We start from the raw sequence: 1,153,433 nt of genomic DNA on the forward strand, positions 1-1,153,433 counted from the left end.
CACAACATGCAGTCTCATCAGAGGTTTAAATGGGGACAGAAGAGAAATACTCATGGCCAATTCCCTTTCTGTTCCTATTGTTAGTAGCATATTTTTAAAGCACCGAGTAGGGTGTTAAGTTCTTTTCAATTACTACGAATTCATTCATTCATTTATTCAACACAGCAAATGTTCACTGAGCCCCCGGCATATGCCAGGCGCAACAGGGAACAAGATGGACAAAAGACTCTGTCCTGGGGACTGGCCAACATGGCTGGATAGAAAGACCCAAAGCTCACTTCCTCTCATGGAGGTACCAAAACCACAACTATTTGTAAAAACAGCCATCAGTGAAAAAGACCAGAATTTGCCAGAAAAGATCTGCTACAACTAGAGATAGAAAGAAGGAACCACAGTGGGGAGTGGTGGACCCGCGATACTGGTAAGTGTCATACGCTTAGGTAGGCCACCTATAAAGGGGAGAATAATTATAGTTGCAGAGGTTCTCCCCCAGAGTGAGAGGTCTGAGTCTCACATTGGACTTCCCAGCCTGGGGCCCTGCACCAAGATGAGCCCCAAGAATGTTTGGCTTTGGAAGCCAGTGGGGCTTACTTTGGGGAGAACCAGAGGGTGGTGAGAACTCCAGACTCCACACTTAAAGGGCCCACACAAAATCTCACATGTTCCAGGACCCTGGGCAAAAGCAGCAATTTGAAAAGAACTTCTGTCAGACCCAGTTGCTGATCTTGGAGAGTCTCTGGAGAGGCAGGAGGCAACTGCAGCTCACCCTGGGCACTCAGTCACTGGGGACAGCCACTCTTGGGAGCTCCTTCTATCATGCAGACACTGATGCAGCGTACTCATTAGCACCCCGGCCTGGCCCCACCCTGTAGCCTCTAGGCAACAGCACTAGGATCCACTGGGTCAAGCAACTAACGGGGTGGGGGCACAGCTGCCTTAAGTCCTCCTGAGCCCACAGTTGTCTCTGGACATGGCCCTAGGCACAGCCTTGCCCACCAAAGGACTCAGGACCCAGCTCCACACACCAGTGGCTAGGCACCAGCCCCAGAATTCCCTGCACGCACCACCCATCATGCTCTCTGCCTTCCAGGAAGCCTGCTCTGGTTTCTAAAGCAGCCTCACCCACCAGGGGGCAGACACTAGACCCATGGAAACCATAATCCCATAGCTTGCAAGTCCCAAGTTGCTTACTAGCAGGCCAGACCCTGCCCTGGGACAAGCTGGGCTCTGTCTCTGCCCACTAACAGGCCAACTCCCTGAACCCCACACCCCATATCAGGAACCGGCCCCCTGCCACCAGTGATCTGACACCAGCTCCGGGACCCCTGGACCCTACAACCAGACTCCAGGCTGGCTGTGACTGCCAGTAGGCCTGCATTAGCCCTAGGACCAGTGGGCGGGCAACGGCACCAGAGTCTTCCAGACCCTGACTGTCCCCACCATGAGCCAATACTAGCCCCAAGGTCCTCTGGATTTCACAGCCAGTGGACTTGTGACCCAGCCTTACCAACTAGTGGCCAGCAGCCTCCACATGAGGCAGAGCCTGGTAACCAACTGGAGCAGGGGCCAATAAAGTCTACCAGACCACCCGCACAGTCAGCCCACCACAACAGAAGGACACACACAGTCCTCACAGGGGAGACCCATGGAGCATAGAGCTGCGGCGACAAGAGGAAAGTCCACTGCTGGGATGTGTAAGATGCCTCCTACAAAAGGCCACTTTTCCAAGGTCGGGAAACACAGCCAACCTACCAGAGACATAAAAATACAAAGAGCGACTTGGGCAAAATGGGGCGACAGAGGAACATATTTCAGATAAAGGGACAAGATGAAAAAAACCTCAGAGGAAGAACCAAATGAAGTGGAGCTAGGCAATGTACTCAAGAAACAGTTCAGGGTAGTGATTGTAAAGATGATCAAAGAACTAGGGAGAAGACTAGACACACAGAGGGAGAAGTTAGAAGTTTTTAACAAAGGAGTTAGAAAATAGAGATGAAGAATACAATAAGTGAGATGAAAAATACACAAAACAGTGGTCCCCAACCTTATCAGCATCAGCGGCTGGTTTTGTGGAAGACAAGCTTTCCATAGACCGGGGCAGGTGAGGAGAGGTGGGGATGGTTTCAGGATGATTCAACTGCATTACATTTATTGTGTGCTTTGCTTCTCATCTAATGCCGCCACTGATCTGACAAAGAGGTGGCCTAGAGGTTGAGAACCCCTGTACTAGACGTAATCAACAGTAGACTAAATGATGGATCAATGAACTGGAAGACAAGTAGTGGAAATCACTGGTGCTGAACAGGAAAAAAAGAAGCAAGAATGAAAAGAAATGAGTATGGTTTAAGAGACCTCTGAGACATCAAGTACACTAATATTCCCATTAAACAGGTCCCAGACAGAGAAGATAGAGAGAGAGAAAGGATCTGAGAACATATTTGAAGACATATTAGCTGAAAACTTCCCTAATCTGGTAAAGGAAACCAATACCCAAGTCCAGGAAGTGCAGAGAGTCCCATATAGGAATAAACCAAAGAGGAGCACACCAAGACATATTATAACTAAAATGACAAAAATTAAAGAGAGAATATTAAAAGCAACAAGGGGAAAAAAAAAACCAATGTACAGGGAAACTCCCATAAGGCTATCAGCTGATTTTTTTTCAGCAGAAACTCTGCAGGCCAGAAGGGAATGACATGATATTTTTAAAGTGATGAAGGAAAAACCTACAACCCAAACAATCCTACTCAGCAAGGCTCTTGAACAGATTTGATAAACAGGTCAAAAACTTTAGAGACAAGCAAAAGCAATAAGAGTTTAGCACCATAAAACCAGCTTTACAAGAAATGTTAAAAGAACTTCTCTAAGTAGAAAACAAAATGCCACAACTAGAAACATAAAAATAATGAAAAAACATCAATAAAGGCAAACACTGGTATGAAATCACACACAAAACCATTAGGAAGGTTAAAAGATAAAAGTAGTTAAGTCATCTATATCCACAATAAGCAGTTAAGGGACACACAAAACACTTCAGTGTAAAACATGATATCGAAAACAGCAATTAGGAGCTCTCCTTATGTTCAGTAGCTAAGTCTTGACCACTCTTTGTGGCCCCATGGGCTGCAGCACGCCAGGCTCCTCTGTCCACCACTATCTCCCCAAGTTTGCTCAAATTCACGTCCATTGAGTCAGTGATGCTATTTAACCATCTCATCCTCTGCCACCCCCTTCTCCTCTTGCCTTCCATCTTTCCCAGAATCGGGGTCTTTTCCAATGAGTCAACTCTTCACATCAGGTGGGCAAAGTATTGGAGTTTCAGCTTCAGCAGCAGTACTTCCAATGAATATTCAGAGTTGATTTCCTTTAGGATTGACTGGTTTGATCTCCTTGCAGTCCAAGGGACTCTCAAGAGTCTTCTTCAGCACCACAATTTGAAAGCATCCATTCTTCAGCACTCAATCTTCTTTATGGTCCAACTCTCATATCTGTATGTGACTACTAGAAAAATCACAGCTTCGACTATACAGACCTTTGTCAGCAAAGTGATGTCTCTGTTTTTTAATACACTGTCTAGGTTTGCCATAACTTTCCTGCCAAGGAGCAAGCATCTTTTAATTTCATGGCTGCAGTCACTGTCTGCAGTGATATTGGAGCCCAGGAAAATAAAATCAGTCACTGCATCCACTTTTTCCCCTTCTGTTTGCCATGAAGTGATGGGACCACATGCCATGATCTTAGTTTTTTGAATATTGAGTTTCAGGCCAATTTTTTCACTCTCCTCTTTCACACTCACCGAGAGGCTCTTTAGTTCCTCTTCATTTTCTGCCATTAGCATGGTATCATTTGCATATCTGAGGCTGTTATTTCTCCAGACAATTTTGATTCCAGCTTGTGCTTCATCCAGCCCAGCATTTTGCATGATGTACTCTGCATATAAGTTAAATAAGCAGGGTGACAATATACAGCCTTGACGTACTCCTTTCTCAATTTGGAACCAGTCTGTTGTTCCATGTCTGGTTCTAATTGTTGCTTCTTGACCTGCATATAGGTTTCTCAAGAAACAGTAAGGTGGTCTGGTACACCCGCCTGTTTAAGAATTTTCCAGTTTGTTGTGATTCAGAGTTAAAAGCTTTAGCATAGTCAAAGAAGCATAACTAGATGGTTTTCTGGAACTCCCTTGCTTTCTCCATGATCCAACAAATGTTGGCAGTTTGATCTCTGGTTCCTCTGCCTCTTCAAAACCCAGCTGGTACATCTGAAAGTTCTCTGTTCATGTACTGCTAAAGCCTCAGTTCAGTTCAGTTCAGTTCAGTCTCTCAGTCGTGTCCGACTCTTTGTGACCCTGTGGACTGCAGCATGCCAGGCTTCCCTGTCTATCACCAACTCCTGGAATTTACTCAAACTCATGTCCATTGAGTCGGTGATGCCAACCAACCATCTCATCCTCTGTCGTCCCCTTCTCCTCTTGCCCTCAATCTTTCCCAGCATCAGGGTCTTTTCAAATGAGTCAGTCCTTTGCATCAGGTGCCCAAAGTATTGGAGTTTCAGCTTCAGCGTAAGTCCTTCCAATGCCTATTCAGGACTGATTTCCTTTAGGATTGACTGGTTTGCTCTCCTTGCAGTCCAAGGGACTCTAAAGAATCTTCTCCAATACCACACTTCAAAAGCATCAATTCTTTGGCGCTCAGCTTTCTTTTTACCCCAACTCTCACATCCATACATGACTACTGGAAAAACCAAAGCTTTGACAAGACAGACCTTTGTTGGCAAAGTAATGTCTCTGCTTTTTAATATGCTGTCTAAGTTGGTCATAACTTTTCTTGCAAGGAGCAAGCATCTTTTAATTTCATGGCTACAGTCACCATCTTCAGTGATTTTGGAGCCCAAAATGATAAAGTCTGTCGCTGTTTCCATTGTTTCCCCATCTATTTGCCATGAAGTGATGCGACCAGAGGCCATGATCTTAGTTTTCTGAATGTTCAGTTTTAAGCCAACTTTTTCACTCTCCTCTTTCACTTTCATCAAGAGGCTAAAGCGTAGCTTGAAGGATTTTGAGCATAAACTTACTAGCATTTGAAATGAGCACAACTGTGTGATAATTTGAACATTCTTTGGCTTGCTCTTCTTTGGGACTGGGATGAAAACTGACCATTTTCAGTCCTGAGGCCACTGCTGAGTTTTCCAAATTTAATAGCATATTAAGTGTAGCACTTTAACAGCATCATCTTTTAGGGTTTTAAATAGCTCAGTTCTGCAAATGTAGGATTATTAAAATGCATTTGAAATTAAGAGATCAGCAACTTAAAACAATCATAAATATGTACATATATACATATACAGTCCATGGGTTGCAAAAGAGTAGGACATAACTTAGTGACTAAACAATAGGCAGGTGAAGGGACCTGGCTTTCACCCTAACATGACCTGACTTGCATTTTCACAGGTTTCCCTGGCTAAAATGGGAAGCAAGTCCATGGGCTGATCTTCCTGACCCAGGGATTGAACCCAGGTTTCTCGCATTGCAGGCTGATTCTTTATACCCTGAGCCACCAGGGAAGCCCAATAACTGGCTAACATGGGAAGCAAAGCCATGGGCTGAAAGTGAGAGGTGGTGTTGGAAGTATAAGAAGAGATAGCCATTCCAAGTCTGTTAAGCAGATCAACTGATATGACACAGCACAGGGTCTGGCAGTGATGAGTGCCCATCCCTCAAATGGAAAGGAATTCCTCTACTGTCTCTGTGATTGTTGTTCATAATAATTTTGTTTTCTAATCTCATATACTGTTTTTATTATAATAATATATCACCTCAATATAGAAAATTATGAAAGTTCAAATAGCAGAGAGAAAAAAATTACATATAATCTTTCCTTAAAGAAAAGAGCTATTAACAGTTTAATGTATATCCTTTTAGCCCCCTTCTCTATGAAAATGGGTTATATATATATACTTTTTGTATGCAGCTTTTTCCACTTCACATTTTATTTCACTATTTTTTCATGTCATTAAGTAGTGTCCAAAAAATATGATATTTAATGTATATGCAGCATACCATTATGTACTTGTTCCACCATTTATCTTAAAACCTCCTTATTCTGGACATTAAAGTTAACACCAATTTTTCACACTTACAACTAACACCGCAATGGACATCTTTACAGAAAAATCTTTATGCTCTGTTGAGTTCTTTAGACTCAGCAATGGAATGATTGCATCAAAGGACAGGAACATTTTAAGGCTCTTGATATGTATTGACAAACTTCCAGAAAGGTTACACTAATTTACATTTCTTCCAACAACATAGGAAAGTGCCCTGGTGTGATCATTTTTAAAACCTTTGCTAAGTCTGTATTGATTTATTGTTTTAATTTGCATTTCCTTGATGGATATGAAGCCAACCGTTTTTTCCTGTTTACTTCATTTGCATTACTCTGGAATGCCTTTCTGCAGGGGAGTTCGGCTTGATGAAAAGCCTAAGTGGAAATACTTTTGAAGGTGCTGGAGTGATTTGGGCTGATCCCTGGAAGAGTGCCCCAACTCTAGGAGTTAACATGCAGGACACAGTCCTCTAGCCCCTTCCTGCCCCTAGATGGCACCTCCATATCAGAGTGACTTGATGGGTTTCTGCAAGATTCATTCCAAATCCTAGGAGACCCAGAGTTCTTTTTAATATTCCACAAAGAGAGAATTTCATCCCATCCGTGACCTGGCAAACAGGAGCCGTCACAGGAGCAGAGATTAATCTACAAAGAGGGGGGCGAGCTTGTCTCATTTCCCTTGGTAGTGACGGAGTGTAGTGACGGAGACTCGACTTGTTTTAAAATTAAACATTTTTTGTCACCCAGTGGAAGGAAACTGAAACCACTGTATTGTTAGCACTGGGTTTTCTTTTTTTAAAAATGCTTCTCCCCAAAATATCTTTAGCACTTATTTTATTTGGTTGGAATCCAGCTTGTCCTTTTTTATTCTGAGCACCAGAGACCCTCTGAACAGATGTTTTGGCCCAAAAAGAAGTTATCCTGGCAAATTTCTAGGGAATGGAAAAACTCCCTTTTCAAGCAGTTTATTTTGTTGCAGACGGCGTCACTCTGTCTTCATGCACACACATTCGTATGCACATACCACCATCACCACCACTGTATCTGTCCCCCTCAATGCTCATACGATGTCACACCCACCACACCACGCCCTTGACTGACACGGCACACGTGACATTACACACGCACTGCAGCGCACGTGCACATACACACACCCCACCACCGCCACCCGCCCTTGCACACATGCACACACCCCTTCTCCCGCCATAAATCCTCCCAGCCAGCCCTCCGTCTTCGAGATTTTAAAGGCAATGTGGTTCTGTGACACCCATGGAGTGCAAGCCATGTGCACTGCCCAGTCTGTGTTTCATCTTGCTCCCTTCTTGCAAGGAGGGTGGGAAAGGGGCACAGCATGTTCCAGCCAGGGGTCTGGGATGGATCAGAGGATTAATTGGAAATTAGTGAGTTGTTTGTGAGGCAATAACTTTAGTCCAGAGCAAGCCTTGCATGGAGGCCGTCTCCCTCCTTTCTCGTTAATATGGCTCATGGACTCACAATCTGGAATCAATTGAGTCTAGGACGGATGGTCACACTGAGATGATAAGAACCTTGAAGCATCCACCTTTCTAATTTCCCTCCACTTCCCTCATTTCAAGATAAAACATTTTTTAAAGTCTCAGAGGTATAAAGGAGCCATAACCGTATAGCTCTGCTAATTAATGGAAAGAGCAAATCTAATCAACTTTGATGATCAGCCTTACGGATTAACTAGTCACATTTTCATGCCTCAGCAGTCCCTCCATCCCCATCCTTTCTTCAGTTACTCCCCTTTCCCACTTAGCCAGAGTATCTCAGAAACCATGGGCTACTTATAATATCTGCCTTGGAAAAATATCATTCAGAGAGCCATCTGCTGTGAACTATCCCAGCTGGGCAGTCTGGAGCCCAGACTAAATGATTTCCTGAGGATCTGTGCATTGGGATTACCCATGCCCCTGCTCTATCCTTCCCGTTAGTTTGGATGACTGAGAAGTATTCCCTCTCAACTAGAGGTGTCAAGGTTGAGCCACTTATGTTGAGTAAATTATTTCAACCATTAAAAATTTTCCAAATGGCAGTGGAGGTGGTAGGTCATAGTGGGTGAGATCTTGAGCTCTGGGTTCACATTTAAGACTATTTGAATCCTAACTCTACTGGGTCCTAGACCCTGAGCCTTAAGGATCATAACAGGATTATTACCCTGTAATAACAACAGGATTATTTATCCTGTAAAATGGAGAAAAACAGGATTTACTTCATAGGGTAGGTTGTTTAGTGCTCTTAGTCATACCTGACTCTGTGACCCCATGGATTGTAGCATGCCAGGCTCCTTTGTCCTCCACTATCTCCCCAAGTTTGCTCAAATCATGTACATTGAGTTGGCAATGCTTTCTAACCATCTCATTCTCTGCTGCCCCCTTCTCCTTTGCCTTCAGTCTTTCCCAGCATCAGGGTCTTCTCCAATGAGTCAGTTCTTCACATCAGGTGGCCAAAGTACTAGAGTTTCAGCTTCAGCACCTGCCCTCCAATGAATATTTAGAGTTGATTTCCTTTAGGATTGACTGGTTTGATCTCCTTGCAATCCAAGGGACTCTCAAAAGTCTTTGTCAGCACCACAATTCTAAAGTATCAATTCTTTAGCACTCAGTCTTCCTTATGGTCCAACTCTCACATCCGTATGTGACTACTGGAAAACCCTTAGCTTTGACTATACAGACCTTTGTCAGCAAAATGATGTTTCTGTTTTTTAATACACTGTCTAGGCTTGTCATAGCTTTCCTTCCAAGGAGCAAGTGTCTTTGAATTTCATGGCTGCAGTTACTGACTGCAGTGATTTTGGAGCCCAGGAAAATAAAATGTCACTGCTTCCACTTTTCTCCCTTCTATTTACCATGACGTGTTGGGACCATCGGGTAAGTGGAAAGGATTAAATGAGGGAGTACACAGTGCCTGGCTCAGAGCACGTGTGCAGAAAATAATGGCTGCTATTATTATGAAGTGCTCTAAGTTTCTGCAGCCAAAATAGCTAATAAATGAGCACATCATGGGAGAGCTTTTCTTGCCCTGATGATGCCTGGAACAGGGAACAAGGTGGGGAGATTTTAGCTGCACATTTTCAAAAAGATGAACTGTCATTTCTTAGTTGTAATGAGAGACCCGCGGATCTATCAGTGTTTCCCTCTACCTGTTCCCAGTGTCCGTGGCATCAGGTCATCGTAGTGAGTGACCATATGGGAACTGTGTTGCTGTCTTTCCCATAATTCCCTTAAGGAGACCCTCTTTGTCCATTTTAGCTTGTTCACCCATTTGGCAAGAGGCGTCCCTTCTGCCCTATACTGAATTGGTAAGTCATTATTATAAAAATAATACCTGATGTTTACCAATCATTCTCTTTCAATAGTAAAGTATTACTATTATGTACTTGGCTAAAAAGGCCTGTGCCATTGTAATTTGTAAAGGCCATAATAAAACTTAAAGTAATAATAATGACATCTTGCATTTCCATGGTGCTTTTATTGTTCAAGTGCATAGTATGTCAGCAAGCTGTTCCCTGACCTCCCTTGGCCAAGAAATCCTGGCATTGTGCCTTTTATTCTATTTAGAACCCTAAGTTTTCGGGTTACATGGTTCTTTGGAAAGCTCCGTGCCGTGTGTTTTCAGGCTCAGGCGACAGCCACACCAGCCAGATCTGGGAAACAGGAGGGGGCTGTTTTTCTGCAAACATGTGTCTCTGACCCCAAAGAGGCAGCTTCTTTATTATGGCCATTTATTATTTACAAAGCACTGCAGGTGTACACGGCATTTTATGAGACACAAAGACAAGGTCCCTGCCCCATGCACTGAGAGGTTTTATCCAGCATTTCATCTGTCTGAGCTGAGCTGTGGGAACGCAAAGCAAGCAGGGCTGAAGGGCTGAGTGTGGTGTCTCAGATGTCAGGGTGGAACGAAGAATTTCTGATGAGGAATTGTAAGTGGGGAAAGTGAGATGTGTCAAACTCGAAGCATTATTTCAGGGTCCAGAGGAGGCTTAGCGATGTCCTGTGTTTCAGCCCTGGGAAGAGAAATTACTGCATGTGTGCCTTGGAACAGCCAGGGGAGAAATAAGTTGAAAGACTACAGAGACAAATGCTCCATGGGTCCCCGAGCCTTACCTATCAGTCCAAACCTCCCCGCCCCCAACTGTCCCACAGGTTGTCTTGTTTTCCTCTGTTTGGTTTGTTGGGGGTGATCATGACAGGAGCATAAGTCAGTTTTTTAAAAGTGTATTGTTAATTCACTAACAGACTCATTTTCCTCCTCTAGAAGGGTGCATTTCAGAGTGTTTGGACCCCAAGTCTTCAGCCACCCACTGCCATTTTTCTATGACTTTTGTTCCATCTGTATCTGCCCTAGTGGTATGTAGCCATCACCTGCCTGCATCTTCCTTCCATGCACCCAGCAGATACAGTCACGGAACAGGCTGTGGCCTGAAAAGATGAACAAAAACCCCGTCCCTGCCCCCAGAAGCCATAGACTAGCAGGACCAAGGGTATGAAAAAAGCAGTCAGGTTGGGGCCAAAGCTGCCCTCTCCTGTGGGAGGAGACAGAGGGTTGGCTCTGCGAGCACAAATTCCTTCAGAGCTTTCAATCATTTATTTAGAGACATTCCTGGGTTCCCACCCTCTGGAACAAGGACTCAAATTCTAGGAAGGCTCAGAGATGTAGACTTGCCCTGGGCTTGGGAAAAACCTGATCACGTCCCTGGCACAAGATTCTTCCTGCTCAGAGCTCAGGGCTTAGTCCAATACCAGGCAAGTTTTGCAGCCAGAGACAGATATAAATTTGGCTGAGCAGCACTAGTGGAAGCAAAATAGATTCTGTAATGTGCCGAATATGCACCAGATGGCTCTGCTTCCTACCAGCGATGTCAGGCTGGTGAACAAAGCCTACTGGCCTCCATCACCACCAGCAGCAGTCTCACCACCATCACTATCATCATCAAATCTTAGTCCAAGTCCTCTGATATCTGGCGTTCTGCAGGGCATTCCACGTCTAGATGTTTAGTGGAGAATATTTCCTACCTCCTTCCCCTCTTTTCCTCCCTCAGTGGTGCTTGTAGTCTGGGTTACCCATTTCCTCTGCAATCTTCCTCTCTCCCCTTGCCTCTCCATTTCCTACCACCACTGGTACCCTGTTCCTTCTTCATATTCCCTTCCACTTTCCAAGCCTGTGTCTCTCATACCTCTGGCATAAAAATCACTAGGGAGCATGTGCAGGTTTCTGAGAGCCTCCCCAAGATAATTCAGAGTGTCACTCACATTGTAATAAGTTTCCTGTGTGATTCTTAAATGTTGCCCCATACTCTTCATTTCCAACAAGAGCCAAATACTTATTCTTCTAGCTTCCCAATTTAGAGGGGCACAGACCAGAAGCCATCTCTAGAAGGCTGACAGCAATAGTGTTGTGCCAGAGCCAGCCTGTACCTGATGGCAAGAGCAAAATTTTCAGGATATTTGTAAGCTGGTTGTTAAAACATTGGGAGTTTGAAATCACCCATGAGGGGAGTATTTATACCATAGAAATCATCAAACACTATGAATCAAGCCCCCCTCTCTTGAGGATCAGTTTACATGCCACCAGAGACTGAGTTATATCATCCAGCCCACTACTGCAATTTGCAGATGAAAGCATTAAGCTCAGAAAGGCAAAAGGATCTATCCAAGGTCTTCTGACAAGTGAAGATGCAATGAGCTAGAATCTAAGCCTCCTAGTCCCAGCCCTGATCACATGAGAGCCCTGTTCCTTTTTGTAATCACTTTGCCTCTGTTCAGAGATTGGTTTGTAAGAATTCCTACCTAGAGTTCCTATGAGTGTTTGTCACTCTGAGTTGGTTGCAGTTCTTTGATTGCAAGCCACAGATTTCAACTTCTAAACAGAAGAGAAATTCAGCTGAAGAGTCTCACTGAGTTCACAGGATTGAAAGGAAAGCTGGAAAGGCAGGCTTGCAGAGGACCAAGCAAGTACAGCTCAGGATTCCATGGAGCAGGGACTGATGGACAAGTCGCCTGAGGGAGAAGTTGCCTGGTTGAACCAGCTCCAAACCTTTCTTTCAGCCTTGCTTCACTTGGCTCAACATACAAAGTCCTTGAAGAGTGTCTGATTGTCCTTGGGGCCTATGCCTACCTTTTAGCCCAGGGTTGGACAGGGCACCTTGATTGACACAAAACTATACACAACGGGTGAGATAATTCCCCCAAAGAAATCAGGCACCAATGCAATTAGAGGAGGAGACTGATACTGGGTAGCCAAAACCCTAAGTACCCTCTAGGCTTTTCTACTAGACCATGACCTCCGGGAAGCGGAGCTCAAGATCTCCCTCTTGTTACCGACACCCCGTGTGGTGCCTTATGCCCTGGGCACACTCTGCCTGCAGCTTGGTGCTAGGATTGGGAAACCTGGCTTGAGGATTCTAATGATTAAACGATGTTTCCAGTCACCTTCTGTTCACCCACCCCCGCCCCCTGCCCGCCGTACCCTCTCTTATTATATCAACAGCCATGTAAATGCTAATAGGAGTCCCACACTGGAATCTCCAGACCCACAGTCTGGTTTCCCATTGAACATATCAACATAGGAAGCATTTTCCAGCTTTCCCCCCATTCCTGAGGCCACTGCCTTGATTCTGCATCATTTTCACTTAGCTTTTGCAGAGATCAGCAAAAGATATGCTCTCTTTCTTCATCCTTATTTTTCGGTCCTACCCTATCTACCCTCTATGTTGCACCAGTTTACTTCTTAAAAACAAGCAGGTTTCATCAACTCCCATCCTTACATGACACTCAATGAGTCCTTTTTCTTAAAAATAAAATTCATATTCCTTACCTGCCAACAAGGCTTTTCATTGTCCCAATCCTAATCTTATAGCCCACCTACCCCTTGCCGCTGATACACAGCCTTCACCTCCCTACAAGGAACTCTCAGCAGACATACCAAGCCTTCTACCTCCATGCCTTTTTACACACCTTTTCTCTAGGTGCCCACCCTGGCTCTCCTCAGAATCTTTTCCCAGAAAGCTCTTACTCATCCTTTACAACCCGGAGGATAAGACAGAAGATGTGAGCAGAATGATAATGTGTCAGATGGATGGGAGAGCTGGAGATTGCCTTGGTGAAGATTTTGCTGACTTGGCTGGGAAAGATTTGACTTTTCTGTCCTCTGTGGTTCTGCAACTCTTTGTTCATAAAGTTTATAAGACATTCCATTTAAAAAAAGTTTTTACTGGCATATAGTTGATTTACAGTGCTGTATTAGTTTTGGTGTGCAGCAAAGTGATTCAGTTATACATACACATGTATCCACCCTTTTAAAAAAAGAATTATTTTATTTATCTGTTTATATTTGGCTACACTGGGTCTTTGTTGCCCAGGCTTTCTCTAGTTGCAGCAAGTGAGAGCTACTCTCTTCATCACAGTGTGCGGGCTTCTCATTGTGGTAGCTTCTCTTGTTTTGGCAAGAGCTCAGTTGTTCCCACACCATTTGGGATATTCCTGGACCAGGGATCAGACCCATGTCCCTTGTATTGGCAGGCAGATTCTTGTCCACTGCACCACCAGGGAAGTCCTATCCACTCTTTTTTAGATTCTTTTCCCATATAGGCCGTTATAGAGCACTGAGAAGCGTTCCCCACACTGTACAGTAGGTCCTTATTAGTAATCTTTTTTATATATAGTAAAGTGTATATGTCAATTACAATCTCCCAATTTAACCTTCCTCCACTCTTTCCCTCTTGGTAACCATAAGTTTGTTCTCTGTATCTGTGACTATATTTCTGTTTTGTAAATAAATTCATTTGTAAATAAATGAATAAATTCTGTTTTGTAAATAAATCCAAAACGATGGTTTTGGATTCCACATATAAGTGATATCATATGATATTTGCCTTTCTCTGTCTGACTTACTTCAGTCAGTATGACAACCTCTAGGTCCATCCATTAAAACACTCCACTTTATGCATTTATGTGTATCTTTTTCACCTCATTATGGACATTTATCAATTTTTTTATTAAAAAAAAACTTTTTTTAAAATTGAAGAATTGCGTTACAGAATTATGTTGGTTTCTGCCAAACATCAACATGAATTTTTTTTTCCACCCAAGACGTTTCACACTTTTCCTTTGTTTGAGGAATTCACTGCTTTATGAATCCCCACATCCCGTCGTGAAGGCACATACTCACTTTGTCAGCCTCCCTTGCGGCTATGGCACAGCATGTGACCTGGGCCACCAAGCACGCATGCCCATCCGGGACCGTGAATCAGAAGCTAGTGCTGTAAAGCATCAAGCGCCAGACGGAATACATTTTGACAAAGGTAGCCTGTATGTAATGCAGTCTCAGAGGGAGTGGCTGAAGATCCTGGAGAGAGGGCGCTGAGGTCATGCACCAGCAATGTCACCGGCTCAGCCAACAGGGGGGCCCGTGCCAACAGGGGGGCCCGTGGCACCTCCTCTAGGCAGTTCCACAAACTGTTCTGGAATGTAGATCCCCAGAGATTTTGTGATCTAACTAATATTCTTCAGTAAGTAAATTCATTTTCTGCTTAAAGTAGTCAGAGTTGGTTCCTGATGTTTTGCAACTAGGAATTTTGACCTTTTAGTCTTAAAACATCTTGAAGAGCAGAGACTACTGCTTGTTTCTTTCTTTATTCTCAGCATAGTACCTAGAACCAAGTGGCTTCTGTACGCATGTTTGTTGAATGAACAACTGAGTTATCTCAGAGGAGGTTCCTTATCCACAGTGCTTGACTTTAATAGCTCCAGGCTGGAGTTTCAGAGCTGAACATAATGTTTATGTTACTTGCTTCAGAAATCTGGTTTCTGCAATCTATTTCAAGGAGCTCAGAACTGCTCAGAGAGAAATGTTGAACAATCTATTCCATTACTTTAACTTTTATGTAGAATTCCTTTTTTGCTTGACTGTTCCATAAAATTCTTAGTCTCAGAATTTCATTTGACTTTTTTGAACTCCTCTGTGTTCCTGCATTCACTTTTATTGTTTCTTCCCCACACAGATTAATGGAAAAATTAGATAAATTTCCTTGCCTAAAATGTGAAACCATTTTTCAGATACTATATAGGCTACCTGTATGCTATCTTATTATAAGGCCCTGGAAATGATTTCCTCTTTTGATAGCTTACCAGGCCAGTGGCAAAGAAGAATGCTGGAGGCCTTTGATTTCTTAAGGCCTTTGAGAGAGTCTGACTTTATCTCCCCAAGGACAAAACAGAAAATGTGGGCTGGATGATAATGCATTAGGGACATGGTTGAGGTAAAAATGCCTAGCTGTCCACCAAGTTCCCATCTCCCCTCTTTGTAGTAAGAGTAGTGGAGGGGCCCCTGTCTGCTCAGTTGTATGGCATTTCCCACCCTCCACGCAGGCAAGTGGGCTCCCAGGTGGTGCTAGTTGTTAAGAATCTGCCTGCTAATGCAGGAGACACAGGTTCAATCTGATCCTTGGGTTGGAAACATCCTCTGGAGAAGGAAATGGCAGCCCTCCAGTATTCTTGCCTGCAAAATTCCATGGACAGCGGAGCCTTGTGGGCTACAGTCCTTGGGGTTGCAAAGAGTCAGACATGACTGAGCACACGTACATGCACGTGCAGGCAGGTGCCCACTGTGTCTGTGTTCTCCCCACTGGCACATGAGCAGAAGTGACGTTTGCCACTTCTGGGCCTGGCCCCCATAATCTCTCTCCTTCCTTCAAATTCTTCCCCTTCCTGTTGGCTGGATTGGTGACCAGCAGAGCAACTGAAGCCACGTGTTAAAGATGGAGGAACAGCCCTCAGCCTGGGTCCTTGAGTGACAGTGGGAGGATGGCTTTCTGCCCAAGTGGGATCTCCACCAATGGTTATGCGAGAGGAAAAGAAACTTGAATGGCCGTTACGCCTCTGAATTGTTGCAGGAACTCTTAATACTGGACTCGCTTTCCCCTAGTGCACTGCATTAGCTGGTTTGACAGGCACATCCAAAGAAGAGAGACCAACGCATCAACATGAACTTGGAAAGAGAACGCCAGAGACAGGACACAGGATTCTGTCTTAGATGCTGTCACAGGTTATTTTAAGCAATAATTCAGACAAAGCAGTGGAAGTCATACTTATCAGATTTAAAGATGACACAATATGGAGAGGGATAGCTGCTCAAATTCAGAAAGAGCTCAAGAAGCTAAAAATAACAGGTGATATTTTCTAAGCACTTACTGCAAGCCAGGCTCTGGGTTAAATGCTTTCCATAAATGATCTTGTTTGATGCTTATGATAACCCTATGATGTAGGACTTTTATCTCCCTTTTCAAGATGGGAAAACAGAAACTTTGAGATATGAAGTACAGAGCTGGTAATAAGAGCACTGGGTTTTGAACCTATACTCTGTGGTCCTAACCTCTATGCTGAAGGTGGCCTGTGTCCAGGATTGACTGGGACAGTCCTGGTTATGCCTGCCGTCTCAATATGATTATTTTTACACACACATATATAGTGTAATTTTATTTATTTTTATTGTATTTATTTACTGTTAACATTTATTTATTTATTTTTGGGTGTGCTGGGTCTTCATTGCTGAGAAGGTTTTTCTCTAGTTGCAGAGTGTGGGCTTCTCATTGCAGTGGCTTTTCTTTTTGCAGAACACAGGCTCCAGGGCACGCAGGCTGCGGCGGTTGCAGCAGTCAGGTTCTAGAGTTCAGGCTCAATAGTTGTGGAGCACAGGCCTAGCCACTGTGTGGCATGTGGGATCCTCCCAGACCAGGGATCAAATCCAGTTCTCCTGCATTAGCAGGCAGACTCTCTACTGAGCCACCAGGGAAGCCCTGTTTATTTTTTTTTTATTGGAGTATAATCGCTTTACGCTGTTTTGTTAGTTTCTGCTGTACGATGAAGTGAATCGGTTGTTTGTATATGTATATTTCCTCCTTTTTGGACCTTCCTTCCACCTCCCCCCACCCAGTCCCACTCACCTAGGTCATCACAGAGCATGGAGCTGAGCTCCCTGTGCTTTAATATGGTTATTAATAGCAATAATAGCACCCCCTTTGCTCTCAAAATTTCTTGATGTGGATGATGATTTATATGGTCACATTTGTGATTCTGCCCATTCTGAAACTGACAAGATAAGACTAAGGAGAAATCAATATAGAGTTCCATATATCAAACCTTCAAATATGGAAAATTCATTGATTTTTTTCCTGATAATATAATATTGAACCAATAGTACGATGAGGCTGTCAAAATGACACTGGAAACTTAATGTCATTATTAATAAATGTGGTGAGTCCAGAAGAAGGTGTGTATGTGTATGCTAAGTTACTTCAGTCATGTCCAACTCTTTGAAACCCTAAGGACTGTAGCCTGCCAGGCTTTTCTGTCCATGGGATTCTCCAGGCAAGACTGCTGGAGTGGGTTGCTATGCTCTCCTCCAGGGTATCTTCCCGACCCAGGGATCAAACCCAAGTGTCTTATGTCTCGTGCATTGGCAGGTGGGCTCTTTACCATTCGTGCCACATGGGAAGCCCTAGAAGAAGTTACAGGATGGTTCTATTGTACTTAGTGCTGGACAGGCCATATCTAGAGTGTTGAGATCTCTTCCAGGAGCTGTATTTTTGCAGAGCCAACCACACATTGGAGCACATTCAGAGGGTGATGTGCTAGTACAGTATCAGGAGGCTAAATCACAGGAGGACTGGGTGAGGGCACAAGGGACGCTGTGCCTGGAGTCAAGCAGATTGCAGGGACATGCGAGCTGTCCTCATATATCCCAGTGGCTGCCGTGTGTGGAAGGGAACAGGCTGATGCCAGCGACTCCAGATGGCAGATCCAGGACTAGGTGGAATGACAAGAAAACAGATTCCAGCTCAATTTCAGGAAGAACTTTCTAACAATCTGAGCTGTCTGACAACATGCCTGCTTTGCAAAGGATGGAGCAGCCGGTCCCTGATGTGTTCAAGCCAAGGCATGCTAGACCCCTACCCTGGGAGGGGGTTGAAATAAATGACCTCTATGTTTCTTTCTAAAATTCTGTGATTCCAATAACAGGAGTAGAAATAGACCGCTGACACTGACAGGGCACACAATTCATTCGGAGTGTGAGTAGAAGAACCAATCACAGCCTGGATTTTCTTTTTTTTTTAATTCAAGGCAAGTAGACTGTACCATAAATCTGCGCTTTGAGTGGCCCATGGTCCCTAACCAGCTCTGAGGTATTAGACCTGCTAAGCCAAGTTGGGGGCTTGAATGAAGCTAATCAGGGATGATTCTGTAAGTGGGACCAGGAGTTGGGGATTGTATCTCAGTCACACAGAACACTGCTGCATCTGTAGGGCCTGGGAGGCTGAGGGAGAGATGTCTGACCAGACCTCGAGTAGGAATAGGGGAGAAAGAGGTAGATCCAACCTTTCCAGCTACCAGAGTACAGAGGGTTGAGTGCTTCCAGGGCCTGCCTGTACCAGGCTGGGGGCACAGAACTGCCAGTCCTCTGATTACTTACCCAGATCAAACTTTGATCAGAGGACTGGATGTGAGATGGTGGTCATAAGGCAGAATTTGAAATTAGCATGTTCCTTAGTTGCAAGTAGCAATAAGTAAACAACCCTCAGCTAGTTTAGGCTTCCCTGTGGCTCAGACAGTAAAGAACCTGCCTGCAATGCGGGAGACCCAGCTTCGATCCCTGGGTCAGGAAGATTCCCTGGAGAAGGAAATGGCAACCCACTCCAATGTTCTTGCCTGGAGAATCCCATAGACAGAGAAGGCAGACTACAGTCCATGGGGTAGCAAAGAGTCGGACATGACTGACATTTTCATTTTCACTTTTGAGCTAGTTTAAATACAAAGGGAATTTATTGGTCTGTGTAACTGACAAGTCTCAAAGTAACTCTGCTGCTGCTGCTGCTAAGTCGCTTCAGTCGTGTCCGACTCTGTGCGACCCCATAGACGGCAGCCCACTAGGGTCCTCTGTCCCTGGGATTCTCCGGGCAAGCATACTGGAGGGGGTTGCCATGTCCTTCTTCAATGCATGAAAGTAACTCTAGGTTCAGGCAATGCTTGATCCACGGGCTCAAATAACATGACCAGGACTTTGTCTTTTTCTCTCCATTTCCTAGCTCTGCTTTGCTCCATTGTTGGCCATACTCGTCCATCCTAAGCCTCACCCCCACCAGTCCTGGGTGACTTCCAGTATCTGAGGAGTCTACATGTGCAGTAGGGGAGAAAGGACAGGTACACCATTTCCAGGGGAAGCCCTGAGGTTCAACCTGATTGGACCTAAATCACATGTCACCCCAAGTCAATCACTGTGATAGGGAGAATGGAGATAGAGGAGGCTGGTTAATTTAAGCTCCACAACTGGAGCTGGGCGTTGGTGTCAATCTCACACGAAGCACATGGCTGAAATGGGGAGGAAGGACATATCCCAAAGAAAATTTGATAAACTGTTTCTTGGAGGAGAGTGAATAAATGGTAGGCTGCAAAGAGATTCCCAAGAGGTATGGTCATTGATCTCAGTGAGCCTCTGCAGAAATACCAGGTAATTGTGAACCCAAGGTGGTATTTCCCTACTGTAGAGGAGATCTTGGTTGCCAGTAGAGCAGAGAGATATCTAGGCAGGGCGTGAGGTGGTTAAAGAAGCCCTCCTGGAAGAAGTGGCATTTGCACTGAGACCAGAAGCATGAATGGGCTTTAATCAGGCAATAAGAGGGTAAGATTGGTCTAGGTAGAGGCAGAAGCCTGACTTAAGCCAGTAGGTGAGACATGACAAGCTCAGGGACTGAAAGGAACTCTGTGTGGTAGGACCAGGAAATGATGGGACGCAGGTACTTGAGAAGTGGGGTGGACATGGAGGGGCGGGAGCCTTGTCTGTTCATAAGGCTGTAGCCAGCAGCAGCAGTGGAGCCTGAGCGCTCTGCACTGGGGGGAAGTCCTGGGGTTGTCCTCTCCCTGTCCCTGGCGGACAGCACAGAGCCATGAGGAAAGAGACCATACATGGGTAAATGTGGGTGAGGAGGGCAGAGACCCTGAGCTGCACAAGTCTCAGCTGGGACTCTGGGTTGCTCCAAGCTAAATGTCACAGTTTTGTCCCAAACTGGCTTGAGAGTAAATAAATGTTCTATTAAAGTATAGAAGGGGGTAGGCACTGCATTAATGTTTTTCACTGGATCTTGCTGTATAAGATAGGGTGCTTTAGCACAGGTTCTTATTCCAGGCTGTTCACCAGGATTTCCCAGGGAGAAGCTTTAGAAACAGTCTCATAGTGATTGCGTTACTATTAATACAGGGCCTGGACTTTGCTCAAACTCATGTCCATTGAATTGGTGATGCCATCTGAACATCTCATCTTCTGTCATGCCCTTCTCCTCCCGCCTTCAATCTTTCCCAGCATCAGGCTCTTTTCCAGTGAGTGATCCTGCAGGTACCCTTGGCAGCTGCTGCCTGGTTGCTGGGGAGAGAGTACACCTCAGTAGTGAGTGTGGACTGTGGAGTCAAATAGCCCTAGGTTCAGATCTCAGCTCTTCTTTTTACTGTGTAGCTGCTGGTAAATTTCCTCCTCTGTAAAACGAGGGTAATGATGATATGCAGATTAAATAAAATTATGTTTGCAAATTTTCAAGAATATAATAACTCCAAAATGGAAAATATTACTATTACTGTGTCAGAAACTATTTCATCTTCACACATTTAAATAGCATTCATTCATTTATTCTGGCAACATTTACTGAGAAGCCCTTAAATCCAAGGCACTGGGAATATAGTAATGAACAAAATAGACAAAAGTCCCTGCTTTCATGGCTCCTGGGCTTCCCAGGTGGTTCAGTGTTAAAGTATCCACCTGCCACTGCAGGAGACACAGGAGATTTGGGTTTGATGCCTGGCTCGGGGAGATTCCCTGGAGGAGGAAATGGCAACTCACTCCACTATTCTTGCCTGGGAAATCCCATGGGCAGAAGAGCCTAACGGGCAGAAGTCCATGAGGTCAAAAAGAGTCGGATGAGACTGAGCACGCACGCCCACATATAGCTAATCAAAAGTGTGAGAGCTGCAAAAGAATCATGATGAATTCTCTCATTACTATTATTTTATTTATTTAAATTATTTATTTATTTATTTGTTGACCGTGTTGGGTCTTAGTTGCAGCATGCAGGATCTTTGCTGAAGTACGTGAGCTCTCCCTTGGGGGAGGTGTGGGCTTCCCTTTAGTTGTGGCAGGCAGATTCAGTTGCTGCGTGGCATATGGGATCTTAGCTCCCCAGCCAGGATTGAACCCACATCCCCTGCGCTGGAAGATGGATTCCTAACCACTGGACCACCAGTAAGTCCTTCGATGAGTTCTCCTCTCGACTACGTCACAGCTCACTCATATCTTCAGTCAAATGTCATCTTCTCATTGAGGGTCTTCTCAAGCACCTTTAGAAAACGGCACCCCCACCTCCACAGTCCTCTGCTCTCTTGTCACCATCTGACAGTACACATTTCATTTGCTTATTTTATTACCTGTCTCTCCCATGCCCTACCAGCTCTAAAGTGTAGGTTCCACACAAGTGGGAATTTTCAGCTATTTGAATCACCACTGTATTCCCAGGGACCAGAAGCATATATCATGCCTGGAGCATAGTAGGTGCTCCAAAAATCCCTGTCTCCACATTTACTGCTGTGCCTGAGCAGGGAAGATAGGCATGAAAGGAATGACTCGAGTTGGCTGGAGACTCTAGTATTCTGTTCAGCAGAACTCTGCTTACACGAAGAACAAAGAGAATCAATCAAAGCAAACACGGTGTCTGGAAGGCAGTGAGAATTCCAGAACACAGAACATGCGCAGCGAGACAGGATGTGTGAAAGATGAGGCATGAAAGGGAAGTCTAGAGAAGCAAGATTTGAGGGCAGAACTCACCCACCACACTGAACAAAGCTCCCCTTTGTTGCAAGCTGTCCTGGCACCTCGGGTCCCCATGCCACTTCCCCTGCAGATGAATGTAATCAGACCCAAGAGTTACTCTGCTGGCTGAGTGAGTGTGTATATCGGGTTGTAGCATCTAATGCAGCTCTGAACTGTCTACCATGCTCTGTGGTATTTGTACATTATATAAGCTCTCTTTCTCCCAGTTTTGCATAGAAAAAAACAGCTCTTACTTTTCTGAAGCAGTGTTAGGAGAGAAGGGAAAGGAGTTAGATGGGGAAAATAATGCATGTCCCCATGGTGAATCTAGGACACAGAGTTTCAGACCCTTGATCTTTGATCTATAGACTGAGCACTGTTACATTTGCAGGGAGGATCATACAGAATTTCCAACATTCACAAATCTGGTAAACTTTTCTTTAGGCTCCTTTGAAACCTTTTTTCCCCATCCCACAGCATCTGCCTCAGGATGGGCTGTTGCCAGCCTATAAAGTATGTAAATTCTAAATGGATAACCCTTCTGTGTGGACATACTCCACCAGCCTATGGCTTAGTGGAAAGATGCCCCTTTTGTGCAAAGACATCCCTTCCTGCAGGACTGGAATTCAGCCCTCCTTGCCTCCTTGGCTGGGCACCTTGGCACAGTGTATAAGCTCATATCCATTTGCAGTGGCTCAGTCTTAAGTTCTTTCCTGCCCTCATCTATAAATGTGAAATGCTTAATGAGTAAACTCTAAACCATCTGAAGCCAAGGGAGGATGGTGAATAGGATTGTTTGAGAAGTGACCTAGAATCTCTGTTTCTTTCCCAATGGGGAGAATCAGTCAGAACCAGGCCAGAAGTAATCCTTGATACCAAGAATTCCAGTTCCCAGCCCGGCCCACCACAGAAGAAGCTGAGCAGAGACAAGCCGATGCTGATGATGCAGCCAAAGGCCACATTGCAAGTGGAGAAAGGAGTCATTTTGGGGTTACAAATAAGCGAAAGTAGGCATTTGGCAGAATACATTGGAAAAGGCACGCTCGCTGGATATCAATTGATATAGCCTTTGTTATTTAAAATCTGAGCTTTGAGAGATTATAGATACGAATATTGAGAATTCTCTCCAATTAATAACAAGAGCTTTGATGTAAGAAACAATTCCCTGAACCTGGGCCATTATGGATCAAGAATTAAGTGGAATAGAAGAAGCAGATCAGCTAGACCTAGATTCCATAACATCAGTGGACTCACCAATTCCTTACTTTGGTAGGAGCAAAAGTCAGAACCCCATTGCAGTTTTCCCCAAGTTAACAGTACACTAAATTTTAGGTAACTCTTACTACAGAATGTGAGACTCAGCCATTCTCAATTATCCTTGGTTTAATCTTTATTGAAGTCTAAATTAAAGAACACCTCCAAGTATTTTCCTACATGGAATCCATCTGGGAGAAGAACCCCCACTAACCGCTGCTGACAGGATCCTGGTGTCCTGAACAGGCAGGGCAGGGGACACAGCCCCCTTCGGGGGACGCCGCTTGAGTCAGCCCCCGCGCGGTCAGGAAGGGCTGCACATTGAAGTGACATGATGCATGGCTGATGGCCAGGCTGGCTTTCATGTAGCCATCTGTGTGACAAAGTTTCCACCGAGCTGCCTCTGTGCACATCACCTCACGGCATTGATAACCCAGCACATTCCTGCACGAGCCTGGTGGCTAGCCTGGAGGGATCCCTGGGAGCTCCAGTGTTGCTATGAGCCAGCTCCGAGTGGCAGGCCTGTCTTTGCCTGTCTCGACCCTCTGGGAGCTGTGGGGTTAGGGTTGGAAGAGGGCAGGGACTAATAAAATTTAGGTAAGAAATAATTTGTTTCAAGAATGAAATAATGCCAGTGGTAGTAACAGGGATGGATCTAGAGATTATTATAGTAAGTGAAATGTCCAAAGGAGAAAGACAAATACTGTATGATATCACTTATATGTGGAAGCTAAAATATGACACAACTGAACTTATTTTCAAAACAGAGAAAGACTCACAGGCCTAGAAAACAAACCTGTTGTTACCAAAGGGGAAAGGGGGTGGAGCTGGGATTAGCAGATACAAACTGCTATATGTAAAACAGATAAACAGCAAGGTCCTACTGTAGAGCACAGGGAACCACATACAATATCCTGTAATAAACCATGATGGAAAAGAATGCGAAGAAGAATATGTAAATACGTGTACAACTGAATCACTCTGCTGTACACAGAGACTAACATAACACTGTAAATCTACCACACTTCAATTGGAGGGAAAAAAAAGAGTAAATAGAACAAGCTTAAGGCAGAACCAACGTACATGCCGCAATTTTACTGGTAAGATTTGTCTGTCTTCTCACTCTTCTTTCAATGCCTTGTGCCTGCCTCCTCCAGTTAGTCAATAGTCATCGCCACAAACTACCTTTTGACAACTCAGAACTCAAGGCCTTGGCCTAGTTACCATCACCGGGTTCTATGCTTTCAAACGATTCTTTATCTCCGTTCCATTTTCTTTCGCTAGATGTGGGGAAAGCAATCTGATTAACTCTAAAACACACACACACTGATTGGAGAGGTTTTATTTTAATTAGTCATAGGCACGCTTTCCCTGCCAGATGCATGAAGGGCTTTCGCGAGAGCTGTGGCAGCGCTTTAATGCTTGTACAATGCTGGATATGACACTCTGCATTGTTTTGGGTGTTTCTGTGTATTATTGAAAATAATCCTTTTATAGACGACAACTGCAGCTTGGCTCTCACCACTCCTTCCCTTCCTCTCCCCTCTTCTTCCTACTTCTGAATGTTCTGTTTCTGAAATTAATTTCTCCATGTAGATTTTTCTTTTGACACTTATTCTGCCCAAGAAGGGATCACTGTCACTTTTGACTTCCAAAGGTTACTGGGATTTCATTCTGGGACCAATTACTGCCTCCTCATCCTTGCTTTTTTTGTTTGTTTGTTTCAAATGACTGAACTACTCAGCCCTAGTTTTGTCTCTTTCTTTTTTAAAAAAGCTTTTAAAATGGTGTAGAAAGATAAAATTTACCATCTTAACCATTTTTAAATACACAGTTCACTACTGTCAACTATATCCACATTGTTGTGTTCTGTTAACTTTTCCATCTTATAGCATTGAAACTCTATATTTCATTCCCTGTTCCCCTCCCTCCAATCCCTGCAGCTCTCATTCCACTTTCTGTTTCTATGAGCTTGACCTCATGTAAGTGGGTTGGAAAGATTCCCTGGAGAAAGGAACAGCTACTGACTCCAGTATTCTGGCCTGGAGAATTCCATGGACGCTATGGTCCATGGGGTTGCAAAGAGTTGGACACATCTGAGCAACTTTCACTTCACTTTTGAAGTGGAATCAAGGCGCTTCCCAGGTGGTGCTAGTGGTTAGGAACCCGCCTGCCAATACAGGAGACATAAGAGACAGGTGCGATCCCTGGGTTGGGAAGATCCCCTGGAGAAGGGCATGACAACCCACTCCAGTATTTCTGTCTGGAGAATCCCCATGGACAGAGGAGCCTGATGAACAGTTGGACACGACTGAAGTGACACAGCACACACACGCGAGTGGAATCATGGGCTTCCCAGGTGGCTCAGTGGTAAAGAATCTGCCTGCGAAGCAGGTGACACGGGTTCATCCCTGGATCAGGAAGATCCCCTGGAGAAGGAAATGGCAACCCACTCCAGTATTCTTGCCTGATGAATCCCATGGACAGAGAAGCCTGGCAAGTTATAGTCCATGGGGTCACAAAAGAGTCAGACACGACTTAGCAACGAAGCAACAAGAGGAATCACACAGTATTTGTCTTTCTGTGATGAAATACTAACACTCACTTGGTATCATGTCTTCAAGGACATTACACTTGAGGATATTACAGTATAATGTAACATTACACGGACATCACAACCATGTTGCAACGTGTCAGAATATCCTTCCTTTTTAAGGCTGAAAAATATTCCACTGTACATACACACAACTTTTCTTTATCCATTCATCTATTACTGGACTGTGGGGTTGTTTCTACTGCTTAGCTCTTATGAATAACGTTGCACTGAACAGGGATGTGTGATCTGGTTCTCTTTTATACTATAAGAACATTAAAAATATCCAGAAGGCAAAAAAGAACTGAAAGAATAAAGCTCCACCTTAACACAATGGCAAAAAAAAGAGTCTGCTGCCTACTTTGTCACTCACTCTGGAAGTTGCTTTCTAGTGTGAAAGTTATTTTGCATAAAATTATTAACTCAAAGCTTTCAATTCTATTTAAAGCTGCACTTTAAAGTTTGACTTTTTTTTTAGCCCTTCAGAAGGTTTTATTATCTGAAAGTACTCAGAATTGTCTCCATTCATCTGGGAGCTCTAGAATACCTTATTCTAGAACAAGGGTGTCCAATAATTCACAGTGATATGCCAGTGAATGTTGAACGGTCTCCCAACCCAGTTTTAGCTTTTATTTACTTACTTTTATTAATTTTCATTGGAATCAATTGCTTTACAATGTTGTATTAGTTTCTACTGCACAGCAAAGTGAATCAGCTATATATATATATATATATTTTTTTTTTTTTTTACACACACACGCACACACATCCCCTTTTTTGGATTTCTTTCCCATTTAGGTCATCGTAGAGCACTGAGAAGAGTTCCCTGTGCTATACAGTTGCTTCTTATTAGTTACTTATTATATATATGTATATATATATGTATATACACACACACACACACACACATATATATATATATCAACCCCAATCTCCCAATTCCTCACACTCTCTTCCCCCTTGATATCCATACATTTCTTCTCTATGTCTGTGTCTCTACTTCTGCTTTGCAAACAAGATCACCTATACCATTTTCCTAGATTCCACATATATACATTAATATATATAATATTTGTTTTTCTCTTCCTGACTTACTTCACTCTGTGTGACAGTCTCTACATCCATCCATGACTCTACAAATGACCCAAATTTGTTCCTTTTTATGGCTGAGTAATATTCTGTTCTATGTATGAACCACGTCTTGTTTATCCGTTCCTCCGTTAACGGACGTTTAGCCTGCTTGCACGTCCTGGTTGTTGTAAACAATGCTGCAATGAACATTGCGGTGCGTGTGTCTTCTTGAATTTTGATTTTCTCTGGGTGTATGCCCGGTAATAGGATTGCTGGGTCATATGGTTGTTTTATTTTTAGTTTCTTAAGGAAATGTCGTACTATTCTCCATAGTGGCTGTAACATTTTACATTCCCACTAACAGTGAAAGAGGGTTCTTTTTTTTCCATACCCTCTCCAGCATTTATTGTTTGTGGATTTTTTTAATGATGGCCATTTTGACTGGTGTGTGGTGATATATCATTGTAGTTTTGATTTGCCTTTCTCTAATAATTAGTGATGTTGAGCATATTTTCATGTGTTTGTTGGCCATCTGTATGTCTTTTTTGGAAAAATGTCTATTTAGGTCTTCCACTCATTTTTTGATTTTTTTTTTCTTTTTATATTGAGCCACATGAGCTGCTTGTATCCTTTGAAGATTAATCCTTCATCAGCTGCTTTGTTTGCACATATTTTCTGCAATTCTGTGAGTTGTCTTTTCATCTTGTTTAGGTTTCCTTTGCTGTGCAAAAACTTTTACATTTAATTAGGTTCCATTTGTTTATTTTTGTTGTTATTCAATTTTAGCTTTTAAAACCAATATACCTTTACTTAGTGAAATAGAAAGTAGGTGTGGAGAAGGTATTTGTGGGCAGAAATCTTTCCTTAAATCCATAATCCCCAACCCTTTCTCCAGTAGGGCACCCAAGCAAGAAAATCCTCTCTAACCAATGCCAGGGTGATGACGAGGTCATGCCTGCTGGCTTTAACATCACCTCTGTTCACTCAAGAAAGCATAAAATACAAGTGAATGCAATGGCTGTTTGTTATATGAGTAGCCTTGAATTTTCTCTGGTTTATTTTCTTAAGAGCAAATCATTTGTAAACTCCAGTGTTTTAACTATTAATAAAATAGAACATTTGCAACGCACCTTATGAGTGAGTCACCACACTGGTGTGGACACATTGTGGTTGAGAACTTCTGCCTTAAATGACGATGCTTGACTTATTCTGCATATTGTGCATTCAGCCTTGAAAGAGATGATGAAGGGTGTACTTGTGGTTCCCTACTTCTTTCCTTCCAACTGGGAAAAGGCAGAGAAGAGGAACAGAGCAGAACAGCACATTCCTTGAGGGTCCAGGAGTCTCAAACTTACTGTCAGGTTTCCTGCAACTTTGGTTATTTTGGGAGCCCTGAATGACAAGCCCCGAGTATTTGGAAGTGAGGTCATTTAACTCCTGGGAATACTGGGACAGTTGAGATAGTAGAGGTTCATGATTCAAGCATACATTTTGGAGGCAGATAAATGTGACTTCAAGTCCAAGCTCTGCAACTTCCCACTTTTGCAACCTTAGGTGAATTATTTAACCAGTCTGAGCCTCGGTTTTCTCACCTGCAAAATGGGTTTTTAAAAAAGTCTCTCTGAGGAAATCTGGCTCCTTCATCTGTCTAGAATCTCTTCTTTACACACTTCTTTCCTGTAGGTAATATGTGCCCTGGGGTTCAAGTTGGTATGACCCTCACCCACTTCATCCTCCTAGTCACAGGGAGCCATGTGACCCAGGTCTGTCCACTCACAGAACTTCATCCCTTGGCTGCAGAGTTGAATTCAGGGAGTAGCAAGTGACTCAAGCTGGTCAACCAGATTTTTCTGGTGGGGTTAGTGAGATTTTTTTCCTACTGGAGCTGCTAAGTGGGAGGATGAAGTATGGGGTGCAGTAGGCAAATTCTCCTACTCTGTGGGGAATAGGCTGTCCAAAGAATGTAACCAAGTAGAAATAGTAGAGGTTAAAAAAGAGAGAACCCTAATGAAATAATTTAATTTTGAGGTCCAGCTATGTCTGAAAGCTCCTCTAGGGTTCCTAAGTCTCTGAGTCAGTAAATTCCCTTCTGTGTTTAAACTACTCTGAGCTGGGTTTATGATGTCCATCACCAGAAGTCTTGACCAGTATACGATTTGAAGGGTATTGCAGGATAATGTCAGTAAAGGGATTTAAAGCAGGGTCATGGCATCACACCTTCCTCCCCAGGACAAGGCTGGGCCTCCGTCATCAGCCCTCAGGCAGGTAGAAGCCAAGAGAGCTCCTCCTTCTGCGTGTGTATGGTAGGGCAGAGCCCAGACTCCCTTCCCTTTGCTTTGCTCCATCACTATGCACATGACCCCAGAAAGAGTTGTTTTGGGGGCAGAAGTACCACCAAGTATAACTCTTTGAATGAACTGCTGACCATTTGTTTTCTGTAGCTCAGTATCCACAGTGGCCATCCTATACTTGTATGGGGTTGATTTGGTTGTAAGTTCTACTTGATTTTTACATTAAATGCCATTTATGGAACTTCCAGAATGTTATAGCTGGGAGGTACCCTACGGGAGAAATGTCTGGATTGAACACACTCTGTGGACAGAAGGGGAAGCATTGGGTCCATGGTCAGCCCCTTCCTCTGGCCAACTGGCCAAAGCAGGCCTACATCTAGTCTGCTGATCCTCAGTTCCCTCAGAGGATTCTGCCTCAAAACACATTCAGCCAGTATTCCCTCTCGCAGAGCACCCATCTGGTGTTACAACCCCCTAGGGTCTGCTTGACTCACAGGTAAGGTGGGTAACACCCCAGCCCAGGTGTCCTAAGCAGCAGGGCCGAGTCCCCACCTGCTTGCAATGGACTCGCCCTCCCCAGTCTCCCCCCATCCAGTCCCCAGCCCACCTCCTCTTTGTCTTTTGCTCCCCATAGTTCTCTAGCTCAAGCCCTTGCTACCTACCCTTGACTCCCCTGCTCGCTCCCTCTTTCCTTCTCCCTCTCCCACACTCCCCACCTTCTCTCTACCCACCTCTGTTTTCTTGTCTGGTCTTGGTTGGCCTGTTATTCCTGGGAGGTTAAGTCCCAGGTACGGCGGCTAATGTTCTAAAGTCAGAATTTCCCCCCAAATGATCCAATGATCAACAATTTCAACAGCTGTTAATATAGACTTTTATGTGCTTCCAAAGATTTCTGTGGACAAATGAAGAGTTACCACGTTTAAGAATTAAATTCAAACTTGGCTTGTAAGAAGTGCCATAGGATTTCATTTTCTTAAAATCAGCTTTGATGCAACCTGAGTCTCCAACCCTCCAGGCTAATGGAAAATTCACCCCCTGATCCCACCTGCCCCCTCCAGGGTTAGGACAATGTCCTGGGGTTTGACACTAGGCAGGACCCTTGGGTGGAGTGGCATCATCAAGGGGCTCTTGGTGCAAGCCCTATGGCCATGTGACGGGGTGGCCCTGCTGTGCTGTGCCAGCACTAGGCATGGTGGAGCCTCGGGGCACAGAGCCCGGCACCCCCACAGACCCCATCATGTCCTGACTACTCCTATTGGGCCCTGATGCCAGCTTCTCCCAGAAGCCCCCAGCCTCTGATCCTTTACATCTTAAAGAATTTCTAGCATCTCTCTCTACTTTTGCCTCCCCACCCCACTCTCCACCAGGCAAAAGCACTTGCCTTTGGATAAACTGGTAGCTCAGGCAGTAAAGAATCCACCTGCAATGTGGGAGACCTGGGTTCAATACCTGGGTTGGGAAGATCCCCTGGAGAAGCGAATGGCTACCCACTCTAGTATTCTTGCCTGGAGAATCCCATGGGCAGAGGAGCCTGGCAGGCTACAGTCCATGGGGTCACAAAGAGTCAGACATGACTGAGCAACTTTCCACTTTCACTTTGGATAAACAACCAGGTCCTACCATAAAGCACAGGAAACTATACCATATTCAATATCCTGTGATAAACCATAATAGAAAAGAATATGAAAAAGAATATATATATATTTGTATAACAGAGTCACTTTGCTATAGAGCAAAGATAAACACAACACTGTAAATCAACTATACTGCAATAAAATAAAATAAAAAAAATAACATTAGCCCTTGTATTCCACTCTGGGAGAATCCAACTTCCTGGTGGCTCAGTGGTAAAGAGTTCGCCTGCCAATGCAAAACACATGGGTTTGATCCCTGGGTCGGGAAGATCCCCTGGAGAAGGAAATGGCAATCCACTCCAGTAATCTTTGCCTGGGAAATCCCATAAACAGAGAGGCCTGGCAGCCTATAGTCTATGGTGTCAAAGAGTTGGACACAACTTAGCAATTAAACAACAACTAGGAGAATCTAGCGAAATTTCCTCCAAAAGCAGAAAAGGGTGAGTCAACAAGTGGCTACTGAAATCGTACAGCACCAATCTCCCCTCTGTTGACAGGAACAAAAGGCTGGTTACTTTCTCAGGGAGAAGGGGTTGGAGAAGGAAAAACAGAATGAGAACAAAATGCAAAATATTATCTTGGTAAATGGTTTCCTACATGGCTCAGGAGGTAAAGAATCTGCTTGCAATGTAGGAGACATGGGTTCAATCCCTAGATCAGGAAGATCCCCTGGAGAAGGGCATGGCAACCCACTGCAGTATTCTTGCCTGGAGAATCCCATGGGCAGAGGACCTGGCAGGCTACAGTCCACGGGGCTGCAAAGAGTCAGACACGACTGAAGCAACTGAGCCTGCGTGCACATGCATCTTGATAAATTGCCCGTCATGCAGAGAGACCGGTCCCTTCTCAGGAATGTCTCAGGAGGCAGATGGACAGCCTCTTCTATGTGCATTTGACCTGGGACTCCTCTCTAACATCTCAAGAAATAGTCCACAGAACACACCTGGGGAAATTCTGTATTAGGCATTAGCCATCCGCGGTTCCTGCCAGCATGGACCAGTTTATCACATTATCCTGTGGACACATGGAAGGACAGAGACACACATAAGTGTAGGGGCAAGGCATGGGCTGAGGGTTCTCATCCTGGCTCTGCCACTTTCACACTGTCTCTGAAGCTCAGTTTTCCCATCTGTAAAATGGGATTAGTAATAATACTGATGTAATAGGAAGGGGTGAAGATCACATGAGTTCACGCACAAGAAGCATCCCAGCTTCTGGAATGTAGCTGAAAGTCAGTAGAGGGAGTGATATTGTCCTTGTAAGCACTGTCATGAGTCTGTCTGAATCTGAGAGGTCTGTGGGCAGCAGAGTAACCCATCCTAGTGGGCTTGGGAGAGGTTTACCTGGCAGAGCTGAGGAGCACCAATGGGGAGCAGGGTCTGGAAGTCAGGGGAGCAGCTGGAGGAAGAACGGGGGAGCAGGGGGACTGTCATCCCTCCCAACACAGGTCCTCAGGCTGGAGCCTCTTCCACAATTGGAAGAAATGTGTTCACAAGGCTGCTCTTTGCTCTGCAGTGACCTAGAGGGGTAGGAGTAAGGCTTAAGAGGGAAGGGATATGTATACTGATAGCTGATTCACACTGATGTACAGCAGACACTAACACAGCAGTGTAAAGCAATTGTCCTCCAATTAAAACTAAAAAACAGAAAAACAAAACAAGTCTACTCTTAAGACTGTGATAAAAACAATAGCAACAACAGTAGAGACTTCTGGAGTGCATGCAGGACTCTGAAACACTGATCCATCAACTAACAGCACAAGCCCCAGGTCTCTATCTTGCTGTTAGAACACAGCTCCACCACTGCATGGAGGCCATTGGCTCTCTAGATGAGGATGTAAAAGGACCCGAATTCGGGCAGTGTCAGAAGTGGGGGAGCAAGGAGAGCTACCCCTGATCACATGGAATGAGCCTCCCGGTCAAACTACCCTGACTGCCTACTCCACAGGGGGCTGGGGTCCCATGGGCCTGGTTTCCTCCAGCCGGACCTCAAGGGCAGCTCCTGGTGGCAGGAACTGGACTGAGGAGTGGCTCAAGGCTGATGTTCAGAGGAATGGGCGCCTGATTCATTTTGGACCCTTTATACTTAGCATAGGGTGTGGTCCTTCTGTAGCTCCTCACTGAGATGGTATTGCAGGGAAAGAAGCATCTCCTGCTTCTTCGTGGCTCTTGTCCCCAGGGCTGCGAGGCTTGTCCCACTGGACAAGACACGGGCTGCTGCAAGACACAGCTCCCACTGTCCCCTCCACTCCCTGCACAGCTGGATAAGGAGCCTGGGCAAGGAGAACACTGAGCAAGGTGTGTGGGCTGCTTCTGCCCTCCTCCCTGCCTGCCGCCACCCACCTCACTCCTTGCAGGGTCTCTGTCCCTTTGATTTCTTTGCAGCTGAGATTAGCAGTTGTCAGTCTGAAGGGACTCTTGCTCCCAAGACACAGCCATTTTCACAGGCACAGCTGGTGCTGTGCTCGGCCCCTCCCAATGTGGCTTCAGGAGCAAAGTGATTTCGGCTGCAATGTTAGGAACAGGCTGTCGAGCATTAACAGCACATTAATTCTGAGCGTGTACAGAGAGGTACAAGTGGCACTTCTGAGCGTAGACGTTTTATTCGTATAGAATTAAGGCTGTGACAGCTTCCACCCACTGTCAGTCTTCATTCACTTTGGTTTGTGGAGCAGTGCAGGGCTGTCCTCAATAGCTTGGAGCCTGTGACAGAATCTATGAGATACAGGGCTCTGCGGGGTGGAAAAGATGCCTCAGAATCATCAGATCAGAGATGGAGAAGGGGCTTCTGATAAGGTCTAATCCCCAAGCCTTGTTTTATGATGTGACTGACCCTGAAGGCCAAAGAGGTAAAGGAAATTGGGAAAGGACACAGGGTTTATGCCAGAGCAAGGAGAACCCAGGGCTTCTTCCACTTGCATAGAATCCTTTCCAAAGACCTGTACAGTCTAGAATCCTTTTCCCTGAACTGTGTCTGCAGACAGGACCAGACTTCGGTAGGTCAGCTCTATCTAGGGCTGGGCAGTCCTGAGCATTCAGGAATCCAGGTACAGGCGACTCAGCTACTCTGCAGCATCTTAGGACAGTCCTGTCCATGGGGCCCCACTCACTGAATGGCAGGACCATATCAGTCCACTAAGCCTCCTCCTTCCTCACCTGCTCCTCCAGCTCCTATCCTATCTGCCTTGGAGAAACCATGCACTATAGAGAATAAAGTGGACATTCCTTAAAAAACTAAAAAATAGGATTATCCTATAATCCAGCAATCCCACTCCTGGGCATATATCCAGAAAAGACAAATAACTCTTAATTCAAAATGGGCAAAGGACAGAAATTATAACTAATAAATCAAATGGTAAATAGATGTTAAAAAAAAACTTCTTAATTCAAAAAGACAGATGCATTTCAATGTTCATGGCAGCACTATTTATAACAGCCAAGACAAAGAAGCAACCTAAATGTCTATCAATAGAGGAATGGATAAAAAAGATGTGGTACATATATAAAATGGAATATTACTCAGCCATAAAAAAGTATGAAATAATGCCATTTGCAGCAACATGTATGGACCCAGAGATGATCATACTAAGCGAGAAAAGTTCAGTTCAGTTCAGTTGCTCAGTCATGTCTGACTCTTTCCGACCCCATGAACCTCAGAACTCCAGGCCTCCCTGTCCATCACCAATTCCCAGAGTCCACCCAAACCCATGTCCACTGAGTCAGTGATGCCTTCCAACCATCTTATCCTCTGTCATCCCCTTCTCCTCCTGCCCTCAATTTTTCCCAGCATCAGGGTCTTTTCAAATAAGTCAGCTCTTCCCATCAGGTGGCCAAAGTATTAGAGTTTCAGCTTCAACATCAGTCCTTCCAATGAAAACCCAGGATTGATCTCCTTTAGGATGGACTGGGTAGATCTCCTTGCAGTCTAAGGGACTCTCAAGAGTCTTCACCAACACCACAGTTCAAAAGCATCAATTCTTTGGCGCTCAGCCTTCTTTATAGTCCAACTCTCACATTCATACGTGACCACTGGAAAAACCATAGCCTTGACTAGACGGACCTTTGTTGACAAAGTACTGTCTCTGCTTTTTAATATGCTGTATAGGTTGGTCATAACTTTCCTTCCAAGGAGTAAGCGTCTTTTAATTTCATGGCTGCAATCACCATCTGCAGTGATTTTGAAGCCCAGAAAAATAGTCAGCCACTGTTTCCCCATCTATTTGCCATAAAGTGATGGGACCAGATGCCATGATCTTAGTTTTCTGAATGTTGAGTTTTAAGCCAATTTTTTCACTCTCCTCTTTCACTTTCATCAAAGACAAATATCACATGATGTCACTTATATGTGGGATATTAAAAAAATGCTACAAATTAACTTATTTACAAAACAGAAATAGACTCATAGACATAGAAAACAAATTTACGTCACCAAAGGAGAAAGAGTTGGGGGAGGGATAAATTAGGAGTTTGAGATTAACAGATACACACTACTATATATAAAATAGATAATCAATAAGGACCTACTGCATAGCACAGGGAACTCTGCCCAATATTCTATAGTAACCTATATGGGAAAATAATCTCAAAAGAATATATACATACACACACACACATGTATATAACTGAGTCACTTTGCTGTATACCTGAAACACTGTAAATCAACTACATTTCAATAAAAAAGTAATATAAAAAGAAATCACACAGTTCCACTCCTGATGGGCTGGATTAGGCCCTGCCTCAAAAGCTTTCCTCTTAGAACTGGAGGGACCCTCGGAGTTCATCCAGTCAGTGCCCCAGGAAGAAACTGGCCAGAGGGACCAGACTAAGGCCACACCACGGGGGAGCAGCTGGCTGAGGTCAGAACTGAGGCCTCTTGACCCCAGCCTCAGCGCCCTTCCCTCCTGACTGACAACTTGGGCATGAAAACCCAGTATATTCTAAGTGGGTTCCTCTGAGTGGGGCCTAGGGACCAGTCAGCTTCAGAATGGCCCTGGGGAAACTTGCTGAAACTGCAGCTTTCTGAGGCGCATCCCGGACCCACTGGATCCAAATCCATGGGGTGGGGACCAGGAATCTGCTTCTGATGCACCACTTCCTTTGAGAACAACTGAAGGCATGTGTTACAATCAGTTGTGGAGGGTGTTGCAAATAATTAGTTACTAATAATACTTAAAGCTCTCAGTTTGGGGGCATTATTTTCTTTCTGAGAAGAACAGATACAATAGCACAGCTTTCACACACTTGCAATAATAATTAGCTTCCTTGACCAGCAGAGAAAGTTAAGAGCGGTGCTGCTCCCGCTACTCCATTGTGGCAGGCACGTGCCGTGAGCCTGCGCTTTTCCACACTGCGTGACCAGACCCTCTAACTGTGTTTGGGCCTCCCCTCAATGTGTATCTGTGGGGAGAGATGAGTGTACCAGCTTTGGAGAGAGACGGAGCTGGATTTGAATCCACGTTGTACCGTTTCCCAGCCATCCATAAAACGCCTTGACCTTAGTCAGTTTCCTCCAGTGCAAACTGGGAATAGTAGTTCCTACCCCCGAGAGTGGCTGTGAAGATTAAACAAAAACATCCTAATGTACGTGTATGGATAAAATGAAGTCACGGGGCAGGGGAGGGCGGGAGGGCGCATGGCTCCCTGCAGCCTGCAGCAGGGCCTCTGGCATTGCCACCTGGCTTGTCGACCTTCCCCATTCAGAGGAGAAAGCCTTGTGACTGGAATTCTTGAAGAACGGCGCTTGCAGGGGGCTGTGCTTGTATTGAGTAAGACTTAACAAATGGAAGAGACAATATTAGCCTGGCCACGGCCATCTCTCCCCCTCTTGCCTTCCCTCCATCGCTCCTGTGACTGAAGCTGGGGTCCTCTCCCTTCTCCTCTTCCATCATGGAAATGTCTGTCCAGCCCTGAATCTGCTTTGGTGAGAACAGAGGTGGGCAGAGCATCTGGTGGGAGGCTGGCTTTGGAAGAAATAAAAGACACACCTCTGACTCTTGAGAAGCTTCCAGCAAAGGAGAGAAGGAATGCTAAGCCCAATCATGTCTTACATCTTTGCTTTAATGCAATTCTACTTCGTACTCTGGTCCATCGCCAGCTCCTGTCTGGCAAGGAGACAGCAGGGAGAGGCACGTGCAGGGATTCCAGTGGGCTGGCAAATCTGATTCCTACTCAGACTCTCCCCCACCACCCCTCCCTCTGCCCCCACCTTACTCCAGAGAGCGCTTACCCCTGATGGGAGCTGCTTAAAGGACTGCTGTCTTGTAGTTTCAGTGTATTGATGGACGAGTGTTCACCAATAATGTCAAGCAGCAAGAAACAAATTCTCTTTCTGACTACACATCAGCCTCCTTGAGGCCTGCAGTACCTGTGACATCTCAGAGCAAATAGCCTTTTTCCCACTGTGTCACCTTCTCGAAATCATGGTGGAGGTCCCAGGGGGGCCCCATCCCTACTGACGTGCTCCCCGATTTCACTCACTGCACAACGAAGAAACACATTCTAAACAAGCTGAGAAACGGATATAATGAGACATCTCCATACCGGATCGTTATTCCTCAGAGCACTTGCGAAGAGAGGGGTGACCCATGGCTCTGCTTGGATCAAGAGATTCAGGAGTGGCCTGGTCAGATGAGAGCCCCAGCTTCCATCTCTGGGGGCTGACCCCAGAGAGGCATTTATCAGCAGCATCCGCTTCCTCCCTCCCCACCTTGCAGACAGCGCTCTGACTCCATGTCCGTGGCCCTCTCTCCACCTGTCAGCCAAGAAGCTCATTAGGGCTTGCAAGCTCACGTCAAAGGTGGCTCTCGTCAAAGTTTGTAAGAATCAGATTGCTTTGATTATCCACGTCCTCAGAGGCGGGGTTCTTGGGGCACGGACAATTTTTTCAACTGCAGTTTATCAGGACAGGACTGAATAGCCGTGGAAGGCCTGTGAGATGATTACAGTAACGTAGGTGGTGGGAATCACATTGGGATGGCGTTAAAGAAAAGTTGGGTTTCTAAGCATTTTTTCGGAGAAGGCAATGGCACCCAACTCCAGTACACTTGCCTGGAAAATCCCATGGATGGAGGAGCCTGGTAGGCTGCAGTCCATGGGGTCGCTAAGAGTCGGGCACGACTGAGCAACTTCACTTTCACTTTTCACTTTCATGCATTGGAGAAGGAAATGGCAACCCACTCCAGTGTTCTTGCCTGGAGAATCCCAGGGACAGGGGAGCCTGGTGGGCTGCAGTCTATGGGATCGCACAGAGTTGGACACGACTGAAGCGACTTAGCAGCAGCAAGCATTTTTTAAAAAGTGTTTATTTATTTATTTTTGGCTGCATTGGGTCTTAGTTGTGGCATGCAGGATCTTTGCTAAGGTGTATGGACTTCTTTCTAGTTGTGGCATGTGGGCTTCAGAGTGTGTGGGCTCTGTAGTTTGTGGCACACAGGCTGTCTAGTTGAGGTAGTGGGTTTAGTTGCCCCACAGCATATGAGATCTTGGTTCCCCAACCAAGACTGGAACCTGCATCCTCTGCATTGGAAGGCAGATTCTCAACCTCTGGGCCACCAGGGAAGTCCTGTAAGCATTCTTAGCTTGTTAATTATTTAATCCCTCAGATGCACAGACTCCTAGTACAGGCAACCCAAAGATACACTTGGTAACCACAGAGAGCTGGACTTGGATTAAAATCTTGCAGTTGACCCGTGCGTTAACAGCAGACAGGCCCCTCCTCCTTCCAGGCAGTATGGAGGCTTCACAAGGGCTGAGGCTGGGATAGGTTTTTTCTGTTGACATTTTCCTTTCCGAGAACCCACTGTGGCTGAGTTGGCTCAGCCTCCCCCACGGTGCCTGGAGAAAGGGGGGCACATTGCAGGGGAGCCAAAGCCCCCACCTTATCACTGCCACCGCCCATAATGACCGCTCACAGATGCCCCCTAGAGAACTCGGGCTCTTTGTCCTCAGCAGCCTCCATCAAGTCCCAGCTGCCTGACTCCAGGAAGCATTCCGACTGTCCCTCAAACTTCTGGGTTAGGGTTAGGTATCTCTCCTCTGTGCTTCCTTGCCACTCCAGGCTCACTTTTAATGGCTTCATTTTACAAACACAAAGTACTTGCAAAGCACTTTTAGGAATATTTACTCATTGAATGATTGATGATTTACTCATTGAAGATTGAAGGCAGGAGGAGAAGGGGACGACAGAGGATGAGATGGTTGGATGGCATCACTGTCTCAATGGACATGAGTTTGAGGAAACTCTGGGAGTTGGCGATGGGCAGGGAAGCCTGGCATGCTGCAGTCCATGGGGTCACAAAAAGTTGGACATGACTGAGTGACTGAACTGAACAGAATTCATTGAATGGGGGCATCCCAGGTGGCTCTAGTGGTAAAGAACGAGCCTGCCAATGCAGAAGGCTTAAAGAGATGTTGGTTCGATCCCTGGGTTGGGAAGATCCCCTGGAGGAGGACATGGCAACCCACTCCAGTATTCTTGCCTGGAGAACCCTTTGGACAGAGGAGCCTGGTGGGCTACAGTCCATAGGGGCGCAGAGTCAGACACAACAGAAATGACTTAGCACGCACAAACTCATTGAATTTTCATAACTACCAAGAATGTAGTTACAAATATGATGCCTCTTTTATAGATCAGGGAGAAAAAAAAAAGACACAGAAAGACTGAACAATTTGCTGAAGCTCACACAGCATGTAAATGGCAGGGTCAGAGTTCAAATGCAATCTGGTTGCAGAATCTGGGCTCTGAACCACTCTGTTAAACTGTGTGTACCATGCCATCAAATGCCTTGTAGAATAGCCTCTTTACAGATCTTTTCTCCCTCACCAGCCTGTGAGTTCAATTGGAACTGGAATTCACCACCAGATACACAGTAGATGCTCCAAAAACTTTAGGGAATAACATGCCCAGTGTACGAACAGTCCTGCCTTGAGTCAAGCAGGAGTATATATCAGCCAGTAATTTTCTCCTGGTGCCAAGAAGGGGGCTCCAAAAACAGAGACAACGCTTCCTGCCCAAAAGGAATTTTGTTGGTTTTAACAGCTCGTTCCTATCAGCACATTGATTTCCTTTGGGGAAATTACCTGTTTCCTGCTGGGTAACCGATTGGCAGGATTGTAAAAGGAGGTGACCTGTCCTCCTCCAGCCAGGGAGGGCATGGACCCCAAGTTAGGCCAGCTGCACTCTATTTTCCCGGACGTTGAACTTGGAATAGAGAAGCACATGAATGGAAGCACCAGTGGAGTGCAGGCCTGCCCGTTCCCTCTTGCCTTGTCTCAGCCCCATCTGGATGTTTGCACTCTGCGTCTGCCTTCCTCCCCATGCCCAGTCGTCACCTCTGCACCTTGACCTTGGCTTATTTTGCACTTGAGTCTATTTGGTCTGGCTAGGCCTGCCACCTTGGGCTCCAGTGAGCTTGCACTACTATACAACTATCCTATCTATGGACTTCCCTGGTGGCTCAGGGGTAAAGAATCCGCCTGCCAATGCAGCAGACACGGCTTCAATCCCTGGTTTGAGAAGATCCCCTAGAGAAGGAAATGGCAAGCTGCTCTGGTATTCTTGCCTGGGAAATCCCATGAACAGAGAAGCCTGATGGGCTACAGTCCATGGGGTTGCAAGAGAGTCGGACACGACTTAGCTAAACAACAAACAACAGCATCCTATCTGTACATTTGCTGTGGGTCACACTGCCACCTGGCTTGTTCTTGCTCTGGACATGTTCTTACCCAGCATCCTATTCAGGCCCTCCCTGCCCTCTCCTTCAGCCAGAGTTTCTTGCTATGTTCACTGAGCTTCAGGGCACCATCCCAGGGTGGGGATGGTGGGGCAGAGACCAGGGGAGAGGCTGAGTGGGAAATCTACTGGTGCCACTTTCATCTGTCTTATATATTCAAGTTTTACTTATGAGTTCAGTTAAAAGAAAAAACCCTCTACTTATGAAAAAAAAGTTTGCAGACCATTATCTTAGATCTTTCTGAAGCCATCAGCTTATTTCTGCCTTTTGTTCTAGCATTCAAGCTTTCCATTTGCTCAGAACTCAGTTAACCTTTCCTTTATATGTAGTTAGTGCCTACTCTGTGCCAGGGGCTGTGCTGGATGCATGGAAGCCAGCTGAGGAAAGAGTCTCAGTCCTCAAAATGCTGGTGACCTAGAGTACATACATGTTTGTGTGCTGAGTTACTTCAGTCGTGTCTGACTCTTTATGACTCTATGAACTAGAGCCTGCCAGGCTCCTCTGTCCATGGGATTCTCCAGGCAATAATACTGGAGTGGGTTGCCATGCCCGCCTCCAGAAGATCTTCCCAACCCTATGTCTCCTGCATTGGCAGGCAAGTTCTCTTCCACTAGCACCACCTGGAAAGCCCCCATGAGCTAGAGTAATGCTCCTCAAGTTTAATATTCACACAAACCACCTGGGGATCTTTTAAAATGCAGATTTTGATTCTGTAGATCTGAGTTAGGGCCTGAAATTCTGCCTTTCTAACCAGTTCTCAGATGATGGAATCAGGAACTCAGTGCTCCTTCTTGCCCTCTGGGATGCTTTTAACATTCTTCTTCTTCTTTTTTTTTTTTAATATGTGCACACTGCTTTATTTATTTACTTACTTTCAGCTGGGCTGAGTCTTTGTTGCTGCTGCTGCTGCTGCTAAGTCACGTAAGTCGTGTCCAACTCTGTGCAACCCCATAGACGGCAGCTCACCAGGCTCCCCCGTCCCTGGGATTCTCCAGGCAAGAACACTGGAGTGGGTTGCCATTTCCTTCTCCAATGCATTAAAGTAGAAAGTGAAAGTGAAGTCGCTCAGTCGGGTCTGACTCTTAGCGACCCCATAGACTGCAGCCCACCAGGCTCCTCCGTCCATGGGATTTTCCAGGCAAGAGTACTGGAGTGGGGTGCCATTGCCTTCTCCCGTGTTTGTTGCTACCTGTAGGCTTTCCCTAGTTGCAGAGAGCAAGGGCTACTCTCTAGCTGCAGTGCACGGGCTTCTCACGGCGGTGTCTTCTCTTGTAAAGGGGGACAGGCTCTAGGTGCACAGGCTTCAGTAGTTGTGGCACATGGATTCAATGGGATCTTCCTAAACCAGGGATCAGACCTGTGTCCTCTGCATTGGCAGGAAGACTCTGGAATGCTTTTACAAATCCTAATGTGGGACCTCCATGGTGGGCCAGTGGCTAAGACTGCACTCCCAATGAAGGAGGCCTGGGTTCGATCCCTAGTTGGGGAACTAGATCCCATGTGTCGCAACTAAGACCTGGCACAGCCAAATAAATAAATAATATGTAGGCCGTCATTAAATCAACATCTGTAATTTTTAAATATTCTTAATGATTTTAATGTGTAGCTAAGGGGTTCTTAAACCACTGATCTATAGGGGAAGACAGACTATTGGCTTCCTATATCTGCTGTAATAAACTGCCACAAGCTTAGTTATTTAAAGCAACACAAATTTATTATCTTACAGTTTTGGGAATCAAATTTAAAATGGGTCTCACTAAAATCAAGGTGTTGGTAAGTATTGCTTTCTAGAAACTTTCAGGGAGAACCTGTTTTCTGGCCTGTTCTAGCTTGTGCAGGCTGGCACATTCCTTGGCTTGAGGTTCCTCCAATCAGCTCTGATGGAGTCTCTCTCACCTTGTATCACTCTGACTCTCCTGCCTTTCTCTCTAATTTATAAGGACTCTTGGGATTCTACTCAATATACACAGATAATCCAGGATAATCATCCCGTCTCAAGGCCAGCTATTAGTAATACAGCATAATTTATTAACAAATTCTGGGGATTAGGACATGGACGCCTTTGAGGGAGCCATTATTTGTCTACCACACACACTGAATGAGGTAAAGTAGCACAGTCTGGTTCTGCCTTGAAGGAGATATACACTGGTCAGGTGGTTCTTACTCAATCTTGGCAAAGGGAGAAGAGGAGGAGTCGGAGTCGGTAAGACTTTCTGAAGGAAAGGACTACAGTTGACTCAGGCTGGATCTTGAGAGCTGATTGTCAAATTTCTAGAAGTGGTACCCCAAACAAACCTTTGTAGCTTGAGATCAGTCACAGAAGAATATTTACATCATGAAAGTGTTAGCCATTTAGTTGTGTCTGACTCTTCGTGACCCGATAGACTACAGCCTATCAGGCTCCTCTGTGCATGGAATTCTCCAGGCAAGAATACTGGAGTGGGTAGCCATGCTCTTCTCCAGGGGATCTTCCCAACCCAGAGACTGAACTTGGGTCTTCTGCATTGCAGGCAGATTCTTTACCATCTGAGCTACCAGGGAAGCCCCACTGGCAAATACTACAAATTTCTTTTCCAGAGATCCAGTTGTTAAACATTTAACAGCATGCCACTGAGGAGGTGCCCCAGAGTCTTAAAAAAGTAGACATCAACCATCAAGGTAGATAAAGCACTTGCCTTTGAAGTATATCTGCTGTCATCAAATATAGTATAAGCTTCCACTGGACAAATCACAAATTTCCATGCCTCTAGAGTAGGGATTCTCAAACCTTAACATGCACACAAATTACCTGGGGATCTTGTTAGACCTGACTTAGGAGGTCTGGGATGAAGCCTGAGATTCTGCTTTTCTAACAAACTGCTAGGTAATGTCCATAATGCTGGTCCTAAAACATAAGCATACTTTGAGTAGCAAGATTCCTGAAAAGTGGTCTCCAAAAGTGATCACAAAACATTCCATTTGGATCTAGAGAAGATGATTCTAAAATTTCTATTTCTTATATGTTATTTACCAAAGAAGCCATTATTTTGTGTACAGTGGGAAGAAAATTGTTAAAGCTATACCAATCAAACCATGACATGCTATCAGTTGTAGGATACATCCTAATTTCCGATATATTAAAATGCAAAAAAAAAAAATCATCTTTGAATCAATAAAATGCACTGTTTGTATTTTATTGTTAAAAAATAAGATATTACACTTAGCATTATTTAATATTTTAATGACACCAGAGCCCTTACATGGCCTACTTGTTGGATGGTTCTGAATCTTGAATGGTCCAGAAAGACTCAGAAGCAAAAGTGGGGGCCCCACACACAGAGGGTCCCCACAGAAGTGGTATCCTCACCTGTCAATGTACTTTTTTGTTTTCCCCATAATATTTAGTTTTTATTGAGTTAGAGATTATGATATCTAGTTTTAGCCAAAAGAGCCCTCATAAAACAGACAAATGGTTTAAAAGGATTCCTGTGGTTAGAAGTTAACACCAATAATAGAAGCCTGAATGAGCAATAAGAAAGCAGAACTGACATTTCTGCTCCTGATACGCATTCTGCATCTGCCACATTCTGCTAAAACAGTGATGATCTAATCAGGTCTGACAAGACATTGCCAAAAACCAAAAGAAGAGAAAAGAAAGAAATGATCAGGAACACTCTGAAATGTGGGTTAACATTCAATTTTATTAGGGATGAATCCCACCCCTGGGAACTTGGAGTGTTTGTTGGTTACGGTGATGTGTGTGCGTAATTCACACTAGGAAGAGCGGGTCTGCTCATTGCAGGAGCCCAAGGACCCTTACTGATGGAGCTGCCACCAACTCAGAGCTCTGGAGGCTCTCACACCAGCAATTAATTGCCCTGGTATGAAAGTGTTACATGTTTCTTTGGTTTCCAACTCATTGGCCCAAACCACCATGTGAGCCCAAACACAAGGAGAGCTGGAAATGCCATCCTGGCAGATGGGACCACTAACTGCCCTGGCTCCTGATTCCTCATTCTTCTCCCATTGTGCTATCTCCTGCGCGTTTGAGGTCACAATCATTGCAAAATACAGACAAATCTGGATGCTGTCTGCCAGAGAAAGCTCCCCAGACAAACCTGTATATCTCAAAAAAAAATCCTGCCTGGGCTTCTAAAGGTATTTGAGTATGAAGATGTCTAATGTTTGGAGAAATAGCAAAGTTTCTGAACAGATGATACAGTCAAATCATGAAGACAACCTACAGGGCCTTCAAAACTTGCCTGTCTCCCAAGTCAGCACTGTTCTGTGCCGGAAAATGACTGCATTCCTCTTAGCCTACACCAAAACCTGAGCTACAAAGAGATCTTTCCTTACCCTTCCCTTCCTGGCTCCAGTGGCATGAAGAGTAAATAGACTTGGTCAATATCACACTGAAGAATGGATTTAATCAGTGAAGAGGATTATGTCAAGCAGAACCTGAGGGCAAGGAAAAAAAAAAAAATCCCAGTGCAGATCATTTGTCCAAAGAGAATCCAGAGTTACAAGGGAAAGTTTTCCACCTACAAAGATTACATATACATTCTGATTTTTAAGAGCACCAGGTGCTATGATAAGCATCGCTGGAGAAAAAACTTCTTGGTGATGTCATTGGAAGGTGTCAGAGCTGAGTCTTATAGGGAGCAAACTTCATTCACATTTAATACTGAATAAATGAGTGGGAAACAAAAGGCAATGTTTAATTAGGAGGTAATTATTCATCCACAGTGGGATCTCAGTGCCATTGTGTTCATTAGAGGAACATCATCTCTTCATTAGCGACCGGAGTCGTGTCCCAATTTTACCTGCCTGGGGGCCAGTGATGTTTGGAAGCAACAGCAGCCGCTCCTCAGGGAGGAGACAGCATGATGGGCAAGGAATAGCAGCTCTTGCAGGATTTACAGTGATGCTGGGGGCTGGTAACCTCGTGAGCAGATGAATAAGCGAGTCTTTGCTTTGAGGAGTTGTGTTGGGCCAAGAGTATGACCAGTTTGGCCTATTGAATTAGTACCAAAGCTGGGATTTAAAGACATTTATCTATATTTACAAAGCAGAAAGGGACTCACAGACTTAGAGAACGAACTTATCGTTGCCTGGGGGAGGGATGATGGGGAAGGGATAGTTAAGGAGTTTGAGATGGACATGTACACACTGCTATATTTAAAATGGATAATCAGTAAGGATCTACTGTATAACACAAGAAACTCTACTCAGTGTCATGTGGCAGTCTGGATGAGAACGGAGTTTGGGCAAGAATGCATGCCTGCATAGGTATGGCTGAGTCCCTTTGCTATCTACTTGAAACTAACACAATATTGTTAATCGTCTATACCCCAATACAAAATAAAAAGTTAAAAAAGATAAAGACATTTATCTAAATATGAAACTTTTGGAGGACTTAGCAGTCTCTTCTTAAAAGTCCTTCTGATACCCATGACATTTTCACAGAACTAGAACAAGTAACTCTAAAATTTATATAGAACCACGAGAGACCCAGAATTGCCAAAGCAGTCCTGCACAAAAAGAACAAAACAGGAGGCATCTTTCCAAACTTCAGACAAAACCACCAAAGCTACAGTAGTCAAACCAGTGTGGCACTGGCACAAAAGCAGACATACAGATCAATGGAACAGAATAGAGAGCCCAGAAATAAACCCACACACCTACGGACAATTAATCTTTGACAAAAGTGGCAAGAATATACAATGGGGAAAAGACAGCCTCTTCAGCAAGTGATGCTGGGAAACTGGCACAGCCACACATAAATCAATAAAGCTAGAACATACCCTCACACTATACACAAAAATAAACTCAAAATTGCTTGAAGACTTAAATATAAGACATGACACCATAAAACTCCTAGAAGAGAATATGAGCAGAACACTCTCTGACATAAATTGTACCAGTGTTTTCTTAGCTCATCTCCCAGGCAATAGAGATGAAGGCTAAAATAAACAACTGGGGGAGGAGGGTTCAGGATGGGGAGCGTATGTATACCAGTGGCGGATTCGTTTTGATGTTTGGCAAAACTAATACAGTGTTTCAGGTTTAAAAATAAAATAAAATTAAATTAAAAAAAGATAAAAAAAAAATAAAATAAAATAAACAACTGGGACCTAATCAGATATATAAGCTTTTATAAAGCAAAGGAAGCCATAAACAAAACAAAAAGACAATCTATGGATTGGGAGAAAATATTTGCAAATGATGTGACCAACAAGGCTTAATTTCCAAAATATACAAATAGCTCCTACGATTCAATAACAGAAAAATAAACAACCCAATTGAAAAGACAGAAGACCTAAATAGAAATTTCTCCAAAGAAGACATACAGATGGCCAGTAGGCACATGAAAAGATGCTCAACATCACTATTAGAGAAATGCAAATTGAAACAGCAATGAGGTACCACCTCACAACAGTCAGAATGGCCATGATGAAAAAGTCTGCAAATAGTAAATGCTGAAAAGGGTGTAGAGGAAAGGGAATGTAAGTTGGTGCAGCCACTGCGGAAAACAGTATGGAGGTTCCACAAAACACTAAAAACCAGAGTTGCCATATGATCCTGAAACCCCACTCCAGGGCATATCTCCAGATGATACTATAATTCAAAAGATATGTGCATCCCTATGCTCATAGTAGCACTATTTGCAATAGCCAGGACATGTAAGTGCACTTCTCTGGTGGCTCGGATGCTTAAGAATCTGCCTGTAATGCAGGAGATCGGAGCTTGATCCCTGAGTTTGGAAGATCCCCTGGAGAAGGGAATGGCAACCCACTCCAGCATTCTTGCCTGGAGAATCCATGGACGGAGGAGCCTGATGGACTACAGTCCGTGGAGTCGCAAAGAGTTGGACTGAGCTGCTAACACACACACACACACACACACACGTAAACAACCTAAATGTCTATTGATAGATGAATAGATCAAGAATATGTGTTGCTGCTGCTGCTGCTAAGTCGCTTCAGTCGTGTCCGACTCTGTGCAACCCCAGAGATGGCAGCCCACCAAGCTCCCCCGTCCCTGGGATTCTCCAGGCAAGAACACTGGAGTGGGTTGCCATTTCCTTCTCCAATGCATGAAAGTGAAAAGTGAAAGTGAAGTCACTCAGTCGTGTCCTACTCTGAGCGACCCCATAGACTGCAGCCTACCACGCTCCTCCATCCATGGGATTTTCCAGGCAAGAGTACTGGAATGGGGTGCCATTGCCTTCTCCGAAGAAGATATGTTAGATAGATAAAATAGAATATTAGCCATTAAAAAGAATGAAATAATACCATTTGTAGCAACATGGATGGACCTATAAATTATCATATTAAGCAAAGTAAGTCAGAAAGAGAAAAACAAGTACCATACAATATCACTTATACGTGGAATATAAAACAAATGAACATATCAACAAAACAAAAACAGATCCACAGACATAAGAACAGACTTGTGGTTGCCAAGGGGAGGTGGTGGGGGAGGGAGGGATTGGGAGTTTGGGATTAGTAGACGCAAACTGCTGTATACAGGATGGATAAACAAGGTCCTACTGTGCAGCACCGAGAATTACATTCAATGTCTTGTGATAAACCATAGTGGAAAAAAATATATATAAGTGTGTATGTGTGCATGTATAATTGAGTCACTTTGCTACATAGCAGAAATTAAACACAGCATTGTAAATCAACTATACTTCAATTAAAAAAAAATCCTCCTGGAAATACCCAGACAAGGTTATAAGCCTCGTTGCTGTGTGTGCTACATCCTTATACCTATTATAGTGCTGTTGTTATAATAGCGTAATTGTGCAAGCATGATTGCTTACTTGTTCTCTGCCCACTGGACTATAAGCTCCCGAGAAGGGAGATTGCATCCTATTCAGTGCTATCCCCTGGGGTGTGACACATGGCACTCAGTTGATGTATTTGATTGAAAGGATGGGTAGATGGGATGACTCATTTCAAGCCCTCAGTTGAAAACTCTTTTGAAATGCCATGGAGGACCTAATGCTGAGCTGTGTGGGCTTTGTTTAGAGCAGGGCTCTTGGTACCCCAAGGGAGGGGGTGTGGTTCCTGCATGGGATTCAGGGTGAAGTAGATAAACTTGATGAAGTTGAATACAATATTTTATGTACATGCTCATTTTTTTTTTAAGAGAAGGTGCTCTGAGCTTTTCATCAGCTTTTCAAAATGATTCATGACCACAAAAAAAGCCTAAGAAATTCATGTGCTTATGTAATCTTTGGCCTTGACCCTTGTGGAGGAGGAGGGATGGGAATGAGCTCTGGTTTTGCAGGGCAGCACCAGCCATCTGCGGGAGATACTGAGTGGTAGACGGTCACTCTCAGGCCCTTATCCTCTGCAGACCATGGGTCACTCTGCCCGGTGTGTCTTCTTCCTTAACACAATGAGAGCAACACAGGTCTAAGATGGAGTTGCAATCTTGGAGTTTCACCATTTTGGATTTTAGAAGGCCATGGGCAGCAGAAGAGACCTTAGAAAATGGCAAAGAGGAGTAATCAGAAATGCCAGACCCAAGGGCGATGGAAAAGTTGCCTTGTGATCCATGAAGAACTGCTGTGTGGGGAAGGCTCTGGAGGATAAAACTGGGATCCAGAGGTGAATGTGGCAGAAAGTTCATTTCTGTCTTTACAGAAGAACCTTCTCCTAGTTAAAACTGCTTAAAAACAGAATGGTCTATCTTCTCAGGTAGTGAGTTCCTTGTCAGAGAAATTCAAGCAGAGGCTGAATGATCAAATACCAGGAATAGAGTGGGAAGGGGTTTTAATTCTAAGGCGCTGAGTTTTCCCTTCAGTCTGCTTCTCAAGTAATTCTATTCATTTTGAAAAGCATTTCATTTTTCTTAATTTGGTCTGTGTAAGAGATTCTCTTTCACCAGCCTCACCCGCAGTTTCTAAGCTTTTGTCTTCAAGTTGAAGTCAAGGGCTTGTGCAGGCAAGCTGACTCCAAATAAACTGATAAGATTCTGAGCAAAAAATCTCTCTGGAAAATGTACTGAAATATATTTTTCTAAACTATGAAACAGATAAGCAAAACAGCTTTTATTTCGATGTGCTGTTTTCCTGAACACCCTAAAAGCACCGACTTTTGAAGAGTGAGCTGTCAAAGCCAGTCTCTGAAATTAATAGAATGCAATTTTCCACCATTTGTGAAAAATTTTTGGCTTTTCTATGCATATGAAAGTCATAGGGATGAGCAGAAGCAAAACTACTAGCCAGGAGGTTATTTTGACAAGCTTCCTCCAGCCATCCCTCTATTGCCTTTTCATGATCACAGCTTTTTGTTTTGCACTGAATACTAATAAAATAAAAAATGAGAACACGTGAGAGAGAAGACCAATGACACAATGTTCAGCCACCAATGCAAAGAGAATAAAAATGTTCTTCAATTTTAGACAAAGGGAGAAGAATTTGGTTAAGGGCAAAAAAAAAAAAATGTGGAACTTTATAAAAAGCAGGGATAGGGAATACTGTAACTTTTCAGAGCCACACAGAAATTCATCTAGAATGTAATATATCCTGAAGCATTGTGGGCATACAACTCCAGCTCAGATCCTTGCTTCTTGGGGGCTCTGTTTGGCTAAGTTCCTCTTTCAGACTTAGAGCCTAGCCCCTTAATTCTGAAGGATCCTGATCTTTTCTGATCTTGCTTCAAGCATACCATGCTTTTGAACTTGTCTTTGCATTTGCTTTTTCCTCTTCCTGGGACATCTGATCCCTACGGCCAATTCACTGAGACCACTCTAACTAGAAGCCAGCTCCCTCAGCTCCCAAGGGCCAGACACCATCAATAACAACACCCTTATCATTTACATCAAAACACTTCTCATTTTCTTACATTATCTTGTATATTTATTTATGTACTTGTGTATTATCTGTCTTCCCCAGTTGAAATTTAATCTCCATAAAAATCCGTGCCTGTCCAGTTCACAGCACGTGCCCAACACCAGGAGCACAACACCATGTGCCCTCCCTTGACCCAGACCTCGGGTCAGTGCCCTCACTCCTTTTGCCACTTTCAGATGGTTTTCCCTCTTTCCTTCTCAGAATTCTCAGCTGCTTTGCAGCACAGGTCGTCAGACGATACTACTCAGTAGCCTCCCTTGCAACTGTCACTGTCCCTGCTGGGCCTCCCAGGTAGCTCAGTGGGTAAAGGATCCACCTGCAATGCAGGAGACACAGGTTCGATCCCTGGGTCAGAAAGATCCCCTGGAGGAGGGAATGGCAGTCCACTCCAGTATTCTTGCCTGGAGAATCTCGTGGACAGAGGAGTCTGGTGGGCTACACTCCATGGGGTGGCAGAGTTGGACACGACTGAAGCGTCTAAGCACGAATGCACAGTCCCTCCTAAAGACCTCTCCTGTTCACAGACTACGTTGTCACCTGGCTTACTTGCCCTCTCTACCTGTCATGATTCCTGGGGACTCCCACAGCCATATCAAAGTCTCTGGCCTTTTAGCTCATCGGCTTGTTTACTGCCCCAGTCCCGTCTTCCTGCTTAACCACCTGCTCCCATTCATCTTTACCTATAATGTGACTCTATCACTCCTCACTCTCCATTCCCCAGCTTGTGCCTACCTCGTGCCTTACCCGGCTTAGATTCTCAGGTCCATCCATGGAAGTGTCACCTTGCATCCTTGTAATAAACTCTCTTGCCCCTATCTCTTTCTTAGTATTTGGCTGGCAAAAGTCCAATCCTGATTAAATCCAACTCTGCCTACTCCTCCCTGCAATCATGGCTAAACCTCCCCCGCCCCGCCCCCACAACCCGTATTGATTTGTCTCATTTTAAATTCATGACCATAAACCTCAAGTGAGCCCTCAGTGCCTCTGGGAAGTGCTCCTACATTCACCTAGTTTGCTTATATGCTTCAGGAGGACTTTTTCATACTTTCTCCACCTCCTCAAACCCCGCTTTTCCCATGACCTCATCCTCACTCTCAGTTAATCACTTGGCATCATTAAAGAATAGAAATTCCCATGGCTATGCCCATCTACCAGCCTTCACAGTGAATGCATGGAGTCCATCTCCCTCCTATCTCCTTCCTGTTACCAGGTATGGAGTGGCCATGCTGCCATCAAAGGCCAAGCCCTCTCCCTCAGCACTGGATCTCTTCCACTCCTGCTCAAGGTCATCATTCCTGCACAGACTCCTCTTTCTGCTGCATCATCACTCTCCCCTCCCTCCTGGCTCATCCTTATCAGCATACAAACATGCTGGAATATCTCTCATCTTAAAATAAAGGTATCCCTTGATACCACAATCTTCTCCAGCAGCTGCCTCCTTTCTCTGTGCCCCTCTATAGCAAAACTCCTTGAAAAACGTGATCATACTCGTAATTTCCACAACCCCACAACTACTCACTCTTATATGGCCCCAAGCATGTTTTCTTCCAACCACTCCACCCATGGAGTCATTGTCAAGCTCCCCACTTGTCTCAGCTCAGGCTGCTACTTTAAAAAATGCCAGAGGCTGGGCGACTTAAAAGAAAACATTCATTTCTCAAAGGTCTAGAAGCTACAATGTCCACGATTGAGGTGCTGGGTGACTCAGTTCCTGGTAAAGTCTTTATTCCTGGCTTATAGGCAGTGGCTTTCCTGCTGTATCCTCATATTGTAGAGGGAGAGCAAGCATGCTCTGGTGCTTTCTTCTTCTTATAAGGGCACTAATCCCATCTCAGGGGCCCCACTCCCATGACCTCATCTTAACCTAATCACTTACATCCAGAAGTCTGTGGGAGATAACATCACTGGCAACAAGTACTTGTATAATGTGGAAGATCCTGTGGGAAGTGATGGGCCCTCCACTGCAATCATTGAGTGCAGTGTAGGTGAGAGGTTCTGCACAGATTAACATGGAGAGCAAAAAGAGATGCAAGAGAAGCTTTCCTAAAGAAGAGTGTGTGAGGGGCAGGACATGGTTGGAAGGTTTTAGGCAGGGTCCCTAAGCCAGGACCTTGAGCAAGGACACTGAGGCCACAGGCTGGACTGGAAGTCTTCCTCTCTCTTCACATGTGAGACCGCCCTGAACTGAGGATCCATAGCTGCTCCTGGCCCATGCTAAGATAAACTTCCCAACGTCAGTCTCCAGGGTCCACTCTAATGAAGCTCTGACCTGTTTACAATAGCATTTTACAAACTGCCTGTTATTTCTTTAATGTTGCATTCTGTTCTCTACATCCTCAACACTTCCCTATTGCATTTAGCCTAAAATCACTCAGGATTAGGAGCAGGTAGCCCTTCAGGACTTGGATTTAAGCTGTTTTCTCTAATTCAGTTTATTGTTCTTGTTCAGTCACTAAGTCGTGTTCAACTCTTTGCAGCCCCATAGACGGCAGCATACCAGGCTTCCCTATCCTTCACTATCTCCTGGAGTTTGCTCAAACTCATGTCCACTGAGTTGATGATGCCATTCAGCCATCTCATCCTCTGTTACCTCTTCTCCTGCCCTCAATCTTTCCCAACATCAGGGTCTTTTCCAATGAGATGGCTCTTCACATCAGGTGGTCAAAGTATTGGAGTTTAAGCTTCAGCATCAGTCCTTCCAATGAATATTCAGGGTTGATTTCCTTTAGGATCAACAGGTTTGATCTCCTTGCAGTCCAGGGGACTCTCAAGAGTTTTCTCTAGCGCTGCAATTCAAAATCATTGATTCTTCGGTGCTCAGCCTTCTTTTTTGAGAACCCCAATTCAGCTTCACCTGTAATAAAGTAAATATTTGATCTCTTTCTGATTTCCAAGTCTGTTTCTGGTTTAAAATCTGGAGATTTGACTTATTGATCCTCTTGGAAACTTCAAAACCTCCAGAATCAGTTCACAGTGTGGCCCTTCTGGAAATCTTCTGACTCTCAGCAGACACAGTGGCTCCCTCTGCTCTTTGCACACACTTGCTAAAGGGCCAAAGACATTTCTTGTGGTGAGCTCCTGTAGCACCCAGTCTGTGTCTGTTCCTTGTCTCTTCCCTCAGCTCTCAGCTCAGAACACATGCCCATAACCATCCCTTAAATCCATGAATGGATGACACAGATGCAACTTGTGAGACAGGAGCAGCACAAAGGCTCTGACAAAGCCCCCAGCCCAGTTTGCAGTAATCATATGATACTTACCCGAGAAGATGGCTATTAAACTGATACTATGTCAAATGAGTATCTCTGTTCCCAAGGCTCCAGGGCACACTCCCCAACAGCCCAAGCATAAAACAATTTTCTGGGGCTCAAGACTTGTCTTTGAAAAATGCAAATTTTCCCCCATGTCTCCAGCCCTACCCTATATTAATGACTACCGGACTTTTCTCTAGGTCATTCTATCAGATCACCAACTTTAAACAGAGAAAGTCATTGAAAACCAACCACTTTGGATCCTAATTGAAACAAGGCAACTATAAAAAGACATTATTTTTCAGACCACAGGGTAATTTGAATATGGCCTGAGTAATACTAAAAATTATTATTTTGTTAGTTTCATTATGTATGCTTAATATATATGGTTTTATTAGAAGCACATGCAGAAGAATTGGTTAACAGGTGAAATGACATAATATCTGTAATTTGCTTCAAAATGCTTTAGGAAAGTAAAGAGTTGGGGGAAGAGATGAAACAAGATTGGGAGGATGATGATAATCTTTGAGGCTAGGGGAAAGGTGCATGGAATTTCGTTTTACTGTCACATATATTTGAACTTCTCTAGTTAAAAAAAAATTCAACATCTTAGTTCTTTCCTCTCAAAGCTGCAAACTAACAGAATCCCCCTCAGGTCCCAGAGGGCCATGGAGTGCCCTGTGAATTTTTTGTCTGAAGGTGCTTGTTTCTATGCAGCAATTTAAGAACCCACAGATCTATTAGTATCTCAGCTTCATTAATAACCTTCAGGTTCAACTTTTTAAAAATGAACTGGCAATGATATCAAGCTTAAAAGAATGATAAGCTGATTCTGCAAAGGTCAAGGGATTAGGAGAGCCCAAAGGGGGCCAGCTACTGACCTAGGGCATGACCTTCATCACAGTGAGAGAACTTTCCTCCCACAGAAATAACTGCACAAACCAGAGTGGATGAAAGCAGAAGCTCTATGCTCTGGGCTTTGCTGACTGTGAGCAAAATTTGCCCCCCGGGGACGTAGCACTGGAGCCTGGACCACCCAGCAGAGGGAGTAATTAAGCTGGGAAAGGTCACCGATTCATAATTCATGTCAAATGGCTTGATTTAACCAGTAGCCCCCTCCTCCACTAGTGCCTATCTCAATGTTGAGGGAAAGGGACCATCTGAAGATTTCCAGGCCTGCAAAGACATCTGCCTGCATTACCTGGGGGCAGAGTACTCCTGCTGGATCTGAGGACAATCTGGGGCCAGGGCAGGAGTGTGCATGACTGTTCCTCGTGGTTAATGCATCCAGTTGGGCATCTGGAATAGGGCACTTTATCAAGGCCATCCCCTTGTATTTGAGCTCACTCAGTAATCACTTACCGAGTCTGAATAATCTTCACAGAGCTACCATTTAATAACCGCTTACTGTATGCTAAGTCTTTCCCAGGTATTAACCACATTCAGCAGGTGGCCATATTATCCCCTCTTACAGAAGAGGAAAAGGAGGTTAAATGGGGGGTGAGGTGGTTTATGTACATTGAATTAACCAGATCCCCAGAATTTATAACCATCTCTGACTAACTCCAAGGCCCTGCTCTTAACTTCTGCTGGGTCTTGCCCAATGACAACGGTCTTGGGCTGAAACGGAGGTCATCCAATTCTCTGGGTCACAGTTTGTTGTTGTTTAGTCACTAATAGACTTCTGGGCTCCTCTGTCCATGGAATTCTCCAGGTGAGAGCACTGGAGTGGGTTGCCATTTCCTTCTCCTGGGGATCTTCCTGACCCAGGAAGTGAACCCATGTCTCCTGCGTCTCCTGCGTTGCTGGTGGATTCTTTACCACTGAGCCACTTGGGAAGCAGGTGAAAGTTTACCGTGGTCCTATTTATTTCATGTTTTGATTAGAGAGCTCAGTGTAGCCTGATCAGTTCAACCAAAGATGGGCAGTGGCTGGAAGGAAAGGAAGCTTTCTGCTCAGCCCTAAACTCTCATTTTGCTTAAACCACTCAACCACATAGCTCAACACCCCCTCCCTGTAAAGGCGAGTTTGAACATTCGCAAGTGTCTGTGGCACTTGCCTGGGGCCCTGCTATGTGTTGACCCTACGCCTGTTGGCCTCTGGCATTCTGGGTCTACAGTGGGGGCATTGGCTCCTGCTCTGGTCCTGGTGGCCTTTAGCTTTGGACTCTCTGGTTGGTTACTGCACAAGCAACCCATGAACTGCCACTGCAGAGCCTACAGTGAATGTCAGGAACCATTCACTGTATGGGAAGGACTCATTCCTGCCATTTTGCTGATGACCCCTGAGACCCCAGGCCTACTGGTCCAACCCCACAAGCCCAGGACCTCTGTGAGTGCCAATGACATGCACATGCTCTTTCTGGCTTAAGTGTGGTAACTCTGATCAGAGGCTCTGCTTTGGGAATCTAACTACACAAAACTTTTTATATCATCTAAAATTCCTTCCTTTAGTTGTTCTGGAGGCTCTTTTTCAAACTGCTGGACTGTCATTGCACCTTGAGAATACTTAAGAAATAAAATTCTGTCTTCATTTGGGTAGGACCATTAAGGGATGGAGACACTCCTCTTAGAAGCACAACATAGAGTGGCAGTAGGAATCTGCAACAGCTCCCAGGAGAAACTGAGCAGAAGAGATGAGGCTCCTGGTCCAAGAATAGTATTTCCAGAATCTGGAGCCAGGGTTCCCTGGTAGCTCAGATGGTAAAGAATCTGCCTGCAGTGTGGGAGACCTGGGTTCAATCCTTGGGTTGGGAAGATCCCCTGGAGGAAGCATGGCAACCCACTCTAGTGATCTTGCCTGGAGAATACCCATGGACCAAGGAGCCTGGCAGGCTACAGTCCATGGGGTTGCAAAGATATCAGATATGACTGAGTAAGGGCTGAGTGTGGAGCCAGTCAGGCAGTATCCGCCCTGAGTTACATCTCTGGAGGCACCTAGCATCAGAGCCAGTGAAATCAGGGGAGGGAGGCAAACTCCTCCTAGGAGGATTGCCCCTGGCTCTGGTCTAAGAGCTTCTGAGAAAAGCTCAAAGCTTTAGTTGTTAGATCTTCAAAGCAGTTGCTCTCACTGTGCAGCCTCTTTTAGGAATTTCAGGTTGTGGACACACCCTTCTCCCATCCTGTGATCCACAAACTTATCGTTTGCCTTTAGACACTTCATGGCTATTCCTTCCTCTCCTGGAAAGGAGGAATTGATCAAATTAAAAACAACTCCCCTATCACCACCACCAATTTTGAAACTCTTATGTCAGTTAATCCACCTGATTAAAATTGATTAAGCACCTACTATGCAACAGATACTAAGCAAGGTCTGGGAAAACAGAAGTGAACAAAACAGATGCATGCCTTGCCTTCACATCACAGATGGTCTGGTCCCTCTCTGGTCTAGGAGATGGATCATTAAGTAAATCATTCCTGTGAAGTCTGAGGGCAGTTAAGGCAGCAGAAATATAGGGTCTATAAAGGGCCCTCAGGAGTCTAACCAAGACAGGAAGATGGGACCCTTCTCCTAATGCAGAAACTCAAAATGAGGAAAGACTCAAGGGCCTTGTGGGGAGGGTCGGGAAGAGAGGGGCATGGGGGTAGCCAGAGGGGACTGAGGAAAGCGGAACCCGCATTCTGGCCACAAACCCCAAGGCAGCCTCCAGGACGATCAGGATGGCTTTCAGGGAGAGGAACTGACTTCCCTTTGTTAGGCCATTTGGCTGCTCTAACAATTAGTCCAGTGAATAACCGAAAGCCCCCTGCCTCCCACCCACCCCCTCTCAGCCACCTTCCACCCCAGGCGACCACAGCTGTGAGGAAAGCAATTGGTATTTGGCAATTTTCACGTGCAAGAATCATAGAGAATTGAAAGCGATGAGATAAGCCAGGCTGCGCACCCCTCCTGCCGGGGCCCCAGGCACTCTCTCAGTCTGTGCTTTCCCCCTGGGGTTGCAGAACTGTGGCCCCGCTGCCACCCCCATGTCTTCTCCATCTGGAAGTTTCCTCTGCATCCAGGCCGCACTTCAGCAACCTCCTGTTCCTGGTTCCTCCTTCTTAAGCCCTAGGCTTAACATTTCCTCCTCCTGCCTTGTCTCTCCCCAGGGCTCCAGTGTTGAGCTCCATCAGCCACTGTTGGTTTCTGCTCACTGGGGTGGGTCAGCGGGTGGTTCTCCACCTCCCCCCAAACCCCCATGAAGAAGCCCACTCAGGAACCAAGACTTCAGTAGGCTCTGGGCCACTCCTCCATGATTTTCTCAGCACTTTGAAAACTTCCCACTTCATCCATTCTACAAAACCCGCTGGGGTTTCCTAAAAGCTCAAAGCCTTCCAGAGGGAGAGCAAGTCAGAGAAACTGTCAGGGCTTTCAGGACCAGGGCTGAAAAATCCCCCTGAGTACATGTGTCTGAATGTGGCCTCTGTGTGTATGTCTGTGTGGTAGACTGCGTGTGTGCATGTGTGTGAAAGAATTACTCAGAATGAAACAAAACATGTTCCTAGCAAGCTTAGCTGATGTTCCTACCAGCAGCCTAGACAATGCATCACCTGGTTTCAGCACTAGGCCATCTCCACACTGCTGGGGCGAACCCCTTTAGTACCAGGGCTCTGGCACAACAGGTTCCTTGGGTGGGGGTGGCAAATAGTCATTACATACCCTGAGGGGCAAGTTGCCCTCACAGGCTATGGCCAGTCCCTTATGAACTTTGCAGATGTTCTCCCTGAGGCCAACCTCTACCACCCTCCCCATCCTCCGCCCTTTGTTCTCTGCCCCCTTCCCAGCTCTGGTGCACTTTTCTAATTTGGGAGGCCTGAGAGCCCCATCCTTGGCCCTCTCTTCTCCCACAGCCAGCTCAGCGGTTGGAGGGAGAGATGGAAAGAGAATACATGTGCAGGAGTGAGAAAGAGCGTACGAAGTAGAAAGGGAGGGAGGCCACAGGAGGTGTGTGAGTAGTAGGGGAGTGGATTCCACAGTCCCCATTCAATTCAGTTCAGTTCAATTCAGTTGCTCAGCCATGTCTGACTCTTTGCGACCCCATGGACTGCAGCACAGCAGGCCTCCCTGTCCATCACCAACTCCTGGAGTTCACTCAAACTCATGCCCATTGAGTCGGTGATGCCATCCAACCATCTGTCTGTCCTCCCCTTCTCCTCCCACCTTCAATCATTCCCAGTGTCAGGGTCTTTTCCAATGAGTCAGTTCTTCACATCAGGTGGCCAAAGTTTCAGCTTCAGTGTCAGTCCTTCCAATCAACATTCAGGACTGATTTCCTTTAGGCTGGACTAGGTGGATCTCCTTGCAGTCCAAGGGACTCTCAAGAGTCTTCTCCAACACCACAGTTCAGAAGCATCAATTCTTCAGCACTCAGCTTTCTTTACAGTCCAACTCTCACATCCATACCTGATCACTGGAAAAACCATAGCCTTGACTAGATGGACCTTTGTTGACAAAGTAATGTCTCTGCTTTTGAATATACTATCTACGTTGGTCATAGCTTTTCTTTTGAGGAGCAAGGGTCTTTTAATTTCATGGCTGCAGTCACCATCTACAGTGATTTTGGAGTCCCCCCAAAATAAAATCAGCCACTGTTCCCATTGTTTCCTCATCTATTTTCCCATAAAGTGATGGGACCAGATGCCATGATCTTAGTTTTCTGAATGTTGAGTTTTAAGCCAACTTTTTCACTCTCCTCTTTCACTTTCATCAAGAGGCTCTTTGGTTCTTCTTCTCTTTCTGCCATAAGGGTGGTGCCATCTTCATATCTGAGGTTATTGATATTTCTCCCAGCAATCTTGATTCCAGCTTGTGCTTCTTCCAGACCAGCGTTTCTCATGATGTACTCTGCATAGAAGTTAAATAAGCAGGGTGACAATATACAGCCTTGACGTACTCCTTTTCCTATTTGGAACCAGTCTGTTGTTCCATGTCCAGTTCTAACTGTTGCTTCCTGACCTGCATACAGATTTCTCAAGAGGCAGGTCAGGTGGTCTGGTATTCCCATCTCTTGAAGAATTTTCCAGAGTTTGTTGTGGTCCACACAGTCAAAGGCTTTGGCATAGTCAATAAAGCAGAAGTAGATGTTTTTCTGGGACTCTCTTGCTTTTTCGATGATCCAGCGGATGTTGGCAATTTGATCTCTCATTCCTCTGTCTTTTCTAAATCCAGCTTGAACATCTGGAAGCTCATGGTTTACATACTGTTGAAGCCTTGCTTGGAGAATTTTGAGGATTACTTTACTAGCGTGTGAGATGAGTTCAATTGTGCGGTAGTTTGAGCATTCTTTGGCTTTGCCTTTCTTTGGGATTGGAATGAAAACTGACCTTTTCCAGTCCTGTGGCCACTGCTAAGTTTTCCAAATTTCCTGGCATATTGAGTGCAGCATTCTAACAGCATCATCTTTTAGGATTTGAAATACCTCAACTGGAATTCCTCACCTCCACTAGCTTTGTTAGTAGTGATGCTTCCTAAGGCCCACTTGACTTCTCATTCTCCATTAGCAGTCCGCATTAGCAGCAGTCCCCATTAGCAGCACTAATTGGACAGTAATTGGTGTTATCATAAAAAAAAAAAAAACCTGGAAAACAGTTAACTGTCCCAGCACACACACTTGCTTTCCAGTGATGCCTTGATACTTGGAAAAATGAGCAATTTCCTCTCACAGAAAAACTTTTCAGGACCTAGACTATGGTGTGTTCACAGAGGGGCTTGGATCTTGTCCTCCCCAACTTCCTGTAGTTTCATCATACTCCTTCTGAGGGCCAGGTTCTGGTCTTCCTTGGCTGGCCTCCTGACTGGCCAGAACAACCTGGGCTCTTGGTAAACATCCAGGCAAGTGAGACTGAGCTTCCAGCCATGAATGTGGGGATGCATGAGGGCTGATGGTCCTCTCTCCCACCTGTCCTCAACTATGCTCCAGCTGAGGAAAGCTGCTTACTCCCTCTTCACTTGGAGAGCTTATTTTTGCCTGAAAGCCTTGTCCCAGGGTGTGCCTGGAAGGCGTTCCCATTCCCCTATTCCTTCCAGTCTCACCTGCCTAAAAAACTAAAAACTCTCCTCCTCCAGGAAGCCTTCCCTGATTTTGCTAGTTTAATTCTACTCTGGAATTCCTTCAGCACTCACATCCTTGCTTTACACTGTATTATATATATATATATATATATATATATATATCTGTCTTCAGAGCAGTAGTCACTCACTGAGTGTGAATTAGGTTTAAGGTACTGAGGAGATGAAGATAAATGAGACAGAGACCCCAGCTCCATGAGCTCACAACCTACTGACAAGTCAATGATGTACTGTTGCTAAACTCTGTGAAAAAAAAGTGAGCATTGGGCTAATGAGAAAGGGAACATCTGAGATAGTTTTGGAACTCAGGGGAGGGGCTGTTTTGAGTGCTTCATATATTTCAATTCATTTAAACCTCTTGGTACATTGTTATACTGATAAGAGAGTGTACTCCGATACTACTATTATCATCTCCATTTTAAGGACAGGAAAGCTGAAGCACAGAGAGGTTTAGTAACTTGCTCAAGGTCACACAGCTACTACATGGCAGATCTAAGATTCAAACCCACACAGCCTGACTCCCAAACCCACAGTCTTAACCTCCATGCCCCACTATGTCCTCTAGGAACCAGCTGAATGATAAGGAAAAGAGGAAAGTTGTTTAGGGCAGAGGGACAAGCAGTTGCAAAGTTCCAGAATCTAAAGAGGGCTGTGGTAGAGAAGAGAGGATCTGCAGGAACCATCAGCAAAAGCACGAAGGTTGGGTGGGATGTGAGGATGAGAAACAGGGATTATCACTCTGTGACCCTTGCACAAGCAGCCTGTAGAGGTAGAAGGGGTCTCTGGGAGAGGAGGCTAAGTAAGTGGACCGAGGCCAGGTCTGGAAGGGACTTGAGTTCTGTACTAGAGAGTGTCAGCCTCATCCTGAAGGCCCTGGGAAGTCAGTAAAGAGTTTTAAGTGAGAGGGTGACATAATTAGAATATCCCATAAGGTGACTTCCATGATCCAGAAGAGGGATGTTGAGTGTCTGTGCTGGGGCAGTGACAGTGGTGAGGAGGACAGGGGCTCATCATTTTAAAGATTAAAACAAGATGATTTGGTGAGAGACTGAATGTGGGTGGATATGAAAGAGGCAAGAGTCAAGGAGGGCCCTGAGATTTAGGGTCTAATTTGGTTTAGTTATGTCCTTCTTTAAAGAAGCAGAGAAGGTTTGTGAAGAAAAATATAAATTCTATCTTGAACAGGTTTGATTCAGGAGGCCTCGGGTAAAAGTGTTCACAAGAAGAATTTAGGAATGCAAGCCTAGAACCAAGGAGAAAGTGAGGAGCCAGATTCAGAACTGGGAGTCCCTATACGGCTGCGACCGGCGCACTAAGTGCGGGTGAGAGGAGCTACCCCACGTCCGAGGTCAGGGGCACAAGCCGGGAGGACCCCATGGCCGAAGGGTGGCGGCCAAGAGGAGTTACCCCAAGAGGTCAGGGGCAGCGGCCTAGAGTGCCAGGCTGCAACCGTGCAGGAACGGCCAAGAGGAGCTACCCCACATCCGAGGTCAGGGGCGGCAGCCGAGAAGAGCTACCCCGCGTCCGAGGTCAGGGGCGGCGGCCGGGAGGAGCTACCCCACGTCCAAGAAGCGGTGGCTGCGCGGGCACAGGAGGGCCTAGAGGAGCTATCCCACGTTAAAGATCAGGAAGGGCGGCGGTGAGGAGATACCGCTCGTCCAAGGTAAGGAGCAGAGGCTGCGCTTTGCTGGAGCAGCCGTGAAGAGATACCCTACGCCCAAGGTAAGAGAAACCTAAGTAAGACGGTAGGTGTTGCAAGAGGGCATCAGACAGCAGACACACTGAAACCATACTCACAGAAAACTAGTCAATCTAATCACACTAGGACCACAGCCTTGTCTAACTCAATGATACTAAGCCATGCCTATGGGGCAACCCAAGACGGGTGGGTCATGGTGGAGAGGTCTGACAGAAGGTGGTCCACTGGAGAAGGGAATGGCAAACCACTTCAGTATTCTTGCCTTGAGAACCCCATGAACAGTACGAAAAGGCAAAATGATAGGATACTGAAAGAGGAACTCCCCAGGTCAGTAGGTGCCCAATATGCTACTGGAGATCAGTGGAGAAATAACTCCAGAAAGAATGAAGGGATGGAGCCAAAGCAAAAACAACACCCAGTTGTGGATGTGACTGGTGATGGAAGCAAGGTCCAATGCTGTAAAGAGCAATATTGCATAGGAACCTGAAATGTCAGGTCCATGAATCAAGGCAAATTTGGAAGTGGTCAAAGAGGAGATGGCAAGAGTGAACGTTGACATTCTAGGAATCAGCAAACTAAAATGGACTGGAATGGGTGAATTTAACTCAGATGACCATTATATCTACTACTGCGGGCAGGAATCCCTCAGAAGAAATGGAGTAGCCAGCATGGTCAACAAAAGAGTCCTAAATGCAGTACTTAGATGCAATCTCAAAAATGACAGAATGATCTCTGTTTGTTTCCAAGGCAAACCATTCAATATCACAGTAATCCAAGTCTATGCCCCAACCAGTAACGCTGAAGAAGCTGAAGTTGAACGGTTCTATGAAGACCTACAAGACCTTTTAGAACTAACACCCAAAAGAGATGTCCTTTTCCTTACAGGGGACTGGAATGCAAAAGTAGGCAGTCAAGAAACACCTGGAGTAACAGGCAAATTTGGCCTTGGAATATGGAATGAAGCAGGGCAAAGACTAATAGAGTTTTGCCAAGAAAATGCACTGGTCATAGCAAACACCCTCTTCCAACAACACAAGAGAAGACTCTACACATGGACATCACCAGATGGTCAACACTGAAATCAGATTGATTATATTCTTTGCAGCCAAAGATGGAGAAGCTGTATACAGTCAACAAAAACAAGACCAGGAGCTGACTGTGGCTCAGACCATGAACTCCTTATTACCAAATTCAGACTTAAATTGAAGAAAATAGGGAAAACCACTAGACCATTCAGGTATGACCTAAATCAAATCCCTTATGATTATACAGTGGAAGTGAGAAATAGATTTAAGGGCCTAGATCTGATAGATAGAGTGCCTGATGAACTATGGAATGAGGTTCGTGACATTGTACAGAAGACAGGAATCAAGACCATCCCCATGGAAAAGAAATGCAAAAAAGCAAAATGGCTGTCTGTGGAGGGCTTACAAATAGCTGTGAAAAGAAGAGAAGCGAAAAGCAAAGGAGAAAAGGAAAGATATAAGCATCTGAATGCAGAGTTCCAAAGAATAGCAAGAAGAGATAAGAAAGCCTTCCTCAGTGATCAATGAAAAGAAATAGAGGAAAACAACAGAATGGGAAAGACTAGGGATCTCTTCAAGAAAATTAGAGCTACCAAGGGAATATTTCATGCAAAGATGGGCTTGATAAAGGACAGAAATGGTATGGACCTAACAGAGGCAGAAGATATTAAGAAGAGGCGGCAAGAATACACAGAAGAACTGTATAAAAAAGATCTTCACGACCCAGATAATCACGATGGTGTGATCACTGACCTAGAGCCAGACATCCTGGAATGAGAAGTCAAGTGGGCCTTAGAAAGCATCACTACGAACAAAGCTAGAGGAGGTGATGGAATTCCAGTTGAGCTATTTCAAATCCTGGAAGATGATGCTGTGAAAGTGCTGCACTCAATATGTCAGCAAATTTTGAAAACTCAGCAGTGGCCACAGGACTGGAAAAGGTCAGTTTTCATTCCAATCCCAAAGAAAGGCAATGCCAAAGAATGCTCAAACTACCGCACAATTGTACTCATCTCACATGCTAGTAAAGTAATGCTCAAAATTCTCTAAGCCAGGCTTCAGCAATACGTGAACCGTGACTTCCTGATGTTCAAGCTGGTTTTTAGAAAAGGCAGAGGAACCAGAGATCAAATTGCCAACATCCGCTGGATCAGCAAAAAAGCAAGAGAGTTCTAGAAAAACATCTATTTCTGCTTTCTTGACTATGCCAAAGCCTTTGACTGTGTGGATCACAATAAACTGTGGAAAATTCTTCAAGAGATGGGAATACCAGACCACCCGACCTGCCTCTTGAGAAATCTGTATGCAGGTCAGGAAGCAACAGTTAGAACTGGACATGGAACAACAGACTGGTTCCAAATAGGAAAAGGAATACGCCAAGCCTGTATATTGTCAGCCTGCTCATTTAACTTCTATGCAGAGTACATCATGAGAAACGCTGGTCTGGAAGAAGCACAAGCTGGAATCAAGATTGCTGGGAGAAATATCAATAACCACAGATATGCAGATGACACCACACTTATGGCAGAAAGTGAAGAGGAACTAAGAAGCCTCTTGATGAAGTGAAAGTGGAAAGTGAAAAAGTTGGCTTAAAGCTCAACATTCAGAAAATGAAGATCATGGCATCTGGTCCCATCACTTCATGGGAAATAGATGGGGAAACAGTGGAAACAGTGTCAGACTTTATTTTGGGGGGCTCCAAAATCACTGCAGATGGTGACTGCAGCCATGAAATTAAAAGACGCTTACTCCTTGGAAGGAAAGTTATGACCAACCTAGATAGCATATTCAAAAGCAGAGACATTACTTTGTCAACAAAGGTCCGTCTAGTCAAGGCTATGGTTTTTCTAGTGGTCATGTATGGATGTGAGAGTTGGACTGTGAAGAAGGCTGAGTGCCGAAGAATTGATGCTTTTGAACTGTGGTGTTGGAGAAGACTCTTGAGAGTCCCCTGGACTGCAAGGAGATCCAACCAGTCCATTCTGAAGGAGATCAGCCCTGGGATTTCCTTGGAAGGAATGATGCTAAAGCTGAAACTTCAGTACTTTGGCCACCTCATGCGAAGAGTTGACTCATTGGAAAAGACTCTGATTCTGGGAGGGATTGGGGGCAGGAGGAGAAGGGGACGACGGAGAATGAGATGGCTGGATGGCATCACTGACTCGATGGACGTGAGTCTGAGTGAACTCCGGGAGTTTGTGATGGACAGGGAGGCCTGGCGTCCTGCGATTCATGGGGTTGCAAAGAGTCGGACGTGACTGAGCGACTGAACTGAATTGAACTGAGCAGTATGGGCTCTGGAGTGAGACTTCCTGGGTTCAAATTCTGGCTCTATCACTTGATACCTATGAACTGCAGGTAATAATAGGGTTGTTGTAAGAATTAAATGACGCAATCCATATTAAGCAACTTCCCTGGTGGCTCAGATGATAAAGAATCTACCTGCAATGCGGGAGACCTGGGTTCAATCTCTGGGTTGGTAAGATCCCCTGGAGGAGCAAGGCAGCCCAGTCCAGTATTCTTGCCTGGAAAATCCCCATGGACAGAGGAGCCTGGCGGACTACAGTCCATGGGGTTGCAAAGAGTTGGATACAACTGAGCGACTAAGCACAGCACAGCACATATTAAGCAAGCAACATAGATTTTGAAACACAATAAATCTTAAGTGTTTGATACTGTTAGTATTATTTAATATTTAAAGCCCTCAGGGTAGATGAGATCTCTCAAGAGAATATGCAGGGACAGAAGAAGGGATGAGAGTTGAATCCTGGAGAAAAAAGAAGGGTTGGGAGGAGGCAGACAAGAGAGAGTGAGAGAATCAAGAGAGGAAGGCGATCCAGAGGGAATTATGCCACCGAAGAGAATTTCACAGTCGATGTGGGCCTGGGCACCTCTGCAGCAAAGAGGTCAAAGAACTCATTTTAAACCAATTTCACGTGTGGCCTCTCTCCACAAGTGATTATGGGCATTCTCCCAGGACAGAGCCCGTCATGGGCTGAGGGCTCTGCACGCTGTGTGTGGTTGGAGGCCAGTGCTTATGGGAAACAACATAGGACTGTATCTCACGAGCCTGGTACAGAACTGGATCTTAGTAGGATCTCAATAAATGCTGAATCAATGAATGATGTGAAAACACAGGCTCAAGTTCTGGCTCTGCCACTTGCTAGTGTGATCTCGAGACAGTTATTTTTAGCCTCTCTTGAGACCTCACCTTGTAAAAGAAAGATAATAATATCCACTTTTTAGGGCTGTTGCAGGTATGAAGTGGGACATCATTTAAGAACGTGTTGTGTAAACTGTACCACTTTACAAATGTACAGGAGTAGGCATGAAGGTGGGGGCTGAGTCAGTAAAGTCATTCATGGCACTTCTAGCAAACAGAGACACATAGATGAGGCTTGGGAGAAGGGATAAAAAAGGATTTTTATTTTACTGAATGGATGGAGGCTACAATTTAGGAAACAGATTTGTTCTCTCCCGGGGGTACAACCCTTCAATTGCACAGGGAGTGGAAGGCCCCTGACCCAAAACTCACTCTGTTGAGTCCTCCTGTTTGGGTTCTGTTGAAATCAAGGATTTAAGACTTTCTAGTTTTGACAGGACCTTTTGTGGATTTGTCATTTTAATTAGTTTTGGCATTTTATCTGGTTTCTTTTCATTAGTGGAACAGCCAGAGTCCTGAGATTACAAACCCCCTCCAGGCTCCTGGGGGATAATTCCAGTCTTTGGGGTCCTGGTTTTCCCAGAACCTTGACTTGGCCCTTCCTGGAAGCCAGCTGCAGCAGAGACTCCCTAAGCTGCCCTCGGAGGAGTCTCGTCTCTGTCAAGAGCGGAGCAGCAAGCATGTCCCGAGCCATGAAGCTGTCTGGCCCCAGCCCTGTGTTTCATCAATGATACTGTTTTCTCTAGACCAGCAACCGGGTCCAAGGGGTAATTGGATGACTAAGGTCAGAGGGCCAAGACCTTTGCAAAGATACAGGAGTGACTCTTTCACTGCTCTGTAATTTCTTTCCAAGTACTTTTTCTTTATTATGAAGTCAATTTAAAAATATTATAACCTTTTTTGTAAAACAAAAAAATTATTCATACCCTCACCAGGGATCAGAAGGCCCAGATTCCAGTTATCTGCTACTTTTTAGCTTGGGTGACCAGGGACCAGTTACTTAATTTCCTCACTCACCAAATGGACTACTAGCACCCTTACATTCTAGCCTTAGGGTTGTTATAAAATTAAATGAGAGAGGGGACTTCCCTGGTGGTTCAGTGGTTAAGAGTCTGTGTTCCCAATGCAGAGGGCCTGGGTTCAATCCCTGGTCGGGGAAAAGATCCTGCACACCACAGTGAAGATCCGGCACAGCCCCCCCCCAAAAAAAATTAAATGAGAGAAATTTTCTCTTGGCAATCTTCAGTTTATGGGTTAATCTTTAGCCAATGTGCCTGCTGGCTTTCCCTGTATGGTCTGACAGAAAGAAGAAGGGGTAGGAACTGTTGTTTGTTTGAACACCTGCCATGAATCAGCCATAAAAAAATAAGCATTTAACTCCAGGCATTTAATCCTTGTATACTATAAAGCAGACTTCATATGTCCCAATCTACAGATGAAAAAGTTGAGGTTCAGAGAGCTAAGATACAGTGCCTCAAGTGATACAGTTGGTAAGTGACAGAGCCAAAAGCTGAACACAGGTCTGTCTGGCTCTAAAACCCATGCTCTTTCTTCTACACAAAGTCAGTGTGAAGAGGAGCACACTTGGCTTCTTTCCTAGCTCTTCCCCTCCAACATCATTCTCACTTCTCAGGTAATGCAGAGAGTGCCCTAGGCTCACGATGGTTAGGTCCAGCTCTAAAACTGCTTTCAGTTCAGTTCAGTCGCTCAGTTGTGTCTGACTCTTTGCGACCCCATGAACTGCAGCACGCCAGGTCTCCCTGTCCATCACCAACTGCCTGAGCCTACCCAAACTCATGTCCATTAAGTCAGTGATGTCATCCAACCATCTCATCCTCTGTCGTCCCCTTCTCCTCCTGCCCTCAATCATTCCCAGCATCAAGGTCTTTTCAAATGAGTCAGCTCTTCGCATCAGGTGGCCAAAGTATTGGAGTTTCTGCTTCAACATCAGTCCTTCCAATAAACACCCAGGACCAACCTCCTTTAGGATGGACTGGGTGGATCTCCTTACAGTCCAAGGGACTCTCAAGAGTCTTCTCCAACACCACAGTTCAAAAGCATCAATTCTTCTGTGCTCAGCTTTCTTTGTAGTCCAACTCTCACATCCATACATGACTACTGGAAAAACTATAGTCTTGACTAAATGGACCTTTGTTGGCAAAGTAATGTCTCTGCTTTTTAATATGCTTTCTTTCCAAGGAGCAAGCGTCTTTAAATTTCATGGCTGCAATCACCATCTCCAGTGATTCTGGAGCCCCCCAAAATAAAGTCAGCCACTGTTTCCACTGTTTCTCCATCTATTTCCCATGAAGTGATGGGACCAGATGCCATGATCTTCGTTTTCTGAATGTTGAGCTTTAAGCCAACTTTTTCACTCTCCTTTTTTACTTTCATCAAGAGGCTCTTTAGTTCTTCTTCACTTTCTGCCATAAGGGTGGTGTCATCTGCATATCTGAGGTTATTGATATTTCTCCCAGCAATCTTGATTCCAGCTTGTGGTTCTTCCAGTCCAGCGTTTCTCATGATGTATTCTGCATATAAGTTAAATAAGCAGGGTGACAACATACAGGCTTGACGTACTCCTTTTCCTACTTGGAACCAGTCTGTTGTTCCATGTCCAGTTCTAACTGTTGCTTCCTGACCTGCATACAGATTTCTCAAGAGGCAGGTCAGGTGGTTTGGATTACAGATGATGATTTCTGACCTTGAACCTGTATCTGCTTTCCTGGTTCCCAGACTGCTTTGGCCTACAAGCATTAGTTGCTCAGTCATGTCTGACTCTGTGCGACCCTATGGACTATATAGCCTGCCAGGTTCCTCTGTCCATGGGATTCTCCAGGCAAGAATACTGGAGTGGGTTGCCATACCCTTCTTTAGGGGATCTTCCCAGGGATTGAACTCATGTCTCTGTCTCCTGCATTGGCAGGCAGGTTCTTTACCATTAGCGCCACCTAGGAAGGGCAAATATACCCTTGGCTTAGGTAGTTTGAGGTGGCTTCCCTCATAGCTCAGTTGGAAATGAATCTGCCTGCAATGCAGGAGACCCTGGTTCAATTCCTGGGTTGGGAAGAGCTACTGGAGAAGGGATAGGCTACCCACTCCAGTATGCTTGGGTTTCCCTTGTGGCTCAGCTAGTAAAGAATCCACCTGCAATGCGGGAGACCTGGGTTTGATCTCTGGGTTGGGAAGATCCCCTGGAGAAGGGAAAGGCCACCCACTCCAGTGTTCTGGCCTGGAGAATTCCGTGGACTGTATAGTCCATGGAGTCACAAAAAGTCGGATACAACTGAGTGACTTTCACTTTCACTTTAGATAGCTTGAATTTTTGAGGACCTTTCTTAAAATAAAAGCAAGATTGGACTCTCAAAAACACCTGGGCATTGACTTAGAGCTCTACAATGTCTTCTCTATCTTTCAGGGAAGGGGGAATTCCTGGAAACTCTTATAATGGCATGGAAGGGTAAGATTTGCAGAAGTCATGGAGCTTTGCCTAGAGTTGCTATGTTGGTGTGGGGGTGAGGGGTACAGGGTGACATCTGCTGGAAATACTGATAAAGCTGTTTTGGCAGAAACCCCATTGGGATTCCATGGAAGAGTGTGTTCCAAATAACGGTATAAAGTTACTCCCACTCCCCAATTCAGGACATCAACTTAATTCTTCACCACCAGAACAGGTTGAGCTGATGTCTGTTGTCTTAGAGAAAATTGAAAACCTTCACAAAAGTGGCCAGATGCTTCAGTAAGCAGGAGATTGGAGAGATGGAGAGAGGAGATCAGTGGTCCTCAAGGTTGGGTCAGAGTCCTCTCGGCTCCAATCTGCTTAGCAAAGCGGTGGGTCTGCTTGTGTCTATTTCTCTGTATCTATGAATGTCACACTGCTCCCTTTACATCTCTGCTGGGGGTATGGAGGGGAGGAGGGAATGGGGAAAGGGTTCCCTATTTAGAAATTGCATTGAGATGGAAAGACAATATGACACATCGGCTCATGTCAAAGGAGCTCATTCTTCCCGCCTACAGCATTAGCAATTTCCTACTGAGGTTTAATTTTTTAGAAATTATTATTTTGTTTTAATTTATTTTATTTGTAGCATAACTCAACAGGACATTGCAGCTCAGAGCAGGGTGGGAAGTTTCCAAGGGCAGTCAGGCCACTGCCTAAGAGACTTGGGGTGGGGGGCAGGGGAAGTGTACTTCAGTTATTTCTGATCAGAGGAGAGCATAGGAGTGGGAGGCCGCTGGCTTTTGCCTCAAACCTCCTCTCACCTTGCCTCTTGCCTCACCTCCACCCCCTTCTCCTGCTTCTGAGCAGTCTGGCCTGGGGAGTGGGGGGAATCTGGTTTACAAAGCTCCAGCCAGGACTGTACAGGAATGACAGTAACAAGGGAGGAGAAGCCCAAAGAGAGTCTGGACATTTTAAACTCACCCTCTTCTTCAGAGCCAGAAAAACCTCACTCCCTGCTTCTTTTCCCTGCTCAGCTTTCTCCTTTCCTCTCCTGTAAAATCCTAGAGTGTGGTTGCTGGAAGAAGCCTCCAAGAGCTTCTCATCCCACTTAGTTATCTTGTCAATAAAGAAACCAAGACTGCCCCGGGGCTGGTTTGGTGTACCAGCCCTGGGACCCAGCCCCCCTGGGGCACAGCTCTGTGCCCTCGTTTGCCTATGCCTTGCTGGCTCTGTGCCTCCTTCACTTTCCCATCTTTAACCCAAAAACTTAGAATGTTTTCCTGGGACTTCCCTGGCAGTCCAGTGGTTAAGACTCTTAACTTCCACTGCAGGGTGTGTGGGTTGGATCCCTGGTCAGGGAAAGAAGATCCTGCAAGCCAAAGAGAGGACAAAGAAGAATCTTCTTCTGAGAGATAAGAGTTGAGGGGTAACAATTTCACTTCTTTCTCTCCTCCCCTACCCGGGTCTGAATAGGACTCTGGAGTCTGAATTTAGTCTTTTCATATGGAAAGAAACCTAGATGTGTTTTGGGAGTGGGCTTGCAGTCTAAAGGGATTCTAAAGAGGAAAGAGTCCCATCTTTACATGAGGATTTTTTCTTTCTGCTTTGTGGCTGGTTATGTGACCAAATGTATCAGCAATTAACTGTGGGGAGAGGGCAGGAAGATGACAACTAGGGCAGAGCTTTTCTCTTAATGTAAGAATTATTAAATAACTACGTTTCTCTTTTATCTCTCTTTGTGAATCAGTGTTTCTTTATGGGCCCCTTTATAAATATGCCAGTTCTGTGTCTCTCTGTTCTCTGCATCTCTGTCTTATATTTGTCTCGCTACATGTCCCTCTCATCCTCTGCCTCTCCATGTGTCTCTCTTTCTCTTATCTCTGTCTCTCTCATCACCCTCATACGCACACACGATCACTTACACAGTCCAAATTCAATAGTTATTGACTGAACGGGGAGCCTGAGCCCCTTGCCCACAGCCCTGTCAGAGCGAACCTTTTTCTCCCCTTGTGGTTGAGAAATGCCAGGTCCGGAGCTGCTGCCGGGGCGCCAGAGACGCTGCAGAGTTGCCTGCCGAGTGTGGAGGCAGAATCCGGGAACAATGAGAAATTATCTGTTAATTCTCGGTTCCTGCCACCTGCTCTGCTCCGAACAGGCTCCTTTGCCTTCAGTTTAGATGCAAATTCCCCCACTCGTTGTAAAGCAAAATATTGATTTCCCTGCATCACAGGCCTGGGCCCTTGGAACGGACCAGTGTTTTTTTCATTCTCTGCAAAGGCAAAACAAGGCGCTTTGTTCTGCAAATTTCCCCAGGAACTGGAGCAGGGGAGGGAGAACTTGCTGCTGCTGAGTAACAGAGCTGCCATAAACAGGGGCAAAGAGCAGTTAGTCTCCATTTGTTATTTTATATAAACACAAATCTACCCCCTCAGAAATTGCTAATGAGTGTGTGACAAGGGGCCTCTGAGCTCCAGTCTCTCCAGGTGGTGGAGGGAAAACTGATGGGACCTCTGGGCTCCTCAGGTGGGTTCTTTTTTTTTTTTTTTCCTACTTTGTTTGTATCTGGACCCAGGAACCACATTCCAGATACTCCTTTCCTATTAGGTGGGTTCTTAAAGCCTCACTCGTTCTTGGCAGTGCAACTGAGCACCTCTCACAGGAAGGTGGCCTGGATTGCATTGTGTGGCTGGGATCATGTCTTCTCAATCACTCCTGCCTGAGTTCCAAGTCCTCCCCTATCGCAAGCTCCTGAAGTCAGAGTGGAAGCTTTGAACCCGCCGCAATTGCCCGGCCTACCTCCCTCTTCTAATGGGGTGCCCATGCCACCAGTTGCATCAACGGAGCCTTCAGCACCATGGACAGAGCTAGGAAGCGCAGGCGGTTTGCCAGGGTCCTCTTAAGCGTCGTCTTGACCCTCCGTACCCGGGGCACTAGCTGCCCAGGGCTGTCAAGGGCCGGCTAGCGCAGATGGCACACGATGGAGACCGCCAGGAGCTGGGGCTCCGAATCTCCTCTCTCCGGGAAGTGAGTCACCGCCGGAGCCACTTCCAATTAGCGTGTTAATTAGGAGGAAGGACCCTCCTCCTCCACCCGCCACCCAGATACACACCAGCCCCCTGGCTTTCAGAGACCGCAGCTAAAGTTTCCTTCTCAGCTCCGGGAAGGCAAAGGGACTTGAACCTGGAGTTTCGGCTGAACCCCACAGAGGAAGAGGCCCACCCGCCGACCAGCCGAGAACGCAAGATTTTTGTGACAGGCCCCGCAGGGGCCTGGCGGCTGTCCACAGACCTCCAGGTTGAAAGGGGCACCTAAAAGCCCCCTCAGTCAACCTGCTTCTGGACCTTACGCCACAGTTCCGAGAGGGGAGTTCTGCCCAGTCTAGCCTCAATCCTTCCGTTTAAATTTCGGCCCTTTTGGCTCTTGTTATGCTTATCAGCAAGCGTAACGTCGGTAGTGTTACACCGATGCGGGGACATGGGTCTGGCGGGAACCGAGGGCCCTCTTGAAACGCCCCCCGTTCTTATTCGCCAGAAACTTTCCCCTCCGGTTGCCATGGAGAGAGACGGCCGCTGCCTCCCGTCGCCATAGCAACGTGCGGGTACCGCGGACAGCAGTAATGAGGGGCTCAGAAAGTCTTTTTGCAGTTCGCATCGCCCCACAGTCTTGGGGTCTTCTGCCTTCGAAGCTGGCACAGGGGGCAAGTCTGACTAACTTCCCCGATTAGGAACCTTGGCCAAGGTCCTCCCACTCCTAGCAGGGACATCCATCTTTCTAGAATAGGTTTCTCCATTTCGTTGCCACTTGTGTGGCATGTGGCAATTTACCCAGTGTTTTCACAACCGCTGTCTTTACATCTCCCCGCAGCCCGTGAAGCACACGTTTTCATTTGTACCCTTTTCACAGGGAGGAAAAATTGAGGTTCAGGGAGGCCCAAGGTCACACCAGGCCGTGAATGCGGAGCCGGATCCTAGGCTCTTTCCCAGGTCTTGAACCCTCCAGGATGCGGGACAACTCGGTCCCTCCGCCTCGAGCCGCCCGGACTCAGACCGGTCGCTGAGTGTAGAGGCGGCGGCCGTGAGGCGCCAGACTTGCCAGCTGCCGCGGGATGCCACGTGAGGGGCGGAGACCCTGCGGGGAAGTGATTAAAAGCCGAACGGAGCCGGAGGGGGCCGCTGCGGGGAGGGTCTTCTTGGAGCCGCCTTGCCCCGCCCCAGTCCGGCCGCGGCGCGGGTTCCGGCGGCTGCTTGGAGGGCTGCGGTGTCCGGGGCATGAGTGGGGTGCGGGGGACCGGGGAGCCTCGGTGCCAGGCGGCGCTCGCGGTCCTGGCCTCTCTGTGCCGGGCCCGGCCGCCCCCTCTCGGGCTGGACGTGGAGACTTGTCGGAGCTTCGAGCTAGAGCCCCCAGAGCGGAGTCCGAGCGCTGCCGACTCAGGTAACAGGAAAGCAGAGGCCCCTTCCCTTCCTGGAGTCTCGCCCTGGCTGTCCCTGCTCTCCAAAGCCCCAGCCTCGGGAACCCCGGAGCCTATGTGGAGAACTCTAGCTCAGGATTCTGGATTCGGATCCAGCCCCGGCTAGTGCACTGGCCATCGCTCGCAGGACAAGCATAGAGACGCGAAGGGGATCCGGGAGGGAGAGAATACCCTGCTTAAACCTGTGTGACTCTGCGGGGCCCCCGCGGAAAGCCGGGCTGCCAGGACGCGGCTCCCCTCGGGGCCTCAGTTTCCCTCTTGCTCTCTCTGCTTGCCCCGCGGGCGATCTTCCCGCGGAGGGGGTCCGTGGAGCAAGCAGGAGACCAGGGACATCCCGGCTGAGGAAGTAACTCGTCTCTTCGGAGGGTGTCAAGGTCCCTGGGTGCGTCTGTCGGTCTGTCCCGTCAGTTTATCTGATCTCTCGGGGAAGGCGGCCCCAGCCCCCTGGGTCTCTCAGGGAGAAACTTGGGTCTGCGCCTGGCACGAGGTCTTTGTGTCCGGGTGTCTCCGACTGCGAGTGGCTTTCTGCGTCTCCGCTGGGGGGCGGGGGGCGGGGTGGGGGAGGGTGTCTCGGCATCCTCCCCACCGCACCCCCTACTCCCCACCCCTATAACTCGCTCCCTCGGTCTCTCTGTGACTCACTCGGACTCGGGGCCGATGAGCGACGGAGCCGGTGTCTCTTGCCGACTTCGCCAAGCGGGCGACTCCTGCCCGAACGGCGCGGACCCTGCGCCGGACGCAGTCCCAGGCGGCTGCCGAGCCCAGGAGGGAGCCCGAGCCGGGTCGAGCTCGCCGGAGCCGGTGAGTCGGGAGCGCGAGCCCCGCGGGGCCCGGGCCTGGCGCGCGACTGCGGCGTCTCCCGGGAGTCGCGACAGCGGGAATGGCGTGTCGCGCCCTGGCGGCGGGAACCGCGGGAGGGTGGGCGGCGTGGCGGCCGGCCCGCCGCGGGTATTTACCTGCCTCACCCGCGCCGCGCGGCCGCGCTCACCCCCGGCAGCCGGGCTTCTTTGTCCGGATCCCGATGTCTGGAGGGTCCTGGGCGGGAGGGAGTAACGCGCGATGGGGAGAGGCTGGGGGCAGTGTGAAGCCTCGAGAGAGAATACGGAGTGGGGGTGGGGAGGTCCTGCAGGGACCCGGGCTCCGGGGTTCCTTTGGCTCCACAGACTCCACCCCTCCTTGTACCCCAACCCTGACCCCCGTGGCGCTGGGCCTAGAGATACGCTGGGGTCGCCCCGCGGCGGCGCATCATCCGCGCGGGAGAGCGAGGAGGGGGCCCCGAGAGGCGGGAATTTTATCTCCACGCGCTTCTCCTGGGACCAGAAGAGGGGACTGGAGCTGCGGTTCTGGAAGGAGATACAGGTGGAGTAAGCTCTCCAGAGGCCGTAGGTTCCAGGGCCCTGTTTTCACTTGAGGTTAAAGGTCGGAGATGTAGCTAGGTCCTAGGTTAGGAACAGGGCCGCTGGGGAATAGGGGAGAGGGAGGAGGGTAGTGGCCCCGGGGAGGCTTGTGTGTGTGAGGGGGCTGTGTCCAACCGTGGAGCGGGTGGAGCCCACCTCGGCTCTGTGTGGGTTGTAGGGGGCGCTGCTCCCCCCAACTCTGGTCCTGGCAGTGTTTAATCAATGAGCTGATTACTGCAGCAGAAAGGACTGAGGTTAGATATGCAGAAGAACTTTTAGAGGGTTGTACGGTGGTGGAGGTCGATTCTTCTTGAAGAATCTCTGAACAAATTAGGCCCAGTAAGTATTATCAGATTTTGGTTCTCAGGTGCCATCACCTCCTGCACTACCCAACTCCGTATGCCTGTCAGACACACAATTTTCCCCAAGTCAGGGAGTCTCTTCCTGCCTGCCTCCCCAGCTCCCTTCCCTTCTTTGCTCCAATGATCCTTCTCCAGTGGGTCTCTTAATGCTTGCTCTGACCCCCTCAGACCCTAAATTCAAGCTGAGAACACACCTGTCGAGTTCTGGATGGAGACTGTTCCTCCTGTCTGTTTAGAGCAGAAATGCTAAGGGTGGGGGGCAGCTGGCATTCATATGTACACATCCTGATACAGGGAGGCATTGTTGTTCTGACTTCAGAGGGACACCGCATAGTCTGCAATGACAGGTACCTGGATGGCCAGGCTGGGGATGAGGGAAGGCTGAGGAGTAAGAGCCAGCAGGCCCAGATGAATCAGTATGCCTTCCCTGCAGGCTGCTTCAGAGAGCAAGGTTGAATTGTCAGCCCTGGGGAACTTTAACTTTGGCTGCTGAGTCACAAGCCCTGGGGCCAAGCTGTGGGGGGAGGGGTCTGAAAAGGATGGGAGAGGCAGAAGACCCTTGTTCAGAGCAGGAAAAAGAAAAATGGTTAAGTGTGGCTTTGGGATCTTGGAGGCTTAGGTGTGCATGGAGTCTGGGGTGATGCTGTGGAATTTGGGATCAGGCCCTGAGGTATCCCACACCCAGGCATCCCAGAACAACTGCATTCCAGAACACTGTCTGGGTCCAGATTCTCCATTCAGAGAAATGCTGCATCTTTTCATTTGCAGTTTCATGAAAAATGCAAGTGATGAGAGTATTCCCAGATCCCTTTGCCATTGAATGTTTTCCTCTGCCTTTCTACTCCTGTAAGTCTCTAGCTCATGTAATTTTAAGTAACACCCTGAGATTCAACAACTGAGATTCTGACTCTACTATCATTTTCGGGGACCCTCTTACATGCCAAGGTCTGTGATACGAATTGCACAAGAAATCTCAATCAGACCCTGAATTGGAAACATCTGTACACAGCTATCTGAACTAAAAGCAAGTCCTATCTTTTCTTTAAAAACTCTAAAGGTAAAGGGTCTGCTTTCCTTCTTACTATCCACCTGCGCTCACGCCCCACCCCCACCCCCACCCCAGGGATACTAGCAGGCAGTTCTTCACCTTTCTTTGTGTCCTTTGCCTTATGGAGGTGAATAAACTTTTTTTTCATAAGCCAAGTTGCAGAGTGTTAGGTGTGGGTAGCTTGGGTTCTGATAGCATTCTCAAGGTAGTAAGAAGTACAGAGTTGTTCCAGAAAATGCAAGGATCTGTTGAGAGAGCCTGAGCGGCCCTGCCCCTCCCAGGCTGGCAGGCAGGAATGATTATTCTCTGGTGCACTTATGGCCATGAGATATATGTGATGTTTGTTCACTTTTCTAATGACTCTGGACATGTTCTGTGATTCAGCCACCTGGCTTTGAAGTTGGCCTTTTGCAGCACAGATAGTATTTCTCCTGCTTGTAATGCCAAATTAAATGCACAGCATTTCATCCAAGCACACACACAAAAAGTTCTGTTTCTGTAACTGAGTCAGTCCCTCACTCCTTGATGGAAGGAAGGAATTCTGCAGGTTTTGCCCTCTCTGGGGAAAAGTGCAATACAGAATCCTTTAGAACCCATGGTGATGATATTCAGACTATGGTGTGTCTTGGGCTTTAAGATTCCAGAACCAGGATCAAGGATCTAGGAGTTGTAGAGCCCTTGGATTTACAGTTCTAGAAGTTACCTTCTCTCTGTGTGGGAACTTCAAGAGTGGGGATGGTAGATACAGAATGTTCTATCCTCCCAAGCTCTGCACAAAAGATATGTTCTTTTCTAATTGTTCTAGCATGACTGTGTCCTCCCTGTCCACAGAGTTGGAGTATGATGTGTGACTGAAAATAATGAGGACTAGGATTGAAGCATGTGGATCAGGCCAGGTTATTTTTAGATCTGTATAAGGCTTCCCTTGGAGAAGGTGATGGCACCCCACTCCAGTACTCTTGCCTGGAAAATCCCATGGACGGAGGAGCCTGGTAGGCTGGAGTCCACGGGATCACGAAGAGTCGGACACGACTGAGCGACTTCACTTTCACTTTTCACTTTCCTGCAGTGGAGAAGGAAATGGCAACCCACTCCAGTGTTCTTGCCTGGAGAATCCCAGGGACGGGGGAGCCTGTTGGGCTGCCATCTATGGGGTCGCCCAGAGTCGGACACGACTGAAGCGACTTAGCAGCAGCAGCAGCAGCAGCAGCAGCAGGGCTTCCCTGGTGACTCAGATGGTAAAGAATCTGCCAGCAATGCAGGAGACCCAGGTTCAACCCCTGGGTCAGGAAGATCCCCTGGAGAGGGAAATGGCAAGCCACTCCAGTATTCTTGCCCGGAGAATTCCAAGGACAGTGGAGCCTGGTGGGCTACAGTCCATGGGGTTGCAAAGAGTCAAATATGACTGAGTAACACTTTCACTTTCCCACAGAACTGTCTGGAGTGGGGTGGGGGGTAGGGGGAACATAGGGTAAGAGAAAAGTCCTGACGCAGCTAAGTGGCACCCCTGCTAGTCCAACTTAGGAAAAAATGCCTAAAAACAGAAGGTGGAGAAAAAAGGGGGAAATTTTTAAAAATAAAAACAGAAGGACACAGCCACAGTTAGGAATTGAAAGCAGAGGGACTGAAAAGTGGAAGTGAGCAGTACATCCAGCTCTGGATTCTCCAGGTATATGATACTACCTTATCCCTCCCTTCTCTCTATGCAGGGACTGAACTGTTTTTCTTGCTCCATGAGGTCCAGGCAAACCTCTTTTCTCACTGGTTGCAGGTATAAACAGGGAGATGCAGGTGGAGGAAAAAGAATCCAACTTTCTGTCTGCCCCTCTCCCCATCATCCCAGCCTTGACTGCTCCATTCAGAAGGGCCACATATCCTGACCACCAGGCAGAAAGGTACAGTTACCATCCACCAAAATAATAATACTAAAATAATCCCTAAATTAATGCCAATGCTCTGTTAGCTATGACACTCCATATTAGTCTCTGATTTATCCCTGAATCCTCTAATGATGGTGGAAACAGGCACCCAGTCATAAAGCTTGGTGCGGCTGTAATTAGTCCAGCATTGTCTCTCCTCATCACAGCTTTTCCAAGAGCATTAATTCCTTCTCTGTTTGGACTCCACTAATTATCCCCATCAGTAGTTCAGCCTGGATCTCTGAAAGAAGGAAAGGAAACAAAGGCTTCCTGCTTCCCCTCCCCCTAACCCTGAATTTTAATTATACCAGGTTCTCCTAATAAATTTATAAGCAGTGCTTATTATTAATGGAAGATGTATGTGAGCCTCAGAACAAAATAGCCTTCATTGTCCCAACACACACACACACTCTCTCTCTCTCAGGGATTTCTCAGGTACATTTCCAGATGGGACTTTTCCAGGGGCCATTGATTATTTGCCTGATGGCTATAGTTTCTGCATCTTCAGGGAAGGAGAAAGAGATGGGGGGTGAGGAGGCTGGCCCCCAGAATTCTGTCCAGGTTCAGAGGGTCAGGCTAAAAACCTGAAGATGCTCCCCACCCTCTCCTAATTATAATGAAGAAATGCCTCCCCAGCTTCTTTGCCCAGACTTTGCCTCTGGAACACTTCAGCTCTGCCTCCAGACCCCTCAGGGAACTGCTCAAGACCCTCGGCTTCAACATCAGAAAGTCCCCAGTTCAGATCTCAACTCTTCCGCTTAGGTACACTTTGTACAAGTTACTACCTTAACATCTCTCACATAGTTACTTTATCTTTGAGAAAGTGAAAGTGAAGTCGCTCAGTTGTGTCCGACTCTTTGGGACCCCGTGGACTATAGCCCACCAGGCTCCTCTGTCCATGGGATTCTCCAGGCAAGAATCCTGGAGTGGGTTGCCATTTCCTTCTCCAGAGGATCTTCCCGACCCAGGGATCGAATCTGGGTCTCCCGCATTGCAGGCAGACGCTTTACCCTCTGAGCCACCAGGGAAGCCCTTCTTTGAGAGATGAATACTAATTTCTTAGGGAGGATGTAAAGATTAAGAGATCTTGTAAGGGGCACAGCACTTACTATATAGAAATAAATAACAAATACTGTTACTAGGGCTTCCTTGGTGGCTCAGATAGTTAAGAACCTGCCCACAATGCAGGAAATGTAAGAGACATGGGTTTGACCCTGGGTTGGGAAGATGCCCTGGAGAAGAGCATGGCAACCCACTCCAGTATTCTTGCCTAGAGAATCCCATGGACAGAGAAGCCTAGTGGGCTACAGTAGTCCATGGGGTCAGAAAGAGTCGGACGCGTCTGAGCAACTAACACTTTCATTACTAGTCTTCGTATTAATGGTTCTGACCAGAGTCTTTTCCCTTCCTAGATTAGACACTGCACCTTCCAGGGTTTGGGGCCTCTGAGTTTCTTGCTGGCTGCTCCCTGAGTTGTGCAGGTCTGTGCCTCCAGCTGCGTCTGCCCGGGAGCTCCTTCACTGAGGCAGCTTTCGCTCTGCAGAGCCTGACGTTGCCCATTTCTAAGGGTCCATCAGCGACCCCAGACCCTGCAGCCAGCTTTCTCCAGCTTTGAGGGGAGCAGAGGAAATGGTCCTTTCTTTTCACTTCCTCTCTCCAGTTTATCTTTTCAATTAGTCTGTTAGCAAGAATGTCTTCCTGACACGGAAGCCCATTAGAAAAATGGGAACAATAGCAAGTGATGAGAAAGGCTGATAAATCCTAACACTATGGGTGGAGAGAAGAGGAGGGAGCACTGGAGTATCAGGGCTCTGTCTCTGGAGAAAAAAGTGTCAGTGGGGAGATAAGAAATGCCTGGGTTGCTAATTAATAGCCTACCATTTTCCAGAGAGAGAGGGAGGCCATGAGCCATCCCCGCTGTCAGACAATCTCACTTAAGGTGACAGGCAGGTCCTGCCCTGATGGCCTTCAGGGAATCATCAGGAAAGAAGGGGCCTTATCATCATCACCAGAAAAGAAGGGTCTTAAAGTCTCTCACATGTTTGCCCCCTGGTCCCATGTCCCACTTCCCTGCCTCAATGGCCAAGCTTTGGGTTCATTCTGTACCCAGTGAACTATTACCCACCACAAAAACAAAAACCAGAAAGAAATAACAGCAACTTACCTTTGGGAACTTTCACCATATATTGGGCTTCCCCGATGGCTCAGTGGGTAAAGAATCCACCTGGCAATGCAGGAGACACAGGAGGCACGGTTCAATCCCTGAGTTGGGAAGATCCCCTGGAGGAGGAAATGCAACCCACTCCAGCATTCTTGCCTGAAAAATCCTGTGGACAGAGGAGCTTGGTGGGAGTCTACAGTCCAAAGGATTGCAAATAGTCGGACACGACTGAGCGACTAAGCACATACACCATGTATCCAGCATTGTGCTCAAGGCCTTACTTCATCTAATATTTACAGTGATTCTTTGAAGTAAAAGAGACCAATGTTTGGAGGAGTTAAGTAACTTGTTCAAGGTCACACAGTTGATGAGCGTGCTCTGTGGTCATTCTGGCACTGGTGCTCAGTGGAGATGTCTGCCTCGTGTCTCTGAGCACTTCCCCAGTCCAGGCTAGAACCCACGTGCCCTGCACAGCACCAGATCACCGGGTGTGTTTCCGAAGCCAAGTCCCATCGCCGTCTGCTCTCCCAAAGGCTGCTGGGTAATTGGTCAGTATGGTTCCCCAAACCAGGTGCCCATAAAATACTGGTCTCCTCTGATACCTAATACTGAGTAATGGACTTCTTTTCCCCAGTTTCCAAGCAAACTTTGCAAAAGCATAGTACGTTCTGCATTGTACATTTTTCTTCCATGAATTTCTTCTTATTCCTTTGGAGCTTGTTCACCAGCTGGTTGCTGACAGTAATGGCAAAACAACTGAACAGTGAATACTGACAGAAAAACTTGGAGATGTGAGATCTTTCACATAGTATGTATTACATCTTGAGATACAGGGAGATCTAGCTGTAATATATATGTATTATAATACATATTATATAGAGACATAATAGAATAATTGTATTATATTAATATGTATATTATATAATAGAATAATTGTATTATTTTTACTGGCAAGATTGTTCCTAGTTTGTAATGATAAAGTTAAAGCTATCTCTCTTATTAGTGTTCATGGTTTGCATGTGTTCTGCCCACTAAACAAATTTTAAAATTGAAAGATGTTCAAAATCAGACTGGGCAGAACTAGACAATTCTAATAAAAATAGCAAATATTTATTATATGGCTTACTACATTCTAGGCACTGTCCTTTGCACTTTTGATACACTTGACCTCATTTAAATCTCACAATGACCCTATCAGGCAGATATATTACTCTACCCATTTTACAGATGATGAAACAGAGTCTGAGAGAGATTAAGAGTCACAGTTGATAACCAGTAGAGATGGACATTGAATGAGCCCAGTCTGACTCCAAGACAATGCTTCTTTCTCTCCAGGCTGAAGGGGAAATAAAGAAGGAAAAGGAGAGGAAGGAAGAATAGAAATACAAACACTTAGGAAGTTCGTCCTCTTTTTCAATGTGTAGGACTTTCTCCCTTACCAGAGGCTTGCCTCTCTTTCTTTTATTGGAGGATAATTGCTTTACAATGCTGTGGTGGTCTCTGCTGTACGTCAGCACGACTCGGTCATAATTATATATATACATCCCCTCCTTCTTTAGCCTCCCTCCACAACCCCTTGCCGCCTCCCCAGGTAGTCACAGAGCGCCAGGCCGGGCTCTCTGTGTTGCACCGCAGCTTCCCGCTAGTTATCTCTATTACGCATGATAGTGTGTATATGTCAATGCTGCTGCTGCTGCTGCTAAGTCACCCCAGTCATGTCCGACTCTGTGTGACCCCATAGACGGCAGCCCACCAGGCTCCCCCATCCCTGGGATTCTCCAGGCAAGAACACTGGAGTGGGTTGCCATGTCCTTCTCCAATGCATGAAAGTGAAAAGTGAAAGTGAAGTTGCTCAGTCGTGTCCGACTCTTCGTGACCCCATAGACTCCAGCCTACCAGGCTCCTCCGTCCATGGGATTTTCCAGGCAAGAGTGCTGGAGTGGAGTGCCACTGCCTTCTCCTATGTCAGTGCTACTTTCTCAATTTGTCCTACCCTCTCCTTCCCCCACGGTGTCCTTCTTCTCTCTTACCATGAAGCTAGTGTATGTATAATATGAAGAGCACTGGGTCAGAACTCAAAAGATGGCTAAACTGCCCATCAAAATGCTATCTGCCTCAGAGGGTTGAGGTTCAAACAAGACTTGAGTGGGGAAAAGGCTGTGAAGGCTGTGTTTGCACCTGCAGTTTACTAGAGGCAATGCATCCTGGTGGGTTGGTCCCAGCAGGCCCGGGGTAGGAAGGCAAGTGTCTTAGGTCACCTGGGCCTTTGGACAGCCCTTTGTGACACATTTTCAGCCAGGCTCTGAGGGTAGGCTGAATTCCAGGTCACACGCAGTGATTTTAAAGGAGCTAAATCCTCTGCAATCATACACACCGTGGCCTAATTCTGGTCTTACCAGCCTTGCTCACCACCTCGTTCCCCTGTGGTGTGAACCTACTCAGCATCGGGACCTAATTCTCTTTGCATGGCCCGCCTGTGAGGTATCCTGGAAGAAGAGTCTCCAGGCAGAGGAAGGGCCTCCTGGCCTTACATAACCAGTATTGAGCACCGGGTGCCAATTCCCAATAATCTCACAGCGCTGAGGGAACAACAGCCAGGGGTCATGTGGAGACACATTCCAAATAGCAACCATGCTGAGGAAAAATTGATTCCTCCACCTCTCTTTTCATTTATGAATTCAGTTTTTTGTTTTTTTTTTTTTGTCAGACTGAACATTTAAATGCACTCTCTGCTCTCTGGATTCCCCCCATTTCTCCCCCTTTCTCATTAAAATTCTAATTATTACCAGAAGAAGAAAGATGTATGATCAAAGGAAAGCAAAACCCTAGAAATACCTTTTGTTTTAAGGTGACTCATATTGCAGAGAATGCACCCGGAACTGCTGTAACAAAGAACAGATGTGGAGGGCTCAGAGATGGCCAGATACTTTTAAATACACACACACACACATATATATATATATATCTGTGGTATATACTTAGCTATATCTGTGGTAGCATTCCTGTGAACCCCAAGGGTATCAGGGCTTAAGGAAACAGTCTTCAGACTATTTAGATCATGAAATCGTAACAGCAAAATTTATTTTTATTTAATACTTCCAATATGTGTTTATTTGCTCCCATGTTCTATATACATGTACAAAAGGGGTATTGTAAAGCTGACTCTCCAAACACTTAGCAGTTGTGTGACCCTGGGCAATCTATTTAACCTTCTGTGCCTTAGTTTCCTCATCTGCAAAATAAGGATAATAATCTTCACCTATTTCACTGGAGAGTCTTAAATGAGTGAATACATAAAAAGCACTTTGCGCCTTGGACATTGTAATGTTCATAACTTGACTAAATTCAATAACAAAATTCATTACTATCAATTTGTATATTATAATTCTGATTTTTTTATTTTTCAGATAATGAATAAATATTCAAGAAATCTAATATTTTTTTCTCTTACACTCCCAGGATGCATGCACACTGTAATTGGAGACCTTTAGTCTAGAAGTTCACTTAGAATCAGTTTGTCTGGTCCCTAGCAGTCTCTGGTGGACTAACCTCAGCTCCTATGCTGGGGAAAGGCTCCCAGGTCTCTGTGCAGGGGCCTGGGGGCTGGAGAAGGTGGCAAAAGGCATGAGGGTTCTATGTTCTTATTCCTTGGTCCTGAAGGCGGTAGCTGATCAAGGCCAATACCCTGCAGCCAGGGAGTCAGGAGGCAGTGCTCGCTCCCCAGAGAGGATGACTGATGTTTTGGCCTCTTCCTCAGGTCCCTCTGGAAGGAGGAGAGCTTTCCCTGGGGCCTGTGCTATGAGAGTTCTCTTGATCCCCCAAAGAGGGACCAAGCATCTCCCAGCCTAGTTTAGTACCAGGAAAAAGGCAAGTGCTCAGTAAATATTGGTTGAGCGATAATGACAGCTGTTTTATTTGATATTGATCGACTGATTCATTCATTCATTCTCATATGTCAATTTCTATGCTGAGTCCTGAGTCAGACAAATAAAAAATAACACAGGGTTGTAGTAACCTACAGTTTAATCCAGGACAAACAGTCTGAGACAGTGGAATGAGCCCCAGGCTGGGTGGGCAGTGGACATCTGGACCCTGGTCTAAGCTCTGTGATCTCTGACCACAGGCAAGTCCCTCATCTGGAACACTGCTCCCACCTGCAAAAGCACAGCCTGACCTCAGTACTTGTAGGCTCATTCCTCACCTTAAATCCCAAGATTCTTAAGGCTTGGGACAGGATAATTCAGAGGCTGCAAGCTCATAGGCCTGCAGTGGTAGGCAAGTAACAGGGACAGGAGCTAGTGAGCATACAGCCTTCTGAAGGGCATCACCAGTTCTCAGTATGTGGGAGCACAGGTCCAGTTACCAAGACCTCAGGCCATTTCCAGAGAAGCCAGGAATCTGGTGTGATGATGACGATGGTGATGATGTAACTGCTTGATTTTTCAGTCATACGCAAGCCAAACAAGCCTCCTCTTCTGGCTTGTCTACAAGTGACCTTTGTGCAAACCCATTGGTTCAAGGCTTCCTGATGTCTCAGAGTAAGAAGAGGCCTTGAGCTCAAAGGTTCATTCCTAAAGGTGGGGTGGGGGTGAGGGTCGTGCTTAGTAGCTTCTCCCAGAGAAAGGCATCCTTCACAACTCTCCTAGGGTAATGGACATCCTACTTGGGGCACAGGGTGGGACAGTGAGTGCCTGCCTCTGAATCAATCATGACTTTCAAAAATACCAGTGTTACAGCAGAACCACAGGAATGGGGGCAAAGGACAGCTATCGGAATTATTTGTATTTAGCTCTGAAGTAAACTGTGTGGATCAGATTCCAACTTGGTGTGGTGTGTGCGGGCTCAGTCATGTCCATCTCTGTGCAACCCTATGGACTTTTGCCCTTCAGGCTCCTCTATCCATGGGATTTTCCAAGCAAGAATACTGGAAAGGGTTGGCATTTCCTTCTCCAGGGAGATTCCAACTTCATACAAGTATTTGTTGAGCCTACTATGTGCACACTTCTGGGAATACGGGAGAAGCATTAGACCTAATCCCCACCCTCAAGGAGATTATGCCTGATCTCGTTCTCTTCAAGTCAACCTACTCACTATATATTAGCTCCTGCTGTGGGCTTGGCGGGCTTGGAGTGAGCGAAGAGAATGAAGTTTCTCAGCCTGGGGCCCCCCGATGCCTCACAACCTGTGGAGGAAGAGAGCTGTCTGCAAAAAATTACTCTGCTTGAAGTCTGGCCATAGTAACAGTTCTAATAGAAATTCAAACAGCATCCAAATGTGAACGCTTCACGAATTTGCACATTTGCTTAGGCTGCTATTTAAATTACTTTCCCTTCCCTGGGCACATGCCAATAGGGAGTCGGGGAGGCAGCCCAGGTGCTCCCCAAGCTGGCGGTGGGGGGAGGGGCGAAGCTGGAGAAATCAGCCTGAGGTGAACACGAGGCTGCAGATATTTCACAAGTTGGATGTGGAGCACTGACCCTACAACCATCCCTCCTCTGCCTGGGCAGCCTTCTCATGACCACTCTTTTCTCTTCTTCCGTCTCTGTCCCTTGTGTGTGGCCCCTCTTTGAAAACCCTTCCCGGCTTCTCCCCACCTCTGTCTGTCTCTGTGCCTCCCTGCCTGGCTGAGGGCAGGCACCTCTGTCAGCCTCCTCGCAGTGGTAGTTATTGTGTGTGGCGTGGCCCTGGTGGCAGTTTTTCTCTTTCTCTTTTGGAAGCTGTGCTGGATGCCCTGGAGGAACAAGGAGGCCTCCAGCCCCTCCTCTGCTAACCCCTCCCCGGAGGCCCTCCAGAGCCCCAGCTCCAGAGGCAACATGGCGGACAAGCTCAAGGATCCCCACACCCTGGGCTTCCTAGAGGCGGCTGTGAAGATCAGCCACACGTCCCCAGATATCCCAGCCGAGGTGCAGATGTCCGTCAAAGAGCACATCAAGCGTCACACACGGCTGCAGCGACAGACCACAGAGCCAGCATCATCCACCAGGTGAGGGGTGGACCCCTCCCTTCCTTAACTCCACATTCCTGAATCCAATACATGAATGAGATTCCAGCCTGTGAGGATCAGAGACCAGAAATAATCATATGCGTATTCTGGTTGGAGAATATGTCAGATGATGTCTTCCATGGTGGGTGACTGGCTCGGAGGTAGGCACCAGAAGTGACTTCAGGAGAGGGGAACCTTGGAGGTGGGGTGCTGTGCAGGTGGTCAACTCTGAGATGTGCGTGGGTGGGAGGTGTTGGCTTGTCCAGAGGGAAAGGAATATGCAAAGGTGCAGAGGCATAAAAGTTAATGACGTGTCTATGTCCGCACCGCCTCTGAGATGGAGTCTGCAGTGTGTGGGAGAGAAGCAAGAGATTCCTAACATTTTGAAAAGGAGAATAGCCTTTGCCAGAGTTCCCTGCCTTACAGAAATTGGATACATGACATTCTTTATCTGAACAAACAAAATGACAAAAAAAACAACCACCATGTAATGACAAAAACCTACTCTAAATTCAGAAACTTTATTTATTTTTTAAATTCAGAAACTTTTAAAAGATGTGGAACGTGCATCCATAAGGCATTGTATTTATTAAAAATTTGGGGCTCTTATGGATTCCTGGGTCCAGGATCCCAGCGGACCGGCCAAAGGGAAGCAGGCCTGGTCTTCAGATTGAAAGCCAGAAATGGTACAAGTGCTGGGTCACGGTTACGGAGTTTGTTTTTTGACATCAGGCAAATTGCTCATTTTCCTAACCCTCAGTTTTCCCAACTGTAAAATAGGGCTAATGACCCTCATAAGGTTGCTGTGAGGAGCCAATGTAAGAATCCATGCGATAATAAGAGCTCTGTTCTAAGCACATCGTGTGTATTCATTTCACCCCACAGCAATCCTATGCAATTGCTACTTTTATTTTTTCATATCTTATAGTACAGAGATTAAATAATGTGTCCCAGGTCATGTAGCTACAAAGTGGCAGAGGGAAAGGGGGTGATGATCGTGGTGGTGATGAAGGACTGCTGTATGGAGGGTGGGAAAGGATGGTCCTTCTAAATAGGGGAGCTTTTTAAATAGGTGAACCAGAGTCAACGTCTACCAGGAAAGAAACCTAGAAAGCCAGAAGCAGAAAAGCAGGGGAAAAGATAATGATCACAATGGCTAACCTTTACTAAAGCTTGTTATGTACCAGGCCCCATTCCAACTACTTTACGTGGATTAAGACATGCGCACAAAGTGAGGCAGAGGTAAAGGGGGTAAACTAGCAGGAAGTAAAGAGGGCCTCACACCGGGTAGGATGAGCCGGGGCCCTGAGCCGTTTCGGCCTGCACCCCGCTCTCCCGTCCCCCGACCTCACTCTCTCACCCCTCCCCCCTCCTCCAGGCACACGTCCTTCAAGCGCCACCTGCCGCGGCAGATGCACGTGTCCAGCGTGGACTACGGCAACGAGCTGCCCCCAGCGGCGGAGCAGCCCACCAGCATCGGCCGCATCAAGCCCGAACTCTATAAGCAGAAGTCGGTGGATGGGGACGATGCCAAATCCGAGGCCAAGAGTTGCGGGAAGATCAACTTCAGCCTGCGCTACGACTACGAGAACGAAACCCTGATTGTGCGCATCCTGAAGGCCTTTGACCTCCCAGCCAAGGACTTTTGCGGTAGCTCCGACCCTTACGTCAAGATCTACCTCCTGCCCGATCGCAAGTGCAAGCTGCAGACCCGGGTGCACCGCAAAACCCTGAACCCCACCTTCGACGAGAACTTCCACTTCCCGGTGCCCTACGAGGAGCTGGCCGACCGCAAGCTGCATCTCAGCGTCTTCGACTTTGATCGCTTCTCCCGCCACGACATGATCGGGGAGGTGATCCTGGACAACCTCTTTGAGGCCTCCGACCTGTCCCGGGAAACCTCCATCTGGAAGGACATCCAGTACGCCACCAGTGTGAGTACCGCCTGCCCCGGGGGCCTCTTCAGGGTTTATAGTTCTGGATTTGAGTGAATGTGTTCCTGAACCCCCGAACCCCTAGAGACAAATGGGCCTCTGCCCTTCAGGATGTGAATGGGGACCCCGCTTCATAGCCCAGCCCACCCCGGGGGAAATCCTTGCACTGGGCCCCAGGTGGGCAGGGAGGGACGGGGACAGCGGAGCTCCCAAGTGGTTGGGAACGGAAGGAAAGGGCATTTGTATCTATTGCTTCTGATGTATCTTCTGTAGTGGTTGCCTCTACCTGCTAGGCCTCAGGACTACCACCTATAATGTATGTCTTTAATCATGGGTGAGGATGGGGCCAGGCCTATAGACTGACTCAGACAGCAACATGTGCCAAGGGCTTTGATGTGTACTAGAAGCCTGGCACAGGCGATCAAGGACAGGCTATATTAATCAGGATAAACCAGGTTATGCCACAGCAACGAATAATCCTAGGATTTGGTAGCTTAAAGCAGCCAAGATTTAGTTCTCGTTCATATTATGTGTGCTTTTCAGCTTGACCAGGGTTCCATTCTACCTTGTCACCAAGTTTACAGAGGCTCTGTTTTGACCCTGTGCTCCTAGTTACCACCTCAGGAAGGAGGGGATGTGGCAAATCGTACACTATTTCTTAAAGCTTCCATGCTGAAATGACACATGTCACGTCCACTCACGTTTCATTAGCCAAAGCAAGACACATGTGACTCCTAATATTAAGGGGACAGGGGAAAGCAATCCTACCACATGTCCAGAAGGGGGACTGGAAGTACTTAACAACCAGAACAACCAGAGCCCCCTGCTCTCAGGCCCTGCCTGCCTGCGCCATCTGGAAGGTGGTAGGGGAGGAGGCCAGCCTGGAAGGAGACCTGGCTAATTCACACACTACAGAGCCAGATGCCGGGCTCTTCATGATCAATTAGAATTAACCAGGAAGGTTTCAAGGCGCACAAGGAAAGGGTTATGTATTGGCGTACGAGGAAAGGATTATTAAAGAAGCAATAGGAGTTGGATACGGTTAACCCAGGAAGACTTCTTGGAGGAGAAAGTCAAGCACTATTTTGAAAATGAGTAGGGCTTGAGTTGGCTTTTTAAGAGGTGGGCAGGTTTGGCACGGAGAATTAAGAGGGCATCTCCAAAACCCTTGGGTCCAGTGTAGACAGTGTTCTCCAGGGCCCTGGGTGGCTGTTGAAGAAGCTGTGTAATTGCATCCCGCAGATGGAGGTGTGGGATGTACCTTTCTCTAAGTCCAGCTAGGCAGCTGAGAGCCCTGAAAGGGTGTTGCCACCAAATGCCAATGGCCTTGTGTCTGGTGTCTTGAACGCCAAGTGGTTGAGTGTCCCCTGGGATATTTCTTTCACTGTTTCTCTGGGTGCAGACTCTCCCTGTGGACAATCAATACTCAATATCTATATATTGAATTTGTAAGGAGAGAGGCTGGGAAAATCAACCCCACTCTGGTGGGAAAAGGAATTGATTTGTTCAAGGAGAGAAAGCTTGGTGGGCTCTGTTTCTGCTCCAGGAAGGTCTCTGAGATAGCCCATTCTCCTAGCTGGTGCTAACTTTGGTCCAGTTTGGTGTCCCAGCGCCTCCCCTACTTTTGCTTTCCTGAAATGTCATCCCCAAGAACAGAAAACAGCACAGGCAGAGGGGCTTGCAGACGGGGTGGGCAGACGGGGCCGGCTGGAACAGCAGCTGTGCACCCGCCCCAAGCTCAGGAGCTCTGCTCTATCAATCACTGTGAAGTTTACATCTGGTACAGCTCTTCCCTGTGGTCTCGAATGGCAGCAGCTTCATTATGGCGACTGTACAGGTAGCGAAGAGCGGCTTAGTCCTCCCCATACTGAGGCTGAGGCCCAGGGGCTCAGAGAGAGAGGGGGGTGGGGGCCAGGGGCTGTGAGGAGCAGGACTCAACTCAGCCCTCTGAGGAGCTTCCCTTCTCCTCCCCAGAGACCTCCCTTTCCTGTGACTTTAGCTCCAGGCACGATGGACGCCCTTATCGTGGAGCAGGCAGTCTGCGCTCAGGGACGCCCCTCACCTGAATGCTAACTTCCTAGAATTCCGTGGCTGTCCCTACCATGTCCCACACCTCTTCCCCAGCCCAGCTTGAGAAAAAGGATAGACCCTCACCATCCTCATCACCCTCAGTCAGTACCATTATAGTCCTCCTCTATCTTCGCTTAAGCAGGACCCTGTGCAAAGCACTGGGGAGCAAGGAGGGTCTCAGATAGAAGACAGCCTCTTTGACCCAATGCAGAACTTGAATTATAGAGACAAGAAATGTTCATGCAGTAGCTAGTGATGCAAAGTAGCAAATAATGTGTGAGGTTGTAAGATCTGAGAATTAGGACAGTCAGGGACGGTGTCTTGGGTGAAAGAGAATTTAGCTGTGTGGGAGGGCTTGGTATACATAACTTGATATGCAAAGAGGAAGGGGAAGCATTCTAGCCAAGGACAGGAGGAGTCTGAGACCAGTAGTTTCCGAAGCTGAAGGTGGGGTGACTTGCTCATACACCCATCTTGCTCACAGTCTGTGGGATGAATGTTCTGTCTGGTGAGGCCACCAGGGCCCTCCTCTCTGCAGCTTCTCAGCAGGCTGGCTCTCAGGGGCGGTCTCTTTATCCTGGGGGGATGAGGATTCAGGCAAAGGAAGGGAAAAGGAAATAAAGGGCTGGTGCTTTTGCTTGAGCTGACTCTAAAATTGTAATTACGTTGAGGCCAGAGAGGCCCAAGTCGCAATGACGGAGAATGATTGAGCACTCCATGTATGTGAAATCCTGCAGCCAGCGCCATGGGGGCCGGTGTGGATGAGCCCAGTCGGCTCCCATCTCTCCTGCGTGCCAGATTCCTGCCGGATTCTGATCCTAGAGTTGCATTTTGGCCTCCAGCTCCTCAAACCTGCAGGCTGGTCCCTGAACACGTCCGGCATTTCTGCCTCTTGCCGTTACTCCCAAGGTTCCCTCTGGCAGCCAGGCCTTTCCCCCACCTCTCTGACCCAAACCAACCCACCTTTGAAAGCTTCCCCCAAAGTCCTTCCACTCTCAGAGAAGTCACTCCTGGATTTATTCTCTGGGTTCCTCAGTTATACACCAAATCATATTCTGTCTTTCAAAGTCCTCCCAGTGGCTTAGGAATGGTTTGTGTCTCACATTTGACTTTTTTATTTTCCCTCAGGGCTGAGCGTGTCATTTTAGGCAAACATAAGAACTCAGCACCTTCTTGCCGAATGACCCATGGCTTAGTTAATTCAAATAAAACTACGTATTGGTGCACAGGGAAAGGATTATTCAAGAAGCAGAGAGTTAACCTGGGAAGCCTTCCTGGAGGAGAAAGTCAAGTGTATTTTGAAAATGAGCTGAGCTAGGCTTGGCTCTGCATTCCTTCAGAGTGATGGTTCGGATAGATGGCTGATGTCTGGAGTAGCAAAGAAATGAACCAGTCGGATCAGGTGGTCTGGACTGAAGTGGAGGGTCAGTGACTCACAGTCTGGTAGAAGGAGAGGCCCTGTGAGAAGCGGGCTGGGGAGGCTGCTCTGAGGTCACACCAGTCTATGAATGCTATCTGCTTGTTGCTCCTTGCACGCGGACGGGAGGATCAGGTGCAGCCCTGGCAGGTGGAACCAGACAGCTTCCTTATTTTGGTTCCTGCCCCGGTGCTTAAGGTGGTTTAGAGTAGCAAAGCCTGGAGCATTTGTGTTGTTTCCTTACTAGCACGAGCACTGAACGTGGAGCTTCAAAGCCAGCGAAGGGAAGGTATGCATCCAATTAGGCGAGCTTTTTTAATCGCAAACCCTTAAGGCCCAAGGAACACTGGCCTCAGCATCCCCAGGTTGTTCTGGGCGAAGCTTAGGCTGTAACAGAGCTACTCCTCCCCCTCAACTGGAGGGTGAGAAGCAGGCACAGCAGACGTGTTGGGGCCATCGGAGCCCTCTATTGTTCCCCAGAATCCAGACGCTCATGCTGCCACGGAGGCTTCCCCCTCTCGCTGGCTTGACTCAGTTTCCCTGGAGGTCTCCTGGGAGTTCCCTGCGGTTTGCCATTTTTCTCTCCACCCAGAACATCCATTGGCTGAGATCATTCTGCTCTTCCCTTCCCCCACTTCAGCCCCCAGTCTCATTATTTCTATATAAAGCTGTAGATTTATCATTATAATAGAGCTGCCGTCACCAAGGTTTGCTAACGTCTCTGTAATCTTGTAGTTATTGCTACAGAGGCCTCAGACCCCAGCGCACACAACTGTTCTGTCCCCATTCCTGCTCCTTCATGGAGGCTGTAATTGGGGCCATAAATATGTGCCATGCTTGGTGGCGTTAATGGACTTGGCCATCTTTCTGCCTTACCAGGTTCCCCATGGGTCAGAGTGAGTGTGTGTGGTCATGTGTGTGTGCGTGTGTGTGAGTGCATATGTGTGTGTGTTTTGGTGGCAATGCAGTCAGTACTCCACAGACTATCAGGGAGCCTGGACTCAGTCTGCAGGGGGGAAGGGAGGCCTTGTATGGTGGAACAGTCTATTCTCTAGCCTGGGAATGAGCAGAGATGGGTACGAAAAGCTCAGGCTTTGGTACCAGGCAAACTTGTGTTGAATTCTAGCTTTTGCACTTTCTAGCTTTGAGACCCTAGGGACATTGTCTAAACCGTGCCTCAGTTTCTTCATCAGGAAAGTGGGAGGTAATAATGGTACCTAGCTTGTATTATATGTAGTCACTTAAATAAAATGCAAAGATGCCTAGGGCAGCATGGTCACAGGGCAGCCTGCTGAGCTCCATGCTTACAGTGCCTCTCTTCTAACTCAGCCTCCAGGGCACTATTTATACCACCCCGGGGTCTGAGCCCCAATTTTGGTCTGGACCATCTATTCCAACAGGTGGTTGGCTATTATTCATTCCTATTTTATTTATTTCTCTCTTTTATGTATAGTCCTGCCCTGTGTTCTCTGTGTGACCTTGGAAAAGTGACTTGCCATCTCTGGGCTGCACGTGCCTCAGAAACCAGTTTCAAGATACTGAGATTCTCAGCTTCTCCTGTAAAAAAGCAATTTCATAGCAGAAAAACCCAGTGTGCGGGAGTGTGGTCTCCCTAGTAGAGGCCTAAAGCCTGGGTTGATAGGCCACTGGGCAGAATTCCCTCCCCTCAGTGTCCTCTCTTCAAGCCCCTGGGAAATGTCCTCCAGGGAGTTGCTGCCACAAGCAAGGCCCTGTCAGCAAACGGCCTTCCTCCTTTTCCTCCGAGACACAGCCCTGCACCTGGGCTCAGCGCCCTCCCCGCCTCTCACACCCCCCCGTCTACCAGTTATTAATATGGAGGTTATTACTTGAGTTCCTACCAGGAGCCAAGAGCACAAGCAACTTTACCCCATTTCATCCTCACCGGAAGCCTTAATACTGTGCCCTATATGTAAGTAAATAAATGAAGGTTGCAAGCTCAGTGATACCCACTGCCACCCAGACAGGTAGTGGTAGAGAGCCTTCAGCAAGTCCAGGCCTTCAGCAGAGCCCATGTCCTGGCACGGCTAGAGGGGAGTAAGTGTGACTATGTTGCTCCTTGGGCAGAAGACAGACCCTGAAATGGTGCAGCTCATCAGGAAATCCAGAGGAGCGTTTGGTTTGGATTTTTCTTCGTGACCTGGTTCATTCCTCTTGTTCCAGGGGACCTTTGTGCTGACACTTGGATTCCGTTGCCATCTCTGCAGTGTTCTTCCTGTGGGCACTGAGTGTGACGTTCATTCCTCTTTCAGTCAACAGACACGTACTGAGTGTCAACCGTGTGCAGTCAGTTTGATCACTGAGCACATGCTGTGGACAGAAGCCTGGCTGGGCTGTGGAAAGGATGACAAAGAAAGAGCCCGGCTCCTACAGCTTAGGCTAATGGGAATTGTGTCCAGTGACTCCCCCGCCAACCTCCCAACCCTCTCACGCAGAGGGCACACCCCTAGGGGCAAACCAATTCAGATGTTCACAAACAAAATTACCCAAGCTGCTGTACTGCAGCCGTAGGCAGAGATGTTGAGGAGAGATGGAGAAAAGAAATCAGAGGCAGACGAGATTGGTTTGGGAAGTTTCTAGAAAAAGAAAATGTTAGGCTAGGCTTTGATGGCAGTGAAGGAAGAGAGTATTGAGAGAGAGTCAGAGGGAAGGGAGTGTGTTTCTCTATTTTCTTTGGATTGGGGGAAAGATCTAGAAAGAACCTCTCTCGCATATGGTGGGTTCTTCTCTTTGTGCATACCTACTTGTGGCGTAATTACCGTGTACCAGACACCAGGCTAGCCCGGGGGATACGAAAACTTCAACTCTGTCCAGTCCTCACAGCTTCACAATCTGATGGGGGAGGTAGGAAGGCAGTTCTCTTGTCCCAGGGGGACATGCAGGTCCCAGTGTGTTGGTGGAAAACTGGCCTCCTGGAATGAAATTGCTTTCCTTGCCAGAAAAGAGTTAGTTGCATCCTTTTCTCACACCCATGTGCTCCAGTGCAACAGGATCCAAAGGCTTACAAAAGGCCTTTTCAATTGGAGTCAAAGAATCTGCAAAATCGAGTCACTGTGACTCATTCAATCACCCTGGGACAAAGCCTCCCAGATACTCATTGACCGGCAGTTTGATGCAATACCTTCAAAGTGCCCACCTTGGATCTCAGGCTCCCAGTTCTACCCTGGCCAGGAGGGAGGGCAGGAGCAAGAGGGAAGCATAATGAAATTTCACCCACATGTCTTCAGTAACCTCTTATTTGGGTCCAAGAACGCTGGGTATTGAAGGACAAACATAGTCCTTATTTTCAAGGAGCTGACAGTTGGGTGGAGGTTTCAGAGCAAGTAAAAATGTAACCAAAAGAACACTATTTAACTAGGTGTGAAAAGGGAATGGGGGAAGACAGAGGTGATAAGCTGGAAGAGTGAGGGAGTGGAATGGGGGATGCAGATGGCGAAAGAGAATTCAAGAATAAGATTTGAGTTTGGGGAACAGTCACAGTCAAGAAGAAAGAGGAGAGGGGCCAGCAAAGGATACCAAGCAGGGGGAGAGCACAGCGAAAAGAGAACTGAGGACAGCCAAGGAGGGATGGTTCAGGAATTGTTCATCCAGCGGTGATTTCTCCAGGCATCTGCAGGGTTCAAGCACAGTCCTGGACATTGTGGATGGTTGTTGCTATTCAGTCGCTAAGTCGTGTCTGACTCTTTGAGACCCCATGGACTTCAGTGCACCAGGCTTCCATGTCTCTCACTATCTCCTGGAGTTTGTCCAAGTTCATGTCCTTTGAGTCAGTGATGCCATCCAAACATCTCATCCTCTGTTGTCCCCTTCTCCTCCTGCCCTCAATCTTTTCCAGCATCAGGGTCTTTGCCAATGAGTCAGCTGTTCACATCAGGTGGCCAAAGTATTGGAGCTTCAGCTGGCAAACCACTCGGGTATTCTTGCCTGCAAGAATCCCATGAACAGTAAAAAAAAAAAAAAAACAAACAAAACACTGCGGATACATGGTAAATGAAGCCCCCGCTCTCAGGGAGCCTACACCCTGGTGTGGGGAGACAAATGAGTAAGTGAGATAGATAGTATGTTTGAGAGTGATGAGTGGCCTGGAGAAAATAAAGCCTGGAAGTGTGGTGGGGTGTGTTGAGTTGGGAGGATGGCTGGAGGAGAGGTCCTGCACTTGCGTGCTCAGCTGCTCAATCGTGTCCAACTCTTTGTGACCCCAGGGACTGTAATCCACCAGGCTCCTCTGTCCATGGAATTCTCCAGACAAGAATACTGGAGTGGGTTGCCATTTCCTCCTCAGAGGCTCTTCCCAACCCAGAGATCAAATCCGTGTCTCTTGTGTCTTCTGCATTGCCAGGTGGGTTCTTTACAACTGGCACCACCTGGGAAGCCCAATCACAGGGTGAAACAGGTTAGTCAGGGGAGATATCCCCAAGAGGAGGCCAGCTGAGTAGGCCGAGAGATAAGAGGGAGAGAGCCATGCAGAGGTCCAGCAGAGAAAATGCCAAATGCAGAGATCCTGAGGTGGGAGAACACCCGGCTTGTTCAAAGAAGTAAGGGTTCAATGTGGCTGAAGCAGAAATGGGGCTGGAGAGGAGAGAAAATAAAAGATGAAGTGAGAGGGGGAAAGGGGCAGGAAAGGTTCATGGAGTTCCACAGTCAAAAGTTTAAAAGCATCACTAGGGCTGACAGGTTGGAAATAGACTATACAACCAGGGCAAAGACAGGGATATCCATCGGGAAGCTGTTGCCGTGAAAGAGACAGTGCTGGCTTGGACAGGGATGGGAGTAGAGATGTAAGCTCTTCTTGATTCTTGATGTATTTCAAAAGCAGAATTAGCAGTATTTGCTGACAGATTGGGTGCAGGGTCTAAGGTGTAGAGAAAGAGAAGAATCAAGATTGTCAGCCTGAGTAACTCAGGAGGGATTCTCAATCAACTGAGTTGGGGAATTCTGGAGGGAGAACCCATATGAGGAGGAAGATCAAGAACTCAGATTTGAACATGTGGTAGCTGAGATACTTTGGGGATATTCAAGTGGAGGTGTTGGATAGTAACTTGGATAAAGAATGCACCAGAAGAGAAGCCTTGGCTGAACAACTCAGTATAGGGGATATCAGCATGTAGATGGTGTTAAAATCCATGAGGTTAGTTGAGATCCCAAATTTAGAGAAGAGGAAAGACCCAAGACTGAACCATGGGACACTCTACTGTTTAGACCGTGAGGACCATGAGGAAAAGTCAGCAAAGGAGGCTGATAACCAGTAACCAGTTAATTAGGAGGAAAAAACCAGGAAAGTACAGTTTCCTGGGAAACCAAGACTGTGTGTCCAGAATAAGAGAGGGGAGGATCAACATCATCAGACCCCGCAATGGATCAAGTTAGATGCAGACTGAGATGTGACCATTTTGCTCAGCATCAGCCTTGCCAAGAGCAGTTGGAGCCCCATTGGAGATGAGGTCATTGGTGGAAGATTGGGACATGGTTGTATGTATCATTTTAGGGGAACTCTTGTTTTTCATTTATGTGTCATTTAGGGAAGTGAGCTCTCAGTGACTTGGCAGGCTGGTTTTGCAGTGTGCATGTATGTATCTGCCACACTTGGGGAGAAGTGGGATGGAGCTGGGGGGAGTGGGTGAGCGGCCCCAGTCCACTCAGAGCAAATCAGGCCAAGACAGCACATTGCATCAGGAATTTGCAGCAAGGCTAGGTATCCCTGGAATTCTGCCTTGAATTCTGGACTTGACTCTTGCAAGCAGGACCAAGCCTGGAGAGAAGCCGAGAGAGAGAACCTTCAAAGAGAGGTGCACAGGGCAGATCAGGGTCACATGGAGGCTCCAGGAGGTGTGAAAGGAGCAAGGCTGGACCTGGGCCCGGGCTGCCCGCCCAAACCCATGAAGACTGCTCCCCAGGCCCTCCAGTCAGAGCTGCTCTGAATAATGTATGAAGCCAGCCAGCCCTGCCCACTGTTTCGGTGGCCTGGCCCCTGTGAACCCTGGTTGTGCCCTCCTGGCAGCCTGATGCCAGCCTGAGTCAGAAGCCCCCACGAGGCTCGAGGCTGCAGGCCTCACTTGTTTACTTGCTGCTCAGCTGGAGCTGCTTGTCTCTGCTAATGTTCACTTACCCCCACACTCCCTGGGGCCTGGCCTCGTTATCCTCATTATTCTCAGGAATGCTGAGCTCTCCTGCACCTCCACCCTCAGGCCATAGTTTGTTGTTGTTCAGTGTCCGTGTTCTACTCTTTGTGACCCCATGGACTGTAGCACGCCAGGCCTTCCTGTCTCTCATCATCTCCCAGAGTTTGCCCAAGATCATGTCCATCGAATCAGTGATGCCATCCAACCATCTCATCCTCTGTCACCCTCTTCTTCTGCCTTCAATCTTTCCCAGCATCAGGGTCTTTTCCAATGAGCCAGCTCTTTGCGTCAGGTGGCCAAAGTATTGGCGCTTCAGCATCAGTCCTTTCAATGAATATTTAGGGTTGATTTCCTTTAGGATTGACTGGTTTGATCTCCTTACTGTCCAAGAGACTCTCAAGAGTCTTCTCCAGCACCACAGTTCAAAAGCATCAATTCTTCGGCTGGGATAAGGGCAAAAATGTCCAGACCAGACCCCACACAGCTGATTCCTTCAGCCCCTTCTGCCAATGCAGAATGCAGCCGGCCAGCATTTCTCCTCTGAGAGGGGAGGAGAGGAAGGGCCTGGTTGCTTGCCTTCCTCAAGGATGCCAAGTGATGATGGGGATGTCAAAGCTGGGAGTGCTTTCCCTGCTCCAGAAATAAGACCTGCAGCCCTGCCTTCCAAGCTCTTGTTCTACTTTGGGAGGAAGTAGGAAGGGGGTGCACCAGGGGTCCCACCACGCTCAAAGCTCAGTTCCTGAGAATATGACTCTCCCCACCAGGCCCCAGGTTCCGCAGCCAATGTGACCTTGACTCTTCTGGGAACTACTCAAAGGCCCAAGGCTCCTCTACCCAAGGGTTGCTGAAAATCCATCAAGAGCCCAGCAAGAGGGAGAGGCAGGGTGTGGGTCTGAGTTCCAGCCCACAGACAACAAGTCTTTTCAGGGGAGAGAGGGAGGGGACAGAATCCCGGAATTGCCGCAGGGTTCCCACAGCAAGCAAGAGCTCCAGACCAGCGAGTTGTCTCTTCAGCAGAGGTGATGGCTGCACCGGCCTTCCACAACCTCTCACTTGGGCCACCTGGGACCAATAGCCTTTCCTGGGTACAGGGGGTCAAAGGTTTCCCAGCGGGATGGAAACAAAGCTAATTGGTCCAGACAGGCCTCTGACCTGGCTATAAGCAGCGTTGCTCAGTAACCGCTCCATTGGCCTTGGGTGTTCTCTTTCAAGTCATTTCTAAACTCAGCCTTTCACAATAGGTCCATCGCTGCAGCTTCAGATGAAATGGCCTTAAGACGCTGCCAGAGGCTCAGAACCGTGGGGACAGTTCCCTCCTCACCCTTGATAAATTCCTAGCATCCAGACAGCCCCACTGCCCACCCTAGTCAGCTGCCCGCAGAACCCAGCTTCCACGGGCAACCAGACCACAGCCCTGTTCTGCCTCCCTCCTCTGCTGGCACCTTGCGATAGCTCCATGCTGGCTGGGCCAGCCGACCCTGCCCTGCCCTGGCCCCATGTGCTGCTCGATAGTATGCTGTGCATTTCAATGGTATAAATATCTAATCTTCCCCTTACAAGAGAATGAATGGGAAATCATTAGGCAACAAGCTCATGCATCAACCAAAATTTATTCCTCCAACTCTGGTGCATTTGATATGCTTCCCCCGACCTCGCCGTGCAGAGCACACATTTGTCTTGTGACTTCTACCACCTGATAACCCACGGTGACATTTTCTCCTGGAGAGATATTATTTGGTCACCAGCTTCCCAGGTGGCACAGTGGTGAAGAATCCACCTCCTAGGGCAGGAGATGCAAGAGACTCGGGTTCAGTCCCTGGACTGGGGAGATCCTCTGGAGAAGAAAATAGCAACCTGCTCCAGTGTTCTTGCCTGGAAAATCCCATGGACAGAGGAGCCTGGTGGGCTACAACCCATGGGGTCACAAAGAGTCAGACACAACCAAGCAACTGAGCACAGACATGCAGGGAAGCAACAGGCAAACATCCCCTCTGGACACTGTCAAGGACATTCAGACCACAGGATTCATTCCAGAGGAAGGGATTACAGCGAGTCCCCTACAATCCAAAAGACTCAGATCACTGGGTGTAGCCATGACTGGAATGGCAACCAACTGGGAAGAATTGGGGCCATCCCCGAGGGGTGTCTAATTTCTTTGGTCCCTGGTGTTATGACTCCATTTTCTTGAGAACTTAGGGAAAGTCAGAGCTGGAAAGGGCCTCCGTGATAATCTGGCCCCGTGTCTGCCTGTCACAGATGAGCAAGATGAGACCAGAGAAATCACAGAGCTTGTCTGGGGTGGCTCCTTGAGTCTGTGCAGCTCGGGACCCCAACCTCGGTCTCATGAGACCCAGCCTCATGCTCTTCTCACTGGCTTCCTTGTCTCTAGGAATTCTCTTCCCCTGGCTATTTCACTCATTGCCTCTCTCCTTCCCTCCCAGGCCTCTGCCCACTTCCTATCTTTATTCTATACCTGTGAGCCTCTCTGTCCTGTAAGGGAAAGGGCCAAGACTTGGAGCCCAAGGCATGAAGTTCAAAAGGCACAAAGACGACACTCTATCTGCCACAGTTAGTCTCTTCCACGCAGGAGACTCCCAGTCTCTACTGGGAGTGGAAATAGGCAAACCAACAAGCAACATCAGCAAGAAAACCAAGGAGGAAAGAGAAGTTATAGATCAAAGAGCCTCAGCCCCTAAGCCAACTAACCCCTGACCACCAAGTCTCCCACTGCACATACGTATTTCTTCCTAGGAGGAGAAAGGAAACAGAGCTAGCTGGAGAGTCTAGATCAACCTTGCCCAAGTGTTGCATATTTTCATGGTGTTTCTGTGTCAGCAGCAATGTAGATAACTGTGGTCTCTCCAGGAGGCAGCCACCCACTACAATCCCCACCCCACCCCACCCACCCACCAACCCCGTGCCCATCTGGCCCTCATTCATCTTCATCAATCCGCCCCTGTAGCCGTGTTTTCCTCTCAGGTCTGAATTGACACCTACTCATTCTCCATGAATGTTTAATGCCTTCCTTTCTGGACAAAGTCTCCGAGACCTTGAGGGTGTCTCTGTTGTTCTTGTTCAGTCGCCAAGTCATGTCTAACTCTTTGAGACCCCATTGACTGCAGCACGCCAGGCTTCCCTGTCCCTCACCATTTCCTGGAGTTTGCCCAAGTTCACTTCCATTGCATCGGTGATCTCTAAAGACAGTCTCTCTAGGGCTGCAGCAAAACTTGGGACAGAGTGTTTTCCATGGAGTCCACTTGGCCTTGGGAATTAGAGTAAGAGAGACAGCACCCGGGATGGGAGGGACGGAGCAGGGTGTTTAAAAGCCCACCCCTCTCTGCAGTGTCCCTCTGGCCAGCATGGCTGGAGTCACCCAATCTTGGTGGCCTGAGAAGCACCAGCGACTGCTTCAGAAAACTCCCTGTCTTCCTGCCGATGCTCTGGACTTAGAGTAGCTTGGTGCTTAGGGAGGGCACCAACATCCTTAACAATGAACCTTGTTTCTCCAGGAGCTGTTTCCTACTGTGATCAGAAATCATAAGTCTGAGCATGTGCCCTGTGGGAGGGAGTCGAGGTGAGATGGGCCTGATGAGAGAACTAGACTCACCAGATCACCGCCTGTGTGCAGAATTCCGATTGTAGGTGGAAGCGGGGCATCAGCATGCCTCCACATGCCAGGTGCTACGTGCTTACATTTAATCCTCACCTCCACCCTCAGGGCGGGTACTGTTATTATCTGGTTTCCAGACAGGAGCACTCAGGCAACCTGCTCAAGGTCACAAAGCCAGTGGGAGGCTGAGCCAGGAGTCAAACCGGGTGCGTTGGCTCCACCGAACTTGTTCCTAACTCCCCTGTTTGCTGCCTCAAGGCTGGCTCTGGGTGGGGGTGGGGTGGGGGGACGTTGGGGGTTCTCTCCCTGAGAGCCTGCCTCTTCCTGGGATGGTGACAGCAGTTGTTCTCCTGGTCCCCTCTGGCTCTAATTTCCTGGCTTTTCTGAAGGGTCCCCCTCTTGGCCTCTTCTTTCATGGACCTGGTCATGGGATGCAAGCCTGGCTCCACCCCACCCTGAGTTACACAGAGTGAGTAGTAGCGCTCTGATCGGAGGTTTGTTCTCGTGGGAATTGGATATCTCTGCCCCATTGCCTGATCCATGGCCACCTGGGGAGGCTTCAGGGGGCACTTGCTTCCCAAGGTTTCTCCGGCCTTGCCTCCCATAGAATGCCTGCGTCCATCTGCTGGCTGGCTCTTCTCCACCTTCCCCAACTTCCCTGCCTCAGTCACAATCAAACCATGCCCCTCTTTAAACCGCCCTGGGGAATTTAGTTCTCACTAGCCTCTAAGCCCAGACTCAGTTCCAGCCCTGTCTTCAAACATTCAGAACCAAGACGATGTTCAAATAAATGATGGACCACCTTCCTCACGAGTGGTGGGACCTGATTGGTATATTGTCTTTGCAGTGTGGAAGGCTCCACCCTCCATAGAAGGCAATTGTGGTTTTAAGTAGCGTTTGTTGCCTCTTGTTACCTAAGAATGACTATGGCTATTGGCCTTCTGTGAGCTCATAAAGGGGCATCTAGGGCCATCCCTGTAAATGCAGGAGAGGCCATTCTTTGGGGAGGCACAGATGAAATTGCTACCTGAGATAGGAAGCGGGACTCAGTCTCCATCTCAGCCCTCCTAGTTCTGCAGTAGGCTGAGAATGAAACAACCCCGCCCACCAAAGTGAGGCCTAAGAGGGAGGCCCCAGGTGGTAGGAGAATGGGATGAGGTTTCAGTCAAGAAGGATACAGGATCTTCGGAGTACACGGATGAGTATCCAGAAAAGAGAGGGTGCTGCGTACCAGAAATGGGCAGAGAGCTGCCAGGGAAGGGCCTGAGAAGTCGTCCCAGCCCTTTGAGCCTGGAGTTCGGTGGTGAAAGATTCCAAAAGCACCCTATTAGCGTGCCGTTGTGTCCTCTGTGGTTATTTCTTTTGTTCACCGTTAGCATTTGGAGAAGTTCTTGTCACATTGCCAGGCTGTCTCAGGGATGCGGTGGGAACCAGGAGTAGACCAGGTTCGGGGCTACACTTGGGCTGGAGCTTTAAACAGAGTGAGAAAAGGGCGCAGAGCAAAGATGACACTCTGTCTGCCACAGTTAGTCTCTTCCCCACAGGAGACTCCCAGTCTCTACTGGGAGTGGAAATGGGCAAAGCAACAAGCAACATCAGCAGGAAAACCAAGAGGAAACAGAAGCTGTAGATCAGAGTGCCTTGGACCCCAAGCCAACTAACCCCCGACCTCCAAGCCTCTCCCTACACATACGTGTTTCTTCCTGGGACGAGGGAGGAGACAGAGCTAGCTGTAGAGTCTGGGTCAACCATGTCCAAGTGTTAGCATGTTTTTATGGTGTTTGTGTATCAGCAACAATGTAGATAATAAATGTGGCCTCTCCAACAGGCCTCCCCCTACTCCACAGCCAACCCCTGGCCAACTCTGTGCCCATCTGGCCCTCATTCATCCTCATCAGTCGTCCCCTATAGCCATGTTTTCCTCTTAGGACTGAAGTGATTCTCATTCTCTACTCTGAATTATTGACTTATTCTCCATGACGGGGCAGCTAGTCCCAAAGAGGAAAACGGGGTAGCTTGGGATGGGGAGTAAGGGCAGTACTGCTTCAGGCTTGCCCTCTCCAGAGTCCTTGTGGGAGGAATGGGGAGCGGAGTTCCCCCAGCCCAGCCCTGTAACAGCGCTGGCTTGGGGCTCCTTCCCTCACGGGCCCAGTGAGTCCACCTTCTCCAAGAGCCTTTGGTTGACTCACATCCCTGGAGTGACACATTGGATCATGTGGTCAGATCAGTCCAAATTCCAGAGAGAGAAAAACAGCTCTGGTGGTGTGTCATGAAAACACGAGAAGTTGGGGACAGGCTGGCTGTGTGACTGGAGGCACCTGCTTGAAAATGCCTCCCCCACACTGTCAGAAACGGTCTCCAGCTGAGTCACTCCCCAAGGGTCCTGCTAGAGTGACAGTCCAGGGTCCTCCCCCCAAGCCTGGCTCCCCAAGACTGACACATCAGACTGAGAGTTAGCCAGCAAGTGAAAAAGCAGGAGGAAAACACGCAGAATGGCTAAGTTTTGAGCACCTGGAGGGCAGTGGGGAAGAGCAGTGTAATTAGCAAGAATTCTGCAGCCCGCGTGCTGTCCTGGGAGGCAGACCCTGCACAGGCATTTTGAAAGTGGGGGTTAGCCCTCTGAGGTGACTTTTAAGAGGAAAAACAGGGGAACAAACTTTCTTCTTCTGGGCCATTTTGGTAGGCGTAGGAAGAAAAAGAGGCCAGGGAAAAAGACAGACAGCGACTGCCTTTGTAATTCCAATTCCTGCTGACAGGGCTTTTTTTTTTTTTTTTTTTTTTTGTATTAGTAAATCCTATCCAAGGCTGGGCAGACACCCAGCTCTCTTTCTAGAGTGAGAGTTTCCTAAGGAAAAATATTCCCCCAATCCAATTTGGGCAGTGTTTACCAGAGAAACTCTGGCCGAGCAACTTGTTTTCTCTTGCATGAGAGAGGAAGCGAGCCTCTCAACAGAGTCCCCTGACCACCTTGGGTCTGGCCAGCTGGAGCTGGCCTGATCTTCCCTGGGCCAGACCTCGGGCAGCCCCACACACGCACACACACACACAGTCGCGCACACACACACACACACACACACAGTCGCACACAGGCACACTGGGTCCCTCAGACACTAGGGACCCAACAAGGGGCTCCTACCCATTCAACCTTGCTTGATTGGCTCTTTTGTCACCTCCCCTCTGAGGACTCCAGGCCCCCAGAGAGGGACATCTTTTGGTTGCCCTGAGAAACTGCATTTGGAAAAGAAAAATTTCAGGAAGACCTTGTGTCCTAAAGATCATTCAACTTGTGACATGCCCATATGGATAACTGTAATAAACCCACAGCTGCTTCCACTTTAGGCTGTCCCCCACTTGTTGAAAAGCAGGGATAAGGATTATCTCTTCACTTCTGGGGAAGCCGAGGCATGGATGAAGGTGCAGGACTGTTCAAGGCCACTTGGTCAGCTCTTTTCTGTCAGGCTCCAAGAGGCTTCTGCAAGGCATCTGGCAAACACGGTGCCAGCCCGCAAGAACCTGCAGGTCAGCAGGACTTGGAGTCAGGAAACCAGAAGGCCATGTGGCCTTAGACAAGTCACATCACCTCTCTGATTCCTCATTAGTAAAACGTGGGAAATATAGGCTTGTATTTCCCAAGGTTGAAGTCAACTATCCATGAGAAAGGGCCTCCAGAGGTTCTTGCCACAATTTATTGTTCCCATGTCTAACAGCAATACCTAACATGTTTATAAAGCATGTTCCAGGTATAGATCTCATTTAATCCTCTCAACGCAGTAAGAAATCAGCATTTCAGTTTTACAGATGAAGCACACGGAGGAGATTCCCTGGAGTCAGTTTGAAAGCGATAGAACAGAGAACCAAAACTGAGATCGTTTGCTTTAAAAGCTGCACAACTGTAATATATTTTACCCTTCCTTGCCTCAAGGCAAAGCATTATATTCTTGTTTCAGATATTCTGGAAAATACAGAAAGCCACAAAAAGAGAAATCCAATTCACCATAAGCCCATTATCCTGAGATAACCGCCATTAACATTTTGATGAAATCCAAAATCTTCCTATTACTTAGAAAAATCACACGAATGCGATGAGGGGCAGGAACACTGTGGAGGCTGAGAGAGGGTTGATGCATTGTCTGGTTTAGGCCTGGAAGTTTCCCAGATGAAGATTCTGGAAGAATGCTGGCCTGAAGGGAAGGATGTGGTGTGGAGAACAAAAGGAGGAGACTGTTATGTGAGCAGGGTCGAGGAGTAGAGGTTGAGGACAGACTCGGGAATCTGGTCCCCCTTCCACACCTCCAGACCTGCCTTCTCACTGTGGACCATGGCTACTGCTCATCTTTATCAGTGAGTCCGGGAGCTCCCTGGTGCGGAGTGGTTTCCTCCTCCTAGCTGGTGAGACTGGAACATCCTGGAAGACCCTCAGAGGGAGACTGACAACCTCACAGTGAACACTTGACCTTCTGGGGACTGGGGGTGACCCTGGCGATATCATTTGTCCTTCTTCGGTCAACTGGCTTCCTAGTGACCAGAGACCCGGGGACAGCCTCCAGGTAAGGGCAGGGTGGTCTAGCACAGCTCTGACCCCACCACGGCAGCCTGGGGCCCCTCTGAGAAACCCATCCGCAGCTCTGAGTGTCTTCCCAACACGCAGGACTAGGTCCCAGCCAGCCAGGGCCCCTCCCCAGCCTCCGGGTCAGGTGCCCCGGGGGTCGGGATCCCATCTTGTTACTATATTAAGAACAATATTACCAATAAGTCCTCCTGGCCCTGACATAGCACAATTGAATTTACAGAACCTTTTTGCACACATTGTCTCATTCAGTCCTCAGCAAGTTTTTGTAGGGACATTATCCTAATTCTGCCGATAAAGAAAATCAAGCTGAGACAGACTAATTGTCTGAAGGTCGCACAACAAGTACTATAAACTTTCCTTTATTTGTGTCTGTCCTTTTGTGTTGCTCTAAAAGGATTTAGCTAGCTCACAAGACCTATGACATGATTCAAATTAAACTTAAGATATTATTCAAATGTGGCAAAAAAAAAAAAAAGAAAGTCAAATGGAGTCCAAGGAGGCCACTACCCAGCACCCATGCCCCACCATCCCAACGCTGCCCAGAGCCGAGTCACACCGGGCCTGAAGCATTCTAGCAGCTACGTGAGAAAGGAAGCCTGGTCACAGAGTTCTGTGTCCATGAAATAAATATAAACCAGATGCTTGAGGAAAACAGAGCTACCCCTGCTCCTAGAACAGAAGAGAATAATGAACAACATCACAGGGACAGTTCAGAGCATGGTCTCCAAATTCAAAAACATTATGAATACCTCTGGGCTTCAGTTTCTTCGTCTGTAAAGTGGGGGTAATCATAAGACCTAGTTCACGAATTTGTGGGGCAATAAATGAGGTTCTTTTTAAAAGATTTATAAAAACAAGTAATTGAGAAAACAGATGTAACGCACTGTCACGCACTGCTTAACCAGGGTTCCAGAAGCATTAGAGGAAACCAGAACACCGGGTAATGAGTGGAACTATATGATTCCTGAGGACAACCTTTCGGCAAACCAGCAGGGTTTGGCACAGTGGATGGTGGGGGGGTGGCCCTGGGGTCTGGCTGTGTGGGTTTGAACCACATTTCTCTTTAGCAAAGTGAGCTGGTTAATATGCTTGCTTCCTCATCAGTAAAATGTGGGTAAGACTAACCTCTAATCTATATGCCCAGAGTTCTTAGCCAAATACCCGGCGCACAGCTAGTGCTTGATGAATGTGGGCTCTGAGTGGTATCTTGAAGGCTCTTCTTGGTCATCATCCTTACCGTGGTAGAGGTCTGCAGTCTCTGAAATCCAGGGTTCTCGACTTTCCACTGCCACCATTCAGTCTTGTTTATTTGTACATCCCTGTAGTCCTTAGGGCTTCCCAGGTGGCTCAGTGGTCAAGAATCCACCTGCTAATGCAGGAGACCCGGGTTTGATTCCTGGGTCTGGAAGATCCCCTGGAGTAGGAAATGGCAACCCACTCCAGTATTCTTGATTGAAAAATTCCATGGATAGAGGAGCTTGGCGGGCTACAGTCCAGAGTGCTGTGGAGTCAAACATGACTGAGTATGCAATAAGTGTACATGCTGTAGCTCTTAACCATGGCCTTCATCCTGCAGGTGCTTATTTATACATGTGCGATGAAATTGGAAAGTGAGAGACAGTGGCATTGAAGAACTCCAGCTAGCACCAGCTGGCCACCCAGCCTTTCAAAGCCTCCATTTTCTGATCTGTAAAATGAGAAGGGATCTGTGTAACATCCAAGGCCCCTTGAGCTCTTATATTGATTAAATCACAGAGAGGTCTTTACTCTCAAACTGATAATTGCAGTAGTTGTAGAAGGTGCTTGGCTAGGATTCCCACCCTAATCTCTGAGAAAGGGGTGGGCTAGAACCAAGTCGTGGGCACCCTGCAGAGCCATGGGCACGTGGATGGCAGTGAACGGAGGTCCCAGAATCAGTGATTTCCCATGGCCTGGCCTGGAGGGCAGGGGCCTGGGCTCGCCTGGGCATGTCCTACCACCTCAAGGAAGAGTGGCCTCTCTGACACACACAGGAGACGGAGCTGTCTGGTAGGAGGGGGAGGCCAGAGGATGGCTCTGCTCTGTGTGGGAAGGACGAAAAGCTGGGCGGTGACTTGGATAAGGAGCCTGAGAGTTGGGGTGGCAGAGGGGGAGTGTGTCCAGGGAGCAGCAGGCCCCCTTGTCAGCAGCAGCAGCCACATCAGGAGAAGCAAGAACCCTGGGGATGCCCGGCCTGGGGATGCCCTGAGGCTTGGGGGAGTATGGCCTTGCCTTGATGCCAGGCTGGCCTCTTCCTGAGTCTGGGGGCTGTTCAGGCTCATTCAGTGCCGAGAGACAGTCCCTCTGGGAGAGGGAAGGAAGGATTTGAAAGAACTTCCCCTGTGGAGCTCAGGCCCCTCCAGTGGTAGCTCCAGAACGGGGGCAGGCAAGAGCCCCGGCTCCATGATCCCCTCCCCCCCACCCCCGGGGCTGCCTCCCCACCTGAGCCTTGCTCTTTGTTTCTGCCACTGGGTACTCGGTGCCTGGAAAAGAGGAAATAACCATTAGTGTCCCCTGCTCACCAGTGGGAGACATTAGCTTCTCTGGCAGAGCATGCGGCCTGTAATTTTTGGAGGAGTTACAATAATGGAGCTAATTTGGTGTTTCATCATTATGTTCCTGGGTGAGCAGCGGGGGAGGGGAGGCCCGGGGCCTCACCATCACTTCCCAGCACAGAGCTCTGTGCTTCCTTTGGTATCTTTAGGGGTCCTGGAGCCAGGCTCCCTCCTCCCTTGCCCTCCTTTCCCACCAGTAGCCTCTCCTTCCAGAGGTGGATTGTCAGAATGCAGCTTGGAGACCACCGAGGCAAACCCCAGCCAGACGCATGTCTACACCAGGACAAAGCAGGAAGGGGGCTGAGAGTTGGAGGAGGTGTATGAAGAGCCTGGGGCTTCCCTGGTGGCTCGGATGGTAAAGAATCCGCCTGCAATGCAGGAGACCCTGGGTTCAATCCCTGGGTCAGGAAGATCTCCTGGAGAAGGGCATGGCAGCCCACTCCAGGATGTATTCTTGCCTGGAGAATCCCATGGACAGAGGAGCCTGGTGGGCTACAGTCCATAGGGTCATGCAGAATCTGACACGACTGAAGCAACTTAGCAAGCAGCCACGTGTAAAGAGTCTGCTCTGCACTAGACACCATCCAGGGGGTTTAAGTGCACACATCTGTTCATCTGCATGGTTAAGCCCATTTTATAGACGAGAAGGTGAGGTCATCTGGTATGATGCTTTCATTTTACAGCTGAGAACACTGCAGTTCAGGGAGGCCCAGTAACAACGTGTAGGCCATCAAAGCTGGCATTTGAACCTAGTCCTCTTGGCTCCAAGTTCAATGTTTGTTGTTCAGTTGCTCAGTTGTGTCCAACTCTTTGTCACCACATGGACTGTGCCATGCCAGGCATCCCTGTCCTTCACTATCTCCTGAAGTTTGCTCAAACTCCTGTCCATTGAGTCAGTGATGCCATCCAACCATCTTATCCTCTGTTGCCCTCTTCTCCTCCTGCCCTGTCTTTCGCAGTATCGGGGTCTTTTCCAATGAGTCAGCGCTTCACATCACCCCTAAGTTTATCCTGTTGCTGGGGACACCTGAGCTGGAGCCTAGAGTCTAAGAAGTCACCCACCGATGCCCTTCCATAGTGCCCCACTTACTAAAGATGCTGCTGGGTGGGGAAACCCTGAGATAGGAGGAAAAAAGAGGCAGCCTGCCAGCCAGCACAGCTTCTCATGGGCCTTGAAGCCAGGAGCTGTGGCCTTTGAAATCCAGACTAGAAGATGTCCCTGTTCCCACCCTCCACCCAGGGATGCACCCAAGGCAACTGCCCCTCCTCCTCTTATTGACTCGGCCAGCCACAGAGCGCACCCGGCCCCTCAGCCCACCAGGTGCGGGGCCATTGCCTGCCCCAGTATGGCAGGAGAATGAGAGATTTACAACCCTTGTGAGCTTACTGCACGTAAACCTTGATTTTTTTCTACTAGCAGCTGGCAAAGTCTTCCTTGTGGTTTCCTCATGTGCCTCCAGATCAGGGGCTTAGAGCAACTGCCACATAGGGAACCACCTCTGACACTCATTGTCAGAAAGGGTTAAGCAAGTTCAATGACATCCACAGTTATGCAGCTGGAATGCAGTAGAGCAGGGATTTGAACCCTGCCCCAAACCCCATGCATCCTCCACAGGGTTGTTGGTACTCATTCCCTGGTACCAGAATTTCCCTGCCCTCTGGTTGGATGAAGAGCCAAGATCTCAACTTCCCACCAGCCCAGCAATCAAGAGTTCTTTGTTGATGACTATTGTGGGTCTAGAAGAAGGCCGCTGAAATACCTGGAAACTTTAGAAGGCCAAGGACCCTGGAGAGGGATGGCAGTCAAAACTGACGCTGTCTTCAAGACTCTGAAGGCATAATGGCTGTGTTATGATGAAATAGCAAGTGTGGACTAGGAGGGGAGGGCGTAAGTGACCTGGGAGGCACTGGGTTGGACATCAGGGAGAATTTTGAGTTCCAGGAGGATGCAACACTGGAAAAGGTGGTAGTGAGATTTTTTTTTTTTAAGAGATCACAGTTCTTGAATTTAATGTGGTCCTGCTTGGGAGCTAGGACTGGATGAGTTGACCAACCACTCATGGTCTCTTGCTGCCTAGTGACATGTGATTGGGGCTGTCTTGCTCCGATCCACAAAGATCACACACCAAAGGAGTGAATCCACTTGCAGCTCTCCTAGGAGGTCCACAAGGGCTGCAGACTGTCCCCTTGCCCCACCTCAAGACCTAAAGAAGCACGAAGACAAAAATGAAGAAAATAACTCTCTGCAGGAGACAGAGGGAAACTTTATATGCCTGAAACATCTTCGTGAAGGGTTTCCTCCTCCCAGACATGGTCTCACCCCAGGGAAGCTCAGTGGGGAAGATCATGCAGAGAGAGCCCAGGGTTCTTCCATGCTGGCCCAGCTTCCTCCTCACCCATCTTCTTGCACGAGACAGTGTCCATTGGAGCAACTTAGCACTGGGTGAGATGATCACATACAGGTGTATTTCATGAGGAACGGCTGACTGAGGCCAAGATGTGGGCATTGGCTGGTTGAAGTGAGCAGGAGATGGAGCCCTACATATCGTACTTGTTCCCCTTCAAGAGGAAGCAGACAGGGGCAGGCAGAGGGAAGCCACAACTTTAAATCTCAGGGGCTTCCTCTTTAGTGCTTCTTGCTTTTGGAACACCAAGAAATGTCGCTTTCAAAACCCACACGGGTCCTTAGCTCACCTGAGCCTCATTAACCAGGGGCCAAAGGTTACTGTGGATTTGTGGCACGGAGCACAATTCCGGAGGAGGCTGGGTGGCATGGAGGAGAAGAGCAAGGCCTCAGAGTCAGCAGTTGGGAGTCCACATCCAGAATTGGTGGATCACTCTGAGACCCTAGGCAATTACTTAACCTCTGTGATCCTCAGTATGGCAATAATCATGGGTCCTCCCAGGAATGCCTTATGAACATAATGAATGAAGTCCAGTGTGTTGCATGGTCTCTATACACAAGCTTTGGCTGCGTGTCTCTCAGTCCCCTTCTCTCTTGACTTTGGCTTTGATCACCAAAATAAGTAGATGACGTGGAAGAAACGTCGGAATCCTGATCAGAGTATGTGTGCTCAATTGCTTCTTCTAACTCCACATGGCAAAAGTTCTCAGCCCCTGAGACCTTCCCTGAGTGCATGCTAAGTCACTTCAGTTGTGTCTGACTCTTTACGACCCTATGGACTGTAGCCTGCCAGGCTCTTCTATCCATGGGATTCTTCAGGAAGAGACTTCCCTAGAGCACTTGTTAAAACGCAGAGTGCTGGGCCCCGCACCTGATGAGGGTTGGCCCAATAATTCGCATTTCTGGCAAGCTCTAAGTGCTGCTGCTGGTGATAGTCAGGGAACCACATTTGGAGAACTACCACAAAAAGGAATATTTACAAAATGGTGTCATGCATTTTTAAAGCACTATCCAGTTTTCTTAAACCATCTAAATTTGGGTGAGGCACCTTCTTACTAAAATTCAGCTAAGCAGTGTGCCTGAGGTGCAAAGGGAAAAGGTGGAAGGAAAGAGTGAGCAAGCCATCTAGGGGAATTGACGTGGCTTTGATCCATTGCAACCTTGTTTGCACCTAACAGAGAAGAGGCCCTTCTGTGATGCTCACTTTTGCTTGGCAGCACTGATACTGAATCACTTTGCTTGTGGTCATAGAGACTGTACTAAGGGTCTTGTCCAGGGCAGCCTCGGAATCTCTTGTTTGCATTATGTTGCAAACCAAGGATACATAAGAGTCTCTGGGGAAGCCTGTCAATCCTTCACTCATGCAGGCCCCAGCCTCAGAGATCCTGATTCCACAGACCTGGGATGCAACTCAGGAGTCAAGTTCCCACCTCCCAAGGGAATCCAGAACAGGAGCGCTCCAGACCACTTCCTGGGCAGCACCTTGTGAGGCACCACCCTGAGCTATTAGCCACATCTTGTTAGCCACAGAGACAAGGCTGGACAGACCTGAGGCTGAGGTTAAGCAGGGGCCCACACCCGTCCTTTTCATCACCTTCTAACTAGGTGTACCCCACAAAGCCGAGCTGCTCATTAATTCAACAAATACTGGTGCATGCATGCATGCTAAGTTGCTTCAGTCGTGGCTGACTCTTTGTGACCCTATGGACCGTAGCCCACCAGGCTCTTCTGTCCGTGGGATACTCCAGGCAAGAATACTGGAATGGGTTGCCAGGCCCTCCTCAAGGGGATCTTCCCAACCCAGGTATCAAACCCACGTCTCTTACATCTACCTGCATTGGCAGGTGGGTCCTTTACCACTAGCGCCACCTGGGAAGCCCCCAAATGTTGGTGAGCCTGTGTTATAGACCAGGCACTGTGCTCAGTCCTGGGAACACAATGGTGAGTAAACTACTGGATGGGAGCGAGAACAGGTTAAGCAAGGCACCAAGGGGGCAGGATTCAAGGAGGCATTCATGCTGGAGGCACTTATGAGTGAAGCTGAGTGAGGGCCTCCACCAACTTTGCCTTTGTACCCTGGGCCCTTGGTTTGCTCAGCCCTGTCCTTTGGGAACACGCAGTCTAGAGCAGGAGGTGTGGCTTTGGAGGAAGTGCCCGAACAATGAGAGGACACCTGTTGTGTGTGAAGAGTGGGGAAAGGATGATCAAGCAGAGGGGATGCAATGTGCAGGGTGGGGGTGGGGCACATTTGAGGGGCTGACGGCACCTGAGGGGCTACCGCAAGGTGGTGAAGCCTGGGCGAGTGGAGGGAGGGATGGGCCCTGATCGCATAGGGCCCTGCAGGTCTTGGTAAGGGCTTTGGCTTTTATTCTACCACAGGAGGAAGTCACCGAAGGGTTTTAAATAGAGGAGTGACATGGTCCATCTTGCAGTTTTGGAAGCCCTTTCTGCCTGCTGTGTGGAAGGAGGAGCAGGAAAACAAAGGGAAGCAAGGGGTCCGTTAGGAGGTGTGGCATGGGCAGGTGAAAGGTGATGTTGTCCTCTCTGTGGCACTGGAGGTAGAGACAGGTGGGTAGACTCGAGATCAGATTTGAAGATAGAGTCAACAGGACTCAGTGATGAGAACTGACAGGGCTTCGTGATGAACTGAATGCAGAGGAGAGAGGAAGGCAGGCATCAACCAGGAGAAACTGGGTGGATGGAGGGGCCATTTCCCAAGTTGAAGAAAACAAGAGGAACATGTAAGCAGAAGCTCGGAGTTCTCCCCGAGAATCTCAAGTTTGAGTTTCTCAAGTTTCTGTAAGATGTCCAGGTTGGGATGTCGTGTTGAAACATATGAGTGCGGAGTCTAGAGGCAGACTGTGAAAGCACCATAAATTCGGGGGTCATGAGCGTGGAGGTGGGCATTGACATTATGGGTGACTGAGGAGCAAATGACTGTTTAGAATCCACTGCTTAGAGGCAGGGACGGGAGGATGGTCCAGCAGAAATTGGAAGGAATAGCTGCAGAGGTGGAAGAATAACTGAAAGAAGAGAATGCTTCCAGAACAGCCTGGGCAACTCCACGCAAGGCTGCAAAGAGGGTCTTCAGAGAGCAGCCTCATTGCGGGAAGGCCCAGAGGTCAAAGTGTCTGGAACAGGAGACAGGTAAAAACCTAAACCTTCAGGTCACCAAAGAGACGGAGAAGCTAGAGCCCCATCACTCATGGTTCAAGCTGGAGCCCTTGTCTGGAACCCCTGGCCGTTGGCATCCCGAGGACACCTGTTTGCAGAAGCATTTCTCCATTGCCCCAGGAGACCATCCCGCCGGGACCAAGGCATCTGTCTTCCCTCCTCTGAGAGCCCTGCTGCTGCAGCCCTGCCCAGGCAAAGAGCAGCTCACTCACCGCTGGGCCACCCGCCCCCTCTGGGGGAAACTGACAGCTGTTTGACAGCCATGCGGCAGGACCATTTGAGGCAAGAAATGAAGACAGATGCTCATCATTAAGTTCATTTATGTGCCATTTACTCCTCTCTGTCATTAGTGAAGATGCCTGTGGATGAACCAGAGCAGAGGTGAGGTCCTTGGCCCTGGCCTCTCCAGACAGGCCCGAGTGGTGCAGACTCTCCAGCTTGACCAGGCATGGCCTCCATCTCTTCTGGAGCTTCCCCAAACTCTGCTCTCCTCAAACTCCTTCTGCCCCCTCATAGCCCCTCTCCCTCTCCGCCCACCTTTTAAAAAGTCATTAGGAAGAGATCTGTACCTCCCAGTGTGATTCTGACTCATGGATATTTGCCCAAAAGTAATGGTGCATGCCAAACGCTAAACCTCTTTTCAAGGGCAGGTTCCTGAAGGAGAGGCTGTGGAAAAGTTTCCTAAATAAAACCAGCTGTTTCCCTGAAGATGCTCAGATAGAGAAGCACTTGCCACCCACTGATGTGCTGTCGTGTCTGGAGGTGTCCCCGGGACTGAGCCCACCTCGAGGATCTCACCCACTTCCTCTCTCCCCTCCCCGCCCTCTGAGAGCCTGAGGGTCTCTCTCTTCTCCATCAGCGGGTCCCAGGCTCTCTGTGTCCACAACATGGGCTGCAGCCAGAGTGTATGGAGTTCGTTTAAGGCGCCTCCATTTTGCTAGATCATTTATTCATAATGCTGCAAAGCCCTTGGGGCAGAGAGCACTTGAGAGAAAAAGCAGGCATGGAAGTCAGAACAAACAGAAGTGGCCCCGGCTCCCAGCAGGGAGCCCGAGCAACACAACAGACACAGCCCGCCCTTCCACCCGGGCCACCCCCAGCCTGTGGCGTTCTCCTCAGCCCTGCAAGCCCAGGCCCCCAGAGGAGAAGGGAACAGCCCACGTCAGCCAGCCTGGTGCTCACAGCAGGAGCCCCCCTTGTGGCACCCCAGGAGAAGCACCCACCCTCTCGGCTCCTCTCCGCCAGCAGAGAGTTGATCCAGCCTTGGGGGATGTACGGGGTGGATGGAATGTTGGTTTCTGCCCTCCTTCACTGCAGCCCTCTCATCTAGTGGGTCCCAGATCCTGCTGATTGAGTCTCAGATGTGCCTTGCCTTGCTTCAAGGCCTTTGTAACTCCTGTCCCCAGGCCATGAGAGACACCCCAAGCCTGACCAGAAGAGTGAGGAGAAGGGACCCAAGAGGAGAGATCAGGACAGCTGGACTGGCAAGACAAGCGTTGTCTAGGACAGTCAGGAGGGAGGAGAGGTTATTTCAGGCAGTGGAATGAGCAGGGCCAAGGTGTGAAGGTACAGAAGAACCTGGGGTTTGGGAGGGGGAGCTGTAGAGAGACAGAATGTTGCAGTAGCCAAAACTGTGAGCTCTCGAACCTGGCTGCCTGGGGTCACATCCCAGCTCTGCCATGAGTAGCTGTGTGCTAGGGTGGAGGAACAGCCTCAAGGTACGTCAGGGTCCCCGTGAAGAAAATGCAGATAATCATAGCATCTATCTCATGAGGCTTCTGTGAAATTTATATGACTCGGCATGTATGAGCACTTAGGACAGAATGGCCCATAATAGGGCACCTGGACTGGAATGATTGGCAAGAAAGGCAAGGGCCAAATCATGAAGAAGCCTGAGTGCACTGGATGCTGAGGGTGAGTGATTTTCACCCTGACTCCTACACGCTCCAAGGAAGTAGGCTGAGGGGTTGAAGGTAGGAATTCTGGGTGGTGGTGTAGTCATGTCTGACTCTTGGTGACAGTTAACTCTGGGTGTTGTTCAGATGTTAAGTCTTGCCCCACTCTGCGACCCCATGAACTACAGCATGCCAGGCTTACCTGTCCTCCACTATCTCCCAGAGTTTGCTCAAACTTGTGTCCATCGAGTCAATGATTTCATCCAACCATCTCATCCTCGACACAGAGAGATCACAACAAATGGCAGATCAAAACAAACTGTGGAAAATTCTTAAAAGAGATGGGAACACCAGACCACCTGACCTGCCTCCTGAGAAGTCTGTATGCAGGTCAAGAAGCAACAGTTAGAACTCGACATGGAACAACAGACTGGTTCCAAATCGAGAAAGGAGTTTGTCAAGGCTGTATATCATCACCCTGCTTAAACTTATATGCAGAGTACATCATGCTAAATGCCGGGCTGGATGAAGCACAAGTTGGAATCAAGGTTGCCGGGAGAAATATCAATAACTTCACCCTTATGACTCCACCCTTATGGCAGAAAGTGAAGAGGAACTAAAGAGCCTCTTGATGAAAGTGAAAGAGGAGAGTGAAAAAGTTGGCTTAAAACGCAACATTCAGAAAACTAAGATCATGGCATCCAATTTGCCATCACTTCATGGCAAATAGATGGGAAAACAATGGAAACAGTGACAGACTTTATTTTTTTGGCTTCAAAATCACTGCAGATGGTGACTGCATCCATGAAATTAAAAGATGCTTGCTCCGTGGAAGAAAAACTATGACCAACTTAGACAGTATATTAAAAAGCAGAGACATTACTTTGCCACAAAAGTCTGTCTAGTCAAAGCTATGGTTTTTCCAGTAGTCATGTATGGATAGAGTTGCTATAAAGAAAGCTGAGTGCTGAAAAATTGATGCTTTTGAACTGTGGTGTTGGAGAAGACTCTTGAGAGTCCCTTGGACTGCAAGGAGATCCAGCCAGTCAATCCTACAGGAAATCAGTCCTGAGTGTTGATTGGAAGGACTGATGCTGAAGCTGAAGCTCCAATACTTTGGCCACCTGATGCAAAGAATTGACTCACTGGAAAAGACCCTGATGCTGGGAAAGATTGAAGGCAGGAGAAGGAGACAACAGAGGATGAGATGGTTGGATGGCATCACCGACTCGATGGTCATATGAGTTTGAGTAAGCTCCGGGAGTTTGTGATAGACAGGGAAGCCTGGCGTGCTGCAGTCCATGGGGTCACCAAGAGTCGAACACGACTGAGCGACTGAACTGAACTGATCTCATTCTCTATTGTCCCCTTCTCCTCCTGCCCTCAATCTTTCCTAGAATCAGGGTCTTTTCCAATGAGTCGGCTCTTCATATCAGGTGGTCAAAATATTGGAGCTTCAGCATTGGTCCTTCCAATGAATATTGAGGGTTGCCTCATTTCTAAGCCATTTTTCATCCATTGTGTATATTTCATTTGAAGAAGAGTTTTCCAGCTACAAAACTAGTTTGGAATGGGGGGCCACTGAACGATTTGGAGCAGGAGAACCCTCTGATTACAGCAAGGAGGATAGATCCGAGAGGTTGGGGGCTATGCTTATGCTTAGTCGCTCGGTCATGTCTGTCATTTTGCAACCCTATGGACTGTAGCCTGCCAGGCTCCTCTGTCCATGGGGCTTATCCAGGCAAGAATACTGGAGTGGGTTACTATTTCCTCCTCCAGGGGATCTTCCCAACCCAGGGATCGAACCCAGGTCTCCCTCATTGCAGGCGGAGTCTTTACCATGTGAGCCACCAGGGGATTGGAGTAGAGAGTCAGAAAACTGGGAAGTCCTGGTATGGGTCAGAGCTAAGGTAGTGTGGAGGGGAGGGGAGGAGCAGGCCTCAGAGTCTGCAGACTCTTACAGGGCAGAACAGCCTGGCTGGAAAACTGGGTATGGAGACCACAGGAGGGCTAGGAAGCTGGGATCCTATCGACTTCTCTTCCCCGTGCGTGTGTGCTAAGTCGCTTTAGTCATGTCTGACTCTTTGTGACCCTATGGACTGTAGCCCGCCAGGCTCCACTGTCCATGAGATTTCCCAGGCCAGAGGACTAGAGTGGGTTGCCAATTCTTCCTCCAAGGGATCTTCACGACCCGGGGATCCACTCTTCCTCAGCCACCCATTTTTCCTGCAATTCTGCTGAAGTCCTGCTTTCCACAGAGGAGAAAATCCAAACACCCCTCAGGGCCTCAGAGACCTGGCCTTGCCTCCCTTCCCCACTGCTCCCCAGCACAGCAACCACCTCTCCCCTCCCCGCATGCCGCTCCCCTGGCATCGCTTGCTGTCCCCTCGTGGCAGTCCACCTCCCCCATCTCTCAGGTCTGACTGGCCTCCCAACTGCTCTGTCTAAACAGCCTCCACCCTGCCCCCTACTCTTTACCCTCTGCCCCTGCCCACATTCCCTCAGCAGCCTACAATACTCTCTTGCTTACTTGAGTTTTGTCTCCCTCCCCCAGAACAGAAGCTCCTGGAGGGCTGGGACTCTGTCTCATTACTGCTGTCTCCCTGTATTTGGAAACATTTTGTAGGCAGTAGCGAATGAATGACGCAGGTGAAGATGGTCTCTGGTGTGGGTGTCTAGGTGGAAGGTGATGCTGTGGACTGAGAGGGATATAGGGATGGAAGAGCAGGTGTCGAGAGGTCTCGGTCACCTGCTGGTGTGAGCCCTGAGGCAGACACGCCAGCCTGGTCTGGGCTGCTCTCAGCCTGCCCTGTGGTCCACACTGCCCTCGAGCCTCGCTGGACCTCCAGGCCTCTGCTCTGTGTCTTTATGCATCCAATGACACCTGCCTGGGCGCTGCTTGCTTGTTTCTTCTCCTGTAAGCTCTTTTCACTCACCTTGCTAGATCCTACCGAGTAGCACCCTCTCTGGGAAGCCTACCCTAAAATTCCTGGCAGAGCTTCTTTCCTCCTCTAGGGCCCACATCTTGTCCACAGCTCTCTTACAGCGCTAATCAAGCCAGATGCTGCCGCTTACCTGTGTGCCTTTCTCTCTCCTGCCTTATCCCAAGACCGTGAGCTCTTGATAATAGTAGTTGTGATAGTCGTAACAAATTATAATAGCAGCTGATGATTTCTGAGTGCTTACTGTGTGCCAGGCACTATGCTAAGCACTTGGCACAAATTACCGCATTTAATCTTTATTTATCAACCTTAGGAAGTAGGTACTGTTATTAGCCCCATTTCACAGATTAGAAAACCAAGACTAGAAAAGGATTAAAGTAAGTTACACTCCTCATAAACAGAGCTGGACCCTGGACCCAGAGTTGCCTGACCTCAAGTCCACAGGCTCAACCATTCCTTCATCAGCCAGTATTTCCTGAGCTCTTACTGTGAATCGGGCCCTGGGCTAGACATGGGGGATTGATGAGTAAAACCAGTCCATATCCCTGCTCCCACAGAGCCCCCCATCTAATGAGAACACTGCATTCATCATAAAATCCCCACAATCAAATAGAAGCTATGGTTGTGGCGTGGCTCTGAAGAGGTCTGGGGGGCCGTGGGGGTGGATACCAGTCCCGGCACCCAGCCTCCACATGTGACTCATCTCTACCCCCAGTTCCAAGCCCCAGGCCTACATAGAGGGATTGCTCACTGGCTCTTTCTTTACCCGTTGAAGCCAAATTGGCTTCCACCCCATCTCGCTTCCAGCCCCCCAGCCTCAGGCTAACAGCACTTCCTGCCCAGTGCTTCCAAGATCCTTTTACTCTCTTGTGATTTTTCTGAAAGTGTAGCAGATACTTCTCTGCTGATGCTGAGCGATTCAGACAAGCCACTTAATGATTAAGAGACTAGAAGTGTTCTCTAAGAGATGGGGAAGCATCATTCTTGCTTTGCTCAGCCTGGATTCCCCAGACGGACGCAGAGGCATCGACGCCACTCATTGCCTATTTAAGAGGAAGAAGCCCAGCCCTGGAGAAGAACAAAACAGGTGGGGGGCAGTGGGAACTGAAGGAATGAGAGCATATGAAATTCAAAACAAAGTTCCTGGATACCTTGAGGTGGGTAAACAGACAGATAGCAGTTAAGCATCCTTGAAAGTGTGAAAGTGCTAATCGCTCAGTCGTGTCCGACTCCTTGCAACCCCACGGACTGTAGCCCACCAGGCTCCTCTGTCCATGGAATTCTCCAGGAAAGAATACTGGAGTGGATTGCCATTCCCTTCTCCAGGTATCTTCCCTATCCAGGGATCGAACCCCAGTTTCCTGATTGCAGGCAGATTCTTTACCCTCTGAGCCACCAGGGAAGCCCTTAGGCATCCTTGGACCATCTTAATTGGTGATGGCTGATGATGAATTTTTCCAGTTTGAATGCTTGGTTTTTATGGCTGGCAGGGACCTTAAGGCTACAGCATCTGGGGTGATGCTCTCATTTTATAGACCAAAGCCCAGAGATGTGAAATGACAAGCCTGAATACTTAGTGGTGGAGGGACTAAATAAAGTCCCTCTCTTTCCTGGGCAGTCCACAGGTAGGAAATTTTTTTTTTTCTATACTTAGGGCTGTGCGAGTGCATCAAGGAGAGAAAAGTGCTTTAATGAGCTGTTGCAGATGGACTTCTGGGGAACCAGCAAGGGCAATGCGGTACAGTGGATGGGCCTTTACAAATCTTACTGCCCAGACGTCTGGGCACGGCAGCCAGGGGAGATTGCTACTAGAATGGGCAATGATGTAGGTGGACAGGCTTCATGCAATTAAGGACAGGATTCTCCAAGCGCTAATATCCTGGATGCAGGCCTGTCCCCACTCCAAGCAATAGCCAAGACTTTCACCAGCTGCTGCTGGGCTCAGACCCACCCTATCAGCCCCTTGGGTCAGCAGTCCAGAGGGCTAAGTTGGAATCTGCTGCTTTCTGGACAGCAGTGACCTCTTCTGCACCAGGGAGCTCATTGCCAGTCAGGGGCCCTATGGTGGCCTCTCTTGACAGAAGGTGAAGATGAAAGGAATAATGTGCTGGCTGTTCTGCAGCCCCTGGTCACCCCTGGTTATATTAAAGCCAAAGCCACAAACATCCTCAGTGAGGATAAAAGGCTGGCAAGTGTGCAGGATCTGGAGCTGAAACCTCCTGAGAAAGCAGGTGGTGCTGAGAGGACTCGGCAAGGCTGCCCATGGGGCCAAGCTGGGCCTGGCTTTCCAGAAAGGAAGATGCTCAAGGAGATGCTGACTTTCTGTCTGCTTAGCCCCATCTATGTACTCAAAAGTAAACTATTTATTTTCCTTTATCAAGTAACCTGGTCCTCTGCTGTCTACAAGGGCTTCCCAGGTGGCTCTAGTGGTAAAGAACCCCCCTGCCAATGCAAGAGACATAAGAGATGTTCGATCCCTGGGTAGAGGAGACCCCCTGGAGAAGGGCATGGCAACCCACTCCAGTATTCATGCCTGGAGAATCCCCATGGACAGAGGAGCCTGGCAGGCTACAGTCCATGGAGTCACAAGAGCTGGACATGACTGAAGCGACTGATTACACACTGCTGTCTACATATGCAGGAGAATTAATATTTGCCTTAACCCACTGCGCCAAGAGTAGCTGTTTTGCCATCAGGCCCAATCACCCACAGCAGAAGGTCCAAGATCGGACTTTGGGCCACTTGGCCCCAGTTTCCTCTCTGCCCCCAAGTCATAGTGGACTCTTGACCCACTCCTTTTGCCTCTTGGGGCCCAGTGATGGAGGGTGGAGCTCACTGTTGGGTGCAGGAACCAGGAGGGGGGTGGGGAGTTCTAAATCTGGCTGCGGACTCAGCACCTCGTGTGCCCCCAGCTGGCGGCTCTACCGAGGAAGGAGGGCCCTGCTGACTCTGCTGTCCCTGCGGGGAGCCATCTCTGAGGGCGGCCTACAGAGCCCCAGGGGGTTCCGCTCACCCTGAGGGCTCTCGCACAGCCCCAGGCAAGTCTCCCAAGCTCACAAACAAACTAGCTTAGACTCCTGCGAAAAGACTGCCTTTGAAGGCTTCACTCTGCATCTGTCAGGTGGCTGAGTGGGAAAAGGTGACAGCAGCCTTGGCTCACTCCTTTCACAGGTAAGAGTCACACATGACTGAGCGACTGAGCACACGCTCACAGGGACCCTGGGAACTTCTAGATTGCTTACCTGCTAGACCTTACCTAGATTCTACCATTGCTAACCTGATGGAAATGTTGATATGGAGAACCATTCCTTTCAAGGGTTCTTCTGCCTAAAGTGTAACCGTCTGTGTAGCTCCTCTTGGGCTCTCAAGCATCTCTGAGGCACAGTACGGGTAAAGTGAAGGCCCTGCCCCAAAGGGGCCTCTAGTCCCTGGATGCTATAGGAGGGCTTGGCTGTAGCAAAGCAGGGACTCGTGCACCCCTGTGAGCACCTCAGGGGCAGAAAGTGTAGCAGGTACGTGGGGAGACATGCTTAGTAAGGGCTGTACCCTGGGCAAGGGTCCCTGTGAGGGGCATGGCCCTGGGCCCTCCAAGATGCATGGGATTATCATCCAAACAAAGACAAGAGGAGGAAGCATGTTGGCCAAAAGAACCAAAGATACACCGGCTGGTTGGAGCAGAGGGTTGGCAAGGAGGGATACAGAAAAATAACCAGGTGAGGTGGTAGGACGGGACTAATCATTAAGGGTCCGGAATGCAAGCTAGGAAGATGGGTCTTGATTCTGGAAGCCGCGCAGGGGGCGCTACTGAGAGCATTCGGGCAGCAGCCCTGGTCTATAAAAGTCTGGCCCCAGAGCACTCATTTGACCTCAGCAAGTCACTTAACTTCACCAGTCATTTCCTCCTGCATGCGGTTGGGGTACTAAGATCACCCATCCCACAGGGCTGTGGTGAGACTCACGGAGGCAATTTAGCAAAGGACTTGGCACATGGTACACATGCAATAACCTTGGTTCTTCTTGCTGTTATTGAGGCTGGACGGGTTTCTTGAACACTGGGCAGGATTGCACCTTGGAGGGTTATACGGAAATCAAGGGAGTTGGGGGCCTCCTTGTAGCTCGATGCCTCCTCTAGAGATGGAACGTTCAGCCAGGTGCACTGCTGACCTGACCCCTGCTGCCTGAGGGGACAGTCACGCTCCCCTGTGCCACTTGCCGTGGGCCACTTCCTGTTTCTCTCTCCCTGGCTAGGGGGCTCCGGAGGGAGACTGGACATGCACCTGAGTGAGATGGAGATCCTGGCTCCTTCTTTCCTCCCTCCCTCCCTTCTCTCCCTCCTCCTTTTCCCTATCCCTCCCTCCTTTCCTTCCTCTGCACCAGGTCTTAGTTCTGCCATTTGGGATCTTTAGTGGCAGCATGTAGGATCTAGTTTCCCAACCAAGGATCAAACCCAGGTCCCCTGCATTGGGAGCACAGAGTCTTAGCCACTGGACCACCAAGGAAATCCTCTTGGCGCCTTCTTTTACACCCCTCTAGGCTGCGTGCCTGTTGAGGCGGACAGCACACTCTCCACAAAACATGGAGCCTTTAACAGGATCTCAGTAAATCCAAGTGGAAAGAACAGGTGAAGTTGCAGTCTAAGGTCTAGAGGAGCCAGGGTTACCTTGAGATGTTCCTTAGGTGGGCTGCTATCCTGAGGGTCAGAGTCCAGCTGTGCCTCACACCAGCTGCACAAGCCTGGTCAGGACATTACACCTGAGTTTAACCACTGAGTTCTTGTCTGTGAGATGGAGGGAATAATGACAATACCCACTGCCTTGCACTCACTGTGAGCCTCAAAGGTGGAAATGCCCATCACAGAAGAGCTTCACAGGGCACGGTTCATGGGTTTTGGTCTGGGCTCCATGTACTAGGGTGTGTGGGGGGGTGGGGGGCAGAGGAGGGGGGAGCTCTCCTTACAGTGTGTCCAGCTCTGCCCCAGCCAGACACCACCCTTCCACCCTCACCCCTGCCCCCATACCCCCACCGCTTCTTGTCCAGGAGCTGCTACCCCTGGGATTTGATTTGGGAGTGGGTTGAAAAAGGACAGATCTTGGGCTAGGTGGGGATAGTGCCACCTAGAGGAGTGCATTGGGACCACGTACTCTGGAAGGGGTGGGGGCATTATTCTGCAGGAGGGGCCAAGTGTCAGGAGTCTCTCGGAGTCTCCAGTAGAGGGTGGTTCTTTGAGAGAAGAAGAGACAAAACCCTGGGTGTGATCCTTGACTGCTCTCTTTCTCTGAAGTCACCTCCTCCAGGAGGCCTCCCCAGCCAGCCTGAAATCAGAGCCACCCCAACCCTTGACCTCTTCCTCTTCCACCCTGGATCTGGGGGCTTTAAGGGAGGAAACATCTCTACGTCCTGGAGCCCCACGTCAGCCTCAGAGCCTGGGAGATTTTGCAGTGATAGCACCCTCCTCTGTCAGCTGGGGAACAAGAAGAGGAGGCAGTCCAGCAGAGTGCTGTTTAATTCAACAGTCAGACATGCTTACCGTCTTTGAAGTTTTCCTATTCCCTGTTGCTCAGAAACTTCCCGGGATCCCTGGTCATGATGCTTCTGGGGTCAGAAGAGGCAGCAGGGTATATGCTCCAGGCTGGGTGCATAGCTGAAGCATGACCACACATCAGGACAGAGTGGATCCAAGACCTGGCACAAACCTGGAGTGGCAAGTGTGTATCTTCTTGGTCAGTGCCATGTCCTGAGCAGGTCCTGATTCCCTGTGCTTCCACGCGCAAGCCTGGAAGTTGGAGTGCTAGATGTGTTTCAGGAGAGGCAAGGAAGCTGCCAGAGCTTCCCAGGTGGCGCTAGCAGTAAAGAACCTGCCTGCCAGTGCAGGAGACTCAAGAGAGGAGGGCTCATTCCCTGCAGGAGGGCATGGCAACCCACCCCAGTATTCTTGCCTGGAGCATTCCATGGACAGAGGAGCCTGGAGGGCTATAGTCCATGGGGTCACAAAGAGCCGGACACAACTGAAGGGACACAACTGAAGCACACAAAGAAGCTTCCAAGGCAGAGGGCCTCGTGAAGATTGAGCTGAGAGCGAGAATCAGATATGCTGGGAGAGGGGACCCCTGCTGGCCAGAGTGGGTCTTGTACAGGATACTATCAGGACCACAGGCCAGCAGGGTGGGGAGTCAAGGGCTCACGTGACCAAGAAAGGTAAACTGGAAAATAGGGTTGGGCCCCCAAGGGCTTGGTGGCCTTGAGGGGCTGCAGCCAAAGGGCACAGGTAGGGCAGGTGAGGTCAAAGCAGGAGGGAGAGGACCAGGACCAGAGTCTGATCAGAGCTGAGAAGGAAAGTTGAAAAGGACAGTGTCTGCTGAAGAGCCAATGTCGTTATCACTGCCTTTTATACCCAGTTACTCCCAGGACAGAGGCCAGACCCTCCGGCCTTACAGCACTCTGCCTCGGAGAGCTTCTCCTGGGCTCCGGAGTGGCCCCACGGCTGCACAGGAGCTGTGTGGCCCTCACCTGCCCTCCTGTCTGCTTCTTTGCAGGAAAGTGTGGACTTGGGCGAGATCATGTTCTCCCTCTGCTACCTGCCCACAGCAGGCAGGCTCACCCTCACCGTGATCAAATGCCGGAACCTCAAGGCAATGGACATCACAGGCTACTCAGGTACCTCTCCTCCCCAGGGGCTTGCCATGTGGCCTCCCCATAGTCCCGACTTCAGGATGTGGAGAGATGTTGAGAAAGAAGGGGGAGGAATTGCCGGTATTCTTTGATTGGAGCACAGACCTGCAGGCAAATGGCCTGGCTTTGAATACCAGTTATGGCATTTCCTTGCTGTGTAATGTTTTGGTTTCATGATCTGAACAGAAAAAAAAAAAAAAAAAACAACTTACACAGGTTGCTTTAAGAATAAACAAGTTAATTCATGTAAATGCTTAGAAATGAGCCAGACACCTAATAAGCAGTCAGTTGTTGCTCAGTCGCTCAGTCGTGTCCAACTCTGCGACTGAGCAGTCAGGAGATATTAGCTATTACAATCATTCTTTCTCTTGGAGGATGGAGAGGATAAGAAGCAAATAAATGGGAGGGAAAAATAAGAAGGAAATATCTTTCTAGTTGGTGTGAGGCCTCAGGACTTCTACGGGTTATGTCAAGTTTGAGTGTCTTAAGTGTTTGTTGATCCACGAAGCCCTGCAGCAGCCCTGTAGTGAATCAGAGGAACAGAGTCACTGAAAAGCAAAGTGCATTTGTATTTGAGGTTTTCCTGCAGGGCTCTGGGCCTCTGTCTCAGCACCAGGAGAGCCGCTAGGTACCACAGGAGAGACAAGTGCTGTTCTAGCAACTGAGGAGACGCTTGTTTGGAGGCAGCCTCAGAGCTTGCAGGCTGGACACAGTGTCAGAGGTTTGATCCTTTCCCACGATTCTGCAAGTTGTTGTCATTGTGCAGGGTTTTGGGTTGTAATATAACAGCAGAGTCTCAGGAACCTTCTGCCCCGAGTTGACTCAAATTAGCCCAAGAAGTGGAAGAGGGTGGAGCGTTCCAAGGAGCAGGCACGTAGAATAGCCTGGGCTGCACTCAGATGCAAATGCTTGGTTTGTTTCCCTAAAACTCCCTCCTAAGAGACTCTTCTCCAGATTCTGATTACAAACATAAATCCACTCCAGAGGTGCCTCTGAACTTGGCTGGGAGTATGTGGAAGATTTTCCCTTTCATTCTTTATTTCCTTAGTATAATCACAGTTGCTGCAAAGAAGTGATGATCCAGATGAACACATCTGGGCCCAGACCCAACCTGGTGCAGTTGGAAGAAGGCGAGATATTAGGCTTTGGAAAATGAGGTTTCAGGGAACGGTGGTCAAGAAATGCTGAAGTCAGGTGTATTTGTGGTGGCTTTGAATGCCTCTGCTCCCAGAGCTCTTCTCTACTGCCGCCTCCACGTCTCTGTGCATAACTCACGCCTTCCAGGCTGAAAGCTGCCCCTGAAAGCGCCTGCCCTGATATTTTTCCTTCCACAGAAGCTACCACCACACATCAGAACATGGTGGGGAGCTTGAAGAACCTCTTTCAACATGTACAAGGCTCTTAGACATCAGCAAGCTGGCTTCCTCCAAAAATGCAACTGATTGTAGATTTCATTTTAATAACAAAATAAGTGTGTGCAGGGACAGAAATTCACCAAGGCCTCTCAAAACTGCTGAAGGAAATAGGATTTTGCTGCCCAAGTCCCACTCTGTCTTCTCTGGTGTAATTAAATTGATGTGCTAGAGAGAGAGTGCTTATGGCGAAGCCACCAAGATAATCATGTGGGTTGTTGCACATCAGAGGGTTGGGGGTGAGAGATTTTTCTCATGTCAAGTTCCAACCTCTCTCTCACGATTGCCTCTCTTTTCTACCTGAGTTTGGAATTGGGTATTTTGTTTGTTTTCATTTGGAATCTGGTATTATATCTCAGCTTGATTCTGAAGATTCAGGGGTCCTCTTTTGCTAGGAATTTCCATCTTGTTCACTGATGTAAGCAAGTGTCTGGGACAGTTCATGGAACATCATAAGCATTAAATAAGTATGTATTGAATGATGAATGAATGGGTAACTTTATCAAAGGGTGATATACCTGGGACACTCACCTCCGGGGTCTCTCAAACTCGATCTCCTGTTTTGGAGGATAAGTTTGAGTTTGCCTTCCACCCAGATTGCTTTGCTGTTGGACTAAACTCAGGGGTGCATTTGCCTGTTCTTGATTTATATGACATTGACCTCTAAAACCAAGGATCTTTCTGTTCTCCTTGATCTAAACTAGTCATGAATCAATTCCCTAAGCCTATCCACTGGAACCATGACCATAAAACAGTACAAAATAATCATAAGGATCAGTATCCCCAAAAAGGATGGTGAGTGAGTACACCCACCCATCTCTGCCACATCTAGTCTGCACTACTTTGAATCTAGTGGTTACAAATGTAAACTTTGGAGTCAGACCTAAATTAAAATCTTAGGCAAGTTTCTTAATCTCTCAAATCTCAAATTCTCTATCTGTCAAAGGGGGATAATCATAAATGTTTTATAGGACTGACATTTTAAATGACATGATATACATAAATCTCTCAGCACAATGCCTGGCATATACTAAATGCCGAATTATGATGGCCCTCGTGACAAGGAGGCTGAAACACACTGCTGGCCTTTGTGCCCCTCCCTTAGCTGCATCCTAGGCTACTGGAGAGGACAGGACCTCAAGGTCATTTGGAGCCAGCATTCCACTAGAAGCTCAAGCTTCTGCCCCAGCGCAAACCACCCAGGGAACAGCGCTGTCTCTGTTTAGCCTCTTGGACTATAGTGAGATTATGTGTTCCTTCAAGGGAAATACCCACGGAATTTTATAAATTAGATGTGCCTCACAGGAGTGAATAGAGGTGGGGAAGGAAGCTGAGAATCTCCCAGTTAGTCATCAGGCATTTGCCTAGTGGCCCAGGGGACAGGATTCAATCTCTGGGTCGGGAAGATCCCCTGGAGAAGGAAATGGCAACCCGCTCCAGTATACTTGCCTGGAGAATCCCATGGACAGAGGAGCCTGGCGGGCTACAGTCCATAGGGGTCGCAAGAGTAGGACACAACTGAAGTGACTTGGCGGCACCAGGGGCAGGTGGCTTTGTCAAACATTTCTAAGTCTGGCCGCATGGGCATTTGCTCTGCTGTGGGAGTGTATGGACATAGGCATGGGAGGGGATGAGCAGTCCTTGGCAGCCTCAAGCCTGAAGACACTCTCCAAGGCAACGTTCACACTTGAGCATAGAGGTTGCCATGTCAACAACAGGTCTTGGAAGTAACTTTCCCACTTGTCTGTTTGTACCTGAACACTGTCCAGGGCATATCCATAGAGAACAGAGCCTGAGGACATGAGAAAGCTGTCTCATGGCAGTTCTAGGAACTCCTCCTTCCTTTTTACTGAACATCCTCCTGAAAGAAACCTTGCCAATGGGTTGTCAGACACAGCAGGGTGGTTAAACACCTGGTGGTCTCCCCAGGTCCCCCATGAACCCAGGCACCCCCACGGCTAAGGCACAGATGCTGTTGTCATGTTGGTTAGTCAGCGGCGCACCTGGGCGACTATGGAACTGCCTTTAAGGCTTGAGTTTCTGATCAGGTGTCGAGGTTCTCTGTAGCTTCCCCAAAGCTGTGCACCTCTTCCACCACCTGAACGATTCCCCAGGGAGCGTAAGGTCCTCGTGGGTACTTGGGTGCCCAGGAGTTAGAGTTACATGCCTGTGAATGAGGAGCCAGGGAGCAGGCTGCTGGGCCTGCGCCTCCTGACAGAGCCGCATGAGCCCTGGCTTCTGGGCAAGAAGTTGTCTCAGCACATCAGTGTCTCAAAAGCTGTTATTACCTGTGAGTTGCCCTCCTGTGTCTTGAGCTGTGCAGCATAAATAACGATTATGATGGTGACCGAGACACCTGCACGGTGAGATACAATAGGTGTTGCTTCACTTGGATGAGTAGAAAATTTCAGGGTAGGAAGCTGACCGTGAAATACCCATTCAGAAAACTAAAGAAGAGACAAGGATGGGAGGTGCATGGGAGGTCAGTAAAAAGACATCTCTTTGAGGGCTGGAGAGATTTCAAGATCACACTGAGAAAGGAAATGGCAGCTGGCCACCCCGAGTCCCAGAAGGCGGAGGCACTCAGTCCCCCGGCCATGGCCCCCCCTCCTCCACTGCCAAGAGTGGGCAGGAAACAGTTTCCAGGGGGGCCAAGAGCAGGGTCACTCCTCCCCTCCCTGATGCCGGGTAGAAATGAGCTTGAAGGAGCAATGAGACGCTTAAGCCTGTTGTCAGGTTGGGAGGACCCCACAAGCATCGTGACTGTCGCTGTTCATTTATTCTGTCTTGTGGCTATTCCTTGGGTGTCATCAATTCTATTTTTACCCACTTTATCCTCTGGTTACTAATTCTGACAAGAACCCCTTAGAGAAAAGCCTGCAAGTAGGTAAAAGGAGGAGAGTGCCTTTGTTCAGCTTCAGCACCCTTTGGAGCCAGCCAGCCACCATGGAGCTGAGATTTAGGGTCATGAACTGCGTATCCATGGGCAGGTTTCCTGTCTGATTTTGGGCCAGCTTCCCCATTAGCAAAAGTCCATTAAACACTCTCCTAGAAAGCCTGAGGTCACTAAAGACTCTGTGTTTATGAAGCACAGAGTGTCCACAGAGACAGGTGTGCGACATAAATACGAGGTGGTTTAATTATTTTAACATCTCACTGATACCATCTGAGAACAACAGTAGGTCTGGGGCTCCCAGCCCTCTGCCACACATGGTGCTCGAGGACATCTGCTTAACATGCTCCCTTCCCTTCCCGCTGCCCCCATGGGCACAGATCCATATGTCAAAGTGTCGCTACTCTGTGACGGGCGGAGACTGAAGAAAAAGAAAACCACCATAAAGAAGAACACCCTCAACCCTGTCTACAATGAGGCCATCATCTTTGACATTCCCCCCGAGAACATGGACCAAGTCAGCCTGCTCATCTCTGTTATGGATTATGATCGGTAGGTAAGGTCCTAGGGGGCCGTGATTCCCTGCCCCTCACTCCCACCCCAGTACAGCACAGGGCTCCTTGACCTTGGACCTTGTGCTTCATGTGGCTCAGGCACTCAACAGCCTCAAATCTGGCTCCAGCCAGGGAGGTACAAGAGTTTGAGGAAGAGCATGGGTTTCCAAAGAAGCTCAAGCTTCACTTCCCAGTGGGCTCATTGCCATGAGGGGCTTCCCCACCCATCAATTTCCCTGAATTCACTCCTGACTCTTCCCGTTCCTCCTTCTGGCATCTGTTCTTGAGAACCCCTCCCTCTCCTCTCCACTCCCACTGCTACTTCCACTCCCGCTTGGGGATGTCTATGCAGCCTCCAAACTGACCCCTGCCGTCATCACTCCCTGCCTCAACCCAGCCACACCTTCCTAAAAGATCACTTTGTTCTGGGGCCTGCCCTTCTCAAGAACCATCAATGGCTCCTGTTGTCCAAGTTCTTCCCCTGAGCTCTCAAGACCGTCCAGATCTGGACCCAGGGTATCCATCCAACTTGATTTCACTCACCTTGTATGAGTTTTTTCTCTTCCACTTTTCAAATCCTGCTCTCCTGTCAAGGCTGGCTCAAACAGATTCTCCAACTATTCCAGCCACTGTGCCTCCTTCTCTCCAGTTGTCACTTTGCTTGAAGGAGGGAAAAAAAAAAAAACAAAAAAAACATGCAGTGAAGCCTCAATCCAGGATCTTTAGCACAAGCTCTCAAGGCATAGTAGGTGCTTGGTGAACAAATGTGAGTGATGATTGATGCTCTTGCTGAGTGAATAAATCAAATCATAGCCGCTGGGTGTGGAGACATGGTACTCAGAGCAGGTTGATTTATTTCCAAATAGCGCTGATGTCTCAAGCACTCGCTGAGTCAAATAAAGGAAGAGACTTAAACTCCCACTCCCCAAAGTCAAGCCATCTGCCCACCATTCCTGAGATTCCAAACAAGGTTAGAACTTTTTGCTCATCTGTCTGTGTCCAAAGTCCATCCAAGGAGGCCGGGGAATGTCTCACTGCAGCTGGCACCCTGAGGCCCTGCCAAGCATCTGTTTAAAGAGCTCAGTACTCTGAATTAGACCAGCAGTGTTGAGGCCCAGACTGCGGGAGCTCCCTTTCTCAGAGCATGTCTGGTCACCGATGCCAGGCCCTCTGTTTCTCCCTTAGAGTGGGTCACAACGAGATCATTGGAGTCTGTCGTGTGGGGATCAACGCTGAAGGCCTGGGAAGGGACCACTGGAATGAGATGCTGGCGTACCCACGGAAGCCCATCGCACACTGGCACTCCTTGGTGGAGGTAAAGAAATCCTTCAAAGAGGTGGGTGAGGTCGCGCTTGGCCCTCGGCATGTTTGCTGCATGGCAGCGCGGGCTAGAGAATGGCAGTCGGCTGCTGCGAGACCTCGCCTTTGTGGGTCCTTGGTGGGGGTGGAGGTGGCTGGGTGCGGGGAGGCACACGCTTTTCACCCAGAGTGTAACAGGCAGGAAGGAAATGGAGGAAGACGGTGGGAACCTGCTTGACAAGAAGGCTTTGATGTGGAGTATACCGAAAGCGACCCTGAGTCCTAAATGGAAAATAAAAACTTGAAGGAAGCCTGGCCAGCTGCTCACCATGCCAGGCCAGGAATGCTTTCACAGAGCCCCTGAGCCAAGTCAGCCCTTTCAGAGAGAGCCCCAAGAGGGTGAGCTCAGAACCTGGCAGAAAATCCCACCCCTGTCCAAGCAGTAAGTTCCCTGAGGCTCTAGCCAGGCCGTCCTGCAGCGGTTTTCACTGTGTGGATGGAACTGGCCAGAGAGAGGATGCCGCTCTCATGAATGTGGGTTCTCCCCACTGCTGGAGAAGAGAGTGTGGCTTCAAGGACCCACTTGCCAGCCAGGTCCTAACAGAGATGTAATGGACACAGCACTGCCTGGAAGTCCCAAAATGGGCTCCAGGCCTGGCCCTTCACTTGCTGCATAATCCTGAGCTAGTTATTTCTTTCTCGACTGCAAAGAAAATGTTCCTTCCAGTGACGCCTACAATCTGCCCCACCTCCACCAAACTCCACCAGTTTAAGATCCTGCCATTTATCACCTCGATGGTCCCTTGGCCTTTTTTTTTTTTTCTTAAATGGGTTGGAACATGGGTTGGGGTGGCCAAAGCCTATGGGCAGGAGTTTAAAACTTTGAGAAAAGTTTTAAACCTCATTTTGAGTCTTTCAGACTCGAGTCCATAACCTAGAAAGCGAGATGATCATTCACTCATTTTATTAGCAATAGGTTTCAAGCGAGGAAGTCTCAAGAGTTGTATAAAAATTGGAAAATCTACTAATAAAAAAGTAAACCACATGGCCCCTCAGCTTAAAAGCAGAATCTCCTTAAAAACAAAATATCTCCTTCCCCATGTTCTGTGACACAGAAAAGGTATGGGCATAAAACCCAGAGAAGCTCAGCTCCCTTTCCTGCTCAGGGTGGTCAAGCCTGTTTCCAGCAGCACTTGTTGTTCAGTCGTCAAGTCGTGTCAACTCTTTTTGACTCCATGGGCTGTAGGCCTACCTGTCCCTCAGCATCTCTTGGAGTTGGCCTAAGTTCATGTCCATTGAGTCGGTGATGCCATCCAACTATCTCATCCTCTGTCACCGCTTCTGCTCCTGCCCTCAATCTTTCCCAGCATCAGGGTCTTTTCCAATGAGTCAGCTCTTTGCATCAGGTGGCCAAAGTATTAGAGCTTCAGCATCAGTCCTTCCAATGAATATTCAGGGTTGATTTCCTTTAGGATTGACTGATGTGATCTCATTGCTGTCCAAGGGACTCTCAAGAGTCTTCTCCAGCACAATTCAAAAGCATCAATTCTTCGGTGCTCCAGCAGCATGAAAGCTCACATTTCCGTCTCCTGGTTGCCTGGATTTTACCACAGCTCTGGAGCTTTATTGAGGGAGGCCAGCTCTTGGGCCCTCCTGCTTTCCCAGAAGGCCCTCTCTGCAAAGTGTGGGTAAGGTACCCACAATCAGCCTCCCCCTACACATGAGCCTCCAGTGGGAAGCCAGCACCTCACTGACCTTGGTGTTTAGTCAATCTAGGGAGGGGGTGTGGCAACTGTCCTCCCCCTTTAAAATCCTTTGGATATATTTAATGATAGAGTAGGTACACTAAAATGCTCAGGAAGGCATAGAGGCAGGGGTAAGGAATGGGAGCTGAGAGGTCTCAGGCACCTCACTGCCCCACCTGGTCTTCAGTTTCCTGGTTGGTAAAATGAAGAGGTGAGCTTTTCCCATCTCAGCTTGTCTAAGAAACTCTGACCTAAAATGACTGGGCGAAGAGTGAACCCACATCTTGTATCACCTTTCTAACCTTGAAGATGCAACAACCCATTGCTGTTACTGGGTTAGTCTGTCCACATGAACTGGAATAACCAGTCAGTGGTGGCTGGAGTTGGAAGTGGGGTGCAGGGGAGTACAGTGGAGCTGGGACTCAGCCCCAGAATCGTTTTCCATAATGAATACAACCTAATTAAGCCAAATAATTGATTTGAAGCCCTGTTTCTTTGAGAACTCTGACTCCCTGGTCCAGACTACAAAAGAAAGATAAAGTAGAACCAAGCCCTTGAAAATGAATATTTGATGAGACAGCAAAGGGAAAGCAACAGTATATGGAAAACGAAAAGAGAATAAATTGATTCATATCCTTTGGGTTTACTTTTTTATTGACCTCACACACCAGGTTCCCGAGACTGCCCATCCCCAACTCCCCAGCCTTCCATTTTCTGCTCAGCTGATCATGTCTCTGTATGAAGAAGCTGAGAATGGCGTTCATCTTGGCAACTTAGGATTTCTTCAGTACACATTTATAAAAATGCGTGCCTATGCTTTTAGCCCCCATAGTTGAAGTCCCTTTATAAAGATGCATTAAAAACCCACCAGGATAATATAAAGTAAGCCTTTTTTGTGTTCATGTGATGCGTTGTACTTGAATATTTATCATCTCAATCATCCTTAGAGTTTACATCCTGTCTCCTTTTTGGTCCTGTTCTGGACATTGAGCAAGAACCTGGCTGCTGGAACTTGTTTCTCCCGTTTGTGTAATACACTGAAAAAAAACCCAAAACCTTCTTCTCCCACCCCCAGGGAGATGAATGGCATCATATCTAGAAAGCACTGTATTTATATTACCCCATTCTTAGAGGGGTGTCAAGCTCTGTGATCATTGCTTTTTTATTAACGAGAACAGAGGGCACCATACTTACTTGTTTGGGGTTTTTAAAATCAGGTTGAGGGAACAAATTAACTGAAAAGGTATTTTTCCCTGCTGGGATTCTTTTTCATGAATAAAAATTGATTAAGCCCCAGCGAACCACCTTTGCCCTGCAGCGGCTGTGGCCACTCGCCTCTCAGCCCTGCTGCCCAGCGCTGCGTGCCATCGCTGCCCCCGCACACAGAGCCCAGGTTGGCCAGCCGCCTTCTCCAAGGCGTTTTACTGTGAAGGGACAAACCCAAACCGCCTGCCAGGGATGGGACCTATCTGTGGGAACCTGACCCATTTCAGGACAATAAAATATCTCACTGGACCGCAGCCACCCTGGACTAATCACCTTCCTTGGTGTGCTGGGGACCAGTTCTCTGCTATTTCAAAGCCGCCACAATCAGCCTGCCAGGAATCATTCACCTTTCCATTGTCCGTGAACCCCATCTCCTCCCTGTTTATCTTCACAGGAAAAATCAGAGGCTGGCAGGGGAGCCAGCGTGCCTCCTTCATTTGTTCTGGATAAACAATTATGCTCTGTGTGACTTCTCTTTGAGCTATTATGTAAAGGGAGAAAGAAATACTCCATGTGGCCATTTCGTTTTTTCTCCTGTGGACTGGCCTATCCATCAGGTTGTTTAAGTGGCATGCTTACTCGGGGAGAAGCCAGTAATTGGCCGTGTACCTTTCACTGACGTTAAAAGTAACGTTAAAGGTTGTAACAAAAAAAAGGAGAATTTCTAAAATGAAGGTCTATTCAATGAAAGCATTGGTAACCGTCTTTTGGCACCTTCTGGTTAAGAACTCTTGAGTCAGAAGTCACAGTGGGCTCAACAACCAGGCATTTATTTATCTAAAATATTTCACCAGGGAAACCCTCGGTTGTGATTTCATTCACGTGGATGCTGCAAGCAGAGAGACTGCCACCTGGAGTTAGGAGTAAGTACCTGGTGTGGACCCAAAGAGGTTAGGTTTCTTATTCCATCGTGTGTCTCCTTCTCCTGGTGTGTCCAGGTGGGAAGGCGGCTGCAGGATGGAGTGGAGGGAACACTGAGTGTGGAGTTAGTAGACCTGATTTCAGATCCTAGTTCTGCTCCTGACTGGCTCTGTTGGCTTCCTCTGCATCTTTGTTTTCTTATCTGCAAGAACAAAAGAGCCAGGGCGATCTCCCAGCCGGTCTCTGGGTCCCGCATGCTAAGATAGCTCAGGCTCAGGTCACTAATGATGGTCGTCAGTACCTCCAGACCAGCCTTTTTTGGTTAGTTGTAAAGATCTGCAGGTTGGCCTGTCCAGGGTTACAAAGGGACCATGAAGAACTGAGCCTGGGGACTGAAAGAGAGGATTTCCTTCAATCTGGAAACATGAAGGTGATCAGTAGGCCTGGGTCTCAACTCTGTGTTGTGGGCTCCCACGGGAGATGCTGGCTGGGATGGTCTGATTCTTAAATGGCTCAACTCTGTCTAGAAAGGCTGTGTTGTGAGCTGGGGGTTGGAGGCGGGACCTTGTCCTTCTCCATTCCACCCCTACACACTGCACAAAGGCATAGTCCACTTCTCCTCAGCCCTGTTACTCCACATGGAGACCCAGAAAGCCCGAGAAAAGCAGAAGGGGCTGAGCTTCAGGTTCAGAAAGGCCATCTCAGGACTTCCCTGGTGGTCCAGTGCTCAAGACTCTGATCTCCCACTGCAGGGGCTACGGGTTCGATCCCCAGTCAGGGAACTAAGATCTTGCATGCCACATGGTACAGCTGGAAAGACAGAAACGCCATCTCACCCGCCTGCCTAAGTTCTCTCCCTGGAGTCTTGTCCTGTGTTTCCTCTGCTCCCAGACAGGATGGAGTATGCAGTGGACATTGACTCACTTTGAAGTTATGCAGCAGGTCTAGAATATTCACAGGGTCAGATCCTTGCCCAGAAAGCATTGCTCCAGCTCTGCCGGGCTTTGAAGTGTAAAGAAGGGTTCAGTGACCAAGTGTGGGTCATCCACTCTCAGTCCTCTCTTCCCTCCATTACGCCTCATTATATCACCATCTTCACAGGGGTGAGAATTGGGCTGAGGGGTGGCAGCCTGTGAGACAGGACAGTAAGAGGGGAAAAGGTGGGGGTACCCAAAAGGGGCGGCAGCCGCCATCCCCTCCTGCCTCCTACCTCTTCACAAGTCGAGTGTAAAGCCCCCCAGGAAGCACAGAGCCTGAAGAGGAGAGGCCGGCGCTGAAGCAAGATCAGAGTTTTAGCTGTACTAACAGCTCCCAGACAAATTGCTAATAATTCATGATTGTGGCTTCTTGGCAATAAGGGCACACTCTGCAGACGGCCTCTTCTGCTGCTAACAAAATCTGATTTTCAGTGTGAAAAATGGCTGAAGCATTCAGAAATGGTCCAGTCATAGCACCTCATTAACACACACACACACACACTCCACACGCTAAAGAAAGCTTTCATTATCTCTACAGCAAGTCTTTTTTAAAAATCAGGTCTTCCAGGCTGTTTTCTTTCTTTCTTTTTTTAATTTTTATTGAGGTATAGTAGCTTTACATTGTTGTATTAGTTTCTGCTGTGCAGAAAAGTGAATCAGCTATACGTATACACAATCTCCTCTTTTTTGGATTTCCTTCCCATTTAGGTCACCACAGAACACTGAGTAGAGTTCTCTGAGCTCTACAATAGGTTCTCGTTATTTGTCTATTTTATACATAATATCAATAGTGTGTATATGTCAATCCCAATCTCCCAATTCATCTCCCTGCCCTAAAGCTGTTTTCCTTGTTTTTGCATGGCTAACAGCAAAATTCACAAAAGCTTACAAAAAGCTGGAGAAAAGTGGATTCAGTGCATGGGCCAGATGAGTTTGACAAGTTGAGATACACATTCCCTTGGCATTGGCTAAGTGCTTTTTCCCCCTCTTCACAGTGGCAAGGCCGAGCCGCCAGCTTCGACAGCGAGAGTTCGTGCCCGTCTCCGAAACCACCTCCGACACCATGAGCTGCACCGCGGCAGCCAGGCTACACAAACGAGACTCAGCAGCGTTCTTTTTGCACTTGTTCAACCGTCTAAACACAGTGTTGAGCCGCAGCGGCAGCGGGGGCAGCACGCCTCTCACTCCAGGGTCTTAGCTGCCCCTGAGTCAGTCAAGGCCGAGACACTTGTCGTGTGGTCCGAGCTGTCTTAGTCTTTTCTGTCTCCCAAGGTGATGTTTTCATGGTTTTTTCACTTTTTATGGATCTGCTGTCAAGAAGAAAAGAAGAGAAAAACAAAGAGGGGAGAGCCCAGATGTTGGTTCTATTAAATACAATGTAAAATAGTCGTCTTTGGTGGGAAGGTGGTCTGAATTTCTGAAATTTTGTGTCTCCACCGAGCTCCATAACCCCGGAGGAGAAGGATGAGCAATGGCTGCTTTGATCAGTGGCCCGCAGGAAGCTGCAGACCTGGCCAAGAGCCTTTACAAAAGTGACTTATGACTCTTAGAAGCTCTTTGCTGATGTGACATAAACCAGGGTGCAGACTCCTGGTCCCAGGTTGAAATCACGAGCACTGTGAGCCTTCAACTGGTTGGTCGTGCAGGGCTCCTGGCTCCCCGTCCTTGTGAACTTTCCTCCTGAATTGAACATGACTCGATCCCTCATGGGAGCTGAGTTGCTTTCGTTAGGAACGGTTCTGTGGAAACAAAACATGCCATATGTTTTCTGGCGCACCACAGTTAATGACCACATTTGTTTGAAAACAGAATCTTTGTTCTCAAAAATAACCTTCGTTGTTAACAAAAAAAAAGGAAGCTCATATGTTCTGGAATGATTTCTGCGTTATACATGGCTTTCTAATTCCATGACGTATTAAGCAGCTGTTTAAAATGCCTAAACAGATCAAAGAAAAACCTACATAAAATGTTCTTTTCTGAATGGGGAGTTTTGAAATCCAAGTAATAGGTGGAGTGTATCTTTCTATGAAGAGTACCTTCTTGATTGAAACCAAGTCAGCTTAAGTCTATTTCAGCCACCTTGACTCTGGGACAATGTTCATCTTAAACTTTAGTTCTATAAATTATTAAGTATTTCAGTGTTTGTTTGTTTCAGTGGTAGTGAAGGATTTTTTCTTTTTCTTTAAATCTCTAGGTCAAATTCAGTTTAGGAAAAAAGTATGTTTGAACTATTCTGTATTGTAATCGTACATTTCTGTTAAGTTAATTAGTGGCCTTCCCACCAACCCCCTAGAACTAGGTTGATTTGCTCCTTCAGTCTGGTAAATGCGCGGGTGGGTCTTCACTTCTGTGTATAGCTGAGAAATGCCAGTTTCTAGAGCTGTGTGTGTAACTTGCAAGAGGCAGGTCTGCTGAAGAAGTGCTTCTTTCAACAATGGAAGGTCAAGAATGTAAAAACTGTTCACACATCTTGTGTCTTACTCTTTATATGTGACACATGCTTTAGGAGCAGCAACTCAATAAAGCTACCCTTGTTTTAAGTCAAATTATCAGATTTCTGTGTTGATATAACTTTGAGTAGTGTCTTTTAATCCTCAAGATGACCAAATTGGGCAGGAGGTAACAAGATATTGTGGCAAAAGAGGTTTTCAGCTTTAAAAAATGTAGATAAACCCAGAATTCACCCTGTACTGAGCTTTAGCCTAGGGCTAATGTGGCACTGATATAAAGACAAGTTTTCTCCCCAAATGTCTTGTGATTGATAGGCCTTCTCAGTCAAGTCATCTTGCGGCTGGATTCTCTTGAGAGTAAGGAAAAACTCAAGGTCATGAAAAGACTTCCAACAGGCCATGAGCTTCATTCCTGACTCTAGAATGATCCCATCAAGATGGCCATTTCAATCATTAGGCAGATGCTACAAGTCCTGAAACAATGAAGGGGGCAGCAGGCTTCCTGAGTCAGGAGCCCAGAAATTAATGTGAAGGGGTCCTTCTAGAAGTGAACTCGAAATGCACATGCAAATATCCATCATCTTCAAACCTGGAAGCAGATGAGAATGCTGCCTTAGAGTGGTTCTTTCTTGGAGAAGGGAGTGTGATCAGTGTGAATCAGGGAAGAGTTACTGCTCTTAGATGTTCCTTTTATGTCTAAGCAACTGTCTCACATGAGTGAGCCTCCCAGTGCCTTTGGAGCTGCTCCCCGAGCAGCTTACGGTCAGCCTCCACACCACCCTGACCAACTGCTACCACTCCTGCTCCAGCAGTCTTGGTAAATGTCTGTAGGCTGGGAAGCCCACCCCAGGGAGGCTCTCAGCTCTGGAACCCCATCCCCAGCATCCTCAAGGGAGACCAGTACTCAACCCAAAGCGTGAATTTATGCCAATTTCATTGTCTACCCTGATCTTTCTCCCTCACAGATGAGAATACAATGATTACAAGTTGTAGAATGACATGAAATACAAGGTTGATTCATTTGTCAGCTTCCTCTGCTAGGAGAAATGTCTTTCTTGGGTTGGTGATGTGAGCTTTGCTGAAGTCATGATGCGTGCGTGCATGCATGCTCAGTCACTTCAGTCATGTCCAACTCTTGCAACCCCATGGACTGTAGCCCACCAGGCTCCTCTGTCCATGGGGTCATTCTTGACTCTAGAATGATCCCATCAAGATGGCCATTTCAATCATTAGGCAGATGCTGCAAGTCCTGCAACTATGAAGGGGGCAGTGGGCTTCCTGGGTCAGGAGCCCAGAAATTTATGTGAGGGGGTCCTTCTAGAAGTGAGCTCAAAATGCACATGCAACTGTCCATCACCTTTAAACCTGGAGGCAGATGAGGATGCTGCCTTAGAGCAGTTCCTTCTTGGAGAAGGGAGTGTGATCAGTGTGAATCAGACAAGAATACTGGCGTAGGTTGTCATGCCCTCCTCCAGGAATCTTCCCAACCCAGGGATTGAACCCGCATCTCCTGTGTCTCCTGCATTGGCAGGCAGTTCTTTACCACTAGTGCTACCTGGGAAGCCCCAAAGTCACGATAACCAGGGCCTTTTGCATATCAGTTTTGTTTTTTTTTTTTTAATGCAAAAATGAAAGTGAAAGTCAGTCGTGTCCGACTCTTTACCCCATGAACTATACAGTCCGTGGAATTCTCCAGGCCAGAATACTGGAGTGGGTAGCCTTTCCCTTCTCCAGGAGATCTTCCCAACCCAGGGATCAAATCCAGGTCTCCCGAGTTGCAGGTGAATTCTTTACCAGCTGAGCCACAAAGGAAGCCCAAGAATACTGGAGTGGATAGCGTATCCCTTCTCCACCCAGGAATCGAACTGGGGTCTCCTGCAGGCGGATTGTTTACCAATTGAGCTATCAGGGAAGCCCTTTAAATGCTAAGTTCCTTTTATTGAACAGTATTTCCAGGCTGAAGAATGCCTCTCCCCTCCTCTCCCCTTATCCTCAGGATGTTAATTAATTGCATTGTCATTTAAAAAATTATTGTTAATTACTGCTTTGTGTCTTCCCACCCCTGTCACAGCCTGGAGTTTTTATTCAATTAAATCTCTCTCTTGCCCATTTCTCTTGTCATTGTACATTCCTGAGGTTTAGCAGTCAGCACACATACAGGATACTGCAAAGCTTTTACTTTTAATCTCTGTTTCACATAGGTAACCCACTTCCCTTCAATCAAGGTACAGCAAAGGACTTTTTTGTTTTTTATTCTGCCTGAGGAATACCTGCATGCCCTGGAAGGCTGGAATCCACCTGGAGTTTTGTCAGACTTGTAGCTCACATAGCATTTGGTACATGGGGCTCTGCTGTTTCCTCAGCTCTTTGGCTCAACAAGCAGCCCCTCCAGATGCTGAAGCTTCTCCAGGGAAGCGGATCACACACTCATATGGGGAAAGTGTGGTGCTTTCATCTACTTTGCAATACTTGATGAGAAAATCCTGTTGGAGACTCAAAATTTAAAAAAAAAAACAAAAAAAACTTAATGGAATAGCCTCTCTGCTCACCCCCAGCTTTTAATTAATTTAGAAAGCAGCCCATAGAGTGGAAAGTTCTCTCCCTTCCTGCACATCTGCATCTAAATTACTGGCACTCCACAATGAGATGCCACCAAGGGAGCTGAACTGCTGAGAGAAGCACTCTGCTGCCCAAAGAGGCAGCTTCCTCTTGCTTCTGCCTTCCCATCAGATCACCCGCCAGCCACCGGCATCTGATGATGTGCTAGTCACATCTAGAGCAGATCAACCATCAGGGTAAATGGGTTGGGCTGGCTGGGCTGGGTTATACAATAGCAACAGCCTACATATTTCAGCGACTGCAAACAACAAAGGCTTATTTCTCACTCAAGCTTAATGTTCATCACAGAGGTCCTGTTCATGGGATTGATTCAGGGGAACCCAGGGTAACAAAGCGGCCAACGCCTTAGACAGTGCCAGTTGCCATGTCTTAGGGTAAAAAGCACGCGGAAGGGTCTCATCCTGGGTTCAGTGCTCTGGCTTAAAAGGAACACATCACTTTCCTTCACAGTTCATTGCCCAGAACTATTCGTGTGGCCTCCAAAACATTAGGGGTTCAAGCAACCAGAGGAAGAGGAAGTAGAAATATTTGATCATCAGCATGTGGGAAGACCACAGTGAACTTCGCAGACCCATGAAGGGTGACAGCCACTGAAGGATTGATTCAGAGACACTAATAAAGGGAAACTGTAGTCTATTCAGTTTTGCATGAAATCAAGAACTGTACCTCAAGTCTTGCAGATGTATGTTGGGCCACAAAACTGTGCTAGCCTCAGACTTAAATCTTGCCCACAATAAACTTTCTAGTCTAGTAAGTTGATAACATAAGTAACTCTTAGTCCACGGTAGAAAGTGGTCAGTACAGGGAGGGAGGTGAAATAAAAGACTACGGAAGTACAAAAAAGAATAACATAGCTCTGCAGATTGAGTGGCAGCTCAAGGAATGAGGCGCCCTTGATCTAGGATGGGTAGGACTGGCAGATGTGGAAGTTGTGAGGAGGAGGCAGATTCCAGACTGAGGAGTCTACACAGGTAAAGAGCCAGAGCAGTGGAAGTCCCAGGGCTGCCACACAGCCTGCATCTAGGGGAGATAAGGAGCCCCTGAACACAATGCCCCCCTTGCTTGCATTGTCTGCCCAGGCAGGATGCTGGACTGCTCTCCCAAGGAGTACTTCTTTCCCCTGCCCTGGCCCTTGCCTAGTTCTTGCCAGCCGCCTCCCTTGGGAAATGGACCTGCTGCCCCTCCCCTCTCCATTTCAGGCTTGACTTCTGCTCCCAAAAGGGCTGATCACCTGGAACTTCAAGACTCGCCTGAATCTGAGACTTGGTCCAACTGTCACACCTCATCCACTTACCCAGCCTCACCTCCTAAGGTTATTACTCAGCCACAAGCCACTCTGTTTAGTCGCTCAGTCATGTCCAACTCTTTGCGACCCCTGACTATAGCCCACCAGGCTCTTCGGTCCATGTGATTTCCCAGGCAAGAATATTGGAGTGAGTTGCCATTTCCTTCTCCAACAAGCCACTTGGGACTTCACAATTTGTCCTGTGTCCTGCTCTGCTCCTCTTTGGAGTAAGCCCTATCCAAGTGTCTGATCTTCTACTAGAGGGAACAGGACTGGCTTTCCTCTGGCTAGGTCACAGCTGCACCCCCAGCACGGATGTGGCAGGCCCACAGGGAGAGACTCACGAGTGGACTTAGGGCTGGGCTAGCATAGACAGTGCACAGGGAAAAAAGGGCACCTGTGCAGGATGTGATGCTCACAGATAGAAAACACCACGGTGCTGATAGCTGAGCAGATCTGAAAGAAGGGAGAGGGACACGGGACTCAAAGTTGTTGGTCTTACACTTGAGGCACCAGAAAAATGATGGCGCCTTCCATGGAAACCAGAAACTCAGCAGAACAAGGGATAAACTGATGAGTCCAGTTGGAGCCCACCTGAGTTTGAGATGCTGGAGGACTGTCTAGCAGACAGCTGCAGTCAACATGTAGCTTGGCAGAGAGGTCAGGCATGAGATGTTAATTTATAGAAAGCTCACACACCAAAATGAGATGAGAAAACAGAAGGCTGACGCTGCCATGCCAATACAAGCAGCAAAGGAGAATCTCAGAGAGAGGTTCTTCAGGACCCATTAACATTTAGAGGTCAAGGAGAATGGAAGCGATGTGAATAATAATGGAGGTGTGCCTAAGCGAAGCTGATCGATGAAAATGTTAATGAACAAAAACATCAATCAAGGGATTCATAAAATGATTCTTCACAACAAATTAATCCAAAATGCTTTAATGTAACTTGACACCCATCTATTTCACCCTATCCTTTTCCCCCACCTCGGCTATGCTCTTGCCTTTTTTTTAAAAATTATAGTGAAGTCAGTCCTGGGTATTCATTGGAAGGACTGATCCTGAGGCTGAAACTCCAATACTCTGGCCACCTCATGCGAAGAGTTGACTCATTGGAAAAGACTCTGATGCTGGGAAGGATTGGGGGCAGGAGGAGAAGGGGACGACAGAGGATGAGATGGTTGGATGGCATCACTGACTCGATGGATGTGAGTCTGAGTGAACTCCGGGAGTTGGTGATGGACAGGGAGGCCTGGCGTGCTGCGATTCATGGGGTCGCAAAGAGTCGGACATGACTGAGCAACTGAACTGAACTGAACTGAAAATATACATATCATAAAATTTACCATTTTAACTATATTTAAGTGTCCATCTCAGTGGTTTAAATAAATTCACATTTTTGTGCAACTATCACTAGTATCCATCCATAGAGCTTTTTCGTCTTGCAAAACTGAAACTCTTTACCTGTTACCCAGCAGCCCCCATTTCCTCCTCTCTCCAGCCCCCGGCAATCATAATTCTGATTTCTGTCTGTAAATTTGACTACTCTAGGCACCTCATAAGAGTGGAATCGTATGATGTTTATTCTTTTGTGTCTGGATTATTCCACTTAGCATAATGTCTTGAAGGTTCATCCATGTTACGTGTCAGAATTTCCTTCCTTTTTAAGGCTAATAGTCCATTGTGTGTATGTACCACATTTTGTTTTCCCTTCATCCGTCGTGGACATTTCACCATTTGCTCTTGGAATAATGCTGCTGTGAGTACAGGTACACAAGTATCTCTTCATGATTTCAATTTTGAGGAGGCATATACCCAGAAGTGGAATTGCTGAACCTTGATAAATTCTATTTTTAATATTTTAAGGAACCGTCATAATATTTTCCATAGCAGCTGCATCATTTTATACAAGCAGTGCACAAAGATTCCAATTTCTCTATATCATCAACAATACTTGTTATCTTTTGATTTTTTTGATGTTAGGCATCCTAATAGATATGAAGCGATGTCTTGTTGTGGTTTTGATTTGCATTTTCCTAATGATTAGTGATGTTGAGCATCTTTTCAAGTGCTTATTGGCTGGCTGTATTTCCTCATTGGAAAAATGTCAATTCAAGTCCTTTGGTTACTTTTGAATTTTTGCTGTTGTTATTGTTAAGAGTTCTTTATGTATTCAATATATTAATCCCTTATCAGATTTATGATTTGCAAATATTGTCTCCCATTCTGTGGGCTGTCTTTTTACTCTGTTGATCATGTCCTTTTGATGAACAAGTTTTTAATTTTGATGTCCAACTTGTCTTTTTCTTCTGTTACCTGTGCTTCTGGTGTCATATTCAAGAAATCACTGCCAAATCTAATACCACTATGATTTCCTCCAGTGTTTTCTTCTAAGAGTCTTATAGTTTTAGTTCTTAGGTCTTTGATCCATTTTGAGTTAAATTTTGTGTAGGCTGTGAGGTAAGGGTCCAACTTTATTCTTTTACCATGTGAATATCCTGTTTTTCCTACATCATTTGCCAAGACTGTCTTCTCCCTATTGAATGATCTTGGCAACCTTGACCATTTGCTGCATGCGTAATGGTTTATTTCAGGGCTCTCTGTTCTGCTTCACCGGCCTCTATTTCTGTCTTTTAGCCAGTACCACATTGTTTTGATTACTATAGCTTAAAGTACTAAGTTTTGAAGTCAGGAAGTATAAATTCTCCGAGTTTGTTCTTTTTCAATATTCTGTTAGCTCTTTGGGGTCCCTTGTGATTCTATATGAATTTTATGATGAATCTATTTCTGAAAAAAAAAAAAAAAAGAAATCATTGGGACCTTGATGGGGGTTACAAATTGATCGATTCTGTAGAGTGCTTTGAGTAGTATTGATATGGATCCAACTCTTAAGGACACTATAATCACCCACAAGTACCATTTGCTGGCAGTCTGTCCACAAATTCCTCTTTACATCTGGGGTTTCAACTGATGAGCAGTAGTTGTGATAAGCGGTACTGTTGTAATACTTGGTGCTGGACCAAGTTATGGAGGTCGAATCAGCTAACTAGACCTTTTACACTAAACTCAATTCTTGACAAGTTTCTGTAGAAGTCATCTCCCATAACTCTCAATGTCCTGACCCAACTCTCAACCTGCCAACCCAGCTCAGCCCTATAGCCCAATTTCTCCTTCCTGCCCTTTTCAGTCCCAGAAGACACAAGAACTTCAGCTGGACTCATTCTCATAAATGAAGACTCATCTCTTTCTGTGTGAACATAGGTATCCACTCAATGAACACATGTTGAGTACATAGAATGTATCAGGTAACACACTAGGGCTGAAGGCACACAAATTAATAATAACTAACAAGCATGAAGCATTTCCTATACGCCAGACACTGTTCTAAGGGCTTTATATCCATTATATCACTTAATTTTTCCTCTAGCCCTAAGAGATTAAGAAACTTGAGATGGGAGGGAGGTTCAAAAGGGAGGGGATATGTGTATACCTATGGCTGATTCATGTTGAGGTTTGACAGAAAACAACAAAATTCTGTAAAGCAATTATCCTTCAATTAAAAAATAAATTAATTAAAAAAAAAAGAAACTAGCCCAAGGTCACACAACTGAACCAAGATATCTAAATTCCAGAGTTCACATGCTTAAACATGATGCCAAGCTGCCTTCTAACTTAGCTCTTCAAGGAGCTCACAATTCAGAGGAGGACACAGATAAATAGAAAATTACAATTTGGTCAAGGCAATGCTAGAGATAAACCAGAGATGGTGAGGGACAGGGAAGCCTGGCATGCTGCAGTCCATGGGGTCGTGAAGAATCGGACACAACTTAGTGACTGAACAACGACAGAGAAGGATTGCCTAGCCCAGCCACTTATGCATATCCCCTTCATGATGCACCCCAAAATGTGCCCTTTGAGACTTCAGCCTCATTCTTTCTGGAGAGAGCACTACAACAGCCTCTCGTGCACCCTCAGTCACACGTGCTAATCTGATTCCCTATATCAGTTACTCCTCCAGAGACAGCCAAAGACCTGGGAGTCTGCCCATCACACCCAGCTCCAGCCAGTCAGCCCATAAACATATTCCATGCTGGACAATGCAAGGAAGAGTGAAGGCTGTACTTCTGCAGCTCTGCTGCAAAGGGCTCATCACTCTATGATGTGCCGCTCCCAACAAAGCCTGCGCCATTAAATGATGCAAAGGGAAACTGATGATGAACTGCCATGGAGGACAGACAGAAGAATTCAGAGGAAGCCTGCAGACTCAGGCATGCGAGATGTCTTCTTGCATCTCTTTCCTTTCAGAACCAGAGCAGTGAGCCTCCTCCTGTAGGGATCTCAGCTGAGGGTGACTAGCTCGCGGTAAATTAGTACTGGGGAAGGAGGAGTGGGGAGCTATGTGACTCTTTCCCCTGAGGTGCCTCTTTTTTTCTGCGCAGACCGGGGAGGTTTGGTGACACATCAGGGATTATCCAGAGAGACACAGCACGCCAGTGTGGGCAGGAGCCTCAGGCATCTGAGACGTGTAGTGGTTCTTTTCTCTGTGACTTTACCTTGCAGCCTGTGCCTGAGTGAGGTTTGTGGGGACACTTTAAGCTGTGGAGCAATAAGGGATGAAAACCTGTGGCTAGAAATCCCAAGTGTTTTTAGAAATGTGAGTCCCTGAGATGACAGAGGACTTGCTAATCATGCTTGAAAGGGCGATGGCCCTTTCTACCATGGTCTTTCATCTCCATGGAGAAATTACTGACAGTGACACGCTGCAGTTAAAATGGATCGTGAAATCAAAAAGCCAGGCGAGCTTCAGACACTGCCTTCCTTCAGTTACCAGGAACTTTCTTTCCCAGATGATCCAAATATGAGTGACTTACTATGCAGAGGAGTTCTTCCTGTAACCTCTGGTCTCAAACCTGGAGCTGCCCTGATGCTCCCAGGGGCTCTCTCCCCAGCAATGAAATAGGGGTGGGGGTAGAACTACATTCTCCAGTCTCTTAATCCCAGCAGCTACCTATTTCCTGCCAGATTTGCCAAGTAAGAGTGGATTCATCTATGACTCCAATACATCTGGAAAACCCAAGAGCCTAGAAGCAAAAGATCTGCATTGTCCTGTATTAAGCTTCTCAAGCATCCCCAGTCAACCCTGAGTGGATCACAGAACCTCTCTGAGCCTCATTTCCCTCATTTATAAAACTGGGCATAGTTGCTTTGATGGTAGTGGTCAGGCTCTGCCTCAAATCTGCACCCTAAGAGCTTATTGCAGTATAGCTTATTGCAATGAAGGCCTGTTTCTTTCACAACTGGGTGACTTGAGAACAAAGGGCCTAAGCCTCTGTGTGGCTCTTCAGCCTGGAGAGGGTCGGAGGGAGCAGGGAGGGGGGAGGTAAGGAATAAATCAAGTGGCTATGTAATTAATTTAGAATACCTTAAGCACTGAACGTTGAAAAGAAACAAAAGTGGTGACATTTAATGAATGTGTCAGTCAATATCTCACTCATTCCAGCTGTCTTTTTAAATGTCAAATCTCTCACAGTTTTTTTTTTTTTTTTTTTTCTTGCTGCTAGAAGGCTCATGCTAACAACAACCAATTCTAGTTGATGCCCAGTTGTAGGTCCGCAGGGGCAGGTAATGTCAGAAGTGGGAGGTTCAAGAGGCTGGAACAGAAGACAATGCCCATCACCCCTAAGAGAGCCAGGCACCACAGCTGCTTCCCTGGGGGCCCCCAGTGATCCACTCTCTGCTCCCCTGGCCCTTCACCCACCTTCGGGCCATCAACTCCAAAAAAATACACCAGGTGTCCACATCCAGAGAAAGACAGTCAGTGTGTGTTTTCTGGGATGTGTTTTCATCCCCCATCCGTACCTCCTCAAACTTCTCAGAACTTCAAAGTTTTCAAGAGAAAACCTTAGCTGAACTCCAGGAAGAGAGAAAGCCAAAAGCCCGGTTGCTCCAGAGAACTTCAGGCTCAGGAATTTCCATTCCGAGCTGATTGGCCCTTGGTTCAGTCCTCTATAAATACCAGATACAGCTTCAGAGGCAAACGGAGGGGAATGAGCCAGCTGGATTTTCACTTTGGGGAGAAAAAACGTGAAACCAAGCAGCACCGATCGGTTTTCCTCCCCAACTCCACGCCTGCCCCCTGGAGTGAGCCTCCTTGCTTTCAGCCACAGCTGAGCGGCCAGTCTCTTCAGCCTCCCCAGGCACCTAGGTGCGAGGAGGAGGGGCAACTCAAATCCAAGTGGAAAATTGGCTGGTCTTCAACCGACCTGGAAGTTTAAGTGGCCTAGGCAGTCCTGGAAAGTTCCAGCAACTCCAGCTCATTTAGCAGAGTGCAGCTTCTGGCTGGAAGAGCAGAGGAGGGCCAGGCTGTTCTAGGCTGCCTGTGGGGCAGGGCAGGGGGAGCCAGCACAGGATGATCATGGGGGAACAGCTCAGGCTTGGCCAAGCCCAGCTGCGCAGGAGAACACGGTGACATGCCAGAGGAGGGGCTACCGCCCGGTTTGCAGCTGGGCAGTGGGAGAGTCCATGCCAGCCCCTAAGGAGAGCCAAACGCACAGGTGCTCCACCGCCCAGGCGTACCCCCATCCAGAGCAGAGCCAAAGCTCACGAACACTCGCCTCCACTATCTCCTCGCCAGGACGCAAAGCCAATGGCTTATTAAAGTAAATGTTCCCACTCCATCTCTGGCTCCCGGATGGAGTGTTTCCTGCATAATCAACCCTCCCTTCTAGAGGTTCTCTCCTTACCTGACTCTGGTCTCCTTCATGGGATGCTGTTTTGCATCCATCCCAACTCTTATACCTACGCCCCTAGAACTAAGAAGGCCCCCAGGCCCAGCGCTTGGCCTCTCTCCAGCTCTCTGTCCTCTGCCTGGATGATTTCACCCACCACCTCCTTCACACCACCTATTGTCTCTGTGCAGATGTTGGTGGTGGTCTCAGCTGCCAAGACCCACCAGGCCCAAACTGCCCCCATGCCTCAGACAAGGCCTTTGACATCAAGCTGCAGCCTAAACCCAGTATTTCCCAAAGCAAACTTCTCCCTTGGCTTTCCGTGAACTTTAGCATTGGCCCATTGGTTTAATCCCTGGCTCCCAACTCTCCCTCCATCGGTGACCAGGGTGGTCAGTACAGCTTCCCCTGCTCCTCTGCATGTCCTGGTGCCCCATCGTGGCAGGCCTGCCAGAGAGGAGACACCTACTGCCATAGTGAGGGGACCTATGAGCCAAGACTAGAGTCAAGTACCCATGTCAGAACACAAGCCTGTGCTTCAGGAAAGGTCTATGGAAAATCAAGAGTCATGGTAATGAGGATGGTCTCCAGCAATGACCCTCAAACTTTACTGTGCACTCAAGCCACCTGGAAACTTTGTTTAAAATGTAAATCCCTACCACAGGGAACCTGACTCACTAGACCTGGGGTGGAGCCTAGGAATCTGTTTTTCAACAAGCTGGCAGCTGGGTCTGATGCCGGTGAAGTCCAGGCCCATGCATGGAGGACCATTTGGTCCCAGAATTAGAGACTGACTTTACCTGGAGTAGGACAGCTGTTCCTAATCAAGGAAACCCTGACCCAGACCCAGCTCATAGGGTGACTGTGCTCTGAATTCCTGGATTCCACATGGCAGGCAGGCAAAGAGGGCTGAGTTCATGGACAGTCTTGGGGTGGGATTATGCCCCCCAACCCAGGATCTATCTGGGAGTCCCATGGGCAGCACGCTGTCACCTGACCAGGAGGGGGAATTAGCAGCAAAGGCACCCACTCTGGAAACTCTGCCCTGTGCCCTGAAGGTCACATCCCCCACCCTGCCACCGACAATATTTCGGCTCAGGCATAACTACCGAGGGCAAACCATCTTCTTCCCATTTCACACCCTTGCTCTGTCACCACAGAGCAAACCCAGAGGCCGGACAGGACAGAACATCTGCTCTAAACTAGGCTAACTGCAAGCTGGGCGTGGACACAGGACGTGGTGGCAGAGTGCTGTCCAGAGCTCCTCCATCCACCTCGCTTCCTAACCCAGTCTTGGCCTTCTGATAGTCAACAACATGGGTTTCCCAGATGGTGCTAGTGGTAAAGAATCCACCTGCCAATGCAGGAGACATGAGATGCAGGTTCGATCCCTGGATCAGGAAGATCCCCTGGAGGAGGCCGTGGCAACCTACTCTAGTATTCTTGCCTGGAGAATCCCATGGACAGAGGAGTCTGGAGGGCTACAGTCCATGGGGTTGCAAAGAGTTGAACATGACTGAAGCAACTTAGCACGAACTCACAGAGTCAACAGCATGGTCCAGGTGCCAAGGGACGATGCAGGAGAATTTGGGGGAGTAGACTCTGTGATCAGGGACTGATTGGAGTAGATGGTAAGAGATGAGGTGGAGGTCTGTCCAGGAGGGCGCTAGTCCCACCCCCTAGTACTGTGCATTGAGCTTAAGGATGAGAGGGCAATAGAGCCCCAGTTTTTCTGCCCAAGAGAAAAAGTCTTGCAGTACCGCCCAAGCTCCCAACTTCCTGCTGGAGAACTCCATGTGGATGACTTAGGAACCTATGGTCTGCTTCCCTCTCCCCACTGACTCTCCTCCCTCCCAGCCTCTAGGGCTCCTGGGCCCACTCCCTTGATTAATACACCACTGATAGTCTCATGCCCAGGCCTCTGAATCTCTGCATTTCTATTCCTCCCTCCCCTCGGCCCCAGTTACTCACATGCCCTGTTCACTGTACCCACAGACTGCCTCCCACCTGTGCCATCTTTCTGCAGCCCTGCCTTAGCTCAGGCCCGCCTGACACTGGCCCAGGAGACTGCAGACCTTTACCAGGGGGTCTGCAGATCTCTGTCCTCTGAACCCTCTTGATGCCCTTGGTTCCCAACCTGGCACTTTCAGATTATCTATGGGTCTTCAGTGTTTAAAGGAACTACTAGAAACTGCACACTTATCTCAATACAGCCTCATGAACTAGTAATAAATATAATTTGGTAAGTGGCCGAAATCAAACTGTGAGATATATGGAGGTAAATTAATGAAAGGGGTTTCCTGGTGGTGAAATAGTGGGACCCGAGCTATGGTCACACAGACCCAGCTAGCCATCTCTCCAAAATAAATGTCACATTCTGTCACAGCCACTTCTCTTTGTCTGCACACCCCCACCCTGATCCTTCAGACTCCCTTCCTGGGCATTCAAGTCTGGCACCGTGTACCCCTCTGTCTATGCACACTATGGATCGCCACTTCTCCGTGACTTTGTTAATGCTATTCCCTCATCCTGGAGTCTTCTTCCATTCTTCCTTTGTCTTGAAACCTTTCTTGTCCCTTATGTTGCTGTTCAAATGTCTCTCCCCCATATTCCCTGAGTTCTGTACCTCCCAGATCAAAATGAACAGTTCCTGTTCCTCTAAGGTCAGTGTATCTCCTTCCTAGATCACATCATTCTGATGTATGTCATAGTTAGGGTCTTCCCATCAGAGTAGAGGGTGCTTGAGAGCTGATGTCTTCACTGTGCTTTGCATAGTAGATGCTTGATAAATGTCTCTTGGATAAGTTGTGATGTGAGTGAATGAGTAGATGACGTCTCCTCAGACTGAAATCAACATGACCCAGAATTATTCTACACCATCAACAGAACACAGGGTCTTCTCTGGGAGAAATAGGCTAAAGAGAATATATCTTTGGAAGGTTCTCTAAATGTTCCTACTACCCCTATGGTCCAGAGTGGCCAATTAGGACCATATGGCCAAACACTGGCAGCTATTACCTGTTAATTGATTATGATGGATGAGTCATCATGCCAGTTACTTTACATGCATTACCTGATTAAATCTGATATCAATCTGATGAGGTAGGTATTATTAGTATTACCTCTCTATACAGATTAGGAAACGAGAGCAGTAAAGTCACTTGCCCAAGGCCAAGGGTAACTGAGAATAAAACCTGGAAAAGGGACTTTTCTGGTGGTCCAGTGATTAAGACGCTGCACTTCCACTGCAGGGGGCACTGGTTCGAACCCTTGTCAAGGAATTAAGATCCTGCATGTCACGCGGCACAGCCAAAAAAACAGAAAAATAAAAATAAAACCTGGAAAAGTCTGACCCTAACAATTCTCTCCTGCTTCTAGCGAGTAGGGGGCCACCACAGCGTATCCCCTGAGCCTTCCACACAGATGATGGGTTTATCTCTTGCTTGGGAGGCTGTGAGGTCCACAAGGCAAGCTGGGCCTAAGCCACGAAAGACAGACTACTGACTGCTTGCCCTGCCCAAGTGCAGCTCCTCGACAGGCCCCCAAACACCTCCCAGGAAGCATCTTCCTTTCCTCCCTAGAAACCTGGACCCATGCCACCACCAGATTGAAAGTGCTCCTTCTGCCCCACACCAGCCTTCTTTCCTCTGCAAAGTGATCCCTGGGATTGATTCCTCTGATGATGTGTGTGTGTGCTAAGTCACTTCAGTTGTGTCCAACTCTTTGTGACCCCATGGACTGTAGCCTGCCAGGCTCCCTCTTTCCATGGGATTCTCCAGGCAAGATTACTGCAGTGGATTGCCATTTCTTTCTCCAGGGAGAATCCCCCACCCAGGGATTGAACCCACATCTCTTAAGTCTCCTGCAGGTGGATGCTTAACCACTAGCGCCACCTGGGAGCCCCTGCCTCTGATGATAGATGCGTTTAATACTTTGGCCAGTCCTACTAAGAAGGTTTGAATGTAAACTAGGCCAGCAGGAGAAGGTAATTAGGCAGCACTTTTCTGATGAGATGAGAGGAGCAGCAGGTGTAAGATCAGGGATCTGAGTCCTGGTGTGCATTTAATTAAGCATTGGCTGTTTTGTTTACACATTGGATGGCAAAGCTTGAAAAAATCCCAACCAACCTCTTTCCTCATAATTTAGATGAGGGTGAAAGAAGGAGCCTAAGGATGCTCCCACAAAAAAATTAACAAAAGGAAAACACAAAACAGAGCAGCCAGAATCTCAAGCCTTCTGCTTTTACAAGTTCAGTCCTTGATTATGAAAAAGAATAACCAAAGGGAACAGAGAGAACCCTGGGGAGACAGGGCTCTAGACAACCCCAGGGGGCACACAAAAGAGTTGTAGGAAGGGGAGGGAATGCTTAAAATCAGTAAGGCCATAGCTAGGAGTCATCCCATTTAAATTCTAACAAGGCCGGTATTCAGAGATAACAAAGGCCACGGTGTTTAATTAAGGGTATAAACGGTAGAAATATTAGACAGGAGCTTTTACCAACTGTTAATGAGGTGGATGGGAAACCTCTAAAAATAAACCAGAGCAAGTTGAAAGGGTAATTAGGGGTGCAAAAATAAACAGAGGGTGTCAGTTTGAGAGCAGTTTCCTGCAAGGCTCCTCCCGACTCATTCTCAGTAGGTAGGGCAGACAGAAGAAAGGGCCTCCAAGGGGTCAGGGCCAGCGGCAAGGGTCAAGGTGTCCTCTTACCTTGCCTGGTGTCCTTCCAGGCGTTAGATAGAAAAGATCTTCTGCCCCGCCCTGCTCCACTCCAACCAGCCAGAACCGCTCACACCCACACCCTGTGAGGCAGGCTTTGCATTATTTAATAGCGAGTCCACACCGAGTCCTCAAGGGGACCCAAGCAAATATTAGGGGATGGAAGACCTTAAGAGCTAAGTGATAAAAATCAATCTGGTTCCTGCCTTTGAGCTGATAATCAGGAATTCTGTCTGCCTGCATGAGTGTATAGACACAAATACACACTGCAGTCGGGAGATTGCTGGTCAAGGCCAGTAGTTTGCAAATAGAGAGAGGTGGTTGCTTACCTTGGAGGAGAATTTGAGGTGTCCCACCTCCACATGGCTCAGTGGCAAAGAATCTGCCTGCCAGTGCAGGAGACTTGGGTTCTATCCCCGGGTTAGGAAGATCCACTGGAGGAGGAAATGGCAATCCACTCCAGGATCCTTGCCTGGAGAATCCCATGGACAGAGGAGCCTGGCTTGCTGCAGTCTGTGGGGTCACAAAGAGTTGTACACGACTAATCGACTGAGCACATGCACACACATTCCTCCACAATATCTTTCTCTCCTCCCCCACTAGAAAACAACCGCATTCAGAAGTGTTCTGCGGTCAAGTAGGTTTAGGAAATTCTTCCTGTAATATGCCCCTTGGGGAGATGCACATTAACACATTTGACACTCTGAGAAGAAGTGTGGTTAAGAAATCTCCATGTGTCTATTTAACTCAGGATTTCCCAAACTAACCCTTTGTCCAAAAAAAAACCCACCATTTTCCACCTCTCCCCACTACCTACCCCCAACTAGTAAAATGTGAGGGCATTAAACAACACCTCTGAGAGACTGGAAATTGACCTTGGGAAGAATAAGTTTGTTGGGTTCTTGTTTTTGTTTTTTTTGGCTGTGGGGCATGTGGGATTTTAGTTCCCTAACCAGGGATCCAACCTGCACCCTCTGAAGTGAAAGGGTGGAGTCCTAAACACCTAAGAAAGGTACAGAGGGAAACAGAAAATGTTGCTATTTTGATCATTTTAAATAGTTTACTTGCTGTTAAAGACACTAGCGCAGAGGTCAAGAACCTGCCTGCCAGTGCAGAAGATACTAGAGACTCGGGTTTGGTCCCAGGGAGGGATAACTTTGGAGCATAGGCCCCTCCCTCCTCCTATGATGGGGCATCAGTGGTCTTCCTCAAAGGCTCTAGAGAGCAGCAGACTGCTTATGGGGACCAGGGAGGAAGAAACCTACAAAGGGAAATGAGGGGCTCTGGCAACAAACGTCCCTTATTTCATTTACTGTCTTAGCAGCTTCTCTGCAAAGAGCAGGTGAACAGTGGTACCCACCTCAGGGGAGAATGATTCCCCCGGATTCCAGCCCAGACCAAATAGCTTGGCTCTGTGGATCCCTATCTGTTCCTAATGCGGGATTAAAATCGGATCAGTCAGAAGACAGGGCCCACCACTGTTATTGCTATAGGCTGTGTAACCTGGGCAAAGTGATTTAACCCTTATTAGCTCCTTTCCTCATTTGAGAAACTATGTTAATACTAATAGCTATCTCACAGAATTGTTTGGAAGGGAAAGTAAAGCAATATACACAAGCACGGGCATGTGTACCTGCTCAGTTTCGAAGTCGTGTCCAACTCTTTGCGGCCCCATGGACTGTGGCCCGCCAGGCTCCTCTGTCCATGGGATTCTCCAGGCGAAAATACTGGACTGGGTTGCCATGCCCTTCTCCAGGGAATCTTCCCAACCCAGGGTCCGAACCCGAGTCTCTCACGTCTCCTGCACTGGCAGGCAGATTCTTTACCTCTGTGCTAGTGTCTTTAACAGCAAGTATTTAAAATGATCAAAATAGCAATATTTTCTGTTTCCCTCTATACCTTTCTTAGGTGGTTTCATCTGTCACCAAGTCTTGGTTCCATAGAAATGTGGAGGGCCCAAAAATCACATCTCCATCCAGATCTGTCTCCCAAACTCTAGATTCCTGTTACAGTTTAGAATTTACTTTAAGGAAACAGAAATCCAGTGAATTCCAATGACAGAAAATAAGACATTGTCAGAAATGTGACGATCTGGAATTGAAGTCAGGAGGAACCCATTAGGAACAGAAGCAGCAATTCTGTCTCCCGCTCTCCAGCATCTATTCTGTTATCATCTGATAGCCCCTCACCTTTCTCTGCCCGCTCGTTAACCCCCAAGAGTGCAGGACCCAGCTCCAGAGCCCATGCTGCAGGGCAACAGAGCCCATGAATCCTTGTTCAAGTGTTGGGAGAGAGAGTCTGCTTGAATGAGCGTATCCACTCAATCCAGAGTCAGGACTGGCTGCCCGAGGTTAGGTGTCCATCACAGGGCCAGGAGTTGTGGCACTGTAGAGAGAGGAGATCAGGGGACAGATAGAGCTGTCCCCTCCAGCATCACTGGACAGGACCGATAACAAAGGCCTGTCAGTTTCATCCTCGTGCTTGCCTGCCTGGCACACGGACTCTTTCCCCTATTCAAACATTTTCAAAGCTGCTATCATCTAACTCGATCACATTTACAGCTACAAATCATACAGCTCCTCAACAGAAACAACATGAAGTCACTCTCTGTTCCTCATCCAGAGTCAGTGAGCATCAGTAGGCTGTCTCAAAGACTGCTTGCTTACCCCAGAATCTATAATATTCAGCTTCTGTCTGTTCCTCTTCTTTTTCTGTGAGATCATGTCCAAATAGGACTGCTCACTTTCTCACAGTCTATGAACTAAATGGTACATGTAACCTCTGCCATTTCCCTAATAACCAACAAAGGAGCAAACACAGGATGACAGCAGGGGGAGGAAATTATTCACTGAGCAAAACAGAGGAGGAAAGCAATCTCTAGGACAAGAATCACACTGTGACCCTGGCCTAAGCATATGTGCCTGCGTGTGTGAGCTCTCAGTTGCTCAGCCATGTCTGAATCTTTGCGACCCTGTTGACTGTAGCCCACCGGGCTCCTCTGTCCATGGGATTCTCCAGGCAAGAATACTGGAGCGGATTGCCATGCTGTCTTCCAGGGGATCTTCCCAACCCTGGGATTGAACATGTGTCTCCTGAATCTTCTGCACTGTGGGCAGATTCTTCACCCACTGAGTCACCTGGGAAACCCAAGCATATATTAAACCCTATCAGATCCCAAAGCAACAGGGACCCGTAGCTGGCACAGTAAGGCCAATGTCCTCGAGACGCTGCCTATACTTAACATCCCAAATGAATCCTGAGGACCAGGCTCGTACATATCTTCTATTCTTCAGAACCCAGGGTTGTTAGTTATTCAATCTTACCATCCTTCTCTTAATGGCTGATGTCATATGGTACAGAAGGGATGTAGCTGAAAAACACAAGATACGTCTTTTCTAAGCTAAATTCCAGCTCCGGCTGTGAGACTGGCCTCTTGGTGGGAGGGTTCTTCTTGGGGAAGGCAGAGTGGGAAATGCCTAGGGGGAGCTTTTGAGGGTGTCACCTTCCCCAGCAACTCCTTCTCCTCCCAAATAATTTTCCCCAATGGCCTGAACATCCATCTTTGTCAATCAGAGCTTTTAACTTTGGCACTAGAAACTCATTGAGACAGAAAATTAGGACCAGACCAAAGTCGGGCAGGGCCCATTAGTTTCTGGACTTGACTCTAAGTAATCAGACAGCTCCAGCTACAGGCAAAATGGGCTTCCTGCACCAACATTACATAATCACCCTGGTTTTTTTATTTGCTCATAGACAGACATTCTGGACATAAACCTCTTTGCTGCTGGCCCTTATCTAAGGTAACAAACAGTAAACAATTTGCTTCATTATCCTTACATTCAGGCATCAAGCCTCCCAAAGCTTCACCTTTGGTGTGCCTGTGGTCTGGGTCTCAAGCGATAGTAGGTGACAACTTAATTAGCTGTTTTTCCAGCTAATCACAGAATGCAAACTTCCTATCCCGAATGAAAAAAAAATTTGTATTATATCTCATTCCAGTGATACCATAGCTGGTTTCAAACCTCAAGCCTTAAGGTTCTAGCACTTTGAAATGCCATTCCTGGTACCAATTTCCATTCTAATTACAACTTTTTTGGTTGTGCACTTTTAAAAGAACTAAAGTAAAAATTTTAAATATGTTTTGTTGTTTGTTGTTCAGTCACTAAGTCATGTCCAACTTTTTGTGACCCCATGGACTGATGCACACCAGGCTTCTCTGTCCTTTACTATGAAATTAAAAAACACTTGCTCCTTGGAAGGAAAGCTATGACAAACCTAGACAGCATATGAAAAAGCAGAGACATCACTTTGCTGACAAGGGTCCATATAAACACAGCTATGGTTTTTCCAGTAGTCACGTATGGATGTGAGAATTGGACCATAAAGAAGGCTGAGCACCAAAGAAGTGATACTTTAGAATTGTGGCGCTGGAGAAGACTCTTAAGAGTCCCTTGGACTTCAAGGATATCGAACCAGTCAACCCTAAAAGATATCTGAATATTCATTGGAAGGACTGATGCTGAAGCTGAAGTTCCAATACTTTAGCCACCTGATGCAGAGAGTCAACTCGCTGGAAAAGACTCTGATGCTAGGAAAGGTTTAGGGCAGGAGAAGGGGGATACAGAGGATGATATGATTAGATAGCATCACCAACTCAATGGACATGATATGTTTATTTAACACAATCATATATATGTATGTGTGTGTGCATATATGTGTGTACGTATACATGTACATGTGTGTACATATATGTGTACATGTGTGTGCATATACATGTGTGTGTGTGTGTACAGAGAAAGAGAGAAACTAAAGGAGAGAAAGTGCAAGGACAGCCAGGCTCAAGGAAACTGGCAGTAAAAATTAGAAAATAACCTAGGCACCTTCTCTTTCACATCTGTCTCTATATTTCTATCTCAGGGATGGTGACATGACACCCAGGTTTTCATCAGTTTTCATCACTCTATGTCTGTTCTATCCTCCTCTTTTTCAGGCCTTTCAGGAAGACAATGGGAGGCTAATTCACTTCCCTCTTAGCAACTTACATGGCTGCTACCACAGCCCCTGATTCCATAAGACCTTCGAACACCAATGTCCATTCATGACCTTCTGTGCTCAGTGGCTTGGTTGAAACTCTCCAGAGACAAAATCTGATTGGCATAACTCATTTGTTTGAGCCAGACCATACACATAGAGTTGCTGGTCAGCCAGTGTGCATGCATGCCTGCTCAGTCACTCAGTCATGTCCGACTCTTTGAGACCCCATGGGCTGTAGCCTGCCAGACTCTTCTGTCCATAGGATTTTCCAGGCCAGAATACTGGAATGGATTGCCATTTCCTCCTCCCGGGGATCAGCTAGTGTAGTCCCTGCTAAATCCTGTGTCGAGCCAGCATCAGCAGTTGTTCAAGTACCATGTACTCTGTAATTCTGTCCTTTCCTGGAGTTAGAAGCAGCCAAGCCTCATGTGGCACCCCACTCCAGTGTTCTTGCCTGGAGAATCCCATGGACGGAGGAGCCCGGTAGGCGGCAGTCCATGGGGTCGCAAAGAGTCGGACGCGACTGAGCGACTTCACATTCACTTTTCACTTTCATGCATTGGAGAAGGAAATGGCAACCCACTCCAGTGTTCTTGCCTGAAGAATCCCAGGGAAGGGGGAGCCTGGTGGGCTGCTGTCTATGTGGTTGCACAGAGTTGGACACAACTGAAGCGACTTAGCAGCAGCAGCAGCAGCAAGCCTCATATCAGAACATGCAGATACTATGTCTGTCTCTACATGGACTCCAAAGACCCTGAAAGTGAGTCACAGCCCAAACTGAAATTATAATTTTTCTATATGGCCATCCTCCTTCTATGATCTTGACCTGAGTGAATGGCACCACCCTCCATACAGCTCTTCAAGCTAGAAATAAAGGTGCTACCCTTTACTATCTCTTCTATTCTAACCCTCATATCTAATTCAACGTCAAATTTTATGGACTTTTACCTCCCAAAGATCTCTTGAATCCACCTACTTTTTTCAGCCTTCCCACATTATCTTAGATAGTGCTGTTATAATCTCTTAGCTAGCTTATCCTTGTAGCCTATTAACTGATCTTTCTCATTCAGTCTTCTCTTTTTCCAAAATATTCTTCAGATGGCTTTTAGACAAATCTGGTCACATCACTCTTAAAACCTTTCAGTAGCACCCTAATGTTCCAAACCCCCCATGATCTAGTTCTGCCTGCCTCTCCAGCCTTACCACTGGCCTTCACTCTCAGAGCCACACTGAGCAACTAACTTCCAGGCTCTCTTTTGGCTCAGCATGCATGTTCCCCACACCTCTTCCAGGAGGTCTTCTCTGAGGTCTCTTAGTCTAGGTTAGATGTGTTTTCTGTGCATTTGTGTAAAGGAGTTAGTATTACCATAGCTCTTATCACTCTGAATTGTGAGCACCTGTTTTCTTGCTTGTATACGACATAAGATTTTAAGTTCCTTAAGCAGGGACTGTGTCTTACTGATCATTGTGCTTGGCACATACTCAATACAGGCTTTGTTGAATTAAAAAGATGTGCGTAGCTATTGCTGTATATACACTTCCCACCTCTTAGAGAGGCTTCTTGGTTATTACAGTGATTGCTAGTTTTAGTGCAGGGTCTTATATTTTGTAAAGAATAGCCACAAGTCCTGTCTCAGATCACCCCAGCAAATGCCCCCAGCCCTGGCACAATGCCACGAAAGAAGGAAGAAGACTCCCTGGTGGTACAGCATAAGAGAATCTGCCATCCAATGCAGGGGACATGGGTTCAATCCCTGTTCTGGGAGGATTCCACATGCCACGGAGCAACTAAGCCTGAGTGCCACAACTACTGAGCCCATGAGCCGCAACTACTGAAGCCCGCAGGCCTAGAGCCCATGCCCACAACCAGAGAATCCATCGCAATGAGAAGCCCGTGCCCAAAACAAAGAGCAGCCCCCACCTGCCACAACTAGAGGAGGCTCCCTCGAAGCAACCAAGACCCAGCGCAACCCAAAATGAATAAACTAAAAAAAAATTATTTAAAAGAAGAAGGAAGAAAGGAATGTTACTCTTATTTGCATAAGAAAGAAATATGATTCAAATATAAGTGACTTGCCTGATGGCAGGTGGTTAGGGATCACTCCCACTGGGGAAATCCCACAAGTGACAGCCGGGGAGGAGATGCCAAACTCTGGTAGCAGAAAAAGCACACAAATGAGCCTGTCCTAAGGAAAACTATGTGATGAGGAGTGAGATTTAAGATCCCAACTCAGGAGACACTGAAGTTGTTCAGGAGGCAATGAGGGACCTATTCCGGGAGCTTACAACTGCTACTTGGACACAAGGGAGAGGGCGACCTTGTGTTCTAACCATTAGAGTGGATATTATAGTCCTCAAGTGGTGATTTATAGTGTTCTCTAATGGTAGCACACAGGGCTGGGCTGAGCAAGGATCAGATGCAACACAACAAGCTCAGTAAGCAGCTAAAAATCATTGGCGGGGGAAAGTTAGGTACAGGGTGACCTGATTTTTCTAGAGAACAACATGACAGGGTAGGCCAAGCAGAGGGAGGAAATCAAGGATCAGGGAGCATGTAAACTACAAAACAGGCTAAGCAGCTGCTGCCTATGAGGGATGAGGTCTGCCTATCTCACACGACACCACCCCAGCTGCATTCCAAGCATCATTCAGAGCCTCCACGCTTCTTTTTTTTCATGGTATGACATCTTTTTTATTGGAGGATAATATCTTTACAGTGCTGTGCTGGTCTCTTTCATACAATAATGTGAATCAGTCATAATTATATGTATATATAGCCCCTCCCCTTGAGCCCCACCCCCATCCCACCCATCTAGGTCATCACAGAACACCATGCTAGGCAGAGCCTCCACTCTTGATGAGCAATAAAAGCATTCTGTGTGTGTGTGTGAGAAAGAGAATGTGTGTGTATTTTGTACATTTTAGTGCCAGGACATCAGAGCATATTAGCAACAACAACAATGCTCTACACATAGGGAAGAAAAATCTTAGGCAATAAAAGCCCTGGCTCCATTAAACAAGATTACATCCAGAAAATCCAAGCCATTGATGGATCCATAGTGACAGACATGCATCTCCATTTGTCTTACCAGTTGTACAGAAAGGAAAAAGAAAAGGACGATACCAAAACAAAGAGCCACCCGCAAATAGCTTTGCCTCTGGGCAGATCATGGGCAGTCAGGAGTTCCTTTGCTGGGACCAGTACTTGTGGCTGCATTCAGTTCAGTTCAGTTCAGTTCAGTTCAGTCGCTCAGTCGTATCCGACTCTTTGCGACCCCATGAATCGCAGCACGCCAGGCCTCCGTGTCCATCACCAACTCCCGGAGTTCACCCAGACTCAGGTCCATCGAGTCAGTGATGCCATCCAGCCATCTCAAGCTCCCTAAATGCTGACATAGTGGTTTGAGTGGCTAAACAGATGTTTGCACCCTTGATCTCACCAAGAGTAAATGTAAGGTCTGTGTTTCTGGGTTTCACTGCAGAAATGCACTATGGAATGGCCTAGTGTGGAAAAAATAATTTCTTCTAGGAAAGGATAAACCAAGGGTTTTACCTAAAGGGTAGAACTGCAACTCCTAAGGGAAAGTAATTTCTTCCAGTGACCTTTTTTTTTTTCTTAGATTTTTTGTACGTATTTTTGGTTGCACTGGGTCTTTGCTGCTGTGCGGGCTTTGTCTAGTTGTGGCAAGCTACGCTTTGCTGTGGTGCGTGGGCTTCTCGCCTTGGTAGCTTCTCTTGTTGCAGAGCACAGGCTCTAGGCACTCAGGCTTCAGTAGCTGCAGCCCGCAGGCTCAATAGTTGTGGCAGATGGGTTTCGTTGCTCCGCAGCATGTGGGATCTTCCCAGACCACGGATGGAATCTATGTTCCCTGCATTGCTAGGCAGATTTATCCACTGTACCACCAGAGAAGTCCCTCTCCCCAGTGCTTTTGAAGTGTGGTTGATTTATAAGGTTTCAGGTATACAGCAAAGTGATTCAATCATACATATATATATGGTATATGTGTATTCTTTTTCAGATTCTTTTTCCATTATAGGCTATTACAAGGTATTGAATTTAGTTCCCTGTGCTATACAGTGAACTCTTGTTGTTTGTGTATTTTATAAATATATATATATATATATATATAGTATGTATCTGTTAATCTCAGATCCCTACTATATCCCCACTACTTTCCCCTTTGGTAACCATGTTTGTTTTCTATGTCTATGAGTCTGTTTCTGTTTGTAAATTAGTTCTTTTCTGTCATTTTTTAGATTCCACAGAAGAGTGATATATGCATTTTTTAAAAGATACCTAAGTAGAGAACATAGTATAATGAAGCCCTGGGCTTTCTTGTTGTTCTGTTTGTATGTGTGTGTGTGGGATATGACTAAGTAAATCTCAGATAGCACAGCACATCACCCATAAACACCTGTGCATTGTGCATCTCAAATGAACACAGAATTTCTTTTAAGAATCATGCTATTATCCCACTTAGCCAAACTAACTGTAATTACTTAGTATCATTTGACACCATCTGTATTCAGATTTCATGGGTTGTCTCAAAGTTCTCTTTTCACAATTTATTTGAACAGGATTCAAGCAGGTCTGTACATTGAGTCTCATTAGGCCTGTAAGGTTGTTTTTTTCTATATTTCCTTCCCCTTCTTTTCTTCCATATCATTGATTGATGTTTAAAATATAGATCAGATCAGGTCATTTCCTGCCTAAAACCCTGCAACAACTTCCCTGCACAGTTAAAACAAACCCAAGAGCCTCATCAAGCCCACGGTCCTGCATGATCTGGCCTGCTCACTTCTCCAATGTCTTCTCCATCACTTGCTCCATTCAATCCCAGCCCGTGGCCTTCCTTGAACACACCAAACCTGTTCCCATCTGGGGTTCTGTGCTGGCTGTTCCCGCTGCCTGAAACCCTTTACCCTCCCTCACTCCCCCCACCCCCACATCTTGGCAGATCTGGCTGCTTGTCCTTTAGGTCACAGCTCAGCTTGCCACGTCCTCACAGATAGCTGCCTTCCCGTATCACACATTCTAAATGAGTTCTTCTTCCCCAGGCCACCCTCTGTCACATCACCCCATTTTCATTTCTTCATGCAGCTTATTATAATCTGAAACTATCTTCTCTTTAATTTGTTTGTTCACCTGTGTAACAAGGCATTAAAATAGAAATTTCTACCAAAAGACCAAGGAAGAACAGATGTGAAATTTCAAAGCTAGATAACCATAGGCAAAATCTATAAAGGAGGGCTTCCCTGGTGAAGAATCCACCTGCCAGTGCAGGGGACGTGGGTTTGATCCCTAATCCAAGACAACTAAGTCTGTGAGCCACAACTGCTGAAGCCTGCATGCCTAGAGCCCGTGCTCCACAGCAAGAGAAGCCAGCACAAAGAGAGAAGCCTGTGCCCCACAGCTAGAGAGAGGCCCCTGCTCGCTGCAACTAGAGCCCGCATGCAGCAACAGACTCAGCACGACCAAAAATAAATCAATAAATAAAATAAATTTCTAAAAAAATCTACAAAGGAAATGGCCGAGGACATTTCCATGGTTGTTGGTCCTCTCAGCCAGATCACGAAAATAGAAAAGAGGTAAGAAAATGAAGAAGGAGGGATTTATAGAGGATTTCTTTGGAAGGAATTGTCGATTTCATGAGAGAAGCAACTCCTTCCACCCAAGTGGAAGGGATCAGATGGGGAGTGCTACCTCCTTCAAGCCTGGAGAGAGGGCCTTAGAGGACCACTTAGAGGGCTTACTCTGTGTTCTCTCAGGTTGGCAAGAGAGGAAGAGGAGTGTTAGATATTGCACTTGTGCCCGACTCTCACCCAAGAAAACCCAAGTGGTCAGCCTGGGGAAACAGGGTGGAGGGTGCTGAACTGGCTTCAACCTATGCTTCCAGAACCTGCTGGCATATGAGATGGTTGAGTATTTCTTAGGGACCAATGTGAACCAGGTGAGAAAAATCAGAGAAGTGTTGTCTTGGGTTCTTCTGCCCATTGGGAACCCCCAGAGGATTTAGTGATTCCAGCAGCAAGAAGCTGGAAGAGAAGGCCAGGTTTCTAGGGATCAAGAGAGAAAAAACAATTAACTTCGCAACTGAGATACATTTACCTGGGCCAAAGGATTCCAGTGCTTGGAATCTCCAAAGAAATAGTCAATTTTAAGCATCTATCTGGCCTAAAGAACACAGAATCTCCCAGTCTAGTTAGAACTGCCCCAACCCCTTACCACGTGCCCCCTTTCCCCCTCACCCCACTGAAAGGAGCAAAATATTAGCCAGGAAGAGGTGAGAAGGTGAGATGGGAAGAAAATGTATTAAGAGAAAGCAGAAGCTGGCTACATCCCTCCTTTTCCCTAGAGCGGGAAGCCAGAAACAGACCAAAACTCAGGGTATTTAATTCAACCTTTGGATGAAATTGGAGCATTTAACCCTAATAGCTCAGTTGGTAAAGAATCTGCTGCAATGCAGGAGACCCCAGTTCTATCCCTGGGTAGGGAAGATCTGCTGGAGCAGGGATAGGCCACCTACTTCAGTGGGCTTCCCTGTGGCTAAGCTGGTAAAGAATTCGCCTGCAGTGAGGGAGACCTGGGTTCGATCCCTGGGCTGGGGATATCCACTGGAGAAGGGAACAGCTACCCACTCCAGTATTCTGTCCTGGAGAATTCCATGAGGTCCCAAAGAGTTGGACATGGCTGAACAACTTTCATTTCACTTTACTTCAACCATTATCTTGCACCAGATATCCCAGTTTTCAAGCCTGTGATAAAAAATGAAGTAAGTCAGAAAAAGAAAAACAAACATTGTATATTAATGCACATATATGGAATCTAGAAAAATGGTGCTGATGAACCTATTTGCAGGGCAGGGCTAGAGACACAGACATGGAGGACAGACTTGTGGACACAGTGGGGAAAGAGAGGGTGGGATGCATTGAGAGGATAGCATGGAAACATAGATTACCATATGCAAAATAGACAGCTAGTGGGAAGCTGCTGTATAACGCAGGGAGCTCAACCCGGGTCTGTATGACAACCTAGAGGGCTGGAATGGGGAGGGAGGTTCAAGAGGGAGGAGTCACATGTATACTTATGGCTGATTTGCATTGTATAGCAGAAATCAACACAACATTGTAAAGCAATTATCCTCCAATTAAAAATAAATTTTTAAAAATTGAGGCTGTTTTTACAGCATAAAGTGACCAGAGGATTGTCTATAACTTAGGAATAAGCAGAATAGTCCTAGGAGATGCTCACATTTCCACTGCAGGAAAGATCACCACCACTGAATTTACTTTGCTCCTATAAAAGTGTAATAGTCGCTCAGTTGTGTCCGACTCTTTGCGACCCCATGGGCTATACGGTCCATGGAATTCTCCAGGCCAGAATACTAGAGTGGGTTGTCTTTCCCTTATCCAGGGGATCTTCTCACTCCAGGGATCAAACCCAGGTCTCCTGCATTGCAGGTGGATTCTTTACCAGCTGAGCCACAAGGGAAGCCCAAGAATACTAGAATGTGTAGCCTATCCCTTCTCCAGGGGATCTTCCCAACCCAGGAATCGAATCAGGGTCTCCTGCATTGCAGGCAGATTCTTTACCAACTGAGCTATCAGGGAAGCCCCCTTGCTCCTATAGTCATGCATTTATCACATCCTCTTGATATCTGTCTCCCTCTGCTGACAGTTCAGTTCAGTTCAGTCGCTCAGTCTTGTCTGACTCTTTGTGACCCCATGAACCTCAGCACGCCAGGCCTCCCAGTCCGTCACCAACTCCCAGAGTCCGCCCAAACCCACGTCCATCGAGTCAGTGATGCCATCCAACCATCTCATCCTCTGTCGTCCCCTTCTTCTCCCACCTCAATCTTCCCCAGCATCATGGTCTTTTAAAATGAGTCAGCTCTTCACATCAGGTGGCCAAAGTATTGGGGTTTCAGCTTCAACATCAGTCCCTCCAATGAACACCCAGGACTGATCTCCTTTAGGATGGACTGGGTGGATCTCCTTGCAGTCCAAGGGACTCTCAAGAGTCTTCTCCAACACCACAGTTCAAAAGCATCAATTCTTCGGTGCTCAGCCTACTTTATAGTCCAACTCTCACATCCATACATGACCACTGGAAAAACCATAGCCTTGACTAGATGGACCTTTGTTGGCAAAGTAATGTCTCTGCTTTTTAATATGCTGTCTAGATTGGCCATAACTTTCCTTCCACATGTAAGCCTCAAAAGACTGTGAACTTCGTCATCCTGACATTGCATCCCCAAATGCAGAAAGAGATCTGGTGTGTAGCAAGCATGCCCTAGGTATTTTAAAATAAATATCATCCAAGACTTATCAATGGGCTCATCCTTAGGTTTCCCAAGTTGTAGATACACAGATAACTGAATGTCTGCTTTGGAGCTCATTGGAAGTTTCTAGGATGGTTGTACTAGATAGGACAGGATAGCTGCCACGACAACAACCCTCAAATGTGATGGGACACACACAGTGCAAGTTTATTTCTTGCCAGTGAAAAGCCAATGAGGATGTTGCTGTGCACCTCTCCTCCAGGCAGTGACTCGGGGATCCAAGCCCTTCCTGTCGTAATGCTGCCATCTGTGCCAGGCAGCCTCCAAGGCTGCTGTGGAAGGGAAGAGAGGAGAAAAGGCACAGCTGATAATCAATCTCTGCTGCTGAGAACTGACACATTTCATTTCTACTTGTGTTCTTTGGGCCAGAGCTCATGCTATGGGCCTTGGTACAGATAACTAGGGTGTCTGGTTAGATAGCTGCACCCTAACAATACGTCTACATTGTGGGAGGAGCTTGAACCTTTGGTTCTCAGCAGCGACCTACCATCGCTGTCTCAGTAACCACCCGAAGGACTGATGAAAGCCCATCTTGCTTGCATAAATAAGTCCTCTTGCCAGCAGAGTGGTGCCCAGATAATGACCCCAGCCAGATATCTGGGCCCAACTAATCCCAGACTCACCTCCCTCATGCCAGCTATTAGTTAGTCCAGCCTCCCCTCAAGGTCTTTACTATTTAGAAATCCTGCTATTATTCCTGGAGAAGGTGATGGCACCCCACTCCAGTACTCTTGCTTGGAAAACCCCATGGACAGAGGAGCCTGGTGGGCTGCAGTTCATGGGGTCACTAAAGAGTCAGACACGACTGAGTGACTTCACTTTCACTTTTCACTTTCATGCTTTGGAGAAGGAAATGGCAACCCACTCCAGTGTTCTTGCCTGGAGAATCCCAGGGACGGGGGAGCCTGGTGGGCTGCCGTCTATGGGGTCGCACAGAGTCGGACATGACTGAAGCGACTTAGTAGCAGCAGCAGCAGCTATTATTCCATTAGGGGTCTCAGAATTCAAGGTCTGACTGCTCCATCAGTAGAGGTTTTCACTTCTTGTTCTGTGGGGCTAGAATGGGCACATTCATCCTATACCTGGGTTAGCTGCCAAGCGCTAGCTTTAACCTTCTGAGGCCCCTCCACTCACACTTACCCAAGCCCCTGACAGCCTTGAAATACCTTCTTCACTTTACAGATGAAGAACTGGGACCTGGTGCTTGACTTGCCCAAGGTCACAGCTGGTTAGAGGCAGAGCCGGAATCAGACCCCAGATTCTCTCCCGCTCTTGCCGTCACACCACATGCTTTCAATACCTCGTCTCCACGCCATCCCCAAATGACCAGCTGTTCTACACAAACCGAGTGTTCCCGGTCCCCACATCATGGAAGCCTCTCCATATCTTCTACTTCAGCTGCACCTCCTTCTCTTAGCCCCCAGGTCACACCTTCCTTAGGAAGCGTGCTCCTTCCTGCTAGTCTCGTATCTGGCTCATCCTTTCTTCTCAGGTCCCACTTGGAAGTTTTGTTCTATGCAGAATGTTGAAATCAAAAGGGGCCTGAATGACTGAGTTTACTGCCCCACCTCCCTTCCCTCCCACCTTATAGATGAAGAAACTAAAGCCAGATGGGCTGAAATGACCCTCCTGAGATCGTGCTGCTGGTTGTGGCTGTTTGAAGAAGCAGGCAGTGCAGACACATCTCTTTAGATCCTCTTGGCCTTACTGAGCTCTCTCTGCAGGCAGGAGTCCAGGCCTCAGTGGGCTGGACCACCTTCAGGCTGTTAGCACTGCCTGACCCCAGCCAGGACCTCTCACCTACAAAGAGGGGAGCTTGAATTAGCTGGAGAATCAACACTTGGCTAATTGGGTGGAGGGACGAACCTCTCAGACCAGAGAGGGATGGGAACCGATGGGGAAATGCTTTTTCTTTCTTTCCTCCAGATAGAATTCTCAGACAGTCCCACACAATTAGGCAACCAGGAAGGAGCCCACTTTCTGACGTAGGCCTTTGAAATAGCTCTCTCCATCCCTCCTTCACACCCTCTGATCCTCACTCACACTCCCTGGTTTCCACTTGCCAATAGAATCTCACATTGAAGCCTTTGTCTCAGGCTCTTCTTTCCGCAGAACCCAGACTCAGACAGAGACAGGAAAGGTGACCCCAAGGAATGCCTGGCTGCCCAGGTTAGTCCCATAAGAGGGCACTGCTGCTGCTAAGTCGCTTCAGTCATGTCCAACTCTGTGCGACCCCAGAGATGACAGCCCACCAGGCTCCCCCGTCCCTGGGATTCTCCAGGCAAGAACACTGGAGTGGGTTGCCATTTCCTTCTCCAATGCATGAAAGTGAAAAGTGAAAGTGAAGTCACTCAGTCGTGTCCAACTCTTAGCGACCTCATGGACTGCAGCCTACCAGGCTCCTCCATCCATGGGATTTTCCAGGCAAGAGTACTGGAGTGGGGTGCCATTGCCTTCTCCATAAGAGGGCACTAGTCTTGGTTAATACCAATCTCCATGTCTTGTCCTCAACCTTCCTGGTTCAAAAATTTGATTTTTCCACCAAAGAGAGGATCTCTTCCAGGGGAAGCTTATGTGAACCAAGGATAGAATACCCATCTGTTTAGTTACCGTACAAAATACAACTGTCAAGCAGGCCAGAGACCTGAGTGTACATAACTGGTGCCTCTTCTCTCTGCGGATGAGAAACTTGAGAGGCCACATGCCCAGGAAATCCCTTGGCTAGCTAGACCCCCTAGCCGTTCTAGAAGGTCTCATAACCTTGGGGCATATCTCTCAGCTAAGTATTAATAGCTTGAGGACCCCTCAAGGCATCAGAAATATCTTTGTCAACTGTTTCATGGCAAGTTTCATCCACTGGTCCTAAGAAGCTCAAATGGGAAGAATGGGGATCAGGAGGGAAAAGTGTGAATTTTCCTTGACAGGGCTTGGAAGGTGATTTCACACAAACATTGTTTGATGGCCTTGTCTGTTCTAACTGCAAGTAATATAATAACTTCAGAGATTAAAAAAGAAAGAAGTAGCTTTGTCAAGAAGATCTTAGCAGTAAAGTCTACTTGGTCAAGAGCTCCTTTCCCTACACAGTGTTCAGATGGGTACCATCCATATTTGCCTCTGTTACTTTCTTATTTCTACACTTCATATTATTAGTATTGTTATAATGATGGTGATGATGGTAAGAAGTCAATGCTTTGTAAAATCATTAATGTGGTTTTCTCTTTCGCCTCTCAGAGGATATGATCTTCCCTTTACTTAGCCCCAAGTATCTGCTTGGGGCAAGAGTAAATTGTTGCAGAAGAATGTAGAAAGAAATTAAGAATTAATATTCTGTGATGGACATTTAAAATGAGATTTCTCAGCAAGACACTAATCTTTAGATCCAGGCTATTATCTTAAAAGTTAGAATTGCCAGTTAGCTAAAATGACAGATTCAGAAGCATAACATCTGGATTCAAATCCAGGTTCTACCATTTACTAGTTGTGTGACCTTAAGAAAGTTACTGAATTTCTCTATGACTTGGTATCTTCCTCCGAAGATTGTTATAAGAATTTAAGCTAATACACACAAAGCACATATTCAACAAATTGAATTCGTTTTTTATTTGTGAAATTTTTTTTTAATTTAATTTTATTTTTAAACTTTACAATATTGTATTAGTTTTGCCAAATATTGAAATGAATCCGCCACAGGTATACATGTGTTCCACATCCTGAACCCTCCTCCCTCCTCCCTCCCCATACCCTCCCTCTAGGTCGTCCCAGTGCACCAGCCCCAAGCATCCAGTATCGTGCATCGAACCTGGACTGGCAGCTCGTTTCATACATGATATTATACATGTTTCAATGCCATTCTCCCAAATCTTCCCACCCTCTCCCTCTCCCACAGAGTCCATAAGACTGTTCTATACCTCAGTGTCTCTTTTGCTGTCTCGTACACAGGGTTATTGTTACCATCTTTCTCAATTCCATATACATGCGTTAGTATACTGTGTGAAATATTTTTTTATTTATTTCATTTGGCTAGGCCAGGTCTCAGTTGGGTCATGCAGGATCTTCGATCTTCATGGCAGCATACGGGATCTTTAATAGTGGCATGCAAACTGTTAATTGTGACATGTGGGACCTAGTTCTCTGACCAAGGATCGGATCAAGGTCCCCTGCATTGGAGTGCCGAGTCTTAGCCACGGGACCACCAGGGAAGTCCCTTGTATTCCTTTTAGATAACAAGCTCTGTAATACATTGAAGTAGTTAGAAAGTGTCTGGAACATAATGAGTATTCAATAAACATAGGCTATCACTTTCAAAGTTCTCTTATCCTCTTCAGTGAATCAAGAACCAGTTCTTAGAGTGTCAGGGAAGCTACAAAGTTCTCTCTGTGGTAGATGAGGGACATGACATGGAGAAAGTGAGAGAAGGCTTTCCTTTCAGTCCTGAGGGATTATGGGAAGAGGAAGTGAGAGATAGAGAAAGGAGATACTTCCCCCTCTCATCACACACGCATCCTGCACTCATATACCCCACAACACACACACACACACACACAACTGTTGGGACTGACCTCCTCAAACATCCAGAAAATGAAAAGCACTAAGGACATAAAGACTTTATGAGGCAAAGCATAGACAACGAGGACCAAGCAGCCGTGTCAGGCAGAATGGGCTAGAGAAGGCTATGAACAGACCATCAGGACTGGGGATCCAGGTAAGGGACATGATAGAAACTCAGAGGGACCTCTACCAGGCCAGGAACACTAAGGGAAGGCTGAGTTAGCCAGGGAGTAACTTAGGGCCCTGCCCAGCCTGAAAGGGACCGCATCAGAAACCGTCCAGCTGCTGGTTTTAGAGCAGGCAGCGACCAGGACCACAGACAAAAAGTCAGCCCTGGAGACTCAGGAACCACGGACACCACCACATGATTCTAAGGGGCCGTTGGGTGGGGAAACAAAAGTTTCCAGAAACTGGGAGAAACTGAGCATTTTCACACAGAGAGATTATTTCCTGGAGGTATTGTTTACATTGTGGCCTGGATTGAACTGAATCAAGGTTTTTCTTCCAGCTACACAGAAGCTGGAGACAAAGTAAAGACTCCAATTGCCTCTGCATTTGTATGGTGTAAGTCTCATCCAGTATTCACTGTCAGCACTGTGATTTAGTGGGTGCTATCATCTGCAGAGCTCCTCTTCTATGGGAACTGCCCTCCACATTCACAGGGCAGACAAACAAAACATGTTCCCATGAAGAGGTCCTGCTCCCTCTTCCCTCCTCCCCGCCATCCCACCCTAGGAGTTGGAGGCTGGGCTCAAGCTGGCTCGAGCTGGGCCAGCTGAGATCTGGGCCAGAGCTCAAGGCTGTGCCTTGAGATCTGGAGATTTTGATCCAAGGAAGATGAGTGTGCTGTTAGTTGCTGGAAATCATGATAGGTTTCCAGAGCAGTGACTCCCAAAGTACTATGGGTGAGCTGCAAATCTTCCCAGAATGCAAGGCCTTGCTTCTATGCTTATGTGCAAATGACATTTCTATACAGTGCCATAAATTCTGTATATAATGAGGGACTCTTCTCTAATAATCTACTGAATGGGTCACTGTGGATCACTAAAATGTAGGGTCTGCAAGCTAAAGTGACTGTTATAAAATAGAACTCTAATTTGATGTTCCACTGAGAAAGCTGTCTGCCGGGCCAAGTTGGCAATGAGGAGATGCTCTCACAGAGCAGGCGCACAGAGAGTTGGAATTATTTGGAGTAATGGCACTTTATTGCTAGTGCTTCATCAGTGTTGTTTTGAATTGACTGTGGGTTTTGATAGCTTAATTATTTTGAGCATTAATTATAAATTACTGTAAATTTTGGCTTCTTGAGTGTTTAGCTTTATAATTGCCAGCTTAGTTTATTGTGACTGTTGTGTGTAGTGATCTAGGCCTATACATAATTCAGTTAATATTATCATGCCTCTATATATGCATATGCATGCATATTCCCCCTTGCAATTTTATTAATGCAGTGATAATTCATGTAATACCTTTGTCCTCTAGAAACTGGGAATCATTGAAAGGTTTCAGGATATTTGATCCTCTTCAGTGGGTCACAGTGGAGAAAGAATCACAAATATATGATGTGAAGACCATAGAGCTACCCTTTTTCTTATCTTTTTAGGAACCCCATTAGTCAACTTTTCTTTTGATGCCATGAATGTATGTAATAAGTTCTCCTTTTAACTTAACTGGCTTGAATTGGTTTTGGTTACTTATATCCAAAAAACCTTAACTAATAAAGTCATCGTATTTTATTTTTAAAAATATTTATTCATTTATTTATATGGCTGCTCCATGTCTTCATTGTGGCACATGGGATCTTTAGTTGCAGCATGTGGAGTCTAGTTTCCTGACCAAGGATGGAACCCAGGTCCCCAGCTTTCGGAGCATGGAGTCTTAGCCACTACACCACCAGGGAAGTCCTTAAAGTCATCACATTTACATAGAGATATAAATATTAGTGAATTCACAATCATTCCTGCCTCTATGTTCTAAGGAAAATTCCTCTACTTTTTTTTAAGGGATGAGTGGAATGGAGAAGGTAAAAACTAATCAGATTTATAAGAGGCACCAGTAAAAAAAAAAAAAGAGAGAGAGACTCAAAGGCAAAGAGGAAGAAGGCAAGAGGAAGGAGGAATAGAGAAGAATAAAGAAGGTGCCAGATGGGCTGGAAGATTCTGGAAGGAGAGTGAGAAGAGATTTGTGAATAACAGCTGCCATAATGAGTGGGGCGATACAAGGATTTTTAGGAAGTTTTGCTGTGTTCAGAGAATACCCAAAGCAGCCAGGTTTGAACCCAACCAATCCCCTTCAGTGTATACAGATTTGTCTTAAGATGGGTACAATGATTAGAATCTCGTTACTAGATTACTATCCACTAAATTACAATCATATTTTGTCCTACCTCCCTGGGAGTCCTCCCATAACACCTTGAGTGGACTTTGGGGTGTTCCCAAATTCTTTGTTTCCATATTATAGGCCATCTGTTAGTTTATTCCCACAGATACACAATCACATCCATTGATGAGGAGATCTTTTTTCTCTTTCCACTCCTCTTCTCTCCAGAACAATTCAATCAAAAGGCCAATAGATGGGCCAAACAAATTTGGCATCTGCACTAGAGGAGGGGAAGTAGCTGTGGTGTCTCAGAGTGGGATGTCAGAGCCCAACTCAGGTGAAGTTGTCTACACCAGGGAGGAAATGGCGGGGGCGGGGTCGGGGGGTGGTCCAGTGCAGAGTGTAAGGGCCTGAGTGGGGTGAGGAGAACATCAGCAAGGGGAGGTGGGTGATGCAGAATAATGGAGACTGAGCAGTTTAAGGAAGGAGGTGTCCATGCAGGACAGAGTGTCAGAGTCCAAGAGGTTGAGGATGGCAAGCATGTAAGGGTACAACCCAGTACAGGGTGTTGAAACTTGTTAAAGGCGGGCTTTTGCCTAAGAAGTTGATCTGGGGCAGAGGCCTTAGAGCCTGAGAGAAATGAGAAGGATATTCACACAGAGGTGGGGACATGCCAGCATGAGTATTTGAGCTTGACAGGAATGAAGAGGGTTTGGATATAGGGGGTGGCCCAGTACACAGTTTTGGAGCCCAGGCAGGCTGAAGAGGGCATCCACACAGGGGGCAGTTGTAGTGATTCAGCACTGGGTACCAGAGCCTAGAAGGGGTGAGAAAGGGATCCTTGCTGTGGAGGGAGCAGCAGCAGGAGACTGGCTACAAAGAGGGAAATTGACCGAATAAGCTAATTAATATTAAGCAGAATGGAGCTAGGTTTCTCACTGTTGAAGGTGGGAGTTACAAACATGGAAAGGGGGAAAACTAGAATCAACACTGTGGTTTGAGACTTGAAATGGAAGGATTGGTGTGAATTCATTGTTTTCAGTATAAATAGAGAAACAACTATATATGTAAATATGTGTACACACACACGTGCATGTGAGCACATACATGAATCCTCGAGCCCAGTGTCCTGAGAGAATAGTGACACCTCCAGTGTAATGAGCACCCGCAGCAACCAGGTAGCGGCTTCTAAATACCATGCTCAAGCGGAAAAGCTAGGCCTTCTTAGAGAACCAGCTAATTCCACGATAAGGTAGTCTGCCTGGGCTGCCATAACAAAATATGAGAGACTGGGTGGCCTAAACAACAAAAGTGTATTTTCTTCTAGTCCTGGAGGCTAGAAGAAGTCCAAGATCAAGGTGACTGTTTCAGTTCCTATAAAGTCTTTCTTCTTGATTTGCAGAAGGCTGCCTTCTCACTGTGTCCTCACATGGCAGAGAGAAAGAAAGGAAGCTCTCTGGTGTCCCTACTTAATATGATAAGAACACTTATCATATCAGATCAAGACCCCACATTGATGATCTCAGTTCAGTTCAGTCACTCAGTTGTGTCCGACTCTTTGCGACCCCATGGACTGCAGCATGCCAGGCCTCCCTGTCCATCACCAACTCCCGGAGCTTACTCAAACTCATGTCCATTGAGTCAGTGATGCCATCCAACCATCTCATCCTCTGTCCTCCCCTTCTCCCACTTTCAATCTTTCCCAGCATCAGGGTCTTTTCAAATGAGTCAGCTCTTCGTATCAGGTGGCCAAAGTATTGGAGTTTCAGCTTCAACATCAGTCCTTCCAATGAATATTCAGAACTGATTTCTTTTAGGATGGACTGGTTGGATCTCCTTGCAGTCCAAGGGACTCTCAACAGTCTTCTGTAACACCATAGTTCAAAAGCATCAATTCTTCGGGGCTCAGCTTTCTTTATAGTCCATTTCTCACATCCATACATAACTACTGGGAAAACCAGAGCCTTGACTAGATGGACCTTTGTTGGCCAATTTAATGTCTCTGCTTTTTAATATGCTGTCTAGGTTGGTCATAACTTTTCTCCCAAGAAGTAAGCATCTTTTAATTTCATGGCTGCAGTCACCATCTGCAGTGATTTTGGAGCCCCCCAAAATAAAGTCTCTCACTGTTTCCACTGTTTCTCCATCTATTTGCCATAAAGTGATGGGTCCAGATGCCATGATCTTTGTTTTCTGAATGTTGAGCTTTAAGCCAACTTTTTCACTCTCTTCTTTCATTTGATGATCTCATTTAACCTTAATTACTTCATCATAGACCCTATGTCCAAATATAGTCACTTTCAGGGTTAAGGCTTCAACATATGAATTTTGAGGATACAGTTCAGTGCATAGCACATAACTGGGACAGGGAAACTATAAGTTGAGCCTAGAACATTCTGTTTTTCCAAAAAGAAAGGAAATGTTCAAAGAATGATGGAGATGTGTCCAAAAAAAGTCACAGAAGTCAGTTTAAAGGAGATCACAATGACAGAATCTGGGGGAAAATAATATCATAGTAACACATTATAACCCTTTAATTAAAATAGAAAATAATGAGTCACCATTGATATGAAAAATAAGAATAAATTGAAAGTTTGATAAGGAAGGAGATAATTACATAGTCTCTAAGTACCGCCTCACAAAATATTCATTACAAAAGTAATAAAGAATAATTTTATAGTGGAGAGGGCTGGTAGACAGCACCTTAATTCAGTGATCAAAGTAATACCAACAACAGTGGAACAAATAGAAATCTTGTGCCACCCGGTAAAGTACAATGAGAGTCTCATAGCATCACTTCTGTGATATGAGGACCAAAGTTTCAAACCTAATGCAATAATGAAGCAACAGCAGATAAACCCAGCCGAAGAAATGTCTACAAAACAACTGGCCTGTAATCTTCAAAAGTGCTAAGGTCATGAAAGCCAAGGAAAGACTGAGGAAAGTCTTCCAGATTAAAAGACATGAAAGGCATGACAAATAACACAAACTATGACCCTCAGTTGAATCCTTTTGCTCTAATGAACACTATTGGAACAATCAATGAAACTTGAACAGGGTCTGAGAATTAGATGGTAATGAAGTATCTACCTGAGTTCTTCTGTTTTGAAGGTTATGTTGTAGTTATATGAGAATAGTCTTTTTGTAGAAAATAATAAAGAATGTGAAGGTGATGAGGTACCATGTCGGCAACTTCCTCTCAAATAAATCAGAAAAACAAGTTCTTCAGACTGCACTTGCAACTCCTGTCAGTGTGAAATTGTTTCAAAAAAGAGAGAAAATTTAAAAAAGGAACCATAACATAACAAATGTATACTCCACATCCTATGTCACATTATTCTCTCATGATTGAGCAGCAGCCTTACTTCCTCCTCAGCAGAGTTGGGATTGACGTCTTCTACCTCACAACAGCCATGCAACTTACCTTGCTTCATATCCACCTCCACTGCCTTCGCTGTAAGGCAGTGATAGTGATCCCCTCCCCGTCCTAGGCAAACCCTGCCACTTCCACCTTAGGTCCCACTTCCTCCTCTCAACAGCATCATTCCATTAGCCAGTCCTTTTATCTTCAACCCTCTGTCTACAATGCGGGAGACCAGGGTTCAATCTCTGGGTCGAGAAGATTCCCTGGAGAAGGAAATGGCAGCCCACTCCAGTACTGTTGCCTACAAAATCCCATGGATGGAGGAGCCTGGTTCAGGCTACTGTCCATGGGGTCACAAAGAGTTAGACACGACTGAGTGACTTCACTTTCTTTCTCTCTATTGGTTCTGTTCCTTCAACAACAAACCACACTTACATATCTTCACTGTTGTATTGTTTCAAAGCCCTCTCTCTTCCTCCATGATTACTATTTCAGATCTTCATCAATTTTCTCAAGCTCGCTGTCTCATCAGGATTATTAATTTTAGGTAGAAGAACCCACCCCAGTAGTCAACTAGCAAAAAAAAAAAAAATATCACATATGATTAGGTAATTTATACTATCTTGAGTAACTCTTTGCAACCCTATGGACCATAGCCTGCCAGGCTCCTACCTGTCCATGGGATTCTCCAAGCAAGAATACTGGAATGGGTTGCCATGCCCTCCTCCAGGGGATCTTCCTGACCCAGGGATCAAACCTATGTCTCTTATATTGGCAGGCAAGTTCTTTATCACTAGTACCACCTGGGAAACCATGCTATCTCGGGACTACTGGAAAGTTGGACTCCAAAGGCATGTGGCTTAGAAACAACTGCAAGCCTCTTACCAGCTCCCTCCTTCACTTCACGACCAAACTTTTGGTGAAATAAGTCTACCTTTACTGCCTCCACTGCCTTCCTCCCCTTTACTCTCTGCCCTCTGTAATTATCTTTGTCCAGATTTTCTTGCAGCCTCCTAGTTGCTAAGTATGTGGATTATATTCCATTCTTATCTGGAGCATCTTACCTCTCCAGCATCTGAGGCTATAGTCTCTCCGGACACTTTCTCCTCACTTGACCTCCCTAATCCTTCCATTCCCCTCACCTACCACTGGTTTTCCTCCTGCCTCTCTGGCTGATCTTTCTCCTCCACAGGTTCTTCTTCTCACCCAGCTCGCAAGTCGTGCTGTTCCTCAGGTTCATTCTGTCACTTTTTTCTCCTGTCAGCTTGTACTTCTTCCTGGGCGCACCTCCTTCCTGGGTGCATGTGCACTCCACTGGCTTCAACTCCTGTTGTCCCCCAAGTCTTTGTCTCTAGCTCAGATTGCCCTGAGTTCTAACAAAAATAAGGTACCCAGCTGACACCTAACACTTCCACCAAGATGGACCCTGAAACTGCTTGTGTCAATGTTGTAAGTGAAAGAAAACCCCAAATATTTTAAGTGGAAAGGAAATTCATTGGAGCAGCCATAATACAGCTATGTGTTATTTTAAGCTGCTCAATTTGTGGTAATTTGCTACACAGCATTAGAAAACCAATACATTCTCCCTGAGGCTGCAAGGGAGCTAAACCATGCACGTGCAAAAAAACACTCACCTCTCAGATCATGGAAAGAAACCAGGGCTGTTCATCTAATGAAGGTGCCACCACATGGAAACATGAAGCCAGTGATAAGGAAAACTGCCCCTACTCCCTCACCCCGTTTCAATAGGAAAGAGAGTGGAACGAGAGATAAGTGTCTGGAGGCTACAACCATAGTCTAGGCAAGAGATGATGGTGGCCGGGATGGGGAGAAGTAGATGGATCTGAGACATATTCAGAAAATACATAAATTGCCAGAGTTGCTAATTGACTAGATCCAGAGGCTGAGAGAGAAGAAAACTGGGATGATTTTCAGGTTTCTGGCTTGAACAGAGTTTCTGGACCTGCTAACCAAGATACGAAATGCTGTAAAAGGGACGGTTTTGGGGAGGAATGGAAATCTAAGGGTTTCATCCTGGACATGTTATGTATGAGCCCCTGTAAGACATTTCAGTAGAGATGTCAGCTAGGGGGCTGGGTATGTCAATCTGAAACTCGGAAGAGAAGTAGGGGCTGGAGAAATAAATGTATGAGTCATCAGCATAAAGATGTTATTTAAAGCCATGGGAAGGGATAAAACCACCAGGGGCGGGAAGTACAATAGAATCTTGCCCTTCCACTCTCTCCTCCATCTTGCCCTCACATTTGTCTTTCTAAAATGCAAATCCAATCTTGTCGACCTGCTTAAAATTATGCAACGGCAGTCAAAGGGTTTTCTTTCCCTTCTTCTTTTAAGTTTCAATTTTACTAAAATGTTGTTTAAACTGTAAAAGGAAAGCTATGTTAACACATTGTACATTGACCTAGTTTCACAGGAGAAATTATATAGCACTGATTAAAAGCCAGTACAATATTTGGAAAGTGGAGGAGAAACGGGAACGTGAAGAAAATATAATGAAGGCAAGCAAATAATTAAATTATAGCAAATGAGTCACTTTTAATGTTACTTTCTCAGAGTAACTGTGATCATCTATATACCCAGCCACAGATTTTAACTGTTTCAAAGGCCACCTGCTCACTGTGTGACCTTGTAAACTGCTTTAACCTTCCTATGTCTCCTTTTGCTTTTTCTATAAGGTGGGAATAATGATGCCGGCGCTATTTTCCTAGACGTTTGCTGAGAGAGCCAAGTGAGACCATGGAAATAAAAACACTGAAAAGTTTATAGGAGGAAGGGGTGGTCAAGAGCCCCTCAGGTACAGGGACTATGATGTATTATATTCGTATCCTCCCTGCCCAGCAGAGTACCCAGAATTCATTACAGGATTACTATCAGAAATAAAAAAAAAAAAACACACATCAAGGGCTCCCTATTGTCTTCAGAATAAATGTCAGTGGGGGGAGAACTGAGTTAAGATTGAGACTTGGGTGCAGATAGTGTGTGAAACTGTAGAGAGTAGGAGTGAGGGAGCAGGAACAAAGAGATAAAGGGAGCCAACCAATGTGTGTGCCATAGGACACATCTGCCAAAGGTAACGGGGCTCAGTTCTGCAGCCCTGAGATGCTTACTGGGTCAGTCCCAGAATTGTCCACCTAAAAGACAGGAGGATAAAACACTTACCTACCTGGGCTCCAGCCCCCTCCCTTGCATGAGGTTGTCCTAAAGTGTATCTACCACCCACCCCTCCTCAACTGGAGCAGCTCCTATGGCCTCAGAGATACTCAGAGGCAGCAGGTGGAGTGGGTCTGTGTGGAACCAGTCATTGAGCTGTGAGCCTGAGCTTGCACAGAACTGATATGGATAGGGGATAATTAAAGTCAGCTTAGAAATTCCACTAGGGGATTAAGGACAGAAAGGGAATTTGAAGGGAGTTTGGGCGACTGTTGTAGGTCAATGACCACTCAAGAAAAGAATCCAGTAACCTAGCAACAACCTATACTACCCTGAAGGAAGACTAGGTGTATCCAATGCCAGACACACTCAAGCCACAAACACTGAGTGTTAAAACACAACACGGTAGGTATGGGGTCCGAATCTTGTTACATGAAGTCAGGGAACTAATTGCATTTCTGCATGTAGCCAAGACAGAAATATGGGTGAAAGGGGAAAGAAACGAGGTGAAAGGGGATATTATACCGAAACCTGAGATGAATTACCCTATTTTAGTATGTTACCACCCTTTTGCTAATATACATGATTTAAATAGCACCATGACAGTCCCAGTTAAGTCATACAGGGCCAAAGGAGGAACTAATGACGTAAGCCTTGACATCTGTCCAATGATGAGGAAGCAGGTGATCTTCTCCCTCCCACTTTTTCTTTGATTTCAAAAATGTAGCCCTCTTTGTTCTCAGGGCTGCTACACTCCATTGCCAGCCTGGCTGTCTCTCTCACAAATATCCTATGTTAATAAACTCTTCATCTGCTGCTTTGCCTGTTGCTGAATTCTTTCTGCGCTGAGACAAAAGGACCTGAGCTTCAGTATGTCCTGATACCAGATGAGCAGTTTCAATTAAAAGACACTGTGCAAGTCCCCTCCTAAGTCAGGGATTATGGGTTCAAGTCCCAGCCTGTAGGTTCGAGTTCCAATCAGTTTTGGATAGGTTTGGGTCCCACCCGGAAAGGAGTATGGTTTCAGAACCACCAACCCCCACAGCAACTGAAATCAGAGGTGGTCCAAGGGATGTGATTCAAGACATCACAGCTGTTGCTACAAGATCCAAAACTAGGGACTTCCCTGGAGGTCCAGTGGTTAAGACTGCATGCTCCCAATGAAGGGGATGGAGGTTTGATTCCTGGTCAGAGAACTAAGCTCACAAGTGCCACACAGCATGGCCAAAATAAAGATAGGCTTTGCCCTGGCACCTGTCCTCCCATAGCTCATAGCCCCTCCAAAGGGAGCTTTCCTGCCATTGGACTCTGATGGCTCTTTTGTACCTCACAGCTCTGCCTGCCTCCCTGCGCCATGGCTGATTGGACCAAGGACAGATACCCATCCTGTCTCAGTCCACTGGCTCTTATAACAAAGTACCATAGAATGGGTGGCTTGAAAAATAGAAATTTATTTCTCATACTTCTTGAAGCTAGGAAGACCAAGATCAAGGTGCCAACTGCTTCAGTCCCTAATGCACTCTCTCTGCCGGCTTACGGATCCTCTACATCCTTTTTGCTACATCCTCACACCAGAAGACAGAGGCTATCAGCCCTGGGATTCCCTGAAACCACCACACCCTCAGTTCCATGGCTCTCTGACCCCTCCTACCCTTAGAGATGGTCCCACAGGGGAGTCTGTTCTCATCCTGGAGATACGCCTGCCCTTCCCGTCTGCTTGGACAGCAGACTAAGCTACTTAGCTTTAGCCCAAGAGTATTTGTTTTGATACCTCTTCTACATGTGATGAAATTTTTGGTCTCTTCCAGAACCTTCTTCCAAATTGCCTCACTCACTGTGGGTACCTTGAGCTGTTCTGCTTGTAAACTCTGCAGCCACCCATGTTGGCATCTGTGGACCGTGACTTGATCTCTGGACACTGGGAAAGGAAGGTCAAACCACCTACAGACATTTCTCCCCGACTTTGGGGTGTCCTACACAGGTTGCAGCAACATCATCTCTTGCTTGGAAAACTTCTCAAGTCCCCTAACTGGTCTCCATCCAAACTACCCTCCACACCTTAGCCAGAGTGACCTTGTTAAGTACAGTTCTGATCTTCCTGCTCCTTTCTAGAGACTCTTAGCAGCCTCTTCATGGCTTCAGGTTCAAGTCCCCACTCTGACAAAGTCTACATGATATTGCTTTGGCTCACCTCTCCTGATATCAGCTTTCAACCAGAAATTACTAGGTTGCCCAAGTTCAGTTTCACCCATGGACCTTGATACATGCTATTTGTTCCACCTGGAAAGTTCACCTTCCTGCCCCTATGCCCAGCCCAGCCCACCCCCAGCCTATGCCAGCCTCACCCCTGCCCACTTTCATATGTTAGCTTGAACACCACTTTTTCCGAAACCAGAAGACTGACCTCTCCCCACACCAAGCTAGTACACTTGCTCCCACTTGTCATACTCAATTGAATTTTGCTTGTTTGTCTATCTGTACTATTAAAACCTTGAAGGCAGAAACTGGTCCTGAATCTTCACCATCCACCACAGTGCCTGGCTCATAGTACTTGCTCAATACCCATTTCTGATTGAATGAATGAATGAACAAAGGCCCTTCACCTGTCTTCTCCAGGGGTCTGTGGCTCTAATCTCTGGAAGGCCGGCCTCCTCAGCCCTGGCCTGTTTCTGCCACATGCAGCTGCCGCGTGTTGACTTAGTAGACAGATGGGTGCTGAGGTGAGCTCAGCTCTCTTGTGGTCTCTGCTGTCCTGGGCATTGTCACGGCTGTCCTGTTAGCTGCCTTGTGATATGTCAGATGGGCATCACCATCACCAGCTTGGGTCCAGCCCTATAATCCATGCAAGAGTTCCCTCCAAACCTCCAAGGGGCAGGGGAATTACTTGCCGTCTGGTCATCCTCTCTGCTTGGGTAATCAAAGCTGTCACCCAGGGTGTCAGATGACCACTGGAGTGTGGACTCTCCCTCTCCTGACCAGCCTTTGCCAGGCTGTAGAGTTATGTTTCTGATGGCAGTTGAAGCAGTTTTTTATCTTTACCAAAGGGATCCAGAGCTGGCAAGACCCTGAGCATTGGAGTTGCAACCACTTTGCTTCTGTCTCCTTGTACTGGTTCAGTATGGGGTTTGAGAGTTGAGGTCCAGATTCACACAGCCTGAGATGGATCCTGCTTTCACCACTTGCTAGTAGAAGACCCTGAGCAAGTCTCACGAGCTTCTTCATCCTTTGATCTCCCCATAGTGCCTTCTTGTGGGATTGCTCTATGGGTTAAGTGAGACCACGGATGTATTAATAAAGGTTTACCACAGCCTATTGTATGCGCCTGTGCTCAGTCGCTAAGTTGTTTCTGACTCTTGGCAACCCAGGACTGTAGCCCGCCAGGCTCCTCTGTCCATGGGATTCTCCAGGCAAGAATATTGGAGTGGGTTGCCATTTCCTCCTCCAGGGGATCTTCCCTACCTAGGGATTGAACCCACATCTCTGGCATTGGCAGGTGGATGCTTTACCGCTGAGTCACCTGGGAAGCCAGAACAGCCTCGGTCTTTACCTAGATGAGAACCAACAATTATCTGCCCATAAGGGAGGTGAGACCCTGTGGAACATTTCTCATTCCCTCTCTTCCTTGTCTATTTCTTCCCTCTCACTTTCTGTCCTCCCTTTAAGCCTTTCCTCTGTGGAGGGGTAGGTATTCTTGTCTTCCCACAGGATGATGGACCCAGCCCATTTTCTTCCTGGCCTTCCATTCTTTCAGGAGAACATCAACAAGGTCTTGTCTTCTGGGGCTCTGTTAGTCCTCTGAGAACCACAGAGGAGGGTAGAGGAGCAGGTTATGGGTATTACAACCCTGTGTCAGCTTCTCTCCATGAGCAATGCTGCAGTCTGCTTTTCCCTGAATGAGCTAAAAGCAAACACTCCTTGCTGCAGCAAGGGTGAGTTGTCTTCTAAGGACTACAGTCTAGGGTATGTAAGGAATGCATATTCTTCCCATTAACACAGCTTTGACCCTATTCTTTGGGAAGTAATTATCCAGGCCTTATTATGCTAAAAGATCATTCACCCAATTCTTAACATGGTTTTTATCACAAGAATCTCCTGTTAACGGAACAGGATTTTGCCTACACCATTTCCTCGCTGTAATTTCTCTGAGCCCTGTTTCCTTTTTTATTAATGGCTGTTTTGCTTTCTGCTTATCCCACCGTCCCCTTCCACCTTCCTAAATCAAAGCACCAGCCCCCTGTGGGGACTCCCACTCAGCTGCAGTTGTTATCCTGAAGGGCATCTCTTGAGCCTAGCTCACTGCAGAGAAAAGAAATGTGTCCTAAACCCAACGCTGACTCACTCAGGTTACCAGCTCCAGCCAGCTTTCTCACAGAGCCTGGGACCCTGAAGGTTCCCACCTAATCCCAGCACTGTCCCTTAGAATTGTGATGCTCAACTTTATCCCTGTCTACCCACCCTGTGTGTAGTTGTTCCCACATCCTTAGCATCCCTGGAGTTTTTTTCCTTTATGCCTGTTGCATTCACCAGACAATCTTGAGGTAATGCTCAATTCCCAGTTCTGAGTCTAATCCCAAATCCTTCCGCGGCTGAGCAATATACCCCTCCCCACCAGCCAGCTGAGATCCTTATCCTCGCTCTCCATCTATTGTATTCGAGGGCTACCATCTCTAAATTTCTAAACATACTATAACAACAAATATTCCTTCCAGGGGAAGAGAATCCCCACCCCTAGCCCCCAGGTCTCCAAGAGTTAATTCCACCTGAATCTCAAGCCCCACACACTTCCAGGGGCCGCCAATAACCAGGCGCCCATAATGGGCATTCCCTCTGCCCCAACTTTCTATGATTGCACAGCAACCAGAGCCATTAAATCCAGAAGCTAATTTGTAAGGAAAACAATGAAAAGTCTCTCCATAGGATTCCATTGGAAGGTCCCGCCCCGACTGGTGCTCTGTAAAGAATGGAGAAGGGCACCTGGAGAGAAATGTCTAGTAACGTTCAAAAGCCCCCTGGTGGAATGGAAGCTGACCCACTGCAAAATGGAAATCTGCCCCAGCCCATGGGAGCCCACCCTCAGGATCACTTTATTTATCCTGCAAACAGAGTTGCTAACAGGAAGCAGCAATAGCACAGCTCAAGGGGGCAGCCGGTGGGCCTGGGTGCTTTGGAGCAGTGCTATTTAGGAAAGAGGAAAAGGAAAAATCAAGTGAGGAGGTAGAAGGGAGAGAAAGAGCTGGAAAAACTGAAAAGAGTCAGCAGCGGGCAGAGGGGACAGTCTGGACGTCTTTGCAGGCCCCTGAGGAGACAGCCAACCTTGCCGGAAGGGAAGCATGGTTGCGGTCTTCTGTTGCTCATGGTTGGGGGCCGGGGCCTTGGAGAAGGGTAGACAGAGATTCACCTTGAGTCATCCCATGAGTCAGAGGCAGGAGGCAGAAATAGATCTTATGACCCGCTGTTCCTTGTCACAGATGCATGGAGCATCTTTAACCAGGACTCCTGAGTGGGGTTGGATCTGGCTGTTCTTTGAAGCCAGGTTGGCACATTTGAGGAGCTATCTGTCCTCTCCCATGCCAAAGGCAAGTGATTTACAGTCAAGAAGAACCAGGATCTTCAAGCAGACATCCATGGCCAAGGCTCCCGCTCGCCTCACATCAAATGCACCTGTTTGCCCTCACGGCCAGCTGTGACTCATGTGCTCTGTCTCTCCTTCACCTCCACCGCCTACTCGCTTCCACATACCACACCCAAGTCCTCTAGGACAGCGGTCCCTGACCTTTTCGGCACCAGGGATTGATTTCTTAGAAGACAATTTTTTCACAGACCAGGGGTGGGAGGAGTGGTTTGGGGATGATTCAAGCACATTGCATTTATCATGCACTTTATTTCTAATCTAATGCCACTGCTGATCTGACAGGAGCTACCGGTCCTCAGCCCAGAGGTTGGGGACCCCTGCTCTCAGACTCTCAGTTCTCAGTGGAAACTCTTGCACTTAGAAAGCCTTCCTTGATTAGTTCCACCCAATTCTGATCTTTTCTGTCACTTGTATTCTTGTAGGGCTCGTGAAGCATGTCTGGATTACCTACCCGACAGCCAAGGTTCCCCACTGCCTTTCATCAGAACTCAGATTTGGTTCTGATACTTACCCTCCTCAGGTGCTCAAGGAAGGGTCCCTTCATGTTTTGAACTCCCTGTGTGAGGATGTTATTGTTTTTAAAATGTGGGTTTTATTGTTTTTCAGATATGGTGAGGCCAACTGATCAGGAGCTGATGACCGTTGAAAAGATAGTTGCAGCTTCTAAGAGGAGGGAACACGCTTAGACTGGGGCGGGGGTGGGGGTGGGGAATGGGGACACATAGGGAAGCCCTGGGGCAAATCTGGAGGCAGAGGGAGGGGGGAAAGTGGGCAAGAGCTTTATTGCAAGTTCTGCAGGCAGTACAGGTGAGGTAGGGCAAGCAGGCTTAGGATTGGCTAGATGAATAATTTCTGGCTCTGGGGAAGTTCCTACTTGCCTGATACCTAGCCCCTGGGAGGATTAGGCAGGTGGCCCAGAGGATGGGCGCCCTGGGAGAGCCTGATGAAGGGGGTGCTTGGCTTATGAGATCCAAACTAGTTGGTTTGCAAACAAAAAGCCTATTTGCAGGCTAGCAGATTACTCTTCTCTGGGAAATGAGCCAGTGCTGAGAGGGGCCGTTTCTCTAGGGTCAGCCAGAGGTCAGCCAGATTGACCAAGAGATCAATCCATCAAAAATACAGAAAATGGAACTTCGCTGGTGGCACAGTGGACAAGAACCCACCTGCCAATGCAGGAAACATGGTTTTGATCCCTGGTCCAGGAAGATGCCACATGTCCCTTAGCAAGAAGCCTGTGCAGCACAACCCCCAGAGAATGCTCGCTCTAGGGCCTGTGAGTTCAGCTACTGAACCTGTGCTCTGCAACAAGAGGAGGCCCCGCAAGGAGAAGCTCTAACGAGTGGTCCCTGCTTGCCACAACTAGAGGAAACTCACACAAAGCAATGAAGACCCAGTGCAGCCAAAAATAAACAAACAAATACAGAAAGTGGAAGAGTGTGATTAATACCATTAGACTTGAGGCTGTGGCAGCCATCTTGGGACAGACGGGAAAATCAGCAGGACTTGAGAGAAGCCCCTTCAAGCCCCTGGACCTTGTTGAACTTCTGAACTAAGCAACCCTGAATTGCCTTGCTCTGATGTTCTCATTACATGAGATAAATCCTTTACTGCTTCAGCCACTACTATTCAGCTAGCACGTTACTTGCAGCTGAAAGCGTCTAACTCACATGGCATTTAAGCCTTTGCCTTACTCCAAAGGTAAAAATTCTAAACTGAAATTGTTTTGTTACACTAGAATTGTTTTTTTAAAGAATGAGTTACTTGAAATACCATCATTCCCAAGTTGCAGGAACTGTAGATGAAGTTATAAGAACCTATTACATTTGTTTAGAGTTTTATATTTTATAACCTCTCACTTGCTACTTACCCTCCCCAGAGTCAAAAGGGAGTGAAAAATAAGTGTTTTGAATCCAGCTGGAAAAGGAGGAATGTATCTTTTTCCTCTTCTGATTCCTGGATCTTCTCATATGATATTTCCTCTCAGAGGGAGGTTTGGACTTTAGGTAGGTGGATGGTTGGAGAGGGAGACTTGAGTAGGAAGGGGTGAAGGCAGTGAAATTCAATTGTTACTTGACTGCAGGATCAAGTAAGCGTAATGGGAGAAACATTATCTTAGAAGGGAGAAAACAAGCTTTCTAGAGTTAGCTTGGCTGTTGTCCAGATACGTGCCCTCTGCCAAATCACATTGCACTTCTAGGCTTTGCTTCTCTCAATCAAAAAGTGAAGGAGTTGGACTAAGTTATTCCTGGTCACTTCAAGCTCACAAAATGCCATGATTCTAAGTATAGATAGATTTTCTCGACTTTCGGCTAAAATGTCAACCACGTACCACCGAGTTCTTTATTAGAGGCAAAGACTATCCTGTGAATTGAAAGAACTGGTTATTAAGTGTTTCTGTTTGGCAGGGGCCTCTACCAAGATAGGGCCTCCCTGGTGGCTCAGACAATAAAGAACCTGCCTGCAGTGCAGGAAACCCAGGTTCAATCCCTGGGTTGGGAAGATCCCTGGAGAAGGGAATGGCAACCCACTCCGGTATTCTTGCCTGGAGAATTCCATGGACAGGGGAGCCTGGCGGGCTACAGTCTGTCGAGTTGTGAAGTGTCAGGCACAACTGAGCCACTAACACTTTAATATTCTACCAAGATAAGGATGGGCTTCCCAGGTGCCACTGGGAACCCGTGCCTACCAGCCCAGGAGATGTAAGAGATGCAGGTTAGATCCCTAGGTAGAGAAGATCCCCTGGAGGAAGGCATGGCAACCCATTCCGGTATTCTTGCCTAGAGAATCACAAGGACCGAGGAGTCAGGCAGGCTACAGTATGTAGGGTCATAAAGAGTCAGACATGACTAAAGTGACTTAGCATGCACACATGCAAGATAAGGAAAGAATTTATCAGTGATATTATGAATACTAGTGTTATGGGATGAAATGGGTCACTCTTCCCAACGTGGGGCACCTCAGAATAGCACCTTCCTTGAAAGTAAGGTCCTTGCAGATGGAATCAGTTAAGATGAGATTGTACTGAAGAAGGGTGAGCCCTTAGTCCAGTGATTGGTGTCCTTATAAGGAGAGATGTGCACACAGAAAAGGAGCACCATATGAAGACACAGACACAGGAAGAACAGCCAGTGACAGCAGAGGCAGCCACTGGGGTGATGCACCTACTAACCAAGGGAGGCCAAGGGTCGCAGGCAAACACCAGGAGCAAAGAAGCAAGGAAGGATTCTCCCCTACAGGTTATTAGAGGCAGCACAGCCCTGATGATACCTTGATTTCAGACTTCTAGCCTCCAGAGCTGTGAGACAATAAATTTCTGATGTTTGAAGCTGCCCAGTTGGTGGTACATTGTTTTGACAGACTAGGAAACTAAATACAATTACCAAGAGCTAATATTTATTGAATACTTACCACAAACCAAGAGCTGTGCTAAGTACATGCAGAATTTCTTTTAATCTTTTCTACAACCGTGTGAAGTTGATACTATTTTTATCCATGTTTTACAGGTGGGGAATATAATGATTTTAGGAGTTAAGTACATAACTACAATCATTAGGCAAATAGTGAGCTTGGAGCTTTGAAGATCCTTTTTTGTAGACTCTTAAGTGTTAAGGGATTTAATATATTCAAGGCCTCTTGTGAATACTCAACTTCTTCACTACTTGAGTTGTTTTGCCTGTGTATGTTCATCCAGCCAAGCAGTATGATAAAGCACCCCAAATTTAACATGTCCAAAATGGTGTTTATTTTCCCCTCCAAACTTCTTCTGTGTGTGTGTGCACTCCGTGTCAGACTCTTTGTGACCCCATGGACTGTAGCCTGCCGGACTCTTCTGTCCACGGGATTCTCCAGGCAACAATACTGGAGTGGGTTGCTATTTTCTTCTCCAGGGGATCTTTCTGACCCAGGGATTGGACCCCCATCTCTGGCATCTCCTTCAGTGGCAGGCCAATTCTTTACCACTAGTGCCACCTGGGAAGCCCCCAAACTTCTTCGATTTCCCACTAAAACATCTCCTTCCCACTCTTCCCCAGTCTTGGTGATGGCTCTGTGGTCAGACCAAAATCCTGAGTCAACCTCAGTTCGTCCACTCATCCCCAACACAGGAACCTCCAGCAGGTCCTGTCCCCTCAGGTTATGTATTAAAGCCAGTGTGGTCTCACTGCCACGCTGCCACCACCCTAGTCCCAATCACGGATACCCTGCTTCTGGGCTCAATGCTGTGGCCTGTCTAATCTCCCTTTGAGTAGCTTCCACTCCTGTTCTCCTAGAGTCCTCTCTCCACAAAATGCCCTTTCACAATTTAAAACAAATCAGATCATATTTCTCTCCTGAATAAAGCCCTCCAAAGGCATCTCTTTCCACCTAGAATAAAATCCAACTATTTCCATGGTCTGTAAGGCTCAGATAATCTGGCATTTGGCCCCTCTGTAGCCCCATCAATTATCACTCTCTAGCTGTGCTGCTCGTTTTTGCGGTCCTCCAATATTCCTTGGCTTTGTTGTTTTCTTCACCTACAAGGTTCTCCTCGGACTTCCATTGGCTCTTTGCTTCCTTCTCATGATTTAGACCCCAAAGACCTTCCTTGACCATATTTAAAATTGTCTCTTTGCCTAATCCCACTTCATCCCATTACCCTGTTTTATTTCCTTTAGTCTCTGAAAATGAGCATATACATTTATTTTTCATTAACTCTCTTGCTTATATTTTTTCTCTCTCCATTAGAATTTCAACTGTGGATGGGACTTCTCTGGTGGTCCAGTGGCTGAGAACCTGCCTTCTCATGTAAGGGACATGGATTCAATCCCAGGTCGGGCAACTAAGCCTGTACTACAACTACTGAGCCCATGCACTCTAGAGCCCATACTCTGAAACAAGAGAAGCCCACATGCCACAACAAAGGCCCAGCCCAGCCAAAAAATAATAAACAAAAATACACTTTTTAAAATTGAAAAGGAATTTAAACTATGGGAGCAGGGGCCTCATCTACTGGGGTTCACTATTCTGATGACTAGAAAGTATCTGGCACATAACAGGTGCTTCATGAATGCATGAATGAAACACTAAGGTCCTCAAAGTGGGATCCTTGCTTTGGGTGAATTACTAGTGTCTTTTGCTGCTCCCAGGTCAGCATTGTAGCCCAAGCAGGTGTCCATCAAACGCATGCTGGTTGCATGATCAGAGAAGATCTTCTCCTAGAATTTCTGGGTGGTATTAGGACTTCACATTCAGAAATCCATCACACAGTGTTCTTGAATGAAACTCAGAGAGTCCTCCTCAGTTTTTCCCTAGAGGAAGTCTCTGCTCAGTGAGACATAGTCATCCTCCACACTACAGATAGGCCTGACCTACCCCAAACTTGGGACATTGCTGTTCTAACCAAACTCACATATGTAAACATTTTCCAGATTTTTAATTACTTCCAACACAGAGAATACATTTGTAGGCCCTTGCCAGTCATTCTGCATCTCTCACCACTTCAAACTGCTTGGGAAAAATGAGTTTTTCTGCCACAGGGGACATAGAAGAAAATGAAGGATTTTTTTTTTTTTAATTAAGTCCATATTTAGTGCTCTTCTCAGATGCCTTGCATCCATGTGTAATAAATGGAAGTGGGCTCGTGTTCTTGGAAACTGATTTCTCCATTCCCCTTAGTACTCTGTATTTGCTGGCCCGCTGACTTTGCAGTCCCTTGGAAAGCTGTTCTGAACTCCAAATCCACTACGGGGAGTGGTGGGGGTGGCCAGGTCCGGCAGCTAGAACTGTGGCAGCAGGTTCCTTGAACCTCTTGAAAAGTCTGCAGGAGGCAGAGTCTGACGAGGAAAACTCTGAGCTTCAGATGTTGAGTCCTGGGCAGTTGCCGCTCTGAGAATACGTGATCACACAGGACAGGAAGTCCCCAGTACAGCTGTTTGTGTCCTGTCCCTGTCTGCCCACCCCCACTCCTCATCACCATATTCATCCATTCCCATTCTGGCCTGATTACTCCAGGCCAGGAAGGAGGAGGAGGAAACTGATTTAAAGTAAGTTAAGTAGGCTTGGCATTAGCCTCGAAGAAGGAAGCAGCCGTGTCTATTTTGGGCAATACCATTTCTCAACAAAATTATCCAAACTCCTCTTCCTTTGGTAAAAGGTGCTGGGAAACCAAGCTGACTAAGCAATGTGTTTGCTTAAGGCCCTTTTTGGTTGCAAATAATAAATACCCACTTGGGCTAACTTCAACAAAATAGGAAAATGGATCATATGGATACAAGAATATCTCACAGAACCGAGGATACGGGTCTTGGGACAGATCTAAACTAGGAGCTATGGGAAAGTAACGGACCATTTTCTATTTTTCTTTTACTTTAGAATCACGTAGACACTCATGTCTGTTTCTCTCTGTACCTCTCTGATTCTTCTCTCTTCTGCCATAGACTTTTTGTTTCTGTTTGTTTCTGCTTCTCTCTCTCAAGTTCATACTTCCTCAGTTCAAGCCACACACAGGAACCCACTGCTCATGAATCACAGGTTCTCAGGAGGAAGAATCTGATTGGCTCAGTTGAGTCAAGTACCAATAGCTGATCCAATCCAATTTCAGCCAGGTGACATATGTTGTTGTTCAGTCACTCAGTCGTGTCCAATTCTTTGTGACCCCATGGACTGCAGCACACCCACAGGCTTCCCTGTCCTTCACTATCTCCTGGAGTTAGATCAGACTCATGTCCATTGAGTTGATGATGCCATCCAACCATCTCATCCTCTGTTGCCCCCTTCTCTTCCTGCCCTCAATCTTTCCCAACATCAGGATATTTTCCAATAAGACAACTCTTTCCATCAGGTGGCCAAAGTGTTGGAGCTTCAGCATCGGCCCTTCCAATGAATATTCAGGGTTGATTTCCTTTAGGATTGACTGGTCTGATCTCCTTGCAGTCCAAGGGACTCTCAAGAGTTCTCTCCAGCACCACAGTTCAAAAGCATCGATTCTTCAGCACTCAACCTTCTTTATGGTCCACCTGTCACATCCATACACGACTACTGGAAAAACCATAGCTTTGACTATATGGATCTTTGTAGGCAAAGTGATGTCTCTGCTTTTCAATATGCTGTCTAGGTTTGTCATAGATTTTTTTCTAAGGAGCAAGTACCTTTTAATTTCATGGCTGCAGTCACCATCTGCAGTGATTTTGGAGCCCAAGAAAATAAAGTTTCCATTTTTTCCCCATCTATTTGCCATGAAGTGATGGGACCGGAAGCCAGAATCTTAGTTGTGGACATATACTAACTCATATTGGGAAGTCATCCCATGCAACAGTGGGGCCACAGAGGGCTAGGCAGAAATCCCCCAATACCTAGAGTGTATGATTACCCTTCTCTGACAGAAAGCCACTTTTTCTTTGTTGCCGTTCTGTGCCTTTAACTCCAGCAACCTTGGAGTATTCAAAAATGACTATAATCTGACTCTTCGTTTATTGCTTTTTTATCTAAGAAAGGATCATTGGTTATTAGACTTTTCTAATGAATCCTAAAATTATTTTTTCCAAAGTAGATTTTTTTCCCCCTTCTTTTTCAATGTCTGAACAAGGGTTTTCAAACCCCTAGCTCATCATCAGTCATTCAAACACTAGAAACTAAGGTAGCAGTCCTGGGACCATTATGTTAGTTAAGGCTAAGGAATAATAGTAACAATAATCATAATGGAAAGTGGAAAGTAAAGGAGAAGAAATAGATGTGGAAGAGGAGGAGTGAATGTATATTGAATACTTATGATTGCCAGGCATTGTAATAAACATCTTAGGGACCCAGTGACCAATTCTTTCCTCAAGCAAGTTAGAAACACAGGGAGCTCTAACTGTATTATCCACCCACGTTCAGGACCACTGCTCTCCCCCTTCACCCCTGTGGGTGCTTGGCTTGATTACACAAAATATTACTGACTATTTTCATTTACACAAATAGCTTTCATTTATACCTAATCACCATGTAGCACAAAGATGATTATGTGTTGATTAACTTTGCTTTAAGATTAATCTCAACATTAAACTCTTCCCATTATTTTCAGGCTTCCTAGTTTATTGTTTGTACAAAATTGATTGTCTACTTCAACTTAAAATAATTAGAGGAAACATTATGATACTAGGCTGTGATATAGACGGCACACATACGGGCCCTTCCCAAGCAGCAGAGGATAATTGGATATTTTGAAAAATTGATCTTAGAATATCTGGATATCCCTTTGGAAATGGAAAGAATATTAGTGTCATGGAGATATATAGTATGGTCTAGTTGCATTTTTAAGTTGCTAAATAGAGAAGTGGGCAACAAGTTACTGTGGAAGAATCCCAGTACTAAAATCAAAGTCATGGTCAGCCTGCCTCCAACAACAACTAGCTATGATACTTCTGGGAAGTGAGGATGTGGGGTCCTGTAGGGGTAAACATTTGTTGCGTGTATACCATTGTAAGTATTAATACTGCCTGATACTTTAGTAACAATAAGTAATGACAATAATACAGAAACAATAGAAACAAGATAGCTAGCATCTATTGAGCTCTTGTGCCATGTAATATCCTATTTAATCCTCAGAATAACCCTGAGGGGTTGGTGCTGTAACTGAAGCTCTACTTTGGCCACCTGATGCGAAGAGCTGACTCATTGGAAAAGACCCTGATGCTGGGAAAGATTGAAGGCAGGAGGAGAAGGGGACGACAGAGGACGAGATGGTTGGGTGGCATCACAAACTCAGTGGACATGAGTTTGAGCAAACTCCGGAAGATAGTGAAGGACAGAGAAGCCTGGTGACTGACAGTCCATGAAGTCACAAAGAGTCAGACACGACTTAGTGACTGAACAACAACAACAGCAACAAATTGGTTGTCATTGTCCTGAGTTTTCCAGAAGAGGAAACAAAAGTTGAGAGATGCTTTAGAAAAAAAAAAAAAAGACCACGTTGGTAATTCATAGCTAGTCTGGATCTGAATCCAGGTCTGTCAGGCATCAAAACGTACAATCTTTCCTGTTCTTCTAGGCTGTCTCCAAGATCGCTAATCTCCAAGAATCTCAGCTTCCTCATTTGTAAAGTTGGATAATAATATTTGTACTTAGAACACAATATCTTGAAGAGAGTCACAGGGCCACATGCCTGTGTTGCACACCCAGCTGTGGCTCAGGGCAGAGTTGCTACGTGACGGATGACACCGTCGCTCCATTTGGGGCGCTCACGCGAGAGAGATGAGCGACTTCCTTTTATAATATCATCTCCGTGCTGAGTCTCAGGCACAAACCTGGAATTCTCTCAGAGGAAATTGGACATCTGCCCTTGATAGGATATAATGGATAAGGCATAGCATCTGTGACCAGAAGATTGAGATCTGAGTCCCAACTGTGCTACTCTTTGCTGTGTGACCTTGGGGAAGTCATTTAATCTCTCTGAGCCTCAATTTTCTCAACTCTAAAAAGAGGCTAGTGGTAACAACGTTGTGTTGGAGATGTGTATATTAAATGAAGTAATAGATACTTTGTAAACAGTGGTCTTATGATTAATCACAACTTAGTTGTGATTATAATTATGTATTTTTCCAGCAATGAGGAGAGGATAGGTGAAAGGCAGTGCCCTGAAACTCTCCCTCATGGCTAGAGTCTACATAGGGTTCACCTGGCATTTATAGTTTTTTATTTTTATTATTAGAAAAACAAGCACAGGTGTCTCTTAGAACTTGCAGCATGGACACCTCTCCTGAGACGAAGGCAGTGGTGAGCGTGGGCAGATGGGGTAACGTCCAGGGGACTGGGCTTTGGGGGGATGGGCCGTTTCCTACAGGAAGAGCAATAATGGCTCAAGAAAGTAAATGAAGGAGGGAGAGGCAAATGTCCCTTACACACAGTTAGCGATCACCGCACAGCCCTGGCCCCGTGGATTCCAACACCCGCAAAGCTATTGCCTTTCCTACCTCCGTCCCTAACTGCCCAGATGCTCCTTCTAGCCTGACTTTGAGGAGGCAGGGATGCTGGAGGAGGAAGACATCTTGTGAGGTTTGCCCCAGGACCCTGCATCCCCTCATTGTCAGAGCAAGCTCGGCTCTATCACATCCTTAGAGCAATGGCCACACCCCCACGGAGAAAGGAGTGTGATCCTTGAAGCTTGGCGTTAGAGAACAGGGAATCATTCGAGTTCTGCCACAAAAGTGCTGTGACTTCAGCAGTTCACTTATCTCTGAGCTATATTCTCAGGCAAATGGAGATGTTAACATTTGTTCTGACTTCCTCATGTTGTTGATATGAGGATCAAATTAAAAAACAAAACAGATCATGGGAACAAAAAATCTGTTTAAATGTTTATTTTTATTATTTTTTAAACATTTTATTTATTTGTTCACTTAGAACTGCATTGGGCCTTCGTTGCTGCCCTTGGGCTTTCTCTGGTTGCGGTAAGTGGGGGCTACTCTCTGTTGCAGTGCGTGGACTTCTCATTTAAGTGCCTTCTCTTGCCACAAAGCTCAGGCTCTAGGGCTCGGGCTGCAGTCGTTGTGGCATACAGGCTTAGCTGACCTGCAGCATGTGGAATCTTCCTGGACCAGGGATGGCACCCACGTCCCTGGCATTGGCAGGCAAATTCTTAACCACTGGACCACCAGGGAAGTCCTAAATGTTTATTTTTAGGAGAACAATAAAGCAGTTAAAAGCAATAGGCTAGGTGAACACCTGGCAACATGGCTGGATCTTAAATACCTGGCCCTGAATAGAAAATGCGAGAAGTATAATGAGCTCTCTAACACAATACCAGTCACATAAATTTAAAGCATATGCTCACAAAAAAATAATAAAATATATGCTCACAAAACAGTCATTCACATTTTTCAAAAATTCAGCCCTAAACAAATTAGAACAGTAATAAGACTAAGGAATGGGGATAAAATGAATGAATGAATGGCAAGGGTTTGCGTGGACCAATGGTAGTCGTATTCCATGAGCTAAGGAGTAGATTAATCCAATCCCATGTACCTAAAATTCACACACACACAAAAATTGTTATTAATGTGTCAACTGTGTAAAATGAGAGGAATATCAACAATATTTTCTTCTGCAATGTGGTCATTCATTCAGTTAAACATCTACAGCAGGCCAAACTGTGCCAGGTGCTAGAATCATAGAGCTTTAAAAAAGTAGGTCCCATCCTCACATCTGCTGTTTACAGAAAAGGAAACAAATGATTGCAGTATGAGTGATGGTGTCTGACAGAGACGAGGATGAGGGGACCCAGAGAGAGGGCCTGCACCTAGCTTGGGCCGAGGGAGCAGGCTAGGGCCGCGAAGGCCAGAAGAGGGGTGCTTGGGCTGTACTGGAAGGGTAGAAGGTGGGAACAGAGGCTTCAGGTATAGGAAATGGCAAGTTCAGTGGCACTGAGGCTTAAAAGAGTGAGAACAAGGGCCCCACAGAGCTGAGGCTGGAGACACAGGCTAGACACTGCTCTGAAGAGCCTCTCAGAACAAGATGGGGAATCTACGTTTTCCCTAAACTCATGGATGCCAATGTGGCTTTACACAGGAGAATATCACACCCAGAGATGCATTTTTAATAACCTCTCTGGACACAGAAATTTTCTATGAGGGAAGCTTGAAGGTGAGGAGACCACTTAAGGGGTTGTGGAAACTTTGGAAGCCTGATCTAAAGCAGCAGTCATGGGATGGAGAGAAGAAGCCAGTCTCCTCTGACCACCTCTGACCAATTCTCTATCTGACGTCCAGCTGGACACCAAGCCATGTGATCCTGGATTCTCCCTCCCTCTTCCCATCTCACATCCTTGGTCTCCTTTCCCATCCCCATGGCCACCTCTTTAGTTCCAAGCTTCTTTTTGGACCCCAGGTTCAGGTGACCATGTCCTTCTCCGGAACAGGAAACCCATGAGGAGGCAGGCTTGGGCAAGACAATGAATTGTTTTGGAGAGACTGAGTTTAACTTTCAGTAGGTTGTACACACAGGAATGCAAGTCAGGAGAGGGCCTGAGTTGGAAATATCCACATTTGGCAGCACTGAAATGTGAAGCCCCTGGAGGAGATGATACATCAGGGAGAACTTAGAGCTGAAAGAAGAGGGCCAAGAACGGACCATTCGTTTAAGGGATGAGTGGGGGAATAGAAACTGTGAAAAAAGGTAAGAAGAGAGACCAGAGGAGATGAGATTAAAAGTGAGTGGTGGGGCTCAGTGCTAAAAAAATTCCGCCTGCCAATGCAGGAGACGTGGGTTTGATCCCTGATCCAGGAAGATCCCACATAATGCAGAGCAACTAAGCCCATGCGACATAGCTATCGAGGCTCTCTGTGCTTTAGAGCCTGGGAGCTGCAACTACTAATGCCTGAGTACCCTAGAGTCCATGCTCCGCAACAAGAGAAGCCACCACAAGGGAAGCCTGTACTCCACAACTAGAGAGTGGCCCCCGCTCGCCACAACTAGAGAAAAGCCTGCACAGCGACGAAGACCCGACACAGTCAAAAATACAATAAACAAAGAAATTTTTAATGAGTCATGAAAAGGAGGAGGAAGTCAGATTCATCAGATAATGCAAACAGGTCAAATAACATCAAGACTGAGATGGGTACAGCAACCAAAAGGCCTGTGGTCACAACAGAGAAAATAAAAGCAGCAGGTACAGAAAACTTTTTCAAGAGATCTGGCTAAGAAGAGAAAGAGGGAGATGGAACTGGGACTAGAGGGAATCAAGGAAGGACTTTTAAAAGAATGAGAACATACAGCACATGGAACCATTCAATATCTTATAATAAACTATAATGGAAAAGAATCTGAAAAGGAATATATATATATATATATATATATATATATATATATCTGAACCACTTTGCTATACACCTGAAACATTGTAAATTACCTATACTTACATAAAACTTTAAAATTTTTTTAAGAATTTTTGAAGAATGAGAACAACTTGAGTATCTTTAGAGGAAAGGTTTGGGGAGAGAGGAAGAGATTGAAGATTCAAGTTCAGTTCAGTCGCTCAGTCATGTCTGACTCTTTGCAACCCCATGGACTGCAGCACATCAGGCTTCCCTGTCCATCACCAACTCCTGGAGCTTGCTCAAACTCATATCCATTGAGTCAGTGTTGCTATCCAACCATCTCATCCTCTGTCATCCCCTTCTCCTCCCGCCTTCCATCTTTCCCAGCATCAGAGTCTTTTCCAATGTCAGTTCTTCACATCAGGTGGCCAAAGTATTGGAGCTTCAGCTTCAGATCAGTCCTTCTAATGAATATTCAGGACTGATTTCCTTTAGGATTGACTGGTTGGATCTCCTTGCAGTCTAAGGGACTATCAAGAGTTTTCTCCAACACCACAGTTCAAAAGCATCAATTTTTTGGCGCTCAGCTTTCTTTATAGTCCAGCTTTCACATCTGTACACGACTACTGGAAGAGGCAAGAAAGATGGGAAAACTGACGATAGGGGATCCCTGAGAAGGTGATGAGGGCAGAGCAACGACACAGCTGAAAAGACCCATATGGATTGAAGAAGGGACACCTTTACCCCTGGATGCAATGAATTTTCCATCTTTCCTGAAATAGTAATGTGTACACAGCTTTCTGCTCCCTGTAAAATAAGACTGGTATCTGTTAATGAGATTACTCTAAATTTTGATGACTTCCCCATTTTCTCTTTCCCCAACTTCCTCCAAAAATGGCAAGAATGCTGAGGTGGGTGCCTGAGAAGCAGGAAGAAGGGCTAGGAGCCAGTAGAGTTGGGAATGGGAAAGGGAAGCAGCCCATAATGGGACATAGAGAGGTGTCAACATTCCTTCTAATCCCCAATTTAATGCCTCCACTGAACCAGGCAGGCACAGAGAAACTGTTCTGGCTTCCCCACTGTTTAAACCTGTTCTTACTTCCCCCTCCTCCCAACTCCAGATCCACGTCTCAGTGTTTAACTTCCCCCCTGTTCTTTCATTGCTGGTTCCTGATGCTTTGCTCCGCCTCCAGAGTTTTGCCTTGCATTCAATACTTTGACACTCCAGAGGGTTTTTGTCTATCTTGGACAAAGGGATCTGAGGTGGTTAACAAAAATAAATTGAATATAACAAGATTTTTAAAATACTTAGATCACGAATCAAAAGAAAAAGCAAAATTAGAATAGAATAAATTCAAGGTAAGGTGAAAATGCCCAAAATACATTCCATAAGTTTCTTTTACTATAAATGATCATAAATTGAGGACTTCCCTGGTGGTCCAGTGGTTAAGAATCCGCCTGCCAATGCAGAGGACATGGGTTCAATCCCTGGTTGAGGAACTAAGATTCCACGTGCTGCGGGGCAACTAAGCCCATGCATCATAACTACTGAGCCCGCGCTGTAGAGCCCAGGCTTTGCAACAAGAGAAGCCACTGCAACAAGAAGCTCGCACATCTCAGCTACAGAGTGGACCCCATTCTCTGCAACTAGAGAAAGCCTGTGTGCAGTAATGATGACCAAATGCAGCCTAAACAAAAAAAATAAAAATGATCATAGATTGGCCTCCTAACAGCCAATATAAGGCAACAGGAGAAGGTATGCAATTTACTGTGCTTTTAAATACAAACAAATGTATTAAAATCAAGAAAAAAGGGAATCCAAAACAAAAGAGGGGCAAAGGGAATCTCCAAGATGAAAGTTAGGACAGTTCCAGGGTACTACCCATCAGAGAGAACCAGAATGTCATAGGAGCTGTCTCTTCTCCATCAGAGGAAACTGATGGAATACCTGATATGTTTGAAAGTATTAAAGACTTTAGACAATTAAAGGAATGTTTGGCATGAAATAATGATAAATACTTAGAAATTAAGCATAAAGACATGGTAATAATTATCCCCAGCATAAACAAACAAAACAGTGTAAGAAAGAAAGACTAATAGCGCTGCTACAAAGAGCTTTTCTGTGGTCCTAATTATGTAACCATGAAATATCAATATAATGTTGATCACATCTATGCCATAATGAGAGGAGAAGAAAGTCATTGTGAGAGATAATAATGTTTATTGCTTTAATCTGCTAGTTTGGGTGTAATTGTATTTCTCACTATAAAAATGAAAAAGTAGGAAATTGATAACACCTCAAACAACAAAAAAAAATCAGGAAGTAGAAGTTTAAGCTTGTTATTTAGAGATATGAACGTTTGTAACAACAACAACAACAACAAATAGCTTACAAAATGAGGGGCTGGAGATCCACTTCCAAGACTGGCAGGTTCTTGTTGGAAGATGGAGAATGGAGGCCTTGGTCCCTTACCACACAGACCTCTCCTTAGGGCTGATGGAGTGTCCTCGTAACAAGCAGCCAAATTCCTCCAGAGTGGGCAGGATGGGGTGGAAGGCGCAGTACCTGATGATGATCTAGCTTCAGAAGTCACAGTCCGTCATTTCAGATGACTCCTACTGGTCACACAGGATGACGCTACTCAGTGGGGGCAGTGACTAGAGAGAGACATGAATTACCATGTGGCCCGGTGGTAAATAATCCACCTGCCACTGCGGGAGATGCAGGTTCAATCCCTGGGTTGGGAAGATTCCCTGAAGGAGGAAGATCCCCTGAAGGAGGAAATGGCAACCACACTCTAATATTCTTGCCTGGAGAATCCCGTGGACAGAGGAGCATGTCAGGCTACAGTCCATAGGGTTGCAAAAGAGTTGGACATGACTGAGCGACTGAGCACACACACACACAAGGATTATTGAAGGCTGCTACACAAGCATCCAAAAAGTATTATAGAAACTTGCTAATAAAGTAAACCACATTCTTAACATTCTTATGATAAGGACATCGTTAGGCCAGTGGCATAGCAGAGAAGTCCTGTTCTAAAAAGCTAGCCAACCAAAGGCCAAAATGATAGGTGCCAGCACCCAGCTCTCTGAAGGTCTCTGTAGGTCTGACTTATCTGTAGATAAGACACGGAATCCAGAGGGAATGCATGTCTTTTGCCTCCACTGATGCTATTTTTTGCAACCGAGCATTTGGTTAATGTTGAGCTGCAGGAAGCTCAATGTTATGCTATTTGACAAGTACATGGAGTTCAGCTCCTCCCCGCTACCAATTAAGAGCAGATCCACAGTCTTTAATAGGCTGAGCTGGAGATGGGCTGTCATCCACCTGGGAAAGTTCAGGAGCCTGGCTGGGACACATGAGTGGCTAGAAGGACAGCCTCTTGGATGTAAAATCTGTCCTCCATGCAGATATCCTTGGCATTTAGGACATCCCAGCTTTAAATCCATACCCTTCCTTTATGCCCAAGAGCAGAAAAAGGATTCATTTCCTCTTTTAAAGTTCTGTTTTTAAAAAATTTATTTATTAAAAAAAATTATATTTATTTTGGGTGTTCTTTGCTGCCCAGGCTTTTCTCTAGTTGCAGTGAGTGGGCTTCTTATTGTGGTGGCTTCTCTAGTTGCAGCTCCCAGGCTCTAGAGCACAGGCTCAGCAGTTGTGGCTCATGGGCTTAATTGCTCTGTGGCACGTGGGATCTTCCCAGATCAGGGATCGAACTCGTGTCTCCTGCATTGGCAGGGGGATTCTTTACCACTGAGTCACCAGGGAAGCCCCATCTCTTTTAAAGTTCTACCAACCCTCAAGGTCCAGTTCAAAGCACCCAATCCATCAAGGCTTCTTCACTCCCTCCATACCTGCTATTCTACCTTCTCCCAGCGAGCGCTCAGGCCTCTCAGACCGCTCCCTATACAAGGTATGGTTAACAGGGTGGACGTAGTGACCCCAACAACTCCACCGTCTCTTTCAGGTACAGGACACACCTCATCCAGGCTTGTACCTTCCTAGGCCTCAGGTCTGTTCACAAGAAGCCCTTGGCACTTTTGCATCTACAAAGTGTGCCTTCAGAAGTGGATGATTCCAGGGGTACAGGGATGCCCACAAAGAACAGCCATGATTTTGTGTGTTTGTTCAGACATTTCTTCCCCCTAAGAAAAAAACAGTTTTCATCAGAATCTAATGGCCCAAAGAGGTTAAGAATCCTTGTCAGAGGACACAAATCAGAGGGCATGCAAGGTTATTGGTTTGGACCACAGAGTGTTTGGAGGAGGAAGGGAACAATATTTAAAAGTCAGAGGATTTTACACAAAAATAAAGATTTCTAGCTATACAAATAAAAAACAGACCCCAAAAATGGAAAAGGAGGCAACCCTGAGCCCACATTCCCTGGTGGCAAGAATTGGCTAGTTCGGAGCAGAGCTGCTCTTCAGATGGGACACAGGCTCCCCACAGTCCCCACCAGACCAATTTCTTTTTGATGATTCTGCCTTCTTGACCCTGGTTTAGATTCTTTGTTGTAGATCTTCAAAAACTGGTGACTGTTTCTCTCCCAGTAGTCGGTTTTACTGGTTTCAGGCCACTGCTGGCCATTTTAGGAACTCTCTGCACCCCAGAGCCTCATCTCACAGGGGCGCTCACCCTTAGGCAGGCTCTTCTTCCCATTGCTGACATCTCCTTGCCGGAAAGGGACCTATCAGAGCTGACACTCCTGCCTGACTCCGCCCCCCATTCCTGATTGGCGGGTGAGCAGAGAAAGCTGGCAGTGTCCTTCCTCCCTCCCTCCCTCCCTCTCCTCCCGCCCCAAGCCACCCAACCCATCAAGTGAGTGTGCCTCAGTTTCTTCAGGCCTTGTGGACATGTGTACAAGGAAAGGACATTAACAACCTCATTTTACTAGATATGAGAGCTTTTTAGAAAAATAATTTTATTTATTTAGTTAGTTATTGTTTTAGCTGTGCTGGTTCTTTGTTGCGGCATGCACGCTTCTCATTGCAGTGGCTTTTCTTGTTGCAGAGCATGGGCTCTGGGACATGGGCTCAGTTGTGGCTCGAAGGCTGTAGAACCGGGGCTCAGTAGCTGTGGCACAGAGGCTTAGCAGCTCTGCAGCATGTGAGATCCTCTCAGACCAGGGATAGAACCAGTGTCCCCTGCATTGCAAGGCGGACTCTTAACCACTGGACCACTGGAGAAGTCCTACATATGAGAGCTTTAATAGGTAGTGAAGGTGATACTTTGTTCTCCATTGGTCTACACAGTTGTGTATTTTCTCTTTAGACTGTATATCCAGGAATCACAGTGCTCTACACTGTGACAGTAGGCAAATCACTTAATCTCTCTTCTGCCTCAGTTTCCTGGTCTATAGAAAGAGGATAAGACTAGTGTCACATGAGATGTTTAGAATACACCAGATAATCCATTTTTTAATGTTTATTTAATATTCAGGACACAATAAGAACTCAGTAATTGTAATCTATTATCGATATAATTTCTGATCTCATTACTAAAAGTTAAACCAAACAAAAGTAAGAAAACCAATAACAAAATAGACAATGGCAGATTTTCTTTGGTTGGAGCACTCCTCTTCCTCCTTTCAATGGCCTCTGAAATGGTCCCAGGAAACCCCCAGGCATTCACTCCCAGGGGTCCTCCAGTTCAGTTCAGTCGCTCAGTCGTATCTGACTCTTTACAACCCCATGGACTGCAGCATGTCAGGCTTCCCTGTCCATCACCAACTCCCAGAGCTTGCTCAAACTCATGTGCATCACACTGGTGATGCCATCCAACAGTCTCATCTTCTGTCATCCCCTTCTCCTCCTGCCTTCAATATTTCCCAGCATCAGAGTCTTTTCCAATGAGTCAGTTCTTCTGACTCATTGGTGTACTCTATTGAATACACCAATCTGGTGTATCTGGTGTATTCTATTGAATCAGTGGTCAAAGTATTGGAGTTTCAGCTTCAACATCAGTTCTTCCAATGAATATTCAGGACTGATTTCCTTTAGGATGAACTGGTTGGATCTCCTTGCAGTCCAAGTGACTCTCAAGAGTCTTCTCCGACACCACAGTTCAAAAGCATCAATTCTTTGGCACTCAGTTTTCTTTATAGCCCAACTCTCACATTCATACATGACTACTGGAAAAACCATAGCTTTGACTAGATGGACCTTTGTTGCTAGAGTAATGTCCCTGCTTTTTAATATGCTGTCTAGGTTGGTCATGGCTTTCTTCCAAGGAGCAAGCGTCTTAATTTCATGGCTGCAGTCACCATCTGCAGTGGTTTTGGAGCCCCCAAAAATAAAGTCTGTCACTGTTTCCATTGTATCCTCATCTATTTGCCATGAAGTGATGGGGCCAGATGCCAGGATCTTAGTTTTCTGAATGTTGAGATTTAAGCCAAATTTTTCGCTCTCTTTCACTTTCATCAAGAGGCTCTTTAGTTCTTCTTCACTTTCTGCCATAAGTGTGGTGTCATCTGCATATCTAAGGCTATTGATATATCTCCCAGCTATCTTGATTCCAGCTTATGCTTCATCCAGCCCGGCGTTTCACTTGATGTACTGTATATAAGTTAAATAAGCAAGGTGACAATATACAGCCTTGATGTACTCCTTTCCTAATTTTGAGCCAGTCCATTGCCCATGTCTGGTTCTAACTGTTGCTTCTTGACCTGCATACAGATTTCTCAGGAGGCAGGTAAAGTGGTCTGTTATTCCCATCTCTTTAAGAATTTCCCAGTTTGTTGTGATCAACACAGTCAAAGGCTTTAGAGTAGTCAATGAAGCAGAAGTAGATATTTAATGGGAATTCTCTCGCTTTTTCTATGATCCACCGGATGTTGGCAATTTGATCTCTGGCTCCCCTGCCTTTTCTAAAATCAGCTTGAACATCTGGAAGTTCACAGTTCATGTACTATTGAAGCCTGTCTTGGAGAATTTTGAGCATTACTTTGCTAGCATGTGAGATGAGTGCAATCATGTGGTAGTTTGAGCATTCTTTGGCATTGCCTTTCTTTGGGATTGGAATGAAAACTGACCTTTTCCAGTCTTGTGGCCACTGCTGAGTTTTCCAAATTTGCTCTCATATTGAGTGCAGCACTTTAACAGCATCATCTTTTAGGGTTTGAAATAACTCCACTGGAATTCCATCACTTCCAGTTGCTTTGTTTGTAATGATGCTTCCTAAGGCCCACTTGACTTCACATTCCAGGATGTCTGACTCTAGATGAGTGATCATGCCATCATGATTATCTGGGTCATGAAGATCTTTTTTTATAGTTCTTCTGTGTATTTTGCCACCTCTTCTTAATATCTTCTGCTTCTGTTAGGTCCATACCATTTCTGTCCTTTATTGTGCCTGTCTTTGCATCAAATGTAACCTTGGTATCTCTAATTTTCTTGAAGAGATCTCTAGTCTTTCCCATTCTATTATTTTCCTCTATTTCTTTGCATTAATCATCGAGGAAGGCTTTCTTCTCTCTCATTGCTATACTTTGGAACTATGCATTCAAATGGGAATATCTTTCCTTTCTCCTTTGCCTTTAGCTACTCTTCTTTTCTCAGCTATTTGTAAGGCCTCCTCAAACAACCATTTTGCCTTTTTGCATTTCTTTTTCTTGGGGATGGTCTTGATCACTGCTTCCTGTACAATGTCATGAACCTCTGTCCATACTTCTTCAGGTACTGTGTTTATCAGATCTAATCCCTTGAATCTATTTGTCACTTCTACTGTATAATTATAAGGGATTTGATTTAAATCATACCTGAATGGTCTAGTGGTTTTCCATACTTTCTTCAATTTAAGTTTGAATTTTGCAATAAGGAGTTCATGATCTGAGCCATAGTCAGCTCCCAGTTTTGTTTTTGCTGACTGTATGGAGCTTCTCCATCTTTGGCTGCAAAGAATATAATCAATCTGATTTTGGTATTGACCATCTGGTGAAGTCCACATGTAGAGTCTTCTCTTGTGTTGTTGGAAGAGGGTGTTTGCTATGACCAGTGTGTTCTCTTGGCAAAACTCTGTTAGCCTTTGCCATGCTTCATTTTGTACTCCAAGGCCAAATTTGCCTGTTACTCCAGGTGTTTCTTGACTTCCTACTTTTGCATTCCAGTCCCCTATAATGAAAAGGATGGCTTTTTTGGGTGTTAGCTCTAGAAGGTCTTGTAGGTCTTCATAGAGCAGTTCAACTTCAGCTTCTTCAGCATTACTGGTTGGGGCATAGACTTGGATTACTGTGATACTGAATGGCAACTGTTAAAGACAGTTAAGTCTTTATGGCAACTGTTAAAGGCGGAGTAGAAGGACGTACGCTCATCTCCTGAGAGAACTCCAAAATTACAACTCACTGCTGAAGAACTGTCGACAGGAGGATGTTTGATCCTACCAAAAAAAGATACCCCATGTCTAAGAGCAAATGAGAAGCCCCAGAAAGATGGTAGGAGGGGAGAAATCACATTTAGAATCAAAACCCATATCCTCCAGAGACACTCAGAGGACTCAAACAAAACTTTGTGCACACCAGGAGACCCAACAGAGCCTGAGCCAGACCTTCCTTTGAGTGTTTGAATGTCCTGCAGACATACAGGTCAGCAGTGGCCTGCCACAGGGGCAGGGGCTCTGGGTGCAGCAGACCTGGGTATGGCATAAGCCCTCTTGGAGGAGGTTGCCTTTAACCCCACCATAGAGCCACCAGAAGTTACACAGGACTGGGGAAACAGACCAGGACCCAGGAGGGCACAGACAAAACCTGTGCACACCAGGACCCAGGAGAAAGGAGCAGTGACCCCACAAGAGACTGACCCAGACTTGCCCGTAAGTGTCCAGCAGTCTCCGACAGAGGCATGGGTCGGCAGTGGCCTGCTGCAGGGTCAGAGGCACTGAGTGCTGCAGTGCATGCACGGGACCTTTTAAAGGAGGTCACCATTATCTTCATTACCTAAACCATAGTTTGGTCCTCAGGTCAAACAATAGGGAGGAAACACAGCCCTGTCCACAACAGAAAATTGGACTAAAGATTTACTGAGCATGGCCCCACCCATCAGAACAAGACCCAGTATCCCACTCAGTCAGTCTCTTCCATCAGGAAGCTTCCATAAGCTTATTATCCTTATCAGCCCAAGGGCAGATAGAATGAAAACCACAATCACAGAAAACTAATCAAACTGATCACATGGACCACAGCCTTGTCTAACTCAATGAAACTATGAGCCATGCCATGTAGGGCCACCCAAGACAGATGGGTCATGGTGGAAAGTTCTGACAAAATGTGGTCCACTGGAGAAGGGAATGGCAACCACTTCAGTATTCTTGCCTTGAGAACCCTATGAACAGCATGAAAAGACAAAAAGATAGGACACTGAAAGATGAGTTCTCCAGGTTGGTAGGTACCCAATATGCTACTGGAGAACAGTGGAGAAATAACTTCAGAAAGAATGAAGCAAAAACAACACCCAGCTGTGGACGTGACTGGTGATGAAAGTCTGATGCTGTAAAGAACTATATTGCATAGGAACCTGGAATGTTAGGTTCGTGAATCAAGGTAAATTGGAAGTGGTCAAACAGGAGATGGCAAGAGTGGACATTGACATTTTAGCAATCAGTGAACTAAAATGGACTGAAATGGGCGAGTTTAACTCAGGAGTCCTCCAAACTTAGTTCAAAACCACTTTTTTTTTCTTCAGACAATACTACAAAGCTACAGTGATCAAAACAGTGTGGTACTGGCACAAAAACAGAAATTTGGATCAATGGAACAGAAAAGAAAGCCCAGAATTAAAGCCACACACTTATAGCCAGTTGTGTGTGTTAGTCACTCAGTCATGTTCAACTCTTTGTGACTCCCATGGACTGTAGCCCACCAGGCTCCTCTGTCCTCTAGTATTCTGCAGGCAAGGGTACTGGAGTGTGTTGCCATGCCTTCCTCTAGGAGATCTTCCCAACCCAGGGATCCAAACAGCATCTCTTATGTCTCCTGCATGGGCAAGTGGGTTATTTACCACTAGCACCACCTGGGAAGCCAAATAAACTATACTTTATTTAAAAAAAAAAAAAGAGTACTTAAAGGAAAAAACCCTTAAATATATATATATATATATTTTTTTTTTTTTTTTTTCTCTCTCTGCTATTTCAATGTCCTCCACCAACCTGGTGCTAGAGTTAGACACCTGAAAGTTACCATAGGTTCCTCTCTCTTCCCTACTCTTCAGCAATGCCACATTCTGTTGGCAATCAATCCCTCCTAAATTTCTCCCCATCTCTCACCTTTTCTACTACCCCTGTCATGAATTCAATAATTCACTCATCTAGCAAATATGGATACCTACTATATGCTAGGTACTGCAATAAATACTATGGATATAGCAGTGATCAAAACAAGCACATCCCTGCCTTCAAGGAAGTTTCATTCTCCTGGAAGAAGACAGAACATAAACAGATAAGTAAAAGATGAGGTGTGGTAGCTGGAAACAAAGAAACAAACATGGAAGTGGGATAGGGAGTAAAGGACTGTTTCAAGTAAACTAAAGCTCTTCATTCAATTCACATGATGATTGGACCCACTATTGTGAACAAGAATCCCTTAGAAGAGATGGAGTAGTCCTTACAGTCAACAAAAGAGTCTGAAATACAGTACTCGGGTGCAATCTCAAAAACGACAGAAGGATCTCAGTTCATTTCCAAGGCAAACCACTCAAATCACAGTAATCCAAGTCTATGCTCCAACCACTGATGCTGAAGAAGCTGAAATTGACTGTTTCTATGAAAACCTATAACACCTTCTAGAACTCACACCAAAAAAGATGTCCTTTTCATCATAGGGAATTGGAATGCAAAATTATGAAGTCCAGAGATACCCAGAATAACAGGTAAGTTTGGCCCTAGAGTGCAAAATGAAGCAGACCATAGGTTAACAGAGTTTTGTCAAGAGAACATACCGGTCATAGCAAACACCCTTTTCCAACAACCCAAGAGACGACTCTACATATGGACATCACCAGATGGTCAATATCATACAGTCAAAGCTATAATTTTTCCAGTAACCATGTCCAACTCTCAGATGTGAGAATTGGATCATAAAGAAGGCTGAGAGCCAAAGAATTGATTCTTTTGAATTGTGGTGCCGGAGAAGACTCTTGAGAATCCCCTGTACTGCAAGGAGATCAAACCAGTCAATCCTAAAGGAAATCAACCCTGAATGTTCATTGGAAGGACTGTTGCTAAAGCTGAAGCTTTGGCCACCTAATGTGAAGGGCCAACTCATTGGAAAAGACACTGATGCTGGGAAAGATTGAAGGCAAAAGGAGAAAGGGGTGGCAGGGGTTATAAAATGGTTAGATAGCATCACTGACTCAATGGACATGAGACTAAGTAAACTCCAGGAGATAGTGGAAGACAGTCCGTGGGGTTGCAAAAACTCAGACGTGACTTAGCAACTGAACGACAACAATGCTTCATTAGAAAGGAGATCTTAAGCAAAGGCTTGAAGCAGGTAAGGGAGAGAACCTTGTGAACATCTAGAGAAAGATCATTCCAGAGAGAGGAAAGAGAAGGTGCAAAGGCCCTGAGGTCAGTGTGACAGACATGTTCAAGGATCAGCTAGTAGTTGGTGTAGCTGAGCCAGGAGAGACTGAGTGGGAGATGAGGTCACAGAGATAATGGGTCAGTCTGGGGGCCTGATGCTTCATTTGTAATGTTTTTGGTCTTTAGTCAGAGTGCAATGGGAAACCTTAACTGAAACTCATTTTTCATCTGCCTCACTGCAATGGCCTTCTGCTGGCCTCTCTGACTCCAGTCTTCACTGGTCAGTGCTGCCAGTGAAGGCTCATCACTCCCATTCTTAACACCTTCAACAGGCCCCCGCTATTGCCAGAAAATACCAGTCTCCTTGTTGAATGTTTTAAACTTTGTGGTTCAGGTTTAGATATACCTCTCTCATCTTCCTACATTGTGGTCCAAGGAGCATGCCCTGCCCTCAACCCGCTGAAACCCATTCAAATTCCTGTGTGGGGCCCCACCGCTCATCCTGGATTTGTTTCAGCTGTTCCTCTGCTTACAGTGTTCAAGCCTTTCCCTTCCATCTCTTCTGACCACCCAAGTGCTTCCCTAACCAGCCTGGAGGTGAGGAAGGGCCAGGAGGCTCCCATCGTGTGTGTGCCTCTACCACAGCCCTGTTTCCTTGTTTTCTCATGGCTCATTCATCTGTCTGAGCTAGAGAGTACTTTGAAGACTAGTGTCTTTTTCAACTCAGTATCTCTAGCGCTCAGTGCAATTCCTTGAACGTAGTAGCCGCTCAATTAAATTTTAGTTTTAAAATGAATGATCTCTTTCCTTCCCTCTTCAATCCCAACCCATTAAGCTAGAATTAATCTCTCCTCTGCTCTTAAGCACCCTCTTGCATTTGATTTTTAGCAGTTATCACAGTCCAACCTTCATTAGTTTGGTGTGTTATAGACCCTCCTGGATTATAAACTAACTGTCCAGGAACATTGGAATTAATTTTGGTAACCACGTTCCAGTCTCATCCCCTCACTACCTAGAATGATGCCTCTCACAGGGAGATTCTAATAAAATTAAGAGCATGGGCTTTGGGATTGAACTGACATTTGAGTCTCAGCTTCCAGGTCTGTGAGGCCTTGTCCAGCCACACTTTGTCCATCCTTTTTTGGAAAATGAGGATGAGGATGGTGATGCCTGTTTCAAGAAAAATGAGCACAGGGCTTGTCTGCTCATCAAGGGCTCAACAAAGGCAGCCGTGATCATTAGAGGCCCTGTGCAGAATTTCTCAAATTTGTGTGAAGTTCAGCCCTCATCCCCACTCCACCTTTAAAAAAATATTTATTTAATCATTTATTTGGCTGTGCTGGGTCTCAGCTGTGGCACACAGGATCTTTAGTTGTGGCATATGGGATCTAGTTCCCTGATCAGGGATCAAACTCAGGGCCCCTGCATTGAGTCTTCGCCACTGGACCACCAGGAAAGTCCTACTCAGCCCCTTTTATTCCTTTTTTTTTCCTTTGGCTGTGCTGTGAAGTATGTGGGAACGAAGTTCCCCAACCAGGGATCGAACCCAAGCCCTCTACAGTGGAAGTGCAGAGTCTTAACCTCTGGACCACCAGGGAAGCCCCTCGTCCTTCCCCCCACCCTTTCAGCCCCTTTCAAAGGGGACATTTTTCATAGGCTCCCTTAGAACACAAGTGCAAAGACAGTGACTTAAAAATATCTATAAATTGTGTCTTTATAAAGGATGTCAGTAATTTTGTAAAACCATAAGACTGAAAAGTCAAAATTCAAGCAATTGTTAAAGAACTTGCAGAAGCTCAGGCTTGTGTCCACAGACCTTTTTGTTTACTAAGTGGACTTGGGACAGAACCAAAGGCGCAAAGGCAGAGGGGTGGCTGGGGGAGGCAGTGGGCGAGGGAGGGGGTGCGGGGAGGGGCGGTTGGGAGTCCTTTGTTCTTCCCATGATGGGGAGGGGGACGCTAGGGAGGAGGAGTCAAAAAGCCAGCGGTTTGTCCCTGGAGACTCTAGCCTGGTGTACAGCCAGCTGGTGGGAGTGAGGAACCTCCCACCAGAGCCCCGGAACCAGCAGCGCCTTGCACAAGGCTGAGGGGAGATCAACTGGGCAGAGGCAGAAAGAAGTTCTGGGAAAACGATGTAACGCAGAAATTTTTATCTGCAGCAGATGGGAAAAATCACCAAGCCAACAGAGGGTCATCCAAGCAAAGAAGAACCAGGGGAACTAAACATGAAGCCAGACCCCCGTTTCTTCCTGGCCCCATACCCTGCCAGAGCCAAGGCAACTTTGGGGTCTGCTTCATTGCTGGTCTCTAAAGACCACTTTTCAACCCCAGGCCTCCTAGAACACATGCCTCCCCTCTCCTCTCACCTGGCAGAAGTCAGTTTCTGGCTGTGACCCTGGCCACAGACCCAGAGTGGAAACATCTAGAGATTCTCAGAGATCGCAAGAGCCCGCTCCCCTGACCCCAGCATTGTATGGCAGCTTCTCCCACAGTCAGACAGGCCTCGGCCTCCACAGTAAATAGACCAATCACGTATTATTCCCCCTCCCCAAGACCTAAATAAACATCTAAATGATCCAGACAGCCACAGGCCGACTTCTTCAACAACTGCAAACAGAGATTATTTACATTCAGAATGAATCTGCAGAGGGCAGCGGTCTCTCCGTGCTCTTTTCACATTGGAAGAGGCTATCAAGCTGGGGATGTTATTTTCCTCCACTCAGGAGACTTCAGAAGGAGTGCAGATGTGCAGCTAAGCTGAGCACCCTTAAACATCCTCAGTGGCATCTCTGCGGGCTTCCCAGGTGGTGGTAGTGGTAAAGAGCCTGCCTGCCAGTGCAGGAGATGTAAGAGACATGGGTTTGATCCCTGGGTTGGAAAGTCCCCCTGGAGAAGGGCATGGCAACGCACTCCAGTATTCTTGCCTGAAGAATCCCACGGACAGAGGAGCCTGGTAGGCTACAGGCCATGGGGTCGCAAAGAGCTAGACATGACTGAAGCAGCTTAGCACAGCATAGCAGCCCTGCAGGGGCAGACAGTGAGCCATCGAATGTGACACAGCTCCTGGGAGCCCTCCTTCCCTGGTTGTCAGATCCTTAGTCACCTCCTGGAAGAGCTGTGATGCTGCTGCTGCTGCTGCTAAGTCGCTTCAGTCGTGTCCGACTCTGCAACCCCATAGACGGCAGCCCACCAGGCCCTGCTGTCCCTGGGATTCTCCAGGCAAGAACACTGGAGTGGGTTGCCATTTCCTCTTCTAATGCATGAAAGTGAAAAGTGAAAGTGAAGTCGCTCAGTCCTGTCTGACTCTGAGCGACCCCATGGACTGCAGCCTACCAGGCTCCTCCATCCATGGGATTTTCCAGGCAAGAGTACTGGAGTGGGTTGCCATTGCCTTCTCCATGGAAGAGCTGTAGATGAGAGGAAAACCAGCTCTGTTCCAGATCCCTATAGTGTAGACCAGGATCCGAACTTAGAAAAGAAATTCAACTGCTGACCCAGAGCCCAAAGGCCCCAGCAGAGCTCCCTTGTCTTCTATCACTGTCTTAGCCCTTCTTCAACCCCCTCCCTCTTCCCTTCCCCACTGGAAGTTGGAACACTTTTCCAGAGGCCTATTTGGCAATGACGTGCGCCAAAGGTCTTACTAAGTCTGATTTCTAGGAACTATCCCAAGAAAATAATGTTTTGTTTATATCCATGAGTGTTCTCTTTGGAGTGTTATTTATAATAAACGTAAAATGACCCAACAGTAAGGGACTGAGTAGACAACGGTATCCTTATACACTGCTGCTGCTGCTGCTGCATCACCTCAGTCGTGTCCGACTCTGTGCGACCCCATAGACGGCAGCCTACCGGGCTCCGCTGTCCCTGGGATTCTCCAGGCAAGAACACTGGAGTAGGTTGCCATTTCCTTCTTCAATGCATGAAAGGGAAAAATGAAAATGAAGGCGCTCAGTCGTGTCCGACTCCGTGCGACCCCATAGACGGCAGCCCACCAGGCTCCCCCGTCCCTGGGAATCTCCAAGCAAGAACACTGCAGAGAGTTGTCATTTCCTTCTCAATGCATGAACGTGAAAAGTGAAAGTGAAGGCGCTCAGTTGTGTCCGACTCCATGCGACCCCATAGACGGCAGCCCACCAGGCTCCCCCGTCCATGGGATTTTCCAGGCAAGAGTACTGGAGTAGAGTGCCATTGCCTTCTCCGATCCTTATACACTAGAGTATCATAAAATCTGAGGGAAAAAATATAGGGGAAAGCCCAGGCTACATTCGGAGAAGGCAATGTCACCCCACTCCAGTACTTTTGCCTGGAAAATCCCGCGGACAGAGGAGCCTGGTGGGCTGCTGTCCATGGGGTCGCTAGAGTCAGACACGACTGAGCGACTTCACTTTCACTTTTCACTTTCATGCATTGGAGAAGGAAATGGCAACCCACTCCAGTGTTCTTGCCTGGAGAATCCCAGGGACTGGGAAGCCTGGTGGGCTGCCGTCTATGGGGTCCCACAGAGTCGGACACGACTGAAGCGACTTAGCAGCAGCAGCAGCAGGCTACATTGGGAATTGTTTAGAAGCATTTTCCAATACATTATTTCTGCATATTGCCAATGACATAAAGATAGAGGAAAGCAAAAATATGTACAAAAGAGCACTAGAAAGTTATGTTGTCGTGTGGTGGGTGTATGGATGGTTTCTTTGTACTCATCATTTTTTCCACAGTTAACATGTCTTATATTTCAGTCAGAGTGTAAAAAGCAATTAATTGTCCATCTTTTTAAAACATAGACACACACTTTTACCCAATACATGTATTTGTGGAGCAAACATCTTACTGGTTGGTCTTCTGAGAAAAGCCAGAGTTGGAACGGCAGATGATGGAACAAGTGATAGGTCAGTGAAAGAATCACTGGCGGGGAGGTCTAGCTACATAACTTCAGGACCCAGGTCACAATGGAAGCAAAGGGGCTCCTCTTCCAAAAATTACGAACCTCAAGGCAGCAAGAGCTGAGCATTAAACCAAGTGTGGGACCCTTCTAAGCGTGGGGTCCTTTGCGACCCCTGTGCAGGCATCACACGCCCAGGAAGCTGGTTCTGTTCACTGGCCTCGAGCAGAACACTGTGGCCCAGCAGGTGAGGGTGCGCGACCAGCAACGAGCTCGGAGGAACTGCTCAGAGGTCCCACTGCCTCCTCGCCTGTTGCTGAACAGGTTTTCATTCTTCATGAATTCCCCTTCCCAGCGATCAACCTCTGAAACAAAGGCAAACTTCATCATCTACGTGCAAATCAGAAACCAGCCAAGATGACTTAAATCCTGGATCATAACCTCCCCCGCCTTTTTTTTTTTAAGGTAACTACTTATTTATTCTAAGGATAACAGAAAGATGCCAAGCCATCTTCTACCCTGAAATTAATGACTGTCCCTACTGAGAATAGAATGTGGATTTTTTTTTTTAAAGCAATTTGATTGTTTTCTCTCCAGAATCATCAAGAATCCAATTGGCACTGTTTCATGGTCTTTTTCTGCTCCCAGTCCCCCTCCGTTTTTTTTGCCAGTCCCTTTATTTTGCAAGCAGAGAGGAAATTCATTAACGAATTCACTACAGAGCATTATTCATTCCACATGTCCCATTCAGAGGTTTTTAATATCAGGAGTTACAGTAAATCACCTTTGAGTTGTGATCCTATGAATCTAACGAGGCTCACAGAGCAGTATCCCTGCTAATGACCAAATGAAGGAAAGGTTGGAGAAAAGTGTGTTGATTCCCCTTGTCTGGGGAGGAGCAAACTCAGTAACTAACCCTTGGATTAAATTATGTGCAAAGCAAATCTCTCCCTCTGCAGTCAGTCACAGAGGCCGCCTGCTGCAGAAATGCAAACAAGCCGGAATCAAACCACAGCCAGACACCTGCCTAAGCCAGAGCTTGTGAAAAATGGATTGGGAGTCACTGAGGCAGAAATGTACACACCAAACTTCTTCCTCCAACTTCTCCAGGAGACTTCACTTGAGGCCGAGTCAGGGGTGGGTGGGGCAGGACCCAAGTTCTACCCCTTGCCCTAGTAGCCAGAAGAGCGTTGCTCATTTTCTAAGGTGTAGCATGTGGAGCTTTGCCCCATGGCCAGCCATTCCAAGGCCTTTGAACTCCTCTCTCTTGACTTTCCTCTTTTTTATCTTGCTAAAAACTTTAACAAAACTTGAATGTTGGAAGATATTGTGAGGGGCATCTATTCCACTCCTCTAACACTTGCCTTCCTCTGTGAAGCCCCACCCAACTTTCACCCAGCCTTTGCTTGAATACCTCCAGGAACAGGGAGCTCACTACTACCAATGGTAACAAAACATTCTAGCACAGGGCTGACCATTCTTCCTTTTGTTAAATGGAACTCCCTCTCTTTGCGTAACTTATCCCTACTGAGAGCCTTGCTTTACACTTACGGGCCAGATGAAACAACTGTTATGATGACCTTTCTCATATTTGAAGACAGGGCTCTTACTTCCCACAGGTCTTCTCTCCGGTGGCTATTAACAATACCAGATCCCAGTGACCTTGCCTTGTGACAGCCTCTTGGAGGCACAATTTTCTTGCTTGTAGAATAGAGATAATAACATCGACTTTTCAGGATTGTTGTTGGGGTTAAAAAGAAGGCATGCAAAGCATCTCACAGGAGCCTAGCACCCAGTAGGTGCCTAATAAATAGTAGCAGATCTAATTAGCCGCTTTACCTAGGGCAGAAAAGAACATTCCTTCTCAGACCTGACCCAACAGAGTGAGCAGACTGATTCCCGCATCCCCCACCCCCTACCCGCCACTGCCCCACTAATGTTGTGCTTCTCATTTGGCCTGAGATGTCTCATCTTCGGGGGCAGTCACACGACACACAGCACCTATTAGCATAAACCATATAGCAACTAAAAGCCTGAAGTCTTTTTGTTTGTAGCCTGTCATGCTACCGAAGGTGATTGTGAAATGGGAAGATGCCTATCAAGGGCACATTGCAAAGGCTCATAAAAAGTGAGGAGCTGTTAGCTGTTACCAGTTGACCAATACTGTCCAGGAGAGGGAGGGGAGGCTGGCCACGAGGCGAGTTGCTGTGGACCCCTGGCAAGTTCCCCTGGCCCTCACTCTCAGCCACATCTCCGCCATCTCTTGCTGCCTTTGTGCCGAATTCCCTTTGGTGTTGGCTGTTCCCCTAATTTTCCTTCTCAGACTTAGAGCTAATTCCCGGCCCCTCACCCTCACCTTCCCAAGAGCTGATTCCTCCTAACACCAACTTTCTCCATTTCACTCGGTATCTCATCCCTTTGCTCTTCTCCAAGAAGCCTCCTACCCACACGCCTGTTCTCATCCTGTGTGGGCTGGTTCTCTCTCTCCATCACACTGACCACCAACCTCTGCCCAGATGCCAACCTTTCCCCTTCTGGAAACAAACACTGAGGAGAAACAGGAATGGAGCAGCACCCCCACTTTGGGAAGTCCCAGTGCCCTGTGAAACCCCAGACAGATGCACCATGATGCATGGCTTCCCCCACTTCTGGGGTCTGTCCAGGACACTCCCACATGGACACCAGGATGCCTGAACCAGGATGCTCTACGCTGTGTGTAACAGTGAGAAGTGGAAACAGCCGGCAGGAGGGGAGAGACGGGCGCAGGAATATAGCGGGAGTTAAAATGAAGGAGCCGGAGCTCTGTGACCATCCTGGGCAACCTCCAAAATAATGCTGGAGCTTAAAAAGATTGCATACATATACTTAATAGAAGGCACTTCCCTGGTGGCTCAGCAGTAAAGAATCTACCTGCCAATGCAGGAGATCTGGCTTCAATCCCTCGGTGGGGAAGATCCCCTCTGGAGGAGGAAATGGAAACCCACTCCAGTATTCTTGCCTGGGAAATCCCATGGACAGAGGCGCCTGGTGGGCTACAGTGCGTGGGGTCCCAGAGTCGAACATGACTGAGCAATGGAACGGCAATAACATTTATAGAAGATACTTTTTATGTGAATTTTAAAACATACAAAATAATTCTACAAGCTGACTTGGTACAGATATGTGCAATAAACACATTGTTTTAAACACAAGGGGATGATACTGATTTAAATGACCTGTGAGGAGAGAGGTGAGATGAGGGTGGGGAAGATGGTTAACTGAATCTGTACGCTTATATGTCTTTTTTTTTTTTTAAGAAAGAAAGATCTACAGCAAGCATCAGAAATGTTAACATTTTAAGTCTGAGTGGTGATTCATGGTTGCCAATTATATTATTTTCTGTACATTTAAAATATCAATATTTCATAATTTAAAATACTTAAACAAAACTTCCCTCAACACTGCTTCTCTCTCTCTCTGCCTCCTGCCTGCCACACCTGCCTGTTGAACACCCAGTTTCTTCATCAGCAGCCTTGTTTCAGGGCCTCCCCTCCCCTCCCCAACTCGCACTCCACAGCAAATGCCCTCCAGCCATTTCCCTCACCTTTCTGAACTCTCCGAATGTTTGAGGGTCCTGGCTGCCTCCTCCTTCTTGGTCCTTCCTCCTCTCAGATTTAGAAATGAGGACTTGCCCTAGCTCTACTCAGTCTCTTTTCCTCCACTGGCTCCTCTTCATTCTCCCACGCATGCTAAGCCACTTCAGTCGTGTCCAACTCTTTATAAACCTATGGACCATAGCCCGCCAGGCTCCTCTGTCCATGGGATTCTCCAGGCAAGAACACTGGAGTGGGGCGCCATTTCCTCCTACGGGGGATCTTCCCCACCCAGGGATTGAGCCAGTGTCTCATATTTCCTGTGTTGGCAGGTGGGTTCTTTACCATTGGCGCCATCTGGGAATCCCTTCAACATGCTTAGTTCGTTAGTTCAGTTGATCAGTTGTGTCCGACTCTTTGTGATGTCATTGACTGCAGCACACCAGGCTTCCCTGTCCCTCACCAACTCCCGGAGCCTACTCAAACTCATGTCCATCACGTAGGTGATGCCATCCAACCATCTCATCCTCTGTTGTCCCATTCTCCTCCCACCTTCAATCTTTCCCAGCATCAAGGTCTTTTCCAATGAGTCAGTTCTTCACATCAAGTGGCCAAAGTACTGGAGTTTCAACTTCAGCATCAGTCCTTCCAATGAACACCCAGGACTGATCTCCTTTAGGATGGACTGGTTGGAACTCCTTGCAGTCCAAGGGACTCTCAAGAGTCTTGTCCAACACCATTCAACACCAGTTCAAAAGCATCAATTCTTCAGCACTCAGCCTTCATTATAGTCCAACTCTCACATCCATACATGACTACTGGAAAAACCATAGCTTCGACTAGGTGGACCTTTGTTGGTTACCTCAACTCAAAAAGAACTCCCTTAGCAATATGGCCTGATTGGGAGTTTTGCGCTTTTATTTCACTGTACACCCTTAGAGGCAATTTATATTCTCATAAAACTCACCTAGTAGCTCTTTCCTGACTACACTTGCACCCGACCATCTCCACACCCGGGCTTCTGCCAGTGTCCTCTCCTGGGACACCCTTTCAGTCCAGTGTCCTCTCCTGGGACACCCTTTCAGTCCAGCCCTTCCTCTGAGGCCACCTCAAACAGCACCATTTGATGGCACCTCTTCAAATCCCCCTCCTGGAGTGTAACCACTCCCTCTTTGGAATTCTCATGAAGCACTGCTCTCTGACACCACTTATCCTAAACTATCCAGCCACAGGCAGAGGAAAATCCATGCCTGTCTTATCAGTCTACCCTTGGCCACCTCCCCATTCCCCCATCCCAAATGGGTAGTCAGTTTCTGAGGCCTGGAAGTCATCACATCTTTTCAGCCCCCAGCACAAAGTCTGGCTCTCATTAAATGTGTTGGAAATCACTGTTTTGAGGCTTGAAACCACTGCATTTGTGCTGTGTAGCGTGGGTGCCAAAGGCTCCGTAAACAGTGCCGCTGTTTATTATTTCTGTGGGTGGCAGGCCTGGAGGTAAGTGCTCTACAGAGGCTGCAGCCCAAGGCGAAGATGAATTCACGGGGGGCATCCAGTGAGACTTGCTCCAGGGCATGCACAACTGGCAACGAGGCCCTGTTCCTAGGCGACTTGTAAGGAAAACTGTGCAAAAAAAGGACTGGCTAGGGTTCTGGCTGCTGGCTGTCTCATGAGGGAAGCTGCTCCTTCCGGAGAGCTTGTGTGCTGGTGTGTGCTCAGTCGTGTCTGACTCTTTGCAACCGTGTGGATGGTAGCCCGCCATGCTCCTCTGTCCATGCGGTTGGTTCTTCAGGCAAGAATACCACTTCCTACTCCAGGGGATCTTCCCGACCCAGGGATCAACCCACGTCTCTTGCATCTCCTTCACTGGCAAGTGGATTCTTTACCACTGAGCCACCTGGAAAGCCTGCAGGAGCACTTACACCTGTGAAAATTCCTAGTCTGGAGCACTTGCCTTCAAGCTCACGGTGAACAAGTTTGGAAGGAGAGGACAGCCCTGGACAGTGAAGACCCTTCTTTCTCCCTTTGTGCCTTTCCATCTCCCTATTCTTCTCAAACATCCATTAAGCCTGAGGAGTAGCTACCACCGCTATAAAGAGGAAGTCAGTCTAGTCTGGGAAGATGGGTCCATTAACAAGCTGTGACATACAGCAAGACACAGTGAGTGACACAGGTGCTGGAGCCAGGAGAGACTCTGGGGCAGGACGTCAGTTGGGAGACTTCTGCAGTGGCCCAGCTGAGTGATGACGAGAGTGGTGTGCAGAGGGCTCCTCCCTGCAATCAGGCTGAGGACCCTCCAGAAGTTGACACCCCCCCCCACCACAAATAAAGTCCTCTTGTTGCACAAGTCTGACCACACTGCAATGTGGTTTCTATTCATTCATGTCTTTAAACCACCAGTCCACAAACTGTGAAGACATGTCCATGTCTGCGGACACTGACTGTTGTGAGGAAGTGAAGTCACTTGGTTGTGTCCGACTCTTTGTGACCCCATACACTGTAGCCTACCAGGCTCCTCTGTCCATGGGATTTTTCAGGCAGTAGTACTGGGGTGGGTTGCCATTTCCTTCTCCAGGGGATCTTCCCAAGCCAGGGCTCAAACCCAGGTCTCCCGCATTGTAGACAGACGCTTTACCATCTGAGCCACCAGGGAAGTCCAATTGTGAGGAAGCACATAGTATATACTTCACCATTATCCATTACATTTTTCATTAATCAATTGCCTGTCCAAGCTGGCTTTGACATTGCAGTGTTCCCACAGGTGCTGCTTTTCACACAAGCTCCATTCAGACTTCAGCATCTTTCAGTGACCTTCCCTAACTCAGATGTGTGTCTCACCTCCAGATTTGCTTCCTGCTCTATAACTAGGCAGGCTTCCCAGGTGGCTCAGTAGTAAAGAATCCACCTGCCAATGTGGAAGCCACAGGAGATGTATGGGTTGGGAAGATCCCTTGGAGGAGAAAATGGCAACCCTCTCCAGTATTCTTGTGTGGGAAATCCCATGGACAGAGGGGGGGGCTACTGTCTATGGGTCGCAAAGTCGGATGCAACTGAGCATGCATGCACTGTACTAGCCATCGGGCTCCGCGCTACACTGCGTGGTGTTCTGACCTTGCAGCCTGAACACCATCTATGACTGCGTTTTCTGCCTTCTGATGACCACTCACAGCGGTTCAACCTCATAACAGGGTCCAAGTTCCGTAGAAATCATATCCCCTTTGAGAGTCTGAGATACTTATTATAAGTTCCTTTTGTTTGTAATAACCAACTCTCCTAATGATGTCTTTTATATTTGTACAACATCCCCTTTATCCTTCTTGCCAGACAGGTTCCTCGGCCTGTCCCATTCCCAGCACAGTCACGAGACACTCCACGATAAACCTTAATGGAGTGATCTGAGCAGCAGGCCTGTGTGTGGCTCTGTGATTTACAAAACACTTTCACATGTGTTATCTCATTTTAGTCATCACACTGCCCCTGTGAGGGAGACACGAATATTGCTGTTACCTTACAGATGAGGAAACTGAGATTATGCAGGCAGAATAGGGCTGAACTACAACCTGAATTTCAGATGTCTGCTCTGGGCCCTGCCACTGTCCCATCCTCAGGGAAATGGTAAGCCATGCTGATCTTTTCCAGACCATGAATCAGTACGAGTGTTGAGCTGCCTCCCTTGTCCTCATTAAAACCCCACAGAACATAAATCCCAATTTGCGGCTGATAATGTGTCTGCAATTTACAGGCTTTCAGAGGAATACTAAAGCCCGGTTTAAATGAGATTACTTCTACCTCAATTTAAAACCCAGTGATAAAGACTTCCCTGGCCGTCCAGTGGTTAGGACTCTGCGCCTTCACCGCTGTGAATCCAAGTTCAGTCCCTGGTTGGGGAACTAAGTCTGCAAGCCACAAGTGACAGCCAAAAACCAAAACAAACAAACAAACAAAAAAACCCACTGATAAAACTAACATTTCCCTTACCTACTTATTAAGCTAATGTTTCTAGCTTACATCATTAAAACTTCCCTTAGATATCTAACAATATACAGCAGTAAAAAAATATTTCACCTCAATCTGGACTAAGGGTTGGAAAGGACGGAGAGAGAAAGAGAAGGGAATTTGTAGGTCATAGTCAGGAATGAGAGGAGAAATCCACAGCTGTGTGTGTTTACTTCCCTTCTGCTGGGAGGGAAAAATGCTTAAGAATCCAGGTCATCAGGCAGATATTCCAGGGGTAGAACAGTGAATCCTCAGTCACTGCCAGCATGAACCGTATACCCGCTTCACAAATCAGTGAGTAAACTGATCACATCATGCTGGAAGGCCCTGGAAGGGCATGGTGAGTTAGAAAATACTCGCATGACTTGAGGGTCCTAAACTAGATGACGTTAAGCCTCTTCCAGATTAAAATAGGCTATACTTCCGGTCTGTAGAATACTCTGCCACATTCCTTGTGACGCCAATAAAAGTACCTGGCGTGATTGCCAACTTGACATCTTTCAAAGCCTTTTAACTCTTGTTCTGTCCAAGCCTAAGTGGACAGCCAATTAGAAACAGTGATGGAGATTTCTCAGAGTGGCCCCAAAGGCTACAGGGAGAACTGACAGGTGACAGTGAAGGAGCAGAGAGGAGAAACACGACGAAGAAAAGCATCATAGCTGCACTGTACACAGCATAATTGGTTCTGAAGGCATCAGGGCAAAGCGACACCAGGCAGTAATTGATGTTGATAACCCTGAGTCACCAAGAGGTTAAATCATAGACATGTCACTGCGAGCTGATCACTCAACTCATTTACAAAGTATTTATCAGACACCTCATGTGCGCCTGACTCTGCCTGGATCCCCAGCATAGCAAGATGAATATCACACGGTCCCTGCCCTCAAAAGGCTCTCTGGACTTTAATTTCTTCGAGTGTAAAATGAGGGAGCTAAACTCAATGATTCCTAAGATTCCTTCCTGAAGGTCCTAAAAGCTTTAGGTATTAGGACTTGAACCTCAACAGTCCTATGAGATGGTAATCCAGATAACATAATCCTACTTTGCAAATGAGCACTGAGACTCAAGGAGGTTAGCATCTGACTCAAGGTCACAGAGTGGATGAGGAGCAAAGCCTGGACGCTCAGCCACATGAACCCGTCACACTGAGATGGAAAGGTCTTTCTCCCTTCCCTGTGCTCTCTCCACACTGTCTTCCTTCGTCCAAAAGGACACGCAGAATAGATGGAAAACAGCTCATACATTTCACAGCTGCCTGGATTTACAGGTCTCGAATATAATATTCAGCAGCCACAAAACAAAAATCATGTGCAATTGGACAGTAATAAGTATCTGTAAGACCAAGTGCAACCAAAGTGCATCGAAGGATCTGTCAAAACCAACAACAAGTAAATCCAAAAAGTCGAGTGATGGCTTCTAGGGACACATGCTGAACAACTAAAATATCTCCAAGGAAGAAAACGTGGTAGAAGGGAAAAGGCAGCTTGGGAGCACTGTATTTTTTAAAAAAGAAAAGAAAACTAAGACCTACACACACACACATCATTGCTGGTGGAGTTGCTTTAGGTGCAGAGAAAGGGTGGAGGTGCTCCCGCACAGCCTGCTTTCTTCCCTCACAGCTGGCACAGGACACCTGTCAACCCTGCTGTTGTTGATCATGTGCCGATTGTGGTGGGAAATAAGTGCTCTCTCTTCCCATAGACAATGTACAAGTGGAGAGCGAAGGCAGCCAGAGAACCAGCGGATTGAGACAGACGGCTGATCACCACGCAGGGACGCCAGCTGCATACTGTCTGATATGAGAATGCAAGTCACAGCCCTGGGGACAAGCATGCAGTGAGCACCTTTATTTTCCTGATGTTCTGCTAGATATTTTATACACAGTAGTCCATGTATCGCTCACAACATGTCTGTGAGTGGGTAACGCTCACTGACACTCAAGAGAATTGATTTGCCCAGGATCATACAGCCAGTGAGTAGCTGAGCAAGGATTTTTTTTTTCCCCTTGGTGGAAAAAAGCTTTACTGTTTCTATTTAGTCCAAGGGTTGGGAGAGGGCTCCAAGGTGGTTTAAAACCTGCCTAGTGGTTGCAGAGAGGGGCTTCAGACAGAAGCCCTAATAGGGGGGCTCCTCAAAGGCCGCTGGGCTCCTAAGGCTCCTAGCCGTGCTTAAGGGTGAGCCTTTGGAAGAGATATTCACCCAGCCCAGCATGGGGACCAGCCAGCCTGAGGAGGTTGGTCAGGTGGTCACCCATCTTCTGAAGAGTTTCACCTCCTCATCTAGGAACTGGCTCTCCAGGAAGTCACAGAGGTGGGGGTCTGCGCGGGCAGAACCCAGGCCATGCAGATCCAATATGGCTAGGCTCGGGTTCTTCTGTACGAGAAGGGTGGCTTCCACAGTGTCCCGGGTTTTACACCACTCATATTGAGATGGCTTCTGCACATCCTGGAGGAGGGCGTGGTGCCACCCGACTGTTTTTTCATTTTCAAGAGGCCTTTGGCACCCTCACGCTTCTTCTCAGCCAATTTGTAAAAAAAAAGTGGCCCAGGCCCTCCAGAGCCACATCATCTCAGTGGGAATAGAAGCCCAGAGAGAGGTCGGTGTAGGAGGCCGGCAGACATGCTGACCAGGTGGTTGATGGTGGGCTCCACCTCAGTGGAATAATTCTGACAAATTTGGGAGTTCATCAGCTCAGTTCAGTCCAGTCACTCAGTTGTGACTGACTCTTTGCGACCCCACGGACTGCAGCACGCCAAGCTTCCCTGTCCTTCACCATCTCCCAGAGCTTGTTCAAACTCACGTCCATAGAGTCGGTGATGCCATCCAACCATCTCATCCTCTGTTGTATCCTTCTCCTGCCTTCAATCTTTCCCAGCATTAGGGTCTTTTCCAATGAGTCAGTTCTTCACATCAGTTCATGGTTGATCCGTAATAAGGAGTTAGGCTCAAAAAATGATGTTGGCTAAATATCGTATATTAACACATAGACATGGAATCTAGAAAGATGGTACTGATGAAGCTATTTGTAGGGCAGCAGTGGAGGCGCAGACACAGAGAACAGACTTGTGGGCACAGCAGGGGAAGGAGAGGGTGGGACGGATTGAGGGAGTCGCATGGAAACATACACATGACCACATGTGAAATAGATAGCCAGTGGGAAGCTGCTGTGTGATGCAGGGAGTCAGAACCGGTGCTCTTTGGCAACCTAGGGGAGGGGGTGGAAGGTGGAAGGAAGGTTCAAGAGGGAGGGGACATAGATACACCTATGGCTGATTCTTGTTGATGAATGGCAGAAACCAATACAATATTGTAAAGCAATTATTCTCCAATTAAAAATAATTTTTTAAAAAAAGCAAAAAAAAAAAACCCCAAAATGGTGTTGGCTGATGGAGGACAACTGAGTGGCTGATTCCAAAGGCTGCGACTGCAAAAAAGTTGGAGGGTGGTCAGAGGCTGGAGCAAGGAGCCTCCCTGGGTCTTTTTCATCCGAGCATGAGACAGATCCATGGGACCGCGGGGGAGCGCTGCACCTGAGCAAGGATTTGAACTCAGCTTGCGTTCAGAGCTCCAGCTCTTCCAGCTCCTCTGCATGGCCTCTAAGACTGTGTTCTGGCCCCATGACACTTACCACTATGCAATCTTGGACCAATCATTAAATCTCTTATATTCCTCAGGCTCCTGAGAACTGCCTGTCTCATGGAATTGTTGTAAAGTCCGAGGAGATAAAAAGCACGAGCCTTTCTTAATCTGAGAAGACTTCTGCAATCAAGATGATGTCGATAATGATAACAATGCTTACTGAGCACCTATTATGTGCCAGGCACTGGTTTGCTGCTTTACAAGGATTACCTCACTTCGTTCTCACAGCAATACGTGGAATTGGTAGTATCTGCATTCTATAGATGAAGAAACCCAGGCTCGAAGAGAAGTAATAGGAAATAGGAAAATAGTAAAGAGAAGTTAATAGGAAACCCAGGCTCAAAGAGAAATGATAGGAAATGGCAGGGCTGGGAGGGAAAGGGCTTAACTACTCCACGATCCCTGCTGTGAACCAGATGCTGAACAACAAAGGTCTCCCCACTGCCTTCTGGAGTTTTATTGCCTTCCTCCCCTGTGGCCACAGGGCTTAGCCTACTTTGAGGCGTTCTCCTTAGATGTAGGAGCTAGAAATTGTCACTGTGAGAAGGCCAGCATGTCCCGCGGTTGAAAAGAGACTGCATTCTGTTTTTGCAGTTTTTGCTCGTCTTTGTCCAACTGAATTGAAAAATACCACGAAAAACGTTTACTTCTTGCCGAACTGAGTTAGGGGACAAATCTGCCCAGAGTTCCCAGGGTTCACAATCTCCCCGGGTGACCACGAATACGGTATTTATTGAGCCCCGTCTCTGAGCTAGGGTCTGGGTGAGGCCCTGGGGACACAAAGAATAGCAGACACCACACGTGATGGTCCTGGCTTCACCTGGGATGCGCATAGGGTAAATCAGGGCCCAGAGGGTTAGACCCTGACCCTGCCGGAGGGTGGGGGACCAAGGGAGATTGGAAACAGCCAGGAAAGCCTCCCAGTGGAAGCGGGGCTTGAGAGCTACATTCTGATAAAGAGTTAGCATATATCATCTCTAATCCTCATTGCAACAATCCTCTTGGACAGATATTATTATCTCATAGATAAGGTATTAAGTAACTTGCATCAGAGCATCAGAGCAGAGCCAGATGCCGACCCAAGGAGCGTTCTGACTCCAAGCGTGCCAGACCCTAAAGTAGCACCAGGCTGCTGCAGAGAATACAGTGTTATGAGCTACGATGGAGAAAGAAGCAACACACCAGGAGGGGCTGGTACAGGGGAGGGCAACTGAGCCGCCATCTCTGAGGTGTCAAGAAGGGCAAATGGTGTGAGCCAGCCGTGGTACAATGATTCAGGACAGGCCTGCACAGATTCTTCATTATTCTAGTGAGTCCTCTAGGTCCTAGGCAGGGAGGAACACTCTAAAGCAGGGGTCCTAAACCCCTCTAGAGGGCCCTGCTCCTGTTAGGAATCAGGCCACACAACAGGAGGTGGGCAGTGAGCAAGGGAAGTTTCATCTGTATTTACAGCTCCTCCCCATCACTCCCTTTACTGCCTGACCTCAGCCTCCTGTCAGATCAGCGGAGGCATTAGATTCTCATAGGAGCGCAAATCCTACTGTAATTGTTCATGCGAGGGATCTAGGTTGCATGCTCCTTATGAGAACCATCTCGAAACCATCTTCCCCACACCAGTGCATGGAGAAATTGTCTTCCACAAAACTGGTCCCTGGTGCCAAAAGGTCCGGGGTCACTACTGTAAAGAGTCAAGGCCTCAAGACCATGTGCCCAACAATTCAGGGGATGGGGTGATTTTTTTGGTGGGAAGGTAAGGTAAGATGAGGAGTCAGATTTGGGTTGTAGGAAAACTACTCATATGACTTGAGCAAAATAATAAATTAAGAAAAGCAAACAAGAAAAGGGAGTATTTAAGGATTCAGGCATTTGGTAGAACCCAAGGGCTAGTGAGGTATTGTGACCATGGGAGGGCTGGCCGAGATCACTGCTCACAGCCCGCATCAGCTGCCCCCTCCCCCTGCCTCTGCTTCTGTCTGCTGTCTCCTCATCCTTTGCCCTCTGTGGTCTGGCTCTTACTGTCTCTCCACGGCAGGGAAAAGATGCTTCCAGACACTCTCTCAGACCTAACGTCTCTGATCGCAATTCTAAATCCCCAGGAGAGGCAATCTGATTTGTTCCCCTTGGGCCACACAGTTGTGGATGAGGAAGTAGGGTGTCCATTCTCAGAGAAGGCTGAGTTGGGAAGGCTGGAGGTCATGACCCAGAGGTCATGTCAGGGTGTTCTGGAGATGTGTCCACCTCCAGATATTGTCAGAAGCCATGTTCTGGAGAGAGGCTGCCAAGAGACCTTCGTTTTTACTTTCTCATTCTGCTCTGCAAAGTAATACACTGGCTTCCACATTTATAATTCTTCTGTGGCATAATTAAATCCATAAATAAAGATTTAATCTTTTAAGCTCTGCATTGTGAGAGCAGAAGTTAAAGAGCAGGCAGAGGAGCACTTACCAGCCCTGGTGGCCGGGGCAGCAGAGGAGGATGCATCCTGGCTGCTGGGGCAGAGGAACAGGAGAGGCTGCAGCTGCAGAGAGGGGCTAAGGGTGGAAGGATGGCTCCTGCCCTCTGGCTGAAGCCTAGAAGAGCCATCCTAGAGCAGAGACAGTAGGTACTGCTGAGGCTAAAAGTCCTATCCTGCAGGCTGGGAGACACACCAGTACCATCTCCACAGCTCTCATAGTGAGCATGTTCTGACCTAAAGCAGGTAGAGAGATAAGGATCGGTGGAAGGGGATGCTTCCAGGAAACTTGGGGAAGGGTCCCTATGCTAGGAGAAGGAATCCAGAAAGTCTGCGACTGGAGGAGGAAAAGGGAAAGGACTCTGGTTCCTGTTTAGCTCAGAGCCTGATCCCAGAGGAAGCACTGACAGCTGAATCAACAACTTCATTCCTTGTAAGTCTGCCCTCTCCCTCCCCACCATCTGGGACTCAGACAACACTGGCTCAGGTTCCTCCATGAAAAAGTGACAATATGAACACGTTGGTTTCTCTCGTGGGCAGACACAAAGGCCAGCACTGGGGAGGAGAGGATATTGAGAACAAAGAGGAGAGCTGGGAAGTGAGGGTGGGGAACTCTTGAGGGCAGAGTAGGGGTAAAGGGGACCTCTTCGACCCTGCTTGTGATGCAGACACATGCCTGGACCAAACATCTGGCAGACAGCTGTCCCCTCAGCAGCAGCGCCTGCTTCTTGACTCCATTCCTGCATCCCCATCCCTGGTGGTTATTGTCTTCAGGCTGGGGGTTGGAGGCAGATGTGGAACTTCTCCATGGACTCTTAGCCCCTCTCTCCCCCATTAGGGCCACTGCTTCCCACTGTCTTTTGTTCAACCCAAACCAGAGGTCATAACCTGCTTCTGTCAAGTGACATGTAATGGAGGGTCTGAGAAGGGGCTGTGAAGCTGTTTTCTGATGATAGGATTCAGCCACCAAGGTGCTCTCTCTGAGCAGCAGTTAATTTCCGTTAATGAATTTGGACAGTTCACTGGATCGGCCCACACAGTTCCACTCACCTTCTAAAACGGCTTCCAGAATAGCACTAGCTATTGTACAGGAGCCAAAAAGGAAAAGAAAAAAAAAGAAAAGCAGAAAGTAAGAAGTGACAAGACCTCAGAGATTTCTGCCCTTTCAGAAAAGTCTGAGTGAACTTTTCCAAAAAAAATTTAAGCAAAAAAAAAAAAGTAAATAAAAAAGCTGCTTTTTTCCTCATTGAGGAACCCGGGAAAGAAAGATGACATAAAGATAGGCACACACATGGTGAGGTTGAAGGACCAGTTTTTCGTCCTCACTCCTCACACTGACGGAGAGGGCAATGGCACCCCACTCCAGTACTCTTGCCTGGAAAATCCCATGGACAGAGGAGCCTGGTGGGCTGCAGTCCATGGGGTCACTAAGAGTTGGACACGACTGAGAGACTTCACTTTCACTTTTCACTTTAATGGACTGGAGAAGGAAATGCAAGCCACTCCAGTGTTCTTGCCTGGAGAATCCCAGGGACGGGGGAGCCTGGTGGGCTGCCGTCTATGGGGCCCCACAGAGTCGGACTCGACTGAAGCAATTTAGCAGCAGCAGCAGCCTCACACTGATGTCATTTACACAGTCCCAGAGCTATTCCCTCCTCAGGGTCTTCAAAAAGCCACTTCTGCCATTTGGTGCTGTATCAAGATACCTCTACAGACAGGGCTCCATCCTCTATCCAGCAGCTTAGGGTCAGGCCCTTACCCAAGTGTCACATTAAGGAGCCGAGCTCCTCCCCTCCCCCGCCCCGCCCCGTGTACACGCTCCCTCCTCGGAGCCCGGGCCCCTTCTCTCCAGGCCTGCGGGAACTCCTCCTCCTACACAGCCTCTCCTGCACAGTGCGCTGTGGAACCAGATGTTCCGTGGGCAGACCCCTCTGTGGGCTGACAGGTGGTGATTACTGCTGCCAGCCTCACATTACGGAGAACTGAATGGGAGCGAGCCCCAACCCGTCCCGGGCTCCCCACAATAGGGCCTTTGTGAGGTGCTTCAGGGCTTTCTTTTCCCCTGCCTCCCCAACCTACGTCAGGAGCAGCTCTGCCTGTGGAGACAAGAAAACAAAAGGAGGATGGCAGGGCCCTGACTGATCAACCTTACCCTGGTCGGGGCTGGGCGAGGGAGAGATATCCTCGGGGGGAAAAGACCAGGTCCCTTTCCTCTCCTGCCAAGAGGTTAATAACCAGGAGGACACCCCTCCTCCCCCCAGGGCTGCTCCGAGGTCAATTTCACTGTCAAAGCAGTGGATCTTGTCCATCAGAGGGCCTTGCTCCTGAATGTTGGACATGAGGATGAGGCTGGAATGGGGCCTGGTACAGAGCTCAGCAGATGCCTATAGAATGGACTCCAAAACCTAGGTTTCCATCTCCTGTCCCTTCTGCCTTCCCGCACTGGCCTTCTGCACGTCTGGACCAGAGGCCAGGGTGCTAGCCAGCAAAGGGTTAAGTTTCCAGGACTTCTGGACAGACTTCCCAGAGGTCCGGGACTGAGGTAGGTAAGTGGGGGCGAGGTGGGTGGAGAGAAGGATGTGTTGGGAAACTGGTAAGGACGTGGTCACTGCCCCTCCTCCTCACCCAAACCGCAGACGCCGTGGCAGCCGGAAAATCAGAGCGCTGCAGACCAAGAGTGCAGTTGAGCAACATGGCCCTGGGGGTGAGCCCCATGCTAGAGATGGGAGCAGGCTTCAGCGTAGGGGGCGGCGCAGAGCCCACCTCAGAAGTGAGACAGTTCTTACTGAACACACATGTATATTCAGGGCTCTAGTTCCCACGTTCGACTGCAGTGTGACTAAAATCCATTTTCTGCTTCAAAACCTCAGAGAATTGGAATTGGAAGCTCTGCCCCTGGGCCCCAGTCCCGTGGCCACAGGCGCGGTGCCATCTGGGGTTCTGGGAAGGCTGGTGTGGACAACAGTGGGTGTGGAGGGAAGCCTTTCGCCCAACCTCCCTAAGTGCCTCCCCAGGCGCCTCCTGATGAAGTCTGTAACTAGAGAAGCCCCTCTGCCTTAGCCTGGGAGCCTATCCAAGGCCCTAATGTGGCTTAAGGAGTGGCTATGTGGCGGAGGAGAAAATGGACGATCATGGGGAGAAATCTGATCCAAGGGCTACCCCAAACACACACAGCCGAGGAGCAGTGGATTTTCCTTTTAATGCAAAAGTCTGCAGTACAGAATGAGTCCCATCCTCTAGGGCACTGAAGGGAAAGGGAGAGAGGGCAGAGCTAAAAGTCTCCTCCTCACCCTCTCTCCCCTGACTCCCACTGAGGCCAGAAATATTCTGTTGCCTGATCATTGGGGTTGCCCCCATATATTTAAGGGTCAGAGCTGGGTCGTCTTTCACTGGCTTGTAATTTGTTTACATGGGGCAGCAGAGGAGTGAACATTTGGGGCTTGCTTTCTTTTAGCTTGGAAAGGATTCCTTAAGATCTGGAGTCCCATGTGAAATGCATGGGGCCGGGAGAATTTAGCTTCCATGGATTAAAAACACGAGATTTGAATCACAACTTGCCCACATCTGGAGAATGAAGAGCAGGAAACTTAGGATATAAATGTATGGAGGTGAAAGAAATTCAAAAAAATAAGACCAGCTCCCTCAAACTTCTTCCTCTTTCTTTCTCATCTCCAGCTTATAGACAATCTGGTAGCCATCATCCCAGGCGTAGAGCTGGCGCTCACGGGGGTTATAGCGCAGGCTGGCATGGGCACCATATCGGCGGGGGAAATAAGGGAGTGCTGCCCTTTCAGGGGTCAGGGTGCCGCTGGCGTCAAAGGAGCACTGGATGCGGGCACGGCTGGCGGGGCGGGTATTATAGACAACGTAGAGGGTCCCACAGATGACAAAGGCGGCCTCGGCATTCTCGCGGGGACACGGGGTATCCCACTGCTGCTCTGTGTCCAGTGTCTGTGGGTCTAACTTGGCCAGACACAAGTGCCTGTCATCCTCCCGCGTGGCATAGACAGCCCAAAGGCCCTCCTCGTCAGCCGCCAGGTCTATGTATGTGTCTGCCGTCAGCCCATATGGGGGGATCAAGCCCTCTGCTGGGAACACTGAACTGTCCACCACTGTCCGGTTTGCCAGGTGGAACTTTATGAGCTGCAAAGTGTTCTGCAACTCACCACCCCCTCCAGGCCCTCCGGGGGGCCTCCGGGCATAATACAGAAAGCCACCATACACCAGCTGGCCCGTGCCTACCCAGGGGAAGGGCACCCGGACCCGGGAAGCCTTCCGGGCGGCCATGGCAAGGGTGAAGTCACGCAGTCTTGGGAAGACAAAGGCTGTGTCATTCTGGGTCCCATCTAACACGTAGATCTTCTCTGCTGGGCCCAGTGGATCCTTTGTCCATAGACCGGCTGGGCCACCAAACCGCTTCAGGATCTTCATTGATCTCACCTGAGAGATTGTGTAGCCACAGTCTCGCGGGAAAGGAGAAAAACACAGGACAAGGAAATACAGGCAAGTGTTAGATGCTCACTGCAGGAACCTCCCTGGGTGGGCAGTTTGGACAAGAGCGGGCATTTGCCCAGTGAATATCTCTACTCTATGGAAGATTGGGAGAAAGGGCACCAGAGGCCTGGGTCCCCAGAAACTCTCCTTAATGAACCTGATATTACAGAGATTTCCCTAAAAGAGACTCCAGAAGATAGAGCCAAATAGACTGGGATAAGGAGAAAAAAGGGAAACACTCAAGGAAGAACACAGGGGTCTGTTTCAGACTGCTTACCTGTTATCATATCGTACTTCTCATTTCTTCTGCCCTTGCCTTTGGTCCCAGGGCCTCCGGTCACCTTCTCATCAACCTCTACACATGGCAGGGCTGGATTCTGGGTCTCTAGGTAGTCCACCTCCCGCTCCAGACGGTCTACTCTCCCAGAGATGGTGTCAGCTTCAGTTCTGAGCGCCTCCCGTTCCTTCTCGGCCACCTCTAACAGCGGCAGCATCTTGTTCTTGAAGTCCCGCAGCTCAGCAGCATGCCGACTACTCTGGTCCTGGCACTGGGCCAGCCGTTCCTGAAGGGATGGGGCAGCAGGAAGGAGGGCTGCAGGGTCACAACTCCCAGGCAGGAAGAGGCCCGAGCAGGGAGTCGGGAATGGAAAAAGGCACAAACTCAGCCAGTCATCAGCATTCCCCGCAATCCCCACAGAAAGGAAACAAAATGTTCAAGACGCTAAATGTGCAAAGAGCTGGGCTAAGACCCACACAGGCCCCTATCCTGACTTTGCATCCTCTGGCCTGCTCTCTGTGAGCAGTGCCACCGAATCATCTGAGCCTCTAGGGCAATCTAAGTGCATGAGGGTGAGAAGGGATCTCTGCTCCATTATGCTATCCCCCTCTTAGGAATTAGGATGCTACAGGCTCCAAGCCATTAAATAGCAAGTTGCAGATTCTCTGAGAACTTCCAACTTTTAATAGAACCATCAGCTCCTCTTGAGATGGATAAATCCTTGCAATTCTAGCTCTCACTTCCACTCTGTTCCCTTATCCCATTTAATCCCAGGGGTGAAACACAGAGGTCTATTTGCTTTAGAACTGCACTATGAATGTCGGCTTCCCTGGTGGCTCAGTGGTAAAGAATTCAGCTGCAATGCAGGAGATGCAGAAGACTTGGGTTCAATCCCTGGGTCCGGAAGATCCCCTAGAGGAGGAAATGGCAACCCATTCCAGTATTCTTGCCTTAAGAATCCCATGGACAGAGGAGCCTGGTGGGCTACAGTTCATGGGGTCTCAAGAGTCGGACAAGTCTGAGCACACATGCACTGCACTCTATGGATGTGGGGAAAGAGGAAGACTTGCAATTCTGAGAATCCTTATTAAAACATGGAGTTTTCTGTAGGTACTTAGCCTAATTTGTCATCCATCCCCAGGTCCCTGACAAACTGGGTGAATCAACTTAGAAGATATGGAATCCTTCCGGGCTGGGCCAGAAGAGTCACTTACCTCTAAGGCAGCTAATCGGCGTTCCATGTATTCCACAAGGTGGTGCTGCTGTCCTTGAAGGGGTCCCAACCGTGACAAAAGGAGCAAGATGAGGAGCGGAGTGCGGGGCCCCATGGCAGTGGAATAGTAGGGCCAGAGTGTGTAGTCGTGTGTGCGGTCGGCCTCTTCCACTCAAGCCGGCGGGTTAGCTTTGGAGGCGGGGTGGGGGCGGTGCCTTCTCTCCTTCTCCATCTCTGGTCTCTCTCACTACTCTGGAATGCTTTCAGTCTCTTTAAGGCCCCAGGCCCCTCCTTTCCGCCTGGACTGATCAAACACAGATGGCCCCATTGCAGAGCAGCCAGAAGCTTTAACCACTTCCTGCCTAGGCTGCAGGCTCCCCAGGAGAGGAGAAGTGGACTGGAAACCCTAGGGCAAAGGCCTTCTGGGCAGTCATCCAGGAAAAGGAGCTAGCAGGGGGAGGCAGAAACCCCAGAGACAACTCAGCAAACTCTTATCTGCTTTAGAATGCTTCCGACGCTGACTTCAGAAACATTCTTCATTTATCCTTTCCTTTCCCAGCAATAATACCATGGATTGTTTTCTGCCTTTGGTGGAAGCTGGAAGCAGGGGAGATGAGATCTGAAGGGAAGAGGTGGGCAAAAAGGCCATAGTGCTCACGTCTGTAGTACCTTCCTCTACAGCTCACTGGCGCCACCTTGTGCTAAGCACCCGGTATCATCTCAGAATTAACAGGAAAACCAAGGCTTAGACCTCACCTCCAGTGGAAAATTTTCCACAAGGCAAGCCAAGTAGACCGAATTTACAAGGGTTTTCATGATTAAAATGCACCTTTCCCCACGGACTATCCAATTACTTAATGAGCCTCTCTTTGATTTAGCCTAAGAAAGACAATGTAACTGAGATCAGAACTAAAGAAACAAAAAAACCCCAAAACAGGTCATTGAGAAATTAGTAAACTAATTCTTGACTATCTGAAAGAGAGCCTGACAGCAGAGTCATTCTATATAGTCTTCCTTTGCCTGAAAGCTCCTAGAATATTATCTTACCAAAACTAGGGAGTGTTCAGTGCACACTAATTTTACACTCATTTAGGGGGGGAAAAAATGTGAAAAATTTATGTTTGTGGTCTAAATTAAATGTACTCTGACTTCCCTAGTAATGGGAGAGAACAGACTATTGATAATTTCTCTTGGTTATGGCTCCAAAGGGCATTTCTAACTGTTTTTTCATTTCTATTTTCCAACTATGACTGCAGGAGCCCCACATGAATTAATGGCCACTGTAAGATAGACTTGTCTTGAAACACATACGTCAAAAGAAGTCAAATGAACATAGCATGTATTCAGAGACCCATGGTGATGACTCTAGACAAATCAGGATTTTAATCATGAGAAATCTGATCAGAAATTCTCCTCTAAAAAACAGACAAACAAAAACTAGTCTTCTAACAGTACAGCTTGAAAGGAGGGGAAAACAACATCATCTTGTGGTTATTCTTATTTTCATTTTGGTACTTTAAATGTTTGGTGGAACATGCTAGGAAGCAGTTTCATTAATGAGTGTCAGAAGTTTCTGCCTTTTCCAAAGGGCTAGATCCAGATGCTCTTAAGTTAGGGCCCTGGACACTCCATTCTGGGGAAGTGTCCCCTATCAGGCCCTAGCTGTTTCTCCTGTGGAGATTTGTATGAAGAAGGAACTTGTCTCTAACATTCTACCAGTCTTCAGATACAACGTATTGAGCCACTCCAAAGATGCCATTGTCGATCCTCTTTGCACCCTTGTAACACAAGTCAAAACCAGTCACATGAATCAGAAAATTTACCCATTTTATTGATGCATTGCAATTGCTCTACATTTTACCGTATTATGTAGAAAATACTGAAAATACAAGCTACTTTGTAAAACCAAAGACAAACATTGAATCCAAAGATAAACTATGTTTTACACAATGGACCCTTTTCCCGTAGTTAGTATTAAATTTTAAATATCTATTTTTTTTGTTAAAATGATTATTTTACATACTCCCTAAGTACATCTGCGTTACAAACATAGCTCAGTAATTCTCAGAAACTGTTTCTAGAGGCTTGTTGTAAAAGAAAGCGCACAACCAGAAAAGGGAGAAAGCAAAAAAAGTTTAAATCGCACACAATAACTAGCATATCAAATACATTTAATAAAGTTGGAATTCCATTGCAATATCAAGGATTCAAAGCAGAAATACTAATGTTACATATAATGTACATAAAATGTACTGCTACATGTAGTGAGATTATTTTTCAAGCTGAATCAAAACCACACATTATATAAAGTTTAGCAACAAACAACCATGTAGACATGCTGCACCATCCATCAGTTTAAAACAAAATCAAAATAGGAAGCAGGCTTGGGTCATTCCTGTCACTGAGAGGCAATTTCATTTCCTATCCTAAAACAAACCATCCTAACCAGTGGGTTTCTGCGTAATAATGCTGAATAGAACACACATTACTGCACTTGCCTGGCTAAGGGCAGTCGAGCTAGCCCCTCCAGTGGAGGGCGATGGGTGGCCAGAACGGTTTAAATGGCGTTCTCCTTCCTGGGGCTGGGGTTTCAGCTGAGCACTGACCAGCTCTGGAGCGATCAAGTGTCCTGATGAGCCCAGAGTGGCTGCACCTTCCCACTTTCTCTCTCACCCCTGAAGTGGGGAAGCTGGAAATACAAGTTCTGAGAGGACTTAAGCCTTAAGCCGGTCTGAGGTCAGGCCTCTGTGACCTGGGCCAGCTGCTCACTCTATTCACGGGGCTTCCCTCACCCTGTCAGGGCTGGCAATGTTAAGCCCCAGAGACAGAATCTAAGCCACATTGAGCACATACGCATTCAGCAGACACAGATGCGTTTCATCTCGGTAAATCTGAAACGCCAATTTGCAAAATTAAAACTGAAGATCTCTAAAATTCTTAACACCACACACTGCTAGTAAGGTGACTATGGTAACAATATAAGCTCTGGGTATTATTGTCTTCTCCCCATGAAGACTCCTATCTTAAGTGGTATCCACTTACCAGACTGAAGGTGGGGGGTGGGGGTGGGGGGCACAGGAGTGGAGTGTTTTGTGTTTTTTTTCCCCCCCTGCATTTCATTTCTTACAAAAACAACAAATCTTATCCCTTGTAGAGGAAAGATAAGGAACAAAAAAAGTTTCCATAGATCTGCCTTTGAGAAAGAAAATGAGAATGTGTTTGGCAAAAAGAGACACAAAGATCACCCACGCTGACACAAAAAACTGTATAATACTAGTGACAGAAACTGTACAAACTGCTTGGGTACCTTGACCAACACAGTGCTGAGAACAGAACTCAATATAATGATGAAAAGAAAGTAGAAAAACATCGTGTTCCTGGTAGGCTGTTCTGACTATCTGCCCCATCCTGAAAGCCCTTCCTCCTTCCAATGAAGAAATTCCAAATACCTTGACAGCTCCTCGGTGTTCAACCTGGTACAGAGCTTGCTGACCAGGTCCCATGAAGTCTCCCATCTCCATCCTGCACCTCCTTGACACCATCTCTACAAAGAACCAGTCCTAGACATATCCCTCAAATCCATAACCTTCAGTTCAGATGGAACACATCCACATCTTAGGGTTAACCTTCTTCTCTCAAATCTTTATGGGCAGGAACTTGGCCATCCCCAGTACCCTCTTCTTGACTCAGATCCGTGCAGGAGCTGAGAGTACAAGGACAATTTCACAGTTTGAAGGGCCCCAAGAATACAGAAGTTGTTAAAAAGAAACCTCAGAAGTCCAATGACTCAACAGGCTTTGGTTCCTTCTTAATATTCTTCACCGGTTAAGAAGCCTTTCTGTGAGTTCCCTGTCACCAGCGGCATCACAAAACTCCTCCTCATAGTATTGGGGACATGGTAAGCAATACAACAGGCTCTTTGGTATAAACACATCTGTTACATGTTTTTTTCAACAAGCAAATATTTTACTAGGAATGTTGACTATTCGCAGGAAGGACTGCCACATGGGAAAAGGAAAAAATCAATCATCTAAAAGTGATTGCACATACTTAAAAAAACAGGGGGGGGGGATGCATATTTAATATTCACTTGACTCCTCTCACCTGCTTCCTAAATTCTCACAGAAGCAAGGTAGCAATGCACAGTGAGAGAGCCACATGAGGAAAATGCTTCTGTGAGAACACAGCTGAGAATCCAAAACAGAAAGGGGTAGAGGTGGTGGTAAAAAAGAGAAGCTGTTGTTTTTATTTTCCAATGTCGGCAGGGAAACTGAGAACAATGCATATACACAACACAACTACTAATCCTGTTCTGATAAATCCCGGTGAACAGCTTTGGGTCCACGGGGGCTTGCTGGTCCGTCCTAAGGCAAGCTCACTGTAAACTCTATGAACCACTACATTATCATATAAGGCACTACAATAAGGGAAGGAGGAGAAAGGGAAGGAAGAGACACACACTGAACAACTCCTCACCAGACACACCTGTGCAAAACAATTCCAAGGGTCTCCTCTCCTTGCAGGCAATGCCCCTGCTCACTCAGCACTACAGTAATATGCTCTATTATAATCGCAATTAGTTCACATACATTCCAACAAGTATCAGTTCATTTTGGTTTAAATACAATGGAGACATGAATTTTATCTCCGGGGTAACACTGGAGGATCAGATACACACTAAATACACAATTCAAGTGTAATCACTACACATTTGATTACAAATAACATTTTGGGTTAGCAGGAAAAATTGCTTGTTATAGTCTTCTAATCAGTATGTACATATTTAATTATGCAAAATATTAAAACACCACCATTACAAAACTTCTAAAATATTTTTAAATTCAGTAATAAATTTTTAAAATATTTTTTGCAATTCCTACATGCACTTATTATATAAGTCTTAGTAAGAGAGCATTCAATTTGCTGCTGGCATACAAAGAAAGCTACTTTTAAGTATAAAAGCTATACACAACGTTCTTATCTGATTTCAGATCCTTTAGCTTTCTCCCCAAATAAATCACATAGAACAAAGGGAGAGATGAGGCAAAGAGAGAAAGAGGTGTATTATTGAAAATTCATACTAATCTTCAGGCAAAGCTCATCAATGCCAGTATCGCATAATACAAAGAGAGCTTGCATATATTAAACAACCACCACCATACAATAATAACCACCTTAATGGCTTTTCCAAGAATAAAATTGAAGCTGAATCAGAGAAAGACTTTTTTTTAAATAATTTAAAAAGAATGCACAGGGCTTCATTTAAAAAGAATACCCGGTGCTTTCATGGTAGGTATGGATTCTCTTACACTAAGTTACCAGCAAATGGTGAGCTGCCTTTTTAACACTACTTTATAATAAACACAGGAGCAACTGAGAGAATCCCAATAGTAACACAGAGTAGTATGTAACCAGTTTTGCAAAAATAAAAATTTCCCACTAAACATAACATGAAACAAGACTAAAACACCGTAAGCGTAAATGTCCCATTAGCAAAGGTAAAATTCTGAGAAATGCGAGACAGTAAAATACAGACTTGTGCAAGCTGCTCTTAAGAGAAGCAATTAAGTCTTGGTTTTTAAACAAGCAGAAAGTAATGGTTTTCCTTTCCTTACTTGTTACCAGATTTCAAGTCCTCCTATCAGCGTTTTTCCTCTGACCAGGAATTACAATAAAATAAAGTTAAATAAAGAGATACTTCACTTGTTTTTAAAAGCATTTATAGAAATCAAGTCAGAGAGGAAAAATATTTTTCAAAGGTAACTTCAGAATGATCTCTCTTCCTTGGTAACTGCAGACGATGGGCATCTGAACTCTTCCAAATACCAAAAATGCTGTCACAAAAATAAAGAATTAAAAAACAGGGCAGACTTTGGGAGACTACAACAATGCAGTCAATACTGAGACAGGTTCCCCAGAGAAAAGCCTTCTGCTTCAGTGGGCCCCTGTGGAGCAAGTTGCTGGCTAAGGAGTTTCAGGAGAGGGTAAGGGAGGGGCTCATGACAGCCCATTAAGAACTCTGTCCCCTCCCCTCCCTTATGCTCACCAACTACAAGTAAGAATACTGGCTGATCTTGGTAGGACTCAGTGGGTATCCAGTGTAAATGGTCGAGCCTCGGGAAGACCCAATGTAAGACTGGGTGGCAAACTGGTGTTGGTACTGAGCAGGGGCCACGCTGGCAGAAGTGAGGAGACTGGGCCCAACACTGACAGGGACCTGGTGCACCAGAGTGCTGGGATGGGTGGCATAGGCTGCAGCGTGCCTTGAGGAGCCCTGGGGGGAGAAGAGATGAGCAATGGAGGTGGTGGAGCCCAATGCAGCCGCAGAGGTGGGGGCAGCATACGTATACAGATGAGGCTGGCTCGGCAGGTGAGCAGGGGCTGGGGCCAGGTGGGGGTGCCCCGTCGAGTGTAGTGGGCTGCCATGCTGGAAGGCGTAGGGGGCTTGGGAGAGCGGGGCCACAAATGCCTGCTGCCTGCGGGGGGCAGGGTTGCTGCTTCTCTCCTGCGAGCTTGGAGCTGATGATGACTGCTGGTTCTGGAAGGAGGAAGAAGGGAGTGAGGAATCTTGAGGTCACTAATGGCCAATTTTGAGAGTTGAGGTTCTAACATAAACTGCTTCTGGGCTGCCAGGGCACAGATCTCCCAGACTGGCAATGCTGTCAGAAGGCGGCCATCCATCCCTCTGCCTCCTGGCAGAACAGATCCTAACCCAGCCCAAACAGCAGCAGTTTGCTCTCCAGTATGACAGAGGAAAGGGGAAATCAAGAGTTCACAGGGGTTACCCACTCCTACGAGCGAGCAACTGTCGACTCAACTCACCCTATTCTGGCGTCAGTGACTTTGAATCTTCCCTACCCTCTCTTCCTTGCCATTGTTTCTTTTGTTCTCCTCTAAGTTCTTCACATCCCTCTTGAATTGTGGTGCCTAAAACACATGCACTAACTCGAACGCACATCTGCACTTGTATGTGCTCTCTCTCTCACACACACACACACACGTGTACACAAACCCACAGTTACACCCTCACAGTTACACTTTCTCACTGCTAGTAGCTTTCATACAAGCACCAGAATTTTAGCTGAGGAAAAAGTGAACACAAATAGAGTAGGGACCCTCCCCACCCATCAGAAGATCAGATGCGGGGAGAAGAGCCCGAAATCCCAGACTTGAGCAACATGTAAGACTAGAACCAGTAGATGAAGTGTACAGACAGTTTTTCACTGTCCCTTGCTTCAAGTAAACAGTATGAGGCTCAAGTTATTTATGACCCAGGAGATAAAAGAAGAGAATCTGGTCTCAACGCTGGTGGTAGTGCAGAACTAGGCATGGACTAAAGCATCCTTGGTGCTTTCTAAATTCCAGACATTTCTCTAATTACCCAGGACAGACTCGGAAGGTCTGGTGGAAAACCTGGATCGTATACTCTGAACTCACTCACAGAGGGAATAAAGAGACACAGCACATGCAGATACGATGCGGGCCATGGAACACCAAGCTGTTTAACACAAAAGGTGCTTCATTTGGCTTTATTCAGCAATCCAGCCAGAAGCGGGTTTCTCCAGAAAGCAACAATAGGGGGGATCCCAAACAGAAAGCAGCAGCCCCTAGCTGCTAAGGGTAAGCCCCTAGCTTACCTGGCTAAGGTTGAGTGGCTGCGCTGCACTGGTCCCCCCGCGTTGAGCTCGGTACCCTGTAGGGGTGATACAGCATCCAGATGACTGCCCACTCACTGAAGCCACTGGCTTGGTCTTACTGCTCAGGAGACCTAAAAAAAGGGTCAGCCAGGCCTTAGTTATGAGCAGACATAGGCTCAGTATCACTGAGCTAAACCTCACATGGCACCACATTAATCAGTCCCTGTCTATATGAAGTTTGCAAGAATTAAGGTTGCATGTGTATCTTATTTCCTCAATTATATTTACATCAGAGGAACAAAAACTATATTATCTCTTTTTGTCTTTCTACAGAGCTCCAAGAGGGTCTTCAGAAGGGTCACTTCAGTAAATGGTATCTGATCTCCAGTAAAGTGTTAAGGTACTATTAGAAATATAAACGCAAGTAAGAACAGACCCTGCTCCCAAGAAGCCTAGGGTTTTATGCATGAAGGAATTAAACAAGAACAGAAATGACAATGTGAAACTGAGTAAGATACTGGTAATACTTCGGAACATTAAGGTGTCAAAGGGGTTTAAAGGAAGACAAGATTGTATCTTGTTGGGCATTCACTGTCTTAAAATTCGAAGAAACTACAGCTGAATATAAGCATGATCAGTTTTCAAAATTTTGCTTCCTTCTGTGGCCTCATGAGGAAAACTGGAGCATATATTCAGTGACTGGCAGAGTATCCTATTTTCTTTGGACCCAGTACAGGACAGAGCTCCTAATAATGCTGCTCAGGGATTTCCCAGTGGCTTAGTGGTAAAGAATACGCCTGCCAATGCAGGAGTCCTGGGTTCGATCCCTGGATCGGAAAGATCCCTTGGAGGAGGGAATGGCAACCCACTCCAGTCTTCTTGCCTGGAGAATTCCAAGGACAGAGGAGGCTCGTGGGCTATAGCCCATAGGGTTGCAGAGTCAGACATGACTGAAGCAACTTAGCACAGCTTGGCATCAGAAAGGTTTGCCCTGTCTGCAGTGGACAGCTACTTCTGAGGAGAACCACCACATGTCACCCTCAAACTAGAACCCTGCTTATGTCTCTGATAGTATTATAATTCACAGTAAAATACTAAGTTATAAAAGTATGGAAGGGATGGCTATATTGATGCCAAAAATTCACAGGCCTCTCTATAAAGAGAGTATAAAGTTGCCCCTGAAAAAGAGCTGCCTCGACAAGGACTGTTTTCTGGGCCCCCTCGCCTCTAGGTGGGCCATGTGATGAGTTTTCACTATTTCTGGGGCTGAAGAGGTGACAGCCGTGTGTGCCCGCTCCACACTTCCTTCTGACTGGATACTGAGGATTCCAAGGCTCTGGTCCCTAACTTACTGCAGGCCTACCAACCAGGAGCACTGGGGACTCATGTGAATAAGGAGAAAATTTCCATCATGTTAAGCCAGGAAAACTGGGGTTTATTATTACAGTTTGCATTTCATTACCCAATAAATAAACCAGGAAGCCTAACCCCAGCATCTCACAGAACAAAAAAAGATGGAGGTAATTCGGTTGATAATACAACCCATAAAAGCATCACTGCTATGCCATTGGGTAAGAAAAGATCTAAAATACCTACTGCTTTCCAAAACAGCTTTTGTAATCATTTTTAATATTATCAGTATTCAATATTACCCTATTTCTGGACTGTCAAATTTGAATCACCTGTGGCAAAAAAAAAAAACCTGCCTGCAAATTCTCCATGCCACCCATAACATATGTCTTATCTACCTTCTTCCATCAACGGTGAGTACATTTCTGAGACTCCAAGCTCATTTTTATATTAGTCCAAGCAAAATGAACACAAGGAGATAAAAACTGATGGCAAAAAATCATCTCCCATTACAAGGAACTAATTTCTGAATGAGGTAAATTTTGGGAAACTCTGTACCGCTAGTCTGTACCACTGGCACAAGCTGCTGCTGCTGTTTAGTTGCTCAGTCATGCCCGTCTCTTTGCAACCCTATGGACTTCTGTTCCTGGGATTTCCCAGGCAGAATACTGGAGTGGGTTGCCATTTGCCTCTCCAGGGGATCTTCCTGACCCAGGGATCGAACAGGGATGTGTGTACTAAGGAACACACATTAAAGGAGGATTCAGTTCCAGCCATGACAATACTCACCTGAGGCCTGGGTTGCTCCAGTGCAGTCACCAAGCTGAGTTTTCAGTGGAGGTACAATGATGGTGCGGGTGCCAGGGCCATCTCCCACGACTCTGCCAGGCCCCTCCGGAAGGGGCCCACTATTGCCCCGGAGAGCACTCAGGGTCTCAGTGGAATACGGGCTGCTCAAGGAAGAGTCAGAGTCTGGAGAATCATTGACAGTGACGTAACTGATGACATTAGACCTTGCCTTCAGGCCAGAGCTGAGGAGAAGAAAAATACATGAAAATTCAACCTTCTTATAGCAATGTTTCTTTGCTAGTATCCAGTCCTCCTGTAACAGCAATGATGATAATCATTGTGATAGTAATAATTAACAGTAGTGGCAACAAATTTCTGAATACTTTTTATGCGTCAAGCACTATTCTTACACTCTACATGTATTTCATTGAATCCTCACAACACTTCCATGAAGCAGGTACTCGATCCGCGTTTTGCAGAGAAGGAAACTGAGGCAGAGGGAGATTAAGAAACTTGACTGCAGTCATGCAAGTGGTACGTGGTGAAGACAGGATTCAGACTCAGGACAGAATGACTCCAAAGTACACACTTTTAACAACTATTCTATGTTGCCTCTTAGCCATTCCTATTCACAGTAATTTCAACAGTATTCTTCAAACACCACCTTTTTTCATATCACCCTGCTAGACTATACGGACAAGGCAGTGGCACCCCACTTCAATACTCTTGCCTGGAAAATCCATGGACGGAGGCGCATGGTAGGCTCCAGTCCATGGGGTCGCGAAGAGTCGGACACGACTAAGTGACTGCACTTTCACTTTTCACTTTCATGCACTGGAGAAGGAAATGGCAACCCACTCCAGTGTTCTTGCCTGGAGAATCCCAGGGACGGGGGAGCCTGGTGGGCTGCTGTCTATGGGGTCACAGAGTCGGACACGACTGAAGCGACTTAGCAGCAGCAGCAAGAGCTAGACTATAAGCAGTTCCTTACTGTATCTAACTAAACTTTTCATTATAGGTGTTTTTTAAAAAAGTTTCTTCACAAACTGATCCCTACCTTACAGGCTTTGTTCCAGTCAAAGCAATCCTGCTGGTTATATAATTTTTGTCATTATTATGTTCCTCAGTGGAAAATTTACTTTTTTCTTCCCCAAATCAGTTCAATGACCACTCTCAAAACTTAGTTATCATCTCTTCTATATGCCAAACACCAAAAACCCAATGAAAAAGAACACAGAACAATCAAGGCAACTGACTATGCTCAGACCAAGAGAGGTGTGGATCACAGTCCTTGAATGTATCCACTCTCTCTTAGTTCACTGCTCAATTAAACTTGGATTAAGGTGTTGGGATAAAAGGAAACAATCTGGTACTTAAATTCTTAAGCTGAATGATCATGTAGCAGTAGGGGGAAAGGCAGCCCTACTTAAAGCTCTACCTCTTCCAAAGAGGTCTGTTTACATAAAAAACTACATGAATTTCAAATAATCTCATATCTTCCAACTTGTTCCAATCAACTGTTGTTTATATGCTTCTGTTACAGTATCTGTTTTCAGACTCTGAAGTTCCTTAAAAGCACAGGATCATGTCTGTAGTATATAATGTGCATTCTAAGCCAGAGTAGCCTGAGTAACCATCAAATGTGTCTGAACGAATGACTTAACTGATGAACGTAAATAATATTAAAGAAAACCTGACAATGTTCAGTGATGGAAACTTCAGTGTTCTGGCTCACTCACGAAAGGCCATGCTTCCAAAATAGCCCTTTTCAGTCATTCCTTTCACAGCCGCTAGTCTGAAGCCAATAGACTAAGACCAAGAGCAGGAGCCACAGAGCCAGGGAAACTTTCACCTGTCTTACCTATTGGGTTTGTATTTGTTGTCCTCTTCCTCGTCAGTGTCGCTGCGGATGGTGATGACACTCACAGCAGGGCTGGGAGTATCTGGAATGATGATTGGCTGATGCTGATCCTGAACAGGAACTAGGGAATTATAAGAAGATGTGGTACGGAGGGGGCTGCTCCCAACCAGAGAGTAGACTTGAGATGGCAGAACATCCAGAGAGGACCTGCAACAAAAAGTCGTAAGAAAGCTCATTCAGGCTGGGTCCCCCAAACTATAATAGATAACTTACCCCCAGAACTCTTTGATTTCTTTTTACCAAATCATTAAGCCAATATATTTAACTATAAAAGTTATAAACTAACTGCTCTAACCAGAGTTTCCAGGGGCAAGAACACCAAATTAGAATATAGATTTTATTTTTGTATGCCTTTTTACCCACTGGTTAAATTTCACTGTGTAAAGTGGGCAAAAAAATAAAACATCAGCCACCATCAGGCTGGATTCAAAGTAGCAGCAGAAATAAATGATTAGTGTAACCAGGACACCTCTGTTCTGTGTGCATGCCCAAAGGTTAGCTCTTTTCAATTTGGCAGCTTCTTGCTGCTTCATACCAAAAGTGTCTATACTCCACACTCTAAATGCCAGGCAACATCTCTCTCAAACTGGCAGTTTAACTATCAGCCCTAACAGAGACTTACTTAGAAGAGACTGGAGCAGACTGTTTATTCTTCTTTGAAGGAAGGGAACTGGATTGTTGTTGTCTGACAACATGGGCAACGCCAACATTAAGGGGCTGAGCAGTGGCCAATGTCACGTGGTTCGTCAGCAAGGATGGCTGCTGCATGATAGTGCTGTACTGGTTGCCATGAGAGTGGGCATTCCTGTATTGACAGAAAGAGAAGCGTGAATGCCGAAAACACTCAGAAATTAGGACCAAATAGGTACAAAAAGCAATGAAAACAACCAAATAAATATTTTTTATTTAAGGCTGGGCATCTGGATTATAAAGCTTTGGGGGCTTTCGCTGTATGGTTTCTAATTGTAGAAGACTTCCTTTAAATCTGAAGAAATCAATTCCTGAACTTAGAACCTACTGTTTCCCTGTATTCGAAGTTTTCTTGTAACTCCATCTCCTAGCCTGATATGGATTCTTTTCTTCAAGGATTTCACAGAGATAAATCTTTCCCTTATTTTCTTCCTGTCTCACCAAATCTTCAAGAGCCCCTTCCCTAAGGGACCTGCCCTTGTAAATCTCCCAGAGAGGAGCACAGGGCACTTGCCTCCAGTCTGTGAGCTGCTGGCCGCTGCCCATGGCCTCTGGGATCACTGCAGTGGGCTGGACAGAGTTGTGTAGAGCTACCCCAGGCAACTGTTGCCAAGTGGAAGGCAGGAGAATTTGTTGGGTTCCTCCAGGCCAAGCCTGCTGTAAGGAAACACACACAAAAAGATCCAGACTTGACTCATTCTTGGCTTTTTATTTTTGCCTTTTTTTTAGATGAAAGAAAAATTCGTATCTTAAAAGAAGTTCCTTATAGATTGTTAACTTGCAGAGATTAAAAAAGGAAGGTCAGAGGGGCTCAAGGTTACAAGTCTCATACACAGGGAAAAAGAATGCATTGCTTTCTCTTAGCCACCTCCATAACCTGACCACCAGTGTATTAAAGAAAGGCAGATCCCTGTGGTTAAGAGTTTCTACTGCACTGCAGAGTAAAGAGGTAAGCTCCTGTTAAATGCTGAAGTAATATTTTTGCAAAGGGTCTAAAAATGTCCCTAGAAAGAATTAAGACAACTCCCTTGAGATTAAAAATAAGAATTTAAAAATGTGAGTGCCAATCAGATAAAAGACATCAGGTCAATTCGACCCATAAAACAAAGAGAAGAATTGTTCCTTTTTAAAAGTGTAGTACTTGGAAAATGGAGCCAGATGTGGATGACCAAAGGCCAAAATCCTTTGGCAAACAAGCTTATGCCAGCAAGAGAAAACTAACATTATTTATAGTCATGTGATAGAATTTTTTAAAGGCAATAAAAAAATATTTAAGAAATAGATGGAGTGTACCATATTTTGTTTTTAGTAGTTTCCTAAAATATGTGTAATTTGTAAGAACATAACTTGACATAAAAACTAATCACTGAAACAAAATACATTATTTGTAGTTTTTAACAAGCCATGCCACTTGCAATAGATATCAACAAATATGTTTTCTGTACTTCTTATGAAAATTGTGGCATTTCCTTTAAAAAAGGGAACAGATTTAAAGTCTGATTTTTAAACCTGAATTCTACAGTACAATCACCTACAATGTCTGAGTACATATTGTTCTGTTTCTTGAATTTCAAACTGCAAGGCCATCAACACACTTGTTTTAAAAATATTTCTGCAAGTAACAGATCCACTTGTTACAAATACCGGTTCCAAACAAGAAGCCTTCAAATTAGAGAAACTGCAAACATGTCTGCTACCATAAGCAGAATTCAAAACAAAACAAAACAGAAAATAAGAGAAGTATGTTAAGTCACACCATGCGTCTTTCCATAAGCCAACACCTGCACAAGACAAAGCATGTAGTTTAATACAGAGCAAGAAATAACATTTCAACGTGAGGCAGAAATCTGGCGTTCCAAGCGACGAACTGTTTTGACAGAGGAAGAGCAAAAATATGCAAAGCTTAGCAAATGACTAGTGCAAACTTAAGAGAAGCAGCAAAGGAGAAGTGTCAACTACCGTTCCCAACCTCAAAACTATAGGTGTGCAAGCTAAAACCAGTGGCTTGGATCACTCCAAGCTGGAAATTTAGCTGACTCCCTTATACTCAGCATTTATGTTTATGATGGAATTATTTTGGCGGTGACAGACTTTTAAACTGGAAACCAAACAAACCCCAGCAACCAAAATATGTATTCTAAAAGTGTTTTCACTCACATGAGTCCTTGAGAAACAACAAAAGAAATTTAAAGCCACTTTGAAAGATGGGGAAATATCAGGATTCAACAGTATCAAATAGGTTTTCAAATGCTTATCTGATTTTAATTTTTAAATAACAAAATGCTGGACATCAAATAAATAATTCTAACCACCCCTTAAAACCAAAACACATCCAAAAATCACTGTTAGTGTTCCAAATGCTGAAATATACCTCAAAGTTCTATCTGTTTGTTTTCTAATTTCTAAGACCCATACTACTACATTTGATGCTGTATTTAATAATTTTTCTCCATGACTTTTGATAACAAAGATATTATTCTTAAAGTTTTTCAATCGTATTTTCACCTTGGTATAAAGACCTATTTGTAAAATCATTTATTTACCTATAAATGAGTTCACTTTTGATTTCAACCAACAAATGAAATATGATCTAAAAAGGCTCTAAAGGGAACATGTTTAAATGGAAGCTATAAGCTGCCAATGATCATGAGTGGCAAAGAGTTATCTTCATAGGTTCGTGGAGGGAAAGTTAATACCAACTGGTGAATAAATTAAGAGAATCTTAAACATTTCTACATGCACAAAACGTTTAGAAGCTTGAAACAGTAGGTAAAGGAAGGAAGCTAACTTGCCAAAGAGTTCAAATTTTGGCCATCCAGGTACCTGTAGCAGAGCCAAACTAAAGGCCACCTCCTTCATTCTTAAGGTTCAGAAGGTAAAAGATAGGGCAGAGAACAGATGGCAGTGCTGAAGCTCTTCTGAGGCTACACCAAGAGCTTTCATCACACTAGGCTGGCAAAGAAGAACCAAAGGATCTGACTCTTTCAGAGTCACACTGAACACCAGAGTCAAACAGTGAGTGCTTCAGCAAATGTCAGGGAGGAAAACAATGAGACATTAAAGATGTAGCAAGAACACAGCCACAAGATGGCACATGCTTCCATGCCCTCTGCAAAGACTAAGTTAAAAAAATCTTTTTTGAAAAATGAGAAAACCAGAAAAAAACAGAACAAAAACAAACAGGAAAAAATTAAAAATAAGAAAGAAACCAAAGAAACTCCGTTAGTAACACAATCAAGTGAGGGGAATTACCAGTACAGCGGCAGTCTGTTCAACCAGCGCCGGCCGGCCGGCTGCGCAGCTCAGAGTAAAGGGCACCGCATACTGCGGTGTGATGGTGGCTACTTGAGGGTGAAGAGTTGCTACCATTAGTGGTGTACAGCTTCCCTGAAACGTAGATTAGGCAGGTGAGTGAAACAAACACCGAGGCAGGTTATCTGGATTCAGAAGGGTTTTCATCCCCCCCCAAGTTATTACCAACAAAATGCAGTAGTTTCACATCACTTAAAATTCATGTACCGAACACAACTTTCCCCTCCAACTCCGCACAGCATTGGCCAACTAGGTCAAATGTCAATGGCCTAAAGCAAAAAAAATATATAGGAATCCTTCTTGGACCAGATTCAGAGGATCAGGAAGCTGAGTTACTAAAAAACTCAGTTAACGGCATGTATTAAGACTTTCTCTTCCTCCTGCTCACAAAATGAGGGTTTTGGATTTCAGGATTTGCTATATGTCGTGGACCACAAACATTTACATACAGAATTTAGAATACAGTATCTGTTGTTTATAGGAATATTTCATGAGTTTCTTGATCACCTTAGTTGCATTTTGCATGGCAGGTATAAAGTTTTAAAACTTTCTACAGCCTAGTTAAACACAAGGAATGAAGGGATGTATTACTTGAAGAGATATCCTGATATGATCCAACCTCTCAACTATGATGAAATTCTCAAAGAGTAAAGGGGACACAGAGCAAAAGGGAAACCTTTTACTTTTAGAATTCAAGTGTTGTTACATGTTGTACTTTAAGAGCATCTAGATAAAAGATTAACTTCATCCTACAAAATTAAATTTACTCAGGGGACAATTTCTCAAAGTCTGGCTATTTAAGTCTCCAAGTCTAAGGAAGACAATGGCAGAGCTGCAATAGTGTTAGGAATGAGTACATCATTCCATTACAGATGTTCCATTTTAAGTCCACTGAATATGACCAAGAAAGATCTTATGGTCAAAGCAAATTTCATTTTCTAGGACCAAATATCTGATTCTCAACAGTGCTTCAGAGAACTTCAGCACTACTGAGTGTCCAAGCTGCTCCGGCTCTTACCTGTGTGAGGACCCCTGACTGTATCTGCAGTGGCTGAGCAGCTGGTGCCTGGGGGACAATTGGCACTGCATTATCCATCCTCACAGGGAATCCAGAGTGTTTTGTTGTTGCTTGTAGTCCAGCTGTAAAAAGCAACATCACAGTTATATTGCTTTGCTAGCTGTGGGGGGTACTACCTGTTTGGGGGCTTTTTGGTTTTTAGCTTTTCAGTTCAAATAATCCACCACCCAGGTTTTCGTTCTAGACATTTCAAACAAAGGAGTTTCACCAAAGTCTGAGAAGTTAAGTAAAGGGTGACTTGGTTCCCTTCAGGTTAGATCAATAGAAAGATGCTTGATAGGGGGAGGGCTACTTTCAGGAAATTCTAAAATTTTTTTTTATCCAACAAAGCTTAAAACATTATACTCATTCCACTCCCATTAACAATAGAGGCAAAAATAAACAACTTTGCTTAGTAAGTTACATTCACCTTTTAATCCACTAAAGACAGAAAAACACTTGAGCATTTAAAAAAATATAATCTATTAAAAGCAAAGGCTTCATAACTTTTGGTTAGATAAGGAACATTATAAAAAGCTCAATAATTTATTATCTCAGTCATCTTTTTGTTTAGAATATTTTAAGGGGATGTTTTTACCCAACTCCTCAAAAATATATTACCTAGGTCACAAATTAGTCATATATTTTATCCTTAACCAGTATGCGAACTGAAGGAATTATACCTAGGATAAAAGTATTTTAAAAGTAGACATTGTGGTTTACAGAAATACTTTTCACTACTTATTTTAGAAATCTGCTCTCATCACTAACAGCTTTCTAAGAAGACTCTTTGGTAGTTAATGGAAAGCTAAGAAAATTGAGAACTTTTTGTTGCCTTTAAAACAATGACCGTATCTCATTACTGTTTTACTCATTATCCTCTGGGCACACATGCTGAAGAAATGTTTTCTACAAATCAGGAGTATCTCATTCTGGGGAAAAAGGAGGCTCAAGATCGTTTCATCTTTTGCTAAGACTTGAGAAAAGAACCTTTAAAGCTTTCTTTTAAACCTATCCTGTCAAAGCTTTCTATGTAGAGAATTTAAGTTTCTATTATGCCTCTAATTCACTAAAGCTTGCATTTTTGTTAAAAGAGAGGATATAGCCATTTTAATTAGAATACTCTGTCAGTGACACTTTCTGGGCTATCACCAACTAGTTTCTCTGAAACTTACTATGGAGGTATCAAATGAGCACAACTCATACACTCTAATATGTTGCTTCTGGCAATTTTCCATTTCGTAGTTCAAGTAACTTAGTAACTGTCATACAGGAAAACATAATCCAGAAATGTACAAAGTAAAAGAGACTAGTAAAATAAGAATTAGAATACTCTAATAATAACTTTTTAAAAAGTGCTACTTACATAAAAATAAAAGGAAACAAATCCAGGTATCCAGATTTAAAAAATTACCAGCCATTCTTCCTAAGGCAATGCTATTTAATTAGAAAGCTGCTGCTGCTGCTAAGTTGCATCAGTCGTGTCCGACTCTGTGCGATCCCATAGACAGAAGCCCACCAGGCTCCTCTGTCCCTGGGATTCTCCAGGCAAGAACACTGGAGTGGGTTGCCATTTCCTTCTCCAGTGCATGAAAGTGAGAAGTGAAAGTGAAGTTGCTCAGTCGTGTCCGACTCTTAGCGGCCCCATGGACTGTAGCCTACCAGGCTCCTCCATCCATGGGATATTCCAGGCAAGAGTACTGGAGTGGGGTGCCATTGCCTTCTCCGAATTAGAAAGCTAGGTAACATCAAAATTCTTGTCTATATCCCCATGGCTTAGCTACATTATTATATTATTATAATAGCCTACAAATTGTTAGGAACTGAGGAGACAAAATTTAGAAAGAAATGTTCACTACAGAAGCTCATCTTTGTGTCCTAGGATGATGAAATAAAAGAGGACAAATTACAGAATAATAGTTGACACTGAGCAAAATGTATATCTATTTTGGTCAACTAGAATACTACAGAAAGTAGTATTTATATACCGACCCACAAATGTGACTCTAAGTATTAGACTGCTACAGTAATTTAGGCTAAGCCACAGCAGTCAAGATAGTTTAAAACTAGCTTTTCCAGGGAAGCCCCAAGTGGAAACAAAGAATTAACCAAAGGCAGCACTTTGGGAAGGCTCTCCCTGGGCCCTGAACTCAAAGTATTAAAGTTTTATTTTTGTTTTTGAACACAGCCCTTTAAATTAAAACAAAAAACCATGAAAGTATAGAAAGAAGAGTAAAACTATCTAATGATGAGGGTCTACTCTCCTCTAAGTATAGGCATCTTATAAAAGAGACGATGGTGAAACAGAAGACGGCAAACCTGTCCTAGAGGACTGTTGGGCAGAAACCAGCATATGGCTATGGCTGGCAAATCAACTGACAACTCTTTACCACTATTTGAGTTTAAATACTGAAAGGCAGTAAAGAATAACACCATATATAAACTATGGGCCTCACTGCCTGGGTTCAAACTGTGGTTCTACCACTAACCAGTCATAAAAAAACTGGGCAGATGAGGGAATCATGATCAATTTTCTCATCTACAAACTGGGGATAATGACATTACCCACTTCCAAAGGTTGGTTGTGAGGATGCATTAATACATGTAAAAGCACTTAGAACATTATCTGACATGCAGTAATACATATCAGTTTTCAACACTGTCATCACTTTATTCTAAAACTCCCTTTCCTTTGGAAATTTTAAAATTTGCTCTATCTAGCTCCTCAGGTTATTTAGGCTTCCTATATACGAAAACTCCAGTACTTTGGCTACCTCATGCGAAGAGATGACTCATTGGAAAAGACTCTGATGCTGGGAGGGATTGGGGGCAGGAGGAGAAGGGGACGACAGAGGATGAGATGGCTGGATGGCATCACCGACTCGATGGACGTGAGTCTGAGTGAACTCCGGGAGTTGGTGATGGACAGGGAGGCCTGGCATGCTGCGATTCATGGGGTCGCAAAGAGTCGGACACGACTGAGCGAATGATCTGATCTGATATACGAAAAAATTTTCTAAAGCTATACTTACCTAATTATACCAAAACCAGTTAAACCACTTTTCCCTTCTACCTCTTCTGTTTACATTTTTCTCTGTTAAAAGAACTAAAAGTTCTTCTGCCTCATCTCTTAAATCATCTGAGAAGCAGCAGAAAACGTCAGAGTCCCACATCTGAAAACTGTTACAATGAAACTCACTTTGGAAAAGGTGATGGGGAAGGAGATGGCTATTTGCTAAGTAGAAGAATCACTCAACATATGATAACCCAAAGTACAGAATTTACTATGAAGCACACGCAAAAAATAATTTGGTAAATTAGGCTAAATTTGCATTTACGGATTTTGAATCTGCTCCTCCGCTCGCCCTGTGGTTTCTCCCTGGTTTACATCGCTATCGCTCTCCTGTCCTCCCGGTAATCTCTCAGTCTCCCCTAGCCCCTCTTTGCCTTCTGCTTGCTCCGACTCTGTCAGAAACCAAACAAACAAGAGAGTCACAGTCAATAAGTAACTGAAGTAAAAAGATAAAAATGCTAACTGCTTCTATGTGAATTTCTATGAGTAGCCTGAATCCAGGTTTATTCCCAGAGGACACTGACACTGACTTTCTAATGGGAAAGTCAAGATGTTGTCAGAATATACCCTTAAAATAATTTAACTTTTTAAATTATTTTTTAAATGGTTCATGAGATCAATGAACACTGAACAACAATGAGAAAATGAGGAAGGATGGAAATGTGAAAATCAAAATCTTATTGTAACACATCGGGTGAGAGCTCCCTTCTTCAGCTACTCTGTTCCTGTTGATAGGCGTTTGTAGGAACAATATAATTTATAAGCTGAAGCAGATAATCTTAATAATGCCTTCCTCACACAAATACCTCAGCTTGTAGAATTTTTCAGTTCAATAATGATCTTTATTTCTGAATATAACTTAAGAGATTCCTATATTCTTAAACATGAGTTTTACATTTTTGAATGAAATTACTTTTTCATTTGGAATACTAATTTTATTTTATAATGCAATGATAGAGGAAATATGATTCAGTATACAGCAGTTCTGTTTCAAACAACTTTTTTCAAGATGTATATACTCTGCACATTGAGAAATACATGTTTATGCCAGATACAGGACATTGGTACAAGGTCTCAACGTACAAGAAAACTAGTATCGGGCAATTCAAATATGCTATGCTATGCTAAGTCACTTCAGTCGTGTCCGACTCTGTGTGACCCCATAGACGGCAGCGCACCAGGCTCCCCTGTCCCTGGGATTCTCCAGGCAAGAACACTGGAGTGGGTTGCCATTTCCTTCTCCACTGCATGAAAGTGAAAAGTGAAAGTGAAGTTGCTCAGTCGTGTCCGACTCTTAGCAACCCCATGGACTGCAGCCTACCAGGCTCCTCTGTCCATGGATTTTCCAGGCACGAGTACTAGAGTGGGGTGCCATTGCCTTCTCTGCAATTCAAATAAGTAAACAGTAATTGAACTCCTATGCGTCAGAGAGTATCATAATTAGACAAGTAACCAGTGTAAAAAAGGTCAGCCTTCTTCAGTTATCTTCGTTATCAGAGACTGAGTTTAAATCTATCAAAGATCAAAACTAAGCAAAGAGATACCTAATGAGGAGCTGCCTAAAGCAGGTAGGTCTGATATAGATAATACAAGAGTTTCCCCACTTACTTTGAAAAGCAGGTGGACATACTATAAATGTTTGCTGGAATGGATCTGTCTGAGTACAAATCTGGGTAGTTCCAGGCTGCAAGGAAACACCCTGCTGGGCGACACCAGGAACGGGTGCTGCAGATGATGGGTACAAAGCTGACTGGTAGTTTAGCAGGGAGACGTCAGAATTAGCCAGAGAAAGAGTAGCAGCTGCTGCAGTAGAACTGGAAGCTAGAACACTGGCCTAAAAATAAAAGGATTACAACCGGTATAAACATTTTCACATACACAGAATCTATCCAGAAAATTAGGAACAAAGTTTAAAAATGTAACGCTAACTGTCTTTGAAATAACTCTCCACTTAAGAAGTTCTTCCTATCTCTAAACTTAAGGTCAATTATAAAGTTGGAAAATAAAAAAACCAAGAATAAAAAACAGTTCTGCTCTAGTTGAAGCTATATAAATAAACCCCTATCTTTTCCTTCTTTGTAAAAAGTTACTGGATATGAGAGCTCACAGAATTTCATATGCTCTTCCATTTAAAAGGTAGAACTAGCTAAGAAATTAGGAAACTTAATGTCTTCAGAAACAAACTTAAATGTAAATATCACTGTTTGGCAAACAAATGCAAAACCACTCTTAATTAATGGAATTCATAGAAACAAAGAGTCGATCAGTGGTTGGTGGGCAGGACAAGATTCCAGTTTATCAGATAAGTAAATTCTGAGGACCTAATATACAGCATTAAAAAAAAAAAAATTACTGAAAACACCTTTTTATACATGTAATGAAACTATCTAACAAAGAGAGAGTCATTTGGCTGAAGTCAGTACATGAACAGCAATAATAACTAAAGAAGCCAGGTCCCACTTATTTGACTGCACTAAGACTGTCAGCACGTGACCAGTAGGTTCTACCAGTCTGAAACTTCTTATGAAGCGACCATCAAAGCAAAGACTGGTTTCTTTACCTCACCCTGTACTCTTACTAGGTTTTACCCCACTTAGGTTCTGAGTTTCCAAAATCATTTACTGAATACCTGATTGTGCACTGTATTGAGTTGGTTGCTGAAGCTCATAGTTAGATTTGTGCTTGTATTCGGGGCAACATGTGTGGTGAAGGGACTCTTGATCTGACTCACTGTATCATACATGTGGACCCTCCGTTTGCAGATCTCCATGTTCTGGAAACAAGACTTGACACTGAAAAAGAGATTAAAAAGTCAATGAAATAAATCTCTGATTTAAGAAGGTAGCAAATAACTCAAGATAAATACGATCAATGTTTTTCCCTCCTGAGTACTTTCAGAGAAAATGAATCAAGCATTTTTATAACCATAAGGAGGAAAAACACACATGTAATTTTTAATCTCATGACTTTTCAATGAGAAGAAAAACCATCATTGAGCCAAATATGCAAGTACCAAAGCCATTGCTCATGTGATACTTCCATTTAGCTGTAAGATAAACAGAGAACCTGTTGAGTGTATATCAACAGAGAACTACATCATGATAAAATGCCCCAGACCACACTATACTCACTGATTGCTATGCGGAAAATCCAGAAGGTGAGTCATTGTCACAAACTGGTGGTTAAGAGTTTTCAGAGGAGTAATTCTCTTATCTGCATCAATTGTTAGCATTTTTTTTAACAGATCAATGTATTCTCTTCGATCCGCCTTCTCTGCCAACATATCTGTTCCCTCTAAGTCTGTAGACATGTTCACCTTCCAAGGAAAATTTAGAAATACTACAGTTCATCACTTAACCTTTAACGCTGACATTTAACATCTGTGTTGTGTATATATATTTATACATATGTAATATTAATATGTATGCTTTGTGTGTGTGTGTGTGTGTGTGAGAGTCGCTCAGTCGTGTCCGACTCTTTGCGACCCCACGGACTGTAGCCCACCAGGCTTCTCTGTCCATGGAATTCTCCAGGCAAGAATACTGGAGTGGATTGCCATTCCCTTCTCCAGAGGAACTTCTGGGAATCAAACCCTGGTTTCCTGCATGGCAGGCAGATTCTTTACCAATGTATGCTTTATATATAAATACAAATATATGTAAATAGATAGATAGATAGACCTTAAGAGAAACACCTGATGAAATTTTTTCACAATGGAAGCTCTTATACTAAAACATTCAATTTGGTACAGTTCATTGGTAGAACAAAGATGAATAAGCTCTTTTCATTCAAAATCTGTATAAAAGAGATTAAACAAAAATGACTGTTATTACTTAAATACAAGTTTCTATTGCTGAAAAGATAAAATGAGACAGTATGTGATTAAACAGAGTTTGGAATAAAAGCCCTAAATAAATGCAGTTTTTAATGCAGGAGCTATTTATTCAGTAGAGAAAATGGACAAGAAAGAAACCTTCATAAATAATATTTCAAAATACTGACATGCATCAAGACTAGTTAAGCAAAAGCAAAGGAGAAATAATTCTAAAAATATCCTTTGCTAGGATTCAATCATTCTTTTAATATATGGCAGAATATTAATGTGTTTATGTTAAAAATGAAAAAAAAAAACCCCACTAGATGATGATAAACTGAATCTATCTTTAATATAACTAATGGAAGTGTATCTCTGATTAAGGAGATACACAAATGTCTGACTTTCTGAAACATTCCATACTCACCTGAGCCATATCATCTAAACAATTAAAAATGTACTTTCGAGCTTCTTTTGACTTGATCCCAGTTTCCAGTTCATGTTCTTCAGGTGTCTACAAAATACAGTTTTTAAAAAATTCCATCCGTATGATATTTCCACACTTTATTCTAAATTAAAGCCAGATTTCAAAGAAACAAGTATCATCATCTTCCCAACCAGAGGTCACAAACATGAAAGTAATTTACAACCAGGAAGTCTTCCAGTAGAGATGGGACCTTGATACCTTGCCTCCCTTTCAACAGTGATAAAATAAATGTGCAACCAATGATGTAGCACAGTTCCTGAAGAATGTCGGTTAAGAACAGACACAGCCATTTTTTTCTAAACACTACTTTCAAATGAAACAATATTTCAAATGCTAACTATTCAAAAGATTCAGAGACACAGAGTACTACTGGATTAATTAAATTACTCACATTTCAATGTTTTCAAGAAAATAGGTAAGGTCTTAATATGGGCAGTTATAAAATTATGCTGTTGTATCGTATTTATTGAGAATTCACTAAAAAAACAAACAAACAAAAAAAACCACTACTAAATTACTCTAGTTCTTCCTATCACTCAATGATAAGTAAGCACTACTCTCCATACCCTCTTCTTAGCTGCTGATTCAAATATATAAAATAATCTCAGCCAACTGTACTGGAATTTAATGTTTTGTTTTGTTTTTTTTTTAACTGAGGATAAGGCATATGGATACAATGAAATAATTTCTCGAAGTACTTCCTCCTGCAAATATACATTCTCACTGCCCACCCTCCTTCACCTCAATTTAATAACTAAACTTTGAATTCAAATTGAGATTAAGGAGTACAGGAATGAGTAGTATAGAACAATAAAAGTCAGACCTTAAGTCTCCATAGCGGGTACCCCAGATTAGGATCTCTGTTGAAAAACCTAGTTGTTTTTGTCCCGGCACTGAGAAGATATTCAGCTGGCAGGCCTTGTGTTTGTGAGATGTAACGAATCTGAAATGTCAAAATTATCAAAACATTGATTTGGAGTGAAAAGGGAAATTATTAAAAACTTTCACACTAAAATATTACTAGCTCTAGTCAAAAAAAAAAAGATAGGTACCACAAAGAAATTAATTATTTGATCAATACAAAGGAAATTTATCTGTAAATACATATATTATTCCCAAGTATTTATTCAGTAACTTTCTTGCCACTACACCTGTTATTTACAAGGAAAACTCAGTTTTGAAAATTTTCTGTGTGACCCTTTTTGGTTTCCTGTAGACTTCTGATACAGAGCTCAAAAAAAGATATTTCTAGGACAGAACAGAAAGTTTTCAACAAACTATTTCATGGATTACCAAGGTTGTTTGTTGGTACATTATCAGATTCAAAAGATCAGGAAAAAATTTCTATAAGCCTCTTTCTTCCTTAGCTACCTCTAGCTCTAACTCTAGCTCCAGTCAATAGTCCCTAGTCAATTGTCCCTACACTGCCACACAGTTTCTCTCTCATACCATAAAATTAAGCACTTAATTCAGTTTCTCTATTCCCACATCAATAAAGGGCAGGTACTATGCTCATTCATTCACTATTTATTCAACAACTACTTTGAACTAGGCTAGCAGTTCTCAAAGTGTGGTCTGGGGAACACTGAGGGGTCCCCAATATCTATTTAGGAGTCTATGAAATAGAAACTATTTTCATAATAGTACTAAGAAGTTATTTGTCTTTTTCATTTCTTTCTCATGGGTATACAGTAGAGAGTTCCAGAAGTGATGTGTGATGATGTCATTGCTCCAATGGCTAATGAGACATGTGCTTGTATAGTCTTGTGCTTTAAAAGTTTCCCAGTTTTATTGTCCACACCTGTCTTTACTTTCACAATTCTCTCTATCCCACAAGGCAATTTGCTCCTTTCCCATGCGGCTCAGTTGGTAAAGAATCTACCTGCAATGTGGAAGATCTGGGTTCGATCCCTGGGTTGGGAGGATCCCCTGGAGAAGGGAAAGGCTACCCACTCCAGTATTCTGACCTGGAGAACTCCACGAACTATATATAGTCCATGGGGTTACAAAGAGTTGGACACGACTGAGTGACTTTCACTTAACCAATTGAAAGGAAAATAATAGGTTTGTTTTTTTTTACGTTCCCCCCACCCCTCAGATATGCAGATGACACCACCCTTATGGCAGAAAGTGAAGAAGAACTAAAGAGCCTCTTGATGAAAGTCAAAGAGGACAGTGAAAAAGTTGGCTTAAAGCTCAATATTCAGAAAACTAAGAAGGCATCCAGTCCCATCACTTCATGGCAAATAGATGGAGAAACAGTGGAAACAGTGGCAGACTTTATTTTTCTGGGCTCCAAAATCACTGCAGATGGTGACTGCAGCCATGAAATTAAGATGCTTACTTCTTGGAAGGAAAGTTATGACCAACCTAGACAGCACATTAAAAAGCAGAGACATTACTTTGCCAACAAAGGTCCATCTAGTCAAGGCTATGGTTTTTCCAGTAGTCATGTATGGATGTGAGTTGGACTATAAAGAAAGCTGAGCACAGAAGAATTGATGCTTTTGAACTGTGGTGTTGGAGAAGACTCTTGAGAGTCCCTTGGACTGCAAGGAGTTCCAACCAGGCCATCCTAAAGGAGATCAGTCCTGGGTGTTCACTGGAAGGACTGATGTTGAAGCTGAAACTCCAATACTTTGGCCACCTGAGGCGAAGAGCTGACTCACTAGAAAAGACCCTGATGCTGGGAAAGATTGAGGGCAGGAGAAGGGGACGACAGAGGATGAGATGGTTGGATGGCATCACCAATTCAATGGACATGGGTTTTGGTGATGGACAGGGAGGTCTGGCGTGCTGCGGTTCATGGGGTTGCAAAGAGTTGGACACGACTGAGTGACTGAACTGAACCGAACACCTCCAAGAGCTTCCCGTTTGGTGCTACAGGTAAAGAATCCATCTGCCAATACAGGAGACACAAGAAATAAGGGTTCAATCCTGGGTCAAGAAGATTCCCTGAAGTAGGAAAATGGCAACCCACTCCGTTATTCTTCCCTGGAGAATCTCATTGACACAGGAGCCTGGTGGGCTACAGTCCATAGGGCAGAAAAGAGACAACCGAGTGACTGAGCACACATACTCCATATGAGAATGGCTATATTTAATGATGAAATTAGAAACTTGTAAGCAAGGATATCTTCTCATCTCTCCTCCCCAAAAACTTCAGTTTTAATTATTAATGCAATGTATATTTATAGACATAAGCTATATAAACAGAGCTGTTTGGGGGTCCTCAACAATTTTTTAAGAGTATAAAGCAGAGATCAATCTACAGGGCAAACCTGGCCTGCTAGCTATCACAAGACAATTTTAGACAGCAGGATATTACCCTGAGTCTGTGGGACATGTGAATAGGAACACTTTAAATGTGAACTTCTTTTGCATACACAAAGGGTGAAATATTATGTAACATCCAGGGTAAAATCTGTACAATTAAATACTATGCAGACATTTTGAATGATAGAAGTATATTTATTGACATTGTAAGAAAGATATTTCATAACACCCTAAATGAAAAAGCAGATTACAAATTAAATATAACCTCACTTAAATTACACTTCCCTGATTCTAAGAGGCATGTTTTTTCACATCAACATCTTTGCAATTGCAATTGCATGAGGATATGTGTTAACAACTGATAGCCATGATAAATCATGGTTTAATTGAAAGCATTCTTTCTTAGAGGTACAGAAAAGTAGTGCGTCTCTCAACCAATGGTATCTTAGATTTGATAAACACAGTGTGTATGTTCCTCTATATCCGTTTATATTTGAAACATAACTATATGCAGCACATATTCCCTCATTCATTCTTTCAGTAAGTACTTACTGAGCCAGACAATGATTTTTAAAATAAACATGGCTTCTGCCCTCATAGACCCTGCAGTCAAGTGAAGGAAACAGACACTGATGTATAATACAAACTGAACAGGTATCTTGAAGAAAATAAATAGGCTTCTACAAAAGGAACCTACCCAAGATGGAGGCTTGGTGAGGATAAGGTCCTTGAGGAAGTGACACTTTGGCTAATAAATGAGCAGGGACTGACTAAATGAAATAAATGAGTGGTGGAGAAGCTTTCCTAACTAAGAGAACAGTATGCATGAGGGCCTGTGCTAGAAGGAAACACTCTTAACCCGTGCGAAAATAATGCCAGAGGGTCTAGAGCAAGAAAAGCAAGAAGTGGTGTGAGAGCAAATCCAGAAAGGGAAAGAAGAAGGGGAGGAACAACCCACGGAGGGGCTCAGAGGCCGTATTAAGAATTTAGCCCTTTATTCTAAGTGACAGGAAACCACTAAAAGAGCAGAGGAGTGGGATCATCAAATTGGTGTTCTGAAAAAAATCACTCTGGAAAAAAGACTGGAGGGAGGCCAGAGGAGATAAAGGGAGGTTGTCCAGTAGCCCACGTACATGATGGAGACAGACTAGACTAGGGTAATAGCAGTAGGAAAAAACTGACTATACTCAAGAGGCATTAGGACACAGATGGTCAGGCGATGCATGTGTGACACTGCAAAACTACGCTTTCCTTCATAGAATTTATCTCAATTGTCCTATTTAATTATTTGTGTAATTATTAACGTCTATTTCCCATCACCAATATATAGGCTCCACGAGGGCAAGGATGTTTTATTCAGTGCTGTGTCCCACGTAATCAGAGCACCTGTGATACAAAGTAGGTACTCAATAAATGTATAAAGAAAATTAACAATTAAATGTGTAAATAAATATAAAATATACCAAAATGTAACAGGTTACCTTGGAGGTGTAGAACTACTAAAGCATGAAATTTTTGTCTCTTGGCTCACTGCATCTTTTCTAATTTTTCTACAATGATGCACTTACAAAATTAAAAAATTTTAATACCTGTTAAAGTAGAAAAGGAACTATCATACAGATACTGCTTTTCACATAGCTTAAAATAAAGCAACAAGAGCCCCACCTTTATGTAAATAGAAAGTGTTACTGTCATTTGTTATTTTAAACAATTGAAATGTTCCCAACAAAGTTGATGCTATTAACTAATATCTGGAGAGGGTACACACATTTGACTTTAAGACTCACAAACATTTGCTGTAAAATCTCAACTTTAGCATTTCCAAAAACGCCACAGCTGGTATCATACTTAACAATGAAAGACTGCTTTCCCCTTAAAATCAGGAACAAGACAAGAAAACCAACTCTTGCTATTTCTATTCAACACTGTACTAGTGTGGTTCAGTGCAAAGCAGCCAGGCAAGGGGAAGAAAGGAATCCAGATTGGAAGGGAAAATGGAAAATTTATTTGCAGATGACACGATCTTCTAGTTAGAAAACTGTAAGGAATTCATCACAAAAACTATCAGAATTAGAGTCATTAAAAAAAGAGTTCAAGAAGGGTGCAGAATACAAGATTACAAAATTCACTGCATTTCTATACACAACCACTGAACAACTGAAAATAAAATTAATAATTCTATTCACTATAGCATCAAAAAAAGAATACTTAGAAGTAAATTTAACAAAAGAAGTAAAAAAACTTGAACTCTGAAAATTACAGAACACTGCTAAAGAAAATGTAAATAAACCTGATCATGTTTATGGATCAGAAGCCAGTATTGTTAAGATGGTGATACTTCCAAAAGTCATCTTCAGATTCAAGCAATCCCTAAAAAAATAAATAAATAACTTTCTTGGGACAAAAACAGAAAAACCCACCCTAAAATTCATTTTGAATTTCAAGGGACCCTGAATAGCCAGACCAATCTTAAAAAGAACAGTTAGAGGATTCACTCATAGCTCAGTCAGTAAAGAATCTGCCTGCAATGTAGGATACCCAGATTCAATTCCTGGGTGGTGAAGATCCCCTGGAAAAGGAAATGGCAACCCACTCCAGTATTCTTGCCTGGAAAATCCCATGGACAGAGGAGCCTGGCAGGCTACAGACTATGGGACCACAAGAGTTGGACACCACTTAGCGACTAAATCACCACCACCTGAGGACTCACTGTTTTAAAAACTGACTGCCACCAGACAAAGACAAATACAAATGATGTCACTTACATGTGGAATCTAAAATATGACACATATGAGCTTATTTACAAAGCAGAAATAGACTCAATGACATAGAAAACAAACTTATGGTTACCAAAGGGGAAAATGGGATGAGAGGGATGAATTAGGAGTTTGGGATTAACAGATATCCCATACAGGGAACTATATCTATTATCTTATAATAACCTATAATAGAAAAGAATGTGGAAAAAAAAGTACACACACACACAGGAATCACTCTGCTGTACACTTGAAACTAACACAACATTGCAAATCAACTACACTTCAATTTAAAAAAAAGAAAGAAAGAAAGCTGACTACCAAACTATAGTAATCAAAATGGTATGGTACTGGCATAAGGACAGATACAGGATATAGGTCAATGGAAAAGAACCAACAATTCAGAAATAAATCATTGCATTTATTTATGGTCAACTGATTTTTGACAAGAATGCCCAGACAATTCTTGGGGAAAGACGTCTTTTAGAAAACAGTATTGAGATAACAGAAAACCCACGTGCAAAAAATTGAAACTGTATACTTTCCTCACCCAATATTCAAAACTTAAAATGACTCAAAAACCTAAATGTACGAGCTAAAACTATAAACTATTTGAAGAAAACATAGGAAAAAAGCTTAAATTGATTTGCCAATGATTTATTAGATATGATACCACAAGTATAAGCAATAAAAGGAAAACTGACTTCATCAAAATTTAAAACTTGTGGGTAAACACTATCAACTGAGTGAAAAGACAACCACATGGAATAGTAGAGTATGTGGAAATCATTTATTTGATAAGGGATTAATAATAAGAATACAGAAAGAACTCCTGTAGCTCAATAACAACAAAAATCCAAAAATGGGCAGTGGACTTGAATAGGCTTCTCCAAAGAGGATATATAGATGCCCAATAAGCACATAAAACAATGCTCATCACCACTAATCATTTAGAGAAATACAAATCAAAACCCCAAAGAGATATCACAACATATCCATAAGAATGGCTATTATTTTTTTAAAAAAAGAAAGAAAATAACCAGCCTTGACAATGATGAAGGATGGGGAAACTGGAACATTGCTGGTAGGAATGTAAAATGGTGTAACCATTGTGGAAAGAAGTTTGTTGGTTCCTCAAAAACTTAAACATAGAATTACCACATAACCCAGCAATTCTATTGGGTTGGCCAAAAAGTTCTGTAAGATGTTACAGAAAAACTTGAATGAACTTGTTAGCCAACACAATACTTTTAGCTTTACACCCAGAAAAAGTCAAAGTGTTAGTCACTCAGTTGTGTCCAACTCTTTGCAACCCCAGGACTGCGGCCCACCAGGCTCCTCTGCCCATGGAATTCTCCAGGCAAGAGTACTGGAGTGTGTTGCCATTCCCTTCTCCAGGGATTGAACCTGGGTCTTCTGCATTATAGACAGATTCTTTATTGCTGAGCCACCAGGGAACCCCCTTTAATACTCAAAGGAATTGAAAACAGGGACTTAAACATTTGTTTAAGGCAGGAAGAGAAGGGGACGACAGAGGATGAGATGGTTGGTTGGATGGCATCACCAACTTGATGGACATAAGTCTGAGCAAGCTCTGGGAGTTGATGATAGACAGGGAAGCCTGGCACAGGGTCCATGGTGTCACAAAGAATCGGACACAACTGAGCAACTGAACTGAACTGATACATAGCACCATTATTCATGACAGCCAAAAGGTGGTAACAACCCAAGTGTCCATCAACAGATGAACACATTAAAAATGTGGTATATATATATTAATATATTTATAAAGACACATATACACACACACAATGAAACACTAACCAGCCACAAAAAGTAATCAAGTTCTGATACATGCAACAGCAAATGAAAACATCATGCTAAGTAAAAGAAGTCCATCACAAAAGACCACATATTGTATGAATAAAATATACTAGAAGGGGCAACTCTAAAGAGACTGAAAGGAGTCCCTAGGTGGTAGTGGTGGGGCAGTTAGCAGACAATGGGTACTGACTGCTAATAAGTACTGGGTTTCATTTTACAGTCCTGAAAATGTTCCAAACTGATTGTGGTGATGGTTCACAACCCTGTGAACACACTGAAGACCACTGACTTGTACACTTTAAATGGCTGAATTATATGGTATGTGAATTATATCCCAATAAAGTTGTTTAAAAAAACCTCAGCTGTAGGAATAAAGATCCTGCCTCATGAATCTTTGTACAAGCAAAGATACCTCAAGATAAACTATCCCCAATCCTGCTCTACAACAACAACATCCGATTTATCCATTATTCAGCATGGGAAAAACAACTTTCTCCTACTACCCATAGTTTCAATCTATACACCAGGCAAAAATTCTCAAAACCACCAGATCATTACTTTACATGATAAGCCCCCACTGTACCTTAGCTTCTAGATCTAATTTTATTTGGTTCCACTTCCTAGGAACATTACAATATAATCTGTTTACTAAGTTTGAAGAGATGCCACAAAACAGCTGGCCTAGGGATGGCACTTTGGAGGCTATAATTGCTTGGAGCAAGGTTTCTTAATCAGGGGGTCCATGAATTCCCTAACTTTATATATAAGACACTGTGTACATATTTTCCTGAGAAGATTCACACCAGATTCTCAAAAGAGTTTAAAACCTAAAGGAGAGAATTAGTGAATTGGTTCAACTAATGGTGGTTTTCCATCATTTAATTTCCCTCACACTTATTTGTGGTTGTTAAAATAAGGAAGATGGCTCCTGGTTATCAAGTGGATGAAAGACTGAAAAATTAAAAATTACAAAACTCAACTTAACTGGTTATTTATCAAATGAGCAACTCATTGTTTATGTCAGACTCTGATAACAGGAAAGACTGAAGGCCAACAGAGAAGGAGGCAGCAGAGGATAAGATGGTTAGACAGCATCGCCAACTCAATGGACGTGACTCTGAGCAAACAGTGGAGGGGACAGTGGAGGACACAGGAAACTGGCGGGCGACAGTCCACGGGGCTGCAAAGTGTCGGACAGGACTCAGTGATGGAAAAAAACAAACAGCAACAGAGACAAGTCCAGAGAGCCAAATTTTTAGAAATTGGTAAATGCTACATCTACTCTAAAATGGATCTAGGTTGAATAAGGGAAAACACTATTTTACTCTTTTTCCTATTAGAAATTCAAAATAACCATTCATTTCTAAAAAAAAAAAAAAAAAATCCAGAAAACAACAAAACAAAACCTCGTGTATCTACTGTGTCCCAGATACAATGTTAGCAGTTGAGGATACACTGGTAGAATCAAGCAATCTCTGCCCTCAAAGAGCTCACAGCATAGTAGTTAGAACTGGCTTTTTGAAAGAACAAGAAATGAGAATTCACAATTTTATTCCATAGCAAAACTTCTCCCTTTAGGACCAGTTTCTTAGGAAGCTGCAGCATATCTTCTAAAGCTTGTCTATTCTGAAACACAGATCATTTATTAAAGTAACTTTCAACTCTTAATGACTTCCCTCCTAAATCCTATGTTACAGAGACCTAACACACACTGCAGCTTCCAGGGTCCAGTGTGTTTCAGAGGCAGAGAGTAATTACTTCAGTGTGTGTCACGTGTAAAAGGAAATAACAGCATTGAATGAGCCCAAGTTCGCTCTTAGAATTCCAACCTCACATCCTTACACTACTTTTGTATCTGAACTCACAAGACACATTAGCTAACTAAAGTTAAGTCTCACTACAGGTCTGGAAAAGTAGCAATCTAAAGTAATATGAATAAAATCCTTCTTAAAGTATAGAATTGCAAGTATAACTTCCAGACTAAAAAGCAGGTAGACAAAATTTCATTCTTTAAAATTTCATTGTTTCTAATTGGATTATTCTTTCCCTGCAATCTAAATACTTCACTAGTAACTTCTATTCCTCTAGCATCTTTCACCAGTTAACTACTTGCTTCCTATCACTATCCAAATAAACACTCTTACCTGATCATATTCTGAAGCACCAGGATAAAGAGGCCATCCCAGGAACAGCTCTGCTATCACACAGCCCAATGACCACATATCAATAGCTTCACAAAATGGTAAGCCAAGAATAATTTCAGGGGCTCTAGCAAAAACAAAAATAGCAGATTAAAAAAGATATACACTATTTGGGGAAACTGTGTTGTTCCTATTCTAGTATCAGTAAAGGTATACTGATTTAATGAAACTAAATACAATCTTGGGTATAATATCTGTCATCTGAAACTCTTAGCCCTAGATATGTTTCTTAAATTTCAGAAAGGTACTACCCGTGTATAAACTACAAACTGCATAATAATCCCTATAGAGTTCAGGAAGCATCACATAATCAAACACATTAATATTTCTGCAACAAAACATATGAGCAATCACACTAAGCCAGACAAATACCTTTAATAGCCTTACATTGATTCAAGTCAGGTCTTGCTAATAATAGCTTACACCAAACTTAGAAGAAGATTTAGTTTTGAAAGCTTTCTGAATTTTGAAAATTTAGCACTTTTTATCCTTAGCACCTTTTTAATTACAGAAAAAAATTAAGTGGCCTGACCAATAAATATCTCTTTGTGACAGATATGCCTTCTATAGAAATAATAGTGGTTCATACCCTAGTTCCATTATTTAAAAGCTGCAGGCAATTAATTTCTCTGTATCTCATGTTCCTCATTCATAAAATGGAGATGAGTACCTACTACATAGGGCTGTGGCAAGGTTTAAATAAATAAGTAAAAAAAAAAGATGATAATGATGACGATGTTGTTGCTCAAATATTAAAGCTCTTGATCAGTGCCTAGCACACAGTAAGCACTATGAAACTGTTAGATAAAACAATGACTATTATTGTTACATCATCATTTTTTAAAAACTTTGAACTCTCTGTGTGCTTTCAGAAATATTCATTTTGATTAATACTCCAGTGAGAAACCCAACCCTAGGGAACCTTAAAGAGAAGACTGCAGTAATATCATACACTAAGAGCTTTATATATATATATGAATACATCCAAGGCAAAGTCCCACTTACAGAGGAGACAGATGCAAATAGATTAAGAAATTTACCCCAAATCATATAATTAATAAATGGCAGAGCTAGAATTTGAATTCTAGCAGTCTAGCTCTGAAGTTGAGTAAATTGTACTATTACTATCTCTAAGTAAGCAAAGTTAAATACATACCCTGACATGAAAAGCCAACTCACTGAAAAAGACCCTGATGCCGGGAAATACTGAAGGCAAAAGGGGAAGACGGAGGCAAAGGATGAGATGGTTAGGTATCATCACCAACTCAGTGGGCATGAATTTGAGAAAACTCCGGGAGACAGTGAAGGACAGGGAAGCCTGGCATGCTGCGGTCCTCGGGGTCACAGAGAGTCAGATATGACTTAGCGACTGAGCAATAACAACAAATACATACCCATCTATATACATCTATTTGGCATTGTGGTATACATGGTGTTTTCCAAACTGTGACAAAGAGATAAATGGATTCAAAAGGGGGATAATAATAATAAACGACACGTATGTAGGGCCAAGTGTGCACTATGCACTGCTCCAGGTTCTTTATAAATATGGGGTTTACTTAATCCTGTTTACAACAATCTTATGAAAGTATTATCACTGTTGAGCCCTCAATTACATGATGCACATTTTTCACATTTTAACATCTCTGAAATTGAGACTCTTGCAAATGACAGTATATTTTAGTTTAATAGCAATGTTTTTACTTTCTTATTAGTACATAAATAATATTTCATCTTATAATCAATGGTACCTTGCTTCTACATTAAAAGTATCATTTCTATTTTAAAGATAAAGAAACTGGACACTGATAGGTTAAGGTGCTCAAGGCTGGCCACCAGGCAGTCTGGGTCCAAAAACTGAGCTCTTAAAACACTTTATTATCTCCAAATAATCTCCTTTCCTTCTATTAAGTCCCAGAATTTGAATCTGTAAGGACACTCCAGATCCAGATCCCTCATTTAACAGGAGCTAAATGGAAAAGCAGATCTCTCCATTAGGACCCATCTCATAGCTGTCTCCTTGCAAGTGTCCCAAATTTTTCCTTTAAAGCAGTATGTGTTTATTGTTGCACTGCGTGTATGTGGAGGAAGAGGGAGGGGGACAAATATTGAGTGGGGAGGGTATAAAGATATTTCTTTTAATAAGAATATTACTTACCCAGAGTAATTTTCTAAACAGCCCCTAGAAAACAGGGTAAATTAGAGGGCTCCAATAGCATAAGATCCCGGCCTGCTGGGACTTACACTATTGGACCAGAAAGGGCAGAACCACTAATACCATCAGGTTTTGTTCCATTTGATGTGCACTGTGTCTTTTTTAGCCAAAGAAAACAACTTTCAAAAGTGACATTCCTGTTGCAGGTGGCTAGAGCCCCACATTACTGATGGAATTTCAGAGTTCAATTAAATACAAGCATGTGTCATATTTGAGAGCATTAATAAACCAGAGGGTAAGAAACATAAAAGCCTTTCTAAAACAAAAAAGAACAAAATTTTTACTTTCACTGAGCAGACTCATTAATTTCTAAGTTCATGACAGTGCCAAAAATAGCTGGCAGGGAGAATGCAAATGGCTTTGTGCCAAAATAAAAACTGGGCTTAGAACATTCCTAAACATCAATTGAAGAGCAGCAGATTGATTTTGCCATTCCCACTATACCAGGAAGACATTTCAAAATCTGAGAGGTAGGTCATAGGGAGGGGCCAGGCCACCCAATAACTTACTTTTTTAAAAAGACAGCCATAACATGTGATAACTGTTAGGCTTCAAAGGCTTAAAATTTCAGGGAAATTAAGAAAAATGCCAATCCCATCCCCCAAATGCCATAAAACAAAAAACCCCTGAAGATTGGCTGGAATCAGTTTTTCCATTTGGTCTCTTCCTCTGCTTCTAGGGTAACAAAAGCAGCTAAGTATTTTGAGCTAAAGCTCACTCAAAACAGTTAACTTTGCCACTTCTAAACAAAATGGTAAGTATCAAAAGAAAAACTATGAAAGCAGTAAAAATAAAATAAGGCCGCTCAATCTACTGAGGACTTTTCACAATCATTAGAGGCTCAAAATGTTAGACTTATGTAAACTCTAGGAAGCAAAAGGACTGAAGCTATATATATATATATATGTATATTTTAAATCATTTACAGCAGGTTCACCTCTAAAGACAGAATGTTTTAAACTTTGAATTCAGATCAAAATTCTTTGTAATATTCTCATTATGATAACATCTCTCCCCTTGGCATCTATTATTTCTCAACCCTTCAATATAAACTAGACACTGAAAGTCTGGTTCTACCTCATCTATATAATAAGTTACTCACTCTTCTAGGTTCTTATCAGCTCTGACATTCTAACAACTAGGCAGTAAAAAAGATTACACACATGAAAAAGAAAAACAAACTAGCAGCCTTGAGTAGAAAAATGGCATTAATTGTACTTTGGACATAGTGACTCTCTTCTTTAAAGATACAATCCGTCCTTAAAGAACAAATACTAAACAGGCTCTAACTGCTATAACCAGATGGTAGAAATAGCAATCTTCGCCTTCTGATTTCCCAACTTCAAACTCCTGTAAATTGAAAAATTCCACCTAAATCATAAAGCTCTGTTTCACTAGAACCCAGAGCAAGCTGAAGTTGGAATAACTTAAGAGAACAAATCATTCTTTGCTCATTTTCATGAACACTCTTGTTTCATCCCACCCATCTCAGAGGCATCAAACCAAATAAGAGATGTTATATAAAATCTAACTTCCTGCATCTGTAGCTTAGGTGTAACTGTGGTTTCAGTGTCAAACGAAATTGGACTGCTTTTTGTCTAGGATAAACTAACGATTATACACTGGAAGTGAGAAGTAGATTTAAGAGACTATATCTGATAGACAGAGTGCCTGATGAACTATGGATGGAGTTTTGTGACATTGTATAGGAAACAGGGAGCAACCCATCCCCCCAAAAAAGAAATACAAAAAAGCAAAATAGTTGTCTGAGGAGGCCTTAGAAATAGCTGTGAAAAGAAGAGAAGCAAAAAGCAAAGGAGAAAAGGAAAGATATTCCCATCTGAATACAGAGTTCCAAAAAATAGCAAGGAGAGATAAGAAAGCCTTCCTCAGTGATCAATGCAAAAAAATAGAGGAAAACAATAAAATGGGAAAGACTAGAGATCTCTTCAAGAATTTAGAGATACCAAGGGAACATTTCATGTAAAGATGGGCTCAATAAAGGACAGAAAAAATCTTCACGAACCAGATAATCACATGATGTGATCACTCACCTAGAGCCAGACATCCTGCAATGTGAAGTGGGCCTTAGGAAGCATCACTATGAACAAAGCTAGTGGAGGTGATGGAATTCCAGTTGAGCTATTTCAAATCCTAAAAGATGTTGCTGTGAATGTGCTGCACTCAATATGAGAGCAAATTTGGAAAATTCAGCAGTGGCCATGGGACTGGAAAAGGTCAGTTTTCAATCCAATCCCAAAGAAAGGCAATGCCAAAGAATGCTCAAACTACCACACAATTGCACTCATCTCACACGCTAGTAAAGTAATGCTCAAAATTCTCCAAGCCAGGCTTCAGCAACACGTGAACCGTGAACTTTCAGATGTTCAAGCTGGTTTTAGAAAAGGCAGAGGAACCAGAAATCAAATTGCCAACATCCACTGGATCATCAAAAACGCAAAAGAGTTCCAGAAAAACATCTATTTCTGCTTTATTAACTATGCCAAAGCCTTTGACTATGTGGATCGCAATAAACTGTGGGAAATTCTTCAAGAGATGGGAATACCAGACCACCTGACCTGCCTCTTGAAAAACCTGTATGCAGGTCAGGAACCAACAGTTAGAACTGGACATGGAACAACAGACTGGTTCCAAATAGGAAAAGGAGTACTTCAAGGCTGTATATTGTCACCCTGCTTATTTAACTTATATTCAGAGTATATCGTGAGAAATGCTGGGCTGGAAGAAGCACAAGCTGGAATCAAGATTGCCGGAAGAAACATCAATAACCTCAGATATGCAGATGACACCACCCTTATGGCAGAAAGTGAAGAAAAACTAAAGAGCCTCTTGATGAAAGTAAAAGAGAGTGAAAAAGTTGGCTTAAAGCTCAACATTGAAAAAACAAAGATAATGGCATCCAGACCCATCACTTCATGGCAAATAGATGGAGAAACAGTGGAAACAGTGACAGACTATTTTGGGGAGCTCCAAAATCACTGCAAATGGTGACTACAGCCATGAAATTAAAAGAAGCTTACTCCTTGGAAGGAAAGTTATGACCAATCTAGATAGCATATTAAAAAGCAGAGACATTACTTTGCCAACAAATGTCCATCTAGTCAAGGCTATGGTTTTTCCAGTGGTCATGTATGGATGTGAGAGTTGGACTATAAAGAAAGCTGAGCGCCGAAGAATTGATGCTTTTGAACTGTGGTGCTGGAGAAGACTCTTGAGAGCCCCTTGGACTGCAAGGAGATCCAACCAGTCCATCCTAAAGGAAATCAGTCCTGAATATACATTGGAAGGACTGATGCTGAAGCTGAAACGCCAATACTTTGGCCACCTGATGCAAAGAGCTGACTCATTTGAAAAGACCCTGATGCTGAGAAAGACTGAAGGTGGGAGGAGAAGGGGACGACAGAGGATGAAATGGTTGGATGGCATCACTGACTCAATGGGCATGAGTTTGAGTAAGCTCTGAAGTTGGTGATGGACAGGGAGGCCTGGCGTGCTGCAGTCTATGGAGTCGCAAAGAGTCAGACACGACTGAGCTGAACTGAACTCAAACTGAAAATATGCTTTCCTTATCTAGACCTTGTCCTTCCATACATAATAAAGTGATCTCAGCTCTAAATAAAGGCCAGCTGGCCTGTTCAAAATGGAAAAGCATTGAGCTGTAAGTATGGCAAATCTTCGTGTCTAAAACCCAAGCCCCAAAGACAGCAACTTTCCTTGGAATTAATCTATATTTATACTTACAGTAGGTTAGGAAATAAAGTATTTTCATCCAGCCACACCTATGGCCAACAGAAACAGCACAGTGCAAAAACTTACGTCAACTGATAGTATTCTGGCACGTTATCAGCAAGGTGAAGCAATGTGAACTAAAAGGGAGGCCGGGGAAGGCGGCTCTGGAGCCAGAACGCTCCACTAGTCAAAAGGATTACAGAGAATTCTTCTGAAAAGACAAGAGGGTAAGGATTTAATGGACTCTAATAAAGCAACAATGCAACATGAAGAGGACCACTGTGGATAAATTAATGATAAAAAAGGAATCCCTGAGCTGCTATTCCCCTTGCCTTAGGCCCCCATCAAGTATTACTGTGATATAGCTTTATAAAACTATAAAAAGAAAAGATAAAAATAGATAAGGTGGACTGGAAGACAATGTTGTTGAGATATCGGTACTATACAAGATGATTTGCAGATTCAGTGTGACCCCTATTAAACACCAAGTTTTTTTCAGAAACAGAAAAATCCATCCTAAAATTCAGACAGCATTTCAGGAGACTCCAAATAGCCAAAACAATCCTGAAAGAAAATAAAACCAGAGGTCTCACACTTTCTGATTTCAAAACTTATTACAAAGCTACAAGTAGTCAAAAAAGCATGGTACTGGCATAAAGACAGACATTTAGAACAATGGAACAGAACAGACAGCCCAGAAATAAACCCTCATATTTACGGTCAGAGGATTCTGACAAGAGTGTCAAGACCATTCAATGGAGAAAGGACAGTCTTTTCAGCAAATGGTGCTGGAAAAACTGAATAATCACATGCAAAAGAATAAAACTGGACCCATACTTCATACCATACAAAAATTAATCCAAAATGGATCACAGCCCTAACTATAAGAGCTAAAGCTATTCAAAGAAAACACAGGGGAAAAGCTTCATGACATTGGCTTGGCAATGATTTCTTGGATATGATACCAAAAGTACAAAGCAACAGCAACAAAAAAGACAAAATTCATCAAAATTTAAACCTTTTGTGCAAATGACACTATCAAAAAGGTGAAAAGGAAACCCCACTAAATGGGAGAAAATGTCTGCAAATCATGTATCTGACCAGGCATTAATACCCAGAGTATATAAAGAACTCTTACAACTCAACAACAACAACAAAAGAAAAACAATCCAATTCAAAAATGGACAAAGGACTTGTCCAAAGAAGATGGCCCAAAAGCACATGAAATGATGTTATTCATCACTAATTATTAGGGAAATGCAAATCAAAACTATCTGAGGTATCATTTCACATACATAAGGATGGCTATTATCCAAAAAAAAGAGGGAGAGAGAAAGAAAATAACAACTGTTAGTATGTGGAGAAATTGGAATCCCCATGCACGGCTGGTGGGAATAAAAAATCATGCAGTGGCTGAGGAAAAGTTTAGTGGTTCCTAAGGTTAAGTAATTACCATATGAACCAGCAACTCTAATTGTAGTTTTATACCCCCAAAAAAGTGAAAACACGGACTCAAACGCTTGAATACGAATGTTTGTTACACCATTATTCACAATAGCCAAAAATGTAGAAACAATCCAAGTGTTCATCAACAGATGAAAGATAAGTCAAATGTGGTATATACATGCAATGAAATATTCAGTCCTGAAAAGGAATGAAATTCTAATACATGCTACAGAATTTCAGAGATTAACCTTGAAGACATTATGCTAAGTGAAGTCAGTCAGACCCAAAGAACAAATACTGTTTGATTCCACTTATCTGCAATATCTAGAACAGACAAATTCACAGAGAGAGAAAATCAGACAGAGGTAACTGGGGTGGCGGGTGTAGGATAGAGTAGTTACTGCTTAATGGTTACAGAGTTTCTGTTTTGAGCGATAAAAAGGAAGGACTTCCCTGGTGGTCCAGCCCTTAAGAACCTGCCTGCCAATGCAGGGGACATGGGTTCCATCCCTGGTGGGGGAACTAAGATTCTGTGTGTGTTTGTGTGTGTGCGAGTGCAAGCTTAGTTGCTCATCATGTCTGACTCTTTGTGACCCCACTGACTGTAGCCCGCCAGGCTCCTCTGTCCATGGAATTCTCCAGGCAAGAATACTAGAGTGGGTTGCCATTCCCTTCTCCAGGGGATCTTCCCAACCTAGGGATCAAACCCTGGTCTCTTGCATTGCAGACAGATTCTTTACGGTCTGAGTACAGTGCAGATCACATGCACCTCGGGGCACCTAAGCCCAGGTGCCGTAACTAATGAACCCACACACTGCAACTGGAGAAAAGCCCGAGCAACTAGGAAGAGCCCGCCTGCCACGATGAAGATCCAGCAGAGCCAGAAAACAAAATTCAGAAGCGGACAGCGGGGTAGGCTACAGGGCACTGTGAAGGCACTGCATAACACCGAACGGTACGTGTTAAAGAGCGAAACTTCCTGTTGGGTAGGTTTTACCACAATCAGAAAAACAAAAAATATATAGATGGCATATTTTCTGAATCCCTGCGCAGGTTAAAATATCCTTGTATTTTTTTCACATGTAATATAAAATTCTTAGTTCAGAATTTCTATTCCCTCAAAATTTATTAGCCAAACATAAAACTTGACAAAACTTATTTTGGGGGTTATCTTTATTACTGTTTCACTTCTTGACTGGGTGTGTGTACAATCTGTTTAATGCATGACCATTAAAATAAATATCAGATTCCCTAAAATTAATTAATAACTAGATAGATATATGAGGTACTGAGAAATAAAAATTCATATAAAGATTTTCTCCTTTCAGTAATGCTCCTTGATTATAGTACAGATAAAATTCTATATACTAGCATTTAAGTTCTGTTCCAATAATTACTATGTATTGAAAAGGTAGCTTTATTAGAAGTATCAATATGGAAATATAAATCACTGAAGTGTAAAGTGCTTGGGTCAAGGCCATTTTAGGATAACCAAATGAGTTCATATGCAAATAAGTTCAAAGACCTATGGAGAATATTAAAACAAGAAGAGATGTTAGCAATCATCTAATCCAATTCTATTATCCAAGAGAGAAAACATAAAATAATAAAATGATGCTACAGTTAAAATTTGGAATTATTCCAAGGCATCTCACCTGCCAAGGCTGGAACCTGGAAAAAATAGCAGCATATGGCCCAAATTCATGACAATTAAGTAAATATCTTATATATTTAAAGGTACTTTAAAATGGGAAGATTGTGTATAAAGGTAGCAAGAAGGAACCAGATGCTAGAATAATTCAACTAGGAACAAATTTCAGAATCAGACTGAATTAATTTTCTAGAGTTAAAATTTCAGAAATAAAATAATGTTACATAGAGGAATGCCACATACAGGGAACAAAGTGAAATATATTACCCTATTCTGTGCTGAAATCTGTAATTAATTCATTGTTATATGTAGCCCTTTGTAGTACATGCTAAATATAAAGACAGATCTCTAGTTTAAGACACGTTGTTTAGCATTTGCCACTTGCCTGTAGTAACGTGACTGTAAGTAGGTTGAGCACACAGCTTTGGAAACGTGACTAGCAGAACCAAAGTCAATGACCTTCACTCGGTAGGGCTGGCGCACTGGATCAACCAGCATTATGTTTTCAGGCTTAAGGTCAGCATGAATTAGACCAAGGCTCTTGAGCTTCATCAGGGCGGTGGCCACCTGCTGCAAGATTGGCCTGATGTACTTGAGTGGCAGTGGACTAAACTTGTTCTGCTTTAGAAAATCATATAAGTTCTGTTCCAGCATCTCGAACACAAGGCAGGTATGATTCTTATGCTGAAAGCACTCATAAGAACGGACAAAATTATACTCATCAGCATTTTCACTGCTTAGGCGGGAAAGGATGCTCACTTCAATCTGTCCCTGTCTGGCATAGGAGGGGTGGTTCTTCAAGATTTTAATAGCCACAATTTCCTTGGTGCTCCGCTTCCAGCACTTAGCCACCTGTCCAAATGTTCCCCGGCCTAGGAACTCCAAGACTTCATAGCTGTTTGTCATAGAGCAAAGGATCTCATGCTGGACCAGCTGGTAATCCCCTTCTCCGCTGGAGCTGCTACTCTTCGTGGTGACAGTGGTGGTCGTGGCAGCAGCACCCACCACAGTCCTGTTCTGCAGCATGAGAGGGGGATGTTCTTCTATGATTTGCACGCTACCGTTGCTGTCCACTTCCTCACTTTTTCTTTTCAATCCACATTTTTGATATGGCTCAAGCAAAGAAACGTTGCTTCTGTGAGTCAGGGTCTGGCTGCTTTGGAAGGTTGATGTAGCAGCGCTGGCCGAGCTGTCAGCAGCTGTTACAACAATGTGCTCCACTGCAGGGGCTGGGAGGAGCAGGCCCTGGTCGTAAGCAGGGATGTTGAAATTTGCTACCTGGTGAGAGGAGTTGGCTTGCCCTTGTGTGGCTGGGAGGGTTTTGCTGTGGGTATAATATTTGTCGTTGCTGCTCTGTCCAGAAACATCCCAGCCAGAGGGCTCTATCTTCAGCTTCTTCGCACTGCAGAAGGCACTCGACGACACTGATGGGGGGGAAAACACCTGCAGCTGTGATGCCATACCTACATCGAGAAAGAGGAAGAGGAATTAAGCCCTTAATTTTATACAACTCCTCACCTAGTACAGTAGAAAATTTTCAGTTCAGAAAAACCCACAAGTAAATGCGTATCTGGCTGACGTTTTATTTTATACATTTTCCAAAACCTGTTACCCATTAAAGAAGGATAAACTTTTTGGTCTAATTACACATCCTGAATCACTCTTTGAGACTCAGCAGTAATAGGACAGATTGTTAAAGAGTATGAACATCTATGATGGTTTATAAAATAAAAACAACATCAATAATAATGCCTTAGATGACTGATCATCTACTATGCACCAAGAGGTAGTCTAAGCACTTCAAACACATTAATTCTCACCACAACCTTTTGAAAAAGATACTATCCTTACTTCCACTCTACAGATGAGGAAACTAAGGCAGAGAGTGGTTACAATAATTTGCCCCAAATAAGACAGCTCTTAAGTGCAGGACTAGAATTCAAAACCAAGCTCTTTGGCCTCAGAGTTTATTCCACAGCTCTGTCTTCATTGGAGAAGGCAATGGCACCCCACTCCAGTACTCTTGCCTGGAAAATCCCATGGACGGAGGAGCCTAGTGGGCTGCAGTCCATGGGGCCGCTAAGAGTGAGACAGGACTGAGCGACTTCACTTTCACTTTTCACCTTCATGTATTGGAGGAAACCACTCCGGTGGTTTCCCACTGGCAACCCACTCCAGTGTCCTTGCCTGGAGAATCCCAGGGACAGGGGAGACTGGTGGGCTGCCGTCTATGGGGTCGCACAGAGTCGGACACGACTGAAGCGACTTAGCAGCACCAGCAGCAGCTGTCTTCATTCCTGTCCTAATTAGCTTTTTAATCAATTATTTAAATTTAGACATAGATGGTATATAATAACTATAAAATTCATAGATGGATCAAATTTGGGCAGGATACTCAATATTGCTAAGTAACAGGTCCAAAAGGATCACCAAGAACAGAAACCATGAAGTAAACCTAGCTAATGACATTTAACACAAATACAGACTTCCTACTTAGGTCTGAAATCTGGCTAGCACAAAACACAAGGATAAGAGATACAAGGTTAAGCAGGAGCATATATGAAAAACACACTTTTGTTAGCAAGAGAAATCCCATGTAATAATGTTCCTCTCTCCTCAAAAGCGAATTCAATCTTAAACTATATTCACAGAAAAAGTGGTGTCCAGAATGTGGCAGACAATAGCTCTGTCCACTGCACTGTAAGTAATCAGGATGAGGTGAAACCTAGAGAGGATCTTCTGAAGAATCTTGGGGAAATCATCCTTAGAAAAATATGGGGAAAGGTAACAAGAATTGCCCACTTATATATAGACACCTCGAGCTCAATAAGCCCAAAGACTAATTACAAATTTGGACTAATTTGGACTTTTGACTAAAGTCCAAACTTGGCACTGTGGTAAAGAATCTGCCTGCTAATGCAGGAGACGTGAGATGTGGGTTCCATCCCTGGCTTGGGAAGATCCCCTGGAGAAGGGCATGGCAACCCATTCTAGTGTTCTTGCCTGGAAAATTCCATGGACAGAAGAGCCTGGCAGACTACAGTCCATAAGGCTGCAAAGAGTCAGACACAACTGAGCACAAATGTCCAGTTGACTGAGCATACAAACCATTTCATATTTATCTTCTCCCTTCTCAATTATATAACCCTCAGATGCCTCAGGGCTCATACTAATCCTCCTTCTCTTGTTTCCCTCTTTTTACTACTTTCCAGCATTATTTATCTGTTTCTCTATTTGTAAATGTTCTCTAACCCAGACTCCCCTCTTCAGCTCCAAATCCTTATTTCACACTTCGATCTGGATCCCTTAGAGACATCTCAACTCAACATGCCCCAAATGCTACTTTCTAAGACGCCCACAGCCAGTTTTTTTACCTCGACTGAGAGACACTACCACACATCCAATATCTCGAGCAGAAATCAAGGTGGCAAGGAGTCTCCGTTTCCTAATCTACAAAATGGTGACAGCAATGCCTGTATTATGGGCTCTTCTGAAAATTAAATGATTTAATACAGAGGACAGGCTTAGTGTCTAGAACTCATTTAATATTATATCCTGAATATATTCCCCTCCCTTTCTACCCTCCCTTAATCCCCATGTCTAACCTATAACCAAATCTTATCACTCCATCTCCTAAGTGAAGTGAAGTCAAGTCAGTCCTGTCCGACTCTTTGCAACCCCATAAACTGTCGCCTACAAGGCTCCTCTGTCCATGGAATTTTCCAGGCAAGAGTACTGGAGTGGGTTGCCATTTCCTTCTCCAGGGGATCTTCCCGACCCAGGGGTCGAACCCAGGTCTCCCGCATTGCAGGTAGACACTTTACCCTCTGAGGGTGGCTTCCCAGTGAAGCCACCAGGACTCCACCTCCTAAGCATATTTCAAATCAGCCATTTTTCTCTACCCTTATTGGAACCTCTGTAGTGCAAACTGCCAAGAGACTCCAAACTCATCTTGAATGCACTCAGGGAATCTTTGTTTTTAAACCATGTAGACTGGAAGACTACTCTTTCTTAACTATCTCCTTCGTTCCGCCTCCAGGGTCTTTCATTGCTTTAGATAAAGTAAAAAATCCTCAACCTGTCTTAAAAAGCTCCTCCCAAATCTGGCTGCTGTCTTACAAAATCTCCTCACTTCAATTCCTCTACCACTCTAGCCATGCTGCCCTTTTTGCATTTTTTGGGAGGCCCTCTAGTATGTTGGGAGACTTTCTGTTAGGAAAACTGTTTCTTCTCTCTCACAAACTCCGTCACCACTGCATTCCCACAGCATGCTGTTCCTACCTTATAACATTAAATTATTTATTTATTTATAATGTTATATTCCCAGGTACTGTAAAAGTTCCATGAGCGCAGGGATGGTACCTGTCTTGCTCTTTTGCTTATGTCACCAGAATGTGCCACACACTCTGGCGATATACAGACACTCAGTATCTGCTGCTTGATTTGACCACTGCCAGCCAACCTCATTTCCACTCCCTACTGCTTGTGCTAAACTCCAGGATACTCAAATGCTTGTTCTGTTTTGGCTTTTTGACATCCCTCTCTTTTAGCTGTGCTATCCTTGCGAAAATGGGGGAAGTCTCCCCTCTAGTATAGACCGTAGCTTTATTAGTCATAAGAGAATAAACACACATACCTAGAAAGGAAGGAAACATGGCAAAGGGATGTTACAGAACATAAAAAAGCAAAGTGTGTGTTTCTTTGTGCCTGAATGTAGCTAAAAACCATCTGCACTGGACCAAAGAGCTGAAAGGAAGAACCCTCAACCTTCAATTTCTAAAATGCTGTCTGGATTTACTTTCAACAAGAGTTTCCATAATTTATAAGAACCTTGAAGAGAAAAAAAAGTGTAAATTAAAAGAACATTATTGCAATTTAACTCCTAGGTTACAAATTCACAAATCATCTTGTTCCACCTATATCACTGACATAATACCAAACTATAATAAAACAAAAACTAAAATCAAGTAGTGCCTTTACAAAACTTACCTATTAATATATGAAAAAATAACATCATAAAATCAAACATTTTTGAAATTGGCCTGGAAAATCCCATGGACAGAGGAGCCTGGTGGGCTGTGGTCCATGGGGTCACTAAGAGTCGGACACGACTGAGCGACTTCACTTTCACTTTTCGCTTTCATGCGTTGGAGAAGGAAATGGCAACCCACTCCAGTGTTCTTGCCTGGAGAGTCCCGGGGACAGCGGAGCCGGGTGGGCTGCCGTCTATGGGGTCACACAGAGTCGGACACGACTGAAGTGACTTAGCAGTAGCAGCAGCAGTTTCATCATATATTTGCTAAATCTTTTAGCACAACCTTCTTATACCTGAAAGTGAAAAAGTGAAAGTGAAGTCACTCAGTCGTGTCTGACTCTTGGCAACCCCATGGACTGTAGCCTATCAGGCTCCTCTGTCATGGGATTTTCCAGGCAAGGGTACTGGAGTGGATTGCCATTTCCTTCTCCAGGGGATCTTCCAGGGATTGAACTCGGGTCTCCCGCATTGCAGGCAGATGCTTTACCAACTGAGCCACCAGGGAAGCTTCTTGCACCTAAGAGTATTGTAAAACTAGCTGAATACAAAATTCGCAGTTTGTAGCTATGTTAGGAATGTGGAGGTTTAAAGTAATAACACTGAAAAGAATTCATGAAATATAACAACAAATTTTTAAAGTATGGTCATAACTAGACACTTTGTAAAAATATTCTATTTACCAGAGCAATGTAATGACAACTTGTCACCCAATGAACTAAATAACAGATACTGATGGCTTCAAATTCACACTGAGCATTGCAAAAAGTACAAGTTCTAAGAAACTGTTCTGAAAATTCAAGTATATAAATGAATACAATTCTTATCCAGTAAGACAAATTTAAGTCCACCCATAGGGAAACAACAACCCACAATTTCAGTGGCCTCCCCCCTCCCCGACGGCCGGCAAGGGTCTGTGACACTGCAGCCAACAGTCTGCCACCAGAACTCTTACAGTGTGGGTGACATTCATCCTGACCTCAACTAGCACTATGTGGGGGGAAAAAACAGAATCAAAACCGCCTAGAAAAATCTACACTCTTACTTACATTTGAAACTCAGCTAAAAACAGCCAGCTCTAGACACAAAATACTATGTCCCACAAAATTTGCTTTGTCAAATGGGGAGACACTTTTCTTCCTAGGCTGAGACTTCCCAAACAAAACTATGCAACAGAATTAACATCTGTGGAAAATTTACTATGTATCACACTCTGTTGAACATATTATACATATTTTCAATTCACATGAGAACTGCTCCCAATAAATTAAAAGCTAACTTCCTGAAAACGCTACACCTCTTGACTCTACCAGTAAACTAGTCTTTGCATTTCAAACCTGATTTTCCAAGGATTTAACTATCTAAATATAATGACAAACTTGCCCACTGAATTAATCCCACACCAGAACTGGTAACCAAAAGGCTACTGGTACTTGTATGCATTACTAAAAAGAGAATTGAGTCGTGCTAGGATCCAAGGCTGGAAAAGACAATGGCACCCCAGTCCAGTACTCTTGCCTGGAAAATCCCATGGATGGAGGAGCCTGGTGGGCTGCAGTCCATGGGGTCACTACGAGTTGGACACGACTGAGCGACTTCACTTTCACTTTTCACTTTCCCGCAGTGGAGAAGGAAATGGTAACCTACTCCAGTATTCTGGCCTGGAGAATCCCAGGGACGGAGGAGCCTGGTGGGCTGCCGTCTATGGGGTCGCACAGAGTCGGACATGACTGAAGCGACTTAGCAGCAGGATCCAAGGCTATCAAAAACAGTCAAATTAACAGCTTCCCCCCTCCCTCCCATGGGCACATCTATTTGACAATATTAACGGGGTGCCCCACCTCAGGGGCAGGATTCCCTGGTGGCTCAGTGTACAGAATCGCCTGCCAGTGCAGGAGACACAGGTTCATTCCCAGGGTGGGGAAGATCCCCTGCAGAAGTAAATGGCAACCCACTCCAGTATTCTTGCCTGGAAAATCCCACGGACAGAGGAGCCTGGCGGGCTACAGACTATGCACGGGGTTGCAGAAGTGCTGGACATGACTTAGCAACTAAGCAACAACCACTACCATCCTATGGGCACTACAGGTAGATAAGTGAAAAGTGAAACTGTTAGTTGCTCAGTTGTGTCAGACTTTGCGACTCCATCTTCTGTAGCCTGCCAGGCTCCTCTATCCATGGAATTCTCCAAGCAAGGATTCTCAAGTGGGTTGCCATTTCCTTCTCCAGGGGATCTTCCGGACCCAGGGATCGAACCCCAGTCTCCTGCGTTGCTGGCAGATTCTTTACCCATTGAGCCACCAGGAAAGCCCACAGGTAGATAATCTTACCATAAAGAATTCAGATATTATAATTATGAATGAAACTGCTGGGTATGACAATCAAAGTAACCATTGGTCAATGTTTTGCCTAGTCTTCAGTAACTTCCTTCTCCCTGAGACACCAATAATAAATTCCCAACTCTTTTACTTGGTGTCACCTTTGTCTTTTTGATACAATTTAACAACTGGTTAACTAAATAACTGTAAAATCAGTACTACATACTGATTTCTTCCTCTAGAACTTGTCCTCAGCTGCCATGTACACAGATGTACATATCCTCCAGTACACTGATACAGAAAGAGTATTCAGTGGGTAAATAAGAATACACATTCTGTAAAAAAAGGTAAGACTGGGAAGAAAACTCTTCCACTGGAACACCAAATATCTCTCACTCCACCCCTACTATACACCCTGCACTGCTTACTTCAACTGCCTAACCTGTCTCCCCAAATGGTACTCTTTGGCCTTCTTTTTAAGCTCCCTTCTCCAATTCATTCTTCACCTTACAATCAAAGCTTTTACAAATGCATATCTATGTCCCATTTAAAATTTTAGAATAAAGTCCAAAATCTCTAATTTAGATTGTCAGGCTTTGTAAGCCCTGGACCCTGACTATTTTGTAGCCTCATTTCACTAGACTCTTTCCCGCAGCACTCCCTTTTCCAGTAGTTCTAAATATCTCTGGTCTAAACTTGACTTCTGCCTTAGTTCCTTCACATAACATTGTCTCTCTAAATTTCATTCTACCCTCTCGGTTAGCCTTCTTTTAACTACCACTTATCCTTTCAGCCTCTACTTAAAGCTCATGTTTTCAGTGTGGCACAAGACTGTTGGTCTGGATTATAGTTTAGTCTCTCCTCCACCCCATGCACAAAGCCAGACTCCATTTACCAGTCCCTCTCTCCAATACAAAGTGATACATGAGCCTTTATAGCGTTCTCTTCCTTTTCCACCAAGAGGAACCCATGAAGACCCAGTTTCTGCCATGAGACAACACTCGAGGGAGGGCAGAGCAGCAAGATGGAAAGAACACGGGTACCTGAATGATCATATAGAGCAGAGTCCCTTGCCCATCAAAAAGGAGCAGAAGAAAGACCCAAAAAGGAAAACAAGGGCCAGAACACATACTGACTTGTGGGCCACTCTGGATTTTTATTCTAAGTATGACTATTTGAAATTATTTATTTAAAAGTTAACTTCTTAAAAAAAAAAAAAAGTTGACTTCCCTTCTGAACTGCAAGTTCTAAGAGGGCAATTGTCAATGGCAGAGTATCATCTTCCTTTGTATCACCAGCATCAATCACAATGGATGGAATACAGCATGTGTCAAAAGTTTGATAGAATGAATGACTATAAAGAGACCATGTTATTTCTCCATATATAAAGGGATCTCAGAAGTCATTCTCACTAAATTAGAGAAATAAACATGATAAAAATTACAGCCTCTTGTCTACAAGAGAATACTTTTCTAAGTATAGTAATACAGAAGAAAAAAATAACCTTGAAGCCCTGAGGACACTATTTGAATCAAAGTTCCCCACCCCCTTTCCTGTAGCACTTCCTTCATATGGAACCATGTGAAAGGAGCCAGTTCCCCAACCAGTATGCAAAAACAGGCTGTGGAATAGTGGTGTTAGCTGACAAAGTAGTAACTCTACAATTCTATGTAATTTCCAGCCATTTAGACCAATTTTGGAATATTTTGGTAAACTGGCTGAGATGCTTTCCTTCTAGGGAAGAAATTTTTTTCCTAAATTTCAATAGCTCTCTTAGATTTATTTGGAATGACGAACCTAAAGCAACAGAACAAAAGAAAAGTAGGTTTTTCTGGTGTTTGGTAAAATGGTACTTAGTATGTGCACAGGACAGTCTATAAGATCTATAAAGTTTACAATAAAGAAAGCTATACCTCAGTTTCTATCATAAGAAAAATGACAGATTAACAAAGCATAGGCCAATATGAAACATGAACACTAAGAGAGGACCTTTAGCCAGAAAGGGCCTAAGGAAAATAGGACTCAAGTAAGGTAATAACAGTCTGACAGATGGAAGGCAGATGAAGGTCTTACAGATGAGAGCTAACTTGAGCAAGTATTCCAGGGGATATGGAAAAATGAAAAACTGTTTAGAGTATTTGACTGGAGAAGACACTGGCAAAAAAAAGTACAGGGATTCTTACAGCTAAAATAGATCTTAAAAGACCCTTTCTAAAACGCCCTAATTCCAAGATGAGAAAAAGTAGACCCAAGAAAGCCACACAAGTTTTACCCAGAGCTAATGAGCAGTAATGCTGTCAAAAAATTCAGGTTTTCTGATTCTTTTTCATTAAGCACGGTGGGAAAGCATTGTCCCAGGCACCCTTAAAGAAGCCAAAAGAAATGCACTTAAGTTTCCCTGTCTTCGAAGAACTTAAAATGTTGCTTAGTTGATGCAACACATAAAAAAGAAAAATATAAAAACAGGATGTAAAATTTTTTTAAGTGTCAAATTATGCTCTACAAAAATACATAAGGTATTTAGGGAGCTGGGAGATTGGAAACAAAAAATAAAAACAAAAAAGGAACCGAAAAGCAAATCAATTACTGTTGAAGTGGTACTTGAAAGAAAAATTATTTTGATGACTTCTGTTCAGAATGGCATTAAATTTAAGGGAAGAAACTGCTGCTGCTGCTGCTGCTGCTAAGTCACATCAGTCGTGTCCAACTCTGTGCGACGCCGTAGTGGGGAGGAATTAATAACTGTAACTTTAAAAATTATGGATTGCTTTATACAGTCATGAAAATAAAAGGGCTGATCAGGAAGTTCATGTTTGCAAAATTACCTCAAATTACAAAAGAACCAGTTACAATATATAACTAACAAGTTGCACAAGTTCCAAGTGTAAGAAGTTCATAAGGCAGGTTTGGCTCACTGATTTCTACCAACAGAACCAATGACTAAGCTGTGCTTATGAAAACCAAACCACAGAAAAAAAGAATTCTATTTTCCAGACAATTGTGGATGCTGAGATTATCTTTTTTTTTTTTTTTCCCTGTTAGTAGAAAGTTCTGGTTTGGTTTTCAATCTCAAGTTACCAATCAACTTGCTCTGCAATCCATAAAACTACAATGTCCAGCTAGGATAAAGATATCGCCAGCAAAAGTCTTATTACTAACCAGAGTCAGTATATTTACAAGATCGCATTCACCATTTTACTGGTAAGATGCTTTACTGGCCTGACTGCCTCCAGTTGCAACCACAAGTACCTTACCAAAATATTCTTCAAGCCAGGGAACAGTGTCTTGAAGTCAATGATATCCTTCTACACACCATCATACCAGTTCTACAACACAGAACCCGGAGATTATTACATGTATCTCCAAAATCACCAGCTGCATTAACAACTATATAAAATGACCTGTTAGTATATTTTTTAGATGTTTTACAGAAAGCTTTAGACCTACATATGAAAAAGAGCTGGTAATGATTTGCATTCTCTATAATCTTAAAAAAAACTACACTACAGACCAGGAATCAAAAATAGCTTTACACAAACAAGAGCAAAATTGTAGGTTTTGCTGAGGGCATCAGCCACTTAATTTAACCCCATTTCACCGGGAGCAGGAAGCCATGCTGCTGTTTTCATCAGTTACTAGGAAACAAATAAGATAAAGGAAGGATTGGGCAGAAGAGTCTATAGCTGAAATTAATAATTTGATACAGTGACTGAAAATTCCCAAAGGAAAAAAGCACCTAGAGCTGCCTCAAAAAGAGAATCTGCAACATAATCAATGGTTTAATTGGAAAATAGACACACTCGAGCTTGGGGCTGTTTTTTTTCCCCCTTCTCTAGCCCCTCCTCCCTTCCCCCACCTAAACAGGAAAGAAAGCGCGCCCAGCGTAAACACAGGCCAAACCTCACGGTTTATCACCACAACAAACTGGAGGTTAGACCAGTGCTCTTGGAGACTGAGTCCCAGGTCTCGGTTGCTAGGCTCAAAAACGGCCTCTTTCCCACAGACCTGTGAACACCGGGGCGGGGGCGGGGCTGGGGGCCTGGGGCGCGGAGGCTCACCCAAGAGTTTTGGTGGTTTCCTCCCACCCCACCCCCCAGACTTTTTTTTTTTAACGAAAGCTTTGGCAAAGTGGCGACAAACAGCAAAAGTTTCCCTTTGAGCCAGACTTCTAGATCTACCTAACACAGATATACATTTAGGTTGGCCGGTCCCACGTAGTCTCCACCATCATCACGATTTATCAAGCTAACGATTAAAGAACACAAGCGGAGAGGACAGGAGGGCTTCCACACCCACCCCACCGCCGCCGTCCGTTCCAGACACCGCTTCCTTGTCCCCAACAGCACAGATAGCCCCAAACCAAGGCGCTAAGCAGAGCTGTGAAATTCACACGCGCAAGCCATACACTGGGAACCGGCCACGACACCCGAGGAAAAACCGGCCGGGTGAGGAGACGCCAGGCGGCCCCCTGTCATCTGAGGACAACAACACGCCCAGGAGAGAAGTGGCAGGACACAGGAGGAGTTGCCCCGAAAACAAGCCCACAGCCTCCCCACTTTCTTGGGGACGCCATCCCCTCCGCGGCCGGGCCACAGGGCTTGGCGCCGGGTCCCGGGTGGGGGCTGCCGAGGGAGGCGCCCCCCGCAAGGCCGGGCGCCCCGGAGAGCCCGCGGCCAGCCCGGCCCCGCCTCGGAGACCCGATAGGAGATCGCTCCCCGCCAAGGCCCCTGCCCGCCCGCTCTCCCGCCTCGACTCACCGCCGGTGTGTCTTCTGGTTCTCAGCCGCGAGCTGGGGCTGCCGTGAGGAGGCGGCGGAGGAGACGAGATCCGGGGCCCCGCCGCCGGGTCATCATACCCCCTGCGCGAGCCGGCCCGGGCCCCGGCCCCCGCCCCCCGGAGCCGTCCCCGCGCCCGTCCCGCGAGGGGAGCCTTCTCAGCCTCCCGCCCACTCCACCGCCCGGCCCCCCTCCGCCGCCGCCGCCGCCTCAGACCCGCGCGCTCCCTCCTCGGCCTCCCGCTGCTGTCCGGGGCCACCGCCGGGCCCCTAGCTCCGCAGCCGCGGTTGTCGCCAGACCCGACAAGCTGAGCGCCGAGCGTCCGCCCTCATCCGGCCCGCCCCGCCTCACGGGAACTAGTCCCGGGTCCCGCGCCATGACACCTACTGAGGCGGAAGTCTGGGAGAGCGGGAGGATTACGACGACCTCATATTACGGGTCGGAGTGGAAGTGGGAGTGGGTGGACCTCCATGGGGAGCCAGCGTGGATAGAGTGCTGGGTCATCTCCCCGCCCCCTTCGCACGGCCAACACCGAGGTGACTTAAGGTGCCTAGTGTCGGTGTGAGGTCCAGGTTTAAAATGTCATCCCCGCCAGTGTGACATCACCACCGCCTAGTGTGACACCTCCAGAGACTGAGCAGCGAGCAGGGAGGCAGCTGGTGAGGAATGACCCAAGTTTAGGCTTTAATGTTTCCTTGCTATCGAGACGTTCTAGCTACTTGGTAGAGGTGTATGGGATCTGTGAGCCTCCACCCCCATTAGGACTCCCTGACGGGGCTCTTTCATTCCCTCCTTGGGAAGCTGGGTTTGCAACAGGAGGTGAGAAAGAATAGCTGTACTCTGAACCCTACCCCTCAAGCGCTCCAGTGAGCTCATACTACCATAATTTTCTCTCCTCTACCAGGAGATAGTAAAACCGGGTGTTCAGGAAAACGAATGCAACGTTCTGGAAAAAATAAACACTGCCTGAAAACTAGGTTATCCTAAAAGAAAGACAGTTGCCATCTCCCTTGGCCAAGAGATTCTGAAAGTCTTCAGATATACCTCTTGGTGTGTAAAATGCTCTGATTCCTAAAGTGTGGGACATTTTTAGGCAGACAGTTTATTTTTTTCCTTCCCACAAGTTCTGGAGGCAGCAAGGATCTGAGCCCTAGAAAGTGACTGTACAGAATTATGGTATTTACTTGCATATACTCTTTAAGGGGGCTTCCCAGATGGCACTGGTGGTAAAGAATCCACTTGTTAATGCAGGAGATTTAAGAGATGTGGCTTCCATCCCTGGGTCAGGAAGATCCCTGGAGGAGGGCATGGCAACCCACTCCATTGTGCTTGCCTGGAGAATACTGGAGGAGAGAGGAGCTTGGTGGGCTACCATCCATAGTGTGGTAAAGAGCTGGACATGACTGAAGTGACTTAGAATGCTGGCAGTCTTTAAGGAGAGGGCAGATGTAGCTATAATAAGATTGTACTATCAGGTTACAGTCCTCAGGTCCCAGTCATTTTACCTCTTTGGGTTTTGTTGTTATTATTCAGTCCCTAAGTCATGCGAAGAGTTGACTCATTGGAAAAGACTCTGATGCTGGGAGGGATTGGGAGCAGGAGGAAAAGGGGACAACAGAGGATGAGATGGCTGGATGGCATCACCGACTCGATGGACGTGAGTTTGAGTGAACTCCGGGAGTTGGTGATGGACAGGGAGGCCTGGCGTGCTGCGATTCATGGGGTCGCAAAGAGTTGGACAGGACTGAGCGACTGAACTGAACTGAACTGAAGTCATGTCTGATGTGACCCCATGGACTGCAACACCCCAGGCTCCTCTGTCCTCCACTATTTCCCAGAGTTTGCTCAAATTCATGTTCATTGAGTTGGTGATACTGTCTAACCATCTTATCCTCTGCTGCCTCTTTCTCCTTTTGCCTTCAGTCTTTCCCAGCATCAGTGTTTTCCAGTGAGTTGGCTCTTTGCATCAGGTGGCCAAAGTATTAGAGCTTCAGCTTTAGCATCAGTCCTTCTCATGAATATTCAGGGTTTATTTCCTTTAGAATTGGCTGGTTTGATCTTCTTGCAGTCCAGGGGGCTCTCAAGAGTCTTCTCCAATACCACAATTCCAAAGCATCAATTCTTCGGTGCTTAGCGTTCTTTACGGTCCAACTCTCACATCCTTACGTGACTACTGGTAAAACCATAATTTGACTATACAGTCCTTGGTCAGCAAAGTGATGTCTCTGCTTTTTTAATATACAATCTAGGTTTGTTATAGCTTTCCTTCCAAGGAGCAAGCCTTTTAATTTCATGGCTGCAGTCACCTGTAGTGATTTTGATGCTCAGGAAAAGAAAATCTGTCACTGTTTCTACTTTTTCCCCTTCTATTTGCCATGAAGTGATGGCACTGGTTGCCATGATCTTAGTTTTTTGAATGTTGTTTCAAGCCAGCTTTTTCACTCTCCTCTTTCACCCTCATCAAGAGGCTCTTTAGTTCCTCTTCACTTTCTGCCATTAGAGTTGTATCACCTGTCTATTTGAGGTTGTTGATATTTCTCCCAGCAATCTTGATTCCAGCCTGGGATTCATCCAGCCTAGCATTTTGAATGATGTACTCTACATATAAGTTAAATAAGCAGGGTGACAATATACAGCCTTGTTGTACTCCTTTCCTAATTTTGAACCCATCAGTTCCATATCTGGTTCTAACTGTTGCTTCTTGACGTGCATACAGGCTTCTCAGAAGACAGATAAGGTGGTCTGATATTCCCATCTCTTTAAGAATTTTCCACAGATTATTGTGATCCACACAAGGCTTTAGCATAGTCAATGAAAAGTGGAAGTTGTTAATATTTATTTTTTTACTTGGCTGCACCAGACCTTAGTTGGGGCATGTGGGATATTTTAGTTGCAACATGCAGGGTCTAGTTCACTGATCAGGGATCAAACCCAGGTCCCCTGCCTTGGGAGTGTGGAGTGTTAGCAACTGGACCGACAGGGAAGTCCCTTGTTAAACCTCTTTGGATCAAAGAGATCATTTTTGTGAAGATGTACTCAAGTGGTTATGCAGCCTTTGGATTTCTCTCTTGCCTTAACAACGCTAGAACAGTTCTATTGGGAAGAGGAAAGTTTATTACCCTAGAGAACCAGGGTTAGCAAGAATGTTCAATTCCACAGGGAAATTTTGGTTACTTATTTTAACAGAAACTTGGAGGACATGAAGTGCTACACTGGGCTGACCTGGGAAACATCGAGACATGGAGAGTGGGCCAACAGGGCTGCTTGGGGAGCCAGGAGAAAGGCAGGGCTTGAGCTCCAGGGAAGAGCAGATCTCACTTGAAAAGCAGGCTTCCAATACACTAATTGCTTACTGTGCTTTGGTTCAACCCAACTGCATGACAGGCCTCTAAGCTCCTGTTAGGAGAATAGAACATTATGTCCCTTTCTGCTTGTCAAACACATCTCAAAATTTGCCCTGAGGATGCCTTTTCTGATTAACTCCCACTTAATTCTAGTTATTCAGTCATGCATCATCATTTGACTACTTCACTTACTTCTTGTACACTATTTATTTATACTTATTGATATCATTTTCATTGTTCTTTGGTCATTTCCTCAGTCAGTCTCACTATATGGAGACCTTTTAAAATCTGGTATTTTCCCCTAATATCTATATCCATCCAACAAAGTCTGCCTGCTCAATGGCAGGTTACTCTCCTAGACCCTCAGTCAGATGTGAGATGAATAAGACATGGTCTTTTCCCTCAGAAAATTTAACAATGTAGTGGGGTGTGGGTAATGCATGGGTGATGTATTTCCATGAAGAAATACATCTACCTGAAGAAGATTTGAATGACAGTGTCAAGACTGTCATTCACCATCAGAGAAGGTGATGTTTAAACAGGTCTGCTCAAAGAAGTTTCAGAGTTTAACTAAAGTTCATTTGTTCATTCAGCAGAAATCTATTGAGTATCTTCTGTGTGCCAGGCACTGTGTTAGAATTAAAGATACGAAGAAGAAAAGGTGTGGTTTGTGCTCTGAAGGAGCTCCCAGTTCAGCAGAGGACTGTAAGGATTTGGAAACTAAAATGGGCTGAGTCAGATTTTGAAAGGCAACGCAGAGCTAGTAGAATTTAATCAGACAAGTAATATGAAGGAATGTGTGCTTTAAAGAGAGAACTGGTAGCAGTGAAGAGGATGGCAGGCTGGAGTGGGAAAAGACTGGAGAAACTGTGCATTCTTAGAAAACTATGATGAGGGTTTGATGAAGCAGAAAACATGGAGAGAAGGGGGCAGATATGTGAACTATTGGGCTTCCCAGGTGGCACTAGTGGTAAAGAACCCACCAGCTAGTACAGGAGAAGAGACGTGGGTCTGATCCCTGGGTCGAGAAGATCCCCTGGAGGAGGACATAGCAACCCACTCCAGTCCTGTTGCCTGGAGATTCCCATGGACAGAGGAGCCTGGCAGGCTGCAGTCCACAGGATCACAAAGAGTCAGACATGGCTGAAATGACTTAGCAGGAACGCGTGTGAACTATTTCCTCCCAAATTCAGGGCAGCTGGAGAGGGAGATGGAGCTGTTGCCAGTTGGAAGCACTGATGTCTCATCTAGGGTATGATACCCCTCTAGGGCTTGGAGCCTGGATTCAGTATTGTAGGCCAGAAGTCTCTTCCACAGGAGCTGCAGTGCATAAGGCCAAGTAGAAGCTGACCAAAAGGCTGTCTTGAGAGAAACTAAGGCAAACTTCCTACACAAGTAGTAAATATGAGGGACCAAGAAGAAAAAAGATTTCAAGTAGAAACCAACAGTTGCAAAACTGGAAAAACCAGATGAGAGTGAAAGACTGAAGTAAAGAATAGAGGGCAAAACGTGGGAAATTTTTTGAAAGAACAAGAGAGAATCCTCACTGATTTTTTTAATTTATTTATTTTTAATTGGAGGACAATTGCTTTACAATTTTGTTGGTTTCTGCCATATATCAACATGAATCAGCCATAGGTATATGTATGTCTCCTCCCTCTTGAACCTCCCTCCCATCTCCTGCCCAGTCCCACCCCTTTGAGCTCCCTTTTCATAGAGCAAATGACTGCTCTCTGTTGTCCATATGGTAATGTACATGTTTCAGTGCTGCTCTCCCGGTTTGTCCCACCCTCTCCTTCCCCCACTGTGTCCACAAGTCTCTTCACTATGTCTGCATCTCCATTGCTGCCCTGCATATAGGTTCATCAGTACCATCTTTCTAGATCCCATATGTATGTGTTAACATCTGATACTTGTTTTTCTCTTTCTGACTTACTTCACTCTGTATAATAGGCTCTAGGTTCCTCCACCTCATTAGAACTGACTCAAATTCTTTTTTATGGCTGAATAATATTCCGCTGTATATATGTACCACAGCTTCTTTATCCATGTGTCAATGGACATCTCAGCAGCTTCCATGCCCTAGCTATTGTAAATAGCACTGCAGTGAACACTGGGGTACATGTGTCTTTTTCAATTATGATTTCATCAGGGTGTATGCTCAGTAGTGGGATTGCTGGGTCACATGGTAATTTTATTCCTAGTTTTTCAGTGAATCTCCATACTGTTCTCCATACTGGCTATATCAATTTGCATTCCCACCAACAGTGCTGCAGGGTTCCCTTTTCTCCAAACCTGTCTAGGTTTGTCATAGCTTTTCTTCCAAGGGGCAAGCATCTTAATTTCATGGCTGCAGTCACCATTTGCAGTGATTTTAGAGCTCAAGAAAAAGTCTGTCACTGTTACCATTGTTTCCCCATCTATTTGCCATGAAGTGATGGGATCAGATGCCATGATCTTCGTTTTCTGAAAGTTGAGCTTTAAGCCAACTTTTTCACTCTCCTCTTTCACAAGAGGCTCTTTAGTTCCTCTTTGCTTTTTGCCATAAGGGCGGTGTCATCTGCATATCTGAGGTTATTGATATTTATCCTGGTAATCTTGATTCCAGCTTGTGTTTCATCCAGCCCAGAATTTTGCATGATGCACTCTGCATATAAGTTAAATAAGCAAGGTGACAATATACAGCCTTGATGTACTCCTTTCCTAATGGTGAACCAGTTCATTGTTCCATGTCTGGTTCTAACTGTTTCTTCTTGACCTGCATACAGATTACTCAGGAGGCAGGTAAAGCAGTCTGGTATTCCCATCTCTTTTAAGAATTTCCCAGTTTGTTGTGATCAGCACAGTCAAAGGCTTTAGTGTAGTCAATGAAGCAGAAGTAGATGTTTTACAGGAATTCTCTTGCTTTTTCTGTGATCCAATGGATGTTGGCAATTTGGTCTCTGGTTCCTCTGCCTTTTCTAAATTCAGCTTGAACATCTGGAAGTTCTCAGTTCACATATTGTTGAAGCCTAGCTTAGAGAATTTTGAGTATGACTTTGCTAGCTTGTGAAATGAGTGCAATTGTGTGGTAGTTTGAACATTCTTTGGCATTGCCTTTCTTTAGGATTGGAATGAAAACTGACCTTTTCCAGTCCTGTGGCCACTGCTGAGTTTTCCAAATGCTCTCATATTGAGTGTAGCACATTCACAGCATCATCTTTTAGGATTTGAAATAGCTCAGCTGGAATTCCATCACCTCCACTAGCTTTGTTTGTAGTGATGCTTTCTAAGGCACACTTGACTTCACATTCCAGGATGTCTGGCTCTAGGTGAATGATCACACCATCGTGGTTATCTGGGTCATTAAAATCTTTTTGGTATAGTTCTTCTGTGTATTCTTGCTACCTCTTCTTAATATCTTTTGATTCTGTTAGGTCCATACCGTTTCTGTCCTTTATTGTGCCCATCTTTGCATCAAATGTTCCCTTGGTATCTCTAATTTTCTTGAGGAGATCTCTAGTCTTTCCCATTCTATTGTTTTCCTCTATTTATTTTCATTGATCACTTTGGAAGACTTTCTTAGCTCTTCCTGCTATTCTTTGGAACTCTGCATTCAGATGGGTATATCTTTCCTTTTCTTCTTTGCCTTTCGCTTCTCTTCTTTTCTCAGCTATTTGTAAAGCCTCCTCAAACACCCATTTTGCCTTTTTGCATTTTTTTTTCTTGGGGATAGTCTCAATCCCTGTCTCCTGTACAGCATTACAATCCTCCATCCATAGTTCTTCAGGCACTCTGTCTATCAGATCTAATCCCTTGAATCTGTTTGTCACTTCTACTGTATAAGCATAAGGGATTTGATTTAGGTCATACCTGAATGGCCTAGTGGTTTTCCCTACTTTCTTCAATTTAAGTCTGAATTTGGTAATAAGGAGTTCATGATCTGAGCCACAGTTAGCTCCTGGTCTTGTTTCTGCTGACTGTATACAGCTTCTCCATCTTCGGCTGCAAAGAATATAATCAGTCTGATTTTGGTATTGACCATCTGGTGATGTCCATGTGTAGAATCATCTATTGTGTTATTGGAAAAGGGTGTTTGCTATGACCAGTTCATTCTCTTGGCAAAATTCTGTTAGCCTTTGCCCTGCTTCATCTTGTACTCCAAGGCCAAATTTTCCTGTTACCCCAGGTATCTGTTGACTTCCTACTTTTGCATTCTAGTCCCCTATAATGAAAAGGACATCTTTTTTTGGTGTTAGTTCTAGAAAGTCTTGTAGGTCTTCAGAGAACCGTTCAACTTCAGCTTCTTCAGCATTTCTGGTCGGGGCATAGGCTTGGATTACTGTGATATTGAATGGTTTACCTTGGAAACAGATCATTCTGTCATTTTTGAGACTGCACCCAAGTACTGCATTTCGGACTCTCTTGTTGACTATGATGACTATTCCATTTCTTCTAAGGGATTCTTGCGCACAGTAGTAGATATAATGGTCATCTGAATTAATTAGCCTATTCTGGTCCATTTTAGTTCACTGTATAAGCTGTATAAGCTGTATGAACTGTTTATATTTTCTGGAGATTAATACTTTGTCAGTTGTTTTAGTTTGCAATTATTTTCTCCCATTCTTAGGGTTGTCTTTTAATCTTGTTTATTGTTTCCTTTGCAGTGCAGAAGCTTTTAAATTTAATTAAATCTCATCTGTTTATTTTTGTTTTTAATCCATTATTCTAGGAGGCGGGTCAAAGATCTTGCTGGGATGTGTATCAAAGGTGTACTACCTGTGTTTTCCTCTAAGAGCTTTATAGTTTCTGGCCTTACATTTAAGACTTTAATCCATTTTGAGTTTATTTTTGTATATAGTGTTAGGAAGTGTTCTGGATACATTCTTTTACATGTAGCTCTCCAGTTTTCCCAGCACCACTTATTGTATAGGCTCTTTTCTCCAATGTATATTCTTGCCTCCTTTGTCAAAGCTAAGGTGCTCAGAGGTGTGTGGATTTATCTCTGGGCTTTCTATCTTGTTCCATTGGTCTATATTCCTGTTTCTGTTCTGGTACCATGCTCTCCTGATGACTGTAGCTGTGTAGTATAGCCTGAAGTCAGGATGATTGATTCCTCTAGCTCAGTTTTTCTTTCTCAAGATTACTTTGGCTGTTTGGGGTCTTTCGTGTTTCCATACAAATTGTGAAAATTTTTGTTCTAGTTCTGTGAAAAATACCATTGGTACTTTCATAGGGATTGAATTGACTCTGTAGGTTATTTTGGGTAGTATAGTCATTTTCACAATATTGATTCTTCCAATCCTAGAACATGGTGTATCTCTCCATTTATTTGTGTCATCTTTGATTTCTTTCAAGATTTTTTATGTTTATGTATTTATTTTTGTCTGTGCTGGGTCTCCATAGCTGCACATTGGCTATCTCTAGTTGCAGTGAAAGAAGGCTACTCTCTAGTTGCGGTGCACAGGCTTCTCCTTCCCATGGCTTCTCTTGTTGTGTAGCATGAGCTCTAGAGCGTGTGCTCATTTGTTCTGGCACATGGGCTTAGTTGCTCTGCAGCATGTGGAATCTTCCCAGACCAGGGATCAAACCCAGGTCTCCTGCATTGACAGGTGTATTCCTAACCACTGGAATACCAGGGATGTCCCCCTCACTGATTTTTTTAAATCTAGACTCCAGAAAACTTTTTATTTTCAAATAATTTCAAACTCATAGAAAAGTTGCAATTAACTTTACTAATTAACCTTTTGACCCTCTTGCTTTAACATTTACATGCTTAGTTGCTCAGTTGTGTCTGGCTCTTTGGCCTGTAACCTTCCAGGCTCCTCTGTCTATAGGATTTTTCAGGCAAGAATACTGGAGTGGATTGCCATTTCCTCCACCAGGGGATCTTTCTGACCCAGGGATCAAACCCGCATCTGTTGCAGAATAATGATATTGTGTGCTTCTCAGAATATCACACCCAAAGTCAGATGATGTCCCTGTCCCTCACTGGGTAATAATATTTTTTTTTTTATTGAAGTGTACTTGATTTACAATATTGTGTTAGTTTCAGGTGTACAGCGAAGTGATTCAATTACATACATATGTTTTTCAGATTATTTTCCATTATAGGTTATTATAAGATATTGAATATAGTTCCCTGTGATACACAGTAAATCCTTGATGCTTATCTATTTTATGTATAGTAGTTTATATCTGTTGTGAGTTCCCAAGTGGCACAGTGGTAAAGAAACCATCTGCCAATCCAGGAAATGCAGGAGACTGGGGTTCAATCCCTGGGTCAGGAAGATCCCCTGGAGGAGGAAATGGCAGCCCACTCCACTATTCTTGCCTGGAAAATTCCATGGACAGAGGAGCCTGGTGGGCCATAGTCCATGGGTTCACAAAGAGTCAGACACAATTGAGCACAATGCATGAAGTTTATATCTGTTAATCCCATACTCCTAATTTATCCCTCCCCCTTACCTCCCCTTTGGTAAACATAAATTTATTTTCTAGATCTGTGAATCTGTTTCTGTTCTGTATTTAGATTTATTTGTATTATTTTTTAGATTCTACATATAATGATAGAGGCTGAAACTCCAATACTTTGGCCACCTCATGCGAAGAGTTGACTCATTGGAAAAGACCCTGATGCTGGGAGGGACTGGGGGCAGGAGGAGAAGGGGACGACAGAGGATGAGATGGCTGGATGGCATCACCGACTCAATGGATGTGAGTCTAAGTGAACTCCGGGAGTTGGTGATGGACAGGGAGGCCTGGCGTGCTGCGATTCATGGGGTCGCAAAGAGTTGGACACGACTGAGCGACTGAACTGAACTGAACTGACTGAAGGGAATAGTTATCGACTCCAGTATTTTTGCCTGGAGAATTCCATGGACAGAGGAGACTGGCGGGCTACAGTCCATAGGGTCACACAGAGTTGGACACAACTAAGAGACTAACACCGTCACACTAAACTAAACTCCATTCCCTAGATTCGTTCTTCCCTATTAATAGAATCCCAGTTTAATTCAGGTAGAAGGAAGATCCTTTGATTTCAAGGAAGCTAAGTTCCTCTCCGTTAAGTGAAAAAATGAAAGTGTTAGCCACTCAGTCATGTCTAACTCTTTGTGACCCCATAGACTGTAGCCTGCCAGGCTCCTCTGTTCTTGGAATTCTCCAGGCAAGAATACTGGGGTTCCTTTCCTTTCCCCAGCCATTCCTTTCCCCAGGGGATCTTCCCGACTGAGGGATTGAACTTGGGTCTCCTGCATTTCAGGCAGATTCTTTATCATCTGAGCCACCAAGAAGCCGTTTCCCACCCCCAAATCAGGGGATAAATCACAATTCGTCTAAATCAATCTGGTGATACCATTTCTCCTTGCCAATGATTGGTCTAGGAGTGGGTACAAGACACAGTTCTGGTTAATGAAATATGAAAGGAAGTCTTCTGGGAGGCTCTTAGGAAATTTTTTATTTTTGCATAAAGATAAAATTTTCTTTTGCTCCTTTCTCTGTCTTTTGGCTAAGACAAAAGGATGAATACCCAAGGTCTGGAGCTACCATGGCTGTCTTGTGCTCAAATGGGGCATCAGTCTTTGTTTTTAGTAACTATCTTAAGTACATTTTTTCATGTAAAATGTGAACAGAGGAATAAATATGCCATTATGTTATCATATATAAGGGATATTAGCTCAAGTATGACAGGTACACTCTTGGGAAGAAGTGGTTATCGTCTGCACTAGGCTGCCAGATAGCCCTGGGATTAGAAGCTAAAACCAGGGCAGAGAAGAGTATGATATACAAAATTGAAAACGGAATCACCCATGCACATTTGGAAGCCGCCCAGGATAATCAGGTGAGCAAGGACTCTCCATATCATCATGAAGGTCCCTTCTATATATTGTGAGAAGGCTATGTTACCTCACTGCATCCACATTACTCTCCTTCCCCAGCATCTCCCCATTAAAGTTAGGTTGGTTACTGGGTTGGTTACTGCCTGATTGCAGGCAGGAATCTGACTTCCTTGCTCTCAAGTCTACATCTTGTTTTCTTTTTGGATCACAATAGGTCATTTTGAGGATTGGGTTCCAGCAGAAGTGATGGCTTTGGCCGAACATGAGCTTGGGTGAAGACTATGCCTGTGGGGTTAAAGAGAAAGAGTCAAGGACTTCCCTGGTGGCACAGCAGATAGGAATTCACCTGCCAATGCAGGGGAAACTGGTTCGATCCCTGGTTCGGAAAAATCCTGCAGGCAACTAAAGCCTGTGCGCCACAACCACTGAAGCCTGTGTGCCTAGAGCCTGTGCTGCCCAACAAGAGAAGCCACCACAGTGAGAAGCCCGTGTACCGCAACCAAGAACGGGAAAGTGACTCAAGAGAGGTGGTGGTGCACAACACTGCGAATGCATTAAATGCCACTGAACTGTACACTTAACAATGGTTGTTTGTTATGCGAATTTCACCTCAGTTTTTTTTTAAAAAGGAGGATGAAAGTTTGCAGGATTTAGAAATAATGGGTAAAAGACTTCACCCCTAATTTTCAAGAGTCAACCCAGAGACTCTTCTGGGAGAAGAGCAAATGCCTTAACCACTTATACAACAATTATGAGGGAAGGAGGGTTTGAGGTTTCATTTCTGTTTCCTCCCTTATCCACACATAACCATCGTCCTGTCTCTCATTTTCTTCATATACTAGATCTTTATTCAGCAAAACCAAGGGATAGTGCTTTTTTCTCCCTTTACCTGGATCAGCATCATTCCTCATTATCATGCCTCCATCATTTCCTAGCTTTTCACCTTTTCTTTGACCAACTGTTACATGCATGAGCTTTTATCACTTTCATTCCATACGTCATTCCCTATCATCAGTTCTAAGCAAAAGCCAAAACAAATGCTGGAAGAATGCACACAAAGACCCACAAGGGAGAGGGCAATAAATCAGGACAGGACCTCAAATTTTAATAACTGATTATTACTTATGCTGTGTCATTTTGCAGTTCCTACAAACTCTGAAATCAAAAAGACCTTAATGAAATATCCCTTGCCTAACACAATTCCTGATATGTGGTCGGTAATAATAGCTATTTTGCTGGGTAAATTACTGAGTGTTTATTCATAGTACTCAAAGCATCAGAATTCAGTAAACTATAGAATAGAGTTTAAGAAATTTCAAAATAGCAGTCTTTACCTTTGACCATGCATTTAACTGATTTTTTTTCTATTATTGCTTTTGGAAACTCATTTGTATAAAATCTTAAGTTGTCATCAAGTGATTAGCAAGTGGTTCTCTCTGTTGGGGGTAGGGGAGCTTCCCTATCAAAACAAACCATAGAGGGTAAATTTTCTGATGTGAAATAGGGCTTCTGCCTGATCAACCTCAGTGCTCCGAGAATGTCCAGTATAAACAAAAAGCATGGGCTTTGGAGCTTAATGTCACTAGGAATCCTAACTCTTCTGGTTACGAGGGTATGATGGTCTGCTCATGAGCCTCACTTATCTCATCCTTAAAATGGAGATGGCAATAATACCTTTTTCTGTACCTCCCTCATTCTGTCCATTGGAAAATTTCTTCAATGTTACTTTCAAAAAATATCCTGAAATCCACTACCATTCATCTCCACTGATAACTGTCTACAAAATCAGAAAGTCGCTGAGAAGTAGAATATAGTATAATAACAAATATGGATTTGTCAGTCCTATCTTGATTTAAAAGTGCAGGTTTTAATTATGTATATACTGACTAAGAGCCTTGCAGCAAGAGACTGCTCTTTCGTGAACCAAAATTGCCTTGCTCATTCAGGTGCTTTTCTGTAAGGACATAAAGTATCACTACTTGGTGAATTAAACAGAAAGGATTAAATCAAACTAAATATGGTAATGCTGTGTCTTCTACTGTATCTTACAGATTTCTCCTAGAAGATGCAGCTATTCAAAGGTCAGGACTAATGTTATTTGCTATAAAATTTCATAATTAAATAATTAAAAAATAAGTATTCTCTGATAAATTCATTTTTGTTTACTGAAAAGTCCTAGTCTCTCAGGAAGTGTAACCTCTAACCCCAAGGCTTGTGTTGACTCCAAAGCAAGTAAAACATGTTTTTTCCTCTTAAGTACATAGTTCTAAAACATGTCTATTATAGGAAATAATGTTGATTCATAAAATATTTCAATTATTTACTTGTAGATAAATCATTTTTTTCTTCTTCCTTTCTTCATTTCCTCCAAATATGTTTATCTATGTAATATCTTTGGGTATATAGATATACTTTTCCCTTGTGAAAGCTCTGGTAGAAGAAAAGGGATGTCTTTCTCCCTTCAGCTGCTTGTGCTAAAGAGGTAACTCTGATTTTTATCCAAACACAGTGCAAAAACACCAGTATCTCTCACTGCTGGAAGAGCTTCCTGACTGGTATTCTCGCTTCATTCTTGCCCCATTCTCCATCTGTTGCTTTCAAAAATATGTATCAGATCATACCACCCCAGTACACTAAAGCACTTTCCATAACACTTAGGCTAAAACCCAAACTTCTTGCTCTGTAGGTCACATCTGATCCGACTCCTACCTCTGCCTCTGATCCCATCTCCTTTTCTCTTCCACTTGCACAGCTCTTGCTGATGTTCCTTGGGCATAGAGCTCATGGCCATCACATGGTTTTGGTGCTGATGCTGCCCCCAGATCTTCACCTGGCCGGCTCCATTTCATCTCTCAGGTCTTGAAGTGTCATTCCCACCAGGATACTTCCTTGACCTTTATCTGAACTGCTCCCCACCCCCATTAAACCAGTATTAATATCTTCTTCCTCTTTTTAAAAAAATTTTATTTATTTTTCTTTTTATTGTTTATTAATTTATTTGGCTGCACCAGTCTTAGTTGTGGCATGTGGGATTTTAATTGTAGCATGCAAACTTTTAGTTGGCAACACATGAGATCTAGTTCCCTGACCAGGGATCAAATCCAGGCCCCCTGCATCGGGAGCATGGAGTCTTAGCCACTGGACCACCAGGGAAGTTCCAGTCTTATTTTCTTCTTAACACATATCACCATTTGATATTTATTTATGTATACTGCCTCTCTCCTTTAGAATGTTGAAGTTCCATGTGGTAGGACTTTTTCTATTTTGGTCACTATTTCATATCCCCAGTGTCTAGAAAAGATGCCTGGCACATAGGCATTCATTAAATATTTGTTTAATGAACAAATGAATGAAGAGATTTATGGACACTAGTTTTCTCACGGGGATAGTTGTAAGTTAATATAGAGATAATATTTATACTGTATCTGCCAAACTTAAGCATTCAGTATTGGTCAGCTCCTTGGGGACTTTGAACTCTGCTTTATTCCCTCTTGGAGAGAAATAGTGTTTATTGAAGGAGGATTCCCTAAAGGATGTGCCATCCATCCAATCCTCCGGGTTAATTCATTTATTCATTCACCTGATGTTTATCGTTAAAAACCCAGTATGTGTTCTAGACAGCAGGGATAAAACAGTGAACAAAGCAATCAAAAAGAAAAAAGACAAAAAGAATCCTAGCATTTACATTCTAGTCCATGAGGCACACACTAACCTCAATAGATAAATGATATCATATGGAAGGTGCTCTGTGGAGAAAATGCAAGGCAGGGAAAGGGAGTGGTGGGCAAGGCGGTTGCAATTTTAAATAAGATGGTCAAGAATAGCCTCATTAAGCAAAACCTTGAAGTAGGTGAGGGAGCCATGTGGGTGGAAAAGGTGATGGGGAGAGGGAAGAAGTGAGGTGATTGTTTACAGGGTAGATTGGAGTAGCTGCAAGGAGGTCAGCATGCCTGGAGCAGAGTAAGTGAAGGGTGGGAGAGGAGGAGGAGGTGAGGCAATCTGGAAATCATAGGGGCCATGCAGACCACCAGGAGAACTTAGGTTTTTATTCTGAGTGATCTGGAAAGCCACTGGAGGATTTGAGAAGAGAAATAATATGCTATGACTTATGGCTATCATGGGGACTCTGTGTATTTGGAGAAAAGGGGGACAGTGTTGGAAGCAGAGAGAACATTTAGGAGGCTATTGAAGAACTTGGACAAGAGACAAAGGTTGCTTGGACAAGGGTAGTAGAGGTTAAGATGGTGAAAGGAAGATTCAGGATATGTTTCAAGGTAGAGTCAACAGGATTTGCTAAGACGCAGGTGGGAGGGGAAAGCAATGAGAAAGGGAGAATATGAAACCAAGCTTATTAGGGACATGTAATAGGATTGCTTAGCAGTATGGAAGGCCATTCTGATGTTTGAAATCATGATTTCAAAATGAAACCAGTCTGTTTGAATGATTTCTCCAGGAACATCTAGCTGCTCCAGTGCAGGCAAAGAGTAAATGAATATTATGGTTTATGAAAAACTGGAGTTTTTCAAGGCAAGGTTGAGAGAGAGAGACAAAGGGAGTGATATTATAAAGATGGATTGTAGGATACAGTTCAGTCAAGGAAGGGAGTGAAGCTCAGAGAGGGCTCATGAATAGTGAAACATTGGCAATGAAGATACTTGAGCAAGTCAGCTGGAGAAAAGAGGGTTTACATTTGAGATTTCAAAAGTAGTATAACTTCTGATAATGACAGGGTGGTAAGGTAGAGGGAAATGAGGTCTTTGGAAATGATGAGGTCAGAGACTGAGACACCAGAACGTTGATATCATCCAGGGTGGAGACAGCGTCCTGAAGGAGGAACAGAACAGGTGGAGGTGTCGGGAGAGTAGCACTCAGAAAGCATGGAAGCTCCCACCCCTTCCCACATACCTTGCCCTGTGCGTTGCTTCCACCTGGCTGTTCCTGAGTTAAATCCTTTTATAATAAACTGATGATCTAGTGAGTAAGGTATTTCTCTGAGTTCTGTGCGTTGCTCTAGCAAACCAGTCAAATCCAAAGAGGGGATCATTGAAACCTCCAATCTATTGTGGTCACTCAGAAACACAGATGATGACCTGGACTTGCAATGGGCATCTCAGGTGGTGAGGGGACAGTCTTGTGAGACTGAAGCCTTAATCTGTAGGATCTGATGCTATCTCCAAGTAGACAGTCTCAGACCAGAGTTGAATTGTAGGACACCCAGCTGGTGTTAGCATTGCTGGTTGTCAGGGAAAGCCCTGGTTCCAGTTTAGGAACTGGATGCTCAGACCTTTTAGCAGGTTTTCTCCAACTTTATATTCCTGACTCCCTAAGCACCAGGAGTCTGGTTCCACCCTCATGCTTTGTTTCTAGAGTCTGGTTAGTAGGGGGAGTGGGCTTGATCCAATCTTCTTCGCTTCTCAAAAGCACACCTTTCAGAGAGCACATTAAGGATGGGCCTGTAGCACTGGGGATGAACTTCATCCTCCACTCCCCAGAGTTACTAAAAATTGATGAGAGGAGTCAGGACGGGTTAGATAGTCCTAATGCAATAGTTTGCTTGTTTGGTTTTTTTTCTCATTAATTTATCATTTAATATAAATGCTGACAGAAAGCAGATAAAGACCTTGTAGACACTTTCATATATTTACAAACCAAAAGGCGAATCACCTCGTTCTACTTGTTAAAATAATCCTTTTATCTGCAACTTGTGGGAGCCTTAAACACTAATTTGGAGCAACATGAGGCTGAGTCAGTTTCCAAGATAATAAAGAAAATAACACCATTTTAACAAAAGTGGCAACTTTGATATAAACACCATGCACACAGGTTGAACAAGATGGCTTCATCCTCACAAAACCCTGCAACAAGTAGACTATATACTTACTCAGACCCAGCATTTAGCTGTCCTAAACATCTTTCTATTACTACTTTTCCTCACCTCACTTTTTAAAAGGCCATTTAAAAATTGAACATATAAACAGATTTTTAAAGAGAGAAAAATGGTCTACTTCAAAAACAGGGTTCTTCTTTCCTATTCTCAAAGAACTTCCAGGAGATAACGTCTTCAAATAATAAGATTTCACAGCTTGCCAGATGCTAATTTCACAGCTTGTGAAATTCCAATTCATTATCTTGTCTTCACTTTTTAAAGAAAAGTTGGAAAAACTTGGAAAAAGTAAAATTTCACAAACTTTAGTAATTTAAAAATGAGCTGTCCCTTTAAGGCTCAATATTTTTAATTCTTAACAGGTGGGTGAGGCAGGCAAGAAAGAACAGGGAGCTAAGGTAAGGGGAAAATAACAGAAATGCACAAAGACTTTTTAAAATGATAGTCTGTCTAGCACTAATTTAAGAACAGGAGACATAAATTTTCACTATTCAAACTGTAAATGATTTCATGGTCATTTATAACCTGACTCAAATATCATGGGCTCCTTTATTAACCTACATTATTTTTGTCTTGTTAAATATACCTCTGCAGGGCACAGTCACATACTATCAATATGATTGGTAAATTACACAAGCTCTATCCCAAGCAAATATGCATCAATATTAAAAAGTTATTAAAAAAAAAACCAAAATAAAATCCACCCTAAAAGGTGATAATGACTGCAGAATGTCTCGGGGAGACTGGTATGAGCCTAAAGACCAAACTGACTATAGTCAGGGGAAAAGGGGAAGAGGGGTAACAAGGGGAAGAGACCACATACAAGAAGAGGAATCTCACAACTGGAAAATGTTTAAGTGGGTGAAAGGTTTTGTTCATTATCTTGATTCACTTTTTCCATTTCTGTTGTTCTAAAAAGTCATAGATTTATTATAAAGTAAAATAATGAAGCCTATGGATCAGTGGAGGGGCGGGGAAAATCAACTTTTTTCCTCTAAGTTCCTTTCATTCCCAGAATATAGGAAGAAGAGAAAGGATGAAGAAGAAATAAAGGAAATTTAGGCAACAATACACTTGGAAAAAGTAGCTCTCAGAACAGTGTCTTAGTTGAACAGAGGATGTAAACATGATAAGCAAAAGCTTAAAATGCCTTGAAATCAGAGGAACATTTTACAGGGTGGCTCAGATATTACTGTGAGAATGGCAGTCAATTAGTGGAGAAAGATTACGCTAATGAATGGTGATTTCTTTTAAAAAAAAAAAAGGCTACCGATTATCCACCCAATAGTTTGCTTCCATTCTTTTCTTGATCCTTTCATACATCAGCTGGAGTTGGAGTAGGGGGCCACCTGACAGTTTCCAGTTATAAGATGACTCTTGAGTGTACAGCCTAGAATGGATGCCAAAGACAAAGTTTGCTTGTTTTTTAAAATTTTTCACTGTGCTGGGTCTTCATTGCTGTGCGAGGGCTGCTCTCTAGTCGCGGTGCTTGGGTTTCTCATTACGGTGGCTTCTCTAGGCTCTGGGTGGCTCTGGGCATGGGGGCTTTGGTAGTTGCAGCATGCGGTCTCAGTAGTTGTGGTGCAGGGGCTTAGTTCCCCCCCGCCAACCCCCCCCCCCGTCGTGTGGAATCTTCCCAGACTAGGAACTGAGCCTGTGTCCCTGGCATTGGCAGGTGGATTCCTAATCACTGGACCACCAGCGAAGTCCCAATAGTATTTTGATTATGTAAATATTGCAAGGGAAAAACTAACCCAAGGTGAGCCAGAAGTTTTGTGTGATTGAAAGGTGATTCAGTAAGCTTTCTGTTTAGGAAAAGAACCAAGCCCAAGATTCTGGGAACTTTCTGTGATCTGGTGGTCGAGGAGGTGTTCAAAGAGAAAGTTACCTAGGAATGAGATAGTCAAGGTGGAAGGGTATATCTAAATAAAAGCACTGTGACCAAAATAAAGAGAAGTTTGGGGCTTCATTGGTGGTCTAGAGGTTGAGAATCTGCCTGCCAATGCAGGGAACACGGATTCGATCCCTGGTCTGGGAAGATACCATGTGCCTCTGGGCAACTAAGCCTATGCGCCACAACTACTGAAGCCCACATGCCCCAGAGCCTGTACTCAACAACAGAAGCCACTGCAATGAGAAGCCCATGCACCACAACAAAGATTAGCCCCTGTTCACTACAATCAGAGAAAGCCCACTCTGAGAAAGCCCAGCAACGAAGACCTAGCACAGCCAAAAATAAATCAATCATCTGAAAAAAAAAAAAAAAAGACAACACTCTGAGGATGAGAATCCCCCATGGGCAGCTGTAGACACAAATATTCTATAAGGGCAAGCAGAATCATTTTCTAGTGATGTAGATGGGATATCCTACAGAAGAGAAAGGGGAAAGTGCCAAGGACTCAAGACAAAACAGCTTGTGGTGGTGGTGCTTAGGGAGGGTGAGAGGTGGGAAGCAGGTAACAGACCAAGGGCTACTCACCAGTGATGGCACTGAAGATTCATGCACATACAGGGAACTATATTCAATATCCTTTGATAAACCACAATGGAAAAGAATATGAAAAAGTATGTATGTATAACTGAATCACTTTGCTGTACAGTAGAAATTAATACATTATAAATCAACTATACTTCAATAAAACAATTTTTTAAAATGTCTACATGGACCTCCAGATGGAATTTCTCCTATTTATGAACCACTCCAAGAATGCAGAGGGAACTGTCCCCTTAGGAGTGGACTTGAGATAAGAGAACCCAGATCTAAATCCCTTTTCTTGAACAACCAGACTCACTTATCTTCTATTTCCTACCACAAAGGGCAGTCTGGGTCACGTGTAAGAGATGGTTGCCCGAGGCCAGTCAGGCAGATTTTCTTCCCTAAGGGGACTTAAATCACTGTCAGTCTCCTTGTGGAAAAGTACAAGTTTCCCCACAGATCATGAAGCAAATAACTAATTGATCTCTAGGGAACTGTCTTCCTCCCAGTAACTTGAAGCTTAATTGCAAGATCTTCGCAGATCAATGGGGTCATCCTTAAATTCTAAAAATAAATTGGCTTCTTAAAGATACATGTATTGCAGCATTTTTTGTATGAGAGTGTTGAGAAATTAAATAATACAACTGCCAATCTCTATTATAAGCCAGAAAATTTGATTTAGAATAGTATGGAATCTTACCATTGTTAATACACAGACATGCCACCGACAGCTACATTTCTCAAAGCCCTTCGCTTCTCACCCTCCCCCCACCATCTGAATTCATATAGATCCCGCTTCGAGGAATACGTGTGACACAGCATGTGCCAAAAGTGGACAAGTGTCCTCCTTGCTAGAAGATAACTCCCATCTGGGGGCCCCTGCACTGAAGACTACCTTATCTCTCCCAGCCACCTTTGCATAGTACAGAAGTGAGACAGCTAGAGGCTTCCAGATGAAGTCTAAACGTTGCCCACATAGCTTAGTAAATATTTATTAAGTATGCAAGATGATTTCCACGTGTTGACATCTACCATTCTAATCACATCCTTTGAACTTAATGAGTCTTCGTGGTATTTTTCAATTTTATTTATTTTTGGCTGTGCTGGGTCTTACTGCTGCCTGTGGGCTTTTCTCTAGTTGCAGAGTCGGGGCTACCCTCTAGCTGTGTGCAGGCTTCTCACTGCAGTGGCTTCTCTTGTTGTGCAGCACGGGCTCAAGGGTCCACGGGCTTCAATAGTTGCAGCACACGGGCTCAGGTGTTGGGGCTCCTGGGCTCTAGAGCACAGGCTCTATAGTTGCTTAGCTGCTCTGTGGCATGTGGGATCTTCCTGCAGCAGGGATCAAACCCGTATCTCCTGCATTGGCAGGTGGATTCTTTACCCCTGAGCCACCAGGGAAGCCCTTTCATAGTATTTTACTGCTATCCTTGTCTGCAGAAAAGGTAGTACAGAAACTTTCTGGAGGGCAACTAGGCACCATTTGCATCAAGAACTTAAAACTGTTGGGATTAGCAGATGCAAACTACTACACAGAGAATGGATAAACAACAAGGTCCTACTGTACAGCACTGGGAACTACACTCAATATCCTGTAATAAACCATAATGGGAAAGAAGATGAAAAAGAATGTATATGTATACTTCTCCATTATATGTATATATATGTGTATATATATATATGTATAACTGAATCACTGCTGTACAGCAGAAGTTAACACAGCATTGGAAATCAACTACACTTCAATAAACTAAATTAAAAAACCTTAAAACTGTTATCCCACTTCCAGCAATTTACTCCAAGAAAATAAACACAAATGCCATGATATAGGCATAAGGATATTCATTGCAATATGTATAATTGTGAAAAAAAGAGCACACAAAATGATAAATAAAACAAATAGTTTAATTAAGATATACCCATAATAGGGTATTATAAAACTATTAAAATGACATTTTGTATGAGAAAGAGCTTAAGATATTAATAAGGTGAAATGCAGGATATAAAACTATATACGGTATTACCCCAATTTGGAAAAAATTATACATTTAATATATTTGCACACACAGAAAAAGACTAGAAGACAGTTGATCCACATGGAAGAAGTTTGATTTTTTTCTTCTCTATAGTTCATGACTTCCAAAGTTTATCAGAGAATAATTTTTTTTTTAAGAACCAGAGGCTAAGACAACCAATATCTGAAATACCCATCATGTGGAAGGCACTGACCTAGGAATCTGACCAATTATCTAAGCTCCAGCAGTCAGGAGAGGTCAGGTAGCCCAGTGGTCAAGAACCCACCTGTCAGTGCAGGGGACACGAGAGATGTGGGTTCGATCCCTGGGTCAGGAATTTCCCCTGGAGACGGAAATGGCAACACACTCCAGTATTCTTGTCTGGGAAATCCCATGGACAGGTGCTGCAGTCTATGGGGTTGCAAAGAGTCAGACACGACTGAGCACACACACACAAGCATCTCAATGCCTGGTTTACAGATGAGAAACAGGCTCCATTATGGAAGCCTGGCATCTCTATTTGCCCAGGTGCCTTGGACTCATGCTCAGGACAGTGCCACATCCCCTGCTGCCCCACATGCCTCACCAGTATGGTTCCTAGTAGGCCCACGGGAGGGTTGCAGTGAAGGTCATGGACAAAACAGAACTGTGTACAGCTTGCCCTAAAGAAAGGCCTTATTTTGCGTTCTAAACTCTTCATATCTTCCTCCAGAAGTAGACAATTTCCTCCCCGCTGGAAAAGAAACACAGGCCTCTTCACTGGGAAGGTTTGAGCTCCACTGAGAAACAGTTTTTATCCATTTGTCCAGCTCCACATGCCTGCGCCCTCTGAGACCATGGTATCTGCTGTCTTGCTTATTGGTTTGGCATTGTCAGGCTGTGAGCAGAAGGACAGGGCAGAACGTCACACCCCTACCCCTTCCACCAGCTGGCTTCTTGGTCTCTGCCCTGGATACTAAAACCAACAGGCTGTGTCCTCTGGCTCTCAACCTGAGGAGAGGGACAGCAAATATCCCAGCTATGTGACCAATCAGGATTACCTGGCAGCATATTTGATCTTCTGTAACCTTATTCTGCCAAACAGTCGGGGCCTCCAGGCGGCTGGGAGGCCCATTCTAACCCTCAGCCTAATTGTCGGCTGAGTTCCAGGTACTGCCTTGGTGAGGGGCGTCCAGTCCCCCCGGCTCTCTTCTAGGTTAGGTCCCCAGGGACACTAACTGCAAACTCTCATGGAGGAGAGGTGGAATTTTTCTCTACTTTTCTAAGGACGTTCATCACTTCCTATTCCCTCCCTGAGGCAGAGACAGGAAGTGACTTAGATGGGGTCAGTGACATTCAGGACTGGAGCATGCTGCCTGGGTCACACCACAGTTCCTGAATTAAAGAACAGAACTACCTAGGGGCTTTTATCTAGGAAGAGACAGAAGGGGACATGGGGAATGACACATGACATGCAAAACAGGGGGAATAAACTGGTCCTTTCTGAAAAGACCCTTCATCTCTCTCTGCAGTCACAAAATGGGACTACATGTTCAAAAAGGTTACAGAAATACTGGGTTAAACAAAGTTCAAAAGTTCCTATAGGACTTCTCAGAACCTTTAAATGCTCACAAATACTGTAAAGGTATTATAATGGAAAGGGTTTCTTAAACCCCAGTCAGTTAGAGAACTAAGGATTCCATAAGCACCAGGAGTCCAATGAACACACTGGAAGTGTGTTACAGGGTGGGCCTGTAACACAGAAAAGGCCCCGATAAGCCATCTGCCACTATCTTCAAAAGTACAGTAGGGCTGTGGCCTGCCATTTGTTAGCGGTGGAAATACAAAGAATGCTAACTTTGAAAATAAACAGCTCTTGATGCATTAAAAAAAAAAGTGCAGCTCCCCCCCCCCAAAAAAAAAAAAAAAGGTGCAGAGTTGGATCAAACAAGGTTGTCATTTTGTACTCTCCAGTCTGTACTCAGGAGTTTATGGTATTTTTCCACTTGCTGGTCGAAGACCCTGGAAGAAAATCCTGTCTGGATAAAGTCCACTGGAGTCAGAAGGTATTTGAGTGCCAGGCTCCTGAACTCAGGAGCCAGAAGAGGGGCAGCCTCACTGCTGGGAGGCAGGCGAGAATCCTGGCCCATCCAGGCTCTCTGGTTCTCTGTGGCTGCCGAGGCCACACTGTCTCCCATGCGTACCAAGTAGGGCCCTACACCCACTTCCTCCCCAGTTTCCAGAGAAAGAAATTTCTCATTTGTAGACCTTAAGTGCAGCGGAAAACCCGAAGGAGTAGTTACTACAGTTACCATCTTCTGGGACTCAGAGGAAGGGACTGCCCCCTCCCCTTCTCGGCTGCAGACATCTGGGAACGCCTGCTTCTTGACTTGCAAAGGATGGTGGGAGGGCTGCTTCTCAAGCTCCCCAGCCAGGTTCTCATTCTTGGTCTTCTTTGAGTCCCTGTCAGCTTGAGAGTGATCAGCATCTTCCTCAAGGGATTCAAACACGACACCCTGGGTTCTCAGTCTCTTGAGCTTCCTTTCTAAAAACAGCCAGAGAAAACTTGGATTTCTGGAGGAGGAACTCATGTATTGCTGTACAGAGTCTGGAATCAGGGGCACAGAGAGCCTGGGGCTCAAACTGTCCTGAAAGTAGTCCCTACAGGGTTGTCGCCGGACAATGGGCACCACCTGGCAAGGCTTTAGTGCCGCAACAAAGACACGGAGCTCCGAGTAGGAGGAATGGTCAGAGTAAGGGATGACGTGGATATTCGGGTGGGAGCGGTAGATCTTCCGGCTGGTGGGGAGGATGGCAATGGTAGGGTGGGTCTGGTTCCAACGCAGCATGGCGGAATGGCAGATCTCCATGTGGTCCACAGCATGGATGCGGCCAGCCTTCTCCTCCACTGTGAACACATCTGCCAGGCCCAGCAGCTGTACCAACTCCAGGCGCCGAGGACTCAGTACCACCCAGGTCTGAAACTCTAGGGCCAGCCGCTCCAGCAGTGACTCTTTTCCCAGACTGTACAGTCCTGAATAATGTTAAAGAGATTGGGGAAACTAACAAAGGAAGACAACGAAGCTATGTTACTGTAGTTGTTCAGTTGCTAAATCATGTCCAACTCTTTTGTGACACCTCATGGACTGTAGCCTGCCAGGCTCCTCTGTCCATGGGATTTCCCAAGCAAGAATCCTGGAGTGGGTAGCCATTTCTTCCTCCAGGGGATCTTCCTGACACAGGGACTGAACCCGCGTCTCCTGCACTGGCAGGTGGATTCTTTACCACTGAGCCACCAGAGAAGCCACAATGAAGCTATGTGCTTAGTCACTCAGTCGTGTCGGACTCTTTGCGACCCAGAGGACTGTAGTCCACCAGGCTCCTCTGTCCGTGGAGGATTCTCCAGGCAAGAATACTGGAGTGTGGGTTGCCATGCCCTCCTTAATGAAGCTATGGGGGAATCCTAATAAGTCAACCAAGTGTTTAATAAAAATACCCAAAGTTAATGGGACTATCCCCTGTTTGTATATCAGGAAGGAGGTGCATGTGAGCTAGGTTTATGGAGGATGGGGCTCCCCAGGTTGCTCAGTGGTAAAGAGTCCACCTGCCAATCTAGGAGATGCAGGCAGTTGGGACAATCCCCTGGAGGGGGAAATGGCAGTCCACTCCACTATTCCTGCCTGGAGAATCCCATGGACAAAGGAGCCTGGCGGGCTACAGTCCATGGAGTCACAGAGGGTGGGATGGGACTGAGCACAGATGGAGGATGGGGTAGGGAGAAAGTTAACACAGAATCCACTCATTCATTCAGTTCAGCAAAAGAGCGCACCCACCAAGTGTTTAGCAGTGTGAAAACAACAATTTCAGCCCTCAGGGAGTGTCATCCACACGAGGACCCAGAAAAAATGCATGTTAGAGACATGCACACAGTATTATGGGGCACAGAGAAGTATCTATCAGTTGATGGAGTTAGGGAAAACTTCCTGAAAACACTTAGCTGAGTCCTAAATGATGGGTCCAAGTTAATCTGACAAGGGAAGGGGATGGCAGAGAACATTTTAAGAGAGGTCATTTCGGTGTTTCTAAGGTAGAAAGAAATGGGTAAGAAAGGACACTAGAGAGGTGAGCGAGGGCCATATAAAAGGGGGCTTTGCATCTACTGCTAGGGAGCTTGGATTTGATTCTGTTAAGTGAAGGTGAGTCACGGAGGAGTTGGAAGCAGGAAAATGGCTAATTCAAATCACAGGATCAGAGCAGGGTTTTAGAAAAAAAAAGTGGCAGCAATGTTATTTGAAGGCCTAGACAAGACTATATTGAAAGCAGAAGTACCAGTTAGAAGGTCCAAATAGTACTTAGAGAGAAAGAAATGGAGGCCTGAATTTGGATAATGCTTATGGTAACAGATACAGGAGATGCTATTTAAACAGTTGTTCACAGACCTTTTCTGAAGGTGTATTTCAAGTCAACAGTCAGACTGTGACCTCCTTTAAAGAACCTGTATTTCCTTTATATCTACTTTATTCCTCATCATGGTTCAAAGTCTCACTCTTTGGGCACAAATGTAGCTGATTTCTCTCTCCCTATCCCCCCCACCCTTTTTAAAAAAAAACCTATTCTAGGCCCTTTACTACTAGACTTTAAACCCTCATATTTTATTCATTTTTCTATTCCCACTGCCTATCAGAATATTTGACACATTGTACGGGCTTATTGTATATCTGAAAAATTAATCAAGCCCTTTTGCAGTACCCTCCTAGCCAGCTATGCTCCTCTAGGAAAATTCTGTGTTAAAAACTCCAATAAGACTTAGGACTGGTATTTCTTCATGAAGTCAAGCAATTCTGAAAGAGCATATCTCTCCATCAATTTGGTGTCACTCTGGAAGATATACAATTTGTTTTCAATGCCTCTGTTTAAGCCTATTTTGAAACTCCTTTCAGAGTTGGGGCATATCCTTTTAATATTCACTATGGTGGCAAATCTTCCTTTTGTGGATTTATTACAATTTTGGAAACAATCAAAAAAGTCATTTGGCTTCCCTGGTGGTCCAGTGCCTAAGACTCCATGCTCCCAATGCAGGGGGCCTGGGTTCAATCCCTAGTCAGGGAACTAGATCCCACATGCCACAGCTAAGACCCATCATAGCTAAATAAAAATTTTTTAAAAGGTATTTGGAATTAAATCTATTACATTTTAAAAAATAAAAACTGGTTTTCATAAACTATCCCAAAAGGCAATTCCAGCTGCAATTTCAATGTATCTAATTACAAGCTTAACACTCACTTGAGTATCTACATTCTGATAATCTGCATTCACTTTCTAATAAATATTTATCAAATTCCTCTATCAGGCATTAATCTAGGCATCTGGCATATATCCGTAAGTGAAACAAAGAGCCTGTTTATTGTGAAATTTCCATTCTAGCAGGGGGAGACAGATAAGAACTAAATACAATAAATACATGAAGTCTGGAATACATTATAAAGTGATTACTGCAATAGTGTCCCTCTCCTACTTAAAACCCTTCAATAGCTTTTTGACCTAAGAGCAATGGTTGCATTTAGGATCAAGTTCAAAATGGCTTACAGGCACTTCAGCCCCTCCTGCCTTTCCAGCCTCCTCAACCGCTATGCGCCTGTCACACGGCTTCTTCTCTGTTCCACAAACACATAAGACTTCTTCCCACCTCCAACCATGCTCTCAAGGAATAAATGTGTGTGTGGCAGAAGCGGGGATAGGCAACCAACAATAAGCAACAGTACAGGAAAACATGAAGTCTGTGGGAAGTTGAGTGCCACGAAAAAATGAAAAAGTTGAATTGGCTTAGGGGATCTGGGGTTGGGAATATGGGAGCAGAGATGTACTTTTAAATAATAAGGTCAGGGTAGATTTCATGGAGAAAAGGAGATCTGCACAAAGACATGAAAGATGTAAGAACCCCCAAAGAACCTGGATTCACTAGTTCCATAGTGAGAGAAAAAGGAAAACCCTCACCAATTTTTATGTTATGTTGTGGGTGCTTTCGAATGAGCTCAACAATCTGGCGGGCAGCTTCTTCTTGGGAAGGAAGAACTAGGTCTGGGTTGCAATTGGTATTGTCTAGGTATAAGGTATGAATCTGTTTCCCCAGTCTCAGGGCTGGCTCCTTCAGCATGGATGGTGTATACCGAAAATCACCTGGGAAAAAAATATGAGAGGCATAGTCAGAGACAAAAGCATAGAAGACAAGCCTCTCCCAATTCCAACAGCAGATGGGCATTTGCCTATTGGCATCTTGGAAAAAACTAGAGTCTAGCAGTGATCTAATGTAGCAGAGTTTCTTTGTGGAAATGTCTCCATCGTGCTCCTGCATTTTCATTACTCTTTGCAAAGTCTGTACCCTTAAAGAATGAAAAATCAATTGAGAAAGGGTCATTGCGCTCATGTGACATGAAGCTAGGAGGCCTCCAGGCTTCTACTATGAATCAAGGCTACTCAAGAAAAGCAATGTTGGGAATTTCCTGGCAGTCCAGTTGTTCGGATTCAGTGCTTTCATTGCTGGCAGGACTGGTTCAATCCCAGGTTGGGGAACTATAATCTTGAAAACCACGGGGCTTGGTCAAAAAAAAAAGTGTCTAGGCTGGGAAAGTGGGAAGGACCCCTCTGGAAGCCGACCTGTGTAGAGGATGGTTCCAAAGTATCCTTCAAAGAGAAACATGACAGAGCCAGGGCAGTGATTGGCATCCAAGAGGGTGACGGTCATGGTCTCTCGCCCAACTTCATCTAGAGGCAGGACATGGCTCTCACCAACCTCCAGGGCTCGGATCCACTGCTTAGATACCTAAAGAAACAGCAGGTCATCCCAGGAAACACAGACGCCTCTCCCTGGTACCTCCCTGGATCAGAAGCTGTGATAGGGATCACAGTCCTCTTTTCCTTCTCCCTCTCTCTACCCCATCCTTCCTACAAGGCTAAATTAACAGTCCAGAAAGCAAGTCTACTCAACCATTCCTCAACTTTCCAAATAATAATCCCTTGGAGTGCTGTGCTTAGTCACTTAGTCGTGGCCAACTCTTTGCCACCCCATGGACTGCAGCCCACTAGATTCCTCTGTCCATGCAATTCTCCAGGCAAGAATACTGGAGGGTGTTACCACGCCCTTCTCCAGGGGATTTTCCCGACCCCGGGATCGGACCCAGGTCTCCCGAATTGCAGGCGGATTCTTTACCGTCTGAGCCACCAGGGAAGCCCTTGGGGGGGTACCTGTGAAAAAAATTCCAGCCCGATTTCCAGGACCTGCATCAGCTATGTCTACTGATTCAAATGCGGGAGGAGGGAGGCACTGGAGAATCTATTTACTCAGAACATTAGATGAATTCTTAGGAGCCAAGTTTGGAAAACACTGGCCTAGCTTACGTGAAGAAGTAGGAACAGTTTCCTTGAAAGGCCTAGAAGTCCTCCCCAGTTTTATCGCTGAGACATCCCAAGCCGGCCAGTTGGAAACCACTCTTGTTCTGGGTTTAATATATGCCTTTCTGGGTTCCCCAAAACTGTCGCTTTTGTAAAAATCAGTTCTCCTGGCCACAACTCTATGACTCCAAGACTGACAGATCGGAAGGCCCCACCCAGAGGCCGACTCCAGCCCCCCATACCTGTAGGTGACGGTGCAAGAGGTAAGCCGTGATTGGGGAGCAGTAGAGGGGCCGGGTCCAGGTGCTAGTCAGACCCACCGTGTGGTCCGAGTGCATGTGGGTCAAGAAGAAGAGTCGGGCGGAGCCAGCCCGGCGCAGGCTCCAAAAATCCACAGCGATGGGCGTATGAGGGATCAAAACCCCGTTCATGGTGGCGGGGTTCGAGTCACCAGTGGGTTCTTCATGGGAACAGAGTTCCTGTGTGAGGCTCCTACCATGCCGCCCTGAAAAAAAACATGCTCGGGCATGAACAGGGCTAGAGACCGTAAGGAAAAGCCAGCCCAGTGAGGGAATGAATGGCCAGACTGGGCAGAAAGAAGGAAGTGACCTTGCTGGTAGGAGTTTGGGTGGAATCTCAAACCGCAGAAGGCGCCCAACCAAGCGCCACTCCCCCGAACGCGCAGGACCAGGGGCTGAAGCCGGGCACTCAAAGAGCGCGCTGCTGGGCGGAGACAGGCCGAAGTAGCCAACTTCCGATTGCCCGCAGCAGCTCCACCAGAGGGAGCCGCGCGGCAGCGCCAGGAGGTGAGAGGTTGGGGGAAGGGCACCCAAAGGTCGGGATCTAGGCTGCGCTCGGCGCTCACTGGGAGAGGGTGATTGGCAGCTGCTCTACGCGGTCCCTCTGGAGGAGGCGGGACTTCCGCAGAGAGCTTGATTGGGCCTCAAGGTGACGGTAACCGCGTGGAGGCGCAAGAAAGGCTGGAACTGGAGAGGGAGGGGTTCACGGACAGTTGGCTGCCGGGCTGGAAATCAAGCCGAGGACCTAGAGGTTGGGGAGAGCTCTGTGGGCGGGGCGAACCAGCCTGCAGGTCCCGGGATAGAATCACAGAGCCTCGGGTGGGCCTCTCCCGGAAGCGAGAGGGTTGAAGTTGAGTATGCTAGGTCCTGGTTGCGGGCCTTGGGGAAGACAAGGCTGGGGCAGAGATCGCGCCTGTTGTCCCTTCACTGACTGACATTTCCTTTACCCAGGTCCCCACATCAGGGCTAGAAGGAGCCCGAGTTCCCTAGGGATCTGTGGAAACTGCCCCGTGACTGTTGGAGAAGATGCCGTATCTTGGCTCCGAGGACGTGGTGAAGGAGCTGAAGAAGGCTCTGTGTAATCCTCACATTCAGGCTGATAGGCTGCGCTATCGGAGTGTCATCCAGCGAGTGATTAGGTATCACCTAACGCCCTAATTCCCCCATTGCCATCCCCAGCAGGCCTCTCTCCCCATGGCTGCGCAGAAAGAGTTAATGAACTTTCATACATGGCAGTTGTACGGTTTGGCCTTTCTGCTGCTCTGGAATGACATCTAAGTCTCCCTTGTGGGGCATATTTTGCTTCTTTTACTCAGCTGGGTGGTTTCATCCATATCTTGAACTTGTACTGCTGATCTATATCTAGTACAGACGTCCTTTTTTATCCTCAGACTCACACATCCTATTGCTTGCTTGGCATTTCTGCCTGGATAGGTCTTCAAAGACATGCAAAATAGCACCTGCATTCTTCCCTCCACCTTCCCAGACCTGCTCTTCAGCTTGTATTGTGTTGATAAATGTCACCACCCAGCTGACCAAGTGTGGGAGTCAGTCTTGATGACACCTGATCTTCACTGCTCAAGTCAGGTGGTATGGATTTATGGTTCTAAATATCCATCCTCTTTTTTAAAAATTGGCACTGCTGTTCCGGTTTCTTTATAAAAAAGAATTGCAGTAGTTTAAGAGTAGGTCAGGGCTTCCCTGCTGACTCAGTGGTAAAGAATCCACTGCCAATGCTAGAGACTCCAGTTCCATACCTGGGTCAGGAAGATCCCCTGGAGAAGGAAATGGCAACCGACTCCAGGATCCTTTCCTGGGAAATCCCATGGACAGAGGAGCCTGGCAGGCTACAGTCCATGGGGTTGCAAAAAGAGTCAGATATGTCTTAGCAACTAAACTACAACAAAGTATCAGGTCATCTTGAGTGACTAAAACAACAGCAGAGTATTAGGTCATCTTGCTCCCATTTCAGTTAGAATGATTTTCCAATATATGAATTTGACAATATATCTCTTGCCTGTAGCAAACTTTGTATCACAAACTTTAGCACGCACAGAAGTTTTTAAGAATGCTTTTTAAAATTTTAATGCTTTTTAAGAAAATGTAAAAATTTCATTTAATCCAGTAATTCTGATTTCAGTAGGTGGGATGGAGCCCAGGAATCTGCATTTTGAACAGACATCCCCTCAAATTCCTATAGAATAAAGTCCAAATTTCTTACCATAACATCCAAGGAACACCCTGTTAACTACCTTCAGACTGTCAAAAGAATATACCATTCTTGCTCATGTCCACAGTGTGTATCATTACCTATCTACTACACTTGTCTGGAGCTCCTGCTAATTTGGCTCAAGTATTACTTCTTGGCAGTGTTAGATACCCACTGTACCTTATCTGTTATTTCTGTTGTAATACTTATCAGTCATTCTGTAATTAGAGGTGTCCTTGTCTGCCTGCTTGGTAGATTTGAGTTCCTTCAGATCTGAGAACATGCCTTCCTCAGATTATGTCCCCAGAACATATCCCTGGAATGTAAAAGCTGAATGCCATTGCAATGTATCAATGCTAGGAATTCTGTAAGTGTTTGTTGAATGAATAGAAGAACGTTTATTGCTGGCCGTGTTAAGTTTTTATGTGATATGATAGAAAAGGTAGACCTGTTTGCTTCCCTCTAAAAGGTCACAATCTAGTTAACTATCCAGGACACATATAAGTAAAAGGCTTTCTGTGGGTTGGTGGTGGTGGGTTGGGGATTATAAATTTTACTTTTCCCTGCTGTGTGTGTTGGTTTCAGGCACATGACTCAAGGGGTGGACATGTCTGGTGTTTTCATGGAAATGGTGAAAGCTAGTGCCACTGTAGATATTGTTCAGAAGAAGTTAGTTTATCTCTACATGTGTACCTACGCTCCTCTGAAACCAGATCTAGCTCTCCTGGCCATCAATACACTGTGCAAAGACTGTTCAGACCCCAACCCGATGGTACGAGGGCTGGCATTACGGAGCATGTGTAGCCTCAGGTGAGCACTCTCTTCCCTTCCTGCATCCCAGTGGCTGAAGAGTTCATGTGGTCACAGGCAGATTTTTAATGATGACAATTTATTTGAGCTTCTTAATACTGGGGAAAACATGGTTGTAACTGGAACTCAGGTTGTCAGCCATTACTTTGGTTTAAAAAACTACATAGATGATTTTATTAAGGGATTTTTTTCTACCTTACTCTCAGTGAGATGGTTAAAGATTTCTAAATGTGTGTGTATTTTAACTTGCCTTTGCAGCATTATTCCACATTGAAAAGTCAAGTGATGCTTTTTAAGTTTGGCAGCAGCTTTCTTGAGTTTGTTGAGAAGAGTCTGACCAATGCATATTCAAACATCTACTAAACCCTCTGTTAAGTGAATAGGGGCTAAATTATGTCAACACTAGTACTTTAGGATCTGGCTGACTCCAGAATGTGTTGCTTAGGATGCCTGGTGTGCAGGAGTATATCCAACAGCCAATTCTCAATGGTCTGCGGGATAAGGCTTCGTATGTCAGGAGGGTAGCAGTCCTTGGCTGTGCCAAGATGCATAATCTTCATGGAGACTCTGAAGTGGGTAAGTTTCAATGTAATCTATCATCCTCAGTATTTATTTGTGCTTCCATTATATGACTTTGTAAAACACTATGTCGTTTTGGTAGAAAATAATAATGTGGTTCTACTGGATGTCCCTTTTTTAAAATTTCATTTTATTTCTTAAATTTATTTTTATTTGGAGGATAATTGCTTTACATGTTGTGTTGGTTTCTGCCATAGAACAACATGAATCATCCAGAAATATACATATATCCTCTCCCTCTTGAACTTCCCTTCCACCCTAGGTGTCTCTTTTAAGTAGGATGCAAGGCTTAGTATTTTCTGAGATTAAAGAAGTCCTTTCTTTGGGGTTCAGGTGAAAGTCTTTGCATCAACTACTTAGGATAGTCTGGAAATGGTGATTTTTAGCCTTGTACGTTGTTACTGCCTTTGTTACTTTTGTGTAATAGCAGAGAAGTTCAGTTTTGTCTGCCTGAAACTATTATTCTGGCTCTATCCCCATGACTCTGAAGCTTCTGTTTATATGAGATCTTTGTTCTTTTGTAGATGGTGCCCTGGTAAATGAATTATATAGTTTGCTGCGCGACCAGGATCCAATTGTGGTTGTGAACTGCCTGAGGTCTCTAGAGGAAATTCTGAAACAGGAAGGAGGTGTTGTGATCAATAAGCCCATCGCCCACCATCTCTTAAATCGGTTTGGATGCCTCTGTTCTCTTTTTATCATGATCAGATCTGCATCTCTGCATCATAGTGGGATCTTGTTGATGTATTGAATGAAGGAGAGGTTCTTGAACAACTTCTCTAGAGCAGTAAAAAAAAGCTAACTGTAACCATTAACTACCTCATGTTTCATTGTAAGTTTTGTGTTTTTTGGTCTTAGTTTCTTTTGATAATATAGAGAGATGGCAGAAAGATCCTTCGGGGATAGGTTCTGTCCCTGCAGTCATTATGTCCCCCAAACTAAGCCATTCACACATACTATCTTACAGTGTAGAGCCTGGGTCTAGGGTATAGCAATCATGTCTTTGGCCCTAGATGAGTATGCATTTGTACTGTGAACTCATCTTGTTATTTAAAGACTTTGTATAAACTTTAAGTAATATATAAAAAGAATAATGCAATTATGGTACAACCTATTTTTAAGAACTCCCCCCTTATTGTGATGAGCAGATGACTAGTGACAGAGCAGTCGCATGGAGGTGGTCCTATTTTTGTTGCTAACATAGCCCATTTGTTTTCTTTTTTGGATAGAATGTCAAAACTGGACCAGTGGGGCCAGGCTGAAGTCTTGAACTTTCTGCTCCGTTACCAACCCCGAAGTGAGGAGGAGCTGTTTGACATTCTCAATCTCTTGGACAGTTTTCTCAAGAGCAGCAGCCCAGGCGTGGTGATGGGAGCAACCAAACTCTTTCTGATCTTGGCCAAAAAATTCCCCCACGTACAGACGGACGTGCTCATGCAAGTCAAGGGCCCTCTGCTGGCTGCCTGTTCTTCAGAGAGCCGAGAGCTCTGCTTTGCTGCCCTCTGCCATGTGCGCCAGATCCTGCACAGCTTGCCGGGTCACTTCAGCAGCCACTACAAGAAGTTTTTCTGCTCCTATTCGGAGCCGCACTACATCAAGCTCCAGAAGGTGGAGGTGCTGTGTGAGCTGGTGAATGACGAGAATGTGCAGCAGGTGCTGGAGGAGCTTCGGGGGTACTGCACCGACGTGTCCGCCGACTTTGCGCAGGCCGCCATCCTCGCCATTGGTAGGTGTCGGCTGCTTTTCCTTCATGAGAGCCTACACCAAACAGCTAGAGAGCTGGGGAACCACAGGGAGCAAAAGCGAATGAGTCTTGCTTCAAGGGAAAGTATCTAGCACCAAAAAATTGGGTCAGTGACTACAAAAAAGTGGAGGAGGAAGGCTCTTTTGGTCAACACCAGTGTTGCCATGTCTTTCTAGGATATAGACTACAGGTGATTCAAACTATCACATGATTAATTCACTGATTTTAAAAAACATTTATTTATTTTGGGTTGCACTGGGTCTTAGTTGCTGCTCTGAGGCTTTCTCTAGTTGAGGAGAGTGGGGACTACTCTGTTGTGGTACACGGGCTTCTCATTGTGTGGCTTCTCTTTTTGTGGAGCATGGACTCTAGGTGCACCGGCTTCCCTACCTGTAGCTCTTGGGCTCTGGTGCGCTGGCTGGGTAGTTGAGGCTCCTGGGCTTAGCTGCCCCACGGCAAGTAGGATCTTCCTGGAACAGGGATCGAACCCATGTCCCCCTGCATCGGTAGGCAGATTCCCGTCCACTGTTGGACCATCCGGGAAATCCATCACAATTTATATTGCCTTTTGTTGTACCTTACCGAAAATGCTTTTCTGTATATCATCTTCCCACAGTCTTGTGAGGCAGTCAAGAAAAGTGGACAAGTGGTTACTAACTTGGTTTTCAAGATGAAGCAACTCGGGCACAAAAAGGTTCTTAAATTGCCCAAAGTTTATATAGTTCCTGAACTGGGACTGAAACCCAGCTTTCCTGACTCAAAGTCCTGTGTCAATTCAACAATCATTTATTGAGCTTCTACTCTGGGCTATTCCGTATTATGCTGAGTAGACCAACATGGAGTAAAACCTAAGGCCTACAGACCTTTTCACACTACCATGTCTGGAATTTAAAGAGCTAGAGTGAGCCACAGCATGAAAGCAGCTGGGGAGCTCAGTTTTGGAGGGCTTCAAGGGAAGGAGGAGAAGGAACTCTCCTATGTAGAATAAAGTATGGCTATTTTTAGGGGCAGAGAAGAGGAAACAAAGAGGGAAGTAGAAATTCTGCCATCCGGAGGCTGCGGTCAAGTGTCCCAGCAGGAATACTCCTGTGTATGTGTGCTGCAACAAACTGGCTGCCACATAAATACTCTGAAAGTTTTCAGCCTGTTCAACGGGAAATTCATTTTTACCTAAGTTCTCTTAAATTCTTATTTCATCAAGCAAGGTGTGATTTTTTTTTTAGGTGTTTCCTGTCCTCTTTGTTTTTGGTTGGTAGGAAATTGTTTTAGAATGAGGTGGTAATATTTGATTTAACACTTTTTCTGCTTTCCTTCCTCTGTAGGTGGCATCGCCAGGACCTACACGGATCAGTGTGTGCAGATTCTAACAGAGCTGCTGGGGCTTCGACAAGAGCACATTACCACGGGTAATAGCTACCATTCTAGGATTTTTTTTGTGTGTTTCGGAGGGGAACCAATTTCCTGGCCTGTGATGGTTTCTCAGAACATGTTTGTTGCTGAGTATGAGAGGTTTAAGTTTTTCTTTACGTCATTGTCTGTTGCCATCAGAGGAGCACATAGACCTAACGGCAGGGAGTCCTCAGGTTGCCGTGAGTCTTCGAGGCTGTTGTACAGCTAGTGAAGGGAGCTAGGGTGACCTTGGAGAAGGCATGGCACCCACTCCAGCACTCTTGCCTGGAACATCCCATGGACGGGGGAGCCTGGTAGGCTGCAGTCCATGGGGTCGCTAAGGGTCGGGCATGACTGAGCGACTTTACTTTCACTTTTCACTTTCATGCATTGGAGAAGGCAATGGCAACCCACTCCAGTGTTCTTGCCTGGAGAATCCCAGGGACAGAGGAGCCTAGTGGGCTGCCGTCTATGGGGTCGCACAGAGTCGGATACGACTGAAGTGACTTAGCAGCAACAGCAGGATGACCTTGCTTGTCATTTCCCCACCTTTGTCCCTCTTTTTGCTTTACAACAGCAGCTGTAAGCAGTGGCTGCCAGGCCTGGGACTAGAATGACGCAAACAAGGTGCCAAGGATACAGACATTTAAAGAGGGGCTCACTATTATATAGACCACGGATAAACAACAGGGTCCTACTGTGCAGCACAGGGGTCTGTATGCAGCGTCCTGTGATGAGCCAGAACGGAGGCCTTCCCTGGTGGCCTAGTGTTTAAGAACCCACCTGCCAATGCAGGGGACATGGGTTCAGTCCCTGGTGTGAGAAGATTCCACATGCAGCGGGGCAGCTAAGCCAGTGCGTCACAGCTACTGAAGCCCGTGCGCCTAGAGCTATGCCCTGCAACAAGAAAAGCCACAGCAATGAGAAGCCTATGCACAGCAACGGGAGAGTAGCCCCCACTTACCGCAACTAGAAAAAAGCCTGCACAGCAACGAAGACCCAGCACAGCTAAAACAAAAAGCCTTACGAGAAAAGAATATGTATATATGTGTATATGTAACGTATATAGAGAGTCACTCAGTCTCAGGTTCATGCAGGGGCTACCTCTGTGTGTCCTCTTGTGTTTTACAACCCGGCACCTTGCTCGCTTCACCATAGCCCCAGCCCGAGCGTCTCCATTTATACTTCAGAGCATCATTCAACAGCAGCACTTCCCCACATTTGTATATGGCTTTCCAGTTTACCAAGTGCCTTTACATACAGTAATTCTTGGATCCTCATGGCAATCAGAGAAGAGCAACATTCATTTAAGAAATCGTTGCCCATGCCAGACATTTCTCAGGTGATCACTGACCACCCCCTCCCACACCCATTTTGCAGACATTCCCGCAGCCCGACTGGGTGACTTTTCTTAAGGTTCCTTCCCACACGGAGGCTCTAACCTGTGCTCTTGTGTCCTGAGCTGTGCTGCAGTGGTGGTGCAGGCTTTCCGAGACCTGGCGTGGCTGTGTCCTCAGTGCACGGAAGCTGTGTGTCGGGCCCTGCCCGGCTGTGAGGAGAACATCCAAGACAGTGAGGTAGGCCACGATTCCCCTTTACTTCCGGATAAAGGGGCGGTGCTTGGGACCTGCTGTGAAATGGAATCGAATTATTCTTTCTATCCAGTGTCTGAAGTGGGAATTCTTAGAATCTGTTGCCACCTCAGATTCTCTTTTGGGTGTAGGCGGGATATAAATTATGAAAATATTAGGATTTAACTATGGTTTCCTTACAAATATTTTGATACCATTATTCTCATGTAACATATTCATTATTTTGAGTGAGAGATTTAGACCATAGGGTTTTCAGCTGGCATGAAAAGCAGAGTCATTTGTGGACTTTCTACATATGTTTAGGCTTCATCCCAGATCTACTCAGATATTCAGAAGTGGGAACCCCCGGACACATAGTTTCAAGAAGCCTCGCAGGCGATTCTGATGTGCACTCTAGGTTAATCACTTTAATAGAGTAACTTAGGGAAATCTTCCAGTAACTTCCACTGAAGCATGAAACCCCAAATTGGGGCCAAAGCCCCAAAATCTTTATTGCTTAAACAACATAGGCGTGAGAGTCATAAGTCTCCTTTTTTGTGGTAGAATTTTGTTCCTGTTTTTTGTAGAGTTTAGTAGGGGGTAGATCAATAAATGCAAGTTGAAGCAAATAAAATATACTTTTTCTGCTAACTCTAGGGGGAAAGCAAAACCTGCTGCTGTCTGCCGTCTGCTCTCGCCTGGGTTTTGGACAGCCAAATGTTAAGCATCTGTTCTTACTCCCTAATTCCCTAGGGGAAGCAGGCACTTATCTGGTTACTCGGTGTCCATGGGAAGAGAATCCCCAATGCTCCTTATGTGTTGGAAGACTTCATAGAGAATGTGAAGTCAGAGACGTTCCCAGCTGTCAAAATGGAGCTGCTCACAGCTGTGCTGCGCCTCTTCTTCTCTCGCCCAGCCGAATGCCAGGACATGCTAGGCCGCTTGTTACACTACTGCATAGGTAGGCTCTTCAGAGGAAATGGTACTTGCTGTGGCCAGTTGTGTATACTTCCTGGTGGCTCAGATGATAAAGAACCTGCCTGCAATGCAGGAAATCCAGGATTGATCCCTGGGTTGGAAAGATCCCCCAGAGAAGGGGGAGAATGGCAACTCACTCCAGTATTCTTGCCTGGAGAATTCCATGGACAGAGGAGCCTCATGGACTACAGTCCATGTGATCACAAAGAGTCAGACACAACTGAACGACTAACACTTTCACGGTGGGTCGTAGAGGTTCTCACAGCTTTCATTGTTTGATGAGCCGTGTCTGGGACCCAAGGAGAAAATGTCAACATTTTCTAGGGTTTCCTCCCTCCTATTCTGGTGGGCACAGGAATAGAAAGAATGTTTTTATTTTTAATTAACTCAATCTGTTATCTTACCTCAGAGGAAGAAAAGGACATGGCAGTACGAGATCGAGGTCTCTTCTATTATCGCCTCCTCTTAGCTGGCATCAGTGAAGCAAAGCAGATCCTGTGTAGCCCTAAATCTGACCCTTCCCTCAGACTTTTGGAGGATCAGGCAGAAAGACCTGTGAACAGCTGGGCCTTGGACTTCAACACTCTGGTGCCAGTATACGGCAAAGCCCGCTGGGCAACCATATCTAAATGCCAGGGAGTAGAACATCATGGCCCAGAGCTTCCTAACACTGCAGCCTTTCCCACATCAGGTAAAAATCATTCTTATTTTCTATCTTGTCATGAAAAATCTTTATAGTAGAGAGTAAAGTACCCCAGCTAAACTTCAGATTGTTGCTTGAATTTTGTCTTTGTGAACAAGAAAATTTGCCATTGGTTATTTAAGCCATTTCTCCAAAGATAAAAATCACATTGTGTACTTTTGGAAATCTAGATTTAAAAATGTAGTTTCAGCAGACTGAGAGCGTCTCTTAAATAAGCTTTCTGACTCTTGTAGGACCCCTGATTCCTGAAGAGAACAAGGAGAGGGTTCAGGAACTCCCTGATTCCGGAGCCCTCATGCTCATCCCCAATCACCAGCTTCCTGCTGAGTGTTTTGAGAAAACTTGGCTGAGCCTCAAAGTTGCTCATCAGCAGGTGTTCCCGTGGCAGGGAGCAGTCCATCCTGACACCCTGCAGATGGCGCTGCAAGTCGTGAACATCCAGACCATCGCAATGAGCCGGGCTGGGATTCAGCCATGGAAAGCCTACCTCAGTGCTCAGGACGACACTGGCTGTCTGTTCCTAACAGAACTGCTGCTGGAGCCTGCGAATTTGCAAATGCAGATCTCAGTGAAACAAAGCGAGGCGCGGACAGAGACACTGAAGAGTTTTATTTCTGTTTTAGAAACTGTGATTGGAACGATTGGAGACATAAAATCATAATGGCTTCTTGTCTGTCCTGAGTGAGATGAATAGCTGTCAGAGTTCCTTAGTTTTTCTTATTATCACTGCTTGTAAGTCCAGATAATATCAAATGCAAAGGAGAAGGGAAATTTGGGAGTGAGGATTCTTCCATTTTTGTCCAAAGAACATTGACATGTTCCTGTCATACCTATAGGTTAATGATCCCACGTTTCCAAGTGATGTTGTAAAGGTTAATGTTGTTGGGGAGAGAGTGAGGGTAGTATTTGTATTCTTTTCTAATTAGTTTAAGGGATTATTTTACTAATTAAAGATGTCTGATGTGTCTGGAAACGGACAGGGACATCAGTTTGTAAAGGTCATCTTTTCTTCCCTGGATTACTACAGTAAATTCCTTACTGTTAATAATATTTCTGCTGCTGCTGCTGCTAAGTCGCTTCAGTCGTGTCTGACTCTGTGCGACCCCAGAGATGGCAGCCCACCAGGCTCCCCCATCCCTGGGATTCTCCAGGCAAGAACACTGGAGTGGCTTGCCATTTCCTTCTCCAGTGCATGAAAGTGAAAAGTGAAAGTGAAGTCGCTCAGTCTTGTCCGACTCTTAGCGACCCCATGGACTGCAGCCTACCAGCCTCCTCTGTCCATGGGATTTTCCAGGCAAGAGTACTGGAGTGGGGGTGCCATTGCCTTCTCCATAATATTTCTAATCATGCTTTTTAGGCCAGAGTTCAAAGCCCTAGCATGGTCTCCAAAGTTCGTCCTCTGTGCCGTGTCTCAATGCTCACCAAAATACCCCGTGTTCTGGCAAAAGCAAAGCACTTGCAGTTCCCTGAATATACTCAGCTCTCTCTTATCTCTGTGCTTTTATTTCTTGCCTAGATTATTTCCTCACCCTCATATCTTTTTAAGTAACACTTAGTCTATCTTTTGGTGTTCAGTTCAGGTATGAGCTCTTTTAGGATGTTTTCTGTGACCCTCGCTGCCTTCCTTAGGGGTTTCATTCAAGCTGTGAAAGCAGTCAGTGCATATGTCTCACAGTACTATTGGGGTGGCGCTAAAGGACCCACCTCCCAATGCAGGAGATGTAAGAGACATGCGTTCGAACCCTGGTTTGGGAAGATCCCCTGGAAGAAAACCCATTCCAGTATTCTTGCCTGGAGAATCCCATGGACAGAGGAACCTGGTAAACTACAGTCCATAGGGTCGCAAAGAGCCGGACTGAAGTGACTTAGCACAGCACAGCAGTACTATTGTAATTGTTTTCTTGTCACTCTTTCTCATGCTTAATTTTCTTCATAACTGACCACATTTTATACATGGTGACAACTTATGGCCAAAACAGATGTAATAAACTGATGGTAAAGTAAAAATAACCAGAGAACCCAGCATAGGAAAAATAAAAATACCTGTTAAGACCAGCTGGGTTAGGGATGGGAAAGTATACAAATGTCCAGGCTGAAAGGGCCTACATAGTTGATACAGTTGAGGTTGTATTTAGCTTTGTAAGTGATTTGCATGCTAAGTAGCTTCAGTCATGTCTGACTCTTTGTGACCTGGTGGACTGTAGCCCACCAGGCTCCTCTGTCCGTGGGGATTCTCCAAGAAGGAATACTGGAGTGGGTTGCCAAGCCCTTCTCCAGGGGATCTTCCCGACTCAGGGGTCGAACCTGCGTCTCGTGTGTGTCCTGCATTGGCAGGCGGGTCTTTACCGCTCGCGCTGCCTGGAAGCAGCCAGAATAAAGAGGAATGCTTGTGCACGTGTCACCAGAGAGAAATAAATATTTCAATTCTAATTTCTAAAAGAAATGTACATGTAGTTTTACACGGATGGCACTGAATGGTATGTAGAATACTCGTGTGGCAAGTTAGTAAAGTGTTTCACATGACTTTCCTGTGGTGTTCGTCAATCTGAACGAGAGCATAATTTTAGTATGAAGCTTAGTGAGGGCATTCTTCAAGGACTAAAGATACTATGACCCAAATATCATCCAGCTTAACTCAAGGATTTCTACCTGGATCCATAGATGGACTGCATATCCTTCAAATAATGCTTTGCCTATGATTTCTCTCAGCTAAGCTTTTAATAGGAGTAGAAAACAGATAGTGATGAATTTTCTGGCAAGGACCTGGATTTAGTCAGTTGTCTGTCTCTGCCAGACAGTTTTTAGGGACAGTGATTATCTTTCTTTCCTTCTGTCTACAGTGCCTATGAGATAGTGGTTACTCAATAAATAGTATTGAATGAATGGCTGTAAGTTTTGAATAATTAGATTCTGATAGTATTTGTAAACTTGTGTTTGAAGTGTGTTTTGTTATATTGCGTCGACCATATAGAAGATAATAGATGGAATTCCATCTCGGCTAGGGTTTCTCAGAAGTGGTGCTACTGACATTTGGGGCCATATAATTCTTTGCTGTAGGGGGTTTATCTGTGCTGCTGCTGCTAAGTCGCTTCAGTCGTGTCCGACTCTGTGTGACCCCGTAGACGGCAGCCCACCAGGCTCCCCCAACCCTGGGATTCTCCAGGCAAGAACACTGGAGTGGGTTGCCATTTCTTTCTCCAATTTATCTGTGCACTGTAGGATAATCATCAGAATCTCTGATCTATACCATTAGATGCCCCCAAACCCCCGTTGTGGCAACTAAAAATATCTTCAGATGTTGCCAGGTTACCATGGAAGTGAAAAATCACCCACAGTTGAAAAAGACAGATCTGGATCCTGGATCCCCAGGGACTGGAAGGAGGAGGATCACAACAGCTTCAGAATCACTTTCCATATTTTCACTTTTCAGTTAAACTGAATGTTTAATTAGGTACTAAAACAAAGTCGAAGTGTTAAGTACTGCCAGTTTTAAGTGTTGGAAGGAAATAGGATGTAAGTGGTAGAAATTGAGTAAATTGATTGACTTCTTAAAAAATTAAGGGTTATCACTGAAATGTTGAACCAAAGAAAATTAGGCACAGCTCAGAATTGAAAGTTAACTACACTGATCCTAACTATAGGAGCTTTTAGAATATTAAGCCCTGCTTGGTTGCTTTCCTGTAAAGTGAGAAGCATAGCAGAATATGAAACTGTTGCCATTGAAAACATCACCCTGTTGGCAGAATGCAAAGAGGAACTTAAACTTTTGATAAAGATGAAAGAGGAGAGTGAAGAAACTGGCTTAAAAGTCAACATTCAGAAAACTAAGATCATGGCATCTGGTCCCATCACTTCAGGGCAAATAGATGGAGAAACAATGGAAATAGTGACAGACTTTATTTTCTTGGGCTCCAAAATCACTGTAGACAGTGACTGCAGCCATGAAATTAAAAGATGCTTGCCCATTGGGAGAAGAGCTATGACAACCTAGAAAGCAGACACCACTTTATTGACAAAGGCCCGTATAGTCAAAGTTATCGTTTTTCCAGTAGTCACGTACAGATGTGAGAGTTGGACCATAAAGAAGGCCAGTACCAAAGGACTGATGCTTTTGAACTGTGGTGTTGGAGAAGACTTTTGAGAGTCCCTTGAACAGCAAGGAGATAAAACTGGTCAATCCTAAAGGAAGTCAATCCTGAATATTCATTGGAAGGACTGATGCTGAAGCTGAAGCTCCAGTACTTTGGCCATCTTATGGGAAGAGCTGACTCATTGGAAAAGACCCTGATGCTGGGAAAGATTGAAGGCGGGAGGAGAACGGGATGACAGAGGATGAGATGGTTGGATGGCATCACTGACTCGATGGACATGAGTTGTGTGTGTTTTTTTTTTCTTGCTGTTAAGGAACTGGTTTATTTAACTGTATCAGTGCCATGGAAATTTATGGACATGGGAGTTGTACAAACAGAGGACTGCCTATACATTTTTTACATTGACCCAGAAAGGCTTGAAGAGATGACTGCTGAGTAATAAAACAGTCCATCTAAATTTACATCAAATAATTTATCTTAAGGTACCCAAAAGGCAGTGTTAGTGCACACTGAGTACATATGTGTCATTTGGCAAAACCAACTTTAACATGTATCTTAGAATTACAGAACTTTAGAAATACAGAAAGGGTCACAATCAGACACCACAAATTATCCAGCATGTTTGTTATGAATTATTTCTCCTCCTTTGATTTCAGTTTGCTCATACAGCCACTTTTGATCACAGCGGCATCACATTTGGTAGAACCGCAGGCAGGACAAGCATAGAAACAGCCTAAGCAGTCTTCATCGAGGCAGTCACAGAGGTTCATTCCGCTGAAAATCAGGAGACCCTGGCTATTGTAGATCTTACTCTTTGCCGGGATCACTTGTCTGTCTGAACCAGCTGTTGCATTTTAGGTAAGCCTTCTTTTTTCTCTTTTACCAGTTTCTGGAGCAAATTCAGTTTGTTTTCCTGGGTTTGCAAATTGTCATGACCTCAAAGCTTTAGCAGTTCTTCCATCTGAGTCAGGTTTTCTTTTCTGCCGGTCTTCAGAATCAACATCCACACTTCCATTGATTATCTGTGTACATTTTGGACAAAGTTTCCAACCAGGTACAAGCTGTCTTCCAAATTTTACACTCAGAAAAGTGGCATCATCTAAATCAATTACATGTAAATTTTTTTTGGCTAGTTTTTTGTGTATGTTAAATGGGTCACAACATGACTTCTGCAAATCCTCAAATCTGTCGATGTAAACTTTTGCATAATGGAAGCAAATTGTATTGTTCCCAGAAAGTGTCATTCCAGTTCTCAGTTGAAGTAGAAGCATGTCATTTGATGACAATTCTTGCAAAGTCTTGAAACCTGTATGACGAGTATAATGGGTTTTATGGCACTCATTTGTGGTCTGAAGCTGGACTCCAACTGAACATGGATCCATCATACTTGATTCTAGTAAATTTCCTCTTTCTGATTTTCGCCTAGAGATCACTCTCTAGCAGATCACCCTTTAGCTCGAGCTCTCCACCGACCCAGTGCGCACCACACCCGCCACCTCTCTGCACATGAGTTTGAGCAAGCTCTGGGAGTTGGTGATGGACAAGGAAGCCTGGAATGCTGCAGTCCATGGGGTTGCAAAGAGTCGGACATGACCGAGTGACTGAACAACAGCAACAACAATTTAAAAATCATCTCAATGAAGAACTGACTGGAAGAACTGACTGTTCTTAACTATCACCTGGTTTTACTCATTTACAAGCAAAATGATTAAGGCTTCCCTGGTGGCTCAGATGGTAAAGAATCTGCCTGCTGTGCAGGAGACCCGGGTTCGAACCCTGGTCAGGAAGGCTCCCCTGGAGAAGGGAATGGCAACCCACTCCAGTATTCTTGCCTGGAGAATTCCATGAACAGAGGAGCCTGGTGGGCTATAGTCCATGGGGTCCCAAAGAGTTGGATGTGACTTAGCAACTAACACTTTTACTTTCATAAAATGAAGTTAATTATTTAATATTCCTCCTCCCTAGGAGCACTCTCTAGTCTCTGCAGATATATTGGTTTGATGATATAGGCAGATGCTTATCTTTAAAATCTATGAAGGTAGTTGATACTGTGCTTTTAGAAAAATGTCCTTCTAATGTCTTGGTAACACATATAATGAGGGCCCACCAATGACTGTGGTGCTTTGGAACATTACAGAAGCAATCATTTACATAATTCCTGATGATCAGTTTTGGGTTTCCCTGGTGGCTCAGAGGGTAAAGCATCTGCCTACAATGTGGGCGATCCGGGTTCGATCCCTGGGTCGGGAAGATCCCCTGGAGAAGGAAATGGCAACCCTCTCCAGTACCCTTGCCTGGAAAATCCCATGGACTAAGAAGCCTGGTATGGCAGCCTACAGCCTATGGGGTCGCAAAGACTCGGACACGACTGAGCGACTTCACTTTGATGATCATTTGACAGCTATGGACCAGCAACTGTTAGATGCCTCCATTCCCTCCTCCTTTTTGAATTGGAGTTCTGTTACAATTATTCTAGCACTTTTTCATAGGTTGAGTGTTTAGGGGTGAGGAGACAAAGAACTTTTTTTCTTAGTTACAGGTCATCACATTGAAAGGAGCAGTACCCCAGGATCCTCATTCACATGCAGGCCTGGTACAGATGACAAGATCCTGGATTTTGAGCTAATGATATAATGAGATGAGGCTTTGGGAAAAAAGATATAAATTATGACCAGAGCAGCAAGAGAAGCAAGTGAAAGTGAAAAAATTCTGGCCTCATTTTTCAGTAATAATTAAGAGTACAATATTTGAACTACACGAGTGAAGAGTATATGGGCTGGGGGCAGGGAGGGGAAGGAATGGTTGGAAGGGTATTCCATTGAAGGCCCTGCTGCTGCTGCTAAGTCACTTCAGTCGTGTTCGACTCTGTGTGATCCCACAGACGGCAGCCACCAGGCTCCCCCATCCCTGGGATTCTCCAGGCAAGAACACTGGAGTGGGTTGCCATTTCCTTCTCCAATGCATGAAAGTGAAAAGTGAAAGTGAAGTCGCTCAGTCATGTCCGACTCTTGGCGACCCCATAGACTGCAGCCTACCAGGCTCCTCCATCCATAGGATTTTCCAGGCAAAGTACTGGAGTGGGGTGCCATTGCCTTCTCCATTGAAGGCCCAGAGAGAAGTAAATAAAGGAGGAAATTTTACCCCACATTGCTCATGAAAGATATACTCTGGTTCTCTAGCCTTACACCATTGACTGTACGAAATAATGCAAAGGATATATAAGATTATGTAAAGACTAGATTCCCAAAATTGTATTTGCCCATACGTATACTAGTAGTGAAATAAGGAAGGTGGTTTATTATTATGGGGAAAGGTTTACTACTGATAGTAAGACATACTTGGTTTTAAATTTCTGTTCTACCGCTTACTGATGCCACTTACCTTGGGGAGGCTATTTAACACCAGCTGGATTGTATCTTACAATTTTTTGTGTGTGTGTGTATTATTTTGGGAGTATGTCATAAATGTATTTGTTGGAATCCTTAACTTGTCAGTGGCTAGCTTTAGTGTGAAAGGACTTTGGCCTAGAATTATCTTTGCAGAATCTTCTGACATTAGAGATCTGAAAGCTACTTAGACGCTGTTTTTAGCCTTAGTGATAATGACAAATAAAAATGACCCTTTAGCTATATAATTCCTATTCCTAGTCCCAAAGGAACGTATGATTTTTTTTTTTTTAAGAATGGAATAGAAAGCAGAAGATTGGCTCTGAATGTTTTGCAAGCTAGAAATTCCACTTTGAACAATTAACTTACTGTTTATGCTTGAATGTCATCCTCCTAGTTCACCAGGTCAGAATACCCTGGAAAGGTTGATAGGTTTGAGTGCTGCTTCTGAGACACAAACCCAGAATCTAGGTGTAGCTTCATTAAGAAGGCAACCACTAAAAATAAGTGTCCAGTCCTGAGAACCTGTAAAACACTGATGGAGTCCAGCCCTGTTGGAAGAACCCAGTATAATTCTATTAGAGAATAGATCCCAGATTCCTTTCATCTCGGTGATTAGACCTTGGGCTAAAAGGAAGACATTTAACTCTTGCTGTATTTCAGGTGGGTTTCCCTGATGGCTCAGACAGTAAAGAATTACCTGCAAAGCAGGAGACCCAGGTTTCCCTGGGTCAAGGATATCCCCTGGAGAAGGGAATGGCAACCCACTCCAGTATTCTTGCGTGGAGAATCCCATGGACAGAGGAGCCTGGATGACTACAATCCATAGCGTCACAAAGAGTTGGATGTGACTGAGCAACTAACACACACACATATTTCAGATACTGCTTGATCCTCCCACATAACATTATCTTATTTAATCCTCATTATTTCCCTGTGAAATACTTTGTATTATTCCCATTTACAATTCCTCAAATGCCCCAATTTTTATTCATCTCAGCTTTTATATGTCCTGTTCCCTCTATCTGGAATGGTTTTACTCCTACTCTTTGCCTAATGAGTCCTTACTTGTCCTTCAGAGCTCCTCTCAGATGTTAAGACTTAAAGGAAGCCTTCTTTATTTTGGTTTGTTTCCTTATTACACACTATGTCTCAATAAGCACAAGAAATTATGTGATTAGTTATTTAATATCTGCCATTTATGTCCAGGTGTGAGCCCCATGAGGATAGGAATGTATCTGTGTCATTTTTCTGGATCATTTATATGCCAAGTATGTGCAGTTCCTTATACACAGGTACTCAGTAAATAATCAATGTGCCATTGTGGCAAATGAATGCCATCAGGAGTTGAATGTTTGTGTAATATAACTTCAAAAACTTCTTTCTTTAAATTGCACCATACCCAGAACCCAACAGGAAGTTTCTTAGTGATTATTACCCAAGAGGCTCTTCCTTGTCTCTATTTCAGTTTTAGATTGGCTATGTCACTAGTGTAAGTTATCCATTAACCCTGGCTTGGGTGTGGCTCTCAGGGAACTGAAAGTCTTCAATAAGCCTCCCCAGCTGTGTGCGGGTGAGCTCTGCAGAAGTCTCGCCCTTTCTGAGCAGCTGCTTTGAAGACAGGTGGACGGAAAGACTCCAGGACCCCACGTCCCATTAAGTAACTTTACATGAGGACACATCTGGTTTACCAGGGTTTCTGACTTCCTGCTGAACTGAATTGCTTGTTCTGTAGGAAAGCAAAACTTGACTGCAAATATACATCCAAAATGAGCCCCCGAACTTTTGAGGAACAAACAGAATGCATAGTGAACGCTCTCCTCGCAGACTTCTTAGGCCCCGCTTTGGAGGTTGGTAATCGGACCCTACAATGTGAAGAGCAATCAGATTCAGGTAAGACTTCTGGGCCTGAGGTGGTAATTGCAAGTCAGTAAGAAAACCTGAATCTGCTAACTTATTTCCTCTGAAGTCTCAAAAGGCAAACTAAGTTTTCAGCAATATCTGGAGTCCTCGTAGCAGGGAAAGAGATTCTCAGCGAAGGGAGAATTTTTTGTCTATTGGTGTTGACACTATATTAAAGATTTTCTTGGGAGGATGAGGACTGGATTGTTTAGAAATCTAGAGAACTTGCTTCAATGCCCAGGTCCCTGGGGCTTGCCATCACTTCAGGCATTGTGATAAATGCGACTGTGCTCCATTTTAGGGGAGGTTTCCTCTTTTGATGTGGCCATCATTGCGGGTCGCCTTCGGATGCTGGGTGACAAATTCAATGGAGAATTGGAAGCTTCTGCCAAAAATGTCATCGCAGAAACCATTCAGGGACAGGTCAAGTTTCCACTACTTCTTTCTATTTTTGGCTTCTGGTTTATTCTATTTCAGACACCGTTCTCTTACTATGCCTATACAACTGTGACTAAAAATGTTCTATGAAAGATTTGGGGGCTTATTGCATCCAAGGAGATACAGCAGGAATTCTTCAATTCCAAGTTTTTAGCAGTTAATCAAAGACAAGGTGGTATTGAGGTAAAAAGCTTTTGGCACAGGCTCATCAGCCTTCTGATTGTTTCTGATTGTTTTTCATCAGAGCTGTGCTTTATGGCATAGAATGTGTGTGTATATATATATACACACACACACTCTTGGTAAAACATTGGTAAAATGTTTTTTATTCTTGGTAAAACATTCTATTCTTTTAGCACCTTTTAAAATATTTTGCTGGTGAAAGTGAAAGTTGCTCAGTCATGTCCCAACTCTTTGCAAACCCACAGACTATACAGTCCATGGAATTCTCCAGGTCAGAATACTGGAATGGGTAGCCTTTCCTTTCTCCAGGGGTATCTTCCTAACCCAGGGATCGAACCCAGGTCTCCTGCATTGCAGGCGGACTTTTTACCAGCTCAGTCACAAGGGAAGCGTTTATTTTGTTAGTAATGGGCATCTTTTTTCCCCTCGAGATCCAGCAATAAAACTATATACAAGAAGGATAGGCATTTGACAAGTCTGATGCAATGGGGAATAAGTACTTACAGCGCCCAGTTAGGTGTATCTGGCTTTTCATCAGAGTCCTGATTCTTGGATTCTGTATTGGATATAAATACCATAGACCATGTCTTAGAAGAGGTTGCTGATTAATATCAATAATGACAGCTAGTATTAACGCATTACTTACCATGTGTCAGACAATATTCTAAATGTTTTACACTTATTATCTCATTTAATCCTTACACTACTCTATGAGGCATCATAGAAACAATTGTAGTGCAGCTTTTCCCCATGTATGTATAACACTGTGAGAGCAAACATCTAACCCAATTTTGTCCACTTGCTGTATTCACACAACTTAGACTGTAGAACCTATAGGCCAGGTGACCCCAACCTGTAAGATCTAATCCCTGATGACCTGAGGTGAAGCTGATGTAATAATAATAGAAATAAAGTACGCAATAAATGTAATGAGCTTAAATCATCTTGAAACCATCCCCCACCCCTAGTCTGTGGAAAAATAGTCTTCCACGAAACTGGCCCCTGGTGCCAAAAAAGTCAGGGACTGCTGATCGATCCTGTTTTCTGACTTAATATCCATTTAAGCAGATAAGGAAACTGTGTGTGTGTGCTTAGTCGCTCAGTCGTGTCTGACCCTTTCTGACCTCATGGACTGTAGCCCGCCAGGCTCCTCTGTCCATGGGGATTCTCCAGGCAAGAGTACTGGAGTGGGTGGCCATTTCCTTCTCCAGGGGATCCATCCCGGGATCAAACCCAAGTCTCAGGCATTGCAGGCAGATTCTTTACTCTGTGAGCCCCTAGGGAAGCCCAAGTTTCATGTGTACCACATAATTCCATTTCTGTATACACTGCAGCATGCTTGCCACCAAATGTCTGGTTTCTCTCCATTACCATAAAATTGACTGCCTTTTCATATTTTGACCTTATTTTTTATTTCAATGTGGACTCATGAGTTCCTACTTTATTCAATGGGTTATAATCTGTTGCTATCGTTATTTATTTGTATGCCCAAATTGCCCCAGATTCTACCAGTAGGAGTCCTTTCAATCTGGACTGTGATTTTGGCATGTCCCCATCATTCTCTCTGAGTACTACTTTAATTCCTTTTACAGAAGATCTTGTATTTTCCAAGCTACAACCTGAAATTAGCCATTTTCCAGGGAACTCTGATTTCTTTTTACAGAGAACATAATTTGGAAACCAGGATATAGGCACTCTCACTGTGGATGCCCTTCTCAGCTTCTTTGGGTTCTAACACCCTGCTCTGACTACCATGGGCCCTCTATGCCGCACCACAGAAATCTTTGTTGGCCCCACCTGGGGCTTCTTTTGTGGCTCAGCTGGTAAAGAATCCACCTGCAATGTGGGAGACCTAGATTTGATCCCTGGGTTGTGAAGAGCCCCTGGAGAAGGGAAAGGCTACCCACTCCAGTATTCTGACCTGTCAGGAGAATTCCATGGACTGTGTAGTCCATGGGATCGCCAAGAGTCAGACATGACTGAGCAACTTTCACTGGCCCCAAATAATGGCTTTTGGATCAAACTTTTGGGGAAGGGTAAAGGAAGAGGAAAAGCTTAATCTATTTTTTACTTTAGAGTTCCTAAGACTTCAGTCATTTAAGCCAGACATTCAGGATTTGACCAGCTCTACTATCATGTACTTAGGATTTTTCTTTCAAATCATTTTTTTTCTTTAACCATTTTGTTCATCCTGAGCAAATTGTGGGTTTGGTGGGCTACTTATGTTTTTTTTTCCTAATACCCATTGCAATAAATTAAAAAATATTAAAATAAGAAAAGTTTATCCATTTACTCTTTAAGATTACCTTATGGATGGGAGGGGAGTGGGGGGAAGAATGGATACATGTATATATACGGTTGAGTCCCTTCAGTGTTCACCTGAAACTCACAACATTGTTAATCAGCTATATCCCAATACAAAATAAAAAGTTTGAAAAAATATTACCTCAAAATAAATTTACTTAATTGGAAAAAAAAAAAAGACTACCTTAGATACAACCAATATGTCCTTGCCGTTCTTTGAGAAACACTTGCTTTACTGGGTTCCTGCAACTGCAGCCTCCTGTACCTTTTTAGTGGTACTCCACTGATAGATCTTCTCTTTCCCAGGCAGGATTTGTACTTCAGAACACAGTAAAATCTCTCAGCAATGCCTGGTGTGCCCAAGATTCCAGCTTGGCTTATGAGAGAGCCTTTCTGGCAGTGTCAGTGAAACTTTTTGAACATGTGGCCCGCATGGCTCCTGAGGTGGCAAGACAGGTGGTGAGGCCCATAACGAATATGATCAATGGCAACACTGCCATCCGAGAGTACATCCAGGGCCAGGGAGGATGGGTAAGTATTTTGGACCCCTGGCTTTGCTGGACATTGGCATTGTTTTTATATTAATATATATATTTATATTAATACCTGAGACTCCAGTTCATGGTTCTTTCTGTCAGTTGGAAACCATGCAGGTAAACAGGACTTCCAACTTTGCTGAAAATGACAGGATTATTCGGGGGTTTTTTTGCCATGGAAAAGGGGAGCAGTCAGAAGCTCAGCCAGCAGGTCTTGGACCCCAGAGTGTGCATGCATGCATGCATGCTAAAGTGCTTCAGTCATGGCCAACTCTTTTCAACCCTATGGACTGTAGCCTACCAGGCTTCTCTGTCCATGGGATTCTCCAGACAAGAAAACTGAAGTGGGTTGCCATGCCCTCCTCCAGAGGATCTTCCTGACCCAGAAATCGAAGCTGCATCTCTTGCATTGTCTCCTGCATTGCAGGCAGATTCTTTACCGTTAAGCTACCAGGGAAGCCCTGGACCCCAGAGGCAGGTTGCCTAAAATATTGACTGCTAACTTTGTCAAACTAATTTCTACTTCCTTCACATAATCATCTGCGATTATATTTATGGTGAGGTTGTAACGTCAGTCTGACTTTGCTCTACCCCTTGGTAAGTTTCTGGGTCTCCTTCCCCTAACATGTTTTGGGTGTGTGTTGAGGAAGTTCAGAATCATCTTACTATTGTCTAACCAAGAACAATGATATCTGCTGTAGTGGTAACGATAGGCGGCGTTCTAAGCCTATGCCTTACAGCATCTGCTCTGTGGAGCATGTCTTCATTTTCAGGATGAGCAAAAGCCTTAATAGGAGCTACCTTCCCTTAAGGTGTCTGCAGGTCTTTCTGGTTTCTTAAGGGAGCTCCTGAAGACCATCCCTTTGACTGTAGGATATTCATTGTCTTTCCTAGGAAAATCTGGAGGGCTGAAGAAGAGATGGAGCTGTTTCCCAGCCTGAACAGGACTTCTTTGACTGATCGGATGATTGATCTCTGGTGATTAAAATCAACCAAATTAAAAACAACCAAATAAAAACCCTCTTTCTCTTAGACAGCACTGAATTTAGCTGAATAATCTCTTTTCTACTGATTGTTAAAGTTAGGAGCATCTCCCAGAGGTCTACAGAGATTTTTATACTTTCTATTTTTACATGAGGGGTCTTCCACAGTGACACAGTAGTTTTAATGAGATTTTTAGTGCAACAAAGACCTCCAGACACAAAGTAATGACTTTAGAAGTGGAGTTCCAGGCAACAGAGCAGGTTGCTGGAGATAGTGTAGGGAAAAGGGAGCCCACAGTGAACCATTCCATCAGATTTAGCTCCATCCTCCGATAAGGCATCTTGTCTACTAATTTTGCAGTCTAAAGCATTTCAGGGAGATCTTTGGTTTAGAAAATCTTGTTATTTTAAGTTGAGGATTTTCTTTTAAATTCATAACCTGAATCTCATGTAAATTTCACTGGAGCCAAATTATTTTATATATTGTCAAGGCTGGAAGCAAGAAAATAGCAGTCCGTTCATCTGCTATTCTATTAGAAAGGCCAAAGAGCAACAGAGCAGTCACTGCATTTCTATCACTACAGAATACAGGAAGTGCTGGCCCCCTTCTGGGACTATAGGGCCATCCTAGCTTAGGTGAAGCTAGCTGTGTACATGCCACAGTATTTCTCGAAGTGCAGTTCACTTACCACTTGTGGACCTTATACGTTGCTGATTTCCAGGCTGCATCCCTAGAGATTCTGTTTTGGTAAGGGTAGGCTGGGGCCTAGGATCCTACCTTTTTAATTGGTCCCACTGGTGATTCTGATGTGCGTACAAATTTTGAGAACCATCACATTCGAGCAAGGGTTGGGGAATTACAACCCACAGACCAAATCAGCCCACAGCTTTTTTTTTTTTTAAAGAAAGTTTTATTGGAATGCAACTACACTCACTTGTTTACATGTTACCTATGGCTGTTGTAGCATTGCAACCGCAGAGTTGAGTTATGGCAGACACCATATAGCCTGTCCTGTAAAACTTAAAATCTCTACTCTCTGGCCCTTTAAGTTTTCAGACCTCTGCTCCAGAGCTCCATGACCATTTCTCCTTGAGTAATTTAAACTCTGTTGCAATCCTGATAATTCCAAAAGAAACCATAGATAGGATGACTCTTAATCAGAACTTAGTTTGAGTGTTTGTTAGTTCTTGCATAATCCACACTTTCTCTAAAACCTTTGGCAAATCAGTGAACTCCCAGACTCCTCTGAGTATTCGATAGAGGTGTGTATTTCCTTGGTCCTGCCACAAACGATTGGAAGTTATTGGAAGTAAAACATATGGTTTCTATGGTCTGTGTATCACATAACAGTTCTTAATAATTTCATGGATTAATAGACAGTCATCAAGGAGAGACTTCTTCATCTCTAAGCTCCAGAAACTAGATGACCTACCTAAACATCAAGAAGAAAAGCACTACTGTTTAAGCGAGGTGTTAATGCCTTTGGCTTAAATTTAACAAAGCTAACCACATCCCCTCCCTTCAACCGGCCAGCTATCTGGCTTGTCTAGATGTACAGACATAAAAATATAGTGCTGCTAATATATTTTGACTTTTTCAAGTTATGCTATTTCCTCTATTCTTCAATAAATTAGGTTGGTAATCCAGAAATGAGATTTCATGTTTCTCTTTAGTAGAAATTAGCTTTTCTTGCTACCAACTTCAGACACTTGATGTATTCCTTTGTCCGTTACATTGTAAACCCAACATGGTGAGTTTTGTGGTATTTGACCTCTTAGGTGAAATCATTATTTTCACTTTGACTAACGCTGTTCTGTTCATGAAATAAAATTCTCTCTGTGCGTTTGATCTAATTCTCAGCAAGTGGAATCTAAATTGAATGATATAGCAACAGGAAGCAGATTGCTGGTTGCCAAGAGCAGAGACTGAGGATCGGGGTAGAGAAAATAGGTGAAGGTGGTCAAAGGGTACAAACTTCCTATGAGACGAAAAGTTCTGGGGATGAAATGTATAGCATGTTGACTATAGTTAACAATCTTGTTTAGTCACCAGTCGTGTCCAACTCTTTTGCAACCACATGGACTGTAGGCTTCTCTGTCCCTAGGATTTCCCAGGCAAGAATACCAGAATAGGTTGCCATTTTCTCCTCCAGGGGATCTTCCTGATCCAGAGATTGAACTCATGTTTCCTGCATTGAAGATGGATTCTTTACTGCTGAGTCACCAGGGAAGCGCATGGTTAACAATACTATAATATATATTTGAATCTAATGGAGTAGATTTTTAAAATTCTTAGATCAGATCAGTTGCTCAGCCGTGTCTGACTCTTTGCAACCCCATGAATCGCAGCACGCCAGGCCTCCCTGTCCATCACCAACTCCCGGAGTTCACTCAGACTCACATCCATCGAGTCAGTGATGCCATCCAGCCATCTCATCCTCTGACGTCCCCTTCTCCTCTTGCCCCCAATCAAGATCAGAGTCTTTTCCAATGAGTCAACTCTTCACATGAGGTGGCCAAAGTATTGGAGTTTCAGCTTTAGCATCATTCCTTCCAAAGAAATCCCAGGGCTGATCTCCTTCAGAATGGACTGGTTGGATGTCCTTGCAGTCCAAGGGACTCTCAAGAGTCTTCTCCAACACCACAGTTCAAAAGCATCAATTCTTCGGCGCTCAGCCTTCTTCACAGTCCAACTCTCATATGCATACATGACCAAAGGAAAAACCATAGCCTTGACTAGACGGAACTTTTTTGGCAAAGTAATGTTTCTGCTTTTGAATATGCTATCTAGGTTGGTCATAACTTTCCTTCCAAGGAGTGAGCATCTTTTAATTTCATGGCTTCAGTCACCATCTGCAGTGATTTTGGAGCCCAGAAAAATAAAGTCTGACACTGTTTCCACTGTTTCCCCATCTATTTCCCATGAAGTGATGGGACCGGATGCCATGATCTTCGTTTTCTGAATGTTGAACTTTAAGCCCATTTTTTCACTCTCCACTTTCACTTTCATCAAGAGGCTTTTTAGCTCCTCTTCACTTTCTGCCGTAAGGGTGGTGTCATCTGCATATCTGAGGTTATTGATATTTCTCCCGGCAATCTTGATTCCAGCTTGTGTTAAATTCTCAACGCACACACAAATTGTAGCTATGTGAGGTGATAGGTTTGTTAACTAACTTTATTATGGTGATCATTTTGCAAACATATATATCAAATAATTGCATTGTATGCCTTAAATTTACACATTATATCTCAATAAAACTGGAAAAAAATAAATTGAATGATAAGTATTAGAGGTCAGCATTGCCCTCTTTTTATTCTTCCCCCTCTTAGCCATGCCAGCTCCCTTTTTTTGTCCTATGTGGCCCACAAAACATCAGAATGTGAATCTAGCTCCAAGTATACTGTAGTATCTTTTTGGGGGGCCATGCCACACAGCTTGTAGGACCTTAGTTCCCCAACCAGGCCACACCAGTGAAAGCGCAGAGTCCTAACCACTGGCCCACCAAGGAGTTCCCCTGCTCTGTAATACCTTGAGACAGAGGATATGGTGCTAGGCAAATAGATAAGGCAGCTCTGGCCTGGGTGTTGTGTTTGTTGCTAGGCCACCCTCTGTCCTAGGACAGCTGAAGTGATTTGGGCTGCGTGAAAGAAACACTGTAGCCCAGAGATCATGAATGCATTTAGACTGTCTGATTTTAACACCTTGATTTCACCATAGACAAATCATGTGACACTGGGCAAGTAATCCAACTCCTTTGTGCCTATGTTCCCACGATAGGATTATTGTGAGGGATAAATGATACAATATACTTTGTGAAGGGTTTAGCCTAATGCCTGGAATATGTTAAGCACTGCTTAAACAATTCAGAGACCCTGTGGTTTGAAATTCATAAAGTTCTAGCTTGACTTTTTTCTCTTCATTAATTCTGCCTCCCACAAAGGCAAACCAGTCTTATTTTATATTTCACCTCAATGTGATTCCTGCTGCTGCTGCTGCTAAGTCGCTTCAGTCGTGTCCGACTCTGTGCGACCCCATAGGCGGCAGCCCACCAGGCTCCTCCATCCCTGGGATTCTCCAGGCAAGAACACTGGAGTGGGTTGCCATTTCCTTCTCCAATGCATGAAAGTGAAAAGTGAAAGTGAAATCGCTCAGTCATGTCCGACTCTTAGCGACCCCATGGACTGCGGCCCACCAGGCTCCTCCGTCCATGGGATTTTCTAGGCAAAATTCCTGGAGTGGGGTGCCATTGCCTTCTCCGATGTGATTCCTAAATCTTACTTATTTTCTTTCTTCCTAAATCCATACCCACAAACTCTAACTCTTTATTTCTATCAACCTTTCTTATCCCCACACTTTCCCAGATTGCCATCCAACTAACTCAAAGTCTTAGTCATTTTTCCCTTCTCCCTCTCTCCAGTTCTATACCCCCAGTTAGTCTTTCTCACTATTCCTTCCTTTTTGTCCTGATTCTTCCTACAAGAATTTATTACCACCTGCTGGGACTATTGATAAAACCTCCTAGTTATGCTTTCAATTGATCATCCTATTGCAAGCTTGACCCATTCCAGTCTGTCCCATATATTACCACCAAGTTGGCCAAAGCTGTGACTTTTTTTTTTGGTCCCTTTTTGGATATGGTATAATTCATTTTGAAATTTTACATGCCACTAAACAAAATTTTGAAACTTTAATAAAATGTATCAGGACTTCCCTAGTGGTCCAGTGGTTAAGAATCTGCCTGCCAGTGCAGAAGACATGGATTCCATCTCTGGTCCAGGAAGACTCCACACTCTGCAGGGCAACTAAGCCCATGTGCCACAACTACCGAGCCCACATTCTAGAGCGTGTGCTCCACAAGAGAAGCCACTGCAGTGAGAAGCTTGTGTACCACAACTAGGGAGTAGCCCTCACTTACTGCAACTAGAGAAAGCCTGTGTAGCAATGAAGACCCAGCATACCAAAAACAAATAATTAAAAACTAAAATAAAAATTGCTTTAAAAATGTATCAGATGGGAGCCCTTACTGTTTAAAAACTAAGAATCATTTTCCCAAAGCATTACCATTCTCTTAAAATCCAAGTGCAGCAATTAAAACCTGGGGCAGCCAAATAAATAAATAATTTGTTTAAAGGCTATCTAGATAATCCAAGTAAGAAGTGATCTTTACCTTCTCATAATAATTTTTTTTTTCCTGGCTCTGACTCTGACTGTCTTCTCATAATTTTATTTGCACCACATCTATGGTCTTATCACAAATGGTCTTAAATTATAGTTATTTGTGTGCTTACCTTTTTTGGACATAGTTGGCTTTTTAAGCAACCTCTACATCTGTTTCACTTTGGTAGTACATTTCACAGGGTCCTTAACACTAGGCAGATCTCCCCATTCTTACCACTTGTTAAGAACATGAGCCAAGACAGGCACCTTGCTGATTATTCAAGCTTCTTTTTTTGGTCTGCTTTCTAATTGCTTTTGAACCAGTTCAAAAAACTCTTCATTGTTTTTTAATCTTAATATAGTTGAAAACTTCTAGAACAGCAGGTAACCCCGTTGTCCTGAGACATGTTGATAAGCTGGGGGAAACACTCTTGTTTGATTGAGTGTGGTAAACACTGCATCTTATATCCTCCCTCTGCATTTGTGATATAGCATATTGGAGGCACTGAAAAGTCCTGAAGTGAGGGAAACAGTTAAACTTTAACCTAGATCACAAAAATAACTATAACTTAAGACCATCTGTGATAAGATCATAGATGTGGACCTCTCAAATGTGTGTGTGGGTAGCAATTTAGATATCCCATGATCATATCAAACTCATTGTGTTTAAAACAGGACTACTTTTTTTTTCCTCTTCCAACCCATTTCTAGGTAAAGCCATTCCTTTCCTTTCCCTGCCAAGAAGTCAACAGTTAAGGCTGCCATCACAGGGATTATTGAAATAGTCTCCCAGACCTGCCTTTAGGTTTGAATTACTCCAAACTCATTTCAGAGTAATATTACAAACATGCAAAACTGATCATGTTGCTCAGAGGTTTAAAACTGGAGAGTGGGTCTCTGTTGCTTGTATCAGGAGAAAATGCAAACCCATTTAGAAGCCACACAAGGTCATTCATAATCAGGCCCCTTATCTGCCTTTCTAACCTTATTTCTTGCTTTCCTAGCCTCATTACCCTCCTTGTTTCAGTCCCACCAATTCACCTAAGTTGCTTTCATTTTCAAGATTAATATTTATTAACACCATTTTCTTGGACTGGATGCCCCTTTCTCCTCATATCCCTCACCCACTCATTTCCAGTGACTCAGATCAAGATCACACAGACACAGTGCTTTATCCAGAGCTCGGGCTTTGGTTGGTTCTTGGATGGGGCTTCCCTGGTTGCCCAGATGGTAAAGAATCTGCCTGCAACGCAGGAGACCTGGGTTTGATCCCTAGGCTGGGATCCCTGGGAAGATCCCCTGGAGGAGGGAATGGCTATCCAGTCCATTATTCTTATCTGGAGAAGTCTATGGACAGAGGAGCCTGGAGGGCTACAGTCCATGGGGTTGCAAAGAGTTGGACATGACTGAGTGACTTGACTTTCACTTTGGATGTACTGAGCACTCCTGGGCTGACTCTGCTGATCTGTGCCTGCCCATTCCCTCCATTCAGCTGGACCTTCATCCTCCTTTTCTGTTCTAAAGAAGTGCAGTCTTGACACATTAAATAAGTTCTCCTCGGCTCCTGAGACTTTGAGGTCAAGTGTATGGATGTGAGAGTTGGACTGTGAAGAAAGCTGAGCACTGAAGAATTGATGCTTTTGAACTGTGGTGTTGGAGAAGACTCTTGAGAGTCCCCTGGACTGCAAGGAGATCCAACCAGCCCATCCTAAAGGAGATCAGTCCTGGGATTTCTTTGGAAGGAATGATGCTAAAGCTGAAACTCCAATACTTTGGCCACCTGATGCGAAGAGCTGACTCATTGGAAAAGACCCTGATGCTGGGAGGGATTGGGGGCAGGAGGAGAAGGGGATGACAGGATGAGATGGATGGATGGCATCACTGACTCGATGGACATGAGTTTGAGTAGACTCTGGGAGTTGGTGATGGACAGGGAGGCCTAGTGTGCTGAGATTCATGGGGTCGCAAAGAGTCGGACACAACTGAGCGACTGAACTGAACTGACTGACTGACTGAAACTTGGGTTGTAGCCTCCCTGCCCACAGCTCCAAGTGGGAAGGTTGCTCAGCTTCTGAGAGGCTCCATGTTTTTATTTGTACGATGGCCCGGATGATAATCTCTACCTCACAGGATTGTAGTGAGGAGTGTGTCAGAGTCTGTGGTAAGGCGGTTGGCACAGTGTCAGGCAGAGGCTCAAAAAACTCCTGAGCAATTCACCGATCATTCTGTTGCAGTGAAAAGGGAAAAAGAAGAATGAGTTTTTCCTGTCTTTCCTGAGAACAAAGAAGATAACAGTGAGCAAACCTTATCACTCCTGTGCTAAGTCACTTTAGTCATGTCCAACTCTTTGCAACCCCATGGACTGGGGCCCACCAGGCTCCTCTGTCCATGGGATTCTCCAGGCAAGTACACTGGAGTGGGTTGCCATTCCCTTCTCTAGGGGACCTTCCTGACCCAGGGATCGAACCTGTATCTCTATGTCTCCTGCATTGGCAGGTGAGTTATTTACCACTAGCGCCACCTGGGAAGCCCCTTGATCACTCTTAGGTTTACTTTAAATAACTGTTCCCAATCTAGTTTGTTCCTAATGTAGTCTGTGACTAAGTTTGCTTTTCTGCCCTCTAACTCTGCATTAGCTACCTTTGGTATCTATTATCCTTTGACTCTATGCTAATTACATCCTGTATCTGGTGCTCACCTTTACAGCACTCTCTCTGCAGACCCCGCCTAGTAGTTTTTCTCCTTGTATTATAGAAAGAAGGCCCAGGAGCGCACTACACGAAAGACACTGGACAATTATTGGGCTACCTGACACCAGCCTGTGACTATTTTTGAAACAATGCAAGAGGAAGAATACAAGATCTTTATACTTTTGTTCCTCATCACCTACCCCGACTGGGAGCCCTCATCATATATAAGCCTTTAGACTCCTCATGGAAGTTGGGGGCACAGTTCTTGGGCATGAGCCTGTTGTGTCTGCCCTCTGTTGTCTAAGGATTAATGCCACCTTTCTATTTCCTTCAAACTGTCTCTGTATTTTTTTTATTCAGCTTCAGTGGGCACAGAACCCCAAGACTTTTGGCAGCATCAGCTCCTTCATTCTGCAAATGGTTGCATGCTTCCTCTGCCAGGATGTGCCTAAGACAGGAGGAAAGAGGGCAGGGCACAACCACTAAAAGAGTGACAGCCATTGAGGACACAACAGAAACTGGTTAGAACCTACTAGGCCCAAGATAGCAGAAGATTTGACTTCCAGTGGACCTTGATCATTATTATTCACTCATTGTAAAACATTAGGTCACACACACCACAGGCAGCAGGACATTCATGACTGACCATAAAAGGCCAAAATTGGGTGGTAGCCCAATTCCTTGAAATCCCCACCCCTTCCCCAAAGTAGCTGGAATAATTTTGCCACTCACTGGCCTATGAAATTACCCAACCCATAAAAACTAAACACCCCCACACCTCAGGGCACTCTTGCCTCCTGAGACAGACCACATTCTGTCTATAGAATATGTATCTCTGCTTTCACTTCACTATGGCTCACTCTTGAATTCTTTTCTGCCTCAGAAAAGGACCCTCACTTGGTATCTATCCCAGAGGCTCACCCAAGACCTAGAACATGATCATCCTCTCATGCCTCATTTTCTTGCAATCTCTTTATAAAGGATATTAATAAATCTACTTCTTGCCTATCACTTTGCCCAGGTGGCTCAGTGGTAAAGAATCCACCTGCCAATGCAGGAGACGCAGGAGACCTGGGTTTAATCCCTGGGTTGGGAAGATCCCCTGGAGGAGGAAATGGCAACCCACTCCAGTATTCTTTCCTGGGAAATCCCATGGACAGAGGAGCCTGGCGGGCTACAGTCCATGGGGTCACAAAGAGTCGGACACAACTGAGCAACTGAATGTGTATGCACATGCACCTTCCCTACTAGAATAAAGGGTCCTTGAATGAGGACAATTTGTTGTTCACTTCTGAAGCTTCCCTCTTCCCCATTCTCTTGCATGTATAGGGATTTCATAAATATTCATTAAATGGACAAATGAAGGAAAAATGAATAACCAATCAAATGAAAGCTGAGACTTCAGGTTTGATTCTATTTTGAACAAGACACCAAGCCACACTAAGAGCTCTAACTCTCTATTAAAAAAAATAATAATAAATTTCTTCAATTGAAAGTTATCAGTTGACCTTTGCCTCTTGACTGTTTCTTAAACCAAAGGCAGAGTGTGATTCCTTGTGTAGCACATGGGAAGTTGACTGTGAAGCTCATGACTGGTGGACTGAAAAACACGATGAGATCCCAGAATGCTGCAGTGACTAGAAGCCGATTGGACGATGGGTAGGGGACTTTCCAGCTGTGGATGATGTGAAAACGAGCAGAGCAAATTAGCTGCATCAGAGGTGTTTTGATTATTATTATTGGAGTAAATTGCTTTACGGTGATGTGTTAGCTTCTGCTGTATAACAACTTGACTCAGCTATAAGCATACATTATCCCCTCCCTCTTGAACCTCCCTCCCACCTCCCAGGTCATCACAGAGCACCAAGCTGAGCTCTCTGTACTCTACAGCAGCATCCCACTAGCTGTCTCTTTTATACAATATTACTAATTACTAGAAAAGTGCAAATCAAAACTATAATGAGGTATCATGACACACTGGTTAGAATGGCCATCACCAAAAAAAAATCTACAAATAATTGCTAGAGACGGTGTGGAAAAAAGGTGTTTTATAAGCCTCCTCTGTGTTCATTTCTAAAAAGAGAAGTAGTTGATTCTGGAGATAAAGAAGGTCATTTCTTTCTGGGCCATTGCAGCCCTTTGGGGTGGACTCTGCCTCAGTAATAGCACCATTTCTTTTATAACACTAGCCCTGCTGCTTGGTCAGCAGCATTCAGGGAAGTACTGTTTGCCAGGTTCCTGGTCCTCCCTGTAGGGAAAGCCCATCTGCTCCTGGCATAGTGAAGGTGCCCAGGCAAAGACAAGCAGAGACTGTGCCAGGCAAGAGACCTAGAGTAACTGATGGAGTGAGTAACCAAGTCAGAGTGGATGTCCCACCCAGGCCTAACCACAATAGTTAGTTATCACAGTAGAGCTATTTTAGGTATTCTCAAAACCATGTGAAGTCCTGTGGGTCACACAAATGTACAGAAGACGCTATCATTGCCCCTTGTGAAGTCCTGTGGGTCACACAAATGTATCATTGCCTTTGATAAGCTTAAAACTATAGGAGGCATTTTATATGTTTTCCTTTGAATAATTTCCTCTTTTAAATAAACTTATGGGAGACAAAGAACATGTGGAGAAACTAAGCTTCCATAGCCGAACATAAAGACTTATACTGAAGAGATTCAGATTTAGAGAAGTTCATAGTGACATGGAGATGGGGCAGGATCTTTGAAGCAAGGAGTAACTAACTAGGCTTTATTTTCATCTTGGCAAAAACCAGGGGAAATGATGAGAAATAACCAAAGATATCGGAGAAGGCAATGGCAACCCATTCCAGTGTTCTTGCCTGGAGAATCCCAGGGAGGGGGGAGCCTGGTGGGCTGCTGTCCATGGGGTCGCACAGAGTTGGACACGACTGAAGTGACTTAGCAGCAGCAGCAGCAGCAACCAAAGATATGGCTGTAGAATGAACAAAGTCTTAGCGTGATGTGGTTGGGTAGGTTGGTTGGGGATATTTGATGAGGAAGGGCTTGGTGACAAGCTGAGGAAGCTGTACTGGTTCCCATCGACTATCAGTAAGGACTTCTGTTGTTCTGCATTAAAGAGAAGTCTTCACTTTTTAAAAAAAATTTACTTATTTGTCTGTGCCAGGTCCCAGTTAGGGCACAGAAGCTCTTTGATCTTGGTTGTGGTGTGCAGGATCTTAGTTATAGCATGTGGGATCTAGTTCCCTGTTAGGAATCGAACCTGGGCCTCCCACATTGGGAGGAGCATGGAGTCCCAGCCACTGGACCACCAGGGAAATCCTGAGTCTTAACTTTTATCCAGCCCTAGTTACCAAGAGATACTAGCTTGGGAAGATAGGAAGATGACTAAGAGCTTATCACTGCAGGAATCCAAATGTGAAATGGGGATGGTGGTATACATGGGAACAGAGAAGACAAGTTGAAGTTGAAAGACATGGTAACCAAGAGGATGCTTATGAAGCACTGAGTGCTTCATAGATAATACACAAAGGCCATATAAGATCAACGGTCCTGGGATATAAGGGAAGGCAGGAGTAGTGAAGTTAAAGCTGAGACTAATAAGTGGCTTTTCAAGGTAAAACTTGCCTCCTCAGAGAGAAGGATGTTCTGAGAAAATGGAATGTCTTTCTTGTCTAGTTTATCTTGTCCTAATGATCCACTGCTATTCTCTTTGGTTAAAGATTTTTTTGTCCTCTAACTCCCAATCCCCATGACACTGATGTTTCCCCTTAAACTGGCACATTCCCCTCTGGTCGGAACAGGTGACAGAGTGATTGACGCCCCTCCCTGTTGTCATCTTTCTTCTGAAGAAATGCCAGCGGCAGGTGAGGCAGCAGTGAGATGTTCCTTCCTGACTCCTTTTCAGGCGCTACAGTTTTACTTTCCACTTGAGCCCGCCTTTGATGGTTCTGATAAAGTGTTTATGACTCTTTTACTGCATGGAACTGTTGTGTTCACTTAGGGTTTATGCTGGACTGGTTTAAATGGTTCATTGTAAAAACTCTTCGATTCTTTAAGGTATTTGCTAATCTTTGCTGAATGACCTGTTTTCCTTCACCAGCTCTTGATCTACCCACAAGATACAAATGAGTCAACAGAATCGTCATCGAAAAGAATTAGGCTCCTATTGTCCTCCAGCATCTGTAAAAAGAAGTGTGAACAATTAAGTAGTAACTTAGATTTATTAAACATAAAACAGGTGCTTTGTTTTCACCTTCAGTTTGTTTTTTGCTTGCTTGAGTGGTCTGCTCAGGAAATGGCCTTTGGCTAAGTGGGTTTTTGAGGTTTAGTTATTTCACGATATTTCTATATCTTTGGTTTGAGAGTGGAACAGAATCCTGAGCATTGCTGCTTGCTTTTAAAGAAGATCTGCAGTTCTGCTAAGACGCTATTTTCAGATCCTCATACATAGGATCTCAGCAAGTTTTTCTTTCTTATTGACTGTCTTATTTTCTTTCTTATCTCTATCTTATCCCTCCCTAAAAAGAGAATAAAGTTAGAAAGGGATTATTCTGAAATATGGGCTCAAGGAAAGTAGATGTAAATTTTATTTTATGAGCTGTCTGTCTGTTACTTTACCAGTAAAGTTCTGGTTTTGATGGAAGTGAAGACATTCTAAGGTCACAGAGTTTATGTAACTGTAGGTCTCTCAGCTGTCCGAGTATAGAAAATCACTTTCCTTCAGGGTTATTCTTTGCTACTTTTCAAATAAGCAAATTCATTTGGAATATTTTAATTTTTATCAGTAATTAAATCTATATCTTTAGTTCTGAGATGCTTTATGAACTGGTTAAGAGTGTTTTTCATCATGTTCTGGCTCTCTCACTATTGTATATGCAGCCCTTGCTGCTGCTGCTGCTAAGTCACTTCAGTCGTGTCTGACTCTGTGTGACCCCACAGAGGGCAGCCCACCAGGTTCCCCCGTCCCTGGGATTCTCCAGGCAAGAACACTGGAGTGGGTTGCCATTTCCTTCTCCAGTGCATGAAAGTGAAAAGTGAAAGTGAGGTTGCTCAGTCGTGTCCGACTCTTAGCGACCACATGGACTGCAGCCTACCAGGCTCCTCCGTCCATGGGATTCTCCAGGCAAGAGTACTGCAGTGGGGTGCCATTGCCTTCTCCATATGCAGCCCTTAACATAGTCCAATACTTAGCATTCAGTGGAAACTCAATAAATTTTTTGAACAGATTAATGAATTTTTGCAGGGCTTTTTTCTAATTTAAAAAATGGTATAATTTTAAAAGAAGAACTTTGAAAACCATCCTTAATCCCAACACTTAATCACTTGATTCTTTTTTCATCTTTTAGTCTTCATTTAGCCATGCACGTACTTTCACATGGTTGTAGTCAGGGTGAACTTGAAATTTTGTCTTTAAGATTTCCCCATTCTTCCCTAGTGGTACAGTGGATAAGAATCTGCCTGTCAGTGCAGGGGGCATGGGTTCTATCCCTGGCCTGGGAAGATTCTGCCTGCCCCGCAGCAGTTAAGCCTGTGTGCTACAACGACTGAGTCCAAGTGCTGCAACTGCTGGAGCCTGTGCACCTAGAGCCTGGGCTCTGCAGGAAGAGAAGCCACTGCCATGAGTAGCCTGTGCCCCACAAGGAAGACTAAACCCCACTTGCTGCTATGAGACAAAGCCTGTGAGTAGCAATCAAGACCTAGTACAACCAATAAAAAAATAAATTTGCCCATATTTTTGTTTTTAAAAAGCCAAATTGTATTATCTAGAGCAGCAAGAAATTCTAAATTTAATGCTAGAGGGGAATAATTTGAGAACTATTACTCTTGGATGCGAAGAGTTGACTCATTGGAAAGACTCTGATGCTGGGAAGGATTGGGGGCAGGAGGAAAAGGGGACGACAGAGGATGGCATCACCAACTCGATGGACATGAGTTTGAGTGAACTCCGGGAGTTGGTGATGGACAGGGAGGCCTGGCGTGCTGCGATTCATGGGGTCACAAAGAGTCGGACACGACTGAGCGACTGAACTGAACCGAACTCCTGCTGCGTAGTTAGAATAGGAAAAAGGAGTCTAAAAGGTGATGGCTAAACGACAAAGAAAGGAAAAAGCTCGTGGAAACGGAACAAAAGAAAATCCATGGACTGGACTGAGAACCTCAGGTGAAACAAAAACGCCTCCTTCCTGGCTAGCCCTAATTTGCATAGGGCAGGCTCAGCAGGGAGGAGACAAAACATATAAAAAGAGGAAGCCAAGAGGGATTGAGGTCTTGAGGCTGTACTATCCTTTGTTTATGGAATAAATAAAACTGAGCTGTAGAGCTGTAACACTGGTCCGCTGTTTGAAATCTTTGTTGCAGTGAGACAGAACTGAGGAAATTACACACTCTCCCGACATTCTGCTCTCAACAAGTGTTGAAAATATGGTTCATTTTATTAGGTGGATCTAAATTGAAATTCTTCATTGACTTCACACTGCCTGTAAGCAAGATACCTCAGTGACCTTTCCTTCCCTGTTATAAGGCTCAATAAAGTAGATGCAGCCAAATGGTGTTCAGAATCATTTCCTAAAGAAAGTTTGAATAATGTTGCAAAACAGAAAGGATTGCTAATAGCAAATAGAGGAAGTTCTAACAGCACATTTCCAAATTTTCTTCATGATTATTTCAGACTCATTTTGTTAATATCTTATTTACTGATCTTCTGTCCTCAAATAGAGATGTTATACTGATTTTTGGTTCATTATCACACCAAATGAGACATGCTTGGGTAGGCTTGTACCCATTGAGGAGAGAACTCATGTAAGCTGATACATGGGAGCTTTTTCTAGAACAGCCTCCCTATCAGGGCTCAAACCCTACATGAACAGTGTGGCTTCCAGAAACAATGGCTTTTCTCCAGGCTTTGGTTGCAGAGTATAAATATCTTCTCTAGAAATAGTTCTTCAGGCTTTCTGCCCTAAAAGGTGTATTGTTGTCAGCAAAGTGGTTGATTTGACTCTTTTTCTGTTCCTTCATATTTTACTGGGACTTCCCAAGTGGCACTAGTGGTAAAGAACCCACCTGCCACTGAAGGAGATGTAGGAGACCTGGGTTTGATCCCTGGGTCAGGAAGATCTGCTGGAGGAGGATGTAGCAACCCTCTCCAGTATTCTTGCCTGGTTACTCTCTTTCTATTCCCTCATATTTTACTAGCATTAATACAGGGGATTCTGTGCCAACTTCCTGGTCAGGTCCTCTTCATAGGGGCCACTGTGCTTGTGGATCCCATGTAGACCAGGGCTCTTAGTCTTTATATCTAGAAACCAAATGAAGCTCAGAAAGTGCTGGAAGGTGGGGGTGGGGGTCCTGAAATCAGCTGCACTTCCCTTACTGGAGGTGAGCACTTCCCCAGCCCTGGGAGAGACACAGACTCTCAGAAGCAGCTGACTTTGCTTCATCTGAAAGAGAGTTAGCTCTATATGGCAGAAGCAAAAATTCAACAAAAATGCCTTCTCTGATGGACAGACGTTTGCCACTGATCACACTGACAAGAAAGCTTTAGAAGGTGTCTTAACTCCAAACAGTGTCTCCAAACTGTCTCCTCTTCTGGGCCCACAAGAACTTTTACGGAGTTCTTTTGGGACATGAGGAAATAGAAGGTGTCAACAGGGTTTTTGTGCTCACTGGGGAAATGAGAGGTGGCAGAAACCATCCAGGAAACCTGCAATTCTGCCTTTTCTCTAGGAAGCAAGAAAAATGATGAAGTGTGCTTACAGGCAATGGAATGGAGTAGTCTCAGAGATAAGCAGACCACACATACTTTGTGTTCTAGCTACCCTCTTGTTTGTTAAAAACTTGAACTGCAACCAGGTTGCTTTCTTGAGAAGGAAGGCGCTAGGGCCCAGGAGTGAGGGTGCTGGCTTTGTTGTGTGACCACAGAGGCTGGTTACATACTAATTTCCTCTAGGGCTTGTGATGAAGTCAGTAAACCACAGCCTTCAACATGCTCTGCTCAAGCAGCTTCAGTGGCTTCTCAGTGCTGTCTCGGCCATGACACACATCTGACATGCCCTCCCTTAACCCACTCGTAGACTGTCTCTCTTTCCCTGCAGCATGGACCAAAGAGAAATTCTGCAGAAGTTCTTGGATGAGGCACAACACAGGAAGAGTAACAAAGAGGAGTTTGCTAATGAATTTCTGGTAAGTTCTATGTGTGACACTCTCAGACTAGTTACATAGACTGTTTGATAGTGGTTCAACTTTCATAGATCAAGTTGTTCTTCGGATAAAGTGAATTTCAGAACTTTCAGGGGAAGAAGGCAACCTAAAAGTTTGATTTCTCTAAGTGGTTTGTGTGTATTCTAGTTATTCTCTCCAAAATACAGTTTTAAAAATTTTCCTTGCTAGTTCTTAGACTTTGACTAGGACTCCTATAGATGACATACATAATTCCAGTTGCATAAATATGATATTAATTGAACATCTGGAGTTCCCAGGTATCTGAGTTGGGTTTATGCTTCAAACAGCTAATTTTAATTAATGTCAAGAGGAAAGAAACCAAGACTAACTTTTCATGGAGCATTATGCTTTTATGGAACCCTCCTGTGGGTTCCATTTGGATGACAAAAACTCTTGAAGAGCACCCTAACTACTTTCTGCCATATTCATTTTTGCTTTTTTTAATGAAGAAAAAATAAGAGAACATGTGCTTTTACAGTAACGGGGTTTTCCTTAATCTTCTTTTGCTTGGAGGGGTGGAATGGCCAGGATGGAGAGTAGAGAAAGGTGAGGGAGATGGAGAGAAACGTAGGCACAAGGTAGCCTAAGGTTTGGTTACCTAGAGGGACACTGTATTTCCTCTAGCAGAACGGTGCTTACTGATGCAGTGGCAACTGGGTCAGCCTCATTCATCTTACAACCCAGCACTTCAGATGACATAGGATGTCTGCGAGTACTTATTATGTGTTTTGGAATAGCTCCAGCTGATGTTTTGGCTCTGTAAGAAATTCAAACCTTACCTTTGCAGTTGTGAGGATATTGAAAAAATAAGAGAATTTAAGTGTGAAGTCTAAAATTAAATCATGACTGTCATCAACCAAATTAGCAACTACTTGGCATGTTCCTTAATCTCACCGAGTCTCTATTTTCTGAGTTCTGAAACGGAGATAATAATTTATGTCCTACCTCTCTGCACAAGATTATTGTGATGACTAAAGATCAATACTAATACTTAAATGTGACTATTCATTCAGTAAATTTATTGAGCACATGCTATGTATCAAGTTTAGTTCCAGGCACTGAGGAGATAGCAGTGAACGGAAAACCTTTGCCCTCACGGAGCTAACATTCTGATGTGTTTGTGCTAAGTTGTTTCAGTCATGTCGGACTCTGTGTGACCCTATGTACTATAACCCACCAGGTTTCTCTGACCATGGGATTCTCCAGCCAAGAATACTGGAGTGCATTGCCATGCTCTCCTCCAAGGGATCTTCCCGACCAGATAGTAAGATGTGAAAACACTCTGCAGATTCTCGAGTGATTAGATATTATGATGTGATCTCATATTATGATAGAAACCCCTGTGTCAGCTCAACTTCGATAATATCGTGGTGTCATGAAAAATGACACTCTAGTTCCCACTGGCCAGACAGTCTGAGTCCTTCTAGTAGAATTAGCAGGGAGGGAGGGGAGGTGGAAAGCCAGGCCTATGTGTCTTAAACATGTACCTGGCCCTGGGTTAGAACTCCTGAGCCAAATATCTCTAATACAGAGAGGTAAGAAGTGAGCTGAGGGGGCAGGGGCAGCCTCTGTTTTATTTTGGTTGTGTTTTAGAAAGTAATATAGACTACCTCTCTGACATTTTACCTCTTCTTAGCTCAGTCATTATAACCTCTCACCAAATTATAGCAGCTACCTCACCTCCTGTTTTCTCTGCTCTAGCCTTGCCCTCCCTTCAATAAATTTTCCGTTTGACACTCAAGTGATCTTTTAATACCACCAAGTGATCTGGTTATTTTTTTTTTTCCCTGCTTAAAAACCTTTTATAGTTTGTGTTTTTTCCAGCTGTTTAAAATTGTGATAATACACATTTAGAAAACTACATAAAACCCAAATATAATTGTAAAGTAACTACCACCAGGTCAAAGAACAGAACATTGTCAGCCCCAGAAGACCTCTATGTGTCCCTTCCTCATCAGGTCCCTCGCCTCCACCCTTGCCCCCACACCCACCCTACCCTGCCCTGCCAAGGAATAATCACTCTCCTGACTTTTATATTAATCACTTCCTTGCTTCTCTAGCTCCTAATTTTAAGAACCTTGTTTTTGGGTGGTGATTAAGTGGAACCTCACTGTTCACTGACTCACGTCCTCCAGTGGAAAAACAGAGTCTTTCCCTCAGCCCCACCTAAATGTTCAGCTGAGATATCAGAAAGAATAGCTTGGGGGGAGGTGGGGGGTGGTGAATGGGGCCAGGATGCTGGCTGGGACAAGGTAAATACTGCTCTTCAATAGGAAGGCTTTCCACCTGGTCATGTCCCCATTCCATCTTCAGCTCTGAATATATTCTCCCAGGATTTGATGTTTCTGAAATTTGAGGGCTGATTCTGTGACACATAGCCACTGCTGGCCTAAATAGGAGTGTCTCTGTGGGAACTGACTTCCCTGGTGGCTCAGACGGTAGAGCGTCTGCCTACAATGAGGGAGACCCGGGTTTGATCCCTGGGTCGGGAAGATCCCCTGGAGAAGTAAATAACAACCCACTCCAATACTCTTGCATGGAAAATCCCATGGACGGAGGAGTCTGGTAGGCTACAGTTCATGGGGTCGCAAAGAGTTGGACACGACTTAACCACTTCACTTCACTTCTGCAGGAATTATCGAAAGATATCTCTACTTCCAGGTAGATACTCCGTACACCCTGCCCCCATTGGGTTCATGGCTTAGCTATCAGTCCCCACTTCCCCCTTGGTCAAGTATCTTTGTGCAGCGCACAAAGCCCTGCTATGACAGCTAGAGCCAGTACTGGGCTGCTTTGGTCTTTTTCTCGTGCCAAGGTCTTTTTGCCAAGCTAAGGCTAAACTCAATAATCCTCCTATTTTGTTGTTGTCTAAAATTTTTATTTATCTTTTATTTATTTATTATTATTTTTGGCTGCACTGGGTCTTCACTGATGCACTCAGGCTTTCTCTAGTTGCAGCAAGCGGGGGCTACTCTAGCTGCAGCGCTCTGGCTTCTCTCGTTGTGGAGCATGGACTCGAGGGCACACGGGCTTCAGTAGTTGCAGCATGTGGGCTCAGTGTTTGTGGCTCGCGGGCTCTAGAGCATGTGAGCTTCAGTAGTTGTAGCACATGGGCTTAGTTGCCCCATGGCATGTGGAATCTTCCCAGACCAGGGATTAAACCTGTGTCCCCTGCATTGGCATTCTTAACCTCTGGACCATCAGGGAAGTCTCTCAATAATACTTCTGTAGTTGAAACTATCACTAACCACTCCTATAAGGTTCTCATGCCTTCATTCAAATATTTATTGAGTGCTTACTATGTGCAAAGCATTGTGCTGGATACTGGTTCTGTGATACTCCATGCTTTAGTGGAGCTTATCTTTTTAAGACATTAGAGATGTCTTAGAGAGGCAGATATTAAACAACTAATTACTCTATTAAATATTTAATTATAATTGTGATAGTCTTGGTGGGATGTCAAGGAAACATCACATCCATTATCTTATTTATTACTCATTAAAAAAAACCTATGAGGTAGTTCTGATCTCTGACTTACTGATAAGGAGAATGCGGCTCTAAGAAGTTAAATAATTGGCTTAAGTTCACTCAGCTGCTCAACCATAGACATGAAATTTAACCTGGATCTGTCATATCAGAGTCTGTGAAATTAATCCTTATGCAATAATATCTTGCTTCAGCCAATAACCCTGAGTCCCTCATAGAACCTAGCCTAAAGGTAAGTCCCTAGTTGGCATAGTTTCTATATGGCAGAAATAGCAGTATGTAATCATACTATTGAAAATTTCTTAAAGATATTTAAAAAGAATAAGACTTTTATTGTCATTTTTATAAAACAATGCTATTACAAGTTAAAAGAAAATCACCATAGTACCCACATCCCAACAAATAAAATTTTAGGGGGTATAAAAATTCTAGTTTTTGTCCATTCATAGGATGCTTTTCATATCATTGTCATTATAAGCATAGCTATTATTTTATAATCTCATATTTTCACTTACTGCAACAAAATTATCATATTGATTAAAATCTATATTAATGACTTTTGATGCAGGATAATATATTGAAAATATAATAAAGTAATAGCTAATACTTTTATACCTCTTACAGAAACTGTTCTAAACACTTTTATATGTCAACTCATTTAAATCTGTTGAGGAAGGCACTGTTATTATTTTCATTTTATGGATGAGGAAACTGAGACCCAGAGAGGTTAACTGACTTGCTCAGGGTCACATAGCTAGTAAGTGGTGGAATTTACTTTTGAGTTAAGGCAGTCTTGCTGTTCTTGTAACAACTTTGGAGTCATATAAGTCTGGGTTTAAATTTGCATTCTGCCTATTATTAGTTATGTGACCTTGAACAAAGAACCTAAGTGGTAACTAGACTTCCCTGGTGGTCCAGTGATTAAGAATCTGCCTTCCTATCCAGCGGACAGAGGTTCCATCCCTGGTTGGGGAACTAAGATCCCACATACTTCGTGGCAACTAAGCCTGTATGTACGATCAGACACTAAGTCGTATCTGACTCTTTGTGACCCCATGGACTGTAGCCCACCAGGGTTCTCTGTCCATGGGATTTTCCAGGGAAGAACATTGGAATGGGTTGCCATTTCCTCCTCCATAAGCCCACATATCTCAACAGAAAGATCACACATGCTGCAACTAAGAACAGACACGGCCTCCCCACCGAAAAAAAAAAAAAAGAAGAAGTGGTAACAAAAATAATATTCACTGTGAAAAATTTCTGTGAATAGAATAAATATATAAAATGCCTGACATGAGGTAGGCACCCAAATAATTTATTTTTCTGTTGTTGGAAAGTGAGGTTATTTCTCATTTTTCATGATTATTGATAACACTGCAATAGGTGTCCATGTGGTTTTCCTCTTTGTTTGGATTATATCCTGGAGCTACTGCTACTGCTGCTGCTAAGTCGCGTCAGTCGTGTCCGACTCTGTGCGACCCCACAGACGGCAGCCCACCAGGCTTCCCCATCCCTGGGATTCTCCAGGCAAGAACACTGGAGTGGGTTGCCATTGCCTTCTCCAATGCATGAAAGTGAAAAGTGAAAGTGAAGTCACTCAGTCATGTCCGACTCTAGCGACCCCATGGACTGCAGCCTACCAGGCTCCTCCGTCCATGGGATTTTCCAGGCAAGAGTACTGGAGTGGGGTGCCATTGCCTTCTCCGATATCCTGGAGCTAGATGCCCAAAATTGTTATTACTGGACCAAAGAGTATTAGCATTTAATTGGTAAAGTTTTGCCAAATGTATTTCCAAGAGAGTTTTTTTTTAACTTACAGTATCTGAATTGATCATATTCTCTACCACCAGCACTTCCCGGGTAGCTCAGTAGGTAAAGAATCAGCCTGCAATGCAGGAAACTGCTTGCAATACAGGTGCCCAGGGCTTGATTCCTGGGTCAGGAAGATTCCCTAGAGAAGGAAATGGCAACCCATTCCAGGATTCTTGCCTGGGAATTCCCATGGACACAGAAGCCTGGTGGGCTACAGTCCACGAGGTTGGGAAGAGTCAGACATGACTTAGCGACTCATGAACTAGTCTCAGTTAATATCTAAAAAAGATAGTAATAGATAAATTTTTTGACTGCTTATCATATGCTAGGCTATCAAAGTGGTTTACCATATATGATCTTAATCACTACAACAACCCCAAGAGGAAATAATTATCTTCATCTTATCCTTGAAATAGTAAAACCAGGATTTGGAACTCTGATATGTTTGATTCCAAGGCCTCTTAGCCTCTATAGTTAAACTACATCAAGTAAAATCATGTTTTAGTTTTTAAATGTAATTAGTATAAAACAGTACTTTGTTATGTTACTTTTATTTGATTTCCAAGCCTGAAAACTTTTCATCACTATTTTCAATCTGCATTTCCTCATATAAACTTACTGTTCGTGTATTTTCCATAATAGCTAACCCACTGAATCATGTTCCAGACTCTCTGCTTGAGTGCTTCAAGAACAGAGCCTTATTTAATTCCCAAAGAGCCATTTGTAATGAACGCTAATAAAGTCCCACAGGGACCCACTGCCGAGTTCTCCAGCTTTTTACAGCATGCTCAGTTTCTTGTCCTTGTTATATCTCCTCTGCCACAGAACTTTGTACACATGCTGTTACCTCTGCTTTGAATATTCCTTCACTCTCCTCTTTTACCTACTTAACACTTCATAATTCTTCAGATACCAATTTGGTGGTCACTTTCTCAGAGAAGCCTTCTTTGACCTCCCTAAATAAATCAAATAAGCCCTCAGCACCATCTGTCATTTTTTTAAAAAGTTTCTCCCCAGTCCCCAGCTTTAGTAAAGTGTTCATAGCATTTATCACAGTTCCAATTATACATTCATTTGTGTTGTTATTTGATTAATGTCTGCTCTCCCATCAGACTGAAGCTCCACAAAAGCAAGGCTCAGATTTACTTCTGCTTGTCTTGATATCCTCAACAACTAGAATAGTATTTGCTACATGGTAGACACTGAGGGTCAGAGAAATCAAACAACTTACCTAATGTCATGGAGATCATAAGTTGTAGAACTCAGATTTGAAATAAAACTATTTAACTTTTGAGTTTGTGCTCTTGGTCTCCACCACATCTCCCCAGTCCTGTTTATCCATCCATCTTCCCAGGTGGAGCTAGTGGTAAAGAACCTGCCTGCCAAAGCAGGAGACACAAGAGATGCAGGTTCGATCCCTGGGTCGGGAAGATCCCCTGGAGGAGGGCATGGCCACCCACTCCAGTATTCTAGCCTGGAGAATCCCAGGGACAGAGGAGCCTGGTGGGTTGGACATGACTGAAGCAACTTAGCATGGCACAACACTCAACTTCTTAAGAGAACTGTAGAATATAACATACACACAGGAAAGTGCTTTAAACACACACATACAATTTAACAATTAGTAATAAAGCAGGTATCTATATAAGTACCACTCAGATCAAGAAATAGAACATTGCCCACACCCCAGAAATCCTTTAGGTGTCCTTCCAGATCATAGCTCCTCTCAATTTCCACCTGACTAGAGGTAAACACTATCACAATATTATTTTTTCCTTTGTTTTGCATAGCTTCAAGGCCATATATCACTAAGCAATAGAGATTAATTTTACCTGTTTTTGAATTCTATGTAAATAAAATGTCATATATACATTTTAAATATTTTCCTTTTTCATTCTACATTGTATTTCTAAAATTCATTTAGTTGCATGTAGCTGGGTCTTAATTTTTTCTAATCATTTTTATGAATTCTTTTTAAAAGCATTTTTTTACACCATACTGTGTGGCAGGCAGAGCTTCCCTGACCAGGGATCAAACCCATGCCCCCTGCAGTAGAAGCACAGTCTTAACCACTAGACCACTGAAGTCCTATTTTTATGAATTCTGCCAAGGTTTAATATATGCAATTACTGCTGTGATCACAGAGTGATCTTAGCTGTTGCTGGTAAGTCACTTCAGTCGTGTCTGACTCTGTGCGACCCCATAGACGGCAGCCCACTAGGCTCTTCTGTCCCTGGGATTCTCCAGGCTAGAATACTGGAGTGGGTTGCCATTTCCTTCTCCAAGCACGAAAGTGAAAAGTGAAAGTGAAGTTGCTCAGTTGTGCCTGACTCTTAGCGACCCCATGGACTGCAGCCTACCAGGCTCCTCCATCCATGGGATTTTCCAGGCAAGAGTACTGGAGTGGGTTGCCATTGCCTTCTCCGAGAGTGCACTGAGAGAGACCAAATAGTCACTTAGGGTAGTATTAACTATTTTGAGTCACCATAGTTCAGTGTCTTGACTTTAGCTTTGTTGGTCTAAAAAATCAATTTTGTCAGTACACTGAGAGTTGATCAGAATCAGGCAAATACATATGAAATTCACCAAAAATAAGAATGCCAATTTAGTAATTTTGGGTGGAGAAAAATTATTGTCAGAATAGAAGTTTGCATTGACTGGCCGCCATATTCTCTGAATTTGGAGAGAAACTTACATGAGAAGCCAATGATAGTAAGAAAGCTGCTTGATAAGCATGGTGATTTTAGTGACCTCAACTGTGATGGTATACAATGTCTTCATCTCTTTGAACCCTCAGGATGGTGTTCACCACTTTTTTCTGGACACTAATGACTTTATTTTCCTTCTTCTAAACTTAATGAAGATCATCCTCTTGCTTTAATGTATTTTCTGAATCCGATCAATGATAATTTACAGGGGAATCGATATTCACTTTGGTCAACTACTACAACCAACTGTGGTTTTATTACATGTGCTTTTCAGCCATTGTGTTAAATATGGGTTAAGGCTTGGTTATATGTTTCATGCTGGTCAATTTGATGCATTCCTTTACGGTTAAAACTCCTTAGATGCTTTTTTCTTTTCTACATTGGAGGTAGTCGAGGCATCTTGATTTAAAAAGCACGTGTTAAAAAAAAAGTATGATCATGTGGGAAAAGTGAGTTTAGAGAATGGCAAGTGTGCTAAATATGCATATATGAGTTTGTTGGATGTCTATACGTATTTGTTCAAAGACTGGATGTGAATACAGAAACAGGAACACAGTTTCATACAGGTAGGGTGATGCGATTACAGTGTATTTTCTTCCTTCTAAAAACTGTTTTGGAGAGAGGAAACTGCAAAGGGAAATTCAAATAACATAAAATACAACTAATAACACTTTACCTACCAAATGCATCTATACTTAAAACATCATAATCTTTATGTTGGCCAGCATTTAGAATTATGCAGGCTTCTACATGGCTGGTATATTGGTCTCAAACATTGCTGTTATAACTTTCTGGAGGCAAAATTTGTATACTGGTTCTGATGTATATTTTGTAATATGGATAAAAAGCCTTCAAAACAGGCAAATTCGTTGAACACTCCTAAGAATTCATGTGAAGGAAATAATGAAAGATATTTATATTGATTCTGGCCACCTATTGTAATATTGTCGGATTGTTTAGGAAGATTGAAAGCAACTTAAATGTCCAAGAGTATAAAGGAATGGGTTAAGTAACTTATGTTGCATCTCATACAAAAGAAGAGTCTGCAGGTGGATTCTTTAATGTTTAAGCCACCAGGGAGGCCCACAGATAATGTAGAAGAATGCAAACTGTTAAGTAAAGAGAGCAAGTTACAAAACACTATGTGCAGTATGAGCCCATCTTCATTACACATGTGAATAAAAGGCTGGAATGTAATATTTCAAAACATTAAGAATAATTAACTCTGAGGGTTATAGATAAGGTGATTTTTAATCATCTTTTTATGGGTTTTGTATATTCTAAAAATTTCTGCAATTCATATGCATTACTTTTTACTTTAAAAATCTATATTAAAATTTTTCTTTTAGTGTTGTTGGGTTCCATTTAAACAATAAAAAGCAAAAAAAAGAATTTTATGCTTCCTGGATATGAGGTGCTTTTGTAGAAAAGGTAAATACGGAATTTATTAATACAAAGACATTTATTAAATATGAAGCATTCAATGAACCCTAATAGAAAGAAGATATCCAGTCCTGAAGGTCAAGTGCTAATGTCGGTTTATAATGCACTAGAAGTCAGGTTGGTGTTGTAGCAACTTGTGAAGACTTTATCATAGACAGACCAGAGAAGACCTGGATACATTTTAGCTCTATAGAGAAGATATAGATACATCCTAGTTCTGTATTTATTTATAACAATACTAGCCAAGCAGTTACGAACACAGTACCTCCTGCATAGCAAGTGCACAAACATCTGTTGGGTTGAAATGACTCATTTATGGGAATTGGCCTATCACTTGAACAAACTTATCAGCATTTCCTGACTTTTGTACCCATTGTGCTCAGTCCCTCAGTTGTGTCTGACTGTCTGCAACACTATGGACTTTAGCCCGCCAGGCTCCTCTCTCCATGGAATTTTCCAGGCAAGAATCATGGAGTCAGTTGCCATTTCCTACTCCATTGTACCCATTAAGGTACAGATTTTTTTAGTGCTTCCACTAGAATAAATATATCATATTATCCATAAAGCTCGTTTATTCCAGTTCCATCTTCAGCCTCCAGTCCCACGTAGGACCATCCAGTCCCACGTTTAAAGTTATTCACTGGACATTTAAAATACATTTAAATACATTTCTTTTTGCCATGTCCTTACATTTTATTGATCTAAATTTGAAACTCTTTGTTTACTCACCCCAGTTTAGCTACTGCTTTCCCACTTGCTCACTTACCTGACTAATGTGTGGCAACACGATCCCCATAAGCTTGCCTGTCTAGTTGAAGATGATTGCGTGCACACTCCGGGTCAGTTCAGTCTTGTTCCCCGTTCCTGCTAGTGGTAGCCTTGTTTGCTGGACATAGAGGCCTGAACTCCTAATTCCATTCCTTTGAATTCATGCTGTCTCTATCCTGTTGGAGGCTTGGAATAGATAATACTGTAATATTACAATACTGTAATATTGTAAGGCGATGAAGAACTAACTTAAGACACTTCAACTTTGAGTCCCCTCTTCTGTCTAGTTCAGGAGGGCCAAGGTTGATTTTTCCCCACACCCAGATGTAACTTATGCTCTGTTTTCTATACAATAGTGTAGTCCTCCAAGGCAGAGAGTGCAAACACCAAATGCGGTCTTGTGCTTTCTTTTTCTTCCTGTTCTCTTTTGAGAGTGATGTTGATTCATTTACTAGCAATTGCTTTTCTAGTCAGTGAAAAAGAGCATGCAATAGATTCAGTCCTGATTTCCACAATTTCATAGCCAGAACCTCAGTTCTGTTTTCCTGTCTTGAAATGGGGGTGCTTTCCTGGTGGTCCAGAGGCTAAGACTCTGTGCTCCCAATACAGAGGGCCTAGGTTCTATCCCTGGTCGGGGAACTAGATCCCACATGCTACAACTGAGAGTTCAAATGCCCCAACTAAAGATACTGCATAGTGCAACGAAGATGGAAAATCCTGCATGTGGCAACTAAGACCCAGCACAGCCAAATAAATAAATAAAAATAAATATTAAAAAATTATTCCGAAAAAAAAAAAAAGAAAGAAAGAAAACGGGTATAGTCCACAAACCAAATCAGCATACTTTTAGCTTATCAAGCATATGCACAGAATCCAGTTTCTCATACATTCCAAACGATCAGGACTCAGAAGGCCCCTTTTCTCTATTCTCTCAGCAGCTTTTCTTCATTCCCTGATTTCTCTCATTGGTGCTGCCTTTAGGGAACTCATATCCACTTTGCGGTTGGTAGAGAAATACTTTCTCCCTTCAGCCTCTCTTTTCTCCCCCAACCCAACCCACCCTCATGGCTCTGCTTTCTCTTTTATACTCTTTTCCTTCCAACCTTCAGATTTTCTCTTATTCTTGTGAGGTTTACTAGTTCTCTGTCCTGAGTCGGCTCTGCTTCATTCCCTAGTTGGGTGTTGAAGCCCTGGGGGTCTAGCAGAGAGAGAAGGGGAGTGAGAAAAAGACCTTCACAGTAGTCTGACCTTTAGGTAAGACATCTGAAAAAAAAAATCTTTCACACTTTCCAAATTAACAGTTCTACAGGCATTTCCTATGTGATGTTTTGCTAAAAGAATGTCTGCATTTGTCATCCAGCCAGATAACTCTGGGAGAAGGAACAGAGTAGGAAATAAAAATCCATTCTCTTAGAGGAAAACATAGGCAGAACACTCAATGACATAAATCAAAGCAAGATCCTCTATGACCCACCTCCTAGAGTAATGGAAATAAAAACAAAAGTAAACAAGTAGGACCTGATTAAACTTAAAAGCTTTTGCACAGCAAAGGAAACTATAAGCAAAGTGAAAAGACAGCCCTCAAAATGGAAGAAAATAATAGCAAATGAAACAACTGACAAAGGATTAATTTCCAAAATATACAAGCAGCTCATACAACTCGTTGTCAGACAAACAACCCAATCAAAAAGTGGGAAAAAGACCTAAACAGACAGTTCTCCAAAGGAGACATATAGAAGGCTAATAAACACATGAAAAGGTGCTCAACATCACTCATTATTAGAGAAATAGAAATCAAAACTACTATGAGATGTCACCTTACACCAGTCAGAATGGCCATCATCAAAAAGTCTACAAACAATAAATGCTGGAGAGGGTGAGGAGAAAAGGGAATGCTCTTGCATTGTTGTTGGGAATGTAAATTGATACAGCCACTATGGAAGACGGTATGGAGATTCCTTAAAAAACTAGGAATAAAACCACCATATGACACAGCAATCCCACTCCTACGCATATACCCTGAGGAAACCAAAATTGAAAGAGACACATGTATCCCATTGTTCATTGCAGCACTATTTACAGTAGCTAGAACATGCAAGCAACCTAGATGTCCATCAACAGATGAATGGATAAAGAAGTTGTGGTACATATACACAATGGAATATTACTCAGCCATAAAAAGGAATGCCTTTGAGTCAGCTCTGATGAGCTGGATGAACCTAGAACCTATTATACAGAGTGAAGTGAGTCAGAAAGGGAAAGATAAATATCATATTCTAATGCATATATATGAAATCTAGAAAAATGGTACTGAAGAATTTATTTGCAGGCCAAAAATGGAGAAACAGACATAGAGAACAGACTTATGGACACGGGGAGAGGGGAGGAGAGGGTGAGATATATGGAAAGAGTGACATGGAAACTTACATTACCATATGTAAAATAGATAGCCAATAGGAATTTGCTGTATGGAAACTCAGGAAACTCAAACACGGGCTTTGTATCAATCTAGAAGGGTGGGATGGGGTAGGAGATGGGAGGGAGGTTCAAAAGGGAGAGAATATATGTACACCTGTGGCTGATTCATGCTGAGGTTTAACAGAAAACAGCAAAATTCTGTAAAGCAATTATCCTTCAATAAAAAATTAATTAATTAAAAAAATCCATTCTCTCCCATTGTTGAAGGTGGCAGTCAAGACAGCTAAACAATAATACATTACACACACATAAAACTTGTATGTGTGAAATTTTGCCAAATTAATTCAGGCATACCTTTCAAAAAGAACTTTGGCTATGGCATTCTCCCTGGAAAGCATTCCACAGGAAAGCAAAGCAAGACAAACAAAAACAGTATAACAGTATAAATTGTTCTGGAGAGTTTTAGAATGAGCTTCTCTGGGATTTGACATCTTTTCAGCAGCCCTAGAATCAATGGCTAGTTGAAAATTATCATTATAAAGGTGCACAAGATCAGAGAGAGCTGAAAATTGGTATAACTTGGATATTGGCATAAGTTGGAAATATTTTACAGTCTTTCGTGTATTTGTGTTACATCCTTAAATTCCGAAACTAGCCCACTTTCATCCATTTTGGTGTAAAAATATGCTACATAAAGATCATTTCAGCATCTCTCTTCCTAAATTCAATTCTGAAAACCCACAAGAATTCAAACCATGGTAAGAAACTAGGATTTAACAAGTGACTATATACCTGCTTTTATATAGGTTGCCTGTGTCTGATTTAACTCTAGAAACAGAAAAAAATGGTCATTAAAACAATACATGCTGGCATTTGTGGTCCAGCAGATAAGCAGAGAGTTGTCTGTTCCATTTGTCATTGTTATTTGGAAAAAGCATACTCTTCTATACTTTAAGTTGTTATAATGATTAATGATCTATTTATTATTTGGAATCAGTTTAATTAGATTCAAGATATTTGATAATTTGTTGTATAATGAAGTCCCAGCTAACAAATCTCTCATGACCCCAACTTTTTCCCTCTCCTTGCAGACTCAGCTATTAAGTTACCCTGAGCTAATTTTGAAATCTAATGATGAATTTGGATGATTTGTTGGAACAAATTTTTATTTACACCTACCTTTCTTATCTCTGTCTCTCTGTGTCATCATTCCTTTATTTTAGATTCTCCCTTTCTCACCCATTTTTAAAAAATGACTTAGTTATTAGTGTCCTTAAGTAAACTCCTACAGATAGATATACATCCTAATTATGTGAAAACTCTACATGAAATATAAACAATTAAGTAAAATAGTGATTTCCTTCTTTTTAAGTTTTTTTTTTCTTTATTGCCAGTCACATGAGAAATTTTCTTTTTCTATTTCCTTATTGCTATCTATTAGTTTACCCTGTGGAAAAAAATAGTCCATAATCACGGGTGAGAAAAGCAGAAGCAGTACTGGGTATACAAATTTTTATGAGAAAGGAAAGGAAACCCATAGTTTTAAAGGAGTGATGTTACATATAATTGTCAGTGACATCAGTTTGTACAATCTTGAAAGAAGCTAGAAATGAATCTTTGGGAGACTCATAACTGTAGGACAGTAGGGAATATGGGAAAATTAACTTGGGATTCAACTGAGGAGAATCAGAAAAACCCAGCTAAGGAGTTTTTCTTTTTTTCTAGTAGCAAGAGAGATTAGCTGAAGTAGTTTTTAGCATGAGAGAGATAAGGAAAGCAATACTTTAGTAAGATTGCTGCTGCTGCTGCTAAGTCACTTCAGTCGTGCCCGACTCTGTGTGACCCCATAGACCGCAGCCCACCAGGCTCCCCCATCCCTGGGATTCTCCAGGCAAGAATACTGGAGTGGGTTGCCATTTCCTTCTCCAGTGCATGAAAGTGAAAAGTGAAAGTGAAGTCGCTCAGTCATGTCTGACTCTCAGAGACCCCATGGACTGCAGCCTACCAGGCTCCTCCATCCATGGGATTTTCCAGGCAAGTGGAGTGGGGTGCCATTGCCTTTTCCACAGTAAGGGCAGTGATGATTTTAGTTTGGGATTGCTCAGTTTGAGACATCTAAGTGGAGATGTCTAGAACGTGGTTGGAAATTCAGGACTGGAAATTAGTAATCAAATCTCATTGAAAAAAATTGAAAGTTATCCAATAGGGGTTGGAATTATAATTCAATGTGAATCACTTAGATACATTTTTAAAAACATTGGTACGTCTTCTATGATGATGTTTCTGAGCAAATGTACTTAGTGAGAAGAGCAGAGAGTTGAGGACCTAACTTTGGAATGTTGGATAATTAACAATTAGAGACAGAAGCAGACATACAGGCATTAAGAAAGAATGTGAAGAGGGAAAGAGAAGTCAGAAAAGAAAGAGGAGAACCAAAATGATATAGACTAATAAGGGCAAAAGGAGGAGGAAATTTCAAGAAGGAAGTTAAGTTAAAGAGAATGAAGACTGAGAAGATGCTGAGGGATCTGACCCATAGGAAGTAAATAATAATCTTCATGTGACCAAGTCATCATTAAATAGTGGGTAAATAATGAAAATTATTTTCTGCAGTTCAAGTCAATAAATATTTATTAGCTACCACAGATGTTTTTCCCTTGTCTTTCTCAAACTGAGTAACAGTCAATACAGTTTTCAGATCTACTACATGAAGTTTCTTTGAGTCATAATGGGATCTGGGATGAAGATGATTCATTAGATGGAGTGAAGTTGATTCATCAGATGGAGCTAAAGAGGAACTATCATTTCTTCTGACCCAAAATTTCACTCTGTACTATAATATTGGCAAGTGAGAATAATTTTATTTATTTATTGTTTTAGTAACAACACCTTTTCTTTATTAAACAGGTACTCTGTACCAGTACTGCACATATGATAACTCATTTAATTCACTCACAACTCTAAGACAAATATCCTCCCACTTTACTTAAAAAGCAACTGAGACACTGAAAGATTAAATAACTTGCCCAACTTCATTCAGCCAGTACTGCACCCATCTCAGATATATACACTGGAAATCAACCACAAAGTTGGTTAACAATACAGATGCCCACACATCTCCAGTGACTGCCGTTAGTCATGGGATACAGGTCACAACATAGGTTAAGCGCTAACTCCAGTTCTAGGCTACCTCAGTTTAGAATTCTGAACACTGTGTTTGGTAGTTTTGTGATCTTGGGGCACTTATTTCTCTGTGCCTCAGTTTCCTCATCTTTAAAACAGAGAATAAGGAGATACTTTTAAGGAGACACTTCACTGCCTCTTTCAACCATATTATGCTACCCTCTGACTGACCCAGATCATAGTCTACAAATGAAATGTGATACTATTTAAAGATTCATGTTTGGTTGAGGGGTGGGCTTGAAGTTTAGGTTATATAAAAGAATGACTGCTTTGGGGACTGATATCTTGGAAATTTTGCTAACTAGAGAGATGGTATTCATCTTAAGCTCCATTTCTACATAAAATAGTTCTGTAATAGTTGTAAAGAAAGTCAGTCAAACGTTTACTATCTGACTCTTTGGATGGAACACAGAATTTGTGCTCAGAAGATGTTATTTTTTTTTAAATATTCACTAGTTTCACCTTTAAGTTTTTTCTGTTTGTAGCTCAGTTGCCTTAAGTGTGATCTTTTCACTTCTCCAAATGTCACTGAACCCTGTTGTCCTTATGCTCTGGGCTCCCTTGTGAAAGGAACCAGCCCTAGAGGATACTATGTGTGAGTGTGTGTTAGTTGTTCAGTTGTGTCTGTCTCTTTACAACCCCATGGACTGTGACCTGCCAGACTCCTCTGTCCATGGGATTCTCCAGGCAAGAATACTGGAGTAGGTAGCCATTCCCTTCTCCAGGGGATCTTCCTGACCCAGAGATCAAACCTGGGTCTCCTGCACTGCAGGCAGATTCTTTACAGTCTGAGCCACCAGGGAAGCTAAAACAGCTGAAGTGGAATATTTGGGCAGAGGGGAAGGAAATCTCTCTAGAGATAGCTTCTTGCCTCTTTTCCCTAGGATGATTGAATTATTGTGATTTTATTACAGATGCTGAAAAGATTATCCGCCAAGTATAAGGCAGATAAAACCTATCCTACAACTGTGGCTGAGAGGCCCAAGAATATCAAGAAAAACAGATATAAGGATATTTTGCCCTGTAAGTTTCATTTCTCCCTTTAAACTTGTACCTTTTCCCTAATTCAGTCATCTTATCTCTTTTTACCCATTGGTTGCTATTCCTAATCCTGGATCATGGCTTTGAGAAATTAGTTTGTACTGTAGATGACTACAAAAGAACATTCATTCACTCTTTAATCACTTATGAGCATCCACTATTCACAGTGCTAGTTTCAGACTTACAGAAGCCCTCTGACCAAACCCTCTTAATTAGTCTTTCTTTCGTATTATAGATGACCATAGCCTAGTAGAACTGTGCATGATAACCTCTGATGAGGATTCCAGCTACATCAATGCCAACTTCATTAAGGTACATTGAATATTCTGTATTTCTCTAGGTACTTAAAAAAATGGGGGTGGGGTGGGGGGTGGAGGAATACTAGACAAGAAGAAGAGCATGTTTTTTGTAGTTACCCCATGTAATTTCTCTTTCCCTTTAGGGAGTTTATGGACCCAAGACTTATATTGCCACCCAGGGACCTTTGCCTACAACTGTCCTGGACTTCTGGAGGATGATTTGGGAATACAGCATCCTGGTAAGTGCAGAGTTGATTTTTTTTTGTTGTTGTTGTTACTATATTCTCTAGTTCTTAGAGATGTGGGGGATAGGGTGGCGGGATAAGTGACTGAGGTTTCCTATGTATCAGAATCATTGCTTTTTGGGGTCAGTTGCTAGAATTTTGGTGTTCAGGCAACTTTAGTCAAAATCACAGTCACTATTGTTCAGGGAAACAAAAGTTCTCTTTCTAACAGTCTCATTTGTTAACAAGAATTTATTGATTTGAATAGAGAAAAGGGAAGTGAGGACAAAGAAAAAAGAGTAGGAGCAACATTTTATAATTTATTAGGACTTCTTTTTCAGTTATAAAAAAACAAAAAAAAAGTATGACACTTTTGGACTCTGGGACTCATGTATTAACTGCTTTTCTAACTGTATCAGTGTTTAAGTCTCTATTTTATCACCCTAGATTATTGTTATGGCGTGCATGGAGTTTGAAATGGGAAAGGTGAGTTGCTGTTTAGTAAACCTAAAGGAAAAAAGAAAATGAAGGGGGAAACTTGGTAGCAGAATTTTCCTTAACTGTGACTTGGTAGACATTTATGCTTATCTTCCTAGTCTTCAGTTTGGGAATGCCAAATGATTCTCAAGGTTTTTTTTTAAACCCGTGAGAAACTTTTTTGCCCATTTCCCCTGTGTTTTAAAATAAAAATAAAGTATACTTTTTAAAATAACAATTCATTTTCCTGTTGTTATTAATCAGACATTTTAGACTGCCAGTCAGAGCTCCTTTTGTGCCACTTGACAAGGCCTTCACTAACCATGTATGGCTGGTGAGCACTTGAAATATGGCTGGTGTGGCTGAAGAACTCAGCTTATCTTAATGCATTTAAATTTAAAGAATGATATTCAATTCAGTTATTGGAAAATCTAATTTGGAACTTGGGTATGTGAATCTTTTTCAACCATAGATTTTATGAAATCTAAATGGATACAAAATATTTCCAATGAAAATTTAGCATAGCAACTGAAACATGCTTTAAATATAAAATATATACTAGATTTTGAAGACAGTTTAAAGATGTTAAATATCTAATAACCATTTTAGTTTGATTACAACTTGAAAATTTTTTTAATTTATTGGGCTAAGATATATTATAACAATTAACCCTACTATTTTTTTTCATTTTTGAATGTGGCTATTAGAAAAATCTTAATTATATATGTAGCTCATATTATATTTCTATTGAACAACACTCTTTGAAACTACTGTTGCCATTCTGAATCGATACAATTCCAATGAAAACCAAGGGAACTTGGGGTTTCAGTTAGCTTGTGTAGCTTTGTTTTAATCCTTTTGAAATACTGAAAATGTCAGATCCCTATTTCTACTTTTTGAGACTTCCAGGAAGTCTTAAATTTGTATATCCTTTGAGGTTTGTTTTCCCATCTTTGGAAAATTCAGACTTGTGTTGAAGTCCAAGGGCATTAGAAATTCCTAACCTAGGGTAAAGGACACAGCTGAATTTGCTTCTGAATGGGGGATAGGGTTTCACTGTCCAGGAAAGACTAGAATATATGGAAGGAAATCACCACCTTTTGCTTTGTGCAACAGAAAAAATGTGAGCGCTACTGGGCTGAACCAGGAGACACGCAACTGCAACTTGGTCCTTTCTCCATATCCTGTGTAAGTATGATGTCTATTTCCACTTTGGCTGAGCAGATGCTCCAGAACCTACTTTATAGAGAGTAGTTTTTGAATATTAGTCTTTGAAATAACTAATATTTTGATTTACTTCTTAGGAAGCTGAAAATAGAAAATCTGATTATACAATCAGGACTCTAAAAGCCAAGTTCAATAGTGTAAGTATAGAACACTAAATGTAAACTAAAAGCCCACAGAGACCAGGCAAGTAAATGTACATGTATATGATGCAGTCTGGACATATCATAATAGGGGATGGAAGGGCCTTTCATGTTCTGGATAGCCTGTAATATCCAAAAGAGACCTTTGGTGTAATCTGTGTTCCCCAACCTATTTCACACCAATGGCCCACATATAAAATGATATTATTTCTAGGGTGAATAGAGGCTGGGAACCAACTTGAAAGCTCAGACTCCTCTGTTTCTCTAAGGCAAAGGGATTTAGTACCTCAGCCTGCCTGTGACTCATTTAAAGGATACCAGTTGGGAAGCTCTGGTTTGGACCACTTTCACATCTACCTTCTCTTGTGAGTAGATAGGAACAGGCCAATAGTGAGTGACCTGAAATTACTTATAATTGTTCTTACAGGGCATCTGGTCTGTAGGGAAGAAGATTACATAAATTGCAAAAAAGATAAGATGCTACTTAGTAAGACAGAGTCATCTTGTGATAGAATGAGGTGACATGCTAATCTTGAACTCTCCTTTTATCCTGGTTATTTTTATAGGAAACTCGAACCATCTATCAGTTCCATTATAAGAATTGGCCAGACCATGATGTGCCTTCATCTATAGACCCTATTCTTGAGCTCATTTGGGATGTGCGTTGTTACCAAGACGATAACAGTGTTCCCATATGCATTCACTGCAGGTATGATGCTGTTGTGTGAACCTTCTCCCCAGAATAAACCAAATGTCACACTCAGGCCAGGACTTCTGCTTTTAACCAAAGGAAGACTGACTTTGTTGGAACTTAAACCCTATGTAGATGTAGGTTCCTAATTTGAGGCTCATGTTTTCCAGTCAGTCAGAAAGGAATCAAGTTTAAAAATGAGAATGATTGAAAAAGAAAGGTCAATAGAAACTCTGATAAATTCAACCTGAGAATTAATGATTTTTTTTTTCTGGTAAATTACTTGTGAACATCATAGCTCTAGAGATGTTTTGCTGTGAGAACTTGCCTAAGACCTGTCCTGAGGCTTGGTGAAGTCTGTGGCAACTGAAAAACATGTTCTGGGAAATGGTAGGGTTTAGACAGTTTCATGGTCTCTAGATTTCTTCTTCCTCAAATCTGCTGGTGAAATTTTTCAGCTACAATCCACTCTCTGCAACTATACATGCTACTGTGATCTTTCATTTCAGTGCTGGTTGTGGAAGGACTGGTGTTCTCTGTGCTATTGATTACACGTGGATGTTGCTAAAAGATGGGGTGAGTTTTTCTCAATAGGCACTTGCTATTTTCTTAACCTTGTTACTTTCAGACTTAGAAATTGTCTGGTTCTTCAAAACATCTATCTTTAGGATTCTAGAATATTCACTTGTAGATTGGCTTTGTCAGACAATTAACTTAGTTCCTAAATTGGTGGTTCTCAAAATGTGGTCCCCAGACAAGAAGCATCAGTATCACCCGGGGAACTCATTAGAAATGCAAACTTTTGGGCCCCACCTCAGATGAACTGAAGCAGAAACTCTGGAGGGGGTGGGCCCGGCAAGTTCTCCAGATGCTTCTGCAGAGAAGTAGTTTTGATAACCACTGTCCTAAATCATAGTTACCCTTCCTTTAGCCAGGTAACTTGCATTAAGAATTTTGCTGCTTTCTGTCAAACCTTAATATGAATCAGCCATAGGTATACATTTATCCCCTCCCTTTTGAACCTCTCTCCCATCTCTCACCCCACCCCACCCCTCTAGATTGATACAGAGCCCCTGTTTGAGTTTCTTGAGCCATATAGCAAATTCCTATTGGCTATCTATTTTACATATGGTAATGTAAGTTTCCATGTCACTCTTTCCATACATCTCACCCTCTCCTCCCCTCTCCCCATGTCCATAAGTCTATTCTCTATGTCTGTTTCTCCATTGTTGGCTTGTAAATAAATTCTTTGGTACCATTTTTCTAGATTTCATATATATGCATTAGAATATGATATTTATCTTTCTCTTTCTGACTCACTTCACTGTATAATAGGTTCTAGATTCATCCAGCTCATCAGAGCTGACTCAAAGGCATTCCTTTTTATGGCTGAGTAATATTCCGTTGTGTATATGTACCACAACTTCTTTATCCATTCATCTATTGATGGACGTCTAGGTTGCTTGCATGTTCTAGCTATTGTAAATAGTGCTGCAATGAACAATGGGATACATGTGTCTCTTTCAATTTTGGTTTCCTCAGGGTATATGCGTAGGAGTGGGATTGCTGTGTCATATGGTGGTTTTATTCCTAGTTTTTTAAGGAATCTCCAAACCGTCTTCCATAGTGGCTGTATCAATTTACATTCCCAACAACAGTGCAAGAGCATTCCCTTTTCTCCACACCCTCTCCAGCATTTATTGTTTGTAGACTTTTTGATGATGGCCATTCTGACCAGTGTGAGGTGGTATCTCATAGTAGTTTTGATTTGCATTTTTCTAATAATGAGTGATGTTGAGCACCTTTTCATGTGTTTATTAGCCATCTATATGTCTCCTTTGGAGAACTGTCTGTTTAGGTCTTTTTCCACTTTTTGATTGGGTTGTTTGTTTTTCTGGCATTGAGTTGTATGAGCTGCTTGTATATTTTGGAAATTAATCCAAGTTGTTTAATTTGTTATTATTTTCTCCCATTCTGAGGGTTGTCTTTTCACCTTGCTTCGAGTTTCCTTTGCTGTGAAAAAGCTTTTCAGTTTAATCAGGTCCTACTTATTTACTTTTGTTTTTATTTCCGTTACCTTAGGAGGTGGGTCATAGAGGGTCTTGCTTTGATTTATGTCATCGAGTGTTCTGCCTATGTTTTTCTCTAAGAGTTTTATAGTTTCTGGTCTTATATTGAGGTCTGTAATCCATTTTGAGTTTATCTTTGTGTATGGTGTTAGGAAGTGTTCTAATTTCATTCTTTTACATGTAGCTGTCCAGTTTTCCCAGTACTGTTTATTGAAGAGGCTGTCTTTGCCCCATTGTATATTTTTGCCTCCTTTGTCAAAAATAAGGTACCCATAGGTGCATGGGTTTATTTCTGGGCTTTCTATCTTGTTCCATTGGTCTATATTTCTGTTTTTGTGCCAGTACCATAGTGTGTTGATGACTGTAGCTTTGTAGTATAATCTGAAGGCAGGAAGGTTGATTCTTTCGGCTCCATTTTTCTTTCTCAAGACTGCTTTGGCTATTCGGGGTCTTTTGTGTTTCCATATGAATTGTGAAAGTTTTTGTTCTAATTCTGTGAAAAAAGCCATTGGTAATTTGATAGGGGTCACATTGAATCTGTAGATTGCATTTGGTAGTAATGTCATTTTCACAATATTGATTCTTCCTACCCAGGAACATGGAATACCTCTTCATCTGTTTATGTCGTCTTTGATTTCTCTCATTAGTGTCTTACAATTTTCTGTGTACAGTTCTTTTGTCTCCTTAGGTAAGTTTATTCCTAGATATTTAATTCTTTTTGTTGCAGTGGTGAATGGGATTGATTCCTTAATTTCTCTTTCTGATTTTTCATTTTTAGTATATAGAAATGCAAGTGATTTCTGTGTATTGATTTTATATCCTGCAACTTTGCTAAATTCACTGATTAGCTCTAGGAGTTTTCTGATATTATCTTTAGGGTTTTCTATGTACAGTATCATGTCATCTGAAAACAGGGAGAGCTTTACTTCTTTTCTGATCTGGATTTCTTTTATTTCTTTTTCTTCTCTGATTGCTCTAGCTAGGACTTCCAGAAATATGTTGAATAATAGTGGAGAAAGTGGACACCCTTGTCTTGTTCCTGATCTTAGGGGGAATGCTTTCAGTTTTTCACCATTGAAAACAATGTTTGCTGTAGGCTTATCATATATGGCCTTTACTATGTTGAGGTAGTTTCCTTTTATACCCATTTTTTGAAGAGTTTTAATCATAAATGGGTGCTGAATTTTGTCAAAGGCTTTTTCTGTATCTATTGAGATTATAATATGGTTTTTATCTTTCAATTTGTTAATATAGTTTATCACATTGATTGATGTGTATATTGAAGAATCCTTGCATTCCTGGAATAAACCCAACTTGATCATGGTGTATGAGCTTTTAGATCTGTTGCTGAATTCTATTTGCTAAAATTTTCTTGAGGATTTTGGATCTATGTTCATCAGTGATATTGGCCTATAGTTTTCTTTTTTTGTGCTGCCTTTGTCTGGTTTTGGTATCAGGGTGATAGTGGCCTCATAGAATGAGTTTGGAAGTGTTCCTTCCTTAGCAATTTTTGGAAAGAGTTTTAGAAGGATAGGCATTAGCTCTTCTCTAAATATTTGATAGAATTCTCCCATGAAGTCATCTGGTCCTGGGCTTTTGTTTTTTGGGAGATTTTTGATCACAGCTTTGATTTCAGTGCTTGTAATTGGGTTGTTAATAATTTCTATTTCTTCCTGGTTCAGTCTTGGAAGATTGAACTTTTCTGAGAATCTGTCCATTTCTTCCAAGTTATCCATTTTATTGCCATATAGTTGTTCATAATAGTCTCTTATAATCTTTGTATTTCTGCATTGTCTGTTGTAACTTCTCCTTTTTCATTTCTAATTTTGTTGATGAGTCTGGCGAAAGGCTGGTCAATTTTGTTTATCTTCTCAAAGAACCAGCTTTTAGTTTTATTAACCTTTACTATTGTTTCTTTCATTTCTTTTTCATTTATTTCTGCTCAGATCTTTATGATTTCTTTCTTCTGCTAATTTTCGGGGTTTTTTTGTTCTTCTTTTTCCAGTTGTTTTAGGTGTAAAGTTAGGTTGTCTATTCGATGTTTTTCTTGTTTCTTGAGGGAGGATTGTATTGCTATAAACTTCCCTCTTAGAACTGCTTTCACTGTATCCTGTAGGTTTTAAGTTGTCATGTTTTCATTGTCATTTGTTTCTAGAAACTTTTTTATTTCTTTTTTGATTTCTTCAGTAACCTCTTGGTTATTTAGAAATGTGTTGTTTAATCTCCGCGTGTTTGTGTTTCTTACAGTTTTTTTCCTTGTAATTGATATCTTCGCTCGTAGTGTTGTGATCAGAGAAGATGCTTGATATGATTTCAATTTTCTTTAATTTACTGAGGTTTGATTTGTGACCCAAGATGTGGTCTATCCTGGAGAATGTTCCATGTGCACTTGAGAAGGTGTATTCTACATTTGGATGGAATGTCCTGAAGATATCAATGAGATTCATTTCATCTAATGTATCATTTAAACCTTGTGTTTCCTTATTAATTTTCTGTTTTGATGATCTGTCCATTGGTGTGAGTGGGGTGTTCCCTCATTATATTTTTAACTTCAGACATTTGATCAACCAATGTGAAATCATTCTGAAGAGTTTCTTCAGTATTTCATAGGCTCTAAGTAATGGTGCAAGTGATGAAAAACCTCATTAGTTTTAAAAGTGCATTCTTTTTTTCTAGATAGGAACAAAAGAGTAAGATATTTTTTCCTTTTATTTGATAGATAATTCCTGAGAACTTCAGTGTTTGTAGTTTGATCCAGGAAATGCGAACACAGAGGCCTTCATTAGTTCAAACTCAGGTATGGACTATGGTGAATAATATAACATGTCTGAGTCTGGTTCCATCTCTTTATTTGGTAACAGCAAGGCATCCAAAAATAGCTGACTGCTTTACTATCAAGGGTTTTGGTCCATTTCCACTTCCTCTAACTCTGAATATCCCAATATTTTTCCTGTATCCCTGGCCCTGGACCAAATTCCTTTCATTCCTTATATTTTATTGTCTGTTCAGAAAATATTAAGAAAGCAATATTTCTTACAAAGGATATTTTTTAAAAATCTACAAACTATTTGACCTATTGGAAAGAAATAGCTGGGTCAGGTTAACCTGAAATTTTGTGGTGGTAATTCATTTCTGAAACCACACAAAATTAGAGATTTGTAATTTCTTCTTCAGGAGGTGGTAACAGAATCTGGAGAATTATATTATTTTCTTCATTTTAGAAAATAATAAAAAATTTAAAAATCATCCATAATCCTGTCACCTAGAGACAGTCACTGTTACTATTTTTCTATAGTTTTCCCTGGTCCTTATTGTATGCATATTTAAAAAAAAAATTTAAACTCCACAATTACAACAATATTATATATATATATATGATTATATGTGTATCATAGTATATGATTAACCCACCCCAGAGTGCTCATACCTATTCATTCCATAAGAAATGCTTTCCACCTGTTCTCTCTTCTCCAGCTCACATTCTACCTCTTAGGTGAAACATTCCCAGCCCAAATCTCTCACATTCTATAATATTTCAGCACCCACATATGTGTTAACTCACTCCATTGTGTCTGACTCTTTGCGACCCCATGGACTTCTCTAACAATGGAATTCTCCTGACAGGCTTCTCTATCCATGGAATTCTCCAGGCAAGAATAATGGAATGGGTGGCCATTCCCTTCTCCAGAGGATCTTCCCAACCCAAGGATTAAACCTGGGTCTTCTGTATTGTAGGCAGCTTCTTTACCATCTGAGCCACCAGGGAAGCCCAACACCCATATTGTGTCCATATTTCAACACCAATAATTTTACCTATATTTCTAAATGGTCTCCATCTTTAAGATAGAGTTAAGCATTCACCCATTCATTCTTTCATCAAACAGTCATTGGTTTTTTTTAGGTAAGAGACTTTTTTCATGGGTATCTCTGATGACTCAGGGATAAACAATCTGCGTACAAAGCAAGAGACGCAGGAGACATAGATTACATCCCTGGGTTGGGAAGATACCCTGGAGGAGGGAGTGGCAAACCACTCCAGTATACTTGCTGGGAAAATCCTATGGACAGAGGAGCCTAGTGGTCTACAGTCCATAGGGTCACAAAGAGTTGGACATGACTGTAGAAACTAAGCACACAGCACATTTTGCATAGTTTGTTAGAACTATTTCTTATTGCTAAAATAGTAAGACCCTAGTGTTTAAAGCTGGAGAAGGCAATGGCAACCCACTCCAGTACTCTTGCCTGGCAAATCCCATGGATGGAGGAGCCTGGTAGGCTGCAGTCCATGGGGTCGCAAAGAGTCAGACACGACTGAGTGACTTCACTTTCACTTTTCACTTTTGTGCATTGGAGAAGGAAATGGCAACCCATTCCAGTGTTCTTGCCTGGAGAATCCCAGGGACAGGGGAGCCTGGTGGGCTGCCATCTATGGGGTCGCACAGAGTCGGACACGACTGAAGCGACTTAGCAGCAGCAGCAGTGTTTAAAGCACTTACAAATGAACCTGAACACAGGTTTAGAAGTGAAACAATGACAATGGCATTTTAGATGTTTTTATGTAAAAGTTCTAAATCAAAGGGAAAAAATTAAGAGTTATTATAATATAAACCTTCTGTTTGGCCCACACAGGTTTTCGACTAATAGTTAGTGGAAAAAGAGAATTCTTTTTCATGTGTATGACCGTAGGTGTTTTCTATATTCAACCTTTATTTTATGTGAAATGAAATGTTTATGTGAAATGAAAGCATTGGCTGGTTTAAGGCTGTCAGACTTAAGGCCAATCCATGTAGATGTATAAAGATTCCAGGAAGTATGCAACCTAATTGTATAATATTAAACTGTATTACTGAATCAATAAATAAAGCCACATATCATTTCAGAAAAAGTCCATTTCAGGCCTATATGTAAAAGTTGGAAGACAGCTAACATAGTTTTAAGTTAGCTTTCACATTTTGGCATTATCAACAACTATTTGGACAAATAACTTACCTGCTGTAGCTGCTTTTTCTGATACTGCTCTAACCAGGAAACAGCACTGTAACCAGATGAGTGCTTCCTGTCTGATTTTCCTGTCTTCTTTAGAAAAAACTGAAGAGTGGGCCAATGGCTATGTTGGATGATACAGACTCTGCACTATTCTCCTGCTACAATTATTTTTGGCAAAAGTTATATTTTGTTTGTATACGATTGTGTGAAGTGTCATTGAAAAACCTGAATAGGCCTATTTAGATGAAAAATAGATCCAAAAATCAAGTGCTTGAGCAGGTACAGAGGCAAAAACAAGGTAGTAAAAACCCATAAACCTGTAATTATAGCGGTCTCATTTCTCTGCAGTTGAATTCCTTTATAACCACAAATTTCCAAACTTTATTTAGTGGTCTTCTTTTCTTTGGTATCCTTTGCTAAGACCGAATTTCAGCAGCTTGATCCAAATGCACTAAACTAAGAGTCAAAGGTTCAGGTACTAACCCAAGACATTGAAATTACTTCTGAATGATCTCAGACAAATCATTAACAGGGTTAACAACCTAGCTACTTTACAGATCAACTGTGAGAGTCATATTGAAGCTATCTATTAGCCATCAACAACATTAATCTACCTTTTCCCAGAAGAGATGAATTACCCCTGAAAAAATGCATCTGGAATGAAATAAAAAACAATTTTTTTTTTGGCCATGTGGCATGCAGAATTTTAGTTTCCCCACCAGGGATCAAACCTGTGCCCCTTGCAATGGAAGAGCAGAGTCTTAAACACTGGACCTCCAGGGAAGTCCCTGGAATGAAAATTTTAAAGTGTGAGCAAACAAAATTAGAGGGAGGATAGTGGAAGGAAAGATAAATAAGAAAGTGGGGTTAGAATATAAAAAGCATGCTGCAAGGTCCTTGTATATTAGCGAGAGGTAGATCAAATATTTAGCTGTTTCTAGCATCCTAAAAATACTTTGAAACCTGACATGGGCTGCACAGACATAAGGCACTATCATTAAACTAATGTTTCAGGTTTGCTATACTAGGATTTGATTGGTGTTCATACTCCTGAGATTCTGTTAGTTCACCAAGATTTGTTTATTTTCATTTGTTTTGGTTTGCGATGCTCTTCAGCAACAGTATGAACTGGTCTACAACGCTGTATTAGAACTATTTACGAGACAGATGGATATTATCAGGGATAAACACTCTGGAACAGAGGTACATTTTAAATTTGATGTTTTGTAAAAAAAATGTTTTCGTGTTGATTTTGGTCAAAGGATCTCAGATTAGTTGCAGGGCGACTTATAATTTATCATCACAACTAAACTGGAGTGTCAGATGTGCATGCGGCTGCACTATAAATCTCCTGTGGAGAAGGACAATTTAATTGAAGTACTTTAACTTAGAAAATTAATGTCTTGGTTAACCTTTTGCATACTATTTTAAGCTCAATTTAGAAACCATAGGAGTGGGTGAAAGGGCAAGCATATATTCTGTTTTCATGTTTTAGACAGTCGTGCGGCAAGTTAGAAGTTAGAGTGACAATTATAAAGTGAAATTGTAGTTGAGTACTTTACATGGTTTTTCAGGTTACTCAAGCTTCATTTTGATGGCATATGTATCATCAAATTTTGAAAATATTTTAGAATATCCAAAGGATTCTTAGCTGAAAATGTTGTGTATAAAAACAATTATGATTTGACCAAATTCTAATTGAAAAATATTGAGTATTCTAAATATGTTATTTTGAACTCATCACAAAAATTGATGTCAAATATTTACTATGGAATCACGAAGTATTAGATTCTGAACAAACCTTAATAAGACAAAATTATTGATTGACCTTCCAGGGTGTATGTAATATATACAAATTAATTAAAATTTTGACACCACATTTTGTATTATGCATCTGAAAATATTCACTGAGTACCTATTGTTTTTACAGTATTAAGAATACAAAGTATATAAGATGTGACTCTCACAACTCCTATCACTTGAATGACGAAGCATTTGGAGTGAAAAAGAAAAAATAAAAAAACTCTTGAGGCTAGAGAATGAACTATGCAATCCTATAGTGAATGTCAGCTCTGAAGAAAAAGTGTAGGAGAAGGAGATGAAAACAAGAATATAGTTGCCAGACATTGTTACTTATATCCTATTCATGCCTACTTCATTGGCTAGTAGTCCCAAAACAAGTTTAAATAACAGAAGTGATTGCATGACCTAATTTTAGTGGAAGAGATTCTCATGTTTTACTACTAACCGTGATGTTGATTTGATTGGAGTTATTTTATTTGTTTATTTTATTATCTTTTTTGGCTGTGCTGGGTCTTCCTTGCTGTGTGAGGGCTTTCTCTAGTTGTGGCAAGTGGGGGCTACTCTCCGTTGCCGTGTGCAAGCTTCTCATTGTGGTGGCTTCTCTTGTTGCAGAGCATGGGCTCTAGGTGCATGGGCTTCATAGTTGCAGCTTGCGGGCTTTAAAGTATGGGCTCAGTAGTTGTGGCGCAAGGGCTCAGTTGCCCCATGGCATGTGAGATTTTTCTAGACCAGGGATTGAACCTGTGTTTCCTGCATTGGCAGGCAAATTCTTCTGGACCACCAGGGAAGTCTGAGATATATCTTTTAATTGTTTTAAGGAAGTATTAATTGACTTCTATTTTATTAAGAATTTTTTTCAGAAAAAATGTTGAAGTCTATCAACTGCATATCTTTGCATTTATAGCATGATCACATGGATTTTCTCCTTTGACATGATGATACAGTCATATCCTTGCTCTTCAAATAAAACCTTCTTGAACAAAGAATCTTCTCCTAACATGCTGTTGGAGTATGTGGTTTAATACTTTAGGTTCTAGGAAATGTCAGTACTCAGATATAGCCCATGGCTCCAGACAGTTGAGTTGTTTGGAGTGTGCCCTTAGTCAATAAATAGGAACATAGGAACATGGTTCAACCTCCCACAGAAGGAACTGATTAACCTCAGCCAAGGAGGACTTCTGTTTCTGGGAATATCAAGTAGATATACTTTCCCCTATTCTTTCCACTAAATACAACTAGAAACCCTGGATAACATACATATAAAATAAATATAAGAAGACTCTGAAAGATGGAGAGAAGACAGACCATCTAGGAACACTGGGACCCAAGGAATGACATGAAAGTGAGTTCCTTGAGTTTTCTTTTTCTTCATATATCACAGATTTGGAACTGAAGAAACCAACAAATTGGACAGACAACAAAAAACCAACAAAATCCTGCTCTCTCCAGTCAAAGAACCAGGAAAGGGGCAGTCGAGCAAACCAGAAAACTTTAAGATACTAAGTATTTTACTTCAGTCAACACTAAAGAAAAAAATGGCCCCCAACCCCACCTATGCCAACAAAGAAGTGGAGAGCCTAGATTTCCATCCTCACAAAAATGGTAATACAGAGAAGGACAACAGGTCAGCTATAAATACTCTATCAGAAGGACAGTGTTATGTGTCATTCTTGTGATCAATCTAATAAAGAAAAATATACAATCATTTAAAACAAGAAAAAGTCAAGTAAAGAGCTAGGAGTTTTATTTCCACTGGCCTGAAATGAGGTTTCCCTGCAGTGTCAATGGAAACCAGGTGGGGAGCCTGAGTTTCTACCTGGCAGTAACCTGGCACCCCAGCGTCTCTCCACTGATGGAGTGTCAGAAGAGGCCTAGTGGAGAGTCAGGACTTTCAACATCACCCAGCAGTAATGAGACCACCCAGACCATGGTGTCAATAGAGACCACCTGGAGAGCCTCTCCCATGGTGTCTCCCTTCAGGTGTTAACAGAGACTGTGAGAAAACTGGTGGGGATTGAATCCACTTGGCAATGGCAAGGCAGTAATGAGGTAGCACCCCACCCTTCTTCTTTCCCCTGTCAGAATGGGTTTTTAAAAGCTACCCCAGTTAAAAGAGAATAATATAACAATACAAAAACATCTAGATTTCATGTGAAAAATCATCTGTCATACCAAGCACCAGGAGGATCTCAAACCAAATGAGTAAAAGACAATCAACAGATGACAACACTAAGATGACAGAGATGTAAGGATTATCTGACAAAGATTCTAAAGCAGCCATGATTAAAATGCTTCAGTGAGCAATTACAGGCATGCTTAAAACAAATTAAAAGATAAAATGTCTCAGCAAAGAAATATAAAGATCTTGCAAAGAAAGAGAAGATATAAAGAAGAACCGAAAAGGAATTTTACATTGGGGAACACATGTATACCTGTGGCGGATTCATTTTGATATTTGGCAAAACTAATACAATTTTGTAAAGTTTAAAAAAAAAAATCTCTAATCAGTAAAAAAAAGAAAAATAACGGTAATGGAAACAAAACAGCTCAGTAGATGGATTTAACAGCAGAGTACAGGACACAAGGAAAGAATTAATGAATTGAAAGACAAAACAATAGAAACTGCCCAATTTGAGCAATAGAAATAAAATAGACTAAAAAATAAAATAAAAATAAAATATAGAACTTTAGGAAACTAAGTGACAATAACAAAACCCCTAGCATTAATGTCATTGATGTCCAAGGAGGAAAGGAGAAAAAAGGCAAGTCTAAAAAAGTACTGAAATTCTCATCATAAGTAAACTTCAGCAAACTAAATACAAAAATTCTAGGAAGCAGCCAAAGAAAAATGATATTAACTGAAGGGCCGAAATAATTAGAATGAAAATTAATACGTCATCAGAAAACATGGGGGCCAGAAGGAAGTGGCACAGTATTTTACAAGTGCTGAAGGAAAAAAGCTTGTCAACAGATTTCTATATCCAGTAAAAAATATCCTTCAAGAATGAAGGCGAAATCAAGACACTCTCAGGTGAAGAAAAACTAAGGGGATTTGTTGCCAGTAGATAGACCTACCCTAAGAAAATGGGAAAGCAATTTTTCTAAATAGAAAGGAAAGGAAAAAATAACATGGTAAGCAACATGGGTAAATATAATAGGTTTTCCTTTTTCTCTTGATTTTTCTAAATTATTTAATGATTGAAGTGAAAATTATAACATTGATATGGTTCTAAATGTATTAGAAGAAATATGTAAGGCAATTGCATTATGAAAAAGGAAGGGTTAGACACGTAAAGTGAGGTAAGGCTTCTGTATTGAATTAGTAAAACAATAACACTTGATGCTTTTGAACTGTGGTGTTGGAGAAGACTCTTGAGAGTCCCTTGGACTGCAAGGAGATCCAACCAGTCCATTCTGAAGATCAGCCCTGGGATTTCTTTGGAAGGAATGATGCTAAAGCTGAAACGCCAGTACTTTGGCCACCTCATGTGAAGAGTTGACTCATTGGAAAAGACTCTGATGCTGGGAGGGATTGGGGGCAGGAGGAGAAGGGGACGGCAGGGGATGAGATGGCTGGATGACATCACTGACTTGATGGACGTGAGTCTGGGTGAACTCCGGGAGTTGGTGATGGACAGGGAGGCCTAGCGTGCTGCAATTCATGGGGTCGCAAAGAGTCGGACACGACTGAGCGACTGAACTGAACTGACTGAACTGAACACTTACAGACTTTGATAAGTCATGAATATATGGTGTAATTACTAGAGCCACTCCTACAAAAACTGTACAAAGATATATTTAAAAAAACATTATAGGTAAATCAAAATGAAATTCTAAATATGCAGGACAGAGAAAAAGGCAGGAAAAAGAAATGAGAGATGAAGAACAAACAGAAAACAACAGATAAAGTTGGAGACTTAAGCTCTACCACATTAATAATTACACTGAAAGTAAGTAGTACAAATATACCAATTAACAGACAGATTGGCAGTGTGTATTGAAAACATGACCCAACTATATGCTGTTTGTAAGAAATATGTTTCAAATATATAAGTTGGTTTAAAATAAAGGATTAGAAAAATATATATCATGTAAACACGAATAAAGGGAAAGCAGGAGTAACTATATTAGTAACAGAGAGACCTCAGAATAAAGAGTTATTCTCCCACAGAAAGGGAGGGATATTGTATAATGATAAAAGGGTCAACCCACCAATAAGATGTATTTAACAATCCTAAGTGTGTATGCACCAGACCTGCAAGATAGGTGAAGCAACAACTGATAGGATTAAAAGGAGCAATAGAAAAATCCACAGTTATATTTGGAGACTTCAATACCCCTCTCTCAAAATTTATAGAACTCAGCAGGAACTGTGCAAGAATATGTGAGAACTTACCACCACCACCACCAACAGGATCAAATTGATATTTATAGGAGTCTCCACCTAACAACACAAGAATATACATTCTTTTCAAGTCCTGATTGAACATATACCAAGGTGGATCACATCCTGGGCCATTAAACAATCTCAAAAATATAAAGAATTGATATCATATAGAATGTATTCTCTGAGTTCTATGGAATGAAAATCAAAGTTGATAACAGAAAAATAACAAGAAAAGAACCAAGTACTTGGAAACCACATAAGACTCTTCGAAAAAATCCACTGACTCAAAAAAGGAAGTTTAAAGAGAAATTTCTGAAAAACACATTGAACTGAATAAAAATACAAAAATACCACATATTGAGATTTGTCACAGACAGCTCCAGAGCAAAGTTTATAGCACCCTAAATGCATACAATAAAAAGTTGTTATTGTTGTTGTTTAGTCACTAAGTTGTGTCCAGTTCTTTTGTGACCCCATGGACTGTAGCCCGCCAGGCTCCTATGTCCACGGGATTTCCCAGGCAAGAATACTGGAGTGGGTTTCCATTTCCTTCTCCAGGGGATCTTCCTGACCCAGGGATCGCGACAGAGGAGCCTGGCAGGCTCTAGTCTATGGGGTTGCAAAGAGTTGAACACAACTTAATGACTAAACAACTAACATATATATATATATATACACACACACACGTATTAAAATATAAATATATATGTATATATATATATATATCACATCTTCTTTATCTATTCATCTGTTGATGGACATTTAAATAGCTTCCATATCTTAGCTATTATAAATTGTACTGCTATGAACATAAGGGTGCATGCATCTTTTCTTCTTTATTTGTTGAAAACAAGTTTCTTTTTAAAACAAAAAATGTTTTTTAATTATAGTTTTGTCTGGATATATGCCCAGGAGTGGGACTGCTGGATTTTATGACTTTAGTTTTTTGAGGATCCTCCATAGTGTTTTCCATTGTGACTGTACCAATTTACATTCCCATCAACAGTGTAAGAGGGCTCCCTTTTCTCCCTACCCTATCCAGTATTTGTAGACTTAATGATGGTCATTCAGACTGGTGTGAGGTAGTACCTCATAGTTTTGATTTGCATTTCTCTAATAATTAGCAATGATGAGCATCTTTTCATATGCGTTTTGGCCACCTGTGTATCTTTGGAGAAATGTCTATTTAGGTCTTCTGCCCATTTTTCGATTGGATTGTTTGGTTTTTTGTCATTGAGTTGTATGAGCTGTGTATTTTGGAAATTAATCTCTTGTTGGTTGTATCATTTGAAAATATTTTTCCTAGTTCCTAGGTTGTCTTTTTGTTTGTTTATGGTTTCCTTTGCTGTGCAAAAGCTTGTTAGTTTGATTGGGTTCCGTTTGTTTATATTCGCTTTTATTCTGTTGCCTTGGGAGATTGACCAAAGAAAACATTGGTACAATTTATGTTAGAGAATTCTCTTCTAGGATTTTTATGGTGTCATATCTTATATTTAAGTCTTCAAGCCATTTTGAGTTAATTTTTGTGTATGATATGAGGGTGTGGTCTAATTTCATTGTTTTACATTCAGCTGTCCAACTTTTCCACCACGACTTGCTGAAGAGACTGTTTTTCTCCATTGTATATTCTTGCCTCTTTTGTTGAAAATTAATTGACTGTAGGTGTGTGGGTTTATTTCTAGGCTCTCTATTCTTTTCCATTGTCCATGTCTGTTTTTGTGTCTTTTTTCCATTTTTGAGTTGGTTGTTTTTGAGTCTTAGAAGTTCTCTAAATATTCTGGATGTTAATCCTTATCAGATATATGTGTGTTGACCTTTCACTCTGTTGATTTTGCACTTTGATGCATATAAGTTTTTAATTTTCATAAAATCCAATTTGTCTCTTTTTCTGTTTTGTTGATAGTGCCTTTGGTGTCATATATATGAAATCATTGCCAGACTCAATGCCATGAAGCTTTCTATGTTTTCTTCTAAGAGTTTTAGTTTTAGCTCTTATGATATTTCATATCATAAGAGGTATTTGATCCATTCTGAGTTAATCTTTGTATATACTGCAAGAATCCAACATTTTTTTGCATATAGATGCCCAGTTTCCCAGCATCATTTGTTGAAAAGGCTGTCTCTTCTCCATTGAATGCTCTAGGCAACCTCATCAAAAATCAATTGCTCATTGATTTCCCTGGTGGTCCAGTGGCTAAGACTCCATATTCTTGATGCAGGGAACCCAGGTTCAATCCCTGGTCAGGGAACTAGATCCCACATACTTCAACAAACATCAAAGATCCTGCATGCCACAAATAAGACCTGACCATAGCCAAATAAATATTTTAAACAATCAGTTACTCTGTGAGTTTACTGTTAGGCTCTCTGTTTTATTCCATTAATCTGTATGGCTGTTCAATGTCAGTACCATATAGTTTTATTGGTAAGTTTTACATATTGTAAAACTTATTACGTAAGTTTTATTAAAACTTTATTGTTTTATTACTGTTTGTAGTACCTCTTGATACCAGGAAGTTTAAGTCCTTCACCTTTGCTCTTCTTTTTCAAGATTGTTTTAGCTAGCCAGAGTCCCTTGAGATTCTGCATGAATTTTAAGATGAGGTTTTCTATTTCTGCAAAGGCATCGTTTTGATAGGGATTGCACTGAATCTGTAGATTACTTTGGGTAATGATATTGTAACAATAATAATATCATCCACTTCATGAACATAGAACGTCTCCCCTTTTTTTTCGTCAGCAATGCTTTGTAGTTTTCAGCATATAAGTCTTTCATTTCTTTGGTTAAATTTATTCTTTAGTATGTATATTTTTGATGCTAATTGCTTTTCTAATTTTCTTTTCAGATTGTTTATTGTTACTTTATAGTAATGCAACCGGTTTTTGTGTGTTGACTATATATTCTGCAACTTTGCTGAATTGGTTTATTAGATCTTGCAATTGTGTGTGTGTGTGTGTATGTGTGTGGAATCCTTCCACGTATAAAATCATGTCATCTGCGAATGAAGATAACTTTACTTACTTCTTTTCCATTTTGATACCTTTGGTTTTTTTGTGCCTAATTGCTCTGGCTAGACCCTCCAGTATTATGTTGACTAAAAGTGGTAAAAATTGGCATCCTTGTCATATGCCTAATCTTGGGAGAAAGCTTGTAATCTTTCACCATTGAGGATGATATTAGCTGTAGGTTTTTCATATATAACCTTTATCATATCGAGGAAGTTCCCTTAAATTCCTAGTTTATTAGAATATTTTTAACAAGAATTTGTCAAATTTTTCTGCATCAATTGATATGATCATGTGGATTTCTTCCCTTTAATTCTCTTAATATGATATGTTACATTGATTTCTTATGTTGAAGATTATTGCACAAGATTCCTTGCCCTCTGGAAATAAATCCCAGTTGGTCAAGGGGTGTAATTCTTTTCCTACACTGAATTCAGTTTGCTAGTATTTTATTGAGGACTTTGCATCAATATTCATGAAGAATATTCGTCTTTTGCTTGTAGCATCTTTGTCCAGTTTTGGTAACAGGGATTTACTGTTCTCATAGGTGATCGACTTGGCACTGTCAAGTCAATTTTTAGGAAGAGTTTGTGCAGGTGTTTATTCTTCCTTAAACGTTTGGTAGAATTCACCAGTGAAGCTGTCTGATTCTGGACTTTTCTTTGTTGGGAAAATATTTGATTACTGATTCAGTCTACTCACCAGTTGTAGGTCTATTCAAATTTTGCATTTCTTTCTGAGTCAGTCTTGGTTGATCAAGTATTTCAGGAATTTGCCCATTTAATCCAGGTTATACAATTTGTTGGCATACAATTGTTCCTATTATTATGTATATTTATTATTTCTATGAAATTGGGCATAATGTCCCCACTTTTATTTCTGTAATTTGAGATTTTAGCAATTTTAGTCTTCTCTTTTTTCCTTTGTCCATCTAGTTAAAGGTTTGTGAATTTTTACTGATCTTTTCAACGGATCAAATTTTGGTTTTGTTGGTTTTCTCCATTGTTTTCTTAGTCTCCATTTCATTTATCTCTGCTGTAATCTTTTAATATTTCCTTACTTCAGCCGGCTTTGGGTTTAGCTTGTTCTTATGCTAGTTCCTTAAGATGTACAGTTAAATAATTAATTTGAAATCTTTCTTTTACACATTTACAGTTGTAAATTTACCTCTGAGAACTGCTTTCACTGTATCCCGTATATTTTGGTATGATGTATTTTCATTTATTTCTAAGTATTCTCTCATTTCTATTGTGATTTCTCCTTTGACCTGCTAGTTGTTTAACACAGTTTAATTTATACATCTGTGTGAATTTTCCAGTGTTTCCTGTTATTCATTTCTAGTCTCAATCCATTCTAATTGAAAAAGATACTTTGTATGACTTCTATTTTTTAAAATTTATTAAAGCTTGTTTTGTGGCCTAATATATGGTCTGTCCTAGAGAACATTCCATAAATGTTCGAGAAGAATGTCTGTGTTGCTGGGTAGAGTGTTCTATAAACGTTTGTTAGTTCTTTTCGGTTTACAATAAAAAAACAATGGAGAAAACCAACAAAACCAAAATTTGATTATCCATGTCTGTCCTCTATTTCTTTGTTGATCTTCTGATTGTTCTATTCATTATTAAAAGTGGAGTATTAAATTTTCTGTATCAGTTTACTAGGCTTACTGTAACAAGTACTGTAAACCAAGGAGGGCTTAAAACTCACAATTCTGGAGTCACAAAGTCTAAAACCAAGGTGTCATCAAGGCCATGGTCTCAGAGCTCTAGGGGAAGAATTTTCCTTGCCTATTCCTATTTTTTGGTGTTTCCAGAAATCCTTGGTGTTCTTTGGCTTGCAGATACATCGCTCCAGTCTCTGTCTCCATCATCACACCATATTCTCCCTGCGCTTTCTCTTCTTATAAGGACACAAGTCATTGTATTAGGGCCCACTATAATCCAATATGATCTCATCTTAAATTACATCTGCAAAAATCCTATTTCCAAATAAAGTCACATTCGCAGATTTCAGGGATTAGATTTCAACATATCTTTTTGAGAGTCGCAATTAAACCCATTACAAGTGGAATCTTATCACTGCTGACTTTTTAGAAAACAAATTTAAACAGCTCCAAAGGCAGGATATTTTTTACAATTGCTGGTAGCTTGGATTCCATGAGTCACAGTAACAAATTTCATAATGTGATAATTGCTATGAAGAAAATAAAGATTGAGAGTGTTTGTGCAGGTGGGTGGGAGTGTGATTTTAGGTTGAGTGGTCAGGGAAGGTTTCCTTACATAGGTGACATTTAAGTAGAGGATAATCACTTTAGAAAGAACCAACCATGCAAAATGTATTGAGCAAGGGTATTTCAATCAGAAAGAATAGTAAAAGCTTTGAACTGGAAATGAATTTGGTATACTTAAGGAATGGCAAGAAAACTGGTATAGTTGGAGCACAGTAAGGAAGAAAAAGATGGAGCAGGCATGAGGACATAACATAAAAAGCTGAGATGATGAAATTTCTGAAAGTACAATGTTTTTGAGAATAAAGTTGTATTTTAAGTAAACAACATTTTAAAACTTTTACATATGAAAGATGATGCTATAAGCAAGTCCTTCTTAATCTCCATAACACTATTTAATCTTTTATTTTGATCCTTTTGATCTCAGTATGTGAACAAGTTCTTGCTACATTCAATATTTTGGAAACTCATATGATTCTTTCATGAATTATTTTAAATCTTTATTTTTTTTGAGAAATAACTTTTCCATCTTATGAATGTTAAAAATCTATCATGACCATTGCTTCACTAAAAATCAATCTCTCACTTCTCTTGAAGATTCAAGCAAAGGATTCAGTTTTTGAGCAAAATCCCAACATAAAAGCAAAATCTTATTCTCCTAGTTTACCAAAAAGGTGAGTATAGTTTTACACATACAATGTTGTCTAATTGTGTCTGGGAGGAATATCTCATCGTGATGCTGAGAAGAGGATATGGGAAAAGGCCTCTTTGGAATATGGTATCATCATCACTTTCTTTCTGTTTCAGTAACATAAACGAAGCAACAGTGATGAACCAACAGAGCAAAGGAAGGATAAGGGTGAAAAGTGCAGAAGCTTCTTCCTTTGACCTCAGGACTTCTGAAATAAATGAAAAGGAAGGGTTAGTCATGCACCCTGCTAAACAGAGCAGTTCTTTAGAGTTTTTGGAACTGAACTGTGGTTGTAACAAAAATGCTGACACAACCATGAAATGGGAGACAAAGGTATTCCCAATAGCTGGGGAGCCTCTTCAGAAGCATCAAAGTTTGGACTTGAGTTCCATTTTGTTTGGAGCATATCCTAAATCTAAACCTGTAAATGCAGCAGGAAGATATTCTAATTTAAAGAAGCCAATACTGCGGACCAAATCAACTCCCTTTGAATTGATGCAACAGAGAGACAGCCAAGAGTTGGACATAAAGGGAAATTTTTATTTGGAATCTCAACCACACAATTCTTGTGTTGATCAGGCTCAAAAAGTGATGCATGTTTCTTCAGCAGAACTGAATTTTTCACCATTACATGACTCTAAGCATCAAACATGCAATGCTGTTAATGCAAAGCAGCATGACTCTGGTGCTTTTAATGAGCATTCTTATATGTCTTTAGTAGAAGATCCTTATTTTTCATCATTGTCTCCAAGTAGTGCTCGTTCTAAGATGTCTTTTAATTTACCTCAGAAGCAAGATGGAAGTGTTTTACCTTGTTCTTCACTGTCAAAATCCTCTACAACCCTCTTTCCTTATTACAATTCACATGATTCTTTAACACTGAGTACTCTGACCAATTTTCCCCCACCACTGAACCAAGAGACAGCAGCTGTAGGTAAGTTATTTTTAAAAGTTAGTATGGCATTTTAGATACTTTGTTTCTGTAAGATTTGGTTTCATCTCACCTTCCCCCTTTTCCTTCTCTGCTTGCCTCTTTTTCCTCCTCCTCAAAAAAAAAAAAAGAAAAAAAGAAAAATTCCATGAAACAAGCAACAGTAGAGGCAATCAGATCTAGTACAGGACCTATGCCAGCAGGCGTGCTCCTAAAGGCAGTAATCCTCATTCCTCAGTGTGTCTATCAAAAGTCCAGAGTTTATCCTTAGCATGCAGAAACAACTTCCAAAAGAACATCAGAAAAGATTCGATCAACAGTACCACATGGTCACTCAGAATTTTTGTTGGAGAACCATGTGGCTATACTAAATTGAACAGATTGCTAAGACTTGAATTCTTTTCCTGCAGGAGTAGGAAGAGGAGGATTTGATTTCCTCTTGTCCTTTTATAGGGGCTTCCTTGGTGGTTCAGACAGTAAAGAATCTGCCTGCAATGCAGGAGAACTCGGTTCAGTCTCTGGGTCAGGAAGATCCCCTGGAGAAGAGAATGGCTACTCACTCCAGTATTCTTGCCTGGAGAATTCCATGAACAGAGGAGTCTGGCAGGCTACAGTCCATGGGGTTGCAAAGAGTCAGACATGACTGAGTGACTAACACTTTCACTTTCTGTCTTTTTATAATAACTTTATAGATGATATGTGTTCAGTAGTCTGTGTGAGATTTTAATCTTTTATAAATCTTTAATTTCATACTTTATCTCTTTTACAATTTTGTATTTTTGCATATTATACAAAAATTGCTGTGCTAAGTTGCTTAGTCTGACTCTTTGCAACTCTATGGACTGTAGCCCTCCAGACTTCTCTGTCCATGGGATTTTCCAGGCAAGAATACTAACTAGAGTGGGTTGCCATGCCCTCCTCCAGAGGATCTTCCAAACCCAGGGATTGAACCTGTTTCTCTTATGTCTCCTGCATTGGCAGGTGGGTTCTTTATCACTATCGCCACCTGGAAAGCTCTTAGGCAAAAACAATGTTTCATATTACTGAGTGGTTTGAAAGTAGAAGTAAATATTCTATTCAGATCAGATCAGATCAGTCGCTCAGTCGTGTCCGACTCTTTGTGACCCCATGAATCGCAGCATGCCAGGCCTCCCTGTCCATCACCAACTCCCGGAGTTCACTGAGACTCACGTCCATCGAGTCAGTGATGCCATCCAACTATCTCATCCTCTGTCATCTCCTTCTCCTCCTGCCCCCAATCCCTCCCAGCATCAGAGTCTTTTCCAATGAGTCAACTCTTCACATGAGGTGGCCAAAGTACTGGCGTTTCAGCTTTAGCATCATTCCTTTCAAAGAAATCCCAGGGCTGATCTCCTGCAGAATGGACTGGTTGGATCTCCTTGCAGTCCAAGGGACCCTCAAGAGTCTTCTCCAACACCACAGTTCAAAAGCATCAATTCTTCGGCACTCAGCCTTCTTCACAGTCCAACTCTCACATCCATACATGACCACAGGAAAAACCATAGCCTTGACTAGACGAACCTTTGTTGGCAAAGTAATGTCTCTGCTTTTGAACATGCTATCTAGGTTGGTCATAACTTTTCTTCCAAGGAGTAAGCATCTTTTAATTTCCTGGCTGCAGTCACCAATTGTAATAGTTTGATGTGGAAGAAGATGAAGGAAAGCAAAAAATCAAATTTAACTCTCTTAGGTATATCATCAGAAATTTACATAGAACATTCCACCTAAGTAGGAAACAGAGAAAGCTTTTTCTCTATGACATCATTTGTAAAGAATCCTCCGGCTAATGCAGGAGATGCGGGTTCAATCCTGGGTCAGGAAGATCACCTGGAGGAGGAAATAGCAACTCGCTCCAGTATTCTTGCTTGAAAAATCCCATGGATAGAGGAGCCTGGCAGGCCACAGTCCCTGGGGTCACAAAGAGTAGGACATGACTGAGCGACAGAGCACCCACCCATGACATTCACTGTACAGAGTTCCTCAAAAGATACACAGATGCATAGCTTTGTTATAAAAATATTTCATTTGTATCTAGTTCCTTCTTTGATTAGAAGGAAAGGTTATATACTTTGATCTTGTTTTATGATTTAAAGAAATTTTATTTTTCTAGATACCCACAATACCTTAAACTTGTCTGAGTGCCAACTTTGGAAACCAAATCTTTTTCGAGGATTGTAGCAACATTGACATGTGTGCCATCTGGTGGCAATTTCTTGCAACAGCAAATTCTATAAAAATTCTGAATACATCTATAAAAATATATTAACAGAAAACCTTGTTATACCATTGTTTTGTAAAAAGGAAAATGTCAGTATTCTTAATTCTATAAGAATGAAGAAGAAATACTAAAATCTTTATGATTTTACCTCCTCTGTAATTGAATCTGGCATGTTAAGGCGCTTCATGATGCTGTATTGTATGTTCTATGTAAAACAAAAGGCAAAAGTTATGCAGAAAACAATTCAAAGCTTCCTAAATTAATATAAAATTTTAATTATGTTAACTGATACTCAGCAACTTAATTAAAATATCCTTGGGCTTTTAAAAGAAGTAAATTTTGAAGAATAATAAAAAAACCTGGGTTTACAACTTAGGATGAGAGAATTTATGTTGCTTTTTCCATGAGTGAACAGATACCAGTTTATACATCTTAGTGATGCTTGACATAATTTGTATCAAGATTAGAATATAAGAATTTTCTTTGGATTGTTGAGTGAACAGATACCAGCTTAAATATCTTTTAAAAATCTTTGAATTTTTCTAATTAAAAATTGTGATTATATTTTTGATAGCAACTTCTCCAAGGATAGATGATGAAATCCCTCCTCCACTTCCTGAACGGACACCTGAATCTTTTATTGTAGTAGAGGAAGCCGGTGAGTACAGTTCAGTAAGTGTAAAGTAAAGTGTGGATTAACTAGATTATTTCTCAGGCCCTTTCAGTATTCTGTGTGCCAATGCTGAGTAACATTTGCCCTTTAAAATTACAATACTCCTAAGAATTGAATCATATTTATTTATTTATGTTACAGGAGAACTCCCACAGGGTGTTCCCACATCTTCATCTTCACCTGTGAAGGCAAAAATTGGAACATCACTAGAATGCAGTGGAACATCTGAATCAAAGAAATCTGATGATTTGGTAAGACTTAGACCAAGCAACGGAGAAGGCAATGGCACCCCACTCTAGTACTCTTGCCTGGAAAATCCCATGGATGGAGGAGCCTGGCGGGCTACAGTCCATGGGGTCACTAAGAGTCAGACACGACTGAGTGTCTTCACTTTCACTTTTCACTTTCCTGCATTGGAGAAGGAAATGGCAACCCACTCCAGTGTTCTTGCCCGGAGAATCCCAGAGACAGAGGAGCCTGGTGGGCTGCCGTCTATGGGGTCGCACAGTCGGACACGACTGAAGTGACTTAGCAGCAGCAGCAGCAGCAGCAGACCAAGCAGGTTCAATAACTATTTTTTCTGACTCTACTCACTAAGATTCAACAGACTGTGGTCTAGTCTTTATATATTTTTAACATCTATCACTTAGTAAATATTGAGCGGATACTTTTTATAAAACAATATGGTAGAGAATGTGGGGAATAAAAAGATATGTGTAATATACAGTTATTGTCCTTAAGAAATTTGAAGTTTAGCAGTAGAGATATAGCATGTGTAAAGAAAGTCTATTTTTGTCTGGATTTATTATAACAAGACAAATATAATCAACGCCATATGAAAGCTCTTAAGGTTTGAAAGAGTGAGAGATCCCTTCAGGTTGGAAGTGATCATGGAAGATTTAGTGAAAGAGTAAACATTTGACCTTATTCATAAAGCACAATCAAGGCAAAAATAATTGTTTCATAAATAGATTGCTTGTTCATAGTAGTCATCTGGTAGGCAGTTTCTTGTTAGCTGTGATATCATATTATAGAGAGCAGTTTTTTTAAAATAACAGATGTCTATATTATTTAATACAAACCTTCTGGAATTATGTTATCTGGTTCTAGAAGAAAAACCTACACTTTCAACAATCTGTTATGCATTTGTGTACAATTCTATGATGAACCAACTATCTTAACCTTTCAGAGATCAGAAGAGTAATTATCTAAAACATTTAAACATACCTACAGTTGCAGTGGTGGTAAAAATATTCTCTACCTTTTAAATTACACTTTTAATGTACTAGTAACTGTTACTGTTACTGCTAATGGTCTTTATCTTAACAAGTTCTAGGGTAAAAAAGAACAATCCCTCTATTCCAGCATCATGAAGTAATTTCAATTGCAACAACCTAACCTTAAATTAAATTTTCAGGGAAATGTTCTGAGTAGGAGGAAATAAGTATAGAAGGGATCAATTTAGAACCAAAAGTCATGATATATAAAAAAATAACTGTAAGAGTAGATGATTCTTCACAATTCATTCAGCATATTTATAAATTAGGAAAAATAGGGAAACATTTCCTAACTCGGTATAGAAATATAATTTTTTTTAATGCTATTTATTGCCTAGAGTTTATAGATTTGTGTACATGTTGTTCTTTCACTTTTTTTTTTTTTATTCCAGAGTGTAAAACCCCGGAGTCCAAAATCAGGTAAAACATTTATTTTCTTTGGCTTTAGGTGACATTTAGCCGTAACAATTTGTACTACAAGAATGGCTCATTAAGTTTAGAGTAATTCACCTTAGGAGATGGCATAGTTTCCATAATAGCTTCCACTACTCATTGATTTACTTCTGGTTTTCCTAGGCTAGTAGTTTTGTTTTGTGAAGGGTAAGAGGAAAACAGGATTTTAGAATTCTCCTCCTTGATATACAACCCAACAATTTCAGATACAACTTCTTAAAACTTTGCAGCAGTTCCATTTTACTGGTTTTATCATTGTTAACACTGTCATTCTGAAAAACTATTTCTGACCACTTAAGTGGTTTTTAACTTGCTGTTGCCTCTCCAGTACTTTCTTACTTGTTTTACACAATGAATAACACCACCAACAGCGAACAGTTATTGAACGCTGATAGGTATTTTACATGTATTATGACAGGTAGTAGTTACCCTTAACATATTTATTCATATTAACATATTATTCAAATATATAAATAAGTAGTATAACATAGACGTTAAAAAGCATGGGCTTTGGAGTCAGGTAGACTTTCATTCAAATCCCTGGCCTACCAACAGTTATCAAAATCCATGACCTTGTTTAAGTTATATATTGTTGTTGTTCAGTTGCTAAGTCGTGTCCAACTCTTTGCAACTCCATGGACTGTGATTTTTCTCATTGATAAAATGAGGATAATAGAACGTCCCTTCTAAGAGGATTTTTGTGAGGATTTAGTGAGATAAAAGAAGTATAAAGCTTTTAGCACAGTGGTTATCAAATAAGTTCTCATTAAATGTTTTCAGGGAAGCCCCTCATTAAATGTTACCTATTATAATTTTCATTAGGTAATTATTAAATGAACATTTTAAGTTCTGTGTGCCTTATCCAATGTTAGAATAGGCAGGATATATAAGAAAGAGCACTTGCTTAATGATTACAGTGTTAGTCGCTCAGTCGTGTCCGACTCTTGTGATCCCATGGACTGTAACCCACCAGGCTCCTCTGTCCATGGGATTCTTCAGGCAAGAAGACTGGAGTGGGTTGCTTAATGATTATATATGTACTCAAACTGGGTAGACAGAATTAATACTCATTGCAACTATTAAGTTGTATCTATATGGCTGGGGGAAAAAAGGCATCATTGGAGTGGTTAGGGAAGGTTTCATTGAGTAGAGAAAAGAAAGTGAAAATTATTGATAGAAGAAAAAAGAGTGAATTCTAGGAGCAGAGATCAGAGTAACAGTGACTCAAAGGTAAAAATAAGCATGATGGGTACAGATCATAAACTGTAAGGAAACTGTAAGTAGGTTAATTTAAATGCAACAGAGGTTCTATTTTAGGGAAATAAGGAAAATAAATTTGGATAGATAATGTGGGAAAGTTCTGAAGGACTTAAAGGATATGCAGATGAAATATCCAGAACAAACACATCTATATATAGAGAAAGCAGATTTGTGGTTGCCCATCTAATCTGGGGGTAATGGGAAGTGATTACCAAATGGGCGTGTAGTTTCTTTTCAGGAAGATTAAAATTCTGTAACCAGACTGCAGTGATATTTGCACATCAATATGAATGTACTAAATGTCATTAATGGCAAATATTGTTATGTGTATTTTATCACACATAAAATTTGGCAGAAGAATTTAGATTTAATAAGTAATAAGCACTGCAGGTTCTTTATCAGGGGAGCATTAAGGTGAAAATGTTATTTTGGGAAGGTATTTGGCAGGATATTGTTATCTGAAAGTTATAGTTCTCATAATACTTCCTAAAATCAAACTGGAAGGTGATAAGCTACTTTAGAGTAGTTATCAAATATTTATTAAATGCCTACTATTTGCCAGTGATTGTATTCGGTGATGGAAGTACTGCATTGATATTTAATTTTTGCATATTACCCAGGAAACAAGCAATAAACAAGAGAACTTGCTTTATAGATAAGTCTTGAGACCTAAAAAACCCAATGACCAAAGACAGATAAAACTTTAGCACTTAACCATGTATTCATTTTCAAAAGACATTAATAAAGTATATAATTATACTTAGTGCTGTACAATGAGGAGCATACATCAATAGAACACCATTTGTATCTTTAGGACTTATGTTGTGGGAAAATAGCTCCATTATTTAAAATTCTTTATCACGGAAATGGGCTTTCAGGTGGCTGAGTGGTAAAGAATCTGTCTGTAATGCAGGAGTCACAGGTTTAATCCCTGGGTCAGGAAGATCCTCTGGAGAAGGAAACGGCAACTCACTCCAGTACTCTTGCCTGGGAAATTCCACAGAGGAGCCCTGGTGGGCTACAGTCCATGGGGTCCCAAAGAGTCGGACACAACTTAGCAACTAAACAACAACAATCAAATCACAGAAATATTCAAACATACATTTAAACCTACGATAATAGCATTAATCACACTAATAAAATTAATAATTGCTTAATATTATCTATTATCCAGACTTTGTTCATTTTCCTGAATTGTCTCAAGCATTTTTTTTTTTTCAAACAATGTTTTACAGTTGATTTATCTGAAGCTGGATTCAAACAAAGTCTACATCTTGCATTTGTTTTATATGTGTGTTAAGCCTTTTAAAGTTTGTAACAGTTCTTTTTTTAATGTTCTCTCTTGCCATTTACTTGTTGAAGGGAATGTCCTTAAGACTGTTAATATTCCAAATTTGGCTGTTTGTATCCTCATGGTTTTATTTAACATGTTCCTCTATCTCTAGGATTCCCTGCAAAATTATAGTAAGATTAGAAGCTTGATTAAAGTCAGGTTCAAATTCTTTGGAAGAGTACTTTTATAAATCAGCTATTAAATTTGTGATAAAGCATAGGTTCACTGACTAAAGAGCTACAATAACAAAAATTTTGAGGCTCTAGTCATTGTTCAGATAATTTTATATTTGGCTGTTACAGGTTAATATTGAAAAATTGGAAAAATAATATAAAACCAAAAGGATTTTTTTAATACTTTTTATTGGAGCTTAGTTGATTTACAGTGTTGTTAAGTTTCAGGTGTACAGCAAAGTGAATCAGTTATACATATACATATATCCACTCTTTTTTAGATTCTTTTCCCATACTGACCATTACAGAGTATTGGGTAGATTTCCTTGTGCTATACAGTAGGTTCTTATTAGTTATCTATTTTATATCAGTGTGTATATATAAATCCAAATCTCCCAATTTATCCCTCCCCTCTTCCCCTTTAGTGACCATAAATTTGTTTTCTACATCTGTGACTCTATTTCTGTTTTGTGAATAAGTTCTTTGTACCATTTTTTTTTTATTCCACAAATAAGCAATATCATACATTTGTCTCAAAAAACGAGCTTAACTTAGGACTTTCAATTGATAGGTTTTTTTTTTTTTGTATACTTTTTTTCATAGATCTACAACAAGATCGTTCTTCTTCCCCACCACCTCCACTACCAGAGAGAACCTTAGAGTCCTTCCTTCTTGCTGATGAAGATTGTAAGTGACAGTACTCTCTCAAAATTTATAGAAAAATGAGACCATAAAATAGGACCTAAATGGAAAAGGTACAAAGAATGATTAAATAAGATAAAGACAATAATTTTAAAAAAAAACAACTAATCTTGAGAATATACAAGCAACTCCTCCAGCTCAACTCCAGAAAAATAAATGACCCAATCAAAAAATGGGCCAAAGAACTAAATAGACATTTCTCCAAAGAAGACATACAGATGGCTAACAAACACATGAAAAGATGCTCAACATCACTCATTATCGGAGAAATGCAAATCAAAACCACTATGAGGTACCATTTCACACCAGTCAGTATGGCTGCGATCCAAAAGTCTACAAGCAATAAATGCTGGAGAGGGTGTGGAGAAAAGGGAACCCTCTTACACTGTTGGTGGGAATGCAAACTAGTACAGCCACTATGGAGAACAGTGTGGAGATTCCTTAAAAAACTGGAAATAGACCTGCCTTATGATCCAGCAATCCCACTGCTGGGCATACACACTGAGGAAACCAGAAGGGAAAGAGACATGTGTACTCCAATGTTCATCGCAGCACTGTTTATAATAGCCAGGACATGGAAGCAACCTAGATGTCCATCAGCAGATGAATGGATAAGAAAGCTGTGGTACATATACACAATGGAGTATTATTCAGCCATTAAAAAGAATACATTTGAATCAGTTCTAATGAGGTGGATGAAACTGGAGCCTATTATACAGAGTGAAGTAAGCCAGAAAGAAAAACACCAATACAGTATACTAACGCATATATATGGAATTTAGAAAGATGGTAACAATAACCCTGTGTACGAGACAGCAAAAGAGACACTGATGTATAGAATAGTCTTATGGACTCTGTGAGAGAGGGAGAGGGTGGGAAGGTTTGGGAGAATGGCATTGAAACATGTAAAATATCATGTATGAAACGAGTTGCCAGTCCAGGTTCGATGCACGATACTGGATGCTTGGGGCTGGTGCACTGGGACGACCCAGAGGGATGGAATGGGGAGGGAGGAGGGAGGAGGGTTCAGGATGGGGAACACATGTATACCTGTGGCAGATTCATTTTGATATTTGGCAAAACTAATACAGTTATGTAAAGTTTAAAAATAAAATAAAATTTAAAAAAAATAAAATAAAAATGCATAATCTATTGCAAAAATAATGTACAGAAAAATCAAGCTAAGAATTACTGAATATATACCTGTATGTAATCTGAAGTCTTAAGAAGCTATGCAACAAAACATTTTGTTTTTTAGGTACACAGGCTCAACCTGTAGAGACTTGTTCTATGAGCTGTCCTAACACCATGGAAAATTCAACATCTTCAAAACAGACACTGAAACCTCCTGAAAAGAATTTTACAAGGAGTAAGGTAAAAAAGATAGGAGTTTATGGGAATACGCCAGAGGTGTCCTAACCCTTATCACTCCAACCCTCCAGCATTAAGATGAAAAAATTAGACTAAATATCTTCACTAATATTGATTGTTAGTCTCACAGCAATAAAAATTAATAGAGGGAAGCCAAAAATTAAAAAAAAAAAAAGCAACTTAGAGCATGCCCCCCAAAACTACCAACTTCTTTCCCCCTGAAACTAGACAAACTGATTCCAAAGTTTATATGTGCGGGGAAAGAGCCAGAATAGTCAGGAAACAGCAAAATAAATAAATAAATAAAAGCAGTGAAAGAAGGGTAGTCTTATCAGGTATTAAAATATTATAAAGCCCGAATAATTAAAATGGCATGATATTGGTTTATGAAAAGAAACATACACCAAAAAAGCAGAAGAAAAAGATGGAGAACAAAGATGAGAGCATTTTCACTAGGATATTTTGAATTACAAATAATCTATATTTAAAAATCTAAATAAAATTTTTCAAAAAGAAATTTTAAAATATCTATTATATAGAAGATTACATCTCTGTTAAGTGTTAGAAAAATAGAAATGCCATAAAGGACATCGAAATGTCCTTGAAAAGAGTATAGTTAATTATTAGAATATAATACCTATATGAGAAATAAAATGAAAATTATCAAAAAAATAATATACTGTGGAACAGAGTGGAAAAACATACACCCTGAGGAAATGTGAAGAAAAGAAGAGATCGTAGAATTTTAGAAGAGATAAGTTAGAGACTCCACCATCAAGGAGGCAGAAGATATGGGTTTGCTTAAAGGACGGAGAAGGAAGTAGCACGGTTAATTGTATGAAGAGAATCTCAGTAAATCGAGTACAGAATATGACTGGCAAAATTTTTTGACTAGAATGGGACTAGGAATGTATCACAGCTATCTTCAGAAGCCACTGTGGGTCCTGGAACAGTCACTTGATAAAGAAGAGAAGTAGGGGACTTCCCAGGTGGTCCAGTGGTTAGACATGGAGGTTAAGACCTGCAGGGGACACGGGTTCCATCCCTGGTCTGGGAAGATTCCATATGCTGAGGGGCAATTAAGCCTGTGTACCACAACTACTGCGCCCGCACTCTAGAGCCCATGAGCCGCAACTCCTGAGTCTGTGTGCCTAGAGCCCATGCTTCCAAACAAGAGAAGCCACCGCAGTGAGAAGCCCATGCACCACAACTAGAGATAGCTGTCACGCAGCAAATGAAGATCCAGTGCAGCCACAGAAATTAATAAATCAGTACATAAAATAGTTTAAAAAATAAAGAAGAAAAGTAGAAACTCCATCTTTTTTCATGACAGAATAATAGTATTATTTCTAAACAGCAAGATAAGTAGAGACTTGGCATTGAGTTAAAAATGGCATGATAGAAAAATAATTTTGTGTATTTTGATATCCATTTTTAAAGAAATTAATCCTCTTGACTGAAGTCTATATTTCTAGTTGATTAAAGTGTTTGGATTTCACAGGGAAAAAACTAACCTTTTCCTTTTCTTCATTTTTGTAGAGTTTGAAAATTTTACGAAACGTGAAAAAGAGTAAGTTACTTATTTTTAGAATATATATATACCACTTTCTGCAATGCGGAAGACCCGGGTTCGATCCCTGGGTGGGGAAGATCCCCTGGAGAAGGAAATGGCAACCTACTTCAGCATTCTTGCCTGGAAAATTCCATGGACTGAGGAGACTGGTGGGCTACAGTCCATTGGGGTCGCAAAGAGTCGGACATGACTGAGCGACTTCACTTTCTTTCACTTCACATACTACTTTCAGTATATGTAATTTTTCCTTATACAACCACTGGGAAAAATAATTAACAGTATTATTCCTAAACAGAACCTCGCTAAGGGCCTATGTATCAGAACAGTCACCTCCAGGCCCTGCACTGTTGTTAGGCTCCACAATGCTAAAATACTGGGCAGGGAGTAAGGGGAGGGAAAAGTCTTTGTGTGATTCACAGGAATAATAATAAAATAATAATAAGTATGATGTTTGGCACTTTCTATACATCCTAAAATGCTGTCATTACTGTGTTATTTAAACCTCCCAGCAGTCTAACCTCAGATGTATTTTCTTTGAAAGTAGTCACAGCAAAGCATATTGTGAAACAAATGTGTTGATTTAATGAAATAAGCAAAGTATTGACACATTTCCATTTTTATCAAATATTATTAGCAATAAAAGTCTGTTGCTTACTGTTTTTCCTATATTGTAATAAAAACAAAACCCTGACTCCTGAAACTATGGGAAACTGGTTATCTTCAAAATCCTATTTATAACTACAAAGTATATGGTGGTATATTTTTTACAAACTTGATCCATCGGGTTAATCATCAAGGATTAAACAGCTATACTGGTATTGTGGGGAAGGACAAAGAGCACTGAGAAAACTTGGATGTAAGGTGTTAGCTAAGTAAGAAGGTTTATAGCTGAATATTAGTCTTCTGAGTTTTCACTCGTATCTCCCTGTCCATAAGCTTGTGCTAGTCTGCTTTTATTGCTACCACACTTGATCTCTGAAGTGAACTAATTTCCTACCTATAATAAAGCATGATTGGAAAATATACTCTTTCCTCTAAAGTCAGTCAAAAGAGAATTTAAACATTTCAAGAGGAAATCATAGTATGAAAATGTTAGTTGCTTCGTCATGTCCAACTCTTTTCAATCTCATGGACTGTAGCCTTCCAGGCTCCTCTGTCTATGGAATTCTCCAGGCAAGAATGGGTTCCCTTCTCCAGCAAAGCTTCCTGCCCCAGGGATCAAACCTGGATCTCCTGATTGCAGGCAAATTCAGGAAAGCATGATTAGAAAATATAGTCTTTCTTCTGAAGTCAGTCAAAAGAGAATTAAAACATTTCAAGAGCAAATTATAATAGAAAGCATAAGAAATAAAATGGCAAAAAGCAAAAACATGCGTAAATTGAACAGTTAGCCAAAGATTGATTTGATTAGCTTAGTTTACGAAACATTGTTTTCTACAATGTGGGAGACCTGGGTTCGATCTCTGGGTCAGGAAGATCCCCTGGAGAAGGAAATGGCAACCCACTCCGGTACCCTTGCCTGGAAAATCCCATGGACAGAGAAGCCTGGTAGGCTACAATCCATGGAGTCGCAGAGAGTTGGACACAACTGAGCAACTTCACTTTCACGAAACATCATTTTCTTTCTCTTAAAAAAAGCAGAAAATAAACCCTTATAGGTCATGTTAATGACCCAATAGAAAGTCACAGAAGAGTTTAAGACAGATATGTTACAAAATCTGTTTTTTGAAAAAGAATGGCAACCCACCCCAGTACTCTTGCCTGGAGAATCCCATGGAGGGAGGAGCCTGGTAGGCTACAGTCCATGGGGTCGAAAAGAGTCGGACACGACTGAGCGACTTCACTTTCACTTTACAGCTGCTGGTGACAAGAGTTGAAAATGTCAGCTATGATATCCAATGCTACTTTTGGTGGGAAACTTTAGTTGCTGAGAAATCCTTTACTTGCAAGTGACAGAAAACCCAACTTAAGCTAGTTTAAGCAGAAAAGAGGAATTTATTGACTTATGACCAAGAGTTCAAATGATATAATTAGGGCCTAATCTCTTATTCCTTATCTCCCAACTTTGTTTCTGTCTGTTTGAATTTTACCATGTGATTTCAGGCTTATAATAAAAAAACTGAGCTCCTTCCTGGTTGCTCAAACCACAGCTTGATGGATGACTAGTGTTGTTAGGCCTGCTTGTCTTGGTCAAACCTAAACCAATTATCGCCAGTATATTTAATGCTTGGATTAAGAGGATAGTGTCATGCCTAATATTTAACAATTGTTACACATAGACACTGACCAATAGAGAATGAGGTCAGATCTAAACAACTGGTGACCATGGCAAAGTACCAACTGATAGCCCTGGTCATAAATCAGCTCTCTGATCTATGGGTAGATTAGCATCACAAAAGATATGGGAGGTGAACATTGGAAAGGGGTGATTTCTTAAAAGTAAAATTCAATTATCAGAAGAAGGAATTAATGCTGGGCAGGAAGCATAAAAGTATCCATGACAAGCTATAAGCAAAATAGTAGTTCACTATATATATGCAAAATTTTTGTCTCCAGTTATAAAACACCAATTTTCCCTTTTGGGACAATTGTTTTCTTTCTGAAGGATGTATACAACTCTCAGCTCATGTGCAATATAGGGATGATAGCTATTTCCTGAACTTTCTCACCTTCACCCACTTGTTATCCATGTCTCTATCATCAATGGCTAGTCTAATTCTTAGCACTAGTAGGTATTCAATAAATATTTTACTTGAATCTGACTGAAATTCATGATATACTCTAGTGATTCATCAGAGAAGGCAATGGCACCCCACTCCAGTACTCTTGCCTGGAAAATCCCATGGATGGAGAAGCCTGGTAGACTGCAGTCCCTGGGGTCGCTACAATTCAGACACGACTGAGTGACCTCACTTTCACTTTTCACTTTCATGCGTTGGAGAAGGAAATGGCAACCCACTCCAGTGTTCTTGCCTGGAGAATCCCAGGGATGGGGGAGCCTGGTGGGCTGCCATCTATGGGGTCGCACAGAGTCGGACATGACTAAAGTGACTTAGTAGCAGCAGCAGCTAGTAATTCATACTGATGTAGCTCCAGGAAGTGTGAGGGCTTTCTAGAATTTTTTTTTTTTCTAGAATTTTTTGTGTGTACAAACATATATGCAGTCCTCACACTATATTCTGAAAATGATGAGAACAAATAAAGGTGTATATTTAGCGATTTCTCCCCAATTATGTACTGTTTCCTAGAAAGTTCATACAAACCTGAAATTATCTTTTTTTGGTGATAAGGCAGTACTTGTGCAAAATACGGACCATGTTTTCATTGGATTGTTTTCAGAATTGGGTAGATATTGATATATGAATATATTAAGGTGATAGGAAGAGAAATGTATTTCAAAGTCTACCTATATGGAGCTAAAATAGCAAAACAAAGCAACATAACAGTGCTTTTTGGAATATTGTAGACCTAACTAGAAACATCCAAAATAGAAAAATGTTGGTTGGAAAGTGAATAAAGATATTCCAGAGTAGAAGATGGTGGAAGAAAAACTACAGACTTGCCATAGATGAGCTAATGTGGAGAACAAATTATTTAAAAATGTACTTAAGAGTGATCAGAATGCAAAGTAAGATGCAGTTGAAAATCAAAATGTAAACCCCATAGAAAGTACATTCACAATAAAATAGATCATATTATTGAATATTTTGGTGATTCTCTTTAGTATTGGGTTTACCATACAATGTTTGCAAAGAAAACTTAAAAAAAAATGCACACAAGAATGAGAAAATTGTAGTATGAACTCCTTTGTAAGCATTTATATTTTGTTACATGTGATGTTTATCTAGAAGTATTAATTAATTTGGAGGAAACATTTAATCTCAACAATTATGTTGTCTGAGTCTATATTCATTCTTTCCCTTACAATTTTTTCTTTTGATTCTAGGTATCTGTAATTCTTCCCCACCAAACAAGCCTGCAGAGACTGCTCGGTCAAAAAACTCCAGCTCCTTTTTGAATTTTGGTATGTGTGTTACTTTCCAGTAGAGTTAAAAAAATGTTTACCTTAATTATTCATTTGTAGTATAAGAGATACAACTTTAATATGATTTAAGGTTACATGTGTAAGTCCTTATGTTTATATTCTTTTTCATGCCATTTATCTTTTTATTTTTAGCTTCCTCTTACATGTTACATAGGCCTGAATTGCCTAGCATATGTGGAAAATAAAACTAGGTACCAAATGATCATGTTGGCATGTAATAAATGAATGTGAAAGCCACATGCAGAAATTCTGAAATACTATTAATACTCTAATTCATATCTAAGCAAAGTTATAAGAAATATACAAATATGATGAAAAGAGCAGATGATGCTACTATTTAATCTTATTAAACTCATTCGACAGCAGAAGGTGAAGCACAATTCTGACAGTTTAAAGGAACTGTTTGCCCAGTTTCTCTTTAATATAAATTAAAAATAATTTTATATTAAGCATTCTACTATTTATATAACACAAATGCATACTATTTAAGGTAGTATTATATAGTTTGTAAGATGTATAGTAAATGGTATAGGATATTACTACTAAAAACCAAAAAGCAGACCCCCTGAAAAGGTCTGGTGGACCTCCAGTAGTCCCAGGGACCACACCCTAGGGAACTGTTGCTCCATGGTATTGTCCTTATCTGAATGATCAAAACTGCTGCAGCCACATTCATACTGTAGGTGGCAGGAAGAGAGAAAAATGTTGAAGAGGTGTGGCCTCCTCTTTAGGACTTAAGGCACTAGCCTGGAAGAGGCAACATTATGCTATGCGTGTGCTACATCCAAACTATAAAAGACACCCAGAAAATGCAATAACACTGGGCAGATAAGTTTCCCATATACTATTCTATTCCTGAAGAAGAAACAAAGAAAAATTTGGGTGGACAGGTAGCAATCTCTGCCACAACTGGGATTATGGTCCCTGTCTCACCAAGGCAAAGTATTTAACTAGAATCTCTGGATCTGTTTCTTGTGTTTTAAAATTTTTACTTGGATTACATTAACTCTAAGGTTTAATATGTTATATTTAGAAAAGTTATTATTCTTATTAAATCATTTAGTTAAAAAGTTCATATAGGATATTCTATAACCTATGAAAAAACCACCAAACTTTGCCTGAAACATAAATGTTCCTTGCTTTCTTCTTTTCTCTCAATCAGACACACCACTTCAATAGCTCATGGCCTGTCTAACTTTACAACAAGGGCTTAGTGAAGAGCTGACTCATTGGAAAAGACCCTGATGCTAGGAAAGATTGAGGGTAGGAGGAGAAGGGGGTGACAGAGCATGAGATGGTTGGATGGCATCACCAATTCAAAGGACATCAGTTTGAGCAAGCTCCAGGAGATAGTGAAGGACAGGGAAGCCTGGCTTGCTGCAGTAAGTAGCAAAGAGTCAGATATGAATTAGCTACTGAAAGCAACAATGGGCTGAGTTGCTCTGTGGCATGTGGGATCTTCCCGGATCAGGGATCAAACCCGTGTCTCCTGCATTAGCAGGCAGATTCCTTACCACTAAGCCACCAAGGAAGCCCTCCATCAACTGTCTTATTGCCATACACCAGCAACTGTTTATACAGCATTTACATTATATAAGGTATTATAAGTACTCTAGAGATGATGCCATTCCTTTCTCCAGGGGATCTTCCTGACCCAGGGATCAAACATGGGTCTCCTGCATTGCAGACAGTGCTGTATTATATATTTGAAAGCTGTTAAAAGAAAAATCTTAAATCAAAGAGAAAAATCTTAAAAACTCATCAAACAAACAAGATGGAGATGATGTGAGGTGATGGAGGTGTTAACCTTAATGTGCTAATCATTTCACAGTATTTATGTGTATCAAATCATATACCTTAAACATACATATGTCACATGTAAACATACATATGTCAATATTATCTCAATATTGGAGAAAAAATATTGAATTACTAAAGGCTATTCTAACCATCTAATTATTACCGTTATTAAATTTGTAAGTGTTCCACAAATTTAAGGTGTTATTAGAATTTTATTGTCATCATTTAAGCACTAATGTAATTACTAGAATGCTTTTATAATCTATTACTAAATTGATCAAAGATGCTAACCTTTTAGGAAAAAAAAAATCCATATATTTCCACACATTACAATATACTCAAAAGAAAAAGTGTTCATTTCTATATAAGAGATCTTTTTTCATTCAGTTTTATTTTTGTTCCCAGGTTTTGCAAATCGTTTTTCAAAACCCAAAGGACCAAGGAACCCACCATCAACTTGGAAAATTTAAAACAGCTTTGGAATATTGCCTGCAAGTGAATCTGTAAATAAAACTAATAGAATACTGCTAGCTAAAATAAGTGTATATTCATAATATCAACCATGAAGATATGGTAATAATGTTCAGATCAGATCAGTCGCTCAGTCATGTCCAACTCTTTGCGACCCCATGAATCGCAGCACGCCAGGCCTCCCTGTCCATCACCAACTCCCAGAGTTCACCCAGACTCACGTCCATCGAATCAGTGATGCCATCCAGCCATCTCATCCTCTGTCGTCCGCTTCTCCTCCTGCCCCCAATCCCTCTCAGCATCAGAGTCTTTTCCAATGAGTCAACTCTTCGCATGAGGTGGCCAAAGTACTGGAGTTCCAGACCACCTGATCTGCCTCTTGAGAAATTTGTATGCAGGTCAGGAAGCAACAGTTAGAACTGGACATGGAACAACAGACTGGTTCCAAATAGGAAAAGGAGTACGTCAAGGCTGTATATTGTCACCCTGTTTATTTAACTTATATGCAGAGTACATCATGAGAAATGCTGGACTGGAAGAAACACAAGCTGGAATCAAGATTGCTGGGAGAAATATCAATAACCTCAGATATGCAGATGACACCACCCTTATGGCAGAAAGTGAAGAGGAACTCAAAAGCCTCTTGATGAAGGTGAAAGTGGAGAGTGAAAAAGTTGGCTTAAAGCTCAACATTCAGAAAACGAAGATCATGGCATCCGGTCCCACCACTTCATGGGAAATAGATGGGGAAACAGTGGAAACAGTGTCAGACTTTGTTTTTCTGGGCTCCAAAATCACTACAGATGGTGACTGCAGCCATGAAATTAAAAGACGCTTACTCCTTGGAAGGAAAGTTATGACCAACCTAGATAGCATATTCAAAAGCAGAGACATTACTTTGCCAACAAAGGCTCGTCTAGTCAAGGCTATGGTTTTTCCTGTGGTCATGTATGGATGTGAGAGTTGGACTGTGAAGAGGGCTGAGTGCCGAAGAATTGATGCCTTTGAACTGTGGTGTTGGAGAAGACTCTTGAGAGTCCCTTGGACTGCAAGGAGATCCAACCAGTCCATTCTGAAGGAGATCAGCCCTGGGATTTCTTTGGAAGGAATGATGCTAGCTTTAAAAGAAGACCAATATGCAAATAAGTGTCAGAAGTTTTACATTTCATCTCATCTACATTGGGTTGGAAAGCACAAATAGGAGTTTGTCATTTAAACTTATGTACAGAGAATGCTGTATGACAAAGTTTTAGAATGGACTTATTTTTCCTTTTTAGAAGTTATTTTTATTCTACTTTACCTTTCTACCTAAATATAAAGTTAAAAGATTTGTAAAAATTTGACCTCAATTTGTCTACATTCTCAGATGTTACTATAAAAAGTGTTTTGAAAAATCTTACCTTGTGGTTGCAGTACGAAATTACTGCTTGTGAAAATGATTGATTCTTGGGAGTTATTTCTGCCTAAATGGAGTACACATCCTTTTCCAAGTGTTGTGGGAAACAAAGTAGTGAGAAAAGAAGTTACACCTAAGGAGAATAAAATATATACTTAATGACAATAATCAGCCTTTTGTTTGGATATACCAAATAACAAGATGTTCAGTTCCTGAAAAGCTTTAGCCAAAGTTGTTCAATTACCAAATCTAGAAAAATAATCAACAAAATAGTAGGGTGGGAAGCAGGAAGGAGGTTCAAGAGGGAAGTGACCATGCTTACCTATGGCTGATTCATGTTGATGTAGGGAAGAAACAAACACAATATTGTAAAGCAATTATCCTTCAATCAAAAATAAAGACAAAACGAAACAACAAAGTAGCTGTATAAACATGCTGTTTATACAGTAGCATTTTTTCATTTCAAAGGTCCTGTAAAACATGTACAACTTATATCCAACTAACCAGAGGTACTACTAAATTTTTTTCTATGTATTTTCTATATATATAGAAAATATATATTTTCTATATATATTTGCCTTAAGAAAGTTGATCTTTCAAATCTAATTGTATATAACAACCAAGTTAGTGGGTGATTATTACAAAGGATTCCCCTTGACTAATAATGATTTCACTTTAAAAGTTTATAACTTTATGAAAATGAAATAGACATTTGTTCTTCAATATTGTTCATTAGGAATCCCAATAAAGACACACATTAGATGAAATGTTACCTTTTTATTGTATAGTGTACTGTATACAAGAGGTGCTCAATAAACTTTCTGGTTTTTAAACTAACTTTATAGTGTCCACTGAGCTGAATACTTCATGATACTAGTGGTATCAAACCACAGTGATTTTATCTTGAGTAGTTTATTGTAATCAATTACTTTCAAATATCTTTATCAAGGCGGTAAAATTGTAACGTGACGATCAAATTGTAAATAAATTTCCGATCAAATTGTAAATAAATTTCCGGGCAGAAAACTTGGTGAGTAGTGATGATTTCTGGAGTGTGTTATGGTAGACACACTTCTCAAATTTATGCAGCCGTATATTTACGATTTGCAAAAATCTTAAGAAATTTCAAAACATACTTTTCCATCTAGAATTTTTCCGCAACTGCAGGAACGGATTTAAATAATACACAAACTCTACCTTTCCAGGCACTAGAGGGGCTGTGACTCGATGGAAAGGTGGGCGGCGCTCAGCGGGCTCCCAGGCAATTCTTGCACCTGCCTTGTCGCGCCTGTGCTTGTAACCATAGCAATTACTGCCCAGGAAGAGGTTCAGAAATGTCTGATTTGCAGCTCCATTCTATCTTAAAGCAAAATCGCCCTCATTTGCTATGTTACTACGTTCCCTTTTCCTCTGCATCTCATCGCTTGTCCAGGGTTGTAAAAGGCCGGAGATTCTTTTACCTCACAAAGGTTATGAGAGGAATAGCAAACTGAAAAGTAACTATGGAGACCACCTACTCCGTGTAAAATGACGAAGGGGCACACAGAGACGATAATGGGAACGCGCCTACAGACTTCGAAAGCTATTAACATTGTTTCGGCCGTTAAGGCGGTTGGCGGCAACTCTCCGCCCAGCGGCGGTTGCGTCGCAGCCCGAAGCGTGACTCGGCGCACGCTCTCTTTCTGCTCCTCGGCTCGACAAGCCAGCTACGCGGCGGGGGCGCGGGGAACTACTGCTCCCGTGAGGCTCTGCGCGGCCTTGGGTACTTTACAATAGAGCTCGGTCGGAGGGGCCTGCGGAGAAGCACCGGGAAGTGCCGCTTCCGGCATGTTCAGCTCTGGACGAAGAATGGCCGAGAAGTGGAGGGTGGGGGAGAGACTCCAATGCCCAGCGGGCCGTGCGCGGGCGGCGCTTGCGCGATACGCGGACGGGGGGGCGGTCGGGCCATTTAAATGTGTGTTTGTGGGTGAAATGGCTGCGCAGGTCGGAGCGGTGCGCGTAGTACGGGCGGTGGCGGCGCAGGAGGAGGCGGACAAAGACGGGAAGGAGAAACCCCACGCTGGGGTCTCGCCGCGGGGAGTGAAGCGGCAGCGCCGAGCGAGCAGCGGGGGGTCTCAGGAGAAGCGAGGGCGGCCGAGCCAGGACCCCCCTCTCGCTCCCCCTCACCGGCGGCGTCGCAGCCGCCAACATCCCGGGCCGCTGCCGCCAACGAATGCAGCCCCAACCGTCCCAGGCCCTGTTGAGCCTCTGCTCCTGCCGCCTCCCCCACCACCTTCGCTGGCACCCGCCGGGCCCGCTGTCGCTGCCCCGCTCCCGGCCCCGGGCACCTCGGCCCTCTTCACCTTCTCGCCCCTGACGGTGAGCGCAGCCGGGCCCAAGCATAAGGGCCACAAGGAGCGGCACAAGCACCATCACCACCGCGGCTCTGATGGTGACCCCGGCCCCTGCGCTCCCGGAGAGCTCAAGCACAAGGACAAGCAGGAAAACGGCGAGAGGACAGGAGGGGTGCCTCTCCTCAAGGCCCCCAAGAGAGGTGAGAGCAGCCGAACTGCCCCGAGCTCGGGCTCTATCTGGGTCTCTCTCTGTTTCGATATCCCGCCCCTTTAATCCTGAAAGACGCCTGCCCTCCGCTTACCTCCTGCTGCTCTCCTCCCCTAAGCCCACTGGGGTGGACCCTGGATTTCCAGCCGTCGACACCGTCTGACCTACTTGAAGCTTCTTGCTTGGAGGCCGAGCTGTCAGTTACTAACCCCCTTACCATTTCCCCCTCCCGGAGCCTTTACGTTTGTTTTCAAAATCGCCAGGGTTTCCGCGCCGCGAGATCCTTGGCATGGGATAGTATGTGGGGTATTAAAAACTGTCTGAAGTAAAGGCTTGTCGCTAAAATGTCCCCCCGCCCCGTTTTCCTTGATGGAAAGCTCCACAATATTAACGAGTATGGTTTGGGGCTATTAAGGAGTTTGAATTTTTACCGAGATTAATTAGCTGGACTCACAGGTTGCCTTAGCTTCTGAAAGATGAGATATCAAACACAGTTTATCTTTTTTTCTTTTTTTATGTAGAGGTAAAAATCATTTTTAATTTTCAGGAAAGGGCTTTCTCTCCTCTTCGATCCTGGAAAACAGGACCAGCCCAGCCTCTGAAAAGTGGAAATGTTCAGTAGGCGATAGTAGAGACAAGAATTCCAGTTGCATTTTAATTTACCTGGCACAACAGATTGAGAATGCATTTATTTCCAGTAAACTTACTAAAGTCAAGAATATAATCCAGAAAATGTAGGACTCTACTAAGTGAGTGTGGGTTCTAGAGAAATTAGATTAACAAAAATTGCTGTTTTCCTATTCAAAAGTACCTGTAGCATTTATTTTCCTTCTCTTTGGTGTTGGGGGGGGGGGGAGGATAAGAATTTTGACTATGCCATGTATTTGTACTTTGTCGGTGATTTTATGTAATTTCTTAGCATTATCTTCTGAAGAGTTTAAAATACTTGTGTGTTCTTAGTACTGGGGCAGTTGAACTAGTCTTTTAGTCTCAGGTTGGGTGAGTTTTGGATTTCTTACACATATTTGATCTTAACCTAGGGCTAATTATTTTGTTTTGTGATGGTGCAGTTTGTTGCAAATTATTGCTCAGTAAGTTTTTATTGAATTGAATTAAATTTTTCTTCCTTTGTTGGTATCTAAGTCTTATCCTGAGGAATAGAACTTGTGCCAGATGGACAGGAGTGCCAGTTTCCACCACCAGTATGCAATAATCTTGCTCTGTTTTATTTTTACCTTTATTTTTCACTTTCTCATTTCATGTGTGTATGTATTTTTGTGGGTTTTAATTGTACAGAGCCAGAGGAAATCTTAGAGATCATCCAAATCAAATTTGTATTGTAGAAGAGGGAAAAACCAGGCCTAAAGTAGTAAAGAGACTTTTCTAATCTAGTCACAGTTAATTAGTAACAAGTACCAAAAATTTTTAAAAAATCATTGGCATAATAGGGAGTAGAGCCCAGATCTCCTGAATCCTAGTTCAAGCTTCATCGTCCAGCTGCATGGTGTTGCTTTTTCATAATTGCTATTCATTTTTTCCAGTTCTTTGCTTACCCTTTCCCTGTTCTTTGGCATCAGAGTGGCAGTAGCCAGTTCCATTTAGAATTTCTGACTTCACCTCCTTTTATGGGGGGAAGCAGCAAATGCATGTATAATTCACAGTGTGTGTCTCTGAAAATTGCAGAGGCCGTGTCTAAAAAACAAACAAAAACAAACCTTTAACCCAGTGCTGCCTCCCAGAACTTTTTTCCAGTGATAAAAATGTTTTCCATAAATGTGTTACCCAGTGTGGTAGCCATTAGTATGTGGCCCTTCAGACAAATCTTGAAGCCTTGGCTCGTGTAACTGAGGAACTGAATTTTTAATTTTATTTCATTCTAATTATTTTTTAATTAAATAGTTCCTTTCAGCTAGTGGCTACCACATTGTACAGTGCAGCTCCAAGCATTTGTGGTTTGCCAGTGTGTGAAGGAAAAGTGGGTTATAGTGAGGTCATTTAAACATTTTAACTTTTTAAAAAATTGAGATATAACTGATCTATAACATTATATTATTTTTAAGTATACAAAGTAATGATTCAGTATTTGTGTACATTGCAAAATGATCACCACAATAACTAGTTTAAACAATTTGACTTTTGAATGAGACTTTGTTATGTATTCTGGAGGGAAAGGTTCCCTGGTCAGATACATTGAGGGAAAAAACAATACAATAGCCTTCTAGATACATGACACACACTGACATTTTAAAAGTTCTGAGAATCTTGCAGAAAATAAACTGGTTTAACCTTTGTTTAATCCAGGCTTTTGCACAACACTTTGATGGATACCTTTTGTTTTCCCACTGAATATCTTTATACTTGGTATAGTGATATGCTGGAGGCATGCCTCTGGAATCAATCTTGAGTGTAAATCATGGCTCCACCACTTACTGTGTGACTATGGACAAATTATCTTAAGCTACCTCAGTTTCAGTTTTCTTATCTGTAAAATAAGGTTGAGGTATTTCTTCTGTAACCCACTCCAGTGTTCTTGCCTGGAGAATCCCAGGGCCGGGGGAGCCTGGTGGGCTGCTGTCTGTGGGGTCGCACAGAGGTGGACATGACTGAAGCGATTTAGCATAGCATATTTCTTTTGTAAGATTGTTTGTAGCTTAAGTGAGACACTATGTGGAAAGCGCTTAAAACAATGTCTGGCTGTTATTAGGTACTGTTAAAGCTGCTTTTTGTTATTTTGTCACGCTTGGTCCTTGAAACAACTCTAAGGTTAATAAGGAGAGTTGCTCAACCCTTGTTATTTATAGAACTATATCTTCCCTTATCCTCAGATTTTCGGGAACTCTTTTTAACTTATTTTGAGATAATTATATATTCACAGGAAATGGCAAAAATAATACAGGGAGGTCTTTACCCTACACTAGTTTCCTCCAGAGGTTACATCTTACATAACTATTATATAATATCAACACCAGAAAAACTAACATTGTTACAGTGGTGTGCCTATAATTTTGTGCTGTTTTAACAGTTGTAGATTAGTTTACCACCACTGCAGTCAAGGTACAGGACTATTCCGTCACCACAGAAATCTCCCTTGTGCTCTGTCTTTGTAATACTAGAACTTACTGTGTCTCCTCACCTTCCCCAATCCCTGGAAACCACTAATTTGTTCTCCGTGTCTATAATTTTGTCATTCTGAGAATGTTACATAAATGGAATATATAGTGTGCAGTCTTTCGAGATTTTTTTTCCACCCAGCATGTCCTTGAGATCTGTTCAAGTGGTATGTATCAATAGCTCACTTATTTTCATTGCTGAGTAGTGTTCTATGTTGTGGATATCCACAGCTTAACTAGTGACTTGTGGAAGGACATTTTGGTTGTTTCCAGTTTGGCCATTTTGAACAAGGCTTCTGTGAACTTCATGTTCAAGTTTTTGTGTAAACGTGAATTTTTATTTCTCTGTGAATGTAGTTGCTGGCAAATGTATGTTTAGGTTTTGTTTTTCGAAGATATGGCCAAACAATTTCCTGAAATATCTGTACCATTTTACATTCCCACCAGCAATGTATGAGAGATCTATTTTCTCTACATCCTTGCCAGTATATGGTATTGTTACTATTTTTATTTTACTGTTTTAGTATGTGTAATGATACCTCATCATGGACTGAATTTGAATCTCTCCAATGGCTGGTGATACTTAACATCTTTCCATGCCATCATTTGCTGTCCATATAGTCTCATCAGTAAAATGTGTCTTTATGTCTTCTTCCCATTTTCTAATTTATTATTATTTTTTGGCTTTTTTATTATTGAGTTTTGAGAATTCTTCATGTATTACAGATTTGTATATACTTTATCAGAATAATGGTTTGCAAATATTTTCTCCCACTCTGTTATTTGTCTTTGCGTCCTCTTAACAGTGTCTTTCAGAGAGCAAATATTTTTATTTCAGTAAATGTATTGATTTTCTTTTATGGATTATGCTTTTGGTGTCACGTCTAAGGTCCCAAGACCTCAGTCCCAAAGATTTTCTTCTACTGTTTTTCCAAAAGTTTTTTTTAATGTCAACTTTTACATTTGAATCTCTGATCCATTTGTGTAAATTTTGTATAATATGTGTGGTTTAGGTCGAGGTTCATTTTTTTTGGCCTATGGTATCTAATTGCTCCATCACCTTTTGGTGAAAAGACTGTGCTTCCTTCATTGAATTACTTCTGTACCTTTGTCAAAAATCAATTCCACTGCTTATTTTTGTACAACCTATGAGCTGAGAATGTTTTTACATATTAATTGGCTGGGAAAAATATATGACATGTGAAAATCATATGAAATTCAAGTTCAGTGTCTAGAAATAAAATCTTATTGGAACAGCACTCTTCTCATTCAGATGTATTGTATACATTCAGAGTTTTTGCACTGTAGTAGTATAGGCAATAGTTGGGACAGACAGTATGACCTGCAAACTTACTTTCTGGCTCTTTGTAGAAGTTTGCTGATCTCTGAAGGCCATTCAGCTAAGAGACACGTTTCTACATACCAGCCAAACAGTACTCAATCCAAATTCGTGTATGAGTTAATTATGAATTTTGACTCAGACATTTGGAGTTGTTCAGGCTTCCCAGGTGGCCCTAGTGTAAAGAATCTTTGTAATGCAGGAGGCACAAGGTTCAGTCCTTAGGTTGGGAAGATCCCTTGAAGAAGGAAGTGGCAACCCACTCCAGTATTCTTGCCTGCAGAATCCCCATGGACAGAGGAGCCTGAGCGGGCTACAGTCCATGGGGTCGCAAAGAGACACGACTGAAAGACTAAGCACAGCCCAGCATAGCACATATAGAGAACTGAGATAAATAGATAATCTCATTTATCAGAGCAATACCTTCAGGGACTGATATATTTCTTTACTTACCTAGAGAGAGAAGAAGAAGCCTTTAAGGACATATTTACATAACCTTAATAATGTTATTTTTGTGATTATGCAGAATTATCATGTAGTGGGCACTCAGTAAAATATTGTTTGACTGTGTGATGCTCCATTTATTGGAGGTTCTTCCAGGCCATCTCAGGTCTGTTGACTGTAGTTAGATAATTTTAATTTTATCATCTAGGGAGAATAGATCTAGGGAGAATAGGGAGAGAGAAGGCAGAAAGAGGAATTTTGGGGTCAGACAGGTAAGAGTTTAAATTTATTTTGTCACCTGTTCCAGTTGTGACTTAAGTAACATGGGCTTCCCAGGTGGCACAGGAAACGCAGGAGAGGTAGGTTTGATCCCTGGGTGGGGAAGATCCCTGAAGAAGAAAATGGCACCCCACTTCAGTATTCTGGCCTGGAAAATTCCATGCACAGAGGAGCCTGGCAGCTACAGTCCATGGGGTCACAGAGTCACACACGACTGAGCATACACACATGCAGAAGTAACGTATCTTGTTTCAAGCTGTTTTCTTCTCTGTAAAAAGAATTTATATATCTCCTTCACTGGTTTGGAGATTGAAATAAACACACATGATCCCTAGCAGACACTTAATAATAGTTTTTTTCCCTCTTTCAGAGATATCTCCCCCTTTTATGTGATTCTCTGTGGCCCACCACTAGCTCTAGTTTTGATATCCCAGAATTATTACCGGTTATTTCAAAGAATGTTATAAAATATTGTGAAAGTGATAAAGGTGTTGAGAGGACTTACTGTGTGTCAGATACTGTAATGAGGGCTTTATATTCATTGTCTCATTTAATTCTTACATAACTCTGAAATAGATACTAGTATTAATAATGTTTTACCTGGTAAAATTAAAAGTTTAAGGAAATTTATAAGCTTTCCCAGAGGTGTTATGTATCGAGTATTTGTCATGTTTTGGAACTGTTCTAAATACTTTATATGCTTTGTTTCATTTACTCTGCACACTGATTTTATGAGGAGATACTGTACTTCCTCCTATTTTACCAGTGAGAAACAGGGTATTAATACAAAGAAATTAACTTGCAAAGGTAATACTGCTAGGAAGTGTTCAGACAGGGATTCAAATCTAGCCAATCACTTTTAAACACCATAATTAGAGGGGTTGTGGGTAAAACAAGGCAGTGTTATTAAGTGCTCAGTGATTACTAACATGATGGCCTTCCAAATCTGCAGTTTTTTGTTTTTCCTTTTGAGTCAGGTTTTTATATGGAGCTGGAAGAACTTTTAAGACCAAAGAGTATTTATTAGAGAAAGTTAGCCTTTATTTATTATGATTCAGTTCAGTTCAGTCGCTCAGTCGTGTCCGACTCTTTGTGACCCCATGAATCGCAGCAGCACACCTTAAAAAAATTATAATTGTTTTGCTTTTGCTTATCCACCATGATTTTTAGAAATTGAGGATTACCTATTTTTCAGTTCTAAGCTATAATTCAAGCATAAGAACGGTGTTGATGAATTTAAATTTTGTAATGTGAAAAGGTAATTTTTTTTGCATTCATGAAGGCTTTCAATAGTGATGTTAAATGGTACTATTTAATAATTGATAATATATTAATAGTATTAGCATACATAAGGATTTTATGGATAGTGTCATGTATTAATCTATAGTTATAATGCCCTTTTTAAAAAGACAGCCAGCATTTTATCTCTCAAATGTATATCTTCCTCTGTAGCATTACATACTTCTCTTTAATCTGATGACAATAAATAATAACTTTTCCACTGTAGGGAAATACACTTGAATACGTTCTCTGGAAAACTAAAAACTCTCTACTAGAAATGGAAGGATTGTGAAGACTTTAGACATTGCCCTTTTTAAAAAACTGATATGTAATCGACATATAACATTGTGTAAGTTTAGGGTATACAGCATTGATTTGATATATTTATTGCAAAGACATTGACTTTTAAATAACATTTTTAATGCAAGGCAAGATAACTTTGGTATCATTCTCTAAAAGCAACAGTGACTAACTTCCTGCAATAACCTTTAACAATTTTGTGTATGTATGCTATTCTTAATTAGTTGCTGTCACAATAATACAAAAATAAATTTTATTCATGAAAATTCATAGTATGATACAGGTAGTCTCAAATTTTTCTATAAATGCAGGCTTTCTTTATCTGAACCTTAGATAAGAATCAAAATTTGAAAAATAGGATTAGTGAGGAAATTGACATTTATTTCATATTTTAAACTTTTATGTTTGAAATATGAGATTGCAATCAATTTAAGGCCCTTTTCATCTCCTTGTGCAGTGGTTTTTTTTGAGTTGGACTGTGTTGGACTACTTGAATGGTTCTCATATAAATGAGTAGAGACTTGACCATCATAGAAATACCATTGGTAAGCTGGTAGTATAGAAAATGTGTTACAATCAAGGCAGCTTCTTCTTGGTGTTAATTTCAGTGGCAGATCTAGGTCACAATTCATCTTGTGCATACCAAATGCCTCCTCTGAAGCTTAAAATAACAAGACCTATTCAGAGGTATTTTTTCTTTTTATTTTTTTCCTGTGAAATTGCCAAAACATTAAGCAGAGGATAATTAGATGACTATTTTAAAATTGGTCTAACCTTTATATTTAATGGCATTAACATTTGGTTGCTTGGGAGGATTGCCCAAATTACTGATTTGATATATGAGAAAAGTATTAGATTAATTTTATTTGGTAAAAAATATAAATTACTAAGTATTATAAGAATTCTCCAAGATTTAGTTATATATAAAAGATGGCCTTTCCTTTTGCAACTTTAAACAATCTAATTACATTATATTTTGATATATGATTTCAGTTTACTCGTAAGTGATGGTTGCAAATGAAAGGTTTTATTTTTGTTAAATTTTTATTTTAATTTTTATTTCTGTTAAACAGACTGAAAGTCATTTGGTATCTGTATATTTCAAAGTCTGACTTGTACATTTAAATATTTTCTTTAGAAAGTTTTTATAACTATTGTAATATCTGATGATTTGGAATGATTTTGTATTAAGTAGTGTGATTTGTCATACATTTACATATTATAACAAGTAAATTCTTTACTGTAAAAGCTATTGAACTTGTTCTTCCTAGATCTAGTAGTAGGATTAATTGGAGTATCAGTCTTAACATTGAATTACTGTATCACATCAGAAATACAGTTTTTGGATGGATAAATTCTATACAATAAATACCACTCCAAGCTTGAAAGATGGTCAGTACCATACCTGTTATTTAGTCTGGAATATTTCTTTCAGGACTGATTGACTAATTGACTCAATATTTCTTTCAGTATTATTTGCCAACTAGTAAATACAGATGCTGTTTTATTTTGGGTTTTATCAACCTGTGATAATCCTTTAAAAATTAAAAGTACTTTTTCAAATTATAAAAGTAATGTACATTTATTGTAGAAATTAGAAAATAAGGATAAGCCAAAAAGAAGAAAGATAGATATTTATAATCCTACCAGCCTAGATAACTGCCATTATTACCTTGGTGTTTATTTCTCAGATATTTTTTTGTGTTGTACATATACAGAATATATATAGATTGGTCATACTTTTTTCTCTTTAGGTCTTTTGCTTCTCTCTAGAATATTTTTCCTTAGAAAATATGCCTAGCTTGTCTTATTACTTAGGGCTCAGCCTAAATGTCACCTTCCAAAGAGAGCTTCCATAGCATCTAGAGTAGCATACTGTTAATTTTCTAGTCCAACTAGACTGTAAGGTCTAGGAGAGTAGGGAGGGATAAGATCTGTTTCAGTTAACGCTGTAACTCTAGTGCTTAGAAGGGTTTCTGGCATATAGTGGGTACTTAATAAATGTTTGAATGAATATTTATAAAAATAAGATCAGATTATACATACATTAGATGCTCTGGAAAGAAAGGTAAGATGTGTATTGCTTACAGTCTAGAGGAAAGGTGGACAATTAATATGGTAAGTTCTATATAATAGAGGAAGTGCAGTATTAAGGCATTACATAGTAGAAGGTGTCCAGATTGGGTGGGGACGAGTTGTTAGAGAACGCTTTCTGGAAGCATGACAATGTAAGCATTTCATAACCTTGTAATTTGTCAGTTCTGTTTGTCTATAATATAATTTATAATGGTTGGGTAGTATTTTATCCAGAGTTTAATGTAAATACCAGAGTTTAAATACCAGAGTTTGTATGTAAATACCAGAGTTTAATCCATATCCTGTTGTTAGTCATTTAGGGGATTCCCTAAATAACACTGTCATCCATATCTTATATGTCTTTTCTTAGTTATTGTTTTCTTATTTTCTTGAGTAATTTTTACTTGGGGTGGAGTTTATGAGACCAAGAATTATAAATATTTTCAGGGCTTTGTACATACTCATTTTGGGGATACTGAATTGCCCTCCATGTTGTACCAGTTTAAATTTCTAGTAACAATATATAAGACTGCCACCCCCCAAAATTGCCAATTTGTTAGGCAAAATGATGATGTTACAGCTTAATTTGTTCTTGTTTGCTTCGCCTGTATGTATCATACTAGTTTTATAGACAAACAGCAAATTATGGCAAGCTTTAATTTAGATTTTACAGTTCCTGAGTAGATACTCCATACAGCATGGTATATGTGAAATTATTCAGATATTTATCTTTAGTTATCTTTAGTTTTGATTATAAATCATATTAGGCTATATGCTTACCTTTGCATTATTTAGCAAAGTCTTCAATCCAGAATATTTTTATATTTTAAGATCTTTGTCTCATTTTATAAACATGTAAATTATAATGACAAATTCGGGAGAAACTGAAAACAGGCTATTTAATTTCAGATTGCATACCTTAAGAAGCTTGTATGTTGACACTAGGCCTAGTAACTAACTTCTTTTTAATTATTGTGGCCAGAAACACCAGATGAAAATGGTAAAACCCAGAGAGCTGATGATTTTGTCTTGAAGAAAATAAAGAAGAAAAAGAAAAAGAAACACCGAGAAGATATGCGAGGAAGACGCCTTAAAATGTACAATAAGGAAGTACAAACCATCTGTGCTGGCCTGACCCGCATCAGTAAGGAAATCCTCACCCAAGGACAAATAAATAGCACTTCAGGAGTTAATAAGGAGTCCTTCAGGTATCTGAAAGATGAACAGCTGTGTCGATTAAATTTGGGCATGCAAGAATATCGGGTACCCCAAGGAGTACAAACACCTTTTATGACTCACCAGGAACATTCTATTCGTAGAAATTTCTTAAAAACAGGTACTAAATTTAGCAACTTTATTCATGAGGAACACCAGTCCAATGGTGGTGCTCTTGTCCTTCACGCTTACATGGATGAACTCTCATTTTTGTCTCCAATGGAGATGGAGAGATTTTCTGAGGAGTTTCTTGCTTTGACATTCAGTGAAAACGAGAAAAATGCTGCTTACTATGCTTTAGCAATAGTGCATGGAGCGGCTGCTTATCTCCCAGACTTCTTGGACTACTTTGCTTTTAATTTCCCCAACACTCCAGTGAAAATGGAAATTCTGGGCAAGAAAGATATTGAAACAACCACCATTTCAAATTTTCACACTCAGGTAAGGTAAAAATCATTGTTAAATTATTTAGTAAATACAGGTTACAGTACCTCAGAAGTATTAACTTCATTCTGTTTTATAACACGTAGCGGCACACTTTTGATTAAAATTCATGGTGGTAAAGGTGGTTCAGATTGTTTATAATTCTAATTAAAAAATCTTAACTGCTGAAATTCTTTGGGGTGTGGCTTGTTATTTGCTTGGTCTAAGAAATGCTTTATACCTGTTTTACATCATTTTTTGTGGAACAAATTTTTATGGGAAACCAGCTTGAAAACCAACCCAGTTTTTTGTAAATTCGTAATATTAGTGTGGATGATGTGATTTAGATCTGGTAGCCTCAGGGTGACTAGTTAAGACTTACCTTTTATGTCATGATAAAACACATGAAGGCCTTGGCCTACTTGTCAGGTTTTTGCTGTTTTTGTTTCTCTTCTTTCAGTAACTTGTTGGCAGTCTACCCCAGAAACATACCCCATTTAATGTGACTTGGAAGTGTCACTAGGAAGACCGCCATAGCCTCTGCTCCTTCTGCCTATGCATTATAGTAGGTAAAGACATTTTCTGAAGCCTTGCTTGGGCAGCTAGGCTTAAGTCAGCAGGGAAACCTCTCCTTCCTAACTAGTGGTTTTTAACCAAACATTTTTTCAGTGAAGTTATTTTAGGGCATAAAAAGAAGTTGATAATGTGTCCTAGTTTTTTTCTTGCTTGCTTTTTTCATAAGGATTCTAAACATGAATGGTCAGCTATAATTTGTATTATAGATATAAATTCTACACTAGTTTAGTGGAGACTTTGACTTTTTAGAGATTTATGATTATATAACCTGTTTTTTCAGGTTATCTAATAATTTGCTGCCATTCTTTTCCTTAAGGTTTTTTTTTTAAGTAAATAGATTTGCATCACAAGACTCTCAGCCACCTGCATTATAGTGGTTTCAAGCCACTTAGATTTATATGAAACCTTCTCTGACTTGAATCTTTTTAGTGATTCTTACCATCCTTGCCTCCAATGAGGGGAGTATCCAGTTTAGATTTATGAGCTTCAGAATTTCTCTAATTGAAGTTCTCTCTACAGTAGAGAGAGCAGGAGCAGCCAATCTGGAGAGGTCGCAAGATGGGGCTGCCCAAGATGTTGGAACACGATGTGCAATAAAGGGCTTCGTCTTGGATTTTGGCCTTATTACCACAATCAGGTACCGAAGTGCTGACTTTTGTAGTAGATTTTCTTTTTTCTTTTAATTTTTTTTTTTTTAAAAGGAGTTTTGCCCTTTGAAGGTTAAGGAATCCTATTTTTATAAATATTGGAAAAGGGACTGAAAATAATTCTCTTAAATATAGTTCTTAATCCTCCTAAGTCCCTATTTAACAAAGAAGGATATTGCTGAGAGCAGAATTATTGTTCTCTATCAATTTTTTCATTTAGAAAAATGCAGCAAATTTTCTATTCTAATTGATAGACCAGCAGACATATCTGAGAAATAAGCCAGAAACCTGGGGGTTGGGGGGAATATCTTGGTTTTCTAATGGTGATTTTTTTAATTTCATATTAGCTAGTCTCTAGTGGATCAAGCTTATATGTCAATAGACAGTACCCAGTCTAAATAATTAATAGAATAAAATATCTCTAAATATTCCCTGCTGATTTTTGTCCTCCAACTAATTTTTTTTAATGGAGCTGAAATTTAAATGACTGTACCAACAACTTACCTTGAGATTTGCTTTGAGATTTATAAAGTAGCCACTTTTTAAGAACATAACAAATAGTATTCATCATTTCAACCACCTAAGGATATTGAGGGCTGTTAAGTAAGTCTTGTGTTCCAGTGATCCTGGCACTTAATTTTATTTATGAATTTCAGTCATTGGAGGGACATGAGGTATGGGTATGGGAGATTATCATAGCCCGTCAAACTATGAATTTGCAGCTAAAATTTTTGGCAGTTGGGATGGAACCTCACATAGTAGTTCAGATTTGTTTAGCACTTTGGGGTTTATAGCAGCGCTTTCATGTTCATGTCTTACTATTTGAAATAATCTGTCGGGGGGTAGGTAAGCAGTTTTATCTATTTTTCATTGAAGAAACTGAGGCTTGGAGATGTTCATTGTTGTAACAAGGTCATGTAGCTAGTTAAGTAGAAATACTGGTCAGGGGATTTCCTGGTGGCCAAGTGGTTAGGACTTGGTGCTTTCACTGCTGAGGGCCCATGTTCAATCTCTGGCTAGGGAATGAAGATCCCATAAGCCATGCAACATGCCTGCCTCTCCCCTCCAGAAAGAAACAGTGTGCAAACCTAAGCCACGGGAACGACAGATGCATTGTTTTACCAATTCTCCTTCCCTCACTGATGAAACTAGTGCTTTTATTTGTCTAAATATTGTGGTTAGTGAAATTAAAATATCTCACTTTAATACAGTGTTCAGAAAGCTATTGTAATGTTTTTCAAAATACTCTTAGATTGTTGGGAATTAAGTGAATACCTTATGAATTCTGTGTTTTGTTAAGCCTTATGAATTTCTGTTAAAAATAAAGCGAAGTAAATTTTTTATTACCTTAGAGATACAGTTAATGGAAGTTATAGTTTAAATATGTAGCCATGATAATTATTCATGACTATATTTCAAGACAGTTTATTCAGCAAACAGTTGTTGAGAACTTACCACGTACTGCACAGTCTGTTCTTAAAAGGACTAAGTGATGAGCTCAATCCTAGTGGAAGAGATGAATAAACTAGCAATTATAATACAGTTTTGAGGATTAGAATAGAGGTAATGCATAGGCAAAACCCTGTAATAGAGGGAGCACAGTTTGTGGTGTTACCTGACTCAGACTTAAAGTGATTAGAAAAGGCATTTAAAGCATGTGATGCTTGAATAGAGTCTTGAAAGAAGATTACTTAGCGTAATAAGGTCATCTTAAACATAGTGAATAATGAATAACAGCCTGTGCAAACATATGGAGGCATTAGAGAATGGGGCGCTTTCAGGAAGCTGCAAATAGCTTGACATGCATAGTAAGAGTACATGCTGACTGTTAAGGGCAGTTAACACTGGAGAGAGAGACAGAAATCAAAGTTGTGAAGAGCTTCGTACGATGTGCTTAAAAAAAGTACTTTTTGCCGAAGGAAATGGGGAATCATTGGTGAGTTTTAATAGCAGAGTGCTATCAAGGTATGTTTGCAAAGATTGCACTGTATTGTGAAGGGTGAAATAGAGGAAAGTGAGAGTGAGAGCGAGAAGACTGGTTGGATTACTATGGTAACTAGATTGGAAATGATCCATGTCCAAACTGATATTGACATTAGAGAGGAAGAAATGAAATTTGAGAAATAATTAGAAGATGGGATTAATTGCACTTGGTGAGGGAGAAGAATGGAGTATTAAAATGCGGTTTGGACAAATGAACGGACTGTGGTGACAAAGTCAATACAGGACTGAAAAAGTTGGTTTCTAGGTGTTGAGTTGAATTTGAGATATTTTATGTTGAAGTACTTGTGAGGACAAACAGAAATTTCTCTCTGTTAGATAGTAAGATATATGTATCTTAGATGGGGAGACATATCTAGACCTGAGATACAGAAGTTGGACCATTAGCATATATAGATGATCCAGGGACAGCATTAGAAATGGAAGAGATGAAGCTGTGAATGGAATTCTTTGATGCACCAACATGTATTAGGAACACGGGAAGAATTCAAAAAGAAAGAAAGGTAGAAGGAAGGTTACAGTACAACTTTTCTAGGTTTTAAGAATTGATGAAGGGCTTAAATATCACATCCATATTAGGAGTCAAGTAAGATAAGGACAGAAAAGTGTTAGGTTGCTTAATTAGGAATTTAATTGGAAATATTATTTAGACCAGTGCTTTGCAAACAATGGCCATTTAAATATTGTAAATTATGCTTTTTTTTTTAAAGAAGCTTGGTACTTGCTCTGTGAATAAATTTGGCACCACCAGGGAGCTTGCTAGAAATGCAGACTCTCAGGTCCCTACCCAGGTCGTGAGTCAGAATCTGCATTTTAACAAGATCCTCAGGTTATTCATATACATATTAAGGTTTGAGAAGTACTACTTTAGAACTTACTGGCTCTGGCTGGAGAAAGTAAAATTCAAATGTAGGTTTTTATTATGTGCAAGAAAAATTATAACTTCTGTTACTTTCATGTATTTAAATTATTGTAGTAGGCAAGCTAGGATGCACATGGAAGTGTTTGTTTCCTTTACGGTTCAAAAAAAAGTCAAATGTTTTAACCCTGCAGGAGGTAAGTTCATGATAAATATCAGTTGAAGCTGATTCTCAAATTTGATTACTTATCTATTAGAAGTTGATAACAGGATAATTTTGTAAAGTTGAGTTTCCAATCTAAAGTACTACACATATATTGATAATATGGTATTTTTATAATTCTGTGGATTATTCAGGTCAAATTAAGTTTTAAATAATCATTGGCTAAATAACAGTTTTGACCAAAAGTTTGTGTTTGTGAAATCTTTTGGTCAGTTAATGGAGAAAAATTAGTGTTCACTTGGAAATGTATTTCCTTCTTAAAAAACTATGGAATATATATAATTTATGATTTTTTTTTGATTGGATGTTATTTCTTATAATTATTAGCTACTTGGAAACTTTTTTTTTTATGGTTTTCAACTTTGAAGTGTGATAGTTCTGCAATAAGTATGGGAACCAGGATCCCACTTGCCACAGGGCAACTGATTCTGAGAGCTGCAACTAGAGAAGACTGAGCAGCAACGAAGAGCCTGCATGCCACAGCTAAGACCCAACGCAGCCACATAAATAAATAAATATTAAAAGAGAGCATAGAACTAGAAGAGTGCTTTCTAGCTTGGTAAATAACTGAGAAACTCTTAAAGAACTACACATCAGTGTGTTACATAAAAGAAGAAATAAATATTTTAGTTAACTGACTTTATAAAACAGCATAAAAATGGTAGACTTGTTTTTTTTTCTCTCATTCTAAGTACAGCTTACAATAGACTTGTTTTGACTCATGCTGCTTTTTTACTGTATGTTTTAAAGTGGGAATGCCTTTCTATTCACAGGTCACAAGGTTAGGAAGATTGCTGGCTAGCTTTTTCCTTTCTGTTTTTTTTTTTTAAACAATCAGCTCGAAAAGGCTTCTTCCTGAAAGATGAGTTCTATGCAGTAATTATTACTCTACCACCCCTCACCACCTCCCCCCTACTTCTCCTCCCCTCGGGGTTTTTCCATATTGTGTATTTCTAGCTTGGTGTTCTACTAGGTTTTTCTTTTTTAAAAAGAAGTTGTTTTATTTTATTCTTCTAGAGCAGTTTTGACAGCAAAATTGAGAGGAAGGTACGGAAATTTCCTATATACTCCCAGTCCCCACATATGCATTAGTTCCTCCCATTATCAGCATAGCCCACCTCCCCACCGCCTCACCCCCAGCCCCCTGCTCTCCCCGCCAGAGTGATAAATTTAATTGCTGAATCTACACTGATAACATCGTAATCGTCCAAGGTTCATAGTTTATATTACACTTCACTCCTGGTATTGTACAATCTCTGGGTTTGGACTAACGTATAATGATATATGTTCATCATTAGGGTAACATACAGAGTATTTTCAAACTGCCCGAAAAATCCTCTGTGCTGTGCCTGATTCTTCCCTTTCTCCCCTTCTAACCCCTGCCAACCACTGATCTTTTTTAGTGTTTCCATAGTTTCAACTTTAAAAGAATGTCATATAGTTAGAATCATATAATGTGTAGCCTTTTCAGATTGGCTTCTTCCACTTAGTAAAATATACATTTACGCTTCCTCTGTGGCTTTTCATGGGTTAATATGTGTGCTTAGTCGCTCAGTTGTGTCTCACTCTTTGTAACCCCATGGACCGTAGCCCACCAGGCTCCTCTGTCCATGGGGGATTCTCCAGGCAAGAATACTGGAGTGGGTTGCCATGCCCTTCTCCAGGAGATCTTCCCAACCCAGGGATTGAACCCAGGTCTCCCACGTTGAGGGCACATTCTTTACCATCTGAGCCACCAGGGAAGCCTGCTTGATAGCTCATTGATAGCCAGTGTGATAGCTCATCATGATTTGATCAGTTCAGTTGCTTAGTCATGTCTAACTCTTTGCAACCCCATGGACTACAGCTCACCAGGCTTCCCTGTCCATCATCAACTTCTGGAGCTTTGCTCAAACTCATGTCCATCGAGTCAGTGATGCCATCCAACCATCTCATCCTCTGTCGTCCCCTTCTCCTGCTTTCAGTCTTTCCCAGCATTAGGGTCTTTTCCAATAAGTCAGTTCTTCCCATCAGGTGGCCAAAGTATTGGAGCTTCAGCTTCAGCATCAGTCCTTCCAATGGATATTCAAGGTTGATTTCCTTTACAATTGACTGGTTTGATCTCCTTGTAGTCCAAGGGACTCTCAAGAGTCTTCTCCTGTTACACCACAGTTCAAAAACATCAATTCTTTGGCGCTCAGCTTTCTATATGGTCCAACTCTTACAACCATACATGACTACTGGAAACTATAGCTTTGACTTGTCAGACCTTCGTCGGCAAAGTAATGTCTCTGCTTTTTAATATGCTGTCTAGGTTGGTCATAGCTTTTCTTGCAAGGAGCAAGCGTCTTTTAATTTCATGGCTGCAGTCACCATCTGCAGTGATTTTGGAGCCCAAATAAAGTCGATCACTGTTTCTGTTGTTTCCCCATCTCTTTGCCATGAAGTGATGGGACCAGATGCCACAATTTTAGTTTTTTGAATGTTGAGTTTTAAGCCAGCTTTTTCACTGTCCTCTTTCACTTTCATCAAGAGGCTCTTCAGTTCCTCTTTGCTTTCTGCCATAAGGATGGTGTCATATGCATATCTGAGGTTATTGGTATTTCCCCCTGCAATTTTGATTCCAGCTTGTGCTTCATCCAGCCCGGATGTACTTTCCTTTTTTTAGGACTAAATATTAATAATATTTCATTGTCTGGATGTACCACAGTTTATTTATCCATTCATTTATTAAAGGACTTGTTGGTTGCTTCCAGGTTTTGGCTATTATGAGTAAAGCTACTGTCTTCTAATTTTTAACTGATCTATGGCTATCCTTATTACAAGGTGTATTATTGGGGAGCACAGCTGAAGGTTATTTAACACTCAGTTGATACAGGGTAACTTTATAAAGTTTCTGATCTAAAGGACTACATATGTATTGACATAGAGCAATATATATTGCAAAATATATTCAAATATAATTGTTTCAACTTTTATAGATAGTATAAATACATTTAAAAATTTAATGCATCCAAAGCTAACTACCATTTTCTCATGGGCATTACCCTCCTATGTACAAACTATCCTCCCCTACTTGCTTTGCCTTCTGATTTTACTAGAGGGTGAGTTTTCCCTGTTTGGCATTATGTCTCTTGCTTCCATAGCAGCCTTATTTTTTCCTGTTCTTTGTTCTCTACATACCTCCCTCCAGTTCTCATTATACTTGCTTCTTCCTTCCCATCACATACTTTGGGAAGTGGTAGAACTCAATTTGTTCTTTGCTCTCAAGTGCCATTTCCAGGCCAGAGTTTCTCAAACATGCCAGATCCTAAGAATAATCTGGGCTTGCTAGTTCCAGACACATATTTAGAATCTCATGTTCCACTCCTGGAATTTCTGATTCATTCTGTCTAGAGTGAGACCTGAGATAAATACTCAAGTGATTTGATTCTTGTGATCAGGCAAGTGTAAGAAACACTAAACAACTTCATAATTCCAAACAGAAACTCTATACCTACTTCCCTAGGATCTTTACAGATCATCTTTCCATCCCATCTTTCCCCCTTCCATTGCCCTGTAAAGAAAATTGCACATTATTTTAAGTGAATTCCTGCTTTGTATGGTTCCTTCATTTTAATTAAAGGAATATTTTTATTCTCCTAAGAAGTCAGTCTTTATGAGATTTATTTCAGTATTTATCGTCTAATGTTTTGCTATGCATGTATGCACATATAAACAATGTTATATAACAATTTTGTGTCATTTAACATTGTAAGTAATAAATGGCATGTATCATTCTACACATTGCTTTGGTTCAACATTGCTTTTTTTAAATTTCAACATTGCTTTTTAGAATTACATTGATACATGTAATTCAGATTCATTTATTTTAACCACTGTGTGTGTGTGTATGTGTGACTATATCAATTTATTTTCTTGTTTTTGAGCATTTAGCATGTTTGCAGTTTTGTAATACTATTGTGTTGGATTAAGAATATATTTGGAGATTTATCCTGAGGTGTATATATCTTGTATGCATCCCATGTATCCTGTACACGTATATAGTGGGATTTCTGTTTGCCTTTTTCTTCTCTTCTGGGAGTCTGTGACTATTTTGTTGCCTTAATTTAGTGACTCAAATATCTGAAAAGTCTTTCTTCTACCATTACATTTGATTGGTAGTTCAGGTAGATGTGAAATTCTACGTTGGAGATCATTTATCTGCAGATTTATAAAGATGTTGCTCCAGTATCTTTAAGCTTTGAGTGTTGCTACTGAGAAATCCAATGTCAAGGTGTCCTGTTTTTTCTCTCTGGAAGCTTTCAAAACCTCCTTCCTAAAAAATTTCCAAACACTGAGAATAATGTGCCTTGAGATGGGTCTCTTTTTGCTTTTTAAAATTTTTAATTTATGAAATAAATGATAAACAGGTATAAAGAATAATAAGCACATGTATTCTCACCACTTTGTAGTTGAAGGCCACCTCCAACCCCTGTGGTTTTTCTCAGGTCTCACTGGTATGAGTCTTTTGTTGTTGTTCACTCTGATGAACATTTAGGTTTTTTTAGTGTGGGAATGCATATCCTTCTGTTCTTCTGTCACTTCTTTGTTAATTTCCTTACCTCAGTTTTCCTGTCCGTCTGAAACTTTTACGAGTTGGATTGAACCTCCAATTTTCTTATCGATCCTTTTATTTTTCTTTGTCTTTTTATTCTACTTTTTGGGGAGATTTAACTATCTTCTTTTTCTCCTGTTGGTTTATTTCAGCTGTACTACTTTGTATTGAAGAGCTTGTTCTTGTTTTTTGCTTTTTTTCTTCTTTTAAAAAAATAACTTTCCTGTTTTTATTCCATGAATGCAGTATCATCTTTCATCTCTCTGATGGTATTAATTATACTTGTTTTGAAATTTCTTTTATCTCTAAGTTGTCAGTTTCATCAGGTTTCTTTTTGTTTGTCTTAATTTTCTGTTTATGTTAGATATTTTCTTCAAAGGTCTGGTCATCTGTTTATATTTAAATATGAATCAGTACAAAACTGATTAGAAACTCATGAACTCGTAGGTGGGACTTAGCATGTGATGATGACTGGGTAAGGACTCTGGCCATGTCATTATCAGAAAACTCCAGATATTAGCATTTCTAGATCTTTTCTTTGGGGCTTTTAATTTTTACAGCTAAGAATCTACCACATTTTTGCTAGAGAAGTAGAGTAGCTTGTATCCCTATCTGCTAGAATTCTTGGAACTGAACTATGGAAATAGGTAGGTGATTCATTGTTAAACTATATGGAATTTTAATTCTGTCTTTTCGGTATACAGGGTTTCTTTCACACTTTCACAGTTGTACCTGGTAGTTTTGTTTCTATAGCCTCTTGTCCATTTTCTCCACAAATATAGATAGGATAAGAAAAAGGATTGGATGTGGGAGGTGGAAGGTAAGTAGGTGGAAGGGTCTGAATGACTTGTAACAGATTTTAAACCCATCTTCATTGTTTTAGTTCTGTGCTTTGTTTCCCGTCTTCTGTGATATTTAGCCTTTCCATGAGTTTGTAGCACAAACTTGCTTTTGAGGTATCTTCTATACTCAGTGTTCAAAGTTCTCAGTTTGCTGATTCTCCTATACATTTTTTACCTTCAGAATATGTTTTGATAGCTTGTATCTATCATTTTCACTTCTGTTTGAGTTTCTGGAATTTATAGCCTTTCTGTTTTACTCTCAATTGAGTGGGATTTTGATAAGGAATAAAAAAAAATCATATGTTCAGTCTACCTTAACTAGCAGCCTTCTTTACCTTTTCACTACTCTTTGCATTAGTATTAAAGCATCACACAAAAGAAGACATAAATGGCAAGATATACCACATTCTTGGATTGAGAAGAATCAACATCAAAATGATGATTCCCCTAAATTGTAAATCAAACATAATCCCAGTAATTGTTTTTTTCTGGGACAATTTTGACTTGGAAATTTATGTGAAAAAATAGATAAGAACTTTGAAAAAGAAAAGCAGTGATGGAGGAGTGCCTTATCAGATACCAATATATTTTAAAGATTTAATTATTAAATAAGCATAGACTAGTTTGTGAACATTGTTCAGTGAAACAGAAAAGTCCAGAAATAGACCCAAATACGTATAGACATGTGATATATAAAAATGATAGCATCTGAAGTCATTGGTGACAGAGAGATGGTAGTGCTGGGACAGCAGTGTATTAGTATTGCTGTCACCGTGTACCATGAAGGAACTGTGTACCAGTTCTTTCATAACTTTGGAGTGGCAAAGGTCTTTTTAACTATGACCAAAACAAAACCAAAAATCACATAAACAAGGTCAAAAGACAAATTTGTATCACCGACAGAAGATTAACCTTTCTAAACTATAAAGAGCTCTAGAAATACTAACAGATAAGAGAAATACTAGCAACACAGTATAAAAATAAGCATTCCAAATGGACACTTAACAGAAAAAGAAATACAAATGGCCCTTTAATACTCTTATCTGAAAAGGTATGCAACTTCATTCCTAAGAAAATGAAATTAAAACTACTAAAATGCCAGTTTTAACTTATTAGTGAAAATCCAGAAGTTTTTTAATATCCTCTTAATGGGGTAGTGGGGCAACTCGTACTTTCTTATATAGCTGCTGAAAGCTTATACACCCTATTGAGGGTTGCTTAGTCTTTCCATCCTATTTCTCCCTGATCCTGTGTCCTTCTCTAACCACAAACCATTCTTATTTTCACAGTCAAACTTCTTGAAAGAATTGTCTGCATTTGCTGTCTCCATTTCCTTATATCTCCACATCAGTTTGGTTTCTGGCCTCATAATTTCCCTGAAACATCTCTTGCTAAGGTCACCAGTGAGCATTTTTCATCTTCATCTTCCTAGAAGTCTCAGCAGCATTTTGATCAAATTCCTTGAGATATTTTCTTACTTTGATTTTCATAATACTGTGCTCTCTCGGTTTTTTTCACACCTCTCTGACCACTTGACAACTCCTGTAAGTTGTTTTTTTGCCGACTTTTCTTTCCCCTTTGTGTTTTTTAATTTGGAGCTTTCTAAGATGCTTGCTCTTTGAACTCTTATTTTCTCTAGTCAGGTCTCTTTTAAAACTAAGTTAACAAGTTACCACAAAACATAGTGTCTAAGTGTTACTGAAAGGAGTTTGTGTGGGGGGTGGAGGGGCAGTGTCCTGCTACTCACTGCTCAAAAGCCAATAAGCAGGCCAGGTTGCTGGAAAGGAAAAGTGAAAGTGGAGTCGCTCAGTCATGTGCGACTCTTTGCAACCCCACGGACTGTAGCCCACCAGGCTCTTCGGTCCGTGGAATTCTCCAGGCAAGAATACTGGAGTGGATTGCCATTTCCTTCTCCAAGGGATCTTCCCAGCCCAGGGATTGAACCTGGTTTTCCCACATTGTGGGCAGGTGGAAAGGAAAGTTTCCATTATTTCAGGTGCCAGCAGCTGGGGTTGTGGGGGTGTGGGGTGTGGCGAGAGTACAGACATCTGTCCAAAGGCTGACTTCCCCAACCCTGACAAGCAGGGAGTTGAGAGCATTTATAGACAGTGGCCGGGGGGGAAGGGGGGGGGTGCGGTCTCCATGCAGAAACAGCACAGTCATCTCTAACAGTCATCTTCAGATTGGTCATCAGTGGTCTGACTAGCATCATCATGATGGTTTTAGGTACAGTTAATCTTCAGTTCAAGGTGGACTTATTTCTTTGCAGTCAATTCTTGGAATTGTGGCAGCTCAGGTTCTTGTTTCAGTCTGGTCACCATGTAGTTAACTTTTCCATCCGAGGTTTTAGTATCTACAAGACAGCTCACAGGATATGGCTCAGAATATTATCTATAGCCCTTGAGAAAGAGCTAAAAGTCCTTGATTGTGGTTAATGACTACATTATTATTATTTAGTCTCCTTTGACTGTTTTCCTTTGTTCCCACATTTCTCACTTCTCTGATTAAACTTTTTCTTGACTGAAGTTTTCCAAGGCAAAAAGCAGGCAGAGGACATGGCGGGTGGCAAGGACCATATGGTCCTGCTCCATTTCACTAAGACAATATAAATTTAGTCTCTTAACAGTTCTGAAGGGTCTGAAGAATCTTCTTAAAATCTGCTTGTTTTTTGTTTGCTTTTTTTTTTTTGCTTAGTGGCCATGTGTATTTCCTGGCTTGTGAGTCCCTTCCTCCATCTTCAGAGTGCATCAGTCCAGTCTCAGCATCTATCATCACATCACCTTCTCTTTGTCAGATCCCCTCTGCTTCCTTCTTTTGACACCCATGATTACAGTTAGGGCTCACCTGGATAACCCAGACTTATCTCCCCATCTCCAAAGTCTTAATTCATTCACAGCTGCCAAGTCCTGTAAGATGCCATGTAAGATAACAGTCACAGGTTTTAGGGATTAAGACCTTGAGAGTCTTTAGAAGAGTTGTTCTTTAGCTCACCTTGTCCCCAACTGAAGGTAACACCTCCCCACCCAAACCTGGTCCTCTCCTCTGGTAGAAAGAGTGGTTTCTCTGTTTGGTTGCCAGGGGCAGAACCTGTAAGACATTCTTGACAATCCTTTCTCTTCTCTATCATATCTGATCTTTCCCCAAGAGCTCACAGTTTTATCATTATTTTTCAAGTTTTTAAAACATCAACTCCACTGCTGAAAGCTTAGTCTGTTGTTTCTTGTTTGGAATATTCCAGAAACCTCCTAATTAGTCTCTTCTCTTTCACTGTCCCTTTGACAAAACCAAACCAAACCCCAAGCCCCCTACCCCACTAAAAAAAGGCAAACCTGATAACTTTCTTTTCCTTTTACTTTAGTGACTTCCCAAATTCTTAATGTGGTCTTCAAGGATTTCTATAATCCAGCTATAGTTCATTTCTCCAGTCTCATCTTTATTTTTCTCTTTTGTTTTCTGTTTAGCACCATTAGCTGTCTTTTAGACCCTAGGAAGAGTGATGCTTAAGGATTTTGTTTCCTTTAAACTTGTTATGTGTGTTTAGTCGCTCAGCTGTGTCCAACTCTTTGAAACCCTATGGACTGAAGCCTGCCAGGCTCCTCTGTTCATGGGGATTCTCTAGGCAAGAATACTGGAGTGGGTTGCCATGCCCTCTTCCAGGGGATCTTCCCAACCCAGGGATCAAACCCAGCTCTCCCACATTGCAGGCAGGTCTTTACCCTCTGAGCCACCAGGGAAGCCCAAGAATACTAGAGTGGGTAGGCTATCCCTTCTCCAGGGGAACTTCTCAACCCAGGAATTGAACCAGGGTCTCCTGCATTGCAGGCAGATCTTTACCAGCTGAGGTACCCGGGAAACTCTTAAACTTGTTCTATAGAGTTTAATTCATTGTTATTTTTGAGGAACAGTTTATTCCCTAGATCAGGATCCCATGTTCTCCCTCATAGTGTCCTAAAAGTGCCTGAAGACTTGTCACACTTTATAGTTAAATATTTGTTTAGTGTCTGCCTCTTTCTACTAGACTGTAAGTTTACAGGGACTAGTTAAAGGTCTGGTTTGCTGTATCTGTATTTAGGACAGTTTCTGCGTATAATATATGGTAAACTTTGATTAAATGAATGATACTGGCCTTCCTGTAATCCTTGTGCTGTATTTAAGGTTATGTAAGGCTACTTGTGAGAAGATTCCAAGTATTTGAAGATTATTGTGTCCCCACTTTAATAATTTCAAGTCATATACTTCTGAAATATTTTTAATTTCATCATTCTTCCAATTTTTTGATTTCCAAGTCACTAATCATCTTAGTTGTTCTCTTTTGAGTGTGCTTTTGTAATAGACTTCTTTTTTTTTTTTTAGCCCAGAGCAGGAGATAATACTCCAGATGTCATCTGTGCAATATGAAGTATTACCTCCTTTAGTACAAAGTGTACGTATGGTATAGGCTAAACCACCATAACAAAGAGATTGCACATATAGTAGCTAGAACAAAATAAGTTTCTCTCTTAAATAACAAGTCCAGAGGTAAAGCAGCTCTGTCCCATCTGATGTCATCTTGGATTCTACTTTTGTTCTATCTTTGGTTTTTCCATTTCCTTTGACTTTGTCATGTGCATGGTTGAACTTGGCCCTCAAAAGAAAAAAAGAGGAAGTGGAAAGCAGGCAGCTTATATATGGTCTGGAAATTGCATATGTAACTTATGCTAACATTTTGGCCAGAACTTAGTCACACTTAGCTGCCATGCCCAAGAAGTTTTGTAAGAAAAAAAAAGAATAGTTACGGGGCGATAATTAGTAATTTGCTTGTTTGGCATTAGGTCACAGTTAGTACATGTTGAATTTCTGGCCATAAATATTGTCAGTCTTCTAACTTGTGCTGTTAATTTTTAAAATACATTATAAACATTAGCATTTGTTAAATTATTATATATAAACAGTATATACTGTTAAACAGCTCTACTACCACCACCTTTTTGGGGGGCCAGAGGTTAATGGCTGATTATTTCTAGACTCAGTAAGCATAAATTCAACAATTTCTCCTCTTCAGGTTTACTTTCTTCTCTTTCCAGAATAGGAGAGGATGTTTTATATTACTACATGTCACATATTAATTATTCTAGGTGTTTGCCTTTTTACGTTGTCTTCAAGTTCAGTGCTGTTGAATTTAGTGGTACTTAAATTAGGTAATCATGGAGTACTGTATAAAAATGTTAATTCAATTTCACTTTGTGTGTAAAATTTAAAGCAATGTGATTTCAGATTTTTAATGCATTAAAAGTTGTATAATCTCAAAGCCAGCAGGCCACAGAAGTTGATGAAAACTACCACATGGTTGTGTACTTCTTCAAGGTTAAGTTATGTGAGATTTAAATGGTGATTCATCTTTGGGAGACTTACCATGTAGTTTGAAAGCCATTGCTGGAAGGAATTTCTGATAATTGGAAATAGCTGGAGGAGGTATTTGGAGGAGACTGATAATTCTTTTGTTAACTCTGAAAGCATATGGTTCCTAGAGCTGGTATCAATACCAAAGTTAAATCTGCTTTGGTTGTTTAGGGTGCTTGGCTTAGAAAGGTTAGAATAATGCTTGCTTAAAAAAACTTCTTTACCTCTATATCACATAATATATCCTTTTCCCCAGACTGCCTCCCGTGACTTTTAATAGCATGATGATCATACAAACAAATGGAATGTAATTCATACAAATATATGCAAGGTCATTCTGGTCTGGGATCACCTAAGGAGATCTGGGGGGGAAAGATTCATAAGGAATTAAGAAATGACTGCTATTTAATAACAAGATCTCAGACATTTTGTGTGTGTGTGTGTGTAGGATGACATTAAATTGTCTATAGAAAAAAAAAGCAGTGGGATGATTCTGAAAACACTGCTAAAAAACTAGCAGTAAAGAACTGTAAGAAATACTAGAAGGTCCTTTATTCTTTCTGTTAAGCAAAATAGGCGGTTTTTGAAACAGTAACAATTGTCTTTAAAAAAAATTTTTGAGTGTTCAATAGAGACCTACCTTTTAAAAGTATAATTATATATTAGGCTTCTCAACTTAATCTGCATCTTACATAAGGTAGAAAATGCTAGGTTACTGAACCAAGGTGAAATGCTGGTTAGAATCTAGTGTTTAAGTCATCTGTATGTACAGAATCTGTCTCTCCATTTGAGAAACAATTCATTCTGAATTGGAGGTTGGAGTATTAAGAACATACGTGATATGACTAGAATTAATATCAGCTTATATTGTATTGTTGGTAGATTCTCTGTGAAGGTTAGGATTCTCTGGGCTTCATATTTCTTAGGGCTGCTTAGAACCTGCCTTAAGCTTACTAGAGAGTTGATACAAAATTTCTATGTGCTTGCAGGTAACATTAGATTATTATAAGAGTAATCAGGAAGGCTTCCAGAGGAAAAGTCTAGAACTGATCTCTGAAAGTTAAGATTTAGGTTGACAGAAAAGAAGACATTCCAAGAAGGCAGACTCAAGAAAAAAATCACTGCAGGTAGATACAAGTTTGGCTAAATTGGTTAGAAAAAATGATCAGCCTACCTGGGTGGAGAATCTTAGATATGGAAGTGATGGGAGATTGGTTTTGATAGTAGTTGTCCTTGTATCTGGCTTGATGTGAAAGCTTTCAGCCTAGGGACTACAAAATGAATATGGAAGATTAATTTGACTTTTTTGTCAAATTAATAGTTTTTTTTTTTTTTCCCATCCTGTCAATTTAACTATTTACTGATTTTTTTTTCCCTAATAAAGATCACAAGTGTTTAAAGAGTTAAAAATCATCATTCCCAGAGAAATTTAAGTATATCTTAATGTTTTCAGTATTTCCTTGAGATTTCCTTGGGACCATGGACTGACTTGCATTTTGGAATTTCTGTTTGTGGTTCATATGTCAATATATTTGTCAGTGTGCTAGGGTGCCTTTCTGTAACTGCTGATTTTATCCAAGGTACTGACCATTGAATTCTTAGTATGTAAAAGAAATAGGAACATTGGAAACAATACGCTGTCCTGATTCTTATAGTATACTTCACTCCTTTCCGCCCCCCTTTCGTTTCATCTCAGGTCAACAGGACATACTGCTGTGGCACCTACCGAGCAGGTCCTATGCGGCAGATAAGTCTCGTTGGAGCAGTAGATGAAGAAGTTGGTGATTATTTCCCTGAGTTCCTTGATATGTTAGAAGAATCACCATTTCTGAAAGTGAGTGTTTTTCAGATTATTAAAGTTCTGATCACTATTTAAATGGATACTTTGTATTAAAAAATCTTAAGCTAATCGTAGGGGCTTCCCAGGTGGCACAGTGGTAAAGAATCTGCCTACAATGCAGGAGGCACAAGAAAGGCAGGTTCGATCCCTGGTTCAGGAATATCCCTTGGAGGAGGAAACGGCAACCTGCTTCAGTATTTTCGCCAGGAAAATTCTGTGAACAGAGGACAGACTGGCAGGCTGCAGTCACTGGGGCCACAAAGAATCAGACACTACAGAGTGACGGAGCACATGCATACACAAGCTAATCTTATCTATTAAAATTCAGGTTTATCCCATATTTTGAAGAGAACTGTTCAGAAAATTATTTAAGTAAAATACTTCACTTATTCTTTTTTACATATAAATTACTATCTAATAATACAACATTTTTTTTCTTCTTATACACACACAAAATAAGCTTCCTGAAGCTTTCTTTTGGGTGTGAGGGGTTAACTTGTAAGTAGTCTAAAAAATTTCCTTTAACGTGACTTATTCTTCTGACTTCCAGATGACTTTGCCCTGGGGTACACTTTCCAGCCTCCGACTCCAGTGTAGGTCCCAGAGTGATGATGGGCCCATCATGTGGGTCAGGCCAGGAGAGCAGATGATCCCTACAGCAGACATGCCAAAGTCACCCTTCAAAAGACGACGGTAAACACTGGTTTTTCTCAGATAAGCAAAAGCCCTTTTTTAGTTGATTGCTTATAGAAATGATTGAGAGTTGAGCAGCTTGAAAACCATTTTTTCTGACTTATTTAAAGAGCTATCTTAAGTAAATCTCTTGTCAGTTCCTTAGTCCAGTTCACTCATTACACAGATACCAGAGTGAGGCATCCTTTTAAAAATAAAAAAAAAAATCCTTCTGTTCTTAAAACCTGGGTCCTAATTGCCTGCGAGATAAATGTCCAAACTCCTTTGTGTGGTTGATAAGGTTCTGTTATCATCTGGCCCTGACAGTATTTCTTCTAGGTGTATCTGCTTTTAGTCTGGTCTGGTCACACTGAATTCAGTTTCTAAACCATGGTCTTTCACATCTGTGTGCTTTTGCCTCGCTCTTTTTACTTGGAGTGGCATCCCTTCATCATCTTCCTTTCTACCTGATATACTCTTAATGAATTTTCAAAACTCAACTTGGATGTCACTTCCTTTGTGAAGCTTTTCTTTGTTCCCTTAAACAATTGGTCATTCCCTTTTCTGTGCTCACACATCATTCTGTCCGTTAATGATCTGTTGACAAATTTTTTGGTTTTTACTATAAATTTTAACCTTTTTAAGGACAGTCTAATTCTTCTTAGCACATAGCAAGTGATCAGTGTTTGCTGAGTAAAACCAGTGATGTATAGTAATTCATATTGGCCTAACATTTTTTGTTTGAAGCAAAATTTGTTTAAAACAAACGTAGATTAACTTACTTTAGAACTATGAGAACAAATCTCATTTAATGAGACTGAACATGGCATATATTTGCTTAGATTATGGAAATAGGAATTCAAAATTAAGGTCCCCAAAATGAGTTTTAACAGATTAGCTTTAGACCTTACCTTAAAACTCAAAGAAAAGTAATACTAGATTTAAGTATGGATAACCTTAGTACTTGGCGATAATTATGAAAGTAGTTTATAAAAACTATAAATGTGAGGTGGTAGCATGATAGAACATGGCAATAAACCAAAACTTCTGCACATTGCTAAACCACAGCAGTTTTTGTACCTCATAATGATGAATTTTGATATTCTAAATTCTAAAGTATTGTATATATTTTTTTATTCTATAATCTTTCCCCAAAGGAAATGATTGGTTTCCTGATTGGTATAAACTTAAAAAACAAACATCAGATAACAGAAAAAAAGTAAAAAGGCAAAAAATATCTATAATCCCACTCATTTAGGCATGTTAACCTTTAAATTTTGGTCTATATTCACTCATAAATTTTCTTTGTACGCAGATGAATTCCTTCTTTACGTGATGATTACTTTAAAATGTGTCTTATTAAGATGCAGCCATATCATCATTTCTAAATAACTGTGTAGTTTTGACTGTATGGTTGTATCAAGATTTATTTTACCAATTCTTTATTAATGTAAATTGTTTCTATTTTTTTTAGTATATTGATAAATGGTATTTTGATAAACATGACAGTGGTGTGCTGGAGCCAGTTTATACCAGCTCATAGGGCCATTGTGAGCCTCACAATTCCACGTTGAGTGAGGTCACATGAATAGCTTGAAATTGGCCATGTTGGGAGTATTTGTACCACAGAAATCAGCAAATCAGCTAGTAGGTTGCCATGAAAGTAATTGCAGTTTCGGATTGTGAGTTTTAAATCATTTTAACTAGGCTCAAACACTCTTTATTAGTCAAAATAGGAACCATTTCAGTCAGCAACAGCTGTACAACCGCCTACAATGTACAACAACCATCGAGAAATAAGTTTGTTTATTTCTGTAGCATAAAAATTCATGCTTTGGGATCAGCAAACACTTGGAAAGCATTTTCTGCCTCATGCTGGTTGTGGAAGCATTTTCCCTGCAAAAAGTTGTCAGGATGCCTGAAGAAATGGTAGTTGGTTGGCAAGAGGTCAGGTAAATATGACAGATGAGGCAAAACTTCGATAGCCTAATTCATTCAATTTTTGAAGTGTTGGTTGTGAGACGGGCGGTCAGGCATTGTCATAGAGAAGAATTGGGCCCTTTCTGTTGACCAGTGCCAGCTGCCTGCATTGCAGTTTTCCGTGCATCTCATCGATTTGCTGAGCATACTTTTCAGAAGTAATGATTTTGCTAGGATTCAAAAAGCTGTAGTGGATCAGACCGACAACAGACCACCAAACAGTGAACATCACCTTTTTTTGGTGCAGGTTTGGCTTTGGGAAGTGCTTTGGAGCTTCTTCTCAGTCCAACAGTGAGCTGGTTGGCAGCAGTTGTATAAAATCCACTTTTCATCACACATCACAGTCCAAGCGAGAAATGGTTCATTGTTGTGTAGAATAAGAGAAGATGACACTTCAAAGGGATGCTTTTTTTGATTTGCAGTTAACTCATGAGGCATCCACTTAGTGGGCTTTTTCATCTTTCCAACTTGATTCAAATGCCAAACAACCATAGAATGGTCGAGGTTGAGTTCTTCGGCAACTTCTTGTGTGAGGATCAGCGCTGATGATTCTTTCAGTTGGTTGCTGTCACCTTCAAATGGCCAGCCACAGTGCTTCTCATCCTCAAGGCTCTCATCATCTTTGCAAAAACCCCTTGAACCACCACTGCACTGTATGTACATTTCTAGTTCCTGGGCCACATGTGTTGTTGATGTGCGAGTTGTCTCGGCTGCTTTACGACTCATTTTGAACTCGAATAAGAAAATTCCTCAAATGTGCTTTTTGTCTAACATCATTTCTATAGTCTAAAATAAATATAAAGCAAACAGTAAGCAATAAGTCATTAGCAAAACATAAAGCAAGAAATGCACATTAAAATGATGTATAACATAATCACATTTATTTAAGAATGTATTCCAATATTAAATGGCAGATTTCAACAATGAAAACTGCAATTACTTTTGCACCAACCTAATGCAAATCAGCCATCTCCCCCACTAAAGCCAATTACTAAACATCTATGGGGCTGGCTAGTGGGTTGACTGGCTGGTTGGTTGATAGGTAGGTAGGTAGATATTTTTTGTGTATATGCATGTTTATTTTCTTAGTAGAAATTGCTAAAGGCTCAAAGTATATACACATTTCTAAATGACTTCCAGAAATGCACCAATTTATATTTCTACCAACATAGTAAGATAGTACCCTTTCCCCTGTACCCTCCACTAACATTCTCTTTTTTCATCTGATTGGACAAAAATGTTATTTTAATTTGCCTTTTTTGAGGGGTTTGAATTTCTTCTTCTGTGATTCCCTTTTAATTTTCTTTACTTATATTTCCATTGGGATGTTGTTTCTTTTCTCTTTAGTCACAGAAAGTTTTATTCATATGTTGTCAGATATATCTTTTCCTCTGAGATTTCTTTCTTGGTGGCAAATTTAGAAAGGCCTTCTCTCATTTAGTGTTACAAAATACTCACATTTTCTCCTAGTTACATATGTGATTTCAGTATTATGTGTTTAACCTGGTGTTGATTTCAGTATAGAGGGAGAGATTGTTTAACATTCTTTCCAAGTAATTAGACAGTTGTACCCACATTGTTTATTTAACAATTTATTATTTCTCCACTAATCTGAGGTACTATCAAATTTAATTTTTATTGGGATTAAATATTCTTAAGAGAGGCATCAAAAGCAGTTTGAATTAGAGTGAATAAATCAGAACTTAAACAGTAATGTCATCTTTATGTGTTACTGAGAATGTCCTGTTGCTGAAAATGATGAAATCAATGCAGAAGCTGTTTAGTTATCAAGGGCACTGCAAATGAAGATGATCTTTAAATTTATGAACTCTAGAGTTAAAGAAATACATGCACAGGGTTTTAAAACATCAAACAGTATGAGGGGGGTTATAATTAAAACAAAATCCTGGCTACCTTTTCCTCCAGATGAAAACACCTTTTTTTCACCAAAGGCAAAAATGTTTTCTGTTTTTAATGCCTTTTTTGTTTTAAGGCTTTGACAGGAAATTTGTAAATTTCATGGTATACTGGGTAGGGATTCCTTCCTTTTGGGATTTTCCAGATAGTTAAATGACTCTTACTCTAGCCTTTTCCTTCCCCTTGTACTTTTTGTCAACTGTGCTTATACATTGTTGAGGTTAATTCATATTCTGTTTTAAAACTGTAATTAGGCTCTATATGCTTTGTCAAGAGGAGTATTCTAAAATTTTAAAGTCAGTAAATGGCATTTAAAATAATATGGGTAGTAAGTTTACTGGAGGCTAAAATCTGTATTCTAAGGTTCGAGTGGTGTGTTGTCACTCAAAGGAATAATAAACAAAAGGATCTTTCTTTTCTATATTTCACCTATATACTGAAAATCATGCCACATTTTAGTTTGGTTCATATTTGGATCTTGCTGGTTATTTTTGAATTGTTCGGTTTTTCTTGTTGTTTCTGATGGCCTTTTTTGAGGGGATACTACTGTACACTTTTGACCATATTTCTAATATCTTCTATTCTTTCTGTTGTTTAAGATTTGGCTTCCCAGGTAGCTCAGACAGTAAAGAATCTGCTTGCAAAGCAGGAGACCTGTAATCCCTGGATTGGGAAGATCCCCTAGAGAAGGGAATGGCAGCCCACTCCAGTATTCTTGCCTGGAGAATTTCATGAACAGTGGAGCCTGGTGGGGCTACAGTCCAAGGGGGTTACAAAGACTTTTTTCTAAAATCACACTGACTTTCTGCATGGCTTTGGCTACTGCTTCTTTTTGGCTTTTTTTTTTTTTTTTTAATATAGCTTCTTTGAGGGAGAATGTTGTTAGTTAATTGCATTCTTTGCTTTTATCATACCCTCAAGAATCCAGAAGTTCAACCATACTGTCTGGTCTAACACATCACTTTTTACCTGGAAATCTTTTGGAGCTCTGTGTTTTTTTTTACCTCAGTGTGAAAAGCTTATTTCACAGTTACCTACCTTGTAGTTCCCATTTAATGTTTTTCTACCTAAACTTATGGTTGTCTTCTTTCTGGGTTTATTTCTTTTTTTGCTTGATCACATACTCATTATATTCTAAGAAAAGGAAGGTATTGAGTGATCATAATGTCTGAAAATTTCTTTTTCTGTTGTTAAATATGATCTGTAGTTTAGCTGGAGTCTAGAAGATATATTTTCCTTAGGATTTTTTAACATTGCCCCAATGTCTTCTGATATCTAATATTGTTTATGAGAAGTCTTAATTCCAGTGTCATTATTGTTCCTTTGTAAGTAAACCTGTTTTCTTTTCCTCTCCTGGGAGCTTAATTTCCCAATGACACATCTTTGCTTGGGTTTTTAATTCCTATTCTTAGATTTTAATCCTTTTAGTTGCTTGGTGGCCTTAAACTTAAAAATTCATGTCTTTTTTGATTTCTGGAAATTTTTCTTGCTTAGTTGCTTCAGTAATCTCTTCATTTCTCTATTATTTCTTTCTGTTGTTGCTTGTAACCAAAACCAATGGTTTTGGAAACTGCTGTTGGTTGAATAATAGATCTCCCAGTTTGATTAGCTTCATATTTCTTATTATCTTTCTGCTTTCGATTTTGGGACATTTACTTGACATTTGTCTTCTGACAAAATTCTTACATTTCAGTGTTGTTTATTTTGGTGTTTTTCAGGCTGCTGTAGACTGTCTTCACGTATCTGGTGATTCTTGGTTTACTTGTTTCTATTTAGAAATAAAGCATTGGTCTTATTTCAGTAAGGTTTGTCAATAGGTAGGTTTCACTTTCAAGTTAACAGGCATAGAAGTGGACATTAAAGGATATGTCCAAACGCCAGAGGATTACGTGAATGTATATAGTACATTCAATGTGTTTAGAGAAGAACATGCAGGATTTTTTTGGCTGAAAGTTTATCAGAATGGTTTTGGTTACAAGCAACAAAATTGATTCAAACTGGTTCATAAAGTAAAATGTTGTCTTGTATTTTAGGAAGTTCAGAGAGGTTGACTCTAGGCCCATATAGTCAGTAGTTCAGTGTTGTCATCAAGAAACAAGGTCTTTTCCTTTTTTCTCCTCTGTCATTCTCTCTACCTAGGTTTTGTATTTACAGTGGCTTCCGTTACAGTTGCTGCTGAATGGTGATAGCAGTTCTAGGTATACATCTGGATCTGGTTATATCTAAAAAAAGAAAAGAGTGTTTTCTTTACTACTTTCTTAGGAGCCAGGGAGCTTCCCAAAAGTCTTAGCAGATTTCCTCTCATATTGCTAGCCAGAATCGGTTTGTGCTTATTCCTGTATCATTCACTGGCAAGGGGAATGAACTTAACATAGTTTGCCAGAGCTCATCAGGATCCATCTCTGGAACTTGTGAATGAGGGTAGGGACAGAGAGACCTAATAAAAATTAGAGTTCTTTCAAAGAAATTAAGGTGAGAGATAAATGCTGGTGGGTCACCTACATTGCCTTCTGTATGAGTTTAAATACCTGACCACATTTCTGCCACAGGAGTGACAGGTGACAGGTTTAATTTGCAGGATTTCACTTTATTTGCTCTTTTTTCAACTGTACTTCCTTTCTGTCCATTATCCTTATTTTACTAGCCTTTTTAGCTGCCATTCCCTTCTTGTTTAGTCTAGGCCTGTGGCTTTAAGTCCAAAAACAGTTTTAATCATTTTTCATCTTCCAGAAATGTGTTGATGGTGTTCATTTACTGATTCATTTTCTGTGTTGCTTCGCATTCATTCCTTTACTGTCACCTTTAGATTATTATATTTAGAAGGTTTTGAGCGCACAAAAAAGAAGATAATATAATAAACTCCCATGTATTTAATAGCAACAGTTACCAATTCATAGCCAGTTCTGTTTCATCTATAATCCCATCCATTCCTCCACTTCTCTTCCCCACCCTTACTACATTAGCTTGAAGTCTTTTACTTCCATTTTTATGTGGAAGCAGATGTAGATGCTCAGGTTGCCTTCTTCAGTTAAGTCTAGTAGAATGCTTTGAGACTTAAAAATGACTCCAGGTACAAGAAACATACAGCCTTGAATTGTGAATCAAATTTTCTGTTACTAGGCAACTAATCTTTTGGTAATTTCTTATTTCATATTGGAGTATAGCCAATTAAAAATGTTGTGATTGTTTCAGGTGGACAGCAAAGTGACTCAGCTATACATACACATGTGTCCATTCTCCCCTAAACTCCTCTTTCATCCAGCTTGCCCCATAACATTGAGCAGAGTTCCCTGTGCTATGTATATTGTAGGTCCTCATTGATTATCCATATTAAATAGAGCAGTATATACATGCTAGAGAGCTACATATATTTATCTATTTATAGTGTTTGTATATTCAAACACCGCATTTGTGCCAGATCAGGATAACAGCTGTCATATTATCATGACATCATGACTGAGAAAAGGAGGTCACCCCATTCAGCATTACATTATGGCATGTCAGATGCTGATGATCGAAATTGCTGAACCTTCTGGAGCCCTCATTTAAGATTTGGTATTTTAGTAGACTTATTTGTCTTACTGCTGTTAATTTTTTATGTTGCTGCTTTCTTCTCCCTCATTATTTTGAAACCAAATTGACTACAGATCAATGAATGAAATTAAAAATCTCCAGTACCTACCTCGGACCAGTGAACCCCGGGAAGTCCTCTTTGAAGATAGGACAAGAGCTCATGCTGATCATGTAGGTCAGGGGTTTGACTGGCAGAGTACGGCTGCTGTTGGGGTTTTGAAAGCTGTACAGTTTGGTGAATGGTAAGTTAATGGAACTCAATTGCAAGATTGAGTCCACATTTTCTTAGGGCAGCATTAACCAATTTGAAAAGTTGGGAACAGTTTTAATTGTGGTAAAATACACATAACAAAATGAAAATGAAAATCCTAACAATTTTTAATTTTAATATTTGTAGTAATATCAGGTATATTCACATTGTTGTAAAACAAATCTCTAGAACTTTTTCATCTTGCAGAACTGTAACTCTATACCTTTTATTCAATAACTCCCCTTTCTCCTCTCCCCCAGTTCCTGGCGAACATCACTCTATGAATTTGACCACTTTAAATACGTCCTATAAATGGAATCAAACAGTTATTGTCTTTTTGTGATTGACTTATTTCAGTTAGCATTGTATCCTCAAGGTTCATCCATATGGTACCGCGTGTCATAATTTCCTTCCTTTTAAAGGCTGAATAGTACTTCATTATATGTATATACTATGTTTTGTTTGTCCATTTGTCTGTCAGTGGACACTTGGGTCGCATCCACCTTTTGGCTGTTATAAGCAAACATCTTTTCATGGCCGTGCTTTCATTCTTTTGGGTATATACCCGGAAGTGGAATTGCTAGGTCATATAGTAACCCACTCCAGTGTTCTTGCCTGGAGAATCCCAGGGACGGGGGAGCCTGGTGGGCCGCCGTCTATGGGGTCCCACAGAGTCGGACACGACTGAAGCGACTTGGCAGCATAGTAATTCTATTTTTAATTTTGGGAGCAACTGCTATACTGGCTTTCTTACAGGCTGCACCCTTTTACACTAAGTTAGGGCCTGGTTTTACCAAGGCTCAGAACATATTTAAAAGCTGTATTTTACTTTGTTTTTCATATTTATGCCTTTAGGGACTTCAATATTATTGTAGAGTTTGGTTTGATCTTTAGAATTAGAGTTCAATCACAGGTTGACAGTAATATTTTAAGTTAAAGATTATTTTTTTTCCTACTCTATACTTTGAAAACTGGAATGTGTGGTATTTATGTCTGAGATGTATTCTGGAATGTGTGGTATTTGTGTCTGAGATGTATTCTGTCCATTTCTTTCTGTCAAGATGATGATGTCCGGTGGCATGGAGATGGTGGGGCAAAGTGGTTAGATGATTTAGTCATTAAAGTTTAAGTTTTATAACAACTAATTTTAATTTTTTAAAAATCACTTTATTGATGTTTTAATTTTTTAAGTTGATGAAAGAAACAAATGTATACTTTGTCCTTGGGTGTTATGCATCTATTTCTTTGCTAGTATAGCAGTTCCAGGAACAGGAAGATTGAAATTGTCATCATTTTCCATTATGAGATGCTTGTTTCTAAAACTTAATTTTGTCAATCTTAGGAGTGACCAACCTCGCATAACCAAAGATGTGATTTGTTTTCATGCTGAGGATTTTACTGATGTTGTACAGAGACTTCAGTTAGACCTTCATGAACCTCCAGTTTCCCAGGTAAAAACTTTTGCTTTTTGTTTGCTCTTTGAGTGAGATCTTGGAAATTAAGTATCTGTACTTATTTAATTGTGCATTTTACCTTTTAGTTGGATACATGGTATAGTGAATTTAATTTCATTTTAAAAGCTGTTTGTGGAGGATGTTGAAAATCATTAAAATGGAGCTTCCCAAGAAAAATGCTTAGGGTCTCCCTTCAGTCATTGGGATGCCAGGTGGGCCTGAGGAGAGGACCCCGGATGCTCAATTTGGGCCATGAGCAGTCTCAGCTGTTAACCAGATTGCACTGTGTGCCCTCACCTACAAAAGGCTGGAAGACAGTGAAAGAAACAGATAAATGTTGCTCTGGCATGGGGCAAAGAATATTGATATTTAGTTGCATTTTGAATTATTTAATGATTCTGTAGGCCAGTCCTAATTTTAACCTGTACTTTATTACTAGAAAAGTAATAACATATGAGGAAAAATGTATCTTAGGAATTGTAGGAAATTGTAGTAAATTGTATATTGTATAGTATTGTTTGGCTTTAATTTGAACCTACTGTTTTCCTGTGCTGATTATTTTATTTGACTTAATCTTTGCATATTTTACTTTAAAATCTCATGAAACTTTTTTCCCTTTTTCAGTGTGTGCAGTGGGTGGATGAGGCAAAACTAAACCAAATGAGGCGGGAAGGCATTCGTTATGCTCGAATTCAGCTGTGTGACAATGATATCTACTTCATCCCTAGAAATGTCATTCATCAGTTCAAAACAGTGTCAGCAGTGTGCAGCTTAGCCTGGCATATAAGGCTTAAACAGTACCACCCTGTTGTGGATGCCTCTCAAAACACAGAAGGCAGTTCTAATGTGGACTGTGATTTAACTGGAAAGCAAGAATTAGAAGTTGACTCCCAGTGTGTGAGGATAAAAACTGAATCTGAGGAAACATGCACAGAGACGCAGCTTTTGACAACTGCTTCATCGTCCTTCCCACCTTCATCTGAACTTAATCTACAGCAAGATCAGATGACTCAGTCTATTCCAGTTTTAAAGGTGGAAAGTAGACTGGACTCTGACCAGCAACACAGTCTACAGGAACATTCAAGCACTCCTGTGTGATATGTACATATTCAAACACATTTTTTAACTTTTTTAAATTTTGATGTGAAGTTATAGTTTTATAACTGGCTTAAGTTAAGTTTTATTGGAGAAATCTTGCCTATAATTCTATAAAGAGAAATGACATTCCACAAATGTCAAGCATATCTTTTTTACACAGATTATGCAAAGTTAAGAGTTGTATCTTATCCCGTTAGTACAGTATGTAATAGTGGGTCTGCTGCTACTTTCTGTTTTAAGGTGTGAGGTAACAATTCAATCTCTTCTTCAAATCAAAATGAGAATTGTCTGGAATAACAGATTCTTATTTGGTAAATTAATTCACTTCCTTTAATTTTATCTTGACTTGTCTCTTGCCATTTTTGCTGTTTTTATGATAGAAGATCAGATTTATGATTTAGTACTTGTGCTTTTATGGCACAGATCCAATTTCTGCAGTAAAAATGGCATAGGTTGCAGGAAAGAGGTCCTGCATCTTTTACATGGGCAAGTCATTTATTTAGTTTCAACCATAAAGAGCAGGTAGTTTCTAAGGAATTCAGTGGCTCTCTGATTTCTTAACAAAAGAAAGCACAGCACTTTCTGATCCAAACTTTTTTTTTTTTTGGGTATCTGTTATTTAAAGCCCAGTGGATATTTCAATTAAAAATATCTAAAGATGAATAGTCCTTGGTCATTCATTCTCCATGGTTCATTAATCTCTTCTAGAATACTTGGTAACTATGGAAGATGTTTTGGGTAAAAGAGATAATGTTGACATGATACTCTATATTGTTCTGCTTCCTAGCATCCTCACATTCTGTGTGGACACTTTTGCTTCCTAAACTGATCATGAGTATCAAACTTATAGAATGATATCTATCTTTCAGATGAGGCTGCCATATTTTGTGCATGAAACTTAGGAAAAACTATTTTTGTCACCTAGCATCAACCTCTTCATGATAAAGATCTGTTGACACCTGGGTTTATTTATTATTGCTCTGTGTTGCTACTGTCTAATAAAGAATATGGCACTAGACTTCATCCTAGAGTTTCAGGTAGCCTAATCCTTATTAGTGCCTGAGTATTTAACAGTTTTTTTTCTGAACAGGCACAGTTCATATAGCTAGTAGTCTTAACTTTCTGTTATTTTAGAATGTTAATGTGATACACATTTCACTTTCTCTTAGTTAATAATATGATAGGCCTTTTGCTTATTAAAGGAAGAGTACTCCCCACACCTAAGACCAGATTCTTGTATCTACCTGGTTATAGTGCAATTTGGAGATTTTTTTTTCCTGGAGAGTGAGATTTGGAATATTTACATTAACATAGGCAAAAAAAGATGCTGCTTTATTATGTCTGTCACCATGAAAACATAGCTGCATCTTTTGAAATACAAATATGAATTTTCTCTAAAATATTCTGAAATAGGTTAAATCTTATATAAATATTACTTTGTGCAATATTGTTGTGTAGTTAAACGCATATTAGCAAAGTATAGAGGTCACTGTGTAAACCGATAGAAAAGTAACCATCAGCAAATACTGCAGTGATTAGTTAGAATCTGTATTATTCCTTATATATATGTATATGTATGTATTCTCTGTTACAAAGGATGAAGACAAATAGAGAAACATTTCAGTGTAAACCATTTATGAATTGGAAGTGATGTTGGTTTTAGTTATCTTTGTAAATAAGGTAATTAGAATGGTATGAAGAGTAATGTGATTATTGCAGGGGTGTTTCAAAATCCTGGGTATAAATTTTAGGGTGAATTCTAGTTTATCAAGACTAGTTTTTAAGGGACCTGCCTTTGAGGGTGTTTTTTGTTATTTTAGGGGGAGGGGGTGAATCACTGAGTATGTGGGTTTGGGTTATTTCTTGTTTTTGTTTTTCTGTCCAGAAGAATTTCATAGAGCTTTACCAGGCTGTGCAAAGTAAAATTCTTCTCAGGCAACATTTGCTTTTCAAAATAATCATGAAGAACAAGGTTGTTAAAGTGAAAACTTTTTATTTTTTTCTTGTCTTCCAAGATCCGATTTCCCCATCTCCCACTTGCCATCCAGCAGATGCCATCTGTCATCTAAGCTGGTCATTGCTAATAAACAAGGAGACTGTCTCCTGACAGCCAGCACTGTGTATAAATCACTCAGGAACCAGCGGATCTGCAAAGACCTACAATCAAAAACAAATCCCCATTTTCTTTTTATAAAACATTCTACCCTCAACTCCAATATGAAAACAGTATAAAGATGTTTAAAATCATGTACTAATAAATTCATTGTATGTTAGAACTGCAATAGAACCGAGAGAGAAACATTTAGCTAGTAATGTATCTGGAAACTGAATGTCCTATGTGAGTATTAGATTTTAATAGCATGCTTTAAAGACTGATGAATATACAAGCGCAAGTTTTGAGTTTGTTACTGCTTTAAAGCTGTATCCTAGTTTAGCGATACAAATGATAGCAACTTTTCTAAAATTAAATTATTTGGTTTGGTGGAGTGAGGCATGGAACAATCTGGCGTCTTCTGATTTGTAAAGTAGTGATGGCAGTGAAGTTGTAACTGAAGTTTAAGCTGATCTTCCTTTTTGGTATATTATCCGTTGTGCCAGCTCTTTTGAGATTACTTGCAGAATGTGGCTATAAGTTTTAGTATTTTGTGGAGCAGAGGGATATTTTTTAAATGTTCTTATGGAAAAGGATCCAGTAAATACGTATTCCTAACTTAGTAATTAGAATGATTTTATGGTATTCACTAATCAGGAGAAAAGTCTTCCCCTTGCCCCAGAAGTCATACTGTAATTACCAGGATATACTCGGAGTAGGATTATGATTCAAAGAAGTAGCCCAAATTCATAAAGCAATAATAATAAAAACTACAGATCTGCTTTCCCTCCAAAGTTTTAACTTTACAAATAAATTCATCGGCTTAATTGTACTTTTAATTTGCTAATTTAATACTTAGGATTTGTTTCACTGGTACTTTATTATTAATACTTCAAATTAAAGACATTTGGAAGGTCCCCTTTCCCCTTAGAGACAGCTGGAATAACGACTAATATTAAAAGCTCTTGTAGGGGGAAAAAGGAGCTTATCAAATAAAATTATTTACTAAACCTTAGGAAAAGATGTTTTGCATCAGTCTTAATAGGCAAAAAGTTCATGCTTAGTAACTGGAGAGATTTTTGCTTATAGCTTTTCCCTCTATAAATACTATCTAGAATGAAAGCTAATTTAGGAACAAGACTAACATTCAAAAAACCCTTAGTGCATATATTTTTAATTATTATTAGCTCATTATTAGATCATTTTCATCTGTATTTGCCATTAAAATTTATTTGCATTTATATCTTTAGAATAATTGAGTTTGTGTCTTTCTGTTTTATCATTGCTACAAGTTTTATAAAAAGAACCTTTCACTAGTACATGCCAGAGGTTCATATTTCTGCTAAGTATTATTTTTTTAAAAACAGATTGTCGCTGTATTTATTGGTCATGCAGTAAGTAGAGGAAATGTACAAGACAGATGTTTTTCTTTAGCACATGGACCTATCCTCATCCTGAAAGTTTGTTGCTTTAAAAGCAAGTATCTCTCCATAAATATTATGGCCTTCCATTTTATTCATACATCTTTTAGGATTCACTTGTGCATGTAGTTGAGACCAATGTCTCTTAATATAGCACTTTTCAATTCTCTCTAAAAAACTTATGTACTACTATCACATGTTGTAAATTTTCATGTAATAGTGTTTTCTGTGACTAAACTCCATTTTGATTGGCAGCTAAGACTTTTTTTTCCTGTGGCTTTAATTTATCTAAGAGGTCTTTGCATATAGATGAAATGTATAATTTGCCTGGCGGACTATTTGCGTTTTGTGGCCTTAGTTTGTTTATTGACATTAATGAGTGTTTTAAAAAGGTTTTTAATGAATAGTCTTAAATCTAAATTTGTGTGAATAATAATCCTTTTAACACAGTGCTTTTTTGTAGCTGTCTAAGTGTGTTAAATTGTTAAGCTATTTCTTTGTAAAATAGGACAATGGAATGCATAGTTTTTTTTTTTTCCTGTAAAGTATTTTTTTAATAAACAAAGTCTGATTTGTCCTTTACTGATGTTTCATGACAAAATGAATAGCACATATGAATTCTAGCTACCTGGAACCTGTTTTTAAAGTATCCCTCTCTTCTCTGTTTTCTATTATTTTGTACTATTTTAGAAAATCTTGACTTTTTAAGGAAAAGGTTATAGATGCCAGGGTAAAATTTCATCCATATCAAGAGGCAGTTAGTTTGTGGGGAAGAAGGAAAACTATGCTTGGCATTGTGGCAGTTAACCCTCTTACCACAAAAATTGTTTCATATCTGAGAACAGTCTTAAATTTTTGATCTGGGGATGTTGATATTTTTGAAAGTACATGCATGCAGTGTTAGTTAATGAACATGCTCTTACAGACATTTCAGATGTCATTGCTGTATTGACATAACTCAGTGGTTTTTTTCCTCATCAGTTCTTATTTGTGTGAACTTCTCATTAATTAAGGTACCTTTCCTAAGCGCTGATAGCTCTTGCTTATGATTAGGAAAGGAAAAGGAAAGGAACTGATGTTCTTTGAGTAACTATTGAGAAGGGGACGACAGAGGATGAGATGGTTGGATGGTGACACCGACTCAATGGACATGGGTTTGGGTGGACTCCAGGAGTTGGTGGTGGACAGGGAGGCCTGGCGTGCTGTGGTTCATGGGGTCGCAAAGAGTTGGACACGACTGAGTGACTGAACTGAACATTTAATCCTCACAGCCTTGAGTAGGAAGGTGACAATACAATCTCCATAATACAGGTGAGAAAGCAGGCTGTTAGACTGAATAAATTACCTGAAGTTAAATAGTGGGAGCAGGCATTTGAATGCAGTTGTGGGCTCAAAGCCCATGCTTTGCTCAGTAAGAGCCTTAGGGAGCATTGTAACTTTGTAGATGGGGCTCCTGAAGGACAGTTTGCTACTTACTCGTCTTCCCTGATTGCAGTTCTTCCAGGAACTCCCCCTAAAGCCTTTCTGTGTGCTAATAAAGTAAAATGCTTAATTAGTTTACTGTAACCTACCTCTTAAAGCAAATATTTAGATATACAAAAAATGACTTTTTGATTAGTCATTCTTCCCGTGTTTTTCTTTAGTCAGCCATTCTTGAAACCCAACAGAACTTTAAGTTGTAAGGACGGGAAAAGCTGTCACGAAGCAAAAGCAGAAAGGGAACCACTGCCAATGTGTGGAATATAGAAATAAGACTGGGTAAAATGATTTTATTCTGTGGGAGTTACTTTTATCCTGGTCGATTTTCCTCACTGGTGAAACAGGGATAGTAACTTCCATTTATGTCGATTTGCTAGCTAATCCAAAATTAGCTAGCAAACATTTACAACTGCCCATCTAAGGCTTTCTAGACTGGTCTAATTATTATCTCATTAGCTTTAAACGGACCCAAATGCTACCATTGCTGGCCAAGCAAGGACACTGCTTCAGCTGAGGTTAGAATCCCCGTTAGAGGTCAGTGTTGCATTAATGGCCAAAAAAAAAAAAAGGTAGAGGAAAGCAGCTTACTTAAAACCTTAACCCATTCTTACATATTCATTTGAGGTGGCAACCATTCCTTTCTCCTGACCTCTGTCAGCCTGCTTGAACTCTTAACCTACAAACAGTTCTTCCCCTCGCTACCTGCCCCTATCCTAATTGGGAAAGTGCCTTGGAACTGTCCTAAACCTTGGCCCCTCTGTTTATTTACCCCTGAGCACCCAGAAAGATGAAGTCCTAGAGCAGTTGAGAGGCGGGAGAGATTTAATAAGCCGCAGCTTGTCAGGTCTTTGGTTCCAGAACAGCGTAAATTCACGAAAACATTTGTTCCTACAGCAAAGGTTGAGAAACTTTAGGCCAGGCTCGTGCCAGACCCTAGTTTCTGACCTCATGGAGCCCCCAGCCTACTGAGGAAGGCCGACAGTAAATAATGAAGCACAAAGAAATATAAAACACAAGGAAAGACGAGTGTTGGCAAAGAAACGAACAGGGAACTATTGAAATATCTGGACCGACCTCCTTTAGATGGATGGCTGGGAAGTCATTTCTGAAGAAGTGGCCTGAAGGGTGATCTGAGGGAGCTGCTCAGGGCCTATACGCCGCGGTGTAGCTCCCCAGCTCCTAGGTCCCGAAGCCTGGCGGAGGCTCGGCGGGAAGGACCCGGGCCGGGGGCGGAGCCAACTTCACTGCAAACCCCGGAAAGCGGAAGCTGCAGCCCGGCTGCACCGTGGTCTGCGGAGCTGCTGCTTCCCAGGTCTGGGTCGGCTGAGTCACGGCCCGGCCCGGCCCGGCCTAGCGAGCACGCGTGCCCGCCGCCCCGGCCTAGCGAGCACGCGTGCCCGCCGCCCCGAAGCAGCTGCCACCGGACCTTGGGACCTCTGCACTTGACTTTTGCGGCCGGGCACAAAACCTTCGGCCGTTGCCGTAGCGACTGGCAGTCTAGCGAATACCCCCTTCACTTTTTATCGCCCTCCTTTCTCAGTTCATTGTTTGGTTATTTTAGGGTCAGTCCGATGACCCTATAGGTCGGGCTTGGAGGGCGCCGGCTCTCTGGCGGCAGACTGCCCTCGTCTGGGCGCTGGGCAGCCGGCTGCCTCCGAGGCTGGGGCGGCCTCCCCGGTCTCCATGGTAACGGCCCGGCCGGCGTCTCTGCTTCGGGGGGAAGATGCGGCCTGCCGGGTCCGCCGCCTCGCCCCCGGCCTCACGGGCGGGCCGGGGCCACTGAGAAGGAAGGTCCCGGCCGCCGGACGGCGGGGCATTGGTCACCAGGTGAGTGCAGGACCTTGGAGAGAGGCGGAGGTAGGGTGCGGGTCAACTCCAGCGACCTCCCCTCCTCTCCTACTTTCCTGCATCCCTAAACACACCCGCACAAAATCTCTCCGAGAGGCTCCGGTCGCCGCTGCGCCAGAGGGTTTTTTTGTTTTGTTTTGTTTTTGGTTTTTTTCCTGGCAGTCGGCCGGAGAACGAGACGGTCAGCAGCTTATGGAGAGGCTGAGAGAAGCGTTTTTTGACTTCTGTCCAAACTGGGAAAGTACCTTTAAACTACTGGATTCACGGACTGGTTTTCCTTCGTTTTCAGTGAAATCCCATTCTCTGGCTGGAGACACAGATGGCCTCAAATGAGAGAGATGCTATATCGTGGTACCAAAAGAAGGTAATATCAGTGTATCTTTATTTGTAAAGCATGCTCCCTGCAGAAAGCTCCCACAAAGAATACCTATCATGTTAGTTTTTAATGAGTTTGGTAGTGCAGTGTATTCTTACATGGTATCTCAAATAGAAAACCTAGTACAAGGTCACTAGGTCTTTTGAATTCAGTTCCAGGTCCCCGCATAAGATTTTCAACCTCCTGTCTCCAGACTACATTCACAGTGTCACAGCAGGGCTATGAGAGTTTGCTTCTCATCAAATGGCTGTTTTTTTAGACATAAAACTTTTATCTGCACAGTGTCAGCAATCTTAATGAGCTGCCCATAGCCTTTTATTTCTATTTAGTTTTCTACTGATATTTTTTCTTAAGTGGAAATATCTTTTAAGGTTTATATTTAATTTGAAATATTTTGGACATTGCTTCCAGCTAAGTTTGAAATTTTGAAGGAAATAGTCCTTGGAAATAATAATTTATCCTAGCCTCAGAAAAGCACAGACATTTCCCAGATATCATATAGACACTTTAAATAGTTTCGTGACTTGTGAGACTTGGCCTAAATAAAAGGATTTCCTTTCCATCATTTAAGTAGCCTGCTTCTTATTTCAGATTGGAGCATATGATCAGCAGATATGGGAAAAGTCAATCGAACAGACTCAGATTAAGGTAAATTGATTTCTTTGATTTTTTTCCACTTTGTTTTACTGCATTAATGTGTTGTAAGTAATGGATTGTACTTACTTAAAAAAAAAAAATCTGCACTTATCCACTAAGGTATTCTTTGTTCTTTGAAGTTTATAAGGAAAACAACAGTACCAGTGGGATGATAAATGACAATTAACATTTGGCCTCCATATGAGAGAAACAGAAAGGAGTAGTTGGTCTGTGATTAATTTGAAATCAAATATCCAGTATAAATGAACTATGGCTCTTTAACTGGTGGTAATTGAGAGTTAGTTGTGGTAATACAAGGCCAATTTGCTAGACCTTCAAGGTTTTCAGGTGAAGTTGTGAAAATGAACTGTCCAGGTTTTTTAGAGCATCTCCTTCTCCTTGCCTCTCTCCTCTTTCACCCTTGCCTTTCGTCCCCCACCCCTCCCACTCCCTCTTCCTCTTTTTCTTCCTCTGCAAGTCAAATAAAATCCATTTGTTACCTGAATCACTTTTTCAATTACTGGTTTAGAGTATGATCTTAAGTATTTCAGGTTCTTAAATGTTTTTCTACACTACTTTTGGATCTGAGCAGTTTCTTGGAGTTATTTCATGCTAACCAAGAAACCAAAATTGATGTGTAATTCAGGTGCAGTTTATTAATTTATAATAGGGGAAGTGAAGTGAAGTCAAGTGAAGTCGCTCAGTTGTGTCCGACACTTTGCGACCCCATGGACATCAGGCTCCTCCATCCATGGGATTTTCTAGGCAAGAGTACTGGGGTGGGTTGCCATTTCCTTCTCCAGGGAACTTCCCAACCCAGGGATTGAACCCAGGTCTCCCACATTGTAGACGGACGCTTTACCATCTGAGCCACCAGGGAATAGGGGAAGGAAGGGTTAAATAATCTAATGTTCCCAAACCAGGGCTGTGGGATCAATATGTGTTGCGGGAGTTGGGGGGTTGGAGGGGGGGTGTTGCAAATTAGTCATGGAATTGTTGCTTGGTAGCCATATGTAATTGCATAGTCTTAAGAGATGTGGAACAGCCTAAAGACCATCCTGCCCTTAAAGAATATCTATTGACTTTAATATTTAGATCTACTGATTTAGGGTCTTACCTCCTTGGAAAGTACTGAATAATGGCTGGCAGATTCTTATTTTTGGACCTTTCTTTTTTTTTTTAAAGAAAAAAACATTAAAAAAAATATTTATATCTCGGTGTTATGTTGCTTCAGTCGTGTCCGACTCTTTGCAACCCTGTGAACTGTAGCCCACCAGGCTCCTCTGTCCATGGGAATCTCTAGGCAAGAATACTGGAGTGGGTTGCCATACCCTACTCCAGGGGATCTTCCCAACCCAGGGATCAAACCCACGCCTCTTAGGTCTCCTGCATTGGCAGGCAGGTTCTTTACCATTAGCACCACCTGGGAAGCCCAGTACAACTTAATAGTTGGTTCTGTTTATCTCCAAGTCAGATTGGTTGGGCTGGAACATTTAAATCTCAGCTGAAATACTTTTAGGGCGTGTTCTTTTTATAAGTCAATCAACTAAGAAGTTATTAGAAATACATGGTACTTGGTTAACTTTTCATAGTTTTGTACAGTCTCTGATGTTTTATAGTAATAGGAGATGGGGTTAGGATGAATAAATCCCCCAGTTTTATATTGTAGCTCTCAAATCCTGTCCTGTTGATCTTTTGTGAGCTCCAAAAAGTATGGGTAGCAAGTCTGGTATAATGGAAAGCACCCAGTACTAGTGGTTGGATCTCCTTTTGTGAGCTGTCTCTAGCTTTGTGATCTTGAAAAAGCCCTGTAGTTTGACTGGTTTTGGTTTATTTATGTTTTAAAAGATTTTGCTTCCTGTCATCCAATTTCTTTACCTACCTCTTTCCTCTACCTGATTTAAATATTTCCACAACTCTTATTTCCATGCCATTTTATACATACCCTCCTTTTGGTACACTGTATCCTGTGTTATTTGTTAACCTGTGTGTTTTCATGGACCTCAAGGACAGGAATTGCATTTGTATCCCATTTTTTTAGAACATCTTGATTCACACTAGGAACTTGGTATTTCTGTGTTTGATTAAAGCCAACCTATTATGTATATTTTTAATCATTGTTTTCTCATAAGGTAATCTTAACACCTCCTTAGTTTAGCAGTGGAAAGAATAAAATTAAAGAGAACTCTAAAATTTACAGTTAAGGTACCAAGGCCTCCCAGGTGCTAACAATACAGTCAAGACACACATGGTTCTTGCCTTCATGAATTTCACAATCTAGTGGTGGTAGGAGAAAAGCCAAGTTTTTAAGTATGTTTAAGTCTTAGATGAAAACTGACAAAAGTGTAGGTTATGAAGAAGTATTTAATGCAATTTAAAACAGATTACACAAATGTAATGATTTTTGAAAACAAAGAAAAAGGAAAAAATTTGAAAACAAAAAATAACATCAGATGACAATATAATTAGAAATTATATAATAAAAATATAATTCAAAGTTATAAAAAACATAAATTTAAAAAATCAACTTGGATCATGCAAAGTGGTAGGCACTGTACTACAAACATTTATTGAGCTACTGTCTTTAAAGCATTTTGCTAGGTGCTGATTTTGAGGAGAAAAAGTATTTACAAACAGAAGTATAACAGTTGTATAAGGGAAGAATAAGTAGCCCAATCTGGTTGGAGTATAAGATATGTAAATGAGATGATAGATTGTAAGTCAGTTTGGGGCTGAGTTCACTGTTCTAAGAACTTCAGACACTATATTATAGAAAATGAAAAAAATGGTATGGTTTTGAGTAGAGGAGGCACATCATATCTGTTTTTTTGGAGGATAGAAATAAAAATGTAGTTATAACAAAATTTGTAGAGGGCTTCCAAAGCAATGCTTGATGAAATAATATCACTCTAAATGTCTATATTAACAAAAAAAAATGTCTAGATTGATTAGGAAGGAAGAGTCACAATGATTCAAGCTAATATGAAAAGAATCAGAAATAAGTCAAAATAAAGTGGAAGAAATATAAAAAATAAAAGTAAAACAGATGTTTATGTATTCTTCATTTAACCAATATTTGTTAGCAGCTACCTATTATGTGTAGGCAATAGGCTAGGCGATATGTCTGTATAATGATGAACAGAAACGTTCGATTTTTTTTTTTCATGGAGCTTATGGTAATGTGGGAGACAAAACAATAGTAAGATTAATCCTAGTAATGAATAAAAATTGCTTTGTGATAAATGCTAAGAAAGAAAGCTATTCTTTTCAAGCTGTACAACAGGGAAATGGACCTAGTCAAGGAAGTCAGAGAAGCCTTCCCTGAAGAATTGTTGTGTCAAATGAGATCTGAAGGATAAATAACAGTTAATTAGGTCAAGAACAAATACATGAATCCTACACAAATTCTTTCATAAAGCCGAGGAGAAAGTGTGCTTCCCAACTCATTTTAGGAGACCAGTATTACCCTGATTACAAAGACAGCACCAGAGAATTTGTTGTAACTATACTACAAAGCTACAGTAATCCAAACAGTATGATATTGGCATAAACATAGACAAATAGATCAGTGGAATAAAATAGAACATCCAGAAATGAACCTACACTTATATGGGCAATTAATCTACAACAGAGAAGGCAAGAATATACAATGAGGGAAGGACAGTCTCTTCAATAAATGGGAAAGCTGAAAAACTACATGTAAAGACTCAAGCTGCACTGTTCTCTCACATGATGCACAAAAATGAATTCAAAATAGATTTAAAACTTGAATGTAAGACCTGAAACTATAAAACTTCCAAAAGAAAACATAGGCTGTACATTGGTCATAGTAATATTTTTTTGGATATATATTTTCAGTCAAGGGAAATAAACCAAAAATAAACAGGGCTACAACAAACTAAAAGACTTCTGCACAGTAAAGGAAACTATCAATAAAATGAAAAGACCACCTATTGAATAGGAGAAGATATTTACAAATGGTTTATCCAAATACACAAAAAATTCATACCAGGCAACATCAAAAAAAGAAACAACCTATTAAAAAATGGACAGGGGATCTGAATAGACATTTTCCAAAGAAGACATACAGATGATCAACAGGCACATGAAAAGATGTTCAGCATATTAACCATAAGGGAAATGCAAATCTAAACCACAGCGAAATATCACCTCACATGGCAGAAGGGCTATTATCAAAAAGACAGTAAATTACAGTTGTTGGTGAAGATATGGAGAAAAGGGAACCTTTTTGCACTGTTGGTGGAAATGTAAATTAGTGCAGCCACTATGGAAAACAGTATGAAGATTCCTTAGAAATAGAACAACCATGTGGCCTAGCAATTCTGCTGTTGGCTGTTTATCTGAAGGAAACAAAAACAATTAGAAAAGATACATGCACTCCATGTTCATAGTAGCTTTGTTTACAATAGCCAAGATACGGAAGCAACATAAGTGCTCACAACAGAGGGATGGATAAAGATGTCGTATCTATATACAATGGAATATTACTGAGTCATATAAGAATGAAATCTTGCTGTTTGTGACAACATGAATGGCCGAGAGGATGTGATTCTGAGTGAAATAGTCAGAGAAAGACAAAAACTCTATGATTTCTCTTAATATGTGGGGTCTAAAAAATAGATGAACAAACATAAAACAGAAAAAAAGCTATAGATGTAGATAGAGTAAACAGGTGTTGCCAGAGACGGGTTACAAAGGGAAAGAAATAGGTGAGGGAGATTAAGAAGTACAAACTTCCAGTTGCAGAATGAATGAGTCACTTGTATGAAATGTAGTGTGAGGAATATAGTCAGTAATTATGTAATATCTTTGCATGGACAGATGATAATTAGACTTAAGTTCAGTACATCCTGAACTGTATAAAGGTATGAAATTACTATGTTGTATAACATACTGTTTTAGGTCAATTGTATTTCGAAAACAAACTTAGAGAAAAAGAGATCAGGTATGTGATTACCAGGGGTGGGGAGTTGTGGGAGGGGTATTGGATGAAGGCAATCAGAAGATATAAACTTCCAATTATAAGATAAATTAGTACTAGGAATGTAATGTACAACATGATAAACCATAAATAGTGCTTCTATATGTTATATATGAAAGTTGTTAACAGAGTTAATCCTAAGAGTTTGCATCACAAGGAAAAAAATTTTTTTCTATTTTTTTAATTTTGTACCTATGAGATGGTAGATGTTCACTAAATTTATTGTGGTAATCACTTCATGATGTATATAAGTCATATCATTATGCTCTGTACTGTAAACTTAATACAGTGTTGTATGTCAATTATATCTCAATAAAACTGAAAGAAAAAAGTCCTACCTGAGACATAATATGGAGTTTTTAATAACTATCATACTGATTTATTTAAAAAAAAAAAAAAGAAAATTTGTCCTAAACATATACATTGGCCCAAAAATGTAAAAATCTTTAATAAAATATCAGCAAACCAAATTCAGTAACATACAAAATGGATTATCTACTGTGACCAAGTGGGATATCTGAGAAATGTGTCATTAGTTTAAAATTTGAAGATGATATAATATACCATATTAATGGAATAAAGGATAAAACCACATGATCTTTTTAGTAGAGACTAAAAACATTTGACAAAATTCAGTGCCTATTATTGATGAAACAGTAAGTAATTTTTTCAGTCTGTCAAAGGATGTCTATAAAAAACCCACTATAGTTAGGGAGTGTTTTGTCTCTGAAATCAGGAACAAAGCAAGATGTCTGCTCTTAACATCGATTTAACATTGTACTAGGGATTCTAGCCTGTGCAGTAAAGCAAGGAAAAGAAGTGAAAGGCACTGAGATGCAAAAGAAAATGAAAATTGCCTTTATTCATGATGACTTGAACCCCTATTTAGAAAATCCTGACATTACTAACAATAAATGAGTTTAGCAAGGCCTCTAGATTTAAAATCAATATACAAAAATTATTTGTATCTCTGTATACTAGCAATGAGTGTTCCAAAAATGAAATTAAGAAAACAGTTTATTCACAGTAGTATCAAAAATAGTAAAATGCTTAAGAGTAAGTTTAACATAGCATATATAAGACCTGTACACTGAAAACTACAGAACATTGCTAAGAAAAATTAAAGATCTGAAGAAATGGAGTAATATTTCAGTTTGGGATGTGAAAGGCCTAACATTGTTAAGATGGCAATCCTCTAAATATATTAATATCTATAGATTCATTATAATCCCTTTAAAATTCCAGCAGTCTTCTTTTTCTTTTGGTAAAAATTGATAAGCTAATTCTGAGGTTGATCAGGAAGGCAAAAGACCTAGAACATTCAGGATAACTTGAAGAAGAACAGAATTTGAAGGCTTACTGCATCCCAAGGGCTTCCCTTGTGGTTCAGCTGGTAAAGAATCTGCCTGCAATGCTGGAGACCTGGGTTTGATCCCTGGGTTGGGAAGATCCCCTGGAGAAGGGAAAGGCTGCTCACTTCAGTATTCTGACCTGGAGAATTCCATGGACTCTCTAGTCCATGGGGTCGCAAAGAGTTGGACATGACTGAGCAACTTTCACTTCACTGGATCCAAGATTTACTGTAAAGCTGTAAGTAATTCAGATAGTATAGTATTGACATGAGTAATAGGTCAGTGGAACAGAATAGAAAATCTAGAAATAAATCCTTACAGTTTTGATAAATTGAGTTTGACAAAGATGCCAAAACAATTCAACGAGAAATGATAGTCTTGTCAACAAATGGTGCTGGTACAATTGGATATCCACATATGTAAAAATAAACTTTTAATTCTTACCTCACAGTGTATACAAAAATTAATTAAAAAGGATCGTGGGCTTAAAGGTAAGAACTGAAAGACTGAGGTTTTGTAAAAGAAAACATAGAAGATCGTTCTTACCTTAAGATAGGCAAAGATTTCTTAGAAAAACGGCTATGAAAGAAAAAAATTTGATAAATTTGGCTTCATCAAAAATTAAAACCTTTCTTCAAAATCCCATTTTAAAAAAAGAAAAAGCAAGCCATAGACTGTGAGAAAATATTTTCAAATCGTACACTTATTAATATGTGGAGCATTTGTACCTATGATACATAACCCCTACAACTCAGAAGACAAAAAACCCAGTTTAACAATGGGCAGAAGATTTGAATAGATATATCACTAAAGACAATAGCTGAAATGATTGGGCCTGTCCAAAGATGCTCAACGTTACTAGCGAAGTATGAATTAAAACCACAGCGAGATGCTATTATACACCTGTTTGCTGTGTTCAATCGCTCAGTTATGTCCGACTCTTTGCCACCCTATGGATTGCAGCATGCCAGGCTTCCCTGTCCTTCACTATCATCCAGAGTTTGCTCAAAGTCATGTCCATTGAGTCGATGATGCCATCCAACCATCTCATCCTCTGTCACCCCCTTCTCTTCCTACCCTCATCTCTCCTAGCCTCAGGGTCTTTTCTGACAAGTCGGCTCTTCGCATCAGGTGGCCAAAGGATTAGAGCTTTAGCATCAGTCCTTCCAATGAACATTCAGGACTGATTTCCTTTAGGATTGGCTGGTTTGATCTCCTTACTATCCCAGGGACTCTCAAGAGTCTTCTCCAGCACCACAGTTCTAAAGCATCAATTCTTTGTCATTCAGCCTTCTTTATGGTCCACCTCTCACATCCATACATGACTATTGGAAAAACCATAGCTTTGACTATTGACCTTTGTTGGCAAAGTGGTATCTTTGCTTTTTAATATGCTGTTTAGGTTTGCCATAACTTTTCTTCCAAGGAGCAAAGGTCTTAATTTCATGGCTTCAGTCACCGTCCACAGTGATTTTGGAGCCCAAGAAAATAAAGCCTGTCACTGTTTCCCCATCTATTTGCCATGAAGTGATGGGACTGGATGCCATGATCTTACTTTTTGAATGTTGACTTTAAAGCCAGCTTTTGCACCCTCCTCTTTCACCTTCATCAAGGGGCTCTTTAGTTCCTTTTTGCTTTCTGCCATTAGCGTGGTGTCATCTGTATATCTGAGGTTATTGATACTTCTGGCAATCTTGATTCCAGCTTGTGCTTCATCCAACCCCACATTTCACACGATGTACTCTGCATGTAAGTTAAATAAGCAGGGTGACAATATACAGCCTTGATGTACTCCTTTCCCAATATTGAATCAGTTCATTGTTCCATGTCTGGTTCTAACTGTTGCTTCCTGACCTGCATACAGGTTTCTCAGGAGTCAGGTAAGGTGGTCTGGTATTCCCACCTCCTTAAGAATTTTCCACAGTTTGTCGTGATTCACACAGTCAAGGGCTTTAGCATAGCCAATGAAGCAGAAGTAGATGTTTTTCTGGAGTTCCCTTTCTTTTTCTGTGATCTGACGGTTGTTGGCAATTTGATCTCTGATTCCTCTGCCTTTTCTAAATCCAGCTTGTATATCTGGAAGTTCTTGGTTCAGGTACTGTCAAAGCCTAGCTTGATGAATTTTGAACATTACTTTGCTAGCATGTGAAATGAGTGCAATTGTGTGGTATTTTGAACATTCTTTGCCATTGCCCTTCTTTGGAATTGGAACGAAAACTGACCTTTTCCAGTCTTGTGGCCAAGGCTGAGTTTTGCAAATTTGCTGGCACGTTGAATTGCAGCACTTTAACAGCATCATCTTTTAGGATTTGAAATAGCTCAGCTGAAATCCCATCACCTCCAGTAGCTTTGTTCATAGTAATGCTTACTAAGGCCCAGTTGGATGTCTGGCTCTAGGTGACTGATAACACCATCGTGGTTATATGGGCCATTAAAACCTTTTTTGTACAGTTCTTCTGTGTATTCTTGCCACTTCTTAATACCTTCTGCTTCTGTTAGGTCCATACCGTTTCTGTCCTTTGTTGTGTCCATCTTTGCATGAAAGGTTCCCTTGGAATCTATCATTTTCTTGAAGGGACCTCTAGTCTTTCCCATTCTATTGTGTTCCTCTATTTCTTTGCATTGTTCACTTCACCTGTTACAATGACTAAAATTAAAAAGACTAACCTTACCAGATGTTGGCCAGGACATGGAGGAACTAGAATTATCGTACACTGCTGGTGGGAATGGAAAGTGGAAATTAGTTTGATGGTTTCTTAAAAATTTAAATACATACTTCTCATATGACCCAACATTTCCATATAGTACCTATGCAAGATAAATAAAAACATAGGAACGTATTTAAATATTCATAGCAATACTAGTCCTAATTACCGAAAAACTAGAAAAAAGTCCAAATGTCTATCAACTTGTGAGTAGATAAATAAATGTATTATATCCATACAATGGAATATGACTCAGCAATAAAAATTGTTGATACATGCTACAACATGATGAACCTCAAAAATGTTATGTACGTAAAAGGGGCCAGACACAAAAGACTATATTCTGTGATTCAGTTTGCATGAAATTTCTGAAAAGGCAAATCTGTAGAAGTAGAAAGCAGATATGTGTTTGCCTGTTGCTGGGGAATAGAAATACAGATTTATTGCCATTCTTATTTTCAGGTGATGGAAATGTTCTAAAATTTGAACATGATAATGGTTGCACAACTCTCTCAATTTACCAGAAATCTACCAGGTTATTACTAAAACTACACCTGAAGATGAATGAGTTTTGCACAGTATTAATTATACCTCAATATGGCTATTTTCTTAAATCACACCAATAGAAAAAAAACAGGAGAGATAATAATGTAGTACACAAGAAATTCATCTATATATTTCCAATGAAATTTGTCTTCTAAAATTTTTAATTAAGAGAATATATTAAATCTAAGATTATTTTCAGTGATGAAGCTCAACTTGGTTCTCCTCCCCCACCAAAAGAGTAAAACAAGAGTGGTCTCTATTACTACTTAACATGCTGTCTGAGATATTTGTTAAGATTAGCAAAACATTCTAATTACTGTTATCTTTGCTTTTAAAATATTTTAAACTTTTCCTTCATTTTTCTAATTAATTTTGGGATATAAAAAAATCAGTATTTGAAAATATGATTTTACACCTAGAAAATTTTAAATAGCTAAGCATAAACACAGAGGTGATTTCAGCTGTATTTGTAACATTTTATTTCTTGAGTGGGAATGGTGGATACATGACAGATAAGACTCCTCATTAAAGATGACAGTTGACTATGTACATTAATCTCTATCTGGTTTCTTCTGAAACGCCTCTAAAATTATAATAAATAAGAAAAAAATCAGCCCTCAAGAACTGAAAGAAATGTAAGTTTAAACTTGCTGTTTTAGAACACCTGTGTTTAGTGGTTACTAGTGGGGAGAGGGAAGAAGAGAGGCACAATATGGTAGTAGGGAATTAAGAGGTGCAAACAATTATCTATAAAATCAGCTGCAAGGATATACTGTACAACCCGAAGAATATAGCAAATATTTTAAAATAACTATAAATGGAGTATAGCCTTTAAAAATTGTGAATCATTATATTGTATATCTGTAACTTATATAATATTATACATCAACTATTGTTCAGTTTAAAAGTTAAGAGAAGAAAGTCCCTGTATTTAATTTCTGAAAGACTCAGGAATTGGATGCACCAGGTCTATCTGCAGGTGTAAGGTATTATAGAACTGAAAGTAGAAGTGTTTGAGCATATGTATTAGGAGCAATAGACCTATCCTCAGATCCTCCTCATTCTCCACAACCTCATAGCCACCCTTATCTTCCATTGACAGAAGATTGCTTTATGGAGAGGCTGAACCAGAGAAGTTCCAGATTCCGGAATACCATACACAAATGAAAATGAGGTGAAATAATGGACTAGTAAAGGAGATCAAGTAAAAGGCTGGTGGCCAGGTTTATAATCTCTAAACAGAAGACTGGAATTTCTTTTTGCACAAGCTGACTGAAAAGGCTTAAAGATATTGGAAGTGAAATGTCTGGCTACCCTCTACAGTGAGGCCACTGTTCAACAAGAGCCTCCCTTGCCCCTCCTCCACTGCGCACTGAATGGGTGTTCAGCATGATAGTGCCTTGCTCTTAAGTGTGAATGGATAATTGAAAATGCTCAAATATCTGAGACCTAAAAAAAGATAGAGATTTTAAAAAGTGATCAGGAATTTTAAGAATACTATTTTTAAAGATACAATTAATATATTTAAAGTACTGGATACTATTTTTTTTTTAAGTCTGTAAATGAAAAAGAGCACCAGAAAATAAAAGTAACAAAAATAAATTCAGTAGAAAAGTTGGAAGATAAACTTGAGGCCATTTCCCAGAAAAATAGTATGAAAGAATAGGGAAAAAGAATATTAAAAAATGAGTACAGTTCATGTAGGAAGCCTAACATCCAACTAGTATGTGTTCCAGGAGAAAGAAATAGGAGGCGGAGAAGTAATTATCAAATAATATTGTAAAAACTTCCCAGGACTGAAATAAACACATTTACAGGTCAAAAGGATCTTTTGAGTAATCAGCATTATTATGAAATTTCAGAAATAAATTTAGAGAAATTCAATTCAGTCTGCTTCCTGTGTTTCTCTTGTGAGTCTCCCTTATTCACGCAAAACGCCACTTCTGGTCACCAAATGTATGGAAGTTTTTTCCCCACACCAGGCAATTCTCGGTGACGCCAGCTGGGTGTCCTGCAATTCAACCCAGTTGTGACACTGTGTGCCTGGAAATAGTGTCAGCTCCTACAGGTAAAGGCCCTGGTCCCACAGGATGGCTCCTGTCCCACTTGGGATGCCAACTGCAAGAAGTAGGTCCTAGGTTACCCCCAACTTCTGTCCATTTTGGCTACAAGTCAGGGGTTCCCGTAACCTTCTCTTCTGGTTTGATTAATTACCTAGGGTGGTTCACACAACTCAGGGAAACACTTCCTCAAACAACTATCAGTTTATTAAATAATATGATAAAGGGTACAGATGAATAGCTAGATGAAGGGATACTTAGGGTGAGGTCTGGGAGAGTCCTGAGCATAGGAGCTTCTGTCTCTGTGGAGTTTGGGGTATGTTACCCTACTGGTGTGTATGTTCGCTAACCTGGAAGCTGTCTGAACTCTGTACAGACTATTGAGGTTTTTATGGAGGCTTCATCTAGTTGACATGACATTAGCATGGTAGTGGTATAATCTTTGTATCTGAGGTTATTGATATTTCTCCTGGCAATCTTGATTCCAGCTTGTGATTCTTCCAGCCCAGCATTTTGCATGATATACTTTGCATAGAAGTTAAATAAGCAAGGTGACAATATACAGCCTGATATACTCCTTTCCTAATTTTAAACCAGTCCATTGTTCCATGTCCAGTTCTAACTGTTGCTTCTTCACCTGCATACAGGTTTTTCAGGAGACAGATAACGTGGTTTGTTATTCTCATCTCTTTAAGAATTTTCCACAGTTCGTTGTGATCCACACAGTCAAAGGCTTTTGTGTAGTCAATGAAGCAGAAGTAGATGTTTTTCTGAATTCCCTGATTTCCCTATGATCCAATAAATGTTGGCAATTTGAACTCTGGTTCCTCTGCCTTTTCTAAATCCAGCTTGTACATCTGTAAATTCTTGGTTCATACACTGGTGCAGCCTAGGTTGAATGATTTTGAGCATAACCATACTAGCATGTGAAATGAGCGCAGCTGTACTGTAGTTTGTATGTTCTTTGGCACTGCCCTTCTTTGGGATTGGAATGCAAATGACCTTTTCCAGCACTTGGCCACTGCTGAGTTTTCCAAATTTGCTGGCATATTGAGTACAGCCTTTAATAGCATCATCTTTTAGGATTGGAAATAGCTCAGCTGGAATTCCATCACCTCCACTAGCTTTGTTTGTAGTAATGTTTCCTGAGGCCCACTTGTCTTCACATTCCAGGATGTCAGACTCTAGGTGAGTGACCACACCATCATGGTTATCTGGGTCATTATGACCTTTTTTGTATAGTTCTTCTGTGTATTCTTGCCATCTCTTCTTAATCTCTTCTGTTTCTGTTAGGTCCTTGCCATTTCTGTCCTTTATTGTGCCCATCTTTGCATGAAATGTTCCCTTGGTATCTCCAATTTTCCTGAAGAGATCTCTAGTCTTTCCCATTATATTGTTTCCCTCTATTTCTTTGCATTGTTCACTTAAGAAGGTTTTCTTATCTCTCCTTGCTATTCTTTGGAACTCTACATTCAGTTGGGTGTATCTTTCCCTTTCTTGTTTGCCTTTTTGCTTCTCTTCTTTTCTCAGCTATTTGAAAGCCCTCCTTAAACAACCACTTTGCCTTGTTGCATTTCTTTTTCTTGGGGATGTTTTTGATCACCACCTCCTGTACAGTGTTATGAACCTTCACCCATAGTTCTTCATGCAGTCTGTCTATCAGATCTAATTGCTTGAATTGATTTGTCACTTCCACTGTATAATCATAAGGGATTTGATTTAGGTCATATCTGAATGGCCTGGTGATTTTCCCTAGTTTCTTCAATTTAAGTCTGAATTTGGCAATAAGGAGCTCATGATCATCCTACAGTCAGCTCCAGGTCTTGTTTTTGCTGAGTATTTAGAGCTTCTTCATGTTTGACTGCAAAGAATATGATCAGTCTGATTTTGATATTGACTGTCTGGTGATGTTTATGTGTAGAGTCGTCTCTTATGTTGTTGGAAAAGGGTGTTTGCTATGACCAGTGTATTCTCTTGGCAAAACTCTATTAGCCTTGGCACTGGTTCGTTTTGTACTTCAAGGCCAAACTTGCCTTGTTACTCCCCTAAGTATCTCTTGACTTCCTACTTTGGCATTCCAATCCCCTATGATAAAAAGGACATCTTTTTATTGTATGTCTTCATAGAACCATTTAACTTCATATCTTCGGCATAAATGCTTGGGGTATAGACTTATTGTCTGTGTGATGGTGAACAGTTTGCCTTGGAAACACACCAAGATAATTCTGTTGTTTTGGAGATCGCACCTAAGTACCGCATTTTGGACTCTTTCGTTGACAGTGAGGGCTATTCCATTCATTCTATGGGATTCTTGCTCACAGTAGTAGATATAATGGTCATCTGAATTAAATTTGCCCATTCCTGTCCATTTTAGTTCACTGATTCCTAAAATGTTGATGTTCACTCTTTCCATCTCCTTTATTTAGTTTTTGTCATGCTATCTTGTTAAGTAATTTTATTTATTTATTTTTGACTGTGCTGGTTCTGTGTTGCTGCAAGGGCTTTTCTCCGAAGTTGCAGTGAGCAGGGGCTACTCTGTAGTGGTGACGTGCAGGCTTCTTGTTACAACGGCTTCTCTTGTGGAGCACGGGCTCTAGGAGGGCACATGGGCTCAGTAGTTGTGGCTCCTGGGCTCTAGAGCACAGGCTTTATAGTTGTGATGCACAGGCTAAGTTGCCCGGCGGCATGTGGGATCTTCCCGGACCAGGAATCAAACCCTGGTCTCCTGCGTTGGCAGGTGGCGGCTTTACCACTGAGCCACCAGGGAAGCCTTCATATACTTAATTTCCCTTTTTGCTACAGCTCATGTCCTTTCTTTGCAAATTTTTATACACCCTTCCAAGTCTTGGGTTGGGTATTATCTTCTTTTAGAAATCTTTCTTTGCCTTCTTAAATCTGAGTTAGGTGTCCTTCACACATATTCCTATTATGCTGTACTTGCCTAGTAATTGTTGTTTTGTTGTTCATCATCTATTGTAAACCAGATGACTTCCCTCTTTGTGCCTGACTACTATACAGTAGTATAGAATCAGTGGCAGTAAAGCGAACGTTTCAGCACACTGAGAGAGTTGTGTAGCAGGGTTCACTTGTCATTTATTCAGTGTTAAATATGGAGTCCAGTGGTACTGCATCAGTATTTAAGTGCTTTAGTTCCTCTGCCTAGAAGTAGGAACTACATTGGTCAGGTGGTTCTGAGCTTTGATGACAGTACACTGCTCTTTGGGGTACAAACAATTCAGTGGGCTAAATACAGCTGTACCTCGGTTCTGCAGAAAATTTCCAGACCACTGCTGTAGAAGCTAGTGCAAGGACATCTAGTTTCCTCCTGTGATTGTTTCCTGGGCTCTGAGGTTGTGGCCAAGAGGGACATTCACTCACAGCTCCCAAGGTTTAGTCCCATTGAACCTTTCAGAGGCTTGCGGATCTCTTCCTGCATTGATTAGGAATGCATTTTGTACTGTATCATGAGGGGCAGGATGTGTAGTGGTTATTAGAGAGAATGGACGTGTTAGTCTCAGTGCCTCGCTTTTCCTCATCTATAAAGTGAAGATAATAAAGCCCCCTGTCTCACAGGACAGTTGTGAGGACTAAGTGAATTAAATTAATATAAGTTTATGTAATAGGGGCTTCCCAAGGGGTGCTAGTGGTAAAGAACCCACCTGCCAATACAGGAGACATAAGAGATATGGTTTTGAAGTTTATGTAAAGTGCTTAGAATAGTGCCTGGCAAATGTTGCTTCTTCATATACATACTATAGAATGTGTAGGATCAAGCTGACAGATCCTGAAACAAAAGCATGGCATAAGTGTTTTTTATTCTTCCTCAGCACAATCACATATGAAAGTAGTGACTTTCTAATCTGACTCAAGAACAGTGGGCATCAATTACTTTTTTTTGGACCCTGAAACATGCAATTTTGGAGCCCAAGAAAATAGTCTGTCAGTGTTTCTATTTTTCCCCATCTGTTTGCCATGAAGTGATGGTATCAGATGCCATTATCTTAGTTCTTTGAATGTTGAGTTTTAAGCCAGCTTTTTCACTCTCCTCCTTCACCCTCATCAAGAGGCTCTTTAGTTTTCTTCGCTTTCTGGCACTGGGGTAATGTCATCTGCATATCTGAGGTTATTGATATTTCTCCCAGGGTGCTGCAGTCCATGGGGTCGCAAAGAGTGGGATATGACTGAGCGACTGAACATCAACAGTGAAGCATGTGGGATCTTAGCTTCCCAACCAGGGATCGAACCCACATCCCCTGCATTGGAAGTGAAGTCTAAACCACTAGACTACCAAGGAAGCCCTGGTCATCAATTTCGTAATGACTTTTGTCCTCTTCTTTTTGTTGTTCAGTCACTAAGTTGTGTCTGACTCTTTGCACCCCGTGGATTGCAGCATGCTAGACTTCCCTGTCCTTCACCTTTTCCCAGAGTTTGCTCAAACTCATGTCATTGAGTTGATGATGCCATCCAACCATCTTATCCTCTGACACCCCCTTCCGCTCTTGCCCTCAAATCTCTTCTAGCTTCAGGGTCTTTTCCATTGTGTCAGCTTTTTACCTCAGGTGGCCAAAATATTGGAGTTTCAGCTTCAGCATCAGTCCTTCCAATGAATACTCAGGGTTGATTTTCTTTTGGATTGACTAGTTTGATCTTGCAGTCCAAGGGACTTGCAAGAGTCTTTTCCAGCACCACAATTGAAAACATCAATCCTTCAGTGCTTAGCCTTCTATATGGTCCAACTCTCACACCCATACAAGGCTACTGGAAAAACCATAGCTTTGACTATATGGGCCTTTGTCTGCAAAGTGATGTCTCTGCTTTTTAATATGCTGTCTAGCTTTGTTACAGCTTTTCTTTCAAGCATCTTTTATTTTGTGGCTGCAGTCACTGTCCGCAGTGATTTTGGAGCCCAAGAAGATAAAATCTGACACTGTTCCCACTTTTTCCCCATCTGTTTGCCGTGAAGTGATGGGACCAGATGCCATGATCTTAGTTTTTTGAATGTTGAGTTTTAAGCCAGCCTTTTCACTCTCCTCTTTCACTTTCATCAAGAGGCTCTTTAGTTCCTCTTTGCTTTCTGCCATTAGAGTGGTATCAGCTGCATATCTGAGATTGTTGATATTTCTCCTGTCAGTCTTGCTTCCAGCTTGTGAATTATCCAGCCTGGCATTTCGCGTGGTGTACTCTGCATAGAAGTCAAATGAGCAGGGTGACAGTATGCAGCCTTGTTGTACTCCTTTCCCGAATTTGAGCCAGTTCGTTGTTCCATGCCAGTTCTAACTGTTGCTTCTTGACCTGCGTACAGTTTCTCAGGAGACAGGCAAGGTGGTCTGGTATTCCCATCTCTTTAAGAATTTTCCAGTTTGTTGTGATCCACATAGTCACAGGCTTTTGTGTAGTTAATGAAGCAGACATAGATGTTTTTCTGGAAGTCGCTTGCTTTCTCTGTGATCCAGCAGATGCTGGCAATTTGACCTCTGGTTCCTCTGCCATCTAAATCCAGCTTGTACATCTGCAAGTTCTTGGTTTACTATTGAAGCCTAGGTTGAAGAATTTTTAGCATAACCTTCCTAGCATGTGAAATGAACTGTGCAGTAGTTTGAACATTCTTTGTCATTTCCCTTCTTTGGGATTGGAATGAAAACTGATTTTTTCCAGTCCTGTGGCTAATGCTGAATTTTTCAAATTTGCAGGCACATTAAGTGCAGCACTTTCACAGCATCATATTTTAGGATTTGAAATAGCTCAGCTGGAATTCCATCACCTCCACTAGCTTTGTTTGTAGTAATGCTTCCTAAGGCCTACTTGACTTCATAATCCAGGATATCTGCTGTAGGTGAGGGACCACACCATCATGGTTATCTAGGTCATTATGACCTTTTTTGTATAGTTCTTCTGTGTATTCTTGCCACCTCTTCTTAATCTCTTCTGTTTCTGTTAGGTCCTTGCCAATTCTGTCCTTTATTGTGCCCATCTTTGCATGAAATGTTCCCTTGGTATCTCTAATTTTCTTGAAGAGATCTTTAGTCTTTCCCCTTCTATTGTTTTCTTCTGTTTCTTTGCATTGGTCACTTAAGGCTTTCTTATCTCTCCTTACTATTCTCTGAAACTCTGCATTCATTTCAGTATATTTTTCCCTTTCTCTTTGCCTTTCAATTCTCTTCTTTTTCAGCTATTTGTAAGGCCTCCTCAGACAGCCCCTTTGCCTTGTTGCATTTCTTCTTTCTTGGGGATGTTTTTGATCACCAACTCCTGTACAGTGTTATGAACCTCCATCCATAGTTCTCCAGGAGGAGAACTACCTGCAGCTCTCATCCCTTAAATCGATTTGTCACTTCACTATATAACCATAAGGGATTTGATTTAGGTCGTACCTGCATGGCCTTGTGGTTTTCCCTACTTTCTTCAATTTAAGCCTGAATTTGGCAATAAGGAGCCCATGATCTGAGGTACAGTCAGCTCCAGATCTTGTTTTTGCTGACTGTATAGAGCTTCTCCATCTTTGGCTGCAAAGAATATGATCCATCTGATTTTGATATTGACTGTCTGGTGATGTTCATGTGTAGAGTCATCTCTTGTGTTGTTGGAAAAGGGTAGTCTCTCTGACCAGTGTATTCTCTTGGCAAAACTCTGTTAGCCTTTTCCCTGCTTCATTTTGTACTCCAAAGCCGAACTTACCTTTTACTTCAAGTATCTCTTGACTTTCTGCTTTTGCATTCCAATCCCTTGTAATGAAAAGGACATCTTTTTTTGGTGTTGGTTCTAGAAGGTCTTGTAGTTCTTCATGGGACCATTCAACTTCAACTTCTTTGGCATCAGTGGTTGGGGCATAGACTTGGATTACTGTGATGTTGAATGGTTGCCTTGGAAACAAACCGAGATCACTCCGTCGTTTTTGAAATTGAACCCAAGTACTGCATTTCTGACTCTTGTTGACTATGAAGGCTATTCCCTTTCTTCTAATGGATTCTTGCCCACAGTAGTGGATACAATGGTTATCTGAATTAAGTTTGTCCTTCCCATCCATTTTAGTGCACTGATTCCTAAGGTATCAATGTTCACTATCTCTTGCTTAACCATGTCCAATTTACCTTGATTTGTGGACCTGACATTCCAGTTTTCTATGCAGTATCATTCTTTATAGCATTGGACTTTCCTCTCAGCATCAGACACATCCACAGCTGAGCGTCATTTCCACTTTGGCCCAGCCTCTTCATTCTTTCTGGAGCTATTTCTCCATTCTTCCCCAGTAGCATATTGGACACCTTCTGACCTGGGCAGCTCATCTTCCAGTGTCATATCTTTCTGCCTTTTCATACTGTTCATGGGATTCTCGAGGTAAGAATACTGAAGTGGTTTGCCTTTCTTTTCTCCAGTGGACCATGTTTTGTCAGAACTCTCCACCATGACCCATCTGTCTTGAGTCCTGCATGGCATGGCTCATAGCCTCATTGAGTTCCACATGGCTATGATCCATATGATCATTTTGGTTAGCTTTCTGTGATTGTGGTTTTCATTCTGGAGACTGTGGGATTATAGTCTTGCTTCTTCTATCTGTTCTCTGATGGAGGAGGATAAGAGGCTTGTGTAAGCTTCCTGATGGGACGAACTGGCTGTGGGTAAAACTGAGTCTTGCTCTGGTGGGCAGGGTCATGCTCAGTAAATCTTTAATCCAAATCCAATTTGTCCTCCTAGGAAAGAAAAAGCGGTGAAGGAGGTTCAGGGAACATTTTCCTGAGGAACACTCAAACATTCAGCTTTATTATCTGTTTTCTCTTCTGCGTTGTGCACACTCTTAAGATGGAGCCATGCTTTGACCTCTTTATTGCTCTATGCTGAGCTCAAGTAGAGTGTCTGGCATAGAGAAGAAGCGTGTTGTGTGTTTGTTGACTAAGAGAATGAATGTGTTTCCATTGTTAAGTAAGGTTTTCATAATTCGGTATTTACCTCTGCTGCTGCTGCTGCTGCTGCTGCTAAGTCGCTTCAGTCATGTCCGACTCTGTGCGACCCCATAGACGGCAGCCCACCAGGCTCCCCCATCCCTGGGATTCTCCAGGCAAGAACACTGGAGTGGGTTGCCATTTCCTTCTCCGATGCATGAAAGTGAAAAGTGAAAGTGAAGTCGCTCAGTCGTGTCCGACTCTAGCGACCCCATGGACTGCAGCCTACCAGACTCCTCTGTCCATGGGATTTTCCAGGCAAGAGTACTGGAGTGGGGTGCCATAAAGTCTAGAAAGCAATAAAGTAGAAAAATTAATTTGGCTCTAAAGTTAAGGCACTTTAAGCATCTTTAGTTAGAATAATACTGATGCAGATATCCACAAGGCCTATGTCTGGTAGAATACAATACAATGATATTTTTACTTTTAAACTTTTCATTTCTGATTTCAAATGTAGCACAAGATCATTGTTATTCCCATGAATATTATGCATATTTCAAAAATTAGTGCACATGTTTTTTTCTAGAGGGCTATTTTTGCCCCTGAAATGTCTAATTTTCAAAATTTGATTCCTTCTTAGATTTAACTTTGTTGCATTTAGAGTTTTAAACCTTTTTTTTTTTTTTTTTTGGTAAAATATACAGTTAATTGGATAGAAATATAGGATTCACTTAAAGAAATTGTTTGGCTGCATCTATTCAGTTAAACAGAACTAAAGATCAATATTGACTCAGTATCTAAAATAGAGAAACATCAAATTATTCTAACCTTTTATTTTTATAATAATTTTAATGGTTAAATATCTAAAAAATGTAATCAGGAACTAGCATATTTGAGTGTTGATTGAGCATAAAATTAAAATTCATCTTTTAAAAATAGTTTTACTTATTTTTAAAAAATTTTTATTTTGTATTGGGGTGTAGCCAGTTCACAAACAATGTTGTGGCAGTCTCAAGTGAACAGCAGAAGGACTCAGCCATACATATGCATGTATCCATTCTCCCCTAAACTCCCCTCCATCCAGGCTGCCACATAACATTGAGCAGAGTTCCAAGTGCTGTACAGTAGGTCCTTGTTGGTTACCTATTTTAAGTATAGCAGTGTGTATATGTCCATCCCAAACTCCCCAACTATCCCTTCTTCCCATCCTTGGCCCCTGCCCCCCTGCAACCGTAAGTTCATTCTCTAAGTCTGTGAGTCGCCTTCTGTTTTGTACGTTCATTTGTATCATTTCTTTTTAGATTCCATAATATTTCTCCTCCTCTGTCTGACTTATTTCCCTCAGTATGGCACTGTCTAGGTTCATCCACATTGCTTCAAATGGCATTATTCCCTTCTTTTTAATGGTTGAGTAATATTCCATTCTGTATATGTACCACATCTTCTTTATCCAGTCCTCTGAAACAATTTTCCTTATTAATACTAATGAAATAAAACTGTTAGGCAAACCAGGATTTTGAAACACAAAAGATAATTTACAAATTTGCTTGTGAGTCGTCATATACAGCAAAGTTATCATGACTTTCAGATCCTGAGTCTTTCCTGCAAAACCATTTTTTATGTGTTAATAAAACATGTTCAGTAAATATGAATATACAGGTTTCCCCCATTATCCAAAAGTAGAGCATTCCTGTGAAACTTTTTGTAAGCCAAAGTAGCATAAAGTGATGAAGTAATTATCTTAGGACATATCCTGCCATCAGATGCATAAAATACACTGAGATACAGCACAGATGCTCACAGACACAGTTCAAAGCTATGGGGGCTTGATGCTGAGATGCCGAGTATAGTTCCTGGTGAAGGAACTTGAACGATGATGCACACTGAGACCACAGGTCTCCACTTGTCAGCAAGGCCCGTTGTACAATAGAAAGTCAAGAATGAGCAACCTGTGGCCCGGGCTGGGGGAACATCCTCAAGGGGCCCCCAATGTGACTGAATTCACAACATATTGACCATATACTCAGACGGAGTTCGTTAACTTGTGTAAGCAGTTTCAGCAAAAGAAGGGGAACCCTTGGCAGCGTGGCTTTTGCAACTCTGGGATGCAGGGGTGGATGGTGTCATTTATTCCGGGGATGAGACAGAGCAGTTAGCATCTATAACTACTCACCCCTTGTTGAAACAAAGATTGCAGAGTACTTATGCATCTAACCAAACACACCCTGATAGAATGGATTAACACTGCCATCCACACCATGTGGGCGAACATGGGAGAGCTCCCAGATACTGACTCAAGTGATGAGAGAACTGGGCATGAAGCAGTTGATGTTTAACCTAAATACCTGAGGCTCAGATGACAAGCATTTCATAGGTAGCATGTGAGATGCTATTTTGAACAATGCCTCGCTCACCTCTTTTGGATATCTGTATTCTGCACCCTATGTGGGGCACCCCATCTATGAGGCCAGCTTGATGGTGGCTGCCTTGGGAGAAATAGAGGGTGGTGGCAGGCCAAAGGTTTTAGGAGTGTGAAGATCCCGAAGGGGGACCAATCTGGTAAAGACCCTGTCCAGGTGATGTAAATGCAGATGTGGGCCGATTTACTGGCAGTGGGAATTGACAGAAATAAAATTGATATACTCCTAGAGGGGCTTCCCAGGTGGTGCTAGTGGTAAAGAACATGCCTGCCAATGCAGGAGACATAAGAGACACAGGTCCGATCCCTGAGTCAGGAAGACCACCTGGAGGAGAGCATGGCAACCCACTCCAGTATTCTTGCCTGGAGAATCCCATGGACAGAGGAGCCTGGTGGGCTACAGTCCATAGGGTTGCAAAGAATTGGACATGACTGAATTGACTTAGCACGTACTTCTAGAGTTATGGAAGCAACTGAGAACCAAGCAGAAGTTTACCAAATGGGAGACGCATACACAGCAAGAGATACAGCAGTTCAGTTAAAATATTTTATGGTGCCCAAGGGTGCTCCTTCAGATGGCCTTTTCCACCTTGAATAGGGCTCAGGCCAACATGCCTGCCCACAGTGCCCAAGAGGGGACGGGAGGCCCCATGTGGAACTTGCTATTCACTGGTCACTGGCTAATGTACAGAGTAATGGCCCTGGTTGACACCGGTGCCGAACGCAGGCTTGTTTATGGCGAGCCAGAACAGTTTCCAATCATAGTGCACACACTGACGTCTGTGGCGGCCAAACGGTTAAGGTAAAAGCTGTGTCCTTACCTTTAGAAACTGGGTGACTCCCTGTGCAGGTGTATACTGTGTATGTGTCCCTGATCCTAGAATATATTTTGGGGATAGATGTTCTGCAAGTCTTAATGTTACAGACCTCCGTGGGGGAGTTTCGTCTCTGAATGCCTGTGGTGAAGGCTGTTGTGAGGGGCTATACAAAGCATCCCCCACAGTTACTGCCAGCGCCTTGGAGGGTGACAGCTGGGAGACAGTATCACCTACCAGGTGGCTATGAAGAAACAGGCGCCACCATTGCCGAGCTGGCAAAAGTGGACATTGTACACCCCGCTTAGAGTCCAGTCCGTTTAACTCCCCTGTGTGGCCTGTTCGGAAGCCTGATTCTCATGGGGGATGACTGTGGATCACAGAGAACTAAGTGAGGCGGTGCCACCTATGCGTGCCCGTTGACACTTACCACCGTGTGGTGGACTCAGCTAATGCTTTTTTCTCTAGCTATAACAGCTGGGAGCCAGTGTCACTTTGCATTCACTTGGGAGGGATGCCAGTGGACGTTCCAGGTCCTTCCCCAAGGGTACCTGCATAGCCCAACTATATGCCACAGGCTGGTTACAGAAGACTGGGTGAAATGGAAGCGTCCAGCATCAATGAAGTTGTTATGTTGATGTTGTGTTTACTGTAAAGGCTATGTCCTGTGACGTAGATTTAAAACAGTATATTATAAAAGCAGTGTCCTCTGTGTGTCCTCAGATTTAAAAAATGTAATCATGTGGGTGACCTGTGAACAGCACAAAATCCCCTCCTTGAGGGGTGGGCCTGATGCCTGTGGGGGCTTTTGCAGGTAACATGAGTTCCAGGTTGCATCTTGGGTGACGAGTGCTATTTGTTGTATCCTGTACTGCTGTTATGGGATGTGGATCCAAGGGTCAGCATCAACTCACCAAGGGACTATCATGGAAGATGGACTGTGCATGTATTGTGAGGCAAAAGACCCTGAAGGGATGGAATGTAGGAAGGAGCAGTTAGTCAAGATGGCGGTGGCCTGGTGCTCTTGCCCTACGGCCTCTCAGCCCACATTCTGTAAACCATGACATCACATGGTTATGTAATAGCTGAGATCATCTGTAGCACTGTGCATGTGCATCAGGATATACTTGCTTGGCCACAGGGCCACTTTTGTTCTGTGTGCCTGTATAAGCTCACCTGAAAAGCCCTTGCAGCTGCATTTTGGCTGTGTCTGCTGGGTCAGCCATCAGAGAATACAGCATGGCTGTGTTACAGCTGCCTTGCGAGCCCAGAGAGAATAAATGTGTCTGCAGTTCCTACGGCTCCTCAAGTTTCCTTCCAGCTTCTCCACTCACACCTTGCCCACCCTGGGTTCAGCGAACGGTGTGAGAAGTGGGACACTTGGTTTCCCCACTTTAATAAATGTTTCTAGCGTCTAAAATAGAAACACTTGCTTCTGCCTTCTCCTCAACCCTCCCCTCCACTTAATCCGTGGTGAAATACGGCAAAGTCTAGCTTTAAAAGCAACAACAAACCAACCCTGGAATCAGTTCACACTTACTCACCACTGTGTCCTGTCTGGACTTCATTAGGACTCTAGTGAAGGATAGTTTTGCCTTAGAGTTCACACTCCTCTATTGGGCTGCACCCCACAGGCCTCCAAGGTCTGTGCTCCACGCAGCTTCCAGAGGAAAGAAAGAGCTTGGAGTCAGCGACAGAGACTGGCTTAATGGATGGGGGAGCTTGCCTGTCTGAAACAAGGTCCTGGAGTGACAGCCCAGCATGTGCGGTGGATGGCATGGCAGGCCGGACAGGGTCTGCTCCAAAATGAAAAATACAATAGAAGAATTAGAAGAAATTTTAGAAAGCAGAACAAAAAGACAAAAGAGGTAGAAAATAGAAAAGTTAAAAGTCTTAGAAGAAATTTAAATATAAATTATGAGAAAATGTCCCTAAAACTGAAAGACATGTATTTCTATATGGAAGGGATTCTCAGCACAATAAATGATAAAAGACTCGTATATCAAGGCATATCATTATGTGATAAAGTACATGACTTATCATGAATGTTACTTCTGTCAAAAAAAAAGACATCATTCTGAACACCATGGATAAAGTGAGGATTAAGAGGAAAGAATTTACATTCAAAGGATCAGGAATCAGAATGGCATTGGAGTTGGCAACAGCAACATTGGAAGCTAGAAAACCATGAAACAGTGTCTTAATTCCTGAGGGAAGATGATTAACAACTCAGAATTCTGCATCTAATGTAGCTTTATTTTTATTGGTTTTGGCTGCACTGGGCCTTCATTGCTGTGTGCAGGCTTCTCATTGCTATGGCTTCTCTTGTTGCAGAGCACAGGCTCTAGGGTGTGTGGACTCATAGTTGTGGCACAAGGGCTTCAATTGCCCCATGGCATGTGGAATCTCTCCGGACCAGGGGTCAAACCCATGCCCCCTGCATTGGCAGGCAGATTCCTAAGTACTAGATCACCAGGGAAATCCTCTAGTGTAGCTTTTAATCAAGTATAAGGGCAGAGTAAAATCTTCAGACATACAAGGATTGAGAACGTGATCTTCTGTAACCCTTTTTCTCAGGAAGCTGCTAAAGGAATGTGCCCCAAGAACATGGATAGAGCAGTGACTCAGTGCAGAGATGGAGAAGGGGATTATCAGGGAGCGAGAAGTTCTGGGGTGATAGACGTGCAGCAGGCCCAGGCAGCAACTCGTCCAGTTGTAGCAGCAAGATAGAGGGTCCTGGGAAGGGGGTTTCCAGGAATTTTTTTTTTTCCTTTAGGGAAAAAAAAGACTTAGATTAATTTTCTGGCATTTGAGTATTTGGAAACGGATAAATTATTTTCACTGACATCATAGAATAAATGGAAAAATACACACAAGGAATCATTCATAAACAACTAATTACTGATTTGCCAGAAATTAATTGACTGTATTGTGAAGATAAATGTTTTTGGGTGGAAGTTAGGTTGTAGGAGTTAGTGCTGTGTAAGAGAGCTTAATTCTCATATATTAGGAGTGCATAGATGATTTTTTAAATCAATAAATTGAAAAATAGCAGTATAAACATATTATTTAGACCTATGTAAGTAAACAACAAGAAAAAGGGCGAAAAAAGATGAAAGCTATTTGTTTTTAATGAATAAAATTGGGAGAAGTGGGTAAGGTGGGTTAGGGACTACCTATTTTTCACTTACTGACCTTTTGGTACTGTTTGATTATTTTTAAAGATAATAAAAGTATATGCACGTGTTACTTGATAAAACTTAAATACTAATGACAGATTCCTTTAAGGAGCATTAGGATTAAATGTACCAGTAAAAGGGAGTCAGGAATAGAGAAAAAAGATGTAAGCTTATCTTTTGTTTTAAAGGGGATTCTTAAAACTTTATTTCTGTTTTTTTGTTTTGTTTTATTCTAGGGCTTCAAAAACAAACCAAAAAAGATGGGTCACATAAAGGCAGACTTGATTGATGTTGACTTAATCAGAGGTGAGTTCTAAAGTTGACTTGTTTCTTTTAGGTATATCATTATGTTATTTCCTTGGAGTGCTAAAGATTCTTCTTAGATATCATCTCTACATGGTATACTTTAATTCCCCAAAGTAGTGTTCTTCCCTCATCATTCAGGCTTTAGCCTTCTTTCCCCTTTGCTTAATACTGTGTGGCTATGTAAATTGCAAGGTTTCTGTGAGGGTGAAAGAGAGATGAATTTGGAGACCTACTGCTGTGTAATGAAGAAAAATATATTGTATATCATTCAAAGGAGGCTGACTGAGGTTAGTATATGTTTGGAACATCTAAGTGGATTCTTTTTAACTGAACAAGTTATGTGCTGATTTTTGCTCTCACTTGTTTTTAGTGTAGTGTTACAAGTGGGCGTTCGTGTATGAAAATGTTTGATGTTTTGTTTTATGTATATTTAAAGGCTCAACATTTGCTAAAGCCAAACCTGAAATTCCATGGACATCTCTGACTCGGAAGGGGCTTGTTCGAGTTGTGTTTTTTCCACTTTTCAGCAGTTGGTGGATTCAAGTTACCTCTTTAAGAATCTTTGTTTGGCTGCTACTGCTTTACCTCATGCAAGGTAATTGGAGAAGTTTGGATAAACTATGAGTTTCTTTTTGCTGCTTATGCTATTACATCATGCAGACCTTCCTGTCCCTTATATTTACCCTTTCATTTGATGGTTTCATGTACAAAAAAATGAAGGGACATTCACTATTTCGAGATCATCTTAAATTTATTTGTTCAGAGAGAGCAGATATGATTGTCTAACTCTTCTCTCTTCAATTTCTTTCCACCTGTCTCATTGACCAGACCTTTGTAAACTTTTCTTCTGACTGAGCTTCGAATCCTCAAGGTTAGATCCCAGATTCTTTTCCCTAGGTACTCTTATCAAGCCTTGTTCCTTTAACAAGGTGATTCTCAAAATAATATCTTCAAACTGACCTCTGCTGAACTTTAGGCTTGTAAAGTGAAAGTAAAGTCGCTCAGTCGTGTCCAACTCTTTGTGACCCCATGGACTATAGCCTACCAGGCTCCTCTGTCCGTGGGATTTTCCAGGCAAGAGTACTGGAGTGGTTTGCCATTTCCTTCTCCAGGGGATCTTCCCAACCCAGGGATCGAACCCAGGTCTCCTGCATTATAGGTAGACGCTTTACCATCTGAGCCAGCAGGGAAAACATAGGCTTGTAAAGCCAACTGCCTATTTGACATTTCCATATGAAGATTTAATAGGTATCTTGAACTTAAGTTATATTTGGATATAATTGAATTTTAATTTTTTTACAATCTTCTTTTGTACACACTGAACTGGACATGGAACAACAGACTGGTTCCAAATAGAAAAAGGAGTACGTCAAGGCTGTATATTGTCACCCTGCTTATTTAACTTATGTGCAGAGTACATCATGAGAAACGCTGGGCTGGAGGAAGCACAGGTGGATATTGAGATTGCTGGGAGAAATATCAGTAACCTCAGATATGCAGATGACACCACCCTTATGGCAGAAAGTAAAGAACTAAAGAGCCTCTTGATGAAAGTGAAAGAGGAGAGTGAAAAAGTTGGCTTAAATTTCAACATTCAGAAAACTAAGATCATAGCATCTGGTCCCATCACTTCATGGGAAACAGTGGAAACAGTGGCTGACTTTATTTTTTGGGGCTCTAAAATCACTGCAGATGGTGATTGCAGCCATGAAATTAAAAGACGCTTACTCCTTGAAAGGAAAGTTATGACCAACCTAAACAGCATATTGAAAAGCAGAGACATTACTTTGCCAACAAAGGTCCATCTAGTCAAGGCTATGGTTTTTCCAGTAGTCATGTATGGATGTGAGAGTTGGACTATAAAGAAAGCTGAGCACCGAAGAATTGATGCTTTTGAACTATGGTGTTGGAGAAGACTTTTGAGAGTCCCTTGGACTGCAAGGAGATCCAACCAATCCATCCTAAAGGAGATCAGTCCTGGGTGTTCATTGGAAGGACTGATGTTGAAGCTGAAACTCCAGTACTTTGGCCACCTGATGTGAAGAGCTGACTCATTTGAAAAGACCCTGATGCTGGGAAAGGTTGAGGGCAGGAGGAGAAGGGAAGGACAGAGGATGAGATGGTTGGATGGCATCACCAACTCAATGGACATGGGTTTGGGTAGACTCTGAGAGTTAGTGATGGACAGGGAGGCCTGGCATACTGCGGTTCATGGGGTCACAAAGAGTCAGACTGAGCGACTGAACTGAACTGATTCTTCTTCAAATCTTCCCCCATTTCATTAAATGATTCCATCAACCACCCAATTTTCAAGTGAAAAATTAACCCTTCCTATTCTACCCTAATGACTCAGAGGGTAAAGAATCTACCTTCAGTGCAGGAGACCTGGGTTTTATCTCTGGGTTGGGAAGATCCCCTGGAGAAGGGAATGGCTACCCACTTTAGTATTCTTGCCTGAAGAATTCCATGGACATAGGAGCCTGGTGGGCTGCAATCATGGAGTTGCAAAGAGTCAGACGCAACTGAGCAACTAACACTTTCACTCCCTTCTACTCTGTCATCAACTCTCACATCCTATCTGTAACCAGGTCTGTAAGTCTGACCTCTGGAATATGTCTTGAGCATGTAACCCAGTCTCTGTTGCCACCATCATAGGCCAGAGCCCCAGCATCCCTTTGCCTTGATCACTGGAACAATGTCTATTCTGAGTTTTCTTTCTACCCATCATTCTTTTCACAACAGTTAGAGAAATCTTTTTTTTATGTGAAATCTCGTGGTTTTTATTTTTATTTTTTTTAATTTTTTATTATTATTATTATTTTTTACTTTACAATATTGTATTGGTTTTGCCATACATCAACATGCATCCGCCATGGGTGTACACGTGTTCCCCATCCTGAACCACCCCCCATCTCCCTCCGCATGCCATCCCTCTGGGTCATCCCAGTGCACCAGCCCCAAGCTTCCTGTATCCTGCATCGAACCTGGACTGGCGATTCGTTTCTTATATGATATTATACATGTTTTAATGCCATTCTCCCAAATCATCCCCCCCTCCCTCTCCCACAGAGTCTAAAAGACTGTTCTATACATCTGTGTCTCTTTCGCTGTCTCGCATACATGGTTGTCATTACCATCTTTCTAAATTCCATATATATGTGTTAGTATACTGTATTGGTGTTTTTCTTTCTGGCTTACTTCACTCTGTATAATAGGCTCCAGTTTCATCCACCTCATTAGAACTGATTCAAGTGTATTCTTTTTAATGGCTGGGTAATACTCCATTGTGTATATGTACCACATCTTTCTTATCCATTCATCTGCTGATGGACATCTAGGTTGCTTCCATGTCCTGGCTGTTATAAACAGTGCTGCGATGAACGCTGGGGTACATGTGTCTCTTTCAATTCTGGTTTCCTTGGTGTGTATGCCCAGCAGTGGGATTGCTGGGTCATAAGGCAGTTCTATTTCCTGTTTTTTAAAGACTCTCCACACTGTTCTCCATAGTGGCTGTACTAGTTTGCATTCCCACCAACAGTGTAAGAGGGTTCCCTTTTCTCCACACCCTCTCCAGCATTTATTGCTTGTAGACTTTTGGATCACAGCCATGCTGACTGGCGTGAAATGGTACCTCATTGTGGTTTTGATTTGCATTTCTCTGATAATGAGTGATGTTGAGCATCTTTTCATGTGTTTGTTAGCCATCTGTATGTCTTCTATGGAGAAATGTCTATTTAGAAATCTTTTGAAATGGAACCTATACCCCATTTCGCTGCTTAAAACCCTTTAGTGACTTCTTATTGCTCTTAGAATAGAAGCCCAAACCTCCTCACCAGGGCCTCCAGTGCACTACGTGGTTGCTCCTCTGCTGAACTCTCGGATGCCATGTCTTAGCACTTTCTTCCTTGCTCACTGCAGGCAGAGGCCTTTTTCTTTTCCTCACCCAGGGCTTTTCTTTCTGATTGAAATAATTGTAAGGTTTTTCACATGACTGTCTTCTCTCTCGTCTTTAAGATCTGCACTCAGATGTAGCTTTCATAAACTTGCCATATCTGTACTTTCTAAATAGTCCTGCCACCCCTCAGTCACTGTCACAGGGGACTATGTGTCACACATCACTACCTGATGTTTTCTCTCTTCTCACTATGTATAGGGACCCAGTGTATGCTCTTCACTGTACTCGATTGCTTACCAGAAACACTTCCTGAAAGAGGGCAATGTAGATATAGTGAGTCCTGAGCAGATAGATGTGAATGAGAAGAAAGAGTAGGTGAAAGGGGAAGGTTGGGTTAGGGTGATAGAATTTGGGGTGATTTTTATTTTCTTTTACATGCATCAGTTTTTTTAAATTGTCTTCAAAAATATAATTTAATTGCTGCATAATGTTCCATCATGTGGACACACCATCATTTCATACTATTAAGTTGACCAAAAAGCTTTCTTGGGTTTTCTGTTAAGATGTTATGGAAAAACTTTAACAAACTTTTTGGCCAACCCAATATTTTAAAGTCTGTATGAGTCTATCATAAGGATTTACTGTAAACACTTTTTATAACTATTTAATATTCCATTATATAAAAGTACCATAATTCACATAAGCTTTCTCATTTAGTGAACATTTAGGTTGTTTTTAGTATTTTCCTATTAATTAATGCCATCATGAACAAAAATTTTCATATATTATATATTTGGAGTTTATTCTCTGAAATAAAATTAACAGATCAAAGACCTTAAAGATATTAAGGTTTTTAGTGCATATAGTGAAACTGCTGGTAACAATTCTTTTGGAAAGTAGTAGATTTTGTTTTACCACAATCTTATCAGCATTATCATAATTTAAAAAATGTTACCTAATTTGATATACCAAAGTTAGTATTTTGCTTATTTAATTTGCATTTCTTTGGTTACTTGTAAGGATGAAGTTAAATATTTTTCCACATGTTTGTTATTAAAGAATTTCCTTTCTTGTTGAGATAAATTATATATATTAAATTTTCACATATGCTGTGGTCCATTTCTGGACCATATATTCTGTACCATCAATTTGCCTGGTTATTTTCATATCAGTGCCATATTTCTTTAATTACTGTAGCTATTTAATATACAGTAACATTGAGCAGGACAAGTATTCCTCGATTACTCTGTTTTTTCCAACATTTTCTCTTAGGTATTCTTACTTGCTTACTCTTTGCAAAATAATTTAGAATATTTTATCATGATCAAAGACCAAAAAAATTGACATTTGGACTGGAACTCCCCATACCCGACTCCAAAATATAGATATATATTTGGAGGGAATAGAGAGAAAATTGGTATTTTTCTCCTTTTAGTCAAATCTTCTATTATATCTTTTTGTAAAGCTTTGTAGGAATTTATTTTTTTCTTACAAAGCTTGCTTAGATCTTGTTACGCTCATTTTTTTTTCCATATGGTAGAATACACATAAAATTTACCATCTAACATTTTTAAGTATACAGTTCAGTGATACTAAGTCCATTCACAGTACTAGTCTGCTATTAACACCATCCATCTCTAGAGTTTTTTTCATTTTTCCAAACTGAAACTCTGTACCCTTAAATCAATAACTCTCCACTTCGTCCTATCCCCAGCCCCAGACAACTACCATTCTGCTTTCTGACTGTATGAATTTGACTCCTCTAGCTATCTCACATAAATAGAATCATACTGTATATCACTTAGCATAATGTCTTCAGGATTTATCCATTTGTAGCCTGTGCCAATATTTCTTTCCTTTCTGAGGGTGAATAGTAACTGACTGTGTGTATAGACCACACTTTGTTTATGTATGTCATCCATCAGAGGATGCTTGAAAGTAAAAGTTGCTCAGTCGTGTCCAACTCTTTGCAACCCCATGAACTATACAGTCCATGGAATTCTGGAGTGGATAGCCTTTCCCTTCTCCAGTGGATCTTCCCAACCCAGGGATCGAACCCAGGTCTTCTGCATTGCAGGCGGATTCTTTACCAGCTGAGCCACAAGGGAAGCCCAAAACTACTGGAATGGGTAGCCTATCTCTTCTCCAGTGGATCTTCCTGACCCAGGAATCAAACCAGGGTCTCCTGCATTGCAGGCAGATTCTTTACCAACTGAGCTATCAGGGAAGTTCCATATTAAAGGAAAATAGTTTGCCTTTATTTTTGTTGTTGCTGCATTAGGTATGAGGCTTTTTATTTGCTTATGTATTTTTACTAGTATTTGCTGTTATATTTGCAAGATTTTAGTTTGTATTAAAATTGTTATAACCAGCCGTTTTCTAAACTCTCATTTTTTCTAACAGTTTTTCAGTGCTTCTCTCGGATTTTCTAATTATACAGCCCAATTGTTAGTGTAATGAAAAGTTGGTCTTTTACCATACATTTGATTTCATAGAATTAGTCTACATATTTAGAGCAGTGTTAACAGGAAGAGTGGTCACCCTGTTTTGTTTCTGTTCAGAATGTCTTCATTAATATGATGTATGTTGATTTTGCTTATATGTTCTTTAGTATATGTGCTGCCAAGGTGAGTACTACTTATATATTCTTTAGCATGTTAACATATTTTTACATTCCTAGTATTTTAGTAAAGATTGACATTTAAGATTAATTACAAATCAGGAACAGATGTTTAATTTTATGGAATGCGTTTTCACTTCTAGAATTGGACCAGACTTGACATGTTAAAGGCACAGTCCTTCCCAAGATACCAGCCTTACTTTGGGGATCCCTAGGGCTATCCTTACTCTGTTCAGCCTTTCAGGGTCCCCCACTCATTCCCTCAGGTTTGATAATTCACCAGAATAACTCAAAGCATTCAAGAAAGTGCTGTATTTACAGTTTTATTATAGCAGAAGGATACAAATTAGGAGAGATGTACAGGGCAAAGTCTGGGCGGGCTCCAATCAGGAAGTTTTTGTCATCTTTAGGGATGTGTTACCTTCTATCCCTGATGGATAGCAATATGCACAAGGTATGACCAACCAGAGAAACTCACCCAAGCTTTGGAATTCAGAGTTTTCATTGAGGGTTTATTATGTAGGCCTGGTTGATTGAATCATTGGCCATGGAAGTAAACTCAGTCTTTAGCTCCTGTTCCCTCCCCAAAGATCAGGGTGATATAATGTAGTTCAGAGCCCCAGCCCTCTAATTACATAGTTGGTATTTCTGGTATGGCTGCTCCTATTCTTAGTCATTTTATTGGCATATATTACCTGGTGTGGTCCAAGGGAACCACTGTGAAAACAAAGACACTTTCCAACCCTTGGGAAATTCCAAGAGTTACCTCTCAGGAATCAGGGACAAAGTCCTTTTACACAATTGGTGATTGAGATGACATGTATGCACATGATCAAAACCACATCCTATTAAAATATTAAATTTCATAGATTCTGTCTCAGTCAGCAATTCCTTAAGTGCCTAACATGTCTGTGCCAAGTACTCTTTTAGGCTTTGAGAAGGATTTCCTACTCTCCTTCTAGCATAAACCCTATGTGGTCTTGGTGAATTATTCTTTTGCTATATTGTCAAATTTACATTGAAGTATTTTAATCATTCATTCAACAAATAATTGCGTGTGTACTCTGTGCCAGATACTATCTTGGTATGGCAGTGAACAAAATAGACAAATATCCTTGCCTTCATGGTGCTTAACATTTTAGAGGTAAATTTGTATCCATATTCACGAGTCTGCAAGGTCTGTAGTTTATTGTTTTCTTGCTGTTGTTATATTTGTTGGGTATCAGGGTATTGTTGTTCAGTTCCTCAGTCATGTCTGACTCTTTGCAACCCCATGGACTGCAGCATACCAGGCTTCCCTGTCCTTGACTATCTCCTAGAATTTGCTCAAACTCACATCACTGAGTCAATAACGCCATTCAACCATCTCCTCGTCTGCCTCCCCTTTCTACTGCCCTCAGTCTTTCCTAGCATCAGGGTCTTCAGCAGCAAATAGTCTCTTCACATCATATGGCCAAAGTATTGGAGCTTGAGCTTCAGCATCAGTCCTTCTAATGAATATTCAGGACTGATTTCCTTTAGGATGACTGCTTTGATCTCCTTACTGTCCATGGGACTCTCAAGAGTCTTCTCCAACATCACAGTTCAAAAGCATCAGTTCTTCAGCACTCAGCCTTCTTTATGGTCCAACTCTCACATCTATACATGACTAGTGGAAAAACCAGAGCTTTGACTAGATGGACCTTTGTCTGCAAAGTGAGTGGATGTCTCTGCTTTTTAATACGCTGTCTAGTTTAGTCATAGCTTTTCTTCCAAGGAGCAAGTATCTTTTAATTTCATGGCAGCATTCACCATCACAATGATTTTGGGGCCCAAGAAAATAGTCTGTCACTGTTTCCATCTTTTCCCCATCTATTTGCCATGAAGTGATGGGACCAGATGCCATGATCTTAATTTTTTGAATGTTGAGTTTTAAGCCAGCTTTTTCAGTCTTCTCTTTTACCTTCATCAAGAAGTTCTTTAATTCCTCTTCGCTTTCTGCCATTAGGGTGGTGTCGTCTGCATATCTGAGGTTATTGATATTTCTTCCAGCAATCTTGATTCCAGCTTGTGTTTCATCCAGCCTGGCATTTCACATGATGTACTCTGCATATAAGTTAAATAATCAGGGTGACAATTTGCAGCCTTGATGTACTCCTTTCCCAATTTTGGACCAGTTTTGTTGTTCCATGTTTGGTTCTAGCTGTTACTTCTTGATCTACATACACATTTCTTAGGAGGCAGATAGGGTGGTCTGGTATTCCCATCTCTTGAAGAATTTTCCACAGTTTGTTGTGATCCACACAGTCAAAGGCTTTAATGTAGTCAGTGAAGCAAAAAGTTTTTCTGGAATTCTCTTGCTTTTTCTATGATCCAGTGGATGTTGGCAATTTAATCTCTGGTTCCTCCACCTTTTCTTAATCCAGTTTGTACATCTGAAAATTGCAGATTCACGTACTGTTGAAGCCTGACTTGAAGGATTTTGAGCATTTCCTTGCTAGCATGTGAAATGAATGCAATTGTGTGATAGTTTGAATATTCTTTAGCATTGCCCTTCTTTGGGATTGGAATGAAAAGTGACCTCTTCCAGTCCTGTGGCCACTGCTGAGTTTTCCAAATTTGCTGGCATATTGAGTACAGCACTTTGACAGTATCATCTTTTAGGATTTGAAATAGCTCAGCTGGAATTCCATCACCTCCACTAGTTTTGTTTATAGTAATGCTGCCTAAGGCCCCCTTGACTCACACTCCAGGATGTCTGGCTGTAGCTAAGTAACATACCATCATAGTTCTCTGGGTCATTAAGACCTTTTTTGTACAGTTTTTCTATGTATTCTTGCCACCTCTTTTTAATATCTCATGCTTCTGTTAGATCCATACTGTTTCTATCCTTTATTGTGCCCATCTTTGCATAAAATGTTCCCTTGTTATCTCTAATTTTCTTGAGATGTCTAGTCTTTCCCATTCTATTGTTTTCCCCTATTTCTTTGCACTGTTCACTTAAGAAGACTTTCTTATCTTTTGTTGATATTCTTTGAAACTCTACATTCAGATAGGTATATCTTTCCTTTTCTCCTTTACCTTTAGCTTCTCTTCTTTTCTCAGCTATTTGTAAGGCCTCCTCCGACAACCGTTTTGCCTTTTTGCATTTCTTTTTCTTGGGGATGTTTTGGTTACCACCTCCTGTACAATGTTGTGAACATCCATCCATAGTTCTTCATGGACTCTATCAGATCCTGTCCTTTGAATCTGTTTGTCACTTCCATTCTATAATCTGAATGGCCTAGTGGTTTTTCCCTACTTTCTTCAATTTAAGTCTGAATTTGGCAATAAAGAGCTCATAATCTGAGCCACAGTCAGCTCTAAGTCTTCTTTTTGCTGACTGTATATAGCTTCTCAATTTTCGACTGCAAATAATATAATCAATCTGATTTTGCTACTGACCATCTGGTGATGTCCATGTGTAGAATCTTCTCTTGTGTTGTTGGAAGAGGGTGTTTGCTATGACTGGTGCATTCTCTTGGCAAAACTATTAGCCTTTGCCCTGTTTCATTTTGTACTCCAAGGCCAAACTTGCCTGTTACTCCAGGTATCTCTTGACTTCCTACTTATTTGCATTCAAATCCCTTATGATGAAAAGGACATCTTTTTTTGCTGTTAGTTCTAGAAGGTCTTGTAGATCTTCATGGAACCATTCTTCTTCTTTGGCATTAGTGATTGGGGCATAGACTTAGATTACTGTGATGTTGAATGGTTTGCCTTGAAAATGAACCAAGGTGATTCTGTCATTTTTGAGATTGTATCCAAGTACTGCATTTTGAACTCTCTTGTTGACTATAAGGGCCACTCTATTCCTCTAAGGATTTCTTGCCCACAATAGTAGATAAAATAGTCATTGGAATTAAATTTGCCCATTCCTGTCCATTTTAGTTCACTGATTCCTAAAATGTCGATTTTCACACTTTTTTTTAATGTATAATAATTAGAATTTATTTAAAGTGTACAATGAAATGCAATTGACATATATATACACTTGTGAAAATATAATCAAGGTATATAATAAATCAAGGTAATGAGCAAATCCACCCTTCCCCAAAGTTTTCATTTTCCTATTTATAATTCATCCCTCTCCTCTGTCTCCTTTGTTCTCTCTTAGAAATCACTTATCAGCTTTCTACTAATACAGATTAGTTTGCACTTTCTAGAATTTTATATAAGTAGAATAGAATTTGTGCTCTGTTTTTGATTGACTTATTAGGAAAATTATTTTGAAATTCACTCATGTTGTTGTATGTCAGTACTTGATTCCCATTGCTGAGAGCCTTCCATTTTCTGAATGGGACATAGTTTGTATATATTTTCACCTGTTGATGGATATTTGAATTTTTTTCAATATGGGACTATTACAAATATAACTGCTATGAATATTCAGATACAAATGTTTGTGTGCACATATGCTTTCATTTCTCTTGGCTAATACCTAAGAGAGTAACGACCTGATCTAAAGGCACTCCCAACATTCCATGTCTTTCCTTACTCGCAAGTAATGAACCTGGGCACTTTGCCTATTGTGTAAAAACCTTGCAGTTTTCTAGGTTCATTTAATTCCCCTACCCTTTACAAATACATGGGGAAACAGTGGAAACAGTGTCAGACTTTATTTTGGGGGGCTCCAAAATCACTGCAGATGGTGATGGCAGCCATAAAATTAAAAGAGGCTTACTCCTTGGAAGAAAAGTTATGACCAACCTAGACAGCATATTAAAAAGCAGAGACATTACTTTGCCAAGAAAGATCCATCTAGTCAAAGCTATGGTTTTTCCAGTAGTCATGTATGGATATGAGAGTTGGACTATAAAGCTGAGCACTGAAGAATTGATGCTTTTGAACTGTGGTGTTGGAGAAGATTTTTGAGAGTCCCTTGGACTGCAAGGAGATCCAACCAGTCCATTCTGAAGGAGATCAGCCCTGGGATTTCTTTGGAAGGAATGATGCTAAAGCTGAAACTCCAGTACTTTGGCCACCTCATGCGAAGAGTTGACTCATTGGAAAAGACTCTGATGCTGGGAGGGATTGGGGGCAGGAGGAGAAGGGGACGACAGAGGATGAGATGGCTGGATAGCATCACTGACTTGATGGACATGGGTTTGGGTGAACTCTGGGAGTTGGTGATAGACAGGGAGGCCTGGCGTGCTGCGATTCACGGGGTCACAAAGAGTCGGACACGACTGAGCAACTGAACTGAACTGAACCCTTTACAATACAGTTGCCATATGCATTATAAGCACATATAAACCCCACAAGATAACAATTTTTGTTTTAAATCAGCCTATACATTTTAAGTAGAGTAAAATGACAAATTGTGTTTAATTTTACCAAGGTATTTACCATTTGCAATACTCTTCATTCCTTCTTGAGGATCCACATTTTAAGGAATAGAAGTAATGCAGGCCTTTGGTGAGAAATCGTTAGTTTTTTAATCTGAAATATTTTTGTTTTACTGTTGCTTAAAGGTTATTTTGTCCGGGCAGAGAGTGGAGGGTGGAGCATGTATTGCTGTTGTTATTTTCCAGCATTGCTGTGATGTCTCAGTGTCTTCAGCCCTTTACTCCTGTGATGTTCACTCTTGCCATCTCCTGTTTGACTATTTCCAATTTACCTTGATTTATGGACGTAACATTCCAGGTTCCTATGCTATATTGGTCTTTACAGCATCGAACTTTACTTTCACCCCCTGACACATCCACCACTGGGCATCATTTCTGCTCTGGCTCAGCCTCTTCATTCCTTTTGGAGCTATGTCTCTCTTCTCCATTGGCATATTGGACACCTACTGACCTGGGAGGTTCATCTTTCAGTATCATATATTTTTGCCATTTCATACTGTTGATGGGGTTTTCAAGGCAAGAATGCTCTTCAGGGTATTGCTGCTGCTGCTCCTGCTGCTGCTAAGTCGCTTCAGTCGTGTCTGACTCTGTGCGACCCCATAGACGGCAGCCCACCAAGCTCCGCTGTCCCTGGGATTCTCCAGGCAAGAACACTGGAGTGGGTTGCCATTTCCTTCTCCAGTGCATGAAAGTGAAAAGTGAAAGTGAAGTCACTCAGTTGTCTCCAACTTTCACGACCCCGTGGACTGCAGCCCACCAGGCTCCTCCATCCATGGGATTTTCCAGGCAAGAGTACTGGAGTGGGGTGCTATCGCCTTCTCCGCTTCAGGGTATTAGGGAATGAAATTAATTTTTCTCCACATAGAAAAGTTCGTATAGCACAAGAATCATCTTTATGAGCAAGTCTGAAAGAACTAATCTGTAAACTTGTATCTGAAAGTTTTGGGAGATAATTTGTAATATTTTTCTGTTTCTTTCATTTTTTATATCTTTGGACATTTTGCACATACAGAGAGGAAATGTAGCATAGCAGTTAACAGTAAGGACTCTAGGAATTCCCTGTTGGTCTAGTGGTTAGGGCTCCATGCTTCCACTGCAGGGGCCTGCATTCTATCACTGGTCTGGGAATTAAGATCTCACATGTCACACTGTGCAACCTCCCCCCTCCGCCCCCCACGTCCCAAAAAAGACTCTGGAGCCTAGCTGCCTGGGTTCAAATCTTAGATCTACTAATTGCTACATATAACTCTGGGCCTTGAAAAATACTATTCCTCTGAGCAGAGCAACAGTATGAAGGATTATATGGCAGCTAGTTGTTTCGTGGTGGAAATATCTAGAAATACCTAGACTATCATATTGCCAGAAAGGCATATCCTGTGGACACATCATTTTTCACTCGCTCTGTGATCTAGGGCTTCAGGTTTTCACCCAGCTAATGTGCAGGTGGATTGTGTTGAAGGAAATCACCTGTATCCTTTTTACATGATAGATTTTTGGAGAAATAATCTGTATGGTTATTAGAATTGATTTTAAAGATGAGCCTTAATGGTTTCCATTTTGAAACCTTTTCTTTTCAGTGATAGCACTCGTGTTATATTTTATGATGCCTATCGTGAATGTAAGTGAAGTCCTCGGACCCTTGTGCCTTATGTTACTCATGGGAACTGTCCACTGTCAAATTGTGTCTACTCAGATAACAAGGCCATCAGGGAACAATGGAAATCGGAGAAGAAGGTGAGATAAGAAGTTGTACTCGTGGTTGTGTATTTTCTAGGAGAGGCATTGTAGAACAAAATCTTAAATAAATTAATAAAAGTCTTCCTCTTTTGCATATATTTTTCATTATTTTTTTTGGCTAGAAGAAATTGAGTGCTTTACTTTTACTTTTCTCCCTGATGCTAAGAAACTTTGTCATAAACTTTTAACCGGGAGGGGGTCATTCAGTACAGTTGTTTAAAAGGAAAATTTCTATACTGTATTATTCCTTACTAAAATTTACCTTAAATGATGATTTTTGTAAAGCATTCTTCACAATTCAGTCTTAAAATTTGGTGAAAATTCACTATATACAAGGATCTTAGTATGTCTGATTAATGGTATTAATGTTCTTACCTTTTTTCAATAGTAAATAAAAAGAATTGATTTCTACATGTTCTGAACTTTTAATAAAGATTTAGCTTTTCTACACGTTGGATTCATGTCATGTCTTTACTGATCATGTGCTGTGTATGGGTTTTGGAACTGTTAAACATTTTTAAAGTATATATGGTATTATCTTCCACAAGTCATCTTTCCTCAGAGTATTGATAAGTTTTTGTTCCCCCAAGGAGTTTAAGATTTTTTCATTTGGTGCAAAGAATTTCAGCATATTTATACTTATTTTTGAATGTTATTTTCTAAACATATTTTTTTTTTCTCCCCAGAAAAGAATATTCCTTGAAAATTCAGTTTAATTTATTTAATGTTTTCTAAAGAAATATTTTGCTGTGTTTCATTGGTATTTACAGGATATATCTTTTCACTGCATAGGATAGCCAAAAAAATGCTTGCTTGCTATTATTTCATGTTTCCCTGATTAAATGTGCCAAATGGGTAGATTTCTGACATCCATATTTAAAGAAATTGTTCATTATTTTTTTTAGTGTTTCCTGAAAAGACTATTGATCATATATAAGAAAATTTTCCTGCTAGTAATATTTTTGAATAGCAGTTCTGTTTCTTTAATGAATGAACAAAATGATACCCTTTGGTATCTTTGGAATCTGTTTTTGCCCTTAAATCAGAAATGTTCATGCGTAATTTATCCTCATTATGAGAAGTTCATTATACTTAATTTCAGGTGGTAAATGGTAGGGATATTCTAAGCACAAATAGAAAAGGTCTTGAATAATCTGAAGTTGTTGAAATATTTTTTTGTAGAAAATTACGAAAAACTGTGAATGGTGATGGGAGCCGAGAAAATGGAAATAACTCCTCTGATAAAGCCAGAGGAGTGGAAACTTTGGAATCTGCACCCCTTAATGGTAGTTTTTGGAGGACTCTCTTTGGCAACAGGTGGGAAGTCTTATTAATACTTCCCACTTATTAATACTTCCCAATTTTCACATTTTCACCAAATTAATACTTATTAATACTTCCCATAAAAAGGAAGTTTTACTTGTTTTTGTGTTCACGTTAGTGTTTGCATAGTACATAACCTGATTAGGTTTTAGGAGTATGCAGCATAAGCATATTATCATAGTGGTGTGATTTTTAAAAGTTCTAGAGTGGTTTTCTTATTCACAGCATCACCAGTGTCTGCCGTATTACCCATAAGTCCAGTTATCTACCATAAAAGTGTCCTTCTGTTTGATCTTTAGTGGCTTTTTAGACCACAAGATTACAGGAATATAAATACTCTCAAAGATTAAATATTTTAAGCCATATTGGCAAATGTCTTGAGAGAAAGAAGAATTTTTAGGAGATGAGGTATTTTTCAGTGTGAGAGCTGATTTCTCTTTAGATGTGGGATGCAGGGTAGGAGGCTGCTGTCAGTGGGCCGTAGGACAGAAGGGGAGATGAGTCTAAGACAACTTCGACCTCCTGCATGATTTTGTAGGTCATGACAGCGGTACTGTGACTCGAAGAAATACTTATTTTTGTCATATATTAATGTTTGTGACTCAAAAGTAAAGTGTTCTGCAGCTTCATTTTTGAAGACAAATTGTGTCCACCTATTTTTCTAAAGATAAGTTGACACTCTTTTATTGAAGCATTTGAGTTCTTTAGCTGAACATTGTGCTGGGCACTGCACTTTCCTCTTCTCAGTGATTTACCGTCTTATTAGGAAAGTAAAACTAGCATGAGGCAGTCACAACAATGTGAAAATACCGTGAATGGTATCATGCTGACTGAAGGCCATGCAGTTCAGCAGATGGAATGACTATTCTGGGGTGACACAGTCGGCAGGAGTCACGGAAGAGCTGAGAGTTACTGGGCTTTGAAGGACAGAAGAGTTCCCTGTGAAGTGTAACAAACAGGCAGTGTGAGGGAGGGGTTGGCTTTGTGTTTGAGAGGAAGACTGTGAACCTACTTCCTTGCAAAACCAAAAAGAACAGGATTCCTCTCAATCAACTGACCCAAGTCTTTGGAAACTAGAGAGAGAACTATATTCTGGCTTCCTACACCCTTAGGAAAGCTGGAGAGCCTGAAAAACACGATTTCTGAATCTTCTTGATTTCCAGATTAACATATTCTACTCCTCAGAAGAAAAGTGGTTTCATGAAAGATACTACTTTCAGAAAACTAATTACTAATCATTTTTTTCCTTTAAAAAAAATAGGATGAAAAGAGTTAAATTAATATGTAACAGAGGGACGGAAACTGACTATGATTCAGGTTGTCTGCATCCTATCATCAAGAAGAGACAGTGTCGACCAGAGATCAGAATGTGGCAAACAAGAGAGAAAGCAAAATTTTCCGATGGAGAAAAGGGCCATAGGGTAAGATTTAGATGAGTATAAGTATTACCTGGTCCTTTTCTTGTGTAAAATTTTCTATTCTTAGACTCTGCTAAAAGCACACAATAGATTCTAATAGATTTGTGGCATTTGTAATGTAAAACCAAAGGACATGAAAAGGAGAACACCATGAAGAATAATATGAAGATTTTACTTTATTCTTCCAATTTCTAGGGGCAGAACTTATTGTTGTATCTGCCCCTGGTCCAAGACTTAGGAGGAGGCTGGTAGATTCAATGAACAGATTGGTGTAGAGGCTTCCATGTCATCTTCCAGAGAGGCAGGAATAGTGTGTGTTAAGGTTTGGGAAAATATTTTTATGTTTAGATAGAGCTTTTATTCTGCTTTATGTCTAAAAATAACTATACTTTTATGTTATAGTCATGAAATATTTTATCATTTGTTAGACTGTGGCATTTATGAGTTATAAAAAGAGCTAATTTTTTTTGAACCATTACTGCAATCAGGCACTATTCTAAGTGATTTACATGTAATAACTCACTCAATTGTTTCAACAGCTCTGGGAGATAGATGCTTTTATTTTTTTTTTTAATGTTTTAATTGAAGGATAATTGCTTTACAGAATTTTGTGGTTTTTTCTGTCATACATCAACAAGAATCAGCTATAGGTACATGCATGTCCCCTCCCTCCCAGACCTCCCTCCTATCTCCCTCCCCATCCCACCCCTACAGATTGGCACAGAGCCCTTGTTTGAGTTCCCCGAGTCATACAGCAAATTCCCATTGGCTATCTATTTTACATATGGTATTGTAAATTTCTGTGTTACTCTCTCCATACATCTCCCCTTCTCCCTCCTCTCCTCCCCCCATGTCCATAGCTCTGTTCTCTGTGTCTGTTTCTCCATTCCTGCCCTGAAAATAAATCATCAGTGCCATCTCTTTAGATTCCATATATGCGTGTCAGAATACGATATTTATATTTCTCTTCTTGACTTACTTCACTCTGTATAATAGGGTCTAGGTTCGTCCACCTCATTAGAACGGATTCAAATGCATTCCTTTTTGTGGAAGGAACTCCTCAGGAAGGCTGAGTAGTATTCCATTGTGTATATGTACCACAGCTTCTTTATCCACTCATCTGTCGATGGACATCTAGGTTGCTTGCATGTTCTAGCTATTGTAAATAGTGCTGCAGTGAACATTGGGGTACACGTGTCTTTTTCCAATTTTGATTTCCTCAGGGCATATGCCTAGGAGTGGGATTGCTGGGTCATAGGGTGGTTTTATTCCTAGCTTTTTAAGGAATCTCCATACCACCTGCCATAGTGGCTGTATAAGTTTCCATTCCCACCAGCAATGCAAGAGTGTTCCTTTTTCCCCACACCCTCTCCAGCATTTGTTGTTTATAGACTTTTTGATGATGGCCATCCTGGCTGGTGGTATCTCATGTGGTTTTGGTTTGCATTTCTCTAGTGCTCTTGCCTGGAGAATCCCAGGGATGGGGGAGCCTGGTGGGCTGCTGTCTATGGGGTTGCACAGAATCAGACATGACTGAAGTGACTTAGCAGCAGCAGCAGTAGTAATGAGTGATGCTGAATATCTTCTCATGGGCTTGTTAGCCATCTGTATGTCTTCTTTGCAGAAATGTCTCTTCAGATGCCTTTCCCACTTTCTGATTGGGTTCTTTGCTTTTCTAGTATTGAGCTGTATAAGCTGCTTGTATATTTTGGGAATTCTTTGTCAGTTATTTCCTTTGCTATTATTTTCTCCCATTCTGAGGGTTGTCTTTTTACCTTGTTTGTAGTTTCCTTTGCTGTGCAAAATCTTTTAAGTTTAATAAGGTCCCACTTGTTTATTCTTGTTTTTATTTCCATTAATCTAGGAGGTGGGTTATAGAAGATCTTGCTTTGATTTATGTCATCAAGTGTTCTGCCTATGTTTTCCTCTAAGAGTTTAATAGTCTCTGGTCTTACATTTAGGTCTTGAATCCATTTTGAGTTTATCTTTGTGTATGGCTTTAGGTAGTGTTCTAATGTCATTCTTTTGCATGTAGATGTCCAGATGTCTCACTTATTGAAGAGACTGTCTTGGCCCCGTTGTATATTCTTGCCTCCTTTGTCAAAAATAAGGTATGAGTAGATGTGTGGGTTTATCTCTGGGTTCTCTGTCTTGTCCTATTGGTCTATATTTCTGTTTCTGTGTCAGTACCATACTGTCTTGATGACTGTAGCTTTGTAGTATAGTCTGAAGTCAGGATGGTTGATTCCTCCAGCTCCATTCTTCTTTCTCAAGGCTTTGGCTACTCAGGGTCTTTTGTGTTTCCATATGAATTGTGAAATTTTTTGTTCTAGTTCTGTGAAAAATGCCATTAGTAATTTTGATAGGGGTCGCATTGAATCTGTAGATTGCATTTGGTAGTATAGTCATTTTCACAATATTGATTCTTCCTACCCAGGAATGAGGAATATCTCTTCATCTGTTTATGTCGTCTTTGATTTCTTTAATTAGTGTCTTATAGTTTTCTGTATACAGGTCTTTTGTCTCTTTAGATAGGTTTATTCCTAGATATTTTATTCTTTTTGTTGCAGTGGTCAATGGTATTGATTCCTTAATTTCTCTTTTTATTTTTCATTGTTAGTGTATAGGAATGCAAGTGATTTCTGTGTATTGACTTTGTACCCTGGGACTTTGCTGAATTCACTGATTAGCTCTAGTAATTTTCTGATAGTTTCTTTTGGGTTTTCTATGTATAATATCATGTCATCTGCAGACTGTGAGAGTTTTACTTCTTTTCTGATCTGGATTCCTTTTCTTTCTTTTTCTTCTATAATTGCCGTAGCTAGGACTTCTAAAACTATGTTGAATAATAGTGGTGAGAGTGGACATCCTTGTCTTGTTCCTGACCTTAGAGGGATTTATTTATTTATTGTCATCACCATTCCAATGAGGAACTTGAGGCCCAGAGAGATTTACTTACTCACCTAAAGTTACATTGATGAAAGTGAAAGAGGAGAGTGAAAAAGTTGGCTTAAAGTTCAACATTCAGAAAACGAAGATCATGGCATCTGGTCCCATCACTTCATGGGAAATAGATGGGGAAACAGTGGAAACAGTGTCAGACTTTATTTTTTGGGGCTCCAAAATCACTGCAGATGGTGATTGCAGCCATGAAATTAAAAGACGCTTATTCCTTGGAAGGAAAGTTATGACCAATCTAGGTAGCCTATTGAAAAGCAGAGACATTACTTTGCCAACAAAGGTCCGTCTAGTCAAGGCTATGGTTTTTCCAGTGGTCATGTATGGATGTGAGAGTTGGACTGTGAAGAAAGCTGAGTGCTGAAATTGATGCTTTTGAACTATGGTGTTGGAGAAGACTCTTGAGAGTCCCTTGGACTGCCAGGAGATCCAACCAGTCCATTCTAAAGGAGATCAGTCCTGGGTGTTCTTTGGAAGGACTGATGCTGAAGCTGAAACTCCAGTACTTTGGCCACCTCATGCGAAGAGTTGACTCATTGGAAAAGACTCTGATGCTGGGAGGGATTGGGGGCAGGAGGAAAAGGGGATGACAGAGAATGAGATGGTTGGATGGCATCACTGACTCAATGGACATGAGTTTGCATGAACTCTGGGAGTTGTTGATGGACAGGGAGGCCTGGCATGCTGCAATTCATGGGGTTGCAAAGAGTCGGACACGACTGAGCAACTGAACTGAACTGAACTGAAAGTTACATAGCTAATAAGTAGAAGAGCTGTGATTCAGACTTGACTTTGACTCAAGCCTGTGCTTCTAACCTCTACATTATTTAAATTATTTAGTTTCAAGAAAGCTTAATATTTTTCTTTATTAAGACCAACGAATATGTAGGTTTGTTCAACTTTGACTTAGTTTACTTTTACTGCTTCTTAGTTTTTATACACACAACTTACTAGAGTCTTCTGGGAGGTCCCCTGTGAGGACATTGCTGTTCTCTTTGTAGGAGTCTTTTAGGCGTTTGGGTAATGGGATTTCAGATGATCTGTCAAGTGACGATGACGGTGAAGCCCAGACACAGATGATGATACTGCGGAGGAGTGTGGAAGGGGCCTCAAGTGACAACGGTTGTGAAATTAAGAGTAGAAAATCAATACTTTCAAGACAACTAAACACTCAGGTAATTTTTATTTTAGTTTATTAAAGTATAGGCATTAATTCCCAAGTAACAAAGTATTTAACATATTTTCCTGTCATTTGTGGTCTTGATTTTTGGCAGGTAAAAAAGACCACTTCCAAGTGGTGCTCTGTTGTGCGGGATTCAGATAGCCTGGCTGAATCAGAGTTTGAATCAGCAGCCTTCAGTCAGGTAATGTATCCTTTTTCAAGGCTTATTCTTGAATGTAGTAAGTTTATCCATTCCTTTGTTTTTTTTTGATGCAAAGGAGGGGCTAGCAAATATACACATAACTTTAGGACAACCAATTGAAAAAAAAAAAAAGGAATGGGTAAAGGACTTCCCTGGTGTCTCAGATGGTAAAGAATTTGCCTGCAGTGCAGGAGACCTGGATTGGATCCCTGGGTCGGGAAAATCCCTTGGAGAAGGGAATGGCTACTCACGCTTTCCAGTATTCTTGCCTGGAGAATTCCGTGGACAGAGCTGCTTGGTGGGCTACTGTCCATAGGGTCGCAGAGAGTCAGAAATGACTGACTAACACTTTCACTTTTTCCTCTGCCTCCAACTGTACCTATTTAGCAGCTTTTTTTTGTTTAATCTATCAGCTTTTATATGACTAGTCACCCAAGAAAAAGAATGAGCTCTTTGTCTTTGATCTGATCATAAAAGTATAGATGATACCCAGAAAGAGATTCCTGAATCCCTGGATGATGATAGCCAGAATACTGGAGTGGGTAACTGTTTCCTTCTCCACGGGTCTTCCCAACCCAGAGATTGAACCCAGGTCTCCTGCATTGCACACAGATTCTTTACTGTCTGAGCCACCAGGGAAACCCACTTAATATTCACTTGGAATATGGAGTTTATTCTTAAGCATTGTTTCTGTGTAAGTGGCATTAATGCTGAGGACAGATATTTGAGAAATGAGAAATGGGAGCAGTAAATCTGCTTATCATGAAAGCTAATGGACATATTGTACATTTTCTGTGTTGTGCTTAGTCGTTCGGTCTTGTCTGACTCTTTGGAACCCCATGGACTATACTGGCTCCATGGGATTTCTCCACGCAAAAATACTGGAGTGAGTTGCCATGCCCTCCTCCAGGGGATCTTCCCAACCCAGGGATCGAACCCAGGTCTCCCACATTGCAGGTGGATTCTTTACCATCCGAGCCACCAGGGAAGCCCATTGTACATTTGGGACATCATAATTCAGAGATCAGGGGAGGAGATGGTGGTAGCTTTTGTTTTGATCGGCAAGGTTGTTGGGTTGTGGAAAAACTTTCATATTTATGTTTATACTGCAGGAGAGCTGCAATGTCCATCCTTTCCTCTGCTTGATTACCCTTTTCCCTGTTTGGCTGGGTTCCCAGATGTGATTGTGTCTATGGTCAAGCTCACAATATTTAGAGTAGAAGACACTTTGGGTGTGCCAGTAGGCTCAGCCACACCTACTCCCAGAGTCCGCCCTCAGGATGTGTTTACAGGAGTCACTCCCACCCCAGGGCACCTCAGCTGAACAATCCCATGACTTGGCAATACTTCTCAGAGAGAGTCCTCTTTTATAGTCTGTTAAGAGTCATCAGAGTTCACGTTTAAATATGAAAGGGTATTATTGTTATGTCAAGTCTTGTCAACAAAGGCATGGCCATCAGTTTATGAGAGCATGCCAGTCATCACCGTAGGTGCCTTGTTTTCATTTTATTTCAGATATAGTTGTTTTTAAAAATGAATGAAATAATTTTTTTTGGTTTTTCTTTTTCCCTTAAAGGGCTCTAGGTCTGGCATGAGTGGTGGCTCTCGAAGCCTCAACATGTTGAGAAGAGACTCGGAGAGCACCCGCCACGACTCGGAGACAGAGGACATGTTATGGGATGACCTGCTGCATGGCCCTGAGTGCCGGTCATCTGTCACCAGCGACAGTGAGGGGGCACATGTGAGCTCCCTTCACTCAGGGACCAAACGGGACCCCAAAGAGGACGTTTTCCAGCAGGTCTGTAAAGGTGACAATAATAATAACTAATATTTACTGTGTACTTACCGTGTGCCAGGCACCGTATTATCTCTTTTAATTCTATAGTAACCCTATAAGGTGGACCCTTATTATCCCTAATTTAGAGATGAAGAAATTGAGCGTAATTTGTAATTGAAGATGTTGGGCTCAGTACTCAGAAGAAAGCACTCTCTAATTCCCCTAACCTAACGGTTTCTTCCTAATACCTTTTCTTATTTTCCTTAGAATGATCCTTAATATTCATTTTATATGAGCAGGGCTGTAGTAACCTCATACTGTATTTTCAGATATATCACAGCATTTTATGTGAATTACTAGGAGATGGCATTGCTTTCTTCTCTAATAATGTATAAAGCAAGCGATGCTTTTAATTTCAGGTTCTCTTTTAGTATCATAAAATCAGATAGCCTGTAAATGGGGATTCTTAGTTTATTTCAACCTTCCAATCAATCTAGGAATTCATTCTTCAGAAATGTTTTTACTTTCTGTCATGTAGTAACAGTAGTTCCTACTTCTTAGAAATATTGTGATATATCTAATGAGATAATTTAAAGTGCTTAGCACAATCTTAGCAAAGAGTAAGCAACCAGTACATGTTAGCTTGGTTATTACTATTTTTGTCGGACGATTGGTTACTCTCTACTTAAATACTTGTAGAGCTGCAATGATTATTTCATGAGCTTGTCCCTCTGCTGGCTGGACTGAAAGATTAAAAAATGGTTTTCATATCAGCCCTTCCTGTGTTTAATGCCAATGATCATGACTCTTCTTAGTTTTATTTTTTCTTTTCTTTTTTCCACAATGACTTAATAAATAGTGGATGTTGGATATTCATTTGTTTAGTTATTGAATTTTCTTGATTCTAAGATACCTTAGATTTAGGTGATACATTATAATGAAAAACATTCTGCTTCATTAAATGTATACAATTTTCATAAACTACCTGGAAACAACATATACTTTATCACTAAAGTTTTAAACTTTTCCCTCCAATTTTTCTGTCAAAATTTGAATCTAAATATTCTTTCATTCAGTCTGAAGATTCATCTAAATTACATTAGCCTTTGGTAGTTATGCATAGCATCATGATGATTTCCACCTTTGTACTTTTGGAATTTATGGTATAATTTTAAGGCATATGTAAGAATAACTAGGTTAAGATGAAACTCACCATGTTAAGTAGAGTGCATCATTCCCCAGTTCTCCCACCTAACATGTTCTTCTTTTAGTCCCCATATTTCTAAATGCCACCACTAACCACCCAAGTCAGAATTCTTGGGGCCATTCTTGATGTCACCACTGCCCCGCCTTAACACCCCTCCCTCCGCCATCCCCTGTATCTAATCTGTCGTCACATTTTCTCGATTCTGCTGTATAATATCTGCATCTGCTCATCTGTGTCCACCCTGCTTAGTGGATGGCTCTCATCTGGATCCTTACAACAGCTTCTCTAGTCTTGTTCCCTTTTGCTTCATTTTCCACACTACAGCCGGAATGATGCTTCTAAAATACAAATCTGGGACTTCCTGGTGGTCCAGTGGTTAAGAATCTGCCTTGCAATGCAAAGAACATGGTTTCAATCCCTGGTCAGGGAACTAAGATCCCCTGTGCCTTGGGGCAGCTAAGCCTGTGCACCACAGGCTCTGGAGCCCACACACAACTACAGAGCCCGCACACTGCAACTATGACCCACCTCAGCCAAATAATTAAATAAAATTAAAAAAATAAAATACTAAAATTGTTTTTTAAAAGTAAAGATCTGATGCCACTCCCCCTACAATGCTTTAATTGCTTTCTTTTTCCTTTTGGATTATTTGCTTCTATTTATTTGCTCTGATACAGTCTCACATGGTTGAGTTGAGTCTCACAACTCAATTGAACTTCTTCCAGTTTCCTCATGTACTTCTGGGTCTTTCCACAAACTGATTGATTTGCCTGAAACACACTTTTCTCCAGCACTCATTCCTTTGGGTCACCCCCTTTTGTCCTTCAGATCTTGGCTCAGTTGATACTTCCTTAGGAAGTCTTTTTAATATGCTCCTAAAGCATTCTTCTCTTCCCTTATCACACTATGCAGTAACTTTATTTAATCATGTCTTCTCTATAAGTCTGTAAACTCCTTGATGTCAAGAACCTTGTATCTTGTTCTCCATTATATCCATAGTTCCTGTTAATAGTAGCTGCTTAATAAATATTTTTTGGCTAAATCGGTTAATAGATCCATAAGTGCTATTCAGCATTATGCTAAGCATTGTTGTAGGAGAAGAAATATGCCATATGATATTTAAAAAAAAAATAACTTATGTATTAGTTTGGAGACAAGATGATTTTATGGAAAACAAGTAGAAGGCACTATAAAAGCAGCAGCATATAATTAGATGCAAATTTATCTGCGATAGACTGTACAGGCTTTTGATCGATTCAGAGAAGGGCAATATGAGAGAGACTTGTGGCCTTCAGAGAGCACATGTTGAGAAAATGGACTTGAGTTGGGACTTGAAGAACAAGACATGACATGACAGAGGAAAGTGCTGGGCTGTTTTCATAGTGACCTTCTGTGCTTTTCCATGTCCTGATTAGACCAGAGAAAGGCTGACCTCCTTCCATTCCTGTGATATCTAAGGCCTGTTAGCGCCTCTCCTACCTAACTTCCTCCTACCCCTGGTCTAGTCATGGTGCTATGGAAATACTTTCCTCCTTAATATCCCATGAATACGCCAAGCTTATCTTCACTTCCATATGCTTAGAGGGGGAAGCAACTTCGGAGATCATGGAATCCTACCTCCCATTATCATAGAAGACATACAACCTCTCTTCAGGTAAGAAATTGGCTTAGTGAAGAGAAAGGACCAGGAGCCAGCATCGTGGAGGTGGTAATTGGAGCAATGGGCTTTGGGAGGGAGAGAACAGAATGACAAGGCAGAGCACTGGCGAATGTGGTCTGGGAACCGGACAAAGGGAAAAAATTCTAAAGGAGGAAAGAATGAGTGGATGGAAATATTTATTTTTTCTTCTCAGAACCATTTATTCTGGCTTCAGAACTCAAGTCCTGCCTCGGATCGAGTTAGTGCAATAATCTGGGAGGGGAATGAGTGCAAAAAGATGGATATGTCTGTGTTGGAAATAAGTGGCATCATCATGAGCAGGGTAAGGTTTAATAAGTTTTCAGAGTTTTCAAAAGATCTGTTTTATAATCAGCAGCTGTTTCATTGCAGAAGGAAATGGCAACCCACTCCAGTATTATTGCCAGGGAAATGCCATGGACAGAGGATCCTGGTGGACTGCAGTCCGTGGGATCACAAAGAGTCAGGCACAACTGAACACACAGGCACACACAGACAGCTATTTCAGATTGTGTTTAATGATCAAAACATTGACTCTGTTTTTAAGACACAAGTATGTGTACCTTAGATTTTGTGGCCAGTTTTCACTTGGTAGTGTGTTTTTAAATTTGTTACAAAGGTCTCTGTGAGCCTGATCAATTATTCAGGTAGACTTTACAAATATTTCTTATTTAATCCTAAAAGTCATAAATCTGTACGTCATTTTTATTTGTATTTCTTTTAAAACAGATTTAGTTTATAATAATCTAAATAGTATTTGACAAATACTGCTTCACAACTCCATAAAGCTGTGCAATAATGATAGCTGTTTTAAATTAATTTCCAGGTTAATGCATATCAGCAAGGAGTAGGTTATCAGATGCTGGGAAATGTCGTCACCATTGGATTAGCATTTTTCCCTTTTTTACACCGACTGTTCCGTGAGAAGAACCTTGACCAGCTAAAGTCCATCTCAGCTGAGGAGATCTTGACTCTCTTTTGTGGGGCACCACCTGTTACACCTATTATTATTTTGTCTATAATTAACTTTTTTGAGCGACTGTGTCTTACCTGGATGTTTTTTTTCATGATGTGTGTGGCAGAGAGAACATATAAACAGGTCAGTAGAAAACTGAGTAAAATTTCTCACCTCTTTTTTTGTATATGATATTCTGTTGAGTTGCTTTTGTTGTCTTGATTTGTTCTCTCTCCAGAAGCTTTGTTCTCTCTCCAGAAGCTAACATGGGCAGTGGAGGCTTGATAAGTGGACTTTTGGTATTTGTGGGTTTAACACTTCTGATATTGATTATTTACAAATGACATGCTGTAATCTGAAATTTTACTGAGCCTATATGTAGGAGTGAGTGGCTGAGCCTAGCTGATTGCTCGCACCTGCTCCTTGATGTGCCTTGATGTGTTTTATATATGTAGAGTGTGTAGTAATTCCAAGGTGAAAATGTTTCTGAAAAATGGCCAATATCCAATAAATAAATAAATTTATTGAAATTGGATAAGAGTTTGGTATTGAGGGCTTATTATATTGGTGATATGTGCAAAAAAATACAGTTTTTGAATGGAAATGTAATTTGGGAGTAAGCTAGAATTTTGTATAAATGTTTGAATTTGTGAAGGTTGGGATTCACAATGGTCTCCAAGGTATATTCCTTGAAAATGTCCAGAGTGTAGTATATCATAAGGATGTGTACATGCGTGTTCAGTTGTGTCCAATTCTTAGTGACCCTTTGGACTGTAGCCCAAGCTACAAGCTCCTCTGTCCATGCAATAATTTAGGCAAGAATACTGGAGTGGGTTGCCATGCCCTACTTCAGGGCATCTTCCTGACCCAGGGATTGAACCCGCATTTTCTGTGTCTCCTGCATTGCAGGTGGATTCCTTACCTACTGAGCCTTTGGGGAAACCCCCATGAAGAAGTCACTAAGACAGGAAGTGAAAAAGCATTGTTAATAGCTCATTAATCTGTTGCTACAGAAAGCACATTATACATAATGATCAGAACTTGATTCTTTTAATATTTTTTATGTGCTGGGAATATTTTACAATTATATAAGTATACACACAGTGACACACACATATATTTCACTTTGTGATTTTTTTTTAACCTCCTCTAGAGATTTTTATTTGCAAAACTCTTCAGCCATATTACTTCTGCCAGGAAAGCTAGGAAATATGAAATACCTCATTTCAGACTTAAAAAGGTGGAGAACATTAAGATATGGTTATCACTGCGTTCCTTTCTAAAGGTGAGTTTTAATTAACCAGGGAATATCTGCAATAATACACAGAAAACATGCTCATTGAAATTTCTGGTGGCAGATACTCACTAGGCTGGGTAGTCCTATGTTCTGGACAGATCATATCAGTGACTGACATCTAGCTCACCTGTTTGACACCAGATTGGGAGTGATCTATCTGCAGAGCTGGTAGAGCTAATTAAATAAGGGCTTGGAAAGGGAAAATAAATTTTAAACTCTTAGGGCAGAGTGATAAGCTGAATGTTGCATCTTTCTCTGACTTCTGTGGAAACATTCCTGCTGAAAATGTGTTAGTGAATCAATCACACCCTTAACTTGAATGGCATGAATCTCAGAGCTTAATTAAAGTTGAAGATGTCCAAAATATATTAAACTCCTGTGTCAGAAACTTCTTATAAACGTTCGTTTTCACACCAGCACAGTAAGATTGGGTCCCCTAATCTGTCTCTGGCGGGGACCTACAACGCTAACCTGTGTCTCACTCTCTAGAGACGGGGCCCACAGCGATCGGTGGACGTCGTTGTGTCTTCCGTCTTCCTGCTGACACTTTCCATTGCTTTCATTTGTTGTGCCCAGGTAAGAGCTTCAGATCTATTTCAGTGGAAAGTAGAAAATAGAACTCGCTTTCTGTTTTAAACTAGTTCACTGTGTTTAAGTGACTACACACACGTGCACACACACACACATACGCAACAGATGTTTGTTTCTGACAGCTCTGGGAACCGGAGAGTCCAAGGTGAAGGTCCCAGAATGGTTATGCTGAAGTATTGGGTTGGGCCAAAAAATGTGTTTGGATTTTTCTGTAAGATGGTACAGAAAAACCATGCTAACTTTTTGGCCAACCCTGTGTGTGTGTGTATTTACTGTGTCTAAATTTCGTTTGCTATTTTGAATACTTGTTAATTTTTATGACTTTTGAAATGAGAATAAGAGTAATTTTTAGTCCTTTAAGACTCTACAATCATGGTAACTTAATTGGAAGTTTTTGATTGGTAATAAAGCTATATATCATGATGGATACAAAATAGTGATTTTTCTAACTTCATCATTTCTTCTAATTTTATTGTCACTCTAAAGTAGACTTTTCCCCATTTAATCATTCATTCATTTATTATGTTATGGATTCCTATATTCTTATTTTTATCCAGTGGATTATAAACTGTTACTATATTGTTTTGATGCATAATTGTCCTAGATTTGGCCAGCGGGAGACCCTTAAAGTGCATTCCTAGGTTCTTTGGAGAGGTCCCTATATATATTTTTGTTTCTATTTCTGTGGTTTTTTTCTTATAAGAATTGACAGCTTTATTCTGTACTTTTCCACTTACTGAGTTTTAATTCTACGACAGTCAGAGAACATGCTCTGAATGTTTTCAGTCCTTTGAAATATGTACAGACTTGTTTTATTATCCAGTACATAGTCAGTTTCACTAAATCTTCCATCAGCTCTTTGAAAGAATTTGTATTCCATTGTTTTGGAGAGCAGTTTTCCCTCTCTATAAGTTAGCCCAAGTTTATTAGTTATATGGCTGAAATTTCCCATATTCTTACTCATCTTTTTGGTTTGCTTATTTTATAAACCATTGAGAGAAGTGTGGTCATGTCTGCTCTAATGGTGGATTTATCTTTTTCTCCTTTTGTTTCTGTCAATTTTTGCTTTATATGTTTTTAAGCAGTATAATTGGGTGCATGCAGACTTAGAATTGAATTGATATCCATCTCCTTGGTGGATTGACTTTTATGTAATTTATAGTCTTTTTTTTTTTTTTCTTAATCCAGGATCACATACTCATTTAGCTGTCATCTCTCATCTGTCATTTAGCTCTTTAATCTCCCTTAATCCTGAACAGTGTCAAGCTTTGTTTGTCTTCATGAACTGATAAAATGTGTCTGTCTCTAATGTATTTTAAAATCTATTCTATTTGATTTTAATGTAACCATGCTGTCTTTTGATTAGTTTTTGTATGCTGTATCTTTTTTTCTACCCCTTTTCATTTATTTTTTCTTTATATTTTAGTTGCCTTCTATAGTCAGCATATTGATTGCTTGTTTCTTCTTTTTTTGCTGTTAATCTATCAAAGTGCTTTAATATCTTTCAGTTCAGTTCAGTCACTCAGTCGTGTCTGACTCTTTGCGACCCCATGAATCACAGCATGCCAGGCCTCCCTGTCCATCATCAACTCCCGGAATTCACTCAAACTCACGTCCATCGAGTCGGTGATGCCATCCAGCCATCTCATCCTCTGTTGTCCCCTTCTCCTCCTGCCCCCAATCCCTCCCAGCATCAGGGTCTTTTCCAATGAGTCAGCTCTTCACATGAGGTGGCCAAAGTATTGGAGTTTCAGCTTTAGCATCATTCCTTCCAATGAACACCCAGGACTGATCTCCTTTAGGATGGACTGGTTGGATCTCCTTGCAGTCCAAGGGACTCGCAAGAGTCTTCTCCAACACCACAGTTTAAAAGCATCAATTCTTCGGCGCTCAGCTTTCTTCACAGTCCAACTCTCACATCCATACATGACCACTGGAAAAACCATAGCCTTGACTAGACGGACCTTTGTTCGCTAAGTAATATCTCTGCTTTTCTAATGTTGAACATTTATTTCATTTATTTTGGTAACAAATCTGAGTTTGCTACAAAATATTTTCTATTTCTGAGCTCTCTCTCTCTTTTTTATTAAAATTGAAGTATAGTTGATTTACAATGTTATGTTAGTTTAAGGTATACAGCAAAGTGATTCAGTTATACATATTTATACATGTTTATATGTAACTATATATTTTCTTTGCAGATTCTTTTCCCTTATATGGGCTTCCTTGGTAGGTCAGATGGTAAAAAATCCACCTGCAATGTGGGAGACCTGGGTTCGATCTCTGGGCTGGGAAGATCCCCTGGAGGAGGGCATGGCAACTCACTCCAGTATTCTTGCCTGGAGAATCCCCATGGACAGAGGAGCCTGGTGGGCTACAATCTGTGGGGTCGCAAAGAGTTGGACGATTCTGAGTGACTAAGCACATAGGTTATAAATATTGAGTATAATTCCCTGTGATATATATACCACATCCTTATCCATTTGTCTGTTGATGGACATTTATTTTGCTTCTATGTCTTGACTGTTGTAAATAGTGCTGCAATGAACATTGGGATGCATATATATTTTTCAATTATATTTTTGTCTGGATATATGCCCAGGAGTAGGATTGGAGGGTCGTATGTTGTAACTCTGTTTTTAGTTTCTTAAGAAACCTTCATATTCTCCCTGGTGACAGTACCAATTTACATTCCCACCAACAGTGTAGGAGGGTTCCTTTTTCTTTACACCCCTTTTCAACATTTATTATTTGTAGACTTTTTGATGATGGTCATTCTGACTGAAGTGAGGTGATACTTTATTATGTATTTGTTTTGCATTTCTCTAATAATTAGCAGTGTTGAGCATCTTTTCATGTGCCTTTTGGTCATCTGCATGTCCTTTTTTGGAGAACTGTCTATTTAAATCTTCTGTCCATTTTTTAATTGGGCTAATTTGGGTGTTTTTGTTACAGAGTTGTATGAGCTATTTGTATATTTTGGGAATAAAGCCCTGTTGGTCTCATCATTTATAAACATTTTCTCCCATTCTGTTATTTGTCTTTTTGTTTCATTTGTGGTATCCTTTGTTGTGCAAAAGCTTTTAAGTTTAATTTGGTCCCATTTGTTTATTTTTGCTTTTATTCCCATTACTCTAGGAGATGGATCCAAAAAGATATTACTGTGATTTATGTAAAAGAGTGTTCTGCCTGTGTTTTCCTCTAGGAACTTTATATCGTAGTATCCAGTTTTACATTTGGGTCTTTAATCCATTTTATTTTTGTATACGGTGTTAGAGAAATTTTATAATTTCGCCCTTTTACACTTAGCTGTCCGTTTTCCCAGCACCATTTATCGAAGAGACTGTTTTTTCTCCATCGTATGTTCTTGCCTCCTTTGTCATAGATTAATCGACTATAGGTCTGTGGGTTTATTTCTGGGCTTTCTATCCTGTTCCATTGATCTTATTTCTGTTTTTGTGCCAGTACCATACTGTTTTGATTACTGTAATTTTGTATTGTAGTCAAAAGTCAGGGGGCCTGTTTCCTCCAGCTTTGTTTTTCTTTCTCCACATTGCTTTGGCTATCGACATATTCTGTGTTTCTATACAAATTAAAAACTTTTTTTTGTTTTAGTTCTTTGAAAAATTTCATTGGTAATTTGATAGAGATTGCATTGAATCTGTAGATTGTCTTGAGTTGTATGGTTATGTTAACAACATTAATCCTTCCAGTCCAAGAAACCAGTATATATATGTATATATCTTTCCATCTGCTGTGTCATCTTCAATTTCTTTCATCAGTGTCTTATAGTTTTTGGAGTACAAGTATTTAGCCTCCTTAAGTAGGTTTATTCCTAGGTATTTTATTCTTTTTGATATGATGGTAAATAGGATTATTTCCTTAGTTTCTCTTTCTTATCTTTTGTTGTTAGTGTATAGAAATGCAACAGATTTCTGTGTATTAATTTTGTATTCTGCAACTTTACCAAATTCACTGATGAGCTTCAATCATTTTCTGATGGCATCTTTAGGATTTTCTATGTACAGTATCATATTGTCTACAAACCATGACAGTTTTACTTCTTCCTTTCCAATTTGGATTCCTTTTATTTCTTTTTCTTCTCTGAAGGCTGTAGCTAGGACTTCCAAAACACTGTTGAATGAAAGAAGTGAAGTTGGGCATCCTTGTCTTGATCTTAGAAGAAATGCTTTCAACTTGTCACTGTTGAATATGATGGTAGTTGTGGTTTTGTGATATGTGGCCTTTAGCACATTGAGATATGTTCCCTCTATGTCCAGTTTGATGGGAGTTTTTAATCATTAATGGATGTTAAATGTTGTCAAAAGTTTTTTCTGCATCTATTGAGATAATCATACAGTTTTTATTCTTCAATTTGTTAATGTGTAGTGTATCACACTGATTGATTTGTGGATATTGAAAAATCCTTGCATCTCTGAGATAAATCCCACTTGATCACGGTATATGATCCTTTTACAGTTTTGTTGGATTCAGTTTGCTATTATTTTGTTGAGGATTTTTGCATCTATGTTCATCAGTGTTACAGGCTTACAATTTTCTTTTTCTGTGTGATTTCTTTGTCTGGTCTTGGTATCAGAGTGATGGTGGCGTCATATAGTGAGTTTGGAATTGTTCCTTCCTCTTCAGTTTTTGGGAATAATTTCAGAAGGATAGATGTTATCCCTTTTCTAAATGTTTGGTGGAATTCGCCTGTGAATCTCTCTGGTCTGGGAGTTTTAAAATCATAGATTCAATTTCAGTGTTTGTGAATGATCTATTCATATTTTCTGTTTTTTCGGTCTTGAGAGATTGTACCTCTCTAAGAATTTGTCCATTTCTTCTAAATTGTCTGTTTTATTGATATATAATTGCTTGTAGTGGTTTCTCATTTCTAATTAATTGATTTGGTCCCCCTCCCTTTTTTCCCTGATAAGTCTGGTTAAATATTTATCAGTTTTGTTTGTCTTTTCAAAGAACAAACTTTTAGTTTTATTGATCTTTTCTGTTGTTTTCTTAGTCTCTATTTCATTTATCTCTGCTCTGATCTTTTTGATTTATTTTCTTCTATTACCTTTGGGTTTCATTTGTTCTTTCTCTAGTTGCTTTATGCATAAGGTTAGGTTGTTTGAGATTTTTCTTCTTACCAAAGGTAAGCTTGTATCCCTCTATAAAGAACTGATTTTCTGTGTCTGATAGGTTTTGGATAATTGTGTTTTCATTTTCTTTTGTCTCTAGGTATTTAAAAAATTTTTTCTCTTTGATTTCTTCAGTAATCCATTGGTGGTGGTGGTGGTGGTGATTGTTTTTATATTGGTGAGAACTCAGTCACATAGCTATACCTAGTTACAATCAAGATTGAGGAATGGATTCTAGCCTGTTCAAATTGAAAAGGTGGGGGCCTTGTTTGAAAAAGTGCTGTTAATGATACCAAAATATAAAGCTTTTACTTTTCTTCTGTGGTCTCTCTCTCTCAATTTGTCATAGTGGTTTTCTTTGTTTGTTTAATTTTTTAAAAGTTGTAGTATAATTGCTTTACAGTGTTGTGTTAATTTCTGCTGTACAACAGTGTGAATCAGCTCTATGTCTACATACATTCCACATTGATTGTTTAGTAGCATGTTGTATAGCCTGCATGTGATTTTTTTTTTTTCCATGTAGTTGATTTCTAATCTTATAATGTGGTTGGAAAAGACACTTGATATAATTTCAATTTTCTCAAATTTGCCAAGGCCTGCTTCACGGACCAGCCTGTGATTTATCTGCGAGAGTGTTCCATGTTCACTTGAAAACAATGTGCATTCTGCTGCTTTCAGATGGAATGCTCTATAAATATCAGTTAAGTCCGTCTGAGACATGTACACACTGCTGTATTTAAAACATAACCAACAAAGACCTACTGTGTAGTACATAGAACTGTGTTCGGTGTCAGGTGGCAGGCTGGATGGATGGACAGTTTGGGGAGAGTGAATACATGTATGTGTATGGCTGAATCCATTCACTGTTCACCTGAAACTGTCACAACATTGTTAATTGGCTATACCCCAGTACAAAACAAAAAGTTTAAAGAAGTGTCAGTTAAGTCTATCTGGTGTAATGTGTCATTTAAGGACTATGTTTTCTTACTGATCTTTTTTCTGGATGATCTGTTTAATGATGTAAGTGGGACATTAAAATCCCCTATTATTGTTGTGTTACTGTCAGTTTCTCTTTTTTAATGTCTGTTAACATTTGCCTTACATATTGAGGTACTCCTATGTTGGGTACATATGAATATACAGTTGTTACACCTTCTTTGACTGACCCCTTGGTCATGATGTAGTGTCCTTCTTTGTCTCTTATAACAGTCTTTGTTTTAAAGTCTATTTTGTCTGACATAAGTATTGCTACTCCAGCTTTTTGATTTCCACTTGCATCAGTTCAGTTCAGTTGCTCAGTTGTGTCAGACTCTTTGTCACCCCACAGACCTGCAGCACACTACCTTCCCTGTCCAAGACCATTGCAGCCTGCTCAAACCCACGTCCATCGAGTCAGTGATGCAGTCCAACCATCTCATCCTCTGCCGTCCCCTTTTCCTCCTGCCTTCAATCTTTCCCAGCATCAGGTTCTTTTCCAATGAGTCAGTTCTTCTCATCAGGTGGCCAAAGTATTGGAGTTTCAGCTTCAGCATCAGTCCTTCCAATGAATATTCAGGACTGATTTCCTTTAGGATTGACTGGTTTGATCTCCTTGCAGTCCAAGGGACTCTCAAGAGTCTTCACCAACACCACCGTTTAAAAGCATCAATTCTTCAATGCTCAGCTTTCTTTATAGTCCAACTCTCACATCCATACATGACTACTGGAAAAACCATAGCTTTGACTAGATGGACCTTTGTTGGCAAAATAATGTCTCTGCTTTTTAATATGCTGTCTAGGTTGGTCATAGCTTTTCTTCCAAGGAGCAAGCGTCTTTTAATTTCATGGCTGCAGTCACCATCTGCAGTGATTTTGGAGCCCAGAAAAATAAAATCAGCTACTGTTTCCACTGTTTCCCCATCTGTTTGCCATGAAGTGATGGGACCAGATGCTGTGATCTTAGTTTTCTGGTTGTTTAGTTTTAAGCCAGCTTTTTCGCTCTCCCTTTCACTTTCATCAAAAGGCTCTTTAGTTCTTCGCTTTCTGCCATAAGGGTGGTGTCATCTGTGTATCTGAGGTTATTGATATTTCTCCTGGCAGTCTTGATTCCAGCTTGTGCTTCATCCAGCCTGACATTTTGCATGATGTACTCTGCATATAAGTTAAATAAGCAGGGTGGCAATATACAGCCTTGACATACTCCTTTCCCAATTTTGAACCAGTCTGTTGTTCCATGTCCAGTTCTAACTGTTGCTCCTTGACCTGCATACAGATTTCTCAGGAGGCAGGTAAGGTAGTCTGGTATTCCCATCTCTTTAAGAATTTTCCACAGTTTGTTGTGATCCACTCAGTTGAAGACTTTGGTGTAGTCCGTAAAGCAGAAGTAGATGTTTTTCTGGAACTCTCTTGCTTTATCGATGATCCAACAGATGTTGGCAATTTGATCTCTGGTTTCTCTGCCTTTTCTAAATCCAGCTTGAACATCTGGAATTTCATGGGTCAAACATACTGTTGAAGCCTGGCTTGGAGAATTTTCAGCGTTACTTTGCTAGCATGTGAGATGAGTGAATTGTGCAGTAGTTTGAACATTCTTTAGCATTGCCCTTCTTTGGGATTGGAATGAAAACTGACCTTTTCCATGACTTGCATGGATTACGTTTTTCCATCCTCTCACTTTCAGTCTGAATGTGTTTCTAAATCTGAAGTGGGTCTCTTGAAGACAGCATATATATTGGTCTTATTTTTATATCCATTCAATCAGTCTTTTTTAATTGGTACATTTAATCTGTTTACATTTAATTATCACTATCTATGTTTATTGCCATTTTTTAAATTGTTTTGAACGTGTTTTTGGAGATTTTTTTTTTTCCTCCTCTCCTCTTGTTCTCTTGGATTTGTTGACTATCTTTAGTGTTGTCTTTGAATTCCTTTTTATTTTTTGTGTGTACATCTATTTAGGATTTTTGGTTTGTGGTTACCATGAGGTTTTGGTGTAGCAGTATATATATATATATATGTGTGTGTGTGTGTGTGTGTATATATATATATATATATATACAAAATTGTTTGAAGTTGTTGATCTCTTAATTTTAAATGCATTTTAAATAGCCTGCATTCGTACTCTCCTCCCCACATGATTTCTGGCTTTAATATTATATTTGTGTGTGGACAGTTTTTTACCTTTACTGGATGAGCCTCCACTGATGAGCTTTTCATTTCCTAATTTTCTTGTTTCTAATTGTGGCCTTTTCTGTTTAGGGAAATTGCTTTAGCATTTGTTTTAAAGCTGGTTTTATGGTGCTGAATTCTTTTAGCTTTTGCTTGTCTGTAAAGCTTTTGATTTCTCCATCAAACACAATATAGAGCTTTGCTTGGTAGTCTTGGTTGTAGGTTTTTCCCTTTTATCACTTTAAATATATCATTTATATTTATATTATAAGGCCACTCCCTTCTGGCCTGCAGAGTTTCTCCTGAAAAATCCGCTTATAATCTTATGTACATTCCCTTGTATGTTATTTGTTGCTTTTCCCTTGTTGATTTTCATGTTTTCTCTGTCTTTAATTTTTGTAAGTTTGATGACTGTATGTTTCAGCATGTTCCTCTCTAGGTTAATCCTGTATGGGATTCTCTACACTTCCTGGACTTGAGTGACTGTTTCCTTTCCCATGATAGGAAAGTGTTCAAATATTTTCTCAGGCCTTTTCTCTCCCTCATCTCCTTCTGGGACCCCTGTGATGCGAATGTTGGTGCATTTGCCATTGACCCAGAGGTTTCTTAAACTGTCCTCATTTCTTTCCATTCTTTTGTCTTTATTCTGTTCTATATCAGCGATTTCCACCATTCTGTCTTCCAGCTCACTGATTCATTCTTCTGCCTCATTTATTCTTCTATTGATTCCTTCTAATGTATTTTTCATTTCAGTTATTGTATTCTTCAATTCTTTTTGGTGGTTCTTTATATTTTCTGGCTTTTTGTTAAGAACTTACTGCTCTTTGATCCATTCTTTTTGAGTTCTTGGATCATCTTTACGATCTTTACTTTGAACTCTTTATCAGGTAGATTGCCTGTCTCCAGTTCACTTAGTCGTTCCTCTGGAGTTTTACCTTGTGCCTTCATCTGGAACATATTCCTTTGCCGTGTCATTTTGTTTAAATTTTTATTTTTGTTTGTTTTGTTTTAAACAATTTGCTGTTTATTTTTTTATTTTAGAAACTTTAAATTTTGGGCTGTGCTGTGTCCTCATGGCTGCTCGTGGGCTTTCTCTAATTGCAGGGAGTGAGAGGTACTCTTTAGTTGTGGTGTGGGTTTCTCATTGCGGTGGCTTTTCTCGTGGAGCACAGGCTCTCAGCACGTGGGCCCTAGCACTTGCAACACGTGGCTCAGTAGTTGAGGCTCATGGGCTCTAGAGCATACAAGCTTCAGTAGTTGTGGTGCACGAACTTAGTTGTTCTGAGGCATGTGGAATCTTTCCAGACGAGGGATCGAACCTATGTCCCCTGTATTGGCAGGTGGATTCTCAACCACTGGACCATCAGGGAAGTCGTCTGGTTTTTTTTTATGTATGCAGTAGATTAGTTACATTTCTTGACCTTGGCGAAGTGACCCTCTGTGGGGCATGTCCTGTGTGTCCCAGCAGTCTTCTCCCACCTGCCTTGTTACCCAAGGGCCAGGGACCAGCCGCTCTCAGGGTGGTTTCTGACCTATGCTTGCAGAGTTAGTTCCAGAGGCTGTGGGATTGTGGCTTCTTGCTTCTGCTATCCCCCTGGTTGTTGAGACTGGTCTCCAGGCTTGTGCAGGCTTCCTGTGGGAGGAACCAGTGCCTGCCCACTGGTGGGTAGAATGGTTGCTGGCCCTCTGGTGGGTCAGGCTGTGTCACGGGGCGTGTCTCAAGGTGGTTGTGGGCTCAGGAAGTGTTTAGGCAGCCTATTTTTGATGAGTGGGACTGTTCCACCCTCTTGGTTGTTTGCCCTGAGGTGTCTCAACACTGGAGCTTATAGGCTGTTGGGTGGGGCCAGGTGTTGGTGCCAAGATCCCAAGCAAGATGTTTACCACCAGTCAGAGTTCACATCTCTGTGACTACTCCCTGGTATGTCAGCTGCCAGCTTTTATGACCCCAGGGAGAGCCACACTACTCCCTGCTTCCCCAGGAGACCCTCCAGCGGCAGCTGGGAGGTCTGGCCCACACTCCTACAAAGTCACTGCTTTTGCCCTCAGTCCCCTTGTGTGCCCCCCCCATGAGTGGAGTTTCTGTTTCTCCCAGTCCTGAGGAGCTCCTGCAATCAAGCCCCACTGGCCTTCACAGCCAAATGTTCTGTGGATTCCTCCTTGCAATGCCAGGCGCCTAGGCTAGGGAGCCTGGGGTGGGCTCAGAGCTCTCACTCTTTTGGGAGAACTTCTGTGATATAATTATTCTCCAGTTTGTGGGTCACTCACCCAAGGGAGGAGAAGGCAATGGCACCCCACTCCAGTACTCTTGCCTGGAAAATCCCATGGACGGAGGAGCCTGGTGGGCTGCAGTCCATGGGGTCGCTAAGAGTCGGACACGACTGAGTGACTTCACTTTCACTTTTCACTTTCATGCAGTGGAGAAGGAAATGGCAACCCACTCCAGTGTTCTTGCCTGGAGAATCCCAGGGACAGGGGAGCCTGGTGGCCTGCCCTCTATGGGATCGCACAGAGTCGGACACTACTGAAGCGACTTAGCAGCAGCAGCAGCACCCAAAGGATATGGCATTTGATTATAATTATGATCATGAGAGTGCCCCTTCTATCATCTTACTGTGGTTTCTTCTTTATGTCTTTGAATGTAAATATCTTTTTTGATAGGTTCCAGTCTTTTTACTGATGGTTGTTCAGCAGTTAGTTGTGATTTTGGTGTGCTTATGAAAGGAGATGAACTCAAGTTTCTTTTACTCTGTCACGTTATCTCCAGTCCTCCTTGTTTTGAAGAAAAAAAAAAAAACTTTTACCTGAAAACTTGACACATAATGGGCATACTGGTGGCTGCTGCTGTTATTCAGATCCTAAAGTGGGGTGAAGAACTGATCCTCAGGATTTTCTAGTCATGTAAGTGGAGTGGGCAGCAGGTTTTAGGGCCTCTGCTAGTCAAATGCGAATTTAATACTTTGAAAAATGACCACCATATAATTGTGAGTGGGCACACTTGTGGTTAAAGAGCTTGGAAATGCATTTGTCTTATTTCACTTATGTTTTCTTCCTTCGTTATTTCCAGATGCTTGCTGTCCCTTATGCAAAGAAGAAAATGTAGGGAAGCTTAGAGAAATACATAATACTTTATGAGTATTAAAACTTCTGCTCTGAGTATTAAAATGGTGGTATCTTGTAAATGTTTTTAAATCGGCAAAGGAGTAATTACAGTAATTAATACAAGTGAAAAACTTAACTTTTTTCTGGTCCTTTTCATAGGTACTCCGTGGACATAAAACTTTCCTAAATGATGCTTATAATTGGGAGTTTTTGATCTGGGAATCAGCTTTACTACTTTTCTTACTGCGCTTAGCCTCACTGGGGTCTGAAACCAATAAGAAATACAGCAATGTCTCAATATTACTTACTGAACAGGTATTGACTGGTCCTGGATAGTTTGATTCAGTGGTTAGAAATGGTGTAATAAGATTTATGCAGAAGATTCAGGGTTGAGTCTAGATTCTGTCACTTTCTAGCTGTGTAACCTTATATCTTACAAGTCACTCTGCAACCATATAGTTGTTTTGTATTTAAAGTGAGGATAATATCTTCCCCACCTGCTCCCAGGATTGGGTGCTGTGCTTCGAAACTCAGTTGTGTCTGACTCTACGACTCCATGGACTGTAGCCTGCCAGGCTTTTCTGTCCATGGGGATTCTCCATGCTACTTCGTAGTATAAAGATTATTTTTGGTGGTGGTAATGGAGCATGCTTTTAATCTCATGTTCTGTGTCAAGTATTAGCTCTTTGGTGTACCCGTCATTTAAGTATGTTTAGTAAGCTTCTTCACTTTCTTTTCTGTCAGTCATAGAATACATTCAGTGTTTGAAAAATACTTGCTCTTTAGTATGTGAGTAGATATAATGATTGAGAAATGTTTCTCATGAATATAAAGTAGTATAGAGTTGGTTTTTTGTTTTTAATTTCATGTTTATCCATAAGTTTTAAAATATCTGATATCATTAGTTTTTTTTTGGGGGGGGTGGTTGGGTGGAACTTAGAATTATAGTGAAAAATTCTTACTGTAAGGGAAGAAACAAGGAATTAGTAAGTTAAAAGTAGCTATACTATCTTCTTCCATTCCATGAATGTTTGATAAGGATGTTAGACTTTTGGGGGGATACCAAGATGAATAAGATATAGCTTTTGAACTCAAGGAGTTTACATCTTGTTAAAATTAATATAAAATTTTCATTGTTTCGATAAATTGGTTCATCATTATTTTTTATTCACTAAATAGTCTTTTTTTTCCCCCACATGTGACTGATTAGGGATGGGGGTTGGGTATGTGACATATGCGCTCTGTAAAAATAGCTACTAGAATTTCAAATTTTATTTTAGTTGAAAATATTGCCTTCCAAATCTGCCATATTGAATGCAATATATATGTATATATACACACATACATATATATATCTTTTACATGACATTTGCCCTAATCTCTATTCCTTCCCTTAGATTAATTTATATCTTAAAATGGAAAAAAAGCCGAATAAGAAAGAACAGCTTACCCTAGTAAACAATGTGTTAAAGCTCTCCACCAAGTTGTTAAAAGTAAGTAATGCCCTGTGATGCATTTTTATTACTATTTAATTAAATCAATGCTGCACTTCTTGGAGAGGACCTTAGTAACAGATAAATGCTGTGTAGATTCCAAATACAGACTTGATAGTTGGGGTTAATGACTCTATGAGAAAAGTTTCCCAGCTTATTACCCAAGTTCTAATCATTGCTGTTGTCTGTCACATTTGAAAATTACATTAAAAAATCACAAATTGCATCTTGCTTGAATCCACCTTTAAAAACTTAGCTAGTGGAACACTAGGTGAGAGCCCATTCCAGGTGTTTATTTATTTACATTATTAGTTTTAAATTTTTAAATTATTTTAAATTGATGTATAGCTGATTTACAGTGTTTCATATGTACAGCAAAGTGATTCAGTTATATATATACATATGTTCTTTTTCTGATTCTTCTCTATTGCAAGATATTGAATATAGTTCCCAGTGCTATGCAGTAGGTCCTTATTGTTTATCCATTTTATATGCAGTCCTCTGTGTCTGTTGATTCCAAATTTATCCCTCCCCCGCCTCCCTCTCGTTACAGGTTTTTTGAAGGTAGCTATTGAACATCAGGAAAGAGGTCTTAAGCAGTCATCCTCACCCAAGACTCAAAAACCAGTCTGATAATCACTGATAGCTATTGTGAAACCATGTATTTCATCTCAGTTCTTTCATGTTTTTTAGGAGTTGGACACACCATTTAGACTCTATGGACTAACGATGAATCCCTTAATCTACAATATCACACGAGTCGTTATCCTTTCTGCAGTCTCGGGTGTTATAAGTGATCTTCTAGGATTTAATATAAGAGTAAGTGAGATTACCACTCTGTAGCATCTGCCTTGTTAGTCTTAAAACTTGCTAGTACGTATAATAATCTTTAACCTTCCCAGTGTGCCTGTGTGTGAGAGAAAGGGAGAGCTAGTGGGGGAAGGTGGGATGGAGGGAGAGAGTGGCTGGCATGGAAATGATTCTTCAGGTAGAGAAATGAGCATGTGAAATAGACATTCAGCTTAGAGTTTCTCATTTTATACAAGCACAATAGACTGTGCTCTTGAATGGAACAAAAAGTCAAGTTTGAATCTCATGTCAGTCTAATAGCATGGGCTGGGGTGGCCTCTGAGCTAGGGAAATGTACAGAGGCAGAATGAAGGAAAACCAGAAACCCCCATGAGCTGCAGTAGATCAGTTTTGATGCTGGAAATTTTTAATGTTTTTTTCTCTACGATGTTCTATGGTTGCTATTGCCAGAGTTGATACTTTTTTCTTATGTAAATGGTTCTTGGTTTACATGTAAGTGTACCTATCAACCCCACCTATCAACCCCAACTAACTGATTTTGGTGATTTTCTTTTCTTAGCTGTGGAAAATTAAGTCATAAGCTGAGTCATGTGCCTGGACTCTCTCCCCTTGCTGGCATCAGTGCTTACCCCATTAAGGAAAGAGATGACTGCAAAACCATGAGACACGCACCTGCTTGTTCATACGCAGAGGTGCCCTCAGCTCTCCTAATCTAATGAATCGTGTTTTCAGAGGAACAGAGCCTTTTCCAACTGGGCGTGCATGCCAAAATCCTGTATTTTCATGGTTTTCAAATAGTATGAATAGTCAGGAGACTGAAGAATGTTGTGTTATAGTAACTTAAGGACAACTTTTTAAGTTAGGAAATTTATTCTGGGCATTTCAATGCTGTGACAGTTATATTTACTGGAAATACTCTTTTGGGTAGATGCCCAAAGCATGAAGCAAAATCCTATATTGGAAATATGCAAATTCAGTACTTTTCTATTACAGTCTATAGAACTGGATATTTCATTTCTCTAGCAAAGAGAGATCAAGTTTAAATTTTAACTATTTTAGGTTGAACCTGAATAAAAGAACTTTATTGGAGAATTTCAGTTTCTAGGCTTTTTTGTTGTTGAAAGAAAAAATAACCTTTAAACTGTGATTTTCTGTGAAACTATGGAGAAATTTTCAATTGGTTTATAATTTTGAAGTTAACCCTAATAACCGTATAGTTGTTGGTGAAACAGTCATGCATATAATATAGCATGTAATTCAGCATAAGACATTTTTCTATGCACACTTGTCCGTGTTCACCAGACAGTATGTCTTCCATTTGGAATCATCTGAGCTATGTTTTCCATCACAGTACTAAGTGAAGTGTTCGGTTTGTTGTGCAATCAATGAATGTATTTAATTCATTACATTACTGTACCCTCAGTACAGTCTTCGGTCTTCAGTGTCTATACTGAGCCAAGCTGTGCCATTGATGATTTGGGTTCTCTTATCCGCATCCCCTGTCACACTTACATACACACACATATGTTAATGAAAACAAATAATCTCCAAGTAATTCCTGCTCGTTAAGTTACCCACTTTGAAGAATCTCTTGAGGCAAATAGAAAGCACACAGATCTTAATGATAAGATTTTGTGAATGTTTGAATGGGAATAATTAAGAAACTTTATTATTACATGTGAAGTATGTACATGCAAAATCAGTGTATCATTTATACATACCCTTATATGGCAGGAAGATTTTTGAGGTTTAAAGATGAATTTCTTGAGTCCAGGGATTGAGTTCAGACCTTTCTGGATTTATATCCTTGGCTCTGCTACATATTAGCTTCATAGTCCAAGGCAAGTTACTTAACATTTTTGCACCTCAATTTCCTCACCTGTGTAATGGGGATAATAACTACCTAATAGGGTTGTTAAGGTCAAACGAGGTTATCATGTAAGGTACTTAGCATAAAGTACTTAACCCTTGGTAAATCCACAATAAACATTTGTAATTACTATTTAAAACCCTTTAAAAATCTTTTGCTGACAGATTTCCTAACTGTGAAGATAGAAACATAGAGGGCAAGATAACTGAACTAGAAGTGGATTGCCAGAAGTTTGCAGCCATTCTAAATACTGTGTGAGAGTTACAATTTTTTTTTTTTTTTTTAAGTAAAACCCCTTTATAGTGATTTACCTTTGGAAGGAACTGATCTGTAAAGGCACTTCAGTGTTTTGACAGGTGACTCAGAAATCATAAGGAATAAGAACAATTATCTCGAAGCCAGGATTGAGCAGCTCCGTGCAGATTTCAGGTGAAGAAAGTGGATGCCTTTATCTTTTTTCACCTACAAAAACACCATTGTTTTTATTTGAAATTTTTACACATTGAATTCTTTAGCTTAAATGCAGTATTTAGAATTGTTTACTCCAGTGAGTTGTTTCAGTTATGGTTTTGAGGGTTTGTAATTGGTTTAAGTGATTTTTCAGGTGGGCAATTTTTTCTGTATGTGTACTTGCTCATGTCAGAACCTTGAAAATCACTTTTTATCTGCACTGGGCCCTCATGGTGGCACACAGGCTCTTCACTGAAGTGCTCCAGCTTCCTCTGGTCGCGGTGTGTGGTTTTCCCCAGTTGCCGCTTGCAGGCTGTCTCGTTGTGGCATGTGGTCTCTAGAGCACGTGGGCTCGGTAGTTTCCGTGCAAGGGCTTAGTTGCCCCATGGCATTTGGGTTCTTAGTTCCCTGACCAGGGATCAAAACCACATCCCGTACATTGGAAGGTGGATTCTTAACCACTGGACCACCAGGGAAGTCCTGGGAATCATTTTTGACTCTTGCCTTTCTCATACCTCACATCCAGTCACCAAGTCTTTGAATAATTATCTTTTAGATGTTTTTCTAATCAGTCCATTCTTTTCCATCCCCATTTTTACCGCCCCCATCTAAGTTAATATCTTCTGTTTTTGAACAGGATTCTGCTTTTCTGCTCTTAAATATACATGGCATCCCTCTTTCCCATACCCACCTATTCATCTCAAAAACTCATGTGTATTTTTTGAAACGCTAGTCTCATCATTTAGAATCTACCAATGGCTTAGTATTTCTTTGAAGGTAAAAATCTGAAATCTTTTTAGCAAGGTATATAGGCCTTCCTTGTTGAGAAATATTTTTGAATCTTTCTGTTTGAAAGATTTTTGCTGGGCATAAAATTCCAGTTTTAGAAATGTTGTTAGTCTGCTGCCTCCTGAGTTGCATTGCTTCTGACAAGAAGTCCGTTGTCATTCTCATCTTTGTTCTTCTGTGTATAATGTCTCTTTTTTAAACTCTGGCTACTTTTAAGGTTTTTATCTTTTTCATTGAATTTGTGCTGTTATAATGTGTATTGCTGTAGTTTCTGTGTGTGAGTGTGTGTGTGTGTGTGTGTGCTTGGGATTTGTTGCACTTACTGGGCCTCTTGATTTATAGTTTTCATAAAATTTGGGAAATTTTTAGCTGTTGTTTTAGAAAAATTTATTTTTTAATTGGTGGAAAATTGCTTTACAATTTTATGTTGGTTTCTGCTATATAACAGTGTGAATCAGTCATATATGTATATCCCTTCCCTCCTGAGCCTCCCTTCCCTCCCTCTACCCCTCCAGGTCATCACAGAACACCAGGCTGGGTTGCTGTGTTATTAAAATGTTTCTGCACCCCATTCTCCCACCTGCTTCTGAGATTCCACCTTACAGATGTGTCAGGCTGCTTGAGGTTGTCCTGCAGCTTACTGATGCTCTATACAATGTCCCAGTTTCCTGTCTTCAATTTTGGATAGTTTCTGTTGCTGTGCCTTCAATAATCTAATTTTGCTGTTAATCCTACATAGTGTATTTTGTCTGCAGAAGTTTGATACTGCTCTTTTGTTTTTATATCTTTTATGTCTGTCTTTAACATGCTCTTTCTTTTCTCTACATTGCTTTCATAACATTTATAATAGAAATAGTAAATAAGAACATTAAAACAGCTATCATCTATGTCATTCTGTGGTTTTTTAAAATTGATTTATTTTTCTCATTTTGGGTCATTTTCCTGCTTCTTTACATGCTTAGTAATTTCTTATTGGATGTGAATTTTACATTGTTGGGTGTTGGGGTTTTGTGTGTGTGCCTTCTTTATTCTTGAGCTTTGTTTTAGAATATAGTTAAATTATTCAAATAGTTTGATCATTTTAAGGCTTGCTTTTAAGCTTTTGTTAGGAGGGCCAGAGCAGCCTTAAACCTGGTGCTACTTTTTTCCACAACTGATGCAATATTTTTCTGAGCACTCTACATGATGCCCTCTTCATGATGGGGTTTTCTCTGTTTGACTGAACTATTTGAACATGAACTATTCCCAGCTCAAGAATTTTTGGCCTGATTCTTTTTGGTGGTCCTTCCCTGTTGAGTATGTCCTTGATGCATACTCACCTGAAGACTTGAACTCGCAGCACATTTTTTTGAGCTCTCTCCTCTCTATGCAGCTTTCTTCTCTCTGGTACTCTGCTTGCTAATTCTAGCTGTTCTGCTGCTGCTAAGTCGCTTCAGTCGTGTCCGACTCTGTGTGACCCCATAGACGGAAGCCCACCAGGCTCCCCCATCCCTGGGATTCTCCAAGCAAGAACACTGGAGTGGGTTGCCATTTCCTTCTCCAATGCATGAAAGTGAAAAGTGAAAGTGAAGTCGCTCAGTTGTGTCCGACCCTCAGTGACCCCATGGACTGCAGCTGTCCCCAGAATGCAGGAGAGTACCTGACTCCATAATAGGTATATAATGTAAATGTGTAGAATGAATAGACTTCAAGTAATTTACCATTTATGCAGTTTTTGTTTTTTTTGTGTGTGTTAGGATGGAAGAGTTGTACTCTTTGTGCTTCATTTATTCCTATATGGTAATTTCTAGAAACTTGGACTTTTGATCCACCAAAAGCAGTAATACTTTAGCATTTACCTGTTACTGAGAAATTAAACCGAGATGTAAAAACAGAAAAAGATTATGCCATTCATACCTTTGATTGAAACAGTAATAACCATAGATGGATAAGAAAAATACCTGTTCACTTACTTTTATAATTTGTTGTTTTGGGAGAGTCTCTCTCCTAAAATTGCCATGGAGGTATAACTTCAAACTTCCTAAATATGTACATTATGCTTCATGTATAATATAACCACTTTGAAAAGTTGAATAACCAAATACTTTCTTAATTGGGGTATGGTTTTCTTGACTTTCAGAGACAAGTAGAAAAATTCTAAATACTAGGATGTCCTACAAAGTAAAGGTATGGGCAGGTCTGTTTTTGGTTCATTGTATCTAGAGGTAGGGCTTCCCAGGTGGTGCTACTGGTCAAGAACCCACCTGCCAATGCAGGGGACAGAAGAGATGTTGGTTTGATCCCTGGGTCAGGAAAATCCCCTGGAGGAGGGCATAGAAACCCACTCCAGTATTCTTGTCTGGAAAATTCCATGGACAGAGGAGCTTGGTGGACTACAGTCTGTAGGGTCACAAAAGGTTGGTCACAACTAAAATGACTAAGCACGCGTCTAGAGGTTAGCGAACCTGTGCACTCTACAAACAACTCTCTTTCATTAATAAAATTCATTTTAGAAATGTTTTAGATGTACACACTCTATAATGGGGCAAATGGGTCTAACTCTCCAAATACAGTGTATGACTTGGGATTATCAGGAAGTATATTCATTATCAAGAAGTAAACTCCAGGAGATGGTGAGGGACAGGGAGGCTGGGCGTGCTGCAGTCCACAGGGTCAGAGTCAGACACGACTGAACAATAAAATTCGTTAAACTTAATCTCGTCTATACAGGTATTGACTAGTTTGGTCATTTAAAGTAATCCTTTGCTTCTTGCAGTTATTGGTGTGCATCTTGAAAAATGAAGTTTGAATTTCACAAATGTGCAATAATCCCATACCTTTCCTGCAGTACATCCTGAGCCTATATGCTGTAATAAGGTACTACCCAAGGTAACGATTACTGTTTTGTGTTAAGGACAAAATAAGCCTCTTGACTTGTGTTTTCACTAATAGTTCGCTTGGCTTTAGTACAAACTTGTATAATAGACAAATAACCACAAGATTCTTTGGAAAAATATAGGTTCAGACTAAATTAAAGCACCTGGCTATGTTTTTGTGTTTTTAATGTATATATAAGAAAGGTTCAGAGTTCTTTAGCAGAAAAATTCTACTCTTCATAAGCCTTCATACTCCTCTTACACTTAAGGTTCTACTTGCACAGAAACATTGAAAACATATCCAAGTTAGTGAATATCTTAAAACGAATTCAATTAACTGAAGCAAAGATTATAGAGTTGATGTCATAATTATGCTGTGCTTTAAACCAGTCATTGTACTGCTGATAAACCTTAATAGCATGAAAAATAAAGAGCTGCCTAAATAAGTAAATCTGTTATTGTTTAAAAGTACAAGCAGTTCTCAGCACTGGAGCATGCCAGGATGATGTTAGAAGTTGCTCTGATGAATTCTTCATGCCAGACTGAATCATCACATTTTGTGACTGAAGTCTGTTTACACCAGTGTTCCTAGTTCTCGGAGCTCACTCTGGACCAGGCTTCAGCCTAAGCACGTCTCTGTGGAGGTCAGTAGTTAAGACTGTCACACAGTTTAATTTGGGTATTCCTTGCTTTCTTAAAACCCCATTCTCTTTGAATGTTGGACACAGTAATCATGAAACTCTTCATTAGTCCATGTTGAAAAGCATTTGACTTTTTCTACATGAAAACATCTGACTATTTAAAAACATCTTGACTATTTAAAAAGGAAATGATCAAGATGTGCTCATGTAGAAATAAAAAAAATCACATGCTTTTCTATTTCAGAAGTCTTGGACACAGGAGTTGACTCTGTGCAGAGGCTACTTGATCCCAAAAATTTGATGTGAGTTAGAAGACAACAATATTACAGGCTGTTACTGATTTCTCTAGGAGGACAATGTGATGCATCCCAGAACATTTTTGCTGTTGTGGTCAGTTCACTAAAACAACAAAATGATTTTGGTGCCACTCTGTGGGCTTCGCTAAGACACACATCTCCATGATGGAGCTTGGAAGCCAGAGGTTTAGGGTTTGTTTTCAATATGAATTGATGTAATGGTAGGTTCAGGAATTGATTTTTCTCCTCAAGAGTATTCAGTTAACCATGGTCTTAAACTAGGTTTTAGGCATTATTCATATCAAGAATTTCAGTGAAGTCAAGTAAAAACACCTCACTGTATAAGTAAGTACAACCTGTAGTAAACAAAATGATTTAAAAAATACTGTGAAATGCCACACAACCTGATGAAATAGCATTTGTGGTAACTGGACTTACATTGCTATATCCATTAGAAATGTCTAATAATTTCTAATAAACATAAGTACTTTTCTCTCCCTGACAGTGTAAGAAAGGATTGGGGGCAGGCTAACAAATTATTTACACAAAACTATTTTCCTTACAATGTAAGATATGAAGTAGGTATAATGATATTCAACTCAAACTAATTTTAAACTTTAAATGTATTTATAGATAAAAGTATAACTAGACAGGTAAAGTCATCACCGTAAGAGTCTGCCTGATTGTAGGACTTTGAATGTTTGTTACTCACAAGGATAAAAATCTGAGGACTCAGACCATGATGAGAACTAGCTCCACAAGCAGAAAAACAGTAAAAAGAAATGCAAGTCATGAACTGATTTTTGTTTTTTTTAATATCTATATAAAAAATAACGAGCGATTTACAGATCTCTTTCTCTAATCAGAACCTCAAGTGTATATATAAAGGTACTGTACAATATATAAACATTTACAACCAGTACATCCATATTTTGCTTAGCATTCCAAGGCCACATTGCTAAGTCAGTACAGAATCAGTACAGTGACCGGTTACTTAGAGAGGAAAGAGCCACATCAAACTGACAACAGATGACGTCAAAGTTATGTCACAGTTAACAATAAAAATAGGATTTTTATCACTAATTGTGGACTATAGGGAAAATAAATCATTTCTGTGGTACTAAATTCTTAGCATTTATCAAGCCTTCTAATTTGTCTCTATTCAAGTAGTTACAATAGGTAGGTAAATATAGTTCTGGATGAAAAGGGGGTTTCAAAAAAATCTCACTCTGGGAAGAATGTCTTATCTACAGGGGCTTCGGTTGTTATATTAAAAGAATTTCACAGTCAGATTCTGAGAGGGAAGGACCTGAACATGATGTGTTTCACAATAACAAGATGAACCGAGGGTGACAGAACAACAGCGTTCAAATACTCCAGAAAATGGTTTTATTCTGAGAATGTTCCTTTATTTATAGATGCTACCGAATGCTAGTTTTGGGGGCTGAAAAACCCGGATCTGTTTTATGGAGCTAAAAACTGTTAACCACCTTCCAATAAGCATCTTTAGACCTTAAAAAAGAATTCTGAAAATTTGTACAAGCTAAGCAGATGTTTACTGTCCTGTTTTTAAATAAGTTAATATAGCTAGAAATTAAATAAGATCTCGTAATGTCTACCACCACGTCTGTCCTCAGTTGCTGAGCTAGTCTCAGGTAAGTTCTGCTTCTACACACCTGAACTCAGACAGCTGCTGCCAGATGGTCCTTCATCTGGCAATGGACTGTGAACCTGGTTTTGTGATTTAAGTCTCTCTTCAAATATATAGTATGTATTAATGACTAAATGACTTAGCATTAATAGTTCAATCAAAATATCCAGAAACACAAATTTAGATCTCAGAAATTTCAAATAGCAATAAGTGATATTTCCACATGCCCCTTGGTGGTTTCATAATAAAGTAACAAATAGAAGGGTGAACTGAGATGGGTGATCAGTTAGGGTTGGATGACACAGCAGGAGGTGAACTCTTAAGTACTTTCTCATTTGAACATTCATCTGTAACAAACATCTTTAACAGTTATTTAAATGCCTTACCCAGCCGAATTACAATAAACAAAATCATAAGAAAGTCAGTATTTGACTACATTTTTTTTTTCTTTCCAGTAGTGATATTTGGGAGTTTTATTTTTAAACGGGGACATCATCAGTAGCTGTTAGGAAAGGTAACTGCCATCTTTAATAATGAGTTAACAATCTCTTCTTCTGCAAGGGCTCAAATATTTCTGTCTGTAAACATGCAACATGCTATTGAGAATATCAACTTCCGAGCCAAGCCTACTTTTTTCATTACTGTGGAAATAGCTGAGTGAGAAGGATAAAGTAGACATGATACAGTAGATAACTTGGCACAAATATAAAATGAGTTGTAACCACGTTATGAATGTCAACATGTCATTTGTTCAGACACTCATGAGGACGAGCTGGGTGTCCTGAGCAGGGCGTGTCCTATGAGCACTGGGATTCAGCTCCTCCTGAGCGCAAAGGGGGACAGTGGGCTCTTAGCAATCCTACAGGCCCTTCATGCAGCCTAGGTAACCTGATGCTCAAATTAAAATGTCCTTATATGTGCTTCAGAATTTCTGGAAAAAAAAGATTTTGGTGGGGGTGGGGGGAAATGCTGCCTTTTTTCTAAGAAAAGATTGCAACTTGTTTTTCTTTGTTTTACACTAAAGGTCACAGCCGCTTCTCCGCCACGCCAGTGGCGCCTGCGGCTCTGCTTGCACTTGGTACCTTCCAGGGCCCTGGAGTTATTGGTGTTTTCTTAGCAGGAGAACCACTTTCAGGTTTGAACCCTCCGCTCTCTTTGTTTTTGTCAGCCACCTCAAGTTCTTTTCTTTTGTGATCTTCCGTTTTGCTTAAAGCCATTCTTTCGTCAGGTTCCTGCTTTGGCTTCTTCTCTGATATTCTGACATTTTCTCCTGTTTTATCTTTATTAGAAGTCATCTGTCCGGAGGTTGCTTTCTTGCCTTTTTCATTTTCTGGTATTGCCCTACTAGTAACATTGTTAGTCTTTTTGGATGGAAGAGACCTTTCATCCACTCGCTTGCTTTTTTTCTCTGGAGACCTGGTTCTGTTTCTTCCAGGCTGACTCAGATTTGTGTCTCTCCCGAAAACACCTGATCTTTCTTTTGCATCTGAGCTCTGCTCAGCACTGTCGCTAGCATGGCCGCCTGCTCTTTGACTCGCATTTGACTGGTCTTTGCTGCCTTCGGTTTTTTGCTGCTTCTTTGGGCTTGAAGACCGTCCCCTGCTTTTTCCACAATGATCCTGTCCAGAAGCTGTCGCGACGCCGAGCTGACTGCTTTTATTCTCGCCTTTCCTGGGGCTGAGTGAGCGATCTCTGAGTCTTCTTTTGGGGTCATTTTTTAGAGGACTGGGAATCTTTCCTGCATGTTCTTCCAGATATTGACTGGCTGACTTCTTGGGACTAGCAGACCTGCCTCTTGGTGTGATCCCGTTTTCTGCTTTCAAGAGATTTTTCTTCTCACCGTGCCCATGACTGTTGGGTGGGTCCCTTTTATTCACATTTTTATGAAGAAGAGACTTATGTTTTATATCAGACTGATTTTCATTTAAAGTGCTTTTCTTTTCAGGCACAGTGTCCTTTAATTCTTCTGCCTTTTCACATATCTGAACTCTCATCAATGATTCTTCAGTTACTGGCACATGAGACTCTTCAAATATGGAAGCAGAGTGCGAAGATGGATGACATGGTGACTGTTCATCATAAATCACATTGGAAGATGTAGGGTTATTAATATCCCAATCACCTAAAAAAGTGATTTTTGAGAAGAACATTATTAAATTTTAGAACTATAAATAGGAACAATTAAGTTTTGAACTTTGATATCCATTTGAATTTTACTGACTGCTTAAACCGACTATTTTATAAAGTTCATGTATATCTCTCTCTATAAATGGCAGATGTATACAGACAACTGTAGTTGTACATGAAAGGTAGGTTGTTTCTTTTATATATATATATATATAAAGTAAGAGCATTCGTTTTTCTAATTACTTTTCATAAGTACAATAATATATGATGTGTAAATTCTTTATAAGTAGTAAAAGCCCAATAAAAAGCTTAAAAGAAATAACTAATAAAATTGGACCAAATTATCTGGTCCAAGCAGCTTACTAATTTAGCTATTATTGATGGATATAGCTTAAAGATTTGCCAAAATCCACTAATAAAGGAAACCAAACCATGGTAACCAGAATGGAGTTCATGGGCATTTGTAAATAATTCTCTTGCATTAAGCTGTTAAATTTAATGTCAAAAGGAAACTGAAAAGTGCAGAAGATAGAAGTAGATGTATTTAATAGCATCATTTTTAATTAAAAAAAAAAAAAAAAAGAAGGAAGTGATTTACAAGACATGCAAATTTACCAAATCTTTTTAAGGAAAGACCAAGAAAAGCCCTGAAAGCCTTAATGTTGCTCAGGTTTCACGTAGGAGCACAGACCGGAAGGAGCCAAACCTGAAGAAGGAAGAGAAAAAGCCTAGGACTGTGTAAAAAAATACATCACAGCGCAGTTAGCAAAGATGTCACTGGGGATGTATGATTTACAAGCAGATGATGGAAGGTAATACAGTCAGAGAATTACAGACTGGAAGGGGACTACAGGAGATGATGTCTACACTTAACCCACAAAAGTTCTATGGGGGGAAGGAAGGAAGCTAGACGGGACAAGGACCAGTGGTGTGGTACTATAAACTAGTGCACTCAGCTGGAAAAGGGTGATTTTCTAATACTGTGATATTTCAGAAACACACAGTGAATCCAGGGAAGTTTAATATCAGTACAGGACTACAGAAATGGTCCCAGGTCCAAATCTTTGTCTCCAGGTACCGCTATAGGTAACTTATTTTTGACAAATGACCAGAAAAGCCCAAGGTTCTTACTCTGTTCCTTAAGAAAGAAACTCATCTTACTATAAGGAAAAAAGTAACATTTGAAGAGATTTTAAATGTTTTTCATGACATTAAAATCCTTTGCCTCTCATGTTCTTATTTTCTCCAGGCACATTTCTCTGCAAAAGCAACTATGTTTTCTGTTGAAAGTAGCTTAACATATATTCTGTTGTAATAAAAGTCCTGTATGAAGTCACTTATTTTGTAATATTATAATTTATAGTAACTATGCTATGTAACTAACTTTAGATGGTTCTTGTGGTTACCTCTGAATTAGCTATTAGTAGTAAAATATCTGTCCCTTCCAAATAGTTTTTTTTTTCCTTCTGCTGCCCCCTCCCTGACACCCTCTTATATACAGGCAAGCTACTTTACTTACCATGGTCAGGTATCAAGCCAGTTCCTGGCCTCAACAGAAGAAGAACTTTATTTCCACCAGCCTGAATGAGCTCAATTGCTCTGGTATGTGTGATGCCTTGTGTGGGTTCCCCATTGATTTCAACAATCTGGTCACCAACCTAGGCAGGAAATATTCACAGAAACAACAAATGAAATGATACATCTTCCTTCACTCCTGTTCTGTCATCCCTGCTGCTGCTGCTAAGTCGCTTCAGTCGTGTCCGACCCTGTGTGACCCCATAGACGGTAGCCCACCAGGCTCCCCCGTCCCTGGGATTCTCCAGGCAAGAACACTGGAGTGGGTTGCCATTTCCTTCTCCAACGCATGAAAGTGAAAAGTGAAAGTGAAGTCGCTCAGTCGTCTCCAACTCTTAGCGACCCCATGGACTGCAGCCCACCAGGCTCCTCCGTCCATGGGATTTTCCAGGCAAGAGTCCTGGAGTGGGGTGCCATCGCCTTCTCCGTCTGTCATCCCTAGAGCCACCCAACTCTGCTGAAGAGCTCTCATTTGTAAAATATTTAACTTGTGCATGGTGCTGTAATGCTAGAGTTGAGGAGTTGGACAGGTGGTAGCAACAGGAAGAGACAATGTCTGGTTTTATTTACAAAATGAAAGTTTATATGCCTAGTAAGCAGGATCTGGGCATCTTGAAATCAAGAATCAAATTCCAAGTTTTCAACCAAAGCTTAAGTGGTAGGAGAGGTGAAGACTGACCCACATGGTCCCACAGAGCTACCTCTGATTAATCTGCCTGTGAAGGTCCAACTTTAGCTGAAGATCCTAAAACCTAGGAAGGTGGCTTCTCATCTTGGAAGCCTCTCCCGGCCTCCAGGGAGAACTGCCCACTCCTTCCTTGGTGTTGCCACTACGCCCTGTACACATATGAGGCATTACATAAATGACACGTTTCTAGATTAAAACTAAGAAAATTCATCTTGGAGAAATTCATCCTACTATGAATACTTATTTAAAACCAATTGCTGGCTTACACTAAATGACTTCCGTGTACCGGGATTTCCCTAGAAAACAAAAGCTCAGATCAGCATAAAATGCCTCCAGTACCATTGCTATTTACTAGAAATGTCTGTAGTTATTTGAAAAGGAAAAGTACAAATGACTGAAGTATAACTTTTTCAAAGGACCCGCTTAAAGACAATGATGGTAATGATTTTAAAATACAGTCGATTTTAAACTTATTTCAAGGTGACAAGCAACTGAAGGGTACTGGTCTCAAAACAGAAAATCTGAACAATGGACAATTACTGAAATTCCAAAAAGCAATTCAAATATTTGCAAGAGCTGACTAAAACAATGCAGAAATAACAGAAGAGGAGACAGTGATTAAATAACAAAGGTGAGTAGGACAGCTCTGTATCCACAGCTGGGGCAGAGCACAGTGACTTAGAAGCTGGGTTTGGAGGCCTTATAATGTCTGTGGTTCACTTCTGGCTCCACCTCGTCCTAGCAGAGTGGTCTTATGTTCCTCTCTGTTAGGTGGGGATAACATTTGTACCTCCCTCCCTCCTGGGGTTTTGGGGAGGATTTAATGAGATAAAAACATGGTTATACAACAAGCACAAACATTAATTTTCAAGTGATCTATTTTTTGATTAAAAAAAAAGATTTAAAGCATATTAGGATGAGGAAGATTTAACTGTAGACTGCAGTCCATTCTATACAATGCAAAAAATTCTCAAATAAGACTATAGAATAGTTTTATTGCAATTTATAAAAAAAAAATGATAAATGGAAGATCTCACAAGACACATGGATTTAACATACAAAGTAGAAAAAAAATCCAAAAAAAAAGCCAGCCAAAGAAAGATAATAATAAGCATAATAGGATGAAGAAAAGTAATAAACATAATTCATAAAATTCTTAGATCCAGAATAGGTATATAAGTGAAAAAGTCTGTGCCCAGATTTCCTTTAATAAGTGATTAGAGAAAAGAAGTCATTTTCATGAGGAAACACAGATGATGAATTAACACCAGATAATTAGGGAAATAATTCCTCTGATAATTAGGGAAATGAAAATTAAAAGTAGATACTATTTGGCGCATGCTTTGGGTACATCTTGTAAAAACATGATTGAGGTTATAATTAGTTTCAATTATATTCTTTGGGTTAAATTCTCTGTCCAAACCTGCATATTCCTTATTCTTTCAGCATAAGTAAACTGCTATAAAACTTGTAATTGAACAGCTTTGCCACCAGATGTCATCTGTGTTTAAATTAGGGTAACAGAGGAGGCCCTCACAAGGGGGAAAGTTCTAAACTGGACTATACAAAGCTAAGGACAGAAAAATCACATGTTTGGGAGAGAAATGTAACCATTCTTATAAGTTTGTTACTTAAAAATATTTTAACATGATAAGAATATAAAAAGTGAGGAATACACCTGTTGATAAAAAAATTCAAGGTCAGGTTTTTGTGCTATTGAAAAATAGAATTGTGGGGGATACAGGAGAGGAGAGAAGAGAGAAATGAAGAGAGGAAAAAATTAGGATAGGAAAAAAAGTGTTCTTTACTAAGCCACTTTAAGGCAGTCTTGCAATTTTTAAAACATCCACTAAAATGTATTAAAATGACAAAATATTTTTAACAGATTGCTTACATTATATTGCAACCCATTAAGAAACTGTATGCCTCCCAAAGAAATTGAGTCCAACGACCTGAGCCGTGGCCTGACACGAAGGCCCACGGACCCGGCTGAGCGACAGCAGGCCTGGGTCCCCTGTGGCTGTGACTTAGTCTCCCTGAGCCTCAGTTTTAATCTCTGCAAGTGGGGGTAATGCCACCTACCTCACAGTTTCTGTGAGACTAAAACTAATACAAGTGAAAACATGTGGTCTGGAAGATAACATTATCTAAATCTGTTTCTGTTCTATGTTAAATATTTCCATCTATTCCCTAATATGAACTTTTCCCATTCGGTTATTTCTCATTCCCTTAGCCCAGAACCTTTTTTATTCTCTCGAAATCTTAATAAGGTTTAAGGACCAGCTGAAGACTCACAAAATTTACAGATCCTCTTAACATCTTTCCATCTGTATCAAGAGTTAACAGTTTCTTGTTTTAGGGAATTACACTATTAAACTTTATGAAGGAACAAGCAAACAGTGTAAGTCCTATCTACCCAGTGATAGGTCCTGGGAGTTAAATATTAAAGAAATTCTCTCATTATCTAGAAATATAAACTCTGCATTCTATGCTTTCAGTAAATATGTCTGGCGTGTCTACTATCAGTATTCAAGGCACTGCCTCGGGTGCTGAAGATACTGGAATAATAGGCACAGGATACAAAGCACAGTGTCAGCCTAACAGAAACGATGCAGGGGAAGAGGTGAGAGGCCAGAGGGGAGGGCAGGCAGGACGCCCGGGTGGCTCCACGCGCCAGTGTCAGCTGGAGGTAAACGCACATCCTTTGGGGAAGTGGTCACCCGAGTAAGCTGTCCTTTACAACAAGGCTCCCGTCATCCTTACACCAAGTCAAGATTTTGATAATTTAGTAGCCAGAAAAATAATTCTCTGCAGAGCTGACCTATTAGAGTTCAGAATAAACCCAGGCATAGCGGTAATAGCTTGTTTTCTTTTGTTTTCAAATTTCAGAGCTTTTTATATTAAAGCTGACTTAATCGCAGAATTCTAAAGCTTCTGTTCATTATAAAGAATAACATGTTTTAGAGGTAGACTTTGAATCCTTGAAGGCCTCCTTGCTTGCCTTTTATTTAGTGAGATTGCTGTATCTGAGTTGAAACCAGTATTTCAATTATATCCTAGTTTTTGGCTTAATTGAATTGTGATATAATATACAATGGGAGGTTTTTTAAAAAAAAACTCCAGATTTAAACAACTAAATGCTTATTTTTAAAAAGGCAGGGAGTTGAGGAGAAAAATGATGAAGAAAACCAGAAACAAACATGCCATCCCCATAAACAGTGCCTCAAACTGCTGTTACTTAAAACTTTAAAGAAGTTTGCTTGGGCCATGTATTTCAAATGTAGATCTACATTTTGCAGGTTAGGAAACTGAGGTTCAGAGATGTTACCCAACTATGCACAGCTGTAAGGTGGCAGAACTAGAGTTTGATCCTTGTCCTGTCTGATTTCCAAACCATGTTCTCCCCACTTTATTAAACTGTCTCTATAAGAAAGTGAGATGCTAGGGCTTCCCAGTAGCTAAGATGGTAAAGCATCTGCTTGCAATGCAGGTGACCCAGGTTTGATTCCTGGGTCGGAAAGCTCCCCTGAAGAAGGAAATGGCAACCCACTCCAGTATTCTTGCCTGGAGAATTCCACAGACAGAAGGGCCTGGTGGGCTATTAGTCCACAGAGTTGCAAAGAGTCAGACACAACTGCGTGACTAACACACAGAAGAAAGTGAACTGCATTGAGCCAGCAGCTCAGCTTTGGCCACACTAAGACTCTGGCCATCAGCCCTCTCATTGCCATCAACACCCTCCAGCTCTGCTTCTGCTGCTCTGCATTCTCACTCTCCTTGTCTTTTCTACCTTCTCTAGTTCACTAATGACAGGCCTTATACAGAGTCCTGCCCCAGCCCACAACTCTCCAAATCCTCTCCTTTAGTGAACTCACCCATGGAAAAGGTGTCAGTCATCCCTTCTGTCTGGGAAATAACAACCTGGAACTTTACCTCTTGTCCTAATTGCCAGGTAAATATTTACACCTGCTTAACCGGCTGGTCCTTCAACATGACTACAGCCTAGTACATTATCAGTCTTTCTCCCACTGGCCTCCCTGATGGTTTTCTTACAGTACAGACAGGGTGAAGCCTCTAAGCCATCCTTGACTCTTTCTTTTCCTTCATCCTTCACTCGTGTAATACTTGTCAGTCATCTAAACTGGTCTTTTCTTCATTAACAGTTGATCCCACAAGCATCATTTAACTTCTATCCAAAGTATTGGGTCAGCCAAAAAGTTTGCTTGTGTTTTGCTGTGAGATGTTACAGAAAAACCAGAACATTCTGGCCAATGCAGTATTACCATCCAAGCTACACGCCCACCACCACGACTGGACGCCTAAACTTAGCTAAGCTATCCCCTCATCCTTCCAACACTCCCAGAGACTGATTTTATCAGTGTATTGCTCTGAAAGGAACTCTGGTGTTAAAAACCTGTGACTTTCCAGTGTCTTGGGCCTACATATTGGTGACTAATCTACTTTCATATTCCCATTTTCTTCTGCTCCCCTGTGTATATTCTAAATAGCCTCTCGGTAAACTTGGCCACTTGCAGTCCTCTGTATACGACGTGTACTTCCTTCCTTTTGCTAATTTCTTCAGCCTGGAATGTCTTCTTACTCTCTCCCTATTAAAATCCTCTCAAACTGTCCAATGCCACCTAGTCTATGAAATTTTCTCTACTTGTACTCACCTTTCTTTGAACTAACAAAAGTCTAGTCCTTTAGAGAAAGGATGGTATCTTGTTTTGGGAGATTACTCTTCCTCCTAACTCACTGAGTAGCATATATAAATTCTTGGGTAAAGCAAACACTTAATACATGTTTATAAAATGAGTCCTGGGAGTGGAGCAGTGATGTGGATAATGGAACACTCCAACCACCCAGAAGACTTTTCTGATTGTTATTAGAATATACCATCTAATAATCTGCAAGGGAGGGTCATTTGCCTTTCTAGTTAGCTTACTTAGTTTAAAAAGAAAAAGGAAAATAAAAATTCCTCTTTTCCTGATGCCTACCAGTAGTAGGAGGAAGTCCAAAGCTCTCTTGAAGTCACAGAAGGCTTTTAACACAAGAGTTCCCCTCAAGAGCAATACACTGATAAAATCAGTCTCTGGGTGTGTAAGGATGGATGAGGCAATAGGTAAGGGGAAGGTTGTCCAGATTTAAAAATTTTTACTTATAACCTATCTGAATACCAGTGAATTAACTATTTCTTTAAAAATTGAGGCCAGCAAATATCTTCAATGTAAGATTCCTCCAAGTAACAACCGGAGAGGGAAGGAAGTATCTTTTTGCAGATCCATTAAACAGTCCATCCTGAAATGTCATGAACAAAGGTACAGTGTTTCAGAGAGTCCTACAAATGATGATAAGGTCAGAAGAGTCATGCTCGTCAATTTTTGGCTACATCTAGAAGTAGCTAAGAGAGAAAGAAAAAATCCTGGAACTCTTGTTTCTTGGAAGAAGCAGATGATTCTTTTTCATCCTGGCTTTCCCAGGATGAAAGTATACTTTATTAATCCCTTTGCCCATGAATGTTGACTATGTAAGTAAAATTGATTTTTTCTTACCAAAGTCAAGCTGGTGCAACCAGCCTAACTGCAGTAGAGAAGAGCACCCTGCAAAGAGGAAATGAAATCATGACAAGCCTTTCAGGTTTTAATGATGGAAAGACTTGCTTCATAGACTCAAGAGGTTTCTGCATTCCTTTTAATCAACTATTTTCAGAAGTTTCCAGTCTGGGTTGCAGTTTCCAGACTGGAAAAGGGTTGCAGACAGAAGCCTACTCACGTGAATTCTGCCGTCTTTGATGGCAGGACCATCCTCAGCAAGACGAAGGATGAACAGCCCCATGTTGTACTCCTTCCCACCCCTGAGGCTGAATCCAAAGCCCCGGGGGCCCCGCTCCAGCTCCACTGGGTAACAACCAAGGCCCTAGAGAGAGAAGTGTAAGAAAAACAAGTCTGCATGGACTGCTTTATTTACAGTTTGAAGAAGGACTACTGTTACGGCTGGAAGAAATGATTTATACTCTGAATATGCATTTTTATTAAAAAAACTTGAAGTATAGTCAATTTATGATGTTGTTAGTTTCAAGTGCACAGTAAAGCGATTCAGTTGTGCATGCACACACACACACACACACACAAAACTCTTCTTTTCAGGTTCCTTCCCATTGCAGGTTACTACATTGAGTATTGTTCCCTATGCTACACAGTAGGTCCCTGTTTACCTATTTTACATGTGATAGCATGTTATGTTACCTTAAACTCCAAATTTATCCCCCACTCTCTGCCCTGCTATTTTCTATGTCTGTTTTCTATGTTTGTGGGTCTATTTTTGCTTTGAAAATAAGTTCATTTGTATCTTTTTTGATTCCACATATAAATGATCCCATATGATATCAATATGCATTTTTGTATTATAAAGAAGGGATGTAAATTGGCTGAAGGGCTACTTGATTTCTATAAATACAGCCTAAATAAATTTGAAGGTTACATGTTTTCTCTACTAGTTGGTCAATATACAACAGAACAGAAAACAGAATTTTGGAAAGTGTTTCCTTTAAGTAGATTTTGACTAATTTCCCTGAAAAAAGAAAACAACAACAAAAAAAACCCCAATCCTACTTTGATAGCTAAAACACTGCTATTTCTCGGTACTTAACCAAGGGTTCAAATTTCTCCAATAGAAGGTAAACTTCTCTTTCTCTCTGCTTTCTCTCGTGGACACTAACAGAATGCCAAACACAAAGTAAGTCCTTAGGAATGATCAACTCTGGGAACAAATTCATGTGAACTGATCTTCAATTAAAATTCCTCAGTGTCAGTGACTCAGCAACAGAAAAGACCAGTCTGCGTCTGGGGGAAATCTCTGGTACCTGACTGTGCCGACCGCCGACGACTGAAATCGTCGCGGTGTCAGGCTGTGCAAGGTGCTTGTGGTCAGACCATGAGTGTCTGTAGGAAACGGAGACATCTTTTCCAATTTCACCTTCTGTGGCACTTCTACAGGAGAGAGAAATCAAGTCATTCTAAGAACTGAGAAAAAGAAAAACAGCCTAAATGTAAAGGTAGATCAATTTCCTTTCCTTTAAGAGCTGAACCTACCATTCTCCCTCTGACAAACTGCTATAAAGACAGACTGTCTGAAGCAGAGAGATGCCAGGCAAAAACTGGCCATTAACTGTAGCATGGCTTAAAGTCTACCAACACCTCCATGCTGGGTTTTTTTGTTTTGTTGTAAGGGTATCCTAGCACATTTTACATCAAGGAAAACTGCACTCAAGTCACTGAACTGGAGGGTAGGTAAGCTGACCTTGTCACAGTGAAAAATGGCTCTCCTGCAGCACCAATGCCCGTGAAGATGCTGAATTTCTGGAAATTTAGTTTTTGTTTCATGGATAATATTTTCAACAAAAGAAAAAAATTATGCACAACTACTGCTCAGGTAAGTCTGAGAAGACAGTAATCCATGTGGGTCTAGGCTTCTCTTCCAAAACTGGAAGGACCAAGGGCAGCAGAGTAGGGGCTAATCCCCACTTGTCAGCAGAATGGATGGTTACCCTGCACCCTGGGCCAAGGCTGGGAAGAGGGAGGAAGGGACAGAGGGATTGGAGGATGGAGGTCTCGTCTTGACCTTACTGGCTGGCCTCTGCATAACTGTGTGGAGACGGGGGTGGGTGGGCAGGTAATGAAAAGTGGGGAGACAAGGAGAGAAAAAAACCAAAACCTGAGAAGAGCAGCCCTACCTGTCCCCAGGTATGTGGTTGGCCTGTGACTGTCCCATAGGCCTGTGCTGTAGGGCTGGGCTTTGCCTGGCGGAGTTTGTTCCTGATGGTGGACCAAGATGCTCTGTTCAAAGGCAAAAATGAGAGAAATAAGAATTTGTACATAAAAATGTGGAGGCTGAGATCTATGAAAGTGAGACAATAACAAATTCCCAACGGTAGGGACTGTTGTCTGCAACTGAAATGTTATGTCTTTTCCCCTGTGGCTTCTGATGGATGTTTATGTTTGAAGAAAACAGGAATCATTCTTACTGCACCCACTCTCCCTCTTTCACCATTGTTTTGGTCGCCTTTCCACCCAACATGGAAACAAAAGTGAACACAGTCCATCATTATTATTGAGAGGATGGAGCTCTAGGAACTTGTCTTGTAAACCAATTTATGGGTTTCCCAGGCACACTGCTCATAACTGGTAACCTGCCCTAGGTGACAAAGACAGGTTTAAGAATGCAGGAACACAGAGGCCAGTCTGGGAACCACACACATACCCTTAACCTGCACCTTCAATATGGCAGTAGTCGTTTCACCTGACTCTAGTGTCAGAGACAAACTTAGACAATCATCCTGAGTGTTGACAAATGTTTATAAAGATTTTACTGATTCTGTTTTCTCAGAGCACAAATGAAATGAAAAAAAGAAACATTTGTTTCTGTATCATCCTCAACAGCTCCAGAACTCCTGTTGTTCCTTGACAGATTTCATAACTAAGTTGAGTAGCTGCTTGCATCTAGAACTAGATGCCAATTCATGGGAGATGACAGTTAAAAGACACTCCTCAGGTTGTTCAACTTGCATTTTTAAAGCTGAAACTCTAAAGTTTTATCGCACCAAAACTTCAATTCATAGACTATTTAAAGTATCGAAGAGAAAGAAAAAGACTTCCCTGGTGGCACAGTGGGTAAGAATCCGCCTCCCAATGCAGGGGACAAGGGTTTGATCCCTGGTCCGAGATGCCGCAGGGCAGCTGAGCCCCTTGTACCACGACTACTGAAGCCTGTGCACCCAGGAGCCTGTGCTCTTCAACAAGAGAAGCCACAGCAATGAGAAGCCCGGGCACTGCAACGAGAGAGTAGCCCCTGCTTGCAGCAACTAGAGGAGGCCTGCACAGCACAATGAAGACTCAGTGCAGTCAAAAGTAACACATTTTTAAATGAGAGAGAACACAGATTAATGATTAAGACCATGAACTTCAGAGCAAGACTGATGGGGTTTAAGCCAGATCTCATCATTTGCTAGCTGTGTTCTTGAACACATAACTTCTCTGTGCTTCTAATCATCTCATCTATAAAAAGGAATTACAGCTACCTCATAGGGTTATTAAGTTACTATATGCTAGAACAGTGCCTGGTATATTACTATAAAAAATGCTTCTATTAAAATGATCATTATGGCTATCATCATAATCATCAAAATGATGTGGGCTATATTTCTCTCAAGATGTACACTCTGAAATACTGACCTAACTTCAGCAAAAATGTCCCATGTAGGGGCCATTTTTAGGTTAGAATATGTAGAAACTGATAAAATCTGAATCTCAGAATATAATGAAAACAGAAAGGCTGATGTAAAAGACAAGGAATATGAATGGTTAGGAAGCAATTTCTATGGAGAAAACTGGGACTGCAGGGTGACTAAGGGCATTGCTCTTTTATGGCTTGGATTAAGTTGTTTCTCTTCAAAGTTCTTGGGACTAAAAACATAGATAAATAATTTATTCTTATCTAAGAACTTCTTGTAACTGAAAGCATTCTGAAAACACAGGCCAGAGTATAAACAGTGGTAGGAGGACAGTGATGGTATCTGGCTAAGCTGTGGCAGCCCCAGAGGGTTTCTGATGCTCCGACTCTGCCTGCTGGGCTTGTGTGTCTACATGGGTTTCAACACCATGTACCAGATGTACAGGTGGAGGCCCAGCTTTGCAGAACTCATCCAGAGGGTTGTCTTTCCTCTTTAAAGTGAAATGATCCAGGAAGGGAGAGTGGAGCATGAATTCTTTTAATTTTAATTTTTGGCAGGGGTGTGACCTGGAAGCTTGTCTGTTGTGCATTTATTCACTATCATGAATTTAATTTCCCTAATTACCTTAACAAATTACTTACACTGGCCTCCTTAACCCCCAGTCTCACCTTTATTCTGCCTCCTGGACTCCAGGCCCGGCACAGACACTGAAACACGCCACGGCCTTGCTTAGGAACCTACAGCAACTTTTTATTGCTCCTGAGGTACTATTCAAATTTGTCACTTGGCACTCCTGGCTTCCCAGTTCATCACCTGTTCAAAAATGTCATGTCCTCTGTGAAATCTTACCTGGCTCCCTATGCCCACTTTTCATAGTGGTTACCTCATTATGTCAGAGTTGGGTTAAATACCTGTCTCCTCTGCTAGACTGTGGACTCCTTGACTGCAGGAATCACCCCTCATTCACATTCCTGTGTCCATTATAAAGTCCAGAAGTCCTTTCACCCTTTGCTTACTGAGTATGTCAATTTCTAGTTACCTGTCTCTAAACTTGAGTAGTCATTATAGAGTTGAATTCTGTCATTGTAACTTCATGGCTACTATCGAGGCAATAGAATCTGCTGGGAAATATTACATCTATCAACAAGATGAATGAAAGATAACTGTACCTTTGTATTAATTAGTCCAACTTAGATAATTTTTTTGGCTTCACTATCTTGGCTAGAGGAATGGGTATGTAACTTCAGAGCAGGACAGTATAAATAAGCTGATCAATTTCAAATTTTCCTCTACCTTCTCCTAAGGATAAGAGACGTCACTGCTAGGCAAAAAGCACCACAAATTGATGCTTATTCTTACAGTTACATGTTGTTTTTTGCTATCCTCTTCAAGGTTAAATAAACTTTCTATCATTAGTATTTCTTTTAATTTTTAGTCCTTCAAACCATCCTATATAACATCTCCAATTTATGTGTAAAAGATATTCTACTTCTCAAAGTTAAATATTTATTCCACGGTATCAAACAGGCCTATGTTTTCTCTGAATTTTATCTGAAAATTCTTCAAACAGTAAAGCAATGGGTTAAGTACACCTTTACCTCAATGAGAAACTTTTTCTAGAGTTTCTACGTGTACCTACTTAAGAAGAAGTGTATTCAGAGGGCTTCTCAGGTAGATAAACACAAAATTCCACAGTTAAAACTATAGCAACAAACATAATATATTGGCAATCATTTTACCAAGAATAAATAAGAACCTTATGAGAGAAGGTTCTTATGTGTATATATGTGTGTGTGTATAGAAGAACCTTATGAGAGGTTCTTATATGTATGTGTGTATATATACACACAAATTCTTAAAAATTATATATTAAAATTATATATATATAATATACATATAGATAATAATAAACCAGCAGAACAGGATAGAGAGCATGATTAAAGAGGAGGTTAACATACAGAAGAGATGGCTCCACAAATCAATGAGGAAGTACTACTATCTAATAGCTGGCACTAGAAAAACTGGCTCACTCTAAGAATAAAAACTAGAACTATATATAAAGGTAGGCTCCAGATGGATTAAAGACCTAAATGCAAAATTAGGAATCTAACAGATGATAATGTAAGAGAATGTCTCTGTGATATGGGGTGGGGAGCAATACCTTATTTTAAGCAAAACTTCAAAAGTATAAGCCATGAAGTAAAAATGGACTGATTTGGTGACATCTAAATTAAGAATCTGTATAATAAAGGGAGCCATAGTTAAAGTTAACTATACAGATGACAGGAAAAGGTATTTGTACTTGCTAAAACTAAATTTGGCTAATGCCTATCTAATTCATAAGGAATCTCTAAATGCCAACAAGAAAAAGACAGCAACTCCACAAGAAAAATGAGTAAAGATTCTGAAGAGGCAATCCACAAGAAAAACAGATGCTCAAATTCATGGGTAAGCAGAGAAATGCAAATTATCTACCAATGAAGTAACACTCTCCATACTGTACCCTAGCCAACTTGAAAGCTGGATAAGGCCAAGTATTGGGGGAAGGGATGTGAAGATAAGGAACCCTCAGTGTTCTGTTGGTGGAAACGTAGATGCTGCAATTACAGAAGAAAATCTGATAGTACAGTACCTGGTCAAAGTAAGCAATTTCTTTGATCAATTTCACTGCAATAAATTCTCACACAGTTTTATAAAGTACATAGATGAAAGTGTATGAGGATAGTTTGTGATAATGTGGAGTCAGAGACAATGTGGATTTGGCTGTCTGTTGGGGAGCAGACAAGTAATGAGTGGTAAATATACAGTACGGAAAATGGTCAAGCAGTTAAAAGCAATCGATACATTTACCCAGCAACTTGGATAAATCCTGAAGGCACATAATGCTCTGATAACAAAAGAACAGGCAACCAAAGAAAAGATCAATGAATTTAGACTACCTCAACGTTAAACTTCTGTGCATCAGGAGACAATATCAAGAAAGTGAAAAGATAAGCCACAAAATGGGAGAAAAGACTTGCAAACCACGTATCTGATAAGGATCTAAAATCAGAATATAAGCCTTATAATTCAACAATAAAAGAAACAACCCAATTAAAAGTGAGCAAAGGATTTGAATAGACATTTCTCCTAAGAAAGATATGTAAGTGACCAACAGCACATGAAAAGACAATCTCATTAGTCACCAGGGAAATACAAACCAAAACTACTACTTCACACTCACTAGAATGGCTTACATACAAACAACTGCTACCTCACACTCACTAGAATGGCTTACACACACACAATAAAATGGTGAGGATGTGGAGAAACTGGAAGCTTCATACATTACTGGTGGGATTACAAACAATGCAGGTGTTGGGGAAAACAGTTTGGCAGTTCCTCAAAAAGCCAAAAATGAGTTACTATATGACCTAACAATTCTACACCTAGGTATATACCCAAGAAAAATGAAAACATATATTTGTACAAAAACCTGTACACCATTGTTCATAGCAGCATTTTCCACAATAGGAAAAAAACCCAAGTGTCTATCAAATAATGAATAAATAAGCAAAATGTATATACACATAATGGGATGTTATTCTTTAGTCATAAAAAGGACACGAGTGTGTATGTTAGTCACTCAGTCATGTCCAACTCTTTGCAACCCCATGGACTCTAGCCTGCCAGGCTACTCTGTCCATGGAATTCTCCAGGCAAGAATACTGGAGTGGGTAGCCATTTCCCTCTCCAGGGCATCTTTCTGATCCAGGGATTGAACCCATGTCTCCTGCACTGCAGGCAGATTCTTTACTGTCTGAACCCTAGGGAAGCCCAAAACGGACATGCTACAACACAGATGAACCATGAAAACATTTTGCTAAGTGAAAGAAGCCAGACACAAAAGGTCACATAGTATATAATTCCATTTACATGAAATGTCTGGCAAATCCTTAGAGAAAGAAGTAGTGGTTTCTTAAAAGGGTGAGAAAATGTTCTGGAATTGGTGGTGATGTTTGCACAACCTTATGAAAATACTAAAAACCACTGACTTGTATAGTTTAAAATAATGAATTTTATAGTATATGAATTATGTTTCGTTTAAAAAGAAAAAAGATATACAACTAAATGCCATGTAAGATCCTGCATTGGATCCTGTAACAATTAAGTGACATAAAAAGAAGAAAGCAATGGTTCTGAGGGGAAGAAAAAAAAAACAGCATAAAATCTATAATACGATATCATTTATACAAATCAAAAATAAATGCACACACACAAACATGTATTTTAAAAGACATAAAAAGAGGCACATAAAACACACTGGCAGTGGGAAAGGTGAGAGAAATGAGAGAGGAGAATGAAGACAAGTGAGAACAAACATAAATAAATGGAAAAGAAAACAAAAAGTGACTGCCAGAACCATTCCAACACAGTCCTTGTAACCTCTGGCACCTTGGTTCACCATTAAAAATGAGCAAGAACTGACACAACATCAGAAATCAACTCTGAAAAAGAATACATTTTAAAGGTATCATTAAGCAAGAACAAGCAGGCCTAGTCAGTTTATGATCCAGACTTGAGAAGGAGCCGCTGTAGTGAGGAGCTGGGGGTGTCGTGGGAGTGCCACGAGCCAGAGGGAGTCCTGAGTGTGCTTGAGGGTTTTACACCGTACATGACATTTGACTTGGGAACTTGGCAAAATAAGCATGAATACTGAATTGTATCTAGCACAAGGGGGAAAAGAAGATGAAGGAAACAAGTTCCATTTTTCCAGGTAGCTGTCTTTTATCAATTTATAGGGAATGGCTATGGAGAGTTGGGAGCAGTAACACATGGGAAGGAACAAAGCTCTGAGGTGCTGATCTGAATGTGTGATTTCTAAGAACAGCTGGCGAGCTAGAAATATGCATCTGACTCTTTAGTGCAGTTAACAGACTTTATATGGAATACAAAGAGAAACTTGGACTGCTTACAAACTCCATGAATGGGATTTTATGGACAGAAGGGACACTTTCTATTTTTTTACCTAAAAAAGTTAAGAGATTCTGAATGTTCCCATAGTTTAGTAAAACTTACAGAGAATAATGGAATAAGGTGTAATCACTGAAATGTGATTTTACATGTCAAACGTGATTGTATATTTTAAGAGGCTACACCTACATTTGAAACACACCTTATAAGCATGGATCTCCACCCTTCTAATTTTCCTAAATTTGGACTGGCGTTACATAAGAAGTCTTAAGATTTCCCAGTACACAGGTTTAGAAGTATCTGGACCAGAATGTCAAAGTTAATCTTTTTTTTTTTTTTGCCACACCTTGAGGCTTGTGAGAGATCTTAGTTCCTGACCAGGCATGGAACGTACGCCCACAGCACTGAAAGTACAGAGTCCTAACCAATGCACTGCCAGGGAATTCCAAAATTAATTTTTAAAAGAAAGAAAAATGAGTAATTTTGGACAACCTTTTAGAGAGAACACCATCAACAATTAAGGGTAATTTTGAAAAAAAAAAAATACTAATATTATTCAGCAGTAGGAAGACCACTTTTTCTCTATCTCAAGGCTACTGAGGTGTGGTCTGTTAGTCAGCAATAAGATGTGTACTGATTCTGAGAGTAAAAATTTTTTTAAATTTGTAACAAATTGACAGAACAATTTTCTCATTTTAATTATTTACTTTTTATTATAGTTTACAAAAATGCCGGTCTATGATGAACTGGGAAAAAACCACTGATGCTTCTATATGTGGTTTGAGAAATACTGATCTATACTCCTGCTGGTTCCACTACTTCTAGCAGTTTCTATCACTACTGCATGCCAAGCATGGTGATATAAATGCACCACATGCATCACTCTCAGCACAACTCTGAAATGTCATCTCCTGTGGCGCTGAGGTCTGCTTTTCTTTGTGGGTCACAGAACAAATTTAAGGCTAAAAAGCAGGCTATAGAGATCATGGTAAAGAAACTAAGATAAATCTTACCAAGCTCATATTAACAATAAGCTTCATTCAGAAATTTTTACTGAGCACAAACTATGTGGCTAACACAGTTCTGGCTCTTGGGATTTAGCACCAACTATGATAAAATCTCTGGGTCTTCCCTGGTGGCCCAGCGGTAAAAGAATATGCCCAGTTTCAATCCCTGGGTTGGGAAGATGCCCTGGAGAGGGGAATGGCAGCCCATTCCAGTATTCTTGCCTGAAAAAATCCGATGGACAGTGAAACCTGCGGGGCTACAGTCCATAGCGTCGCAAAGAATTGGACATGACGGCCGTAAGTCTGTATTCTGTCTGTGAGTCTCTCTCTGTTTTGTAAGACTTAGTGACTAAACCACCACCACCACGACAGAATCTCTCACAAATCTTATGACTTTACATTCTAGTAGGGGAGATGACAATAAAGAAATAAACTCACAGTTCAATAACCTCAGGTAGAGATAAGTACAATGAAGAAAAGTAAAGCTGAGAAAGGGAAGAGAGGAAGACTGGGGCAGACAAGGAAATTACAAGGGGAAAGCATAGCAGTTACAAGCACACAGATTCTGGAGAGAATGCCTGATTCAAATACTTGTTCTGTCACTAGTTTTATGACCATGGACAAGTCCTCTTAACGGCTCTGCGGCTCGCTCCGTCATCCATAGAATAGGAAATTAATAGTGCCGACCTAGCATTAGTGTGCGGAAAAGGCAATGGCACCCCACTCCAGTACTCTTGCCTGGAAAATCCCATGGACGGAGGAGCCTGGTGGGCTGCAGTCCATGGGGTCGCTAGAGTCAGACACGACTGAGCGACTTCACTTTCACTTTTCACTTTCACGCACTGGAGAAGGAAATGGCAACCGACTCACTCCAGTGTTCTTGCCTGGAGAATCCCACGGATGGGAAGCCTGGTGGGCTGCCGTCTGTGGGGTTGCACAGAGTCGGACACGACTGAAGCGACTTAGCAGCAGCAGCAGCAGCATTAGTGTGAGGATTAAGAGTCAGCAGACGTAAAGTATTCAGGACAATACCTGCTACATAGTAAGTGTTTCCTAAACATTATTATTTCCGCAGGCAGTGAGACTTAGGGGAGACTAGAATGAGGAAGGAGGCCATGCAAAGATATGGTAAAATAATGACAGCTACAATTAGATGAGCACCTTAGGGTATTTATACAGATTATGTATATTTTCACCTTTAATCTTCACAGTGATCTTGAAATAGATATCATTATTCCCATCGCATTGAGAAAAAAAAAACTGAAGGTTAGAAATGTTAAGTGACGTGTTTAAGGCCTGCCAACTAGCTAATAGGTGTCAGTGAACTCTGTCAGTCAAAAGCCTTACTTCTTCCATTGGGTGTATCTTGCTTCTGATAGGTATTGGCATAGAACTGAAAATATCCTTAATTTTGCTCATTCATCCATTTATTCATTACTTCTTTCAAAAAAAATATTTACTGAGTGCCTAGCAAGTATCAGGGCTTCCCTGGTGGCTCAGCCGGTAAAGAATCCACCTGCAATGAGGGAGACGGCGAGTATCATAGTCCATTGGTAATATTTTCTTTGTCTTCAAAGAGCAGACCCTTTTATTTGGGATATAGTGATGTAAGAAGAGCACTCAACGAATTGTAGAGATAAGGAATGCAATGGGGGATGGGAAGCCCATGTGCACAGAGACCAATGAGGCCCAGTTCAAAAGAGGGTCTGGGGACTTCCCCCGACAGTCCAGTGGTTAAGACTGCTCTTCCACTGCAAGGGGTGTAGGTCTGATCCCTGGCCAGGGAATTAAGATCCCACATGCCACACAGTTCAGCAAAAAGAAAAGAGGATTTAGAAAAAAGAGAGGATTTGGGAAGAACCGGGAGGAAAATTTAAAAGGCAGGCTGGGAGCAGAATCAAAAAATGCTTTCTGTGCAGAGAGTGGGGAACCACTGGAGCGGCCACTGAGGAGCACTTCAGAGCAGCCAGGCAAACTCGTCCACAGAGAAATCCCCTACAGAATCTCGGACAGAAGGGAGATTTATGTAACACCTAGAGACAAATGTATGTTAGTGGTGCTGGAGGAAGGGAAAAGAAAGAAGAATCAAGAATTTAAAAACCTGAAAACTGATAGCTTAGAGGGTCACTGCCAGCAGGGGGGATGGAGTGGGACATGAACACACCTTACAGTGTATGGAATTTTAACATGAAAGACTGACTTCATAAATTTGTTGCTTTTGGCCTCTTGTTAGTTTTTAGGAAAAATAATAGAAGGTAAGCATTATATAATGGTTACCTTGTAATTCATAAGCAAAGAACATGAACTGGTTCCTATTCAAAATGGTTCCTAATTACAAATTCTTAATGATCAAAGGCAGCCTTATAGCAAGGCAAGACATTAAGTGCATCTTATGCCCTATTTACTGGCCATTCCTACATATTCCTGCTCCTGCATTTATAAAGCAGTTTCCAGAATGAAACCCTGCCTGCAAGGTAAGGCACATTATGACATGGGCCTGACATGAAAGGTTTGATATCAACAGTGACTTTCTTTGAACTCTTTAGAGGATTTTCCCTCACTCAAACAGAGACTTAAGACATTATTTTAAGAAAATAAGATCTGAAAAGTATTAGCCATGTCTTTCACTCTGGATGCTTGCTCCTCCAGCATGTAAATAAATGGCCACCACTCACTGGCTGGATTATTTTTCTTGAGCTCCTGACAACTTTATAATAAACTGTCTTTTAAATTCATTAAGTGGAAAAGGCAAAATAAGAGACTCCAGCACGTATAAACGGTTCTATCACTGCAGGGGCTCTGGTACTTCTGCAGGCTCTATGTCCCTCGGATCAGTTTGGGGAAGGCGGGGGTAGTTCCTTACCTTCTTCGGCGATGACCGTTAGTGTAACAGTGACACCAGCGTCCTTGATCAGCTGAACAATGCTGTCATGCGACAACTCAACAATGCACTGCCCATTCACTGCAGAGATGTGATCGCCAACTTTCAGCTTCCCACAGCGATCAGCTGGGCTTCCTTCTATGACTCGGCCAATTTTATGAGGAATAACTATGAAGGAAAAAAGTTCCCAGGTTTTTCAATTATTTAACATATCTCTTAGTATTGGATTTATCATCAGCAACATCAGCATCAAAAATTCAACCTAATAACAAAGAAAATCCTTCAAAGATATATCAGAAAAACCACGAGTGATCATCCTATCCAAATGCAACTATATTCATATTATCATCCATTCTTTGTCAACATGCAGATACTCTTTACATAGCTGCGATCATGGCATATAAACCTCTTTGCTTTTCTCCACTTACCAGAAACCTTTTCCAATTTTTATATTGTCATCCTAACAATCCCATTTAAAGGCTACTGACCTCAGTGATAAAAAATATCTCATGTTTCTTGTTTGTCATTGGCTGTTTAGGTTGCAACATGCTTTTGGGTATTTTAGAAACTGCTACGATGAGATCATCTTTGGTTCAGCTGAAGGGGCATTTACTCCCACAAGAAATCTTGTAAATAAATGCAGTTCAAAATCAAGTTCAGGACTGAGAATGGTCAGAAATCCAGTTACAGTGAAAAGACTGATCATTAAAATGAATCATACTTACTTCTAAAACAAAATTTATTCCTCTTATTTGTGCCTCTAGATTTTTTTTTAAATTAGAAAAGCTGAGTGGAATTAGAACATTAAGTGTTTAACATTAAGATTATTTGGCTTATGGTTAAAATCCTACCCTGAAAGCACAAAGCTGCTCTAAGATATTTGGAAAGACACTCTGTGCGGTTCTATTATCTCTATAGTTTAATGCTGAAGGCTTTCCGAGAGTAACTATTAAGACTCTTCACTGTTATTATGCCTTAAAATGACTTCTCAGATATTCAGGAAATCTTGTGAAAATATCTTTCACCATTTAATAAGGGGCATTCATATTAAGAAACAAATGTTCCTTTTATGCTCTCTAGAATTTTTTTGCCTACATTTATCTGGCACTTGGGCTCCTGCTGAATGTGGATTATCATCAATAAGGATAATTTACTATTTTTAAATGGCACTGTGATTATGTTTAATTTCTATAGTAAAATGGGCTCCTTACTAGTATTTTTGAATTATATCTAGGTGTATGTTAGGGCCATTTTAATAGAATTTCATTTGGACTAGAAGTTATTCTTGGCCATGATTTATGCCCCATGGACGGTAAATGCCATTCCTTGGCTCTTCTAGGATTATGCAGTGAGAGATTAGGAGATTTTATCTTAAAAAAGAGGAAGTCAATGTGGAAGCAAGTGCTCCTTAGCTCTGAATTATATCAAGCACTCACACCATTTTCCTCACTGTTGTGCTCAGTCGCTCAGTCATGTCCGACTCTTAGCGACCCCATGGACTGTAGCCCTCCAGGCTCTTCTTGTCCGTGGAAGTTTTCAGGCCAGGACACCGGAGTGGACTGCCATTTTCCTCCTTCAGGGTATCTTCCCGACCCAGGGATCGAAACTGCATCTCTTGCGTCTCCTGCATTGGCAGGCAGATTCTTTATCACTAGCACCACGGACTTGGGTTGATCCCTGGGTTGGGAAGATCCCCTGGAGGAGGGCATGGCAACCCACTCTAGTAGTCTTGCCTGGAGAATCCAATGGACAGAGGAGCCTGGAGGGCTACAGTCCGTGAGGTCTCAAAGAGTCGGACACGACTAAGCGACTAAGCACAGCACAAGTAGCATGGGCTGTGTCCTGTGCCAGGCGACGTGAGCTGACGCCCAGCTAGGACAACAGGCAGCACATCAGAAATACATGGAGGATCACACAGGGGCCCGCAGGTGACCTTCTAAATTAATATCTCAGGAACTCTCCTTCTTAGAAGAGATTTTATTTGTAAACAATGTTCATTCCAGATCCCCTAAGAAGAAAATCATTCAACTCCCTGGCACACTGAAAGGGGTTTGTTCCGACTTGGGAAAGCATCAAACAAGAAAAACCTCTGATGCCTCAGTTGTTCCTTTCTCATCACGTGAGTAATGTGGTCAAAAGGAAATTGGCAAATCTTGGTACAGAACTTCCTGAAGGGTTAGTCATAGAGGTGAGGAGAGATAAAAGTAGTCAGATTGTTATTGTCTTGGCATTTATAGCAGCACCACCAAAACAGTTAAAGATAAACAGACCAGTAGAAAGATAACTTCTGAACATTCTTTGAATAGATTGGGAAGTTTTCAACGTAACTGCTTGGAGTCTGTTGCCTACCAGTGCAGGAGACATACGAGATGCGGGTTCAATCTCTGGGTCAGGAAGATCCCCTGGAGAAGGAAATGGCAACCCCCTCCAGTAATCCTGCCTGGAGAATCCCATGGACAGAGAAGTCTGCTGGGCTACAGTCCATAGGGTTGTAAAGAGTCAGACACGACTGAAGCAACTTAGTATGCACACATGCTTAGAGTACACATGGCTAAGGAAAAATCTGAAGTCCTGCCTTACTGTTGGTATACAAAGTCTATAGGTATTTGCATGAAGTCAATTTCTCCATCTTCATTCATCTTTGGCCTAAATCTGTCTCACAGGCTGGCTTGTCCAGATGCTGAGATGACTTTGGTGCTCTTAAAATATTATTTTTCAGGAAAAGAAAGGACAATAGCTGAATATGTCCCCTTCTAAAAGAAATCCTTTGCAACCAGAACTGAAAAGTATGAAAAGTGGAATGCTAAAACCTCTGAAGTGCTGGCCATGCAAAAGCCAGTCAGGTCCTTTCCATTTTTAACAGAGGTGTTTGCTGAGTACTCCACTCATGCAGCCCTACACAAACTGGTCCAGGACAACAAGGATGCTGGGCCTGGATCCCTGACCTTTGAAGAAGTCAATGGTACAGAATTTTATAACTGGTATTAGAGATGCTAGTGGGAACTCTTCCTGTGACAAATGTCAGCAGAAAATATATTTCAGCAGCAGAAAAAAAACCAACCAACAACCTACACTGTACAGAATACCAACCTGTACCAAGGCAAGATCCATAAAGAAGGATCTATTCTGACAGACAGGTTTCTGGCCTTCTCACCTGTGCTAACTCCTTTTTTAAAACCAATCTTTCACTGTTACGCAGTGAACTGCATACTGCAACCGCTTGGTCTCTGTGAGGGAAAGCTCCTCATGTAATCTCATCCCAGGATCCTTCTAGCTATGAGATAAATGGAGTTCCAAGAAGAAATGTTTGCAGGGCTGAGAATTTTGTGAGATTATTAACTAGCACGTCAGCGAAATTACAAATTCTGGTTTTGCATCATGACTGAAAATCTCAAGTACTTTATATAAAATTCATTTGACAACCTAAGCCTAATTTACCATTCAGGCTGATAATTAATGAGCTGCAAACACTCATTTCCTGCCACGCATTAGCTGTTACCTCAATCTTACATTTTAATTGGGTTTTCTTTCCCATCTCATTACTCAAATATTGATAAACTTTTTAACGTTTCTTTAGAGGGAAAAAAAAGGTCAATATGCAGTGACAGCTGCAACGACAACGGCAGAAACCACAGCACGTGGCAGCAGCCAACATCTACTGCGGGTCCAGGCAGAGGGCTTCACATGCATTATCTCCTTTAATCCTCGCAAACATACGAGACAGGAAGTGTCAACACCCTCATTTCACAGGGGAAGCTGGAGCGCTCGGAGGGTAAGTAACGTGCCCAAGATCAGACCGCTATTAAAAGACATCAGCGGGTCTAGAAGCCATGTCTGTCTGATTTCAAAGCCCAGCACTTAATGACGCTATGTTACACAGAGACCCAGCATCTATGGTATGTAACACCATCAAGATCCTAAAAAGAAATTCAAACAAAGAAGCATAAAAAGATTTTAATTTAAAATATAAATAAATTAATAAATATAATTACACAAATAAGATGATACATTTAAAACAGATAATGTATTACAGTATAACATACATTTCAAATATAAAAATAGGTTAAACTATTTAAGTAATATATTTTGCGGAATTCCTCTGTATCTCCTAGTTTTATGGTGAACACGAGACTCTCCTAATTTTTGTAGTGCTAGAGGAGAAATATGCTCAATATGGAAAGTGGTTAGCATCTATCACGCTGAGTAATAATCTTTCACTATTTTTGTTAATCTGAATGCCCAGGGATTATTGCATGGTATTCGAATCAGAATATGATTATCAAAAATGGTCATTTGTTTTTCTAGATACCGATTTCCAATGACATAACATAAAATCCACCTAACAGCTGCTTTCTCTCATTTTTCTGACACAGGCCACATAATCATCCTCACAGCATCAGTAACAGTTCCAGTTCCAAGCATTACCATAGCAACGGCTTTTGGAAAATGGAAACTAGTATCAGTGAGCAGTGACCTGAGACCATAGTAATAATTCATCCATGTCATAGAATCTTCTTCCTTCACACACGTGCATTGATTTTAGCAAGATTTTTGCAAATTGGTTTGGCTCACAACACTTTCCTGAAAGTGTTTTCATTTTTCACTAAGGTTTTAGTGACCATTTAGTCTAAAAGGATCTCGCTACTCAAGATAAAGTCAAATTCCCTGGCAAAGCCAAGAGTGCATTTTCGTGTGGTCAAAGATTTTTATCTCTTGACTTGGAAAAATAAAGCTACCAGACAAGCATGACACATAAATATTAGTTTGCTGGTTCTCATCTTATAATTCATTTGTATTTTATATTTAAAGATGATTATTACTTAGAAACATAAAGATATAGCAAATATTTAATTTGCTGACTCATAACAGCCCTAGACATAGAAGATGTGATTCCTCCTTTGTTGAAGAAATTAATATACATATTAAATTAATATACATATTCATCCTTCTCAGATGACATTCTACTAAACTGGGTTCAGGATATTTCAAGGTCTTGACAGAACTTTTACCTTTTGACGAAGCATATAAGGTAGGAGTGCCTCTTACCTTTTAAGGTCAATTTATAGCTGCAATAAGTCAATTATGATTAAATAACACAAAAGGACTATTTAAGACACATCTGGGTCAAGGTTTTTCTATTTTGCTTCTTAACTGCTTCTGGCATTTCATTTATTTCTGTATATATGATTTCTCCTAATCTGGGAAAAAAAAAAACCCTATGCCCCATAATTGAAAAAAAAACTCAGCATCATCCTTTCACTGCATCAATCAGGTCGCATCCCTGATAATACTAACACAACATAAGGTGGGTGCAAACCGTGACACTAAGATTTATTTTATAGACTCTGAGATAGATAAATAAACCCTAAGCCTGGAAGACTGATTCAAACTACCTAATTCTGAAAATAAATAAAATATTCAGCATTTTTTAAAAAATGGCAATTTATACATGATTCCTAGCTACTTTCACAAACCCCAGTGGGTGACTCAGAAAACTGGAATTAGAGGGAGGGACACCAGGACACAGGGGCCCTTACCTCCTGGAGGTGGCTTGCTCTTGGAAGTGAGAATGACAAATCCAAATCCTTCATTTTCTTTTCGTTGCAGGACAACATCATAGGGCTCCTGCGGAGCAGGTCTGGCCAGGACCTCTGCTCGGTTCAAGCGGGGAGATCCATTCTGCGTCGAAGGGAAGGCTCGGGAGCTGTCATCCTCAGGTTGTTTCTCTGTAATACACAAGAGCAATTTTGATATTTCTGGAACATCGTAACTTGATAACTAAAGTGTTTTGTGCTAAGCTCTTCACAAGAACACTGAGTTTCTAACATAAACAAAAGCAGTGCCTCTGCCCAAGTGCTCTGGACACCATCTGAGTGCAGAGGTAGCAGCAGCCCATCCAGTGGACTTCTTGAATGCTCATTAAGTACATAGCTGGAAAACGACAAGATGTTATCTCACTCTAAGGGAAGTTTTTCAAAGCTTCTGTGAAATTTGATGATAAAAAAAATTCTTCTTGAAATTATTTTAATTCCAACAAGGTTTTGAACCTGGACAAGCAATTTTTTGAAAAGTTAATAATGAATAACAACATAGTAAACTTCCTCTTAAAATCACCTTTAAATATAATTTAGTGGGACTTCCCTGGCAGTCCTCCAGTATTCTTGCCCGGAAAATTCCCTGGAGAGAGGAGCCTGGCTGGCTATAGTCCATGGGGTCACAAAGAGCTGGACACAACTGAGCAGCAACCCCCCCCCCCAACACACACACACACACACACACACACTGAATCCTCGCGGTCCAGTGGTTAAGACTCCACACTTCCAGTGCAGGGGACCTGGGTTCACTCCCTGGTCACGCGACTAGATCCTACATGCCACAGCTAAGATTCAGTGCAGCTAAATAAATAAACATTTAATAGAAATACATAATTTAGCGCAGCGACTGACACTCATGACATCTGGGAGGTCACTGCATCAGGACAGAGATCCCTCCCGTTACAGCTTGAGAACAGTTTGCCGCCTACACAGATTCATCTTTTACAATTTGTTTTACAACTGCAGTTTTCTGATGGGTAACACGAGAAGAGTTAACCATTAGCAGTTCTCAGGCATATAACAAGCTGTCCACATGAATGGCAAACTCTCCTAGCCACAGGTCAGGTCACATGGAATTCCTAGCAAATGGGCAGTTAACCTACACCCTTTTCTTCTATTTAAGAATAACATCAGAATTTGAGAAAGAATGACAAAAGTTAGTCATAACTGATATTTAAAAAAAGGGCAAATTTTGTGCCATAATTTGATACAAAACATCATGAACAACCACCACAACATGCTGTTATTGATGAACAGGCATTTATAAGGTCTCTCTGTATCAAAATCCATGGGACTCTGAGGATGTGTTTTTAAACTTCAACAAAAGTGTCAACAACTTCCAATAATTACCAACAAAAAAAAGGCTCTTTTTGATATAATGCATGGTTAGAATGAATTAGCTAAAATGTCTCCAGTAATATCAAACTACTATGAAACATCTTTATGATGCTTTTCAGGAGGGAGCTAATCTCTATTTGTACAGCATCCCATTGTTTACGTAGTTATGTTCTGACACCAAACCAAATGGAAGCAACACAGCATTAGAATCCGCATGCATCTCAGATGCCTGATATTTATGAAGGAAGGTGGGCTTTTACTTTGGATGCTACAATCAAAAACACAGGGCCTCATTTTTAAGAGTGATGTAAATATTCATCAAGTCACACATTTTTTGAATGCCCACTCTGTGCCATGTGGTCATTCTTCTAGGTACTGGGTACACAGCATAGAATTAAATGGATGAAAACTCCATCCTTCACGAAGCTTACATTCTTGTGGTGCTACAGGGTTGTCTTTAAAACATTTTTAAGTGACAAGAATTCACTTTAAAAAATTTCTACATAATATTCACAGAGCTACTAACATAAAAATACAGGATATTATCATCTCTTAATGTAATGGTTTAGACCTCAGGCTTTGTAATTAAATCATCTGTTTCAATCCTGGCCCTACTACCTACCAGCTATGTGTTTCTCAGCCTTTCTGTGAGTAACTAGAATAATAACAGTGTTTACCATCATAGTGCTGTAAAGAGTAAGTAAAAGAATCCATGTCTGAGACTCAATAAATGTCATACTAAAACTTCTGAAGTAGAAACATTTTGTCCTCTGAATATTTAGAATTTCATCAGGATCCAAAATTGTTTAATATTCAGTTAATAGGATCTCTTAGTATGACTAAACAACTTTGTATTTGTTCTTCAGAAAACCGATTTAACCTGATATTCTGACTACAATATCACACTGGCAAAATTCATTGATATACTAATATAATCTTAATGTAGAGACCCAAAATTTTTTTTTTTTGATAGTAGTAGCAGTATTTATGAATCCTTTCAACCTATATGGCCTTCCACATGCAAGGATCACACCAAATAAGTTATCTCATACACTATTTTTGTTGTCATTGTTTTAGATAAGAAGTGGATTTAGTCAAAGAAACATTTCACGGACACAGTGTGGGCCGTTGCAGAGGGCTAGCGCAGCCTCTCATACCCTATTAAACATAATAAAATAATCTGAAAAAAAAAGTGGACTAAATCTCATTTTTCAACTTATCAGAGCAAGAACAGGTTCACGTACCACCGTAGAAGATCTTTCTTCTGACAGTTAGTAACACGTGGCCATTTCGAGCAGCGGTTGTCATTAGGTCTAGGACTTGTTTGTGTGATTTCCCTTTAACAGGAATTCCATCAATGCACATCAGCTCATCAGCTGCACGGAGCCGACCATCTTTCTCAGCTGCGCCCAGAGGAATGATGGCTCCAATGTATATCTGATAAGATATAAAGTGTGGGTTGCTCTATACAGTCTACTGAGACTAAGATTCTTAACTACTAAGTCAAGGACTTTCTGACTCAAAACTATGCATACCAACAAATTTTTGCAGTTCAACCTGAAAACAGTCATAGAAATTGACCTGTCTCCAAAATGGCACTTCACATAACCACACCTTGTAATCTCTTCTGGATTCTTTGGGTTGGGCACAAGGAAGACAGGAAATACAAAGTAATTCACTAACTTAGAAAGTACCATATCACTTCTATCACTACAACAGAACAAAAATATTAAACTCAGAAAATGCAATTCTGTGGAGTAGCTACTAAAAGTAAAGTCCACTGAATGTCATGGTGAAAGTTTTTGTTTTTTGTATACTGTTCATAGCAACTCCCATTACATAAGGCTATCAGTTCAAGTTTAGTATATACAAAAGAGGAACATTACTTGTTCCTAAATTCTAAAGCAGTATATATTTTAAGGGAACAGAGTGACCTAAGATTCACTTGCAACTAGGTGAACAGATCTTGCTCATTTTCTTTGCTGCAATTAGAATCCTATAATTGGTAATCCTAAGTATTTTGACTAGTTCCAGAGCTGTTATAACCTGACATTTAACAGAAGATAAAGTGTAAACATTTCCTCTAAGATCAGGAGCAAGACAAAAACGCCCACTCTCAATACTTTTATTCAACATATTTTTGGAAGTCCTAGCTATAGTAATCAGATGAGAAAAAGAAATAAAAGGAAGACACTTTGGTAAGAAAGAAGTAAAACTCACTGTTTGCAGATGATGTGACTATATGTGGAAAATCCTAAAGACATCACCAGAAAATTCCCAGAGTTCATCAATGATTTTGCTAAAGTTGTAGGATACCAAAAAATCTACAGAAATCTGTTGTATTTCTATACATTAAATTAAGGAAATAATCCTATTTACCACTGCATCAAAAAGAATAAAATACCTAGAAACAAACCTACTTAACAAGGTAAAAGACCTGTACTTGGAAAACTATAAGTCACTAATGAAAGAAATTAAAGATTACACAATCAGCTGGAAAGATATATCATGTTATTGGGCTGGAAGAATTAACATTGGTAAAATGAACATGTTACCCAAGGCAATCTACAGATTCAATGCAATCCCTATCAAAATGTCAAGGGATTTTTCACAGAACTAGAACAAAAAAAATGTAAAATTTGTATGGAAACAGAAAAAAACACAAATAGCCAAAACAACCTTGAGAAAGAAGAAGAGAGCTGGAGGAATCACTTTCCTTGACTTCAGACTATAACACATAGCTACGGCAATCAAAACAATACAGTACTGGTACAAAAAGGAATATATAAATCAATGCACCAGAATAGAGAGCACAGAAATAAACCCACATATTTATGGTCAATTAATCTACAGCACAGGAGACAAGAACATACAATGGAGAAAAGACAGCCTCTTCAATAAGTGGTGCTGGGACAACTGGATAGTTCCATAAAAAGAATGAAGGTTAGAACATTCTCTAACACCATATACAAAAATAAATTCAAAATGGATTAAAGACCTAATTGTAGGACCAGATACTATAAAACTTTCTAGAGGAAAACATAGGTAGAACACTCTTTGACATGAATTGTAGCAACATCTTTTTAGATATGTCTCTTAGAGTAATGACAATAAAGACAAAAATAAATGGGACGTAAACTTAAAAGCTTTTTCATGGCAAATGAACCATAAACAAAATAAAGACAACTCTCAGAATGGGAAAAAATGCTTGGAAACAAAGTGACTGAAAAGGGTTTAATCTCAAAAATATATAAACACCTCATGCAGCTTAATTAAAAAAATATATATATATCAAAAAATGGATGGAAGATCTAAATAGACATTTCTCCAAAGAAGACATACAGATGGCCAAGAGGCATATGAAAAGATGCTCAACATCACTTATTATTAGAGAAATGAAAATCAAAACTACAATGAGGTATCAACTCACACTGGTCCAAATGGTCATTATCAAAAAATCTACAAACAATAAATGCTGAAGAGGATGTGGAGAAAGGGACCCCCCCCCCCACGCCCACTGACTGTTGGTAGAAATGCAAATTGGTATGGAGAACAGTATGGAAGTTCCTTTAAAAATTAAAAACAGAGCTCTCATATGATCCAGCAATCCCACTCCTGGGCATAAACCTGGAAAAAAAAAAAAAACAAAAAACATCCCACAACTCAAAAAGACACATGCACCCCAGTGAATACTGTATCACTATTTACAATAGCCAGGACATGGAAGCAACCTAAATGTCTGTCAACAGACAAATGCATAAAGAAGATGTGGTAAATATATACACTGGAATATTACTCAGCCATAAAAAATGAAACAGTGCCATTTGCAGCAACATGAATGGACCTAAAGACTGTCATACTGAATGAAGTCAGACAGAGAAGGACTAATACCATATGATATTGCTTATGTGTGGAATGGAAAAAAAATAGTACAAATGAACTTACTGACAAGACAGAAATGTGTGCCTGTGTGTTCAATCCTTTGAGTTGTATCTGACTCTTTGAAACCCCATAGACCATAGCCCACCAGGCTCCTCTGTCTATGGGATTTTCCTGGTAAGAATACTGGAGTAGGTTGCCATGCCCTCCTCCAGAGGATCTTCCCAACCCAAGAATTGAACCTCTGTCTCCTGCACTGCAAGCGGATTCTTTACTGCCGAGCCATAAGGGAAGCCCACAAAACAGAAATAGAGCCATAGATATAGAAAATAAACATATTGTTACTGGGGGAAAGGGGAAGAGGATAAATTGAGAAATTGGGATTGACATAGACACACTACTATAGGGAACTCTACTCAACACTCTGTAATGACCCATATTTACCCATATTTCCTGGTAAAAGAATTTAAAAAAGAGTAGGTTTTAGAAAAGGCAGAGGAACTAGAGATCAAATTGCCAACATCCACTGGATCATGGAAAAAGGAACAGAATTCCAGAAAAACCTCTATTTCTGCTTTACTGACTATGCCAAAGCCTTTGACTGTATAGATCACAATAAACTGGAAAATTCTGAAAGAGATGGGAATACCAGACCACCTGACCTGCCTCTTGAGAAACCTATATGCAGGTCAGGAAGCAACAGTTAGAACCGGAAATGGAACAAGAGACTGGTTCCAAATAAGAAAAGGAGTACGTCAAGGCTGTATACTGTCACCCTGTTTATTTAACTTCTACGCAGAGTACATCATGAGAAATGCTGGGCTGGAAGAAGCACAGCTGGAATCAAGATTGCCGGGGGGAAATATCAATAACCTCAGATATGCAGATGATACCACCCTTATGGCAGAAAGTGAAGAGGAACTAAAAAGCTGGAAGAAGCACAAGTTGCAATCAAGATTGCCGGGGCGGGGGGGAAATATCAATAACCTCAGATATGCAGATGACACCACCCTTATGGCAGAAAGTGAAGAGGAACTAAAAAGCCTCTTGATGAAAGTGAAAGAGGAGAGTGAAAAAGTTGGCTTAAAGCTCACATTCAGAAAACGAAGATCATGGCATCTGGTCCCATCACTTCATGGGAAATAGATGGGGAAACAGTGGCAGACTTTATGTTTTGGGGCTCCAAAATCACTGCAGATGGTGACTGCAGCCATGAAATTAAAAGACGCTTACTCCTTGGAAGGAAAGTTATGACCAACCTAGATAGCATATTGAAAAGCAGAGACATTACTTTGCCAACAAAGGTCCCTCTAGGCAAGGCTATGGTTTTTCCAGTGGTCATATATGGATGTGAGAGTTGGACTGTGAAGAAGGCTGAGTGCCGAAGAATTGATGCTATTGAATTGTGGTGTTGGAGAAGACTCTTGAGAGTCCCTTGGACTGCAAGGAGATCCAACCAGTCCATTCTGAAGGAGATCAGTCCTGGGTGTTCTTTGGAAGGAATGATGCTAAAGCTGAAACTCCAGTATTTTGGCCACCTCATGCGAAGAGCTGATTCATTGGAAAAGACTCTGATGCTGGGAGGGATTGGGGGCAGGAGGAGAAGGGGACGACAGAGGATGAGATGGCTGGATGGCATCACTGACTTGATGGACGTGAGTCTGAGTGAACTCCGGGAGTTGGTGATGGACAGGGAGGTCTGGTGTGCTGTGATTCATGGGGTCGCGAAGAGTCGGACACGACTGAGTGACTGAACTGAACTGAACTGAGACCTGTGGTGTGTATGTGAGTGTGCATGTGCATATAGAAAACTGATTCACTTTGCTGTACACCTGAAAATAACACAACATTGAAAATCAACTATACTTCAATCAAAAGATTTTTTAAAATAACAAAAGAAAGACCAAATAGGTAAATATCTCAGAAATCACAATGATATAAAGAGAAATGCATTAAACTAAAACTAAAAAAATTAATTAACTTAAAAGCTTCTGTACAGCAAAGAAGACCATAAACAAAATGAAAAGACAACTTAACCTATGAATGGGGAGAAAATTTTTGCAAATGATGAGTCCAACAAGGGATTAATTCCCAAAATATAAAAAGGCTCATACAGCTTAATATCCAAAAAAAACAAACGACCCAAGTAAAAAATGGGCAGATGTGAACAGACATTTTTCCAAAGGGAACATGCAGACGGCCAAGAGTCACATGAAATGTTGCTCAACATCACTAATCACCAGGGAAATCAAAACCATAACTAAGTATAACCTCATACCTGTCAGAAATGTTATCATCAAAAAATCGACAAATAACAAATGTTGGTAAGGATGTGGAGGAAAGGGATCTCTTGTACACTGTTGGTGAGAATGTAAATTGGTGCCGTCACTGTAAAAAACAGTATGGAGGTTTCTCAAAAAACTAAAAAGTGGCATACACACACATATACATACAATAGAATACCACACTGGCATATAAAGAATGAATTTTTGCCACTTTAAACAATATGGATGGAATTGACTCAATAAGAGCAGCAAAAAGTAAAAAAAAAAAAAAAAAAAGACAAAAAAAGCAAAGATAGCCCAAGGTACCTATGGAATGACTTCAAGCAGAATAACATTCATATTATAGGAGTACCAGAAGGAGAAAAAAGGAGCAGAAAATTTAACTTGAAGAAATAGTGGCTGAAAACTTCCTTAACCTGGGAAAAGAGACAGAACTGCAGATTCTGGAAGCCCAGAGAATTCCCAAAAAGATCCATACAGAGACACACTATAATTAAAATGTCAAAAGTTAAAGAGAGAATTTTAAAAACAGCAAGAGAAAAACAACTTATTACATACAAAAGAAAGTAAAAGTTTCGCTCACTCCTGTCTGATTCTTTGCAACCCCATGGACTATACATGCCAGAATACTGGAGTAGATAGCCTATCCCTTCTCCATCAGATCTTCCTGAATCAGGAATCGAACTGCGGTCTCCTGCATTGCAGGCGGATTCTTTACCAGTTGAGGTATCAGGGAAGCCAAAAATTTCAGCACATCAGAAATAATATCATTAAATGCACACTGTGTGCTGTTCTTAGTTGCTTAGTCGTGTCCGACTTTTTGTGGCCCCATAGACTGTAGCCCACCAGGCTCCTCTGTCCATGGGGATTCTTCAGGCAACAACACTGAAGTGGGTTGCCATTCCCTCCTCCAGAGGATCTTCCTAACCCTGGGATCAAACCCAGGTCTCCCGCATTGCAGGCAGATTCTTTACTGTCTGAGCCACCAGGGAAGCCTTTGTTATATAGCAGGAACTCCTACAAGACTATGAGCAGATTCTTCAGCAGAAACTTTGCAGGTCAGAAAGGAGTGGAATGATATATTCAAAGTGCTGAAAGGACAAATATGTCTAACCAAGAATACTCTATACAGCAAAATTATCATTCAGAACTGAAGGAGATGAGAGCTTTTCAGACAAGCAACATCAAAGAAGTTCATCAGTAATAAACCGGCCTTATGAGAAATGTGCAAGGGACTCCTTTAGTTGAAAAGAAAAGGCTCTGAGTGGTAATAAGAAAACACATGAAAGTATAAATCTCAGGGGCAAGATAAATATAATCATTTACCAAACTAGTATTAAAAGGTTAAAAGACAAAAGTAGTAAAAATAACTATACCTAGAATAATCAGTGAAGGGATACAGAAAATAAAAAGATGTGAAATGTGATATCAAAAATATAAAATGTGGTAGAGGAAGTAAAAATATAGCTTTAAAATGCCTTCAAACTTAAGTTGCTATCAACTTAAATTAGACTGATCAGATCAGATCAGATCAGTTGCTCAGTCGTGTCCAACTCTTTGAGACCCCATGAATAGCAGCACGCCAGGCCTCCCTGTCCATCACCAACTCCCGGAGTTCACTCAGACTCACGTCCATCGAGTCAGTGATGCCATCCAGCCATCTCATCCTCTGTCGTCCCCTTCTCCTCCTGCCCCCAATCCCTCCCAGCATCAGAGTCTTTTCTAATGAATCAGCTCTTCGCATGAGGTGGCCAAAGTACTGGAGTTTCAGCTTTAGCATCATTCCTTCCAAAGAAATCCCAGGGCTGATCTCCTTCAGAATGGACTGGTTGGATCTCCTTGCAGTCCAAGGGACTCTCAAGAGTCTTCTCCAACACCACAATTCAAAAGCATCAATTCTTCGGTGCTCAGCCTTCTTCACAGTCCAACTCTCTCAACCACAGGAATGATAGATATATGTATATAAACTATTATATGTTGGTCTCAGGGTAACCTCAAACAAAAACCTATTGTAGATACACAAAATATAATAAAAATAGAATCTAAGTATAATATTATAGAAAGTCATCAAACTGCAAGGGAAGAAAGCAAGAGAAGAGGAACAGAGAAGAACTACAAAACAGCCAGAGAACAAAGAACAAAATGACAGTAAGTACACACCTGTCAATAATTACTTTAAATGTAAAAGACTAAATTCTCCAATGAAAATACTTAGAGTGGCCAAATGCACAAACAAGACCCATCTATATGCTGCCTGTAAGAGACTAACTTCAGATGTAAGGAGCCACAAAGCTGAAAGTGGAGGCATGGAAAAAGCTGTTCCGTGCAAACAGAAACCGCAGTACATCAGACAAAATAGACGTTAAAACAAAAACTGCGATAAAAGACAAAAAGCGCATTATATAATGATAAAGGAGTCAATTGAACAAGAGGATATAACATTTGTAAATGTTTATGCACCCAACATAGAAGCACTTAAATATATAAAGCAAACATTAACAGACCTACGGGGAGAAATTTACAGCAATACAATAATAGTAAGGAATTTTAATAACCGTATTTACATCAATGGATAGATGATGCAGACATAAAACCAATCAGGAAACATGACTCTTAAATGACACATTAGAATGAATAACCTTTATATATAGATAGATAGATAGATTATACATTCAGAACATTCTATATATATTCTATATATATTCACAACATTCTATGCAAAGTAGCATATTAAATACATTCTTCTCAAGTGTACATGGAACACTCTTCAGGACAGATCACATGTTAAGCCATAAAACAAGTCACAATAAATTTAAGAAGACTGAAATTATATAAAACATCTTTTCCAACCACAAGTATATAAAACTAGAAATCAGAAGAAGAAAATTGCGAAAATCACAAAATGTGAAGATTAAACTACATCTTAATGAACAACCAATGGGTCAATGAAGAAATCAAGAGAAAAATTTAAAAATACCTTGAGACAAATGAAAATGGATATACAACTTGCAAAATCGCTGGGATGCAGCAAAAGTAGTTCTAAAAGGGAAGTTCCTAGTAATATAGGGCTACCTCAAAATAAGAAAAATCTCAAACAAATAGCTTTACATCTAAAGGAATTAGAAAAAGAATGAAAGAGTCCAAAGTTAGTAGAAGGAAGGAAATAACAAAGATCAGAGCAGAAATAAATGAGATAGAGACTAACAAGACAATAGAAAGGATCAATGAAACTAAGAGCAGGTTATTTGAAAAAATAAACAAAACTGACAACTCTTAGCTAGATTCACCAGAAGAAAAGACAGCTCAAAAATAAAATCAGAAATGAAAGAGAAGTTACCTTTGATACCACAGAAATACCAAGAATCATAAGAAACTACTATGATCAATTATATGCCAAAAAACTGGACAACCTAGAAAAAAATTGATAAATTCCTAGAAACATGCAATTTTTCAAGAGTAAATCATGAAAAGTAGAAAATCTGAACAGACCAATTACTAGTAAGGAGGTTGAATCAGTAATTAAAAATATCCCAGCACATGAAAGTCCAGGACCTGATGGCTTCACTGGTGAATTCTAGCAAACATTTAAAGAAGATTAATATCTATCCTTTTCAAACTCTTTCAGAAAACTGAGGAGGAAGAAACACTTCCAAACTCATCCTATTAGGGCAGCATTACCCTGATACCAAAACTGACAAGGACAACACAAAAAGAGAAAATTACAGGTCAATGTCACTGATGAATACAGATGCAAAAATCTGCAACAAAACATTAGCAAATTAAATTTAAAAATACATTAAAAGGACCCATACACCATGATCAAGTGGAATTTATTCCAGGGATGCAAGAATATCTCAACATCCACAAATCAGTCAATGTGATTCACCAAATTAACAAAATGAAGAATAAAAATATGATCATCTCAACAGATACAGAAAGATTCAGCATCCATTTATAATATCAATCCATAACAAAATTCAGCATCCATTTATAATAATTCTCAACAAAGGGAGTAGAGGAAATATGCCTCAACATAATAAAGGCCATACAAGCCCAGGCTTCCCAGGCACCTCAGTACTAAAGAATCTCCCTGTCAATGTAGGAGATGTGGGTTCAATTTCTGGGTCAGGAAGATCCCCTGGAGGAGGAAATGGCAACCCACTCCAATATTCTTGCCTGGAAAATCCCACAGACAGAGGAGCCTGGTGGGCTATAGTCCACAGGGTTGTAAGGAGCTGGACATGACTTAGACACTAAACGACAACCAACAACAATGCCAAGCTCACAGCTAACATCATACTCAAAGGTGAAATGCTGAAAGCTTTCCTTCTAAGATCAGTAACAAAGCAAGGATGCCCACTTCCACCACTTTTACTCAGTAGAGTACTGGAAGTCTAAGCCATAGCAATTAAGGAAAATAAACAAGGAAATACACATATCACATCTTTATACATACACATACCTACATACCCACTTAACACATACAATGGAATATTACTCAGCCAGATCACGTTAAGCCACAAATCAAGCCTCAATAAATTTAAGAAAACTGAAATTATATCACACATTTCCAACCATAATGGTATAAAACTAGAAATCAATTACAAGAAGAACATTGGGAAAATCACAATGTAATTTTAATCACAAAGATTAAACTACATTAGAAAGAACAAAATCTTTCCAAGGCAACAAAATGCCTTGAGGACCTTATGCTAAGTCAAAGAGTCAGACAGACAAAGACAAATGCTGTATAATCTCACTTATATCTGAAATCTAAAAAACAAAGTAAACAAACAAGACTCAGAAAGAACAGAATGATGGTTGACATTGGGAAGGGGATTGGGAGGAGGTAGGTACAAACTTCCGGTTATAAAATAAGTAAGTCATGGGAATGTAATGCTGTAGCATGGGGACTATAACCAATAATACTGTAGTGCACAATTGAAAGTTGCCAAGGGAATAACTCTTAAAGGTTCTTATCACAGAAAAAAAATCTGTCACTTTGTATGATGACGGATGGTAACTAAGCTTGTTGTCATGATCATTTTGCAGTGTATACTAACATTGAATCGTTACGTTGCACATCTGAAACAAATATAATGTTATACATCAATCATAGCTCAATTCAAAAGAAAGGAAAAGAAACAATCAAGGTACTTCATATTTGCCCTACATAGGGCAATCTACCTTAAGCTTTATTTGTCTCTGATAATTATTTTAACTGTAACCAATATGGCTAATTAGAACACATTTATACTCTATAAATCAAATGTTCTAGTCAGAATAGAAAGAAGCCCATAATTTTAAAAGAATATTATTATTCACCTAACTTCCAAACATGATAATGTAGTCATTCATATTATACAAAAAAGCTTTAAATATGTTCTTAAACTCTAAGAAGCACATCATTTCTTTGTCAAACTAAGGGCAAAACAAAAATAAACCCACTATATTTGTTCTCTAAGTATGAGTGAGAATCCTATATAAATAAATTTCTAGATTTAAATGCCTTGCAAATATAACCCGTTATTATGCTCTAATTTATGGCTGACTTATTCAGCTTTTACCTACAGTTTTAGCCTCAGCTATTGCAAGTTAGGGCTTCCCTGGTGGCTCAGATGGCAAAGAATCTTTCCTCAATACTGGAGACCTGGGTTCAATCCCTGGGTCAGGAAGATCCCCTGGAGGAGGAAATGGCAACCCACTCCAGTATTCTTAGCTGGGAAATCCCATGGACAGAGGAGCCTGGAGGGCTACAGTCAGTCCAAGGGGTCACAAAGAGTCGGATACAACTGAGCAACTAACACTTTCACTTTCACACATCAAGTTAACTGAGGTATTATGACACCGCTAGCCATGCAACTCTTCGTCATATTAATGAAACTGTTAGAGAAAACGAACTCTTTTAAAAAACCAACAAAGTAGAACGCAAAACAAAAGCACCATATTCTACCAAATCTCTATTAAAAGTTTTAACAGGAATAGCCAAATGACAACATATTTAAACTTACAGATTGGTCAGGTCCATCTCCTCCCAGTACTCTGAAGCCAAACCCTGATTCCTGTTTCCGAAGAAAAACATCCAAATCTTTGGTGTTTGGTGCTAAGAAAAACCAGAAAATAATAAATACAAACAAACGTACACAATATACACTTTATTTTAAAAAGTTTAACATTATAGAAAAACTCAATCATAAATCTTTGTTTTGTGCTTTAACTCAAACTGAATCAAGATTGCTTAGGAATATTTATTCCCATTTCCATACAATCAGTATTATACTGCCATTAATTCTTGATGCTTTCAAATCGATGTTTCATCTTCCGAAATGGGACTATCAAGTCTGGGCCTGGGACTATCAAGATAAACTGTGACTGGTTAAATAAGTATGAAATCAATTATATATATTTCTACTTGTTGTGCATCTTTTCCAAGGTAGTGAAGTCGCTCAGTCATGTCTGACTCTTTGCGACCCTGTGGACTGTAGCCCACCAGGCTCCTCCATCCATGGGATTTTCCTGGCAAGAGTACTGGAGTGGGTTGCCATTTCCTTCTCCAGGGGATCTTCCTAACCCAGGGATCGAGCCCAGGATTCCCACATTGTAGGCAGATACTTTACCCTCTGAGCCACCAGGGAAGATGCATAGATCTATTTCTAAAAATAAATACATTTCAAAAGTTAAACCACTTAAATCTACAATTGTGCTTCAGAAAAAAACTACCATTAGTTGGTAAATTAGTATGAAAATGAATTTCTGCCTTATGCACACTCTCTTCTCATCATATGTCCACTGGACTCCTCTAAGGAGTCTACTCTACTGTCTGGTTTCCTCCTCAGATTACATACCCTTCTGATTCATCATCCTTTGTATTCCTGCCAAAAAAAATCTTTTTAAAACACAAGCCCAATAACTTCATCCCTATAGTTAAGACCATTCTGTGGCTCTTTATCATGTATGTCATTGTCTCCAGCTTCCTCAGACTGGCATAATCTGCTCTCCACCAGCTGCTCCTGCCCTCCCCCCTGGTATCCACTGCCGACCACACCCAGCTAAACTGAAACTAATTGCACAATTAAGGCCACCCAGTGCAAATGCTATCCTTCTTTCCCTTTTATCTGTCTCATAAGCAACTACCTCTTTGTCTTACAGCTTAACTTCCTATATGAAGCAGTATATGATACTTCCTACTACCCACAGCAGTAAAACCGACCGTTTTCTACTTTGGATCCCAATTGATCCAGCCTATCCTTCTATTACTGTACCTGTTAGGGACTTATTTGTATATGTACTTGACTACTTCTTTGTCTTTTCCATTTAGGTTTAACCATCTCTTTGGATGCAGCATCTATGTAACCTATTACCTCTGTATTCCCATTACCTACTATGATGTTGGGTAGACAGAGGCACATTTCAAAACCAGAGTTCAAAACATGGTTTTGAAGAAAACAAATGAATGAATGTTGAGTATAAATGGAAGAAGCCCAGAGCTACATTAAAATGCGAATGAATAACTTCAACATGTTGGCTTTTAGAGATAGAAAAATCAAGTTTTTAAGAAAATTCAAATTAATGTTGTTGCATGCTTTCCTGAAATATTCCACAGCTACTTACGTTTATCTTCATATAAAGTTTTAGATTTCAGGTAGACCTCAGAAGGATCCAGTTTTGGGGATCCTGACCTGATGATGCTGGGTGGAAAAGGCATAGGCTGGGGAACAGGCTCATTTATGGCCTCCAAACTTTCTGAAGTTTCCTTTTTATCTGTTTTCTGAAATAGAAAAGGGCCTTACTTAGTATCTCAAAAAGCCAGATGGTTGATTAGTGCAAAAAACTGTTGTCTGAACCAGTATGTCAACTGATTACAGTTGCGTAAGCAGCAGGGTCAAAGCCACAGCATGTCTGCAGTCTTAGAGGAGTTTACTTTCACAGTCATGTGTATTTGATTAAAACATATTTCACTTAAATTAGAACATGTTTATAATGATATCAATCAAAGGGCCTTAAGTAGTCCTATGTTAAGGAATTTTGCCCTTTTCTCCACCACCAAGACACAAACTGACTCTGAGAAGACATACAAGACAGCTGCTGCTGCTGCTGCTAAGTCACTTCAGTCGTGTCTGACTCTGTGTGACCCCACAGACGGCAGCCCACCAGGCTCCCCCGTCCCTGGGATTCTCCAGGCAAGAACACTGGAGTGGGTTGCCATTTCCTTCTCCAATGCATGAAAGTGAAAAGTGAAAGTGAAGTCGCTCAGTCGTGTCCGACCCTCAGCGACCCCATGGACTGCAGCCCACCAGGCTCCCCCGTCCCTGGGATTCTCCAGGCAAGAACACTGGAGTGGGTTGCCATTTCCTTCTCCAATGCATGAAAGTGAAAAGTGAAAGTGAAGTCGCTCAGTCGTGTCCGACCCTCAGCGACCCCATGGACTGCAGCCTACCAGGCTCCTCCGTCCATGGGATTTTCTAGGCAGCAGTACTGGAGTGGGGTGCCATTGCCTTCTCTGATACAAGACAACACTTCTAAGCAAAGCAGGAGGAAGACTCAGAGAGTACCTCCATTTAATTCTTGATAACCTTACCTCCCCACTCACTGAATTAATTTCCAGTAAAGATGTTTAAGGAATATTCTTTCTAAGAAAATGAAATACAAAGTGTTAACTCTAATTTAGGTTGTAATGATGACATGGTGAAAACCGGCATGGTCAATTCAAGTATATCATGAATATGCTCCATGCCTAGGAATCAGATAAGGGGTATACTCATCTGCTCCCATTCAGAATGAACTTGCCCAGAAGAATAGCTCAGCAAAATGGCTTCTTTAATAAAATTTAAAAATGAAATCCAATAAATAGCTTCAGAAAATAAATATCATGGTTTAGAGAACAGCTTGCTACCCTGAATTATGGTTAGGAGAGGGAGATTATAGACATTTGTGATAAAATAGTTAAAGTGACTATGATGTAGGAGCAGCAGCTTGTCAGGGAGGACTCAGGGGACAGTGGCCATAAATTGTTGTGCCAGAAGGGACCCTTCACTGACCAAGACCCAGTCAGATGCCTAGGAGATAAGAGCAGCCTTTTCCTCTTTCTCCCCCTTGTCTAGGATTCTGTCAGAAGCAGTGAGAGGTCATCAGAAACTTCCGTCGATTATAAAGCATCAGGGCCCCCGTGGCTGCACTGGCATCCATTATGAAACACGGGGTAGTATAGAGTTAAAAACAATTACTAGAGGGACCAGAGGAATGAAGAAAAATGCAGCATAATTTTAACTGAACAGGTAAAAAGTATTTCTGTTCACACTGAACCTAAGTGGTACAGTCTATAAAAATGCTGAGTGTTTCTTTCCTTCTGACCCATAAAATGGCAAATTTGCAAAAGATCATTTTCAGTGGGCTATAAAGAATTAATCTGTTTTGTATATGATGATCTTTTGTTTAGCAGCCTATGGTTTATGATTATGGAAGACCATCTTTTAACTATAAGATGATACACTCCAAATCAAGCAAACTAGAGTTAATAGGATTATATACCTAACTGTCTTCATATCCATATAATTGTAAACTTAAATATTTAAGGAGCTACACATGTACCTAGCACAGTTTCTTTCATACCATTATCTGGTATGTCCTTTGTTTAGGTCTTAGTCTTTACACAGGTCCTAAAATAGGCTAGTCAGTTATTCAGAAGAACACCACAAAAAAAACTGTTCCAAGTCTGACAGCCTCTTGGTCTGATAATAAGCAAACTGAGCCGAGAGGCCACAACTGCTCTAGCCCTAAACGTCAGAAGGTTGGCTAAATGTGGGTAATGACAGTCCCCATGTACTTGTGGGAACCCACTGCATCTTCTCATTGTAGCAAGACATCTGCCCAAATGGCTTGCTATTCCTTACCCCTGCTCCTCTGAAACACAAAGAAAGCCAAAGGACCCATCAGTAGGCACCTCAGTGGGTCCATGTTTTACTGTGTAGAAGATCAGACTACTACAGGTCCCTAACATTTCTTCAACAGAAATACTTAACTAGCAGAGCATACTTCCTCTATAGATGGCTTTTTCTAACTTGCACACTTCCCTGAGTTTCTGTTCCAAAATCAGGGCAATCTGTCTTCTGACTCCACCCGGTCTGTAAACACCCACCCCATGAGCAGCCCTCATGGAGGGAAACGCGGCGTCTCTCTCCGTGTGTTGGAAAGAAGAATTTGAGGACAACTGCATACTCACCAATTTGGCAGTTTTAGTTGGTGAAGGAGGACCTTAAAAAAAATGAGCCACATTTTAAAAACAGAGGAAGGATTCCCAGACTACAAATACTGCTAATGTTTATGATAAAACTAGCTTCGACTTTTAGTAGGCTAGTAAATTATGTCCAACATGTTCTATGTGCCAGGCATTATACACACATTTCATTTTTTATGACAATCCTAAGGCATACATGTTACTGCCATTTTATAGATAAAGTAAAGCAAGACTCAAATAGATTAACATTACTTTCCTGTACTGTGGAATCAACCAGCAACTAGGCAGGAAACTGACATCCAACCTGTTTGACACAGAACCCTAGACACTCATTATCTGTTGGGACTCTGGATGACTCTCCAGCCCCCACAAAGAGATCTGCACTTACTCTGAGCAGATTATCACCCAGAGAAGAAACAAAAACAGTTCAAAGAAATGAGAATCGAAGTTAAATTGTTCATTTGCCTCAAAAATGAAAACTAACAGCCAGTGAGATACATGTGAAGGGCTAAATTTTATTCTTTAAAATACTAGTCATTCATTGGTATGGATTTAAGAAAGCCCGTTAAAATATAACTTTTTGATTAGTCCTTGGAACTGCATTTATGTCTGGGAGCAGTTCAAGTCAGTTGATGACCTTGGAAAATAAAATTATATTTCTCTCACATGAGCACTGTGGGGTTTAATTAACATTTACTGACAGATATTAAAGCTTAAGATAAAAGCTTTACGAGCACAAGCTATCATGACTGCTTTTACAGAACAGATTAACACACCATCCAACATTTTTACTTATTCACAGAGATGCTAGCTCTTTCAAAACATCCTTGGTACATTACAGAGGTCCAGATGAAGTACCACTGCTTGAAAGAGTCCATTTCTATTATTGCCATCAACAGAGAAAATGAAATTAAGAGGATATATTTCATCTGAAGTAGGACAATGCTATGACTCTATCTAATCATTAAAGTCATAAATCAGATTTTAAAAGGAACACAGAGGGAAAGAAATCCATAATGGACACAAATGAAACCACTAATAACTAAAAAAAAAAAAAAAAAAAAAAAAAAAAAAACTGCTACAAAAGATACTGCTTATGGAAGCAGTCAGAGGGAACTTAAGGAAAATGCACACTAATTACCAGTTAAGTCTTCTGGGAAAGAGATATTCTGACCTGGAAGGAAGGGCAATTCACAGATATAAATGCATGAACAATGACGACTTTTCCTTGTGCTTTTACTCACCTCCTCTTAAGATAAGTAATGGTACATCTGCACCTACTGGAAACTGCTTTAGCACCTCTACCACTTGGAGATGTGTTAAATTCTGCACATTTTGATGGTAAATCTCCTTAATTATATCCCCTTTCTGTAGGCCTTGACACCACTGACTATCCAATATCATTTTCACCTTCTGCCCAGTTGGGCTGTCAGCAATTGCAAACCCAAAGCCTTTAGGGCCCTTGATCAGAGGGATAGTCACTAGTTCTGGCTGGGAGCTGCCTGACGATGCCATAGACGCTCTCTGTTCACTCAGATCTGATGCTCCATTAAAACGATCACTGATCAAGCTGTGTCCCGATTTTCCATTCTGGTCCAGCACCACTGCTCCTGACTTAAAATCCTGAGTGTTCATGCAAGTCTCTCCCTTAGTTAATGACTGTCCATTGATGACAGGAGTAGCAGCAACAATGTCCACAACAGGATCTTCATTGTCATCAGGAAGCGGATACCCACGGCATAGAGTGAGGTTTACATACTGATTGACAGGTACCAATTGAAACATCTGGACAACATCTGCATGGGTGTGACCAAGGACACAGTTGCCATTGATGTCTACAATAACATCACCTGGTAAAACATAAATCACATTAAAAATGTTAAAGCCATCAAATAAATTGATCTTTTATTGGGGGAGATAAAAATAACTGAAATTTAACATCTAAATTTGAATTCTGGAAACCTCTTACTATTCATTAACTACTGAAAAAATGGATTTTGAACACAGACATGTCATTCTCCCTTCGGTGACTCCTCCCTAAAAAGAATATATAAACATGTGTGTGTGTGTGTGTGTGTGTGTGTGTGTGTGTGTGTGTATGACTCTTTGCGATCCCATGGACTGCCTGTCAGGCTTCTCTGTCCATGGAATTCTCCAGGCAAGAATACTGGAATGGTTGCCATTTCCTACTTCAGGGGTCTTTTCAACCCAGTGACTGAACCCACATCTCCTGCATTGGCAGGTGGATTCTTTACCACTTGAGCCACCTGGGAAGCCATATAAATCTATGCTTAGTGGCAAACAGTTACGACCTCAAGCGAATCTTAAAAAAAATTCCTATTATCCTTGTTAGTATATCCTTTGAGTGACACCTAAGTGGGCACACAAAGCTGGGTACATTGTAGTAGGTGTTCAGTACATAGACAAGCGGTGCCCAACTCCACTGGCTACTTATGCAAACTGACAAAACAGACATTCTTTAAATACATCTTATTTCATGATTTTTAAGGAGCCATTGATTACAATGTACTTAAAAATTCATTTTAGTTTGAACAATGTAAGGTTAAAGATTAGAATAATAGCTTATGAATGTATTTTCTTTTCACATCTTTCTTTTCTGGAGAGACTTTCAATTCAGTGTAATTTAGTTATCAAAAGGAGAAATAAGCAACAAAAAAATTCAATACAAGTAAAGAATATATTATTTAAGATGCTGAAAATTCAGCTGAATTAATCCTTATAAAAGCTGGTTTTACTTTCTTGATTTTACATCATTACGACCCACTCTGGTTGTAGGGTCTTTGCCACTCATCAGTTGTGTGTTTTTTAAATGCAGTTTTGATTTTTAAAATTTGTCCTCTGATGTCTCATGCATTTGCTGCTTTTATTTGAATATGATTATTTAAAAGGTTATTGCCAAATAAAGGTGCTTCAATTTGTTCTGATTGCATGTAGGCTTTAAAAAATCAACATGAATGCTATTTAAAAACAAATGTTAGCTTGTGGAAATTCATTTCAAAATTCAAGAAGATAAAGAAATTAAACTAATTAGAAACAAAGCTTTGACTTTTCCTCCCCTAGTCAAAGTTCTCTGAATTTTTATGGAAGTATCCTATTGCTTTACAAATTAATAACACCTTTAGACAAATCTAAATCTATATCATAAAATCCTGACAGCATATACAATAGTTTTGAGATGTGTTTCAGGGACAATATTTAAAAAGTAAAAATTGAGGACTTAGGACAAAACCTTAATTTTAATCTCCAGAGTTTGTTGATTTTATAAATTAATAAATTAGAAAAATAATTTTGTTTATAAATATAACTTTTAATAATTTTAAGTTTTCTAGTTTAAATTTCTATCACCTAATTCGGAAAGTATAATATGAGAGATCCCATATTCTAATTGAAAATAAGTTGATACCAGCCATCAAAAGTAATATGACAATTGAATCATCCAAATGGAGAATGTATTTACACATAGTATGTGAAATAACAGAGGATTAGAAGAGCCTAGCAAATAGTGTAAGAAGCAACCTCAGTGTATTATTAAAATCTTTCTGGAAAAAAAGCATTTAAACCTTTCTCATAATCAGTAACTAGTCTTAAACTTCCTCTAACCTATAGCCATAAACAGTCGCTCACATAAAAATATGTAACAATCACCAAGTAAAGATGTTGAGAAAACTACATAAAAGACAAATTCATACAGCTCTGTAAAAATAACAACCTTATTGTCTATAATTCTTTTTTTCCCATTCTTTTCATTTTTTTTGTATTCTTTTTTTAGCTTTATTGTCTATAATTCTTAACATAGTGGCTTAACTTTACTAATAGCCACTAAGAAAGCAAAAAACAAAGGAAAGGGTCCAACCTGGTGAAAAAATGTGGGATATACCAATTCGTTCAGTATCACTGTAAACATCACAGTGAATCACTTTTCAAAAAAGACTACAGGTAAATGTTAAAGAACTCCAAAAGTACCCTACATAATCAGAGAAAATCAGACAATCAACTAATTTTCTGAGATGGTTAATAAATCCTTAGCTTAGTATAGCCAAAGGGTTATCTCAAACTATACAAACTATTCAAAATATTAATAAATGACCCTCCCTCAAAACTACCATGTACTTAATTTTGAAGATAAATTATTTTAATACAGGAATCTACCTCCTGGTTGTATAATTTCTTTCTCTCTCTCTCCACACACAGACACACATGTAAACACACAAAATACATATATGATATATACTTATATAGCTATTATATATTTGGTATATATGTTATATATACATATATAAAACATTTTCACTATAATTTTTGTTATAGGATCACAACTCTTTAAGTACTTTTCTTTTTTTAAATATTTTTTGCCACGCCATGTGACACGTATGGGATCTTAGTTCCCCAACCAGCGATGCAACTCATGCCCCCTGCAGTGGAAGCAGAGTCTTCAACACTGGACCGCCAGGGAAGACCCCTTTTAAGTATTTCTGAAAAACCTGTTACCTGGTGCAATTTTCCCATCCTGAGCTGCAGGACCATCTTTCAGCACATTTTTCACTTGCAGGAACTCATCAGGCCTATCCCCACCAATAATGGTAAAACCAAATCCCATTGTGCTTTTTTTCAATGATGCTCGAACAAGGATGCCTTTAAGCTGGGATGGATCTCGAGTGAAGTGCGATTTTTCTGTATCTGCACAAAAATGAGAAACAAGAATAATTACAATGAATATACTCCTCAAAGCTAATTTCCAAGATAGTCTATATAATTTAAATACAACAAACCATAACAGAAAGAAAATAAGAGAGAATCCAATGTTATAGAACAGTTGGAATTTAAATTCATATATTAAATCACTGAAAAAAAAAACTTAGCTAATGAATCATTTCTCATTCTTTTACAGGACTCTTCTATGTCATTTGGAAGGTATGCTGCTGCTGCTGCTGCTTAGTCGCTTCAGTCGTGTCCGACTCTGTGTGACCCCAGAGACGGCAGCCCACCAGGCTCCCCCGTCCCTGGGATTTTCCAGGCAAGAACACTGGAGTGGGTTGCCATTTCCTTCTCCAATGCAGGAAAGTGAAAAGTGAAAGAGAAGTCACTCAGTCATGTCCGACTCTTAGTGACCCCATGGACTGCAGCCTACCAGGCTCTTCCGTCCATGGGATTTTTCAGGCAAGAGTACTGGAATGGGGTGCCACTGCCTTCTCCTTTGGAAGGTATAAAAACATCTATTTCATCTCCTTCTCATTGCCTTGTCTGTACCTACTTTTTCTAATCGCAAAGAGTCCTTTAGATAGAAGTCAGAATGACACACCTGAAGGATAACCTTTATTATTAAAATCCTGAAAGCCTTGGGCACTCATTCGGATGTATATTTCATTTGAATAAGCAGCTACTGGAGCTCTACGTAGAAAACACTATTCTAGGAAGATGAAGGCAACTGTCACAAACATTTGAGAACTTTGTATAACCCATGACCCAGGCTTTCTGCAACCTTTAACTTACATCTGATGAGTGGCGTGAACCCCTGCACTACTAGCAAAGAGCTTCATGCTTCTTTCCCTTATATCTGTGCTTGGTGGAAACTTTAGGAAGACAAAAAGCAGTTTCACTGAAAAGCCTATTTTTACAGGTTTCCTCAGATGATCCTAGCACTAAAGGTGATCCACATTTGCAAGCAATACCTGTCTTCTCTTTTCCAGAAAGTTTGCTCCACCTGGCTGCCATTAGGGCACTTAGGAAAACTGTGGGGATCAAACTGCACAGATTCATAACTTAAAAAGCACTGTTTAAGTTAGGTTTTCAAAATACGGTTTAAATTTTTCTGACAAATCTCTTTTTTAACAGCTTTATTGAGACATAATCCACATATGACAGAATTATACAAGTCAATGACGTGGTAACCATCACCATAATCTAACTTTAGCACAGTTTCTCTCCCCCCAAACACACACCAAAGAAATCTTGGTATTCATTAGCAGTCACTTCTCATTTCTCCCCAACCTGCCCTCACATCCTAACCTCAATGACTAAGCCACTTTCTGTCTATAGACATGCCCAATCTGGACATTTAATATAAATGGAATTATATAATATGTAGTCTGTTGAATGGTTTATTTCACTTAGCATAATTTTTTGAGGTTCATCTGTGTTGCAGCATGTACTTTATTCATTTTTTATTACCAAATAATATTCCATTATACAGATATATCACATTTTATTTGTTCACTGATTTGTTGGGTTGTTTATACTTCTTGGATATTATGAGTAATGTTGCTGTGAACACTCATGTACAAGATTTTGTGGAGGCAAATACGTTCATTCCTTTTAGGTACATACTGGGAATGGAAATGTAGCAGTTACCATGAATGTATTAATATTATAACTATTTAATGTTCTGAAGGATTGCCAAACTTTTCCAAAGTGGCTGCACCATTTTACACTGCACCATCAAGGTTTGAGGGTTCTGACTGCTTCACATCCTTGCCAGCACTTGTCACTGTCTGCTTTTTTTTTGGTTACAGCCATCCTAGTAGGCATAGAGTGGTCTCTCACTGTGGTTTTGATGCCCATTTCCCTAATGACTCAAATTCACAAGGCTGACTTGTTTCATATTGAGACCACACTACTATCAAGCCCAGAGTTATCTCTGTGTATCTGCTGCTGCCCCTTTTAGCATACATTAAAGCTTACTGGGTCTTAGAAAAGAGCAGTCCTGGGGGCTGCTCTGTATGGCTGCATGGCTTGTGCAGTCTGCACACGGCTACTGCAAGCAGTAGGGCTATCCTGGAAATACTGACAAAGGCAGGTTTGGGGTAGGAGTAGGTCTACTTTCTTTGTTATGTTCTTCCCAGATTTACTGATCTCTTATAAATACAAGCACTTGACATTAAAAAAAAAAAGTCAGCTATTTCGGGCTTCTTCCCATTGCCTGCCTATCCTTGCAACGTCATTTCTTGTTTCTACTATGCTCTGGTCATTCGTATCTGTTCTCTGACCCCTGGACCACCACTTCATGCTGCTATGGTTTTATATATCCTGTTCCATCTACTCAGTATGCCATCTTGCTCCTCTGAATTTTTTATCTGCCTGATTTAGCTTTTACTGACACTTGAAGACCCAGTTCAAATATATGTCCTCTGTTTGAAAGTCCCCCTGCCCCTCAACTTCCTCCTTTAAAGCAAATGTGAGCACTCCCTCTTCTACACCACCACTGAACCTTGTACATCTTTATTAATAACAATGAAAACTATCATTTTCTGGCCACCATGTGCCAGACATGTATTTGTAAGCACTTTACATGTATTAACTTGCATACTCAGAACCACCTTAAGAGCTAGGTACTACTACCATTCATATTTTGTATTAATAGATGAGAAAACAAACATTTAAAAAACTCACCCAAGGTTACACAGCTGGGATTCAAACTTGCTCTGTCTCCCTGTACATTTAACTACTAACACAGGATGGTATCTACCAGCATATATTATAACCATTAGTTTCCTGTTTTAGACTGTAAATTTTGAGGGTAAGACCTGTCTTACTCTTAATCATTTTTTAATACCAGGTACCAAGGAAAGCACTGGGCATATAGAAGGTGCTCCAAAATATTTATTAATCTAAAAATATTTGCTAAATCAAATGTAAAACTTAAGGGAAGGGACTATGTTTTTGAAGAGGGGCTATAAGAAAAAACTGTTTCATCAGCAACTGAGTCTACTGTTTCATCAGCAAAGAATCTACTAGATTATGATGATAAACATCTTATTAATGACAGAGAAGGGGGAGGCAATGAGGGATGAGTAGGATGGAACATCCTGGACATCTTTTACAAAATACACATGGCTAGGCTCATCAAAATCTCAGGACCTATGCATTTTAAAAATGTTCCTCAAATATCAAATGATATTACTAATACCCTATTATCCCAGTTGAGAATCAATGATATAGGCAAACAATATAGTGGATTTGCTTAGTATTTGTTCATATCAGTTAATAAAGAATCTTGAATGGTCACTGATGTTATTAAATCAAAGCAATCAACTTGGGAGAAGCTCATAATGAATCAAAGATCTAATACTGACTTGGCCTTAAACACTAGAAAACAATCCAATTTACAAATTAAAACCTTGCACCCATAACAAAGTTATTCAATCCCTTCTCCCAACAATTTCACACTTTCTATATAAGCAGCAAGAGAAAAAAACCCTCAACATTTTCAAAATGGCCAGATGTTGTATTAAGATTATTCATATCTTTACAGTGACAAAAATTAGACAATCTCTGTTGATTTTCAAAGTTCAAACTCACTTTTATTATTTCAGCATATAAATGTCACAAGTTATTCTTAGAAGATAGAGGTAAAAGTTCTACCTGGTTTTGAAGACCCAGTATCAGCCTGTCCTAACTGCTTTTTCCTTTTGGCTTCCTCCACTGGATTTTCAAACTGGGTTTTCTGGTTAAGGTGACTGTAAAATGTAGACAAATATGCATTTCAGTTTAATGTGAAAGAGTTACATATTTTAAAATAGACTCTCGTATCATTCCATCATCACACGTTAAGGGACAAATATGTATCCTTACGCTATGGAACCCAGAGATGCTGACAATTCATGGAGGAAGAGCTTTTCAACAGCTAAAGAATGACCCACAGAAGACGCCTAGAAGTCAAAGTCGCTGAAATGTTTTATACAGCTTCTCTATAATCGTTTCTAATATTGCTAACAACAGTTTTCAAAACTATAAATGAAGCCCTCATATACGATATAGCTAGAACTATTGGCAATTAATCAGTTAAGTTTTTTTTTTAAAGGCAGTTAATAGTAGGAGGGTTTTAAGCTTCTCTGAAGTGAAGCAGCTGTGAAGACACTTTTGAAGAAATCTGAGTACAGATGTCTTCTAGAATTTTACTATTATTTTTCCAACTGACTCACCCACATCAATTTACATCAAAAAAAAGCAAAGTGACTTGCTTTTATCAAACTGTTATCACAGACCAACTCTTTTACAGTTAAGCTTCAAAATTATATAATAACTAATTACATAATTATATGTTCAACTCTTGTTGACAATTTAGGAACAATCATAACTAACTCTTTGAAAGCATACAAGCCTGTGGTGGAAATCAGGAAAGTATGGGGAGACGAGAGGCAGGCCATTAGATGATGCTATTCAATACACTATGGCGAGAGCGTGTTTCACAGAAGAACTGAGCATTGGTTATCCTGGCAAGCCAGTTAACTGTAAGTGGATTAAGAATGCAACTACTATACGAAAGATGTTTAAGACTGCAAATGGGTCTAATACACAAACAAGGGGGGGAATTATATTCTAATACTTCTACACTACAAACACATTTCAGCCAATTGAAATTCATTTTCTAGCAGAAACCATTTTAACAAGAAGTGTCATTACTAAATATCAATAATTAAACATTAAATCATGAGAATTTCAGATTATGACTGTCTTTAGATAAGCTGAATATTACAAAATCTATACACAAATAGTCATACAACTTGGATATTTTCTTTGCCACTTGTGCCCATTAATGGGGATGGAGGAGGGGTCAACAGGGAGAAAAAAAAACCCTTACAGCAAGGTACCCTCGCTTCCGAGTATTCCTCTCTATGCCTTTCAGGCTTCTAGTGCATTAGCAACCCTGCAACAGATGTAGGTATTCAGTTTCAGAGCTCCAAATATGGCAAGCTCTACGTGACATTCTTTGGGTTCTGATTTCACTAAAACTCAAGTATGCTTCTGCTTCTTACTATGAGAAAGGACCTTATCAACTGAGTTAACTGTTTAACCTTCCATGAGAATGAAAATCTTCGGTGTTAAGCTAGGTACCATTTTTAAAGTTATTTATTACATACTGATAATTTACATATTCTTGAAAAAACAAAACTAGAAGCTGACACTTCGAAAAGAATAAACCTGTTTAGAAAGAACCTTGGCTTACTTGAACGTCATCAGTTAGAATGACTCACTTTGCCGCCCAGGCATTAATACATAAAAAGGAGTAATTTATATTTATACTCTTTGTAATGTGTGGGAGAAGAGAGTAGAAGAATGCAAATGAGTAATCCCTTTCCTGAAAAGTCTTTGACAAAAGAGTGTAAGATTTTAGAGAAAAGAATAATTGCATCTGTCACCTTAGACTACCTAGATTAAAATGCCAACCAAAAAACAAAATAGTAAAAACACTCTCCTTTTCCTTTAGTTACTTATACCCATAGTATTATTAACATGTAACAAATTTTGTTTTCTGTAAAACTAGTTATGGGAAAAGAAGAGAACATAATAGATTATCAGAAAAAGTAAACAAGAGTAGCAAACAAGCCTGATTTAAATAGATAATTTATAATTTGAAATTTCATCTCTATTAAAATTTTGTGTAAATATATGAATTTTAAGAATTCATTTCCACAAACAAGATCATTATCCTTCATGAAAAGTTAAGATATGAAAAGCAGATGTATATTTTCACTGTCACCTAACTGTAGGAAGGCAATTAAAGAATACATTAAGACAACATTTCTAAAGATATGTGCATTCTTATGGAAGGCCTGCCATTAAATTTTGGGAACAATTTTATTTCCAAAAATAAATTAATCCATTTCAGAATCTCATCTTCTAAAATAAATGCTTACCCCCAAAACCTGCCATTGCAGTTGGTGTTACTACTATAAGGCTCTTGCCAAGAGCAATCATTGCGCCATCTGGTTTGACAAACTGAGAGAGCCAGAGAGTAGCCATTCAAGTAACAGCTTTTTATCTCCATCAGTAAACTCACTGCAGATTACTATAGTTGAGATTCAAAGCCTAACTAATCTGGGAATCAAGCCACACTTCAGAACTCGGCTGATTCCATACTAATGTGCATCTTGAGTACAGCCTGCTCTTTCTTAATCTAATAAATTACCCTCCAGTAAAATGAGGTCGTCTGGGAACTATCACACAAAATCACATCGCTGCCACTGCTGGTGCTTCTAACCAGGCTGTTTCACATGCCTCCACGACAGCTGGGAGCAGGTCTCTCCAGGACTGCCCTGAAGTTGCTTCAGTATTAGTACATCCTTGTTTAATGAGAACCAGATCATTTAGCGCAAGATTTTATAACAGGCAAATGAATTTCACCTCTTGATCATGCATTCACATTTGTTGGAATGGATACTAAGAGAATGAGAATCATTATCTCAGAAATGTTCAGCAGTGTTAATGGCAAATAATAGTTGATGGAAGCCCAATTTGAACAGACTAACTATTAGGGGGAAATTTACCACAAATTCTTTTCAACTAGCCTTCAAATATTCCTTTGATTTGAAAAATGGTTATTTTTTTTCTTTTAACTAAATATACTTTAGAAAAAAGTAACAAAAGAGCTGCTGTATACTTCTCACATCATAGTATCGGAAAGATATGAAATAAAATTAATATAACCTTTCAGTGGAGCTGTTAAGTTATGGATCTAAGGGTCAAACTGAGTTATTTTTCTTAGGGTATAAGTTAGACTTTAAGAAATCATTCCAAAAATCTCTCTAAGCACAGTGACTCAAGTAACATCCTACACACTATATAAGAACTAGCATTATAACAGGAATCAGTTCCTCACTTTAGGGAAGTGGCATTCATTTATGCCAGCAAATGATGAAAAACTAACTAGCAATCATAAAAATAGAAGATGTTCACGTTCACCATTTTTTCAGGTAATAATATTTTGCCTTCACTACCTTGGCAGATGGTGCAGACTCCTAGTTCCCAAGTTAACAGTAACCTCTCTGATGTAATTATTTGCCTGGTAGTAGATGACTGAGGTCAAAATTCTATCTATATCATCTGGAAAGAAAGCAATCCCAATGATCATAACAATGTAGCAATTAGATAAATGAAGAAAAGGGAAAGAAAAATCAGAAGTTGATGTTATCCTAATTTCTCTGGCTAACATAGGCAGGTGTTTGATCCTCTATTCCAACACAGATTTATGTTTAAATTTAACTGTAACAGCTGTGTCAGAAGCAACTTTCACCTCCAAAAAGAAAACTAAGTTTTCCTTGATTAACTCCTTAAAAAAGAGAACAGCTGTAATCATGTACTTCAAAACTTTGGATCGCTATGATACAATGCCCTTCAAGTGCTTTCACTGCCTTCAGAATCATGCAGGTGTGGTGTGAAGGCGACCTTGCTAGTTCACCTTTTGCTTTCAATCCACTCCTTCTCTTTCTAGAGGCCACAGTAGTACTGATGACATCTCCAGCTATTAGTCATCTGAGCAACTTACCCTTGGCTCTCTATATTTACTTCAAAGCCAACTTCTAGGGAGCACAGAATCAGTGAAGTAAATGCCCACTGTCCCTACCTTCTCATCCCCCTGGTGGCAAAACCTGGAAGCGAGATTGCAGAAGCGTAAGGTACTTCATTCACTCCCTAAAATTGTGCAATGAAAGGGAAACATTTTGGGAAAGCATAAACTGAGGTAACAAACTTACTCAACATAGTACGTCCCATATTGAGGGTCCTCTATTTTCTCCCAGCCATAAGGAAGTTCTGCAAATTAAAAAAAAAAAAAAAGAATTGAGTGAAATGCCAGTTTCAAAACCAACAAGAAAAGAATTTACCAAGTGAATTCCTGTCGTTTATTTCATTACACTGATATCTGGGAGACGGTAAGGTAAGAACTCACTTTCAAAATACAAACACAGTTTGACTTGAGTGGCTTCTTCAATAACTAGTAAATGTCTCATCAGGAAGTAATCAGAAACAGAACAAAAGACAACATTAAACTTGAAGGTGTTATTTGAATCATGAGTCATAAAAATGTTAGGTATTTAAAAAATCACCTGGTATAGTTATTTCATTTAAATAGCTTTATAGCACTGATGTGAGACACAGCCTGCAAGTCAGTAACAAGCAGCAGCTGCTCGGTAATTTTTTCACTATGATGCAAAGGAATTGTCGGTTATTTCTGTTATCACATTCTAACCCACTTCTCTCCACAGGAAAGTCCAGTCTTGGATTTAAACCATTTCAAGTGGGTAATTTAGATTTGCTTAAAATCTAAGAAAATACCTACTTTCTCTTGAAATAACAAGATCTAAGTGTCTGAAGGAAAACTACGCAGTGCCTTGTGTAGAATCTCTATTTGTGTATGGTCACAAAGAAATATCTTACATATAATTATGTATTATTGCAAGTAAAGTGACCAATAAAACATAATCAGAAAAACTGAAGGTAGTTGAATTTCTGACAGCTAAAAAAGAAAAAAATTCTGGTCTTTTTTAACATAAATTGACCCTGTCAAGAAAGAATCCTCTTTCCCTCCCACTCTGTCTGTTTTCCAAGGTAAGGCTGCTGAGGAATCTTTTTATTAGTCAGACATGGTTTAAGTTGGCAGGAGTGCTCCTAGCAGGTGGTTTTTTATTGCGATCAATTATACACAGGAGCTCAGCAAGAAGGAAGTTTTTTTAAAAATCTACAGTTGTACTTTATGATGACCACTCTTTGATTTTCAATTTCTTGTAGACTGTGTTTCTGCTACACTGAAACACAGACACATATGCATACATTTACAAATGACACAGGCTAGGCAGCAAACAGGCTTAGAAAATATCAAAGAACTTATTAATTTCATATCTTTAAGCTGCAGTACAATGTATCCACTTTGTAAGAAAAAATCCCATTGAACCTGACAAACAGTACAAACCGTTATGCTCTAATAAAAAGTATTATTCCACATTCAGGAAAAAAGAAGAGAACAGATGACCAGCTTCTTAATGAAAAGCTCTGAGTCATCTCCATCCCTTTTTCTCCAGCATAGTTCTCTGCGTATGTATATAATATTAACTGGTAGTTTTGAAGTCTGGTGAGCTTTTGCGGTTTTCCTTTGAAAAAATCTGGTTGAAATGTCTGAGATGGAAAAGATGAGAATAGCTGAAAAGTAACTACTATGTGAAAACAGATCAAAACAACTGAGAAGAACTGGGATATACTTCAGTTCACTTTGATCCTCCACAGCTACAAGGCAAACAATCATCAATTAAGTACAATATTTTATGACTCATGTGAACAGAAAAAAGAACAAAGAGCATCACTCATCACCCAGTTCTACAACGGTTAAGTTGCAACCCAGTGCATCCTGAAAGCAATTCGGGATGAAAAAATAAAACAGGATGAGGTGCTCTGTGCTTTGGATAAACAGGTCTTCGATAATTAGATGCATTATTGAAGGAAGAATTTCAATGACCCCAGTGACTTTTCTTCCCATACACAAGAAAGTACTAAGACCATTAACTTGAGATATCTATCTGTTCTTTGTGATTAGCAGTAATCTTTTACTAAAATGTATGCTTGACTACATAGATTTCCTAACCAAAATACTCATATACATCCTGGCTCCTCTCCTAGCTCTTGGAACAGATCCTCGGAGTTACTGAGTGCCTGTTTCCTGGGGCATGGTCCTTAGTTAGACCCTAAATAACAAAGCTCACAACTCTCCTTCATGTTGTGTGTTTTTCTTCAAGTCAACACCAAGCAACTGCTACATGAATAAAAGTATTTGTTGGATTTTATGAAAATGAAACTGTGAAAAATACTCTATAATAATATTACCAAAGCAATATCATGGAGAATTTCCTATGAGAGAGAAAGAATTTTCTTTAATAGAAATTTTCTTGAAATAGCATGAGAACTCAATTGTGCTATATAAGGATGAATTCTACAACGGTACCACACCTGGATTTATGCTCTGTGAGAATTTTGGAGAATTTAAGCAACTATAAATTCAAGGGATTAGCATTAAATAGCAGAGACATTACTTTGCCAACAAAGGTCTGTCTAGTCAAAGCTATGGTTTTTCCAGTAGTCATGTATGGATGTGAGAGTTGGACTATAAAGAAAGCTGAGTGCTGAAGAACTGATGCTTTTGAACTGTGGTGCTGGAGAAGACTGTTGAGAGTCCTTTGGATGGCAATGAGATCCAACCAGTCCATCCTAAAGGAAATCAGTCCTGAATATTCATTGGAAGGACTGATGCTGAAGCTGAAACTCCAACACTTTGGCCACCTGATGCAAAGAACTGACTCTTTTGAAAAGACTCTGATGCTGGGAAATATTGAAGGCGGGAGAAGGGGACGACAGAGGATGAGATGGTTGGATGGCAACATGGACTCAATGGACATGAGTTTGAGTAAGCTCCGGGAGTTGGTGATGGACAGGAAAGCCTGGTGTGCTGCAGTCCATGGGGTCGCAGAGTCGGACATAACTGAGCGACTGAACTGAACTGAATCAAGCAACTACAGAGATAGTTGAAATATTCCATTTTCTCTCTGAAAAATTCACTAAGGAGGATGTATTAATGCCTAATAAGAAAAAAGATCAACAAATATATAAATATATTTCAGTGTTAATGTGGAAGTTGAGTCAGCATTTTAGTTAGCACTTAAAGAAGCAAAGTACAGTCTTTTCTTTAGGAGAGTAAACAAATTGGTAATTTATCTTCTGGATTACTCTTAGCAATCACTTTAAACCCTCACATGTGATAACATCAGACAGGTTTTTGCAGGATAGATTCATGCAGTTAAAGAACTGATTATTACTTGCCCTCTTAAACTAAAGGTAATAAAACCTAGACTAAAATACCTAGCAATTTTATACACTATCCAGTGAGTCAATTCATTTACTGAATTTCTCCCCCTTTTCTTTCCTTTTTTTCCCTTTCTTCCTCCTCTTCCTCCCCTCTCCTTCCTTATTCTAAAATAAAAATCAGAAACACAGTTCTTGACATCAAGGAGTTCACAGTCGAAAAGTGAAGACAGAAGAGAGAAACGATATAGTGAAATAGAAAGTGTGAAGGCGTTAGTGGCTCAGTTGTGTCCAACTCTGCAACCCCATGGACTACAGCCTGCCAGGCTTCCCCATCCATGGGATTTTCCAGGCAAGAATACTGGACTGGATTTCCATTTCCTTCTCCAGGGGATCTTCCCAACCCAGGAATCGAACCTGGGTCTCCTGCATTGCAAGCAGACTCTTAATGTCTGAGCTATCAGGGAAGCATAATAATGAAACAAACAAGCTTTTGAGGGAGAGCTGAGAAACACCACCAATTGCTTGGTAAAACAATTATCAGAAAAGTATTCTAGAAGATGGTGTATTTGAGCAGTCTTAAAGAATGAGTTGGGATTGGTGAGAGGGAGGCCATTTCACTGATCAAGGAGCACTGAGGGATTAAAAATGGCTGGCATTTTCAGTAATTACAAAAATTTGATAGGACTAGAGTGAGGTACATATGCCAGGGGGCTTGTCTTATAATAGGAACCAAAACACATTTCTGGAATGCTGGGTTAAGGAGTTTGGCCTTTATTTTGATGATGATGAAACTGATTAAACTGGACTGTGACATGATTAAATTATATTTGGGGAAGTTATGGGTAACAGTAATAAAGGATGAAATAGATGGAGTGGAGTGAAAATAAAGGCAGGCAAATAAGAAAATCATTATTAGCCTAGATAAGAAATTATGAAGGCTGGCGCTAAGGCACTGGTAGTGGGAATATAGAGAAAGAATGGACAATAGAGACAAGCAAGTTGAAGCAACAGAAATTAATGACTAACATGAAGATTGTGGGAGGGGAGGAGGTCAAGATGATATCCAGGTTAATGGCTGTTTAAGCATAAATATGATACATTATAAAATATTTATTGGATACCTATGGAAACAGCTGTGAGAAGAGGAAAGAAGTGTTAATTTGGATTTAGAGGCACTTAGGAGACAGATATCTGGAGGAGGAAATGGCAACCTACTCCAGTATTCTTGCCTGGAGAATCCCATGGAGAGAGGAGCCTGGCAGGCTACAGTCCATGGGTTGGCAAAGAGTTGGACACGACTGAAGTGACTGAGACAGCACAGGAGACAGATAAGAAAAAAAAAATGATGAGCAGCACTGGACACTTAAGAGATGGCATTTTTTTAAAGTCAGAATTGATAGAACTTGATACTTAGCTGCAATGAAGATAGGGTGAGGAAAAGTTGAGGACATAACCAGTTTCAGGCTCACAGAACTGGGAGGATGTAAGGTCAGTTGGTGACGGCAGGAAGTGCAGGTATACAAAAGATTTAACTCAGTTTGGAAGGTGTTGCATTTGAGGGGCTATGCAACATCCTTGTAGAGATACCTAACAATTTCTTGGAAATATGAACCTGGTCCTGTCCTCAGAAGAGAAACAGAGGAAGATAAAAGATCTGGGAGGCACTGCAATTAAAGCTATGGCAGTGGACAAAATTACTGAGGTAAGTTGTGAATAGAAAAGATGGAGAATAGAAGCTTAGGAGCATTAACAATTTAAGGAGCAGAGTAAGAATAGGGGGAATGGAGTCAAAGAAGACAGACGAGGACAGCGTGGTCAACACGAGCAAATGCTTTATAAAGCTGTCAGGACTGGAGACAGGGGCTAAAAAGAGTCCACTAAATCTGGCAATCAGGCAGGTGGTCACGGGTAACATTAAGAAAAGCAGTTTCACAAGAAAGGTAGAGGGCAAAGTTCAGCATACTGCATTATTAAAGAGTAAATTGTGGAGTCCTTGAGAAATAGCTTTCTTGTTTTGGAAACTCAGTTGTAAAAAAAAAAAGCAGTTTGAGAACTCTGGAAGAGAAAATAGGAAAGACCTAACCATATTTTCCTATTTTAAAAGCTAAAGCACCTTCCCCATGCCAAAAGTTGACTCAAAAAGCAAAACTATTTCTGGCATATAAAGCCGCTGATTAGTTCTAAGGCCCATGAACTTATCATTCCTCTTCTCTAAATAGCAATTTTCTTATTTAAATATATAAATTATAATTGTTTTCTCATTGTGGAGCTCTATTCAACGGATAATTTTCTTTTACCATCCTCTATAAAGGTATCAACATGAACACATTTTAGTAAAAATGTCTTTAGTAAAAAATTTAATCTTTCTTTCATCATAAGAGAAAAGTAGTGAGTTGAAAGTAAAATGGATTCCTGATGTTGAATTTTTAAGATGACCATTTAATTAACACATTAATTATTTTGAGTGGAAGACAAACATGTACACTCATTAAACCATCAGATATGGTGTAAAAACACAGGTTATGAATAGCAGAAGACTGGGGGGAAGAGGGCAAGTTTTAGGAACTGTAAAGTTTTTCTAGATCTTAAATGTTCAGCAGAAGGTAAACAATATCTTAAACTATAAAAACTTACATTTAACATACTGTTATTACTATCCCCTTTACTAGCATCTACTCTGTGCAAGGTACTATGGAGACTACAATGTTAGTTAGATATAGTCTATTCTGCAAATAGCCGATTGTGGGGCTATTTCTCCCCTATTCAGAGAAGAGACCAAGTATATGGCAAATGTGGTAACAATTGGCTGGGCATAAAACAAACAGGCTCCAGGTTCCAAATTTTGGGGTCCTCAAAGGGAAATAGAAATGCAAAAAAGCAAAATGGCTGTCTGGGGAGGCCTTAAAAATAGCTGTGAAAGAAGAGGAGCGAAAAGCAAAGGAGAAAAGGAAAGATATAAGCATCTGAATGCAGAGTTCTAAAGAACAGCAAAGAGAGATAAGAAAGCCTTCCTCAGCGATCAATGCAAAGAAATAGAGGAAAATAACAGAAAGGGAAAGACTAGAGATCTCTTCAAGAAAATCAGAGATACCAAGGGAACATTTCATGCAAAGATGGGCTCGATAAAGGACAGAAATGGTATGGATCTCACAGAAGCAGAAGATATTAAGAAGAGGTGGCAAAAATACACAGAAGAACTGTACAAAAAAGATCTTCATGACGAAGATAATCATGACAGTGTGATCACTCACCTAGAGCCAGACATCCTGGAATGTGAAGTCAAGTGGGCCTTAGAAAGCATCACTACGAACAAAGCTAGTGGAGGTGATGGAATTCCAGTTGAGCTATTTCAAATCCTGGAAGATGATGCTGTGAAAGTGCTGCACTCAATATGCCAGCAAATTTGGAAAACTCAGCAGTGGCCACAGGACTGGAAAAGGTCAGTTTTCATTCCAATCCCAAAGAAAGGCAATGCCAAAGAATGCTCAAACTACCGCACAATTGCACTCATCTCACACGCTAGTAAAGTAATGCTCAAAATTCTCCAAGCCAGGCTTCAGCAATATGTGAACCGTGAACTTCCTGATGTTCAAGCTGGTTTTAGAAAAGGCAGAGGAACCAGAGATCAAATTGCTAACATCCACTGGATCATCAAAAAAGCAAGAGAGTTCTAGAAAAACATCTATTTCTGCTTTATTGACTATGCCAAAGCCTTTGACTGTGTGGATCACAATAAACTGTGGAAAATTGTCAAAGAGATGGGAATACCACACCACCTGACCTGCATCTTGAGAAATCTATATGCAGGTCAGGAAGCAACAGTTAGAACTGGACATGAAACAACAGACTGGTTCCAAATAGGGAAAGGAGTACATCAAGGCTGCATATTGTCACCCTGCTTATTCAACTTCTGTGCAGAGTACATCATGAGAAACGCTGGGCTGGAAGAAGCACAAGCTGGAATCAAGATTGCCGGGAGAAATATCAATAACCTCAGATATGCAGATGACACCACCCTTATGGCAGAAAGTGAGAGGAACTAAAAAGCCTCTTGATGAAAGTGAAAGAGGAGAGTGAAAAAGTTGGCTTAAAGCTCAACATTCAGAAAACGAAGATCATGGCATCTGGTCCCATCACTTCATGGGAAATAGATGGGGAAACAGTGGAAACAGTGGCAGACTTTGTTTTTTGGGGCTCCAAAATCACTGCAGATGGTGACTGCAGCCTTAAATTAAAAGACACTTACTCCTTGGAAGGAAAGTTATGACCAGCCCAGATAGCATAATCAAAAGCAGAGACATTACTTTGCCAACAAAGGTCCATCTAGTCAAGGCTATGGTTTTTCCAGCGGTCATGTATGGATGTGAGAGTTGGACTGTGAAGAAAGCTGAGTGCCAAAGAATTGATGCTTTTGAACTGTGGTGTTGGAGAAGACTCTTGAGAGTCCCTTGGACTGCAAGGAGATCCAACCAGTCCATTCTGAAGGAAATCAGTCCTGGGTGTTCATTGGAAGGACTGATGCTAAAGCTGAAACTCCAATACTTTGGCCACCTCATGCGAAGAGTTGACTCATCTGAAAAGACCCTGATGCTGGGAGGGATTGGGGGCAGGAGGAGAAGGGGACGACAGAGGATGAGATGGCTGGATGGCATCACCGACTCAATGGCCATGAGTTTGGGTGAACTCCGGGAGCTGGTGATAGACAGGGAGGCCTGGCGTGCTGCAATTCATGGGGTCGCAAAGAGTCAGACACGACTGAGCGACTGAACTGAACTGAAAGGGAAATACAGGTTACTATGTAGCTCAGTTGGTAAAGAATCTGACTGCAATGCAGGAGACCCAGGTTCGATTCCTGGGACCAGAAGATCCCCTGGAGAAGGAAATGGCAACCCATTCCAGTATTCTTGCCTGGAGAATTCCATGGACAAAGGAGCTTGGCAAGCTACAGTCCATGGGATCACAATAGTCAGACACAACTTCACGACTAAACCACCACCATAGAGAAATACAGGTAATGTTGCAAAGGCATCTCCAGTAAAAGGGGTTGGGGAGTAACTCTTGGATTAAAATGCTTTGAACATCCCTGAGTGCAATTTTGGTTGCTCTATCTTAAGAACTGAAGTGGTTTGCCATTCCCTTCTTCAGTGGACCACATTCTGTCAGACCTCTCCATCATGACCCATCCGTCTTGGGTGGCCCCACACAGCATGGCTTAGTTTCACTGAGTTAGACAAGCTGTGGTCCGTGTGATCAGATTGGCTAGTTGTCTGTGATTGTGAGCACAGAAGAATTGATGCTTTTGAACTGTGGTATTGGAGAAGACTCTTGAGAGTTCCTTGGACTGCAAGGAGATTCAACCAGTCCATCCTAAAGGAAATCAGTCCTGGGTGTTCATTGGAAGGACTAATGTTGAAGCTGAAACTCCCAATATTTTCGCCACCCGATGCGAAGAGCTGACTCATTTGAAAAGACTCTGATGTTGGGAAAGATTGAGGGCAGGAGGAGAAGGGGATGACAGAGGATGAGATGATTAGATGGCATCACCGACTCAATGGACATGAGTTTGGGTAAACTCCGGGAGTTGGTGATGGACAGGGAGGCCTGGTGTGCTGCGGTTCCGGGGTTGCAAAGAGTTGGACACGACTGAGCGACTGAACTGAACTCAACTGATCTTAAGAACGATACAATTAAGATCACCATGTAATGTATTCTCCACTTTTGACAGTAAAAAGAGACACTATTATTAATTATACTGGGACAGTAGGAATAAGAAGGAGTAGTCCCTCACCAACCAAGGCATGCTGCTAAGTCGCTTCAGTCATGTCCGACTCTGTGCGACCCTATAGACGGCAGCCCACCAGGCTCCCCCGTCCCTGGGATTCTCCAGGCAAGAACACTGGAGTGGGTTGCCATTTCCTTCTCCAATGCATGAAAGTGAAAAGTGAAAGTGAAGCCACTCAGTCGTGTCTGACTCTTAGTGACCCCATGGACTGCAGCCTACCAGGCTCCTCCGTCCATGGGATTTTCCAAGCAAGAGTACTGGAGTGGGGTGCCATTGCCTTCTCTGAACCAAGGCATACAGTCACCCATAATGCAAAGAGCTTTAGGGGAACACACTTTTGCAGAGAATCATTTTCAATTTCCTGAGCCCCTCTACTTTGTTCTCCAAGGAAGAAAGAATGTCTTATTTGATAGGTGAGCTTTAGAGAATGAATTCAGTGTGTTTGGCTCGGGGCCTTCTGGGTCCTCTTGCGGCTTCTGATGCTAGCCTGCCTGCAGAGAGGGTGCTATCTGATCTTTTGCAACATCTGCCTTGTGGGAGGAGCCAAACAACTGAATACAGGGGCTGGAGAGTGAGTGCTTAAGTCTCCCTCTGGTAGGGGTGCAATATTAGCAAGCCCAATATAGGTGTGGCACTAAAGCCATGTTCACTCATCAGATAGTATTCTAATCTCATCTTTGTTTCCTATCTTATTTCTCTATTGACTCCTCATTAATGAATGAAGATAGATTTTTTTTCCTTTTCTTTTTCTGGCCATGAGCCATGTGGGATCCCAACCTGCCACACCAGGGATTGAATGGTTGCCCTCTGCATTGGAAGTGTGGAGTCTTAACCACTGGACCACCAGGGAAGTCGCAAGGTAGAATTATTATTTTTTGCTTCCCCCAGAACCCTAAGGAGATTAAACATTATTTTCAAGAAGGATGCCCGAAGGATAGAGTGGCTTCTTTCCTTCTTTTCCTTCCTTTCTTTTCCTCCTCCTTTCCTTCCAAACATTTAAGTCTCAACTGAAGGGATATACAGATAAGACAAAATTACTGCTCTTACAGAGTATAGGTATCTAGTAACAATGCAATGCCGTAGGTGCTACAATAGAAACATGCTGTGCACAGAGGCAAGAACACCTAATCCTGACCTGGAAGAGAAAAACAGAGGAGGCTACAAAAATTATATGTTTGAGCTTAAAAGGATAAGCAGATATAAGCCTAGTGGACACAGGGAACAAGGTTGGTTCCTGGCATAAGAAATGGGCCTGTGGCAAAGATAAAAATATGTTGTATTTATGGTATGAAAACACTTTGAGAAAGAAATAAAGAATACAGTTCAGTTGCAAAAAATCTTCAATACTTTCCCAAGGAGTCTAGACTTAACTCTGCTGACAGTAGGGAGCCATTAACTAAAATGGCCATTAACCTGAGCAAGGGAGAGGTATGAAGGCAGTTATATTTTAGAAAGATTAATGGATAATGTAGCTAAACTTTTTTGATCATGTAGTCTTATCAATAAAAAAATCTGACCATGTACTTCCAAGAGACTTATATATTCATAGACATAGATATACCAATCTACTAACATATACATAATAAAGCATATACAAAGTAGACATTTAAAAAGGAGATAAAGACTAAATAAACAATTATCCCAATTTTACCTCCATGTGGTTGAAAAGAGCTCTTATGGACACTTCTTATGAGAAGTGTCAGCCCCACCACTTCCTCACTGTTACCCTGGGCTTGCATACCTGTATTACCTTTAATCACCAGTGTCTTTATAGAAATCCTTTTAAGTCACATTTTAATTTTGTGTAAATTAAAAACTATGTAATATGGTCTATAAATCCACTTAACTGTGCACAAGTAAACTGAAAAACTTTACAGGGCTCCTGACAAAAGCAAAGGAGTCGGCTTCATTCTTCCTTTAAGACTGAGGAGTGTATATGGTAATCTGACAAAGAGAATGAAGTAGAATACCATTGCCAATCTGTATGTACAATAGTAGAGCATGATACTGACATTTTCTTCCTGTGCCCAAATAGTTGGAACGCCACCATTTATTTTACAGACCACTGGCATAAAAGATACATTGGAGGAGAACTGTAGGAAAAAAAAAAGACCAGAATAATCCAAATGTGTGGTAGATAGAGGAAGGGAGAGGATGATATTAAAAAGGAAAAAAAAAAAAAAAAAGCATGAATAGAGAATAGGGAGCATAGGGAGCTATACGAAAAAGCAAACATAGCAAAATGATCATTATAATACATGTATTCACTGAAAAACTCAGTTTTTCTATATGTTGGAAAATTTTCATAATAATATATTGCCAAAATATAGAAAAAAGAAAGAGCAGCAGGGATTGGAAACTATATAGGGGACAGAGCAAGAGGAGAAGCAGCAGCAAATAGGACTGAAAGGATTTTGCCCAGATGATTATAAGGATGGTACCTAAGAGAGAAAACAAAATGTGGGGACTGTGGGAGAAAGATGCTAAATTCAGTTTTAAATATGTTTATCGGAAGTGCCAGTAGGGCAATCAAAAAGAAAGTCTCAAAAGTAGTAGGAAATACAGAAACAGGATTCAGAACAGAGGACAACACTAGAGATTCAGACAAGGAGACTAGCTACAGTAAGTTGGTAGTTAAGGCTATGAAAATAAACACATTCTACAAGGGAAAACAGGAAAAGGCAGAGAACTGAACTGAAACCATCAGCTGGTAGGAAAATGAATGAAAGGGCAAAAGGGTTAGTCACTCAGTCATGTCCGACTCTTTGCAACCCAATGGACTGTAGCCAGCAGGTTCTTCCGTCCATGGAATTCTCCAGGCAAGGATACTGGAGTGGGTTGCCGTTCCCTTCTCCAGGGGATCTTTCTGACCCAGGAATCAAACCTGGATCTCCTGCCTTGCAGGCAGATTTCTTTATCATCTAAGCCACCAGGGAAGCCCTAGAAAAAGAAAAGGAACGGAGCCTGGCAAAAGAGACATCCTGAAAAGACTAATACCACATTCATAATCTTTAAAAAGTCCAATTCTATAATATTACATATTCTAGATTACCTTCACAATGACTAATTTCACCATAAGAAACTTACTGTGAAAAGCCTTAGGGAGGGACAAGGGAAGTATGTTATAAAAAGTTATTTTAAAAATTATTTGAGGTATAATTTGTATTCACACAATTCACAGACCTTAAGTGCTCATGCAATGATTAAAATATCAATTTACGTGCTTGTTCAAGTACAAAGAATGAACTTTGGCAACTGCAGGTGCCTATATAACCATCACCCCAAACAAGATGGAAAGGATGTCCATCATTCCAGAGAATATTTATTTCAATTCACCATTCTCCCCTCCTTCTCCATCATTTCCTGACTTCTATCAGCATCGATTAATTTTCATGTTCTTGGACTTTAAATAATGGATAATTGAGTACCCATTCTTTTGGATCTGGCTTCTTTGATTCAACATGTTTCTGAGGTTCATCCATGTTGTTGAATGTTATCGACAGCTTTTTCTTTATATTGATGAGTAGTATTTCATTGCATGAATAAATCACAAACTGTTTATCCATTATCCTGTTGAATACTTGGGATGTTTTGAGGTTGGAACTATTACGAATAAGGCTGTCATGATCATTCAGGTGAAGTCTTTGGGGGAATATTATTTTCATTTTTCTTGATATAACACCTCATAGGAAACTGCCAAAATTTCTCCAGTGTTTATATAATTTTACTTCCCTACCAACATGTACAAATCCATATACTCTACAATCTCACCAAAGTTTGGTATTGTCAGTGTATTTGACTTTAGCCCTTCTAGGGTGTGTGAATAAATCACAGAGATGATTAATGATAAGCACATTTTTAATGCTTTTTTTTAAAAAAACTGAGGTATAGTTGATGCACATACCTTTTCATGCTCTTATTGGCTATTCTCTGTCTTTTGTAAACCATCTGTTCAAATTCTTTGGCCATTTTAAAAAGAAACTTGCAAGAATTTTGGAGTGAGTTGCCATTTCTTACTCCAAGGGATCTTCCTGACACAGGTATCGAACCTGAGTCTCTTGAGTTTCCTGCACTGGTCGGCAGATTCTTTACCACTGCACCATCCGGGAAGCCTATCCCTTGTGCTATTTACAATTAATCTCTATCCCCTTCCTTAGCCCTGGACAACCACTAATCTGCTTCGGCTCTATACATTTGCCTATTAAAGACATTTCATATGAATGAAATCATGCAATAGCTAATCTTTTGTGTCTAGTTTCTTTCACTTGGCATAACATTTTTTGAGGTTCATTCATGTCATAGTATACATGGTATTTAATTTATTTTTCTTGCTGAATAATATTCCATTCATTGTTTGATGGACAACTGAGTTGTTTCCACTTTTTAGCTATCAGGAATAGTGCCACTACAAAAATTTACATTCAAGTGCTTGTGTGGACATACGTTTTCATTCCTTTTGGATAGATATCTAGGAGTGGAAATGTTAGGTGATATAGCAAATTTATATTTAACCTTTCAAGAAGCTGCCAAACTGTTCTTCAAAGCAGTTGTACTATTTTACATTCTGCCCAGCAATATGCAACAGTTATAGTTTTTCCTCCATCTTTGCTGATCTTAAAGTCCTGAAGATACCCTCCTGTATTTTATTCTAGAAGCTTTAGGCTTCTAGTTATTGTGACTAGATCACTGAGGCATCTGAAATTAATTTTTGTATATGGAGTAAAGGTATAGTTGAAGTTCATTTCTCCTTCTGAAAAGCCAGCTGTTTCAGCACCATTTGTTAGAGATTTTCCTCCCCTTGTTGAACTGACTTGGCACTTAGGCTGCAAATTAAGTGATCACATATGTGTGCATCTATTTCTGGATTCTCTTACCCTGTTCCACTGATCCATTTGTCTATCCTATGGATAGATAACACTCTTGATTACTGTAGCTTTATAGTAAGCCTTCAAACCTGGTAGCCTAAGTCCTTTATCTTTGTCCTTTTTCAAGACTGTTTGGCTAACTAAAGCCTTTGTACACTATTTCCATATATATATATATATATTTTAAAGTAACTTAATTTTTTTAATTTATTTTTGGCTGAGCTGGGTCCTTGCTGCTTTTCTCTAGTTGTGGACAGTGGGGCACTCTCTAGGTGCGATGTGCAGGCTTCTCACTGTGGTGGCTCCTCTTGAAGAGCACAGTCTCCAGGACGTGAGGGCTTCGGTAGTTGCAGCTCCTGGTCTCTAGAGCACAGGCTCAATAGTTGTGATGCATGGGCTTAGCTGCTCTGTGGCATCTTCCAGGATTAGGGATTGAACCTATGTGTCCTGCATTTGCAGGGAGATTCTTTACCACTAAGCCACCAGAGAAGCCTTTTCATATATATTTTAGAATCAGTTTGTCAGTTTCTTAAAAACAGACTTTTAGAATTTTGATTGGGATTGTACAGAACCTAGATATCACTTTAAGGAGAATGAACATCATTATTAATAATATGTGTCATCCTATCTATATTGTATATCAATAAGCACAATATATTGCATCAATTATTTTAGGTCTTCATTGATTTATTTCAGTGATGTTTTATAGCTTTTAGCGTAGAGGACTGCACATCCTTCAATAGATTTACTCTAAGGTATCCTTTTTTTATATAATTACAAATAAATTTTAAACATTTCATTTTTTACTTATTCCTAGAAAAAGTCTCTCATGCTGAAAAAATATGTATAAATTCTGCTTAAATTTTTTTTCATAGATCGAAATTTAATCTTTAGGAGGACTATCTGAATCTCATCCTAATCCACCCATTTTTTTTTTTTTAACTAAGGTTTAAATATAATTTCTGAGAGTCATACAAAAGGAATGCAAATTTTATTCATAAATGAATAAACTTTATATTCAAGAAGGCATAGCAAACATTTTGGTTGGGGTAAATTCTATACTTATTTGTGAGACCATACCATTAAACAGAACCTATAATATATAAGATACAAGCATGATTATATATAAGATATATATTATATCTTATATATGATATTATTATATATCATATCTTATATATATATAAGATATAAGCATTATTATTATAAAGATTCTCAGAGAAATAATTTTTCTTGTGTGCGGGGTGGAGGGTATATTAGAAACTTTCATTGACTTTCTATTGCTGCTCTAAATGGCTAAGGATTATAGATACTGGCATATCTATCTTAGTGATACTTAATTAAATATATTTTTGAGGGAGTAGCAGGCATTATGAGGTTACTCTGTGATTCAGAATGTACCTAACTTACTAAAATTTTTATTTAGAATTTTTAAAGTTTGTTTTAAAAACAAATGTCTAAAAAATGGCAAATTTATTTTTAATCAAGATTTTCTTTAAAGGATTTAATTGTATATTTCTCAAAAATCAAAGACTTATAAAAATAGATGCAATAACAAAATGACCAGAATCAGCTGAGAATGATTGATATCTCCCCACTGCTTATGGGCATATGCACATCGTGGTTTGTTTAGGGTTTTGGAAAATTCATTATCTAAGCAGGAGGAGCAAGAAGGGATAAAGAGAATAATATGGCATAAAAGGTTTCTAAATCTCTACCTCCATCTTCACAGTCTTCAGGGGCTTTGGCTTTCTTACAAAGACGAGGATCCAACCAGGTGGTTGTCTTGGTATTGTGGCTGTAGAACAAAGATTTCAATTAGAAACAGTAAAGTAAAGAGGGAGAAAAGTATTTCAAAAGCAAAGATAAAAAGTGAATAAAAGGTATATGATGTTTGAACACTTATCTCCTCTAGGCTTCATTTGTATACTTCTGATTCAATAGTCTTGTTGTTCTCAGACTATTACTTCAAAAGTCATAAAGGAAAGGTGATGCTAGAGGCACTAATTGAGAATGAAGGCTCTAAAGAAGGGATAAAACGCTAAGTGCATAATAACAGATGTTTATCTAAGCAGTCAAAAATGTTTCAAAGGGTGGGCACATGGCCCCATACTGTGCTAAAAAGCTGCCCTTGAAAGGCCTGCTTTCTTGCTGGCTGAATTCCTTCCTCTTTCCAAAAAACACTATTTCTTAGGTGCCTGTGATGTGTGGGGATTGGGAATAAAGAGATGAACAATCAGATAGAGCCTCTTCCTTCACCGGGACTCTCTAAAAATAAAAAGGTGAAATAATGTAAAAAGTTTTAAAGTATCTGTTTCTGCAACATTCAAGTAAAAATCACCTGTATAGTAAAACTCAACTCTACAAAACTAAATTTTCAACAGTGAAAGTGAAAGTCACTGAGTTATGTCGGACTCTTTGTGACCCCATGAACCACACAGTCCGTGGAATTCTCCAGGCCAGAATACTGGAGTCGGGTAGCCTTTCCCTTCTCCAGGGGATCTTCCCAACCCAGGGATCAAACCCAGGTCTCCCACATAGCAGGGGGATTCTTTACCAGCTGAGCCACCAGGGAAGCCCAAGAATACAGAAGCGGGTAACCCGTCCCTTCTCCAGCAGATCTTCCCAACCCAGGAATTGAACCGGGTCTCTTGTATTGTAGGTGGATTCTTTACCAATTGAGCTATCAGGGAAGCCCTCTCAACAGTCTGGACCACATATTTAACAGGAAAAAAAAAAAGAACAAAAAGATCCTCCTCGTCCCTTTTGAAGTAGGGCACAGATGCTTTCAAAGAGCGACGTCTGTTTCATTTCATTATAGGCCACAATCAGTTAGCTTCAGACCCAGGTCACCATGCAGTAAATACTAATGCTAAAACAAAGCTATAATACTGCTGAGTAGACAGAGTTATAGTTTAAGTATCTGAAATGAGGATATTAAAGAAAGAAAAATCCTGGAAGAAAATATATAGGAAGGCAATAAAATACAAATTAAAACTCATCAAAGCAGAGGAAGAAGAACAATGTGATCAAAGGAGAGATTAGCTCACTAATCTCTATGTTGACCACTTTTAGGAAATGAAGCCAGTGGTTTCAAGGAATTAATCACACCTGCTATGCTTTTTCTAACTCCTGAGCTACTTACAGAGCTAGCTATGCAGTCACTTCCTACACATTGCCAGGTCAGATGCTAGTCGGTAGACTGTGGAATACTTTTTTTGTATGCTGAATAATAGATAATCTAAGAGAAATCAAGATTGTTTGTGTTACCCATTCTGTCAAAGAGACAATTTCCCCAAAGCTAAACCAGTAAAATCAGTTTAAGCAAAATGAAAATGATCAGGATTCTAAAGTTGCCTATGAGCATGTAGATTGTTAGAGGAAAAAAAAATCATGGACATATCTAGCTAAACCCATTTCAAAATTGCTACTTGAGAAAAGCTTAACTTTGGTTCCAAAGACCCAAACTTTGTATTGCTAAATCAGTAGATGGAGGTGACCTGCTAGGACTTTACTCATTATTCCCCAAAGTAAAGAAACACTCATGGGGTCTATTATACTCAAAACAAAATAGCTAAAGACTATAGACCTATATTAATAGTCTCTTTTTGCAAATTCATGATTTAACAGCAGCAGTAACACAGACCAACCACATTAGCTACAGCAACAAGAGCTTTATCTAGCAGCACATAATATTCAATATATTCTAGTATTAACCCTTTATCAGATATATGGTATGCAAATATTTTCTATCTCATAGGTGGCTTTTTCACTCTGTTGATTGCTTCCCTTTGCTGCACAGAAGTTTAAAAGTTTGAAATAGTTTCACGTGTCTATTTTCGCTTTTGTTGCCTGTGCTCTGGTATCATGTCCAAGAAGGCCTTGCCAAATTCAATGTCATGGAGCTTTTCCCCTATGTCTTCTATTGCTTCAGATCTTACATTGAGGCCTTTAATACATTTTAATAATGACTACTGACAAAAACATTTCTTTTATAAATTCTCCCCTCTGCCCCCAGAAAGTACTAACTTACCTCTGTTTGCAGGATGAAATACTGTCAGATTCAATCTCATAATGTGCTTCTAAAGACATCCTAGCCTCTTTCAGTGACTCTACATTGTACTTGGGGGTTTAGTTTTAAAGTTAATATGAAAGTCAAAAATCTAAATTACCCTTAAAAAAAAAAAAACCTTAAATTGTCCACAGAGAAGAGCGTACCTGATTTTGTCCATTTTTGTATAATCCTGGTCATTAATGCCTATATAAATGTATAATGTAATCAATAAAGTACCACATATGGTAAAAAAAAAAAAAAGAACACCATACATAAAATATACATCTTTTAAACAATACAATCTCACTTAGTATAGTACAGTGCTCACTGTATGGGAAAGCTGTGGAATTTGGAACATATTGAGTCAACTGGTTTAAGTCTCCCAGCTCTAATTCCTTTCTGAGTACATACATATTTTTTGAGTGTAATTCAGCTGCAGTATTTTAATTGTTATTTAACCATTATAGTCTATTACCCTACTACATTCATATTCTACCTCTGGGCAAAGAACTTTAAAGAGAATTATATCTGCATGGCAACATAAAAATACTTCGTATTACATATTTGCATAATTATTTATAATATTTGTTCTCAGGTACAAATATAAAATCTTAGATTGATCAAATACATATGGTATCTTACAAACCAAAAAATGTACTTATACTTATATTAATAATGCTTTTCCATACAATAGTTTTATTTTTTGTGAATTTATATTGTACCAATTGCTCTGAGGATCAGTGATATTTTCCTCCTAATATTATTTAACTATATCACCTGAATACATCAACCTCAAAATCTAGGTCTGAAAATATTTAGCTAAGATAATAAACACGGCCTCCTTCCAAATGATGATAATTTGTGAAATGCTCATTAAGGTGGACAATTAATCCAAAAGGTTTCAAAAAAAAAAGGCAAAGCAAAATACCCTTTATTCCTTGCATTTTTCATTATTAGTGATAAATGTTTTTAATTCTATCTTCATAAAACTAGACATCAAACATATTATTTCTTTATCCATATCAAATAAAAAGGAAATATCATCCAGGGAAATAGATTAAGAATCAACTGTAATTTGTATGAAAAATATTTTTAAAGAAAGAAAAAAGAAATGGAAGTCTTGTAAAATTAGGTTACAAAAATGTAAAGGCAAGTTGCACAGTGACAGGGTACATTGGAAAAGATACAAACATCTGCTTACTCGATGAAGTAGATCATCCCTGTATCAGTGTAGGCCATCTCCCAGTTTTTGGGCAGTGGTTCCAGATTTTCATCTCGCATCATATAATTTCTAAAGTCCATGGAACTGTTTGTTTGGTTGTAACTTGGGACGGTCTTTATCCAATCAGACGGCTCAGAATGCCTCTCTCTATTTTCTGCTATTCAAACAGAAGAGTGTGAAAAGGAGATAGAAGTTACACTCTCTTCAAACAGTCCTATTTCTAACAAAATGCCCAGATATATACTGCAAATTTCCTTGTCTGCTATGTCCATATTATGCTATAACTGTTGAAAAAATAAATATACTGATATTTTTTTTTTCATTTGCTGGTGACATTAACTCTGTTCAGCATCTCTGAAGCTAGTCTGGGAAAGAAGCAAAAAATCAACACTAGAATCAATTCTGTATACACTAAATATATAAATATTATGTCAATATAATACATAAATAAATGTATAAATAAATATTATACTAACAAAAAAAATAACAAAACTAAAAAAACACCAAAAAAACCCATTACACTAACACTAATAGCCACAGCAGCACCTTTCCAGTTCATGGGCAGGCTCTATTTTAACTGCTTTATATATATTAACTCACAATCCTCATAGTAAACCTGTGCATATATATTATCACTACTGCCATTTCAAGATGAAGAAACTAAGGCCCAGTAAAGTTAAGTTAATTTAGGTTACACAGATAATAAACAGCAAAGCCAGGATTTGAATTTAAATGGCCCACAGCCTTAACTGCTGTATGTATCAAGCTGCCTTGTGCACATTTAACACAGGCCTTTAAAATAATACTGGTTTTTAAAAATTAAACTCAATAGACTTCCTGTTGTTGAATTTAATTGTCTCTTGGTGATATTAAAATCCTTTGAGAATCCCGAAGTTCACAATGTAGGTAAGAATACTAAAATTTGGTTACTCTCTAGGGAGTTCACAATTTACATACTTAAAGATTGTTTCTAGAACTTAAAAGATAATATAACTGTAATAATTCCACACTGCAGGCAATGCTTCAGAATCAGAGATCCTTAGAAGAGGCCCTAGATATAATTGTGTGTCATCCTCATAGTACTTCCACTCCAATCATCCTTTATTCGACCAAGTTCTATAAAGTCTTAATCTTACTACTTACTACCTTTCCCTGTTTCTCAGCCCCATCCTTGCCCTACTTCAGTTCAGTTAAGTTCAGTCGCTCAGTTGTGTCCGACTCTTTGCGACCCCATGAATCGCAGCACGCCAGGCCTCCCTGTTCATCACCAACACCTGGAGTTCACCCAGACTCACGTCCATCGAGTCAGTGATGCCATCCAGCCATCTCATCCTCTGTCGTCCCCTTCTCCTCCTGCCCCCAATCCCTCCCAGCATCAGGGTCTTTTCCAATGAGTCAACTCTTTGCATAAGGTGGCCAAAGTACTGGAGTTTCAGCTTTAGCATCATTCCTTCCAAAGAAATCCCAGGGCTGATCGCCTTCAGAATGGACTGGCTGGATCTCCTTGCAGTCCAAGGGACTCTCAAGAGTCTTCTCCAACACCACAGTTCAAAAGCATCAATTCTTCGGCGCTCAGCTTTCTTCACAGTCCAACTCTCACATCCATACATGACCACTGGAAAAACCATGGCCTTGACTAGATAGACCTTTGTTGGCAAAGTAATGTCTCTGCCTTTCCATATGCTATCTAGGTTGGTCATAACTTTTCTTCCAAGGAATAAGCGTCTTTTAATTTCATGGCTGCAGTCACCATCTGCAGTGATTTTGGAGCCCAAAAAAATAGTCTGACACGGTTTCCACTGTTTCCCCATCTATTTCTCATGAAGTGATGGGACTGGATGCCATGATCTTCGTTTTCTGAATGTTGAGCTTTAAGCCAACTTTTTCACTCTCCACTTCCACTTTCATCAAGAGACTTTTTAGTTCCTCTTCACCTTCTGCCATAAGGGTGGTGTCATCTGCATATCTGAGGTTATTGATATTTCTCCCAGCAATCTTGATTCCAGCTTGTGCTTCTTCCAGCCCAGCGTTTCTCATGATGTACTCTGCATAGAAGTTAAATAAGCACGGTGACAATATACAGCCTTGACATACTCCTTTTCCTATTTGGAACCAGTCTGTTGTTCCATGTCCAGTTCGAACTGTTGCTTCCTGACCTGCTTACAAATTTCTCAAGAGGGAGGTCAGGTGGTCTGGTATTCCCATCTCTTTGAGAATTTTCCACAGTTTATTGTGATCCACACAGTCAAAGGCTTTGGCATAGTCAATAAAGCAGAAATAGATCCAACTTAAATTCAATGATCTACCATTATAATTGCTCCCTTGTAAAAAAACTCCTGAGGCCTTTTGCCCTACCTTACTTTTATCATATTGCTTGACTTAACTATAATTCTATTTAAATCTTACTCTCCACCTACTTTTCACCAGTATAGGTAGCAGAATGCAGGTGCTACTAACTAGTTCACTTTTAACTCATGATCACTAACTTCAAGAGGGCATTTAATGATGTATGACAACCAGAGGACATTTCTTTAGTCCCTTCGCTCGGACTCTCCTAGATAACTTTCATATCTTCCTTCTTAAATCTTCTGCCTTATCCCGAATTTCATTTGGCCACCCTGTTTCCTATTTCACTGAGAAAATACAAAAGGAAGAGAACTTCTACAAATTCCCACCATCATATATATCTACATAGGAACTGTGCCCATTTTACTCTAACTTCTGTTACTATGAAAGAACTCTGTGTTTCTAGCAGATATCCTCATCCCCTCTTGCCTACAGCAGTTCATTCTCCCTCTCTCACATATCACCAATCTTTCTTATCTAGTAGACCATATTCATCCATATAAAAATAAGGTATTTCTCCATTCTATGAAAAGAAATTAAACAATTCTTTCCCTGCTTCCCAGCAACCCCATTCCATTTCTCTCCTTTTTACATCAAAACTCCTTGAAAGAGTTTATACTTGCTACGTCCACTTCCACTCTTCCATTTGCCTCAGGAACTCCTCCAACAAGGCTTTTGATCTCTTGTCAGTAAAACTGCTCTTATCAAGGTCACCACTTATCTCTACATAGCTACACCCAATGATTCTCAGCGCCCATCTAGCTTGAGCTATCAGCAGCATCTGAGATGACGATCACTCTTTCTTGGAACATTCTCTTCTCCTGACATCCAGGACATGACACTCTCCTGGTGTCCCTTCTATCTCACTGGCTCTTCTCAGTCTCCCTGATATCTGTATATTAGAGTGCTTTCCCAGGGTCCAGACCTTGGACCTTTTCTCTTTCTACACTTACTCTCTTGGTGATCTCACTCGGTGTCACTGTTATACAAGCTATATGCTGATGGTATCCAAATATGTATTTTCAGACCAGAACACTGACTTTTAAATTCAATTTTAAACAAGACATTTCCATCTGGAAGTCTAATGAACGTCTAAAATTTAAATATCCCAACCACAGCCCCCTTTCCCAATGCAAACTGACTCCTCTTAAAACCTCTCATCTCAAAACATGCAACTCCATTCTTTCAAATACTCAAGTTAAAACCCTTGGAGTGGCCTTTTGAGGTAGGAGACAGTGGGCCTCCGGGCCAGACACCTAGTGCTGGTCAAGAGGAGTAAAACCACTCCTGAGGTCAAGGAAGACTTCTCTGTCTGCACATGCAAGGAAGCCTTGTTGGTGGCCAAAAAGGGAGGGGGCGCCACCCCATAATAAGTGTAGATATGCACCCATAGGCTTCTGTGGTGGGATCCATCTTAGCAAAAATGCATCTTGGGAAGGGTCCATGGACCAGACAGGTGTGAAGAAATAAATAAGATAATTGGCCAAATAGAAACAAAGACCCAGAAGGACTGTCCTATGAAAGTGATGTAAATCACATCTTTGCTCCTCCTCAGCTAGGACGCCAGCATTCCTCTCAAAGGGTGTGTCTCTGCCTAGTTTCTGATTTACTGGGCTCCTCACTCAGGATACTGATACCCTTTCTCTCTGGATGTGTATTTATTTCTGTGTTAAATAAACTATTTTTCTGTGTGCTCTTACATACATTGTGCTATGTCTCTAATAATAAACTCTGTACCTGTTTTTACAGTTTTTGCCTCCTTGAAACATTCTTGCTTTCCAAGAGGGGCAAGAGACAAGGGCCTCTTTGCTTCTAGCCTCTAGCCCCTGGTGGTCAAGATTCCAAGTTTTCATCTAAGTTCAGTTCAGTTCAGTCACTCAGTCGTGTCCGACTCTTTGAGACCCCATGAATCGCAGCACGCCAGGCCTCCCTGTCCATCACCAACTCCCGGAGTTCACTCAAACTCATGTCCATCGAGTCAGTGATGCCATCCAACCATCTCATCCTTTGTCGTCCCCTTCTCCTTCTGCCCCCAATCCCTCCCAGCATCAGGGTCTTTTCCAATGAGTCAACTCTTCGCATAAGGTAGCCAAAGTACTGGAGTTTCAGCTTTAGCATCATTCCTTCCAAAGAAATCCCAGGGCTGATCTCCTTCAGAATGGACTGGTTGGATCTCCTTGCAGTCCAAGGGACTCTCAAGAGTCTTCTCCAACACCACAGTTCAAAAGCATCAATTCTTTGGCACTCAGCTTTCTTCACAGTCCAACTCTCACATCCATACATGACCACAGGAAAAACCATAGCCTTGACTAGACGGACCTTTGTTGGCAAAGTAATGTCTCTGCTTTTGAATATGCTATCTAGGTTGGTCATAACTTTCCTTCCAAGGAGTAAGTGTCTTTTAATTTCATGGCTGCAGTCACCATCTGCAGTGATTTTGAAGCCCCCCAAAATAAAGTCTGACACTGTTTCTACTGTTTCCCCATCCGTTTCCCATGAAGTGATGGGACCAGATGCCATGATCTTCGTTTTCTGAATGTTGAACTTTAAGCCAACTTTTTCACTCTCCTCTTTCACTTTCATCAAGAGGCTTTTTACCCAGGTTTAATTCCTGGGCAGGGAACTAAGATCTCTCTTCAGGACCACTCACTGCTCTCCCTCTGAGATTACTTTGACTGCTCTCTCATACCTGATATCCAGTCTGTTGGCAAATGTTACTGACTCAATCCACTTCTTGGAGAGGGTGATGGCACCCCACTCCAGTACTCTTGCCTGGAAAATCCCATGGACGGAGGAGCCTGGTAGGCTGCAGTCCATGGGGTCGCTAAGAGTCGGACATGACTGAGTGACTTCACTTTCACTTTTCACTTTCATGCATTGGAAAAGGAAATGGCAACCTACTCCAGTATTCTTGCCTGGAGAATCCCAGGGACGGGGGAGCCTGGTGGGCTGCTGTCTATGGGGTCGCACAGAGTGGAACACTACTGAGGCGACTTAGCAGCAGCAGCAGCAATTCACTTCTTACCTCGTGCTTTCATTGAGTATAGTGAAAGTCATTCAGTTGTGTCTGACTCTTTGCAACCTGATTAACTGTTTAGTCCATGGAATTCCCCAGCCAGAATACTGGAGTGGGTAGCTGTTCCCTTCTCCAGGGGATCTTTCCAACCCAGGGATCGAACCCAGGTCTCCTGCATTGCAGGCAGATTCTTTTACCAGTGGAGCTACCAGGGAAGCCCTGAGTGTAAGTTGAGTATAAGTCGTCATTTTTCACTTAGGTTACTGCAATATCCTGCTAACTAACACCCTTGTATATGCCCATGCCTTCCTACTCCCTTTTCTCCACACAGCAGCCAGAATGAGCCTGTTAAGTTAAAACCTGTTTTATCATGGTACTCTTCTACTTAATACCTCGATGGTTTCTCATTTCAGAATAAAAAGCAAAATTCTTCCAGTGACCTATAAGATCCTATATAATACACATTTCTACCACTCCCACCCCCACCACTATTTAGGTCAACAATTGACCTCATTGTTACTATTATAGTCTATTCCCTTTCAGCACTCTGCCCCAACCACATATAATGTATTGTCTACATTGTATCCAACCACGTTGGTTTCTTTGCTCTTGTCTGAATAATCCAGGGATGCTCCTACCTCAGGGAATTTGTACAGTATAATTAATTCCCTCTGGCTAGAATGTTCTTCCTCAGGATATTCTGAGCTCACTCTCACACTTCTTTCAACATCCCCTTCTTGGTGATGTCTTCTCTGATACTCTATCTAAAATTGCAACTTTGGCCACAGCTACTTTTTATCCTTCCCCTCCTTGGCTTTTTCTCTTTAGCACTATCTAACTTACTATATGTTATTCCTTTATGTTGGATAATTCTGTCTCTCCTGCCAGAAGGTAAGGTTCATGAAGGCAGGGGATTTTGTCTGTTTTGCTCACTGCTTTATTTCCAGCTTTTGGAACAATGCCTAGCACTTAGTAGTCTACCAGGTGCTCAACAGATATTTTTGAATGAATAATTTCAATAAAACATATGATTTATTCTCTATGTAGAGAAAGTGACAGAAATTAAAAGGTACCCAATGTATAAATCAATCTGGAAGGGAATTACATTCTTGGGATATATATATACTAGAGAAAAGTGGAAACAACTATATGAGCAATAATACTTTTCTGAATACAATTTCAAAAGACTGCATAAAGAAGTTCACTTAATAGCCAATGATTTGAAAATGTTGTTTCATATAACACTAACTCTTTGAAAAAATTTTAGCATTATTATATAACATGTCATCTATTGGGATATATTAGCATTCTTGTGTTAATTCTCAACAAGATATAAAATAATATACATACTTGTATATAAAAATAAACCTCCATCTATTGCTTCCATCCCCAACAATTTTCTGATCTTTCAAGACAGGAATTCCAGTCCCCCAAAGCAATACAAAAAGCAAGTTTAAATAAAGTTAACAACTGTGGTTGGTACTTACTCAGAAAAGACCAAGGGCTTTCAGCCATGTCTTGTATTTACTTTTCCTTAAAATAGTCTGAATAGTTTCTGTTATAAAGAAATATATGTGGAAGAGTCTTACGGTACCTACACACAAGAGATGGAATACAAACTTCCTCCCACACCCTCTTGGATACATTTCCTTTAAATATTAATATCAAAGAGGCTGCAACCTCTGGTTTAACAACTCTCTTACATGATAAGCATAAACTACAGAACTCACAGATAGGTGTACCTCTAAGGGAACTGCAGGGCTCACGGAGAGGCTTTGCATTAGAAAGTTCAAAAAAAAAAAAGGCATTTTTCTTTTCGTTCAAGTTAAGAACATATAACTCCCATTTGGGGACAGAGTCATGGTTTCTAATTCCATGTCTTAAACATTGAAAAATGTCAACAGATGTAAATTTTTGGGATAGCAAAGTTGACATCAACATCATAAGACTCTAGGATACGATAATTTTCCTTAACAACCCCTAAAGACTTAGATGTAAATTCACCTAAACCTTTTTAGACCTGTTTTCAGCAAAATATATTGCTATAATTCATTGAGCATATATGTGACATAACAATGTAAGATGTTATGACCATAAAACAGAACTCGCCGTCTGAAGGGGGACACAGCAATGAATGTAATACAAGGATAGATAATAGCAAATTTTAATAACTGATAAAGGAAAAAATAAGAATGCTTTGGGAAAATGATATGGTAATAGATTCTGCAAATTTGGAGTTATAATCAAATGCTTTCATTTATTGGTGATTGTGAAACTCACTTAGTTGTATCTGACTCTTTGCTGTAGCCTGCCAGGCTCCTCTGTCCATGGAAATCTCCAGGCAAGAATACCGGAGTGGGTTGCCATTTCCTTCTCCAGCGGATCTTCTCGACCAAAAGATTGAACCCGGGTTTCCGACACTGCAAGTGGACTCTTTACCATCTGAGCCACCATTATATTTTTTTAAGGTTCTACTACATGCCAAGCATGGTTTATGGCTTAAGGAGTACAACAATGAACAAAAGAAGCAAAACTTCAATCCTTATGAAGCTTATATTCTAGAGTTTTGAATGAAATTATTACAATAAATAGCACTGAAATGAGTTCTGCTGTGATTAATGAGAAGTATAAAAATCTTCTAAGGAATCACTATGTTATTTAGGGATACTCAAAGGCAGAAGATTCTCTATCATTAAATTTATATTGGTTTGGCATTTAATGAAAAATGTAACAGTCAAATTTGGAAATTTTCTTTGAGTGACTCAGAATTTAAACTCAAAATATTACTAAAAACCTTTCAGATAACTTTTAACAGCATATTTCTAAATCTTTGTTTTCATTGAAGGCTAGATTTTAAAATGTCTATATTTTGCTCCAATTCTGTAAAGTAGGACTTAGGTCAACAAGATTCCTATATTCAAGCATCAGAAATGAATCTCAAATCTTTTAAACAGCGGGGTAATGGCATATATTAGTACTAATAGTTTATAACTGATTTACCAAAACCGCCACTTGGGACAACTAACTTCAGCTTACAAAATGGTCAACAGAGATACACGATTTCACACAAAACTTTAAAAAGAACTTAGAATCCCATCACTTGCTGTTCCTCTGCTTTGGGAAAAGTTTTACTACTTCCAATTCAGTGTCATATTAAAGTCAACCAGGAGTAACAGCCAGAAGTTGTTCATCTATTTACAAACCTGCATTTCCACTGCCGTTAACAGCTTCCTTGTCTTCGTCTTCTTCCTCTTCAGGAAGAGAGCTGTCCATTCTTTCCATCTTGCTGACAGATGTAGTCCGTTTTCTCTGGGACTCGGTGTCAAATTCGTTATCAAAGAGGACCTGATCAACTGGATCTGCCTGGAAAGGGCTGGGCTCTGCTGGAGGCTTGGGAGTTCCATAGAAGTTTCCTGAGGACAAGTAACAGCAGCTGAATGCATTGAATGTTGAATTGAGAGTTAGAACAATATGGCTTACTGTGTCTCTGACCTGTTATACTGAAGTTTCTGAACACCCACCATTGGCCAAAAGGAGCTGAAAGCACTTTTTCTTGGAAGAGGAGGAGATAGACCAGAAAGAACTAATTTCTCAAGTGCTCGTCACCATATATTACCTAACCTTATCTAACACTCTAAGACTATTTGTACTAAGGCCAGGAAGTTGACTTTACATATGTAGGTTATTTATTCCTACAGGGCTTGCTTTGCATGGGTTTTATATTAGGGCCTAATTTGTGAATTTAAATGCATCAATGCTCTCGTGTAAGACTAATTGGCATAAAAAGTGGGAGTAAAGCAGGAGAAAACTAACTCAAATAATTTTGTTCTGATATGTAACATAATGAGTTATTTCAGTAAAATAAGGAAATATGCAGGCAAAGGATAAAGCTAAGCACCTACCAGTCTGTTCTGAAATGTACGCTGCTTATGCAAATGTAATTTTAAAATTTTTTTCTAAGCATTTTAATTATATTGTTTTATCTGAAAACTTATTGAACAAATAGAAACTTTATTAGCATAATTCAATATTTGCTTACTCTCAGGAAAGCAAGAAATACTTTAATATGTTGTCTTGAAAATCAGTAATTTTTACAGTAACAATGAACATTCCAGAATAGAATGAGAACAACTGAATACCTTCTCAGTTTACCATGTAGTCCCCAATAGGCAGCCACACATGATGGAAATCGTTCAGTGAGTCTAGCTATATTAGCAGTTTGTGGCTCCTGCTAGCTCTGACCTTATATCAACCACTCTGCTGATGTAAGAGAAAGATAAACAAGGACAGGGAGTAAAATATTCATGCTCTTCTTTTATTAAAAAAAAAAAAAATCTCCAAATTCCTTGGCTCCTAAGGAGATGATTACTCATATAAGGTAAATTAACAGGGTATAAAATGGATTACTTTTCTGAGATGAAGCAAAAGCATAAAAAGTTATTCACCATATCATGGAGGCAAAGTGCAAGTCACTCAGTCGTGTCTGACTCTTTGTGACCCAATGACTATACAGTCCACGGAATTCTCCAGGCCAAAGTACTGGAGTGGGTAGCCTTTCCCTTCTCCAGGGATCTTCCCAACCCAGGGACCGAACCCAGGTCTCCTGCATTGCAGGCAGATGCCGCAGATTCTTTACCAGCTGAGCCACAAGCGAAGCCTAAGAATACTGGACTGGGTAGCCTATCTGAGGTCTCCCGCCACAAGGGAAGTCTAAGAATACTGGAGTGGGTAGCCTATCGCTTCTCCAGCAAATATTCCCAACCCTGGAACAAACCAGGGTCTCCTGCATTGCAGGCAGATTCTTTACCAACTGAGTTACCAGGGAACCACGGGAGGCAAATCTACAAAGTTTATCTTGTCGTGCATACTTTGAGGGGGAAAGTATTAAGATAACTTCTTTGGAAATCTGACTTTGTGTGTGAATTGTCATTAAAATGCTCAAGACAAAACAATGAAATCAAACTAAAAATACTTTTCAACCACATCTTCCCTCTCTCAATTCAACTACTCCTTGGCTTCTTTGGAAGGAATGATGCTAAAGCTGAAACTCCAGTATTTTGGCCACCTCATGCGAAGAGTTGACTCATTGGAAAAGACTCTGATGCTGGGAGGGACTGGGGGCAGGAGAAGGGGACAACAGAGGATGAGATGGCTGGATGGCATCACTGACTCGATGGACGTGAGTCTCAGTGAACTCCGGGAGTTGGTGATGGACAGGGAGGCCTGGCGTGCTGCAATTCGTGGGGTGGCAAAGAGTCGGACAAGACTGAGTGACTGAACTGAACTGAACTTGGCTTCCAAATCTAGGTTTGAAACGGAGTTAATCCTATCATGCAAATGTATGCAAAGAGTAATAGTAAAACAGACTAAGGATCTCTGTAAACTTTTGGCCCATAAGTAAAGCAAGGGACAATCAAAAAGCCATTTCACACTTCTCTGGGACAGAAGGCACAGAAATGCTTCAAACGGAGGTTTGGTTGGGGAATAGGATGCCCTAGGATCTCATTTTTCCCTTCATTATGTCCAACAGTCACGCTACCAAGGAATCCGGATGTACCATGAGAAAGTTGAAAGTCCTCCCCACCCCCCCCCCTTTTCTAAGGATGGTAGTTTTACAGGAAATACTAAAAACACATTTTTACTGCATATTACATATTGTTAGTAACTTTTATCTAATTCTAGGTTTAACTTTTTTTCTAGAATGAAAACTATGAAAAAATTCAGGATATGATTGCTATATCCATAATCACTGACAAGAATTTAGAACTTCATAATAAATTCTGGAAGTTGCCTTATTTTAAAAAATTATTGGCTTAGATGAAAAAAAGAAAGCTAACATTGCTTATAAGTAAATTAGATCTATTTTTCTTGAGTTGTTGGTAAATACAAGATTTCAGATACTGAAAGGTATAGAATTGCAAAGTTTGTGAACCCCAACGATAGTTATTCACAAAAAAGCTTTTCATCTTTTTGAAGCTACTCTGGAGTTTTTTCTTTTTTCTCTTTCTTCTTTTCTGAAGTGTTTTCATTTTTACGATAGACCAACTAGACCAACCATTAAATATTTTAAACCCATATAAAATCAAGGACAACAATGTTAGACTAGTTAGAAATTTATTTACACATACCCACATACTAACTTGGTGCCAGATTCCTTTCAGGTCTTCCCTTTCCCTCTCCTTAATGACATACATATTCACTCATATATATGATTCAAGTCCTAATTTCCTGTCTGTCCTTCCCATTCTCTCCTTGAGTTACCCTAATGTTGGTATAAGTCATTTCCTGGCATGTTATATACATCTAGGACATATGTATATGCATATATAACATATAAATGTGCTTAGTCGCTCAGTTGTGTCCAACTCTTTGTGACACCATGGACTGTAGCCTGCCAGGTTCCTATGTCAATGGGATTCTCCAGGCAAGAATAGTGGAGTGGGTTGCCATGCCCTCCTCCCAGGGATCTTCCTAAAACAGGGATCGAACCCAGGGCTCCTGCATTGTGGGTGGACTTTTTATCATCTGAGCCACAAGGGAAGCATAACATATAAATACTACTGTTTTAATAAAAGCTTCATGGAGTGTTTATAACATTTCCTATTTTTTTTTCTAAACGGTATGCTGTCCATATCCTTTTGTAACATTCTTTTTGTACAACTGTATTTCTAAGACTTACTCCTATAGCTACATGTAGATTCTAATCATCTATTATATAACAGTCCATTTTTATAAACAAATTAAAATAAATTTTATTAATTCCCCTAATAAAAGACACTTTCATTCCCTTATTGTTTCACATAATGCTATAATGACTATTCTATGAAGACTTACAAGACCTTCTAGAACACCAAAAAAAAAATGTCCTTTTCATCACAGGGGACTGGAATGCAAAAGTAGGAAATCAAGAGATACCTGGAGTAACAGGCAAATTTGCCCTTGGAGTACAAAATGAAGCAGGGAAAATCTAACAGAGTTTAGCCAAGAGAACGCTCTAGTCATAGCAAACACCCTCTCCCAACACAAGAGAAGACTCTATACATGGACATCACCAGATGGTCAATACTGAAATCAGATTGATTATATTCTTTGCAGCTGAAGATGGAGAAGCTCTATACAGTCAGTAAAAACAAGACTAGGAGCTGACTGTGGCTCAGATCATGAACTGCTTATTGCAAAAATCAGACTAAACTGAAGAAAGCAGGGAAAACCACTAGATCATTCAGGTATGACCTAAATCAAAACCCTTACAATTATTCAGTGGAAGTGACAAATAGATTCAAAGGATTAGATCTGATAGACAGACTGCCTGAATAACTATGGACAGTGGTTTGTGACATTGTACAAGAGGGAGTGATCAAGATCATCCCTAAGAAAAAGAAATGCAAAAAGGCAAAATGGTTGTCTGAGGAAGCCTTATAAATAGCTGAGAAAAGAAGAGAAGCTAAAGGCAAAGGAGAAAAGGAAAGATAAACCCATCTGAATGCAGAGTTTCAAAGAATAGCAAGGAGAGATAAGAAAGCTTTCTTCAGTGATCAATGCAAAGAAATAGAGGAAAACAATAGACTGAGAAAGACTAGAGATGTCTTCAAGAAAATCAGAGATACAAAGGGAACATTTCATGCAAAGATGGGCACAATAAAGGACCGAAACGGTATGGACCTAAGAAGCAGAAGATATTAAGAAGAGGTGGCAAGAATACACAGAACTATACAAAAAAGATCTTCATGACCCAGATAACCACAAGGGTGTGATCACTCACCTAGAGACAGACATCCTGCAGTGTGAAGTCAAGTGGGCCTTTGGAAGCATCACTATGAACAAAGCTAGTGGAGGTGATAGAATTCTAGCTGAGCTATTTCAAATACTAAAAGATGATGCTGTGAAAGTGCTACACTCAATATGAGAGCAAATTTGGAAAACTCAGCAGTGGCCTCAGGACTGGAAAAGGTCAGTTTTCATTCCAGTCCCAAAAAAGGCAATGCCAAACAATGCTCAAACTACCGCACAATTGCACTCATCTCACACACTAGCAAGGTAATGCTCAAAATTCTCCAAGTTAGGCTTCAGCAGTACGTGGCCCAAGAACTTCCAGATATTCAAGCTGGATTCAGAAAAGGCAGAGGAACGACAGATCAAATTGCCAACATCATTACATCATAGAAAAAGCAAGAGAGTTCCAGAAAAACAATTATGTCTGCCTTATTGACTATGCTAAAGCCTTTGACTGTGGATCCCAACAAACTGGAAAATTTGTCAATAGATGGGAATACCAGACCACTTGACCTGCCTCCTGAGAAATCTGTATGCAGGTCAAGAAGCAACAGTTAGAACTGGACATGGAACAATGGACTGGTTCCAAATTGGTAAAGGAGTATGTCAAGGATGTATATTGTCACCCTGCTTATTTAACTTATATGCAGAGTTCAGTTGCTCAGTCATGTCTGATTCTTTGCAACCCCATGAACCGCAGCATGCCAGGCCTCCCTGTCCATCACCAACTCCCAGAGTCTGCCCAAACCCATGTCCGTTGAGTTGGTGATGCCATCCAACCATCTAATCCTCTGTCGTCCCCTTCTTCTCCTGCCCTCAATCTTTCTCAGCATCAGGATCTTTTCCAATGAGTCAGCTCTTCACATCAGGTGGCCACGGTATTGGAGTTTCAGCTTCAACATCAGTCCTTCCAATGAACACCCAGGACTGATCTCCTTCAGAATGGACTGGTTGGATCTCCTTGCAGTCCAAGTGACTCTCAAGAGTCTTCTCCAACACCACAGTTCAAAAGCATCAATTCTGTGCTCAGCTTTCTTCACAGTCCAACTCTCACATCCATACATGACCACTGGAAAAACCATAGCTTTGATTAGACGGACCTTTGTTGGCAAAGTAATGTCTCTGCTTTTTATTATGCTGTCTAGGTTGGTCATAACTTTCCTTCCAAGGAGTAAGCGTCTTTTAATTTCATGGCTGCAGTCACCATCTGCAGTGATTTTCGAGCCCAGAAAAATAAAGTCAGCCACTGTTTCCATTGTTTCCCAATCTATCTGCCATGAAGTGATGGGACTGGATGCCATGATCTTAGTTTTCTGTATGTTGAGCTTTAAGCCAACTTTTTATGCAGAGTACCTTATGCAAAATGCCATGCTGGATGATGCACAAGCTGGAATCAAGACTGCCGGGAGAAATATCAATAACCTCAGATACTCAGATGACTCCACCCTTATGGCAGAAAGCGATGAGGAACCAAAGTGCTTCTTGATGAAAGCGAAAAAGTTGGCTTAAAACTCAACATTCAAAAAACTAAGATCATGGCATCCTGTCCCATCACTTCATGGCAAATAGATGGGGAAACAATGGAAACAGTGACAGACTTTATTTTGGGGGCTCCAAGATCACTGCAGATGGTGACTACAGTCATGAAATCAAAAGACGCTTGCTCCTTGGAAGAAAAGCTATGACCAACCTAGACAGCATATTGAAAAGCAGAGACGTTACTTTGCCAACAAAGGTTTGTCTAGTCAAAGCTATGGTTTTTCCAGTAGTCATGTATGGATGTGAGAGTTGGACTATAAAGAAAGCTGAGCGCAGAAGAACTGATGCTTTTGAACTGTGGTGTTGGATAAGACTCTTGAGAGTCCCTTGAACTGCAAGGAGATCCAACCAGTCAATCCTAAAGGAAATCAGTCCTGAATACTCATTGGGAGGACTGATGCTGAAGCTGAAACTCCAATACCGTGGCCACCTGCTACGAAGAGCTGATTCATTGGAAAAGACCCTGATGCTGAGAAATACTGAAGGCAGGAGAAGAAGGGAGTGATGGAGGATGAGATGGTTGGATGGCATGTCCGACTCAGCGGACATGAGTTTGAACAAGCTCTGGGAGTTGTTTATGGACAGGGAGACCTGGCGCGCTGCAGTCCATGGGGTCGCAAAGAGTCAGACACGACTGAGTGACTGAACTGAATTGATAATGACTGTTCAGGTACTTGTCTGCATATCCACATCGACGGGGTTTTTCTAGAGTAGGCAACCACAGAAGGAACTGCTCGGTTGGAGTTAGGTGCATCTTTGAATTTACTAGGTATTGCCAAGATGCTTTCCTAAGGGATTGTTATATCATTTTATACCCTCGCCAGTTGTATATGTGGATTTCCATTTACCACAATTATCAGACTTTAAAATTTTTATAAATCTGATGGATGTGGAATGGTGGGTAACTGTTATTTCAATTTGCTTTTCCTCTTAATTGACCAGGTAGTAATTAATAATATGGAAAATGCCACTTTGTCATATACCATGTTCTTAACAGAAGAAAACATAGAATATCTTTTCAATTTAAGTCATTAAAGACAATGACTTCTTAAATTAAATTTCAAAACACCAATCATAAGGAAAACAGTGGTAACTCTGATTGACAAAAGTTAAGGATTTTGGTTTAATGAAGAAACACAGAACAAGGTTATTAGGTTACACAATGGGAGAAAATATCAATATACAATAAGAAATTAGTATCTAATATAAATATTTACAAACAGAAATGTTATTGAGATCCCAGTTTAAAAATAAAATGGACAAAGCAAATGAATAGACAATTTGCAGCAGTTCAAAAAACAAGCATATGAAAAGATGCTCAAACTCTCTGACTACCAGAGAAACTAAAATTAAAATGAGACACCACTTGTATAACTGTCAGACTGGCAAAATTACAAAGCTGGATGGTGCCAAGTGTTGATAAGGATGTGGAATCATTACTAAAGCCACTACAACTCCCCATGGCACTGCCTGGGGAATAGAGACTGCAGAGCTACCCAAAACAACTTCATCATATTAACTATATGTTTACCTTATAACCCAACAATCTGCTCTTGGATATATATGCCACAGACATTCTCACACAGGTTTGTAAGAAGACACGTATGAGGATGCTGCAGATTGATCTGTGGTGATGAGGAGTTGGAGGCAAACTGGAAGTCCATCAATAGGAGAAACATTAGGTAATGGATTCACAATACGGAGTACTGTGCAATGGTTACAAAACAGTGAATTACATATATATTTACATTTATGTGCAATGTAGATGAATCTAAAAAACAGTAATAAGTGAAAGCAGTTTAAAACTAATAAGATACAGAACATGGTCCAGATGTCAATAATAAATACATGTACAGAAGACACAATACATATGTTGCAAGATCACATATAAACCAAAACATAGATATTAAACACATCAGAATGGTTGCCTATAAGAGGGAGGTGAATGAGAGAAGGCTATTTGCACAAAAATAAAAAATAAACAGCTGTCATTTTCTCTGAGAAGTCTCTACTGGCCATCTTATCTAAATTAGACATTCCTATTATTTTCTTTAAAAATCCCTTGCTTTTGTTTCCTTCATAACATCTCAATTTAGTTATCTTATTTGTGTTCTGACTGCCTTCCCCACTAAGATATGGGATTTATGAAGTCAGTATCATTTCAGTGTTGCTCAGCACAGCATCTCTAGTCCCTCTGGTAGTGCTTGGCACCGAGTATAAAAGAAGGGTCAAATAAATAATACATGAATGAATGAGTCATGGATGCTAATCTCAGGAAGAGTGGCTAGGTCAAACATAGCAGGCAAGAGGAAATCATTAAAGATTCTGAAGGAAAGAGAAATGACCAGAACTGCACTTGGCAAGGAAGACTAGTATGGTAGCAACGAGCGGGGTGGACTGGCGAGAGGGAAGAAATTGGAACACATGAGATCAACTCTCACAGCCAGCATGAGTCAGTGCAGGGAGCCTGCAATGAGGTGATGAAAGCATGAAGAAAGGCAGTGTGAAAGATGCTACAAAGGAAGAAAAGATTCGATTGGTAACAGACTAGATGAAACTGCTGAGAAAAAGAAGGAAGTAAATGAAGACTTCCCTGTCCTGAGCTCTTGCTAAAGCTAAAAAGAGAAATTATGAAGACTTACTCTTTTCGATAGCACAAATGCATATTTGGATATGATGAATTCACGATCAGATATTTATTGAACGCTATCTCTAGGAACTGAAGATAACATTAAGAAAGACATGACATCTGCTTTCACAGAGCTTGTGAAAAAGGCAATTATAATAGCATGATAAAGCAATGATGGAGAAGTACAGGGTGCTATTGGAGTGCACAAGTTTGCCAGTGAAGAACTGTTAGATACAGAAAAGAAAAAAGATTTAACAAAGAATCATTCAAAAGTTGAAATTGATCTTAAATTAGTACTCCCTAGAATCGAGTAGAGAAAACAGTTATGAAAAGAAAACCATTTTTTCTCTTTTTATTATTTTCCTCTTCAAATCTATACTCTCTTTTCTCCAAGAGAGCCAAAGTATAAATAGATTTTTTAAAGGGTACAGTATTTTTATTTCCAACCACAAACAGAACTCACAAATGCTTGAGTGAATACAATGAATGTGAATTATTATGAAATACTGCAAACTAGCTAGCTTTAATGATTTTCGTATACTGTCTACAATCAACTTTAGAATAACACAGAATGCATTTATTCCCATCTTAATTAGTAAATTACAAATAGCCTAATCAAAAGAAAAACCTCTCAAAGACTAATAGAAAAAACTTTTTAAAAAAGTGGTATTTTACTGATCAAATTCCATTTGAAATAATTCCGATCAATCAGACAGTTTTCTGGGCTGCTGTTGTCAATATCTGGGGACATACCATCATACGTTCCACTTTCTAACAATGTTCCACTCTCTTCCAGTGCTTTGAACTGTTCAACAGAAATGAAATTATAGTCCACCCCTGGTACTTCCCCATCCCTGGGGGCCCTTGTAGTACCTAAGGAGAGAAAAAAAGAAAAAAAATAGGTTGTAAAGTGCTTTTAAACTTACAAAATATTGAAAATAATAGAAAATTCAGTTTATAGAGAACACATGGGAAACACTATTGAATATATTGTATCTAGAGTGATAAGAGAATTTGAGGCAAATTAACATTCCTAGGTCAAAGTAGGATAATACTACAGGATGAGTAAACGTATTTTAATAAAATCTATAGATAGCTATGAAATTCAAAATTACAAAGATTAAAATGTTAGTGTCCAAGAAAGCTTAACTTTCCAAGACTCAACAGTTAATTCTTCTTTTAAACCTTAGTTCTCATGCTTAACATTTAAAGGAGAGGTAAATCCACCAAGGAAAGGCTTCAGGTTCATGTAGCTACCGTACATATTTTTTTTTCCTTAGCAGAAATGTAAACTAATATTCTACTTACTAGAGTTGTAAGACAATAAAAAAGAGAAACAACTTTTTAAAACTGTTTTATTAATAAACCCCACTTAAAAAACCTGAACAAATATTAACCACGCAATTATTTTTAGATTCCTTAATAAAGGGCTCAGGGCTTAGGGTATGAATTCACAAAATGTGAATATTATACATATTGCTGCTTAGTCAGTATTCTCTTCAAGTAATTTCAAAACATTAAGCCACAAGCAAATTGCTTAATGAAATTCACTACAGCAACTGAGCACTAAATTTCTATCTAGTAAGGAATCAATGCCAAAGTAAAATCTTCAGATCCAGGATATAAATTCAAGTTATGGGAGCACTGCTGTACTTTACTGAATTTCACTGAACAAGAATCAATATCTTTTTAACTGAAATTGGAAATGTCACTTCAAATACCAGAAAATACAAACAAGATGTCCAGGTAGTTAGCCTGGAAACAGTTAGGATATTGTCCTGCCAAGGATGCCTTCCCAAGCCCATTTCTCTATTTATGCTACCTATTTGTTAACAGCACTCCAAGGCAGAAACCCAAGACAGTAACCTTGGGCTCTTCCTTCTACTCTACAACTAGTCACCAAATCTGGTTGATTCCATCTCCTAAACACCTATAGGATTTATATACTTGTCTTCATTCTCACATCCACTTAATCCATATCAGTATCAATGGGCTGTATTGTTGGTCTCCTGAGCTCAACCCTGTCTTCATCCTAGCTACAGACCTTAACCAAACTGCAATCAGTGACTTTTCTAAAACCATCTGAGCAAAAACCCTCTAAATGGTTCCCATGATCCTTGATATAAAATCCAGGTTCTACCTCTCCAGCTTCTTTCTTGCCTCACCCCTTTCACATTCTAGGCTTTAGCCATAATCAATTTTTTTTTCCAATTCCTTTAATGTTCCTCACACTTGCTTATCTCCAAGGCCTTTGCCAAGCCATTCTTCTCCTTGGAAGACTTCCTATACCCTTTCCCTCTTACCTCAGTTAACTCCTACTCATCCTTCAGCTTCTGATTGAGAAAGCTTCTTCAGAGAACTTTCCCATATAGGTATGGGAATATGCAGGAACCTCATCTGTTTGGTTCAGAGCAATACCCCAAGTCTCTGCACAGTGTAAATCCCATAGCAGGCACTCATGAGATAGTTGTCAGATAAATTAAGTAAAATTTTATACAAATGTAATCATCACAGGCCCTGGAAATATGCTATCATATTATAAATTAATTCATGCGAAGCTATTAATTGCTTTTACATTTTGTAATGTGAAAAAACCCACAATGATGATGAATGGTAATATTCTCAGAAAATAATGATTAAGGAAACATTCTAAGTAACAAAGACTGTTGCATTTATCTGTTTTATATCACAGAGGATATAAAATCTCTAAAACATAACTTCCCTTTTTAACGTTTTTTTTCATATCAAATTTTTGTTTCTCATATACTGATTAAAATTACATTGTTAGAGTTCCCAAATTAACAACTTTCAGTTCCACATTAGGTAAAAGTTAATCTTAGAATGTAAATTTATGATTAGCAGCTGTGATAGATGGAAGACATGACCACGTATTTTACACCTCCTCCTATCAAGAGATGGAGCCTGTTGCCTCACCTCTTGAATCTGAACTGGACTTAAGGCTTGCTTTGAATAACTTAGTGTGATGTTGTACAAGTTCAGGAGTCTAGACCTCTGTCTTTGCCTCCTTGGAATGGTCCCACCAACATGTACCGATGTCCAGACAAGACTACTGAATGATAAGCGAGAATTCCATCCAATAAACAACACCAAGGCCCCGATATGAAAGAGGCCAGTTTAGCCCCTCTAACACCAGCTTACCTGCCAATGACCAGCCACATGAGTGGGTCCAGATGAGCTCAGCAAACTCATGAAATCATGAGAAATCATACATGATAGTTATTTTAAGCCATTAAGTTCTAGGGTAGTCTGTTATGTAGCAAAGGCTAATTGAAATATTATCTAAATAAACTCTACTATAAACATAATGACTATATAAAATCCAATTTAAAAGCAAATCATACTAAAGATAATACTATTTTATTAAAAAAAAAAAAAAAAAAAAAAAAGCACTGACCCAAGAGGCAGGAGCAACTCTGCATTTTAGTCTAGGATAATCATTAGTGGTAAAATTTTGAGCAAGCACTTAAATCCCCTTGGGCTTGGTTCTCTTTCTGCAAAGTGTCACTGAGCAAGATGGTGATCATGATTCTTTCCATTAATAAACATAAAATGTGTGATTCTAGCATATATATTTCCAAGACTTACAAAGTAGCTTGAATGTTAATTCTCTTTACAAATGTATTATAAATTTTCACTTTTCCCTTCAAATAAGGTACTCTCATACACATAAAAAGTTTTCTACCTTCCCCTATCCAACTCCACTGCCCTCAGCACTCCAGAAAATTTACCTTTCTACTCTTGATACTCTCTATACACTTAATGTAAAGCTTTGTACATCCCCTCCAATCAACATTATATTGCTCCTTTTTACATAAAAATTCCTCCAAGTTCTTCCTCAGTGTCCAATTCCTCTCCTCTCATTTTCTCTTGAGCCCATTCCAATCAGATAACTGCCCCAACCGGCCCCACTGAGACAATCTGTGCATCAGAAGTCTCACTTTGCTTAACCCACTGGTGAAGGTTCAGTCCATAACCTGGCAAATCAACAACCTTTGACATAACTGATCACTCCCTCCTTTTTCTGTTTTATTCTGAAATGTACAGAAAAGTACATAAAACATATATATAAAGTTTAGTTCAGTTCAGTCGCTCAGTCATGTCCAACTCTTTACGTCCCCATGAAATGCAGCACCCCAGGCCTCCCTGTCCATCACCAACTCCCGGAGATCACCCAAACTCACGTCCATTGAGTCGGTGAGCCATCCAGCCATCTCATCCTCTGTCGTCCCCTTCTCCTCCTGCCCCCAATCCCTCCCAGCATCAGTCTTTTCCAATGAGTCAATGCTTCGCATGAGGTGGCCAAAGTATTGGAGTTTCAGTGTTAGCATCAGTACTTCCAATGAACACCTAGGGCTGAACTCCTTTAGAATGGACTGGTTGGATCTCCTTGCAGTCCAAGTGACTCTCAAGAGTTTTCTCCAACACCACAGTTCAAAAGCATCAATTCTTTGGTACTCAGCTTTCTTTACAGTCCAACTTTCACATCCATACATGACCACTGGAAACACCATAGCCTTGACTAGATGGACCTTTGTTGGCAAAGTAATGTCTCTGCTTTTCCATATGCTATCTAGGTTGGTCATAACTTTCCTTCCAAGGAATAAGTGTCTTTTAATTTCATGGCGGCAGTCACCATCTGCAGTGATTTTGGAGCCCAAATAAATAAAAGTCTGACACTGTTTCTACTGTTTCCCCATCTATTTCCCATGAAGTGATGGGACCAGATGCCCGATCTTAGTTTTCTGAATGTTGAGCTTTAAGCCAACTTTTTCACTCTCCACTTTCACTTTCATCAAGAGGCTTCTGAGTTCCTCTTCACTTTCTGCCATAAGGGTGGTGTCATCTGCATATCTGAGGTTACTGATATTTCTCCCAGCAATCTTGATTTCAGCTGGTGCTTCCTCCAGCCCAGCATTTCTCATGATGTACTCTGCATAGAAGTTAAATAAGCAGGGTGACACTATACAGCCTTGACGAACTCCTTTTCCTATTTGGAACCAGTCTGTTGTGCCATGTCCAGTTCTAACTGTTGCTTCCTGACCTGTATATAGGTTTCTCAAGAGGCAGGTCAGGTGGTCTGGTATTCCCATCTCTTTCAGAATTTTCCACAGTTTATTGTGATCCACACAGTCAAAGGCTTTGGCATAGTCAATAAAGCAGAAATAGATGTTTTTCTGGAACTCTCTTGCTTTTTCCATGATCCAGCGGATGTTGGCAATTTGATCTTTCATTCCTCTGCCTTTTCTAAAACCAGCTTGAAGATCACATACTGTTGAAGCCTGGCTTGGAGAATTTTGAGCATTACTTTACAAGCATGTGAGATGAGTGCAAGTGTGTGGTAGTTTGAGCATTCTTTGGCTTTGCCTTTCTTTGGGATTGGAATGAAAACTGATCTTTTCCAGTCCAGTGGCCACTGCTGAGTTTTCCAAATTTGCTGGCATATTGAGTGCAGCACTTTAACAGCATCATCTTCCAGGATTTGAAATAGCTCAACTGGAATTCCATCACCTCCACTAGCTTTGTTCATAATGATGCTTTCTAAGGCCCACATTTGACTTCACATTCCAGGATGTCTGGCTCTAGGTGAGTGATCACACCATCGTGATTATCTTGGTCGTGAACATCTCTTTTGTACAGTTCTTCTGTGTATTCTTGCCACCTCTTCTTAATATCTTCTGCTTTTGTTAGGTCCATACCATTTCTGTCCTTTATCGAGCCTATCTTTGCATGAAATACTCCCTTGGTATCTCTAATCTTCTTGAAGAGATCTCTAGTCTTTCCCATTCTGTTGTTTTCCTCTATTTTTTGCATTGATCGCTGAGGAAGACTTTCTTATCTCTCCTAGCTATTCTTTGGAACTCTGCATTCAGATGCTTATATCTTTCCTTTTCTCTTTTGCTTTTCGCTTCTCTTTTCACAGCCATTTGTAAGTTTAAATAAAGTTTAGTAGTAATAAGCAATAAGAAAGCAAACTCATCCAGATGAAGAAACAGAACACCACTACAATGCCAAAAGCCCCCTCATTACGGCTCTAATCACAAATCTCCCCCTCCCTCCACCCGCAACGTGACCATCATCTTTACATTTGTCATAATGATTTCTTTTAAAAAAAAGTGTTTTTAGCAACTAAGTAATGCATTTCTGACCAACATAGCTTAGTTTTGCCTGCTTTGCAACTTGATGGGATTGGAATCATACCACACGCATCCATTTGTGTCCACATCAATACTTACCATGTTTTTAAACTTCTGCCAACATGTTAAGTATATAAAGGTATCTCACGTTGTATTTAATGTGCAACTATTAAGCATTCTTTTTCATATATTTACTAGCCACAGAGATTTCTTCTGTTGTAAAGTGGCTGCTCAAGTCTGCCGCTTCTCTGTTGGGCTGCCTGTCTTTTTACAATCGTAGTTCTTTACATTCTAGATACTGCATTACTTCATCAAATCTAAGCAATCAACAGCTTCTAAAATATACCATTATTTTACCCTAAAAAAGAAAACAAACCCTGGCAATTATAATTGAAATATTTCACATATTGCAAGATGCATTCCAATTGTAGAGAGGCTAAAATGTGAAATAATTGTGTTTCAGCACTGCAGTCTTTTGCCAGATATATGTGGTTGCAAATGGGGTGTTTCTGCTACAGAAATATGCTTTGAAATATGCTTTCTTCAAATAGTGCTTTCTGCAAAATCAGATACCAAAAATAAGAAAAGCTTATGGAGAAAATAGGATAGGGTTGATCTCTCAAACTCTACTACAACTCAGTAAACACAGCACTGGTAAAGCCAATAAGAATCCCAATGAAAAATATTAATACAATTTAGTAGATGTTATGTTCCTAATAAAAAATACTAGAGTAAATAAAATACTTTGTTTTTAAAATTTTCTATGAAAAGGTAGCTTGAAAGAAAGGTATAGAGGGTTGAGGACAATGAATAATAAAGACAAGGCAAAAGGTACAATCAATAACTTTAAGATGAAGTACAAGTTCAAATTGAGAAAAGAGGCCAAACTGAGGTGAACAGGCATCATACACAGTGAAACAAAAGCAACATTCAGCTGTGTTTGTATGTTCTGTGTTTACTTGCTGCTACTTGATGATAACACAAGATTGGCTAGAGAAAATGCAATAAGAACCAATGGTACTTCTCAGTTCAGCTGACATCTTTCTCCTACCTACTTACCTGCATTATTGAAACTTTGCAAAACAGAATCTTCTCTCACTGTGATTTCCTTTCACCTTTTATTTTTTTTTAATAAACAGTCCTTTGATGATAGAAGTTTTTCATTTTAATGTAGTCAAATTTATCAATTCTTTCCTTTAGAGCTAATGGTTTTGTGTTCTGCTTTAGAAATCCTTTCCAAGGCCATGGAGGTATTCTACATTCTTTTTAAAAAAGCATTACCGCTTTGCCTTTCACACTTAGTACCTTTAATGTACTGAAGCTTTTTTTTTTTGGTTTGATGGGAAGTAGTAGCCCAATTTCCTTTTTTTCCCCAAATGCTTATTCAATAAGATTTATTGAAAAAATCAGTATTTTCCCCTCTAATCGGCCATGGCACTCCTGTCACAGGAATCCTATACAGAAATGCCCATATGAGACTGAGTGTCTACACCCCATTTACCTACTGACCATTCCTCACCTTCATCAATGTTGCAATTATTACACTGCTGTGATAAATCTTGAGATATAGCAGAAAAAGTTATTGTTTTTTTTCTATTCATAGCCTTTCTCTATAAATTCTAGAATCAGGCTAAAAATGCTGAAATTTTTATTGAATTAGATTGAATCTATTAATCAATTTGAGGAGAACTGAAATCTTTACCATATTGAGTCTTTACTCCATGAACAAGAAATCTCTGTCAAAATATTTAGATTAATGTCCACTAATTTTACCTTACAGAGATCTTTACCCTTTATACTCAGAGATGAAGTAGGTATTTCAACTGTTTTTATGCTATTTTTATGCTATACATGGTATTTTTCTACAAATTTTCATTTTTTAGTTGTTGATAGTATGAAGGAATAGAATTACAGGAGCTGATTTGGTCACTTTACATAACTTATCTATAATAAACTTGACTAATTCTAATGGTATAATTTGCCCATAATGCAGTTCACTAATTCTCGTGATAGAGTTCTATGAATTTTGGGAACCGTCGCCCCCAAAAGTATCCTTGTGCCCTTTTGCAGTCTTCCACCCTATGGCAGCCACTGGCCTGTTGCCACTATAGTTCTGCCTTTAATAGGCACTCACATAAATGAAATCACACATTAATTTGATTTCAGTAGTGGTTTGTGTCTGGCTTCTTTCACTTTGCATGATGCTTTTGAGATTCATACAGTTTTTTGTTCAATATCCTTATATTACTGAGGGGTATTCCAATTCCACTGTATAGATACGCCAAAATTTGATTTTGCATTCACCGCTGGTGGACATTCAGGCTGTTTCCAGATTTTAGATACTATATAAAAAACTGTTGTACATTTACAAGTCTTTGGGTAGATTTATATTTAAATTTATGTTGGGTTAATGCCTAAGAGTAGAGTTGCCGGGTCATGATAAATGTATGCTTAACTTTATAAGAAAAAGTCCAAAGTAGACATACTACTTTGCATTCCCACAAACAATATATAAGAGCTATAGCTGTTTTACATTATTGTTTCCATGTAGGAATTCCTTTCTGGAGCTTCCTGACAGATTTACTTTTTCTAAATTCCAAGAAAAATGAGTTGAAAGGGAAAATGAAGAAGAAAAAATATATAGTTCTACTATGAGAATTACAGCTTAATAATTTAACAAAGAGATGCTACTGGTTTGAAAGAATCTATTGATATCCATTGAAAGCAAGAGCAGGAAACATTGAAAGCAGAATGAAATGTTAACACTGACATTTCCAGGGACTAGGACAAAAGCATAGGGGAGAGCAGCGGTCACAATCTATCCATCAGCCTTACCTGCAGCTGTTCCCATGCTGGAAGTGTGTGGTCAGGGCTCTGATGATAACAGTGGGTTGTTCTTACAAATATATACTGAAGGCCAGATAAGACCCTAAGTTGGCAGCTTCCACATGATTCTGTGTAATGTTTTTAACACTGGTCAGGGCATCCGAATGTTACCTGAACACTATTCAACAATGTTCTCTGATATTTTCCTCCATTTGATATTTGCTACAAGTTGCAGAGCTTTGTAAATAAGAGAAGTGCAAGAAGTGAATGCTGTTGTAGAACACTTCAGCCTGAAATCAGAAACTAGTCTACAATCTGAAGTAACAGCAACATAGACTTCAATGGCAAAAACAATCAGGGCAAGAAAACAAGTACTTTCAGCATTAAAAAAGGACACAAGCTTATATGAATGATCACTGCAAAATGAAATATTTTTTCCTATGTCTGAATATTTGTTACCAAAGATCAAGGTGATCAGATAATGCAACTGATACTTTATGTGCTTCAAATTTTCATTTCAGGAGTGCAAAATTCAAATATTAAATATGTGAAGTATTATCTTCAAACTTTTAAATGATTTTTATTTGGCATTTATTTTGTGTTAGTGTTCATTCTTTTAAGACTTTGTTAGCAAATGCCTGTATCAGGCTGAGACCATTTAAAAATGTTATCAAAATCTTGTTATATTAATTTTTAATAATATTAAACCATTTGATTTTATGCTGCCATTTTCTCTCTTTAAGCCCTTGGTGCACTCAGGAGAAACCATCCCACACCGCAGTGTTAGGGCCATTGTTACTGCTCTAATGGTCAAGTGTGCAGTCATTAGGGTTCGCAAGGTATTTGGCTCAACTGGTACTTCGTCACAATCAGCCACAGGTTATACTAAGATTAAATGACGATATCACTTATCACAAATTATCAGCAACCTGCTTCCCACTGGAAGGAATTTGGCTCTGTGCTCAAGCCCGAGTACACATCCAAAAGCAATCTTAAAATCCCTTCTTGGAGCATCCGTCTCCTGGGACTGCTACCAGTACCAATCCTTTAACAGCCAGGGTCCAAGCAGGAGGAAGAAATTATATGGTAACTTGAACAAGGACTACCTTACGTAAAGAATTATTAACTATTTATAAAGAATTAACTAAGGCGGAATAAAAGAGAATTCTAAAGAGTATCATCCTAGAGTTGAACAAGAATACTCAAGTAAGGAAAAAACTTGGAAGAAAGAGATGCTCTCAAAGTCTGAGATTCAGACCTTTTTGGAGAAGGTGCATAGCAGCCCACTGGATGGTAGAGAAGTTTGCTGGGTGGCCTTGGGACAGAGCTGGTTCACTATCAGTGAGTTGAGGCTGGTGGGCAGGGTCTGCTGGAATACCAATAAAATTCACCAGCAAACTGCTTTGAGTGGAAGGGACATGTAGCGGGGTGTTTTGGACTTACTAGAAAAGCAGCTGGGAAACTGGCTGGGTTTGCTGGAAACCCACTGGAAAAACATTTGCAAGAGATTTTGCTGAAATCTGGGGAGCCTGCTGGGTTCCCCACAGAACTCATCAGGAAACTGTGAAGAACTCAGCTGGCACATGGGTGGAATTTATGAACCCACCTATGTGAGCCTGTTCCAGAACTCACTGCTGGGACTCCCCCCACTCCTACCCCTCACTCCCCTCCCTACCCCAGCCATGTGTACCACTGAACTTGTCCCTGGGTAGCTGACTGCTAGAGTGCTGCTGAAACTGAGTATCTTTTTGCAGGCAGAAGTAAAAAGAAAAAGGCACACTGAAGCCAGGAAAAGACGACTCTTTTTCTCCAGTATCCTTCCTACACCTTCTACTGACAGAGCTCAACATTGTGCCAGATGGTAAGGAGAAAATGTGACAATATCATAAGTAGGCAAAAAGAGTAGATTTGAAGCCAAGAGGCTGCGAGTAATAAACTGGCAGACTAGTTTTCTGAGAGATTACATCATGAACTCAAGTTGAATTTTTGTCAAATGTTTTTTCAGCACCTATGGAGAAGATCATATGGCTTTTCTAGTTGGTTACTATATTAATCTTCACATGTTATACCAACCTTGCATTCCTGGGACTACTCTCACTTGGTCAAAATGTGTTATCCTTTTTCTATATTGCTATGTACTGATTTGCTAAAATAAAGGATTTTGAGCCTATGTTCATGAAAAATTTTGGTCTAATACTCTTAATGTTTTCATCTGGCTTTAGAATCAGGATAATGCTCAGATCATGGAGTAAGATTGGGAAATGTTCTAATTTTCAGAAGAAGCTGTATAGAATTGGCATTATTTCTTCTTTAAATATTTGGAACAATTTACTAGTACCATCTGGGCCTGAAGTTTTCTCTACGGGAAAATTAAAAACTACAAATTTAATTTCTTTAATAGATACAAGGCTGTTCAGTTCTTCTATTTCTTCCTGAGTGAGCATTGGTAGTTTTTGTCTTTCAAGGGGTTTATACATTTCATACGAGTTGTTGAGTTTACTGGCATAAGTAGTTTAGAAAATTCCTTATTATCCACTTAACCTCTGTAGGATTTTCAGTGATACTATCTCTCATTCCCATTAATGTTTATCACTTCTATTAATCTTCCAGAGCAGCTCTGAATTTCACAGATTTATATTGTTTCTCTATTTTCTAGTTTATTGATTTCTGCTTTTTATTATTTCCTTCCTGCTACTTAATTTGGGTTTACTTTGCTCTTAAGCTAGAAAAATAGATCATCAATAGAGATCTTTATTATTTTCTAAAGTAAGTATTCATTACTATAAATTTCCCTCTAAATACTGCTCTAGCAACACCCCACAAATTGATATACTGTAGTGAAATGTGTGATACTTTGTAATTTTTCTTGTGGCTTATTCTTTAACTCACAAGTCAGAAGTGTAGCAACTTAATTTCCAAATATTTGGAGATTTTCTATATATCTTTCTGTAAATGATTTCTAATTTAATTCCATTAGGATCAGAGAACATATTTACATGATTGAAATCCTCTTAAATGTACTGAATCTTGTTTTATGGTCCAGAATATGATCTATATTTGTATATGTCCCATGTGCACTGCTGCTGCTGCTGCTGCTAAGTCGCTTCAGTCGTGTCCGACTCTGTGTGACCCCAGAGACGACAGCCCACCAGGCTCCGCCGTCCCTGGGATTCTCCAGGCAAGAACACTGGAGTGGGTCGCCATTTCCTTCTCCAATGCATGAAAGTGAAAAGTGAAAGTGAAGTCGCTCAGTCGTGTCCGACCCTCAGCGACCCCATGGACTGCAGCCTTCCAGGCTGCTACGTCCATGGGATTTTCCAGGCAAGAGTACTGGAGTGGGGTGCCACTGCCTTCTCCGCCCATGTGCACTAAAGAATGTATATTCCTGTGTTGTTAGATGGCATGCTCTAACAAGTAACAGTTAGGTCAAGCTGGCTGAAAGTGTTATTCATGTTATAATCTTGTTGATTTTTTGCTTACTTTCTCTAAAGCAGGTATTGAAATCTTGAATGTAATTATGAAGTTTTCTATTTTCCTTTTAGTTCTCATTCTCATATCATTTCTATTCCATCTGAAGAATTTTCTTTACTATTTTTTATAGTACAAATCTACTGGAGAAAAATTCCCTCATCCTTTATTTTTGTCTCAAAATTTTATTTCTTTTTATTTTTAAGAATATTTTTACTGTATACAAATCTAGGTTGGCATCTTTTTCCTTCCAGCATTTTGAAGATAACATTTGATTGGCTTCCAGCTTGTACTGTTTCTGTTGATAAGTCTATAGTTAATTTATATTCCTTGTATGATCTCTTTTTCTGTCTGCCTTTCATATTTTCTCTTTATCACTGGTTTTCAGCGATTAGATTATGATGTACATGGACTTTTTTTTTTTTTAATGTTTCTACTGCTTGAGGTTTGTTGATACTCTTAGATCTACTGGTTTATAGTTTTCATTGAATCTGGAAACATTTCAGCCACTATTTTTTCAAATATTTGTTCTGCTTCCCCCACTTTGGCTTGATAGCATGCCATAGGTCAATATGAAGAGATCACAGTCATGTTCTGTCTGTAATCCAAGGTCTGAAAACAGATGTTACAGATATCTTGCCCAATTATTTACAGTAAGAGGGTAAACCCAGTATGAAGAAGTGCTTTGTGGCAAAAGTAGAACTGTCCCTCTCTCTCTGACTGACTGATTGCTTTTTAAAAGTTCACTTTTGTATTCTGTTTCCTCTCCATGTTTCTGTTTGATTCATTTATATTAGGTCTTCCAGTTCAGCAATCTTTTCTGTTGCAGTTTCTAATCTAATATGTTAAACTCATCCAGTGAGTTTTTGAAGTTCCATATAGTTCCTTTTAAAAATATGTATCTTGTTTTCTCTTCATTCTGTTCATTTTGTCCTTTAAATCCTTGAGCATATTTATGAGATAACTTTAAAATGTTTGGTATAGTCATTATCTGTGTCATTTTTGTGCTTTTTTTTTTTTTCTTTAATCAGCTCACTTTTAATTATGAGTCACATTTTTTTTTGTTTTTATGCCTAGTAACTTCTTATTAGACACTAGACATTATGAATATGATGCTATTCAGTGTCTAGATTTTTTTGTCTTCCTTCAAAGAGTTCTTATTTTTCCCCTTTTTCCTCCTTCTCTTCCTTTATTTTTGCTGACTAGATAAGTTACATGCATATTCACTTGATCCTTTTGGGACTTTTTAAATTAAACTTTGTTAAAGTGGGTCTAAATTTATGGGCTCTTTAACACTACTAGTAAGCCATGACCCTTATGGGGTCTCTCCACTCAGGTTGGTTAGAACTCAAACTACTCTTGGCCCTGTGTAAACTCTGGGAATTGTTAACCTTGCAGCTCACAGAGAGCTCTTTGCCTGCTCTGTGAAGTCACGTTCTCAGCTTAGTATTCAGCAATAAATCCAAGAAGGCACCTATCCAGTTTGCCTGAGCTTTCTTCATATCTCTTCCTCTCTGATATTGAGCTCTGCAAATTTCTAACATTTCAGAATTCTTGAACACATATTTCTGTACCCTCAATTCAGAGTCTGCTAAACTCAGCCTAGGCTCTTCCTTCATGTGTTATAGCCTCAAAAGTGCCTCCAGGCAGAAAGCTGATGAAATTACAGGATTCTTTTGTGTGCAATCTCCATCCTATTCTCTTAGGGATCACAGTTGTGCTCTGTGCAATGTCTGACAACAGTAGAAGTCTCTCTCATTAATTTCGTTGTTTAAATTGTCTCAGGTTTTGTCAGTGGGCACCCCTACTAGGTGGCTTTTCTCCTAAATGTTCCTCTGATATGTTCCCCAAATTTTTTAAACATACTTTCCAATACAACTGGACATTCCAACCTCACCTTGCACTTTCCTTACTCTAGACTAGGAATCAGAATTTTCTCCAGAAAGATCTGGTATCTTTTAGTAAAGAATCACATTTAAAGACCAGATGTGACCATTCAATTTGCTAACTGCTACTGATGCATAAGGGCTTCTAGGTTCTTGGAAGGGTTTTATACAGTTCAATTTGTAAGTCAGAAGTTCCTATTAGGATCTGAAATGACTATAGCCGTTTGGAACTTATGAATTAAAACAAATAAACTAGAGCTCCTTTCTAGGGCAAAACCTCACACTGGGGAGAAACTGCAAAACTAGGACAATAAATGTAAGTTAAAAAGAAGATTCAAGTAAAAGTGGCAGAGGGCAGCAGAAAGTACAAGTACATATTTTTATTAACTTGCTTTAACAAGGAAAGAGGAAGCTCTAGAACTACGAAACTAAAAACGCTGCCCTGAGAAACTCCATGTGGGCAAAACACCCAGTTATTTATAAGGGAATAAAGCTCAGATTGTGTTCAGATATTTTTTATTTAAGAGCAATGCTTTATGCCAAACGACAATTAGATAATTAAGACAGGGCTAGAAGTTATGAGCCAAAAATCTCATATCCATCCACACAAACCTTCAAAGTATAAAGATCATAGACAACTGATATAATGATTCTGTGAACCCTTCATGGAAATCTGGTAGAGAACAAGCTTCAGACAACCAGAATTATTGAAGAAATGGCAACATAGGGTTGGCAGTTTGGTTAAACATGTATCTATGGGGTCGCACAGAGTCGGACACAACTGAAGTGACTTAGCAGCAGCAGCAGCAAGCATAGAATGGAGAATAAATGATTATAAAGGGGAGAGTGCAGTACATAATGGTTGCTTGCATTACCAATATAGATATAGATCCAGGATCAAAAAACAGGGAGGATGCAGAAAGAATATGCAAAGGAGAGTAAACTTGCTGATTACCTTATATTTGTGGGAATAAAAGATTCCCTCAGGTCAGATGATGGGAGAGGGAGAAGGAAGGATGAAGAAATGACTATATAATTTTAGTATTGCTCATAGTAGGACCAAATAAAAGGGAGGAGGAACAGAGTACCATATAAAGGTAGCCATTAGAATAAAGATATAACTCTTCCTAAAAAGAGAGATCAAATAAAATAGATTACACAGTGAAAGGCTTTTTTGTATAAGACTTGTATATAGGTAAAATGGGGATCCCGAGGTGATGCTAGTGCTAAAGAACCTGCCTGCCAAGCAAGAGACCCCTGGATCAGGAAGCTCCCCTAGAAGAGGGCATGGCAACCCACTCCAGTACTCATGCCTGGAGAACCCCATGGACAGAGGAGCCTGGCAGTCTACACTCCATGGGGTCACAAAGAGTCAGACACGACTAAAGTGGCGTAGCACGCACCCATGCATATAGGTAAAACAGAAAAACATGACAAAACTGGGGCTAAAGGCATCACATCAATAAATATAAAGTTTCACACTGGCTACAAAATACAAAAACATGACAAAGCTGAGATGAAAGGCATTGATCAAGTCAATAAATATAAAGTTTCACACTGGGTACAAAGTTCAACACTATTTATAAAACACAGATTCAGAAAGATGAAAGAATAGGAAGATTTATTCTTTTTGGCAGATTCTTTACCATCTGAGCCACCAGGGAAGCAGAGTGAGATTCAGAAAGATAAAAGAATAAAAAGATTTATCAGGCAAATGCAAAAAAGGCAGGACTTGCAATTCTGAAATCTGATAAGGTAGATTTATAGGAGGATAGCATAGATAAGGGGTCATATTTTAAAACAAAAAGTTTTATACCGTGTTAAAAAGTCTAGACTTGTTAACATGTCTAGACTAACATGTAGTAAATAGGACCCTCTGAAGGATAAACTACAGATGTATAAGAATCGGATGTGCCCTAGGTATGAGTCACTACAGTTCAGTTTGTTTCTCTGTTATTTGTGTTTGCAGATAATTTCATTTTATATACTTCTATATATCTTATAAACCTCATAATATAATAGTGTTATTAACTTTAACCAGAAACATGATTAAAAGTTTGAAATTAAAGCTTAAAAAACAAAAAAAAAATCAGATGTATACTTTAAAGATGGATTAGACTGAGGGGACATGGGAGGCAGGGGATACAGTTAGAATGGGGCAAAGGGACAAACACTGCTGAGTACCTACTTCAGATCAAGTGGTTTACAATTATACTCTCGCTTTAATTCTAATAGCTATATGAAGCGAGCCTTATGATTTCATATTTTATACATGGAGATTCTGAAACCTTAGGAAGTTTAAATAATCTGCCCAAGTGAACCAACTAGTATAATGCTAGAATCAAGATTTTTAAGTCAGTTTTACTTAGTTCTTTGTAACTACATAATGGCAAATTTTTGTTGTTGTTGTTTAAAGTCTAAGTAAGAAAGAGGGAGGGTCTACGATAGTGCAGAGAGAGAGGTATTTCAGAAGCATAATTAGGAAGGCTTGGTGATGAACTGGACATTTGTAAGATTAAATAACAAGATAAAGATATAAAGAATTCCAGAGATGGTGTAAAAGCTAGTATCCACAAGGAGTTACAAATATACTGAGAAGTAAAACAAATCAGAATGTCCTTTTAGGCCCTTTTATTTACTGCTTTTCTTCTTCCCCAGACCTACAGTAATTAAACCAAGTTTATGATTTATTATGTGCTTAAAAAAAAAAGCCAAAAACACAATTACAACAACAATCAGCTCCTATGAAAACTATTAAAACTGCAATCAATACACCAACATCTAGGTGAAAATTCAAAGGCGGCAGGCACTGCACGCTTCCTCCTGTTTTCCTTTGGGGAAAGGGCAGATTTTAAAATCAGTAATATCCTAATAGTTAATATAAAATGTTTGTTCTCAGTATACAAGCATGGAGAACAAAAAGTCCTAACTGTATAGGTTTTAGAAATTGATTTATAGGGAAAAAATCTAGTTAGCAACACGTATATTTATATCATTAAATTCTTAAAGTCTAATGAATTTTTTTTAAAGTTACAATATAGAATCTGCTAGTTCTATTTTTAAAAACCAAACCCTTGAAAGTCCTCTGAAAAATTTTCTCTTTATCCAATTTTTATTTCATTCCAGTGCCCCAACTTAATCTTCACAGTTTCATATGAGATTCTCGAGAGAATTATTTCTAGATATTTGATTAAATAAAGATATCTTGGCCACATTTCTTTGATTCTATCTTATACTTACATGGAATGGTTCTCAAGTAGAGATTATCTCTGATCACTTGCTGCAGTTTATGGTCAATTGATCCTTTCTGAAACTGAAGACTCAGATAATGTCGCAAATCTTTATTAATGACTTTGCCTACAAAAAAAAATAAGACAAAATAAATAATTGTTAGGTTTCCAGTTAAATGTCAATGCTAGTTAATGATTACCCTTAAACCATTTAGCCATAAATAGGATAAAAGAAATCAGAGTATTTTATTCAAAATAACATAACTATACCAAACTATTATAGGTACTATAATTAAAATACACACCTGTAATATACAATGTGGGCACAATTTTACATGGTAAGAGAGGGAGGAGGTATGGGTCAGAGAGTACAACAAATATCCAAAGTTATTTCATTCAATCCCAAGACTTTAAGTACAATCGATAAACAGGTAAGTTTCAAATTCTTATCACGTCTCTATTCCTGACCTGACTCCACCAGACTCCAAATGCATCAAACTCCTTCATCTATATTGCAGATAAATAAATTTCAGATGACCAAAACAGAACTCTTAATTCTATCCTGTTCCATTACATTTCTCTCCTCTAATCTTAGAAAATCACGTCCTCTGTCTTAGAAAATTACCACAATGCTGCTGAAGCTGAAGCTCCAATACCTTGGCCACCTCATGCAAACAGTTGATTAACTGGAAAAGACTCTGACGCTGGGAAAGATTGAAGGCAGGAGGAGGAAAAAAAAAAAAAAAGAAGGAGGGGAGGGTGACAGAGGATGAGATGGCTGGACGGCATCACTGATTCAATGGACATGAACTGGGGCAAACGCTGGGAGATGGTGAGGGACAGGGAAGCCTGGCGTGCTGCAGTCACTGAACAAGAACAACAACCCAACAGAACAAGCCCCAAACCTAGAAGTCAGCCTCAATTTCTTCTTTTTACTTCTATCCCTCAATGCAATTAATTAGCAATTTTTGTCAGTTCTCCCTTCAACACATATCTCATAACTGCCTACTTCTATTTCCATTGCTACCACCCTAAACTAATCCACCATGATTTCTCACCTGGAATTCTGCAAAAACCTTCTAATTCATTCCCCTGCACCCATTTTTGGTTCCTTCCTGCTTCCACCATTCCCAAAGAAGCCAGAATGAGATTTTAAAACATAAGTCAGATAATCGATACTCTGTTCAGAACCACCTAATGACTTCTTGCTACTCTTAGAATATAATTCAGACTTCTAAACAGGGCCTAGCAAGCCCTACATGTTCCAGCTCTGACCATCTCGGACCCAAACTCACCCACTTTTCCCCCTCTCAAACTATGTTCCGCCCAAAAGTCCATCTTTCTCATCTCTAATAAGACAAATGGGTCCTATTCAGAACCTTCTGCCTATCACTAGATGGAACTGGCATTCTCTGTCCACGTGTTTGACTCCTAGATGCCACGTAAATGAGTAATAATGAAAGGTTTCTTCCTTATTTGTGGTGAAAACGGGAGATTAAAAAGAGGAATATTAGGGGTATCAAAAAAATATAAGCAGAAAAATAGGGAGCTGCAGTAATCTGGTAGCAGTGAATTTGTAATAATGGTTGAACTTAAAATGATTAACCAAGCAATACAAACACTTTCATTAGATAAGATTTCAGTAACTCAAAAAGAGCAATGCTAAAACAAAACAGATTATGTTACTGAATAAGAAATGACTGGTTGATTAAAATATACACTTTACTTCAAACAATATAGTTATGGCTGAATTAAATAATTTAAAAGGTTACTACAGATTGGTTCATTCTTTCAACTGTTATTTCATAACATAGCATTTCTAATCCTCTCTTCTCTCACATAAATAAATAAGCATAACCTGTATGAGACAGTACTAAAATAAGCAGGAAATCAGAGTGCTTCTAAAGTTTGGAGATAACATTCATGTTCTAAACTAATAAACACAAACCAAAAAGTCCCTGTTTTGCATTGTCAAAAATAGATACTGAGGAAGAGGGAACCTTGTGATCAAAGAAGAAAACCTGAAGGATATTTACAAGGATAACACTGAACAATCTGTGGTCTGAGGCTGCTTTTGTCAGGACATTTAGTGGCCCCACCAACCAGAGTCCAATTCAGATGGATTCATATTATTTCATTTTTTTAATTACAGTACTTATTCATTGTTGGGTAGAAGAAAAACCCAATTCATAATCAGTACTGTACAGTCACATTGCTTATGAACAAAACCATACCCAATTACAAGTTTATTAAACATTTTGAAAACTAGGTAAAAAGCATTTTGATTGCATTGTAATAATAACTATACAAAAGCCTTGGTGGATTGTTACGTAAGTGCTTGAAAGTGTTTAGTGATGTTTGTGGAGGTCTGGCTAGGGTTTTGACTAGACAGAGAATGAATCAGTTTTTTCAACCTAAAATAAATTATATAGACTTCAAAACCTGCTATCCAACATATTTTCAAAAATAGATTTAATCTAGATAAAGGATAATGCCTGTTTTATTAAAGAACACAATCTGAGTAAACACTTTTTAAATTCAAGGTTTAAAAAAGTTTTTGAAGCTTTACTATAAAATATGGCATGACTCAGAGAGATAACTATAAAATGCTAAAAACTCACATTGAGTTTTAATTTACCAATCTATAAAAACAACAGCCATTGAATTAGATGTAATTAAAGACAAAGCCATAATAAAAATCATGGATCACAAATTACAGCATGAGGGGCTCTCAACAGGGGAAATGAATTCAATTTCTGTTTCAAGGGCCCACAAGATCTTAAGACTGAGAGAATCGGTAAAGCAGAAAGAGTTAAGGAATGACACCTAGATTTATCAGAGTAGGAACTGCTTCCTAATCTTCACCCTCAACTTCTACAGGGACTCTGGACGCAACACTGAGATGAACAGCTGCAAAGAAAAGGGTGAAGTACAATTTCATAAATGGGATATTTTATTTAAAGTATGAAAAGTATTCAAAGATGTCATCACATTTCTCTGATGTTGAGAAAAAATATTACAAACATCACAAAATGTCAATGATAAAAGATTAACAAACTATATAGATTGGCATTCTTTAAAATTAATAATAATTAATAATAAAATATATTGGATATAGCAGTCATCATGAATGTCCTTATTTCAAGAAACCAAAAAAACTTTCGTTAAGGGGATGGAACATTATGCTTCCCTCTTTGATGTAGTTTCAGGAAATTTGTTTTGCTTTGTTTTGTTTTAAAGTACAAATATCCTAAATAGGCAGGTGGCTATGGAATTACCAGAAGGCCAACAGAAACATTAGCTCCCAGAGACAATGGAGAGATTATCTATATTACTGAATTATACATGAACTTCTGCCTTTTAAGAAAGTTTCACAGAAACTTGACATTTCAAGAGTATGAAAAACATCTATTTGGGATTAATGCAGTCGTTAAACAAATGAGAAAAAAAGACTGTTCATAATTGCATTTTTACTCGGCCTTTGCTTCAAAGTGCTAAGACTATTCTTTGACTTTTAAGTGACTTATAAGTCAAATTGATTTATATGAAACTTAAAAACATATCTATAAATCTTAAAAATACAGCTTAGGAGAGGAAAAGTCTATAACTGAAGTCTCAATCACATGAATAAATCCATAATCAAAAGAACTCATGACTCAAATTCATACTTTCTGAATCTATGCCAATTAATATTCACTACCATTACTCTTTAAGGGGGCTTCCCTGATAGTTCAGTTGGTAAAGAATCTGCCTGCAACGCAGGAGACCCCGGTTCAATTCCTGGGTTGGGAAGATCCGCTGGAGAAGGGATAGGCTACTCACTCCAGTATTCTTGGGCTTCTTCCCTTGTGGCTCAGCTAGTTAAGAATATGCCTACAATGCAGGAGATCTGGGTTTGTTCCCTGGGTTGGGAAGATCACCTGGAGAAGGGAAAGGCTACCCACTCCAGTATTTTGGCCTGGAGAATTCCATGGACTGTATTAGTCCACGGGCTCACAAACAGTCCAGACACGACTGAGTGACTTTCACTTTCACTTTCTTCACTCTTTAAGGAATCAGTGTAGAGAGTCACTGGTTATTATTTAGGTAAACACTGCTGCATGCTGGCATGCTGGCATGGGCCATGCAAGCAGCTGTAAACCAATTCAATTGCCAACATCTTACTGTCTTTTCCATAAAGATTGTCTAGGAGACTTTGTCAATCACTTGCCAAAGTCAAGATATGAGAAGTCTTTACTTTTGTCTAATCTAGTAGTAATTATACAATTGAAAAGAAGAAAAAAATGAGGTCAATTTGGCATGTCTTTTTCTTATACACTTGAGTTGATTCATGGAGATCATCCCATTCTTTTCTAAACACTTCCAATATTTTATTAATTGTATTGTTTACAATCTCTTCAAATGTTGTCGGAGCTTAAAGTCAGGAAAATGGACTTGCATTTTCACAATCTATGCCTTTTTGGAAACTGGAACATTTGTCTCGCCTCAGTCTCTTGGTACTTCCCACATTTATGGTTTCATAAAGAATACTGACAATTACCCTGAGATCACATCTGAGAGTCCCTTTAACTCCTGGGAGAGCAACTCAACTATGTCTTGAAAATTTAGTTTCATGTAAAGTGAATGATATGCTCATGATCTCTTCATCTTTTTAAAATTTAGTTTTCCTCACTTGAAATTGTTTATCTTTTACTGTTGGAAAAGTAATTCTTCCAGTTCAAGATTACAGACACAAAGTAGAATGACATAGAACTGATTTCTGCCTATAAAGAACTACCAATAACCTCTTCTCACAGTAAGCCTACCTGTTCCTTCTCATTGCTCTTGCTCCAAACACAAACTTAAAAGCTCTTTGAGCTCTCCAAAGTATCTAAACTCCTTTTGAGCTTTGGCAATTCAGGAAATTCTTCAATGTTTCTTGGTCTACTTAGCACTCTACAAATGTGATTATGTGTTCCATCCAATTATTAATCATATACATCTTTTAAAAATCTTGAGCTGCTCAGAACATTCTTTGTACCTATAAGAATTTCATCACATAATTTATCTTTTAGAAATTTCTAGTCTTAGAATCACACCTATAGATGCCATAAACTTTAAAAAAAAAAATCTGTTTTCCTCAGAGGCAAAGTACAGGCATAACCATGTCCCACTCTTCTTCTTTACTATGATGACTGTAAGATAGCCTGGTGAAATTCTCCAAACAGTTCAATCCAACTAGCTCAACACAAATGATGTTACTCACTAGTCATTTCCCATTAGACCCAGACTCAAGAGCAAAGCATTTCATTGCTTCCTCTACCTCCTAAGCTCTATGAAGTCAATGAAAAAGATACATATAAGCTTAATTCCAAACTGACTCCTTGGTTATTAAAGTCAGGCATTTTCTAAGACAAAATAAGCCAAACTGCAGTCCACTTGTTTGTGAAACTGTAATCTTCTCTAGGCAATCAGTATCTATACATTTCATAGTAAAACAACTTCTATAGCACAAAAGTTATTTTAAAATATCTTATACGGTTATTAAACATAGAAGTTTGTCAACTATCTTAGGCGCAAGGCCATGGTTTTACAGATTTAATTCCAGGATCAAGCACATAGAATGTGTGAATCAGCTTAATTTTGTATTTTTTATTGTTTATTTCACGCTCTCCATCATCGAATACATGAAATTTTAGAATACTCAACTGACAGAGTATTCAATAGTCTATACAAAACTTTATTTCAAACTGTGCTTCTTAAATAATGAAATTAACTTTATTTGGACGCTCTCAAAATGCTAAAGTAGATTCTTCATTGATACAGCAAGCTCCATGTCTTTAAAAGTAAGTTTTAATGATAGTTTTTAATACCAATTCCTCAAATTATTTTCTTTGTTAATGTGTTTAAATGTGTTCATAAAATGCTATCTAGCTCTCCTGAAATACAAAATGAGGCTAAATTTTAAAAAGTCTACTGTCTTCTAGCTCCACCAGGGATAGCAAGTCTAGAGGTAGGGGAAAAAAACCCAAACCCTTTTTCTGAATGTAAAATATAAGAATGAAAAGAAAAAGAAATAGAGAACAATGGTGACTGGGACTGCTATTTTATAATGATAATTATTATATTGTACATATATGCTTCCCTGGTGGCTCAGCTGGTAAAGAATCCACCTGCAATGCAGGAGACCTGAGTTCAGTCCCTGGGTTGGGAAGATCCCCTGGAGAAGGGAACGGCTATCCACTGCAGTATTCTGGCCTGGAGAATTCCATGGACTGTATAGACCATGGGTCACAAAGAACTGGATATGACTGAGCGACTTTCACTTTCACATATATGCTATATGTTTTCACTTACGCCTCATGAAAATTTTAAGGTAGATATTATTATTACTACTATTTTATAGGTAGGGAGCTGAGGTATAGAGAAGTGACTTGGCCAAGGTTATATCACTGGAAGTAGCAGACCTGGGATCTGAACCCAGTTAATCTGGCTCTAGAATCTGAACAATAAGCACTGTGCTAGAATACCTCTCTCTCTCCCCTTTTTTCCATTCATCCACCTATCTTCCTATCTTTCGCTGAATTTTTTCTCTTGTATAAAGGTATAAGAATACAAGCTTAGAAGACCATCTTTAATAAGAGCTCACTTTTCCTAAAACAGTCACATTTATTGTGTAAAAAAAAAAAAAAAAAAAAGATTTACTGAGCTCTGAGATTTCCTGAAGCTCTTAGGGGTAAGGCAGTGAATGAGAGTGCACCCAAAGGAACTAAAAGTCTCACAGGGATGATGAACATGGAGAAAGAAATTCAGACGTGAGAGCATTATGACTGAGCCACTGTGGGAATCTACAGCCTAGATCCTAAGTCTAGGGAATCCCCAAAGATGCCACTGAGGAACTGCACTGGAGCTGAAAACTGAAGGATAAATAGGAGACAACCAAATTTAAAAGAAGGAGGGGGGTGTTGGTAGAGTGAGCCGTACATGTGAAGGCATTTACTTGAGGTGGGAAAGAACACAGTGCTGACAGGAACTGAGAGAAATCCAGTATAGCTGGTTCTTAGAAAGCGAGGGAAAGTTCACACAAGCTGAGACAAGAGTTCCAAGGGCCAGCAGGTTGAGCAGAACCTTGTAACAACAACTTAAAAGAACTTCAACTAACTCAGGCATGACGCCTAGGCCCTTCATAATTGTTATCAGATAACAACTTGCAGATATATTCTTACTGGCCACATCTATATTTCATACTTGTGTCCAAATGCCACCATGTTATTTCTATTCTTTTATCTGTAAAAGCATATTCAAAGTTATAAACCTGGATGATCCTTACCAATATAACTGTTTAAGTATGCCACTCTCATTACAGGCAAGTGGAACCTAATGCATTTTTTAAATAATTTGTATAACTAAATTCTTATCCTGTCCCAAATTTGAAAGGCACTAGATCTTCTGGAGTCTCCTGAGCCACTTCAGTGTTTAAAACTGGCCAGTTTTCAGTACCCTTTTGAGTTAGAGTATGAAAAAACACAGACTGAAGAGATCAACTACTGAGATTCCACCTCAGTAGTTAGGGAAAGTCTCCCACTCACAGAAGGCACATTCTTTTTTTCCTCAGGCTTTTAAGATATTACTGACATATATGTAAGTTTAAGGTATACATGTGACCATCTGATGCATGTATATGGGCACTAAGTCGCTTCAGTCATGTCCGACTCTTTTCAACCCTATGGACTGTAGCTCACTAGGCTCCTCTGTCCATGGGATTCTCCAGGTGAGAATACTGGAGTGGGTTGCCATGACCTCCTCCAGGGGATCTTTCCAACCCAGGGATAGAACCCACATCTCTTACATCTTCTGCACTGGCAGGCAGGTTCTCTACCACTAGCACCACCTGGGAAACCTGATGCATGTATATATTGCTAGACAAGTACCATAACAAGGTTAGTTTGCAACCCCACTTTTTCACATACTTACCATTTAATGAATGTACAGTGATAATATTTAAGATAACAACTTTGACACATGTAATCTGGTATTACAGTCATCACGCTGTACATTAAAACCCCAGAACTTAGCCACCTTAGGGCTGTATGTTTGTACCCTTTGACCAACATCTCCCTATTTTCCCTGTATTCGGCCCCTGAAAACCACCATTCTGCTCTTTATTTCTATGAGAATATGAGTTTCTGTTTCTATCGCTACTACATTCTACATGTAAATGAGAAGATACAGTTTTGTTTTGCCTGCTGGAGGTCACATTCTTTGTCTGTGTTACAAGCTAGGGCAGGAGTACACATTAAAATGGGAATGTCCATTCTCCACTGGTTCCTGGAAGCAGTCCTCATGAACACATCGGTCAGAGTTCATCTACTGCCCTGGGTCCTACATCACTGCCAGTTTAAAGTCAAGTTTGTTGCTGCACACTTGATCCTTGCCCAGCACATCTGAGAAAAGTTTTCTTTTCTCCCTCCCTTCCTTTCCTTCCTTTCCTCCCTCCCTTGATTATTATTTTTAATGCATTTATCATCAGAAGAACTGGGAGCACAGCTAAAGAAAGAACTCTTTGGTTTAGGTGCTCTATATATCTGAAAAATCCCTGAACTACACCAAACTAAATATACTCATCCCTAGCTCCTCTGTCCATGGGGATTCTCCAGGCAAGAATACCGGCGTGGGCTGCCATGCCCTCCTCCAGGGGATCTTCCCAACCCAGGGATCGAATCCAGGTCTCCTGCATTGCAGGTGGATACTTCACCACCTGAGCCACCAGGGAAGCCCAAAAGTCAAACACTATTTACTACTTGTAGAATTCAACATTATACAGCATTGAAATTGCTTCATTGTATTCACAGTACGTATAAATAAAACCAATTATAATGCTGTATGCTTTTCTGAAAAAAGATTTTTTTTAGTGTTTTTGCTTAAATTTTTTGCTTAAGTAAACCAAGTCTTTCTGTGTAGAATGTATTTCCAAATAACAATCATTTCTCTAAAAAAATTCTGATGCATGGCCAGGGATCTGAGTTATAAATGAAAAGTTGGTGGCTCAGAGGAAAATGCTGTTGTGTCTATATTTCTTCTTACTTCTGAGGCATCTTGTCCTGCCCTTCTAACTTCCACACCCAACTCTTTCCCTCCTGGTTTCAGTTTTGTATCTACTCCACCTGGAGCCCCACAGAGTTGTGGACATATAAATACGGTTAGAGCAAAAGGCCTGCGGGTTGACCATCTGTTCACCTACTCTTTGAAGCCAACACCCGGACAGAACCCTGAGGTCCACATTAAGGAGCTCTTGTTTTCACCTCTCCTCCCTGCTGGTTCTTGCTGCAAACACTGGGGTACATGGTGGCCTCCCTCGCTGGATCTTAAGCTTGTGTGAAGCCAGGAACTATGCTTCGTTCATTTATGTATCTGTCCTCCAAGTCACCTAGCACAGCACTGAGTAAACATTCTTTAAACACTCCAAAATGATACTTTTTGAAAATTAAACCTTTTATTTTGTATTGGGAGTATGGCCAACTAACAATGCTGTGATAGTTTCAGGTGGACAGCTGAGGGACTCAGCCATACATATACATGTATCCATTCCTCCCTAAACTCCCCTCCCATCCAGGCTGCCACATAACATTGAGCAGAGTTCCCTGTGCTATACAGAAGGACCCTGTTGGTTATCCAACCAAAAAGACACTTGATAATGCGATTGCTATACTGATAAGAGTTTTAAACGGAATTCATCCGAGAAAAACATTTTTACTGTAATCCTCACAAAAATCCTTTCATTAAGCAGGACTATTAAAAGTAATGTCTTGATTATAACAATGTGGTCAAGTGCTCATAAGGTATTTTAAATGAAAAAAGCAGGGCACAAAACAGAACATTCAGTGTGACCCCCCAAATTGTAACGTATCTGAGAATATGCAATTTTTTTTTAATGTAAGGGTCATACATAAACTCATATGTATTAAACAGTTAGCAACACTTAAATATTATTGCAGGTATATTTATTGGGTGATTTTTTAAAACTTTTATCTTCATGGTTCTGAATTTTCAAATTTTCTACAATGAAAATCTACTACTACAATGAGAAAAACTTTTATTTTATTTTATTTTTTGGTTGTCAAATGATCCTGTATTTTTCTCTTTCCTTTGCAGTTCTTAACTAGCGGGGCACTCCACTGTGCCACTGTTGATACCATCTATGATGTGGTGAGGGTGGCGGCCATCAACATTGCAGCCCACAGACTGGGCGGTCCCCAGGATCTCTTTAATGGTTCCAGAAAGTTCTCTAGCTAGAGACCGATGCCACATCTGCCGGGCAATGTTGACGATCTCATCAAAAGTAATGTTTCCACTGTGCTTAATGTTTTTCTGCTTCTTTCTGTCCCTTGGTGGTTCCTTGAGGGCTTTGATGATCAGGGCAGAAGCAGAAGGTACCACCTCAATCTGGGCTTGTCTGTTCTGAATGGTCAGTTTCACTGTAATCCTCAGACCCTTCCAATCACCAGTTGCCTTGGCGATGTCATCACCGACCTTTTTTGGAGACAGACCCAGAGGGCCGATCTTGGGGGCCAGGGCAGACGTGGCACCAACTTCCCCACTGGTGCACCTCAGGTACACGACTTTTATCTCGTTGGGGTCGAACTTAGGCGGCATGGCGGAGGCGGCTGGTGTCGGATCAACCCAGATTTGGGACGACCGAAGAAAGTTGCACCTTTGCCTCCTCTGAGCCGAAAGCCGAAAGAAAGCAAGAAAAACTTTTAAAAACTAGGAACCATACTTTCAAAAATCTATGCCCTTCAAAGGTCATTTGTGGAAAAAGAAGCCTGACCTAGTGGAGCAGTATGACAAAAAACTTGAAAAGTTCTATGTAAAAGCTGATACTACTTGTGTAGGTTTTCCTTTAGTTCTTTATTTTTAATAAGTATTGATAGTATTTTCCCCATAGTAAGGTTAAATTCCAACCATTTATTTTTAAAATGCTCAACTGGCTATAGAATACTAAAATCGCTATTTGAAAAAAAAAAAATGAAAATCACATGCTATAAAAAACACAACAAAATTACCAAATTTTCCCTTTAAAAGTCATGTATCAGGAAGAGCACAGTAAGGTGAACCTTTCTAGCAGAAAGGAGTAGAAAAAATAAGAAATTATCAAAAGAGGGTCTTTTTCTCTTCAAAGCTTTTATTTGATGGGATCATGTAAATTTAGTACTTGAAGAAAAACAGTATTTCTCAAGTGCTATCCTGAGGCTATTCACAATTTTTTTCTTTGTGGCACTCACATCAGGAATCATTAGCAAACCTGTCATAATGCCAGATAACCAGTGCCTGGATGGCACACCAATATCTGAATCATAGTATTAATGCTTCATCCTTTTGACAAGAGGGTATAAAGCCATCTATTGTGCTCTGTCATTTTCCTGAAAACAGAATAACTGGGTTCAGTGGTCTTTGCAAATCAAAGTTATATGCTTCAGCAGAATGTCCAGGACTCGAGGTAGAAGATTTGTTACTGATGTTTCATTATAACAGCTAATAAAAAGACAGCTGAAAAGGAATACAGATGTGCTTGATTAGAAGTCTAATTGGGAAACAAAAAATGACTATTAGAGAACTCAGATCGTATTTTAAGATGCATCATTATGTAAACAATCTCAACCTCCAGGTTCAGGCAGTAGGCTGATAGAATTAACCACTATTAAAGAAAGAATTTACTAGCTTCTACTTAAATGATACTGTCAAAAGATCTCCAGTCTCCCATTTCCCTTTTAAAGGGTCTTAAAAAAAAAAAAAATCCTAAAGGAAATCAGTCCTGAATATTCACTGGAAGGACTGATGAGAAAGCTGAAACTCCAATACTTTGGTCACCTGATGTAAACAGCTGACTCACTGGAAAAGACCCTGATGCTGGGAAAGATTGAAGGCAGGAGGAGAAGGGGACGACAGAGGATGAAATGGTTGGATGGCATCATCAACTCAATGGACATGAGTCTGAGTAAGCTCCGGGAGTTGGTGACCAACAGGAAAGCCTGGTGCGCTACAATCCACGAGGTTGCAAAGAGTCAGATACGACTGAGTGACTGAACTGAACAAACAAAAGAACACCAAAAAAAATAAGGGGGGGGGTAGGGTGGGGAGGTGAAGGAGGAAGGATGGGAAGGGAGGAAGTAAGGGAAGGAGGGAATTCGTACCCCTAAACTAAACCAACAGCAAGAAAAGAATCTGTTTCAAAAGGCAATGGGAATTTCTATAAATTCCAGTATCAATTATTGAATACTATGAAACTACACAGTAAAAACCACAATCAAAGGTATTAAATGGCCTGATCAGATTGATAGTCGTGAATTTAGGTCTAAGAATTGAAAGGGAGTTGTCTGGGCAATATGACAACATAAATCATTTTTATAAAAGGCTCTCTAATACAGAACAAAACAAAGAGAAATAATAAAAAATAGAAGAAAAAAAATTACTCTTTGTCCACTGAAATATCAACTCCAAAGACTATAAAACATTTTGGATCACACTGAAAAAATGCCAGAAGCTGACACATAACACCCTAGCTTTTAAACTCAGCACATTTTGCAGACTCTTCTCAGTACAAAATGTTGATACATTGAATGTATATATTTATCTACAAAATAAGGGTATATGAACTGCTGTTCCTAATCCCTAGAAGCAGTAGATACAAGCATTCAGAGAGAAATAGAGACAAAACTCCCAAAATGTAGCTGTCCCTGGCACTAACTCCCTACCCCCAGGATATCAGAATTACTAAGTATTAATAGAGGGTAAATGTTTCCACGTCAAGGTGGAGAGTTCATATGCTAATGGGAACAGTAAGGGTTATCCAAGTAAACAGGAACAATAGTCAATAAAAAGCATTAATAGACTGACATGGTGAAAAGGTAACTTCTCTGTGTATAGAATAAACAGAGGAGGGAGCCAAGAATATCTATGAGGCATGCAGTTAAAATGTGAGGGCCATTGTCCAGGTCAGTATTCGTAGTGGAAAAGTAGATGGATTTGAGATTCACTGTACATGCCCATGGGGTCACGAAGAGTTGGACGTAACTGAGCGACTTCACTTTCACTTTCATGCATTGGAGAAGGAAATGGCAACCCACTCCAGTGTTCCTGCCTGGAGCATCCCAGGGATGGGGGACCATGGTGGGCTACTGTCTATGGGGTCACACAGAGTCGGACACAACTGAAGAGACTTAGCAGTAGCAGCAGCAGTACATGCCCATATATATGTAAAATTTTTCAATACCAAACACTATCCTTCTAGAAGAGGTTGTCATCTGATATTTGAGCCTTACAAAGTCTCAGATTACAGAATGATCTATGTTATTTTATTTTGAAAAATACAATGTACTGTCTGAAGAAAACATGTTAGCCTGAACCAACAAAACAGTTTAAGAGATAATCTAACACAATTGCTGGGGGTTAGGGGTGGGGGCGGGGGGAGCAAATAAAGTGAGAAGATTCAGTATTTTTTCTTGGGAGATTACTTCACAACTGCATGTGACAATGTCACTGTTAAGCAATCTTTCAATGACCAGGTTTTACTCGTTTGTTTTAAAGGCAGCAAGTGTCTATATTTTCTTTTTCTGGTCATGCCACACAGCTTGTAGGATCTTAGTTTCCCCACCAGGGATTGAACCTGTGCCTTTGACAGTGAAAGTGCGGAGACTTAACCACTGGACCACCAGGGAGCTCCCTAGTGAGGAGCTTTTAAAAGCTTTTTTAAAAAAGCAATTCAGTCCGTACTTAGGTTATGAGATCATGAACATACGCCAACATTTTGCTTGAATTGTACTTGTGGCTGGGACAGCATTATATACAGATTTAAAAACTACAATGTCTCAAGCAACTTAGATGGAAGAGAGGAGGAAGTGAACTAGGAAGTTGTTAGGTGACTCATTCCAGTGTTGACAAAATACTAAAGATGTAAGTTGAAGAATTTGAACAAAATTTTTACATGAAATAGTGGGAAAACAGTATTTCTAAATTTCATTTTAAATATATGTTAATTAAATTTTAGAGGTAGAAATCTGATTATATTCCTAAAAGCTTACATTCAGACTGCCTAATCAAAACAGTATGTGTTTTTCTAAGTGTCTTTTTAAAAAAACTGTGGGACAGCATAAACTTAACTACAGGACCTTCTCCTATCTGGATATTCATGATATTATAAATAGAATCTATTAGCCTTAGCAATATATTTGATAAGAAGATTCAGGGGGAAAGAGACAACAGTAAAGATCACATCAGACTTCTAACTTGAAAAACCAGGAAATTTAAGTTCCATTTAAAGAAAAGAAATAGAAAGGGGAAGAAACAGACTTTGAGAATTGAGGCAGGAAATCAGTATGATAACATCTCATGTTATTTGAGGTGGCAGTGAGACAGATACCATACGAAAATATTAATGGATCTGAATTTAGAGCTGTAAATTGGGAGTCTTTAATTCACAATAAAAATCTGGCCTTGGTAGAGATGTGGGGCAATATAAGTTGGAACAACTTTTCTGGAAGGCATTATGGCAATATCTATTAACATACACTTGCATGTCTTCTGACAGAAGAGTTCTACTGAAGTTACAGTCACACAAAAATGTAAAACAAAACAAAACAAAACATAATAGATGAATGTTTATCACAGCATTATTTATAAGGAATTTAAATGTCCAACTATAACTGGTGAGTAAATTATCAATGATAAAATACATCTTCAATTATTGAGGTATGTTTTAACATGTTGTTGAATAAAAAAAGGGTTTCCCTGGTGGCTTAGTTGGTAAAGAATCCGCCTGCTATATAGGAGACCCAGGTTCAATCTCTGGGTGGGGAAGATCCCCTAGAGAAGGAAACGGCAATGCACTCCAGTATTCTTGCCTGGAAGATCCAGAGGGAGATACAGAAGGGAACTTTCAGTGCAAGATGTCATTTAAGAAATTGGTACACTTTTCCTATATGTATTTATGCGACAATATGTTCTAAATATGTTCATCTCTGAGTGACAAGATGTTGAAGAATTTTACCCTCAACTTTGTAATATTCTATATTGTTTGAGAGATTTAAGATGGCAACAACAGCATACCATATTTTTAGCAGTCTAGAAAGCATTTTTCTCTTTTTTTCATTAAGAGTTGGAGCACAATATAACCTTGGAGGTAAATAATAAAAACAGGAAAAGACGACCACCCTGGCTGAACTGGATTTCCACTACCCCAAGCTTGAAACCAAACAATTAGGCTAGAGAAGTCAGTCCTGCTTGACCTAAGCCTGTAATTTGATTACTGAAATCAGTAGTGACTCGTGTTTAACAGGTCACTCCCAAACCTAGTTGCTAAACCCTGATCCAGGGATCAAGTACTATAATGTGATTTAGGACAAGTTACTGTAAGACAAAATTAAAAGACATTTGCTCCTTGAAAGAAAAGCTATGACAAACTTAGACAACGTATTAAAAAGTAGAGACATCACTTTGCCAACAAACGTCCATCTAGTCAAAGCTACAGTTTTTCAAGTAGTCATGTATAGATGTGAGAGCTGGACCATAAAGAAGGCTGAGCACCAAAGAACTGATATTTTCAAACTGTAGAGCTGGAGAAGACTCTTGAGAGTCCCCTGGACTGCAAGGAGATCAAACCAGTTAATCCTAAAGGAAATCAACCTTGAATATTCACTGGAAGGACTGATGTTGAAGCTGAAGCTCCAATACTTTGACCACCTGATGTGAGGAGCCAACTCACTGGAAAAGACCCTGATGCTGGAAAAGATTGAAGGCGGAAGAAGGGGACGGCAGAGGATGAGATGGTTAGATAACATCACTGACTCAATGGACATGAGTTTGAGCAAACTCTGGGAGATACTGAAGGACAAGGAAGCCTGATGAGCTGCAGTTTGTAGGGTCGAAAAGAGTCAGACGCAACTGAACGACTGAACAACTGTAAGGCCACATCTTCAGGATTAGTAAGTTATGGACATGAAAACACTGATTGGAGAAAAACAATTTTTGATAGCTTGACTCTACTGAAAATATTTTCCCATGAAAAAGAAAAAAAGAAGAGAAAGATTATATGATAGAGCTCAGCCTCTCCCTTAAAGTAAACAAAACCAAAAGACAGGAGGGTAATAAAACAAAACGCCAGGCACTATGCTAGTGTTGAAGCTATAAAAATCATAATATAGTACCTGCCCTGGTGTTGAGGTGTCACAGACAAGTATAAACAACTACTAAAACCAGTGAAAAAGCATGTACAAGGTACATGAGAGCATGTAGCTAAAAAGAAAATAAATAACTATGTTTAGTGGGGAAAACCAGTTAATCTAGGCTGGAAGTATGGATGGGAGGACAGGATTGGGACTGTCACGGGCATTTCAGGTAAGGGGAAGAGCACAGTGGCGGGGCAGTGGTGGATTATAAGACTAGAGAGATGCAGGAGCTCAGGTAACAGAAGGCTTTGCTTATGTCACTAAAGGGTTATAACATAACTCTGTAGTGAAGAAGTTACTAAGATTTGTATTACCAGGAGAATGACACAGCCGAGCTTCCCTGGCAGCTCAGCTGGTAAGGGATTTGTCTGCAATTCAGGAGATCCCAGTTCGATTCCTGGGTCAGGAAGATACACTGGAGAAGGGACAGGCTACCACTCCAGTGTTCTTGGGCTTCCCTGGTGGCTCAGCTGGTAAAGAACCCACCCGCAATGTGGGAGACACGGGTTTGATTCCTGAGTTGGGAAGATCCCCTGGAGAAGGGAACGGCTACCCACTCCAGTATTCTGGCCTGGAGAATTCCATGGACTCTATAGTCCATGGGGTTGCAAAGAGAGGGACACGACTGAGCACCTTTCACTTGACACAGCCAGACTTGTGTTTCAGATGGCTAATTCTGGCAACACTGTGGCCTATGGAGACAAGGAGAACAACTGGAGGGCACCAAGACCAGCACAGAATAAATTTAGCCACGAACCCATTAATACTGGCAGTAGAAGCAGTATTAGAAGAATCAATGCAGCAGAAAATTGGGTTGGTGAAATAGGAGGCAACTCAAGAAACATAAACTGAAAATAATAATTTAACCAAAGAAGTGAATGCTCACAGATTTGCAGAGTGCTCTAATTTAAACTTAAATGACAGGAATCCTTGAAGGAAAAAGGAGAATGAAATAAATAATAAATAAACAAATAGCACAGCTGAAGGAAAGTGAAAAATTTTTAAGGAGAGAAGTTAGAAATTGAAAGGTTTACCATGTCTCAAAAAGAAGAAAAAGAAAGAAAAACAACAGCAACATAAAAATACAAATTTAAATTCTTTAGGTATTTCCTTAAATTTCTCAAAAGAAGACCAGATATTATTTAAAGAGTCAAAATCAAGAGAGTTTAAGATGATAACTCCATGGTAAAAAAACATGATATAATACCCATGCTCCATTTGCTTGGCAACAAAAAGTCTTTCAGACTTGTGGTGGCAGTGGCGGTTTAAAAAAAAGAAAGAAGTGGGGTTTTTTCCATTTAACTACCTTTTCTTCAGCAAGCAATGAATGATCCAGAGCTCTATGACTGAAGCTTTAAAAAGTACTGTACTTTAAAGCTGCTATATGCAGAATACTATATAATACTGTTACTGTGATAAAAATAAACAGATGACACATGAGAGAGAAATGATACACAGGCAAGGTAACAAGACCAGCAGATAACGGGAAGCAAGCACAATCTAAGCTACCCTGTTTTTCATGGTGGAAAGTCAGAAACGAATGCTTCACAAAGAAATATAAATTAATCACAATTAGGTTGGAAAAAGTTTGTGGTAAGTTCAAGACTAACATCAATTCTTTGAAGCACCTCAAAAACATACACCTTCATATATTATATGATTGTATCACCTACTCACATTATGAGGCACTTCTAAAATACACAGAATTAAACTCTCAAGAAATAACATGATTCATTTGTACCTTAACCTCAGTAAACTTCACATAATTCTTTATTAAATATTAAAAATAAAATTCAAAACCACAGAGCACTTTTGCTGCTATTGAAGAAAACTATTCTATTTAAAAGAAGGACCAGTAGATGACAAAAAGTACCATTAAAAAGTATTCTTAGTTATCAAGGGTTTTTGAAGAGTCAGATGTAAGGATTTTAGACAAGATCTTAAAAAAATAAGATGAATTGGCAAAAAATTAAATATTTGCTAGTGATAAGATCATGGGTTACTATGCCTTGGCTTAAATTTTGTCTTAAATGTTGTTACAATTTTTACAACTCAAAATAAAACAAAACTAGATAACTCTCAACACAAAAACATAGGTATATCTTACTTATAATTATAAATACAAGGATATACACATTAATACTGATGAAAGGGAGTTTGCAGACATGGAAATAAAGTTTAATGTTCATTTCTGTTTCTGGGCTGCTATGTACATTTATAATACAAAAATTTTATGAAAAACTGACATACAAAATGATTCACAGTTGACTCTACAAAAATGAAATACATATTTTTTCTTACAAAGTACGAAAATCTTTAAGCAGTAAGGCTACATTTATGTGATAATAATTTTAATCAAATTACCTAGTCGATTCAGTGAAGAACCAATTTAACTGATTTCATTTGTTAAATTAATGATTACTAATTGTCTGAGTTATAATTATGTGTCTGTCATTGAACAATAACAACTCTTACTTTATAGCAGAGGTTTTAAAAAAAAATGCTATAAGGACAGAATTGTACCTTCAAAGAAATTTTATGTTTTTAAATGTACAAAAACAGGTAAGACTGCTGAGTCCAGTTTGAAAAACACTGCTTCACCAGTCAGAGGTTTACCAGGTTAATATGCAGGAGGTTGTTTTAGTACCTCAATATAGCTGCAATCCTCATCAGTCACCTTAAAGGGGGAAACAGAGATTTCTGTTAATATCATGTTATGTATTATAAGGCTTCCCAAAAGTATAGTCAGTTTAGTCAGTGATAGTATCCTGCTTTCTTTTTTTCTTCCAATACACATTTGTTAAAATGTACTTAATTTTTTATATAACGAAAAGAGAGGAGGAAAAACCACTAGAAAAGAAAAAGGCAAAAATTAATGACTAGACAGTTCAAAGAAATGCAATGACTTGTAAACACAGAAAAAGATATTCAACTTCACTCACGATAACTTCAACTTCACTAATATGATAAACACTAATCAAAACAACACAGATACCACGTCTCACCCATCAACTGATAAAACAAATCAACAGCGTTGGTGAGGCTGTGGAGAAAAAGCACTAGTATAAAGCGTGGATGGGTGCAGTGGCACACCAAGAGGGGGTGATGGACACAGACCGTGTCCAGTGCCAGAATAAGGAGGTACACTGTCCACAGAGAATTTATAAACTTGATCTGCTCCTTACCATCATGTGACGGCAATTTTTCTAAATGTCAACAATAAAATGCTCTCTGAAAAAAATTTTTAGTTTTTCCAAATTTTAAATAATTGTTGTGGTTGTTGTTGAGCTTTAATAACATGTATGTAAGTTTCAAATTCAACATTTTTATTATTTATTTTTCAAACACTGAACTACACATGAAGTTAATTTGAAGAACTCCCAGTTGGGCCTCTGATATACATGGATTCAGTTCTACACATTCATTTCAGAAGTTAAATCTGGAATGTTCTCAAATGGTCCAAACTCCATTCGAGCACAGTTTGTCTCTGCTGCTGCTGCTGCTAAGTCGCTTCAGTCGTGCACAACTCTGTGCGACCCCATAGACGGCAGCCCACCAGGCTCCCCCGTCCCTGGGATTCTCCAGGCAAGAACACTGGAGTGGCTTGCCATTTCCTTCTCTAGCCCCTGTGTTATATTACCTACTCCTGCATTTAAACAATAGATTCCAAATAAACAATGACTGCTGTAATCTATTTCTCTTTTCTAGGTTATCTTTTTCCCTGGTGGGAGGTTTTAGTTGAGTTAATCAGACACAAAAATACTTGCAGACAGCCGGAATTAGCCTTGAACAATGACTAGTAAAGCACAAAGCTTTAAAAAGTTATTTAAAGAATAGTGCATGGAAACAGTGGTTAAGGTCATTAACTATACAACAATAAAACATAGGAAATGGACACTTAGAAAAAGAATCAAATTTTGAAGGATGCTAGGAGAGAGACCAAAAGATGTTGCTCTTAGATTACTAGAAGAAACCAAAAGGGCAATGCTTATTTGAATGTCTGGTTATTAATTAGTGGATCAAACAGTGTCCATGTTCACTATCATTCCACCATCTTCTCTTGATTTTGTTGAAAAACTTCAGGAGTTTTTTTTTTTTTTTTCCTTTTAACTAAATGCAATAAAAATTCAAGATGAATTTTCTGGTGGAGATATGTTAGCAAACATTTTCTATAATGTACTCTATTTTAAAATTTACTTTTACTAGTGTGATTGTCTACTGAAATGTTCAATAAAAGGAAATATTTACTGTATAGATTTTGTTTCACTATGGTATTTTATTTCATGGTCATTTCTGAAAATAACTTTATAATATAGAAGAGAGAAATATTAAATAACTACCTGCTCTATGCTCAAATACACTAAATATGTCCCTGTAGGATATAAAATGATACAACCAGCATAGAAGAAAAAATGGGGAAAGTTAGAGTTACAGCTATATAATAACAAACATAAACAGCAGGAGGCTAAATAAGAAATTAAAAAATAGTTACTTTTGATGGAGGAGGTGAAAGGACTGAGGCAAGGGGAAGATGTAGAAAATCGAAACAAAAGTATACTTGTTAGTATAGCTTGATTTCTGAACTAGACAAATGCTTTATACATTCAAGAGAATAAAACTAAATTTAAAAATCTAAGTTAGCAAACCTTACACTGAAAACAAATGGAAATAAATGAACTTAATTGCATATCAAACTGGTAATATAACCATATGAAGACAAAAATAATATTTCAAGTCACTTTTGAACATAGTACTTTGACTTGCATTCTTACTGGCATATATTCTAAAAATATTAAAAATTGCAAAGAAATCTTCAGTTCAGTTCAGTTCAGTCGCTCAGTCGTGTCCGACTCTTTGCGACCCCATGAATCGCAGCACGCCAGGCCTCCCTGTCCATCACCAACTCCCAGAGTTCACTCAGGCTCACGTCCATTGAGTCAGTGATGCCATCCACCCATCTCATCCTCTGTCGTCCCCTTCTCCTCCTGCCCCCAATCCCCTTACACTTCACATAATGATTACAATATTAATTTTTGTAATTTTGAGCCTATTTTATTTGCACTATCGGATAAAACAAATAGGTAATTATGTAAATATTATTTCAAACAAAGATGTTCAATGAAAGACAAAAGATACAAGTAATGAACATCTCTAATGTTCATATCGTGCTTTCTAAATACTCTTCTCCATTAAAAGGAACCAAAGCTTCCTGGAGAAATGACTGGTTCTAGATCTGAAGCAGGGATAATATAAGTGAGTCTACTAGGTCATTATGTTTTTCTAGAAAGGGAAAAACTAATGAAGGGCAGTCAAAAGGACACTAGAGCCAACTCTGAGAGGCTCTCGCCAGACATCTGAGAGAATTTAAGTCTTAAAAAGAATAACAGTTATAACTGACAACAAATTGAATAATTAAAAATCCATGAGTCCATAATAATACTCTAAAAACAGAGAAAAAAAGCATTTCATCTGTAATCAGCAGAGGGTACTACAGCACCAAACTTCCTGTTCTCAAAACTTCTCATTAAAAGTAAACAAGCATTTATTCTGCCTTTTGAGGAAAGAACTGCTGTTCATCCCCAGTGGAAGAGGAAAAGTTCTTTACCTAAGAACGCCAGCTAACAGATGTAGAAGGAATGATAGAACTATCAGTGAAATAATTACCTTCCAGATTACTTCCTAATTTCAAAGGGGAAAATTATATTATTACACAGAAAAGATCAAACTTGGTATTAACAGTGTGATGATCTGACATCCTCCTGAGGTAACACAATATGAAATATATATCACCTATGACATATCCTTGCCCAAATTTTTCATCTAATTACACCAAGCCTTTAAACTGAGTTTCCTGTTTACAGGAATTACAAAGGATAGAGGAACAAGATAAATGATGCTCTGAGGAAACAATCAGACAAATACAGAGTTTAGAACACTCTGGTTTCTTAAAAAGTAAATGTTCCTCTCCAAAAAAAAAAAAAAAAAGCTCTGGAAAAAGAGACTAAAGAGGCATAACACCCAAAGGCAACACATGAACCTTGATTGGATTCTTTTAAGGAAGGAAAAAAATCTATAAAACATTAAGATAATCAGCAAATGTCAATATGGCCTGAACAGTAAGTGATACTAACAAATTATTGTTAATTTTCTTGCATGTGATAATGGTATTGAAAGGTATAATATTATAAGGTATAATAGGAAATACATGCTAAATATCTTAGGAATGAAGTATCATAAAGTTTGTAATTTACTTTGAAATGATTTGACTAAACACACATACTCAAAGGTGAGTATGGAAGTATGGTAATAGTAACATTACCTAGGTATTCACTGGCCACTTTCTTTTAAGTTTTTTGTAGGTTTGAAAATTTTCATAACCAGAAATTGAAAAAACAGAGAATTCTTGTCAACACAGTATTTATTAACTAATCCAAGCAATATGTACTTCAATAGGGCACATTATTCACAAAAAGACATAAGAACTCATTCTATGTTCTCTGCCATTCTGCCAATCAGGAAACAATCTTATATCTTTTACAGAAGCAAAACAGCAGTCAGAAACATCTTCCCTACCTTAGTAAATTGACTTCTTTACAATTCTAGATTTTCTCAACAGAGGAAGAATTTTCTTCTACCTGACTGCCACTTCATCTTAGCTCAAAGTCCTCTGAAACCCAAGTTAATGTAAATGAAGTTGTACTGAATGCTGAAAACTTTCTAAACCCTCCACTTGGCACCCAGCATTATACCCTGGCTTATGACCTAAATCATACATTCTTAAAGACAGCACAGCCTTTTAGGCTCCTCCCTCCCTACTTTGCATGCTCTTCACTGGTCTCATCTACTCTTACAACTTTTGTAATGATCACTGGCTGCTGCTGCTGCTCACCTATATTCTCACAATTCCCCAAAGGATATTCGAACTCATACCTTTTCTCCGTACTTCCATACTTTTCTGCCTACTGAATGTTTTCACCAAGGTGTTCCCAAAGTTCCTCAGAAACAGCAAGCCTAAATGAGAAGTCATCATCCCTCCTCCCCAATAAAAAAAATCTACCATAATTTGTCTCAGAAGCCAAATTAGAAACCTAGGCATCAATCCTGGTTCTTCTCACACCTCAATGAGATATCAAATTAATAATAATAATGCTAAAAAATTGTAATGATAATTATTACAGTACCTAACAGCTACATAGTACTAACCATGTACTTGGAACAGTTCTACACTCTGTACATAAATTAATTAATTTAATCCTCACACAATACTATGAGATAAGTATTGTGTTTCTTCTCATTTTACAATGAGTAAATGAGATTCAGAGAAGTTTTGCAATTTGCCAAACTCTACAAAGAACGGCAACCCACTCCAGTGTTCTTGCCTGGAGAATCCCAGGGACGGGGGAGCCTGGTGGGCTGCCGTCTATGGGGTCGCACAGAGTCGGGGACATGACTGAAGTGACTTAGCAGCAGCAGCAGCAGCAGCAGCAAGTGGTAGAGTTAGGATCTGAACCTGGGTGTTTGGGCTCTAGAGTCTGTTTTCTTTAACTAATACACTATACCTCCCCCTCAAATTACCAAATAGTATTTGATTTCATCTTCTGAATATTTCTCCAACTCATTCAATTCTCTCCACTTAAACAACCACTATCCTAACGCAGGTCACCACCATCTTTTGTCTGATGAAGCCAGTAGCTTCTTACCTGGATCCCTGTTACCATCCCTGTTCTCCAATGTAGCAGCCAGGATGGTTTTCCTGAAGTACAAAGCTGATTACATCACACCTCTGTTTTCACACAGAAACTTAACGATTTCTAACTGAACTCTGAATAGCATTCAAATCCATTAATGTGATTAACAGAGCCTCCAGCTTTCCTCTTCAGCCTCCTTTCCACCCTCAATTCCTTTGTAGTTTACTCTCCATACTGTTACCACTGTAATTCTTACATTCCTCAAATGTTAGTTTGTCTAGCTGAAATACTCTTCCTCCAACCTCTGATCTGCCTATTTCTTAACCTTTATATCTACATTCATGGACATGGATGTCATTTCTTTGAAGAGCTTTCCTGATCTCCCAACTCTTAAGTTACTTGCCTTAGTAGTTAGGCAGTATTTGACTCCTTAGGGCGCCATAAAATTTTTTATCAAATATATACACCCATATGTTTCACACTGAATTATAACAGTCTCTTACTTGTCTGTCTCACTCCTAGACTGAGAGCATTTAGGAGAACAGGGACAACGTACCAAAAACAAAAGCTCAAAAAATACTGAAGAATTAATAAAATGCAACAGAACAACTTAAAGCCTTTGTCAAATAAAATAACCTTCTTGATCTAATTGTATTTTTCTTTATAAATCTAATAAATCTTATCATCTGGAATATTCTACTCAAAACATTTATTGTTAATAACCATCTACATTACTCACATTATCTCCATTGTTCATTTATCTTCTTGAAACTTGGGACTATAATAGTTAAAATTATAAAGATAAAATACAGCTTAACAAAATCGTGCTATCTTTTAATCTCTATATGCAGTTTTCAAAAGAACGTTTTACAAGGTAATGACCCTAGACTTTTCAAAAATGTCAGTGTCATGAAAAGGAACAAAAAATGAGAGAGAGAAAGAATGAAAAGAAAAAGAAATGCAAGAAAGAGCAGTAAGCCTGCTTCAAATTAACAGTCTGAAGAGTCAGAACAAGTAAAGCAAATGATTCCTGCCTGGACTCTAGATTTCCAAAAAGAAAGAAAAGGAAAAGAAAAATGCTAAAAAGGACATTTTTGGAGCAACTGGGGAAATCTGAACACAGCCTATATATTAAGCACTTTTCTCATTCTTACATTTCTTGACTATAAAAATGGTATTGTGATTATGCAGATGTACTTATTCTTAGGAGGTATATGGTGAAATATTATGAGTATCAATGATGCATGCCACTTGCTTTCAAGTAATTTACCTAAAAAAATACATATACACACAGAAGAAAGAAAATGCAAATTTGGGATAGGTTAAAAATTAATCTAAGTGAAAAGCAAATACTCATTGACTCTTCTTTTTCCATTTTTTAGGTTTCAACTTAAAAAAAGTTGGGAATAAATAACATTTACTGAGTAATTAATATGGGCTGGACACCATTCTAAAATATTTACATTATTAACTCCCTTAATCATCACAGGTCCTGTGATGACAGTTAAGACTACAGGACTTACTAGTATCATCCCTATTTTATAGATGAGTAGCCTAAGGCATTAAGACATTTAAGTAATTTACCCAAAGTTAAAACTAGCTGTATCTATGTGGCCAAAAAATAAAAAATAAACACACAAAACAGGCTCTTAAGAGGACAGAAGGTGAAGATAAGCACACAAGTAACTATAAAGAAATATACAATAAACCAAGAGATGCACATATGGCACTGCAGGAATTTAAAGGGAAAAAAAAGAGTCAATAAAGTTCAAACCCAGAGTCCATGCTTCCTGGTTTTCCATCTTGTGTACTTTTGTGCAGCTACAGACATAATAGAAGACTCTGACATCCAGTTAGAAAACAGACTGGAACAACCATTTTTTAAAGAGAAGCACAGACTGGAGACAAATTCTAAGCCTATTATATTAAGGTGGTGAAACTGAAAGGAGAAATGATAGGAGAGAAAGCAAAACTGATGAAAACTAGGGCTTCCCTAGTGGCTCAAATGGTAAAGAGTCTGCCTGCAAGGCAGGAGACCCGGTTCAACCCCTGGGTCAGGAACACATCCTGGAGAAGGAAATGACAACCCACTCCAGTATTCTTGCCTGGAAAATCCCATGGACGGAGGAGCCTGGTGGGCTGCGGTCCATGGAACCAAAGAGTCGGACAAGACTGAGAGACTTTCACTGTCAATGCAGGAGTAGAGGTGGAATAAAAGGCTGATGACACGGAGGTGGAATAACAGGCTGAAACAGAAAACAATGATAACTGACTTCTTTTCGTATAAAAGTTTGTATAAAATCAAATTTTAATTATGACTAGTATTGGATATTGCTTCACAAGTGGCTCAGTGGTAAAGAATCTGCTGGCCAATGCAAGAGGCGCAAGAGATACAGGTTCGATCCCTGGTTAGCCCTAGATGCAAAAATGTTAAGCTAAAATTACTAAAATTATTAGTTACTAAAATGTTAGTAAGCAGGTAGAACATAAATAGGTTCCAGTACAGTGATTTATCACTCCCTAAAACTATACAATTAAATATAGTCCCTCCTTCTCTAGCACAAAAATCCAAACTCAGAACAGGACACTAAAATTTTTTTTTAAAATAACAATCTTAAGACTACACAGTAGTGTCTACAAGAATACACAGACATATAAATAGTAGCATAAGGAAACATTTTAAAATATCTTATGAAATATAATTCAATAAAATAACATTACCTATGTTTATTTGTTTACATTTCTATCACCTTTGCTAGAACATGGACTTCTTCAGGGCAGGAACCATGCCTGATGGTTCATTTCTATAGCCCAAATACCTAAAATAGGTACACAATAGGCATTCATATGTTTGCGGAACTTACACATGTGCATGGACCTTATGCATGAAGAACTAGGAATAATAAAGTCTCAATATGTTGATTCATATTGTGATCATTTTGTAACATATCACTTTTATGTATTAAAAATACAACATCAGATCCAAAAGTTGAATGGCTTGAAGTCTGAACTGACCATGTTTCAAACCACAGATACTAGCTATCATAAAACAGGCATGAATTTACTACCATCTTTCAAAGCAATAATGATTACGATAGACAAAATTTACCTACAACCACTCAAGTTACATTGCATGTGTGCAGAAAAGAGTGAATAATATAGCAGATCTGAGACTGCTATCCTTAGAAGACTGTTCCCAAGTTCTTTTGGGAACTTGGATGTCAAGAGAGTACCCACAATTCCCTGATAAGAATGCCTCACTGTGCCTAAACTGTTTAAAAAAAAAAAATGTGGTACACAGTGAATTACTGCTTTTCCTCTTGGAGTCTAGAATTCTGGGAGGTGTTTGGCAGAGGATGCCTATGTGACCAGCTCCCATAAAAACCAGGCATTGAAAATCTAAAGAGCTGGGACTTCCCTGGTGGTCCAGTGGCTAAGACTCTATGCTGCCAATAGGGAGGGCACAGGTTCGATCCCTGGTCAGGGAACTAGATGCCACATGCTGCAACTAAGACCCAGTGCAGCCAAATAAATAATTAAAATTAAAAAAAAAAAAAGAAAAGAAAGAAAATCTAAAGAGCTTCCCTAGTATACAATAGTTCACACATGTTGTCACAACTCAGTGCCAGAGAAATTAAGGGCATCCAGTGTGATTCCACCAGAAGCTTGAACCAGGATTCCTCAGTCTCTGAACCATGTGCCCTTCCTTTTTTGCAGGAGGAAATTTATAGCTCTGAGTTGGACTTCATACTAGGTCTTGAGAGTCCTCCCAACAAATCACCAAACCTGCAAGTGCTCTTGAAGACCCTGACACAAACATGCTACATCAGATAGTGGCCTCATTATTTTGGGATAAGGAACATTATTAAAGATTTAACATATTTCCATAAAAAGTAATGAAAAAAGAAATTTAAGAGAAATCATCAAGATTTTTACTTTGGACTGTGTCTTCCAATAATTACTTATATCCCATGGTTAATACAGGCTTCCCTCATGGGATAAGGAAGCAAAAGATTATTAATTATGAGAAATTCAATCATACTTCAAGTTATGAACCAGATCTCAAGCCTCCAAAGTAATGGCATTATTCTTAAGAAATCTCATTTCCATCTCATCCTACCCTCCAAAAGTTCATAGAAAAGCCCAAAAGACATACCTCAAGAACAACTTTCTGGCACTCAAAGACTACATTTTAAAAGAAAAATTCCTGATGCTTTTGCTTCTGTTTACATAAATAGGATTAGTGTTAAGTCAGAAAGCATCAACGCTTCTCCCTTTTTTCTCCTACAATGATGTGGTGCTCACAATAATAATGGAGAAAACAAACTATTAGTCATTCCTCTGAAGAAATAAAATTTGGAGATAGTATATATTCAAAAATTATTTAGCTGCTTCCTGCATTGTATATTTCCATTTACATATAAGCATTTACAAGAATTCTTAGATCTTCATTCCCTTAGAATAGGCATATTTTATATAATACATAAGATAACATACTAAATATACTTTTTAAATTAAAATGGTTAGATTAAGGTCTTTAGAGACAATACACAATACTCACTTTTACTTATCATAGGAAAATGTATTTGACATAACAAATTTCCATGGTAATTTCACTTTGACATAATTCTGCTAAAATTCAACATTCAGAAAACAAAGATCATGGCTTCTGGTCCCATCACTTCATGGCAAATTGATGGGAAAACAATGGAAACAGTGACAGGCTTCGTTTTCTTGGGCTCCAACATTACTGCAGATGGTGACTGCAGCCATGAAATTAAAAGACGCTTGCTCCTTGGAAGAAAAGCTATGACAAACCTAGACATATTGAAAAGCAGAGACATTACTTTGCCGACAAAGGTCTGTCTAGTCAAAACCATCGTTTTTCCAGTAGTCAAGTACAGATGTGAGAGCTGGACCATAAAGAAGGCTGAATGCCAAAGAATTGATGCTTTTGAGCTGTGGTGCTGAGAAGACTCTTGAGAGCCCCTTGGACTGCAAGGAGATCAAGCCAGTCAATCCTAAAGGAAATCAGTCCTGAATAAGCATTAGAAGGACTGATGCTGAAGCCCCAATATTTGGCCACCTAATGTGAAAAAACGATTCTGGAAAAGTCCTTGATGCTGGGAAAGATTGTGGGCAGGAGGAGAAGGGGATGACAGAGGATAAGATGGTTGGATGGCATCATTGACTCAACGGACATGAGTTCGCGCAAACTCACAGAGATGGTGAAGGTCATGGGAGCCTGGCGTCCTGCAGTCCATGGGTCATTGAGTCAGACATGACTGAGCGACTCAGCAACAATAACAAATATAGGCATAAATTAAAAGACATTTGCTCCTTGGAAGAAAAGCTTTGACAAACAGCATATTAAAAAGCAGAGATGTCACTTTGCCAATAAAGGTCCCTATAGCCAAAGCTACGGTTTTCCAGTAGTTATGTATGGATGTGAGAGCTGGACCATAAAAGAAAGCTAAGTTTTGAAGAATTGACGATTTCAAATTGTGGTGCTGGAGAAGACTCTTGAGAGCTCTTGTGACCCCTGTAGTTCATGGCGTCACAAACAGCCAGACAGACTGAGCGACTGAACAACAAATATGCAGACATGTAAGAAAAGGCACAGCAAAGTTTCTTTCTAGAGATGTGATTTTAACTACTCTCCTTTTCCCAACTACTCTCCTGAAATTAAGTATAAGGCCAACCATATTGTTCAGTGGAAAGCCACTGCTTACATAAATTTAAAAATTACTACTATTGAATGTATAAAGCCATACTGTAAGACATCAAAGCACAGGAAAAAAAGCCAAGTTGAACACATTAAGTAAAAACAACAGCCAAAAAATCTAAAACTTCATTCATTCACTTATTCAATCAACATGAAAGAACTCTCACTGGGGACAGAAAAATGTTGTCTTTGCACTCCACCAGCAACACTGGAGGTGCGCTACGGGTGTTATTACAGAAGCCAGTAAGATAGATTTGGGGTCACAGAAGACAAAGTAGTCAGTTTTAGAGGTACTAAAGGATATGATAGGAGAAGGAAATCTTCCTGGCAGGCAATGAGGAACCATTAAAGGGTTACAAGAAAGGGCATTGGAAAGATGAAATTTCTGTTTTACATTTGTCTCGTAAAGTAGAGAAACAATGGGAGGAATGAGACAAAACCTGACTTTGAATCTTGCCTCCGTTGTTTATTTACAGTTCGGTAAGCTACCTTGGTCCCTCACTCCCTTATCTGTAAATGAAGATATTACCTACTCCATAGGGTTGCTTTAAGGATTAAATGAGATAGTGAGATAATCACGTAAAAGGTTTCACACACTAGCACAAAGTATACATTCAAAGTCAAGCCACATTCGGAGGTCATACATAAATACAAAACAATGTTAGTTAGGTTGCAAAATTTGTTTCTTCATGTGATGAAGTTCTTGACTAATTTTAGACATTTACGAGGAGATAGTAAAATTTACTTTCTAGTTTTCATTCTCTCATTCTTTTTAATCGAAACTCTACATCCAGCCATGCTACCACTTTACAAATCCCATTTCAATAAGTGTCATGTCACAAAAATCAAATAGTCCCAAACATTACTCATATCAGTCAAATATCACAACAAAATGATAAACATCAGTGGCCTTGAGAGTCTGGTGCAAAGACTTCACAATTTTCTTTGCCATTTTTACTGAAAAAAAAAAAAATTCTCTTTTCATACTTTTATTTTGCCACTGTGAAGTTCAACTAAAGAGAAACTTTATTTAAACAGCTAATACAAACTTTATTTATAAGAAGCTCAAATTAGTTGTATCATGCCATGCATTCATTAGAATACAGTGACCCTTCAGGGCTATAAGGAGAAGAGCTCACAAACTCAAAGGAGACCCTAAATCAACACCTATTTGAAAAGCTCCATAGTATCCACATAAGATTTACTTATAAAGATACATAATATCTGCTTTAAACTATCCGGCAAAGGTTGGCAGTCAGGGCACTGACCCAGAACTGCTAGATGTCAAAAATGTATTACAGTATTAAAATTTCTGTTATTTGTTCTTCAAATTTTACATTTTAGCATTATTCTTTGCCATCTTTCATATCCTGGAGGTAAATTTTATGTTTGAGATTTGGATCTGTAGCTTAAGACGCCTACAAGAGTACAAATGTTTTGCATCATTAAGCAGACTACTCTGAAGAGAACAGAATAAAAAGAACAGGGTATAAACATCTTACATATTTTGAGGTGAATATTTTTTATTCCTCTTTCTTACAAAAGTAACAAATATAACTTTCTAAGCAGACAGAATAAAAAGAACATAGAGCTATGGATTGCTTAGTAGCAGTTTTCTCCGTCATCTTCAAATTGAACATTCAAAGTATTTAGATCTTTAAGTGCTTGATGCAGTAATAGAGTTAATTATGCTCTCTTCAGGGCCTGCAATTTACAATTAAAGCCAAATAGGGATCTTAACATTTCATTTTTAAGTCTTTCAGTTTTCAGAATGGAAGATTAAAGTGCTTAAACATCTACAAGACACAGCGTAACTCGGATTTAGAAATCTAACGCCTGACATACAAGAAAATGTTTTTTTCTTTATGCTTCCCTTAGTCCCAAAAATATATATGAAGCATTTTTGCCCACTCTTTCTTGGTGGTGGTGCTTAAGTCGCTAAGTCTTGTCTGAATCTTGCAACCTCAAGGTCTGTAGCCTGCCAGGCTCCTCTGTCCATGGGATTCTCCAGGCAGGAATACTGGAGTGGATTGCCATTTCCTTCTCCAGAGGATCTTCCCAACCAAGGAATGAAACCTGGGTCTCCTGCACTGCAGGCAGGTTCTTTACCAACTGAGCTACAAGGTTGATTTTATTGATTTTTAAATATGTCAATCTTTTTCCCATTTAGTATTTTCAAATTAAAGTTACTGTCTTTTCCTCCTTAAAGAACTCAATGATCTTCAAATTTAAAGACAAATAAAGACTACTAAAGGAGAAACTTTTTATTTTTAAAATTTATCGCCCATATAAAACAAAGCTAGGAATTTCAACCCCTACTACAGTTAGGTGAGGGGATTGGGGGAGGGTGTAATGGAGATAGTAACTTGAACTCCAATACATTTCAAATAATGAAATCTTCTTCCATACTCATACTTCATTAATTACAGATAACATGTAAAAAAGTGGTTTACAGATCACTGTAATCATGCTACTTTTATAGCTCCAATTTGCTACCATCCTGAAAGATGATGCTGTGAAAGTGCTGCACTCAATATGTCAGCAAATTTGGAAAACTCAACAGTGGCCACAGGACTGGAAAAGGTCAGTTTTCATTCCAGTCCCAAAGAAAGGCAATGCCAAACAATGCTCAAACTACCGCACAATTGCACTCATCTCACACGCTAGTAAGGTAATGCTCAAAATTCTCCAAGCCAGGCTTCAGCAATATGTGAACCGTGAACTTCCAGATGTTCAAGCTGGTTTTAGAAAAGGCAGAGGAACCAGAGATCAAATTGCCAACATCTGCTGGATCATGGAAAAAGTGAGAGAGTTCCACAAAAACATCTATTTCTGCTTTATTGACTATGCCAAAGCCTTTGACTGTGTGGATCACAATAAACTGTGGAAAATTCTGAAAGAGATGGGAACATCAGACCACCTGACCTGCCTCTTGAGAAACCTATATGCAGGTCAGGAAGCAACAGTTAGAACTGGACATGGAACAACAGACTGGTTCCAAATAGGAAAAGGAGTACGGCAAGGCTGTATATTGTCACCCTGCTTATTTAACTTACATGCAGAGTACATCATGAGAAACGCTGGGCTGGAAGAAGCACATGCTGGAATCAAGATTGCTAGGAGAAATATCAATAACCTCAGATATGCAGATGACACCACCCTTATGGCAGAAAGTGAAGAGGAACTAAAAAGCCTCTTGATGAAAGTGAAAGAGGAGAGTGAAGAAGGTGGCTTAAAGCTCAACATTCAGAAAACTAAAATCATGGCATCTTGTCCCATCACTTCCTGGGAAATAGATGGGGAAATAGTGGAAACAGTGTCAGACTTTTATTTATTTGGGCTCCAAAATCACTGCAGATGGTGACTGCAGCCATGAAATTAAAAGACACTCCTTGGAAGGACAGTTATGACCAACCAAGATAGCATATTCAAAAGCAGAAACATTACTTTGCCAACAAAGGTCCGTCTAGGCAAGGCTATGGTTTTTCCAGTGGTCATGTATGGATGTGAGAGTTGGACTGTGAAGAAAGCTGAGCGCCGAAGAATTGATGCTTTTGAAGTGTGGTGTTGGAAAAGACTCTTGAGAGTCCCTTGGACTGCAAGGAGATCCAACCAGTCCATTCTAAAGGAGGTCAGTCCTGGGTGTTCTTTGGAAGGACTGATGCTAAAGCTGAAACTCCAATACTTTGGCCACCTCATGTGAAGAGTTGACTCATTGGAAAAGACTCTGATGCTGAGAGGGTTTGGGGGCAGGAGAAGGGGATGACAGAGGATGAGATGGCTGGATGGCATCACTGACTCGATGGACGTGAATTTGAGTGAACTCCGGCAGTTGGTGATGGACAGGGAGGCCTGGCGTGCTGCGATTCATGGGGTCGCAGAGTCGGACACGACTGAGCGACTGAAATGAACTGAACTGAGAGCAATATTCCTGAAAGGTGCCTTTTTCCTCAACTATTTCAACTTCCACTGGGTCAAAACCATTTAAGTTATAGCCCAATATCAGCTTCATTAAATATCCTTTCTTACTAATTTTCATAAAGCTACTGTCTAGCCACTTAAAGTAAAAAAAAAAAAAAAGAATTAGATTTCTGATTCAGTCCTTTAAATTTATAAAGAAACTAAGGGACCGGGAAGATGGAGGACTGGTAAGTCTGCCTAGAAAGTATATATATACATGACTTCCTTATGAATTATTTTCACCTCACTTCCTGTTACTACTTAATACAATTATAAATTCTAACAACAGGGTTTAGAAGCCTAAAAGTATTTAGAGCAAAGCAACTACAACAAAAACAAAACTATTCTAACTTGACTTCAGATCAGAGAATACCCCTAGACTTTAGCAAAAACTAGGGAGAGGGTAAGTGGGAACAGGATTTCTGCTACTAAAATAATCTCAGCTTTCAGACATCCATTTATTTAAACATGTATTGAGTGCCCCGTCTATGCCAGGCCCTGTGATAGGAGGTGAAAACAACTAGTTCTCAAATCCATAGCAACAGAATAAAGCTACTCTTGGAGCTCTTCAATATATATTTCATGCTGGGAGTCGTTTCCTTTTTTCCTTCAATATTATTTGTCACATTCAATTTAACTTGATTTTACTGAAGATGTTTCAGTCTTTTTCTGGGAATGGGGGTAAGTATTAGGATAAACATTTGCCTGACAAATGCAATTATTCAATGTAGTTATATACCAAATTTTTATGCAGTGATAGGCAAATTTTTATGCAGACAGTAGAACATAAAAATGTAATAAACCTGTAAATAGTTACCTTGTGGAGGCAGGGAAGACACCTGCCATTTCATGAATCAAAATCTAAACTAATCACCTAGAGACATAAAAACGAAGTTACGCACCTATAAGATTTGCATAGCAAATATGAAGTTCAGTCACACTTAAAATGTAAAACTGACTTTTTGCTGACTGAAAGAAGGGAAACAACAAACCAGATGATATAAAACAAAAAAAATTTTTTCCCTCCCTCTAAGCATGCACATGCCTAGAAGGGAAAATTCCAGCTGCCTCAACTGACCAGCTTCCAAGTAACCGACATGTGGTGCTCTGATCTGACCACTATTATCTACTCAAGCAAAAACAAAATACACAAATAACCTGGACAAGCACAAAGTTAGACATAATTTGAGAGTTTGCACAATTAAAAAATGACTACTCCTGCATTCTTTCCCAACTTGTATTTGTATATGATCACTCTCCTGTAATATTTGTTAACTAAGTTTTGAATATTCATTACCAGGCAAATTTTAATAAGGTTTTATAGATCATACTTTAAAGATACCTCCCCCTACCTACAAATAAATTACAAGAATATTCTGAACAGGTCCTACTATGAAAGAATGGAATGGAAAGGAGATACTGTATTCCTCAGATCTTTTTACAAATGAAAAAATTCTTTCAGAGAGAAAAGCTGTTTAGTCACTTCAGTTGTGTCTGACTCTGTGCAACCCTTTGGACTGTAGCCTGCTAGGATCCTCTGTCCATGGGGTTCTCTAGGCAAGAGCACTAGAGTGCGCTGCCAGGCCCTCCTACAGGGGATCTTCCCAACCCAGGGATCAAACCCTGGTTTTTTGCATTGCAGGCAGATTCTTTACCACTGAGCCACCAGGGAAGCCCCAGTTTAAGTCCTATAATTGTACCTAGTTCAACATCCAAAGGCACAGGAAACATCCCTACAGGATAGCACCACATGGGCACAAAAAGGAAGATTACAAAAATAATGACTAGTCTACACTTTGAAAGTCCTTTTTTTCGGCTCCAAAATCACCGCAGATGGTGACTGCAGCCATGAAATTAAGACACTTACTCCTTGGAAGGAAAGTTATGACCAACCTAGATAGCATATTCAAAAGCAGAGACATTACTTTGCCAACAAAGGTCTATCTAGTCAAGGCTATGGTTTTTCCAGTGGTCATGTATGGATGTGAGAGTTGGACTGTGAAGAAGGCTGAGCACCGAAGAATTGATGCTTTTGAACTGTGGTGTTGGAGAAGACTCTTGAGAGTCCCTTGGACTGCAAGGAGATCCAACCAGTCCATTCTGAAGGAGATCAGCCCTGGGATTTCTTTGGAAGGAATGATGCTAAAGCTGAAACTCCAGTACTTTGGCCACCTCATGCAAAGAGTTGACTCATTGGAAAGGACTCTTAGGCTGGGAGGGATTGGGGGCAGGAGGAGAAGGGGATGACAGAGGATGAGATGGCTGGATGGCATCACGGACTCGATGGATGTGAGTCTGAGTGAACTCCGGGAGTTGGTGATAGACAGGGAGGCCTGGCATGCTGCGATTCATGGGGTTGCAAAGAGTTGGACACGACTGAGCAACTGAACTGAACTGAACTGAATCTAGTGGGAAAGACATAAACAACTGTAACGAAACGTTAATAACAGAGATCTAAACACCTGTTACTACGATGCAGAGTCCTAGAGAAATCAAAGGATGCTTGAAAAGCAAAATAACAAGAGAATGACACTCAGGGCAAACAACGTTATGTGAAGATGGAATCAGGAAGGCAAGTTTGGAAACGGCAAGCAATTCGATACAGTTTGATGACTGGGGGAGGATCATAGTGAAGAGTATGAAACCAGTAAATTAGGCTGAGGCCAGAACACTGAGGGATTTATGTCATGCTCGTGCTGAGTCAGTTCAGTCGTGTCTGACTCTTTGTGACCCTAAGGACTGTAGCCCGCCAGGCTCCTCTGTCCATGGGATTCTCCAGGCAAGAATACTGGAGTCGGTTGCCATGCCCTCCTCCTGGAGATCTTTCCGACCCAGGGAACAAACCTGCACTGGGTTCTTTACCACTAGCGCCACCTGGGAAGCCCAGGCTCAGGGTAGGGCCTAGAATTTTTCCTCGGCAGAGAGACGTTGCAGACATTGAAGCATGAGTGTGACGTGACCATGACTCTGTTTAGGAAGGTAATCTGTCAACAGTGTAGAAGAGAAACAAAGAGGCACTTCAGGGAGATATTAAATAAGCCATTAAAGTTTATTTATTTATTAAATAAATAAACAGTAAATAAATATTAAATACTATTAAAATAAACTATAAAAATATTAAACAAACTATTTAATAAAACATTAAAAAATTAACTAATTAAAGTTTCTTTTTAGTCTTAGTGAAAGAAAGTTATTAGCAGAAGGGATAGACTCAAGAATTATACTGAAAACACGAAACACATATTTGTGATTTGACTCATGGGCACATTTACACACTTGAAATGCTATGAGGGTAGATGATATCGTCCCACCCAAATGTAAAAGCAAACATGTTAATTAAGGCTCAGGATTAAGTTTATTTTATAGCTCTGTTTATCTTAGCAGTTTATTGCTCTTTATCAAGTACTTACTGAGTTTCTATTACCTAAGTAGCAGTTACAATACTAACAATACACAGGAGGCTATGGTTTACAGATATCTGGTTTTAAAAAAACTTAATTGCATTTTTAAAATCTAGTCCATGGGGTCGCAAAGAGTCAGACACCACTGAGCAACTTCACTTTCACTGAGATAAAACAGGGACCATAATTGATAAACAATGATATAAAAAATACAATTCATAGGCAACCTTTGAATAATTGTTTTCTTAAGAATCACTTTTGCTCATTCTCACACACAGAAAGTGCACATTTGCAACAATGACATAATTTGCATGAAGGTAACTGAATACCATTCATTAGTGATGATTGAAACTTTATTGTGACTTCAGCTGAAAGAATTAACAAGGTGGCAAAAATATAAATATCGTATACTGACAAATATATATGGAATCTAGAAAGATGGCATTGGTGAATTTATTTTCAGGGCAGCAATGGAAAAACAGACATAGAGAATGGACCTATGGACACGGGGGAGGTCCAGCTCTTCCTTTCTCACACCTCCCCCATAACTATTAGAACCAGCTTGGCAGACAGGAACTGTGATAACTGACCTCAGCAAGAACAGCTAAACAAGGTGAGTTGTGATCGCGTCAAGGTGCATTTATTTACTATTTTAATGGACCTTTGGGTATATGTGAGGAAAATGAGCCAGGCCTCCAAAAACAGTATGGATTCTAATCCTCTGACCAAGAGATTATGACCCTCACTTGGAAAGTGGGGTGTTTGCCTTTAAGACTTACTCCTTGCGATCACTTCACAGAATCTCTTTTTCCCCTTAACAAAAATACTGAGATGTACATTCCCTATGTTTACACACCATGTTTCTTTTTTCACTTTGTATTTTTTCATAAATTAGGAGGGGTTAGAAGACTGGAGACCTGTTTGGAAACTTAAATTCTAGTTACTCTTTATGGTGGACAGTGAAAATTACCATTTTGGTTTGCTCAAGCTCCCTATACCTTCCCTTCTAGGAATGGAATCAGCCTCCTTGGCCTAGGATTAGCCAGTCACCTTTTGGGAGTATTAACCAAGTCCAAAAGGGCCAGGTTCCTCCAATAAGCCTGAATGTAAATAACTATGGGAAGACAGGAAATCTCTCTGTCCTCTGGGGTGTCAAACAGGGGAACTCAGTAGTCATAATTTCCCTCTCTCGTACAACAAACCTATCTATATCAGATAAAAATGATATCACATTACAAAGAGAAACTGGGTCTCTTCATTCAGTCATTCACTTAACATTTACTAAACAGCTGCTGCGTGCTAAGTGTTGTGCTGGGCACTGGAGACAGAAAAACGAACTAGTATGGTGACTGTATCTTGTGAATCAAAAATCAAGACATTATCTGTTGAAAGATTTTTATGTAACTTCTGGATGTGAGATGTAATCTTAGAGACAGATTTTTTAAATTCAAAAACATGCTAACTTCTAAGACATTTGGATAGTTAAAGAGGAAAAAAAAATCACTAAGATATCCAAAGTTGGAAGTATAATAGAAAAAGGTAAAATTCACATTTGCTGTAATTCAAATGTATCAACTGGCCCTTACATGTTCAAGTTACAGTTTTTCAACACCATGCAAAATGTAAGAATAAAAAAAGACTAGTGAAGTAAGGAAGTGATGCCCTAAGGCATCACTACAAACAAAGTTAGTGGAGGTGATGGAATTCCAGTTGAGCTATTTCAAATCCTAAAAGATGCTGCTGTAAAAGTGCTGCACTCAATATGTCAGCAAATTTGGAAAACTCAGCAGTGGCCACAGGACTGGAAAAGGTCAGTTTTCATTCCAGTCCCAAAGAAAGGCAATGCCAAACAATGCTCAAACTACCGCACAATTGCACTCATCTCACACGCTAGTAAAGTAATGCTCAAAATTCTCCAAGCCAGGCTTCAGCAATATGTGAACCGTGAACTTCCAGATGTTCAAGCTGGTTTTAGAAAAGGCAGAGGAACCAGAGATCAAATTGCCAACATCCGCTGGATCATGGAAAAAGTGAGAGAGTTCCACAAAAACATCTATTTCTGCTTTATTGACTATGCCAAAGCCTTTGACTGTGTGGATCACAATAAACTGTGGAAAATTCTGAAAGAGATGGGAATATCTGACCACCTGACCTGCCTCCTGAGAAATCTGTATACAGGTCAAGAAGCAACAGTTAAAACCGGACATGGAACAACAAACTGGTTTCTAATTGGGAAAGGAGTACATCAAGGTTGTATACTGCCAGCCTGCTTATTTAACTTCTATGCAGAGTACATCATGTGAAATGTCGGGTTGGAAGAAGCACAAGCTGGAATCAAGATTGCCAGAAGAAATATCAATAACTTCAGATACACAGATGACACCACCCTTATGGCTAAAGAGCCTCTTGATGAAAGTCAAAGAGGAGAGTGAAAAAGCTGGCTTAGAACTCAACATTCAAAAAACTAAGATCATGGCATCTGGTTCCATCACTTCACTGCAAACAGATGGGGAAACAATGGAAAAAGTGACAGACTTTATTTCTTTGGGTTCCAAAATCACTGCAGATGGTGACTGCAGCCATGAAATTAAAAGACGCTTGCTTCTGGGAAGAAAAGCTATGACCAACCTAGACAGCATATTAAAAAGCAGAGACATTACTTTGCCGACAAATGTTCGTCTAGTCAAGACTATGGTTTTTCCAGTAGTCATGTATGGATATGAGAGTTGGACTACAAAGAAAGCTGAGTGCCGAAGAATTGATGCTTTTGAACTGTGTTGTTGGAGAAGACTTTTCAAAGTCCCTTGGACTGCAAGGAGATCAACCCAGTCAATCTTAAAGGAAATCAGTCCTCAATATTCATTGGAAGGACTGATGCTGAAGCTGAAACTCTAATACTTTGGCCACCTGATGCAAAGAACTGTCTCACTGGAAAAGACCTTGGTGCTGAGAAAGACTGTAGGCAGGAGGAGTAGGGGACAACATAAGATGAGATAATGGACATGAGTTTGAGCAAGCTCCAGGAGTTGGTGAGGGATAGGGAAGCCTGGTGTGCTTCAGTTCATGGGGTCACAAAGAGTCAGACACGACTGAGCAACTGAACTGAACTGAAGTAAGAAAATAAAAATGCTATCCCCTCCCAAGTAGGATTGGGGATACCATAAAATATGATGGAAATGCTTAGATGCATTTATCTTAGATGCATTAGATGCTTGGAGTTTATCTGATACCAACTAAATACCCATATGCTGCTTGTTTCCCCATATGTACAACAGGAACAATAATAGTAGCTACCTCAAGGGTTATTTGAAAATGAAAGAATATATGAAAAACACTTGAATAGCTTGCATATTGTAAAAAATAAGCAGTTTTGTAGCCCTAAGGCTTACTGCCATTACAACAAAACAACAAAATTGAGGGTCCAAGCATTTTCTGAAAGAATTCAAATAGCAAACACTGGAAAGCAATCTTCATCCATTATCACAAAAGACTATGAAGTCTTTGAGATTAAATGAAAAAAAAGCTTTTAATCACTGCCCCCCTTTCAATGCACCTCTTTGCTTTTCTAATACCCTAGACACTTCTGCTTTATAAAGGTTAAGGATACTAAAGTATATTCAAATTCTAAAGTATTTGTTCTGTGTGATTCAAAGTGGACTCAAAGTATATCAGGTCTTTCATGATTTTCTAGTTCCATTCCCTCTACCTTCAAAACATATCTGAAATCTGAGCCCTTGCTCACTACTTCCATTACTATCTCGCTAAATGAGACACCACCATCTCCTGATTCCCTCAGGAGTGCAGTAGTCTTCCTTGCTCTTATCTCCTAAAGTCAGTGTTCCACAACAGCAGGCAGACTGAGTTTTCCCACATCCAAACGAGTACAGCCTCCAACGCTCACAACCCTCCAATCACTTTCCATCACGACCAGACTAAGAGCCAGTCTCTTTACATGAGTAACTATGTCCAAGTCATCTATTCCCAGCCTCCTTCTCCCTTCTCTACACTACAGCCACTGTGGTCTTCCGGGTCCTAGAACACGCCTCAGGGCCTTCTGACTTTTGTCTGGCTGAAACGGCCTTTTTCATATTCCCACTTAGCCAGTTTCTTGATTTCACTTAGATCTTTTGTCAAATTCACCTCCTCAGAGAAAAACCTTTCCTGACTACCTCATCTTATATAGTCTCATCTCCTGCCTTCACCCTCCCTGATGTCTTTTTATCCCTTTTCTCCATTGTAGTTATGTGACCTGAACTATATATGTGTTTAACAGGGACCTCGTATGCCTTATCACTGTAGGCCCTATAACATTGTCTGATACAAAACAGGTGCTCAATATATATTTGTTGAATAAATAAAAACTTCTTACAAACATCAATTAATATACCCTATATAAGCCGACTGAAGCAGACAATATAAAATCTACTGCTGAACTCCTGTCTTGCTAAGGTGAAGCAGACACTAATAAAATACATTTTAAAAAATAGATAAATGCTAAGAGGTTAGCCATGTCTTTGCTGGCATCTAATATTACCTCTATAGTGGAGTCTCTGGAGAAGGAAATGGCAACCCACTCCAGTACTCTTGCCTGGAAAATCCCATGGATGGAGGAGCCTGGTAGGCTGCAGTCCATGGAGTCGGAAGAGTCAGCCACAACTGAGCGACTTCACTTTCACTTTTCACTTTCATGCATTGGAGAAGGAAATGGCAACCCACTCCAGTGTTCTTGCCTAGAGAATCCCAGGGACAACAGAGCCTGGTAGGCTGCCGTCTATGGGGTTGCACAGAGTCGGACACGACTGAAGCAACTTAGCAGCAGCAGCATAGTGGACTCTCAAATTTAGATCTTGAATCTTGATTCCTTCCTTGAGTTCTAGTCTCACATCTAATTGCCTGGTAATGCACCCCACTTTCTCCTTTTTATTCCTTATTGCCTTACTATCACTGCCCCAAAACATGTTAACCCTTTAGTATGCATTCTCCTATGTTGTTAAAAGCTAATAGTATATCATATGAATATATACATGTGTAGGTACACATACTCTTACATAAACCCACATAAAGGTGTTCTGGTCATTGTTCCACAAAAGAATAGGACATATTAACATATACTTCTGTATATATTTCTTTCCTCGTTCAATACTACATCAGTGAAAGTCCTGCCAAGTTGGCTCATATAATGCTGTTTTTGATGGCAACACAATGTTCCATATTGTGATATACTATAACTTATTTACTCATTCCACTATTAATAAAAATGATTTTGTTTTTGTTTTGATATTATAAACAGTGCTGAAATATACGTCCTTGTGCATACCAGTGCTTTAATTATTAGGAGCAGATTCCCTTAAGTGAAATCATTAGGGCATAATATGTCTATTTTCAATTTTAATAGTTATTGCCAGATTACCTTCCCAAAAAGGCAATAACAACTCATATTTCCATCAGCAGTATTCAAATAACTTCTCACATCCTCATCCCAAGTAACATGTGTTTTTAATCATTTTCATTTTTGCCAGTCTTACGGATGTAAAGTGATAGTTCGTATTTCATTGACTGTAAGTCTGACCATCCTTTGAAATATTATTGACCATCTGAATTTGCTCCCCTGAAATTCCCTATTCATATCCTTTGCCCATTTTTCTATTTGGTTGTTTGCCTTCTTATCAAAATTTAAGAGCTTCCTGAATATTACAGATACAAACCCTTTCATCTGACACCTCTGTTGCAAATATTTTAGTTTTCAAATTTGCTGTGGACTATTAATTTTGATCATGTTCTGTTTTGCCATATAAATTTAAACTTTTATATAGGCAAAATTCTTTTTTTCCACCTTGTCCCGCTCCTAGATGTCCTGTTTAATAAAAAATGTCTTCCAGAGAATGATTCCTACTTAAATACCAAAGAATAAAACATGAGAAATTTTCCTTCACATAAAATATGAAAAGTCCTCTTTAAGTTATACTTTAAGAACCACTCCCACTTTTTTTCTGCATCTTGTTCTTTTGACTCTCTATATTACAAACTGTTGACACTATAATTATGAATTTTCTGTCCATTACAGGGACTCTCCTCTGCAACAGCTCTGTCAAACCATAATAATCTAACCTCTGTTGCTCATTTCCAATGATGAAATACTTATTACTTCTCTAGACCTTACCATTTCACTTCCCAGGAGTTTCTATTCATTTCATCCTGAGTCATCTATATTTTTCATATTCCTATTGAAATAACCAAACTAAGCAAATATATGAGAATGAAAATCAGTCTCAGTAATTTAACTATGACGTTCTTAGCACCTGAAGATTATTCACTGCCTTTTCCATTTCCCCTTTCCTCCAATGAACACCTTCTTTATGTCAACTATTAGAAATACAAAGATAAAGAAAATATAGCTTCTGACCTTAAGGTCATGGAAAAGTAGCAATATATATTATATACCTATATATGCATATTGTAAATATATAAATGAATTATGCCTAGGGAAAAAAACTACTATATAGTGAAAATGCTATTCAAGATCTATTTTAAGGAATTCTAGTGCATATATTTGGTAATAACTGGGTAACTGGGATAATTGCATATTAAAGGAGTTAACCAAGCTGAAGATTGAAAAAAGATATTTACAGTATAGAGAAAATTAAAATTTAGCACAGTTTTCTTGAAACTGGTTCAATCAATTAAGCTCTAATTATATTGTCTTAGCTAGATAATATTCATGTCAGGCAATATAACATATTTTATAAGAGATCTAAGAAGTTCCAGGCAATAGATCACATATCTTGAAAAATAACCTGGCCTAGATAAAAATTAATTTTTAAAAAAGGGTGCAGCTTGCAAATTCATTTGCTCATTATGGTTCAGGTTTTCTTTGGTAATCAGTACTATCCCAAGATTAAGTAAAACTTTGAAAAACACAAATATTTCAACATTTTGAAAAAAATTTTTTAATTAATTAATTAACTTTAATTGGAGGCTAATTACTTTACAATATGGTGGTGGTTTCTGCCATACATCGACATGAATCAGCCATGGGTACGCATGAGTCCCCCCATCCTGACCGTCCCTCCCACTTCCCTTCCTACCTTCTGGGTCATCTCAGGGTCACCAGCTTTGAGTGTCCTGCTTCATTCACCGAGCTTGCACTGGTCATCTACTTTACATGTGGTAATACACGTTTCAATGTTATTCTCTCATATCATCCCACCCTTGCTTTCTCCCACATAGTCCAAAAGTCCATTCTTTACATCTGTGTAAAGAACAGATTCTTTTGCTGCCTTGCATACAGGATCATCTTTACCGTCTTTCTAAATTCTATATACTATGTGTTAATATACTATATTGATATTTCTCTTTCTCACTTACTTCACTCTGTATAATAGGCTCCAGTTTCATCCACCTCATTAGAACTGACTCAAATGTGTTCTTTTTTATAGCTGAGTAATATTCCATTGTGTACCACAACTTCCTTATCCATTAATCTGCTGATGGACATCTAGGTTGCTTCCACATCCTAGCTATTATAAACAGTGCTGCAGTGAACACTGGAGTACCTGTGTCTCTTTCAATTCTGGTTTCCTCGGTGTGTATGCCCAGCAGAGGAATTGCTGGGTCATATGCCAGTTCTATTTCTAGATTTTTAAGGAATCCCCACACTGTTCTCCATAGTGGCTGTACCAGTTTGCATTCCTACCAATAGTGTAAGAGGGTTCCCTTTTCTCCATACCTTCTCTAGCATTTATATTTTGTAAACTTTTTGATTGCAGCCATTCTGACCAGTATGAGATGACACCTCATTGTGGTTTTGATTGGTGATGGACAGGGTAACCTGGTGTGCTGCAGTCCATGGGGGTTGCAAAGAGTTGGACACAACTGAGTGACTGAACTGAATAATGAGTGATGCTGAGCATCTTTTCATAAACATCTTGAAAATTTCAACAACTGGACATTGATTTAATGTGATTAAAAAAAACAAGATTTAAAAAAATCTCCAATAAAATGGAATCATGCTAATACTAAGAAATGAAAATATAATAAACATAAACAAAAAGCTAGAAAAACACAAAAAAAACTGTTTACCAATGTTTATTCCATCTAGGCAGGGATTGACTTCTATGACATTCTGAGACTTTGCAAATCCTTACTTGGGGTTGGAGAGTAGTTTGCTTACTGATTTACTCAGTGTGTACAGTCACACTTAACAAATGCATGTGGACTTTATAGGCAGTAAGCTACTGCAAGCATTTATCCATCTATCCATCCATCAATTGACACAACCAATTCCTAAGTCAAACCTCACATTCAAAAACATGAGACCTTTCTGGAACAAATACACAAAATAGTTCAGTTTATATTGACCAGAAACCTCACCCTTGGCAAAGACAAATTTCTGAAAATTTTAAATTGAAATAGTAATCAAAGTATAATGTCTACATGAAAAGATGTTTGTTGTTCAATATTAAAGGTAAAATACTTGAAAATCATAAAAGCATTAACAACAGGCAAAAAAGCAGCAAATTAAAGCAGAATTTCTTTATCAGTTAATGAGGCTAAGATAAATAAAGTTGATAAAAAGACTTTAACCACTAAAAGCTTCAAAAATCATGAGTCAGGTTTATTGAGCATATTCAAGAAAATCTAGGCATGTTGTAGGATAGCACAACTATTTGCCAGAGACAGACTATAACCACAGCAGTCTAATGGTGTCAGATGTTTTGATTTATGTAGTCAGAATACAGCTCCAACTTTAATATGGTAGTTAGCTGAGTTCTCTGTGTGTTTCTGTATTGGCTATGATTCATTATTATATACACTTCATTGGAAGTGTTTGTTTACACCTCTGTCTCTTAACTGACTCATCTGAAAAGACCCTGATGCTGGGAAAGATTGAGGGCAGGAGGAGAAGGGGACAACAGAGGATAAGATGGTTGGATGGCATCACCAACTCAATGGACATGAGTTTGAGCAAGCTCCGGGAGTTGGTGATGGACAGGGAAGCCTGGCAGGCTGCGGTCCATGGGGTTCCAAAGAGTCAGACATGACTGAGTGACTGAACTGAATACAATCATAAACTTTAGACCTCGGTATACTTCCTAATAATGTATATCTTACCTTCATAGACTTAGGAAGTTATGAATTCAAATATGCATTTTGAGCTAGCATTAAAAGTGCAATATCTTCAAATCCTATACCAAAATAAAATGGCATATTCTTTGTAAGTCTACAAGCTAAATATCTTGAAATCATAAATACTAAAAAAGCATGTGGGGCTTCCCCTATTAAGTTATATTTATATGACAGCCTGGCAAATGGGTTCTAAAAATATTTAGATCCTCGATGATTTTCTTAGTCTTTAGCTTTATTATTGAGCCTAACCACTTAGCAGTTACATTGGCTCCAATTGCTTTGCACCTCTTTAAGTAAACGGAGCACTGCCTGCAGATAACATAGTCCAAGAGATACTTTATAAGAATTAAGCCCTATGAAAACATGGAAAACTTAAAGTACTAACAACAACAAAAAAAAACTATGAAGATTCTTTCCAAACAAATGTCTTGTTGTGGTTTTTGTTGTTTTAATGTATGGCCTTACTTTGAGGATATATCTAAGCTAAGCTAGCATAGCAGACTAAAATCAGTTATTCTTAAAAATTACAAAAACAAGTAAACAAAATCTAGCTAGTTTAAATCATTATTAACAAACCAATTAATTTGTATCGAGTGTAAGAAGGCATTCACATTGGCTCTCACTAAAGAGCCTTTAAGTGACCAATCAAAATTCAACCCCGTAACTAAAATTGAGTTTGTGGACATGTTAAGTGAGTCGTCAGTGACTCAGACATAAAAATGTTAACAGTTCTTATAAATCCTTCCCTTTGAAATACCCCAGTACTAGAAAATTATTTGAGTTGTCTGCCAGATATTTCAGAGATACTTTGATATATCATTTAACATGTATGAACTATTACTAATTTAGAGACTGTAATTTTTATACACATTTTCACCTTAACCAAATGATCAAACATAACATTACCAATGAGACAAACCGACTTCCTGACTTCTTGATGTATTCTTGCCAAAAATGTTTAATACAAAACTAATCATGAGGAAACAATTAGATGAATCCAAATTGAGGAACATTCTGCAAAACAACTAGTCTAGAACCTAAAGATGTCAATGCCAAGGAAGACCACCTTTACTTCCCCTCATCAAAAAAAAAGCTCAGAAACTATTCTAATTTAAAGGAAAGCAAGGAGACATGACAACAAAATAATGTGTGATCCTTGATCAGGGGTGGGTCATCCATAAATAATTTTATTGGGACATTTGAAAAAACTGAAATATGGACTTTGTATTATATAAATGTTATATCCATATTAAATTCTAGAGTTTGATAACTGCATTGTGTTTAAGTGGTAAAAGGAGGAAAAAGTCACAATTTATTCTCAAATGATCAAGGGGCAAGAAGAATTTATATAGTGATAAAACAAATATGGCAAAATGTATTCAATTGAGAAATTCAGATAGAGAGTATACAAATAATGATTGTTCTCTTATTTAAATTTTGAAAATTTTTCACAATAAAAACTTGAAAAGAATACTTATATGAAAATTCTAGATGTGAAAAAGATAGTGACTAAAATTAAGAAATTAGTGGATTGGATCCACAAGCAGATTCAACAGGAGAAAAAAAATCAGTGTACTGGAAGAGAATTCAGAAAAAAGTACACAAACTAAAGCTCAGAGTAAAAAAGGTTAGAAAATACGGCAATGAGTGTATGAGCATATGTGACAGGGTGAAAAGGTCTAAGGGTTGTAACTCTAGTCCCAGAAGAGAGATTCTAGAAGAAGCAATATATTAAGATACAACAGCTGAGAATTTCCCCAAACTAGCCTTAGACATCAAGCTATAGACTCAAGAAGCAATATGGAACTCAAGAATAACTAACAATACAAAGGAAACCACACTTAGGCACAGCAGAGTAAAAACTGCTAAAAAGAGGTGGAGAAACTTAAAAGCAGTAAAGTATTGCCTTCAAACGGAGAAGGCAATGGCACCCCACTCCAGTACTCTTGCCTGGAAAATCCCACGAATGGAGGAGCCTGGTAGGCTGCAGTCCATGGGGTCCCTAAGAGTCGAAGACGACTGAGTGACTTCACTTTCACTTTTCACTTTCGTGCATTGGAGAAGGAAATGGCAACCCACTCCAGTGTTCTTGCCTGGAGAATCCCAGGGATGGGGGAGCCTGGTGGGCTGCCGTCTATGGGGTCGCACAGAGTCGGACATGACTGAAGTGACTTAGCAGCAGCAGCAGCAGCATTGCCTTCAAAAGAGCAACTTAGTTTCTATGTCATCAGAAAGTAGAAGTCAGAAAACTACATAGCATATAAACTCCATATTTTATCCAAAGTGTTATGAGAAGCTATTGGAGAGTTCTAAGCAGGGAAGTGAGACAACCTGTTAATGCTGTTAAAAGAGTTGTAAAGTCTCTGTGGAGAACGGACTTTTTAAAGAGATAAGAGTAGACACAGGGGAGATCATCAGGAAGCCACTACAATGGACTAAGTCTAACTCTAGGAGAAAAGTAAGTTCTGACTAGAGTCGGTAAGGTGGTGAAAAGGTGTCAGACACCAGATATTCTGAAATTAGACCCACAGAATTTGCTGATAGATTAGATGTGGAGTGTGAGAGAAAGAAAGAAGTCAAAGACAACTCTAATTTTTGGCCCGAATAACTCAGCAAATGGAGCTGCTGTGTACAATAGAGGGAAAACACTTGGGAAAGAATAAGTTGGGTAGAAAGATGTAATCAAGAGTCCTGTTTTAGCATGTGATGAGCGAGCCTGGAAAACAATCCGGTAGAAATGGCAAGTAAGGAGTTTAAGAAGGCTGAACTCAGAGAGATAAATTTGGAGATGCTCCCAAGTATTTTTTTTTTTTACATCTTTTACACATCATAATAAAAAATATATTATGTAAAATGTACTATCTTGTCCATTTTTCAGTGTCCAGTTTAGTAATGTTAGATTTTTCATTGTTGTGAAACAGATTTCCAGAACAGTTCATCTTACAAAAGTGTAACTCTATACCCGTTAAAAAAAAACTCCCCATTTCCCCCTCCCCCAGTCCCTGCAACCACCATTCTAGCTTGTTTCTATGACTTTGACTGCTGCTGCTGCTGCTAAGTCGCTTCAGTCATGGCCAACTCTATGCGACTCCAGAGATGGCAGCCCGCCAGGCTCCACCATCCCTGGGATTCTCCAGGCAAGAACACTGGAGTGGGTTGCCATTTCCTTCAAATCATGTAAGTGGACTCATATTGCATTTCTCTTATTGCGCCTGGCTTAGACCACTTAGCATAACGTCCTCAAAGTTCATCCATGATGCAGCATGTGTCATAATTTCCTTTCTTTTTAAGGCTGAATAATATCCCATTGTATGCATATACCACATTTTGCTAATCCATTCATCCGATGATGGACATTTGTGTTGTTTCCACCTCTTGGCTATTATGAATAATGCTAATCTGAATACAGGTGTGAGAATACCTCAAGATCTTACTATCAATTATTTTGAATATATATCCAGAAATGGGATTGCTATACCTTATGGTATTTCTATGTTTAATATTTTAAGGAACTGCCATAACTTTTCCACAGGTGCTACATCATCTTACTTCTTACCAACAGTGAAAAAATTCCCCAATTTCTCCACATGCTCACCAACATTTGTTATGTTCTGCATTTTCTTTTTAACAGTAGCTATCCTAATAGGTGTGAGGTGGCTACTACATTAATTTTAATAATATTTTCACATGTGACTGTGTCTGAACATGTGCTTTGTATCTTCACCAAATATTCTATAAAAAAACACAAGAATCCAGTAACAATAGCTACCTACTAGAAAGGGAACTGGGAAGTGATGAGGGTAAAAGACACTTTTCTGTCCAGCACCATATGTATGAACTACCAATTAAATAAAAAACAAAATTTAAATTTTTCTAGATTTTTAGTAGGTGTAATAAAATTCTAATTTTCCCAATGTGTCAACCACTTTTCATTTGTTTCTTATGCCTTTTTCCATATCAATATTTTATAAAAATGAAATTATATACAGAATAATTCATCCCAGTAGACCATGAAGCACTGAACTTTTTAGACTAGATCTAATGAAAAGTTAAAATAATTTAACAGTGATCAGTTAACATAGCCACAAAATAGCAAGAGAAATAATAAATAAAACATTTGATGTGATGAATTTATCAGGATAAAAAACTTAGGTAGATCCTTTCAAGGAAAAGTTTGTTGTCTCTTTACCATAACTTTACTATTTCTGCAGTTGTTTACTCTTACATGGAATGAATTCTTCTGCTCAACAATAGGGTAATGTTGTATTAAATAAATGCCACAACTACTCAATGTAATATTATGTAGCCAGTTTTAAAAAGGATTATTTTATCACTTGAGGCAGACTACTACAATTTATATTTGGCAAGATCAAATGTAAACAGAGAAAAATTACAGAAGGAAAACAGACTGAAATGTCAGTAGGATTATCTTTGAATGAGGTGGCTATAGATGATATTTTTTAATTTCTATCTTTCTATACTTAAACTAATTATAATATATTCTTTTCATTAAAAATTATGATCATTTTTATTTGTAATATATCACATGAGTTGTCCCCTATTTCGTTCAGTTAGTCTGAGTTACACATTGCCTTGTGCTTATTAATGCTATTAATTCAGTAAAATTTTTATTATAAATGGGAAACTACAGTAGAAAACCTGAATTTCTATTAACAAATATTAACAACCCAAATTTTGGGGCTCCAAAATCACTGCCGATGGTGATTGCAGCCATGAAATTAAAAGACGCTTACTCCTTGGAAGGAAAGGTATCACCAACCTAGATAGCATATTCAAAAGCAGAGACATTACTTTGCCAACAAAGGTCCATCTAGTCAAGGCTATGGTTTTTCCTGTGGTCATGTATGGATGTGAGAGTTGGACTGTGAAGAAAGCTGAGCACCGAAGAATTGATGCTTTTGAAGTGTGGTGTTGGAAAAGACTCTTGAGAGTCCCTTGGACTGCAAGGAGATCCAACCAGTCCATTCTAAAGGAGATCAGCCCTGGGTGGTCTTTGGAAGGAATGATGCTGAAGCTGAAACTCCAGTACTTTGGCCACCTCATGCGAAGAGTTGACTCACTGGAAAAGACTCTGATGCTGGGAGGGATTGGGGACAGGAGGAGAAGGGGACGACAGAGGATGAGATGGCTGGATGGCATCACCGACTCATTGGATGTGAGTTTGAGTGAACTCCGGGAGTTGGTGATGGACAGGGAAGCCTGGCATGCTGCGATTCATGGGGTCACAAAGAGTCGGACATGACTGAGCAACTGAACAGAACTGAACAACCCAATCTGTTCTCTTCCATCCAACCAGCTAAGTTTCTTCAGTTTTTCAATTTTCATTGCATTTTGTTAATATCTTAGTGTTCTTCATATACAGTTTACTTTCATTCATTTCTTTGTGTACAATTTATTTTTCCTTGAATTCTGAGATAAAGGGTTACCCTCACATTTCCTAGAACACTCAGCACAATGTTACATGTTTAATAGATGGTTAATATCTATTTTAAATTATTGATAGAGTTAGAACAGAACTTGACAGGAAACCTTCTCCAAGTCTCAAGACTTCAGAGACCTCCTGCTTTTAATCTTCTCAAGAAAGTATGTGAACTATTAGAAAACATCAACAGTACAATGAGTTTAGGACCTCACATCATTTATGGATATTTTTGATGTTCAAAACTCTATCGAAAATTCACAACATGAATTCTCTCTGGCTTAGAACTGTACTGCAGCACATTCTTTTAGAATTGGCTATGCTTTCCACATGATAAATCTTTTAAACTGTTTTTCAAAGTGATTTTCAAATTTGCAAAGTAACACATGCCCTTTTAAAATCATTGGCTATTTCAGAATCTGAAAACTGGGGAAATATGAACTATATAATATATAATAGTATTGCATCAATGTTAAATTTCCTGAGATACATGCTGACCTATTTGAAAGTAAAATGTCTGCAAACAACTATGAAATAATTCAAAATGAGAAGAATCTGTATTTATCTATCTATATATACTTATACACACACACATATATGTCAAAAAGAAAAAGAGCATGTGCACAAATGCAGCAAATATTAATTATCAATGAATACAGGTACAACTGAGGTGAGGCTTGATTTTTTCCAAAATAAAAAGTTGGAGAAAAATAAATGAATATATTCAAAGCCCATCCCAACACCAACGACATTCACTTCATGCCTTCAGATCTTCTGGATACTCTCTAAAAAAACTTAGCTTTGTGGAGCTGACACTTTTATTTAGTAGCAGAACAGAATTTACCTAAACTTCCCTAAAAAGACATAACATCAGAAGTCAGTTACTATGGACAGTTCTCATATGAAAGTGTCAGTATCAGCTTGCTTTCATATCAAAATGGAATTTGCATATGCTAAAATATGAAGGCCATTTAAACTTTATTCCAATTATCTTTAAAAGGGTAAGGAAAGTATGAGAAAAGGCTCCTAGATATTCTTGTTTCTGACACTGACAAAGCAATTCAGAAAAGGCTTCATGCTTATAGCCATGCTGTTAATTCACAAATAAATAATTCTTTCCCATATAAATTACAAAAGTTAGAGAATATGGTTACAGAAAGGATAGAATAATCTACACTAAAAACGAAACGCTCATACATCTAAGCAATTAAGATAATTTTCAAAAGACTACAAGAGAGCTTTCATAAGTATTAAAAGGAAACTGAGCCCCTCAAAGGTCCGGCATCACAATCACCATCACTGTCACTGCCAACATTAAAACCTTTCTCTCCTGTCTCCTGAGTATCACAGTTAAATAAATAAATAGAGAATTGGAAATATTATGACTTATATAAAATTATTATAATGAGACTTAGTCTCCTGTTACATAGATTAATCTCTTTCCAAATCCTAAACTAAATTTCAAATCACATTAAAGGCGATGAGGGGCTATATAGAGAAATGAGAGTTTGTCAAAAATTATTTGTAATTGCTGAAAGCCAAATCATATTTCCTTTTCTATTTAGACATATATACCACATTACTTGCAATGAGTCTGTAAAAGCAGAGACTTTACCATGCTAGAGGAGAAAGAAATGAAGCTTGAGGAGAAGAATTTCAAAGCCTGAGAGCTACTCAACCTTCTGTTGCTGGCTTTGAAAATGAGCGAAGGTGGCCATGAGCCAAGGAATGTGGGCAGTCTACAGAAGCTGGGAATAGCTCTCATCTGACACCTAGCAAGAAGATGGGATCTCCGTCCCACAACCTCTGCTGCTGCTAAGTTGCTTCAGTTGTGTCTGACTCCATGCGACCCCATAGACGGCAGCCCATCAGGCTCCCCCGTCCCTGGGATTCTCCAGGCAAGAACACTGGAGTGGGTTGCCATTTCCTTCTTCAGTGCATGAAAGTGAAAAGTGAAAGTGAAGTTGCTCAGTCATGTCCGACTCTTAGCGACCCCATGGACTGCAGCCCACCAGGCTCCTCCGTCCATGGGATTTTCCAGGCAAGAGTACTGGAGTGGGGTGCCAAGGGGCTGAATTGTGCCAACACCTAAACAACCTGGAAGTGGGTTTTCTCCTAGAGTCTTTAGAAAGGAAGGTAGCCTTGTGACACCTTGATTTTACTCCGGTGAGACCTGTGTTGGACTTCCAAGCTACAAAACTGAAAGACAGTAAATTAAGCCACTAAATTTGTGATAATTTGTTACAGCAGCAACTTAAAACTAAAATAAAGAATTAGCTTTACTGTGCATGTTAAGTCACTTCAGGCATGTCCAACTCTTTGCAACCTTGTGGACTGTAGGCTGCCATACTCCTCTGTCCAAGGGATTCTCCAGGCAAGAATACTGGAGTGGGTTGCCACACCCTCCTCCAGGAGGTCTTCCCAACTCAGGGATGAAACCCGCAGCTCCTGGGGCTCCTGCACTGCAGGCAGATTCTTTGTCACTGAGCCACCAGGGTAGCAATTAATGGGATTCTATGGAAAACACCAGGTTTAATCTAGAAAAAAAATAGGAATGAGATATTTGGGTTATATATATCATAAAATTGAGGAATTTGCCGAATAACGATGACAAAGTGCATGCCACCAACTTCACACACATTAAATGAAAGACTCAAAGAGCAGGACAGAAGTTTGCTTCTCTTTTTCAAAAACTTACAGTCCTCATTAGTTCAAAATTCCAAATTTTATAAAGTGACTTAAATTGCTTACATAATTGAATGTATCTGTTGTGAAACTCATTGTTTTCAGTGTGTGGTGTTCATTATGTTATCAAGATATATAGAAACAGTAAACTACAAAGGCAGGCCTAAGTAGGCTTGTAAGTTTACAAGCTTTGAGAGATAAAGTAAGTAGAGATTCTCTAAAAAGTATCTCTGAACCCTTGTGTATTCTTTGCTGAGATGCACACTTCTAGAAAGTAATATGCATTACTTTCTAGAAAAATACTGAAGGAAACTAGGAAAATTAAAGACAAAACAAAAACCTGTTAGGGGAAGCACACTGATTGAAACCGCCCACCCTGGCCAGGCACCATAGTAACCATTTGCATGAGCCGTTTTATGACAGGAGATCCTGATAAGGAACAGGGAACTAAAAAGCCACCACCAACCGGAAGAGTTCGGGAAAGGTTGAAAGGAGACACCGCGTGTCCGTCCATTTCCCAGAATCCCTCTTGCTAGCATCCATCTTGGCTGAGCGATACCTGTGCCACCAGGAAAGACTCTGAATTAGAGTGATTGGCCAAAGACCACCGGAAAACTAATCCCATCACCATAAAACCCGAGACTGCAAGCCACGCAGCAGAGCTGTTCTTCTGGGTTCCCTTACCCTACTGCTCTCCACCCGGGTACCCTTCCCAATAAAATCTCTTGCTTTGTCAGCACGTGTCTCCTCGGACAATTCATTTCCGAGTGTTAGACAAGAGCCCAGTTTCGGGCCCTGGAAGGGGTCCCCCTTCCTGCAACGAAACAAGCAAGAAACCAGAAAGAACAATGCCAGAAAAGGAAAGAGGAAACAAGATGTATATTACTTAATATGGATGAAGGGACTGACAATACAAAAACAAGAGCTCACTTTCAGATTCTAATTTTATGAAATAATAGCATATTGAGAATGGAACCACTTTTTCCTGACTTTCTTGGGCCAGGTAGTTCCAGTGATGCAGCCAATCTCAAAGACAATGGCTAAACATATTCATGATTCCTAGAATGGTAAAAGGTCTGCTAGGGTGGATTCAAAAGTTACATTAACAAGTAGAGAGTGCAACATCCTGCTTTTGTGTGCAAACAACAGAGAGGAAGACCCCCTGAGAATGTTAATGAGCGGAATAAAAATTCATCTATGAGAGCAATATTTTCTAATTCTTCATCTTCCAGATCTTTTAAGGAAGAAATGGCCCAGGGTTCAGTCTTGGAGCCCTTTCCCTTAATTGCTTTAATAACTGGCAGCTACCAAATTAATGTCTTCAACCAAACCATTTACCCTGGATTCAAGGGTAACATATACAATTATCTACTTTCCATCTTAACTTGCATATTAACATGTATCTTAAATTCAAAATACCTTGAGGTCAATTCTTGATCATCCCCCATATAAAACTGTTTGATTTTGTTGTCTTTGTTAATGACAGCACCATCTCCCCAGTTGCTTGGGTCAAAAATCTCGATCCCTTCTTGATCCCTTCTTCTAGTTAATCTAATTAATCTCTCAGATGTTCAAGCTGGTTTTAGAAAAGGCAGAGGAACCAGAGATCAAATTGCCAACATCCACTGGATCATCAAAAAAGCAAGAGAGGGAATCCCCTGGTGGTCCAGTGGTTAAGACTGTGCTTCCACTGTAGGGGGTGTGAGTTCGATCCCTGGTTGGGGAACTAAAATCCCACATGCCATGCAGTGCAGCCAAAAATAAACAAAAAAATTTTAAAAAAAGAAAAGAAAAAGCAAGAGAGTTCCAGAAAAACATCTATTTCTGCCTTATTGACTATGCCAAAGCCTTTGACTGTGTGGATCACAATAAACTGTGGAAAATTCTCAAAGAGATGGGAATACCAGACCACCTGACCTGCCTCTTGAGAAACCTGTATGCAGGTCAAGAAGCAACAGTTAGAACTGCACATGGAACAACAGACTGGTTCCAAATAGGAAAAGGAGTACGTCAAGGCTGTATATTGTCACCTTGCTTATTTAACTTATATGCAGAGTACATCATGAGAAATGCTGGGCTGGAAGAAGCACAAGCTGGAATCAAGATTGCTGGGAGAAATATCAATAACCTCAGATATGCAGATGACACCACCCTTATGGCAGAAAGTGAAGAGGAACTAAAAGCCTCTTGATGAAAGTGAAAGAGGAGAGTGAAATTAAAAGACGCTTGCTCCTTGGAAGGAAAGTTATGACCAACCTAGGTAGCATATTCAAAAGCAGAGACATTACTTTGCCAACAAAGGTTTGTCTGGTCAAGGCTATGGTTTTTCCTGTGGTCATGTATGGATGTGAGAGTTGGACTGTGAAGAAGGCTGAGCGCCGAAGAATTGATGCTTTTGAAGTGTGGTGTTGGAGAAGACTCTTGAGAGTCCCTTGGACTGCAAGGAGATCCAACCAGTCCATTCTGAAGGAGATCAGCCCTGGGATTTCTTTGGAAGGAATGATGCTAAAGCTGAAACTCCAGTACTTTGGCCACCTCATGCGAAGAGTTGACTCATTGGAAAAGACTGATGCTGGGAGGGATTGGGGGCAGGAGGAAAAGGGAACGACAGAGGATGAGATGGCTGGATGGCATCACCGACTCGATAGACTTGAGTTTGAGTGAACTCTGGGAGTTGGTGATGGACAGGGAGGCCTGGCATGCTGCAATTCATGGGGTCGCAAAGAGTCAGACACGACTGAGCAACTGAACTGAACTGAATCTCTCAGACATTTGTGATAGAAACCATATGGTCTTTGAAGTCTGACAGACCTTGACTTCAAATTCCAGGTCTTCTATTTACTTTCTGGATGACCCAGCTTGAGAGATCCAACCCCTCTGCATCTCAGTCATGAACACCGAATGAGATAACAGATAAAGCACCTTGCACGATGTCTAGCACACAGTAGGTGATGAACAAATGGGAATTATCCACATGGCAGATCATCTTCCAATGGGCATTCCTCTTTCTTTTGAAAACATAGCCTCTACATTTCCTGGTCTCATGTGCAGATAGATGTGTCCATGTGACTAAGTTCTGGCCAATGGGATATGGACATGAAATGCTGAATATAACTTCTAGCTCGCATACTTTATTTTTTAAAAAGCTACTTGCCTTCCACTTGTTTTCTCCTTTGTCCTACAGACCAGAATGCCAATGTGGGGGGTAGTGATTCAGCTTTATCTTTGTAGACAAGAGCAGTACCTTCCTTAGAGGTGGTGGAACAAGATAAAAAGAATGAGATCCCTGGGTGACAGTGTGGAACAGAGCTGCTCAACTCAGAACTGCCAACTCAACTGCCTGCCAACCCATACTCATGTAAGCAAGAGAAATAAACCTATTTTCCGCATGCAAAATGATAATGCCTACAAGTATATTCATTGTATTACCTAGAATACACCTGAATCTTTTGACAGCATATTTTTCAAGCTAAGTTTTCCAGAAAAGTTAAAGTGTTAAGTTCTTCAATTGTGTCTGACTCTTTGCGACACCATGGACTGAAGACCTCAAAGGTCCTCTGTCCACGGAATTCTCCAAGCAATAATACTAAAGTGGGTTGCCATTCCCTTCTCCAGGGGAATCTTACCAACCCAAGAATCGAATTCAGGTCTCCTGCATTGCACACGGATTCTCTACCATCTGAGGCACGAGGGAAGTTTTCCAGAATACCCTTACAAATGTATGAATTCTCAAAAGGTATGTTACTACTGAAAAGAATCATGTGAACAAGAAAAAAAAAAAAAAACTTAGTATATATGGGAATTTGTGGCAACATATTAAAAATGAAATATATATATATATAATTTTTTCCCTTGGACATTTTACCCTGCTGCTTCATGACTATTCATTTGGTAAGATTTATTCAGAATAATGGCATACTGAATTTTCAATTAGATATGAAATAAAATTTTCAGTGGGAAATGTTAATAGAAAGCTGAGGAGAAATAAACACATCCTTGCTTTTTTGCTTCCCCCTAAAATACCTTATGTCTGTCATTGGGCAGTTGATTCCTGGGACCCCAAAATAAGTGACCATCTTGTTTTGTTTTCCCAGAAGCCAAATGATAATTTTCACTTATGCCCGACCAGCGACAAGTTTTATGCTCTTCTCTGAGTTGAAAAAAAGAAAAAAGTCACTAAAAAACAGTATGAGTTCATACCAAATGAACCAAAACAAAAACTGTAATTGCTGAGCTTTAATAAATCTTAAAGCAATTAGACTGAAATTCCTAAACAAATTTTCCTCATTTCAGGAAAGCAAAGTTCCCCAAGCCCAATGCTACCCAGGATTCATTCACATAAATTCTTTCATACCTTGAGAGTGTCAACTACAAATTAGCACTTGCCATCTATATTAATATCCCTACAAGGATTAAATCAGGTGCTGCTGGAGCTGCAGATTTTCAACACCCTCTGAAAAGAGTTCAGGGTGGAGAGCAAAAATGAGGCATCTGTGCTCAAGAGGGTAGGGAGTGGGGACGACTGGAAGGACAGGTCTTCAGATAGTTAGATATTTTCAGGAGTTTGATTTCATCTATAAGCTCAATTCTTGTATCTCCTCATACCTAGAAAAGCAGTAAAATCCTTCATGGTTACGACTGTTCTCATGACTAGCAGAAATCTGCAAAAAATATGTGCTTGATTACATGTACTCAGCCCTGATCAAAATCACATATATACTGACCTTGCCTCCTACCTCTTTGAATCAGTTTTTCAGAACTTTCTGAAATGCTGTCTCCTAGGCTGCAGCCCTCATTTTGCCAAAAATAAAATTTCACTCACAACTTTCATGTTGTACATTTTTTAAGTTGACAAGAGTAATTAAATAATCATGGGTGACTATAATTATATTACTATATTACTTTACATGTCCTTAGCATAGTGGTGACAAGTACAAACTATGAAGCCAGATTGCCAGAATTCACAGCATGGACTCACCAGTTAATATTTTTGTGTCTTAGTTAATTTCTCTGCCTCAGTTTCCTGAAATGGGGACTATAAATAGAACCTGGCTCATAGATGCTGTTATGAGGGCTTAATGATTCAATTAGATTAAGTACTCAGAACAAGTGTTATTACTGTTGTCTTCCTAGGTCTCTTAAACTTTTTACTTTTATGTGCAGGTGTTTTTTTTTTATTATTTATCAATCATATATTGAAATATACTGTGAAACAGACATATACCTATAGACCTGCAAAATCAGTTGCCTTAACCTAAAGCTTCAATTCCTCAAAAGGCTCACGGGTACTAGTTTCTAGAGACTACTTATTTCATTAATTCAACAACTAGATATTAAGCACTTGCTATCTAGAAAGCATGGTAATAGTTGTGATAACAATGAAAAGATAAGTTCCTTCCTACAAAGAGTTCTTTCTCAGAATTGCTCTGTCCCAAGAAATATAATGTGAGCCACAAAGGTGAGACGTGTAGAATTGTAAACTTTCTGGTGGCCACTTAAAAAACAAACTAAAATGAAATAGGTGAAATTGTTTTAAATAATATATTTAATTTAACCCACTATATTCAAGCTATATTTCAATATATAATCAATATGAAAAAATTATTCATGACAAATTTACAATCTTTTTTTTTTTTTTTTTGGTACTATGTCTTCAGAACTCAGTGTATATTTATCCTTATAGCACATCTTAATTCAGATGCTAAAATTTCCTTGGAAACACTGATTTTTACCCATGTCTTTCCTTATTCATTCTATTGGCACACTACAAAAGCTGTAAACCATGTTGTCCAACAGAGTAGCCACTAGCCACATGTGGCTATTTATATTTGATTTATATTAAACTGGCTTTGTGGCTCAGCTGGTAAAGAACCTGCCTGCCAATGCAGGAGATGCAAGAGACTTAGGTTCAATCCCTGGGTCAGAAAGATACCCTGGAGTAGGAAATAGCAATCCACTCCAGTATTTTCGCCTGGAAAATTCCATAGACAGAGGAGTCTGTTGAATTACAGTACAAGGCATTGCAAGGAGATGGACAAGACTAACTGCGCATGCATGCACACACATATATTAAATAATATTTAAAATTCAGTTCCTGATAAACAACAAAGTCCTACTGTATAGCACAGGGAAATATATTCGATATCCTGTGACAAACCATAAAAAACATACAAAAAGAATGTATATATATGTACAACTGAATCACTGTGCTGTACAGCAGAAATTAACATTGTAAATCAGCTATACTTCAATAAAATAAATTTTTTAAAGTAAAGAAAATTCAGTTCCTCAGTTGTAGGAGCCACATTTTAAGTGCTCAGTAGCATTTGAGGCTAGTGGCTAGTGAAGGTCTAGAGAGATGACTAGTGCGCAACAACTACACCCATGATTCCTAGAGAGGAAGCACTGGCAAAGTATGCTGCTGCTGCTGCTAAATCACTTCAGTCGTGTCCAACTCTGTGCGACCCCATAGATGGCAGCCACCAGGCTCCCCCGTCCCTGGGATTCTCCAGGCAAGAACACTGGAGTGGGTTGCCATTTCCTTCTCCAATGCATGAAAGTGAAAAGTGAAAGTGAAGTCACCCAGTCGTGTCCGACTCTTCGCGACCCCATGGACTGCAGCCCACCAGGCTCCTCCGTCCATGGGATTTTCCAGGCAAGACTACTGGAGTGGGGTGCCATTGCCGTATAGTAGGAACATTTAAATGGCAGCACCAGGAATTCTATGGCAGTCCAGTGATTGGGACTCTGCACCTCCACTGCAGGGGGCATGGGTTCAATCCCTAGTCGGGGAACTAATATCCTACAAGCCCATGTGGCATGGCATAAAATAAAATAAATAATTTAAAAAAATCTAAAATAAAATGTAGCACCAAAGTCGGCCCAAGGGAAACACATAACAGAGGAGGTGAACTATCAGCTGAGACGTAAAGAATAAATAGGAATTGCTAGACAGACAAGGTAGGAGGCAGTATTACAGGTGAAAGGAACATAACCATGAGAAATGGCCTAGAAGCTTCAGAGCATTTAATTGTTGTTGTTGTTGAGTTGCTCACTTTTGTCCGACTCTTTGCGAACCTATGTACTGTAGCCCGTCAGGCTCCTATGTCCGTGGAATTCTCCAGGCAAGAATACTGGAGTTGGTTGCCATTTCCTCCTCTAGGGAATCATCCTGACTCAGGGATCAAACTCTCATCTCCTACATTGGTATATGGGTTCTTTACCGGTGCCTGTAAATAGCACAAGATCACTGAGGACCTGAAACAGGCCAGGTCTTGGGCAAGGACCAAATCCTAAAGCGTTTTACACCCCATGATATAACAAGGCAGGATACTGGAGATGTGTTGGAGGAAGCCTTTCCTCCCTAAACTTATGGTGAAATTAAGGAAGAAAGAAATCAGTATTATGAGAAGGAAAAGGGGGAGAACCAAACAAGCTGTATCTTCAGTCTAAGAAGCTTTAAAAGTAAATGTTAAAATACAAAATTTATGAGCATAAACATGTAAAATAACTGTTTGGCAAATATTACCTCAAGTAAGTTTAACTCAGCATTTTATCATTAACACCAAAGAATTTTCAAATTGTCAATATTAAGAAATTTTGAGATCTTGCTTCTTTGGAAAGTTTTAGAAACTAAGTTTCAAAATTGGTCTGAAGGGACTCCTGACAATGATGCTAAATAATTTCTGCATCCAACAACCTCATATGGTAGAAGCCAATCATGAAAATACCAAGAGCCAAAAGATATCAGTACTATTTAACTGCCATTGAGTTCCCGGAATATCACCTGGAATTGTTCCAGAAAGTCTTATTTGTAAAATATTGAGCTATCACATATAACACAGAGGATTAACATTTTAGCACATAATAAGCAAAATTAAAATGAAAAGTTGTAAAGAAGACATTTTTATTTCCTTAAATAAGAAAATAATGAAGGTGGCACAAATGCATACCTAAAATAATCATTTTGCAAAAATCGTACCTAAATGTAAAGCAGATAAAGAGAAAAGTTGTGAAATTAGTCAAATTCAGAATCAGCGTCACTAGATACAACCCTAACGTTCTCTAGAGAAACATTAATTTTTTAATGAAACTGAATAATACTCAACTAGTATTTTAAGCATAAGTTCTAAGTGCTCCAAACTGGTCCATTCAATAGATATTTAGTTAATCAGTCTCTACAATAAAGGTTTACAACACTTGGCCTCCATTTTAATTATTTATATCTCAAAACATAAAATATATTTCAGAACCTTTGTTCTTTATAATTGTAAGCAACATTCATGCCCAAAAAAAAAAAAAAAAAAAGCTAAATGTGAATTCTACACTATTCTAAATAAAATGCTATTTCAATTCATCTTATCATTTAGATAGCAATTGCTACAATTCAACACGTCCCAAAAGATATGGGATCTAGCTGGCAGATAAATGTCACTTAAATGTATACCAAAAACCTGGGATTTAATTAACAAAGATTTCATTTTTTTCTTTTGATCTGCATTGTAAAGTCACACAAGCAAGCCAATCAATATTCAGTGAGTGTTTTTGTTTCTAACTGGCAAAGGTAAGTAAAAATCCTAGCAAAAATTTTTAGCATGAATAAGACGGGGGGTGAGGGGGGAGAACCTGACCAAGAGCTGTTCTGCTCCTTCCTGGAGAGTATTAATCTGAAAATACTAATATAAAGCCTTAATATGTTGATTTAAGGTACTAATAGCTCCCAGGCTCACACCCCCAATTCTAGGTACTCAACCAACTCCTCTCAGTCCCCTAAAGTTTATTAAAAGAAACCCCTACCAACTACCATTTTTCTGACTTTACAGCAAAATCTACCAAATGAGCTGCTTCTACTTTTTATTTCTTCTTTCTCAATTCCATCCATTACAAATAGGCTTTTGGTTCTCTCACTTCAATGAAAAAGCTCTTCTCAAGGTCATCAATGATCCCTATTTTTGAAAAAGCCAATGGCCAAACCTCTCTGACCTCTCTGGAAAACAAAAACAAAAAACCTCTCAGCATCCTCTGATCCGACTGATTACTTAAAACATAAAACACTCTTCTCTAAATGAGAGCTTAGGTTCCTATCTCACTGTTTGCATTCTCTCTGTAGCTTTTTCCTTCACCAGACTTCTAAAACCTGGAGTTCCACAGAAGCCTATTCCAGGCTCTTTACTGTTTTCAATTTATACTCCCTCCCCAAGCAATCCTGTCTAGACCCAATGCTTTAAATACCATATATGTGTTGATGACTCTCCAACTGAAATCTCCAGCCTGGATCTCTTGCCAGAGCTCCAGACTCACAGAGACAACCACTACCACACATCTTCACCAGGATGTCTAATAAGCATTTCAAACTTAACCCTTGATAGTTAATATAATCAGGATCTACTAGATCCAAGTTTTATTTTTAAATGTCTTTTCTGAATAGTTCCATTGATAAGGATTGATATTTTATTACTTTTTTTTTTTACAGGTCTCCCAAAGAACAAAGATTATAAACATACAAAGAATATAAAAAAGAGGTATATATGTGAGCACTTTGCTATACTAGTGCTATAGTAGAAATTAACACAACATTGTAAATCAATAAAATAAAGAATCTGGACTATCCCACTTACCTAAAGAGATGTGACCGTATCCTTTCATCTTTTATGATTGTGCAGCAAATTTTAGTTAATAAAGTTCAAAGGTGGATAAATGCTGAAGGCAGGTATTTATACAAAGGTGTATGGAAGGAAATAGATGATGAAGAAATGAAAAAACTCACTGGACTGATCATTCTAGTTGAAGTTTATAAATCTGTTGTTACAAATGTACCAACACAGTGGGAAATGGTTTCATAGAGGAGGCCGTGCATGCGTGAGACCAGGGGTGTGTGTGTGAACTCTATACCATCCTCTCGATCTTACTGTGAACCAAAAACTGCTCTTAAAAAAAAGTATTTAAAAAAAATTGAGTTTGCATTTGCTATATTTAAATTCTTATTAAAATTTCTAATAAAGTTTTCATTATTCCTGTACACTTATTTGTATAAATTATTTGTAAAATAACTGAAAATGTAAACAATTTAAAGTAAAAAGGATGCAATGGATTAAAATGGCAAATGATGACTGTTTTCCTTGGTACACTGAGGGTCAATATGACCCAAGCAGAGAAAGTGTTCTCACTACTCCAAACCTTTGCATTCAACTTCAAGACTTGCTCAATTCAGAAAATAGCATCACTATGCACTTAATTACTGAGACCAAAAAAAAAGTTAAGATCATTTTTGACTCTTTTACACCATTCCAATCTATCTATCAAGTTTTACTAGCTTTAAAATCAACAAAATATACCCTGAATCCCACTACCACCACCTTGATCAAAGCTTCCACCATCTTCCCAGGAAACTACAGCAACAGCATCCTACCTAGTCTTCCTGCTTCCATTTTTACTTTCCTCTTGTCTGTCTCCAACATAGATTATAAATACCTCACTTTGAAAAACCTCATGTTTGAAAAAAATCCAAACTCCTTCCTGTGACCTACCAGTGTCTACGTGACCTGGCCTCGGGCTCCAACCTTATGTCTGATTGCTCTTCCCTGCTTGGCTCACTGTTCTTCAGCCTCAGTGGTCTCCTTTCTGTCTCTGAACATACCAGATTTACTGTCACTGTGTGGTTCTTTCTGAGGGAATGATCTTAGAGCAAGTCACCCCATGGTTTCCTCTTCTCTTCCTTCAGGTCTCAATCCAGATATCACCCCTTTAGTGAAGGCTTCTCTGACTAGCTAAACAGCTTTACCATACTCCACGCCTTCACAATAGACTAATACCTGATCTATCTTCTCCATGTTTATCGAGTTTATCTTACTGAATTACTTATGTGCAGGTTTATTCTCTATCTACCCACCTCTACAATCTTCTTACAAGTAGAAACTACTCTCCAGTTCACCACTGCATTTCTATCACCAAGATCAGGGTCCAGACACTTAATAAACACTAATAAACATCAGTCATGTAACAAAAGTGAATCCATGAAGTAGCCATATACTCCCTGCTGAAGACAAAATGAGAGGTGTACAGGTCAATTCCACTCCCCTGCTGCTGCTGCTGCTCAGTCGCTTCAGTCGTGTCCGACTCTGTGCGACCCCATAGACGGCAGCCCCACAGGCTCCCCTATCCCTGGGATTCTCCAGGCAAGAACACTGGAGTGGGTTGCCATTTCCTTCTCCAATGCATGAAAGTGAAAAGTGAAAGTGAAGTCGCTCAGTCGTGTCCAACTCTTAGCGACCCCATGGACTGCAGCCTACCAGGCTCCTCCGTCCATGGGATTCTCCAGGCAAGAGTACTGGAATGGGGTGCCATATTCCTTACTAAATAAGGAACAGAAATGTCTGTAAATCAATCCAGCATTATCTATAGTCTCGAATTCAAATAGTCTATCAGTATTAATATGCTTCATGTGTATGGGTCAAGTAGGAAATTATACAAGTATATATTTTAAAAAAAGAATGACATCTCTGCCCTCCTCCAAACTCCTTTCCATAAAGAAAAGCCTGTTTACAAATATCAAGCAAATGAAAAGCTGCCAAATTTTGATCTCTCTCAACATTCATGTTGGTTTAGTTCCATCGAAAAGAAATATGACCCAGAATATTGTAGGGGCTGGTCAGGCTCCTTCTCCTCCCCTAACTCATGACTGCACACTATGAAGCCAACTTTCAGCAAACAAAATCCAGGAAGTACAAGAGGGCTTGGAAAGTCTTTCAAAAATCAGCTCAAAACCATCTGCACTACCAGAAAAAACAACTTACAGCATGTGCTCTGCTGACTGTGAATAAGTGGTATTGTCATTACTATGGTTTTAATTTTAAAACAGTAGCAGTTACAAATACTTAGGTATTTCAACAAAACTATATTCAGTTCAGTTGCTCAGTCGTGTCTGACTCTTTGCGACCCCATGAATCGCAGCACGCCAGGCCTCCCTGTCCATCACCAACTCCCGGAGTTCACTTAGACTCACGTCTGTCGAGTCAGTGATGTCATCCAACCATCTCATCCTCTGTCGTTCCCTTCTCCCCCTGCCCCCAATCCCTCCCAGCATCAGGGTCTTTTACAATGAGTCAGCTCTTCGCATGAAGTGGCCAAAGTATTGGAATAGTATGCTAAAATATCCAGTTATTCTTCTGAACCCTTGATGGGAGAGCAGTATAAATCCTATGAAGCCTATTCATAAAAACTGATTCATTAATTAAAACCCATCATCAACACCAGCATCGCATGCTTCCCTAAATTATTGAAGCAAGAACTGATAAATGTAAGAAATTAGTTATTACATCCTTAAAAGCAAGCAGAGGTAAAACTTATAACAGCTATAAACGAAATGTCAGTACGACATTGAAATTTAAAACCATAAAAAGAACTTTTAGATAATGAAAACATTTTAACATGGTTTTTGTTTTACTCCACACTTTTCCATAAAAGAACTCTTTCTCTTAAGCACAATTTTCTTTTTTAGATAGGTCCAAAGGAATAAGAGTGGCAGCTTCTGCATCTTTTTAAAAATGCCATTAAATATTTAAATTTTATATTGACATATAGCCGATTGACAATGCTATGATAGTTTCAGGTGGACAGCAAAGAGATTCAGCCATAATATAAAAATTTTTAATCCACCTGTTTATAGGACAAAGCTATTGCTATCTACAGAATGTAATATACCAAACTCTACTTTCTCTCCTGACTTATGACCAGAATTTGAAATCAATTTCTGGGGGCATAACCTCCATTAAATTCCTCAATTAGTGCACAAAAGAAACGTATGTCCAGATTCTTACTTAGATTACATTCTGGCCATTCTTAGTCATTTGAAGCTGTTTTTTACCCTCTCCCAAACCAGCTGCTAAGATGAACTCTGGTCCCATGAATTATTACCCTGTTTCTTGTATTAACCTCTTCCTTGCCAAACTCTGGGTTCCAGAGCTCCTAGGATTTTTAAAAGGAACAGGGACTGAAGTAAATAAAAACACTCATATCTCTGTCTATAAAGAGATCAAACGGAGAGTTTCTCAACATTCCCAAACCAAAAGGGTTTCGGTTAAAAGGGTCACAGACTTTGAAAAGAAAAAGGAACTCTAGGAATTATTCAGTCTATCTATCTATCTACCTCCTTTTACAAACAAGGAAACTCAAAGTACTACATATTAAGCTAATTCCCTTAGAGCAAATCCTTTAAATTCCATATTTTAGATGAAGAATATTTACTGGACAATCTAAGGAACAGAAATATTACAGTAACCTGTTTCAGAAGCTTATCCCAGTTGAGTTTGATTTTGAGTTTGATCTACATGGAGTACAAGTGAAAGGATTTCATTCATTCCACAAATATATGCTGAGCACCAACCATGGCAAAATAGCTGGGCTGGGAAGATGTACCAAATTCTTTGCCCTCATTGAACTTACCTACTAGACAGGCGACAGAGAAAGACAGGAAAGAAAAGAAACAGTAAAACATAGTACGTTAACTGGTAGCAAGTGCTGTGGAGAAAACAAGGCAGGAAAGGGAGATGTGGAGTAGGTTCAAAGCTGGCAGCGACTTAAAAACAGTAGCCAGGGAAGGATCCCTGGGATGGGATATGTAAGTAAAGATGTGAAGAAGATAAGGGAATAAGTCATGTAGCTGTCTTTAGGGGAAATATCACAGGGAAGCCAATAGCAAGGTCAAAGGCTCTGAAGTAAGGGCCTGCCTAGATTGCTCACTCAAGGACAGGCAAGGAAGATAATGCAGCTGGAATGCATGAGGCGGAGTCAGAGAGGTATCAGGAAGCCAGGTGTATAAGTTCTTATAAGCCATTGTAAAGATAACAGAGTAAGATGGACTTACTCTAAACAGGATGTATGTACATCACACAAGGTATTAAGCAGAAGAGTGATGTGATATGACCTCTGATTAAACAGGATAACTCTAGAACCCGATTAATCTGAAGCCGGGTATGGCACTGTGGGACTAGTTAAACTCTAGAACAATTATCCAAACAAAAGATCATGACTGCTGCTGCTGCTAAGTCACTTCAGTTGTGTCCGACTCTGTGCGACCCCATAGATGGCAGCCCACCAGGCTCCCCTGTCCCTGGGATTCTCCAGGCAAGAACACTGGAGTGGGTTGCCATTTCCTTCTCCAATGCAGCAAAGTGAAAAGTGGAAGTGAAGTCACTCAGTCGTGCCTGACTCGTAGCGACCCCATGGACTGCAGCCCACCAGGCTGCACCATCCATGATATTGTCCAGGCAAGAGTACTGGAGTGGGTTGCCATTGCCTTCTCCCAAGATCATGGAAGCTTAGACTAGTATGGTGGCAGCAGGAATAACAAAAAGGCATTGAGTTCTGGATACTTTCTGAAAGTATAGCCAACAGAATGTGCTGAAAAGTGGAATCTAGTAGGTGAGAGAAATACAGACAAATGTATAATACATATGTACAATACAAACATAGATATATAATAAACTACATCCATTTAACGTGCACAATTCAAAGAGTTTTGACAGATGTATATACCTGTGAAACTACTGCCACAATCAGTATACAGATCATTTCCTTCACCTCCAATTCTCACACTCCTTTCCCGTCCCCAAACACTGATCTACTCTCTTTCACTTACAGATCAGTTTGCAGTTCTTAGAATTTTACATAAATGGGATATTATAGTATAAAGGCTTTCTTTAGTGTCTGCCATCTTTCATTCAACATAATGATTTTGAGATTTATTTACACTGCTGCATATACCAGTGGATCATTCCTTTTTATTACTGAGTAGTAGTATATCCCCTATACAGACATATCACTTTTTGTAATCTGTTTCCCTGTTGATGGACATTTGAGTTGTTTTCAGTTTGGGGCTGTGATATTTTGATATAAAAAATATATTTTCAAGACATGGAAGCAACCTAAGTGTCCATCAAGGGATGCTATACATTGGAATATTATTCATCCATAAAAGGAAACTTTGACAGTGTAACAATAGGACTGGACCTTGAGGGCATTATGCCAAGTAATAGAAGTCAGACAGAGAAAGACAAATACTGTATGATCTCACTTATATGTGGAATATAAAAACAAAACACTGAGCTCACTGATACTGAGAACAGACTGGTGATTACCAGAGGAGGGACTAGTGGTGGGCAAAATGGGGGAAAGGGGTCAAAGTGAAAACTTTTAGTTATAAAATACTGTATGGTATATTTGAAACTTGCTAAAAGAATTTTAAAAGTTCTCATCACAAGGAAAAAAGAACTATGTGTAAAAAAGAACTGTAACTATGTGTGGTGATACATATTAATTAGACTTACTGTGATCATTTTACAATATGTAACAAATATCAAATAATTATATTGTACACCTGAAACTAATACAATGTTAAATGTCAATTATATCTCAATTTTAAAACAAATATGAACATGTGTGTGTGTGTGTACCTCCCAGTTCCAGCAGACAGCTCCTAAAACCTTGGAATTTCCTGAGCAACAAGGCTAAGAGGACCATCTTTTGTTAGTCATAATAAACCCCTTTCAACCATAACTTGAGTTTATGTTAATAAGATGATTGTCATGGGCTACAGGACAGGGGCTGATTTTCAGAGCAAACAACCGTTTGACCAGAGAACTGGAACTTTCAGCCTCACCCCTTACCTCAAGGGCCTAGAGATTGAGTGCAATCACCAAGAGTCAATGATTGAATCCGTCATGCTTACAAAATGAAACCTTCACAAAATCCCTAAAAGACAAGTGTGGAGAGCTTCTGGGTTGGTGAAGAACCCAAACTCCTTGGGGTCAGAAGCTCCCACATTTGGGTCATTTCTAGATCATGCTATATGTATCTCTTCATCTGGCTATTCATTTGTATTCTTTATAATAGCCTTTATAATAAACCACTAATAGTAAGTGTTTCCCTGAACTATGTGAGCCATTATAGAGCAAATTACACAACCTAAGGAGGCGGTCAAGAAACCCCGAATTGTAGCCAAGTTGGACAGAAGTGTGGTTAATCTGGGGATCCACTACATTTGGCATCTGAAGTAGGGGGTGGTCTTATGAGGCTGAACCCTTAACCTGGGGGTTTGCACTAACTTTAGGTAGTTAGTGTCAGAATCAAATTAAATTGTAGGATATTCATCTGGTGTCCCCAGAGAATTACAAAATTGCTTGATGTGGAAAATCCACATTTGGTATCAAAAATGACATGTCTTAGTTGTAGGAGCTAATTGGGTAAAGCTAATATGAGTAACTGTGGACCAGTTTTTGAGTAAACATATGTTTTCATTTCTCTTGGGTATACAAGAATGAAATGGATGGATTATATGGTTAGGTATATGCTGGACTAAGAAACGCTGAACAGTTTTCCAAAGCAACTGTAACATTTTACATTTCAAACAATAATTTATGAAAAGTTCTACATTCTTGTCTATACTTGGTATTAACAGGCTTTTGATTAGCCATTCTAATGAGTATATGGAGGTAGTATCTAACTGTAATTTTAATTTGCATTTGCCTGATGATTAATGACATTGATCACCCTTTCACATGCTTACTGGCCTTCAATATATTTTATTTTATGAAGATAAGGGCTTGGTTTTTAAGTTTCTTTTTATTTAAGTTTCTTTTTTAAAGTATGTATTAATTTCTTACATACAATGAAATCTGTTTCTGGGCTTATTCAGTTGTTTTTGTCTATTCTTTAGTATTATGCTGTTTAATATGTTTTACAAAACATATGTATTGGTAATGCTATTTACTCCTAATTACTAGTCACTGAAAATTTTATCTTTATCATTTGCCTATTCTTCCAAGAAAGCATAAATTTTCGGGTCAAATTTCAAAAGAAATATTTTGAGAATTTAGCGCAACAAATATCGACCAATTTTGAAAGCACTCCCATCTTTGGTCCATCTAGTCAAAGCTATGGTTTTTCCAGTAGTCATATATGGATGTGAGAGTTGGACTATAAAGAAAAACTGAGTGCCAAGAAATTGATGCTTTTGAACTGTGGTGTTGGAGAAGACAATTGAGAGTCCCTTGGACTGCAAGGAGATCAAACCAGTCATCCTAAAGGAAATCATATTCGGTCCTCAATATTCATTGGAAGGACTGATGCTGAAGCTGAAACTCCAATACTTTGGCCACCTGATGTGAAGAACTGACTCATTGGAAAAGACCCTGATGCTGGAAAAGATTGAAGGCAGGAGGAGAGGGGACAACAGAGGATGAGATGGTTGGATGGCATCACCAACTCGATGGACATGAGTCTGAGCAAGCTCTGGGAGTTGGTGATGGACAGGGAGGCCTGGCGTGCTGCAGTCCATGGGGTCACAAAGAGTCAGACACGACTGAGTGAATGAACTGAACTGAACTCAATAAAAGTGAGTCAAGCATTTTTTTTCCTAATGCATATGAAAGTATGTTTACAGTATACTGTAGTCTATTAACAATATAAAGTACAAAAGCTTCATGTACAAAAAACAATGTACATATACCGTAATTTTACAATGTGTTTGTATGTTAGTTGCTCAGTCATTTCCCACTCTTTGCAAACCCCTGGACTATAGCTTGCCAGGCTCCTCTGTCCATAGGATTCTCCAGGAAAGAATACTGGAGTTGCCATTCCCTTCTCCAGGGGATCTTCCCAACCCAGGGATTAGTAAATCAAAAAATACCTTATTGCTAAAAATACTAGCCATCATCTGACAAAACAAAGTTGCCACAAACCTTTAATTTGTAAAAAACTGCAATATCTGTGAAGCACAATAAAATGAGGTATGCCTATAATGAGAGCCTTATCCCTAAGTCCCATTTTTACTTCTGTTATGTTTTATTGCATTGTCCAGAACTTGGCAACAACAACAACAAAATGTTGTGGTACAAAAAGCTAGTAGTGGGATCAGTGAGCATTTGTCTTATTCTATTTTCACAGAAATGTCTCTAGTGTTTCATCATATAGCATGGTATTGGCTATTGATTTAAATAGAAATTCTTTCTTTTCCCCAATTAAACTAGACTTCATCCTATTAAAGTCTTAATAAAGAAGGAATATTGAATTTTATCAAGCTCTTTTCTGGCAGTGGTCAAGGCAACCATGTAATTTTTCATAGTTGACCGCATATTCACTCAAGATTCCTTATTCAATGGATAAATTCAATCTGATTATGACATACTGTCTTTTAATATTCTGTTGAGTCTGATTTGCTGAAAGTTTATATTGGCTGTTCCCTTGACTGCACCAAATCTGTAATAGTACCTTTTGGTAGTCTGTCAAGTTTGATATTGGGACAAAATGAACTAGATACCTTTGTATATGTACACTATGAAACCATTTAATATAGAAAATTATTTTCTAGAAAGCTTGGAAGAATGTGTCCATAATACCTTTCAGATTTTGGATATGTTTTCATTTGAGAGAATGGGTTTATAATTTTCCTAAGTAAAGAAGAAATGGAAAAGTTATTTGACTATAGTTATTTATTCATTCAGCAATGATCTATTGAGTACCCATCTACATACTAGGCATTGGAATTACATTGTGTGCAAAATAGCCTTCAAAGCTACCCTGAAAAGAGTATGTTCTAGTTGAGGGAAAAGAGACACAAATACTCAGAAATCATGGCTAACAGTGCTAAGTATTAAGAAAAATAAGAATCTAGAAGAACAGATGGTTTGGGAACCCAAACATAGTCTGAAGATTATGGAACAGTTTCCCCATCGATGTGAAATTTTGAGTTGAAACCTAAAGAAAAATAGAAATTAACTGTTCAAAACAAGTGTAACAGCATTCCAGGAAAAACCAAGAGGATGTGAAAAAGTCCTGTGTGAAGGAAGGCCGTGTTTAGCAGATAAACAGCAAGATCAATATGTCTAGAGTCCATGAGCTAAGAGAGTAAGGGCAAGGGGTGGGGAGAAGTAGGAAGTTAATAATAGTGTATCATGTATTTGAAATTTGCCAAGAGAGTAAATCTCAAATGTTTTTCACCACACACACACAATTATAATCATGTGCGGCAATGGATATGTTAATTAGCTTGACTGTGGTAATCATTTCACTATACATATATCAAAACATCACATTGTACACCATTAATATATATATAATTTTTGTCAATTATACCTCAATAAAGCCAGGAAAACATGTTTAATGGTCTTTCTCATATTTATCCCACTACATTCCTATTCTGTAACCTATAAATTTCCCTTGTTTTTAGTATTTCGTTTTTTTCAGTTTATGTTTCATTTCTAGCTTCATACAGCATTTATCTTTTAATGAACAAGAAGTAGAGCCCCAGCCTATGACGGCAAATCTAGACAACATGCTACTTCTTCGTGTATGCCTTCCCTGGTTCTCCTACTTCTTGTTTATTTCTGTACTTAATTGCCAGTATTGCATATCTGAAGGTCATCTCTCTGGGCACATTTTCAACAACCTCTCGTTTTCCAAAGATGATAAGGATAATGGTAGCTGTCATTTATTGAGCACTTCTATATACCAGGCACTGTTCAAAGAGTTTTACATGAATTAATTCATTTAATCTTTATAGAAACTGTGTGACAGATACTAATTCCTATTTTATAATGATGTAAACGAGACAAAAAAGCTAGGCAACTTGCCCATAGTCTCTCACAGCTCCTAAGTAAAATAAAAATGTGTGGGCTGAACATAACATGTTAGACTGACTTCAGAGCCTAAGCTATTGCCTCTGGGTAAAAGGTAGGATACTTCCTTCTCTTCAGGAACTGAACAGGCCAAAGGCTGGGCTAAACCACCCCCACAAGAAAGACGACTTTGACACGCAATCTAAAACAAGCAAAATATCCCTCCTAAATAACAATCATCAACCAAGTGGGGGTTTTAAAGTGTTATTTCATATTTCTATTTGGATTTTGTCTGCATAAATGGTTTGCATAATGTCTGTTCAGTAATAAACCACTATCCTGACAGAAGATCAGTTTCAGTAATTCTTCCAGAGATACTTGAAAAGATGGTAAAGTGTTTTTCAGTTCATTTGATATGGAGAATAAGTCAAAATTATTATACTATTTTCTTTGCATCATTTCTTTCTTATCTACTTGAAGTATCCTGGACATAGAGTATGCTAATACCTCCCACAAAGGGGACGCTGTGAGTGCAGAGTGAGCTCCAAAATCATGTTGCCTGCTGCTCTCTTATTAACATGTGTGTATTTAGCTCTTTAGCAGCTCTCTGCATCAAAGATCATTGTTAAAGGTCTTAACCTTAAGGACCTATCACAGCTAACTGTACCTATAGAAGAATATAGGCATCAACTAAGTCAAACACAGCAGGCACTTGCCAAGTGGACTGGTCACCACGGTATTTATTGACCAGCTTTACATGTCTTCTTTAAAACACACTTCTGTTTGCAGCAAACTAAATGTTTGACTCAAATACAGTATTCCATTAGCAATATACTGTCACATTGTATCTCCCCAAGTTAAAATATTATGCTGTGTTCATTCTCATCCCTTTTATGACACTTTGTGATTACATAACATTTAAATATTGTGATGTGAATACAAAAAAGAGTGTTTCTATGAAAACTAAGATAAATATTTTGGGAAAACACTGAAATCTTTGGAAAGCCTCTAAAAATTAGAAAAGAGAAATTATTTTAAAAATAAAAAATCAAGTAGGATTCCATACCAGTTTGATATGCACATGTGTAAGTTCATGTTCTACTTCAAGGAACTTGGAATTGGAATTATTATAATAGATAGATATTGTAAGTTATTTATGGAAGAAAGATTACAGCAGTCTCCAGTCATTAGACCCATACTCAATGAAACAAAGCTGAACTTTACTTCAAAAGATTTGAAATTAATGTATAATATATGCTTTAATTTAAAAACAAAATGTTTATAGAATGTATATATCAATTTGTAATTCTCTAACTAGCATTTTCAATTCATCAATCAACTGCTGGCTCCACACATATCCTAGACATACAGAAGAGCACCAGGTAATATTCAAGCAATATCGGGCTGCCTTCTCTTAAGAAATCTATAATGTATACCAATATTTATGCTTATACACTTATAATTTATAACATGCAATTGCCTACTTATAAGGTCCTGAGTGTACCTGCAAGGCAGAATTTATCAGTTTGCCAACCATCTATCGATTTCACTTTCACTTGCTTGATAATGAATAATAAAAGTAAGAATTTAAGCTATATTCTTTGGGTTTGGTGAGGAAGAAAACCCTTTCATGACTTTTAGTAAAATTTTTTCACCAAATCTTTCCAATCTTGAGTTTTCTTTTGTTGTATTTTCCTTGTTTCTCCCTCATCTTACTTTAACCTTACTGTGTGCTAAATAGTTGATTCACCCTAGAGGTGGTTCCGGAGAAGGCAATGGCACCCCACTCCAGTACTTTTGCCTGGAAAATCCCATGGATGGAGGAGCCTGGTGGGCTGCAGTCCATGGGGTCGCTAGAGTCAGACATGACTGAGCGACTTCACTTTCACTTTTCACTTTCATGCATTGGAGAAGGAAATGGCAACCCACTCCAGTGTTCTTGCCTGGAGAATCCCAGGGACGGGGGAGCCTGGTGGCTACCGTCCATGGGGTCGCACAGAGTCGGACACGACTGAAGTGACTTAGCAGCAGCAGAGGTGGTTCAATCTTACTCAAATCACAGAGGAAAAAAATATAGAACACAGCTACTGTGTTTGTGACTCTCCTTTTGTCGCTATAAAATATTAAAGCAGTTGCATATAAAAGACTGTTCTGAATCATAAGTCATCACAAAAGGTTTTGACATACTCTTAAAGATTGAAGAAAAATGAGAATATCTTTGTTGTCCATGCAAACACACAGTATTACATTTCCATAATTTCCATTATAGTATAAAGAAAGGTTAAATAATGTAAAATAAAATGTTTATGGAAAAGTAAGATTTCAGTGTGTAGTGCTATATGTATGCATAGAAACTCATCCAACAGAATTAACACATCAATACTTGGCTAAATCTGATGTCCTAATGGAATAGTTACAGAGAGATCTTTTAGAGAGGTCATCAATCTTCACAACAGATTTCAGAATAAAATTCTGCAACAAGGCAGCCAACTGCTTCAAAACTCCAAAAATGAGTTAGTGCCAAATAACTTCACTGCACTTTAATTGAATATAGAATACAAATGGAATATTGTCCTAAAAATTATACTAGATTTCGAGGATAGCAACGTTACTGCAGTTAATGCTAATTATGCTCCATTCACCTTTCTCTCATTCTTTCACCTTCCTGGTAGAGGATGTCAGAAAAAGTAAGCAAGATCCTCCTTTTGCAGGAAAAAGAAGGATCAACAAGTCACATTTCTACTGCTCAGGAAAGAAAGACACTGTGATCTCACTCTTCTCTCTATAAGCAAAGACTATCCCTCTAAAGCAAAAGGTGGTCATTTCAGTATGTTTGTAATCAGCTATTTCTGTGAAATGGAATACTTCATAATCGCTGCTGAGCGCTAAGGAAGTGATCATCAAGAAACACATTATCCATCCATGCTCATGTTTTCTTAACTGGCTGGGGAACTGGCAATGGCAAATAGATGGGTAGAAGGAAAAATTAATGTGTACATACTGACACAGTGCCACTGCATTTAAAAAATAAATGTGTACATACATGGCACAGTGCCATAGTTTATTTCTACTGTATGCTTACTTTCTCTGTAGAAAATGTACAAAAATTAAGAAGAAAATGTTAGAGAATAAAAACCATTCATGATCCTTTCATAGAGAAGAAACTATTAATATTTTGGCTTATTTCTTCAGTTCATGCTCCATCCCCCAAGGAATGCCTGACTGTGCTGCCTAACTCCACCTCAAAAAAGCCTTCCTTAACTGATGTCTATTTCTTTATGAGGGACAAAAATATGAAGTATAAAATTGTTCCTGCAGTGATATTCATTATGACACATTTAGGAATACTTGGTATCAAAAAATGAACCTATGGAGCATCATAAATAAGAGTAACATGACTGCATATGTGGAAAAAAGTTTTAATATGTAACACTGTATAAAATTTTAAAAACCTACAATGATGTGACTATTTTCTAGAAAATATAAATTACCAAAAATCATTCAAGAATATGAAGAATATGTGAAGAGGCCCAAGGCAGAGATTGGAAAGTGAAGTGAAGTTAAAGTGAAAGTCATCCGGTTGTGTCTAACTCTTTGTGGACATATACAGTCCATGGACTGTACAGTCCATGGAATTCTCCAGGCCAGAATACTGGAGTGAGTAGCCTATCCCTTCTCCAGGGGATCTTCCCTACCCAGGAATCGAGCCGGAGTCTCCTGTCCTGCACTGAAGGCAGATTCTTTACCCACTGAGCTATCAGGGAAGTCCAAGAGATTGGAAAAAAATAGTCAATTATCCATATAGCCTAAGAGTCATTTAGGATAAGATGATTTCTAGAAGTTAAAGCCTAAAATAACACATAATCCTTACAGGAAGTTTATCAGCTCACTCTACAGAGTGATAGAACTTTGATAACAAAACTTAATAAAAATTGCTGCCACCAACACAAATGCTTATGCAGATGTACTTTTCTTAAAAAAAAAAATTCAGTGAGGAAAGGTGAGCCCTGAGATTGAAAAGACACTATAAGTACCAAGCAGCATGAATAAAAATAAACTAGTCTCTAGATATTTTTTAGTAAAATTGCAGAATATAAGGAGAAGGAAGTTCGTAGGAAAAAAATACAGATTTTTACAAAAGGATGACAAGTGGGTTGATCACAGACTTTTCATCAATAAAAACAGATGAGGAAAAGAATTTTCAAAGGAAAACTGTCAATGTGCAGTTTAATACCCAGATAATCTATCCTTCAAGAGTCATAGCAAAATAAAGATATTACAGATATACAAAGATAAAAGGCATCTGTAGATCTTCACTGAACAAAATACTAAAGATACAATCCAGCAAGAAGGAAAGTGAACCCACAGGGAAATAATAGTAAATATAGAGGTTGATAAATTATAAAACTACAGTCTGTTTTATTGTTAGTGTTTTTCTGAAAAAATTAATATTCTAATAACAATAAGATTTGTACATAGGGTACATAATGAATAAAGTATATTAAACTATTTACATTGTTTAGGAAAGAATAAAAATGCTAAATAATTTAGATTTTCAAAATTCAGCAAGTTGTATGTAGATATTAACTTAATTGACTGAAAAAAAATTTATTTGCAGATAATTTACTCAGAATATCCAGGTCATTCTGGATGAATAGCCTTTCCAATTATTTAGAAATTATAATCCAAAAATGTTACAATGATGAAAAATAAAGATACAGCCCGCAAAATTTGATAGATAAATTATCTTATTTTTTCTTAACATTATATGACTTCAGGATTCAAACACACACACCCCAAATGTAACACAACATTTAAAAAGGATTTGTTCCCTGCCCTGACATAAAACTGAATAAGGGAATTCAGGACTCTTGCACTACTCAAGTTGCCACTGTGATGTCAGTCTCATCATCAGTTATGATCGCCTCTCTTATCCATTTTTGTTCAGCCTCGGCATCTTTGCCATTGGTGCTGATCCTTTACCATCCAGTATATCACATAATTGCCACCTGATACTGAGAAATGTTCTTTTTCTTTGAAGTTAATTATTAAAAAGGCATTTGGGTCATAATATCATAAATTACTACTTTATAAAAAAGTATGGTTACCTATAAGAAGAAACATTACTACTATTTTTGAGCAGGCATGTCACAGGCACCAAAGAGCTAGGATATTAGTTTGTAAGACATCATCCCCATCAACAGATGAGGAAAGAATACAGATATACTACCATAAACAGATTATCAATAAATACAACTTTTCCTACTCATTATATAAAAGAACATCTAGCAATTCAGCTCTTATAGCCTCAGGAATACTGGTGATAAGTAATGTAAAAGAAAAACAGATTGAGATCTCCCAGTTACTCCAACCCACAAGCAGTAGCTTGGATAAAGAAAAGATAGTTAGTAGAGCAATCATGTTACTCTACCTACAAAGGAAGGCCTTATGTATGTATGTATGTAAGTATGTGTGTGTGTTAGTTGCTCAGTTGTGTCCAACTCTTATGCAACCCCATGGACTGTAGCCTACCAGGCTCCTCTGTCCATGGAATTCTCCAGACAAGATACTGGAGTTGGTAGCAATTCCCTTCTCCAGGGGATCTTCCTGACCCAGGGATCAAACCCTATTCTAATACTAAAACTTTATCCCTATCCTTATATACATCCACAAGAAATATTTGAAAAATTGGTCAAATAAGGTGTATATGCTCATATAGGAAAAAAAAAAAAAAAACCCAGGTATGACTTTCACCATGGAAAACTATTTAAGGGACTCTAATAGCCTTCTCCATACAATATTGCCTTTAAAGAAACTTCTTGACTATAAGTGAGCCCAATTGAAGAAAATTATTCAAACCGTTCTTTGCTCCTTCTTCACAAGTTATCTGTCTACTTAAAATAGAGTGAACTCTACTAAAACTAGCACAAAATGTATTTTCATATTATAGCTTGTTTTCATTTTTTGTCATTTAAACTTCTACTCCCCATTTGTGTAATCCTACTAAAATGAACCATTTGCACATACTTGAAAGGGAAGGCTTAAAATACACTTCTATTAGAATCAATGTGAATATACTGACTAGAGACTGTATATCAATCGTTCTTTCATAATTGGCATGCACAATAAAAGAAAATACAACATTCTATGAACCTAAGTGCTTGTGCCTTAAATATATAAAAGCAGTATCTCAAATTCACTTAGGTGATTGGAGTACCAGAAACACATATGAAACATTTACATGTGTAATTTTTTAAAAGTACATAATTTTGTGTATCTAGAGCCAGCATAAGTAATTAATCGTAGGTTAAACAGACTACCTGACCTGCCTCTTGAGAAACCTATATGCAGGTCAGGAATCAACAGTTAGGACCGGACATGAAACAACAGACTGGTTCCAAATAGGAAAAGGAGTACGTCAAGGCTGTATATTATCACCCTGCTTATTTAACTTATATGCAGAGCACATCATAAGAAACGCTGGACTGGAAGAAACACAAGCTGGAATCAAGATTGCCGGGAGAAATATCAATAACCTCAGATATGCAGATGACACCACCCTTGCAGAAAGTGAAGAGAAACTAAAAAGTCTCTTGATGAAAGTGAAACTGGAGAGTGAAAAAGTTGGCTTAAAGCTCAACATTCAGAAAACGAAGATCATGGCATCTGGTCCCATCACTTCATGGCAAATAGATGGGAAAACAGTGGAAACAGTGGCCGACTTTATTTTGGGGGGCTCCAAAATCACTGCAGATGGTGACTGCAGCCATGAAATTAAAAGACGCTTACTCCTTAGAAGAAAAGTTATGACCAACCTAGATAGCATATTCAAAAGCAGAGACATTACTTTGCCAACAAAGGTCTGTCTATTCAAGGCTAAGGTTTTTCCAGTGGTCATATATGGATGTGAGAGTTGGACTGTGAAGAAAGCTGAGCGCTGAAGAATTGATGCTTTTGAACTGTGGTGTTGGGGAAGACTCTTGAGAGTCCCTTGGACTGCAAGGAGATCCTACCAGTCCATTCTGAAGGAGATCAGTCCTGGGTGTTCTTTGGAAGGAATGATGCTAAAGCTGAAACTCCAGTACTTTGGCCACCTCATGCGAAGAGATGACTCACTGGAAAAGACTCTGATGCTGGGAGGGATTGGGGGCAGGAGGAGAAGGGGACGACAGAGGATGAGATGGCTGGATGGCATCACCGACTCGATGGACGTGAGTTTGAGTGAACTCCGGGAGTTGGTGATGGACAGGGAGGCCTGGCGTGCTGCAATTCATGGGGTCGCAAAGAGTCGGACACAACTGAGCGACTGAACTGAACTGAACTGAAATGGCCTTCCCCTGTGGTTCAGCTGGTAAAGAATCCACCAGCAATGAGGGAGACCTGGGCTCGATCCCTGGGTTGGCAAGATCTTCTGGAGATGTGAAAGGCTACCCACTCCAGTATTCTGGCCTGAAGAATTCCGTGGACTGTATAGTCCATGGGGTCGCAGAGAGTCAGACATGACTGAGCGACTTTCATTTTCTTTCACTTCAGTTATTTAATAACAGCTATAGAAGGAAAGAGTAAGTACTTTTCAGTAAACTGGAAAATAATTATTACCTTCATATCACTTTACACTATGTTACAAGGAAACTCACTATTGTAGAGCTCATTTCTCATCCACAAAAAGACAAATAATAACAAGTGTTGGTGAAAATGTGGAGAAATTTGACTCCTCATATATTGTTGGTGGGTATGTAAGATGATGTCATGTTGGAAAACAGTCTAGCAGTTTCTCAAATGATTAAACATGGGGTTACATACTATTTAACAATTCTGCTCCTAAGTATATACCCAAGAGACAGGAAACATATATCAACATAAAAATCTGTATACAAATGTTCATAACAGCATTATTCAAAATAGTAAAAAAGTGGAAACAGCTCAAATGTCTATCAACTGATGAATGAATACCATGTGGTATATTCATACAATGAAATATTATTCCTTTATAAAAAGCAGTAAAAATGATATGTGCTACAACGGGTATGATCTTTAAAAACATACTAAATGAAAGAAGCCCAGACACAAAAGGCCACATGTTGTATAAAAATATATGAAATTTCTAGAATAGACAAATCCATTGAGACAGAAAGAAGATTAGTGGTTTCCAGGGGCTACGCAGAGAGGAAAAGGAAGTGACTGCAAACAAGCATAGATTTCTTTTGGGGCAATAAAAATGTTCTGTAATTATAGATTGGTGATAGTGGGCAACTTTATAAATACATGAAAAGCCACTGAGTTGTACACTACAAAACAGTTTAAATTTTATTGTATGTGAACTATACCTCAATTTTAAAAAAGAATGAACACAAAATCTGTATTTAGTGAAACTTACTTAGATATTAAATGAAGCATATTCTAAATATTTCATCTATTATGAAATCTAATCCATCTAATAACTCTAAGAAACTTGCTTTTACAATGTAAACATTTTTGTTAAAAATAATGTCACACTGTCAAAATCTTTTACCATGCTTCAGTGTGCCCATCAAAAAGACTTAGAAACAAAAGTTGCAAATTAAAACAAAGTCAAGTATGGATTTATACCAGTTACATGATTCCCTCAGAGTGGCTCATATGAATCACTGGTATATTCTGAGCATCATAAATGATTATGATTACAGACTTATTTACACAAGGTAAAATTTATAAATCTTTGACGAGGAGTCAAATTTCTAACAAGGAGACAACGACTGTTTGTTTTTATTTTGTACCACAATTAATGTCCCAAACCTAGAATTTCTCTCTTGCTGTGTCTCAATTCTGCTAATTCCCCTCTAAAAAAAAATAAAAGACAATTCTACAGGAATGCAGAACAATTGCATGTAGTAGCTTAAAATCATATTAATTCAAATTAATATTACTGGAGGACTGTATGACTTATTATTATAATAAAAAAAAGTGTGAACTGTTAATATACTAAAATAATCTTATTATTCCTGTTGCACAGATTAATTCATTTTAATTCTAGAAAAGTATACTTAATTGCCAAGCCAAGAACCTGCTGAGGCTACTTCATTCATTAAGTCAACAACTATTGGCTGAGCAGTTATTTTGTTTACAATATTCTTTAAATTGGAGGATAATTGCTTTACAATGTTGTGTTGGTTTCTGCCATTTGACAATGTGAATCAGCCATAAGTATACATACACCCCCTCCCTGTTAAGCCTCCCTCCCACCTCACCTCTCAAGGTCATCACAGAGCACCAAGCTGTTCTCTTATCTAGAAAAGCACTAAAATCCTTCATGGTGATGCCTGCTCCTCATGACTAGCAGAAACCTTCTGCAAAAGAAATACGTGCTTCATTGCATGTACTCCCCCCTTCACCAAAATCACATAGGTATGACCTACCCGCACCCCCTGCCCCCCTGCTTCTTTAGAGTGGTTTCTCAGAAGTATCCGAGGTGATATCTCTCAGGCTATAGTCCTCATTTTGCCCCAGGTAAAACTGAATTTGCAGCTCTCACATTGTACATCTTTTTTAGTCAGCACTAGATAAAGATGAGGAAAAATCTAAATTAAAGTAATGGCAGAAGGAGGACAGCTGAATAGTCTCAAGTCATATTCAGGAGGTAAAAATCAGCGGAACTTGAGTGACTCCATATAGAGGAAGCAATACTATCTAGAAGATAAGGCTTGCATAGGCTTCAAAAACCCTGGGTTAGAGATTTGCCTCTGACTCCTTCCAAACTGTGTATGTTAGACAATGACTTCATCACCATAGGTTTCCATCTCCTCTGTAAAATGGAGATAGCAAGAGTACCTACATATCATATTACTGTCATGAGGACCGAATTAGAAAAGAACGCATGTAAAGCACTTAGCACAGTGCCCATTACATAGGACAAGGTAAACTCGCATCCCACTGACCACAATAGAAAATACAGGAAAGGGGCTTTGCTGGTGGCTCAGTGGTAAAGAATCCACCTGCCAATGTAGGAGACACAGGTTCAATCCCTGATCCGGGAAGATCCCACATGCTACAGAGCAACTAACCCCATGCGCCTCAACTATAGAGCCTGTGCTCTAGAGCCAGGGAGCCGCAAGTACTGAAGCCCATGCTCCCTAGAGCCCACGCATGCTCTGCAACAAGAGAAGCCATTACAAGGAGAAACCTGTGCACTGCACTAGAGTAGCCATGCTCACTGCAACTAGAGAAAAGCCCACGTAGCAAGAAAGACCCAGCACAGCCAAAAATAAATAAAAACACCTTTAAAATAAAATAAAATAAAAATTTTTAAAAAGAAACTACAGGAAGAACTGTAAATGGGGAGAAGAGTAGAGATTAGCTAGGGGCCAACAGATAGGATTTATAATCCTAGAGAATGGTGAAATGATTTGTGAAAGTAAATTAAATAAAACTAAACTTTTCTATCTATGAAAGCCTTGAATACCATACTACAGGATTTGAATTAAATGAATTTACTGTCTCTTAAATACAGAGTTTAGAGCTCATCTGGAGAAGGCAATGGCACCTCACTCCAGTACTCTTGCCTGGAAAATCTCATGGGCAGAGGAGCCTGGTAGGCTGCAGTCCATGGGGTCGCTAAGAGTCGGACACGACTGAGCGACTTCACTTTCACCTTTCACTTTCATGCATTGGAGAAGGAAATGGCAACCCACTCCAATGTTCTTGCCTGGAGAATCCCAGGGACGGGGGAGCCTGGTGGGCTGCCATCTATGGGGTCACACAGAGTCGGACACAACTGAAGTGACTTAGCAGCAGCAGAGCTCATCTATTATACCAAGCCTTTTACTTTCTAGATGAGAAAAGTAAGACCCACAGGATGAAGGAACATCCCAAAACTCACACCAACCACTGACATACACAGTATGAGCTCACTAATAAGTTAAGTGCTATGCATAGTCTTCAATTTCTTAACAAAACTCTGAGTGCTTACACAAAACTTCCTCCCACCTCCATCCTTAAGACAGTGGAAAATTTGAAATGACCAAGATAAGAACTGAAAAGATTTAACGTAATCTAGTAGTGATGGTTATAATGAAGGTTTTCAACAAATATTATTAAACCTCTTGCTTAAAAAAAAAAATAACTACAGAATTTTATGAAAACTCAAATGCCTTCCATGTGTGAGGGCTGCCTCTTTTACTGATGACATGATAGATTTAAAGTATGTAAATTAATCTTTAATAATTTTTAAAATATGTTTTTAATCAAGTAAATATACTTCCTAAAATTTGTTACAGAAATCAGTTAACATCTGATTCCTTTATTTTGGGAAACATAACTACAGAGACAATAACTATTACAAGAAGCTTCCTTTCTAGAGTCCTCAGTAAGACCCCAGATCACAAAGACGCTGCATGAATTAATGGAGTATCTAGAGGGCTGTGCAGTAAGTCTCTAAATGCCAATAATGACTATTATTTTTCCCTCAAACTCTTTCCTTTTCCTTTTTATCATTCACTCTTTTCACTGCATGTGGCTCTCCCTCTCTGTCCATTCCCTAAGTTTCATATGGTACTGCCAGACTGGTGCTTAACCAAAAGATTTTCAGCACTAAATGAGGCAGAAGTTACATTATGTGCATAAAATATTTTTAACTCTAATCAAAAGCAGAGCTATATAGGCAAAAGCAAGACCAGCCAAAGAATGAAGACACCATAACCAGAACAATGTTATAAATTATGTGGGATGCCAAGACCCACAGATCCTCAACTTAAAAATAAGTTACATATAAAGAAACTTGACCACTCTAATTAAAGAATCTCTTTTCTGATCCATAAGAACTTCTATCTTCACTTAAGTTTTAAAATCAAAGTAGAAGTGTTTTCAATTTATTGAAATTAATAATATGAATTCTAAATTTGGGGTCCTAAAGGGAAAATGGAATGGAATATTATTTTAAGTACCGAAGAGTGTACTTTTAGCCTAAATAGGCCACTCTATAAAGCATTTACCACCTACTCAATCAAAGAGGAAAGGTCTGTAGGATGAGAAAGCTCTACCTCTTCTTAAAGAAAATCATGAGGGTAAAGGTCAATAATACTCTACTCTGTAGTTAAATGGTCATATACCTAACTGGGCAAAGAAGCATTTCAACAGAAAAATTTTAATTAATAGCTTTGACAAGAAAGAATTCAAACAAGAACTGAAAAAAATTTGTTTCTTGACAGACAAAAACACTAAAAGTGTTCAGATTTATATACACCAAATGGAATTTATTTTACTGAAATAACATTTTTTCAGTAATTCAAGTGCTAAGATATGTAAATGTTAATAGCTGAGAATGAAGACAGTAATGGGTTAACCTTTTTTTTTTGTTAAGTGACCTTGGTATGACTTATCCATAACAAAACCAACTTCTCAGCAATACAGATGGTAGACTAGACACTGCCAATGTTTTAAGCTTAGAAAATGTTTTTAATTTTTTGTATTTCCCCACGCTGTGTTTACCACTTTACATATGTCTCTGACTGCCAAAGAATTGTTAACTAATCGGCATGAGATTCATTTTGTTAGCACACAGCTGGGTACTTTAGTCATACAACATCTGCTTCTCAACATATCTTCTGCTTTGCTTCAACTACTTCAAAACCTTTTCTAAAAGCTGTTACGGTAAAACATATATGCCTCTCAATGTTTGGGATTTGATAATCATCATTATGTTTACCGTTGTACTAAATTATCAGTAGCTTCTGAATAACTGAAAATTGTACAGTGAATCTAAGTTCCAGAAAATCTGGCATTAACATCAATTAGTAAAACAACACAGTTGAGCCTAAGAATGAAACTCAGTAGGAGTCATGCAACAATCAGATATTATTCTTTATGTACATATCACTAAGCTCTCTGAGTGAAGACTTAATGGAAAAATAAATGAAGCTTCAAAATATAAGTATTAAAATGAAAAAAATGTAAGATGTACCCACAGGAAAGAACATACTGCCTTCTGCAACAAAGATTCAGATTTTCTATATACTTTACTTTTTATTATAGAAAGAACAATTAGCCAGCATATGAATTATCTATTTCCCTTAGCTTCTCCTCCTGCTTTTTCACTTGGGATGAGTGTTAGCTCTGCATGCTACCAAGAGAGGTGAAACCCAAGCATAGGCCATTCAACTCATGATACATATTCTGTTCCAAACGTTTGTTTTTAAACTGGCTGGAAGTCATAAAATATTTCCCTATTGAAATTATGGATAATGGCAGGGAGATCTCATTCCTCAGAAACCAAAATGTAACTAAACTAGAGAACTTACAATAAATAGAATACAATCCTAACATCCTTCACACCACTATTTCTACAGCAAAATTCATTCTAGAATCCAAATGAGCATTTGAGTAACATATCCTCCCAATCACTGGCAAAGCAGCAAGAGCTACACAGTTCTGCTTTCCTTTTCTCTCCCAATCAGCCAAAAATCAACAGAGAGAGCAGGTGAAAGGAGGCCTTATAACTGTGAAAGATTCCAACAACAGGAAGTTGGGTGGTAGGAGGCAGAAGTACAGGAGATCCCACTGTTCTCACTGAATCTGATGAGGGTGGCAAGGGAAATCCCAAACATGAGATACTAGGGGGTAAGTAGTGGCTTTAAGAATGCCATGACTTTTGGGCAGCTGAAGCTAAAACTCTGGGTCTCTCTCAAAAAAAGGCAGTAGCCATCAAACTATCAGAGGGACTCCAGTGATGTTATGAGGCTTTGCTGTTGTCTGTCTGGTGGTGGTTGACACGTTGGCTGCAGGGTAAGTGGACAGAGTGGTAAAAATTTTTTGCAAGCATTCTTAAACCAATGAGATAAGAAAATGGCTGAAGAGTTAAGTTTTGCAAAATGTCAGCCCCTAAATAATAAGATAATAAGGACACAGCTAATCCACTACTCTTAGCTTTAGCTTGACATGTATTACAACAAAGCCCAATGATTACCTGTTAGGTGCGCCAGGCTATTTAAATGATAAGCATACCCTGTGACAGTGTTCAGGGCTATGTCATCACACAGAAGCAGCAGCAGCAGAGGCACAACCACTGTGGAAGATACTTACAATATTCTCAGCCCTAGTTCAAGAATGATTGCAGGTCAAACACAGTTACCCATTCTTGACTTTCCCAGTCTGTCCTAGAACTTGGATAATGGCAACTATGATTAGGACAGCAGCTAAGCTATTATTGGAGTTCATGCCTTCTCACTTTATCCAGCTTTTGACATGATAGCTGAGACTTCACAGACATCCTGCAACTATGAGAAAGACAGGAAATTTAAGTCACTGAAGACTACCTCCAGACTGTACATTATGTCAAGCCATTTAATTTTTTGTTATTGGTTTAAGCCTTTGCTAATAAATCTTCCCTTTGCTCATAGCTATATATCTTATCTAAAACTACCATAGCCTATAAAGTCGATCATAAGCTAAGCATTACACAAAAGCATCTTCATATATTATTTCATTTAATTCTCACAGCAATCCTCCAGGTAATGCTATTAACCAAATTTTACAAAAGGGAAAACAGATTCACAGAGATTATGAAATTTGCCAACAGCTGGCTAAATGACAAGCTAGAATTTAAACCAAGATCTACCTAATGTCCAAATCCATGTTGTTTTACACTACAGTTGTACTACTGTCCATCATCAATTATTACATCTGTATGGTTGAGGAAGCAGCATGGTAAAATGAAATAACCAGAGACTGTGGAGTCAAACAGGCCTGGATCGAATCCTGGCTCCACCACTTACTAACCGTTATCACTGGGCAAACTGACTTCAAGCTTTCTGAACTATAAAATGGAAGTACTAACAAAATTCTAGAGAAATCACTGTGGCAACTGAACTCATTCAGTTCTGTGCAAAGCATAAAGAAAGAGAGACGAAGGAGACTTTGCTCTCATAGAGATCATAGCCAAGAGAGGTGACAAGCAATACAGTGCAGTAACCTTGGAGGCTTACATAGGATGCTACGGAAGCACAGACGGCAGGAAACGTCATGAACTGACTCCAGGAAATGATCTGTGAACATGCTGAAAGGAGACTGCCAGGTGACGAGAAAGGGGCAGGGGGCAACAGAAGGAAACCACTCCAAGTAGAGGGAATAGTACACGCAAAGGGACGGGGCGGGGGAGTGGGAGTGGAAAAGAAAAGCTGTATGTCAGGAACTAAACGTAATTCAGCACAGTTGGGGCCAATAATTAGGAAGAGCTAAGAGAAGGGGCTAGAGAGTTAAGCAAGGGACAAACAAAAAACAATGACTGCAACAAGGGTTGAGGATATTGGATACTGGAGAAGAATTGTTCAAAAAAACAAAAATAGTAGTATACAATTAGAAAATATAAGGAAACAAGGCTCTGAGCTTCTAAACTATAAATGATAGTGCTCTAAATACAAGCAGAAAAATGATTAATTCTATATCTTTGGGGAAAGAGTAACTGAATACATGTAGTTTAATGTATTATTCAACACAGACAAAGGCAGTAGAGAAATAGTCCTGCCAGTGGCAAACAGAGTTAAATAAATAAGTGAATGAAAATCAAGTAATCCTTAAGTTTTACCTTCATTTCCTTTCTGTTACTGGGCAGGGGAGAAACACAAATTAATTACAAGACAGCAAGAGATAGAAAAGAGGAAAGCAAGGATCTAGAAAAATCAAGATACACAATTAATTATGAATGAAGGAAGTAATAATCAATTTAAAAGATACTACACATTTGCTCTAATTACAACTTTACTGTTCTTATTAAATATTAATAGTTAAGGAGTAGTTCAATTCCAAGCAGAAGCGGGAAGGGGGAAAAGAAAAGACTAAAAAACAAATATTAAAATTTATACAATATTAGCATAAAACAACAGTTACATAAAAACTAGGCTAAGCATGGGACTGGGGAAGAAAATCAAAGAAGTAAGATTTCTGAGATTGTTACTTCTAACAAATTCATTTTAAGACAACCTTACAAATACTGGTACAATACTGATGTTCTTACTTGACATCCTATTAATGTCATGTTCAAGTAACTCTATAGATGCGTATACCTCTTCATAAAAGTTGGAATGTCTTATGGGGAGAAGTACCTATGCACTTCTTTTTATATACATTATAATATAGACAGACAGGCATACACGTGCTTTATACACACAGTGTAATATGTGGACAGACATATGGGAATAGATCATGGCATCCCGGCCCGTAATTTCATAGCAAATAGATGGGGAAACAATGCAACAGTGACAGACTTTATTTTCTTGGACTCCAAAATCACTGCAGATGGTGACTGCAGCCATGAAATTAAAAGACGCTTGCTCCTTGGAAGAAAAGCTATGATCAACCTAGACAGCATATTAAAAAGCAGAGACATTACTTTTGCTGACAAAGGTAAATCTAGTCAAAGCTATGGTTTTTCCAGTAGTCACATATGGATGTGAGAGCTGGACCATAAAGAAAGCTAAGAGCCAAATAATTGATGCTTTTGAACTGTGGTGTTGGAGAAGACTCTTGAGAGTCCCTTGGACTGCAAGGAGATCCAACCAGTCATCCTAAAGGAAATCAGTCGTGAATATTCACTGGAAGGACTGATGCTAAAGCTGAAACTCCAATACTTGGCCACCTGATGTGAAGAACTGACTCATTAGAAAAGACCCTGATTCTGGGAAAGATTGAAGGCAGGAGGAGAAGGGGACAACAGAAGATGATATGGTTAGAGGGCATCACTGTCTTGATGGACACGAGTTTGAGCAAGCTCTGGGAGTTGGTAATGGACAGGGAAGCCTGGTGTGCTGCAGTCCATGGGGTCTCATATAGTCGCACACTGGCGTCCCTGGTGGCCCAGAGGTTAAAGCGTCTGCCTGCAATGCAGAAGACCTGGGTTCGATCCTTGGGTCGGGAAGATCCAGTGAAGAAGGAAATGGCAAACCACTCCAGTATTCTTGCCTGGAGAATCTCATGGGCGGAGGAGCCTGGTGGGCTACGGTCCACGGGGTCCCAAAGAGTCGGACACAACTGAGTGACTTCACTTCACTGACAGACTGAACTGAATATGTGGACAGATATACAGAAGTAGAGATTAAATAAGACCTATTATCTAACTCATCTGGTCAAAGTAAAAAGGATAATACATCATCATTGTCTTTCCAAGGAATACTTTTTTTAGTAACAGATTTTTATTTTGAAATAATTTTAGAATTCATAGACAAGTTATAAAATACAGAATTCCTACATATCCACACCAGTTTCCCCTAATGTTAGCATTTTACATTACCACGATGCTTTGTTAAAACTAAGAAAACAACACTGGTATATTATTAACTAAGCTCTAGATTCTATTTGGATTCCAGCTGTTTTTAGTTCCAGGATCCAGCCCAGGACACTGCCTTGCACTCAGTCACCATGTCTCCTTAGCAATCTTTAGTCTGTGATAGTTTCTGTTTTCCCCTGTTTATCATGACCTTGATGATTTTGAGGACTATTTATAAGGTATTTTGAAGAATGCCCCCCAATCTACAAACCATCCAGAGGAAGGGTTTTTCTGGTGTTTTTCTCATGATTAGAGCAGGGTAATGAGTTTTTAGGAAGAACCCTGAAGAGGTAAAGGGCCTCCTATCACACCCTGTTAGGGGTAGAAGATATTAACCTGACGTCACCAGTGATGTTAACCTTGATCTCTTGGTTAAGGTAATGTCTGCCAGGTTTTTCCACTGTAAAGTGACTATTTTCCCGCTTTTCCAAGGAATACTTTTGAGTATAGAAACTCTCATCATGAAAAATAGAAACGAACCTTCAAATGACTTTAGACAGCTTTTCAATAAAATTTTCCAAAATACCAGAATTTTAAGAATGACCTTGCTTTAATATAACAGGTACAACTACCATTTCATTCCCAAAGATTTTAAGCAACACACAAAAAAGTGGTATTTGTTTACTAAAGGAGTACCAAAGGGGAAAAAGTATTTCACATTCCCTGTGAACTCTTAATATTACCCAGATCAATGGTTAGATAATATCCTTTCCACTTTAACTAAATGAAAAAAATTAACCCTCCAAAATAACCCCACTTTCAATTTTTGAATATTTTAAATCTTCATGCTGATCCATAGACCACAGATTAATTTATTAGTCATATGTAAATAAAAACAGAATAAAAATCACTTAGGCTTGTAAATGTACGTGTTGCTGTGTAGCCTATTCACCATCCTTATAAACCAAATGACCTTTAGAGAAATCTGCTTTTATCTCTCTAATGTCTTCATATCTTGATTTGGCCTTCTACAGGTTTTACAAAATATAATACTGAAAGCAATAATGTGATTTCACTTACAGTATTTGCCTTACACAGCACACTGGGATTACAGAGGTTAATAAAAGGAAAATGATTTATAACTTCTTTAAATATGCAATCAAAACAACTTATATTACTCTATAATAATTCTAACAATTATTCGTCATTTCAAATAGCTCAGAAAGCTCAAAACATCAGTTTTCATAAGGTGATATATTTATATGCACATTTTCAACAATCATTTGCAAACATTTAACTGAATCCACACAAACTCACTGCAACAAATATAAGACACTTAAAGATTTAGACTAATAACTAGATGAAATTAACATTTCCAAAAATTCTTCATTTATAAAAGATCTATAGTCTTTTGCTTTCAATCCAATTATCAGAATATCTTTTGCTACATTTTACAAGATAGTCGATAGGCTAAAATTCCATGAAGTTCTTCTTTCCCTTTTCAACCAGATGTTTATATTCTAGCCTCCTATAATATTCCAAATATTAGATTTAAATATAAAGACCTTCCTCCACATTATCACCTGTGTTTAATCCCTCTTTATATCTTTGCATCTTGCACAGTGAAATGTATATATAGTAAGCACTCAAAAAATGTTTAAGGTGGATGAATGACTGAACCAAGAATGAAAGAATAAATGACTATCCAATAACCTCTTAAGATGAATCGTACTATTAATCCTTCTAAGGTAATGAATCCCTTCTCTAAATTGGCCTTAATTTCATTTCTGGAGGTATTAATTTATAAAATTGTATGCATATTTTCAAAATGTTTCTAATAGGTTAGCTACTGTGAAATAGAGACATTTCCAAATTTACACACTAATATTTTTAAGAGTCAAATGGGGAGAGAAGAGAAAAAGTGGGTACCATTGTGATTCATAATGGAAAAAAGCTATTATTATAATTATGATACTGAAGGTCAAGAATTTATTTAGCCATTTAAAAGTCAGTCAAGAATAATTATCTTGGGTAAAATTCAATGAAACAGAAAACCAAAGAGGCTGTTACCATGAACAAATGTCCCTTATGTATTTGCCACTACACTAAACTCTAAAATCTAATTTTCTTCAAGGAAAAATAATTTAGAACCTCAAACCTATATTCTAAAATGTGTAAGACATACTGTCCCTGGAGACTGAATATCAAGAAAAAAAAAAAAAAAAACTGAATAACCAAGAAGAAAGTGAACTACTAATCAAAACAGTGTTTGAATTTCAACATAAAGATTTTAGCACACTTAGTTTTCAAAACACACATTGCATAACAACTAAAGATGCAACTGTAAAAATCAAAAGTATATACTAAATGCCTTAAAGATTAAATTTCATAAGAATAAATAAATATATAAGAGAAGATCTATGGATGAAACACAGTTTGAAGACATAATTAAAAAAAAAATATATATATATATATATACACTAATCCTGTTAAAAATCAGTAAAAATACTACCTGTACTGTGTTATCTGTGTGTGTGTGTGTTCTGTTGTGTCTGACTCCTTGAGACCTTATGAACTATAGCCCACCAGGCTCCTCTGTCCATGGGATTTTCCTGGCAAGAGTACTGGAGTGAACTGCCATTTCCTCCATGAGGGGATCTTCCTGAAGGATCTAACCCTCGTCTCCTGCCACTTCTGCATTGGCAGGCAGATTCTTTTACCACTGAGCCACCTGGGAAGCCCTACCTACATGCTACATGAACGCAAGAATTTTCTTTGTCTATTCTGCTTGCTTCTAGCACTCAGCACAGTGCTCAACACAGTAGAAATACAATAAACATTTGTTGAATGGAAATATATCAACAAAATACCAAAGATACCAATCATTTCCTCAAAAATCTTATTAAGTAAGGAGTTACAAAATTACTAATCCCAATTCATCAGGAAGCAGCGCTGTACCACGGTATGTTAGTGAACACAGAGAAACAGCACAATGATAGGAAATACCTTGAAGAGGTGAGCAGGCGGGAAGGGAAATGGAGTTAAGCTACTGAGGGAAGTCACACAATTCTTTCATTTCATAACATTTATAAAAGCATGGCTGAAAGTAGAGGGAGGGAAAAATCAATTAGCATTCAGGGACATACAACCAAGGCAGTATGGCTGAATAAAGGGGTATCTTTGGGGTGCGTGGTATTAGCATGAGAGTTTATTGCTGTTGACAAAAGGCACACTCCACAATGGCAGGAAGCTTTTTGTCTATTTGTCCACTCCTTGTGGCAAACAGCAAAAACAGCCATAGTTTGTCTCCTCCTTTTATCTACATCTCCTGAAATGTGAGTCTACGTTTCTCTCAATAAAAAATGGAGTCTTTATTCCATCTGTTGAATTTCAGATGGCTTTGTGACTTGCTTCTGCCAACAGAATATAGCAGAGGCGAATTATGCTAGTTCCAAATTTAAGCCTTGAAAGTTTTTTATTCTTCGACCCTCTTTGGGAACCCTATTTCTATCATGTGAAAAGCTCAGGCTAGCCTATTTGATGATGAAGACACATAGCCCAGTCAACACCTATCATCTTAGACCTGGGATCAGCAAACTTTTTCTATAAAGGGACAGATAGTAAAAACTTTAGGCTTTGAGAACAGTATACCATTTCCATCATATATTTTTCTTATTTTAAAACTGTTCAAAACTATAAACACCATTCTTAGCTGAGGGTCTATACAGAAATCGGGGTCATAAATATCTAACAGGTACCTGCCTTAGATGAAGGTCAACCAATCCCCAGAGGCAAAGCTGTCTACCTAATGGCAAATGCATGACTGAGTCCAACCAAGACAGAAAGAACTACACATTGAACCCAGTACAACTGTCAACCCACACAGTCAAGAGCTAAATGAACGCTGGTTTTTTGCTACTACAATTTAAGAGTGAGTTAATCATCAAAAGCTTACAGATATACTCAAGTGGCACTAGTGGTAAAGAACCCACCTGTCAATACAGGAGATGCAAGAGATGCAGGTTCGATCCCTGGGTCAGGAAGATCACCTGGAGTAGGAAATGGCAACCTGCTCTAGTATTCTTGCCTGGAAAATTCCATGGTCAGAAGAGCTTGGTGGGCTACAGTCCACGGGGCCTCAAGAGTCAGACATGAATGAGCAACTGAGCGTGTGTGCACACACACTCTTTCTTTAGTACCTAAAACAGTGTATGTGACTTAGTAGACATTAAAAACTTAGTGAATAAAATAATGCATAGAAGAGTTATAGGTATCAGAACATGACAAGTTTATGCCAGGATTTGAAAACTCAAAGGTCCACATGGGCCAGGCCACCAGATTAACTGAGTGAAGCAATCAGTATAAAAAGAGATGTGAAAATGGTGGAAGGGAATACCCCAGGAAAGTAAGAAAACATCTGAAAGGCCTCTGACATTCTAGACAAGGACAAAGGCAGTGGGAAAATAAAAAGAAAACAAGGAGAAAAGTCAAGGACTTCTGAGGAAGAATCAAAAGATTTTAGGCAAAGACTCATTTGGATAAAAATCAAGACTTTTAACAAAGCATTGGTAATTGACTATACTCCAATATAAAATAAAAAGCTAAAAAAAAGAAAGAAAAAAAAAATTAACACTTTAACCATAATGTTGTCTGCAAATGACACACTGTAGATCCCAAAATACATACTTTTCAATAAGTGATGCCTACGGAATTGGATATCTATATGTATGCAAAAAGATGAATCTGGATCTCTGTCTCACACCACACACACAAATTAACTCAAAATGGACCACAAACCTAAATGTAAGAACTAAATTATAAAAACTGTACAGGAAAATATATGAGTAAATCCCTATGATCTTAAGTTTGGCAAGGATTGCTTAAGTATGACACCAAAAGCACAAGATGAGAAAAACTGATAAACTGACCTTAATCAAACTCTTAAAACTTTTGTGCATCAAAAGACAGCATTCAAGAAAGTAAAAGGCAGAGTAGGCAAATCCATGAGATAAAATGAAGATAAGTGGCTGCCAAGGTCTAGAAGGAGTGAGAAACGGGGCATGACTGCTAATGGATATTAAGTTTATTTCTGAGGTGAAGAAAATATTCTGGAATTACATAGTGGTGATGATTGCACAACCTTGGAAAGATATTAAAAACCACTGAATTGCATACATTGAAGAGGTGAAAGATGCGAATTACATCCCAAGTTTTTGAAAAGAAAAAAGTGAAAAAACCACCCACAGATTGGGAGAAAATATTTGCAAATCATATCTGGTAAGAGACTTGCATCTAGAATATACAGAATACTTATAACTCAAAAAGACAACTCAACTGTAAGATGGGCAAAGGAAGATATGTAAATGGCGAATAAGCACACAAAAAGATGTTCAACATCATTAGTCATATCAAACACATATCAAATACAAGACATATCAAATATTGATACAAATAAAAATCAAATGAAATATCATTTTTCACCCTCCACTATAATCAAAAAGACAATATTAAGTATCAGCAAGACTATAGAAAAAACTGGAACCTGTGTACACTGCTGGTAAGAATATCAAATGGAACAACCACCTTGGAAATCAGTTTGGTTCTTTCTTTAAAAAGTTAAACACAGATTTCCCATATGACCCAGCAATTCTACTCTTAGGTATCGAAGAGAAATGAAAATATATGTCTACACAAAGACCCATACATAGGTGTTCGCAGCAGTATTTCTCACAACAGCCCAAAACTAGAAACATCCCAAATACCAATCAGCTGGTGACCGTGTTAGAAACACCTCACATATCCATACCATGAAATGCTACTCGGCGATAAAAAATAAAGTACTGATACAAACTACAACATGAAGTTCAAAAAATGAATCTCAAAAAACAATTGCTGAGTGAAAAAAGCCAGACAGAAAAAAATATATTGTTTTATTCCATTTACATGAAATACTTTAAAAACAACAACAAAAACAGGCAAATATAGAGACAAAAAGTAGACTAATGGCTGCATAGAAAGGGGGTAGGAGTGGGAATGGGGAGTGACTATAAATGGGTAGGTTTTTTCTTTTCAAGATGTTGAAACTGTTTTTATAATTAGATTTTATAAACTAATTTTATAATTAGAATGTAGTGATGGCTGTATAATTCTATAAATATACTATAATTTACTGAAATGTACCCTTAAAACAGGTGTATTTTATGACATAAAAATAAATCATACCTTGATAAAGCTGCTTTTATTTTTTTCACCTGAAGTTTTTTATTTTACAGATTTTTTTTCCTTTTAATTTTTAAATTACATACTACATTTATGTTTTCAAAGCCAAAATCATGTAACAAAAGACACAGGCATTGATGTCTTACCTCCAATTATATCGCACATGTTTTTCTCACTTCCCCTATAGGTTTCTTACTTAGTATTTGGTTTTGATAAAGCTGTTTTTTAAAAAAGAATCAGCAAGGTTTGGCAACTGATTAGCCGTCCTAAAAAAAAAAAAAAAAAGAAAGAAAGAAAGTGGGAGAAATCTAAAAAAAAAACAACCTAAATTTTTAACTTTAACAATGGTGTGGATGGTACTGAAAAGCAAAGTGAAAAGAGAGGGAGTAGGTTTATTGTGGGAAAATAGAGTTTGGTTTGGGGGCATACTAAATATTATGTATTGGTATAAAGACATCCAGTCAAAGATGTCCTATAAAAAGCACCATGAAAACCAGATTTAAAGTTCATTCATTCAACAAACATATACTAAATGTACCAGAACTGTTAGAAAAAACTCTGACTGAAACCGCCCACCTTGGCCAACCACCATGGTAACCATCTGTGTGAGTTACTTTATGACAGGAGGTCCTGATAAGGAACATGGAACTAACAAGTCACCACCAACAGGAAGATTTCAGGAAAGGTCAGAAAAACACACTATGTGTCCTACCGGCCTCCCAGAATCCTCTTTGCTGGCATCCATCTTGGCTAAGCAATGCACATACCACCGGAAGGATCCTGAGTCAGAATAACTGGCCAAAAACAACCCAGAAACTAATCCCATCACCATAAAACCTGAGACTTCAAGCCACACGGCAGAGTAGTCCTCCTGGGTTCCCTTACCCTCCTGCTCTCCACCCAGAGGCTCCTTCCCAATAAAGTCTCTTGCTCTCTCAGCACATGTGTCTCCTCAGACAATTCATTTCCGAGTGTTAGACAAGAGCCCACTCTCAGGGCATGGAAGGGGTCCCCCTTCCTGCAACAGCATCATATTTGAACCTGGAAATAAAGTAGCTGACCAGAAAGATCCAGGCTCTGGTTTCATGAAGCTCATATTCAGTGGATAAAAAACTTTTAAAGGAGAAGACTTCTTAGTTACATTATTATACAATTGAGAAGAATCAACATAGAAGTGCCAGTTTAGCCACTCAGTTCAGTTCAGTTGCTCAGCCGTGTCTGACTCTTTGCAACCCCATGGACTGCAGCACGCCAGGCTTCCCTGTCCGTCACCAACTTTCGGAGCTTGCTCAAACTCATGTCCACTGAGTTGGTGATGCCACCCAACCATCTCATTCTCTGTCCATCCCCTTCTCCTCCTGCCTTCAAACTTTTCCAGCATCAGGGTCTCTTCCAATGAGTTCTTCACATCAGGTGGCCAAAGTATTAGAGTTTCAGCTTCAGCATCAGTCCTTACAATGAATATTGAGCACCAAATATGATTTCCTTTAGGATGACTGGTTTGATCACCTTGCAATCTGAGGGACTCTCAAAGAGTCTTCTCTAACACCACAGCTCAAAAGCATCAATTCTTTGGCACTCAGCTTTCTTTATAGTCCAACTCTCACACCCATACATGAGTACTGGGAAAACCACAGGTTTGACTAGATGGACCTTTGTTGGCAAAGTAATGTCTCTGCTTTTTTAATATGCTGCCTAGGTTGGTCATAGCTTTTCTTACAAGCAGCAGATGTCTTTTAATTTCATGGCTACAGTCACCATCTGCAATGATTTTGGAGCCCCCCAAAACAAAGTCTCTTACTGTTTTCATTGTTTCCCCATCTATTTGCCATGAAGTGATGGGACTGGATGCCATGATCTTAGTTTTCTGAATGCTGAGTTTTAAGCCAAGTTTTTCAGTCTCCTCTTTCACTTTCAACAAGAAGCTCTTTAGTTCCTCTTCGCTTTCTGCCATAAGAGTGGTGTCATCTGTGTACCTGGGGTTATTGATATTTCTCCTGACAACCTCAATTCCAGCTTGTGCTTCATCCAGCCTGGCATTTCACATGATGTACTCTGCATATAAGTTAAATAAGCAGATTCACAATATACAGCCTTGACATACTCCTTTCCCGATTTGGAACCAGTCTGTTATTCCACATCCAGTTCTAACTGTTGCTTCTTGTTTTGCATATAGATTTCTCAGGAGGCAGATCAGGTGGTCTGGAATTCCCATCTCTTTAAGAATTTTCCACAGTGTTATGATCCACACAGTCAAAGGCTTTGGCAGTCAATAAAGCAAAAGTAGATGTTTTGCTAGAACTCTCTGGCTTTTTCTATGATCCAACAGATGGTGGCAGTTTGATCTCTAGTTCCTCTGCCTTTTCTGAATCCAGCTTGAACATCTGGAAGTTCATGGTTCACATACTGTTGAAGCCCAGCTTGGAGAATTTTGAGCATTACTTTGCTAGCCTGTGAGATGAGTGCAATCGTGTGGTAGTTTGAACATTCTTTAGCATTGCCTTTCTTTGGGATTGGAATGAAAACTGACCTTTTCCAGTTTAGCCACTAGTGTGACTAAAATCAACAAGAAAGAATGAGTACAGAAAGGAAAAAGAGGACCAAGGATTTTAATAGGGATTTATATGACTGTACATACAGAAGTGGAGCCATGAAGAAGACAGAATTAACCAGAGCCAAGAGGAAATACCTACCTCTGAAGGAAGACAGAGTTCAAGAAGCAGGGAGGAGTAGTCAAAAGTATAAAGCATCAGGGAGAGGAAGGAGGAAAAAAATGCATTTGGATGGATTTGATTTAGCACTTCATTCATTCAACAAATATTTTTGGAGTACCTATTATGCGCCAGTTACTCTGGCTTTTACTCTGAACAAAAGGCAGGAGCCACTGCAGAGATCTGAAGAGAGTGATGATATGATTTAACATTTTAAAAGGTCACTCGGGCGCTGTGATGAGAAGATTAAGGACAGAAGGGCAAAAGTTGGGAGACCAGTTAGGAGGCTCCAACAGTAAACTGAGCAAGAGATGATGATGACAGCAGGGGAGAGAGAAAGAAAAGGTCAGATTCTGAATAAATTGGAAAGGAAGAGCCAATAGGACTTCCTGATGATTCCATTTGAGGTCTGAGAGAAACAAGCAACTCACACAAGATTGTAAGATTCTGGCCTTGCTAACAGGGACTGCCATCAAATGAAATGAAGATGACTGCAGATGGAAATGGTGAGAGGATGACAGAGATCAAGAGTTCATTTGTAGACATACTAAGTTTGAGACATCGACTAGAGATCTAATGAAGATGTTTAACAATCATGTAGACAGATGAGTGTGGAGCTCAGGGGAGCGGTGTGGACATTAAGAAGCCAGGAAGAGAGGAACCAGCAAAGCAGAGTGACGAGGAGCACTAAGTATAAAGACAGAAAACCAAGAGAAGTGATATGCCAAGATCAAGAGAAGAAAACATGATCTAGAAGGAATAGTGTTCTATTATACTTCAGGTTCTAAACCAGGGTGGTTTTGTCCCCAGAAGGACATTTGCCAATACCTGCAGACATTTCTGTCTTCCCTGGTGGATCAGTCAGTAAAGAATCTACCAACAACGCAGAAGATCCGAGTTTGATCTCGGGGCTGGGAAGATTCCCCAGAGAACAGAATGGCAACCCACTCCAGTATTCTTACCTGGGATATTTCATGGACAGAGGAGCCTGGCAGGCTGCAGTCCATGAAGAGAGAGTCATGACTCAGGAGTTAGGGTGTGCTACCAGCCCCTAGGAGGGGGACACCAGGCACAATGTTACACATTTCATAACGCACAGGACGACCCTCTAACTCCTCCCTGGCAGTTCTCCCACCCACTGGCAGAAACTCAAAGCTCTTTGGAGACCGTGCAGCTTTAGTCCTCTATATGACAGAAGTGCCATGGTCAGTCACTGGCAAGCCAAAATCACCCACTAGGGCACAGGACCACCTGTGGGATGATGCTGAGACTCTCGAGGAGGTGAGCTCTCTGCTGCTGCTCCCCCCAACCCCCATCCCATGTAGGCTGAGGGCCAAAAAGCAAGGAGGAGGAAAGTATCAGCAAACCGGGAAGAAAAATCCCTTCGTCCTGCAGTGTTCGCTCTAGCAACCTCGACTGACAAAACTCAGTAATATGCCAGCTGGCAAAGAAGAAATGTTTCAGGGTACAGTTCCAGGATTACAAACCAGTGCGATGAAGGTAGATTTGACAACTGGCACATGTTTTCACAGTTCGTTTCTCATAACTTTAAAGAAATAAAAAATCACTTCCCAGGAAAACCAAAGATAAAATAGGAAGATATACAGTAATCAAAATTGGACCACAAATTTTGACTCAACTTCTATGTAATTAAATTTCTAAACAATCATGATTACTACTTTTTTTAGCGTAAGAAGTTAAAGCTCTTCTTTTAAATTGAGACTATTGTTCTTAACTGTATACATAAAGGTATAAAAACCAAAGACTATAAAGAAATACGCCACAATTGTTTGGTCACAGGTTGTCTAAATTGTAGGTTGCTACCATCTACATGTTTGTATTTCCCCCAGTGTTTTTCATGAGTATGTATTACTTCGAAAATTAGGGAAATTTTTAACTTTTTTTGAAGTATAACTGGTCACTAAATATCAATGGATGGGATTAAAGCTGTATAGCCTCTTATGTAACAGGATTCTGAATTCCTTTGAAAGAGCATACATTAGAAAGAAATAATTTCTGCAAAGTAAATCCTGAAGTTTTAGGTTATTTCCTAATAGCTGTGGATTTAGAGAGAATAAATCAAATGTTAATCCTTTCAAATGTTATGAACTATACCAGCAAACTCAGCGTTCTAGCAAATGATTTAAGAGTACAGTCTGAAATAAATAAAAACATCAGCCAGATAAGCAGATCTGATCATGGGTGCCTCTCTGATACAATTTATAGATTGAGAAGTGCCTGGAGGTAGAACATACTCCCCAAAGTATCAACTGGTCAGCTCCATGTCCCATCTCCTACTGGCTCTTCATTAAAATAAAACACACACACACACACACACATACACACACGCAAATGACCATTAACATGGGAATTAGTACTTATCCTAAAAATCAAAGATTGCAAATTAAAACCACAAATATACCATTTTATGACCATTATGATCACAAGACATTCCAATCACGGAAGAAAAGACAGAGCAACAAAACTCTTAAACATTAGAGCCCAACAGGAATTCTTTATACTTATGGTTATACAATCCTTTCTTGTTAGACGTATTACAAATATCTTCTTCCACTTGGCTTTTCACTTTCTTTATGGTATCTTCTGACAAACAGGAGTTCTTAATTGTAAGGTAACCAAATTTATTGATTTTGTTCCTTTATGATAAACATAAAACTATTCCTGAAAAAAATCCTTCCGTATCCTGAGGTCATAAAGACATGCCTCTATATTGAAAAATTCAGAGTTCTGTACTGCACATTTAAGTGAAGGGAACAGTACAGCATAGAGTTTAAAAACGGAGACAGCAGGGCCAGACTACCTGGGTTCAAACATGGCTCTGCTAACTGTGACTCTGGCCAAATTACTTGATTTCTCTGTGCTCACCCGTTTGCTCATGTAAAAAAGAACAAGATAAAAATAGCACCTACTATTAAAGATAAATGTAGTGATCAAAGAAGTCAATGTATGTAAAGTGCTAGAAAAAGGTCAAGTATATCCTAAGCACTACATAAGTACTAGCTGTTTTTATTAAGCCTTTAAACTGCCTGAACTTGATATGCATAAAGAATGAGGAAGAGATTTCATTTCATTTTTTCCCATATAGATAACCAATTATTCCAGCAATATATAGTGAATATTTCATCCTTTTCCCCGTAATGTGCAATGTCACTCTGACATATATTAAGTTCCCATAAAGGTCTATTTCCATTCCTCTCTTCTGCTTCATTGGTCTATTTATCTATCTCTGTGCTGCCACTGTACTATCAAATTACAAATTATTGACAGTAATTATTAAATTATGCAGTGTAGACTAAGCCCTGTTCCAACTTATTCTTCATGTTTCTAGGATAACTCGTCCTTACAAATTTTAACGTAAGTTTTCAAACTTCATATTAAAAGCTTTTGGAATTTTGAACAAAGCAATATGAATTTTCAAGTCAATGTGAGAAACTAAATTTTGTTATTCAGCCTCCCTATCCACAAACATGATCTATTTATGACTTTTTATTTTCATTCAATGAAGTCTAACAGTCTCTGTAAAGGTTGTATTTCTGTTTAACTTATACCTACATGTCTTTTTGTGGAATTATAAATGCTGTCTTCAAAAATTTTTTTTCTGGCTTATTTAAATGCTATTCACTTTTGTCATTCCTTTACATCTAGAAGACTTCCCTGATGGCTCAGACGGTAAAGCGTCTGTCTACAATGCAGGAGACCTGGGTTCGATCCCTGGGTTGGGAAGTTCCCTGGAGAAGGAAAAGGCAAACCACTCCAGTACTCTTGCCTAGAAAATCCCATGGACAGAGGAGCCTGGTGTCCATGGGGTCACAAAGAGTCGGACACGACTGAGCAACTTCACTTTCACTTTACATCTAGAAATGTAAATAATTTTTCTTCAGACTCCCTGGAATTTTCTATGTAGACAATGCTATCATCTACAAGTTTTTTTGCCACAAAATCTATTCAGCCTAACAATATCATCAATGTACATGAAATATATTGGTTAGTATTTGCCTATTTTTTCCATTGTTTACCATTAACATTTTTCTATCCTTCTTTAGGTGTTCTCTTATCAACAGCATGTATTAATAGCTATATTCTATTTTCCTTTTCAGTTTGACCTGTGTCTTCTAACTTAAGAACTGAATCCATTAATACTTAAGTTGATTACTGATAATCTGGATTTATTTCTACCATTTTATTTTGTGCTCTTTCTCACATTTTCTGTTTCTTTTTTCTTTGTTGTTATTGTTGTTCACTAAGTCCTGTCCAACTCTTTGTGACCCTGTGGATTGCAGCACAGGGTCACAAAGAGCCAGGCTCCCCTGTCCTCCACTATCTCCTGGAGTCTGCTCAGTTTCATGTCCATTGAGTCAGTGATGCTATCCAACCATCTCAACCTCTGCTGCCCTCTTCTCCTTTTGCCTTCAATCTTTCCAGCATCAGTGTCTTTTCCAACGAGTCAGTTTTTCGCATCAGGTGGCCAAAATATTCGAGCTTCAGCATCAGTCCTTCTAATGAATAGTCAGGATTGATTTCCTTTAGGATTGACTGGTTTGATCTCCTTGCAGTCCAAGGGACTCTAAAGAATCTTCTCTAGCACCACAACTCAAAAATATCAATTCTTTGGCGCTCAGGCTTCCTTATGGTCCAACTCTCTCATCTGGACATGACTACTGGGAAAACCATTGATTTGATTATATGGACCTTTGTTGGCAAAGTCATCCATTCATTTAAAATGACTTTCTGTTGTCATGCTTTAAAAAAAAAAAATCAAGCATGTTTTATGACTTAAAGATTCAGGCAGTCATACTGTCAGAAAAAGAAATTCAGCAAATGCTTTCTTGACTGCTCAACCTGAAATCCAATAGATGTTTTCTTGACTGCTCAACTTAATACCACAGCCATCTTGAGTTTTAAAACATTTTCTAACTTAAAAGAACTGTGTGGACATTACTTTAGAATACATTCCAATGGAAAAAATTTCTTTGGAATAAGAATTTAGTAAGTTAGATCACAAGAGTGGTGATGAAATCAAAGATTTAAATGTGGCAATGTTTGGATTAGAACAATTACCCACATAACTGGTCTTCTGTGACTACAATTTGGGAACTATTTAAAAAAACATGAGATGATTTACTTTAATAGTGTTCTATTCAAATCAGGGCAATTCACTTTCTAGTCATACATCATGCATCATGAGTTACACCAAATTATACAGTAATTCTGTTATAATTATGTCCCCAAACACCTCTTTTCACATTTTAAAGAAATGCCACAAAGCCTAAATGCCATATATTACTTTATATAATATTACTTGGCCATTTTAACAACAACAACAAAAAGTCAGTTTGCAGTAGCAGAAGGCCTAGCTTATGAACAAATACAATGGCTCCACATCTGATTGAAGAGTTTGAAGTGTATTTTCTCCATGTATTTATTCAAACATTTGAATGCCCAACTGTGCTTAGCACTAGAAATAGTATACAGAAGTGTGCAATTTCCAATACCAGCAAACTACTCTCACCTCTTCTTTGGTCCTTACACTTTCTTAGGCTCCACTCTCTAATAAAATAAGAGGAAATAGGAAATAGTTAATTATTTTCATATTCAGTATATTTTAGGAGAAGGAAATGGCAACCCACTTCAGTATTCTTGCCTAGAGAATCCTGTGGACAGAGCAGCCTGGTGGGCTGCTGTCCATAGGGTCGCACAGAGTTGGACATGACTGACACAACTTATCATGCATGCACTGGAGAAGGAAATGGCAACCCACTCCAGTATTCTTGCCTGGAGAGTCCCAGGGACAAAGGAGCCTGTTGGGCTGTCATCTGTGGGGTCGCACAGAGTCACACACGACTGAAGCAACTTAGCAGCAGCAACAGCATGATATTTTAAAATTATATCTGATTCGTGACTTGAATAACTGATATTCACAATGATCTTGAAAAGCCCACGTACCTCATATACTTTATAATTTTGCAGAGGTGCAGATAATGAATTGGCAGGAACAGCAATGCTGATGCTTCAGAACTAGTTGCTTTAGCTAGGAAAGACCAAAGCAACTAACCTGCCAACCTCCACATCTTAATACGCTTTGTTTCTCTTGTTATCACATATGCAGATAACATTTAGAACAGCAGTAACTGTGGGGAAAGAATGCTAATGGAAGTTACGAGGTGATTTTAAAATGCATATGCCAATTTAAAGGATTAATAATAGCCAAGAATAAAGCTCGGAGAAGGCAATGGCAACCCACTCCAGTACTCTTGCCTGGAAAATCCCATGGACAGAGGGGCCTGGTGGGCTGCAGTCCATGGGATTGCTAGGAGTCAGACACGACTGAGCGACTTGACTTTCACTTTTCACTTCCATGCATTGGAGAAGGAAATGGCAACCCACTCCAGTGCTCTTGCCTGGAGAATCCCAGGGACGGGGAGCCTGGTGGGCTGCCATCTATGGGGTCACACAGAGTTGGATACGACTGAAGCGACTTAGCAGCAGCAGCAGCAAGAATAAAGCTGGAAGACTTTGTACCACCAGATATCAAGACTTATTTGGAGAAGGGAAGGGCAACCCACTCCAATATTCTTGCCTAGAAAATTCCATGGACAGAGCAGTCTGGAGGGCTACAGTCTATGGAGTCCTAAAGGGTTGGACTGGAAGAGGAAAAGGCAACCCACTCCAGTATTCTTGCCTGGAGAATCCCACGGACAGAGGAGGCTGGCAGGCTACAGTCTATGGGGTCGCAAGAGTTGGACACGACTAAGTGACTAAGCACAGCACAGCACATCAAGACTTATCACACAGTTAGAGTAATTAAGACAATACATAACTGGAGCAAGGACAGACAACAGAACAACAGAACAAACACCATCCAATACAGGTAGCCACCAGACACATATGACTACTGAGCACCTGTAATGTGGTTCGTGCAATTCAGGAATTAAATTTTGAATTTCTCTTATCTGAATGAATTTAAATTCAAGAACTAACAACTGACTCAGTTACTAAAACTTTTAAGCACGGCTTGGACCAACTGAGGTATGTGACGCTACTTTTTCGACTGCAAATTTTCTGAAACCTAAACAAAGATCAACTTTGTGCCTGAAAGAGATCTGCTGTAAAGATTATCTCAGATATCAAAGACATAGTACCAAAAAATGTAAGATACCTCAATAACTTCATATTTATTACTTATCAATATTTTTGTATATTTGATTAAATAAAATTATTGTAAAAATAAATCTCATTAGTTTCTTTTTGCCTTTTTAATGTGGCTATTAGACAATTTACAGTTACACATATGGCTCACATTTGTGACTTAAATTATACATCTATTATCAGCTCTGGTATAATGTGTCCAGAAAAAGACTCACTTCTAGATACCTGATTTTTTTTTTTAATATTTATTTATTTGGCTGCATTGGGTCTTAGTTGTGGCATGTGGGATCTAGTTCCCTGACCAGGGATTGAACCTGGGCCCACTGTACTGGGAGAGTGGAGTCTTAGCTACTGGACACCAGCGAAGTCCCAAGATACCAGATTTATAAGAAAAATTATATTGCAAGTATGGCAGGGAAAAGATGGTCTTTTGAATAGAGTTGAGTGAACTGAATATCCATACAAAGAAAAAAAAGGAATCTTGAGCCTTTGCATAATAAACAAATATCAATTCCAGCTGGACTGTACATCTAAATGTGAAAGTCAAAACTATAAAGCTGTTAGAAGAAAAAAACAAAGATTATCAACCTGGGCTAGGCAAGGATTTCTAAGGATATGAAATGGATTGATTACTTTTAAAAAATGATAAATTGGGCTAAACAAAAATTAAGAACTTCTTCACATCGAAAGAAATGAGTCCTAAGATAATGAGCACTAAGATAATGAAAAGACAAGCGAGAGTTGGAAAAAAGCATTAGAGCAGGGCTAATACATGCAAGAGAGATGACTGTGCCACACACACACACACACACACACACACACAGAATATATCCATTGTATATACACTAATATCTCAATATTTAACCATTGTTTTCCTGTTTCAACTTAAGTTTACCCATTCAAAAAACAAGAATTCTATTTAGCCAATGTTGATTCACTTCAGAAACATTATATATATTCAAAGTAAAAGTAATGTACATAAAATCAACATTTACATTATCACATAAGATCATTGCTAGAGTCAATATATAAGTATACACATGCTCAAAAAAAAAAAAAAAAAAAATTAACATAGTTGGGACCTTCAGTCCTGATAAGATGGCTTAGACCAGTTTCTCCCTGCTTCTAAGTGCAACTGTAAAACCTAAAAATAAGAAGACAATCAAAAGATACTCTGGAAGGTAGTAAAAAGAAGGCATATTGGTTTGGGACCCCAAGACAACAGAAAGGGCATCTTAGATGCCAGGTGCCTCTCACTCAACAGAAGACTATAACCCAGTCCTGGCAAATCCTAATCCCCAACCCAGCATAGAAGGCAGTCAGGCAGGCTCACTCCTCTCCAGGATTCATTAAGAATCTCTCCAACAGTACCAGGTAAGCCACCATCAAAAGCAACGGGGCTATTACTGAAAGTCCCACTAAGAAGCAGCAAGCAGGGGAAGTAGTTTCCTTCTCCTCAAAATCTGAGACTTCTCTGCTCTACTGAGAGATAACAAGACGTCCAAAGGGCTCTGGCAAGACAAATTTCACCACAAGTGACCAACCTGGAGAGTATCTTTGGCCCCATGGGCCTGAAACTTCCCTCTTCTATACAGAGACACGAGTGCCTAGTACGGGGAAAGTCCTCCCACCTCCTCTAGCAGAACCAGCAGGGACCAGTGGGAACCCCACTGGTACCAGATAAGCAGAACAAAAAAACACCACAAAGACTCTAACCATCACTAAAATCAAAGACCAGAAGAGAATGCAAAATGTCATGCTAAACCTTGACAGGATAACTACCCATTAAAACAAAATATTTAAACAGGACTCAAAATACCCAAATACAAAAAGGTGAGAATGCAATAAAAATAATCACCTGTCATTGCAAAAACAGAAACATCACAATTCACATGAGAAAAGACAATAAGGTGCCATCTATACAAAGGTGAATCAGATGTTGGGATTATATTCATTTGTTCACATTATATATAATAAACAGAACTATCATACACTCTCAGTTCAGTCACTCAGTAGTGTCTGACTCTTTGTGACCCCATGGACTGCAGCACACCAGGCTTCCCTGTCTATCACCAAATTCCCAGAGCTTGCTCAAACTCACGTCCATCAAGTCAGTGATGCCATCCAACCATCTCATCCTCTGTCGTCCCCTTCTCCTCCTGCCTTCAATCTTTCCCAGCATCAGGGTCTTTTCTAATAAGCTAGTTCTTTGCATCAGATGGCTAAAGTACTAGAGCTTCAGCTTCAGCATCAGTCCTTCCAGGACTGATTTCCTTTAGGTTGGACTGGTTTGATCTCCTTGCAGTCCAAGGGACTCTCAAGAGTCTTCTCCAACACCACAGTTCAAAAACATCAATTCTTTTGAACTGGAGAAGGGAATGGCAAACCACTTCAGTATTCTTGCCTTGAGAACCCCATGAACCACACATTCAAGCAATTCCATTTCTGGGTATTTATCTGGAGGAAACAAAACCACTAACTCAAAAAGATATATATACCCCTACATTCATTGCAGCATTATTCACAATAGCCAAGATGTGGGAACAACTTAAATATCCATTAATGATGAATGGATTAAAAAAATGTGGTATACGTATACAGTGGAATATTATTTAGTTATAAAAAAGTATGAAATCTTGCCATTTGTGATAACATGGATGAACCTCAAGAGCATTTATAATAATTGAATTAAGTCAGAGAGAGAAAGACAAAAAATGTATGATCTCACTTACAGTTGGAAACTAAAAACAAAAACACCAAGATCCTAGAAACAACGCAGTGCTTGCCAGGAGCTGAAAGGTTGGGGGTGGTCAGAGAAATGGGTGAAGGGGTCAAAAGGTACAAACTTCCAGTATAAAAATAAATAAGTCACAGGGACGCAATGTATAGCATGGGGACAACAGTTAATAATTCTGTACTGCATATTTGAAAAAGTTGTTAGAAAAGAATAGATCTAAAAAGTTCTTATACAAGAAAAAATAATTTTTTTAACAGTGTTAAGATGTCTGATATTAACTAGATATTTTGGTGATCATTTCTCAGTGTACACACATATAGAATCATTACATTGTACACCTGAAATTAATAAACCATTTTATGTCAATGATACCTCAATTTTTTAAAATTATGAGAAAGTAGAAGTTATAAAAAGAAAACTAAATGGAAATCATGGAACCAAAAAACACATTGACAGAAATAAATACTCTCTGGATGGGTTCAATAGCACAGTGGAAATGACAGTGGATAGAATCACTAAACTTGAAAAAAGAACAGTAAAATTTAACCAACCTAAAAACAGTGAAAACAGACTAAACACAACTGAACAAACCCTCAGGAACCTATGAGACTCTAATAAAAGAACTAACAGTGTCAGCAGAGTCCCAGAAGGAGAGGAATATAAAGACAACAGAAATGAAAGAGTATTCAAGGAAAGAAAGGCCAAAACTGCCAAAAAACAAAATGTGCAGAGGCAAGAAACTGAGTAAACACTAAACAGGATAAACCAAAGGAAATCCACGGCAAAACAAATGATAATTGACCTTCTGCAAGCTAAAGACAAAGAAAACATCTGGAAAACAGCCAGAGAAAACAATGCATTACCTAAAAAGGAACACCAGTTTGAATGACAGTGTATTTCTCATCTAAAACATGGAGACCAAAAGGAAGGAATACACATAATTTGCCAAGAACTGAAGGAAGAGAACTGGCAACCACAAATTCTATATCCAGAGAAACTATCCTTCAGGAATGAAAGGGGAGAAAGATACTGTCAATCAAAAAGTTTTTCTAAAAGACTTTGTCACTAACAGGTATACCCTTAAAGGCATCATCGACTCAATGGACATGAGTCTGAGTGAACTCTGGGAGTTGGTGATGGACAGGGAGGCCTGGTGTGCTGCAATTCATGGGGTCGCAAAAAGTCGGACATGACTGAACTGAACTGAACTGAAAAGAAGTTCTCAAAACAGAAAGGAAATGATAAAAAATAAATAAAGGAATCTTGGAGCATCAAGAAGAAAAAGAGTAGCAGAAAGAGTATAAACATGGGTACATACAATAGACTATCCTTACGAGTTTTACATATCGTATTTGAGGACTGAAACAAAATTATAATGCCATCTGGTGTCTAATACTTAAAAGTGAGGAAGATAAACGAACCTAAATGGAAGTCAAAAGTGTAACATGTTATTATGTTACTCATACTTTACTCAAAGTGGTAAAATGTTGATACCAGGAGACTGAATACATATATGTATATGTGTATCCAGAACAACCACTACAAAAGCTATATATTATGTTCCACCCACATGACAAGAGAAACAGGATGAGAACCAGAGGATACAAACAGAATACAAATAATAAAATGGCAGACTTTGGTTCTAACAATTTGACAATTACTACTATGGACTGAATTGTGTTCCCCTCAAATGGCAACCCACTCCAGTATTCTTGCCTGGAGAATCCCATGGACAGAGGAACCTAGTGGGCTATGGTCCAAAGGGTCACAAAGAGTCAGCCACAATTGAAGCAACTTAACGTGTGGGCGTGCACACACACACGCGTGCACGCCCCAACCCCTAAATTCATATGAATGGAGCCCTATTTGGGGATAGGGCCTTCAGCAAGTAACTAAGCTTAGTTAGTTAGTTAAGTCGCTCAGTCGTGTTTGACTCTTTGAGACCCCATGAACTGTAGCCCATCAGGCTCATCCATCCATGGGATTCTCCAGGCAAGAATACTGAAGTGGGTTGCCATTTCCTTCTCCAACTAAGCTTCAGTTCAGTCACTTCAGTTCAGTCGCTCAGTCCTGTCCGACTCTTTGCGACCCCATGAATCGCAGCATGCCAGGCCTCCCTGTCCATCACCAACTCCAGGAGTTCACCCAGACTCACGTCCATAGAGTCAGTGATGCCATCCAGCCATCTCATCCTCTGTCGTTCCCTTCTCCTCCTGCCCCCAATCCCTCCCAGCATCAGAGTCTTTTCCAATGAGTCAACTCTTCACATGAAGTGGCCAAAGTACTGGAGTTTCAGTTTTAGCATCATTCCTTCCAAAGAAATCCCAGGGCTGATCTCCTTCAGAATGGATTGGTTGGATCTCCTTGCAGTCCAAGGGACTCTCAAGAGTCTTCTCCAACACCACAGTTCAAAAGCATCAATTCTTCGGCACTCAGCCTTCTTCACAGTCCAACTAAGCTTAAATGAGGTTAAAAAAAAAGGGGGGTGGGGGTGGGGAGGTGGGGCCCTGATCCAATAGGATCAGTGTCCTTATTATAAGAAGAAACACCATAGAGTGTTCCACCCTCTTTCTATCCACACACAAAGAGGTCTTAAGAGCAAACAGCAACATGGCAGCTGCCTGCAAGCCCAAGAGATGTCTTAGAATGAAAGCAGATTGAAAGTAAAAGGATAAGAAAAGTTATACTACACAAACATTAATTTTTTAAAAAGCAATAATGATTATATCATATCTGATGAAGAGAACTTCAGAGCAACAAAAATATCAAAAGGGATATTAAATAAAGATAAAAATATCAATCTACCAGGAAAACATAATGAGCCTAAATGTGCATGCACCAAAAAAAAACAAAACAGAGCTTCAAAATTAGGAAGCAAAACCTGACATCTGAAAAGAGAAACAGAAAAAATCCACAATTATAACTGGAAACTTGAATACCCCACCTCAGCAACTGACAGCCACCAGAAGGAAAATCAGAAAGGATATAGAAGATCTGAACAATCAAAATTAACCAGGATCTAACTGACTTAAGTAAATAGAGCACTTCATCCAACAGCAGAATACACATTTTTTTTCAATGCATGGAACATTCACCTAGAGACTATACATTCTGACAAATTTTTAAAAATTAAAATCATATACAGTGTGTTTTCTGATCATACAGAATTAAATTCAAATCAATAACAGAAAGACAAAAGGATAATATCTAAACATGTGAAAAATCAAGCAATACATTTGAAATAATCTAAATAATCTATGTGTTAAAGATGAAATCTCAATGGAACTTTTAAAAATATATAAAGCTAAATGAAAATGAAAATACAACATCCCAAAATATGTGGGAAGCAGCTAATGCAGTACTGACAGGAAAATGTGTAGTACTAAATATTTACATTAAAAACAACAAGAGGTCTCAAATCAATAATCTTAGTTACCACCTTAAGAAACTAGAAAAAATAAAAATAAACCCAAAGCAAGCAAGCAGAAGGAAGGAAATAAAGATAAAAGCTAAAATCAATGACATTGGAAACAGCCAATTGAGAAAATAAAAAGTTAATTCTTCAGGGGAAAAAAAAAATTTTTGAAATTGAACTGAACCTCCACCTGCAAAGACTAATATAAAGAGAGAATAATTCATTTCTTCTAAAGTCTTGAATTTATGAGTATAAAGTTTTTCATAACAGTTCTTGTATCCTTTTAATGGCTACAGTATCTGTAGTGTTATCCTCTATTTAATTCCTGATATTAATAATTTGTAATTTAATTCTAATAGTAATTAATTCTAATATCAGGAATTGTATTCTAAAAAATGGAAAAGGAAGAAACATTTCCCATCTCATTTTATGAGGTCAGTATTACCTTTTCATTTATGTTCAAAATAAATCATATACATGAATGTTCATACAAGCTTTATGACAGCCAAAACTGAAATCAGTCCAGATGTTCTTCAACAGGCAAATGGTTAAACTGTGGCACATACAAACCAGGGACTACTACTCGGCAATAAAAAGGAATGAACTATCAATACATACAACAACTTAGATGAATGTCCAGGAAATTATGCTGAATGAAAAAAGTCAATCCCCAAAAGTTTCAAACTTCATGACTGCATTTATGTAACATTTTAAACTGTCAAAATTATAGAAATGGAAAATAGTCATGGTTATGGGATTAGGAAGAGGGAGGGGCCAGAGGAGTTGAGTGTGTTTACAAAAGGGCAACTGGAGGGATCCTACTGATAGAACTTATCTCCACTGTGTCTACGGTGGTGGATACACAAACCCACACAAATGATAAAATTGTACAGAACTAACTACATACATTCACACACACGAATACAAGTAAAACTGAGGACATTTGATGAGACTGATGGACTGGGTCAACACTGAGATCCTTCCCAACTGTGATGCTGCACTGTAGCTGTACAAGCTGCACCACTGGAGAACGCTGGTGAAGAGGCACGTGGATCGCTCTATTATTTCTCACAACTATGTGCAAATTTAAATTCTCTCAACAAAAATTTTCAATTCATCAAAAAACAGTAATTGCTAAGTTCACTCCCTTACTGACAATAAAAGGGTAAAGAGAGGGTCAGACAGGTCACGTTTCATCTACAGCTATAAAATCAGTTCACACTTATGGTAGGAGGGAAAATTCCAAAACAACTTCCTAGGAAGCACACAGTCTGGCAACTAGGTTACCAAACCCTATACCAGACAATCACCAAGCAAGGCCAAATATAAATAGCCAAGGTAGTTACAGGCACTAGCGTATAACAAGAAATCAAGACAGGCGCAGACCAGACACACATCACAAAGCCAAAGGACCAGGAGTAATTACAAAGTCAACAGTCCTTTATATCTGGCTTACTGCCCACAGATACTGTCCACTTCTGAGATTTTTCCTAAAATAATCAGAACAGCCTGTGAGATCTATTTAACTACAATTATTGGCATCCATTATTATAGTAACACTACAGTTCCCTGTTTTAAGGTTGGTTACTTCCTATAAAAGAAGGTGAAAAGTGTTAATCAATCAGTCATGTCTCTTTGTGACCTCACTGACTGTAGCCTGCCAGGCTCTACTGTCCATGGGATTTTTCAGGCAAGAATAGTGGAGTGGACTGTCATTTCCTTCTCCAGGGGATCTTCTCAATTCAGGGATCAAACTCAGGTTTCCTGAATTGCACACAGCATATTTACCATCTGAGTCACCAGGGAAGACCTGGTCACTCCCTATAGGCTGTATATAAATCAAAAAACTAAGAGTGTTAGTAGTTATATTAAAAGCAAAGTCCAATGCCTAGTACAAACTTAACACATAATACTTATTATAGAAGAGAAAGGAGGGAGGGAATAATTCATGAATGAATTAATAAAAGTCTATGGACTCTTGACAGAAATGGTATGGACCTATCAGAAGCAGAAGATATTAAGAAAAGGTGGCAAGAATACACAGAAGAACTGTACAAAAAAGAGCTTCAAGACCCAGATAATCATGATGGTGTGATCACTGACCTAGAGCCAGACATCCTGGAATGTGAGGTCAAGTGGGCCTTAGAAAGCATCACTACGAACAAAGCTAGTGGAGGTGATGGAATTCCAGTGGAGCTATTTCAAATCCTGAAAGATGATGCTGTGGAAGTGCTGCACTCAATATGCTGGCAAATTTGGAAAACTCAGCAGTGGCCACAGGACTGGAAAAGGTCAGTTTTCATTCCAATCCCAAAAAAAGGCCATGCCAAAGAGTGCTCAAACTACCGCACAATTGCACTCATCTCACATGCTAGTAAAGTAATGCTCAAAATTCTCCAAGCCAGGCTTCAGCAATATGTGAACCGTGAACTTCCAGATGTTCAAACTGGTTTTAGAAAAGGCAGAGGAACCAGAGATCAAATTGCCAGCATCCGCTGGATCATGGAAAAAGCAAGAGAGTTCCAGAAAAACATCTATTTCTGCTTTATTGACTATGCCAAAGCCTTTGACTGTGTGGATCACAATAAACTGTGGAAAATTCTCAAAGAGATGGGAATACCAGACCACCTGACCTGCCTCTTGAGAAACCTATATGCAGGTCAGGAATCAACAGTTAGAACTGGACATGGAACAACAGACTGGTTCCAAATAGGAAAAGGAGTACGTCAAGGCTGTATAGTGTTACCCTGCTTATATGGAGAGTACATCATGAGAAACGCTGGGCTGGAAGAAGCACAAGCTGGAATCAAGATTGCCGGGAGAAATATCAATAACCTCAGATATGCAGATGACACCACCCTTATGGCAGAAAGTGAAGAGGAACTCAAAAGCCTCTTGATGAAAGTGAAAGAGGAGAGTGAAGAAGTTGGCTTAAAACTCAACATTCAGAAAACGAAGATCATGGCATCTGGTCCCATCACTTCATGGGAAATAGATGGGGAAACAGTGGAAACAGTGTCAAGACTTTATTTTGGGGGGCTCCAAAATCACTGCAGATGGTGACTGCAGCCATGAAATTAAAAGACACTTACTCCTTGGAAGGAAAGTTATGACCAACCTAGATAGCATATTGAAAAGCAGAGACATTACTTTGCCAACAAAGGTCCGTCTAGTCAAGGCTATGGTTTTTCCAGTGGTCATGTATGGATGTGAGAGTTGGACTGTGAAAAAAGCTGAGTGCCGAAGAATTGATGTTTTTGAGCTGTGGTGTTGGAGAAGACTCTTGAGAGTCCCTTGGACTGCAAGGAGATCCAACCAGTCCATCTTAAAGATCAGTCCTGGGTGTTCAATGGAAGGACTGATGCTGAAGCTGAAACTCCAATACTTTGGCCACCTCATGTGAAGAGTTGACTCATTGGAAAAGACCCTGATGCTGGGAGGGATTGGGGGCAGGAGGAGAAGGGGAGGACAGAGGATGAGATGGTTGGATGGCATCACTGACTCAATGGACATGAGTTTGAGTGAACTCTGGGAGTTGGTGATGGACAGGGAGGCCTGGCGTGCTGCGATTCATGGGGTCGCAAAGAGTTGGACACAACTGAGCGACTGAACTGAACTGATGGGCCCTTGTGGGCTTCCCTGGTGGCTCAGCTGCCAAAGAATCCGCCTGCAATGCAGGAGACCTGGGTTCAATCCCTGGGTTGGGAAGATTCCCTGGTGAAAGGAAAGGCTACCCACTCCAGTATTCTAGCCTGGAGAATTCCATGGACTGTACAGTCCACGGGGTCGCAAAGAGTCAGACACGACTGAGCGACTTTCACTTTCACTTTCCATGGACGCTTGTGCCATTAAAAAGATACATTTATAGAAATTTTGCAGCTTCAGAGGGTTCTTGAAGGCCCTAAAATCCAGAATTTACAAAACCTAGCTTTAGATTATGCATCTTGAGAAACTTACTCTAGCAATTTAGGTCATTTATCTCTTTAGATGGTAAGATAAGAATTTCTCAGGGTCCTTTCCAATGCTATAATTTACTGATTTATATCCCAATCACACCCTCGGATGGGATTACCTCCCTTTCCATATCATATGTAATGGCACAGAATTTTTAACTGAGCATTTGGTTTACCTAACAGGATAGTTAAGCATATTTACTATCCAGGACAGGTCTGAAATGCGCTTCCCTGGTGGCTCAGAGGTAAAGAACCACATGCCAATGCAGGAAACGCAGGTTCAGTCCCTGGGTCGGGAAGATCCCCTAGAGAAGGAAATAGCAACCCACTTCAGTGTTCTAGCCTGGGAAGTCCCATAGACAGAGGAGCCTGGTGGGCTACAGTTGATGGGATCAGAAGAGAGTCAGACAGGACTTAGCGACTAAAAACAACAAACTGAGATCTGAAATATAAGGAGGAAGCTAGTGAAATTATGGAAATCTTTTGTGGATCCTTAATACAGTCACAAGATCATTGGATAATAGGAGGCACAACTGCTTCAGGAAAAAAGGTAAATGTCATGATGCTGCACTATGCTGGACTGGTTAGAAACTAGGTTCAATTTAGCTGAATTTCAGCAAAAGCACTTCTCAAAGCAAATGCAGCAGCAACCCCCCCCCCCCCACCAGAGTTCTAATCTATAACACTTATTAAAAATATATGAAGGAAATTTGGTACAAAGCACATCATGAGATGTCTAAAAGTACAAAAAGCACATTCAGGTCCCCCAATGCAATCTTCACTGACGAGCAGCAAAAGGCTACTCCCCAGTATACACACCTTTATCTTAGATTCGCTGAGCTGCATTATAGCCTTTGGGTGTACCTGAAAGTGTACTAGATCCTGCAATTGAAACCATAAAATATTTAGCATGGATAAACTGCCTCTATCTTAACTATATGCCTCACCTTGAGTCTTCACATGAGACCAATGATTTCTAAAAAAATTTTATCTCCTGTTAGGAAAACTGCAGAATTAAAAATTCAAACTCCTTTCAATATAACTTTAGGAATGCCATCTATTCTGGGTTGTTTTTTTTTTTTTTTTTTAGGATGACTTTTTTTACCTGATTAGGATGATTTTTTTAATAACTGACATTATTAAAATATGTGAAAACATATTTAATCCACAAGAATTTTTACCAAATAGAGTTGGGTCACTGTCTCAGCAGTGAGTTCCTAAATCTATAGCCCTTGTTTTCAATCTTTTAGGCCTTGCCACAGTGTCGAAAGAGTGACGACAAAGCAATAAAGCAACTAATGGACTCAAAGTCCAATTGCTAAGACAGAGCCCATTCATACCCAAATGCTGACAGCACTGGACTATACAAAGAGAGTCACTCAATCTCAGGGCTACCAAAGGTCTAAATCGTGTCTAGATCCAGCCAAAGCTTAGATTCTACCTGTAACAATTCCTGTATGAGATCTTTCATCTTCTGTTCAACACTGCCAGTGCCTGGGACATGTTGCTTTCTGAGACTGCCCACTCCATCCTCACAGCTCTGTTACGAAGTTCTCTTACAGTGGGTACAAATCTGTCTCTCTGTAATTTCCACCCACAAGTTCTAATTCTATCCCCTGGGACCACACAGAAGAAGCCTAATCCTTCTTCCAGCTTCCACACTGTCAGCCGCTCAAAGATCTGAATACAGTTATCAAGTCTCCCATGACTGTTGTGGGAGGCTGAATACGGGTTCCCCCAAAGACGCTGGTGTCCTAATCCCCAAAACCTATCAGCTCCTGCTCGTGCTCAGCCCTGTCTTTGTGACCCCATGGTAGCTCACCAGACTCCTCTGTCCATGGGATTTTTCAGGCAAGAATACTGGAGTGGATTACCATTGCCTCTTCTAAGGGATCTTCCCAACCCAGGGATCAAATCCACATCTCCTGCATCTCTTGCACTGGCAGGTATATTCTTTACCACTGAACCACCTGGAAGCCCAAAACCTACCAGAGAAGAGACTCTGAAGATGCGATTAAAAATCTTGAGATGGAGAGATTATCTTGAATTATCCTGGTGAATCCACTGTAACCAACCACAAGGGTCCCTATAAGAGGCAAGAAGGAGGATCAGAGAGAAAGAAGTAGATCTGATGAAGCAGAAACTGAAGTGATGCACTTCAAAGATGGAGAAAGGGGCCATGGGCCTAGGAATGCAGGCAAACTCTGGAAGCTTAAGAAGACAAGAAAATAGATTCTTCCATACAGCCTCCAGAAGGAGTGCAGCCGTGCATGCACATTTAGACTTCGGACCGTTAGAACTGTTAAGAGTATGAATCTGTGTCTTTATGCCACTGAATTTGTAATAATTTGTTACAGCAACAGAAGGAGACTCATTCTCTTTCCAAACTAAAAGATTTCTTTAACCACTCTTCAAATAACAGTTTCAAGTCTCACCTCAAGACATTCCCAATCTCTCTTTTGTCAAAAATCTCATGTTTCCTTTGACGTATCCATATACCCTATTCTCCTGGCCCAAAACAGCTCTCAACTTTCTCTCCAGCAATGATGTCTAAAGCCACATCCTCTTGGTCCACTTGCTTTTACCAGGCTCATTTCAAGGGCAATTGCTCAATAAATAATAAGTTGAAAATAAACAATCATTCAGAATTCCCAACAGGTCTGATAATCTAGAAGATTAAAAGGCCTTATTCCTCCTCCTCATTCTCCTGGAGAAGTCACAAATTCTTCCCCATGTATTAGGATTTTAAGAGATTATATAGATGACTTCTCAATTGAAACATCTAGTCATATAACTCCTTGTTAGTAAAACCACTGCAGAAATTAAAAAGTAAAAGCTCCCTATATTATGTATATGACTAATATTTCCTAATACTGTGCCTCCTAACCTCTACATTTATGTTTAATTATCATACAAATTGTATGCTGCTGCTAAATTGCTTCAGTCGTGTCCGACTCTTTGCAACCTCATGAACTATAGCTTGCCAGGCTCCTCTGTCCATAGAATTCTCTGGGCAAGAATACTGGAGAGGGTTGCCATGCCCTCCTCCACTGGATCTTCTCAACCCAGGGATTAAACCCTCGTCTCTTATGTCTCATGCATTGGCAGGTGGGTTCTTTACTGCTAGCACCACCTGGGAAGCACAAATTGTATAATTTATGATAAAAAGTAGTTAAACAAAAGTACAGTATTAGTTTAGCCAAATGTTTTACAAAATATTTACATGGTTATATAATAGCTTTGGGGCTTCCCAGGTGGCACAATGGTAAAAAAAATCCTCCTGCCAATGCAGGAGACACAAGAGACGTGGGTTTGATCCCTGGTTCGGGAAGATCCCCTGGAGAAGGAACTGGCTGCTAACTCCAGTATTCCTACCTGGAAAATCCCATGGACAGAGGAGCCTGGAAGGCATGGGGTTGCAAAGAGTCAGACATGACTAAGGAACTGAGGACACACACACACATAATAGTTTTATCTGTCAAGATTAACTTCTTCTAGCAAAATAATAACAGATGTTTGACAAATGCACTGAACATTGTACCTATAGCATGATTTCTTTACAAACACAAAGGCTTTTAACACTTCTATTTATGGATGCTAGAATATAGGACGGAGAAGGCAATGGCACCCCACTCCAGTACTCTTGCCTGGAAAATCCCTTGGACGGAGGAGCCTGGTGGGCTGCAGTCCATGGGGTCGCTAGGAGTCGGACTTCACTTTCACTTTTCACTTTCATGCATTGGAGAAGGCAATGGCAACCCACTCCAGTGTTCTTGCCTGGAGAATCCCAGGGACAGCGGAGCCTGGCGGGCTGCCATCTATGGGGCCGCACAGAGTCGGACATGACTGAAGCGACTTAGCAGCAGCAGCAGCAGCAGAATATAGGATGTGATGGTGAAGGTATGAAATAGAAAGCAGAGGAAAAGTAGGATCACAGCCATTGTAAACAGTCTCAGCATAAAGTGAAAAGAAACTGAATAGTGGAACAAAAGTTAGGGAGCAAGGAGACACTACTCATTATCAGCTATTCCTGGTATATACAAACTTCCCAAAAGGACCCATCAGACAGCGTTACGTGTCCCGCCAGGTATCTGTGTGGGGGTGGGGAGCGTGGTTTCTAAAAATTCAGCCACACAGTATTTGAATAACTTCTGTTAATTTTAGCCAATCTGGAAAGCAACAACCTAGATAAAAACACCCAAAATTCCTTTCTCCTTTTGGCAGAAAATTACTTGAATTATAATTGCTTATTTTGGCTATTAGTATTATTTCTGTTCCTAAAAAACCTACTAACTAAGCATTTAGAAGAAAGCTACCTAAAAACATAATAGGGAATAGAATCTAGGATTAAAACTTGCCCTATTTTTTGAAAACACCAAAGGTTTGCTTCAGATTTTCATTATTTGGCCTAGTAACACCTTTACTTAAATATTAGAAAACCTGTAATCATAATAATAATGTTATCTCGTTAAGAAAATGATACATCAAATTTCACACAACAATCAAAATTAGTGTTAGAAATAGGGAAGAAACTCAAGTCTTAATTATAGCAACTAGTAGAGTCATTATTTGAATGTTTCAGTAATACATGTTAACTTGGATTGAAACAAGTTACTTTGTAGAACTACTATAACTTGGATTGAAACAAGTTACTTTGTAGAACTACTACTATACTAAATAGTATGTATATTTTTATTTTTATGTAGATATTAAATAGAAATTTCAACTTCTTTAAAAATTATTTTTTGCTGAAGTTTCAGAGAGGAAAGCAATGAATAATCAATTCCCTTCAAAAAGTCAGTTTTGTTTAATTCCCAACAAAATGTATAACTCATTTAACTCAGTTTTTCAAGAATCATCGTGACTTAAAACATCACTTTTAGATATTTACTTGAGGTCAGAATAGATTATGGAAAAGTTATCAGAGGCAGTAATTCACCCATGTACAAGGATACACGTGGAAACCAGCCTCTGCATAAATTAGCCTTCTGACAAAAGATACAACAGAGATGCCTAATTATACTTCATGCTATCGTAAGTAGCTAGTGAAAATTAAGGTTTAAAAACAACAATTTAAAAATAAGGCATTTTGTGAATACCAAGATGAAGGCTGTGTATGTGTCAATTTAAAAGCCTACTTTTTTCAGTGGTGGATTAAGGTCAATGTATCCAAAGAGCTCAGCTTTAATACTGAAACATTACCACTCATCAAAGAGGAGATTAAGTTTTTAAGAGTTATAATATATCAGTTATATATATATGATGATTTTATATTTGTCAGGTTCGTATATTGAAATACTTTGGCAATTTATTGGTAGTTTACCCCAGGTTTGGCTTTGGTTTTTAATTTACTTACTGACTTGAAATTTAAGACTGATTCAATTTTTTTTAATGGTTGTATAGCCAGGGTTACTTCTGCTTTTACACAAGATCCATCTGGCTATCTAAGGGAGGGTTTGAATTCCAGAGATGCAAATTAGAGATGTTTACATATGGAAAAATGGACCGTACTTTGAGTTGGTCCAAGCAGTTACCTGTGGCAAAACTTCAGGTGTAGAAGACAGAATATAACCAATGACTAATAAGTACTAGCATCCTTACTGGGCCATTTAACTACCCAGGAAGGGCTAATATCCTGGTACATCCTGATTGTTTATCAAGTATGACAGATAATCCTGTGAGGTAAGGCTGGAGTTTTCCTGTACAGTTAATAATTTAGCAAATAATCCAAAATAATGGAAGACCTTTGGAACCAAAAGAGGAAAGAATCTCTTTATACCAAAAAGATCTGACATTTGTCTAAAACAGAAAATAAAACTCCAAATATATTGAAATAATATACTATTCTAAGAAAATATCAGTCCCAGAACCAGAAAGATACAACCTGTTATCATGATTCCCAAAAACTGTTCACATTTTTTGACCTCCAAGTAATCCCATGCCTAAGAATGTCATAGCCAAAGTTTAAAATAGTGAAAGAAAAAGTAATTACTGTGATTGCTTCTGGGTGGTAAGTGATTAGCAGTTGTTTTTTGTCCTGATTCTTTATGCTCTGTGGAACTTCTGAATATAGAATTATGGTAGGGCTGGGATTCAAATTTAGATCCAGTAACAAAAAAACCCATGCACTAGACCTCTTTGTCAACCCCACCAAAGGACTGTTACTCAAGAAAGATGAAGCTGACTTACATTTCAATTCTTACAAAGACTCTGGAAAAATACAGGGAACTCCCTCAACTAACTTACTTGGAACAACAAAATACTGTTACCAAAAGCAATCTGGTAAGAAGACAGACCAGGAAGATAACCCTTAGACAAGAGAGGTGGAACTGTCTGAGAAATGTGGTGATAAAATAGAGCTAGGAACCACAGAAACCTCCCTTCCACTTTCTGGATTCAGTTAAATTCAGCAGAATAAGTTTTGTTGTTCAGTCACAAAGTCGTGTCTGACTCTGTGACCCCATGGACACCAAGGGTCCTCTGTTCACAGGATTGCCCAGCCAAGAATACTGGAATGGGTTGCCATTCCCTTCTCCAGGGGATCTTCCTGACCCAGGGATCAAACCTGAGTCTTCTGCATTGGCAGGTGGATTCTTTACCACTGAGCCACCAGGGAAGCCCAGAATAAGTTTAATAGGGTAATTTGAGGAAAAGTTCTTACAGCATCATTTGAAATTTTCTTATTCTGAGTCATGTAGGAGGTTAAGGGGGGAATATCCCTGAGTGGGTTCAGCAATCATATCAGTTTAGTAAAAGTGAGTATAGAACAGGTTAATCAGATAACCTTCCTGACACCTGTTATATAATGGAAGAATGCCAAGCAGTGGGGAGTGCCAACCAAGGAAAGGATGCTGAAACCAGACAGTCAGGAGACAGTGTACAAACACTGGAAGTAACACTGGAAATAACACCAAGAGTGTAAAAATGAGGATGGGATAAAAGAAGAAAAAGGGAGGGATAGGGGGTTACCAAATGTTAATTTGACTTTATAATCTTACCTATGTCTAGCCCTAAGCCCTACCTCTCCCTAATACAAATGATGCTGTTAATGAAGTCTTATCCCAGACATCCTACTTGAGTTTGATGAAACTAGTACTAATCATGATCAAATTATCCAGCCTTCCTGTGTTACATATAAAGAATTCATAAATATTTCACTGGGAATAAATTAGAGATATCAAAGAAAAAATTCATCTGATAATTTCATACTTTATACAACCATGTCTATATTGTTTATGGAGAACTATATAGAAAGCAATGTTACATCTTTCTCTTACTGGACTTTGTTTCCAAAGCTTAAGTGGAAAAACAAAACAAAAAAAGGACACATAACTTGCTTAATTCAACAGAGTAAACTCATTTTATGTTCATGCCATGCTCGGAGAGGGCAATGGCACCCCACTCCAGTACTCTTGCCTGGAGGATCCCATGGATGGAGGAGCCTGGAGGGCTGCAGTCCATGGGGTCGCTGAGGGTCGGACACGACTGAGCGACTTCATTTTCACTTTTCACTTTCATGCATTGGAGAAGGAAATGGCAACCCACTCCAGTGTTCTTCCCTGGAGAGTCCCAGGGACGGGGGAGCCTGGTGGGCTGCCGTCTATGGGGTCGCACAGAGTCGGACACGACTGAAGTGACTTAGCATAGCATGCTTTTTTTAAGAGGAAAGGTTTTAGAAAGTCAATTCCAAGCTTAAACATGTATCCCAAATAAGTTCAAACTGCTATTAATTTTGGCTTCTTTTTCCCCCTATACTTTCCTAATTTATACTAACAAAGAGTTAAATTCCACTCATTCTCTTTTTTTGGAGTCAAATCGGAGAGAGTGAACTACGTACTCCTCTAGAACCTTTCCATCAAGATGAACCTCGTCAAAGGTACAGAGTTTCCTTCCAAGCTAGAAAGTGCTTCATTGATTAATGTGAATTTGAACATTTTCTCAACATTGGTAATAGACCAATTCTATTATCATAGCCTGCTGGGTGGAGTCTAAATTACTGGACTAAAGAGCTGTTAAAATTAATAATGTATAATGGCAGAGTACAGAACTACTTAAGTATCCTGGGGTTTTGTAAAACATAGAAATAAAAATGGCCATAGATTAATCCTAGAAAAATCTCTGAAGGAAATAATCTTAGCACTTGATTTAGAACAAGTATGGCAAATACTTCAGTTTGACTATAATGGAGTATCCACAGAGGGTATTAACAAAATAAGTTAGGAAAGAATTTGCATAGAGTAGAGAGAAAGAGAGTTGGAGGATATTAAATGCCAGAACAGACAAACCACAGCAAGGAAAGAACACAATGCTCTCTTGGGTTAACTTCCTTAAAATCCAAATGACCGGAAGTCAATAAATAGTGAATATGTTTATTTGACAAGAAAGCAGAAAAACAACATCAATATAAAATATAATTAGTTTGACTTTTAAGGACAAACACACCTCCTGTTTCAGTACCAATTTCAAATATTGTTTACTTCCAGCTTTGATGCAGACTTAATGGGTAACCGAGCTAGTTAACACCATCAGACAAAAACTAAAACTCACTCCTTAGAAAACATTCTAAGGTATATTCTCACTCCTTAGAAAATAAGGTGCCCATACAAAGCAAATGAAATATCTTCAGCCTATGTCTATACGCATATAACTTTTACCACAGAGCCTAAAAATTTTTCCTAGATTGAATCAGTTTCTTTACCTTTTCAAACTTCAGCTTTTATTATATTTTTACACAAACGTACAGCAAAAGATGGAGAGAGATTTTAGGAAACTAAGCCAGAAGTCAAAGGCTAAATTCCTTGAAAGAAAGGAACTGAATCGTTCCCTCCCATATCTCAGTCTGGCATGGGGTTTAGTGCATAGTAGGCATGTGAGGAACATTTGCTAATTAAATGCAAAGGCTTGCCAACTAGAGGATTAATGCTTGAAAGACTCCCAAGCTACATTCCTGGACCAAATATTTGAAAATGTTCACAGTTCTACAACATCATATTGTACTAGGTCTGTAATCCAATCAAATGCAATAGTAGTACAAACATCCTCTGCATTTTGTCTTTGAAATTTGGATCCAAGTATTTTTTTTTTTAGCACATAAACCAGTTGGCAGCAAAACTTATCTCATTTCAAAAATTTACTTTTCTTATTTATACGTTAAAATATACAATCAAATCATAACCCTACGTGTACCCCAATGTTCATCGCAGCACTGTTTATAATAGCCAGGACATGGAAGCAACCTAGATGTCCATCAGCAGATGAATGGATAAGAAAGCTTTGGTACATATACACAATGGAGTATTACTCAGCCATTAAAAAGAATACATTTGAATCAATTCTAATGAGGTGGATGAAACTGGAGCCTATTATACAGAGTGAAGTAAGCCAGAAAGAAAAACACCAATACAGTATACTAACGCATATATATGGAATTTAGAAAGATGGTAACAATAACCCTGTGTACGAGACAGCAAAAGAGACACTGATGTATAGAACAGTCTTATGGACTCTGTGGGAGAGGGAGAGGGTGGGAAGATTTGGGAGAAGGGCATTGAAACATGTATGATATCATGTATGAAACGAGTTGCCAGTCCAGGTTTAATGCATGATACTGGATGCTTGGGGCTGGTGCCCTGGGACAACCCAGAGGGATGGTATGGGGAGGGAGGAGGGAGGAGGGTTCAGGATGGGCAACACATGTATACCTGTGGCGGATTCATTTTGATATTTGGCAAAACTAATACAATTATGTAAAGTTTAAAAATAAAATAAAATTAAAAAAAAAAAATCATAACCCTAGACTAATGATAACCTGCATGCTAGCCTAGATCCATCAGGATCTTGAACATACCATGTTTCTCCAAGCCTCACTATTCTCATCTATAAAATGAGGAAAACAGGCATTTAAAAGTTTTCTTTGAAGAAATATATTGATGACTGTAATTTCCTTTGAAACAAATTAAAAAATTACAATAAGTAATAGGTAGATAAATATATAATTAAGCAAGTAGAATAAAAAGTTAAAAAAATAATCTAGGTGGTAGATATATCTACTCTACAGAAAAAAAACTTGATCAATCCTCCCAAACTCCCATTCTTCTGATACCTGGAGACGGTACCAGTTGGTCAAAGCAAAAAATTAGAAGTTATCCTGAAAGCCTCTTCCTCCCTCACCTATAGTCAATCAGCAAGTCCTATTACTTCCTCCTTCAAAACATCTCAGGTCCATGCATTTCTATTTCCCTGTCACTACTCTAGCAGTCCAAGTCATCATCGTCTATCATCTGAACTAAAAGGTCTCCCTTCTTCCACTCCTGCCCCCTCCCTCCCAAATCATAAATGATGACTTTTTGAAATGTACACCAATCATTCTCTAGGTTTACCCTTTCCAGTGGCACTAAGAATAAATAAACCCAAGCCCCTTACCATGGCTTACAGACCCTCGCTGGGGCCTATCTACCTCTCTGTTCTCATCCCTATCACTATCACCCATCCCTTTACTAGGTGCCAGTCACAGAGGCCTTTCTAGTCCAATGGCACACCAAGTTCTTACATTAAGCTCCTGTACTTTACAAATCTCTTTGGGACTTTTTTCCTCAAATTTTTCAAATGGCAGACTCCTTCCTTCTAGTCACTCAGCTTGCCTCCTCAGGGAGGCTCTTCCTGACCACCCAGTCTAGACAAGACACTATCTCATCATCCTGATATATTTGTTTTAGAGCAGCAGAGTACCTCACTTATGAGCACAGAATCTGCAGTCACACTGCCTGGATTCAGAGTCCAGCTCTTTAGTTCTTAACTGTCTACTAATTTTGTGACTTAGCTGTTCTGTGCCTTGGTTTGATCATCTGTAAAAAAGGAAATAGGGTCACTTGCACATAATAAGAGCTAGTGAAGTTTTTGCTATGGCATTTTTTATATTTTTGTTTATTATCTATATTTCATGGGACTTCCCAGGTGGTGCCAGCAGTAAAGAACCTGTCAGCCAATGCAGGAGACAAGAGACGTGGGTTCGATCCCTGGAGAAGGAAATGGCAACCCACTCCAGTATTCTTGCCTGGAGAATCCCATGGACAGAGGAGCCTGGTGAGCTACAGACCATTAGGTGGCAAAGAGTTGGAAACAATGAAGCAACTGAGCACACATCTATACCCCAATGAAATGTTAACCCCATAAGAGATCTTATTTGCCTTGTTTATTATATCTCCAATGTCTAGAACACTATCAAGCACTTCGCAGATGCTCAAGTAACTTTTAAATATTTGCTAAAAAAGTTACTAGATTCTTAAATTTGATCATAGTATTACTTCATTTGCACCTCAGTAAAAACCTACTTACAATGTAGTTTTTCTTTTGCTTAAGTTCCAGAAGTTATTTGGAAGAAATGAAGATAAAAAGCAATATAAACATGGAATATTAGAGATTCCATTAATTTCTTAATTTGTGATTTAAAAATTCCTCAATTTGTGATTTAAAAATTCCTCTCATTTAAAAAAAAAAAATTTAAGCTGTTTAAGAGAAAATGAGCCAGTTTCCTTTTCTTTCCTATGTTAGCTAAAGCATTAACAGATAGGTTGAAAAATGCTCTCACTTGTTCATTTTCATAACAAAAGTACAATATCTACATATCACCCTTCTTAGAAGTACACGGAAAGGCAAGTTAAACTGGAGTGATGATGCTGAGTAGAGGGAGCGAGCAGGAAAACTGTTCTAAGAAAGGACATCACCTTCTCTATAATACTGTAGCCCTTGGGCCTCAGGGAATTTATACCATAATAAGCTTTTGTTATCTATCATATTAATTGTTGAAAGAATAAAAATTATTTGGCTACCCAAAGAACATGAATCCACAATTTAATATGCTAAAAAGATGATAATGTTAATGAACTGAGATGTTTCTTAAATAACAACATGGATATAGTCATCATTACAATATGTAGAAAAATGCATATATTAATTTCAAAGTACCACCACAAACTAGGTGACAAAAACAACAGAAATTTATTCTCTCATAGTTCTGGAGGCCAGAAGTCCAAAATCAAAGTATGAGCAGGGCCATGCTCTGAGTCTCTGGGTAGAATCCTTCTTTGCCTATTCCTAGTATCTGCTGGTGGCCATCCATCCCAGGCACTTGTCTTATAGCTGAAGCCCTTCAATTTGCCTCCATAGTCATAAGGTATTCTCCCCTCATGTTCCTGTGTCTCTTCTGTTCTCCAGGGCCTGCCTTACTCAGGAGGATTTTATCTTCACTGATTATGTCCACAAAGACCCTACTTCCAAACTGTAGTGTGCTGGCTGTTAGGACTTCATACTTTGGGGGGCACATAATTAACATACAACATACACCTAGGTATATACCACATTATTACCTAAAGTTACAAACTTTCAATTTGTCATGATATTATTTATCCTTAAGGTAGACACAAGTATATTTCTGAAGTCTGATGCTTAATAAGACGGGCCAATAGCCAATGGGAATTTGCTGTATGTCTCAGGAAACTCAAACAGGGGCTCTGTATCAACCTAGAGGAGTGGGATGGGGAGGGAGATGGGAAGGAAATTCAAAAGGGAGGGGATATAGGTAACCTATGGCTGAATCATGTTGGGGTTTGACAGAAAACAACAAAATCCTGTAAGGCAATTAACCTTCAATTAAAAAATAAATTAATTAAAAAAAGAAAAAAGAAAGGAGGGGATATATGTATACCTTTGGCTGATTCATGTTGAGGTTTGACAGAAAACAACAAAATTCTGTAAAGCAATTATCCTTCAATTAAATAATAAATTTAAAAATAAATAAATAAAAGAAGGGCCATATTCTTTCCAGTTTCAGTTCTCCAGGACTGTGTTATCTATACAGGTGAATTAACAACTTTCTAAGTATGAGAAATATAATTAGGTCAGTGATCTCAAATCATAAATACTCTAAACCAGTTATAGGCTAAACAAATATCATGAATAAAATAATAATGAAATTCCATTAAACTTCACTAAAAATCCAGTTGGATTTATTTGGCCAAAAGATGGTCTGGAGATTATAATTTCTCCTCTCCTATTATCTCTAGCAATATAAAAATTAGTCCTAAACTGTGATATATAAAGTAAACACACATGTATCAGATCCTGTATTTATTTACATTATTTTTTAAAAAACAAATAAGCAGCAGCAACAACACACAGGTACTCTTGTTCCCCTGGTGAAAAGATTTCTATAATAACTTGATGTAAAAACCCTGGGCAAGAAAGGAACTAAGTGGGACCCACAGACTACACTCCAGCACAATCGTTCTTTCAGGAAAATCATTCTGAGCAGTAAACGAACACCTCAGTGAGGCTGTGGTGGTGGTGGTTTGGTCACCAAGTCACGCCTGACTCTTGTGACCCCGTGGACTGCAGTCCGCCAGGCTCCTCTATCCATGGGATTCTCCAGGCAAGAATACTGGTGTGGGTTGCCATTTCCTTCTCCAGGGGATCTTTCCCACCCAGGCAGATTCTTTTTACTGCTGAGTCTACAATACTGCTTAAAGAGAGGGGAGTCCACATAAACACAAAGAAGAAATTCTGATCATGTCCCCTCGTCTAGTTAAGGCCCTCAGAGTTAGAAAAGGCTCACAGAAGAGCTGTGAGCTTCTAATATAATTTGCACAGATACTTCTTCTTCAATCACCACCTGTGACCACGATGGAGAAAAACTGTATCTCAGGAGGTAAAAAGCTTGCAATCTGCAAGAAGAAAAATTACATATTCCCACTTAGTATTTCTAAAACGAAATATTTACTTACAATAGAGGGTCCTTAATAAATTAAAGGTACTGATGAAATTCCCATATGCATTGCAACACTGCGACAGTGGATTGATATGCTACAATTACACAATACTATGGACACCTGATGCGAAGAGCCAACTCATTAGAAAAGACCCTGATGCTGGGAAAGATTGAGGGCAGCAGAAGGGGACAACAGAGGACAAGATGGTTGGATGGCATCACCAACTCAATGGACATTTGTTTGAGCAAGCTCTGGGAGATGGTGAAGGACAGGGAAGCCTGGCTTCAGTCCAGCGCTGCAGCCCATGGCGTCGCAAAGTGTCAGACATGACTGAACAACTGAACAAGAACAACACAATTTTTTAATTATCCCAAGAGCTTAACTATTGGCCTTTCAAAGACCTATTTCCAACCACTACTTTTTAAATGACTTTTAAAAAGATAGTTTGGTTTACGTAAAAGCAGTTCAATTTGAACCTCTAAAATAAGGCTATCAAATAAACAGTAAAATATTATCTGTCAGAGGCCAGGCTTCTGGAATATGTCCAAATCCAGAAATTGGGAAAAAATCAAAACAATCATATACACACATGCTCTTCATGTAAAGAGCAGCAAGGACAAACAACAGAAGATAAAGGAATACCACCCTAGGTTTACACCTGACCCTGTGAGATTGGATAATCCACCAAGAAGTTAAGGGGCACTGCAATTGGCTGGCAGGATCTATACAAGGTTGGGTTTTTTCTCTGCAAAGCAGAGAAGCATGGGAGAAGCAATCAGAGTTAAGAGAAAACAAAACTGGAACAATGAGCAGAGAGCAGCTGATCAAAGGCAGCTGAGCTGAGACTGAAGCGGTGAGCTACAGACACAGACAATTCAGATCTGGAGTGGGCATCTTAGCAGTTCCTGAAGGCACAGGCAGGAGCTACCTGAATAGAGAATGACACCGCCTATGCCTTAGGCATGGCCCTGAGGCTTAGGCAGGCATGCTCAATCCATAAGTTGTGCTCAATCCATAAATTGTGACCAACTCTTGCGACCCCAAGGACTATAGCCCACCAGGCTCCTCTGTCCATGGGATTCTCCAGGCAAGAATAGCGGCATGGGCTGCCATTTCCTTCTCCAGGCGATCTTCCCGACCAAGAGACAGAATCCGAGTCTCTTGTGTCTCCTGCACCGGTAGGTGGATTCTTTACCACGAAGCCACCAGGGAAGCCCTGAGGCTTAGGGCACTTAAACAATATCAAGCCGCTCTATGAACAACTACAATAGTCTGCACGTTGTTTACACATGAAAAATACCACAGACTATATTTTAATATATTTATATGAATATATATATTTATAATAGTCATCCCTTAATGGAGTTTTCAACCTTATTCTAATGTAAAACGTATTGGGGGAAAGGGTATGGACCAACCCACCACCCCCTCCCCAGGAAATGCTTATACATCACATACCTCTCTCCTTACCTCCATCCCTATCCCAGGAAACCTGAACCCAAAATTTTAACACTGCTGTCTCCTCCTCCTGAGAAAAAGGCATATAAATGCAATAAAATAAAATTTCAGTGTGTTCTATTAAGGTTGGTAACACAGAAACTCACAATTTTGCATAATTCCAAGAAGGGGCAGTAAAACAGGGCTGGATCTCTAGGAGACTGGAGCTGTACAATGATTCCAGAAAGATTCTGGGCCTTGGGAAGAGGAGTGTGGAGCCCTTCCCTCCAGTGCTCTGCTATTAACACCAGTCAGCCTTACATCATGCGTCAGTTTTTTCTGATTACTCATAGTTTCTTCTCCCATAATTTCAGTTTGTATACAGTTCAGCGTGGCCTTTCCAACCTTGACTCTCCCTCTCCACCCCCACAATCAGGAGTGTGTTTGGCAAATGCTAACAATTCCCACCACAGCAGTGTCAACAGTGCAAACAGCTGGGAAGGTAAATGCCATTATATATATATACACACACCATTATATAGTATTTCTGCCATACAGATAGCATGGATGTAAAGGACCTGGAGAGCACAGATAGGAGTAAAACATAGTGAAATAATTAGGAAATGGCGTGGAATCTTTAAAAAAAAAAAAATAGTTGAACTCTTTAACAGTAGAATGGTAGCTGCCTGGGTCTGGGAGAAGTAGGGAAGTAGGCAGAGATTGGTAAGAAGGTACAAAGTTTCAGTTGTAAGATCAATGAGGTCTGAGGACTTAATGTATAACATGGTGACCAAAGCTGATTAATACTATATTGTATAACTAAAATTTGCTAAGAAATCAGAATTTAAATATTCTCACCCCCCAAAAAAGGTACATATGTGGAGTGATGGACGTGTTCATTAACTCAGTTGTGAGAATCCTTTCACATTATAGACACATATCAAATCATCACAACTGTTCCCCTTAAATATATCACATTTTATTTGTGAATCATACCTCACTGAAGCTGAAACATCATATGAAAATGATTAATTTTGAATAGTACCTGTTTTAAATATAATTTAGTTAATCATTTTATACAACTTACCTTTTTTAACGGCTGTGGTGGACAACCAACTTGAAAAATTCCTGAAAATTTAACAATCAATCTTACGAAAAGAATACAGCCAACTCCAGAGAATCACTGCAAAACCTCTCAGCTGAGGCTTCAATCCCAACTGAAAATTCTTTCCTTTCTGTCTTAGTTCATATCCCCAGGAAAGATTCTTACTGGCCCCATTCATCTTTTTAAGCCACAGAAATCATATGCTGCTGACCAGCCTCTGAATTAGTTGCTTCAGTTGAGGGCCTTCCCTGGCCTGAATGCCTGCAGCTTGCAGAGGAGGTTGAGATCAAGTGATAGAAAACACAGATGTCACAGCAGCAGAGATGGCAGGCAGGACAGACACGAGCTAACCTCGTACAGGAGATCACTACAGATGTTAAAAATCCATCGGCCCTAGATCATTCCACCTACGGGCCACTTCAGAAAGAAACGCTCACGGAAACGACAGTGAGTTATCAAGGAAGGGTTATATTGTACTTAACATACTACATCTAATAAGATGCATTCAGCATCCACGTCCTTCCAGAACGCCTTCCTAAAACGCAGAGGTTGGGAAATCAAAAACTACATTCTCCAGGCTCCTTGACAGCGAGTAATCAGGATGAGAATTTGAGTCTGCCCCTAAGAGGCACGACACACCATGCAGACGGCAGCAGTGAGGCAGAGCCCGATCAGCCGAGAGCCTGTAGCCGCTTTCAGCTAGCAAGGAAGGCCACACACGCGTCAGTGTCCAGTCTCCAGCCCCGAGGGTGATGAGGGACAGTGGCAGAAGCAGTAGTGCCAGACTGAGCATTCCTGCTTCTAGTCGTCACTAGTTCACAGGCATCAAGGAGAAGTTGTCACAAGTGGCCGGACACTAAATTTCAAACTTCAAGCAGTTATGATGGCAACAGCCGTGGCTGCTGTGATTCCCCCTGATCACAGCGACAAAGGTACTTTCTTGCTGTGATTTCAATGGGCAGCCTCCTGATTGCCACTTTCCTGACACTGGCAGAGATGGCAGCTCCTGCGGCGACCTGTTCCAAGGTGTCCTGGAAGTCACATTCTCAGAGGCCTGGCCTGGAGCCCAGCCCTTCAGCTCTTCCAAAGATTCCCCAAGCAATGAATTCCCTGTATTATATCCCCTCCATTTCCTGCACTGAACTCTGGCTAATACTGCAAAGGAGTACATGGGGAATGACTTTGTATAGAAAGGGTTTGTTTATGTCTGCACTCATGCTGTTTTTTCACAGACTCACACAAAGGGCTCAAGGGAGATGACACCATTCCCATCAGTCTCCCCAGAATGGCCACCTCAAGCCCCTTTCTTCAGTGTTGCCTCATATGGATGATACCTTCGCCTCTGCCGTGGCCAGCTCGCCATGACCTGAGACATCTGCTTGTGCCCTGAACCCAGCAGGAGCACACAGTCCCTCAGCCGTGGCAGTCATGTCAACTCTCATTAAAACCAGACGAGCTCAAGGACCCTGAATCCAAAGTGCCCCACTGGTTCATCCACCACACCCCTGAGTAGTCTCTGGCCCCCAAACTCATCTTCCCCCACTGCTCCCCCTAGTCAGAGGAAAACAAGAAATCAAAGTATAGCTGGCTCTAAATCAGAGGAATTCATCACCCCTCCAGGTAGGGGCAAGGAGAGGCCAGCAACAGCAGGCTACCACACAGAAGCTCCCATTCAGAAGGACTCTCCTGAAAGCACTGTGAAGAATCTTTTTGGTAAGAAAAAGAAATTTTTCAAAACTAAAACAACTAAGGGCAAAAAAATACTTAAGTATTCAGTGGTTACATCAGCTAAGAATTTTCTGACTATTTAAATCTTAACCACAAGTTGTGGGCTTCCCTCATAGCTCAATTGGTAAAGAATCTGCCTGCAATGCAGGCAACCGGGGTTCAATTCCTGAGTCAGGAAGATCCCCTGGAGAAGACAGCAGCTACCCACTCCAGTATTCTTGCCTGCAGAATCCCATGGAGGCTATGGTCCATGAGGTTGCAAGAGTCAGACATGACTTAGCAACTAAACCCGTTAGTCACCAAGTCATGTTGGACTCTTGCGACCTCATGGACTCAGGCTCCTCTGTCCATGGGATTCTCCAGGCAAGAATACTGGAGTGGGCTGCCATTTCCTTCTCCAACCACAGCATTATGGAAAGCTAAAATTGCCCTAAAGACCTGAAGCATATAATGACTGCAATTCTTTATTATGCTCCAGCTTTCAGATTACCACGGCCTCTAACACTCATAGATGCTGATGGCCTAACAAACTGAGTCAGCATGCTATACTTAATTCCAAAAGAACGCAGAGTTCATAAAGAGACAGAATATGTCAACAAGGCTAATTCTTTTTTCACAAGTTTCTTACAGAAATTCTTCTGCCAGAATCCAAAACAAGAGGAACCTGAGTTCAAGTATCCACTCTGCCAGCTTCCTGCTCAGCACAGTCACCTGCCATTTCTAAGCCTCAACTTATTTGTCGTCAAAGGGTATAGGTTGGATCGCTCTGGTTCCTTCCAGTTGAGTGATTTTGAGCCCAAATAGAAAACAACAGAACAAACACTTGAAGAAGAAAAGGTGCCCGTACTCCACAGCCAGCTTTAACTGCCTCTTCAAAGGAACCTCCTTACTGTGCAGTACTTGAAGGCTGGAAGAAGAGAGACTGACTTCAATACCATGAGTAATTCTGTCTAGCTTGGCTAAGAGTCTGCATATTTATTAAAAATTCCTAATTCCAAAATGCACTCTTGCATTCCTCAGACCATTTTCTAGGCTACCTGTCTCCAGATAAGGGTGCTACCACACACCTTCCCAGAGAGTGAATTTCAGAGTGAGTGAAAAGGAAGGACAAGAACAAGATAACATTTCCAATATCAAGTATACGATTTTCACAAGTATATTTTATCCTAAAATATCTGGGCTTTTACTCACACCTGCTGAAAATATTCTCTGACAAAGGTAGCCAGAATTAAGGCTGACCTTCTGTTTGATTAGGAACTCTTGGGAACAACTTGAACTGTAAAGATTAATCTGCACTGCCACAACTTGGTTTAGAAACAGAACCAAGCAATGAAGCTTTTATTTTAAGGACTTGGCCAGAGTTTTACCGCATTTAACACCCACTCAAACAATTCAGAATTGTGGGGGTTTTCCTTTTAAGAGAGAATGGGGAAGAGAGATTTTTTCAGTTATAATGAAATACTATTCTATCTGGAATGCAAAGAAGGAAGATTCAAAACTGTGTCAGTTCATAGTCCTCCTTTGAGTCTGGGTGACCTTCTGCGTGCTAATCTTTCCAAATCTCGGTTTCCTCATGTGTAAAAGGGAGAAGATAACCCCTGGCTCGTGGAGAATAACAATGTATGAACTTTTTACAGGAATATACGTCTGCCAACATACACATTCTTATAAACCAAATGAGACAATGTCCTGACATCAGACAGTTACTCAGTAAATGGCAGTTAGTGTTATCATGACAAGTCCCCAGGTTAGAATATTCCTACTAGACTTAGAGCCAGGTTGCCAACTGAGACAACCTTGAGTTGCCACCAAAGGGAAGCTGAGGTGTCACTTCACTCATCAACATTACACTGAGGCAACTCTAGCTGGCTGCACCACAACATGTGGCAACTGGGATCGAACCCACGCCCCCTGCAGTGAAAGTGGGCATTCTTAGCCAGTGGACCACCAGCCAAGCTCTTAGTTAGCAAATCTAACTCTGTTTAAAAGGAATCGAATCCTTCATTAGCATGTACATTCTAACTTAAACACTGACATTAGTGAATAGCATTCACTGCTAAAATTAATACATTACAGAGTGTTTTGCCAAAAGCTACAGAAGTAGGTTAAGAGATAGCTTTGTGAGGAAGGTTACATTATTTTAACAGATTTCATGATTTAATCAATCAATATATGGAATTAATATTGGAGAACTCTGATTGTGACAGGCTTCTGGAGTAGGAGCAGTAATTTTCCAAGTATAGTCTAAAGATACTCCAAGAGGGACATAAGCTAATCTAAAAATCAAAGCCCCTGCGATGATTCTTATTGACAAATGACACCCAATCCCATGCATGCTTGTTTCTGTGCACAGTGAGCATATTAACCAATAACCTCCTAACACTTAACATTCCCTAAGGTTCAACTACCAAACACTTGGCAAAACTGCAAACTCCTACTGTGTGTGTCATCATAAAGAGAAGGATGATTTTTTTATGGCAACGTAGAAGACATTACTACAGTAATTAGAATATAAAAATAGCATGAAAAGATATTCAGAGTACCTGCCCCTCTCTTTCAACCCTCCACCTCTAAGTACCACGGTAAAGGCAGGAAAAAACAAAGATTGTCAGACTTGATCCAACAAATGCTAGTAACCTTTCTGGTGATTAAACAGATTCACATTTCACTCTTTAAGTAGTGTTTCAAACTTAAGAGTCAGTGAAGTAGCTTCTTTATGTATGACTTCTATAAGATCATGATTACAAAGTATTATTAGGGAGCCCTTGGAAATAACACAATAATAGTTATCTAAATTTATGCTTAAAAAGACCATTATTTTAAAAGCGAAACATCTTAGAAAGCAATTGGTTTAGAATTTCATTTTCAAAATTGTACATTAGGCTTTAAAAACTGCATTAACTGGACTAATAATCATTTTCTCAATGTCAAACATAATGAAATAATCCTCCGAAGTATTCTAGCTACCTAACAAGCAGCACTGATTTAGAAAATTTTATTTGGTATAAAAAAAATTCAAAGAAAATGTAAGAAAAACACAAGCAGCACTTTTATATTGTGCATGTTTAAGGTATCAGCATTGTAATTTTTAAAAGAGCCAGCATTTACATAAAGCAGCTTTTAGATAAAAACATCAAAACTGATATATTTAAGGAAAATATTTGAGTAAAATCAATGCTTCAGTTATGGTCTACAGCCAATATCTGGTCTTTAAAAATGAGAGTTTTATGACAACTGTGTACTGCTGTTGGCTTCAAAATAGGAGAAACTGAATGTTTTAAAAGAGGCCATTTCCTGCAGTGCTGTCCCCATAGCATCCGTCTTTTTGAGGAACGACCCCTCCCTTATCTCTTGGGGCTCTGTCTAGTTATTAATCACACTGTGCTTTCTATACCCAACTGCAAAAGTAGACATGTCACTCAGGCCTGACCAATCATGTTACCCCATGGCCCTGTCCCCACAAGTGGTCTGTGATGGGCACAAAGCCAATCAAAGTCTGAGTATGAGATCTGATTTATTACTGGAGTCCAAAAAATTAAGATGACAAGCGTTAAGGGCTCTGTTTGACTTGGGGAGTTGAGTGAGAGCCACCTTTCCTCCCACCCAGAGCCGAGCTCAGAAAGAAGCCAACCTGGAGGAGAGTCAGGTAACGGCCCTTGAGAACGTGAGTTAAACTCTTACTGTCCAGTGCCTGCGTTTTCATGCACATAAGCCAAGACATTTCTTCTTAGCCTAAATTAATCTCAGTAGTGTTTCTGTCAAGATTCTCAGAACAAACTCCTTACCAATACAGAAACTGACGTAAATTCGAATTTCTTTTTCCCTTTTCTGTGGAAATCTAAGCTACATACCACAAGATATCTGTTGCAAATTGATAACCATATCCAAAGAGTAATGTGAGGACTACTTCATTACAGTGGGTTTTTTTTTAAATCGGAATATAGTTATTTTACAATGTGTGTTTTTGCTGTTTCCACAGCAAAGTGAATCAGCAAGATGTATACATATATAGCCCCTCTTTTTTGGATTTCCTTCCCATTTAGGTCACCAAAGTGCACTGAATAGAGTTCCCTGTGCTATATAGGAGGTTCTCCTTAGTTGTCTATAGTGTATATGCGTCAATCTCAGTCTCCCAATCCATCCCACCACCTCCCTTCCCTCCATGATATCCATAAATTTGTTCTCTATGTCTGTGCCTCTTTCTGCTTTGCAAATAAGATCATCTATACCATTTTTCTAGATTCCACATACATGCATTAATATACAATATCTGTTTTTCTCTTTCTCATTTACTTCACTCTGTATGATAGTCGCTAGGCCCATCCACGTCTCTGCAAAGGGCATAATTTCTTTCCCTTTTATGGCTAAGCAATAGTCCACTGCATATATGCACCACATCTTCTTTATCCATTCCTCTGCTGATGGACATTTAGGTTGCTTCCATGTCCTGGCTGCTGTAAACAGTGCTGCGATGAACACTGGGGTGCATGTATCTTTTTTCTCTGGGTACATGCCCAGGAGTGGGGTTGCTGGATCATATGGCAGTTCTATTTTTAGTTTTTTAAGGAGCCTCCATACTGTTCCCCATAGTGGCTAGATCAATTTACATTCTCACCAAAGTATAAGACGATTCCCTTTTCTCCATACCCTCTCAGTATTATAGTGGATTTTTTAGAAGTTATTTTCTTTGTTTTTTCCTCTAAGACAGTTTAACATAGTTCTATTTAAGTTCAGAAATAGAGCATTTATTAATAAATGCTTATTTTTCCTCCCTTTTAGAGTATTTTTATTTCATAAAACTACTTGTTAAATGTCATCATGTATAGTAAAATCCCATTTTTCACAGTCACACGTAATTCCCAATCAGAATGAGATACAGTGTAACCTCTCACAAACTTCCCTGAAGCAAGGAAAATAATTATGTGTTTAAAATTCTCTGCAAAAAAAAAAAAAAAATAGAGCAAAGGGCCTAAGATGCCAGAAAATTTTAATTAAATAGATCAGTTACTGTTCATATTCCATACCCAAGACAAGAAAAGAAGACTCTAAAAAGAATGGATCCTAATTATTAACTCTGAAGCAAAATCTTTCCATTTCCCATTCCATAATATTAAAAACCTAAAGCCCAAATAAATTATAACAGAAAAGTTTAACTCTCTATAATTCTTACTGAGTCTCTCAAACGATATGTCCAGTATGTGTGTGTGTTAGTCGTTCAGTTGTCTCCAACTCTTTGCGACCCTATGGACTGTAGCCCGCCAGGCTCCTCTGTTCATGGGATTCTCCAGGCAAGAATACTGGAGTGCATAGCCATTTCCTTCTCCAAGAGATCTTCCCGGCACAGGGATCAAACCCGGGTCTCCCATACTTCAGGCAGATTCTTTACCATCTGAGCCCACCTGGGAAACCCATGTTAATAAAACAATGCACAATTTATGAACATAGTCTCTCCTTTCTCTGTTATTTAGAGATGTCACAAGTCAAATTATGGTCCTCGAAATGTAGTCCATGCTCCCCTGGCCATGCCAGGATGTCTAAAACTGGGAATGGGCATCTTGCACTTTGGTGAGAATATAAATTGATATACCCACTATGGGGAACAGTATGGAGGTTCCTTAAAAAAACTACACACAACACACACAAAAACTACTGAAATGGACTACACTGTAGACCTTTCTGTATTGAACATTGTTGTCCCGTGTTTTGCTCCTCTTCTGCTTCTTACCTGATACTGAGACCATTTCACTTCCACTCAACCAAACCATATCCATCTTTCAAAGCCAGGCTGAGTTCAAAATTCTTCCTAACTCCCTCCCCAACCATCCAAGTCAGAAAATAAGAGCTGGTGGTAAGGACTCTAATAAGACATTAAAAAAAAATGAAACCATCCTTTCACCTCATATATATACGTTTAACTTTTTTCACTATGCACACCCAGATAAGGATTTTTCTGAATTAAAAGATAGGTATTTTTTTTAAAAAACATACCTCTTTAATACAAGCAAACTACCTCATCTGTTATTCAACCAAAATAAAAGAACTGATTCTAGCACGGCTGGAAAAGTGGCATGTAAGACTCCTCCTAAAAATGGGTATAATACACACACAAGGTATAAAATACACTGTAACATAAACTACAAACTGTAGTATAAAATGCACTGTAAACAGAATATAAATGCAATGTCTTTTAAGGGTAATTTACATTTGAGGACTTTGCAAAAGATAACTTTATATTTGACTTCCCTCTTTTTGTCATGACTTAAACACTCTTTCTAAGATGCAACTCCATACTTTTTAGAACAGCATGCTGGATAGCCAATTAATAACCCCAGTTTCCACCAAAATTCATACTAAAACTTACCTAAAGAGTTTTAAGTATTGGGAGAAAAATAGAAAAGGTAAAATCCTTACTATAGGTACTGCTTACCAATGAATCAGGACGCTGCCAATAACTTGCGAGGTTCCTAAAGACAGAGACCATTTTTGACTCATTTTTACATTTTATGTTTTTGTATCACCAGTGCTAGCTCACAAGGTAGGTTCACCGCTAAATGCTTGAGGAGCATTGAATGTGTGCCAGTAATAGAACTCTTCCTTTTTCTCTTTATAAAGAAAACTAAGCACTTTAGGAGAAAGCATTCTGAATAATACTTGCTCAAGGAGAAGAAGAGCAATCAACTTGCCTCTCTTTCGTACAACCAAGTCTCTCACAACACCACCCTCTGAGCTACTGAAAATCTTACTCTTGGGAACAGTTAAGAGATTAAGGGCATTCATTCTCTCTACCAAAATGTAGTATTGCCAGAAGATTATATCTAAAAATTTTAGAAGAGAAACAAAAATAATTAACTAATGAAAGGAGACATAGCTCTAGTCTTTAATACCCAAACAGCTGTCCTCTGTCAAATCACAACCAACCAGAAACTGACTTGGCAATTGGTAGAGTTTGAAACTGGCAAAGTTTTAAATTGGCAGGTAACACTTAAGTGCTTCATAAAAATGAAATTCTCCTATAATACACTCCCCAAACACTACGTGCCCACAAAATTTACAGAGCACTTTAGGGTTATATAGTAAAGACATTATATGAAACTATTCACCCAGGAAGATTATGCACTGACTTCATAAGTCAGATACTTGAATGAATGGAGATTTGTTTTACCATATATATCTATACACCATATGTATATATATATATATATATATATATGTGTGTGTGTGTGTGTGTGTGTATACATACATGATGGAGATTTATTTTACCATATATATCTACACACCATATGTATACATATATATGTGTGTGTGTGTGTGTGTGTATACATACATACATATATTTATAAATTAGAGACCAGGAGGAGGAAAAAAAAAAAATCACTGAAATCTGTCTCTTACAAGAGGTTTTATGAAGAGAATCCCAGGATCTCAGAAGAAAAACACAGTTATGTTGGATAAAACAATTCCCTTGCATAAAAATCAGTTTTAGCACTAAACTGCATAAAGTAAAAACCATGTGAAAAGTGAAAGCCAAATGTTAAAGAGTTTGTTCTAACACTGTGGTATAAGCCCAATATGAATTGAAGGTACCAATGAATACAGTTCAGAACCCAAATCTTGTGTTATTAAAACCAACTTGAGACCCAAAAAATTGTTACCAAACTTTCAAAAAGCAGGAAAATTTCAAATTTAAAGTTTATCAAAATTTGATGCTATTTTCCCTAAAATAGGGGCTGCCCAGCCCAGTCTCTTGTTTCTATTATTTTAGAAAAAGAAACAAGAAATTTTTTGTTTTGCAAACTTGAAAGGCTAGCAAGGCTAGCAATGCTTCTCTCACATTTTCCTTCTTTAAATGTTACAACCACCTAAACAAAATTCACAGTAAGTCCCAAATTACCCACTAAGCCAAAAAGACTAACAAAGATTCAAAAGTAAAGAGACTAAAGGGGCAGAATTATTCAGTACTGGCATAACACAAACATCCTTACTTAAAAGCATTTAGTAATGTTTCTTCACCGATGAGAAAAGTATTTCTAGGAATGTGCTCATTTTAACAAAATTCTCTTATAAACTGGATGTCTCAAAGAGTCAGTGGTAAAGACTTTTACCTACATTTGATTAGCATTAAATAAGATCTGTTTCAAATTAGCTTTTTTTCAAACAAACCAAAACACTGTTCCTCATGATTTTCATTTCCAGATATAGTAACTGACAAGGTAGCTGTAAGGCACTGTGTGCATGATAATGCAGTAGACAAGGATTTCATGTACTTATTGTATCTGTCAATATATAATTTCTGGAATAAAGTCCACATAATTTACAACTGCTGGGATATGTGTCTAAGGTATATGAAGCAGACATTTCATAAAACTCTGCACAATAATAGACTAGGAAATGGAAATTTTTTAGAATAAAATTAACTACTTCTATCATTAATCAGAATAGCAGTTGTTTAAAAATATACTTTGAAGTAAAATCAAAGAAACTAATCCTGGTCACAGGACAATACCATGAAACAATTCCACTGGAGGTTCAAAGTTCAACTTCCTTTGCTACCAGGAAAATACAAAGTTCAAATTCAAATGAAAAGTTATCTCTTTGCAGAAAAATAAATGACAAGGTCGTAGTTAAGAAACAGGTGTCGATTTGGCCCAAGAATCAGGTGGAGCAGGAGAGTCCTGAATGCTAAATACCACATCAATAGTAAGAATTCAGTAAGAAATTTCCTATTTCTCTTACAAAACTCTCAGATTAGGAGCCATATTTTAAAAGAATTACTTTCAAATCTCCATTAAAGATTAGAACAGAAGAAAATATATAAAACCCAAGACAAAGCTAAAGACAGACAGTGCCATAAAACCGTTGTTAAGTCATCTGGGTGATGGTACTGGCTTTGGCTGAGCTCCCTTTAACACCTACCAGATGAAAGGAGAAATCAAGAAAGAAACAGCACTGGGTCAGTCATAGCCTACAGTCCGGTTCATTCTCCCACCATGGACTTTGTCAGAAGACCATATGAGGTCACTCCCTACTAATAATACATCTTACAGAAATGGCTGAATCCACTCTTGCATTGTGCTAGTTTCTAAACACAGTTTCATAAAGTTCAGGTTAACAAATAAGATTAATAATAAATAATGTAATAAGATTTAATAAAGTTAAATCAAGAGAAGAGACAAGATACACTTTAAAATACCTTATTACATTGAAAAACACATTTCTTACAAAGTTTAGATTAAAAGGAGGGGGGAAAGACCCCAATGTGAATAGAAAATTTTTTAAACATTTCCTTACTCTGTATTTTCATATTTCAAGTTTAATCCTAACGGGATAGGATCTTTGTCTCCTCTGGAGATAATATATATGCTGCTTTAATCACACTCAAAGTTTTACAAATAACCTCTTCAAGTTCTTAGTTTCTATCTAACATTTAAAGTCATGTGCTTAAACTACAAAAAGCTTGCTATTTTATAGTAAATCTTGTTTATGTAAAGCCATTTAAGAAAGCAATTTAATACAATGCCTAACATAAGGCTAGGGCTCCCCAGATGGCTCAGTGGTAAAAGAATCCATATGCCAATGCAGGAGACACAGGAGACTGGGTTCGATCCTGGGTTAGGAAGATCCCCTGGAGGAGGAAATGTCAACCAACTCTTAGTATTCTTGCCTGGAGAATCCCATGGACAGAGGAGCCTGATGGGCTAGAATCCATGGGGTTGAGAAGAGTTGGACGTGACTTAGCAACTAAACAACAACAACAAAGGCTATTAAGGAAATTTTTTAAAACCCACTCTTTTTTAAAAGAAATCAACAACTTGCTTAGAAAGAAGAATATTAATCTCAGATGACATATAGTGGTATCCTTTAGAAATTAATGAAGCAGAGTGTATCTCTAAAAAATAAGTATACTGTTCGGAACTTTATCATTAGTGATTACAAAATGTGTTATACCCAGTACAGTTTATTTTTGCTAAACATTTCAGACAAGACAGTATGCAAGAGGGAAAATTTTTATTACTACAAAAATGTCAACTACATTCTGGGGTATGTGATTTTTTTTTTTTAAGTTAATTAACATCACTGAATACACTCTAAACTTTTGAATTATCTTCATAAATTTTATATAAAGGCTGAGAAATTAATAACATGTGGACTAGACTAGACTAATATCAATGAAAGACACAATTTCCCAGTCTTCTAAAAGAATCACAATAACTTGAGATTATAACAACTTCCTCTTCAATCATTTTTTTAACTATTTCAGAAAATAAGTAACACTTTTATATATACCCCTAATTAATCAAAACAAAACACAAAGCAATGATGCAAATGTTCTCAATATTCCCCGATTCATGGATATGAACTAAATGGCACTTAGACCAATAATACTGTATATATAGTATCTTGCATATTACAGAGAGTGCCTGACTGGCTAAATTACTGTCTCCAAAGCCTTTCCTCTACCTTTCACCAATGGCTCTAGAAGTTTGAATTAAGAATTTTTTTTTAACTCAAAAAGCTGTAAGATGTTTAAAGTCTGCCAAAGTTTTTTTAATTAACAATAAAAAGAAAATCTCACATAAACCCATAAGTTTAAAATGAACGTAATGGAACAGACCATATGAAGAAAATCTTAATTAAGATCGCATGTATACACACAGACACATGTGAGTGTGTGTGTATACATCCACAATACATACACATATGGATACTGCACCACAAACCATCAGTTTCCATTAAGCCTAAAGAATACTAAAAAGATATTCCCAAAGTGAGCTGCTGAGAAAAAAAAGTGAGGGAGACATGTTAAATTTTTCTCCAGAATTTTCCAGCATTTTGCAGTGTAGGGATGGACTGATTTTTTCCATCCCAAGTCATTATTAAGCAGACCATTATAATTTGATTCACTGTATATTCAGTAGAACACACTCAGAAAAAAAAAATAGTTTAATTTCTAGTAACGTTATAGTCATAATTCTCTCCCCTTCAAATATCTCAGGAAACAAAACCACATTCCACCAATGCTGAAATGACCAGCGATGTTATCGACAACAAATACAATGAGGGCTATTACCTCCTATCAGATTTCACTGTACGCTGTACGCAGTCTAATCAATGCTTAGAAACTGGCAAGTATGCCATAAACGTAACGAGCTTTGCAGCAGATTTTAGTAGCATAAAAGATACCAGGGCAACGGGGGCCTTTGCAACCCACCACTTCAACAAAATTCCATAAAATCAAAGATTTACAAAAGATTTTACTCCGGGAGGCACCTAGACCTTCCTTCGAAACCCAGACTACTCAACAGCTCCCTGAAAAAATACACCATTCTGCCACAAATCGCATATTGTACACCATCGGTACACAGACACCTGAACCACCTGAGCTGACAAGTTAGGCTGTCAGCTCCGAGGTGTTGCTAGTGTACAAGAAACACTGAAGCAGCTAAGCTCTCAGGTACACTAGGTGGTAACCTTGGCACCAAGTGCCTTAGTAATAAAGATCTTTTCCTCTATAAGAAAATGCATTAAGACTGTTCCAAAGAATATGCTACAATCCTGAGAACCTCGTCCACAAAGAAGAGCAGAAAAACGCTGGGTTTTCCTCTAGTCAAAAACTGCGGCGGGAGATGGAGCTACGAACTAAGGAAACCCAGCTTCTGGTGGCAATTCTGTGACAGCTAGCAGAGCAGCCCGCCCAAGCCAGAGCTCAGTTTTCCTACCCGCAAAATGGGAATCAGCACCGCCACCCCTCCCCATTGACAGGGAGTCCGGCACACCCTGGAGGCTCAGGATTACCCTGGATGATAAGCGGTGGGGTGGGGCTGCCGCTCCTCAGACGCCCACCCCGGACTCCCCCCACTCCGCGACAGAAAGACAGGGCCGGCGTACCTGGCTTCACAGTCTTGAGACGGATGGGCTCGCGGAAGTGGCGGATGACAGCCAGGGTGTCCCGGTTGGTGAGCCCGCTGACAGGCGTCCCGTTCACCTCCAGCAGCACATCCCCGGGGCTGGGCGCCTTGCCCGAGACGACGCAGCAGGTGCCCCCGCCGGGGTCCTCGCGGAGCCGCCCCAGGTAGGGGAACTCGCCGCGCTCCGCACCTCCCCGGATCTCGGCGCCCAAGTCGCCCGGGGCCCCGGCCCAGGACACCGCGCACTCCTGCACCTTGCTGAGCCAGTGCTTCTTCTTCTTCAACGTCTTCGACATCACGAACCCCGCTGCACCATGGGGGAGACCCCGCGCGGGCGGCGGGGGCGCCGCTCTGGCCCCCTCTCAGCCTGGGGGCCCCGGGCGGCCCGCGCAGCCCGGCGAGGGGGGCCTCGCCGCTCCGGCGTCCCCCTCGCCGACCACAGCCCGTTGGGGGCCGAGCCGCTCCGAACCCCGAGACGCCCCTCGGACACCTCTCCCGGCGGCGAACTCCGGGTCTGACCGGGCTCCGCGAGGGCCACCCGGGTTAGGCTGAAGAAAGGAAAAGGGGATTGCCCCCGGGCGGCTCCAGAGGGGTTTCGGGCGGGGTCACAGCCGACGGCTGGCCCCCAGGCTCCGCGCGGGAGCGGCGGGAAAGGCAGAAGCAGGGGGGCGGGGAGGTGAAGCTGGAGAGCCGGAACCGGGAAAAATCCGTCGGGGGCGCGCACAAGCGCGCGTAGACCCGTCGCAGGATCGATCGTGGCCGCTGCGGAGCTGGATCGCGGAGACCAACGCCTGCCCAAGCTGCCAGGAAACTGCCGCTTTCAAACCCGCCGCAACCTCCTCCTCCTCCCTCTTCCCTTCCCCCCGCCCTCGCCCATTCCTCATCCAGAGCCCCGCCCCCTCCCGCCGCGCGGCGCCCGGCGCGCTGCCGTCACGGGCCAGGCGCTTGGGAAAGAGCCCAAGCACTCGACACTCTCGCTGGAGATTGGCCCTCGGAGGAAAGGGGGCGGATCCCCGGCGAGAACGCTAACGACCGATTGGCTGACGGAAGTGAAGGAGGCGGGCACTAGGATGACTGAAGTTTAAAGAGGGTGGAAGAAAGTTTGAAGAGTCAGGGAGAGCGAGAAGGAGGGGCAGGGGTGTGGGATCGGCTCCAGAACGCAGGGCCGAGAGAGGCCCTCGGTGCGGCGGCCGCAGCAAGGAGAAAACTCGGATAGAAGAGCTGCCGAACTCCCCGAGGTGGAGGCATGGCTGGCGGGCTGGGTGGAGTAGGGGCGGAGCCTGGGCCCCTGTCTTCTCTGGGCACTGAGACTAGCTGGGGTACTTTGGAGGGCAGGCGTCATGCTGAGTCCGAGGACAGAGGTGGCAGAGCCTCGGGGTAGCCAGTTACAGCCGACCACTTAAAGTGAGTCAACGTTTCTCGTTCGTTCATTTCTTCAGCAAAAGTTATTATCCTTTGAGGCAAAGACTCCGGAGTCTGTTGATGGAACGTAAAACAGAGTCCTGCATACCGCTGTGTGACCTCAAATTGGACAACCTCTCTGAGCCACAGCATCTTCGGCTGTTAAGTGGAGATAATTATACCCTCCCAAGTTGTTGTACATGAGTTTGAGCAAGCTCCAGGAGTTGATGATGGACAGGGAAGCCTGGCGTGCTGCAGTCCATGGGGTCGCAAAGTGTCGGACACGACTGAGCGACTGAACGGAAGTTGTTGTAAAGATTACATGAGGTACCTATAAAATATCAGTATAGTGCCTGGCAGGGAGTAGGTACTTCTTACCATTTAATTGCTGATGAAGAGGAGGACGACTTTATGTCAGACACTGTGCTAGAATACTGGGGTCAAGAGTGAGGAAAACGGAAGTTCAGTTCTCAAGGCGATCACAGTCTAGTAGGAGAGACTGACAAGACTGCTGGGGGGGAGGGGGAGGAGGCGGAGGGGACGGGGGCAGGGCGGGGGTGGGGGAGGAAGATGGGCTATAATTGGATTAGGAACCAGCTAGCAAACCTGGGCTGGTATCCTGGCATGCTACTTACTTGCTATCTGGCCTTGACCAAATCTCAGTTTCAAGTTCACTCACCTGTAAAGGAGGTGGAGCGAGAACTTACAGTGAATAAAGGACATGTTAGGCCCATCCAACACTAATTTTTCACAACCTCTTCTTAAGCTTTCTCTTCTCCCTGATTTGGCTCACACTCTCCCCTTTTTATTTAAAACAATCCTATCCATCCTCAGCCCAAATGCCATCTCTTCCAGGTCACCTTGTCCTCAGGTGGAAAGTGTTTCCTCTGAGCTAGGATACTTTCACTTTTGCAGTAAGACATTTATATAGTCTCCTGTCTTCCTTTAATGGTTGGAGAAAACCCTTATTTAAACTATGAATAACTCCACAATCTCACCACGTCTCGGATAGACTGGCCCAAGCTTCAACAGCTGCAGTAATTTTGTTCACACCATTATATCAGTCAGGGCCTCCGCAGGAAACAAATGGTACTTTACAAAGATATGGGCAAGGTGTGGGAAACCACAAGGGAAAATGGAACCCTGAGGCTACAAGCTGCTCCATCTGTAAAAAGCAAGGGGAAAGGAACAGAACCAAAACTCATCACAGAAAGGGCAGCCTGACCGAAGCCTATGACCTTCAAACAGAGAGGCAGTCAGCCTAAGTAATCACCCAAGGACAAAGCCAGAGGATTTCTCTCTCACTCACCTCTCTCCTCCATCCTCCTGCTTGTGCATCCCAATAGACAGATCCAACCAGGAGCCAGAGAGCAGGAGAGCCTTTTGAAAGTCCCTGTCAGTCAATCAGACAGAGAAGAGGAAGCAGCACATCCAGAGAGAAAAAGGGAAAATAGCCAGCAGAGAGATCATGTGGATTGCTCAGATTACACAGATCTGAGACATAGCTGGAGTATTTTTTTCTGAACTACTACCTACACTAACAGATTCCTGGATGAAGTCTTAATAATCTCCACTTGATTTATTTTTGCAGCAATTCTGGGAAGACATCTTTTCTTGCCCAGATTGTATCTATCAGGATATCTTTAGCCACAACGAATGGAGTATCTAACAGTGACTTAAAGCGTGGAGTTATTTATTACATCTTTAACATGAGGTTCAAATGAAAGTAGTCTTGGGCTTAGTTCAGCAGTACAATCACATCATTGCGGACCCAAGCTCTTTTTGTGCCTGCTCTCTAAAATCATATTCATGTTGGGTTTTATCTCTGGGCTTCTCACCTCTAGATTGCAGTGTGGCTGCCATAGCTCCAGACATCACATCCTCAGAGGTCAAGCAGGAAGGAAAGGTTGTACAAGCAGGAACGAAGGAAAGGCACTGCTGCTACCATTTTTCTGAAGGAGAAAAATCTTTCCCAGACTGCCCTCACACCTGCCATAGAATCTCCCTTATTAGCCTGAAAATGGTCACATGCCCACTGCAGACCAGTCACTGACAAGAAAATGGAATTGCCATGGTTCAGTGACACCATGAGTCACTCTGAGCAAAATTGGGGTTCTGCTTCTTGAGGAGAAAGGGAGAATGATTGTTCAGTACATGCCCAACAGTATCTGCCACATGCCTCAACCACAGATAAGTTATATTGACCCTTAACAGAAAACTGCAGTAATTAGGAACTTGAGTTCTGGAGTCAGACTGGAAATCTCAGCTTTTCTACTTATTAGGTCTGAGATCTTGAGTAAACTTTTGTCTAACTTTGGTTTCCTCATCCACAAAATAGGTATAATAACAATACTCACCTACCTGAGTTGTGAGAACTGAATGGAGCTATTTGAGTCAAGCAAGCACTTAACATATGGTCTTATAAACAAACACTCAAGTTATTTTAATTTGTGCTAAATAGTAATATCTATGACAAGGCCAAAAGCATTGCTAAATCACCTTTATAACTCTCTATTTGATTCACCCCTCTTAAAAAGCTTAGGTTCAGTTTTAAAATAGTCTAGAAATAAGCTGCAAACCCCAGTGAATTAATTCTGGTAGGACACTAGTCTGGAAATTACTGCATAATTAAAGAAGTCACATTGCAAATGTCTCTCTCTAAAATGGCACCTAACCAAATAATCAGATCATATCCATATTGATCATTGTTTCCCAAACCTAATGGTTGGCTTAATAGCTGTGATTTCCATTGGGGAATATTAGAAGCGAAACAATATGGAATCTGGCTTAACAAAAACAAATGATGCAGTTGAATATGATGATCTCCAAGGTTTCTTGGGGCTACCTCTATCCATCTAATCTATGGAAACAAACATAGATGTGTGTCAATATGCAGAACTCATGTATTGGGCCCCACGATGGCTGCAGTGGCTCCAAATAACAACATCCAGTGACAGGAAGGAAGTGTGTCTCCTTTCCTGATTTCCTTTTAGCAGATCAAGGAAACTTTTCCCCAAAGGCCCCAGCAACGGTTTTCTTCTGTCTCATTGGTTGGACTTGCCCAAATGCCCTTTCCTGAATCAAAGAGGCAAAGGGTAGTGAAATACTTTTATCCAGTTTCCCCTTCTAGTGCTCAGAGAGGAATCCAGTGTCTTGTACACTGCATGGCTGCATAATATCTGAACATAGTTTGGCAGGGAAGGGGTCTCTTAGCAAATCTGAAGAGGAGAGATTGCTTGATTTGCTCCTAATACATATTACATATGGGCTTCCCTAATGGCTCAGACGGTAAAGAATCTGCCTGACAATGCAGGAGACCTGGGTACCATCCCTGGGTCAGAAGATCTATTGGAGAAAGGAATGGCTACCCACTCCAGTGTTCTTGCCTGGAGAATTCTATGGACAGAGGAGCCTGGAGGGCTACAGTCCACGGGGTCGCAAAGAGTCAGACATGACTGAGCACACACTCACATAGTATACTACACACACTCACATACATGTTTTCTGACAAGGTGGAAAGTTTATTCTGTTGTATAATATTGAGTGTTCCTAATGAAAGTTAAGTATTCGCTGACTAATACTTTCACTAAAGCGGAAAACTTCAGAAGGGCAAGTGTAAATTCCCAAATTCTCTCAAATGACCCAGGCTTACTTACTCCATTGTACAGAGATGCATCATATTGAGGTTTGTGTGCCAACAACTCTAGGGGCATCTCTCCCCTGAATAGTTCCCCTGCAGAGTGCATGGCTCTATGCCAAAGCAAAGCAAGTGTAGGGAGAACTTTTTTATTTATTTTTACATTCTCACTATTCCTTTCATGGAAACCTGAATTTCTAGTAACAGTAAATCAAATCATCATATTTATGATGAAGTCATTCTCAAGTATTAAGGTGGCAGAGCATGGGGGAGAAGTGGAGTGGAAAAATAAAAACAAATATTTGCCTTCTATGCAGAATACAGGAACATTTATCCTGCTTTTATTTCCATAGATGATACTGAAATCATCTTGGATTTTAAAAATTCTGATCCACAAAATCTTTCACTGCCTTAGAAAATGTTCATGCTTACCTGTATTGTGGAAATGATATATGTAATGCAGCCTAACATTAATAACCTAACTGAACTCAGGATTAATATTCTATTGTATCTTTATATTTTATTAGCATTTTTATTTGCCTAGGCCTGTGGGCTCATTTGTATGCTAATACTAAAATATGCTCACTTATAAAAGCAATTACATGGAAAATTTTATTTCAGTTAGACAAACTAATTTATTGTCAAAATCTGTATCACTGTTTATACATAAATGTGCATTTTTGCCCGTAGGTGCACTTGCCTGCAAATGACCAAACGCATCAAGCCCAGATTCACAGAACAATAGGAATATTCAGAACCAAGTGCAGTGCCAACATGCTTTCAAAGAGGTTAGTTAAGCAGTCAGATGTCAGGTTTTCCAGACGAAGTAGGACAGAGAACACTGAATGAAAGCGAAAATACCAAAATACCCATCTTTTATCTTTTAGCTTAACTATAACCTCCTACTCAAGACCAGCTTTGCTTTCCCACAGCAGGATGCCGTCTCATCCTTCTCCAAAACCAATAGCATGTTGTCTCTGTTTTCTTTTCCAGTAGACCTCAAGGTCCTTGAGAACATGGTCCCTTTTTGATTGAGTGGTGTATCCTCCATCCAATTGAGCGCTTTGTCTTTAGGACGCATTCCCTTGTTCAAATAACAGGAAGTACCTGTGATGAGCAGAAATGGTTTTAGGTGCTGTGCTGTGTGCTAAGTCGCTTCAGTTGTGTTCAACTCTTTGCAACCCCATGGACTATAGCCCTCCAGGCTCTTCTGTCCATGGGATTCTCCAGGGAAGAATACTGGAGTGGGTTGCCATTTCCTTCTCCGGTTTTAGGTGCTGGTTTACAGCAGTGAACACTTACAAGGTCCCTCCTTTCGTTGGGAAGACGACAGTGTAGGGGAGGAAAAAGTTTTCCCCAAGCCTCTTGGGGTCCCTAGCTGGGTCCAAAGATTAGATTGGCAAAGACAGATTAACAGGGGAAAGTATAGATATTTATGTAATATAAGTTGTATGTGACATGAGAGCCTTCATAAAGAAATGAAGACCAGAAGAAATGGTAACCCTGAGTGTTTTTATGCTACTGACAAAGAGTGGAAAGACATGGAAAGATATGATAAAGAGGATGAGCTAAGTGTAGTAAACTGAGGGAATTTAGCAAGGCCTGTTTGCTCGGATTCTTCCCCACTATCTGTCCATCTTGGATATAAGGATGTTTCTTTCTTTCCTGCAGGCAAAGGGAAAATTCCTCTCACCTGAGGGCCACGAGCGGCTTCGGGGATGAAGGACTGGAGGACAGAGAGAACTTCCACTTCTGCCAGTTTCTTCAGATTCCTTCAGCTTAAGATATTCAGTGTGCCAAATGGCCATATTTTGGGGTATCATTTCCTGAATCCCATAAACAGCAAACCCAAAACAAGTAAATGATCAAGAGAGTTTTCCGTAGTAATAGTGGTAGTAGTGCTTAGTCGATCAGTTGTGTCTGACTTTTTGCAACTTCATGGACTGTAGCCCGCCAGGCTGCTCCATCCATGGGATTTCCCAAGCAAGAATACTGGAGTGGGTTGCCATTCCCTTCTCCAGGGGATCTTCCTGACTTAGGGATCAAACCCGTGTCTCCTGCAGTGGCAGCAGATTCAGGGATCAAACCGTGTCTCCTTGTTTCCTGCAGTGGCAGCCAGATTCTTTACCACTAGCGCCACCTGGGACGCCCCCGCCTCTCGTTATTAATAGTACTATAATTAAAAGATGAAATATAAGTGATGGGTGATCAGGAAAGGACAGAGGCTACATTAGACGGAGGTCACAGAGAACGTCTGGCTGAGAAGGCTACAGTTTGCCAAGACCTGAATGACAAGTAAGAGGAAATTAACTGAGGACCTGAGATCCAAGAATTCCAGGCCAATTTCAGACCTTGGATCTGAAATTGAAGAACAGAGGCATGCTAAGGTGGCTGGAGCCTGGTTACCCAGGAGACAGTGGTAGGAAAAGAATTCAGAGAGGAATGCTAGAGGCAAGATCACATACGGCCTTTCAGCCAAGGCAAGGACTTTAAATTTTACTCAGAGCACAATGAGTGTTAAGGAGAGAAGTAGACTGATGGCTCTGATTGCTACAGAAAGGACAGAGGTGACAGTAGAAGCAGGGAAGTCAGAGAGAAACCAGGTATAGATGCCCCATGATAGATGACCGTGGCATGCAGCATCGAAACAATGAAGATGAAAACGTGTTGAATGCGCTGTGGAAATCAGAAATTATAGTTTTAATTTCCTAGACTGATCACAGTTAAAGAAATATGTTACAATTGTATTTAATAAGCAGCTTTGTGGAATGTAATTGCTTTGTTGAAATGTCCCTTCACAGTAAGATAAGGAGGAAGTTAGAAAACAAAGTGGGAGAAATTCTTAATTAAGTTTAAATTTATACAGGTTCTTTTATTATGTTTATTGAGAAGAGCATCCAGAGAGATGGAATATTAATTTCAAGGTTTTTGTTTAATCTTAGGAAGGTAGCATCCACTCAAAGCATATGATGCTTATGAAACAACATATATTGTTTTTTTTCCATCTATTGGGTGTGTTGTTATAAGAAGTGACATTTGTTTCTTAGCTCACAAACTTGGGTTTCAAAAGAGCTTTCCCATCATATAAAAGCTAGGTTCTTTGACTAGTTAGAACTTCAGGCCCTTGAGTCTTATTTTCTCATTGCAGTCTGAAAGCTAACAAACAGTGCCTTTGGTGGATTCCAATACAACGCGCTATGTGAAGTTCCCTGTCTTCAACAGAAGGAAAACTCTCATTTACTTGGCTGAGATTAGGTGAAGCATTTCCAAATGCACACTCCCAAATTTCACAGTAAAAATGATTGGAAACACACCACATGAGCTTAAAATAAACACATCCCATTCAAAAACCGGGTACTGTGGCCTTTCTTATACTTAACAAAAATATAAAAATAAAATCTCTATTCCCCTTTATTCAAAAAGGGAGAGTAACCTCATTGGATTTGGGGTGAGGGAGGGAGGGAAAGACTGAGTGTCAGTTCAGCAGCAGGGGCAACATGCTAGATAGTATGGGTTCTGATGAAGTGTTTCTGTGCAGAGAACCTAAAGTTAATCTTGGCACATTTAAATATGTAATAGTTGTCTGTTAAGAGAGTATATCTGAAAAGTTCTCGTCACAAGAGAAAAAAAATTGTAACTGTGGTGATGGGTGTTAATTAGACTTATCGTGGTGCTCATTTTGCAATATATGCATATATATATTAAATTATGCTCTACACTTGAAACTTATATAATGCTATATGTCAATTATACAATAAACAACTGTCCATTCACAGTTTGATGGGCACAAAGGACAAAGAGAGCAACTGGTTATATCAATAGCAAGCTTTCAGAAGCACTAATACAAAAAATACTTGGTTAATGTTGAAGGTTACCACTTCAGTCTTGTTGTGTTAGAGAATGTTAATAGGTTGAAAATTTCACCTTTGCAAGGTGTTATAGACTGAACAGTGTCCCCCCACCCCAATTCATATGAAGCCTTAACCCCAAATTTGACGGTATTTGGTAACTGGACCTTTAAGGAGGTAATTATGGTTATGTGAAGTCATAAGGGTGGGGCTCTAATTCAGTAGGATTGGTGGCCTCTTGAGAAGAGAGACTTCCCTCCCACTTGACTCTACTCCAGCTACACTAGCCTTCTTGCAATTCCTTCAACATGCCAAAAATGCTCCTGCCTTAGATCTCCCTCTGCCTAAAATGCTTTTCCCTACAGGGTTGTTTTGACTCATTCCTTCGCCTCCTCTTGACATTGGCTCAAGTGCCACTTAGGCATGGACTCCACTTGACCTTACTATTTTAAAATGTGACATTCCCTCAACTACTAAACCTTCATGCCCTCCTCTCTCTTTTCTTACCTTAGTCTACAGCATTTACAACTTTCTGATATACTATATGATTCACTTATTATGTCTCTTATTTTTGTCTGCCTCTGCCCTAAGGTAGGAGAAGGCAATGGCAACCCACTCCAGTACTCTTGCCTGGAAAATCCCATGGACGGAGGAGCCTGGTAGGCTGCAGTTCATGGGGTCACTACGAGTCAGACGCGACTGAGCGACTTCACTTTCACTTTTCACTTTCAGCAACCCACTCCAGTGTTCTTGCCTGGAGAATCCCAGGGACAGGGGAGCCTGGTGGGCTGCCGTCTATGGGGTCGCACAGGGTTGGACACGACTGAAGCGACTTAGCAGCAGCAGCAGCCCTAAGGTATAAGTTCCATGAGGGCAGGGGTCTTTGTTTTGTTCACTGATTTATTCACAGTGCCTAGAATAGCACCTAGCTTAATAGTCTGGACTCAAATAATACTTGTTTGCTCAAGTGCTTTCCCTTCAGAGTTCTTTCAGATATATTAACTATGCTTGGTAATTTAATCTTCACAATAATTTTAAATAATGCAGTCTTTAAAAATAATCCTGTGCAGTAGTTGTCGTGCATATTCCTATTCAGTAGTGGGTCAGAAAGGTCACGATAGTCATCCGCACATTTTTCAACATTACACGTCAGTCAAACAGATATTCTCTCCACATCTATACTCTTCCTATACTGTGGTGATCATTCTAAGAAATTTTCCTGTGGAACAATATGTTAAAATACTCAAATTTAAAAATAGTGGTCTCTAGTGCAACTGCATCAGAATGGTTAAAATGGAAAAAAAAAAAACTGACCTTATTAATTGCTGACAAAAACAGTAGACACCTGAGAACACTTACACACTGCTAATGAGAATGTAAATTGGTTCAACCACTTTGGTAAACTGGCAGGTTCTAATAAAGTTAGCAAATGTATACCCTAGGATTCATCAATTCTACTCTTGGGTGTATACCCAACAGAAACGCGTATGTATGTTCTCCAAAAGATCTATACAAAAATTATTCATAATAGCCCTAAACTGGAAGCAACCCAAATGTCCATTAAGATTAGAATGGCCACATAAATCCTGGTACATTCTTAGAGTACCATACAGCAATGGGAGAACAAAGTACAACACAACAAACGGATGAATGTCACAAGCATAATTTTAAGCAAAAGCAAACATACACAAAAGTACACACTATATGATTCCACTGATATGAATTTCAAGAACAGGCACAACTAATATATGGTGATTAAGTTCAGAATAATGATTACCTTTGAGGGAATATTAGCCTAATGAGGCCAAAAGGACTTCCTAGGGTCTTGGTAATGTCCTCTATCTAGATCTGGGTAGTGTTTTAAAAGGATACGTTTGAAGGGTATGTGTGCTTAGTGGCTCAGTCATGTCCAACTCTTTGCAACCCCAGGGACCCCCGTGTGACCCCACCAGGTTCCTCAGTACATGGGGATTCTTCAGGCAAGAATACTGGAGTGGGTTGCCATGCCCTCCTCCAGGGGATCATCGTCCCAACCCAGGGATCAAACCCAGGTCTCCTGCATTGCAGGCGAATCTTTATTGTCTGAGCCACCGGGGAAGCCCTTTAAAGGATATAAATATATGCATAAATTAATCTAGCTGTACACTTAAGACTATATACTTTATTGCAAACCATGTGACCAACAAGGGCTTAATTTCCAAAATATACAGCTTATGCAACACACAAAAAAACAAACAAGCCAACCAAAAACAATGGCAGAAGAACAAAATAGGTATTTGTCCAAAGAAGACATACAGATGGTCAACAGGCACATGAGAAGTTACTCAATATTGCTAATTATTAAAGAAATGCAAATCAAAATTATAATGAGGTACCACCTCATACTGGTCAGAATGGTCATTATTAGGAAGTCTACAAATAACAAGTGCTGAAGAGGGTGTGGAGAAAAGGGAACCATTCTACCCTGTTGATGGCAATGTAGGTTGGTGCAGCCACTATGGAGGTTCCTTAAAAAACTAAAATTAGAGTTACCATATGATCCTGCAATCCCAAACTCCTGGGCATATATCTGGAGAAAACTCTAATTCAAAAAGATATATGCACTCCAAATTTTGTAGCAGCACAATTCACAACAGCCAAGACATCGAAGCAACCTAAATGTCCACTGAAATATGAAAGGATGAAGTTGTAGTAGATATACACAGTGGAATATTACTCATAAAAGAGAATGAAATAATGCCATTTGGAAGAATATGGGTAGACTAGAGATTGTCAAAGAAAGATAAATATCATATATCACTTCTATGTGGAATCTAAAAAATAATATAAGGAACTTATTTACAAAACAGAAACAGGCTTACCATCACAGAAAACAAATGTATGCTTACCAAAGGGGAAAGGGAGAGAGAGGGATAATTTAGGATTGGGATTAGCAGGTATAAATTATGTATAAAATAAACAAGGTCCTACTGAATAGCATGGGGAACTATATTTAATATCTTGTAATAAACTACAATGGAAAAGAATCTATGTATACATACATACAATTGAATTACTTCTCTGTACACCAGAAACTAACACAGTGTAAATCAACCATACTTCAATTAAAAAATTTTGACTACAAAAATTTTTAAGTATGCATGGCAAAACAATTACCATAAACAAACTTTAAAAATACAGTCCTGGCACAAATATTTACACCATTTATTGACAAAGGCAGATTTCCTTCTTATAAAGGAAGTTCTTATAAATTAATAAGCAAGCTAAGCAAAAAAAATAAGTAGTCCATTGGAAAGACAGGCTAAATTAGAATATAGAAAGATAATAAACTGACTTTATATGAAAAGGTGTCAATTTTTAAACAACAATAAAATTCCATTTTTCTCCTAATAGGCAAAGAACAAAGGTTTGGTAATGTTGCTGAAATTCTATAAATTAGAATATTTTGGTGGGTAATATGCTACCATCTGAATTTTTTAAATTTCAGTACACTTCCATTACTAGGAATTTTCAAAGACTTATGTACTAATAAGTATATTGCAGCATTGTATGCTGTTAAAATGTCTACAACAGAGGCTGGTTAAATGAATTGTGAAATATACATTCAATCGAATATTGTGCAGAATAAGTTAGAACTTTATCTACTGTTTTGGAAAGCTCCTTAAGATATATATTTTTAAAGATACAGATGTGCTTCCTCCTATTTGGATTAAAAAGGGGGAGGAGTCTGATAGATACTTGCACACACTCCTATAGGCCTATATCCTCTGGAGGACACAGAGTTAAATTAATGGCTGTGGTTGTCTGTGGGCAGTAAGACTGGGAGGGTGAAAGGGAGAAATTCTTTTCACTAAATATCCTTTTGCCCTGTGAATTATTACTTTTACAAAGTCTATGTATTACTTTAAAAAAGAAGAAGAAGAAAAATAGAAGTACTATGTTTAAAGGAGAGAAGGAAGTGAAGTGAAAAAGAGGGAGGAGGGGAGGGAAAGGAAGTAATTGAGGACAAAGAAAAATAATCAAGACCTGCGTTTCTGCCTGCCCCATGTAGCATAGCCCAATGTCTGACACAGAGGAGGCTGAGTAAATAAAACTCCTGAATCTACTCTACCAATCCTGAATCTCATCCAAGCTCAGATTAACCTTTTAAAACCAGACAACTCGGGCCAAGAGATAATTGAGCCAGGGAATTTTCTGGTTCTTAGAGATAGTCTATTCTAGTAAGAAATTAAACTTTACCAAGTACTTACTGACTCTAGATGAGATCACGGCAAATCAACATTGGTGGAAAAACACTATTATCCCAAAGCAGCACATTACAAATCTGAACCAGAGATAGACATGTTAGAAGTCACTAGGACAATTCAACAACTCTATATGTGCCAATTTTGGTGCTTCTAGCAATTAAAAAAAAATTTTTTTAATGAATAGCTTTACTTTCTGTTTAATTACATTTTAATTAAAAGCTAGAATTGAAAAAAAGAGGTTACTAGGAGAAGACCACCTGGCAAAAATGTCATCAGTATTAGTTTTGGAAGAGATTCAAGGCTCAACTGATTTCCATATTGGGGATGGCTTGTAGAGAGCATTCTTGCCATGTTTTTCTTGATCTAGGGGGTTAATCTATACCAAAAGGAAGCCATTTTCATGTGAATTTTAGCAAAGTTTTTACAGAATATTAATGGAACAATCGGAGAAGGAAATGGCAACTCACTCCAGTACTCTTGCCTGGAAAATTCTATGGATGGAGGAGCCTGGTGGGCTGCAGTCCATGGGGTCGCAGAGTCGAACATGACTGAGCAACTTCACTTTTTCTTTCCATAGTTCCTGTTGGAAAAGGAAATGGCAACCCACTCTGGTGTTCTTGCCTGGAGAATCCCATGGATGGAGAGGCCTGGTGGGCTGCAGTCTATGGGGTTGCCAAGAGTTGGACACGACTAAGCAATTAACACACACACACACAATAGAGCAATAGCCAATGAAAAGAGGTAGTAAAACTTGGAAAATTCTCAGGAATTTACTTTTTAATGTATTTAGTGTCAGATTGGCTGCTATTACTGAAATAGGTCAGACAGAGAGAGAGACATACTGTATAATCTCATTTATATGTGGAATCTTAAAAAAAAAAACAAAACTTGAACTCATACAAACAGAGCAGATTGGTGGTTACCAGAGGTGAGTGAGGGGTCAGGGAAATGAATGAAGGTGGTCAAAGGTATAAACTTCCAGATGTAAGATAACTAAGTTCTGGGGATATAATAGTTACAGTATGGTTAACAATAATATTACATATTTGAAAGTTGCTAGGAGAGTAGATCAAGTTTTTAATCACACACAAAAAATTCATAACTATGTGGGGTGACAGATGTTAAACTCACTGTGGTGATTATTTCACAATATATGCGTATATCAAATCATTATATTGTACACAAACTAATACAATGCTGTATACCAATTATCACGATAAAACTAGAAAATAATTTTAATGATCTTTTTGCTTAGACCTTTTTGTCACAACCAAAACAGTTTTACAGCCTTTGCTGATTTATAAATGATCATGTAAAATTCACCAGAGTAAGAGGGAAAACTGGGTTAATTATGTGTGTGTGTGTACATTATATATATATCTGAATGATTTTTTTTGAGGAAGATTTAACAAACAAACCCAGAAACTCAGAATCTACTGGCTGTGTCAGCTTGTCCCACACACTTGCCACAATTGTCTCGAAAAGAGTAAAGACGCTAGGCACCGAGTATTCTAAAAAAATCCAACTAATCAGTTGGAATATTCCAAATCTAAGAAATTTAACCAGTCCCTTACTCTCTGCATCAGTGATGCACTACACTGAGAACAGTTGTTCTGAATGGTGACCATGAGACAACAGAAAGCCAGTTACCTGAAAGAACAATACATAGGCTCACAGATTTGTGCACCTGGAGGAGTTAAAAATCACTTACTGCCTACTAATGCAGGGAGATGGACTTGTGCCATTTTCAACAACATAAAGTGAAATATATGTTTTAGACTAATCATTAAGTAACTGAAAAATTAAATATATAAGAACAAGGGTCTTCCAATTGACTAAGGCTCTACAAGAGAATTTTACCATGATGGGCTTGCTTAGATATTGGGGAACACAGACGCTTAAACAACCCCTCCTTTTCTCCATCCTATAACTCAGATGAAGGGACAAATATTCTATTTTTCAAAGTAATCTTTGAGGGATATCATATGTCTTGCTTTGAAGTATTAGCAAACCTGTGCAGTAGAAAGTGGAAGAAACATAGTTACTAGGTTTTTACTTGGGTCCTAGTCCTGTTCATCCAAAGTTGAGTGAGCTGAAAACAAATCAAACTCAAAAAAGAAAAAAAAAAAAGATGACTTTTAGAAACTTGGTATAAAGAAAAAAAGGACAATATTCATCTATCATGAATAAGAATCTTTCCAGCTGTTAAAAAAAAAAAACCTACTCAAAATAATCGACATACAAGAACTGTTGAAGTTTAGAAACATTGGAATTATATTTTTTCTGACCAAAACTATAACCTCTCCAAGTTGCAAAATGCAGTGAATTCAGCATTAGCTGAACCAAGGACAAGCTTACTCCCAGAATCTGAATTCCCAGTTCTGGAAGTGTGTGACACCCTGGTCCTTTGGGGAGCCTCACACTCCTGTACTCAGCAAGAGGTCGACTATTGCTTCTTCCAACACCACTTGAGAGAAGAAACAAACATCGCAGAAGTACTGTGACTCTTAGAGGCAGAGACTCACCTTAAATTAGTTTTCCAACGATGGCTTACAGGCTGAGATGCATGCTCTTGATTTCTTTGCATGGCTCTCAGCACAATGCTTATGTCATAGCTTGGCCTTTTCACAAAAATTAAGCTCTGTGCCAGGACAAGTTGCTAGTTGTATCAAGAGTCTTAAACTTTGAAATCCCCAAATAAATTATTTTAAAGATCTTGAGCACTCGTTCAGATGATAAATTATGACATTTATACACAAACCAATCTGAATTCAAACATAGGGGATCCCGAGGGGCTGGAGTATTGAGGGATGGAAGGGTCTATGACGACAAGGTAGTAGAAAGAATTCTGGGAAGAATATTGGAAGACCTTGAATGTCAAAGAGGCTTGACTGTCCTTGGTAACTGTGGAAAGTCCTAATGGATTAGAAAGCAGAGCAACAGTATAATCAAAGTGATGCTTTTAGGCCACTGAAGAAATGAGAAATTGAAGAAGAAATTCGTTTTTTTTAACTCACGTATGTAGTAAAGATTATTGAGAAGGCATCACAACAAATTAACAGTAATTCAGTAATTATGTGATGGAATTATCAATGCTTTTTATTTTATCCATCTGTTACTTAATTTTATTAATAATACATATGTGTTGCTTTGCATAAAAGAAGGCCTAAATCATGTGATTATATTGAAAAAATTCAAACAAATAGAAGAAAGAATAGTAAGATGAATCTCATAGTCACCCAAATTAAACAATGATCGAGGTTGTCATATTTGCTCTCTCTCTTTCTTTCCTTTTATTCCCGCTTCAATATCCTAACCTGGCTGGTTCCTGTGTCTTTCTGACCTGACCCTTTAGTTCCTGATAGCTTCCTTGCTTTCCAGCACAGCAAGATGTCCAGACTCCTCTTAATTTCCTGCCACAGGTCTGAAATCAGCCTATCTTTCAAGGTGCTCTGTTTCCTTTCAACGGGTGAACAATTATTTTAAGAAATAAAGGTTAAGCTAACAGCCAATTTTATATAGAAGCAATTCCTGGACTACTGTGGGGGCTACCATCTTGAGACTTGTGGGGAAGATATTAAAAACAGCATTAAGTAAACGAAAATATGTAAGCGGTCTAAAAATGAATCTGCTTTTTAAAACAAAACAGATCTGTCAGTGTTAAAATCTTGCCGTAGTAGGCAAATAGATGGGGAAACAGTGACAGACTTTCATTTTCTTGGGCTCCAAAATCACTGCAGATGGTGACTGCAGCCATGAAATTAAAAGATGCTTGCTTCTTGGAAGAAAAGCTATGACAAACCTAGACAGTGTATTAAAAAGCAGAGACATTAGTTTACTAACAAAAGTCCATCTAGTCAAAGCTATGGTTTTTCCAGTAGTCATGTATAGATGTGAGAGTTGGACTATAATGAAAGCTGAGTGCTGAAGAATTGATGCTTTCAAGCTGTGGTGTTGGAGAAGAGTCTTGAGAGTCCCTTGGACTGCAAGGAGATCCAACCAGTCCATCCTAAAGGAAGTCAGTCCTGAGTATTCATTGGAAGGACTGATGCTGAAGCTGAAACTCCAATACTTTGACTACCTGATGCAAAGAGCTGACTCGTTGGAAAAGACCCTGATGCTGGGAAAGATTGAAGGCAGGAGAAGAAGGGGACAACAGAGATGAGATGGTTGGATGGCACCACCGACTCAATGGACATGAGTTTGAACAAGCTCCGGTGAAGGATAGGGAAGCCTGGTGTGCTGCAGTCCGTGCGGTCTCAAAGAGTAGGACACGACTGAGCGACTGAACCACCACCACCCAGTAGGTAACCCTTCTCCTGAGTATCCTTCAATTTAGGAGATATTCAGGTTCTTTGTGAATGTTTTAAGTAAACATTTCCAGCCAGTTCTTACTGGATAGAACTTAGCATATTCTACAATAGCACCTTCATTTCATTTTCATACATCTTAGCAAGATGTTAAGTAATAAATAACACCTTCTCCTTTCTGCTTGAGGGACATTTTTGTCCTGTGGTCTAAGCCTAAACAAAGTAGCACTGCTCCCTTCACACCATGGGAGCCAAGATTTTTCTAACCTTTAAAGCAATGATTCTTAATTTTTTTCTCCCCACCACATGTGAGAAATACTGAACATGTGTGTGTTTAAATAATACCTAAACCATAAGAAGTGTTTACTGAGTACACCAGCACTGTTCTCAGTCCTTACACACATTAACAATTCTGGCAACAACCCTATGAAGTAGGTTTTTAAATTTTTCCCAAGGGGCACTAGAGGTAAAGACTTCGCCTGCCAATGCAGGAGACATAAGAGATGTGGATTGGATCTCTGGGTTGGGAAGATCCCGTGGAGTAGGAATGGTAACTCCCTCCAGTATTCCTGCCTAGAAAATTCCATGGACAGAGGAGTCTGGCAGGCTACAGTCTATGGAGTCGCAAAGAGTTGGACACAACTGAGATAGTTTCTACTACTCTACTACTATAGTTGATTTACTCATTTTTATAGATAAAGACACCAAAGAGTAAAGGGGAATAAGTAAGGATCCCAAGACCATTCAGCCATCATGTGATGGAGCCAGAATTTGAACTCAGGCAATCTAGTAACAAACTTACTTAGGTTCCCTGCCTCCCCCGCCACCTCCCTAAACAAATAGAAAATTCCCAAACTTCAAAACCACCACTGGAAAGAACTTACTCTGTTTCAGAGTGAAGTACCAGGGCTTCCCTGATGGCTAAGTGGTAAAGAGTCTGCCTGCCAATGCAGGAGTGAAGTGAAAGTGAAGTCGCTCAGTCGTGTCCGACTCTTTGTGACCCCATGGACTGTAGCCTACCAGGCTCCTCTGTCCATGGGATTTTCCAGGCAATAGTACTGGAGTGGATTGCCATTTCCTTCTCCAGGGGATCTTCCCGACCCAGGGATCGAACCCAGGTCTCCTACATTGTAGACAGACACTTTACCATCTGAGCCACCAGGGAAGTCCAGGAGACACGGGTTTAATCCCTGAACCGGCACGATCCCATATGACTTGAGGGACAGCTAAACCCATGAACCAGAACTGTTGGGCCTCTGCTCTAAAGCTTGGGGACCGCAACTAATGAAGCCCACATGCCCTAGAGCCCATGCTCCACAACAAGAAAAGCCACCACAACGAGAAGCCCTCACACTACAACTAGAAAGTAGCCCCCACTCTCCCCAACTAGAGAAAATCTTTGTGCAACAACAAAGACCCATCATAGTTTAAAAAAAAAGAGTGAGGTACTAGAGCCCCTCACGCTATAAGCAAGAAAACAAGGTGCCCACTCTTACCATGATACTGGCCTGGCTGACCCAATAACAACATGTTCAGTTGGCCACTGTATTGTTGTAGCCCAGGTGGCACAGTGGTAAAGAAACCACCTGCCAATGCAAGAGATGTGGCTGCGATCCCTGGGTTGGGAAGATCCTCTGAAGAAGGAAATGGCAACCCGCTCTCCAGTATTCTTTCCTGGGAAATCCCATGGACAGGGGAGCCTGGCAGGCTGCAGGCTATGGGATCACAAAGAGTCTGACACAACTGAGCATACACACAAACACACACATAGTTGTTACCCAGGAAAGAACCAAACATGTATTTATTGTACTTTTACTGAGGGCACTTTTCTCATTGTATTATACAAGCTCCATTTAGGCAAGGACAATTATCTTCATCTTTGTAGCTCAAAATCATTCCTGGCACATAGGAAGGAAATATACAATTTTTGAATTAAAGTTAAGAGCTCTGGCTTTTTTTCTTAAATGCATATTACACCCGTGATACCTATGTATAGGTAACTATATTTTGTCTAAATCCAGACACTTCTGAAAGTGAAAGAGGGTTCTAGCATTAATTATACTGAAACAACAACAATAAAACCAAAGCCTTCTTACTTGAGCAGTTTTGCTGCATAAACCAGCATAACTAATCAAATAAACAGAGTCCCAGGACAGGGTAATTTATGAAGTTAGTGTACTATATTTTAGAAGAAAAAAGGCTATTTTGTAGTATAAATTTGTCAGGCAGAACTGTAGTTCTTTCCTCTTTACCTGTTTTTATGGCCCATTAGTGGAAACTTGTCCTGTCATCTTTTTAAGTCCTTTATTTATGCTGCTGTTCTATTCCAAACAACATAAGTATCTGCAGATATCTGCTAATACACTTAATCTTTGTTCTCAGTTGAAGTTTTAAAATAAACTGTAAATTCAATGGATATGTTCATAATCAAACTCTAGGAGCATTTATATATAATTCTTATTTTTAAGGTTAAACGATAAGTTCACCCTTATATGTTAGGGATGGAAAAACTTGATGGGCAATTCAGAGAAGTCTTTATTCTTCCTTTTTTTTTTTTTTTAAGGTATTCATCTTTCAGTCTTTGTGACCAGAAAAATCAGTATTTACGGTTTCTATGAACTTTTCTCATATTCCAGCTGTGGTGGTGAAAATCTGGTTGTCTACATTCCCATAAATGATTTAGCTTTCCTGCTTTGTCAGCTCAGCCCTTTAAGTCTCCTGTGAGCTAGAGCAAGGATATAATATCATTTGCAGTGTTATTTGCAAACATAAAAGGAAATGTCGGTATATGGCTCATAGACACCATTTACGTTCTGTTGTAGACAAGGAAGCCGGAAACATAATCATAGTAGTTATAGATTAAAATGGTTTGCCTGTTGTTCCATAAAACACTTGTTTTCATTTACCCCTCCAAGTCTGTGCAATTCAGCCCAGCTACTGTGAAGCAGAAAATATTATCAATTAGAGCCCCAGCATGTTAATCCTGAATCACAGGGCTTCAGTACCCTGGTGTGTTATGATACCCAAAGCTATACCCTACTTCCCGCCCCAGCACACATATCACAGCAGGACTAGATGTGTTCAGAGGCTAGATGTGTACTGAAAATTAATAGAGAGCAAAATTGAAAAGGTGAAAAGTTAAGAAACAAGTTTCTTAGAAGGTAAAAATCGGGAAAATCGGAACAATAGGAATTTAAAAAATTGATATATGACCCACCACTCTTGTCCCTTTTAGGACAGGAAGGCCTACACCTTTAAATGGGCAAAATTGGGAGTGACTAACAGGTCAGTCAGTACCTCACAGCAAACTCAGTATGTCTAAAATTGAACTCATTTTCTCCTTTCTCTCTCACCCAACACCAGCTTCTTGATCAATGGTGAGATCACTGGAAAGGCTAGACATTAAAGTCATTTTAACTGAAGTCCAGGCCTTTTTCAGGGCTTCCCAAGTGGCTCAGTGGTAAAGAATGTGACTGCCAGTGCAGGAGATAGAAGTTTGATCCCCGGGTTGGGAAGATCCCCTGGAGAAGGAAATGGCAACCCATTCCAATATTCTTGCCTGAGAAATCCCATGAACAGAGGAGCCTGGGAGCTACAGTCCATAGGGTCTCAAAGAGTCAGATAGGACTTAGCAACCAATTAAAACAAAAACAAGTCTTTCATATGCATAGCAATTCATCAACAAGTGCTGTGGGTGGGTTTTTTGCTTTGAAATATTTATTGTATCTAAAGTTTATTTTTCATTTCCATTGCCTCATTCTTGTCCAGCCTTCTCTGATTCATCCACAGACCATTAAAACAGCTTTCCAGCTGGTCCCTCCATTAGCACTTGATCCTCCATTTCCAATTCATCCTACATACTTTGTAAGTGGCACTCTTCCCAAAATACCACTTTCATTATCCTCCTCTAGGGAGGTTCAGCAGCTCTATCACTTCAAATCCAGATTCCCCTCCATCCTTCTCAATCTTACTTCTTTGGTTCTGAATATTCTATTTCTTTGATCTGGTCAAGTTCTTCTCTATACAAGCCCACAGACATCTCTCCCAGCAGTTCCTTGGCCCTCTTGCCTGGCACATCCTTTTTCCTTCTGCCATCACAATTCAGCAAGTTCAAGACCTACCTCCAACCCTTTCTGTCTCTGAAGTCTGCTGTTTGGCCAACATTGGCCTCCTTTTGCCCTCGGGCAAAGCACTGCTGTCCTTGTGGGTGGTTGATTCAACCTTGAACAGGAGAGGCAGAGGAAGGTTGCAGTGCTTCAGGGTAATTCCTGAGTCCTGTGTCCTCTTTTTAAAAACGTGACCAAAAATAAATAAATAAAATAAAAATGTGACCTTGCATTCGTTACTTAACCTCTCTCAGCCCCCATTTATTAATCTATAAAGTGGGAATAATAATAGGAGACACCTTATGGAGGCTTTGAGGGATTATTTGAGACAATCCAAATGAAGTCATCTTAATATGGGAAGTGCCCAGTAAATGCTAGATGTTGTTCCTCTTCGTGCAGCATTTGTGGAGTCCAGGCTCAAGGGCCCTGCCTCCAGGAGTTCACAATCTAGTAGAAAAGAAAGACTCTGTGTGTGTTCCTATATATGTACCCACAGGGCAAGAGCGGTGGAGTCGGGAATGACAAGGTAACTAAGGAATCCAGAGGAAAAGTCAGGTCATGCTAACAAATGAAAGTCTATGTGGTTGCTTTGGAAAATATTGAGTTTGACATCAACCAAACCATGTTTTGGTTTGCCCCTCCAGATCGGTTTCTTTGGTTTTTTTTTTTTGGCTGCACCACTCAGCATATGGGATCCCAGTTCTCTGACCAGGGATCGAACCTGTGCCCCCTGCAGAGGCGGCGCGGACTCCTAACCACTGGACCGCTGGGGAATTCCCCCTCCAGATCCGCGTTTCATCTTCCCCTACTCTACCCTGGGCTCCAGGGATACAGATCTGAAGAACAATATCCACAGCCTGCCATTTCCTCTAGCTTTTGAGTTTGGCCAATGTGGAATTGAGCAGGAGGTAGGAAGGAAGGAAGAGAGTAAGGTCTGGGTATTTACTTCTCTAGTTTGTTTTTAACCAATAAGACCACTTTGAGCTGCTTGCATCCCTGGGTGAAAGTGTTAGTTGCTCAGTTGTGTCCAGTTCTTTGTGACCCCATGGACTGTAGCCTCTCACATTCCTCTGTCCATGGAATTCTCCAGCTAAGAATACTAGAGTGGGTTGCCATTCCCTTCTCCAGGAGATCTGCTTGACCCAGGGATCAAACCCAGGTCTCTTGCATTGTAGACAGATTCTTTACCGTTTTAACCATCAGGAAAGCCAATTACTATTCTCTCAAGGCAGTCTGCTCTCCACCACTCTAGGTTTTAGAAACTGCTCCATCTCCTCACCCCTAGGGATTTAGAGCCAGTGAAAGCCCAGCTCTCACTAGCCCCCTACAGTTCCTCTGCCCCAAAACCTTTGTAAATAGTCTCTTGGTAAATAATCCCTCCTGGAATTATCCCAATTTGCATATGCCATCTGTTTCCTGTTGAGACCCTAAGTGGTATACCATGTTGATCTGGCTATGTGATTTCAGGTCTAGAATTTGGAAGAGATGTTTCTAAGTTGGAGCTGGGGGAGGGAACAAGATCACTGACTGAGAGGGAGTATATGAGGTAAGGAGCATTAGAGGAAGAACCTGGGGTGACCTCCATGTACTCCAAACAGTGGGAGAAAGAACTAACCAGCTTCAAGTGTGAAAGCAATAATAACTCCCTTTTCTTATGACCCTGATGATCCTTAACAACACCTTTCCAGAAGGATGTAGAAATGCAATAAGTCTATTGACAGAATAATCATTTTAAAACATTAGGGTGCCTGATAGCCTGAACTTGCAAAAAGATTCTGAGTTCAGTATGAATACTTATTTGTATAGGAACTTCACTTTTCACATTATTTTTTTTAATAGGTAAGATATTTGCATGATTCAAAAATAAAGAAGGTTCAATATTGAGCCTCTTTGCCATCCATCCCCCTTCACCTTGTTTCTCATGAGTGCGTGCTAAGTTACTTCAGTCATGTCCGACTCTTTGTGACCCTTGGACTGTAGCCCACCAGGCTCCTCTGTCCATGGGATTCTCCAGGCAAGAATACTGGAGTGGATTGCCATTTCCTTCTCCAGGGATTGAATCCGCATCTCTTAAGTCTCCGGCATTGGCCGATGGGTTCCTTACCACTAGCGCCACCTGGGAAGCCAGCCCCCTGCTTTCTCCAGGTCACTTTTTATTAGTTATTTCTCTCTTCTTTCTGTTTCTTAATGTAAATATAAGCTAAGCTAACTATATACTGTATTCCTATATTTCTTCTGTCCTATACAAAAGGTATTATACTAGATGCACTATATCTTTTTTCTTTTTAATTAGTATATCCTAGAGATATAGGACACCGATAAGCTCTCCTCTGGAGTATTTCTTCATGTTTTTTATAACTGCATAAAATTCCATAGCGTAGAAGCAGCATCATTTACCTACTGGGATGCAGGGGAGCTTTGATGAGTCCTGCCTTCCAGCCACATGTTAAGTCCCTCGATACAGCTCTGAAACCTTCCTCTTCCCCACAATGTCCAGTGTCCTACCACTGGCTTCTCTTCAGGACTTTGTCTCCCTCTCAGTAGAGAAAATCGAGGCCTTCAGAAGGAGCCTCCGCAATTTCCTGTTGTTGTTCAGTCACTGTCATGTCCAACTCTTTGCGACCCCATGGACTGCAGCACACCAGGCCTCCCTGTCCTTCACTATCTCCAGCAGATAATTCCTGTTATCAGATTTTAAAACCCACCTGCATCTACACTGCGCACCTTCTCCCTTCATGCTGCAACAGGAGAGACTTTTCACTTCCTGTTTAATGCCAAGTCTTTCATCTGTGATAAGGATCCCGTCTATCTCCTTTCAGTTTTCTCACAGCCTTCTCTGACTATTGACCACAGTTCCTCTCATATTTTAACCTTCTCCCTTACAACACAACCACCTCGGTCACTTTTTCCCCCTGCTCTCCAGTTACTGCCTATCATTCTGCTCTTCTTGAGCCAAACTTCCTGGAAGATCTGTCCACAGTCAAAGTTGCAATTTCCCTGCTTGTTACTCATTCCTCAATCGTCTCAGCCCAATTCCACCCCCATCAAACCACCTAGGCTTACACTAAGCTGAAACCACCCTCAGGCCACTCAACAAATGTTTCAGGCTTTTGACACTCCTCTCTGATCCTCTCCCTTTTGGAAATACTCCTTTTTAATGACACTACACTTTCTGGATCTCTTCTTACATGATTACTTCTTTTCTATGTGGAAGGAATGATTCTGAGTCCATAGTTAGGTGTTCAAGAAATAGGGCCCAAGCAGGATGAGGTAAGCGAGACATCCAGACTCACTCACTCAGGTGCAAAATTTAAAGGGGTGACAAATAACTCCATAAATAAGAAATAACATTTAATGCAAGATTTTAAAAAATTCAATTAATGCCAAAAAATCCACATTGCGCAAAATAAAAAAATTTTAACTAAGGCCAGTGCTATGCCGATTCAGGTTGGAGCCTGAGGCAAAGGAAAAAATGCATGCCTCTGTCAACAGGCTATTATGTATTTTGTAACAATTAGTTTGTTTCCTGAACATTAGAATGTTGGGAAAGTATTGAAAATTTGAAAAGTAAATGTAGTAACATATTTTTAAGTTTAAATATATTCATACTAAAAAAGAAATGATTATGTGGATGAATACAGAGCCTCTTATACAGAGTGAAGTCAGCCAGAAGAACAAATATCATATACAAATGTCATATTAATGCACTCTAGAAAGATGATACTGAGGAACCTATATACAGGGCAGCAGTGGAGACACAGACACAGTGAACAGACTCGTGGACACAGGGTGGGTGGGGAGGAGAGAGTTGAACGAATGGAGAGAGTAGCATGGAAACATATACACTAACATATGTAAAACAGAGAGCCAGTGGGGATTTACTGTATGACTCAGGGAACTCAACCCAATGCTCTGTGACAACCTAGAGAGTGGGATAGGGTGGGAGGTGGGAGGGTAGCTCAAGAGGGAGGGGACATATGTACATCTATGGCTGATCCAAATTGATGTATGGCAGAAATACAACAATTATCCTTCTATTAAAAATAAACGAAAAAAGCAAAGAAAAAAATAAATGCAAATATTCCCCCTCAAAAGAATTGATTATGATTTGACTTCAAGTTAATTAAAACTCATTTAAGATTGTCAACTGGTCAAAAGAAATTTTAAAACATGGCAATTCTGTTATCTCATTTGAAAAGTAAGGTAATCAAAGTAGTAGAGTTCAAAAATATTATTGGCAAGTTTGCTTCCTTTAAAGCTAAGGGCGCTTTTGCATAGCAAAGGAAACCATAAACATTAAAAGACAACCCTCAGAATGGGAGAAAATAATGGCAAATGAAACAACTGACAAAGGATTAATCTTTAAAACAACCAGCTCATGCAACTCAACACCAGAAAAACAAACAACCCAATGCAAAAATCGGCAGAAGACATAAACAGACTTTCTCCAAAGATGACAGACAGATGGTCAACAAACACATGAAAACATACTCAACATAGCTCACTATTAGAGAAATGAAAATCAAAACTACAATGAAGTATTATCTCACACCGGTCAGAATGGCCATCATTTAAAAAATCTACAAACAAATGCTGGAGAGGATGTGGAGAAAAGGGAACCCTCTTGCACTGTTGATGGGAATGCAAATTGACAAAGTCACTATGGAGAACAGTATGGAGATTCCTTAAGTAACTAGGAATAAAACTACCCCATATGACCCAGCAATCCCCTACTAAGCACATACCCTAAGAAAACCACAATTGAAAGAGACGCATGTACCCCAATGTTCATTGCAACATTTTTACAATAGCTAGAACGTGGAAGCAACCTAGATGTCTGTCGACAGATGAATGGATACAGAAATTGTGATACATATATACAATGGAATATTATTCAGCTATAAGATAGAACACATTTGAGTCAGTCCTAATGAGGTGGATGAACCTAGAGCCAGTATACAGAGTGAAGTAAGTCAGAAAGAGAAAGACAAATATTGCATACTCTAGATTCCATTACATGGAATCTAGAAAGATAGTATTGATGAATCTATTTGCAGGGCAGCAATGGAGATGCAGAGACTGAGAACAGACTTGTGGGCATAATGGGGGAAGGAGAGGGTGGGACGAATTGCAAGAATAGCATGGAAACATATTACCATATGTAAACTAGATAGCCAGTGGGAATTTGCTGTGTGACACAGTGAGCTCAGCCCAGTGTTCTATGACAACCTCGAGGGGTGGGGAGAGTGATGGGAGGCGGGTGACATATGTATACACAAGGCTGATTCATGTTGATGCATGGCAGAAACCAACACAGTATCATACAGCAATTATCTTCCAATTAAAAAACTAGACAAAAAAATAGAAAAAAATTCACAAAGTAGTACTCAGAGCCCTGCTGTGCCTGGGTTCAGGGCCTGTCTGCCATGTTTGTTGAATGTTACCAAATGATCTTTCTACATCTCTTGAAATGATTGCATAATTTTTCTTGTTTATTCTATAAATATAATGAGTTATATTGATTGAATTTTGAACATTAAATCAAACTTGCATCATCAAAGGGCACATCATTTTTCCCTTTGTCTCAGATTCCAATAGGACACATCAGGGAACTCTCAAGAAATAATCGCATTTTATTCTCCTTTTAAACCCAAGTTCAGACTTTTTGCCCCCTATCCCACCAGCCTGGTGAAAAATTTAAACTTTTTATTTTTGGAGTTTCCCATCAGAGAACTGGCCAAAGATCTGGAAGCATTTATATCCCTAGCGTACGGAAGAGGGCCTTCTGCTCACTGGCCATCAATTCTCATTACCTCCAAAACATGCTCACCCAGGTCCACCAAGGTCTTCAGGACCACAGGTTCTGCTGCATCTGAGGTCTCTGAAAGGTCCTGGGACTTTTGCTAAGGTTGGGTGCTGAAGACTTCAATTCAAGACCCTTCAGGCCTCTCTCCCCTTGCCTCATGGTTTCTCTTTGTCTTCTAGACCTTTACCAAAAACTGCAAGATGCTTTAACTTTAGGATCCTTTTACCTTAGGCCCTGCCAAGGTCCCTGAAACCAGGAATAATAAACCAGGCTATCAGTTTAAAATGGGAGGAAAGGGGAAAATATGAGTGAACACAAAAATTAATATTTCCAGACAATCCTGCCACATCAGCCTCATTTGCAGGCTCATCTTCCTCCATCCCCTGGTCCTCCAGAGCAGGAGTCCTGCAGGGCTGGGCCCAAGGCCTCACTCCATGGTCACTCCCAGGTAATCTCATTCATCCCCTGGCAGAGTTTCCATCCATAAGCCTGCTGCTGCTAAGTCACTTCAGTCGTGTCCAACTCTGTGCGACCCCATAGACGGCAGCCCACCAGGCTCCGCCATCCCTGGGATTTTCCAGGCAAGAGTACTGGAGTGGGTTGCCATTGCCTTCTCCAACCCATAAGCCTATGACTCCCTAATCTGTTTCTGTGGCCCAGACCTCTGACTGAGACCCAAAACAGTATGTGCAGCTACTCAATTCCTCCCTCTGGATAGCTCTCAGTGATGGCAAACTAAATATATCCTGTGCCACACTCACAGTCTTCTCCCTCCAATCCAGTCCTTTCACAGCACAGAGTAGTCATCCGAGATTCCTCCTGCCGCCTCGCCTTCCATTTTGCATCATCTTTGAATCCTGTCCACTTCCTCTCGAACAAAGCTCTCAAATTCTAAACAGCTCCATTTCCAGACTTCCTTGGTGGTCCATTAGTTAAGAATCTGCTTGCCAGTGCAGGGAGTATGGGCTCGATCCCTGGTCCAGGAAGATTCCACACAATCTTTGGCAGAGCAACTAAGCCCAGGCGCTACAACTACTGAGCACAAGTGCTCTGAGCCCATGCTCAGCAACAAGAGAAGCCACCACAGTGAGAAGCCCATGCACCAGAACTAGAGAATAGCTCTGTCTCACCGCAACTAGAGAAAAGCCCATGTGTAGTGACGAAGACCCAGCACAGCCAAATAAAATACATAATTCAAAAAAAAAGGAAAAATCTCCATTTCTGCTGCTTCCACTCCACCTCAGCATCATATCTTGTCTATTGTTAAAACTTCCTAATTGCTCTTCCCTGCACCCTTCTGGGCCTCCTCCAATCTCATCTCCATGAATTCACCAGAACAATCTTCTGAAATACATACCTGTTAAGGTCACCTTCTGGCTTAATCTCTGCAAGACTTTCTGTTCTGGAAATGCACCACACGGGGTGATGGGCCTGCCTGATCTGGCCTCCCCGCTCCTCTCACCCACAGCTCACCTTGCTCCATCTTCTTCCCCTTGGCTCCCTGAGCCCCAGCCACACAAGCTGTTCCTCCCTATGCACCCACACCCGTTTCTCATTTTTGTCATTACATACTCATTTACATGATTATGTGATTAATGTCTGACGTTCCCTCCAGTCTCTGTGCTCCATGAGAACAGAGTGTATGTGTCCCCAAGGCCTCACACAGAGCCTGCGACATTATGTCTAAATGCTTGGGGGAAAATCATTGAATACATCGCATTATTTCTCTGAGAGTAAAACCCTTCGAAGCTTAAAGTACATTTGTAAGGAATTTTTCTCTTTTAATAATAATTGAGAATTGCAGTGTTCCAGACACAGCTTTTAAGTGCTTTACACCTATTAACTCAGTTAATCCTCACTGTAAGCCTAGAAGGTAAACGCAATTTTTATCCCCATTTTAAAGATACTGAAACTGAAGCACAGAGTGGTCAGATAACTCACTCATGATCTCATAGCTAATAAGTGGTGGAGCTAAGACTCTAATCCCCAAATTTTGCACTGGGCCTTGCGTCTATTTGGCAAATATTACTGAGCAAACTACCAGGCACCATGACAGGAATGAGCTGCTGCTAAGTCACTTCAGTCGTGTCCGACTCTGTGCGACCCCATAGACAGCAGCCCACCACGCTCCCCCGTCCCTGGGATTCTCCAGGCAAGAACACTGGAATGGGTTGCCATTTCCTTCTCCAATGCATGAAACGTTGGGCTGGAAGAAGCACAAGCTGGAATCAAGATTGCCAGGAGAAATATCAATAACCTCAGATATGCAGATGACACCACCCTTATGACAGAAAGTGAAGAGGAACTAAAAAGTCTCTTGATGAAAGTGAAAGTGGAGAGTGAAAAAGGTGGCTTAAAGCTCAACATTCAGAAAACGAAGATCATGGCATCTGGTCCCATCACTTCATGGGAAATAGATGGGGAAACAGTGTCAGACTTTATTTTTGGGGGCTCCAAAATCACTGCAGCCATGAAATTAAAAGATGTTTACTCCTTGGAAGAAAAGTTATGGCCAACCTAGATAGATATTCAAAAGCAGAGACATTACTTTGCCAACAAAGGTCTGTCTAGTCAAGGCTATGGTTTTTTCCTGTGGTCATGTATGGATGTGAGAGTTGGACTGTGAAGAAAGCTGAGCACCGAAGAATTGATGCTTTTGAACTGTGGTGTTGGAGAAGACTCTTGAGAGTCCCTTGGACTGCAAGGAGATCCAACCTGTCCATTCTGAAGATCAGCCCTGGGATTTCTTTGGAGGGAATGATGCTAAAGCTGAAACTCCAGTACTTTGGCCACCTGATGCGAAGAGCTGACTCATTGGAAAAGACCCTGATGCTGGGAGGGATTGGGGGCAGGAGGAGAAGGGGACGACAGAGGATGAGATGGCTGGATGGCATCACTGACTCGATGGACATTTGAGTCTGGGTGAACTCCAGGAGTTGGTGATAGACAGGGAGGCCTGGCGTGCTGCGATTCATGGGGTCGCAAAGAGTTGGACACGACTGAGCGACTGAACTGAACTGAATGCATGAAAGTGAAAAGTGAAAGTGAAGTCCCTCAGTTGTGTCCGACCCTCAGCGACCCCATGGACTGCAGCCTACCAGGCTCCTCCATCCATGGGATTTTCCAGGCAAGAGTACTGGAGTGGGGTGCCATTGCCTTCTCCAGGAATGAGCTAGAACATCTTTAACAGAAGGATGTATAGAAAAGAAAGAGATTAATCTCTGTTAAAGTGTAAGAGACACTATGCAGAGTATATACCCCATCTTACATAACCCTCTCAAAAACAGAACAAGCTAGGTATAATTATTTCCATTTTACAGATAAGGCAGAGGAAACAGAAAGTTTGCACAACTGGTCAAAAATCACATAAGCAGTAGAAGGTGTTCCTGGAAATCAAAGTCAAGTTTGCACAGTGCTAAAGCTAGTGCTCTTCCCAGTGCATGAGGGTGCCTCTAGAGAAAGCTGCTTGAGATTGCACCCACAAACTCGTCAAGTGATTTATCTACTGGTTCAATCATCCACAGATGTGAGCATGCATAAGAATCACCTGGAAAACTTGTTGAACTCATGGATTCCCAGGTTTCACCATTAGAGATTCTAGTGTGGGCTAGAAAGCTTTACAGAGAAGGCAATGGCAACCCACTCCAGTACTCTTGCCTGGAAAATCCCATGGACAGAGGAGCCTGGTAAGCTGCAGTCCATGGGGTTGTGAGGAGTTGGGCACGACTGAGTGACTTCACTTTTACTTTTCACTTTCATGCATTGGAGAAGGAAATGGCAACCCACTCCAATGTTCTTGCCTGGAGAATCCCAGGGACAGAGGAGCCTGGTAGGAGGCCGTCTATGGGGTCACACAGAGTCGGACACGACTGAAGTAACTTAGCAGCAGCAGCAGAAAGCTTTAACCTGCAGGCTTTTTTTTTTTTTAAAAAAGCACCCCAGGTGATTCTGATATAGATGATTCTAGTCTGGTGGCCCCAAAACTTTTGCATTAAACAGAATCACCTGAACGAGTTAATAAACACCAGACTCCACTCCTAGAATTTCTGATTCAGAAGATCTGGTGCAGCCTGAGATTTTTCATTTCTAGCAAGTTCTTTGATGATGCAGAGACCAGCTTTTGTACTCCACTAACTGTCCTAGAACAAGACTCTGCAAGACACTTCACTGGTTTTATTTAATTCGTGATTCCATCACTTTTAAAGCAATTTCCAAAATACACAAGGCTCCACTCTGCCATCCCTCAACACTCTCCTCTTGAGAACTGCAGAAAATAGCAACGTTGGGAATTTGGATAAAATTTATCTTGGGATGAAATCCTTTGGCAGCTTTAGATGGAGAAGTTCCTACTTTCAAAGTAATATGACCTTTGACCCATGTGCAAAATGCCAAAAGAATTAGATATCTCTAAGTAGGACTGATTCCAGATAAATAATAGAGCAATACTTCCATTTTTAAACCTGTTCTGTGTTTGTGTGTATATTCAATAAAATATAATTTTCATTGAAAGTTGTTTAGCTTTTAGGAACCTTGGAGGAAAAAGTGTCAGACATATCCGATTTAATAAAGGGGTATTTTAAATTAAAATAAAAACTAGAAGTAAAGATTTAATCTTGTTCCACTGGGAAAATCATCTTAAGTTACCTAATGTTGTCCAAAATTCAGAAACATAATTCATGTGTGTTTGTGTGTGTGTGAGTGTGTGCACAAGTATGAGTGTGTTAACTTTGCTTGAGTTCATGGTCTAAACTCAGTAAAGCGCAGAAAATAAGCAAAACAGCATAAAAGATGAAGATCCCATGATTCAGGGCCCATTTACTTGATAAATTTTTGATATGTTAGGTAATCTTTTCAGCATATGTGATCTATGAAGAGATTTTCCATAAAGGCATTTGGTAAATGAGTTTCTGATGAAATATACTTCCAGACTTCAGTATCTTCAGAAATAATTCCATCCTTTCATATTTTTGCATTTAGAAAATGATTTATGTTCCTTCCAGGTATCCATGAGGAGGGCTGTCAACATTCCATCCTGGAAAACCTTTACTAAGATCGATGTTTCCACAAAGCCTCCTCTTTTGACCCTCTTATTCCTCATTCCAAAACAATGGACTCACATCACCCAGAATTCCATTTTGCTGTGGTAATGAAACTCAGACATCTGATTTACCTTTCTAACTCTCGAATAGCTTTATTGCTTGAAAATCAACTCATCCTCATTTATTTTCCCTTTCTATTACTTTCAGATTAAATACACATAAAGAACTCTTCTTTCCTATAGCTATCCACAGGAAGTAAGTATTTTAAAATTATTGAATCAAATGTCTTGGTGTGTAGGGAATTATGTTTTTGCAGACTCTTGATGATTAAGGTTTCCGAGAATCCCAGTGGCCATTAGAGGCTTTTTTCTTTTCCCTACTAAAATAGACCCAACTTCAGGAAAATTTAAGAGACGTGTAAGGCTGGGCTAACTTGACTTTTACACACAGGCAACGTGGTGGAGGACAGAGCTGTCGAGCAGACTGCGTGAGTTCAAATTCTGGTTCCTATAGTTACTTGTCATGTAAACTTATATAGGTTACTTTAATTCTTTGTGTCTTGTCTGTAAAATGAGATTCTAAAAGCACCTACCACAAAGGGTTACTCTGAGGAGTTAAAGACGCTTGGAAAAATGCCCTGAACATAATGAATCAGTAAGTGTTAGTGATGCTTGTGTTGTTATCGCTGATATTAAAAATTTCATACCATGTTAGCACGGAAATGAGAAGCAATTTGATTTAAAAGGGATAAGTATCAATCATGGCTTGGTTCCTGAAAAATGTCACTAATACTTGTTTAAAAGAAAATAGGATACTTATTAGTCTGACTCCAAATTAAAAGGAGAAAATTCCTTTCTGTCAGAAGCTACTTTAAAAAAAAATCTTTATTTGTTTATTTATTTATGGCTATTCTGTATGGCATGTGGGATCTTAGTTCCCTGACCAGAAATCAAACCTGTTCCCCCTTCCATGGAAGAGTCCTGACCACTGGACCACCAGGGAATTCCCTAAAGCTACTTCTTAATGCTAAGAAACCATTAAATGTTATAAAATGTATAATAAACACAATATAACTAAAAAATATTCCTTCAGCTTCAAAAGCGAGGGGATATATGTGTACCTACGACTGATTCATGTTGAGGTTTGACAGAAAAAAACAAAATTCTGTAAAGCAATTATCCTTCAATTAAAAAAATTAATAAAAAAGAATAACAAAAAAAATTTCCTTAAAAAAAAAAGCCTAGATTTTAGTTATGATGAGAAGCCATTACATTACTACCTTGAGACATTTGCTGAGAGGGAAGCACAATTATATAATCAAGTATAATGAATGCATATTCATTTATTTATATTGCAACTTATTCTAGAAAGAAGTAGAGGCTGCTATAATGAGTGAATCATAAGAGAAACATAAAGACAAGAAAATCTTCTAATGTAGTAGGCTAGCTTTCAATGCATATAGAATACGTTGTGAAAAAAAATGTTGCAAAGGAATACAAATAAAAAATAGGAAATGCTCCTTCTATGTTTTTATTGCTGGCCCCACATTTCCTTTCTTGAAGAATCAAAATTTCATTTGAATCTTTCCCATCCTTCATTTCCCATATTCAGTTGGTAGCCATGACTTCTTAGTTTTGCTTTTGCAGTATTTCTTGGATCCACATCTTTTCTTTATTTCTACTGCCAACCCTAGTTCATGTGATCTCTTTAATATTAATAGTTTCCTATTCATCTCTTTGCCCCAGCCTCTCCCCTCTCCATCCTCCTTCTCTTTATTCCTACCACTATAACTCATCCAATACAATGCTACTGAATTAAGTTTTCTAAAGCATTAATACACCTCTGGTTTTGTCGTTTGCTTATTAAAAACCTTCCATGGCTTCTCACTGCTTTCTGTTTTTGATACATTTTTATTTGTACCTCTTCTCTGTAATGTTTTCTTTCTTATAATAAATTTTATACACATTTGAGCTTCTTTACTAGATAGTAAACTTTCATCATTTCTCCTCCCCCAACATCTAGCATATTGTCTTAAGTTATCAGTAAATGTTGGGGGAAAAAAGAGTAAATAAAACCTGAGTAAAAAAATTTATCTTGTTTATTTGCATTTCTAATTGCTATAACTATATCTTTATAATGACGTAATTTGATGAGGACAAAGATAGATAAAAATTACCAAATTAAGAAAATGTAACTAATCTAAGACCTTAATTACAGATCTGCAAGATGGTCACATAATTCCTTTAAATTGAACAGAACACATTTTCATCTTGTTGCCTGCTATGTAAGTTGTGCCAACTCAAATATTACTCAAAAGTTAAGGAAAGGCAGTAGAATGGAAAAAAACAACAACCAGTAATTGAAAATAAAAACACTTAGAAAGATGGCTTGAAGCCAGAGATCCTAATGAAAATGATAAACCAGAAAGCCTTTACACGTAAGGTAGCAAGCTATTTAGTAAGTTGGATGCCTCTGAGAAAATTTATTAATACTTGACCACTGAAAGAGAGTAATTCATTTATGCAGACAAATAGCATTCTTGGCTTGTGCATTTGCATGTTGTGTGACCCCAGAGTACGATTTTATGAAGATGAATTTTGAGCTTGTGTACAATTTGCATTGTAGCATGTTCAATCTCAGAAGAAAATTCATCTGAGGATTTCATCAGATGCTAAAAAGAGCTTAGAAAAATAAGCAATTGTTTTAATAACAACTCAGGTAAGGTAAAGATAATCATCTCTTAGTATCTATAATCATTGCAAGGATTAAGGTTTGTGTCTTTCCATAAGATGGTAATACCCACAGCTACTTCTAGGCATTACAATTGTTGCTATATAAATCTCTGAAACATTTCTCTTCGTGGTATCCTAAAAGTTTATTGAATTGAAGTTGAATGAAAGATAGGAGCTATATTACATTCAAATTTTTCATATAAAGAATGTATTTGCAAAACAAACCCCCTTCTCCCCGTGAATGTGGGCTAGATTTAATGACTTGCTTTCATAGAATAGAGTATGGAAAGGGGAAAATAGTAATGTTACAGTGGAGCAACTCAGCAAGCATCGTCCTAACCAAGCAATGAAGATTAACAGCTTCAGAGATGTCGTAAGGATCACTGAAGAACACTTCACCTCTGTGGGACTCTTTTCCAAACCTGTATCTCCAGTTTAATCATTTAAAAAAGTCAGATGAAGCCAAACCAAGGGGCACTCTACAGAATGCCTGGCCAAAACTCCCCAAGCCATCAAGATTAGAAAACAAGAAAAGACTGAGAAACTGTCACAATGAAAAGAGACAGTGCATACATGAAAGCTAAGTGCAATGTCGTTCCCTGGATTGGATCCTCAATCAGAAAGAGGACATTGACAGAAAACTGGTGTAATCCAAACAAAGTCTCTCTGCTCTGCTAAATCACTTCAGTCGTGTTCGACTCTGTGCAACCCCATAGACAGCAGCCCCCCAGGCTCCTCCATCCATGGGATTTTCCAGGCAAGAGTACTGGAGTGGGGTGCCATTAGTTCAGCTAATAGTAATGTGCTAACATTGGTTTCTTAGATTTAACAAATGCACTGTGGAAATGGAAGGTGTTAACAATAAGGGAAGCCGGGTGAAGGGTATGACAACTCTGTAGTATCTCTGAAACTTTTCTGTAAATATTAGATTTGCAAAATAAAGAGTTTATTTTTTAAAATCTCAGTTCTTCTGCCACTGACACACAGCAGACAGACACTCTCTGCCATTGCTGTCTTCCGCTGTATTATATCCAGGAGCACTGGTTAATGATGCTGTTTGGTGAAATGGACGAGAACGTGTATAGGAAAACGCAGTTTTAAGACAGGACACAGAAATCTTGAAGAAAATCGAAAGCTTTGGAAACAGTGCCAAGATAATACAAATTCATTGCACTGTATCGTGATTCCATTTAAATACAAGTAATTTCTATGTTTATGCTTTTCTCAGGAAAAGTTATATCCTCTTATCAGTGTAAAGTCCTAAACTACTGTTACCCTCTGGGGAGAGCTATGTTTTGTTGGATAGTGATAACAAGGTTGCAGCCTACATGTACCCTCTGAAAGAATATCTGAGCATTTCAAATTTTTTGTTTTGCTTTGGTTTTGAGTAGAATTTGGCTGCTGACTTCTTTTAAATGTGAGCAAAGGAGATGCCATTTTAAAAGCTGATACAATCCTAAAACTGAAGATCAGAAGACTAGGTCATAGCATTCTCCATCCCATCCTTGTTTTCTCGGTGATGGATTGTCCTTGCTGAATATTCATGATACCATGACTAACTATTCTTGAATGTTTACAAGAATATAATTTTATTACTGCCTTTGGGAGGCTAGTTTACATTCTTATTGTAAAATTTCTTCTTGATTAATTTGAATAGTCCTATAAGTGAATTTTGCTCCTTATTACCAGTTTACCTTTTACCACTACTCTTAAGAGATTTTAATCCTTGTCATACATTTGCAAACACTAATATCATGGGTTAACCTATATTTTTCTTTCAAGGAAAAATTTCAAGAACTACTGTGTTTTCTGCATATGTATCAAGAAGAATGCTTTCATATCACATCCATTATTGAAAGATTCATTCATCACTGTGCTGAGAGGATTACAGATACCTCCTGAAAATCACAAACTCATTGAGTTTGCCACTAGGTAAAGTGTTGCAATAACAAGCCTTATTTTCCTGTGGATTCAAGTAACAAATGTTACCTGATTCTCAGAAGAGATACAGTGAAGGAGCAACATCTCTTTGGACTAGGACAAACAGTGACAATCAAAAGTACAGAATGTCAGGACATCAGGATTCCTTAGAGCCTGACCCCCCAAAGAGGGTATGATACTGAAAGACAGGCTGTTTGTTTTCCAAAGGCTTTCTTCTTATCTGATACTCCCTGTCCTCAAGCATAATGGGAGGGAGAAAAGACTTCTGAGGACAAGGGGAAAAAAGCTTACCATCCTTTCTTCGTTTTCCTCCCTCCCTCCCTCCCCTGTCACCTGGGCAACAGGGCAAGGCTCCATCAGAAAGTTGGCCTCAAAGACTTGAACTCATTGGTGTTGCTGGCTCTGCTCTTTAGGATGGGCTCTAGAACAACACCTGCCGTGCCTGGTGCAGAGAAAGGCAATATTTACCTTGCAGGCAAGAGGAACTTTAGAACTTCTGTTCAGTTGTTGAAATGCCAAATAGCTGCTATCTCCAACAAGATGTGCCTGATTTTCCTTACATTAACACTCATTTGTGTCACCTTAAAAAGCAGCTTTCCATGTGGATATATTTCCTTACATGCAACACATTCCTGCTTCTAAGAGAGCAGTTCTGCTTCACTGTAAACCTAGTATTCCTTGATCTGTATTTGATGCAGGGCCTGGTTCTTCATGGGTTCCATGTTTTTCTTTCTTTTATAGGTAATTTTGCTTATAGATGGGGAAACAGTGGAAACAGTGTTAGACTTTATTTCTGGGGGCTCCAAAATCACTGCAGATGGTGACTGCAGCCATGAAATTAAAAGACGCTTACTCCTTGGAAGAAAAGTTATGACCAACCTAGATAGCATATTGAAAAGCAGAGACATTACTTTGCCAACAAAGGTCCATCTAGTCAAGGCTATGGTTTTTCCAGTGGTCATGTATGGATGTGAGAGTTGGACTGTGAAGAAGGCTGAGCGCCGAAGAATTGATGCTTTTGAACTGTGGTGTTGGAGAAGACTCTTGAGAGTCCCTTGGACTGCAAGGAAATCCAACCAGTCCATTCTAAAGATCAGCCTGCGTGTTCTTTGGAAGGAATGATGCTCAAGCTGAAACTCCAGTACTTTGGCCACCTCATGTGAAGAGTTGACTCATTGGAAAAGATCCTGATGCTGGGAGGGATTGGGGGCAGGAGGAAAAGGGGACGACAGAGGATGAGATGGCTGGATGGCATCACTGACTCGATGGACGTGAGTTTGAGTGAACTCCGGGAGATGGTGATGGGCAGGGAGGCCTGGTGTGCTGCGATTCATGGGGTCGCAAAGAGTTGGACACGACTGAGCAACTGAACTGAACTTGCTTATATTGGTGGTGATTTTGTTTCTGCTCTCTCTCTCTGCATTTGGCAAGGAAGCCCACCAGAATGGAAGCTACATAGAATGGAGACAATTTCTTACTTACAAATATTTTGTATCTCCAGAATCTAACACAGTGCTTGATACATAAAATCTATTTCATTCCTACTAATTAAAATATACAGAAAGTCATTTTCGTATCCCTTTCTTTCTACAGATGTCTGTCACTACAGTATGCACCAGAATTCAGGGTTCATACATTGGAGAATTCCGTGATGTCCAGGGTTCTACATCACTAATAGGTTCTGAGGAGTTGTGAGCAAATTTACTAAGTGTCTTTCCTGTTGGTTCAACATGGGTTCTCACAAATGACCTGATTCTACAGCAAATATCTATTACCTCTTGGTGTCTGTTATCTACTGACCTATTTCTCTAGGGGCCACTCCTTTTCTATCTTCTCATGTTGTTGAGGTGTTTAGTGGCTTCTATTTCTGACCTCATTTGCAGGAGAAGTGGAACAACTTAGAAAGCCTAAAGCAGTCTCTAGAGAGTTAAAAGCAGACTGGTGAATGACATCATAACTCCAGTGAAGGGATTCAACAAAGGTGGGACCCAGACCAGACGAAATTGTGAATCAGCCATCTAATCATGTCCACCATCTATCTCTAGAGGAAGGAATTTCATGGATACAAATAAAGTAATTGGAACCCTATGGCAAGTGAGTTGCAAACTTCTCTGTTAACTAAATTCTACTGCATTGACCGGACCCCCTTCCCAGTTCTAACACATCCTTTGAACAATCTCAGTAGCTTTGATGCTGCTGTTTCACTGATGTGGGCACACACCTCCCCATCCTGATCTCTTTCCACCAAATCACCCATTAGTAGCTCAGCCTTGTCACAGTCTAGATTCCCTTCACTTGCCCTTTCTCCCTCACCTCCAACACCTCTGACTTTTCTTTCCAACCAACATTATACTGTGGGAAAATGCATTCGGTCTTAAGATTCCAGGGCCTCCCTTGCAATTCTCTCTGGGCCCTGTTCCTTTCCCTACCTCCTGTTGACTCAGTGGGCTGGGGGCAGGGTCTGCTCCCTATTTTCTTTCCTAAGCCTTTGTTCCTCCAACTTGTGTCTCCATGTCTCCACAATGACCCTACCATGCTTAGTATTTCAAAGGCCCAAGAGCAACTCCCTATCTTTCGTATCCTTTCCTACTGCACCACACTCAGGAATTCATTTGTTTCTCCAAGTTATTTTTATGCATGCCAACTAGTCATCTTGATGCCAGTCTCTCGTTCTCCTACTTTGAACCCATTGTTCACTTCACATATGGCTTATTTAATGTAAAAGTCAATTTTGATCTTGAAAGGAAAAGAGGCAGAAAGAAGAAGAAATAAAAAGAAGGGGGAAGGGAGGAAAGGGAGAGGGGAAGAGAAGAATAAGGAGGAGGAGGAGAAGGCAAAATCAAAGGTTTTTTTGCTTACTGGTGTAAGCTCAGACTCCTCAGCCTGACATCCAAAATTGCCTATAACATGATCAGAACATTTAACTCCAGTCTTTAGTGTTCTCCCCTTCAACTAGTACAGACTACATACTTTCCCCCTTTTGTGAGATTTTCTGCTTTTAGTAATCGTAGTAATAGCTGCAATGTATAGGGCGCTACATCCAGGCATTGCATTAAGCACTTTACGCTTCATCAGTTGAACAGCAGAATGAGGTAAGAACTATTACCCAATTTTAACAGACAAAAATATTGTTATAGGGAGTTATAGGCATTCCTAAATCACATAGCTATTAAGTGACAGATCTCAATATGAACCCATTCATCTGTTTCCAAAACCCAAGCTCTTCCTTTATTTGAAATGCATGTACCCCTCTGATAAAAATTCTTCCCATCCTCCAAAAACCATCTCAAATGCATCTTCCTCCATAAAACCATTTTGAACCCTCTGACAAAAAGTGATCCTACACCCTTCACAATAGATTGAACCTCTCCTGCACCAGAAAATTTCTGCCTTAGCATACAGTTCTATAGATACTTTACTTAATCTTTTCAAAGCCAAATTGATAATAGGATATGGTTGCCGCCCCACTGAGGGTTACATACCACGGGCTTCTTATTGCCTTTTGTATTCCCTCTGAGCATAGTAGGCATTTATTACATGGTTATTGCACTGAGTCAATATTCATCTGTCTGTCATCAATCATCCATCTAGACACTGGGCTATTTTTACAGTGTATCTGACAGAATGCTTTCCTAGTCCATCGTTCTCAGGATGTTGTAGCCACGATGACATCCTGAAACCCATTTTCACTGTTGTCATTTGTGTGGAAAAGAACATGCTCTATACTCAAATTTTTTGCTCCACTAAAATAATAAGCTGTTTACTTATCTCCCTACGTATTATCAAAGGATCTATGTCATCAGCTGCTTTTTTTAAAGTCCCACTTCTAGAATCTGATGTGAAGACAGCTTGTTTTTCGCACAACAGCACTGGGGAAAAACCAGACGTGAGGAATGAGAGGCGAAAGTGACAGAAAGTGGCAGAATCAGGATTTAAAACTCAGTGCACTTGTGTTGCCTACGAGTACAATCTTGCTATTTTGAGAATACATCTTGCCACTGGGGTTAGAATTTGTGTTTTCCCAAAGCAATGTAGCTGCCCATTGGTAATTTAAGATGGGGGTTTCCTGTTGAATTTTTTGTCTTGATTTTAACATAGGGGAAATGTCTTACCATTTGTCCAAGGAGAATCTCTTTTAAAAACTGTTTCAGATTCTATCCCTGTTATGGATGAATACAAACAGTTAATCTTATTATTTGTCATTTTTCCTATTACATTTCAGAAGACAATTTCAAGTCTGGGGTTTACCCTGCTTTCTTCATTCCTGTATCTTCTATTCATATAAACTGAAATTAAGTGCACGTTTGAGAGCAACATTTAACTGTCCCCATATTCTGTCTTTAACCAGCATTTTTTGAACCAGAGACAGATCTAGTTTGCAACCCAGTATAGTACATATGGGACCCAAAAGACAAGTTTAATTTGTGTGAATAATAAGAAATTTACTAAAAGGGATCTTATAGTAGGTCTTTGTTGCTCTCAGTGAGAGTGAAAGCCGCTCAGTCATGTTCAAATCTTTGTGACCCAATGGACTGTAGCCCTCTTCCATGGACTCCTCTTCCATGTAATTCTCCAGGCAAGAATACTGGAGTGGGTAATTGTTCCCTTTTGTAGGGGTCTTCCCAACCCAGGGAAGGAACTCAGGTCTTCCACAGGTGGGTTCTTTACCATCTGAGCCACCAGGGAAGCATTCAATGGCACACAAATTTCTTCAGAAGGAGCATACTGGTCTTCATAAAATTGTCCTTTCTTTACCATTTCAAACTCTTCTCTCACCATTTTCTCTTCTCGTTTGTATTCCAGACATGCTGAACTTCAGGTCTTCTCAAAGATATGCTTTTTCTCATCTCTGAAACTCTGCACATGTTGATCTTTGCTTCTCTTACTGTCCTTCAGGGCTAAACTAACACTGCAGTTCTTTCTGGGCTTCCTAACTCCACCAATGTCATAATAATCTGACTTACTTTGCTAATTTCCCACTGGGAGCACATGTCCTGTTTATTTGCAATTGCCTGTTAGCTTGCCTGTCTTCCCAATCAGCAGGTGAACTTCCCTGTGGGCAGGAACTGTGTCTTGTCCACTCTCTGAGTCCAGGACCTTGGTTGGTATTCAGAACATGGTAGGTTCTTATTACATTTTTACTGGATGAATGAATAAATGGATGAAAGACTGAATTCTTTTCTAGATGAGACAGTCAGCTTTGAGGCTTTTAGGTCTAGATATTCTCTATGACCTTATTATTCCCTAAAGGATTTGAAAGACTTAAATATAGTAGTTTAGCAGCATCTAGATTATTAAAATATTTGGGCAACTGCCAGATTTCTTATCACATGCATATTTTACATCTGGATATTTTATTTGCATAGGGATAATTCTTCTGGGAAATAATATAGACATTCCTAGTGAGTACACCATCCAAAGAGATGGATCAGCCTAAATTAATCTTAGAAACTAAATATAACTGAGTGGAGAAGAAATAATGTTTTACCGTTATTAAGAGGAAAAGCACATTCTATATTTTTTCTGTAATCAATTGCAAATTTACATTTGATAACTCTGGCTGTTGTTTAATCAAAAATGATTATCTACCTTGATTAGGAGTATTTTTTTTTTTTTAAGGAAAAGGAATTGCTAATTAGTTTGCTATCACTCTGTTGAAGGTGTTTGCAATTAAATTGAGGAGGTAACGAAAGCTGCAAATGATTCAAATGCTGAAATGTAGTTTCTAAATATTGAAGGAGTTCCTCTTTCAAACTAGGTGAAATTTTAAACCTCTTTTAAAAAATGCAAACCTTACTACCTAAAAAGCCATTCCTACAGAAGAACAAAATATGTAAAACTCTTGGTTGAGATGAAAGAGGCTGCTCATTCAACATTTGTTAATACACCAGTACCTAAAAAGGAAAGCAAATTGCTATTTTGTATTTAGATACATGTAGACAAAGTCGTGATATTTTACCATTTTGAATTTGTTCATTCTCTTCATTAATATGGCACTGATAACATATAACAGTTCGGGATGAAAAGAGTCGGACATGATTTAGCGACTGAACAACAACGTATAACACCTACTCCTGATTAGGTCACTTCAGATCTGGTGCCTGCGTGCATGCTAAGTCACCTCAGTTATGTCCAACTCTTAGTGACCCCATGGACTGTAGCCCACCAGGCTCCTCTGTCCAAGGGATTCTCCAGGCAAGAGTGCAGGAGTGGGTTGCCATTTCCTTCTCCGGGCCTGGTGCCTGAGTCTACACAGAGCCTTAAGTTTCACACATCATATGAATTTTATTTCTGTTATTCTTTTCACATGGAGATAATACCAAAGGAGTAATCTGCAAGGATGCATCAGTTTCTTTGATAACAACATTTGAAGATGTCTCCTTCTTGGAAACATGAATTGTCTAATCTTTTTTAAAATATATTTTATTGAAGATAGTTGATTTACAATGCTGGGTTAGTTTCTGGTGCATAGCAGAGTGATTCAGTGATAATGAATTGCCTAATTAATTTTGTTCCATCTTAACCATTTTAAAGTCTCCAGTTGGAGATGGGAATACCAGACCACCTGACCTGCCTCTTGAGAAATCTGTATGCAGGTGAGAAAGCAACAATTAGAACTGGACATGGAACAACAGACTGGTTCCAAATAGGGAAAGGAGTACGTCAAGGCTGTATATTGTCACCCTGCTTATTTAACTTATATGCAGAGTACATCATGAGAAATGCTGGACTGGAAGAAACACAAGCTGGAATCAAGATTACTAGGAGAAATATCAATAACCTCAGATGTGCAGATGACACCACCCTTATGGCAGAAAGTGAAGAACTAAAGAGCCTCTTGATGAAAATGAAAGAGGAGAGTGTAAAAGCTGGCTTAAAGCTCAACATTCAGAAAATGAAGATCATGGCATCTGGTCCCATCACTTCATGGGAAATAGATGGGGAAACAGTGGAAACAGTGTCAGACTTTAGCTTTGGGGGCTCCAAAATCACTGCAGATGGTGACTGCAGCCATGAAATTAAAAGACGCTTACTCCTTGGAAGGAAAGTTATGACCAACCTAGATAGCATATTCAAAAGCAGAGACATTACTTTGCCAACAAAGGTTCGTCTAGTCAAGACTATGGTTTTTCCTGTGGTCATGTATGGATGTGAGAGTTGGACTGTGAAGAAGGCTGAGCACCGAAGAATTGATGCTTTTAAACTGTGGTGTTGGAGAAGACTCTTGAGAGTCCCTTGGACTGCAAGGAGATCCAACCGGTCCATTCTGAAGGAGATCAGCCCTGGGATTTCTTTGGAAGGAATGATGCTAAAGCTGAAACTCCAGTACTTTGGCCACCTCATGCGAAGAGTTGACTCATTGGAAAAGACTCTGATGCTGGGAGGGATTGGGGGCAGGAGGAGAAGGGGATGACAGAGGATGAGATGGCTGGATGGCATCACTGACTCAATGGACGTGAGTCTGGGTGAACTCCGGGAGTTTGTGATGGACAGGGAGGCCTGGTGTGCTGCGATTCATGGGGTCACACAGAGTCTGACACGACTGAGCGACTGAACTGAACTGAACTGAGAGTTAACTGTATATACACTGTTGTGTAACAGATCTCTAGGATTTTTTTCAACTTGCAAAGTTGAAACTTTATATCCATTGAACAATTTCCTGCTTCTACCCCCACACTCCCAGCCCTGGAAACCACTATTCTATTGATACTTTCTGTATTTTTTCCTCAGTTTAAAAAAATTGTGGTAAAGTACACATAACATAAAATAAACCATTTTTAAATGTTTAGGGCAGTGGTATTAAATATATTCATAATTTTATTCTACCATTACCACACTCATCTCCAGTATGCTTATCATCTTATAAAACTTGAATTCTACACCTATTGAACAATAACTCCCCATTTATCCTCCCACAGGCCCTGGAAACCACCGTTACAACTTTCTGTCTCTAAAATGCCTACATTTTGAGGGGGCAGAAATTGACAACCTGGCCTTAAAATTCATATGGAATTACAACGGCCCAGAATAGCCAAAACAATCCTGAAAAAGAAGAAAAAGATTGGAGAATTCACACTTTCCAGCTTTAAAACTTAGTACAAATCTACAGTAATCAAGACAATGTGATTCTGGTGTAAAGATCAATGGGATAGAATTAAGTGCCCCCAGATATACATCTATGGTCAATTGATTTTTGACAAAAGTACCAAGAAAAACCAGTAGAAAAAGAATAGTCTTCTCAACAAATTGTGCTGAGACAGTTGGATATGCACAAGCAAAAAAATAAATTTGAACCCTTTCCTCATACCATATACAAAAATTAGCTGGAAATGGATCAAAATCTAAATGTAAGAGATAAAATTAAAACTTTTAAAAACATAGGAGAATATCTTTATGAGCTTGGATTAGGAAAGCAACAAAAGAAAAATTGATAAATTAGATTTAATAAAACAATACACTATCAGGAAAATTATAAAAGACAACCCACAGAATTCGATAAAATATTTGCAAATTATATAGCCAATGAGGGACATATATCTAGAATATATTAAAGGTCTTACAACTCAATAATAAAAAGACAACTAAATCTAAAAATGAGCAAAGAATTTGAATAGACATTTCTCTAAAGAAAACATATAAATAACCACTAAGTATATGAAAAAATGATCTATATTATTAATCATTGCTGCTGCTGCTACTGCTGCTAAGTCGCTTCAGTCGTGTCCAACTCTGTGTGACCCCATAGACGGCAGCCCACCAGGCTCCCCTGTCCCTTGGATTCTCCAGGAAAGAACACTGGAGTGGGTTACCATTTCCTTCTCCAATGAATGAAAGTGAAAAGTGAAAGTGAAGCCGCTCAGTCGAGTCTGACTCTTAGCGACCCCATGGACTGCAGCCTACCAGCCTCCTCCGTCCATGGGATTTTCCAAGCAAGAGTACTGGAGTGGGGTGCCATTGCCTTCTCCGATTATTAATCATTAGGGAAATGCAAATCAAAATCACAATGAGATACTACATCACACTCTTCAGAATGACTGTAATCAATCAGACAGACAATAACCATTGTTGGTGAGAATATGGAGAAATTATGCCCTTCATACATTGCTGAGTAACGTAAGTGGTACAACCATTTGGAAAACCGGTAGTTTCTTGAAATGTTAAATACAAAGTTACTACATGGCCCTGAAATTCTATTCCTAGGTATCCGCCAAGAAGAAAACAAATGTCCTCACAAGGACTCGTGTGTAAATGCTCATAGCAGTATTATTCACAATAGTCAAAAAGTGGAAATCACACATATGTCCAGCAATGGTGACTGGATTAAAAAAATGGAACAATGAAATATCATTCACCAATAAAAAGAATCAAAGTACTGATACATTTCAACATGGATGATCCTTACAACATGGACGAATTTCAAAAACATCTTGTTCAAAGAAGTCAGGCACAAAAGAACACATATTACAGGATTCCATTTATGCTGAATATCTAAAAAAGCAAATCTGTAGAGGCAGAAAATACTTTAGTGGTTCCCCTAGGACTGGGGGTGGGAATGGAAAGTGACTAAATGGACATGAGATTTCTTTTTCTGGTGATGAAAATATTCTAAAATCAGACTGTGATGATGGCTGCATAGCTTTGTAAATATACTAAAAGTCATTTGATCATACACTGAAAATGAATGAGTTTTGTGAAATATATATAAAGTATATACAATGGATAAAGTATAACCTCAACAAAGCTACTAATAAGAATAACATTTTTAAAAAGCTATATTAGAAATAGAAAGGACCTAGAGATCACCCAGTCTAAAACTTCTCATTTTATAGATGGAGTAAATGAGGTCAAGTCAGGCTCAGTGAGGTGCCTAAGGACGTAAGAGCAACTATTATCCTAGTATGATACAGAACCCAGGTATTTGGAAGTTAGCATATTTACCAAGCCTCTTTCCTGGATATACATTCCTAGACTGCTGAAACTAGGAGGGGTCACCTTTTACGATGTCACAGCACTGAGAATATTTCCTGTATGTCCTTTAATACAGCTTGTCATTGTCCTTTTTCTCTGAGAGGACAGTCAGCTCCATGAGAAATGATCCTTTTCCATTTTTGCTCACCATTTTATCCCGAATGCCTAGTACAGAGTGCAGGAGTAAGGTGGACTCTCAATAATAATAATATTTCTTAAGTGAGTGAATACATGAATAAACTGATGAACCAGAATAGGTCATATAGTTTATTTACAATAGTCATTGTGCAGTCATGCTCCAAGGAAATCTTCTGATGGCAAAACTGGGTGACACCATGCACAGAGGTCTTCAGAGATACACACTACCCTCTGCAAGGCAAGGCTGAGTATTTCACTGGATTTTATAATAAGAATAAATAGCTTCTTTGGATTGACAGGAGGGGCAACATCAAAGGAAAAGACCCTCTTGGCTTTGGCTAACTATATGGAAAGAAGAAGAGAACTTCTGGAGAGCCCTCCCCTAAGGGAACAAAAGCTTGTAAAAAGCTGTAGACCAGGACAGCTGACGTAAGAACTTCATAGGCTCTGCAACTGCTCAGCTGGTTACTCTTGTTATCTTTCTGGTAAAGGAGGAGACATGTATGGGGGGAAGGGGAGAATCCAGGGATCAGCAAGAGTCACACAATTTTAAATGTTTTTTAATTGTTTCAATTTGAAGTATCACGAAGCTGACCAAAAAATTAGCCAAATATAGAACATCCTACTCCTTGGAAGGAAAGTTATAACCAACCTAGGCAGCATATTAAAAAGCAGAGATGTTACTTTGCCAGCAAAGTTCCATCTAATTAAGGCTATGGTTTTTCCAGTAGTCACGTATGGATGTGAGAGTTGGACTATAAAGAAAGCTAAGCGCCGAAAAATTGATGCTTTTGAACTGTGGTGTTGGACAAGACTTTTGAGAGTCCCTTGGACTGCAAGGAGATCCAACCAGTCCATCCTAAAGGAGATCAGTCCTGAGTGTTCATTGGAAGGACTGATGCTGAAGCTGAAACTCCAATACTTTGGCCACCTGATGCGAACTGACTCATTTGAAAAGACCCTGGTGATGGGAAAGAGTGAAGCCAGGAGAAGGGGATTACAGAGGATAAGATGGTTGGATGGCATCACCAACTCAATGGACATGAGTTTGGGTAAACTCCGGGAGTTGGTGATGGACAGGGAGGCCTGGCGTGCTGCAATTCATGGTGTCGCAAAGAGTCAGACACGACCGAGCAACTGAACTGAACTGAACTGATTATTAATAAAATATAAGACTATGAATAGTTTCTCCTAATTAAACAACTTTTGGGTCTCTGCATGGGCAATGCATTGTTGTAATTTTCACAGTTCCCATACCAAGAAACATGATGCTAGGGGAGGATAAGTGCTGAATCCATTCAGGCTCTTAGGGTGTAAGTAACATAGGATAATCTGCTGTGTTAGGGGAAATGTGTGTATGTGTGTGTGTGTGTGTGTGTGTGTGTGTGAATGAGGCAGCTCTTCAAACTTAAGGAAAAGGTGAGGAAGCAGGACCTCAAAAGAAAAAGAAACTTGAATAACTCCAAGGATCCAGAGAACAGAAAGAATAGAGAGCCTCCTCAAGGTATCACAGTTGGAATAAATCTGTCCCATCATTTCCCAACATTGTGTCAATCACTCGCAGTGCAAATTCCAGAAGAATCTGATTGGTCAAGATTGATCACATCCCCATTACTTGGCCAGGGAGTACCAGGCAGCTTCACTAATAATCCCATCAAGATTGCAGGTGGCAGGGAGGGACAATTCCCCAGGAAAAAATGAATTTCCAGAATAAGGGTGGATACAAGTTACAGACATCCCCATGAAAGTGTTAAATAGATGAGCCATCAAGCCAGAGTATTATGAAAGCATAGTCCTAACCAATTTGTAGAGAGTTACATTTTCAGAGCAAGTAACATTTAAACAGAGAATTTCTGGGAGCATTTTCTGTAAAATCCTTCCCATCACATATCCAGAATCAAGCAAAATTAGACCTTCTAATTTGACGTTCTCAAAGTTCAACAGTTTTTTTCTTAAATAAATTCTAAATCTTGAGGTAGTCAGAAGGAACTAAAATTCTTAAATAAATCAACATGTGAATATAATAATAATAAAAGCCAACTTACTGTTAAAAACATGCTTTTTTATATTTCAGACACTATGAGCACATTATATCATTTAAACCTGTCAAGAACTGGTGAGGCTGCACTGGATCCCTTTATGGGAGAAACTCCAGTTTCTCCCTCACAAAAAGTAATGATCAAGAACTTGCCTAAAATGCCCACAAAAGGTAGTGCCTTGGGATTTAAACTCAGGCTGGTCTGATTGCAATGCCCATTTTTGTAACAAACGTGCACTAAAAACTCCTGACATCCTTACCATAATAAATCAACTATATATTCTTTTGTTACTTTTGTTTTAAAGTCCAAATGAGTTTAAGTTGATTTATTTCTATTTGAATGGTAATATTGTTAATGCTGTAAAAAAATCTAAAAATTTTCAAAATTAAAAATCAGTCTTAGGACCCTAACCTTACATATATAAAAATTAACTCAAGATGGAATGAAGACCTAAAGTAACAGCTGAGACTAATACTTTTAAAGGGAAACACGAGGGAAAATCTTCACAAAATTGGATTTGGCGATGATTTCTTGGATATGACAACAAAAGTACAGGCAGTTAAAGCAAAAATAGACAAATGAAACCAAATTGAACTTAAAAACTTTGGCACATCAAAAGAAACAATCAACAGAGAAAAACGGCAATCTACGGAATGAAAGAAAATATTTACAAATCATATATCTGATAAGGGATTAATATCCAGAATAAATGAAGAACTTCTAAAACTTAACAACAACAAAAAAACCAATCTGGTTTAAAATGACAAAGAACTTGAATAGATAATTCTCCAAAGAAGATATACAAATGGCCAAAAAATAGATGAAAAGATGCTATTTATCACTAACCATCTGGGTAACGCAAAGCAAAACCATGATCAGATACCACCTCATTTATGTTAGAATGACCATTATTAAAAAAAACAAAAACAGAAAATAACAGGTGTTGGCAAGGATGTGGAGAATTTGGAACTTCTATGGATTGGCGGTGAAAATGTAAAATGGTTAGTGATTGTGGATGAATAGATTTAAGTATACTTCTTTCTTTAAATAACCATATCACTCCTAAATAAGGATGCCTATGTTACCCTTAACTTTTAGGGTTAAAACCTGTTTGCATTTTTTTTTTCAGGGGAAGCCATAAAAAAGTACTTTCTAATAAAGAGAAAATAATGAGAGAAAAAAAAAAAGAAAATGTAAAATGGTATATCCACTATGGAAAACAATATGGAGGTTCCTCAAAAGATAAAGCATAGAATTACCATATGATACAGCAATTCTACTTCTGGGTAAATATACAGAATAATTAAAAATAGAATCTTGAAGAGATATTTATACACCCATATTTATTGCAGCACTATTCACAATAGCCAAGAGATGGAAGCAACTCAAATGTCCACTGATGTACAAATAAACAAAATATGGTATATATTTACAATGGAATTTTATCCAACATTAAAAAAGAAGGGAATTCTGTCACATGCTATAACATGGATGAACATTGAGGACATTCTGCCAAGTTAAATAAGCCAGTCACAAAAAGACAACTATATGATTCCTCTAACATGAAGTGTCCAAAGTAGTCAAACTTTTACAAACAGAAAACATAATTGTGGTCACCACAGGCTGGAGGTGGAGGGGGAAGTGGGTGGTGTTTTTCAATGGGTGTAGAGTTTCAGTTTTGCAAGATGGAAAATTCTGGGGATCTACTGCACAACTGTGCATATAGTAACACTACCATGCTATATACTTAGAAAAAGTTAAGATGGTAAATTTTGTTTTTTTAACTACAAGTTTTTTAAAAAATATTTATTTATTTATTTAATGTATTTGGCTGTACCAGGTCTTAATTGGAGCATGCGGAATCTTAAATCTTAGTTGGAGCATGTTGGATCTAGTTTCCTGACTAGGGATCAAACCTGGCCCCCTGCATTGGGAGCACAGTCTTAGACACTAGACCACCAGGGCAGTTCCTAACTACAAGTTTTTAGAAAGCACTGTTGGCTCAGGTTAAGTGTGTGGTCACATGAATTCTCCAGTTCCTAACACATAACTTCCTATCAAGTCCAGTCACTGTCAACCTGTATCTGTGAGACTGGTGTTTTATTTTTAATCTTAAATAGAGGACTTTGCATTTATTGCTTTGAAATTTCATCATTCAGCCTTTAACTCATCATTCCAAGTTTGAGATAACATAGCCTCTTTATGTCATTGATGAGTGCCACCAAATTTGTATGATCTAAAGCATCTGTTTAATACATTTCATATAATTCTATCCAAGTTACTGAAAATAGGACTTAGCAACCAAGGTGAAGGTCTACAAATGACCTCTCTACAAGCACTTTCTCTGTACTTTTGTTTCTAATATACTTGTTCAACCAACTCAGGTATTTATTTATTAAACTTTTATTGATTATCTACCATGTGCCAGGCACTGTGCTTGGTGTTGATACAATTATAAACATTACCCACTCACACACACACACACACACACACACACACACACAGACTCTATTGTCTCTTTCTTCAAATAGTCCTTATTTCTGCAGTTATTAACAAATATATCATAAGAGACTATAAAATGCTTCTCTGAAATTTCAGAAACAATGATCCTTAATATTAAATACTAAAATAGCAGTTGTATAGCAAAGGTGAAGTCTGCCTTCCCCTCAAATCCAGGTTGATTGACCTTTTCTATGATTGCTATGACAAATTCCTATGAATACCTTTAATTTTGCTTCATACTTTTATGGCCCAGCTTGCCTTAAACTATTTTTAAAAAATTTTAACCAATCATTAAACAATTTTTATGCTGAACTTAAATATTCAGCAAAGAAGTAAAGATTCTATTTGGTTTGAATTTGTACAGTTCATTAAGCCCACGGTTTTCATTACAGTAATATTTAGAGGACTAATTATCCCTAGTAATTACAGAGTATGAAGCAATTTAAATGTCATTTCAGCACAGGTTAGGAGCAAATTTACCCATTAAATTATGACTGTTTTACTTTTACTGGTCATTGAATAATTAAAAAATACACATGACACAATTTCAAAGATGAAAAAATAGATGCCATGGCAATGGCTCTGCATCAATTCAGAACAGTCTCAACTTTTCTTAAAAATGTCAAAAACTTGTATCTGCAAGTTGTAGTTGCAAATGTGATTTTCAAGTAATTTATCGCACTAAAATTTTTCAAAAAGTTAGACTCTATTTAGAAGTTTAATGAATATTTAAAATAGAAATTAGCAACTTTTATTCCAAAAAAGAATTCATTTGTTAGCTGGACAATGATAATACAGTATTGCTGCTGCTGTTGCTAAGTCGCTTCAGTCGTGTCTGACTCTGTGCGACCCCATAGACGGCAGCCCACCAGGCTCCGCTGTCCCTGGGATTCTCCAGGCAAGAACACCGGAGTGGGTTGCCATTTCCTTCTCCAATGCATGAAAGTGAAAAGTGAAAGGGAAGTCGCTCAGTAGTGTCCGACTCTTCACAACCCCCGGGACTGCAGCCTACCAGGCTCCTCTGTCCACAGGATTTCCCAGGCAAGAGTATTGGGGTGGGTTGCCATTGCCTTCTCCAGGTTTAACCAAATATTGCAATTATTATTAAGTCAGAAATGATGGAAAATTATCAATTTCATACAGTATATATATCCCAACATATTGTAGGGCTTTACAAATAGAAATTAATTTTTTAAAACTTTAAATAGAATTTAAAACATTATGTGAGATTTGGGAAAATCTGTAATTTCACCACATAAATATAAATTCTATGATTATTTCTATACATTCCCTCCCATTATTTCCTCTTGTACATATTTTTACATGTTTATAGTCATAGTGTACATAAATGTTTGCATACATAAAATTTAAAATCTTACATCATTTATATTTTAAATTTTGATATAATCTTTGTCTTTGTAATTTTTAATAATTACATAAACCACTAATTAAATTTATTGTATTTACTTACTCATTCACCTATTGTTAAGCACTTAGGTTGCTTCTAGCTTTTTAACATTACAAATGCTGTTTTGGTGAACATTCCAAGTTGCTAAGAAAAGCTGCCTTATATTTATATAACCCATTTAAAAAAAATCTATGCCTCTGTATTTTTCCACTGTTTGGATTTTTTTAATCAAGCAAATTATGATGAATACTCCAGGTACATCAGGAGATAGAACGCAACTCCATAAGTTTTTCTCTGTAATTTGCCATTACCACTCAAAACTGATTTCTTTTATAGTCATTAATTCATAATGACAACATAATAACAATTTTTCAGAGCTCACATTCTATCACCAAACTTTACACAGAGCTTGTATTTAAAATGTCAGAATTCATTCCTGTCCTTAAGAACATTTTTTTTTTTTTTGCTTCTGATGATTGATTCAAAATTCAGTTTTATAAATCTTAATTCTCACATCTATTTCAGTTGCAAACTGAATCCTCAAGAAAGAAAGAGTTTAGAATTTAAAATTTGTTCTTATTAGGTTGACATAGACAACAGGGTCAGATATTGTTACTTTTTGATATTTTTTTTACACACTGAAAAATAAAGAACTGTGCAACCAAAAGTTTATACTTTTCTATCAGACTATTGATACATTAGAATTATTAAATTCTAAAGAGTGTTGTTTTTATGTATTTTAAAGAGAATGTGTTCAGTTCGTTCTTAAGTTAGACTCATGCAACATCTTGGTCTGGCCCAGATTTTATATTCTCACATGTGAAAGTAGAAAAGACTGCCAAAGCAATGGAGACATGGACATAGAGAACAGACTGTGGACCCAGAGGAGGAAGGAGAGGGCGGGACGAACCGAGAGAGCAGCATGGAAACATACACATTACACAGAAATATGCACATTATATGGAAACATACACATTACATGGAAACATGCACATTATATGGAAACATACACATTACATTACCATATGTAATAGCCAGTGGGGAATTTGCTGTATGGCTCAGGGAGCTCAAACCCTGCTCTCTGTGACAACCTAGAAGGGTGGGATGGAATGAGAGAGGGGAGCGAGGTTCAAGAGGGAGGGGACATATGTATACCTATGACTGATTCACGTTGATGTATGGCAGAGAACAACACACTATTGTAAAGTAATTATCCTCCAATTAAAAATAAATAAATAAAAGACTGCCAAAGTATAGTGTAAACTAGAGATAATCACAGTGCAACCTACTATCCACCTCTGGGCCTCACTTCCAGCATGTCTGCAGTCAGCAAGTTAACTGGCGTTCTAGAACTCATGATTCAGTGGATTAACTATTCACCATTACTATACCTCCGAAGTGTTATGAGTAATATACAGCCCTCTTTGTTTTGATTGTTTAATCCAGAATGATGGAAGTAGAAATACACGTCATCTTTCACTCATTCCCTTTAACAATTCTTGATGCTAATACTCAATCGTTGGTAATACCTACATAGTTAATAAGAACGCAGTATCTAGAATTAGAATGAGCCATTTTTATAAAGAATGTCCCAATCTACTTTCTGTCCACTATCAAAAAGTCTATGAGGACACACCACTCAATCCGACAAATATTTGAGTGTCTTTTCTATGTAGGGTAAGATGTATGTCAAAGAAAGCTGTGCCCTTGATTTTTAACATTTTTCCCAGTTTAACAAAGGGCTAAATTCTTCCAAAACACATCCTGTGGCTGAGAATGTTTTTGTTAGTAGTTATGCAACCTTATGAAAAAGCATGGTCTTCTCCAAATTGGATACACTATAAATTGAAGACATTAGTCATAGCTGGTGCTTTTTTCTTCCATTTGAAACACACACACTTTAATACTTTCTTTCAGGCCAAATTTTAAGTGGTGTATTGAAATATTGGAGAAGAAATACTGTATGTTAAAAAAAAAAAAAACTTGGACAGATAATACTTTAAAAAGCAATATGCATCAGAAGGAGAAGAAACAGCAGTGTCGTTTTCTCACATTTCAACCTGCCAGGCATCCACGTATAATTTAACAAAATGCAATAGGATACAGTACTCATTTGTATACTCAGCGTGTAATTATTATGAGCACTTGTCATGGATGTCACACTGTAATCATCACTGTGGAAGATACAAGGGAAAGAAGGGTCCATCCTTGCCCCCAAGCAGCTTACAGCACCTTTGAGGAAGTAAAACAAGCATGAAAGGTTTAATAACAGAGTGGACTGCTAACTCTATGACCCAGGTAACAGTGCTTCAGGAAAGCATGGGGGAGTGGTCCTGGGAGGGCTGTAGAGAAGCAATGGGGCTTGGGCTGGATCTTAAGAATGAGAAGGATTTAGCTAGGGGAGGAGAGCTGGGAAGGGCACCCTGGTCTGTGGAGAACGTTTAAGAAAAGGGCACCTGTGGGATGACAGTGTCCAGGGGCTGGTGAGTGAGTGATGGATAAACTGAAGTGGAGGGTCATGCCATGGAAAAGCGAGGTGCGATGAGATTTGGGATAGGGAGGATCAGAGAAGGCAACTGACTCATCGACACCCACTCTATGCCAGGCCCTTTATTTACCTTATTGAATTCTTCCAAAAACTCTATTACTTCCCAGCTTCATATATGAGAAAGCTGAGGCTCAGGCAGATTGTATGATTGTTCTCAAGGCCCTAAGACCGGCAGCTGACAGCAACAGGACTCACACTCAGGTCTGCCAGCCTACCCTTGGTCTGTTCACTATACTAGTCCCTTTAAAGGCTTTGCAAAAGAACTTGAACTTGATTTTGGATGAATGTGTGAACATGGAACTGAGGAAGGCATAACCAAACCATGGTGTCTTGTCCTGTGAGTGCATTAGCCTCCAGTGGCCCGAGATCCTAAACAAAGATAAAATAAGTCCAAAATGCGCTGATTTTGTTAGATCACAAACCTCATGAATCTCAAGGTTTGTGATGATAAAAAAAAGTCAGGCTGAAGTTCAAAGGTGCTTGAGTTTTACATATTGTGTAATTTAACATCACATTTTAATTTAGTTTTATAGAATATAGTCCCAGTTAAACCCTGTTCTGAAAAGTTTTCAGGTCTTCTCTGAAATTATCTACACTAAACCTCATTCCAGTAAATTTTCTGGAGGAGGATGAATAATGGATTTTTTCGTTTGATAACAATACTTACACGCATCATCTGGTCTCAGTGCTGAAGGCTGGTATTCTAAAACCATGAGACAACATAGGTTCAATTTTTTTTTTTTCTAATTAAAAAATAGCTGACTCTTGACAGTAAAAAGAAAAGAATCCCCTTTTTTGTCTGCAGTGCTTTTTCACTATTCCTTCTTTGCTGGACATCATAATAGCTATAATATACTGTACACTAAAAAAGGAATGTGGTGGTTAAATATTCATGGTCACTTGCTATTCAGTGTGTGTTTTTATTATATTTGGCAAATAGCAAGCTGTCTAATGATTCATTTAACCCAGTTTACAGATGTCCAGTATCTAATTTTTAATCTATCGCTGACAGATTTCTGCTTTTTCTGAAAAAGAAGGCATCAGCCTTGCCTTTATGTAGCCTTTCAGCCTCTTGGAAGTCCATTTGAAGGTCCCAGGTGCTTAGGTTTTAGGATCTCAAATCTCAAGAGTGAGCAGAGTGCAGCAAGTGTAGACCAGAGGGAATGTGGAGACAGACTTTCATCCCCAGGAGTAGAGTCCCTCCAAAATACAAACCAGGGTTAGTGGGATAGAAAGGTCAAGGGAAGAATTCTGCTCATCTGCTTTCTGTTTAATTGTTATAAAAAGGATGGCATTTTTCAGAGATTATTCCCTTAACAAAGCGAAGAGAAAACAAAACAGAGAAAGGGGAAAAAGGTTTCCTAACATATATTTATCGTTGGTCCTAGCAGGGCTAGCTTCCTGGGCAGCCATGTGACCTGAGTGATCATGCAGTGCCCTGCATTCAGAAGGGTCTCATACTTGGTTTAATGCTCTACCCCATCACTGTCTAGAAATTCTTGATACTTTCTGAACCAGGCACCTCATGTTCTCATGTTTCACTAGGGCCTACAAATTATGTAGCTGGTCTTGCAGACTACTGAAGTACCTGATGAAAAAGCAGCTCATTTTGCTCTAAGCAAAAGGCTCCTATCAAGTTGGCTGAAGAAGGCAATCCCAGGAACCAAAAGAAATAGAGGGGGGAGGGAACAAAGGAAACAGTCAATGTAACGCACTTTCTCGTGACTAATAGTGATGCAGAAGCAACCTGTTCTCAAGGGAAAAAGAGAAATATGGCTGGAAAGAGAATCATATTATTCGCTACCTCTTCCCATGTAGCTTCTTTTTATCCAAGTTCTATATTCTTTGTTTATACCCTCCCTGCATCTGCTCTGCTGTTTGCTAACACTCATTTGGACATAGTCTGTAACCTTGTTTATACAATCCACAACTGCAACTGGTATTAAAGGTAAAGGATCTTATATTGATACTATTAAAACTGAGAGTCTTACCATTATTTCTTTGTTCTCAATTGTGGACATAAATAAAAGAACAACCCGATGAGAAAAGCAAAGGCTATTTATTCTAAGCAAGGGAGTCAGCTACCGTCACTAGCATTTTGGCAGAGACTCAAAGGCAGGCAGAGGAGTAGGAAAGCTCTATAGTGGGAAAAGGAAGGCTTCAGATGGGCCCTATTGGGAGGCTGCTGGCCTGGGGAAGCTGTAGGCAAGCCAAGGAGAAGGGGGGCATCCTATGCGATTGGTTAGGAGGCCCTATTTGGTTTTCTCTGGTTGGTCCCAAGCTGGAAGCAGAGACAAAAGTTAGGGAGGCGCTCAGTGATTAATTATGTCCTGACTATTTGGGGCTGACTGTTACGGAGGTCATTATTTAGCTTTCTGGATGGTAACAGAGATAGTCATCTGACTTCATACAGGTCTGACTTCTGATAGAGTTGCTTTCCTGGGCTGTCTGTTATGGATAAGTGGTTGGCTTTCTGGGCAGGTTGGCTGCAGGTTGTGGGTCAGAGTTCTTTTTTCACATGGTCTGGCCATTCTCTATTTTTGTGTATTCGGTCTCTCACAAGACACCCCTTAATAATGGCCTTTTGGTCTGGTTAGAATAGATTCCCTATTTCAAATGATCCCTATATAATGTGTTTTCTCCTCCTAGTCCAGGTGGCAATTATTTTTCATACTTATACCAGATAATGTATTGCTTATGTCATAGTCTTACTAAAGAGGCAATATTAGCCAATTAATTCCTAGAGTTAATGTATTAGGAGAAGAAAACAACCCGATTAAACCAAGCCTTTCATAATTCTTTTGTTCTGCTTCAGGGAAAACAATATGTGTCTTTCAGTTTTCCCTCAGATGTATAAACTGCAGTCATCAATTGCCTTGGAGGGGTCACCACCAAACTTTTTTGGAGACAGACCAAGGGGGCTGACCTTGGGGACCAGGGCAGATGTGGCCCAGCTTCCCCACCAGTGCACCTCATGTATAAGATGTAGATCTCCTTGGGGTCAAACAGGAGGCATGGTGGAGATGTCTGCTGTCAGATGAACCTGGGTTTGGAATGATGGAAAAAGCTGCACCTTGGTCTCCTCCTAGGTGAAAGCCAAAAGCTAGCCATCAATTCTTAACAAATAACTGGGCATCATTCTTCCCTGCTTAAACTCTGTAGACTAGGACTATTGTGTCTGACGGAGTTTTTGTTGCATCATGATTCCACTTGATAGACATGGATTTCTGGCCGATGGTTGTTATGATTGATAGTTATAATTCTGGTTGATGGTTGCATTGCAGTCAAATTCTTTACCAACTGAGCTATCAGGGAAGCCTAGTTATAATGGTAGTTGAGTTTTAAAGTCTTAACTGAATTAGTAGACTTAAGCTCCAAAACCATCAGGTTAAAAAATATCCATAATTCATATTAATTTCATCAGTAGACTAAAAGTTCAAGGCCTGGGTCATGAAATAAAGTAAGGATTGTTGTTCTTACCAAGATTTATTGAGTAGCACTTAAAAATAAATGTTAAAATGCTTGATGAAATATACAATTACTCTAAAACCACATATAATTTATAGAGTAGACTAGAAGACATAGAATCTGTGTAATTCTAAAGCTTCTAGCAGCCACATTCACTATTTCTACTCATGCTGCTGTGAGCTCATTGTTTTCTTTCTTTGCCTGCGCTCCTGCCAAAGCCAGCGTCCTAGGCCAAGTTCTCACCCTTTCAAGCCTAGGTTGTTGCAATAGCCTCTTCCCTACCTTTACCGCAGTTCTTCTGTACAGCTGTCGAGAAGAGTTTTCACAAACATTTTTCCATTACATCCTCAGCAACTCAGTGACATAATAAACATAACTGACATGTGTGGTTACTTCATATGTACCAGGCATTGTGCTACTTTATGTGCACCACAGTGTTAGGAGGTGAGTTCTACAATTTTGAGAAATAGAAACAACTACGGAGAAAGTTAAGCAACTCACTGAAGATCATATCACCATAAGGTGTGGACCTCAAAGCCAAATCCCTTCTCTTAACCACGAGGCTCTTCTGTATAGTAGAAAGAGCATCAGAGAGGCATAGGCTTGAGCTATCTCTGCCATTTGCTAGTTATGTAGCCTTGTGCAACTTAACCTACACTGGTCTCTGTTGTTTCATATGTAAAATGTGAACATTTTGAGGACTGGAGGATGTAGCAGACCTGGGATTCAAACCAGGTATCAAGTGTGCCTCTTAACCACCATGCAAAGCAATTTAAGTGACTTGCACCAAATCTGGAACAGAATAGGTTCTTGATAAAGCTGGTTAACTGGAGAAAATAAATTCTTAGACTAGTTCCCAAGATTCTCCATTGGGTACATCCTCTTCCTCCCTACTAACTCTTCGGTCTCTCCATGTTAACCTCTCTAATCTCAACAGTTCAAGAAGCAAGATTGAAAGAAAAGAGAGCATTCATGAGGAGTCAGAACACCTGGGTACCAGTCCTGGCTCCACCTAATGAGGATGATCAGTCACTGGCCTAAGGGAATAATGCAAAATGTCACCGATGTGAAAGCTACATAGCTCTGGACCCTAGGAGATTTAGAGGCGATGTAGCGCCTGCCTTCATGTGTTGAAGGGTTGCCATGTGGAAGAGTGAGTATATGTGGGTCATATGTATTTTTGGAAACTGCAGAAGGCAAAGTGACATTCATCACGTATTCAACAAATATTCAGTAAGTGACTGATATATACCAGTCACTGGTCTAAACATTGGGGATATAATAGTGAACAAGCCACATAAATTCCTTCCAGTTGCTATGATTCCATATATAATTGTTCACTTGACACATTTATGTTGTCCTTGTTACATCTAGTTAATAAACTCCTCATGGGTGTGAAGCTTGTTTTCTCCCTCTCAAACATCTCTTCCTATTACCTAAATATAAACAGTCAGCAGTTTCCTTAAAATATACTCTTGTTAGGGAGATCAAGTAGCGAGGCCACCCTAACATTATGAAGGAAAAAGAATTGTCCCAAGGCACCAAGAGTAGCACTGCTATTTCGTTCTAGAAAAAAAGTCTAGCCCACTGGCAATATCCACAAGATAGTGTAACTTAGCGGGACCCTATGGGGCCTTCCCAGGACAGACCCTTCCCTATTACCTCTGCTTTAGCTCCTCTGTGAAGTACCTAGATAATAGTATCTGATGCACACTTCCTGAATTGGTTTATAGATGCTAAAACCATCACCAAATGGAAGAAATTAACTATTGATACTTGATGAGCATGAGACCTATTGTGCCTAAGGACTGACCATGTTAAACCCCACTACACCACTGCCCTACTACCTCAACATCAACCACAAGCTGATCTCATACCCTGAGACCCCCCCCCCCCACTTCTCCTGGCTTTTAAAAATGCTTTGCTGTTATCTATGGAATCTGGAAAAATGGTACTGATGAACATATTTGCAGGGCAGGAATAGAGATGCAGATACAGAGAACAGACTTCTGGACACAGCAGGGGGAGGAGTGGGTGGGATGAACTGAGAGAGTAGCACTGAAACATATATATTACCACACATAAAATAAATAGCTAGTGGGAAAAGGCTATATAATATAGGGAGCTCAGCCCAGTGCTCTGTAACTACCTACAGGGCTGGGATGGAATTGGGGGTGGGAGGGAGGTTCAAGAGGGAGGGGACATATATATATACTTATGGCTGGTTCATGTTGTTATATGGCAGAAACCAACATGACCCACCAACACGAAGGATAATTGTAAAGCAATTATCCTTCAATAAAAAATTTTTTATTAAATGCTTTGTTGAAACCCTTTAGGCAGTTTGGGGCATTTTGAGCACAAGCTACCCATTCTCCTTGCTTGGCCCTGCAACAAACATTTCTCTGCTCCAAACTCTGAAGTTTCAGTTTGTTTGGCCTCACTGTGTGTCAGGCACACGAACTTGCATTCAGTAACAGCAGCTCAGTAGCTGCTTAATAAAGTCATCTTGAATTTTTAAAGAAATAATATGTGGGATCAAGGACGAAATGTTTGAAATTTAAAGATGAAGCGCTTGCTCCTGGGAATACACCTAGGCCAAGAGTAATGGAAATAAGTAACTCACCAGCCAAGAGAGGCTGGTCCAGCTCTCAGGCGTCTGAAGATTCAAACAAGTCACACATTTGAAGGACTGAGGACTCTCGTTTCTGAACAGTCAATTACATCTCTTTTAATGAATAAGAAGGACATCTGCACAAGATACAAACCAATCTTCTTATTATTGAAAGAAAAAAAAGCAGCAAGAGCTTCATCTCTACCACACAAACCCTTGGAATTTGAAATGCAAACAATCCTTGTTTTCTCACATGAAGAACAGAGCACGGGAAGAACAACAAGACTGAGTAAGAGCACCAGTTCTTTAAAGGAACCTTTGGAAGAAAAGGAAGGGTTTCTTACTCAGCAATAGGCTCAAGATCCTGAAAATGATGAGAGAGAACAGGGGGCAAGAAGGGGGGCAGAATGTTTCATTGAGTGATGAGCCAGCGCCCCTGCTGCTGGCTTCCAGAGAGCAGGTTTTCCTCTCCCGCTTTGCCTTCATTAACAAAAACATCAGCTGAACTTCTACTTTGAAAAATGCTCTCATTAAGACCAATAATGAGAAACAGATTTTTTTTTAACTGAAATTTTTAAAATCATCTTTAATTCTTCATCCAGCTTTTCTGCATATGAAAAAATGAAATTAGAGATAATTAGTTGGACAATTCAAACCAAAAAAAAAAAAAAAAATCCCAAATCTGCTTTTTGTATTCTTTGCATAGATCTATTAATGATTATTCAGAAAGCCTAAAACAATGTTCACTGTTTGCCTCAGCAATCGCTTTCCGTGGGCAGTAGCAATCACTGCAAAATTATTAGCTTCCTCTGTATTTTCAGCAATATGTTATAGTGACATAATCAGTTGAAATAATTTTGTAGATTTTTAATAGGACTGTTGCATAAAGCCTTTGCTTCTGGACCCTAACTTTACAAAATCCTCCCATAGCACCCTTTTTCAAGTATACCTAGGCTAATGACTGTTTGGTATGTGACTGTTCATTTGTATATACACACCCATATACACACCCATTGCTTGTGTATCACTTAAAGGCAGATTAGTCTAGCTGACCTTTACAGGCTGCATGGTGAGTGACAAAACAAATGCCACCTTATTCTTTTTTACAGAGGAGAGGCAGAGCACTGGTGAAGGAGATATAAAACCAACAATCAACCTGGGACAGGCCACTGGATAGCTCTGAGCTTCTGTTTGTCTATACAATGCAAATAGTAGTATATAGAGATATGTTACCAGAACAAACAATTTTAACATCATAATTGTGAATGGACTAATTATGAACAAATAGCACAGAAAGCATTATCATCATTATAAAATACTTTGTCTTATACTGGACCCCAGATTTCCTTGGAATGATTCTATGGGGAAAAATACATTCTCAATCAGTACTGGTCTTAATAAGAAAATACAGATGATCCTTGAACCATCCACGTTTGAATTGCATGGGTCCACTTATACCTGGATTTTTTTTTTCCCAATAAATACACAGTTTACTCTCTATCCATGGGTTTCACATCCATGGATTCAACCAACTGCAGTCAACTGAGGGTCAAAATTTCTATCCTCGTTTCACTGAATCCTTTGATGCAAAACCTGAGGATACAGAGGCCCAGCTGTCCTAGGAGTGGATGACTATGAACACTGAGGCTTCATCACCAATACAGGAGACCCTGTGGCAAGTCTAGCCATTTCTTACAGCAGTTTGCTTCCCCAAATTCCTCTAACTATGCCTTAAAAAAAAAAAAAAAAATTGGAGCTCTAATGGCCACATTCTCTAAATTCTAAACTAGGATATGTAGTTTGACCTGGGACTTTTGTGCTGTGACCAAATATAAGAGATATTTTATGGGACCTACTATATAGCACAGGGAACTATACTCAATACTTGTAATAACCTATAATGGAAAAGAATCTGTATACACATGTGTACATGTATAACTGAATCACTTTGCTATTCACTGGAAACTAATACATTGTAAGTAAATTATATTTCAAGTTTAACAAATAGACATTTTTGTGACATATATATATATATATATGTTTTTGATTGCGCTGGGCCTTCACTGTGGTGCGAGGGCATCTCTAGTTGAGGCATTCAGGCTTAGCTGCCCCGCGGACATGTGAGATCTTAGTTCCCCGACCAGAGATCAAACTGAGTCCCCTGCATTGGAAGGTGGATTCTTATCTACTGGACCACCAGGGAAGTCCCTTGTGAGCTATATTGTGGACACCAAATTACTAGAATTTCTGGGACTTTTTTTCATGGGAAAGAATCAGAATATTTGAAATCTAGAAAGTCCCTGATGATCAAGGACTTAGGGACACAGATCCTCCACAAATGGCCAGTTTTTATAAGCAGAGTTCAACTTTAAGTGCAGAAAGTGCATCTGCAACTTGGCTAATACCAGCTTTAATGAAGCAAAAGTATTTTCTATCTATTATCTATTATTTAATATAGTAAATTAAAATGAAGAGAAAAAAATACAATAGAAAACATCCCTTTATCATCAAGTGATGATCTCAGAATTTCCTTTTGAATCTTGTGACCCAGTGAAGGCATTGGCCCCCCTTTCTGATTTGTCTTTGCTTAATAAAAGAGGTCTGGATTAAGAGGTGGGGAGGAATAGGGCAGGAATTATTATTAAAAAGGTAAGAAGTCTGTAACTATTAAAAAAAAAGGTAAGAAGTCTGAAAACTATACAGATCAAATATTATAGAACATTTCACATGAATGACTACTGTTATTCTTAGTTATTTAAACTTTGCAAATTTTAAATAGCATTTGGATCTATCTGATTTAGTAGGAGTAAAGGCAGGGAGGGGAAAGAGAGATGAAAATTATATTTTAGCAAAAAAATGGAAGAAGAAAGGGATAGTGTTTGCATGCACAATTTAGCTTCCTAGTAACCAAGGCAAAGAGGAAAATATGATGAGTTATATAACTTCTTTTTTTTCTAGTAGAAGCCAACAGGCCAATTATTCAGAAGAGACAAACCTTTTTTTGACACTCAGTCTGAAAATAATTTGTCACAGAGGTTTTTGCATAAAGAACCTTGAACAATTTAATGGATATTTTTTCCATTTAGGAGATTTTATATACACATGAGAGCTGAGCTGTTAGAGAAATGCTCTTTCATGCAGGCTAGAAAAGGTAGAATCTTTCTCTCCGTCTCATCCCCTACTTACTGGGCCCCCATCCAAACACATTCTAGTCCAGGCACACGTGCCTGCAAAGGGCATGCAGCCCAGGTGGGGCAGGGCCATAGAGAAACCACAATTAATGTCATTATTCACGGCTTTTCAGGGAGGTGATAAGAGGTATACTCCCTTTGAAGCTGGCAGACCATTCATCCTGTCCCAGCAGCCTACACACTGAAGGTGGGATTTGTAGCAGCTGTTTCATTTTTGTTGCCTGTTCTGCCATTCTTTCTCCCACAGAGGAGTAAGAAAGAATAAAACAGAGGGGAGAAAAGTTGCTCATATTATCTCTTCCACCTAGCAAGGTGTGTGGCTAGAATCACTCTCAGCCTGAAGGAAAGATCTGAATCTCCATGCTGTGATCCTAAGAGGGCAGGGAGGTGATGGCAGATGTAGATGAAAACCGTAGGCTCCCTGGGCTCTTGGTGTTATAAAACATGACAACTTCATAGAGAGAGAGGTGAGAGAGTGAAGAGGTATATGTTTTTCAGAATGCTACCTTCAGCGCTTGACTGCTTATTAAAGACCCATCAAAACAAAAACCTGAACAGGCTGCTAAATGGTGCTTTGGTGGATTAACTGGGCTGGATCCCACATTCTTAGATTTCAAAGTTCCTTTGAAGTTTAGCATATTAGAAAATCACTTTGCAAATCATACCACCATAAACTGCGGATGTTTCCTACTGCATATTAAAAATGGATAGCCAACAAGGACCTACTATTCAGCACAAGGAATTCTGTTTAACATTATGTGGCAGCCTGGATGGGAGGTGGGGGAGAATGGATACATGTATGTGTATGGCTGAGTTCCTTTGCTGTCCACCTGAAACTATAACAGTATTGTTAATCGGCTGTACTCCAATATAAAGTAAAAATTTGAAAAAAAATTTAGATGTTTACAGGTTAAAAGCTCTGTGATGGAAGAAGAGTTGACTCATTCTTTAGGATTTAATAAGGGGGAGAAAAAAATCTTTTATCATAACAAACATAAAAATAAAAATATCCCACAATGAATGAAAAAAAGAACAAGTCAGTCAGATGATTTTGCCAAAGGTGATCTTTTTCTCCCAAAAATTCAGTTCCTTTCAGAAAGTTCATACAACTTCTGTTTCTTTGATAGGACCCTACATCTTAATAGTCTTAGTATTGAGGTAATTTCTTTAAAACAGTCAATGTGACTATCATTAAAGCAGCCATCGTCATCATCATCCTTGATTTTGTTAATGTTACTTTACTGGCTTCTCAGTCTGAGAGCCCTGAAGTCCTCAGTAGGAGAATGAGTCTCCTATTCCTTTTAGGATCACTCAGGTTGATTTGGGGATTAAGCTGTGAGAGGCCTGGGGGACACAAAGGTGAGGGACAGTGTTCTGTTCTCAAGGCCCTCTGGGATCAGATCCTGATTCCTGCCCCAAGCTGGAAGTTACCAGCATTTCCAGGCATGGATAAGGAACACATACCAAGTTCCTGAAGGAGCCTTCTTTACATCAGGGCTCCTTAGAAAAGCTAAAAGCAAATCACGCAAAAGTAAAACTAAAAACAAATCATGCATCCCACTCATTAAAGAGTATGTAATAGAAATGCATTGCTATTTAAAGTAGCTGTAGCTTTTGATGTGAATCTAATGACTTTCCTGTTATCACATCTGTGTATATTTATAAACTTGTCTCAGCACAGAAACATGCGTCACTGCTGATCCCTTGAAAGTGGCTGAGGTTACGGTGTGGGAGATGAACATGAAATTTAACTACAAGATGAAGCTCCTTAAAAGGTCAGTGGGATGGAGATTAGTAATTGTTCCAGTAGAGCAACTCTCCACAATACATTTTGATGCAATGACTAATTATTGTGATTATTTTCATCAGCAAAGTCTCCTTTAGAGTTAAACACATTCATTTTCTCTTTACCTCCCTCAAAAGCATTTCAAGCCTTGGAGAAATTCCATATGTTTTCTACCTATACTTAGGAAATGTGCTCTCGTATTTTTTCCACAAAAGGCGAACTACCTTTCTTCCCACTGCTCTGCTGTCTGTGAAGCAGTAGTTAACTCTTCTCTGTATCTGTTCTAGAAAGCCAGAGGGAGCTGAATGAAAACAGTTAGCACCAGAATTGATAAAAATCCTCATCTGACCTTTGGGGGAACTCCTGGGCTCACAATCTATAGCCAATAAGCTACAGGTGACCATAATGAGCTGATACTACAACAGAAGGAAGAAGTAAGTATAGATATTATAGATTTTTAAAAATCATTTTTAGCCCCTAAAAATACTCTCTACAGTTTTACAGGTTTATATTAAATATGGCTTCTTTACTGAGCATTTTCCCAAAGGAAAACCTGCAGAAGAGGGTGTGGTTTTAAAGCTGACTCACCCACGTGGTGGGAAGAATGAAAGATTAACAGAATAATTAGCTATAAAAGATCACTTATAACACCATCATCAGTTCAGTTCAGTTCAGTCGCTCAATCGTGTCCGACTCTTTGCGACCCCGTGAATCAAAGCACGCCAGGCCTCCCTGTCTATCACCAACTCCCGGAGTTCACCCAGACTCATGAGCATCGAGTTGGTGATGCCATCCAGCCATCTCATCCTCTGCCGTCCCCTTCTCCTCCTGCCCCCAATTCCTCCCAGCATCAGAGTCTTTTCCAATGAGTCAACTCTTCGCATGGCCAAAGTATTGGAGTTTCAGCTTTAGCATCAGTCCTTCCAATGAACACCCAGGACTGATTTCCTTCATCATAACTCCTTAAATTCCTGTAATGCCTTAGACTTTTCAAAGGGATTTCACATGTTCTTGTTTGCTCTTTGTAGATCTGAATTTGAAACCACACAAGCGTAGATGAAAAGCATATTTCTCTCAAGACATGACCTGGGAAAAATAGTCCAGTTTTCCAAACGGTGAGATGTCTACATTACCATAAAGACAAATATTAAGACTCAGTCTTCAGGAGCAAAATGGAGAAGAGATTTGGGGGAATATTAACCAGACTGTCATATTCTTTCTCTTTCTAGTTCATCCCCAAATTTTAATTGAGGAAACAACTGTCTTGGCTTGTCTTGTTTTAATGCATGTTGTTGCTGGATTCATCTGCATTGTTTGAATTCATGCTATAATTGTTATGCTATTTATTTGTTCAAGCAACTAGGTGGTTAATTTGATTTTTCAGTCTTTGAACAAAATCTTTGATAGTTTTAAATGCCTGGTGACTGAAGGATATTGGAACCACCCATCTTTTTACATGAATGACTTCTGAGAGAGCAATACACAGGAATCAAATTTCATTTCAGCTTAAATAAATCTAAGCACAAAATATTCATTTGGTCAATGATTTTTAAATTCAGAATCTCAGAATTTTTTAATACTGGGACAGGGTAGAAAATCAGTAATAGAGGGATATTTGCTCACTCAATGACAACATGTGAGAGTAGACAAAAATTTATGAGTATAGATTTCAGAAAGTTTGGTTTAGAATGGCATGGGAACATGCTAATATCTTAAGACTGTAAATGTAAGCATATTTTATATTGCCTTCACTCATAATATCTCCCCTGTCCTCAAACTATGGCTGTTTATTACTTAACAAATTGTAGTGTTTAAATGTCTTCAGCCTTATCTAGAGATACAACAAGGACCCACTATTATGAGCTTTCCTTTCAGGCATTTTGGAAACAATCCAAAAATAGACTCTTTATCTTTGACTGCATAGCATGTCTTAATGGAATAGTTACACCGGTAATTATTCATATTTATTGTATTTTCCTTAAAGATGCTTTGAATGCATATTTTACATTTCATTACTCTGTGTCATAATGCAGCATCATAAACTTAAACATGAAACCACTTTGTGTTACTGCGCAAGTACTAAATAGCTCGATAAAATGGGAGATTCTCTTTAAATGGCACCTTATGAAGAACTATTCTCCCATCGCTCTCTAGGTACTGCATTTCATAACTCGATTCTTTTCAATTTTAACAGCGATTGGCTTTGCATAAAATCTTAAAGTTGGGAGGTATATTCATTTAGAGGATTGCTTTCAGCTACCAGCAGCAAAAAACTTGACAAACAGTAGCTTAAAAAAGTAAGAGGTTTATTGGGCCCTGAAGACTTCCATTCATCCTCTTTAGCAAATGGCCTTTGTCTTCATTATCATAATGGGGCCCCATACCTGGGCCTCTCCTCTGCACATCAGATCAGAAGAGGAGTGGGCGAAGGACATCAGGAAAGAGGCCTTATTGGTAAGCCAGCTGAGTCTCTCTGTTTTCTTTTTTAATTGAGACATAATTCACATACCATTAAATTCACCCCTTTAAAGTGTATAATTCAATGGTTTTTAGTATACTGCTATCCAATTCCAGAACATTTCCATCATTCCAAAAGGAAAACCATACTTGTTAGCAGCCAGTCCCCATTCCCCTCCACTCCCTTTCTGTAGCTACTAGCAACCACTACCTACTCTCCATTTCTGTGCTTGTTCTGGACATTTTGCATAAATGAAACCATACAAAATGTGGCCTTTTGTATCTGGATCCCTTTGGGTCTGGCTTTGTTCATTCAGCGTAATATTCTCAAGGCTCATCCACTGAATGGAAGTATCGGTACTTCATTTCTTTTTATGATCAAATAATATTCCATTGTATGGATCTAACACATTGGTATATAGAGTTGTTTCTACTTTGGGGCTACTATGAATAATGCTGCTATGAATATTTACATAGAAGCTTTTATGTGAACATACGGTAACTCAATGTTCTAGCTTTTCGAGAAGCTGCCAAACTGTTTTCCAAAGTAGTCACATCATTTCACAATCTCACCAGCAGAGTACAAGAGGTTTGATGAGTCTGCCTCTTTTAAAACCTTTTCTCAAAAGCCTCTCCCACCCCATCCCCCACCCCAGAGACTTCTACAAACATGTCTTTGGCCAGAACTGGGTCATGTGGCTACTCCTATCTTCAACTGAGTCTGGGAGAGTGGGCATTCTAACCTTCAAACTTCTATTGTAGAGAAGCAAGAGAGGTTTGCATTTCTGTTAAAGAAATGATCCAGGTCACTTTTTTTTTTTTTTTTTTCTGATAGGAAATCCCCTCTTCAAAACCCCTGACAAAGGGGCATCTCACCTCTGCTGGAACACAATTCAAGACTCCTACCTCTTGAGGGAACCCCCCCCCACCAGTCCACATTTGAATGGATCCTATTATTAGTTCTTCCTGTGTACTGAGTAATGTATCTGATATTTTCCCTTCAGAAATAATAAAACAAAGGGAATACAGGAATGCAAATGAAATAGAGTCATTAATAATGTAAATGTGATGTTCCAACTATTATTGCCAAGCTCACAGGAGGGTTCGGTAATTGTTTATCTTCCTCCCTTCCACCCCCAGCCCACCTCCTGTCTTTCCCTTCTTTCCTAGGTAATGTCATGGCAAGAGGATACATTTTGTTGTTCTGTTAAATTATACATTTCTAGGACATCAGGGATGGTGTTGTCTAATTGACTTTGGTCCACACCTGCTACAACTTAGGCGTATGCGAGCATTAATGACTTTTTCCCATAGAGGAGAAGGAGGACAACTGGTGACAGAAGAAACCACTCATAGACCCACCGCTGGATTATAAGCATGCTGGGTGCTTAATGAGTTGCTGAATAATATAATACTGCTTTAGTTCTTTAGCTGCCTCATGATTAAATGCTATAAATATTTATGATTTATTACTGATGCTTTGGATAGGATAGGCTTTGGAAGACTCATAGATCACAGTGATTCTAAAGGAAAATAAGAAAATAAAACTATATAAAGCTGCTTATTTATAATGCTGCTCAAATGGGTTACGCAATTTTTCAGAAGCAGGCGGAGGTAAAGCTATTCAGCAGCCATGCCATTTAAATGGTTTTTTCTATAATTGGTAATATATTTCTCATAAGAGTATATGTATAACAAGTGGGCGTTATGGTTATCACTTTCTACTAAGAACCCACTCATCCTTGAAAGTTTCAGTTAGGCTGCAAGATCAAAGAACAGAGCATCAGGTTTACCACAAGTCCTTTCTCGCTATATGTGCCACTTGCAGACTCAGCGGCTAAGTTGTGCCCAGTTCTTTGCGACCCCATGGACTATAGCCCGCAAGGCCCCTCTGTCCATGAGATTTTCCAGGCAAGAATACTGGAGTGGGTTGTCATGTCCTTCTCCAGGGGATTTTCCCAATCCAGGGATTGAACCCCCAACTCCTGAGTCCCCCTCATTGGCAGGTAGATTTCTCACCACTGAGCCACAGGCCTGTTGTATGTGCCAACCCAGGACTAATAAATGGGGGTCTTTCCCCTAAAGTCAGAAATCGGGTCTCTGAGAAGCAAGGTGAGCATGTGGCTGTACCACTGTCCCCAGGTGCACCTAATTAGCCACTTACACTCTGCTGTTTCCTCAGTTCTGCTGGCTTAGAGAATTCGTGCTCAAAAAATGAACATTTGCATGAGGCACACGGCAGTGCTCTGTGGGCACTGTGATGTGAACTCCAAATTCAAATAACTGGTTAATCCCTAATTCCATCAAGTTGCATGGCCCTTAGCAAGCTATTTAACCTCTCTGGGCTTCAGTTTCTTCATGGTCTTCCTGTGGATTGAGTGAGTTAATACATGTGAAGCACTAGCCAAGAGCCAGTGTTTGATTAAATATTATGTATTGTTATCTCCATTAAAAGGAATCATAAGCAAACCTTTTGACGTACAATGTGTCTTAGGACAGAGTAGACATCTCTGAACATTGTAAATTTAGCATATACAGAAAAAGAGAAGCATTAAAACTGTTTTTCCCTGGAACTGTTTCTGTACCCTAATATCTATACGGAGAAGAAAATGATCGAGTTTGGCCTTTTCACATATCTCATCTCATTGCATCTTTATACCCACCCTTTGAGACGGTTATTTGTTATTGTTCTCCTCATTTTACTATAAATATAAGAAAACCAAGAACTTGAGAGATGAAATGGTTTGCCCAAGAGCACAAATGACTAAGCGGCAGAGTCAAGATTTGAACCCAGTTCTTTGACTCCATCAATCTATACACAAAGTGGTGACAAGAATATGTTTTCATATTGTCTTTGTAAGAAATGGAAAGGCAAGTTTGGGGTTAGGGGAGAGGAGGATGGAAAAGAGCACCTTCACATAATTCTCAATGAAGGAAAGGATGGGTTCTCCTTGAGAAAGGGTCAACACAGCCCTCCTGTCGTGCAGACATCCTTTGCACAATTGCAGAACAGATCCCCTTTTTCCTGGGTTTCCAAAACCAACTACTTTTAAATACAAAGCGCCACTGGTTTGAATCACAAAGGCAGGGTGCTCAAACAAAATTATAGTTTGTCTTTAACTGATATGTGTAGTCAGAATCGAAGAAACCTCTACGTTATAAACTGTTTTATTATTGCATTTACTCATGCCATTTAAGTGGAAGATAAACATTTCACAATTTCTAATACATTAACGCCAATGAAGAAAGCAAAAGGTTGCTGGAAATTTATGACTGACAGCCCGGTTCTCTCAGCCAGCTAATGAAGTCTCCCTCTCACGCACAGCTGCCTCATGTACCAAGGCTCAGGTCAAGTATTCCTATCACTGAGGAGATGTCATCTGGCTCCTTATTTGAAGAAGTATTCTTAATACCTCATCACTCTCACATCTCCCTAGTTTTGTTTCAGACAAAAATAAATTAGATAATCAAGTCACATACAGAGAAGAGAATATTTATAATACTCATGAGAGTAAAACCTTTTCAGGCCTGAATGGAAGGTCATGCAGTCTCCATGAAACAAAGTGTCCTAACTGGCGGGAACAAAAAAGTTAGCAAAACCAACTGGCTCTCTTTACCCTTCTAAAAGGCCCCAGAGTGAAAGGTGTAACTATTCCCTTAGGTGAGGTCCATGGCAACGGATAGCACTTATGAAACATTTCCTACCTGCCACATACATTGTTTATGTGGTTAGCTAGCTCTACCAAATACTATATTTTATTTACTCCTACAAGCAGCACCATAAAATAGAAAATATTGTCTTCACGTTAGAGATGTGGACAAGCTTCCCAGGTGGTGCTAGTGGTAAAGAACCCACCTGCCAATGCAGGAGACCTAAGAGATGTGGGTTTGATCCCTGGGTTAGGAAGATCCCCTGAAGGAGGGCGTGGCAACCCACTCCGGTATTCATGCTTGGAGAATCCCATGGACAGAGGAACCTGGTAGGCTATAGTCCATGGGGTTGCCAAGAGTTGGACAAGACTGAAGTGACTTAGCACACAGCACAGAGATATGCAAACTGAGGTTTAGAGAAGACATGGAACTAACCCCAGGTCACACAGACACTAAATGGTAGAGCAAGGACTCAAACCCAGGGCTATCTGCTATCTAAGTCCATGCTCTTTCCAACTTCCTACATCTTCTTCTTTCTTTGGAATGCGTGACACCCTCCTCATATTTATCATTGAGGAGTTTAATAGTTATCTATTGCTATATAACACATTACCACATACTTAGTGGTTTAAAGCAACACACACGTTAGCTGTGGGTCAGGAATCTGGGCATGACTTAGCTGGTTCCTCCACTTTAAAGTCTCTCACAAGATTGCAATCAAGGTGTCAGTCAGGAGTGGTGTCTTATCAGAGGCTTGTCTGGGGAGGGATTTGCTTCAGAGCTCACATGTTTGCTGGTAGCACTCAGGTCCTGGCGGGTTGCTGGACTGAGAGGCTCAATTCCTGAGTGGCTCTATCAACCAGAGGCTGCCCTTAGTTTCTTGCTATGTGGGTCCTCTCCATGTGGCAGCTGACTTGACTGAAGCCATGAATGGAGAGAGTCAATAGGGAGAGTCTGCTGGTGAGACGGAAGTTATGATCGTGTGCAACATAATCATGATGGCGACCTTTCCACCTTTGCCAAATTCTGTTGCTTAGAAGCAAGTCACAGACCTTTCTCATATTCCAGGGGACAGGATTACACAGGATGTGAATGATGAAAGGTGGTGGGTACCTCTTAGTATTAGCTATAGGAGGTTATGTCAAATGTTCTGTGTTTTCCTTTATAATTCTACCAGCTCCATCAACTTGTCATAAAGCTCCTTGTCCAAGGTCAGAAAAAGGCTTATAGGGCTTCCCTGGTGGCTTGGTGGTAAAGAATCTGCCTGCCAATGCAGGAGACACGGCTTCAACCCCTGGTCCGGGAGGATCCCACACACTGTGAAGCAGCTAAGCCCGTGTGCAACAACTATCGAGCCTGTGCTCTAGAGCCCCGAACCACAACTACTGAAGCCCATGTGCCCTAGAGCCTGTGCTCGTCAACATGAGAAGCTGCTGCAGTAAGAATACGATGTACCACAGCTGGAGAGTAGCCCCCTTCACCAAAACTAGAGAAAGCCCACACAGGAGCCAAGACCCAGCACAGCCAAAAATAAGTAAATAAAATGACTAAAAAAGAAAAAGCCTTATGAGTAAAAAAAATTTTTTAATCCCAACTGAGATGTTTATCTCTTGCCAGTTGTTTAAAAAAAGAGTATTATTTCTTAATACTTGGGCCTTAATTCTTATTAGTTGCATTACCATCTTGTTTCTGGAAATAAAGTCATCACCTGTAGCACCCCAGGGAAGTGTCTATTTAGTGGGATTAGCAGGGTCATGAAACAAATATATGGCCTTAGATCTAAACTCTGTGTATGAGTTCTAGTAGCCTTCCAGTCCAGCCTTCCAGTTCTAGTAGCCTTCCAGTCCAGCCTTCTATCCAGACCCAAGCAGAGAATTACCTCTATGGGAAATGCAAGCAGAGAAGCCCTACAGAACGGCTCTAGCACAAGGCTTCTGGATACCTAAAGGTTCAGGCGTACAGTAAACAGAGAACATAATACTTACAATGAGAAATTGGTTCTAGAAGTTATAATTCATTGCTTTTTAGTGTCTCAAACCCCACTGTACCATTGGAATGTAGCCTGCTTGAATTATAGCAGCTTAAAAAAATCTTTCCCTCACTATTACCACTTGCATATGTCTCTGTGTATATATATATGTATGCATGACACTCAAAATTTAGCACTATGAATTCTCACTGCTGCGGCAAAACTGTTCCTTCTCCAACATCTTGACGTACACTGTATCCAAAAGAGGCTTTGGAAGTCTTCCAGAGCCCAGTTACACTGGGGGGATGAAAACCCACCCATCGTCCGTCTCCTGTAATTTCTTCAATAACTTCAGCATAGAGCGACATTGGTATACCAACGAAAAGCTAACAGATTTTTTTCTATAAATAACTGGTTGGCAGGGCTATGGTGACAATTTATATAATAGAATTCATGCTTAAATAATAAGGTAACAGCTTTGGACTGTGATGTTTTAAATGTTTTATTGAAATGTAGACTGATTAACGGGCAAGATTCTTCTTCTAATTATTTTAATTATAGGCTCTTAATGACAAGAAGCTGTAGAAATAAAAACACGTTAAAATTTCATTTTTAATGAAGTGGCACCTGGAAGTCCCAACTTCTCCAAAGCAAGTAGGGATAATCTATTGTTACCTAGAAACAAAGCACAGATACAGAGAGGTTAAGATGTTCGTTGAGGGAACAGGATTATTTATGCCCCAATTTCTCTGAATGTAAGTAGAACGAACAAGACGTATAGTGTGATAAAAAGACACTGGACTCAGTCAAGGGCTGATTTTTAGCCATGGCCCTGTTAAACTGCTTATCTGTGTGACTATCTCACCTCTTTTGGTCCCAGTTTTTCACAAGTAAAATGCAGAAGTTGAAATTAATGAGCTTTTCAATATTCATAGCAGCACTGTTTACAATAGGACATGGAAGCAAACTAAATGTCCATCAACAGAGGCATGGATAAAAGAGGATGTGGTACATATATACAATGGAATATTGCTCAGCCATAAAAATGAAATAATGCCATTTGCAGCAACATGGATAATTATGCTAAGTGAAGTCAGTCAGTCAAACATATCATACTTATCATACTTATATGTATGATGGAATCTGATATGTATATATGTATGTATATATGGAATATGTATATATGGAATCTGAAGAATGATACAAATGAACTTATTTACAAAACAGAAATAAACTCAAACATAGAAAACAAACTTATGGTTACCACAGTGGAAAGGGGGGTGATAAATTATGAGTTTGGGATTAACAGATACACACCACTATATATAAAACAGATAAACAACAAGGACCTGCTGTATAGCACAGGAAACTGTATTCAATATCTTGTAATAATGTATAATGAAAGAACTCTCAAAAAGAATACGTATGTATATATATAGGGACTACCCTGATGGTCCAGTGGCTAAGACTCTGCCCTCCCGATGCGGGGGTCCTGGGTTCAATCCCTGCTTGGGGAACTAGATCCCACATGCTACAAGAAAGATCAAAGATCCTGTGTGCCATGACTAAGACCCGGTGCAGCCACATAGATAGATAAATAAAAATAAATATGATTTTTTTAAAGAATATATATATGTATATGCATAACTGAATCACTCTTTTGTATACCTAAAACTAACACCTGAAGAAGGAAATGGCAACCCACTCCAGTATTCTTGCCTGGGAAATTCCATGGACAGAGGAGCTTCAGTCCACAGGGTCACAAAGAGTTGGACACGGCTTAGTGACTAAACAAAACTAACACAGTGTTGTAAATCAACTATATTTCAATAAAAAAGAAATTAATGAGCTCAAAGCTCTCATAAACTTTATAATTCTGTGATTTAATTTTCCTATTACAGGGATAAACTTTTAGGGAAAATAGATTGATCATATCTGCCACTAAATATTAATTCACATGCACACATAAAGATGTCAGTTTTTAGGATATAGACAGGGCTTTGCATAGAATTTATCAAAACCAAATGTTATTTGGATTGTATCCATGTACCTAACAGTGCTGTGAGTGAGTAGGTAAGATGGTGAGATAGAGGAAGGACAGTATTCATCCACCCACCTATTCATTCTTTCATCCATTTGCTCGTATCAGGCAAGGTCTCACTAATAAGATGATATTTGAAGATAAATAGAAAATGAGGGAACAAGCCATGCAGACCATCTTGGGGAAAAGCATTTAAACAGAAAGAGCAAGAGCCAGAGGCTCTAAGGTAAAAGGGGTTTGTTTTGTCTAAGAATGAGCAAGGAGGCCAGTATGACTAAAGCAAAGTAAGTGAGGAAGAAACAATGGAAGACTAGCCATGGAGCTGGAATGAGCCAGGGCATGGAAGGCACTACAAACAAAGGTATCCCACTCAGCACTGGCCGCACACTTTTATCTGTCTTCAAGCCCAGAAGACCATCAGCCATCGTCTCTGCAAACACGTCTCATCTGCCCCCACTCCTTCTCTTTTTCAGGAACTCCTATTAAGTTGGAGCTGTTCCACCTATTTTCTGTTTTCTAGCTGACACTTCTTAGTTTTAATCTCTTACCATTCAATACTGCCTTCTGGGTGGGTTTTCAACATTATTTTCCAATTCTTTATTTGTTCCAATATGTTCAGTCTAGAGTTAATCCTATTTGTTTTGATTTTTATTTCAAAGATTGCACTTTTTACTCCTAGGGTTTCCAATTAGTTATTATTATTTTTTATATCCACTTGTTCTTATTTCATCTGACTGTTTTGTTTCAGAATTTTTTGTTCTTGTTTTTTAGGAGTACTATTCTCTCCTTTGTTGGCAAAGTAATGTCTCTGCCTTTGAACATGCTTTCTAGGTTGGTCATAACTTTTCCTTCCAAGGAGCAAGTGTCTTTTAATTTCATGGCTGCAGTCACCATCTGCAGTGATTTTGGAGCCCAAAAAAATGAAGTCTGACACTGTTTCCACTGTTTCCCCATCTATTTCCCATGAAGTGATGGGACCAGATGCCATGATCTTCGTTTTCTGAATGTTGAGCTTTAAGCCAACTTTTTCACTCTCCACTTTCACTTTCATCAAGAGGCTTTTGAGTTCCTCTTCACTTTCTGCCATAAGGGTGATGTCATCTGCATATCTGAGGTTATTGATATTTCTCCCGGCAATCTTGATTCTAGCTTGTGTTTCTTCCAGTCCAGTGTTTCTCATGATGTACTCTGCATATAAGTTAAATAAGCAGGGTGACAATATACAGCCTTGACATACTCCTTTTCCTATTTGGAACCATTATTTTGCCAACAAAGGTTCGTCTAGTCAAGGTTATGGTTTTTCCTGTGGTCATGTATGGATGTGAGAGTTGGACTGTGAAGAAGGCTGAGCGCCGAAGAATTGATGCTTTTGAACTGTGGTGTTGGAGAAGACTCTTGAGAGTCCCTTGGACTGCAAGGAGATCCAACCAGTCCATTCTGAAGGAGATGAGCCCTGGGATTTCTTTGGAAGGAATGATGCTAAAGCTGAAACTCCAGTACTTTGGCCACCTCAGATGAAGAGTTGACTCATTGGAAAAGACCCTGATGCTGGGAGGGATTGGGGGCAGGAGGAGAAGGGGACGACAGAGGATGAGATGGCTGGATGGCATCACTGACTGGATGGACGTGAGTCTGAGTGAACTCCGGGAGTTGGTGATGGACAGGGAAGCCTGGCGTGCTGCGATTCATGGGGTTGCAAAGAGTCGGACATGACTGAGTGACTGATATGATCCGATCTGATTCTCTCCTGTATCTCTGGTAATGATCTTAAACATTCCTGTTTCAGACATTTTCATATTAATCTCTTATTTTTATCTCACCTGGAGTAAATATATCTCCTAGTTTTTTATATCTTTTATTTCACTTTTCTCCATGTGTTTTGGAATTTGAATTTGAAGGTACACCACAGGTAGGAGGTTTTATTGTTTTTCTCTGTTTTCCCAAGGTCTGATAATTTTGTGGTTGCTTTATCCTGGCCCCCCAAGTCTCAGTGTAGTTCTCAGTCTTTTTTCTTCCTCCCTCTTTTCCTCCCTCTCTCCTTTCCTCTTTCTCTCCCTTTTCTCCCTCCCTTCCCTTTTTTTCCTTCCTGCTTTCCTTCCAGTTCAGAAGCTTCTGTCTCACTGAAATTTTAAAACAATCTAGTTACCAACCCAGTGAGCTGTTGAACCCATCTTCTTGCTTCAAGGTGAGAACCATTAATTCCCACCTTTCAGCTTCATATGCTCCACTGCTCTAGGCAAGAGTCCATTGCATATTTTTCATTTTCTTTTACGGGTGGAGGAGTCCAGAGAAGGACAGTTTCATTCAAAGAAACTGGCTCTCTTCCCCACCTCTCATAGGACACGTCTGGTCCCTATTACCACACAGATACTAACATTTCACAGCCTGTGCTTGCCTTCACACCTATCTGCCTATGACTTCAGCCTTGTTTATGATATTGCATTTTCCTTTTGTCTTTGGTCCATAAAAAGACTTATTATGTTTCTCAACGTGGCCATTTGTGTTTAGGTGTCTTTGAAAATATTTGTATCTGCTTTGTTTTGTGTTGGGAGCCCAGGGACAGGGTGTGGACCTAAAAGTGTAAGCTTGCATACCATCTTCACTAGAAACCTCTTCAGGGGGAATTTGAGACACAGGATAGGCCAGAAAGAATTTATAGGCCTGAGTAGGCTGGGTGAAAGTATAAGCCCAGACCTGACGTCAGGAATATGTAGGACGCGTGCGTGGAAATGGGTGGAAACGATCTGGCTAGTGGGAACAATAGCAGTTCAGACCCAAGGGATCCCAAAGTCAGGGTTACATGCCCTCTGTGTGTGCTCCTGTAACACACTGTTCCTCCTCTCTGGTCACACTCGTCATTTCTTTGTAATGATCTGCAGGAAGAACTGTGTATATCTTTTTTTAATTGGAGGATAATTGCCTTACAACACTGTGATGGCCTCTGCCATACAACAGCGTGAATCAGCCATAAGTATATGACCCCTCCCTCTGGACCCTCCCTCCCACCCCTCTAAATCCTCACGGAGCATGGGGTTGAGCTCCCTGTGTTATATAGCAGCTTCCCACTGGCTCTCTATTTTACATATGGTAATGTCTGTGTTTCAATGCTGCTCTCTCAATTCATCCCACCCTCCCCTTCCCCTGCCGTGTACACAGGTCTGTTCTCTCTGCCTGCATCTCTAGTCCTGCCCTGCAAATAAGTTCATCAGTACCATTTTTCTAGATTCCATATATATGTATTAATACATGATGTTTTTCTCTTTCTGACTTACTTCACTCTGTATAACAAGCTCTAGGTTCATCTACCTCACTAAAACTGACTCAAATTCACTCCTTTTATGGCTGAGTAATATTCCATTGTATATAAGTGCCACAACTTCTGTCCATTCATCTGTCAATGGACATCTAGGTTGCTTTCATATCCTGGTTGTAAATACTGCTCAGTGAACGTTGGGGTACATGTGTCTTTTTGAATTCTGGTTTTTGCAGGGTATATGCCCAAGAACTATGTATGTCTTATTTACCACTGTGTCTTCTCTACTACAGCACCTTCACAGAGAAGGTACTCAACAAATATGTGTGAGATAAAGGAATAAATATTAGGCAGATAAAGCACAGTGTGAAAAAAACTCATGGACCACATATAACTTCACCAAACACCAAGCATTTTTAGTCTTTTTCTCTTCAGCTGATCAAAACCCAGTTCCTATTCTCTTTTTTTTTCCAGCAGTACCTCATAATTTGTCATCCATTCTCAAAACTGCAATAAAAATGCTTCACTTAAAAGTCTCCAACAGCCTTCCAGGCACCAAATACACCTGTCTATTTTCAATTTTCGGCTTGTAAACCTCTCTATAGCACACTTCTGACCGTGGCTTTGATGTCACCAAACCGTCCTGTTCTGCAGGATTCGTGACAGTTGATGGGCTGGACAGCTGAAGACACAAATACCTGCTCATGAGCAAGCATCTGACCGAGAGCCTGAACGGGGAATGACCCGCTGAAGCTGGGTTTTAGAAAATCCAATCTGAATGTGAGAGGTAGGGCCGACTGAAAATGGCCAGATTGGAGGCAGGGAAAAGCCTGAGACACGTGCATGTGACTTAGCTTGCTGGTCTGTCTGGTATCCTTCTTCTCCATGAGGTATATCCTGATCGACACATCCCCTTGGTGCTCAATTATGTTGCCTGGGATTTTAGTTCCTCTTTATAGGATGGGAACCCCTTTGATTGATGCTTTGCAGAACTCTTGCCAGACCCATTTTCTGGGATCCAGTCTTGTTTCTAGGGTCCAAGCCTACTGTCTGCAGCACCAGTGCTTGTGAGTGAAGACTGGGTCACCTTCCTACCAAATGCCCCTATGTTGCTGTGTCCCTGCATTCACTGGGACTTCTGAAACAAGGCCTAAGATGCTGACTGGGCCACCCAGCTTCCCTCTTCACACTCAGCCCTTGCTTCCTGTGTCCAGGTCCCTGCTCCCCTGCTGGGGGCTGGCAGCTGTTGCTGGGCTCTGCCTCTCTTTTGGTTCTGTCCTTCGTTGCTTCCCAGGTGGCACTAGTGGTAAAGAACTCGCCTGCCAATACTGGAGATGTAAGAGTTGCAGGTTCAATCCCTGGGTTGGGAAGATCCCCTGGAGGAGGGCATGGCAACCCACTCCGGTATTGTTGCCTGGAAAGTCCCATGGACAGAGGAGCCTGGAGGGCTACAGTCCATGTGGCTGCAAAGAGTCAGACATGACTGAAGCTACTTCATGCATGGATTTGTTGCTGAGCACCTAAAAGCCTTGCATTCCATGCCTGTGTGGAGTTGGGACAAAATGGGGGTGAGTCAGGCTTGTTAGAGCCCAATTTTAGAAAAATTGGTTCAGGTTATCTGGACAAGATCTCAGGCAGAGTGTTCCTGAGGTAGAAACCTATTAGCAATCCCTGTACCCTTTAGTACAAGGAGCTGATAGGGGTGTTTTAAGTAATACAAAAAGCCTAGTTATCCAAATGGGGTCACAGGGCCAGGGCTAGGCTTGTGGTTGGATGATCTGATGGTTCACTCCGGGAGGCTGGGTTGTAGCTCCAGAAATCCCTGTTATCTGAGGTCAGAGCTGGTCACATTTATGAGAGCAAGGGCTAAGCTTCGGTAGGGATCTAAATGATTAGCTATCCAGATTGTGACCAGTAGCAGAGTTAGGAGCCAGGCACAGCTTGCAGAGTGCCATGTATACACCAGGACATGTGTATATATACACTTAATATAGAAATATAACATATATATATAGCTTACACAAGAGAAGACTCTATACATGGACATCACCAGATGGTCAACACCGAAATCAGATTGATTATATTCTCTGCAGCCAAAGATGGAGAAGCTCTATACAGTCAGCAAAAACAAGACTAGGAGCTGACTGTGGCTCAGATCATGAACTTATTGCCGAATTCAGACTTAAATTGAAGAAAGTAGGGAAAACCACTAGACCATTCAGGTATGAACCTAAATCAAATCCCTTATGATTATACAGTGGAAGTGAGAAATAGATTTAAGGGCCTAGATCTGATAGATAGAGTGCCTGATGAACTATGGAATGAGGTTCGTGACATTGTACAGGAGACAGGGATCAAGACCATCCCCGTGGAAAAGAAATGCAAAAAAGCAAAATGGCTGTCTGGGGAGGCCTTACAAATAGCTGTGAAAAGAAGAGAAGTGAAAAGCAAAGGAGAAAAGGAAAGATATAAGCATCTGAATGCAGAGTTCCAAAGAATAGCAAGGAGAGATAAGAAAGCCTTCCTCAGTGATCAATGTAAAGAAATAGAGGAAAACAACAGAATGGGAAAGACTAGAGATCTCTTCAAGAAAATTAGAGATACCAAGGGAACATTTCATGCAAAGATGGGCTCGATAAAGGACAGAAATGGTATGGACCTAACAGAAGCAGAAGATATTAAGAAGAGGTGACAAGAATACACAGAAGAACTGTACAAAAAAGATCTTCACGACCCAGATAATCACGATGGTGTGATCACTGACCTAGAGTCAGACATCCTGGAATGTGAAGTCAAGTGGGCCTTAGAAAGCATCACTATGTATAAAGCTAGTGGAGGTGATGGAATTCCAGTTGAACTATTTCAAACCCTGAAAGATGATGCTGTGAAAGTGTGGCACTCAATATGCCAGCAAATTTGGAAAACTCAGCAGTGGCCACAGGACTGGAAAAGGTCAGTTTTCATTCCAATCCCAAAGAAAGGCAATGCCAAAGAATGCTCAAACTACCACACAATTGCACTCATCTCACACGCTAGTAAAGTAATGCTGAAAATTCTCCAAGCCAGGCTTCAGCAATATGTGAACCGTGAACTTCCTGATGTTCAAGCTGGTTTTAGAAAAGGCAGAGGAACCATAGATCAAATTGCCAACATCCACTGGATCATGGAAAAAGCAAGAGAGTTCCAGAAAAACATCTATTTCTGTTTTATTGACTATGCCAAAGCCTTTGACTGTGTGGATCACAATAAACTGTGGAAAATTCTGAAAGAGATGGGAATACCAGACCACTTGACCCGCCTCTTGAGAAATCTGTATGCAGGTCAGGAAGCAACAGTTAGAACTGGACATGGAACAACAGACTGGTTCCAAATAGGAAAAGGAGTTCGTCAAGGCTGTATAGTGTCACCCTGCTTATTTAACTTATATGCAGAGTACATCATGAGAAACGCCGGACGGGAAGAAACACAAGCTGGAATCAAGATTGCGGGGAGAAATATCAATAACCTCAGATATGCAGATGACACCACCCTTATGGCAGAAAGTGAAGAGGAACTCAAAAGCCTCTTGAGGAAAGTGAAAGAGGTGAGTGAAAAAGTTGGCTTAAAGCTCAACATTCAGAAAACGAAGATCATGGCATCCGGTCCCATCACTTCATGGGAAATAGATGGGGAAACAGTGGAAACAGTGTCAGACTTTATTTTTCTGGGCTCCAAAATCACTGCAGATGGTGACTACAGCCATGAAATTAAAAGACGCTTACTCCTTGGAAGGAAAGTTATGACCAATCTAGATAGCATATTCAAAAGCAGAGACATTACTTTGCCAACAAAGGTCTATCTAGTCAAGGCTATGGTTTTTCCTGTGGTCATGTATGGATGTGAGAGTTGGACTGTGAAGAAAGCTGAGCACTGAAGAATTGATGCTTTTGAACTGTGGTGTTGGAGAAGACTCTTGAGAGTCCCTTGGACTGCAAGGAGATCCAACCAGTCCATTCTGAAGGAGATCAGCCCTGGGATTTCTTTGGAAGGAATGATGCTCAAGCTGAAACTCCAATACTTTGGCCACCTCATGCGAAGAGTTGACTCATTGGAAAAGACCCTGATGATGGGAGGGATTGAGGGCAGGAGGAGAAGGGGATGACAGAGGATGAGATGGCTGGATGGCATCACCGACTTGATGGACATGAGTTTGGGTAGACTCCGAGAGTTGGTGATGGACAGGGAGGCCTGGCGTGCTGCGATTCATGGGGTCGCAAAGAGTCGGACACGACTGAGCGACTGAACTGAACTGATAGCTTACAACTCACATAGAATTTTACGTATTAAACTGTGTTAAAGGTATAAACACTGTGACTCAGTCTAAGCATCCCTTCTCTCTCTGTAGGTGCTCTCTTATTCTAAAATTATTGTCCTGTAGTATTCCTGTTCTTTTTTCAGTTCCCTGAGTTACTTGAGAGCTTTTTGTCCTGGGACCTGCTGGGATTCTTAGGAACCCCCTTTAAAGGCAGTAGTCAACAGATGACTGACATAAAATGAAACTTTTTCTTACAGCAGCCCATGTAGTGGAAGCCCCAGTTCTCCACACTCAAATGTCTTCTTACTAGTTTTACTCTTTCCTTCCTTTTTTGGTCCGGTTACCTTGTCTAACTCCTGGTGACCTGAGTGATCCCTTTCCCCTCTATGTTGCTCCCCACTATCTCGTTTCTTATATTTATTAGTACCCCCTATTTACTTAGGGGCAGTGGCTTGTTTGTCTTGGCCTAAGCAACAGCCTGCAATGGGGCAGTGCTGGGAGCTGAGTGCATAGGAAGAGTTTGTGAATCCCAAGCTAGGTCCATGAGATGACTATCAGGGCATTTGCTCAACCTGCTTCTCTTAAGACACCTGACCGCATCTTTCTGTTGTTTCTGTTTCCTGATGCCTTCGTGGAGTTTGGGCATTTTATCTCATTGGGGTAATTGATCCATCATCTGGTTCAAATCCCTGTATTTACCAAGTCGATGATACAAGCCATTAAAAAAGCGGGAAGCTGGCTCTGCTACAAGAAACTGACAGTGATTTCATGTTCTCTTGGACTTACCTATTTGCAAATTCTGAGTCCAAAATCACTTCCACTCTTCCTGGCTCTGGGTTTCACCTGCCTTCTTTATTTTCCTTTGACTCTGATTGAGTTGGCTGTGTTATACATTCATATAGAAAAATTTCTCCTTGAAATTGGCTGATGTGGCCTGAAAGAGAATTTAACTTTTTCTCCTTCTCTCCCTTCAGCCTTCCTCCCCCTCCTCACTTTCTCCTCTCTGCCCCTCATTGCCAGGTTAACACAGTCTTCTAAAGATATCCTGGCTATTTCTGGAAATGCTATTCTTACAAACCAAAATGGTTTGGATGCTTTAGAAGAAGTAAAAGAACTATAAAATGATTCATTGGCTCCTCTTCAGCTGTTCCCTCCTTCAGATGGGCCAGCCACTGTGCTAGGTACAGACTTGTTTATAACCCCTGAGTATAAATTAATTTCCCTTTTTCTGATTTGTATAACTTAGGATGAAATTGTCAATGCCTCCAGCGCTAACTTTTTCCATTTGGCGCCCAGCAACCATTCATTGGAGCTGTAATTAATTAACAATGGCCACCACAGAGCCCTTTATTGGAAACTTGGTATCTAGGGCAAGAGGTACCTGGAAAAAACCCACAATAGTACCTGTGCGGATGCAGCGCAGAAGAAAGAATTCATTTAAGTTTTCTACAGGGTGTACTTTTTATGTAACCAGATTATTCCCCCTGGTCTCTCTGAAGCTCTCTTTACTTCCCTCTTCATTTCTGTTCCTTTATATAATCCGAGAGAAATGTTTTTCTCCTGATTTGTCGGGGCTCCTTGCACACCCATCTCCGTGTCCATCTCAACTTCCACTCTTGTCTCTCCCTCTTCACAGTCATGGGCAGCCCCATCCTTGCCCAGCACTGAGGTTTTGTGTCTTTCATGGGTTTTTCCTTATCTCTGGTTACTTTGTGTGCTCTCTTATTCATCTCCTGCCTTGCAACACACAAAGTCCACCAGACAAGGCTGTGCGGTGTTTTCCTGCTTAACACCATGTGGGTTTGGGCTTTCTGATCCCAATTTGTTTCAAGTGTTGGAGAACAGGGCTGGTCAAATTTGTAAGGCGGCCATATGGACCTGGTTTCTGGCTCACACGTTCCCTCCACAGGTGCCCCAGCCTAGAGTCTGCCCTCCTGTTCCTTGTCCATCATCCTCCCACTGAGACCTAGTGGTTCTGCATCTCACACCCAAGGTCCCTTGTGCTGTCCCAAATATACAAGGGGACAGTTTCAACTCACACTGGTGCCTAGCCCTGCTCTAGGTGCTGGCGATACAAAGATAAACAGACTCAGGCCTTAATCTCAAGGAGCTCCCAACCTTGTGTGTAAGAAACACACACACACTCAGCAATCAGAATTCAGCAATCACGAAGGGTCATGACAGCTGCATGCATGGCGCCAAGGGAGCAGTAGGAACATGGATGCTTTTCCAATGGAAACATGGGCAATGAAAGTTTAAAAAGTAAGCTCGTGAGCTTTGATGCATTCCACACTGTGGTGTAAAAGTGAGGATGAAATCAGAAGCAGCGGGAAGAGAAGGAGTGGTCTCCCAGAGAATATGCTATTTGAGCGTATTGACTCATTCACACACTGAGATTAAATAATGAGGCTTCCCTGGAAGTTCAGTGATAAAGAATCCGCCTGCCAATGCAGGAGACACAGGTTCCATTCCTGATCTAGGAAGATCTCACATGAAGCAGAGCAACTAGTCCTGGGTGCCACAACCATTGAGCCTTTGCTCTAAAGCCTGGGAGCCGCAACGACTGAGAACACGTGCTGCAGCTACTGAAGCCTGCCCGCCTAGAGCCTGTGGTCTGCAACAAGAGAAACCATGGCAAGGAGAAGCCCACACACAACTAGGGCGTAGCCCTGGCTCCTTACCACTATAGAAAGGCCTGAGCAGCAACGAAGACACAGCACAGCCTAAATACATTTTTTTTTTAATTAAAAAGATTAAATAATGGAGCAGCACTTATAGCACTCCTAACAAACAGGAATTTCCCAGATAAACGAGGAAAGAAAGGTTGTTATTAATAGAGGAAAAAACAATTGCAAAGGCAGAGCTGGTGCTTTAGGGTGATGGTGGTGTGCTGGGGAGTAGAGGGCCATGTGGGTGGAGAGACTGATGAGGTCAGGGCAGAGGGCAAGCCCTAGGGCAGAGCTGCCAATGAGTGCTCAGCCTGCGGTAGGGTGTGAGGACCCACGTGGACCTGGGGAAGTATATACTCAGAGGAGCCGGAAGAAGATATATTCCAAAGCGGTATGTTTTCTAACTCTTGACTGTGTTTCACAGAAAAATGTGAAATAATGAAGTGTGTGTAACAATGAAATGATGAATAATGAAATAGTGAAATGTGAAATGTGTGTAAAAATATTTGACATGGCAAATCAATATATACACATTAAAAATTTATTCTCACACACAATTCTCTCTGATATTTTCTACTTCATTCTGTTCTTTTTTTTCTATTTCAGCTTAAAAAAAATGCTAGTCATGACTCTCTAAGCTTATCTCATGACCCAATAAGTTGTTATTCAAAATTTGGAAAACCACTGGTCTAAATAAAAGGTGAGTTGAAATTACGGTCAAAGAGGGAAGTATGGTCATTCAGAGGGGCAGCAAGAGCAAAGGAAACCAGGAAATTATCAGGAGAGAAACAAGGTACAAATTTTAGGGGATCATTGGTGAACCAGACAAGGGTGTCAGGAAGCAGTTTTTACCGTGATAGCTGCACATCAAGCGAGTGGGCTGGTTAGTCTAAATGTATGGAGCTCAGGAAGATGATGAAAGACCTTATGCATGAGTTAAGGGGTTTTGGCTTCATTGTGGAGGCAATTAGAGGCACTGAAGACTTTTAAGTAGGTTCATGAGATAGCTGTTGCTGAGTAAAAAACATTCCAAAGCTTAGAGATTTAAAACTTTTTTTCCCCACAAGTCTACTATGCTGCCCTGGGCTGGGCTTGCTATGTATATAGGCAGCTAGCAGGTAGGCTGGGGCCTGGCTCATCTAGGATGGCCTTGGTCAAAACAACTTGTCTTTCTCCACATGTCTTTCACCTCCCTCAGCAAGCTAGTATGGGCATGTTTTTTATGACACTAACAGAGGTCCAAGGAAGGAGAAAATATACAAGTGCTTTTTGAAGTCTCTGCTGTGGCAAGTTTGTCATTATCCCCTTGGCAAAAGCAAGTCATGTGCCTAAGTCTAGAATCAATATGGAAAGGGACTGTCCAAGGGTATGGGCAAAGAGAGGCCTGAAAGATTGGGTCGTTAATATAATCCATCTTTACAGTAGAGAAGAAATAGGACAGATTTGTGTTTCAGAAAGACTGGCCATTTGGGATTGGAGGGAGGTGAGGCTGGAGGCAGGGAGGCTAGGTGGGAGGATGTTTTAGTGATCCAGATGAGAGATGATAAGGGTTCAAATTAAGGGGCTAGCCTGTGGAGAAAGGGAATCCTGGAGTTCTAGGGAGTCAGTGAATCATACCCTCTTCCCTCTTGAGTTCAAAACCAATTGAGAAATGGACACATGGGTCAAACAGAGACAGCCCGTCAGAGAATACAGCTTCACATCTGCTGCCAGAAGAGCTTCCTCAAATCCTCTGGGCCCTGCTATCCTCCTCCCCCAGGCTAGACCATGGGATAACCCCTCCCAGGGCAAGTCAGGGTCTAAAGAGTAGATATAGATGTAGGTTCATTGGAAGGACTGATGCTGAAGCTGAAACTCCAATACTTTGGCCACTTCATGTGAAGAGTTGACTCATTGGAAAAGACCCTGATGCTGGGAGGGATTGGGGGCAGGAGGAGAAGGGGACGACAGAGGATGAGAAGGCTGGGTGGCATCACTGACTCGATGGACGTGAGTCTGAGTGAACTCCGGGAGCTGGTGATGGACAGGGAGGCCTGGCGTGCTGTGATTCATGGGGTCTCAAAGAGTCAGACACGACTGAGCGACTGAACTGACTGACTGACTCAATGGTCTAAGGAAAGAAGAAACAGAAAAGAGGATGAAATCTTTCAGTCTTTAATAGACTGGATCTACTCAATCAAGAGATTCAGCTGCCAACTAAGAATGAGTAAAGAGTAAAGGAAAAGGCCAGGAATGGTGTCTAGGACAGGGATCACAGATTTTCCTGTAAAAGGACCAGAGAGTAAATAGTTTACACTTTGCAAGCTATTTGGTCTCTGTTGCGACTACTCAATTCTGCCACGGTAGTGTGAAAGCAGCCACGGGTGATACATAAATGAATGAATATGGCTGTGTTCCAATAAAACTTTATTTATAGACACTGAAATTTGAATTTCCAAGTGTAACAAAACATTCTTTTGATTTATGCTTCACTATTTAAAAAACACTAAGAACCATTCTTAGCTCACAGCTATACAAAAACAGGCAGTGGGCTGGATTTGGTCTGCAAGGACTTGCCAAGTGCAAGTCCTTCCACAAGAAAATATGAAGTTAGGAGATGAGTTCCTCCTTGTGTGAGTCAGGATCTCTGCAGGCGATATATTCAAACTCTGCACCTGAGGAAAACTTAAAAACAGGATTCTTACCAAGGTATGGACAGGGTTCAGGGAAACTAACAAGAGACAGTGTAGTACCCTGAGGATGGAGACATTGGGAATGTCTGCGGTCATGTACGGATGTGAGAGTTGGACTGTGAAGAAGGCTGAGTGCTGAAGAATTGATGCTTTTGAACTGTGGTGTTGGAGAAGACTCCTGAGAGTCCCTTGGACTGCAAGGAAATCCAACCAGTCCATTCTGAAGGAGATCAGCCCTGGGATTTCTTTGGAGGGAATGATGCTAAAGCTGAAACTCCAGTACTTTGGCCACCTCATGCGAAGAATTGACTCATTGGAAAAGACTCTGATGCTGGGAGGGATTGGGGGCAAGAGGAGAAGGGGACAACAGAGGATGAGATGGCTGGATGGCATCACTGACTCGATGGACGTGAGTCTGAGTGAACTCCAGGAGCTGGTGATGGACAGGGAAGCCTGGCATGCTGCGATTCATGGGGTCGCAAAGAGTCGGACACGACTGAGCGACTGAACTGAACTGAACTGAACTGAACTTTTTTCCCACCTGAGACCTGATTTGGCAAGGGAAGGAGTCTCTCTTAGATCCAGAGAGAAGAGCTGTCCTGGAGAAGCCTGCCCCACAGAAGCATGGCCTGTCAGTAGAGGGTCATGTAGAAGCTGGGGTGACCTGGCAGTGAGGCACCCCAGGATACATATCAGTATTCTGACTTCACACACTTTGTCTTTTGATCCACACTTGGTGCTTCCTGTTAGCCAAACATAACTAGAAACCAGAGGGCAAAAGAGCCCACTGATGTCCGGACAGGTGAGCCTCCCAGGTGAAGCAGGAGGTGTGGTAGGGTAGAGAGTGGATCTGGGACAACTGGACAACTTCCAGCCCATCCCCTAACCGGAACCAACTAGAGAGATGCTAAGAAGAGAAGGGGAGCGGGACTATTCCATTCTTTTAGGAACCTGAGCTTCTCATTCATAAAATGAAAAGGTAAGGTTAAGTGGTCTTTAAGAGCCAAGTCTAATATTTTTTGGTCTATGACAATGTTCCTGACATTCTCTGGGTCTAGAAAAGGAAGGTCTTTATTCCTTGATTCCTGGCTGCATTCTGATTCCTAGCAGCCTTCACTTTCTTCTAATGCCCTCAGTCCAAGATTATGTACCAGTGTGACCACAACCTAATGAGAGTTGTTTCTTAGGCCAGTGTTGCTGCTACCTCGTAGGAAATGACTTCTATGATAAGATCAAGTCAAGTCAGAGGGCGAGGGTGAGGGGGCCGGGAAATGGGAAAGGAAGACAGTCCATTAGCATTTACTAGTGTCTCTTCTGTGTAAGACACAGTGCATGTGGTAATAATCTGTTCCAAAACCATGTGAGGTAGTTTTTAACAATTCTCAATTTGCTAGTGAGAAAACAGAATTTCAGAGAGGTTAAATACCTGAACTGTCCCAAGGCTACCCTGTGAGTGGGGGCAGAGCTGGTTTTTAAATCTAATGCTCCTTCGTTCATATACCGGTGTTCTGGTCAGAAGAGCCTGTGGGGTTTCCAGCTCTTACCGAATACCTTTCCAGTGAAACTGCTCTTCGCTGGACTTGTGTCCTAACCCAGAATGGCTAGAGAATGGCAGAATTTTCAAACTACCAAATGTCTGCTAATAAAACAAGAGGGCTGAGTTACTCTCATGGCTAATTTCAGCCCCCAGATGCCCCTTCCTTTCCAAGCATTAGCCTTTTCTTTAGGAATGATGAACAAAGATTCCCAAGAACATAGGGTTCCTCCTTTCTTGCTGTGTGCCTCTTAACAGCACATTAAAAAAAAACTGATATGAAATTCACATAACATAAAAATTACCATTTTAGGGACTTTCCTGGTGGTCCAATGGTTAAGACTCCGCTTTCACTGCAGGGGGCATGGGTTCCATCCCTGATCCAGGAAGATTCCATATGCCACGGAGCAATTAAAGCCCATGAGCTGCAACTGATGAAGCCCTAGAGCCTGTGCCCCACAAGAGAAGCCACCACAAGGAGAAACACCCGTGCTATAACTAGAGAATAGCCCCCACTTGCCACAAGCAGAGAAAGTCCACACAAGGCCACAAAGACTCAGCACAGCCAAAAATAAATAAATAAAATTTTAAGTGTACAATCCAGTGATATGTATTAATATGACATCTGCAAAGTAGCACAACCATCAACTCGATCAAGTTACAAACATACAGTACATTTTGCCTCATATTTGGTAGATGTTTATCTACCACATCAGAGAGTTCATTTCTTGAGGCCCAGGACTGTGTCTATTTCGTCTACATATTCTGAGAGTATCCTGTATTCCACGTCCTGTAAATTCTAGTTAAATGGCATTCCAGATGCCCTCTTCCCCACTTCTTCTTCAGAACAGCACTTTAAAGTTTGGATTTGGCATCAGAATCTAGACCTTCTTGCCTTGTACCTTCATTTTGTCACTGAGTCTAAACGGCAGGCTTTATGGTGAAAAAGACTCTCTGTCCTACATTCTTTGAAGACATCCTTTTCATCCTTTTTCATCTGACTGCATTGCCCATGTGGGTATTAATTTGCATTGAGCTGTGGTTAAAATTTAAATGTGTCTCCAAATTCATAGTCTGTTTCTTAGCAAACAACCATAAATCTGAATATTGAAACTCATTAAATAATTAATTTTTCTAGGATGTCTTCTACTTTGGAGAAACAGCAAACTTTGTAAGTACACAAATATAAACCGAGATCTGGGAAATTGAGGCAGATGATATATACACATCTTCAGTGTGGAACTAGAAGAAAAACTAGTGCATTTTGTTTTTTAAATTGCAGTTTATTAGTCAAGAGGATAGCTTTGAAAAAAGAAGACCCTACTTCACTTTCACTTTTCACTTTCATGCATTGGAGAAGGCAATGGCACCCCACTCCAGTACTCTTGCCTGGAGAATCCCAGGGACGGGGGAGCCTGGTGGGCTGCCGTCTATGGGGTCACACAGAGTCGGACACGACTGAAGCGACTTAGCAGCTTAGCAGCAACCTATGTTGTGTTTTCTACAAATGATCAAATGGAAAGTAAATCTTTCAGTTATTGTTACAGAATGTTTGGTCTCTAAAAATAGCTATAAATTAGACCCATTCACCATCAGAAAGCTCTGAGTTTTCTGCATTATAATTCTATACAATTTACATGCTATGCAAATCATGCTCCACTGAATACCATCTAATACATTTATTCTTCTTCAAAATTAGTTAAACACTGCCTTCCCTTCCATTACATCAATCCCCCTGCAAAGGCAGATGTAAGAGCTCTTGTCTGACACGTGCTATTGCTTCTTTCCTCCTCTTTGCCAAAAAAATATATGACTGGACGATGGCAAAAAATCCGGGGCCTCATTTTGCAAAAATCCAATTTAACATCTGGATGAAGCTCAAGGTATGTTGGAGGAAAGATTAAACAATAGAGGCCAAGTTGCCTGGGGTTGGAGGTGGGGCCTTGGAAAGAGAGCACAGAAGTAGAAGGACTAAATTTACTTATATTGCTGTGACTTTTTTTTAATGTGTATAGGGAAATTGACTTAATTCCAGAATAGCACTCCTCACCCCGTTATCTCATCACAATCATCTAATAATAATCATATTATTAGAATAACTCCATTACTAGGATATATTGGAGGGCAGTCACTCTAAATCTCCAGGCTTCAACTATGCTATTTGATGGGAAGGAAGTGGCATAAACAGAGGATTGTTTATACCTTAAACCCAGGTATGCTAGGCTTAGCAGCTACTTCACTGAGAAGCATAAGGGATAACGCCATAGAACTGTGTCAAGTGAGAAATGGGTTTGACTTCTCTCAAGCAGAATTCAGTTGCAGCAATCTGAAAGTGCTCTCTGCAGGAATAATTTAACTGGGAAAGGGTCCCAGAGCTTAATTAGGAAGCAATCAACCCCATCATCAACAAATCTTATGCTGTGAGGACTAAGGAAGCCACCTCCCTCCCACGCACTCTCCCAATTCCCTGTGGATGGCTTTGAAGTCCAGGGCAAGGAGCTCGTTCCCAAAAGGACAGCAGACAGCAACAGGACTTTACATCTGGATCGATGGGCCTGGGAGAGAGATTGTTTCATGGACTCCATTTATCTGTCCCATGTGATGGAACAAGGAACATCACCTCGTGTATCGCTGAGGCTCCACAGACAGACAGGGCTCAAGCCCCTTCTCTTTTAGCTGTGTGAGCGTGGGTAAGGTAAGCTTTCTGAACCTCAGTTCCCTCTTTTTGTAAAGTGGAGATAAGACTACTACCCAACTCACAGTTATTCAAGGCTTAGAGAAAAGAAGCCCGTACCCAGTGGCTGAGAACAAGCATTCAGGAAATGCAGCTACTGCTGCTGCTAAGTCGCTTCAGTCGTGTCCAACTCTGTGCGACCCCATAGACGGCAGCCCACCAGGCTCCCCCGTCCCTGGGATTCTCCAGGCAAGAACACTGGAGTGGGTTGCCATTTCCTTCTCCAGAGGCAATGCTAGCTACTCTCAAGACTGTCAGAGCTGCCTTAGTGTCTCCTTCTTGTCAGGACTGGAAAGATCAACCCGATTTATTTAACCCAAAAAAGGCCTCACCTTCCCCTCTAGCAGGAGTCCTTTGGAAGGGCCCTAAACGCAGCTGACAGGCCCCACGTGCAGGCCTAGGCTCATTTTTGAAGTATGCTTGGTTTTACCTTTGGGATAATGCTTCAGTACACTGGCCATGCTTTTCCAGGCCTAATTGATCTGTAAGAGGTTTATATTACTGCTCTGTAGCTATAAATCTCTGACAGATTTTCTTCCTGGTAATGGGTTTGACTTGACACCTTCCCAGGTAAATCTCATTTTTCAGTTAAAGAAATGATGTTTACCTGTGTGAAAGACCTTTACAGTAATGGCCCTCAGTGGCTCTCACCTCCCCAAACTCACACCTTTGGGTGAGGTGCCTGTCCACAGCGTATGACTTGCTTTGGCTAAAGGGAATTAGCAAATCTGATCCAAGCTGAGGATTGAAGCAGGCTGGATATTAGGCTTGACTCTGTCTTGGCTTTTGTGTTTTAAAAAATTTTTTATTCTGGGGGGGGGGGGGTCACACCCTGCAGCCTGTGGGATCTTAGTTCCCCAACCAGGGATTGAACTCATGTCCCCTGCAGTGGAAGCACCGAGTCTTAACTGCTGGACCACTGAGGAAGTCCCTGACTCTCTCTTATTCCTGGGACTCTTTCAGCACCATGTGAAGAAATTCAAGCTAGCCTACTGGAGTTAAAGATTTAGCTGAAGGCCAGTGCCAACCTCCACACCTAAGAGTGAGGCCATCTTAGATTGTCATCAGGTCCCACCTGAGTTGTCAGATAACCACAGCCCCATGCATGGCCCTGGGCAAAACAGAGCCCGGAAGAGACCAGCTGAGTTCAGCCCTAATCGTTGGCCTACGGAATAATAAGGACATAAAATAGTGGTTGTTTTAAGCCTCTAGGTGCTGGGTAGGTTTGTCAAAGCAATGGATAACTGATATAACTGAAATTAAAATTTATAAATACAGTGGCAGACATTTTCAGCCTCTTTAATATATTTCTAGCAAAGCAAGGCAAGAATAAACACAGCATTTTACTGCTTGATAAAAGAATGAGATTCACTGGGGCAAGTCCAGAAAGCCCATTTATTCATTTTAGTTGATGCTAGATAAATAAGAATAGAAGTGGAGTCTGTGTGATTTTCGAAGTGTGATGATGAAACCTGCACCTGAGCAGAGTGAGAATTTCTGAGTGGCAGAGAGAGAGAGAGAGAGTAACAGAGAGAGGTTTTCTGGCAGCAAGGACACGCCAGGCTCCTGGGAATAGCTCCCTGACATCATGCTGTGAGTGCGCAGGACACATTGCCCCTGATGGTCAATATGTATGATCATACAGGCATTTTCAGCACTTTCTGGAGAACATGGACTTTCACCTGGCAAATGAATGTACCCAAGTGGTTGAGTAGAATCTGGGGGACACAGCTGAGGCATATGGCTGCATCACCTCTATTTATGACTAGTGAAGGGAGAATTTACTCTAGAAGAGTCTAAAGGACTCAAAATAAGATGAGAAACGAAAGAAATGGATGTTTTCTGAGCAGAGAGAGCCTACAAAAGTCTCTGCCTTCCATGTGGTTCTAGCTCAACAGGTCAAAAAGTAAACAACACTTAATACTCAGCAACTTTCCCAAACAGAAAAGCAGGCAAAATGTGAAGGGAGTTGTATTCTTAGATTAAGGTGACACCAAAATTGTCAAGACTGTGGGTGGGGGAGGTGGCAACATAAATAAAATGTTTAGGATTCAGTAAGGAAGCCAAGACTCCATAACATCCCCATAGGGAACAGAATGAAATATTTGTTAAATATTTTGTTCTGAAGATGACATCAAGGGGAACTGAGTTGATGTTGGTGGTAACAGAGGGGAATGGAAGGGTAGAGTAGAGACACAAATGGGGAAAACACTTCAGCTTCATTTAGCTTTCTTCAAACAATCACTATCTATAATTATCATTTTTGTTTTTTTCTATTGGGACACCTCCTTGAAGTAAGGGAAGATTTTTACCTGGAGGGATTCAAAGGTTATTTTTAAAATTTAATTTTAAGAATACAAAGGTAACAGGGCCATTTATTGTGCCCCAATCCCGGCCCACTCCAGTGTTCTTGCCTGGAGAATCCCAGGGACGGGGGAGCCTGGTGGGCTGCCGTCTGTGGGGTCGCACAGAGTCGGACACGACTGAAGCGACTTAGCAGCAGCAGCAGCAGCAATCCCGGCTCACTAGCCTTTTATGTCATCCTACCTCAGCTCTGCATTAAGGCAGCCACCTCCCCACTCCCTCCCTCTGCCCCCAACCCCCTCCCACCCCCCCACTTCCCACAGCCCATATCCTTGAGTAAAATGCTGTTCCCACAATGGCTCCCAGGTTGGAAATGTGACCTAGGTTAAGCCACAGGCACATTCTAGTCACCAAGGATGAACACATGACCCCACCAGAGCCAACGAGATGCCTGGGCTTGAGACATGCGCTCTGTCTTGAAGGAAGTTGAGGGCTGCAGCTGCTGCTTCCTATCCTGTGCAGAGGAGGAAGATGGCTATATCATATGGACCATTGCTTGAGATGTGAATCCAGCCACCTCCAAACCTATGCTTACCCCTCAGGATGTTTCTTTTATAGAAGCCAATATATCCCATTTTTGCTTAAGTCCATTCGGATTAGATTTTCTGTCACTTGCAACCAAGAGAGTACTAATGACACATCCCTAATCAGATTTTTCATCTACAGGATGGGGGAGGTCTGCTGGAACATAATATCTATCTGTGGCCTATAATTCTGATTTTAAGAGAATAATGGGGGAGTAGAAGCCTTCTAATATTCTGAAGCAAAACAGGTCTTTCCAGATAAACTGCTTTCCATGCTTACAATCAACTCAATAAAATGTATTGAGTGCCCACTATAAGTACATATTATCTCTTTCCGCATCACTGTGGATAGTAAATGTGTATAATCACCTTGAATGCCATTTACATCATGGGTCAAAATGTGCCCTTGAGCATGATGATATTGGTACAGTGATTTGAATCTAGTAGGAAAAAAAGCAATTAAAGTGAGAAAGTGCATTATCACCTTTTAAATAGCTTTTGTTGAACCTGTGTGAATGTAGCCGATACCTTTATAAATATTGCCCAGTACTGTGTGTTTTAACTAGAGCTCGGCAACCATAAAATATTCTTGTCTTGCAAATTTTATATTAACTTTAACATACTGGGAATGCTTAGCAGCAATAAAATACTGAAAATGCCAAGGAAATGAATGGCTTTGTGCTGTACTACTGAAACATGTCCACTGATATTTAAAATTCCACATCCCAGGACATCACTCATCTCTGCTGACTTAAGCTGAATGTCCTGGATCTCTGAGGTGGATCAGGCCATTTCTCAAGTCTCTCCCTGTTGGGCATGTTTTTTTCTCTCTCTCTTTCCCTTCCTTTCTCCCTCCCTCCATCTTTCTCCCCTACCTTACTCCCAGTTTCCTGGGATTAATTGAGAATGTTCCTCATAAGAGATCAAAAAAGGTTTATACATATGGAACAGGTTATAATTTGTCAGGATATATTTCATATTTCTTAGGGGAAAAAAATACCCTAAATGTACTAAATACCCATGTCTCATTTTAAATATTCATGTGAGATCTACATTTATCGCCCTTGAAATCCACAGTTTTCAGTGTCTTTGAGGCAGATCTCACAGCCCTGTGCGACATTCATGCGGTCGTACATCAATGTCACATCTGAGCATGGCTGTCTGAGGCTCCCGGTTTCTGCTGTCCTGAGGGTGACGGTCTGTCAGGGAAGGCCGGGCAACGGTGCCAACCAGGGCACACACTGACCTACTTGAGGACCCTCAGCATGTCTTTGGGGCCATCTCACATCACCAGAAGCACTGGTACATATTGCTTTCTTTGTTGCTGAGAATAAGGGCACGGTCTCACATGGATATTCAATCCACTCACGGTGGCTTCATGCCTACGTTGTACGGTCCTCACTTCATTTCTCCACAAACATGTGTTAAGCACTCCCTGGGCGCCAGGCACTGAGAGGCACTAGAAATATTTACCTGCTGCTCAACCTCACCTTTAACTTAAAACACCCACCATTATCTCATTCCCACCCCACCTGAACAAAAGCAACGATAACAGCACACAACAGCCAGAAGGACTCACCTCTCAATTCTCCACCTGCCCTAGTCCCTGGAGGAAAAACCTCTGCCATGAGTCTTCCTGACTTTCTTGCCACAACCAATCATCTATCAAGTCCCACCATTCATCCTCCTCCTTCACATACCTCAGATTAACAAACCTTACCATCCCCATGAATCTGGCCTAGGCTCAGGCCCTCAAAATCTTTCCTGGAGATTCTCCGGACTCTCCTGCTGCAGTTTATTCACATGCCACTGCCAGCGCTAATGTTCTCAAATTCAAATCTGACCGAGTCGTTTTCTTGCTTGCAAACCTGCATGGCCCCCTCCCTGCCTGTAGGATCCACGTCCATCTTCCTCCACGACCAAGGCCTTCTGATCTGGGCACCGCTCACTTCTTCTGCAGCCTCGTCCCCGGCCCTTTCCCTCGGGCTCTGCTCTCCACCGCACCAGGCCTTGCACCTACAGTACCTGTCTCAGGTGCTGTGAATGGGGTGGTCTCTGCTCCTCAGAAGGCTTTCTCTGCCTCTCGGCTTAGAGAGCTCCCCTTTTCTACTCATCCTTAAGGGGTCAACTTGGGGTCACCTTGGGAGGCCACCCCTGGTTTCTCCAGGGAGTTGCTAGTTGTTGGTGCCCTTCTCTGCTCTCCCCAAATCCTTCACTCCAGCTCGTTTCGTACCAGCCACGATGGTGTGTTTACATGTCTGTACTATCGGCTTGTGAGCTCCCAATGTGTCTTTTCCTCTCAGTTTTCCCAGTAAGCAGTACAGCGCTTGGCATGCAGTAGGTGCCCATTTGGTGTTGTGTGGGAGGCAGAGAAATACAAAGCATGTTTCATATCCCTGCTATCCTCCTATCAGAAAGGTGCAATAAGGACTTCCCTGGTGGCACAGTAGGTAAGAATCCACACAGTCCATTGGGTTGCAGAGAGTTGGGCACAACTGGAGCGGCTTCGCATGCACACCAATACAGTGGACACGGGTTCGATCCCTGGTCTGGGAGGATTCCACGTGCTGCCAAGCACCTAGGCCTGTGTGTTGTGACTAATGAGCCTGTGCGTTGCAACTCCTGAAGCCCGAGCGCTTAGAGCCCGTGCTCCGCAGCAAGCGAAGCCACCATGGTGAGAAGCCCCCACACCGCAACTAGAGAGCAGCCCTGCTCGCCTCAACTAGAGAAAGCCCGTGCAAAGCAACAAAAACCCAGCACAGCCAAAAATAAATAAATTTTAAAAAGAAAAAAGTGCGATCAGATACACACATTATTTGTGAAAAATTAATGACTGACGTGTGGTAATAATCAGAGGCCCGTATGGATACTTTCACGGATTTGGGAGAAGAGAGGTGAGAGTCAAGGAAGAATTTGACTTAGATATTGGAGAGTTGTCCTTCAGTCAGTAGAGAGGAGGAAGAATAAGGACATAAAGGAGAAGAGGAAGATGGTGAGCTAAGGTGCAAAGGCAAGAAAACACAGGGCATGCTCGGGGCTGAAAGGGGTGGGAGTTCACAGGGCCAGGCTGTGAACATGAAAGGCCATGTCAGGCTCCAGAACATGGACTTCCCCGCCCAGGCAGCCAAACGTTCTGACTAAGGGAGTAACTTTTGAAGATGACTTTTTAGGAATAATCAGCAGGACAGGCTCAGATTAGACAAGTTAGGAGGCTATTACACAGCCAAGGTCTGAGGGGATGAGCACGCGTCCATGGGAGTGACAAAGGGAATTGGAAAGAAAGGGTAGGGAACTACCTTGAGGATGAAACTGAATGGCCAGAGTGATTCCTCGGGTAGAAAGGAGGACACAGATGACCCAGAGATTTTAAGTCAGGGAGGGAAAAATGGTAACTCTGACAAATAAAAAAGTTAATGAAATACTGTAGCTTGAGAGAAGATAGTGAACTTTGACACTGGTCACATTTGAGAGAACTGCACAGTATATGAAAAAAGATGTCCAGCAGGTAACAGGAGAGTAAAAACAATATCACGTGGTGGTCACACACAGTGGTCTAGCCAGCTGGGTTTGCATCATGGTTGCTCCAGTTACTAGATGGGTGGTTTTAGTCTCAGTTTCCTCATCTGAAAAGGGATATTAGTGTAGTACTTATCTCACAGGGCTGTTGGGAGGATAAATAAGACAATGTACATAAAAGCACCCCTCACACACAATGTCTGGCATGTGGTAAGGGCTCAGTAAATATTGGCCATTATCACTGATAACTAAAATTGATAAAATTTCTTTAGAGTGCAGAAAATATTTTTATTCTATTTTCCTAAAAACTATGTAAGGTAAGGATTATTATTATTATCCCATCTTGGAGTGAGGAAACCATAGCTCAGCAAGATTAACTTAAGTAGTAGCATTATTGCTGTTCAGTCGCTAAGTCATGTCTGACTCATTGTGACCCCACGGACTGCAGCACACCAGGCTTCCCTATCCTTCACTATTTCCCTGAGTTTGCTCAATCTCATGTCCATTGAGTTGGTGATGCCATCCAACCATCTCATCCTCCATTGCCCGCTTCTCCTCCTGCCCTCTTTTCCAATGAGTCGTCGACTCTTTGCATCAGGTGGCCAAAGTATTGAAGCTTCAGCTTCAGCATCAGTCCTTCCAATGAATATTCAGGGTTGTTTTCCTTTAGGATTGACTGGTTTGATCTCCTTGCAGACCAAGGGACTCTCAAGAGTCTACTCCAGCTCCATAATTCAAAAGCATCAATTTTTCAGCACTCGGCCTTCTTTATCTAGTAGGTAGCAGAGTCCAAACTCATACTGAGGTTTCCTATGTCCATGCCTGTGCTATTCTACTGAACTTGCTGACTCTGATTTAGATAGAGGGTGGGGGTCGGAGGGGAGAGAAAAGGGGGCCAGTCATACAATCTCCAAGCACCAAATTTTAGGACTGGGTTGAGTTTTTGTTGTTGTTGTTGTTAATTTATTTATTTTAATTGGAGGCTAATTACTTCCCAATATTGTGGTGGGTTTTGCCATACATTGACATGAATCAGCCATGGGTATACTGGACTGGGCTTTGATGTAAGAGTCGTATTGCCACAATAATGATCCCACTTGAAGTATACCAAAGCTATCAAGTTCAGTGAATAATAAATTCTTAGAGAGGCAGGTTCTTAAAGGTTATTTAGTCTCTGCCAAGTGTTTGTTTGACTTGGGTATTCCAATGACCATCTTACCCCCATCAACCTTCCAAGGCTTGGGTATACATCAGAAATAAGTCTTCTCCTTTCATTTAGAACACAGAATGTTAATAACAGTCTGATACCTGTCAGCAAGAATTTCACCTGGCTGAAACAGCCACCTATAAATCTCACATTTCAGGTAATTCCTCCACCGTTAAAAAGATTGAGAAATTGTGTTGAAGATGAAATTGACAATGAGTTTCTGCCTGATAGCTGTGAAAATGGTTATGGCTGACCCCTTTGTCTTTGAATTACTGCTTAGCTTTCTGTCTGAACATATGGAAAGAAGAATTCTTTGGGGATGTTGCCAGATAAAACTGGCTTACCTTGGAATCCTGAACGGATGGTATGTCTAAGAATAGACTCCATGGGGAGATGCAAGAGAGCAGAGTGGAACCATAAGAAGTGGGCATTTTGTTCATTTTTTCCAATAACTCTTTTGATTTAAGAAGTGAATAAAGTCATGGCATAATGCCTTACAGAATAAACAGTGAAGAGCCCTGGAGAGGTGATAGGCACTTTTGAGAAAGTTCTCTTATTAAAACAATGTGAGGCTTGGGATGGCCAAATCACATTCTTTCATCACAGCATCCAGGTAGGAGGCTGGTCTGTTGGTTTTATGAAAGGTAGAGACAGGAAATTTCAAATTCTAATCCTACATCCTACCTTGGAATGCTGATTCCATCATGACCAAGGGCATTTTAAAAATTATTTCTTTCCCTCTTTTCCCACATCTATAAAAAGGAGTTAATCAAGGGTGTTGCTGAGGTTTAATTAGTTAATACTGTAAAGTGCTTTGAAGATAAAATGAAGATTATAACTATCCAGGGTTAAGTCCTCTTTTAAAATATGTGGGGTTGACATATACAAATCATATTGTTCCCAAGTAGCTTGGGGCAAATGAAGGTGGTTTAGCATTGACAAGTAATTTTCCCTGACATTATTCAGAAATTGTAGTTGGGGGGATGGGGGTGGGATAATAGGACCTTCTTCTTGGGCTTTTCAGAATTTTGTTGAGAAGAGGAAGAGGAAATAGCTTGTCTTCATCATTGAAATAGGGAAATAAAAAGATAAATTTTAAAAATTAAAATGGATTTTGAATTTGCTATTGCTACATGTAGAACAAAAGGTGGCTTCTGGCTCTGAAAATCTTATTTCTGTTAAAATTTCACTTCATCTCTACTACAAAATAAAAATGTATTTTGCAACCAGATAAAAAAGAAATAGAAACAGATACAAGTGTTTGTAACAAGTCTCCACTCTCCTTGACTCCTCACCTGCAGGAGAAACTGTCATGAACTCAAAGTGAGCCCAGGTTTGCCTCAACACTTCTAGCTGTGTGATACTGAGCAAGTTATTTTGTTTCTTAGAACCTTAGCTTCTTCCTCTGTAAAATGGGATCATTGATTCCTCCTGGCATGCCGTAGGAGGAACTGAAATCATTGGTATTCAGTACCCGGCATATAGTTGTTCTCTGACTTTTTACAATGACTTGCATCCTATTTCTCTTCCTTTTTTCAGCCCAGATTGTCTTTCTCAGTAGTTTCTGAAATACCAACATGGTGGATTACTATGTTCACTTCAGAGCTGGTGGTGTTCTACTTACTATCTATATTTTCATGAAAGAATCCTGAGTGCTCATTTCCACCATGAAACAGCATTCCAGGAGAGGAGACTGTTTTCAGCCAAGTTTATTTCAAGAGGAAACTCAAGTCAAAAAAAATTTTTTAAAGACCCTAGATTATTTTTTAAATCCCTGATCTCAGTGCAGCTGTCTTTCTATTCTACTTTCTATTCCACTGCCTTACAACTGACATCCTGATATTAAATTCCTGAGAATGAAAGCTCTCTGAAAACATAACTCACTGTAAAGAGGGAAGACCCAGGACTGCCAGGTATGTGCTTTTAAGACTGTCTACTGTCAAAGTGACCGAGGCCCTCTTGTTTGAAGGGAAGGAGCCCAGGCAGGCATTCCTGCAGGGCTCCCAGCTCTGCACCGTGTTCCTAGTCATCCTTTCAGGTCCAACTCAAATATCACCTCTTCGAAGAAGTCAGAGGGCCATGTATTTTTCTCTGCTATTACTTTATCAAATGGCATAGTGCAAACATTTATTTACATATGTATGTTTCTCACAAACTCCAATTTCCTTGAGGACATAAAATCTGATATTCAATTTTTAAAAAACATTCTATGATTAGTATGCTCTTTGCTATATAAAATATATCTAGTGACTTGCCTGGAGGTCCAGTGGTTAAGGCTCTGTGCTTCCACTGCAGGGAACATGAATTTGATACCTAATCAAATTCAGGGAACCAAGAAAAGCAGAGACATTACTTTGCCAACAAAGGTCCATCTAGTCAAGGCTATGGTTTTTCCAGTGGTCATGTATGGATGTGAGAGTTGGACTGTGAAGAAAGCTGAGCTCCGAAGAATTGATGCTTTTGAATTGTGGGGTTGGAGAAGACTCTTGAGAGTCCCTTGGACTGCAAGGAGATCCAACCAGTCCATTCTGAAGGAGATCAGTCCTGGGATTTCTTTGGAAGGACTGATGCTGAAGCTGAAACTCCAGTACTTTGGCCACCTCATGCGAAGAGTTGACTCATTGGAAAAGACTCTGATGCTGGGAGGGATTGGGGGCAGGAGGAGAAGGGGACAACAGGGGATGGGATGACTGGATGGCATCACTGACTTGATGGACGTGAGTTAGAGTGAACTCCGGGAGCCGGTGATGGACAGGAGGCCTGGCGTGCTGCAATTCATGGGGTCGCAAAGAGTCGGATACGACTGAGTGACTGAACTGAACTGAAGACCTCTCATGTTATACAGTGTGGCTACACACACATACAATATATATAATATGTATATACATATACATACACACACACATAATTAATGTCTACAGAATGAAGAAATGGATTAAAAAAACCCACAGTCAAAAATAAGGTAACTGACAGGGGAACCTATTTTCAATAAATACAAGAAATGATTATTCCCCATAATCTATAAATATATTTTTCAAATAATAAGAAAAATATGAAATAACAATGGAAAACAGGCAAAGAACAAACATTGACAATTAAAGAAGAAATACAAATAGCAAAGAAAACCTATGAATACATGTCAACTTCATTTATTATCAAAGAGATGTAAATTAAAACAATGAGAACATATTTTTCCTCTATCAACTTGGCAAACATAAAAATATACATAATGTTCAGTGTTGTTGAGGGTCTAGTAAGATTGATCCCCTGGTTAAGTATGAAAGATAATATTTCTGGAGAGCACTTTGCATATACTGTATGCAGGATCCAAAGTCTTAAACGTGCTTTATATGCTTTGTCCTAGTATTACCAGTTCTAGGATCTATTACAAAGAAATGAGTAGAAATGTAGTGTGTATATATACACATATATATATATATGTGGATAATACAATGTTTATAATATCAAAAATGTGAAAATAAGTGTTCAAAAATCTAAAATGGTTTAAAAATTAACTCCATGTGATGCCATTTAATAGCCATTAAAAATATGTTTTCAAAAAGTATTTCATAGGAAACTATTTCTCGTATGCCATTATGAAAAAGAGTGAGATGCAAAACTGTATCTGTCCTATGTTTTTGGTTTTATAAAATATAGACTGCTGGACAGATAAATATTGATATTTAGAAGAAAAAACTCCCAGAAGATACATACCAATGTGATCTATATATGTCTGGGTAGAGGGAATATGAGTGATTTTTATTTTCCTTTTTATAATTGTCTAGTTTTCTATGGTTTTTGTAATAAGATTTTATACTAGGGAAAAAGAGAGCTAATATATATATATATATATATGCTAATATTAACATTTTTGAAAGGAAATATATTACTGCCCAACTATCAAAATGTCTTAAAAATAACAATAACACCAAATGCTGATGAGGATGCAGAAAAACTGGGTCACTCATATTACATGGTGGGAATGTAAAATAGTACACCCATTTGGAAAAATGTATGACACTTTCTTATAAAACATGTGCTTACCAAATAGATCAGCAACTGAAGTTTTGGGCATTCATTCTAGAGAAATAATAACTTCATACAAAAACCTGTACACAGGTGCTCATAGAAACTTTATTTGTAAATGACAAAAGCTGGAAATAATCCAGATGTCATTCATTGAGTGAATAGTAAAACAAATTCTGGTACCTGCATTCCATGGAACATTACTTGGCAATAAAAAGGAAAAACTAAAGTACAGATATACATGACAGCTTAGATGTATCCAAGGGCATTACACTGAGTGGGGGAAAAAGCCAATCTCAAAAGTTTACCTACTGTATGATTTATATGGCATTCTCTCTCACACGCTTTAAAAAAATTTTTTTTTCTGCACGGGGTCTTAGATGTGGCATATGGAATATAGTTCCCCAACCCAGGATCAAACCTGGGCCTCCTGCATAAACAAGATTTAAGAGACACATCAATCAATTGCAGTGCGTGTTTTTTATTTGGATCCTGATTCAAAAAACTATAAGAACATGTAACTTGGCCATCATCAAAAAATCTACAAACAATGCTGGAAAGGGTGTGGAGAAAAAGGAACCCTCTTGAACTGTTGGTGGGAATGTAAATTGATAACAACCACTATGGAAGATAGTATGAAAATTCTTTTAAAAACTAGCAATAACATTACCATATGACCCAACAATCCTACTACTGGGCATATATCTTGAGAAAACCATAACTAAAAAAGACACACTTTCCCCAGTGTTCATTGCAGCATTATTTACAATAGCTAGGACATGGAAGCAACCTAGATCTCCATTGACAGAAAAATAGATAAAGAAGCTGTGATACATATATACAATTGAATATTCAGTTCAGTTCAGTCGCTCAGTTGTGTCCGACTCTTTGCGACCCCATGAACCGCAGCATGCCAGGCCTCCCTGTCCATCACCAACTCCAGGAGTCCACCCAAACCCATGTCCATCGAGTCGATGATGCCATCCAACCATCTCATCCTCTGTCGTCCCCTTCTCCTCCTGCCCTCAATCTTTCCATCAGGGTCTTTTCCAGTGAGTCAGCTCTTCGCATCAGGTGGCCAAAGTATTGGAGTTTCAGCTTCAACACCAGTCCTTCCAATGAACACCCAGGACTGATCTCCTTTAGGATGGACTGGTTGGATCTCCTTGCAGTCCAAGGGACTCTCAAGAGTCTTCTGCAACACCACAGTTCAAAAGCATCAATTCTTCTGTGCTCAGCTTTCTTTATAGTCCAACTCTCACATCCATACAAGACCACTGGAAAAACCATAGCCTTGACTAGACAGACCTTTGTTGGCAAAGTAATGTCTCTGCTTTTGAATATGCTGTCTAGGTTGGTCATAACTTTTCTTCCAAGGAGTAAGTGTCTTTTAATTTCATGGCTGCAATCACCATCTGCAGTGATTTTGGAGCCCAGAAAAATAAAATCAGCCACTGTTTCCACCGTTTCCCCATCTATCTGCCATGAAATGATGGGACCAGATGCCATGATCTTAGTTTTTTGAATGTTGAGCTTTAAGCCAACTTTTTCACTCTCCTCTTTCACTTTCATCAAGAGGCTCTTTAGTTCTTCTTCACTTTCTGCCATAAGGGTGGTGTCATCTGCATATCTGAGGTTATTGATATTTCTCCCGGCAATCTTGATTCCAGCTTGTGCTTCCTCCAGCCCAGCATTTCTCATGATGTACTCTGCATAGAAGTTAAATAAGCAGGGTGACAATATACAGCCTTGACGTACTCCTTTTCCTATTTGGAACCAGTCTGTTGTTCCATGTCCAGTTCTAACTGTTGCTTCCTGACCTGCATACAGGTTTCTCAAGAGGCACGTCAGGTGGTCTGGTATGCCCATCTCTTTCAGAATTTTCCAGTTTATTGTGATCCACACAGTCAAAGGCTTTGGCATAGTCAATAAAGCAGTTTTACTCAGCCATAAAAAGGAATGCATATGAGTAGGTGCTAATGATGGATGAAACTAGAGCCTATTATACAGAGCGAAGTAAGTCAGAAAGAGAAAAACAAATACAAATATGTTTGTATTTTAACAAACATATATGGAATCTAGAAAGATGGTACTAAGGGACCTATTTGCAGGGCAGCAATAGATTCACAGACATAGAGAACAGATTAATGGACATGGGGTGGGTGGGAAGGAAAGGGTGGAACAAATGGAGAGAGTAGCATGGAAACATATACACAGAGGGGAAAAGAGGATAAGGTGGTGATTAGTTAATCTTGGGCTTCCCAGGTGGCTCAGTGGTAAAGAATCTTCCTGCCAATGCAGAAGATGCAGGTTGGACCGCTGGTTGGGGAAGATCCCCTGGAGAAGGAAATGGCAACCCACTCCAGTATTCTTGCCTGGAGAATCCCATGGACAAAGGAGCCTGGCAGGCTACAAGTTCATGGGGTTACAAAAGAGTCGGACATGGCTTAGGGACTAAACAAGTTAAGCTTAGCCACAGGTAGGTATGAAATTGATGGACGGTATGAAAGTAAAAGAAAGTGTTAGTCACTCAGTCATGCCCGATTCTTTGTGATCCCCATGGACTATAGCTTGCCAGGCTCCTCTGTCCACAGAATTCTCCAGGCAAGAATACTGGAGTGGATTGCCTTTTCCTTCTCCAGGGAATATTCCTGACCCAGGGATCGAATCCGGGTTACCTGCATTGCAGGCAGATTCTTTTTTTTTTTTTTTTTTTGCAGGCAGATTCTTTACAGTCTGAGACACCAGGGAAGCCCAATGTATAGTATAACAGAAACTTTTTGTGTATTTGCAAAATTCTTCATAATAAAACTTTTCTTAAATAGAGACAAAAACTTAAAAGGCCAACTCTTCAAGGAAACCCTTCCATGGTACCTATCTGCTTATCAGTAAAATATGTGGCTTCCATCTGAGCACCTTGACTAGCAGGATAAGGCCATAAAAAGGCTGCTTCTTCCCAGAGCTCAAAAGCTAGTAGGAGCAGAGAGATTATAAAAACAAATAAGCACATTTCTAGATGGTATGTGCTAATAAGAATTGTACATAGTGAAGGAACTGCCTGGTTTTTGCACCAGTGAAACGGTCTCTGGGCAGAATTGTGAAGGACAATGCTATAGCCCGAGTCTATTATAGTGGGGAGAAGAGTTCTTTAAACTCGGATTCGATTCCTAAGTAGGACTGAGCATCACCTGTTCTCACATCAATGCTTTTCATTTCAGAGCCCCTTCCAGCCCAAATTATATTACATCCTTATTGTCAACTGACTCCGCTGTCACCTTCAGGGAGTAGCCAAAACAAGGCTAATGATGTTTACTGAAGTCTTTCAGTTCTCATAACAAGATGATTTGAGCTCAGATTCAATCTCTCTCATCACAAACTGCCACCTCCAAGGTCCTTGAACCTTTCATCTGTGGCTCCATTATCTGGATATTGAATCAGAGGAAAACTGTTAAATGAGCCTTTCAAAAGAGGGAAACTTGCTTAAATATATCTTGGTTGTGGAGGCGGGGGGTGGGGTACTTTTTATTTTTTTTTTTTTGGCATTTGATGAGGAGAATGATTCATTTCACCTTGATAAAATGGAAAGGCAAGTGAGAATAAGTTGTCTCATTCATTCATTCTCTTTCCCTCCCTCTCCCCCCACACCCCCATCCTTTTCTCTCTCTCTAATCACATTATGGCTGCTGCCTAATCAGTTGTAAGAGTGCAAAGAATGCCACATGGTTAACAGTATTAAGGCCATAAATTAAGTTTCATAGAGTGGTTTCTGCGCAAGGCCACTTGGCAAGGCACACTGTGATTAATGTCACACTAGGGAAGGTGTGATGAAGCTGAACAGAAAAGGAGGGGCGGCAGCCAATGAGACAAGGGCAAAGCAGTGGCAGCAGCCCCTTCCGCACTCGGCCTGAGGGGCCGGTGCTCGCAGACTTCACGCCAGGGGATGACACCCGCCTAGCTTAGAAAACCAAACTACCCAGCCCTGCAGAAAAGCATTAATCTCAGTCCTGGATATTGTTGTTGACATGCATTATTTATCAGTGCTGTGTTGCATTGTTACTAAATAGAGAATCGATAGATTAAAACATAAAAGACCTGCAGAAATCACAATCGCCAAAAAAAAGGTAAATCTACTGGGACTTACCACAAGGCACGGTCACTAGAGCAAAGCATTTGTTTCTGGCTTCGCCATTTGTCACTATTGATTCTGCATGTGAGAGAGGACAAGCCCCCACAGCCGTGACAAAGAATGATTTATCCTCCTTCACAATACAATTTGCAACTTTCACTCTCATTTGAATCCTTACCTTCAGAGTCTTTATTTTGATAAGAGAAACCATAAAGGAATTAGGCTTTTGTCTCAGAAGCCTGCCTATAATTACTTTCAGTTTCAAATGATTCTAAAAGCTGGAACAGAATGATTTTGAGGGATGCAAAGCCTGGCCTCTGATAATCTGAATATAGTACACAACCGGCTGTGCCTGGGACCAGAGAAAGGTGAGTCTGCAATGCTACGAATAAGAGAAGGAAAATGCTTTCACTTGGGTCCACTCTAGAGCTTTGCACCTTTCCAAAGAGTTGCTCACTTATTATCTCCACATGGTTTAACAGCCTAGTCTTCCTGTTAAGAAAAACCTTTTTTTGTTTTTGGTGTGTGTGTTGTGGGGGAGGAGGAAACGGCTTAATTATTCCAGCTGTCTTTTATTTTGAAAATAAGGAAAAACAACCCATTCTAAGCAAGTCGTAATTGGTGAGATAAAAAATATTTTCCCAACATAATTCAATAAATGCCTTGAGGTTTCTATCAAATACCATGACTAGGCACTAGGAGATCCATGTCCAGGCATCAATATTTACGGAGTGCCTGCTCTTCATCAGGCAGCTATGTACTGGGGACACGGTGATGAGCAAGATAATCCCTCTATCTTAGTCTGTTCAGGCTGCCACAATGAAAATATAGATTGGGATGGTAGGGACTTATAAACAACAGAAATTTATTTCTCATAGCTCTAGAGGCTAGAAGTCTAAGATAAAGGCTCCAGAAGATTCAGTATCTGCTAAGAGCCAACTTCTGGTTTGTAGATGTCTGTTTTCATATATGCTCACACGATGGAAGGGATGAGGGAGCACTCCGGAGTCCCTTTTATAAGGGCACTAATCCTGCTCATGAGGGTTCCACCTTCATGACCCAATCACTTTCCAAAGACCCTCTTCCTTCACCATTCACACTGAGGGTTAGGATTTCAACAAATGTAGTTTTAAGGGGACACAAGCATTCAGTCTACAGCACTTTCTCTCATAGAGCTTATGGCCTGGCAAGGAAGACAGTCATTGAACAAATAATCAATGAGTAAAATTGAGTAACTCATTGAAATTGAAGAAATCGATGGAGATACACAGATGCTGTGAGAAAGTATGATGAGGGTCTGGCTGGTCTGATCCCTTGAGAAAGGCTTCCCTCAGCAAGTGATGCTTAAGCTGAGAACCAAAGGAGGTAACAAAGTGTGGATGGGGGTATATTGGGGGGTGGGAGGTAGTAGGATCTCTTTCTTCAAAAGCTTCCAGTGGAGCTGGAAGACAGGAATGTGAATGAGTGGTTCTGACCCTATGACTGTGCGGTGCTCTATGGGTGATGTGCTGTGGGCCTGTGCATGGATTCCTGCAGCGTGAGCCTTCCTGAGTCTCATCCTGAACACTGGCTGCAATGTAGGACAGAGCAAAAGTGAACATGGTGACACCATGGACAAGAACAAGAGAGGGAATTATTCTCCTTGGCTCGTCTGCTGATGTCCTGTTAGTGCTTGATAAACAGGAAATATGGACTGTCCTTGTCCTTATTTCCTCACTGAGATAAAACTTCAGTTTTTAATCTCTTTTGAAAGATAAAAGTGAGGGCTTAGCAAAGATGCAACATATTCTAGATCTGAAACATTAAAAAGTTTCCTCTTTTAGCTCCAGTGCAGCAAAATATGCCAAATATGGTATTATTATTATTTTTTTAAAGTTCATGGTGGTTCTATGAGGTGATGTAACATGTGACTGAAGGCAGATGAAACATGTGAATTGATTCTGCAAACTTTTCATTCAATTCATCCAACAGCTATTTAATGAGCATCGGCTACAAGCCTGGCAGACAAGGTACTTGTCCTCACGGAGCCTGCGCTCTAGTAGGAAAGATCAGAAACAGATATAGGTTTAGGCAGTTATAAGTGCTATGAGAAAACAAAGCAGATCCAGGTAACAGAGAAAGATGGGAATGAAGATAAAGAGAACCTACTGGGATACACGAGTCAAGAACGTCCCTCTGCAGGGCAGCTTCATGAGTATGTTTATCAGTGCAACGGCACAAACTACCACATTCAGCCACTGTGCCTGGGGTTTCATCCTCTGCAGTTGACATCTTAAAAATTTAAATAACATTATTTTTGAGTTCATGATTTGCAGGTGAAGTCTCACGGGACAACGGAGCATGTGCCCTGGGCTTGGAGCTTCAGTTCCTTCAGGGTCATTCCTCCTGCCACCTCCCTTGGGTCCTTGGCTACCTGCTCTCCCAGGCTCCAAGCAGCTGGAGACACCCTCTGACTCAGTGGGAGCCCAGCTGCTAGAACAGCAGGAGTGAGGGCGGCACAGGTGGGGGTACTTCTGAAGGCCTGTACTTAACCCACGAGTATCCTTGTGCCCAAAGGAGCATGGCATCAATTGGCAAGCAAAACACAGCACGACAAGTCAAGAAAGACCACGGAAGGGAAGACATTTTCATCCTGCTTTTTGAACAGGGGCTCTGCCCCACATTTTTACGGTGCACTGGGCCCTGCAAATGATGTAGCCCTGCCTTCCTGAGGAAGGACATTTGAGCAGGGGCTGAAAGAGGGAAGATGTGGGTGTCAGCACAGAAGCAGGAAGCTTTCACTGCAGAGGCCCTCAGGCTGGAACAAGCTTGACGGGTCGGAAGAACAGTGGGAGGGTTGGTGTGACTGGAGTGTCGCCAGCAAGGGGGAGCGTTGGGGGGATGAGTGGAGACGTAGCCAGGGGCCAAGGATGTGGGACTTTCTAGGTCATGATAAGGAGGCTGATTTCCAGTCTAGATGGAAGCTGGGGGAGCATTTTAGGCAGGAAAACTAAAAGGTCTGATTTGTATTTTTTAAGGCTGTTTTTTTTTTTTTTTTTTTAAAGATGGTGAGATTGATCTTATTCTTAATTTATTAATGAATTAACTCATCCCATCTTGTCATTGAAGGAGTTGGGTGACCTTGAATGAAGACTGTGGTAGAGGCATGGATACCAGTGCTGTGAAAGAGACGAGACGGAGTGACGTGAGCCCCATCCCTCAGACCCTAGGGGAAGCAGGTGTGAGTGGAAGCAGGAAGGAGTGAGTTGAGGGGGAGAGCCCAAGGCCTTCATTCTCTTCCATGAAGTGAGAATCCAAGTCATGTGTGAGGAGAGAGGGTGGGTGGGGAAGGGCACCTGAGGCGAGAAGAGACGGTATGGAACATCTTTTGAGAGAAGTAGGGGAAAGTCACCTTGGGACAAGAGGAGACGAGCTGGCAGCACAGAGAGCCCATCTCTGGTGAGAAACCCCTCTTCCTTCTGAAAGTAACTTCCTTACCTATGTTCTGGCCCCACTCTTTACTGTTGCTGAAGGATCTCCCACACTGAATCCTACTCGCCTTAAAAATGCACAGATTAAAAAAAAAATTTTTTTTTTTGGCCACACCACCTGGGTTGTGGGATCTTAGTTCCCTGACCAGGGATTGAACCTGGGAACCCGTGGTGAAAGCACCAACTCCTAACCACTATACCACCAGGGAATTCCCAACAGCTTTCCAATTTTTAAACCACAAAATGCCTTATGACAGCCCTGTTTCAGTCGTTTTCCTGTCTTATGTTCCATTTGTATCTTTAAACACCTGGCACTTTCTCCATCTGCTTTTCTATATTCCCTCTACTCATTCCTTCATCTCTTGCCATTTGATTTTACTCCATCATATTATGGAAATTTCCCTTCAAGATCACCTACGATTTTCATACTATGCTTGTCTTAGATTGTATGTGTGTGTAAAGGCTTCTTTATTTTTTGCCTCCACCTCTCATTTAAAACTCTTGTTCTTGGGATTTCCCTGGTGGCCCAGTGGTTAAGAATCTATCTTGCAATGCAGGGGATGTACGTTCAATCACTGGTCTGGGAACTAACATCCCACGTGTCACAGAGCAACTAAGCATGTAAGCCACAATTAGAAAGCCTGCATGCCAAAACTAAGACCTGACGCAACTAAATAAATTTAAAAAAAAACAAAACTAAACTAAAACCTCTCATTCTTAACTTGCTGGATGTTGATCTGCTATGACTGTCTTCCTACCTCTCTGATCACAATGACATTTACCTTCCTTGTAGCTCCTGGTCTCTCATTGTGGGCACTGACAAACAGTTCCAGATCATTTCTTGGCCTAAGCCTTAGGAGACTTAACTATCATTCTGTCATTAATTATCTCAGTGAACACCGCCTCCCAGCTTAATGACCAACTCTTGGTATAAGATTTCCCAAACATATTTTAGTCCAAACTTCTCTCTCCCAGATTCTGTTGTCATATTTCCAAAATCATCATATTCAAAAATGTGCTCAAAATTTTTCCTGCAAAAATACTTTTAGAAAAAAAAATACTTTTAGGTTCCTCAAAAAATTAAAAATAGAGTTAACATATAATCCAGTAATCCTACTTCTGAGTATATTTCCAAAATAACAAAGCAGGGATTCAAAGAAATATTTGTACATCCCTGTTCATAGCAGCTTATTTACAACAGCCAAAAGGTATTAATATAAGCAGTCCAAGTTGCTTCCCACTGATGGATGAATGAATAAATAAAATGTGGTATATACATTATAATGGAATATTATTTAGCCTTAAAAAGGAAGGAAATTATGGCACATTCTACAACATGGATGCTGGCTTCCCAGGGGGCTCACTGGTAAAGAATCCACCTGCCAATGCAGGAGACTCTGGAGACATGTGATTGATTCCTGGGTTGGGAAGATCCCCTGGAGGAGGAAATGGCAACCCACTCTAGTATTCTTGCCTGGAAAATTCCACAGACAGAGGAGCCCGGCAGGCTACAGTTCATACAGTTCATGGGGTTGCAAAGAATCGGACACAACTGAGTACAGACACGCATGCAACACACACACAACTTGAGGACATTACGCTAAGTGAGCAAGTCGTGAAAGGACAAATATAATGATTCCACTTAAATTAGGTACCTAGAGTAGTCAAATTCATAGAGACAAGCAGAATGGTGGTTGCCAGGGGGGTGGAGGATGAGAGAATAGGAGTTAATGTTTAATGGATGCAGAATTTCAGTTTTGCGAGGTGAAAGAGTTCCGTGGAAGGACGGTTACACAGTGAATGTACTTAATCTGCTGAGCTCTACACTTTACACTAGTCAAATTGGAAAAATTTAATGGCATGAGTATTTTTCCATAGTTAAAAAAAATCCCTTTCCAGTTTCCAAACTTGGATTTTATTATTCTCGAGTTCACCATGCTACCAATCATGGAGCTAACGTTCACGGTGTCCTACCTTTATCCTCCACATATGATGTGTCTCGTCTGTTTCGTCTTTCAAGCACTTCACAGATACATTCTTTCTTCATCATTCCTATTGTTTCATCCACCCAAGATACAGACTTTGAAGTGATGTCAGAGGTCTAGTTTCCCCTTCCTCCTATGACCAGAAGTCTCTCTAATCCTCTTGGCCAAGATGATTCAATCGTTCATTCATTCAACAGTTATTTATTGAGAATCTATTATGCATACAGGAACAGAGCGCCGGACAGAGAAGGTAATGTTCCTGCTCTCATACAGTGTATATTATAGTCAGGCAGATAGATTACAAATGAGTGGATAAATGAAATCATTTCAGATACTGAAGTCTGGTAGAGAAAAAACAAAACACATTCTAATGTAGGAGAAAGGGAGGTTGGAGGAGGTAGCATGGAATTTTTTAGATTCAATGGTCAGAAGTCCTCTCTGAGAAAGTGACATTTCAGTTCAGACCCAGGTGATGAAAAGGAGATAGTCATGCTGAGCACCAGGGGTAAATAGGCTGGGGACATCTGGTGTGAAGGCCCTTGGGCATGAACCTGGCTCGTTTAGGGGGAGGGAAAAAAAGGCTGATATGGCTCAACTGCAGTGAGTTAAGAGAAAAACCATAAAAGATGAGTTTGGAGAGGTAGCCGAGGCCAGACCTTGGCTTTTTAGGTTAGGTTGAGAAGTTGGAACTTTATTCTGGGTTCATTGTGAAGCCATAGGATGGTTAAGGCGGTGATGTGAATTGTTTTCATTTTAGAAGAGGGCTACTGATGAGAGGGAGAACAATCAGGAGGCATTTGCAGGAGGCCAGCTGACAGACAACGGTGGTCTGACTGTGTGAGAGCAGTGTAGGTGGAGGCAACTGGACAAAGACATGTTCAAAATATCATGGAGACGGAAATTATGGGATGCGTTGATAGGCTGGGTGTGGGATAAAGGAATGAGAACTAACCCACTCCAGTACTCTTGCCTGGAAAATCCCATGGACGGAGGAGCCTGGTAGGCTGCAGTCCATGGGGTCGCTACGAGTCGGACGCGACTGAGCGACTTCACTTTCACTTTTCACTTTCACACAATGGAGAAGGCAATGGCAACTCACTCCAGTGTTCTTGCCTGGAGAATCCCAGGGACGGCAGAGCCTGGTGGGCTGCCGTCTATGGGGTCGCACAGAGTTGGACACGACTGAAGCGACTTAGCAGCAGCAGCAGCAGCAAGCATAACCCTTAGGTTTGAGCACAAGCAATGGATGGACAGTGATGTTATTTCATGGAGTGGGGAAGTCTGGGGTGGGATTGATTAGTGTGTGGCTTGCACATTCCTAATAATGGGACAATCACTGCATAGACAGGGTCTCATGCCACTGATTATAGAAGAGTCTTATATTGAGTCCAAATGTTTCCCTGCAAATTTACTTTCATCCTAGTTCTTCTCCTTCAACAAAATAAATTCTTTCCTCTTTTCTACATGACAGGCCTTTCCTTTACTTACGTTGAAGAGAATTATTATACCCCTCTAGGTTTTCTCTTCTCTAGGCTAAAGATCCCTGACTTAATTTTTTTTCTTATTCCTGGATCACTGCAGATTCAAGCTAGTCTTCCTTCAACCCCACACCAGTCTATCATGAAAAATTCAGCTCGATCTATCCTCCTACTATACCAGCTATTAACCACCTAGGGCTAGGCATTGTCCTGGGAAATGATATGTAATAGGTGCTAAAATTGGATTTTTCTATTTCAGGTTTGTCAAGGCAAGAAGACAAGAGGTGCTATATCTTTAAAATACTATCATGCAGAATTTTCATAGTTAGCAGCTTAGAAAATCCTTAAACATATTTGTCCATGTCTTTAAAACATGAGTTGAAGGTGGAGATTGAGAGATTTTGTGCAAAGGACAATGTGTGACCTGGCTGTGAATCCTGTTCCTACCAAGGAAAGGGGGAAGGTTCTTGCCTTTCATGTAAGATCAGGAGTAAAGGGCTTCAGGGAATCATTTAGCAAGTTTGATGCATAAGCAGCAAGGTTAGGGGGCATCATAGTCTGGTGACTGACTCCTGCCTGGAAAATCTAAAAGGTAAAGATGGGCTCGCTAGTTGTTCTGATGGCCAAGGTAGCGCAGCAGTGACTGCATTGGCAGCCTGTCCAAGCAGGGAGTGTAGGGGCCAAGAATGCAAGGCTATTTCTCATGGAATTGGATCATGTAGGGATGAGGGCTAGCTTGGAGCCATTTTGAATTCTGCCCAATAAAACCACCCGGAGGTCTGTGCAGCAAGGGCTGCTGGGAAACTGGGGCTGTGGAGGGTGTCATTCAGAGGAAATTGCATCATCTGTGTCACAGGCAATGTTGAAGCCTCCCAAGAACCTCTTAAAAGGCCCAGAAGAGAGTCAGCTTTAAAATAGGTCTTGCCTGTGACTTCCCTGGTGGTCCAGTGGTTACGAATCCACCTTGCAATGCATGGGGCGCAGGTCTCATCCCTGATGGGAAAACTAAGATCCCACGTGCCACAGGGCAGCTAAGCCTGCATGCTGCCAACTATGGAGCACATGCTCCCAGACTAGAGAATCCATGCACCACAAGGAAGGATCCTGCATGATGCAATGAAGATCCCATGCACCGCAACACCTGACGCAGTCAAATAAACACACAATAAATAAAAACAAAATAAAATAGGTCCCCAAACAGTGAAACCATGTTGGAGTAGTACTAGTCAAGTAGGAACCTCACTGCTTCCTTTAGCTGTTATCCCCTACTCACTTTCAACCTCACAGAGGCCGGAAATTACACTTAGCTACAAGGGTGAGGAAAGGTGCAAGCAGGAGGTGACAAAAGAGACAGTAGACCCCTCCATCTCCTTTCCGCAGAAGGGTCAGCTGGGAAATAGGAGGAGGTTCAACTCTGAAATTCTGATTATTACATTCTAGTGTGATCAGTTGCTCAGATGTGTCCAATGCTTTGTGACCCCATGGACTGTAGCCCACCAGGCTCCTCTGCCCATGGGATTCTCCAGGCAAGAATACTGGAGTGGGTTGCTATTTCCTCCTCCAGGGGATCTTCCCACCCAGAGATTAAACCCACATCTCTTGTGTCTCCTGAATTGGCGGGATGATTCTTTACCACTGTGCCACTTGGGAAGCCTGATTATTACATGACCTGCACACTGTTAATTACTGAGCCAGAAGTGTGATTATGATTTTAAGAGACTCTAAGGGTTAGCAGAACTTGCCCCATTTTTAAGACACAGTGGGAGTTCAAAACAAAGTTTCTTTCTGATTACATTTCAAGAGTCCTCTCTGTTCAACATTCCGGTTGCGCACAGATGAAAGAAGCTTTCACTTTGACATTCTCTTGCTTTAAGAACTTCCTTCAATGTCTTTGCCTTTTAAATTCAAACTCCTAAGCATAGAGTTTGATGTCCTCTATGACTTGAGCTCACATGTATTTTTTAACTAAACCTCCCACAATTCCAAATAGAACACTTGACTTGAGTCTGGTGTTCTGTGTTTTGTAATACCAGTTAATATTCATTGGACATTCACCATGCTAAGCATTATACCATTTAACCCTAAAAACAATCTTTTGAAATAAGCATTATTATCATTAATAATAATAATGTCGTTATTCCCATTTTACAGATGAAGGATTTGAAAAAAGTAATACATGGTAAGGTTGTAATTGGAATCCAGGCAGCCTGACTCCAGAGCTCAAAATCCTGACAGCTAAACATACTGCTTTCTCTCTACATACATATACTCTTTGTTTTCAATATACTTTTGGTATATCCCCCTGCCCACCTCTCCTCGGCTTATGCCAGAAATTCCAGCTCAAATTCTTCCTCTGCTGTGAAGCCTTCTCTAATTATTTCAGTTATCTCCACTATCCAAGCTCTCAAAACATTTACTCCATGTCAAGGACTTTAAAACTTGAACTCATGCTGTTTGCTTCCCTATTATGATTTTGGGCGTATCATTTGGATAAGCAAGTTCCTTCAAGGATAAGGCCTATTAGGACTTCCTGGCAATTCAGTGGTTAAGATTCTACGCTTCCAATTCAGGGGCTGCAGGTTCGATCCCTGGTCAGTGAACTGTGCTTTGAGGTACAGACAAAAAGTAAAAGGCCTATCCTTGTATTCACCAGGGCAATTTCTGCAACTTTAGTACAGAAAGATAGCAAAGAACAGCTTACAGAGTAAGATATGCAAATGATACTTAAATGTGCAAAAAGATGCTGGACCTCATTATAATAAATAACTTACAAAGTTTCACCGAGTTACTATTTATCACCTGTCAGATAGACAGCAATCCAAAAGTGTGACAACATATTCTGATGCCAAGGCTGTAGGAAAATAGGACCTCTCATACATTGCTAATGGGAGTGCAAAATGACACAACACTCATGGAAGGAACTTTGGCAGCCAAGCAGTATTACATGTGCATCCCTTTTGACCCAGTAATCCCACTTCTGCGAATTCATCCTAAAGATACACTGGCAAAAATCTGAAATGCAGTATGTTCCAAGCTATACTTTGCAGTAATATCTGTAAAAGTTAACGACTGGAGAAAAACCAATGTCAATCAACAGAGGCCTGGTTGAATAACTCTGGTACATTCATATAAAAAGAGTACTGTGTAGGAATGAGGAAGAATGGATAAGGGTGCTTTGGATGATCTCTAGAATCTATTGTTAAGTGAACAAAGCAAAGTGAATAAAAATATGTACAATACACTACTGTTTTTGTAAGAAAGGTAAGAGTATGACTATTTATATATTTGCTTATTTTTTCAAAAGGAAACAATGTAAGAATAAATTAAGCACTAAAAAAAATAGTTATCTCTCATGGGGAGAAATCAATAGAGAAGAAACTGGAATGAAGGTAGATCTCCCTAAATGCACCTTGCTTTATAAATTTAACCCTGAAACCAAGTATTTTACATGATTCCAAAACAAGAGTAAGCCAAAAGAAAATATTAGAAGCAAACTTAAATGTGTGTGTGTGTGTGTGTGTATACACACATATATGGGCTTCCCTAGTGGCTCAGACAGTAAAGAATCTGCCTGCAGTACAGGAGACCCAGACTTGATCCCTGCACCAGGAAGATCCCCTGGAGAAGGGAATAATTTCCCACTCCAGTATTCTTGCCAGGAGAATTTCATGTACAGAGCAGTCTGGTGGGCTACAGTCCACGGGGTTGCAAAGAGTTAGACATGACTGAGTAACTAACACTTACTTACTTTACACACACAAACACACACATATATATTTACTTATTTATATTTTTATTTACAGGAATGGAACAATTGGTTTCTCACTGTTTGAATGGAAGATTGCAAATAAGCAAGAGGAGGAAGCCAGAATTATCCTTGTGGTAATAAATTAGAGTTGGAGACATCAGTGTAAACTCATATTTAGCTCAATATAGATACAACTCGTTATAAGTAGAAGTATTTATAGATCTGTGTATATACACACATTAGTACACATGCATTGTATTTCCTTGGCTTGTCAATTACTTAGAAGCAATGAGACCCCAATAGCAACAAGCAGACCTAACACCCAGATCTTGGTTCCTAATACTATTCTCTAACAGAAGGAACCAAGGCTCCCTGGGGAAATGGCCAATTCTAGGACTAGGGTGAGAAGTATAGGACTAGGGTGAGAAGTATAGAAAATAATCCTGGAGCATCCAGTAGTGCCAGAAAGTAAGGGAAGGGCATAAAAATTTATAGAAGTATGTTAGAAGGACACAAAAGCCAACTGAAGATCTCCCAGTGGCCAAAATGGAACCAATGTGAGCAGCAAAATTAGTGAAGCAGAACTGGATTACAGGGTAAAGTATAAGATAAATAAATATAATGTGAAGTTAATTAAATATAAAAACAAACAGAGGAGACAAATCTCCCATGTAAAAGAATGCCAAATAATTTGAGGTAGATACTCAACCTCAAGAAGATGGAGCATGCATAACTCCCCATTCCTTAAGCATGGGTTTGAGTAGTGACCTCTTTCCAAGGAGTCCAGTGTGGAGAGGGGAAAAAAAAAAGAGTAGCTTTATAGCTGAGAAATCTGACAAACACCACCTCAGCCAGGTGATCAAGGTTGACATCAACAGTGATAAATCATGTGGGTAGTAGATATCCTTGACATGGTACGATGAAAATGGCACTTTACCTCTGTGGTTTTTCCTCCTCAAAACATACATGAGAAAAATATCAGACAAATTCCAGTTGAGGAACTTTCTACAAAAACCTGACCAGTACTTTCAAAACTGCCAAGGTCATCAAAAACAAGGAAAGTCCAAGAAACTGTCACAGCCAAGAAAAGCCTAAGGAGACATGGTGAATAAATGTAATGGGAAGTCCTGAGTGGGATCCTAGAACAGAAAAAGACATTAGGTAAAAACTAAAGAAGTCTGAATAAAGCATGAACTTGAATAAGGTACCAATATAGGTTCATTCATTGTGATGAAACGTACCACGTTAACATAGGATGTTAATAATAGGGGAAACTGGATGTTGGATATATGGGAATTCCTTGCCCAGGATTAATGAGCAACTAGTACCCTGGACCCTAGATTGCAATCTCTACATACCTTTTCCCAATAAAAGGAATCAGGACTCCTTAGAGAAACAGCTAACTATGATTCTGAGGTAGATAAGCCTGGAGCATCTTGCTATACTTGAAAGAAAGAAAATTATGGAGACTATGGGGTCACAATAAAAAAAACCCAGCAATATAGGACCCAACTTGAAGTGGCTCCCATTGGCCAATGCTAGGACAATTGGAATTTGAAAAAGAGTAATAATGTCAATGGATTAAAATATATCAAATATTATATTGTACAACATGAGGAACATAGCCAACATTTTATAATAACTATAAATTTAGCATACCGTTTGAAAATTGTGAATCACTATATTGTACACCTGTAACTTTACAATACTATACAGCAACTATACCTCAATTTAAATAAGTAAAATAAAAATAAATAAATAAGACACATCCTATATATAAAAATCTATGAGCCCATAATTTCCCTTCCCCTCCAAACTCCAAACAAGAAAGAAAACTTCATTTGTCATCTTTTTGGGAATACTAGAGTATCAATCATTCTGATAAATATAAAAATGATAAATAAAGGGAAAGAATAAGGTTTTTATCTTGCTTGCCCTGTACAGATTGTATTTCTTGATAGCCAAATAGTTTGTGAAGGAAATTTCCTCTTATATGAAAGAATCATAGCTAATAAATGCAGGAGGAAAGAACTGAAAAAAAAAATCACCATTTTTTAACCTCTAATGAAACAGTAGAACCAGGCAATGATCAAATTGATTGCTAAAACCATTAAATAAAATGTTGATGCAGAACTTCAAAATAGATGGATCAGACTGAAAACAAACCTGTTGAGCATCTTAACTAAAAGTGAAACAGCCGACTATAATGTTTTTCACTTGTGGAATATTTTTACCAAAATATACTGAATCTAATCAAGCTTCTGAATATCCACTTATAGAAAATAAGAGAGATGGGGGAATGTGTCAAAAATACACACTACCATACGTAAAATAGATAGCCAGTGGGAATTTGCTATATGACTCAGGGAACTCAAACTGGGGCTCTGTAATAACCTAGAAGGGTGGGATGGGTGGAAGGTGGGAGGGAGATTCAAGAGGGAGGAGATACATGTATACCTATGGTTAATTCATGTTGATGTATGACAGAAATCAAACAAATATTGTAAAGCAATCAATCAATTAAAAATAAATATTTTTAAAAAATAGCTCCAGGAGGATACACTCACTCAAACCCAGAATGTGGCAAAATCTATAGAACAAATAATACAATTTCCTCAACAAATAAATAGCATTAACATAATGGAGAAGGCCTGCTACAGATTTAAAAAGACATACCAACCAAACACAACATGTGAATCTTTTTGGATTCTGATTTGAACAAACCAAATATAGAAAAAAGACATTTTCGAGACTACTATGGAAAACTGAACAAGGACCTGAAATTTGGTAATGTTAAAAAATTATAGTTAATGTTTAGTGTGATTATAGCATTGTGGTTATGTTTTTTTAAAAATTGAAAGTCCCAGGCTTCCCTGATAGTCCAATAGTTAAGAATCAGCTTGCCAAGGCAGAAGACATGGGTTCTATCTCTGACCTGGGAAGATGCCACATGCCACGGAGCAGCATGTGGCATGCGCGCCGCAACCTCTGACCTGTGCTCTAGAGCCTGGGAGCTGCGACTGCTGAGCCCACACGTCCCAGAGCCCATGCTCTACAGGAGAAGACACCACAGTGAGAAGCCAACGCCCTGCAACTAGAGAGTAGCCCCGCTTGCCCCACTAGAGACACGTCCGCACAGCAACAGACACAGCACAGCCAAAAATAAGTAAATATTTTTTTTAAAAAAATCAAAAATCTGTATCTACCAGTGTTAGAGGAGCACACTGGTAATGGATAAGATGTCTGGGATTCATTTTAAATTTGCTGCCCCACCTCCTCCAACAAGTAAATTGAATTGAAGCAAGAAAAACAAAATATTGTTATTGAAGATGAGTGATAGCTGGGTATATGAGGTGTTATACTGTTCTCTATAATGCTGTGTATGTTTAACTGTTCATGAGAAACAGTTTTAAAAATCTTTTTTAATTAAAAAATGGTGCAGGTTTGGGGGCACCAAGGAGATTTTGATTCTAGCCTGGAGGTCTTTTAAACAAGCAGCCCAGCTGGTTCTGACCCAGAGAGTCTAGGACCACATTGAAAGAATCTGCTCTAGTGTTACACTACTCCAGGTAGTAAACAAACCCTCAGCAGATATTTATTGATAGACTGCTTTTGATCAGGAATTGAAGCTGGAAAATTCTTTCCATATGGAAAAAAACATGGGAAAGATCAAATGTGAGAAGAACTTGCAAAATGAAGTATTTCTCGGACCTGACCAGATGCCCACCTCCTAGGGTTTCATACTGTCATTTCTGTAGGAGCCCATTTTATCACAGGCCATTCTGGAAGCTCCAAACTCATTAACTGAAGGATCAGTTGGAGTCCAAAGATTTCCTCAGTGGGTGCCAATTCTGCAATTCTCTTTCCCCCAGCTGTTGGGCTGTGCATAGGTACAGTTTCTTCAGTGTGGTGACTTGCAGGGTTCAGTGGTCTCCCTTTCTCTCCTTCCCAGATGCCAAGAAAAGCATGCTTTTTGAGGCTGGTAACCCTTCCATCCTCCATTTTGCTCAGATGCATAGTTTAGTTCACGTACCAACAGCAATAAAGAAGGAAATCATCAGAGCCCATGCTGCTGTACAGAGGTCCCCCAAGATCTAAGAAAGCAGATCTGTTTAGGTAAACCAGACTTGAGAATCCTCCCGAGGCACCTGAGCTACTGAGTAATTGGGCTGCAGCTGCTTTTCCTCCTCCTGCACTCATTCCTGGTTCAGCTTACAGACTACAGGGATTTACCAGTTAATTGGCTGTTTCTATGATTGTCATTCACTTAGGCACACTTCCCCGTTCTTTGTTACTACAAAATGCTTCTTTGAAAATTGCTTGCTTTCCTATGGATCCTGAAGAAAAATGAGCAACACTAACATCTTTAGGGTTTGTTAAAGAGAGGCACGTCTCTCTGGGGAGAAGCTGTGTGTTGTGGGAGTTGAGGTGTTGCTGTGAACAGGGAGTGGAGTGGAGCTGGGACTGGCATCCTGGGTTATACATTACATAAAGGCGCTGGACGAGTTGCAGGTCTCAGAACCAGTTGGGCAGGTTGAGTTTCTTTTTATTTCTCACAGAGGAAACTTTCAACTTCATCAGGTGAATGGTTTACCTGGAACTGTTGGGAAAGCTTAGAAGCTGGGGCTTAGCTTCCATGGCTCTTCATCCTTTTGTCAAGAGACTGGATCCCCCAACAGAGGCAAGGCGACAGAATTGAGACAGAGGTCTAGGGGGGGCCCACCAGGTATCAGTTCAACTTGAGACCTGGGCAGCCAATAGTTTTTCAAGTGGCTTCTGACATAAAAGGAATAATGGGGAACCACTGCCAAAATCAATACATTGTGTGTGTGTGTGCCTCCGCTGCCATGGGTTATGTCATGGGATTGGATTTTGGTGGTCACCCCATCTCTTCTCATCACTGAGTGCTAGGCTGCTGCCCAACTCTCTGCTAAACTGGCCCAGAGCCTCTTGCCCTCACCTCTATGGTGGAAAGTTCCAGAGTAATTCTGAGTGTGCCTCTTCACAGTGTTTTGTGATTTTTTTTTTTTTTAAATGGGAGTTTTGCCATACTGGAATCCTAATTGGATCCTAGGAGATGAGATGATTCTTTTGGCTCCCACAACCTCTAGATTTCTGCAAACCATTCTCTGTTTACCAAATGAACACTCCAGCCCAGGAGCCAAGGAGAAATCTGTTCCAGGCCCTCTCTAACTTAAAGAAGGAAAGACTGCTATATGTTGTAAATTGAAAAGGAAGTCTGTGGGTTGAATTTAAGTAAGAGCCTCTTTTGACTCGGGAATTCATCCCAGTGATACATGAGGTCAACTGGATCACAGCAGATACTGTGCAAATATGTAGTAAGTGCCCTGCTACTCAGTAGCTTTTTTCTTCTTCTCTTCACTACCCAGGGTGGGGGAAAGGAATATTTAAAAATCCCAGTGCCCAGACTGCTCCCTGGACCAATTAAATCTCTATCTCTGGGGAAGGTTTTGTTTTTGTTTTAACTCCCCAGGTGACTCCAAACAGCTGCAGGGTTCAGAACCACCACTCTAGAGAGAAGACCAATGGGCTGGGAATAAAATGACCAACTTTCAAAAAAAATGTTTATATTTATTTATGTACTAGTCTGTGCCAGGTCTTAGTTGTGGCACACAGGATCTTTTAGTTGCAGCTGTTGCTTTTTGGTCGCTCAGTCCTGTCCAACTCTTTGTGACCCCATGGACTGCAGCATGCCAGGCTTCCCTGTTCTTCACAATCTCCCAGAGCTTGCTCAAACTCGTGTCCATTGAGTTGGTGATGCTATCCACCCATCTCATCCTCTGTCGCCCCCTTCTCTTCCTGCCCTCAATCTTTCCCAGCGTCAGGGTCTTTCAGTTGTGATATGTGGGATCTAGTTCTCTTACCAGGGATCGAACCCAGGCCCCTTGCACTGGGAGAACAGAGTCTTAGCCACTGGACCACCAGGGAAGGCCCCAAATAATAACTTTCCAAATCCTGCCTTTGCCACTAATGAATTTGTTGGCCTATAAAATTATACAGGTGACTTTGTCCTGAGATTTGAGCTGTAAAGATTATTCTATTCTATAATTCTCTTTCAACTGGTCTCTCTTCTGGAAACAAAGTGTCCAAGGGCCAGCTGTTTTTCCACAACACCTGGAATGTCTCTAAAGCTGTCTACAGTGTCAAAACGCTGGTGTAATAGGGTCAGTGTGTTGGTGAGTCCAGATTGCCTTACAAGGCTTAGGTAAATAAGTAGTGTGGTTTACAAAGGAAAAATACAAGCTACCTGGTGTTTCTAATACCTTGGGGCCTACCAACTAGTTTCCAATGAGTAGTGGAATTTTTCTTAATGCATATTTAAGTTCTCTTGTTGTTGTTCCATTGCTAAGTCGTGTCTGTCTCTCTGTGAGTGACAGACTGCAGCACACCAGGTTCCCTGTCCTTCACTATCTCCTGGAGCTTGCTCAAATTCATGTACATTGAATTGATGATGCCATTCAACAGTCTCATCCTCTGTCGCCCCCTTCTCTTTTTCTCTTCAATCTTTCCCAGCATCAGGGTCTTTTTCAATGAGTCAGCTCTTTATATCAGGAGGCCAAAGGATTGGAGCTTCAGCTTCAGCATCAGTCCTTCCAATGAATATTCGGGGTTGATCTTCTTTACATTGACTGGCTTGATCTCCTGCTCTCAAAAGGACTCTCAAGAGTGGTCTACAGCACACATTCAAAGGCATTAGTTCTTGGTTGTAGCTCAGCCTTCTTTATGATCCAACTCTCACATCTGTACATGACTGGTGGAAAAAACAAAGCTTTGACTATACAGACCTTTGTCAGCAAAGTGATGTCTCTACTTTGTAATATGTTGTCTAGGTTTGTCATAACTTTTCTTCCAAGGAGCAAGCATCTTTTAATTTCATGGCTGCAATTGTTATCTGCAGTGATTTTGGAGCCCAAGAAAATAAAATGTCCCTGTTTCCACTTTTTCCCCATCTATTTCCCATGAAGTGATGGGACCTCATGCTGTGATCTTAGTTTTCTGAATGTTGAGTTTTAAGCCAGCCTTTTCACTCTCTTCTTTCACCCTCATCAAGAGGCTCTTTGGTTCCTCTTTGCTTTCTGCCATTAACGTGGTATTATCTGCACATCTGAGGTTGTTGCTATTTCTCCCAGCAATCCTGATTCCAGCTTGTGATTCATCCAGCCTGGAATTTTGCATGATTTGCTCTGCAGAGAAGTTAAATAAGCAAGGTGACAATATACAGCCTTGACATACTCCTTTCCCAATCTGGAATCAGTCCACTGTTCCATGTCCAGTTCACACTGTTGCTTCTTGACCTGCATACAGGTTTCTCAGGAGACAGGTAGGGTGGTCTGGTGTTCCCATCTCTTGAAGAATTTTCCACAGTTTGTTGCTATCCACCCGGTCAAAGGGCTCTAGCATAGTCAATGAAGCAGATGTTTTTCTGGAATTCTCTTGCTTTTTCTGTGATCCAACAGATGTTGACAATTTGATCTCTGGCTCCTCTGCCTTTTCTAAATCCAGCTTGAACATTTGGAAGTTCACAGTTCAGGTACTGTTGAAGCCTGGCTTGAAGGATTTTGAGCATTACTCTGCTAGCATGTGAAATGAGCACAATTGTGCGGTAGTTTGAGCATTCTTTGGCATTGCCTTTCTTTGGGATTGGAATGAAACCTGACCTTTTCCAGTCCCATGGCCACTGCTGAGTTTTCCAAATTTGCTGGTATGTTGAGTGCAGCACTTTCACAGCATCATCTTTCAAGATTTGAAATAGCTCAGCTGGAATTTCATCACCTCCACTAGCTCTGTTCTTGGTAATGCTTCCTGAGGCTTACTTTAAGTTCTCTAACTGTGCTAGCTTCCAATTATTCTGATATTCAGTTAATGGAAATACACCCTTCTCAAGAATGCCTTAAAATAAAGATTCCCCAGTCCCCAACTAGGGGAAATTTAAATACTTAAAAAGCTAAGGATAGTATGTTATCCAAAACATGCATTTTTGTCTGTCTGGACTTTAATTAGATACTACTGTAGTTGCCTAAAAGAATAGAGAGAAGCTTTAACTCGTGAACTAAGGCACGATTAGTCAGGCATAAAAGAATTCTAAAGGGACATTAATTGATTTAAAAAAGATAAATTGAATTGAACCAGAGAAGCAGAAAATTACCTTTGTTGAGAATCATCTTGGTTATTTAAGAAAGGGAGGGCTTGTTGCAATTGGGAGGGAGGGCTTGTTGCAAACAAAATGAGAGTGACTGAGAGGAGGCCAAACATGAATCTCAAAGGCAGAAATTTGAAGCTCCAATGGCACCCAGTTAAGGCATTAACATCCTGTCTTTCTGGACTCTGCAACCTGTGTGCCTTCAGGGAACCCGTGACAGAGATTGTTTTGGCATCTTCCAACAAGGATTCCCAATGTTATTTGTAAATGTTATCTCAAAGGGTGTGTCATGAAACTGCCTCTATGAAGGTAATTTAAATTTGGTTGAAATTTTTAAAACAAACCTTAAGGGCAGAGGTGAGGTGGTGCTCCCTTCTGTGAACTCCACTGCCCTGCCGGGTGCTTGACTGAGAGGATGAGTCCAGTGTGTGTAGAAACTTACACTCACAGCTCTGTGAGTCAAGCAAAATCAAACTCGACGCACTGTGTCACAGCGACAGAAGCGCTGAGAACCGCTACCTGGAATGAACCCAGAGATGCTCTTTCCAGGAGGAGGAACTTAGAAAAACCACCCTTCCTGAGGCTGAGGATGTGCGTGCGTGCATGCGTGCGTAGTCGCTTCAGCCGTGTCCGACTCTCTGCGACCCTATGGACCATGGCCTGCCAGGCTCCTCTGTCCATGGGATTCTCCCAGGCAAGAATACTGGAGTGGGTTGCCATTTCCTTCTCTGAGGCTGAGGACACGTGTGGCTTATTCAGTACCTTGTGCAAATAGTCCTTGGTTTTTCCTTCACATAGCTGAGTACACAAAATAACAACATTTGGAAATACTGATGTAATAAAATCCACTGGTGACTGCTGGACCCTTGTCTGCCCCTACTCTCTACCACCTCGCAATAGCACTCGCAGAGCGGGCCAGTCCTGTCTTAGCCCTTGTTCTCTCTGGGCTTCTCCTCCCACCTTACAGTCGTCTTCTTTTTCAGGCTCCCCTGCTGGCCCTTGGCTCACTGCCTGACTAGCTAGGAGAGCCCTGAGCTTGGTCGTTTTCTCCGCCACCCTCCCCCTTGGTGACAGGCACCTGTGGCCATGGCTTAAAGGGCCACCTCTATGTGATCCCTCCTTCATCTCTATCTTCAGCTCAGACTTGCCTCTGAGCTGCACATTCAACCATCTGCTCAATATCCACAAAGGGGTGTCCAATAGGAATCTGAATCCTTGACTCCTACCCTCACTATGTTTTCCACTAAGTAAAATGGGACCACTTAGTGACACACATCAAAACCTAGCAGTCATCCTCGATCCTTTTCACTTTTCCCTCCTTCCCTCTAATCACTGAGTTCTGCTGGGTTTACCTCTAAAATACATTCCTAATCCTCCCCCGTATCTCCATTTCCACTTTCACCATCCTCTCTGGCCCAGATTACTCTAATAGCCTTCTGGCTGATCTTCCTGCTTTCACTCTCACTCCCTACAACGCCTGCTCCACACAGCAGCCAGAGTGAACTTTGCAAAATGTAAATCAGATCATGTTAATCGCCTGATTAAAACCCTGCAGTGTTATCCCAGGAATGCAAGGGTATCTGGTTCTGTAAAACACCATATTAACAGATTAAAGGGGGGAAAAAAAAACTACAAGATCATCTCAGCTGACGCAGAGAAAGCATTCAATAAAATTCAAATTAAAATTCTCGGCAAACTAGAAATAGAAGTGAACTTCCTTAATCTGATAAAAGGTACATCTATTGAAATACTGAAGCAAACATAGAGAAAGTTGCTCAGTCATGTACAACTCTTTGTAACCCCATGGACTGCAGCACGCCAGGCTCCTCTGTCCATAGGACTCTCCAGGCAAGAATACTGGAGTGGATAGCCATTCCCTCCTCCAGGGAATCTTCCCAACCCAGGGATCAAAGCCAGGACTCCTGCATTGCAGGCAGATTCTTTACCATCAGAGCCACCAGGGAAGCCTGAAGCAAACATAATCATACTTAATGGTCAAACTCTAAAACCATTTCCACTGGAGTCAGAAAGAAAATAAAGGTAACTTCTATTAATATAATTGTTTCAAGTTAGCCTTGTTTTGAGTCAGAGTCAAGGTGAAAATTCTGTTCAACAAAAATTTATCAAGTGCCTACTATGTGCGTTCAGCAGTTCTAGGCTCTCAAACTTCACCAATGAATAAAACAGATGAGACAACATTGGGTATGTGTTGTAGTAATGAAAGGCAGAAAATAAACAACAGATATTATTATGGGCTGAATTATGTTCCTCTCCAAATGCATATGTTGAAGCCCTAACCCTCAGTACTTTAGAGTATGACTATATTTGGCAATAAGATCTTTAAAGAGGTAATTATGTTAAAATGGGGGTTTTGTTGTTGTTCGGTCACTAAGTCATATCCACTCTATGTGACTCCATGGACTGCAGCACACCAGGCTCCTCTCTCCTCCGCTATCTCCCAGAGTTTGCTCAAATTCATGTCCATTGAGTCAGTGATGCTATCTAACCATCTCTCTGCCACACTCCTTCTCCTTTTGCCTTCAGAGTCTTTTCCAATGAGTCAGTTCTTCGCAATATGTAACTAGAATATTGAAGCATTAGTTTCAGCATCAGTCCTTCCAATGAGTATTCAGGGTTGATTTCCTTTAGGATTGACAGGTTTGATCTCATTGCTGTCCAAGAGACTCTCAGGAGTCCTCTCCAGCACCACAATTTGAAAGCATCAGTTTTTCGGTGCTCAGCCTTCTTTATGGTCCAACTCTTACATGAGGGTTAGGGGGCTCCTAATCCACTCTGACTGGTATCATTACCAGAAAAGGAAATCTGGACACACAAGAGACACAGAGGACTTTCCTGTGGTTAAGTATCCATGCTTCCACTGCTGGGGGCACAAGTTGATCTCTGTGCAGGGAAGTTCTGCAAGCCGAACAGTGCAACACCTCCCCCCGCCCCCCCCCCAAAAAAAAGAGAGAGCCACCAGGAGTAGATGGGCACAAAGGGAAAATCACAAGAGGACACAGAGAGGCACTACACGTAAGTCAAGGACAGAGGCCTCAGGAGACACCAAACCTGCTGACACCTTGATCTTGGACTATCTCGGCCTACAGAACTGTGAAAAAACAAACTTCTGATGTTTAGGACACGCAGTCTATGGTATTTTGTTGTGGCAGTCCCTACAGGCTTATATAGGTACAATAAATAAGTTAATTGTATTGGAGAAGGCAATGGCACCCCACTCCAGTACTCTTGCCTGGAAAACCCCATGGACGGAGGAGCCTGGTAGGCTGCCGTCCATGGGGTCGCTAGAGTCGGACACAGCTAAGCGACTTCACTTTCACTTTTCACCTTCATGCATTGGAGAAGGAAATGGCAACCCACTCCAGTGTTCTTGCCTGGAGAATCCCAGGGACGGGGGAGCCTGGTGGACTGCCGTCTATGGGGTCGCACAGAGTCGGACACGACTGAAGCGACTTAGCAGCAGCATTGTATATTAGAAAGTGACAAAACGCTATGAAACAAAAAGAGCAGAATTAAAGGAGGTCAAGGATACTGGGAAGAAGGGTTATGGATTGCAATATTAGGTCAGGTGGTCAGAGAAGGCCATGTTGAGAAAGAAAAAGATAAGAGATATGAGAACAGGAAAGCCAGAAGTTGGAGGGTGGGGAGTGAGTCAGACTTGGGTACACAGAGAGTTTTATTTTATCAGTAAGGTTTGTGTCTTGTGCTAGGAAGTGGGTTTGTCACATTATTATCTGTACTTTTTGGTTTGCCTGATATATTTAATCATAATTGTTTTCTTAATTGTTTTATTTTTAACATCCCATATTTGTTAGCATGAATTTCTTTTTTAAAAAATTTATTGAAATGTAGTTGATTTACAATGTTTCACATGTATAGTAAAGTGATTCAGTTATATATATATACACACACACTTTTTCTGATCTCCCATTATAGGTTATTACATGGTATTGGATATAGTTCCCTGTGCTATACAGTAGGTCCTTATTGTTTATCTATTTTATATATAGTAGCGTGTGGCACCCCACTCCAGTACTCTTGCCTGGAAAATCCCACAGACGGAGGAGCCTGGTGGGCTGCAGTCCATGGGATCGCTAAGAATCGGACACGACTGAGCGACTTCACTTTCACTTTTCACTTTCATGCATTGGAGAAGGAAATGGCAACCAACTCCAGTGTTCTTGCCTGGAGAATCCCAGGGACGGGGGAGCCTGGTGGGCTGCCGTCTATGGGGTCGCATAGAGTCGGACACGACTGAAGTGACTTAGCAGCAGCAGCAGCAGTGTGTTTTCTGTTAATCCAAAATTCCCAAATTGTCCCTCCTACCCTTTTCTGCTTTTGGCAACCATAAGTCTTTTTCTATGCCTGTGAATCTACATCACAATATTTTTTAAAGATTGGATTAGAAGACTTGGCAACTGGAGACTACTGGTTATTACTACAAGAGTACAGTTGGAGAGGCAAGATCGATGGGGCAGGTGGGTGCCAGCGATACAGGGTGAGCGATCCTCAGGATGCTATGATTGATTGAGTGTGGGAGGTGAAGAAGGGGAAGGCTTTGGGATGACTGTCTGGCACAGGTGAGTGGAGAAAGGTGGTGCCACTCATGAACAATTAATTAACCAAAGCCAATACATTATTACTAACTAAAATCCACACTTTATCCAGATTTCCCTAGATTTTACCTACTGTCCTTTTCCTGTTCCAGGATCCTATCCAGGATCTCCCATCACATTGAGTCAACACGTTCCCTTAGTGTCCTCCTGACAGTGACAATTTCTCAGACTTTCCTTGTTATGGCTGACATTGACGATTTTGAGGAGTGCTGGTCATGTATTTTGTAGAATGTCCTTCAATTTGGATTGGCCTAATGTTTTTCTTCCTCCCCACCAACTTTTTTGTAGTAGTAAAAGCTATCTCCTTTCCCCCAAAGCACAAGGAGAGAGCACCTGCTGGTAAGAGCCTGAAGAGCCTCAGGAAACTCTGCAGGAAGCTCAGTTGAGAACAATTCCTCATTTATAGACCAGGAAGCAGCTCTGCCCAGCCCTCCAACCCCTCTCTGGGCAGGGTCTGCCCTGTTCACCCACTCACTGCAGTTGTGTACATCACCTTCCCATGTGAATTTCCTATCCCACAGGGATCTACACACAGTCTCTTATTGTTCTGATCTTCTCCTCAAGTGACTGTGTTAGTCACTCAGCCATGTCCAACTCTTTGGGACCCCATGGACTGTAGCCTGCCAGGCCCATTTGTCCATGGAATTCTCCAGGCAAGAATACTGGAGTGGGTAGGTATTCCCTTCTCCAGGGGATCTTCCTCACCCAGGGACTGAACCTGGGTCTCCTGCATGGTAGGAAGATTCTTTACTGTCTGAGCCACCAGGGAAACCCTTCCCTGCCATACACACACTTGAATCTATCATTGCTGAGCAAATGTATTTTCACTCAGATCCTTCAGTTCAACAAGACAGGTCAGTGGGTCAAGGACCACTTTGAGAACTTAGCCAGAAACACACACACATAAGGTCTTGTTCCATGATCTCAAGGGCCCACAAACCCTCTGAGAATGAAACATTTGGAATCCCCAAGACAGTGCAACATATGAAACATACACACTTAACTATGGATCAAATGTTTTGTCTTCCTAAAACTCATATGTAGAAGTTCTAACACTTCCCCACTACCCCCTGCCCCCTGGTCCCCTGCCCTGCCATATGATAGCATTTGGAGGTAGGGTTTTTGGGAGGTGAGCAGGTCATAAGGGTGGAGCCCTCACAAATGGGATTAGTGCCCTTGAATAGGAGGCCCCAGAGAGCTCTCAGGCCCTTTTTCTGCCATGTGAGAAGACAACAAGGGTCAGCCTGTAACCCAGAAGAAAGCCCAAAGCCCTCTCCAGAAACCAACCATGGTGGCACCTCATCTCACCCCTCCAGAACTGTGAGAAATAAACTTCTGCTTTTTATAAACACTTGGTCTATGCTGCTTTGTCACTTCAGCTTGAACAGACTAACACAACATTCTAAATGAAATTAGAGGTGACAGGTCTCCCCCATACCTTAAGATGAGTGGGTGCTGTAGAATACTCAGGTTTGTCAAATCCCGGGCTCCAGCGTCCAGTGGATCTAGGCTAATCCTCCCACTAGTGCTATCACCTGCTGGGTCCTCTGTGTGCCCCTTCACATCCTGTAAAATGGAGATAATATCCAACTTAGAGGTTTGGAGAAATTTGTATGCAGGTCAGGAAGCAACAGTTAGAACTGGACATGGAACAACAGACTGGTTCCAAATAGGAAAAGGAGTTCGTCAAGGCTGTATATTGTCACCCTGCTTATTTAACTTCTATGCAGAGTACATCATGAGAAACGCTGGGCTGGAAGAAGCACAAGCTGGAATCAAGATTGGTGGGAGAAATATCAATAACCTCAGATATGCAGATGACACCACCCTTATGGCAGAAAGTGAAGAGGAACTCAAAAGCCTCTTGAGGAAAGTGAAAGAGGAGAGTGTAAAAGCTGGCTTAAAGCTCAACATTCAGAAAACGAAGATTATGGCATCTGGTCCCATCACTTCATGGGAAATAGATGGGGAAACAGTGGAAACAGTGTCAGACTTTATTTTTTGGGGCTCCAAAATCACTGCAGATGGTGACTACAGCCATGAAATTAAAAGACGCTTACTCCTTGGAAGGAAAGTTATGACCAACCTAGGTAGCATATTCAAAAGCAGAGACATTACTTTGCCAACAAAGGTCCATCTAGTCAAGGCTATGGTTTTTCCTGTGGTCATGTATGGATGTGAGAGTTGGACTGTGAAGAAGGCTGAGCACTGAAGAATTGATGCTTTTGAACTGTGGTGTTGGAGAAGACTCTTGAGAGTCCCTTGGACTGCAAGGAGATCCAACCAGTCCATTCTGAAGGAGATCGGCCCTGGGATTTCTTTGGAAGGAATGATGCTCAAGCTGAAACAGTAGTACTTTGGCCACCTCATGCGAAGAGTTGACTCATTGGAAAAGACTCTGATGCTGGGAGGGATTGGGGGCAGGAGGAGAAGGGGACGACAGAGGATGAGATGGCTGGATGGCATCACTGACTCAATGGATGTGAGTCTGAGTGAACTCCGGGAGTTGGTAATGGACAGGGAGGCCTGGCGTGCTGCGATTCATGGGGTCGCAAAGAGTCGGACATGACTGAGCGACTGAACTGAACTGAACTTAGAGGTTGTGGTGAGGACTGAGTGAGACAAAGCCCAGCACAGTCAGTATCTGGTCAACCTCAGCAGATGTTGTTGTTATTATTATTGCTGTTGCCACTGCTGTTGTTGTTGCTAGCAGGCAGGAACAACACAGCCTGCTCCTTTTTCCCTGTCCCATCCCCTACCAGCAGACCATGGGTGGAACCGGAATTAACACTTTTCTAGGATCTGTACCATTCAAGGCAATGACCAAAAAGGAACACTCCTCAGCTAGCAGAGGCTCAGGAAACAGCTCAAAACTCAAAATAACTGTTGAAGACAGGGGGCATTTGGGGCTGCATCTGTATTGCCTCGGCTAGAGAGAGGGTCTCTTAGGGAAGGTCTCAGCATGTCCTTTGGGTAGGCAATGCTTTTCAAACTGCAGGCTGTGACCCCTTAGTGGATATTGAAATTAATTGAGCAGGTCATGACCGACCCTCTCTACCCCCTCAAAAGAAATAAACTGAACTAGAATAGATCAGAAGGCATCATCTTTAGAAAGCATAATGCTGTTTCAGGAAATTTATTTGGCTTAAGTGTGTATATGTGTGCGTGTGTGTGTATCTGTCTACTGGGTCATGCTGTAAAATATCTTTCAAGGGTCAGAAGTCAAAAACTTTTTGAGCCCCTTCTCTGTAGTGCGTAAGAGAATGAGGTTTGGGGGGGTAGTTATTAAGCACCCCCCTACCCCCCAGCCAGGGCTTCCCAGGTGGTCCTAGTGGTAAAGAACCTGCCTGTCAATGCAGGAGACATAAGAGATGTGTGTGCCATCCCTGGGCCAGGAACAGCCCCTGGAGAAGGAAATGGCAACACACTCCAGTATTCTTGCCTGGAGAATCCCATGGACAGAGGAGTCTGGTGGGGTACAGTCCATACGGTCGCAAGGCATCTGGCAGGACTGAAATGACAGCAGGCAAGGAACAAAAGAGAAGGGAGAGTTTTTAGTACCAAGAGAATCCGGACAAGGGGTAGGGTCTGGGTGTGGAAGGTGCTGGAATCTGTCACTCCACCACAGGCCCCACCCATCCAACAGGTTATTATTTTATCCTTTTCTGGCTCTGTTTAGGGATTAGCAGTTTAAAAAAAAAAAAAATCAGGCTCTTAAACAATGCAGACTTCTGTGTTTGTCTGCAGGAGCAGCAAGGAGATGGGAGGGCCTATAACTGGTGCTGCAGGGCCCGAAGCTAAAGGGACAGAGTGGGAGGCGTGGGGGGCTGTTAACAAGACCCCAGCACCTGCAGCGAGAGCGGCTGGCCTGAGTGGAGGCGTCTGATCCACCTCACACCTCTGCTTCTGTGGCTCCTCCTGCCCTCAGGGTAGAGTGGGAACAGAGCCCTTCATCCCACCCTCAATCTTCTCCAGAATCACAATCACTACTCCCCACCTCCCCCACCCCCAGTCCTCTGGAAGCCGGATGTCCTGGATTCCTTCCCACACCTTCACACCGCCCTCTCTCTTCTGGCCTCTGATGTTTCCCACTGACTTTCTTCTCTTCGGAACATCCTCCGGGCCTTGTCCTTCAGGCCTCATCTTAGAAGTCACCTCCTACCCGTCCAGCACCAGGTGGTTGGGTCTGTGGCGTGACTCCTGGGGTGTGGGTGCCTGCTACCACTCCAAGACTGAGCTCCGAGGCAGGACCCAGGTCTACCTCTCGGCTGCATTCCTGCCTCCCTGGAACGCAGGGACACCCAGCCACGCCTGACTCATTCTTCATTAAATGACTAGGTCCAGGAGAAAAGGCTGAAGGGTCAAATGCTATTTACTCTGATGGCAGGAATTTCCAGGAATCTGAGCCATGAGGGGTTGGGGAGAGCAGGAAATGCTAGTCCAAGGACAGAGGTGAGTCAGAGAGACCGAGAGACCACACCAAGTGAGAGCAGGTGGGTGGGGCGGGAGGGTGCCGCAGAGCAGGCTGTGGCGGCTCCTCCGCCTTTGATGGCCTGGGCTTTGCGGGGGAGTGGGTGCCCAGCTCCTGTCCCCCCGGGCACCTTAGGAACCTCAGGACCTCTGACTCCAAGTTCAAAGGTGGGAAAATACAAGCTGTGTTTCGGGTGTGGGAATGAGAACAGAGAGTGGCTGGAGCAGTGAGCAAGCGGGGAAGGCAGAGGCAGAGTGGCCAGGGTGGGGTGGGGTGGGGGCCGTGTCTTGGAAGGCCAGCTCAGGGGATAGGTCTTGTCCAAGGCCATGGGAGACCACCAGAGGGGGAGGTGGGCTACAACCACCACCTCTATAATTGCAGATTTTTGCAAAATTGCATACAAACTTTGGTATGTTTTTCTAGGAAAAAAACCCATAGCCTTCATCAGATCCTCAAAAATGTTGTGACCACAAACAGTAAACAAACTCTGTGTTTGGGGCTTCTGAGCAGGCTTCAGGACTCTCTCTCTGGCAACGGTGTGCTTGGGAGAACAGAGTTACCCTAGGTTCCCTGGTGGAAAAACATGTTTCATGGCAAGACCGTGTGTAAATATTTGAGATCTGACATTTGTTTGCTTAATAAGTTTGCCTGCCTCTTCACACAAGTGTTAGAATTTTTATTTTCTGATAGAGGTAGCCCCCAACGTGATCTACATGCCTGTTACATTTGCAGAGGCCTTGCTGGGAGATTCTTTAAAGAAAAGGAAGATTCTATAAAGAAAAGGAAAGCAGGGAGATTCTTTCCTTTGCTCCTTACCCCACAGCTGACTTTAACTCTGCCTGGAGATCCCAGCCACAGGCCTGGCTGGTCCACTGCTGGGTCATTTATTTGTTCATTCAACAAATCTTTTTTGAGTGCTGACCATGTGCTAAGCATTGCACCGAGTGGTGAGGAAGTCTTGCTCCTTGACCTCAAGTAAACCACAAGGCAGTCGGGGAGATGGATGGGAATCAGGTAATTGCAGTCTGAGATGAAGGGAATGAACGTGCGTTTCTACTCCAGGATGAGGGGAGGAGAACAAGCAGGACTGGGCAATCTGTGGAAGGCCTGATGACAGCAGGGTGGAGGGGAAGGCCACCAACACAAGGCCTCATCTTCTCTTTATGCCAGAATGCCTAGCAATCCCAGTGAGCTTGACATTCCTCAGATATACAGAGGAAGCCCACTTCAGCCCTCTGTATAATCTAGACCAAATGCAATTGGCTTTTGCATGTTTTGTTTTGCTTTCTCCTTTTCTTTATAGGTTCTGGGAGGCACAGGGATAAAGAAGTTGGCCTGAGGAGAAACTCAAAATGTGCTGTAGTCAAGCTCATTGCTTTCAAGAATGAGGATATTTGTCTCCCTTTGTCCCAGGGATGTCCAGCTGGCAGCTGCCTTTTCTTCCACTCACATTTCTGCTGACATCTGTGCTTGGGTCTCCCAGGCAGCAATCCCTTGATAGAACATCTGTCCTCCCCAGGGCAGTCCCGTGGGATGATGGTGAGGCAGACTGCCCTTCCCTTTTCCATCCTCCCAGGGCAGTCCCGTGGGACGATGGTGAGGCAGACTGCCCTTCCCTTTTCCATCCTGTCGCTTGATGCTCCACCTCACTCCCCATAACATGACTGCACCAGCGGTCCTTGATGTGTCAGACTTAGCTGAATGGCTGGGGATAAACAGAGAGAATTACTACATCAGAGGGGAAAGTTTGTCCATTTCATATGATTCTCCTCCTGATCCAAGAGTAAGGCATCACAGAAGTCCAACCTTGCATAAGAAAGCCTCACTGGGACTCTCGAATTTCTCATTTTGCTCTGCTACCCTCAGCTCTCCCCCTCTTTCAGGCTGCAGGGCAAATATCCACTCTCTTTAGTGAAAGTGAAAGTGAAGTCACTCAGTCATGTCCAACTCTTTTGTGACCCCATGGATTGTAGCCCATGGAATTTTCCAGGCAAGAGTACCAGAGTGGGTTGCCATTTCCTTCTCCAGGGGAATTCCTGACCCAGGGATCACACCCGGGTCTTCTACATTGCAGGCAGAGGCTTTACCTCTGAGCCACCAGGGAAGCCCTCTCCTCTTTAGGAAGTCCACTTTCTGACCCACACAGTTGGTTTCACCCTAGAATGTGTCCTCCTCCTCTCTCTAGATGGACATGGTCATTCCTTATGGTCTTTTGCCAAAGTCTGATGTGCCTGGTTGGCAAATAGATGGGGAAACAGTGAAAACAGTGGCAGACTTTATTTTTTGGGGGCTCCAAAATCACTGCAGATGGTGATGCAGTGATTTAATTGCAGCCATGAAATCAAAAGACGCTTACTCCTTGGAAGGAAAGTTATGACCAATCTAGACAGCATATTAAAAAGCAGAGACATTACTTTGCCAACAAAGGTTCATCTAGTCAAAGCTATGGTTTTTCCAGTAGTCACGTATAGATGTGAGAGTTGGACTATAAAGAAAGCTAAGTGCCGAAGAATTGATGCTTTTGAACTGTGGTGTTGGAGAAGACTCTTGAGAGTCCCTTGGACTCCAAGGAGATCCAACCAGTCCATCCTAAAGGAAATCAGTCCTGAATATTCATTGGAAGGACTGATGTTGAAGCTGAAACTCCAATACTTTGGCCACCTGATGCAAAGAACTGACTCATTGGAAAAGACCCTGATGCTGGGAAAGATTGAGGGCAGGAGGAGAAGGGGACGGCAGAGGATGAGATGGCTGGATGGCATCACAGACTCAATGGACATGAGTTTGAGTAAACTCCGGGAGCTGGTGATGGACAGGGAGGCCTGGCGTGCTGCAGTCCATAGGGTCACAAAGAGTTGGACGTGACTGAATGACTGAACTGAACTGATGTGCTTGGTCCCCCCTGTGTTAATCCTAGAACTGGGAAGCGGGTAGGGCTGTAGGAAGGAATAACAGGTGACCCCATCAGCTGAATCTGAGAGCCCGTGTTCAGAACTGGGGCTCTTCCCGTCTATCAGTAGGGTAACTGTCATTCAAATACAAATACATCTCCTAAAGAAAAGCTTTACTTCTCAGAAATGGTGCCGTCTAGATCCACATCAAGGGCGGCAATCATTGCTGTAAGTGCCACGTAATCTGCATAGGTCCCTGCCCACAGCGGATCCAGCAGTTCGTAAACAGAGCAGTGTTCCTCTCTGGTGCAGCTCCCCCACCCTGAGCCTGGCGTCCAGGCAGTGCCTCTGGGCTGGCAGAAATCAAAATACACTTTGCAGTACTATGTGATAATATTCAATTCTGCTCTAGAAGATAAGAAACGAACAGGATGGTTACTACTCATAGGAAGTCTTAAGTAGAGATAAAAAGCAAATTGCTTTTGAACTGTGAGCAAAATGCATGAGATGTGTTAAAAACAGTAAGGAATCCATAAACATAGACTAAAGAAGAGTGTTCCTTGTGCATAGAAAGGAATGAAGAGACCAGGTCATATCGCGCAAAGCATGCCAGGCTGATAGCTAAATCATCTCCAAATTGGCCAATCTGAAGACTCCTGCACTGGTCCCACTTCAGCCTCTTGTGCGCTCTGCCCTAGAAATGAAGACAAAAGCCTTGGCCACAGAGCAGGCTGATCAGTGAGCTGTATCTACTGGCCAGGTGTCCTTGGACCTGTGACACCTGGTGTGAGTCGGCTCCAGGCTGAGGCCCCGTGTTGAACTTCGAATCAGTCAGGGTTCTCCAGAGAAACAAAACCAATAAAATGTGTGTGTGTATGTATTTTATATACAGTAGATATATAGATGTGTATATACAGGTAGCACTAACAGCTCGGTCAGTAAAGAATCTGCCTGCAATGCCGGAGACCCAGGTTCGATCCCTGGGTCAGGAAGATCCCCTGGAGAAGGAAATGGCAACCCACTCCAGTATTCTTGCCTAGAGAATCCCACGAACAGAGGAGCCTGGCGGGCTACAGTCCATGGTGTCGCAAGAGTCATACACAACTTAGCGACTAAACCACCATGTGGGTAGAAGGAGAGACGTATTTTAAATAACTGGCTCATGTGACTATAGAGGCTGGCAAGTCCAAAATCTTCAGAGTAGGCTAATAGGCTGGAGATCCAGAAGAAGATGCAGTTTGAGTCTGAAGACAGTCTTCTGGCAGAATTCCCTCTCTTTCTGGGAAGGTGAGTCTTTTTGTTAAGGCTTTCAACGACTGGATGAGGCTTACCCACATTATGGAGTACAATCTGCTTTCCTCAAAGTCTACTGATGTTAATGTGAGTCTCCCCCAAAACATACCTTCACAGAAATATCTTCAACAGTGTTTGACCAAATATCTAAATACTGTAGCCTAGCCAAGTCGACCCATACAATTAACTATCACAAACTTCAGCTTTGGTTCTTTTAACTTCTCCATCACTGGGCAAGGCTGAGGCAGCTGAGAAAGAGACAGAAGTGTGAGCATTGCACAAGCAGAAGCCAGACAGAGTGGCCCTTCCACTCCACTTGCACCCTGCCACAAGCGTGCTAACCTGCCTTGTTTCCCCTGCTTATGTTTTAAATGGATTCAATAAACTGTATTATTGGAGTATCTTCATTGGACATGTGAGCCTTTTCTTCCTTGACCTGAGATAGCTTATCAGTTATTGGACTTGGAGGGTACCATTGCATAAGGCAATTTCTCACACTGCAATGTCCAAACATCTAGCGTAGGCTTTGCAATGATATTTTTCTATACTTTAGACCACATCTTTTCTTATTCTCTATGGGCAGTGGGCATGGGAACAGGAGTAATGGGGATTAAAATGCTCTACCCCATCACTGGGTTGAGTTCTATTCTTCTACTTATAAAACTTTCCAAAAATGTTTGACTGTGTTTTTCAAGGACTGGATGTCTGGGGAGAAACTGTGAAGTTACCTTCTGTCCATTCCATGGACAGAGGAGCCTCGTGAGCTACAGTCCATGGGATCACAAAGAGTTGGACATGACTAAATGCACATGCTGTATCTGTTCTGGAGTAGTTGGTTATTAGGAAGAATAGGAACACTAGTCAGGGACTCTGATCCAAAACAGAAAATACAAGCTGAAGTTCCCAGACCCATCCCCCTCCTTACCTCCTCCTGTGGGAGCCTCAATCCCAGCCACCATATAGGTCACCTCCAGGTCAGAAAGGGAGTCCTTGCTCTCCCTACGTACAAGGTGTGTACAGGAACTATGAATGGCATGGGCTGGGAATTAAACTCCTTCAAAGCAGGGACTTGTTTTCCTTTGAACCCCCAGCACCTACATCCTGCCTGGCACATAAGATGCTCAGTCCAACTTTGCTAAACTGAAGAGGAGTTGGAGGGAGAGCCAGGTGACTGGTCTGCAGTGAGGGAAGATTTGTTTCTGACTGCCCACGTTGGCAATCTGAGTGCAGCTTTTCCTAGAAGGGTTGTCATATCGTGGTGATTATGTGCTTAGTACCATGGTGTGGCCCTGAAGGAGTTACGTAGGCTTTTGCCAACCAATCTGTGGGCATAACTAGCATACATAACACTGTTTTCCTATGGGATATATATTACAAATTTTAACTAATTTACTTAAGAATTATTCATAAGCTGAGAACTGCCTGCCTATACATATCGCCCCATGGTCAGCCAGCGCCTCATCCCAGCATGTCCATATACTGGTGGCTATATGGGAAAGGGTTCAGGCTCACTGATTCCACCACCTCCCTCCACCTGTGCACTCCACCCTGCGCCTTGTAGCTCGGTGCTGTAACACCTCAGGGCAGAAATTGCTCCTTAATGTCACACCTTCCTCTCAGCACACACTGTCAGCCCCCAGGACACTGTCAGTGCGAGAAACAGAGTAGTCACCACGCCACTTCTTAGGAGAGTTGTTTCCCACTCACATCTCCCTGGAATGTGGGAGGGCTAGGTTGTTAAGGGTGGGTGACGGGGAAGAGAATGTACAGCCGTGCTCACAGCCCCCACCCCATGGCGCGCCCACTCATTCTCCAGTAGGGGGAGCCAGGACATGGCGAGCCTCTTCCTTTCACTGAAATTTTCCGGCCTGATTCAACTCTTCAGGCTTAGCGGTACAGGAGGGATTTCTGCTTTTCAGAATGAATACTATTAATGGGGAAAAGATTCATTTTATTGAACATGCATTTAAATGTCTTGAATGAAAGAAACATGCAAAATGATTATGAACTGTAGTGCTTTCTACGGCCTAAGCCCATGCAAACCTGTGAAGAGTAGCCTAGGAAACGGATTCTGAAGAATATTTTTTGCAACTCCATATAGTGAAGTTAGTTAGATCAGTGGTTCTCAGCTGAGGACAATTTTGCCTCCTAGGAGACACGTGGCAATTTTTGGAGACATTTTAGGTTTTGATAACTGGAAGGGAGGGGGTAGAGGCCAGAGATGCTGCTAAGCATCCTGCAGTGCTCAGGACAGCACCCCTCCACACACACACAAGAAGGAGTGATCCAGCCTAAGATGTCAGGAGTGCTAAGAATGAGAATCCGGAATTAGATAGATATCTGTGGTCTGTCAACATTAGGATATTATCTAGGGTAACATCCAAAGACCATTAACAAACCTAGTATTTGCAAAGATTACAATATATATCAAGGCAAATGACTTTCTTCTAAATTTTATTTCCTTATCATTGGCTCAATGCACAGGTTTTTATACCGTGATTTACAATTTTTAAAACTGTCCTTAAAGTTTGATCTCTTGCTGTTAACCATGTTCCACAAATAAATAATGTTTTTATTACTCAAAACAAGTAACTTATTGAGAGAAGAGAAGAAAACCTGCAAAGCATATTGAGATAAAATGGCCAGCTTATTTACCAAACTGGTGACTACAGCAGATTGGATTCTCTGTAAATGACTGCATCCTACATACTCTATCCAATATGCTCCTCTTATAGTGTGACTTTGGCACTCCTTCCATTGAAAGGTGGGGTCTATGCTCCCTCTAGTTGAATCTGGGAGAGTTTATGGCTATGGCACAAATTAAATTACGTGACTCCTGAGGTTAGGTCATAAAAGGAATATAGCTTCCTCCTGGTTCTCTTGAAACCTATCCACCATGCTGTGAGGAAGCACAAGCAGCCACATATGTAAATATTCTGGCCAACAGCCCAGTTGAGGAACTGAGATCTCAGCTGAAAACCAGTATTAACCACCAGACATGTGAGTGAGGTGGTTTCTGTTTTCAGCCATTGAGTTGCCTTCAGTCTTCCAGTCCTTTCAAATAAGGAGACAGACTTTGTATGACAGAGACAAGGTGTTCTTGTGCCCTTTCCAAATTTCTGACCCACAGAACACGTAAGCATAATAAAATTGCTATTTTAAGCCACAAGCTTTTGGAATAATTGCTATGTAGTTAAGATATAAGTGGAATAGAATTTTTGCTCAAATATATATAAACTTTATCCTCCAATAAAACCTGCAAACTACTATACATCATAGATTCTTCAGGAAAGTTGCTAAATGGCCAAAATGGCAATTTCTAAATTTCTAATGTCAAAGATTTACCAAAGTGGTAAATAAGTGGCGAACATGCAATCACCTTCCTAACCTGTACCTAAGGCTGCTGCTGCTGCTGCGTCACTTCAGTTGTGTCCAACTCTGTGCGACCCCATAGATGGCAGCCCACTAGGCTCCTCTGTCCCTGGGATTCTCCAGGCAAGAACACTGGAGTGGGTTGCTATTTCCTTCTCCAGTGCATGAAAGTGAAAAGTGAAAGTCAAGTCACTCAGTCGTGTCCGACTCCTAGCGACCCCATGGACTGCAGCCTACCAGGCTCCTCTATCCATGGGATTTTCTAGGCAAAAGTACTGGAGTGGGGTGCCATTGCCTTCTCCAGTACCTAAGGCAGACATCACTAATTCATCACAGAACTCTCTCTTGATGAGCAGGGATCCAGCCTTAAAACCCTTCTCAACAAAGCACTCAGCAAAATGTGTTGACAATTACCTGATTTGGCTTGGCACACCATTTGAAACCTCTTTGCCATCCTCAGTCTTTTTATTTATGAGAAGCTGGTTTTCACTGGCTAATTTCCAGACAGAAGGTCTCATCTACTGTTTAATCAGGTACCACACAGTAGCTATTTGCAAAAATTCTGTTCTATTAGCTCTGTAGATGAATATGGTTGGGATCTTTTTATCATGACTTTTGAAAATTTGGCTATAAAACAACAATAGCAATCTACTGGTGCCAAAAGCCACTTTTATCAAAAACAAGCAAACCCAAATCCCCAGTAACATCAGAAAAATGTTAAACTGCCTTAAAGAAAACAGTGGAAGAATCCCTAAAAAAGAAAGAAGACTACTATGATGAGATGGACCCATATGTCCACTCTGTGATTGAAGATTGTCAATTTTATAGGATGATTCAGAGGTGGAATCCTTAATTTTAGTTGGATGAGTCCAGTAGACAGTGAAAGGGGACGTTGGTACATGTATTGTTTTGAAGTCTGTTCAATGCACATCGTTATACCAGGTCTAGGGAAGAGCATGAGGTTAATATGCCCTCTCTTTTTCAATTTTCTGTTTATGAATTTGATGTCTTCACCTTGCAACTGACAGTTAAATTTCTCTCTCTCATCTCTCAGGGATTCTGAGAAGCCAAAAGTTGTTTATTTTTAAAAGGAATGTAATAATGGTTATTTGAAGAAAATTGACCAAGGTGATTGAATTCCTGGGCAGGCAGGCAAACCACGTGTCAGAGGCACTTTCTAACTCAAGATTGTAAGGATTCTGAAGACATCACAGTCAACTTAATCTTTCATGGTGAGTTTTTGAACTCTGAATCAAGTCACCTACTAAAGAGGACAGGAGTAGGGACAAAAAGGAAAAGTTATATTGACTAAAATTCTCATATTATTTGAGACCATTTAAAAAATCATAATTTAGCCAAGGCAGTAACCCTAGGAATATTTCTGAGATCTGTAAGAACTGTCTTCTCCATCTCTCAGCTGCTCTCCTGTGTCCTTTCTCACCTTCAAACCACTCCCCCAGCTTTCCTTCCTTCCATTTTCCAAACAAACTAACAAACTCTGTGTCTTCATGCTTCCACTTAGACACTGAAGCCGACTTTTCCCTCCTCTGTCTCTTTTAGAGCTTCCCATCTCTGTCCTAACCCCTAGAAAATCTATGTGATTCCTCATCTAATCTTATAAACAGATTTGAGCTGAGGGTTACTGTAGTCTTTTTCTATTAAGAGCCATTATCCTATAGGGAAAAAATAATTGAGAACAAGATAAATTAAAAGCAAATGAATGTCATTGTTTTATCTATTAAGAAGACTACATAAAAATTTCAAAGAAGGTAAAAATGTCTATGGACGTTAAACATTAAACTCTCACGATTCTTTGAGAGATGTATTATTGTGTCCATTTTTCCTGATGTGGAAATGGAGGCTCAGGCCTGTCAAGAGATTGTGTCGAGCTCCCAGAATTCAAACCCAGACTAAGTGAACTACAAAGGACATGCTCTTAACTCCCATACCTCACTGCCTCCTGTTATATATCTTGGTTTTGAGAGATAATAGGATAGTCTTTTCTGGGCAGCTTGAAGAAATAAGGGCACTTTACCATCCTTATTCCTGAGAGCCAATATTAAAAAGGCACATGTTTGCAACTGTGGGTATGCGACAACACTTAGGAAATGGCTTGCTTCGAATAGCTGAGGGCTTACTAATTTAAACACCGATTTTTAAATGTGCGTGGAAAATTTTCTTAAGCGTGTTATATAATGTTTTGCCTTCTTAAGCTAGATATTCTAAACATAATTTAGCCTTTAGCCTTTCCTTATATACTCTAGAGTCAACAATGTGAACATTAGCTGCAGTTAGCGAGGCTCTAAGACAGCTATGCCCTCGAGACTGTTGAAGTACATACGGCTGTTTTTAACCTACATTTCAAGTGGTCCCAGACTACCACACTATTTGAGTTCTTGTGTCTGCTTTTCATAGATTTTCTGCCATGCTGTCAGCCTCTTGGCTATTGACTCTCGATGTTATTAGTATCTGTCTGCATTAGTCTTTCTTTGCCCTCTTAGATTTCCTACTAATCATCTGTGGTGGATATGAAACCAAGATATGTAGGCCTGTTTTGTTTGGGGAAAAAAAGTAAATACTCACTTAAAGGCTGAGAGGATTTCTAGTGTGTAGGAAACATGAATTTTCATGAATAGAACTTAAAATATCTATTTTAACTTTCTGATTCTCTGGGTCAATAATTGAAGAGATTGTTAGTTCAGCAATATCCTAGCCATATTCATTGGTACAGCTCCCCAACAACCTCCTTTAAAGGAAATTGTCATCAGCCACAGCCTATGGCTTCTTTGGGGGTTATGCTTTGCCCATTTGATCATGGTCTCTCCCCAGTCACACACACTGCATGATACTGATAGGCAGAGCACTGGACCCAAGGGCAACCAGACCACAGATTGGCCAACAACCATGATAAAAAGATAAGCTGAGCTTGCTGCTACTGCTAAGTCGCTTCAGTCATGTCCAACTCTGTGCGACCCCAGAGACGGCAGCCCACCAGGCTACACCATCCCTGGGACTGTCCAGGCAAGAACACTGCAGTGGGTTGCTATTTCCTTCTCCAATGCATGAAAGTGAAAGTGAAGTCACTCAGTCATGTCCGACTCTTAGCGACCCCATGGACTGTAGCCATGTGGCTCCTCCGTCCATGGGATTTTCCAGGCAAGAGTACTGGAGTGGGGTGCCTTTGCCTTCTCCGAATAAATTTCCTGGGGGGTATCAAATCAGAGCCCTAGAGAACAGAAATCCACCAAAGTAACCCAGAAGTACGAGAGACAGGTAATTGGCCACAATGCAACAATTGGATTGAGTTTTAAACTAGCATAGAATCATGTCCATGATAGAAAACATTTGATTGATAGGCATAGGTCCAAGGAATCAAGAAAATGTTATAAATGATAATACAAGTCAGATCAGCATCTTGGGCAAGCTGTCTACTTCTGATGTCATCTTTTCGTCCTAGTGTAGTGTAGTTTCCTCTGTTTGAGCATTGTTTTAAGGTGAGTTTGAGGTCAGCAGACCTCTCTATAGACCAGTCCAGCTTAGGGGCCTTTGGAAGTGGGATTTAACCCAAGAGTCAATTTCCCTTCAATTTCACTGGGTATGAGCCAAATTTGTCTGCACTCCCGGAGGAGGTGGATGGGTGCAAGGGGCCACTGCTGGTACCAAAGCTTTGGCTCCTCGTGGAGTCCAATCGAAGTAAGGAAGTCCACTCTGGGTCCCTTCATAGTCACCATAACTGTCAACTTAAAAAAAAGATATATCCATCCAATCCTGAAAACCATATTGAGGCAAGTAAATGAGAGGTGCTATCTGAAACAAAAAGCTCATGAGGTTGAGCTGCAGTGCATGAGGCTGTGATGTATCATGAGCCATCTGAAATGATGAGGCAGCAGAATCTCTAGGAAAGCTGGTTAGAAGGAGGAAGAAATGGAAGCAAATGCATGGAGTGAGGCAGAGGTGCTCTGTAGGAGACAGAGAGAGAACGTCCTATTCTATGCGGATCTGAACTCCCAACACCAGTTTTCTCGAGGCAACTTGAGTGAGTCTCTGTGTCTTCCACTTGAAAGAAGCTAACTACAAAAATCAATTTCTTGAGAGCTGAGTTGTTGGTGTAACTTCCTATATATTTTAGATCCTGCACAAACAGAAAAACACAAACAAAGTAATCACACAGGAGAAATAACAGCATTGGAAATGGAGACACTTAAAGTCAGAATTAACACAAAAGACAAGTGTGTATGAAGAAAAGATAATTATGCAAAATACAGGACCAGCATCCTAATATAGCTTGAATAGTCAACCCATCAACACAGAAACAAAGCTTACAAGATGAAAATGTAAAACAATCAGAAGAAAGCTCTTGATTCCTGCCAAGTTTCTTTTTTTAATTAAGTGATTACAACCTGCATACAAGTCCTGGTTATGTGGGTTTGTGTATGTGGGTGTGTAAGGGGAGCACCAGATGGGGGAGAGCAGGGGTGTGATCATTCCCAGGAGACAATAGTCTTTATAAAGAGGCACAGCTGGATAGTTGCTCCCATGGGAGCCCTGCAGGGAAGAAAGCGATTAGCAGCAGATGGTTACAGAAATGAGCCAAACCTGAGGCCAAGATTCAGCTCACCTATTCTTGGTGGCTCTAGAAAATGTGACTCAGTTGATCCTTTATTACCTCCACAGAGGTTAGCAAGGCATGATGGAGGTCCTCTGAATTGTTCTTATACCACAAGGCAGTCAATGAAAGTTCTGAAAACAGTGGATACACATCTCTGTGCATCACACATGACTCAAAGCTGGCCTCCAGGGATTCTGCAAACATTATTGTGGACTCACACACAGAACAAAGGAGAGGCAGGTGGGGCCGCCATCCAGCCAAGTGATGCCACTGTTCCCAGAGTGTCCTGCAGGAATAGAGGAGCAGAGGCCAGCCCGAAAGGGAGCCAGGGTTGCCACAAGGAATGCAAAGGAATGGATCAAATCAGAAGGACTGGGAAATGATAAGCAAAACCAAGCAGCAAGATGAATGACTAAGGTAGGTTGAAGAAGGAATTCATAGGGGCTGGACTCCATCTTAGGCCTGTTCACGCTAATCATGCTCGGCCACCTTTCCAGTGGACTCTGAACTCTGTGTTTAGTGCCTATGAAAACAATGACAGAAGGATAAGACCCCCTCCAGACAGGGGAACCTTGAAGATCATATCTAGGTTACTCATCACCTAAGAGAAAACATATACAAATCACCCCTTCCTCCAGACAGGCCATACATTTTTCTGTATCTATTAGAGTGTAACCTCGGGTTTATTGATTATTGGCTAATTGTTTGACTGTTTGAGCACATGAGCACATAGCAAGTGAATGATGGGGTTATTGGGATTGTATTTTCCTTGGTTTAAGGAAATGGCAACCCACTCCAGTGTTCTTGCCTGGAGAACCCCAGGGATGGGGGAGCCTAGTGGGCTGCCGTCTATGGGGTCGCACAGAGTCGGACATGACTGAAGCGACTTAGCAGCAGCAGCAGCAGCAGCGTGTAAGTCTCAAGGAATTTGGAGTGGTGGGTTCAGATACATACACATGGCTTATAAAAGATTTTCACAAATGCTGGTCGGGGTCCTTGGCTAAGAGGAGACTTTGCCTTGCACCCCCCGGTGTAATAAACTGCACTCCACTATCTGCATTGTCCTTCTGAGTGAGTTTGTTTCCCGGAACGCGTGGCTACAACAAGGTGAGAACAATACATCCAAGTGCTAGGTATCCAGGGATGAATTAATCAGGTCTTCATCTCAAAAACAGGCCATGACTGAAGGGATCAGAGAGAGAGATCACAGAATGGCCAGGAAACCAGAAAACCGGGCTCTAACAAGGGGCAGTGTTAGCCATTCAGTCATGTCTGACCCTTTGCAACCCCATGGACTGTAGCCTGCCAGGCTCCTTTTAATATGGGCTTCTCCAGGCAAGAATACTGGAGTGGGTTGCCATTTCCTTCTTCAGGGGATCTTCCCAACCCAGGGATTGAACCCATATCTTTTCCATTGGCAGGCAGATTCTTTACCACTGAGCCACCTGGGAAGCCCAAAACTATTAATTAATGGTCAATTAATCTACAACAAAGGAGGCAAGAATATAAAATGAAGAAAAGACAGTCTCTTCAATAAGTGGTGCTGAGAAAACTGGACAGCTACATGTTAAAAAAAAAAAAGATAATAGAACATTTTCTAATACCATACACAAAAATAAACTCAATAAGGATTAAAGACCTAAATGTAAATACCAGATACTATAAAACTATTAGAGGAAAATGTGGGCAGAACACTCTTACATTGAAGCAATATCTTTTTCAATTCACCTCCTAGAGTAATGAAATAAAAATAAAAATAAACAGGACTTAAGTAAACTTAAGTTTACTTAAAATCTTTTGCACAGCAAAGGAAACCATAAACAAAAAGACAACTGGCAGAATGGGAGACAATATTTGCTATGATGTGACCAATGAGGGTTTAATCTCCAAAATATACAAACATCTTATGCAGCTCAATACCAAAAAAGCCAAGCAGCCCAATCAAAAATAGACATTTCTCCAAAGAAGACATCAGATCAGGTCAGATCAGATCAGTCGCTCAGTCGTGTCCAACTCTTGTGGCCTCATGAATTGCAGCACGCCAGGCCTCCCTGTCCATCACCAACTGCCGGAGTTCACTCAGACTCACGTCCATTGAGTCAGTGATGCCATCCAGCCATCTCATCCTCTGTCGTCCCCTTCTCCTCCTGCCCCCAGTCCCTCCCAGCAGGCACATGAAAAGATTCTCTACCTCACTAATTGTTAGAGAAATGAAAATCAAAACTACAATGAGGTATCGTCTCATACCAGTCAGAATGGCCATCGTCAGAAAATTTATCAAAAATAAATGCTGGCAAGGGTGTGTAGAAAAGGGAACACTTCTACATGGTTGGTGGAACTACAAACTGGTACATCCACTATGAAGAACTACATGGAGTTTCCTTAAGAAATTAGAAATAAAACTACCATGAAAGTCACTCAGTCATGTCTGACTCTTTATAATCCTATGGACTATACAATCCATGGAATTCTCCAGGCCAGAATACTGGAGGGGGTAGCCATTCCCTTCTCCTGGGGAATCTTCCCAGATTGAACCCAGGTTTCCCACATTGCAGGTGGATTCTTTACCAGTTGAGTCACCAGGGAAGCCCAAGAATACTGGAGTGGGTAGCCTATCCCTTCTCCAGTGGATCTTCCTGACTCAGGAATTGAACCAGGGTCTCCTGCATTGCAGGTGGATTCTTTACCAGCTGAGCTATGAGGGAAATACCCAAAACTACCATATGACCCAGTAATCCCACTATTGGACATATACCCCATGAAAACCATAATTCAAAGAGATACATCTACTTTAATGTTCATTGCAGCATTATTTACAATAGCTAAGAGATGGAAGCAACCTAAGTGTCCACTGACAAAGGAATAAATAAAGATGTAGTACATATATACAGTGGAATATTCAGTTCAGTTCAGTCGCTCAGTCATGTCAGACTCTTTGCAACCCCATGAACCACAGAACCCCAGGCCTCCCTGTCCATCACCAACTCCCAAGAGTCCACCCAAACCCATGTCCATTGAGTCGGTGATGACATCCAACCATCTCATCCTCTGTCATCCCCTTCTCCTCCTGCCCTCAATCTTTCCCAGCATCAGGGTCTTTTCAAATGAGTCAGCTCTTCGCATCAGGTGGCCAAAGTACTGGAGTTTCAGCTTCAACATCAGTCCTTCCAATGAACACCCAGGACTGATCTCCTTTAGGATAGACAGGTTGGATCTCCTTGCAGTCCAAGGGACTCTCAAGAGTCTTCTCCAACACCACAGTTCAAAAGCATCAGTTCTTCGGCACTCAGCTTTCTTTATAGTCCAACTCTCACATCCATAAATGACCACTGGAAACACCATGGCCTTGACTAGATGGAACTTTGTTGACAAAGTAATGTCTCTGCTTTTAATATGCTGTCTAGGTTTGTCATAGCTTTCCTTCCAAGGAGCAAGTGTCTTAATTTCATGGCTGCAATCATGATCTGCAGTGATTTTGGAGCCCAGAAAACTAAAGACAGCCACTGTTTCCACTGTTTCCATATCTATTTGCCATAAAATGGTGGAACCAGATGCCATGATCTCAGTTTTCTGAACGTTGAGCTTTAAGCCAACTTTTTCACTTGCCTCTTTCACTTTCATCAAGAGGCTCTTTAGTTCTTCTTCACTTTCTGCCATAAGGGTGGTGTCATCTGCATATCTGAGATTATTGATATTTCTCCCGGCAATCTTGATTCCAGCTTGTGCTTCCTTCAGCCCAGCGAAGCCCAGCTTCCTCCAGTACATTTCTCATGATGTACTCTGCATATAAGTTAAATAAGCAGGGTGACACTATACAGCCTTGACATACTCCTTTTCCTATTTGGAACCAGTCTGTTGTTCCATGTCCAGTTCTAACTGTTGCTTCCTGACCTGCATACAGGTTTCTCAAGAGGCAGGTCAGGTGGTCTGGTATTCCCATCTCTTTCAGAATTTTCCACAGTTTATTGTGATCCACACAGTCAAAGGCTTTGGCATAGTCAATAAAGCAGAAATATATGTTTTTCTAGAACTCTCTTGCTTTTTTGATGATCCAGAGGATGTTGGCAATTTGATCTCTGGTTCCTCTGCCTTTTCTAAAACCAGCTTAAACATCTGGAAGTTCACAGTTCACGTATTACGGAAGCCTGGCTTGGAGAATTTTAAGCATTACTTTACTAGTGCACGAGATGAGTGCAATTGTGCGGTAGTTTGAACATTCTTTGGCATTGCCTTTCTTCGGGTTTGGAATGAAAACTGACCTTTTCCTGTGGCCACTGCTGAATTTTCCAAATTTTCTGACATACTTAGTGCAGCACTTTCACAGCATCATCTTTCAGGATTTGAAATAGCTCAACTGGAATTCCATCACCTCCAGTAATTTTGTTTGTAGTGATGCTTCCTAAGGCCCACTTGACTTCATATTCCAGGATGTCTGGCTCTAGGTGAGTGATCACACCATCATGATTATCTGGGTCATGAAGATCTTTTTTGTACAGTTCTTCTGTGTATTCTTGCCACCTCTTCTTAATATCATCTGCTTCTGTTAGTTCCCTACCATTTCTGTCCTTTATTGAGCCCATCTTTGCATGAAATGTTCCCTTGGTATCTCTAATTTTCTTGAAGAGATCTCTCGTCGTTCCCATTCTATTGTTTTCCTTTATTTATTTGCACTGATCACTGAGGAAGGCTTTCTTATCTCAGCCATAAAAAAAGAATGAAATAATGCCATTTGCAGCAACTTGGATGGACCTAGAGATTAGGAAATGGCAACCCACTCCAGTGTTCTTGCCTGGAGAATCCCAGGGACGGGGAGCCTGGTGGGCTGCCATCTCTGGGGTCACACAGAGTTGGACATGACTGAAGTGACTTAGCAGCAGCAGCCGAGATTAGTATACTAAGTGAAGACAGACAGACAGGCAAAGACAAATATCATATGATATCACTTTGATGTAGAATCTATGCAAGTGATACAAATGAAATTATTTACAAAACATAAACAGACTCTTGGACTTCAAAAACAAATTCATGGCTACCAAAGGGGAAAGGTGGGGGAACAGATAAATTAGGAGCTTGGGGTTAACAGATATACACTGCTACTGAAGCTCCAATACTTTAGCCACCTGATGTGAAGAGCTGACTCACTGGAAAAGACCCTGATGCTGGGAAAGATGGAGGGTAGGAGAAGAAGGGGGTGACAGAGAATAAGATGGTTGGATGGCATCATCAACTCAATGGGCATGAGTCTGAGCTAAATGAAATAGTGAAGGACAGGGAAGCCTAGCATGCTGCTGTCCATGGAGTCACAGAGGATTGGACACAACTGAGCGAGTGAACAACAAAACAAAGATAAAAAAGATAATCAACAAGGACCTATTGTATAGCACAAGAAAGTCCACTCAATATTCTGTAATAACCTATATGGAGAAAAAATCTGAAAAAGAATTGAATATATGTATATGTGTAATAATCACTTTGCTGCACACATGAAACTAATCAACTATACTCTAACATAAAATTTTTTAAAAAGGAACCAGGGGGGCTCTAAACCAGAAACTTCCAGACACCACATTCACTGCCTACAGTAGACAGTTAACAGAAAGGGAAAAAGAGGGATGTGGGGTGGGGCAACAAAGATGGCCAGAGAGAGGGAGGCTATTTAACAGAATTGGGAAAATGTGGCCCAAGCAGTTAATATCTTCTCCTGCAAATTTTCTTCCTTCTAAGAATAAGATCACTACCAAAACCTAAAACATGACTGAGGTAATCTTGAAACAAATAAGAGCTTCTTTATGAGATTATAATTAACAAGTCAGTCGGAGAAGGCGACGGCACCCCACTCCAGTACTCTTGCCTGGAAAATCCCATGGACGGAGGAGACTGGTGGGCTGCAGTCCATAGGATCACGAAAAGTTGGACACGACTGAGCGACTTGACTTTCACTTTTCACTTTCATGCATTGGAGAAGGAAATGGCAACCCACTCCAGTGTTCTTGCCTGGAGAATCCCAGGGACAGCGGAGCCTGGTGGGCTGCCGTCTATGGGGTCGCACAGAGTTGGACACGACTGAAGTGACTTAGCAGAACGTTTGGTCTTAACTCTGGAAACTAAATTTGCATGCTCATGGTGGCTTCACTAAGTCCCCCTTGACCATCCTATCAACAGATCTTTTAAAACTGATCCTTGGGAAACTTCCCTGGCAGTCCAGTGTTTGCAAGTCTGTGCTTACAATGCAGGAGATGCAGATTTGATCCCCGGCTAGGGAACTGAAGTCCTGCATGTGGCATGGTATGGCCAAAAGAAATTAGAAAAGAAATACACTGCTAAGAGTCAAGAGATAGTTGCTTAAATAATCTCCTTTATTTAGTAAAACAATCATCTACTGAGAGTTGGAGTGGAAGAAAAGTATAATTTTAAGGAAAGAGAAACAAAACAAGCAAACAAAAAAAATGAGCCCCGGCGTGGCATGCACTGGAGAGGTGGACGGTGTCACCTGCACAGCTGCCTGAAGGGCTCTGAGAGTGCCACTTGCGGGGGATCTCTAAGTGTCCTGGGTAAACAGGGATGAGGTCGTCAAGTGAGGGGACTCAGGAAACCCCTGCCCCATAACACTGTCCTGGGCAGCGTGGAACTCACTCTGATGCGAGGGAAGGCCTGACGTCACCCTCAGTGCTCAACTACATGACCATCAGCTGCAGCTGCCCCACCCAACACTCTCTCCTTCCTGAAGCATCTCTTGGATCCTAGGATATTATACTTTCCCTGTTTTTTTCTTCTTCCTTCATTTATGGCTACTCTGAGAGTTGTTTTTTTTTAACTTTTGTTATGAAAATATTTCAATCATGTATACAAGGAGAGAAAATAGAGCAACAAAGCCCATGTGTCCATCACCAAGCTTCAACAGCGGTTAACTCATAGCCTCTTGTTTGCCCTAGACTCCCAGTCTTTGGCTCTCAAGATTATTTGGGGGAGGGGGTGTGGGTTTTCTTATAAAGTGATACATATATTGCCCTTATTTATTTATTTTTATTGAAGTATAGTTGACTTACAATATTATAATAGTTCCAGATGTTCAACATAGTGATTTGATACTTTTATACATTACAAAATGATCACCTCTATGAGTCTAGTTACCATCTGTCACCATACGAAGTTATTGCAATATTATTGACTACATTCTCTATGCCGTACTTTACATTTCACATCTGGCAGCTTGTGCATGGTTGGTGGGAATGTAAACTGGTACAGCCACTATGGAAAACAGTATAGAATTTCCTCAAAAAATTAAAAATAGAACTATCATACAACCCAGAAATTCCACTTCAGGTATTTATCCAAAGAAAATGAAAACACTTAATAGTTTGAAAAGATATATGCACCCCAATGTTCATTGCAGCATTATTTACAATAGCCAGGATATGGGAGCAAACCAAGTGTCCATTGATGCCTGGATAAAGATGTGGTATTACTCATCCACAGAAGAGAATATTACTCAGCTATTAAAAAAAAAAAGAAAGAAATCTTATCATTTGAAAAGACCCTGATGCTGGGAAAGATTGAGGGCAGGAGGAGAAGGGGACGGCAGAGGATGAGATGGTTGGATGGCATGACCGACTTGATGGACTTGGGTTTGGGTGGACTCCAGCAGTTGGTGATGGACAGGGAGGCCTGGCGTGCTGTGGTTCATGGGGTTGCAAAGAGTCGGACACGACTGAGCGACTGAACCGATGACAACAAGACCAGCCCTACAGCGTGTTACGCTAAGTGAAAGAAGTCAGATAGAGGAAGGCAAGTACCTTATGATTTAACTTATACGTAGGATGAGAAAAACAAAAAAACAAACAGAACAGAACAGAAAAGGACTCACAGATAAACTGGTGGTTGCCACTGGGGATAGAAGTGGGAGGATGGGCAAAATAGGTGAATAGGATTAACAAATACAAACTTACAGTTATAAAATAAACTAGTTTCGTAGATTATTGTGAAGTGAATCCCAGTCATCACATCAATTACGAGGTGTGCCTCTACAGACTTCTTTCTTAAAATAATCTCCATTGCATCAATCACACTCCCCACAAAATTAACAACTCCCTAAGAGTGTCGTACGCCCAGTCAGTTCTCACATTTCCCCAACTGGCCAGTAAACAGTCTTGTTGTTTACTGGCTTATTTGTTGGAATGGATATCCAAATGAGGTTCATATATTCCTACTGTTTAATATGTCTCCTAAGTATCTTGTAATTTATAGAACTGCTCTCCAAGTCTTTTTTCTTTTTCTTACAATTTTTCTGTTGGAGAAATTAGATTTTTTTTATCCTATGGAGTTTCCCACAAACTATATTTTGCTGATTACATCCCCTCATTTCTTTAACATGTTCCTCTATTCTTTTTATTTCATACAAATTGGTCATTACACCTAGAGGCTTAATCAGATTCAAGCTCTCCTTCTTTGGCAACCTTTCATAGGTGGCGTTAACAGCATGTAATGTTTGACTGAGTCTTTAACAATGTCAGAAAACACCGAGGGTCACCGTCAGCTATTTGGTGACCCCGAGGTTCATATAAGAAAATCAGCCTGTTTGGTTTACCTCAGCATCACTGAGGTCAGCTGAGCGACCATGGTCATCTCATGTCTCCAATGAAGTTGGAGAATGATCGTATTACCTAACTCAGAATTTTCATAAAGGCTAAAGGAAATGACACACGTAAATATGCCAGCATTTCAGGGATGTGAGCCGTTATCCTTATTTTCATTGTTAGAGCAAGGTTTTCATCACCAGCACCCAGAGGACACAGAACAAGGATGCCGAGAAGATTTTGTCATTACCTCGGGCTTACCGCAGCCGTCAACAGAGTTGTTCCCAAGAAGGAGACCCATCCTTCTGCCTAGTGCTTCTTGCTGATGCTATGTCCGTCATCATCAATCTGTCTGCAGAAAGGGCTGGTGGGAGACCGCAGGAGCTGGTGCTTGAATCAGCAAAGCAAGTGCCCAGGTCATCTGGGGACCTGAGCAGTCATGCTTCTCCCAGGAAGAGTTCTAGGAGGCAGAGAGGGTTAAATGGTGCCCCTTCAGCTCATCTCTAGTCTAAGATGCCTTTTCTTTGGGAACTTCTATTAGAAACATGTTTATTCTTCCTCTGGTTTTGGCAAGTTAGTAAATTATTGTAATTTAACCCTATAGTCAGAACATTTGGTTGCTCATTTATCATGATAAGCATTTCATAAGGTTTTGTAAAAAACCACTCAGGCTTATTTAGGGCCTAAAGGCATTTGTCTCAAAATTGGCTCTGAGTTTGATTTTTATATTTATGTACATATTAAATCTTCAGATTGCCACTTACACCCTCTTAATGGCCTCCATTTAGTGAAGGATCCTGGAGTCTTTGGTGAAGTTATAAAGCTAAGAGGCCATCTATAAGTCAGTCTACTTCTGTTGTAAAGGTAAATCTAATTTTACTGGCTTAATACCGGAAGTTGAGTTTCTAAGCTTTGAGAGTCTGTGCTGTCCAGCCTTTACTTAGAGGAGGGCTGGGCCAGCAAGCACATCTCCTGCAGGGAGATAATACGGCAGTTACAGCCTTTGGCTTTTCTCCTTTTGAGGCCTAGGAATAAAATGCTGTAGTCTTTCCTCAGTATATGTTCATGAGAAGAGCTTGAACTCTGGGCCAGACTAAGCTTATTAGCTGTTTAGCCCTGAGAAAGCTACCTGACCTCTCTGAGCCTCAGTTTCCTGTCTGTAAGATGAGATACTAAAAGTCATTGCTGTTGTTGCTATTGTAGGGATTAAATGAGATAGTGCAGATGAAGCACTGAGCAGTGTCTGGCAAATTTTAAGGACTCAATAATTGCTAGGTATTATCATTACTGGTCCTGGATGGCCAGGTATTACATCACAATTTTTGTTTAAAACAATATTTAGTTGGAATGGATGAACCTAGAGAGACTGTCATACTGAGTGAAGTAAGTCAGAGAATGAGAAATATCGTCTGACAACCCTAATATGTGGAATCTAAGAAGAAATGATAAAGATGAATGTACAAAACAGAAAGAGACAGACTTAAGAATGAATTTATGGTTACTAGGGCAAAGGGATAGTTTGGAAGTTTGAAATGGACATGTATGTGCCGCTATATTTAAAATGGATAACCGACAAAGACCTACTATATGGCACATGGAACTCCCTCAATGTTATATGGCAGCCAAGATGGAAGGGGAGTTTGGGGGAGAATGTATACCTGTATGTAGATGGCTGAGTCCCTTCACTGTTCACTGGAAACTATCACAACATCAGCTATACCCCAATATAAAACAAAAAGTTAAAAAAGAAAATTCATTATCAAAAATATATTTAGTTGGAATATTACTCAACAATAAAAAGCAACAAACTCTTGATACATGCAGAGAAGGAAATGGCAACCCACTCCAGTATTCTTGCCTGGAGAATCCTGTGGACAGAGGAGCCTGGAGGGCTGCTGTCCATAGGGTCGGACACAACTGAAATGACTTAGCAGCAGCAGCAGCAGCTTGATACATGCAACAACTAGATGGGTATTATGATGAGTGAAAAAAGCAAATCTTACAGAGTTATATATTGTGTAATTCTGTTTATATAATATTATTCAAATGATAAAATTACAGAGATAGTATAGCTTCCTGGTTGCCAGGGTAATGTTAGGGATGGAGGGAGTGGGGTATGCAGTGGACTATAAAGGAGCAACATAAGGGAAATTTGATGATGGAATGGTTCTATATCTTGATTGCAGGGGTGATCACATGAATCTACATGTGATAAAATGGCTGCAATTAATACAGACACATTGCACCAATGTCAATTTCCTGTTTGATATTGGATTATAGTTATATATATATATATCCATTTCGGAAAACCAGCTGAAAGATCAGTGGTAACTCTACACTGTCTTTGTAGCTTCTTGTGTATCTATAGTGGAGATGGCGATGGCACCCCACTCCAGTACTCTTGCCTGGAAAATCCCATGGATGGAGGAGCCTGGTAGGCTGCAGTCCATGGGGTCGCTAAGAGTCAGACACGACTGAGCGACTTCCCTTTCACTTTTCACTTTCATGCATTGGAGAAGGAAATGGCAACCCACTCCAGCATTCTTGCCTGGTGAATCCCAGGGACAGTGGAGCCTGGTGGGCTGCCGTCTATGGAGTCGCACAGAGTTGGACACAACTGAAGTGACTTAGCAGTAGCAGCAGTGTATCTATAATCATTATAAAATAGACACTTAAAAAATAATACATAGGGCTTCCCTGGTGGTCCAGTGGTTAAGAATCCACCTTGCAATGCAAGGGACATTGGTTCGATCCCTGGTCTGGGATGATCCCACATTCTGGGAAGCATCTAAGCCTGTTTCTCACAACTCCTGAGCCCAAGTTCTAGAGCCTGCGAGCCACAAATACTGAGCCTCATGCACGGAGCCCATGCTCTGCAACAAGAGAAGCCACCACAACGAGAAGCCCATGGATTGCAATAAAGACTCACCACAGCCAAAAATAAAATAAAATAAATCTTAAAAAAACAATAATACATGGTATTTATATTATAAAGTCTAAATACAGCTCAGGGCTGAAACACACAGTACACTATGACTACAGTTCCTTTCTGTGTGACACTTTTTCCCTCTAGCTTTAAAAGTTGCCTCATATTTTATTTGCTTTGATTTGCTTTTTACCTAGTACCAGTTCTTCCTAGATTCTGTCAAAACTGTGAAATTCCCCTCAATGTGGCCAAACACATTAGGAAACCTCAGCTCAATTTTTTCCCTGGTGACATCCCTCCTGGAACTCTCTGCCAGCTCTAGTATGAATCTGCTGTGCTCTTGGCTGATTTTGTACCCATTTTCATGGGAAAATATCTAGTTGTTTCTATGGTGGTGGTTTAGTCGCTAAGTCATGTCTGACTCTTGCGACCCCATGGACTATAGCCCACCAGGCTCCTCTATCCATTGGACTTTCCAGGCAAGAATACTAGAGTAGGTTGCCATTTCCTTCTCCAGAGGATCTAACAGGGATCGAATCCACGTCTCCTGCATTACAGGCAGATTCTTTATCTCTGAGCTACCAGTGAAGCCCAGTTGTCTCTATACCAGAGTCTTAAATTGTGGACTTAACAGGATGCTGAGATTTCAGAATATGTTACAATTTTTTCCCCATGTACCTGTATTTTCTGATTTTGCTGCTAATAACTTATATTACCTGTGTTACACCATCTTTATACCCTTTATCACAGAAGGAAGGAAGAGAGCATACAGTCCAAAAAACCAAATAAACAAAAGGTCTAATTTTAGCTTTGTGAGCACACACATGGAATCCTGGGGGGTATTCAGTCAGGCTTGTACTCCTCTCCAACAGATACAGTCCTCACACTGTGGTCGCTGGGGCACTCATAGTGGCTCATCTGTATCTTAAAATCTTGACCCTTCTTTCTTGGTGCATGAAGGTGAGGCTCTAGTCCCAGATTCCTGGCAGGTACCACAAGGTCATCATCCCTCAGGTGAAACCACCCCCTCATTCCCTGACAACACTCTCGTGTCCCTCCCCTCTCTCAGTTTCCTTCTCCAACTCCCTTAGCCATTTTCAGTCCCTTTGTCTCTAGTCCCCACCCAGGCTCTACCCGTTACTGATCACTTCAGTACATTTTGATCCTGTGACCGGAAGCAGGAAGAAGAAAGTAAAGAGCTTCGGACCATGAAACTGAAAGAAGGAAGGGTAGAGGCCTTTGCAGCGGTCTGGCCTCAGAATGGAGTGTTTAAAAGACCAGCAGACCTATTTCATTGCTAAATTTAACCTCATTCTGATTCCCTCACATCTTATTAGACCAAAGAGTCTTTTAGTTCGTTCTAGATTTGGATTATTTTACAAAAAGCGACCTTCTCTTAGGTATCACCAAGAGAGGCAGAGAGGAAATTCACCAGACTTCAGTAAAAGGAAGCAAAAAAGCTTGAGATAGAAGAGAGGAAGCAAGTCACAGACACAGAGGGGTGAACTGGGCAATGCAGCCTTCCTCTCAAAATAAAGCGTGAGCCAGGGAGTACTCTTCAGGCCCAGAGAAACCAGTGAAGGGCTGTGCCTACCGCACCCTGCAAGTTCCCCACGGAAGACTCTAGCTCACTCCCTACACGTTCATGTGGGAGCCTGTGGAATCTCAAGAAGCAAGAGAATGTGCAACAAATTCTAAAGAAAAGAGCTTTAACGTTCAATGTGTCTGGTGGAAATAAGCCTATGTGTCTCAGAAATTCTAAGGCAAAGCCCTCCAAACAAACCATGGAGCAATCTAGTGATGATCTGCGGTGGATTTTCTGAGTGGATTTGCTGCCTTCTGGTAAAACACAAATATGCTTAACAGGCCCCCAAATTCCCCTGGCTTTGATCTACATTCAAGAGCAAAGCCATCTGTGATAGTTCAGGTTAACCTCGCGTTCCCTATCTTCTATAATCTCTCAAGGCTCTTGAGTATATTAAAAACATTTCTTAGGAACATTATAAGAAAAATGATCTAAAGTACAGCTCCATGTATAATAGGAATTTTTTCTATGTCCATTCCATCGTTCCTTTTAACAAATATCATGATTCAAGTACAGAAGTCCCAGGGAAACCGCTTGGCATATTAAAGCATTTTGAATTTGCTAATTTGATTTAAGAGATAGCCTGGCTAGCCCATATAGAAGGCATTTCACACCTCCTCTTCATAGGTGGTGTATTTCCTTAAGTGTACAAAGACCTTGGGAATTCTTAGTTTAATCTAGATTATTCACCTTGGCAAGATAGCCAGCAGTGACAGATGAAACCAAATCTGTGTATTTGCACAAGGCAAGAAGAACTGTGATTTTACTCTGGCGGCAGAACAAGGGCTGGGTGCAATCCCCAAATCTAATTACTAGAAGTAGAGCCAGCGAGCAATCTTTTCTCCACACAATACAGTTTGTAAACAGTCTCTGTTTTAGGATCTTCTCTCTCCTATTTTTCTCTCTCCCTCTCTCTTTTGCTATGACATTTAGCCACTTGTGTAGATAAATTGTTAACAGCAACAAAAATGGTTCTGCAGAAAGAGTTTTCATTAAAAACCCAAGGAAGTCAGAATCTTATGGGCAAATGTATGAACCACAGTGAAGAGATAAGCAATTCATCATTTCCTTAATTTTATTTTTGTACCAACAATTGTTTCTTTAATGATGGAAAAATGAGGGCCCCCTTACCTCCACCAACATCTTTGAAGACAAGACAGAATTCATTTCCTGTCTCCTTCCCCTCCCCACCCCCCACACCCATACCCCTTCCTTGCTATGGAGCCTCTTCTTAGAATCTCTAAGAAGTGTTAATCTCTGCCTCTTTTCTGAGTTTTACAAAACAGAAATCTGCTGGTCTTCATCCCATCTTGTTTTCTGCCTTGCTTCCATTTAATTTTTTTAAAACTTTTTTGTCTGTGCGTATATACAAAGGAGCTATAAAATGAGGTTATCTCTGTGGAAGAAAGCATGGGCAGTTCAGTTCAGTCGCTCAGTCATGTCTGACTCTTTGTGACCCCATGGACTCCAGCATGCCAGGCTTTCCTATCCATTACCAACTCCCAGAGCCTGCTCAAACTCATGTCCATTGAGTCGGTGATGCCATCCAACCACCTCATCCTCTGTCAACCCCTTCAATCTTTCCCAGCATCAGAGTCTTTTCTAATGAGTCAGTTCTTCTCATCAGGTGGCCACAGTATTGGAGTTTCAGTTTCAGCATCAGTCCTTCCAATGAATTATCGGGACTGATTTCCTTTAGGATGGACTGGTTGGATCTCCTTGCAGTCCAGGGACTCTCAAGAGTCTTCTCCAACACTACAGTTCAAAAGCATCAATTCTTTGGCACTCATCTTTCTTTATAGCCTAACTCTCACATCCATACATGACTACTGGAAAAACCATAGCCTTGACTAGATGGACCTTTGTTGATAAAATAATGTCTCTGCTTTTTAATATGCTGTCTAGGTTAGTCATAACTTCCCTTCTAAGGAGAAAGCGTCTTTTAATTTCATGACTGCAATTACCATCTACAGTAATTATGGAGCCCAGAAAACTAAAGTCAGCCACTGTTTCCACTGTTTCCCCATCTATTTGCCATGAAGTGATGGGACCAGATGCCATGATCTTCGTTTTCTGAATGTTGAGCTTTAAGCCAACTTTTTCACTCTCTTCTTTCACTTTCATCAAGAGGATCTTTAGTTCTTCTTCACTTTCTGCCATAAGGATGGTGTCATCTGCATATCTGAGGTTATTGATATTTCTCCCAGCAATATTCCCAGCAATCAAGATTCCAGCTTGTGCTTCATCCAGCCCAGCATTTTGCATGATGTACTCTGCATACAAGTTAAATAAGCAGGGTGAGAGTATACAGCCTTGATGTACTCCTTTCCCGATTTGGAACCAGTCTGTTGTTCCATGTCCAGTTCTAAATGTTACTTCTTGACCTGCATACAGATTTCTCAGGAGGCAGGTCAGATGGTCTGGTATTCCCATCTCTTGAAGAATTTTCCACAGTTTGTTGTAATCCACACAGTCAAAGGCTTTGGCAAAGTCAATAAAGCAGAAATAGATGTTTTTCTGGAACTCTCTTGCTTTTTCGATGGTCCAACAAATGTTGGCAATTTGATCTCTGGTTCCTCTGCCTTTTCCCAATCCACCTTGAACATCTGGAAGTTCATGGTATATGTACTGTTGAAGCCTGGCTTGGAGAATTTTGAGCATTACTTTGTTAGCAAGTGAGATGACTGCAATTTTGCAGTAGTTTGAGCATTTTTGGTATTGCCTTTCTTTGGGATTGGAATGAAAACTGACATTCTTCAGTCCTGTGGCCACTGCTGAGTTTTCCAAATTTTCTGGCATATGCAGTGCAGCACTTTCACAGCCTCATCTTTCAGGGTTTGAAATAGCTCAACTGGGATTCCATCACTTCCAGTAGCTTTATACATAGTGATGCTTCCTAAGGCCCACTTGACTTCACATTCCAGGATGTCTAGCTCTAGGTGAGTGATCACACCATCGTGGTTATCTGGGCCATGAAGATCTTTTTTGTATAGTTCTTCTGTGTATTCTTACCACCTCTTCTTAATATCTTCTGCTTCTGTTAGGTCCATACAGTTTTTGTCCTTTACTGTGCCCATCTTTCATGAAATGTTCCCTTGGTATCACTAATTTTCTTGAAGAGATCTTTAGTCTTTCCCATTCTATTATTTTCCTCCATGTCTTTGCATTGATCACTGAGGAAAGCTTTTTATATCTCTCCTTGCTATTCTTTGGAACTCTGCATTCAAATGGGTATATTTTTCTTTTTCTCCTTTGCCTTTCACTTCTCTTTTTTTCTCAGCTATTTGTAAGGCCTCTTCAGACAGCCATTTTGCCTTTTTGCATTTCTTTTTCTTGGGGATGGTCTTGATCACTGCCTCCTGTACAATGTCAAGAACCTCCATCCATAGTTCTTCTGGCACTCTGTTTATCAGACCTAATCTGTTGAAACTATTTATCACTTCCTCTGTATAATTGTAAGGGATTTGCTTTAGGTCATACCTGAATAGTCTAGTGGATTTCCCTACTTTCTTCAATTTAAGTCTGAATTTGGCAATAAGGAGTTCATGATCTGAGCCACAGTCAGCTCCTGGTCTTGTTTTTGCTGACTTTATAGAGCTTCTCCATCTTTGGCTGCAAAGAATATAACCAATCTGATTTCGGTATTGACCATGTGGTGATGTCCATGTATAGAGTCTTCTCTTGTGTTGTTGGAAGAGGGTGTTTGCTATGACCAGTGCGTTCTCTTGGCAAACTCTTTGCCCTTCTTCATTCTGTACTCCAAGGCCAAATTTGCCTATTACTCCAGGTAGCTCTTGACTTTGTATTTTTGTATTCCAGTCCCCTATGCTGAAAAGTACATCTTTTTTGGTGTTAGTTCTAGAAGGTCTTGTAAGGCTTCGTAGAACCATTCAACTTCATCTTCTTCAGCATTACTGGTTGAGGCATAGACTTGGATTACTGTGATATTGAATGGTTTGCCTAGGAAATGAACAGAGATCATTCTGTTGTTTTCGAGATTGCATCCAAGTATTGCATTTCAGACTCTTTCACTGACTATGAGGGCTACTCCATTTCTTCTAAGGGATTCTTGCCCACAGTAGTAGATACAATGGTCCTCTGAGTTAAATTCACCCATTCCAGTCATTTTAGTACTCTGATTCCTAAAATGTCAATGTTCACTCTTGCCATCTCCTGTTTGACCACTTCCAATTTGCCTTGATTCATGGACCTAACATTCCAGGTTCCTATGCAATATTGTTCTTCATAGCAATGGACTTTACTTCCATCACCAGTCACATCCACAACTGGGTGTTGTTTTTGTTTTGGTTCCAACTCTTCATTCTTTCTGGAGTTATTTCTCCATTGCTCTCCAGTAGCATATTGGACTCCTAACCTGGGGAGTTCATCTTTCAGTGTCCTATCTTTTTTCCTTTTCATACCACTCATGGTGTTCTCCAGGCAACAATATTGAAGTGGTTTGCCATTTCCCTTCTCCAGTGGGCCACATTTTGTCAGAACTCTTCACCATGATATGTTCATCTTGGGTGGCCCTACACAGCATGGGCAAGAGGGGACTTTTAACTTTGTTCCCTTCAGCACTCTTAAAATTCTGTTTTACCATAGGAATATATTACTTTTAAGCTTCCCTGGTGTCTCAGATGGTAAAAGAATCTGCCTGCAAAGCAGGAGACCCAGGTTCAATCCCTGAGTCAAGAAGATCCCCTGGAGAAGGGAATGGCTACCCATTCCAGTATTTTTGCCTGGAAAATCCCATGGACAGAGGATCCTGGAGAGCTCCAGTCCATGAGGTTGCAAAGAGTTGGAGATGACTAACATTTTCATATTACTTTTATAATTTTAAAATATATTTTCTGATTACAAGTAGTGAATATTTATTGTAGATAATTTGTAAAATAGAGAAATGTGTGTGTATATGCCCAATTGCTCAGTTGTGTCTAACTCTTTGTGACCCCATGGACTCTAACCCACCAGGCTCCTCTGTCCATGGGATTCTCCAGGCAAGAATACTGGAGTGGGTTGCCATGCCCTCCTCCAGGGGATTTTCCAACCCAGGGATTGAACCTGCATCTCTTGCGTGTCCTGCGTTAGCAGGTGGATTCTTTACTACTGTGTCACCTGGGAAGCCACAAAATAGACAAAAGTGAAAAGCAAAATCTCAAAGCCTCTCCCATCCTTGCCTGTACCTGGTGAGCCATCATTTATGGTGGGCACACTCAGCACTTCCCAGGAGGGACCCTCGAGGCTTGCTTGGGGTGGAAATAAAGAGAAGGGATATACCCATGGCTGGGAAAAGGTAACTTAGGGTCTAGACAGTTTTTATCTTTCCATCAGTCCCACACTTTCAGCTTCGTTGGTACCTGCTGCCCCCTGCCCCACTTTCTAAGGAAGAGACTGGCCTGCCTCTCATGCTGCCATGGCCCGTGAGCCCTGGGCGCCTAGTGGTCATCTTTTTGGTGCATCAAGTCAGTCACTGCTCTTCTGTTTGCTTTCAAGCTTCAAAAATTTTGCCAATATCTCCAATGTGCTGTTGTCTCCTCCTATTCCTCACCTTTCTGGGCCTTTGCCTTTTTGAGACTTTTGATGGAACTTTATAGGGTTTTCCAAGGGTGTAGGTGTTCAGTTTGTCACCTTTAACTAGGCGTGCCCATATTCTGTTTAAAATACTTTAAAAAATAAGTATTTGTAATGGTCGCATAATAACTCTTGTATGTAGATACACCATAATTTACTTAACCTTACCTTACAGGCACATTTTTGCCTATATTATTCATTTCCTTAAAATGAAACACTATCTGAGGACCTGCTGGACCTAGGAATATGAGCAATGTGAAGAAGCTTTGCATGGACTTCCTCGCACGTGATTTACATTCTAGCAGAGGTTCATGGAAGTGCTCTCTTCTCTGTCACCATGAGCCACCCTCTCTCTGGATGCTCCACTTTCTCTTACATCGCTTCTCCTTGAAGAGTGGTCCTCAGTTCTGTTTGATTTTCCTTCTATTTGGCTGCTGTTCCCCACACATAGCTCCTCTGGGCCTCGGGGAATCAGCTTCTTGCTCTGAGCTCATGCAACCAGGATCAGAATGTACTTCTGAAACACTATTACAGGGCTCCCTTCCAATAACGTTTTGCATTTTGCATTTAGCCTGAATTTCCATTTTGGCTCTTCTGTATAGGAAGCTTCATCAGGATTCTGGTCCTTTGCTTCTCAGCCTTGTTACCTCTACAGCTTATGCTGTGATATTCTTTCTGTTCATCTACTTGCTGGTGGATGAATATCTGTGCCTTAGTCTTATTAGTCTGTCTCAGAATCTCATAGGCAATTGCATGACTAAATCTGCCTATGATTTTGTTGGTGTACTCTCAGTTAAAAGAGAGCTTGCTTAAAAACTCGAGTTCTGTATATAAATATAATCTGTCTACCAAAAATTTGCAGAGGAAAATGCTCAGGCTGCTACATTTTTCACTGTCTATTTGAGTGAAAATAGACTAGTTTTGAGTAGTTTGGGGGAGGAAGGAAAGAGGTCTTCGAGTACCTGGGCTCACCCTCTCTAGTTCCAGACACAGGTGGAATCTAAGAATATTCTACCACATTTAAAGCCTAATTCTGAACAAGCCTGATTGCTTTCTCATGGGTGGGGGCCCCCTGTGCTCTTAATTCCATTTATTCCTTCAGTAAAGAAAGTACCATCAATACTGGGCACCATTTAATATCTGAAGTCACAGAAATACGGCACTAATTTTAGTTTTTAATGGTAACATCCAAGATGGGGACTAGGTTCCATGAAATTCTCTGCCTTTTTCCTGCTCTTTTTGATGGTGTTTCTGCCATTTCATATTTTCCTTCTCTATTTTTGGGTAGGTGTCAGCTTGTCCATTTCTATCGTTCACTCTATGTACCAATTTCATTCTCCTGATTTTTTCTCTCCTATTAGTTTTTTCTACCCTTCTTTCCCTCTTTAACAAGTTATAATCGAATTCTTCTAGCATCTACATTTTTCCTCTGTAATACTGAATAGTTGTCCATTTCCAGTTCTATACATTCAGTAGTTTTCTGTTCTCAATTTTCAAAGAAGATGACTGAAGTCTTATTATGTCTTTCTCTTTAAAACATAAATTACTTTTGACTCCTTTGTTTCTTGGCTGTCTTTTTTCCCTTTGTGGGTCAGTATCACCTAGTGACAAGGCTTCTAGATACAACTAAGCATTCCTTGATCAACGTTTCTTAAATGTTATGAAGGTTCTGCTATTTATTCCAGTCATTTCAATATGGCCATATATCCTTATTCTTGGCCATTTAAAAAGTCTTATTATTAACATAAAAATAGGGTATATTTCAAATACAGATTTTTTAAAAAGCTGACATTTATTAACATTATCAGGTACTCCTCTAGGGATTTTACAGTAACCAGCTCGTTTGAACTTTGTTCAAATGTCCCCTTCAGTGAGGCCTTCTCTGGCCACTTTTTCTAAGAGGAAAACCCCCTGACTTTTCTAAGTCTCTCCTGCTTAGTATTCATCCCTATCTAATATCCTATATTTTTCTTTATCTAGCTTCTCACTTCTCTCTCTCTCCAGAATATATGCTCCCTGAGGACACTGGTTTCTGTGGGCTTTGATCATTGCTATGTATCTCAGCACCTAGAACACTACTTGGGAGGTAGTGGGGCCTCAATAAATACTTGTTAAATGAGTAAATGAACTCATTTAATCTTCACCACAACCCCATAAGATATTTGCTATTTCTGTTCCCATTTTAAAGAGGACACTGAGGCACAGAGCAGCTAGGTAACTTGCTAAGTTTACATAACTTTTAAGTGGAAGAGCTGGTATCCTAACCCCAGCAGGTTCCATAGATCTTGTTCTTTATACATATATATATAATGTTATGTATTTTGGGCTGTGACAGGTCTTAGTTGCTGCATGGGCTTTTCTCTAGCTGTGCCAAATGGGGGCTACTCTCTGGTTGCGGTGCATGGGCCTCTCATTGCAGTGGCCTCTCTTTTGCAGAGCACAGCCTCTAGGTGTATGAGCGTCAGTAACTGCTGCATGTGAGCACAACAGTTGGGGTTCCTGGGCTCTAGAGCATAGGCTCAGTAGTGTGGCATAGGGCTTAGTTGTCCCTAGGCATGTGGGATCATCCTGGACCAGGGATCTAACCTGTGTCTCCTACATTGACAGGCAGATTCTTTACTACTGAGCCACCAGGAAAGCTCCATAGACCTTGTTCTTAACAACGAATGATGCTCAGGTACCCAGTATCCATATTTATTTTTATTCTTTTTTTTAGAGTGAACATCACTTTTTTTGGTATGTTTTTGTTTTGTTTCATTGAGGTATAGTTGATGTACAATATTATATAAGCTTCAGGTATACAACATAGTGATTCACAATTTTTAAAGGTTATACTCAATTTATAGTTATTATAATATATTGGCTATATTCCCTGTGTTGTACAATGTATCCTTGTAGCTTATTTATTTTATATATAATACTTTATACCTCTTAATCCCCTACTCCTATCTTTTAGGGCAGGGAAGGGCAGGGCAGAAAACTAGAGTAGACATTTTTCCAAAGAAAACATACAGATAGCCAACATGCACATGAAAAGCTGCTCAACATTGTTAATCATCAGAAAAATACAAATTAAAACCACAAAGGGATATTACCTCACACCCGTAAGAGTGTGTGCACGCTAAGTTGCTTCAGTTGTGCCCAGCTCTTTGAGACCCTATGGACTGTAGCCCACCAGACTTCTCTGTCCATGGGGATTCTCCAGGCAAGAATACTGGAGTGGGCTACCATGCCCTCCCTCAGGGGATCTGCCTAACCCAGGGATTGAACCTGCGGCTCTTATGTCTCCTGCATTGACAAGTGGGTTCTTTACCACTAGCTCTACCTGGGAAGCCCAGTCAGAATGGCTATCATCAAAAGGAACACAAATAACAAATTCTGGCAAGTGGGGATGTAAATTGGTGCAGTCACTGTGGAAAACAGTACGGAGACTTCTCAAAAATCCCAAAACAGAACTACCACATGACCCTGCAATTCCAATCTGGGTATATATCCAAAAAAACCAAAAGCACCAATTCAAAAAGATGCCCGAACCTCAACGTTCACAGCAGCACTACAAGTTCACTTACAACAGCCAAGATACGGAAGCAACCTAAGTGTCCATCAACAGATAAACAGAGAGAGGAAATACGGTACCTATCTATCTATATATCTATATATGTGGTATTTATACATATATAGGTAGTATATATATGTGATACACACACACACATACTGTAATACTACTTACCCATTAAAAGAACAAAATTTTGCCATTTGCAGCAACATACATGGACTTCAGATCAGATCAGATCAGTCGCTCAGTTGTGTCCGACTCTTTGCGACCCCATGAATCGCAGCACACCAGGCCTCCCTGTCCATCACCAACTCCCAGAGTTCACTGAGACTCACGTCCATCAAGTCAGTGATGTCATCCAGCCATCTCATCCTCTGTCGTCCCCTTCTCCTCTTGCCCCCAATCCCTCCCAGCATCAGAGTCTTTTCCAATGAGTCAACTCTTCGCATGAGGTGGCCAAAGTACTGGAGTTTCAGCTTTAGCATCATTCCTTCCAAAGAAATCCCAGGCCTGATCTCCTTCAGAATGGACTGGTTGGATCTCCTAGCAGTCCAAGGGACTCTCAAGGGTCTTCTCCAACACCACAGTTCAAAAGCATCAATTCTTCGGCGCTCAGCCTTCTTCACAGTCCAACTCTCACATCCATACATGACCACTGGAAAAACCATAGCCTTGACTAGACAAACCTTTGTTGGCAAAGTAATGTCTCTGCTTTTGAATATGCTACCTAGGTTGGTCATAACTTTCCTTCCAAGGAGTAAGCGTCTTTTAATTTCATGGCTGCAGTCACCATCTGTAGTGATTTTGGAGCCCAGAAAAATAAAGTCTGACACTGTTTCCACTGTTTCCCCATCTATTTCCCATGAAGTGATGGGACCGGATGCCATGATCTTCGTTTTCTGAATGTTGAGCTTTAAGCCAACTTTTTCCTCTCCTCTTTCACTTTCATCAAGAGGCTTTTTAGTTCCTCTTCACTTTCTGCCATAAGGGTGGTGTCATCTGCATATCTGAGGTTATTGATATTTCTCCTGGTAATCTTGATTCCAGCTTGTGTTCCTTCCAGTCCAGCATTTCTCATGATGTACTCTGCATATAAGTTAAATAAGCAGGGTGACAATATACAGCCTTGACGAACTCCTTTTCCTATTTGGAACCAGTCTGTTGTTCCATGTCCAGTTTTAACTGTTGCTTCCTGACTTGCATACAAATTTCTCAAGAGGCAGATCAGGTGGTCTGGTATTCCCATCTCTTTCAGAATTTTCCACAGTTTATTGTGATCCACACAGTCAAAGGCTTTGGCATAGTCAATAAAGCAGAAATAGATGCTTTTCTGGAACTCTCTTGCTTTTTCCATGATCCAGCGGATGTTGGCAATTTGATCTCTGGTTCCTCTGCCTTTTCTAAAACCAGCTTGAACATCAGGAAGTTCACGGTACACATATTGCTGAAGCCTGGCTTGGAGAATTTTCAGCATTACTTTACTAGCGTGTGAGATGAGTGCAATTGTGCGGTAGTTTGAGCATTCTTTGGCATTGCCTTTCTTTGGGATTGGAATGAAAACTGACCTTTTCCAGTCCTGTGGCCACTGCCGAGTTTTCCAGATTTGCTGGCATATTGAGTGCAGCACTTTCACAGCATCATCTTTCAGGGTTTGCAATAGCTCAACTGGAATTCCATCACCTCCACTAGCTTTGTTCATAGTGATGCTTTCTAAGGCCCACTTGACTTCACATTCCAGGATGTCTGACTCTAGGTCAGTGATCACACCATCGTGATTATCTGGGTCGTTAAGATCTTTTTTGTACAGTTCTTCTGTGTATTCTTGCCATTTCTTCTTAATATCTTCTGCTTCTGTTAGGTCCATACCATTTCTGTCCTTTATCAAGCCCATCTTTGCATGAAATGTTCCTTTGGTATCTCTGATTTTCTTGAAGAGATCCCTAGTCTTTCCCATTCTGTTGTTTTCCTCTATTTCTTTGCATTGATCACTGAAGAAGGCTTTCTTATCTCTTCTTGCTATTCTTTGGAACTCTGCATTCAGATGTTTATATCTTTCCTTTTCTCCTTTGCTTTTCACTTCTCTTCTTTTCACAGCTATTTGTAAGGCCTCCCCAGACAGCCATTTTGCTTTTTTGCATTTCTTTTCCACGGGGATGGTCTTGATCCCTGTCTCCTGTACAATGTCATGAACCTCATTCCATAGTTCATCAGGCACTCTAACTATCAGATCTAGTCCCTTAAATCTATTTCTCACTTCCACTGTATAATCATAAGGGATTTGATTTAGGTCATACCTGAATGGTCTAGTGGTTTTCCCTACTTTCTTCAATTTAAGTCTGAATTTGGCAATAAGGAGTTCATGGTCTGAGTCACAGTCAGCTCCTGGTCTTGTTTTTGCTGACTGTATAGAGCTTCTCCATCTTTGGCTGCAAATAATATAATCAATCTGATTTAGGTGTTGACCATCTGGTGATGTCCATGTATAGAGTCTTCTCTTGTGTTGTTGGAAGAGGGTGTTTGTTATGACCAGTGCATTTTCTTGGCAAAACTCTATTAGTCTTTGCCCTGCTTCATTCCATATTCCAAGGCCAAATTTGTCTGTTACTCCAAGTGTTTCTTGACTTCCTACTTTTGCATTCCAGTCCCCTATAATGAAAAGGACATCTTTTTTTTTTTTGGAGGGCATTAAATCAGACAAAAACAAGTACTGTATAATATCACTTATATCTGAAATCTAAAAAATACAACAAACTAGTGGTTATAACAAAAAAGAAGCAGAATCAGAGATATAGAGAACTAGTGGTTACTAGTGGGGAGAAGGAGTGAGGAAAGGACACATTTATTTTTTGAAGGAAAAAATATCTTAAAGGGAAAAAACTTGTAGAAAGTAGATGCTCCTTTTTTAACTCTTTCTGGTTCTGGTCCCTTCCAGCCTTCCTCAGATGTAACCACTGTCCTGAAGCTGATGCATACCCACCTTCGGGTATATATTTCCTATTTGGAACTATCTTCCAAGTGGCTTCCAAGCTACCGGTGAGAACCATGAGTGGAGGCGGAAAAGAGCTCCACAACTGAAAACTCCCTAAATCCATGTCTCGGGTTAAGTACTGACTGCTTTTGTTCCTTTCACTCTCCTATTAATTTTTTTCCTTTTCTACTTACAGACACTCATTTTTCTAGCTGAAAATAGAAAACCTTATCAGATTGGAATAGCAGCCCTTCTTGCTGTATTTTTTCCCCAAAGATGGGATGAATTTGAGCCTCGTCAGAAAGCCATCTGCTGTGTACGCACAGACCTATTCAGAGCCAGAAAAAGAAAATAAGGAGGGGGAAAGCCCTGGCTTTCTCATTTTAAAACAAAGAGCTGTGGCTTGTGAGCTCTATGCCTCTGACAAAGGCTGACCACAGAGCAGCATGCGCCAACCAGGAACACAGGGCATGAGGAGTTCTGCATTGTGCATGCTGACCTTGTGGAACTTTTCTACTAATGAAAAAGACACTTAATGAACAGGGAAGAAGGCCCCAAGTCCAGCCCTCAGAGTCCCCACCAGTTCTCTATGAAAAATGGCCATTGGATTTGTGGTCTGCTGCCCCAATTATCCGGAGAAGGCAATGGCACCCCACTCCAGTACCCTTGCCTGGAAAATCCCATGGACGGAGGAGCCTGGTGGGCTGCAGTCCATGGGGTCACGAAGAGTTGGACACAACTGAGCGACTTCACTTTCACTTTTTACTTTCATGCATTGGAGAAGGAAATGGCAACCCACTCCAGTGTTCTTGCCTGGAGAATCCCAGGGATGGGGGAGCCTGGTGGGCTGCCGTATATGGGGTCACACAGAGTCGGACATGACTGAAGCGACTTAGCAGCAGCAGCCCCTATCATCTTTGCCATCCCTTTTGCTGATTTCATTTCACTCACTGTCACTCCTCTTGTGTCAGACCTTGCCAGTCTTGATGTAGGACTATTATGGAAGGATGTTGTGAGGTCTTCAGAAAACACTTCCTTCAGTCCATGGGGGTACCCTTGCTGCCAGAGGATACCCTTACATTTTCTGTCACTGGCAGATCTTAACCTAAGGGGCTGCGTAGGAGAAGGCAATGGCACCCCACTCCAGTACTCTTGCCTGGAAAATCCCATGGACAGAGGAGCCTGGTAGGCTGCAGTCCATGGGGTCGCTAAGAGTCGGACACAACTGAGCGACTTCACTTTCACTTTTCACTTTCATGCATTGGAGAAGGAAATGGCAACCCACTCCAGTACTCTTGCCTGGAGAATCCCAGGGACGGGGGAGCCTGGTGGGCTGCTGTCTGTGGGGTCACACAGAGTCGGACACAACTGAAGCGACTTAGCAGCAGCAGCAGTCCTGATTTCTGTTGAAATACTTCATCCTTTATCTTCCTCATGTCATGGAGCAAAAATTAAATTTCAGCATGAAAACTCACACCCAAAACCAAGTATTTTCATACTCTTGAGAACATTTAAATACTGTTCTTTTTTCCAATTTTAATTTTAATGTCTATTTTTATAAGTACAGAAGTAATTTACAAAAGTAAAATACTTAAATAATATATAAATACATAACTTAGAAAGTTAAAGTCCTTTCTTATCCTAACTCACGAAAAACTGTTAACAGAATTTTTCACCATTCACATTTCTTCAGTTTTGTGAAACTCCATGCTTTAGCATACTCTATGCTCCCCACAGTAATTACTCTCCTCTTTTACCTCTGGCTACCCATTTAACATGGGACTTCCCAGGTGGTGCAGTGGTAAATAATCCACCTGCCAATGCAGAAGACTCAAGAGACGTGGGTTCAATCCCTGGGTAAGGAAGATCCCCTGGAGTAAGAAATGGCAACCCACTCCAGTATTCTTGCCTGAACATTTCCATGGACAGAGGAGACTGGTGGGCTACAGTCCATGGGTCGCAAAAAGTAGGATATGACTGAGCACATCACAGCACCTGTTTAATACGACTTTTCTCCAGACTATAAGCTCCATAAGGACCTACACCCTGTCTGTCCTATTTAGACACTGTGGTAGCCCGGGTGTCTAACCACTGTACCTGGCACACAGTTGGCACTCAACATAAATTTGCTAAGTGAATGCTTTCACCCTGGGCATGGGAAGCAGGCAAAGCAGGCTCTGTAATGCCTTTTTATTGATGAGGAAACAGACTCAATTCATGACTTGTCCACAGTCACAAGAATTAAATAGTAGAGCTGAATCTCAACCCAGATCTTCTGATTCCACATCAAAAGGACTTTCCTTCTAAGTATATCTTCCCCTTAATAACTAACTGTCAGAGAATCATGACCATGTTACTAATCAGTCTTCACTATGTCCAACTCACCCCAAGAAGTCTCCATTTCACACAGAGGGGAAATGCATTGTTTGAAGGGGTTGTTTTTTTGAAATGCAGTTGGTTTACAATGTTGTGTTAATTTCTGCTTTACCAGAAAGAGATTTTTATATATATATATTCTTTTCCATTATGAATTATCATAGGATTTTGAATATAGTTCCCTGTGCTACACAGTAGGGACTTGTTGCTTATTAAATGCATTCAGTTTTGACATTTTTGAGTTAGAAGTAAATAAGCCAGAGAGGAAAGATTACCCTTCATTATTTGAGAAGATAAAACAGTGTTCAGGGAATGAGTTGTGAGGTTGCTTGCTGAGCAAATTATTCAAACATGGAGTTCAGTTCTGTTTGGCTTTGCTAACAGAACTGTGGGCCCCTCTCCACTCTTGGCTTGCTCCACAATCCTGGGCTCCTGGCTGCACACAATTAGCCTCCAGGAGCTTGGGCAAGCCTGGGTCTCCATGGCATTCACTGGAGGTGAGAATCCAGATGTGTGCCCCACAGTGCAGCAAGGCTCTACACAGCCACTTGTCTGCAGAATGACATTTCCATCCAAACACTTCAGGGCTGGTCAAAAAGTAATGGAATTGCCACTGGTCCAGAGCATCTGGCTCCTGGGAAGAGGCCTGACCTCCCAAATGACTCTCTTTTGTGGTATAATCCTTTTTTTCCTTCTACACTCTTACATAAAACTTTAGCTCCTTTATTTTCAGAAGGGACAATTTTCTTCAGGGAAGAATTGTGCCAATTCCTCAACATTATATTGCAACTTAAAGGACATTTGTCTTCCTTCCCTTGTTTTCATTTTGCTTTAAGTCAGTTTTAGTTAGTACTTCTAATATAGACCAGCTAAAAGCAGTGCTTTCCACATTCATTGACTTAATCACAGAAAAAGAATCCTTCCCTTTCTTACTCTTTTTCTTCTCTCTCTCCTCCCTTCCTCTTTCTACCTTCCCTTCCTCTTCTTCCTTCCCTCCCTCTCCTGATCTTCCTTTCTTCCCTCCTATAGGCAGCAGTTTTTATTTTTTTAAAGCATTGTTTTGTAAAGTTCTTTGTTTATAAAAAGACATTTATTTTATATTTATATATATATATATACATACACACACACACACACACACACATACACACACACACACACATGACCATGTGAAGTAGCTCAGTCATGTCTGACTCTTTGCAATCCCATGGACTGTAACCTACCAGGCTTCTCTGTCCATGGGATTTTACAAGCAAGAGTACTGGAATGGGTTGCCATTTCCTTCTCCAGGGTATCTTCCAGACCCAGGGATCAAACCCAGGTCTCCCTAATTGCAGGCAGATGCTTTACCATCTGAGCCATCAGGGAAGCCTATATATACACATACATATACATATAGATATCATATATATATATATATATATATAGAGAGAGAGAGAGAGAGAGAGAATACACAAAACTGACTTAACCAGGTATTTTTAAAGTCCCAGTTGTTAAAGCAATAAGATTAGATGGACTTGATCATGGACATAAAGACTATAAAACTGGCATACAGTTCCAAAATATATATGGGAATAAGTTTATTATAAAATTAATATTTTTCAAATCAATAGACAGAAGATGGATTATTCAATAAATGGTGGTAAAAAACACTGGCTAGCCATCTGGAAAAAGTATGCATGGATCAAAATCTCATTTTTTATATAAAAATAAAATCCAGAAACATCAAAAGTTCATATTGAAAATAAACCATAAAATAATAATGGTTTTATTATTATAAAATTATAATAAAAAATAAATTTTTCATAATTTGGAGATGAAGGGACTTTTTTAAATCATTTTTTATTGAAGGACAATTGCCTTACAGAAGAAATGAAGAGACTTTTATAACACTAAAATATTCAGAATAGGAAGTATTGGTAGACTTTCAATATAAAATTTAAATCTTCTTTTTTTTTGGCAAGTGATTTTTTTGCCTTGGCAATTGTTTTTTTCTTTTTTTTTTAAATTTAAATATATTTATTTTAATTGGAGGCTAATTACTTTACAATATTGTATTGGTTTTGCCATACATCAACATGAATCTGCCACGGGTGTACACGTGTTCCCCATCCCAAACCCCCCTCCCACCTCCCTCCCCATAGCATCCCTCTGGGTCATCCCAGTGCACCAGCCCCAAGCATCCTGTATCCTGCATCGAACCTGGACTGGCGATTCGTTTCATATATGATATTATACATGTTTCAATGCCATTCTCCCAAATCTTCCCACCCTCTCCCTCTCCCACAGAGTCCAAAAGACTGTTCTATACATCTGCTGCCAAAAAGAAATGTACATTTAAAAGGTTGAGTGTGGTGAAGGAAATGGCAACCTATTTCAATATTCTTGCCTGGGAAACCCATTGACAGAGAAACCTAGTGAGTTCCAGTCCATGAGGTCACAAGAGTCAGACATGACTCAGCGACTAAACTACTACCACCATCAGCACTATATTGAAATATTTTTATTTTTGCTGATATTCATCTGTTTATTGTATCTTGGATATAATTTTATACTGTGTTTCAAGTTTTACTGAGTAAATAAAATTTATTAATTGAAAAAATAAAAGGTTGAGTGATAAAGAACAAATTATGAAATTACATTATTTCCCACATAAGGTTAATATCCTCAAACTACAAAATGCTTTTATAAATCAATAAAACTTGCTTCTCAATCCTACTATCAAGATAGTGAGATTAGGGATACTTTCTACCTTCTTCTATATAGTCTTCTGTACTACTAATTTTTTTTTTACAGTAAGTATTTTAATGCATTAAATCAGTTAGTTTGGGGAAAAAAATAGTTTAAAAGATATAGATGGACATCATTTTTCTTAATACTTAAAAGCCCGAAATAATTTTTTCAGAATGGCCCAACGGTTCTGCTTTGTAATATTAATCATTACACTTGGCCTGTAATATATACATGTAGTAAAATAAGAGCAACTGAGAAAAATAAGATACATGAGAAATAGAGGGAAAAATCATAAGACAAAGGAATTTTAATATGAAATGGCAGACCCCCACACTGAGGCCATTTGTTCTTTCAAAACCTGACTTGAATCTAAATCTTTGGATTAAAATTTGGCCTTTTCTTTTTTTACAGATAAGAGTCCATTGAACAAAAGCTCTTTCGTCCCTCAATAGTTATTTTTAGCGCTAAGGTCTTTTCTTCTTAAACAGAGTGGTTTTTCTTTCCCCTGACATCTAAGTTGTACCATTAAGTTAAATGTATGATTTAAATTTCAATTTTACTGAAGCTGCAGGTAGAATTAAAGGGATCATACAGATGAGCGATTTAACTGAATGTCACCTCACATAAATTTACATAAAGCTGTAAAAATCTACACAGTCTCCAAAACTTCTTCTGAAGGAGAAAAGAGAGAAAAATGTATATTGAGCACATCGAGTTTGTCAAGACCTCTCTTGAGCTTCTTTAGGAACATCATCTCACTTAATCCTCAGAGCCAAGAGGGGAAGTTAGAATTACCATCCTCATTTCATAGATGAGAGAACAGGCTCTTTGCAGTTAAATGATTTACTGGATATCACACCCACCTGATTCAAGCACCTATGCATGATCTTTCACCTGTACCCATGAACTTATTCTTCTATGATGTAACCCATCTTCTATGATATAAGATCACTTGTATAGCATTAGTTCCCTACGTGGTCCTGAAGTCTTTTGCTGGTGTCTGGAATGATCTGAAAACTAGAGATGCTTCCCCCCCAGCAGCACTGAGGCATCCACATGGGCTCCCCATGCTCACCGTGGGGAGCATCCATTCACTGGTGCCCTTGCTCAGAGCCCAGGGTGGGTGTCAGGGGAAGCACACTGACTGAAGCCGCCTGCCCTGGCCAGCCACCACAGTAACCATTTGCATGAGTTGTTTTATGACAGGAGGTCCTGGTGAGGAACACTGAACTAACAACCTCCACCAACTGAAAGAGTTCGGGAAAGGTCAAAATGAGACACCACATGTCTGCCCACCTCCCAGAATCCTTCTCTCTGGCATTCGTCTTGGCTGAACAAGGCGTGCACCACCAGGAAGGACTCTTGAGTCAGAATGATTGGCTAAAGACAACCCGGAAACTAATCCCATCATCATAAAACCCTAGACTGCAAGCCATGTGACAGAGCTGTTCTCCTGGATTCCCTGCTGCTCTCCGCCCGGGTGCCCTTTCCCAGTAAAATCTCTTGCTTTGTCAGCACATGTGTCTCCTCGGACAATTCATTTCCAAGTGTTGGACAAGAGCCGGATTTCAGGACCTGGAAAGGGTCCCCCTTCCTGCAACAAATGGCAACTCTGGCAGGGACTCTTCTTCGTTGCAGCTGATACCCCAACCACTCAGGATACTCAGGGGCCAGCTTGCCTGCCAATGGACCAGACCCAGCGGCCGCAACTGGGACCCTTCTGTCCCTGGTCTCCTCCTGACGCGGACAACTGGCTAGAGTGCCCCGACCAGGTAAGGAACAAGAGACTTTATTGACCTCTCTCCCCTGCCCTCTCTTTCCTCTCCATAACCCTTCCTATCCTTCCCCTTTTTTCCAGTCCCCTGGTCCGTGGACGTAGCTGAGCCCACTGGAGTCTGGCTTGCCTCACTGCACAAACTGACCACGAGCAGCAGCTGGCCTCAGTGACACTGTTTTGTGTTCTGGTTTCTTCTGTTTTACTTGCCAGTACTCATGCCCAGAGGAAGAGTCTGGCAGAGAAGCCCCAGGCCCTGCCTGGCTCTACCAGTTTGCAGCTGTGTTCCCCTGTGCAAGTGGCCTGATTCTCTAAGCCTGTTTCCTTACCTGAAAAGGGAGATCTTTCTTGCATACCTGGTGGTGGTTTTAACAATGGAAACCCGTGCCTGGTGCTGCCCAAGTGTTACACAACATGAGCTGCTACAGTCCCTCAGTCTGGTCTCTGAGGCCCATCTAATGGCAGAACTCAAAATCACCCTCCCTTGTTGGCCAGGCCTTTGGGTCTAAACCACACTTGTGTCCTCAGCCCTGCATTTGGGAAATACTTTCCCCGAGGCAGCTGCATAAGCCCTGGCTGGCCCTCCCTCTCAGCAGGCCTGTGGTCATTCTGGGCTTGCCTGGATTCTAGGAAGTCTCCAATTTAGACACAAGCCTCATCTGTGGACAGACTCCAGTCTCCCCTAGAACCTAAAATAACATAGGGCTGATATGCTCATGGAATCAATGTTGACTTGAACCTTTTCCTTCTGACAGTTCTGCCAGAAACTTGTTTCAACAGAATGACAGTGGCTAGCTTGTGAATGAGCGTCATCTGGGGGAACTTCAGCTGCTGCAGAGGGCCACCTCTAATCCTGCACGCGGTCCTTCTGGGGCAAAATGGAGTTGCTGCCTAGCACTCTCTTCCCAGATCTTCCTTGCCTCCCTCACCTCTGTCTGATTTTCTGAACTTCCTTAGCAGATTGTTGCTACAGGATAGATGCCAAGGGCTCACTTCCGCATTATTAATGGCCTAAGAGAAGGACGGGTAATTCACTGTAAACCTAGTCCACCACTGTTACTGGCTAAGGCTCAGACAGAGGACTCAGTTACAAGGGGTCAGTGCTTCCCATCAGCGCTCCCCTACCCACTTGATAATTTTGTTTCCTTAACATGCCTGCATGAGCTTCCCTCGTAGCTCAGCTGGTAAAGAATCCGTCTGCAATGTGGGAGGCCTGGGTTCAATCCTGGGTTGGGAAGATACCCTGGAGAAGGGAACAGCTACCTACTCCAGCATTCTGGCCTGGAGAATTCCATGGACTGTATAGTCCACAGAGTCACAGAGAGTCACACACCACTGAGCAACTTTCACTTTCACTTTTCACTTTCAACACGCCTGCATATCTCTGTTACCAAGCCTTTGCTCATGCCATTCCCACCCCCACGGAATGCTCTTCCCCATCTCTGTCCTCGGAAGTCTGTAACATCCCCTCTACAAGTTTCCAGACACCCACCACCATTATGATCAGCTCACCCATCTATATTAGCAACAGTACATTCCTCTGTGTGTGCCTGAGACTGCCTATGTTTTGATCAAATTGATTTCTTTTATCTTATTTCATTTAACACATTTTTAGTGTCTTCCCCTTTGTTTTTTTAATTAATTTACTTGGCTGTGCTAGGTCTTAATTGGGGCACATGGAATCCAGTTCCCTGACTAGGGATCAAATCCGGGCCCCCTGCATTGAGAGCAGGGAGTCTTAGCCACTGGACCACCAGGGAAGTCCCCGTTTTACACATTTTAAAAACATTATTCTAAGAAGAGGTCCATACCTTCGCTGATTACCTAAGGCACCAGAAAGTGAAGCAGCCTTGGTCTAGACTGTGTAGCCCATGCCCTCCACATCCAACAATGCCCAGCACACAGTAGGCTCTCGGTGCCTGCTTGTTGATTTGAACTGGGCCAGTGTGGCTGACAGTTCTCACAACATGTTGTGGCAGTGCGTCCCCAAGCAGCTCAAGCAGCTCGTGTCTTACCAGGGAGCAGGGTCACTCTCATTTTACATGTGCTGCTTGGCTGCCCTGCTGACCAGGCTCCAGCACAGCCTTGAGGCTCCCCCACTGCTGACCCAGCTGTGACAACATAAGACGGATCCAGCTGTGAGCGTGTCCGCAGCTTCTCAAGGTCACGCTGAAGGCTCCATCTGAGGGCCCAGGATCTCAAGTATGAAATACAGTTTCAGCAGAATTTCCCTTTGGCTAATTTGTCTTCTTTAGTACCCAAGCAGAAAAATCAGACTCATTGTTCTGCTCTTAATAAAAATAAAATTCAGTCTGGAGAAGCAGCAGAAAGCTGGTGGTGTCCACTCAGCTATGCAAGCCCGGTTGTCACTAAAGCTGATTGATAGTTACATGAGCATACAGAAATGATATCACTTTTATGTCCCTAGAAATTCCTCATTACGCATTTGACCCCTCCTTCTGGGTTTTCAGTCGTGATTGCTTCACAGTCAGGGATGGTCTAAGAAAACAACAGGGATCAGACTAATGAAATGCAAGAAGACAGAGTTGATTGGGGAGGGGGAGGAGCACAGCTGTCTTGGAGCATCTACTGCATCCCAGACCCTATTTCAGGCAGGTTACAAACTTCTTTTCACTTATTCTCATACCAACCTTCTGTATTAATTATGCTGATCCTCACTTTACAAAGGGGGAAAGCCAGGGTTCGGAGAGGGCAGTAAGCATGTGCAAGATCACACAGCACTAGGGCAATAAGCACTAGCTCCACACGGCTAGTGAGGAGCAGGTCTGGGTTTGTCTCAGCTTTGTCCCACCACAAAGCCTGTGCACTTCCCAAACTGGTCAAGCGGCCTAGGGCAAGGGCAGCTTCGAGCTCGACCTGGATCTCTGGAGTGACAGATGTTTGGTCCTTTCATCTAGGTCTGTTCGAGGGTCCATGGCCCCTGGTGCTGCCTGACCTAGCCACAGTCCTTGCTGGATGGGTGAAGCAGCCGCATTTTTGCTGACCGTAAACTGAGCAACAGGCAAAGTTATTGCCAAGAAGCCCCAGAGCAGGTGGCAGCGCTCAGCCAGCCTCTGCCATATTCACAAAAACAGAATATTGGCTTTTCTGAAATCCCCAAATTCCTGGCTGTTTTTTCCCAAATTCCTGAAAGGGAGTCCCCTGTTGTCCCTTCCAACTAGCATCTTTCCTACTCTTGCTCTGAACATCCTCACAATGGCTTCTTCGTCTTCTGTAAACCTGCCCTAGCGAAGGACTTAGTAGGTGAATTCCCTCTGACTCTGATAGGGCCTAATACATACTGCTCCCAGAGATATTTATATTTTCAAGAGCCAAAAAATCTTACAGGTCAGGAATGACTTTATAACTGTGATGTCTTTGGAGGAGATGGGTGAGGTAAGCGGAGAGAAAGTATGAGAACAGAGGGAGAGAGGAATGTCTTCCCAATGGAGCCCCTGAATTATACTCAGGGGGCAGTTGCCAAAAGTAAAATTAGTCCTTTAAAAGTCTCTCTCCAATAAAGGGAACCCCTCCTACACAGTTGGTGGGAATGTAAATTGGTATGGCCACTGTGAAGAACATTACAGATGTTTATCAAAAAACTAAAAATAGACCTACCAACTGCTGCTGCTGCTGCTAAGTCGTTTCAGTTGTGTCTGACTCTGTGCGACCCCATAGACGGCAGCCCACCAGGCTCCCCCGTCCCTGGGATTCTCCAGGCAAGAATACTGGAGTGGGTTGCCATTTCCTTCTCCAATGCACAAAAGGAAAAGTGAAAGTGAAGTCGCTCAGTCGTGTCCGACTCCTAGCGACCCCATGGACTGCAGCCTACCAGGCTCCTCTGTCCATGGGATTTTCCAGGCAAGAGTATGGACCCATCAATTCCATTCCTGGGTATATATCCAAAAGAAATGAAAATACTAATTCGAAAAGATACATGTGCCCCAGTGTTCATAACAGCATTATTTACAGTAGCCAAGATATGGAGGCAACCTAAGTGTCCACCAACAGATGAACAGATAAAGAGAATGTGGTATATATGTACAATGGAATACCACTACTCAGCTATATAAGTAAGTTCAGTTTCCAGAACATATCATGTTCTTTTTTAATCTGTTTTCATCTATTCATCCATCCACCTGTTTATTCACTCAACAGGTCCAATGCCAAAGCCATTCCCACATTTAAGGGTTTTGTCATGGCAGCAGTCCACTTCCAGGTAGTAGTCTATAAAAAGAATGAAATGTTGCCATTTGAAACAACGTGGAAGGACTTTGAGGGCATTATACCAAGTGCAAAAGTCAGAGAAAGACAAATACTGTACGGTATCACTTACATGTGTAATCCAAAAAATACAAAAACTAATGAACATAATTAAAAAAAAAAGCAGACTCACGTGGTTATCAGTGGGAGGGAGCCAATATAGGAATGAGGGATTAAGAAGTACAAACTATCAGGTATAAAATAAGCTACATGGATATATTGTACAACATGGGGAATATAGGCGATATTTTATAACTATAAATGGTGTATAACCTTTAAAATTGTGAATCACTAACTATAGTATACACCTGTAATTTATATATTATATAGCAGCTATATTTCAACAAAAAATTAATATTTAAAAAATTCTCCGTCCAGATGAGAATCCTGAAGTTGGTTCTGTAGTCGATCACTGGACCAATTTCCTATAGCCTTTTAAATTCCCAAGAGGGTTTACAGAGAGCCATTGTTTTCCCCTTGGTTTCTGATGGTCACCTCTTTGGAGGAGTACTTCTTCTTTAGCTGCCCATTTGGCTGTTAAGCTGTCTGAACTGTATCATGATACCAGGATAAAAGGCGATGCCTGAAGAGCTGATGCAGGCCTATAACTGTTGTGTCTCAGACAGGGCCAGGGTCCGGTCAGGGCGGGGCCTTCAGGGCAAGGCAGAGGCGAACTCAGTTCACTGTGCTCAAGGGGCTTTCAGTCTGGTGGGGGATGCAGGAAATTTAAAGTATACCCACACATTTTTGGTACCTGGAAGTGGACTGCTGCCATAACAAAACCCCTAAATGTGGGAATGGCTTTGGCATTGGACCTGTTGAGTGAATAAACAGGTGGATGGATGAATGGATGAAAACAGATTAAAAAAAGAACATGACATGTTCTGGAAACTGAACTTACTTTGGAATTACTAGAGCAAGGGGTCCATTTTGATGGGAAGTGCAGGAATTTTCCTCATTCAAGAACCATTTATTGCTTATTTTGTTCCTGATACTATGCTGCTATCTAACGCTGCAGTGATGGGCCCAACACACACCATGCATGAAGCTGGGAAGGTGAACAGATGGAACCCAGGTACACATAAGGCTCCTCTTTCTCCCTCCGCACCTTCAGGGTTTCACAAGGTCTCGACTCAGCTCCTTCTCTCCCTCTGCCTCTGCATCCACCTCCCTCTCCCCTTGGCTCTGAGTCTATATTTCCTGCCCAGACTCATCTGAGCCCCAGCTCCATCTGTGGCAGGTTGAACTGGTCCAAGGAGAGAAGCCCTGAAGACCTCTGCTGGGTGACGAGCAGGCTTTTGTTATGTTCGCTGAGGGGTGCCAGCTGGGAGCCAAAGAGGAACACCCCAGTTAATGGGAGAGTTTAGAGGGCTCATGAGGGAAGGGAAAGAGGAAGCAGGAATGAAGAAACTATGTTTCTGCTGTCTGGTGGACAATGTCATTATAGCCTAATTCCCCTTGAAATCTTTGGCATATTATCTGTTAATCTATATATAATGTCTATATTTTATGAATACAGTATCTGTTAGATTAATGGATATATTAATAATGCATTATCATATCTACTGATCATTAAGAAATACTTATTGAGCACCTCCTATGTGACAGTCAGTTAATACACTGTGAAGTGGGCTCTGAGGGTGAGTCGCAGAGTGAGGGCAGCATCGTGATGGGTGTAGGGGCACTTCCCTGGTGGTCCAGTGATTAAGAATCTGCTTGCTAACACGGGGGACACAGGTTCGATCCCCCATTTAGGAAGATCCCACACGCTGTGGAGCAGCTAAGCCCATGAGCTGCAACCACTGAAGCCTGCGCCCTAGAGCCCGCGAGCCGCAACAAAAGAAGCCACCGCAGTAAGAAGTCTGCGCACCGCAACAAAGAGCAGCCTCTGCTGCCACAACTAGAGAAAGCCCACACAGCAATGAAGACCCAGAGCAGACATGTGCTGTACTGTGCTCAGTCACGTCTGACTCTTTGTGACCCCATGGACTGTAGCCCGCCAGGCTCCTCCGTCCAGGGGAATTCTCCAGGCAAGAATACTGGAGTGGGTTGCCATGCCCTCCTCCGGGGGAATCTTCCCAACCCAGGGATCAAACCCAGGTCTCCTCCATTGCAGATGAATTCTTTACCAACTGAGCCATAAGGGAAGCCCCAGTGCAGACATAAATAAACAAATAAAGATGCGAGTAGGGCAATGGGAAGGTCTTCCCTAGGGATACCCCTGTCTGACTTGTACGCCCATTCCACAGATATCCATAGAGCACCTGACATGTGCCAGAGGGCTGCAGAGTTGTGCAAAGTAGGCAGAAAGCCCTGTCCTCCTGGAGCTTGGCTTCCTGGAACATATCTGTCTATGGCCCATTTCTTGGGGTCCCACCTCAAGTGCAATCTGCTGAACTCCTATTCTCACATTCAGCAAACTTGCTTCTTTTGTATTGTTCCTCTCAGTTTGTGGTGCCTGGGTTCCATATCTTAGCAAAAAACAGTCTTATGCACATAATTACTTAAACAGAGCGTCATCCCTCTCCTTTCCCTGTTATTAACTCATTATTGGCTAATAGCACCTGTTATATTAGACCAATAGCCATTGTTGCTTTGCATGTGTGTATTCTCCATTATGAGCTCTATATCAAAACGCCTGGCACATAGGAGAAACTCAGCAAATGTTTATCCAACAGAGGAGGGAAGCAATTGTAATATAGTCAGCAAAGGTAGAATACATTCCCCCAGACCTTGGGAAATAGTCCATGATTATCATCCTCCTAGCCTCTCCTCTCCCTCCTGCCTTTCCTAAGGCACTGGCTCGGCTCAGGTAATGACAACTCTTGCTGTATATTTCAGCTGTTTTTTGGCATCAAATTACATCACTGCTCCTGCTCCAAAATCATCACATCCAGGTTTCTCAAATTCCAGTCTGAATGCCCGTCTAGGCCAGGCTCACCCTCACTCCGGGCGCTGACCCTGCTCAGAGAATCTGCATTTTTCAAGCAGCCTCCTCCATCACTGCTCACTCTTCCCTCCACCAGATGTACACAACACTCTTCTATGAGCACCTGCTCCTCTCAACCTAGCAGTGGGGAACCAGCCTACTCATGTATGTCTCATTCATCCATTCATTTTACACCTGGCCTTGCTCTGAAGCTAGCAAAGATGTAAGAACACAGCAAGACTCAGTAGGGCCACCACATCCAGTTGTGCAGGGTGTTCACTGCACAGAAACACCCACTGAAGGGGAAGTTGGGGGCTGAAATCCAGTCCATCTCACCCAAGCCATGCAGCCCAGCTCAGGCTACACCTGCCCAGAGACGGCTTCTTTCTCTAATGTGCATAGTCTTCCACGTGCCAGTGAGAATTAAAAGTAGAATGAAAGATGAAAGCGAGAAATAAGGCTGAACACAAAGGACAGCCAGAAAAGCTATGAAAGCCTCCAGGGGCAGACATCTGTTCAAATCCTTGCCCAAGTGTGTCCCTTAAGAAAAAGCCAAAAACATGTCCAAGACACATCCAGGGGCTAAAACCAAGAGAAAGGGTAACCACTGCTGCTCCACGGAAAAGACAAGAGGAATTCTGAAGAACATGTGTCACACTGCCTTGCACTCTGGTTGTTTCACTGGCCTCATTTCTAGACACATCAGAGTCTAATCAGGTAAGGCAGATGCTTGTGAAGGGGAAGGCAGCAGCCTCGCTTTCTCCCACATTGAAGAATCAGCATCACTAGTTCACAAGAATACACTTACCTGGGAAATGCTTGTGCGTGGGCTCTGGCCCCATTGTACCAGCTACCAACCAGGTAACCTGGGACTATAGCTGTTTTCTTGGATATTTCCGTTTGCACAATTCTGATATGAATTCTGTGGGTAGAGAGAATGGGGAATGGATTCTGTAAAGGCCACAAGACTCTCAAATCTGAAAAACAAAGATCAGTGGCGATCCCTGGCCCTCCCATGCCTGAGCCTACTTACTGGCTTTGCTACCCTTGGCAAAACAATTTAAAAGGGCTTTGGCTTTAGCATCTGAGAGTCAATACTGCAACATGTTTCTCACTCTGCCTGACCCACGTTTTACTGACACAGATAACTCAGAGCTACTCAGGAATTTAACTCACCAGTGGGACCAAAAAAGAACTATAACCTCTGCTTACTGGCCCGAGGGTCTCAGATTAAGAATTTTATAAACACTTTGCTTTGCTTAGTATGTGAAATGCATGGGGAAAACTAGTACAATAAACCAAATGATGGTTTACCTCAGGTCCACATCTTATAAGAGCCATTCACAAGATTATATTAACGAATGTAATCAACAAAATGACAAAATATAACATTGAGTCAGCAAGTGTTTCAGGAAGGTGATACAGCCACTCACCTGCCACCCCACTGGGGGATGTGTCTGGCTTTGTGGGTGGGAGCTGGGGGTTGGGGAGGTTACACAGGGCTCACCGTCCTGGAGCCTGTCCAGGATCTCGGTCTTGTATCTTCTGGGGGCCTGCAGACCACCCGGCAGCTCCCACCTGTGTGCTGGCCACCTGCCAGCCCTCAAGACTCCAGGGCCGCCTCTAGCTTCAGAATAGCCCTTCCATTTCTTTCAGGTAGTCTCTTAACATCTCTGAGTTTGTTAACTTATAAAATGAGAATAATACTCTACCCCATACAACAATTCTTTTGAGTTTGTTTTTTTTTTTTTTTTAGATAACATGCCAAGCACTTACTTAAAGTACCTGGCACATTAGCAGATCCTCAACAAATTATAATCATCATCAATCTTCAGAGAAATAAAGGGATAGAATGTAGGGGTACTACTCCTCTCCCTGGTCTTCTTTCTCTGAGTTAACTAGCATCCCAGAAGCTAAAGCAGAAAGTGGACCTCTTCTTTTAAAAAAAAAACAAAAAACTTTTTATTTTCTATTGGGGTATAGCTGGTTAACAATGTTGTTATAATTTCAGGTGAATGCAAAGGGACTGAGCCATACATGTTCATGCATCCATTCCAGAAAGTGGGCCTCTTTTTGCATGCCATACACTGTGCCTGGGTTTAGGCCTGTGTGCTGAACACTTGCAGTGAAGACTGCTTTGTATTCACATCACTGTGGGACTAGAGGCTGAACACGGTCTGGAGAAAGGTGCCCAGCTCTTGACCTGGATAAGCTGAGAGTCTCCTGGAATAATATATCTTCATCAATAATAAAAGGCTCTTTATACATATAGGGCATAAGACACATAGCCATTTTTTTTTTTTAAATCTGCTTCAAAGGACAAGAGGCGACCTTTAAGAAGGTATAACTTGACAGCAACAAAAACAACAAAAAAGAATCACCATCAGGCTCCTGTCCAAACCCTCACACCGTCACACAACAGGGAAAGAAACCCAAGCTGTCAGGCTTACGTATGAGAGGAGAGACAATTCAAGTACTTTGTGCAGAAGGAAACAAAGGTTAATGCAGAGCAAATGTTCAGAGGGTGACTCCTGAAAATTGAGTCAGAAAGGCTTCAGTAAGGCCTTGGAGTCAGAATGGGCTTGCATTTTGCAAGCCTAAACAAAAGCCCCCGCCCCAAACCAAACCCAAATGTAAACTGTTATCATCACTGGTGAGACAATCCCTGAGTGATTCTGGCCCCCATACTCTGCCCATAATTAGTTTTATAATAATCAGGGCTCCAGCCAGGGGGAAACATGATAGGCTGAGCATGAGAAAATCGGACTACTTCCATGGAGGCCTGATACAAGCCTTGGTATAACCCTGTTACAACAATCAGGATTTTCTTTCCATGGCAAGTAGCAGAAACCCACTTCAAAGGAGGATAAGCAGAATAGGAGATTTACTGGCTCCTGGGAAGAGGTGGATTCAGGGGCTCAAACTTTGACTTTAAGGTTCCCTTTACCTTTACATCTCTCAGCTGTGTTTCTCTTTGCTCATTGGCTTTATTTCCTCCAGATGGTGTGGTTTCCTGTACCCCTCAACACTGGTGGAGATGGCTGAATGGGAGCTTCAGAACAAGGCTTATTATCCAAAAGGAAGGCAGAGCCTCTCTCCTCTGGCTTTCATAACAATGACCAAAACAGATGCTGATTACCTGTGTTTCAATCATGTGCCCAACCCTGTGCCAATCATTGGTGTCAAGGGTGAGAGGTCTATTCTCATTGGCCAGACTGAGGACAGGTACCTCCCCGTGTTGGGGGAGGTGAGGGCAGCGGCACCTGAACCACATGTAATGGAGAAAAAAGTGGCTTTATTTCTAGAAGTAAGAGGGTAAACTGGGCAGGCAAAAACAACACAAGTCCTCGACTTCTGGTCAATAGGAGAGAACCATCTGGGGGCCAAGGTGCAAATTGATATAGCTAGAGCCTCTATCCGCTAGACTAAATTCTAGATATTTGGAAGGAGGGCAAGTCAATTGGCCTTAAATTGGAATCAGGTTCTCATGAAGAGTACTGAGCCCTCTCCTCCCCACACCATGTTGGAAACCCAGGGACCCAGAGTGACTGTAAAATTATCGGGACCAGCTTCTGTGCCACTCAGGGAAGGCTCGTGGGTAAGCCAGACATGTCTCTTCCTGATCTCCCTAAAAGACCAAAATAACCTAACAGCCCAGACTGCTGGACTTCCTGACAGGACCCTCCTCTGCTTTGCTTTACCTTCAGCTTGTAGTGTCCACAGAAGTACATTCCCAGCTCCTGACACTGCGACAGGTCTCCTCTCTTCCTCGTGGGTCAAGCAGAGTGTTTGCTAAGTAAGCCAAACTCCCCTCCCACTCCTCAGTCATCCCCAGGCACCAAGGAGGCACTTGATAAATGTTTGCTGAGGCCTTTTCCCAGCAGGTGAAAGTAAATACTTTTGAAAAATGACCTGGGCTCCCTATTTGTGTTTTATCCATCAGCAGATGAGAGCTCCTTAAAAGACCTGGATGGGCTGTTCTCCAAGACACCCGTCCAAGTAAAGAGACAAACACCCACAGCCCACACAAACCTGTTTCCCCGTGAGTTAGAAGCTATTAAGTACTAATAACTCCTTTCCTACAAAAAAGCATCCTGAACCCAAAGGGAAGACGGCTTGTTTATTTGCTGAACAAGACTGGTGGCAGCAGAGCCTCAGAAGGTTTTGGCCCTGCAGCGAGAGAAGCTCACTCAGAGTTTTGGCATCTCTGCCTGCCTCTTGCCTTGATGCCATAATAGAAAATGACCAGCAAGGCTCTTTTCCACTGTGTTCTAAAGGCCCATCATGGGCAGTCCTGGGTAGGTCCAGAAAAATATTTATATAGTTCTATTACAGGCTGAATCTACCTAAAATTGACATGTAGACGTCCTAACCCCCCATGCCTCAGAATGTGACTGTATTTGGAGACAGGGTCTTTAAAGAAGTAATTAAGTTGAACTGAGGTCATTAGAGTGAGCCCAAATCCAATATGACTGCTGTCCTTATAAGAAGAAGAGGCGATTAGGACAGAGACAACACAAGAGGAAAGACAAGATGAAGATACAGAGAGAGATGGCCATCTCTATAAAGCAAGGAGAGAGGCCTCAGGAAGAAATGACTGCTTCATCTGACACCTAATCTCAGACTTGACTCCAGAATTGTGAGAAATGACATTTCTGTTGTTTGAACCACCCAGTCCATGGTATCTTGTTATAGCAGCCCTAGCAAACTCACACATATGCTTTACGATTTATAAAGCTGTTTTCTCATACCTGAGCTCACTTAATTTTCACAACAATCCAACTGAGTGGAGAGTATTATCCTCATTTTATTGATGAAACACTGAGCCTAAGAAGCTATTAGCCTAAAGTCATACTGCTCAAGAGTAACAGAGCCTTGGCTTGAATCCAGAGTTTCTGATTCCAGAACCCATGTTCTTTCCAATAGACTTGCTTTGTTCTCAGAGTGCTTGGTGCCGTTGTTGTCATTTGTTTTTCTGACCATCAGCCATTTAGAGACAGGTTACAATTGGCCCCTTAATCTGGAGAGTGGCTGAGCAATTCTCTCCAGTTTACACAATAAGCTGGTGGCAGGAATGGTATTAAAGCAGCTCCTGAAATTCTGGGTCATTGTTAAGTGATGATTTCTTATTTCTCCTGTTCACTCAGCCAAACTCAAAGAGTCAGGAGCTTTGGGGTGGGTGGTTTTGTTCCCAGATCCAAACAGTAACTGGCCCTGCCTCTAACTCCTACTTCAGGTGAGCCTGCGGAAGGCAATCCTGGAATTCAGATGCTCGGAACCTGAGCTCCCGACCCCCCACCCCGTTGTTAACAGCCCTCAGTGCAAGGGCGGGATTGATTTGGCCCTTAAGGATCTGCTTTCATCGTTTACCACCTACTGGGAGGAGGATTGAAGAGGCTTCATCTGGAGTTTGCTTTCAACTTAAAATAGTCATGTCTTTTCCTGAGAACATTGAAAAGTTGATATCAAAATAAGCAAAGGAGCACAGACTAGCAAATTCCAGTGGTCTGAATTCTTTTTCCTTTTTTGGGGTGGGGCAGAAGTATGTGATAGGTGCAAATAGCAAGAATTGATATCAGAATACATAAAGACAAATTGATACCCATAACCCTATCACCTCAATTTTTTCTTTTGGTGTTCCTTTGTTTCTTTGTCCAGATACGCATGTAATTTTTACAGTTATGCAAAGATGAGATTTTATATTTTCATTTAACATCATAATAGAAGCATTTTCTCACATCGCCACATAATCATCACAATTATCTTTTTAATGGCGCATAAGATCACTTGAAGTGATGGAGCCCTCATTTGCACACTCCTCCTTTCCTTAGTCATTAAGTTGTTTCCAAGTTTTCACTTCAAATGACCCATTCTTTAGGAGACTGCAGAAAAGCGGCTGATTCTTGGTTTAACTGGGAGTTTTCTGGTATCAAACAGTGGTTCCGTTTACAGGTGGGTGCCCAGGAATCACCCTGAGGCTGTGGTGACTGATGGAGAGGTCAGCACAGAGGGAAGGCTGGGTGGGAAGGAAGGGCTGGGAGCCAGCGAGCTAGAGTCAGGCGTGATTATGCATTTTCCCACCCAGACTTTCCTGCCTCTCAGGGACCCCTGGCAGCTACTCAGCTAGCACTGAGGTAGGAAGCAGCCTGTGAACACAGGGGGTAAATGACAGAGGATCCCATTTTGGCTGCCGTAAAAAACCAAACCAACAACAAGTTACCTGAGAAAGTTCTGTGCCTTTGGCTCTTCCCAGGCTGCAGAGCATTGGGTCTCCTGATAATAAATACTCAGGCAACTTGGAGAACCTAACCACTAATCCCAGGAGGCTGAGCAGAAGCGATATGGTGGATTTTGCTCATTTCATCAAGTTGCATTCTGTCTGACCTGATCCTGGCATATTTTCTGCTTTCCTGCAACTTCTGCCTGAAGGGACAGAAGTCCCAACCCAAATGCACAACCTCCTTCAGTCCTGCCCCAGCCAGAAATCCCTTCTGGCTCTCCACACTTCTCCTCCCAGAGCTTCTTACCTGACCCCTTTGGGAAAAGCCCCCACTTGGTGAGAACTGCTGACAGCCTTGGGAAATAGAAACAAGCAGGAAGACAGAGGACGTTCTCATTGCATTGAAAGTCAGCTCCATTTGGAGGCGATTCAGAATGCAAGCGTACTCGTGCAGTCACTGCTGGCCAAGTTAATTTATTGCCTCGTGGTTACAGCAGTGGTCCCGCCCCCATAGAATGAATTGAGTTTGGAGTCTCGTGGCTGGGCAGAATCCTATGGAATTTTCTCCATCATCCTCTTCAGGGCCCATCCGAAGGTCATTCAGGGTTTGCCTTGACTGACAATAGAAGAAGCCAACCATGAAGAGTATTTACTGCTAGGTACTAAGCAAAATGCTTTACATAAATATCTCAAATGATCCTCATAACTTTATGAAGAAAGGAGTATTAATACCCCCATTCTATGGATGAGAAATTCTATAGATGAGAAAAGGCTCAGAAAGGTCAAGTAACTAACCCCAAGTCATACAGCAGGTAAGTGGTATTAGTTAAGACCAGATTCAGGCAGTCTGACTGGAGTGTACAAGCTCCCCACTAGGGACAGCTCTTTCTGCCAGCCTAGCCACACCACAGTAATAATAATCATTAAACTGAACCATTTAAGTCCCAGGTGCTTTGCTAAGGCATCTGCTTGCATTCCTTAAACTCTTGAATGAGGAAACAGAGAATCAGAGAGGTTAATTCACTTCCCCAAAGTCACATGATTAGTAAACAAGTATGACAGGGACTATTTTCTTCTAAGGGCTTCCCTGGTGGCTCAATGGTAAAGTATCTGCCTGCCAACGCAGGAGACACAGGAGACGCAAGTTTGCTCCCTGGGTCTGGAAGATCCCCTGGAGAAGGGAATGGCAAACCACTCCAATATTCTAGCCTGGAAAATCCCATGGACAGAGGAGCCTGCCAGGCTATATAGTCTATGGAGCTGCAAACAGTCAGACACGACTTAGCGACTAAACAACCACATCCTCTAAAATCCATTTTCTCCTTGTAGGATAATAGATTCCCATTATTAGCTGAATATGTGGCCTTCTAGAATCAAGACTATATTTATTTGCTAGATTTTGTTGAAACTATTCAAGTCCATGTGACTAAATCATGGATAACAAGATGTAAGCAAAAATGCTTTGTACACAAGGACCTACTGTATAGCACAGAGAACTCTCCTCAATGTTGTATGGTGGCCTGGATGGGAGGGGAGTCGGGGAGAGAATGGATACATGTGTATGTATGGCTAGGTCCCTTTGCTGTTCACCTGAAATTGTCACAATATTGTTTGTTAATCGGCTATACCCCAGTACAAAATAAAAAGTTTAAAAGATGCTATGTGCAACTTCCTGGAAATGTCAGTCTTCTTTTCTCCTTCCTGCTGGTGGAATGCTGGCCTGAGAGCTGGAGCTGGAAGGGTGCCAGCTTGAGCCATGACATGACCAAGGCCACAAATAGCAGAGCCACAAGGTAGAAGGAGCCTGGGTTTCTGCGGACTCCATGGAGCCAAGTCCACTCAGCCATCTTGAGGTAACCACGTCTCAACTTTTACATGAAAGAGAAATAAACACCCAGTTTGATTAAACCACCATTATTTGGGGCTTTCTGTCATTTACAGCCAAACCTAATCCTAATTAACATAGTGGTGGAGCTGCAATCTAAACCAGTTTGACACCAAAAGCCCAAATTAACCACTCTGACATGCTGTTTCTACTGTACAACTCTAGGCCCACACTGGTTCACAATATTATTATCAGTCTTCCACTCCCTTCATTTGGAGAATCATACAATAAATATTTACCAAGTGCCAGGGCCTGAGCTAGGGAATAAACCAAGAATATAAATATGAATGATTTTGTCAGTGCCCTCAAGGAGTTGGCAGTCCATCTTGAAAGACAGATGGCTAAGCAAATAAATAAAATACAGTGGGACGAGTCCTATAATAGAGACGTGAGCCAGATGCTGTGGGAGCACAAAGAGAGGATCGACTCACTGCCTGAGGATCAGGGAAGATTTCACCCAAGCGTAGCAGATGAGCTGCACGTGCTAAGCAGCTGCAAGAAAGTGTGAAGTGTCCTTGGTTCTCATGTAAAGGTGGCGCTAGTGGTAAAGAATCCTCCTGCCAGTGCAGGAGAAACAAGAGACGCAGGTTCAATCCCAGAGTCAGGAAGATCCCCTGGAGGAGGGCATGGGAACCCACTCCAGTATTCTTGCCTGGAGAACCCCATGGACAGAGGAGCCTGGCGGGCTACAGTCCACAAGGTCACAAAAAGTCAGGCGCGACTGAAGCAACGTAGCACACAAGCACCAATGACCCACCATCTTTTGTCTAGAAGTGCAGCCCATTCTCCTTTCCCTGGAATTTTAGACTCGAACTCTTCAGCAGTGGAACCCCGTGGAGTTCCTTGGGGATCCAAACTGGTTTTGTTTGCTGGACCTTCAGCCATGAAGAAAAAACTTACGTGTGACTCGTAAGGCCAACCCTCCTCACAACAAGGAAGAAAATAGAAGCAGGACACAGAAGGCCCCCAGCAGCAGGGCTGGATAAATAAGGATTCTTCAGCATAGCTGTGAAAGGCACAATGGGTTCTGTCCGTAATTACTCTGCGTTCGGAAATGGTGTTTCCAATGTGACCTTTCTACCTGCGATTCTAACAGAGGGGCTGCTGTCAGTGTTAATAAAGCCTGGACTCGGCTCTCCTTGATTGGAGCCAATTAGAATTACCCAGAGAGGGCAGCCAGGGCAGCGTGGCCGCTAATGAGGGCAGATGATGTGTTGGCATTGGCTTCTTTGCCCAGTGAGGAGGGGATGGGAAACTCACCCCGCCTAGCGGTCCCCTCTTCCCCCCTCCCATGGCCTCCAATAACTCTACTGAACTATTTCTTGAGCACCAGCTTTAAATCAAGGCAATTAGATCTACTGCGGAAAAGAATATCTCCTGGATAATGAGGCCAAGCAACACTTTTTCTCACTCAGCCTGTATTTATTAAGCAAACTACCACAGTCCCCCTTACCCAAGGGGATATGTTGCAGGACACCCAGTGGATGACTGAGACTGTAGTCCCCTATATACACTATGTTTTTCCTTATACACGCATACCTGTGAAAGAGCTTAATTTATAAATTAACACAGTAAGAGATGGAACAGTTATAACAATATATTAGAATAAAAATTATATAAACATGTTCCCTCCCTCTCTCTCACTCTCAAAATATCTTATGGTACAAATTTTCCATTTCAACTAAGCACTTATCACACACTGTGGCATTAACTTGTGCAGTCTGAGGTTCGACAAAGCTAGCACAAACTTCTCAGTGTTATGTGGCAGCCTGGATGGAAGGGGAATTTAGGGGAGATTAGGTACATGTATATGCTGAGTCCCTTCACTCTTCATCTGAAACTATCACAACATTGTTAATTGCCGATACCCCAATACAAAATAAACAAACAAAAAAATTAGCATGAATTTCTCTTCCTCTTCACAATTTCACAGACAAAAGTTTCATCCTTACCATAGATCTTAGCAACCTCAGCATAGGATTTTTTTCTTTCCTTATTAAATGTAGAACTTTCACCTTTTCACTTAAAGAAAGCGCTTTGTGACTTCTCTTTGGCATGTCCAAATTGCCAGCATCACAACTCTTGCACTTTGGGGCCATTATTAAGTAGAACAAAGGTGACTCAAACACAAGCACCGCAATATGATGGTCATGCTAGTAACCGAGATGGCTACTAAATGCTAATGGGAGAGACATCCTGAATGAAAGGATGATTCATGTCTCAGTGGGAGGAGGTGGGATGAAGTAGGATACTCGGGATTTCATCACACTATTTGGTTCAGTTGAGTCGCTCAGTCATGTCCGACTCTTTGCGACCCCATGGACTGCAGCACAATAGGCTTCCCTGCCCATCACCAACTCCTGGAGCTTGCTCAAACTCATGTCCATCGAGTTGGTGATGCCACCCAACCATCTCATCCTCTGTCGTCCCCTTATCCTTCTGCCCTCAGTCTTTCCCAGCATCAGGGTCTTTTCTAATGAATCATTTCTTTGCATCAGGTGACCAGAGTACTGAAGCTTCAGCTTCAGCAGCAGTCCTTCCAATGGATGTTCAAGTTTGATTTCCTTTAGGATGGACTGGTTGGATCTCCTTGCAGACCAAGGGACTCTCAAGAGTCTTCTCCAACACCACAGTTCAAAAGCATCGATTCTTCGGCTACTAAGAATAGCATGTAATTTTAAACTTCTGAATTGTTATTTCTGAAATTTCCCATTTGATATTTTCTGACATGGCTGACTACAGGGTAACTGAAACTGTAGAAAACAAAAAGATTAGGGGGACCACTGTACTCTGGGCCAGGAGAGGTGCCGGGGCAACATGCAATAACAGCTAAGATACAAACTTACCATGAAGTGAAGGAAACTTAAGCTTTAGGGCATCCCATCAGCACAAGTCCTGAAAGGGAAGCTAGCAATGCTGTTCATGTTTTGGTCAACTTTGAAAAGGTAAGTTATTTTAACCACTCTCAGTTAGGAATGCCGTCTCTTTCTGCTCAGACTCTGTCACACTCCCCCCAGGGTAGAGCATCAATGAAGTGGCATTGACGGGATCTGGCCCAGGGCAAGTAAGTAGGGGACACGATTAGGTTTGCATTCTGCGGGGGTGTATTAGGTGGTTTGCAGTCACTTTTTAAAAATGTTATTTCTTTACTATGATTTTTTTGGCTGCACTGGGTCTTCATGCTGCTCGTGGGCTCTCTCCAGCTGCAGGGAGCTGGGGCTACTGTCTCATTCTAGCGCATGAGCTTCTCGTTGCAGTGGCTTCTCTTGCTGTGGAGCGTGGGCTCTGTAGTTGGGGCGCAGGTGCTTAGTTGTTCCTCGACATGTGGGATCTTCCCAGATCAGGAATCATACCCGTGTCTCCAGCACTGGCAGGCAGACTCTTTACCACTGGACCACCAGGGAAGTCCTGCAGTCACTTTTTAAATAAACTTCTCTAGCCATCTCAGTGTGGAAGTAGCTTCCAGGAACCCTCCTATTGCCCATGGTATCTTCTCCTCTGGCACGTGGCACTAAGGAGCAGGGCCAAAGTTCATATCAGATTTGAATACATCCTACAGAAACTGGCAGTGGAAGTATGTGGGCAGTGGAGGAGAAACAAGATTTGAATTGTACAGAGCCAAAAGCTAGTCTATGGGAAAATCTTCTGTGTGTAAAATTCTAAATGCAGGATTCAGTTCTCACAGATACCAAGTCATATATACTAGGAATATTCAGTAATAATACAGTGATGCAATTCTATCCTATACCTTTTTTCTTTTTTGGTGACAATTATGCCAAATAGGACTTATCAGAATATGTTTGTAAAGTATAAACTGTAGCAGCCCTACAAACAGCAAGTATGTCTGGTTGTGAAGTCACATGTTTTATGCATCCCAATCATCAATAATAAATCTTATTTTTATTATGCTGGAGGAAAGACTTAATTCACTTTCCTTTTTCTATATAGAAAAGATGACAAAACTGTTGTTATATAAAGAGGTGAGAAAAGAGTATTCAAACAAAAAATGCAGAGGAAGAAAAGTATTGCAGCAGTGTGCTAGGCAATTAATAAAAACATTGTATTACTTTTCTGTATCTTGTGATATTTGTGAAATATTTCAACTTTAAGAGTCCTACAGCTTTCAGCTTTCGGCTCGGAGGAGGCAAATGTGCAACTTTCTTCGTTCGTCCAGAATCCGGGTTCATCCTACACCAGCCGCCTCCACCATGCTGCCTAAATTCCACCCCAACGAGATCAAGGTCGTGTACCTGAGGTGCACCGGTGGGAAGTCGGTGCCACGTCTGCCCGGGCCCCCAAGATCGGCCCTCTGGGTCTGTGTCCAAAAAAGGTCGGTGATGACATCGCCAAGGCAACTGGTGATTGGAAGGGTCTGAGGATTACAGTGAAACTGACCATTCAGAACAGACAAGCCCAGATTGAGGTGGTACCTTCTGCTTCTGCCCTGATCATCAAAGCCCTCAAGGAACCACCAAGGGACAGAAAGAAGCAGAAAAACATTAAGCACAGTGGAAACATCACTTTTGATGAGATCGTCAACACTGCCCGGCAGATGTGGCATCGGTCTCTAGCTAGAGAACTTTCTGGAACCATTAAAGAGATCCTGGGGACCCAGTCTGTAGGCCGCCACCCTCACGACATCATAGATGGTATCAACAGTGGCACAGTGGAGTGCCCCGCTAGTTAAGAACTGCAAAGGAAAAAGAAAAATACAGGATCATTTGACAACCAAAAAAAAAAAAGAGTCCTACAGTTTGTTGTCATTTTTCTCAATCTAAGCAAAGATCCACTTTCACACCCAATTTTGGATTTGTAATTTTTTGTTTTTCTTAAAGAGGGTCCTTCAAATTGTCTTAAGTTTCAGGTCCCACAGACATCCCTGGAGCATCCAGTCATGGTTTACTCCCTTTCATAGTCTGACAAGAGAACACAATTGCCTTCCCTTGCTCCACACGTGTGTGACCAATGCCCACTGAGTACCCGGTTCAGAGCTAGGGCTGGGCAGGCGCACGGTGGGTGACGGAGCAGATACGGCATCTTCCTGGCTGTGGAGAGGGAGACAGCACTATCAAGTAAGCTAAATCACACAGCATGCTGTGAGAGAGAATAAGGAAGCAAAGTTTTCATAGGAAATATTTTAGCTGAGACCTAAAGGTTAGGAGTGGTTCAGATGGACTTCCCTGGTGAGACAGTAGACAGGAATCTGCCTGCCAGGCAGGAAACATAGGTTCAACCCCTGGTCCGGGAAGATTCCACATGCTGTGGAGCAACTAAGCCAGGGTACCACAGCTACTGGAGCCCGCGGGCTGCAGCTGCCGAAGACCATGTGCCTGAAGCCTGTGCTCCGCAACAAGAGAAGCCTCCACAATGAGCAGCCCACACACCACAACGAAGACCAGCCCCTGCTCACTGCAATTAGAGAGACCCCATGCACAGCAACAGACTCAGAGCAACCAAAAATAAAATAAATAAATAACTTTAAAAAAAAGAGTTGGTCAAACGAAGAATTTTTTAAAAAGAACATGGCAAGCAGAAAGAACAGCATGAGTCTTTACTCATCGTTCTGGGATGGTAAGGGTTTGATGTATGACAGGTATTCAGTAAATATCTCTTGAATTACCTTTTAAAATAAATGCTACAATCTGTGCAGGGCCATAGTGCTATAGGAGCACACAGGAGAGGCACTGAGCCCTTGCCAAGGGCAGCTGGAAGGAAGTAATGAGGAATAAGCAAAAGTTGGGTTAAAATTGACTTCCTGGCTTTCAGGAGAAGAAACAGCATGTGCAAAGGCCCTGGGATTAGAGATTAGAAAGCAGTTCTGTATGGCTGGACAGATAGCATGCTAGATTTAGGAAGGAAAGTTTGGCTGAGGGAAGATGGAAAAGTAGAACCGGCAAGAAATGAGGCTGGACATGTAAACCAGAGCCAGACCATGATAGAGCCTCATAAGTCATGGTAAGATGTTTGGACTTTATGTTGGTGAGGTGGTTTTAGCAAAGGAAATGACATGCTCAGATCAGTACATTAGAAAGATTTGGTTGCCAGGTGAAGAGGGGACTGGATAGAGGCTAAGGCAGGAAGACCAAGCAGGAAACTTGGAGAAATGCAAGGGAAGGTGGTGGCCAGAGGCAGTGACAGTGGGGATGGAAGACGTAGAGAGATCCCTAGAGGAAGGTTATGGTACCTGATGCAGTTAGATCAGCAAGGTAGAAGAATCACAACAGGGGCTGGAGCCACGCTTGTTCCTAGTTCCTCTTCCTTCAGGAAGCTAGCCAGTCTCTTGTTTTCGGTGGAAGGTTTCTTTGCAGTATCAGGGCTGCCTGTGTCCTACTGGTCACGCTGGGTTCCATATCTTCATTCACTCCTCGGATCCTGCTCTTTTTTCTCTGACTTCTCGTTGAGTTCAGCCAATGGGAGCTGACAGAAGACTGGAGGTCAGGGGAAAAAGGTCACAGTATTTAATCCCTGTGGCCTCCCTGAGAGAAGGACCCAGGCTAGTTACGCCCTTCAGTCTCTCTCGGGACAGCCTTCTCATCTCTACTTTCCCCCTCCCTGGTTTCAGTATTCACTTCCCTCCCCTTCAATTAGGACTTAGGGAGGTTACAGCTCCACTGAGACGTGGCAGAATCACCCCAACATCTCTTGGTTTCTGCATGCCTCATCCACACCTTGGTAAGAGCTTTTGAATCAGACCACATCCCCATAAGCCCGGAAGCCAATAAGGCTAAGATCATACCTTCAACTCTTTTCCTGGTCATCAACCATCATCTTCCTGTGCACTTTGTCCCATGTCAAGTCCAGTTTCCTCCCGCAGTGTGGAAATCATCTCTGATTCATGGCTCTGACTCTCAGGACTTCCCTAGCGCTGCCTGTCCCTGCCCTGTTCAGTCCCTGGGGCTTTCCTCCATCACTGGGGAGATCTGGGGAGCCAGTCATCAAATGACTAGTGGCCAAGGCCCCTTCCTGCCTCCCTGAGAGGTCAGACTACACCTGCCCAATTGCTGTTCTCAGACTCACCATCCTCTAGGCTCCCTGCTGACCTGTAACCTTCATGTCTATCAAGGTGTATGTGTCCAGGTCAGTCGCTTAGTCATGTCTGGCTTTTTGCAACCCCATGGACTGCAGCACGCCAGGCTTCCCTGTCCATCACCAGCTCCCGGAGCTTGCTCAAACTCATGTCCATCGAATCGGTGATGCCATCCAACCATCTCTTCCTCTGGCGTCCCCTTCTCCTGCCCTTCAATCTTTCCCAGCATCAGGGTCTTTCCAATGAGTCAGTTTTTGCATCAGGTGGTCATGTAAATAAGTATAAATAATTGTACTTGGAACAGAATCCAATCTTCTTACCTTTCCCCTGCCTATTCTTTTCCTCTACTTCTCATCTCCTTTCTCATCAGGGTCTTTTCCAATGACCTGGTTCTTGGCATCAGGTGGCCAAAGTATTGGAGTTTCAGCTTCAGCATCAGTCTTTCCAATGAATATTCAGGACTGATCTCCCTTAGGATTGACTGGTTGGACCTCTCTGCAGTCCAAGGGACTCTCAAGAGTCTTCTCCAACACCACAGTTCAAAAGCATCAATTCTTTGGTGCTCAGCTTTCTTTCTAGTCCAGCTCATATCCATACATGACTACTGAAAAAACTGTAGCTTTGACTAAATGGACCTTTGTTGACAAAGTAATGTCTCTGCTTTTTAATATGCTGTCTAGGCTGGTCAGAGCTTTTCTTCCAAGGAGCATGTGTCTTTTGATAGCTCAGTTGGCATGTGTCTCAGTCTCTGGTATTTGTCTGTTCCTCCCTCCCCACCCCCAGGGGGCAAGGATGTTGCCCGGTTCTTGCTTTATTCCAGCACCTACCCCAGTGCCTGGGACCTAGTGGTTACTGGGTAGCTTTTTGTCGACCAACGGACCAACCAACTGGACTGTTGTTTTCCGCTAGACAAGATAGAGCACCATTGATTAGGCCGCAGATTTAGTCTTACCTCTTGGAGAAGCATCTCATCAGCATCACAATTATTTCCCATTCATATATGACAACTCCTCAGTCATATGTGTATAATATTCATGTGCAACACTCCCTGGGCCCAATTAATGTCTTCATTGGCCCTAAGCACTGCCAAGTACACAAGGACTGACTTCACATGAAAATAACATTTTATTTTTTGATCTAACAATTGCTAAAAATTTTAAAAACAACTTTCTTCTAGATTTTTTGCCTGCAAAAATATGAATAAACTCATTACAGCTGTACTTACGTTTCTTCCTGTTTCTCAGTTTAGTAGGACCCCAGGCATGTATTTCCTCTGTTGGGCGATGGTTTCCATGATGCAGAATAATTCCATTCACTCTATGTGGATTTTACTAGTTTGACTTGACAAAGCCAAGCCAAGGTGGGGGTGGGGTAGGGTAAACCTCCCCCCTCTTTTGTCATCTTGGAAAGATGGAGGGGGCAAGGAGGAGTGAGGAGGAGTCAATTCCCCATTACTTTGCATGTGTTTTTCAACCTTGGCACTACTGTAAGGACAAATCTTTGCATGAGACTAACCTACTCATAGCAGGACATTTATCATTTCTGATTTCCAGGTACTAAAGGCTAATAGCACCTTTCAGTCATTGTGACAATTAAAAAAAAAAAACCTCCAAAATCTTCCTAGGGCGCAGTACTACTTCAGGGTAAGCTGTACTACCTCAGGTTAAGAAGCACTGTGACCTGTGTGGTTGAATGCAGGTGGAAAGAATGTCCTGAATGGTCCTAGCCCAGCTCTTTACATCCTCTCTGCCCCTCCCTCCTGGACTCGCTGAGCCCAGGTCAGCAGGTCGCTCTGCCCTCAGCCTCCCCCTTCTCTGAGCGACGATGGCTCATGTAGTATTTTGTCATGTGGTGTGACTCTTGTTATAGCATCACTTTTCATATTAACTCTCAGGGTTGTTCTAGAACATTTCCAAACCTGCTTGTGTGTCTCTGAGTAAATCCTAAGCTCCCAGAGGGCAGAACCCATGTTTTATACCTCTTTATGGAGAAGGCAATGGCACCCCACTCCAGTACTCTTGCCTGGAAAATCCCATGGATGGAGGAGCCTGGTGGGCTGCAGTCCATGGGGTCGCTAAGAGTCGGATACGACTGAGCAACTTCACTTTCACTTTTCACTTTCATGCATTGGAGAAGGAAATGCCAACCCACTCCAGTGTTCTGGCCTGGAGAATCCCAGGGACGGTGGAGCCTGGTGGGCTGCCGTCTGTGGGGTCACACAGAGTCGGACACGACTGAGCGACTGAACTGACTGAACTGAAGGTGAAGTTTGTCCTGTTATACAGTTCAGGAGGTTCTCCTGACAAGTATACTAGGGTGGTTTGCCACTCCCTCCTCCAGTGGATCAGGTTTTGTCAGAGCTCTCCACTATAACCTATCTGTCTTGGGTAGCCCTACACGGCATGGCTCATAGCTTCACTGGGTTATGCAAGCCCCTTTGCCATGACAAGGTGGTGATCTGTGAAGGGAGGCATGGTGCGCTGCAGTCCATGGGGTCACAAAGAGTTGGACACAACTGGGCGACAGAACCACAACAAGGTGAAATTTAGGTGTAAGGTGACTCAGGAAGAGGCATCTGGAGATCAACGTGGAATGTGGGTCTGAGGACGAGAGAGGAGTTTGGAGCCTGACACAGATTTGGGATGCAGCTACCCACAGGAGAGCTGACACTGGTGGGAGAAGCTATGACATTGTTTGAAAAAATGACCACCATCAGGCTGTGGGAGGAAATATAATGCCCAACTGAGGAAAAGACAGGATGACAGGCTTGGGGGAGTTCATGGGAATGTCGCTGACTCACAGAAGTCGGCAGGGAGGGGACAGGTCATCAGGACCAGAGCACGAGGGAGTGAAGAGGGGCTGCTCCACAGGTCAGCTGAGGAGTTGAAGGTGCCTTCTGGGTCCTCGTGGTACAGTGCTGAGGGTGGGCCGTGCTGCAAGAAGCCAGCAAGTTAGCAAAGTAAGGCAGCAAGTACAGTTTCCAAGAATTTCAGAAGTGAAGGAAAAAGAGGGCAGTCCCATGAAAGGGCAGCTTGCCACAAAGGAGGCATTCCTTAAATATATCTATTTATAAAAATGTGTAATCAATATGTACATTTATTTTTATAAATATATATGAATATATAGGGGAGACAGAAACAGTTTGTTGGCAGAGGTGGAAGAACTGTTTGCAGTGGAGTGTTTGAAGATGCAGGCAAGCCAGGTCTGGATAGGAGAACATGAGCTCCAGGTGGGGGCTCTTGGACTTGGTCAAGAAACAAACATTCCTGGAAGACAGGAATGATGGCATGCAGGGAGGGTGGGAAAAAATGTATATTTTGCAGTGAAAGGATTGCTTCCCTAGCAAGTTTGCCAAAAACATGAAATAACTGACCCTTTATTTATGCAGAGTCATTTTGATGGATGTCAGAAGCTCTTGAGCCTCTTATAGAATGCAGGATTTCTGTCTTTAGATTTTAAATGTCTACCCTAGAAGATTATAGCTCTAGCCTAGACAGGGCATTTGAGGGCAGGCTCAGAAAAAGGAGATAACACTAAACAACACTACCAATGAGCCCAGAAAACCAAAATGTCTCTTTCATTCCAAGCACGGAGGTCAGTAATAAAAAAGCATTTAATCCACAGCCTGAATGCAAAGGTTAGAAGCGGGGGGAAAAAAAGGCAACCCTAAACTATATGATGCCCACTCTTCCTTTTTACAACCCTGACAAAAGTAGGCAGGAGACAAATCCCATTTGTAAGGACAGCAAAATCTTGATCTCCTCTCTGACCCAAACCCTCTCCATGCATCATAAATATTTCCATAGTCATAAATATCACTGATGAGGAAGCAGAAGGCTCTTAATTGGCTCCAACTCATTTCATGGTGGAGGAAGCTAGGAAAAATGCACTGAATAAGAATAAGACAGGGTGAGAGATCTCCTGGGAGGAAATTAAAATAGACTCTTCAACCAAAATGATGCTCAATCTATGTGCTGATTTACGCCAAGAAAGAATTAGCTGAAGACTCATTGTGAGAAGTGTCTTTTCCCACTGTCCCAGGGCCTTTTCTATCTTAGAAATGCCAATTCTTTTCAAGCTGAGTTTTATGGTGGTTGATTTTATTGAAAATGAGCCACTGTAAGGAAAGAATGGAACTCGCTAGCATTTATTAAAACTTCATAGCAGGATAGTGGATAAATAAACAGTAGTATATTCATACAATGGAATACTATTCGACAGCAAAAAAGATGGGCCACTAATCACACATCATCAGGGATGGGTTTCAGAAACATTATGCTAAGTGAAAGAAGCCTTATATGAAAGAGTACACACTACAGGGTTCCATTAGTATTATGCTCTCTAACAGGTGATCTGTGGCGGGGAAAAAGTCCAGACAACGCTTGCCTCTAAGGGTTGGGGAAAGATGGGAAGGGATGTGAGGGAACTTTCTATAATGATGGAAATGCTCTCTGCATTTTAATGGGAGTTCGGATTACACAGGCACTCACATTTGTCATAACTCAGCAAAAGTACCCTTAAGATCTGGGCATGCCATTGTATCTAAATTTTACATCAAATGAAAAATCTAAACAAAGACCAAGCTTTAGTAATGATATGCATGCTGAAGTATTTAGGGAAAAGTGTTCTGCCATCTACAAATTACAGTGAAAAGCTCCACTAAAATAAAATGGATTCATGGATGGATACAGAAATGGATAAATACGTGAGAAAGCAATTTTAGTAAGATGTTAATGGTAGAGTTTAGGTGGCTAGTAGACAGCTGTTCCCTGTAAAATTCTTTCCACTTTGCTATGTGTATGAAAAATGTCGCAATAAAATGGAGAAATAAGAATAGTGTGATTCGTTAAAAACAGCAAACATTTACTGATCCCGAGGTTCGCCAAGTGCTTTACATAAATTTTTCCTCATCCTATCCTGATTTTACAGACCAGGAGGGTTAGCATTCAGAGAAATGCAGTTTCAGGGTCAGGGACACTTCTTTGCCCTTCTTTTATGCGTGCCCTCCAGATGAAGGCACTTATAGTTTGGGTAACACTCTCTTCTGCACTCGCGACCACTGAACCTCCATCCTCAGTGCTGGCTTCTGGTTAACTGGGAAGGTGAAGAGGCATCCTTGACCACCAATCAACAGTGTCACCAAGACTAACTAGACACCTGCTACTTCCCAGGTGGCTCAGTGGTAAAGAATCTGCCTGCCAACACAGGAGACACCAGGAGACTTGGGTTTGATCCTTGGGTCAGGAAGATCCCCTAGAGGAGGAAATGGCAACCCACTCCAGTATTCTTGCCTGGAGAATCCCATGGACAGAGGAGCCTGGTGGGCTATAGTCCATGGAGTCGCAAAGAGTCAGATGTAACTGAACACACACATTCATTATTACATGTAGGGAATTCAAAGAAATAGAAAACACAAGTCTCGGCCTTCAAGAGGCTCCTGCAGAATTGAGCCTAGCCTGGAGAACTGGACTCTGTGTGTGACTTTGGCACTAATTAGCTGTGTGACCTTGAGCAACTTACTTCAACTCTTGGGCTTTATTCTCTTTATCTGTGAAATAAGGGCTTGAACTAGACCAGCCCTCAGGTTCCTGACAACCCTCATGTTTCTGTGACTCTTGACCTGTAGTAATTTAAGGGTCAACAGCTGGTCCAGATAGTGTTTGCTAACAGAATGCTGAGGAAGGAAATCTCTAGATGGAGGGGAATGGGGGAGGGAAAATCTCCAGGCAATCGGGTCTAAGCAGTGCCCGTGTGGATGGGGGAGGAGTTGCAAACAGGGGGCCTGGAGGGGAGGACACACAGGGACTGTGAAGAGGGAGTGTGACTGGAGAAGGAGCTCAGTTACCAGAAGCCGAGGCAAAAACCAAGCAAACAATCCGCACTTTAACTTCTGAGAAGCAACATCCCACCAGAGGTGTGAAGCATGGGAAGTATGTGATGAGATGGTATCTGAGGAAGATTAATCTATTTATTTTCAGTCCTGGAAGAAAAGAGCAGCATAAATAATCACAAATGGCAGATCATTATAAGACTACATGGCAGACTCTAGAATACCCTTGATCCGCGGCTTTCAGGTTACCATCTTGAGAACACTAGGGCTCCTGGGAAGCAAGGGGACACTGGGGGGAGGCAGGCCCCAGCACCCCCTCCCGTCCCCACCCTAACCGCAACAGCACTGCTTTCAATGGCTTCATACATGGGAGTTCCAGATCAAATTTATTTTTAAATAATTCAACAGACTTCAACTGCACGATGCAAATTAATTACACAAATAAGCAGCCAGACAAATGCGTCAGGAGGGGGTTGCTGGAGGAGAAATAATTTGCTGGGCACATGCCTCACACAGCTAACTGATGCCTCCGCATTCTCACCTGTGAGGCGCCAGCTCTGACAAAGGAGAAGGGTCTTAGGAAGAGGGCAGATCTGGAAACAGCCGTGCCTGTGCCCCATGGTGTTAATGAAACATCCTCAGTCCGTGCAATATGCATGTTCAGGGGACTTGCAACTATTAAGCCCCGGGGACCTGACTCAGGCTCAGCAGGGCTCTGTCCTAACTTGATTCCCTCAGCAGGTCCCAGGGCCTCACTCACTTGCCTCTTCCTGGTGGCTGCCTCCAAGTAGCTTTGGGTGGGGCACTGTCTCTCCCCACTCCCCGACTCTTAGTGACGTGCCGCCCTAAACAAATATTCAAGAGCTTTCCACCCTGTAAAACTAGACCAGAGTGGCAAAAACAACAAACTTCGGAAGGCTCCACAGGTTCTAGATTCTTGCAGGTGTATTTCGGCTGGCTCTCCTGGCTTTTGTCTTTTTTGCAGGCAATATTAACTGACAGATTCTGCCCTCCACATTTATTCTTGAGTGGTCTCATCAGTGGTCTTCTTTCGGACCTGACTCTTAGATGCCCTTAGGCACAGCATTAGCTCTCCGCTTGTTTCAAGTGCTCCCTGACCCTCTGTCCCACAGGAAAAGGGACTTCCTCATAGCTGTGTTTTCACCCCACTACTTCATGCATGACTTTATGCTCTGCACCCTGGTTCTCTAACACTGCCTGGCAAGTTGGCCAAAGCTTAATGGCTTAAAAAAAACAACATCATTTATTCTCTCTCACAGTTTCTGTTGGTCAGGAACTTGGGAAGGACTCAGTAGGGCAGTTTCGGCCCAGGGTCTCTCACGTGATTGCAGTCATACATCAGCTGGAGCTGCAATCATCTGAAGGCGTGGCTGGGGCAGGAGGATCCACTTCCAAGGAGGCTCACTCACCTGACTATTGAATTGCTGCTGGCTCTTGTCAGGGGGACCCAGTTCCTCTCCATCTGGGCTTCTCCATGTTGCCGCTTGAGTGCCCTCATGGCATGGCAGCTGGCCTCCCCCAGGCAAGAAACCAAGAGTCCAGGTCAGATGCTGCAATGACTTTTATGGCCTAGCCTTGAATGTCACACCCTGTCCCTCCTCCTCATCACACAGGGACTGCCCTGCCTCAGTGTGAAAGAGGACCATGAAGGGAGGCAAGGATCATTGGAGATCATCTTGGATGCTGGCCCACCACACTATAGGAGGGTCAGAAGAGGAGGACCAGACTCAAGCGGTTTGCAACTTAGTTGGTAGGAGATGGGGGAGAGAAATCTTACATACTTGTAATAGTAGGAGGAAGAAGGAGGAGGAGGAGAGGATGGAGGAGGAGGGGAAGGAGGAGAAAAGCAGCAGCAGCAGAAGGGGAAGGAGGAGGAAGAGAAAGGAAGGAAGGAAGGAATAAAGGGAACAACAAAGGAAGGAAGAAAAGGCAAGTAGTACATGCCCTAGAATGCAAATGAGGTATGGAGTAAGCATACAGGAAAGATATAGACTCTGCTCTCTTGAAGTTTGTAATCTGGTGAGAATGATTGTTTTCATGTCATTCGGTTCAGTTACTCAGTCATGTCTGACTCTTTGTGACCCCATGGACTGCAGCACACCAGGCTTCCCTGTCCATCACCAACTCCTGGAGGTTGCTCAAACTCATGTCCATCACATTGGTAATGCCATCCAACCATCTCATCCTCTGTCGTCCCCTTCTCTTCTCTTCCTGCCCTTCAATCTTTCCCAGCATCAGGGTCTTTCCCAATGAGCCAGTTTTTCACATCAGGTGGTCATGTAAATAAGTATAAATAATTGTACTTGGAACAAAATCCAATCTCCTTACCTTGCCCTGCCTATTCTTTTCCTCTACTGCTCATCTCCTTTCTCATTGAGCTTCGAACATTCAACAACACCGGCCCTTCCTCCCACACACCAAGCTCCCATCTCCCTGGGGACCTTCCACTTCTGTTTCCTGGAATGCTCTCCAGATCTTGCCACAGCCAACTCTTTCTTGCCATTCAGGTCTCTTCATTTAGTTGCCCCATGATCTTTTCTGGTTTTGTCATTCAATTCCTCCAACTGGAACGTAAGCTTCATAAGAACAGAGACTTCATTAACCTCCAGACCCAGAGAGCACTTGTTACACTGCCGCTGCTGCTGCTAAGTCGCTTCAGTCGTGTCCGACTCTGTGCGACCCCATAGACGGCAGCCCACCAGGCTCCCCCGTCCCTGGGATTCTCCAGGCAAGAACACTGGAGTGGGTTGCCATTTCCTTCTCCAATGCATGAAAGTGAAAAGTCAAAGTGAAGTCACTTAGTCGTGCCTGACTCTTAGCGACCCCATGGACTGCAGCCTACCAGGCTCCTCCGTCCATGGGATTTTCCAAGGCAAGAGTACTGGAGTGGGGTGCCATTGCCTTCTCCGACTTGTTACACACCAAGTGATAAATATATGAGCATATAATGAGTAAATGAAGTACCTCTTTCTGACATGGTTCTAAAATTATATGAAATCATCCTTCTAGAATGTTGTAAACTGAAGCTCCAGCCCTGTCTCTTGTTCATCTTACAATCCAAACCAAGGTTGGTGAATTGCAGGCCTACCCAAAATCTAACCTTGCTGACTCCTCGACTCTGAGCAAACAACATACCTCTGCCACACCTGATCTTCTGCCACATCTGAATTCAGCGGACCAGTCTGGTCTGACTGTGTTGCTTGTGTTTTCCCTCGGAGTGGGATCCTCAATTTCTGATTGCCTTTGCTTGGCTTCTGGAACAACTCCCCTTTCCCTCCCCTCCAAGGGAAGGGCCTTCCAGCCTGTTTTGCTGCACTCATGTTTTCGGCTTTCCTGGGCTGAAATATGGAAAACAGTTGCTCATTAATATCCCAGCTTTCCTGCTTTTCAGGAGAAACAATATGACAGAGATCCCCACGCATATTCGTTTTGAAAAAATGGTTTTTAATTTGAAAGTAAATGGATGCTGCTGGTCTGCAGGTCTTTTCACCTGCTGTGGTGTGTGATTAGTGAGGCCTTTTCTCTCTGGGTGGTGGTGCCAGCTAATGGACTCATGCTTCCTCTGTATGTTTATTTATCTCAGTTAATTAAAATTTTGCCAAGTCTTCCTCACCACCCTTGTGCATGGCAAGGCCAAACATTGACTTGTGGCACTGATCCAGGCTGGCAGGCTGGGTGGGGGCAGCCATTCTATTAAATATTAATCGAAGAGGGCAATCAGGCCTGTGGGCTTCCACCCCTGGGGTTCTCCCCCTGGGAAGTCACAAATTGATGCCAGAGCTCAGTACTGGTGGCAACTGTCCCCACCAGGCCTGAGTCAGCACCAGATGCAATTATTTGGAATGGTTATTTGACAATAAATCTGAGCAGAATTCTGGGAGATGTCTCTTAAAAACTGGAATGAATTACATGCACATCTATCTTGAAAGGGGATGCTAACCATCATGTGAAACTCTGTCTTATAAATGACGACGGAGTCCATTTGCCAGCATTAATTTTGAAGTTCTGGGTTAGATTAAGGCTAGAAGAGTATCCTACACTTCAGATGTTATGAAACTGTGCCTCCACCAGGGCTGGGGGAAGAGATTAAGAACTGAGTGGGCACTCAAGGCCTCTGCTGCCCCATTTTTGGAAACGCTCACAAGTTCACCTTCTCACCAGCCTCCTCCCTTCAGTCACTGTTAGTTGTGTCCTAGCTTTTGAATCATTTCAGCAGGTACTGTGGCTGACAGACTTGGAAGATAGGAATAGTGCTCTGTTGAGCACTGTTCAGCAGTGTTGAACGCTGTGAGTTGAAGTGTTCTATATGAGTTTGAAGTGTTCTATATGAGTAGAAGATGAGAAATCTTCTGTGAAATCTTAACCCCCAGGACCTGTGAATGTGACCTTATTTGAAAATAGGGTCTTGAAAATAGTCAAGATGAAGCCATACTGGATTGGGCAGGCCTGATCCAGTGACTGGTATACTTATAAGAAGAGATCACAAGGACCTACTCTACTGAAACTAACCCAACATTATACATCAATTGCACTTCAATAAAAAAAAGAAGAAAGAAAATAAGAATAGATCACAGAGCCACACAGGGAGACCACCATGTGAAGTGAGAGGCACAGATTGCATTGATACATCTACCAGCTAAGCTGTGTCAAGGATTGCCAGCAATGCCAGAAGGTAGGAAGAAGCAAAGAAGGACCCTCTCGTAGAGACTTCAGAGAAAGCAACCCTACTGACGCCTTGATTCTGGGCTTCCAGTCTCCAGAACTCCAGAGAGGATAAATTTCTGTTGCTTTAAGTCACTGAGTTTGAAATACTTTGTTACAGCTGCCCAAAGAAACTTATACACACTCTACTCCAGGCCCCACTGCTGCCTGCCTCAGCCAGCTTGCATCTCTGATGGACATCTTATAGGCTTGGTCACCCTGGTTCCCTTCCCTTTCTGAGAGGTCTTATACAGTGAAATCCAAACTGGCTAGTAGGTTTACAAAGTGGGAAGTCAGACTAAGAAGAAAACCTCATCATAACTCAAGTCTTGTGGATGACTTTGGAAACATCGTAGTCTGCCTTCTTGCCTAACTGGAGGTCAGTGAACATAGTAAGATGGTTCATTGATAAGAGAGGATGTTGCTCTGCCTCAAGGGTCATCACTCTAAATTTAAGTCTCCCTGGTTGGCATCAGATAGAGAGAAAATAAGATATTGGCATAAAATTGTACTGACCTCAGCACTTATTCTGGAAATTGAATTTTTATTTTCACATTCCTGACTAGCTCTTTGTCTCTTCTAAAATTTGAGTGTATAACAACAACAAAGTGCAGTTAGATTGAGAGCTAGGTGAGTTTCTGGTAACCAACCTATCGTTAGGTGAGTTTCCAGCAAACAAGATTCTATAATATTCTGTTGTAGCTGGGGAGAGGGATATTGAACTTGAGGTCAGAAAACCTGGACTTGAATTCTAGCTCTGCTCATCCTTACAACAGCCTTGCAAGGTAAGTATAATTATCTCCCAGTTATGCATGGCAGGATGGACTGAGGCTGCCCCAGCCCCTCTCCAAAGAGATACACTCAAGAACTAGAAGGATAGCTTCTTCTTGGTCTTTGTTTTGCTGAGTGGGGCACACCCACTGAAGGCAGAGGCGAACTACTCCCGACAACAGGGAGAGTTTTAAGAAGATACAAAGGTGGAAAGGAGAGAGCAGGAAAATGATTGACAGGGAAGAGGAATTTTGGAGGGTAGGTGGGAAAGAAATGTGTGATGCAAGTGCTTAAGCTCCAAAACATCCAAACACCCATACAATTCAACAAAAAATAAATAAATAACCCAATTAAAAATGGGCAGAGGACCTTAACAGACATTTCTCCAAAGAGGACATAGAGATAGCCAGTAGACATGTGAAAAGATGCTCAACATCACTAATTATTAGAGAACTGAAAATCAAAACTATAATGAGGTACCACCGCATACCAGTCAGGCTGGCCATCATTAAAAAGTCTACAAATAACAACTGCTGGAGAGGGTGTAGAGAAAACGGAATCCTCATACATTGTTGGTAGGAATGTCAACTGGTACAGCCACTATGGAAAACAGTGTGGAAGTTCTTCAGAAAACTAAAAATAGAATTACCACATGATCTAGCAACCCACTCCTGAGAATATACCCAAACAAAACTATAATTTAAAAAGATATATGCACCCCTGACATGGAAATAACCTAACTGTCCATCAACAGATGAATGGATATACATCCATTCATATGGATATACATCCATTCAATATGTATATACATATATACAATGAGATACTACTCAGTCATAAAAAAGAATGAAATAATGCCACTCGCAGCAACATGGATAAAACTAGAGATTATCACACTAAGTGAAGTAAGTCAGAAAGGGAAAGCTAAACATCATATGATATCATTTACATGTGGAATCTAAAATATGGCACAAATGAACCTATCTGCAAAATAGAAACAGACTCAAAGAGAACAGGCTTGTGGTTGCCAAGGGGGAAGGGGAGGGAGAGGGATGCACTGAGGGTTTGGGGTTGCATATGCAAGCCATTACATTTAGAATGAATAAACAACAAAGTCCTACCATACAGCATAGGGCACTATATGGAATAATCCTGTGATAAACCATAATGGAAAAGAGTATTAAAAAGAATATATAAATATGTATATAACTGAGTCACTTTGCTGTATAGCAGAGATTGGCACAACATTGTAAATCAACTATCCTTCAATTAAAATTTTTTTAAAAAAGGTGTCTGATGGAGAATTTGATTTAGTATCTATTATGTAGTATGTGTGTGGGCTTCCCTGGTGGCTCAGATGGTAAAGAATTCACCTGCAATGCAGGAGACCTGGGTCCAATCCCTGGGTTGGGAAGATCCCCTGGAGAAGGAAATGGCAACCGTGTAGTATGTGATCTGTGTCTTATTCCCTATATCCCCCCAAAAGATTTCTTGCTAATATGTTATTGAGTTGGATCTGGTTGGGCAGTAGGAATCTGATAAGGAACAAAGACCACCCATGAGGATTCAACTGTCCCAGGGCGAAAAGGGAGCTGAAGTTCAAAGAGCTTGAGTGCCTCACACAGGGTTACACAGCCTCAGGTTCTGAAGTCAGATCTGTCTGACTCCACACCTATGTTCTCCCCTATAACATACAGCTTATTCTCATCTTCAACTTGCCAAACTATTTCAAGCCCAAGAAGCAGTGCAGGCTGAAATTTTTAATATTTCAAAACTATTTGTATAAATGCCCTGAAAAACAAGCAATAATGACTTATTAATTACAACGTTCATGTGCTAGACCTTTGCAGTTTTGAGACGCAGCCTTCATTTACTGAGTGTTTACTCAGTGTCAAACCCTTCCCTGTGCATTTTATGATCTAATCTTCTGCTGCTAAGTCGCTTCAGTCATGTCCAACTCTGTGTGCCCCCATAGACAGCAGCCCACTAGGCTCCTCTGTCCCTGGGATTCTCCAGGCAAGAATACTGGAGTGGGTTGCCGTTTCCTTCTCCAGTGCATGAAAGTGAAAAGTGAAAGGGAAGTTGCTCAGTCGTGCCCGACTCTTAGTGGCCCCATGGACTGCAGCCTGCCAGGCTCCTCTGTCCATGGGATTTTCCAGGCAAGAGTACTGGAGTGGGGTCCCATTGCCTTCTCCGGATCTAATCTTCTGAGGAGGCCTGAATAGTAGATGTTTTAATCCCTATTTTACAAATGAGGAAATATTAAAGAGTTACTAAACCAGGTTGCTGGTGAAAAGCAGCAGATCTAAGACCTAAACACCAAAAATCATGTAATTTACTTTCTCAGTAGGTAACACATACATAGTACAATGTTTACCAAGGAAAAGGTCAACAGTGAAAAGTTAAAGCCTCTCTCTTCACCACCCCCCAGTTCCCTTCCCTGCTAGCCTCATATTACCCACTCTGACCATTACCCACTCTGACCAGTTCCTGAGTGTCCTTCAAAGATATCCTAGGTATTTACACATATTTCCCTGAGGGTGTAGCCTTCAGGAAAAAAGAATGTTTGAAGTTAACCGGAAGAAACAGTGCCTCCCCTCAGCCCTCTCTAAGCTGCAGTTTTCAACTTCTGGAGCTCTGATACAATGGAGTACGTTTTTATGTTTTCTTAGGAGCTGGTGAGGGATACAGAACAGAACATGTGGTCTAGAATCTGATAGGACTAAGTTCAAGTTCATGCCGAGAACTGGTAACTTGACCTCACTAAGGCATTTCCACACCTGAAAACAGAAGCAAATATCCCTACCTCCAAGGGCTGCTAGGAGGATAAGAAAATAAAAGTAAAACATCTGGCACATCAGACAGCCTTCCTCCCTCCCTCCTGAACAAGAGCCTACAGCTTTCTCAATGCATCTTTAAGAACACATCCACGTGCAGTGTAGTGATCCGCTTTGACCCAATTCGACTTCAAAGCCTTTCCTTCTCTTTCCTACCTCCCACTGCCTCCCACCCAGCTGCCAAGTATAGAGAATACATGAAAACTTAGGCCAAATGGGAACCTGGGATGTTAAAGCCTCTGAGAAAACAGCTGTTTGTTTGTTCATTTATCACCATACTTTTGCCCCTGTCTCATTTGATTACAAGAGTCTGTGGGAAAAATAAAAATCCGTCGTGCTTAGACTAGTCTACACAGGGATCTCCCAAGGTTGGTTTCACTCTGCAGCAGCTCTGTGAAAGAGGCAAAACTGCGACTCAGGTATTAAGTGCTTTGGCTAAGAGGCGCGAGGCAGAAATGGGGCCAGGACCCAGGTCTTCACTGATTTCCTTGCCTTTTGGTTTCTCTAGTAGTTTTTAATGTATAATCGCTACTGTATTGGTTAGGATCCATTTGGCTGCAAGCAACCGAAAAGCCAAGCAACACTTGCTCATATAACTGGAAACGCAGAGGTTGGATGTCTTTGGTAGAAGCCAAGGACTGTGACTCTGTCCTCTCTGCCCCTCTCTTGTTTCTTTCTTCATCTGTGTACCGGCTTCATTTTCAGCTGGCTTCTCCCGTGCCAAAATTATTTATTGCCTTCCAACCAACACATCACAATGTCCAGAGGAAAAGAAAGTCTCTTATTGTGTCTGTCTTATTAATGAGGAAGATTCTTCCTAAGAGATTCCAACCAACAATGCTGTTGGGCCTCATTTTCTCAAACTGGAGCCAATCTTGTGGCAGAGTCTGTCATACATGTAGTCACTCTGTCTCCTTGGAACACTCATCCTTTATTTGGACAAGGCTAAAATTTTGAGTCCCAAACTTCCCTGGTGGTTCAGTGGTTAAGAATCTGCCTCCTAATGCAGGGGACACAGTTCGATGCCACATGCCACAGAGCAACTAAGCCTGTGCACCACAGCCACTGAGCCAGACAGGAGAAAGGAAGAAAAGTTAACATGACAGGAATAGAGCGGCAGATTAGTCTGGGCCCCAACCTGGGCCATCCTATGGCTGAGCCTCTCTCACCTGCTCTCCTCGCCTCCTCCTATCTCTGCATTTCATTCAGCCTCCTCTTCCTGCCCCAAGTTTGATGGATTCTGCTACTCCAGGAGTCCTGGACTTTCCCTCTCAAAATCTGGCCATGTTGTAGCAGATGTTTGTCTTTTAGGGGGTATCCATCATTCCCTTCAACTTTAACTTCATATTGTTGCCCTTTGGGAAATAACATATATCCATGCAAAACTTGTACACCAGTATTCTTAGCAGCATTCATCATGACAGCCAAAAGTGGAAATGACTCAAAAGTCCATTAACTGATAAATGAGTAACTGAAATGTAGTATATCCACACAATGGAATACTACTCAGCCATCAAAGAAACGAAGTGCTGACAGATGCTGCAACGTGGATGAACTTTGAAAACATACACTAAGTGAAAGAAGTCGACGCAAAAGACCACATACTATGTGATTCCATTTATGTAAAAGGTCCAGAACAGGCAAACCTATAGAGACAGAAGGTGGATTAGTTGTTGACGGGGCTTGAGGGGGAAGGTGATTACCAATGGATATGGTATTGCAACCCACCCAGTATTTTGCCTGGAAAACTTTTTGGACAGAGGAGCCTGGTGGGCTATACAGTCCATGAGGTCGTAAAGAGTTAGACACGACTGACTGACTGACCACACACTCATGTACTGATACTGATAGTGATAAATGTCCTAATATTGACCATGCTGTTGGTTATACAACACTGTGAATATACAAAACCCCGTAGAATGACACACTTCAAAAGGGTGAATTTTATGGTATGTGAGTCATATTACAATAAAGCATTATTTAAAAACAAAGAGCCCTGAGGATTTCTTGGTTCAGTGGTAAAGAATCCACCAGCCAATGCAGGAGACATGAGTTCAATCCCTGGTCCAGGAAGATCCCACGTGGAACTAAGCCCATGTGCCACAACTACTGAGCCTATGCTTTGGACCCAGGGCGCAGGAACTACTGAAGTCTGTGCTCCCTAGAGCCTATGTTCCACAACAAGAGAAACCACTGCAATGAGGAGCCCATGCACTGCGATTAGAGAGCAACCCTCGCTCACTGTACTAGAGAAAAGCCTGTGCACAACCCAGCACAGCCAAAAATAAATAAATAAAATTATTTGAAAAAAAAAAAAAAAAGGAGCTCTAATCAAAATAACTTCTGGTTAAAAAAAAAAAAGAAAAAAAATGCCTTTTGGTGCAAGGAGCTCAAGGTGGGAAGGTGGCCTGGGCTCCTGAGAAGACTACCACCCTGGGTTCTGGAGGGTTCACTTCTCAACCCAGTTCTGCTTCTTGACAACCTTAAATTTCACTCTTTTGGACCTCTGTGTTCTCAGCAGTAACAAGAGGGGGCTTATAAGATCAGTGTTTCCATACTTGAGTCATTTGTGAGCCATCTTCACGATTATTATTATGTCAGCTGAAGGATTATTTACCTGGTTCTTTAAATAAATGCATTTTTTAAAACCTAGCATCAGTCTAGACAAAAATATTGATAAAATCATGCATTTGCTGTGCTGGTTGCATTTTCCCAAAACACACTGAAATCAACATTAGGTGGTAAAGTTAGAAGTGTTCACTCCCCACGTCACCGTCTGATTCCTACCATTTGGGGATCCTGGACTGGGGTCTTCAAGGCTCATCTACAAACCAGCCCACTTGGTAGAGGACCAGGCCTTGCCTTTGTTCCTCTCTCAGCTTACATGGATTTTTAATTATTGCCTCTTAGGACATGGCCTTGTCCTGTGGCCATCCCTCGCTCTGGTTGTGGGAACTTCCAGTCAGAGAGGTTGAAAGCTGTCCCAAGGCCACTCAAGGGGTACTTCCTGAGATGCTGGAGATGGTTATTGTTAATCTCCTCTTAAAGAGTGGGGAGACTGTCTCAGAAGAGACAGGATTCAAATCCAGATCGTTTCAAAATTCCTATATTCTTTATATCATAATAGACTATTGGGTCAGATAATTTGGGGCGGATGTAACTCTCAGTTGCCATTAAATCATGACCTACACATAACTGTCACCTTTGCCTAAGGGCCGGAACAGCACAGAAGGAATGGGACACTAATGTGGCTTCTGAGATGAAAGCTATATCCATCAAATTTCTATCATTTCTCTATAATAGTAATAAACAGTAACAAACTCTGCTGTACTTCCTTCATTATGTACATCCCACTAATATTTCCTTGTTCAAAATCCCTGTTCCCCACCAGTCAAGGACCATGTCTTTCTTATTTATTGCTGCTCCTGAACACTAGACCCAGCATTTGGCACAGAGTAGGCCCGGCTCCTGTCAATGCAGGAGATGTAGGTTCGATCCCTGGGTTGGGAAGATCCCCTGGAGAAGGAAACGGCAACCCACTCTAGTATTCTTGCCTTGGAAATCCCATGGATAGTAGAACCTGGTGGGCTATAGTGCATGAAGTCACAAAGAGTCGGACACAACTTAGCAACTAAACACACAGAGGCCCCTAATAAGTCTCAATTATAAGTTCAATTTACTAATAGTCCCTCACCTCAAAGGTCCTCTAGCCTAGATGCGTGTGTTTGGGACGGGGAATGAGGTGGGCAGAGACAAGCCCACAGGCAAGAGCAGGACTCACCGCTGTGTCCCAGCGCCTGCACAGCAGGCAGGAGGAGGTTTGTACGGCCTTCAGTCGTGTGCCATACATGGATCAACATGGATCCCACATTCTCTGCCATGGAGCAGATGGCTGCAGCCACCTGGGTCCATCTGTGGAAATGGCTCTGATCTGTCCAGATCCGAGAGCAGAGCTGAGCAGTGATGCATTTATTCCACCCAACAAGTAACTGTTGACAGTCAACCCCATGCAAAGTCCTGTGCCAGGTACTGTGGAGGAGACAAATGCAACTCAGGCCTGCGCTGAGTCCCATGCCAGGCTCCTGGGTACACACATCCACCAGCCTAAGTCTGCCAATTCCTTGTGCGGTATTCTTTCCACAGCAGCACTGCCTTCCAAAGAGGATGTCTGAGCTGCCAGGATTAGGAGCATTCTTCCCTTCTGTATCCTCTGGAAAGATGAACCTGGGACTTCTGCACAAGGGTTCTGCAGCGAGCTGGTGAGAGCATTCCTGGGTAAACAGGACTCGTCCTATCCCAGGATCCTTCCAGTGGTGCCCTGGGTCAGTATCTAGATGAGATGGAGAGGGTAAGAAGGACCTGCTCTCTGAGGTCTGGACAAGGTAAGATATAGGGTTAGTACCGGGGCGGGGTGGGTGGGTGCAGGTATGCAGGGCCTGTGACGTGCTGTGTTTGGGAGTTTCAGTGACCTAGGGCTTTTTGGTTGGTTCCTGTCAGGGGAGGGGGGCACTCCTTCCTACGGTAACAAGCCCACGAACTCCTTCCGTAGCCTCTGCCCTTTGGGACCAGCAATGACAATGGACCTAAAGGCTCTTTGTTTTCTGCTTCTGGCACTCAGCATTCTTTCCCCAGGAGGTTTCTGCCCTTCAGGCTCCCAGAGAGCCAGGTGTGCCCTCCAGGATGAATATAGTGGCCCACCCCCTTGGGAGGCATTTCAGCTGCACAAGCGGATCAAAGATGAAGAACCAGGTAAGAGTTTCCAGGGAGTCCTAAAGAGATGATGGAATGGTTGATCTATATGGGATTTCTCAACCTTGGCGCTACTGACATCTGAATCATATCATTCTTTGCCTTGTGTCGTGTAGAATGTTCAGCAGCTTCTGTAGCCTCTACTCACTACGTGGTAGTGAGCAATTCCCCAGTTGTGACAACCAAAAATGGTTCAAACCATTTCCTATGTCCCCTGGTGGGTAAGACCGGTCCTCGATTAGGAACCACTGCTGTACAGGCTTCAAGGCTTCAGGCTTGAATCTTGGCTCTATCATTGGCTGCTGCGTGAGCACTGCAGTTTGTTTAATCCAGGCCTTAGTTTTCTTATCTGTAAAATGGGATAATAGTAATATCCATCTCAGAATATTGTTATGAAATAATATGTGTAAGGAATAGTGTCTAGCACATAATAACCACTCAATAAATGCTATTGCTCTTATCACCAGAAACCAAAAGCAGATAAAGTAGAATATCAAAAAGACTGCTCCATAAACACTTACTGTAGTACAAAATAAGAAATTTAATTAGTTCATTCATTTTCTGCCCTGCTTATTTCTGGAAAACTATTTGAAGCAGCTTAAAATAAAAGCACACACTCTATTGGGCAATTAAAAAAAAATTTTTACAACACAAGGGTAATTTTTATATTTAAAGAAATCATATAGATCAATAAGTAAGCACTAACACCACTTAAATTGATGAGGACAGGACATAAAGCACAAAAATTTATAGGAGAAAATAACATGAAAAAGTGCTCAATAAAGATAAAACAATTTAAATACCAACCAAAAAACAACTTATTAAAAATGTCAGATTAATAGAGGAGGCAATGAAAGTGATAGTTTCATATACTGTAGTTAGAAGCATGACAAATTAAAATTGATTCAGAGATGAAACTTTCCTGGTGGTCCAATGGTTAAGACTCCATGCTCCCAATGCAGGGGGCATGGGTTGGATCCCTAGCTGGGGACTAAGATCCTGCATGCCGCATGGCATGACCTAAAAAAAAATTGATTCAGAGATTAATACACTTTAAAATTGGAGGGAAAACTAGACAGGGGGAAGTTAATTTCATCAAGAACTCAAAACTGGATAGAGTATTTTCTTAAGCAACAAACAGAAACCCGAGCTTCCTAGCAGCCACTGCAAAAATAAAAACATAGCCAAGAGAACTCACTACCAGGACTTCCAAGATCCATCTAGATTTACTTAAGTGAGCATAGTTCACCATCCAACCATCTTTCTTTTCCCAACTTCCAAATGAGATAAACTTTGTTCACGAAACCCAAGAGGAGCTTTTACCAAGTGAGTCTTAACACAAGGGCCTTGAGTAACAGAGTTAGACAACGTTTCAACAGGAGTTCTGAGGCCGTATAACATGTGCCTCAGCTAGAACAAAAACTCATCTCAGACACTACATGCAACTCTATGCCTCTGTTCCCGCCCCTCTTCACCTCGAATGCCTTCCCTGCATTTGCTTGCTCCTCTAAGCACAAGTTGGGGCTGGCAGGAGAAGCAGGCTCTCTCCACTGCCTGCTCAGCCAGCCTGCAGGCCCCCTTCCAGGCTGACTACAGGACTGATGGCTAGGACATGCTGCCAGCTGCTGAAACCATGCCAATGGCTTGGCTCTCTGACTGTAGCCCCTCAGTGAAGGGAGGCCCACAGCAGCCTGGCACTGGGGGCAGCAATATAGCCAAACTCCCCCAGTGCTATTCTGAGTGACTCCCTGGGGACAAGGAAGCAGGGGAAGGACCCAGCTGTGTGTGTGGAATAAAAGAGGTAGAGGCTAGGAGTGCCCCCAAGGCAAAGGAACACAGTTACGTGAACAGGATGCGGTGAAAGCACCTCCTTCCCCTCTTAACCTTGCTGTGCCTCAGTTTCCTCTTCTGTAAAATGGGCATAATATTGACTCATGGGGTTATTGTGACGATTAAGAGTTCTACACATGAAGTTCTTAGAGATACAGTGCCTGACATACAGTAAATGTTCACTACTATTATTATTATTTTTATTTTTGCCCTCAGCACTCTTCTGTGTATAGCCTAGACTCAAGCAATATATCTCCTGGTGGGGCTCACAGTGCAGGGAGGTGACACGAAAAGATTTCTGGACCTTTGAATCACTGTGTAGCCCTCAGTCTGGAGACAAGCTATGGGACCAAGTACTACTTCATGATACACTGGAGGAGCCCTAAGCATGGAGGACTAGTCCAGTCCTGCCACTTAACTAGTGCCCTGGTGCCAGGGCCTAGGGCCTTGGGCACATCCTTGCTCTAGTCTGGATCTCAGTTACTCACCTGCAAAACAAAGAGAAGGGACTCAGTAATTCCTGACTTTGACTATGCATCCACATCATTTCAGTTCATTTCAGTTGCTCACTCATGTCCGACTCTTTGCGACCCCAGAAACCGCAGCACACCAGGCCTCCCTGTCCATCATCAACTCCCAGAGTTTACCCAAACTCATGTCCATTGAGTCGGTGATGCCATCCAACCATCTCATCTTCTGTCGTCCCCTACTCCTCCCGCCCTCAATCTTTCCCAGCATCAGGATCTTTTCAAATGAGTCAGCTCTTCGCATCAGGTAGCCAAAGTATTGGAGTTTCAGCGTCACCATCAGTCCTTCCAATGAATATTCAGGACTGATTTCCTTTTGGATGGGCTGGTTGGATCTCCTTGCAGTCCAAGGGACTCTCAAGAGTCTTCTCCAACACCACAGTTCAAAAGCATCAATTCTTCGGCACTCAGCTTTCTTTATAGTCCAACTCTAACATCCATACATGACTACTGGAAACACCATAGCCTTGCCTAGATGGACCTATGTTGGCAAAGTAATGTCTCTGCTTTTGAATATGCTGTCTAGGTTGGTCATAATTTTCCTTCCAAGGAGTAAGCGTCTTTTAATTTCATGGCTGCAATCACCATCCACAGTGATTTTGGAGCCCAAAAAATAAAGTCGGCCACTGTTTCCCCATCTATTTGCCATGAAGTGATGGAACCGGATGCCATGATCTTAGTTTTCTGAACGTTGAGCTTTAAGCCAACTTTTTCACTTGCCTCTTTCACTTTCATCAAGAGGCTCTTTAGTTCTTCTTCACTATCTGCCATAAGGTTGGTGTCATCTGCATATCTGAGGTTATTGATATTCCTCCCAGCAATCTTGACTCCAGCTTGTGCTTCTTCCAGCCCAGCGTTTCTCATGATGTACTCTGCATATAAGTTAAATAAGCAGGGTGACAGTATAGAGCCTTGACATACTCCTTTTCCTATTTGGAACCAGTCTGTTGTTCCATGTCCAGTTCTAACTGTTGCTTCCTGACCTGCATATAGGTTTCTCAGCAGGCAGGTCAGGTGGTCTGGTATTCCCATCTCTTTCAGAATTTTCCACAGTTTATTGTGATCCACACAGTCAAAGGCTTTGGCATGGTCAATAAAGCAGAAGTAGATGTTTTTCTGGAACTCTCTTGCTTTTTCGATGATCCAACAAATGTTGGCAATTTGATCTCTGGTTCCTCTGCCTTTTCTAAATCCAGCTTGAACATCTGGAAGTTCACAGTTCATGTATTGCTGAAGCCTGGCTTGGAGAATTTTGAGCATTACTTTACTAGCATGTGAGATGAGTGCAATTGTGTAGTAGTTTGAGCATTCTTTGGCATTGCCTTTCTTTGAAATTGGAATAAAAACTGACCTTTTCCTGTGGTCACTGCTGAGTTTTCCAAATTTGCTGGCATATTGAGTGCAGCACTTTCACAGCATCATCTTTCAGGATTTGAAATAGCTCTACTGGAATTCCATCACCTCCACTAACTTTATACATAGTGATGCTTCCTAAGGCCCACTTGACTTCACAGTCCAGGATGTCTGGCTCTAGGTGAGTGATCACACCATTGTGATTATCTAGGTTGTAAAGATCCTTTTTGTACAGTTCTTCTGTGTATTCTTGCCACCTCTTCTTAATATCTTCTGCTTCTGTTAGGTTCATACCATTTCTGTCCTTTATTGAGCCCATCTTTGCATGAAATGTTCCCTTGGTTTCTCTAATTGTCTTGAAGAGATCTCTAGTCTTTCCCATTCTATTGTTTTCCTCTATTTGTTTGCATTGATCACTGAGGAAGGCTTTCTTATCTCTCCTTGCTATTCTTTGGAACTCTGCATTCAAATGGGTATATCTTTCCTTTTCTCCTTTGCTTTTCGCTTCTCTTCAGGACATCAGAAAATGCAGATTCCCAGGCTACAGCAAGTTTGGGAAAGGACTTTCCCAGACTTGGGAGTCTGGAAAGGGAGACGGAGAATCTGCATTTTAATGAGCTCCTTGGAGAATCTGGTGTTAAGACATGTTGGAAAGCTATTGACTAGATAACCTCGAAGGCCCTTTCCAATATTCATGTGCTAAATTAAAACGACAGACTCCTGGAGCAAATGGAGATTGGAGTGATCATACACCTTAGGGGCCCAGAGCAAGCGGCCACTTGCCTGTGAGAGCTCCAGAAGAATAAGGCCAGTGCCCTTGGTGCTCTACCAGGGTTTAACCATCCCCAGAGGTGAGAAGTTATACTTTCTGTCTAATCAAACATTCTGTCTTGGTAATCTGTCTCCCACCCTGCAGGTTTTGTTCCCGCAGTTGCAGAGCAGGGCTAGTTGGTGCTCTTCACCACACCCTGCACGACCTTGAGTGCTACTTGAAGTCAGCCTGGTCCTAACAATACTACTGGGAAAATGGATCTTGATTTGGGCCCTTTCTCTCCGTTCTTGATGCCCTTGTTTATAGGCTGTTAATTCTTTTTGTTTGGACCATATAACAGCTTCTCAGCTAATCTTCTGCCCTTCAATCTCCCCAGTCTTCAATCTCTCCTTCATGGCACCAGAAGTTATTTTCCTAACCCCAATTTTGATTGCATTACATGTCCCGCCCACTCTCCTCCATGCCTACCAATCAAACCTTAATTCAGCCAATCATTCAAGGCCTTTCCGATTCAAAACCAAGCCACATTTTTGCTTTTATAGCTAATTGCATTTCTCTTCCATAACACCCCTCTGGCCAAGAGTCATCTTGGGCTACCATTGACTATCTTGACTATTTTTGACAGAAAGTTCCCCAGACTTGAATACTGTAACTCCATTTCCCCACTACTGCCTGTTTTTTGTAGCAAAATACTGATAACAGCTCATAGATACCAAGTGATTCATGGAACTCAGTTTGGGAAACACTCCCTACGCGCTTCCACCTGCTTATCAATAGCTTGACTCTGGGGTCTGCCCAGGTCTTGAACTCCAACTCAGAACAACTGCTAAGGTTGTCACGCCATCTGACATGACAGGTTTCTCTCCATCTGGCTGCTTTTGAATACCATCAAGGTTCTACAAAGACATGAAGCCAGAACAGTATTCTGTCCCCATCCTTATTCCTCCTTTGCCTTCCTTCTTGAGCTGGTACTACATTTCCCCCCAGTGTTGAATTTCTCAAGGTCCATCTTGATTTACCTACATGAGCATAGTTGTTTTTCCAACTTCCAAATAAACAGCCTCCTCTTCTAATGAAAAATTTTAGCAGGTATATACCTACCTTTCTTGGGGTTACTCCCCTTTCCCACATCTACAATGGGTGCTGTTGACTGATCACAGAACTTGCTCCCAAGCCCCAGATGTGATGATGTAGATTCAGAATCCTTTTCAACACTCTTCCCCAAGCAGGTTTTATCCATCAACCAAAGTTGGCTTGCCAGTGGAGACAGTCCTATTTACAATCAATGACCTAGTTGATTAAATGGCTAATGTGTTTACTAGAAAAGCTCTGTTGAGTTTCAGTTTCAACTCTCTTATGGAAACTTAAACTAGACTAGTCTCTAGTTACATTCTATCTATTCTAATCTTTGAGGCTGGAGGATCTGGGCTGTGGGGGAGGCACTATTAGAAGTCTCATTTGGCATAAGAATTGAAATAAGATTGCCAAGGTCAGAAGGGCTTCAACTAAGAACTGTCTTGGGGCATTGTCTACTTCCCCTCTCCTCCTGCCAAGACCCACAGAAATGTCTGGTGAGCTGGCTGGTCTCTAGTGATTAAAAGTAGCACCTGTGAGGCTACAAAACAAATAATAAACTATCTCTAGAAAGATGAATCTCTGGGGCAGAGAACAATTGGAGATGCCTTTGATGTCGCTGAGCAGCGGCAAGGTTTTAATTTGGCCTGAACCAATGGAAAAATCATCATTGGAAGCACTGATATCTTTGGTCAGATAGCAGGCTGCTCCAGTTTCTTCTCTCTCCTCCACCCCCTCCTTCTCCTCCAAGCTGATCACATTTCCATGGTGATTTTCATGCTTGGTCAGTAGGTCTTAGGGGACAAGTGTCAATTCCATAGGGACTTTGTCCATATAAACTACTGGGTACTAATGCTATCCTCTGTATGGTTTCTTCCTGCCTGTCCTCCTGCCAAAAGTGCTGATTAAACTACTACTATGTGCTATCTGGTGAGCCCCGCTATGGAAAGCATTTGAACTGCAAACAGGAGTCACCAGGGGAGGCTCTGTCGAGACAAAGATAATAGCACCGCGCAGATCAGCAGAAAAGTGCATTTCAAGTTACGTTCTCTCTTCTTTTGATCTCAAAGGAGCTGTAACTGAGTGGGAGCAAATTGAGAGCCTGGCAGCTAGAACGCAGGAATTCCAGGGATTCCACAAAATCATGAAGAGGTGAACATAGGGTGAATACAAAACAGTCTCAAATCCAGAATATAACTGAGAGAGGTCAGCAGAATACTTTCTAGTCTTTAATTATTACCTGGGACTGTTAAATTGTTCTATACATATTAACTCTCTAAATCCCCACAATAATGCTCTGAATTAAATATCTCATTATCATCACTGCAAAGATGAGAAATAGAGGCACAAGAGGTTAAATGACTTGCCCAAGGTCAGCAGCTAGGAAGAAAGTGGTGGAGTTGGGACTTGAACTTATGTAGCTCTCATTGTAAAGTCCTAAACTACCCGAAATATGTACATTTAAACAACAAAGAAGGTGTTAATTCATGGATTGGAGTGGGATGGGGTGGATAATAACTGGATGGGGTTTTTGACCCAAAGATATTCTGTCAGTCAGAGATAGAAGTTTTGGGGACTTCCCTGGTTTCCCAGTAAAGAATTCATCTTGCAATGCAGGGGACACCAGTTTGATCCCTGGTCTGGGAACTAAGTGGAGAAGGCAATGGCAACCCACTCCAGTACTATTGCCTGGAAAAATCCCATGGACGGAGGAGCCTGGTAGGCTGCAGTCCATGAGGTCGCTAAGAGTCGGACACAACTGAGCGACTTGACTTTCACTTTTCACTTTCATGCATTGAAGAAGGAAATGGCAACCCACTCCAGTGTTCTTGCCTGGAGAATCCCAGGGACGGGGGAGCCTGGTGGGCTGCCGTCTATGGGGTCTCACAGAGTCGGACACGACTGAAGCGACTTAGCAGCAGCAGCAGCAGCTGGGAACTAAGATTCCACATACTATGGAGCAACTAAGCCCACACATTGGCCACAACTAGAGAGCCCGTGTGCTGCAATGAAAGATCTCTCATGAGAGAACAAAGACCCATGTGCCTCAACTAAGACCTGACACAGCCAAAAATAGTTTTGTTTTGTTGTTGTTTGTTTGTTTTGGCTGTGCTGTGCAACTTACAGAATCTTAGTTCCCCAACCAAGGATTGAATCTCGGCCCTCCAAAGTAAGAGAGTGGAGTTCTAACCATTGGACTGCCAGGGAATTCCTGATAGAAGGGTTTTGATAGATGGGAAGCTCAGAGTGCCTAGCATGCCCTCACGCTCCTAAGGAAGGACACACAAGGCCCAGTCACTCCCCTAGACTCACTCAGATCTGCTGGTGTGCCCTTGACAGATGGTCGACTGGGGCTCCAGGGCCTGAGCCAGATTATAGTGTTCATGTTCTTTAATGCCAGACATGGAGACAGATCTGCATGGGTCCCTGTAAAAGCAACCTATATTTTTTACTAGAAAAACATGTGATGTAATTAGTAGTGCAGCAATGTGGCTGGTCCTAGAAGCCTGAAACCCTGCTCTCTGCACTGGACTCTACACTACCTACTGTCCCTTGATTTGGTTTCTTCAACTGTACACATTTATTCATTCAGTAAACAATTTTGAGCACCTCTCTGTGCCAAGTATCACATGCTAAACTCTGAAATCACCAAGTTGGATTTGGTAGTTGGCCCCCAAAGATCTATTTACTGGCAGAGACAGACAGGGAAAGGGGTCTTAGGGAAGGTCCCACTCTGGAGGGCCGCACCCTACCCCTCCTCCCTGGGAGTCAGTGAGCAGCAAATGAGATCACACCGCGGAAAGTGCTTGGTAAACAACAGAGGGTGAGAATGAGGTGCGCAGGGAGGAGGGAAGGGATGTAACCCAGGAACTGTCTGCAGTGTCTGGAGACCTTGGGCAGGCAGCTGACCAAGAGTGCTTAGTCTGGGGCTGGGGACCTGAGTGAGGCCTCTTGGATGCAAGGGGACCAAACCTGAAGCCCTTGAGTCTCTGTCCCAGCAGGCTGAGCCCAAACCCTGCAACCTGGCCAAGCTTCTCTGGGTTATGCTGGGCAGGAACCTAAACCTGTGTGATGTTGCCTGGGACTAGGTGCTTTTGCAGCACTGCGCCACCCACGACGTCTTCTGGGTCGTAGCTTGAACGTGACAAAGGCCAGGTCACACCCCTATTGTGCAGCCCATGAAGCCCAATTCCCATGAATCCCCTTATATAATGAATATCCCCGAGAAACACAGGCCCTAGGCGACGCCAGTTACTACCATTCTCTGTGCTAATGCGCCACCTAGAGGTCAGCGCTAGCTCAAACGATTGTGGGGGTTTGTCTCACCATTTGCCTCAGCCCAGAAAACGTGGAAAAGAAATGTTCAAAGGACTAAAAGGCAAGAAAACGGCAGGTGACAGGTAGGAGGACCCCATCATTCCTCTACCAGGCCCCCTGTCACTTGCTGATGAGATAGTCAAGGGCTGAAATGTCTCAGCTTCTCACTGGACAGGGTTTCCTCTATGACTAGGGACCAGTGTGAGAATGTCACTGTATCTCACATACTGTAAACTCTAGATCCGAAGAGCAAACAGGCCAAGAAAACCCTCCAGTTTGCCCTGCAGCCTAGACCCCAGTCCATCTGCTCCTCCTCTTCTATCCCAAAGTTAAGACTCTCTGTCAAGCTTGGGAAAATAGTTTTTCAGCGGAATAGCCCTCCTCTTAGGGAGAGTTTGCTGATGTTGCTTACATTTCTGGGATCAACTACCCTATGCTGAGCATGAACACACATTTATTGTGGGCCATTTATTCAGAAGTAGCTGGATGAATCTACAGAGGCATCAAAGATAAGCCAATACTTCAAAATCAGCACAGAGTGTTTTTTTCCTGAAGAAAATCCAAGCCAGATGGTAGTAGAGTATCAAGAAAAGTAAGCCAAAGCTCCCAAACTGAGCAAGGATCCCTTTTTTAAACACTCTTACTTTAGGTTTTTCTCTTCAATCTTTTGCCAGACCTGCAATTTAGTTTCCTACTACTAAGCTTTTTGAACTCAAGCTAAATTGGAAAACAAGATACATCAAATATCCAAGCTCCCATTATCCATCAAAGTGTCCTAGTTCAAGCTGCTTGGAGATAGCACTATGTGCAGTATCCATGGAATGCCCACAGAGACAATACATCTTCGCCTGCAAGCAGCTTCTGGTTGTTCTTCACACCAAGGACAATTCAAACATGGGGTAAACCCTGAAGAGCCTTAGGTAAACTAGAATGATGTTTCGAATCTATTTTTAAAAAGCTATCGCTGTTTGTCATGGATAAAGTGCAGTCCACTGACTGGCCGAAGGGGCCAGAGGAAGTGAAGCTGCCATTTCCCTTCACCTATACTCTCAACTAAGGTGGATGAGCTAAATTCCCAGGTGGTACAGTGGTTAAAAATCTGCCTACCAGTGCAGGAGATGCAAAAGACTTGGGTTCAATCCTCTGGGTCAGGAAGATCCCCTGGAGGAGGTAATGGCAACCCACTCCAGTATTCTTGCCTGGGCAATTCCATGGACAGAGGATCCTGGTGAGCTACAGTCACGGGGTCATAAAGAGTTGGACATGACTGGGCAACTGAACACACACACACGCTCTATCTAGTAAGTCCAGTTTGCTTCTCCTGGTAGCAACAATTTACTCAGTGCTCACAGCAATCTTGACGTGAGATCTTGAGATGAGTAGTATCATTATCATTGCTGTTTTTCAGAGAAAGAAACGGAGGCTAAAAGAAACTGCATAATTTTCCTATAAGTTAAGTAGCCAAGATTCGAACTCAAGTGTTCTGCTTCCAGTTTTCCCAAGGTCAGCATCTCTCTTGGCATGAAGTCAACGTATTAAGTACTGAAAAGAATGTTCTGAAAAACAATTCAGTCTGCCATAGATTGTTGCAAGAATTCTTACAGTCATTAGTACTACACAGTAAGTGGAATTTGTAGACCCTCATTCAGGGTCACTGGAGGTCAGTTCATACAACACACTTTCTGGGAGGATCAATATTTCTCCAACAAAAAGACTTCTTTAGACGTTGGTTCCCACTTCATTCCTTTCATTTAAGCTAGACAGGTTCTTTGCCTCCTATGTATTTCTCCAACAAAAAGACTTCTTTAGATGTTGGTTCCCACTTCATTCCTTTCATTTAAGCTAGACAGGTTCTTTGCCCCCTATAAAATCCCATGCAAGTGTTGTAATTATTATTCTCTGATAAAGTGAGTTCCTTCCTGGGGCTGGGAGACTGGGTGGGGCCAGCTGGATGCAAGGGGACAAAACCTGAAGCCTTTAGCTCGCTATCTCAGCAGGCCAGGCCCAAACCTTGCAGCCCTAGCCAAGAATGAAGAACCACTGAACAATAACTGGAAGAAACAAAGACACAATAGGGACAGTGGTGAGGATGGGTCTCTGTGCCCAGAAAAACCAGTGTTTCAGAGCTGGAATGGGGCCTCTGAGAGCATGTGATGGCATTCCAAATTCTCTCTTGGCAGATGATATCAAGACCCAGCAGTTAAGCTACTTTCCAAGATCACATGGTCAACGAGTGGCACAGCTGATCAGAATGTCAGTCCATTTGATTTCTAGCTAAAGCCACTTTTTCATTTAACCATAGATTCAGGAGATTTTATCTTGTTTCTAAATAAAATCCAACTAGGAACCCAAATCTCTAGGGATACCCTTGAAATGACTCTTGAAGGAAACCTGACATTCCTTATCTTGAGCTGTTTCAGATGGGATGGAGATGGGATGGGGAGAGCAGGGACAGGAGAGGAGGGGAGGGGCAGGGAGTGTTCTTGGGTGCCCGTAACAATAGCTAATAGCTGAAGTTTTCCCCACAGTTTGCTGGGAACTGTGCTTAGTGCTTTAAATGCATTACCTCCTCATAACAACCGGATATGGTAGGCATGATCCTTTCTACTTTACAGAAAATGAGAACAGGGCACAAGACTTGAGCTTTCACAATGTGTAAGAGGTGAAGGCAGGACTGGAACAGCTCTGTTCTACATCAAAGATGTGCTTCAAATCACTGACTTTAAAACCGTATGGTTAATTCAGGGCCCAGGGAAACTCAAAATTTTGTTGGTCATAAGAAATCCTCACATACCAGTCAGTTGTCCCTGGAGAAAAGCACAGCTCTACTGAGCTTGAAAGAGGGTATTGCCACCAAGGATGGCAGATGGGGTACTTAGGAATTTAGTTTTTTTGCTTCTTCTGTCCAAACTCTCTTACTGGGGCATGAGAGAAGAGTGCGATGAGCAATACGGAAGGGAACATTCAGGACTGGAGGTTTAGTGGAGACAGAAAGGAAACAGGTTTGCTTTCTAAGCCAAAGTGTGCGTGCTAAGTCACTTCAGTTGTGTCCAATTCTTTGTGACCCTACGGACTGTAGCCCTCCAGGCTCTTCTGTCCATGGGATTCTCCAGGTAAGAATACTGGAGTGAGTTTTCATGCCCTCCTCCAGGGGCTCTTCCCAAGCCAAAGGTATTCTAAAAGCCCACTCTGCCTTCAAGAGCTACAAAAGAAATTCTGTGCCATTCTATTATTATTATTTTTCAAGCCCTCCCCTGTCCCCTCCCTACCTATGCCATTCTTAAATTCTGTCACTACCCTCAGCAGCCATTTCACGAACAAATCCTGACTCTGCTAGAATTTGAATTAGACACAAGGAAAGACTTCTGGGGAAAATGAACCAGTCATCTCTGTAAACTGGAAGTTTACAGAGGGAGTAAACAAAGGGAGCCTTTATAGACTCCTTTCCTGGAGTAAGGAAAGTAATATACCCAGCCAGTTCTTAAGGGCTTCTCTAAATTAAGGCTGAAAGGAAGAAACACTGAGACTTTCAACAGGGGAAGACAAGGAGGTAGTTTTCAAACTTCTTCCCTCCTTGAGTATTAAAGTCTTTCCACCTCAAGGGACCTTCCAAAAATGGTACATATTCACAGTAAGACAGATGACTAAGGGGTCAGACAAAACTGGTGCTTGTGGAGGAGTGGGGCCCGGGAGGTAAAACTCCAGACGACAGGATGCATTGCTTTTTCCCCAAACCTGCAACTCATTGTGATTTATTCTGTGCTTCTCCAAAAGTCAAAAGTCCTCAACATTACACACTTGAGTCTTAACCTGAAGTTCCTTTTCAGTAAGAGCTCATCTTTGTGGTCCCCATGCCACCTCCAGATTGCTCATATAAAAAACAGGGCCCTGGAAGCAGCAGTAATTCACTGCTGGATGATAACTGTATTTCTTCTCTGCACTAATTGTTCCTAGCATGGAACATATATGCGTGCACTTGTCTCTGGAGCTTGCCCAGAAGAATAAATAATTCAAGCTAGCCTCTAGCACTGCCGACCTTAACCACATGCCTATTGCTTTTGAGAGAGAGGAATTCACACAGCCTTTGATGGCACATTTAAAAAAGACAAAATTAAACTACTTGATCTGGCATATGACTCAAAAGCAGCCAGTCATTCCACATATGGGATTCTACTTACTGATTTAAAAACCTGGCCTCTCCTTTGGAAAGAAGAATAAAACAGAAGCTTAAAAGCACTTAGTTCTAAATGCTTCAAATACCTTGCTTTTGGTTCCAGAGGCACTCAACATACAATCCTCTATGCCGTAAACACGTCACTTCTTTGTGTTCTGGCAAAGCATCGTTCAGCACCGCGGTCACTGTTGCAACCGCTGTGAGGTTGGCCACGTGCGATACTTCAGAACTCCAAGCATGCCAGCCAGTGTTCACCGGTTTCATTTCCAGTCTCTACATTTCAGTAGATAAAGCATCAACTGGTGTCAGAGCAGCAGCAGCAGCTCAGTAGACCATGGGCTTCGGATCCTGTGACTACACAATTCACTTAGCCTGAGGTGTAAGATAAGTCTACCAACCTGGCTGGGTTACTGAAAGACTGAATTAGTTTGCTGGGGCTACTATAACCAAAGACCACTGAGTGGGTGGCTTAAATGACAGCTTAATTTTTTCACAATTTTGCAGTCTGGAAGTCCAAGGTCAATATCAGCGGGTCTGGTTTCTTCTGAGGCCTCTCGCTGGCCTGCTTTCTCGCTGCATCCTTCTTGCATGTGGTCTTTCTTTGTGCACTTGCAAGTCTGGTGCCCAGATTTCTTCTTGTTAGACACCGGTTACATTGGATTAGGGCCTACGCTAAGGGCCTCACTTTAATATAATTACTCTTGAAGACCTTACACAGTCACTTCCTGGGGTACTGGAGATTAGGGCTTCAACATGTGAATCTGGGGGGTAGGGAGGTGGGGCACAGAATTCAGCCCATAACAAAGACTAAATGACAAAGTAAGGCCTTGATAAAAAGTTCATTTTTTCCTTTCTAGGCATGGGGTAAGAACCTGTGCTTTGAAATCATGAAGCTCATTTTAACTCCTGCTTCTATTGCATGTTAATTATGTGAATTTGGGTAAGTTTCTTGTTTCAACATCTGTGAAAACCTCCTGCAGGGCTTCCCTGGTGGTCCAGTGGTTAAGAATCTGCCTTGTAATGCAAGGGTCCAGAAAGATCCCTTCTGCTGTGGGGCAGCTGAGCCCCATATGCCATAACTAATGAGTCTGCGCTCTGGAGCCCGTGAAACACAACTACTGAAGCCTGCGTGCCTAGAGCAAGAGAAGCCACCACAGTGAGAAGCCTGCACACCACAACTCAAGAGTAGCCCCCACTCACCCCAACTAAAAAAAAGCAGCAATGAACACCCAGCACAGCCAAAAGTGAATAAATAAAATTAAAAAAAAAACCCTCCTCAAACCACTGTTGTGAAGACGAAGTGCTGAGTATGTAAAGTGCTTAATGATACCTGAAAGGGGTAGGCATAATATGTTTGCTAAAATTGCATTATTTGTTCCTAGCAGTAACTGATTAATGCTACCAGAGCACCTTCCTTGTCTCCTTAGAAACCTGTATGCAGGTCAAGAAGCAACAGTTAGAACGTTACATGGAACAACTGATGGGTTCAAAACTGGGAAAGGAGTAAGACAAGGCTGTATACTGTTACCCTGTTTAACTTACATGCAGCGTTCATCACATGAAGTGTCACATGGATGAATCACAAGCTGGAAACAAGACTGCCAAGAAAAAAAGCAACAACCTCAGATATGCAGATGATACCACTCTAATGGCAGAATGCAAAGATGAACTAAAGAGCCTCTTGATGAGGGTGAAAAAGAAGAGTGAAAATGCTGGCTTAAAATGCAAACATTCAAAAAACTAAGATCATAGCATCCTGTCCCATCACTTCATGGCAAATAGAAGGGGAAAAAATGGAAGCAGTGACAGATTTCATTTTATTGGGCTGCAAAATACCTGTGGATGGTGACTGCAGTCATGAAAAGGCACTTTTGCTCCTTGGAAGGAAAGCTATGACAAACCTAGACAGCATATTAAAAAGCAGAGACATCACTTTGCTAGCAAAGGTCTGTAGAGTCAAAGCAGTAGTCATGTACAGATGTAAGTTGAACCATAAAGAAGGCTGAGTGCTGAAGAATTGATGCTTTTGAAATGTGGTGCTGGGGAAGACTCTTGGGAGTCCCTTAGACAACAAGAAGATCAAAAGAGTCAATCTTAAAGGAAATCAACGCTGAATATTCATTGGAAGGACTGATGCTGAAGCTCCAATACTTTGGCCACCTGATGCAAAGAGCTGACTCATTGGAAAAGACCCTGATGCTGAAAAAGATTGAAGGCAAAAGAAGGGGGTGGCAGAGGATGAGATGGTTAGATAGTATCACTGACTCAATGATCATGAGTCTGAGTAAACTCCAGGGAATAGTGAAGGACCAAGAAAGCCTGGTGAGCTGCAGTCCATGGGGTCATGAGGAGTCAGGCATGAGTTAGAGACTGAACAACTGTTCTTCTTACTTGTTTCTTGTCAAGAGTTTTGGAAACTGGCTTTGATGTTGGCCTATGACCTAAATAAACCAAGTGACCAAACTTGGCCTTAGAAATTTCAAGATTTCTTGATTGGCTGAAAAAAGCAGCAGAGGTGGCAGATGGAACATTCCCTATAGAGCCTTGATTACACAAGGCTTAGTGTATTTTACAAACATGTAGGTCATAGCAACTGGCCCTGCAACACAGACAGCTTCAGCACTGGGTTACAAGCTTCTAAATAGCTGAGTGCAAACAAATACCTTTCGTAACTCAGCAGGACTATTACTTGGGCCCTAGTACATCACACTTCAAGACAAAAAAATGATAAAATCATGGCATTTTTCTTCATTCCATCTAATAAGGGAAGAAAATGACAGTGTGTTTTCCTATCAGGAATCAAGTAAAAATCAGCTGCCACGTACATTTCCAGTCTAGACTTTGACCATATTGAAAGTGATCAATGCCCAGAAGGTTTTTATTCCAATGTTTGTGAAGACTGTAAGCACTCTTCAGAACTGGAAAATATCACAGTGGGAAAAATCCTGAACATGAGTCAGAAGTTCTGAATTCAAATCCTGGCTCTACTGCCTAAAAACTTAACACTGTTTGATGATCTCAATGAGCCATTTTTGGTAACTACAAAAAAGTAGAGATTAAAATCCTCTGCCCAATTCACATCTTAGGAGTACTGTGTGAATCAAACAAAATAATGTTTGTGGAACATGCCTCAAAGAATAAACAGCAGCAGAGGTGATGATGGGATCAGTATTATGAGCTCAGCCTTCAAAGAGTTGACAAACTCAAAGGAAATAGCCCCTAAAACTGTACAGCAAGGAGGCTGACCAGAATACTGACATTCTTCAAATATCTTATTAAAGATTTACCAGATTAGAAAACAGTCTTCAAATTCTTGATGCAGAAAGCACTCTTATTTTAGTTGCACTGATCTTCATTGCTGTACACCGGCTTTCTCTAGCTGGAGAGAGCAGGGGCTACTCTAGTTGCAGTGTGCAGGCTTCTCATTGCGGCTCCTCTTGTTGTGGAACACAGCCTCTAGGCACATGGGCTCAGTAGTTGCGGCTCTCAGGCTCTGGAGCTCGGGCTCAGAAGTTGTGATACATGAGCTTAATTGCTCTGCACCATGTGGGATCTCCCTGGATTAGGGATCCAACTCAAGTCTCCCGCATTGGCAGGCAGATTTTTTACCTCTGAACCTCCAGGGAAGTCCAGCACTCTTCTTTTCTAACAAACTGTCCGATGCGCTTCTTCCCACCCACCAGGCATACAGCACCACACTGGGCAGCGTAAGGAGGGAGAGGAGGACCAGCAGTGCCCGCCGGGGGCAGCTCACAGTGCAGGCTGCACCTGAGGCAGGCTGGAGGCTGTGTGTGACTGCTAAACATGGCAGAACTAGAGGAGAGCGGCTTGTCCCCATTTTAACTTGTACAGCTACTTGGAGTCCCTCTCAAAAGGACCACAAACTTTAAAATGCACCATTTCATTCCTGTCCTTTAGGCAAGAAGAGACCAGAACATCATCATGTATTTTAGCTTTATTGAAGACATTACAGTAGACAAACAAGTAGACAAACACATGCTTTATAAAATATACATTCTCATGTGTGAGAAAATATAAATAGATACTAGGGAAGGGCCACACTGAACGACAACTTGGCTTATAATTCTCTTTACATACATCGAGTACCATGGCTGCTCGGACTGACATCCTCTGACGGGTAAAAAGGGAGAAGGGGAAAGAAGAGGGGAGAAGTAGTGTCTCAGTGGATCAAGAGGCCACTTTAAGTAGCCAAGAGATATCCAAAGAGCACTTGACCACCTGCTGATCAATTAGAGCTGACAAAGATCACTTTACTCCTTATATTTGCAAACAGGTTCAAATCAAGCTGTTTCTTTACCTTCACCCCACCTGTTGGTAGAGATTATTAGAACTGCTAAGAAACACTCAACATACAACCTTGAGGGAGCAGGTCCAAGTATCACTCCTCACACATGCACATGTGCACACATGTGCACACATGTGCACACAAACACACACACACGTCCCTCACTACCCATAAAATCTCCAGGTGATTCATGGGCTTTCAGGTGTTGTTAAGAGAGGTTTGTAACATATCTCAATTCAGAACATGTTGTTTTTGTCAACAAACCAAGCAGCTGTAAAAGGAACTGAGGAAAGGAAGGAAGGAAGGGAAGGAGAAAGGAAAGAGAGAGGAAGAAGGAAGAAAATTAAGCTTAACTGATGTTGACTTAGACTGTACTCCAAACAAAATTTTTAGGTTAGAAGCAAGAGGGAAAAACATCTGCCACACTGAACTAGGAAAGAGACCATGTAATGGAAAAATGAAACGTTACTAACAGGTTGCCTAGCAATCTTTACTCAACTTTCTGAGGTCCAATTGCTTCACAATTACTTCTATAATTTGCATCAGAAGCAAAGTAAGAAATGGAAGATGTAGCATAAAATGACAGCCAATTTACCTCTGTTACTTCGCCACTCTTTTGGCATTTCTGGGGCTATTAACATGATTAGAAGAGGCCACAACACACTTGGGTAAAACTGGCTACAAAACTGAACAGCACAATCCCATTCCCATTCCCATGGAGTCCCATTGACAAAAAAAGAAATGGTGGTGGCTGGGGAATAAAAAAAAAAGAAACAGGAATAAAAATTAAAGAGTAAAAGGGGTATACGCTGTAACATTTTTTATTATGGTAATGCCATTTGGATTAGGAACATTATAGATTTTCTCAAAAGAATAAGCCCAGTTTCATGTTTGCCATTATTAACACAGAACAGGCTCCTTTTGTCAACCAAAGAACATAATCTTTTAGTTAAAAAGAAATTTTTTAATTATACAGTAAACTTACTGTATACAAAGGATTCTATAGGATGAAGATTTTAGATTGTCTGACTGCTTCTGGAGAATTCCAATGATAAAACTGAAAGAGGGTTTAGGTTATCTTGTCCATATTCCATTTCAATACAGAAATTTCTCCAATGCTCTTAATAGATGATTACTTAGCTTCTGTGCATACTTCTCCCATGAAAGGCTGATGATTCCTATTGTCAGACAAATCTAACTTTTAGAGTGTTAGGGAATATAGAATTATTGGCAGGTGTATATACTCTATTTCCCTGTAACTTCTGTCCCACTGATATGACCCGTCCAATGGAAGAAGAAGAGTGCATCTAATCCTTGTTTCCTATGACAACCCTCTACATAACTAAAGACTCTTTCTCTCCCTCTTCTTAGGAAAATGGGTAAGATTCTTAAGTTGCTTAACATCTTAATGTTTCTTTTACAACCTGCCAATGGGCAACATGAAGGCAACTGTTTTTAAACACAACATTTACTTTACAGAAAAATACACATTTAGAGCACTGTAAGATGGCACATTAGGGGGACAGCACATTGGGCTGGGTTTCTGGTACCTCCTGTTCTACAGATTCCCTTGCATCTAGGGAAAGCACATCAGAGGCTGAACAACAGAAAGCCCATGGGGTCCACTTGTCGATTCTGTGGCAGGGAAGCTTGAAGTACAAGGAAAACATTACTTCTTCTTCAAGGTAGACTTACAGAATCAGTCTCAGAGGGGCACAAACAAATGAAGAGAATTTATGCATCCGTACTGATATGAAGTGGTAATTGGGTGGGAGACAGAGTATTTCTCTCGGCATTTGTTTGCCTTGCTCTTACAACATTTCTGATTAAATTGGTGGCAGGCAGACATTACACTGCCGGGAAGAAACAATGATGAGCCACTAATCCTGTTTATAGCAGAGCATCTGCTTGGTCAAAAACACGCAATAATGAAAAATTTCAGGAATTCCACCTCCTAAGATTAGAATTTATTACATTTACTATTTTTAAGACCAGGGGTAGACTATCCCCATTTAATCAAATTCCTGACTAGTTTTTCAGGCAAGTGTTTTTATTTAGGAAAGCTAGCAATATCTGGGAGGACATCTCAACCAGCTGCCACGACAGAGAACCTGGCTATAGAGGAGCAGCCTGACACCAGTGGCAGCAGAGGGACCCTGCTGAAGGAGAGGCAGCGATGGCAGGTTTAAGTTTTCTAGAGCGCTGGTTTTGTCCTCTCACATGTAACAGCTGATGCTCTTTGCAGCCTTGCTCTAACTCCACCTTTTTCACTGAAGAAAGTCCCTCAGAATGTGAGTCAGAGTACTGTAATTAGAAGAATGACCTTGAATACATTAGAAAGGTGAGTCATAAACTGGTCACAAATTAGCAGTGGCATACCTCTCAACAGATTCGGATACTCTGGTGTGCTGTAACACACCAAGGGCAGCTCTCAATCTAATCAAGATTCTTCACGTTTACTGATACTGTTTTAGAAGCTGAAGGTTCTTTCTCCTCATGAAAGGTTCTTATAGCATTACTCTTGCTATAGAGGAAATAAATCTGGCTCAAGTCAGAGTAAGCAGCATCACTCCTGTTCTACTCTAACAAATATTTCATGAAAGCAGCTTTTTATTAGAGTAGATAATCCTCCTTGATTCCTGGAGGGACCACAGATTCATAGAACGTTACAGCTGGAAAGGGCTTTAGAGCATCTAGTAAAACATCGTTTCATAAATGAAAAAGTCAGGCTTAGAAGTAAAGAGACTTGCCTTTGATTATACAACTTGTAAGCAGCAGAGCTAAAACTAAATCAGGTTTCTTGATTCTAAGTCAGCCCAGTACAAGCTACACTATTAATTCAACCTAGTAAGTAAGAAGAGGGATCCAAAATTGAAAGGAGAGGAAAATAGTGGTACTTAAGAAGTTCAAAATGAAAATGAATGAGGCTATTTAAAAAGAAAAAAAAAAAAAAAAAAAAGACATGGTGGTATAAAACGGCTAAAAAAGTGCTGCTGCCTATGGGACAAAAACCTAGGATTGAAAACTAGTATGAAATTCAGCCAAACTTCCTGGCAAAGAGCTGAGAAATTACATAAAGTTTACAACTCTTGAAATGTACAATAACTTAAAAACTGATATTTTCATTGAAGTGACTGAATTCATCTAGTATATAATTACTCCTCACTAAATTCAGAGGACAGAATCCGACAGTCTTTCTTTCTGAAAGCAGAAAGAAAGAAGAGTTTTAGTCCATTACACTTTATTACAGCACTAAGTCTTTTGTTAACATAAAGCTTTTTGCTATCAGAAATTCAAGAAAACGTTTTGGCTTAAATAATCACTTGTACAAAACAAGGACCATGCTGAAGTTTTATGAGTTCCTGCATGTTCTTCCCCAAAGCAATATTCCCTTAAGATATACTGTGCATTAGTAGAAGAGATATTAAACTGTTTAAAACAAACACACACACAGAGAAAAAAAGCATTCTTTGGTTTCCTCATCAACGAAGTACTTTGCTCAAAGTAGATATTCCCAAAACAAGTTTTCCTTTATCTGGGTGTATATGGCAATAACAAGACTACTAGTCTTTTGAAAGTCTTTTTATGCTAGAAAGATTATATTACCTGGCACTTGTAAACAGATGACAAATGATTAGATGCATGAATTTTTAGGTATCAAGAAAGTGGTTAATTACACCAAGATCGTGTTTGTGTGTACGCAATCACTAGGTACCGTGCTTCTGTACTTATTATACTTCTTAACAAGTATGTATTCAAAACTTGAAACAAAATCTTTGGATTCACTAAACCAAGCTGTACAAAATCTGTGGTCTGAGAAGCTGTTGTCAATATTATACCTGGATATTATATATATAATTTTAGCATATCAAAAATATTTACATTGCAACACATATGATCAATGAATACAAAACTTATTTATAAATGCACATATATTTACAATGAGACCCCTGGATGACAGGGACCAAAAGAGAGAAAGAGATTCACAAGAATACAAAACTCTTGACCTGGTAATAGTTGGTCAAGTCTGGGATTCCTGTCAACGACCTTGAATATCAAAGCCCCACTCTCAACTATACGTTTAAAATCACTGCAGAATCCCAGGCACACTTCTCAGGGGCCTCCAAAGTTATTTCTCTTCCTTGGAAGGCAAAACAAAATGGCGTAGTTTATTCAGGGTCATTCTGCAGGTTGAGACAATCCAAGGTGTTAAGCAGCAAGGAGACTCTTCCTAAGAGGCTATGCACACCTGGGCACATCCCGCTAGAACCATCACAAAGCACTTTGTCCTGTATCTTCCTCTGCCTGGGTTGCACATTTTCTATTAGATGTACCCATTTCTGTCAGCCGTTACCCTTTCTTCATCAAGTATAAGCCAAACGAATGCCTGGCCTACCTTGGTGTGGTCAGATAGAACTGTAGACGTAAGTAAAGCAAATGCTGACTTTGGGGTTTCTTCTGAACTCTGAGGTAGTAAATACAAAATCAATTAATCTGAGTCTGCTGAAACTGCATCCTAGAGTGAGTTTCATGTGCCCTCACTGCCACTGTGAACGTTCCGAGTCCTACTAAAATCAAAAGTGTGGTCGTGTAACCTGTGACAGGGCGTGGGGCACGTGGAACAGTCTGGATCACTCTCTGGCAGGCCCTCGTTTTGATGGAGTTGTGATGACCCAAGGACTGACGGCTGGGGAAAAGGAGGATGAGGCATACCTGCTTCTCTGCTTACGTTCCACAGAGGCCGCTGCAAGGTTTCTGAGAATGAAAGACAGGAATAATTAATTACCAGTGGTGAACGGAAGTTTACATTTTCTAAGACTTAATTTTCTTCTACCCAAGTCCTCAAAGAAATTAAGATGCCCAATATTCCTAAATAAGGACGTTAAGATCAAATGTATACTTGCTATTTTTCTTGCAACAACCAAAAAAAGAAAACAAAGCAAAACAAAAACTGGAACTATGGTCTTTCAAACCCTTCTAACCAACAACCTCAACAATTAATTGCTGAAATCATGCTATATGTCATCTACTTTCACCTATTATTGGTGTTTCTGCTACTATAAAAAGGAAAGCTTAAATCTCTTTACACACATGGGAACAGACTAAAAGAGAATTAGTATCCAAATAGTAATGAAAGTTGTGTAATACATAGAAAAAAACATGGACTAAGCAGTCATTATATCATTAAATAACAAATATCTATCTTTAAAAAATCATTTAAAAAATAAACAACCATTCCCCTTCAGCTTCTAACATGCCAGTAATTCTAAAAACAAAATAATAACCAAAAGCTGGTGTTTTAAATCAGGTTATCTGTACTTTAGTCTAAAAAATATGCATTTCTCATTATTATTTACTGCAGTGGTGAGCTCTTTCCCCAGAGAACACTGACTGAAAGTTGTATTATTAACTTCATGGGGCTGCATTTTGGAAAAGGCTAGCCCAACATTCTAGAAACGAACACTCAGAAATAAAAATAAGACCATGTGCAAAATAAGCTAGAGCAGGGTTTCTCGAGCTTTAATATGCATAAAATAACCTGGAGATTGTGTTAAAATACAGACTCTGGTTCACATGCTCTGCATTTCTAACAAGCTCCTAGGTAATGCTAATGCTTTGAGTAGCAAGTAGCTACAACACCCTAGGTAAGGAACAAGCAGTATACCAAAGCAGTCTCATTTGCTGACTTCCTCACCTACAGACCAGATTAACAATATAGACAACCCCAAAGTTGGGGAAAGAGACACCGCGTTTTTAGCTCTACTTAATATTTTGTGTGTGTACAGCTCTTCTAAGACATGGGGAAATGGATTTAGTGTTGATGCCTTTCTTTCACGGACACAGAACTTTAAAGATGAGGCTAACTTTAATAACAGGATATTTTCCTCTAACCTGTATGCAGCCTCTTTAGAAAACTTAGTTAAGAGAACAACAGAGCACATAGCAAAAGTCCATGCTATTCCATTTATTCCAGCCGGAACCATCCCTGGAAGCACCACTACACAACCTCTTCCACTCGAGACCTGCAGTGGTCAGCCCCACCCTACTTCCAGTGCTCTTCCATTCCAGGCTGACAAGAGGGTGAGAGCTGATGAAGAGCCTGGATGGAGGAGACGACATACTCAGGAGTGCCCTTCATGGTCTAGAAAGAGTTTCATTTGGCTTTGTTTTGATTTGCTTTACTGAGTGGGTTGTTTCAAATGCCCCATCTTCACAATACAACCTGTGTTCCTCTTCCTCATCTGCACAATACAACTGAAAGCAAACACCTGCCAAGTCATACCGACATTCAACATTTACCTGATAGAACAGCAACCAAACAAAATGTTTTTAAATCACAGAAGTGAAAATATTCACCAAATTATGCCCAAATTATTGTACCCTTGGTATCTCAGGTCTCCATTATTTAAATAAATATGGAAGAAAAAAGTATTGCCTATGTGAAACTTTTTTTATAGAAACTTTTTCTGTAACTTTTCCTAAATCTTTAGAAATAAGATCTTGCTACTCCCACAAAAACTGTTTTCATCCTACAACTTCAGACTTCTTTCCATAAAAATCTCTGGCTCTAGTTTATAAAAGTTAACAGTAGCTAATTATTACAGTATACCAATTTGTTTGTTTCTGTCAAATGAGAGTGCTACGGACATGACAGAAGGAAAAATCAAGTAGGTGAAAGTGAAAACAAACCAAAACAATAAACAACGCCGTGCCCTTTACCACTGCTCATCCGCGCGGAGGAAGGCTTCTTCTCATTCATCCTCTCATGGTTGGTGGGAAAGGCACATCTCTCTCTCTCTGCTGACGACACCAGGCTCTCCAGGGTAGTGGCATCTTGGGGAGGATGTGCCAAGTAAGTCTCTTTGGGCATCTGGACCATGAGGCTGGACAGTGTCTGATCCAGAACATCCTCTTCAGTAATATAGGTGTACGGACAGTATTCTCGGGTCCGGGAGTAGATGTTAGCATTGTCATAACAATCTGAGCAGATAACTCTGGTGCCAGCGCCACCTAATACAACCCAGGAAAGAAAGCAAACATCCTTCAGTTAAGGACTCAGTTTTGCTCATCGTTAGTTTTCTCTAACAGCTGTCATCATTGTCATCACAGCTGGCGTGTGTTCAAAACTTACATTAGAAACGTGATGAAGTTTCAAGGTCTTTCTGTGAATTAACTTATTTAATCCTTATAATATGCTTATGAGGTAAGTACTAATTATTATCGCTATATTACACACGGAATAACTACAACACAGAGAGGTTGGGTAACTTGCCCGAAGACATATTGCCCACTGGAAAGCTGAAACTTAAACTCTGGTCCTCTGACTTCAGCACACACGCTCTTGAATAGTACATTAAATCATCCTTGTCCAGCCTGAATAAAGTCATGTTAAAATCAAGAGAGCCAAGATAAGGTTGGCACTGTGCTACAAGACACATGTTTGGCTTAAGCAAACTAAAGCAGAGAAGAAGAAGCTAGGATGACTTCACTTCACAAAAGCCCCTATGACTTTCATGAGTCAAGAGGTTAAGCAACACTAATTGCTAAAAGGATTCCTAGAGAAAGTTTCTGACGGTCAAGGGTCCTGCCTGACAAGTGTGTATGTGGTAGAAGTAAGTTTAATAATGAGCTCCCTGGACCATTAAGTGTTTGAAAACTGAATGATAAAAGAGAGGAAAGTGAGAACTAGAGAGTGAGTTACTTATTCATGATCAAGCAACAGAATTGTTAGAATTGGAAAAGAACTGAAGTAATTAAGTTTAACCCAGAAAGTAGTGTTATTTCCCACCAACTGCAAAGAGCAGAGGCTTTTAAGCATTCTTTAAACAGCCAGAAGGACTTCCCTGTCAGTGCAGTGGTTAGAATTTGGTGTTTTCACTGCCATGGCCCCCAGTTCAATCCCTGGTCGGGGAACGAAGATCCTACAAACTGCTGAGTGCAGCCAAAAAAAGGCTAGAAATACCCTCCTTTTCATGGAAAGCCAAAAGAAAATCCAATTTGTCGATTTACATATAAGTTCTAGTAACACCCAGTCTAAAAAAAATCTCTGTAGAAATGAAACAGACCTTCCATTTGATTAGTACTTCAAGTACTACACAGATTCATTCAAAGAATCTTTGAGAATCTTGAGGGAAATGCTTTATAAAATATTGTTGCTTTATTTTTAAAATGAAGAAATTAAAGCTCAGATTTTAAATAACGTGTTCATGGCCACATGGCTGGAAAGAAGAACTGAGTCAAACCCAATTCTATCCCTTAATTCTCCTCCTTGTGCTCTGTCACTCCCCATGGGAAGGGTGGAGTGGAGAAAAGTACTGTTGAGAAGTTAGGTTCTTAATTAGAACTTAATTATTTTATATCTCTTAATTATTATTTTATATCTTAACTATTTTATCTCTCTCTGATACTCTCCAATATATACTGAGAATCATCAAAGCCCTTTAAACTTGAGTGAATGTCTACCTGTCAGCAGACAGAACAAACTTCCTGGACATGGTCTGAAGGGTGCTCATGCCTGAAAAGGATAAAAGACACCTGAAAGAAGTTTCTAGAACATCTCTCTCCCATAACAATACTTTGGTTCGGAAGCCTTTGCTGTGTTCGCCAACCCCTTGTTTAAGAATATGTTCCTCTGGAATAGGAAATGGCAACCCACTCCAGTATTCTTGCCCGGACAATCCCATGGACAGAGAAGCCTGGGGGGCTGCAGTCCATTGGGTCACAAAGAGTTGGACATGACTTAGCACATACACAAGAAAATAATTACTGTATATGTGTCATTTTCTCTTTATCTGCTTATAATTTATAATATATTTGTCATGTAGTAGATTAGCTAATGATATGGGCTGTAAAAATAGATCACCTAGGTTTGAATTTTTTCTCCCTCTAAATGATCACTAAATGTAGTCTTGTATAAATGTCTTAATTTCTCTATACCTCAGTCTTTTAATCAGTGCATTAGTGATTATACTGGTACTGAATACATAGACTGTCATGGGGACTGAGTGTGCACATGTAAAAATATTTAAATGGTTTCTGATACATAGTAAACATCATTCAATAAATGTTAACTATTTTTCTTTTTGAAAAAAAAAAAAAGAAGAAAGTGTTCCTCCTTTCTGTTAAATGATTTTCTCCTCTATTAAGACTCTAGTCAATTTTCATCCTATTTTGCATGGATCCAAATGTTTCCATTGTGTATCTTATTTTAAAATACTGCTTCAAGTTAGTGGGGAAGACTATCCACTGAAAACTAAACCCAACCGGGTAGGCAGAAACGGTAAGCACAGACATTGAAGAGTCATTACCATCAGTGCCTTTGTGTAAATATCCATTGGCAGGAGGCATAAGTTGCTGATGACTGCCTGCCTCAGAATTGCTGTAGCCTTCCTGTGGCTCAGACAGCGTTCCTTGGGAAGACAAGTAGCTGGGAATGTCTGCAGGCAGATTGAGTTCCTCTGTAAAAGAGACATCTGTAACTCTCAAATAAAGTTAGGTCATTTATTTACCTAACTCAGAAGACTATTTTGCAAATGTATTCTACTTCTCTACTAATGACCAGGAAAATATTATGTACCCAGGAACTCAAGAGCTCTTAGAATTTTCTCTTAAAATTATTTCTCATTAGAATTCTCCCCCAAGCTTCATTTTAAAAGTATTAGCAAAAGAAGCAAAACCTAAAGTCTGAAATCCACAGACACACTTTCACAATCTATCTGGCTGTATTGTATCTCTTCTCTCACAGGACTTCAGGGTGAGTGAGAAGTGTCAAAGACTAACCTCTGTCATAAGGACTCCACTCTTTCCCACAGGAAAATTACAAGAGAAATGAGCCTTAGGAATTAAAGAAAGAAGGTGCACTGCAACTGTTTATAAGAGCAAAGTCTGGGGGGACTGTCTAGAAATTCTTAAAATTATTCACTAGAGAGGTTCCATCACATCAAGGAAGTAGGACATTTTAACAGAAAAACTCTCCCTCTATCACACATAAAGTATCAAAACTCTTCACTACATTCTGACTCAGACACAAGCCACAGTGGTCAACCGGATACCACTTACCTGTGTTCGTGATACTATAGTCTTCGTTTTTCCTTCTCATGTGGTAAATAACAATGACCCAGATCAAAGAGGTTCCCACTACACAGCAGACCACAACAATGATCACAATGCCGACTGTGGTCCACCCATCATCTTCATGTCCCATGCTACTCTGGGCAGAGTCACAATTGGGGGATGAAATCACATTTAGGTAAATGTGACCACGTTCTGTCCCAAGGGTGTTTGACATAATGCAGGTATATTTCCCAGCATCATCTAGCCCAGCATCTACGATGATGAGAAGCTGGTTGGCTGCAGCAAAGAAGTGCCGTTCTGTCACCAGCAAAGGTCCATCATCTTTGGTCCAGTTGAGGCGAGGGGCGGGACTCCCTCCAGCTATGCATTGTAATACCGCAGTTTCACCTCGAGTTACTGTCTTGTCCTCCAGGGGTCTAATAAATGAGGGTGTCTCTAACAGAAAGATGCATTAAAAAAAATATCAGGCAATTTTATCCTTAAAATTCTACTGAATTAGACTAATGAGGTTATGATGAAATAAGCATTTTCATAAGCTCATGGGAAGATCAGAAGTTTTTCAGAAAAGCAAAAGCCTCAAAAAATCTGAATTTCCTCTTAGGAATTCTACCTAGAGCAAGCGATCCTAGGTGAAGAAGTCAAGATTCATATACAAAAAATGTTTATTACAAAATTAATTGTAATTTTTAAAGATGAAAAAATCTAGCAGAAAAATGAGTAATTTAACAGTACAGTCACATATTTCATGAAGACTTAATGACAATGTAACCCTGTGATACAATATTAAGTGGAAAAAAGTAGGTATACATAACCACATGAAGATGAGTAATTTTAAAAAGTCCAGAATATGTCAAAATCTAAACAGGGTTTGAGTGACTTTCCTTCCTTTTTTCAAATTTTCTGCATATCTTAAAATTTTTAAACAATAAGTTTATTTTCCTGGTTACACAAGTAGTTAAACAAACCAACATTTTTAAAAACCCTAACATCTGGAGGCAAAGAGAATTTGCCTTGATTTGAGTCCCATAAAGACAAATGTTCTAATAAGAAAAAAAAAAACTGGCTTATCAGGGGAAATCTACAGGGAAAACACATTTTACCAGAGCATAGGATTAACAGGAGCACACTGGAAGGAAAATAGGAAATCTAACCAGAAGACAGATCTTTTCATCTTTTACAAATTTTTTTTTTTTTTAATGAAGTAAGGGGGAAAAGTTAAATTGTCTCAAGTTCTCTGAAGCAGTATAATGAAATTCACTGAATCGTAGAAAAAACATATACATGAAGCAGAAAACTGACAGAGATGAACAGAACAGGGTAAAGGAATTTGAATTTTCAATTCATGGGATAAAAATCTCCAATTCTGCCCTCAAAATTTCTCCAGATTCCAGTTAGCTGTTCCACTAATATCCACACTTGACACATACTTGTATAAATTGGCAGAACAATGATCCCAACTGAAATCTAACTTGAGACTTTTCTTCCCATTAAGACCAAGAGTTGATCCACAATAAAAGGACTCCCACAAAAGTATGGATCCACAAAGCAGTAAACATACCTAACACGATGAGCGAGGCATTTGCTGAGAGACCACCTGCTATATTCTGTGCCATGCAGCTATAGATCCCCATGTCTTCTATTTTCACATTTGCAATGAAAAAGACATCATCCTCAGGCATGACATGCATGCGTCTCTCTCGAGCCGCAGGAAAGTCAGTACCACCATCTTTCTGCCAGGAAATCTGAGGTGCAGGGTGCCCCTCCGCAGCACATTCTAATCTGGCCATGGCACCAGTGCGAATAGTTAGATCCATTGGAGTTTTCAGAAAAGATGGCATCTCTGTTCCAAAAAAGATCACCAAAAGATAGTGGGTGGGGGAAAGATATATATACATAGACACACACACACAAGGGAGAATCTATTAGGCAAAATACCAACTGTTGTGCTGCTCCATTTTTTTGAGAAGACACGCTCTCTGCATTGACAGTAAATACAGCTGCAGAGGCCATCTTTTCCCTAAGAATCTCAGAGCGTGGAGTACAGTGATGACTAAGTCTTCCAGAATGCATGACAAATCTACCTGATCTCCTTGACAGGGACAGAAAAAGCTGAGGCCGTAAACTTTTCTGAACCTATATTTTAGCATTTAATATTTACTATTCCTTACTTAAGAGATGCATGATAAAAAAAAATGTTATGCCTTCAAACAGCTCATAAAACAGCCCGGAAGCAAGACACATGTACATCTTTCAGTAGCACAAAGCCTGAAGTGCTGTAGTTATTCAATCTAATAGGCAACAGACCAATCAAGCTGTTGTATATTTTTTCAACAGACGCAATGAAAAAGAGCATTATTTTCAAAAATGGTTTCATTGACTACCTTTAGACAATGATAATGATCAATGGTCCCAGAAATGTTAATACTCCCAGTTATTGGACGGCCCTGTGAACAGTGTCAGGAATAAATTTTATAGTTTTTAGAGCAGAATTACAGTTCTAGAAAGAAAATGGAGAATTAAAAATAATTTTTTTTTCAAAAACACAAAAGAGAGTAGTTCATCTCCTGAAACCATGGAATTCACCTTTACCCCTCAGTCAAATACTAATTAGGGACAGCAAGCGGGTAAATTAACAATCCAGCCTGTGTACTATCATAACCCTAAACACAGAAACAGTAAGGACCCTCACCCAGTGTCAGGTTTAATGTAATCTTCTTGATCAAAAGTTCAAAAATTAAACATGAAAAATCCTTCTAACTATAAAACCATCACGGAGCATAATTTCTTACCATTCACAGTCAGTTTGGCTTTATGAGAATAGTTAGAACCAAAGTGATTAGTAATAATACACTGATATTTTCCTTCATCTGTGAAATTCACATTGAAAAGATGTAGGACACTAGTATATTCCAGAGCTTCTCCAGCCTGTTGCTGATAACGAACAAAATTCTCAATATCAGCATCATACAAGACATCACTGTCCTTGCGCCACAGAGCAGACACGGGCGAATCACTGCTGCTCACCGCAGTGCATCTCAGAGTCACATTCACGCCTCTCAGAGCAACTGTGGTCTCAGGATGAGTTCTTATCTGTGGCTTGAGCAAATCATCTAAGAGGGAAAAATACAGGGCAGGAGCCAAGTCACTTATTTATTTTTGCTTCTACAGATTCAATTTTAAAACAAGTAATATAAAACTGCATGTTCTGTTGACAAAATGTCAAAAGGTTGAAAGGGCCTACAGAACTAGAACCCAATTCCCTTATTTCAACATGAGGAAAATGATGCCCAGAGGGTCAATGACTTGCTCTAAGATATGTAAATCAGCAGCTCAGCCTGGAATGGAACCCAAGTTTTCAAACTTCAGGGGTTAGTATTCTTTCCACCCTCCCTTACCGTCACTTATGCTTAGAATGCACTATCTTAAGTATTACCAGTTACTGGCAAAAGCAAAAACTTAAATTAGAATTTTAAAACAAGCTTTAATTCTATTACCCTTTGTATGTATGTGTATGTGTATATATAACATATATAAAAATAGATATTCTATTAATAAAACATACTATCTGATAGTACTTTGTGCATAACTTTCAACTAAAATAGTGAAAAATTTAAAATATGTCCAAAGTCCAACTGAAGACGGGCTTAGGACTGGCTAATAAACTATAGATTCATAAATAATAATATATTATTGAATTGATTCAGAGAAGCAGGTAAATGAATTTTTAACGAAATGTCTTTACTCAGTAACATTTCACTGTGTCATATATAGGGTATGTTTACACATTTAAAACTAAGTAAAGTGAGAAGGGCATTCATGGTAATATAACTAGGTTCTTTGCTTTCTTCCTTAAAATTTGTTTTACAAATTTTAAATTTGTAAAAACAAGTTAAGTATTTTATGCACCTGAACTTCCAAATGTCCTAAGCATTTTTAAGTGATCTGGCAATATACAGGTATCTAAATGCTATTAGCAACACAGATACACTGACCTAAAAGTTCCATTGTGTAAAAGTTAAGAATTAACTACTTTAAAGGAAATGTAAGTGTAAAAGAAAAATCTCCAAAATGAGAATACAGATGTACACTTGAAATGACGATTAAGCGTTAGAATTAAGACAACTCGTCTATGACAACTTGTCTATGTTCCCTCTTGTCCTCCAAAAAATTGCCAAACCTTGCTGCTTTTGTCTTAAGAAAATGTATTAAAAGTAGAAAACAAATGAAATTGGTACATCCATACATTGCTAGTGACCACATAAACTAGTGCTATCTGTTTGAAAATGCCTGGGAGCACTTTTTCAAGATCTACTAAATATAAAATCATACTTCTGAATGAATTCATAAACAAACAAACTCATACTTTTTAATGCAGGAATCTTACTAGATATTTATTCTAAGGCTAACAATCCCCTAAAAAGAAAAGGCTTACATTCATAAAGATGCTATTATACTGACATTATTTTAAATGATTGTTTAAGAATACACAGAGGAAAAAAGACTTCCTAAGTTATATTAAGTCAAAGAACATAAAATTTAAGCTACAATTACAATATTAGTGAAAAAAGTAAAGAAATGGAAACAGGCTAGTGGGAAAGTATTCTACTTTAAATTTTTTTAATTCTGTTGGTAAGACAGTAAGGAATAAGATACAAAATTTAAAACAAAAATACAAACCACAGACAAAATCTTTCAGATCCACATTCAGGATGCTTTGCCCTGCAAGCCATTCAGGGTGTGCACAGCTTACATTCACAGAATGTTGAAAGTTATTATCAACCAGCCACTGAAGCAACCACTTCAAATGGCAGTCACAAAGCAAACTATTTGTGTTCAGAATCCTGTAGAAATAAAGAGGAAAATAACTGCTCTTTATTTTTCATTCCAAGTTTCTCCAGCATTTTAAGCTTACTACATATCTATTCACTTTTCTTGCCAAAAAAATGCCTAACCTGACTCTAACCATAAGAAAACAAATTCAAGCAGTCAACTGTTTCCTGAAATATGACAGCGTGATGAAAAACGCTAACAAAAGGTGTTGGGGAATAAGGGTAAGGGATCTATTTTTAGTCTAAAGGAAACTAAAGAGTCATTACAATCAAATGTAGAGTGAGAAACTTCATTAAGAAAATATATCTACAAAGGACATTTTTTTGGACACTGGAGAAATCTAAGCATCGACTGCATATTAGATATTATTTTATCAATGTTAATTTCATTAGATGTGATAATAGTATTGCAGTTATGCAAGAAAATAACCTTGCATAGGAAATACATGCTAAGATATTTTAGGAGTAAAATGTCATATGTCTGTAGCTTACTTTCAACTGGTTAAACAAAGTAATAATATATATATGTATATGAGTGTGTGCAGAAAGAGGGAGAGGGAGAGAAAGGGAGGGAAAAGGAAGGAAGGAGGAAGAGAGAAAAATATGTAACAGATTTAGGAAATAGTTCAGAATTGATGAATCCAGGTAAACAGAATATCGATGTTCACTGTGCCTTCCTTTAAATTTTTGAGGTCTAAAAATTTTCCCAAAGAAATTTGGGGAAGAGCTTACTATATATATTAGAACAAAGAGACAACTTTGTTGTGGAGAGGGCATAATTATTCTCAAATTATTTCATCAAGATTAAAAACATTTCAGCCCTGTGGCAACATGTACTACAATTTAAACTAAAAACCACTGAAAAATGGTTTGTGGTCATAATAGGCCTATAAAATACATTTGAAAAGTCAGTGTTTTCTTTTAATCACCCTTAAATGTCCCATCCCCTTGGAACCAGGGAAAGCAAGTGATTTTGACAATATTATAACCTGCTTTATGTGCATCTCTAAAATCCTCAAGTAGTTTTACAGTTTGCTATAAAAATACCTAAGATCTGATTCCAAAGAAGTTTCAAACAGTCTTTAAGGGTACCCCAAAAGCCACAGTTTATCAAGGGCAATTTTAAGTAAGCAGGCCAAAGACTACCTTCTGCATTTAAGAATTCTTATGCTATATGCATTCATTCACAGAGAAATATTTGAGACTACTATATGCCAGGCACTGTCCTAGGCTGTGGTACTATCGCCCTCACAAAGCTTGCATATTTAGACTCAAGCAATATACAAACAAATGCAAAGTAGAGTTACAAAGTTAAGTCCTACGAAGGAGAAACAAAGCTGGGCAGAGACAGAAGGAAAGCAGCTACCACTTTAGAGACAGCAGCTACCAGTTTAGATAAAGCAGTCAGAGAAAGAAAGCAAATCATGTGATCTGGGGTAAGCGTGTCACAAATGGAGGAAACTGCACTAACACTTTGAGGCCAATGCTTCGGAAAAGCATTTACCAGGAAAAGCTCCAGGAAAAGGAATGGGGCCGCTGACGGCAGAGCACAGAAAGTGAGGGACAAGGATGGGAATGAGCTCCAAGAGCTGGGCAAGAAGGACCAGGCCACGCAAGTGCTTTATAAACTTAGGAAAGAAGCTAAGTTGTTCTTTTCCTACATGTGCTGGAATACGCTGGAAAGTAAAGAACAAAGGAATAATACAGTCTAATTTATGCTTTCTTAGGTATACTGTAAGTTGGCGCATGGAACCTGGACTCATATCCTAATTTCACTACTTACCTTAGGCAAGATACTGAATGCCTCCAAAATCTCAGTTTCTTTTTCTGAAAAATGGGATTGAGAGTGCCTACCTCAAAGATTGTTTTGAATAAAGCATTTAGCACAGTGCCTGGCCACAGATACCACAGAATCCACATTAGTTCACTTCACTTCTACTTCTTTTGCATCTTTCCACTCTTCACAAGCTAATGAACCCTGTCTCGCCAACTGAGTACACCCTGTGTTCTCTCCACAAGTATATGGAGAGATATACATCAAATACTAACAGTGGTTGTCTTTGGAGCACTGAGGATTCGGGGTCTTTCTCTCCCTTGGTTTAATTATCAAATTTTCTACCATGATTATATAACTTTAATGCAAAACAATTTTTAATTTATATTTGACTCTCCCGTCTCCCCTCAAAATTTTTGCAAAGCACTGTGAAGGATACAAACAAGTATCAAGAGATATTTTAACAAATGGTGATGTCAAATTCAGTATTATAATCATGACTTAAATTTAAGAGCAACTAAAACTTCTCAGTAAAAAAAAATCAGTATTAGAATTCCTGCATTAGCAGCCTATTCAAACCAACTCACAAAATTACCAAATGACTCTCTTAAGAATGAAACTACAGTATTTGCTTTCACCTACTATATAAATTATATTTAAAACAGAGTTCTCTTTAGAATTAAAACTTTCTTGCTGGCCCTCAGATTATCACAACCAAAAACTGGTAATACTGATATACTGTTATGCAGTAAGTTGTGCCTTTTCAAGTAAGCCTTAAGAGAAATAACTCAAAATATGTCAAGAGACCAAAAACAAAACAAAAAAAAGCCACTTTAAAAATCTGGCAGAAAGTAACAAAAAATGATCTCCATATTTTAACTTTTGCTGTTACCTTATTCATCTCTGTGTGTCAAGCTCTGTGTCAAACATCTTCTCAAAAGCTTTCTAAAGCATTTGTGGGGGGAATCCTAACTCTTTACGGCCTATTAGGCCCTACATGGTCAGGTCAGCTTAACCCTCTGCCTCATTTCCTACCACGTTTCCCCTCGCTCTTGTCTTCCAGCCACACCAGTGTGTCTGCCATTTTTCAAGCACAAAAAGCAAGTTTCTACCTCTGGGTCTTTTCACCTGCTCTTCCCTGTGCCTAGACCGCCCCTCACCCAGTATAAAGTGGCTTGCCATGTCATCTCACTAAGGGCCTGGCTCTAAGGCCGTTATCTTCAGAAAAGCCTTCCCTCACTATTTCAAATAACAACCCCTGTCACTCTGTACCACCTTTGACCCAGTTTTTTCTTCAGAACATTACCTGATGAGATATCATATGCCTACTTGTTCACAATTTATTTCCCTTTAGAATTCACTGCAACATGCTGTGAGGACAGAGGCTTTGTCTTGTTCACTGCTGCATTTTTAGCATTTAGAACAGTATCCTACATACCAAATGACAATAAATATTTCTCGAACAAACAAATTATCTCATTTTATCCTCACACAACCCTGAGGACAGTGCTATTCCCATTCTGAGAAGGGAAATTGAGTCTCAGACTAAATACATAGTAATAAAGAATGGAACAAGAATCCAAACCTAGACAGCTTGAACTCACATACTTCCAGTGTATTGCAAACTATATGTGGAGAAGGACCAGTTTTTTAAATTCTCAATCTGTTTTGATCAATACTTTTATAAAATTCAACAAAAGTATCACAGTAATGTCAAATTGTTCTTAAAGTTTCTAAAACCGTGTGTTCTGAATTTCTGTCCTTATCTCGTCATGAATCCATTGTGAATCCACAGACCTCCCTTTGAGGTAGATAAGTTGATATACCCCATTGATTCTCACCAGTGGCTAAATATTCAAATCACCAGAGCTTAAAATTAACAGCAGTTCCCGACTAACCAGCCTTCCCCTGTGAAATACCCCCCCTAGGAAATAAGAATAATTTTTTAAAAATCATGAATAAAAAAATGGTTAAAATAATATGTATTTCTCTATCATAACTATTCAATAGTTTTGGAACATTTTAGTAGTTTGAATAGATTACAGACATCCTCTCTGACCGTTAAAATGAAAGTGCTATGCTGCTGCTGCTGCTGCTAAGTTGCTTCAGTCATGTCTGACTCTGTGCGACCCCAGAGACTGCAGCCCACCAGGATCCCCCGTCCCTGGGATTCTCCAGGCAAGAACACTGGAGTGGGTTGCCATTTCCTTCTCCAATGCATGAAAGTGAAAAGTGAAAGTGAAATCGCTCAGTCGCGTCTGACTCTTAGCGACCCCATGGACTGCAGCCCACCAGGCTCCTCCACCCATGGGATTTTCCAGGCAAGAGTACTGGAGTGGGTTGCCATTGCCTTCAGATTACCTCCAAAAAATTATGTAATATCTTAACTGTAACCCACCCCAAGGGAACACATGTCTCCAACAGTCCAAAAAGGAGGAAAGGAATAAAAAAGGAACAGAAGGATAAACCTAAAGCATAAGGAGTAGCGCTAAGGTCTCTTTTAACTATAAGCATCAGCAGCATAGGAAAAGAAATAGAAGGTCTTGGAGCCACACACACTGGGCTTTTCAATGTTGAGTTATTTTTAAATTACATCCAACCACCAAAATAACTGAATGTTACCACTTTCTTTTTTCCTGCCTGAATTGTGTGCTTTGGGAAATATCTGGGTCACATTCATCACACATACACAACAAGCATGGATAACTATCTAATTAGTGACAAAAAAAGACTTAAGTTACTTACAATTCTTTCAAGCGAGTCTGGGAAAAAGCATTTTCTTGGATAGACATTATAGCATTGTTGTTCAAATCTCTGAAATGAAGAGAAATGAAACATTCCCAGTCACCATTTCTATAATTAAGTTATATAAACACTTTAAATGGTCATGAAAACCTCTGCCAATAGCAAAGATTATTTATATACTAATCAAAATGAATGATAAATACTCACAGATGCTCAAGGGACTCAAGACCAATGAATGCTTTCTTTGTAACTGACTTAATCTGATTTCCTTGTAAGATTCTGAAATACAAACAAACCTTTCTAATAAAGCTCTCCACTAAACAAAATTAAGTTCATTAAAATAAACATTTACCTATAAAAAGTGAAAATAAGCTTAACATGCATTTTTAAGAAAGTTGTGAATCTTTATTATCAACTAATGCAAAGCATAGAATAAAGGCATCTATTAATATGTTGGTACTCAGTGAGGTACCTGTAAACAACTAGCCTGACCACAGATAACACTTGTGGTTTTCAATAATAAACTGGATCATATTCCCAGTTTCTCCCTTCTCAGCAAAAGATCATTCAGTCAAAGAAATTCAGGCAAGTGTGAAGCCTTGGAGACATTGTTAATGGGAGATCTAAAATCTCACTTGAGAGAATTCTCTTTTGCTGGTTAAATTACTCATAAATCTCACATGATTAAAAAGATCACTGGTTCAATTGTGGTTTCAGTGCATTTCTTTTACTTAAATTGAAATTTTAGTTCCACAAATAACTTCTCTTTAAGTGACCTTAGGAATGCTCTTTCAGAGAAGTGCCCCACCACACACACACACACACACACACACACACACACACACACGAGAGAGAGAGAGAGAAAGAAAAACAAATCGAAACACAAAAACGTTAATAAACAACAAAGCTTCTTCCTTTAGTGGATGAGTCAGAAGGCTGACTTTCTAGCCACAGCAAATAGATACAATCCAATCACATTTACAACTGATTCTTGACCTTTGTAAACATACATAAATGTGAAAAATACATACAATTTAGTGAGACTTGTGAGTCCAGCAAAGGCTTCACTAGCATCTTCTATGGCCCATGAAATTTCATTGTTTCTTAAGTTTCTGCAAAAATGTCAAGGATAGACAGGTTATTTTAGTCAGCATGACCATCACACCATCAGGCATCATCCTGACATAACAATGCTAATTTTGACCCTTGTATTAAAGGTTATTTATGATAAACATTCAATTCCTCTTTTTGAAGAATACTGAGATAAGCATGTAAGTGCTAATTCTCATAAGCTAAGAATTAAGCCAACCTTGATAAATACATTAAGCAACCCGCTAAGAGTATTAATCTTCCTAGTTAATAGCCTGTAACTGTGTTAGCTTATTAGAAATTAATCAAGGACCTACAAAAAGCAGGAGGAATTCAAGATGCAAGGTGTATGGCTTACCAATCTGATTTCAGACTGATGGGATTTGGGGTGACCCACACCTTACCCTGAGATTTCAAACCTGACAAAGACTAATGTCAATAGAGAGCTTCACAGCTCAAAAGCAATTAAACATGACCCTGGGAAGTAACAATGATATACCCATGTGCTAGAGTGATCACTCTGCTTTCTTTAAAAGAAAAAATATGAGTCTTTTAAAAATTCATTCTTCCATTCTCAGAAGGTACAACTGCACTGCATCTTGTCCTCATGGAAGAAATCCAGTCAAAGATATTTAGTCACTTTTGTTCCTTAAGTCATCTCAGAACAAAGTACAAAGCTTTTTGCTTTGTAAGACATATGTAAAGTTATGTGAATAATAGTAAAGAGATAGATCACTCTTCCCATTTAGCTATGTCTTTACTTGAAGTGAAAGCTACAACAGATCATCTTATTTTACCAAAGAATAAACAACTGATGGCTCAACTCTGCAGCACTCTGCACTCCTCCTCAGAACTCACTCACCAAAGTGAGTAACAAGTATATCTACTCTGACAAGAGCATTGATCCAAAGCCAGAATATTTCAGATCTGTTCCTAATTCTGCCTTAACTATCTTTGTAGCATTAGTTATTACTGCTGCAATTACTTTCCTAAGCTTTAATACTAAAAGTAATAATCAGTGCTGTACTGAAAGAACCTGTCTGCCATCCCATGCACTGCCAAAAGGCTACAGCTGCTTCTAATATAAATTCCTAAAGAAATAAATTCCTGAGATTGCACTGATCTAATTTAACCTCTGATAATGTAGAAAAAATAAGCATTTTTAATTTTTCAAGGTCAAATCTAAAGGAGGACTATTTCATTAAGTTAAAAAAAAAATCAAACACATACTTGTGCACCCACAGACACCTTCACAAAATCATCATGCTTTGTCACTGATGGTTAGGTCCCCAAGTTTGGAACTTGCCTCTTTTTTAAGTCCATTTATCAACTAAACCTGATGACCAGAGAGTCCCCTAAGGTTCTTGAAGAACCTTAACAATCTACAAATTCTACTAATTACTCTTACTTTATTATGCTCTACGTTTGAGATTACTGTATCTCATTAAAATATCTCTTCATTCAATTATATTCCATGATAAAGATAAAACATTCAACTTACAGAACCACAGAGTTGAAAATGCCTTTTCCAACTACCTAATCCTATGTCCATCCTTCACTGAACAAAAAGATAAAGAAAAAAATAACACCCAGGAAAGGTTAAGTGATTCCGTTTGTCTGGCAGTAAAGTAAAAAAATCACACGAGCTTTAGTATAAAAAAGACCTGGGTTCTAATCCTGGCCCAAACATTTACAAGGGATATGACTTTAAATAAATCATTTTAATCTCTCTGAACTTCAGTCCCCCAATATGGAAAAGACCAGTAATATCCTAATACTCTGAAAGCCCTTGACCCATATCAGATCATTAATAAATGTTAGTTTTTTCTGTCCAAAATCATGCAGCAAATTGTTAACAGTAGCAGGTCTCCTGCCAGAAGTGTCCCCATAATATCTCCTGCATTCTTCTGAATGAGAAGCGGTAGTTCTGGAATACTACTATTAGCGGAAGGTCAGAAGAGTAGAAAATGTGCGTTCTTGACACTAGCAACTGTGTATTATTCCACAGTAAGAGATGCTCTGTTGTTCAGTTAACTAAGAATTCAAGTACAAGCTGAACTCACTAGAGATAAGTAAAATTTACGTACAGGGATAGAGATAAGCAAGACTGTCTTGCCCCACAACATAGGAGAGAAGAACTACAAATATTAACATACATAAATTTGTAGATTCATTAGTTATTTTGCTTCACTGCTTTAAAAAAAAGTCAGCAAAAAAACCCCCAAAAGGACAGATGTACTTACAGTGTTTGTAGATTGGAAAGAAACCTAAATACACCATCAGCAATGTGAGTGACTCTGTTGTCCCCTAAATTCAATCTCTCCAGTAAGTTCAGACCCACAAAGGCAGATTCATCCAGACGGGTTAACTGGTTATAGGACAAATCACTAAACACAGGAAACATGGTAAACAAGGTAAAGAATTCACTCTCTTTCAGTTCAACTTTCATATTCTTACTCTACTTACACGACAGATTTAGGGCTTTCAAACTTCTAATAAAAAGGGATATTAGATCTCATTACTAGCCATGGGAATGACTTAATCTGCTCTAGTCTCACAGCCCCCACTGAAATCCCATCCCACACTCACAGTTCAGACAGTCTTTGGCAGAACTCCCACGCATCAGGGCTGATTCTTTCAACAGCATTCTGGCTCACATAGAGCTGCTGTAACATTCGCAAGCCGTACAACCACCCCTTGTTCACTTCTGTAAGGTTATTATGCTCCAGTTCTCTGCAGAATTAGAGAAAGGAGGAAATATGTTTCAAATAAGGCACTGCAATGGGAGATTCCAAAATCTTCATTAATGCTTGAACAGAGAGCCATACACTTTTGCTCAACCCAAGTGAACAAATTCTTTTCATAAATGTTACTTTAGATTTAGTGCAAGAAAGTGGGGAGACTGTCTAAAATGTATCTATAAAACAAACGCACCAAAAGATATAGTATACCTGGTTCTAGATAAATTCTGATAATTTTCACCTACCAAACATTAAGGGAATATAAACATTTTAGATGAAATGTTTGGAAAAATGATAACAAAAATACTGGTTAGATAACAAAGCTTAAAGTTTAACTTATTTCACGTAAAAGCTAAAATACTTTGTTATAATTAAAGTTACTATCCTAGCTGTTTAGCACTGAAAAGTCCAAGACTCCTTTCCTAACAATCTCCTATTCTAGTTTACAGTACTTACAATTCTTCCATGTTATCCAAGCCAAAAAAAGCTCCATCCTTAAGTTTGCTAATTCCATTCCGTTGCATTTTCAAAGATCTTAAGGAGTCAAGCCCTTGGAATGTGAGACCCTCCACAACTTTAATCCTGTTTCTTTTAAGTTCCCTTTAAAAAAATTGTTTTACAGTCAGAAAACCGGTTTGCTGATTTGCCCTAATAATAATAAAAAGAAACAGACACTGTAAGAAAAAACGATCTTCTTATAATCGATCTATTCAGTTACTCACAAGAACTGGAGGTGAGGTAGCTTGAAGATCTTGGGTGGAATCATGCTAATTCTGTTCCTGTTTAACTTCACCACTAATAAGGAGCTTGACAAATTGTCAAAGCAACCAGCCTCCAAGACGGTTATCCTATTATTACTCAAATTCCTAAAATGAACAAGGTAACGACAAAAAAAATTTAATGAAACTAAATAAACATTCTACCACCAGAAAGCTGCCCCAAGCCTATGACTGAGTCCCAGTTCTACCACTTAGCAACTGTAAACAACTTTACAAATCATGTAACTGCTTTTGTGCTTCTTCAACACAAAACAAGGGTAATACCTACTTCATTTGGGCTGAAACAGTGTGAACATGTTTTGTAAACTGTAAAACACCAGCATACATACTAATTATCATCATCACACAGAGTAAGCGCCTATTTAACAGAACACTACCATTTATCTTTTACAAAACTGTTAGTAAAACACAATCCACAATTAAATCTCAAAACTTGCCCTGGATACTTAATATTTTCTGTAAATAGGGTACTCTTTCTTCAAGGGCAGGGAAAAAAACAAAAAAATCTAACCTAAGTTTGTTTCACACAAGCAAAATCACAATAAACAACAGACATATCTGGGTACCAATGAATAATAAACATGCACGTTAAAGTAAATCTAGTTTAAACTCTTATTTTACTTACAGATACTTAAGCTGCATTCGAGGAAATGAAGATGTCTTGATTTCTGATATTAGATTTGAGCTGAGATCTAAAGTCTCGAGAGCAGGGTAAAACTGGAACACTTCTGCATTTATTTCTGGGATTATATTATGAACTCTACAAAACAAAGATTACATTGAAGCTATTGCCAGGGATCCACCCTAGAGCACAAAAATAACTACGGTTAACAACAAGGGTCCCTAAAACAAAAATTAAAAAACCGTGTAGTATTCACAATTTAAGTAGAAGACCTGATATCTTATTTACTTACAATGAGAGGAGAGTAATATTAGAAGTTGGTTCTCCAAAATACGGGATTTCTGTTAGTTCATTATAATTCATTTTCCTGGATAGGAGGAAAAATAGATTTAAAAATTTAGTGAGGGAAATGTTACCTCTCGAGTTCTAGTTTCTAGCTAATACATATTCTTTAGAATAGACACCACATTTGGAAAAAAAGCCTATGACCGAGAATGAGTCAGACTAAATGTATTCTACTGAGAAATTAGAAATTTTAATTAACAAATTTTCCTAGTATAGAACTATAATTTGATATCAACATTTGAAAAGTTAGGAAATATTTTGCAACATTATGTATTTTTTATTCCCAGCAAGGTTCTTTCAATAGTTACATAAGTTATTAAATACAGTTTTAAAATATACACACAATTTTTTTTAAGTTACTCAAAGTTAGGGAAAGCTGTTTGAGACTACAGACCTAACAGATTATCTCAGTTGTTTTAGTAGCAAATCTAATGCAATCACATTTCACCAACCTGGTTTTCAATCTAGAATACAGCAACCTCAACAATCTAGAATACAGAAAAGAAGCCAGGAGTAAAATGCCTCCAATCAACCAAATGAAGTAACGAAGTCCATGCAATATATAATAAAGCTCGTGCACTTCCCACTGAGCATTTTCCTTTCCTCAGGGCCTACTCTTGCAGCTAATAAACTTGTTAATTGTTCATTCAGTCCACAGCAGATAAGAGGTGGTCAATTTGAGGCAAGGAAGAAGAGAATGCAGAGACAATGAGAGCTCAAAGTACCCTTTGTCACAAAGATATTCAAAAGAAAAACTCATCTGAGATTCTGGGGGTGTTTAGTATAGAGGTAAACAGTTGTGCCTCTGAGAATATCACAATGCAATAACTACATTAATAATATTTTAGAAAATCCTTTCCAAAAACTAAGTAATAATACATTTCAGTACTAAAGGAAAAATGTCAGTGAAGTAGAATATTGAATTACATTAAACAACATACTTCACATGATACCAAAAATATTGTATTTCATATAAATTTACTTCAGACATGACACTTCCACCTCAGACAAGTCAAAGGGTAAAAAATAAATAAATTTACACAACCGAGAGTTTTAAGGCTAAAACTCTGGCAAAATATATGTATATATACACACACACTCATCACTCTAAAGAGGGGAGAAATCTTACTTTAGGGCCCTTGGAAGTAAAACAGTATTGCTATGCAGTTTACAACTTGAAATCATCAACTCAATGGCATAATACCCAAAGAGTTCGTGATAGTAACAAAGCTAAACATAAGTTTAGGTTTTTAAACATATTTTAATGTAAGGTTTTCTTTCCTTCAAATTTCTTTTGGTGACATTTTTGGACTGAATATCCTGTAATTCCTAATTCAACAAATCACCTCAAAGAATTTAATGTAAATTTGAGTAAATAAAAATAACTTACACTTCTTGCAATGTTTGAGACTCCAAGCTGATGTTCCAGTTAGACAACCGATTATGACTCAAATCCCTAAGTGGAGGACAAAAGACCATTCTTAGGTTAATGTTGGGAATCACACTTAAAGGAAAGAAAAAACAATGAAACTAAAATAGGAATCTAAAAACACTACCAAACATGAATCTGAGTAGCACAGATAAAAAAGTGTTTACAAAGGATGAATAAAAATTCATCTAGATTTCAAAACAGCTTTTTCAGTTTTATTGAGGGCATTTTAATTTTTGTTTTTACTCACTAGGAAATACATTCACGTGGCTCAACAATCAAGAAGTTATAAAAGGATACACAGTAACAAGTCTCCCACGCTTTTCCCCAGTCGTTCAACTTTCCTCCCCAACATCAAGTGAAAATATATTAATACCATTTCTTTTATAGCCTGTCAGATATACCAGAAAAATTGTATACAAATGGTAGAATAATTTACACATTATTTTGCCTCTTGCCTTTTTCACTTAACAATACATCTTGTAGATCATTTCAGTGATATGGTTTCTTCATCCCTTCTAGTGATTATATTATACTTTTTTATTATAATGAACTATATTCTTATTCTATATACTTTTGAAAGAAATACACATTTTAAAGTAATAAAAATATATACTTCTAAAGTAATATAAACTTCACATATGTATTACACTTTACTTATAGATAAACTTGCAGATGGATTGGATTTCACAAGTCAAGACAGTCAGTGAGTTTCTATTTTAGAATTGAGGTTGACCACATCCCTGATAGAGATGCAGTCTTCCTTAAAAAATAAAAAAAAGGGGAATCTAGCTTCAGAGAAGGGGAATTCATCTCACTGCAAGTTACCTTAATGATGATGATAGTGGCAGCAACAGCTAACATTTCTTAAGTGCCATGCACGCTTCTATGCACTTTATACATACTAACTGTCTAAATCCATACAACCACCTTATGAGGCAAATACTTTTACAATCCTCACTTTCCCAACACAGAAACAGATGGAGAAATGAATAATTTGGCAATCCAAGGTCACACAGCTCATAAGTGAGGAAGTTGTAATCTTGAAATTCCATCTCACTTCTTGTATTCTTGAAATTCCATCTCACTTCAATCAGATACAGCAGAGATTTCACTGATATTTAGTCATGAGTCTAAATATTTAAATAGGCTTCAAAATTCACCTTGATGCTTTCTGGCATCTTTTCAAGGCTGAGATGGAATCCAGCCCACACAAGCTGTCTGCCCAAGAGATGCATTATACATTACAATATGGCTAGCAATGGGGCACACTAGAGACACATTACACATCACTTTATCTCACTGTGCCACCATGGGCAGCTGACAGATGCATGCAGTTTGAACGATGTCTCTATCACAGCAGAACAATTTGTTCTCAGCTAGATTCCTGTCTGTGCATCTGTAAAACCTAGCCACTTTCATGTAAGAGCCTAATTTACACCATAATGTAATTAAGGCTAGATCCAACCATCACTTTTTCACATAGTTTTAAAGCCTTTTTCATACAGTTCTAAAATCTATATTCTAAGATATGTGGCACCAGATATCAGCTCAAAGACACTCATGAATGGAGGGATGTGCTGGAAAATGTTAAGAAATAAAAATATGAATTCACTCCACATAAAAATCTTACATGCACTTTCTTTTATTTAATTTTAATTGGAGAATAATTACTTCACAATATTGTGATGGTTTTTGCCATACATCGACATGAATCAGCCACGGGTATACATGTGTTTCCCCATCCTGAACCCCTCTTCCACCTCTCTCCTCACCCTCTCCCTCTGGGTTGTCCTAGAGCATTGGCTTTGGGTTCCCTGCTTCACACATCAAACTTGCACTGGTCATCTATTTTATATATGGTAATATACGTGTTTCAGTGCTACTGTCTCAAATCATCCCATCCTAGCCTTCTCCCACAGAGTCTGTTGTTTACATCTGTGTGTCTCTTGCTGCCCTTATGCAGACACTTTCATCCAATTCACACTTGTTACTGAACAATAAACACAGAATTTCATATTAATACAAGCCAAAAGGTATTTATTTATTGTGGTGCTTCAACTGAAGGAAAAATTCAACTGTTCTAATTTAAGTTAGATACTCCATATTCTGCTTCAAGGTGGCTGGTTTGGCAAACAGAGAGCTAACATCATCTGTATAGTAGGCTACCACAGTATGATTTAATTTTATATTTCATGCTTTATGGAAATTAGGTTTTTTTTCCTTTTACAGATTAAGGGCTTTCATTTTAATCAGTGCCTCTAATGCCTTTCCAAACCCTAATCTCCTTGACATCATAACTTTTGGCTGTACGATCCCCTACAGTTCTCTCATGGATGTCAATGATGACCAATCAGTTTTAAAGAAAACTATTATTAAAGAAATCTAAAGCAATCAAATGAAACTCAACTTATATATAGTATAAACCACTATGTATTCAGTATCAGCGAAAACTGTCCAGTGTCTTGACTGGAGTAAAGAATAATTTTCTCCGTATGTTTGAAGAACCTCTAAGGATTTTCAGTGGAACGCAAAAGATACCTGAAAAACTCTGGAGCCTCTCTACAGACTAATGCTGTCTTAAGAATATACGGCTCATAGAACCCCATATAATGAGGCTCTCTGGACTTCTCTGCCACAAATCCACATAGTACAGATTAAAAAATACAGCAAACTGAAATTCACTCCCCCAAGTAGTACTATCATATAAAGCAACTAGTATAAATCATATACTGCTGCTGCTAAGTCACGTGAGTCGTGTCCGACTCTGTTCAACCCCATAGACGGCAGCCCAACAGGCTCCTCTGTCCCTGGGAGTCTCCAGGTAAGAACACTGGAGTGGGTTGCCATTTCCCTCTCCAATGCATGAAAGGGAAAAGTGAAAGTGAAGTCGCTCAGTCGTGTCTGACTCTTAGCGACCCCATGGACTGTAGCCTACCAGGCTCCTCCATCCATGGGATTCTCCAGGCAAGAGTACTGGAGTGGGGTGCCATAAATCATATAAATCATATACTACTCTATCAAAATACCAGGTTTGTAACTACAATTATACGGACTGATCTGATCATCAGATATTTATGCAATAAGCTACTGAATCATATGCCAGGTACTGTGCAAGTGCTAAGGTAACAACCACTGTCAACTTTAGTAATCTTTTTGTCTTTTTCAAAAGCAGCATGTATAGTACTCTGTGGAGTCACTTCAAAAGAGTAAACACGAATTCAGCATCAACTCAGCTACTAGCCTTCATGGAAAAGGTGTAAATTAACTTTTTTATATCTTAATTTCACTCTGGCATTTAATGTTACATAGGCATGTGAAGGGGCTTCCCAGGTGGCCATAGTGGCAAAGAACCCGCCTGCCAATGCAAGAGACATAAGTAGATGCAGGTTTGATCCCTGAGTTGGGAAGATCCCCTGGAGGAGAACATGGTAACCATTCTCCAGCCTGGAGAATCCAATGGACAAAGGAGCCTGGTAGGCTATATAGTCTATGGGGTTGCAAAGGGTTGGACACGAGTGAAGCAACTTAGCACACCCACAGGCATATGGAGGTGTGTGTGCATGCACGCATACATACATATACACACATACACACACACACTTGCTCTCCATAAGCATGCCTTCCTTCTTTTTTTTTAAAGTACTCCATAAAGCCCAAAGAAGACAAATTTGAAGACTTCAAATATCAGATATAAAACCCTTAACAATTTGAATAGTTTTCAAAATTAAGGTCTCTCTCACTATTGTTGCCAATGGCCAGTCATTAATTTCATTTAATTCAGTAAAACTAATGCTAGTTTGTTTTTTAAGTGCAAGTCCTAAAATGGAGAACTGTCTTTCGAAGATTTTCCTCTTGAAGTATCCTTAAAATGCACTTAAATAGGTGAAGCAATTTAATGCCTCATAAACATAACCTAAAGAGTCTAGCTTTCTAACAGTCAATAATCTTTATTTTTTAACAGCACTAATATCTGAATATTTACTGATATGATATTTGGAGAATAAAGACCTGAGCAAAGGCCTTAGCTCAGTGTTATACTCAGCTCTCACTCATGCTCATCTACCAGGATGCAGCTGTAATAAAAGATGAATTATTTAAGTTCTTGATATCATGTGGAGCCAGAGGTGCCATTAATGCAGCCATTTAGCATCATCAGGGTGTAAATAATTTATAGGATGTGCAGAGCAATCACAACAGTCTGCGGAGAATCAAGTTCTGCAAACTAACGGCAAAGAAGTCCTGTAGCGCTGGAGACACTGGAGTTTTCTTCTGTCCAGTCATATATGTACATTTTTGAGCCATCATCAACATTTTTTGTTTTTCAGAATATGTAGCACTAATAGTTCTGAACTGTGAACTTCAACAATAATAAAATTTCTGATAAAGGGGCTCTTTGCAAAAGTTATAAGATAGTAACAATATATATTAAGTCCAATAGTTTGGGTATGACAATGCTTTATGTATTTATTCAGTATAATTCACTCTTTTTTTCTGTAAATGGAAATCCCTGTTTTGCTAATTAGAGTGTATCCAGCATAATTTATTTTTAAAAATAAAACTCCGGATTATCATTTTGGTAAATTATAGCACTATGATTTAACAGGCTGACGTTCAATCAGCCTTAAGGGCTCTTGGAGTACACTAAAGACAAAGATTCCAAAACAACTCGAAATGCTGTCTGCTTTTAGGTTTACTTTTCCTTTACCACTAATGGCTGTATACAAAGCTATCCTTTCTTGGAACTGTCAGTCTTCCTGTCTCTAACAGTACTACTTGCATTTTTTTCTAATTTGTTGATTCTTATCAACTATCACAGGCTAGAAAACCCAGTGCCTCTTAGAACTGTCTGAAATAGGAGTAAATGAGATGGATGTGTGTGAGACTATAGAAGCTCCTTTACAAATAAGTGCTTCCTGGAAGCACTTTTGCTTTTTTGGTTGAACTGTCAATCCTAAATGAAATCAACCTTGAATATTCGTTGGAAGGATTGATGCTAAAGCTCCAATACTTTGGCCACCTGATGTGAAGAGCGACTCATTCGAAAAGACCCTGATGCTGTTAAGAGCAACTCATTCGAAAAGACCCTGATGCTGGGAAAGACTGAAGACAGGAAAAGGGGATGACAGAAGATGAGATGGTTGGATGGCATCATCACTGATTCAATGAACTCTGGTGAACTCTGGGAGATGATGAGGGACAGGGAGGCCTAGGGTGCTGCAGTCCATGGGGTAGCAAAGAGACGGACACAACTTAGCAACTGGACAACAAAAGGCATGGCTGGAGATATTGGGCAAATATCTTTTAGTATAAATAAGACTGTATTATGGCATGAAACATAATGCTACTCCAAATTAAAGTTTCTATCCATCATTTGCATTACTTATTTGCAATACATTGTGTAACACTTTTTGCTGCTGCTGCTGCTAAGTCGCTTCAGTCGTGCCCAACTCTGTGTGACCCCAGAGACGGCAGCCCACCAGGCTCCGCCGTCCCTGGGATTCTCCAGGCAAGAACACTGGAGTGGGTTGCCATTTCCTTCTCCAATGCGTGAAAGTGAAAAGTGAAAGGGAAGTCGCTCAGTCGTGTCCGACTCTTAGCGACCCCATGGACTGCAGCCTACCAGGCTCCTCTGTACATGGGATTTTCCAGGCGAGAGTACTGGAGTGGGGTGCCACTGCCTTCTCCATGAATACAAAAAGTTGAAGGTGGTAGGAAAATGGGAGCATTAACTTCAAGAATAAGAGGCATATCTTATTTTCTTCCATTATCTTTCTCAGAGATCTCAACGACTGAAAATATTGCTTCATTGTGGGGACCAAACAACAAAACAAAAAATACAAATTCTATAATTACATTTAAGAATAGAGTTTCTGCATACCCAGTCTTTGTACCTGGGGCAACTCATTTAACCTCTCTAAACTTGAGTCTTATCTACCATTAAATAAGGATACTATTAATAGTAACAACCTCAGTGGATGGCTCAGATGATTAAAAGAATACAGATAAAATGTTTAGAATACAGGTCAGTGTGTAAACAGTAGGTAATCACATAATTGTTGTTCAGTCACTCAGTTGTGTCCGACTCTTTGTGACCCCATGAACTACAGCATGCCAGGCTTCCCTGTCCATCACCATCTCCTGGAGCTTGCTCAAACTCATGTCCATTGAGTTGATAATGCCATCCAACCATCTCGACTTCTGTCGTCCCCTTCTCCTCCCACCTTCAGTCTTTCCCAGCACAAGGGTCTTTTCAAGTGAGTTAGCTCTTTGCATCAGGTGCAAAATACTGGAGCTTCAACTTCAGCATCAATCCTTCTAATAACTATTCAGGGTTGATTTCCTTTAGGATTGGCTGGTATGACTTCCTAGCTGTTCAAGAGACTCCCAAGAGTTTTCTCCAGCAGTACAGTTCAAAAGTATCAATTCTTCAGCATTCAGCCTTCATTATGGTCCAACGCTCACATCCATACATGACTACTGGAACCATCACAGCTTTGACTGTATGGATCTTTGTAGGCAAAGTAATGTCTCTGCTTTTTAACATGCTGTCTAGGTTTGTCATAGCTTTTCTTTCAAGGAGCAAGCGTCTTTTAATTTCATAGCTGCGGTCACAATCTGCAGTGATTTTGGAGCCCAAGAAAACTAGATTTGAAATAGAATGATGGTTCAACACTATCACCTCTTCTAAGTATTTATTTTTTTGTATACAAAGGCATAATCCATTCCCCAAAGTAAAATCTTTTTTTTTTTTTTTTTGGTCATGCCACAGAATGTGGGATCTTATTTCCCATCCCAGGGATAGAACCCTCTGCATTGGAAGCACAGAGTCTTAACCATTAGATCACCAAAGAAGTCCAGGCAAAATTTTAATTAACTGGAACTACTCCCTTAAATTACTTTATTAAAGTTAATAAACTATATATTGCTTCTGAATTCCAATTTCATGAGAAAAATGCGAGTAATAAGGCAGTCCACCAAAGATTTGGTCAAATTATTGAGGTATAAACCTACATCACAAGGGCGTCCCAGGTGGCTCAGTGGTAAAGAATCCACCTGCCAATGCAGGAGATGTGGGTTTGAGCCTTGTGTTGGGAAGATTCCCTGGAGGAGGAAATGGCAACCCATTCTAGTATTCTTGCCTGAAAAATTCCATAGACAGAGGAGCCTGACAGGCTATAAAAGTCCATGGGATCTCAGAGAGTCAGACATGCCTGACCAAGAAACCTATATCACAAGATGTTTTAGAATAACCCAGTAATACTTCTAAGAAACCATTCTACATATACAGCCATATAATTGTTAAGAGATACCTACCAGTAACGCTGAGGTTGAACAGTTATATGAAGACCTACAAGACCTTCTAGAACTAACACCCAAAAAAGATGTCCTTTTCATTATAGGGGACTGGAATGCAAAAGTAGGAAGTCAAGAAACACCTGGAGTAACAGGCAAATTTGGCCTTGGAGTACGGAATGAAGCAGGGCAAAGGCTAATAGAGTTCTGCCAAGAGAATGCACTGGTCATAGCAAACACCCTCTTCCAACAACACAAGAGAAGACTCTACACATGGACGTCACCAGATGGTTGACACTGAAATCAGACTGATTATATTCTTTGCAGCCAAAGATGGAGAAGCTCTATACAGTAAGCAAAACCAAGACCGGGAGCTGACTGTGGCTCAGATCATGAACTCCTTATTGCCAAATTCAGACTGAAATTGAAGAGAGTGGGGAAAACCACTAGACCAGGCAGGTATGACCTAAATTAAATCCCTTATGACCATACAGTGGAAGTGAGAAATCGATTTAAGGGACTAGATCTGATAGATAAAGTGCCTGATAAACTATGGATGGAAGTTGGTGACATTGTATAGGAAACAGGAATCAAGACCATCTCCAAGAAAAAGAAATGCATAAAAGCAAAATGGCTGTCTGAGGAGGCCTTACAAATAGCTGTGAAAACAAGGGAAGCAAAAAGCAAAAGAGAAAAGGAAAGAAATATCCATTTGAATGCAGAGTTCCAAAGAATAGCAAGGAGAGGTAAGAAAGCCTTTCTAATCGATCAGTGCAAAGACTTAAAGGAAAACAACAGAATGCGAAAGATTAGAGATCTTTTCAAGAAAATTAGAGATACCAAGGGAACATTTTATGCAAAGATGGGCTCAATAAAGGACAGAAATAGTATGGACCTAACAGAAGCAGAAGATATTAAGAAGAGGTGGCAAGAATACACAGAAGAACTGTACAAAAAACATCTTCACAACCCAGATAATCATGATGGTGTGATCACTCACGTAGAGCCAGACATCCTGGAATGTGAAGTCAAGTGGGCCTTAGAAAGCATCACTACGAACAAAGCTAGTGGAGGTGATGGAATACTGGTTGAGCTATTATTTCAAATCCTGGAAGATGATGCTGTGAAAGTGCTGCACTCAATATGCCAGCAAATCTGCAAAACGCAGCAGTGGCCACAGGACTGGAAAAGGTCAGTTTTCATTCCACTCCCAAAGAAAGGCAATGCCAAAGAATGCTCAAACTACCACACAATTGCACTCATCTCACACGCTAGTAAAATAAGCCAGGCTTCAACAGTACGTGAACTGTGAACTTCCAGAAGTTCAAGCTGGTTTTAGAAAAGGCAGAAGAACCAGAGATCAAAGTGCCAACATCCAATGGATCACTGAAAAAGCAAGAGAGTTCCAGAAAAACATCTATTTCTGCTTTATTGACTATGCCAAAGCCTTTAACGGTGTGGATCACAATAAACTGTGGAAAATTCTGAAAGAGATGGGAATACCAGACCACCTGATCTGCCTCTTGAGAAACCTGTATGCAGGTCAGGAAGCAACAGTTAGAACTGGACATGGAACAACAGACTGGTTCCAAATAGGAAAAGGAGTATGTCAAGGCTGTATATTGTCACCCTGCTTATTTAACTTATATGCATAATACATCATGAGAAACGCTGGGCTGGAGGAAGCACAAGCTGGAATCAAGATTGCTGGGAGAAATATCAATAACCTCAGATATGCAGATGACACCACCCTTAAGGTAGAAAGTGAAGAAGAACTAAAGAGCCTCTTGATCAAAGTGAAAGAGGAGACTGAAAAAGTTGGCTTAAAGCTCAACATTCAGAAAATGAAGATCATGGCATCCGGTCCCATCACTTCATGGCAAATAGATGGGGAAACAGTGGCTGACTTTTATTTTCTGGGACTCCAAAATCACTGCAGATGGTGATTGCTGCCATGAAATTAAAAGACGCTTACTCCTTGCAAGGAAAGTTATGACCAACCTAGACAGCATATTGAAAAGCAGACACATTACTTTGTCCACAAAGGTGTGTCTAGTCAAGGCTATGGTTTTTCCAGTGGTCATGTATGGATGTGAGAGTTGGACTATAAAGAAAGCTGAGTGCAGAAGAATTGATGCTTTTGAACTGTGGTGTTGGAGAAGACTCTTGAGAGTTCCTTGGACTGCAAGGAGATCCAACCTGTCCATCCTAAAGGAGATCAGTCCTGGGTGTTCACTGGTAGGACTGATGTTGACGCTGAAACTTTGGCCACCTGATGCAAAGAGCTAACTCATTTGAATAAGACTCTGATGCTGGGAAAGAGTGAGGGCAGGAGGACAAGGGGATGACAGAGGATGAGGTGGTCGGATGGCATCACCAACTCAGTGGACATGAGTTTGGGTGAATTCCGGGAGTTGGTGATGGACAGGAAGGGTTGGCGTGCTGCATCACAAAGAGTCGGACACAACTGAGCAACTGAACTGAACCGAACCAGGAAGTTACTATAATAGCAAAACCATAAAATAAAAAGAAACCTAAATGTCCATTAAAACATGATCAATTAAATAACTTATGAAAGTTCCATACAATGGAAATCTCTGCAGCCAGTAAAAAGAACAGCATCAGGAATATAGTCAATAATATTGTAATAACTTTATATGGAGACAGATGGTTATCATGACACCAGACTTATCATGGTGATCACTTCATAATGTATGCAAGTGTCAAATCATTATGTAGCACACCTGAAATTAACATAATACTGTATATCTACTGTATATCAACTATATATTTCAATTTAAAAAACAAAAGAATAAGAGATATTTATACATAGTACATAGAACAGCATTGGGGAGGGTTGCTTAAAGAAACGGGAGGACCTCCAGGAAGGTTCCACCAGGGGGCACCTCCTAAGACTGCTGCTGCCAATGCCTCTATCCCTGAGGCAGGCCACTGCTAACCCATGCCTCCAAGGGAGACCTTCCAACACTAGCAGGAGGAGATGAGTGCACATCCTCCTACTCCGCCACCTTGAAGTAACGTCCCATGAAATCATTAAAGAGATCCTGGCCCCTTGTGTTCAATGTGGCATTATCTAAAATAGCCAAGATGTGGAAACTAAGTGCTCACTGATGAATGGACAGAAAAAGGAAATATAAGAATCTATGTATATGTGTGTGAATATATATATACACACATATATCTGTATTTATATAATATATATTTTATATATAAATTTTATAATTATATATTTATATATCTGTATTATAAACATACATATATAAATATTATTCAGCCACAAAAATAAAAGAATCCCTGTGATTTGTGACCAAAAAGAAAGGAACAGCCATATATGTAAAACTTTGTGGAAGTACACCCAAGAAACAGTTAACAGTGAGCCTTCCTTAAATGGAACAAAAGAACTTTTCACTTTTCTATTTTTTATGCTCCTGTACTTTTTTAATAGTTTATCAGAGGAAAGTATTATTTAAAAATAAACACACATAAAACCTATCTTTAGCCCAAGATATGACTGGGAAAGAAGATTTTAATTCTGTTACTTTTCAAAGAGATTAGGAATCTCCTTCAGAATAATGCCCTAAATTGACCCAATGAGGTTAATTATGACACTGGACAAAGGAAAAAATAATAATCAGATGTTTTTTGTATTCCTAGTTAGTAATATACCTCAGAAAGAGAGTGTAAAATACATATATACTAGACTGTTTTTGGACTGACTTATGAAACAGTGAATTGCACCTTATATCCTGGTGTCTGGCCCTCAAATTTTAAGCCAATGAACGGCCAAATTTTTAGTAAGCAGTACAAAACCATGGCATACTGATCCCATGCTTTTATTTTTATTGGATATTAACTGCTTTGCAATATTGTGTTTCTGCTGTACAACAAAGTGAACCAGCTGTATGTATGCATATATCCTCTCCCTCTTGGACCTCCCTCCCACCTCCCCTCACCCCACCCATCTAGGTCATTGCAGAGTAATCCCATGTTTTCAATTTTTTTTTTCCATTTACTCAATAAAATAAAAAATAATTCAGCAACAACAGGACAAAGGCTGTTGCTTATATATGAAAATATACAAAAAGGTAAGATACATTCCATCATCAGTTTCTGGGTATCAACTGGGTTCACATCTGTGTATCAGACTATTTTATATTTATATTTGGACAGACTATATTTTATTATATTCAGTTCAGTTCAGTTCAGTCGCTCAATCATGTCCGACTCTTTGCGACTCCATGAAACACAGCACACCAGGCCTCCCTGTCCATCACCAACTCCCGGAGTTCACTCAAACTCATGTCCATCGAGTCAGTGATGCCATCCAGCCACCTCATCCTCTGTCGTCCCCTTCTCCTCCTGCCCCCAATCCCTCCCAGCATCAGGGTCTTTTCCAGTGAGTCAACTCTTCACATGAGGTGGCCAAAGTATTGGAGTTTCAGCTTCAGCATCAGTCTTTCCAATGAACACCCACCCAGGACTGATCTCCATTAGGATGGACTGGCTGGATCTCCTTGCAGTCCAAGGGACTCTCAAGAGTCTTCTCAGTTCAAAAGCATCAATTCTTCAGCACTCAGCTTTCTTCACAGTCCAACTCTCACATCCATACATGACCACTGGAAAAACCATAGCCTTGACTAGAGGGACCTTTGTTGGCAAAGTAATATCTCTGCTTTTCAATATGCTATCTAGGTTGGTCATAACTTTCCTCCTATATTAGGTTGGTGCAAACATAATTTTGTGGTTTCAGACAATGAATTTTAAATCAGTATAACTAGGCTCAAACAACATCTTTATTAATTAAAATGGGAACCATTATCTTCAACATAGTTTTGCCAACAAGAACTAAGTTTGTTTATTTCTGTAGCATAAAAATGCGTGCTTTGCAATTCGACACACTCTTGAAAACATCCTGCTAGCTGTAGAAGCAAAAGGCTGTCAAGATCCTTTAAGAAGTGGTAGTCGGTTGGTGAGAGGTCACGTGAGTATGATGGATGAGGCAAAACTTCATAGCCCAACTCATTCAACTTGTGAAGCACCGGTTGTGCAACATGCAGTGGGTGTTGTCACGGAGAATTGGGCCTTTTCTGTTGACCAGTGCCAGTTCCAGGCGCTGCAGTTTTCAGTGCATCTCATCGATCTGCTGAGCATACTTCTCAGATGTAAAGATTCTGCTGGGATTCAGAAAGCTGTAGTGGATCAGACTGGCAGCAGAACACCAGTGACAAAGACCTTTTTTGGGTACAAGTTTGGCTAAGTGCTTTGGAGTTTCTTCTCAGTCACAATCCGATCTTCTCATGCCACAATCCGATCAAGAAATGGTGCATTGTTGTTGTGTAGAATAAGATGACACTTCAAAATGACAACTTTTTTGATTTGCAGTCAGCTCATGAGGCACCCACTTACTGAGCTTTTTCACCTTTCCAATTTGCTTCAAATGCCGCATGACTGTAGAATGGTTGATGCTGAGTTCTTCAACAGCTTCTCATGTAGTTTTAAGAGGGTCAGCTTCAATGATCCTCTCAATTGGTCACTGTCAACTTCAGATGGCCGGCCACTATGCTCCTCATCTTCAAGGCTCTCATCTCCTTTGCAAAACTTCTTGAACCACCACTGCAACTTATGTTTGTTAGGAGTTCCTGAGCCACATGCGTTGTTGATGTTGCAAGTGTCTCCACTGCTTTACGACCCATTTTGAAGTCAAATAAGAATATTGCTCAAATTTGCTTTTTGTCTAACATCAATTTCCTAGTCTAAAATAAATATAAACAGCAAATACAAGCCATTAGTAGAAAAAAAAAAAAAAATGGAGTGGCACCCCACTCCAGTACTCTTGCCTGGAAAATCCCATGGATGGAGAAGTCTGGTGGGCTGCAATCCATGGGGTCGCTAAGAGTCGGACACGACTGAGCGACTTCCCTTTCACTTTTCACTTTCACGCATTGGAGAAGGAAAAGGCAACCCACTCCAGTGTTCTTGCCTGGAGAATCCCAGGGACGGCGGAGCCTGGTGGGCTGCCGTCTCTGGGATGGCACAGAGTCGGACACGACTGAGCGACTTAGCAGCAGTTGAAAAAAGAAAAAGGGAGAAATGTGTATTAAAATTATGTATAACATAACCACATTTATTTAAGAATGTATTCCAGTATCAAATGGCAAAGCTCAATAATGAAAAACTGGAATTACTTTTGCACCAACTAAAAATTATTAAGTTACTGTAAAGATTTTGGGAAGTGAATAGATATGCATTAAGTTTAATATAAGTTATCTTGTCACAATATTGGCAGAGAAGGCAGGTCTAATCAAAGCCAAGCATCAGCTGGTTTCTCATTATTAACATAATCCATCATTCCTTAATACTCATGTAGCTTAACCTGGCACCAAGTCTAGTATCTCCTCAAATATGCCTAATTATGCTCAGGGTTGGCTATGGTTTTCAGGCTGCAACCTGCCAAGATTTTTATTATATAAGCAGGATGTCAGAGTGATTTTGAAAAGGAAATACAAAAAATAAAAACATATAAGAGAAATCCAAATTTAAGAAGCATTTAGCAACAAACTTATTTACACCACACTTCATTAATGTTGCACTTTTTATGCTTTAACTTCTAAACTGTTCTTCACTACTAGTAATTCTGATAGTTATTTAAGTTTATTACAAACAACATAGTTATGGTCTCTTTTTTGGGGAAAAGTTGGGAACAACAAGAGAAGCAGAGGAAAAGAAGACACATACTTAAAAAAAGGTTTACAGCAAAGTAAAAAAAGCTTGCATTAAATGCTCTATTCTGGTTTTTATTCCAAAGATAAAATGAATAATTTGGATGGAATCTAATTACTTAAATTGCTTTTGTTTTTTATTTGTACTAGCAGAACATCTTAACATTTTTGATGAGTTGAATAATACAGAAAAAACAAGCTGTGTCATTTAGTTTGGCATAAAAAAAAAATACAACATACAAATGCTTTTTTTTTAAACATTTTTGCTACTCTCTTAATATGATTTGTTTTCTCTACTGCTTAAATGCCAGTTCTCCATTATGATTAAACAGTCCTTAATAAAGAAAGTATACTTCATAAAATGTCATGAACCTAAGATGAGGGAAATGTATTTTCTAGCATTGGGAAGCCAAATGATTATCTTAATGTACAAGTAATTCTTTGACTATTCATTCATGCACTGATTATATATGTTGTATATAAGGAAATGCAAAATACTTTTAATATAATGAAACATAATTAGGACCACAATCTCTATAAAAATAAAAGTGTCTTCCAAAGCATAAAGGACTTTTTAAAGAATTAAGTAAAGCACAGATCTTTCAATTAACATTCAGTAAGCAACAACCATTTATGGTTCAGCAGTTCTTCACCACCACTATACATCAGCATTACCAGGGAATATCTAAAACACTAATGCAGAGGTCTCCTTCAGACCAATCAAAGCACAGTCACTGGGGTGTGAGCCCCAACCACTGGTATTGTGCTAAGGTTCTCCAAGTAGTACTCTAACCTGCAGCCAGGGCTGAGAACCACTGCGCTTCTCCAGAAATCTAATACCCAAAAGGATGCTCTGCAATAAACCTGTCAACAAATATTTGAGTTGGTGATGGACAGGGAGGCCTGGAGTGCTGTGATTCATGGGGTCTCGAAGAGTCGGACACGACTGAGCGACTGAACTGAACTGAACCATATGCCAGGCACTGCACCAAGTAGCACAGAATAAAACAGGCATTAAAGGAGTTATATAATCCCTCTTGGAGTTTACAGGATCATTTTAATATAGATCATTTTAATATAAAGTCTCACTGACACCAAAATGTCACTAAACAATATTCATTATCAAGATGAAATTCCTATAAATCCCTATTTGTACCACAGAAAGTTAGGATAGAAGGGGTAGAAGAAGGGATGGATGCTTTTCTAATTAATTCACCTCTGTTTTGCTTATTTCTTTTAAAGAATATATGCCCTTTTATACTTTATGCATGTTTTCTAAAATTAGATTTTAAAAGTGAGGTCTTAGATAAACACAGCAAGACATACTAGTAGATTCTTGGATAGCTCCTTGGATATCTCACTGAAGAACAGAGTCAGGAAATAGGTTTAGGAAGGGAAGTCTATGGGATTCCCAGGTAGTGGTAGTGGTAAAGAACCTGTCTGATAATGCAGGAGACATAAGAGAGGTGGGTTCGATCCCTGGGTTGGGAAGATCCCCTAGAGGAGGGTGTAGCAACCCACTCCAGTATTCTTGCCTGGAGAATTCCATGAACAGAGGAGTTTGGTGGGCTACAGTTCATAGGGTTACAACAAGCTGGACACAACCAAAGCGACTTTGCACTCGGGGGAGTCTAGCAAGGTAAAATGACCCTAGGTTTCCTTACCACTGTTCAGCAGTAGCCTTGTCTGTCTGTCTTCATCTCTTAACTACTGTTCCCTTGCCCAGCAAGATCTTGTCAAAAAGACCAAAGGGGACAGAGGATGAGATGGCTGGATGCCATCAATGACTTGATGGACGTGAGTCTCAGTGAACTCCGGGAGTTGGTGATGGACAGGGAGGCCTGGTATGCTGCAATTCATGGGGTTGCAAAGAGTTGGACACGAGTGAGCGACTGATCTGATCTGATCTGATCTTTTTAAATTTTAGTTATGCCAGTGGATAAGAAGTAGTATCTAATTGTGTGTTTTATTTGCATCTCCCTAATGAAGGCTGAGCGCCGAAGAATTGATGCTTTTGAACTGTGGTGTTGGAGAAGACTCTTGAGAGTCCCTTGGACTGCAAGGAGATCCAACCAGTCCATCCTAAAGGAAATCAGCCCTGGGATTTCATTGGAGGGAATGATGCTGAAGCTGAAACTCCAGTACTTTGGCCACCTCATGTGAAGAGTTGACTCATTGGAAAAGACTCTGATGCTGGGAGGGATTGGGGGCAGGAGGAGAAGGGGACGACAGAGGATGAGATGGCTGGATGGCATCACTGACTCAATGGTTGTGAGTCTGAGTGAACTCCAGGAGTTGGTGATGGACAGGGAGGCCTGGCGTGCTGCAATTCATGGGGTCGCAAAGAGTCGGACATGACTGAGCGACTGAACTGAACTGATATTGAGCACACTACTCTCCTCTTTCCAAGTGGTTCTAACACCTAAAATTAAATGCCATTCAGGACAAGGGAAGCAGTGGAAGCAAAATTAATATTAAGAGAATCAAATTATATAAAGAAACGCAATTAAACCAATATGATTTTCCCCTACCAAATTAACAAAAAATAATTTAGATGATGATAATCAATGCCAGGGAAAGTGTGATAAGAAAGGCACTCTCAGTGTCAAAACAAGTTTAGATGGTAAATCAAAACAGCAAGGAGGGAGAGGAAAGCCTTCTTAAGTAAACAATACAAAGAAATAGAAGAAAACAATTAGAGAGATCTACTAAAGATCTCTTCAAGAAAACTGGAGATACCAAGAGAACATTTCATGCAAACACAGGCACAATAAAGGACAGAAATGGCAAGGACCTAACAGAAGCTAAAGAGATTAAGAGGTGGCAACAACACACAAAAGAACTATACAAAGGTCTTAATGACCCAGATAATGTGTTCACTCACCTAGAGCCAGACATCCTGGAATGCAAAGTCAAATGGACCTTAGGAAGCATTACCACAAACAAAGCTAGTGGAGGTGTTGGAATTCCAGATGAGCTATTTAAAATCCTAAAAGATGATGCTGTTAAAGTGCTGCACTCAATATGCCAGCAAATTTGCAAAACTAAGCAGTGGCCATAGGGCTGGAAAAGGTCTGTTATCGTTCCAATTCCAAAGAAAAGCAATGTCAAAGAATGTTCAAACTACTCTACAAGTATGCTCATTTCACATGCAACCAAGGTAAAGTTCAAAATCCTTCAAGTTAGGCTTCAATATGTGAATCAAGAACTTCCAGATGTAGAAGCTAGATTTAGAAAAAGCAGAGGAACCAGAGATCAAATTGCCACCATTCTTTGGATCATAGAAAAAGCAAGGGAATTCCAAAAAAACGTCTACTTCTGCTTTATTGACCACACCAAAGCCTTTCACTGTGTGGATCACAACAACTGTGGAAAATTCTTAAAGGGATGGGAATACCACACCACCTTACCTGCCTCCTGAGAAATCTGTATGCAGGACAAGAAACAACAGTAAGAACTCAACATGGAACAATGAACTGGTTCAAAGTTGGGAAAGGAGTGCGTCAAGGCTGTATATTGTCACCCTCCTTATTTAACTTATACGCAGAGTACATCATGTGAAATGCCAGGCTGGATGAAGAACAAGATGGAATCAAGATTGCCGGGAGAAATATCAATAACCTCAGACATGCAGATGACACTACCCTAATGGCAGAAAGTAAAAAGGGCCTCTTGAGGAAGATGAAAAGGAGAGTGAAAAAGCTGGCTTAAAACTCAACATTCAATGATAACAATGCATCGTAAAACCTTCAGAAGGAAAAGAGAATGTTTTTGTGGACCATATGTTTTGTGTGTGGCAGTTTATTAGTTTTTAAAATCAGTACTTTTTAATGAAAACAACTTGACCAAAAATCTGTCACAGAATTTGAGACCCATTAAAAAAAGTTTAATGAGAAAACAAAAAAAAAACACACAAAAAAAACTCAACATTCAAAAATCTAAAATCATGGCATCTGGTCCCACCACCTCATGGCAAACAAATGGGGAAAAAATGGAAATAGTGACAGACTTTACTTTCTTAGGCTCTGAAATCACTGTGGATGGTGACTGCAACCATGAAATTGAGACACTTGCTCCTTGGAAGAAAAGCTATGACCAACCAAGAAAGCATATTAAAAAGCAGAAACATTATTTTGCCGACAAAGGTCCATATAGTCAAAGCTATGGTTTTTCCAGTAGTCATGTATGGATGTGAGAGTTGGAACATAATGAAGGCTGAGTGCTGAAGAACTGACACTTTCGAACTGCAGTGCTGGAAAAGACTCTAGAGAGTCCCTTGGACAGCAAGGACATCATACCAGTCAATCCTAAAGGAAATCAACTCTGAATAGTCATTTGAAGGATTGATGCTTAAAAAAAAAAAAAAGAAGAAGAAGAAGAAGGATTGAGGCTGAAGCTGAAGCTCCAATACTTTGACCACCTGCTGCAAAGAGCTAACTCACTTGAAAAGACCCTGTGCTGGGAAAGATTGACGGCAAAAGAAGGGAACAACAAAGGATGAGATGATTGAATGGTATCATCGACTCGATGGACAGGAGTTTGAGCAAACTTTGGGAGATAGTGAAGAAAAGGGTAGCCTGGAGTGCTGCATTCCCTGGGGTCACAGAGTCTGACACGACTGAGTGACTGAACGAAAGAATGTATATGAAATCCAATTAATCTAGTCCAGCAGTGGTTCCCAACTACATGATGAAGTTTCCACCAGTCAACAAGAAATGAAAATAAGGTTACAAGTTTTCCATGAAGCTAAATATACTTAATCTACAAAATTGCCCTTAACTCTAAAATCATGTATTTCCTAATTTTTTGATGTTATCATGACCATCAGTTCAGTTCAGTTGCTAGTCGTTTCCAACTCTGCGACCCCATGAACTGCAGCACACCAGGCCTCCCTATTCATCACCAACTCCTGGAGCTTACTCAAACTCATGTCCATCAAGTCGGTGATGCCATCCAACATTATCATCGTCTGTTGTCCCCTTGTCCTCCTGCCTTCAATCTTTCCCAGCATCAGGGTCTTTTCAAATGAGTCAGTTCTTCACATCAGGTGGCCAAAGTATTGGAATTTCAGCTTCAGCATCAGTCCTTCCAATGAATATTCAGGACTGATTTCCTTTAGGATTGACTGGTTTGATCTCCTTGCTGAGGGAGACTCTCAAGCATCTTCTCCCAATACCACACACAGTTCAAAAGCATCAATTCTTCAGTGCTCAGCTTTATAGTCCAACTCTCATATCCATACATGACTACTGGAAAAACCATAGCTTTGACTAGATGGATCTTTGTTGGCAAAGTAATGTCTCTGCTTTTTAATATGCTGTCTAGGTTGGTCATAACTTTCCTTCCAAGGAGTAAGCGTCTTTTAATTTCATGGCTGCAATCACCATCTGCGGTGATTTTGGAGCCCAGAAAAATAAAGTCTGACACTGTTTCCCCATCTATTTGCCATGATGTGATGGGACCAGATGCCATGATCTTAGTTTTCGGAATGTTGAGTTTTAAGCCAACATTTTCACTCTCCTCTTTCACTTTCATCAAAAGGCTCTTTAGTTCTTCTTCACTTTCTGCCATAAGGGTGGTGTCATCTGCATATCTGAGGTTATTGATATTTCTCCTGGCAATCTTGTTTCCAGCTTGTGCTTCATCCAGCCTGGCATTTCACATTATGTACTTTGCATATAAGTTAAATAAGCAGGGTGACAATATATAGTCTTGATGTACTCCTTTCCCGATTTAGAACCAGTCTGTTATTCCATGTACAGTTCTAACTGTTGCGGCTTGACCTGTATACAGATTTCTCAGGAGGCAGGTCAGGTGATCTGGTATTCCCATCTCTTTAAGAATTTTCCACAGTTGTTTGATCCACACAGTGAAAGGCAGATGTTTTTCTGGAACTCTCTTGCTTTTTCGATGATCCAAAGGATGTTGGCAATTTGATCTCTGGTTCCTCTGCCTTTTCTCAATCCAGCTTGAACATTTGCAAGTTCATGGCTCACCTACTGCTGAAGCCTGGCTTGCATCATTTTGAGTATGACTTTGCTAGCATGTGAAATAAGTGCAATTGTGCAGTAGTTTGAACGTTCTTTGCCATTGCCTTTCTTTGGGATTGGAATGAAAACTGACCTTTTCCAGTCCTGTGGCCACTGCTGCATCTTTCAAATTTTATGGCATATTGAGTGCAGCACTTTCACAGCATCATCTTTTAGGGTTTGAAATAGCACAACTGGAATTCCATCACCTCCACTAGCTTTGTTTGTAGTGACGCTTCCTAAGGCCCACTTGACTCTGCATTCCAGGATGTCTGGCTCTAGGTGAGTGATCACACCATCATGGTTATCTGAGGCATGAAGATCTTTTTTGTATAGTTCTTCTGTGTATTCTTGCCACCTCTTCTGCTTCTTTAGGTCTATACCATTTTGTGGCATAAGATGGCAGAGTAGAAGGATCTGTGTTCATTTTCTCTAAGAACTCCAAAACTACAATTCGCTACTAAACAACCATCAACTGGAGAATGCTGGCTTCAAGGAGAAGCCCCTTCAAAGGAGAAGCCCCAGCAAGACAGTAGGAGGGGTGAAATCACGTTTAGAATCAAACCCCATACCCTCCAGAGATACTCAGAGGGCTCAAACAAACCCTGGGCACACCAGGACCCAGAGACCCCACAGAGACTGAGCCAGCACTGTGCTTGAGTGTCTCCTGCAAAGGTATGGGTCAGCAGCAGCCTGCCACAGGGGCAGGAGCGCTGGGTGCAGCAGACCTGGGTATGGCATAAGCCCTCTTGGAGGAGGTCACCATTAACCCCATCATAAAGCTGCCAGAACTTACACAAGACTGGGGAAACAGGCTCTTGGAGGGCATAAACAGAACCTTGGGTGTGCCAGGACCCAGGAGAAAGGAGCAGTGATCCCATAAGAGACTGACCCAGACTGGCCCGTGAGTGTCCAGGAGTCTCCTGCAGAGGTGTGGGTTGACAGCGGCCTGCTGCAGGGTCGGGGGCACCGAGTGCTGCAGTGCATGCATGGGACCTTTTGAAGGAGGTCACCATTATCTTCATTACCTCCACCGTAGTTTGGACTCAGGTCAAACAGGGAGGGAACATAGCCCTGCCCTTCAAAAGAAAATTGGATTAAACATTTACTGAGCATATCCCCGCCCATCAAAACAAGACCCAGTTTTGCTCTCAGTCACTCTCTCCCATCAGGAAGCTTCCATAAGCCTCTTAACCTTACCCATCAGAGGGCAGACAGGATGAAAACCATAATCACAGAAAACTAACCAAACTGATCACATGGACAACAGCCCCATCTAGTTCAATGAAACTATGAGCCATGCCATGTAGGGCCACCCAAGACGGATGGGATATGGTGGAGAGTTCTGACAAAATGTGTCCACTGGAGAAGGGAATGGCAAACCACTTCAGTATTCTTGCCTTGAGAACCCCGTGAACAGCATGAATAGGCAAAAAGGACCCTAAAAGATGAACTCCCCATGTCGGTAGGTGCCCAAAATGCTACTGCAGATCAGTGGAGAAATAACTCCAGAAAGAATGAAGAGTCTGAGCCAAAGCAAAAACAACACCCAATTGTGGATGTGACTGGTGATGGATGTAAAGTCCAATGCTGTAAAGAGCAATATTACATAGGAACCTGGAATGTTAGGTCCGTGAATCAAGGCAAGTTGGTAGTGGTCAAACAGGAGATGACAAGAGTGAATATCAACATTTAGGAATCAGTGAACTAAAATGGACTGGCATGGGTGGATTTAACTCAGATGACCATTATATCTACTACTGTGGGCAAGAATTCCTTAGAAGAAATGGAGTAATCATCATAGTAAACAGAGTCCAAAATGCAATACTTGACTGCAATCTCAAAAATGACAGAATGATCTCTGTTCATTTCCAAGGCAAACCATTCAATATCACAGTAATCATGACCATAAAAACAAATGTTGGAGAAGAGGGGTTCTAATGCCCTTACTTGAAACAAACAAAAAATTGACTAATACACCTGGTCCTTCAATTCTCTGTGTATAGGGGGTGGTAGAGGTGTAAAATCAGAACAATGTGATACAGCCCTCACCACTCATGAAGAATCCAGTCAGTTTTTAAATAACCGAATAAAATTTAGAAGTTTCTGACATGCAAAGACAGTATCTAGGGAATTCCCTGGCAGTCCAGTGATTAGGACTCGATGCTTTCACTGAGGGGCCTGGCTTCTATCCCTGGTCAGGGAACTAAGATCCTGCAAACCAAGTAACATGACCGAAAAAAACCCAGAACCTGTAACTGGTACAACCACTATGGAGAAAAGTATGGAGATTCCTTAAAAAACTGAAACTAGAACTATCATATGATCTGGCAATCCCACTCCTGGGCATATATCCAGAGAAAACCACAGTTTGAAAAGATACATGCATCCCAATGTTCACTGCAGCACTATTTACAACAACCAAGACACAAAAGCAACTTAAATGTCTACTGACAGAGGCATGGATAAAGACAATGTAGTACATATACACAGTGGAATATTATTTGGCCATAAAAAGGAATTAAATAATGCCATTTTCAGCAACATGGATGGACCTAGAGATTATCATACTAAGTGAAGTATTTATCATACTAAATCAGATAGAGAAAGGCAAATATCACATACTGCTTACATGTGGAATCTAAAAAAGGAAAAAAAGTACAAATGAACTTATTTACAAAACAGAAAGAATCACAGACTTTGAAAACAAACATATGGTTACCAAAGGGGAAACATGGGAGGGAAGGATAAATTAGGAGTTTGGGATTAGCAAATATATACTGTATATAAAATAATCAACAAGGACCTACTGTACAGCACAGAGAACTCTACTCAATATTCTGTAATAATCTATATGCTAAAAGAACCTAAAAAAGAATAGATATATGAATATATATATATAATGAATCCTTTTGCTGCCACTTGAAACTAACACAACACTGTAAATCAATATAAAAAATTTTTACAGACAGTACCTAAAAATAAATAAAGTTTCTGTCCAAGAAAAAAAATTTTATCTTTACTCACACACACAATGCTCCTAACACCAGATATTTTGGGGTTTCCCCCCCACACGAACCAATTCTCCAAAACCCACTGGATATCCTGAGATTCAATTCTGACACTAACTAGAGTCAGTGCAGACCCCATAAGCTAAGGGTTTAGTCCCACAAGACTGCCCCCATCCCCACTTCAGATACCAATCACAAATAGAAGGTCCCCATGTTACCCACAACTTCTGTCTGACTTGGCTACAAACTGGAGGTTTCCATGACCCCCTCCTTGGATTCAAACACCTGCTATAACAGTTCACAGTACTCAAGAAAACACATATGTTTACTAGTTTACTATAAAATAAGAAAATATGATAAAGGACTCAGATAAACAGCCAAAGACACACACAGGGGGAGATCCAGCAGGGTCCAGAGCAGGAGCTTCAGTCTCCGTGGAGTTGGGATGAACCCCCCTCACAGCATACCTACCAGCAGGTGTGTTCATCAACTCAGGAGCTCTCTCAACTCCATACTTTCAGGATTCTTATGGAGGATTCATCACACAGGCATGATCAAGTACTACCTCAATCTCTACCCACTCTCCACCTTCAGGAGGATGGAGGGGGCAAGTGAATGCAGCTGAAAAGTTCCAAGCTTCTAACCACAGCTTGGTCTTTCTGGTGACCAGCCCCCATCCTGAAGCTATCTGGAACCTACTAACAGTCACCTCATTAGATCAAAAGACACTCCTATCACCCAGGAAATCCCAAGAGATGTAGGAGCTCCCTGTCAGGAATCAAGGGTCTAAAAACAAATATTAGACCAGTACGCATTCCAAATACTCTTTTCACTTTGGAAATCACAGGGATTTCAGCTCTGTGCCAGGAACCAGGGGTAGAGATCAATTCACATATTTTCTGTTACTTCACCCTCTTGGTCTCTGGCCAACCCCCTTTACAGCAAAATGACACACAACTCAAAAAAGACACTGGCACATTGTTAGAATCCCATTCAGTCATTAATAACTGGATCATCCGTCATAATATGATATGAAAAATAAATTTCCAGGCAAGGCCACTTGGGTTTGCACGCTTCCAGTTAATCTTGTCAGGTTCCAAATGCAGGTATGGTCTAGGCAAACATACGATTTCATTCTTTTAGTTGTCTGGTTGAACTAAGATATGATATCATCTACTACTCTGAGCCCTTCTGAGGTGTTAATATTGGATTTCCCTCACTATAACAACCCATTTATTTCTTTATCTTCAGCTCTTCCAACCCAAACTCTTCCAACTTTAGAAGGAACATCAGGTTCAGCCACTGTGTTGATCTAGATAACAAACAGCAATACTAGTTTAGCAAGTTCCTCCCCTTCAACCCACTCATTCATTTAGGGTAAGGTTACACAGGTACAGAACTACTGGGCTATTTCTACCACCAGGGAACATAGAGACATTCACTGTTGACCTCAATTTTGCGAGATGGAATGAAAGCACAACATACCCCACTAGACACTTAGGAACCTTGACCCCAAATTTTAAATTAGAGTTAGTTTCTTGCTTAAAAATTATCCATTTCCAGCACTTATATTTGCAGCCCTGGTCCTGGTAACCACTGCATCAAGCAGGTGAAAAAAGCTGATATGATATGGGGAAAAAAGAAAAAAGTATAGTTATTACACCAGCATTCTTCTCCCTTGGTAAGAACTGCACAGTCATTCCATACCCTCTTCCCCAGACTCACCACGAGAACTCTATAGAGTACGGCCACTCCTTTAACCACACCCCACGTTGTGAGTACACTTTGATGGTATATAATAAGCCAGCCCTTCATGTCTTTATCTCCCCCATCTTAAATAACCAATGTTTTAACTGCCCATTCCAGTTCTCCATCAAACTAGTACCCTGAGGAGGATTTCTCTCTGCCCACTGTTGGGACATTATGGGCTATAAGGTATATACTTTGGTCTGAAGAGATGATGGTCAACCATCTAAATTGGTACAATTATCTTCTCTTCTGGTTAATGGCAACCCACTCCAGTATTCTTGCCTGGATAATCCCATGGATGGAGGAGCCTGGTGGGCTACAGTCCACGGGGTTGCCGAGTCGGACACGACTGAGCGACTTAACTTTCACTTTCTGGTTCTTTTAAAGAACCCTTGAACACTGGCATCTACCATCAAGTAAACAAAGCCTGGTCCAGAGTCAGTATCTATTCTATCAGGACTCATTTGTAGCCCCTCAGGCCTACCAGCACCAGGCTCATTTACCAGCTATGTTCAAGCCTTTCCACCAGAGCAATCTGACACAACCATCTGCTGTCTTTGTCTCTTTCACTTGAAGATAGAACATTATTCTGTCAATGATTACCATCATTTCGTGCCTCAGGGGTACAAGACAACTATGTCTATAGATTCAGACTATCTCTGCATTCCTGCAGTGTCCCCATATCCACTCATTCAGGGACCCAGGTGGCCACCTCAAGAAAGCACACAGGTGTATTGGCTTATTGATCCTATTCACCTTCTGAACCTAGAAGGGGCTTCTCCTGGTGGGCATCAAGAAAGTCCCACTTTAATGCACCCTTCAAATTCCCACAGTAATTCCCACAGTGTTCTGCCCCTTAAGGGCATTCCTTACACAGGCCAGGTTTTCACTGCTCTTCTGCCTGGCCACAGACCACTGCCCATGAGTCAAACTCAAACACAGGGCTTTTACCACTGTTCAATTCCTACTCTAGGAAAGAAGAGGACTCTAGGAAAACAGCATGCAATTCAACCCAATTAGCTAATGTCCTTACCTTCTTCAATCAGTGGTGGCCTTCCAAATAGGATGCTGTCCATTCACCTTGCAACTGTCATTCAAAAACTAAGCAACTCTTTGCTGGTCAGTTATAGGACACTGCTAGGTGACAAGAGAACCCAGCAGCTCCTCACATAGTTCCAGAGCCAGTCCTAGGGGAAAAGAGGCTCCCTACTCTTCAGGATCTCCTCCTCACATTCCCCAGGCAGTGTGATCCTGTGTAAACCATTTCCACTTTATTACTCTTCTGGGCACTGCCCTCCCCTGGAGTGTTTATCAGACATTATGCAACACATCATGACTATTTCATATTTCAAGATTACTTTATGAGTTTTAGTCATAGTGGCAGTTTCAATGAATGTGTGGTAGCAAGCCAATAGCTACCCTTCAACTGGGAATTCTGCAGTCTGAAGTCCTAGTAGTTGTTGCTGGGAGGCATTCAGGTACACACAGGGATATCACACAGAGAATTTGTTCATACCAACACTCCAGCTTCTACCCTATGATGTGTGGGCCTGGTCCATCTCATTGGCTCCCACTTAGCAAGTCCAATTAATATTGCTCGAAGGGTAGATTTACATGCCTTCTGTTTTATGATACTATGTGATAGAGGAAACATTCCCTGATCAGATACAATGTCCATCCTCATTATATAATCAGGTAAAAAGTCTGATCAAACATATCATTCTCCTACAAACTTTAACCTTACATTCTTAACTGTAGTCTCCACTAGGGCTGATATTAACAGGTTTTCATTTTACAATACTAAGTAAGAGAAGCAATCCCCAGATGTAACACCCATTCCCATAAAATATTCAGATAAAGAAGATACAGCTTTTTTACATAAAGCCTGTTTAAACATTCCTACTTATCAACTCTTATGTTTTTATGTTCTCAGCTGCGTCAGGTTTCACAAATGGTTTTGGTACCAGAGGGCAAGATGCTCTCCTATCAAAAAATCCTGGGAAATTCTCTGCCTTCTAACCATTATCCACTCTACTGCAAAAGGTTTCAGGGTACTCCCACCATAGGCTGAGCCAAGGGACCCTGGTCCTCTTTGTCAGTTTTTTTCATCCATGCCACAAGGCATGCGGGATACTAGTTCCCCGACCAGGGTTCAAACCTACACTCCCTGCAGTGGAAGTGGGAAGTGTGGCATCCCAACCACTGGACTGCCTGAGAAGTCCCCCTTTGGGTCAGTTTTTATCCCATTTAATCTGCCTAACCAATGACTCAAGCATTTGCTGGTCATGTTCTTCACTGCACTCTCAGTCTTTGGACTTTTAGACTTCTTCAAACTATTAAACAGAGCAGATTCAAGGCCCTTTACTCTTTGGGGATCAGGAAGAGGTCCCTTCAGCCTGCCCAGCCTTGGATAGTGCAGTATTAAAGCCTTTGTTTCAACCCCATTAAAGTCCATTTTATTCATCCCATTTCTTGAAAGTCATCTTAAAGCCTTCCATTCTCTATTCTGCTTTCCATAGGTTGGATCCCATGATTGTTCCCGGTTTCGTTTTGCTAAAAATATTTGCTTTATTCCCCACATTTCTAAAACCTGTTAAAAAATGTTCACCTTGCTAAGATCAGTTCCTTGACTCTCTCCTTTGCCTTTCCTCATTACTACTAACCTAATGTTTCTATTGGCATCTATGTAAAATCCCTTGTAGCTCAGTCGGTAAAGAATCTGCCTGCAGTGCAGGAGACCTGGGTTCAATCCCTGGGTTGGGAAGATCCCCTGAAGAAGGAAATGGCAACCCACTCCAGTATCATTGCCTGGAAAATCTCATGGACAGAGGAGCCTGGTGGGCTGCAGTCCATGGGGTCGCAAAGAGTCAGGCATGACTGGGCAACTAACACTTACTTACTTACATAAGATTCAAAGGGCAAGCTGAAGCAGCAAATGCAAAAGGCTTCCCCATCTGTCCCTTGGCTTTGCATCAGTAAGGTTATATGGGGTGCCCATATAAGAGTTCCCCCTCAACCACAGCATTTACCATGGACTGGCTAACTATTCAGCAGCTGACTATCTCAATTATCGGAAAGATAAACCCACATGGCTTATATACGAAACACACTGTTTGTTTTCACTTAATATTTATTGGAGGAGGTGGACAGTCCTCTTTTTCAGGCATAAAGAGACCTTACAGTGGCTTCTGTCCAATCCATTCGGCTGGCTGTTCCCTCAGGAATAAGCTGCTTTGTGTCTGAATCACATATGGCCATCAGTGGTTGTTTCAGGGTAAGCTGTGGGTCCTTCATCAACTCAAACATGCTTTTCCCCATTGTAGCATCTAAAACCAGGTACTGCTCATAATTACTCCACAATCCATTTTAATAAAGGTTCTTCAGGGTATGCCTTGGTCTTCAGTAAGCTGGTATTACTGATCCACAAAAGCAAATGTCTTCTTCACACTATACTCCCTGATTTCAGTAGCTTCTTTGTTTTCCTCTCCTCCCACCCTGGCTACATTCTTGGTGACCAGAGGTCTAAGAGGTACTTTCTGCTGTCCTTGCATAATTTTTTCCTTGGTGGGCAGCTTTGGGCCAATGACCAAAGCTCTGACTTAGTGAAATCTGACCTTGGTCCAATATCAAGGTCTGACTCAGGACTCGCTTTTAATTTCAATTTTAGCTCTTACTCATAATATTACAAGGAGAAGGCAATGGAGACCCACTCCAGTACTCTTGCCTGGAAAATCCCATGGATGGAGGAGCCTGGTAGGCTGCAGTCCATGGGGTCTCGAAGAGTCGGACATGACTGAATGACTTCCCTTTCCTGCACTGGAGAAGGAAATGGCAACCCACTCCAGTGTTCTTGCCTGGAGAATCCCAGGGACGGAGGAGCCTTGTAGGCTGCTGTCTATGGGGTCGCACAGAGTCGGACACAACTGAAGTGACTTAGCAGCAGCAGAAGCATTATATTACATTATTTCAATGTCAACTATTATAATTTGGTTATCACAACAACCAAGAGATTAAACATTTCACCTTCTTGTTATATTCCATGTCCTTATGCATCCAGTGGACCAACATGCTGGGAATTGGATTCATCTCTAAATTCCATTGGTAACTTTCACCTTTAGTAACTGAGAGCAGCAAAGCTGCTGCTCCATACCATGGGTGACCACATGCTCTCCCAGGAATCAAAGGTTCTGCATCCCCTGCCTTTTATCCTTTCTCTTCCCAAACCATGTTTCCATGAGCCAGGTCCATTCTAGCAAGTCTCACTCCTGTGATACCAAATGTCCAGGAAAAACTCCCTGTGCTAAAAGAAAAAATAATCAATGACACTTGTTAAAACCTGGTAAGAAAGACTTTATTCAAGGTGATGCAGGTTATCTTTATGAGTACAGGGACTAAAATGATGAAATTCTGCAGTGGGGGAAGAAATTGAGCTCAACTCCAAATACTACATGGGCTAATACAAATTCATAGCTATGAAGCAGGGTGGACAGACAAGGTCAATGGATGGAAAACTGGAAACAAGGGTAAGGGGGGTTCTGGCTAAATAGACCTAAGTGGATTCTTGCTGAAGACAATCCATGGTGATCAGACATCACCTGAGAGGTGGCAGAAGATGAGAAACCAGATCATAGGTCAAGGGTGATCAGATATCAGGGGTTTATTGCTAAACTGACTTAGCAGGATTCTTGCTAAAACTGCATTTTACAAGGGAAGTATACAGATGAGCCTAGTAGAAGGTGGTTCAGGAGTCCAATTAAAATTTAGTCAAAGAATCTTTGTCAGGCCCCTTTCTGTTCAAAGAAAGGAGAAACATAAGTCTGTTTTCTCATTCAGTGGTCTTTTGCTCATTAAGGACCAGGGTAAACCTTCTGTGGAGACTTGGTTTTAGTGGATATTTGCTCAATGGTGTCAGCAGTCAAGCATTTAATAATGGCAAGTTTCTATGAAAATAAAAGAGAAACCAAAATTAATAGCTAGAGACCCAGTTTCTCAACCCAGACGCAGCCAGTTGGGATTCTTAGATTTTGAGCTTGAAGCATCTTTTAATGGTAGAGTGAGGATGGCAGTGGTCAGCTGAAGTTTCCTGGTTTGCAGTTTGAATGTCTGTGGTGATGGCACTAAGTATTCAGCAGGCACAGAGGCTGCCCATATGCAAGGTGTCGTGGTCTTTTTTTTCAAGTTTATACCAAGTCATCCAGCTTCATCTTGCACAATTTCAGGAAAACGGCAATTTTAGTTCTCAGGGATGCCACGTCAGGAGGGTGGGAGAAAAACTGGAAACATCAGTTTGCAGCGTCATAGCCAGATAGCAGAGGAAACTAGAATTGAGAATGTGGTAAGGACTGGCCAATGAGCAAGACAGAATTCACAAGACTGCACTACAGTTTTATACTGAAACAAAACTTTCTCTCTACAGTCAACCTTTTAACTCTTGCTTACAAATTCTGATCTCATTAGATTTGTCCTGATTATTTACATAAGTGCAGCAGGAATAGTGACTGACCAAATAAGTAGGCCATATAAGAAACTTGATGAAAGAAAACTCAGATTAGGCTTTTAAAAGCCTCTCAAGGCTAGAAGACAGCTCACGAAGCAGCCACCAGATTTTATCTCCCACTCCTAAAGATTCAGGAGAATTTTGCTTTTCTTGGGGTCCCCAAGATATCCTACGGGTCCTGAGCCAGCCCAGAAGCAACTTTCCTTACTCATTTATGGGGTTGGGAACCTTATCACCCAGATACCAGGCCAGTTTTCCCAAGAACACTGGTCCATGACCTCAACCTTGGTAGCTTAAACCAGATTCCATACACAGTTCACTCTTAAATATAACATTTCAACCAAAGCCATGGTAATATATCAATCATTTTCAAGTTCAATCCTGTTACAAGAGCATATTATTGAACTTATTCAAATTACTACACTGTCATGAATAAGAGTACTAGCTAAAAGTTTCTGAATTCTGGAGGAACCAGGTAGGGAGAAAAAGTAACTGTTTCTTCTTTGTTCACAAAGGTATTACTGTTGTAAGCTATACATAACACAACAGAAAAGAAAAAGGTTATTTAAATTTGAAGGAAAAAACATTAAAGAACCAGCATTGCTTCAAATAAAGAGTGATAAAAAATTATAACCATTCTCATTAGTTTATCAGTCTGATGTAATTAATTCTTATTCTACTTGATCTTGGGTTTACAGTTTTATCAATTCATCAGCTTCACTACTTCTGGAAATTCTCAGTCTTGTGGCATGGCCTTCCTGATGCCATCATGGAGCAGTCTTGCCTGTGGCTGACTGTTTATACTTTCAGAGAAGGAGAGTAAAACAACAACTTGTTCGTGAATGAAAAAAGACTTAAAATGGCTATGATTAAAGTTCTGATGAGAGTTCATTTGATAAGGAAAATTATCTACCTCTGTGGCATACAATACTTCAACCTAATAACCAGACAACAAGGCTATTTCATATCTCTATGAACTTCGTAACTTTTCTGAAACACCTATATTAGTAACTTATACCCATACATGTATAACCTAAGGTTTGTCCTCATTTATTCACTATGCTTCTCATGTAATTTAAAATATCAAATAAACCTAATTAGTTTAACGTATCCTTTTACATCACTGACTCGATGGACGTGAGTCTGAGTGAACTCTGGGAGTTGGTGATGGACAGGGAGGCCTGGCGTGCTGCGATTCCTGGGGTCGCAAAGAGTTGGACACGACTGAGCGACTGATCTGATCTGATCCTTTTACAAGGTGAGAGACATATCCTTTGAGATTTTCCAGGGACCCTCTGGAAAGTCTCAAAGTTAGTATGAAATCAAACAGATCCCATTAAGAATTTGATTTTGTGACGTTAAAAATATCAAAAAGTTTAAAAAATCTGACTAAGATCACAGGTCATTGTGAAACAATACGTAGTTATCCATTTAAACAAAGTGGAAAAAGATTTCAAAGGCTCACAGTTCCTTAAAAAAAAAAAAATAGCTCTTCTAATAAGAGACAACTCAATTTTTTAAAGTAATCAAAGACCTGAAAAAGACAACATGAAATACAGGAAATTATTTTGATAAGATACAAAATCTTTGTTTCCTAGAAAGATTACTTAGAAGGCAAAGGCACAGGAAGGACCTCCCTGGTGCGCCAATGGTTAGGAATCCACTTGCAGGGGACAAGCATTCTATCCCTGGTCCAGGAAGATCCCCCATGCCACTGGGCAACTAAGCCCACGCACCGCAACTACTGAGCAGATCTTAAAAGGAGCGGATCAATAATCCAATAAAACTTTGGGATTCTGGTTTTGCATCAGGAATACTCATGTAATCGCTCATTTATCTCTAAGCCAATTTGAACAGACCTGGATTTTATAAATTAATTTGGTAATATCATCTAGAAATAGAAAAATTCACGTATCTACAACATATATACAGACCTATATAAACATACACACAGATTCTAAGAGATGTCAGTTTTCAATGGAAAATTTTAGTCATAAGTTAGTAAACACAGAAATATAAACTCACTGGTTTACATAAAATAATAATCTCTGGCATTTTCACTGTATTTTTATGTGAGTTGTGTTTATGGCAAATGGGACAAGTTAAGGTTATCTGTTTACCGATTTTGTACAGACCACCTTCCCTTGCCCTAATACGTAATCATATGGAGACTATGGACCAAATTTTTTAGGTGTTGACTGAGGAGATATCAAGAGACTTATATGGATGTCTCCAAAGCCCATTCAACTGGTGAAAACATCCAGAGTATTTCCAATTAGCCTTTTTCTTTTTCAGTTGTTTTTGGGGATCCCTAAGTTTCTTTATAGTCTCCAGTGGTTCCAGTGACTATAAAGATGGAGGTGGAAAAAGGTTTGGCAGGGTGGACATACGGATGAAGGATGAAGGGATTTTGAGGGAGACATATCCCAGGTGGCGCTACTGGTAAAGACCCTGCCTGCCAATGCAGGAGATGTAAGACACATGACATGGGTTCAATCTCTGGGTGAGGAAGAGCCTCTGGAGAAGGGAATGGCAATCCACTCTAGTATTCTTGTCTGGAGAACCCCAAGGACAGAGGAGCCTGGCGGGCTACAGTCTCTGGGGTTGCAAAGAGTCGGACACAACTGAAGGGACTTAGCACGCACACATGTATCATAGGATTCAAGGGAATTGGAAGAAAGACTGAAGTCGGTGAGAGAGCAAAGGAGGAGTAGAAGCAAAGAGAAAGGAGAGGGCTTAGAGGAGTCAGTGTAGAAAGATCTCCAGTTTCCCAAAGAAGTCAGTGAAACTCCACATTATCCTCAATAAAAGCATGACAACAAGAATGGACGTAGACAGAGTCAGCAGGGATTCAAGAAGGGGGTTTGGGCCATCTGATGAGTTCTCATGGAAGTAGTAGGACCCAAGAGAGAGAGAGGCCTCACAGACAGCCAGGAAGAAAGATTTCCAGTGTAAGGAGTCAAGGAATAATCCCCACTCAGGAAAAACAGAGCCAGGAAGAAGAGATTTCCAGGCCAGTAAGTACGGTTCAAACAAAGAAGCCTAGGACTCTAACTGAGCTTTCTTACAAACACAGAATCTGGGACTCTAACCCAGCCTGTGTTTATCTAGGACTCTATCCCATTTTCTGGAGCATACAGTTGACCTCTGAACAAGATGAAGGTTAGGGGTACCGACCATCTGCAAAGTTAAAAATCCACAGGTAACTTGTAATTGCCTTCCAAAGATAAGGTTTCTCTGTATTCAAGGTTCTGCATCTGTGGATTCAACCAACCATGGACTGTGTAGTACTGGAGTATTTATTTACAGTTCAAATCCATGTTGTTCAAGGTCAACTGTACTCAGACTCTTAAAAATCTAAATCTGTCCTTACCAGCTTCCACAGATGTTTGTCCAGTGCAATGGTTCAGGAGTCGGACTCACCAATGGATCCCCGATCAATCAGTCAGGAGTGAAGATAAAGACTTCAAAGGTATGTACTTAGGGTCCTGGGTGAGAGGTCCGGGGGTCCAATGATGAATCTGATCCTATCCCGAATTGTGGCACCACAAACTGTTAAAAGGAAAAAAATATTCAATGATACTTGTTAAAGCATGGTAAGGAAGACTTTTGGGGATGCTTTCTCCACATAGGAACCACTGCAAAGAAGTTTTGAAGTTGGGGAAAAGAGACTGGGCTTAACTCTGAATACTCCATGAATAAGAGGAAACTCACGGCTAAGGAGCAAAGTAGGGTTGGTGAATGGAAAATTACTAAGAGTAAACATCAAGGTAAGGGGGTTTTTAACTAAACAGACCCAACAGGATTCGTGCTGAAGACAGGCCAGGGTAATCAAATATCACCTGGGGGGTGGTATAGGTGGAGGAATCTGATGAGACACTGAGAATGGGGGATTCCCACTACACTGACTCAGTAGAGATGCTGCTAAAACTACATTTTACAAGAATGTGCAGAAATGGTCTGGGATAAGGTTCAGGAGCCTGACTAAAGTTTGGTCAAGCAAAAAATTTTTGTCACTGGTTTTTTCCTTTACTCACACATACACACACACTGACACCAGATGTGCGCTTTTTCCCCCCAACACCAACCAATTCTCCTTCACCAGCTGGATATTCTGCAATTCAATTCAATTCTGACACTAACTAGCATTACTGCAGACCTCACTGCTTAAGGGCTCAGTCCCACAAGACGGCCTCCCACTTCAGACACCAATCACAAGTCCCCACGTTGCCTGCAACTTCCGTCAACCTGGTATAAATTGGAGGTTCCCAAGACCCACCTCCTTAGATTCAACCACCTGCTAAAGCAGCTCACAGAACTCAGGCAAACACTTACTTACATTTACCGGTTTACTATGTAATAAAAAATACGATAAAGGACACAGATGAAGAGCCAGATGAGACATACAGTGGGTGAGATCCAGAAGGGTCCAGTGCAGGAGCTTCTGTCTCCATGGAGCTGGGATGCACCACCCTCACAGCATACCGCCCCGTGGATGTGTTCACCAACTTGGCAGCTCTCTGAACGCCATACTTTAGGACTTCTATGAAGGCTTCATCACACAGGCATGATCAAATACCACCTCAATCTCTAGCCCCTCTCCTCTTTCAGGAGGATGGGGAGGGGAGATGGGGCTGAAAGTTCCAAGCTTCTAATCACGGCTTAGTCTTTCTGGTGACCAGCCCCCATCCTGAAGCCAACTAAAAGTCACTTCATTTGGTCAAAAGACATTCCTATCATCCAGAAAATTCTAAGAGATGTATGAGTTCTGTGTCAGGAATCAGGGTCAAAGGCCAAACACAAAAATGAAAGGCGCTCCTAGTTCTCCTATCACTTTGGAAATTACAAGGGTTTCAGGGACTCTGTGTCAGTAACTGGGGCATTTATATTAAGTCAGTAAATCATGTCCAACTCTTTGTGAATCTATGAACTGTAGCCCGCCAGGTCCTCTGTCCATGGGATTTTCGCAGCAAAAATACTGGAGTGGTCCTTCCCAACCCAGGGATCAAACCTGCATCCCCTGCATTGGCAGGTGGATTCTCTACCAGTAAGCCACCTGGGAAGCCTGTAACTGGGGACAGATACATATTTTAGAACCCAAGATTAATGAATTTTGTCTACCAACTTTCTGATGACTGCAAGTTAGAGCATTTGAGTTTGAATCATTAATAACTTAAAGCACTGCATGTGTTTTAAAGATTCAAAAATACATAAACCCACGTACACTGGTGGTTTCATAGCTGAAAGCAACTGATTTTTTAAAAAAATGTTACATTTCTCAGTTTAAAACAGCACAATCCCATCTTTTAATATCCTAAGAGTTCTTTTGCTAATGTAAGACTTCCATCCAGTTACATTTCTTCAAGAGAACTGCTCTCCAAGGCATCTCACTTCAACTGAAAATGTCAGTTTCACTAGAGGACACTTAAAATTTTTGAATTTTTTTTGGCTTTGGGCAATTTGTCTTCATTACACAAAAATCAAACCTCAACACAAAATAAATGTATCTGACATGAAACCATTTCTAATTATTGTTTATCTACCAATGGATGAGCTTGAAAAGTAGGCCACATTTATTTCAATTACAGCTAAATGAAGTTGTGTTGTTTTTAAACCTGCACCAGATTTAGTTTGTCATAATCAGATAGCTGTTTCAAGAATTTCTTAGGAAAAGGTACTTGTTGCATTACAGCAGCAGCATGCTAGGTTTAATTCAGACTATGCTGCACATTGATATAAATTTTTACCTTTTATCTGTGTCAACAGAATCAGAATTAGTTAAAGCTGTCACTATCATAAAACAACAGAAAACACCGTATTACACTGCAGATCTATGCTATGACAATACTTGGTTGTTAACATTAATTTCCTCAAGGAATTTACAAGGTAGCTTTCTTTCCTAACATAACCTATTTACAAATGTATAAATGCTTTAACCACTGCCAAGAGAGACATTCTATTTGTATTCCATTTCTTTTTTAATTTTTTAATTAAAAGATAATTGTTTACAGAATTTTGTTGTTTTCTGTCAAACATCCAACAGCCCCTCGAGCTATTTTTAGTCACACCTCCAGCTATTTTTCATGTGTGTGACAGGACTTTTTTCAGAGATGACTCTATTAGAAGTCTGTCAATTAATAAATACATTGTTCAGTTAGTGGCAGGAAAATAACTGTATGTTAGTGGTTAAGAAGCTCCATAATTGCAGCATTTAATACCTACTGTTGTTCCTAATGCCATCAGGCTGACTCAGACTAATGAACTCTCCAGGTGCCACTGTCTAACACAGGCCTGTCAAGACGAGGACTTAGCAATGGAGTCCCCAGAAGAATTCATCCAACCATTGTACCTGCTTCTTATACATAAACAAAGAGTACTGATTCTTAGGTTATTTGCCACAAGGAAATGCACATCACTTAATTCTGTCAAGGATAAGTCTTCTTTTTTTTTTTTTTAATTTAATTTTATTTTTAAACTTTACATAATTGTATTAGTTTTGCCAAATATCAAAATGAATCCGCCACAGGTATACATGTGTTCCCCATCCTGAACCCTCCACCCTCCTCCCTCCCCATTCCATCCCTCTGGGTCATCCCAGTGCACCAGCCCCAAGCATCCAGTATCGTGCATCGAACCTGGACTGGCAACTCGTTTCATACATGATATTTTACATGTTTCAATGCCATTCTCCCAAATCTTCCCACCCTCTCCCTCTCTCACAGAGTCCATAAGACTGTTCTATACATCAGTGTCTCTTTTGCTGTCTCGTACACAGGGTTATTGTTACCATCTTTCTAAATTCCATATATATGCGTTAGTATACTGTATTGGTGTTTTTCTTTCTGGCTTACTTCACTCTGTATAATAGGCTCCAGTTTCATCCACCTCATTAGAACTGATTCAAATGTATTCTTTTTAATGGCTGAGTAATACTCCATTGTGTATATGTACCACAGCTTTCTTAAGGGATAAGTCTTCTTTACAATGACTCTTGCTGCAAAGTCGCTTCAGTCGTGTCCGACTCTGTGCGACCCCATAGACGGCAGACAATGACTCTTCAAGTAGAACAAAAATTCTATTTATAAAAATGCTTGTTCAAGGTAGTACTGGATGTAGTAACACATGAAGTTTTAACCCAGTTAAATATCAAAAACAGCACAAAACCTGCCAAAATGTGAACGGCAGCCAAAAAAAAGAGTAGACAAATCTTTATGATAAGGATATAAAACCACATACCTGGGGATCATTCAAGCTGATGCATTGGATGATGCAGCCCAAAGTGGCCGATGAGCCCCAACCATTCAGAGCCAATGCCGGTGCCCAGAACCAGCGAGGCCTTAACAGCATCCCCGCCCCAACTCCTCCCAGCCCAGGAATCACATACTCCCTGATCCCGAGAATTTTAACTGTGGTCTTCATACAAGTCTGCAGAACCTTAACACCAGGATTTCAGGCTCCCACCATCCTCCCGAAAAGTTCACAACATCGCAATGGCATTTCCCTTCAGAACTTGGGCTCCCGGCCGCACCCTCCGGCCAGGCATCTCTCTCCTGCCCCTCTGGGAGGGGGAGCACCCACCCACTCTCCCCTGCTTTCCTTTGGTCCCCGCCCAGCAACTCTACTCACAGGCTGACGGCATCGGGGGGCAGCGAGGTCGACAGCGCCCTCCAGCTGGGCGCTGGTAGTTTCCTGCGACTGCAGTCCAGCAGCGGGATGCGGCAGGAACATGGCACGGGGCAAAGGCCTGCACGGGCGGCTGGCAACAGGAGCACCACTGCCTGAGCGAGGAAGAGCAGCCGGGAAAGCAATCCTGACCCACACTCCAGCAGCGGCTCCTTCCGAACGCCTTGGGGCGCCGGCGCCATTTTTCCCTACTCCCCACCCCCCCCCCGACCTGGACCCAGCAGAGAACAGCAGCCAGCTAGAAAAAGCAGCTCGGCGGAGACGTCTGGTGGCTGCGCGACCACCCAGAGAAACGGCTGTCGCCTGTACCCTCTAAAGGCAGGCGAGGGGCGGATACAGCACGGCAGCGGGGGCGGCGGCCGAGGACACAGAACACAGGCCCTGTGGTCAACGCTGCTTCGCCCCGCCCCACGACGCAACGTGTTCACGCACAGGAGCCAACCAATCGGTGCCACAGGACGAGGCGCGTCGGGGCGGGACTCCACGAGGGGAGGTGTCGGAGACAGCGAGCTTCTTAAGGAGGACTTTAAGGTGTCCAGAGCTTGGGGGCGGCCCCTGGAGTTCCACTGCCGTTTCTCCGCTGGAGGGCGCAGTGGCTCCTTAGGAGGGAGTGAGGGCAGAAGCGCTGAAGTCCGAAGTCCTGATTGGCAATGTATCCGCTATGGTACTAGAAAAGGATCTTTAATCATCTCTGGGCATCAAGTAAGGGGAATGGCAGAAGAGGTGCCTCCCGAGTGGAAAACACTAAGGGGGTGCGGGAGCTTTCATCAGCCCACTGGACTCCACCATTGGACAGCCCACCAGGCTCCTCCGTCCATGGGATACTCCAGGCAAGAATACTGGAGTGGGTTGCCATTTCCTTCTCCAGGGGATCTTCCCGACCCAGGGATCGAACCCAGGTCTCCTTCATTGCAGGCAGACGCTTTAACCTCTGAGCCACCAGGGAAGCCCAGCAAGATGGTAGGAGGGACGAAATCGCATTTAGAATCAAACCCCAAACCCACCAGAGACACTCAGAGGGCTCAAACAAACCTTGGGTACACCAAGACCCAGAGAACCCACAGAGACTGAGCCAGAACTGTGTCTGAGTGTCTCCTACAAAGGTACCAGTCAGCAGTGGCCTGCTGCAGGGGCAGGAACTCTGGGTGCAGCAGATCTGGGCATGGCATAAGCCCTCTTGGAGGGGGTCGCCATTAACCCCACCATAGAGCAACCAGAGCTTACACAGGACTGGGCACTGGGCACTTTGGAGGGCACAAACAGCACCTTGTGTGCACTAGAGCCCAGGAGAAAGGAGCAGCGACCCCACAAGAGACTGACCCAAACTTGCCCATGAGTGTCCAGGAGTCTTCAGCAGAGGCGTGGGTTCATGCTGGCCTGCTGCAGGGTCGGGGGCACTGAGTGTAGCAGTGCTGCATGGGACCTTTGGAAAGAGGTTGCCATTAACTTCATCTCCACCATAGTTTGGCCTCAGGTCAAATAACAGGGAGGGAACATAGCCCCATGAACAGAAAATTGGATTAAAGATTTACTGAGCATGGCCCTGCCCAACAGAAAAAAATCCAGTTTCCCCCTCAATCAGTCTATCCCATCAGGAAGCTTCCATAAGCCTCTTATCCTTATCCATCAGAGGGCAGACAGAATGAAAACCACAATCACAGAAAACTAACCAATCTGTTCACATGGACCACAACCTTGTCTAACTCAATGAAACTATGAGCCATGCCATGTAGGGCCACCCAAGACGGACAGGACATAGTGGAGAATTCTGACAAAATGCAGTCCACTGGAGAAGGGAATGGCAAACCATTTCAGTATTCTTGCCTTGAGAACCCCATCAACAGCATGAAAAGGCAAAAAGAAAAGACCGTGAAAGATGAACTCCCCAGGTTGATAGATGCCCAATATGCTATGGGAGATCAGTGGAGAAATAACTCCAGAAAGAATGAAGAGACTGAGCAAAAAAACAACACCACCCAATTGTGGATGTGACTGGTGATGGAAGTAAAGTCCAATGCTATGAAGAACAATATTGCATAGGAACCTGGAATGTTAGGTCCATTAATTAAGGCAAATTTGAAGTGGTCAAACAGGAGATGGCAAGAATGAACATTGGCATTTTAGGAATCAGAGAACCAAAAGGGACTGGAATGGGTGAATTTAACTCAGAGGACCATTATATCTACTACTGTGGGCAAGAATCCCTTAGAAGAAATGGAATAGCCATCATAGACAATAAAAGTCCAAAATGCAATATGGTTGCAATCTTAAAAACGACAGAATGATCAGTGTTCGTTTCCAAGGCAAACCATTCAATATCACAATAATCCAAGCCTATGCCCCGACCAGTAATGCTGAAGAAGCTAAACGGTTCTATGAAGACCTACAAGACCTTCTAGAACTAACACCTAAAAAAGATGTCCTTTTCATTATAGGCGACTGGAATGCAGAAGTAGGAAGTCAAGAAATATCTGGAGTAACAGGCAAATTTGGCCTTGGAGTACACAATGAAACAAAGCAAAGGCTAATAGACTTTTGTCAAGAGAACGCACTGGTCATAGCAAACACCCTCTTCCAACAACACAAGAGAAGACTCTACACATGGGCATCACCAGATGATCAACACTGAAATCAGATTGATTATATTCTTTACAGCCAAAGATGTAGAAGCTCTATACAGTCAGCAAAAACAAGACCAGGAGCTGACTGTGGCTCAGATCATGAACTCCTTATTGCCAAATTCAGACTTAATTGAAAAAAGTAGGGAAATCCACTAGACCATTCAGGTATGACCTAAATCAAGTCCCTTACAATGGAAGTGACAAACAGATTCAAGGGATTAGATCTGATAGACAGAGTGCCTAAAGAACTATGGACAGAGGTTTGTGACACTGTACAGGAGACAGGGATCAAGATCATCCCCAAGAAAAAGAAATGCAAAAAGGCAAAATGGTTCTCTGAGGAGGCCTTACAAATAGCTGAGAAAAGAAAAGAAGTAAAAGGCAAAGGAGAAAAAGATATACCCATATATGAATGCAGAGTTCCAAAGAATAGCAAGGAGAGATAAGAAAGGTTTCCTCAGTGATCAATGCGAAGAAATAGAGGAAAACAATAGAATGGGAAAGACTAGAGATCTCTTTAAGAAAAGTAGAGATACCAAGGGAAGTTTTCATGCAAAGATGGGCACAATAAAGGACAGAAATGATATGGACCTAACAGAAGCAGAAGATATTAAGAAGAGGTGGCAAGAATACACAGAAGAACTATACAAAAAAGATCTTCATGACCCAGATAATCACGATGGTGTGATCACTCACGTAGAGCCAGCATCCTGGAATGTGAAGTCAAGTGGGCCTTAGGAAGCATCACTATGTACAAAGCTAGTGGAGGTGATGGAATTCCAGTTGAGCTATTTCAAATCCTAAAAGATGATGCTGTGAAAGTGCTACATTCAGTATGCCAGAAAATTTGGAAAACTCAGCAGTGGCCACACGACTAGAAAAGGTCAGTTTTCATTCCAATCCCAAAGAAAGGCAATGCCAAAGAACGTTCAAACTACTGCACAACTGCACTCATTTCACATGCTAGCAAAGTAATGCTCAAAATTCTCCAAGCCAGGCTTCAACAGTACATGAACCGTGAACTTCCAGATGTTCAAGCTGGATTTAGAGTAGGCAGAGGAACCAGAAATCAAATTGGCAATATCCACTGGATCATGAAAAAAGCAAGACAGTTCCAGAAAAACAACTACTTCTGCTTTATTGACTACGCCAAAGCCTTTCACTGTGTGGATCACAACAAACTGGAAAATTCTTAAAGAGATGGGAATACTAGGCCACCTAACCTGCCTCCTAAGTAATCTGTATGCAGGTCAAGCAGCAACAGTTAGAAATGGACATGGAACAACTGACTGGTTCCAAATCAGGAAAGGAGTACATCAAGGCTGTATATTGTCACCCTGCTTATTTAACTTATATGTGGAGTACACCATGAGAAATGCTGGACTGGATGAAGCACAACCTGGAATCAAGACTGCCGGGAGAAATATCAATAACCTCAGATTTGCAGATGGCACCACCCTTATGGCAGAAAGCAAAGAAGAACTAGAGCCTCTTGATGAAGGTGAAAGAGGAGAGTGAAAAAGTTGGCTTAAAACTCAGCATTCAGAAAACTAAGATCATGGCATCTGGTCCCATCACTTCATGGCAAATAGCTGGGGAAAGAGTGGAAACAGTGAGAGACTTTATTTTGGGGGGGCTCCAAAATCACTGCAGATGGTGACTTCAGCCATGAAATTAAAAGACACTTTCTCCTTGGAAGGAAAGTTATGACCAACCTAGACAACATATTAAAAAGCAAAGACATTACTTTGCCAACAAAGATCCATCTAGTCAAAGCTATGGTTGTTCCAGTAGTCATGAATGGATGTGAAAGTTGGACTATAAAGAAAGCTGAGTGCCGAAGAATTGATGTTTTTGAAGACTCCTCAAGGAGAGTCTAACCAGGAGATCCAACCAGTCCATCCTAAAAGAAATCAGTCTTGAATATTGATTGGAATGACTGATGCTGAAGCTGAAACTTCAATACTTTGGCCACCTGATGCGAAGAACTGACTCATTCGAAAAGACCCTGATGCTCGGAAAGATAGAAGGTGGGAAGAGAAGGGGATGACAGAGGATGAGATGGTTGGATGGCATCACTGACTCGATGGACATGAGTTTGAGTAAACTCCGGGAGTTGGTGACGGACAGGGAAGCCTGGCGTGCTGCAGTCCATGGGGTTGCAAAGAGTTGGACATGACTGAGTGACTGAACTGAACTGAACTGAACTTTCACCTATGTAAAACAACTCAGGAAATGTGCATCAAATACCGTTATCTAGATACTTCAGAGAGGAGCTAAAGCAGAAGATATGAGGGAAGGCCCCATAGGGTCCTGCTTGATTACAGCCTTATATTCATTCAGTCATATGTTATACCCAAGATTATGAATAGACGTTAAGAATAATAGTGATAGTCCACTTACATATAGTGCTTTTATGCTCTTCAAGGAGCATTTACATCAGTTACATGGTCTGATCTCTCAACTACTATGAAGTTGGCAAGACAGTTACTACTGTCGAGGAAACAAGCCCAGAGAGGTTAAACTAACTTAGCCAGAAACAGAGGCAAGCTGGCATTACTGTGGGTTTTCTGACTTGTAAATTAAAAACCTGAGCAGGTTAAAATGAATGATAATGCCTAGGTCATAGAGTTGTCCTAGAAAGTAATAAAAATCAATCTTCCCATGGCAGGTTTGGAGTCACAATTATGGTTTTAAGGACCTTTTTCTGTTTCTTAATATTGAAATATTTCTTGGACTCAAGGACATATCCAATGCTCCAATGCAAACTAAACTTAAAAAACCAAGACAGCAGAGTGAAACTTGCTCTTAGCCTCACTTCCCTGCTGTTGAGAATGCTTAACAACATCAACTAAGAAACTGGGCCTAGAAAAGATCCCCCCCCCACAAAATAAAACAAAACAAAAAACAATGAGGCATCTTAGTACCACTGTGCATTATAGTTTCAAAGCTCCCCATGGGCCCTTTAGACGTACTAAAGGGCTCTCTATCCAGTGTCTTTTCCAATAAGTGGTGCAGGTCACACCCGCAAGGTGTCCCTCCCAGCTCTTAATTTCTTCTGCACATTATTTTTTCCATTTTGATAGCACTAATATGTACCTTATATATCTTTATACTCCCATATGGACTAGCACAGATACTGCCACATAATAAACATTCAATAAATGTTTGATAAATGACTAGATGATGAGATTACACTCTACTTAATAAAGTTATCAAAACATTTTTCTGGGGCTTCCCTGAGGGCTCAAGTAAAGAATCCACCTGCCAATGCTGAGGACATGGGTTCGATCTCTGATACAGGACAACTAAGCCCAATGCCTACTGAAGCACGCATGCCTAGAGCCCACGCTCGGCAAGAGAAATCACCGCAATGGGCAGCTTGTGCGCCTCAACTAGAGAGTAAGCCCGGCTCACCATACCTGGAGAAGGCCTGAGCACCGCAGCAAAGACCCAGCACAACCGTAAATAAATTAAATAAATAAACCTTTAAAAAATAAAAGAAAATTTTCCTTTTGAAACTATTTTAGTGTGAAAAAACTCCAAATAAAGAGAATCACAGTATAACCCCCCATGTAACCAAATAGATTTAGCAAATGCATGTTTTTCATAAAGAGTTTAGTGATTCGCTTCTCATTAAAAATGGAATAAAGAGTTTTGTATTCATTGCTCTAGAATTGTCTAATTAATCCTTGGGTACCAAAGTACCTGGGCAGAGTTTTTAGAGTTCAGTGTGATCTACAAGCAGAGATAACTCAGTTCCAGACTCCTAAATAAAACAGGTTGGGATTCTTTGGTAGTCCAGTGGCTAAGACTCTGAGCTTCCAATGCAAGAGGCCCGCGTTTAACCCCTGGTCAGGAAACTAGATCCCACATGCCATGACTTAAGATCCCATGTGCCGCAACTAAGACCTAGCACAGCCAAATAAATAAATATTTTAAAAAAGAAAAATAAAACTGCTTACTTTGGATACCTTGTTCCAGACCTTTGTATAACACCACCTTGTTAAAATTTAGCTGCCCCATCTTCCATATCTATCTCCCATTTTACATCTCCCATTGTCTCTATTTCAGTACAGAGATATATGTACTGAAATAACTATAAGGCTTTTCTTTTTTGACACACACACACATATACTAGTATATGATATATGATATAGGTCACATATACCATCTAAGATACATGTAAATATCTACTATATGAGGTCTATCATCTATGTGTGTGCTAAGTCACTTACATCAGTCGTGTCCACCTTTTTGTGACGCTATGGGCTGTAGCTGACTAGGCTCCTCTGTCCATAGGTTTCTCTAGGCAAAAATACTGGAGTGCGTTGCCATGCCCTCTTCCAGGGGATCCTCCCCACCCAAGGATTAAATCTGTGTCTCTTGTGTCTCCCCTGTTGGCAGGCAGGTTCTTTACCACTAGTGCCACCTGGGAAGCCTGAGGTATATCACATATGTGTATAAAACGTAATACTCCAGACATATTCATTATAAAAACTCTTCACCAGCTTGGAATATGTGAACCTCCCTAAAGTGATAAAAGGCCTTTACCAAAAAGCAACAACAAACTTCATACTTAATAGTGAAATATAAAAAAATATTTATTTTACATTAGGATCAAGATAAGGATGCCTATCACTGTTTCTATATAACAGTGTACTAGAAGTTGTAACAAGTACAGAAAGAGGTCCTAACAGATACAAGCAAAAATATTAAAGATACAAGGATTTTTAAATTGAACTACAGCTGATTTACAATAATATATATTAGTTTCAGGTGTTCAACATAGTGATTCCATATTTTTATAGGTTATTTAAAGTTATTACAGGAACTTCCCTGGTGGTCCAGTGGTTGGGAATCCACCTGCCAATGCAGGGGACATAGATTCAATCCTTGGGAAGATCCCACATACCACTGGCGGGGGACATAGATTCAATCCTTGGGAAGACCCCACACACCACTGGCAGGGGACATGGATTCAATCCTTGGGAAGAGCCCACACACCACTGGCGGAGGACATGGATTCAATCCTTGGGAAGAGCCCACACACCACTGGCAACTAAGCCTGTATGCCACAACTACCGAGTAGGCATGCAGCAACTACCGAAGCCCAAAGCCCACACACAGCAATAAAGGCCCAGCACAGCCAAAAATACATGAATAATTGTTTAAAGTTATTACAAAATAATGGTTATATTTCCCTGTGTTGTACAATATGTCCTTGCTGCTTATCTATTTTACACAGGGCTTCCCTCATAGCCCAATCAGTAAAGAATCTGCCTGCAATGCAGGAGACCCAGGTTCGATTCCTGGGTCGGGAAGATCCCTTGGAGAAGGAAATGGCAACCCACTGTAGTATTCTTGCCTGGAGAATCCCATGAACAGAGAAGCCTGGCAGGCCACAGTCCATGGGGTCGCAAGAGTTGAACATGATTTAGCGACTAAACAACAGCAACAAATCCCATATGCCTATCTTGTCCCTCTCACTTCCTGCCTCCCAATGGTAACAACTAGTTTGTTCTCTAATATCTGCAAGTTTGTTTCTTTTCTGTTACATTCTCTAGTTGGTTAATGTTTTAGATTCTACACACAAGTGATAACATAGAATATTTGTCTTTCTCTGTCTGACTTATTTCACTAACCATAATACTCTCTAGTTCCATCCGCCTTGTTGCAAATGGCAGAATTTCATTCTTTTTTAGGTCTATATAATATCCCATTGTATGGATATGGACTCCCCTGGTGGCTCAGACGGTAAAAGTGTCTGTCTACAATGTGAGCGACCTGGGTTCGATCCCTGGGTTGGAAAGATTCCCTGGAGAAGGAAATGGCAACCCACTCTAGTACTCTTGTCTTGAAAATCCCATGGACGAGGAGCTTGGTGCAGGCTACTATCCAGGGGGTCGCAAAGAGTCAGGCACAACTGAGCGACTTCAGTGGTATGTACATACCACTTCTGTATCTAGTCATCTGTCGGTTGGCACTTCAGTAACCTCCATATCTTAGTAATTATAAATAATGCTGCAATGAATATCGCAGTGTAGGTACCTTTTCAAATTAGTGTTTTGTGGGTAGTTTTTTTTTTTTTGGATAGATACCCAGGAGTAGAATTGCTGGGTCATATGGTAGCTCTACTTTTAGTTTTTTGAGGAACCTCCATACTGTTTTCCATTGTGCTTGCACTAATTTGCATTCTCACCAACAGTTTTCATCCCTTTTCTCCACATCCTTGCCAACATTTGCTATTTGTGGTCTTTTTGATGATGGCCATTCTGACAGGTGTGAAGTGGTCTCATTATGGGTTTAATCTGCATATCTCTGATGACTGTCAATGTTGAGCATCTTTCCATGTGCCTGTTGGCCATCTGCATGCCTTCTTTGGGTAAATGTCTACTCTGATCTTCAGCCCATTTTTTTATTGGATTGTTTGTGGTTTTTTGGTATTGAGATGTATTAGCTGTTTATATATTTTGGGTATTAACCCCCAGTAGTCACATCATTTGCAAATATTTTCTCCGATTCAGCAGGTTTTCTTTTCATTTTGTTAATGGTTTACTTTGCTGTCCAAAAGTGCTGTCCAAAAGCTTACATTAGGTCATTAGTCCTTTTATTTCCAAGTTTATTTTTGTATATGGCATAAGGAAATTTTCTAATCTCATTCTTTTACAAGCAACTGTCCAGTTTTCCCAGCACCACTTATTGAAGAGACTGTCTTTTCTCCATTGTATATGCTTGCCTCCTTTGTCATAGATTAATTGACCGTAAGGGCATGGGTTTCTTTCTGGCTCTCTATTCTGTTCCTTTGATCTATGCATCCCTTTTCTTGTGCCAGTATAAAGACATAAAGATTTTAAAAGAAGAAACAAATTACCCTTACTCACAGAGGATAAGAATGTCTGAAGAAAAAAAATCCAAAAAATCTTGAGGTAATCTATTGGATTAGCAAAAAATTCCAACAAAGTTGTGCCTACAAGATCAAAATACTAAAATAAATATTGTTTTAATAAGTCAGCAATAATAAAATACAATTTTCAAAAGATAGCATTTGTAATAGCAATAAAAACGAAAAGATTCTTAGGATAAGCTGAGAGATACCTAGATCACAAAGAGAAGTGCAAGAGAATACATATGTACCAAATATTATAAAACATATTGAAAATCATTTTTAAAAGACCTAAGCAGACGGAGAGTTTTTTCTTATGCATTTACACTGAAAGAATGGTTATCATAAAGATGTCAATTCCCTCAGGTCAGTTTGTAGATTTAATACAATCTCCTCAAAATTCCCAAATGTACATGGTATTGCAAGGGGAAAATAATAATGAAAAAAGTCTTGTATATATGTACTTGCTTTACCAAATTTCAAAATAGGTTTTAAAGTAGTAGTGATTAAAAAGTGTAGTATTGGGGGGAATTCCCTGGTGGTCCAGTGGTTAGGACTCCACACTTCCACTGCAGTGGGCATGAATTTGATCCCTGTTTGGAGAACTAAGATCCAGCATGCCTCGCAGCAAGACCAAAAAAAAAGTGTAGAGTTAATTCAAATCGATACATGCACCTCAATATTCATAGAAGCACTATTTACAACATTTAAGATACAGAAGTAATCTAAGTGTCCATCAACAGATGAATGGATAAAGAAGATGTGGTGTGTGTATACAATGCAATAGTCCTCAGCCATAAAAAGGGAGTGAAACTTTGCCATTTGAAACAACATGGATGGACTTGGAGGGCATTATGCTAGGTGAAGTAAGTCAGAGAAAGACAAATTCTGTATAATATCACTTACGTGTGGAATCTAACAAGTAAAACATATTAGTGAATACAACAAAAAGAAACAGACTCACAGATATAGAAAATGAATTAGTGGTTACCAGTGGGGAGAGTGAAGGGGAGAGGGACAAAGTAGAGATAGGGGATTAAGAGGTAAGATGTCATGGAAAAACCTGAACAAAATTTCTGGCTAACCCAATACAAAAATCAATTCAAGACCTAAAAATGAAAAGCAAAATCAAGACTCTTTTAGAAGAGAATAGTAAAGACTATCTTTTTCACTTGAGTACAAAATTATATCTTAAAATGAAAAAAAATTTTCATAAATACAAGAACAGTAAATTTTAATACATTATAGTAAATTTGAATTTACAAAAGACACCACAAAAAGATTTTGGCAACATTTTAACTTCTGCACGTGGGCCACCTGAGAGGGAAGCGAAACTTCATGAAAGACCTTTTTTATATTCCCATAGTCTTGCAAACAGTCCTACTTACATTTCTGTTTTAGTCACCTTTCTACATTGTAATTTTTTTTTTCAAGTTATACACAAACATATAGCTTCAGTTCTTGCATTTCAGCAAGTATCAGCACCACCTGAAGGGCTTGTTAACACTCAAATCCCAGAGTTTCTGATTCAGTAGGTGTGGGTTGACACTTGAGAATTTCCTTTTCTAACAAGTTCCTGGGTGATGCTGAAGTAACTGGTCCATGGGCCACACTTTGAGACCTACAGTAAAATGTGTCTTACACCGTACATGTGTTTTTGTGGTTGTGGGGAATTAGGAGACAAAGCAGTGAAAGAAAATGCGGCACTCTCCACCTTCACCTTGGGCGGAGGCCAGCATGGAAGCTCATAATTCTAGGTGGAGAACAGGAGTGCTGACAGGGCAGTTGTAGGAGCCAAGCGTCAGGGGAATGAGCTTGACTTGAATTCCCTTTTCCCTAAATATATGCCCGAACAGGTAGGTATGATGTAACTGGTTGAGAAAGTAACTTGGCTGACTTTCCATCAAACCATGCCCCCTCCCCATGAGTCCCTACCCCCCACCCTCACTGTCCCCACTTCCCCATCCTCAGAATAAACTCTAGTTTCACACCCTGATGGTAGGAGGGAGGGAGTTGAAAATGCTGACTCCGTTGTGTGTACCCAACGAACCAACTGTCCCTGGGCTGCTGGAACTTCTGAGGTAAGCTGTTAGTCCATTTTCTTGTTTTCAGCTAGAGGGGCCACTCCCCAGGTCTGCTCCTTTATCCTTCCCAGATCGGGAGGGAACCCACTCCCACTCTGGATGAGGCACTGCATGTGCCTGCTAAGTCACTCGGTTGTGTCCTACTCTTTGCGACCCCTGGCGGACTGTAGCCCGCTAGGCTCCTCCATGGTGATTCTCCAGGCAAGAATATTGGAGCGGGTTGCCATGCCCTCCTCCAGGGGACCAGAGGATCGTCTAGATCCAAAGATTGAACCCGAGTCTCTTACCTCTCCTGTATGGCAGGCGGGTTCTTTAGCACTAGCGCCACCTGGGAAGCCTGGGTGAGGCATGAGTGACGGTTTAATGGGTCCTTGGGAACCTGGGGGTTTGCATATTCTCAGCAATCAGCAAGAGCAGTCGTGCGTGCGTATCTGGCCCCTCCAGCTTGACTCTGCTCACCAGCCTTCCAGGCCTGGAATGCACCCACAAACTCTTCAGCTGACTAAAAGCCCAGGGAACTCTGTGTGTGTGTGTGTGTGTGTGTATGAGAAAGTGCGCGTGCTTGTGCACGTGCCCGAGGGGCAGCCGAAAGCCAGCGCACAGAAGAAAGCTAAAGGCTTCCGAGTAGTCATTATCTCCAGGCCAGAACTTTCCAGTCCCTTAATAGGACTCGTCCAAACAGCCAGACTCTCTCTGTATAATGAGGTGCTCCCTGATTATCCTGATGTACCAAAAGACTAGGGCCCAGGATGATACATCTGCTGCCAACTCCGACTCCTTGTTCGACTCCCCCATGGAAATGAGGATGTTCCTGCAGCTCCCCTTCCGCCTCCCTTCCCCAGCTTGATGCGCATCCCTAGAGGACCCTGCTCCTGGGGGGGGGTTGAACTGACAGGACAATGACAACAACAGTTTATTAATTGGACTAATGAGAGGCTTAGGCAGGGAGAGAAAGAGAAGCTGGAAGAGTAAGAAGGAAGGTGATAAAGACAGGAACATCTACAGCACAGGAGTTCAGGACAAGATTTCAAACTGGAACCAGCAACTCACTTTCTGTGTATCTGGGGAGCGGGTAGGCAGGGATTTGAAGAGTGGCTTTACAAGCCTCACACTTTTTATAGGGAACATGATCATTTTCATCAGCAAGTTGTACCATTCCATGTCCTAAAAGCCTGTGCTCTGGGCACTTTATCGTTTGCTTGTTTGTTATTAATATTTATGTGGCTGTGTCGAGTCTCAGTTGCTGTACATGGGATCTTCCATCTTCCTTGTGGCATATGGGATCTTTAGTTGCAGCATGTGAACTCTTAGTTGTGGTGGGTGGGATGCAGTTCTCTGTCTAGAAAATTGGACTTGAGTCGCCTGCGCTGGGGACACCGGGGTCTTAGCCACTGGACCACCAGAGAAGTCCCTACTTGATTGTTTTAGGAACATTATTTCAGTTAATCTTCACAAGAGCCATATGAGATGGGAATTCCTTGCATTCATTTTTCCCCTGGAGGAGGAAATGGCAACCCACTCCAGTATTCTTACCTGGAAAATTCCATGGACAGAGGAGCCTGGCGGGCTGCAGTCCGTGGAGTTGCAAAAAGTCGGGCACAATTGAGTGACTGAGCACACACCTCAGGTAGGTGGAGAACAGTTTTCATTGCCTCCCTTAATCTCTCTTTGCTCCAAGCTCCTGCAGGCATCTTACCTAAAAGAAGGCTAGCTGCAGAAATGGTGAGACGTCATTATTCTCTAGTGGAAACTACAGTTTGACATAGAAGATAAAGATAGCCCTGAGCTTTGGCCTGTGGAGCTGAAGCCTAACCAAGCAAGCCTAGGGGATAAATCGTCAGGGCCTGGAGCTAGAAGCTTATTTGGATGCAACTGCAAGGGTTCCTTCAGGACAAGCTAAATCCGGCTCACTGCCCTCTTCAGGCAGAGGTTTGAGGGAGTTGCTAACAGCATGAAGTTTTCCGCAACATTTTAAGATCTAAAAAAAAAAAAATGTTTTGCTGTCCACAAGGCTGACAGGATAATCTGCACTGGTAGCTGTGTCCTTCCTGTTTGTCCTTCTGAAGCAGTTCCAGCTGACCAGCCACTGGGAACCTGCTGCTTAAGCAGCTGGTAATGGACTGCAAAAAGAACATGAGGAGGGCCTGGCAGGCAGGGGTCAGTGCCCTCCCGGGACTGAGGGCCTTGTCTTGCTGATAGGAGCCAAGGAATAGAGACACAGAAGCACAGCTGATGTGTGCATGTCTAGCTAACCTTCTGCTCTGGGCTTTTTTTTTTTTTTGCAAAAAATAAGAAATGCTTACAAGGCAAGTTCAAATCATATGGAAGAATATAAAGTATAAACTGAAGTATAAATTGAAACTCCTCTTCCCAGATCTCCCACTCACGACTGCTATTTGCTGTCTATCTTTTCATATCTTTTTCTGCCAAATCTTGGCATAACTATGAGCTTACATTTTAAATTTTTTTATTATCTAATATAAAATGGGAGGGATATGTTGACTTTCAACTTGATAACAAGCTTTCCAAAATTCAATACCAATTTACCCTCCTACTAAGAGTGTATAAAAGGGTACATTTCCTCCCATCCTAGCCAACAGCGACTTATTTTGTAATGAAAAAAAGTGCTAGTATGTAAACTGTAAAAATATCTCTCCTGGGACTTCCCTGGAGGTCCAGAGGTTAAGACTTCAAGCTTCCACTGCAGAGAACTTGGGTTCCATCCCTGGTCAGGGAACTAAGATCCCACATGCTGCATGGTGCAGCCAAAAGTAAAAACAAAACCAAAAAAACCTCTCCCACTTTTTTCCTTTCCTTCTGTCCTTTCATCTGTGCTGTGCTGTAGTAAGTCTCTTCAGTCGTGTCCGACTCTTTGCGACCCATGGACCCGCTAGGCTCCTCTGTCTAGGAGTGAGTTGCCATGCCCTCCTGCAGGGGATCTTCCCAACCCAGGGACTGACCCGAGCCAGCCTCTCTTATGTCTCCTGCATTAGCAGACAGGTTCTCTACCACTAGCACCATGTGGGAAACCTGTCCTTTCACCTACTTTCCATTAAATTCACAACCTCTGACCCATGCACATTACAGAATTTCAAAGGTTTGTCAGCCAATGAAAAAACAAAGGGAGGGGGATTTTATGGCTCATCAACTGGCATACACAGAGATGCAATCCTCTGTAAAAGATGATGTCAACCCATCACCTATATTAGAGTTCAAATGTACAGCTCTTTGACCAACCAAAAAAAAAAAAAAAGTATGTTCAAGACTTCTTGCTACGTTTGGGATCTCATTCGATCATCAGATAATCATGCAGTTTAAAAAAGCAAGTGTTATCTCCCTATTTTAGAGCTGATAAAAAGGAGACTAACAAATTTGGGCGATGTGCCTAAGGTCACAGTGCTAGTCAAAAGTGGAACTCTAAATCAGTATTCTCCCTCTTATGCTACATCCACGATTTTTGTATTTGTGTAAACAAAATATAGGTTTGTGTGTGTATGCACAATATGTGCACAATGTGTAATCTGTGAGCACATATTTAGATCACACCCTGTTTTATACCAACAGACATATACTAGGTATAATCTCTATGTGTATAATACTGATACAACGTTCATAAAATGTAATAGATTTTATATATATTGTGTTCAGGAGACACTAAGAGGTGGTTTAAAAATAAAACCCCACCTAAATGTCGCCTGGCAAGCCCTGACAAATTCCTGACAAAAATATGTCAGGGACCACAACATGACGAAAATAACACTGCTGTGTGTTACGTGTGTCAGTTGTTATGAGAATAAAGCCTAAGAGTTCTCATTACAACACAAATGTTTTTCCTATTTCTTTAATTTCGTACCTATATGAGATAAAGAATGTTCATTAAACTTCTTGTGATAATCACTTCATGATATATATAAATCAAATCCTTATGCTATAACCTTAAACTTATACAGTGCTATATGTCAATTATATCTCAATAAAACCGGAAGAAAAAAAAGTATGTCAGAGACCAAAAAGAGTTGGGAAAGGAACTCTAAATAAGATCGCTTACAGTCACAGTTCTGGAACAAACGATGTGTAACAGAGGTTAAGTGAATGGAATTTTGGAATCAGATCATCTGGATTCAAGTCCTAACTTAACCACATGCTAGATACATGACCTTGGACTACCAAGTTCAGTTCTCTGGGCCTCAGGTTCTTCATCTGTGATAAAGAGATAAAATTCTCTATCTCATAGGATTGCTATTGAGAGGATGAAATGAGATAATACAATGAAATATCTTATAAGTCTTATAAGGAACATATAAGTCTCAGTAAGAGTCAGATCTATTAATTCTTATATGTTTGCCTATATTCTTCTTATTACATTCAACATACTTCAGCTGTACAAGGAACTAAGCCTATGACGGAAGAAGTGGCAATAACAAAGATTAGCATAATGATTCTCCATTGCTGCCCTGGCTGCTCACTAGAATCATCATCTGGTAAGCTGAAAATAAACTACTGATGTCTAGGCCAATGAAATCAGAATCACACCTTAAACAGAGGCTGCCATGAGTGTGATGATTTGGAGGCTACTAAAATCCATGAATGAGGTTATATGAAAATCAAGGATTTAGGGACGTCCCAGAAGGCGATGGCACCCCACTCCAGTACTCTTGCCTGGAAAATCCCATGGATGGAGGAGCCTGGTAGGCTGCAGTCCGTGGGGTTGTGAAGCATCGGACATGACTGAGCAACTTCACTTTCACTTTTCACTTTCATGCATTGGAGAGGGAAATGGCAACCCACTCCAGTGTTCTTGCCTGGAGAATCCCAGGGATGGGGGAGCCTGGTGGGCTGCTGTCTATGAGGTCGCACAGTTGGATACGACTGAAGCAACTTAGCAGCAGCAGCAGCTGGAGGCCCAGTGGTTAAGAATCCGCCTTCCAGTGCAGGGGATGTGGGTTCAATCCTTGGTCAGGGAACTGAGATTCCACATGCTGCATGGTATCCCCCAAAAATTTAAAAATAAAAAATAATAATTAAAACAAGTTGCCTCTGAACTTTCTAACACCATGAACTGATAAATTCCTTTGTTGTTGTCGTTCAGTCGCTCAGTCGTGTCCGAATTTTGCAACACCATGGACCGTGGCACACCAGGCTTCCCTGTCCTTCACCATCTCCTGGAGCTTGCTCAAACTCATGTCCTTTGAGTTGGTGATGCCATCCAACCATCTCATCCTCTGTTGTTCCCTTCTCCTCCTGCCTTCAATCTTTCCCAGCATCAGGGTCTTTTCTTGATAAATTCCTTATTCAAGTCTATTTTTTCTGTTTGAAAGCATTCCAGAAAAGTATTTCTTATATAGGTAGCAATAACAATGGACAAGGAATGTCTAGTGTTTCTTCCTATTTCACAAGAAAATAACAAGTATTTTGCTAGAGCCTCTTCCTTCTCTGTCTAGAACGCATAGCCCAAGGTAGGCTTCTCTAAGCAAAAGCAAATAAACGATAAACAAACAGAGCAAAAACTCTTCTTTCAAAGTCATAACCAATTTGAACTCAGGTCTCTTGAACCCATGGCAAAAGTCTTAAGTTCTCCTTGTTAAGCTGTTGAGGGGCAGTCACAACAGCATCACCACCACATTTCGGACCCCAGTACACTGCTCACACACTTTCCATGGCTCCTCAATACCCCTTAAGGACCCTTAACAAGCCGCCTCGCCTCTATCCTCATCTCCCTCTGCACTACCCTATTCTCTCGTCAAACTATTTGCTATTCTCCAAATCCAACATGGGGTTTCCCAGGTGGTGCAGTGGTAAAGAATCTGCTTTGCCGATGCAGGAAGTGCAAGAGACGTGGGTTCAATCCTTGGATGGGGAAGATCCCCTGGAGTAGGAAATGGCAACCCACTCCAGTATTCTTGCCTGGAAAATTCCATGGACAGCGAAGCCTGGTGGGCTACAGTCCATGGAGTGCAAAAAGTCAGACACTGATGAGCACACACGCAAACCCAATATGCTTTCATGTTCCATTCGCCAGTACCTTATACACAAGCAGTTCCCCTTGCCTGCCATATTTTTCTCCCTCCTCTACATGGCAAATCCACCTTCAAGGTGCAAGTCAAGGGCCACTGCCCCCATTTTTCAGAGGCAGGGCAGGGAGGCTTTCCTTGGTCTTTTTGCTGCACTCCATTGTACACACCTTCATCATTATGCTTCTCACATGCTAGGGTCCAGTGTTTCTGTGCCAGTCTTCCCCACGAGGCCATGGCACCTCAAGAGCAGGGCTTCTGTCTTTTTCATCTCAATATCCCTAAAGAGGCAGTATAAACTGGTGGTTCAGTAAACTGGTTTTAGAGGGACGTTGCCTACTTTAAAATCCCAGCTCTTCCTCTTATTAGCTATAGTACCTTGGATAAGAGAGTGTTCTCTGCCTCAATTTCTTCATTGTAAAATGGGGATTTAAAAATAATATCCATATCATAGATGACTGTTAAAATTAAACAAAGTCCTCTGGCAGAGGGCTTTGCACAGGTTAGCTATGACAATGGTTACAACTAACAGCAGAAACAATTAGTACCATCCCAGTCCCTTGCATGTTCTAAGCACACTGTTGAAAGTAAACAATAGGGACTTCCCTGGTGGTCCAATGGTTAAGAATCCACCTTGCAATGCAGGGGATTCGGGTTGGATCCCTGGTCTAGGAGCTAGGATCCCACATGCCTTGGCGCAACTAAGCCCATGCACCACAACTAGAGAGTCTGTGCGCAGCAAAGAAAAATCCCAAAGATGCAGTGAAGGTCCCGAGTTCACAACTAAGACCCAACACAGCCAAATAACTTTTTTCCCCAAAAAGTGAACAATAGTCAGATTTCTTAAAGACCTTTAATTTAATCCCAGAGAGGCAGAATGCTATTCTCTGATTACTGCTGAATCCCAAAGACTTTGACCCCAAGGGAAAAGGAATGTGAGGCCCCTGAGGGAGCTTATATGGCTCAGCCTTTGCAGTTCTAGTAATTAGGCCACCTCTGAACAGCTTCTTACAGTGGCCCTTTTTGTTCTGCATGTAACCATTTTGAGGTCTCCCCAAATCCATTAATTTCTGGGCTCAAAACAGCCTGATTTTTTTTTTTTTTTTGGCTTGTGTGGTCCTATTTTTCAAACATTTTAAGTTCCTTTTTTTTTTATAACAACTTAAACAGCACAAAAAGGAGAAAATAAATTATCACCTCCCTAGTCCTAACTTAAGAAGTAATTATTGCTTATTGCTTCCTGTATTTCCTTTCACACTTTTTTTTTAGTTTCAGCTTTAACTGAGGTGTAACTGACAAATCATAAACTGCCTTTAGTTAAAGAGTACGACTTAGTGAGTTTTAACACGTATATACCTGTGAAGCCATAACCATGATCAAGATAATGTACCGTCCATGGCTTTCCCTAAATTTCCTTCTGTTCCTTAGTAATCCATCCCTCACTCCCCCACTCCCCAGCCCTGTCTACAGGAAACCACAGATCTGCCTTCTATCACTATAGATTAGCTTACATATTCTAGAGTTTTACATAAATTAAATAGGACAAAAAGTACTCTGTTTTTGGGGGGGTGGTGAATCTGGCTTACTCCATGCAATATAATTATTTTGAGATCCATCAGGTTATTGTATACATCAATATTTTGTTCCTTTTTATTGCTGAGTAATATTCCATGCTATAGATATATCTCAATATATTTATCCATCCATTATTGATGGACATTTGAGATATTTCCAGTTTTTTTCTATTACAAATAAAACTCCTCTGAACGTTTGTGTACAGGTCTGTGTAGACATAAAAGCCAGTCTGATTTGAACAACTGTTAAAACAACAACAGCAACAACCGCGAGTGATCGTGGTGACATGTGGATTGAACACACATCTGACAGGCTATCCCACACATATGCTTGGCCAGCATGCATGCTATCTTTCAGAAGAATGACCAGGTCAGTGTGGTCCTAAGTTAAACTGTGCCTTGACATAAATGGTTAAAGAGTCTGAGTCTGCATTTTCAAATATTTTTCAAAAATACTGTTCTTTTTAGTATGTTTAGCTAATATTTGCATAAAATCCTAAGCATCAAATTATCTAAACATTTACAGATAAGAATCATTGAGTTGACTGCAAACTTTGATTTCACCAGTCCATGTTCCCAAGTTCCCACCTTGTACAGACCCAACTCAAATACCATCACTTCTGGGAAGAATTCGGACAGGCACCAGTCATCCTGAATGTACTATGCAAGGAATCGAAACACTGACAAGAAACTCCCTCAGGGTAGGAATTTTGATCATTGCCATATTCCAGCACCTAGAGCCTGGACTCTCTTTCTCTCTCTCTGTCTCTCACACACACACACACAAACAAAAAATTTTTTTCTAAGTAGCTCATTTCATTTTTGGACAGTTCTAATGATTGTAAAGTCTTTCCTTACACATAGCAGATATTGACTACACTTCTTGTCTTAATTATGCCCTCAGGAGCCAAGTTTTCCACATGAAACAAAAAAATATTTGAAAATACAGACCTAGACTCACTAACCATTTGTGTTAAGTCATAGTTTAACTTAAGACCACACTGACCTGGTCATTCTGAAAATCAGCATGCATAGTGGCTAAGTGTATGTGTGGGATAACCTGCCAGATCTGTGTTCAATCCTAATTATAGCTGTGTGATATGGCGCAAATGTTTACTCTTATTATGTCCCAGTTTCTTCATTTGTGAAATGAAGATAGTAAGAGCTATCAAATAAGACTGTTGCAAGGTTAAACGAGAAAATATACTAAAGCCTCTTGCACAGTGTTATTATCATGGAATATCCTCCAGTTCTTTAAAGATTTGCCTAAACGAACATCCACCAAACCACATACAAGGCTTCAGATATGGCCACTCCAGGAAGAATTCTTTTATTTTTCATCTGTTTTTAGTAGTCATACTAAAAATAATGAAGATCCCCTCCCCTCAGGGTTTTCCACAGGATTTTCTTTGGAATCATTAATTCAAAGTCTCATACCTGTTCAATCTGTTTCTAGACTTAATTACAGGATGCAATATTCTTATTGATTTGGGGTAATTATTCCAAAATAACAACATCTTTTTGAATCTTGGCCCTGTTAGCTAATTCATTAGATACTGTTCCCAAATTTGTTATCTACCAATTTAATAAAAACACTTTCTTAAGCCCTTGATGAAAATACCAAGGAGGACAGGACCAACGACCCTGAATCAGTTCACATTGACATGAGCTGTTTAACCCATACAACCTAGCACACCATATTAGAATCTTGTCACATTTTTCATCATTTCCATAATATCAATGAACTCTGTAAATGTCTTGCTAAAATTAAGATAGAGTGAAACTATTGCATCGCTCGAATTCATGCATCTAGTAACTTAATCATAAAATAAAATACAGACAATTTGACAGGAAATATTCCTAGAAAACTCATTCCAAATGATAACATCTTTCTTTATGAAGTGTCAATATAACTATTGAATACACTATTCTGAGATTTATTTTTTCCTGTGATCAATATCCTGCTCCTGAGGTTCTGAAATCTGCCCCTTTCTCATTTATGGAATTGATGTTTTCATGTTTTCTGCCTTCTGACACCCTTTCATTTTGCCACAACTTCTCAAGTGTTCTTTTAAAGTTAAAATATTTATAACTTTATGCTCAAAGATAAAAAATTGCTGGTAGATCCGTGATACGCTCAACAAATTATTTTACTACTATGGAATATAATTCTCTGGGCCCAGAAATTTTGGGGGCATTCTTTAAAAGAAATTTGGGAGGAACATTTTTTAAAAGCTCATTTACCATCTCCTTACTCGCTCTGACTTCAATTTCTTCACAGCACCGTTCATGTCTTTATACTTGCTACCCTAGACCCTTTTACCTTACAGTGTCTGCGTGTCTAGAGTTTTGGTTTCAGTTCCTCTTTAGTGTGAGAAAGAAAAACAGAAAACAGCCAAATCAACAAAAGTCAGTCCTGGCCCACACTTGTCCTTATTACATCTCTCCATTAATTTTAAACTTGATAACTTAAAATTCATTCATCAGGTATTTTGATGTATAATTTTTGAACCTTTTGAATTACTTGCATTTAAATAAATAAAAGCACATTAATTTCTAGTGACATTTCAAAATAACCATGAATGATTTTAGGCTATTTGTTTACCCCATCTGTGCTTCAGTTTTTTCATCCATAAAAATGGGATAACAGTACTGGCTTCATACGATTATTGTGAGGATTAAATAAGTTTATATATGTCAAGTACTCAGAATAGTATGTGATACACAGCAAGTATTATCTGTTGTTTCATTGTTAGCCCAAGGCATGCATGTGTGTAATAGACATTACTGAACACTTGAGGAGACATTATAGAAAAACAAACGGAACTTGATCATCATTTCTTCCCCAAAGCCTCCTTGCTTATCCGTTTTCAAACCCCATTCCCCTTCCTTCGACCTCTCAGAAACGCTGTTCCCCTATCTCTGTTATGCAAAACAACTGACCTCTTCACCGGCTAACTCAACCCTAGCCCTTCTCTACAAAGACAGACTCCTGACTGTGCTCTGCTAACCAGTGAGCATTCTCCCCAGAGCCAACCTTTCAGGGACACTTAGAGAGCCCTTTTCTCTCCGTATTCCCCAAGAGCCCCTGGGAGAATCAGGAATCAAGGTAGAGGTTCATTTCCCTATCAATATGCATTTTGTTACCTTCCTTAAAAGAAAGAATCTGTAACAATCAATTATCAGTCCAAACTGCAATTTTAATTACTGAGACTTATAACCATTTTAAATACATATTTTAAACACATTTTAAAATACACATTTTGAACATATTTTAATATGTTAATATTCTATTGACTTCCTTATGCTTGTGGCTCTGACAGTAAAGGATCTCCCTGCAATGCAAGAGACACAGGAGACACAGTTTTGACCCCTGGGTTGGGAAGGTCCCCTGGAGGAGGGAATGGCAACTCACTCCAGTATTCTTGCCTGGGAAATCCCATGGACAGAGGAGCCTGGCAGGCTACAGGCTACGGTCCATGGGTTTGCAAAGAGTGGGACACGACTGAGAGATTAACACTTTCATTTTCAAAACACACATTTTAAACATATTTTAATATATTCTATTAACTTCCTTAATATGAAATGTCATCAGTGTGTTGCTTAGGTCTTGATATTTTGATTAGTCTGATGTCACTGAAAAGTGAGGTTTTGAAAACTCATCTGGGTATCCTAATTCTGAGGAGAAAAAAGTGAAGAAGGATGTAACTGGCTCGTTCACCCACAGATACAGCCCCGATTCTGCCTAAGAGGGGAAGGAAATCACAAGTAGAACTTGAGGGGTGCTGCTTCCTTGGTTTCAGTGAATGACCAGGCATCTCCTCCTCCACTCTCTCAAGTTCTCCTAGTTGCTATTTCTCCCTCCAAGCAAGGACCTGGCCAGACTTGCAGGAGCCCCCTATTCCTAAACAATTCCAAAGGGAGATGGGAAGGTCTCCAAGGAGATACTGGACTTCCCGCCACTAAAGGCAGTTGGGGGCTAGGTGGTAACAATAGCTTACGGTGAACGAAGTCGGTGATTCATGATCTCTGGACCAGGCTTGATTACTCAAGAGCTTTTGTGAAGCAGAGTGTCATTAAAGCAAGAAAAAGGACGGAGAAAGCTTCTGACATAGACATCAGAAGGGGGACAGAGAGTGCCCCCCTCACTAGTGTTAGTAAGAGAGTTAGATACTTTTTAAATTAGTTATTACAATAAATCAAAAGAATGCAGTAAAGATCTTACTAGACTCACTCCCATAATTTGCATTTTAAAATAACAGGATTAGCCAGAAGGTTTTCAGGAAGGAGAAACTGTCCTCAAGCAGGATACATTGTTGTTATATGCTGCTGCTAAGTCACTTTAGTCGAGTCTGACTCTGTGTGACCCCACAGACGTCAGCCCACCAGGCTCCCCCGTCCCTGGGATTCTCCAGGCAAGAACACTGGAGTGGGTTGCTATTTCCTTCTCCAATGCAGGAACGTGAAAAGTGAGAGTGAAGTCGCTCAGTCGTGTCCGACTCTTAGTGATCCCATGGACCTCAGCCCACCAGGCTCGTCCGTCCATGGGATTTTCCAGGCAAGAGTACTGGAGTGGGTTGCCATTGCCTTCTCCATGTTGTTATATAATCCTTAGTTTAAACTGAGTTGTTTGTTGTGTAATCATCAGTTCTGGACTTAAAGAAAAAAACGTTTTATGTGACTGAGGAATGTAGAGAAAAAAAGATGTTTGCCTTTCCTCCTCCTTGAGAATTCCAGCCCCTTATCTGCTTGGAGAGCCCCAGACCCCTTTCTCCTCCTTGGGGACCCCAGACTTCTTTCAACCTGCCTAGGAATTGACTCTCTCAATAAGTAGAAAATTAAAAGATGAGACTAAGCTACAAGGCATGTCAGACCAGTTATGTCTGATTACGCAACCCAAAGTGTCCCAAGATTTCATTGGCCCAAAACTATAAAGTCACACCTCTTTAATATACATGTTACCATGACTCCAGGACTGCAAGGAGGTCCAACCAGTCCATCCTAAAGGAGATCAGTCCTGGGTGTTCTTTGGAAGGACTGATGTTGAAGCTGAAACTCCAATACTTTGGCCACCTCATGCGAAGAACTGACTACATTGGAAAAGACCCTGATGCTGGGAAAGATTGAGGGCAGAAGGAGAAGGAGACGACAGAGGATGAGATGGTTGGATGGCATCACCGACTCAATGGACATAGGTTTGGGTAGACTCTGGGAGTTGCTTATGGACAGGGAGGCCTGGCGTGCTGCGGTTCATGGGGTCACAAAGAGTCGGACACAACTGAGTGACTGAACTGAACCAAACCATGACTCCAAGTTGTCTTCTCTAGAATGTGAGTAGCTGATTCCCACTGGATCTTAGTTTTCTTTCTTGTTTGTTGGTAGCAGGAATCACAGAAGAAACCCAACATGATCCTGGCATTTGCAGTTTCCTCCCCAGGTACACTTGCCACCTTTGCCGCTGCTCCACATCTCCCAGACCACAAGATGCCATCCAGGGACTGGACTGTTTCCTCCTTGACGCTGGATACTGCTGCTGCTCTTCCCAAGGCATGTCTCTCCAACATGGACATAGGCTTCATCCTTCCCTCCCCAAAGCTCAGAGAAGACCAGCATGTGAGTGTCCAAAAAATGTCTGACAGAAGATTTGAGTCTCACGGGAGTCATGACACTGAAATGGAGAGACACCTAAACTGGAGAGGACATATCACAGCTTTCTGAGTTTGTGAGTCCACACACTCACAGGGGGAGCCTCTATCAGAGCTGGCTCCATGGCCTTCAGCTTGTGCAATCACACAGACCCCCATGCTTACCAGGGCCCCACATTTAATGTTCTGCTGTTGCCATCTTTGTTTGTTTTGGTTTTTTAAGTAATTTGTGTTGGAGTACCGTTGCTTTACAATGTTATGTTTATTGTTTCCATCTTGAAATTCTTAATACAGTTTTGAACAAGAGGCCCTGAATTTTCATTTTGCCTTGAGTCTTGCAAATTATGTAGCTACTTACACTCTCTACTTTTTAATTGAAATATAAGTGGCATATATATAACAGTATATTTATTTTAGGTATACAATATAATGATTCACTATTTGTACATATTGTGAAAAGATCTCCGCAATAATTCTGGTTACAATTCACCACCATACGTTGTTACAATCACGCCCTCTATAAACCATTACTCTCCCAAACTCCTGACCTGCCTATGTTTGCAGAGACCAGATCACTCTCACCACCCAAAGTGTCTATGATTATGCCCCTTGTACCTGGAGTTCTGGTCCAACCCCAGGCACAAAACTGCTCCAGAGATCCAACCTTACCCACAACAAAGTAGGTCACTTATGAGAGATGAAACTGTCCGCCAAGTACCATAACCACAAGGCAGTGTATAAGGTGCTCTGATTTTAATATGAATAGATAACCAGCATATATCTGGGGGTCATACAGATCAGATCATCCAAATGTGGTTATCTAAAGATCCAGATGGGGCTTCCCAGGTGGCGTTGGTGGTAAAGAACATCCCTGCCAATGCGGGAGACATAAGAGACGCATATTTCATCCTGGGTTGGGAAGATCCCCTGAAGAAGGGAATGGCAACCCACTCCAGTATTTGTGCCTGGAGAATCCCATGGACAGAGGAGCCTGGCAGTCCATAGGGTCGCACAGAATCGAACACAACTGAAGTGACTTACAAAAGATATTTGGTCCCAAGCAGACCAAAAACTGAGGAGGGCATGGCAATCCACTCCAGTGTTCTTGCCTGGAGAATCCCCACGGACAGAGGAGCCTGGCGGGCTACATTCCATGGGGTCACAAAGAGTCGGACAGTACTCAGCAACTAAGCACAGCACAGACCAAAAACCAAGCAAACAACCAAGTTTACCTAAGACATGGTTTGGTTGAGGGATTTGGAACTACACAGACTTACTCTGCACATAGATGTTTTGAGGAAAAGCCAGAATGTTTCATGATACCAGAACATTCTGAAAATTTTGTTGTTCTCATTTCACCTCCATCCTTCATCTCCCCAGTCTCCCACCCTTTCCTTCTCCTCCCTTCCTCCACTCCACCTTAACCCCTTTAGGGCAGTTTAAGTAACTTTCTAGACCAGACCCTCATGGTATCTCCCCAGCAGGAGTCCTATAGTCTATAGAAGTTCCAAGACTTGGGGATACAGGGGTGATGGTCTACTGATGCCCAGCTCCAGTCACAGCTGGGAAATGGCAAAAACAAGAACCTGGAAGAAATGGGTCACTGCCCATGCTTGGCAGGAGCAACCGCTGTGCCTGAGGTTTTATTCTGGGAACAAATCTTTGCTCTCTTCACCAGTGACCCACATGACCCATAATTCCCAACAGCAATAAAATGGAGCAATAAAGAAGGGCTGATTCCACATTTGTGGGGTAAGTGTTCCCTCCTAAGAGAAGAAAGATGGAGAGACATAATGCTTTCGTGGAGACAAAAGGAAATGAGAGATTCTGAGAAAATGAGATTTTTAGAAAAAAGTCTGAGGCTTGACTGACTCCCCCTAGATGCCCTCACCGGGGGAAAAAAAAAAAAAAAACTTCTTCTTTTTGTAATCCCTCTTCCTATTTTAAACACCCCTTCTTTTCCTTTCAAGGTGAGGTAATGGGGAATGAGTGTCCACTGAGCCAAGTCAAGCTGAGAGCTTGGAATCATGGGAGCCAGCAGCGATCTTGGCAGAACTCGGCTATTTGTTGAATGGGTCCTGGAAACGCGCACTGAATTGGCTTCTTCGTCCTTCCTGCAAACAAGATTGGAACAAGATTCATCTACTGCCTGAAGTGGTGACTTTGTGACCTCTTGGCCTTAGTCACGTCCTCTCTCCCACCCCAGCCCCAGGGACTCTTTCTCTTTTCCTTGGCTGCCCCAGAGTCCCAGAGTATTATATATCCGTCGGCAGCAGAGGGCGATCTGTCCCTGGAGAATGACCAGGTCAGCTCCCACCTCTCGCACACACCCAGATCACTAATGACTTGCAGCTCCATCAACATAAAGCTACCTCTTCACAAAGGAACATTGTCACTAAGCATTTTCCTTTTCATTCGAGAAAGCTCACTGCCTCAGCTAACCCCTTCCCCCTCCCTCCTGCCTTCAGGCTCTCTCGCTTTCCTCTCCCAACCTCTGGGAAGCAGCAGGAAATGAACAAGGTCCACAGTGGAGAAAAACAAATCCCAGGGCCCTGATGAGGGAAACCACAGGGAAATGACCAAGTGGCATTAGCAGCTATAGGCAGCTCTGTGTGTATGTGTGTGTGTGTCTGTGTGTGTGTCTGTGTGTGTCTGTGTGAGAGAGAGACAGCCAGAGAAGGAATGTGTGTGTGTATCCAATACAAGTACTTGCTAAATTTCAGTATACAGAAAAATCATCTGGAGAGCTTGTTAAAACGCGGCTTCCTGGGCCTCACCCAGGAATTCTGATTAGTAGGTCTGGAGAGGGGCCCAACAGTTACACTCTTCATACTCCCAAGATATTTTCATCTGCTAGTGGTAGATCACATCTTGAGTAGCACTGTTGTACACCAAATGCAGTGAATAGACTCTACAGATCTAAGTCAGGGGCTTTTTTGAATAAAATCCTGATAAGGTGAATTCCCCTAGAACAGTCCAGATCCTTCCAAATCCAGGCCAGAAGATCTTATCGCTCAGCCTCCTGCCCTTGCCTCCCCTTGGAAAAGGATCAGAGACTTTATCAAGCAGAGCATTGTTTGGAGGGGGATGAGTTCAAATAATAGGCTGGTTCTCCGTTAACTGTTTATCTCATCCCCAAAAGCAGGAGATCCCACAGGCCCTGCTTCAAAGTAGGCAGCGAATGGAGATTCTGTCTGCATGCTGTCTCTACCACGGCTGTGATCAACAGCTTGTGGCCCAGAGGCCTCTGACCCCTACCTTCAGCATCCTGCAAACTTTTCTATAGTCACAGAGGTTTGTGGAATAAGCTGGTTATTCTCCAGATAGCTGAGCACTCAAAGACACTTAGAGTGTCTTAAGGAGAGCCACTGGCTTCTGTTTCTGCACCAAAAGATAACAAGACAGAGAAAAGTCTAGCAAACCCAGTCCTAGTCCTTAAGGAGCCCATAGGCCCATAGGAGAGAAAGAAATGTAGTATGTGAGAGCAAATGTACCAAAATGAGCAGAGAGATAGCAAAAAAAAAAACAAAACCCTGAAGCCATCAGAGGAAAGGGAAGTCATCCTGAAATAAGCGAGATTGCACTGAGATGGGAAGGGTCAGTATGAGTTCACCAAGGAGACAAAAGGTCAAGGGCAAGAGCCATCTGCTTGGGATGGGAAATGCTGAAATATAAAAGGCAGGCTGGGATGAGGGTCCTCTTTCAGAGCACCTGGTATTTCAGCCCACTTTGGGCATTTATCACCACTCCAGAACCAAAAGGGAGACCAAATGGGAAGATTAGATTTCACAAACTCCTGTTAATAACTGTCAGCAGGAGGAACTTTCCCTGCCAAGACCTTCTGGCTCCCCGGGAAGACACTGGGCGGGGGTGGGGCCACTGTGTGAGCCAGAGGAGATCGATGGGTCTAGAGGACTGATGCTCAGCTTCCTCGCGTGACCCTTTACTTGGCTCTGGCAGCTAAAGGGCTAGCAGCTGGCTGTGCCAGGCTATAGCAGATTAGCAAACGGGCAGAAACCACAAAAGAGCCCAGAAGATCGCTTTGTGAGCACAAGAAAGCCACTCCCAGTGACTCCAGAATGACTCAGGAGGATCACGAAGGAGAGGTTAGGTTGTTTAAAGACCCTGGCTTCGGCTGCTGCTGCTGCTGCTGAGTCGCGTTGGTCGTGTCCGACTCTGTACGACCCCACAGACGGCAGCCCACCAGGCTCCTCTGTCCCTGGAGTTCTCCAGGCACGAACCCTGGAGTGGGGTGCCATTTCCCTGGAGTAGGGAACAAAGAGCCCTGTTTGGTTACTGCTACCATGACCCAGTTTCTTCCCCTGGGCTCATGAGGGGATCCAATTAACATGGAGACCGGCAGGGCTGCTAGGGGTTCCAGCATGGTAATCCTTTAAGAAGGGTATAGGACCACAGATTGTTTTGAAGGACTCAATTTCCAGGCCCACTCTTTTCATTCGTGTTCTTCCATAAAATTGGCATGCCTCAGAGGGCATCTGCAACCCTGGTTTTCTTTTCCTATCTCTTTCGCAACTGCCCTCTTGCCATTTTACAGGAAAAAAAAATTTACCTCTCCCTCTTCCCTAATCTTGTTAAATGATGCATTCATTGCTCTAGGGTATAAAATCCTCCGGGACTTCAAAGGGACAATCCCACAATTATTTTAATCCAAGGAGCCATAAACACCTCCCCATTTTTTTCATCCCCCGAAGAGACAAATTCCCAATAAAATTTCACTTCTTAAGAAGTGAAATAATGCTAATTTCACTTCTTAAGAAGTGAAATAATGCTGACTAATTATAAAGAGTTGTAATATCTGTTGTTTTGATAAATGCTACCTCTAGTCACAGCACTACTTTTTAAACAATTAGAACCTTCTGTCATTGGAAATATTTAAAAATGAATGTCAATTGACGTATTTTTTTCTGACAGAACAGTATGTATAACAGAGAATCAATAAAATACTTTGTTACCAAATTATATTAAGACAAGGTTGGGACTTCCCTGGTGGTCCAGTGATGCAGGGGGCCCAAGTTTGACAACTAAAAGATCCACAGTCTGCCTTAACTAAGACCTGGTACAACCAAATAAATAAATAATACATTTAAAAATTAATTTCATTTATTTTTGTGCTTGGTCTTCATTGCTATGTGGGCATAAATAATCATATTTTTTTAAAGGAAAAAAAATTACGTGAAAGAGGGATCAAAATATGATTTCAGGACTTCTCTGATGGTGCAGTGGATAGGACTCTGCCTCCCACACAGGTTTGATCCCTGGTTGGGGAAGATTCCACATGCCACATTGCAACTAAGCCCTTGAGTCACAACTCTTTAAGCTTACAATGATAAATGTTAGATGTCAAGTTTAAAATGTATATAGAGAGGGCTTCCCTGGTGGCTCAGTAGTAAAGAATCTGCCTGCCAAACAGGAGACTCAGGTTCGTTCCTGGGGTGGGAAGATGCCCTGGAAAAGGTAATGGCAACCCTCTCCAGTATTCTTGCCTGGAAAATCCCATGGACAGAGGAGACTGGCGGGCTACAGGCAGTTGAGTCACAAAAGTCAGGCACGACTGAGTGACTGAAAAAGAAAAAAATGTACGAAGAGATATAGTTTTTCAAACCTCCTTCAGAAAGATCCAGGAGCAAAAACATTTGAGGATTTTGGCTCTAGGCTATAGACATTTTCAGAGTGGTAACCTAGAAGGGCTGTGACTCAGCACCATTCCAAGACTCATTGGGCGGGACCAGACCAATCTTCAGCTTTCTCCTCAGACCCTTTCACCCCAGCTCCCAGCAACCAATACCAATTACTCACTTTGAAGTCACACAGACTCAGGCGTTTGCAGACTCAGTCACGTACACAAATACCCAGGTACCCTTGGGCAAGGTATTTAACTTTTCTGTGTCTCAGCTTTCTTCTAATTTGTAAAATGAGAATAATATTTACTGCTTCTTCCATTTCTACTACTTTTTCTACTACTACCACTACTTTTAAGCGTACTCATTTAACAGAAAAAAAAAGGAATGAGAAACAGAGGTCAAGCCAGATGTCAAAGGTCATCTGATTGGTCAGCTGCAAAGAACTGAAACCCTGGGAAGCCAGGATTTGGCCCACCCACCTCTAATTTCCAGCAGTGACTCAGAGCTTACTAGAGAATCTGGAGCAAAGGTTCCTAACACCTTTTCCTGACACAAGCATTGAGAACAATCCATTCTTTCACAGGTTTCGGCTAAGCATTGTCCAGAAGCATCCATAGCCACAATAGGGAGCCAAAGCTTATACACAAAGTTCTCTTGTCTCCTTGTCCTACAGCTCGACCCCCTAATCACAAAACAGATGTAGGTAATTGCTAAAACCTCCTATCACTTCTCATTTGTCCATTAAATGCTAGAAATCTTAGATTTTAAGACTCTAATAACTAGAAGGGACTTTAGAAATCAGACTGTCCTTGCTTTGTGGCCCAAACCCTTCCCACCAGTCATTCTGCACTAGGGTTTCAAAGACCCACTTCCATCTCTCTCTAGTTGGATCTCCTTGATGCTAGCTGGCCTTAATACCCTGAAACAAAGACAGGCGATTGGAGTTAGTAGGTAATGAGAGGGGAGCACTTTTGACTCTATTGGCCAGTGATTCTCAAACTTTTAAAGCTCATAATGCTTCTTGATTAAAAATTAATAATAATAAATACTGATATAGTCCTTTAATGTGAATTGAAACAATGCTTGGGATTTACATATGTGTTTTGAATTTATACTGATCTGTGTCCTTGGGAAGATTGAGGATGCTGCAGGGAATCATTCCACCTCTTTACCCACCCCACATGTGTCTAGACCCCACATTCTGACACTGACACACACCTCTTGGCTCCATGTGGGGTACATGCAACTGACCAACAAACATGAATTGAAAGAGGTGTGAGCACATGTATGTGGGAGCATGGGGATGGGATGGAGGGGGAGTTGCCAAGAGGGAAGAAGATGAGTTATATATAAGCAGAGGAGAACAGTAGGGGTGGGGCCAGAAGGAACAATTTATGAAAATACCACTGTTCTTCCCGACTCATTAAATAAAAGTAACAGACAGGTCAGAGATTTAAGACTCAGAAGGTGGAAAGGGCCCAATTGCACAATCTTGTAAAGGATTTCTATTTTGAAACTTTAAGGTGCTCTTTTGTCAGTTCCTCCTGTTCTTATAGTCTGTTTACTGTTCTAAACTGTCCTGATCTCTCTTTAATTCTTGCCAGTCCCTCTTTCCCCTCTGTTAGAGTAATTACACTGCAGCCCTGCCAAATTCACACAGATTAAGATCAGAGGGGCTTCATTTATCATACAATCCAGTTTTTTAAAATTTTGACTTTGATGACACAGTTAAGAAGTACATTTTACGCCATGACCTAGTACCTCTAGTAAACACAATTATAGTGTCAGTCGCTCAGTCGTATCTGACTCTTTCCAACCCTGTGGAGAGTAGCCCACCAGTTTCCTCTGTCCATGGGATTCTCCAGACAAGAATACTGGAGTGGGATGCCATGCCCTCCTCCAGGGGATCTTCCTGACCAGGGATCGAACCCAGGTCTCCTGCATTGCAGGCAGATTCTTTACTGTCTGAGCCACCCAGGAACCCTCTAGTATATATACAATATAACCAAAACCATGTTTTAGGAAACAATCCTTATTTTACCCAAATCATTACACTCTGGTTTCAATTTTATTGCCAGTCACCACCCACCAAATTGATAAAATAATTTACTAATGAATTACAACTCACATTTTGAAACACAGACTCATTTTACAGATGAACAAACTGAAACAAAAGGAAAACCCAAATCACCACTCCCATCACAACCAAAGTTAGAACTCACAACTCTTTCTTGCAGGAAGCTAGCTAGATGTGACTATGAACAAAAGGTTTGATTGGAATGGGAGAATTTTTAAAGTATGCTATTTTGGCACATGAAAGTCTTGTCCGTTTTTGTGTGGGCTTTCTGCCATTCTCAATTATTCAGTGCCAGATTGAAGAGACCCAGTAAAAGGAGAAACTTTGATGAATTGGGAATGCAAAATGCATTTTGTTTCTTTTTTTCCTTCCTTCCTTTCCTGTTAATGCACAGAATCTCTACTGCGGATCTCTGCTGGTAACTGAGGTAGAAACTGTTACCGCATCAAGCAGAGCAGGGTAGAGGGTAGGGGTAGGGAGAGAAGTGAGGTGGAGAATGAGGACAGAGATGAATGGAATTTCCTCTTCCCCTCCCTCCCTTCCTCTCTCTCCCTCCCCCCACCCCTTTCCCTTACCCCCTTCCTTCCTTTCATGAGCAAAGTGTTCTCAAATGCCTATCATATACCAGATTTTCCACTACTTTGTACAAATGGAGTGAAAAAAAATCTCTTGAGAAACAAATGCTCTGGCAAGGCAATCAACTTGTAATCAATGACTGAGAGTGTTACACAGAGGTGAAGACAGTGTAAAAAGGAAGTTTGAGCCCCTAACCTATAGTATTTGGAGAGGTGTTAGGAAAGATTTCCCTGAGGAGGGGGGGCTGAGCTGACTCTAACCAAATGAAAAAGTGAGGAAGGCAGCCTCAGGCAGAGACCCTGCCAGAGCCTGTGACAGTCTTACTGTTTTCTTACATTAACACATCGGATTCCTGATTTCAGGGAAATCTGAGAAATTGCATTGATGTTCAACTTCCATCTCTGGATAATACTTGAACTGAAGAGAGAAAGATATCTACCCCCTCCTCCCTACTCTATTCCTCACCCCTCCCCCACAAACCAGTTCTGTGTTGGGCAGGGAAAAGATACAGCATGCACACCTATCTTGCTCATTCCCTGAATTTTGAAATTGGTTACAATGGAGGCACATTGTTTTTACACTTTCTGAAATTAAGGAACTCAGAAATCCAGCAAGAATATCTATTGAATATACAACTGTTGTCATTACTTGGGGATAATTTATAAAAACAAAAACACCCCCCGCCCAACACAATAGCCTTGCTTAAGAGGCACTTAAAGTAGTCTTGGAGAGCCAGCCCTCCACCCCCACCGCACTCCTACCCCCGCCCCCCAACATCTCCCGCAGAGATCGGAGAGATAGGGTCCTTTGTTTGGATAAGACCCTGGCACTGGAGCTCAACATCTGGCCTCAGGCAAGAAAACAAAACGGGAAAGTCAGGGAAAAGCTTCGAAGCTAAGACTAGACCCTTGAAGTATCAAGCTTCCAACCCAGCAAACCTTGCAAAGAGAACTCTTAAAAACAGAAATAAACAAAACTGGGGGGAATTCCCTGGCAGTACAGTAGTTAGGACTGGACACTCTTACTGCTAAGGGCCCAGGTTCAACCCTTGGTTGGGGTACCACGATCCTGTAAATCACCCTGCACAGCCACACACACACACACAAACACATCTTGTCTCAAGATCTAATTTGAAACTAAGCAACTTAGCACATTCTTGGTGATTCTTATGTTGCAAATAATTATATTTTGCTCTAAAACTGATCGAGATGATCTTAGAAAAGCTAAATGAAAAATCCTACAATTTGGTGACTTCACCAACATTCTCTCTTCCCAATGGATCAGCAAATTCATTAAGGTTGTTCCTGTTTCAGATGGCCACTATCATCTACTAAAATCATCTGAGGTCATTCTAGTTTAATTCAACCATTATTTCTTAGCAATAACAGATTTGAAATTCCAAAAGAAGGTGTGAATTATGCAAATTGTTTAATTCTGAGGCCTCTTAAATTAATACAAGATGGCAGTTTTCAAGACTTTGAATAAATGGGCCTTCATTTAATGCGTATTATCACCAAGAATTTTAAAAACTTATATTCTTGTGGACTTAAAAAATATTCACAACCTAAAAGTGCAGAAAAGCAAAGGAGAAAAGGAAAGATATAAGCATCTGAATGCAGAGTTCCAAAGAATAGCAAGGAGAGATAAGAAAGCCTTCCTCAGTGATCAATGCAAAGAAATAGAGGAAAACAACAGAATGGGAAACACTAGAGATCTCTTCAAGAAGAGATACCAAGGGAACATTTCATGCAAAGATGAGCTCGATAAAGGACAGAAATGGTATGGACCTCACAGAAGCAGAAGATATCAAGAAGAGGTGGCAAGAATACACAGAAGAACTGTACAAAAAAGATCTTCACGACCAAGATAATCATGATGGTGTGATCACTCACCTAGAGCCAGACATCCTGGAATGTGAAGTCAAGTGGGCTTTAGAAAGCATTACTACAAACAAAGCTAGTGGAGGTGATGGAATTCCAGTTGAGCTATTTCAAATCCTGAAAGACGATGCTGTGAAAGTGCTGCACTCAATATGCCAGCAAATTTGGAAAACTCAGCAGTGGCTACAGGACTGGAAAAGGTCAGTTTTCATTCCAGTCCCAAAGAAAGGCAATGCCAAAGAATGCTCAAACTACCTCACAATTGCACTCATCTCACACACTAGTAAAGTAATGCTCAAAATTCTCCAAGCCAGGCTTCAGCAATACGTGAACCATGAACTTCCAGCTGTTCAAGCTGGATTGAGAAAAGGAGAGGAACCAGAGATCAAATTGCCAGCATCCGCTGGATCCTGGAAAAAGCAAGAGAGTTCCAGAAAAACATCTGTTTCTGCTTTATTGACTATGCCAAAGCCTTTGACTGTGTGGATCACAATAAACTGTGAAAATTCTGAAAGAGATGGGAATACCAGACCACCTGACGTGCCTCTTGAGAAACCTATATGCAGGTCAGGAAGCAACAGTTAGAACTGGACATGGAACAACAGACTGCTTCCAAATAGGAAAAGGAGTACGTTAAGGCTGTATATTGTCACCCTGCTTATATAACTTATATGCAGATTACATCATGAGAAACACTGGGCTGGAAGAAGCACAAGCTGGAATCAAGATTGCCGGGAGAAATATCAATAGCTTCAGATATGCAGATGACACCACCTTTATGGCAGAAAGTGAAGAGGAACTAAAAAGCCTCTTGATGAAAGTGAAAGAAGAGAGTGAAAAAGTTGGCTTAAAGCTCAACATTCAGAAAACGAAGATCATGGCATCCGGTCCCATCACTTCATGGGAAATAGATGGGGAAACAGTGGAAACAGTGGCTGACTTTATTTTTGGGGGTTCCAAAATCATTGCAGATGGTGACTGCAGCCATGAAATTAAAAGACGCTTACTCCTTGGAAGGAAAGTTATGACCAACCTAGACAGCATATTAAAAAGCAGAGACATTACTTTGTCCACAAAGGTCCGTCTAGTCAAGGCTATGGTTTTTCCAGTGGTCGTGAATGGATGTGAGAGTTGGACTGTGAAGAAGGCTGAGCACCGAAGAATTGATGCTTTTGAACTGTGGTGTTGGAGAAGACTCTTGAGAGTCCCTTGGACTGCAAGGAGATCCAACCAGTCCATTCTAAAGGAGATCAGTCCTGGATGTTCATTGGAAGGACTGATGTTGAAGCTGAAACTCCAATACTTTGGCTACCTCATGAAAAGAGTTGACTCATTGGAAAAGACTCTGATGCTGGGAGGGATTGGGGGCAGGAGGAGAAGGGGACGACAGAGGATGATATGGCTAGATGGCATCACCGACTCGCCGGACATGAGTTTGAGTGAACTCCAGGAGCTGGTGATGGACAGGGAGGCTTGGCGTGCTGCAATTCATGGGATCACAAAGAGTCGGACACGACTGAAAGACTGAACTGAACTGAACTGAAAAGTGGAGAATTAGGTTTTACTCAGTGGGAATTTTTAAGATTTAAGCCCAGAGGCAGCATCTCAAGTAATCCTGAGAAACCTGCTCTGAGGAGCCAAGAGGAGGAGCCAGGGGCTCTATAGAAGTCTTGGAATGAAGAGCAGGTAGTCAGAATATCAAAAGATGATTGTTAAGTAAAGAAAACCAGACAGTCCAAGTCAAGGAATTTAGTGCTTTTCTTTGTATGGGAAGATGTAAGAATCTGGGCTCACTGAAATCATTCTTTTGATATGCTATCTGGGGCCAGTATCTTATATTTTGACATCACACTCACCCTAGGGAGTGACTGTAGGGAGTGGCAGCAAGGAGTGGCTGCAGACTGATGGCTGGTAGGTGGCAGGTATTTTCTTTTCTGAGTTTCCTTAGACTCAGGGGCTCACTTTGGTGGGCTGCACTCTCTGATGACTGTGAAATCCTTTGTTTACTGATATGGCAGGAAATATTCCATTTCTCACCCTCTCCTATATATATAAAACAATCCTAAAAAAATTAGCTATTTTATTTCAGGAGACTCAGAAGTTATGCAGGCAGTGGGAAAACCAGGACTTGAAATCCAAACATGCCTCCCTTAAGAATCCATGACCTTTCCATCCTATGATACTGCCTTCTCAACTGAACCAAAGGAGGCTCTAACTTAATTAATTTACCAAAAGCTAAAAGCATCATTCTCAAGGCAGAATACCCAGAAAATCTCTCTTCCCCTTAATTTCTCCTTCCCTCCCTTTCAGCATCCCTTCCTCCCTCATACTTCAGGCACCCCACTCTCTTCCCTTTCTTAGCTCCCTTCCTATCAAATCTTAGACAATGCTAGACACTCAAGCAACAGAATTTTCACTACTCTTCAGGGCACTACACTGAGGCTCCAAGGAGACCTGAGAATTCCCCTCTCTATTTCAAATAAGCCTAATAGAAATTGTCAATTTTTTTTTAGGTCACTCACATTTCTTTGTTTTTGTCTGAAGTCCCATCAACTCAATGTAGGAGGTCTGGTTGTCTTCTACGATATGGAATTAATTAAAAAATGAAATTTGTCTGGCAGGCTAAAATCTTTCCACCTGAGAGCTATTTAGCATTGAAAATATTAGGGCTTTGCAATTTAATCCCCAGTAACAAAGCAAAGTCAATTGCGCCTTAGAAAGCATCACTACAAAGCTAGTGGAGGTGATGGAATTCCAGTTGAGCTATTTCAAATCCTGAAAGATGATGCTGTGAAAGTGCTGCACTCAGTATGCCACCAAATTTGGAAAACTCAGCCACAGGACTGGAAAAGGTCAGTTTTCATTCCAGTCCCAAAGAAAGGCAATGCCAAAGAATGCTCAAACTACCACACAATTGCACACATCTCACACGCTAGTAAAGTAATGCTCAAAATTCTCCAAGCCAGGCTTCAGCAATACGTGAACCGTGAACTTCCAGCTGTTCAAGCTGGATTGAGAAAAGGCAGAGGAACCAGAGATCAAATTGCCAGCATCCGTTGGATCATTGAAAAAGCAAGAGAGTTCCAGAAAAACATCTGTTTCTGCTTTATTGACTACACCAAAGCCTTTGACTGTGTGGATCACAACAAACTGTGGGAAATTCTGAAAGAGATGGGAATACCAGACCATTTGACCTGCCTCCTGAGAAATCTGTATGCAGGTCAAGAACCAACTGTTAGAACTGTACATGGTACAACCAACTGGTTCCAAACTGGGAAAGGAGTACGTCGAGGCTATATATTGTCACCTTGCTTATTTATGCAGAGTACATCATGAGAAATGCTGGACTGGATGAAGCACAAGCTGGAATCAAGATTTCTAGAAGAAATATCAATAACCTCAGATATGCAGATGACACCACCCTTATGGCAGAAAGTGAAGAAGAACTGAAGAGCTTCTTGATGAAAGTAAAAGAGGAGAGCAAAAAAGTTGGCTTAAAACTCAACATCCAGAAAACTAAGATCATGGCATCCAGCCCCATCACTTCATGACCAACAGAAAGGGAAATAATGGAAACAGTGACAGACTTTTTTTTTTGGGGGGGGGGGGGGGAGGCGGCGCTCCAAATCACTGCAAATGGTGACTGAAGCCATGAAATTAAAAGATGCTTGCTCCTTGGAAGAAAAGTTATGACCAACCTATTTTACCCACAAAGATCTATCTAGTCAAAGCTATGGTTTTTCCAATAGTCATGTATGGATGTGACAGTTGGACTATAAAGAAAGCTTAGCACCAAAAGATTGATGCTTTTGAACTGTGGTGTTGGAGAAGACTATCGAGAGTCCCTTGGACTGCAAGGAGATCCAACCAATCCATCCTAAAGGAAATCAGTCCTGAATATTCATTGGAAGGACTGATGCTAAAGCTGAAACTCCAATACTTTGGCCACCTGATGTGAAGAAGAACTGACTCATTTGAAAAGACCCTGATGCTGGGAAAGATTGAAGGAGGAAGGAGAAGGGGATGACAGAAGATGAGATGGTTGGATGGCATCACTGACTCGATGGACATGAGTTTGAGTAAGCTCTGGGAGTTGGTGATGGACAGGGAAGCCTGGCATGCTGCAGTCCACGGGGTCACAAAGAGTCGGACACGACTGAGCGACTGAACTGAACTGAACAAAGTCTTACCCTGATGGGATCAACTCCTTCAGTAAACATTCAAGCAACAGTGGCTTTGTGTTGCAGAAGGGTTCGGGTTGAGGAATTAAAATCCCATGGACAGAGGAGCCTGGTGGGCTACAGTCCATGAGGTCGCAAAGAGTTGGAAAGAACTTACCGACTAAACAACAACATCTAGGTCCACAAGGTTAAGATTATGGGCAGAGCGATGTCATTAAAATTCTGACTCTGTTACTTGCTATGGACTATTGACCAAATTATTGAACTTTTCTGTGCAGTCTTCTCACCTGTAAATAACAGTAACTATCTCATAGGATTAACCAACTGAACACAATGATAAAACACATGTGAAATACAAGATATATAATAATGTTGAATGAATGCTGTCTTGCATTTTTCTTTAAAGGATCATAATCGAAGCTTGGCTTTTCATTATGACACAGGTACATCTCCTTCTCCCTCATCTGCTTATCAATTCTTTCCTTTTTTTTTTTTTTTAACCATCTGAATTAAGTGGATGTCCTAGATTGATGTTGAAAAGTGCTTAAACAAAAGCAGAAAGAAAGTTCCAGTCTTTCCACCCTGAGTGAGGACTATGGCTGGCCATAGCAGAGAGCACATTTGGGCTGCTGGCACAGAGAGGAGGAAGAGGAAAAGAACAGATAAAGGCCCTGTTCTCAGGAAAGTGTAGTTAAAGTCGTTCTGTCATGTCCGACTCTTTGTGACCCCATGGACTATACAGTCCATGGAATTCTCCAGGCCAGATGAGGAGCCAGGAGTCATGCTTGGAAAAGAGAGGCTCACCAAAACCGAATTGGGCTAAGAGAAAATGCTGAATATGTAAGTGCTAGAAGGGAAGTTCTTCCTTTACTACATGTGATGCAGAGATTCTTTGTGGGTCAGGTAAGATTTTTGTGATGCTCTGCCATCACCCTCACCTGTTGCTTTTACCCCCATGCTATCCCTCCCCACCCTAGCCACCACGGTAATTGCCCTAAAGCACTACTTTATTTTCGTCTCTCCTCAACTAAACATCTGTGACACCTACAGGATTAAGTATAGACTTCTTCTTCCTTTTTTTTTTTTTTTAATATAGATGTCGCGTCTCCAATATGAATCCAACCTACCACCATGGCTCCCTGACACGTACCAGATTGCTGACTCCTTGTCCTCTGTTATCCTGAGCTCTGCTTCCTCTACATCTTTATTTATTCTTTCTTCTTTACTCAAGAATGTCCTCTTAAAAAAAAAAAAAAAGAATGTCCTCTTGTTATTTCCTATCTCAGGGCTGCTTCTCCCTTTGAAACTTCCCCTAAAGTGAAGTGAAAGTCGCTCAGTCATGCCCGACTCTTTGCAACCCCATGGACTATCAGTCTATGGAATTCACCAGGCCAGAGTACTGGAGTAGGTAGCCATTCCCTTCTCCAGGGGATCTTCACAACCCAGGGATCCAACCCAGGTCTCCTGCATTGCAGGTGGATTCTTTACCAGCTGAGCCACAAGGGAAGCCCAAGAACACTGGAGTGGGTCAGTCAGTCAGTTCAGTCGGTCAGTCGTGTCCAACTCTTTGCGACCCCATGAATTGCAGCACACCAGGCCTTCCTGTCCATCACCAACTCCCGGAGTTCACTCAAACTCTTGTCTATCGAGTCGGTGATGCCATCCAGCCATCTCATCCTCTGTCATCCCCTTCTCCTCCTGCCCCCAATCCCTCCCAGCATCAGAGTCTGTTCCAATGAGTCAACTCTTCGTATGAGGTGGCCAAAGTATTCAAGTTTCAGCTTCAGCATCAGTCCTTCCAATGAACACCCAGGACTGATCTCCTTTACGATGGACAGGTTGGATCTCCTTGCAGTCCAAGGGACTCTCAAGAGTCTTCTCCAACACCACAGTTCAAAAGCATCAATTCTTCGGTGCTCAGCCTTCTTCACAGTCCAACTCTCACATCCATTCACGACCACTGGAAAAACCATAGCCTTGACTAGACGGACCTTTGTGGACAAAGTAATGTCTCTGCTTTTTAATATGCTGTCTAGGTTGGTCATAACTTTCCTTCCAAGGAGTAAGCGTCTTTTAATTTCATGGGTGCAATCACCATCTGCAGTGATTTTGGAGCCCCAAAATATAAAGTCTGACACTGTTTCCACTGTTTCCCCATCTATTTCCCATGAAGTGATGGGACCGGATGCCATGATCTTCATTTTCTGAATGTTGAGCTTTAAGCCAACTTTTTCAGTCTCCTCTTTCACTTTCATCAAGGGGCTTTTTAGTTCCTCTTCACTTTCTGCCATAAGGGTGGTGTCATCTGCATATCTGAGTTTATTGATATTTCTCCCAGCAATCTTGATTCCAGCTTGTGCTTCTTCCAGCCCAGTGTTTCTCATGATGTACTCTGCATAGAAGTTAAATAAGTAGGGTGACAATATACAGCCTTGACGTACTCCTTTTCCTATTTGGAACCAGTCTGTTGTTCCATGTCCAGTTCTAACTGTTGCTTCCTGTCCTGAATACAGGTTCCTCAAGAGGGAGGTCAGGTGGTCTGGTATTCCCATCTCTTTCAGAATTTTCCACAGTTTATTGTGATCCACACAGTCAAAGGCTTTGGCATAGTCAATAAAGCAGAAACAGATGTTTTTCTGGAACTCTCTTGCTTTTTCCAGGATCCAGCGGATGCTGGCAATTTGATCTCTGGTTCCTCTGCCTTTTCTCAATCCAGCTTGAACATCTGGAAGTTCATGGTTCACGTATTGCTGAAGCCTGGCTTGGAGAATTTTGAGCATTATTTTACTAGCGTGTGAGATAAGCGCAATTGTGTGGTAGTTTGAGCATTCTTTGGCATTGCCTTTCTTTGGGATTGGAATGAAAACTGACCTTTTCCAGTCCTGTGGCCACTGCTGAGTTTTCCAAATTTGCTGGCATACTGAGTGCAGCACTTTCACAGCATCATCTTTCAGGATTTGAAATAGCTCAACTGGAATTCCATCACCTCCACTAGCTTTGTTTGTAGTGATGCTTCCTAAGGCCCACTTGACTTCACATTCCAGGATGTCTGGCTCTAGGTAAGTGATCATACCATCGTGATTATCTGGGTTGTGAAGATCTTTTTTGTACAGTTCTTCTGTGTATTCTTGCCACCTCTTCTTGATATCTTCTGCTTCTGTGAGGTCCATACCATTTCTGTCCTTTATCGAGCCCATCTTTGCATGAAATGTTCCCTTGGTATCTCTAATTTTCTTGAAGAGATCTCTAGTGTTTCCCATTCTGTTGTTTTCCTCTATTTCTTTGCATTGATCACTGAGGAAGGCTTTCTTATCTCTCCTTGCTATTCTTTGGAGCTCTGCATTCAAATTGGAATACCTTTCCTTTTCTCCTTTGCTTTTCACTTCTCTTCTTTTCACAGCTATTTGTAAGGCCTCCCCAGACAGGCATTTTGCTTTTTTGCATTTCTTTTCCACGGGGATGTCAACCTTTTGAAACTTACTATTACTCTTTTTTTGATGGACTTCCCTGGTAGCTCAGATGGTAAAGTGTCTGCCTACAATGCGGGAGACCCAGGTTCAATCCCTGGGTCAGGAAAATCCCATGGAGAAGGAAACGGCAACCCACTCCAGTATTCACGCCTGGAAAATCCCATGGACTGAGGACCCTGGTGGGCTACAATCCATGGGGTCGCAAAGAGTCAGATACGACTGAGCGACTTCTGTGTTCTGTGTGTGTGTCCATGGGGATGGTCATGATCCCTGTCTCCTGTACAATGTCACGAACCTCCATCCATAGTTCATCAGGCACTCTATCTATCAGATCTAGTCCCTTAAATCTATTTCTCACTTCCACTGTATAAACATAAGGGATTTGATTTAGGTCATACCTGCATGGTCTAGTGGTTTTCCCCACTTTCTTCAATTTAAGTCTGAATTTGGCAATAAGGAGTTCATGATCTGAGCCACAGTCAGCTCCCGGTCTTGTTTTTGCTGACTGTATAGAGCTTCTCCATCTTTGGCTGCAAAGAATATAATCAATCTGATTTCAGTGTTGACCATCTGGTGGTGTCCATGTGTAGAGTCTTCTCTTGTGTTGTTGGAAGAGGGTGTTTGCTATGACCAGTGTGTTCTCTTGGCAAAACTCTATTAGCCTTTGCCCTGCTTCATTCCGTATTCCAAGGCCAAATTTGCCTGTTACTCCAGGTGTTTCTTGACTTTCTACTTTTGCATTCCAGTCCCTTATAATGAAAAGGACATCTTTTTTGAGTGTTAGTTCTAAAAGGTCTTGTAGGTCTTCATAGAACCATTCAATTTCAGCTTCTTCAGTGTTACTGGTTGGGGCATAGACTTGGATTACTATGATATTGAATGGTTTGCCTTGAAACGAACAGAGATCATTCTGTCGTTTCTGAGATTGCATCCAAGTACTGCATTTAGGACTCTTGTTGACCATGATGGCTACTCCATATATTCTAAGGGATTCCTGCCCACAGTAGTAGATGTAATGGTCATCTGAGTTAAATTCACCCATTCCAGTCCATT

The 1,153,433-nt window shown here is 41.3% G+C and overlaps 12 protein-coding genes, 10 long non-coding RNA genes and 2 pseudogenes across 60 annotated transcripts; 12 read left to right on the forward strand and 12 right to left on the reverse strand.

Moving 5' to 3' along the window:
* Positions 1-74,236: 74,236 nt before the first annotated feature.
* On the forward strand, positions 74,237-140,304 carry SYT6 (synaptotagmin 6). Its single transcript, XM_055584665.1, has 7 exons — positions 74,237-74,449; positions 87,008-87,356; positions 88,735-89,290; positions 126,616-126,736; positions 131,437-131,608; positions 132,796-132,946; positions 138,754-140,304. Exons 1-7 carry the CDS (start codon positions 74,287-74,289, stop codon positions 138,823-138,825), a joined length of 1,584 nt encoding a protein of 527 aa, XP_055440640.1. The 5' UTR covers positions 74,237-74,286; the 3' UTR covers positions 138,826-140,304.
* Positions 102,429-104,117, forward strand: LOC129654914 (uncharacterized). Its single transcript, XR_008715659.1, has 3 exons — positions 102,429-102,488; positions 102,914-102,993; positions 104,069-104,117. It is a non-coding gene; the product is annotated as an uncharacterized LOC129654914 (long non-coding RNA).
* Positions 140,305-146,427: 6,123 nt separating the features above from the next.
* LOC129654915 (uncharacterized) lies at positions 146,428-150,848 on the reverse strand. Its single transcript, XR_008715660.1, has 2 exons — positions 149,972-150,848; positions 146,428-146,899 (listed from the first exon to the last, which is right to left on the reverse strand). It is a non-coding gene; the product is annotated as an uncharacterized LOC129654915 (long non-coding RNA).
* Positions 150,849-233,615: 82,767 nt separating this feature from the next.
* Positions 233,616-237,028, reverse strand: OLFML3 (olfactomedin like 3). The gene is made up of 3 exons (XM_055584683.1): positions 236,765-237,028; positions 235,551-235,836; positions 233,616-235,242 (listed from the first exon to the last, which is right to left on the reverse strand). Exons 1-3 carry the CDS (start codon positions 236,876-236,878, stop codon positions 234,422-234,424), a joined length of 1,221 nt encoding a protein of 406 aa, XP_055440658.1. The 5' UTR covers positions 236,879-237,028; the 3' UTR covers positions 233,616-234,421.
* A 1,182-nt stretch (positions 237,029-238,210) lies between these two features.
* Positions 238,211-292,631, reverse strand: HIPK1 (homeodomain interacting protein kinase 1). 8 transcript variants are annotated; one of them, XM_055584672.1, is made up of 17 exons: positions 292,120-292,309; positions 280,398-281,475; positions 270,894-271,017; positions 261,717-261,836; positions 260,834-260,920; positions 259,724-259,908; positions 259,222-259,384; positions 258,201-258,426; positions 253,481-253,602; positions 252,403-252,537; positions 249,665-249,807; positions 249,083-249,265; positions 248,401-248,607; positions 246,540-246,781; positions 244,401-244,531; positions 243,586-243,690; positions 243,170-243,301 (listed from the first exon to the last, which is right to left on the reverse strand). In XM_055584672.1, the coding sequence occupies exons 2-16, from the start codon at positions 281,471-281,473 to the stop codon at positions 243,598-243,600; spliced, it is 3,237 nt and encodes a 1,078-aa protein (XP_055440647.1). In that variant the 5' UTR covers positions 281,474-281,475; positions 292,120-292,309; the 3' UTR covers positions 243,170-243,301; positions 243,586-243,597. The 8 variants fall into 8 exon arrangements, with proteins under 8 accessions (XP_055440649.1, XP_055440643.1, XP_055440646.1 ...); XM_055584674.1 differs by lacking the exons at positions 243,170-243,301; positions 243,586-243,690 and adding an exon at positions 238,211-238,541; XM_055584668.1 differs by lacking the exons at positions 243,586-243,690; positions 292,120-292,309 and adding an exon at positions 292,525-292,631 and having other exon boundaries at positions 238,574-243,301.
* Positions 292,632-292,660: 29 nt separating this feature from the next.
* LOC129654924 (uncharacterized) lies at positions 292,661-305,568 on the forward strand. Its single transcript, XR_008715661.1, has 3 exons — positions 292,661-292,796; positions 302,015-302,177; positions 303,516-305,568. It is a non-coding gene; the product is annotated as an uncharacterized LOC129654924 (long non-coding RNA).
* A 9,504-nt stretch (positions 305,569-315,072) lies between these two features.
* On the reverse strand, positions 315,073-321,900 carry DCLRE1B (DNA cross-link repair 1B). The gene is made up of 5 exons (XM_055584681.1): positions 321,651-321,900; positions 321,284-321,546; positions 320,307-320,472; positions 319,647-319,829; positions 315,073-316,686 (listed from the first exon to the last, which is right to left on the reverse strand). Exons 2-5 carry the CDS (start codon positions 321,470-321,472, stop codon positions 315,596-315,598), a joined length of 1,629 nt encoding a protein of 542 aa, XP_055440656.1. The 5' UTR covers positions 321,473-321,546; positions 321,651-321,900; the 3' UTR covers positions 315,073-315,595.
* Positions 321,901-321,928: 28 nt separating this feature from the next.
* AP4B1 (adaptor related protein complex 4 subunit beta 1) lies at positions 321,929-334,250 on the forward strand. 6 transcript variants are annotated; one of them, XM_055584678.1, is made up of 11 exons: positions 321,929-321,989; positions 322,292-322,479; positions 324,135-324,359; positions 324,805-324,935; positions 325,463-325,610; positions 326,168-326,664; positions 328,005-328,088; positions 329,545-329,648; positions 330,396-330,603; positions 331,030-331,311; positions 331,557-332,396. In XM_055584678.1, exons 2-11 carry the CDS (start codon positions 322,367-322,369, stop codon positions 331,982-331,984), a joined length of 2,220 nt encoding a protein of 739 aa, XP_055440653.1. In that variant the 5' UTR covers positions 321,929-321,989; positions 322,292-322,366; the 3' UTR covers positions 331,985-332,396. The 6 variants fall into 6 exon arrangements, with proteins under 6 accessions (XP_055440653.1, XP_055440650.1, XP_055440651.1 ...); XM_055584675.1 differs by having other exon boundaries at positions 321,970-322,091; XM_055584676.1 differs by lacking the exon at positions 321,929-321,989 and adding an exon at positions 322,060-322,190.
* LOC129654925 (uncharacterized) lies at positions 326,477-343,063 on the reverse strand. Its single transcript, XR_008715662.1, has 4 exons — positions 342,943-343,063; positions 341,828-341,879; positions 329,514-329,701; positions 326,477-326,717 (listed from the first exon to the last, which is right to left on the reverse strand). It is a non-coding gene; the product is annotated as an uncharacterized LOC129654925 (long non-coding RNA).
* LOC129654922 (ARL14 effector protein-like) lies at positions 335,872-337,001 on the reverse strand (annotated as a pseudogene).
* Positions 340,371-345,202, forward strand: BCL2L15 (BCL2 like 15). The gene is made up of 4 exons (XM_055584684.1): positions 340,371-340,693; positions 341,004-341,125; positions 343,934-344,158; positions 345,058-345,202. The coding sequence occupies exons 1-4, from the start codon at positions 340,570-340,572 to the stop codon at positions 345,073-345,075; spliced, it is 489 nt and encodes a 162-aa protein (XP_055440659.1). The 5' UTR covers positions 340,371-340,569; the 3' UTR covers positions 345,076-345,202.
* A 15,858-nt stretch (positions 345,203-361,060) lies between these two features.
* PTPN22 (protein tyrosine phosphatase non-receptor type 22) lies at positions 361,061-418,630 on the forward strand. 5 transcript variants are annotated; one of them, XM_055584699.1, is made up of 21 exons: positions 361,061-361,147; positions 377,919-378,027; positions 378,281-378,357; positions 378,488-378,583; positions 379,016-379,054; positions 380,162-380,233; positions 380,350-380,409; positions 380,979-381,121; positions 381,613-381,679; positions 385,892-385,969; positions 389,275-389,361; positions 400,179-400,255; positions 400,389-401,206; positions 404,017-404,114; positions 404,271-404,385; positions 405,783-405,812; positions 409,215-409,298; positions 410,572-410,687; positions 412,224-412,254; positions 416,204-416,281; positions 418,508-418,630. In XM_055584699.1, exons 1-21 carry the CDS (start codon positions 361,061-361,063, stop codon positions 418,570-418,572), a joined length of 2,427 nt encoding a protein of 808 aa, XP_055440674.1. In that variant the 3' UTR covers positions 418,573-418,630. The 5 variants fall into 5 exon arrangements, with proteins under 5 accessions (XP_055440674.1, XP_055440676.1, XP_055440673.1 ...); XM_055584701.1 differs by having other exon boundaries at positions 404,271-404,303; positions 405,785-405,812; XM_055584698.1 differs by having other exon boundaries at positions 404,017-404,100; positions 404,257-404,387; positions 405,785-405,812.
* LOC129654936 (uncharacterized) lies at positions 399,969-422,722 on the reverse strand. Of its 3 annotated transcripts, none has more exons than XR_008715667.1 (4): positions 422,605-422,722; positions 419,974-420,102; positions 401,277-401,317; positions 399,969-400,480 (listed from the first exon to the last, which is right to left on the reverse strand). It is a non-coding gene; the product is annotated as an uncharacterized LOC129654936 (long non-coding RNA). The 3 variants fall into 3 exon arrangements; XR_008715666.1 differs by lacking the exon at positions 401,277-401,317 and adding an exon at positions 418,795-418,951; XR_008715668.1 differs by lacking the exons at positions 399,969-400,480; positions 401,277-401,317 and adding exons at positions 403,347-403,473; positions 403,591-403,647.
* On the forward strand, positions 421,732-464,959 carry RSBN1 (round spermatid basic protein 1). 2 transcript variants are annotated; one of them, XM_055584691.1, is made up of 8 exons: positions 421,732-422,502; positions 432,322-432,995; positions 449,777-449,914; positions 450,471-450,613; positions 458,137-458,304; positions 459,655-459,763; positions 460,391-460,867; positions 462,880-464,959. In XM_055584691.1, the coding sequence occupies exons 1-7, from the start codon at positions 421,797-421,799 to the stop codon at positions 460,862-460,864; spliced, it is 2,412 nt and encodes an 803-aa protein (XP_055440666.1). In that variant the 5' UTR covers positions 421,732-421,796; the 3' UTR covers positions 460,865-460,867; positions 462,880-464,959. The 2 variants fall into 2 exon arrangements, with proteins under 2 accessions (XP_055440666.1, XP_055440665.1); XM_055584690.1 differs by having other exon boundaries at positions 421,733-422,502; positions 460,391-464,959.
* Positions 462,881-467,185, reverse strand: LOC129654934 (uncharacterized). Its single transcript, XR_008715664.1, has 3 exons — positions 466,931-467,185; positions 465,854-465,908; positions 462,881-463,021 (listed from the first exon to the last, which is right to left on the reverse strand). It is a non-coding gene; the product is annotated as an uncharacterized LOC129654934 (long non-coding RNA).
* A 5-nt stretch (positions 467,186-467,190) lies between these two features.
* On the forward strand, positions 467,191-537,939 carry PHTF1 (putative homeodomain transcription factor 1). Of its 5 annotated transcripts, none has more exons than XM_055584694.1 (19): positions 467,191-467,683; positions 467,867-468,068; positions 468,672-468,728; positions 494,908-494,977; positions 495,414-495,572; positions 508,436-508,592; positions 509,778-509,912; positions 511,180-511,339; positions 515,296-515,469; positions 515,569-515,658; positions 517,235-517,456; positions 520,496-520,624; positions 521,147-521,419; positions 522,429-522,560; positions 523,062-523,148; positions 534,704-534,859; positions 535,942-536,037; positions 536,731-536,856; positions 537,407-537,939. In XM_055584694.1, the coding sequence occupies exons 2-19, from the start codon at positions 468,024-468,026 to the stop codon at positions 537,425-537,427; spliced, it is 2,289 nt and encodes a 762-aa protein (XP_055440669.1). In that variant the 5' UTR covers positions 467,191-467,683; positions 467,867-468,023; the 3' UTR covers positions 537,428-537,939. The 5 variants fall into 5 exon arrangements, with proteins under 5 accessions (XP_055440669.1, XP_055440668.1, XP_055440671.1 ...); XM_055584693.1 differs by having other exon boundaries at positions 467,994-468,068; XM_055584696.1 differs by lacking the exon at positions 534,704-534,859 and having other exon boundaries at positions 467,994-468,068.
* A 6,606-nt stretch (positions 537,940-544,545) lies between these two features.
* MAGI3 (membrane associated guanylate kinase, WW and PDZ domain containing 3) lies at positions 544,546-805,614 on the reverse strand. Of its 5 annotated transcripts, none has more exons than XM_055584689.1 (22): positions 804,751-805,614; positions 657,576-657,692; positions 640,754-640,873; positions 631,263-631,472; positions 622,677-622,851; positions 619,140-619,219; positions 603,681-603,738; positions 599,569-599,663; positions 595,699-595,887; positions 592,434-593,039; positions 591,175-591,206; positions 588,567-588,723; positions 586,967-587,058; positions 576,036-576,228; positions 573,397-573,585; positions 567,842-568,027; positions 557,522-557,624; positions 556,652-556,778; positions 555,562-555,705; positions 549,046-549,184; positions 548,142-548,232; positions 547,386-547,521 (listed from the first exon to the last, which is right to left on the reverse strand). In XM_055584689.1, exons 1-21 carry the CDS (start codon positions 805,064-805,066, stop codon positions 548,183-548,185), a joined length of 3,378 nt encoding a protein of 1,125 aa, XP_055440664.1. In that variant the 5' UTR covers positions 805,067-805,614; the 3' UTR covers positions 547,386-547,521; positions 548,142-548,182. The 5 variants fall into 5 exon arrangements, with proteins under 5 accessions (XP_055440661.1, XP_055440660.1, XP_055440662.1 ...); XM_055584688.1 differs by having other exon boundaries at positions 622,677-622,854; XM_055584686.1 differs by lacking the exon at positions 548,142-548,232 and having other exon boundaries at positions 544,546-547,521.
* Positions 667,531-668,221, reverse strand: LOC129654932 (60S ribosomal protein L12-like). Its single transcript, XM_055584703.1, has one exon. It carries the CDS (start codon positions 668,195-668,197, stop codon positions 667,700-667,702), a length of 498 nt encoding a protein of 165 aa, XP_055440678.1. The 5' UTR covers positions 668,198-668,221; the 3' UTR covers positions 667,531-667,699.
* Positions 805,615-805,877: 263 nt separating the features above from the next.
* LOC129654933 (uncharacterized) lies at positions 805,878-813,158 on the forward strand. The gene is made up of 3 exons (XR_008715663.1): positions 805,878-806,008; positions 806,210-806,498; positions 811,480-813,158. It is a non-coding gene; the product is annotated as an uncharacterized LOC129654933 (long non-coding RNA).
* A 22,910-nt stretch (positions 813,159-836,068) lies between these two features.
* LOC129654935 (uncharacterized) lies at positions 836,069-850,008 on the forward strand. Its single transcript, XR_008715665.1, has 6 exons — positions 836,069-836,482; positions 837,126-837,268; positions 837,372-837,419; positions 841,679-841,828; positions 843,431-843,931; positions 849,757-850,008. It is a non-coding gene; the product is annotated as an uncharacterized LOC129654935 (long non-coding RNA).
* A 19,818-nt stretch (positions 850,009-869,826) lies between these two features.
* Positions 869,827-873,335, forward strand: LOC129656091 (uncharacterized). 7 transcript variants are annotated; one of them, XR_008716180.1, is made up of 4 exons: positions 869,827-869,901; positions 871,391-871,489; positions 871,788-871,934; positions 872,529-873,334. It is a non-coding gene; the product is annotated as an uncharacterized LOC129656091 (long non-coding RNA). The 7 variants fall into 7 exon arrangements; XR_008716183.1 differs by having other exon boundaries at positions 871,396-871,489; XR_008716181.1 differs by having other exon boundaries at positions 869,888-870,026; positions 872,529-873,335.
* Positions 873,336-1,006,204: 132,869 nt separating this feature from the next.
* LOC129654937 (60S ribosomal protein L12-like) lies at positions 1,006,205-1,006,698 on the forward strand (annotated as a pseudogene).
* Positions 1,006,699-1,011,696: 4,998 nt separating this feature from the next.
* Positions 1,011,697-1,016,671, reverse strand: LOC129656092 (uncharacterized). 3 transcript variants are annotated; one of them, XR_008716188.1, is made up of 3 exons: positions 1,016,299-1,016,671; positions 1,014,884-1,015,018; positions 1,011,697-1,011,971 (listed from the first exon to the last, which is right to left on the reverse strand). It is a non-coding gene; the product is annotated as an uncharacterized LOC129656092 (long non-coding RNA). The 3 variants fall into 3 exon arrangements; XR_008716187.1 differs by lacking the exon at positions 1,016,299-1,016,671 and adding an exon at positions 1,015,629-1,016,181; XR_008716186.1 differs by lacking the exon at positions 1,016,299-1,016,671 and adding an exon at positions 1,015,410-1,016,181.
* A 32,545-nt stretch (positions 1,016,672-1,049,216) lies between these two features.
* LRIG2 (leucine rich repeats and immunoglobulin like domains 2) lies at positions 1,049,217-1,110,136 on the reverse strand. 4 transcript variants are annotated; one of them, XM_055584706.1, is made up of 19 exons: positions 1,109,677-1,110,136; positions 1,071,690-1,071,755; positions 1,070,752-1,070,787; positions 1,070,247-1,070,321; positions 1,069,958-1,070,092; positions 1,069,276-1,069,419; positions 1,069,010-1,069,153; positions 1,068,402-1,068,545; positions 1,068,056-1,068,199; positions 1,065,755-1,065,835; positions 1,064,931-1,065,002; positions 1,064,724-1,064,792; positions 1,060,053-1,060,216; positions 1,058,165-1,058,485; positions 1,056,934-1,057,215; positions 1,055,361-1,055,810; positions 1,054,610-1,054,759; positions 1,051,992-1,052,312; positions 1,049,217-1,050,056 (listed from the first exon to the last, which is right to left on the reverse strand). In XM_055584706.1, exons 1-19 carry the CDS (start codon positions 1,109,913-1,109,915, stop codon positions 1,049,830-1,049,832), a joined length of 3,264 nt encoding a protein of 1,087 aa, XP_055440681.1. In that variant the 5' UTR covers positions 1,109,916-1,110,136; the 3' UTR covers positions 1,049,217-1,049,829. The 4 variants fall into 4 exon arrangements, with proteins under 4 accessions (XP_055440681.1, XP_055440682.1, XP_055440683.1 ...); XM_055584707.1 differs by having other exon boundaries at positions 1,052,022-1,052,312; positions 1,109,677-1,110,134; XM_055584708.1 differs by lacking the exon at positions 1,070,752-1,070,787.
* Positions 1,110,137-1,153,433: the final 43,297 nt, after the last annotated feature.

This window comes from Bubalus kerabau, chromosome 6, assembly GCF_029407905.1.
Source record: "Bubalus kerabau isolate K-KA32 ecotype Philippines breed swamp buffalo chromosome 6, PCC_UOA_SB_1v2, whole genome shotgun sequence".
NCBI classification, from domain to species: domain Eukaryota; kingdom Metazoa; phylum Chordata; class Mammalia; order Artiodactyla; family Bovidae; genus Bubalus; species Bubalus kerabau.

Excerpts from the sequence above, each read along its gene's own strand:
- SYT6 (XM_055584665.1), top strand. The coding sequence starts at position 74,287 with ATGAGTGGGGTGCGGGGGACCGGGGAGCCTCGGTGCCAGGCGGCGCTC. Across the intron at positions 74,450-87,007 it reads TCCGAGCGCTGCCGACTCAG|GCACCTCTGTCAGCCTCCTC; the intron begins GTAACAGGAAAG and ends GGCTGAGGGCAG. Across the intron at positions 131,609-132,795 it reads TCTGTTATGGATTATGATCG|AGTGGGTCACAACGAGATCA; the intron begins GTAGGTAAGGTC and ends TTTCTCCCTTAG.
- OLFML3 (XM_055584683.1), bottom strand. The coding sequence starts at position 236,878 with ATGGGGCCCCGCACTCCGCTCCTCATCTTGCTCCTTTTGTCACGGTTG. Across the intron at positions 235,837-236,764 it reads GCCGATTAGCTGCCTTAGAG|GAACGGCTGGCCCAGTGCCA; the intron begins GTAAGTGACTCT and ends CCATCCCTTCAG. Across the intron at positions 235,243-235,550 it reads GAAGTACGATATGATAACAG|ACTGTGGCTACACAATCTCT; the intron begins GTAAGCAGTCTG and ends CTTTCCCGCGAG.
- HIPK1 (XM_055584668.1), bottom strand. The coding sequence starts at position 281,473 with ATGGCATCACAGCTGCAGGTGTTTTCCCCCCCATCAGTGTCGTCGAGT. Across the intron at positions 259,385-259,723 it reads GATTTTCCGCATAGCAATCA|TGTCAAGTCTTGTTTCCAGA; the intron begins GTGAGTATAGTG and ends TCTCTTTTTCAG. Across the intron at positions 252,538-253,480 it reads AGTCAGGGGTCCTCACACAG|GGAAGCTGTACACCACTAAT; the intron begins GTAAGAGCCGGA and ends TCTACGTTTCAG.
- DCLRE1B (XM_055584681.1), bottom strand. The coding sequence starts at position 321,472 with ATGAACGGGGTTTTGATCCCTCATACGCCCATCGCTGTGGATTTTTGG. Across the intron at positions 320,473-321,283 it reads TCTTGCACCGTCACCTACAG|GTATCTAAGCAGTGGATCCG; the intron begins GTATGGGGGGCT and ends CTGTTTCTTTAG. Across the intron at positions 319,830-320,306 it reads TGGAACCATCCTCTACACAG|GTGATTTTCGGTATACACCA; the intron begins GTCGGCTTCCAG and ends TTTTTTTCCCAG.
- AP4B1 (XM_055584678.1), top strand. The coding sequence starts at position 322,367 with ATGCCGTATCTTGGCTCCGAGGACGTGGTGAAGGAGCTGAAGAAGGCT. Across the intron at positions 324,936-325,462 it reads TCATGGAGACTCTGAAGTGG|ATGGTGCCCTGGTAAATGAA; the intron begins GTAAGTTTCAAT and ends GTTCTTTTGTAG. Across the intron at positions 330,604-331,029 it reads CTTGTTACACTACTGCATAG|AGGAAGAAAAGGACATGGCA; the intron begins GTAGGCTCTTCA and ends ATCTTACCTCAG.
- BCL2L15 (XM_055584684.1), top strand. The coding sequence starts at position 340,570 with ATGAGCCCCCGAACTTTTGAGGAACAAACAGAATGCATAGTGAACGCT. Across the intron at positions 340,694-341,003 it reads TGAAGAGCAATCAGATTCAG|GGGAGGTTTCCTCTTTTGAT; the intron begins GTAAGACTTCTG and ends GCTCCATTTTAG. Across the intron at positions 341,126-343,933 it reads CAGAAACCATTCAGGGACAG|GCAGGATTTGTACTTCAGAA; the intron begins GTCAAGTTTCCA and ends TCTCTTTCCCAG.
- PTPN22 (XM_055584699.1), top strand. The coding sequence starts at position 361,061 with ATGGACCAAAGAGAAATTCTGCAGAAGTTCTTGGATGAGGCACAACAC. Across the intron at positions 400,256-400,388 it reads TCTCCTAGTTTACCAAAAAG|TAACATAAACGAAGCAACAG; the intron begins GTGAGTATAGTT and ends TTTCTGTTTCAG. Across the intron at positions 412,255-416,203 it reads TTTACGAAACGTGAAAAAGA|GTATCTGTAATTCTTCCCCA; the intron begins GTAAGTTACTTA and ends TTTTGATTCTAG.
- RSBN1 (XM_055584691.1), top strand. The coding sequence starts at position 421,797 with ATGTTCAGCTCTGGACGAAGAATGGCCGAGAAGTGGAGGGTGGGGGAG. Across the intron at positions 432,996-449,776 it reads TTTCAAATTTTCACACTCAG|GTCAACAGGACATACTGCTG; the intron begins GTAAGGTAAAAA and ends GTTTCATCTCAG. Across the intron at positions 458,305-459,654 it reads GCTGTACAGTTTGGTGAATG|GAGTGACCAACCTCGCATAA; the intron begins GTAAGTTAATGG and ends TGTCAATCTTAG.
- PHTF1 (XM_055584694.1), top strand. The coding sequence starts at position 468,024 with ATGGCCTCAAATGAGAGAGATGCTATATCGTGGTACCAAAAGAAG. Across the intron at positions 511,340-515,295 it reads ATGGAGAAAAGGGCCATAGG|GAGTCTTTTAGGCGTTTGGG; the intron begins GTAAGATTTAGA and ends TTCTCTTTGTAG. Across the intron at positions 536,857-537,406 it reads TTCTAGGATTTAATATAAGA|CTGTGGAAAATTAAGTCATA; the intron begins GTAAGTGAGATT and ends TTCTTTTCTTAG.
- LOC129654932 (XM_055584703.1), bottom strand. The coding sequence starts at position 668,197 with ATGCCGCCTAAGTTCGACCCCAACGAGATAAAAGTCGTGTACCTGAGG.
- MAGI3 (XM_055584685.1), bottom strand. The coding sequence starts at position 805,066 with ATGTCGAAGACGTTGAAGAAGAAGAAGCACTGGCTCAGCAAGGTGCAG. Across the intron at positions 619,220-622,676 it reads GGGATGATCTACTTCATCGA|CCACAATACCAAGACAACCA; the intron begins GTAAGCAGATGT and ends TTTGTTCTACAG. Across the intron at positions 549,185-555,561 it reads TCAAAGACGGCAGAATTCAC|GTTGGTGACCAGATTGTTGA; the intron begins GTGAGTAGGCTT and ends TTTCCTGCCTAG.
- LRIG2 (XM_055584706.1), bottom strand. The coding sequence starts at position 1,109,915 with ATGGCGCCGGCGCCCCAAGGCGTTCGGAAGGAGCCGCTGCTGGAGTGT. Across the intron at positions 1,070,788-1,071,689 it reads TCTCAAACATTGCAAGAAGT|ATTGTTGAGGTTGCTGTATT; the intron begins GTAAGTTATTTT and ends TCTGTATTCTAG. Across the intron at positions 1,068,546-1,069,009 it reads TTGGATAACATGGAAGAATT|AGAACTGGAGCATAATAACC; the intron begins GTAAGTACTGTA and ends CTAATTCTGCAG.